The sequence below is a fragment of the Nipponia nippon genome, unplaced genomic scaffold (genome assembly GCF_047370975.1).
Source record: "Nipponia nippon isolate SJK-2023a ecotype South Korea unplaced genomic scaffold, ASM4737097v1 scaffold_16, whole genome shotgun sequence".
Lineage (NCBI taxonomy): Eukaryota > Metazoa > Chordata > Aves > Pelecaniformes > Threskiornithidae > Nipponia > Nipponia nippon.
The window spans coordinates 483,508-1,577,811 of NW_028262332.1; the positions used below are offsets into that span (position 1 = coordinate 483,508).

The 1,094,304-nt window shown below is 52.7% G+C and overlaps 30 protein-coding genes, 1 non-coding gene and 1 pseudogene across 106 annotated transcripts; 11 read left to right on the forward strand and 21 right to left on the reverse strand.

Moving 5' to 3' along the window:
• Positions 1 to 470: 470 nt before the first annotated feature.
• NPDC1 (neural proliferation, differentiation and control 1) lies at positions 471 to 25,389 on the reverse strand. Of its 2 annotated transcripts, XM_087753253.1 has the most exons (9): positions 25,240 to 25,389; positions 11,917 to 12,060; positions 4,787 to 4,894; positions 4,465 to 4,644; positions 4,272 to 4,338; positions 3,740 to 3,824; positions 3,506 to 3,585; positions 3,299 to 3,395; positions 471 to 2,234 (listed from the first exon to the last, which is right to left on the reverse strand). In XM_087753253.1, the coding sequence occupies exons 1-9, from the start codon at positions 25,325 to 25,327 to the stop codon at positions 2,157 to 2,159; spliced, it is 927 nt and encodes a 308-aa protein (XP_087609379.1). In that variant the 5' UTR covers positions 25,328 to 25,389; the 3' UTR covers positions 471 to 2,156. The 2 variants fall into 2 exon arrangements, with proteins under 2 accessions (XP_087609379.1, XP_087609380.1); XM_087753254.1 differs by lacking the exons at positions 11,917 to 12,060; positions 25,240 to 25,389 and adding an exon at positions 8,860 to 9,114.
• Positions 25,390 to 32,054: 6,665 nt separating this feature from the next.
• Positions 32,055 to 33,136, reverse strand: LOC104018381 (olfactory receptor 2A5). Its single transcript, XM_009471508.2, has one exon. It carries the CDS (start codon positions 33,072 to 33,074, stop codon positions 32,055 to 32,057), a length of 1,020 nt encoding a protein of 339 aa, XP_009469783.1. The 5' UTR covers positions 33,075 to 33,136.
• Positions 33,137 to 44,599: 11,463 nt separating this feature from the next.
• LCNL1 (lipocalin like 1) lies at positions 44,600 to 49,115 on the reverse strand. Its single transcript, XM_009471498.2, has 7 exons — positions 48,891 to 49,115; positions 48,463 to 48,602; positions 47,817 to 47,887; positions 47,040 to 47,150; positions 46,418 to 46,519; positions 46,128 to 46,153; positions 44,600 to 44,830 (listed from the first exon to the last, which is right to left on the reverse strand). The coding sequence occupies exons 1-6, from the start codon at positions 48,984 to 48,986 to the stop codon at positions 46,128 to 46,130; spliced, it is 546 nt and encodes a 181-aa protein (XP_009469773.1). The 5' UTR covers positions 48,987 to 49,115; the 3' UTR covers positions 44,600 to 44,830.
• A 1,313-nt stretch (positions 49,116 to 50,428) lies between these two features.
• Positions 50,429 to 52,889, reverse strand: LOC104018380 (lipocalin-15-like). Its single transcript, XM_087753321.1, has 7 exons — positions 52,767 to 52,889; positions 52,136 to 52,275; positions 51,878 to 51,942; positions 51,464 to 51,577; positions 50,853 to 50,971; positions 50,735 to 50,756; positions 50,429 to 50,577 (listed from the first exon to the last, which is right to left on the reverse strand). Exons 1-7 carry the CDS (start codon positions 52,860 to 52,862, stop codon positions 50,429 to 50,431), a joined length of 705 nt encoding a protein of 234 aa, XP_087609447.1. The 5' UTR covers positions 52,863 to 52,889.
• Positions 52,890 to 53,830: 941 nt separating this feature from the next.
• On the reverse strand, positions 53,831 to 56,861 carry LOC104018370 (lipocalin). 2 transcript variants are annotated; one of them, XM_087753119.1, is made up of 7 exons: positions 56,676 to 56,861; positions 55,364 to 55,503; positions 55,142 to 55,218; positions 54,863 to 54,976; positions 54,515 to 54,616; positions 54,285 to 54,310; positions 53,831 to 53,998 (listed from the first exon to the last, which is right to left on the reverse strand). In XM_087753119.1, the coding sequence occupies exons 1-6, from the start codon at positions 56,772 to 56,774 to the stop codon at positions 54,285 to 54,287; spliced, it is 558 nt and encodes a 185-aa protein (XP_087609245.1). In that variant the 5' UTR covers positions 56,775 to 56,861; the 3' UTR covers positions 53,831 to 53,998. The 2 variants fall into 2 exon arrangements, with proteins under 2 accessions (XP_087609245.1, XP_087609244.1); XM_087753118.1 differs by having other exon boundaries at positions 53,831 to 54,002; positions 56,676 to 56,860.
• Positions 56,862 to 59,670: 2,809 nt separating this feature from the next.
• C8G (complement C8 gamma chain) lies at positions 59,671 to 63,698 on the reverse strand. Of its 2 annotated transcripts, XM_087752965.1 has the most exons (7): positions 63,164 to 63,698; positions 62,364 to 62,503; positions 61,694 to 61,764; positions 61,241 to 61,348; positions 60,849 to 60,950; positions 60,492 to 60,530; positions 59,671 to 59,953 (listed from the first exon to the last, which is right to left on the reverse strand). In XM_087752965.1, the coding sequence occupies exons 1-7, from the start codon at positions 63,311 to 63,313 to the stop codon at positions 59,940 to 59,942; spliced, it is 624 nt and encodes a 207-aa protein (XP_087609091.1). In that variant the 5' UTR covers positions 63,314 to 63,698; the 3' UTR covers positions 59,671 to 59,939. The 2 variants fall into 2 exon arrangements, with proteins under 2 accessions (XP_087609091.1, XP_087609092.1); XM_087752966.1 differs by lacking the exon at positions 60,492 to 60,530.
• Positions 63,699 to 63,868: 170 nt separating this feature from the next.
• FBXW5 (F-box and WD repeat domain containing 5) lies at positions 63,869 to 76,924 on the forward strand. The gene is made up of 9 exons (XM_087752963.1): positions 63,869 to 63,945; positions 64,065 to 64,278; positions 66,816 to 66,973; positions 67,604 to 67,778; positions 68,690 to 68,838; positions 70,194 to 70,680; positions 73,510 to 73,657; positions 74,270 to 74,482; positions 74,930 to 76,924. Exons 2-9 carry the CDS (start codon positions 64,086 to 64,088, stop codon positions 75,174 to 75,176), a joined length of 1,770 nt encoding a protein of 589 aa, XP_087609089.1. The 5' UTR covers positions 63,869 to 63,945; positions 64,065 to 64,085; the 3' UTR covers positions 75,177 to 76,924.
• A 4,816-nt stretch (positions 76,925 to 81,740) lies between these two features.
• Positions 81,741 to 106,397, reverse strand: TRAF2 (TNF receptor associated factor 2). Of its 11 annotated transcripts, XM_087752456.1 has the most exons (11): positions 103,466 to 103,483; positions 103,348 to 103,387; positions 102,547 to 102,767; positions 101,869 to 101,947; positions 101,415 to 101,513; positions 90,825 to 90,896; positions 89,014 to 89,088; positions 87,932 to 88,291; positions 86,808 to 86,985; positions 83,158 to 83,306; positions 81,741 to 82,396 (listed from the first exon to the last, which is right to left on the reverse strand). In XM_087752456.1, the coding sequence occupies exons 3-11, from the start codon at positions 102,732 to 102,734 to the stop codon at positions 82,178 to 82,180; spliced, it is 1,419 nt and encodes a 472-aa protein (XP_087608582.1). In that variant the 5' UTR covers positions 102,735 to 102,767; positions 103,348 to 103,387; positions 103,466 to 103,483; the 3' UTR covers positions 81,741 to 82,177. The 11 variants fall into 11 exon arrangements, 9 of the variants coding, with proteins under 9 accessions (XP_087608582.1, XP_087608576.1, XP_087608575.1 ...); XM_087752450.1 differs by lacking the exons at positions 103,348 to 103,387; positions 103,466 to 103,483 and adding an exon at positions 105,571 to 105,881 and having other exon boundaries at positions 89,017 to 89,088; XM_087752449.1 differs by lacking the exons at positions 103,348 to 103,387; positions 103,466 to 103,483 and adding an exon at positions 105,571 to 105,872.
• A 352-nt stretch (positions 106,398 to 106,749) lies between these two features.
• Positions 106,750 to 110,443, forward strand: EDF1 (endothelial differentiation related factor 1). The gene is made up of 5 exons (XM_087752459.1): positions 106,750 to 106,980; positions 107,138 to 107,189; positions 108,421 to 108,581; positions 109,212 to 109,305; positions 109,878 to 110,443. Exons 1-5 carry the CDS (start codon positions 106,903 to 106,905, stop codon positions 109,937 to 109,939), a joined length of 447 nt encoding a protein of 148 aa, XP_087608585.1. The 5' UTR covers positions 106,750 to 106,902; the 3' UTR covers positions 109,940 to 110,443.
• Positions 110,444 to 111,223: 780 nt separating this feature from the next.
• On the reverse strand, positions 111,224 to 122,905 carry MAMDC4 (MAM domain containing 4). The gene is made up of 29 exons (XM_087753170.1): positions 122,866 to 122,905; positions 122,110 to 122,223; positions 121,486 to 121,659; positions 121,145 to 121,270; positions 120,715 to 120,860; positions 120,512 to 120,596; positions 120,165 to 120,293; positions 119,789 to 119,935; positions 119,496 to 119,590; positions 119,039 to 119,197; positions 118,267 to 118,351; positions 117,657 to 117,806; positions 117,383 to 117,490; positions 117,040 to 117,171; positions 116,625 to 116,755; positions 116,419 to 116,524; positions 115,989 to 116,105; positions 115,619 to 115,753; positions 115,374 to 115,504; positions 115,080 to 115,296; positions 114,618 to 114,755; positions 114,387 to 114,508; positions 114,179 to 114,269; positions 113,763 to 113,909; positions 113,338 to 113,472; positions 112,933 to 113,060; positions 112,699 to 112,813; positions 112,396 to 112,571; positions 111,224 to 111,825 (listed from the first exon to the last, which is right to left on the reverse strand). Exons 1-29 carry the CDS (start codon positions 122,903 to 122,905, stop codon positions 111,778 to 111,780), a joined length of 3,627 nt encoding a protein of 1,208 aa, XP_087609296.1. The 3' UTR covers positions 111,224 to 111,777.
• A 3,528-nt stretch (positions 122,906 to 126,433) lies between these two features.
• PHPT1 (phosphohistidine phosphatase 1) lies at positions 126,434 to 127,953 on the reverse strand. Of its 2 annotated transcripts, none has more exons than XM_087753116.1 (3): positions 127,785 to 127,953; positions 127,371 to 127,469; positions 126,434 to 126,823 (listed from the first exon to the last, which is right to left on the reverse strand). In XM_087753116.1, exons 1-3 carry the CDS (start codon positions 127,930 to 127,932, stop codon positions 126,741 to 126,743), a joined length of 330 nt encoding a protein of 109 aa, XP_087609242.1. In that variant the 5' UTR covers positions 127,933 to 127,953; the 3' UTR covers positions 126,434 to 126,740. The 2 variants fall into 2 exon arrangements, with proteins under 2 accessions (XP_087609242.1, XP_087609241.1); XM_087753115.1 differs by having other exon boundaries at positions 127,371 to 127,495.
• A 477-nt stretch (positions 127,954 to 128,430) lies between these two features.
• Positions 128,431 to 145,083, reverse strand: AJM1 (apical junction component 1 homolog). Of its 4 annotated transcripts, none has more exons than XM_087752958.1 (3): positions 144,958 to 145,083; positions 134,444 to 134,517; positions 128,431 to 132,521 (listed from the first exon to the last, which is right to left on the reverse strand). In XM_087752958.1, exon 3 carries the CDS (start codon positions 132,456 to 132,458, stop codon positions 129,216 to 129,218), a length of 3,243 nt encoding a protein of 1,080 aa, XP_087609084.1. In that variant the 5' UTR covers positions 132,459 to 132,521; positions 134,444 to 134,517; positions 144,958 to 145,083; the 3' UTR covers positions 128,431 to 129,215. The 4 variants fall into 4 exon arrangements, with proteins under 4 accessions (XP_087609084.1, XP_087609086.1, XP_087609087.1 ...); XM_087752960.1 differs by lacking the exon at positions 144,958 to 145,083 and adding an exon at positions 144,821 to 144,922; XM_087752961.1 differs by lacking the exon at positions 144,958 to 145,083 and adding an exon at positions 138,492 to 138,579.
• A 3,354-nt stretch (positions 145,084 to 148,437) lies between these two features.
• On the reverse strand, positions 148,438 to 206,340 carry RABL6 (RAB, member RAS oncogene family like 6). Of its 2 annotated transcripts, none has more exons than XM_087753269.1 (15): positions 205,830 to 206,340; positions 198,245 to 198,379; positions 192,537 to 192,584; positions 186,049 to 186,101; positions 184,391 to 184,482; positions 183,361 to 183,501; positions 182,115 to 182,220; positions 176,332 to 176,435; positions 167,679 to 168,037; positions 165,267 to 165,435; positions 156,030 to 156,248; positions 154,998 to 155,355; positions 152,975 to 153,146; positions 151,196 to 151,245; positions 148,438 to 150,575 (listed from the first exon to the last, which is right to left on the reverse strand). In XM_087753269.1, the coding sequence occupies exons 1-15, from the start codon at positions 205,957 to 205,959 to the stop codon at positions 150,378 to 150,380; spliced, it is 2,334 nt and encodes a 777-aa protein (XP_087609395.1). In that variant the 5' UTR covers positions 205,960 to 206,340; the 3' UTR covers positions 148,438 to 150,377. The 2 variants fall into 2 exon arrangements, with proteins under 2 accessions (XP_087609395.1, XP_087609396.1); XM_087753270.1 differs by having other exon boundaries at positions 205,856 to 205,941.
• Positions 206,341 to 207,412: 1,072 nt separating this feature from the next.
• On the reverse strand, positions 207,413 to 213,652 carry AMBP (alpha-1-microglobulin/bikunin precursor). Its single transcript, XM_009476176.2, has 10 exons — positions 213,489 to 213,652; positions 212,676 to 212,818; positions 212,327 to 212,403; positions 211,695 to 211,808; positions 211,106 to 211,207; positions 210,514 to 210,551; positions 209,314 to 209,392; positions 209,056 to 209,223; positions 208,706 to 208,882; positions 207,413 to 207,554 (listed from the first exon to the last, which is right to left on the reverse strand). The coding sequence occupies exons 1-10, from the start codon at positions 213,594 to 213,596 to the stop codon at positions 207,523 to 207,525; spliced, it is 1,038 nt and encodes a 345-aa protein (XP_009474451.1). The 5' UTR covers positions 213,597 to 213,652; the 3' UTR covers positions 207,413 to 207,522.
• Positions 213,653 to 230,735: 17,083 nt separating this feature from the next.
• Positions 230,736 to 233,766, reverse strand: NRARP (NOTCH regulated ankyrin repeat protein). The gene has a single exon (XM_087752981.1). The coding sequence runs from the start codon at positions 233,602 to 233,604 to the stop codon at positions 233,257 to 233,259; it is 348 nt and encodes a 115-aa protein (XP_087609107.1). The 5' UTR covers positions 233,605 to 233,766; the 3' UTR covers positions 230,736 to 233,256.
• Positions 233,767 to 245,066: 11,300 nt separating this feature from the next.
• Positions 245,067 to 546,325, reverse strand: EXD3 (exonuclease 3'-5' domain containing 3). 27 transcript variants are annotated; one of them, XM_087753496.1, is made up of 25 exons: positions 546,180 to 546,325; positions 539,499 to 539,567; positions 492,837 to 492,944; positions 491,988 to 492,159; positions 491,076 to 491,190; positions 477,073 to 477,187; positions 448,872 to 448,936; positions 444,543 to 444,713; positions 443,108 to 443,275; positions 433,477 to 433,530; positions 432,764 to 432,903; positions 431,848 to 431,948; positions 424,570 to 424,643; positions 421,770 to 421,808; positions 403,444 to 403,610; positions 398,273 to 398,411; positions 397,698 to 397,911; positions 396,849 to 396,958; positions 395,509 to 395,719; positions 394,220 to 394,386; positions 391,646 to 391,816; positions 384,736 to 384,789; positions 382,876 to 383,007; positions 278,574 to 278,933; positions 277,875 to 278,193 (listed from the first exon to the last, which is right to left on the reverse strand). In XM_087753496.1, exons 6-25 carry the CDS (start codon positions 477,107 to 477,109, stop codon positions 277,984 to 277,986), a joined length of 2,784 nt encoding a protein of 927 aa, XP_087609622.1. In that variant the 5' UTR covers positions 477,110 to 477,187; positions 491,076 to 491,190; positions 491,988 to 492,159; positions 492,837 to 492,944; positions 539,499 to 539,567; positions 546,180 to 546,325; the 3' UTR covers positions 277,875 to 277,983. The 27 variants fall into 27 exon arrangements, 23 of the variants coding, with proteins under 23 accessions (XP_087609643.1, XP_087609628.1, XP_087609622.1 ...); XM_087753494.1 differs by lacking the exons at positions 491,076 to 491,190; positions 491,988 to 492,159; positions 492,837 to 492,944 and adding an exon at positions 542,791 to 542,972; XR_015703805.1 differs by lacking the exons at positions 277,875 to 278,193; positions 278,574 to 278,933; positions 491,076 to 491,190; positions 491,988 to 492,159; positions 492,837 to 492,944 and adding exons at positions 315,787 to 315,872; positions 317,950 to 318,067; positions 319,318 to 321,592.
• A 124-nt stretch (positions 546,326 to 546,449) lies between these two features.
• NOXA1 (NADPH oxidase activator 1) lies at positions 546,450 to 562,342 on the forward strand. Its single transcript, XM_087753518.1, has 15 exons — positions 546,450 to 546,755; positions 548,155 to 548,237; positions 549,905 to 550,013; positions 552,252 to 552,386; positions 553,456 to 553,563; positions 554,290 to 554,349; positions 554,937 to 554,974; positions 555,688 to 555,829; positions 557,382 to 557,435; positions 558,619 to 558,691; positions 558,876 to 558,934; positions 559,841 to 560,028; positions 560,725 to 560,830; positions 560,918 to 561,041; positions 561,267 to 562,342. The coding sequence occupies exons 1-15, from the start codon at positions 546,582 to 546,584 to the stop codon at positions 561,362 to 561,364; spliced, it is 1,551 nt and encodes a 516-aa protein (XP_087609644.1). The 5' UTR covers positions 546,450 to 546,581; the 3' UTR covers positions 561,365 to 562,342.
• Positions 562,343 to 562,638: 296 nt separating this feature from the next.
• ENTPD8 (ectonucleoside triphosphate diphosphohydrolase 8) lies at positions 562,639 to 572,353 on the reverse strand. Of its 2 annotated transcripts, none has more exons than XM_009476154.2 (10): positions 572,236 to 572,353; positions 568,993 to 569,124; positions 568,456 to 568,573; positions 567,233 to 567,383; positions 566,540 to 566,699; positions 565,785 to 566,015; positions 564,597 to 564,860; positions 564,074 to 564,184; positions 563,786 to 563,920; positions 562,639 to 563,133 (listed from the first exon to the last, which is right to left on the reverse strand). In XM_009476154.2, exons 2-10 carry the CDS (start codon positions 569,110 to 569,112, stop codon positions 562,942 to 562,944), a joined length of 1,482 nt encoding a protein of 493 aa, XP_009474429.2. In that variant the 5' UTR covers positions 569,113 to 569,124; positions 572,236 to 572,353; the 3' UTR covers positions 562,639 to 562,941. The 2 variants fall into 2 exon arrangements, with proteins under 2 accessions (XP_009474429.2, XP_087609645.1); XM_087753519.1 differs by having other exon boundaries at positions 567,233 to 567,398.
• Positions 572,354 to 573,305: 952 nt separating this feature from the next.
• On the forward strand, positions 573,306 to 579,496 carry LOC104022765 (ectonucleoside triphosphate diphosphohydrolase 8). Its single transcript, XM_009476522.2, has 10 exons — positions 573,306 to 573,446; positions 573,774 to 573,911; positions 574,578 to 574,695; positions 575,371 to 575,521; positions 576,055 to 576,214; positions 576,342 to 576,572; positions 577,585 to 577,848; positions 578,211 to 578,321; positions 578,608 to 578,745; positions 579,108 to 579,496. Exons 2-10 carry the CDS (start codon positions 573,786 to 573,788, stop codon positions 579,312 to 579,314), a joined length of 1,506 nt encoding a protein of 501 aa, XP_009474797.1. The 5' UTR covers positions 573,306 to 573,446; positions 573,774 to 573,785; the 3' UTR covers positions 579,315 to 579,496.
• Positions 579,497 to 579,629: 133 nt separating this feature from the next.
• LOC104022754 (ectonucleoside triphosphate diphosphohydrolase 8-like) lies at positions 579,630 to 601,886 on the reverse strand. Of its 5 annotated transcripts, none has more exons than XM_087753131.1 (10): positions 601,404 to 601,886; positions 588,975 to 589,111; positions 587,710 to 587,827; positions 587,008 to 587,158; positions 585,785 to 585,944; positions 584,729 to 584,962; positions 583,544 to 583,816; positions 582,912 to 583,022; positions 582,117 to 582,254; positions 579,630 to 581,871 (listed from the first exon to the last, which is right to left on the reverse strand). In XM_087753131.1, exons 2-10 carry the CDS (start codon positions 589,095 to 589,097, stop codon positions 581,689 to 581,691), a joined length of 1,491 nt encoding a protein of 496 aa, XP_087609257.1. In that variant the 5' UTR covers positions 589,098 to 589,111; positions 601,404 to 601,886; the 3' UTR covers positions 579,630 to 581,688. The 5 variants fall into 5 exon arrangements, with proteins under 5 accessions (XP_087609257.1, XP_087609258.1, XP_009474786.2 ...); XM_087753132.1 differs by lacking the exon at positions 601,404 to 601,886 and adding an exon at positions 591,127 to 591,393; XM_009476511.2 differs by lacking the exon at positions 601,404 to 601,886 and adding an exon at positions 591,123 to 591,393.
• Positions 601,887 to 604,187: 2,301 nt separating this feature from the next.
• On the reverse strand, positions 604,188 to 604,938 carry TMEM203 (transmembrane protein 203). The gene has a single exon (XM_009476143.2). It carries the CDS (start codon positions 604,935 to 604,937, stop codon positions 604,527 to 604,529), a length of 411 nt encoding a protein of 136 aa, XP_009474418.1. The 5' UTR covers position 604,938; the 3' UTR covers positions 604,188 to 604,526.
• A 127-nt stretch (positions 604,939 to 605,065) lies between these two features.
• Positions 605,066 to 621,116, forward strand: NDOR1 (NADPH dependent diflavin oxidoreductase 1). 4 transcript variants are annotated; one of them, XM_087753075.1, is made up of 15 exons: positions 605,066 to 605,134; positions 606,723 to 606,857; positions 607,322 to 607,399; positions 607,820 to 607,917; positions 608,733 to 608,831; positions 609,506 to 609,607; positions 610,104 to 610,310; positions 610,662 to 610,783; positions 611,230 to 611,450; positions 611,815 to 611,922; positions 612,619 to 612,733; positions 613,725 to 613,871; positions 614,534 to 614,652; positions 617,784 to 617,878; positions 620,913 to 621,116. In XM_087753075.1, exons 1-15 carry the CDS (start codon positions 605,066 to 605,068, stop codon positions 621,055 to 621,057), a joined length of 1,860 nt encoding a protein of 619 aa, XP_087609201.1. In that variant the 3' UTR covers positions 621,058 to 621,116. The 4 variants fall into 4 exon arrangements, with proteins under 4 accessions (XP_087609201.1, XP_087609204.1, XP_087609203.1 ...); XM_087753078.1 differs by lacking the exon at positions 605,066 to 605,134 and adding an exon at positions 605,189 to 605,939; XM_087753077.1 differs by lacking the exon at positions 605,066 to 605,134 and adding an exon at positions 606,027 to 606,629.
• A 1,529-nt stretch (positions 621,117 to 622,645) lies between these two features.
• Positions 622,646 to 624,549, forward strand: LOC148056195 (ring finger protein-like). The gene has a single exon (XM_087753080.1). It carries the CDS (start codon positions 623,133 to 623,135, stop codon positions 624,105 to 624,107), a length of 975 nt encoding a protein of 324 aa, XP_087609206.1. The 5' UTR covers positions 622,646 to 623,132; the 3' UTR covers positions 624,108 to 624,549.
• A 5,407-nt stretch (positions 624,550 to 629,956) lies between these two features.
• On the reverse strand, positions 629,957 to 632,708 carry RNF208 (ring finger protein 208). Its single transcript, XM_087752962.1, has one exon. The coding sequence runs from the start codon at positions 632,257 to 632,259 to the stop codon at positions 631,462 to 631,464; it is 798 nt and encodes a 265-aa protein (XP_087609088.1). The 5' UTR covers positions 632,260 to 632,708; the 3' UTR covers positions 629,957 to 631,461.
• A 1,338-nt stretch (positions 632,709 to 634,046) lies between these two features.
• LOC148056196 (uncharacterized) lies at positions 634,047 to 635,068 on the reverse strand (annotated as a pseudogene).
• An 18,904-nt stretch (positions 635,069 to 653,972) lies between these two features.
• Positions 653,973 to 656,914, forward strand: LOC148056197 (uncharacterized). Its single transcript, XM_087753239.1, has 2 exons — positions 653,973 to 654,044; positions 654,897 to 656,914. Exon 2 carries the CDS (start codon positions 654,946 to 654,948, stop codon positions 655,327 to 655,329), a length of 384 nt encoding a protein of 127 aa, XP_087609365.1. The 5' UTR covers positions 653,973 to 654,044; positions 654,897 to 654,945; the 3' UTR covers positions 655,330 to 656,914.
• A 4,426-nt stretch (positions 656,915 to 661,340) lies between these two features.
• RNF224 (ring finger protein 224) lies at positions 661,341 to 661,847 on the forward strand. Its single transcript, XM_009476490.2, has one exon. The coding sequence runs from the start codon at positions 661,341 to 661,343 to the stop codon at positions 661,845 to 661,847; it is 507 nt and encodes a 168-aa protein (XP_009474765.2).
• A 4,054-nt stretch (positions 661,848 to 665,901) lies between these two features.
• LRRC26 (leucine rich repeat containing 26) lies at positions 665,902 to 669,325 on the forward strand. The gene is made up of 2 exons (XM_009476479.2): positions 665,902 to 666,652; positions 667,624 to 669,325. Exons 1-2 carry the CDS (start codon positions 666,109 to 666,111, stop codon positions 667,902 to 667,904), a joined length of 825 nt encoding a protein of 274 aa, XP_009474754.2. The 5' UTR covers positions 665,902 to 666,108; the 3' UTR covers positions 667,905 to 669,325.
• A 1,143-nt stretch (positions 669,326 to 670,468) lies between these two features.
• On the reverse strand, positions 670,469 to 710,433 carry GRIN1 (glutamate ionotropic receptor NMDA type subunit 1). Of its 15 annotated transcripts, none has more exons than XR_015703679.1 (23): positions 710,089 to 710,433; positions 706,710 to 706,844; positions 699,024 to 699,200; positions 694,412 to 694,474; positions 693,563 to 693,663; positions 692,861 to 692,982; positions 692,162 to 692,336; positions 690,441 to 690,585; positions 690,258 to 690,341; positions 688,945 to 689,080; positions 687,899 to 688,026; positions 687,555 to 687,719; positions 687,100 to 687,218; positions 686,376 to 686,488; positions 685,740 to 685,888; positions 684,790 to 684,947; positions 684,167 to 684,328; positions 682,245 to 682,354; positions 680,933 to 681,078; positions 679,040 to 679,291; positions 678,194 to 678,304; positions 675,075 to 675,346; positions 670,469 to 672,176 (listed from the first exon to the last, which is right to left on the reverse strand). XR_015703679.1 is itself a non-coding variant. In XM_087752831.1 (22 exons), the coding sequence occupies exons 1-22, from the start codon at positions 710,344 to 710,346 to the stop codon at positions 672,108 to 672,110; spliced, it is 3,078 nt and encodes a 1,025-aa protein (XP_087608957.1). In that variant the 5' UTR covers positions 710,347 to 710,433; the 3' UTR covers positions 670,469 to 672,107. The 15 variants fall into 15 exon arrangements, 13 of the variants coding, with proteins under 13 accessions (XP_087608957.1, XP_087608961.1, XP_087608958.1 ...); XR_015703678.1 differs by having other exon boundaries at positions 674,713 to 675,346; XM_087752831.1 differs by lacking the exon at positions 675,075 to 675,346.
• A 10,730-nt stretch (positions 710,434 to 721,163) lies between these two features.
• Positions 721,164 to 734,800, forward strand: LOC104022360 (cholesterol 7-desaturase nvd). The gene is made up of 8 exons (XM_087753322.1): positions 721,164 to 721,473; positions 722,471 to 722,641; positions 725,926 to 726,114; positions 728,665 to 728,843; positions 730,346 to 730,471; positions 730,740 to 730,859; positions 732,669 to 732,845; positions 734,245 to 734,800. Exons 1-8 carry the CDS (start codon positions 721,164 to 721,166, stop codon positions 734,404 to 734,406), a joined length of 1,434 nt encoding a protein of 477 aa, XP_087609448.1. The 3' UTR covers positions 734,407 to 734,800.
• A 3,901-nt stretch (positions 734,801 to 738,701) lies between these two features.
• Positions 738,702 to 905,588, reverse strand: ZNF618 (zinc finger protein 618). 10 transcript variants are annotated; one of them, XM_087752800.1, is made up of 17 exons: positions 905,105 to 905,588; positions 835,789 to 835,832; positions 818,558 to 818,814; positions 813,702 to 813,797; positions 810,914 to 810,991; positions 804,085 to 804,123; positions 784,843 to 784,932; positions 783,402 to 783,437; positions 782,576 to 782,653; positions 781,441 to 781,530; positions 773,837 to 773,995; positions 770,217 to 770,300; positions 769,042 to 769,098; positions 761,771 to 761,815; positions 753,874 to 753,951; positions 748,704 to 748,805; positions 738,702 to 747,608 (listed from the first exon to the last, which is right to left on the reverse strand). In XM_087752800.1, the coding sequence occupies exons 1-17, from the start codon at positions 905,156 to 905,158 to the stop codon at positions 746,095 to 746,097; spliced, it is 2,901 nt and encodes a 966-aa protein (XP_087608926.1). In that variant the 5' UTR covers positions 905,159 to 905,588; the 3' UTR covers positions 738,702 to 746,094. The 10 variants fall into 10 exon arrangements, with proteins under 10 accessions (XP_087608926.1, XP_087608925.1, XP_087608927.1 ...); XM_087752799.1 differs by having other exon boundaries at positions 773,837 to 774,025; XM_087752801.1 differs by lacking the exon at positions 804,085 to 804,123 and having other exon boundaries at positions 773,837 to 774,025.
• Positions 905,589 to 1,017,694: 112,106 nt separating this feature from the next.
• Positions 1,017,695 to 1,017,767, forward strand: TRNAT-AGU (transfer RNA threonine (anticodon AGU)). Its single transcript has one exon. It is a non-coding gene; the product is annotated as a tRNA-Thr (tRNA).
• Positions 1,017,768 to 1,094,304: the final 76,537 nt, after the last annotated feature.

The following is a 1,094,304-nucleotide window of genomic DNA, read 5'->3' on the forward strand; positions in this document are numbered from 1 at the left end:
ATTGTATCGGCCTGATGGGGGGCTGGCGTGATCAAAGGGCTGGGAGCGGAGCTGAGGCTCCACACAATGGGGGGACACGATAGCCCTTATCTGCCGGCCCCGCCGAGGTGCGAAGGGCCCGGCCCTGGGGGCCAGGGGTGATGGGGGCGGGTGGGCGCTGGGTGCTGCAGGGCTGGGTGCGGGCCGGGGGCTCCCACCCAACCCTTCCCTGGGGAATCATCTCCTGGCAAGCGCCGAGAAGCAAGAAAATAAACTCTGGTTCTTGTCGGGTCTGGGAAAAACCTTGGGAAGGGTTTGGAGGCTGCTCCAGCTGCAGGAGCAGGACGGCTGCTCTCGCCATTCCTCAGGGAAGGTTTTGGGATGGGGGACGCGCAGCACCCTCCCTCCCCGTCCCCCCCCCGCTCCCGAGAGGAGCGCTCCGAGCCCAGGGCCCCGCAGCGGTGAGCCTGGCCCCACACCACACACTCGCATGGGTCTCAAACATGGTCGTTTAATAAAATCTCCTTTTAAAAGAACTACAATCCATACAACAACGAGGGGCGTGGGGAGAAGGGCAGCAGCCCACGGGTAAGGGAGCAGGGTGCGGGGAAAGGATCTGTGCAGTGACGGCCCCTGCCAGCGACCCCGCCGGGGACGTTCCCACATCACCACCGCTCACCAGCACAGGGCCCTGCCGCTGCTGCCTGCCCTGCCTGTGCCTGCCTGCACGTGCAACGGTTCCTGAGCCTGCAATGGCTCCTGAGCGTGCAACAGCCCCCGTGCATGCAAGAGGCCACCCTGTGCAAGACACCACCTGCATGCAACAGGTCACCTGTGGCTGTGACAGTCCACGCCAGGGTCTGGATGTGAAGCCACGCCTGTGAAAAGCAACCCAAAACTTGTCCCGGGCCTTATGCTGGAGGGGTCACGGCCAACGCACCGGGGGGCTCCGGGTAACGGCGCTGGGCTCTGAGCAAGGACCTGTCGGTGGGGGCTGGCGAGCCCAGATGCAGAGACGGGCAGTGGAGGGGGGCAGGGGCCTCTGGAGCCCAGGAGGTGCCTGGGATGGAGTGGCAGAGACTGTGCCCTGCCCCGGAGGGACGCTTGGAGAGAGCGCCGGGCTGGGCTCCGCAGGGATGCTGCAAAGGGCATGGGCTCCGTGGGGCAGAGAAGCAGCGCAGCAAAGCCGCCGGGCCTTGGCTACCCCTCCCGGCCTCCCAAGCCCCCACCAGTCTCGCTCCTTCCTCCCCCATGGCCACACAGGCTTAAAAACCAAAACCCTGAGCCTTTTCTGAGCGTTCACCCCACGGAGGCCCGGGGTGAGAGCTCAGCCAGCACCCAGGGCTGCTGTGAGGACATTGTCGGCCGGCACAGCCCGGCATGGGATCCCAGGGCACAGCGGCACCAGGACCGCCTGCGCCCCAGGGCCTCTGAGGCCCAGCACCCCCAGAAGGGGATGGAGCCAGTGCAGGGGCCGGGGCAGAGCCTCTGCTCCCGGCCGGGCACCCTGCAGGGCGGCATCCGAAGGTGCATCCCGGGGAGCGATGCCAGCGCCTGCCCGAGTCTGCTCCTGCTCCTGCCCTTGGCTGCCGGGGGCTGCCCGGGCTGGGGAGGAGGGGACAGACCAGGCACCAGCAATGCTACCCACGCTGGGGAAAGTCTCCATCCCTGGCCGAGGGGCTGCGGGCAGGCTGGCAGCCCTGACGCCTTCCGCTGCAGACAGGAGCATGCCCAGGCCCCCCGGCCCCTCTCCCGCTCTCTGATCCCCTCTCCAGCCCTTTCCCAGCTGCTGTTGCATCAGCCCAGCCGCAGCCGGGGCAGCAGCCCCCTCCTCAAAGCCAAATGCAAAGAGACAGCGCTGCGGCCCCCCCGGTTCTGTGCCACGGCAGCGGCCGCCCGCCCCGTGGGGCCGGCGTGTCCCCGAGAGCGGTGAGCGAAGGGCAAGGCAGGGACGCGATCAGAGCAGCAAAGAGGACAAGGACGCTGGAAATGGGGGCGATCCCCCCCATCCCATAGCTGTTAGTGGGTGTTTATTGGGCAGGTGTCGAACAGTCTGGCAGAGCGGGGTCTGCGCCCCTTCGCCCGGCTGCGGGTGCCCCTCCGGCACGGCCGCCCCGCCGGGCTTTGGCTTTGGGCATAGAGTCCGTAGCGAGCTCGGGCGGAGGAGAGGAGGGGTGTTACTGGTGCGACTTGGGGTTCGAGGGGTGTAAGGAGGAGTCATCAAACAGCGGGTTCCTCACTTCCATTTCTCCGGTCTGCGGCGGCGGAGGGAGCGGGATGGGTGGAAGGAAAAGGCAGGAGGTCAGAAACCAGCTGGGGTTTGAGCTGCCCTGTCCCCAGGGGTTTGAGTCTGAACCCCAGCCCAGCGGGGAGGAGGGAGGATGGGGGGACCTCGTGGGCTGGGACGGGGTGACACACACCAGGACCCTGCCGTCACCCCTGGAAAAGGCGCTGCCTCCCCACCAGAAGCAGCTGGGGATGCTGGGATGGGATGCTGGTGTGTAAAACCCATGGTTCTGGATGGGATGGGACCCTCAGCCTGGCTGGGGACCTCAGGATGGGACCCCCAGCCCAACTGGCAGGAATGGGGTTCCTTGCCCACACTGGGGACCCCAGGACAGGACCCCAGCCCCAGCTGGCAGGAATGGGGTTCCTCACCCAGACTGGGGACCCCAGGAGGGGACGCCCAGCCTGGCTGGCAGGAATGGGGTTCCAAGCCCAGACTGCCTGCCTGCCATCAAGTGCCCTTTAATGGGCCTGTAAAGACCTAATGATGACCCTTAATCTGGGCCCTGATGGCCAGGCTCCGCAGCCATTACCATGTGAAAGGGTCCTTTCGGGGCCCCTTTGTGCTCTTTGTACCCAGGGCTGTTAGGAGCTGCCCTTCCCCGGGGTCCCCTGCCAGCCAGGAAAGTCCCCCCTGGCTTTGAGGGGTCACAGGTCCCCGGGCTGGGCGCTGAGGAGGCACCAGGACGAGCTCCTGGTCCTGGTGCCCAAGAGCCCGAGGTGACCACGTCCCTGGCACCCCAGGGATGGTGGGGTTGGGTCTGCGAAGGGCTGCGCGGGCTCCTGGGGCCCAGGGCAGCGCTCCCCAGGGCACGGCCCCATGCTGGGGCACCCATACCGGGGCACCCGCTCCTGCCCACTGGAGAGCTCCAGTGGGACCTGGCCAAGGCACATGGGGGAAGCAGAGGGGTTGGATCATCTCAGGTTTTGATGAAGGATGTGTTTCAAAGGCTCCTCGCAAGGAACTGCGCATCCCAGGCATGGGTTGGATCCCACCCCACACGCACAGGGTCCCGCCCGGTGCCCGCCGTACCGGAGCCAGCCCAGGGCACTCGTACACGGTGAAGTCTCCATCCTCATTCTCCTCGTCAGACGATGCCGAGTCCGGCAGCTTGGGCTCCTCTTTATGCCTGGGGGGAGAGGATGCAGAGAGGGTTGAAGCCCAGGGGGATGATTAATGGCACCCCAGTTAATGGCAGGGCATGGACCAGCGACCGGCTCTGCTCCCAGGGCTGCTTACTTCTCCATGGAGAGCATCTGCTGCTTTTGGTGCTGGTAGTGGTACATCTGGGCGCTCTGAGCCAGCGTCTTGTCCCCGGGCTGCGGAGAAAGCGAGGACAGGCATGGAGGCCAGGCTCCGGAGAGCCCCAGCCCGGCTGGCGGGTGTCCCCCGCCGCGTCGGAAGCCCCTCAAGCAGAGCACACGCCTGGCCCCAGCGCCAAACACCCTGCAAGGAGGGACGCGGGCGCCTTACCGAGATCTTGTCGTAGGGCAGGGGGCTGGCCGCTCGCTGTGCCGAGTAGTCTGCTTTCTGTGCCAGCCTGACCTCCTTCTGCAGCCTGCCCGGGGAGAGGAGAGCAGTCAGCAGGAGCCACCGGCCTGGATGACTCCATACGGGAGCCAGCGACCGCTGGGGGGGCTCAGCCCTCCCACCCACATCCCTGTTCCCTGCGATGGCACCCACGACGGGTGGCACCCCCAGGCACAGCCACCTCCATCCCGCGGGGCCTGGGCGCGAGGCACCGATGTGCTGGGGGTGTCAGCACCCAGCGCCACAGCGATGCCCAAAGCAGGTGCCACCGCTCCCAGGAGCCCGTGCCTGGCACGGGGGTGTCCCACCACCGTCCTCCAGCCATGACCGGCAGATGCTGTACCTGCAGGGGACTGGCAAGGACAGCTATTGCCTCTCCTCCAAACCCTGCCACGTGCCCAGGAAGCACAGGAACAAGCTCCCGTGGGCACAGGGACACTGAGGGACTGGCTGGCACCAGCAGCCCCCGGCTCACCTGCACCAGCAGACCGCAGCCACGATCAGCGCCGAGATCCCGGCCACTGTGCACACCACGATCAGCCCTGCAGAGGTGGAGCGGGACACAGAGGGACAGCGGGTGAGCCTGGTGGCACGGTGCCACTGGCCCACGCCTCCCCGGCGAGGACGTGAAGCCCCTTCCCGCCAGCTGCCTGTCCCCAGGGTCTCACCGAGCACCACGTCGTCATTGGAAGGGATGGGGGATGCCTCCACTGGGTACTTCTGGACAGCGGCGCTGGTGGAGGTGGGGAGGGTGGTGGCTGCCTCGCTGCCGGCGGGACCCCGCTGCAGAAGCCCCTCTCTCAGCCTGCTGGCCACGTGCTGTTTGCCACCAGCAGGGACTGGGGTGGCTGCGGGAGAAGGCAGAGCCGTGAGCGGAGCAGTGCCCGGGCAGCACTGGAGGGCAAACCAGCCTGGGGTGCAGGGTCTGGCTGCCGCGGGGCGCCTGGCATCGCCGCAGAGAGCGCTGGGAGCGGGGAAGCAGGCACTTACTCCTGGGCTTGCCATCCCGCAGCGGGTGGGGGCGAGGAGCCTCTTGCCTGGCCAGCACGTCTGCCAGGAGATCGATTTCTTCTTCCAAGCTGGGAACGGATGTCCGCCCTGCGCCAGGAGAGAGTGAGGTGAGACGGGCACCCCGGGACGCGGCCGCGCACCCAGCCCCAGGGCCGGACCCAGCATCCTCCCGAGAAGGGGCTCACGTCCCAGCACGAGCAAATGCTTGTTTGGAGTCCAAGCCCACTCGGATGCAGCCCTCCGGGCTCCCCGGCGGTCCCGAAGCCAAGCGAGACCTGGGATCTGCACGTGTCCTCGCTGCTTTTGGGATGCTTTTCACCCCACAAATGTTGGAGGCTGCAGGAGCAACAGTGCCCCCGTGCCAGAGCCGCTGCAGAGCCCCATAGGAGCGGGAGGCTGCCAGCACCCGCTGCTCAGGACCCCCGTGTCCCTGCACCCGGGGCCATGCAGTGAGGGGCGAGGAGGGACACAAGCTGGAGCAGGAGAGGCCCCACGGGTGCCCCGCCGCTGCGGGGTGCGAGGGGCAGCTCTGGCAGGGCGAATCACAGAGCCGCAGCGGAGCCATTTCACGAGCAGGCAGGGGACACCCGAACGCTGGTTTTCACCCCAAATTGTCCTGTACAGCCCAGGGGACTGGAGCCACCCCAGAGCAGGGCTCACCCGGGGCTGTCCAGGAGCTGGTGGGAACCCCCGCTCCAGCTGAGGGGCCGGGTTCTGCCCAGCGCCCGGCAGGATGCGGCCCCTTTGGGGAGGGGGTCGGGGTGCCCCACGCAGCGAGGACCATCCTGTCTCGCCGGGGGTGGCTGGGCATTTCCCGGGTGGCTGCCCCAGCACGGTCCACGGCAGGGACCCACAAAGGCCGGGTGCCCCTGCGGCGTGGGGCAGGGGCAGGACCCCCACCCCAGCCTGGGGGTGCCCACCCACGGGGGTGACAGTGTGGGGCAGGAGTGGAGCTGCTGTCCTCAGGCTGCCGAGCGGAGTCAAGCTCCGACGCTCACCACTCTGTTTTTAACAGGATTAAACTCAACTTCAAAGGCAGGAGTCGTCCCCGTCCCCATCCCTGCTCCCTCTGCCCCCGTATTCAGGCTGTCCCCAGCGGGAAGCCCTGGAGGGTAAATCAAGACATACAAAGGCGAGGTGGTACCCGCAGCTCGCTTCCCGGATAATTCAAGGTTATAACAATTACGGTTCCTCTGGAATCTGTCCTCGCTCCCGGTGTTTGGAAATAAACCCCAGTTCCCTCCGGAGCTGGGCACAAAGGCCACTCAGCCGCTCTGTGACTCAGAGCCACACAAGCCAAAAACCAGTTTAAAAGGGGGAGACTCTTGCTTTAAATAAGTCCATAAAGAGCCACTGTCCCCACATCCCCTGTGTCCCCTGGCTTCCCGAACCGCCCCTCAGCCTCCCGTCCTTGGCAGGAGCCAGAGCACCCCATGAGCCCCGGCTTTCCCCAGCTCTTTGCACCCCGTTATTTCCACCCCCAAAGTGATTTGCAAAGCAGCGCCATGGCGCCGCGGTGCCAGGTTTGGGGCTGTGCCACCACCAACGGGCGAGTGCCATGATGCCAAGGTGCCGGCGCGGGGCCAGGCTCTCCCGACGGGCAGGGGAGCTGGCATGGGACTGAGCGTGACAGCCCTGCGCCCGGGATGGGGACAGCCCGGCTCTGGCTCCCCACTGCGCTCAGGGAAAGGCCTGTCCCCATTCCCATGGGACCTAGGGGACAGCCCATGCTGTCACCGTCAGGCCTGGGGGAACCGGGCTGCCTTGGTGCTGCCACCAACGGGGCGCCCGGCCCGGCTCTGCCCCGACACCCCTCAGCCGTGGGCAGACGCAGCCGAGGCTTCAGGAGGATGAATGTGACGTGGCTGGAAAAGGAAAAAAAAAAAACAACTGGAAAACCAGCAAGAGCAGCTCCCAGGTCACTCTGAGCCTCCGCTGTGCGAAGCAGCAGAAGGAAAACCAAGGCAGCTCTGCCGTTTGTGGTTCCTGGCATTGCCGGCAGTGCCCGGGCCGTGCTGCTCACCTGCATCAACCAGCCTTATCGCCAAGTTCCCTTTCAGCGGCTAAAAATCCCCGCACCCCTGTTGTGTTCAGCAGCTGTGATTTCCCCCGGGGATGCCACATCTGCCACCCCACAACATTTGCAGGGCAGAAGCAGCCTGGCACCGACGGCCGGTTCCTGCCGGGCACCGCGGGCGGGTGAAACGCTGCGGTGAAACGCTGCAGTGAAATGCGGGCCCAGGGCTGCTCACCAGGGAACAGGGGGCTGGGGCTGACCCCCGATTCCTGCCCAGCTGCCCCAGGCCCTGGCTCTTGCTGCAGGAGGAGCAGAGATGGGGGCTCCCAGAGGCCCCCCCAGCCCTGCTGCAGCGAGTTGGGCGTGCTGGGCTGGCACAGGGTGCGTGCAAGGTAGGCACAGGGTGCACACAGGGTATGTGCAGGGCATGCAGAGTGCACGCAGGGTATGCACAGGGCATGCAGGGTGCACGCAGGGTATGCGCAGGGCTTGCACAGGGCAGGCAGGGTGCACACAGGGTGCACACAGGGCTTGCACAGGGCACAGAGGGTGCACGCAGGGTACGCACAGGGCACACAGGGTGCACACAGGGCATGCACAGCGGGCACGCAAGGTATGCACAGGGCACGGAGGGTGCACGCAGGGTGCACACAGGGCTTGCACAGGGCATGCAGAGTGCACGCAGGGTATGCACAGGGCATGCACAGCAGGCATGCAGTGGTATGCAGAGGGCAGGCAGGGAGCACGCAGGGTATGCACAGGGCATGCACAGCGGGCATGCAGGGGTATGCCCAGGGCAGGCAGGGAGCACACGGGGTGCACACAGGGCTTGCACAGGGCACAGAGGGTGCATGCAGGGTACGCACAGGGCACACAGGGTGCACACAGGGCTTGCACAGAGGGCACGCAGGGTATGCACAGGGCACGGAGGGTGCACGCAGGGTGCACACAGGGCTTGCACAGGGCATGCAGGGTGCACGCAGGGTATGCACAGGGCATGCAGAGTGCACGCAGGGTATGCACACGGCATGCACAGCAGGCATGCAGGGTATGCACAGGGAGCACGGAGGGTGCACACAGGGCTTGCACAGGGCATGCACAGCGGGCATGCAGGGTATGCACAGGGCAGGCAGGGAGCACGGAGGGTGCACACAGGGCTTGCCCAGCGGGCATGCAGGGGTATGCACAGAGAGCACGCAGGGCTTGCACAGGGCACGCACAGCGGGCATGCAGGGTATGCAGAAGGCAGGCAGGGAGCACGCAGCGTGCACGCAGGGTGCACACAGGGCACGCACAGCGGGCAGGCAGGGTATGCACAGGGCAGGCAGGGTGCACACAGGGCTTGCCCAGGGCTTGCAGAGGGCACGGGTGCCCTCTCATGGTAGGTCCCCCGCCTGCCTGCAGCAGGGAGGGCAGGGCACACAGTAGCCAGCCCGGCCCCCCCGTGGGGCTTTCCCCTCCCCAGGGTCGCCAGGGCTCGACCCTGGGATGCACACAGGGATCTCGCCAGTCACCGTGATGGGTTTGGGGACAGCAGGGAGCAAGAAGGGGCATGTGTGGCTTCTGCCTCGGGCAGAGGAAACCTGATGTGGACAGTCTCCACAGGAGGGCACAAAATTCCTACAAATCCACTTATTTCTATAGTCCTGCCCCAGGATGGCTGATGCCCTCCTGGCAGCACAGCAAGCGGGGAGGGGGAACCCCCAGGTCCACAAGCTGGGACCCCTTTTTCCCCCTCTTCCCAAAGCGCTTCCCGCAGCCCAGCGGGGCTCAGCCCCAGGTCCGTGCCGGTGGAGTCGAGCAGGAGCAGGGATGGGACCCACCAGCCCAAACCACATCATGCAAACCCATCACGGCACATTCAAACGGCACGCAGCACCCTGGTCCTGGCAGCGTTTCGGGGACTCGGAACCCCGTGCAGGCAGCACCAGCGAGGTGCAGGCAGCACCAGCGAGGTGCAGGCAGCCAGCTGCCCGCCTGGCTGAAGCGGCTGCGGGATGCACCGCATCTTGAGGTCCCGCGCATCCCATCTCACCTCCGTGCTGGTGCTGCGCCGGGTACGCCGAGACACCCACGCATGCCGTCATCAATGGCAGGAACACACCGCTCACGCGCATCGCCCTCCCGAGACCTCAAACTGCCGCTTTTTACCCCAAAAAGCTGCTCTCGGCGCCTGCCTGCCTGCACAGGTACGCTGGAGGAGAAGCCCCGGCTGCTGCCCACGCTTCTGCCAGGAGCCACAACCAATCGTGGGGATGGTGTGGCAGCGAGCACGGTGGCAGCCGGGATCCCGGGATCAGCTTCACCGGCTGTCACAAGCAGCTCAAGGATGCCTAACCCTTTAAAGGGGCTGCCCACGCAGCTCTGCTGCGTGGGCAGCCCCTTTAAAGGGTTAGGCATCCTTGACCTGCAGCAGCCCCCCCTGTTTGCATTGCATCCCCCCCCAAATGCAGCTATCGCAGCCCCTCTGCAGCCTCGCAGGCTCCCCCGCTTGCACCGGGCAGCTGGGTGCTGCTGCCAAACCGAGGATAAAAAAAGCACCCATGGAAAATAAATCGGTACCTCCCTACCAAAAGGAGCTGGGCATCCTCAGGATGCTACTGCTCCCCCACATGCTAAAATAGAGGATTTGGGAGGGGATCCCCCTTTTTTTTCCTCCCCTGTATCCACACTTTTGCTGCCAGAAGGTGGTGGTATTGCTTGAGACAACAGGACGGGGCTGGGAGAGACCCTGGGATGGTCTCCATCCTCCCGGCACCCTCCCAGCATCCTCTCAGAGTGGTGGTGGTCTCGCATCACCCTGCCAGAGCCGGGCGAGGATGCTACCATGGTCCCAGAGAAGCCGGGCGAGGATGCTACCGCGGTCCCACATCTCGCAGCCGAAGCCGGGCGAGGATGCTACCGCGGCCGCATCTCCCTGCCGAAGCCGGCATGGAGCAGGGTTGCTATGGAGATGCCGGCGCATGTGCAGCCCTTCGGAGAGGGGAATTTACTCCCAAGACTTCACATTAAAAAATAAACCACAAACAACTGTTCAAGCTGTTTGGTACCTGTGGATGTGGAGCCTGTGGCAGGGGGCACCTGCCCGTTGGACCCCTGCTCGCTGCCGAGCGCCAAGCCTGGACCCCATCCCTGTGCCGTCCCCTCTCTCCTCCCTCCCAGCCATCGCTCCCATGTCAGTCGAGAGCCAAAGGGCTGTGCAGAGTCGGGGCCCTGCTTTGGGGATCTCCCCTCTGATTTAAGGGGTGATCCCCCTGCCCGGAGGCTGATGGCACGAAGGGCACGAGGGGCTCTGCCATCCCCCATGTGCCCACCCTCTGCAAAGCACGGGCTGAGCCGCGGGCAAAGGGCAGCTCTGGCTGCACCCCGGCGGGACCCCAAATGTGCTCCAGCCACAGGAACCAGAACACAAAGCAACCCCCCAAAAACCCAGACGGCCCCTCCATGCCGGCAGCAGCTCGGGTGCAGGGGGGGCTGCCATGGCCCAGCGAGCCAGCGCTTGTCCTCCTGGCCCGCACCGCCCGCCACGGGACAAGCCACGCTGCGCGTTTTCGGGAGCTCGCCAGGCCTTGGGGTGTGCCGGCGGGGACGCTGCCCGGCGAGCACCAGCTCAGCCCCATGCCAGGGCCAGGGGTGCCCACCGCAGGCAGCAGCCGGGCTCCAGGAGGGACCACGGGCTCTGCCTGCCGGGGAAAAACCAACCCCCCTTTAGCAAGAGGGTTGTGGGGGCAGCGGGAGCGAAAAGCAGGCAGAGAAGGGTGGGCTGGAGGAAGACGCTGGTTGATGCCGTTTGCAGCGGCATGGAGGAGGTTCAGAGGGGCTCGAGAGCCCCCAGCCTGCAGCCAGGTGGTCCCCAGAGAAACCCAGTGGCATGCGAGGGCACGGCTGGGTCCCCGCTCCTTCCCCTTGCACAGAGGCCACTCCGCGTTAGTTAAAGCAAAAATAATTGGGTGGAGCCGTAATTACAGTCTTAATTCACCTGCTTATTCAATCGGCAAGAAAAACCACGAGGTGGGGGGCACAGAAACAGCCCTGCCTACAGCTTTCCAAGACACGTGAAGAGCTGAGGGTCACCCTAAAAAATGCCCGTGCCCGGCCCCCAGCACCGACATGCGGCCGAGCCGGGGCGCAGGTGCCGTGGCTGCACCCGGAGCACCCTCCACGCACCGCAGCAGCGGGTGGGAGAGCCCTGTGCGGGGCGGCACGGGTGACCGCGGGCTGCTGCTCCCCGGGGTGCTCTGCCCATCTCTGCCCACTGGCGCAGCCATCCAGGCTGCCGCACCCCGCTGCTCCCGTGGGAAAGGGGCTGGGGAATAACACCCAGTGCCGCCCTCGGTGCCCTCGTACGCAGCCAGGCAGGGCTCCTACCCAGCGCTGCCGACTCCAGCCCTCCCAGCGTGGGTGCTGGGCATCACCAGAGGAGGAGATGGCAGCCCCAAACCACAGCCCAACATCTCAAACCAATGGGAACCAGGTGTTGAAATCCCAAACACCGGCATGGCTCAGCCCCGGGACGGGTGAGGCCATAGGCACCCGTTTGCCTCGGCCACGGGGTCTGCACGAGTCACAGCTCCGTGCACCGAAAGCTGCCACCCTGCTCCTGCAAAGCCTGGGGCTCTGCGCGGCCACGTCCCCTGCTCTGAAAAGCCCCTGCCCCAGAGCAGCCAGGCAGACACCGGAGTGCCCTGGCAGCCGCCCGGACCCCTCCCATCCCTGGGCACCCCTGGGTGCTGGCAGAGCCCAGCGGCACACGCGGTTGCCGGCGCGGCTGCAGGAGGATGCACAAGGAGCGGGGTCGGGTCGGGTCCGCGCACTCCCCGCCAGCCCCAAAACCCCCTCACAACTGCGTCGAGCTGGGGCTTGGGGTGAGAGGGAGCAGAGCCGCTGTCCCCGCGGGGATACGGCTGCCACGGAGAGGAGAAGCCAAGGACAGGGCGCAGGGGTGCTGCTGGGGCAGGGGGCTGCCCCGGGGCATGGGAACCCCCTGGAGCTGCAAAGGTGCGGGACAGGTTTGCAGGCAGGTTTGCAGGCAGGTTTGCAGGCAGGGCAGGGGGTTGCAGAAGGGGCCGCTGCGGGGGGTGGGTGCACCTACCGCTGGGTGAGAGCTGCTTCGGGACACATCGTCCATGGTTGTCCTCCTGGAAGGGCGGCAGGCAGGGGCCGCAGGCGCCCGACCCCGGCGGGCAGAACTCCCGGCGCTGCAGGGCACAGTCCAGGCTCCGAGGACACGACGCTGCTGCGGGGACGGGAGAAAACAGGTCAGGAGGAGAAGAGGGGTCAAACGCTCCCCCGGGTCTCTCCGTGGCTGCGTGGCGTGGGACCCAGCCACCCTGGGCAGCTCCTGCTGCAGTTAATGGGTGCAGATGTGCTTCACCGGAGCTGCCCCTCGCCTCCCTTTGCCTTCACAAAGCCATTACTGACTGCAATTTAAGTACGGGCTCTAAGGACCTGGGAGTTGGACTCGATGATCTTTATGGGTCCCTTCCAACTCAAGATATGCTATGATTTTATGACCTGCGCAAGGCTGTTTGCTGCCTGCAGGCAAGAGCAGGCAGTGCCCATCCTCCTGCATGGGATGCCCCAAGCCCCAGGGTGCTGCCGTTTCCTGGGACACCCCAAGCCCCAGGGTGCCGCCATCCCACAGGACACCGCGAGCCCCAGGGTGTCACCATCCCGCGGGACGCCCCAAGCCCCAGGGTGCTGCAGGGCATCCTGAATCCCACAGAGCTGGCAGCGACGAGGGTCTCCAGCAGCCGCCTGCACCATGCAGGCAGTGGCCGAGCAGGCTGGCAGCTGAAATCCAAACCACACAAACCGATGCTTGTGTGGTTGCTGTCAAACCAAAAAAACCCCAAAGCAACCCCCTGCAGAGCCTCAGCTCAGCCGTGACAGGACATCACAGGCAGCTTTGGTTTCCATCCCTTTGACATTGTGACAGGGAAAAATGGAGGGACCCAGCCCTCCCCCGGTGACATACCGCGGCCCAAACCTCCCTCATGGCTTTACGGGGCATCCCGTTTCCATGTCGGACCCGGGGACCCCTCCGGTACCTGGGGCAGGCACAAGCCCCACGCTCCAACCTCAGCCGGACTCACCGTACTCGTGATGCCGTGGCAGCCTGCCATGGCCAGGAGCAGCCCCGGTCCTCCCCCAGCCTGGCTCAAGCCAGTGGGACCTCATGGGGGGACACAAAGTCCCCAGGTCCTAAGCAAAGCCGAGCTGTGAGACTAGGTGAGGGTGGCAAATGGTGTGTGGCGATAGAGAGAGGAACCGTGACCAGCTGGGACAGGGACACGCAGGGCCAGCACACAGGTCCCACCTGCACTGGCTTTCAGTGACAGCAGCAGGAGCCGCTGCTGGGGATGGTGACACTGCTGGCACTGCCGCGGCACGAACACGGACGTCCCTCCCTCAGGAGCTGGGGGCAGTGAGGAGCTGGGCACCGCTCAGCGTGTCCATGTCCTGGGCTGGCACAGCTGGATGGGGGGTGCACAGCTGGATGGGGGGTGCGCACACCTGCCCTAGCCCTGCTCTTCACCTTGCCGTGCGTGGCCATGCCCACACCTTTCCCACCGGCAGCAGCAGGCAGGAGAGCACCGCTGCGGGGCCCTCACCGGGAGCAGAGCCAGGCCTGGCCGCCCCCAGCCTGGCGATGAGTCACGGCAGGAGCCGGCTCCCAGCACCATCCCACGCTCCCTGAGCCGTCCCCGGCCGCCCACGCCGAAACCGCGGGCAAAGCACCCGCCGTCTGCCTGTCCCCATGCCCTGAGGGATGGCAGCACCGGGGACAGCCCCGGCGCAGCACAGCACCGAGCACCCCATGAGAAGGGGCACCCCAACTTTGGGGGCTTTCCCGAGCATCCCCATCCCTGCAGCACACCGAGGGTGAGGGGTGCAGCCGCTGCCATGCCCTGGCACGGCACGGTGGAGAGTCCCGGCGCAGGATGGAGCCACCAGGACACAAAGCTCCAGGGCCGCTGTGGCAGCTCTGCTCCCCCAGCAAGGGTGCAGGTGCCGAGCGGGATGCCACCCCAAAGCAACAAGCGTGGGATGCCAAGCGGGATGCCACCCGCAACAAATCCCCTTTTGCACGGCCCCATTTCACCATTAAACTGCTCACCGGAGGGTGCAACCGCTACCAATGGCCCCCAGACTGCGCCCGGACCCCTCCCCACTGCACCCCACGGGGCAGTGCATTCATCACCCCCCGGCCGACAGTGCCAAAGGAGGGCAGAGCTGCCTTCGGTGCAGCGGTTTCTCGTGCGGGCAGGGTTTTCTCTGCAATTGGGGTTGGCTGAACCCCGTCCCGGGTACAGCGGCCTGGAGGGGATTCGCTTGGGGTGGGGGGCAGAGACCCCCGTGCCCGCAGGAGCCGGGTTTGCTCCCTGGGGACGGTGCGGGGCTCAGCCAGGCGGCTGGGGGAGAATTCATGCTTAACAGCAAAATAATCGGGTGTTTAAGTACAGAAATTGGACTCGGCCGCCTGCTTCGCCTGCCCCGGGCTCACTCTCAAGGCCGCTTTGTTTAAAAATCACAAAATGGCCACAAACCACAGCCGCTCAGGGGCAGGAGGAGGTTTCGGTACCGTGCGGCCCCAGGGGTGGGGACATGCCACATCCCCGCGGGGCGCTGGGGGACACACCGGCGACGCCCGCCTGTGCCACTGACCCATGTGCCCCCAAAACAGGCGCTGCCGAAAGCGGTTCACTGGCAGGAGGAAACCACCCCGGCGCGGGCCGCCCGGCACTTGTGGCCACCAGCACCAGGAGCCTCCAGCGGGACCCTCGGAGCCACCTTGGAGCAGCGGGAGGGGCGGGGGGAGCCAGCCCCAAGCCAGAGCCCAGCAACTGGTTAAATAAACCCCAGCCTGGAATATATAAAAGGTCGTTATCTCTGTTTGAGGAACGAGCTGTGCTTGCCCAGCTGTCACGGGCTGGGATTAGGAGCGAGACAGGCGGGCACTGATCTAATTAAGCTCCCCATGTGTAATCAATCGGTGGTTAGCGAGCAGATATCAGTGCATGGGCACCCTGAAGAGCACCCACAATGCAGGGTGCCCGCTGCACCCCTCCAAATGCCGTAGGGTCCGGCAGCGTCTCGCCGTGGCTGGGCAGGGCACGGAGCTGCTGGCAGCCACGGCCCTGGGTGAAGCTGTTTTTTGACACTCGTGCCAAAACATACAGGTGAAAAGAAAAACCAAACCAGTAACACCAGGAGGATGTCCGGGTGGCCGGGAAGGCAGGAACTGCCCCCACTGTGTCACTGCCGCAGATAGAGAGATAAAAGTTAACGTAAGAGGGTAATTAATTAGCACTGAGCACTGGTCTGAGTGCTTATGCTCCCTGCACTGGCAACGCCAACGCCCGGCCTCCTGGCTGACGGGGCCCCAGCGCCAGCGGCCTGAGCTGGCAGAGCCCATCGGGCGTCAGCCGCGGCGGACGAGCGGGCACAGAGCTCACACAGGCCACACAGGGCCGCGGGGTCCAGCCCCGCACAGCAGCAAGGGCACAGGCAGGGGGGGATATCGGGGTGCCCGCCGAACAGGGGTGCAGGTCTCCACTCCCACGTTGAGCCTCCACACGCTGGTGCACGGCTGCGGCCGGAGGGATGGCTGCGGCCAGAAGGATGGCTGTGGCCAAGGGCATGGCGGAGCAGCGGCAGCGGCGGCAGTCCAGGCCCCATGGCGGCGTGGCGTCTGCCAGCTCCACTCCAAGGTCACTCCCTCCTCCTCCTCCTCCTCCAGCCAGGTGACGTGGGACCTGCTGCGGGACCTGCCTGCAGCCTGCCTGCAGCCTGCCTGCAGCCTGCCTGCTCTCCCAGCGCTTCCGCTGTGAGCTGGCACCGTCTGGGGCTCTCCTCCGGGCTCTGCAAATTGCTCCTGGCTCTGAAGGGCTGGAGCCAGCCCCGGGCAGGCAGGCAGGCAGGCAGGCGGGCAGGCGGGCAGATGGGTGGGCAGGCAGGCGGGCGTGCTGCCCCACACCGCACCCCAGCCCATGAGGTCTCGCTTCCCTCTGCCCCGCAGCCTCCCCAGGGCAGGGGCCGATGCTCCTGCCCAGCAGCAGGCAGGAGCAGGGGGGGGCTGAGACACCCGAAAACCCCAGCCCCACTCCCCCCGAGCCCAGGGACGTGGCCCCCGGGGTCAGCGGGGTGGTCACCACCTCTGCTGCCAGCGGCCACCATAATACAGCAAAAGCCAGGCTGGATGCATGGGGTCGCCCGGGCGGGTGCCCCAGCCCTGGCACTGCTCCCGCTGCAGACACCGACCGCGGGTGACACACACCGATGATGGAACCGACACCGTGCCAGTGGCCCTGAGCCCTGCTGGGCTCCCTGACCCCGCTGCATCCCCCCTGCTCTGCTGCTTTGCACCTGAAAGCAGGCGGAGAGGAGCCGGGCTTCAGGCACGGCCGTACCCCCGGGAGCGATGCCCCCTCCCCGGGCACAGCCGCTGGCACCACGGCCCCGGCCAGCACGGCTCTGCCACCGCTCCAGCAGCCCCTGCGGGAGCCCTGCCGCTGCCTGCAGCCGCTCACGTCACCGCCGTGCTCCTGCCCCCGAAAATGCAGCAGACGGAGACCCCTCCCGCGCGTGGAGGCAGCAGAGCGGGGCTCCCGGCAAACCGGGAGCAGGGGGACACTGGCCACGTCACACCGCTCCTGGGGATGGAGGACGTGGCACGGTCGCGGCCACGCAGCCTGGCCCCCCCCCGCCACCCCCTCCTGCAGCAGCACCGGCACGTGCCGGCCCACCGGAGAGCACTTTGCGGCTGAAAGTGCTTGTTTGCTTTTTGCTTCGGCAGCTTTGTCCAGGCCAAGGCCACGCGTCACCAGACTTCCCATCCCCGAGGCCACCCAGGGCTCGCGGCCCAGCTTCCAGCTTTCCCGGTTCAGCCAGGCGGGCGCCGAGGTCCGGCCCAGCAGCTTTTGTCACGGCCAAGGGACAGTGCCAGCAGCCCTGCGCTGCAGGCTGGGGACAGGGGTGTCCCCGCAGGGACCCCCGGCAGCATGCCCCCTGCCTGCCCTGCCTGCGCAGCAGACACCTCGGCTGCACCGTGCTCCCACCGCAGGGACGGTCTCGCCGGCAGCGTCCCCACCCAGGAATGATGGAAAATGCCACCATGGGCAGTCACCTGGCTGAAATGCCACTGCTGGCTGCTTTCGAGCCACCACCCCCAGCGGGCTGCCCGCAGCGGAGCCCTGGTGTACAGGCAGCACGGGCAGCGCGGTGTGCACCCAGCGCCGGGAAGAGACGGAGCGAGTGCGGGGCGGGCAGGGGCCTGCAGAGGCAGCGGGGGTGCATGGTGGAGGAGACGGGAGCCTTGCCGAGGGCAGCTGCCTGCTGCAGCCCTGAGGCCATCACGATGGGCTCCCAGAGTCTTGTCCCCCTCTAGGTTCAATGCCAAGGGGGAAACAGAGGGCGAGGAGGGGCTGAGCCAGGCTTCCCCAGAGGTGGGGGGATGCCAAACCCTCGGCAACCCTGAACACTCCACCTCCCCAGCTGCCGGTGTTACCCCAGAGCCCGTCCCCGCTCTAGAGCAGACCTCGTCTACAGGCACCCCAAAATCTCAAGCTGCTCCTGCGATTCGGGGCTGGGGAAAGGGGGAGCACCAGGCAGCCTCCCTCTGCCAGGCCGAGGGAGCAGGATTGTGGGTCATTGCTACTCAAACCCCTTAACCAGCCAGAAAAATCCCTGTTCCCCGCTCTGGCAACCTGCCTGGCGCACCAGGGGAAGAGCAGCTGGATTGATGGGCGCTGCAGGAAGGGGAGACGGCACCCGGACGGATGGAAATGGCTCTGGCAAACCGCAGCTCCAGACCCTGGCAGGGACCAGGCAGAGCCGGGAGGCGGCAGAGGATGCGGCCCCCTCGCTGGCGGCAGGTGAGGGGGGCACCGAGCCGAGCGAGACCCCCCGGTCCCCCAGCCCAGCCATCTCTGGGCGCTGGCGGCTCCGGCCTCGGCTCGGCCTCCGGCACCTTCCAGCTGCTCAGGGCAGCTCCGGCCCCGCAGAGGCTGCGCCGCCACCGGGAACGGGACATGCTGCATCCCCTGCCATGCCAGGGTGACCCCGCAGCTCCAGGGCTGTCTCCAGCCCCAAGTGCTTTGGCTCAGATAGTCAGAAAGAGAAGAAATAATTAAAAAAAAAAAAAAAAAAGAAAAAGGAAAACCAGATGCCATGTGCCATTTCCCTGGTTCTGCCTGCCCAAACCTGCCGCTGGCTCTGCATCAGCGGCCCTGGCTCGGCTGGGTGTGCGCCCACCCGTACCGGGGACCCAGGGCTGTCCCCAATGCCACCCCATGCCAAAAAGCACCTCGCTCTTCTTCGCAGCTCGAACCACCCACTGTTGGTCTTGTTTATCAGGTTTTGCTCAAGCAAATACCAATGGGCTTCGTAGCTGCCCGGAGCTCACCGGGGCTGGGGCGAGGGCAGGGGTTGGGGTTTTTTAAATTCCTTTTTTACAGGCTGGGCTCTGAGGTTTGGCGCGGTGCGACGGGCGAAACAGCCAGCGGTCAGGGCCACGGTGCAGGGCGCTGCCGCGAGCGGGGTAGCGGGGCCGGCCCCGTGCGAGCACGGCGTGCTAATGCTGGGTGTGCTAATGCTGGGCGCGCAGCACGGCGGCTCCCTCCTCGCATCCCCACGGTGCTCTGGGACACCCCGATGCACAGCGCGGCGCAGTGCCGGACCCTCACTGGGCCGGCACCACAGGGGATGGGCAGTCCTGGCACCACTGCTGTGGCTGCACCGGGGCGGGCTGCGCCCTGCGGTGCAGGGGGTTTTACAGCTCTGCTCTGAGCACGTACCCACCTCGAGCAGCCTCGAGGGAAGGGCTCGGGTCCAGCTCTCTCCTGACACTGGCCGGGCACCGACCGATCAGCATGGCAGCACCCACAGAGCCTGGCTTGCCAGGGCGCCCGCCTGCCCGCTGAGCCGTGGCAGAGCAGAGCCACGGCCACTGGCGAGCTCCCCCTGCAGACCCGTCGCTGCCGGTGGGGAGGCGAGAGGGGCGAGCTCACGTCCCCCAGCCGAGCACCCAAGGAGCTGCCAGGCCAAGGGCCAGCACGGCCACACTCAGATGGCCACAGCTCAGCCATCTGCGAGCAGCCGCGCACTCCTGCACGCTCCCACTGCCGGGCTGGAAATAAAACCCCGGAGTGGCAGCTCCCCGGCGAAGCACTGCTGCACCCACCGGGGCCAGATGCTCTTTGGCAAAGCCAAAGCCCTCCCACACCTCGCTGCCGTCCCACGCTGCCGGGAGACATTTTGCAGCCTTTGGTAAAGATGCTCCAGCACGATTTTGCTGATTAAACACCCTCGGGCAGCTTGGAGGCAGCAGCAGCAGCAGCACAGGCGGCTTTGCTTGGCGTGGAGAGTCTGTCCGTCCTGCTCCCGCTGTCTGACCCACGCCCGGCACTGGCCTCGGTGCTCCCACCAGCTGGTCACCCTGAAATGGGGGTTTGGGGACACGGCCACTTATCGGCAGGTCCTGGGGGCTACAGGGGCCGACCCTTATGGCTTTCCAACGGCTCACGAGCGGGGACCCCCGGCCGGGCAGCCTGTGTCCGGCGGACATGCAAGGCAGGAGGTAGGCGGAAAAGCAGGGGCCGCATCACCCCACCCTGCCCGGGCTGCGCCCGCGGCTGCACCCACGCTGACTCAGCCGCCACCGGCAATAAAAACCTGCAGGACATCGTGCCCGCTGGGCAGAGAGCCCAGCAAATGGGGGCCCATGGGATGCAGAGCTGCATCCCGGGGCTCCTGGAAAGGGCTGCAGACAGTGCCAAAACAGCTGGACCCAGAGATTTCTTTTGGGCTTTATCCCCTGCGGCTCAGAGAAACTGTCTCCTTTCCAGCCAGGAAGCCAGGAATTATGGCCGCAGGATGGGTCACGTTACCGGCAGCTTACCGGGCCGCCCTCTCTGCCGGCTTACCCGGCGGCTGGGAAATAATTCCCGACAGATGCGAGACGATGAGCTCCCCGAGGCAAAGCCGCTCCTCCCGCATGCAAGAGCCACGGGCTCCCCAGGAGCGCTCCTCGGCTGATCCCCGGCCGAGCCCAGGCACCACCCATGGGTGCTACAGGTGCACACGAGCGCGGCGCCTTCCCCACCTTTTGCCCTCCACCTCTATCGCCATCTCCTTTCTGCAAGAAGGGAACAGGGGCCAGGAGCCTGGGGGGCCCCTGTGCCACGGCGAGCCAGGGTCCCCGCCAGCTGACGTGTCACCTCTCGTGTCACCCACGAAACGATGGGTTCCCCCCACCAAAGAGCAAACCTCCCTCCTGCAAAGGCTTTGCCCCCCTCCAACCCTGCAGGAGAGACCCCAGCAACACGCCACTGGGTGCACTGGTTAGGGCGGGCAGCTGCCAGACCGCGGTGCTCCGGGATGGGAAGCGGCAGGGACGGGGACCTGCTCCGGCTGCGCTTCCTTCCTCCAATTCAAAGCGCACTCCAGGCACTTAACGGCCAGTTTCTTCCCGTTGCAATTAGCGTTAGCTCATGAAGCAGCTAATTACAGGCCTGCTGCCGCCATTCAGTGCTCTGGTCACCCCTGCGGCAGCGGCGGTCAGCAAAGCCCAGACACGGGAGGGAGATGCCCTGGCACTGGCAGCAGCGCTGGGGCTGTGCCCGGGGCTTTTGGGGGGCAGCCACTGCACCCATCGGGGACCAGACCCAGAGCCGCCCGTGGGGACGAAGCACAAGGGCACCATGTTTATGGGATTAATGCAGGGATGAGACCGATGGCAGCTCCTGTCCCCAGTGCCCGGGGACCCAGTGCCTTGCGCCTGGGGAGAGGCCACCCCGTGACCCCTCCTGTCCCTGGCACCCCCATCACCATTCCTATCCACATCCCCGTCACCCCTCTTGTCCCCAGCCCCCTCCCATCAACCTTCCTGTCCCCAGTGTCCCCATATCTCTCCTGTCCCCAGCACACTGGCCACCCCATGACCCCCCCTGTCCCCATCGCCCCTGCCACCCTGTCACCCCTCCTGTCCCTGGCACCCCTGTGACCCTGTCACCCCTCCTGTCCCCAACATCCCCATCACCCCTCTAGTCCCCAGCACCATCAGCCTCCCTGTCACCAGTGTCCCTATCACGCTGTCACTCCTCCTGTCTCCAGCATCCGCATAACCCCCCCGTCCCCAGCGCCCCACTGTACGCAGAGCTAAGCCGATTGCCTCCCTTAATACCCCCGTGGCCCAGAAGAGCCGTTTCAGGCAAACATCCTGGACTCGTCTTCCCCTTCATGCTGCGGGAAGGGCCTGGGCGCCCCTGGGGAGCGGGGGGTCCCTGGGGAGGGGGGCGGCTCTGCGGGGCCACGGCAGCCCCAGCGAGCCCCCTCCAGGCAGTGCAGCCCTGGGGTTCGGCCAGGGTCCTGCTCCAGACCCTCGAGACCACCTGCAGACCCCAAACCTGTGCCCGGAGCTGCCAGGGAAATTGCGGATCCCTGCACAGCGTAACCGCAGCATCTCCCAGGCTCCGGGACCGCGGTCTCGCCACCCCGCGCTCCAGCTCTCCCTGCACCCGCACCCACAGGGTGGGCACACAGGGGTTTGTGGGTCCCCAGCAAGCTGCAGCGAAAGGAGAGGAGGGATTTGCACCACGTCTCTTCCATAAACCACAAACTCTTCCTTGATGCTGACCGCGTCGGGAACTGGGATCATGGAGATGGGGGGCATCTTTCCATCCGTTCCCCCTCCCCACGCCTGCGGACGGAGCCCTGCCCAGGTCCCTGGCGCAGGTGCCAACCCGCGGAGCCCAGTGGGATCCCCATGCCCCACGTCCCCAGCTCCCCCCACACCTTGCCTACGCACGAGGGCTCATTTCTCACGGTGGGAGCCAGCCGAGCAAATGTAACCCCAGAGAACCTGGGGGGGAACGTTATCTCCCAGAATAAAATTGCACAGAAAATTAAACGTGTGAGCAGCACGCAGCTCCCGGGGCAGCGGCACCCCAGCTGCCGCGCGGGAAACGCTCAGTCCGCACCGGCGTGGCAGAGGAGACCCCGACGTGCAGCCGCGGCGGGGCTCGAAGGGATGGGGTGGCTGCACGCCACTGAGCGGGACCATTGCCCACCATTGCCCACCGCTACCAGGGGGATGCAGACGACCTTCTCTGTGTCTCAAGAAAAAGCTAGGGCTGGAAATACTTGCTTTCTGCATGCTGACCTGTGCGATGTCGGGGGGCTCAGAGACCACCCCCTGCTCGCCCGCCGGCAGAGCCCTGGGAAGCTGGGCAGGGCAGCCAGGCCCTTGCAAGCGCCACGGGCGCAGCACCAGGCACTGCTGCGATGCTCCAAGAGCTGCCCCAGCTGCAGCGGTCAGGATGACGACGGTCCTCGGGGACAGGCCGCTGCGCCCCGACCCCGCCACGGCTCCCTCCCCAGCGCGGTGATTGCAAAGCAGGCAAACTAAAAGCCAAGAGATGGACGATCCCACTGCTGGCTGAGCCGTGAGGACTTCATAAAGGATGGCTCCTGCCTTGCTGTGCCCAGCTCTGGACCTTGGGAAGGCCCCGTGCCACCACAGCGCTGGGGCAGCTGGTATCAGCTGGTATCAGCACCGGAATCCGTGCTCCCACCTGCATCCCTGAGGAGCGGCACGAGGAGCAAAGGCAGCGAGGAGCCGGCAGTTCACCCGTGGCCAAATGGGTCACTTGGACTAGAAAGGACCACTCGTTCTTTGCTGAACAGCTTCTCCGGGTGTTCCTGATGCAAAGCGCTGGCTGCGGCAGCGGGGCTGGGGTTTTCACGGTTATTAAAAAAAGAGGTTCTCGCCCATCATCCCATTTGGAAAACCCTTTTTTGTTTATAATAATAATAATAGATGAAATTTGGCAACCAAATTACTCGAGAAGAGGTGAGAAGTCTGGCTCTCACTAACGCTCCAGGAAATGCTGCCAGCAAACAGGCGAGGAAGCGTTTCTGCCTGAAGCTGCGTGCGCTGGATAGAGACGGGGGGGAAAAAAAGACAACTAAGGAGCATCAACCGAAACTAAACCACCGGCTGCACCACCGCCAAAGCCAGCTCCTGCCCTTCCTCCAGCTGGGATCAAGCCCTCGGCAAGACGAGGATGTCACCGTGCCATGTGCCGCTGCGTCCCGGGAGATGGCATCTATTGCAGAGGCCTCTGGGTCGCAGCACCGGCAGATGAAGGTGAGGAGGAAGAGACGCCAGCCCCCATTTGAGGAAGCTTTGCTGAAGCCGCAGAGGCAGGAGGACGCGGGCATGGTGGTCCGGGACCTTCTCCCCCAGCTCTGGAGCCAGCTTCACTGGCATGCCCCGGAGTGGGAGCTGCCCCTGGCCCTGCCACCTCCACCTTGCAGCCATCCCCAGAGAAAGCCCAGCTCTGCCCCATCCACCCGCGAAGGGAAATTATAAACCAGAAAGAAACGGCTAAGGTTTCCCCTGTCCTGCTGCGCTCGGCGAGGAAGGCTGCGGGGACAGGACAGTGACTCCTTTCCCTGCCCAGCCATCCCGGGGATGCTCCTCCAGGCACCCCAGCCATCCCCGGGGACGCTCCTCCAGGCACCTCAGCCATCCCCAGGAGAAACCAGCCCAGAGCTCCCCACTGCCACGTGCCTCACAAACCTGACCTCCCGGCAGCGGGATGCTGCCATCAGCATTTCCAGGCAGTATGACAACATGATTGGAAACATGGCAAAGAAACTGTCCCCAGCCTTCGCTTGGGGGAAAGAGGTCGAGCCGTCCATCCCAACCCCGCTTGTGCCAAGAGCGTGCGATGACCCAGCCGCTGGAGCCGGCTGCCGCCGGTGGAGCGAGGCCCCTCGCACTTGCCTCGTCTCCGGCAGCCCCCCGGGGCTGGGAAGGGGAAACTCTGCTACCTCCCCGCCATGACAGCCCACAGGCACAGCCGCCCCGAGCAGCCCCTCGATGGGTCCCTTCCCAGCAGCACCTCCAGGCCACCTTATCCCACCCCAACCCCTTAAATTCGGAGGCAGCGGAGATTATGCTGGATCACCGGTGGCTGCATCAGAGCCACCCGGCTCTCCCTCCTCCCGTCGCAGCCTGTGTCACCGGTACCCCTGGCCGGGCCACCCTGGCCTCGACACATGGGAAGAGAGAGAGCACGGGAGCATCCCCACCTCCACCTGCAGCCCCCCAGCACGGAAGGACCCAGATGTTTTGAACAGCTGGGAGATTTAAAAAAACCCCGCACCTTCCCACCCTCCCACAGAGCAGGCAGGAGCGTGGCGAGGCCGCACCGTCCTCGGCTGACGGCAGGCTGCCTGCCTGGCGTCCGCCCCTCCGGCGAGCCGGAGCAGGGAAAACAACATCGGATCCGCAAACAATGCTGGGAGCGCGGAGGCGCTGCCCGGCTCCTGCGGCCAGCGAGGCGGAAAGCACCTGCCCGCAGACAGGCCGTCCCGCAGGCAGGGACACCGCACCTCCAGCCGGCGCGGGCAGGGGTGGGCAGCCCCCAGGTTTCCCCGCAGGCAGCAACGCGTGGGGCCGGTTGGGGTTTTGGGAGGGGTTGGTGCTTATGCCCATCACGGCCCTGCGCACCCTGGCAGCGGGCACAGAGCGAGGGGACGCGGCGCGTGTCCAGGGCCAGACCCGCCGGGAGGGGAACTGCACTCACCGAGAGCCCAAAACTAAAAAAAAAAAAGAAACAAACCCAAACCCTAAACCCCCAAAACAACCCTTAAGGAAACAAAAAGAAGGCCAAAGGCGGTGCTGCTGGGAGGGAACCGAAAGCCACGCGTTTCTTCTGCCCCAGGAGAGAGGAGAAACGCCTCTGTCACCGATTCGGCCCCGTGGGGCGACGCTGCTGCTGCTGCTGCTGCTGCTCCCCTCGAGGAGCGGCTCCGGGCGGGCGAGCGAACGGGGCGCTCCGGCTCCCTGAGACGGCTCAGTCACCACAGCAGCTTTAGTTGTTTGTTTTCAGGTTTTATTTTGGGTTTTTTATTTTTTTAAATTTTTTTCCCCAGTAAAGGTGCTTCACGAGGGCCGCTCCCACAAGCCCGTGCTCCCTCCCCGCTCCAGGATCAGGCCCCACACCCGTGGGTGCCTCAGCCACCCCACACCGCTGCCGGGGACCAGCCCTGCGCCGCTGCCGCCCGCTGCCAGGGCCCCTGCCTGCTGCAGGCAGGAGGGCGATGGCGCTGCGCTGCCCGTCCCCGGGGAGCGCTGCGGGGCCTGGCTGGGGTGGGAAAAACCCTTTTGGGGGTGCGTGGGTGGGTGGGGAGCCCACGGGCCCTTTCCCACCTTGCCGTGGGGATGCAGGGGAAGGATGCTGAGAGGCCCCTAACCCACGGCAGCTTTCCCGGTGGGGTGAGGGGTGTCCACGGGAACCACGGTGCGGGGAAGGACCCGCTGCCCCCTCCCACGCCTGAGCACCCACGGATGCTGAGCCCGGGTGGGGCGCGGGGGGACACACAGACACGGAGATGCACTCACCGGCACGGGCGAGGCGGCAGGCCCCGAGGGCGGCGAGCAGAAGCAGCAGGGCTCCGCGGCGGGCGGCAGAGCCCCGGGCCGCCACCATCCTCCACGGACGCGGGCGGGCGTGGGGGCCGCGGCGGCTGCGGGCGGTGGCGGGAGAGGCGGGGCGGGGGGGGGACCGGCGAGGGGGGCGGGGCCCACCCGAGGGGCGGAGCCCCTCGGGTGGGCCACGCCCCCCTCGCCGGTCCCCGCCCCGCCCCTCCTGCAGCATCTCGGAGCCTTCATCCCCGCATCATCCCAGCGGGACCATCGAACCTCGTAGCCAATAAATGCAACCTGCGAGCCCGGAGGTTGAGGACGCTCCGCTGCTTCTGCCCCAGCTCCAGCACCAGAGGTCAGGGCGAGGCCGGTGGATGGTGGGGTCCGGTCGCAACAGGGGACGAGGGGCTGGGAAATCCCGCGTGGGGGTCAGGTTGCTGCTGGGGCAAGGCCCGGGTTGATGGCAAGAGCCGTCACCTCCCTGCTTGCCAGGCAGCTGCGGCACCCGGCTGCGAGAGCTGAGTTTGTCAGAGCTCAGCTGCAGCCCCCGGCCTCGGATAGAGCTGTGCACGGCTGAAACACCCCCTCCCTTCCCGGTCACCCCAGATCCCCCCGGGGTGAGCTCCCTCCCGATCCCTCCTCACACACATTGGGTCAGGCTCATGTCTCCGGGGTTTGATTTCCAGGGTCGCCCTCGAAGCACGAACGTCCCAGCTGGCTGCAGGACAGCGGGTGCACGGTGGAGATGTGCCTTGGCAGCCACCAGCCCCAAGAATGCCCCACGGACACCCCAGTCATGCCGACGGCTGTGTCCGGCGGGGGTCCCATGTTAGTGTCCCCAGCGTCCCCGAGCACTGCAGAGCTGCTCGGGGCTGCACGAGGGTTTCCCCCATGGAAGCAGGGGCTACTGAGACAGGCAGCTTTGCAAAACCCAGGCATCCGATCTCCAGCCCCGTGCTCTGGGCACAGACCCGAGACCTTGGCACGAGCAAGATGAAGTGATGCTCGACGGGACCCGCTGTCCGCGATCCCGCTGGCCGACATGTGCTGCCATTTCAGTCCCTAATTCTCGGTGGAGGGATTCCCACAGCCGGCGCCCCGCCACACGGCTGGGCTTGGCCCCAGCCGACGGTGCTCACGGTGGGAGCCCCGTTAGAGCGTCAGCGGTGCCCTGGCAGGCTGTCAGCCGGCTCCGTGGCTTTCCAAGGTTTGCCGAGAGTGAGCGGCCGGGGGTGCGGCATGCCGGGGACGCGGGGCTGGGCTTTGGCAGGGGCTGCCGCCTGCCCACAGCTCTCGCTGCCACCAAGCCTGGGCAGGAAGGTGCAGGCAGAGATGGGTGACAACATGGCATGCGGCTGGCTGTGGGGACAACTCTCCTTGGAGCCTTGTCATCTGCCTCCAGCAGAATAGATATCTCTTAAAATTTTCTTTCTTCCATAATTTCCTTGGCCTTTCGCTCCTGCCAGCCATCTGGAAAAGCCTGGGGTTTTACTTCCAAAGGAAAGACCCTGCGTTTCCTTTGCTCTCTAATTTGCAGGAGCTCTGTGCTCATCAATTGCTTCTCAGTTTTAACACGCACCTCTGGGACCGGCAAGGCACCGGGTGATGGTGCTGGGAGAACTGAGGCAAGAGCCCACGCCTGGGCCAGGAACCACAGCTTTAACCTGCTGCTTTTTTCCCTGCAGGAAGGTGGAGTTGGAGGGTTACTGGGACAGATATTGGTCCAAACCAAAGGGTTACTGGGACAAACTGGTCCCATTTATGCTGATACAAATCCCTAATAAACTCAGTGATTTCAATACGCTCTGAAAGAGCCAAGCTCCTCTTCTGCCCTGTGTTGTCCCTGTCACCAAGTGACAGAGACGCCAACCTCAGCCGGTGGGCAAAGTCCCCTCCAGGTCCTGTCCCCGTGTGCCACCAGACCCAGCACCTCTGGCTGCACCACTGGGGCTCCCGGCCGCGGGTGCCCTCATGCAGCCTGACGGGGCCATGGCATGGCCAGGGCTTGGCACCTCCAGGGCAGGGTCCGGCCGGGACCCTTTGCCCACGGGGCCGGGGCGGGTCCCTGGGCACCACAGCCGACCTGGCCCTGCTGGGGCTGTGCCCCCTCGATGGGTTGGTTGGCACTTCTGCCCCACCACAGGCACTCCAGAGCCCCAGAGCTGCTGGGGGTTCCCCCTCTCGGTGCCGGGGCCGGGGGCTGGCTTCTGGTGGGGTGAGGACACGGGGACCAGATCTGCAGCGGTGAGGAGTTTGAAGCTGACCCGGACCCCAGCTCCACAGCATGGTTGTGGCCAGGAGCAACCAAAAGTAACCCATGGCAAATGGCTGGGGACCAGCAATGGGTCTGTGCAGAGGCAGACCCAGCAAGCGCCGGGACAGCACAGGAGCGGGCGAGGGGGTCTGTGGGGGAGGCAGGTGAGGATGGTGGTGCAACTGCTTCCCCATGTCCACGTCGAGCCTGCGGCCACCCAGCCAGGTGACAGCAGTGGGAGCAAATGGGAGGTAACTGGGGGGCACTGGTGTGTGTCCAGGGGAGTCTATAAGTCCTGGCAAGGCGGGGAGGAGATCCCTGCCCTGTGCTGCCTACTGGTACAGGGGATGTCTGAGAGCCCGAAGTGGCTCTGTGAGGATCCCAGCACTCCCCAGCACCGCACCCAGCAGTGGGGCAGGGTCACCATCTCTATTTGGGAGCAAGAGGCAGGGGGGAGGCAGAGGGGGCCACGGGAGCCAGCCCCGAGCACGGCAGGGCTGGGGGCTGTGGGGCGGGGAGCTGAGCTGGATCCTCCAGCCCTGACCCATCGGGGTGAGCGGGGCTGGTGGCAAGGTGGGAAGGCAGAGGGGGACCCGCTGAAGCCAGGCCATCCCCACCCTCGGGGTCTGCAAGACCCAACTGGATGAAAGCCTGAGTAACCTGGGTCTTGCTGGGGCAAGGGGTTGGACTACAGCCCTCCAAAGGTCCCTTCCAGCCCGAGGTATCCCAGGATGCCCTGATCCCATTCCCCATCTCCGGAGCAGTGCTTGCTGCTCGCCACAAGCCCAGCCCCAGCTCCAAGGCTCTGGCCCGTTGCAGATGGCTGCTGGCCCCCAGTCTCCCAAAACGCAGGCTGAGGCCACATCTCTTGCTAGTGCCAAGTTTCAGATTTTAGAATTTACTTTGCAGAAAGAAAAAAAAAGAAAAAAGTGGCTTTTCTGGCCTTTATCTGGTGCTCAGCCTCTCCCCAGAATGGCGCTTCAGGCTGGGGGGCACTTTTGGGCTGCTTTTGGACAGTTGTACTGGGAGTCCCTGTGCCCAAGGCTCAGGCTGGAGGGTAGGAAGACGCTGGGGGCTTGCTTGAGAGATTTAGTGATGCTTCTCCAGACCCCGACGCTGCCCACTCCAAGGTGGGCAAATACCCAGGGATGAATTAATTCTCCACCTGCAACCTGAAGGAGCAAACCTCCCCCACGGGCTGGATGGCTCCTGGCCCAGTCCCTTGCTCCATTTTTGCCAAAGTCAGCTGTTCCTCAAGTCCGAATCGGCAGCAGGAGCAGCTGTTGGACACCTCCTGCCTGGGCGCAGAGCTCTGGCATGGCAGCCCCTCTGGTCTCACCTCCTGACGTCTCCAGCCACGTGGCAGGTCCTCCCATGTCCACCGTATTTTTCTACAGCTGGTTGATCGCCATTCCAGCTCCTGACAGCTCTGGTCCATGCACACAATCAGCACGCATGTGTTACCAGGACGGGAACCAACAACCCCCCGGGGACCCGTGTAGTTCTTTCTATGTTTTATGAAGAACTCAAGAGCTAATGGAGGTGAAGAGCAAGAAGGAGAGGAGCCCTGGGTGAAAGCCATAGTGAATGAGAAGATTTGCCCTGACGCTTACCTGGGAATTAAAGTTTTGACGATTATTTCACCATCACGGTGAAATATGGTGCTCACAGACATCTTCCCATTTTTCCTGAGATCTTCGATCCAGCTGGAGTGGGAAGCTATGGAGATGGCACACCACTTCCCAGCGAGCTGGGGAGAATGGCTCTGCACGGATTAATAGAGAGAGTAACGAGAGACTCGGGGACAGAGCAGGAACCCCCACTCCCTCCTCTGCTCAGGCTGATGACGGGGTGGACAGGCATCTCTTCAGCCAGGCACAACAGCAGTCTGCCGTAAAGAGCTAACCCAGTGCAAGGTCCACTTGGCCAAACGCGGGTACCCTGTGACCCTTCCTAGCCCGCTGGCTGCCCCGCTAAGGCATTCGGGCACCCAAATGCCGCGCCGTCGAACGCCAGGAAGCCTGGGGGACTTTGACTTCCAGCAGGAACTGGGGTCCTTGCAAAAAGAGGCAGGTGGGTTTTGTCTGACCTCTGCGCCCTCCAGGAGACGGTGTCCAAGCAGGGCGTCTTCCCCGTCCTCCACCATGGAAAAGCTCCCTCCAGTGGCGTTACCTTCTCTCCATCAAAATATTCTTTCAGAGGGATTTTTGCTGGGCCTGAAGCATCAACAGAAGTATCAACTCCAGGAGCAAGAAAATGACCTTCATCTTCAGCGCACCTGCGAGAAGGACAAGCTCCACAGGCAGCTCAGAGCTTTCATCCCTGCGCACGGATCCTCAGGGGCAGCAGAGCAAACCCTCCCTTGTCCCCGTCTGCGATGGCCGGTGCCGAGACAACACCGTTAGCTGGGTTTCTCCTCGCCTGCAGCTGAACGGCGTGTTCCTACCGAGGTCTGAGACAGAGCGATGCCCTCAGGTCCTCTGCGAGAGGGCAGGGAGAAGGGGGCGAGAGATTCTCTGCCAGCTTCAGCCCCGCCGATGGTTTCCATGGGGTCAAAGCGAGAGGCTCCAGAGTGATGGAGAGCCCCAACCCAGCTCCTCGGCACTCTGGGGTGCATCCCGCCTGGTCCCAGGGGCTGGATATGGCCCGTCCGCATGGGCGATCCTCATTTTATCCCTAAATCTTTCTTTGCTGTGGGTAAAGCTTCACTCCCTCAGACGCTTTTATGCTCAGATATGGTGATGTAGAGCAGTGCCCTCCAAACTTTTTTGACTGCACACCCTTATCAGTGAAAAACTTTTGAGCATGCACCCCCAATATATGTATATTTATTCATAAATTATATACAGGTACATTATAAAACATACACAGAAATAGACATTTTAAAAGGACAAGATAAAGATTAAATAAACACTAGTTTTAAAATATGATTTTATTTTACTATTTATTTTATTGTATTTATTTTTATTATTTTATTTTATTTATTATTATTTATTTTACTGTTTATTTTATTTTACTGGCACCTCCAGAGCTGCACACCCGACGAAATACCAAAGTAGCTCCAACTGGCGGGAGCAGTCATGAAATCAGGGGTTTCCCTGGCAGTAGGGAGAGCAGAGGGGTGGCCGATAGCGCTGGCTCCCCCTGCCCTGGGGGGGAAGGGACGTGAAATTCCTGTTTTATTTCCAAAGGAGCTGCTGATTTTGTAGATGTCCTAAAAACTGGGCTCCTCAAGTGTCCCTGCCTTATCCGTGCGCTCTGGGAGGACGTGTTGCATGCTCACCCGAGCGGGATAAGGCACGCTGGGTTCCTACTGGGAAATCCTTGGCTCCATCAGGGATGGGGGTGTTTCCAATCACAGGAAACCAGTTCCCATAATTTCTGCTAAGTAGGAGTCTTACAGAGTCTTACTTGTAAAGAAATCCCAACCCAGCATTCAGCCGAGGTCCGAGCACAGTGTCGCTGTGCTGTAGGCGTAGCTTCTTGCGCACACTGAGCAGTGGCCACAGCATCCTTTCACGCCCCTTTATTTACAACCACCAGGTAACACCTTCCCGGCTCCGTGCACTGCCAAGAGCCCCTGAACCCTTCCTGAAGGCATGCCATGAACCAGATTAATCTGCTCTCCCACCCACGCTCCTGCCTTATCGCCCCCAGTTTGCATGAGGAAGCAGCTCTCCATTCCCAGGATTAACTTTGACTCCCGAAACTACAAAGATCAATCCCCTGACAATGGTTTGCCTACTTATACATATTTTATGGCATGAAGGGAAAGACATCCGGCTCTGCAGCGTTTGCAAGTCTAGCCCAGGCAAGATTATCCACCACTTAACAGGAGATGCAAACAGCCGAGCATTGCTGCTGTGCTTTGCGCAGTGTTTCACCTCAGGAAGGGCTCTGCCTAGGAATAAAAGCTCTTTCCAGAAAGCCTGACAAAGCCCTGGTGTAGATAAATGATTAAAAAAGTAAGGCTTAGCAAGGGCATCGTCACATCAGAGGCAGCGCGTGGACAGCCGGTACAGCTTCTCTGCCTGGGCAATACCTATTCCTTAGGAAAAAAGTTCCCAAAATTACTTATTGGGAGAATGCCCGTGGCCAAGCAATTAGTAATTTTACAAAATTCCCTCCTAGGCTACTCAGGTCTCCAGAGGATGTTGCGTGCCATCCTTCTGCCACCAGTCCGAGAGGGTGAAGATCTCTGCGGTGCTGCACGCGGGAAGGGTGGTACCCGCTCCTGGGGTGGGGTGAGACACAGCTCGCCCGCCCGCGGTCGTACCTGCTTGAGTTGGGCTTTCTGAAGAAGATGGGCTTTCTGAAGAACACTGTGAGTTCAAGGCAGCTGTGCTGGGGGCTTCCAGACACAAAGGGAGACAATGCTGTGAATCCGGTACTCAGTCCCCGGCTCCCCACTGGGCAATAGTGGCTCTGAGCATTGGATGTGTTGGTGACACGGAGCGAGGAGCTGCTGGCTGTGTCCCCACCAGCACCGTGCAGCACCGCCTGACCGGGAGCCCCAGACCCCTTCTTGTGTGTTGGGTCACCGAGAGCCGCATCCCTGCCGCGGGGAGGGTGGGGGTCGCTCAGCGGCGATGCCTGCACCCTTGGTGGACATCTGTAACACCCCCCTGCGCAGGGCCTTCCTGATGGCCCCCTTGACCTCGCTGTTTCTCAAGCTGTAGATGATGGGGTTGAGCATGGGGGTCACAACGGCGTACAGCAGGGCGAGGACATCAGCCATCTCCTTGGAGCCACTGGATTGAGGCACCAGGTACACAACGGCCCCAGCGCCGAAGAACAGAGACACCACGGTCAAGTGGGAGGTGCAGGTAGCAAAGGCCCTCTGCGTCCCTGCTCCCTTCTGGAGGACAGCCCTGATGATGTGAACGTACGACACGAGAGTAAGGAGGAAAGAGCCCATCGCAATAGTCCCAGCCAAAGCATACGAGGCGGCCTTGTTAAGGAGAGCCTGAGTGCTGCAGGACGCCTTCAGCAAGAAGGGCATCTCGCAGAACAAGTGGTTGATCATGTTGGACCCGCAGAAGGGCAAGCGGGCTGTGAGGAAAGCCTGGATCAGGGACGAGAAGGAGCCGCTCAGCCACGAAACGGCCACTAAGCAGTGGCACATCTTCTTGCTCATGAGCGCTGGGTAGTGGAGGGGGTGGCAGATGGCCAGGTACCGATCGTAGGCCATGGCAGCCAGGAGCATGCACTCGGAGCCCCCAAAGCAAAGGAAGAAGTAGATTTGCGTGATGCAGCCCACAAAGGAGATGGTCTTCTGCGGTGAGAAGGAGTCTCCAAGGATCTTAGGGAGGGTGACGGAGGAGTAGCAGATGTCCAGGAAGGAGAGGTGGCCCAGGAGGAAATACATGGGGGAGTGCAGGTGGGTGTCCAGCCAGACGAGGGTCACGATGAGCAGGTTCCCCAGCACCGTCACCAGGTAAATGAGCGAGAAGCATAGGCAGAAGGTCACCCATGCTCTGTAGGCACTGGAAAATCCCGAGAGAAGGAATATGGTGGGGCTGCTGAGATTTCCCCGCTGCAGGGACTTGGGGCTCATCTACAGGGAGAGCAGGAGGAGATAAGGACAGGGAGGAGGAGGGTGAGCGCTCACCCCTGCCGTGGGGCATCACCAGCCCTCCGCTCTGCTGTGCGGTGGGCTGAAGCCCTGCCGCTGCCCCGGCACCCCTCACACCTCGCTCCAGGGGCTCGGGGGGGATACGTCTGCAGAGGCAGGCGGTGGGTCTCAGCCCACGGGGTTTCAATCATCGAGGCAACCCCCAACTCTGTGTCACCTGAAGGACACCAGAGAGAGCTGGCACCTCACCATTGCGGTCAGTAAGGATCCCAGGGACTGTTAATCGGGAGCGGATGAGAGCAGCTCCTCTCCCCGCTCCAGGTTTCCTGGGCTGCAACTGGAGATTGGTCTGAAGAGCCCACAAAACGTGAGGGGTTGGACCCTGCCTGAGCAGTTGCTGCCCTTCATGGGCACCATTAGTGAAGATACAGAAAGATCTCGTGCTTCCCCTCTCCATCACAGATTGTGGGAGTAGTCTCAAAAAAAAAAAAAAAAGAAGAAATCTTTAAATGTTACAGACAAAGAAGGTGCCTGCTTGCAAATATTGCACTGTAGATGTTAGCCTCATGTTCACACCGAGAAAGCAATGCAAGGGAGGGACCTCTGAGAGTCTGAGAAACCACAGGAGGACCAGAAAGGCATCTGAAGGTGACGGCGTAGTTCAAACAGGCTTGAGGGTGGCAAGGCAAAGCAGAGACACCAGCCTGCAGGAAAAGGGAAAGACTCTGAATCTAATGAGAAACTGGAGCTCAGGGATAAACGAAGATGAGATACAGAAGATTTTGAATGTGAGCCTAAAACTGCTGAATCCACAGGAAGGAGATGATCAGATTCGCGCAAGCCTGCAAGAAGCTGTGGGTACTGACAGAGCTGTCACCGGGTCCTTCCAGAAACAAGTGTGGGAACATCTGCCAGGAGCGAAGAGGAGGAGGGTGCCAGGCTGAGAAGACTTGAGCACCCTCAAACGACATCGCAACCATGCTGGGGATGTGCTCCACAACGTGGAGATTCAGGGATTTGTCCCGGTGCCCAGCAGTCGGGGTGCCTGTGTGAGCAGGGAGGGAAGGAGGAGCAGCCAGCCCAGCTGGGTGCCACGGGAAGGGCTGGGGTGCTTGAGCGGCTGGGAGCCTCCGTGGACACACTCCTCAATGCAAGGAGGCATGCCAGCAGGATGGGAGAAGCCTTCAGGGATCTGGAACTTTGAACCACGAAAGGAATGGACGTCGAAGGAGAAGCATGTACTCTCCATACTGGTTTGGGTTGTGCTGGAAGAGCAGGAGCTGGTAAACAAGGGCATAACCACAGAGGGAAGGGAAGCACCTGGAGGGATAAGAGCAGCTGGGAGAGCGGCACGGGCAGCGAAAGGCTGGTGTCTCCTCTGGCTCAGGCAGGGCAGAAGGTCCATAGGAAATCACACAAACGATTGTGGCCTCATGCAAAGCTGGTATGGAGAAATCAAATTACTACATGGAGTCGTCCATGGCAGCAGATGTCCCCACAGGTCAGAGAAACGGCTGGTGTGACCAGAGCAGGGGCAATGGAGGGCACAGGGGGAGAGGGTGAGAACAGGAGGAAGGGTAGCGCAGCACAAGACGTTGAAAGGCACCATCAAAAGATCTTCCTGGATCTGAATTGCCTTGGGAAGGAGGGAAAGGAAGGTCTGTCCGGACAGTGCTGGGAGCCTGTCGCAGATCCCCCAGCCAGACTGGGGCAAGGACAAAGCCCCAGGAGAGAAATTCTTCCAGGAAGAGTAGCTCTTTGGAGTGGGGAGGTTATAAATCACAGCCTTGTCTGTAATGGTCATGCCAGATATCCTTTGGATATGACATCTAATGTATCTCTTCACCAGCATGATGCAAGCTGATGTTTTTTTTTGTACCTGTTCCTGAAAAATAGGCTGTTTTTAGAAGAGCTATCTGAGAAAATAACTTCAGCTAGAGTAGGCATGAGTCAATGCCATTTTGTGTAAATGGGAAGATCAATAGGAGCAGATTGGTGGCTGCGGCTGTGAACAAGCACAAATCAGGACAAGTGAGGAGAGCTGGTTACTGCAGCTGGGCAGATTTGGGAAGTCGAGCATGCAAACATAGAAAAGAGCTGGGATTTCATGAAAGCAAAGATGCAAAACCCAACTAAAAACTCCTTCCTGAGTGCAAGGGAGAGGCTGGTGGAGCAGGGCTTCTCCCCTAGCAAACGAGCAACATATAGACACCGGGGATATTTGGAAAGAGCGGAAAGTCTGCAGGGAAAGAAAAGAGCCTGAAAAGCGGTAAGCAAAGTCTGCACTGAAAGATGGAGTGCAGGGAGCCTGTGAAAACTGCTTGTAGTGTTATGAGATTAATATATGCCCTTCGGCCAGGTGGTTGAAGGACAGGCAGCCCCGCAGTGCTGCTCAGTTCAGTGCCCTGGAAGGCAGGCATCGCCCACTCCCAGTTTTCCAGGAGTGCAATGACAATTTATGGCAAAGGTGGGGTGGCCGGTGACAACACGAGGGCACGGGGACAGCAGCATCAAGGAGGGAGGAGGGTCTTCAGAGGTTTGCTGCATGTCAGCGGGGCTGCGGGAGGGGAGCGTGGCTGGACCTGAATTCACTGCTGCTTCTCCTGCAGTGAGGGTGCAAAGCATCTTCGTGACAGTGGCTGTGTCTGTTGGGAGAAGAGGAATCCAGCACCAGGCGTTTGCAAGGCTTTAGGGGAAAGAAAAAGAAAGAAAACTAGGTGGGCACAGGAGCTCTGGGACTACGGAGCAGTCTGCCTGCCTACAGGGTCCTCAGCTGGAGACCCAGTGGTCCGGTCAGCCCAGGGAGTCGTGAGCGTGGCACAGGATGCCAAACTGGCCGTGGGGCAGTGGAAAGGTTTCCAGTCCATGTGGGGAAATACTGATGCTGTGGTACATTAGTGAGACCTTGCTGGGTGGTGCACAGGGAGTGGGGAGACCACTCGAGGAGGAGGAAGGTGAGCTGCGCTGTCAGGATGCCTGGAGAGGGGAGAGTCCATCGGAGAGGACACGGTGTGACGTGGTCAGCCTGGAGAAGCAAAGCCAAGCAGGGAGATGGCTGCGGCATCGGGGAGAAGAGCCCTTCACTCGAGCACGCTGCTGTGGGTAACCCTGGCACAGGCAAGCCTGCAAGAGCTCGCAGCTTAAACCCATTTCAGAAATGACTTTGACCCAGGAATCATCTCCTTAGATCTAACGCACCAGGGTTTGGACAAGGAGCCGAGGTCTCACATGGTGCCTTCTCAGGAGCTTTGGGGCCCAAAGTGCTCACATCATGGGGCAAAGGCAGGAGGGGTTTTGGTTCCTAAATCTCTTTGTCACCACTGAAAACTTTTCTCTTTACCTAAAATAAACCCTCAGTATAAGTAGGTGCCCACAGAGCCTTTGCAGTGGTTTAATGAAGCAGAGGTGGAAAACTACGTCTGGCTCACCTGGAAGACGACACACAGACAAACCCGGCGCAAGACCCCTGGGGAGGGCACCCAGCCCCAGCTCCCTCCCTGTGCCCCATGGCTTCCCCAGAACTGGGGGCATACCAAGGACCTGCTGTCCCCAGGGCACTGCCACAGTCTGGGCTACCAGAAAACCAGCTTGGCCTCTCTGGCACCAGTTGCCTCACTGGGAGGTGGAGGGTGCAGGGGGGATGAGGCACGGCAGACCGTGCATGTCCCCCAGAAATGCCCTCCAGCCCGCGAGCCAGGGAAGGAGGAGATGTCAAAGGCATTGTGTGACCAGGATGCAAGTGGCATCTTCATTTCATTTTCCGATAACTGTAGGGGTTTGCAATTACATCTGTTGATCTGATAGTCATTAGCTGGATGATCAGCCAGTCATTGGAAGTGTCTGTTTGCCTTTCTGCTAATTAAATTGCATTTGATTTGCAATCAAATCTAATATGAGACAAGTGAGCTTGAGGTAGACTCATGAGCAGCTGATGGGCGCTGCTGGGCACAAAGCACAGGCCAACACCACGGGCTCGCTGGGTTTGTAGAGCTGCATCCCGGGCAGACCAGGAATGCTGATGGGAAACAGGCTGCAGCACAGGTGAACGAGGGGCATGTCTGCAGCCGGGCAGCGCCGTGTTTGCAGTAGGGGCAGGGTTCCTGCCGTGCTGCGAGCAGGTGAGCTGCGGTGCTGTGAACTTTGAGACGCGTACCAGGCACCCAGGTACTCATCTGGCTGCCGGGCCATGAGAGGGACAGCAAGGACACGCACGTCTGCTGGTTGTGGGAGAGGGGTGCAGAGCAGGGCAGGGCAGAGCTGGCCTCGCAGGACCCTGGCATGGGGCTGACTCCTTCCCTCCTCAATCCTACAGCTGTCCTGCCCTCAAGCATTCACCCCGCACAGACGTCGGGGACATCGGTGACCCCGTGCCTGCATGGCTTACCTTGAGAAGATGCTTTCTCTCTCCACACCTGTCTGGCAGCACCAGCGGTTTGGGACACCAGGGTGATTTCAATATACTCCGGGGAGGCACCTGGGAAAAGATCCCCTGTTACAGCAGAGTCCGTAATTGCTCCGCACAGCCCCTCGGGCACGGTGCTTTGGGATGCCGTGGGAGCAGGGAAGCATACTGCGAGGGAATACGGTGTGCCGAGTCCTGTGCTTGGTGCCCGCCCGTGGACATCCCCCGGGGTGGGATGCTCCAGCAGCATCCCCACGAAGAGGGCCCCAAACCTCCAGGGGCCAGGACTGGGGGGCAGGTCTGAAGTTGTCTTTGGACTTCTTAGCAGCTAGAGACACCCAGAGGGGCGGTCCTGCGGTGGGGCTGCAGTACACGGTGGGCTCTGCAGCCAAAGTGGCTCAGAGACACCCCTAAGCAAGAGCCCGAGTCCAGGAACATGTCAGAGTTTGGCTCTTCAGCCTGTGCTTTCCCTTTCTAGCTTGTTTTCCCCACTTTTGCAACCGAGAATGTACCTCCTGGCTTTGCTGGATAACCTAAACAAGCTCATCTAGATTTTAGAGTGACTTCAGGGGCTCTAGCAAGAATAAGGTGGGTTGTTTCTCTGAACCGCTGCTCAGAGACCTTCCACCTCTTAGAAATTTGGGAATCTGGAAGGGAAGTTTCTCCCCAGATGCACCAATCTGCAAAGGTCAGGGTGGGGCCTGAGAGCATCCACATCTTCGGGGAGGGGAGAGTGATGGAGACGCTGGCCAGAAAGAGGAGCATCTCTCCCTGATGCGGCACTTGTCCCTGCCCCTCCGACTCAACCCCTTTTCCCGCTTCCAGTGCACACAAGTGCATTTTGGAGCCTAAAGTCTCCCTCCTTCTACTTCACCATAGCAGCCTCGGCCTTTCCCGGCTCTGCCCGCAGGTGTCTGGCAGCAGCAGGCAGCGCAGGGGACGGCCACAGGGGCAGAAAAGGGAAGGCTGGAAGCACACCGAGACCACACGGGTTAGGAGTGGACATCTTCCTTGGTATTGGCCACAATTATAATTAATTTATGGGTGGTCAATAACGAATAAATAATTTCTATGAGCATTTGGTGCTCAGCTGGCCGTGTTCAGCTGGGTTCCTCGTTATCAGTCCCGTTTGCTTATTTCCATGGCCCAGGGAGCCACAGGAGGACCTCGGTTGGAAGGCACCTCAGGGTTCCCTGCTCTTGCCCCTTCTCGGTGCAGGGCCAGCTTTAAAGTTAGATCAGGTTGCTCAGGGACTTGTCCACCTCAGTTTGGATACCTCCAAGGATGGGGAGGTACTCAACCACGTTTCTGGATGTGCTCTAGTGCAGGACGACCTTCATGATGAAGAACTTTCTCCTTTTGTCCTACTGGAATTTGCTGTGTTGCAGCTCGTGCCCATTGCCCTTCATCCTTCCACTGAGCACTCCGGGAAGAGTCTGGCTGCGTCTTCTCCAGGTCCTGCCCTGAGGCAGGTGGAGACAGCAGCCAGATGTCTCCTTCACCTTCCCTTCTGAAGGCTGGACCAGCCCGCTTCTCAGTGTCTCCTCGTACGTGCTGTGCTCCAGGACCTGACCAGCTTCGTGTCCTCCACTGGGCTCTCTGCAGTATGTCAGGACCTTTCGTGTACTGGGGAGCCCTAAACTGGACCCAGCTCTCCCAACGCGGTCTCACACGTGCTCCCTTGAGCTGATGGCTGCCCTTCGCTAACCCAGACCAGGATGCATTTGGCTGCCTTGGCTGCAAAGGCACTCTGCAGACCGATGTTCAGCTTGCTGCCCACTGGGCACGCAGGGCTTTTCCTGCAATGCTGCCATCTCCCTGCAGGCCCAGTCTGCCCAGTTGCACGAGCTTAGCCCAGCCCAGTGGCAGAACTTTGCATTTGCCTTGGCTGAACATCAGGAGGTTTGTGCTACCCCGTTCTGGGGGCTGCTGTGGCCTCTCTGAATGGCAGCTCCAGCATAACAACGTGTCCCCAAAGCTTTGTTGTCCCCAAAACTTGCACATCGTCACTGATATTGGGCATTGCTGGGGCTGATGCATCTTCATGCTTTTCAGGAGGTGCTGACCCTGGCAGCTTGGGAAGTCCCCAGCCCCACTGCTTCCCACCTTCAGGCCACCAGACACTTCCCATGGGTTGGGTCAGCCAGTCATGGAGCCAGGGTATAAAACCACATCCTGAGATGATCCAGGTTGAAAATAGCCAGACACTTCCAACAGCTTTCAACACCTGGAGGAAGCGGGAGCGTCCGAAGCAAGTTGTGTTTTGGGTGCCAGTGCCTCATGAAGCTGTAGCCCAAAAGGGCACCTTGCCGCCCCAGCAGCACTGAGGTTTTTTTCCCTCACTTTTAATGGGTCTCAGTTGTGTCATTAAAAGTTTCTGAACTTCTGCAGTCTTAACTTCTGAAAAGGCTCCAGGGGGCTTGTTGTGCCACTGCAACGCCCGGGGACAGGAGCTATATTTGCCCCTTCCCAAACCAGGGAGAAAAACCAGTGTTTATTCCTCTGTGGGGCTCAGACCAGCACAGAGGTGTCTACAAGCAGTAATTGGCAATTTAGAGGTGCCTCACTCCTGACCCGTGGGAGTTCAAATCGTTTATGCCTGTGCTGTCGAGAGCCGCTGCCCATCGCCCAGATCCCAGCGGGGGCTGGCCCTGAGGGTGGGGAAGGGCTCAGCTGGGCTGGCACCCACCAGGTCCCACGTCCAGTGGCACTTGGGGAACCCCAGGGTCTCACTCAACACCGTCCAAGACAGATGGACAAGACCTGATGACTGCGTGTCGTCGGAGTGACTCCTGCTGTGGTGGCCGTACCGCCGGCTGGTGACGGCGGTGCTGGCACCCGTCGCATGCAAAGGGGCACTAACGGCTCTAACGCAGGAGGCTCTAATGCACGGTTGCTCTGGGCAGGTTGGATGGGGACCCGTGGGCTCAGGTTTTTGGGATGGCCAAGACCCCACAGGTCCTGAGCAGCAAGGAGGACCTGGCTCATGGGCTGAAATCAAAACGCCTTTCTTGTGAACAGCCAGTGCTATGCTTAGAACCAGAGATGATTTGATACGGTCACATTTTATTTTTAAAAGGGAAAAAATGGAAAGTCAAGAGGATTAAATATCACATACGGCACAGAGATTGTCTGGAAAGACCAGCTTAGCTTCGCTCTGAGCGCTTAAGCTGATATAAGCAAGTACAAACCCTAACCAACATTATAAAAGGAAAGCCTAAATGGAAGTCAGCACGATTAAATCAATTCAAAGCAGCTGATCAGAAGTAAGATAAATGTTCTTAAACTTGCCGAAGCTGTATCCACATGAAGACAGTAAAATCAGCCCTGGTAAGTTAACTGGCAACGACATAAGACAAACAACAAAGGCACCAGATTTGTCCCCTTGCTCCTCTACTCTCAGGAATGACATCTGCACTTACTTATATTCCTTTCTTCAAAGGCACCGGGAGAATTTAAGACTAGAAAATGTTTGGCCGGTAGCCAGTCAAATTCAGAGTGAGTATTCAAAGAAAATAAGCTGATAAAAAAGTGAAGAAACTCCGCATCTGCCTTGGCTGAGGAGGAGCTTTGGTGGATCCCCAGGCTAGATGATCTCCTTTGCCAACACGTGAGAGGGTCTGTCCCACCGATACAGAAGTCCAAATGAGTAGTAAGACAGAGGAGATGACATTTCCAGCCAACATAAATCAGGTACGAAACCCAAACTTTTCACTGCAGCATGTCGTCTGCTGCTGGGTCTCACCTTTGCTACCTCTAGTTTTCACCAGAAGACCAGAAGAAGAAAATACGCTGGCTTTTAAAGAGGTTGTTGGAGGTAAAGAGATGACAGACAAGTAGATCTGCCAGGCAGTGTGGGCAGATACTCACAAAAGCTGTAATAAATGGCAGACCCGGTTGATATATGGACAAATTATGTCGCAGGGGAGACTGAATCCAACGCTTGCACAGGAAGATCACACCTCAGAAATACAGTTTTTGAAGGAGTCAACAAGATATGGGTGCTGGACATCCCCTGGTCAGCCGAGAAGGGTCTTCATCAAAGCTTGCAGGGGACAAGCTGCCATAGGCTAGGGAGGAAGATCCTCACGTGGATAAATGAGTGGCTGAGAGAAAAAGGAAGATCACCCAGGGAGCTCACTGTGCCAGCAGACGTCTTGTAAAACGTCTCGTCCACATGCAGCAGGTGCCAAAGGTGGCAGCTGCAGCATTAGGAGAAGTTAGGAGAAGATCGGGGAACGGGACAAGGCATCACGTAGATCTAAGCTGTACCCAGACATTCTCAGCTGGGTGGAGGTCCAGGTCTGGTCACCCAGCTCCAGCAGGGACATGGCGTAAGCAGGGGAGGGAGAGAGAAGGATGAGAGGCACAGCTGGGAGAGCAAGGAGACTTCTTAAAGATTTAAGACCTGCAATAGCATGAAGAGGAGGAATAGAGAAGATAGATAGTCTCACATCACCAGCAAGCACCGCAGCCATCGGCTCTGTCTCCAAATTGCTCCTCACACATCAAAGGCTGGTCCAGCGCCTCCCTTGCCCCATCACCCCTCTGCTCTCTCCAGCAGCCGGTTGGGACCCGTGCCATGTCCCACCTGCCGGGACGGGGGAGTGAGATTCGCAAATCCCCTCCATGTGGATTAAAGTGAAATAACACTCAAGGTCTGTAAATAAACATCAACTTTAACGGGAGATTTCTATAGAACAAATATTCTGTAAATGTTGGCCCTCGGACAATTATATCTACCTAAGCTATGCGGCTTTATAGGAAATAAAGGTAACCCTTGCATTACTCAACAGCTTTAGGAGGGGAGAGAGAGAGAAAGAAAGAGACAGAGATGAAGAGATCACCAGTCCTGGATCCAGCGTTGGACCTGCCAATGGGGGTATTCAGGTAGAAAGCCCATGTAGGCTTGCACATGCCCCTGTTTATTGGCCCCAGTTCCTGGACGTCTGGAACCTTCTTTCATCCCAGTTCCAGGAGTTGTTGAGACAGCCATCAAATCATGAGAAGTGACAAGTGGCACTAGGTCCCTCCTGGTGACTTAACCCTCCCTTGACTCCTGGAAGCTTCTTTCAGGGCTCACAGTACAGGCGTCTGGGGCTCGTCCCTCACCACCCGGGTGCCTGGGCTGATCTCTGCTGCACCAACCCGGTCCCCACCAGCCCGTCTCACCAGCGTGCTCCCACGGCACCTGGCCAAGGAGCTGCAAGTGAAACCACTGCGACAAGCAAAAAGGAGTGCAGAGACCACCGGTGAAGCTCCTCGAGAAGGTGCCTCACCCCAGGAAGCCCTTGGGAACATTCAGGGAAGAAATGTCCGATGTCATTAAATATACGATAACATCTGGCCAGGTTTGCTGGGGGGATAAAGGGGGACAGGCGCAGTCTCTTCACCTCCTTTTCGCCCTGTCCCTGCGTGCTTCTCCTTGCCCCTGTATCTGCCTGTGCTTGAAGGCAGGGTGCTGGGAGAGGGGCCGCGCGGTCCGATGAGCATTGGATGAGCAGCAGGTACAGGGACAGGCTTGATGGGAGCACTGTGGGATCGTGGGGGGCTGTGGTGGGGACCCCCCGCCTGCTCTGCATGGAGAGGACTGACACCCAGAAAAGAGCTGAAATCGCAGCCTGTGTGCATCCTGCTCCAGGGCACAGGGAGCAAACAGACGGACAAAAGGAGGAGTGGAAAATGCAGGTGGTAAAGAGAAATGAGCTCACCGCTGTCTGGCAGAGTGATGCCTGCACGCGGCAGGAAGGAAACATTTGGCTGGAACACGATGTGGAGACACCAGGACTCCCCACCACACAAAGTCCTCGGCGAAGGGCGTTGCTGGCAGCAGGATGTTTTCATCTGCATCAATACACGTACCGAAAACAAGCCTCCAGGCAAAGCTGCGTGTGGGCCTGGTGCTCTTGGGAGCGCGGCAAATGCTGAACTGTTCCAGTCCAAACTGCTGGAAACGCTGGGCTCCTTCCAAAGAGGGTGGAGATGATGCTGGGTTGGGAAGTCCCAGCGAGGTCCCTTGCCCTGCTGCTGCTGGGACGCGTCCAGCTCTTGTGATCCTCAAGATCAGGAGAGGCAGTTTCCCAAACATATTTTCCTGGTCCATGGGAGGAGGCAGGAGCCCCTGGGAACATCCCGAGGTGCTCAGCCATCATGCAGCAGCAAGGCAGGTCCGGGCTGAAACGAACACCTGGGTGACCAGCCAGGCTGGCCAGGGATGGGCAGGGTGGAAGGGCCAGCAGAGAGGGTTTTGGAGGAACTTCTTTTTCCAGGAGAGGCACAAGGTGCTTCATACCCTGCCAGACCTCAGTGCCTGCGAGCCCTGCCCGAGCCCTGGAGCTGAGCGTGCGTGGGGTGGCAGGGCTTCGCTGGGGACACAGGTTACCCAGGGCGGGTTGTGGTTTCTCCTGGGTGGATTTGAGGAGCTGAACAGAGCAGGAAGGGAAGGATGAAGTGGGATTTCAGAAATATAAATTCAAAGGAAGACAGTCTCCGGAGACAGATGTCCACCACCACCAGATAACCTGACCCCAGTGCGGGCTTTCTCTGCACGGTGCCCAGGGGCAGAGACCACGCGCAGCCCCGCGCCAGCTCTCCGGGTTTGGGTCCAGAGGATTCAGACACCCACCTTCCACCTTCCACCAGCCCTGCAGCATTGCGGGGCTGAGAGCTCCCAAAGCTGAGTCTTGTCCCTGCCTTGGCCCAGGCTGAGCTGGTGGGCGAGTGGGGCTCCAGGGGAGCAGAGGGCTGCAATCACAGCAGGGTGAGTGGAGGGAAGATGATTTGGATGGTGGCAGTGGTTGCAGGCCTCCAAACTCCAACCTCAAGCTCTGTGGCCAAGTCCCGTAGCCTTTCTGCACCCAGCCCCTCGTGGCCATGGGATTTCCAGCCTCACTGCACCTCTTGCCTCAGCTCTGCCTGGCTGTGGTCCTGCCCCGTGGGAAGCACCCAGGTGGGAGAATCCTGGTAGGCTCCGAAACTGTCCTCACTTGGGTGAGCTTAGCCCAGGATCACCCCTGGCTGCTCACCATCCACAGATCCCAGGAGGACAACAGAAGGGACCACACACCCAAGCACCCCAGGTTCTCCCCAGACAGCTACACCAAGCTCCAGGGTGAGTTTCTGTTTATTTGGCAAAAAGGAGGGAGTGGGCACTGAAGGAGCAGGAGACATGTCAGAGCCTTGACCACCAAGCTCGGAAGAGGGATGGCGGAGCAGGAGACATGTCAGAGCCTTGATCGCCAAGCTTGGAAGAGGGATGGCAGAGCAGCAGCCTGGAGCTTCAGAGCGTGGGTCTTGCATTGCTCAGCAGGAGCATCCACCAGCCAGCCCGCACCTCCTAGAAAACAGCCAGGAGAGGTGGGCTAAGTATTTGAGGTGAGAATAGAATAGAATCACAGAATACCAGGTTGGAAGGTACCTCAAGGATCATCTGGTCCAACCATTCTAGGCAAGAATTTGCACAGTCTAGATGAGATGGCCCAGCACCCTGTCCAGCTGAGTCTTAAATGTGTTCAGCATAATGGAATCAACCACTTCCCTGGGGAGATTATTCCCATGATTGACTGTTCTCGTTGTAAAAAATTTTCCTCTCGTGTCCCATTGGAATCTCCCTGAGAGTAACTTGTACGTTACCCCTTGTCCTCACCATGGGACTCCTTGTAAAAAGGGAGTCACCATCTGCTTTGTAGCTCCCCTTTAAGTACTGGTACATGGTGATGAGATCACCTCTAAGCCTCCTTTTCTCAAGGCTGAACAAGCCCAGCTCTCTCAGCCTGTTCTCATACGGCAGGCTGCCCAGACCCTGAATCACCTTGATGGCCCTTCTCTGGACCCCCTCCAGCCTGTCCACATCTTTTTTGTATAACGGGGACCAGAACTGCACACAGGATTCCAGGTGTGGCCTGACAAGCGCCGAGTAGAGTCAGATAATGACTTCTTTATCTCTGCTGGTGATGCCCCTTTTGATGCAACCCAGCCTCCTGTTGGCCTTCTCGGCCGCAGCAGCACACTGCTCGCTCATGTTGAGCCTCCTGCCCACCAGGACCCCCAGGTCCCTCTCCACAGAGCTGCTTTCCAGCCAGGAGAGGAGGCTAACGGAGAGGGCTAAGCAGGGCTTTCCATCAGGATCAGTGTCTTCTCTTCCAGGTCTCCCCAGCTCTGCAGGGTGAGCCATCTCCAGGAGTGGATTTCTAGCTAACCCCTACAACTGAATGTGTACCAGTGCGGTGGGAAATCACATGGCAGGGTGAGCCAACAACAACCACGTTTTGTGTGGTGAGACATCAACCCAACCTCTGGCCGGTTTTGCCGGTCCACAACCCCAAGGCCCCTTTGGTGAGAGCCGGTGTCCCGGCCCTCACTGCTGGATGAGCTCTGCAGCCGTTTCTCCGCTGAACCAGTGGTTTCGGTTCAAGTGCCCTCGCTCACCACTGGGCGGCTGCACCCTGGGGGTCCCCACTGCAGGGCAGCTCCAAAGGGAACGGTCCTACCTCCGTGCAAGTGCCAGCACAGGTTTGAACAACTCGGCCCCCAGAGTCATTCGAGGAGTTCACGGTGGTCCTTGCTGGGGCACCAAGGGGGGCAATTTCCAGCTGAGGACATTGCAAACACCGTGTTGCACTGCAGCAACTCACCTACGCTTCATCGAGGCTGCATTCCTCTGTGAAAATAAAGAGAAAGGGTGAGTCCGAGGCTGTGGTCTGGCTAGTCCCATTTAGCACCCAAAACAGACAACCCAGGAATGAACTTGAGCAAGGCGAAAGCCACGACGTGCCAAACCAGTGTGCCTCTTTCTACCAGCACTTTCTTCTGCCAGCTCAGACCACAAAGTGGTGGCAGTGATGGGCCAAGCTGGTCCCTGCTGACGTGTCCTGGCTCCCCGTATCGACCGAGCCAGCCCGACACAGTGCTGGGCAGTGCTCACCCTGGCTGGGCAGTATCCTGATCATCTCATCGGTGAAGCTCTTCTCCCTCGCAAGCTTCTTGAACAGCGCTATGATTTTGGGGCTCACCTCCCGAGTTCTGCCTAAAGGCAAAGACAGGAGTTAGCTCCAGGCTGTGGCCTGTCCCTGCATCTCCTGGGTAGCTGGCGAGGACAGGATGGATGACGGTCCCCGGGGAGAAGGCTGGAGGCAGTGGTGGAGGTCCTGGAGAGCGGTGGTGGCCAGGCACATGAGACACCCCTCCCAGGAGACAAGACGAAGCGGAGGTCCTGGCACCAGCACAGTGTCTCCTCACTTTGTTCCCATCCCCACTGTTTCTGCCCCCTTGCAGCGGGACCCCCGCTCTTCACCCCGTTTCACCCAAGGCCATGGACTCCCAGCACAGCACAGAAGCCTGAGCCCCAGCCGCCCCTGCGAGCCCCAAATCGCTGCCCCTTCCCCTGCTGCGCAGGGGACGCAGCAGCCCCAGCCCCAGGGCAGGAGGGCAGTGGTGAGGAGGGGTCTCTCCCACAGGCCTCCTGACTCCTGGCCTCTTGGGCCACTGCGAAGCACCCTGACACCTCCGAGCTGTTCACCCTGGTCAGACCGCCACAGGCTACGCACTGTAGAGCCTCAGCATGTGGAAGGTCCTGCCGTCCTTCACTCTGGAGGCAAAGATAACTGCGTACGTCTTGCCGTCGGTATCCACCACCTGCACCGTTTTATTGCCTCTCTCTGCAAAAGGACATGGAGGAAAGCGAAAATGAATTACCTCCTCCTGAGAACTCCCACACCGCAAAAGGGCTGTACGAGTGCGAAGCCCCATGCAAGATGCCAAGGACCAGGTCCACCCAGCCCATCGTTCTTCTGGGTCTCCCCCTCCTGGTTTTTCCTCTTGCTAAGGCTCCTCTGAAAGCCTGGGGGAGCCCACAGATCACAGCAGAGCAGAGGGACAGGAATGCGAACACAGGAGGATCTGGGGATGGTCACTGCAGGCAGGGGAGTGGCCCGGCCAGTGTCAGAATAACACTTGGGCTGGAGATGGTGGGAAGCCACTCTTGTTTCACCCCTTGGGAACAGCCATCCACGGCCCCATTGCAGAATGAACCTGCTCTGCCCCAGGGTTTAAGCTTGGTCTGAACATGTCTGTCTTATCGCAGAGCAGCTTCCCAGAAGGAGGGAGCGGGGGGGTCCACCACGCTGGGTGGTCACTAGCCCTGGCACGGCCCAGCCCTGGGATGCAGCTGGTGACCGGCCACAGAGGGATGTCCCACCCCAGGACCTCAGGAGAGGCAGACAGGCACCCCTGAGGGCCAGGCACCCCGGGGCAACCAGCTGCTTCAGACAGGGATGGTGGGAAGTGCCTCCACCCCGTCCCAAGGGCTGGGCTCCCCCACTCACCAGAGCTGTAGTATTCACCCGGGACCCCTGTTTGCTTGTAGATCGCCTCCGATTTCTTACATCCCTCCGGGCTGCAAAACAGTGCAAAACGGATGCTCCGGCTGGGGTGAAGTGACTCCCCGTCCCCTCCCCAGGGGACGCTGGCTCTGGGGTTGCTACCCCAAATGTGGGGCTTGCTGTTCAGGGATGAGATGGTGTGGCCAGAGGTGGGGGACAGCTGGCACCCTTGGAGCAACGGGTGCCTGGGTTGGCAGGGCACAGTGCTGGCACCTGAGGATCGCCCCGTGGGGTGCCATGTTCTGCACTGGTGGGATGAGGCTGGTCCTGCTGGGAAAGCTTTAATCGTAGGGTGCCTCATCATCCTGCTGCATCCCTGCTGGGAGCAGGGGGGTTCCTCAGCCCTTGTGGTGGGACCGCTCCTGGCTGGTGCTGCCCTCAGCCTGCCTGGCCCACCCTGAAGAAGGGTCCCCACAATGCAGCTCCCCTGAGCCCCTGTTTCAAACCGCAGGGCTGGTGGCCCTGCCTCACCCCCTGCCCAGGTCTTTGGTGGGTGCTGGGTGGAGGCACCTCGGTGGAGACCCAGTGGTGAAGGGCCAGGGAGGAGGTTGGTCAGTGAAGCCCATGGAGAAAAGCACTTGGCACTTACGTGGGAATGGCAAAGGAGACCTTCAGGTCGCCCTCCCCCAGGACTGCAATGGTGGCCATCGCCATCTTCAGCTTGTCCTTCTTTTGAAGGTAGCCCTCGGAGTCGGAGGCCAGAGCAATGATGTACCATTTCCCTGCAACCTGGCAGCGAGGGCGGGCTGTGAGTCCGGAGGAGCAGGCAGGGGCTGTCCCTTCCTCAGGGACCGAGCCAGGACACCCCCAGGCCATGGGACACCCGCATCCCCTCCGGGCACCAAAATCCCCTCTGGGGCACCTACGCTGGAGCTGGGTGACTGCCCTCACCTGGGTGTGACAGCGGTGACTGTGCGGTCCCCAGTTGCCCCCAGTAGCAAAACACCTTTCCAGTCCCCACCCTGGTGACCGGAGGCCGCGCTCCCACCTTCCCTTCCCCGGGATGCTGTGGATCACCTTGCTCTTGTCCAGCCCCACAGCTCCAGCGTCCTCAGCCTCCACGCGCAGCAAGCAGAGCAGGGCCAGCCCCAGGCTCAGCCCCAGGGTCCTCATCTCACCGGCTCCTCCGCCTTCCCCAGCAGGATGGAGAGCGGTGCCAGGGCTGCCGGCTTTATAGCACCGCACTCCCCCCGCTCTGCCCCCGCCGGTGCTGCTGCGTGCTGAGCTGCACTGACAACATTGCCGGTGTTGACTTGGGCGAGGTGGTGGTTTCAAAGGGCTGAAGTCACCCCGGGGTAAACAGCCTCCTGTCTTGCGGAAGAAGGGAAGTATTTGCAAGCCCCAGCCCCTTGGCTGAGAAGCAGGGTTGCAGGAGCTGTTGCACCAGTGCTGAAATTTAGGATTTTCCCAGTTTCTTCAGTCGCTTGTGAAAGAACAAAGAGAGCTTTTGTTTCCCAGCTGGCTGATGGAGGGCTGCCGGGAGGAGCGGGGAGGTCCTTCCCAGCATGGGCCACGGCAGCACTGTCACCCAGTGACCCGTCACGAAGGGGCTCGGTGACCTGTCCCTCTGGCCAGCCTGGCATCCCTGAGGCTGCTGCTGGGATCGTGCCCAAATCCAGGCACCCGCACGCCGCTGGCATGACCTGACCCCATGGTGCCTGCGCAGGCTCGCCCACCCACTCCGGGGAGCTCAGGGTCCGCAAAGCGGGGTGCACCCGGAGCGGGGCAAGCAGAGAATGGGGTTCATGTCACTGTGGGAGTGTGTCCCCTCCTTCCCAGGGTGTGTTGTCCCCTGTCCCCTCTGCCCTGGCTCCCACGGACTCCTGGGGTCACAGTCCCGAAAGGGTCCATGCCGTTTCCTTGCAGCCCTGCGCCTGGCTGGGCAGTGCGGGACCCTTGCTCTGGGGCAGGGGGCCAGCGGGGGGGACCAGGGGCTGCCTCCGCTCCGCAGGAGGTGGAGGAGGATGGAGGAAAGGCGCTGTCTGCCCTTGGGGCTCATTGCAGCACGGCCCTGCCTTGGTCCATGGGCAGATGGGGGCACCAAGGGGGCCAGGAGATGGGCATGGGGGTCCCAGTCCTGCCATGTGTTTACCCTGTGCAGCCGTGGCGCAGCCCCACTCCTGCCGGGGTGGCCCTGGGGTAGGGACTGAGCAGGGAACGGGGTGTCCTGGGGACAGGGTGTCCGGGGGACGAGCTGCCTGCCGGGAGTCAGAGCCGGTGCAGGCAGGGCTGGGCAGCCTGACTGCTTAACCCTGCCTGCCCAGACCTGCTGCCCACCCAGCCGAGCTGCGCGGCGCGGTTCATCCCAGCTCAGTTCTCCCCTGCCTGCATCCCCGGCAGCTGCCCCGCTGCACCTTCCCCATCCTCTGCTCCCCAACCTCCCCACGCCGGGCACAGCAAACAGTGCAGCAAAGGAGCCCCCCAACGCCCCTGGGGTGCTTAGAGGAAGGGTTGGATCCAGGACCACTGGGCTCAGGGTGCCTGGGACCCTGGCAGCACCCCTGCTCCCGCCAACAAAAGCACCAAGCTCTGGAGCAGCTTCTGCACCTATTTATTCAGGAGGGCGAGGTGTGGTTCTGGCACGGGGCAGCGGGGCCGGCAGAGCCCAGCTGGGGAGGACAGGAAGGGGCACCACGGAGCGGGGAGCAGAGCCTGGTTTCCACCAGGTCTGGAGGATACATGGCCCTGGCGTTGGCCCCTTCAGCTGCAAGGAGGCAGGACAGACGGACAAGCCGTTAGAGCAGGGGAAAGCCAAATGACGCAGAGCCCCGAAGCAGGTGGGGGCTCCCCGGGGGGCTGCGAGTCCCTGCTCAGCCCAGGCCATGCTGGGAGGGAGCCGTGGCTTCCCCAGCCACACTCACCTGATGTCCTTGGAGCACTGATCTGTCGGAAAGCAAAGAGAGGGGTGAGCATGCCACAGGCAGTGCCCTGAGCCCCCCACAGCGTCCCCACACAGAGGGGCCGTGAATGCCACCCCACGCCTTCCTGGCACTTACCTGACTTGGGCAGGACAGCCAGCATGTCCTTGGTCAGGCCCATGGTGGGGATGAGCTCTTCCAACTTCTGCAGGAGCTGCGGGCTCACGTCCTGTTCCCTCGCTGCAGCCGGACACCCAAGGCGGGGGCTGGTGAGTGTGGGGGGACCTGGCAGCGAGCCCCGCGCCAGGGTCTGGCTCCCGTGGGGCAGCGATGGGACCCCGGGGAAGGTCAAAGGCGAAGCCATGGAGGTGCAGGGTGGACACTGGGCACACCACGGCTGCCCTGGGCTGGCAGCAAAGGGGCACAAGCCCCTTGGCATGGGCGACCCACCCGCCTGGGGTGGTATGGGGCAGCTGGCGGGGCTGGGGGTCCGCAGCTGGACTGGCACACCGCAGGGGGGCTTCGGTTCAAACCGCAATAAACCGGGGATATTTTTGGTGCGAGGTATCATTCACCCCAAAATGAATTCCCAGGGGGTGCCTGGGTGCCAGCGTGTTGGGTGCCAATGTGGTGGCCCGCAGCAGTGGTGGGGAGCCCAGGCACTGTCCCCTGCCGGTGCCCGTCTCCCGCCCTGGGGAGCCATGGGTGCCCATCCCCACTCCCAGTACCCACTGAGGAGCTGCAGCGCGATGCTGGGCTCCTGCCCGCTCTGCTGGAGCTGGTGCACGATGGCGTAATGGCTGTAGTCCGTCTCCACCACATGCAGCTCCCTCTTCTCTTGTGCTGCTAAAGGACCCCAGATGGTGCCTGGTCAGGCAACGCGGCACAGCCCGGGCACCTCTGTCGCCCCCACAGGGGCTCACGGCTCAAGGCCTGAGCCCCAGATTTGCCGGAGGCGGGTGTGAGAAGGGAGCCCCTGTGCAATCCGGAGGAGCCGGGCGCCCACCCGCAGCACGACTTCTCGCCGAGCGATGGAGGCAGAGGGGCCAAACCCGCCTCCCAGTGCTCCCAGGACATGGGGGACCGGTGACGCCCACCCTCCATTTCAGGGTGTCCCTGGCTCTGATCCCCCCTGCCCCCACATACCCATGTAGTGCCCTGCCTGCCCACTTCTCTGGAAGAGCAGCTCAAACGTTTGGCATTTGTCCGGCCTGGAAAAGGAAAATGGAAACGGCAAATGTGGGTGGATGCCACGTGGGAGCGTGGCAGGGCAGGGGGGAGCCCAGCGTGCCCAGGGGATGTGCCAGGGCACAGGCAGGACCGGGTGCTCCTCACCCAGCCACCTTGGTGAGGAGGGGAATCCCCTGGCCCAAGAGGGACACGGCAAGCAGGACGGGCACTCACAGGGGCCAGACAAGCTTCATAGCCAGGTTGCCCTCCGGCATGAAGCTGATGGTGATGATGGATGACTTCATCCCGTCCTTCATCTTCAGGAACATGGAGCAGTTGGAAATGGCAGCTGCAAGATGCCACGTCCCTGCAAACTGCAGCAGGACCTCACCAGTGGGATCTGGGAAATTCGTGGGGACCTGCTACCTGCCAGGGGGACCTGCCAGCCCATCACAGGGACCTGCCAGACTGGGGTGCGGGACCTGCCACCCTCGGTGGGGACCAGCCAGCCTAACATGGGGACCTGCCACCCCCTTGTGTGCAGAACACCCTGCCCTGCCCTGTGCCAGGAGGGTGGGCTCAGTGTCTGGCCCACGTTCCCTGGGGAAGCGCCGCGTGCTCGGGGCCACCGCGGCCCCCAGTGTTCGTGTCCCCGCAGCGGGTCTGCCCACAGCCAGCGGGAGCTGGCCAGGACTGACCCAGTTTTGCACAGGCATCCACACACCCCTGGCAGCTGCCCTGGTGCTGGGACCAGGGGGTGCCTGGGGGTGCCCGGCTGTGCCTGGGGACGCAGCACGGGCACCCTGCCCCAGCCGGCCCCTCCAGCCCAGGCAGGACCAGCCGGGCGGGCACCCTGGGCTGTTACCTTCTCGGCATCGAAGCCCGGCTGCACGGAGACCTCGGCCCCTGCCCGCAGCAGGCAGAGCAGGGCCAGCGCCAGGCTGGGCAGCACGGCCGTCATCCTTGCTCCGGGGGCTGGATGCGGGCAGGAGAGGTTGCACGGACCTGCCTCTTCCCGCACCCACTTTTATAGCCCCCACCACTGGCAGCACCCCCTGCCCGCCCCCGCTTTATGCAACAGCTTACACAAGAGCAGGGATAACTTGTACCCGTGTTAGGTGACAGTGTTGGCCCCTTCTCCTTCTAATTGCGCAGTCCTGGATGAATGCAGCCTTGTGTGAGACCCAGCCCGGAGCACGATGGGGACCGGGTGATGCCCCGTGCCCGGTGCTGTGCCTGGGGAGGGGAATGAGGGTGCCCGCCATGCCCCACTCTTGGCTGTTGCCCACTGGCCCCAGGGTCTGGCAGTGCCGGGACAGATCCTGCCTCAAGGAGGAGGACGGTTGGGCCGGTGTTTTCACCCGGGGTTGAGCTGCAGCCCGGTGCCCCCCAGAAGGGGTTGCAGCTTCCCAGGATGCTGGCAGTGGGCACAGACCCTGCTCCTGGAGGCGGTCCGGCCTCACGGCATGGGGAGCGGGCAGGCGGCCGGGGCTGGGCCACATCCAACACCCATAGCCGTCGCTCTGGTTCATGTCCATCCTGCCCCCACATTTTTGGAGATAACCCCCCTGCAATTGCCCATTGTCCCATCCCCACACTGCCAGTCTGCTCGCTAGCAGGGAAACTGAGGCAGGGAGGCTGGGGTAGTCCAGGGTGCCCGAGGGGGCAGACGGGAGTGGATCCCCCCCAGCGGATCCCACCCGGGGGCTCCTTCTCCCCGGTTGGGGCTGGTTTGGTGGCCAGGCAGCACCGTGGCACAGGGTTCCAAGTGCACGGGGGGTCCCACCCCGGTGACCCCACAGCCAGGATCTGGGATCAGCCCTGACCCCCGGCGCCAGCCCCAGCCCACCGCCACCGGCCCTGCTTCCCCCTCCCCATCGCCCCATTGGGGGTTCCCCCGCGACGGCCCAGCAGACAAGGGCGGGGGGCTGGTTTTATATGGGCTTTAATGGGGATGGGGGTACAAGTGTGGGATGCGAAGCCAGGGAGTGAAGGCTGCTGCGGTGCTGGGGGTGCGCTGGGGATGGGTCGGGACGGGACAGGGTGGCCGCCGGCTTGCAGTGCTCTTGGGGGTCCGGCTGGCAGCAGCTGGTGGGTCTGCCTGGAAGAGACGGGGGGGTGAGCACGGCTGAGCTGGGGGGAACAGGGGGACATGGGGGGGGGGACATCAGCCCTACCAGTCCCCGTCGAGTGGGCGGGCACCCACCACCTGCGGCGACAAAAGAGCCACCCCATGGGGACGGGGTGGGGGATTCCCGGTAGGGGTAAGGGGGACCCCAGCGAGAAGAGCAGCCTGGGGGGGCCAAGAAGGGGCTCTGTGGGGCAGGGCAGCTCTGAGCACCCCCGTACGGCTGGTCTGAGCCCCAGCGAAGGCAGGACTCACCTAGGCAGCATCGGCCATGCATTTGTCTGCGGGAGGAAGAAAAGCGGAGATCAGCTCCTCCAGGGGCTGGGGGACTGCTGACCCCCCGGGGGACCCCGCATGGGGCTCTGCCCAGCGGCACCCCACGGCTGCCCCGTGCTGGTCCCGCAGGGAGAGGGCAGGAGGGAACCTCAGCCCCTGCTCCCCGCCACCCCCCTGCCCCTCCAGCCTCCCCCACCCGCTGCTCTCACCCGTCCGGGGCAGGATGAGGATCTCTTCGTCCGTCAGGCCCTGCTCCCTGGAGAACTGGGTGAACCTCTCCAGGCGTTCGGGACTGAGCTCCTTTGTCCGGCCTGCAGCCAAGAGTGGGGTGAGAGGCAGCCCCCCCGTACTCGCCAGTGAGGGGTCACGCTGCCCCGGGGCATGGGCAGCCCAGCAAGGGCCAGTGTCCCCACGAAGGAGGACCGAACCCAACCATCCCATGGGTCACCCAGCTTGGGAGATAATGCTGCCCTTCTCCCATGGGAGAGATCCCCCACCGAGGAGATCCCGGGGGGTCCTGGGGGGTGGGCAGCATGGGGGTCCCGGGGCAGACGTACTGTAGAGCAACACCATGGTGGAGGAGCCGGTGCTCTTGGAGATCTGGGTGGCCACCAAGGCGTACTCCTCGTAGTTGGTCTCCACCACACGGATGTCGTGCTTGCTGCCCCAGCCTGCGGGGGACACGGAGGGCACGGCTCAGCCCCGGGCACCAAGCCAGCCCCGAGGCACTCCAGTGAGGGCAGGAGCAGGGACAGGAGACAGCGGGGCCAGGCTGGGAGCTGGGGGCACGTCAGGGGCTGCCCCACGGGAGGACGGGCTGGGAGCTGGGCACTCACGTGGGCTGGTGTAGCTGAACCGCCCCGGCTGCTCCGTCTTGGTGTAAAGGCTGTTCCTCTTCTCGCACTGGTCACCCCTGGGGAGCACGGCACGAGGATGTCAGCGGGGCCGGGGGGATGTTCCAGCCCGCACCCAGCCCCAGGCACGGCACCAGCGCCCACCACCCCAGTGCGGGATGGGGGAGCACCCCCTCCTCACCCACCCCCTCCCTGTGCCCGTACTTGGGGTAGGTGGAGGTGACTTCCAGGTTCCCATCTGCGGTGGTGGAGATGACCGTGGTGCACATCTTCATCAGGTGCTTCTTCTCCTTGAACCAGTTGGAGTTGGAGGCCAGGCCGATGCTGTACCATCTCCCCGTGATCTGCACACAACCTCCGCTCAGTTGCCCGTTGGGCACAGACCCCGTCTCGCGCCCCGGCCGCCCGCCAGCCCCAGCCCAGGCCGCCTCCCCCCCGCCAGCCTGCGCCCCGTGGCAGGACGGCGTCCTGGGGTCCTCATCCCCCAGGTTGCTGCTACAGCTCTCAGCGTCCACAAAACCCAGCAGCCAGGAGAGCCCTGGTTTACGACGTGCCCTTCACTGCCACTTCACTCGGGGTGTTTCTTTCTCTTTGCCCCAAGCCTGGGGAGGGGGTGACAGGACCGCCTGGCTCTGAGATGCCATTTGTATCTGTCCGGGGACACGTCAGGACCCTGGGGCCAGTGTGGCTCATCCCAGCCTGGTCCCTGGGGCCACCGGCTCAGTGCACCCGGAGGGGAGCTGTCAGCCTTGGAGATGGGCTGTGCTGGGACCGCCCTGCCACCTGGGACCTGCCACCTGCCCTGGGACCGCACGGCCACCCCCACCCTTGCAGGATGTGCCTCCATCCCCGTCACCTACCTGGGGGGGCCGTGTTCCCAAGGACCCCTCCGGGGGCTCCCTGCAGGAGCAGGCAGCGTGGCCCCTGCCTCGGCTCGGTGGGACCCCAGGGCTGTGGGGCCAGGACCCCAGCGTGCAGCTGGGCTGGGGCTGTCCTGCACCAGGGGGAGGAAGAGGGGTGCAAGCACCCCGAGCGTGCCAGCACCCAGGAGCTGGGAGGGCAGAGGGGCGCGTGGGATCCCCCAGCACAGCAGCCCTTGGGTTTTTGGGACCCTGGGTTGGGGGTGGATGGGGTCTGTGTTGGGGAGGGGGGGTCCACGGCCCATCTCTGTGCTGCCTGTGAAGCTGAGCTTGCTTTTCTCAGTGCCCCCCATAAAACCCCTGTGCATCTACACCCACCCCATGGCACAGGAGGAAGCCTGGCCCCACACCTACTCGGTCCTGCCCCACAGGCTGGAGCCTGGATCCTGCGTTCCCTCCAGAGCCACCGAACCCAGGCCCCGGGGGCTGCCCAGGGACGGGGGGCTGCAGATGCACCGGCTGCCCTGCCCCTCCTGCTGCTGGGGCCATCCTGGCCCCAAATCCACCTGCAGCACCATCTCCGCACATTTCCAGGGCAAGGATCCCCCAAAACACCCCAAACCCCCATGCAGGTGATGCCAGCCAGGCTGGGTCACCTTGTCCTGCTGGAAGTCAGGTTGCACGGGAACGCCGTCCTGCGCGTGCAGTGCCCCGAGCAGGGCCAGCCCCAGGATGCCCAGCAGCGTGGCGTGCATGTCTCCCACCGAGCCGAGCCGAGCCGAGCTGAGCCGAGCCGAGCCGAGCGAGAGGAGCAGGCAGAGCGCTGCAGTGCCGGAGAGCCAGGCAAGCCCCTATTTATGGGCAGGCTGTGCGGTGGCCCCAGGGGGGCCAGCCCTGCCTCCCCCCCATGCCGTTATGCAAGCAAGAGCAGGGGCGAGCGCCGAAGCCAAAGGGCAGGCGGGGGAACCTGCAAATGTTTCCCTCCTGTTGATATGACATGTTTGCTCCGGGGTGCCAAACTGCTCCACAGCAAAAATACAGCTCGCAGCCAGCGCGGCGGCTGTCCCAGCCCCCAGCGCCGCAGAGCCCGGGGCCGGTGGGGGCAGCTGGGGCTGCCCGCAGGCACGGGCAGGGGGCCAGGACCCCGGGCCAGGGCTTGCTGGCTGCCCCGTTCCTGCGGGATGGCCTCGCTCAGACTCGGAGAGGGGCCCAAGCGAGGTGGAGGGAACGTCAAGTGCCTGCCAGGTCCTGATCCAACCCATGGGACTCGTGGGCACCTTTGGGTGCTCCTGCGGGACCCCCCACCGGGCCCTGACCCAAGTCCCTGCAGCACCCAAGGAAGCATCTGGGCCGGCCCCGCCACCCGTCGGGGTGCATCCCACCAAGGTGCAGCTCCAGTGCACCCCAATGGCGAGCTGGGGGGCTGGGGGTGTCGGGGGGGAGCCAGACCCCAGCCTCGGGCAGCCCCAGTGCCCAGCTCCCTGCGGACCAGCACGCAGCCAGACGGGCCCCCAGTGCTTCACCCCCCCCCCCATGCCACCCTGCACCCATTGCCAAGAGGGGCTGGGAGACGTCCTCCCCCTTGGGTGGGGGTCACCGGCAGGCACTGAGCTGCCCCCCCTTAATTTGGGGACACCCTGAGCACCCACAGGGTGAGGGCTGGGGATGAACGCCGGGTGTCAGCAGCAGCACCCATGGGTCTGGCGCGGTTTGGGCAGGGCTGGCCATGCCGGGCCGAACATCAGCTCCGGCGGCTCTCCCCGCGGCACAGCCCTGCCAAGGCGCTTTATGTAAGGAGTGTGTTTTCACAACAGCTGGTTTTATTCCTCTGGCAGCCCACCCTGCCCGCCCGCCCCGGCACATTCCCTTCCCTGCGCCCAGCTGCGTGTCCGGCCTGCCCCTGCTCACCACGCGCCAGGGGCCGAGCCGGCCCCAGCTCCGCGGATTTATTAAAACAAAACAAAAGCTGAGCCAGGCAGGAGCGAGCATCAGGAGAGCCCGGCTGGGGCCCCCCTACACGCTGGGCTGGGGGCTCAGCCCCTGTCTGAGCCCGCCCTTGGGATGCAGGGTGCCAGGAGGAGCTCTCTTCATCGGGCATCAGAGGCACGGAGCACCCATGGGTGTCACTATAGCCCTGGGCTGGGGCAGGGACACAAACCCCCCCGGCTGCCTGGGTGTCCCCGGCTCTGCCCTGCCTGGGCAGCAGGAGGGTGCTCAGGAGATGCCCGCTCTCCCAGCTCTCCTGGGGGTGGCAAAGCTGGGGGCCAGCCCAAGGAGCTGGGTGGCAAAGCCGGGTGCGAGCTCAGGAGCGTGGGACACGTGGGGGCACACGGGGGCAGCGGTGGCAGCGTGGGGCAGGCTGAGCCCGTTGCCAGGGCTGGGGGGTGCGGGCAGGAGGGAGGTACCCGGGCTGCGGATCACCGCCACGCCTGGACACAGACCCTTAGGCACAGCCCCGGCGTTTGCACCCCAGAAATGGGTTCACGGCAGGTAAACGCGGACTGGGCTGAGCCGGGGTGCAGGGTGCAGGGGGGTCCTTGGGGACCAGCCCAGCTCCCCGGGGCGGGAGGGCAGGGCTCTCCCCTCGCCTCCCATCGCCCTGCCACGGCTCCACTGCAGTGCAGCCACTTCTGGGGTGCAGGTGGGTGCAGGGCAGAAAGCCAGCCGGCTCCATAACACCCCGACTCTGCCAGGCTCAACCGGGCGGCCTGGGGGGGGTCTGCGAGCGTGGCCGGACACAACTGCCCCGCACGTGGGCAGCGGGGACGGGGGCTGGCTTCGGGCGAGTCACGTGGCGGTCCCTTACATAAGTCCCTGATAAACAACATGTGTTACCAGTTTCCGCAAAGATTGCAAAATGCCGGCGCTGTGGGCAGAGGGCTGCTCCCCACCCCGGGGGCCGCGGGGTGGCCGGGGAATTGGCACCACTTGCCCAAAACACCCCGGCCCAAGCGCGTGGCGGGACAGCCCCGGCCAGGCTGGGTGCGCAGGGGCGAGGGGTCCGGCGGCGTTACCCTGGGGGCTGCAGCCCCTCTGCCCTGGTTGCACCCCCAGTCCAAGCCCCTGCAGCCCCCCAGCATGCTCAGAGCATGCAAGGACGTCCCCTGCCCGGCTCTCCCATGGGGTGCTGGCCGTGCAGGCAGGCTTTGGGCAGCCCTCACAGGCAGCAGCCCCTGGGGGAACACAGTCCGCAGGGCTGGGAAAGGGGACCGGGGTGTTTCACTGCCTCCGAGGCCCTGGGGGCCAGCAGGAACACTGCGGGGCCAAGGTTTCCTCCTCTGGCGTCCCTGAGGGATCTCTTGGCTTGTCCCAGGGGAAGGGCTGATCCTGTGCCGGTCCCAAGCTCGTGCAGCCCCACGGCAGCAGGCACGGTGCTTTTCCCCACACCGTGCTGGGCGCTCAGGGTTTTCTCTCACTCGCCAGCCAGACTCACGTGCACTACAGCACCTGAGAGTAAACTGGGAACTGCCCTGACTCCTGCCTCAGTGTCCCATGGCTGGGGCGAGGACAAGGGGGGTGTGTGGAGGGGGCTGCACAGCCCCCCAGCACCCCCCGGGCCGGGAGCACAGTGCCAGGGCACCAGCAGAACCGGGGCAGAGGCAGCGCTGGCCTTGCTGGGGCAGATCGAGGGGTGACTTGCCTGGACACAGACCCTTCTCCGAGGCGTTTATTGGGGTGTCGCTGGTGCTACGGGGCATGGAGGCGCAGAGCAGAGGGGTGACACAAAGCTGCGGGGGACAGGACGAGGACAGGCACAGCTGCCAGTGCAGCTGGAGGAGCAGGGGAGCCCCGGGGATGGCCCCAGGGCTGTGGAGCTGCAGCAGGGTCTGACCAGACCCCAGCTTGGTCCTGCGTGGCCGCGGGCAGCTGGATGAGGCGAGGGCTGAGCTCTGGGGACCTCCTGGCAACGCCGTCTGCACCTACGGCTTCGTTTCTGGAAGGGAAAGAGAAGTGCTGAGGGGCTGGGTAGATGTCAGAGCCCAGCGCCAGGGCTGGAGACCCACCTCTGCCTCCCCAAGCAGCAGTGACAAGTGACAGAGCTGTCCCCAGGGACCCCAGCCCTCAACCTGGGGTGTCCCTGTCCCAGAATGCCCCATCCCAGACCAGCCCTCACCCCAGGAAACACCAATATAGACCCCACTAAGCCCAGCCTGAGCCATGTCGGGGGCGAACGCGGCTTTGCTTTGCCAGGGTACATCCAGTGCCCATCCTGGGTGATGATCTGCTACCTCCTCGCTCCGCACAAGGGCACGGAGGGACCCTGTCCTGAGGGATGGGCTGGCGTGGACCCCCCCATGCCAGACCAGCCCCTCTGCGCTCCTGGGGCAGGACCACACGGCCGTGGTGCGGTGTGGGTCTGGCCCGGCGTGCCCAGCCCACAGCCAGGGCGGGGAGAAGCCTCGTGGTGCCCAAGGTGGGGCCAAGGGGCACATGGGGGGGGCCCAGCGCATCGCCCGGGACCCGCAACTCACCATCGAGGACGTGAAACTCATCTGCAGAGTCACAAAACCCTGCAAGAGAGAGAGCCCGGGGCGGTCACCCTGCCTGGGCACCCGGGACCCCCCGGCCCTGCACCCCAGGGACGCTGTGGGGCACAGCCCAGTCCTCGCACCTTGCGTCCTTGTCCCTGGGGTGGCGGCAGCGTGGGGACAGACCCCACACGTGGCCCTGCTGTGGGTGACACGGGGCCATAAGCTGCTCAGACCCATGTGGATGTGCCTCCCCCCCCATGCTGGAGGGGACGGACCCCAGTACCCACTGCCAGGCCCCTCCTGGGCACAGCCCTCGCCGCAGGTGCCCCTGCTCCCAGGGGACTCCGTGCCACCCACCGTATGTGGGGAAGTAGTAGGTCACGTCTTCGCTCAGGCCCACAGCCCTGACGCGCTGCTCAAACTTGTCCACGACAGCGTCACTGACCTGGCTGGCCCGTCCTACGCGGGGAGGGAGACGCCATCAGCGGCCTCGAGGTCTGCCCCAAAGCCCCCCCTGCCCCCCGCCGCAAAGCTCAAGGCCAAGGGGTCGTTCAGCTCAGAGAAGCTGGTTACCGGCTCCCCCCCCCCAGCATTTGGGGACAAAACTCTCCATCTGGGGACCAGGACCCTCAGGGAGACCCCACCTCTGCCTCTGGGTCCTCCGGGGCTCCGGCGGGCATCCCCCGAGCCCAGCATGGGCTTCCCACCCCTCTCCTTCATCCGCCACAAGCCCCCGAGCACAGACCCACCGTAGAGCTTGACAGAGATGCTGCGTCCCTTCTGGTAGTAGAGGATGGCGTAGCTGCTGTAGTCCGTCTCGCCGACCACCACGTCCACCTTGCTGCCATAGCCACGGCCTGGGAAAGACAGAGGGCAGCCCCAGTTCATCCCGGTTAACCCTGGTTAGCCCCGGCACCGTCCAGGGGCCTCGTTTTGCCAGGAATGGGGTGTACAAGGGGTGAAAACCAGGGCCAGAGCAGGCGCAACCCCACGGGGTGCCGTTCCCCACCAGCAGGCACCAGTCTGCGGCACTGCCCATGATGGCATCCAGCACTGGGGCACTTTGAGACGTCGGAGGTGGAATACTGGGAGGGCACTGGGAGGGAGGACACTGGTACCAAAGCCCTGCCGAGAGCAGGAGTGGGGGGTTCCGGCTCCGCAGTCCCTGCACCCCCCCACCACCGCAGCCCAGCCTCCCTCACCCTTCAGGAGGAAGCGTCCGCGGGCCCGGGCAGGGAGGTAGCGCTGCCTGATTTCCCAGCACATCCCATCCCTGTACGGGGAGAGGAGGAGGCTGTCAGCACAGGCTGGCGAGGATCCAGCCCAGGTCCCTGCCCGCCCGCTTGCCAGGACACACACAGCCCTTGCCGTGGCCAGCACTTGTACCACCAAACATCCCAGAGGAGATCCCACCCACGCTTTGCTCCGGAGCAGCTCCCTCCGCCTTGGAGCCCGTGGCCGGGGCACTGGTCCTGCCCTGACCTGCCCGCAGCATCCCTGTCCCGTCCAGCGTCCCCTGTCCTCATCTCAGAGCACCGGCTCTGCTCTGACCTGCCCGCAGCGTCCCTGTCCCATCCAGCGTCCCCGTCCTCATCCCAGAGCACCAGCTCTGCTCTGACCTGCCCGCAGCGTCCCTGTCCCATCCAGCGTCCCCTGTCCTCATCCCAGAGCACCGGCTCTGCTCTGACCTGCCCGCAGCGTCCCTGTCCCACCCAGCGTCCCCATCCCAGGGCACTGGCCCTGCTCCAGCCTTCCTGCAGCGTCCCCATCCCACCCAGCGTCCCCATCCCCATCCCAGGGCAGCGGCCCTGCTCTGCCCTGCCTTCAGCGTCCCTGTCCCTGCCTGTGGCCTCGGTGGCCGGTGTCACTCACAGCTTCCTGAAGGTGCTGATGGCCAGGCTCTGCCCATCCAGGATGGTCACCATCACCGCCGTGGCCTCCAGCCGGTGGCTGTGCTCCGCCAGGTAGCTGCAGCGGGAGGCCAGGCCGACCAGGAACCATCTCCCTGCCAGCTGCATGGCACGGGGGTGGCACCGTCTGCCAGGTCACCACCCCGGGGTGCCACCACCCCGCTGCCCCCAGCGCCCACCACCCCCAGCGCCCTTCTTCTGTGCTGTCTCTGCTCACTTGCCCCCTCTGCCCACAGCCTGGCCCCGTGGCCTGCCCACGGGCCACGACTGCCCTGGTTCGGGAGCCGGCGGGTGGGACAGAGCAGGACAGCCTGGCGCGGGGACAGGCGGGAGCCGGGGGGCTGCAGGGAGGGGGTGTCCCAGGCATCCCCCCACGCCCCGTACGGCCAGGGAGGCTGCCAGCACCTGGTCCGCACCCCCCTGCAGAGGCCTGAGCTCAGCCCCACGGCCGTGCCTGGTGCCGCGGGGGGCAGCCAGCACCAAACCCAAACCCCAGAACGGCTGCACCGGCCCCGGGGCTGCGGGCGGAGGCGGCTGCGGGAGCCGGGGGTCCCTGGCGAGGCTTCGGCCCCTGCGCCAGCCCTGTGGGCAGCGCTCGGGGGCCGAGCCGGGCAGCAAGGGCAGGCCTGGAGCGGGCACGGGGGGGACGGGCTGCAGCCCCCGCTGCCTCCCCGTGGCCCCGAGCGCAGGGCTGGGCCCCAGCCCCAACGGGGACGGGGACGGGGACGGGGACGGGGACAGGGCAGCCCAGGGAGCCCTCACCTGGGGCAGGCTGAGCGCCTCCTGAGCCGCCACCTTCTCCAGCGGGCTCTGGGGAAGGGGCGGCCGCCGCCGCCGCCCCGGCCCCTGCCCCAGCCCCGGCGGGGCCGTGAGGAGCAGGCCGAGGAGCAGGAGGGCGCCCAGGGAGGCCATGGTGCCGCTGCGCGGGGCCCGCTCTGCCGGGAGGCGGCGGGGTCAGGCGGGCAGGGCGCCCGGCTGGAGCCCGGCCAGGCGGGGGCCGCCGGGAGCTGCGGGCCGGGAGGGCCGGGGTCAAGGCCGGGGTCAAGGCCGGGGTCCCCCCGAGCTGCGCCGGGAGGGGCCCCCCCGCCCGGGATCGGGCCCCGCCGCCCGGGATCGGGCCCCGCCGCAGGCCCGGGGGTCCCGGGGGTCCCGACGGCGCCGGTGGTGGGCGGGGCCTGGTTGAGGGGGCATGGCCTGTTTACACGGGGGCGTGGTCTGATAAAGGAGGCGTGGTCTGCTCGGAAGGGGCGGGGTCTACTGATGAGGGCGCGGCTTGTTCGGGCGGGGCGGGGTCTGATCAGGCGAGGCCGGGCAGCGCTGCCGCTGTCGGAGCGAGCGTGCCGCGCTCGGCTAGTTGCGCCTGGCGCGCTGTGAGGAGCTCCGGGCTCGAGCTCTCTGGCCTGCGGCAGGAAGCGGGGCGGTGATTGGGGGAGGAGGCGGGGGGAACCACCGAGAGGGGCGGCCAGAGCGGCCCGGAGCGGAAGTGAGGGGCGGGGCGGCCGGAAGCGGTGCGGGAGGGAGGCGGGGGCAGCGGAGCCGCCGAGGTGCCGTGAGGGGCCGGGAACGGGGCCGGGGGCGCTGCGGGCCCCCGGGGCGGCTGTGGGGTCTCCCCGGGGCGGGGCTGCGGGCGGCCGGGCCGGGCCTCACCCCCGTTTGCTTCCAGGCGCGGCGGCAGAATGACACGATGGACGCGGGCGGCGGCCCCCTCCTCCCCGACAGCGTCCTCTACGAGATCTTCCTCTACCTGGACCACGTAGACGTGCTCTCGGTGGGGCTGGTGTGCCAGCAGTGGCGCGCCGTGGCCCGCGACGAGTTCCTCTGGAAGGAGCTCTTCTACCGCTACTACCGCATCGCCCGGGAGGTGCCCCGGCACCCAGGTGCGCTGGCGCGGGGGGAAGGGGCCGGCGCGGCTGCCCGCGGGGCTGGCGGCCTTCCTGAGCCTGCCCGCCGGCCTGCCGGGCCGGGGGCTCGGCCCCGGGGCCTCAGCCGCCCTGGGAGGCCGTTCCCCGGGTGATGGCGGCCAGAACCTCCCCGCCGTGAGCCCAGACGGGAGGATCCCCTCCCCCTCTGGTGCTCAGCCCTCTGGCATCGAGGGTGGCGGAGCACTAAGCCGTATCACGTTAGCAGCCTGCAGGCTCGGGTGGTGATGTGTGAAGGGCTCTGGGTCTGCCCGAACCCTTCAGAAAGGGGCGTCGGGTGGTTGAAAATGCTTCGACTTTCCCGTTCTTTCCCAGAAAGGTGGTTCCTGGGCTCTCTCTAGGCAGGCGCTCGCCGGTAGCTGCTGCACAGCTCGTCTGGGCGCTGCTGCGAGAGATCCCAAGGAGACGCAGTGAGTCACTGCGCGCTCTGCGTCGCAGCCCGGGTGGATTCCATGATAATCACTGCTGGCTTTTCCTGATCAGGACCTCGCAGCAAGCCTCTGCTTCAGGCTCTCTCCCTTTCTCATCCGGACTCGGAAGAGCCACAAGCGCACATTAGCTGATCGCGCTATTTCCATAAGACACGGGCAGCAGCTGCATCCTGGCTGTGGAGAGAGTGCGCGTGTGCCTGGGGTCTGGAGAGGGAGGTGGGTGTGCGGCAATTTAATTGTACAGTGGGCAAATGCTAAGGCAGGCGCTGACCCGCTTTGCGAGGGCAGGGTGGACTTGATCTTGGCCTCGGCTTGCAGCAGGAAAATGACCCATTAACAGTCGGCATCAGCTGAGCCTGGTGGGGCCTTCCCTGGGTACAGCTGTCAGCAGCCTCGGTGGCGGCAGTCGTAGGATCGCAGGTCTGTTCCCTGTTGAGCATCGGGCGCTGGAAGCAGCGTGGCGCGGTCTGGAAGGGTAATGCAATGCTGTGTCTCTCTTGGAGTCTGAAAAGCCTTCCCAGCGTGCTGCAGAGGGCCGGGAGGGCTGTGCTCCATCCATCGTGTGCACAGTGCTCCCAGCGGTGGCCACGGTGGGGGGGAATTGGCTTCTTGATCTTGAGCTGCAGTTGCTACAGAAGGACAGGAAGAAATGCTGAGGACCAAGCAGCGGGAGCCCCTCTCCCTGCGGCGGGGAATGCCCACGCGAAAGGGCTCTGAGAAGAGATGAGATGTGGATGGGACAAGTCGGGCTGCACGATTTCACTCGCGCAGACCCGGGGAGCTCCATGGGGTTGAGGACATTATCTTTAGGTTTTATGTGAGGCTCTCCGAGCAGGCTCCTTCGCTTCCAGCCTCCTGCAGTTAGTTAGTAAGCTGCCAGCCCTGTTCTTTAGCACTAATAGGGACTGAGCAGTCACTCAGTAACGTAGTCAGGCACCTCCCAGGCTGCACTTCTGGGGCTGTGAGGCAGCTCCGCGAGGCATCGGGCGCAGGGGGTGGCTGCAGGCCCAGGAAGGGGCTGGAGCAGGAGTTTGGGGAATCCCCTGCCAGCCTGCCTGCCCCGGGCAGCTCCGTGGTTTGGGGAATGGTGTCCAGTGCATCTTGTAAGAGGAAGTGTTGGGATTGCTTGGCCAGATGGGATCTGTCCAGACTGCTTCCCGGCTGGCCGGGCTGGAACAGGGAGCTTCAGAGGGGGATGAAGCCCCCTGCTTAGCGAGGAATGGCGGGATGTCCTGGCAGCAAGCTGCTCCCTGCCTGCAGCGAGTTCCAAAAAAACCTTCAGCCCTGTTCAGTGTAACTGGGGAAATTGGCCCTTGTCCATATACATGTCTGATCCTCTTTGCTTCCTCAGGATTTGCTGCTGCAAGAAGTCTGTAGGCTGCTTTACCGGGCACTTTGTTAAAAATCCTCTTTATTTGTCTCTTTATTGGCTGTCGGTGTGACTTCTGCGAGTGTGCTCCAGGCTCTTCTGCGGGGCTCCTCTTCTGTCCCGGCACGCTGCATCCAGCTCCTGCAATTCTCTCTTGTTTTTTCTAGTCTCTTATCTCATGGAGGCAGTTTTTTTCCTGGTCTCATCACCTTTCTGGAACCTTCTTAATTCTGTGTTAGACAAGATAAAGATAATCAGCCCGGTACCCTGGGGAGCAGCTTCCTTCTCATCCCGTGATAGATTTGTTTGCGTTGTGCCGGAGCGTGTCTGCAGTTGTGATGGCTGTTTTGTCCTGAGCAGGGCTTTTGTTAGATGATAGCTAACAGCTCTGCCCTGGATGTTGCTTGTAGTGGCTGTACTGGTTTAGAAAGTAGCAGTACGGTGCGGAGTTGTGCGTTTACTGGAAAAAAGGATTTTTTTTGTGTGTGGGTGTGGGGAAGCTACTGAGAAAAGCGTTAAGCCCTGCTAACTGGGCTGAAGCCGTAGGGGTGGTGGCCCCAGCAGGGCTCCTGGCGTTGCTAGCAGCAAAGACTGCGCTTTAATAAAGACTGATGCTGCGGCTGCCGTGTTTAGCTCAGGTCTGTCGCTTCCCTCCACTTACGTTCCTGTCCCACGTCCCTGCTCGTGTGTTACAGCTGCCGTCTCCTGGTATGACGAGTTCCAGAGGCTCTACGACACCATCCCTTGCGTGGAAGTGCAGGCCCTGACGGAGCACAATGACCAGGTTTTGCACCTCAGCTTCTCCCACTCTGGCTGTTTGTTTGCATCGTGCTCCAAAGACTGCACCGTCAAGGTAAAGTGGCACAACCTGCACAACCCTTCCAGCTTTGATCTAGCGGGGCTTAGCCCCGAGAGCAGCCTTTAGGAAGTCTGTGGAGAGGTTTGACCAGGTGTCCCTGGACTTAGGCCGGTTCCTGCAGATGCTGAGTTGTTCTCAAAGCCGCAGAACTAATGACTCTTGCAAATGTAGCCTTGAGGGCTGTGGATTCCAGGTCCAGCCTGCATGAAGGTGGCCGAGGTGCCTTCCTGGCTCCGACTGCTTTCTAGATGCAAATCGCTCCTGTGGGTCTAACAAAGACTGCGGAGATAATGATCCGCTGCGGAAGCTGTCTTGCGTGAGTGGTTGTCTTGGGAGAAATCTCTCTGAACATGCTGAAGAATCCAGCTGTGACAGTCCCATTCACTGCCTGAACACCTCCTCCACTGGCTGGTGGAGCAGCAGTCCTGCATTTAGCGGCTCTCCAGCACCGGTGGCCATTTTCTGTCAGGGGAATTGACAGGGGAATTGGGACTGGGAGGCAATTAGATAGGGTCTTTGATATTATTTTTATTTCTTGTCCTGGTGAGCACTGGCAGAACAGATAAAGTGAACCACACTCAGGCTTCTCAACAGCTTCCTGACTGTTTGTCCGTCTGTCTATAGATCTGGAGCAATGAGTTGGACATCTCCCTGCAGCACAGCTCCAACATGAGGCCGTACAACTGGAGCTACACACAGTTCTCCCAGTTCAACTCCGATGACTCCCTGCTTCTGGTGTCGGGTGTCTTTGTGGGGCCTCACAACTCCTCCTCAGGAGAGATTGCCGTGATCAGCATGGGTAAATAGTAATCAGCATGGGTAAATACCACCTTCGCTGGGGCTTCCTGGGAGGTGTGAAATGGCGGGGGCTGGGGTTCCCTCCCTCTTTGGGTGTGCGGTGGCCTTGACCACTGCTTGTCCTGCCTTCCACCGTCTGTGCAAAGGGGTCCCAGTTGCAGTTTTGCAGGGTGAACCTTCCACACAGCCTTAACTCTGCTCAGGTCACCGTGTCATCACCTAAAGGCAGTGTGGCATATGTTTATTCTCTCTTAACTTCCGTTCCAAGTGACAGTCTGGGAAAGGCAGGAGTTACTCACGCTACCTGTTGTCTTGAAGCCACCATTTCTGACTCAAGTGGTGCTAGTCCCACCCTGAGGTCCCACGTGGCTTTCTGAGGCGGATTCACCTGGCTCTGCTTCACCTCTTCTGCTGCAGTTCCATGAAACTCGCTAATCCCAACTGCGTTCTCTCTCGCTGTCTCTGTGCTATGGTCCCACTGTGCCAAAAATCGAGGAGTGCTGCCAAATGCACAGCTATCTTGCTCAGAAAGGCCCTGAGCCAGAAGGGTGGGAGTGAAGAAGTTCTGTACGTGTTTGACTTGTTCTTGTCCTTGGGGCGTCTGCTTTAGGCCACGCTCGGAGAAAGGCCGTAAGGTGAGATTGCTCTCTGGTCTGGCTCCATCTGGCTGCCCTTGTATTTGGTGCATGCTCTCCCCACACATCTCTGTAGAAAAGAGAAATAATCTATCTCCATATAGTGACTGGAAGCCGGACGGTGGTTGGGCAGTGTCCACTCAGCTTGCGGTGGAGGTGCTGCACCAGTGCCTCTCCTGTGGAGACTTGTGTCCACGTCCCGCGTCTTCTGCCACGGTTTCTCCAGCGCCCTTGCCGGGAGCCGTTGCCTCACATCTGTGTTTCCCCTCCCTTCCAGAGAACTTCACGCTGCTTTCCAGGGTGAGGAATAAACCCTACGATGTGTTTGGCTGCTGGCTGAATGAAACCAACTTGATATCTGGCAATCTGCACCGGATTGGGCGTATAACCTCCTGTTCTGTGCTGTGGCTGAACAACGCTTTCCAGGTGAGGTGCCTTTGTTCCAGCTCCGCAGGCAGTGCGGCTTCCTGCTGGCTCCTGGGGGAGGAGGAGCTGTGGAGGAGACGTGAGCGGGGAGGAATGGCCCAAGCCTCCCGTCCTCCCTGTCTGTCTCCTCTGACTTGCCCTCAGGATCTTGAGCTCAAGGCAACCCGTGCGTGATGTTTCTCCACGCTCAGTATTGTGGTATCCATTGCAATATTCCAACTCTACCCTCAGCTTCCATTAACTCTTGCCCCATTAATTGGGATGAGGACTTGACTGCAGTGCCCTAGAGCACGCGTTGCTCCACAGGAGAGTGGTTGAACCGCAGCGCGGTGGCTGAGGTCCTTGTTAGTGTGAAGCTGGGCCTGGGACGGCTGTAGGCTGGCGTGTATCTGAGCAATGGCCGTTCTCCCACTTGGCAGCTCGGTGCGTTGTTCCCGGGAGCCGGAGGCAGCTGGGAGCTCAGCCCTGCCTGTCCTTGCTGACGTTTCTGTGGGCCAGGTGCTGCCTTTTATGCTGTGATGAGACCGGGAGATCAGTGTGTGCTGGCTTTAGGCTGCTTGTTGGCTGCTTGTTTGTCCTCTGGCACTTGTGCTGCTTGGATATGTTCCTCTTCCATGTTTTGCCTCTGTCTCAACGTCGCCGCTGCACATCCTGGCGTTTTGTGTTTTGTTAACATGAACGATTGATGCTGGCCCTGGGTGAAATCCTCTGGTAGCAGAGACCCTTGCCATAACCACATCTCTGTGCTGCACTGACACCACAGTGTTAACTCTTCCCTCTCCAAGAGGCGAGGAAGGACCTTGCCCACTTTGAAAGGGGGTGTCGGGGTGCGGCCGCAGACTGCCGGAGCAGTTAGGCAGGAAGAGACCTGCTGCTCGTCTCTGGGAGCAGAAGACCAGGCTGGTCCTGCTGAGGGGCGAACTCCAGGAGCATGGAGGTCCTCTGCTTCTGCTGCTTGTAGGCTGGGGGATGGCACTTCCCGCTGCACCCATGTTTATCGCAGCGGCCTGTTCCTGAAATTCTTGTAAAGCACCGAGCAGCACCAGCTAATGACCTCGGGCAGGGGGCTGGCAGCAAGGCTGCCCAGCCTCTGTGTTTCCCAGCTCTGCTGTCGTCTGCCTGCAGGAGCTTTTTGTCTTGGTGCGCCCACCCCCAAGATAGGAAGGAGTGCAGCGAAGCTGGCCAGCCTCTTGGGCCGGTTCTCGCGGTCAGTGCCACGCAGAGCGGTGTGAAGAGAGATCGGTGCGTGGCTGGTGTCCGCTGTGCCGGCTCAGGGTCTGGGCCAGAGGCTCTTGGTTTGAGCTGCGGGAGTGATGTGAGGTGGTTCCCCGCTTACTTCTCCCTTCTGCTTGCAGGGCGTAGAGTCCGAGAATGTGAATGTAGTGAAGAGACTGTTCAAAATCCAGAACCTGAATGCCAGCACTATCCGGACCGTGATGGTGGCTGACTGCAGCCGCTACGATTCCCCGGACCTGCTCCTGGACTACGAGGAGCAGCTAGCCGCTTCCTCCACCTCCACCTGCCCGGTCTTTGATCTTGGCAGTGACAGCGAGGAAGAGGAGGCCAAGCCCAAGCAGACTCCGGAGCCAGCAGTACAGGAATTGCCGGATGAAGGGGGTGTGACAGCAGAGGACGGGCTGCAGCAGTTCTTTGATGATATCATGGAGGGCCGTGTGAGGCCTGCCATGACCGAGACAGAGCTGGAGACGAAGGTGGCCGAGCTGTTCGTTCGCAACAGAACTAAACCGCCCGAGCTGAACCGGCTCTCCCCGGACAGCACCAGCAAGACAAAATACTTAATCTTCACCACAGGATGCCTCACCTACTCCCCGCACCAGATAGGTAAGGCTGTGGTCTGAGCCCAGGGCACACCGGCCTCCCTGGGGGTGTGGGCTGCGCTCTGAATTTGAATCTGGAAAAGACCTGGTTTATTTGCTGCCTGTTTCTGGTGGGTGAGTTGCAGTTTTGCTCAGGCTGCTGGATTCTCTATACAGGAGGCTTTTGAGATGCCCCTGGTCACCGAAGGGGGTTGCACCCTGCAAGCCCTCGCCTGAGGGTTGTTTGGTTGCTACCAGGCTTGGCACGCGGCCAAACAAGAAAGTCGTGGCGAGGGCTGAGCAGAAGATCAAGAAGGAACTCCTGACTTACGGATATCAGCCATGAGTTGCACACAAGCGGGTGCATGTGAAGGGCAGCGATTGCCCTGACAGCAGTGGGTGGAAGGGCCTCGGTCCCGTTGTCTTGCGGGGGTGGAGAGGGCATCAGGGCAAAACTCGGCTGAGCAGCTCGGAGTTCGGGTGCGTGTTGCTTGGGCAGCGCCCCTCGGCTCTGGGAGGCTGAGCCCTGCCTGCCCTGCGCCTCGCCTGCCTCCCCCGCTGCCCGGTGTGCGATCACCCTCTATCAGGTGGCCTTTCAGCCTCAGCGAGACACTTGGGCACCTCTCTTTTGATACGGAAGAGGCTTGACGGTGGGTTATTCACCGCCCCAGCGGGCGTTTCCATGGCGTGCTGATCCCTGGCACCTTGCTGGCGCTCAGCGCCGTGCTCGGCGGGGCAGAAGGGGCTGTAGTTGCAGCATAAGCCAGGCAACGGCGCTGCCGCTGACCTTTTTCTGGCTTAGACCTTCCCTTGCTCATCCGGGGCTCTCGTGTTGAGGCGCTGGCACTAGCAGAGCCTGACTTTATAGGAAAGGAGTGCAGCGATGAGCAGAAGCAGGCGGTCCGGCCGCTTCTTCAGAAGCCCCTAAAGGTAGCGAAGTTCAGTGGAAAGGACCAGACAGATTGGTAGAAATGTGGGGAGGGAAGGAGAGCTGCTTCCAGGCAAGAGACTCTTCTGTAAAGCCAGGCAGTTTCAGTTCCTTTTGCTGCTTGCACAGCGACAGCCTCGCTTTCCTGCCGCAGGCTCTTCTAACCTTCCTGTTACTTGGCCCTGCACCAGTACAGCCCAGTAAGGCAGGGAAAGGCAGTTTCCAAAGCTGTAGGCAACTTGGAGAAGAGTCGCTTGGTCTTTGCCCGCCTAAGTTAGGAACGTGACCTGGACTGAGCGTGGCTCCGCTCTGTGCTCCTGTCCGTGGCCGGCTCTGCAGACAGACGCGGTGGACCTTGGCCCGGCCCCGGACGTGTGGCGGGTGCTTTGCCCTGGCTCAGCCCCGTAAGCAGTGCTGCATCTTGATCCGCCAGGCTGAGCGAACGCTGCCTCGCAGGCCGGGGCCTGCAGCGAGCGAAGGCAAAGCATAGCGCCGAGGCAGCGCCTGCCTTTGGACTCCGCCGACTTCCAGCGCAGCCTCCCAGGGCCGTGGGCTTTGGTGCCTTTGAACTTCAGTGACTCCCTGGCCGGCAGCCAGCGCCCCCGGCACAGCCTGGCTGTTTGGAGGGACGAATCCTGGCTCGGTTCCTCTCCCAGCCATGAGTCACTGCAAAATGTTATGTTTCCCCATCGGTCTGTGTGTCGAGCCGGCCTTTGTGCATTGCTGCCTGCCCCCGAGGAACCGGTACTTGCAAGAGCTCGCTGTTGTGCTCGGCTCTTGCCAGGCTGCTGGGCCGGAGCTGCTGGTGGCAGCCGCGCTCCCCGCTGCTGGGCACCGGCTGTGTCTTGCCTGATCAGTGGCACGCAAGCACCTCCGCAGGAGTTTCCTTTGAGCTCCTGTCTCCCTTGTGCTGGTTGCGGGCTTGAGTCACGGGCAAAGCTGCCCGTTCTGCTGGCTCGTGCATGTGGGGGCCACGTAGCTAAGTCTGGAACCAGGAGCGTAACGCTGTGGAAATGAGGATAAAGATGCTGGCGAGCGATGCCAGTTGGGTGGAAGAGTGAAGGTCCTGTCCTGAAGGTCCTGAGCTGCCCAGGTTCAGATGCAGCGATGTTGCGAAGGGCCTTGGACTGGAGGTGCGGTGCGGTGTCACCCCCACCTCGCTGGTCTGCGGGAGAGGGCTAAAGCCAAGGGTGCTCGGCAGCGAGCCCCGCAGAGGGGCGATGGCCGGGCCGTCTTCCAGCTCCCCTTCCGCCCCCTGAGGATTAAGGCCGCGTGTGCCCAAGAGCTGCTGAGGCTCACGGGAGTCCTCCAGGACACCCTTGTGGGTGGTTTGTATTTGGGACCTCTGTCGAGAGCTGGAAGGGGAGAGGGCTTGGCCCATAGCATGTGTTTCCCTTAGGAAGTTCAAAAGCTGCACTTGAGCCCAGTTTGGGTTTAAACTCCTGTTCTTGGAGCTTTCTGGGCCTGACCCCCAGGGGGGAAAGCCCTGACACAGCCAGCGCGGCTGCTGGGCCTTCGCCAGGCTGGATATTGCAGGAAATGGGCCCAGCCCAAGGGTTCATTTAGGAGAAAAACCTTTCTGCCACCAGCGTGGCTCCCGGGCCAGCGCAGCTTCAGAGCGCGCTGTGGGCTGGGCTTGGAGCGAGGCGTGGCTGCAGCAGCCGGGCGCTGGGCATCTCCCTGGCTGGGCTGAACGTGCCAGCGCGTCGCTTGCGGGCAGCGTCCCGGCCAAAAGCACCACTTGCGAGAGTTTGAAGGAGCCTGGCAGGGGCAGCAGCCCTGTCCTGGTCCTCAGCCAGCGAGCCGGTTCTCCTTTCTTAGCAGCACTAAGGGAAGCCCCTCCTTGAAGCCTGGGGACTTCCACCAGCCCCGCTGTCTGCTGGCAGCAGCCTGCAGAACCGCCTGATTCTGCTTTCTGTCCCCAAGGGATTAAAAGGATCCTGCCCCACCAGATGACGACTGCCGGGCCGGTGCTTGGGGAGGAGAGGCGCTCGGATGAGTTCTTTGACTCACTGGATCACGTCATCGACATCCACGGGCACGTCATCGGCATGGGCCTCTCCCCTGACCACAGGTGAGCGTGGCAGGGCGGCAGCGCCGGCTTCGGGCGCTGCAGGGGGTGGGCGACAGCCGCTTTGGGGCTTCGTGGGGCGAACAGGAGAGGAAGTGACCGCAGGGGGTGGAGCAGGGTGCCTGCGTAGGCCGCCCTGCTCTGTCACATCCCATTGATGTCCCAGTGCTGATGGCATGTGTCTCCCCAGGTCTCAGCAGGAACGCTTTCCTCCCTCTGCGCTGCTGAGCCCGGTTCAGGATAGGGTCAGGCAAGGAGCCTTGCACGAGTGAAGGAGCTGCCTACACCAATGTGTCTCCTTCCTGAGGCAGATCAATACACCGCCATCCTTAAAACTGGTTTTAATGGGATTCAAGAGGCTCGACCTAGCCCCTAGGGCCCACCTTCCTGATTGCGGTGGCTCTTTCCTTTCCAAATGGGGCAGACAGTGGTTCAGCACCGTGTTCCTGTGTTTCAGCCTGGGTTTTAGCGAGCAGAGCTGCAGGCTCGCCAAGGACCAGAGAAACTGCTCGGTCCCTGCCCTCCCTGACTGCGCCGCGCCTTTACCGCAGGGGCTCCGTGAGCTTCGTCGCATGTGGCGAGGTGCAGGGTAACCCCTCTGCTCCCCTCCCCAAGGTACCTGTACGTGAACAGCCGCGCCTGGCCTCGGGACTGCGTCATCTCCGACCCGATGCAGCCGCCCCCCATCGCCGAGGAGATCGACCTGCACGTGTTCGACCTGAAGACGATGAAGGAGGTGAAAAGAGCCCTCCGCGCGCACCGGGCCTACACGCCCAACGAGGAGTGCTTCTTCATCTTCCTGGATGTCAGCAGGGACTTCGTAGCGAGGTGTGTGGCGCTGGAGGGTGCGGGAGGCCCTTGGGGCCGTCGCTGCGGGGCGGCTTGTGCAAGCCGGGCTGGTCTGGGTGCTGGAAACTCCTGTGTGTTGTGAGAAGAGCAGGAAACAGGAGGTTTGTAAAGAGCAGGGGTGCTGAATCAGAGGGTGCAGGTAAAGGCTGGTCCTCTTGTGAAATCGGTGAGGAAAGGGGAAATTTTTGGGCTGTGGCTGGCAGCGGGTGGCGAATGCCCTTCTTGGGGGCTGCGGGCGGTAGGTGCTCTGGGGCAAGTTGAAGGGGTGCTTCGGCCAGCCTCCGGGTGCTGGAGGGAGCTGGCCTGCGCAGGTGGAAGCTCCTGGGCGACGGGGCTGCAGGTGGAGGCTGGGGCACCCTCTGCCTCCGGCTGTGCCGAAGGAAGGGGGCCGGGGTGACGTCCTTACCCGCGTCTTGTCCGCCGCAGTGGGGCAGAGGATCGCCATGGCTACATCTGGGACCGGCACTATAACATCTGCCTGGCCAAACTGCAGCACGACAACGTGGTCAACTCGGTGGCATTCAGCCCGGTGGAACAGGAGCTGCTCCTGACAGCCAGCGACGATGCCACCATCAAGGTGTGGCGCTCCCGTCGCGCGGTGCGCGTCCAGCAGGCCAGGAAGCCCAGGCCCAGGAAACTGCTCTTCTCCTGGCTCGTGAACCAGAAAAGCTGAACCCAGGTACGCCGGCTCCTGCAGCTTCCTCACTGCAGCCACCTCCTCTGGAGCTTGCAGAGCTTTGAGCCCTGCACAACAGAGACAAGCTCTGGGCACTCAAATCCCATCTGCCGAGTCGGGAGGGACCCTGGTAGCGGGAATTGCTTCCTCCTCGGAGCATCTGCTTCAAAGACAGAATGTAAGAGGCGAGGGCCCGTTCCTGGGCCCGGCAGGCAGCAGCCCGAGCTGGTCACTGCAGGGTGGGCTCCCCACAGCTTCTCACGAACGCTGCTGCTTGGGCACAGCTCTCTCTAGGTGAGCTTTGGTCTCCGAGAACAGACTGAGGCGCGTCTCCAGCGTTTGTACTGTGCAAGTCTGGGACGTGGCTGACCTCACCGAGAGCTACCGGCTGCAGAGCACTTGGCAGAAGCCGCGGTGCAGCGCTGTGCTGCCTTACTGCAGGACTCTTTTAATATAGTGGTTTTATTAATGTTTGTTTGTCCCAAACCTCCACGGGCAACTTGTCTGGCTACCGGGTAGTGCTGAGGGCCTCCTCCTGCACGGCGCTGGCGGCAGCAGGGAGGGGAGGGCGGGGGGGGGGCCTGGCTGGCGTCTCCTGCGGCCCCCGGGGACGCAGGCAGTACCCGGCCAATGCCTTCTGTTAGCAGCTGCGCAGTGATAGCGCCCGTTTCCGAAGCTGAGAGTGGGGAGGGCTGGTGGTAACGTGGTGCTGGCTTTGCCTCTGTCTTCCTCTGCTAAAGAGCACTTCAGTAAGCTATGGCGTCGGGAACGTATTTATTCTAGGGGATCTGCTGCCCCTTCGCCCGGGGGCAGCCGTGAGGACGGCTGGTGGGATCGCCGTCACCTCCCTCCCACGCTACTCAAGTCGTGGCACTTGAGGTTCTCTTGGTACGTTCTCTGTGAAGAGGCGTAGGCACCCACGGGTGGCTGCAGGTGTTCACCCACGGGTGACCGAGGGAACGCAGCCCTCCCCTGCCTGACGTGGCAGTTGAATAAGCTTCTCTCCCCCTGGGCCGACTCGCCGTGGGTTCGGGGATCGGCTCCTCCCGGGACGCCTCTGACGGGGGAGCTGGCTCACTTGAAGTGATTACGAACTCGGTGGTGTTTACTCTGTATCTGTCCCTGAAGCTTTTCTCCCTCCAGCAGGTACCCAAACGGAAGAGTCTAAAATTACGCTCCTAAGCTTGGCTCGGCCTGCACGGCTGGGGCTGGCGGGGGCCCAGGGAGCTGCAGTCGCTCCTGGGAGCCGGGCTCTGGGCTGTGTCTGGAAGGGGGCCAGGGGCTGGGGGCGGCGTTTCGGGACTCCGCTGGGGGCGCGGGGGCCCTTGGCTGTGCCACTCGCAGCCTTGGGTTGCGAACAGACCTAACGGAGGCAGCAGATGCTGTCTCGAGATGCACTGACGCCTGTAACGGCTCCCGCGGCCCTTGGCGGGAGGGTTTGTGCCCTGGGTCTGCTGTGCCCGGCCGGTGCCCGTGGCTTTATCCAAACCCCCTGTACTCAGGTTTTCTGTCATCACGGGACTTCCAGAAACAAGGGAGTCCTTCGTGTGTGTGCACGCAGGATCCGCATCCCGCTCTGTCCGGCCACACAGCAAAGGAACAGCCTCAGCCTTCCTCCCTCCTCCCCCGGCTGCGAAATCTCTTCTCCCTTGGCTCGGGGTGGCAGCGAGCAAGGCACGGAGGGTTTCTGTTTGTACCGAGTTTTGCTCTTCACTATGGCATTGAATAAATATTCTGCTAAAGCATCTCTGCGATGCGCGGTTGTTTTCCTGAGCGCTGTTCTGCTGCTGAAGCAGAGCCGAGGGCAGCGGCGTCACGGTGCTGTGCCTGCCTCCGCTGGGCACGGCAGCAGGAGCTGACCAACGGGGCGTCCACCCGCCCTGGGCAGCGAGCTGTGAACAGCAGCAGGGGAGGACAGAGGCAGGGAATTGCCCAAATCGTCTTTGCCCTCAGGGAGGACGGGCCAGCGCTGGGGCTGGGGAGCAGCCGTTGATGGCAGCCGGGGGAAGCTCTTCTCTGCCACGGCCGAGTGCTGCAGGCTCCAGGACAAGCCAGCAGCTGGAGCATCCCGGCTTCTCCCTGTCCCTCCTTGGCTTCCAGTTTTTCCAGGCACTAAGGGGCACCGCCCAGGGAAGCGGGGAGCAAGCGCTGGCCCCGTGCTGCTGGTAGGAACCGCGGTGCTGCAGCGCCGATGTCCCTTCGGGGCCCTTTGCCACCGCCCTCGGGGCCTGTGCAGCAGCTGCCCCTGTAAGAAGTGGCTCTGGCCGCTCCCGGGAGGGGACGGGCCCCCGCCGCCCTCACCTTTGTCTCACCTCCAGCCAGGCACGCGGAGGCGGCCATGCTGCTGCACCCCGGCACGGGTTTGGTCCCTCGGCCGGTGCCGCGGCTCCGGTGGGGCAGGACAGGGCCTCCCGCAGGGGCGGCGGGTGCAGCACTGGCACCCAGCTCCCAACACCAGCTAAGAAAAACCAGCCTGGCCTAGAGGAACCCAGTGGCTGCTTTATTATCCAGCACCCAGGAACGTGAGTTCAACAAGGCCAAGGGCAGGGTCCTGCACCCGGGTCAGGGCAATCCCCAGTGTCGGCACAGGCTGGGGGATGGAGGGATGGAGAGCAGCCCTGCCGAGAAGGACTTGGGGGTGCTGGTGAATGAAAAGCTGGCCATGAGCCGGCAATGTGCCCTCACAGCCCAGAAAGCCAAGCGTCTCCTGGGCTGCATCCCCCACAGCGTGGGCAGCGGGGCGAGGGAGGGGATTCTGCCCCTCTGCTCCGCTCTGGGGAGACCCCCCTGGAGCCCTGCGTCCAGCTCGGGGTCCTCAGCACGGGAAGGACATGGAGCTGTTGGAGCGGGGCCAGAGGAGGCCACGAAGATGCTCAGAGGCTGGAGCACCTCTGCTGAGAGGACAGGCTGAGAGCTGGGGGTGTTCAGCCTGGAGAGGAGGCGGCTGCGGGCAGAGCTGATTGCGGCCTTGCAGCACCTGGAGGGGGCCTACAGGAAAGCTGGAGGGGGGCTTTTTACGAGGGCAGGGAGTGCCAGGACAAGGGGGAATGGCTTTAAACTGAAAGAGAGGAGATTGAGATCAGATATAAGGATATATTCTTCACCATGAGGGGGGTGAGGCACTGGCACCGGTTGCCCAGAGCAGCTGTGGGTGCCCCATCCCTGGCAGCGCTCAAGGCCAGGTTGGATGGGGCTTGGAGCACCCTGGTCAGTGGAAGGTGTCCCTGCCCGCGGCAGGGGGTGGAACCCGCTGGGCTTTAAGGTCCCTTCCAACCCACCCCGTGCTGTGGCTCGATGAGCCTAACGTGGTGCCTTTGCCGTTCCAGCTGTGCTGCAGCTCCCCCGCGCCTGTTCCCCGCAGCCCTGTGCCCCCGTACGCCTGACGCTCCAGCAGCCGGGCTGGGGCCGGGTCACCCCCCACCCCCAGCCGCAGCGTTACCCCCGCGCCGAGGCGCTCCTGCCCCTGCTCCGCTCCCACCCCCTGCAGCCCCGGTGTCCCACGGATTATACACCAACGCTGCCCTTCCAACGGCCTTTATTAGTGGCTTTGACTGCACTACATCCTCAAGGAAAAAAAAAAAAACACAAACTTACTTCACAGTGCCAGGCTGGCGGGTGTTCTCCGATAGCTGTGATCAAAAGGGAAAAAAAGAAAAAAAACAAAACAAAAACAGCACAAAAAAACCCAGCGGTGGCTTGTGCCAAGCGTCCGTGTGCCAGGCTGGCGGAGCTGTGCCCAGGACGGCCCCGTGCCCCCGCCGGCAGCGCACGGGCTGCGAGGGACGCGCGCGACCGGCACCGCTGCTAAGAAATGGCAAAGGCCCAGCCAGCGTGGGCAGCACCAGATCTGCCGCTCCTCAGCCACGCGGGGAGAGCCGCTGGCTCTGCGCCTCCCCTGCCGTGCCCGGCTCCGACGGCAGCGCAGCCCCGGCGTCCCCTCCGCAGGCTGGACGGGGCCAGCTCCATCTCTGCTCGCAGCGCGGGCTCTCCCACCCACCTTCGGGCACCTGCTGGGGCAGGAGGCCCAGCACCCAGCCCCGAAACAGCCCAGACCCCCCCAGCTGAGCCAGCGACTCCGCGGGCACCCCCGGCACTGCTTGGCCAGAGCCACCCGGCCCCGCTGCAGGCAGCGGGTGTCCAGCACCCCAAGAGCAAATACACCGAGAGCAAGCTCCCCCCGTGTCACACACTGAATTCCCAACCGCTAAATGAGCGGAGCTGATTTTCCTCCCCCTTTCCAGGCCTTTCCCAGCCTCTCTGGGCTGGGAGCCTCCCTTGGGCCTGGTTGTGGAGAGCTGCGGCGGGTGGGAGCGGGGCCTCGCTAGGCTGTATCTTCCTCCTAAGGCAAGAGGGTGAGAGTGGCAACACAGGGCTCGCTCCGTCCCTCGGGCCGGGCTGGAAGGGGGCTTGCACACAGGAAGGGTCCTGCGAGAAGCGGCGAGGGGCCCCGGGGGCAGCGGCAGCAAGGCAGGGCGCAGGCAGCTGCCCACCCGCTCTGCTCCGTGAGGGGCAGCTGCAGGCGGACACACAGCCACCGACCGTCTGGAAGAAACGGGCAGGCCCCTGCCTGCACCCCAGCCCTCGCGTTTCCCAGGCTGCAGCAGCCATGCCAGGAGGTTTCCAAGCCCACCCTGCCTGAGCGGCACCCCAGGCTCACCCACAGCCGCTGCGCCGACCCCGGCCGCGCTGGCGCAGCCTCCCGTCCCCCTGCTCCTGCTGAAACAGCAGAGTTTGCCCCTGGCCATGGCCTTTGCACGCACCAGGCACGGCACGATCCACACCAAGGCTTCAGAGGGGCTCCAGGGCAGGGAGAGCCTCCTGGCCGGCACATCACCCTCGGGTGCAGGAGGTCCAGCCTGGCTCAGGGTCCAGCTCAGCTGCCCACCAGCCTGGAGCAGGGCACCAGGCACCCCCCGAGCTGCCCAGGCGGCAGCAGGGACGCCCCAAAACACCCCAGGAGCCAGCAGCCAGGGCAGTGCCACCGCGCAGGGGGACAGCCGGCCCTGGCAGGGCTCCCCGGGCCCTGGCTGGGTCGTAGCTCGTCTCCAGCGATGGCCAGGGCGGCCGTGCTGGAGCAGAGGTGGAAGCAGAGCAGAAGCAGGGTGGGCTCTGCGTCCATCAGGCTGGGTGCTGCCAGCAGAGAGGGGCTCTGGGCCTTCCTCCACCGCCGCCTCGCATCCCCTGGGCCTGCCAACAGCGGCCGCCGCTCCCTGCCGAGGGCGATCCATGGCGGCCAAGAGCAAGAACAGGGTGAGCGTGAGCGCTCTCCAGCCTCGCTGCCCACCCTCCTGGCTGGAGGAGCAGCACGGGAGCTGGACAGGACCCTGGACTGCAAGGGGGGGGCAGCAGCTGGTGCCTGTGACCAACAAACCAACTCCTGGGGCACGTCCGGACGCTGACACAGGGGAGGGAAGCACAGGCAGAGAAGGCAGCAGAGCCTCAAGGTTCCAGCCTGGCTCCCTGCCCCTCCAGGCTTACTCATGGCCACAACAAACCAACTCCAGAGGGACCGGCCAGCCACGATGGAGTTTTTTCACAAATACAGACCTTCTCGTGGGTGCTGAACCCTTGCTGCCCAGAAGGGAGCAGTGCCAGGAGCCCAGGGACAAAAAAAGGGACAGCAAGCTTCACTTGGGGACTTCTCCAGCCACCCCAGGTCCTACTCGAGTGGCTGGCGGCTCAATGAGGAGCCAAGCAGAGAGAGCTCCAGTGTGCAATGACCGGGAACCGGCAGGCACGCTGTTCCCAGAGCCGAGGGAAGGACAGGGGAACGCTGCCGCTGGCGGGCAAGGCAGGCGGGGGGGAGGGCAGGGGCTGGCCAGCAGCCGCCCACCAGACAGGCGGACAAGAGACGTGCCGTCTCCGTCAGCACCGCAGCTGCGGAGGTGAGTGCCCGTGCGGGTGGACGGCAGCAGCGCGGGCGCAGATGGCGGTGGAGCTGCAGCCGTACGTGCTCGGCCGCTGCAGAGGGCCCTGGGAAGGCTGGTGCGCCTGGTGCCCCGTCATGGGGCTGAAAGCCAGCTCAGGAGCTTCTGTGTGTGCGTAAGGACAGCTTCCAGCACTGCCACTGTCCTGCCCACCGCTGCTCGGGCGCAGGCAGGCAGAAAATGGCAGGGTCTGGCTAAAAACCTGCCTAGGGCTCCCAGGGTTCAGGGAGCTGCAGTCCTGCACCGAGCCCTGCGCCCCCTTCCTCTCCCAGGACAGGACGGGCAGCCCCAGGGGAGATTCACTCCTCTCTCACTACGGGCCCCCGCGGTGCTGCCCCAGGCTCCCTGCCAGGCAGCGGGCACCGCCTGCCCCGTCCCGCGCCCCCCGCAGAGCACAAACACACAGCGAGGGCCAGACACGGGGCACCGCTCCCCCGCCTGCCGCACAGCTGGGTTCAGCACCCCTCTCTGCAGACACCGATGGCACCAAACCAGCGGCAAACCAGTTCGCACCTCTCTCGCCCCGCTTGCACCGAGCCTGCGCACACCCTTCCCGTCCGCCGAGGCACAAACCAGCCAGCAGCGCAGAGCAACGGCACCCCTGCAGCACACAAAACTTCCAGGAACACAGAGATCTCTGAGGAAAATCCTAGACGGCTGAGCCAAACATCCACACGAGGTGGTGCTCGGGCAGGCCAAACCCTTGTTTTACTACAGAGCACTGAGGCTGTGCACTAAACTGGTAGAACAAGAGCTGCACTGGTTTCCACTAGGAGCCCAGACAGCGGCAGTTCAGACACCCAAGTCCTTGCGGGAGATGATCTTGTACCCCGCAGACCATGAACGTCCACCCAAACCTCTTCTCAGGGAAGGTCTCTCGGACACCAGGGAAGAGGGTTCCCGTCAGACACCTTGTTTCCACTCAGAGCGAAGGTCCCTTTTCGGGAAGGGCTTTTCCCCTTCCGCTTTTTGCCCCCTCCTCGCTCCGAGACCTGCCTGAAGTGCAGCACAAGAGGGGGATGCCCCACTCAGAGCTGGCTCTGTGTTCGCTGCTCCTGGAGGTGAGGAGGGTTAGAGGCCCGTGAGATCAACGATGGCTTTAATAAAGATGGCGTCATCACGCACGTAGGAGTTCTTGGCTTCCATCACGGAGACGGGGCAGAACAGCGGGCAGCCGCTGGCAATGTTCATTTCCGTGATGGGTCGCTGGAAGGAGGAGGACGTCACGTCGGGTCGGAAGGCATCGATGATGTGCTCCCGGTTGTTCTGATCCAGAAGCATCAGGGTTACCTGCGGGGAAATGTGAAAATATACAAGACAAGCTGAATAAAAAGCACGTGGAAACCCAGGCCGGTGACCTGCTCGCTTGAAGCCTGTGAAATGTGCAAGTACCAATGGAACCATAGCCACATCACGCGCCTACAAATCTGAGAAATGCCTGTAAGCAGGGTCTGCGGAGAACGTCATCTTGGTGACATTCTGCAGAAACCTTCCCACATCCTGCCCTGTCACTGGAAACTTCTGTGTGGCAGCACAGGGCTGGCAGCCCGACTCTGAAAACCTACAACTGGCCGGCGTGGCATTCGCTCCCAACACCAATACGCCACGCGGGTACTTAATGAAGCTGCAGGGCTGCTGTCCCCTTGCAAAAGGCGGCCCCTCTCTCTGCATCAGTACTTCGCTCGCTCAGCCTTGAAGTGTTTCGCAAACCTGCACTGTCCAGGAACAGCAATCTGAGCTTCTGACGCCAAGTGGGCATCAGCTTCGCCCCCAGTACCGAGGCCACGACAACCTTCCCTCGCCCCGGATTCACGCAGAGGCTCCAAACACGCCGCTGCTCTCCTGCCGCAGCCTCTGCCGTTTCGTGCCCCTACCCTGTAGCACGCTCGGTGCTTTCAGCATGACTGGGGAATCCCCAGGGCGGTCGACATATCAAAGTCCTTCCTTCTTCTGCTTGCTAAGTAGGCCAGACCGATGGCGTCTAGAAGCTCAAGTGGGGGCAAAACTAGAGAGGCGCGTTGCTGGGCACAGCGGCTTTGTCCCAAACCTACCTTCTGGTTGAAGGGCCACCGTAGAAGCGCGTCGTTGGGTCCTTTCATCACCACAAAGAACAGGGATAGATGGGTCCCACGCCCGGTGCCGTCCCCGTTCAGGTAAATGCGCAGACACATCTTGTAGCCGTACTTGCTCGTGTAGAAAGCTATCAAAGAGTTGCAAAACAGACGCAGTGAGTGGCAAACCCAGCAAAGCCTGGCACCAACAGGTTCCTCTGAACTCTGAGGACTCTAAAGTTTGGATCCTGGAAGAAACCAGGTCTGGGTCTTAAAATACACGTACCACAGAGGCGGGCCAGAAAGGCACCAGGTACAAACAACAGTCAGATGCCTTCTGCGGCCTGGGGTCAGGCAGTCACTAGCCCCTGGCCTAGCTGAGCCGCAGAGTGCTGCGGCACCAAGCGGGGCGCCCGCCAGCCCCTCGGGCTCTCCCCACCCGCCACCGCAGCACAACCGCCCCAGGCAGAGCCCGCAGCTGGAGCTCTGCCCAGGAGCCGGGCGCTTCCCACTGCATCCCCCCGCAGACCCGCCAGCCATGCCGCACGCGGCTGCTAAAGGAGCTGCGGCTCATGGCAATAACGCTGATGAGCAGGAACAAAACTACCCCAAAAAACCCCTGCCTGGGGACAGACCAGCCTCAGTACCCACTGCACCCTCTCTGTAAGCTGGCTGCCTCTGATGGGGGCAGAGGCTCAAGCAAGCGAGCTTTGGCCTCCCGATAGGATCCCAGCCGCTCTGCGTGGCACGGGCACGGCTGGGGACAGGCTCCGGGATCTCAGGCTCCCTCCTTCGCTAAATTCTGGGAATGCCCATGTTGCGATACCAGACCCGTGCAGGGCCACAGAAATACGTCTTGGAAGGGGACCTGCCGCAAACCACCCTCGCACAGCGGCACAGAGCTCCGTGCCTCGGGTCTGGCGAGGCCCAGCAGCCTCAGGGCACGGGGCGGGAGATCAAAGACCGTACGTTACCGCGGGACTCAGTGTGCTTTTATGAACAGGCAGACTGGCGCTACCAGAGACACCGCGCACTTCCACAGGGCGAGGAGCAAGAGACGCTTCGTCACCCGCTTCCCTCCTGGCACTCCCCAACTTTCCTCTCCAACTGCTGTCAGGGCAGATGCCACCCTCTGCCAGTCCGAGCGGCACATCCTCACCGCCCACCTGGGGCTTCTCGGCATTCCCGGAACCCCGTGAATGTGAAACCAGGCGGGGAACTGGAGGAAGGACGGCCCCAGAGCGGTGCGAGTACCCGGGAAAAGGCAGCAGGCAGCCCGAGTGCTAAACACCTTCTGCGCCACGCCGCCAGCTCAGAACAGCGACCCAGGCACCCTGCTTCCCCCCGGCCCAGGCAAAGGCAAAGAGCATGTGAAGCAAGGCAAGAGCCCAGCGAGCCGCCCCTAGCATCTGATGGCCAGCGGCGGGTGGCCTTCCAGCAGGAGCTTTGCTTTGGGCTGTTCCGGTTCACACCCCCGATGAACCTTTCTTGTGCGGATTTGCCTTTTTGAACTCATGATTTTGCCCTTTGCAAAATCCTGCGGCAGTCGTCGTGTCCTCACAAGGCGAGTGAGTGGTAACTCTGCTTCCTTCTCTTTGTTTTAACACTGATTTCATTTGGTATTTCCTTGCCTTTACATTTAAATACAAACCAAACAATTCTACTCATTTCCCTTTTTCCATCCTATTCACAACGCAGCCCTCTCTCCTCCCAGCTCTCTCCTTCCCAGACTGAACAGCACCAGTCTATTTGCTTCCCTTTCTAAGACAAAAAAACCCACCTCCACAAGAAGCATTTGTTTCTCAGCCTGTTTTTCTCAGCTAAAGCAGCACAAGGAATGAGAATCTCTCATCTAAGCGACACAATCGACTACTGCAGGAGACAAGGCCTTGTACTTTGCACTTGCAAGATAAAAAAAAGAAGTCCTGCCTTTTCCAGAAGCAGCCCCGGCGTCAGGCAGAGGCAACCCTCACCTTCCAATCCCTCCAGCCACGTACAAGATTTTCATTAGCAGATTGCAGAGACCAACCAGCAACACAAAACAGAGTCTGGTGGTCCACAAAGTAGTTTTGCCTTTGATGAAAGGGTTTATAAAAGCCCTGAGCGCTGCAAAGGCAGGCCTGGCCACCGCTGCCCAGGTGTGGGATGGAGACCGGCCAGCACGCGGCATGGAGGAGGCACCGGCAACCACGAGCTGCAGTGCTGGGAGGAACTGTGCATTCAGAGCACGGCCGAACGAATGTCGGGACAGACGAAGCCTCTTGCTTCGGAGAGGTTTCACCCCTTTCCCTCCCTTGGCCTGACTCTGATACTTCTCTCCCTCCACCAGCTGACTTGATTCTCCGACCTAGAAAACCAAATCCCACCCCGCCGCGCAGAGCCCGGGCGGCATCAGCTCGTGGAGGGGCCTGAGGAGCCCCTGAGCTGGGGCACAGCGAGCCGGGGTGCCCGTGGCCAGAGGAAAACGGGCAGCTCCGTCCAGCATCTCCCTCCAAACCACAGCCTCTGCAGACGTTCAGGTCAAGCAACTCTCGAGCACGGTGCAGGAGATGGACGAGATGCCAGAATTAAGGTCCTCTCTTTAAGTCAAACAACATAGATTTGAAGCAGACTTGGGAAAAGGAAGGAAGTGCTGCCCTTCCCGAAGGGGACAGAGAGCAGGGGTTTTCCACGGCTGCTGCTGCCTTTTACAACGCCAATGGCGTGCACACAGTTTCAGTAGCAGTTTAGTTCCCCTCAAGAAGGAGAATCCTTTTTTCTGTCAGTTTTTCAAGAGAAAAAGGACTCTGAACAGCCTTCACCCAGGAAACAGAGCTAAAAATAGTTTTTAAAATTCAATTGCTTGTATCTTGTGGCCCAGCCACAGTCTGCATTTCCACAGCACCAGGAGGCAGGCGTCAGGTTCGTGCTCTGGGTTTGCATGCAGCTCTGGGCATTCTGAAAAAGCTCTCCAGCACGCTTAAATCTACGGGATTCCTGCTCAGGCAAACACAAACGCGTCTCATTGTGAGGTGAGCTCCCCACCGAGCAATGAAATTGTGCGAAGAGATGGTTTCACCTCACAGCTGCAAGCCTGGGAAGTGCTCTCCTATGCAAACAACCAGATCACAACCTCCTGCTCACTGTCTGAGATTTTCTTTTTTAAGCAGAGGAGGAACAGCGCTGGGCTGGGGCAGTTCTGTGAGGAGAGCCCCTTCCTCTAACAGCTATTCAAGCACTTCCCTAGGTATGGTTTGGGCTTTATTTAGACATTGTCTCTTGCACCGTCATGCTTTAGGCACCAAAATATATTTCTGGGGCTCTAATATCCTCCCTTCCTTAACCACTTTATTGCTGGTTTTATGGTCTGTGAGTATTTTAATTCTAACTAAAGGGCTACACAGGGCTATTCCAGAGCTAAGTGGGTTGCGTTCTCTATTACGCAAAATTCAAAGGTCTTCTGCAATCAAAAAAGCACCTCTTTCAGCAGAGCAGTTTCATTTAGCCCAACGCTAAAAAAAAAAATGTTCCATGCTCCACGGGGAAAGGGGGACAGAACAGAAGTACCTCTGAACGGCCAGCACCTCCCCTGCCAAGGACACCGCTACAAATCCCACACCCAGCTGAGAGGCAAAAGGCTTCTGCAGTTTTGCAAATGTGTGGGCAATAACCTGGAGAGAAGATCGCAGGAGAGCGGCCTGTTATTGCCTCCTGACGCTTCCTGGCAAATTCTGTTATCTTCCAGATGAACACACCATCGTAGGTGGAAGCTTCCATGTTGCGGATCTTTTCCTCCATCTCAGCCATGGCCAGATCTTTGAGCCCAATGCTCCTTTCCAGCTGCCGGACCTGCTCAGTGGGATACACGGTGCAGCCTGGTTAGAAACACGTACTGCTGTGAGACCCAAGAAAGCCAGCAGACACCAGCATCCCCTTCAGGATGACTCTTTAGTGAGAGATGTTCTCCAGAACTGACAGGGTTAACGGGAGGGAGAAATTTAGCATCGTAAGCCAATTCACCGAAGCTTTCTTTTGAACCTTGTCATTATACATCGATACAACTCAGTGCTTGAGCTGGAAACTTTCCCACAGCAAATGGAAAAATCCTCCCCAACAAGCAGCTCCGTTACGTTAGCAGCGCAAAAAGTGAGGATGAGGGAAAAAAAAAACCACCTCAGCATTGTGAGAAAACGAGTCTGAGAAAGAGAAGAGCCTACACCCAGCCAACAAGGTCTCCACAGGGTTAATCAATGCTAGCTAACATAGGGTCACGCCAGTTTTGGCAGCTCCCTTGCCAAGAGAGCGCAGGTACGCTGCAAACTGCACAGCTCCCTGCTGCCAAGACACGCTGGCAGCGCCCAGCACGGATTCTGCTGGAGCATACTGGTGGGGACAGCTTCTTCACACTTCCAGACCATGCCTGGCACAACGCTGCAGTGCGGCACCCATGACTGCGCTGCTTTTGAAAGGTCTGGAAGGGGAGCAGCCCCATGGATTCAGAGAGATCCAGTGAAACGCTGGGTGCTCCATCTCTCGTTGGAAAACTTCACCTAGGAACAACACCTCGCTAACTAACAGAGACCTGAACACTTTATGCATGTCAGTTTAGTTCCCGTCTTTTCCGGGAAGCTTTGAGGGTTGGGCACAGGCAGAAATGATATTTTACTTCTGCCTTCAGATTTGTGGAGTTTCAGGGCTAGGCGGTGAAGCTTTGCTAGCTAATAACATGGAAAGGAAACTGAAAAAAAAAGTCTCTGCTCAAAGTGCTGGAAAGCCCAAGCCACTGGTTACACACCTTGTTACTCAGTGTTTCGATTTTCTCCTGGTCTAGCTGATGTTGCCGACTGTAGGCTTCGGCTGTTAGAGACACTCTTTCCACCTCCCGGTTGAGCACGCAGACAATGTTCTCAAAGGTCACCGTCTTCCTCTCAAGGGCCTCGCATCTTCCCAAGAGCTCCAGGGACCTGGAAAGCTCCGACTCGGAGCACAGAGAGTTTGCTGCCAGTAGCGGAGAGTTGTTTTGTGATGAGGAAAGGGAGGGAAGGGGCTTTAGGTCTCCAGACCCAGCCTTGAGGCTGAGCACAAAACTCAGTAGCATGTAGAGATGCTCTGCCAAACACTTGCTTTCGTGTTCTGGTAGCTTTTCATTTTCCACCTACATGAAGAGAAATACATCCCCCATTCAGCAAGCTCAATCTACGCTGTCACCATCCACAGAACAAATTCCTCCCCTTGAGGTCACAACGTTAGCTTTAAATTATAAAGGGGAAAAACCAAAGAAAGATAGTTAAAAAAAAAACTGGTTTGGGAGTGGGGGTGGGTTTTTTTGTTTTGTTTTAGAAATGCCGCAATCCCATACAATGATGGACGCTTAACGTTTCCCCAGCTGTACACACTGTTCTACTCTGTCTTCCTCCGCTACTTCCCCAAACGCGCTGTCAGATGTACTTAACAGCACCAAAGGACAAAGCCTCACGTAATCCCCCCGAGGAGGGATTTACATGAACATCACCAGTAGGAGCTGGGAAAACTAAGTCACGTGGAAAAACGTGGCCTGGCCCAAGCTCTAGAAGGAGAGCAAGACACCAGATGCCCAGTTCTGCGCTCACAGCTGAAAGCAGCCCAGCCACCAGTCTCAAAGCACTTGGGGTGTTTCTCAAGAAGGAGGTTTCCTTCCACATGAAGTTCATTCTCCGGACACCTGAACTCTGGAGAGCAGATGATGTTAAGCTCCATTTGCAAAGGGTCTGAAACACTACTTTGTTCAAATATCTGAACGCAAACATCTGTAACAGTTGGGGCAACAGCAGTTTGCAGGTTGCAAACACTGGAACTGAAAACAAGTCCCGAGATAAACATCAACGGACAAGCCCTTACCACCTCAGCACATCCGACAACCTCAAATCTGCAAGGCACTTTAGATCTGCCACAAGTCTTCACATGGTCCCGAAACTAGGAGGGAAGGAAGGCAATGTTAGATCTGATGTTTCCCCAGTAGCTCCCCTTCCATCTCACCGATGTCTAGGAAAGCGAAGACGATCTCAAGGACAGCCAAGCCATCGCTGATCTCTAGCTGCCAAAGCGCGTGGTTAAACCTGGACACTGCCTACCATTAGGTATGGCTTTCACTGTAATATAAATATAGCCCTGACACCTGGAAGGAAGTTTTATTTCTCTTTCTCTTGATGGCTAGGAGGTCTGACTTCCCAGCTGCATATGCAAGAAGGAAAAAGCAACCAGCACAGGTACATGTTACGGACGCTGAGCAACAAGCTTCACCGAGGGCAGAGGAAGGGGAGACCTGAGGAACACCCCTGCGAAACAGCCAGCCACTTAATTTTGTGCACTTCATGTAACCCCGCTCGGGACGTGCCACAGCTTGGTATTTTTCCATTAGCATTATAAATCTGAGAACAGAAAGCTCCCCAGTTGTCCTGCCTGAGTATTTGTAGCAATTACTGCAGCTCCACCTGCGCAAGGGAAGATGCTCCGCTGGGTCCAGCACCCCCTCGCTGGGTGCCGAAGGACACCGCACCTCGGCCGCCTCTCGTCCCGCAGCTGCCGTGAGGAATGGAGGCCAACGGTGGATATATCTACCGAAAAGGGCCACTAACCCCCCCAGCCACCAAGATGACTCGTTTGGGTTCCCACACAGCGCATGATTAATGCTAACAAGCACTGGCACATTATCATCTTGTTTTTGATACACCTCTCTTCATCAGATATCAGTGGTCTGTTCTGAACAACACCCATATTCCACATTTAACACCTACATCTGCTACAACAGATGTCGATTAAAACTGTTTTTAAAAACTTCTAGATCCATCTGGCTTGCTTAGTGAGTCAGGTTACTCAGAGTTACAAGGGCTGCAGCTAATCAACAAAAGTTTGGAGAGAGATAAAAGAGGGAGTTGTTAATATTTAAACAAAAGACAGATCACCGGTGGGAATCCTACAAGCCCAGTCTCTGCTGGGCTCCAGCTTAGCCTGCAGACAGGCAGATCTGTACCCCAAGACCCCAGCACCAAGTCCTTCACTTCGCTGCCCATTTGGAACTCCTCTTTGCTCATCTTTTGGATGCTTCTGTCCCCCCTGCCCCGCTACAAGGGCCTCTCGCAACACTGCTACTAAAAATATTTGCCCGTAGCAGGCAGGACGGTTTCAGATGAACGTGCTTTTTCCAAGATGTTTCCCAAAACTCTGATTTTCAGACTTTTGAGCCTTGCCCCAGGAGCCAGCAGCAGGGAGACCCTATAGACATGGAATCCATGTCATGATTCATTAGAAATAAATTAATTTAGCTGGAGATGGGCTCCCTTTCCATAACTGCAGCAGTGGCTGACACAGTTGCTTTACACAGGACATAAGTACCCTTTAAACCCACGAGCGTGTTTTTCCCATGGAGGATCTGCACCCAAACAGGGCAAACACGCCGCTCAAAGGGAGGCGGCGTCGGCAGCACTAACGCAAAACTACAAGTGCCGATGAGTCACGTTCACTCGCGCCCGACCGGTATTTTGAGCCTCATGGAAAGGTCACATCTGTACTAACGGCTGCCACTTCATTGTTTTCCCCGCTCTGCTTTCTAATGGTCTCGTTTTTCCTCCCCGCTCCAAGATCGCCGGCGTCAGCCCATCAGGACGCCAACGCCACCGCGGCACACCGTTCACCGACAGCGGGATGGATACCTTCTCCCTTGGAATCTTCTTCCCACAGCCTTCGCAAGTCAGCGGAAACTCAGGGCAGACTTCATCATGAGCCTGTAAAAGAATCGACAGGACAACAGTTGGTCCTCTAAATAAAAGCTCCGATGAGGTCATATGATGAGTACAATTCAACAGGGGTAATTTCATCCTTTATGACAGAAGAGCACTGTTTTCTACCAACCTATACTCAAATCTTGGTCACACCGATAATTCTGCATGCTGACCCAGTTGTGTGACCTCCAGGCCACCAGAATTTTGGGTGCCTCTGTAGCCTCAGCCTCAATTTAAAAGCTGCTATAATTTACAAAAAACCAATCAAGTTACTGCTTTGATGGACAAGATAATCAACAGGAAGCTCCACTTATGGCTCGACCAGGAAAACACACATTCGGGCAGGCTGAGTGAAGTAAGCCACTGTCTCAGCAAGATAATTTGTATAATTTTTCCACTGTAATGGTTATCAGTCAGCTGAAGTACAAACCCATAGCCTGCTCATCACATGCTGGGCTGAGCCCTCTGATAGTATCTTCACATTCGAATCAGAAAATCAGTTTTCAACCAGAAAGAAAAGTACTTCAACTATGTTTTATTTAATAGCCCCTGCATGCAAGCACCCCCCTTGCAGCAAGAGCACACACAGTCTGTTTGGCGGCCAGCGGAGCTCAGCAAATGATCGGGGCAATGTGATACTCTGTCCCCAGCAGACACCGGGGCCAGCAATACCGGCTAAATTGGGAACGCCAGAATGTGCCTCTGCTTTCTGTGTCATTGCCACACGGCTTAAACCTTCCCTTTACACACCGACCAGCTGAAACAAGGTATTGTAAACGCCATGAATCTCCACTTCAAAATTCATTGAAAGATTGAAATTGAAAGATAAGTGCGCTAAAGTATCCTGCCATGCTAGTCCCAGGAAAAAAAAAAAACAAAACAGAAGCATTTATAAAGTAGTCATCTGAAACCAGATGCTTTGAAAACTTTTATGTATTTTGAGATGTTTTGAAAACATTTATTCTTTATTAAAATAAGTTACTATCTCGGGGGGGCGGGGAGGGGAAACACGCACAAACTTAAAGACTGTTACCACATCAGAAACTGGAAAGTGAAACCCATTAGTGGCTCAGCTTTGGCTTCTTAGTTACTCTCTCCTTTTTATATTTTAAATGAGTAATCAGACTCGAAGCCTCACTGCACCGTCCCTGGAAAAGCGACCGGCCAGCCTGCGCGGTTCGGCTGGGCAGCGCTGCCTGCAGAGGCGGCGGTGGAGGCAGAGCGCCTTCCTTCATCCCGCTCGCTCGGAGGGGCCGAAACCTTTCCTCTACCCACCTACTGCTCTCATGTTCTAGCAACACCAGATAGCATCTTCCCCGCGACCCGCAAAACGCTGGCATAAGAACAGACGGTCTGGCTGAAGGAAGGAAACTTCACTGTAGAGGCAACTATTTAAAAAGGGAGTATTTAAAACTTCTGTTCTCCCATGCCATCGCGCTAGGCGTGAAACTACCACCCCCTCCGCACTCCCCACCTCCCAGCATTTATCTTCCATCCCGACTCCACGCTACACCGTGATACAACACCCAGCACGCAGGCAGCCCTGCGAAGCGTGCCCAGCTCACGGCACGAGAAGGGAAACCAGCCCCGCACAGCTAAGCCGAAAGTGCAACTGGTCAGTATGTAAATGGTTTAAGGCACCCAGCAGCATTAGCTTGAACCAGCCCAGATCCAACCCTCTAGACAAACATTTTTGTATAAACAGTTTCGGGCTCTTCTGGAATCCCCTGTTCCTCCCCCCTCTATGCGGGTGCCTAAACAGAGACGGACGGTATCGCTGCTGGAAGAAATCCACCCCGCCCAGGAGCCGAAGAGCAGGGGCTGGCATTCCAGCCTGATCTGCCACACTCCACTCCCCCAGGAATGGGGCAATCCTCCTGTTTACACCTTTCCCAAACCCACATCCGCGAGCTTCTGCGGCAAGGCCGAGCATCTCTGAGGCTCAGGCAGGCGCTGTGAACGTTTTGGGCAGCTTTGGAAAGCCACCACTGCGAGCGGGGCTGGGTGAGAGCAGAGTCACTCTCCCAAAGTGAACCTGTCCTGGAAATCAAGTCAGATGGGGGTCGGAGAGAGGGGGTGGCAATAGGAGAATTAAAGCGGAGCTGGAAGACAACGGCTTGACTCAGACCTTCAGGGCCACTCTCCCGTTACCTCGGCGTTGACTTCTCACCCACCAGCTGTAAACCGAGGCACAGACCAGCCTTCGGCATCCAACAGCAGGGGTAGGAAAATCAAACCGGGCAGAGTTAACAGCCTGCACAGCAACACCTCGCTCTTCCCACTCAATTAAAACCAAACCGGCCTATTGATCCGCACATCAATTTCGGCCCCTAAAAATAAACAGCGCAACAACCCAGTGGCAGCCTGTACATCACACGCCGCCATCAGAACAGGAGATTCTCTGGGAGCCCACCTGAGAGACAAGAAAATCAGACACCGCTGCCGCCTTCGGAAGGACCAAGGCGGCCTACGAGCGCTCGCTTGGGCACAGGCGCTTGTGGGCCACCACTGCGGCCGCTCCGTCCTCCAGCGCCTACCGGTGCTCCTCTCCGGAGCAGCGCCAACGGGCTGCGATGGAGGTGCTGAGCCCTCCTCCCCTTGCCTGCAGGCCTGCCGGTGAACGGAGCTGCCTGCGCGCACGCTGTAACTCTCCTACCTCAAGACCAGGAAAGCAGAAAAGCAACTTGCAGTATCTGCAGTGGAGGTTTCTCTCGGGGCACTCCTGCTCAGAGCGGGGCTCCTTCCCGTCCAGCGGGATCACGCCCCTACACCCCTAGCCCTCAACCAGCAGGGACGGGCAGCTCCCTCACGGCAGCTCTGCGACAGCAAGGGCAGCACATTTCAACGCAGCCGTGCAGAAAAGCGCAGGCACGCACGGGGGAAAAGTGGGTTTTAATAACAGCAGCCGATCCCTGGAGGACGCAATGATCGTTTCCTAAGGAATGCCAGGATGAGCTGCTCTGCTGTGCCTGCGTAAGTAAGACAAAAGGGAAAACTGCGGTTTAATCTGATTGCTGTTTCGCCTCTCAACGCTTTGCTAAACTTGACTTGAACTATAGAAGAGGCTACTGCTGAAAATCATTATCCCCGTATCGCGGGGGCAGAGCAGGAGGCGCACCTGCTCCCCAGCTGCCCTGCTCGTAACCTGCCGTACCAACGCAAGTCCGTTTTTACGGAGGTCTTGCAACCGCGTTGGGAAATCCATCGGCGCGACGCAACGCTCCCCCTCCAGCTAAGAGGCACGGCAGGCGGCCGAGAGCAGCAACCTTTGAAACAGCTTCTGCGAGATGCCTCTGCCAGAGCCCTGCAGGAAGGTGATCGCAAAGGGCAGGGCTGGCAGAGAGGTGCGGTGCCACGGGCTTGGTGCGAGCTGCACGCACCGCAGCCCCTCTGCAAACACTCTCCTGCAGGTTGATCTTTGGAAGTGAGGCTGTTAGTCCCCTCCGAGCACGGCAACAGCACCCACAAGCACAAACAAAGCTGAAGGGCTTGGCAGCAGGAAGGGAGCACCGAAAAGGAAGGAAAATTAACAGGACGGCAGAGGAAAGCCAGCTGAAGCGGCACAGCGTTCACCAGAGCGATGGCAGGGCTGCGGCAGTCCCCAGCCCCGGCATTGCTGTGTCCAGCACACAGCTCCTTTGGTGTCTTAGCCTGGCTACAAGAAAAAGGATGGGCCCACAGAATTGCAGAGAAAAGACTGAAAATGGGTCTCCAGCGCAAAAGAGTCGCCTGCCTAGGTTTTGAGGGAACCTGAATCCCTTGTGCCAAAAAGCACAAGTTGCTTCGGGCACCTCTGCCGGGTCCCCAGGGGCTCCGGAGCCTCCAAGAGCGGAGCGTGCCACAAAACACAGGTACTTTGGGACATCCTGCTCCTCTGAAGCCAACGTGCCCCTCCGTGCTGCGTCTCCTCCTCGTCAGGGGAGCCCTAAGGCTGGTTTTAAGCCAGGCCTGCTCAAAGCTTCCCCCACACAGGTGGGCTGGGCTACCACGCACGTGGTCCTTGCGCTACAGCACAGAGCCCAGCAACACAGGGCCGGAAAGCAGGAACCCAGTCTGTAACTCACAGTGCCAACTGGGAACGGGAGCTTTCTGAGACCATCGCATCAGCTGGCACCAGACACAAACTGCTCCCTTTGCTGGGACACGCTGGTGACAGAGATCCGAGCAAGTCCACTTGCCATCACAAATAACTGAACCTCAAAGAAAGTGTCAAAAACAAAGATTAAGTTCCCATCAGTAACTGCTCGTGGCTTTGGTGGGCGTGCGTATGGCAGCGACGGCACGGGAGACCCGCACCGCCTTTGCTCTGCCGTCCAACGCCACGGCGTCCCTCTGAGTTGAGGACAAAAATGGGCAGAAGAGATCTCGGGGGTTGCCAGGGGCCTCGCTCACACCTCTTTTAAGAACCAGCACAAGAACTTTTGCTTTCAACGTTCAGCGGTTTTGTTCGTTGGCTTTTAGTTGATTAGATGTTTGATGTGGGGTTTATCAGTAGAGGGACATCAAGGCAGCGTTTCTTGCATTGAAGATGGATGTGAAAGCAAGAGCAGGTCTTGAAGAAGGTTGAAGGTACAAGAAACATTTAAAAGCAGCAGTGGGTTTTCTAACATTTCCTAAAACAGACTCTGCCTTTCCCCGTTTGCTTCAAACTACACGAGCACGAGGCGGTGGGACGCTCCAGGATGCTTTTTTCCAAATCCCTCCATCATCCCCAGAGGACTGATTTTCCTAGGGAGACTCTGGTCTGAAACGGAGCAGGGCAGGACCCCCTGAGCGCTTTAGATAAGCCTGAGTCTGAACCTGACCGGGCCCCACGCCAGCTGGAGCCCACGCGCCACTGTCCCTCGCCTCAGATGTGGCTAGCTGCTTCGCAAAGCAAAAAGACTAAATCTGCTTGCCAAGGAAATGAAAAATTACAGCGTTGGACTACACCGAGTCTCCGTAAGCAGCTGGTTGACACGTAAGGGAGGTTCAAAGCAATCGGGAACATCCGATCAGAGATAACTCCGCGGGTTTTCTAGGCTAGAATTAACAGTTACAGTCACGCTCACATGAAAAATGCCCAAAACGTGCTGTGCACGTCTAACGAGGCCACTGCTTGAGAACAACCCGTCACCGAGGAGCGGATACCAATCGTACCACCACACTAACGATGCCAGGCGCCAGCACGTTTGTAGCATTGATCTGAATTCACCTCCAAGAGTTATTTCTGACAGCCGACTGCTGCCGTTAGCCGCAGGAGATGCTGCGGTGCTGACAGCTATGCTCTAAGCACGCTGAAAGCGCCGCCCGTGCCGACCAGGTCCCAGAACACCACCCCTGGAGAGATCTCCCTCCCCTCCAGCAGGGCTTTCACCAGCACGCAAAGCTTCACCTTAATCGCTCAGCTCAAAAGGGGCAGCCTCAGGACGAAGCCTCTCAGAGGTCTGCCTGGCCGTCCCGTCAGAAAGGGCGGCGTTGGGACCGGCCAAGCTCTGCGGGCTGCAGACGGCGCACAGGGGCAAGGTCGACTCCGTCGCCAGCGCGGAGGTGCAGGCTGTGAACAGAAGGGCTGCTACAGCCCGAGGCCGAGAACACCACTGGCACCCAGAAAAGGGGAGATGAGACAAATATTACAGCCAGGACGGGTGTCTTTCACGTGCTGGAGAGGTCAAGCTTGTGGTGAGTGGTTTGATTTCAAACCCGATTTCTCTAGGCTGTCCGAAGAGCTGGAAGTGCCCAAGGGTGCGGGATTGTGGCTTTGGCTCCTGCCAGACACCTGGAGCCCCAGGAACATCTCCCTGGGTGTGAGGTGCTTCCCCACCACTCCCAAAGTCGAGTTCACGGTGAGGGGTTTCATCACGGCTTAGAAGGGACACATAGCACTCAGCTTCAAAGCTCACAACTTACAGCTTTCTGTTTTCTAAGGGGCAGATGCCAAAACCGTTAATTAGGTGGGCCACCGCAAGAAGGCTGAGCTGGTTTTAGAAGCTAAGAGCAGCCCCTCTACAGCTGGAGCTTTCCAACCCCCCTGCCAGGCGCGCTCTCCGGCGCTCCCCGACCTCCCACCACGGGCTCGGATGGGAAACTGCCTCGTGCCTGGGCCGCCAGCTACATAAACTCGACTTCGGGGACTGTAAGGGAGGCCGGGTTTTGTTTGGGGACCTCAGCTCCAGCTCTGGAAAGTAAAGGTGTGCCAGATCCCTTTTTCCAAAGCAGGAGGTCCTTTCGGTCACCTGCATGTGCAAGTCAGGGATTGTCCCACAAGAAAGCGATCTGGTCCCGGGGCAAACTGCTGATCAGGCTGGAGCTGGCTGCAAACTGCACCTCAACACCATACCGTAACTTGGAGCCAAAACCTTCAGAAAAAGACAATAAATGTTGTACCTGATTTTAAAAGGAAGGCTGGTCGCCCTCCTACAGCATCGTCAAGGGTGCTTGCCACCGCGCTTAAAATGCTGTACCCGATGCAGACAACGCCGCTATAAAACGCTCAGAAGTGCGCTTCGGGGGCAACAGGAGCCAGGTGAAGCAGCTTCAAAGACCAGCAGCTCTGCTCTAAGCAATGTGCAAAAAAGCCTGAAGCTGAAGTTTTCAGCCTAAGCTCAAAACCACCACCAAAAACTATCGGGGCGTTCCTGGGATGCGTGAAACGGTGAAGCATGACGAAGCAGGAGACCCCCCGGCTCAGGACCCCAGCAGCGTTTTTGACGAGGGACAGTTTTCTCTACACGAGGTGCAGCGGGGCTTCTCCAGCATCTCCCAGTAGGAAGACTGGGCAAAGAAGGGACTGCCCAGTTACCTTGTCCTCCGGGCCCCAGGAAGCCACGCAGCCCAGAAGGGGCTGCAGACACCTCTCCAACACCACGGGCTTTGGAGTAACACCACTTAAATTCTGAGGTCTGCATCTTCCACAGCCTTCCAGGCTTCAGTTAAAGCGAACTCTCCAAACCCGAGGTGACAACTGCCCACAAGGAGAACACCTCCCCTCCAGTTTGGATGAGGACAGGTTATCATCCCAGATGACAGCCACCCATCCTCATCAGCTGAGCTCATCTGTTTTCCTAGCAGCAACCCCGCCCCCACCTCAGCTTAAATACTGCTGTCAGGATTAAGCTTAAAACTTAGTTCTTCTTCCAAACCTTAGACAATCCCATTTCCGTATGTCTCAAGTAATTCTGTACCTCCCGAGATGAGCGGGGCATAGTTAAAACCTCTGGCTGGGGTAACGTGGAAATGCCAAGGCTGACCACGTGAACGCCCCTCTGCAGCCCCCTCCTCCCATCCCAGTCCCGGAGGGGGGCAAAGAAAAGGAGCTGGCGGTACGAAAAGCATAAATAAAAGGTCTATGAGAGTGGAAGGTGTGTTGATAAAACAGAAGAGAGAGTGGGCAACTGGAGGTACTGCAAGGCAAGAAAAGAAATGCTCCAGTGCTGAGAAACCACAAGCTCCCTCTGCCTGGATGTCACAGGACGCGTTTTCTTGGTCCTCCCTTTACTCTAATGGGCAATTGAGTTTCTGCAGCCCTCCTCAGACTTTCCACCTGAAGCTAAAGGCTCCTGCCCACAGCCTGCTTTTCTGTGCGTTCGTTCAGGCAGACTCATCAGGAAACCCAAACATGAAAAGAGGTTACTGATTAAAAGGAAAACCCCTGCAGCCCCACCACAAACTGCTTTATCCAAACGCCACTAAATATTTACAATATTTACAAAGTCTGAAAAACGCATTTATAAACCCAGGCATGAGCTAAGCACTTAAATATTTCATACGCTTCACGCAGGTTTAAGCAGAAGTGCAAGTCATGCCCAAGCAGATCGCACTCTTTCAGTTTTGTACGTCCCTTTGAGGCCCAAACTTTGGTCTGCCTGAACAGAAAGCAAAACTGAAATCAGTTTTATTACTTTTTTTGAAGTTGAAGACCCAAAGCTTTTCAGCTGCAGAACATTTTTTTCCTTGTTCGTGCCCTGATACGATGAGCAAACCAGAAGTGACAGTATCTCTTGATTTGTAAGTGGAGAACAGCCAAGTAAGTCTCTCTCAGTACAAGCACACGATTTTTAAATTAGCAAACAATGAATTTGCTCTTAGGGACTTTCCATGTCCTGTCGGAAATAGCACAGCAAGGGACTTTCCATAGTGGGAGCGCTGAGCTGCTGCAGGACGTTACACACATTGCTGGCTACAGATGCAACCATACTGCACGAGGTAAACTCCGCTTTGCGGCACTAAACAAGCCTACCCGTAAGGCAGGGTTTAACGTTAGTCCACGGCACCGAGAGAGTCTCCGGGCTAACACGGCCGTTTGATGCCTCCTTTCATCAGCCCTCCTCAGCCACACATACCATCTCCTAAGCTCCGACTGCACGAGGACAGCCAGGCCTGATTAAATGCCACGGCTCTTTGGCAGGCAGCTGGGAGAAGAGATAACACAAGCCAGACCATGCCTCCTCCCACCAGTTCCCAGGAAAGAAGCAGCTTTTCCCGAGAGGACACAAAATAACCTTACCCCCATCAGACCGAGTGCCAGCCACGGCAGGCAGGAGAGGCGAGCTCAATCCCGAGACGAACCAACTAACGCTGCTCGAAATCCCTGCTCCTTTCATCGCACAGGACTCCCCTGCGACTCACAAAAACCGTGACAGTTTTTGTCCAAGCACTCCAGAGCCGCACCGCTACGAAACACACTGTTTTAGCAAAGCACCTAACAGGACTTTTTGAAGATTAGGTGGAGAGGAAGAAAAAGAGACGCAGCCTTATCACTTCAGACGCTGTTAAGCAGTTGTGCATAAGATCCCGGAGCATCACGCACACACGCAGCCTTGCAAGAAGACAGGCTTATCCCAGGACAGCTCGTTGCCTTTTTAAACTTCTAGCGCAAGTCCTGGCTGGACTCAAGGCTGTGTTCAAGCACTTGTGAGACCACGCAGGGAGGACCTTTGGCAGCTGACGATTTCTGCTGAGCCCTGCAGGAACTCTGAGATTTTTTTTTTTAAACCCAAAAGTTTAGAAGCGCTCCTCAGTCACAGCACAATCGACAGCACTGGAAGCTGCTGACAAATATAATTTGGTTGAGTCTCATGGAGATGAGCTCACTTACTACAGTCACCGTTTCGAACACTGCAGTTGGCATCAGACTCCTCGTCACTGGTCACCAGCAGAAATGAAAGCGTCGGTCAAACAATCTGCAGGCACCAACAGCACAGCCTGAACCTGGAACCTCAGTAAAACACCCTCTACCCTGCACTGCAACTCCCAAACTCTCTCTGCTGCATCAGCGTGAAGCTTTTAACCTGACACTTATTCAGTCGTCCATCCACACCATGAGCCACTTGCAGGTCTATGGATGAGGGTTTCACAGCAGGAGAACCGTTCAGCACCCTACATCCCCTCACCTTCTGGACTGAATTTTTCGCATAAAGCAGCGGAAGGTTCTAGCCAGCAGGACGAGGAAGCAGAGGCACAGAAGCATCTCCCTGTTAACAGGCTCAGCGAGCTAGGCAGAAATCTCAGGCGTGATCCACAGCTGCTGTTTCTTCCCGCCATCTTGCAGCGGCATTGCAAAGAGAACCCAAAGGTTAGCCTAGACAGAGCGAGGTTAAACCTTTTCCTGACACGCACCTCAGTCACTACCAAAGCTCCACGAACCACAGGGCCGCAATCTTTACCTAGGGCAAGCATCAGAGGGAAATAAAATTTATTCCTCTTATCTCAGGCCCCCCACGTGGTGGTTCTTCCATTCCAAGAGGGATGACAGAACTGCCCTTCAGGAGCACAAAGCTTCACAGGCGAACATACATTCGTTCTTAACCGCCAATGCATTTTAACGACACAAATTGCCACAGCAGAGTTGACTTGCTGGAAAGCACAGGGAAGCGTGGGGCCCGCTGCCATCCTCAGCAAGAACACACTTCTCGTGAGGCACGTCGGCTGTATACATGCTAAGGACCACACGCCCAGGGCCACAAAAAGAAGGCCTGGACTAAAGAGCTGATGGGCTCCTCAAGAACAGCAGGGCTGGAAAAACCACCCTGTCCCGCAGGCTGGTGGCCCAGAACAGCTTGGAGCGACGGGTGGCCGGCCAGCGCCACTGCCCTGGTAGCTATGGGGGCGCTGGCTGGAAATAGGATTGTGGCCAAGCCGCTTGCCCCAAGCTCATGGGTTTGACGTAGGTTTTAGGTTCACATAATGCAGAGAACTTCACGACAATTTCATGGCACAGCATGGTTTCTTGACAGTTCGCTTGTCTTTTATAGCGGAAAGGAGCTGGAGACAGAGCGGGTGGTTCCCACCACAGAAGGGCCGTGCTTGGTGCCTCCGATCACAAGCGAACGTGAAATTGTTTCCGTTCAGCCTGTGCCCTCAGCAGGGCACACAAACCTGGCTCGGTCAAGAAATCGCTCCAGCTTACAGCGGAGTCCGGGGAGCTAGCAGCTCCCACCACCGCTGCCAGCGTCAGCGGACAAGCCAAACCACCCGAGCCTTCCCCAAACACAGAGGAAAGAAAAAGGACGCAGACATCGAAAGCCTTGCTTTGATCTTTACCTCGTATTCTTTAATCGTCCCCTTCCAAGTGCAGCCACTGTTAATACAGACAGCAGGCAGACTTTCCACCTCCCGACGAGCTGCGTTGTCTGGGAAAGCCTAAAATGGAAAAACCAAGCAAACCACAAAAATTACTGAGGGGTTGCAGTTTTGGTCGGGTCCCCTAATTCTTTATGAAGACTTTACTCCCAGGCCAGTTGCCACCTCACATCCTCAGAGATGCGCTAATGGGAAACAAATCGTTACGACAGCGTTTAAGTAGGGCACTGCTATGTTAACATGACCTGGATTTTAGAAGCTGGGGAGTCCACCACATTAATCATAACTCTCACTACTGAAGAAAACGTTTCCTAGGAATAACGGATTCTCAGAACTTGCGTTTTAAACAAAAACTGCAAGTGGGATTAAAGACATCAGCGAGCTGCTTTATTTTTTACAATGCATTTTTGCTTACCGAGCTTTTTTCCAAAATAGAAATTCCTTCTTCGTATATTCCTTCCTGAATACAGCTGGCACACTTTTGAGGTCCCGCACTAGCAGACAGAAAAATAACCATCAAACACAACAAAAAGAGACCGATTTTTATGACTTAACGATAAAACGGTTTCAGGTAACTTTATAAAATTAAAGCATTCTCTTATTTTTAAAACACCACGTTGAGCCTTTGCTCACGTGTACTTTTGACGCCCGTTTCTGATTCTAATTTTTTTCTTCTCCTGATTAACCGCTCTATTCACCGTCCCTCACGGAAAGGCAAGAGTGAGACAGAACACTACGAAACTTTTCTGGAAGCCAGCGTCTCACATTTTGGTACAACAACCATACGATGACTTTTAGGAGCAAGTTCCTTCGGTAGCTGTGAGGAAGACTGAAGGAGATGGGTGATCCACCTGGATCGCCACCTGAACAGCAAAAACAATCCGGGAGATTCTGGAAAAGGGAACTCTGAAACAACCCGCAGAACAGTAAAAGCAAGTCAGAGATTACACATTCCCTTAAAGAAGACCTGGTGCTGAACTTCAACACACCTCCCTTGCTGAGAGGGCCCTGAAAATTAGATTTTTTTTCTCCTTTTCTGCTTGAAAAGGCCTTTTCAAGCATTTTGTCTTCAGACCGAAGGCACAAAAGTTACCTTATAATTTTCTTCAGACAATAGGAACAGTAGCGATGTCCGCACTGAGCTTGAAACGGCCTCCTCAATATGTTCTTGCAATCGGAGCAGAGGTATTTGACCTCCAGTTTAGTTCCCAGGATCTCCTTCGCAAATCCAGGCTGGTTTAGATCCAAAGAGCCGGGCGGAGTAGAGTTTGCTGCTGCCATGTGAACGAAAAATTCTGGCTGTATCTCCAGAGCCTGAAAATAAAAATATTTTCCCTGTTTGATTATAACTGGATGGTGGTCATTTTTCACATAAACTGCATTACTCGCAGCACGTTACACTGGCACCCAAAAGCCAACAACGCAGGCAAACACACAGATGCAAACCACGAGTCTGCCTCCACCTAGTTAAAAATATGGAACGAAACTTTACAGCTCATTTGAGAATTAAGTCCAGAACAAAGAGACAGGGTGGACAGACCTCACCGAAATCCCTCTCCAAGTTCAGTGAAATGCAGCCTACTCAGAGAAATCAAGGCTTCTGTCCCAAAACAAGGCAAAAATCAGTCGTAAAGCTGATCAGGAAGAGAAATAAACCATCTCAGTCCTCCTGGAGGCACCGAGTGGGGTCACCACAGCCCACCACCACTTGTTCTCACGTCCGACAGCTGTCAAAAAGGACGGTAATGCCGCCCAGGGCCAGGCGCTCCCGGGGAGACGCCGTGCCCACAGCGGAGCCCGGATTTACCGGCAGCACCCTGGCGGGCGTAGAGGGCTGGAAAATGAAGATTTGAGAGGCGCAAGCAAATCGGAAAAGAGGAAAAGAATAAAATGCCTTTGTTTTGACGGCTTGCGATGATCTAAGGAGGCATCTCCTGCAAATCAGAAAGGAGGAAAACAATAAAATGCCTCTGTTTTGACGGCTTACGATGACCTGAGGAGGCATCTCCCACCTTCGGGCCCTGCAGGCCGAGGCAGCGGCTCGGCTCCCGCACAGGCTGGGCCTGGGGCAGCCTCCAGCTCCCCCGGGCAGGGGCTGCGGGAGCCCACGAAGAGCCCAGACCCCGGGCAGCAGGAGGGAGATCCCCTTCCAGCGCCGAGCCCCCGCGGCAGCGCCCTGCGGCCCGGTTGCTGCCGGGGCTCTGCCTCCCCGGCCCCAGCCTCGTTATTCCCCCGCTGCAGGCATTTAACCGGGTCTTTAATGGGAAATTCAGGTTTTTAAGGTGCACCCGGGCTGGCCGTTCCTCCCTCGGCACCGGCCCGGGCACCGCCGCGGGCCAGCCGGGGCAAGGGGAGGCGGGCGGGAGGCCCGGGCCCCGCCGCCGCCGCTGCCCCCCTCAGGACGGGCCGCGGGGCCGGGCCGCCTCCCCCGGGGCTCGGGAGGCCCCCGCCGGCCCCGGCGGCACCCGCCACCCTCCCGGGGAGGAACCTCGGCGGCCCGGCGCCCCTCGCCCGTCCCCGCCGCCCGGTCCCGCACTCACCGCCCGCCTCCGTCCGCGCCCCGCACCGGAAGCTCCCCCCACACGCCACGCCCCGCCGACGTCACCGCCACGCCACGCCCCAGCCGGACCCACCTATCGCGTCACACCCCCACTGGCACCGCTCCCTCAGTCACACCCCCCCCCCCCCCCCCACGGTGTCACCTCCCCTCAGCGCCCCCCCGGCGTCACCCGCACACCCGCCGCGTCACCTCCCCCGCGTCACCCCCACGCACAGCGGCACCCTCCCGCGCACCCCTCGGTGGGCGGGGGGGGGGGGGGGATGAAGGGGTCCCGGGGGTCCCCAAGGGACCCCCGGGACCCCTTCATCCCCCCCCCCGCGGGACCCCCGGGACCCCTTCATCCCCCCCCCCGCGCCCCACCAGCGGGTGACTGCGGAGGTCCACGGTCCTGGGGACACCCTGACCTCCCGCCATGACGTCACCCGCGCCAGAGTTGGGTCACGCCGTCGCGAGAAGCCCCCAGCCCCTCGCGCCGAGCCCCCGCGCTGAAATCCTCCCCAGAGGAATTTTTGTTGTGGTTTTTGTTTGTTTGTTTGTTTGGTTTTAAGATGCCATTTTGGGTGACGCCGAACGCTCGCTTACCTGCGCGCAGAGCGTCATGGCCGACCCGCGGCGCCCGCTCGGAGGGAAAGCGGACACCGGAGGGAAAGCGGACGCCGGAGGGACTGGGAAGGATGGGCGGCGGCAGGCGGGTTTTGGTTTAAGCCCCAAAAAAAAAAATAATGACGTGGGGGGGGGGGAAACACAGCCGCTCGCCACGCGGCGGTGAGGTCAGCGCGAGGTGCTTTTTGCAGGGGAACTCGCTGGGCGAAAGGTCACGGCGCAGGTTTTTTGGGTCGGGGTCCCCGGCCCGCGTGTTCCCCCCCGCCGGGCTCACGCGCCGGCGGCTGCCGGTGCCCTCCCGGCGCTTGTGACGAGGCGGCGGCGGCGGGGTTCACGGCCTCCCGCGCCGGCGGGGCAGGGTCTCGCCTCACCGCGCCGGGAATTCACCCAGCGCCGGGGGAAATCCTCCCCGGCCAGAACCAGGCGCGACCCGCCCGGTGCTACCCTTGGCGAGCGGCCGTGGCGGCTCTCCCGGTGACCCCGGTGCCAGGGCAGCGCGGGCGCGGAGCAGGGAGGCGAGCCAGGGCAGGCGGCCGTGGCCCGACGCGAGCCCCGGGAGGCCGCGAGCCCGTGGCGTGAGGCCGTGCTGCTCCGGCGCCCGCCCAGGTGAGATGCTCCCGGTAGGGCCACGGCGAGCGATGCCGGGGGCTCCCGCGGGGATGAGCATCCCCGTGCGCGTGTCGGTGCGACGCAGTCCCCCGGGACGGGCAACGCCGCATGCCCACACCGGCACCGCATCGCTCGCTCTGCCGCAACGTCCCTTTTCCCGGCACGGCTGCACTTCTCCAGGAGCGGCAGCGTGAGAGCCTCCACGCTGCTAAACTGCTCGCCTGGCTGACGCAACTCTTCAAAATCCCCTTCTCCGCTTCCCGAAGGAGCGCTGACCCCGGCAGCGGTGCCAAGGGCGCGACGCGCCGTTCCCGAAGCGGCAGGAACCCCTCACCGACGCCTTACCTGAGCCGCCGGCCGCGGGACTGGACCAGCCGCGGCCGCTCCCAGCAACCCCGCCGCCGCGGCCCACCGGTCGCCGCCGCACAGCCGCGAGCCTCGCGGCGCGGAGCACCGCGCCTCAGCGGCGTCCGGCTGCCACATCCCCAAACCGCGCTCTCCCGCGTTCCCTGGGCGCCGGGGCCGGGCGTGCGGCCGTGACAGGAGCCGGGGGCCGGCTGCCCGCAGGGGAACCCCCGCGCTCTGGGGCGCCCGCGGCCTGGGCCCCGCCGTCCCCCGCTCGGCCCTGAGGAGGCCCCGCGCCGGCACCGCCGAGGGCTTTGAGCTCCCCTGAAACAATCAGAAATTATTATTTCGCTCAGAAACGATGAACTCCCCTTATTTCAGAAATGACGCCAGCGGCGGGCCCGGGTTTTCCTGCCTTTACTGCAGAACTTTTGGGCTGATTCAGACGCGGAGCTGAGGGGTTTCGTCGCCCCCCGGCTGCCGGCGCAGGGACGCTGCAGCCCGCCCAGGGCAGAGCTCTCCCTTCCCCCACGCCGGTTTCACTGCGAAACCCACACAAATCGGTGAATTTTTCCGCCCGGCGGCCGAAGCGCCGGGGCCGGGGCCGGGGCCGGGGCCGGGGCCGGCCGGGGAGCGGGACCCCTTCTGCTCCGCGGGGCGAGAGGCCCGGCGGCGGGAAAGGCCTTCCAGGAACCCCCCCGCCCCGTCCGCAGGCGGCGGGTGGAAATCCCCACCCCGCCCTGAGGCGCGGGGCAGGCGGGAAGGCCCCACGCCGCCCTCCCCCGCCGGCTGCCGCCCGGGCGGGCCCTCAGCACCCGGGGGCGGCCGCGAACCGACGCGGGCCGGGCCGGGGCAGCCACCGCGGCCCTGCCCCGCCTCCACCGCGCACGCCCGGCGCTGCCCAGCCGGGCGCCGCTATTGGTCAGCGATTCTGACAGCGCCGCGGGCTGAGCCAATCGCTTCTGGGAAGAGGGTTATTGGCAGCAGCAGCAGCCTCTCAGAGTGCGCAGGCCCGCCTCCAGCCTGCCCAGTACGTTAGCCAATCGGATAGCGAGAAGGCTGATTGCTAGGTGTCTCTGCCTATGACGAGCAACTGCGTCAAGCCTGGATGGCTATTCTACCGAAGTCCACTGAGGAGCCCCGGGCCCCGCCCTCTGCCACCGCGCCTCTCCCCGCTAATGAGAGGCCGCCTTTCCTGAAGGGCGTGCGCGCCGCCCTATCGGCGTGCGCGGCGGCCGGCCCCGCCTCCCGGGGGGTGGGCGTTGGGCTGCGCCCCCTCAGCGGCGGGCGCGGCCCCAGGCGGTGGCGGCGGGCGGGGTCGGTGCCGGTGCCATGGCGGAGAGCGACTGGGACACGGTCACGGTGCTGCGCAAGAAGGGCCCCAGCGCGGCCCAGGCCAAGTCCAAGCAGGTCAGCGGGTGACTCAGGGCGGGGAGCGGCGGAGCGGCCTGGGCCCGGCGCGGCCCCGGGCCCGGCGCGGCTGAGCTCTGCGGCCTCGGCCCGGGCGGCGCTGAGGGGGCGACTCCGGCCGGCGGAGCGCTCACCTCGGCTCCTTTCCTCTCCCCAGGCCATCCTGGCGGCCCAGCGGCGCGGAGAGGACGTGGAGACCTCCAAGAAGTGTGGGTATCCCGCGGCCCGGCTCCCCGGGCGTGCGGCGGGGGGAGGCCTGTGGAGCCCGGCCCGGCGGGCGCCGTTCCTCGGCAGCGGGGCGGTGCGTGGGCCCCCCGGCCTCGCGTCGGGCCTGGGCCCCCCGGCCGCCCCCCCCCCGAGCCGCCTGGAGGCGGGGGGCAGGAGGCAGCACCCCCGGCTGAGCCAAAGGCCGCCCCGGGGAGGGCGGGCAGCAGCCCGGGGAGGCGGGGAGCGCTCCCCTGTAGCCGGCTTCCAGTTTCTGGTTGCCCAGAGCCGGGCTCTGGTTTAGTGTCTGGTGTCAGAGCGATATAAATAAAAACGTCAACAAGAGCGTTAGTATTCCCGAGGCTGCAAAGCTCTTGGAAGAGCCGCCGTGGTCACAAAAGTTAAGCTCCCAATATTTGCAGCTTATTTCTCTTGTTGATAACGTGCATAAGGGTTTCAGTGATGCATCATCCCGTGGCGTTGCTCTTTAAAAATTCCCCGTTGCCAGTCTCATGTGAATTCTCAGGTTCTCTCGCCGTAGGGATGAGGTAATGATGGTTGGAAAGAAAGAGATGATCCTTGAAGGAGGCTTAGTCAGCTTTATCAAGAGTCTGAATGTCAGAGACTAGCGTGAGAGAAAGGATTCAAACTAGGACTTAAACTTAGGTTATTTTATTATTAGGTTATTTAATACCTTAAATAATTAAATAACTAAAACGAGGCAAAACAAATAGCATATGTTTGAACCTCAGGCTTTCAGCACAGCTAGGTAGCATTAGCATTTACTTATAAAAGGCATCAGAAAATTGAGTAAAAGCCACTTATTCATGCTGCCTTATACCTGAGCAAACAAGGTACGAGTTCCGATATTAACCCCCCCGCGCTGTAGCACAAACGTGTGCCTGGGGTGAAGTTTGGACATTCAGTCCCCGAGCAAGAGCAGAACCTTGCCTATCTGGAGTGCAGTTGTTCAGATGCGAAGTAAAGGAAGGGGAGGGCTCCGCGTGGCTGTGCTTAGACATCAGCAGGATTAAGATAACACGTTCCCTGACCTGCAGCGGCCAGGATCTGGTTGAGATCAGTGCTGATGTCAGCATGTTGAAATCTTGAAAGCTCCCTGGGATCCTGGGCAGCTGAGCACTTAGAAAAAGCTCTTTGATACTTTTTGGCGCAGCTCTGAGCCTTGTTTTGTTTGTCCTTGTTTTTGTTTTTTTTTGTTCTTGCTTTGGATGATAGGGGCAGCAGGCCAAAACAAACAACACTTTATTACAAAGAACACGGCCAAGCTCGACCGAGAGACAGAAGAGCTGCACCATGACAGAGTTCCCCTGGAGGTGGGCAAAGTGATCCAGCAGGGCCGGCAGAGCAAGGGCATGACACAGAAGGACTTGGCCACGGTGAGTATGGCCCGGGACCCGCTGGCCTCTGCTCCCGCTCCCCTGCGGCAGGTTTAGGCACCGCGGGGCGAAGGTGGGCGCTTCTCCTGTCCCCTCGTGGGCAGCTGCGGTGGGATGGTATCACGAGCAGGAAGCTTGGTGAACGCAACGTCTGCGATATCTGATCTCCAGGCAACGTTAGTTAGGTAGGAAATGTTTTAGGGGTTTCTGTGCAGCCCTTCAGCACCTGCTTGGAGACAGAGCGTTGCTGCGGCTGCTGAGCTGGTAGGAGGCTTTTTTTTTCCCCTTCTCCCATCAGCTCAGCACCGACGTGAGGTTTTTTGTACCATCTGGGCCTGACACAGCATTCGGAAGCTGACTGCTGCCTTAAGGAGCAGCAGTGCGTAGTGTTACTGCTCCTGGGAGGCGGGGGGAGGTAGAAGTCTGTCCAGGATGGGTGTCGCCGTCGCTGGGACACTCGAATAGCGGAGGGAGACGATAGTGGTGATGGAGTAAGCCTGGAAGCAGCACTTTGTCTTCCAATCCTGGCATAATTGGAGGCCGTTACTTATCTGTGTGAGTACTGGGGGGTTGGTGCTGCGTGTTTGGTGGGTATGGAGCCGGTGTTTGAGACGCCTTCTCTCTTCGTAGAAAATCAATGAGAAACCACAAGTTATTGCCGACTACGAATCAGGAAGAGCAATCCCCAATAACCAGGTTATGGGCAAGATCGAAAGAGCCATTGGTAAGTTAAGAAAGGAGACTTCAGCAATAACGATAATGTTTTGAGTGCCTAGGAGGGGTGTTTTGGTTTACGTTACATTTTCCACGTCAGGAACAGTTGCTGGCTGTAGGTTATTGTGGGTGCGGTGTCATTAAGCCGTGTTCTGATAAAACTCGGATCTGCTGACTGAAACCAGAACTTAAAGCTCTCGTTCTTTGTTCTTCATCTTCGTGCGCGGGGCCGTGCCCTGGGGATCACCCCCGCGTGCTGTGCCCCCAAAATCGAGATACTGAGACCCGTGAAGGCCTGATTATACCTGGGAGGGTATCCTGCAGCCACTAGCGTCGATGTTACCCTCCTCGGCCGGCTCAGATACCGTTTTCTAGGAAGATAATCGGTGCACGAGCAAGAATTGGAGCTTTGAAACTAGTCTGGTGCTCCTAGAAACTGCAGTAGGATTCTCCCGAGCTCTGGTTCCCCTCCCCTCTTTTTTGGATGTTCTTTTCCTTAGAGCAAAAAAAAAATTGAGGAAATAAAGTTATCAGGTGAACGATCGAGTGCTGATGGCGGTCGTCTCCTTTGTCTTCTTCCAGGCCTTAAACTGCGTGGGAAGGATATTGGAAAACCGCTGGAAACCGGCCCCAAAGGGAAATGACAACAAAGCCTCGAAATCAGTTTGTTCAGACTGATCTCGTCTGGCTGGTTCTCCTTAGCCACCAGAATCTCTCTTCGTATTGCCAAGCTGACCACGAGGGTTTCAGACTTGCTTTGGGGGGGAAATCTGCCGAATCTGTACCTGCTGTAAAAGGGCAACCTTAAAGAAGCGATTTTCCTGATTTTGTTTTTCCTTCCTCCTTTCCAGAGATTGAGGAACTAAACCCAAAAAAATTCCGCATCTGATTTGCCAGAAAACTTGTGCGTCTTGGTGTTTAGAAGCAGCTAACGTTAAGACACTTGGGGTGGTCTGAAATGCGATCATTTAATTGCAACGATCGGGGGGACGGGTGGGATATCTTCTATATAAATAATTCGGGAGAGTTGGGGGTTGATCGGTGTCTGCCTTTGCAACGATGACTCAGTCACTGCATCACAATGACATTCTGGTTTCTTCCTTCCAGCCTGTTTTAAAGAGATCTATAATAAAGTTTGATACCCTTCAGTTGCACAGGGTAGTTGCTGCACGGTTACCAGCTGGCAGTCGATTTTTGGGTTGGAGCTGCAGCACCCTCTTCCTTCCGGATGCGTAAATTAGTGGGACAACCTGGCGCGGCTGGGGAAACGGCCAGCGCTGGCACAGCCGTCCTGGCTGCTCCGCTCCTTTCCCTGCCGGCGAGGACTGCAGCTCTGGCTGGCAGCCCAGAGATGAAATCAATACCGTGCTTTTATCTTGTGCGGAGGTGAGAGGAGCCTCTGGAGCTCTGCAGCGCAAGGCGGAGGGGGAGACACTCCGTCGGGCCTTTCTGTGAAGCCAGAGCCCTCCTGCTCTCGCCTCCGCCCCGACGCAGCTCTGCGGGGCGCTCGCTCCTGCGGGTGCAGTGGTGGAGCTGCGGGGGTGGCGCTCAGTGCCACCGTGGTGTCGCCTAAGCGGGGCAGAGCCGCAGGGAGAGTTGTCTGCGGCGGGGAAAGCGGGACGCCCTGCTCCCCTCCGGAGGAGCTCGGGGAGGGTTGAGGCGAGCAGGGTCCCTACCGGGCGGCCCAGAAGCCGAACCACTCTGTCGGCTGCGGTGCGTGGGTGGCCGCCGTGGCCGCGGGCTGCTTGGGGGTAGCACGGTGTTAAATTCAGTTTTGAAAGCTTGGGGGGGAAGAGGGGGGTCCTGGGCTTGGGGTGGCCTTGGGTGCAGGTGTGGGTGCCCTGGCCAGTGCCTTGGGGACGTTGTTCTTTTCCTGATGGTGTTTAAATGCAAATTATTATTAGGCACCCTTGAAAGGCGCGCAGGGGGTAGGTGGGCACCCGTACAGCGGGGTCGGGGCCGCCCTCTGCCCTGGGCGTGTTGCGCAGTGCCTGCCACTCTGCTCCCTGCCCTCCCCAGGCCGCCCCTCCAAAACCAGTGGAAGCACTGGGCTTCCTCCCCATGGTGGTTCCGTGCCCTGGGAGCCCCTGCGCTTCGTCCCGGGTGTAGGAAGGGGCTCGTGCCCCACGCAGCGCCTGCTGACTGCGCGCTCGGCCCCCTCCCACGGCCGCGAGCTGCCGGGACGAGGACGGCTGCTGCAGTAAACCCCCGCAGCCGGCGCCTGTCGAAGCACGGGCACATCGCTACGCCTTGGTGCAGAAAGTTCACGTTACAAAAGACAACAACGCTTTTCCCGAGCGCTTGGAGGTAGTGGAGGCAGCGGCACGTCCCGCTGCGGGGCCGGCGCCCCGGGGTGCGCGCCTGCGGCGGCTCCCCGCTGTCGGATGCCGAGAGCCGGAGGCGGCTGCTGGAGTGTGAGGTCTCGCTGGAGGGATGCGCTGCCCTGCAAACGCCTCGCAGGCGTGAGGAGGCAATTCCTGTTTCAGTCCTCGTCCCCCTCCGCTGGCACTGGAGATATGATGACCTTGTCCTGTAAAGAAGGGCGAACAGGAACTGGTTACGGTCAGCGCAGGCTGCGTCTGATTGGAAACACAAGGACTTCTTCCAGAGGGGAGAACCCGTGCGCTGGCCCGCCACAACCCCAGCGTAGGAACCAAACCCCCCAGCGCGCCGGGGGGGCTCCGCGTCCTCTTCTGGGGTCGGTCCTGGGGCTGGCAGCTCTGCCGGGGACTACGTGGCACCAAACCCACCAAAGAAAACCGCAGCTTGAGCTGCCTCTCGCGGTTTTAAGTTGCTGGCTCGAAGAGGAGGAGCGACGTTTGCATGCCCCGCTCCCCGCAGGGCTCCGGGAGGAGGATCGCAGCCTCAGCTCTTTCTGGAGCGGCTGCCTGATGGCAGCAGCAGCATTTCTAGGTCAGTCCTACAGCTCGGGTCACTCTTTTGCCGGCAACCAGATAAGAGGCAGAGCCCTTTGCACCTCCCGGCCGTGTTGGCAGAGCGCGGGCTCAGGGGGAGCCAGCCGGGATTTGCTGAGCTTTTAGGAAAATGCTGTTTTGGCGCGGTTGGGGGCAAGCGGGAGAGCCCTTCGCCCCGTCCTTACATCTCGAAACGTGATGTTGTCGAAGCCCTGGGGAGGACCGCTCTCCGCTGGTGTCCCGCTCGCCAGCCCTTGCCGCTTCAGCAAGTACCAGCCTCCGACAGCCACCAGCACCAGGACGATGATGACCAGGAGAAGGCTGAGCGCCACCTCTGCCACAAAGCCGCTGGAGGATTTCTCTGCGGGGAGAGGAGATGCTGCCGGGCTCGACCCACTGCCCAGGAGAGCTGCCTCCAGCCCCCACCTCAGCGCCAGCACCCCGAGCGGCACCGGGCTGACCATTCACAGCCAGAACCGGCCCCGCACCTTCCACGGGCACCTCCGGGCTGGAACGGCAGCCCCCCGCGGCGCTGTACGCGATGTCGTCCAGCGCCACCGTCCCCTCCATCGGCCACCTCTGGGTGGTGATCTCAAAGATGATCTGCGGGGGAAGATGGGATGCGGGGGCAGGGGGTGATGCATGGGGAGGGCACCCCACACCCCCAGAGGGCACCCCGCACCCCCGGAGGGCACCCTGCACCCCGGGGCCGCCCCGCTCACCTGGAACTCGCTGGGGCTCCACACAGGCACCACGCCGTCCCGCCAGCCCCGGCTCCGGTGCCCCGCCACGCTCCACACCGTGCGCTGCCCCGTCGCGCTGCGCACCATCACCCGCAGCTCCCCGCTGGCTGCAACGTGGGGGGGGACAGGGGCCCTGGCATCAGGGGCCACCCGGAGCCCCCCAGGAGCCACCGGGCCCTCCCGGCCATGCCCTCCTCCCCTGCAATGGCAGCACCCAGCGGGAACGGGCCATCCCCAGCACCTGGTCGGAGCTGAACCAGAGTGTCCGTGGTCCCGTGGGTGGGGAGGGGGTTTGCAGCCCCTGACCAAGCCCCCCGCTCCTATCGTGGGCTCATGACGCCCTCCCCAGGGACAGCACCTCCTCCCTGCCCCCGCAGCGCTTACAGAGGTGCTCCGGGATGTCCATGTGGTACCAGAACCGCAGGCAGGAGTCGGCAGCAGCAGGCAGGTGCTGGCTCTCCAGCCGGGCAGTGATGCCCCCCGGGCCCAGCACGCTGGTGTCAAAGTGCACGTAGTGACCTGGACGGGCAGGGACAGAGCGCAGGGTGTCCCCCAGTTCTGCAGCCCACCCCGCGCATCCTGCTCCCCCCAAAATGCCCAGAGCGGTGCCAGGAGGGTTGCACCCCCCCAGTCCTGCTCTTCACTGCCTTTGGGACCGAGCTGTCCCTCTCAGGTGATGCTGTGCAGCCAGGCCCCCCGGGACGCACTGGGTGGAGGGGGGACATTCATGGGCGACCCCATCCATTTCCAGCTCCTCTTCCTCCCTCCGGCCATGCCAGGGGGCCCTGGGAGGGATGGGTGGCTCCTACCGTTCCTTGTGCCCAGGGTGTGATCCTGCTCGGGGCCAGGGTACTTGGCAAGGGGGACCCCGCTCTTCCAGCCCCAGGCGAAGCCGTGCAGGCGGGGGTCTGCGGGGCTGCTCCAGCCGCACATGTCCCGCTCGAAGTCACAGGACACTGGGAAGAAAGGGGGGGGGCTGTGATGCACCCAGCGCTGCGGGCACCCTGCACTGCCCACTGGGGGACGGGGGGGCAGCCCCCAGCCCCCTCCCCACTGCCCTCAGCTTTGGGCCAGGCCAAGCTCAGGGCAGGAGCAGGGTGCCCGGCGGCCACGGCAGAGCCATGCTGGATGGGACGGGCGGTCCCCATCCCCATGGCCGCGTGCCCCCGGGGGGTGCCCATCTCCCCCGGCCAGGCCACGGTGCCCCCGCAGTGCGGGCTCTCACCTGGCTCGGGGCAGGCTCCGTCCGACACGTGCAGGTCGTCCAGCGCGATGTACCCGTGGTCGCCCCCAGCTCCCACTGCCTCGAATATCGCCTGCCGGAGGGGTGGGCAGGGCGGCACTCGGAGGCTGGCAGCCACCATGCTCCCCTTGTCACCCCCAGTCTGTCCCCCTCCCCACCGCGAGGTCCCCGGCACCCTGCCCCGTCTCACCTGCCAGTCCCCATCTGGCCGGACGGTGACGTGGCCGCGGTGCCAGGCGTCCCCCTCCATGGCGCTCACACCCATCACCTTCCTCCGCACCCCGCTCTGCTCCACAAAGACGCCGAGGGAGCCTGCCCAGGGTCACCCGCCATGGAGGGGGGGGTCCGGGGCTGTGCCGTGCGGGACCCCCACCCATCCAGACGTGTCCCCGGGGGCCTCGCAGGGTGTTGCGGTGCTCACCTGGGGTCCCGGTGCTCAGCTGGTACCAGAAGGCCAGGCACTGGGCAGGTGCGGAGGGCTGGTAGGGCTGGGAGGTGAGGGCAGCTGCACGCCCCGCAGGCAGGGAGCCCCAGCCCGTGCTCACCACCATGTAATGGCCTGGGGGAGAGAAGCCCCCCACGCCGTCACCCCCACCCAGCCCTGCTGGGGGGCACCGGGGGCCCGCTGGGGCCGGGGAGCCCCCCCGGGCTGGGGAGCCCTGGGGCTGGGAAACTCCAGGCCTGGGGAGCCCCAGGGTTGGGGAGTCCCATACAGTAGTGCCCTCTGCACACGTCCTGCCCTCTGCTCAGCAGAGCAGGCAGGGAGGGCAGGCAGGGTGCTCAGTGCAGGCAGGGAGGGCAGGCAGGACACTCAGGGCAGGCAGCGAGGGCAGGGCAGGCAGCAGGGCTCCACCAGAGCCCCGGGAAGCCGTGGCCCCAGTACCTGCGGCGGTGCTAGTGGTGTGGTCAGCCAGGGGGCCGGTGGTGGTGCCGGTGCTGTTGCTCTGCCGCAGCCAGGTGCTCTGCCCACTGGCTACCAACCCGCAGGCATCCGCCTCGAAGGAGCAGGAGAGCTCGGCCCCGCAGGGCCCCGCCGTCAGCGCCAGGTCATCCAACGCCACGTCCCCCAGGAACCCATCCCGCAGGGCCTCGAAGGCCACCTGCCACCAACACAGCGGCGTCAGATGGCCCTGCGCGCCGCCGGTGCCTGGTGGCACGGGAGGCTCCCAGCCCTCACCCGGTACTGCCGCCGGCCTGTGGCAGGCAGCGTCGCCCGGCCCCTGTGCCAGATGCTGCCTTGGGTCCCTCGCTGGGTCCACAGCACCGTCTCCTCCGCTCCCTCCAGCCACAGCTTGAGGTTCAGGGTGCCTGGGCAGAGGGGAGCGTCAGGCAGCCATCCTGCACCCCTCAGGGACCCTGCTGTCTCCAGGGGAGCAGAGCCTGGCTGGGGCATCCCTGGGAGGGTGCCATGGGGCTGCGTACCGATCTGCGGGCCGGCCAGGCGGTACCAGAAGGAGAGGCAGTGCGGGGTGGCGGCGGGCTCCTGGCGGTAGGTGATGAGCCGTGCCCGCTGCCCACGGCTCCACGGCGCAGAGGGGTCCGCAGCCAAGAAGTAGCCTGAGTGTCAGGGACAGCCAGGGTGGAGGGGACATGGACATGGGTGCTCTGAGCTGTGCCCGCATCACCTGCATCCCGGTCCTGGCTCCGGGTGCCCCTGGGCTGCCCCAGCTGAGCTCGCCCCATGGGCATGGGGCTGCTTGGAGTGCGCAGGACATGTTCTGGCCCTGGGGACGGGAGGCTGTGGGGTCCCCTGAGCTGTCTGGGGTCCCCAGGAGAGGACCCAGCCCCTTACCCAAGCCAGTGGTGTGGTCAGAGCCTTGCCCCTGCCCTGTGCCGTGGACCCATTGGAAGTCGCTGGACTGATCCTGGTACCAGCCGCACATGCCCCTCTCGAAGTTGCAGGTCAGCTCTGGCCGGAGAGAGGCGACCGTGGCAAGGGAGTGGGGATAAGGCACCCCAAAAGCAAACAGGTCTCCAAAATGTCCCTTTCTCTCTGCTCCTCTGCCCCATTCCCCGAGTTCACCCCACACAGGTGCCCTGGGGCAAGATGCATGCTCAGCCCCGGCCCCAGGGCTTCTGCACCATGGGCCTGTCCCCAGGCTGGGGACAGGGTGGCAGTCACCAGGCACCCCTGGGGGAGCAGCACCCATCTCCATGGGCAGGGGGCCAGGGTCCCTTCCCGCCCACGGTTGCCCTCCCCGCCCACGCGTCCCTGGCCGTACCCGCAGCCCCCGGCGGCACTACGTTGGGGTGGCACTGCACAAACATCACGTTGTCAACGGCGGCGCTCGCCGAGTCCTGCAGATCCACCAGCCCCAGCAGCTCAACCTGGGGATGGCACGGCGGCGGTGAGCCCCGGGGTGCCTGGTGGCACCGGCACTGCCCCGCCAGCAGCCACCCGGGCTGGTCCCTGTGCCCCCAGGCGCACCTGGAAGGGCCGTGTCCTCTCCCCCAGTGGGATGCGGACGTGTCCCCCGGCTGCGCTGCTGTGTGCTGGCGTGTGCCAGGCCAGCTGGGTGGTGCCAGCGGTGTGATCCGCGATGCTGACGGCGAGGAAGCCTGGGTGTGAGAGGCAGTGAGGAGGCTGCAGGGACCAGCAGCCCCCGGCCGCATCCTGGGAGCCCCCCTGGCACCCACCCAGCCCACGGTCACAGGGGACAGGGACAGGGACACCCTGGCTCCAGGATGGTGTGATGGGGCAGAGCAGGGCTGAGCGAGGCAGCAAAGGCAGGCAGGGGGTCGGGGGCTCTGCCGTGTGCCAGGGCCGGGCAGGGAGCAGGCAGGGCACCCTGGGGCTGGGCAGGGAGCAGGCAGGGCACCCCGGGGCTGGGCAGGGGGGTTACCTTGAGGGCCGCCGTGGATGTGGTAGCTCATCTCCATGGTGCAGGCAGGGCCGGAGGGGCCCAGCAGAGGCGTGCGTGCCTTTGCAGCAGCCACCATTTGTCCTTCTCCTGCCTGGAGTCCCAGGAAAGCCCCTGGGCAAAGAAACACCCTGAGAAGTCGGGGCAGGGGCCTCGCATCCCTGGCAGCACCCCCAGCCCCACACCTTGCCCAGGCATCACCCCCACCCTTCCCATGGTGGCGCCCACCCACCCCGGCCAGGCGAGCAGGGGGTCCCTGCACCCTGGGAGCCCCCACGGTGCTGGGGACCAAAGAGCACAGTCTTTGCGGTGGGAATGGCCTCACCTGTGAGGACGGTGTCGGCAGCCTTGGTGGCCCTCTGCACAGCCCAGCGCAGCCGTCCCACGCTGACATCGTGCCAGCCCCCAGGCCCTGCCTCGAAGGTGGTCGCTCCTGCAAAAGCCCGGGCTCAGCCCCACCAGGCCACCATGATTCCCGGGAGCTGCGTGGGCACCCACAGCCCCCAGCCGTGCCAGCCAACGGGTGCCCGGGTCACCCTGCCCTGGTCCCCTCCGCCACTTGGCTACCAGGGAGCCGGTTGCCTGCCCGTGGCTCTCACCGCAGCGCTTCTCGTCGGAGCCATCGGCACACGTCTTGGCAAAGTCGCAGGCCAGCTCCGCGCTGATGCAGCCCCCGCTGTCACAGGCCACCTCCTGAGCCGCGCAGGGGCCGGCACGCGCCCGGCTTGGCAGCGGGGTCAAAAGCTTCTCTAATGGCGAAACGCCCCAGGATGGAGAGCGGCGGTGAGAGGGCCCGGCAGCATCATCGGTGTCACCCCTTCAAGCTGTGGTCCCCTGTCCCTCGCCATCTCCCTGGCTCTCCATTGCCCCCAGCCCCATCCCTGCCCTGCCCTGTCTGCTGCCACCAGACGAAGGGGACGAAGGGGACGGAGCGGGTTGGGGAGAGCTGCTCGTGTGACATGGCTCGGGCAGGAGGTTTGGCGCAGGGGCTGGAGTGTCACAGCTGCAGGAAAAGGACACCAGGCAACCCGGGCTGGGGACCCCAGGGCAAGTGCTTGCCATGCTGCGCCCAGGATGGTCACCGTGATGAGCAGCGGGACGGGCAGACCCTGCGGCGGGTCCTTCAGGGATGCTGCCATGGACGCAAGACACCTGGGGATCGCTGCCCGCGCTGCAGCCGGGGTCGGGGACAGCTGCCCTGCGGCTCACCCTGTGCCTGAATGCAGCCCGGAGACAGGATCAGGTCATCGATGGCCACGGTCCCCGTGCCGCTGGCCACCCCCTCGATCAGCACCTGCAGGGAAGCACCGCACCGGCGAGGTCAACGCAGGGTCTTGCACAGCGTGGCGGGGATGGGCGATGCTGCCGGGGCAGGGTGGCCACCGAGGAGCCGCAGGACGGGGGAACCCAGCTCCTGTGATGGACAACACGCGCTTCCCCCAGGAAGGGCTCCGCGGGAGCAGGGTGATGCCGTGGCTGGAAGGGGTGCATGGGGTGGGGCTGGCAGGGCCACGGAGGGCTTGGGGTGACAGTGCTGCCCCTGCACACAGCCATGGCCTGCGGCTGCCCAGGGGTGCTGGCTGGGTGCCCTCAGGATGCCATTGGGGTGCCACTGGGTGCCCTCCAGGGCCAGCTGGGAGGGGGTCGGGTTGCGCGGGTGGCCATGGGGGACAGCAGACAGGACAGCGGGAAGGCACGGGGTGAGATGGGGTGGATGAAGACACCTCTGCCCTCCCCTTTCCAGTGGAGTGGTCCCTGGGCTGGGGGGGGTGGTAGGGCGATTTGGAGGTGTGGGCACAGGGACACGAAGGTGGCACATGCCAGCACCAGGAGGCTCAGCTCTGGGGTCCAGTTCCCAGGTCAACCCCTACCCCTGGTCCCATGGGTGCGTACTGGGGGTGGCCCTGTGCCCTCTGTGGGGTGGCCCCGTGCCCCTCGTCCCGCATGCAGCCCAGCTTGCCCCAGCGCTGCGCCAGCTGACCTTGAAGCTGTCCGTCACATTGAAGTCCACTCTCTCCCGGACCCAGCAGCTGCCCAGGTCCCCCATCCTCTCCCTCACCAGGTACTTGGTGGATTTGATCACATAGGAGATGCTGAGGTGGGTGGTGGTGGAGCCGTGGAGGTAGCAGTACAGCACAAGCTGGGGACGGGGAGGGGGTTGAGCGAGCACCCAAACCTCAGCACAGGGGCACGCAGCCCCCCTGCGCCCCACGGCGCGGCTGCCACCCCACGGGATGCTCACAAAGGTGGGGCTGGAGGAGCTCAGAGCTCCCGACAGGCACCGGAGATGCCACCAAACCAAACACCCGCTGCCCATCCCCAGCAAAGGACCGATGGCAGCCCCAGCCCCATGTGGGGGTCCCCACAGCTGGGGACCCTGTCCCCTGCCACCGCCGCGCCCGCACGGGCTGTGACGCAGGGTCCCAGCTGTGACTCACGGAGCAGGAGTTGGTGGCCTGGAAAATGGGACTGCTGAGCTGGGCCGGGCCGCTGGCCCCCGCTGCCGAATCGCTGCCCACGTGGAGGAAAAAACCTGCGGGAGATGCCGGGAAGGGGCTGAGCGGTGCCACATGGGGCATGTGGGTGCAAGGCGTTGTTTTCCCAGCACAGCCTTAAGCCGAGCCCAGGCGTGTGTTACCCCAGGGCCGGAGAGCACGTCCGCCCCGGGGCCAGCGATGCCCCGGGGACCCACGGTGGGGCTCCCCTGGGGTGCCGGTGCCCGGCCACGCACCTGCCCTGCTGTTATTGCTGTGGTCCCGGGTGGGGATGCTGTACGCGGTCCCCAGGTTCAGGCTCGTGTTCCTCTCCCATGCCAGCTGCCCGACCTCTGCCTTCCAGTTGCAGAGATCTTGCTCAAAGGAGCAGCGGAGGAAGGACTCTGCAGGGAGGGAGGGAGAGCAGAGTGACCCAGGGAGGTCCCTGTGAAGGGCTGTCCCCCTCCCCAAAACTCGTGGGGTGATTTTACCCCTCCAGCCGCACAGCCATGGGGCACAGCTGGGGTGAACCCTGCCAGCCCCACGGCCCAGCTTTGTCCTGCCAGGGCAGACCCTCAGCCCGTCTGTGTGGCCGGGGGGCAGGACCCCCTCCCCAGGGCCAGGGATGCTCACTGCACAACTTTGGATCCTCGTCCGAGCCGTCTCCGCAGTCATCGGTGCCGTCGCAGAAGCGGTGCCGTGCCAGGCAGGAGCCCTGGCCGCAGGCGCTCTCCTCCGCCCCGCAGACCTGTTGCCTGGGCTCTGGGGCGGTAGGACGCGCCGTCAGCACACGGCTGGCCCCGCTGGCATCCCTGGGTTGCTCGAGGGACAGGCTTTCGCTGCCTGCCTCATGCCCTGGCCAAGGCAAGGTGCCCCCAAGACACAGCGGGCAGTGGGAGAGCTCCCCCGGGGTGCGAAGCCCAAACCAATTTCCCTGGGGATTCCGGCTCACATCTCATCCCAGCGGATGCGGGACTCACCCTGCAAGCCGCAGTTCCTGAAGATGATGTCGTCGAGCGCCAGCTCTACCCCGCACGCAGGTGGTTGTGTCAGGGAGAAGATGAGCTGCCGACGAGAGGACGGGGATGGCATGAGCTGCCCAGGCATCCTCGGCTCCTGGGGCATCACCTCCGGCCCCAGCTGGCGGGGACGGTGCCCGGGCACCGACATGGCCCTGTCTCACCTGGAACTGCCCCGTGATCCGGCCTGTGTAGGCGACCAGCTGGTGCCAGCCCTCGCCTCCGCGCTCGGGGCTCTGCCACAGCCCCACCGCCTCGTCCCTGTACACCATGGCCAGGCGCAGCACCGGCTGCTCCGTCTGGTTGAGCCCTGCGGGGAGCCCCAAAACGTGGCCCTTGGCACTGGGCATCCCAGTGGGGACAAACCGAGCCCCACCAGCTCTGGCGACTGGAGACGAGACCCCTGGATCCCACCAGCTCTGCTTGCAGAGCATAGAGGAGGCGAGCAGGATGGCAAGGACCCATCTTGAGGTACCAGTGGCTCTGTCCCTGCCATGGGAGCAGATAGTCCCATCCCTCCCCACTGCCACCCACCGTCACTTCCCTGTGCCGAGTACCCCAAGGCCCGTCCGTGCCCACCGTGGGCACCCTCACCGCTTCCCGAGAGGTGGTACCAGGCCCTGATCTCGCACGTGGCGGCTGCTTCCTGCATCACCGGTGACCTGAGCCAGGCCGTCGCCGTGGTCTTTGCCCAGGGGGACACGGTCACCATGAACCACCCTGGGGAGGGCAGAGAGCAGAGCAGGGGCTGCAGCCCCATGGGATGGCACTGGAGCTGCGGCAGCACCGCTCCTGCCCCACCATGGGTCTGCTCCATCCCCTGCACCCTACAAGGATGGGTGTCCCGGCACCCTGGCTTCAGGGCACCCATGGCCCGGAGGTGCAGTGCTGTGGGTGCCTGGACCCTGCTCAGCAGCCGAGCGGCTCCCGCTTACCCAGGTCGGTGCCCACAGTGTGGTCTGAGTGGGGACCCGTGCCCCACGTGGCCAGGCTGGCCCGGCCCCGCACCCATCTGTAAGCCGAGGTGCTCACGTCCCGCCAGCCGCAGTCGCCTTCCTCGAAATCGCAGGTGAAGGGGGTGCCCAGCGCGGCTGAGCCCCACAGGTACCCTGAGGGTGGGGGGACGGGGGTCAGGGCAGGGCTGGATCCACCCTGGGGACCTGCACCTGCCCTGGGGACCTGTGCCCAGCTGGGGGACCTGCACTCATGCTGGGGTCCTGCACCCACCCCAGGGACCTACACCCACCCTGAGGACCTACACCCACCCTGGGGACCTATGGCCACCTCAGGGACCTGCACCCACTTTGGGGACCTGTGCCTACCTGGGGGACCATCACCCATGATGAGGTCCTGCACCCACCCTCGGCACCAGCACCCACCCTCAGCACCAGCACCCACCCTCAGCACCAGCACCCACCCCAGCACCCTCCCTGGGATCCTGCACCCACCCCAGGGACCAGCACCCAGGGTGCCCCCAGCTCCGTCGCCTGCTCTCGCCCCAGGAGCAGGGCCTGGCAGTGGGGCTGGGGGGTTCGGGGGTCGGGGGTCTGGGCACCCACCACACTGGTTCTCGTCGGAGCAGTCGCTGCAGTCGCAGGTGAAGTCGCAGAGCTGCTCGGCTGCGCTGCTGCAGCTGTTGACAACCGTGGACCCACCGGGGAAGATGGTCCCGGCTACGGGAGAGACAACGGGGCTGAAAACCCTGCGAGGATCCGGGCACGGTGCCCGCAGCGGGTGACCGAGGACACACGTGGCCCGCAGGTGACGTTTGTCTGGGCTCCCTGGTTTGGGACGCTGCTGGGGGGTGTGCTGAGCTCTCAGCAGCATCGTCCCTCGGACGGGCCCCCGCCACTGCCCCGGCGCCCCACACTTCCCACATCTCCCACTTTGCCATCTCCCACCACCAGCCCCGCTCCCGCGTGCCCTCAGGGTGCCAGAGCCCGCCGGGGCTGGGGCGCTGACCCTCCAGCCTGGTATAGCACACCCCTGCTCCGAGTCTCAGCCCCCATTTTGGGGGAAACAGGAGAATTTGGGCATTTTCCTCCCCACGCTGGTATTGGCGATACCCAGCCCGGCGCTGGTGGCTCCAGCACTCACTTCCCAGTGAATCCCAGGCTGAGCTTCACCAGTGGAGCCCAGAGGGTTTTGCTGGGTCGTATCTGCCCCGGCCCCCCCAGAGCAGCGCGGCCCCCCCAGAGCTGGGGGAAGCAGCGACCCCCAGGGGCCCCCAGGCCGGGGAGGGACGGAGCGGAACACCCAGTGCCGCGGCCCCTTCCCTCCCCGCAGCACGACCCCCGTGTCGGCCGAGAGCTCACCCAGCAGCAGCAGGAGGGCGAGCACCTCCTGCCCAGCCATCTCGGCCTCCGGGCCACGGCGAGGGTAAAACGGAGCCAGGAGAGGCATGGGGCTGGCAGGGGAGGCCACGCCGCGAGCCCTGGGCTGGAATCTGCTCCCCAGGACCAGCCCCGCGTTGGACTTCAGCCCCGCCGTTATCGGCTTCCCAGCCCCGGCAGCGGGGTTTATGGCGAGGCGGTTTGCCAGGCTGGGAGAGGTCACCCGCGGTCCTGCCGCCTGGCACCGCCGCCAGCATCACAGGCCGCCCCAGGAGACCTGTGCGTCCCCAGGAGACCTTCAGCTGCTTTTCCCCACTGAACCCCTCTTCTTCAGCTCCTGTTTTCCAACTGTGCTGAGATGCTGGGTGCTGCTCTGACCCCGATGGGGCCAGCTCGCACAGTCCGGTGGCACACACCGGCTCGGCGAGGGAAAAGGCCACTTCTTTCTGCCAAGCCAGTGACGCTGCCAGCCCTGGAGAAGCTGGCACCTCTGCCAGGGGCGCGGGGGCCGTGCCCTGCCAGCTGCCTGGGCTGCATCGCGTCTAACCACAGGGAGAAACAGTCCCTGAGCGTAAGGAGCAGCGGGAGAGCCTTTGGGTGCAAGGCACAGGTTTGGGCGCCGGGCACAGGCTCTGGGTGCAGGGCACGGGCTGGCAGCACGGTGCACCCTGGCCAGGGAGGGCGGCTGTGCTGGGGGCAGGGGAAATGGGGTGCAAGGAGCAACCCCCAAAGCAGGAAAGGTATAAAGGGGTCACGATGCACCTGGGCAACGGGGAGCCACAGCAGGCAGGGATCCGTAGGACTGGGGGGGTTTAGCCATTAAAAACGTTGGGGCTTTGAATTCAGAACAAAATTCCGGCTGCCTGGAGACTTGGGACAGGCTGGGAGAAGAGGCAGGGAGAGGCAGGAGGAGCAGCCTGTCCCAGCACCCAGCTGAGCTGGTTTTGCCAAAAGCTGGGGCTCCAGCGCAGCCCCAGGGACCCGCCGGGGCAGCCCCCAGCCGATGGCAGGCAGGAGGGGGGTCCCAGCCTGCCCGCTCCGGGCAGAGCAGCCTGGCAGCCCTGCGCTCCCGCTGCCATGTGCCGCCTGTGCGGCAGCCACCTTCAGAGGGTGCCCAGGCCAGCGCCGAGCCTGGCAGGCTGCCTGCAGCGCTCCCTCCCCAGGCTGCCTCTCCCCTGCCTGTACCCGCCCCAGCAAGCAGCCCCTGGCCCTGGGGACCCAGAGGTGCCATCAGCGGGAGCCAGCCCTCGCCCCTGCCTGCACCGCTCTGCCTGGCAGGAGCAGCTCAGCACGCAGCTCGTGACTGCCGCGGGGCTCTAGGGCCACAACCCGGTCCCTCCTGGGGGGGACAACCCCAGCAGAGCCCCAGGAAAGGCTGTTCAGCCTGGAAGGAGTGTGGCTCAGCAGCCAGAGCCCCCGCACGGCACCACCGGAGCTGCCTGGCGGTGACAACCACTGCCCCTGCCTCAGTTTCCCCACCTGGGCAGGGGGGCTGGCACTGCCCCAGGGGAGCTCTCCTGCCTCCGCTGCCGGCAGCCCCTGTGCCCGCAGAGGGGCCCCTGCTGCTGAAGGCTGAGCGCGGAGGTTTCTCCCCTCCTAGCCGACGGCCTTGGACAGCGGATTGCAGCGCGATTGCATCAGGTGCAGTAAAATGCAGGGTTCAGCTCCTTCCCGCAGCAGGAGCCGGGACAGGCAGAGGCCAGCAGCCCTGCGCCCTCCCAGCCTGGGTGCCCTGGGGCCGGCAGCGCCTGCAGGCAGGAGCCCTGCCCTTCCCACGCTGCCTGCAAACCGGGCAGGCACCAAGCTGACCACGAGCCAGCGCCGTGGCCTCTGGCGAAGCAGCCACCAGCCTCCCGGGTGCCACCGGCAGGGCACCTCCAGCAGGTCTGCTCCCTCCCCTCTGCACCGGGGAGACACGGGGAGATGCTGGGCCCCCAGTATAAGAGAGACATGGGCATACTGGAGCAGATGCAGCTAGGGGCTGTGACGATGATGAAGGGAACGGGACTTCTCACGAGGAGAGGCGGAGAGAGCTGGAGCTGGCGCAGGGGGACGTCACCCATGTGTATAAAGACCTGACGGGGGCAGCGGAGGGAAGGAGCCAGCCTCTGCTGAGCAGCGAGCGGCCCGTGAAGGGACAAGAGACAACAAGAACAAAGCAAGAACATGAAGCACCACTTAAGATTAAGAAAAACCTTTTTTCCTGTGAGGGTCGTCAAAACCAGAGCAGGTTGCCCAGGCTGCTGTGGGGTCTCCATCCCTGGAGAAGCCCAAAACGCACCCAGCCACAGCCCTGAGCAACCTGCTGGAGCTGGCCCTGCTGGGGCCGGACGGGGCCGTCGCCAAGGTGCCTCCAAGCTCTGCGATTTGGTGGCTCAAAGGGAAGCTGTGCTCCTCCATGCGACCGATCCAAGGCCCTCAGCCCCCACCGCCCAGGGTTTGACGCTTCACAGCCACCAGTGTTCGGGAATTAGACCCGTGCACGCGTGACCGCTGGGGGACGCTCACCCCGGCATGGGGGCGATGGGCAGCACCTTGCAGGAGGTATGGTCTAGGCACAGCAGAGCTATTTTTCTAGAGGCCCAGCGCAGCCTCATGCGTGTTCAGGGTACCTGAGCTTAGCCCCCAGCTTTCTTCCCTTCTTCCCCCTCCACCAGCTTGCAAGGCTGGAGGTGGCTTCAGGCACCGTCCTCCGCGGGGGAGAGGGCTCCAGCCCCGAGCCACCAGCCAGGCGGTGGCCCTGCACCCCCGGCCTGGCCCACGAAGCTCATCCCCATCCACCTTCTGAGCTTGGGGCCGGACACCAGGCAGCGGGGCTGAGCTTTAGCAGGTCGTACTAGCCCCACACTGCTCCGGGCACAGAGGAGCCGTCTCCTGCCCGGGCAGCCCACGTCTCTGGCAGCGAGAGGGGAAGGCAGGCAGGCAGCAGCAGGCAAAGCGGCCAGGCAGGAGCCGGCAGCACACAGGATCGCAGCCTCACCAGTGAAACGGCGCTGGGACCAGGGGAGGTGAGGTTCCTCCAGCCCCAGCCTTGTATGGGACGGCGATCGAGCGATGCCCAACCTGACCTGCACGTCTCCCTCGAGCTCTCCTGCCACCAGCAGCTTTTCCCAGTCTCCCCACCCTGCTCCTCACTGGAAGCGCAAGCGGAGTCTCCCTGGGAAATACTGCAGGGCCGGAGCCTGTCCTGGCCGGCCGGAGGACTGAAGTCAAGGAGGATGCTCTGCCTCAAGGCGCGATGAGCTGCCGGGGTGGGAACGGGCATGTTCTTCCAAACCACGCTCCCGGGCAGCTCGGTCCTCCCCCCCTTCCCACGGGACCACCCTGCCCTTCCCTCTGCCAGGCACGGGGACCCATCGCTTTCTCCTCACCTGCCTCAACCCTTCCCAAGGCAAATCCTGACGCACCTTCTGCTGTCCCCACCCCAGACCCTGCCGGCGCCGGGGTCAGGCCCCTCGCCAGGGGCTGGAACCCCGGGGGGGTCATTCCCGCTGTGGGGGGGTACAACCCAGACCCACGGGAGCCATGAACACGCGACCACGCAAGCGGCTGCGCTCGCCAATGTGTTTAATTCTCACATACACACATGGGACAAACCCCCTCGCCACCGGGGAGGCTGGGGCAGAGCACCCACCGGCTTCACCGAGGCTTTGCCGCGCTGTGCCGGGGAGGTGGGGAGCACCCACAGTGCGTGGGAAGTCCAGTGATGGCGGAGAACGGGCGAGTTCAACACAAAGGAAAAACAGGAGAGCGCAGAGCACGGGGAGCCTGCTGCCACCGCCCCGACGCCGGACTGGGCCACACCAGCTCCAGGCTGGTGCCGCGGCCGCTGCCCAGCCAGAGCGAGTCAGTAGCCTTCATCCGCCCAGGTGATCTCGTAGTCGGGATACTTGGCTTTCAGCTTCTCCGTAGTCACGGAGTGGTCCGCTCGCCCAAAGCCCTGGCAGAGGAGTGAGGGTCCCGAGGTAGTGCCGAGGCGGTTACCACCCACAGGAGAGCTCAGCGAAGCCCCGGGGCGGCTCACCGCAACCAGAGGCTCCGGTAGCCGCCGCCGGCAGCGGAAGACGCCGCTGAGCCCGTGTCTATGAAAGACCGATGGGCTCCAATCCCTGCGTGGCAGCGGCTCAGAGCGCGGGCAGCTCGGCCTGGCTCCAGCGCCAGGCAGCAACGGCGCCCAGGCAGGGGGACGGTGCCACCCTGGAGATGGGAAACTGGCACCAGTGTCGCCGGCACCGGTATCCCCGCCACTGGTGTCCCCGGCACCCTCCTGGGGGCACGCAGGGGGACACCCAGGGGACCCGGGCACCCCCAGGTCGGCCCTGGCAGCACCGCTCGGCCCTTCTGCTCCCGAGGGGACGCGGTGCCGCTTCGGCCCCGAGCGGCGGGACGGGCACGGACACCCCTGCCGCCGTCGGGAGGGAGAAGCCGCCTCCACGGGTGGGTCCCCCCCCCCGCACCCGTGGCCCCACCCGTGGCCCCTCGCTTACCACCGAGTACCCGTAGACGTGGATCCTCCTCTCCTCGGGGCGGTGGGAGAGGCGGCCGCCCCCCAGGCACTCGCAGCCCAGGCCCTGCTGCGCCAGCTCCTGCGCCGTCCGCTCGTACAGGTCGGCTGCGGGGGGAGGGAGCCGTGGGACGGGGACACGCGGGGGGGGGGGGGGGGGGGGGGCGACCGGGGAGGGGGCGTGGGCGGGCAGGGGGATCCCCCGGGGGGGGGGGGGCACGGGGAGCCGCCGCGCGCGGGCGGGCCCTCCCGGGGCAGCCCCTCGCCAGCTCCCGGTGGAGCGGGCCGCGGCCTGGGGCAGCCTCAGCCGCTCCCCTCGGTACCCCCGGGGACCCACCGTGGTACCCTCCCCCCCGCCCCCCCCCGCCATCCCCGGGGACCCCCCGGCGCCCCTCACCGTGGTACTCGGCCCAGCCGTGGCCCCGCACGATGTCCTTCCCGGGCCCGCCGGCCGCGCGCACGCGCAGCAGCACGTACTTGAAGACGCCGCCGCCGTCGATCTCCACCTCCGCCACCCCCGGCAGCGCCGCCGCCGCCGCCGCCATCGCGCCCGCCCCGCCGCCGCGCCCCGCCCCTACCGCCCCGCCGGCCAATCAGCGCCCGCGGCTGCGCGGCCACGCCCCCTCCCGAGGCCCCGCCCCATCCGGGGGCGGAGCCCCGCCCGCAGCGGGGCGGGGCGAGGGCCGGGCTGGGCCGCGGCGCAGGCAGGGCGCAGGCAGGGCGCAGGCAGGGCGCAGGCAGGGCGCAGGCAGGGGCGGCCGGTGCTGCGTGAGGCAGCCCCGGGTGAGCGGGGGTGGGTGGCGGAGGTGCCAGCCTTTGCCCGTCCTCTGCCCCCCGCCCCTTCCCCGCCACCCCCGGGGGCGGCCCCGCAGCCCGGGCCCCGCCGCCGTCGCTCCCCGGCACCTCTCGCCGCCGGCCGGGCCGGTGCCCCCGCTGCCCCCCGGCCGCCGTCGGGCCCCCCCCCACCTGCCCCATGCGGATCCTCCGCCCCGAGCTCCCGGCACCGTGGCCGGGCTCCTCGGCAGCACCGCGGCCGCCCCCACCCTCCCCGGGCACCCCTGGGCCAGCGTGGGCACCCAGGGACCCCCCGCCCTGCCCCGCACCCAGGGCCCGTACCCCCCACCCAGAGGCCTCACGAGCTCCTGGGTGCCGTGCAGACACCCTTATAGGGTCCCCGCTGCACCTAAAGGCCGTACAGTAACATGCTCAGGACACACAGACACTATAGGAACAGACACCTTGTGCAGCCCAGCTCCCACCCGCCAACCATATAGGGCCACCGCAGACCCTATAGAGCCACCGCAGACCCTACAGGGCCACCGCAGACCCTATAGAGCCACCACAGACCCTACAGGGCCGCCAGCAGCACCCACGGACTCGGCACAGCCTCAGCGGCACCGCGGTGCTCCGGGGACCCCAGGTGCCGGGGGCACGGCCCGGGAGGGCTGGGCAGGGCCCTGGGCGCAGGCAGGGTGCGTGGGGGGCTCTGGGCATGCAGGCAGCCCGTGGGTAGAGGCTGGGGGTGCCCGCACCCTGGCCAAGCACCGCTCACCCTGCGAGGGCTCGGCAGGATCTTGCCAGGATGCTGGCTGGGACCCGTGCCCCGCGGCAAGCCTTGGCCCCTGCTCCCGTCCCCCCAGGGCCTCCCCCAGCCCAGCCCCGCGCCGCTCTGGCTGTGCCCCCCCAGTCGACGCCGGCCGCCCGCAGCCCATCGCAGCCTCCTCCCCTCGGTGCCGCATCCGCGAGGGGGGTCCCCGTCCCACCGTGCCAACACCTATCTACAAAGGGGGGGGAGCCGGGGGTGCCGGGGGGGGTCCCCACCCCACGTTCACATGATGTCGTCCAGGAGGTTGGGGCTGGCCACCCAGTCGAGGGTGCGGGGCTCGGAGGCTGCCATGATCATGCACATGAACTGTTTGCCTGTCCTCTTGTCGATGGGGTAGATGGTGGTGGGGGTGAAGCGCTTGTTGCTCTCCACGAAGTCGCAGAGCTGCTCATAGACGGCGGGGAACTCGTGCCGCAGGAAGACGCCGCGGATGCGCAGCTCCCGCTGGATGTTGATGAAGCAGACCTCCCGCGCCTTGCGGCCCTCCTCCCCCTCCTTGTCGATGTCCGCTGTGCCGGGCGGGGGTGTCAGGATCAACGTCTCCATGTCCCGCTCCTTCTTCAGGATCTTCTTCTCGGGGCTGGAGGAGGCTAAGGCCACCTTGGCGTATTTCCTGACCGTTGGCACCTGCATCTTCGGCGACGGCCTCTCCGGCACTTTTTGGGTGACGGCCACAGTTACATTCAGGAGGAAACATTCATCGGGGTCGTACTGGTTGCCTGTCTCCCGCAGCTCCCGGGCGTACTCCCCCAGGTTGTCTGAGTAGCTCTCCAGCTCCCGCAGGGACAGGTAGGTGGGGGACATCAGCAGGCTCTCCAGCCCGAACTGGAGGAAATTCTCAGCCGAGCCGGCGTTGGGGAAGCCCAGGAAGAGGACGCCGCGGCCGCGGGAGAGGTAGCCCACCTTGGCGATGCGCGAGAAGGCCTTGTGCACCTCGGCGTTCTCCCGGCAGAACTGCAGGACGTGGCGGCAGACGCTGCCCACGCGCCCGTAGACGCAGCTCTCCTTGTGTGTGTCCCAGTCCTCGCGGCGGCAGTGCCGGGAGCAGTAGTAGGTGTAGCAGCTGTGGCATGACTTGAAGTAGAGGCAGGCGTTGAACATGGTCTCCGTCCGCCGGCACTTGGCGTTGGAGCACATCATCATGTCGTCCTCCTCCGCGCTCAGGTCGGGCGAGCAGTTCTCCGGCGACTTCTCGAAGGGGCCGACGGAGAGCGGGGCGGGCGGCGGGCGCGGGGCGCTGGCACGGGAGCTGGGACCCGGCTGCTCCTTCGTGGGTCGGGGTCCCTCGGGCATGCCGGGGGGGACCCTCCTGCCCTCGCCCCGCCGGGGGGGCCCTGGGGCGCTGCTGCTCAGGAGCTGCTTGAGCTGCTCGGCGAGGCTGTCCCTGTCCCCGGCGCGGTGGCCTGGCGCCGGCTTGTAGTCGATGACGAGGTCGGTGATGAGCTCGTCCAGCTGCTCCAGGCTGCGCTGGCGCCCCGAGCCGCTCTCCCTGGGGGCGGGCTGCGGGGTGCAGGGCACGGCGTAGGGACCACGCTCCCGCCCCCCATCCAGCATGTCCCAGCTGGCCGAGCGCCTCTCGCTCCTGCCCAGCCCGTCGGCGCGGATGTCGTTGTCGGTGATGGTGATCTCTGGTGTGACGTACCAGGAGCGGCCCGGGGGGCCGCGGCTGCCGTCGGCGTGCACCCTCTCGAGGATGGAGCTCTCCGAGAGGGACAGGGCGGCGTAGCGCTTGGGCGAGCTTGACAGGTTGATCACCACCGGCTGCCGGCGCTCCTCGGGGGATAAGGCACGGTGGTGCTCCTGGGCGAGCAGGTTCTCATAGCTGCGCCCGCGCTGCAGGACCTCCTCCCTGCGCACCGCCGGCGCCAGGATGTTGTCCCAGGATTTGGAGTAGTGCTGGGTCTCCCGGCCCAGCCGCGGGGGGGTTACGCCATAGCTGGCGTGCCAGGAGGAGAGCATGGCCTCGCGCCCGGCCGGCTGCGGGGCGAAGCGCGACACTTGCAAGGTCTGGTAGGGCAGCGCGCCCCGCTCGGGGCAGTACCAGTCGCTGAAGTGCAAGGGCTGGGCACTGCGGGGCGGGGGGCACGTCCGCGACAGCACCTCCCGCTCCCGGTACTTCCCGTAGTCCTCGGCGTAGAAGACCCGGGCGGAGGAGCCGAGGGCCGGGTACGTCCGGGCGTCCTCGGTGTAGATGGTTTTGACGGGGGTGCCGCGGGGGGCGTAAAAGCGGGGCTCGTCCCCGTAGAAGGCGCGGGCGGGCGCCTCCTGCACCGGGTAGCCCCGCGCCTCCTCCACGTACAACGTCCGGGGTGGCACGGTGTGGACAGCAGCTTTGGCCGGGTCCTCGGCATAAAAGTGCTGGGGGATGCTGTGGCGGCTGGGGTAGGGGTAGCTGGCGTAGCCAGAGCTGCGGAGGGGCACGGCAGGGCTGGGGCACCGCGCTGGCTCCTCCGCATAGAAGAACTTGGCAGGGACGCCGGGGGCCGAGAAGGTCATGCAGCCCCTCTCGGGGTACTCCCTGAACTCCCGCGAGGCCGGCACCGGCACCGTCTGGTACGCCAGCGCCCGGGGGTCCGCCTCGTAGTACTCGCCGGGGTAGGGCAGGAGCGGGGGGTCCCCGCTGTAGGAGTCGCTGGGGGTGGGCGTGCGGGACGCAGATGCCTGCCTGCTCCCCGGCACTGCCAGGCTGCGGGCAGCCCCGGGCGCGCGGGGCCAGCGCGGCAGTTCCTGCCGGTTCTGGGCTGCCCGCAGGTTGCGCGCCGCGTGCACCAGCACCGCCTCGTCTGGCTTGATGTCCACCCGGCACTTGACGTGGGGGCTGGCGCCCATCTTGGTGCCCGGCCCCTCCTCGAAGCAGTTGCTGCCCAGGCAGAGCGGGGAGATGCGGCTGACGCTGCTGCGCTGCGGCTGCAGCTTGATGGGGTGCACCTCGTTAGCCAGCGCCCGCAGGGGAACCTGTGTCTCACGGCGCGGTGAGGGCTCGGTGCGGGAGGGCTCCCGTGCCACCCGCAGTGCCTCCCGCCCACGCCGGACCGGTGGCGGCGACGCCGAGACAGCGATGGGCACCGGGGTGAAGGTGGACTTCACCCGCGGTGCGCTCTTGGAGCGGGCGCGTCGCTTCGGCTCGCTCCTCGGTGGAGGAGCTCTGCCGGCGTAAGGGTCCGGCTTTGGCGGCGCCCGCCTGCCCGGCGGCCCCGGCGTGGGCTCGGGGGTGCCGGGGCGTGGGCAGGGGTGCTCCATGGCCGGGGGGGTGCCCAGCTGCTCGTCCAGTGACTCGAGGAAGTCAAAGCTCCTGCAATGGCGCTTGTTGAAGGGCTGCGGCTCGCGGGGCAGGGACGAGGACATGGAGGCGTCACATTGTGCCAGGGGCTGGCAGACGATCGAATCCCCGGGGGCTGCGGTGGCCACCTTTATGTCTTGGTACACCGTAGACACCAGGATGTCAGGTGGGTCCGTTCGTGTCATCTTAAAAGCGACTCTTCTCCCGCCAGCTCCCCTTCAGACGGCCTCAGAGGAAGGCAGCCGGCCCTGCAAGAGAACAGACGGGGCACCTAAATCCCGGCGGGGACCTCGGGGAGCCGCGATGGCACTGGACAAATCCCCACCGCTCCCGGCTTGGGGGCGGATTTCGGCCACCTCTTCAGAAATGGGGGCTTGGGGGCACCCCAGCCTCCGCTGCTGCTGTTAATGGTCGGGTCCCGGCTGGGGGAAGAAGCTGGAAAAAGGCTCCAAATCCAGGGTACAAAGAACGGAGCAGGTGGCAGGGCACCCGTGGGTGCACCGGGTGCTGCGGGGTAGCCAGGGAGGGGTGCCAGCTCACCGTGGGAAGAGGAGGCCGCTGACCGCCCTGCCCCTGTTCCTGGGGTGCAGGACATGGGGACCCCCTGGCAGCGTCACGGGAAACGGCAGCTCTGAACGGGGCCGGGGAGACCCAACACCGCGGTTTTCCGTAGCGGGAGAGGAACGCGTGCCTGGCCCCCGCTGTGAGCATCTGAGTGGCTGCAGGGTCTCCTGGGCCCATGCTTGCCCACGTCCCAGCCCACGCTGCACCCAGTGCCACGGGCAGCACCGGCAGGAGCATCACCCAGGGATGGGTACCACGAGCACCCACCGTGGCGGCTGGGAAGCCCACGCAGCTCTGGGGCTGCGGGGGGGCAGGAGCCATACCCCCTCCCCGTGGAGGCTGCACCCACCGTGGCCCACGAACGCCTCTGCGGGGTGGCAAGCCCCGGCTGCTTGCAGCCGCATGGCTCCCTGCGTCTCCTCCGGACCGGCACGGGCGGCAGTGAGGGCTCACAGAGGGGTGCCGTGGCCAGTGCCCCAACCCCACGGGACAGCAGCGGCTCCTCCATTGCTTCCCATGGCTCTGAGCAGGACGGACCAGGGTCCCTCCGCAATAACCCCGTGCCAGGGGGGCTGTGCTGGCTCAGCACCCACCGCCTTTGTGCTCTCCCGTGTCCTGCGGCCGGGACATGTCTCCTGCCTGGGCCGTGGGCTGGAGAGCAAGCAGGATGGCGGCTGCGGCTCCCATGGGACATGGGGTCTGGCACCCACTGCGCACCAGTGCCGTGCATCCCACCCACTCCGGGGCGATGCCGCGCAGGTGACCGGGGATGGCAGACCCCCGACTGCACGGCTCCCCGGCCACAAGCGTGGCACAGCTGTGCGCCAAGGGGGGACGTCAGCACGAGCCCCCCAGAGCGACCGGGGGCGCAGATGAGGTTTGCCCACAGGACCTGGTGGGTTGTGGCACTGATCTTCACTGACAGCCCACCCAGAGCCGGCTGCAGGCTGCTGTCGACACCAACCGGCTTGGCCCACGGCGGGGATACCCGGCCAGCTTTACCGCTCATCACATCTGTGAGGGTTTGGTTTTTTGGCCACCTGGGCAAGGGGCCCGGGCGCGCAGGTGGGTGCCGGCGGCTCCATCAAACACTAAAGGTGCACGGGAATGGCCAGCAAAAGGCATTTGGCTTCAAAGAGCAGCAGAGGACCACAGGGAATGTGTTGCTGGGAGAAAAGGAACAGACTTTATTTGGCAAGCAGCAGTATCGACTACGCAGAGATGGGGAGGGGGGGCTTGGGTTCCCCCTCCTTGCCCGGATAAAGCCCTGTCTCGCTCCGAAGCTGGGGGGACGGATGCTGGAGCTGGGGTGAAGCGGGAAGGCTGGGGGGTGTCTGTCCCTGGGGGGGCTGTGGAGCCCAGTGGCTGGGGAGAGCTTGTTGCCAGGAGGAGATGGGGATCCCGGTGCCTCCGGGGCTGTGGGGACAGGTTTGCACCTGTAGCGGTGGCTCCACATCAGCCCCGCTGCATTACAACGCTTGGGAGCTGGGCCGGATCCAGGAGGGCAGCACCCCACGCCGCGGCGATGCCGACAGTGGCATTAGGAAGCCCATCCCTGCGGCGTCGGGGCAGCTGGCGGGCAGGGAACCGCGGCCCAGGGTCCTACCTGGTCTGGCGGCAGCCGGGACGGGGTGGGTGGGCTGAGCTGGCCGAGGGCCCCGCGGCGGCTCCATCCCAGCGCTGCAAAACAAAAGAGGTACATGAGGGCCCCGGGAAACCCCCGGCCACGGCAGGGAGGTGGCTGCTGGGACCATGGGGGACCTCGGGGGGACAACGAGCACCCTGAGACCCCCTGCAGCCGCAGCCGGGCTGAGCCAAACTGAACTGCAGCCCGGCGAGGCCACTGTGTGCGTCCCTGTGCCCTGGGGATGTGGGCACCGCATCCCACGGGCACCGGCACGTCCCCCCGCCCACCCCGGCAGCCCCCCGCAGAGCCGCGCGAGGCCGTGGCGGCGGGGGGACCTGGGGACAGCACGGCGCTGGCATCCCCAGCGCTGCCCGGGGTTGCCATGGTTTCTCCAAATTATTCCTCCTCTGCGAGGCCAGCGTGGGTGCGTGGGGAGGCTGCCGGGGCGGCGGCGCTGCGGGGGGCCGGGGGGAGCCGGGACTTTGCGGCACCGCAGGGAGAGCAGAGTGCCCGCAAAGCCGCAGGCACCCTCTGCCCATAGCGGGGACAGAGCCGGGACGGCCCCGCCAACGCTGCCGGTGCCCGCTGCCACCGCGCCCCCACACCCCACCGGTCCCCAACGCTGGGTCCCCTCCGCAGGGAGAGAATTTCGCATCCCCCTCTGCTCTCCAGCCCCTGCCTGGTGGGCACCGGGTGCCCCGCGTCGCCCCAGCCCTGCTGGCTCCCGGTGGGCACCGGCCTCCCTGCCCAGGGTCTCCACGCTGTCACCCTGGGGATGCTGACAGTGGCTGGCAGTGCTGCGAGGGCTGCCGGTGCCCACCGAGCTCCTTGCCACGGGAGCCACCCCCCGGGGGCACACGGCCCCTGGGGACACAGCCAGCCCCGTGCCCGCATCCCCACCCCAGCAAGGACCCGGGTGGTTTGTCACAGAGCCCCCGGTGCTGAGCAGGACACACGGACACCTCTGCCCAGCCTGTCCCCAGGCGGGACGCCCCGGGCCAGCCCACAGGACCACCCCACGGCTCAACCTGGCACCGCTGCGGAGCCTGGTGCCACCCATGTGCCTCAGCACCCAGCCCTGCACCCGCCGCTGCCCATGGGGCCTTGCCTGCAGCCGGGAGCTGCCCTCGCTCCCAGCCTGGCACCCCACGCTGGCCAGCACGCTGCTCCTGCCGTGCCGCACGTGAGCGACCAGCCGCCGGCAGCTCTGGCCCACCACAAGGGTGCTGGGGACCGGGAGCGACCCTGGGCCCATGGGAGGCTGCCAGGAACGGGGTCGCTGCCTGCATGCACCACGTGCAAGCTGTGCAGTGGGGCCGTGCAGTGCACGCTGCGCTGCCCGGGCACCGCAGCACCCTGCCTGTGTGCTGCCCACCCGCTGCCTGCCCCATGCCCACGGCAAGGGTGCTGCCTGCCTGCTCTACTCTAAGTGCTCTGCCAGGGCACTGCCTGCAGCCTGCCCCCTCGCTGCCTGCACTCACCGCACCAAGCACGCTGCCAGGGCGCTGCCCCTCAGCCTGCCCCTGCTGCCTGCACACTGCCCTCACGCTGCCTGCGCACTGCCTGGAGCACGCTGCCAGGGCACTGCCCGACGCGCTGGCAGCCTGCTGTCCCCACGCTGCCTGTGCATCGCCCCAAGCTGCCTGCACGCACCGCCCTGCCAGCGCGCTGCCCCGCAGCCTGCCCACGCTGCACCGAGCGCTGCCAGGGCACTGCCAGCACTGCCTGCCCCACGCACACAGCAAGGGTGCTGCCTGCACACGCTGCCCTGTGCACGCTGCCCGGGCATTGCTCCACGCCCTGCCTGCACGCTGCCTGCACACGTCCCACTGAGCAGACAGGCAGCGCACTGCCTGCCTGCGTGCTGCCTGGGCGCACTGCACCGGGTACGCTGCCAGCACACTGCCTACACATGCAGTGCACCGAGCACGCTGCCACTGCACCGCCCCGCAGGCAGCCCCAGCGCGCTGCCAGCACACGCTGCGCTGCACCGAGCTCACCGCCTGCCGCGGCCCTGCGGGCACTGCCAGCAGGCCGGCAGCACCCGCGCTGCCCCGAGCACGCCGGCGGTGCCTGTGTCTGGAAGCTCGGCCAGGGCAGCATCTCGTGCGCGCTGCAACCACCGTGCTGGTGCAGGCGACGCTGGAGGTACCGCCGGCGCGCTGCTGCGGGTGCAGTGCCCGCGCGCGCTGCACCGTGGGCACTGCCATCCCACGGCCCCGCTGCGCGAGGCCTGTGCGCTCCGTGCGCGCGCCAGGCGGGCGCTGGCGGCTGACGCTGCCGGTGCACGCGCTGCCCGGGCACTGCCCGCACAGGGAGCTGGCACACGACGCTGCCCGCGGCGAGGGAACCCGCTGCCCCCCGGCCCCTGCCCTGTGCCTGTGGCAAACAGACACCCCCCCCCCCCGTGCCAGCCCCAGGGCCCCCCCCCGCAGCGCCCTGCGCCCCTGCGGCGTTGCCCCTCCACGCACCCCCCGCGCCCCCCAGCCCGGAGCCCTGCCCGTGCCCCCCAGCCTGCGCGCCCCTGCCCCCCCCAGCCCCTGCCCTCAGCCCCCCAGGCTCCCTGCACGGCCCCAGCCCCGCTGGGTGCCCCAGCACCCGCTGCTCTGCCTGCACCCCTGGAGGGGCTCATCCTGCCGGGGGGAGCAGCACCCCCAGCCCAGGGGGGGACCCCCGGTGCTGGCACCCAGCCGAGGGGGGAGCAGCACCCCAGGGGCAGCCAGGGACGCCCCGACCCCGGCAGCCCCCGGCCCCCCACCCTGGGGGGGCGCCCGCAAAGGGGCAAGGGCGGGGGGGCGGGGGACCCGGGGCGGGTGGGGGCTGCGTGGGGCGGCCCCGGGGGGATCGGGGCTCTCCCGGGCGCTGCCGCCGCCGCGTCCCGCAGAGCCCAGGGCGGTGGCCCCGGGCACCCCCCGCGCTGCGCAGCGGCGGCACCGGCGGCACCGGGCGGCACCGGCAGCACCGGGCCCGCTGGGCCGCGCAGGGCGCTGAGCCCGGCATCACCGGGAACCGGGGCGAGATGCCCCGGCCCGGGCACTGCGGAGCGCTGGGGTGGGGAGGAGATGGGATGGGGACGGGGATGGGGGACACGGGGTGCGATGGGCCGGGATGCCGCGGCCCGGGGACGCGGGATGGGGCTGGCCCCGGGGGGCCCGGAGGGATGGGGGGGCACAGGGGGGCGGGATGGAGAGGGGGATGTGGGGCACGGGGGGCTGGGGAACACGGGGGGGGGGGGCATGGGGGGATGGGATGCGATGGCCGGGGGGTCGCGGGGGGTGGCCCGGTCGGGGTCCCCCGGGAGTGCGGCAGGCCCCAGCCCCCGCCCGCGCCCCCCTTACCTGCTCCGCGCCCGCCGCCCCGGCGGCCCCCCCGCCGCATCCCCGCCGCCGCGCTAGGCTGGGGCTGCCGCCGCCCCGGCGGCCATGGCCCGGCCCGGCTCCGCCCGGTCCGGCACGGCACGGTCCGGTAGAGCTCGGCTCGGCTCGGCTCGGCTCGGCTCGGCTCGGCTCGGCTCGGCTCGGCTCGGCTCGGCCCGACGCTCCACCGCGGCCGCCCGGCTCCGCCGCCGCTTGTTTTCCCATAAATACGGCAGGCGGAGTTACCGGCGGGGCCGGGACCGGGAGCCACCCACCGGCGCCGCCCCCGGCCCCGGTCCCCATCACCGGGCCCCGGTCCCCGGTCCAGCTGCGCTCGGCCCCGGCCCCCATCCCCGCCCCCCGGCAGCATCCCCCCGCCCACGGCGGGACCCCCCCGGCCGGGTCTGGGGGACCCCCGGCGCCCCCGCACCCCGCTCCCGGTGCCATCCCCCCGCACCCCGGCTGCGGGCACATGCCGGACCCCCGGTGCCCCCGGACGAGGCACCGGCATCTCCCGGAGAGGTGCCGGGGGGTTCAGCCCCACGTCGCGCGCCGTCAGCCCACCGCCCCTGCGGGTGTCGTGCCCCCGTGGGCGCCTGCCCTCGTGCCGCAGCCCCCCGGTGCCAGCAGCCCCCCGGGCCCGTCACCGCCATCACCACATCCCGCCTGACCTTGGCGCATCACCGCGGCCCTGCCCGGCCGTGGCCAAGCGGGCAGCGAAATCCCCCGATAAGCTCCTCTGTGGAGCGGCCTCCTTTTCCCAGAGGCGCTGGGGCTGCCTCTGCCTGCGGCGGCCGGAGCCCGTGGGGGGACGCTCAGCGACGCAACGGGCAACGCGCCGAGACGGGCAAAGGTGGCGTCCGACGGGCTCTCAGCGTGCAATGGCCCCGACACCGGAGCTCTGCCTCAGTTTCCCCATCTCCCACCTCCTTGAGCCAGCCTCCACTGCCCGCAGCCCCGAAGGCACCACCGGTGCCGCCGAGGGGCCCAGCGCCTGCGGGTGCCCCAGCAAGGGGCCTCGGCACCGGGGACCCAGCGGGAGCCCTGAGCCCAGAGCTGAGGTCTGCCGCCCTCCGCGTGTCTGCACGGTGGGCGCGTACCGGGATTTGCTTGATTACAAATTCTTCTCTAGCCAAGACCCTTCCCTCCCTCCGCTGCGGCACCGGGAGCATCCTTCCGTGGTCTCCCGTGTCCCCCGTGCCTGCGCCGGGCAGAGGAGCGCCGGGGCGAGCGCGGGGTCTGCAGCACGCTGCCGTGGCCGTGGCTCCTGCAGGAACGCAGCCTGGGCTGATGCATTTTGCCCCAAAAGGCCCCCTCCGCTCCCAGGGACGCTGTGGGCACGGCCAAGCCCACCGGGGCCGGTGGCCTGCGCCCTGCCTGGGACCGGGCTGAGCCCCAGGAACTCATTGCACAGATGAGGGGTGCAACAGCTGGGCGGGGGGGGGCTGGGGAGCGGGGGCAGCTAATCCCTGCTGCACGGACGGGGCCAAGCGGCACCCAGGGCCCTGGGGCCGCGCTCAGCCAGGCCCCGCCGGCCCCCCCAGCACTTCCATTTGCCTCCCCGCAGGACGCGGTGCTCGGGCTGCCGGTTCGGCCGCTCCTGCTGCCCCCGGCTTCCTGCCCCCGCGGCCCCCGCCGTGCCGCTCCATCTGCTCCCCGCCTGCCGCCGGCCCCGCGCCAGCCAGCCCCGCGCCGGAGCTGAGCACTGGCGAGGCTCGTGACGCGGTCGCTGATGCGTGCGGGAGCGCGGGTCGGGCCAGCCCACTGCCCGGGGGGGACCGGGGCTCAGCATCCCCCAGGGGTGCCGTCACCCAAACGATGCAGGAGCCCAAATCCTACGGGAACGCATGGAGGCCCAGCATGGAGGATGCCGCTGCCAGGCGGGCACAGAGGTGTCCGCCCTGAGGGTTCCCCTGCGGTGCCACCCTCTGTCCCTGCAGCTGTGGCCCCGGGGGACACCCGCGTAGATCGGGGTCACCCCTCCAGAGCTCTGCGCTTCAGGACAGCCATGAGGCCTCGGCTGCCCGAGGGCAGGGGACGGGCGGGCTGGACCCTGTCCCCGTGGCCCCGTGGCGAGGGGTGGTGGGACCCTCTGCTCCCCCTGTGCAGCTGCTATTTTAGGCTGGAAAGTGCTGAGGGATCCAACCGGACCACGGGCACGACTCCACGCCACCGGACGTGGCAGCGCCATGGCATGTGCTGAGGTCACTGGGGCTGTGGACACCTCCTCCTCTTCCTCCTTCTCCTCCTCCTTCTCGTGGAGCCAGGGGCAGCCTGGAGGAGAGGAGAAGGGGAAGATCCCAGAGGAGGAGGATGGAGCCGAAGGCTGTGGCCACACTGGCTGTTCAGGGCTCGCTGGGAGCCGGGCAGAGGGGCTCTGGTGGTGGCTGGCACCTCCTGAGCACCGGGGCACGCTGCTGCTTCGGGCTGTGGCACCCCTGGGCACCCAGGGAGGGGGGGCAGCCCCAGCCCGGCCCCATGGGTGCTGAGAAGCCCCGGGGTGACCCTCAGGGGGCTGCCCCCGGCTCTGCGCCCGCTGCCCGCAGGGGCGGCAGCCCCCCGGATGGAGGAGACCCCCTCGGCACAGCCCTGGCAGCAGCCCCACGCGAGCAGCAGGGCTCTGCGGGGAGGGACGGGGCTGTCCTCCACCCCTGCGCGGAGGACGGTGGTGTTGGGCCCTCACCATGGCTGTGCAGGTCCAGGCTTGTCCCTGGCTGAGCGGCCGGGGGCCCCTGTCCTGCTGGCGGGGGACATGTGAGCGGCCAGAGGGACGACACGAGCCGGGACTCGTTCCTGCAGCCCTGCAAGAAAAAGGCCAGCCCAGCGCCTGTCCCCAGGCAGGAGCAGCTTCTGTCCCCGTGTCTGGGGTGCGTGGCCCGGTTGCCCCGCCGTGGCTCACCGTCAGGGCCAGGAGCAGCCAGGCTGGGCCGGTGCGGGGGCGAACCCCCTCTTCTGCGGGGGTTTCTGCCTGCTCGGTGCTGGGCCCTCCCCAGGCCCAGCGGGGAGCGGAGCCAAGATGTGCGCTGCATCCCCGTGACTCGGTTTCCCCGCCAGCAGCACACTCCCGCCCTGGTCTCTGCTGACAGCGGCTGGGGAGAGGCCCCGCCATGCTGCGCAGGCAACCGTGGCTGTAGCTGTTCACGCGGATCATTTACTGACTGCCGGCGCGCGCGGTGCTGCGGCACGCCCTGGCTCTGCCGGGGAGGCCGGGGGTGGGCAGCACAGGCTGGGGCTGAGGGCTTGGTTTGCGCATCTCCCCGTCACCCCACGCAGCATGCCCCGGTTGCCGTGTCTGCATGTGACAGACTCAGTTCTGCCGTGCCCTGGCCAAGGGGGAAACTGAGGCACAGAGGAACAACGTGCCCGCAGGTCACGCTGGGGGCCCGTGGTGATGCTGGGCGCTTGGCCAGCCCCGAGCAGGACAGACCTCGGTGTGGGGGGGAGGTGGGGGGTCACATCGCTGGTCCCAGTCCACTGGGGCCACGCTGGGAACGCAGCGCCGGGGGATGATGCAGACAAGGCAGCGCCTCGGGCCACCCACCACCCCTGTCCTCGAAGGCCACCCATCCCGCCCTGGCTGCAGCGGAGCTGGGCACCTCCTCGCTGCCATCCTGCTGGTCCTGGTGCCAGGGTCACCGAAAGCCCTGCTCCGTCCCTGGCTCTCCCGCCCATCATCACTGGTGCCTCCCTCGTGGGGACTCGCCGAGCCAGAGCGACGTGGCAAGGGACAGAGGAGGCTGGTGGGGACCAAGCGGACATGGGTGGAGGAGGACGGCTCCGGCCGTGCCAGTACGGGGCAGTTTTGAAGCTCGAAAGCCCTTTCTGGGCAGTTCCAAAATGCCATATCGCTCGGCCAGGAGGGTCAGGGCCTCACCGGGGAAGCAGGTTAGAGGCAGGACGAGGCGGGCAGCGAGGGAAGGGCTCCAATAAAGGGGTTTTCCCAGGACTCCCCCAGCCCCAGTCTGGCAGTGGGACTGGGGCACTGGTGTGGTGGTGTCAGGGGAACGCACGGCTCGCTCCGAGGGAGCAAAAGGAGCCGATTCCTCAGAGAAGCTCAGAAAGCAACTGGGGAAAAACAATTTGAAGGACGTTAAACATGAAGAAACACTGCCCACCTCTGAGAGGTGTCCACCATGGGAGAGGGCGGGATGGCACATCCGCACCCAGATGGACGCGCCTGGCGCTGGAGCTGCAAACCCCCTTGCTCGTCCTGATGGACCGGGCAGCCAGGCCGGTGCCGGCCACGCTCCGGGACGTGCTGAGCGGGCTGCGACAGGCTGGCAGATGCCAAGCAGCCAGCAGGTCCCAAAAATGCCCAGCCTGGGGAGACAGGGGCCAAGCTGCCCTCCCATGGGGTGCCCTTGCAAGCCCAGGTGACACCGTGGTGCTCGGGGCTGTCCGGGGCAGCGGGTGCCTGACGTGGCAGATCCCCACCAGCAGCTCGGGACCTGCAGCCGCCCGACACGGAGATGCCCACCTTGGTTTTGTTGGTGAAGGGCTGGCTGGCCCCGACGGCACAGCACCGAGTCGGGAGGGAGGCGAGCAGCCCTTGTGCGGGCTGGGCAGCTCAGCACGGGGACCGCGATGGGAAGCGACAGCGCGGCGCAGGCAGCCGCCAGCCTGTCCTCGGGGCCACCCGTGAGACGGAGCCCGGCGTCAGGGCGATTGCACCCGCGGGGTGACAGCTCGGCAAGACACGGGGCCGGGGCGCGACTCGAGTCGAGTGTGAGCAGCTCCAGTGAGGCAAGCGAGGAGACGGCTTCTGGGTCTCGCTTGGCTTCCCGACCGCGGCAGGAACAGCCGCACGGGAACCTGTGCCGTGCCACCCGTGGCCTGCGATGCCGGGGGAGGCGGGCAGGGGGTGGCTGCCAGCCCCGGGGTCGGTGTGGTGCTGGGTCACCCCCTGTGGGTGCTGCAGCCACCGAAGCAGTGCTTACCAGGGGGAGGCCTCCAGCACTGGGGGAACGGGGTGGGGCACCCCAAAATGGGATGGAGGGGCTGCGGCACCCACCCTATGGGAAATGGGGGTGATGGGCACCCAGCACCTTGCCGTGCCCCCAGGGGCCCTGGGGAGAGCCCATCTGGGAACCGAGGTGCAACGGATGGCACCAGGAAGGTGTCGGGGATGCTGCGCAATGCCCGGCTCCCTCCCACGCTGCTGAATTTGCAGCAGGGATTAATATTTGATACCTTCCCTGTGCCCTGGGCTCCTCATTCCCCGTTTGCCCTCCCCACTGCGTGGGTAGCCAAGGCGGGCGGTGCACCGCAGCCTGTTTGGGAATGGAGCATCTGCTGCAGGGCCAGCGGAGCGGCTTTGGGGTGGCCAGAGCCGGGGGCTGGCAGCCTTCACGCCCCCTCCCCTGCCTGCAGGAGAGGGGTGAGGTGGGCAGCAGCGCGGGCAGGCCTGGGGCAACAGGGCAGGACAGCGTCTGGGTGGGCAAGGGGAAGACCCCCCCCCCCCCCCCCCCCCGCAGGCAGCACCAGCGCAAGCTGCTGCGAAATCCCCCGTTTCCAAGGCAACGTGGGGATCCCACAGCTGGGAGTGAGGCAGAGCTGGGATGGGATGGGATGGGATGGGATGGGATGGGATGGGATGGGATGGGATGGGAGGGGATGGGAGGGGATGGGAGGGGATGCTCGCTGCTGCCCTGCCTGCTGGCTCACTTGCCCCTTGCTGCTGCCCGCTGGCCACCCCGCAGCTCGTGGTGGGGGGTGATGCTCTCATTTTCCCTGAGCGAGGAGCAGCCGAGCTGGCTGGCGTCACCGTGATGCCCGGGCTGGGTGCAGGGGGGTCTCCCCTCCTTCCAGCTTCTCTCCTCCTCTTTCCCTCCCATCACCGCCTTTCCCCCAGCTCTGAAACAAGGGAGAAGCTGGGCCCCACTGCCCGCTTCTGGGGCTCGGGAGGGAGCCGGCGCCTGCCCCGCAGCCCCCAGCGGCTTCGGTGGCAGACGAGGGTGAGTGTGGCCTGTAAAGCAGCTGCGGGCGTTAGGGTCCCTGCCTGCAAAGAGGGTCGTAAACCCCACACTCCTGCCTGCCTCCTTGGGAACGACGGGTCGGTCCCCAAAGGCCGGCAGGCAACGAGCCTTGAGCTTGAGCACAGGGCATCCATCTGCTGCCCCACAGCCGTGCCAGAGGCAAGGAGACACCCCGCTTGGGGTGCGCTGGCCCCCCACGGTGCCCGCGAGGAGGGGTCTCAGCGGTGCCCTGCCAGCGGGATGGCCGGCAGCGTGCGGTGGGAGCCGCGCCTCAGTGGCGCGGGCAGCACCGGCACCGGGCAGGGCTGCCAGGCGTCGCTCCAGGCTGCCCAAGCAATGCCACGTGCCAGCACCAGTCGCTCATCACCCCCCGAAGCCGTCAGCCCCCGCAGCGACGCGCGAACCGACTTCCTCGGCACTGGGCTGGTGGCTCTGACACTGGGCAGCGCTCGAGGCGGCAAGGCCAGGGTGGGAGCCCCCCACCTCGTACCCTTCCACGGAGCCGCTTCCCGCCGATGGCACAAGAAGGGGTGTTTCTCCTACCAGCCCCGGGGAAAAGCCTGCTCTTTTCCCAGCCTGCTGGCTCCTTCCCGCAGTCAGTCTGCAGACGCCAGCATGGTCTCCGTCTGCAGCTGCCACCCAGGCCAAACCTCAGGCACAGGCAGAGCTCCCCATGCCGACGCACGCTATCCGGGAGCAGGGAGAGGCATGCGGAGCGGGGGAGACCGGCATCTCTCAGGTGTCCCCTGCCACTGGGAGACACAGCAGCCTCCTCCTCCTCCTCCCCTCACCTCTGCGGTGACGGAAAGCCACTGCTTCCCCTCCTTGCTCCCACCATAAGGCAGAGCCTGCCAACAGTTTGGAGATAACTCGGGAGCTTTCTGGGCTCACAGGCTGGCTTGCTGCCCCATGGCAGTGTCCCGCATACAGACAGCACCTCTGCTTTAACCCATCCCGGTGCAGGGTTTCCTGCAGGCTGCTCCACACCTGAACCCGCGGCTTTAGCCGACCGCGCCGCATCTCACCTGGCCAAGGTCTGCCTGCGCCTATGGGACCCACGGGGCTCGGCCACGACGGCTCTCTGAAGGTGCCAGGGGATTATGTCCCTTTGCTCAGCAACTTTCCCTGTCAAGTGGTTGAAAGACAAAGCCTGGATACTCACCGTCAGCCGCCCTAGGAACACGTGTGACATGCCTGAGACGCTGAAGGCTTGTTTAGGAGGCAAACCCACAAGTTAAAAAGGCTCAGCCACTCGCCCTGATATCTTTAAGCAGCAGACTGAGCCGACACTGGATTAATTATATTATGCCATGATTGAGACTGTTGCTAGGTTACAGCAGCCGGTCCCTAAGCCCATCCTACTGCGGGACTTCCCCAGAATCACTCATTTGCCAGCTCAGGGGCATCCCAGCAGGGCAGGCGAGCACTACGGTCTGTCCAAGATGCAGGACCCTCGACTGCAGGGAAGCCGCAGGCAGCACACCCGTTCGACATCTTGCCCCCAGCCACTGCCTGCTCACTGCCCTCCCTTCAGCTCTGCCTGGCCCGTCCTGCGCCGGTGCTGTCGCAGCCCGGGTGTTCGTCCGGCCCCGCAGCACCCCCAGGAGCCTGCGGCTGCAGGCCTCCTCCAAGAGCACCTGCAAGCTCCCACGTTCATTTTGTGTCCTGCTAAAACCTTCAGTAACCTTTGCACGTTCGCTGCTGGGGGGAAGGAAGCAGATTCCCACCCCAGGCCTTGGCAAGCCAGGGAAAAACTGGTTATGACCTTACGGGAGCAACAGAAATAGGGTGAAGCTGAAGCTCTCAACGGGCAGGATCGTTGCACTCCTCGCACGTGGCCAAAAATCATGGGGAATGATGAAGACCTGGTGCGCTGGTGAGCCAGCTGCTGGCTGCAAGCCCCCAGCAGGACACTGCTGCGGAAAGGCCAGCCCTCTCCCGGGGTGCAGCAGGAGATGGATCGTACGGGAATCATTAAGCACCAGCCCTGGCATGACCTCATCTGGACTGGCACGGGCACAGAAAGATGACCTCAAAGGGGAGCCGGTGCCAAGGACGGCCGCTAGCACAGCCGGGGGACGGCCTGTCCAGCAGACAAAAGCAGAGCAGGGACAGGAGCCCTGTCCGCACAGGGCCGGGAGCGGTATTTAAACAACAGTGCTGGCAAAGGAACAAACAAGCAAAAATTGGCCAGGAATAAATCTGGATGGCAATTATCAGACAGCTCCCGAGCCCTGAGGCAGAAGACTGATGCACAGCTTCCCGCAGGGAAACCGAGCTGCTTTGGGGGTGGTGGGAGCTGCAAGGACTGGTCAGTCTGTCCTTGCGCTATTTTTCTACCTGGTATTTTGACGAGGGGGTGGAGGAAGCCGTGGGTTGGGTATCAAGAGACGTGGTCCTTTCGGCACAGGCTATGCCACGCAGGGCTGGGGTCCAGGCTCAGCGGCGGTGCTAGGCAGCTTGATTCTCCTGCAGGGACGAGTTTTGTGACAGCCACTAACACAGATTAACATGAGCAAGAGCTTTAGCAAGCAGGGACGGCCACCTGCGCTAAGGAGACTTGGGCCATCAGGAGAAAGACAGAATCACAGAATCGTTAAGGTTGGAAAGGACCTCTGAGATCATCGAGTCCGACCTGTTACCCTGACTGCCTGCTCCGCCTCTAAACCATGTCCCCAAGCACCACATCCACACGTTTTTTGAATACTTCCAGGGACTGTGATTGTACCACTGCCCTCGGCAGCCTGCTAAAGACTGTAAAAGAAAGATGTGGTGAACATGCTGCCTTTGCCCCGGGGGAATCCTCGGGGAGAGGATGTACGAGCTTGGAGGAGTCGGGCAGCTCCATGCCACTCGGGTGCAGGGGAGCTGGAAGGTCTCGCTAAAATTGGCTCCCAGCCGGGGAGCCACAGGGATGCCGGCAGGGAAGGCACGCTGCGAAGCCTGCGGAGATCAAAACGTCAGTCTGCTCTCGGAGCACGACTTCACCCACGTCTTGTCGCAGCAGCTGCATCGAGTCACACGCCAGGAGTTACCAAGAGTGACAGGAGCTGCTAACCGTCACGCTGGATTGTCCCACTCCAGGGACGGCTACGGCAAGGAACACTCCCCAAAATAAACACTGGGCGCACAGCTCCCATTCATGTCTGGGGTTAGCGGCACAGCCGCGGCTGTCCCAGCCGGGGTACTACACACGCTGTCCACGAAGCAGACCCACAGACGCCTGCAGACTGGCCTCCTCTCCTCCTGGAGGACTGCCAGGCCAGCCTGACGCTGGCGCGAAGGCTGCTCGTCGGGCAGCTCTCGTACCGCACCCCGCAGAGGCTCGGTCAGCAGCTGAGCGACCCCGGCCGGGAAGACACAGCGGGTGGGAACAGGGGACTCGGAGTTACCTCTCATGACTTATCATGAACGCTCTGCCTTCAAGCTGGCGCAGTGGAAGCAATCGTATCACAGCCGAGGGCCCTGCGGATCAAAACCAGCCAGCGGTGCAAAGGGGCAGGGGCCATATGGCTTTCAGGCCTCCAGCAGCAGCCGCCGAGGACGGGGCTCCCCTGGCCGTGCTCGGGAACCAGGCCCAGCTGGCAGGCCACAAACACAGCGATAAATCTGCACTTCTCCCTCCTGCCGCTCGAAACCAACCGAGACCTTGTACAGCATGCAGCTCTGGCCAGCGCTAACGGCAAGTCGCAGCTCCTCAGCCTCAAGCTCTTGGTATTTTTTGGATGACTGATAAACCCAAAAGCAAATACACTGGTACCTCTAGAGATGCTCACAGGAACTATTTATATCGATGTGACTCTGCAGAAGCTTCCCCATAACGACAGGCACGTACACATACTTTTTATATTTAGCTTATTCGAAAGACTGGGCATGGGAGAGCCCAGCTCAGACAAGGTCTCTCGCTTTCTCCCCTCGCTCACGCTTGCTGGCACTGGATTACAGCTCATGCTGTAGCCCCAACCAGTTCAGCATTCCCTGAAAAAGGCAGAAGTCTTAAGTCTAAAAAGCACCGTTTTGCTGCTATTCCCTTCCACGCTCCCGCTTCACCCACGGGGTGGGATTTCTCTGGCCTTGCTGCCAAAGCCGAAACACGCCACACACCCTCCTGGGGCTCTAGCGTAAGTGAAGAGAGCTCCCGCATCTGCTTTTCTCTTTTAAAAGAGTATTTTGGAACACAATGACTCATCTTCGCTTGTTTTTGTCTCAGCTCCTTGTGCTGACAAGGAACACGAGCCACAGGGAGCACAAAGGCTCCTACGGCGGTCAAATCTGGCCCAGGTGACGGACGAACCGATGCCAGCGCCAGCGTTTCCAGGGGACTCGGCGCCCGTACGGCCTTCTGCTAACCAAGAGCTGCGTTCGCAAGGAAGCAGCGCTGAACAAAACCACCGTCTCCCTCACGCCGCGTGAAACAGCAGCTCTGCCAGGACAGACTTCGGTTTGGGGGAAAGAACTCATGGGTTTTATGTTCAGCTTTTTTTTTTTGGAATGATTTTTAATTTAGTGCCCCGTTCCACGAAGCGTAAGAACGCAACAGCCTGAGGGGCAGCGGGATGCCCTTCTGTGAAACAGTCCTGGAGGGACAGGCAGCTCGCAGCCCAGGCAGACGTGCTTGCGGTGGAGAAGAAGACGTGCAGAGGCAGTTGTACAACAGAGCTTTATAGTCAGAATGGATTGTACCAGGTTTTTGTCAATGCAAAAAGGAACATGACCCAAAATCTTCACAGAACAGAAGCGCTTTCAGGAACGCAGCCAGCTGAAGCTCGAACGCCCGCCTGCCTTTTCGCAAGAGAGGCCGCAAACCAGTCATGGCCCAGTCCGCTTTTTCCTCCCCAGATGTGCAAAGTTTGACCTGTCCCATGCAATTTCCCTACGGCGTCACGTGAAATGTAGTAACGCTCAGAGGAGTAGGCAAATGCTAATGGCAAACAGACCTGAACAATATACTGCTCATGCAGCAAAAAACCCAGTTTGTTTTACAGGGAAACAGTTACAAGTGCATTTTGGGGGCTGGGGAAAGAAAAAATGGAGCAGGTAACTGCCTGCTGGTCAAGACAACTCTGGAGCGGATAATGGATCAAAAGAACACCTCGCTTTGTAGGGATGTAGAAGGAAACCCCAGTTTGGATTTCATGGTTGACATTCTACAACAAAAAGGGGAGAGGGAGAACAAAACCAAACGTCAAATCAACCTGCAAGCAACAGGGTAACGTAATGCACAGAGCCTGGAGGGAGCATCACCGTCTGAGCTGGGAGAGGGACACCAGAACCAAAACCGAAGGGGGTTCGGAGAACTAACAAGCTCCATCAAACACAGGGGCTGCTCGCTGAGACACAGGCAAGGGCGAAGGGCTGGCCTGCAGTGCCCATCCAACGGCAACCGATGCTGCCGAGACCAATCCACGGGTTTAAGTTCAAAGCAAAAATTAAAAGGCTTCCCAAACTCACGGGACAGGAGGAGGCTGTCCGCTCGGGGCAGGGGCAGGCAGCACGCTGGCTGCGGGGAGGCTGGGCCCAGGACACGCGGCTGCAGTATTGAGAGAAGCGGGGCCAGGATTGAGCTGTCGAGCTACAGTGGTCGTCCCTCTCAGTGCAGAGAGGCAGCCGGTGTTTTACAGCGTGACTGTAAAATGCCTGAGAAGCAAATGCCTTGCCATGCTAACACTTCCCTGGAGACAGTTCTGAAGCTCTGGATATCTTCATTTCCACATGAGAGTCATGTCCCTGAGAGGTACTGAAGGGAGGGGATTCTAGTATATGCAAATTCAAGGGTGGGAAACGCAGAAAAGCACTGATTTTCCTCTCTTTTTCGGGTTAGCTTTGCACTTTGCATTGTTTTCCCAAACTGCATAGCAGCTTACGTGTAGTGTCTGAGACACTGGGGCCACGGAAATCAATGGGGCTTCATGAATTCCAACAGCAGCACCAGTGAGTGCTAATTAAGCTGCTGTGCAGAAAGGTCCCGTTCCAAGGACTCCAAAATCACACGCACTCTCTCCCACTCTGGCCTTGCGGCTGCTGTTTTAGAGAGCTGTACCATAGCATGATCTGCTCAATTTAAAGCTCACCAACTGCTGGGTGGAGCAATGGCCAATACCACCTTTCTCATTAAAAAAATAGGAAGGATAAAAAGTTAAAGACTTGAGACAGGCGAGCACGATGCGTTCATGCGGCATGTTTTGTTGCACTCCTCTTAACAAGACAGGAATTTCAGGTGTGCAGGAGTGGAACAGAGCAGGGGCAGCGCAGGAGGCAGGTCCCCTTCGCCTCCCACACCCCGCCAGCTACCCAACGGGGCATCTCTGGAAGGAGAAAAAATGACAGCCTGGAAGTGGGCCTGGGAACCGTGCCCTGAACCTTCCCCTTACTCAAGTACATCTCAGCTGGATTTTCATTGTGTAACGAATGCACCAGAACAGCACACACAGATGCAAAGCTTTTGTTTTGCCAGCTCTGTTTTGAGAGAATATATGGCAAATGGCCAAAGCTTTACACATCTGCACCTGTCCTGGTGTGACTCGTAAGAAAAGATGGAGACAGCCACGACAGAAGAGTCCGCTGCGCGTACATGCAGCCAGCCTACAGCTCCTCATAGTCCCCACCTCCTCGTGGCTTGTTCATGCTGGCTCCTCCTCCTCCAAGAAAAGCCTCAAGTTCATCTATTTCATTGTTTTTCTCCTTGCTCTTCTTCTTCTTTTTCTTTTTCTCCTCTTTGCTCTCCTCCTTCTCTTTGCTCTTCTTGTGTTTGCTCTTCTTTTTCACAGACTTCTCCTCTTCCTGCAAAAGGAGAACACTTTTCTTAGTAAATGCTCTGAGCATGCCAGTAACCCAGCGTAGATCGCCCTGAAACTTGGCTCTGATGGGAACCTTGCTTAGGGTGAAGCACCTACTACCAGGGCTGGCTTGGAGTTAATTCCAGAAGACCCTTCTGCGTGTTTGGACAGAAGAGAGGAAAGACCATCTGGTTTATATGTAGCAGTGGTCTGTCAGGCAGTTTGTGCCTACAATACCACAGTATCGGACAGGCAGAAATGGCAAAGACAAAGCCTCCTGCAGATTTCCCTCGCTGCCTCTGAGATTAGGTCTGTTGGGGACACCCCTCTGCTTGGAAAAAGTCGTGATGCTATCAACAGACTCAGCCCAGCAGAGATGCACTGCTCTATTTAATCCTGTATTTTACAAACTCACACCCTGCCTTTTCAAAATTCAACTGTTCTAAAAGCTTGCTTTTAAGCTGCAAAGTGGTTAATGGTCTGCAGAGCCTGGGGGCACAGATCCGGCTGCAGGGTGGGAGAATGGAAGGAAGCTGACCAGGACACAGAGTACGCTGTAGAGGCCACCCCTCTCCTTGGCTGGTAGGTAATATGGCAGATCAGCTCTGAGGAATTAAATAGTACCTCTTTGCTTTTCTTTTTCTTCTTCTTTTTCTCCTTAGAAGGTTGTTTATCTGCTCAAACAAACAAAAAAACGACATTGTTTTTAATCAATTTAAACCGTAAGAGATGCAATTCTGCCCTGCCCCGACTTCTGAGAACAAAATGCTCCATGCCGGAGCCACGAGCAAGGGCAATCCCGACTCCTCAGGACAAACTGCACCCCTTTGGAAACCACCATGGCCCCAGCAGTCACACCCTAACGTAACCATATAGATATAGTTGAATTAGAGCATTATATTACCTATATTATTCTGTGTTACGAACACTGACCTGGGCGTTCACTGTATCACAGCTACTTAGCTCTACAAACTGGTCCAAAGGCCAAACTGGGGCCCAGGTTATTATTTCCAGAACTGAAGAAGAGGGCCTGGGAACAATTTCCCTCTGACCACTACATATTCGAAGGCAGACGGAGATGCCACCAGGCACGGTTTGTGCTTCTGTGAGTCGAGCCAGTAATGGAAGGAGCGTTCAGGACACTGTCAGCAGATGGGAGCACCCTAGCAGGCTAGCACTCGCTCTTGTTCCAACTGCGTATGGAAATTATAGCACCACGAGGCCAAAGCGCCAGTGCTGCAGCCCTGCTCTACAGGGGTGGCTACTTTCATGGTTTCAAACGAGTCCCAGAGTCCATCACTGTCAAATCATTTGTCCTAGGTTATTGTGGTTGATGACTTGGCTGCTAATTAGGCTGCTGAACGTCCACTGCCTTTGCACAGAAACTCCTTGAACAGGAGAGCAGCTACTTGGCTGTTTCACGGGAGGGTTTCACGCGTGGTATTTGACTGCCAATCTTACCTACACGTTCTTTTCCTTGGTTGATCTGTAAACACGAGTCAGCCATGGGGAAGTCCAATTGCTGGTCAAGCTCCAACTGGCTGACTATGAAGATATGTTTTTATATTTATCCCAGAAAGAGGAGATAAGAGGAGCCCACGTTGATTTATTAAAGATGCTAAACTAAAGTTAAATTATTAACCCGGGCCTCTGCAGATGAACTTCTAGCTATTTCAGGCTGAGCTGTTCAGCAACTCAACGCAACAAGCTGATGAAGCCGTCGCAGCCTGTGACACCTTGCTTACACTTTTGGAATAGCTATTCCAAGATCTCTCTCTGGCACTGCCTCCAGCTTTTCCTACCCTTAAGCCTTTAACTTCTCATCTTTCGCGGTGACATCAGGGGCAGATCTATAGGAAGTTGCTTTGCAGTAATGCCAAGACAGCAGAAATTATTTGTGCGAGTAAGATTTGCTCCCTCAGGGGATGGGGGAAAAAAAAAAAAGCCTGAGGAATGCTTAGGTTGTGATCAGAACCCCACCCCACCTTTCCCAAAAATAGAAGAGCAAATTGGCAGGGTATGTCAGAGCATTTTGTTCAAATTGATCCAAATTCTTGAGGGGGTGGACACTGCAATGCTGAGCACCACTCCCCAGGCACGCAAGGCTAAGCAGGAGCCTTCTACAGAAGCAGCTTGTGAAAGATGTGCTCCTGCTGGGACAGAAATAATACACGGCTGATGCCATGGATGAGCCCAGCTCCCCCCCTCCCCATGGGGAAAAACTTAAAGAAAGTTATTTATGCTGTGTTAAACCACATTAAAGACTCACACAGGGCACTGCATGAAGTTACAGGGTATTTTATTTAGTGCAAATTGGTTTGCTTACACCCTGGGACCATTTTGGAAAAAACAGATGCCTGACAAACAAAATCGGCAAGAGTGGAGATAAAGCGTGACCTTTACCTTCCTCACTGCTCTCCTTGGGACCGGCTTCTTCCAGACCCAAACCAAAGAGATCGGAGTCATTTTTCAGTTTAAAGGAGTGGACTGTTGATTTCACAGGCTGGGGTGGCTTTGCCAACGAGGTATCGTCATCAGATATTTCAGAGAGATCTTCCCGGACCGGGAATTCATCCTAGAGACAAGAAAAGGCAGACAACACAGAAAAAAAATCTTTCAACCAAAATCTCTAAGCATTTTGTACAGAAAGACATCAGACGTCAGCAGGTGGGGAGGAGGGAAGGCAATGGTAGCTGAACTGAGCTGTGATTGCCTGGAAATCAATGCCCTTGATTTTATAAGCTCTATCTATTTCTTGCCTCAGTAAAATGTCTCGGTAGCCTTGGTACTGGAAAGTGTGCTCTGATAACAACATTCGTCCTACCAAAATCAAATTCCTGACGTAAAGGGATTAAACGAGAACTTTGACTGTGTTAGCTCAACAGCATCAGCCTCTAACTGCCCTAGCGAGGCACCCCTGTTTTGGGGAAAAACAAATCTAATAGGCTGAAAGCCTCCAGACCTGACAGACAAAACCTTTCCCCTGTGCCGCTCTGCGGGGTCTCGCATACCAGAGGCAACAGGCAGCAGGGGCCGAGGAAGCGGTCACTGTTTGCAGAACAACTCCCTTCATCGAGTCAAAAGGGAATGTGGTCCCAGGGCAAAATTTGCCCCTTCAGTGTGGGCTAAAAACCAGGATGCTGCAGAGACTGGATATCACCCAAAAATCCTCTCTCTCTGCATGATGGGAATGGAAATGAAGTTTAATGATCTTCTGATACCTGCCAACTGATCCTCTTCAGAATTCATTAACCACCCTGTCTTCGTGTCCTCCATGCTGACCAAACACGGCCCCGCTCTGCTGCTGACCTAGGCAACGCCAGCCCCCCTGGCTGCTGCTGGTGGTTTTACTGCTTTGCCCGACTGGTAAACCTGGAGCTTGAAAAGCATTCGCAAGCTGTGGGGCATCTCCCTGACACCGTCGCAATGGCAAGCTGCCTCACAAATCCCATCTTCTCATCGCCGCATGCTAAGAGAAGTAAACTTGCTGCAAGTACTTTTGCTTTCATGTTAAAGTGCCAGGAAAAGCAGGTACTGAAACTGCTAAACGAATGGAAAATTCCTTAATAAACAGCATAACACATAGGCAAGGTCAAAGAAATTGGGACAACTGTCCTTTCTGCAGGATTCTGGAATGATGCAAACACACAAAATGCTCCTGAACACCAGCTAGCCCAGACACCAGGAGCAGCCCTGAACAGCAACTGCCCATCCCAAAGCACGGTTAGCGGTTTCTAGAGATTGCTCTGCTGGCTGCGAGCGCAGATCACCGAAATCGGGGATAGCTAGAGCCACAGCAGCACGTTCCCACCAGCCCCAGGAAGACGCTTGTGTTTCCTCCATCTTTAATCCACGAGAGGTGCAGAGGGGACTCCTGCTGCACCGGGGTACGAGCAGACACCCGCAGGCAGCACCGAGCAGCTGCCCAGGCGTGCAGTGTCACAGGGACATTACAGCTAACCTGGCTATACTGGAAAGTCCTTCTCAGGCAGATTTTCCTACTTCCACAAGGAGCTTTGCCAAGCAAATTTTGTTATGGCCTTTTGATTGCTGGATTGACCGTAGGGAGCTCACTTGTTCTTTCTCTCTGGCATGCACACACTTCTACATATTAAACTTTGGGTGAAAACCCATTAGATTTCTATTTCATACCTTCCGCACCACTGGACTGACCGTGCTCTGGACTTACTGAGAATAAACAGCACATTAAAACCCGTAAGCACAAACCTTGTTGCCGTGTGGCTTCAACAACCAGAGCATTAGTGGGTTTGCGCTTATAGCAATCTCTTCAGGTTGCTTAGCGCCTGACTTGCTGCGACTGCCACCGAGAGATGGGAGAGCAGAGGAAAGCTCTGCTCAGTGAGATGCCTCAACACTCCCAGCTCAGCTTCGCAGCAGCGCACAGCGATTCACCCATGTTATTTACCATTTTCTTCTTCTGGCTGTCGGAATCCTCACTTTCGAAGTCTGGGTCATCCATAACAAATGAGAGCATCTGAGTAGCTATTGGTCCCTCTGGATCACTGTCAGACTCCTCAGGCTTTTCCTCTTTGACCACTTTCTGCTTGAGAGCATGTCCTTTGCTTTGGGAAGTGGTCTTTGGGGCCTGGGCTGCTGCTGGGGTGGCAGGAGCAGCAGCAGCAGCAGCTGGCAGGCTAGCACTGAGCTTGCTGCTGCTGTTTCTTTCGGATCCAGAACGCGGAGGTAAACTGTCAGGAGGCTTCGGGTCAGTTGCTTTGGTCAAAATTGCTTCACTCTGTGGTTTCAGAGAATTTCTGGAAGACCTGAGAAGAAGGAAACAGATTGGCAGAGCCTGTCCACACTCCCACTTCTGTGGAGCAAAGCACAAAGACCAAGGACTAGCTGAGCCTGCCTCAAGGGTTGCAGTGTGCATCTCGAGGGGAGAGGCAGTCCCTCCTAGCGGGGCGTGTGTGTTCGAACACGTACCGCTCAGAGGCTGAAGACAGTCCTCATCTCTGAGGATGCTGATGCACAGGTGCCTGCGCCAGCGGGCCACACCTGACTGCATCACCCACAGGATGTGCTACGGGGAGAACACGACCCAGTTCGTCCTTCTCCAGCACGGGGTGTGGTGAACGACTCCCGCTCCCCTCACCACAAGACTCGACTCCTCTGTGCTCCTCACACGGCTACGACCAGACGTTCAGGCGCTCAGTTACAGTTTCTTGTTCAAACTTGAGAAAAAGGCTGGGCCATTCCCAACCAGAAACGTACCAGCGACCACAGGAGCACAGTGCTCAAAGGCATGCTGCCTAGCTGCGGTGCAGGAAACACTGCATAAAGCAGTCACACCTAAAGTAAATACAGCCCCAGCCTACAGCTGAAGGAACGGGCTGATAGAGGCACCACGAGTTCCCAGAGGCCGCACAGAAGTCAGTGGCAGGACCAAGAAGAGGCCCAAGGTTGCCCGCACAATACTTCAGGCTGTGCTTCGTACCTCTTTTTTCCCTGCTCCGTGTCAATGTCTTCATCAGGTATGAGTACAACCTTAGAGTCCTTCACCTCTTCCTCTTCCTCCTCCTCGCTGGAGAGGGTGACGTTCTTGCTGGGCACCCGTTCTGCTGCCGGCATGGGTCTGCTGGGGAGTTTGTCATCCAGATCCAGGTCGTCTTGGAAACCTGCCACCATGGGGTTCCCCCCGGGCGCCTCTCCATCGCTGCAAAATAGACAATGATCAGAGGCAGCACCCCCAGGACGTGCTAGGACAGACAGGCCTCCCCTCGAAAGCAGACTGCCGCCCGTCTGGCTTTTCCAGCCGACTTCAAGGTCAACGTCCCTCAGGCCAGGGCAGCCACACCGTGCCCAGCCGCTGGCCCCGCGCGGGCGTGGCACTTGCCCCGCACAAAACGGGCCACAGAAGGCTGCGTCACACAGTGGCTGCTACCGCTCAAGCCGAAAATAAGCGGCTGGAAAAGGTGAGGCTCAGTGCTACAGAGCAGCCTGTTGCTTCAGCTCTACCAGAACATCTCCGGTCCAAGATGCAGGGATCAGCCAATTAAACCGCGGGAGCTGCCTGCCTTAATCCCCACGTCCTGTAATTAAACCCGGTCATACACTGCCGCTACTATGGGAATTCACTTGCAGCTATTAGCTTCCTGGAATTATTTCTATTTCTCAGGTGCTCGCTGCAGCAGGCAGCTACCCAGACACCACAACCATGCTTTAACATTCCCCAAATTAAATTAACCGAAGGACACACTTTTAGAGCTAGGAGTCTGTCAGACTCCCTGGATGTAACACAGTTATGTGTTCAGAGGCACCTCGATAGAGAGCTTTGCAGCTGAAATTACCAGCCGAGGATTCTTGTCTGAATGTCCCTAGGACTCAACAATTTTAATACTTTCTGAAGGATTTGCTCGTGTCAGGAATATAGCTGTTTTCCCCGGTGTCAGCTGACGAGCCTTTGCATCACCTTTCCTCATTCTATTTGTTTTATCTGCAACAGATACCCAGCTCCTTCCTGATAACCCACCACACACCATAGCCACCGGCCTTTTAATGACTTGATACGGATTGTACAAACCCAGCCTTCATTTTTACGCAGAGACAAAAAAAAAAAAAGATCATAGCTTGGAACAGATTAGATTTTAGAGGCACAAAAAGAATCACAAAACCCTAAAATTCTTCATCTGGAAGAAGGTGGCATTCCCAGTCACTAGCACATGGCCAGCACTGGAAGAGACAGTGGCGGATGGTGTGCTGATGGGATGGGAAATGCCGAGGCCCTAACGCAGTCCGGCTGATTGTACTACTCACTCTGGCTCTTCTTATGCCTAGCTACTGGTTTACCAGTTAGTTTTAAAGAATTAATACCTCTGCCAACAGATCATGGAGTTACTTGTGCCATAGGGGACACCAGGCTTAGGACAACCGGTGCAGCACAGAGCGGTGACACCCAGTGCTTGTCTGGGTTAGCGCGCTGAGGTCAGGGCTCACGTCCACTCCCTCCTTCTGCTTTTGGTGTGGATCCCTCTGCTTTCAGGACTCTCAGCGCAGCTCCCAGCTAAGCAGAGGCAGGCTGCTGAAGAGCCCCTTCATCATTAACACTGCTGCTCTCATGCAGAGCCAGAAAGGAGGCACGCAGCCCATCCCACACAAAGGAGAAGAAAACTGGTGCCCAAAACAGCCTCCAAGGCTGGAGGAATTACAAGTGAGCGATTTCTGAGGGCTGCGAAGCACTGGCAGGGTTTCCTCTTGAAATGCGCTGAAAAGAAAATGGAGTTGCATCCTAAAAATGGCAGGGTATTATTCTGAATTAGTGACACTGCATTTCTTTAACATGTCACTGCTCTATTAAGCACAGGGGCTCTTCAGAGATTGCTGCCACTGCCACTGTCCTCCTACTGCACACCATACGAGACCTGCAGCCTTTAAAGCATTCCCAGTCCGAAGAGAACATCCACGTGTGTACACGCACCGGCACAAAGTGGGTCATCTCCCTTTGCCGTGAATACCCTGCCTCCATCTATAACTTCCACGCAAGTCGTTGAGCGACAGCTTAAGAACAAAGCAATGGAGTGAATATGCATCAGGAAAATCACTGCTGCGGTATAAACAAGGTCTGACAATGCAAAATTAGTATCAGCTTGTGGTCCTGAGGTTCCAGCTGGAAGGAATTCAGAGCATGCAAAAACAAGCACATTGCACCACTCTCTCCAGCACTTGACGCGCTGCCAAGCCTGCGTTAGTGTTGAGCCAACGTCTTTGCAGGCGCAGGTACCCACCAAAAATGACTACGCTCGCCGAGGCCTGCGTCTGAGCTACTGATCAAAGAGCACGTCGGGGTTTCCTCAGTCAGCCCTCCGTCGCGTACGCAGAATGGCTGCTGGTGATGAAACGAATCCTGCTGCAACCTGAGCGCACGGTCTCAAACCCGGATCGACCGTGTTCCTCCAGCCCCACGGGCAGCCAGCAGAATCCTCTTGCCACGGCAGTTTTTGGGACTAGAGAAAGAGGAAAAACCCAAACTCTAATAAAGCAGATAAGCTGAGGGAATCAGACGCCGCAGCATGAGCCTGCGTGACTATGTTCCAGGAGATGGGGGTCTTCTAGTGTGAACCAAACAGCGTCCTCAGCTTCTCTCACTTGGTCTAGCGCGGCTGGGTACTGCTCTATAAACAACAGATGCCGTAAAAGCAGAGAAGCAGTTCAAAACCCTTCAGATGTAAGGACAAGGAAATCTAATCAACGTTTAAGATAAATGTCTAGTGATGCTGAGAAGACAGAACAGGAATACTGTTAGGTACAGCATAAACTCGCTTTTGGACACCTACAGCCATGGACCTAGGCCAGCCTGACCCAGCAGGAGGGACGAGGGGAGCCTGTCTGGAGCCAGATTAGCTCCTCTGGTACGGTCGCATACACGCTGGCTCAGGGCATCAGGCTAAAGAGCAGCAAATTAAGTTCTGCAACAGCAACCTGGGAGATTGAACTGCCTTCCTAATTAACCGGTACAGAAACTGATTTTGGGAGTTGTCTTTATTGCAAGTTAGAGAACCATAACACGCCATTAAACAAAACCCAGGACTCCATTAATCTCTGTAGATCTGTGCTGGGATTTAGCTATAGCAACACCAAGAGACGTCAGTAAGTGCTGAAAGTCTCAGCAGCTTTCTGATCTTTGGGCAAGAGCAGCCCTGTTCCACAGGCGTGAATGAGCTCATTCCTCACCGCTAGCACGCTTCGGGGGAAAAAAAAAAAAGTGCTTTTTTCTTATATTACTGCTCCATGTCAACTCTTGCTCCATTGTTTAGAGACATTATGGAGTAGAGAATGGAAGAAGTTCACATGACATCATTGCAAAAAAAATCAAGAATTCCCTACATCACCCAAATGGATGAGAAATACCAGACTCCACGGCCTCTTTCTGAAGCTCAGAAAGGAAAAGCAAACAAGGTCTTACAAATGGAAGCAAACACCCCTGAGATGAGGAAGCAATTCAGTTACAGAGCATAACGTCCTGCTTCCAACAACGAGAACAAGATCTTCCCCTCTTCCCCGAGGAGTTGCCCTCTACGTGAAAGAGCAGCTGAGTGCATGGAGCTCTGCCTGGGGATGGATGAGGAGCCACCTGAGAGCTTATGGGTGAGGATTCAAGAGTGGACAGGTAAAGGCGACACCACAGTGGGTGCCTGCTGCAGGAGGAGCAGCCTCATGTTCAGAAACCCTAGTCCTCACGGACTTCAACCACTCCCGTATCTGCTGGAGGGAGAAGACAGAAGGATGTAAGCAATGCAGGAGGTTCCTGGAGTGCACTGATGATAACCTCCTCCTCCTCTGAGTGACAGAGGAGCCAACGAGGAGAGGTGCTCTGCTGGACCTCATGCCCACAAAAAATGAGGGGCTTGTTGGGAAGGTGACGGTCAAAGGCAGCCTTGGTGGAGTTCAGGGTCCTGAGGGCAGGGGGGGTAAAAAGCAAGCTGGACTTCAGGAGAGCAGACTTTGGCCTCTTCAAAGATTTGCCTGGAAGAGCCCTGTGAGACAAGGCCTTGGAGGGAAGAAGGGCCCAAGAAAGTTGGTTAATATTCAAGGATCACCTCCTCCAAGCTCAACAGCTGTCCATCCCAACGTATAAGGAGTCAGGCAAAAATGCTACGAGGCCTGCGTGGATGAACAAGGAGCTCCTGGACAAACTCAAACACAAAAAGGAAGCATACAGAGGGTGGAAGGAAGGACGGGTAGCCTGGAAGGAATACAGAGACATTGCCCGAGCACAGCAATTTCCTGAAGAGGAAAGCAAATGTCACTCCAGTCTTCAAGAAGGGCAAGAAGGACCCAGAGAACTACAGCCCAGTCAGCCTCACCTCGATCTCTGGGAATGTGATGGAGCAGCTAATCCTGCAAATTATTTCCAGGCACACGAATGACAAGAAAATCATCAGGAGCGCATGGATTTACCAAGGGTGAGTCATGCTTGACCAACTTGATCAAAGTCTATGATGCAATAACTGGCCTGGTAGATGAGGGGAGAGCAGTGGATACCTGGACTTCAATAAGGTCTTTGACACTATCTCCCATAAGATCCTCCCAGGGAAGCTGCTGATGTACTGGCTGGATGAGCGACAGCGAGGTGGAGTGAAAACTGGCTGAATGGCTGGGCTCAGAGGGTGGTGATCGAGGCACAAAGTCCAGTTGGAGGCCAGTAACTAGCAGTGTGCCCCAGGGATCAATATGGGGCCCAGTCCTGTTTATCATCTTCATCAAGATCTTGGTGATGGGACAGGGAGTACCCTCAGCAAGTTTGCAGATGACACCAAACTGGGAGGAACGGCTGATGCGCCAGAGGGTCACGCCGCCACCCAGAGGGACCTTGTCAGGCTGGAGAAACGGGCTGACAGGAACCTCCTGAAGTTCAACAAGGGGAAGTGCCAAGTCCTGCACCTGGGGAGGAACAACCCCAACCATCAATACCTGCCAGGGGCCACCCAGCTGGAAAGCAGCTTGGCAGAAGAGGGCCTGGGGGTCCTGGTGGACACCAAGTTGAACTTAAGTCAGCAACGTGTCCCTGCCGCAAAGAAGGCTAATGGTATCCTGGGCTGCATTAGGCAAAGTATTGCCAGGAGGTCAGGGGAGGTGGTTCTTCCCCTCTGCTCAGCACTGGTGAGGCCACACCTGGAAGGCTGTGTCCAGTTCTCGGTGCTCCTCAGTACAAGAGACACATGGGTATACTGGAGAGAGGGCAACAAAGGTGATTAAGGGACGGGAGCATCTCTCACATGAGGAAAGGCTCTCTCACATGAGAGCTGGGACTGCTTAGCCTAGAGAAGAGAAAGCTTGGGGAGACCTTAGCAATGTATTTAAATATCTGAAGGAGGGTGCAAAGAAGATGGAGCCAGGCTCTTTTCAGTGGTGCCCAATGACAGGACAAGAGGCAAGGGGCACAAACCGGAACACAGCAGGTTCCCTGTGAACATCAGGAAACACTTCTTCCACTGTGAGGGTGACTGAGCACTGGCACAGGTGCCAGAGAGGTTGTGGAGTCTCCATCCATGGAGATATTCAAAAGCTGTCTGGACGTAGTCCTGGGCAACCGGCTCTGGGTGGCCCTGGTTGAGCAGGGAGGCTGGAGCAGAAGACCTCCAGAGCTGCCTTCCAGCCTCAGCCACTCTGCGAACGTAACTCTCTCTGCTTCACATGTGAAACGCACTGCGCACTAAGGTGTTCTCACATGAGCCACCTGCAAGACTCCTGCCTACGGACAGCAAGGCAATTCCTCTTACTTGGGTAAGAGAAGAAACTTTACAAATTCTCAACACACAGCCCGTTCTTCTGCCCCATCTTCAATGGCTCTTCAGTTTCGGAGCTTACACTGGGTTACAGCCCACCTAGAAGAAATGCTGGCAAGCTGCATAAGCTTAACATTCAGACACCTGCTTAAAAATATTCAGGAGACCTGAACGCTTTGGTCCTCGCTCAGATGCAAGGGGGAAACAGCTTCCAGTATTTCGCTTTTTAAAACCAATAAACTCTCCATTAGGTTTGAGTGGTTTCACAGGAGAACTTTGATGTTCTTTAGGTCAGAGATAAATTTCTGCAGCAGTAGATTTTTTCGCAAGTACAACAGCCTACTCACTGCAGTAGAAGCTGATTATTAGGGACGGTGCTTACAGAACTCTTACGTTGCTCCTGGCCATCATGGGGTTGTATCTGGCATCCCGAAGGAAATCAATTATTGCTGGTGATGGTCCTAACCATATCTACATCTCTGAATTTCAGCACATCTGGCTTATTGCGGTAGGCCATTTTTGGCAAGAAACAAAAGGTAAAACGGCCAGACCACTGAGAGAACTGTGTGAACTACATAAGAAACCAGAGCAAGACGTGGACGCCAAGCTGCAGAGAAATAATGAGCATTTGAATTTGCAGGGATGCGCTGCAAGGTCTTCTCCTGGGGAAACAAGAGCTGTTACACCTGCAGATGGTTACCACCGTCATCAAAGGACGAAGCTGTGAACAAGCGTCCTCTCTGTGCTCTGTGAAAGCCCAGTGGTGCCTCTCTTTCTGCCCCCACCAGCTCATATGCACTGGAAGGCTACCAAGACTGGGGACACAGCACAGAAGGGCATCATAGCAGCCAAGAACATGACAACTCTACAACCAAGGAGCAGGGCTCTTGCGCCACTGTTTGAGATGTTTGGCTTTTTGTATAGTTTAAGACCTATTTGCTTCCCATGACCGACATTCTGGAGAAGCCTTTGTTAAAGATCCAGCCTCCCACCCACAGCAAGAACTGCGGCTAAGGAGCTCGAAGGCCACTGCAGGACCCAGCCCTTCAGCAAACCCCGGGAAGGTCAGGCTTGGCTCTCCTGACATTTCCTTGTTAAACACAGAAAAATATCCCAGCTGAGCCACAGCCGCGAGCGAGATGCTTTCTAGGCCAGCATGCTTCTAGCAACCACCACTTTTTTTTCTTTCTTTCCTTTTTTTTTTTTTTTTTTAATAAAACATCCACGTGCTCTGCCATCACAAGGGATGATGATTCAGGCTGACCTGCATCAGACAGGCATTGAGCCTCGCACACAGCATTGATTTCAAGTTGTTGTGGTTGAACTCGAGAACACTGAATCATGACAAAGATGTCGGAAGATGCAGAATCCACCACAATCACAGATGAGCTGTATCAGCGTTTAATTACTCTCCTGGTTAATCCAGCGTTAATGACAAGAGGCAGCAGGCAAGGACTATTCTAAGCAGAGCCTGTGAGTACGCTTTGGTCACCTCTTAAGAGACAGTCGGCTTTCAGACAGCTTGCTGCACATCCTCTTGTCTGAGCAGCTCAGTATACAAAATCCCTTTTCCCTTTTTTTGGTTAAAAACATCAAAGACAGGAAAAGAATAAAAAGAAAAGGGAAAAAAAAAAAAGAAAATCCAGACTACAGCGTAAGCACAGCTCTCTGTCATCTGGAGGACAGAATTACAGAATCAGAGAATAGTTTGGGTTGGAAGGGACCTTTAAAGGTCACCTAGTCCAACCCCTTGCAATGAGCAGGGACATCAACCAGATCAGGTTGCTCAGAGCCCCGTCCAACCTGACCTTGAATATCTCCAGGGATGGGGCATCTCCCACCTCTCTGGGCAACCTGGGCCAGTGTTTCACCACCCTCATCATAAAAAAAGTTATTCCTTATATCTAGTCTGAATCTCCCCTCTTTTAGTTTAAAACCATCACCCCTTGTCCTATCACTACAGGCCCTACTAAAAAGTTTGTCCCCATCTTTCTTATCAGCCCCCTTTAAGCACGGCAAGGCCGCAATCAGGTCTCCCCACAGCCTCCTCCTCTCCAGGCTGAACACCCCCAGCTCTCAGCCTGTCCTCACAGCAGAGGTGCTCCAGCCTCTGAGCATCTTCGTGGCCTCCTCTGGCCCCGCTCCAACAGCTCCATGTCCTTCCCGTGCTGAGGACCCCGAGCTGGACGCAGGGCTCCAGGGGGGTCTCCCCAGAGCGGAGCAGAGGGGCAGAATCCCCTCCCTCGCCCCGCTGCCCACGCTGTGGGGGATGCAGCCCAGGAGATGCTTGGCTTTCTGGGCTGTGAGGGCACATTGCCGGCTCATGGCCAGCTTTTCATTCACCAGTACCCCCAAGTCCTTCTCGGCAGGGCTGCTCTCCATCCCTTCATCCCCCAGCCTGTACTGGTACTGGGGATTGCCCCAACCCAGGTGCAGGACCTTGCACTTGGCCTTGTTGAACCCCATGAGGTTCACACAGGCCCACCTCTCCAGCCTGCCCAGGTCCCTCTGGATGCCATCCCGTCCCTCAGGGGTGTCACCTGCACCGCTCAGCTTGGTGTCATCTGCAAACTTGCTGAGGGTGCCCTTGATCCCGCTGCCTGTGTCACTAATGAAGATATTGAACAGCACTGGCCCCAGTACGGACCCCTGAGGGACACCACTTCGCACTGATCTCCATCCGGACATTGAGCCATTGACCACTACCCTCTGGATGTGACCATCTAGCCAATTCCTCAACCACTGAACAGTCCATCCATCAAATCCGTATCTCTCCAATTTAGAGAGAAAATACTGGGAAGAAACATTAGAAATGGACAGAGAAAAAGAAAGGCACCCTCTAAGACTTTTCTGGAATCTGCAAGCAAGCACGCAGTGACGATCCCAAGGGAGCACGACCCTCTCCAGCCTTCCTTCCAGAATCCCACTGAGCCACACAGTGTCCCCAGGTGTCCTCCAACAAACACAAACCCCTTTATAATGCCTCAGGAATGGCAGTAGCAGGCCATGAAGGAGTCTGGCCATGCTTTGGGCCTCTGCAGTGGGAAAGTATTCATTAGGCAAAACATAATATCCCTGCAAAGCGCATTGTGGTCCAGAAGGAAAATACCTCAAACGTTTCAGCACATTTGGCCAGAAGAGAAGTCCCTTCCTGACCCAAAGCAACCCAGTGGTTTAACACTGAGCATAAAGGCAAGACAGCAAAACCAGGAAGGTGATAACTAGCTTTGCTGCTGTCCCTCATTCCCAGGGAGCAGTGTGTATCATCAAATGGGAGCCAGTGCATGCTACGACTGACGATACCACAGCCAGAAAGGCGTAGGGGCAGCTAATTGCTCTGTAACCACGTTCTGAACAGTTGCAACAGGTTAGCCAGGCCCGAGCCCTCATTCAGACTGTACATCCAGATATATCCCTGTCTCACCCTCCCTCCGTCCTCCTTTCCTTACCTTTCGCTATCGACACGGTGTTTAGCCTGTAGTTTCCCTTTGTCCTTCTGTGGGGCTGGGTCTTCTAGAAAGCTGTGGTCCAGGCTGTCATCAGGAACAAAGTCCTCCACGCTCTGTACTTTCGCAGGGGCTTGAGGGTGAGGAGGAGGAGTGGCGGCGGCAGCAGGATCTGCATTAGCAACAGCAGTTGTAAAACACGGGGTTCATCACAAGCAAGACAGAAATTTGCTTTTTACAGATCTGTCCTGCCCAGGGCCTCTTCGGCACACAGGCAGCAGCCACGAAGCAGGACCTCAGCTACACGGCAAGGGAAGAGGAAGGTTACGAACAGGACACTCAAAGCAGTTCAGAATCTTGCATGAAGGCACTCACAGACCACACGCGGCTGCTGAGGTTTCACACGCGCCAGGCTGGCCCAGGCTATAAAACAGCCTGACAAACTCTCTAGCATGGCAGCTGACTCTGCTCTACAGAGAACGCTACCCCTGACTATCCTACAGCCAGATTTTATACCTACGCTGTGCGCGCCGCTCCTGTGTGATGTCCCTTCATCATTCTCTTACCTTTTCCAGACTGTTCAGTTCACCCACTCGCCTCCTCTGGCTGTTTCAACTGTAGCTGTCAAAGGCAGGATTTTTCACACTGTGCTTTTAGATGCCCTGTGTAACCAAAAGCTCAAGAGCTACTGCAAATAGAGACTCGCTTCAATATAGCTTATTTGTAGAGACACTGCTACCCACCTTCAAGGTATCAGGATGAAATCTCATGAAATGAGCATAACCAGGAAGCCTGAAGTGATTAACCTTTTCAGCATTTGCAATATTCAACCTTTTTCTTCTGCCCTGACTGCACTTCACATCTAGGCTTTTTTCTTTTGGGTGAACAAGACTTGTATATTTTTTCTAGATTTTGCTCTACTAGTACAGCTTTCAGATCACTTCTGCATACAAATAACACTATTACTAATGCCATAGAGTAGCGTTGGCGTAAGAAAAAGCACAGCCAAAAGAATTACTACTGCAAGAGAAAGCTTAAATAGCAGCTCCCATAAAAAACCAAGCATTACTTTGTGACAGTGATTTTTCAACTGGCTTCCAATTAGCTAGTCCCTAGGTATGTTCCAGTAGAGGTGCAGACCCTTGGCACGCCACATAAACCTAAGAACACTGGCAGATCAGCTTTTCCTAGCTGCCTTTTGCAATCCTGAAAAGCACCCTTGAGATACCCGGTCTGCAGGCCACAAGCCTAAAACAGTTCTCAAGCTAAGCGACAGATTTAAAAAAAAAAAGAAGAAAAAGAAAAAAACCCCAAACCCCAAGATTGTAACACTGGTAGTAGGCCACTTGTCTTTTTTCTACATACCAATATGACAAAGGTTTTTTTTATCGACAAGGGATTTCTAACATTTGCTCCTCCTTGTTTGTTTGTTTCTGGGTAGGAAGAGTCACAAACAAACCGAAAAGGGTGTACCGTGTCATACCTGGTAACAGATTTGGGATGCAGAACATTGTGTGCAGATCTAAAACTGAAAGATTTCAACATCTGAAACCACAAACCATGTTCCCAGCACCTCCTCCTTTCTTTCTGTGGGTGTCTCGAGAGTACTGTGAGCTCTAGGGATTGACAGTTTGAGAGGGAAGGTATTTCCAAGGGGTGATTCAAACCATGTCATGCTAATGATTTTTAGGCAGTGCCAGCCCTGCAGCTCCAGTTAGCTTCGCAAACAAAGCGAATGTGACAGGCAAATCAAGGTCCAGATCGGTAAAAGTACGTGCAACAAAACCCTCGATGCTTCTGTCCTGCAACTTTGTCCGGCAGGGGCTTGGACCGAACGCTGCGGTACTCTGCTCCATTGTGTGCTAGCGCTAAGGAAGAAGTCGAGGAGGGCAGCCCTCCTCCTCAGACCATCTCTGAAGGAGCATATTTCCCCGGAGGGGAATCCGCTGCAGAGCCTGGACTTACGTGATCATTTCTGGCTGAATAACCTTTAAAACCAGCACTCTGCTGTTCTCCGTTAACACACAGGAGCCCCTTTGAGCTGCCAGACTTTTGTGAAGACAGAGCTTCAAATAGCTTCTCTAACTTGCTATTCAAGAGGCATATGTGCTCCTGGTAAGAAGCTGACAGTTATTTTATTAGTGTCCCCCACGTGTTCAGTCCCTTCCTCCTGAAGCACGCTGCAGTCACCACCCAGGCGGCTGGACACAGTCCCCATCCAAGCCCAGCACAGAGACAAACCAAAATGCCAATCAGGAGAAAAAGAGAGAGCGACAGCGCAGCTCTCCTTGGACACACGCTGCACACGTTCGGGGCCTGTGGGCTTCAGGCACCTGTCTGCTCAGGCTCTCGCAGGGAAAAAATGAAAGGAAAGCAGAGGAACACCCTGCCTAGACACTGCACTCCAGCACCTACCTGGCTGGGGAGGAGAGGGGTCTGAGGCGGGAGACGTCCCAAAGAGACGTGAAATAATGCTGCGCTTTGGTGGGGGGACTGCGGCCGGAGGCGCTGGGGAGGCTGTAGCTGGTGGAGGCGCGTGCGGCTGCTGGGCCTCGGGTGCAGGCACTGGTGAAAAAGATGAGGGGGGTTCAGGAGAGATGGTGGAGCTTGTGGCAAGCGGCTGCGGCGGCTGTGGGGTGCCAGGGCTGGAGCTGCCCGTCGACGTGGAGCTCGGAGGTACTATGGGTGACTGGGAGCCGGAGGAAGGGCTTTGCCCGTTAGTCGTTAGTGGCGACGTGTGTCCTCGACTTCGGGCTTCCATCATTTCAAGGAAGCTGCAGGGAAGATAAATTGCAAATATAAGGAACGGAGAAAACATGCTCAACAGAGCACCGAGCACGATGCTGGGCTGCTTTGGCTATGTGCTGGGCTGGGAGGGTACAGGTCTGCTTTCGGTGATGCTGCGACTCCCTGGGCCACAGTAAATCCGGTTCACCCACGTGAGCTAACCTCACCCGATCTGCATGGAGGTGTGGAGAATCCCAACCTGTTTTGCACTGCAGGACGAAACCTACGTTTGCAACGCTGCTGGGAACTCCCTGGATAGACAGACTATAACAACACGCCAGGGCTCGAAACACAACCTTAAGTCAGTTCTTGGACATATGTCTCTAAGGGAGTAAGTGCTACAGGAATGGCACATTTTTAGATTCAGCAGAAGAGATCAGAGCGTTCAAGAAGACTCACATGCTATAAAACCCTCTTCTTTCAGCCAAGAATGCATTTGAAAGGAGAATCCTTGAACGTCAAAAGAAAAGAGCTATCCAGAGGGCTCACAGAGGACCGACTGCGTATATCCCGCTTGCAACGTGCAGATATACAGGCCGTCTCTCCCCCTGCACACACTCCCCCTCTGTGTGGGAGGCGGTGGAGCCAAGCAGCAGAAGCTCTGAAGCAAGTTGTGGTCCTGGCTGGATTCCTGACTAGAAGAGCAATAAAGCCTGTACTGCTAGAGAGGGTGAAATGCTCCATCCTTTTCAAAAAGGAAACCAAGGCCGATCCTGCTGCAGCCTCCTTCAGCAGCCCGTTCGTTAGCAGTCTTTTCACAAGCTGTATGCAAAGAAACACGAACAGAAAGCCAAGCTTTTCCTATGAAATGGTCTCAAAGCAAGATCTGCTACACGCCACACATCTGAGAGATATACAGAGCACACCTAAGTGAAGCATCATGTATAAATGTAGCATATGTCACCGTCTCGCCTCTTATTTCATGAAGCCTAATGAACTCGTGCACGGAGGCTCTGGGTTCAATTGCTTCTGCAGGACAGACAGACTCGGCTGTGCTTAAGGCAACGGCTCCTCTCCCATACAGAGCACGACCTCATCATTCTAGAATACCAGACTAAAGGCTGCAAACGCAACGCTGCCCGGGAGGAGCAGAAAAGGAGCCTGGCTGTCACACGGCTGTCTCTGCCTGTCCCCTGAGACCGCTGTCAAGGCACCTCAATTCGTGCCACGCTGTGGTAGCCTCACTGAGGCTTCCACCAGGATCTGGGGCAAGGCTCGTGTGCTTATTCCACCCAGCAGACTGGCTCCCGGCAGAGCTGAGATCAGAGAATGCGACAGCATCCATTCCAGCATCCTCCCTCCCAGGGGACCAGTAGCTGGGGTGAGCTGTGCGACAACATGTTCCACTGAAAATGATGCATGATTTGTCATGCATCAAAGAGAAAACATAAAGGAGCTTAACTCTTGCACTGAGCTCCGTGGAGACTGCATCGGGTTTGTTTGGAAGGTGCACAATGCATCACGCACACCGTAAGAATATAACAGTGTGCTGTCAATGCATCTCTGTCACTGTGCTGCAGGGCCGAGCAATGGGACGTCACTCCTGTCTCGAGGAGGGGGTCACCATACACGCCATTCAGCATCGCTCAAGGCATCTGTGGGGAGGGAAAGAGAAACCAAGGCTACCTGCAACTCAACAAAGCGAACACTCTGAATCCACAAAGCCATGTGAATCGCTATGGCCTGAAAAGCCACCCACGAGACCCGCCTGCACAGGACCTGCGGCTCCGCAGATCCGAGCCAGAAGCACTGAGTGCTAAATTCTGTCATCCCTCCCCTCCGAGCTTTGGTTCGGGGCTCCCCGCGAGCCGAAGGCAGGACAGCTGAATAGCCCTGCTTTGTGGTACTCACTCCTCCTCCGCCCAAGCCCTGCTCAGGGTTAGAGACTCCTGCCTCCCAACTGCGAAGAGAGATTAATCCCAGCTGATCCACACGCACCCCTGCACCTGTTTGTAGCAACAGCGATCCTGGCCGGGAGGCCTGCAAGCTTGGTCACTGCCGCATCCAGCATCCGAGGTACCGATGCCAGCGCTGCTCGCTCTCCTGGCTGAGCTGAGCTCTCTGACTGCCTGCGTGAGCACCTAAATCACCAACGCCACACAAAACCAGAACCGAACAACCGCTGAGTCTGACCAGGACGCTGGGTCCCACCGTCGAGGCAGCTGGGTGACTCAGGCAGGATAAGGTGGTTGTACACTGAAGACTAAGGAACAAGGATGAAGTACATACAAAGTCCGTATATGGTCATTTCAGGATACAGAATATGAAGCTCCGAGAGTACTTAAAGCTGGACCCAACAAAGCGCAGGACACTCTTTACAATACCAGGGTATTTGAAGATTTACTGTACTTTGTACTACCAAAGCTGCCCATTTTGGAACCAACCTGCTTTGTTCTGGGCAAGTAGCCAGCTCCAGAGGGAGGGAGGGCTGCGACTACCACCTGTTTCTCCTGCAGAAACACATGAATTTTAAGAGCTGGAGGGAAAAAATGCTACATAACTGAAGTATAAAGAGTGTCATCCTCCCCTCCAGCTCAGCTAATCTGGAGAGTAACATACACGCAGGCTTCTTCTGCACCTGTGCTCCTGTGCCTCGCTCACCTACATTATGTGAAGGGCGTATGAACGCAAGACAGCAAGTTATTTTTAGTAGAAAGATGCAGTGGTTATTTGGGGACAGCATGACAGAGGCTCTTACCCCAGCACAGCACCAAGGAGAGCTGTGGCACGTGGGCTCCGTGTCACCTTCCTCATCTCCAACCAGACGCACGGGCCAAGCTCTGTGCCGTGTGCCACGCCACCGGGGAAAGGAGGATGGTCTGACACCGGTTTTACATGGGCTGCCTAAACCGGCCCTGCTGAGCTTTCATATTCCTGTCTTCTTCCGTGAAAGAGGTGGGTGGAAAAACAGCATACATGAAAACGCTGCCAGCAAGCTCTCAGTAATTTCCAGGGTGGAGGTGTCTAAGCATCCTCCGCACTTTGAAAATACTACATAATGCATGAATGCTTTCTCTGGCTTTACACTTACTCTTCGGAGGCTCAAGTGTGGCTGTTTTGGGAACACACCAGGCCAAACCTGCCACGTGCCTGTTTTTTCTCATATTCTATACAATCTGGCCACTGCGTTTTTTGTTCTACCCTTTTTGTCAGTCCTTCACAAAAGGACTCACTCAAAACCTTACTGCGAAACAAGCAGCTTCGTGTCCACACTAGGTGTAGTAGACCAGGTCCTATTTGACAGCCGCCTGAACATGAGCCAGCAGTGTGCCCAGGTGGCCAAGAGGGCCAGTGGCATCCTGGCCTGTATCGGGAACAGTGTGGCCAGCAGGAGCAGGGCAGGGATCATCCCCCTGTGCTGGGCACTGGTGAGGCCGCCCCTCGAATGCTGTGCTCAGCGCTGGGCCCCTCACCCCACGAAGGCCATGGAGGGGCTGGAGCGTGGCCAGAGCAGGGCAGCGAGGCTGGGGCAGGGGCTGGAGCCCAAGGCTGGGGAGGAGCGGCTGGGGGAGCTGGGGGGGCTCAGCCTGGAGAAGAGGAGGCTGAGGGGAGCCCTCATCGCTCTCTGCAACTGCCTGAAAGGAGGCTGGAGCCGGGGGGGTCGGTCTCTTCTCCCCAGGAACAAGCGATGGGACGAGAGGGAACGGCCTCAAGCTGCGCCAGGGCAGGGTTAGGTTGGATATTAGGAAAAACTTCTTCCCCCAAAGGGCTGTCAGGCCCTGGCCCAGGCTGCCCAGGGCAGGGGCTGAGTCCCCATCCCTGGAGGTATTTTAAAGCCGGGCAGACGTGGTGCTCAGGGACATGGTTTAGTGGTGGACTTGGCAGTGCTGGGTTAACGGTTGGACTCGATGATCTTAAGGGTCTTTTCCAACCTTAGCGATTCTATGATTCTATGATTCTATTAAAGCACAAGATGAACTCACGCCGTGACCTGAGAACACTTGTTCAGTTGGGATACAGAGACAGCAAACGGGCCACGCGAGTCCAGATGGGTTATCTGTCCTCACCCACGTGGGCTCCTCGTGTGATCCTTCCATTTCAGAGCGAGTAACAAGTCCACATCCTCAAAACCCACTGGCCCTTGCACCTGCTCGCAAGAGGAGACTTTTATGCAATTTTAAAGATGAACATGCTCTGTGGGAACAAAAATTCATCAAGGCCTGAGGTTACCGTTGGTCTGCTCCCAGAGCAAACAAAAAAAAAGCACAAAAGGACTTGTTAGCCTCACACTTCCTAAAATTGTCAGGGCTCATGTTCATTTACTATTGAAGACGGGAGCAGCCTGAAGCTTTTTGGCTCCTGATTCTAATGTGCTGTGATCAATATTTCAAATTTATTTCATGTGGCAAGAAATATTTTGGGTTATTTTATTAATTGCGAAAATGAAGATTAATAGGCCGTGTGACATCAACTTAACTGGGGTTACTGAGGGTTAGATTTCCACGTGTTTGTTTTGGGCTCATTGAAGGCACTGAACCTGATTCCCCCCAAACCCACGTCCCTGAATGTGAAATCAGTGGCCAAGCGGGGTTGAAGATGGGATATCTCACGAAGAATAATTTAAGTATTCCTTTTGACTAACTTACATCAGTCCTTAAGAAAAAAAAAAGTTAATTCAGAGAGTTGATTACTTAACCCTTGAAATCAAATTTTGTCTTTTGATATTAAAGAAAGAGTAATACTAGAAAAAACGCAGCCAAACATGAAACCCACACATTAAACCTGCTTCTTATTAACTTTTGCAAATGTTTCCACCAGCGGCTTATTCCTGAAAAAAATTAATATGCCGGAAGAGCTCCGACAATTTCCCAAAAATTACCTCTCTGTGGGCACCATTCAGGGAGGGAACAGGGATGCTGAACATAAAAAGTCTTCCTTGTGACAGAAGATAAGCTGGGTACAATTAAAGATGGAAAAATTGAGCAAATTAAGTAGGAATTCAGAACAGAGTAAAAAAAGTCATTGCTGTTTGTTTAATAAGAACTCAGGAACTCAAAAAGGGCTGCAATGTGTTCTTAGCAGCATTGAAAATGTACAATCTGAGAAACCCCAAGGAAGGTACCCGAGCAAGAGGTGTGGCAGGCAGAGAGGAGACGGGCACGGGGAAAGAGCTGGAAGCATCTAAATGGGCCTTACACAGGCGAGGCCCGGCCAGCGGCTGCCAAGGGATGGCTTACGTAAGGCCGATGAGGCAGCGTTGTGTGCCACCTCGTGTTTTCTCCGGGATCCACATTTTGGAGCAATGACGTTTTGTCCTCGGGCACCCAGCCGCAGCAGGAGGAAGAGTTCTTGTTCTCTTTCTGCTCTCCGAGCCAAATTTAGCATCGGTCATTGTGATAGAGCAGCTACTAGACATGCACGGGGGTGAATGACATAGCCGAGATGTCCCAGCACTGTCACCTCGCCTTGCTGCATGGCCTGATTTTATGGCAGGAGAGCAGGAATCGCCTCGGAGGAGGTGCTGCAGCAGCCACACCACGGCCTGCAGCCCCAGGCGCCTGCAGCCACCTCCCCTCGCCGCGCCATTCGTGCTGACCGACAGCAGAACTCCAAGAACCGTCTAGATCGAAGCAACCGACGCAAGCGCTTCACATCTGCCAAGGGTCAACGAGTCACACCGCACCTACGCACACGCTGTAGTAACGAGGCGAGTGTCGGAGGACACCGTACCAGGTGCTCATTCCAACATCCACCGCAGCAGCGTGTGAAACATGGTAATCCCCAAATGACGGGCACCTGACAGCCACGGGTGCAAGGACCTTCCCAAGCCCTAATAACGAGCACTGCAGACCTGCCTCACAACTGCAAGCTGTAATTCCCACCGTGCACTGTCGTCGTGTCCACAGATACTCTGCTCACCAGCCTAAGCTGTTCACTAAGAATCGGAACCTTACCCAAACCTGAGTTCCCTGCCATATGAGTGTGGTTATTTCTTTAAATCGGGACTTTGGCTAAAGGGCTTGAGCCTGAAGAGCTCCTGCAGGGATAAAAAATGAACGCAGGAAGGCTGTACTTTTCATCTCTGGGGTTGAAGTAACCCCTCAGCAGCTCGTCTGTTTCAGAGAGGTGCCGCTGAAACAAACAGACTCTTGGTTTCTTCCTGGGGTGAAGAGGAAAACATCAAAAATCCTAAAATAGCACTCTATTTTAGTCGGCGTGATCAAAGTACTCAGACGTGACACGGCCCGGTGCTTTTCTTTTGGGATCAGCGGCTCAAGGCAGGAAGCATCCAGGGATATTTTAAAGACCTTTCTATAAAGAAGTGTTATTTTCTGAAAGCAAAGAACATTGGTCTCAGCACACAGACACAAATGTGCAGCAGCTGAAGTGAAAGCAGAAGTTGGCCAGCTGCATAAAAACATGGGTTTATTTGCTAAACCAAAGTCCTAAGGTGTTTCTTATGCCATGTTAAACCAATTATGCAGGCTAACAGGGCAATTAGCCACCTGCAGGGCAAGCCCCCAGCAGCTGAGCAGCAGTACCTGCGGCAGCGCAGAAGGGCAGCAGCCACCCTGCCCGGCCGGGTGGGCATCTTCAGGTGCTCACAGCCCATCTCCTCTTCTTTCTGTGCTCATGAGCTGGTTTGGAAACCAACAGGGTACTGACATGTGGGCCAAATGTTTATCTGGCTTTGGAGTTTCTGCAGATGACTCAGGGGCTTCTATTGAGGCGATGCTAGCCACCACCGACGGCAGCAAAAGCTTGCAAAAGGCAAGAACGTGGCTTTTGACTCGTTAAGAGCGCAGTGCCTGGAGCAACGTGGCCAGTCTGGCCCTAGGATTCTGGATGCTACCACACTGCAAATGGTACTCTTCAGTAATCACGGTATTTCTGCAGGAGCCTGTACCCAGAAAGGGTACGCTCTGGCAGTGGAAGCACACCAGTATTATACAACGGTGTACGTCGGTGTGGTTACACTGGGTGGGATGATCCAGTCTAACATCCATTGCTGGAGCGAGGATGCCTCGCCATCCCACCTCTGCCAGCACCATACTGCTGCTGCTTCCTTTGAGTTCTGGTGCTGAGCAGATGCTTCTCAGAGCCAGCCCAACTCACATCAACCCAGAAGTAGACACGGCAGAAGACAGTTTTCTGCTGGATTTGTGAGCTGAATTGGCACATGTGAGGGTCCAGCAAATGCTGAAGCTGGTGTAAGGGTGAGAGGTGCCTAAGTAGCAAGATTTTCTGCTGTAAGTTTGGTACAGCTCTGCCAACTCTTGATTCTTTTAAGTATCTTCCCATTACTGATGCAGTATAAACAAAAATACCGAAAAACCATCTGACAGCACAGCCCACACGGCTCAGTCCTTTGAGCAGGGACATCAAGAGAACTGCCGAAGGCACGAGGAGACCAACCAGTCCCTGAGGAAAGGAATGAGGTGAGCACTCTGGAAACAGTGCTGCTTTGGGTGTATCTGGGGTATTTCAGTGGTCTCAAAGGAAAACACACTGACCAAGGTTACAGAACTTGAAACTTGGTCTGAAAATGCTCGTCAAAATGGCTGTGCATGAATATTTCATAATCATCGATTCCAGCTTCCAAATAAAGCTGCCTGTAAAGAATCTTTTCCCGATTCATTCTGGGGTTGACTTTTCTGGTTTGCACATTACTGCAATAAAGACCCTGCAATGGGAATCCACGGAATACATTTGTCAACAACACATAAATCTGAAGAGATTCCTGTTCACTGTGCTACAGATGTACCGGCTTTGCAGGGCTACATCTGGCAAAAGCTCCTTTCAAGCAGCAAGCAAACAGACAGGGCACTGCACAAACACAAGGCAGCAGGAACCAGCCACTATTTCAAACCAGAAACGCACTGAGGAGTCTGGAAGCATTCAAAGGGAACAAAAGACAATGTTGTTGCTATTATTTTCTGCCTATCATAGGACACACAACACACAGGAATGCCATAGCCAGACGAGGAGGAACCAACTTGTGTTCTGAGCCGGAGAGAGAGGGAAAACGTCCCCTTTGAGCATCAGAGGCTGCAACACGCCGACCCACGGCCCCTTCAGCGCGTGCCGCCCAGCTCCACCTCCGCTGCCCTCCCGTAGATCACGTGCCCGTAGGAACCAGACCCTTCCACAGGGATCCCCAAGCGCATGCTCTCTGTCAGGTGACGCCACTTAAAAGTGACATTTTATAAGATCTAAAGAAACCCTACATGTCACTCACTGGACCCTCAGTCCGGCCACATGCCATGGCTGGGGCTGCCCAACATTCGTGTGACACCTAGACTGCAACAAAACCGTTAGAAAAGATGGCTCAATGACATACAGTTCGTAGTTTTGATCTTCTGTCTCTTGCTGCACTGACAGCTCCTCCAAAGTTGCATCAATATCCAGCTGATTCGTCTCCAGCTGCCGCAGCAACGTCTCCCTCTGAAGAAAGGAAAACAAGCCGGGTCTGAGCAGGAAGGGTCACTGTAACAGATCCCTGCGCGCTCGCAGGGCGCCGCAAGATCTCGTGTCACCACTCTACCCACGGCAATGAATTAAACAGGAGCTTTGGGCCCTCTCACGGTGTTCAGTTTAAATACAGAAGCACAAAGGGAAGCTGAAGCAGTAGCAAAAGTACATTAATGCAGAAAGTCTGTGTGTAAGAAAGTCATTCGTTCTGCAAGCTATACTCCAGCATAGATCAATAATGTGTGATTTTCAGACAGAGCATCGCCAGTTGCATTTGCAGAACAGTATCAACTCCTGCGGAGAACAGCTGTGCAACCCATTCTTTCTGATTTTTTCCCTGTGCTAAAGAAGTCCCCCTGTAAGTAGGACCCAGCTGATGCAAAACCTCACAATAATTTGCTTTTTACTGCCAGGGTAGATGAGTGAGCACAACCTGTCGACTCAGTGAAATTTTAGCAGTCACTGCCCCTCTGCCTTCAGTTGCTGCCCCGCAGATGGGGGACAGACACTCCAGCCCATTTCAAATGTGCAATAAAGTGAGTTCGCTTCACTAATGTAACACAGGGTAGCTTAATTCAGTCCTTCCCTTTCCACATTTCCAACAGAATCCAAGCAAAAACCTCAGCTGAGGGGAAGCACTGGCTTAAAAGGCTGAAAATCAATTGCAAATGGTCATGGGGCGCTCCTCCGGATAGCCCGGATGGCAACAAGAAGGGATCAATAACCACCCGCGTTACGCTGAGACTGCACGGGCACGGCCAGCTCCAAAGGCTCGCCCACAGCGGATCCAGCACCAGCCTCCGCACCCGTCTGCCCGGCACTGCGGCAGCCCCGAGCCGCAGAGCTAACACAGCACCCGTTTCTGCAGAGACACGATTCAGGATCCCCAGGCCAAGACCAGAGCGGTCTGCGGCCACCGCCCCGCTCCACGGTAGAAATCCCTGCACCGGAGCCCCCTCCCCTCCGCTCGGACGTGGCCAGCTGTCACACAGCGGGGCACCGGCACCGGCCGGGCTCCCAGCACCGGCACCCCGCTTGCCTCCTGGGAAGGCTCTGAGCAAGGGACACGGGAGTCAGTGTACACACCCAATTCTGGAGTCAATAGTCACGATGTTCAGTGCCTGAAAGCATCAGTCCTCCTCTCCCGCTGCCTACGTACTAGACGGCCGAGGAAGCAGGGACAGCCGGCGCTGCGACAGGACGGATGACTCACGGCACTGCGCAGCGCCCGTTAAAGCGGGGCCCACCGGTGCCGCGGGCTGCCAAGCGGCACCGCCGCCCAGACAGGAGGAGACAGAGGAGAAACCCCAGGCTTCCTCCAAACGGCAAAGGTTTTTGCTTTTCTAACTGCCTTATCCTCAACCTACATTTAAGCTTTCTACTATGACAAATATTTTTGAAGTTTAGCATCAATAAGGGTGGTGAATTTTTAATTCCGTGTTCGACAACACATGTGCTTACTGCAGAAAGCGCCCACTAGAGTAAAAAGCACAAAAGGAAATCTACTACGTAATTCACCGAATAAAATCCCTACGGGAAGACAGACATTTGTATAAAGCGTTCAGTCTCTACCTGCATTATACTATTGACAATATAGTTTCATAGACATGACAACATTGGAGCTATCAAGAAAGTGTACAAATTTAAAAAGCAAGTAACTCATCTGCCTGATATAAAACACAGGGCGCTACGCTGCCCAGGGGAGCAGTCAGGGCACAGCCTGAGCCCTCCGCGGAGCAGGCTGATTTATATCAAATTCTACAAATTTATATCAAATTCAAAAACCAGCAAGCAAGGCTTAAGTCATTTTTATTTTGTATTATACGAGCGGGTGATTCATAGCGGTGGATAACATTGAAACATGTTAATTCACTGGAAGATGCAGTCTTTCTTGAAATTTAAGAGCTTCTATGATCATTTAAGCTAATTTACTGCTTCCAAGGCATTTAGAGTCTTCGTTTTTACCTTTGTCATTGTGTTAAGAGCTTGCAGTGATCCATATTTCATTTGCGAGGTAATTTTTATTCATCATATTCATAAGCTCTATGCAGATGGAAACTTGACTTCAATTAACATGTACACAAAGAATTATGAACTCGGTTAACTCAAATTCTCTTTCTTGTGGTATAGAGACAAGAGAGTTTCAGCAAAACATGCTATACATATTTAAACTTGCTACACTAAACAGAAGTACTAATCGAGATTTTCAAAGTAATTCTAGACTTTGGAATTCAAGAAATTCAAGATTTTCGAAGTAACGGATTTCATCCTTTTATGTTATTCATACAGTGTAAGCGAAGATGAGACCAAAAAGAGCAAGTTTGCTGCTTCTTTGTCCTCAGTTTCCTAAGATGAGTGAAATAAATGCTGAGCAAATCAGCTGCATGAACAGAGACAGAAGGGACACTGCTCTCCAATGCCTACCTTAGGCACTTATATGATGGCTTTTATTAAATAAGTGGTTTGCCTTCCCTCATGCTTTGGCAGTAAGACACATACCAGCGTTGTATTTATTTCAATTTTCACAATTACAGTAAATTAAGAACTTAGATTTACTTAAGAGAAAGTTGCATTCAATTTTGTAAAAATTCACCACTAATAACGGACTTCCAAATACTTAAAAAATAAATTCTGTTTTACCATGCTGGTATTAAAATATTAAAGAAACAGCTTATTTTTAGCAGTGACCCAAAAGAAGGGAATAAATCAGAGCAATGCTTTGGCTGAATGCCACTTGCAAGTGCTTCCTGGCCATTTCAGCTGTCTGCAGAATTCTGTCTCCTTCCAGCGCAGCATCCGATGGCCCGCTTGACCTGATCCCATTTGCACATTATGTGGGCCACCAGCAATACCTACAGCTAAACGGCATTCTCAGGTTCGACACTCCTCCCCCTGGAAAGGAACCGATAAATAATTGAAGAGCCCGGGCTGCTAGAGGGAACGTGCTCTATGCCGGGGGTATGAATTTCAGCCACCGCTTTCTTCATGCAAGATGCACGAACGTAAGCCGAACGCAGGAACGCGCAACTTCAACCCAAGGCACTGAGCACCAGCTCCGCTAAAGGACAGGGTGGAATCTCACGTGCAGCGAACAGCTCTTCCCCTCGAGAGCTGCGGGAGGCTAGGCTGAGGAACGCCGAGAAGCCTCAGAGGTCGACTGAGACCGATCAAATCGTAGGTGCATTTAATACCTGGTAGCATTCCTCTCCCTTAACCCCGCTTTGCACCAAAGAACCAGGGAAACGACTCCTTTCTGGAGCCTGTTACTGGCAAGTCTCTCGGAAGGTATAAGCAGAACCTTTAGGAATTAAGTCTAGCTGTGATTTTCCTATAAATGTTAACATCGTGCTGCGCTGGGGGTTAGTCAGGCGCCGCGGGGCCAGCCCTGGCTCCCCGTGCGCTCAAAGCCAAGACTCCCAGCGGGTCTCCAGGAGCAGCAAAACGCCCAGAGCCACCCAGCAGCAGCTCCGGCGGAGCAGCACGAAGCTCTTCCGTGGCGCAAATGCAAACAGCACTGGAAAAAACTAAGTGCAGCACATCTTGGCTGAAGTTTGGCATCAAGTAAAGCCCCAAAGCCTGGGGAAAGCAACCAAAAGCCTCCAAATTTGCAGTGTCGCCTGCCTTGGCACAGAATGGCAAGGCCAGGGATCTCTCGCACACCAGAGGGAAATGAAACAAGCCATCTCCACGTTGGACCCTACGCTGTGATTTTTTTCAGAATGCACAGAAAAGCCCCCGTCCGCAATCCCTGTATGAGCACAGAACTGCAGGAATCCGTTTTGGCATTGCTGTTTTAAAGGAAAAGCCAGGCAGCTATGGTCTGATCACTGCCTCTTTGAATGACGGGCATAGGACAACCTCAACGGCCACCTCCTGTGTCGAGGTATGAGGAACAGAGCAAACATCTTTACAAGCACGGTTTACATGTGCCCACCCAACTCTCCTCTTGCACGTTTTGGGAATTAAACTGTAATGAGAAGTCTTTTCAGGTTTGTTTCTGCAGTGTTGAATTATTTAATTACACTACATGAAAAACACGGGATTTGGGAGTCTCATTATGTGGCACCTGCATCTTTTGGACTAGCCCCAGGGCTACCCCGAGCCCACTACACAGGAGAGTAAACGTGGGCTGGTCACCACATCGCCCTCACCTCTCCTAAGCAACTGTCACTGGACTCTCCAAACAGCTAAAGGTTATAACAGATTTATTTTTTCTATTTCCCTGAAGACCAAGACTTGTCCAAGAAGTTCTCTGGCTTTGGGGCCAATTACCTAAGTGTCCTAATTGCTTTCAGTCTCGAATTAATAGATCATGTTTACTTATACACAGCACATTTAAATGAAAGGTCCCCTAAGACTCACATCCTAAAGCTGCTTCCAAGCAAACCCGACACTACGAGTGCTTCGGTATTTCCCGCTTGTAACTATAGCTCGGAAAACGATCGCACATCCTGATTATTAACAGTATCATTAACAGCAGCTTTCAGAAACAAATCTGGCAGGAAGGCTCTGCTAATATCCTTGTCTCTTGTCAACATCTCTTTGAGGAAAAAAAGGGGAGATCTACAAAACCGACAAAAGTAACCAGGGAACTAATTATTCTGCATGGTTTCCACAAGACATCACTTTACCATAGGAGCCAAGGTTATAAAACCAAACATTTAATCAACCATTTAACCGTGCTGGTAGACTTCAATCTTCTCCACTGAGCAGCAAGTTGGGTTTATATCTCCGATTTCTACAACTTCCTCCACAAAAATTTATTGTTTGGCTTGTTTCACTGGGTTTTTATACATTCAATTTTCTTATCCTGGTTCTTTCCGCTCTGCAGCCTGAGGACATGGTAACATCCACTAATATATCCGAGCTTCTTCTGAACTAGCATTTCCGTGGGGATTATTCGTATAAAAATACACACAGACATTTCAATTATTGGTGAAAGAAAATCGAGATCAACCGCCTGGTTTTTTCCATCCAAAAGAACAATGATACAACATCATATGTACCCCCAAAAAGCGTATGATGCTGATCCCAAAGGACTCGGTGTGATCACCCCAAAAGGTCCTCTTCTAACGGACCACAGCTGAGAATTCCACCCTTTCACGCCCATTCAGCCTTTGCCTTTCCGCTCAGTCCGCCCAAGAAGCCTCAATTATGAAGGAAATACGAGACCTGGATCTATGGGCATGGGATCCAAGCAGATCAGTTACCGCTAGGGCAAAGACCTTCAGCAAACAGTTGTCCCTGAGCTGGTCGGTTCAGGACCAAATCTCTTCTCATCTGAGTTTGAATGGAACAGAATTTAAGTACAAAGTTTAACAAATGTGCGTACGTGACATTTTTGACTTGGTACCTACACCACTGGATGCAGTTGCCTTGCCAGTGTTATTCATCGCCTTGGAGCCTTTCTCCAGAAGTGTTTGCGAACGCAGCAGAGAAGAGTCCTCTCGCAAGCAGAGACGTGTTTAAGGCACAGGCACTGAGGTACTCATACAATTTTGTTAACAACTCTTATGAAACCAAGAATCTACTCCGGATCCTTTGACAACAAAAGAAACCCCAAATACCAAACTCCCGCTTGAGAGAGAGAGAGAGAGAAAGCGAAATCTGTCCCGGCCACCCGGCACACCAGGGAAATACCCTCTGTCTTACCTGCAGCTGCAAGAAGGGGATGTTGAAGAACTTGTGCAGGTACTTGAGGCCAAAGCTGTTCTTCATGGAAGACTCAGCATAGCGAAAATAGGAGGAGCCGGGAGGCCTACCAGATAGGTAGAGAGAAGAAAACTGTGAGAAGGACGAGGACTGCAGACCCACAGAAGAGGCGCTTGCTGAACTACGTACCACCACCAACCCTCATTTACAAGCCAGCCCCTCAATCCCCAATGCAGGCTAGCAGGTCATTCTGCCAGGGACTCGTTATTTTGTTTACAGACAAAATTCACACTTTGTTCCTCCTGAAGGGGGGCAGAATGCGGCCGTTGTTGTGTTGCAGTGTCATGGGGCTGCCAGACTAAGAAATACTATGCCAAGATACTGGGCCACTGGTTTACTAAACGGGGGGTTTTACAGCTGTACAAGCTCTTCATTTCTCAATGAAGGTTTTGTTTTAAAATCACAAACAGACCTACATTAAGTCACAAGCATCAGCAGTGGGCATTAAACTCAGCTAAGTCATGTATAGAGATGAACTTGTAAAGAAATCATTGCATTATGGAATCAAGCCTTAAAACGGATACCATTTCTGTGTGCCTGACACAGGCAGAAACAAAGAAAGAGACCAGGAAAATGAACAAATGCCTTAAAAACATAGGGCCACACAAAAAGGTACAATGTATCGTATCCTGAACAACAAATATTATTTTATACTAAATAGCAGGGAGCCTCAGATCTCTGCATAAGGGAAAATTTTGCCTGGCTGGCAAGGGAGGTGTACGACTTGGCTGTGCCCACTAAATGCTGCGTGGGGATGCTCTCAGAGGAAGAGCAAGGAAGGCAGCTGCACCAGCTGGCTCTCTTATAGCAGAATTATTTGGAGTAGAGAACAGTTGTGCTGCAGGGAGAGGATTCTTTCACAAGACAAGGACTATCCAGAAAGAAGATGACTTCTTGGGAAAAGCACTTCTGAAAGGCACATGCTGGCAGGCACTCGCTGTTTCCACGAATATAGCTAACAATCTGCCTGGCACAGGCTCCTAGCTCAAAGGAAAAAGAGCCCATCGTGTAAACCGGAGCTGCTGTACGAGACACTCGGAGCTACGAAAGCCCGAAAGCTAGGCACAGGGTACTGGGATGAAGGCGATGTACACCTTAAACACGGCAGCAATACAGACATCCGCGGCTGATGACGGAGGGTAGCCGAGGTCTGCTCCCCTGCCTGGTGACCGTGGTGCCACCTTACCTGTTCAGGTTGTCGATGAGGTCCCGCACGTCGCCAGGCAGAATGACCCGGTGCTCCCCCATGTCTCGGTAATTCCCAAGCACGCACACTGGAACGTGGGTCGGCACTTTAGGAAGCTCCCTCAGAATATAGTTAAATGTCCTGCACCACAGGAGAGAGAGAGAGACAGGCAGGTGAGTGGGAAGCATCATTCTGTGAGCAGTTTCATGCACAAATCACAGAAAAAAAAAAAAAACAACCAAAGTAAGAAATTTTTTTCCAAAATCCTTCTGAGACTGCGGCTTCTTTGCCCCACTCAGACAAATACATTCACTGTAAATATGTTTGTATCATTCTTTATTCGAAAACAACTTGACGAGTTCAATAATCCACTTCCACCAGCAACCGCGCATCTCCTACAGCAATATTTCCCTCAGTCGTACAAAACTGTGTGGGGTCAGCAGAAGAAAAGGATTCCCTCCCTTCAGCCGTCAACAGGCTCGCTGACCCATCCCAAGCCTGTAAAACACAAGCTTAAACATAAAGCAGGAACTCTCTCCACCTCCTTTTTCCAGTCTGGCTTCCATATGTGTCTCACCCTCTTCAGCAGATGCGCAAAATGAACAGTTCATTATTTCTGTACATGAATGCAGCCTAGGGCTTCTAAATAATCCTTACTAATACCGGTCTTCCTGGGAATTTCTCACTAGCATTCCCCTTTCCCTCGTGCTCTGTAGAGCACGGGTTTGTAACATGCCCAGCAGACTTTGCACCTGTGCTAGCACTAATTATCACGCCTCAGACAGCAGTATATCGGAAACTGCAGTACACAAGCCCACAGGGAGACAGCTTGTTTGAAACAAGCCCAGGAGAGGGCTTTAAAAAGACATGTCAGAAGATAAAGCTATTATTTTAAGGGATACAAGCTTGCTTTGACTCATTAGGCTGGTTATCAGCTCCAGAGTCCATCTGGGAGTCAAGAGGTCTAGAAGTCATTTGTTTTCACTAAACGAGTGAGAATCCCGTGGTGCATGCACTGAAGGTGTCTTACCACTGCTTGGTGATGTCAAACATCATCACTACGCCATTGCAGTTCTTATAGACATCCAGGAACTCTGCATCCAGAGCCATTTCTGACTCTGCCTGAGGAAATAAAGGCAAATGAAGCAGTAAATACCTCGATTCAACTTCAGGCTTGTACAGAACACAACTGGTACAGTGCTGAACAGGCAAACTTTCCAAAGCGACAGCCGCTGTAAGCAGTATCCATGGATTTCACGTCATCATCATTTAAGCAAGACACCTGGTGGTTCACAGCCTCCATTGCCCACAGGAGCAGGATGCGAAGCACCTGATGGCCTCTGACAAAAACGTCTGACAGCAAATGCTAAAAACCACCCCCCCCCCCTTTCCCCTGCGCCCCCAGACCCTGCATCAACAAGATAACTCCATATAAGCTACAGGATGGAGGACAGAGGACACAGCTCCCATACCGTCTCTTTGCCGACCCAAATATTGACTGTACTTCTAATGCTTCTGGTGCATGAGGCCAGGACGCAGTTCCTACTGAGGTTCTCCCATGCAGGGTTGAAAATATTTCTCAGTACCCGATTTTTCACCATTTGGACTCTGCATGCTGCACAGTACAGTACTGGTCACAAGTCAGCCTCCAGGGCTCCTCTTCCAATTTGGTGCCTATGGAACAATTCTCACTCATTTCCCAGAAGTGGAAAATGTGCCCACGTTTACAAAGTGAGAAGCAGCTGTGATATCTGTTCTCATGGAGGCTTTGTCCCACAGGAGAATATTTTTAAAGAAAATTCCCCTGATCTGACGGCGCAGATTGAGTGCCCTGGTGAAGCAGGTGACTCTGCACTGCCCTGACCCATCCCCAGAACCGGGTGCTCAGCTCTCTGCGTATCAGCGGCGCTGCCTTTCCCATCAATTGCAACAAAGCGGTTATTGAGCGAGTACCAGAACACCGCCTGTGCACTGAGCCCCGAAGGGCACTGGCACATGAACGGGAGCAATAAAGCTCTTTAAGAGCTGCAGCAGAGATCGTGGGATCAAGGGCCTTTAAACTGAATTCTTCCTGAGGATTAAATCGTAATTCTTTTGAAAGAGATGCCATGGGAGTCCACTGGCAACCGAAACGTGGTTTGGGAAACGTGGTAGCACGGTCTCCCGTACAGCACTTTGTTCCACAGCAGGAGGTCCAAAGGAGACACATTTGTGCAAGAGCCTCGAGGAAGCCACTCTGTTTACTGTTATGTGCTAGGTAGCACTTCTGTTGCCCCTTCCTCTTCTCTATTTCCAAGGGTGTTAAAAGATAATTGTTAGCCCAGTTTTAAGGAGCAGCCAGGGAGCATGGCATCAAGTGACTTCTTCAGGTCTCACAAGAAGGCCGTTACAAAAGACCTTCCTGCCGCTGACGAAGCGCAGACAGGTACAAAGCCGCCCAGTAAACATCCAGGGCGCAGGCATTCCCAAAAGACAGAATGAAAAACAGTAGGAATGTTGTGGCGAGGGCATGAGCAAGGATAAAATGCACAGGCCAAACTGTGAAGAGCTTCAGGGATCACATTGCCCTCATCCGCCTGCCAGGCCGGCCTTAAAGCAGGAGCAAACACAGAACTTACTCTCCCCGGAGCAAAGGTGGACTAGAGGCCTCCCGCTGAGAGGCAGACATCTGCATTCAAGGGGACTCACCTCCTGAGGGTCATTTTCCAGTTTCAAACCATCTCCTCGTTTTTTGCATTTTCCTTAAAAAGAATTGTAAAAAGAAAAAAAAAAAGCATTACACTGGGCAGAGAACTGCAGGAGGGGTCTGGGCAGGACCACAGCATTTTGAACATGACCTTAAAGCAGATCCAACTCCTACTATAAGCATGGGGAATGAGGAGGGGTGGGACAGGCATGCCTTGCTGAAGAATACCAGCTACCCTGTTCGAGAATACCAGCTAGTCTAATTCAAAGATGAATAGGAAGGAAGCCTGGGGTAGCTTACACCATGCTTTTCACAGCATAAAGTCATGACGACTGAATAATACAGGGTTTGGTGCACTCCCTGACCACAAAGGGAAGCTGCTTTGTTGCACTTTTTGTTGCATTAGTGTTGAAGAAGCAGAAGATCGCGGGGCTGCACGGCACAGCCACATACGCAGCCTTCCTGAGAGACGCCGTGGCGTTGCTGTGCCACGTCACTGACCTGAGGCGAGCAGGCTTGTAAAGAAACGTGACCTCAGAGCCCACTGGGTGCTCTGGGCTGACGTGCGGCCACAAAAAAGGGGTGGCAGGAGACTGTGAGAACTTAACAGCCAAAAGACAGACAGAACGTATACAAAGGGAAATCCAAGCAAAATCTAGAAATAAACCGTGGTGAGGGGGGTGTGGAGAAGTAGAGGAGAGAGAGCCTACGCGTGCGTGAAAGGCCAGAGCCAGAGGGTCGGGTCTGGCCATCGCCAGCAAAGGTGCAGAAGAGAAATCCTCTGGAGGCACCATCCCCAGCCACGCTCGACAGACACGCACACGAAAACAAGCCAGAGGACAGGTAAAACTGATTAAGCTCACGGGAAAGTGCAAGAGGCAACAGCCTGAACACTTGGAGAAGACACTAGAAAACCACTACAGAGACCTGCCCTGCAGTCCCACAGCCACAATCCCAGCTGGAGGAATCTACAGGTTTCTCTCCAACTTGTCTGCTAAAATTACAGCCCTTATACTTAAAGGCCAGACCACCTGAGACTTCTCCCTTTTCTTACAGCTTCAATAAGCACTGGATAAGTTCACAAACTGACATTTTAAAGCACCACTGGCATTTGACTCAGCATCCCCAGAAAAGGAGTTGGTGTTTCTAAACCTCAGGCTTCCCGAAAACTTTGCCTTAACATCAGTTACACTGTAATTGTGTTTCCAAACCTTAAAGCCTGCAACCACAGCAGACGGAGAAGACGACAGCACGGATCTGTACCTACATTAGCAGAGTGGCAATCAGCTAACCTGATTTTCTGGTGTAGACACTCGGCACTAAGGATTGCCAGGAGTCTCGGTACGTAAGAGCGAAGACATCTTCTTCCATCTGCTGCCAAAGAAGTTTAGTGTGGACATAGCATGAAAAAATCTGTCCTCACCCCCCAGGTGTTGTTTAAAGTCTATCTGTGTACAGCAGTTTCCAGAGTTTTATCAAATGATGAGCACTGCACAAGGAATAACCCTGCAAGACCTGGAGTTACGTTTTACAGATACCAAATATCTTCCAGATGTTACTGACAGCAATTAAGAACTGTACTTCTGAATTAACTCTGTTCCGTATTTTCCTAGGCTAAATAATGACGCGTTAACTAAATTATAATGGCAGAGACTTGGAATTCCTTCTCATAATTTCTAGAAATTCCCTGTGTCACTGACAAGAGAACGCGTTGGCAGCTCGGATGCACCCGCCAAAAAAAAAATCCCGTTGACTCTTTCAAAGCCTCTGCAGCACGGGGGACCAGGAGGGCTTCCACCAGCCACCCAACTCCGCTGGTTAACACGGAGCCCCTGCTGTAAAATACACGGTTCTGCCAGACGCCGCATGTGAAACCAAGCGTCTCATTCTTTTCGCAGGCAGGTCAAGGATAAATAGTTATGAAATACAGAGTTATTAACGAAGGTTTTAACGCTGCAGGATACAGCAGGAGACTCCAGTCCCTGCATCCTGGCAGGGTGCTTCTGTGCATCACCGCACAGTGTTTGCGCCCCTCGTGCCTTACTGTCGGCATCTGAACGTAGCAGAAATATTAATCCTGATCCTTCCCCATTCATGCGATGTGTTTCTCTGGAGGATCCAAGTATGGGCTCTGGTTTTTTCCAGCACAGCTGAAGGTGTGGGATGTCTAGGACATGCATGCCTTTTCCCACTTCCATTAAATTCATTTCAAGTCAGCGGCGTTTGTGTGGCTCCTCTGAATGTCGGAACATCACTATTTCTGCAGTGACTGCTAAATTATGCTTGGCATGACCTGAATATCTAGGTATTGAAACAGAAGCCCAAGCAACCACAGACACTCTTCACAGGTCCTCTCGTCCTGAGCAATCAAGGTGTCTTTCTAACCCGGACACATTTACAGCCAATGCTTTGAGACCAAATATAAGACTCACATGCCTCTCCCTGCTTATGGCTTTATGAGTGCATCAAGAGGAATGAGTAATATTCTTACATGATGCTCATCGCTGCTGCAAAGGAGGTCATCTACAAAGGAGTAACAGAGCTGAAAAGCGCATGTGTGTACATATTCATGCACAGCGTCTATTTTTGGAACCAAAACTGCAGGATGAGCCCGATAAAGACAAGATGTATGTAGCGAAAAGATGCAATTCAGCCTGTAAATGCAAGTGCACCATGGAGATCGTGGCGTTACGTGAATGAGGTCCTGTGTTTAAGGTTGCACTGATGTGTAATCTAGGAGCCTCAATGGGAAAGCAAGGGTCTTCATGTTGCGACTGCTCAGCTTCTCTACCTGGAACCATGACTGCTCCTTATTTACAGGCATAACAGCAACACCGAAACCAAATAACCTTGCAGCGGTGCCCCGAAGCCTCCAGAACAGTTCCTACTGAACCCCAGAAACTGGATTGGTGGCCAGCACCTGAGAGCCTCTGCACCCCTGTGTACCACCAGTTTTGTGGCAGGACAGCAAGGATTCAGTACAGCTTGCCAGCAAATGCTGTCCACAGGGCGAGGGAGATGCTTCTGTTCACCATCCAAAAAGACACGTCTAGAATATTTGCATCCCCGGTGATATCTAACTTATGACATCTGAAAATAACAGAAATATTAATTCCAATCTTTCTTCCTTCTTGCAGCACACCTCTGGGAGGGAGAGGGGCGAAGGGGCAGGGAGAGGAAAGGAATCTCCAATACGAGGGAAAGAGTTGATGCTATTTTGGGGGCAACAGAAAAAAAAAAAATTATTTGATCCCTTCAGTTAGTGTATGGGAAAAGATGCAGGAACCAAACTAGCAGAAGTTACAAGACAGATCAGAACTGTTCTTGAGTCACCTGCATTCAAGCAGCTTCTCTGCATTCAGGCTCTGTTACAGCTTTATGACCTGCAGTCGTTACACAACTTGCTGCAAAGCCAGAAAGATGAGTCAGGACCGTGACTTCTGCCGAGAGATATCTTTCCTACGTTCTACCAGTTCCAAGGGCAGCAAAGGAGACGGTATTTACTACACACACCGCACACAATGCAATACAATCCATAGCTGGGGGCAAGCTCTACTTGTTAAGATTTTAACAAATGGCATCATTACACTAATGACCCCCGCTCTCTAAGCAGGCCCAAGGAGACCAGGGCGGGCTGCGGGGAGGTCCATACTCCAGTGAGTCTGCGTATTAAAAACAAGAAACCCCAAAAAGTCAAGAAAAAGGGAAGAGGAGCAGTACAGTACAGCGGCCGCCATTTCCCCCCGCTTCAGCGCACTAACCAACCTCACGGGTTTTAAACTTTCACGACAGATCTCCCCACGCTTTCAAATTAATATGCTAACCAAACGACAGGAAGGCACCAGCCAGGCAGGGCAGGCAGGGCTGCCTCCTCATTCCTAACCGTCTGGAGGGAAAAACCAAAGCGCGCTGCCGAACTAACAAGGACGGGGAGGCACGCTGCTGGCAAGCACGAGGAGAAACATCGCTTACTAAAACCACGTTGAACTTCAGTGCAAAAACGTACATGAGGTTTTTCAGGGTGCAACTTATGGAGTTTCCCCAAATTCTCCTGTGCACGTTCACACCGAGCCATGAAGAAGGGCAGCACTGCGTAGCGGAGAAGAGGCTGAAGCTGCTTTACAAGGCTAAAGTTGAAAACTGCAGTTTACCGATGCATCTTTTAGAGAGTCTAGCTACATCCCCACATCAGGTTTTCAATACATTTTCAAACATCTTAAATTAAACAGAGGTCTCAATTTTCTCTAACAAGGAACAATTCTTCCAAAATGCGGAAACACTGGCAAAAAAATTTAGCCTGGAAAACAACATATGTTGAAAGGCATGTTCACAACATGTATTTTCTGGCAGGTTCAAATCCAGCCTGATAAACGCAGCGTTCTGCACAGCTCTCAATGTGCACGTTAGCCGGGATCTGGTAGGCAAGGGAAAAAAGGAGGATCAGGTCTTGTCAGCACTATGCTGCAGCAGCAGTGGAGACGTCACTACTAAAAGCCTACAGTCTAAATTAGTGTCGCTCTCACCAAAAGCATCACGCAGGAGGATTTTTTGTCCTAAGCATACAGAAGGAAGAACAAAAATGTCATAACATTAAGATGAAAGTTGGATATGAGCAAGCTCTTAATGGTTACTTTGCACATTTTCTTAACGTTGTACTTATCAAGAATCCGCGCCGCTACGGCAATAGGAAAGGACTTGATTTTGTTACATGGTGATGATCTGAATTTGTACGCTGCGTTGATTAAGTACATTTGATTACATAAAAATACATAGCTGTGGTCCCTGAGTAGGGATCTTAACAGAATGAGTTTTATTTTGAAAGAATATGAAGTGGAGAGAAGAGTCCCTTGAGATTTCTAACACATGCTCCACTGGCAGAAATGAAAGCAGTATCAGAAGAGCTGTTATCAACATCTGCACGTATCAAATCCGATCTGTTTTGCCAAAAAAAAAAAATGACAAGTCTCTAGTTGAGAAGAAGACTCTGCTCAGAGAAGCTATTCACAGAAATAAATGCTGGAACCGCATGATTCCCAAATTAACTGTCTGTCTATTCATCCCAAAGTTGCAAGGCAGCGAGAAAACAGATGTTTTGCTCAGATTCCAGCCCTGCACATGTTATCCCAGGATCTGAAAGCCAAACTGCAATCAGACTGACTTCAGCAGTAACTCTGACCTAAGTAAGGTTTTGTCTACACTGTGAAAACTGGGGCTTAAAAGAATAAAGAGATAAAGCGCCCAGGATTTTCATTTAAAGTTACTGGCTCAAGTTTAACCTAAAGGCTCCATTATGCACCTGAACTAGAGCTGCTATCTTTAATTACCTTTTTTACTATTTTAAATACAATTTAGCTAACCTGAAAAATTACATTTCTCCCTTTCCCTGTTGTACTTATCTTCTTATTTTTCAGTGTTAACGCATGTCTAAGTTGCACTGGCAGAGCTTAGTGCCCCTCAGACGCAGTTCTGCTGAGGACCGCGTGCCAGCGCAGACTGTAGCTCGGGCTGCAGGAAAGGTAGCAGCAGCCAAACCATAAAAGTTTAAGTTTCAGTAACTGTGGTCAACAGATCTGACCGACAGAAACACACAAACAAGGAGCGCAACCCACAGAGCAAGAGATGCTCACCTGCAGAGCTGCTTTCCTGACCGTACTCGCACTTTAAACCAGGAGCCTGGCTGCTACAAAACGCCTCTTAAAAGCCAAACGATATCTGCATGTGGGGCAACAGAACGGGCTGTTAAGATTCGTATCTGAGCCCCAACCCCTTCTAGCAACAGATTCCACTGCATCCAGATTTGCGCTGCATCCAGATTGGGTCTTCACATATGTTTTTGGGGTTTGTTTTTATTTTTTATGAAATTGAACTTTACACTCTGACAGAAATTGAAACTAGTGGAAAATGTATTTGTACATCATAATACTTTCCTTGGCTAAGCATTTAGAAAAGATTTTGGATGACATATATTGCATTTTTTGTCCTAAGTGAATTTAAGTAATTGGCTTCTCTTTTATCCTTCCCTCCTGCATACATTATTCACTGCAGATAACATTTTATCAATTTAACAATAGCATTTCTTTACAAAAACAGCTTGGCAAGACCTTTTATAAACAGAACAAAGAACTCGGTAGCTGTCTAAACATATATAACACTATAAAGGGGAGAAGATGAAGTTTTTAATAAAGTTCAGAGAATCTGAACACACTAAGCAGCAGGCTATTTCATCTGTCACGGAGCACATGAAACAACTGCTTCTGAATACTGGGTTTGATCTCAAGTTGGGATTCCAATTAATGGGCTCTAGCATAGCAGACTCCGCTCTCCTTTCCATATTTTTTCAGGAGGTAACATCCATGCACGTGAAAAAAAACAAGTACAGGTGTTTTTCTAGAGTAGAAGTAAGCAGGTATTTCTGAATTCCATGTAAGCTTTTAATTAAAATTGAGAGAGCAAAATGAATCTCCAGTAGAAAGGAAGTTTTAAATCTTACCTTTGTCAACTACATCCCAGACTTCAACTTTCACAATATCGTCAGTGGCTAAAAGCACAATAAGAACACAAAGTGTTAGAAGAGGGTTTCAATAAAATGACCACCGCTCAACGCTCACCACCGAGCGCCTAACCCAAAGGCAACGTGGTCAAAGTAGGAGACGAATGCCAAAAGAAAAGTAATTGAGTTACAAGAAAACCCAAACACAACAAGAAGGCGGCCTGCTGTTGAAGGCCCCACTTGTACACCAAAACTGTGCCAGCTGAAGAACTTCTGAAAGACTTCCAGTCACGTAAGCGATAGCTAGATTTCCTTGATGTTTTATGTCAGATTTGAAGCATGTGATAAATATTTTGTGTAGATTCTTTTCATAACATACACAGGTTTCCATATTCTTTCAAAAAAGATACAATTTTAATTTGGAGAATAAAGTCTGGTCTACAAGCAAGGCATACAACTGAAAAAAAAAGGAATACGCACATTTAAGGAAGATCAACCTTACTAATAGCATCTTTGTGTAAACATGACAAACAGTGCAGACAGTCCTGCGGCTACAGAAATCCATTCTCTCTGCAAATTTCAAGTTGCATTTTGTGAAAAATAAGATACTACTAGCAATTTTGCCTCTTAACAAGCTGCAGCATCAGTAAATTATAAGCAGCAACGTATATTTAAGTTGCTAAAATCTGGAGCAGGACAAGAAAAATTCTAACTACAGAGACACCACTGCTGGTACGTTCTTAAAAAAGCTCAGCTTTCAGATGGCACGAGGGATGGGCAGCTTTGGTTCGACGTTTCTACTGAATACAAATAAGCAGTTCGATCTTCGCGAAGTTGTTCCATGAAACAGTTGCTTTTTGGAAATGCTACAGGCTACAAAGCAAAAGCTTGTACTTGGAGCAGCTCTGAACATAAAGCAATGGAAGAGGAGGATAATGGCTCAGAGTAGAAAATAATCTCATAGGATGGCATGAGGATTTAGCTGAGCATCGTTGTCAAGCCAGGAAACATTTCCTCTACAGAATTCACTGTTGGCTTAACTTAAATGTTTCAAAATATTGTAAAGACAGATTATGAATAAAGGAAAACTTTGAGCCTCTGCTTCTGGAGAAAGATCCTTTTTTACATTCATGCATGAAGCAAAATCAGCCTCTGTTTTTCCTCATAGCAACTCCCGCTCATCTCCCCCTTTGCCAGCAGGGCAGTGGGGCACAGCCAAACGGGAGACTTGCCCAGGCTCGGCCCAGTGCGTCACAGGCTCAGGTGGGACCGAAAACCCGACAGGCGTACAGCAGCCTGCAGTCCTAAAGCCTCTGCACAAACCGTAACACTCCCCAAATTAACGCTGTCCCTGAATTTATTTCTACAGACCATCGAGCCAGGTACGGCTAAAGTCCAACCACTCCCCATTGCTCACTCGCCTGGCACCCAGCTGCTCACACCCAGGCACTGGGGCGGCGGGTGCTCTCCCGGGGACACGGGCTGCTCCAGTCCACGGTCCATTCAGGGTGCGCCGCGACCCTGCGGGTGCTGGGACACGGACCAGCTACTGGAGCTCTGCCCCCAGATTCATACCCTGCGGCTGGGATTGGCGGTGCTGCTGCCCTCCCTGAGGGACAAGGGGACGGACAGACCAGCGAAGTCAATCCCGGCGCCTTTCAACAGTCGAGACTTTCTGCAGAAGGACAGGAGACGTTTTGCCTTCTCAGACGGCAAACTTTGCAGGGGCACAGGCAGAGTCCAGAAGGCTGCTTGTCCTTTCCAGCAGCGCCACATGAAGCAGCACATAAGCATTAGCAAGGGGCTTCCGCGGAGAAGCTGGAACCCCACTTCAGAGAAGTAAGCCCTTGGGCTGACCCGCAGTGCTCTCCTAGGAGGTGACCTGGTACCTAGCGCTGGGACTTTGCTCCCGAGATCTCCATCTCCTCACCCTAACACCAAATGCACCCTCTGTTAAGATTTGTCCTCCTGCTGAGTAATTCCTGCAGCACTGACATCCTGCTGAGCAGCGGCGCTCCCAGAGAGCCGAGGAGCGGAACCATTTGACCCAGAAAGACCTGCTCTACACCCATCTATCTGAGGCAAAGAAACTGCACGAGATCCACGAAAACCATTTTTCCACGTGGGTTTTTTTCCTGTTAGCACCAGTGCTCCTGCTAGCTCATACCAGTAAGTTCTTCCCGTTCATCACCAGCGTCGTTCCTGATTATGCTGAACACACAAGAGGATAATTACTTTAGTGCTGCTGTGTTGGCTTTGGTATGACTCATACACAGCAGCATTTCACCTTACCGGCTTTGGAAGGCATGGCGCAGCAAAAAGAGTGCCAATTCGTCCTTTTAACTCTATAACTTGGATTAGCATAAACCATGGATCAAACCACGCAAAAAATCTCTGCTCAGTTGCTATTTGGCTACGTACTCTGTAGCCAGTGGCACGCTAAGACATCGCTTTCCCAGAAAACGGTGGAGAGGTGTGAGAGACTCCAATTGCAAGAAAACTCATTTAAAAATAAGAATCATTGCTTTATGGGTGGGTTCGTCACCAGGAATTCAGAGGCCCTCAGACACATTCACTCTCATGCAATTGCGTGATCCTATGCTTGGGATCACAAATCCCACAGAGCAGAGCAGCTCTGCCATCCCTCATACCCATCCATAAGCCATTTAAAGTATCGGAACAAAAGTATTCGCCCATCTTTATTTCAGACTCCCTTTCTGAGACTGCCAAACCGAGAATAAAATTGGTGACTAGCATAATCTAAAAAAGCGTACATTAGGGTCAGGAATGGTAACTCCTTACTTGGACACAAAAATTACAAATATCCATTCCAGAGACAATTGGCACAGAAAAGTGATTTTGTTCATTCTGAGTAGGAAGAAATAACTCAAATTCCTCTACCGTCATTAATTCCTCCAGTATAAAATTTCTGAAGATATGACAAGGTGGTATGTTCCACATCTAAAATGCAAATCTTCTACTACCGGGCAACGTAAGAATCCTTCAATATTTGACAGCGATTTAATTAGCATTTGTAAATATTTGCTGCCAGCTACCTCGTAACGTTTATTCAAGGTAGCTTGAGAGCATGATCACAGGAAAAACAAACTTTATTTTTCCTCTACAGATTAACTCAGCCAACAGGGCGGCAATTACATCTGAGCCAATTTCTCAGAGTACTCGCATCACCCATCTTGGATGGAAAGTTTTCACAGCAGGGAAGATACCTTACAATGTTTTTTAAAAAGGGGGGTATTTTTTAAAACAAGTTTTAAGAAGGTCAACGGAGAATTTCCTACACTGCTGGAAATTATTACTAAGAAAATAACACATTGTTTTACAACGTAAAAGAAACACAGATGGAAAGCACAGTTTCACGTACAGCCTTCCGGATATTTAGACTAGCTTGGCAACACTTCACCTTGAGGAAAATCCATCACCGTATGTACACATCGCTGTCAACTCTAACCAGCAAGCTCCGCAGAAACATATCACACAAATGTTAGAACTAAGCACCAGAAATAACCAATACACCTGTGGTTACCAACGTGCAGCAAACGCCAGCCTCGCGTGTAGCTGTTTTCTGCCCCAGGGCTGCATCCATGTTGAAAAAGCCAGTGCCTAAGCTTCAGCTCCGTAAAAGAACATAACAGTCCCTAAAATATGCAGAAACACTCAAGATGACTGGATCTTTCTACACGGGGAGCAGTCTCCAAACACCTTTTCGCATGGAATCAAAAACCTGTATATATGCATTTTGTATACCTGTTTTGTATACCTGTTCAGGTATACAGAAACAATTAGGCATGAATAAGCCTCGTAGAAATCAAATGCCAGACTCACAAGTGCTGTTGGTAAATACAGCCTGGATTACCCACGCTGATTAGAGGAAACTGAACTCTGAAGTTTTTACCTGTGATATTGCAGAAAACCACAATTAACATTCAGTGCACTCTGTAGACTCGGATATCCAAGAAAGACGTATTTAATTTCTTACTCTGCTCTAAGTCTGTTTAGGCTGAAGCGTTCAAGCTTCATTTTGGAGACAGTTTCCATCATCCAAACAACTTGTAAGCTCTTCACACATCAGTAACTGATGTGTTGATATTCTGAGAGCGAGGAAGACGACTGTGGGGGAAGCATGTCCCAGCTAAAATACGACATGCCAGAGGTTTCGCTGCCGATGGGGAACACCACTGCATGAACACTGCAGATCTGTCAACGCCTTGATAGGCGTTGGGCCACTTGATAGGCAGAACATCAGGAAGATGGTACCCAAAATAAAGATACTTTATGAAGAAATGTAGAAGCTAACAGGCACACCTTTGCATCATGGTCACCTGGAGAGTCCCCGTGAAAGAATCTGAAAACCTCTGACATCGGGCTTAGCTCAACATCAGATCCTGAATGAGAGAAAACCGGCAGCTGCACTGAGCAAGGATGACCTGTTTCTCTCCCACATCCAAGGCAAACCACAACCATCCATCCTTATAAACCTTCTCAGCCTTTGTCAAGAGAGCGCTGACTCATGTGGAAGCCTGTCTTCATAAGGCACGAGAGTCTCCAGCACTCTGGTTACCTGAGACGTCCTGTGTACGCCCCTGTGGACGTACAACAGCAGCATCTGCTCGCTCTCCTTGCGCTGAGCCCTATGAAGGCAACGGACTGAGAGCGCCCTGTCCCAAGGCTGACCGCTGGCGAACACACCCCGTGGCTCCGTGATCATTATCACAAGACTTGGGCATCACGGTATCATCCAGCAATACAAATTTGATTGGTGAATTAGCCGAAGCACCCAATTTGGTGTTTACCGCATGGGGTTTTTCCCAGCTGTGAGGAGACAGAGAGTCCCTGCTTCAACAAAAGGTCAGAGGGGTGCAGATGGAGAATGTCTGGTAATGACAAACTAACTGCTGACCTTTTTTTTTAAAGCAGTATCAGTCTTACAGAGCAAGTTCATACTGAATCAGTAGTTCACCCCACAAGGCTGTGGCATTTTTGATCAGGAACCGGAAAGCCAGACTTATTGCACTCTTGAATCAGAGCCTTATGCAATTTCAATGCCTGCAGTGTCTTCTCCAGGCGAGATCCAGGGCTTTCACAGCCACTTTATACTGTCAGAGCAGATGGGGAAAATAAAAAAAATTCACGCCTCATCTCTCAGACTCAAACAAGCACTTAAAAAAAGCTACTGATAAGACACTTCTATGCTTCAGTAAGTCAGCCTAGAGTTATCAGTACCACAATAATTTTTAAAACATCACCTTCACCAGTTACGGGATGCTCTTTATATTTTAATCAGAAAAAATTTAGTTTGCACCACGCTATTCACTTCTACGCAACACAGTAACACTATAAGCAGGGTTAGCCTCAGAGACGGATTTCCATAATAAACCTGTTTTCGTTAACAAGTCAAGCAAGTATTACAAATATTTCAAATCTTTTGGATCGCCTATTAAACACTTTCCTTGAATTGTGGCTTCCAAAGACCTATCCTTTAGCACTTATAACATATAGTTTCTGAGTAAAGTTATTAAAAACATGACTGCGAAACTGTGAATACTAAATTAAAATAACAAGAGTGATGACAGGTCATTTTATCTCCCAAGCAGACACAGAAGAAGCAAGCAAAGGAGGCTGCAGTGGAATTTCTACCCCCCAAGGCACAGTCCCATGACTGTCACTCCCTCCACCCTCTTCCATCTTACTTTTATAATTCCAGTGGATGCTGGTGACTTGGATCTCCTGAGTTGGAATATATTCCTCAATAAATTTCTTTCCCTGCAGTCGGTGCCAGAGTGTGGTTTTCCCAGTGTTCCTGTCTCCTCGGATGACAATTTTCACTGGGGAAAAGAACAAGCGGACAAATAAAGTTGATTAAAAACAAATCAAAAAATGCTGTAAAAAGCGTGTTAACTTTTTGCAAGCATTATTCAGATGTAATTAGTTCTCCCATATTACACAGGCATGATGGGGTTTGTTAAAAAACATGAGCCTCAGTCATTAAAATCAGTGTTTATTCAGTTACTCACACTAGCTCAGCAAAAAGAACCAACATCAAGATTGAATCTTCACAATCTGCGCAACTTCAGCCAGCCAAGTCCCTGCTCCTTCCATCCTCCTGCCTTTACCTCTACCGAGCCCTTACTCCCGCTCTGCCATACCCTATTCCTTTGCTAGCCTTTTATGCCGGGCTTCTCCTTCAGCTACCTCCTATATTATTCCCATTTCTCCTTAAAACACTTCTCATGCCTTGAGAAAATAGAACCATAGAATCGTTGAGGTTGGAAAAGACCTTTAAGATCATCGAGTCCAACCGTTAACCCAGCACTGCCAAGGCCACCACTAAACCATGTCCCTAAGCACCACATTTCCCTGGCTTTTAAATACCCCCAGGGATGGGGACTCCACCACTGCCCTGGGCAGCCTGTTCCAATCCTTGACAACCCTTTCAGTGGAGAAATTGTTCCTAGCATCCAACCTAAACCTGCCCTGGCACAACTGGAGGCCGTTTCCTCTCGTCCCATCGCTTGTGACTTGGGAGACCGACCCCCGCCTGGCTCCTGCCTCCTTTCAGGCAGCTGCAGAGAGCGATGAGGGCTCCCCTCAGCCTCCTCCTCACTTCTAGACCCAGCTGCCCACCGAAAGCTCAGGGACCAGCTCTCAGCTGAGCCGATGAGGCAGGGTCCTGCGTTCAGAGGTGCTGCTCCCCACATCCCACAGGGGCGTGACTGAACCCCAGCACCGGTGAAATCGTTCTTCTGGGATGGTGCTGGGAGAGCTGAGAGGCAGCTTCTGGTGAACATCACCACAGGGTTAAGCCGTCATCGCTCTCAGCTGTCTCCAGCTTTCTTGCACCAGGGCAGCATCCCCTTTCCCAGGGGAAGCAGAACAAGACTGTGTATGGCTCTTCAGCTGCTCCGGCTGGCAGCCCAGACGGTCTCAGGTGAGGAGGCAATCCTTGGCAGGGACAAGGGGCAAGGCAGTTTATGTTCACAGGGGTCTATCTTAAACTGCCCCCCACAAATTCCCCCAACTGACTCTGTTGATGGCCACAGTTTGATTCAAATGAAATCAAACCCAGTCTGTCTCACATGCATTAGAAACAAATGAAACTGAACCGGAACAAGCACGCCTCTTTGGGGACATAAACTCACTTAAACAACAGTGAAATAAACCCAAGAGAAACTGAATCTCTGTGGGTCCTCCGCGTGCCAGAGGGACAGTCGCTACCGCGGGGGCCAGCCCTTGGCTGGGTTCAGGTGTGGTGGCGCTGATGGCACTCGGCAAAGGCCTTCTCAGAAACTGCAGGCTCGGGTAAAGGCACGACAGCTCCGCTGCCACCGGCCGGCCTCGCACCCAACGGATCCACCACCACGCCGTGCGCGCGCGCTTGTATCGGCAGCGAGGGAAGTCAATCAACGCAGAAACTCACTCAAACCCTCCCAGGGAAGTGTCCAAAATATCACAAACTGCACACAGCCCGGCCAAGTAACTTCTGTAGCAATTAACATCATGAACTTTCCAGAGCCTACTCTAATGTTACCTTGTTCTTTCTGAAAACAGTATGTGTTGTTTTCTACATTATCTGTTACATTATGGGATTATTTTTTTTAAATACCATCCTTGTTTTAAGCAGCAACCACAAGGCTATTGGGAAACGTAAGCTGACTTGAACAGAATTTTTATGCTTGTGTTTTGAATAGCAGCTATTATCCCCTAGAAAACGGGCCACTCAGAGACATCTAACGGCAGATTCAGGTGATTAGCATTAGGTTGTGCATCATCACCTGAGCAAGGAAACCTCAGCCCGAAGGCTGCCTTCTGTTGTAACTCAGGAGTTATTGCAGACATTTCCGAGAAGAGTTTAAGAGGTAAACTTCAACGTAAAACAGACAACACACGCAAAGTCTGTGGAAGAGTTTTGTCTGGTGAAATTTTGTGCTGCAGTTCCACCGTGCTTTTGCTGTTGTACACTGAGAGGTACTGCTGTTTATTCTTTTACAAAGTTACTTATTAAAATAGCAAAAGGATACTAAAGGAAAAAATGAACATGGTATTTATAGGCTGACTTCACCTACAGGTCCCAGAGCACCTCTGCAGAGACAACAAACCCCTTCCTCTCGCCCTGTGTGCGATTCTGCTTCCCCCTTACAGATGGTGAAACCATCAATGGAGGAATCCTTTGAGTTTTCTTAATTAACACAGCAAGTCCGTAGCACAGGCAGAATGAGATTCCATTTGTCCCCTTTAAAACCCAAGCCTTTCTAAATGCTCTCACTGCCTACCTTAGAAAGCCATTTTAAAATTCGTATTCCCCCATGAAGGGCAGCACGAGGTACCTCGACAGTGAGTTTTAAGGAACAAACAGCCCCTTCCTTCAACAGTTAGGCTGCTCTCAGGCTGCACTTTCAGGACCATTCCCAGGCGACGACTGTGAGCTCTCCCCAGAAGGGGCAATCTTACCTCGCCCGGGACCTTCCTAGTGCCAACAGCGTTATATACGCAGCTACACGTTGAGTTGGATCAAGGAACTGAACTGGCTGAAAACTAACCCCACAATTACTCCTCTTCAGTTTTCTTCTCTAGCTCAAGCGCCCAGCTGCAGGAGCAGGAGGAGCAGCACACGGGAGGAACGGCTGGAGCGGCAAGGAGATCACCCCCACCCCTGAGCAGCTCACATTTAGATCAACGTAGGGTGCTTGTGGCACCACACGCTCAGTTTGAACAGGTCCAACGGCCCTTTCCAGCTTCAGCGCTCTCCATGTTAGGATCTTTTTCCTCCTACATAGTGCATGAGTTTTCACTGACTTTTTTCCTGAAGAAAGAAAAAGTCCTTTAAACAGAACAGGAAGCAGGCAGGTGATGTAAATCATTTGTAGCAAAACAAAATCTGTATTTGGGACTTTGGCTGGGGCAGGTGTACTCAATGACAGGCATCTGCAAGACAGAAGAGCTGAGCGAGCTTCAGGGCACAGCCAGGCAGGTACATCACAGGCCCAGGCTGAGTCCGAACGTGGAAAGAGGACCAGTAATTATGGGTGAAGTTAGTACTGTTACCTGCGAGACAGTAACAATTGCTGCCTTATTTTGATTTTAAGTTAAATCAGTACTTACTGCAAACAGCCACAGGTTTGTAGCAAAGACAGGAGAATGATCTGCGGGAAGAAGGGCAGGGATGGGGAATAGATCAAGATGTGAGGAAAAAGCTAAACAAATCACTTTATTCATATTGTCACTGCATCAGGAAAGAGAGAGGGATTTCCGTTCTCCAGATGGAGAAATGGAAGCAGAGCAGTGAAGATACAGGCCCAGAGAGCGGGTCTCAGACCAGCTCAGAGCCAGAAATCAGGAACTCCAAGCTCTGCCCATATTCCTCCAGGACACTGCAGCAACGAAGGATCTCAGACCCCGCAGCAAAGACCCCCGGACTTCTCTGCTAATAATCCTCATGCAAAGGGTCATAACCTTGCCCTCATTAAGGTTTTGGGGACTGTGACTATGAGGCTGCAATTCAAATCCTTTCAGCTGGTTCTGCTGCCACAAGGAGCACAGCTGATCTGCAGACACCCCCAAGCACAATTTGCGGGGGGAAGAGGCCAGACAGCAGGCAAAGCAGGTCTGCCCCAAGCTGCACAAACACCTGCGTCGGCAGTAGCAGAAAACTTGAGAAGGTGGGAAGCAGCAGGAAGAGGGGAAGCCTTTTCTTTTGGGACTAGTGCTGAATGAAAAGACTTAAAACTACAATCAGAGTCTGGGAACTACCACAACACCACAAAACAAGTAAGGACTATAACGATTACCAAAAGGATACACGGTATTCATTAAGTTTTGTCTTTTAAAGCACATTTTAGGCAGAAAAGTAGTAAGGGAGAATTCTCGGAGCTACTGACTTTGGTATTTCAGCACGGGTGACCGTTCGGGGCAGGCCCGCAGCCCCCAGGAGCGCAGCCCACGCTCCAGGCGCATGCAGCGGTGGGGTTTGTCGGGTGCTGTGCATGCTGGATGCAGCGTTAAGAACGAAGCCCAGAGCAGAAGGCACGCCGAGTTCTGGGCAACAGGACAGATGGATCGGAACCTGTAGCACTCCCCTGTCTTTTGCTCCTGTCACTGATCATCAATGGATAACTCCCAGGGAATTCTCTTGCCAGCGTAACCCAGCCAGAACCATTCATTTCACCCTTGTTTGCCCATCATTGCCTTACATAAACTTTCACGTTTGAGTAACCTGGTGCTGGTAGTGCCTTCTGTAATTTGTCTTGTAATTTGTTTAAACAAGCACCGCTGCCAAAGGAATGAGATCCACCGAGCCTCCGAGCCCTGGCCTGTGCTACCCTCCCTGGGCCAGCACAGCTGCCCTAACAGCGATGCAGCAGACCTGATCCAAGCTCAGGCTATCCCAACCACGAAAAAAAGAGCAGGTTTTTACAAAGATTGCTTCCCCATAGTTGGAACCGTGATCTCCCATAAACATCTGAGCCATTACATATACGGTACAGACCCAGAGCATTTTCATGTCTGTACCTTCCATAGCGCTCAGGGAACTTTGGTGTTATTTGGGCCAGGGTATGCAAAACACAGGAGCTCCGTGCAGATGATAAAGACAGCAAATAAGGAGTGTGCGTGCTGGGAATGCAGCGTGAAAATGCTTTGGTTTTGAAATAGGATGTCCCATGCAGAGGAAGCAACAGCTGCCGAGAGCTAATACTGGCCTTTGCTCTCATCATTTCATTAGAAATCTAAACCTACCCACCCTGCAACACTCTTCCTTTGGGAAACTTAACTGAGTGGGAGAGAGACTGTCAAAACAAATCATTGCGGTTTAACTTAGAGGTGCAAACTATCCAGTGCTTGTAATCCTCAGCGCCATTAAACCACCACACAATCTTCAGTATCGCCTCAAACGGGGGGGCTGTCTGGTTACAAAATGTTCTCGACAGCCGCGAAGGCTGGCGCAGCGTGGCCTGTTCTGAGCCCCGCAGCGAGGCACCGCGAGCCAGGTGATAAGGCCCACGGCCGGGCCATTTGCTGCCCACTTTATCAGCAAGCAACTCAAGGCATTCTCAGCACACCAAATATATTTCTGGGAAGGAAACGGGCTTCAGTTCATGATCAGTAATGGTCTATGAAAGCAAGGAAACGTTTCTGTAAAACCAGTCATCACAGCAGCCTTTGGTTTAGGTCCAGGCAATTCCAGGGGGACGGAGGAGTTTTCAAGATCTGTGTGCGTTAATGGTGGCAACAAAACACGTTTTGCATTCCTCTGCTGAATGTCATATATTTGCTAAGAAAGGAGCATTGGCAACACATAGGATTTGCAGCTCTGCCCTCCCTGAGCAATGGCCCTTGTAATGCCATTCCTTCACAGCCCACCTTCAACTGGGACCACAACCTCACCGTGCTGGAAGCTACCCCACCTGCCCAGCGCCGTGGCTATGTAGGGTGCTTCAAAGCCCTTCCATAAGCCTGCCTGTGTCTCCTATAAATATATAACAGCAATCCTGGGAAGAGTTACTATGGAGACTGGAAAGCTTCCCTTAAGGCAGTGACAGAAAGCTGCAGTTTCATTCCAGATATCAAAGCAGTAACTAGAACACAAATCCTGATAAAACAGGGCACAAACCAAAAAGCTTTCCCGAGGCTTTCGGTAACAAGACAAAAAGCAGCAAAGCTACAGCTGGTAGCTCAGCTGTCGGCATTTTTGGCCTTGCTGGATTAACGGCAAGCAGGTACACATCCAGGCAGGTTCATCGACAATGCAGTTAGTGAACACGTAACAGAGTTGTCCCCGTCGACTGCTGTGCCAGCAGGATGCAGCTGATCCGTACTGTCTGCGGCACACACGCTCACCCACGGAAAAGTCAACTCCTTTCTCGTACATAATTCACAAGCTGGCGTTAGCTACCTGATCTCAAACAGGTACCAGCGAAGCACGTGGACGCGTTCTGGTCTGCGGGCTGCACGAAGCCTCTGCGCACATCAACAGTCTTTAACTAGCAGATCGCCAGGGACGCGTTTAACGATGCAGTGCTGTATGCCAAGGCACGATAGCTTCACCCTCGCCCCCTGTCTTTCACTGCAAATCAAGTCTCTGAACAGCAACACTGCTCCTGTTCACGTGCGTGACTGCTTGCTAAGACACTGATTTTCTAACGTAAGCACTACTGGCATATCTAACATGTGCTATAGATAAAGGCACCAAATGCTCTCCCTAGTAAAGCAGAGAGCTTCAAAACATACCAGTTCAAAAGCACAGTCAATAGCGATAATACTAAACAAAGCAAAAAAAAAAAGCCCCAAACCCCAAAGTGCCAACATCTCCCTTCACATTCTGCTTCAGCTTAAGATCCAACATAAGCTCTATTCCTCCAACACGTGTGCCTTCACAGAAATTATTCAGTGCCACGTTTACAAATCAGTCTCTTTCCCAACTGCCAATCTCTCGGCCTTCTGCAATCTGACTTCGCCGCCTGCCTGGATCCACACCAACGAGCTGATACTCGCAGCGCTCTCTGGTACCATCTATTTTCAGCAAGGATGACATAACCACCATCCCCATCTCACAGTTGTTACTTTGGGATGTATCTCACACACTTGCAGTGCCCTCCTGAAACACTCTATTAGAAGTAACCTCTACTGAGCTTCAAGGGAAAAACGCAACTCTAAGCCTCAACACTGAAAGGAAAAAAATTCTGAAAACGTTCCCTGAGAAAAGAGCAAACCTATCAGTTGCAGAAAAGATAGTCAGAATGAAATTATGTACCAAGGGCACATGAAGGCATACATCACTCACCTTTTATTAAAGCCTGGCAGGGCAGAGCTTTTCAATAGACCCTTATCATATAACCACTAGAGCTTAATTATAAATACCATTATCCTGGGCTGCAGGGAAGGTCACCCACGCGCTCAGGGGAGTTACTCTCTTGATGCTTTAACTGACAAAAATTGATTTACAAGGAACTCTCTCTGCCACAGTCAGCGGAAAGCAGGCAGCCGTTCGGGACGCCCGCTGACGGGGGACACTGCCGCACTACAGGTTCCCAGCTCCCGCACAGAAAGATAAAAGTTTCCCATCCCTTCCTCCTCCCACGCTTCCGCAAGCTCTAACATTTAATTGCAAACTCGGCTTTGGGCGAATCCTGGCAAAAGCACCACCAAGCCTATGCATTGCACGGTCCCACCGGCGTGCCCTGGGCCATCAGATGGGCTGCACCGGGGCCGTTCGCCGCCCGCCCGGGGCCGGCTGTGCCCCCCGACACCCCCCCCCCCCCCCCCGGCCGGGCCCCGACTCACTGTTATACTGGACTCCCTTGGCAAACCTCCTCTGCAGAGCCTGGTTCATGGACTGCAGCCCCGCAGGGATATTCTTGTCTCTGACCGGAGTCTGGTCCGAGCCCACCAGCTTCTTCAGGGCTGAGAACATCTTTCTGGTCCCACACGGGCTCCGCCGCCGCCGCCGGGAAAAGGGCCGCTGCTCCGGGGCTCAGGGGCAGGGCGGCCCCGGGACGGGCATCGGGGGAGGTCGCGGCTCGGGGCGGGGGCGCGGGTTGAGTCAGGGCCGGGGCAGGGCTGCTCCGGCCATGAGGGGCCTCCCGGGCTCGGCAGGGCGGAGGTGCGCGGGCTCGGCCCGGCCCGGCCCGCCGCGGCGGGGAGGGGGCTCAGCCGGGGCCCCGCCGTGTGCCGGGGAGGGGGCGCTAACCGGGCATGGCCCGGGGCCGGGGCGGCGCGGGGGGCGGACGGGGGCGGTGGGGCCGGTTCGGCGGTTCAGCCCCGCCGGGCGCCGCCGCTCGGGGCCGGGCGCGGGGAGCGGAGGCGACACGGGGCTCCCGCCGCCGCCGCCATCTTGCCTCTTCCGCCTCGCCGCCGGGGGACGGGGCGCGCGCGGCGCCGGCTACGGCGGCTGGCAGGGGCCAGCAGGGCGCGGGGCGCGGCCGGCGGCGGGGCCCGCCGTGGGGGCGACCCCCGGCACCCCCTGTGCCCCCCCGGGGCCAGCGGTGACCGGACCCTTCGAGACCCCCGCAGCCCCCTCGTGTGACCCCCACAGCCCCTGTCAGCCCCTCCCGGGGCCCCCGGAGCCCCCCAGGACTCTCGCAATCCCCTCCCGTCAGCCTCACAGCCCCCCACGTCACCCCCGTAACCCCCGTAACCCCTCCTGGGACCTCCAGGGCTGCCCGTGACCCCCATAGCCCCTATAATCCCCTCCTGGGACCTCCAGGGCTGCCCGTGACCCCCATAGCCCCTATAATCCCCTCCTGGGCCCCCCCCAGCCTCCCTGGGGCCCCCCTCCAGAACACTTCTAATCCCCCCGGGACCCCTATACCCCTCTGTGATCCCCATAACCCCCGTAATGCCCTCCTGTGAGAGCCCCGTCTTCCCCCTCTGATGCTCATAACCCCGTAATTCCCTCCCGTGACCCCTCAGGGTCCCCTCCGACACCCCGCCATCCCTCGCTGTAAGCCCCATGTAACCCCCGCCGGGATCCTCATCCCTCCCCGTGATCCCTGGCCCTCCCCAGTCCCACCACGACCACCATGCAGCCACAATTATTCACCATCAGGGAGGCGCAGGCACCCCTTCCCACCGCTGCTGACCCCTTCCCGCCTGCCCATCACCGTCCCCTGGGAAATGGGGGGCCGAACCCCACCTAGCGGGACACCCTGAGCCCCTCGGTGCCCCACTTGGCCCCCCAGCACCGCGTGGGCAGAGGGCAGCGGGCTGAGGAAGGGGCAGAGACTCCGTGGGGAGCGCCCAGCGGTCCCGCAAATGGGGGGACACCCCACCAGGGAGGCCAGCGAGGACCCCATAGCATCCCCTGCCCCTCCTGGACCCCTCACCCTGCTCCCCACCAGCTTGAGGACGGACACTGGGCTCGTTGGTCACATTAGAGGCATTTACTGCTGGAGGCATCTCCGGTGCTGCTGGCAGCTGCCAGCACCCTCCTGCAGAGCCACGGTGCTGGGTGCTGGCAGCTCGTCCTCTACCCGCATCAGTTTGACAGATGCAGAAACTCCTCATCCTCTGCAAGCAGAGAGACGCGCAGGGTGACGGACAGACCCACAGACCCCCTCCTCGCCCCACGGACAGATGGTGATGGTTGCTGCTTCCCACTTCGTCCCTGCCGTCAGTGATGGGGGCAAGTGGTCTAGACCCTCTGTGCACCTCCGTGCTGTCCTGGGATGTCACTTCATGTCCCACCACCCACCACAGTGGCATTAATGCGCTTTATGTTGGTGACAGGGATAATAGGAGATGGGCTCTGCCCTAAGACATGTTACTCTGGCCCCATCTCCCATGCGTGGGGGCATGGCAATCCCCCAGCTCTTGCCCTGCTGGGAGCAGGCTCGCCCAGGGCTGGCTGTGGTTGAAGGCCCCTGAGCTTGCCCCTCTCTGTGGGAAGATTTCCCTTGCCACGCTCCTGAAAACCTGCTTCTCCATTCACCCGCGGGCTGCACAGTGCCTGTTGTGTCTCCCAAGGAGGTTCAATATGGAAACCCCTGCGCTGACTAGAGCTGCAGGGTCTGGCAGGCGTCGCACGGGGGGTGCACCCCTGGCAGGGACCCTGGTTTGGTCCTTATTTGGTGTCAGGGTCCCTACACCCCCCAGATCTTTCAGCCACTTTTCTCTCACTGGCATCTCCTGCCCAGGGGCCATCGCCTCCACTGTTCCCCACTGCACCCCAGCCTGCTTGGGGCCATTCCTCCTTTAATCAAGACCGTTTTGAAGTTCAGTCGTGGCCTCAGTACGTCTGCAGCCTATACGGACCCCGCTGTGTGATACTGTCTGTAGATTAGTGACCATATTCCTCAGTCCATCAGAGTCCCCGATCTGCGACAGACCCATCCCAGGCACAGCACAAAACCACCCCAGATCTATCCTAGACCCATCCTGGACCCATGACAAACCCAGCCCAGGCTTATCCCAGACCCAGGACAGACCCATCCTAGACTTATCCCAGACCCAGGACAGACCCATCCTGGACCCATCCAGATCCAGGACAGACCCATCCCAAGACCCATCCCAGACCCAGGAGAGCCCTGTCCCAACCCCAGGCAGACCCAGCACACCCAGACCCAGCCCAGAGCAGGACAGGAGATGGTGCAGGCTGCTGCCCCAGCTCCCCCGGCACAGCGCGGAGCGGTGCGGGCAGGGTGTGGGCAGGGTGGGGGTACCTGCCAGCGGAGGAGCCCCGCAGTACTCCTTGCACTCCTTCTCCGAGTAGAACTGGTTTCCGTTGCCCTTGCAGCCTCCGTAGCTGAACGTGATGCACTTGCCCTGAGCCGCGTCGAAGGCCCAGCGCGTCATTGGCTTCTGGCAGGGGCCCTGGACGATGGGCAGCCTGCAGGCAGCTGCGGGGACAGGGGGCTGCTCTGAGGGCGGGGGGTTCAGGGCCCCCCACACCTCCCACATGGATGCCAGACACATGGGGTTCAAGGCCGCTCTCAGATCCCCTCTGATGCCTCAGCAAAGGCACCTCCCGTGCCCTCGCTCCACTGGGATGTCTCCTGGTCGCCCCGCTCACCCTCCGTCCGGCACGCCTGCAGGCACTCCTTCTCTGAGTAGAAGTTGTTGCCGTTGCCCAGGCAGCCACCGTAGAGGAAGGTTTCGCAGGCCATGGAGGAGGAATTGTAGAAGAAACGGGAGAGCATCCCGCTGCAGGGCCCGGGGTCCTGGCTCAGCCGGCACGAGTCTGCGGATGAGCATGGCATGGGCTGTCACAGGCAAAGGGGGATGCAGGGCAGGGGGATGCCCGATGCAGCCCCCCTCCCCTGGGACGTACCTTCCTTATTGCCGATGTAAGGGGGCAGGGGTCCCGCGGCCGAGCCCTCCTCGGGGGGCAGGACTGCTCTCCGCGCCCTCTGCACGGGGAAGGAAGCACAGAGCTGCCGTCAGCCCCTGCCCGTGGGACCTGCTGCCCACCCCATCGCCCCCAGACCCCTGCTGCCCCCAGGATGGGCTACGTCAGGGGCCACTCCGCTGGGTGCCGCAGCCCATGCAGGCTCCAGCCCTCCTCAGTGCTCCCAGCACGTCTCCAGTCATTGATCTTGGGTCAACAGGCTGTGATCCCTCACGGCCTTCCCAGCCCTGTGCTCATCCTGGGTGGGCGCCAGGATCGTCCATTTCGGATAAAGACACCCAAAGTGCCCCAGTCATGCCCCGTGCTGGGCTGGGGACGTGTCTCTCCTCTCGCTGATGCAGGGTGGTGTGTCCTCCAGATGTGTTACCTGCTCTCAAGTCAACTGGGCTGTTTCTCCTATCAAAGTCCCATTCCCTCTTGAAAATCCTTCTAAACTCACCCCTGCGAGATCGGGAGGTGCTGGGTGACCGTAGCCGAAGGATCAGTGGGGCACTGAGCTGCCTCCCCATCCCTGGAGGGGGAGTCCACAGCCTGGCTGGGGTACCTGCAGCCAGGCAAGGAGCAAGGAGACACCAGGCTCCACATGCGATGACTTTCACCCCATGAAAAAATCAGAGTAGGAAAGGGCCAATGCCTTCCACTTGGAAGAGAAGAGAATCATTTAGGTTGGAAAAGACCTTTAAGATCATCAGATCCAACCGTTAACCCAGCACTGCCAAGGCCACCCCTAAACCATGTCCCTAAGCACCACATCTCCCCGGCTTTTAAATACCTCCAGGGACGGGGACAACCACTTCCCTGGGCAGCCTGTTCCAATGCTTGATAACTCTTTCAGTGAAGAAATTTTTCTTAATATCCAATCTAAATGAGCCCTGGTGCCCACCTGGCCCTGGGGACCCTCAGCCTGCAGCCTGGGCCTGTCTGTGCCCCCGTCCTCACAGGCAAAGCCCATCAAGTGGAGATGAAAGAGCATCTCCCAGGGCAGTCAGCGGAGCCGCTGCCCAAACAACGTGTCCTGCCCACGGGGTCTGCTCCCTGGACACCAGGTCTTCAGTAGGTTTGGCTTGGAGGGGATGTCTCCAGCCTTGATCCCCCTCAGGAGGTCCCGGCTGGACCACTCACCTGGGGGGCAGTTGCAGTCTCCTGGGGGACGCATTCACCTGGCGCAGATGACAGGAGAGAAGATCAGCAGCGTGAGAGAGGTGGTGTCCTGACAAACTCATCTCACCTTCCTCCTGCACCATGCACACACAGGACCCCAGGGAAGGGGATGCCCACCCGGTTTCACCCCAGCGTTCTTCCCCTCTTGCTGCTTTCCACCTCCCACTCGCAGGAGCAGCACCCTGCAACCCCCACACCCACCTGTGTCATGCTAGGACTTTCTGGCCCCCGGGGCTGAGCAAGGAGCTCCTCAGGTCCTGGGAGCACCCAGCCATGAGGAGCAGTCATGAGTGTCCCTGGGTGTCCTGCGCCCTTGTCCCAGCACAGCGTTGTGGGGTGCATTGATCTGACCACCCAGAAAGGACCCCACCAACTGGAAGCTGGTGGAAGCCTGACGGGTATAAGGCTTTGTCTCCTTCCCATCCTACCAAAGCCTTCACCTCTCCTCCTTCCATCCTGACCGTCCCCCCTTCGCCCCGGCCTTGCACACCAAGGAGCAGCCCCAGTGCGCCGGCATGCTGGGGGGACAGGCGCGTGCCTTCTGGTGGGTTACCTCTGTTGGCCAGGATGAAGATGGAGTCCATGGGGATGCCCATCTCCACAGCCAGCTGCTGGAAAGCCTCGATGAGGTCCTCCCGCAGCTCCGGGCTCCTCCCTGGGCAAGAGAACAGGCTGTGAGCGGGGCTGGTGTGGGAGGGGGCCGCGTGCAGCCCCCCAACCACCCACCGACCCGCAGAGCTCAGGCAGCTGTGGGCAGGCCCAGTACCAGCCTCCTGGGCCTACCCAACCTCTCCTCCATTATTCTTGACCAGCCTTGACCAAGGCCTTGGACAAAGTGGTTTTAATGTCTCTCAATCATGAAAGACAGCATCTCCTGCCACTTCAGGGCCTGGGTTTCTTCCAAGGAGATATTGCTACCTTCATCCCAAATAACATGCTGGTTTGGACCTTCATTGTATGATGTGGCTTTAAGCTGAGCCATAAGACTCAACCTCTGCAGAGCCAAAGATGAGCTGGTCCAGGCACCGCTTCCAAAGCCATGGTCAGGTTCCTCAAGGCCAAGGGACACTTGGGTGGTGTTTCTGACCTGCATTGGCCCACCCCAGAGCCTGCTTGCTCACAAATGCCATGGCCAGACGTACCATACAGCTTCAGGGTGGTGCTTGGGCCAAAACTACTTTTCTTCTTCATCAGAATGACAGCGTATTCTTCGTAGTTGGTGCGGAGCACGTAGGACTGGATAGACACGTCCCATTCTGGGTGAGACAGAGACACAAGGGGACATCATTCCTGCCCCTCAGGGAGAAACGGGGCAGTGTAAGACAGCCCAGAACTGGGGGCTGAAATCAGGCTAATTCAAGAAAACAGATGATTTTTGGGAAGCAGACTCTGATACAACCCCGACTCCCTTTAGGCTCACCAGCCTGCTCTTAGTCGAGGGGATTGGAAACCAAGGGTTGTGGACAACTGAGATACCACCAACGGCTCCTGAAACATGGCCGGTGGGAACCTGCCCCAGCTTGGGACCCTGGGGACAGGATCTGCTAGAACGTCTCACAGTCCCATACCTATGCAAAGACAGTGCCGAAACAGCCCCTTTCCCCCAACTTCACTCCATACTTTGGCTGGAAATGACCCAAACTGTGGCGTGGCTTCTGCGCCCTGCTCTCCTGAACCCTTTCCCCCGCCGCCAGCTGTGCCCAGGGCTGGTTCCCATCGCCCAGCCACGCCGCAGCTCTCGGGGCCAAGCAGGCGGGCAGCGAGCCCAACTTACTGGGGTTATAGTAGGTGTATTTGCCGGGGGTGCTGGTTTTCTGGTACTCTCCTGAGATGTGCGTGCAGTCACCTTGCCTGGAGGGAGGAAGAAAACAATCAGCTGCTTGGAGCGATCGTTTTTCCTGGTTATTGCACAAAAATATTGGCACTGAGGCCACGCCACAGGACCCTCAAAATCCCCCTGCCTAAGGTGTTGAGTATTTGAGCCCAATCCAGCCCATCCTCAGGGCTCCGATGCCAGCCAGAGCAAGCAACCCCCATGTCTCGTCCCAGCCCCTGGGAGACGCAGCACCCCTGGGTGGGGTGGCTTCGGGGGAGGCTCGAGCACCCACGTCAGCGCCCCGTACCGCAGCCTGGTGCTGGCAGTGCTGATCTGGTCGGCGCTGGGGCCGGGGCCCAGCACCAGCGTGCCCATGCTGAACTTCTCCTTGTAGTTCTTCATCCATTTGCAGGTCGTGCCGATGGCGATGTCGTACCACTTCCCGTACATCTGCGGGGAGGAGAAAGGGACAGCTCCGCCACCAGCCCTCTCCACCGAGATGGGGCATCTCCTGGTTTTCTGCACAGCTGAAATATTCGTGGCCAAGCAACTGCGGGGGCAACGGTGCAGGGTGCTGGGGCCAGAGCTGACGCAGGATTTGGGAAGTGGATCAGCACCGAGAAAGATTTTCCTGGGTCCCCAGACCACCAGGCAGGGTTGGAGGCATGAGGCTGGGATCCCCCCGTGCGTCCCCGGGGAGCGCAGCCCCAGGCACACGCGTGGGGCTGTGCAGAGCCTGGCAGGGGACGGGGCTGGCTGCGGATCTCCCAGGCGCTCTGTATCCCACACGAAACCTGCGTGCTGGGGCTGCCCGTGGGCCCTGCCCACACCTCTTAGGCTGGGCAGATCAACAGACGTCTCACGGGATTCATCTGCCCTGGTGGCTTGGGCTCTGGCCACCCTGCCGAGGTGTTTACCGGGGTGAGGCCATCCCGAAGGCTGCTGCCGGCAGGGTGGCACCCCCTTTCTGGCACCCTGGGAGGGCCACGCTGCCAATGCCTGTCCCGCACAGCCTGACGTGGGCATGGGTAATATCTCCCTCCTTTCTGGAGGAAAATGAAATAAAGCTTTCCCCCATCCCTTCTGCCCCCAGAATTAAGAGACCACAAGCCGCCGTTACCCGCTCAGCCTCAAAATTCTCCTGCACTTGGATATCCTCATCCTGGTCCCCGACGGGTGTCCCGCTGGCCATGGCAAAGAGGAGGAGGCAAAGGAGACCCCAAAACATTGTGGCTGCTGGCTTCGGAGTGCCGCTGAGCCCCAGTGCGCCGGCGGGATGCCGGACTCTGTGCTGTCCCCACTGCGCAGCAGCGTGACCTTCAGACCGCAGCCAGCGGGGCTGGCCAGCCAGGCTGGGGGGGCGGGGGGCAGCTGGTGGCCCCGCACAGCCCCGGCCATGTGGCCCCGGGGCTCACTGCTGCCCTCCGCAGCTGTGGGGATTTGCAGAGAGCTAGTGTAGGGTGCAGGAGGGGAGACGAGCCTCCTCCCACCGCACCAGGCTGAGCTCCTCACCCTTGCCTCTTCTACACCACCGCTTGGCCCAGACGTGGGGACGGGACTGCCCGTCAACTTTATTCTACCTTGGGATTCATATTCCTGCCCTGGCGTCCTGCAAAGAGCCCTGATGGTGTCCCCAGCCCCAGCAGAGCAGCCCGACCCTGCAGAGGGGAGAGGAGAGGACTGAGGGGGTCCCCAGCGCTCACTCCCCACTGTGTAACTCTGACCGGTGCCTGTAGGGAGCAGAGCCCGAGCTGCCCGCTCCCCTTCTGGACCCCCTTCCGGACCCCCTTCCCTGGGGGTCCCAAGCCGGTGGCCAGCGCCTGGGAGCCGGCTGGGTGGCACCCACCCCATGGCCGAGGATCCCCGGGCCTAGCAGGCGTGGGAGGCACGGTGCACGCCGTCCCTCCCCACCGCTGTTTGCCTTTGCAGGATGATTAACTGAAACCAAACATCCCGAGGGAAACGGCAAACAGAGCAAAGGGCAGGAGCCCCTCTCCAGGTCGGCCCCCGGCCCAATATTTACAGAGAAGGGCCAGAGCCGGAGGCACGCTTGCCGGAGCTGGCCGGACTTTCACCCCTGCTCTCTGTCGTGGGCCACCAACGGGCCCTGTGTGCAGGACCGATGGACGCGCTGCCCGGCCACCACAGGCTGCCCGGGGAGGCAGTGGTCCGGGCAGGGACAGCCTGAGCAACTCGTCACACAGGTGTCCCTGTGCCACATCTGGGGTGTCCTCGGGAGCAAGGGGGACCTTCGCACGTGGGGCAGAGACCCCTCTAATGAGCCCACCTCATTAACCCGCCCTGTGCCCCTCTCTCTCTGCAGGAGCCCACCTGGGTCCAGCAGCAGCCCTGGGCTCCGGCCCCCGGAGCTGCGGGAAGCCGGGCCTGGGCTGCGGGACCCTCCCCGCCCGGGGTCCCCGCTGCCCCCGGCCCCGCCAGCGCTAGGTGGCAGCCGACCCCCAGGAATGGCAGCCGGCCCCAAGGAATGGCAACCGGCCCCAAGGAATGGCAACCAGCCCCAAGGAATGGCAGCCGGCCCCGCTCCCGCTCCCGGCCCCGCTCCCGCTCAGCGCGGCGGGGGACCCCGCTGTGCCCCCCGGGGCGGCCCTTCCCCCGGCGGCGGTGGGCAGCGGGGCCGGCAGCGATGGGCAGCAGGGACCGGCAGCGATGGGCAGAGGGGGCCGGCAGCGATGGGCAGAGGGGGCCGGCAGCGATGGGCAGTGGGGACCGGCAGCGATGGGCAGAGGGGGCCGGCAGCGATGGGCAGTGGGGACCGGCAGTGATGGGTAGCGGGGACCGGCAGCGATGGGCAGAGGGGGCTGGCAGCGATGGGCAGCGGGGACCGGCAGCGATGGGCAGAGGAGGCTGGCAGCGATGGGCAGCGGGGACCGGCAGCGATGGGCAGAGGGGGCTGGCAGCGATGGGCAGCAGGGACCGGCAGCGATGGGTAGCAGGGGCCGGCAGCGATGGGCAGCGGGGGCCGGCAGCGATGGGCAGCGGGGGCTGGCAGCAACAGGCAGTGGGAGCTGGCCCCGGGAGCTTTGCAAAGCAGGAATCGCCATCCTGGGGCAGTGGGCAGGGAACAGGCAAGGGTCAGTGAGGCAGGACCGGCTGCCCGTGTGCTGCCTGTGCATGGAACAGGCCTTCGCATGGCACTCGGGCACAGAAATGCCCCAGGGGGGCAAATGTGCCCAAACAGCGATGGACCTGGGTGTGAACAACACAGGGTGCGCTCCCAAATATCCTCTTTGGGGACCAGTCTGCTTTACTGGGAGCACACATGCCCCATGCTGGGACCTGGCAAGGGAGGGAGGAGGATGCGTGACCCTGGCATCGGCTGTCCTGCCTGCTGCTGCTGCTGCTGCGGCTGCTGCTGGGCTCCTCTCCTCCTGCTGCTGCTGGGGGGAGCAGCGGGAGCTGTTCCCTTCCAAAGGACAGCAGCCGGGGAAGCTGCAGGCCTGGGGCACATCCAGCCCGGTCCTCTCCTCTTCTGCACAGACAAACACAGTGTGTGGCTGTGACCATGGGCCTGCGGGCACCATCCTCGCTGGGAAAGCTGGGGAGCAGCTGTACTGGCCGCAAAACTCAGCTCGTGCATGTTGCCTGCGCTGAGAAAGGCCAGGGAAGTGGTGCAGCTCCCCCCATCCCCTTGTTCACTTCCGAAAACATGCTGACTGTCCCCGTCCCTGTCCCCGAGGCTGCGGCCGCATTCATGCCAGCATCGCTTAATGGCAGCTTTGGCAGGGACGGGGATGGAGAAACTGCGCACGCTGCCAGAGCGCGGGGCTGCGATGGAGCCTCTGCAGGGCACGGCTCTCCGGGGAGGGGGCTGCCATGCCTGGCAGCCCCGGGGGGCAGCAGCCGGGACAGGCGGCTCCGGGTGCCTGGGCAGAGACGTTCCTGCGGGTGGCTCTGGCAGGGAGACGGGGCAGCAGCGCTCCTGCGGGAGCTGCGGGGCGCGAGGAGCTGCCAATTTGCAGGAAGTTTAGAAAACGCTTTGGTTTCAGACCAGTTTTGGACAGAAACCAAATGTAGGGAGAAACCACCAGAAATTTCCCACAGACCAAATTCCCCCGGCCCCCAGCAGCCCCCGCGGGGCCGGGCAGCGCTGCGGGGGCACGGTGGGGCTGGGACGGGGGTGAGAGGCATGGCAGAAGCCGGGGGAATATCAGGCACCGCGAGCAGTGCCCCAAGGCCCCATGCCCTGACCTGCTGGCTGGTGGCACATCAGGCAGACCCCCGCAGAGGTGAGGGCCACCAGAACTCAGTGCCCAACAGTGAAAAAAGAAGATGCTATTTATTTACACGGGCCTGACTCCTCTCCCAGCTGTATTACGGGCTAGAGGAGATGTTCCTGCCCAGTCCTTTCAGTGTCCCTTTATGAACCTGTTGCCCACGAGCTCATCCAGTCCCTTTCTGAACCTGCCAGTGTTGGCTGGCCCCTTTCCCCCTCTGCAGCAGCAAACTCTAGAAGTTCAAACCCTGCTATATAAAGAAGTTTTATCTTCACTGTTTTAAACCCATCACCTGCTAGCGCTCCTTACTCAAAGAACTGCTGCAGTACTCTACTTTCATGCTCGGCTTGTCCACCACCTTCATGATTTTGGAAGCCTCAGTCATATCTGCCCTTGACCTTCCCCTTTCCAGAGAGGGGAGTCTCAGCCTTTGCAGTCCCCTCTCGTACAACGGGTCTAGAGAAAGTCAACTCCTCTGTCTCCTTCAGCTGTGGAAACTGGAGCTCAAGCACACAGCACCCAAGATGAGCCTCACCAAGGCTTTGTACAGTGTCAAAACACTTTCAGTCTTGTTCCCAACACCCTTCTCGATCATACAATGTTTTGATGACTTTTTGGCTGCTGCTGCCCATTAACAGTTCCCTGAAATCACCAGGTCGGTGATGGCTCCCAGCTCTGCTCCGGAGTTGAACCACCTGTCCCAAGCTCCATGTCGATGCCCCACTCTGATCGCTTCTCCCTTGAAGCATCACCTTCACTTCTCTGCACCAAAGCTCCCCTCCTGCCTCTGTGCCCCTCGGTTTTGTGAGGTCCCTCTGAAACTCCTTGCCATCAACACAGCCTTTGGCCATCCAGAAGAGTTCAGTGCCATCTGTGAGCTTGAAGGTTTCCCTGCTCACTCCCTTCTCCTGGGGATGGATGAAGATGTCAAATATAAAACTGGTCCCTGGGGGACCCCCGCTGCTGGCTGTCCTCCACCCTGAAGAGTGACCGTTTAGCCCTATATGTTGCTTCTGATCCTTCAACCACCTTTCAGTTCATGAAAGAGCCTTTCTTCTGCTCCCACAGCAAGTTTGTTTCTTTAATAACCTTTGGCATGGTGCCTCATCAGAAGCTTTCTGACAACGCAGGCAGATGATGTCCTCCGGATCCTTGCAGGAGCCCTGCCAGCTTCTCCCCAGCACCGTGTTCAGGCATGTGCTCAGCAATCCCACCCTTCCATACAGGCTCTGCTGTCTCGCCAGTGCTACAGCAATGAGAATCTCCGTTTTTTAGCTCCCAGCACCCCATTTCCATAGCTGAAAGTTTCACCATCCACAAGCCCACTGCCCGGTTGTAAGGAGAGGTACCGCGCTGCAGCCGGCATCTCCACGGTTTCACATGTAAGTTCTTCCCAAATACTCTCTGTCCTGGGGACATGCTGGTGGCCACCTTGTCCCATCAGTCTGGGGCCTCCTCTAGATTTACTTCAAATTGGTCTGGCTCCTCTGGGCAACCCGCTGCAGCACATCTGCCTGGCCTGGGGATCTCCCCTCCGCCGCTGGCCAGCAGGGAAAACACTGAGCTGCTTCATGGGGCCTCATCATCCTGAAGGTCCCATTACACCCTGGGCGTCCCCTCAACCCCTGGTTGGCTTTCTGCCTTTGGTGGTTTAAGGGCATGTTCTTAACCAACTGTAGCATCTTTTTCAGGGTGCTCTCCATATCCATTTTTAGCTTTTTAGTCTCCTGTTTCCAGCAGACCTGCCACGTTTTGTGGGCTTTCCCCTTCTCTCCTAGACAAGATTTCTGTTTCTGACACATCATCGTTTTCCATAGTAGCTCCATTTAACTCCCCCATCAAGCCAGGAAGGGGATTGTTGAACCACTTGATTTGCTTTTTAAATTGTAGCACACATTTTACCCAAGCTTCTCACACCCCATTTAATACCCTCCAGCCTATGTTTAGGATCTTGGGGTTCAGGGTATTTTTGGGGGACAGTGTGCCCCATTTCGACGGTTGGACTCGATGATCTTAAGGGTCTTTTCCAACCTTGACGATTCTATGATTCTATGATTCTACATAGTTCCCTTTCCTGAACTTGTTACTGGCTATACCCGCTCCTCCCTGTCCCACTGCACTGTTAAACCTATCAGCACTGTGATTTTTAGTATGGAGCAGCTCCCCCGGTACCTCTTCAACCCTGTCCCAAGCACTCAAGATCCAGCCCAGAACAGCATCTTTGCTTGTGGGTTATAGATCTCATCGCTCCGAAAGGTTCATTTGCTGCACCCACAAATCCCATCTCTATATCTTGTCTTGACGAAGCCGGTCTGTACAGGGGGGAGTGATCTCCCACCTCCGTCCGAGTTGGCACGTCCTCTAGTCTCGATATTTCCAGATGACTTACCGTTCTCATTGTGTGCGATCCGAATGTTACATTTTTATTATTAGAGCCTGGGATTTTCACCTGCAAAGATTTCTTCACGCACTTTTCCCTACGCTGTTTCATTCTGTACAATCCCCCTCCTAACCATACCCCTCCTCTGTCGCTCCTACAAAGCCGGCAGCCAGGGCATCACTGTACCTCGGTGGTTACCCTCCTTCCCCCGGGTCTCTTTGTCCTGGCGCAGGGTGCCATCGCGTGCTGCCAAGCCTTCCATGTCCCCTTTCGCTCCCGGCACTGGATCTGCCATTCTCCCCATTTGCCGTTCTGCCCTGGCTCCCGGGCCAGCCGTCCGGCAGCGTCAGGGCTCAGCAGCCTTCCCTTCTCCTTCGTGTCCTTCTCCAGACGCTCTGCACACCCAGGGCCCGGTTTGTCTCCCAAACGCCTTTTTGTCCCCCATCTGTGGTTACGCTCCCGTCTGAGTCTGCCCAGGCCCTGGCCTGGGGAAGGTCTCTGCGTTTGATCAGGGCTGGTCAAGTCAGGGTTTTAAAATAGCTGCAGTTATGGCTTTAAAATAACATTTGCCAGGAAGGGAGCTGAGGCTGCAGGCGCATGGGCTGGGTTTCGGGGGGTGGTGTGTCCCACAGCCCCCTCTGCCCGGGAACGCTGTGGGATGCTCGTGCTCTGCAGCAGGTTTCATTTCTGTGCTCTGCAAACCTGCCTCTCCTTCTTCACCTCCTCCTCCTCCTCCTCCCTGCCTGCTGGGTGCTCCTCAGCTTGGGGGCTCTGCTCCTACCCTGAGGTTTTTGAGGTCCCTCATCCCAGCCGTGGCAGAGGGGAGTCTCTGGGCCTCGTATGGAGGGTGAGCACACCACAGCGCTTGTGGGGCTGGTCAGGAGACCTGCTGGAGACCTGGGCCATGCTCAGCAGGAATCTCCCCTGCTTCAGAGGCTGCCTGGTACTCCAGGTGCTGCCTGCATCTCCTCGCTCTGGGCTTGCCAGCCCCATGCCGGCCAAGAGGGTGGGCAGGGATGGTGGTACAGGGTGGGCGAGGTGAGGACTTGCACGGGGGCACAGGCCACGGTACCGCAGAAACCCCAGAGGCTGCTGCCTTGTGTCCCATGGGTCACAGGGTGCTGGGGAGCACTCGGGGGCTGAGGACAAGCTGCAGGACGAGAGCGGGCAGGACCACCAGCATGGCCAGCACATCTCTGACGCACTTCAGGAGGAAAAGTTGAGCATTCAGCACAGGGCAGAGCAAAGGGGCGCAAAGTCTGGACCAGGGAGGGACGAGCAGCCCAAGTCTGGGGACTGTGACAGGCATAAATCGCCCCACCTCACAGAAAGCCTGGGGGAGGATGGGCAGAGATACCTCCGGGATTGCTCCTGATGGAGACAGGCTGGGACTGGCTCCATCTGTGGCCCAGGCACTCATGTCCTGCTCCTGGGGTGCTCCTGGCACCCACCACCCATCAGAGCTGGATGGCAGCCTGTAGAGGATGGACCTGCAGAGGTTCACTCAACTCTGTAGAGGTTCGCTCTCTACAACTGCCTGAAAGGAGGCTGGAGCCGGGGGGGGGTCGGTCTCTTCTCCCCAGGAACAAGCGATGGGACGAGAGGGAATGGCCTCAAGCTGCGCCAGTGCAGGTTTAGGTTGGATATTAGGAAAAACTTCTTCCCCCAAAGGGCTGTCAGGCCCTGGCCCAGGCTGCCCAGGGCAGGGGCTGAGTCCCCATCCCTGGGGGTATTTAAAAGCCAGGGAGATGTGGTGTTAGGGACATGGTTTAGGGGTGGGCTGGGCAGTGCTGGGTTAACGGTTGGACTTGATGATCTTAAGGGTCTTTTCCAACCTTAACGATTCCATGATTCTATGGTTCTATGACCTGCTGGTGCAGACCTGCAGGGCTGCTGGTCGGTGGCACGTGACCCATGGTGGCCGGTGTCTCAAGGCTGGTGCTCACCCACATCTGGGTACATGGGTCAGCAAGTGGGGCGGGTGGTAGAGCAAGAGGGCTGCTGGGACAGAGCCCCGAGGCTGCACACGTGCCCTCCGGGACATCCCTGGGGTGGAACCGTTCACCTGGCTGGGGTGGTACTTGGAGCAGGGTATCAGGGTGGAGGTGGCATGGCCATGTGTCCGTCTGGGAGGTGTGTCGGCCTCCTCGGGTCGGGGTGGCAATGTGCCGCTGGGTGCCCCTATGTGGGTGCGTATGCTCTGAGCTGTCCGGTCGCTGTGTCTCCAGCCAGAAGCTTCAGCCCGGGCATCTCCGTGCCCAGAGATGTGGGGACACCTGGCCATCTGCCCACACGCGTCAGTCCGCACAGGTCCTTCCTCTGCCTGGCCGCTGGCCCTGGCGCTGCCCCCTCCACCCCAAAACCCCAGGGGACCCTTCCCATGCGTGCCTGGGGGACGAAGCCACCGTGTCCCCATCCTGGCGCAGCTCCCCATCCCCAAGCCGCCCGCTGCTCTGGCCGCCCAGCCGTACAGATGGCTTCTCTGCCGCGCCGGGTCGCAGCCTCCACCCTCACGTGCGGCTGCTTTTTGTGTCCCTTCGCACTGCGCGTCGGCCTCACCCCATCCCTCCCGCCCCTCTGCCGCCCGCGCCCCCCGGCGCAGCCCCCACCGGAGCCAGCCACACACACAAGTGAACTTTTCTGCGTTTTCCAGCAATTAAAAAGAATAAAGCAACAGTTGTCTCCAGGCAGGGCATGGATCCTGGTGACCCTGATTTTCTGTGTGGCTGGGCAGGGTGAATGGGGCTATTGAGACCCCGATGACTGGCATCTCCACTCCAGGATTGTCTCCCCTTCCAAGTCCCCCTCCCCGCGCTCTCCTCCTCCCTACCCTCCTCCCCGCTTTTAATTTCCTTCCTGGAGAGAGCTGCTCATCCCCTTCCCATTGGCCAAAGGCCTGAAAGGGAATGGAGGAGACAAGGGAAGGATTAAAGACGCTCTGCTTAGGAGCAGGCAGCCTGAATACAAGATGCACCGGCTGGGAAAGAATGGGGGCTTAGTGGGGCACCAGATCAGACCCGCCTCCGCCGCATTCAGCCTGACCTGCATTCCTGCATTGCTAAGCAGGGACCTTTCTCCCCGGCCGGCCCGTCAGAGGGATGCCCCGGACCCCTGTCCCACCTGCCGCTGCAGGTAGACCTTCCCGGGATGGTCCCACCACGCTGCAGCCCCTTGGGGTGCAGCCACACTGGGGGACAGCAGCACTTGGGTGCTTGCAGGTCCCTTGGGTCAGCCCCGTGAGGATGACGAGGCAGCTGGGGCACCCCTTGGACGAGCCTGGAAGTGATGTGGGGCAATTCAGGTCTCCGGGAGGTTCACAGCCCTTGCCCCAGCAGAGCTACGGGCCTCATCCTACAGGGCTGGAGTTTGAGGCAGGCACCACCGGTTCGGCGCTCAGAGGAAAGCTGGCGCCTGCAGCAGGGTTAGGCCTGTGCTTGCCCTCCTGGAGACGGGCCGGGGCACTTCCAGCCGCAGCCGTGGTGTCAGAGATGGTGGTACCCCACTGCTTGTCAACCACGTCCTCTCAGCCACAGAAGACCCCTCAAAAAATCCATGGGTGTTCATTGCCCTTCTCAACACCTCCTGTAGCCATGCAATTTGGGGTGCAGATGGGGCACGGTGGCTTACATTCATCCCTCCCACTGATCCCATTTACCCCGTGCCGCCAGCATGTGCATGATGAAGGACTTGCCACGCTCTGGTCTTTGGGCTGCTCCGAGGGCAGGTCTGGGGCAGGGGGGATTTTGCTGCTGGGGCTGGTCCTTGGGAGGGGCTGGAGCAGAGCGAGATGGTGGAGCACGGGCGCGGCGTCACACTGGGAATGAGAGGCCCCCAAGGGTAATGGTGCGCAATGGCCACCTATCACTGACCAAACCCATGGCGGGACACACGGGGAGTCACCTGCGAGCAGGACTGTGGTGTGGGCAGCATCTGGGTCATTCCATGCCTCTTGCACCCTCCACGCCAGGCCGACCCTCCGTGTCTTGTCTCAAGTGAGGAGCAGGCAGAAGTGAGCCACCTGCTCAGGGCAGTGCAGGATCAGTGCCCGCTGTCTCTGCCCACAGACACCCCCGTGCCAAGGCAAGGCCAGCCCACCAAAGCTGGAGCACCGGAGTGTTATTAGCGTGCTGGGTCAATCTTTGGTGTTTGCACACACGAGTTCCCCGCAGTAGGGACAGAAACACACTCGTCTCTCTGAACTGGGAATCTGAGGCTGAGACTCCTGGCCGGAGCTGGTTTCCTTCACAGGACAGGGGGAGGTTGTTCTCAGAAACCTCTCCGGGTCCCTGCTGACATTCACACCAGAGCACTCTGTTTTCTGGGGGAACACGTCCCTGGTGGAGCCCAGCAAGGCCCCCAAGTGAGCAAGGCTGGGAAGCCGGTGGTCTGCAGTGGGGAGCAAGGACGGGATGGGTCAGCAAAGTCCTACAGCCCCGAAGCATCAGCTGTGAAGGCACCCCAGGGATCCCACGCTGCTAGGAGCATCCCGGGGAGCCGAGGTTCCCGTGCAGGGACACACCTCAGGGCACCACACACAGCGTTGGGGCCCTGCACTGCAGGGACAGAGGTCTGAGCTCCCGTGTCCCATGTAGTGGTTAATGCCATTTTAGGTTTCCTGAGGGTTGTTCCGCCTCTCCCCATCTTCTGATCCAGGTCTCTTGGATCTGGCTTGGTCCTTCATGCACCCCAAAGTTGTGCAGCATCTGCAATGGTCAGGATGGAGCCCTGGTGACCACTTGAACATGGCTGCAGGAGCCCAGGGTGGGATACGGCTGAGCACATGGAGGTGGCCTGTCAGGGCAGCCTCGATCACCTTCCAGACTCCTGATTGCATCGATACAGAGCAGGATTCAGGCACCCAGGGGCAGCCACCTTGTGCCAGCTGAGATGCCCCAGGGTGCCCAGGACGTCCGTGCAAGTCTCGGAGATGGGATGGCCTCCAGACCCTGAGGCAGAGGCCAGGCAGAACATGCGAGGACACCTCAAGCAGCAGCAGGAGCTTAGGTGGTAGTGCTGCCGTCCCTCCCCTGCTTCCACAGCCTGTGAAGGAGCCCAGACACCACCTCGGATGGACACCCCAGGGGCAGAGCTGAATCCCACCCCAGTGACCGAGCTGCGCAGGCAAGGTCCCAGTTACTGCTGCCTCCTGAGCACCGCATGCGGCCATCACAGTCTCCATGGTCCAGCTGGCGTCACTCAGACAGCTTCAATCCTCACATGCTAAAAGCCATGATTTTAAAACATTTTTCAATATGTTTTATTATGCTCCCTGCAGGAGCCCTCTCCCTTCTCACCCTTCACCGAGAGCAGGAGCCCTGCCCTGTGGGATTGTCTGTGGGTCATCTTCACCACCCTAAAACCTGGGTGTCCCCATTGGCCCGTCACTGCCATAACACCCCCCAGCACCATCAACGGGCAGGAGACACGGGGGGTCCCCACCTTGTCGCGCCCCCAGGCTCTCCCATCCCGTGCGGTTCCCATCCAACCCCCGGCAGCTGCCCACGCTGCCTGCAGAAACCAGGAGCTCCATCCCGACGGAGGAGCCCAAGAGTTCCAGAAACATGGAACACAGGTGAAAGGCAACTCATCTGCCGTGCGGTGGCCAGGGGCCTTTTGTCCTCCCTCCGCCATGGCCAGGGGCCGGAGCCTGGCGGTTCCCAGCCTGCGGCAGACGCAGCCCCCGGGCAGCCCGGCGGGGATGGAGAGCCTTTCCCTCCGCCCGGCCAGGATGGAGAGGGACCACGGGGCTTTCTCTTTAATGCAATGCTATGAATACTCGGGGTCTTTCTGCTCGCTGTTTAATGGATTTGAATGTGAAAAGGTGGTGGAATTGGGAAGAGGGGAAGAGAGGGGGGAGGCCAGGCCTCTTTGTTCGGGGATGCTGCTCCAGCCTTGGATTTATTTAGCATTTGGAGGGCTCTGGGGTCTTTCTCTCCTCCCCAGCCACTGCAAAGGCTCGCTCCCTTTTCTGCCTCATGCTTATTAGCATAGCAGCTGCTCCAGGAGAGGGGCTAGGCAAGAGAAAAGGATGGAGGCGTCCGGGAAATGAATAGGAGGGGAAAAAAATAGCTTAAAAGGACACAGGCTTTGAATGAGGGGGAGTCGTGAGTGGAAAAGGGGACGGGGCGGCTCAGAGTTGTCACCGTAGCTGTGAATGTGAGCAGGGTGAAATGCGAGGACCCGCTGGGGACGGTTGCCCCGGCCGGGCGCTGTGCCGGGGGACGAGGGCCTGATCCTGGCGCTGCAGAGCGAGGCCAGGGCTGCCCCATGCCCCCCCTGCTCGCGGGAACACGCAGGGTGGTGGGTGCTGAGCTGGCACCCTCCTGCACCCGCAGCCCCGCTGCCCCGGGCCACCCTGCACCCCTCTTCATGCAGGGATTCGGGGTGCCCCAGCCCCCTGTGCCCGGGGCTGGGGGTCCCCAGCCGTGACCTCTGAACTGAAGCATCCGGGGAGAGATCCCAGTAAGTGTGGCCGCAACTGGCGGTTCCCAACAGTGTTGGGCTGCTGAGGGATCCAACTCCGCTCCATGGGCACGGGATGGGGCAGCAGGGGAAGCCCCCGGGCCACACTGCAAGCATGCACCCAGTGCCTCCCATTCCTCCACCTGGCAGAGCCCTCCAGCCTCTGGATGACTGAGTGGAAAATGTAATAATTCAAGGAAATCAGGTGTCTGGGGAGCTGCGATGCCGCTCCTGGCCCTGCTCGCAGAGGGATGACCGCGCTGAGACATCCCAGTGAGAGCTCCCCAGCAGGCAGGGGCGCGCAGGCAGAGCTCCGGTCCTGGGCAGAAAACCTGGGAGAGGGCTGGGCACATTTGGAGTCCATCTGTGCAATTGCAGCCTGTGTAATAACATTGCTGTTGATTGGGCATAGGTGAGAAGTGTTTTTTCAGCTGGAGAAAACAAGAAATGAGGTTGCAATGCACTCCCAGGGGTGAGGGGAGGCTGCAGAGATGCCGTTTCCAGGCAGAGGCTCTCCTGGGTTGTATAATTCATTTGGAGACAGAAATCTGCTTGTTGTGCCCTTGTTTCGGGGCAGAACCCATCAGTCCCAGGTGCTGCTCAGGCCCCGTGCGACGGCTCAGCCTTGCACCATCCCACCAATGAATTGTAGAAGCTTAGCAGAGCCGGGAGCTGCTGCCTGGCTGATGCCCCCTCCGGCCACGTCCCCTCCGGCCAGGGGTGAGCATGGCCGTGCTCGCTAGGTCAACCCTGCCTCTGCTCTGTGCTGCACCCCCTGCACGCCGCCGGCAGGGCTGGCACCACGGGGGGCCAGCAGAGCCGGCCATGCTGCCGGCACGGCCATCCTGCCCGGGATAAACACGAAGCTGGTTGGTGCTGGGCTGGATCGGAGATGAGGGGGATGGATTTGTCAGTGAGCAAGCGCTGGCTGTGGCCGAGGGCAGCCCGCCGGGCACTGCCCCGCTGGAGGGGCTGAAGCGAACGGCTGATGGTCACGGCGGGGTTTCTATGCCCCTCCGCACTCCTCCGGGCTGCCAGGGCTGCTGCCCAGATCACGAGGGGGAAGGGGAGGTGTCTGCTGGGGAGGCTTTTCCTAAAAACCAGCAGGAGGGCATCTCCAGCTCAGCCAGGCCAAGGTCTGCCACCTTGCGAGGGTGCTGCCGGAGGTGCTGCTCTCCCTGGCCTGCCCTCGGAGGCCGCTCCCGGCCGCAGAACGCTGTTGGATTCAGGCTGAATGAGGCGTTTCCAATGAAAACAGTTGTCCCAGCCACCCCCCAGCCTGTCATCCAGCCAGCCATCCAGCTTCGGGGCTGTCCAGTCTTCTACCCATCCCTCTGTCCATGCCCCACCATGCCTCTATTCCCCCATCCCTCCCCAGCTACCCCCCATCCCTCCATGTCCCCAGCGATCCCCCCCAACCCTCCCCAGCCATCCCTCCATCCAAGCAGCCTTCCACCCCTCCAGACCCAAGCCCCATCGCTGTCCTTCTCCAAACAAGCCAAACCCGGGGGTTGCCCTGCTTGGCCGTTTCTTTAGGGTCAGGAAGAGAAACGTGCTAACACGAGGAAGCCAGAAATGGCATTGCACTGGCAGGTCTGCGTCCCACCCGGTGTGAGACCCAGAGGTCACCTCTCCCTGGGCACCCCAAGAGATGGGTGCCTGTGGTGGCACTGGGACACAGCAGCTGAAGAGTTTCTTGGACGAGAAGATGTTTCTCCTGCCCACGTGGCGGAGCAGCGTCATTCCCTGGGATGCTCGCTGCTGCCAAGCTGCTGCCAAGGAGAAGCGGGAGCCGCCTGCGGCCCCTCGTGCTGACACGTCCCAGGCCTGGGAGCATCCCTGGGGCGACGCAGCCCCCCGAGCATGGAGGTCTGCAGAGTGACGGTGATTTCAGGGCACTGAGAACCCTGCACCCACCTTGCGGCAGGGTGTGAGGGTCGTGCGTGCTGCAGGAAGGCCCCAACACGGCTCCATGCCACAGGAATGGGGCGGCCAGCTCCAGCACCAGCATGGGAAGGATCTTGGGGGCCAGGACCTTTGCACCGAGTCCCAGCACCGAACACTGCAGCAGCTTTGGATCAGCAGCAAAATGGGTTGAAACCATGAGCCGTCCCGGCCTGCATGATGCGCTATGGACCGCCGGTGCTGCCGACCGCAGCCTGCCCGGCAACCCCGCCACCCCTCCCACCCACGCAGAGGGGCTCACCCTGACGGAGGGGATGGAGCCCAGAAAGCATCGAGAAGGGGGAAAATACGAAGGCTGGAAAGGAGGCCAGCCTGGCTGGCCAGACCGAGCCGCCGGCTCCTCCCCGGCACCAAACAGTAGTCGATTGTCATTTCTTTTTTTAAAAAAAAGGTAACTCCTATTCGGATCTGCTGGCTGCGGCATTATCATAGTCATACAAACGCCCAACAAAGCATCTATTTAAAATGTACTGAATTTTGATTACAGCCCGTCCCCTCTCGCTCGCCCGCTCGCCGGCTTTCTTTCTCATTCATTACTTACTGTGTTAAGCTCCCTGAAATTCAAATAAAATCCCACCTCCTCCCCCCCCATCCATATGCATTGGTCGATTCAGCTCCGATGGCTGGGCTTGACGGATGAAGGGCAATAGAAGAGAAGACAAAGCTGTCAAACCTCGCCGGGCTGTGTTGACTTCCCATCGCCCCCACGGCCGGAGGGGAGCCCGATCCATCTGGTTTGGAGTCAGTAGCACAAACAAAAGCAAAAGACAATGGCAGGAAGCACTTGAAAGTTCAAATTCTTACTTTGGTTTCTCTTGGAACAACAGCACCTACGTAATGCGGCCAGCGGACAATAATGCGCAGCCAGGGACACACAAAAATGCCAGAAGAATGTGCTTACGCCACCAAACGATCCAATATTTTTGTTTTATTGGAACAAAAATAGAAAAGGGAGAAAAAAAAAAAAAAAGAAAAAAAAAGCAAGCCTTTGGAGTTCCTAGATTTCTTGGACAGGGTTTCGGTAGAGAGGAGAGCTGTAGAGAGGGGTGGCCACGGGCCGTGCAGGGAGCCCGGCACCGGGGCGGCTGCTCCCCAAGGGGCTCAGCCCCAGGGGGTCGGGGTTCGGCTGCACCCTTGGCGTGTCCCCGCTGCTGGGGCCGTCGTCCGTGGGAGCCGGGACGCGGGGCGGCTTCGCGGGCACTGGGCTCAGCGCCGGGGGGGTGCACTTGGTACTCACCGCCCAGCCCAAATCCCCTGCAAAGGGGCTGCTGGAGGCCTCTGCCCGCTCCGTCTGCCGCGGGGAGAGAGGAGCTTTGTGCAGAAATGCTGCGTTTCTTCAGAAAAGCCCGTCCTTGAGGTCGTGGCGGGCCCGGCCCGGCTGGCTGAAGCCCTGGGACAAGGTGAATGGTGAGAAGCCGCAGGGCTGAGCCGAGCCGGGCTGAGCCCAGCCCTGTGGCAACCCAAAGCTGGCACCTGGATGGGTTTTTTGCAGCGTCCGAAGCCCAGGAGACAGGCGGGGGTGACCCTGCGGCGCCCCGGCCCTGGGCAGCACCGTGACGGCGGGAGGTAGTGGCACTCATCAGTGGATCCATGCCATGCAGGGCCCAAGCAGGATGAAATTGCACCATGGCAGGACAGGGGAGCAATGCCTGTCCTGCGCCCCCCCCAGATCTGGCCACAGGCAGCAGCTGCTGCGGGACCCTGGGTGACAAACCCGCAGGACCATGAGCGGCTGCGACTGATGGTTTTAGCATCATCTTTTTTTTTTTTCCTGCTAAAAACCAGCCTGGGCACTCGGTGCCCGTCGTTTCCATGCTGGGCTGCTGCCTGGGCGGGCTGCGTGTCCCCAGGGCACCCTGGGGCAGGCGGCTGTGTCCGTCCCAGGCACCAGCCCACGCTGGCGCTGGGTGGCACAGGGCTGGGCACATCAGAGCGGAGGTTGGGCAACCTGGAAAGGTCACAGCGAGCCTTTTCTCCAGGTTTCCTCCCCACTGCCATTTGCAGGACATCACTCCTGGCATCCCTGGGAACCCACGCCCCGGAGTCAAACTGGGCATGGCACAAATTTCTCAGGGATTTAGGCATTTCCAGAGCTGGCAAAATTATCAGTATAGAAAAAGCCTCATCCACAAACCCACACTGCTGCCGGTGAGGGAGGCTGCCTGCACCCTGCCTCCAAAGCGCTGGCTGCGGGCAGGGCCCAGCCAGAGCAGGCATGGGGCTGCCTCCGTGCTTCCCACTTCGCGGAGCGGCCGGATCCCGCCTGGAAAGCCTCCAAAGGTGCAGGGTGCAGCCTCCTTTTGGGCACCAGCCTGCTCTGAGCCACGCAAGGGGATGGAGATGCCTTTGGGGATGGAGACCCTGTGCCAAGCCTCACCCCAAGCCCCTTCCAGGGGGTGGCTGAAGCCACCACCAGTCTGACAGCAGTTTCCAGTGAGAGGAGATCCCATCCCATCCCATCCCATCCCATCCCTTGCCAAGGGCTTGGAAAGGACCAAGCCACCTGAAAGCCTTGCTGGGGCCCAGGATGGAATAAAAAAGCCTGGGAAGGTTTTCAGGGAGCCACGGGGCACTGAGCCAGCGAGGCTGGGGCTGCAGACCCAAACCACGCACCCCATCGCCCCCGTCCGCGGGAGCGGTCCCAGGACGGGCTGCAGAGCTCCCACCTCCCTCCCTTGGGGCAAGCAGCTTCTTTAGGAACCCCTCAACCGCCACAGGCCCAGTCCAGCACCAGGGTTTGGTCTGAGCCATCACCCCTCCAGGAGCCTCCGAATGCTGGGATGGGGCAAACCAGGACCCCCCCAGCCCCAGGAGCTTCCTCCAGCCCGGGAAGGGCCGGCAGAGGCCGTGGGCTCCAGCAGCCCCCCAAAAACCCCCAGCCATCGCCCTCTGGGAATGCATTTAACCCCTGAGGAGCCACGGGTTCAGACACCGAACCAGGGGCCCAGCCAGCCTCCCCCCACGGCGGGACCCGCGCAGCTTCGCCCGTAACCACCTGGGAAAAAACAAACGAAAAAGCCATATTTTTTTTTTTTTTATAAAAAGATCAATGAAAAATTTATTTATAAATTTCGCACTCTGGGGCTACACGTCTATATCATACACTCAGGAATATGCTGTACTGTACAGACTTTATCCAGTTAGAAATGATCATATAGTGACCCACATACAGCTTCAATATAAGCCTAAAAATTCTTAACATTAATTAACATAATTAAAAAAGGTATTCGCATCTAAAGAAAAATCTACAGAAAAACTCCTTTCTGGAGCAATCTGTGCATCAGCTTCAATGTCTGCTTATTTCACTGACATTATCAATATATTCTTCTTACAAAAATAATAATAATAATTAAAAAGATGACTGCCGGAAGGCGACCAGTCATGCACGAAAGAGCCTCCCCCACCTGCCTCTTATTTTTTTTTTTTTTCTTTCTTGTACTCCCCGTTTTGGCGTGAAGGGTCAGCAGCACGATGAGCCAACAAGGGGGGTGGGGGGACCCTCATTTCAATTTGAATCAATCTGCATCCCTTTTACTTCTCAGGATCAAGAGAGACGGGGGGGCGTGGGGGTTGCATAGAAAATTGAAACTCTAGGGACTAGGAAGGGCAGCAGCTTTTCAGTAAAATACAAAGGGATGTAAAAATACATCAACTCACAATTTCAGAGCAAACCCCCTTCCCCGACGTACAGTTTCCCAAAATCTCAGCGTGTCTAAAGCTCCAGGAGGCTGGAAAGGAACAATACTTTTCTTAAACAACTCACCCAGCAATTCACACAGGAGATTCACAGTCTTAATAGGTATTTTATAAAAATATAAATATGGGTTACATCATGTTGTCTTTACAACACTGGACAGAGCTCCCTTTAGACTGGGTTTATAACCAAGATTTCTTTTTAAAATCCATCTAGCACTTGGCTTTACAATACACTTTTTAATATCATGTCATAAATGTTATGACATTTCATTGTGGCAAATGCATTTAGTAAAAAAAAAAAAATAAAAAATGTGCAACCATCTGGTAACGACGATAAAAATCTCGCTAGAAAAGATCTTGTTCCCACCCCGTAACCATCGCGCAGAAGCACCGGTGGAAGCGCTGGAGACCCCCGTCCGTGCGCACCGAAAGACTTGGGCCAAGCAGCTCCTTGCGAGTTACAGCATTAACAGTAGGCGCTTTCGACAGGGCTTTTCTTCTTCTTTACATCTGGAGCTTTTTAAAATCATCTCAAATTGTTGAAGTGGAGAAAACCAACACCAAACTGCAGGTGAAACCATCAGAGACAGAGCAGAATATTCAGTGCAATGGGAAATCATCATGGCAGACTCAAGTGGCGGTTTTTTTTTTTTTTTAGTTTTAAGACTAGGAAAACAAAACGAAAGCATATTTCCCAAACCATATTTTTGAAACACTCACCACCAGCTTCAAACAAAACCAGGCTCACAATCTTCACCCACAAATATATACATACATGATAAATAGTTAAGACACAACCCAAATAAACCAGCAGGTAACTATTTTCTTTTTTTTTTTTTAATCGGAATGGTTTGGATGCAGGGAGCAAGAGAGGAAAGAGCGGGGAGACGGCAGTGATACGGATGGTTTTAGTGCAGACGAAGAGAAGAGGGCTGAAAGACCAGCGGGAGAAAGGAGACTTCTGAAATTTTCCGCATTTTCCAAATGGATGTTCTTGTGCCATAGCAATAAAAAGCAGCATTTGCGATTATACGTGCAGTCACTTCAAAATGCGACTTCGGGTGGCTTTCTCTTCTTCCTCCCTTTCTTTTATAAATATATATATTTAGGCATATATATATAGTATAAAAGGCGGGTGCATATATGTACGTCAAATGAATCGTTCTGCATTGAGAAGTGTTATCCAAGTTTCACCAAAAGGAAAAAAAAAAAAGTTCCCAAACTATTTTCAGTAGTTTTCCGGCATCTCTCTAGGCAGCAGAGAGCGCTCGCGCCCCTTTTCTGTGCAAAAGCAAATCCTCTGCCTCTAGAGTTTATTTCACTTTTTTTTTTTTTAAAAAAGAAAAAAAAAAAAGTCCAGGATTTGCTAATCCCCCTTTACACACAAAACCAGAAGGATTCAATGTCTTTTCCTGGGATCTCACGCGTGCTAAATGGATTCAAGGAGCGGGTGAGGACGCGGACTTTCTTCGGACACCCAAAAAAAAAAAAAAAAAAAGAAAACCAACGCAGAAAACCCAAGGCAAAAGAAAACAAAACAAAAAAAGGGGGTGAGAAAACCGTGTCTGACATATTCCAACGGAGTCGCCTCGGAAAAAAACCAAAACGGACGGGTGGCGGGCAGAGCCTGGGAGAAGCTTGCAGGGGAGGAAGGCTGCGCTGCTCTTCCTCGGCGGGGCAGGGCCGCGGGCGGCCGGGGGCCCCCAGCCCGGGCCTGGCTCCGGGGGCCGCGGACACCGGCACCACCGCGTTATGGCGGGGGGGATTTTGGGGAGCGTTGAAATGAATTCGTGTCTGAGCCAGAATACTTTGCAGTCGGAGGGAGCGAGGGGAGCGGGGAAGGGAGGATTAAATATTAGCGGGGAGGGGACGGGGGAGGCTTTAAAGCATCTGACCAGATGTCAAACTGAAACCGTGAATACTGTGAGTGCAGCCGAGGTAGATGGAGGAAAAAACAAAACAAAACACGTTACAGTAGGAAAACAACCCTTGGAAGGAGAAAAAAATAAAACCAACCAACAAAACCCAAAATGAAAAGCAGGCGAACGTGGCGTGTTTCGCGCGGGGCCCCAAATCTTCGCCGACGAAGGCCCGGGCGGGGCGGGAGCAGCTTTGGCGGCCGGGGGGGGCCGGGGGGGGCGGCCCCGGCATCACCGGGCCCCGGCGGAGTATTTGGCCTTGGTGATCAGGTAGAGGACGATGTCCTGGTGGCCCCCGAAGGCGGCGATGTGCAGGGCGCTCCAGCCGTCCCGGTTGGCCAGGCGGATGTCGGCGCCGAACTTGACCAGGAGCTTGACCAGCTCCAGGTTGCCGTCGATGACGGACTGGTGCAGCGCCGTCTGCCCCTCGGGCCCGAAGGAGTTGACGTTGAACTCGCAGTTCGTCATGTTCTGCAGCAGGGACTGCAGCTCCTTGGTGTTGCCCCGCCGCACCGCCTCCTGGAAGACGCGCTGGCTGGGCGGCGGCGCCGCGCACGCCGACACCTCGCTCTGGCTCATGCCGCCGCCTCACGCCCCGCCGCCCCGCATGGACGGCGACGCCTCCGCCCGCCCGGGCATGCGGTGGCGGGCGGCTGCTGCCGGGCTCCTGCTGCTGGCGCCGCCGACCGGCCCGCAGCGGCCCCCGGGCCCCCGCCGCCTCCGCGCTGCTGCCGCTCCGCCGCTCCGCCGCCGCCGCGCCCGGGCCTCTCTGGAGCGGAGCCGGCCCCGCGCCGCGCCTTTTACCCACCCTTTTATTTGCATAACAATGGCACGGCCGTGACGCGGCGGCGAGGGGCGGGGCGGCGCTCGCTGCGCGCCCATTGGGACGAGGGGGCGGGGAAGGGGGCGGGGCGAAGCGGGGAGCCACGCCCCCACGGGGAGAGGGCTGGGGCGGGGGGCGATGGGGGGCGCTCCCGGACCGGATCGATCGGATCGGATCGGATCGGATCGGCTCCGTTCGGCTTCATTCGGCTCGGCTCGGTGCAGCCGGCACGGCCCGCTTCGGCTCGGCTCGGCTCGGCTCGGCTCGGCTCGGCTCGGCTCGGCTCGGCTCGGCTCGGTCCGTCCCGGCCCGGCGCGGTGGCCGCAGGCAGGGGGCACCACCGAGCCGAGCCGAGCCGAGCCGAGCCGAGCCGAGGCGGTGGCTCCACAGCCCGCGGGGCCGGGGGTCACCAGGGCGCTGCGGGGGGGGAGCTCATTGCAAACAGCCTCGAATTTGGGGGCGACAGCGTTTTGCTGCGGGTTCGTCTCCCCCGCCAGCAAAGTGGGAGAGGGACGGGGGGGTCCAGCCCCGCGGGATCAGGCCCCTCCGGAGCCACGCGGCGGGGGCTGCACGAGGTTTTGGGGGTCCACGGGTGGGATTGATTTTTGGGGGGGAAAGACGCAGCCCCCCCACCAGGTCCCGCCGGCCCTGGCGAGACTCAGTTCGGTCACACAAAGCTTTGTGCGGGCTCGGATCTGCCGCCCAGCCGATGACCGGATTCCCGGCATGGGAGCGCTGGGAGGTGCGGACACCACGGGTAGGCAGGAAAATAGGCAAAAAGGTCCCCAAAAATAGTGCATCAACCCCAAAGCGCGCCGGAGGGGCCCGCCCCGCGCCCGTTTGGCCTGCGGGGAGCAAACGGCGGAGGCCGGGTGGGAAGCGGCGTCCCCAGGCCGGCACTGGCTGCGTCTGCCGGGCATTTGGTCGGCCGGAGCGGAGCAGGAGGTGCAGGAAGAAAGGAAGGAGGGTGTCGTAAAAGGAGGTGACAGCAGCGGTGCTGGGGGCAGCTGGCGGGCAAGCTGCTGTCACCTGGCCGTGCCAGCGGGTCCGTTTGGGGATGGAAAGGGAAAAATCAGCCAACTGCTAAATTCTGCCCTGATGGAGTGAGAGCGCTTGGCTGAAACGGGCTGCTTCGGAGCCGTCTGTCGCACGGATGGAGGATGGCGGCCCTGAGCCCCGCGGCGTTTCCCCGTGGCTTTTCCCCGTAGCAGCCGGGAAGGCTGGGTCTGGGCCCGGCTCCTTCGCTGGAGGAGGTTACGCCCGCCTGGTTTGGGCTGCAAGGAGTCGGCAAAGCAGCTCCTGCTGCTCCTCCCCTGAGGGGCTGCTTTCCTACCTCCGTTTCTGCAGCTGCCATGCCTCCTCCCCATCCCCATCTCCATCCCTATCCCATTCCCATCTCCACAGCCATCCCCATGGCCATGCCCATCTCCCCATCTCCACCCTCATCCCATGCCCATGCCCACCCTCATCTCCGTCCCCATCCAAACTATCCCCATCCCCACCTCCTTCCCTGTGCCCATCCCAATCCCTGTCCCATCCCAATCCCTATCCCATCCCCATCGGTCCCCTGTCCATCCTATCGCCATCCCCACCTCCTTCCTCATGCCCATCCCAATCCCTGTCCCATCCCAATCCCTGTCCTGTCCCAATCCCTATCCCATGCCCATCCATCCCCTGTCCATCCTATCCCCATCCCCACCTCCTTCCCCATGCCCATCCCAATCCCTCTCCCACCCCAATCCCTCTCCCATCCCAATCCCTGTCCCATCCCCATCCATCCCTCTCTGGTCTCCATGTCTCATCCCGTTTGCTTTCCCCAGGCCAGAGCTCTCCCAGTCCCGTCTCTACCGCCAGCGTACCAAAGCACATCGTTCTCGCGGAAGAGGGAGGACTGGGACGTGACCGCGGCTGGGGCTCGGGGCCGGCACAGCGCGGCTGCTGCCGCTGGGCTGCAGGCACTCCCCTTCTGGTGCCCTCCGTCCGTCCAGCTTCTCCCAGGACACCCCCGTGCCCCCGGGAGCCATGGCATAGGGCGCAGAGGTGGGCTTGGGGTCCACGTGCGGGTGCAGGAGCCGGGTTTGCCCCGGGGCAGCCAAGAGGAGCCCCCCCGCCTGTCCGTGCCCCCGAGGGCCCCGTCCCAGGCAGGAGGCGGTGGCTCTGCCCCCACCACCCAGCCGTGGTGGCAGCGGCGGACACCAGTGGCAATCCCTGCCCTCCTCTCCCCCATGTCGCCCTGCCGGGGTGAGCGGTAGGACGTGCCGGAGCTCACGGTGACTCACGGGGAGTTATGGCTGAGCCCGGAGGCCCGGCACAGCCCGGCAGTGCAAACAGCCGCACCGCAGCGTTCAGGCAGTGCTGAAGCCGTGGCAGCCCGTGACCGTTCCCCGGCACTAAACCCGGCAAACCCATCGCGGCGAAGCCGGCAAAGGGAAAGCAGCGGGTCGTGCGGTGGTTCTGCCAGCACCGGGCAGCGCGGCGGTTGCGACGGCAGGAGCCTGGGGGTCAGGGCTCTGCTCTGCCAGCTCGCCCCGTCCTTTCCCCTCTTAAATATCCCGGCGGAGCTGATTTTGTGCATTTAGGGGCTGTATCCCGCGAGGTGTTGAGCCATCTTAGCCAGCCGTGGGAGAGTGGGAATTGCTCACACCTCCCCGGTCTGGGGCTTGGCCAGAGTTACATCCTCGCAAGCAAATCTGCGTTTGCCAGTGACACTGGTGAGAAAAATAAAGCGCCCGGGCAGGGACCCAGCCATGCAAATGTTCAGGGCTGGCAGGTGGGGGCAGGACTCGGCCTGGGAACGGCGCCAGAGAGGGAGGGAAAATAGCAAAAAAACACCAAAAAAAAAAAAAAGGGAAAATAAAAAGGGAATTTTGAAACCCTGGGTTTCAAGTTTGTGCCCCAGCTCTGTAAGCAGAGAGGAGCCGGGTGCGGTGGTACAGCTGGGCCGGCCTCCCCGCGCGGCTCGGGCTGGCCGCTGGCCGGCGAGGGGCTGCGGAGGGGCCGACGGCGGGCGCTGGAAGGCCCCTTTCCTCCCACCCCGCGCTCGCTCCGTGGGGCCCTGCAAAACCAGTAGTCCCACCCAGTGATTTATCTGCTCTCTTCTGAGAAGAGGGGAAGCCACGGCGAGTGCCGGCGCTGCAGACAGCGGCGGGAGGCGGGGAGAGGGACGCAGTGCTGCGATGCCTTTAGCAAACGGTCACGCCGAGAGGCGCGGACCAAATTTCCCCTCCTGAAGAGACACGACAACCAAATTTCCCCAGAGCCCGTGGGTGAGCGGAGAAGGGACGGCTGCCGCCGGCATTGCCAGAGGGGCTCAGAGCCGCCGCGGTGTGTTGGGCTGGGCGCGTCACAGCCCTCTTCCAAAAAAGCCAAGCGGGCAGTGCCCATCCTCTGGGCCAGGCGGACAAGCCAGCGAGAGTCCAGCCACCCCCGGAGGCCTCCTTGAAGGGAGCCGGAGAGCCGGGGGGACGGATCCGGGGCAGGCGGCGAGGGGGCGTGCCCCCACTTAATTCATTAAAATGTGTCGGAGAGCGTGGGAAAGACGAGAGCTTTTCTTCCCAGCGCAGAGACCCAGCAAAAGGCGCGCGAGGGAGAGCGACCCGCCTGCTCGGCTCCCTGCGAGCCGGGAGGAAGCGCAAAGGTTTCCTCCGCCGCTGGCCCTACCGGTGCTTTGCCTCCTGGCTTTTTGGCAAAGCGGTTGCCGGAGCCCCGGTGGGGAACGTGGGGCTCAGCCAACGCCGCCTGCCCGGCCATGGGGATGCAGGGAAGCGGGCAGGGAGGGGAGCCCCAGAGCTGGGGCGCTGGGGGCTGTTGTTGCTAGGTGGGAATGGTCTCCCTTGCGGAGATCCACCTCCGGGAGGGAGGAGAGGGGGACCCTGCCCCGGGCGCTGCTTTCGGCACGGGAGCAGCGGGGAAGGGGCTGTGGGGGGCTCTCAGGGGAAAACCTTCCTCTGTGCTGCATGAAAGCTGCCCCGCTCGCAGCAGGGGGCAAGCAGGGGCACGGCCACGGCCCCGGCCTCACGCTCTCCCCGTCCAGGTAACGTGGGCACATCACACACCGCGAGCCTCCAGCAACACCCAAGCAGAGCTTGGGGCCCTGCCAGTCCTGCAGGCAGGAGGCTCCCGAGGCCAGAAGCTGGGGTTCGCAAGCGAAACCTCATGCTTGTGCGGCAAGGACACGAGTGCGGGTGCCCTGTGTCCTCAGCAGGGAGCAAGGCACCACGAATAGAGCTCTCATGGGTGGCTCGGGGAAGCCCTGGGGACAAGGGGAGGCTCCAGGTATCCCCCATCCTCCTGGGACACCACAAGGGCCACCGCGGGAACGTGGGCTGGGGACTGCCACTTCCCGCAGGTGCCACCACGGATGCTGCCCTGCATGTTCCCTCCCTCCCAGCCCATGACAAACAGGATTTAAAACCTGAGTGAGACTCGAGCATGTTCATAACCCTATGTGTGGTCGTTGTCCTCGGAGGGCCACAGGTGGCCGCAGGGCTGGGGAGCCCGCCTGCACGCCGGGGCTGCGGTGACAGCAGCTTGGCCTTTAATCGTCCCAGTGCCCCGTCTTATCAATCCTTATCCTGCTGGAAATGCTGCAGCTCTTCTGATGTTCAAACCCTGCCCGTAGCCTACAGCCTCCATATCTGACAGCGGGAAAATGCTGTTAGGGCAAAAGGCCACCAACGGGGACACCCTCGGAGGCGGAGAGCTGCTCCTGCCCCTGCCCTGTGCTGCTGGCAGCGCTCTCCAGCTGCACCGGTGTCCTGGGCCACCCCGCGGCGTCGCCTTGGCTGAGGGCCCTGCCACAGCCAAGCATGCTTGTACCAAACTGCCTTGGCTGGAGCCCGTCTCTCCCAAGACACGCCGTCCCTGGGGCCGCTCGTTTGACTGCACTGCACGGCCACTCCTTTGCGGTGGCCGCGGGGACGGGGGGGACGTCGTCCCACTGCTCCCACCGCATGGTTCCTCCAGAAGATGTGATACAGCCTATTGGGACTGGCCTGGGGACCTGGTGGCCACTCTATGGTGACATCCTTGGGTCAAGGCAGTCTGGGGAGGTGACACGGCCATAATCCCTCGCGGGACATGCGGCGAGGCATGGCTGGTGAGCGGCTGGAAGCTCGCGTGCCTGAGTCATGCCCATGTATTGGCAGGCTGGTGGGAAGGGTCTGGTCCTGGGCTATTTCCCAGGGAGCAAACATCCTCCTGATGCAAATCTCCCTCCTCACGTGGCACCGACACCTCTCTCCTCTCCTGCCCCCGGCGAGGGGCCAGCAGAAGTGACCCCCGGCCCGTGGGAGCCACAGTTCCGCGGTGTGGGGCAGCACAAGGGCCTGCGCTTGCAGCCAGCCTCGGGCTCGTCAGCCCTGGGTCCGTGCCCAGAAACACGCTGGTTTGTTTGAAAACGGCAGCCGAGCAACTGGGAGCTGGAGCGGAGCATCCGGCTGGAAGAGCGGCTCCGCGTCGAGGACGGGCAGCGGTACAGCCCTCACCCTCCTCCTCCTCCCCTGCCTTGCCGCTGCCTTAGGGACAGACCAGCCCTAGTTCAAGGCACAAAGTCACGCCAGGAAAAACCGAGCTGATTTCTCTGAGCCGGTCAAATATGCAGCGAGGTTTCCGCTCCAGATTACAGGAGGAAGGAAGTTTGCTCGGAAGGGGATGGGGATAGGGTGGGGGAGAAGGGAGGGAAGCGCATTCCTGCCTGATGAGGAACAATGTTGATATATTCATTTGTAAACTAAAGCTGGCCTGAGCGCCAAACACCTTGTCCCCATCAAACTCCGAAGGATATGCGAGGAGTACACAAGGCGAGGAGAGGAACCGGCCCGATATCCGATGCAGCGTGTGATTTCTCAGGGCTGAGGGACGCTGCTCATTCAGGTCTCATTCAGGCTGGCGTGATAAAACAGCGATAAAACTCTTCCCCGGTGCTGTTTTATCCCAGGATCCCCCTGCGATCACATCTTGCCGTGCAGGGGCAGGAGCCGAGCGCAGGTGAAGCGACCCGGGGGCCGAAGGGCTCTTGGCGTGGGCAGCCCCCCGGAGCCGGCATCCCTGCCGAGCGCTGCGGGACCGGCCCTTCCAACACACCATCAAACGGCTCCATAAAACCACGGAGGGCTCGTTACCACCCTAATAAATATTAAACATTAGTATGGCACAGACAATGGGATTTTTTAATTATTTTTTTAAAAGTAGCCAGATAGGGAAACAATATTGTAGGCTGATTAAAAAGCTGGTTTAATTCCCTTTGATCTGTATCCACCATTCAAAACTGGACAATTTATTACTTCCTGGATGCTGCTCAAGGCCGCTCCGACACAGAGTTTGATGTCGACTGTGTCTATGGCTGGAGATGACCTTGCTGCCCAGATCCCACCTCGGCATCACCTCCTGCGGGCAGCAGAAAGGGAGAGGTGCTGTGCTGGGCCTCAGCCGCTGCCCCCATCCCCAGGAGCTGGATGAGACCCTCTGGGAGCTGTTCCGTGCCATGCTCACACGTACAGGTGACCTGCCGGTGTCTGCCTTGGGTGAGTCTTCTCCTAAAACAAGTCCCACCGTGGCGAGCCTGCCCCAGCACGGCCGACTGCCAGCAGCCCAGGCTGTAAGCAGAAGAGCTCTCCCCAAAACTGATGGAGATGGCAGGGAGATAAAGTCCTAGAGGCGGCCAGGAGCTGACCCTACTGTCCCCAGGGATCAGAGGGAAGGGCCCCTTCCAGGCAGCTGTGTGGCCAGGAGCCGTCCCCAGGGCGAGGGACGGGGTCAGTGTGCCCCGTTGTCCCCCCGCCAGCTCCCCTCCGCAGTGAAAGCGGTGGCAGGCTGACGTGAAACCACCGCTCCGAAAAACGCAGTGAGCAAAGCCCAGAAGTGGCCACGGGCTGGCTGGAAGGGTTGTTTGGGAGGCTCGGGGCTGCAGCTCTGACGTCCCCACTCCCGACCAGGGCCGGGATGACTCTGACGTTCGTGTGACTCAGCAGCTTCCCCCAAACGAGGTCCGGAGAGGTTCGTCTCATCGCGCGATGAAGCATCGCTCACCGTGGGGGCCGGCGGTGGGAGGCTCTGCAGCGTTCCTGCTTTGCCAGTTTCTGCCCTCCCAGAGCAACCCCCGAAGTGGCAGGATGCTGACACACGGATGAGTCCGCCTGGAGCCCGGGGCGCTCGGGCTGCTCAGCCTCCAGCGCTGGCAGTCCCACGCTCACCGGCTGGGGTGGCCTCACCGGTACCCTCCGCCAGTGGCTGGCGTAGAGGGGCTGCTGGCAAAGCACAAGCCTCGTCAAAGGACACTTTTTAGGGTCCCCACGTGCTGCTCCAGGAGAGCTGGGGGTCTGGTTGCCCACAAGGACATGGCAAGGCAGAAGCCAGGAGCGTTTGCAGCTGAGGTGGCTCATGCACTGGAGGAGTCAATGGTTTGCGGAGCATCGAGGGTGCTGGCACCAGAGGTGGATGAATGTAAGGACGTGCCACTTCCAGGCATTGAACAGGTCACCTGGACACACAGGGACAACGGGAAAACCCCCAGAGCCAGAGCAGCAGCCCAAGGCTGGGAAGGGCAGGACATCCTCTAGGGGCCAGGTACAGCACCCTGCTGCCATGGGGCAGCAGATGCCCCAGGTGGGTGCTGAGGGTCCCTCAGCGGGGATCCCGTGTGCCCCTTTCCGCAGGTCTCCTGCCCAGCCTGGAGATTTGAGGGCTCTGGGAAGGGCTCAAGGGAGAAAACTGTCCTGGCAGCCTCAGGCAGCCTTCCTGCCCCTGAGCAGGGATGGAGAGGGATGGAGGGATGGAGGGATGGAGAGGGATGGAGGGATGGAGAGGGATGGAGGGATGGAGAGGGATGGAGGGATGGAGGGATGGAGGGATGGAGGGATGGAGGGACGGAGAGGGAGGGAGGGATGGAGGGGAGCTTCAGAGCTGGTGGCGCTGATGGATGAGAAGACATATGCTATGGTTCATACTGCCGAGACTGCAGCAGACACACTGAAAGGACCTCCACCCAAGTGTGTCCATGTCCAAGCAAGGCCACTGTCCTGTCACAGCACCAGAGGCGACTCAGGCCAGAGGGACTTCAGCTGCTCAGAAGGAAGGCGCTTGCTTCTGACACTGCCATTGAGAACGGGGGACAATTTTTAAACATCTGCCCATGGCATAGAGGCAGAAAACCTGTTACCGTAGGCCCCGTTTCCTAGCACCAAAGCCCTGCACCAACGTGGGACTCAATACTGGAGCTCATCTTGATGGCCCAGGACAAGGTAATGATGGCCCAAAGATGGGGAGGTTGGCCCAGGACACATAAAACCAGGCTCTGTGTCTGCAACGACTGTATCATCACCCACAAAGTGGGTATTTGGTCCCTCCATGCACCAGTTTTCCAGCACCAGAAGCCCTACAAGCAATTGCCAGCGGACCAGGCCAGATGCCAGTTTAGCAGAACAGGGCTTATCCTCTGCTGTCACCGCCTGGCCCCCAACTGTTGCACCAGAAACATGACAAAAATGACCTGGGGGTAAAAGCAAAGAGGAAATTCCCATTTTAGATAAAGAGGGACTTCAGAGAAACGCATTAACATCTAGAGAGAGCGCAGGGCTGGAAAACCAGGACATGAAACACAATTCCTTCAGGTTATATGCAAAAAATGTAGACAACTGAGGAGGGAAAGGGAAAGAATTGATGGAAAAATGATGGCTAGGGAGGGTGAGATCAGCAGAAGGCATTTTAATCCCATTAGGAGAAATAATCCCCACAGCTGGAGGTGTCAATGCGTGTGCAGGAAGGTGTGCTGGGCCCTGGGAGCCTCCAGCCAAGTGGGAAAATCCCTCTTTTTCTTCTGTCCATCTCTGGAAGAAGCAGCCATCTCCAGGGCAAACCGAGAGAGGAGGAAGGAGGTGATGGAGGTGGCGGGGAGGGAAGTTTTTGCTCAAACTGACCCTTTTTTGGTGCCTTGCACCCACTGACCTGGGAGGCTGAATGGCCACCAGCCGCCGGGGAAGCCCCCCGGCAAGAGCCCACCCTGGGGACAGGGGATTAGAGGGGACAGCAGTGACCGTCCCTGGCTGTGACTCCGTGGGAAGAACAGGACCTGCCAGCCCAGCACCGTGGGGAGGAGAGGGGAGGAGAGGCACGGTGCAGCGATTCCCCAGGGAAATCCCCCCAGACCCCGCGTCTCCACGTAGCCAAAGCCTCGGCAGCAGGAGACGTGGTCCCCAAGGCCTCCGCGCGTAGGGGCTGCAGCGTGCCGGGCACGGCCATCTCTGGCTGGGGCATCGTCAGTGAGGCTTCACTTTGCGACCCCCAAAACCAGACTGGGAGGAGAGAAAAAGTGGGTTTAGGGCCAATCTGCAGGCGCCAGCATCAAAATACTAACCACTGCACTGCAGCACGTCCGTCGCTCCGCAGGTGGAGCAGCGGCCAGGGCTGGGGGATCTCACCAGTGCATCAGCACGGTCTGGCAGATGCTGCTGTGATGCTGATGGTGATGCTCAGCCAGGGAGGAAGCTTTCTCTCCAAGCTCTGCGAAGTCAAGTGCAGGGAAGGAGGGAAAATAACTCCCCCAAACCCCCTGAGAAACACAGACCCTCGTAGCTGCTTCTGGCCAGAGCCAGACTCACACCTCGGCGTATCCTGATGGGAAGGGGCCAGGCTCAGCATCCCCGCCCTGCCAAAACGTGTCCTTACCTTTAAGCACATGCAGGGCCAGGGGTGCGTGCTGCCACGGTGACAGTCGTGGTGCTGCCAGCGTCCGCCTCGACTTTGTTCGTCGGGGTGAAGGAGGTGCCGTTATTTTATGCTTCCACTTGAAAGAAATGGGGCTCCGCAGCAGCAAACGAGGGGTGGCGGGTGGCCCTGGCAGGGCTTTGAGGGAAATGGGGACAGAGGGGTGGGCATAGGGTGGGCACAGGGGTCCTGCTCCCCTCTGCCATCTTCTGATGGACATTGGGACAAAATGGCACACTGTGACCATGGAAAGTGTCACCAGGGATGCCGTACCATGGTGGCAGGGGGTTGTCCCCGCAGCCAGGGCTTGGCAGGGACCGCTGGGGGGAGAAGACGGGTGTAGTGGGCGGACAGCCACCTTTCAGGGTCACTGGTACTAATGCCCAGGCAGGAGCTCATGGAGAGAGGGATGTTTAAAATGGAAAAAGGGTTTTTTTTGCCAAAGGGCTGAGCTGGGAGGTGAGATGTCCCTGGGGAGGAAGGAGCCCCCAGCACCGCATGGCCAGGAGCTCTTGGAGCAGGAAAGCCAGTCTCGCATCGCAGTGTAAGCTGACTGGGTAGGCATTTCGCTGGCCTGTAAATGTCACACTTCAGCCAAGAGCCCCTTGGGCCCTCTTAGCAACAACATCAGGGCCTGGCAGTTAACTGGGATTAGAGGAGGAATTCTGCAAATGCTCCTCAGTTGCAGCGTGGAGAGGTTTAAGCCTGTCCCTGGATCGGGAGGCATTGGACGGCCGTGCCCGGAGCGGCAGGACCAGCGTGGCTGGGCTCCTCGCCTCGCCTGGCCCCCCGTCAGCCCGTGCAGCCTCCTCTGGATGCTGGCTACTCCCACCCGCAACCCCGGTTCCCGGTGATGGTGGGACCACACGCTCCACTGCCACTCCTGAGCGCGCCTCGCAGAGCCCCGGGCGCGGGGGGCGGCCTGACGGACACCCCAGGGGGAGGCGGGCAGGCGGGTGCTGCTGGCAGGCAGCTTTGGCACCAATGGGACCCCCTGCCTGGACCAGTCCGGCTCTGCTGGGGCATCCCCCACTCCGGCGTGGGGTGATGTGGGTGCCAGCGGGCGTCGTGGTGCTCCCAGAGGTTTTCCTGTGGCCACCCAGCAGTGGCCACCCGTTCCCTCTGAGGAATGCCAGGAGAGCAGGACCAGGGGGAGAGGGGACGCTGGGGATGGGTCGTGGCGTGACACGTGTCCCGCAGGCCGGGGAGCGCTCTGGGCACTGGAGATGCTCCCTCTGCCCTGTGCTGCTGCTTCTGGCTCCCCAACACAAGCTACCTGGCAGAGGGGCACCGGGGCGAGGGCGCCGGGGCCGGATGGGTGCCACGGGGTCGGCACTGCCGGGGTGGTGTTTTGGGGAGCTCTGCCACCCTCTCACCATACCCAACCTGGAGGGAGGCAGAAATAAAGCAACACGCCCAGTCCCCAGCCACCTCTGATTTAATGATCTCATGGAGGCCATGTATTTTTGGGCTGTCGTAAACCACCAGTGCAAATGTGACAGTCCCCTCCATGGCGGACCCCGAAATGAAAGCCCCCCCTTCCAGCCTCGCACCACAAACCCACAGCCCAAAATCTGCTGAGGTTCACCGGAGAGCACGTCCCTCCTGTCCCCCTCAGCTCAGCTCATAGACCCTCTGCTCGTCCCCGCTGGCGACAAGAACATCCTGAAACTGGGAGACGACGCGTCCAAAATGGGACCCTTCCCAAAACACCTTCCCGCAGCGGGTGCAGCAGTAGAAGTCCGTGAGCTCGGCTTTGTCCAGCACCCCGGGGGGGATGGCGGCGACCTGCAGAACTGTGCCCCCCACCAATGCCGCGGACGCCCCGGGCTGCTCCGGCCCCTCCAGCCGCTCGCCCTGGGGGGTACAGCTGGGCTGGGCCGCGTCGCAGGCTGGCATGGCGGCATCGCAGCTCTGGCTGGGCTTCTCCTCACACCTCACCAGGCAGCCTGCAGGGAGAGGAGACAGCAGATAAACCATCAGCCACTGGTGTGATGAGTGGGGTCTGTGCTCAGCCATGTGAACGACCCTTGTGAGGGGCCTGTCATCCCTGCGGGGAGCCCCGGCTCTGCCCTGCATCCCACGGAGGAGCATCCCATGAATTTGGGAGAAAGTGGCCACCAGCATCCACCAACTGCCTGCCCTGAGCATGGCACCCGTGCAGCCTCCTGCTCCCCAGCAGCTGCCTGGCACCTCCCGCAGCTCCTCTGCCGTGTCCTGCCTGGGCAGTGGGGTCTGCCACGGGTCTGGGAGCTATTCCAGTCTGGGTAACTGCACCAGTGATGCTGCTGTACTGGGTGCAATGGTTTTGCAGGTTGGGCAAGGCTGCTCTCCGAGGTGGGCTCTGCCCACCCTGGGCTGCGTTACAGGGCAAGAAAACAGCAAGGGAAGCCCTTACTGCTGCTTTAATTAAAAAACCACCATTAATAGCTGTCTGCACTGCTCATGACACCCACAACGGTCCTGGCCTGCCCGAGGACACCGGGCGTTGGCATATGCGTGACATCCACCTCCCATCACAAAACCCAGGCAAGGGGCACAGCGGGGCGCGATGTGGGGCCATGTCCCGTGAGCCGTCCCCGCACGCCCCGAGCCCTGGCCCCACCGGGCAGGCGGCTCGCTGCCATCGCAAACAAAGTGCCACAAACCCCACGGCATTTTTGGCAGCTCGGTGCAGGCTCTCCCCGCCCGCGGCCGGGGCACGGCAGGTCGCCGGATCCGGGTGGCGGAAGCTGAGGGCTGAGCTGCCTCCCATCCATCAGGACACCTGGCAGCCGGGGACGCTGGCTGCGGTTATTGCTGTGGGATGACTCATTTTTGGCAGGGGGGGACTTGTCCTGCCCAGGCATCAATTAAGACAACAAAAGGCATCCTGCATCGCTCCGGCGGCACCTCTGGGATGTCCAGCCTGCCCCTTTCGAGGATCAGAGGGAGCCTGGTCAGGAGCCAGCTGTGACAGAGAGGGACACCAGCATTCCCAGCTGGCTCTTCCCTGCATCCCAGTGCTGTGAGGACCTGGGACATGCTGGTGATTATTGTGGGGGAAAGCAAGGCTGAGGGACGGCCCTGGAATGGCCACCCTGTCCCAGCAGAGCCACCGCACGGCTGTCCGGCAGGGCCTGGACCCGCCACCGCACGAGCAGAAAGAGCCACAGCCTGGGAGAGGTGCGGGAGGCTTGGCTCACACCAGCCCCTGGTTCGGGGGTCTCCCCAGAGCCCCCCAGGACCTTCCGCACCTCCCCAGGGGAGATGACCAGCCCAAGCTGGTGGGGCATGGACACTCCCCATTCCCAGCAGACAAACAGCCACACTCAGGGTCAAGGCTGTCACTGGAGATGTTCTCAGGGTGGTTTTGCAGAGCAGCCCTGGACCACCACGCCTCCCAGCAGCGGCACAGGTTTGGGGGCCGCTGCCACAACACAAGGGGAAGCAGCCCCAAGCCCAGTCCCAGCCACTGGCCAAGAGCTGGGCTCACCATCGCTGTGCCCTGGGCAAGTGCCCCGCAGCCCCACTCGTGCATGTGCCTTTCCTTCATCTTCTTCATCTCCTTGGGACACAACATGCATTCTCGGAGAAAAAACAGTGACCTCAATTTCCCATTTTCTCCAATTTTTGGCATGCGGTGAAGCACCCAGGCTGCTCTCAGGAGAACCCTGAGCCAGCTGGAGTGGGGACGTGGAGGAAAAGCCCCGTTCCCGCGGGTTTCTCTGGGACAGAGCCCGTCACAGGTGGCAGATCCCTGTGGCAGGAGGCAGGGACTCTGCCCTCGCCCCGTCCCTGCCTCCCTCCACCCTGTGCTACACGGTGGCACGGGGTGGCCTCAGCCTGGGCATGCAGGGACCGGCTCGCCGAGGAGGTCAAGCTGCGGGCTGCACCTCCAAGCACACGAACCACAGACTCCCTGCCAAACCCTGGGCCATCACTTGTTTTTCTTCAGTTTATAACACACGGACACAAATCTGCCTTTCTTCCCCTTTTCTATTCATCGTGCCTGCTCTCGAGCACCGATCTCTGCATCTGCCTCCAGGACCCCGACGGGAGGGACATCTACCTTCGCTGGAACTTGTAGATCCAACCATAATTAAAACGACAGTGCCAGCAGCCAGCACCAATGGCCAACATCTTTCCCCTCCGTGGAGCCTAAAAAATGCCCCGGCCCGACCTTGCAGGCAGGGCACAGCCCCCTGCTCCTGCAGCAATGCCGGGCAGTTTGCTCTCCCTTCCGACGCGCTCCATCAGCTGCCGTGCTGCTGGGGGGCAAAGCCAACTGCAGACCCCCTCCTTCTCTGCATGGGGCGGGGGTGAAACCCTCAGCTCCCCCAAACACCCCAATCCCACCCCCCTGGGCTCGTGAGAAAACGGCAGGCAGGGAGGAAAAGTTCATCCCTTAAAAGCCCGGGGAGAGAAAGGCCGTGATGGTCACCCAGCAGTTTTGCCTTTCGCTTGCACCAGCCCCCTCCTAATTGTGGCTCTTCAAAGGGTTGAAAATGCTACATCACTTCAAAGTGACCATTTTTGAATGGGAGCTTGTAAAACCCCTTCTCCCCCTCCCACCAAATTCTTTCCAGGGCTTTTGAAGATGCCTGCGCTCCCCTCGCCGCCACGGTGAAAGGGCCACTGGGCGCCAGGCACAGGGTGCCAGCCGGGCACGCAGCGAAAACTGTGCTGGGAAAAGGTCAGATCCCCTAGGAAAAAAGGGGTTTCCTGGGGGAAAGGGGGGGATTTTTTGAAGCAGGTTTTTTTTTTTCTCCCCCTTGAGACGGGCAGAGCCCTCCCCGGCGGAGCCGCAGCTCCCGCGGGGCTGCAGCCCAGCTCGCCTGGATGCGGTGCGGAGACGGAGCAAAAAGCCCGTGTGGGGTGTGTGGGGCCGAGGGGAGCCGAGCGCGTCCTTCCAACGTGCCGGGAGCTTTTCAGATCTACGGCTTCCAGAGCTCTGCGATGGTTCACACCAAAGGCTGAATTCCCACCGCATCTCTGCGGAGGAGAAATGAAAGCGATTCCTTACCAAATCAATTTGAAACACCTCTTGGGAACTAATAATCCCATTATAAAACATCTTGAAAATAAAAAGCCCTTTTGCCTCTCGCTCACCTCTCCCCCTCTTGCCTGGGTCACCCTGGGGATGGCAGAGCCCGGCGGGGGGCTGAGCCCTGCAGCCCCCGGGCACCTGGGGTTGAGCACCCACACGTTAGTGCCGCAGAGCTCCACGGGCAGCAAGGATCGGCCCCGTCCCCCGGCGCCGTCCCCGACCCAGCAGCCCTGCTCAGCACAGAGCCCTCTCCTCCTGCTCTCCCCACGAACTGCGGCTGTACCCTGCCCTCGCACGTGCTGCCCACCGCATCTCCAGCTCCTGCCCACCGCATCTCCAGCTCCTGCCCACCGCATCTCCAGTTCCTGCCCACCGCATCTCCAGCTCCTGCCCATCACATCTCCAGCTCCTGCCCACCCCTGCTCCCCCGTGGGAATTAATACCCCATGGGAACAGCACAAACCGCTGCTGTTCCCACCCATGGACACGTCTCACCTCCCAGTGAGCGCTGCCGTGCCCAGGGGAAAGGGGATGCTGCAGGACCCCAATTCTGCTTATTTCTGCATCAGGTTCCTCCCTGGGCTGAGGAAGGCCACCCGCAGTGCCAGGACCCCACCTCTGGAGCCCAGGAGACATCCCTGTCACCCCTGCAGCAGCCCTGCTTTGTGCCCAAGCCACTGCCGCGCACCCCAGAGCTCTGTGAGGTGGGGTGCAGCAGGAGCCCTGTCAGCCTGGGAGGGATCCCCTTCCTTCAGCCCCTGGCCACCAGCATGGAGACGGTGGGGAAGACCCACGGCAAAGCTACATCTCATGCCCTGGGGCACTGGATGGTTCCTGGTGCTCAAAAACCAAGAGTACCTTCACCGGGGGGACACAGAGGCAGCGGTGTGCACCCCAAGGGCACGGCAGCAGCTGGGGACCCCACGGCCTCAGGTGATTGCTTGGGTGACAGAGCCCTGGAAGGGAACTACTGCAACGGGGGGGGCTGTGGTGGGCAAAGCGACTTGTCCCAAAGGCCCCAGGGAAGGCAGGGACGGGCCAGGGGCTCTGCATGCCCCACTGCGAGGTCCTGCTTGTGCATGGGGGGCTGAGGCCAGGGGGAGGGACAGGGGGCATGGCGTGGGCTGCCTGCAGTGGGCAGGGGGACATGGACCCTCCTCTGCCCACCAAGAGGCCCTTAGCAGGGCGGGGGTCATATTGAAAGGCCACCGTGACAGTGACACCGGTGACCTGTAGTCCCTACAGCCTATTCTGTCGGCTGCAATGCAGGAGTCCTGGGTCAGCGTTTACTGGGACCCCCCACGGTGCGACGGGGGGCATGAGAGCATGAGAGGGCCTGGGAAGCTGGGACAGAGCAGGATCAGGGCAATCCTCATTTGAACCCGTGCCCATTCCCCTTTCCCAGACCACACGGCCCTGATTTGGCTGGAAACAACCCGTCTCCACACACGTGAGACCTGGGCAGCCTCAGGGTTTCAGTGTCGGGGCACTATGGGGTAACCCAAACTCCCCGGGGGGAGCCGGGTACTTCTGCACAAAATCCGCCCCCCCAGGCCCCGTTTCTAGCCCAGGTCCCTCTGTGTCACCCCAGCTAAGACCAAGGCCTTGGGGCGAGGAGCTGGGTGCTTGTCCCAGCTGGCTCAGGCGGGGACCTGGCGCTCGCCCCGCGGCTCCGCAGCGGGAACCGCAGCCTCCTGCCGCCTCCCGAGAGGCGCTCGGGTCTGGCAGAGCTTGTGCAAGCTGAGAGCCCTGCTCCCAGCCCGGCAGCCGCACCCAGCTGTCATCGCAACCACACACACGGGAGACTCGGCCGTAATTAGGCAATTAAGGCTGAGGTGTTTTGGAGAAAGCGCACATCGTAAAGGCTTTGCACAAGGCTGAAAGCAGACCTGGGAGCATTCTTGGAGTACAAAGGTGCATGGGAAACCTTGCCGAGGTGAGAGATCGAACCCGATAAGAGGAGTTATGAGCCTGAGAAACACACTGGATTGCAGGGCACTGAAGATGCCTGGTTATCTTTTCCTCCTTGATAAGGCAGATAAGCAAAGGACAAAGGACCCGGGATTGTGCAACCTGGGCTGCAGCAGCCTGGCCATGATCTTAAGATGTTCCCAGGGTGGAGGAGGGAGGATGAGCTCAAGGCAAGAGGCACCTTCAGTTGCTATCATCTCCCTGTGCCGCTGTGGGAGCAAACCCGGCCGGCTCCCGCGCCCGGCGCCGGGCAGGAGCACCAAACGGTCCCTGGCTCCTTCCCGGGGAGCATTTGGCACAAGACCGCTGTCAGCGGGTACACGCAGAGCTCTGCAAACCCACAGCCGTGAAAATGTCACCGGCTTCCTAGCCTGGCAGTGATTTTTCATATGAGCAAACAAAATTCTTCTGAGAAGGGGGAGCTGGCAGACCACGACCCAGCACACCCGGGGTTTGTTTCTGGCTGGTCTCACCACCGCAGCCCCCCGTCCCAGCCCTGCGCTGCAGCTCCTCGGTCCCCATCCCTGCCCAGCTCAGGGACAGACTGAGCATGGTGCTGTTACCCCGCTGCGCCCCAGAGGTGCCTGGTCTGAGGGTGAAGGGGACTGGGGAGCCCCTGGGTGCAGCCCCTTGGGGACCCATCCCCTTCCCTGCAGAAACGTGCAGAGCAGCCTGAGACATTCGGGGTGCCTTGGCCTCTCCCGCACACCGCGTCCGGTGCTGACACGGTGAGGATGCACGGGCTGCTCCCTGGGTGCGAGAGGCCTCCTGGGGCAGCACAGGGATCGCCCACCCTTCCCACGTGGCGGTAAGATGGGTACAATGCTCATGGCAAGGCCAAACACTGTACATCAAGGAAGCATGGCAGGAAAATACTGCATCCAGCCTCAAGGCTTTGGACACGCAGTGGCCCCTTCCCGCTGTGTATCGGAGCCCCTGGCTAAGGGAAGCGGGTCCCACCAGCCCATGCCCTCAGCCATCCCGGTGCGGCAGCCATGGAGGAGGGACCCGGCACCGTACTGGCATCACCCCAGCTCGGAGCCACAGCACAGCCTTCCCCGCGCTGCGGTCTTGCAGCTCTTCCTTCTGCCTCCGCCGGCTTTCACCCGGGCTCTGCCGCAGAGCCCAGGGCCAGGAGGGGAAAGAAAAACCCTGAGTCACTGCTGGGGCTGGCGGGGGCAAGGTCGGTGCCCCAGTCGGGCTGCTCAGAGCCCCGCCAGCCCCACGCCATCCTGCTGCCCAGCGAGGGGACATCCTAGCTGTGCCTCCAGCCACCCGCAAGGCTGCCTGCGGCTTATCCTGCACCTGTGGGATGCGACACTGGAGGAGAACATGGGTAGCGCAGATCTCGCTGGTCCTGAGTACCAGCTTTGGCTGGTCAGGGAGGATGCTCACCCAGCTTGGGGCTCCCCAGGGTGCTGCATGGGGCTCCCCGAGCACCCCCGGCCGCTGCGCCTGCTCCTCCACCTCTGCAGCCCAGAGCGGAGGCTCCGGCATGCCTGGTTAGCAGCACAGCCCAAAGGAAAGCAGGACTAGTTGTTTTCATGTTTTGCAAAAGTTTCCAATGGCAAGGGGTGATTTTATGATTAAAGCAGCCTTTTCTGTTTGGTGAATCCTAACCAGATCGAATGTGCTCCATCCTCGCCTTTCCCAGGGACCAGATTTCATCTGGCAGAGCATCCCCGGAGCCCCGGGGCCCCATGCCAGCTGGTTTTACCACACTGAGTAAGCAAGAAGCTTCCCCCGGCCAGACGAGAGCCTGTGACACATCCCATCCCCCTGGGTCATTTGGGAGCCCGCACGCTGCCAATGGCCTCCAGCGAGATCGCGTCTTGCCTGTGCCACACGGTGACCGCAGCACCGCTGCTGCTTTCTGCCCCATCCCCTGCCAGCTCCAGGCACCCGAGCTGCTCAGAGCATCCCACCGGGCATCACGGGGCAAAGCTGTCCAGGCTTGAAACTCTTTCCAGCACTTCCATCAAAGCCCTCGTGCAGGGCAAATGCGGCTGTGTCAGGGAAAATGTTCCCTAAAACCTGGGAAAGTCCCTAGGTCCAAGTTGGAGTGAGCTATTACAGGATGAATAATTTGCCTTTCATCACTTGGAAGCCCTACCATAAAAATCCGGGAGCCAAATGGAGCGGCACTGGCCCAAGTTTTGCAGGCAAAACGTGAGCAGCCCCGGGCTGTCTGCAGCCGGACCCCAGGACGCGGGAGCACCCAGGCAGCCGCGGGCTTACGCGGAGGGCTGGATCCGTCCCCATCCGCAGCTGAGGGGTGCCCCAGCATCTATGGCTCCCACTGCACCTGCCTGCTGCTCCCCGGAGAGGCGAAGCCCCCCTGGGAGGAGGCTCCCCCCTTGCCTGGGAAGCTGGAGGGGAAGGGGCATTTTCTTGCCAAGCGGCAGTGCCCGGCCACGGTCCTGGGGTTAATCCATGCCCGGTGGCATGAATGAGATGACACGGCCCAGGCTGGAGTCACGGAGCAGGGGCTGGTCCTGGCATGGGCGAGCAGCTGGGGGCTGTGGGTGCTGAGCTCCCCACGCTGTGTGCTGGACCACGGCTGAGGGCAGAGCAGGTCCCAGCCACCAGCCCCCTCCAGAAGGAAAATGCAAAGGAAATCGGGGAACAACTGAGATTTTCCGTATGAACCCACTTCTCTGGCTGCCCAGCCTGTCCCACTGTCCCCACCGTCCCCACCAAGCAATGGCAGGACACTGTCATCACACCCTTCCCCTCTTCCTCTTCCACAAAACTTCACCTAAAGTGGGACATTTTGGGGACAACCTAGTTGAGCTTACGCTGATGCTCGCAATTCCAGCAGCCCCCGGCAGAATCTAAAGAGAAATGGAAACCCCAGGGGTCCTCCCTCTGGGTCGGGTGCCACCTGCCCAGCTGTGCCCGCCTGCCCAGGAGCCACAGCGTCCATCTGATGTCTCTGCTGCAGTAAAACACCAACCCCCCCGAGGATGTGGTGGCACCTTTGGTCCCTGACCGCGCTGTGTCGGAGGATGCTCCCCATCAGAGGATGCTCCCCAACAAGGCCATGCCTGACGTGGCCCGGCGCAGGGCTCCCAGCTGGCCCAGCAGACAGGGGTCCTTCCCCGTGAGACCCCTCCCGGGACACAGGGCACCCAGCCAGAGGCTGCGCGGCACGATGGGGACACAGGCTGCTGCAGACATGGTGTACGGGGTAGAGCAAGGGGGTCCCTGAAGAGCCTGCGTGGAGACGCAACGGTGCCATGTGAGAGCCCCCCGGCTCCATCACCCCCATCCCGAAGGGGGAAGGGGAAACCGCTCACACGGCTGAAGGCAAACCACAGCCTTTCTATTTCCCATACTCTAAAACTGGCTGAACAGGCCCGGCTGGTCGCTGGGTACACACACAGCCAGTGCCCTCACCAGAGAAACCGCTGGGGAGGATGCCCCGGCCTTTCGGGACGCGTAGCGCTCCCAGGCTGCCAGCACCATGGGAAAAGCCGCCCCACCATGTCCCTCGTCCCCAGAGCCACACATGCAGCTCCCAGCAAAGCCACAGCCGGCCGGGAGTGCCCGGCAGCCGCCGCTTCGCACTGCTCTCCCCTGTCAAGCAGATGGGGAAACTGAGGCATGGCAAGTGATGCATGCGAGGGCTGGCGGCAGAGACCAGGCTGGGTAGGAGCAGCGAGAGGGGCATGTTTCCAGCCTGGTGTGGCTGCGGCGGGTATTGCCCAGCACCAAAACGCGTGGGGACCAACGCAGCTCAGCAGGGCATGGCGGAGCCTCTCCCCTCGGAGCCTGCCGGAGCCTCGCCGCGCCGGCGGCCCTGCCTCACCCCTCCTGCAGCCTGAGTTTAAGAGGCACCGCGCAGGTGAGAAAGGCACCATCAGCAGCACCGGCCGGGAGGCATTTCGCAGCCCAAGCTGAGGTTTCCAAGTCAGGCGGCAATGGCCTTAGGCTGCCACTTGAGCCACTGCTGGCTTGTCCCCAAACCACCCCAGGCTGGGCAATCCCATGCACGACCCAGTGCCTCGCAGGGCAGCACGGGGCAGCCTGGGGAGAGGGCCAGGAGCTGTGCGCGGCGTGCACAAGCTCAACCAGGCACGAAGCAAGTTTGGAAGAGCTCTGCGGGTCTGCACCCAGCAGCAGGTTGGTGGCAGGGGATCCCATTCCCTCTCTGAGAGACCCCCCAGCCCGGGTGGGACGGTCCTGCTCTGTCCAGGGCAGCGAGTCCCAGGCGGGAGCACGGGGGGGGACCCGGGTCAGAGCATCACTCCCAGCCTTCGGTGCCCACCCGCTTACCTGCGCCGCCGGCCCCCGGTGCCTGCCTGCTGCCCTCCACCAGCTGCCTCATCCTCTCCCTCGAGACCTTCAGGTACTTGTCGCAGTTGCACACCTGGAAGAAGTGAGAGGGGCAGGTCGGTGAGATGGTGGCCATGCTCCCCGGGCACCTCCTGCCTGCCCAGAGCACCCAGCCCCGCACTGGGCACCCCGGCAGAGGCTGGGCAGCCCCCCATCGCATGCATCATGGCAGAGGGAAACTGAGGCAAGGCCTCTCCCACCGCGAGGCGGGTGGCAGAATGACAGCAGACACAAATTTTGGGGTTCACAAGCCACAAGAACCTCCTCTCCAGAGGCACTCCATCTTTACGGTGCTTAGCCACATCTTCATGCCAGGCTGCCGGTACCACTGCCTGCCCTCGGCGGCCCTCACCCCCCAGCCCTGCGCAATGCCAGAAACCACCAGAAACAGAGGTTGCCTTAAAACATCAAGCAGACACCCAAAGTTTGAGTTGTGGCTTCAAGATTTGTTCTCATAGAAGCTACGGAGCATGGCCATGGACCCCAAGACACGCTGGGGGCTCGGCTGGCTGTGCTTGGCCCAGCTCTGCTGCAGCACCGCGAGCACCAAGTCACATTTTGTAACCTCACCTTCGGTTTGCCAAAATGCACCTGGAGAGGTCTCCGAGTGCCTACACGCACCAGGTGCCGGCCCTTACAGAGCCAAACCCCTCAAAAAGCTCCCCAAACCCCACCGCCGAGGAGCACCCGCAGCCGGGTGCCTCGGGCTGAGCCCAGGGTGCAGCCGGCAGCCGAACGCTCTCACCCAGAAGCGCCCAGCAACAAATCTCCCTGGAGCATCGCAGCCAGCTCCACGACAGCTTTGCTCTCCTCGCCCTGTCCCTGCTTGGACGGGAGCTGGGTGCTGGGATGTGCGGCAACACCTTTCGTCAGCTATTTGTTTTTAGGGGCTGTTTTCTGCTTGCGGAGCATTTTGAGCACGCTGCACCCAAGGCAAGCAGGGAGAGAGGTGCATAACTTCACCGACCAGAACAAGTTCCCTGCCTGGGGCTTTGCTCCAAAGCCTGTTGAAACCAGAAAGGTTTTTCCACTGCCTGACCGGGCACCGGCGCGGGCTCGCGGCAGCTCTGCCGGTTTGCGGCGTGCTAGCTGCAACGGCGCTGGGGTCACGGCGAGGTGCAACAATGTCCCTTCTTCCCACACAGCTGCCTGAAGGAGGATGGGGGAAGATGATTTATTTGAAAACAGCTCGCCACCATGTCCTGGCTCTGCCCGGCAGCAGGAGGAGGTTATTTCCACTGGCAGCCTCCACAAAACCAGCACACGCTCCCGAGCCCGGGCCTGACTTGGCCATAAAAGGACGCTCAGGTCCCCAAAGCCACGCTGCTCCAGCCCCGCGGAACAGCAGCACAAACAGAGATGGACAAAGCCGCTGCATCGCTTTTAAAAGGGAATTTTGCAGCAGTCCCAGTTTGCACAACCAGCACCAGACAACTCCTACTTGTGCAGACGGGGGTCAGACCCTCGCTCACGCCAGGGCCGAGCCACGAGCGCAGATGCTGCGGGGGCTGACCATGGCCTCCCTGCCCTCAGCAGGGCACAGCACCCTCCTCGCTCTCACGTTCAAGCCCAGGTACCCGGGGAGATGAAACGGGGTGAAACCCCAGGGAAGCAGAAGGATGATCTTATTTGAGTGCACCTGAATTTCTGTGGAGCCAGAGCAGGCGTTGGAGTTATCCGATGAGAAAGGAGACGCCGCTTTGTGGTTCACTGCCAGCCTCATGGCGGGGGGGGGGGTACCCTGCGACCTGCGGAAGCCACCTGATGCCATCAGATCTGATCTCCTCAGGCTTCAGCTGCTGGGCTAACGAGGACTGGAGCTCATGGGCCCCTTTTCACACCTTTGCCTGCCTCTCCCTCAGCTCTGCACCAGCTCGGCTGTGCCTGCGGCAGCAGCCCATCATCGGCTGAGCCAGATCCAGCCTGAAAGATGGCGGAGAAAAAGGGAAGAGGAACATGGATGGATCCAGGGATGAGCAGGGAAGGAGACAGACGGGCAGATGTCACCCGCAGACGTGGGACAGACCCCGACGCTGCTGCCCGGTGGAGCCGTGCTCTGGCCCCTGCCAGCTCTGACGGTGGAGTCAGTGACAATGCTGCGGGACGGGACGGTCCCTTTGAGGCTCGAGGACATCCCAGCCTGCAGAGGCTGGGCCTGGATGGTGTCACCACCCCGGCAGCCACCCAAAGCCCTTGCGTGGCTCACAGGGTGCCTGCTGCCATTTGTGGGATGGGAACCGGCAGGCAGAGGTGACGGGCAGCTCCCCGGGACGTGTGCCAAGCTCTGCCCGGGCTGGCCCCGCTCCCCCGTGACAGTGACAGTGACAGCAGGGGAGGGGGCTGCACGCTGGAGAAGGGCGTTGAGCCTGGTAGTGGGAGAGATGTGGGACGGCACCTCCCGGGCACAGTGGCAGCACCGGCTGCACCGGGGTGTCAGAGGCTCCCAGAGAGGTCCCAAACCACCCAGCCATCGAGCTGCCACCCAGGATGGGTGCAGCGGGGGCCCAAGGGGCAAACAGCACCCTCCTCTCCAGCCCTCCCTGCCAGGCACGGACATGCACCCTGCGTGGGCATGGGCTCACGTCCCCTCCGTCACAAACACCAAATCCACCTTAACGCCCAGCCTTGGCAGTCTGGAGCACGCCACAGTGTTTGGCAGCAGGGCCAGCGTGCCGGGCATGGGCTCCTGGCTCCCGCTTGGGTGCATGGAGCGACCTCGGGCAAATTTCTCTACTTCTTTAAAATTCGTCATCGTTGTAAACTAGGGGCAACCCGCCTCCCTGGGCCAGGTACGCCCCAGCAGCCCAGGGGTAGCCTGGCATGTCCCGCTTGCCCGGGGCTGCCAGATGCTTGCTGTGAAGCTCTGTGCCCCATGCCATCTCCCCAGCCTCCGGGCCTTCGCCACCCCCAGCTTCCCCAAAACACGGGGCAGACTCAGGAGCCAGATAAGCCACTTAGCAGCACTGCCAATTAGCTGTAATAAAAAAATTGCAATTAATTTTTTTTTAATGCCTTGCCAAAATGAGCCAGAAGAGATGAAGCGAGCGAGGCAGCCTGCCACCTCAATAAGGCCGGGCTGGGTGGCTGCCGTGCAGGGGCCAGTGGTGGCCTTGGGCTCGATACTTGGCTCCTGCCTGGGGACACGGCTCCCCACAGCCTTCTGCATCTCAGTGTCACTGCCTGGGGGTGTGGAGCAGTTTTTTTCTGTGGGTTTTGCTTTTGTTTTAAGGGTAGGGAAGTGAGGAGCCTCTCTGCTAGGGAAGGGATGGGGTTTTCCTCCTTGGGAAGGTTTGGTTTCCCCGGATCCATTGTGGCAGGATTAGTTGTGGTCCCCACAAAGTGGGGTGGATGCAAAGGCAAAAATCTTCGCTGTGGTGAGACAGCAGGAGATGGCGGCACCCCGAGACACGGCCTGGGGGTGCAACTGCAGGGGCTACGACCCGACAGCGAAGGGTTCGGCTTCTCCCCTGCAACACCTCGGGGTCCCCCCAGCCCCTGTGCCCGGCTCAGGGCAGGGCAGCAACTTCTGCCCGACACTGCAGCCCTGCCCTGGGGACGACGAGCTGAGTGGGCTGAGCGTGCACGGTCCCTGCTCATGCTGTCCTGCCTGTCCACGTGGCCAGCGTCACCACAGGGTGACCACGGAGCCAGGTCACGGCGGAGAAGAGGGGTGAGTTCAGCTTGGGAGGAGGGGCCCAGGCGGCTGCAGCCCCCGCACACCCCGTAGCACTGCCCAGCCTGCCGCCACCCGTGCTCCCGTCGCACGGCGGGGTGCCCCGGTGCCCCCGCGGGCTGCGGGTCGCAGGGCGGCAGCGGGCACACCTCGGAGGAGGAGCAGCGCTGCCTTTCTCACGCTAGGGCAGCCCTTGCCAGCACACGCTTAGTCACTGGTAAATCCCAGCCTAGATCTGCTCTGCCCTCTGTGAAATGGATCTTGGCTGCACCCCCGCTGAAGCAATCCCAGCGCTCGGGAGCCATGGCGGGCGCGCTTTCCCACGGCAGCCCAGCTTCCAGCACCCCGTGTGAATCAGCCCCTTCACGGACAGGCGCTGGGTGCCCCCGCACGGCACACGTGCAGCCGGCTGGGCAAAGCCAGGCGAGCGCATCCCCGCTCCGATCCCCCCGTTGTGCCGGCTGCCTGCTGGGCAGGAGGGCCGGGGAGGACGGTCCTGACTTCAGGCTCTCTGGCCGGGGGGGATGGCTGGGACATCTCTCCCTGGCTCCTCGGGCTCTGCTCGCCATGTCAAGGATGAGGAGCGGGTGCAACCAAGCTCAGATGAAGCTGTGGTCCCCACTGCGATCCCTCACTGCTGTCCCCTCTCCCTGTGCCCGTCTGGGCGTCCTGACCACGGTGCCGGGCACTGTCACCCCCGCAGCCATGTGCTCCTGCCCCGGGACCTCGTGCCAGCATCCACCGCACCCAGAGGAACATTCTGCGGCCCAGCCTGCTCTGTGATGTCACCACCGAGAGCTGTGACATGGGGATTAGAAGGAGTGATGTCATTGGACTGGGACTGTGATGTCACATCTCACTGTGATGTCACAGCAGGAGAGCTGGCATGGATCTCTGTGCTGCTGTGGTCCCCAAGCCCGGCGAGGTGCTTGTCCCCAGCGCCAGCAGCCTGAGCCACCCCGGCCGAGCGGGCAGCTGGCGCGCAGCGAGGCTCTTCCCGCCTGTGCGGCCGAGGAGGACAGGGCAGGTGAAATGTCCTTTTGCAATACTGGCAGCCCGTCGGGTGGTTTGTTTTTGTTTAGGACGATCCCTGCCTCTCCCAGCCCTCCTGGGTGGGGATTTCACCAGCAGTGACGCACGAACCTCCCAGGACTCGAGGGACTGGATGCTTCAGCCCCGAGCTCCGGGGCCATCTCGGCGTCCCATCCCCTTTCTGGGCCTCCACCCAGGAAGCCGAGAAGCTCAAAGAAAACTCAAGTCCAGCAGATAACAGGAGCCAAACCTTCTGGGACTCAAAAAGGGCCCCGGGAGCCAGTGTGAGCTTGGCTGAAGACGGCGGCGTGAGCCTGGCTGGAGGTCCATAAGCTGGTGCCCAACACACGTGGAAGATGAGCAGCTCAGACAGCAGAGTCCGTTTTGCTCCTTCCTTTGATAACCCTGAAAGCTGCATCTCCAAAGTGCTCCAAGAGTCACCTCGGTGATGCTGAGCTCTGCCCTGAGGAGCCATCCCCGAAACGATCCTTGGGCTCGCAGGGCTCCTTCCCTCCGCTCTGCTGACAGTCGTCACGGGCCAACATCACTGAGGGATTTCCTTGGCAGGGGTTTTACTGGTGAGACACAACCCTCTGCCTGGAGAGCTTCTGGCTTGGGAAATCCTCAGTGTATCAAAATCAGCTGTGAAGGACAACAGTGCCTGGCGTGAACTCTTTGGGGCAATTCAGGGCAGCTCATGTCAGGACAATTCCTTGGGCGTCTTCTGCTCACCATATCACAGGACTATTCAACAGCCACCTGGAGTGATATCTCTTTTCCTACTCACCGCCTACCCTCTTCCCTTTCTTTCTTTCCCTCTCTCTGAGATGGATATCATCTGGTGAAAGGGCCACTCCTCCGGATGGAGGTTGCAACTCTGATTTTGGTTGTGAAACCACAGTCCTTGAGCATCCAAGAGTTTCTTTCAGGGACTTACCAAGACTAGAAACCTCCCCAGAACGGGCACGCAGGATGCTTGGGCTCAGCCAGCCATCTCCCCAGCGCAGGCTGCCCTTACGCAGCCTCCACGCCCGGGAGTTACAGAGCGACGGGTCTGCCCCAGCAGCCCTCCTGTCCATCACCCAGAGCAGAGAGCGCCCAGAAGGGAGGGAGATGCTGGGAAGGACAGTGAAAACCAGGTAACAACCTGTCAGATTCCAAACGCAAGTCAGGAGTTGATCACGCTCGTCTGCCCACGTGTATATGTTTGCACGCTTTTCCCGTCTCCAGCTCCTCCTTGCTGCGCTCACCGCTTTGACCTTCAGACTCTCTCCTCTTCCTCCAGCACCGCTGTGGGCCGGGTTCCTCTCTGCCCTGCAGCGCCTTCAAGGTCCTCGCACAAACAGCAGAAACCTCAGCCATTTGACCCGCCAGAGCTTCCCACACCCTGCGGGTGCAAAGGCCACCTCGAGGTGCAGAGCAGCGGCGAGCCGGGCCCTGGGATGGCTGCACCTCCAAGGGGGTTTTCAGAAAGCAGCTGACTGGGCTGTTTCCCTTCCCCTTTATGCCAAGAGCTTTTCTCATTGCCCTTCTTATCACCAGTACCTGGGAATCATAAAGGTGCACGTTGCTGCTCCTGCTCTGTTACAAGTGGGCCAATGTCTGTCCTTGGGTAGGGGCAAACCCATCCAAGCAGATGAAACGCAGGGGTGCGTTAGCCCAGTCCTTCCAGGGAGCAACGGCTCTTGGTGCACACAAGAGTCTTCAGCACCAAAACCCGGGCAGCCCTGCCTGCCAACAACACGGCGAGAGCCGTGCCGGGAGACGCACCGTGATGGTCCCACATGGGAACGCAGCCCGTGCATCCCCCACCAGACCTGCCTGCACAATGAACGCTGGTATTTTTATGGCCATCCGAGCCAAGTAACGTGCTGCCAGTGGAAATATGGGGCTGCCAGTGGGTTCCTGGCATGGTACAGGGGCATTTTGGTTCTCAAAGAGGGAAGGGCTCTGTTTATTGAATCATTAACATCACTTCCCTCATCGCCAGCCAGGTACTCTGAGAGGTCTCTTAGGCAAGTGCTGACCTAGCCCAACCCTGCTAAGCTGGTAAGATGACATGGGATCCCATGCCAGCCTGGTACGGCGTTCCCACTGCTTTCTCTGCTCCCGCTTTGCTATTAGTCATCCATTTCTGGAAGGTTTCTCATGCATAATAAAGTGTTTCAACACTTGCATAAGCCAGCTCTTCTCATCAGGAGTGACCCGCTGCATTTCCCAACGCTTTCCCTAGGCAGTCCTTCCGACTGCCATGAAATACGGAGTTAAAACATGAAGTTTTCTATCCCCCTCGGAGGCAAAAGGTGTGGGAAATCGAACAGATAAGAATGCCTTTAATTAGTATCATTTGCATAAGCTCTGGGAAAGGCTCACCTGACAGCTAGAAGGGCCTCGCTTGTCTGGGAGCATGAACTATGGGCGCTGAAACGGGCAGATTAGCGGAGCTCCTCTGCTGAGGAGCCTGGGGAGATAGCAAAGACGGGAGGTCAGCCCCGGGGCGGAGAAATGGCCAGAGGTGATGGAGCCCCGGAGGCTCCGCGGGCACCCCAGCTCCCGTTGCCTCCTTTTTGGGGCACCCCAGCTCCTGCTGGCTCCTTTTTGGGGCATCCCCCTCTGCATTTTTACCTGCCAGTTTGCAGCTGCTCCGAGCGAGAGGAAAGGATGCAATCTGGGGGTTGGAGGGGTCCATCATCTCCCCTGGAGAAGGGCAGGGATGGGAGAAGAGGAGAAGCACAAGCACATCCCTGGGTAACACATGGAGGCTGGCAGAGCGGGCTCAGCATCCGGCAGGGACGGGACCAGGGGTTTTGTGATCTCTGCTTCTCGCTCCTCTCGGTGCACACGCGCTCCCTCGAGCGCCGCGCAGACGGCTGCAGGTCCCTAACCACAAACCCCATCCCGCTGCCGCCTCGCCGTCACGCTGCCTTGGGTAGTCGGCGCCTAATCGTCAGCGACACCGAAAGCCTTTTTCGGTACCTCAAGGCCTTTGCAGTGATGAGAACCTCACCCGACATTACACCTAAACCCACATGCAAAGCTGATTTTCCCAGGGGAAAAAAAAATGATGCTCAACCCCCCCTCCCACCACACACATCCCCCCCTCGGGTCCCTCTGTCTCCTCCAGCTGCCTTTCAGCTGTCTCAAGTCTCACTTGCTCATTTTTCCTCCCAGCTGGGCTGTGAGCTGCCGAGATGGGGGCTGAGCCCCTCCAAAAAGCTGGAGCTGCCGCAGCACCCTTGACCCAACCTTCACCGTAGCTGCAAGCCCTGTTTATACAGCACCCAGCACAGCGGGGTGCTGCTCCGGGACAGGCTCCCAGTGCTTACAACAAGTTTAATAACAAAGCCAAACCAGTAATAACTGCCTTATAATGAGGTTACGCAGCATCCCTGAAACCTTCATTTTAGGGTGAGCTCTGTGCCAGGCGCTGCCGGGGGCCGGTGGGCGAGCTGTCCCTTCCCACCCTCCTCCCTGCCCAACCGCCAGTGCCTCCGCTCCTCCAGCCCTGCGCCAGCAGCTGCCTCCCTGCCTACATAAATGTGCTTTATAGCCTCCTCTGGGGTGAGGGTTAACCCCTCCTGGGCTCATATTCGAAAGGGTCGCACCTCAAAACTAAAATGCAGGTGGAAATCTGGCTCCCAAGCATCCCCCAGCCCTTTGGGAGCATTGCATTTTGGCACCAGAACAGGTCTTGGAGATACATTTTCTGATCGTGAGAGTCAGAGCCCTGGAAACTGCAAAGGCCCGAAGCTTTTCTTTCTATAGAGGAGTCCAGCACTCCGATCATTAACAGGCAGGCACGGCACTGCTCTTTGTTACCCAAATGCACGCTGGCCCCGCTGGAAGCCGAGTTCCTGCCTAACCCAGGTCCGTTGCTGCACCCTCCTCCTGCTTCAACATGCAGCCGCACTGGGGGATCCGTCCTCCGCTCCAGTGCTAGGCAAGTTTTAGGAAATGATCTTTATTACATATTAAGCCAACAGCTACCCTTATTCCTGCTCCTTCTGCCTTTTCCTGGCAGCTGTCCTGCCTCTGGTTGAGGTCCTGGGACCATCTGTATAACGTATGTCAGAGTTTCTCCCCTTGCTCCGTACTGAGCCCTCGAAGCCGTGTCTGGCTGGGAGCTGTGCCCCCAAAGCTCCCTGCTTTTCCCCAGAGCAGTTTTCAGCCCTGTACAAGTGGCTGAGGCCGCCCTGGGCCAGGTGGCTGCGTGGCTCTGCTCCTCCATGGCCATCTGGTCCATGAGCATCCTCACCTGCATCCTCCCCCTCCGCCCTCCCCAGGGAGTCCTGGGGGTGGCACAGGCTGGTGCCCCCGGGACGGCGCAGCGGCCGAGAGGGGTGCAGGTGCTGGGGCAGAGGCAGAGCTGGGTGGCGACGGCTGGGGAAGCTGGGCTCATGTTTCAGCTTCTATTTTTATCTGGGAACCCAAGTCTGCCGGCGGTGCAATGCAGAGGCCCCCCAGGGGACGCGCTGCCTTCCCCAGCTGGAGCCAGATACCATCTGAGCGCTACCTGCCTTTCCCTGGCAGCGTGCCAGACCTCCTGGTGGAGGGCAGCATCTTCCGAGGCACCGGGACATCCTGCCCGGTCCATGGCCTGGTGTGGCAGGAGGGAAGGAGCTGGGGAGCAGAGCCAGCTCCTCCGGGCACGGCTCTCTGCAGGCCAGGCTCCCCTCTCCTCCAGCTGTGCTGAGGCTGGCAGCACTTCATCACAGCTAACCCTCCAGAGACGCAGAGCAGCCCTCTCGCACACTCCCCATGCCACCACCTGGGTCAGCGGCCAGATGCAGGTGTCCCTTCTCAAGCCTGGCCTTAAATCCACGCCACGGGGGTAGGACGGGCCCAGAAGGGCCAGGATTCACCCCCCTGTCAGAAGCCGTGGTTGAGGCTCAGCAGGATGAGCTCGGTCTCGGGCAGCGGCATCGCGGGAGGGAGCCAGGCTGGAGGTGACGCGGTGCCACCCTGGCTCAGCGCCCCGGGGTAACCCCTGCAGTCCCACCCTGCACCGCGCTCTGCCGGAGCCATGCCTTGGACTGCAGGGCTGCACCAGACCCATCGCTTTTTACTTACTAAAGCAAAACAAAAATTGCGTTAGTGGACATAGTTGCAGAAAAATGGAAACTTGAGCAGCTCGAGCCTGAGAAGCTTGTGTAGCCTGCAGGTTGTCCAGGGCAGAGACTGCCTTTACCCACCCAAGAGCAGGCTCCCCAGCACAGGAATATGATTTTGGAGCCTGGCCTCTCGTCCTGGGCAATCACAGCGAGCACTGGGGCAAAGCCGGGAGGCGGCGAGACCCCCCCCATCCTGCCGGGCAGCGCCTGCTGCTTTAATTGGGGCGAGAATAGAAGCTGCAGCAGAAAACGGGAATATAAAAAAAAAAAAAAAAAAAAAGCGTGAGAAAGGAAATCTGAGCAAGGCCTGGAGCAATCTAACCAATCCAGCGGAAACAATAGCCCAGGAAGAAAAACCAGTTCCTACACATAAGGTAGAATAGGCTGGGAACGGGCGGGAGGAGGGGCAGGGCAGGCTCACCCCCTGCTCCCAGCCTGCAGAACAAGCCAGGCTTTATGAGGCTGCGGCTGCCAGGGCACCGTGCCCCCCTTCCCAGGGGCTCCGGGCAGCGGGGAGGATGCCTGCCTGCACTGCTGCCCGCACTGCTGCCCGCTGCGGCCGGGGCCCAGGCTGCCTCCGACATAGCGGGTTTGGGGGGAAACCCCCTAATCCTGGGCGCGCGTCCCGCAGCCAGGCTGGGCTGTCACCTGCCCCACGGGGACGGACAGAGCAAGGCACAGCGGCTTTCCTCCAGGCTGGGCGCAGCACCCAGGCTGAGCTGGGCTGGGCTTAGCACTTGAACTGGGCTCAGCACCCTGGTTTAACGCAGCTGGGCTCAGCACCCAAGCTGGGCTCAGCGCCCAAGCTGGGCTCAGCGTCCAGACTGGGATCAGCAACTGGCCTGAGATTAGACCTGAGGATGGGATTAGCCCTGAGGCTGGGATTAGCCCCTGTCCTGAGATTAGCCCCCCAGGCAGAGCTCACTGCCAGGCTGGGCTCACTGCCAGGCTAGGCTCATCCCCAGGCTGGGCTCAGTCCCAGGCTGGACTCACTCCCAGGCTGAGCTCACTCCCAGGCTGAGCTCACCCCCAGGTGGGGCTTATACCCCAGAGGTGCTCACTTCTGGGCAGGAGCTCACCCCCAGGCCGGGCTCACCCCAGCGGGCAGCAGAGCTGGGCTGTGCCGCCAGCCAGGCTCCCCGGGGCCGAGCGCAGGCGGGACGCGGGTCCCGGGCCGGTGCCCGTCGGGGAAGCGGTGCTGCTGCTGCCGGCTTGGCCGTGGCGGGGCAAGGAAGGGAACACGGTATTTTACAGAGGCAACAAACCGTTTGCAGCACCCGCCCATGGGCCAGCACAGGCCTGCCCGGCCACCCCACCGCAAACGTGGGCCCTTGGGGAGACGGCCACGGACGCACCTTCTCACCTCCCCAGATCCCACCCGCGGGATGTCCGTCTGTCCCTCCCGGGCAGCATGCCCTGCCAGGCAAACCCTCGGGCTGCGGGATGGATTGGTTGAAGGTGGGGTAGATGATAAACCAGCTCCCACATGGTCCAGCACCTGGTCCCCTCGGGTGCTGGAACCGGACCCTCGGCTGCATGGTGGCGGTGGTTGGGACGTGCCGGGGTGTTTATGCTCCCTGCAGCCAGGAGGGCTGGATGCTTTCATTTTGAAGCAGAAGCTTAAACTCTGCCAAAATCAAAATGTCACGCTCCTCACCGTGAGCTGCAGGGACTTTCCTGCACCTGAGGATTTCAATTCCCTCCAGCCCCGGCTCCGCAGACGAGTCCGGCTGCCCCCAGAGCTGCTCCCCACGGCGCCCCCCACCCAGGGACAAGCCACGGCCTTCCAGCGACCTGAGCTGGATTCGACCTCCCAGCCCTGCACCATGGAGCACAGCTGGGGGGCAGGCAGGGCTCCCCGCCAGCCTGCACCCTGCCTGCCACGAGCCAAACAGTTCTCAGCGCCCTCCAAATACCTCCCTGCCCACCCTGGTGGGGTTGGGGGCAGCAGCCTGGCGAGCAGGCAGCACTCCCTGCCTGCACCGGCACTTGGCCTCGCTCGGCGGGCGCAGGAGGAGCCAAAGAGAGGGAGGGTGAAGCTGTTCCCAGCACATTTTTCTGCTTTGACACACTTGCGAGCCCTCGGAGTGCTGCAGCTGGGCTCCCAGCACCCCGCATGGGCTCTCCAGCCTGCGCCCCTCCGCGAGCGGCACACGGGGCCCCGGATTCCCCAAATACCTGGTGGGGAGCAGCAAAGGACGACTGCGCAGGGCAGGCAGGGGTTTTTGGGTTCACGTCACAGGCAGGGGTATCTCACCGGCCCGGACGCGTGGAGCAGTAACAGCTGCCCTGGGGTCCCGCGCGTGCCGATCTCGGCGCTTAACATGGTCTCGCAACTGGTTCAGGCTCCGGGCATGGCCGGTTGGGAGCCTGTAAAAATCAGCCATGGTGCAACTGCCCTGGACGTGTGTCGAGATGAGCCCCGGACACCTGACATCCAAAGCCAGCCTTTAGTTTAATAAAGAAAGAAAAGCTCCTAAGGCAGAGATACCACATTCGCGACGCCGCCGGGCCCCTCGGGCAGCTCGCCAGCAGCCTGATGGAGGGATGCACTTTGCGTCTCGGTCTGCCTGTCACTGTCCACCAAGCCCAGGAGAAACCCAACCAGGCATGGTGCTTGCACGCCCCATCGCCATGCGTGGTGCACGACCCAGGTGGTGGCGGAGCTGGGGCTCCCCACCCCGAGACAGCCCCTTCCCCAGCAGGGCAGGACGGCGGGTGGCACGACCCCCGCTGACCTGCCAGGATCAGCTCCTCCTCCTCACTCTGAGATGAAGATGCTGAAAGGGCAGCGGCACCCTCGGCAGCATGGAAAGGGAGTTCCCAGAGGACCTGGGAGGCTCCAGGTTTTTGCTGGCTCAGCACCACTGTGCTTCGCTCCTGCCTGTGCTTCGGAGGGTCCCCTGCGGAGCGGCTGCTCCTCTTGTCTGGGCAGCGCCAACCCCCTGACGCAGCCTTCGCTTTCCACTCCCACCACCTCCAACCTGGTCATCCCACTGCCACCACCTCCACACCAGTCATCTCCAGACTGCTCATCCTACTCCCACCATGTCCAGCCTGGTCACCCCAATTCTACCACCTCCAGTGTGGTCACCCCACTCCCACCATGTCCAACCTGATCACCCCACGCCAACCAGCACCATGCCCATTAGCCCCACTCCCATCCCCTCCAGTATGGTCACCCCACTCCTTTCACCTCCCCACTGCTCACCCCACTCCAACCCCTTCCACACATGCTCAACACCGAGCTCCTCCCTGCCCTCTCCTTTCCCTTGTGCTCTGCCTTTCTGCCTTGGGAGGCGTTTCTAGTGAGATGCTCTCCAGTTCATTCACTTCTCACTCACATGTTCGCTCCGGGCTCTCTTGCCCTGCCAATATCCCAGAGCCAAGACCATTTCCCTGCGCAACCCTTCCTAGAGCTCATCACCAGCCACCCCACAGAGAAGCCACTTCTCCCTTCAGCCCCCTTCCAAGTCCCGTTGTCACTCCCAGCAGCCTTCTCCTCTTGGGTTTAGCAAAACCCATCCAGTCCTTTTGCCTCATTCTTTTTTCCCCCAACCAAAGGGTTTGCAACATTTTTTTTTTACTTCTGGGGAATCGTTGAGCAGGCACCAGCCTTCCAGCAGCCCCATAAGAGCAAACCCAAACCTGCGCCCTGTGCTTCTGCTCAGCCCTACATCAAAAAGCCACGATGAGCAAACCCCTTTCTGTCACACCCAGTGGCGGTGATGAGAAAAGGAGCAAAGCTCTGGCAGCATCTTGGTGGAGACCCCCCAGCCCAGGGCTCCCCGATCCCGTGCACAAGACGGGAACTCCCGAAACTCCAACTCCCGTGCACTCCTGAAACTCCAACTCCAGCCCGGAGCTGCAGCCCTGCAGGGCTCGGGCAGCGGCAAACACACCCGCATGTGGATGGAAAATGGTTGAAGGCAGATTTGACATTTTGCAGAACAGAAGGGGAAGGAGCGGTGCTGGGGACGGCGGGGAAATAACCTCCTGCAGGGCTCCCGCTGATGGCAGAGGTTTCCACGCTGCCTCTCAGCTCTGCGTGACGTTTGACAGATACCCTGAATGTGTCTGGCACAAGATTGTGCACCCAGGACCCTGAGCCCACTGCCACGGCGATGCTGTTCCTGGTAGCCTGCTCCTGCAGCAGCTCCCAGCACCCACCAGCCTCCCCGACTGGGCTGGCTGCCCCGCTGGTGCTGGGGGACGGCCCAGCTCCACCTTCACCTCTCAGGCTGTGGGTTGAGGGACAGACCGTGTCCCCAGAACATGGGCCACTGATTTATCCTGGCATCTTTGGGCAACCTATGGCAGCAGCCTGAGCCTGGCGAGAACCTCTAACAGAGCCTGGCACCGTTTCTCGCCTCGGGGTCGTCCCCGTGACTGTGGGACTGCTCCAAAAACTGTCACTGCTGGGGTACAAAGGGAAGGAGGTGGGCACGAAGGCCAGATCCCACCCTGACAGGGTACAAAGGGGCTGCAAACCCCTTGCTTGGCCAAGGAGGGCTCTGGGAACAAGCTGTGGCTTGGGTGCCACGGGGCTGGCAAGGAGCGTGCCACCCTTGCACTGCCCGCCAGCCCTGGTGGGGATGACCCCGAGCCGAGGGCTCCCGTGGGGCAGCCAGCGGCCCTGGGGCAGAGGGCAGTGGGCAGGGGCTCGGTCGCAGGCAGCACAGGGGCAGCCCGCGAGAAGGAGGAGCGCTCAGAGGGCGCAGGCAGCCCCTGCCTGCAGGCCCCACGGTGCAGCGGGTTTGTTTGCGCGGCGTCTCGCTGCAGGTGTGCCAGGAGCCGGCAGCCGCCCCCAGCGTGCCGCGGCGTGGCCCGGCCCGGCGGATGTGGCTTCTCGCTCGCATGCAGCCGCTGCACCAGCAGCAGCCACGGTCCCCAGGGAGCTCTGCGGAGCTGCGGCCCCCATGGTGGCTCCGTCTTTGGGCTCTGGCCTCCGAGCTGGGATGCCTTTGGGCTGGATGCTGCCCCTTTCCCTCGGTGCTGGACACTTTGCATGTGCCATGGGCTTATCCATGCGCCTCAGCACTGCAGGAAGCTGCCTGTTGCGGGCAGCCAGCAGGACCCTGCCTGCATGCCCACGGTGCCCAGCACCCCACGGAGGGTGGAGCTGCTCAGCAGCTCTGGAAAATGAAACCGTGACCCCAGAGCCTGCTGTGACCCAGGGCTGGGGTGCTGCTCCCAAGAGAGGGGTTTCGGGAGCAGAGTAGAATGATGGGCTCCTATTTCCCCTTCATTTTGCTTGGTCACTGTCCCTGGGCAGGACAGGAGGGACACTGCGCACTCCATCCCGGTGGGAAGCGGGTGGTGGCGGGGATGCCCCTCACGGGCTCTCCCAGGGCCAGAGGTGGGAAGATGGGGTTAATATTTGCCTTTGCAAATGCAGTTGTTGCCATTACTGCTACAATGAAGTCAGAACATGCTCTCCATCGCATGTAAATCCCTGGGAGCCCAGGTGGATTCGACTGTCCCGAGGTCACCGTATTTCCTGGGTGCTGTTGTCACCGGTGCTGTCCCCCGCGTCTGTCCCCATGACTTTTCATTTCCACTCACTGGCAAGAAGAAACGCACAGCGGCTCCTCGCTCCTGCTTGGAGGAGCCACCTCCAGCGCTGAGCACCCTGGCCCCATCCTGGCCAGCAGCCCTGTGCCTCCCAAAGCACCTCCAAGGGAAGACACCAGCCCTTTCGACCCCATGTTCAACCTCCAGGATGCTGGGGAGAAGGTGGCGGGGAGCCCGTCAGCAAACACTTGCCAGCATGAAGGGGCTGCATCCCATGAGGGCCAGATCCTTCCCTCATGCAAGCGGTGCTGAAACGCACCCTGGGGTGATGGGTGCTCTTGCAGGTTCATCCCATGTCATGGGCATCTCCGCCCCAGGTGGGTCCCTAGCCTGGGGCTGGGCGCTTCCCCTGCCCCAAGCAGGGGAAAAATGCAGAAGCTATGTCTCAGCCTGGGCTGTCCCTCACCATGGAGTCAGGGCTGCTCGCTGACAGCCCTGCAGACCCCCAGGCAGGACTCCTTTCCTTGGTCCCAGCCCAGACAGAGGTCAGCAGTGCTCTGCCTCTCCATGGAGACAGCAGCCGTCCAGATGTTCCAGATGCGGAGGGCCACCATGTCACCAGAAACCCCAGGTCAGGAGCAGACCTACCCGTGAGCCGTCCGTTGTTCCTACCAGCCTCTGCTGATGGAGACGCCCAGCCTCCTCAGGCTTTGCTCTCCACGCAGCTCAAGATCGAACTTGAATCCTCCCTGCTGTGAGTCGAGACTTGTCCTCGGCCTCATGGAGAGCATAAAAATCCCATACTCTCGCCTGCATTAGCTCAAACACAGGCCAAGCTGCTGGGGAGAAAGTCGTTCCCGGTGCAGACCCTCGCAGGGCCACCAGGGCCTGGGAAGCTTCCTGACAAATGAAGCAGCAACGGAGAGGTGCAGCTGGTGATACGGCTGGGCCAGGATGTCACCGTGGAAATGGCAGGTCCTGCCTGTGAATTTGGTGACAGTCGGTCCCTCTGCACAATCCTCCCAGGCAGTCTGGGATGGTCCCCACCCCAGTTCATCCCTGTCACCATGCCTGGAGGAGGAGCGGGAGGTCCCCGCAGCTCCTCCATGGCATCACCTACCAGCCTCGGAGCAAAGGCGGCAGCCTCTGCCTGCAGCGCCTGCACGTCCGGAGTGGGATGGAGGAAAATACAGGCAATAGGGAGCAATTTTAACACCCAAAACCACATTCCCAATCCATCCTGCCAGCGTCCTTCTCTCTAGACAACCCCTGGCAGGGCTGGGGCCAAGGCTGGTCACCTCTGGACCGAAGGTGGGCTGGTACGGCTGTAGGACACACTCTGAATGAAGGTGTATGGGCCATGTGCTGCCACGGGGCCCCAAACTTACTGAGAAACCTTTGGTAGAACAAGGGCAGACAAAGCAGGGATTTCGGTGAGGACCAGGCTGGTGCCAAGCACCTTTGGAAGGCTCTCACCATCCGAGGCAACGGTTGGCCTCGGTGGCACAGCTCATCCCATGGGGGAGCAGAGCGTGAAGCTGCACGGCTGGGCTCTGCCAGCATTTCCAGCGCAGAGGAGCTCACCGGGAGCACCATCTCCTTTGAGAACAACCATGTGCATCTCATCTCGAGGGAAAACACCAGCTCTTGCAGGACGTCTCCAAAAGAATCCCCCCAAAACAGTCTCAGAAAGAAGCCATGCAAGCTGCTAACGGGGACCTACAAGAGGAAAGCCCCCAGGAGCCCCTGGCTGCTGCTGGAGCAAGGAGAAGCCCCAAGAGCCCTCATGCACCGATTTCCCGCGTTCCCAGCCTGACACCTTCCCGACGTGCTAACGTGACCCCAGCGTGTCGGTGACATGTGAGGTCACTGTGGTGAGACAGGCATGTTCCTGGGAGGCCCCAACACCTCCACGTCTTCTCACCGCAGCGAGGGGCCCAGGCAGCCATCTAGAGCATTGCATGCTTGTGTCACACAAAAAAAAAGGTAAAAAGAGGTAATAATATACACAAAAACCTGTGGCTTTTTTCAGGCTTTTGCTGGACCCAAGGGATTTGCTCTCTACTGTTTCAGTGGCCAACTGGAGGAGAGAAAGCTGGGACAGATGGCAAGAGGAGTGACCCAACCCCACCAAACCTGGCTTTGCTCTGTTGCCGATGAACAGGACACCAGCAGGCAAGTGGCGGCAAAACTTTCATTCCTCCCTGCAGAAAAAAATACCTGCGAGTGGAAAACGCTGATGGGCTCTTTGTGGAGGCGAAGCTGGGGAAGGAAGGTGTGTGCTCCATTCCTCACATTCCTCCCCAGCTCCCTCAGAACAGCCGCGCTCCCCAGGGTCCAGCCGGGTGCCCAGGGGGTGATGGAGAGGGCTGAGGATCCCGTCCTGCAGCCTCGCTGGCTCCACCAGCCGGGCAGGGCTCAGCACCTTCCCTTCCCATTGCAGGGGGGGAGGGATGGGACCGAGGTCTGAAACCCGCTGGGGTCCAAGAAATGAAACCTTTGATCACTGTGGGCAGCATCTTCAGAAACACTTGGGTGAGGGTCCCTCACAGGTGACCACTGTGTCCCTGTGTGCTGTCCCGCTGCACCCCAGCATCCTGCCACATGCACGGCCGTCATGTTGCGTCCCTATGGCCACACGCCGGAGCCTGCTTCAGAGCAGGGCACCATAGGCTCATCCGAACATCCAAGCGCAGCCGGTGGGATATCCTCCCCTCCGGACACCCCGCACTGTTCCCTCTCCTGCAAACACCAACCCAAAAACCAGAGGCAAAGCCGTTGCGTTGCTGTGTGCTCCGACCCCGCGCCGTCCCGGCTCCCTCCCGGGCACATGCGCGAGGGCACCGCGCCAGCAGCTAATGGGAAAGTTCAGGGTCGGGGCGAGCCGCGGGGAGAGGCACATAAAGGGCTCATTGTGCGGCAGGTCTCCCTCGGCTGTGCTCATACAGGGCTAGCAGTTCAACAACAAAATGCAGCCCAGAAATATGACAAGACACCTTTTTCCCAGGCTGCTGTTAAAGTCTAATTAAACATTTCAGCACACTCGAGCGAGGGAATGTCTGCTTCTCAGGCCCAGGCTATCTCAGCTGGAAAACATCTCGTCCAGTGCAAACAGGCTTGCATAGGTTGACCCAGAAAGATGCCCCTTGGGCCCAGGGATGATGTGAACCCACATACCAGGGTGGGCAACCTGCTCCCATCCACCTGCCTGTGGGCCAGCAAGGGGACCACTTGCTGCCCCGCTCTCCAGAGGACGGGTCCGGGCTGGAGCAGCCCGAGAAGGGGCCATGCGGGCGCACCGCAGGCAATGCCACTGCCGGCAGCTGCTGGCACTTCTGCCCGCTCCCCATCGTGGGACCTGGGAGTCCCTGTGCCCGCCGGGGCAGCAGCCGAGGGAGCAGGGCCTGGAGAAGCAAAAGGCAGCGTCTGCACCCACGTCAGCCTGGTGCAAAGGAGAGCCAGGCAATAGCTGCTCCGTGACAGCCCCAAATCCAGCCTTTATGACCCAGAAATTGCCCACCGATGAAGAGGAACCAGGACTCTGCCTTGCCTGCATGTCTCTGTGCAGCGCCTTAGGAAAGGTCGGTGCCTCTCCAACCCACCGTCCTGGAAACATTTAACGCCATGCCTCACCACAGCCGTATGGCACAGCTCACAAGCTCTGCCTTCAGACCGGGTAGATTTTTGGACCTCAGAGCTCCTATTTCAGTAAAGCAAATTCTTCCCAAACTTCATGACTCTCATGGCCAGTCCCTGGGGCCACTGGTTCCCCTCCCCAGGCCTGGACCATGGTTCGGCTTCCCTGCTCCAGAGGTTTGGATGTTTAAAAATAACCCAACAGACAGGCAAAATGTTGGATTCTCATTCTTCGGCTGCTTTGCAATGCTGACCTGCAGGCACTGATCATCATCACACCGCGCTGTGACCTTTCGGTTGGTCTTAACTACTTTCCCGACCTCCCCCATCCCACCCCCCACAGCCTCCTCCACATCTGGGCAGGAAAATTGGGCTTGAGCCCCTTTTCTGTCCCCCCGGGGAAGCAGAGGTGCTCCCACACTTCTGCTTGACAGGCTGGAGGAGATGACCAGCCTTGGGACGCAAGGGTCCCTGCAGAAAGATCCAACCTGAAGCCCGTCTCCTTCCAAAATCCCACCCTTTGCTCTCCTCTGGGTCTTCTGGGGAGCAGAGGACAGCCTGGCCCCCGTCCCCCGAGCGGGGCTTGCCGCTTGCCCAGCATGCCTGCGGGACCGTGCACCACCGGGGAGGACAGGCAGGCATTGCCACCGGCTTTGTGTCACTGGGAACCGAGATCACCCTTCAAGCGGTGCTGCCAGAAAAGCCAGTGAGGCTGGAGTTGGCATCCTGCTATTTTAAAGAATGAAGGAGAAAGAAAAGAGCACAAAAGAGCCGAGCAATGAAGCCAGGCGCTGCGGGGAGGAGGGGGCTGCAGGGACTCAGCCGCCCTAAGTGAGCAGAGAGGAGCACGGCGGCTTGAAGAGCCCCTCATGCATCACCGGGATGCCCAGGACGGGTATGGCGATGGCGAGCCGGCAAAGCCCGGCGAGCGCTGCAGGAGCCAGCTCTCCCCTGATTACTAAACACAGCCTTTGGCCATTAGCTGCAGCAATTCCTCAGCACCTTGTTTCTAGCAGGCACAGACCGTTCCCCCCAAAAAAACCCCCACCTCTGATGCTCTGATGTCTGACCCAGCCAGGTGGAGGGGACACGGTGGCGCCGAGCTGCTGGCACCGATGGGGCTCAGCTACCGCTGTGCAGCATCACTCGTCCCACCTGAGCACGACCCAGCGGGAGCAGCAAGCCAAGGCCAGGCGGCTCCGGCTCACTGGGGACTGGCAAGCTGGTGGTTTCGCACGTGCAGCCTCAGTAAGAAACAGGTCACCCAGGAAAGGGTTACTATAAAAATCTGCCATTTGTAAGATTGCTAAGTAGTGGGAAGATGTCTTGCCCTGAAAGGTTGGGAGGGGAGCGGAGTGACAGCCCAGGCGATGACACTTGTAATTTGGCATCCTGTGGGGGTGGAATTTGGCAAAACTGGTCTCTCCTGCTCCGAGGACATTCCAGCTCCCTGCACGGGCAGCCTGAATTAAACTCCCTCATTAAATACAGCAGCCGGGGGTTTAATCCAGCTCGGTCCCCTGCAGTTAGAAAAGCAGCATCAGCGTGCTCCTTGGGGAGGCTCCTGTCCTGCCCCGACAAGGCTCCGTGCCTCCAGCCGCAGCCGGCACCGCGGTTCCTGCCACCGGGCAGGCGATCGCCCCTGTGAAACCTCACCCTGGCGTCTGGGCTGCCCTCGCTGATGCTGTTACCCCCAAGAAAATGGCAACACCAACCTGTATCTGGTACCTGTCCTGGGGTGGCACGTGGCTGTGGATGGCCGGCAGCCCTGGAGAGGGCCACGGTCCCATGTGAGGGTGTCCCCAGGTGCCACGCGCTTGCAGGGCTCATCCTCTCCTAAGCCACTGCAGCGGGACGGGGTGGGAGGCTGGATTTAGGAAGGAATCTTGATTTTTCTAGGAAAAGCAAGGCAGGGCAGTGGGGCCCTTAAATCCTCACCACGTGGCACCTGGGCTGTGCTGCGCTGCCCAGGCTTTGCGGGACATGTCCGTCCCTGAATCCTGGTCTACGGAGGATGCCCCGGCTGGCACCGCGAGCCCCAGTCCTGGCACAGACATGGCTGCAAGGCAGCGAAGGAGGTGACAGCCACGGGGACGCAGACCGAGGGCACCCATCATCCGAGCAGTGCACACGCCATGGGGGCTCACCCCCACCTCCCCGGGGACCAGGCACCGTGACCCACAGCCTCCCCGTGCTGCCCACGGCTGGGGAGATTTTGACAGTGTGAGCTGGTGATGGGGGCCAGATCCTGACTCATCGGCCGACTGCTTCCCAGGCTCTTCTGCTGGCTGCCCCCATCGCGAGGACACGTGTGCCGATGGGATGGGATCAGGGCAGGGAAGATCAGGGATCAGGAGAGGGAAGCGGGGACAAAGGCGGTGCACCGCATTCCTCCTCCTCCCTGCTCTTGGCAAGGCCAGGAGACTCTGGCTGTGAAGGGAAAAGGTTCCCAGGGCGAAGGTGTTAAATACCCTTCTCCCGTGCTGCTGTCACCTCGCAGTCCCCGGGGTGTGAGAATCAGACTCTATTATCCCCTCATTAGGAACTAACATACTGTACTAACCTTTTCACATGAAAGCTACGGTCTGTTCACCAACAAAAGCTGACGCTTGGTTCCCAGGAGTGGAAAAAAACCCAACCCCACAAGCACTTAGCGGGGGCTCTGGGGCCAGGCGGCCCCGCCGGCTCTGCGCAGAGCCTGCCGAGCCCCTGCGGATGCTCGGGGGGGAGGAAGGGGCTCCGGGAGCCGGGGGCAACTGGCCATGCAGTCCTGGTGGAGTGGAGCAGGGGAAGCCCCCCGGAGGACGGAGCCTTCTTCCCGACCCCGAGGTGGCTGGGGTCCCCCTCGCCTGTCCCCTCTGGGGGAGGGATGGATGGGGCTGTGGGTAGGGGTACAAGGGGAACTCTTGGGGTTTACGCTGCAGGGAGCCCTTCCCCATCAGGGCACGCAGCTCCGGCTGTCCCCTAGACAGGGGTCCCCGCGCCAGCAGACCCCCTTCAGCCACTGGAGCCGCTGCAGCTCACCCCCGGCTCCCCCGCAGCAGTTTGCAGGGCTCAGGCTGGTCCTTCCCGCACCGCTGACCAAAGCACGTTGGGATTTGCAAGATCCGAAACTCGTGCTCCTCTTCAAGCTACCCTGAAAGGTGGGAAGCGAGGCTCGGAAAGCATCACCGGGCCACGGAAAAACCCATCCACAACCACTTGAGGCCCCAGGTCAGCACCCAGCTCTTGAGAGCACTGAGCACGGCGGGTGATGGCCCCCCTGGGAAACGGCAGCAGCAGGGACGGGCTGCGCATCACCGTAGACCGCGTCTCCCTGCCCCAGACGTTGGCAGACATCACCCGAGAAGATGAACAGTTGGGGTAACATCCTCCTTGCTCAGGCTCTTAATTAAATGAGAACTGCCTGGGGTGACAATCTGAGTTTCTGCCCATCACAGCTGCTTGATGCTGAGATAAAGAAGGGGCTAGAGGAGAGATCTTGAAATAAAAAGAGTTTTCCTCGTTTCTTCACTTTAAAAATATCTGCTCTGCCTCATTTTTGGCTGGAGATGTTTGACAGCCCAGGGAAATGGGCTTGAGAGGTGCCCAGGGCCACAGCGGGTGCTGAATGCCTGAAAAGTCGCACACCTGGGGACGCATCCCTGCCTTCCCGCATGGCTGCAAGACCCCCCCCATTCCAGATTCACTTGCCACCTTGCAGCCTCGACCAGCTCCACGCTTCTAACGAGGAAAGCAGGAGGAAGGAGGGATGCATGCCCATTTTTTTCCTTTTCCCCCCCCTATTGCTTCCTTCCCTGCCTGCCTCCACCTGGGGTCGGCTGTGAAGGCAGCTCCCTCCCTGACCCCACAACCTGCCTGTCCCTAAGGGCTGGGGGACTTTTCCAGGTCCCCCAACTAGCCGCTGGCCCATTCCCAGTGCCCTGGCATAGGGCAGGGATGGCGTGACCTTATGGTCCCCCCAGCTCCGTCGGCGGGTCCTGTTGCAAAGAGGCAGGTGGTTTTTGCATTGCACGCACATGTTTATTAGATCCTGGCCCGAGCCCACTAAGCTGTTTCGCACAGGCCACCAGCGACAGCTTCCAGAGCCGTTTCGCTGCCACGGGATGCTGTGGAGGTGTCAGCGGTGCTACACGCTGTTTTGCAAAGTAATTGAATTAAAACCGGTGAAACGTTTCGGTGCTGCCTGGCTGCTCCTCTCCACGGCATGGCCGGGTGCAGCGGCCCGGGGTGGCCCGAAGCACACGCGGCTGCTCTCCTGGGCTGGCTCAGCTGCTCTTTTCAGAAGGTCACTTTTCTTCTCAGTTGCTGAAGTCAGATTTGGGTCATCAGGTTTGATCTAAACATGTCAGAGGACTGGAATTCAGGGGGAGGCAGAAGCACGATAAACGCAGGCTGTCTCCCAGTGCGTTTCTGGGCTGGTTTCAAAGAACTCTTGGTTCACTCTTAGTGTCCGGCAGATGGGCTGGGAAACCCGCCGGCAGGTTTAGTTCATCGCCCGCCACAGGTGCCTCAGCGCTTGCGGCAGCGGCGGCGAAGCCTGCCCACCGCGCCGGCACTGACCGCGGCTGCACCTCTGCACGCACTTGTCCGTGTAACGGGGATGAGCACGCAGGCGAGTTACCGCTGCGTGTCCGTAGTTCAGAAGTACCTCTGAGCCACAAATCGAGCCAGGGCTGCGGCAGTTAAGTTTTGTGCAAGGTGAGACGCGATCCTTACCCAGCAGCTGGGGCGGACAAGGCAGGAGGAGGGAGAGCTGGCACAGAGGAGAGGCGCAGAGCCGAGTTGGGACCCTCGCCCCCCTGGCCATCGTCCCCGGGCCTCCCGGTGCCAACCGAATCCCACAGGTCCTGAAGAGGTGGGTGCTCTCCAGGGAGGGGCAGGCAGAGCACTGCCAAACTCGCTGCAGCTGTGAGAGAGGAGCGGCCAGGAGGGTTTGTCCGGTGCCTTCAGCCCAGCCTGGCTCCCCAGAGCCGCTCCCCAGCTCCACACGTCCAGCGCACTGGGGTCCAGCGTGGGAGATGCGCAGCGTCGTCTGAGCAAGCACGCTCGTCCCCAGGGCGGGCAGCAGCCCCAGACCTGCCGGGAGACCAGCCAGAAGACACAAACGGAGAGATGGGTTTAGAGGATGGCTCCGGATTTTCCGCTTCCCCTGCCCGAGGTCCGCCTGAACCCAATCATTTCAGAGAGGTTCAGAACCAACCAAGCCACCCTGAGGCGATGAAAATTAAATTCAAACGCAACATTTTAAGCTGAAACAAATGATTCCCCCCCCATTTTTAGTTCGGTTCAGTCCATGCAGTGGTGAGCACACTGCAGACCGGGTCACGCAGACACCAAGCTGGAGACCTCTTTGGCTCCATCAGCGCCCTCACCCACGCTCTCTGCAGGTCCCCAAAGCATTGCTGGCCCCCACCAGGGGCCTCGGTGCCCTTTTCCTCGCTGTCCTTTGCTTGTGGCCACAGCTGGCCAGGGCTGCTGGCCACCGCCAGCCTGCCAGGAGGTCCTGCAGACTGGCAGAGCTCCGGGACGCGCGGGGCCAGGGCTGGAGGATAAAACCCTCTGAGCTCTGCCCGAGCAGGCTGGGGCAAGCAGGCTCGGTATTCGCCTGGGGAAGGAGAGCTGGAGGGAGCAGTTGGGTGGGAGCTTCTCCTGCTCAGCCCCATTTCATGGGTACCTGCAAGGTTGAGGCTTCTCAAAGTAACTGCCCAGGCCCTTGCACAAGCTCTCACATACAAAAATGATACATAGAAATGAAAAATAAACTTTCATCAGGTACCTGGGTAGAGTCCTTGGGGGGAAGCAGCTTGCCATTTGGCCTTGGAGGCTCAACCTCAAAGGCCAAGGCAAGTCAAAGTCCAAACCTGCAAGCCCCAGGCTTTCCAGGGAGCGTGTGGGTGCCCATCTGCCAGAGCCCCGGCCTCTGCTCTCACTGCTCTGCGTGAGCCATTGGGGACAAACCGCGCCAATGCAGAAGGTTGCAGGGACCTCTGAAGCAGAGCATCCTCGGCAGCCCAGGAGACACCCGCTCGGCTCGCGGTGACTCCGGCTGCCCTCAGGATTCCTGCTCCTCCAGCTTTAGTCTCGGGCAAAGGAGAGGCTAAAGAGAGATTATTATCCCCCCATGATAAAAGGGGACCTGCCTCGGCGCTGCCTGTGCCCTGCTGAAGTACAGAGTCTGAGTGGAGACGGCAGAGGAGGCACTGAAAGACCAGCCTGACACACAGCCACCCCTATGGAGAGCACCCAGGCGGTCCCAGTGCGACCAAATCTGCACCGGCACCCGAAACCCCGGGGCTGAGCTGAAGGGAGCGCGGTGTGCAATGGCAGCACGGCACAGGGCAGGGCACCAGTCGTGCTGGGCTCCCACTGCATGCTGCACCGTGATGGTGTGGCACGGGAATGCTCTTGCCTGGGGACGGGAGTCCCAGGGACTGGGGACACTGAGGTTTGCCATTCCCCTGCCACCCTCAGACAAACCACTGAGTCCTGTCCCCAGCTTCACCACGCACAAACCAGAGATGGAGACTTCGCCCGAGGCTGTCTCACTGCTGTGTCACCACTGCACGATGGCACCTGATGCTGCGTGACAGGGACGACCCCAAGCAACCGGCACGGTTGCGAGCAGGGCCAGGAGCGGCACAGCTGCTTCCATGCAAGAACACCCCCCCTGCACTCCTTCTCCTTCGGCAAACCCCCCAGAGCCTCTCTTCCTCCATGCAACATCCTGATGGACGCTCAGTGGGTCCCGCCGCCACTTCGGCATCTCAGCCGGGAGCTGGGAGGGGACTGCAGCGCTGCGGCGTGGGGCTCGGCGCGGGGCCCCGCTCCGCCGCGGCCCTGGGAAAGCCCAGCGCTGGCTGCTGCTGTCCCGCTGCGCGGCAGAGATGAGAAGAAAAACAACTCTCGGGGCTTCCCCTCACCTCCCATCCTCGCCCCGCGCCGTGGCCCTGCCGGCTCTTTCATCTCCAAGTGCCAGCGGCTCTTTCATCTCCCGCCCGGAGGTGCGAATCGCTCCCCTCTCACGGCAGCCACCGTCACCACTGGCCGCTCACACCAGCATCGGCACTCGGCCTGACGCTGCTGGGACCAAATGGCTGGTAACCTGGCCTGCCCTGCAAGGCTCCGCTTGCCGGGAGGGGGGTGGCGGGTGAGGACCGGTCGCCTCTGTCACCTCTGCAGTCACCGGCAAAGTGCTCAGGACCCCCAAAATCTGGCTGCTCCCAGGTGCCTGCAGAGAAATCCAGGCACTGGGATTTCTTCTGGTTCTCCCTGCAAATAAGACGATACTGGGCTCATGCCTGCTCTCATTCACATTTGCTTAAACTCAGCTTATCTTTGTTAACTTGTGCAAAACCAGGCTGCCGGGATGGGCAGCCATCTACCCCAGCGGGCAGAGGGCCGTGCCGCCCTGGCGTTCCCGGTCGTGGATGACGAGGTGGTTCGAGCCCTAAAGCTCGAAGGAGCCGTCCCGGCCGCCCTGCCCGACCTCCAGCCCAGGCGGGAGGGAAGCTCGCCATCATCCTGGCAAACAGCCCTGCAGTTTAGGGTCCAGCTGTGGCTTATCTTTGGGGTCTGGTTTAACGGCAACAAGGGTTCACCATCACAACCTAGGCCAGGGTGTCTGGGCACGGCGGTACCTCTGCTGAAGGGCTGTGAATCCTCACGAGCAGCATGAAAGAAGGCGCTTGATGGGTATGAAGTGCAATGAGAGCACAGCTGGGTAGTGTGGAAAGCTGGGAGAGAAGGAGAACAAGAAAGACAGAAAGAGAAAGAGAAAGAGAAAGAGAAAGAGAAAGAAAAAGAGAAAAATAGAAAGAAAAATAGAAAGAAAAAGAAAATAGGAAGAAAAAGAAAAATAGAAAGAAAAAGAAAAATAGAAAGAAAAAAAGAGAAAAAGAAAGAGAAAAAGAGAAAAAGAGAAAAAGAAAAAGAGGAATAAAAAGAAAAAGAGAAAGAAAAAGAAAAAGAAGAAAAAGGAGACAAAAAGAAAAAAAGAAGACAAAAAAGACAAAAGAAAAAGAAGAAGAAAGCAAAAAAGAAAAAGGACACAAAAAAGAAAAGAAAAAGAAAAAAGAACAAGGAAGGGAAAGCCACAGGCTCATGTGGAGCACCCCCAACTCCAGGACCCCCACGCGAGCCCGGGCCGAGCACTGCCCCACAGCAGCCCTGCGCTGCCGGCGTTAGCTGCGCGTGGCTCCCAGCTCTGCATCCCGGGGCAGCTCTGACCCGAGCCGTCACTGGGAACCCGCGGTGCCGTCCCAGTGGTGGCACGGGAAGGGACCATGGCCCGAGCTGGGCTCAGGCCGAACAGCGTCACTGCCTGCACCGGCTCTGCCAGGGAGCAGTAAGGGTGCCACGGGGGCCACGGGGCCTGAGGACAGCCGGGCTCCAGCGGCAGCCTGAGCCACCCCAGGGAGCCCCAACCGAATCCCACAAAACAGACAAAGTTTCCTGGCACTTCAGCTGCCCGTGCTGGGGCCGGCGGTGCTGTGAGTGCAACACCGGCACGGACACTGCATGGGCGTACGGCATCGGGACACGTCAGCATCACCACATCACGTAACCGCACCCAAAAAGCCAGTAATTAACCCCAAAGAGTTTTCACACCACCAAACGGCTCTACTGCGAAGAGCCAAAGGGACGGGCCATGGGAACAGTGCTGCCTGTGGGCAAGGGGGGGCTCTGAACTGAGGCAGCTCCGGCACCCTGAGCTCCGTGGCAGAGCCGCTGCGGCTCCTGGCACATGGGGCTGCGCCGATGAGTGTCTCGGTCCATGGGGAGCTGCAAACCCGCCCGCGGTGGGGTGGGGGATTGGGGGCTGAGGGCAGCCCTGGCAGGATGGCATCCATGGAGCCATCCCCAGTCTGACCCAACCCCTGCACAAGGAAGGCGTCCATGCCCGAGCTTAACGCACCCATCTTCTCCGTCCCGGCTGACATCTCCCACAGGGGGACATTTAGAAGACCCGGGGAGCTTGCCCCACGTGCCTTCACGAGTTGTGGCGAGGCATCTCGGAGAGACCCAGTTTCTGCTTTCTGGCTGGTCCAATGGTGAACATCAGTTAAAAGGAAGCGATTAGGACCTGTTCTTTATTGAATTGTTCTGCATGATTGCAGCAACCGGAAGGTTAATACCCATCCAAATTTAATCTACCCCTGCAAAACAGTCACAAAACTCAGCCCAGCAAAACCTGACAGTCTGTCTTAACACGCACTGATGCTCCCAGCCTGCCTTCCCCCGCCGAACCCAACCATCCCAACTACTCTCCTTTTCTCACGTTTACTATTTAGCCTTCTAACTCATCGCAGCGATGCTGACTTAGGGCATTTCTTCTCCCCTGGGATACACAGCACCAGGGTTTGCAGAGCTGGGGGAGGGGCACGTGGGCTCAGCATCCCATCGACAGAAAGGAAAGGTCTGATCCTCAGGTGTCCCAGACAAATATCTTAAAGACTCCAGCCAGAGAAATGTGGTCTTTTGGGACAAGGGGACAATTGCCCTTGGCCCTCTCCCAGCACTGGAATAAAGGAATAAAACCGGCCACTGGCAGCACCTCGACAAGCGCCTTCTCCCGGCCCCATCATGGTGGCAGAGGGGACCCCGAAGGGGACTGAAGGCTCAGAGAGGCGGCGGGGGCACCGCCGGGGCGCAGAGGGTTCAGGGCTGGAGCGGTCCGGGCGTCCGGTGCTGTTTGTTTCGCTCCGGAAATCCGGATCTTACCTATTTAAATAAACCGGCCGGGAGGACGGCGGAGCGTCAGGCCTGTTGTTGATTGCACAGGAAACAGCTGTATTCGGTTAGGCAGGGCTAAGCTGGTGACTCTGATAGCCTGGGAATAATAATAATAATAATAATAAAATCCCCTCCTGTTGCAGGACTATTTATTTGCTATAGAAAAATCCAACAGCAGCCCATCACATGGCAGCCAGCGACCGGATGGTTCCTCCAGCAGGTCTGCAGGGGTGAGCTGCGGTGGGAGCGGCCAGAGAGAACGTTTGCCTGACAGCTCATCCGAGCACCCAAGGGGGCTCAGCCTGGCCTGGGGGTGGGCGATGCTGTGCCCCGCGGGGTTTCGGAGGCAGGTGGGTGGGTGCCGGCCTGACGCAGGGTGTAGGAGGTGCCTTTGCAGCAGGTTGGGCACCCAAAGGGCAGTGGCTGGAAGGAGCATCCTCACCCAGAGCACCGTCCCCTTCCCGGTGCTGGGGAGTTGGCCCTCCGTGCCCACAGCGTGTGCCGCAGCCAGGCACGCACCAGCAGTGCAGGACACACTGCGACGCGCAGGACGCGGCTGTCTCAGGCTGTTCCCACCCCAGCTTCCTCCAACCCCGCGGGTCTCTGCACCCACAGGAGAGGAGGAGGAGGTGGGCAGGCGGGGTGTGGGGCGGGTGTCCAGAGGAGCCGGGGCAACACGGCTGCTTTTGTGCAGGGACCTGACCACGGGCAGTGTGTCTGAAAGCATCCCATCTGCTCTGAACAGGAGAGCATCCCTGTCCCCATCCCCATCCCCATTCCCATCCTCATCCCCATCCTCATCCCCATCCCCATTCCCATCCTCATCTTCATCCCCATTCCCATCCTCATCCCCATTCCCATCCTCATCTTCATCCCCATTCCCATCCTCATCCCCATTCCCATCCTCATCCGCATTCCCATCCCCATCCCCATCCCCATCCCCATCCCCATCCCCATCCCCATCCCCATCCCCATCCTCATCCCAATCCCCATCCCCATCCTCATCCCCATCCTCATTCCCATCCCTATCCCCATCCTTGCCCCACATCCGTGCACGCTCCCAGGCTCACCAGGAACACTTTGGGCTTGCCACGTGCTGACTCAGCACTTGGGCACTAGCAAGCTGCAGCAGTGGCGTGCAGCACGGTGGGTCCTTGCCCTCAGGCACGCACGGGGCCAGGGAGGCATTTCAGGCAAGGCCCCAAAAACGTGGCGAGGTGGCCACTCGCTCCTTCCACCCACCAGGAAGGACCCAGACCAACGCGTGCTGAAAATCCTGCTTCTCGGAAGCCGTTCCCGTTCTTTTCATGGCTCTTTCTTTGAAAAAAAAAACTTGGCCGTTGCCCAGCCCTAACAGAACTATGTCGCCCCTCCAGCTCCTAGACTCCCAAGTGACCTGCAGGAATATTTCTACGGCTGCCCACACCGATTTCCCAGGAAGGGCAGCGTGCGCCCTCGGCGGCAGAGTAGCCCCGTTCCCGCTGTCCCACTTGGGTTGCCTCATTTCTCCGGGGTAACCCCAGCTTGTAGAGGAGGCTTTTGGTTTTCCTTTCGATGTGGCGGGAAGCAGCCGGAGGACCCGTCGGCAGCAAATACATTTGTCGCTCTCCCCGTTTCCCTCCCTGCTGGACGCAGAGCCTGTGGGTCCCACTTGCATGTGGCTGTTTAGACCTTTCGGCTTTGGTCTGTTTGAGCTTTTGGGGGTGGCTCTGGAGTCACCCCCGCCTGGCGGTCCCCACGCAGACCCCAGAGGACGGCGCGCTGGAGCCTCAGCTCTTGGCAAGCTTTCGGCAGCAAAATCAGGCTTCAGAGGAGAAACGAGGGCTGGGAGCAAGGCCAGCCTTGGTGCTCTGTTCATTCTCTGAGACGGTAGAGGAAATGTGCAGAGCCCCGACCAGGACCAGGCAGCTTGCGAGGTTCAAGGTCACCTGCAGCTCCTCGCTGTCAGGTCAGAGGGGGAAATGCTGGAGGCGGGATGGAGGGATTTTCCCAGCAGGCTCCCGCCCTGGCACGCCGCCTGTCCCCAGATGCTCCGCGTTGCTGTAGCGAGCCTCGACGCCAGATGCAAAGCAGCTGAGCTTCGTTTAGCTGCTCAGGGCAGTTTTACTGCACACCCCGCAGTGCTTCATCGGGGAAATTCCCTGCCTGTCCTCTTCCCGAAAACAGGCCGGAGCAGGAGCTGGACAGAGGGGTGGGTCAGACCCAGCCCCGGGCCCTTCTCCCACCTCTCCCAGGGTCTCCAGGTGGAGATTAAAACTGTGTAAGCAAATAAGAGCCCAAGGATGAGGGAAATGCTGAACCCATCAGCAGGTGTCGAGGTGGGGCGAGAGGGGACACCGCAGACACCCCCGGGATTCGCAGGGCCGGGCGGCTGTGTTCTCGTCCAGCAGCCGTTTCCCAGCATGAAATTTTGGCATGATCCTGCCTCACCCCCTCCCTCTGGGAAATTTCACTGATAATGCCGGGGCTGAGATAAAGAAAAACGCCCTCCATATTCCCACCCAGCTGCCTGCTGGAGCATCCGTCCTGCCCGGCCCCGGCTCTCCCAGCAGTGCCGGCATGGCTTGCAAGGGGGAAAGAAGAGCTCCCGGCCCCGCAGGTGATGCTCAGCTCCTGGGGACCCTCCAAGCATCTCTCCTCGCCTTGCGAGCGGACCGGCAGACATGGAGCATCGCCGGGACCACTCGCCCTGCTCCGGGCTGGCCGGTCGGGTTCCCACGTACCGCTTTGACGTCACCCCGAGAGCGCAGGAGTGAAAGGGGGGCCCTCGGGTGCCTGACAATAGCGCTTTCCTTCCCCATCAATAGCAGCGAGAGACACGCTGGGCTGACACGGAACTGTGCACAACAAAAGCCAGTGTCCGAACAAATCTTCTCAGGCGCTGGGTCCCCCGGGTGACCCGGGGTTAGCCCGGACTTTTGCTCCCGCCCGGCCCTCCGGAGCAGGAATGTCCCTCCGCGCTGCGCCATGGCTGGTTCCCACGCTTCCAACCTGCTTTGCTATTTATCAGCAACCGGCCTCTAATCCCCTTTGTGAAGGTCTGATTCAAGCTCAGCACAATGTGGCGAAAAGGGAGGGGGCAGGCAGGAGATGAGAGAGGGGAAAGCAGTCCCAAAGAATGAAAATCAAACCTTTTACCTTTCCCCCCCTCCCTGATGACAATTCCCTGGGGACTCTTTCGACCGTCAGCTCTCTGGGCAGTGCCAGGCTGCAGCGGGGAGCCGGGCAGCTCAGCCGCTGGAAGGGGCTCGTGGTGGGATGTGATGGTGTTTGAGGAACAAGCATGGATACAAATAAAAAAACCCACTTGTGTCCCCTCGCAGGTGAATTCGGCTTTGACGCTCGCTGCTCTTCCCCGACCCTCCTCCTGCTGCGGCTTCATCCATCACTTCCAGGGATGAGCCCGCGCTCCCCACGTTTTCCCAATGGGGATGGAGGTGTGTGGTGAAACACCCACAGAAGGTGTCTATGGGGGAACAGGGAATGTGAATCCCGATTCCCTCCTGCTCCAGCCATCCCACCGCAGCCTCTCCGCGCTACCGCAACCCTCTCTCTTCGCAAACCACGGGGGGAATAACCCGACGGAATCTCCCCAGCCCACAGCGGGCTGAGCCGGGCGCAGGTGCCCCGTGCTGGGCTCCATCCTCCTGGGGCTGAGCCCCTTGGCGACTCCTGTTTACTTTAGAGGATTCACAAGCCCTTTCCCCAGATAACTTTGGAACAAAACAGTTTCCAAAGGCTGTGCTACTTACAAATGAGGGGTTCCAAGCTTTTGTTCTAAATCCAATGCTGTTTTCTTTGCAAACGGCGGGGGAAAAAAGTAAAAGAAGAAGAGACGACCTCAAATGCTAATCTTGTTAGGTTAAACTGTTCGCTAAACAGATGGAGGTGCAAGGCAATGGGATTTCTGTCTTTTCGAGGAAGGGGTTAGGTTTGTAGGGCACAGGGGTCATTCTGGGCAAACTGGCAGCTTTGCTCTTTGTGTCCCAAGAGCAGGGAGAAAGTAAAGTGGCAAAAATGCTTGCGGCTGAGCTGGTGCGGTGGGGTTTAACCCTCTGTTATTCTGGCAGTCTCGCAGGATGAAGTGCCCGAGCCTCGCTCCAGGCATCAGGGTTACTCAGAGCAAGGCCAAGGCACCCCAAAAGGGACACGCTGAGAAAGACCCCCTCACTCCCCGCTGCCACAGCACCTCGGCATCCCCCAAGGAAGACCCTCCCAAAAGCCACCCTCCGGCGCTCGGCCCATCTGGGGAGGATGCCGGGCACAGCAGCCTCCGGCATGGCCACCGGCGGGACGCAATGCATCCGCTGGGACCTGCTCCCAGGCTGACTTCAGGCAAAGGCTGTTGGGCTGCCAGTAAGTTTTGTGCCCTCGGCTGTGAACAGGAGCAGTGCCCCTAAATCCCCTGGGAGACAGGAACTGTTTCAGTGGAGGGTCCGGACCCGCAGGGGAACGCAGCGGCGGCCACAGCATGGCCCCTCTCGCTGCTCCCGCGGGCTTGGCCACAGCACCGGAGAGGCTGGCCAGGGTTAGTGCTGTCGTTTCTGGTCGGGGTTGGGGTCAGGAGCTGAGAAAGTGTCACTGTGGCACCCAGGACAGGCGGTTCAGATTAACCCAAACCACCTCCCCGCTGACGTTGTCCCCCGAGGCCAGGCAGGGAGCTGGCAGAGCCCTGGGGAGCTGCCCTGCTGCAGAGGTCCCAAGGTGGCACGGCCACCATCACCTCCCAGCCCTGCATCCCTTCCTAACGCTCAGCTTTGAACACCCCGTACCAAAGTACCCCGTGCCCCAGCCGGGCTTGGGCCTGGCAGGGTGCAGCACCCAGGCTGCTGCCGTCCTGCGCCCTGTGGCACCCCACGGGGGCCAGCAGCGAGGGGGTTTGCCCTGGAGGAGGGCACTGCCACCGTACTGGGGGACATTAGGGTATGGAGGGATTTAGTAAGGTGCTGTCAGACACCCAGCACCCCACAGAGAGGGGTGAATAGCTGCTGGCTTTACTCTAAATCCCTCCAGGTTTTCCTCAGCTCTACCAGGGCCGTTATTGCTTTCCTGCAAGCTCCACCAAATCCAACTAAAACTCTTTTCTAGCCTGACGCTTTGTGGCAGCCCAATCCCATCCTTCTTCCCCTGAGTCCAGGGAGTCAAGAGCCGGCCTGGGTGCTCCTGCCAGCCTGGCTGCTGGTGCCTGTTTTACACCAGCCTGGGAGCCAATATCAGCCTGGGTGCTAACTCCTGCCTGGGTGTTTAAGGCCAATCCAGGTGCTTAACGTCAGCCCGGGTGGTGATGCCAGCCTGGGTGCTTAAGGAGAGCGCAGGGTGCTCAGGCCACCCTGGTTGCTCCCGCCTTGCCCGCGTTGCTGTGCACCACCCCGGCTCAGTTCCAGCACCCTGGGAAAGGCACAGCTGGGACTCAGCCTGTGCCACCATCATGGGCACAGTGGCCCCACTTCCCCAGGCCCTGCTGACATCTACCTGGGGACAAATGCTGGGCAAGTGAATCCAGCTCACTTGCTGCATCTCTGCAGACCCGAGCCTCACCTTCCTCGAGCTTTCACGGGAAGGAGACAAAAGCCAGGGTCCCTGTGGGGAGCTCCCACCTGCTCCAGCAGAGACGGAGGCTGGAGTAACCCCATCCTGCTGTCCCCGTGCCCCTCACCGGGCAGACCCGGCAGGGAGCGTGGGCCCATCTCTGCCAGCCCAGGGCCAAAGGTTTGGGCAGCGTGCCGTGCTGCCAGCCGGCGGTCACAGCCGGCTTCCTGCTCTTCCTGCCCTCCTGCACGTGCGTGCACGTCCTCAGCCTGCCCTTACCCCGGCGCATTGCTGGGCTGCTCCAGAGGGCACCTGGGGCGAAGCAGCAACAGAAATGAAAACACAAAAGTATGAAGAATTGGTCCAAAAAACCCCAACAACCCCGACCGGATCTGACAAACCGGCAGCCAGAAACAAGGAACTGCCCAGTGGGCGAAACCCTCAGGGGTCCACCACAAACAGGATCCGCTCCCGAACGGCAGGAGAGGATGTGGGAAGGAAAGGGAGGAGGTCCTGAGTGTGGTCAAGGAGAGGCCAGCTGGGAGAGGTGGGACGGCTGCGATGGCTGAAGCCGGCCGGGATGCAAGGAGATCCCCTCCGGGCAGCATGCCCAGCCCCGGCTCCGTGACCTTGGAGGCAGAGGGCAAAGACAGACAACCCTGAGCACCCAAAAGTGCTCAAACTGACCTGGACCCCAGAGGACTGTCTGCACCGGTGCCGAGACACAGGACAACCTTGCGCTGGAGCTGCTGGGGTTGGCATGAAACTCCTTGCATGTTGTTTTAAAACAAAGGCTAAGGAGAGGGTGCTGGTGGGGCTCTGGGTGCTGGGACGTGCTCCCCTGAGTACTGCCAGCCTGGCTGAGCATCACCCAGAAACGGAGCCCAACAAAATCCCGTGGGAAGACTCAGGACAGCTGAATCCCAGCCAGCATCCGCAACGGCACGGCCAGCAGTGCCCGCAGCCCATCCCTGCAGAGCTCCCGTCTCTGCCCAGCCCAGCCCGGCCCCCTCCTGTGAACCAGAGCTGGGGCTTGTTGGGGGACAAGGGTCCCCTCCACGCTTGCCCAGCCATCGCCCAGCCCCAACCCCCACCCGGCTGGGTTTGCTGGCAATGAACTGCCGGAGCTGAGCAGCCACAGAGCCACGGCGGGCTGGGAGGAAACTTCGCACCGACATAAAATCGTGCCAAGAGCAGGTTTATGCACCGTCCTGGCTGGGATGAGCTCTCCTGGCTGCTCCCACCTCCCTATTCCCCAGCCCCCTGCAGATGAAGCTCCTGATTCCTCCCTCAGGCTACAGCTGCCAGTCCTGCCTGAAATGGAGATGCTTTGCTTCGCGTTCCTCCCCCGGGGGCCGCAGCCGCTGCGACCACATGAAGAGCGGGGTGGCTGCAGGCGCCCAGTTTCGCTCTTGCAAAGCGAGCATGTTCTCAGCAGGCGCTTTCACACCTTCTGCCCCGTGTCGTGCAGGCGGCGGACACAGCGTGGTCCAGGCTGGGAATTCGCTATCGTGTGTCCGTCCCCCCACCCCGGCATTCAAAACAAACAAGAGATGTGAAAACACAGCGTCCAGAAAAATGTGTGAAAAAGGAAACAAAAAGACGAAGTGGCCGGAGGGCCCAGAGGCTCGGCCAGGGGCCCGCGGAGCTGCGACAGTAAATAAATAACAGTCCTGGCATCCCCGCATTCGTCACCTCGCTCAGCCTGCTGCCCAGGCTCGGGGCTGTGGGCAGCACTGCGGAGAGACGCGCCGGCGAGCAGGATTGCACCAAAGCCAGCAAAGGGATAAAAAGGATGAGGGGAAGCGAGCCTGCTGCATAGCAGGAGCTCAAATACCTTGCAGCACCCAAATGGGGTTTTTGCTCCATCAGACCAGGCGTCCCGGCTGTGCCAATCCCCACGCCGAGGGCTGGCACCCAGCACTGGCACCCAGAGCGAGCCGCAGTGCTGTCCTTCCCAGCGGGGATGAGCCCGTGGTGGGGAACACGTGTGAATTCACGCCACAGCTGCGGCACTGAAACCCCTCCACGAGCAAAACCCAGATGGTAAAACGTGCCCTTGGCTCTGCAGTGAGGCTGGAGCGAGCGAGCTGGTGAGGTGGTCTGCATTTATGCCATGGGCAGAAATAACCAATTTCCCCCTTCTCTCCCCGCACTGCACCCACGGAAGCAGCCTGGCAGAGGGTGAGGGGAGCACGGGCATGTGCGCTCGCCTGCCAGACATGCTGGCTCCGCTCTCTGCCCCGTTCCCCCAATTCCCCGCTGCACTGTGCACAGCAGAGGCCCCCGGAGGCAGGACTCAAACTGCCCTGAGTTCACTGTTCAGCTGCATTCTGCCCGCGGGACCCCGTCCTTGTCCGTGGGGAGGAAGAGCCACCAGCTGAGGACAACTCTCTCCATCAGCATTTAGGGACAGCAGGGACCAAGACCTCCTCTCCAAACCGCCGCTGTGGGTGAATAGCCCAGACCGAAGCACCCAACATTTCAAAGTGTCCAGGAAGGTGAGATGAACCTCCTCCAACTGCAGACCTGCCGAGCGGCTGGTTCCCCGAAAGCAGGGCCCATGGTGGGAGCACGATGCCAAGCAGAGCTGACAAAGGGTGCTGGCATCTGCCGGCCACCGCTGCGGGTCCCGGCGGGCAGCTGGACCCACTGGTGCACAGGGACTCCTCTGGGGTGCCTGTAGCCCCTGTGCAGGCAACTCATCCCAACGCAAAGCCCAGCATGTGTGTCCTGCTCTCCGGTGTCTTCAGACCCTGTATTCACATCAAATTAATTTTACACATGTTTTTCCAGCCGCAGGCACTCTGCAAACACTTTGAAGCTGGGACACCCAGTCGGGAAAGGGGAAATTTCTGCTCTGAGAGAGGCAGAAGCAGCCTTCAAAGCTCCCTGCTGTCAAAAGGCATTTAGAAAATGGTCCGGGAGTGGGGCTTGAGGTGGGCCCACCATGGGGTGAGAGCCAGACCAGCGCTCAGAGGCACCACGGGCACAGGATTTGTGCTGAGCCTGTTTCTGGGCCTGGTTTCCAGATTCTCTTTCACTCCGTGTGAGCTGTCGGAGGCCTTGGAGATGACGGACTTGGGAGCAAACCAGGTGTCGTTTCTTCCACACAGCAAACATCCATCCCTCCATTATCTTTAACAAACAGAGCACCGACTGCTGCCCTGAACTAGAAAAAGAGAATACTGTGTCTTTTAAAATTTATTATTTTTTATTCTCTGAACATTTTCCCAGAGGAAAAGGAGAAGTGAGGAACCTCCCATGCCAGACAGCACCATAAACGTGTCCTGCTACTCTGCAAAGCCAGAAAGGAAAATACCACCACTGAGCCCCTGGGGCCACCACATCTACTGGGGCCAAAGCTGCTTTCCTGGGAAGCTCCAAAAGCCAGGGCTGGGGTCTCCTGAGGACATGAGTCCGGGAAAGGCGTTGGGTGAGAATCCTCTGGCTCAGCAGTCTTAAATGTAACTCATACCTGAGCACCGATGTGCTGCGCAAGTGGTACCCAGTGACACGTGCCAAGCCTGGACCAGTCCCGCTGACCCGCACCCCACCACAGCACCTCCGATCCACGGGAGCTGTGGCCACTGCAGGCGACCCAAAGGTCGCCAGGCTTCGGGTACGTGCCCAGGGCCTCCAGGGCTGCCATGCCACGCTTGGCGATGCCAGGGCTCCCAGACCATCCTTTCTTACAAAGTGCCAGGGCTCAGCGAGGGCGGTGCTCCCCAAGGGATGCGAGCTGAGGGGGGTCCCAGGGCTGGCCTCACCACCAGGACCACCCCACTGCCCCGCACAGAGTGAGCAGGCAGAGCCAGGGCTCTGCCAGGCTCCACCAAGTCCAGCTCAGCAGTGCCTAATTATGACCGCAGTGGGAACCTCTCTGACCATCCAACGCACGGCCACGGCCTCTCGCTCAGCCTGCTCCTCCCCGCGGAGCCCGACTGCCTCGTAACCCCCTCGCAGGCACAGGCTGCAACCGGATCCCCCCGAAGCCTTTCCTTCCCCAGAGGAATCTAGATGTGAGACGTCAAAAGATTTCGTGAAACATGAGGGGATCTTTAAAGAGGGCTGAAACAGGCTTTCCATGGATTAAGACAGGGTGACCACCTCATTGCGGACAGACTGAAGAAGAGAGGGACATCTGCCCAGTCCAAACCAGTGGAGACCGTTTGTAAAATAAGGTGGTGAGAAGTTCTCACATGCTGTGAGCAACCGTCCTCATCTGTCACGTAAGGGGAAGCTGAGTGGGTGGGAAAAATGTTCAACTGTCAGAAGAGGAGAGAAATATTGGAAAGAACCGCCTGAAATTAGAAAACACGTTGGTGACAACTATAAACATTTCAGTAGGGTCAACAAATAAAACACCCAAGCTGGCGGCTTGTTCTGCACAACCCGAACCCCAAACTGCGAAGCCTTCTAGTTACCCTCAGCAGGAAGAAAATCTCTGCGTTGCTGTGCTCCCCACAGCTCAGTTTCCAGCTCTGGTGCTATTAACCTCCTCCACCGCCACGCTAATGGAGATAAAACGGTCCTGGATGACAATCACAGCCCGGGGCATTCCCTGCCCGAATGAATCAACTTGAACAGCTACCGCTATTGCTGAAGAAAGGGCTTTGCTCCACGTTTTGCGACCTACAGCAGCCCATAACCTCCTAGATAATATTTCTTTCAGCTCCATCAGTTCCTCATTGACTTTTCCACTTTATCTTAGCGAGGGTATCACACGGACGTTTGTGCACCAGCAATTGCATGCGATGGTTTATATTGAGGAAGTCTGACGGAGGCTGCCAGCACTCAGGCAAGGCCGTAATTTTTCCATACAGGGCCTCACAGAAGCAAAAAGACCATTTTGATGATAGATTTACACATCTCCCACAGCCCACCACCAAGAAGCCTTTCCCCAGGGTGGAGAACCGGACCCTTCCCCACAAAGTCTACTGTACTTGGAGATGAAGCATGTTGGGGACATTTTAAATAGCCATTTTTACTGAATTCCCTAGCCTGGCTCCCTGTGAAGATAATTTTAATCAGGCGGACCGAGCTACCTCAACCTCTGCAAAGCGACCAAACGCACCAGCGCGCTACGGAGGCGAGAGCTCACGGATGGGATGCAGAAGTAGCCGAGACAGCGACCTGTGTGGGACTGGTGTGCTCTGATTTCCCCCAGCCCACAAAATATTCCCTTCTCCTTTGTGACAGACCCAACTTCTTATTTCTGACTGTGGCACAGGGCATTTAAGGGACTTTCTGGTCACAGCTGGGGAGCGACAAAACACAGAGTTTAACTGCCCTGCAATACTCCCTGTTTTTTCTAGGTTACTTGTGCTTGCAGAAGGCGGTGAGCCCCCCAGCTCTGTTGCATTTTGTGCCCTCCTAAAGGGACGGTGAGGTGCACCAGTGTCCCCTCCCGGGTTCTGGCAGCACTCCCCGATGCCCATATTCTGCCCTCACTACCTCGACAAGAGCCCAGAGCAATGCCGAGGGCTTTGCAGGATCCCTCCCCAGCACGGCGGTGATGTGAGATGGACAGAGGGCAGTCGAGCAGGGCCGGCTGCAATCCGCATGTGCTCTTAAGTGCAAGCAAAACCTGCTAAATGAACATGATTGTCAAAGGCAGAAGAGAAAAAAAAAAGGAAAAAAACATATTTTATAGCATGTAAAACACGGAGTAAAAATGCATGGACTGAACTGAAAAAGCCAGGGCAGAGAAAGTCAAAGTTTAATGTCTTCTCACATGGGCAGAAGCAAGGATGATGCACTGGGTGGTGAGGACGCGTATCGGAAAGGGCTGCAGCCCTCCCCAGTCCGCCCCCTGCCCCCAGATCCATCCCTGTGGGGAGGGACACTGCCAGATCTTCCTACATGTTTGCAGCTACTGAAGAGCATGAGAAGGAAGAGCCGGCACGCAGAGCCATCGCCGGCTGGGCAGGGGAGGTGGATGCACTCCGCATCGCGGCAAGGAGCACCGGGGACGTCGGCGGGGATGGGCTCTGGACTCTCTGATGCCAACGCAAATATGGCCACAGGCAACTACGGGAAAAGTGTTATTTTCTGCTTTAAAGCAGTTTATCTCCATCCAGGTATCATCTGGGGCATTTTTTTTGCGGTGACTTCTGATGTTGAAGTTTTTCACCTTGCTTTAGAGCTGGTTGAAAACCAAGATGGGTTTCCTGGGATTTTTGGGGCGGAGAGGGTGAAAACCATCATTCTTAGCCCTGAAACCTGGCTGAAAGAATTGAAATTAATGCCTATTTGAGGCTTTCCCTCCACAGTGTATCTCAGGGAAAACTGAGAAAAACCCGTCCCGCAGGGAGGGTTAGGAGGGGCCGGGAAGGGGCTGGGGGGCTCCCAGCTCCCCAGGAGCCCCCACTCCCACCCCAGCTACCCAGCCCCACATTGAGGCCCTGCTTAAGACCTCACTTAATACCTGCAGGACCCCATTCCCTGATGCCCCCAGCTGCAGGCAGCCACGAGCCTCTGATACAGCCCTACAACCCCATCGGGTCCCCAAAAACCCACGGAGGAAGCAGGTGAGCAGCCAGGGCTGGGGGACGCCTTGCTGCGCCCCAGCTGCCCCATCCCCGCGGCGGGGACCTCCAGGAGCCCCCGTTGCACACCATAGAGCAAAAACCCAACCAACCCACAGGCATGCTCCGGTCGCTGCTGGTTTTTACCCACTGCAAGAAAATCTTCCCAGAGCAGGGACCGAGGGGGTCTCAAAGCCCAAAGGGTTTTTCCCCAGCAATTGCGGGTGGTGGTGGGGTGATAACCCCGCTCCGCTCCCCAGGCCCCCAGCAGGCAGGCTCCCTGCCTGCGATAAGGGCAGAAAACAGCCGAAAACAAACAAACAGTTCGAGTTAATGGGGCGGCAGTTATTTTTGGCCTAGAGGGAGTTCACACACTCTGTGTTGTTTTAGTAAATAACTGTAAATGGAGCTTGTGGCGCAGGGAGCGGGCTGGGAACCGGCTCACTCCGGGCAGCGGGGAAGAGCCGTGTCTTGTCGCACTGGTGCTAACAGGAAACCAACTGCCTCACCTACCTTAGCACCTCTCTGTACTCACACTTTTATTGTCACCACATCCTTCGGCAGCCACATCAGAGAGAAGCCGAGGGGGCAGGGCAGGGGCAGGCAGCATCTCGCCATGGGAAGGCAGCTCTGGGGCTTGTCACCCCCGGCGAGGAGCGGCAACGGCGGGGGGAGAGCCCACGCAGCCCCACGTCCTTTTCCAACAGACGCACGGGGAGGAGAAGCTGCAGCTTCAGTTGCCACCATGCCATGGATGATGCAGAAGCCATCTTGCCATTGCTGGCTGTCACCCCAGGACGGGGCGAGGGGATGCAGGGGGCTGCAGACCCTGCTCTGGACCCAGTGGTCCAAGGGCCTGCTGCACTCCTGCCTCCTCCATCGCCTCCGCAGCGGCACGCACGCCCAGCTGTGCCCAGCAAGTCCACGACGGCATCTGCATCACCCTGGGTCACCACATCTCAGAAAAAGGCAGTTTTCTATGGAGATGCATCCTGCAGGAGAGCCAGGATTGCCTAACGCCCTGGCCTGGAGACTGGAGCCTTTGCATGTGCTGAGATGCAAAAATAAACATTTTCTTCACTTTTTTTTTTTTTTGAAAGAGTGATTACACTCTTGGGTGTCTGGGATAAGGATGCCGGGTGCCCGTGGAGGATTTTAGTGGCATTGGCTGAATTGGCCTGACTCCATCAAACAGATGCAAGTCTTTTCACAGGCAAAAGCACAACTCATCAGGAAAACACACATAAAATCAAGCAACACATCATCTCAGTAAGAGAAGGGTGGTTAGAAACAACCCCCTCGCATGGCCCGTCATCTCAGAGCAATAAAACTTGAAAATAAAAGACAGCCGGCGGCCGCCGCCTGAGCAGAAGCTGGGGATGGGGACACAGGGCGAGGTTTGAGCGGCGGCAGCGGGCTCACATCTGAATTTCTGCGCCGCAGTCAATTTAAATCAGGCTACTGGTGACATTTGCTTGGGGAACCGCTCCCTGACCCCACGGCAGCAGGGCGAGAGGGTGCGGGGGTAATTGGGGGAGACAGCCCCAGCGCGGCCGCATTGCCAGGAGCTGCGGCGATGGCCCCGTGCCCAGACCGTGGGAGCCGGGCTCCCAGCACCCGAGACCACGCTGCTCCTACTGACCGACCACCGGCTCACAAACTCCCAGCTAGAAAGGAATAAAACACACCCTGAAGGCTGCTGGGAAGCCACCAGGTTTAGACAAAAAAAAGCCCCTAAAATCAGACAATAAAATCACTGCCATTTCAGCAGGGAGAGGGGAAAAATAACCCAGCTTTCCCCTGCTCAAGATTCCAGGACCATTGGGAGTTAAAGCTCGCAGAGCCTCTCTTACATACTGCATCCAGATGCCAAAGCTTGCGATCTTTTCACCCCACGTCTGTTATATTGCGGATCCTGCTCGGTAGGTGACCGCAGACAAGCCAACGGCAGCAGCGCCGCTGAGGCGGGACGCCGAAGGCCCCTGTGAAATCTCACGTTGGAAGCTGACCGAGGGGCCCGCAGCCGCCGGGGCCGGCGGTGAGGTGCTGCGGGGTTCACGTCCTGCAAGGGACCAGGTTCGACCTGGAGGCTTTGCTCTGCATTTCTGCTGAGCGGGACCCTTTCCCGGGAGCCTGGCCGGGCCAGGAGGTGAGGTGGGGAGGACAGTGTCCTGTCTCATGGGGTTGTGAAGGAGAGGAAGAGGTTAGTGACAGAATGGGGACAGTGCTGGAGGGATGGAGAGGAGGAGACACGCTTTTTCTGCCCCTACTGCACCACCCCGTCTCCTCTCTGTACCCTGTGGCGTGAGGAGGGGTGGTGCAGGTCCACGCTGTGGTGCCGGAGTGGGAGGCTGCTCGTCCCTCCTGCAGTACCCCAGGGTGAAGGACCCAGCCGAGGGCTCCCAGGGTCCTCGCCAACCCCAGCCGGGCCCGCACGTGGCGCAGCCGCAGCTGCTCAGCTCCCAGCTAGCTCAGGGCTGTGTCCATTCCTGCCCAGCAACCCCGGAGCCAAAGCAGCCATTAATTAATCGCTTGGAGTAATAAGCAAAGCGACTCCCCAGGAGCTGCTGTCATGACCGGTGCTTGTCGGGCTCCCAGCCCAGGGTGGCTACATGCTGGGATGCTGGGAGGCCACCCATCCGCTCGCCCCACGCCCAAAAGCACGAGGGTCGTTTAGTTAAGGAGGAAATATCTCCTGAGCTTGGGACCATCAGTTAGTCCTGGTCTCTGTGTCAGAGACCCCAGTGAGGCACTGCAATGATCAATTTAAGACGGACAGGCTGTGAACTCAGCGCTGCAGGTAAAGCCAGCACTGCAGAGAGGAGCATGGCGCGGCCGGGGAACGCGGGGTGCTGGCGCCGGCTTCCCCCATGCCAGCTCCTGCCCAGGCTCCCTGGGACGGGAGCGAGAGGTGCCGGGGCCGAGGAGGGCTGGAGGCCCGGGGAGGCGGTCACCAAAGGGAAGAAGGAAGCCACGATGGTGGAACTGCAGAAGAAGGCACCTGATACCATCTCAGGAAACAACCCTGCATCGGCAACTTGCAAGCTAAAAAAGTCTCCTGCATCCATTTCAAGGTTTCAGGGTTTATTTTTTCTAGTGGGGAAATGCCCAGGAAGGGTGGCTGGGCATGCTTTTTCTGCAGGTTTTTAATATGCCCTGGGGAATCGGCCCTCGGCCGGGGGCTGGGCTGTTCCCCTGAAGCTGCAGCCAAATTGCGGGGAGGGGGTTGGCCCCCTGCGCAAGGCTCGCTTGCTTTTCGTTAGCAGCTCAGCAAAGCGATCTGGGCTGCACAGACGGCCCCTGAACACGTACATCCAGAACTGAAGCTCTAGGTGGAACGGCCTCTTCCCTCTGGGCTCTGTCCAGCCACCCCAAGCGTGGCCGAGGCAGGTCCCATCCCCAGCCCTTTGGTGGGCAAATCCTTGCACGCACCCACCACGGGAGGCCCGGTGGCTGCCAACAAGCTCGTCTTGTGCTCAAACGCTTGTGCAACGCCAGGAGAAGGCATTGGTAGCAGCTCGGGCCAAGCCCTCCAAAAAGCCTGGCTTGGTGATACCGCAGTGGTGGCTCCTGGAGACGTGAGATGAGAGCTGATGGTCTCCGAGCCAGTCCTAGGGGCTTCATCTGCCTCCCCGGGGAGGATCTGCTGCTCCCTGATTGCTGCCACGGGGAACAGAGGGTCACTTCTGTTGGATGATCTTGTCAAATTTCAGTTATATCTGCAATACAAATCCTAAAAACACTGTGTTTGTAGGCCCATAAAAGGCTTCCCTGGGGGGAGATAAGAATTGAAGACAACTGGCCTTAATGATGTTGGAGAGATTTACAGGATCACCTTAAAAGGATTTATTGGAGGGCTTTTTTAATGAGCAAATAATTAGTAGATTTATCTGCTTTTAGCTGCCTTGCTGTTTTATGGCCTTAGTGAAATCGCTTTCTAGGGTTTTTAATAAAGTACGATTCTGCCCTACTTCCCGGGGTCCAACCCGGCGTCACCTCTCCCGGGCACCGCGAGCTGGGGAAAGCAGCTCTGTGGGAGCTGGAAGGCAGGGCCGGGAGGGCCACCCTTATTTTTAGGGACAAATCGTACAGAAAAGGAGCAGAAAAGGAGGAACAAGCCAGGGTAAGCAGCTGGTGAAAGGCAGGGCTCTGAGAAATTTGTGTCCAAGCACAGCAAAGCCCTGGAGTGAGTAACATGGGGCAGCAACTCCCCGAGTCCTGGCGAGGGAACGGGCGCCAGCGCGGTCTCCGCAGTCGTGCTCGGTTTTAAAGATCCAGGGAAGAAAAGCAGCTAAAAATGACGGTCTGTAGGCCGGGCAAGCTGACTGTGCAGGCAGGGCCAGGCAGGCTGCTGAGGAGGCAGCGCTTTTCTAGGCAGGGCAGCACATCCAGTTCCCCGAGTGTGTGGGTCTCTGCGTTAGCAATGCCAGCTCCTGCAGGGAAAATGTCCTTTCCCGCTGCCTTTTCCAAGAGATTCCCTTCCTGGGCCAGCTGCCCCCTGCCAGACCCAGGGGCTGCACCGCGCTGGCATCTGCCCGCTGCCAGAACAACCCTGCATCCCCTCCCAGGCCACAGCTCCCTCCGGTCCCTCCGAGCCCACGGCAGCGGGGACTTCAGTGCGGCTGCGGCATTTGGGCAGCCGCCACGGGACGGACCTCACAAACCCCTCTGGCAGCCCCCTCCGCAGAGCACCCCAGGTCCCTGCACCACGTCCCAGCTGCATTGACCCCGCATTTTTGTTCCCGGGTGCGCACTCATCACATTATTTAACTTAAATGAGCCCCGCATGGATCAGACGTGAGCTGCACAGGGCCGGACTCGGCACCCACCTCCACGGTGGGTTCCAGGCAAGGGAAAGCCCATGGGGAATCGGGGTCCCACACCCCAGGGCTGGAGGGTCATTAGCTTGTGGCTCATTACGCGGCGGTGGGGGGGAAGGAGCACATATTGCCAAGCTCACAGCGACCGAGAAGAAGCTGTGCCAGAGCCACACGTCCGTCCCTCGCACGGGAAGCGCCAACCGGAGCATCCCAGGAAGGTGGGGGAGAGGGAGATGCTCCCGGCTGCGTGGCCCAGGAGCAGCCCCTGGGAGAAGCGGTGGCACAAAGCGATTAGCAGGGAGGAAACTGGTAATTAATAACCCAGAAAGGGGGCTATGGGGGACTATAACTGCTTGTGGGAAAAGCGAAATCCAGAGCAGCTTGTGTCAGAAGGAGCTGGCCCCGGCCGGGGTCACGCTGTGCTCCAGCCCACGGGCCCCAGTGGGCCAAGACCTTCCCGGGAGCTGACGGCATCAGCCCACGGTCCTGAACAGACCCGTGGTGTGACTTGTGGGGGGAATTTTGGTATCTTCCCGAGGTTGAGGATTCCCAGATGAACCGCTACAGCAACGGCAATGGTGCCATGACCCCTGTAGCCATGTGCGGGGCGGTTCATCGAGGGGAGATGCTCCAGCTCTGCTGCCGGAGATGCTGCAAACCGGGCAGCCAGGCTCCCGACAAAAAAACCCTCCATTTCTCATCTCTTCAGTCATTCAGCGAAGGGAAACCTTATGTCCAGGGCCGGGCTGTCCTTTGGTTTGTTTTACTTAAGCATGAACAATACTGAAGTCTCCGGTAAAATGCCACTACCTCCTGACATTACAGTGTATCATGTGAACTAATATATATATTAACAACATTAATACACTTCCATACTACACAGACTGATTGATATAATAGTGAGGGAAGGGGATTTCTTAACAATTTTCTTAATTTTCTTTTTCTGCGGCACCCAGAAACTGCCGCTTTCCCCCTGAAATGGTTCAGGCTCCAGCAGAGCCCATTTCTCCCGGGACGGATCATCCAAATCTTGCCAGCAAAGGGTGGCTGACAAGAAAATAGCCCCAGAGTTCAGGAGGTCTGTGAGAAGAGTCGGAGGCCGGAGCTGCACATGCTGTGTCGTTAGTGGCTTTTGCTGCTAATTGGGCGCAGGCTGCCAATCTGGACTTATTCCAGCGGAAAAAGGAATCTCTTCCCTGCTTTTTTCCCTAACAAGTCAAAGGTTGGACACCTTTAAAGCCTGTACAACTACTTAACGCTTTCGACATTGTTGCACTTAAAAGCTTTGCTGTGGTGCGATTCTGCAGTTCATTAAGAGGCAGAGCAAAGCCTCCGTCGTTAGGACAGGCCCAGCCCAACGAGCCCCCGTCCCCCCGCTTTGCTTCCTCCCGCTGTGAAATTCCCTCTGGCTTAAAAATTCCCAGAGAAGAAGTTTGTGGGTCCTGAGCCTGCTCCACCTCCCTGCTGCCAGACCCAGCCCAGGCCAAACCTCCATCTTTCTTAATGGCATATTGGGCAACCTTCAATTTTTTTATCAATGACTTCGCCTGGAAAGTGGGAGATGTGGCTTCAACAGCCACGCTGTCCTAGGTTTTACTAAGCAAAACCCTACTTGATAAAATTCTTCCAGACCAGCAGTACCTCCATTTTTCCCATTATTTTCCACAGAGAGAGGGTAGAACGGTAAAGCATACGGGTCTCTGGAAACAGATAATGCAAACAGGGCAATGGCAAGGAAAAGCACCCATCATTTTGAAAAGGCTGGCGCAGAAATAAGTCGCCCTGTTCTTAGTGCAGGGGATAAATGAAAGATGCCAAGTTTCAAACTCCATAAAATAACAAGCAGCTATCACAACCTTCCAACATTTGCTCCAGAGACCTGTAAGTGTTGCTCGTCTGAAGACGGGGCTCCCGAGTGCTAATGCCTGCACGGAGACACAGCTCAGCCCCTCCGGGCTGGGGAGCCCTGCCGGTGGGATTCGGCACGTGGCTCCCACCCCGAGCACATGGCGCAGCCGTGGCAGCATTCCCCTCCCTGGCAGCAGCTACGAAGCTTGTGGGGACGCCAGCAGCGGGACTCTGCAACGTCAGGGTCCCTGCAGAGCTGGGGACTGTCCTCCGCAAGATGCTGCAAGGACCGACGGGTGCACGCTGCTGGCGGGAGCCATCCCGCGGGGTGCGGAGGGGACGTCACAGAGCCCTGCCTGGCAAGCGGGGAGAGCAAACCCCCGGGGAGCTGAGATCTCCCAGGGAAGCCCGCCCTGGAGCCCGGGCATCCTCCTACGGACAGATGCTGATGAGCCTTTGCTGTACTGTGGGAATCAGCCTCGCTGGCTCCGTGTTTTTTATTTGCAGTATTGCAGATAAGAAACCCAGGGTGTTGTGGGAAACAGGAAGACCTTATCTCCCATCCCAAGCTGCTTCTCCTGCCACAGCCTTGTTTTTTTTTCTTTTTCACTGGTCCCTGATGCTACACGATACGAGTCAGCAGAGAGGCCTTCGTGCTGCTGCTCTCTGCCTAAGCCCTTCTGAAGGGCTGAAGGGTGAACCCTTCTGAAGGGTGGAAGCTGAAGCACCACCGAGCCCCTGAGCACCGGGATCGTGCCAAGAGGTTTTCTTTATCGCCAGGATAAACGTACGGGGACATCCCTGGGGTCCTCCAGAAGCACAGCAGATGCCACAGTCTGCTCTCTGCCCAGGTCAGCCCCCAGCCTTGTGGGCACCAGAGACAAGTTTAGGTAAGAGCTGCCCCAAAACAAGAGCTTTTGGAGCAGCCAACTCATTGGTAAGGACAGACCATACTACGTGCCGAAGTATTAGGACTAGAAATATTGAAATACCAGACAAAAAGGACTAACACCTCATGAGCTGCAGGTGCACTTCCAAAATGCAGCTACAAAAAGGGATGGCTCCAAAATCTGCAGGCACCTCCGCAGATCTGCAGCGTCCGAGGCTTCGCCCATCCTTCCAGCCCTCCAGCTCCCTACACGAGCCTGGGAATGTGGATGCTACTGTTGGATTTCCAATAAAAACACAACTATTGACTTCCTTCACTTTTGTGGCTGCCGAGCACTTCATCTAATAGCTGCAGTATGGGCTGAAAACTGATTGTGTTAGACAGTTTAATAGAGAACATACTGATGTTCTAGTGTTACAGCCAAGACCCTCACAAATCAGGACCACAAGTCAGACCCTGAATCTCTACTCCCACTCTGAGTAAAGCCCGTATTGCACCAGAACTGCAGCTCTAATTCTTGCTGGTCCCCAAACTGCAGCTAACCCAGTTCACTGTTATTCACCACGCTCATGATCTCCCTCGTGGAAGCATCAGGAGCTCGGGCCGAGGCCGGGACACTGCTGCGCCAGGCTCTGTACGTGCCACAGACAGAAAGAAGAGTTGAGACACGTGATTACATCTCACACGGACACTTCCACGCTGGCTGCCAGCACCCGAGCTCAGGTGCTACATCCATGGAGCTCAACCCTGGCTCAAATTCTGCCCAGAAAGGGGGATGAACTGAGCCGGGGCATCAGTGCATCGTCTGCTCGGGGACATCTGGTGCTGACACCACAGCCACGGGGCCGTGATGCTCCTGCCCAGCGGTGAATGCCATCCTCTTTGCTAAAGCCCCATGGGACCAAAAGTGCTTTAAAAATGCCAATTTTGGGCCCCTCGTTTTGGATAGCCTCATGCGGAAGCTTTGCCTGGATGTTACACCTCCGTGACGCTGAGCCCGGCGGTGATGATGCCTGTGCCTGGGAGCAGGCGCCTGCCTCTGGCTCCCAGCACCAAGGATGCTTCACGGCAGAGCCCCGTGCCAGCCACAGCCCTGGCAGGGACCCTGGCAGCGGTGAGGGCTCAGCCAGGCCCCCAGCCCCAGGAGCGAACCCAAGAGCGAAGTATTGCCACGGGGCCCACAGAAAGGCAGGATTTCAGCCCCACATCTCCTTCGGCTGCCCGGCAAAAGGGCCCTGCGGGTTTCCACTCCCAAATGGGAATTCAGCAGGAGGCAGGACCTGGGCTTAGTCGTGCCTTGATCCACCTCTGAGCGACTCTCTTAACACCTCACGTACAACCGAGCAAGAGCAGAGCCCAGCAGCACCTCCAGCCCTCCAGCAGTCCCTGTTTTGGCCCCTGTCCGTCAGCAAGACACTGCGGCGTGCGGGTGATGGAGACATCTCGGCTTGGATCTGGCTGGGATGGAGCCACCGAGGAAGAGGGGGGATGACAAGAAAGCGCCCTCCCTGACCTGGGTGAGGAGAGGAGAAGGGGATTAAAGGGAGGGATTAGCAGGGAGAAAACTGAAGGTCGTCCTCAGTGAGAAAGAAACAAGGCAGCGGCAGTGGAGCCGGCTCTGCCCGGCCGCCCCTCCTGCCCCCAGCCCGGCTCCCAGCGGCGCGGCACCTCCTTTGTATCTCCCGTGACCCAGGGATTATGAGTGTGGGAACGGGGCCCGCGCGGGCACCCTGCACGCTGCCGCAGCCTCATGTGCTCACAAAGGCGAGGGCAGGTCTGGGGGGGAAGAAAGGCAGTGAGAAATGGCTCCCGCTGCGGCTCTTCGCTGGGAGGCTGGTGGGGCTGGGGACGCTGCTCTGCCCTCCTGCTCGCCCCGTGCTTGCGTCTCCGTTGGAAGCGCACTGCGGCGCTGCCGGGGACAAAAGCAGAGCGGGCACACGAGGCTGTGCCCCGGCACGCTGTGGTGACACCGGTTGTCTCCCATCACCTCTGCCGGGGTGGCAAACGCCTCTCGCATGCGGCGTGGGGCCGTCCCGTGACAGCTGGGACACGCTGCGTGCATAAGCAGAGCGCAGCACTGGAAATGAGAAAACCTGGTAAATCAGAGATCACTGAATCCAGCCCCAGCGGGAGCTTTGTTAATGACCGGACTGCTACATCCAGAGAGATGGCTGATGGTGCTTCTCACCATGGTGGTGATGCTCAGCCTGGGTGAGTCCCAACATGGGTATTTCATCCTCACCCACCAGGCTATGGAAATCTCAAAGACACAAAATGTCCTCCCAAACCCTCCCTCTCCTTCTCCCCCTCTCTCTGTTCCGAGGACCCATGGCAGGAGCCAGGTCCTGCTGGTGCACCTCAAGCTTTTGGCCTCAAGGATCCCCCATGGCCTGGCCCCGCCAAATGCCCTCCCCATGGGGAGGAGAGCCCGGCTCTGCGCCCCGCGTCTCCTCCCTGCCCACGGGGCACCTCTGCTCCGCCAGCCATCTCTGGTTGCGAGGCTGCCGCTGTGACGCCCCTTGAGCCCACGGACCATCCTGGCGTCCCTCTGGGGACACAGCCCGGCCACGGGGCCCGCAGCAGAGGGAGTGGAGAGGGTTTGGCAGGAGCATCAGCTCCCAGAACGTGTCAGAAAGGCCAGTCCATGATTAACGACTAATTAGGAAATGTCTGTTGTGTGTATTATCCTAACGATCCCGGTAAGGAAGGCTCCTTACCTTAGGAAAAAAATGGATGTTGGCTCCAACAGTCCCCAAACGTAACAGCCCACTGTGGGAAACTCCAGACTTTTGTAAAAACAAATAGTCTCGGTTTTGCGCATGAGTTTTTATTTTTAAATAAGCCAAAGCCAACCAAATGGTTTTTCACGGAGCTCTGGAACCCGTGGGCCTGTTACAGCCTGGAGGGGCAGGGAGGGAGGGGGCCAGGCACTTTGCTCTGCCGGGGGTGGCCGCTGCCTCTGCCCAGGACCGGACGCCCCGTGTCCCTGCCCAGCTGAGCTCCATCGCCTGGGGCTCCTCTTTATAGCACACCAACAGCCAAAACCCATCGCAAATGTTCCATTAAAACAATAAAACAAAGCATAAAGCCACTGAAAGGGGCTAGTGCCATTTCATCAGCTGATCTTCTTCATCCTTCTTGGACTTGATACCAATTTACATCGAAACCGAAGGCACAGGCAATGCCAGCATTGCATTCGGTGCCCTAACTGGATAGTTACGTGTTTAATTCAGTATTGCAATTAGATGGGATCATTGTTTATCAGTTGCTAAGGTATATTCAAAACAGATACAGGGGTTAAGAAGTAAACTTTTAAATATATATCGGAATTTGCCTACAAAGACATTCCCAAGCAATATAATGCCGCTCTCTAATGAACAGGTATTATCCAAGTCCAGGTCTAGAGCCATTAGCCTACGTACTCCTCCTTAGGCTTTCCAGTACCTCCCATTAACTTCAGGAGCTCAGCTCAAAGGATTAGGAAATAGATTAGCTAAAGTCCGCAAAATGGAAAGTGCTCCGTAACTGAGACGTGCTGTTACAGGGGTAGTAACCACAGGGATCCTCCTCTGGGGGTCAACGGAAAAGGGACTTCTCCAGTTATATCGACAAGTATTTTCCAGCTACGACATCAACCAAACATCACTCTATTTTTTCAAGAAATCAATAGCCAAGCAACTAGAAATTCAAGAAATTAGTATTGCCCTGAGTTAAGCACATTAAGAAACCAAACAGCTAGAAAGAAAATGTACCATGCACCCAGCGGTTCAAAGCACATAGGGCAATGGTGCTTCAGGACACGGCTGTGTCACCTGCAGTCGCGAGGCGCCTTTGTGGGTCATGGCCACGCTACGGCACCAGAGCCTCCTCCCACCCCCCAGCAGGACAGCTCGCGGATTCGGGACCCGATGCCCAGGGATGATCTCGTTCAGCACCTGCCGAGGCTGGGACCCGGCGCTCAGCTTTTCCTCCTCCCCACGCCTGCCCCCAGGAGGGACGTCAAGCCCGTACTTGTGTCAGGCTCTCAGCAAGGGTTTCTCCAGCTCATTAATTGCATAGCTAAAAGTAATCAGAATCAAAATACTGAGCAGTGAGGATGGAGCATGGGCCTGCTTTCCCCCTTTCTAAAAATCCCTGGATTTTCTTTTACACCGGTGACTCAACAGAAAGCACCTTCCTCAAAGCAAGATGTAAAAGCGTGTCCGACACCTACACCATGAGTGCTCGCAGCAGAGCTGCTGCACCGCCGGCATCCCGGCCCTCCCTTGGGTGTCGCTGTCCCAAATACACCCGTCGGAGCACACGGTCCTGGGTGCCACCAGGTCACCTGTGGCTGGCGGCAAATCCACGGGCATCGGCGTGCCATGGCTCTCATGTCCCTTAGGAGAATTAAGATGATGCTCACTTGGAAACCACGAGCTCTCTGTTTACTTCATCTCATATATGGTGACTAATTCCATCATTCAAAGAGCTGACGATGATGAAAACAAGTGGAACGATCAGGAAGGAAATAAAAATAGCCCTCATGTGGCACTGTGTCAAGTGTTCATGTTTAGATTTTAATTTTATTTTTTTATTCTAAGTTTCTTTGATAAAATATTTTCCCATGCTGAATACACTTGGAACGTCCCCTCCATCACGGCATTCCTGACGGATGAGCCAGGCTGTCGCAGATCCTATGCCAGAGCTGTATTCCCTCCACTCCGCGATTCTCACTCCCACATCCACACCTTTGGGACCTGGAAGTCATTAATCATCGGGCACCAGCCGGGAAGGTACCTCTGAAGGCAGAAACATCATCTTGGACACAGTAGGGGAAGGAAACCGAGACTGTGACAGCCAGCACGAGACCGGGACCACATCTCTGCTTGGCTCCTGCGCTGTGTGGCAGGAGGTAAGATTTTCAGCAGGGAGATTTTCCAGCCACAAGACTCCATGATCTTGGTAGAAAGCGGATGGTTCACTGTCCCGCCAGCTCTCCCGTGTGGATGCAAACTCAGTGGAGACCTGGGGGGTCCATCTTGCCCATCTCCATCAGGCTGGAGATGCCTACAGCTGGGCTCGGCAGCGCAGCTCCGCTCGGGCTCGGCGGAGGGGAATGGGGTGATTCGCCTCACCCAAAGCAGACGGCTGCTTGAGGCTAAAGCAAGTCCTGCCCCAGATGTCTCCGGTGGGAAAGGTGTCAGAGGTGCCCCCACGCTGCGCCCAGGCCACCCAGAGCCCCCCGGCCACCAGGCGTGAACGCTCACCATAAACTTCCCTACTATTTCCAAGTTCAGCATTCCTTGGAAACATCGGAAATAAAACGATGGTCTGATTTCAATGTCTTTGAACAAAAATGTTTTTTCTTTTTTTTAAAGAATTGCAAATCTAAATTACATTTTTAATTTGCCTTTCTCACCACTAGCCTTTGGGGTTCATTTCAATTTTTTTCTTTCTTCCCTTTCAGACACCTTACTGCAGGTGCAGGTTCCAAGAGCGAGCTGCCAAGGTCTCATCACGCAAAATTACTGAATTGCAAAAATAGGAAACACCCCTCCGTCCCCCGGCTCCCACCACTCATTTATTACGTATGGGAAACACAAACATTTACAGTCTCCCTATTTAGGGGGATGCATTAAAATCCCATTTGTTAAAAATTGTTAAAAGAAATCCAAGGGTGGAGGAAATCCTGAAAACAGTATATACAAGGAAAAATGTGTGGCGGGCTGTTTTGGTTCCTTCTGCGGAGGCCCAGGGGCATATCAGTGATAAGCTGCAGGAGCGTGATACCAGCCGGTCTGCTGTGTGCCCGTACACACACGCCGTGACCTTGTAGAGCCTGAAGATGCTCAGCTCCAGGCAGGACAGGAGGATGCTGTGGCCACGTGCACCAAAAGGAACTTAAATTTTCTCTGACATAGTAGGCAGGGAGGTGGTGACCAGTGCTTTCCGGGAAGAAGGAGGTTTTATGGATCAATTACTGAAAAACCAGAAATCCGCCTTCCCAAAGTAGTGGGAAAAGCCCATACTCATAAATATCTTTAACCCCTTTCTGCAGCAGGTACAGCCCGGCGTCCCCGCTGCCCGTGGGCATGAAGGCAGCAGTGAGACAGCCTGCGGATGCTCATCCCGAGACCAATACCAGCCACTTCCAACCAAACATTTCTATCTGAGCCACCTGCCCGGACACTCCGGCCGATGGGAGCAGGCTGGCGGTTTGGATTGAGGTGGTCTTTTCCCACACATGAGCCCATCTCATCTGGCTTTGCAGTGGGGAAGGATGAGTGGCTCCTCACCCATCACTCCTACAGGCAGTAGGGAGAGAGATGTTTTGAGCTCCTGCTTTAGGGTCCCAGGAGGGACCTTCGCTCCCCGTGGGCTGCAGAGGGGCCTGAACGGCCCGCTCTTATGGAGACATCTCCACCGGGGATGGCTGAAGCTCAGCCACAAGATCTCCAGCCTGGCTCTCTTGGGCACACCGCTGCTCCCCACTCCACTTTACCCAGCTACGAGACCTATTTCCAGCCACCAACGTTGCCCCCATGCCTGGCCATGGGCTGCTTTCACCACAGGCAAAAAGAGTCCAGCTTGACCGTCCCTCCATCTGAGAGACACCTCGGCGTGATGGAGCAATGGCCCTCGGGGCCCTGGAGAAAGACTCTCCCTTTAAGGAGAAAGGCAAAGCACTTTGTGCAGGGATCTGTGCTTGTTTTGTCATGGGACACATTACCCTGACCCAAAAGAGGAAGGAAAAAGAGGGGGGTGAGCTTTTGCCTTTCTGGTGGGAACAGCATTTGAGTTAACTTTGTTTCCCTTGGGGAAAGGCACCAAAATAACAGAGGAAGGGGGGTGTAGCGGGGAGGGATGAAGCTAAAAAGGCTACGTAATCTGCCTGGGAAAAAACGCGCTCCCAACAGCGCTCGTGAGCCCGTCCATCCACCCGCCGCAGCGGGCAGCGCGGCTTGCCATGCGGGAGGGGCGCGGAGTGCTGCCGGCACGCTGCCGTCACCCACGGGACGCGGATCCTGCGGGCCGAGCTCCGTGCTGACGGCCGCAGAGGGACCCTGTTGAGGTTCTGCAGGGCTGCAGGCTCCATCTGCCCTGTTTGGGGCCCTCCGAAGGCACCGCGCAGAGGGAGGAGCACTCACTGGGGAAACTGGGGTCTGGAGAAGTTACTCACTCAGAGTGCCCCGCACACAGGGCTGGGACAGCAGCCTGCGATCCGCCTCCCACCTCCACCGGTCGGCCCTGCCTGCACTTAATGCTTTTTCCTGCAGTGCCCGAGATACTGGTGTTTGAAGACATGGCAGGCAGGTCCCCCCGCAGGGTCCCTTATGTAGGGAGGTGGATCCCCACCACCGTCCCACCGGTCCTCACCTTCCACCATGGAGCATCCCCTGGAGCCGCCAGCACAGGCATGCTGCGCAGGCACTCGTGTCGTGCTTTATGCCAAAGCATAAAGCCACGCAGACCAGCAGACTGTTAAAACCTCATGGTAATCATACTGGTAACATCATTTTTTCCCATCATAGTGTTATCTTCCTTGAGCAACACAAGCTAGGAGCCTGCAGTGTGCCAAGCCTGACCGGTGCCTGGTATTCCCATGTAAAGCAGAGATTTCCAAACTCTATCTTTTTGTGTCAGACCTTGAACCCAGCAGTGAGTGGGTTAAATACCACATCAGCTCTCCCTGGCAAAACCTGCAGAGCGATGCCTGGGATAGCACAGCACCCCATTGCAGCTACGCCTGCACAGAGCACATCCGACCCTGGCATCGGGGCTTCGGAGGACGGCGCCCTCAGAGGGTGAAAAATGCAATCCCTGGCCCATAACGTCACCGTAGAGAAGAAAAGCTGATGGTGCAACCTGCCAAGAGGCTGAGCCACCGCGTCTCCACGCACAGGCGAGCGCAGAGCAGCCCCCTTATCTCAGGGCGTGCAACCTCCTCTGCGCGCGAGTGAAAAAGTTCCCGATCAGCTCCAAATTCACCCTGCTCCAAAATCCACAATGACTAATCCTGTATCAGCAAAACCGTTCCCAGGCACTAGCCGTTTTCCTCCCAGCTCTGACGCAGCGCTGGGCACTGTTAGAGACCGGCTGCTCGAGGGCAGGAGGAGCTGCCCGCGCTGAGCACCGGGACCAGAGGTCACCTATGGCCCGGGAGCTTCCCTGCCTGCCGCAGCCAGGCAGATTTATGGGCTCCGGTCAAAGCACGGACACGTGCCCGCTGCTCCTCCCCACGCTTCACAAATCTCCCGCCGAAGCTGCTGCACATTGGAGCCCAAGAGCTGCACTCACACCATTGCTTTAGTGCGTAAAATATATAAGCCCTAAGCACTTCTTGTCGAATGAACTGTATTTTTGCCATGTCCTCCATGAACAGTGCAGAGAAACCATTTTGTTTTCTTGCAATGTTCTTCTCTTTCTGTTCTTCCCAACGTGCTGCAGGTTGGTTTTCGCAGGCCCCCGCTCACGCGCCAGCAGCACCGGCCACCAGTCCTCCTTGTCTCCCGACATCCCACTCTACATTTTGCTTGCCTGGCTTGTATGCATCTTCTCACTGGCTTTACCGAGGCTGCATCTCTGTTTTCTAAAGATTGCTTGAGTGAAGATCACCCGTCTGAAACCTGCCCTACTCCCCTCTGCATTGTATTGCCTTCAGGGGACTCTGCTGGAGCGAGGCTGTCACAGGCACTCAAACTGCCTCTCTGCCGAGTCTAAGTAGATCCATTTTCTTTCTTTTAACTTCAAGACTAGTATTTCAGTAAATCAGTTTATTAAATATCTTCCTAAGTACTCAGTGCAATGAATAGCAATGCCAGCAATGCAGATAACCACCGAAACAACAGCTTCAGGAGGTAATGCCCTCTCTGCCTTTGCGCTGCAGGAAGCCCCTCTTCACGAGTTTAGGCTGAAAGGTGTTCCCAGACCCACGGCCCAGCTCATGCCTGACATCTGCCCTCCTCTGCAGGACTGAAATAAGACATACACAAATAAACTAGTGATGGCCAAACTCTGGAGCCCTCTCATTTTTTGTCTCATGAGAGAAATGAGACTGGGAGGGTCTTAGTGACTTCTGGCTTTCTCCAGTGGCTTCTCTTCCCCAGACCCTGAACGATTTGCACCCCTTAACGGGTGCGTTCCTAATTATGTCCCAGGGGACCCGGGACAGAAGGCTACCTGCAGCTCTCCAGAGCACAGGGCACAGGAGAGATGCCACCTGATGAGGACAGGCTGAAGGGTCTCGTCCCCCAACGCCTCCGCGGGAGGTTTTGCTGTCTGCCCATTTAAAAACCTGGCACAGCACATTTCAACCACATCTGCTTAAGCGCGTTTGCAAGCTCAGTCCGGTACCACGGGTTCCCTCCCCTCATCCAGGTCACTTCGAGACACAGGCAAATGGACGCGGGACTGGCTTGCGGGGCTTGCTCTTGACCAGTCTCTAGCGCCTGGTTTTCATCACAGTGTTATCTTCTGGGCACTTACAAATTGATTTTTAATCAATCAAGCCAGTTTCTTTCTAGGTGCTAAATTAGGATCCAGTATCTTGCCACAAGGCTTTGGACAAACGGCCCATTAGATTTTTGCTTTCTCCTTTAATGAAGTCCTTACGTGGCTGTTTCAAGAACGTTTCCTTAAAAAGCAAATAAAACATCTGCCCAGTTGCTTTACTTTGCACGCGTGTTTGCACGAGCCTGTTGACTTTCGTTCCCCCTCCCTCATGTCCTGCAGCCCAGGCTGTAATTCCAGGACCCTCCGCCCGGGCAGGTGTTGCAGTTATGACCAGCGAAGACCGCGGCCGTGTTTCAGCATCTAAATGGGAGAAAATCCCCCTCTGATTTCAGGAGGTGCTGGGAGGCAGCAGGAGAGACCAAGTCTTTCAGATGGGAAGGGAGCTGAGCGCCGCGAATCCCTTGGCGTGGTTTGTTTCTGACCTGCACTTGGCTTGCAAACCCTGTCCGCAGGAGGCTCAGCCCTGCTCCCACAAGAGCCTTGCCATGGGTGCTCTCCCATCTACCTGCGCCCTTCTCCCCTTCCTCCCATGGGCTTTCCCACTCCCTGGCACTTCATTCTCTTGCAAAGCCTTGCTGCCAACAGACGGGGAGCTGAAGGGGCTGGCAGTGACAAAGGAGAAGGCAAGGCCGGTGCCCAGGCACTGCCATGTCACATTCGCTTTGCTCCCTCCCCTGTACATTGTACCCGTTGGACATCCAGCGCTCACGCCACACCGCCTCGCCCCGCTGTCTCCCGCTGCCTGCACGCGGCCACGTACGATCGCCCCGGGAGAGGAGTGCTCCTCTGCAGCTATTTTCATCCGTGAGGACGAACGCTTCACTCTCACGTGCAGAGAGAAGCAAATGGACTGGTGTTGAACTGGGAACAGACAGGGGACGGCTGGCGCACGTCCCTGGGTTGTGCCTTGCTGTGCGAGCCCAGCATCACTCTCCTAATTAAGATGCTGTTAAAAATTCAGACCAATTTGGGTGCAGACGGGGGATGCGGGGGTCACACTCTGTGCACCAAGCTGTCCTTGCGCTGCTCCACGCAGCCCTGTGGAGATGGAGAAAGCCAGAGCCAAGTCCCGTTTCCTTCCCGAGGACGCGGATCTGGCCGGCTCACGGATGCAGATTCATCATTGGCACGAAGGGAGAGGGAAGCGACAGGGAATCACCCTTCTGCACTGTGCTTGGAAAGCAGCACGGACCGCTTGGCCGCGGCGCTCGGTCCCGCGCTCTCGGCGGCAGCCGCGCTGGCCCGTCCCTGGCGCTGGCACGCTGCGTTCACTGTCACCGCTGCCCCGAGGTCCCCCCCGCCGCAAAGCGCTGCGCTCTGATAAAGAGTTAAGGCGCTCTCAGAGGCGGTTCTGTGAGAACATTTCTCAGAGGGCAGTGCACTTTTATTTGAAATAATTTTCCATTCCATTTATATCTATATAATAGGAGGTGGCTCTGGGGTCCGAGTTTTCCATAGCCCCAGACCTCATTTCCCCGCCTGGGCTTGACCCCTGCTCAGCTTCCCCAAGAATAACAGAGGAAAGTTCAACGGGAGAGAAAGAGCCGTGGGGCTGAGCTCCCGCTGCTGCCTTGTGATGCTGCGGGCAGGCAATTAGACTCATTTTGTTAATAGAAGATATTATATGTACATATATGTGTATATATTATATACACATTATGTGTAACAAAATATATACATTTGTATGTATAAGGGAAAAGCGCTGGAAAGACATGTACCTGGAATGAGATTTCCAAGCAAATACGGCAACAGAGGAACTCGGGACGCTTGCTGCAGTCTTCTCCTGGTTCTACAGCAATATATTGCTTGATAATGGAGATATTACGGCTTGGTACTTGGACAATGCAGAAATTCTGTCTGTTAAAAACCTTCTGATTTTAAAAAGTATTTATCATTTAAGTGGTTTTGATTAAAAACCTTCAAAAGCATTCTGTTGTTTGGTTGCGTTGTTTGGGAGCGGGGGGCGTCCTTCTTGACCGCAAATGTCTTTGCGCAGAAGGTGGCTGTGAAGGCCAGCGCCCGGGCGACAACTCTGCTTCACGTGGAAGCCACGTTTGCGAGAAGCGTTCTGATCCGCGCTGTGGCCGCTGGCCCAGCGGCTGCCCCGCCTTCGACGCAGGGGTTTCAGCCGCTCTCCTGCTGCCGGAGCGGCCGTCGCCCCGCGAGCGCTGATGGGCACCGGCGCAGGCCAGAGCTCGCCCACCGCGCTGGATGGCCGCTTTTGGCTGAGTCTTCTGGCCACCGGAGTGGGACATCTCCTCTTACTCCAACCGCTGCCTTCCCTGGAGAGAGCACGCCAGTTCCCTAACCTTAAGCCTGATGAATGCAGCGAGGTTCCTCGTCTGACAAACCCAGAGGGAAGCGGTTCCCCACGCTGTGGTCCCCAGGGACGTGCTCTTGGAAGATGCCCGCGTTTGGTGGATTTCCCCTCCAGGACAGCAGCGCCCAGCAGCACCAACTGCCTTAGCACAGGAGGAGGCAGAAAACGTTTGTGTTTACATGTCAGAAAAACAACTAGTACATAAAAATGCCTGCTTAGTCAGGCAAGCTTCTATTAAAATTCAGAGAAAGGCAGCACCTAATGAAAACCCCGGCTATTTTTTGCTGCAGTCTCAGTTACCCGTTGCTCTCCTTCCCCTCCCACACAGCTGCCTCCTCCCAAAAGGCTCCAGGCACTGGAAGCAGCCGAGCTCACGTGAACGGCATCAGGGCCCAGGGACCGGCGCGGGACGGAAAGGTCCTTCCCTCAAAAACTACCCGGGCAGGCACATGTCACACGTGGGATATTTTTCAACTCGGCTTTCTCAGCAGCAGCTGTCGGAGTTCACACCACCAGGCAATTCAGACCAGTCGCACTCAGCTCTTTGGCTGCACATCCCATGAACAACCATGTTCCCACCTCCCCGGCTCCATCAGGATCCTCCTCCTCCCTTTGCTGTGGCAGGGAGGAGTTGTTCTGATGCTGGGTCTTCATGAAACAGAGGCTCCTCATTTAATTAATAAATTATTTAATGTCGTTTTTAGCTTCTGCACCTGCCTACTTCTCTGTTCAGTAAGATCTAGCGCAACATCATGGCTATTGATCTATTCGGATACCAAACCTGCCAGTCAAATACAGAAACCCGCAGTACGGATGATGCTTGAGTCTCTTTAGGAGGTGGCGAAGCAAAGACTGCGAGAAAAAGAAACGACAAGGAATGAGTATGGAAAACCAGTGGGCAGAAGCGGGCAAAGAGAAGGAGCTAACATGCCCAGATGTGATGCTTTACACCCCACGGTGCTGGGGAGGACTCCTCTCCATCTTCCCAGCAGCTCCCGACAGCCCAGCACAGGCCATTCTTCTGGTTAAGACAGAAATAAAATATTGAGAATCAAAATATACAGAGTTGAGAGTTTAACAAAACTGCCAGCCCCACAACAGTTTCCATCATTCATACACTCACTGGGCTGTGCCTAAAAGGGACGGACCTGAAAAACGCAGAGGGCTTGTCTACACCGCGGTTAGCGGTGAGACCGCAGGAAGGGAGCTGCACCTATGCTGGCACTTAAGAGCTGCCAGCTCATTAAACCTGAGCGGGGCTTGCTGCAGGTACGGCCGGCATCCCCGCCAGCCCTGCACAGCGCAGCCGCCAACAGCGGGGCAGCTTTGCTACAGAAACGGGAGCTAATGGCGAGCCGGGATGTGTGTATCCAAACCAGAGCCAGAGTGATTCCCAAATGAGCTTTCTGAGAAGCGAGGCGAGTGATAACGGATGCTGACAACATTGCAGTATCAGGTCACATCCAGTTTTTCACTTACAGCCTCAAAGGACCCCCAACACAGAATCACTCCATTTAAGCTGGACCAGAAATGGCTAAATGTGTAAATTCCTCACCGAGCTGATAACAGCATTTAAACGGACACTTGCAGAGCTGTCTTGCCCTTCCCTCAGCTCCCCAGAGAGTTGGTCCCATGATGGCGGCACCCAGAGCACGAGGGTCACGACGGCGTACCAGCAGACAGAGCCCTACGACTCGGGCAACTCCATGTCTCTTAACTGCAAAGACGCCAACACGTGCCACCGGGGAGAGTAACGTGCTGGCCCCACATGGATCATCCCGCACTTAGAATCACAGAATCGTTAAGGTTGGAAAAGACCCTTAAGATCATCGAGTCCAACCGTTAACCTATCACGGCCAAGGCCACCACTAACCCATGTCCCTGAGCACCACATCTCCCCGGCTTTTAAGTACCCCCAGGGATGGGGACTCAGCCCCTGCCCTGGGCAGCCTGGGCCAGGGCCTGACAGCCCTTTGGGGAAAGAAGTTTTTCCTAATATCCAACCCAAACCTGCCCTGGCGCAGCCTGAGGCCGTTCCCTCTCGTCCCATTGCTTGTTCCTGGGGAGAAGAGACCGACCCCCCCGGCTCCAGCCTCCTTTCAGGCAGTTGCAGAGAGCGATGAGGGCTCCCCTCAGCCTCCTCTTCTCCAGGCTGAGCCCCCCCAGCTCCCCCAGCCGCTCCTCCCCAGCCTTGTGCTCCAGCCCCTGCCCCAGCCTCGCTGCCCTGCTCTGGCCACGCTCCAGCCCCTCCATGGCCTTCGTGGGGTGAGGGGCCCAACGCTGAGCACAGCATTCGAGGGGCGGCCTCACCAGTGCCCAGCACAGGGGCACCATCACCTCCCTGCTCCTGCTGGCCACACCATGCCTGATACAAGCCAGGATGCCACTGGCCCTCTTGGCTACCTGAGCACACTGCTGGCTCATGTTCAGTGGCTGTCAACCAACACCCCCAGGCCCTTTCCCGCCGGGCAGCTCCCAGCCGCTCCTCCCCACGCCTGCAGCGGTGCCTGGGGTTGTTGTGCCCCAAGTGCAGGACCTGGCCCTGAGCCTTGGTGACCCTCACCCAGTGGCCTGGGCCCATGGCTCCAGCCTGGCCAGGGCCCTCTGCAGGGCCTCCCTGCCCTCCAGCAGATCGACACTTCCACCCAGCTCGGTGTCACCTGCAAACTGACTGAGGGTGCCCTCGATCCCCTCGTCCAGATCATCGATGAAGATGTTGAACAGGACCGGCCCCAACACTGAGCACTGGGGAACACCACTGGTCACCGGCCACCAACTGGATTTGACTCCATTCACCACCACTCTCTGGGCTCGGCCGTCCAGCCCGTTTTTAACCCAGTGCAGAGTGCAGTTATCCAAGCCACTTCCCAAACAAGACTTTCGGGATGGCCATGGGAACACCTTTGCAGTGGGCTGCTTCTTGACCCACCTGATTCAGCTCCGCGGCCTCTCCGCACTGACCCGCCCGCGGCTGCCTGTGGGCTGTACGCCACGGGGTGCTGAAGCGACGAGCGGTCAGCAGTCACATTGCCGCATCTGGAAGAGTTCTGTATTTCAGAGTTTTCAGTAACTCCACAAGATTCACGAAGTGCAAGCAAAAAAACCAAGTGTGTTTCTGAGCGCAGAGGGATTCTTCTAAGCCGCGGGGACTCAGGAGCTTGTAAAGCTCGTGGTGCCTGTAACTGCTAACACCCTGGGCTCTGCTTTGGGCTTTCACTCCAGCCCCAGACAGGACATGGTTTTGCCACTTTTAGATGCCTGGCCGGAGGTCGGCCCAGCCAGCCAGGTGTGCCCAAAAGTGGCCCCTGAGCCACGCTTGCTCCCCCGGGCCGGACGCCCGCGCCTGCAGCTCCACGAGCAGCTCCGCAGCCGATGCAAGGGCTGAACAAATTACAGGTAGCGTTATCTTCTCACCCCCAATTGCAACAGCAGAAGGAAGGGAGGAGCACCCTGACCCCCCACCAGCTGTAGCTTCTTGCTTTCCCAAACCAAACCAGCTCAAACCCCTCCACGAACCCCACAGCAGCACTTTGCCGTAAGGAACGGCCAGCAGCGCTGCCGGGGGTAGTGAAGGGAGCCACACACATCTCCTCCCTTCTTCATGCTGGGGTTGTCAAGTTGGCAGGGACATAATAAACACTTCTCTAAACTTCCTAAATGTCAAGAAAATATTTACAGGGCCCACTTCTGCAAAGCGCGCACGCCAGCCCAAAGGGCACGCACGCACACTTCGCCGGGCGCTGCCTGGCATGCTTTTTGCAATGATTTTTATTAAACATTTGCGGTTTTCCTGCTGAAAAACCCAGCGAAAGATTAATGCCAAAAAGCGATTCCTCTGGGGCTGAAACTGTCAGGGAGCCAGGACACAGGGAAGTACGGAGCCTGCGTGTCCATTCCTTCCCTACCATATTTTACAGCCAGAGAAATAAGACCCAGCCTGGCCGGGACTGCAGCACGTTTAGGGGGGAAATCTGTGCTAATGCTGACCGCGCTCAGGAGACAGAGAAGACTTCAGGCCCACACTCGCGAACATTTCACCAGCAAATAAATTCATATAAAAACATTTCCCATGTATGTAATTTTTTCTTTTTTGCTTTAAAATGGGATTGCTACGGTCTCTAATTTTCTCTAGGCTGTAATCATAACTTTGCAATGCCTCCCAGCTGTTGAAATCCTGTGCTCGGCATGGAAATGGGCTGAGCGTAGAGCTCAGCTCCTGGTAGGCTTCCAGCACGGGCTGGAGCCACGCCGTGACGCAACCAGAGCAGGCAGGCTGGCACCAGGACAAGTGACATACCTGGGTTTGGTGTGCGCCGCACAGCGCCACGGCCCCGCTTCTCCGCCAGACGCTGCCGGTGCGGCCGCGGGGGAGAGGAGCGTGAGCTCCTGCTCCGACACCCCACAGGGCAGCCATGGGTGCCCCAGCCTGCGCGTGGGAGGGCAGCGCTTCACCGCAGCATCGGCCTTTATTTATTTCCATCTTCAACTATTACACTTTAATGAAGGTTTTCTAATGAGCTGTTTAAATAGTAATTAGAGGCCAGCACTGAGGAGGGAGATAAGTCTTGTGGGTATCTCGCCCTGCGAGAAAGGACCTGATAAGAAAGAACTGAATGATTTTCTTCTGGGATCAATTCCAACGAGCAATTATCCCCTTGATACCACACTGCTTAATCAGGAGCAGATTGAAAAAACACTTGACAGTGGCTGGCGATGAATGGGCCACTTTCCCAGCCTTGTACAAGGGAAGGCTGGAGGCTTTATGCCAGTACCTGAGATAGGAGATGATCCAAACAGTGCTGATAGCTCATTCGATTTACATAAAATAATCATAAATTATTTTTTAAAAGCTTGGCATAGACAGACGAATCATCAGCTTTGTTTCCTGATGGGTTCCCATCCCAGCTATTCAAAGGGTTTTGGTTTTATTTAATTTCAGGTGCTGGGCTTCAGTGACTTGCTAATGCTGACCAGGAACCCGACTGCGGGCCCTTCGCTGCTTTGAGCACAACGGCTCCTGTTTCGCTGCGAGCGGCTCTCCCCCGGCAATTACACTGAACAGAGGAGCCGAGCTGCGACAATTGTGCAGGACAAGATGACTCACAGACTTGGCTAAAAACTTAGTAGTTATCCTCTGATGTTGTCGGAGAGTTAAGTAAGCTCCAACATTTTAATAGGCTTATTTTCTCACCATTCTACCGCCTCAGGTGCTCCTTTGGGTTGCAACACAAAATACCGTATCATGGGATTATTAGAAAAAAGAAAGAGACGTGCTCAAATCGTCATTTTTTTTCTGTCACGCTCTGCCAGTGCCAATATCTGGCAGGGACGCTGGCAAACGGGGCAAGTAGCAAGTGGTGCAAATAGCGATGGTGCAAATAGATTTGGCAAATTGCAGAAATAACAGCCAGGAGGGATTTTTTTGAGGCTGGAGTATTACTCACTATGTGCAGTGCAGAGTAGCTAGGATATATAATTGTATAGCAGGACACAGGGAACAAAGCCCCAGTGCTCACATGCGTGTAAGGAGCACAAGCAAGGACGCATCGAGGGGTGCAACCACGGGAATAGGAGCATATGGCCCTTCGTCAACTGGCAAAGGCAAAAGAAAACCTGCAAACCTGCCTTCTGCGCAGTCAGACCGCGATTACGGGAGATCACACACACACGAGTCCCGAACGCGGGATGGGAAGGGACCTGCTGCATTACCGAGGCTGGGCTTTGCTCCCTCAGTGCTGTGTCCTCTGGTCCCTGCAGGAATTGAGTTTGGGTTTTTTTACACTGGGACAAGGTGTGGAAACCTGCTTTTTAGGGGATTCGGAGCCTCCTTCTGATTTCCAGCCTGGCTTCACTCATGGCACTTTGCATCTTCGTTCCTGTGCACTCTTGTCTTAGCTCCCCATCTCTCCTCCCTCCTACGTGGACGTCGCCCCTCACAGCCAGCGAGAGCGGGGAGAGCCCCTCGCAGCCAGCCCCTCTCCTTAGCCCACCATCCAGGCGGCTTTAGATCTCCTCTTGTACGACAGCATCTTCATTTCCCTGCTCTGCCTACAGATTTCCCTGCAGCCCCCATCTGACTTCATCCGTTGGGGACCAGAACTGGACACTCTCATCACACAGGGGTTATCCAGGCAGGGTAAAGGCAGAGCAAAGATCCTCCAGCCCAGGAATCTGCCTCGGACGCTCACCGGGCGCTGATGCTCAGCGGACGGCTTCATTGTACAGCAGAGCCAGCTTCAAAGCTCCCCATTGCCAAGAGGGGACATCTCAGGAGCCCCCCCTTCCCTGAAGCCCTCTCCGTGCCTGCTCACCCTTGGGCTGCTCCTGGCACAATGTCAGATCACGTTGGAGCAATTCGACTTGCAAACATGGAAATACCCCTCTCCTTTTTTTGGCCAGGTTTGTTTTCCACCGTTGCAGTGCACCGCACTGGCCTCCTGGCTGGCCAGAGGAGCCTCAGCGGCTGCTCGAGCTCAGCAGAGTGTGTCCAGGAGAGGTGGGTGGAGCAGGACCTTCTCCTTTTGGCAGCAGTGACGTGTTGAAGTTAGTCAGGTCACCCATGAAATCACAGCCTGTGGGATGGAAAGGAGAGCAGGGCACGGAAGAGTGAATCCTCCCCGGGTTTCAAGAACAAACACGTCAGGACATTGGGGGACGCAGACAGCACAAGTCACAACATCCCACAACGAAAAGCGGGACCTCTGCACCACACACTCAGTTTCTACAACATCGTACCCAAACGGCTCCAAATCCAACTACGCATCACGCGGGAACGGGCAGTGCTTCTTCCCCCTCTTCCCTCTGCCCTTTTCGAGTGACTCGGGGGCTGACTCGGGCACCGGGGCCTTTCGCGTTGCTGGAGTTTGCCGGGCTCCAGGTGAAGGTCTGCTCCGCACCGGAGCAGAAATCCAAGCTGCACATCCCTCTGTGCATGACTCCTTGACTCTGTCATTTCATCTTATTCCTTATTTTCCTATCCTGAAGGGCATCCAGCTCTTTATGTGTAATTTCCCCCAACTCCTTTGTTTCGATGACGATTCCCAATTACGGGCAATTACCAAATTTCATTAGCAATTTCTATGTTTTGTGCCAAGGCCATTAAAAGTATGAGACTACATCATTTCCAAGGCTGATTTTTGAGAAACCCATCTAGCAGAGTCCTCGCAGCCCAGCACCTTCCTGTCCCAACGGATTGAATATTTTTCCTTTACTGAAGACAAGACAACTTAGACACATCTTGTCTGCTTTGTCGAGAAGATCAGGTTTTTTATCTACCCTGGCATCATTTACTTTCAGAAAATCCGTATCTCATCTTATCCATTTTCCATGTTCTTAATTATTCTCTATTTTAATGTTTAATCTAAAGTTTTGCATACTAACAGATTCAGACTAATAGACTCTTATGTGCCAAGAACACATTCTCCCTGCCCCAATAAATAGACCTCTATTTGCTGTTCTCCAGCCAAACCATCCAGCCCCCGTGGTTTGACAGATTTATTACAAACCCTTCTTCTGTGACTTCAGCTTTGTGCCAGCTCTTTCTTGTTTCTGGAGGAGAAGCGAGCTGGTCCTACCTGTTTGCATGCTCAGAGATCCTTGACTGCTGCTTCCATTTTGGTTGTGGCCTTTCCCGTCCCCATACACTGCCACCAGTCATCCTGCCTCTCTCCCCTTGGCCACCATCCCCATCGCTACCAAAAACCCGGGCACAAGTTTTCATTTTGTTTCTTTCAGGACTATACGTAGATTAGCTTACGTCTCCCTCCCATCCTCAGCACATACCAGCCCCACTTCTTTCCTGCTTCCCCTTTCTTTTATATGGCTGGACAGCTTCCAAGACTTGTGCAACCCATCTTTTGCTATTTCCTTTAATAACCTTGACAAGGTTGGATTCTGCCTTACTTTCAGACTTGCTTGCTTTACAAAAATGGCAAAAATCACTTTTTGGTACTGCTCTTCTCTCTGTTGCCTGGGGACTCCCTGATCTCCCTCAGCAGCATCTCGTCCTCGCTCCCCCCCCAGCCCTGTAGCGCATTCCTGGTCCCCACAGATCCTCAGGACCCTGCCTCACGGCCACGGGAACGGGCAGGGCTTGCTGTCAGCAGGAGGGAGCTGCTGGTGGCTCATAGCCTTCCTGGCTGCAAGGCCATGGGCCATCCTTTGTGTTGGGCCAGTGGAGCCGGAGCCTTCGCAGGAGAGGTTTAATCCTACCTCGGACCTGGTGGGTGGGCAGAGATGTCCTGCCAGAGGGAATGAGGATGCTCAAAACGTGCTCATTAGCTAAAGCCCTCCATCCCTCCTGCCCACTGCAGCGCAGAGCCCGTACCCGCTGTCAGAGGAGCAGCTTTGGCAGGTGCCTGCGTCTGCCCCAGCTGGGCCGGTGCAGCTCCAGGGGCTGGGGCAGCTTCTTGGAATCAAACAGAACTTGATAATAATCATTACTATTTTTAGATCTTTCCTTTCAGCCACTCTCCAAAGCAGGCTGAGGCTTTAGTGTGGCAGCTTTAGTGAGGCAGAGTGCCTTCAGCGCAAACCCACAAATATCCACAAAATTGGAGGAAAGAGGTAGGTTGGAGGAGGGAAACCCTAGGAACTTGCCCTGGGAAATAGCTCTGCACCAGCACGCCTTGCTGGAGGAAGGCTGCCCCGGTCACCAACAAAGGCTTGCCGTGCAGCGGCAGCACTGCCAGAGGGTCCTACCCACACACCCAGCTCGCGGATACCCGCAGCTCCCCGAGCGGAGAGCAAAGCCCCCAGGAGCAGGGCTCCAAACCTGTAGTTCTGCATAAAGTCACTCCTCTGGAGCACCTTTCCTGGAACGGCTCTCCCCTCCGGCGGGAGGAGAAACGGGAGCCTGTCGGTCAGCTGCGTGCTCCGGCCACGGGCTGTTCATGCACCAGGGCTCGGGGCTTCGCTACCTGAGAAGGTTTTTACTGGAGAGGAGCAAAGGAAAGTGCTTCAGAAGAGGACAAGAAACATTGCAGCTCTTGGAACGGCTCCAGTCTTGGCTGGGAAGTTGAGACATGCCTTGGAGGGGATGGGAGTCCCCTTGGAAGACAATCACAGATTTCGAGTCTCTCCTACTTCCTTCTATTTACAGTCAGCGAAGCCAGAGAGCTGGTTCTCCACTCCCACCCCACACACGACAGCCTCTGCTGACGGCAGGACTGGGGGACACCTCAATGTGAGGCTCCCGGTGCCCCCCGGGAACTACAGCCACTGGGGGAAGGGGGTGTCGTGCTGTGGGAGAGTTTCCAAACCCCCATCGCGGCCAAGAGCAGGGCAGTGAGATGTGGTGCTGGAGGGATCTCACTTCCTAAGGGCTTGTCCCCATCAGAGGGCACACGTCCCATGGGCACCTGAGGTGTTGGGGCAATGCCAGCCCTTGTCGCGTGAGGAAAGAGCACTCTGACCATCTCCTGTTCAACCAGGGGCACGCGTGGCTCCTGCCAGCCCTCGGGTGGGTAACTGTCTTGTTCGCTCCCCTCTTGGCCTGCCAGCCTCACACCGGCCTCTTGCTGTGCTACAGCAACCTGTCCGCGTCTGCAGTTAGTCTCTGAGCCGTCGCAGTGCTTTACGGGCATAGCGGCGCTGGCTGGACTGGCAGGAACTGGGCTGGAAGGGCTCATCCAGACCCACGAGTCCAGTGTCCATTAACCACTGGCCGCTCGCACGTCTGTTCTGCGTGTCAGCATTACAGCTGTGATCCTGCAACAGGCAAACTGCATCGGTGGGATATTCTCCAGCCATATTCGATAGCTGTCTGCCCTCCCCTCTGTGCACACTTGGGGGAGATCCCTTCCTCTCCATACATTTCCCTTCGCTATCTTAATGGAGGAAGAAACCCCAAACATTTCTCAGACAGACGCCAGCTCTTGCAACGCTGCACTTGGCAAACGGAGTAAGTTTAATGCAGAACTTCTCCGCACCCAGCAGCAGAAGAGTTAAACAGCAGTAGGATGCGGGTGGCCATGCACCCTCCATGCTTCATGCGACCAGAGTCAGAGCAACGTCCTCCTCCTCTGCAAGATGCCCAGGGATCCCAGGAAGGGCTCTTGGATGGAGAAATCCAAGCAAAACCCCCAACCCAGCAGAGGGACCTGGGGTGTTTGCATGGAGGCTGCTCCCTACCGACATTCCCTCCTGGTTCCACTTCCCAGATTGACCTGGAACCTCACGCTGCATCTTGTAGGCAGCTAAATCCCTCCATTCACCAAGTCCCAGGGCCTTTAGGCTATGTCCATGTTGGGTAGAAAAACAGAATCAGATTCCTCAGGAGAAGTCAGACACAAGTTCAGGGAATAACCGGAGCCTGATGACATATTAGAGTCACGGTGGTGTTTATACAAAGCAGTAAAGGTCGCACACTGCCAAAACAACTTGGGTCTAACAGCTAAGGGCAGCCAAGAGACACATACAGTGCTCCTGGCACCTTACAGGGCACAGAGCCATCACTTTATCTTCATGTGCCTCGGTTTCCCTAGCCCTACCAGCAGCTGTAGGAAACTGGTTGTCTTGCAAGGGCATGGAGAGAGCTCATTCACCAGTGGCAAGAGAGCGGCTTGAGAGCCTCCGAGGGCTGGTGCTAGAGCCACACCAGCGGTTACTGCACTCCAAGCTGGTTCACAGCACTCAGCCAAGACGGAAAGTTCAATCCCTGTTGCAAACGCTTGGCAGAACAACTGACCGGGGCACTGGCTAACGCTGCTCATCCCCAGCTGTGTTGTCCTGGACCTTCCCCAGCCCAAGCTCCCAGCTCCCATGAACAGGGGCACAAACTGTGAAAGGAGGGAGAGAGGCTTAAAGTGCCGTGGATTCCCCTGGCACTGCCACAGGAGGCTTCCAGCTCTCTTCACTGCTCCTGTCAAGAACTATTTTCCAGCCAAGAGGCTATTCCAGCACTGATACGCCGAGACAGGAATCCATGGCAAGGCAGGAACCTGAGCGCTCGGGCTGAAAGAGGCTTTGACATTCATTTTCCCATCAAAGGAAGCACAACATCCTCTCTTTACCCAAAAATGCAGATACACGCTCTCACGTCGCTCCCCTGAAGTGCAGGCTCCACCGTTCCCCTTCTAGTTCCCAGGCAGACGCGGGTGCTGAGCCTCACCGAGGTGTGAGTAAGGATTCAGAGATGTAAATCTGAAGGCAAGCGTGTGCGTGTTGCAACAAGGAGGAGGCTGCTCGGCGCAGGGACTTGGCTCCTCTCGTGAACAGATTCAGGGAACGTGCTCATGAAAAACCTAAGTCTCCAAATATTTTATTTTGATCCATGAGCCTGGCAAGATGTCCTGTGAACATCGACTGGGTTGGGACTACATGGGCCTCGGAGGAAGAAGTGGGAGTGGTAGGAAGTCAGAGACAGACCCGAGCAAGGCTCAGGCTTGGGTTTGGGAGACTGCTGGGAAACCAGAGGGTACAGCTGTAACCCCTGACGGCCGAACAGGAGCAGAAACACAGGGCAAGGCCTGAATTTTCCTCTGAAACACAAGGATGCTGAGCACGCCGTTCCAGTCTGAGAGGGGTGCTGCTCCCTCAGCCCCGGCGTCCTGCAGCCGCCTCTCACCTGGGAGACACAAGGGCAGGTCTGGGGTCAGACTGGTTCCGCCAAACACTCCTGCCATGATGCTAAGCCGAAGGGAAACTCCCAGTAACACAGCGCTGCGGATCTGTTGGAGAAGCAGAGCCTTTCACTCTTTCTAAATAAACACAGAAGCCTTGATATTTAAAGACAAAAAGCTTTTCTACCAGTGGCTCTTGGTTTGTGTGTTTGAGCAAAGGTTTCTTGGACACTCCCCCAGGCTGACCAAAGAACTGGGGATCAATAACATAAGCTGAATGGATCCTGCTCGGCACAGATCAGAGCAAGGCAAGAGGTACGAGCATCCAGCTGGTAAGCTGTGATGGAGCAAGACGCATCTGATCTTGGCTCAAAAACTTCATGTGATGAGGAATCCACCCCCGTCCTAGAGATGCTGCACATACCACCAGCAAAGCCCAAATCTTACAGCCCATGAGGGTGAGCAAAGAGCTTAGCTTGACGTGGCCTTGCTGGACTTCTGCCTGACAGTAAAAATGAGCCATCCCTTCTTTGAGTGATAACTGGAAAGAGAGCACTCAGCTCAGCAGCCAGCATATCACCCGTGTGGGACATGGGATTTTCAAATAGTCTTGATGGCTCAAGTGCCAGGGTCTCTGCATGACACCGATGGTCGGTGTCGGTGCCCATCAGGATGGCCCGTGGCACCTGCAGTGCCCTGCAAGAGCTCAGGTGAGCACAGCATCTGCATCTCCAGGCTGCCAGCATGTGCACACCAAAATGTGAACTGGTTGTTCATACATCTAGCGTTGGCTGAAACAGAAACGGCACGTGGGGAAAGCAGCAGGTCAGACTCTCCTTCTGGGGAAAATCCAGGAAAGTCCATGGATGTAAAGAGCTGAGAAGAGCTGAGACAGTGGGAACATGAAATCAGCCAACTGCCCTTCTGCACCGAGACATGAAATTCAAATGAGGCCCCAGCGGGAATCTAAAGCAAACTCATCACCAGGATAAAGGCTGCCGTTCGCATGGCCGGCAGTGACTACATTGCAAACCAGTGAAGTCATTATCGATATCCATTCACAGCTACAGAGAGGCTTCAAAACAAGCCTGTGACATCAAAAATGCTGTAACTGGGATCCCCGTACCCTCCAGTCTGGTGCATTTTGTGATTATTGACCTTACAGTGGTCAGGCTGTTTCCTCAGCTCAGGCTGAGGAAACAGGCTCCTTTTTATTCCATGCCTCCATGAGAAACTAAGGGTATTTCTGTTGAATTAGCCCAGGTGGCTTTTTTCCACGGAGTGACGTGCCGAGCAATGCTGAGACCCCAAGCCTCAGCTACGGCTCCATGGGATGGATTATTTCTTTCTGTAGCTGACCACTGGATACAGCATCTAAAACAGAGACATTAAGAAGAGCCTCAAAACTTCTCTCTTCATTCTTTCCTTTTTTTTTTTAAAGTGTACAGGATAAAGAAGAGGAGAAACAGGCGAATGGTTTCATTATTTGGGAAACCCTCCTGGCAGACATACTCAGCAGAGTGGAATCAAGCAACCTCCCCTTACTCCATATTGGGCATTTCTGTAGCTGTCTCATTATCTGCAAGAAGACCTTTGATCTCCTGTCAACCTTGGAGTTTTTACATTAACATTCACCCAAATCCAAGGAGAAGCCACGAAAAGCACTGCTTTTCTTTGGGAATTAGAAAAGACGAAAGGCTTGAAGAGGTGAGGTGACCACCGGTGAGTCCACAGTAGCATGACCATCATCTATCCAAACCAACCACTGACATCTCCACCTGGGCAGCTCTGTTGCTGCTGCTCAAGACGAGCTCTGGGGACGGGATCTTGCTCTTACTGCCTCGTCACCTGTGGGAGAGTCAAGTCCTCTTTCATGACTCAGCCCTGAGCGACTCAAAACATTGATGTCTTCCTACCCGACCCCAGAGAGGCAGGGATCTACAGCCGCATTTTTTCATTCATTCTAGGAAACCTCAGCACATGCTCAAACCAGTCTCTGGTTCAAGGGAGAAAGGTGAAAGTTTAGAAATTAGGACTTTAGCGGCCAAAATCCCGCAGTCATCCCTCCCGGGGGTTACTGTACAGTCAAGGTAAAACAGCCTGAACGCTAAGAGAGGACTCGATGGCAGGCGTTGGACGTAGCAGGTCGCCCCGTCCCTGGCACGAGGGACACAGCTGTTGCTGCTCCCATGCAGATCAATACTCGCGATCCAAGCCAGACCAATACTTTAAGTTAATACAGCCTGGGATTTTCTGCCGGCACTTGTGGAGTCAGGCACGCAAAGATCACGCCATCCAGAACTACTTCAAGTCCCCAGTCCACGAGAGTGGCTGGAAATCCCTGCAAGAGGCAGAGCGCCTGCTGCAGCCAGGGCTGGCAGCTGTGCCGTGCCGTGCCGTGGGGAAGCTGGCTGGGACAGTGCTGCCGCGGAGCCTCGCAGTGTGCGCTGTCCCTGGCAGGAAGCCGTTCGTCTGCGAGGCAAGGAAACAAGGAGGTTTTGGAGATGGCAATCCCATGCAGCTTCTCACTGCTTTTCCCAGCTACCTATCCAAGAGCGCCTGTGTTTACTTCCAGCCTTCCTCTCTGCTCCGCTGCCAAGCAGCCTTAACGACCGGACCCAAACCACTCCACCAGGAAATGTGCTGGATCATATCAGATAAAAAGGCCATTGCACAGGGACACTTTGCTGGCGTTAACCCTGCTCTACCTGGGTCCCAACAAGGTGCCTGCGGGCCAGGGTCACCGGCAGGCAAGCCAACCCCGTGCATCGCCAAGCTGCTGCTACCGGAGCCTGAGTTGTCATACCTGGGACTGCTCCACAATGCGACGGTGCTGCAGCAGCTTGGATCGCATCCGAGCAGCACTGAGGAGCTTTCAGGTGGGGAGGACGGAGATGCTGAGTGAGCGTGGCTGTGGCTCCAGGTTCAAACCCCATGCACTGGCTGGAGCGGCTCCTTCACAGCAGTGTGATGGTGGGAAATGCATGAGATGATGCTGCGCCCGTGGGAGCCGCAGCTCTGGAGGGTTTGCCCCACGGTGTAGCCAGACTGACTTCACCAGGATCTTTGATTGACCCACTGGTTGGAAAATGCTTTCAAGGAGCAAATGAGATGGGCCTGCCCTGTGCGTCGCGGTGGCTCACCAGACGGTGACCGTGGACTGATGGGCCCCGGCTCAGCCTCTCCTCTGGGGAAGCAAGGACACGAGCTGCCTCCTCGGGCTGTGCCGGTCATGGTGCCACGCCGAGCACGGCTGCAGATGCCCACTCAAGCCCTGCCAGGACTCTTGCCAAAGGCATAACCCTCAGCAGCACCACAAGGCTCAGATGCTAAAGCAGGGCTCAGAAGACCAGGCCTGGCTCTGGCACAGCTCCTGGATATGTCACGTAGCACTTCCGTCCCCCATATCCCCCATATCCAGGCCGTGAAGCCATCACCCTCCCAGGCCCGCGTGCTCTCTGTGGCACGGTGTGTCACTGCCATGTGCTGAGGTCCGCACCACCCATGGGCTCCCAGGCCCTGCTGAGCAGGGAAGGTGAGGTAGGACAGCAGATAGCAATTAAAGACAAAAACGCACTGCAGAAAAGCAGGGGCACTTCTCTGCAGACGTCTGTATTTTCCACACATTTACAGTCTCCCGGCCCTGCCGGCCACCTGGCAGATGGGTATGGGACTGGGCTATCTGAGCACCCACCGTCTTCTTCTCCCTCCACCTTTTTGCCCATTCGCAAAAAGCGAAGCCCAAAGCGTGCAGCCGGCAGGTCGGGTCGGCAGGGCTCGCAGGGGGCTGCCGCAGGGCCAGTCCCACCGTGCAGAGTCACTGCTGCTGCGTGCGAGTGCTGAGGCCACGGCCGACGGCTGACATTTCAACACTTCTTCAGCAAGAGGAGGACAGTGCACAACGGCTCTTACCCTCCTGTTATGGCTGAGGCAGGCGGCTGCTAGAGGAGCCAGGTGAGAAATAACCCCGCAGCTCGAGTGACAACAAGTGACAGTCTAATAGAGCTTGGAAGGAAATCTCTGAGCAGTCCCTTCTCACTGCCTAACCCACCATTTTTTCTTAATTATCCCAAATACTCCAGTTAGCAGCCTTAAACGACAACTGTCCTGGCTCCTTCTCCTCTTCTTGGTGAGGGCTGGCATCAGCCACCCAGGAACACGCTGGCTGGTCCCAACACAGCGGTGAGCAGAGGGCAGTGGGAGGGGAGAGGACCTCTGATGTTCCTCAGCCCCCTTCCCAAACCGAACTCCATCCGTACTGAGAAACTCCAACATTTCCATTACAGGAGAAAGGAAAATAAAATCCACAAATGTCGGAACGCCCAGCAAAGCCTTTCTCCCTGGCACAGCAGCAGCAGGCTGAGCAGTGAGCGACAAGCAGCCACCAATAAATCATTCTGGTCATGTCTGCAGACGTTAAGATCCGCTCCATCTTCCCTGGGTTTTAAGCAAGATAAAGGCTATTTTAAACTGACCTTCAATAATACCTGCCGCTGTTGCTATCCTGACTTGCTGGGGCAGCAGCTGACCTCATTTCGCTCTTACCTCTTACCAAGGACCAAGCACTGCATTAAGCCAATGCATCCAAAAGACAAATCCTGCCTGGGCTTGAGGATGGGAGCAGGAGAATGGGCCACCGCCAGCGTTCGGTCGCCTAAATCTAGGGCTGAGCAGAAGCCCCAGCCACCCCTTTTGTCTCCTTGGCTTAAAGCAGGCTGCACCCAAGCTCTGCAAAATCCCCCAAATTCATCCCATCCCAGTGAGCAGCAAATGGGGCAGAACTTTTGCACACCAATACCAGTCGTGCAGAGGTAGCAGGCTCTCTCTTTTCGAAAAATACCTGGCAAAAAAAATCTATTTAATAGTTTTGACATCCTTTAGCCCTACTGCTAGCCCTGTTCTGCTAATCCCTTCCCAGCGCTGCTTGCACACTTGCCTGGGTCTGCAGGGAAGTGATCCTGTGGTTGACATCCTTGTTATTGTGTCTAGCTCGCTCTCACGCTTACTGGCCCGGGGCCAGGCAGCAGAAGGACGTAACCTTGAGCCGGGCAGAACCCTGCCTTTCCCAGCAATTGAAATGGGAGAGGGTCTGAAGCAGGAAAAACAAGGAGGCAGCTTTTCCCTTTCTTTCAGTGGCAATTCCCCCGCCCTGCCGGGCCTGCCCAGCACACACACACATTCCTGACACGGTGCCAGGATGGACACTGGGCAGCCTGCGCCAAGCGAATGTCCCGTTGCGGCGGAGGCAGAGTCCCGGCGGCTCTGCCGAGGCCAGGAGGAAACCCGCAGCTCCCTGTGAAGGTCGATACGAGGCCCCGACTCGCCCAGCCAGCGCTGCACAAACAGGCCTGGCAAGTGAAACGTCCTCACCAAACCGTCCCCCGAAGCCCATACGGAGACGCATCGGGAGCAGCTCGACACCAGGTCTGCTTTAGGGTTGACGTTTTGAATTTCTCCCAGACCGTAACCTGAGCTAAAACATGCTGTGCTATTGCTGTAGCTCCAACCGTGGTTACTATAGCATCCATCCCACCCCTCACGGACATGCATTTCCTCCACAAACTCCTGGCAAAGCCTGCCTGCTGCCCCGCCATGCCCAAGCACGATGGCTGTCCCTCCCCATTGCCCTCACAACTGGGTGACGGCGGGTGGCAATGGGGACATGCCAGGGTGCAACATGCTCTGCACCACCAAATGTGGCCTCCTGCGCCTCCAGGCTCTCAGCCAGCACTTCCACTGACAATTTAAGAAAATCTAGAGGAGAAACGCTTTCAGCTCTCCTCCAGGCTTTGCAAAAGCCTTCCAAAACCCACCTTGGCCAGATGCAGCAGAGGCTGCGCAAGGTTTGTAGCCCCAGCCAGCATGAGCCGTGCGTGCTGCCCTTCATCAGCTCACCTGGCAAAGCAAGCAATGCTTCAAAACCAGGCCCAGCAACCAGCACACAGATTGCAAAGGGCTTTCTGGAGCATGTGTCTGAGCAGCAAAGATTTTTCTCATTACCTTCGTGAAATAAGCATGGTTAGTAAAGGTGCCTGATCCTTAAGGGTACGTTTGAGCTTCAAAAAGGGTGTCTGAATGAGGATGTATCAAAAAGAGGCATCTTTCAGGTTTCACAGTGACATTTTCCCTGCCAAGTGGTCCAGCTGCTGGATCCTGAACTGAAACTATGCTGTTGTCATTTCCCATCATGATCACCTACCTGGAAATTCATGCAGCTTCACAAAGTTACAGGGCCAGAGCAGGGCAGCGAGGCTGGGGCAGGGGCTGGAGCCCAAGGCTGGGGAGGAGCGGCTGGGGGAGCTGGGGGGGCTCAGCCTGGAGAAGAGGAGGCTGAGGGGAGCCCTCATCGCTCTCTGCAACTGCCTGAAAGGAGGCTGGAGCCGGGGGGGTCGGTCTCTTCTCCCCAGGAACAAGCAATGGGACGAGAGGGAACGGCCCCAAGCTGCGCCAGGGCAGGTTTAGGTTGGATATTAGGAAAAACTTCTTCCCCCAAAGGGCTGTCAGGCCCTGGCCCAGGCTGCCCAGGGCAGGGGCTGAGTCCCCATCCCTGGGGGTACTTAAAAGCTGGGGAGATGTGGTGCTCAGGGACATGGTTTAGTGGTGGGCTGGGCAGTGCTGGGTTAACAGTTGGGCTTGATGATTTTAAGGGTCTTTTCCAATCTAAACGATTCTATGATTCTATAAATAATGGCCAGGGGATGCTCTGGGGACAGATATTGGGCCCCAAAGGGGGCAGGAGTCTTCTGAGAATCGAAAAAGTAGTGCCAAGGCAATATATGATTTACAAAACCTTCAGCAAGGTCTGCCAGGGTTTAAGGTCTGTCGCTCCTGACAGCTCCGCAGCAGCAAGGCCTGCTGCCAGGTCAGCTCCTTGACCGTACTTTCAAGATAGCAGATACAACCTGCTCCTGAGCAGACACTGTGTCCACCTAGCACCTACCAAGACAGATCTGCAAGAAAATGCCAAAGATTTCACCCGTTTCCAACAGGAATGGTTTCACAGAGATAACCGGCTCCCAGCCAGCCGTGCCAGGCTCTGCCAGCCGAGGCCACGGCAGCAGCGACCACCGCTCATCGCTCACGCAGTAGCGCAGAGCGGAGGCGAGGCGGGCAGGGCAGGCAGCGCTCCCCGGGCAGGCTCTGTCTCCTGGCCAGGGGCTGTCCCGGGGAAATCCGGCGCTGCCCTGCGGGGCGGCCGCTCGGCTCGGCCGGGCTCCGCTCGCCTGCAGGCACGGAAGCGCTTGCGAATGGGGACCCGGGGTCCCAGGAGCAGCAATCAGGGAAGGAAGCACCAGGCCCAGGACGCTTGCAGATGAGACAGGAAGGGATTACACATATCCCACCGACCCGAAGGTGCGTCCCCCTCGAACAAAGGCGTTCCTGCCTCTCCGCACAGCCGGGGCTGGGAACGGGCTCCCAGCTGCTCTGGGAATGCCGCTGATCACTTTCCTTTCCCACTGTCAGCACCTGCTTAGAGGTTACTTCCTACGACCTTCAGGGTAACCCCGTATCAGGCTTTTACCGCCCTGAGAAAGAGATGGGGATGATAAAGCAGAACGAAGACGAGGAGCCCCTTCCCTCCCCCTCGCGATCCCTCCAGCCCCAGCGGATGCACGGCCTCTCCGAGCGCCTGGGGTCTGTGCTGCGGAGCCGAGTCCCCTGAGGGCAGCCTGCGTGCACTCTCTCCCATCAAGCTAGAGACCAAGGCAGGAATAATATGAACATATATTTTTAGCAGCAGCAAATTATTTCTCTTACAGAAGGAATATTTCCATGCTGGGCTTTTTCCCTTCCCTTATCACAGATTGTATATTTAGAGCGTGAGAACTCTACCTCGCACAAACAAACGCTGCCAGGCCCCCGTGCTCAGCGAGGGATCCGCTTCTGGCCTCTCCGACGTGCCCCTTTTTCGGATAAAACCCCCCGTCTTTGCTCCACAAGTGGGAACTGTCAAAGGGAGAGCCGAGTTCAGGACACAATGTGGAAAGGAAGGGAAAATGCACTCCAGAGAGTTATCAATCAGCACGTTTGTTAAATCATAGCTGCGAGCAGCGGAGCTGTAGGAAACCCGGGGCAGACCCCGAGCCCTGCCGCAGCGACAAGCAGCTTCTCCGGCGCGGCAGCGCAGGCTTCACCGCTTCCCCTCCGGCTGCAGGTGCAAGCGGCGATCCCGAGGGACGGCTGGAACGGTCAGGGACATCCCCAGGGTGATCTGGCTGCTAAAACACAGCGTACTTGCCAGCAGAGAGTCTCACCCAAAGAGTGGCTTTACAGCCCATGCTGCATAAAGCTCGTGAATGAAAGCCCATGGATGCTTAAAGCCCCGTCCCACCACGTATGCAAAAGCCAGGTTAATGGAGCGGGGCGTCAAACTACCACAGCCTCTTGTTTTCACTCCGCTTTCCCATCCTTCTTGCACACTGGAGGCTGTGCAGCCCTGCCCTGCCTCCCTGCCTGCCTCCCTGCCTGCCTCCCTGCCCGCCTCCCTGCCCGCCTGGCTGCTGCTGGGAGCTGCTCTCTGGCCGGGAAGCCGCAGCCAGCAGGGCAGCCCTGGATCGCAGCTACGGAGGCTTCTCATTCCTAGAGAGGAGGCTGATTTCACAGGCCGACCGTGGCAAACATCTCTGCAATTTCTGCAGTTTGTCATGGATGAGCCGTTAGGAACTGCTGGATCTGCGCGCCCCGCTCCACGAGGCAGCGAGACAGCACGATTCCTCCTGGCCGACAAGGCCCGAACACTCCCTGCGGCCCCTCTAACACAGATTTAACGCATTTCAAACAAAAATGCATCCAATGCCGTATTTCCACACCGAACATGGGGATTTCACGGTCTGGGTGACTTTCATGACATCGAGATTGATACGGACTCTTAATCATAGGTAACAGTTGCTGGATGAAGCCCCAGGGCGAGGCCTTGGTGTCTCAGACGCCCGCCTGCGTTTGCTCCTCTCGGCTTTGCTCTGTTTATTTTCCCCACACCTCTGCATGGGGCACCCGCCCTCCCACCGAGAATGAAACGTCAAGTCGTTGGGCTTTTTGCAAATTACGGCACCGTGCCTTTTGACCTGCACCAAGATAACTACAACAGCAGCATGGGAACGGAAACAAATTTGCCTGGTTAAATACTCATAACTTGTGGTCAGAGGCAGCGTCGCATAGGCAAAGCTTGCAGCTTACACGTTCAGGAGCTCCCACAGCGGTACATGCACAGTATTTCAGAGGAGAAGCAGCGATGCACACCAAGTAAAGATGGGTTTTACGTGGCCCATCCGGCACGGAGCGGGAGATGGCAGGCACTGCCGCCAGGGAGCACGGCGGTGGGCAAGCGGGGCAAGGCTCAGGCCGTCTGTGAATCCTGTCTTGCACATGAAGTTTGGAAAATTTACGCATTCCCACCTGCCAACTGCTTTTCCTACTCCATCCAGTGCGTACTTGAATGTTCAGGAAAAGAACAGCTTATCTTGACATGTTAGCATTCCCATTCTTAATCCACTTGATCCAAATTTCCACCAATTAACAGGGATTCTCCCACCCATGAGTTTTCCCATCGCGATCAGAAACAGCTGCACGTGTCACCTCCAAACTGGGATCCTGACCCACCGTGTCCTTGACGCCTGGTCTGTCTCCAGAGGATGTTCCCACCTGCCTGCAGACCCAGTGGCGGCAGGGCGGGCAGGGCTCTGGCCTGCCCCGTGCATCACCACAGTTCTCAAATCTGGTCTCCTACCAGCTCTTTTATTTCAGTGAATGGTTTATGGGTGCAGCTGAGAGAGCGTCAGAGGAGTTTCCACACTTGGCAGATGGGCTGGGGCTACGGCAAGGCTCGTAGTCTCTCCCACTAATGACCTGGAAGAGGGGAAGAGCGAGGAGAAACAGCACAATCAGCCCATGCCCTGCAGTAAGGAGCCCCAGACTTCATTCGGTCACCTCTAAGGGTTAACGCGGGCTCAGTCCTCAAGAGACCACACCAACTCCTCTCTACTTTTCCTCTCAGTAATTTGACCATTGCTCTCAGAGGCACTGGCCAGAGGAGGTGGGCTGGAGCCCTTCCTCTGCCCTGGCTCCATCGCATGTCCTGACTTCCACTGCGCCACTGGCTTGGGGCCAGCTCTACACCCACAGCAGAGCTCCCCTCACCATGCACCCGCGGCCTGGGGAACCTCTGATCCATTGGCCTGGGGAGGCTCCAGCAGAGAAAACCTCCTTGAAGAGCCGAGTCTCACCTTGACCATCCACCCAGCGCCCCCCCAGAGCCAAAACACTGTGGGACGGAGGAGATCGCCAGCTCTTTCCCCAGACCTGCTCTAAAAGCTCACAGTGCAAACTTCCCACCCCTGAAGAGAGGAAGAGGAAGGAAGCTCCCACCTCCGAGCTGGGACAAGCCTTCCTAGGTCACCTCCTCCACCCTCCCCTCCCGGCCGCAGGCAGAAAGGTTAGCACAGCCCGGGCACAGGAGATGCTCTGCGTGAAGCTGGTCCTGCAGAGCCTGAAACAGCAGAGCCCTGACGCAGGAGGTGGCATCCCGCTTCGTGCGCCTCCAGCCCCTTCCCCAGAAAGAGCTCAAGCTGCTGCCCTGGCTTGTGCATTGGCTTGGGCATTTCTGGAGAGACGGCGGATGGGTCTGGGGGCTTGGGGAAGCCCTGCAGACAGCAAACAGCTGTAGCGGTGGCCAGAGGGTTTGTCAGGAGGTCCAGGAGTCGTCTCACGGAGGGAGAGGTCTCCATCAGTGCCAGAAGCCACCCGGCGCAGGGAGCCAGTCCCTGGCGCAGCCCTCTGGGAGAGAATCGGCAGGCGGGAGGAAAACAGACGAGCAAAGGACAGTTCTCTGCCAAGACTCATTTCTCCCATGCATGGGGCCAAGATCGGTTGCAATGATATCAGACCCACGTACTGTTCGGAGTTGGCTCGTCTCTGCAGGACACAAACTCTCTGGCACGGAGCTGCGCTGCGCGAGGCCGAGCCCAGAAGCTGAGCTGCACCATGTGAACCACTACGAGAGGAAACGAAATCCCATTGAAATCGGAGCACATTCGACACAGTCTTCAGAGCGCAGCCGTCCTAGAGCCAAGCTGGCAGCGGGGAGAACAAGCACTGGTGTCTCTCACCTGGTCACCAAATACACAGAAAACACTGCTCGGTGGCTCTTCCCGCAAAGGAGAGGCCCCAGCTCTTGCGGGAGCCCACAAAACGCAGGACGGGCAGAGATGGGCACTGCCTGCTGCTGAAAGCCTGAGGTTAACTGGGGAAAGCAGGAGGCTGGAAAGCTGGAAAGCATTTGCACGTTTCTCATGACCTGGATTTCTGAGAAAAGTGGTTTGGTAAGGACCAATAGGCTAAAACTCAAACGCTGGGCTCATCCTGGCAGAGGGATCTATAGGATTTGGGCTCCGTACCAGCAGCGAGGGGCCCAGGCTGGGCCTGCTGGCAGGACTGTGGGTGCAGGACCGGTGGCTGGCAGAGCAGCCTGGGGCCAGGCAAGTGTCTCAGGAACCAAGGAAGCCCGACTATTCCTGGCTGAATACCTTAGTCCAGAAAAATACTTCAAACGGGGAGGGTGGGGAGCAGGGGGGAGGCAAGATGTAGAAGCCAAAAAATAGAAGGGAAAGCAGATGCATGTTTGGGGCAGTGTTTGAATTGAAAACCCAGACAGTGGGAGTGTGAAAATGAGATTTCCAGACAGACGTCTTCTCTTCTGTGTGACCAGATGACTGGCTACAGGAACAAACCATCTGATACTGGGAGATGCATGTCCACATACTTCTCTTACCGAGTATTTCCAAAATTGCTTTCTGCCCGGTCCCCGCATGGAGGGAGGGTCCTTTTCACAGGCACTGCTCTTCCCTTCCTGCCTTCTTATGATGGCGTTAGCACACTTTAGCCCCTCAAGAAGGCAATTCCTGGGCATGTGCTCCAAAAGCCAGCGGGAACGGACAGTTTTCCCACAGGTGCCATGCCCCCGTGTCGCTGTGGTCACTACTGAGAGGCACGAAAGCGAGAGACCTGAAACACCCAGCAGAATCACTCAAAGGTTAAACCTGAAGGCTGGGGTGAAGACTTCGCCCACTGAGAAATAAAGGGAATGTTTTGCACCGTGCCTATTGCTCGAGCCGCCCAACTCCCTTGTGCAGGCAGAGCTGGCGTTAAAATTCCTGGTGTGAAGGAGAGAATAGTCTGACCCACCCTGCCAGTGCTGGCGGCGAGCTCCGTCACTGGCGGAGCGGTCATGCCGAGAAGGGGGCAGGAGCAGGCTGGGCGCAGCGCTGAGCAAGCGGGATGCAGGGAGAGCTACTGTTCGGCCGGCCCAAGGCTCAGCGGCGCAGCTGCGGTCCGACAGCTGCAACAGAAACCATCTGCCCGCGCGCTGGGCTGGGCGAGCAGGAGGAGAGCAGGAAGGATTTCCAGGATGAGAGGGCTGAGAGGGAGGCAGGATCTCCCGTGAGACGGAGGGAGCTGAGTCTGGTGGAGGTCCTCCTGCAATTACCATCGCTGCAGGGCTTGGGTTACCCCGTGGCGGAGAGTGGGGAGGTAGGAAGGAGGGGTCAAGTCCTCTGTGAAGAGAGTTCAGAGAGGATCAAGACAGAGAAATGAAAGCATTAAGAGGATAAGAAACAGTCCCTGCAAAAACAGTCCCCGGCAAGTCTTTGGTGGTACCGTCTGCCACCCAGCCCGCAGGGAGCCTCCGGGCAGCCCGCTCTCACAGAGGGGAGGGAAAAGCTTAATTCAGTGTAAAATAAACAGCTGTGTTCAGAAGCACCTCTGGGTTTGCATGGATCTGGGCATCGTTTATGGACTGTATAACTGCTCCGCATACAGATTATCTTCCCTTGCTCGGTATCTGTTGTTTCACCTGTCCTACCATGGCAGCACTTTGACGGATGAATTTAAGGGTCATATCCAGTAGTTTCACTCCAGGTTCTCCCTGCTGCACTGCTAGGTCCTCACTGACATGCAAGTTAGGAAAATCCCAGGCACTCTTCAGCACATGAGACCTCACGGGGAAGGCCACTGAGGGACTATTCTCTTTCTGAAAGGATGAGAAACTCATTACCACCACAGATGGCCCGGCTCTTCCAGGCCTCTTGCCTAAAACACCAGTCCAGCAAAGGCCACAGGCTTTATAAGATTACAGCTACTCGAAGTTTATGAGGTTACATAAAACATTTACAGTGGGTGCACTAGTAACACAGTGGCCTGTATTTACGGCTGGTGCATGCCCGCTGCAGAGCAGGGGTGACCCCAAGGCTTAGCTGGAGCCCATGTGCTGGTATTTGGATCCCTTCCATCGGCATTAACAGCTGGGCTCATAGGAGCGGCCAAGGGCAGCTCAGATGTCGTCTCTCCGCTCCAGCACCCACCCACCGGCTGCGGCGATGCCCGAGGGCCCCCGGCAGCCCAGCACCAGGGAGCGTAAAGGGTTGGTCCCAACCAGGATGGCCACCGTGTTTGTGCTTCATGGTTGCTCGTGGGAGGTGAAACTTCTGAGCCGGCACGTCTGGCTGTGGCTTTTCGTGCTCTCTCCTCCTAACCGCTGCGCTCAGCACCGTGCTTTTGGCCTCCATCACCTCGCATTGCAACGGGTCTCTTCTACGCAGAAGCAAAATTAAATGGTTGGATGGGTAAGGAGAGACATTTCAGAAGGCAAGGACCAGCCTGCACATCTGGGAGCGGGGAGGAGGCGGCAGCAGGAGCCTGCCCAGGCCGGCAAGTCCCTGAGCGCAGCGGGCAGGGTGCCTGCGCGGCCCCCCCTTCGCTCAGGAAGAAGGAACAACAACAGGAAGAGAAGAGAACTCGCTCAGACAAAAGATAAACAGACCAGCTAGATAGGGAAGCCAGAAGTTGCTAATTAACCTCAAATTGCTTCGGAAAGGACTCCAAGTGGAGCGTTCCCTGCTGAAAGGCGAGCAGGCAGAGCTGTCCCAAAACATCTGCTGCTGCAGCCCTGCTCCGCCTGCCTGCGCCCCGGCGCTGCAGCTGTGGCTCCTGTGGTAGTTTTTCTCTCGGCATGCCCTGAGCTGTCCTGGGCGTGAAAGCAGGAGCAAGCAACCCAAAAAGGAGCTGCACCTTGCTCTTTGCTCAGCCTAAACCTCGTTTGGGTTCAACAACGATGGGCTGGAGCCCTTTATGCCTCCCAGCAGCAGCAGGGACCCTCTCCCTGCACTCCCACCGGCACCATGCTGAGCGCCTGCAGAAGACGTGTGCTGCTGGAAGGAGCCGCATGCATCTAACCCGAGCTTGGAGCTGCAACACACCCTGAGCAAACCTCCTGCGCTGCAGCATCGCTAAACCCAGCAGGAGTTCAGTTAATAAATGAAGGCCTTGCCCCTGCTGAGCATATTTCATATGCCGCACGATAAGGAGATTTACAGAAGGGGGCTGAAGCACGGTTCCCTTAGGCAAAGGAAATAAATGAGAGAGAAAAATTAAACCAATTGCTCAAACCCAAGGGCCAGGCAGGAACAATCTGGGCTCCTTAGAGCAGGAAATGACACTCAGCTGAGCATCTGTGCGCACGTCAGGACGGATTAGGAGCCTGTCAGGAGCTCGACATCAGCTTTGCAAGACGATTACGTACGACAGGGCTGCGGCGGGGCTCTGGACACCAGAAGCACCATTACAAGCACTGCAGCCCCAGAGCATCTGCCACTATCTTGCAATACAATATTTCTTCTCTTCTCTCCACCGAACATCCTCAAAAAATGACGCCAGGCTGAGACGCCGAATTTGGCTGCCAACCAGGGCGGGTTTTCAAGCGCAGCATCTGGTGAAGCACGGGGATGCGACGCCCCTGCTCTGCCCACGAGGTGCCAGGCTGCGTCTGCTGCTGCCAGGCCCGGTCGTGTTTGAGGAGCGAGGGGCAATTCCCGTCCTGCATTAGTCAAGGAGAGGTTTTGGCACCAGCTCTAATGGAAATAGGCCTGGCTCTAGCACTTTCCTAGTCCAGTGGTCTAGACATGCAAACACATTAAGATTCCGTATTGTCCCAGTACTTTTGGATTAGGAAGGGCTACAAATAAAGCCTCCACCCGCAGATGGGTACCCCAGCCCTCACTTTTCACCGTGCAGAGATACTGGGCTGTAGGAAGATAACGCTTTGGGATCCAGAAATGGGGTACCCCGTGCTGCTATCGCAGAGGCTCCTGCATCTCTAGTGTTAAACCAGGTAACCTGCAATGGCAGGAGAGCAACAGCGACGCAGAGCCCAGCTCAGGGTGCAGAGCAGCCCTGGGATCCAGAGCAAAGCCAAGGCTCGCGGCTGCCACGGCTGCCCCGGAGCGCTGCAGGCGAGACGCCGGCAACACCATCTTCCGAATGGACACAGTGTGCCTGCTGCAGGGAGCTCAGCCCGGCCAGCCGGCGCAGAGCCGTCCCCTTACACCACGCTGTGACTTACTCTGCGTGCGAGCCACGAGGAGCCTGTGCCTCGGGCTGGCCACGGGGACGCACGCAGCTTGGCCAGCCGTGTCTGCAGACTCTTTTTTGGAGTGCCTGATGATAAGAAGCAGCACAGAGGGTGAAGGGCGATGCAGACCTGCCACGGGGACATGGGCAGCAAATCCCCCAAAACACCGAGAGAACGCCGATTGATCAAAAGGTTTTGCTTTTCACGTGTTCAGACTTTGAACACAAATCTTCATTTCTCCCCTGAAAGCAAACGCTTTTCCCTGCAAAAATGTTTGGTCATAAAACTCTGCAGCACACCAGTACCATTCTGGATTTTCTTTCCAATTTCCTAACATTTGTGGTGGGGGCTGAACACTGCCTGCAAAAATAGCGCAGCTTTCTTAACTCCTGATTTTCTTTGCAGTGGAAAGGAGTCTTAGAAAGCTCAATCCAGCTGCTTTCCACCACTGCGGTCTCACTTCATGGTGTGTCACAGATGCTGCCCTTCCATTTTCTTTGTGGATTCCCTGGAAACTCCCAAATTCTTCTCTATAAACACATTTTGAGAGCAAGTAAGTCCATGTTATGGTAACAACCTAATGCTTTCAGCTTCTGGGCTTAAATCCTGCTGGCCGAGCTCTTCTCCGCTCGCTGTCAAGCAGCGCAGCAGAAGTCTAACAGCAGGAAAGCCCGCACTGTGAAACGACACTTGGGCGCTGAGCCTCAGCAAATCCTTAAGAGTTGCGGTGGCCTCGCAAGTCGTTTGTTTTATCGCAGACTAAAATCCCTCTTAACAAATACTTTTTTGGAAATGAGTAAGAACATATGAACTGATTTCAGCACAGTCAGGCACCGGGACCTTCTCGCCAAGGTAAAGGTCCCTCTTACCTCCTCTTACCTGAACATCTCAAAGTACCGAGTGGGTCACAGAGGCTGGCCCCAAAGCTGGTGGGGAGAGACAGGGACCTGCAGTTGGTCACTCACACCCCCAGGTGCCTTGGGACGGGGGGAAGCGGCCCTGGAGATACCCGTGTCTCTCCCAGGAGCTTACACCAGCTGCCTAACTGTTAGGAATCCGAAGTCTGGGGACATGAGTGTCACCACAAGGATCCTAGAGCTGCCGCTCAACGTCAAAGGGAGCCTCTGCGCTGACTTCCAAAGGACCTGAGATTCGCCCCAAGAGAGAAAAATCTCATGTAGGCACTCACAGCCCTTTTCTATGTTCAGATCAAATTAATACCAACCCCGTATCAACCCCAGGGACCCTCAGAGGTCCTTTCCAACCTCAGTTGTTGAAGGATTCAAAATAATTTCCTCCTTTTTCTTGCTAAAGCCTTTTGAGGACAAATACGCTGAGGTCACCATAATCAGTAAAACAGGCAAACGCGTTACACCTTTCCGTGGGCTCAGGTACGCTGCTGGGGTGGGATCTCCTGCGGGGATGGCTGCCAGCCGAAGATCTGCGCTTGGCCCTGGCTGGCGGCTGCACCAGGAGCCGCGGCTGGAACGGCGCCCGCCACGGTCAGTACGGGCCCTTCGTCTCGCTTGCGACCGCGCTGTCCCCAAATATCCGGAGCGACTTTGGGAGTATAAGCCAAAACAAAAATCCAAAGTGACAATTTAGACAAGGACGGTAGAGTGACAGATAATGGAAAAATTACCGAACTCTGGAGAGGTAATATATACGGGAAACTGGATGGCCCACCTGTGAAACCAGGCTTGGACACTTGCGGTGACCACTGAGCTATTAGCACGATTTGCCTAGAAAGGGACCACGAGTGAACACCCTAACTATTCTGATTTATATAATTAATACATAAGCTATCAAAAGCCCATCAGATTTTAAATACTCCAAAAATATTTTTAAAGCTTTCTATGACAGTGTAAACACTCCCCATGAAATCCTCCTCTTCTCTGCCAACCTGCTCTCTCCCGTCCCCGCACCGGAGCCCAGTACACGCTGTTATCTCCGATTTGCCTCTCCCATCGCGGAGATTACGCTCCGAAACCCATTTTCAACAACTGAGCTGCAGGCACATGAATTTAAGGATTTACTGAGGTAGGTTCCTAAAAGCCTCCCCGTCCCTTTCCCCGGGGTGCACCGCAGCACTGGTGAAACATTATCCAGCTTTTGATCATCTTGCAATTAAAAAAAAACCACTAAGAAAATAAGAAAGCATCCCAATATCTGTCATAAAGCAATAATTGATTGTGCAATCTATGGATGGAGCTCGGGTAAAGGATCTGGGTATTTGACAGCTACGGAGAAGTTTGGATGTGAACAGCCCCACGGGCTGAGGACGTTCTCACGCCCGAGCAGGGATGGGAATAAGATTCAGTACGGCTCACAACTGCGACCACTGCTTTTCTTGCTAAACTTCACTTCGCTTTCTTTTATTTAGAAAAATAACTACGAAATCACAGCAAACAATCCTTGTCTTAGAAAAATCACAACGTCATGATAAAGTGAGATAAGAAACGGTGGAAAAGTTATTGTATTAATGTTGATGAGAGCCCATAGGTGTTACGCAGCAAGAAAAACAAATGACTCTCCCTCAGATGGAAGAAAATGTTTCTTCTCGGAGAAAGAAAAACACAAAGCGGCTCAACTGCATCCCTGAAATTGTGCAATTTACTTTGCATATTTGGCAGCAAAAGTAGAAGAAGCAGTTTATAATCCAGGGTTTTCACGCAAATGACAGGTTCTTGGTTCTTGAAGGAGTATTTCATTTTGGTATGCTTTTTTAATTAACATTCTAATAGTACATTAGAATTAAAGGAATACCATCGACTTAAAACTTGCGTAGCTGTTTGAGCATTTTTAATGACCAGCGTCACAGCAATCCCTAATCTGACTGCAACCGAAGCAGATCGGAGACCCAGCACCTCCCGGGGTACTTTGGGGTGTATCTGTATAATTGAAGCATTTTCTGGCCAGCCCATTTCTCTGCCTACCTCTGCCGGGCAGTTCTCCCCTTCACACAGCAACGGGGGAGCAGATTGAGGAGGCCCAGGCAACAACGCAGGCAGCAACGCAGGCAGCAACGCAGGCAGCAATCCATCCGAAGGCTGCAGACGGGCAGGGGCTGCCCGCAACAGCTGGGGTTTCATTTTCTTCAACCATTTCATTATAAAGATGTGGATTGCTGTATATTTTACTGGTTTTAACTGTCAATCTTAATTGTATTAAGGTAGAAATTATGTATAAAGCAACCTGTAAAGCTCCTTTTTTGCCCCAAGAGGTGGTTCTGTGTTTCAAGATATGGAGCAGCCGGTGTGAAACACATCTAGAGAGACTGAAAACGGCGCTACCTGCCTGCAGAAACAGTTCAAAATGGGCGAGAATCTCCCAAAGACAGTAATTTTTTTGAAAGGAGCCATGCCAGGCAGCTCCCCCAGCAGATATCGAGGCAGCAAAGGGAACCAACTCCGCTGCCTCCGGAAAGGAAGGAAAAAAACCCACGAGGGAAGTGAAACTGTGACAATTTTTAAGTCCGAGGGACAGAGTCCTATGACTGGGCACAGTCCCGTGTCACATGAAAGGTGTGGGAAAATGCTGAAGCGTTGGTTACACTTGCATTTCTAGCTTCAAAAATAGCCTGAGAACCAAACCATGACTTCATAGCTGTGGCAGCTCCCATGCGCGGCGCTGCCAGGAGGGTCTGCCGAATCCCGGCCCGGCCGGCGCGGGCAGGATCCCTCCCGCACACCTGGCCAGGGCACCGAAACGTTAATTCTGCTCCTGCGCTAGAGAAACAGCCCTCATTACACGCAGACTTTAAACCCAGGCCTAAGCGCTTGGCTGGAATTATAAGTGAATTTAAGCTTAGAGTTAAACCTTGAAGACATCCCGGTTAGTACGGCATTTTCCAATTATCTCATCCAGCGTATCCAATCGCTGCGCTGACTTTACAGACGAAATGAAACCGCACAGAAATTACCCTGACACTAAGAACAACATTTAACAGGGCAGCCCTTTGCAAAGCTGCCCAGGTTTATTCTGTTTACAACTCTGTGTGTTGCCCTAATCTCCACAAATTACCCAGTCTCCAACATGAGATATAAACAGGCAGCAATTTGCCTACTGGTTCTGAGGACAAGGTTATTTTTTTTTTTATGAGTACTGATGGGGATAATAAGAACAAAACTGATTTTTTTTTTCAGAATTGGCTGGGCTGCTGGTGCAGAGCACATCCAAAATGCCTCGAAAGGTGTTGCACGTCCCACTGTCACGGTGCAGCGCGCTCTGCGTCTGGCTGAGGCTCGCAGCTTCTCTGCCTTGGGAAGACGCAGGTTTCTAACTCATATAAACCTTTTTCCCGCATGGCTGACGTTCACGGATGTCCCACCAGGACGGAGCCCGCTGGAGCCTGGGGAGAAGCAGAGCCCCATGGTGCTCAGCAGCCGTGCCCCTTGCAGCCTCCTCGCAGAGCTCTCGCTCCCGGCGGCACCCGGCTTCATCGCCCCGCCGCGCGGAGCCAACGGCTCTGTGACGAGTGCGGGAGACGCAACAGCTTGTACCAAACAAGTGCTGCGCCGGTGTCAGGCCAGGCACGTGCAACGAACGGTCAGTCACCTCCAAAGAAAAGACGGGAAACCTCCAGAAAAGATGGGAAACCTCCAGAAAAGATGGGAAACCTCCAGAAAACATAACAAACATCACAACTACCTGCACAAACCAGCCGGGCTGCTCAGCCCCTGCGCTCATTGCCAACGCACCAAGGGGGTACAAGACACCCTCCTGAGAAACCCCGGCTTCGTGCCGTGTTGGAGTGGAAGGGGAGAGAGTCCGGGCACCCCGTCAGGCCTGGGGCACCCTCGTCGGTGTCCCACTCACCCCGACAAGCCCTGTAGAGCTGTAACACGTCTGGGCAACAGCAGCTCCTCTCCCCCGCCGTTCTGCTAGCGGTGACTGGTCCTCAGCATTGTTTTAATGCTATATAGGCTCGTCAGCCCTACGGGGATTTTACCCTGCCCTGCAGTTATGGTAGCGAGAGCTGCACGGCACTTCAGGAGCAAAAGGAGAAAGACAATCCCCAAAACACGGTGCGCGTAGGACCCTGCTCCCATCCGCCCATGTGCTGCCACGGGTGCAGGAGAGATGCTCCCCATACACCAGTCAGCGTACCACGCTGCAAACTGGGCGCCACTGCAGCGAGTGGGGGGGGGGACTGCAGCATTACACAGTGTCACAGTGCCACCGTTTGCACTGACCCTTGCGCTCACAGGGGACTGACAGTGGAGGGGGACTGAAAAGATAGCAAGAGCATCCATAAATGCATGCAAAAAACAACAAGAAAATATAAAACCAGGTGCATCCATCAGTTCCAGATGCCTGCCACACAGTTCAGCTACTCAGTGTTACGGTAGGGTCACATCCAAAGTCCCCAGGCTGCTTCTACATGAGCAAAGTGACGAGGAAAAAGGGAACAGTGAAGAAACTATCGGCTTTGCCCCCGAGGGTACTCTGCTCTCTGAAGGCCCAGGTCCGTGTCAGCCCTCGTCCCCTTTTTTTGTCAGCTCAGGGTGTTCTTCCACCCAGCCCAGCACATGCTGCTCCCACGTTTCTGCTGACACAGCTCTTTGTTGACTGATGCGGTAAACCAATTCAGCGAACCCGTTTGTGTTGCATGTAACCCTGCAAAAAGACAAATTATTTGCGCTCCACGTCTTTTTTTTTTAAGTATTTTTTTGCATGCTTTAAGTAGCTAAAGGTAGTTTGCCTTTTTTCCATTGCTTCAGCTGTCTGGCGGCAGCGAGCACCTGCTAATGAAACACCATTTTCCAAGGTAGGTTTCTAAAAGAGATCTTGAAAAATAAGGTTCTTTAAATGCTCCAAAAAAGGCAACAGCATTTCCTCTTCAGAAGAACACAGTAATAACTGAAAAGGCACCTCCTGCCAGAGAAGAGGAGCACAGACAACGCTGATGCCAAATGCCCCCGCAGGAACTCAAACAAAAGCCACGGCAAGGCCCGGGCTCTCGTGGCCTCAGACTGTCCATCCTTGTGACTGGGGCCAGCGTGACTTCGCAGGTATTTTTAAACCGCATCTGAAAGCGGTAAGCACCGATGCTTCCTGTGACAGATGAGGTTGTAGCCAGAGAGCCCAAGGCTGGCCACCAGCAAGGGCTCAGGTTCTGGTAGCCCACAGAGGTCAATGTCCTTTTGCTTCCCTCTGTCTACAAGGGAAGAGCACGAGGAAAGATGCACGTACCCATATGGTCTGAAACTCAACGATCCAAAAAGAGGTCAGGGCCCCCTGAGGACTGAACGGACGGAGGCTGGTGACCACAGACACTATTAGACAGCTCTCCACAGTGCCTTCATCGTTTCATCATTTCAGGCTTTATCCTGCTGCTGCTGCTTACAGTGGCAAGGGTCCGGGTGGCGTGGAGAGGAGCAAGTGTCCTTCCCAGTCTGACCACCTGCATCCCATGAGGCTGGAGGCTCCCGGAGTTCAGGAGCTGGATTCTGTATTTTTTTTTGGTTGGCATGTAAGAGTTGGCTCCACAGGTTGTGAGTTCCCTTATTCTGTCATCTCCACCTCTGGATCTTGTTTTCCCTAGTATCCAAGCTCTGAACCAAGCACTGCAGGACTGCATGATGTTTAACACATGGGCATTCGAAATGAGGAAGGGTGATGAACAGTGGGTAACTTTTTTCCAGTGATCTCATCACTATGGTTAGAAAGGGGAAACTCAGATAAGCTTTGTGGTCTAATACATAGAAATACTTATATTCCTCAGAAACAGAGTTTCGAAATTCATGTGCAATGGCACACATAATTTACATGTACAGATGCCATGACTCGTCGCTCAAATCAGGTCTCTGCATTCAGAAATTCGTTGTTAATCCGGACGTCTGTTCATGCGTGTATTTAAATTCCGAGCGCGTGTTTGCACTTGTTACGGTAACTACATGCAGGAATCAGGCACACCTTGTTTGTACATCTTTACCCAGACAGCTGCATATTTGGCATGACTGCGCAGTCCAGAGAGGGTTTGTGAATGAATTAAACCGCTTGACAGAACCGAATGCTTGGGGAAAGGACAGGCAAGAAGCAGCTCTGCTTTGTATCGCTTAACATTAAAAATAGGGAGGATTGACACCTTCCAGCCTTGCCTCAGCACATCTCTTTAGCCTTTTCCCCTAAGGATGCTGAATGGACTCCTGTCACTCCAGAGCTGCCAGAGCACAGGACCTGCAGCCAGAGGTTGACTGGGAAACTCTCTGCATGCATTGACCTAAACTGGCCTAATTTATTCTAGCATCATAATTCTTAAAGCCAACTATTGCCATAATTACTTCCACGTATCTATCTCATTCCAACAGGCCGCTCCTCCTTCTTGGCCAGTAATCCTTCTCAGAGTCACTCGCTGAAATTCCAGATCATTTCATTTCAAAACCAATTATATGTAATGAGAGGAATTTCTATAAACATTCCCTTTATTGGATGCACAGGAATGATCTGTAATTCATCTCCACTGATGGTGCCCCTGAAAAGGCTTTGAAGGACTTTCTAAGAAGAAAAAAAGTTCCATCAAGACAAATTTGCCTCCTTTTTTCCCACCTTTTATCTAGGGAAAATGCCTAACACGATCACAGGGTCTTCAGTTCTGAGCGCAGGCTAATTTAGACTTTATTTCCAGCTTCACATCAGATGCAAGGCTGGGGACGTTTCAGTCACCGGTACTGAAACTTTCCGTGGTGATGCAGCAAAGATGGTTTAAGAGCTGTCGGTGAAACAGGATAAGCACAGTTTGTGTTTCAACTGGCTCGATGGAAACCAGGGGATTTGTTCCTTGCCCCACTACGGCCAGTGGCAAGACTGACATGAGAGAATCATATCATAGAATCACAGAATCGCAGAATGCTTTGGGATGGAAGGGACCTTTCCAGGCCATCCAGTCCGTCCCCCCTGCCATGGGCAGGGACATCTCCAACCAGATCAGGTTGCTCAGAGCCCCGTCCAGCCTGGCCTTGGATGTTTCCAGGGACGGGGCATCTCCCACCTCTCTGGGCAACCCCTGCCAGTGTTTCACCACCCTCATTGTAAAATGAGGATAATTGTAATTGTAAAATGAGAGCGCAGGGTTTTTCACAAAATACTTCTATCTTAAGCACCCAGACCCACGTAGCTCACTTTCCTAAGCACCACGGCTCACACCGAGCTCATCCGTATCCCCCAAACCTTGGTGTCTCTGAGCCTTCCCTGGAGCCCTGCTTCAGAGACCTAGTGGAATTCGAACCCAAAGAATTCGGCCCAAATATTCTGGATTCGCAAAAGCACCCAGGAAAGCTTTATGATCCAGTGAGAGCTGACTTACATCCACTGTCCTAAGGCTCACTGCCTTGCAAAATCTTGCCTTCATTGCAGAGGAAGGCAGCCTCTTTCCAAAAGAGAGGCTTGACCTGGGCCAGTGCCAAGGATGGAGATGGGACGCGTTGGTGCTGTGATGGTGGTTACCAGCTTCTTGCCTGCAGAAAGGCAGTTTGCGTTGGAAAGGGAAAGAAAAGCATGGCTGGCAAAGAGCGAGAGCAGGGCCTTAGGCAGCAGGTTTCTGGGCAGCTATTCCTGCCGCAGCATCAGCATACCCCATCTGCGAAACCTCTGGGGAATTGTATATTGGCCTAGCGTGGGTATAGCAGCACTTGGAGCTTTCTCTGGGCATGCAGGCAGTTTTATTACTTGGGGGCAAGTGTCTGGGGATTATTTAATTCAAATGATCAAATACACCTCACATAGTATTTTACATCATTCCCCATGTGAATCCTCTTGTTCTGCAATTTGGCAATTACTGGCAGACAACTTCTGGGAAACGGATTTTAAACTTTGGGGCTAAAACCAAGGTAATTTGTATTAGCTCTGAAAGTAGAGCTTTTCTGTCCAGCAGGCCAGATTTTTTTTCCACACTGGTTTTACGCTAGCACAGCAGCAACCTGTGCTATGGAGCCGTCCGTACCTTCAGCTAGAAGAGCGTAAGTCCAGTATTTGTATACACAGGCAATTTGATTTTTCTATGTAAAACAGAGTACTACTGCCACATGTCTTAGCTTTCATGCAGATTTTTTCTGAACGTTTTGCAGTCCTCTTTCCTATTTTGATAAAAGAAAGTTACTTTGCAAAGTGAAGGCTTATCATTTCTGGTGATCTAAACAGATGTGACTTGACAAAGGGGTCCATTGTAGGGCCATGTTAGTGCTTTATTTTTTAACGATGAAGGCTTTCGTTGTTTGTTATGGTGAGAAATAGTTTCCCCTCCAGATAGCCCCTTGAGAAATTCATGAGAGAAAATCCAGACTGTGAAAAGTATGGCTTGTGAGGAATTTGAAACAACATGACAGGGGAAGCAAATCATCGTGAAAATCCCATTACAGAAAGCCTGGGCTCATGACCACCTCCAGTCCTGAGCTCATCCTCCCCGACTCCAGGTGAGCTGTCTCGCTGTCGTCCGCACGATGACTGTCCATAGGAATCAGAGACATCGCTCAACCTTTTGTATCCTTTCTGTCAGACCCACACAGCCAGGCTCTCGCTGCGCCTGCTGCTGACCCTACAGAGAGGACGATGGTCCCAAGCCAAGGGCAAAACAACGCGCGAATGAGCGAAACCGTGGGTCAAGGTAAGGAGGGAGGAACTGGCAACCCAACCGACCGCCGTTGCGCAATTCCAGCTAATCAGATACAGATACAGATGCAAGCCGCCCGTGAACACTTAAGAGAAGTTTACATTTCAGCTGGGTTTCGCAGCTGGACGGTGATGGCTTCACATGCAAAGTTGATTTCTCCAGGGTACAGCTCCAGAGAGAGGTAACCAGTGTAGTGCCTCTGAAAAGCTCCAGTTTCTGATCCATTTTCAGGTTTGTTCCCCTTCCTCCCAGGCTTCTTTGCATGCACATGTTAAAGTGCTCTGCTATATTGTAGTTGAAGTATAGTTAAATAAGTTTCAGTTCTCATTTAAGACTTCATTTTTTTAAGATAGCAGAATAGCTTGGGTTCATGTCAAAACAGTTTTAAGGCCTCCAGCATCAAAAATAATCTGTCGCAAATCTAAAAACACCAGCTTTTCAGAGAGGAGATGTGAGATGCCAAGAGATTTCACACACACAAACAATTGGGAGACTGGGCTTCAAGTTCCATTTGCATTTTTTCCATGGTTACCTAACGCTGGACCCAGCGATCTGATCCAAATCACCTCGAGATTTTTTTCTAATGCTCCCCCTGAAGCATGGTCTCGGCATCCCTCAGCGGAGCGCACGTTTCCCTGCCTCCTGCAGGAGGTTCTCACAACGGCAGCAGGGGCTCCAGCACACTGCGTTCGAAGCTCTGGCTTTTGCACGGCACTTTTCAAGAGCTGACCTGCAGCCACGGCTGGGTCTAGCTGCCACTCCACACCGGTAGAGATGATCTCAACAACAGCGACGGAGACGAGCGCGAGGGCAATGAATCCACAAAACTGCCAGCGTGCAGGGAACTGGCCAATTATCCATCACTGGCTTTTAGCAGAAACCACACAAAGGGATCTCTATGGATGAGAAGATCGCAGGAAAGGAAGGCGAGAGGCGAAGATCGGGGGAAACGAACGGCATGGTGAACTATGAACAAGTATTTATGACCATCCTCTGAAAGGTTGTTCTTAGTCCAGCTTGTAACTAGTGACAACGTCAGGATTATTTAGGAGAACTTGTTAAAATAAGCAAAAAAATAGTTGGTGGATAAAACAAACAACGCTTCCAAATCACAGCAAGAAATACTGTCGGCAGCTTCGCTTCATGTAAGGACTTGCATCCTTCCCAGCTGTGTTCCTCTTGCACACCCTGGCAGCCACGGGAAGGGATGAGGGCAGCAGCGGTGTGCTCACCTCCTGCCACAAGCTTGTCCTCCTCACTGACGGTCCCGTAGGACCACTGGCAAACTCTTCGTGGCATGTTCAGGTCCGTCAAACCTCAGCACACAGATTTAAACTGAGCAAGATGTGTCAAAAGAGTAAGAAAGGGATGGAGAGAAGGAGGTCAAGTCTCCGCAGCTAGCAAAGATACCCCGGCCCTACGTGGACAGGCCCTAATGACGCTGCTGCTTGGCTGAAAAAAATTATCAGAAAACATCCATTGAAAAATTCCTTTTTCTGTCCGATACTGTAAACACAAGTTCAGCACAGAAGACTCCATGGGTTAAGATGGTTTTGATGACTTCCAGTGCGAGTACACTCTGCAGACTCGCTTTCCAAACAGCCTATTATCACCGTGCAGGCAGCTCATTTATTTGCTGAGAATTCTCATTTAAAAAAACTAATCAGTCAAGGTTTATTTTCCTCTGATAAGGCACAGGAGGGCACTGTTAAGGTTCTGGCTTCTGCCAGTTGTCAAGCTTCTTGTCTAGAGGTTAATGTCAAGCTAACACCACGACAGGGCTCTAGCACATCGCTTCTTCAGCCGGTGTGTCCTGGAGGTCTATCTCTGGAAACCCGGCTTTGCCACTGACGTTCCCACAGGCCACGAGACGGATCATTTCACTGCCTCAGTTTCTCCAGGAGTAAAAGTGGGGTCTTCCAGCCAAGTAGTCAAAAGCACGCAAAGGTGGGTGTCCGCAACTGTCAAGAATTGTCTGAGTCTTTAACTGAACGCAGCATCACGTCTACCCAGAGCATCTGGAGCTGCCATAAGAGACAGGATTTTGGGACAGCAGATGAGGACTTGTACATCCAACCTCAAGCCCTTTTTCCCTATGCTGGCCCAGATGACACACTCATCCGTGCGAAGCGGTACCAGCACCCCGTCACAGCGGCTCGGCCCACTCATGGCTGGGAAGGAGCGGCAGCGAGGGGGGCAGAGGTCCCCCGCACAGGGCCCGGGCTTCACGAAGAGCCGAGATCATCATTGGCAGATGTACCTTCCCCAGGGCTCCGAAATCTGTCAGCAAACAGAAAGCAACGGGAAGGGGAAAAAAAGACTAAAAGAAAGCCTGTGTTTGAAATATGCTTTGTTTTCTTTTAAAAAAATCCAGGATTCCATCCAGCTTGAAAGAGGAGGCGAGCACTGAAACAAGCTCTTTGTTTTTTGCATTAGTTCAAGAAGAAAACACTTTTTTTTTTAATATATTCCTCCGAGGTTTAAATACTGCCTCCAGCCCCCACTTTTGGCACGCAGGGAGCAGGTCACAGGTACTGCCCTCAGCGCCGCAGCAAACCAGCAAAATAACCCCTGGCCCAGCAGCCCCTCTCATTAACCCTTCCCAGCGGCACAGCGGGCGACCCCCAGCCCGCCACCTCCCGCGGTGCTCCTGTCCCCCGTCCTGCGTTTTGTCCCCAGCCCGGTGGCTGAAGGACCTGCCACCCTCACCTGGGTGGCACCTCCCTCTGCCCCCCTCAGGGAACTGTGGCTCTTCGGGCTCTGTGGGGAAACGCCGGAATAACGTCTCACAGGGGCCTCGGGGGGAACTGGGGGCTTTGTGGGCAAATTGTACCACGTTACCACCACCAACAGCAAGGACATGCAAATGGGGTCCAGCGGCGGCTTTGAGACTGAGGCGGTTTGTGGCACGGGGATGGGGTCCCCGTCTGCCCGCAGCCCTCAGGGCAGAGAGGGGCAGCAGGCAGCGACGGCTAGGTGGGACAACGGCTCACGTTTTCATCCCCTTCCACTGCCACCCCCAAGGCAGGCCCAGCTCCCACCTGGCCGACGCTGGGGAGCCATCCCCAGGGCAGAGCTTGGGATGCTCCACGAACGACGACGGCTCCGTCAGCACCCCAGTGCCCCTGGCAGCTCTTCCCCCATGTCTGCAGCTATCTGAAAACAGGCAGGAGCCCCCCAAAACTCAGAGAGCCACCAAAGAGCAGCCGCAAGCTTTGCTCAGCCCTGGCGGGGTCTGAAGCCCCTCGAGCAAAGTGCTGCCCTTCACCGGCCTTGGCCTCCAACACTCTCCAAAAACACCCGAAAGGTTAATTCCTGTCCGCAGATCACCTGGGGCCGGGTGCCCTCTGCCCAGAGCAAAAAGACGCTGTTTTACAGTGGTCCACTCGCCGAATCTGCGATCACACAAACCGCGCGGCAGGCTGCATCTGGCACCGGTGGAGGGGTAATTACTGGAATTGCTGAAGGCATCAACTTGCTCCCTGTTTTCTCTTGGCTGCACCGACCACGCAGGTTGAAGCGTGGAAGGGTGAGTGCCAAGTGTTATGGTGTGAAGCCATTTTCCATTAAGAGCTCTTGTTTTTCATGGCTTATAAGTTACCGCTCCCCGCCTCCAGTCCTTTGGGATGAGATTTGTCATGCTTGTTCTTAACCCAGTGGAGAATTTCTTTAGCAAAGTTCAATAGTATAAGTAGCAGCAATTACTCATCTGGCTTTCGTCATGGAAGATAACAGATATTCACAGAAAGTTGCCGTCTCTGCGAGGGAGGCGGCAGAAGAGAGGACTTCTGCCCCGCAGCCCTGGAGAAGCACAATCCAGCACGCCCCAAGGTTTTCCAGGAGCAAATTCAGCGGCAATTCCCATACCCAGACACCGACAAACACCCGCCCAAACGCAAGCATTTCATGCAGTCCCGTAGGGCTGGTTTCCAGATAGCTGAGCATGAAAATGTGATGATCATCAGCTAATCAAGACATTTTCCAGATGCGGCCTGGGTGCAAGTGTAAATTCTAAACCTGCTTGTAAAACCAACGTGACCTGAACCTTCGGGCTCGGCACGGAGAGTCCTGAGCGAGACGCTGACCCCCGTGCTTGCACGAGGAAATGCCATTTACAAACGGCGACAGCTCTGCTCGCCGGGGTGAGAACTGACTCCCCTGCGCCTCCCGAGCCCGCACGCGAGCGCCGATTCAGCGGAAGAAGAAATAAAAGACCTGTTTTTTTAATTAAAAAAAAAAATGCAAGGAACTTAGATGCAAGCAACCGAGTTAGTGAGACATTATGATTGAAATTTCAAACGAGCAAATGCCAAATGTGCCACCCCGTCCCGTCCGCGTCCCATCCGCGTACTGTGCCCTGTGTCCCGCTTTACTGACTGCCATAACGTGAGGCAGAAAGGGGCTTCATTAGCTTCTACAGAAAACACAGCTTTGAACATCCTAATTTTGTTTAGCTTAATTCCTAACCATAATATTTATATTAATGCTATTTATTATAATTTATTTTTATTGAAACGCATACACAGAAGTAAAATAAAATAAAGTTGCGTTAGGCTGTTTTAAAAACAAAAACCACAGACCAGATAAGAAAGACAGAAAACATCTTTCATGTGGAGAGATGGCTGTGGGTCACTAGACATTAACACAAGAAACAGCAATTTGCTCCTACACCAAGGAACAATAAAAGGCATTTAAACACTTAGACGAGGAGTTGTGAAGGCAGAGCAGGATTAATTCCATAGGGAGCAATGATTCCCCGCTCTTCCACTTGAGCACAAAAAAGAAACATAAAAAACCACAAGCCTGTCTCATTTCTGTAGGAAAAATGCTCTTTTTCGTGCTTTGAAACAGGATGTTGCTTTTTCACATCCATTAATTTATTTACCAAACAGTGACTCTCCCCACAGATTTTAAGGTTAGTAACGTAATTTTGCTTGGAAAAGGCCTCGTTCTGCTATCGCACACCGAAATGACATTCAACCCCGGGCTAACGACCCCAGGGGTCGAAGGATGCACTGTGCTGGTACCTGAGCTGTTCCAGTCATCAATCCCAGTATTTCTCAGCGTCTCATTCCCCAGCAGCCAGTCAGCCCCAAACTCCTCCCACCGGGAGATAAAATGGCTCTTCTCAGATGAAGCAGAAAAAAAGAAATGCCAATAGCTGCTAACAGCAACAGCTTAAACCTTGCAAGGACTCTCCCAGCCCCGCTGGTGCCTCAGGAGATGAAACACAACCAGGGTTTCCAGCAGCAGGAGAACCACGGCACGATAAGGTCAGGTGAAACAAAGAATGGGAAATGGGCCAATCTGGGGTAAAATGGCCCTTTTTTAAGAAAATATAAACTCACTGTAAAAAGGCAAGTTCCACTTTGTGCTCTCTTATGCAAACCTGCTCCTGCCCTGATGCTTCCAACTACAGCCAGCACCTGGCCTCCAGCGGCCAGCACGGCAACGCGCGCGGGGCGTACCGCGGCCTGGCCCGCGCCTGTTGAATTTATCGGAATTGAAACAGCGGGGGACACGAAGTGCGGCTGGGATGCAGCGGGCTGGTCCGATGGTGCTGAGCGTGCCCACGGCACGTCACCCAGGGTGAGCGGGGAGCACGGCTCAGCGCACAGCGTCACAGCCAGGGTGGCTTCATCGCGGGGAGGCAGTCACACTCATCCTCAGCTGCCAGCAACAAGTGAGAAGACAAACCTGGGGGAGGTTTCTTTTCTGGCGGAAGTCTCCAGAATACCAACGCTAATTAACAAATGCCTCCAAAACATTGTTATACACCTACAAAGACTATGGCACCCAAATGGAGATGACCTTCCTCCCGAGGATGAGGAATTACCCTGGCAATGGACACAAGCTCTCTCCTTTGAACACGCCGGCGAGCTGCGGTCCCTGCAGACAGCAGCCTATCCTGTATTGTGGCTGAATCACTACAAGCTGACGCTAGAAAGAAGCTTCAGTCTCCTGGACCTGCATGTTTCACAGCAACATCCCAAGAAAAGAAAAACTGAGGAGTAGATGAAATTTGAAAATTGTGTTGGCAAATAAAAATGTTATTATTAAACAACTAAAAATGTATGTCCACACGCTGCAAAGACAAAGGAGACACTCGGCCCCGTGGTCATTGACACAGGAATACAGTCATCTTCAGGTGCTTGGCTGATGGTGAGCACCACGCTCGCTCCATGGGACACCACGGCCCCTCGGACCCAGATGCAGCCTAGGAAAAGACTCCTGTGGTTTGGACCACACTTCTGTGTCCCAGCTCCCACCCGCTGCTCTCGGCCAAGAGGATATCTGAAACCACACCTCCGAGAATAACACCCTGCAAAGCACACGCTTTGCTCCAGAGGAGCTCAGAAACACTGAGAGGGCTCGTGGTTCCAGGCGAGGAGAGGCCGTGCTTCAGGCCATGACATAGACAGCCATGGGTGAGGGTGGAGCTTCATCACCTGCCCCTGGAACAGGCCACCACGAGAGGCTGAAGAAGATCAGAACAAGCTCATGGAGCTGTCTCCATCCCCGCCTGTCCCCCTTTCAGCCTCACATCCCTGCCTCTCCGCCACGCTGCCTGTAGCAGGCAGTGGCGATGGCATGGCACACCTTTCCCCTCCCCCATCCCAAATTCTCCAACCTCATTCCTGCATAGGTCTTCTTCCCCGCTTGCCTCCCGCCCCTCAAGAGCAGAAGCCGCTCCAAGCGCAGGCCGGCCCACGGCGGAGGCTGGTGAGCGGCATTCCCAAGCTGGCTGTAAGCCGGCTGCAAGGAGACGGCTCTGGCTCCCGTGACATTGCTAGTGAACTCCGACCCTGGTCCCGAGGGCAGGGGGGACCTGTGGCTCAGAAAAGGGATGGGATAAAAGCATCACTCAACCTTGACTGAGCTACAGCTGTTACTCACGTTACCACTGGGTAACAGCAAGCATGGGAAGATGCTGCTCAGCACCTCTCTCTGCAGCGCCGGTGCGCTCCCAGGTTAGCTGGCAGTCCCACCACGGGGTTCCCCAGCTCCTCCAGCAGCTGGGGGCTCTTTGCAGTACGTCATTCTGAGACTACGCCTTCCCTTTCCAAACCTCCACCAAAATTTCCATTTTCTTGACAACAGCTGACTCTCTGTTGGCTGTGGCTTTTTTATCACGAGCTGGTGCAGGGTAGCGAGCTGCCCCCGCCTGCGGCACTTTCACCAGGAGGTCCTGCAAGGCTTTCACCACCTCCTCGCAACTCCTGCAGCATCTTTTCCTCCAGTCTCAGCAAATGCCATTTTGTCCCACACTCATTCAGTGGAGCGTTACTGCAACGACCATTTCCCGCCCACGCCATGGCCGCTCGCCCCTCTGTGCCCTGTTCCTGCCTCTCCTCTCACTTCCAAACCCAACGTCAGCTGCTTCTCTGGCCTCTCCCATTCACACCCATCACTTCTCATTCAGTGCTGAGGGGCCACTTCCACTTCTGGTCCATTCATATCTTATCGTGACATTCAACTGCCTCTTACTGTCAGGGACGTATTTTTACATTCTCACCATCTCAGGAGGGTCAGGACCTCTGCAGCTTGCTGTCTCCTCATGCTCTCCCTTCTGTCTCCATCTTTATCATTACAGAATAAATTCTGAGGGATAGGCATCTGTCTTTTTGCCCTATGCTTTAATATCCTTATCAATGATCTGGACGAGGGGATCGAGGGCACCCTCAGTCAGTTTGCAGATGACACCGAGCTGGGTGGAAGTGTCGATCTGCTGGAGGGCAGGGAGGCCCTGCAGAGGGCCCTGGCCAGGCTGGGGCGATGGGCCCAGGCCACTGGGTGAGGGTCAGCAAGGCTCAGGGCCGGGTCCTGCACTTGGGGCACAACAACCCCAGGCACCGCTGCAGGCGTGGGGAGGAGCGGCTGGGAGCTGCCCGGCGGGAAAGGGCCTGGGGTATCCTGGCATCCTGGCTTATATCAGGAACAGTGTGGCCAGCAGGAGCAGGGCAGGGATCGTCCCCCTGTGCTGGGCACTGGTGAGGCCGCCCCTCGAATCCTGTGCTCAGCGCTGGGCCCCTCACCCCACGAAGGCCATGGAGGCGCTGGAGCGTGGCCAGAGCAGGGCAGCGAGGCTGGGGCAGGGGCTGGAGCACAAGGCTGGGGAGGAGCGGCTGGGGGAGCTGGGGGGGCTCAGCCTGGAGAAGAGGAGGCTGAGGGGAGCCCTCATCGCTCTCTGCAACTGCCTGAAAGGAGGCTGGAGCCGGGGGGGTCGGTCTCTTCTCCCCAGGAACAAGCAATGGGACGAGAGGGAACGGCCTCAAGCTGCACCAGGGCAGGTTTGGGTTGGATATTAGGAAAAACTTCTTCCCCCAAAGGGCTGTCAGGCCCTGGCCCAGGCTGCCCAGGGCAGGGGCTGAGTCCCCAACCCTGGGGGTACTTAAAAGCCGGGGAGATGTGGTGCTCAGGGACATGGTTTAGGGGTGGGCTGGGCAGTGCTGGGTTAATGGTTGGACTTGATGATCTTAAGGGTCTTTTCCAACCTAAACGATTCTATGATATTACTATTACAGTGCTACTAGCAGTGTTCCTCAAGAACGCAATATCGACCCCATTATATGTCACACCCAGAAGACATTGCAGGCTGGTGTAAGTTGCTGGTTTGCTGGCTGCTCACTGGCTTCCTCAGAACAATGTGGAAAGGAAGGAAAAGTGACTCAAAGACAGGCCCAGCTAGCATCATCTGGATGGATAGAGTCTATCCAGATAGACTCCAGCATGGACTGGAGTCTCATGCTGAAGGAAGATCAGCAACAGTGATGGCCACATCGCTGAGCCAGATCTTCCAATACTAAAACCATTACAGTTAGAGGTCACAAACAAGAAATACAGTCACACTCCTGTTGGAGACACACTGCTCACACAGTCTGAAGCTGCTCGTCACTGAAGAACTTCTCCCATGACCTTCATGCCACAGGTCCTCCCAAGGAGAGGTAAGGCCCCCAAGACATGGGGCTATTACCAGTCTTTGGAGACCTGGAGCTCCACTTCCAGTTTCAGCTGCCGGGCTGCTGTGACTCAGTGACAGTTTGAGCTTTCATTGGGAAAGGAAACATTTCTGACTCTCCTGGCTGCAGACAAACAAAAGATTCTTTAGTACTTAAAGAAAAAGCCGAAGTTGCTTTCCTGCCTCAACTTATTAGTTTTTAAATCGCATCATTTTTTACTTTACCTCACTATTTTTCACCGGTTAGTGTCAACCACACTAAACCTTTCAGACGTAATTCTCATGACCAGAGCAGAACTAAGCGCACTGTGTGTTAGGGGAAACAAAAGGACCGGTTAAAGATTTGCAGCCACTCTAGATAAAAGAAGAGGGATATTTTAATTAGAGTGGCCCTTCTACAGGTCATGTCCAAACCACATCAAATACACACAAATACTGACTGCAGGAAATTAAAGTTGGAGACTTAAAAATACGAATAAATCAAGGAATTCTCACGCTTAACTTTGTCCTCTGACCCCCAAGGTCTCCCTTCCTGATCCACTTTGCTGACACGAACAGAAAGTTGGTCAATCTGCCAAAACAGGCCCTGTTCTCACCTCCACATGCCCACGCGGCCCGAAAGCAATGAGTTCCTCTCCACATCACTGCCCATTTGGATGTGCATTACTGTAATTACTTCCCCATTTGCAATGGGCCAAATCAGTGCTACTCAAAAGGGCTTGGCTCACAGGCAGGCTCGCCTCCTCCTGCTGGGGTTTTGGGCGGATGATGCCTCTCCCATCCCCGCAGGACACCCCGGGCTTCTCGCAGCCCCTGCGAAGCAGCTGCAGGCCACTGTCCGTGGCATCCCCCTGGAAGATGCTCTGCTGAGCCACGCTGGAACGAGAGCAGTGCTTCGTCCTTGGGGGATCTGTGCAAAAGAGCCAGAGATAAAGATCAGTGCAGCGTTAAGAGATCTCAGTAAATGAGAACAAACTAAATAGTTCTGGATTGTGTTCATCTAATGCCATTCATATTAGCCAAGCAGTACTTCAGTTGTACTGCGACAGTAACCGAGGGAGGGATATGGCATTTCCACACTGAAAAGGTGAAGGGTAAATATGGGGAGGACGTCAAGTCAAAGTACCACAGAATCAAGGGCTTGGGGTAATAACTGCGCGTTTCGTACGCTCAGCACCCACCCTCTTATCTTTGGTGTGCACAAAAAAGAGGTGCTAGCCTAGCTGATGATCATAGACCGGCTTCGACACAATAGAGCAGGCACTGCTCGCTCTTCCAAGGGTGAGATAAACTGTCAAGTGAATTGGAGATTAACTATCCAGATGTAAATGAATTCATTGCTATGCAACTGATAGGGCTCAGGCCTGGTTTAGTGCAGGATGGAGTCAGGTTTGGAGAGCTCTCAATGGCCAAAGAATTTATAACCTGTATTCAAGGCACTCTCTGTAAAGGGCTGCCTAACAATGCGGAGCTTGCAGGCATTGTTCCTTTTGAAGGGCTTCGCCACTCCGCCCCCACTCCTCTGCCCCCAGTTCTCTCCCCTCCTGCCTGGATCCCCCAACAGACCCGCTCGCACCCTTCCCTCCTCCTGATCACACAGGAAGAAAGCCGGGGGGAGGTGACCTCCGCAGCAGAATTTGCTATTCATGTTCCGTTCCCCCTCACAAATCCTTAACTTCTTGTCTCTTTTTAATCTTTTTTCTCTTGAGGAAGAAAAGATCAAAGGGCTTGGGGCTGATGCTTTCTGAACTAGGCACTTCTTGCCATGGGAAAACAGCGACGGGGAAGGGCTACACAAAGATGCCTGTGACTGGGGGTGGGGGGAGAGATGGTGAGGCGGGACTTTCTTCCATGGAAATGCTTTCTGAAAGCCTTTGCCAAGCAGCCCTGCCAGTAAGATGCAGCTACCCAGCACCCATCCCAGACCGCCAGGCCCGGCTGAGGTACCGCAGCAGCAGCAGCGAGAGCACGTGTTGCTTCGGGGTCGCACATGTACGGCGTTAGTGTCTCCCAACACCGAGGAGGGAAAGCCAGAGCCCAGGCGTGCGCTGGACTGCGTGGCCCACAGCCACCACCAGCAGGTCCCTCCTGTGGCCACCGGAGCACGGGAGCAGTGCAGACCTTGTCAGGAGGCCACTCGTTTCTCCTGGGTTCCTTCGGAATGCGTTTTTGAGAAGAAAGAGATGCACTCACACAACTGCTCCAAGCACAGAGGAAAAAACCACCAACGCGAGGGCGTGCAGAGCCGTCCCGCGTGCCTCGGCCTCACCGCGTGCACGCAGCGGAGCTTCACCTGCACATCTGCACCTGCACACCGACATCGAGCCGCCAAGCCTGTGCTGGGCTGAACGCAGAGGCTGCCTTTCAAAGTTTTATTTAAAAGATTCCTTAGTTCCAAAAAGACAAAGGATTATGCTCTGTATTTCCAAACGATCCATCACGGGTATGGAGCAGGGTTAAAAGCTTCTATATTCACAGAGAAGAAAGGGGAGGGATGCAAAATACTTCCAGCTCCTAAACTGGCTGTGATGAGAGTTTATCTCAAGGCAGGATTGTGAGGTCCCCACGTTCTTTTCCAGGACAATGTGGATTTTTCCAGTAATCCCAGCTTCTCACCGGCTGGCTGTCTTCTGCCAAGGTAGATGAGTTGCAAAGCAGAAGCTGCACACAAATTAGAGATTTGTACCAAAGCATTGATATCAAATATTCCAAGGAAAAAAGTGCTGTTGGCCCAAAGGTTTCTGTGAGTTTCCAGCTGGAGATGGAATTTCAAAGCAGCGGCTCAAATCTCTAACAAGCCTGCTAAGAAACCTTTAATCATTGTCGCTTGGACAAGCAACACACAAATAATCTCTCTTTCAGAGGTCTCCTGCTCCTGGGAAGTTGCTGGTTTGCACTTTTATCTTTTGGAAAAATGTTACCTAGGCTTGAAGGACTGATCTCAATTAAGGTTTTTGCTTTAAACCTGAAATCAAAGCTTGCTGGCATGGAAGGGGGAATCTGCAAAGACTATTCAATTGTCCAGGTTCAGTCCCACCATCTCCTTTTCTAATAGAAATCCCTCGTTTCTCGTCCTGTTCATCTGCCCTGAGGGCCGTGACCCTCCCAGACTCTTCAGAGGGAGGCTGGGTCACCAGCGCCTAGTTCTCCTCTGACACTTCTGCTCTGGTCCCTGCTTTGCACTTTGCTTGTGCGAGAGCTCTCATGGACTTCAGTCTCTCTCAGGTACCACTGTCCTCTTCCAGAAGGCGTTGGCACCTCCGTATCCTGCAACCAACACAGCACCCTTCTGATCTCACTGGTAAACAGCCTCTCCAGAGCCTTCAAGCCGACCAGCATCGAGCAGCTCGGGGACAACTGCCTCGCTGTTCTTCCAACTCTGGGACACGCAGGACAGGGCAGGACCCGAGGCTTGCTTCACGCATTTAATATTAAATTATTTTAGGAACAGTCTTACTTGTATTGCATTGACAAAATCTCGTTTCTTGGCCAGTCTACACTCAAACCCACGGGCCTCAACTCATGTCAGGAGTACGTCTCTCTGCACTAACGACCACAGGTCCCAACCTTCACTTCTCATGCAACTTCTGATTCAACTCAATAACGTTAGATTAAAATCTGCTAAACGTGTTGCAGTGCAAATCCTGTGAGGGCTTCACTAGCATACACCACAAATGAACTGCAGCACCCACAGCGCTGTAACAAATTATAGGTCTTACAGGAACACTGAAAATTCACACGACTTTTCTGCCTTCGAAGCTGGTTTCCTGACACAGACTCTAAGAATGTGTTTCCTCTGTAGGCTCAACAAATGCCTGGAACACGCTGGTGAGCCAAGGAGAACAGCTGCCTCTCTTCAGATTTGAACTACTTTCACCACCACCCCCAAAACCAAGCACAGGAGCGTTCTCATTATTAGAGAGGATAAGTGTTTGTGCTGAAAGAAAAATGTAAATTGCTCTAAGAGAGATGCCAAATTAGCACAAGTGACCCACGACCAGAAATGCAAAAATTCTCTACTGGAGATTTAAAGGCAGTTGAATGTCTCAGCAAATTAGCTCCGAGGCTGCCATGATGACAAGCCTCCTCTTGCACGCATGCTATGATCGCTATAAAACAGTTGTTGTTCCAAAGCATTTCTGATTAATTTTGCTCTACTGCTGGGGAAAAAAAATGCAAAATGTCACCATCATAAAACTGCCAGATGTGTGTGTTTGGTTAAATCATACAGACCCTTCAGGTGACAAATGTCTCCCTCGTCCTCCCGGCTTTGCCAGTGCACTGCAAACCAGGTCCTGGGCACTTCTATCGAGTCCTGAGTTTATTTTGAGCCAGAATAACAATCCTGCTAAACTCAGATGAGGTTCTGTAAAATGGATTATGGCCCAGGAGAGGTAAACGGGAGACACAGGCTGCAGTGTGACAATACAGCAAATCCAGCAGCAAAGCTGCTGCTCCGGGATCAAAGGCAGCGCAGGCACATGACGCGAAGCGCTAACACAACACAAAATCAGGGAGCCAGTTCATATTCCAAAAAAAAAAGATTAAAAAATTCAAACTGACTTGTCCTGGCTGGCTTTCGTCTGGGAGGGTACTGCCCGCCAGCGCACTGCCACATCAGTCACCCTCTGTCCCCTTCCAGCTGGCACCGGGGCAGGCGATCCTGCCCTGTGCTCCAGTGGACAGCACACAACCGTACGGACAGCACACAACCGTACGGACAGCCCCAGCCCAGCCCAGCCGCACAACCCACCGGCCCGCAGCGGGAACGGCGGTAATGTCCTCTGTAACCGTCTCCCAAGGAAGATTTGCACCCAGGCCTTCTAGGGAGAAAATGTCACTTTTACAGGGGTCTGTATCTCACCGTAAGGATCTATCCAGTGCCAAGCCCTCCTGCTTTAACTTTCTCTGGTCAGTAAGGACTTAGTGTTTTTCCCCAGTACATCCATGCATGCTCAGAAAGAAACCCAGCAGCTCCAAAGTGCTTTTGATGGAACCCTATAGACCTAAAGTATTTGATTAGCGATTTGTCATGAGACAAGTACTAAAAGCACACTGTAAGCACATTAAGAAACACCACGTCCACAAGATACAGGAAGGCTGTAGTAACACGCACAGCGTAGAATCACAGGATGCACAGAGAGAGAAAACCCCTTGGTGGCATTGACTGCAACTAAGGCTTTTTGGGAACGTTGTTGTATGTCTCCATAAGCTGAAAAACGACAGTGTTACCATTATTAAAATACTCCCTATAAGGAGAAAAGCAGGGCCAGTGCTCCAAGGAGACATGCATGCAGCCTTGTTCCCTTTCTAAAAATGAATCCTGATGAATACATGACCTTTTTATGACTCCTTCCCTACTAACAAACTGGCTTCACAGAAAGAATGTGAATATACATTTGAAGCATATACAGGCAGAAACTGAATTGTGAAGACGTAAACTTCAGAATGTGCGCCAGAAACCGACGTTTATCAGTCGTTTCCATCCAGACAGGGGACCGAAAAAAATCCATCGATGAATTCAACCTCTCAAACTCCCAAAGTCTCCAACGAGCACCTTGAGTGAACTCTAATGAAGGCACAGATAAAGATTCGTTGACTGAGGCTGAATTCTTCTCAGCAGCCCAGAGGAGAGGGATACACGAATCCCCGTAAACTCAGTGGGAGTTGGGTTCCTCATGTCCACAGCCACCAACAAAACATCCGCGCCTGGAGTTCCTCGGCAAGCAATCTTAAACCCAACACAATAAACAATCATGACAAAGCTGCAAGCTGTTTTCAGATGATTTCTACACAGACATGAAACTCATATTAGTAAGAGGTTTGTACGTTCCTCGTTCTCAGGAGAAAGCCCTAAAGGACATGCAGCAGGTCCACGAAACGCCTGGGTGACCCTGCACAGTGTGGGACACGCTCTCTTCTCAAAGAGGACCTCCCCATGTGGGACCAGCCCGCTCCCGCTGAGAGCCCGAGGTGGCCCTGCCTACGTGCCACCCGTCACAATGCCACCCGAAACGCACATCTGAAACGCGGCAGCTTGGCAGAACGTGCCCAACCACGCTCCACAGGGATTTCGAGTGCGGGCAGGCGGATTCCTCATACTGCAGCCCCCTGTGGGAGCTGAGAGCACGAGCAATGGAGACCGGGCAGGCCGCGGAGCTGCTCCCCGACCACGGCGGCCCTGGCTCCCAACAGAGCAGGCGCCTGCAGGCCAGCAAAGCCGATACCACCCACCCCACCGCAGCCCCTGCGTGCTTTCATCAGGCCCAGGGGCAGGATGGCACCAAGAGGAGAGTCCTGTTTCGGTTTCCCCAGAGCCCTGAGCCACAGCATGCCGTGAAGTGCAGTGAACACCTTCTCCTCCGTCTTTTCCTCCTCATTCCTGTCTCGTCTTTACTTTCTCCCTACCTGTTGGGTGACGCTTTTATAGCAGCATCTATCACCACAGCACCCGTGTGCACCACAGGAAGACAGAAAGCCCCCAGAGCCCTAATTTTCTTCCCAACTTTGTCATTTTGCTTCTGCATTTCACTTACTTTCATAACAACAGGCTGCGAAGCCATGAGGATCGTTGTAGCAGGCAGCGAGCAAGGAAGGGAGCTGTTGTTACAAGCATACGCTTTTCTCTAATGGCAGCTTGGAAAAGTACTGAATCACATTTCTTGTCCAAATGTGCTCTGCTCTGCAGTCTTCCATTAAGCGGTGAGTAAATAGTTTCCCATAAAAGCCCAAGGGCTTGTGAAAGAGCCCGACAGAATCTTATTCCCTCTCTAACTTCCAAAACCCATTAACTTCTCCCTCTTTATAACTGCCCCAACTGCTAGGGATTTTTGGAAACAAATCCCTTCAGCAGAGGAGCAGGAGCTACCAGGCCAGAGGCGGCCGGGGCTGCAGCCGGGGAAGCCACAGGGCAGCGTCCCCCGCGCCCCGCCGCTGGCTCTGCGGCGCAGGGGCCTGCGCCGCGGCGGGGGCACCGGCTGCGCCCGCAGGCAGGTACGCGCGGCCGAAAAGCGGCGGCTTTCTGCAGCTCCAGGGAGTTTCCTGGAAGAGCGGTGCGGCGAGCCCAGTCCTGGACGGCGCCTTGCTGCAGGACTCCCTCTCCTTGGCTGTAATTCCTCCATCTCAACAGCAAGTTCAGAAAATAACGTAATGAAAACAGTCTTTTTTTTTTTTTTTTCTTTTTTTGTCTTCTTTTTTTTCCATTGCTCATTTTATTTTACTGAGCTACTGCATACGGAGCCGAATCTTTATTTTGGCTCATGTCCTCTTGCAATATCATTACCCGCGCGCAAAGGAAAAGCCCTCTGGAGATTTCCAATCCAAACAGGCCCTTGTTTTATCTACAACTATTTGAGTACATGACCTCAGATAACCCCATGGCCAACTGCATGCCAAATTCAAACTGCAGCCATGGGAACTTTAAATACAGAGAAGATTTTCCAGCTTCCCTCTGAAGGGAAGACGGCGAGTTTCTTGCTCTCTTTGGGTCCGGCGGAGCCGGGAAGCCGGGCTGTGCCCACGGGAGTACGTCCCCGGAGCCGTGGTGGCACCGCTGTGCCACCGAGTTCACCTCCGCCACGGGAAGCTGTTCGGTTTAGGCAGCAGCGCAGCTGACCTCCGCTACGTACAAACAGTCACTGTCCCCTTTGCTTCTCAGGGTACTGCTCCGGCTTCAGATTACTGAAAAGACAAACAGCTGCACTTGGGCCAACAGACTCATATGTAAGACTGTGTTTGGATTACTCTGGACAGGGGAGGTTTTTCATCTTCATTAGCCTGCTGTTCACAGCCATATCCGCCGTTTCTCACTGGGTCAGAGCCTCCTGCTCTCTGCTGCAGTTTATGAATCTAAATAAATCAATTAATCCGGTATTTTGAATGAAACTCGGGAGACTTTGGCAGCTGGTGTTTCACAGACATTCGGTGCATGTGGGTACCTAATTCTGCTAGTCCTTGGAAAACACCAGCCCAGAGAATTTAGGCACCAGAATCAGTAATAACTGTTTTTCACAGCAGTGACCACTTGCTTTTTCTTCCCAGGTCAATATTTCTTCACGTTACCCCAAATGCATTACTAGGAAAGAGGAGAATGAACCCTAGAGCCGAACGCAAGCACAGAGGAAAAAATCTCAAGCTCTAGGAACAGCGCAGGAATTCAGTCTTGACAGTCTCCGTATCATTTTCCGACACCGTCACACTGAACACATGCCCGCGTTATTTCACGTCGGGAACCAACCTCAGGGAGAAGGGCACAGCCCGGCGACCCCTCGAGGGCTGCTCTGCTTCTCCTCACTGGGATTTCCGTGTCTGTGCAATGGGGCACTCGCCCCCGCGGAGCCGGGCTGAGGACACAAGCTCGTTTCGCAAGCAGCCGTTCGCATCGCGGGGCACGCCAGCCTGGGACCCAGCGTGGAAACAGAGGGTTTAAAATAAGCATTGAAGCGGAGGCAGCTTCGACACGGGGATGGAAGGCAGGATTTAGACGCTAGGCATTGCTTTTGCACCGCGAGCAGCCCCGTTGCCTCAGTCGGGGCCCCTGGAGCAAGACTGGGTCCAGTATGCAGCTGCTGGGCAGGCTGGTCACACAAACCCAAGGCAGTTTTCGGCTGTATGCAACCACACATTCATATGCGTTATCTGGAGACCTTTGCATTTCAAGGGTGCTGTTATTTTGATCTTTACAACCCCTGGAAAAAATGAGTTCAATTAAGTCTCATCATTAGGAATTTACATAAGGTCACTTCAAGGCTTCGTGCATTTCCTCTGGTTCAGATCTCAGGGCTCTTGGTGTTTCCCCTCTTCATTTATAACCTCGTTGCTGTAGGGCATTCCAAGTAAATCATCCACCACCAGTTTCCTCTCTTCAGCAACATGCATCAAGTTTTTCATTCAGGCTAAATGAAGCTTCAACTACTCCGTACAACAGTAGCCCAGTTAAAGGCACAGCATCACTTTGAGGGACGGCAGTTTTCCCCTCAATAAAAAAAAAGAAATTATTTTAATACAGAAGAGAACATATTATTTTCGATTCCTTTAGCAGGAGGAAAGATTTGGTTGCATACAGTAGCACAAGCGCAAGCAATGAACCAATTCTTACGTATTCTCTGGGAAATTCATTCGCTAATCACCGAGAAGAGCCCTTTTCACTATGAATAAATTGAGAAACGCAGTCAGAAACTGTGAGCTGTATTCAGCCGCGATGCAAAACTGCGGCGAGGTGCACATCAGCTACAAGCTGATCAGAACGGTACGGTTTCTGTTTACACGGGTGTAAGCACCCACCTGACTGCACACTTCATTTAGAAAGCTGAAGATCAAATTTGAACCAAAACAGATTCTGAACTGCCAGATGGGTCCAATATTAACGGATATTAACAGGGTAGGGCTGAGACAGGCTGAGGCTTCATCTCCTGGGCAGAGACCGGACAGGCACAGAGGACGGGCCACCCATCCCGGTGAGCACCCCTGGCACCCTGTGCGGCACCAGCTGAATTCTCTTAATTTGGCTAGGACTGAACAGACAAGGGCTGTCGAAGCGCCGGCCTGAGCTCGTTCAGCTGTGGGCTCGCTAGGGCTTTGGCCAGCGTAAGCCCGTGCTGACACAGCAGAGTCCTTCTGCCCCCCCTCCCGCCCGGACGCACATCTGGGCAGCTGCAGAGCGAACCAGACTGGGGAACTGAGCTGGGTTAAAATTAACCATCTGGTTTTGACAGGTCTGTTTCAACTGGGATCAGTTCCCTGATCCAGCGACTCTGCAGTTAAACAAGCACTTGTGCTGGGCCAAGGCGGGCTTCGAGAGGCAGCGGGGTTGGGGAGAGGTGAGCGGCGAGGCACGGCTTCATCTGGCAGCGGCGTCCGCCTGCGCTGACTTAAAACTGTCATGAAATCACGGCATAAGCGTCCGAGTCCCATTTCCAACAGACCCTCAATGCTTCTCCAGTGTTTTTCTGCCTCTCCTCTGAAAATGGCACGGAGGAGCCCAGCTCATTTAGACATCATTCACGTTCCTATTTGTATCCCAGAAATATCCCTGTGCCATCACTACACGCTGGGGAAGACTGGATCTTGTCTTACCTCTGACACAGACCCTAGCTTAATTTTTCAAAGCCTTTCGTATTTTTCTACGACTTTCAAAAAGGATATTTTCAACGTTAAAATGCAATAACACCTCAAACTAGCGGGGATACTTTCCACCTAACCGCTTTCCTCTATTTATTCCATGTCCTCTACTGACACAGCTATCTCTCTCCTGCTAAGCAACTGGCTATATACGCATGGATGAGCCTTTGCAACTGAAAAAATAACCAGGCTGATGCAGCTTAGGTAGGAGAATCCGACTGTGTGCATTCCTCCTGCGGCTGGCCCCGGGAAAAGGACACCCTGCCACTTTTAAACCTGGGAGGTCTTTGAGAGTTTGGCAGAAATCCCCTGGGAGGCCCGTCATTAGCCATTTAAAACTGTCTATAGTATAAGGCTGAATTGCAGCGTCGGACAAAGCCCCCGCAGAGCTATCTGTCAGGAAAGGCTCCCGATAGTGGCAGGGGCTGTTAACAGTAACAATGATGACAATATAGTGGGGATTTTCAGGGGTGGGGACTTCAAAGAAACCTTAAAGAGGTATTTTTCATTAAGAAGTAAGAAAGCAGCCGAGTATTGTTTTTGGCACTAAAGCTGAATATGAATGATACTGCGGTAAGTCACAGATCAGCGACAGCATAAATTGACACCGATGTAAATATGCATGTGCTGCTTTTCCGTACCGCTCCCATTACATCGGTTTTGCATTACCTGGCCAAGACGGCAGCCCTTGGACCGTCCCTCACGCTGAGCACCTTGGGATCCTCCAGTGCTTATAAACATCAGCGAGCAGCCAGCAAGCCCCTTACGGCGGCTGCCACGTGCCGTTGCCGTGATCGTACAGAGGGTCCAGTACAGAGGGTCTGAGCCTGAACCCCCTGGTCAGCCGCAGCCTCCCCGCCGGGTGCCACGCCAGCTCAGACTGGCAGGAATTCTGTGCAGGAACGACATGGAAACCACGGCCGGCAGGCAGGGAGAGTCAGGAGGGACTGTTGGTCCACAGGGACTTTTCTGCATTGAAACTCCAAATCTGGGGTTCTATCAGGGTGAAAAGGAAGACAATCGTGAAAAAAGTGTAAGATGGATACCACGAAACACTCCTGCTACAGCAAGTCCTTCTCCTAACCATGAGAATTTACTAATTATACTGTTGTTTACTGCATGGACCATGACGATGAGCCTGTGAAGTGCACCAATATAACCATAAACAAGAATATTCAGTCGGAAGCCACGGCCTGCCCACACCAGCCTTCTCCCGGCTGAGACGACCAAAGGGCTCCGCAACCCCAGCGAGACCCAGACCTCGCACCCTCCTCTCGGGGGACCCGTTTGCTTTGCCAGGCCGGGCTCACTCAGCCCTGGCCGGATTCAGGAGCGCCGTGCTGTTCACGAGCCCAGTCCCACCATAACCACCTGTGGTTTGCGTCCCTTTGAACCGAACCCAGGGCCAGCTTTTCCCCAGACAGCCAAACCCCAAAGCTATCATATCAAGTCAGCACAGAGAAAGTGCCCTCAGAGTTTGCGGAGCAGATTGACTTTCACACCTCACTGGCCACACAGAAGAAACCCAATCTAAACAGCGTAGCTTTGCATAACCGATTATTTTCACTGGGGTAATCTGAGCCCTCCAGTAAATGCCACTAAACGCCGCTGATCCAGGGAAGGCCCCGCTCGGGGAGGAACGGCCCAGCCGCAGAAGGCAGCCAGGGTGAGGAAGGGCTGGTCCCTGCTGCGGGATGGGTTTGCTCCCGGGAGCGAAGGCTCAATCCTTCGGCTCAGGCCAGTCTCTGCGCAGAAGGAAGCGCGAACAACTTTTTAGTGCCCAACTCGTTTATCTACTCAGAGACTGGAGTGGGCAAAAATAAGCCAAGGGAAGCACGCTAGCCGGAGCTGCGAGGCAGGCTGGTGCGCGAGAAGCTGCCGGGCTTTACTTGATGTCTTTTTGACTTTCTTTTCCACAATGTCCCACACATTTTGAGAGGCTTCAGCTTTCAGGCTGACTCCCCAGTGACCTATTCTCCTTGCACATCGATCACTCCATCCTGTCACCACACAGCCATTCACATGACCTTGTTTGTAGGGAACCGTGCTCCTCCTCTGACTCCTCTGTCACCAGCTCCCTTCTCTCCAACCACCAGCTCGTTTCCTTCTGCAGGACCCAGCTCAGTATCTCCCCTTCTTTAAAGTCCATGGAATTAGCCAGTCAAATTAAAACCCTGAGAGCTGCAGAGATTAGCGGTCTGCCCACACCTCTGCAGGACAGCCCTGCTCGCTGCCATGCCCCAGGCAGGGGCACTGCCCCAGGACCGGGCTGCCGGAGGTGGAGCGGTCCATGCCATCGGTACACCGGAGACGTAACTTGCTCCTGCAGTCCCTCGTGCCTGCAAAGCACTGATCCAGCTGCAAATGGGAACTCCCATTTCAGCCAGATTGGTCTCAACATCTGGCTCCGCGTGTGCTCCCTCCCCAAGCATGAGCTGCAAACACGAGGGAGGGACAAGTGCGCAGGGGACAACGGGTGCTGGGCCACCCTCCTGGCTGCAAGACAGCTTCAGGCTGGAGCCACCTGATCGTATCCACAGCCATTAGAAGGGGCAGTTAGGAAAGGAAACCTGGTTGTGCTCACCTTAAACACATGATATTCTCCTGCTTCGCTAAAATGCCTCAGTAGGAGCAGCTCCCCCAGAAACCACCGAGAGAAAAGCCAAGGTGGGCGGTGGGAACGGAGGAGATACTGGGGATGACAGAAAAACAGGCTTTCACCTGCATCTTCCCCCAGCACCTCCCTGAATAAAAGGATGATCAACTCAGACTGTGTACCTTGAAGACAGGTAAATCATCTAAATCCACTTGTCCAGAGAAAACAGAATGACTCACAAGAAGCATGCCCCAAACGTTACGTTTTCCACCTTTGCCAAAACTCCTACGCTGCCGTTCTCCCTCTAAGCTGTCCCTCCTGGTGTCAGGAAACCGGTGGGTGCTCGGTGCCCTCTGGAAGAAAAAAACTTGTGCCGTCGGGAGACTTTGTTCCAGATTAGCACACTCTCAAATAAGCTCACTATAAAAACCTTCCTGCTACCAAGGGATTTTTATTGCCTTCTTGGGTGATGAGAGAGAAAAATTTATCCTGAGCCTCTTATAAATGCCCGACTCAATGACAGCATCCACGCCTAGCTCAGCAAAACCCCACCTTGGGCTTACAGCACACGATACAGCTATTCATCAAGATAACTGCAAAATATCATCTTCTTAAAGAGAGACACAATGTATGAATTGAGAAACTCACTTAAAAGCTTTCTGTTTCTCTCCTCAGGTTTCACCAGGACACCGCTTTACCTGTCTCTCTTTCTGAAACACTGCGTGATCCTGGGATGAAAGGGTTTACAGAAACACAAAATGGTTTCTTCTTACATCGCGTAAGTAATTTAGACCACGTGCACCTTTTGGGGACAAGGTCTTCTTGAAAAGCCCAACTCTACATCTGTTGCTTACCCTCTTCATCATTAGCTGCTTCTAGCTGAAAATCCCTTTGCAGGAGTAGAGGAAGAAGGAAATCGTGTATCATATCCCACAGGGGTCCACAGACGTACGGTTTCGGTGTAGGGTGTCATCTCGTACAATTAATACTATGAATAACAGATACAGTTCATTTTATGCCAGTAGGAAGTTATACAGTTTAATGCCGAAAGGTCTTCAGATAAATGCTGTCGAGCAATTACAGATCTGGCGAGTTCTACAACGAAGCCAAGTATGTGTAGCTCAGTGTATAATGCTGACTCAAACGAAAGCTTCAAAAATGCCTAGAGATCACACATTCTTCTGAAGGAACAAAGGTCTGCTGCCGGTATGAACGGCTGCCCAGGCAAACACTGCAACTCTTGGGTGACTGCAAAACTCTTCATTCCCCGGGAAGCACAGAGCGGGATTTAACTGCATTTGCAACAACGGGACAAGGGCTTTGTGCAGGATTCTCCACAGGATTTGGGAAAACATTGCCATGATACTACCTGTGCTACAAGATGTCCCACATCAAACTGTTTAGAAGAAAGGCTCCTTTCCAACACTATTCAATCATCTTGATCTACGAAGGGAAAATGAAGGCCCGGAGGCCTTCTAGATGGGTTCAAATCAATTCACTTCACCTGATCTACTAATGAAGCTGGTTACTCCATTGTGAAAACAAGAACTTTGACGTTATTTAACTTTTAATGTACAAGGTCTCTCAAATAATGAGACCTACTGATTGTATTGCTAGTTTATATGTAGGATTATCATCCTGAGAACCCACCAGTACAAATATACAGCCATTCAAACACGGGGAGCTGGACATCCCATCCTTACCACGACGTACAAACAAAGAGCATTATAAGGGCACCAATGTCAAAAAGGAGAAGAAACTCCACAGTGTATAAAACATGGGAATTTTGACTTCTTGACACAGTCAATACACTGAACTCTGACCTCAGGAGGCACAGGGGACTGGAAACCAACAGAACTTAAATTGGCTACAAATCTCTTGTTTTCTCATGACATTTGAGAGAAAACATGGAGACAGTTTCTTTGGGACACATGGGAGTTAGAGCTGTGTCACTGCCTTCTCCAGAGAGCTCTTCGCTTTCCTTACAGTCACTCCATCACTGTCACCCGCTGACCTTTCATTACTTTCTCCCAGTGCACCAGCAGCGCTGCTGACCAATGCACTTCACGATCTGCCCAAACCCACGAGAGGGAGAAAAAGCCTCGTACAGAACTGTATAAAAGGACATTTACTCTGCACTACATTGTGTCTTCTTTTCTATGCTAGTCTAAATACAAGGGCTGTTTTCACTGCCAATCGTTGTTTGCTTGTGCTGTTTCCACTGGCTAAAACCAGCATTTTTCCAGCTAGTGTTGCCCTCCAGGAAAAAACACACATTCATACCTTTCTTGCATTTAGCACAGGAGAACAAAACCAGTTCCCAGGAATAAGGATGATTTCCTCAAAAGAAAACATTTGCTGTCAGCTGAGGTTTGGCCTCTAATGGCTAATCTGGCATCATCGTTTTGAGCACTGTAATACATAACACCGTGAAAAATTAACAGCTTTTTCCCTCCCGAAGTTTAATATTCGCCTGCAGCTTTGCAAGTGAAAATAAGAGAAAGGAAACCAATACACAAACCGAAACCTCGGGTGCAGTCTCTCACATACCTCCACAAAAAGAACCTAAAGACAAAGATCTGTAAAGGAAATTTCACTGGAAATCAAGCTTTTGCAGACACTGAGAAAGAAAGTCTGCAACATGAGACCGTCTTCCTTGAAGAAACACAGCTGATCTGCTGCATTCCCATATCTGACTTCCACTGGTCTGTGTAAAACATAAACTTCACGCTAACCCTATGAAAACAGTCAACATGCTAGAGAGACAACAGTCTGCTCCGAGCTGGTGAAAGGGGAAAAAAAAAGTCTCAGGCTGTCATTCTTCCCTTGCTGTGACCTTCATGCTCCACTGAATTTCTGAAGATACTGAAATCTTGGCAGGGAAGTGTACAGTCTGTGGGAACCAGGCAGCACTGTCCGGGCTCGCTGGTGAGAATTAGGCCCAGTCGAGCCCTGTTTTTGGGGGGCTCTGAGCTTTACACGGGCAGCAGCGCAGTGCTAAGCAAGTTACAGGCCGGGAATTTTACAGGACGGGTGCTGTAGGTGCTCGTGTATCGCGCGGCGGAGCCGGTACGGACAGCACGCTGCCCACCCTCCTGCCCGGCAACCGGGGCTTCCCGCTGGGATCTCCCCCCGGACGAGGCACGTTGCTTCGCTGTGCCCCCACGTCCCCGCACGCGATGGTGACCACTCGCTAGGAGCTCTCACTACGGCTTATAAAGCCTTAGAGATCAGCAAATAAAAAACTCAACCGGAGTCTGGAAAGGAGCGCAATTTGCCACGACAAATTATCGCAAGCCCTGACACTATTTAAGGACCGTGGTGTAGAGCCACTCCAAATAAAAAGAGCTACATCCCTCTGAATGAAACGCTGCTGTGCCAGGGCTAGGTGCATTCACGACTGAACGCTCACAGTCAGACAGTCGGGGGACGAGTACCTTCGGAGGCCAGCTCCCTCCCTCAACAACCTCTGCGGAGGCAGAATAATACCGGCTGTGCTTCCCGGCCGGAGTCTCGGCAGCACAAGTTGCAGATTACATCTAAATTGCCAAGCCCAGGATAAACAAAAAGATTAAGAGGGCCTTACCCTTTGTGTTGAACAATTGCACTCTGAAGCAAGAAATCACAGCCTACGTAGTGGGTAGGCACAGGGCTGAGTTTTCGGTTTGGGTTAAGGGCTGGTGAGGAGTAAGCAGCTAACTCACACAGCTGGGGAAACCACAGATGCTGTTAATCACAGGTTTTCCTGACCTGTAGGCGCTGACAAATTGCATCCTATGGATGAACCTTTTATTAAACCACAGAGGGTTTCCAAATGATATTCTCGTTCTCAGCATTCCCAAGCCGACAAAATCCAGCGCACATGACCCTTCTTAATTCTTCCTTTAGACGGTGACACGGCCCTTTCCAAAGAGATGTCGGGGCTGAAAGGAAGTAAATAGGGACACGATGCTACGTCAGTGGAAGGCATCCCAAACGCTGAAACGTGGGCTCCGAGAACTGACATTTTCGAAATTCTTTGATGATCGCCTCGGCCCCACTTCAGCTGCAGATGCTTTTTGTCCTAAGCAACCCCTGAGACAAATCCCTTGCCATCTGCCGGGGCGAAAAGAGTTTATGAAATACATAGCCTTTGAATTCTACTCGTTTTTCACCGTGCACGGGGAAGGACAACTGGTACATTTAAAAAAATTAAATGAATTGCTCAGGCCAGGAAAGGTGACCACAAAACAAAATTGCCCTGGTCCCGCTTCCACGCCACGCCAGAGCAGGGAGATAGCTGCTCGGCTCAGAAGTTAGTGAGAAAGATGATGTCTGGCAGTTCTCATCATCATCTGGACCGACAGAGCAACCCACATAAAAGGAACAAAAAAGCCTGCTGATCAGATTGGTGTGACAGAGGCTCATGAGAGACATGCACATTTTCAACCTAAATGACAGCTTGAGGGATCTATATTACTAATTATCGACTAATATTGCCAGAGTTCCCAGGCTGGCTTCAAAGGTTCTCGCAAAGCGCCCCGAGCACAGGGTTTTTCGTCTAATCATAAGGCCTTTTTCTTTGTCCCTGCTAAATGGATTGCTCCATACTGGGCTCCCTCTGCGTAAATCAGCTTGCACATGATGAGCTTTGCAGCAATGAAATTCGTTACCTTAACCACAAAAAACCAGAAACATTTGCTGCAACTGTTAGAACACTTTTGCACCTAATTTCAAAAAAAAAAAAAAAAAAGGTGGTTTCCTCTCTTCCTCCCCCCCACCTCCCCGCCTACTCCTAATCCCATGCTAACACCTTTCTGAGAGGCTGGGCTGAGCAGCTTTGAAACTGAAAGAGCAGGGAAAGGGGGGGGGGAAGAAAAGAGATATCAGATCTCCAGACAATGAAATAAAGCAGCTATCTCTCACATCCTGCAGCGCTCAGGCTGAGGTCATAAGTTAAACAGGACACCAGAATAGGTGATGTAATTTGCTTATTTAGGATCAGAGCATTCAGTGAAGTGAAAGAGACAACGGATTTGAATTTGCAGATAATCCTATAATAAATGCAGGGCTGTTCAGTTGCAGAAACTGCAGCTGGAGCCTGAGATTCCCCCCCCCACCCCCCCCGTGCACATTTATTTTTGCAGGGGATATAATTGCAATCATTTTTGTTTGCGGGAAAGCCTTGAAACCTCACCTGGGATCAGGCTCCCATTGCGTTAGGTATTGTTCGAACAGGGTCCCTGCCCTGGACAGCTTAAAGGCCCCAGGGTCAAGTCAAACAGAGGGTAGGAAAGGGAAGAGGGGCCCAAAGGAGGTGGCACAGCCACACCGCAGGGCCCCGCGCCCCCAGCCCACTCCCTCCCTTGCACAAGAGCAAAGCTTCGGACTCAAAATGGAGCTGAGCAGCAGTTACGCTTTCAAGTAAAGCACAACTCGGCTTTTCTGAAGACGGACAGGCCCTCCAGGCTCCAAATTTGTCTGCGGAGCCTCAAACCAGCGAGGCTTTTACAGCAGAGTTATAAACCTTTAACGACGAGGTTCTATAACAGGAGTCATTTATCGGCGATCCCGTACAACACTGAACACACTGTTTTCCCTTCAAACCATCGTGACAAACACTTGCGATATCAAGATTTAAAGCGAACAACTCGCACTGTTTATCTCCTCAGTTTATCACCATTCAAACCGTAATTTCACCCTGTCAGTGCCGCACAGAGCGGCATTACTCACAACCAAGGGCTGCCAGCCCCTTTCCTGAATTTATCTTCTTTGACACAAGTGTTTTTTCACTGACAAGAAGGCGGCTAGGCCAGACCCCGTACCTTAGCCAGAGGAAGCAAAATGTCCTGGGTACCTCGGGCTCACCGGGAACGAGAGCAGTACCTGAAGCGGCACTGCGCGCGCTGCCCGGGCAGCAGATGCAGCCTACGCCTGCTTCAGATGGATCTTCGATGAGACGGCGCAGAAAAGCAAGATGGAAAAAGCCAAGTCAGTCATCCAGGTAATATCCGCCAAATCATGTCCATTTTCTAGTGTTTCTTTGCAAGACTGGGATGGAGTTCATGTCCTGCTGCTGTCCCACCAGGCCAGACACGAGTGCCAAAGCAGGCAGGCATGGACGCCACGTCGGAGCGAGGGTGGCTGCGGCACCTGGAGGGGTGGGAGATAACCTCCTCCTGGCATGGACAGACCTGTGAGAGAAGCTGAATTTCAGCCCCCCTATAAAGCGCCCTAGCTGTCAGATATTCGTATCCATAGCTGTAGCCATCCAGTAGGTCACCTTCTTTAGCAGGTTTTGGCTTTTTCTTTCTTAAATGCAAGTTCTGCGTTAGATCTTCCTCCAAGTTGTCAAGAGCAGAGGATCACTGATCTTCCACTCGAGCCAGTTTGGTAGCTGACCCTAAGGCTGCTCACAACAGCCCCTGACAGCTCCACAAAGATCTTCCTGGCTAGTGGAAGGGACCAACGTGCTGAACTTATCACGTAAGGACACCCTCCGGCATGCGTTTTACATCACCCCTTTCTGGAGGAGCCACTTTTGGATACCTGAAAAGAAGAAAAGCTGTATACAAGATATTCAAATGTGTGCAGAGGTGACAGACAAAAGACATTTGCATGTCAAACAGAGGGAGTGGGTTTATTTCAAAGATTTTAAGGCGAGGAAATGTATGACTTCTTTGGGGCGGGGGTTGCATGTCACCAGAAGACAGAATTTATCTTATTTTCACTGGCTTGGCCAAAGCTTCTCCATGACCATCACAGAGTCCTTAAGATGCAGCACTTGAGAGACAGATGCAATAGGAAGATCACACTTGGAAGGCCGTGACCGACGCAGCCAGCAGCAGGCTCTGTGCCTGGAGCCTTTAACCAGAGCAACCAAGCTGAAGCCCAGCACAACTGAAAGCAGAAATGCTGAGAAGCCCACGGGTGAAATGCTCTAAGGCAGACAGAGGTAACCGGCATTTGCCATTGTTTTAACAGAAAAAGGCAGTATTTTGGCAGGGTTACAAAGCAAGCCCATTCTTTGCATCTGCAAAAGAGAGAGCATCCATCCCTGCCGAGGGAGCTGACAGAGGAAACATATTTTACAGCAATCTTGGGTACAACATTGAACCGGGACCTATTTTTACCGTGTGCTCTGCGCTACACGCATTAATTGTTACAGCAACAATATTTGCTGACATATTGACTCAAACCATTTACAGAATAGAAGCCCAAGAGACAAAACAAGCCCTTGCTCCACGAGACGGAGAGAGGCAGGCAGGATGCCACATTGCTTCCTGTGACACACAGAAACCGCTTATCTACAGCGGATGATCGCAGCCGATAACCCAGCTCCAGCGCTCCGGCAAGCGCAGCAGGGCTGTCCTTTGCTGCCGGGCCCGCCGTTCGCACACCGGCCGGCCGAGCTCCACGAAGGCGAGGAAGGAGAGGGCCCGGGTTACGAATGAGCATTCCCCAGCCTCCTCCTCCTCCCGAGCATGTACGCAGCAGCACTTGGGCGTTTCGGAGGCCCCAGCCTGCACGCCATCAGCGCGCCCCTGCTGCAGGGACAGCCGAAACCCTGGGTCACCCCTTAGCAATACACATTTCTGCAAGGAGGTGGCAGACAGCAAAGCCCTGAGGTCTGTAACCCAGTTAAAGACCAGAGCGGGCAGTATGGAAGGCACAGCTCAGCAGTTTAAGGATCCAGCCTCCATCCTAATTAAGCCCCATTAGGTTTGCAGAGAATTAGGATGTCTTTGAAAGAACTCACAAATGAAGCGCTGAGGTCTCTGTTGGCCACAGTGGCCCCAGAGCACCCTCTTAAAAGCAGAAATTTGCCATTTTTTCTGTGGGCAGTCAATGCTCGGCAGTCACGCAGCGCGATCGCTCTCAGCCCGCTGCCCCGCGCTCTCCCTCGCACGCAGACCTGCGCAGAGCTGCCGGCCCGTGCAGCTGCGAAGGCTTGGGTTCTCCTCGAGAGCAGCAGCAACCACGGCGCAACTTGTACAGTCTGTAGAGGACAGCTGAACAAAATCAGCTCCAAAACGCCAAAGCCTTAAATGTAGGTAAATATATGATTCAGAACACGGAGCAGTTTGACAAATAATAGCATCTTCCCATGCGTAACGGTATAAAACATGCAGCTGTTCTACCACCACAATTTACAGGGAAGGCATTTCTCCTGGAAGTAAGAGAACACTTAGTATATATTCCTAGCCAGATTGATTACCCCTATTTATACTGTAAACTAAGACAGCACGTACTAAAACGCCGTGTCGTTAAACAGTTCCAGACTCCAGATCATGGGCAAGGGGTCAGTTTTATATCGCATGCCGCACAGACTTCTGCTTTTATTACAGATATCACAGAGTTTTCTGCAGCATGGTTTTTTGTGTGTGCTTATTCCTGTGGTATTTCAACAACCAGCAGGAAGAACGCTGCTATTTTATGGGATCTCAGGGAACCGGAGAATCCACAAGGTTTCTTAAAGTTTTTTTTAAAATAGCAAAGAAGCCAGCGTGCCACTATGTAACAACTGCAATCTGTTCTCGGAACAATAAAACCGCAAGACTGAACGCAGTATCTTATATCTGAATATATACATTGATCCTGAAGTAAGATCAGCCCATAGTACATCGATCCAATCTGCGTGGCGTTACACCATTCTCCTCTTACAGACAACCTGCACAGCTGGACAACCCTCATTTTCTCTCTAAGTTACAGACCGAGTTTCAACAACCGACATCAGATCTAAGCAGAGCTCTGGAAAACGCTCTCTGGTGCTTGCTCAGAAGTCGTTGCTATTCCTACAGCACTTGTGCCGTTCCACCAGGCCAGGAGACCCCGCGAGCTCGACCGCAAGGCACTGAGCCAGACTCCGCTCAAGTGTTCAGCTGGCTTGTTTATTCCTAAGAGAAAGCTCCTTCTCTAGCCAGATTTGCAGTTTCTTCTCTTTCTCTCTTTAAACACCGATAAGACGAGCGATGTTGAAGTTGCAAGTTGGTTTATATTACAGTTTTTGAAGGGATAGGTTTCAGCGTGTTACTGCAACAAATAGAAGAGTGAAATTGGAAGAGATGGAGATTTGAGCTAACACAATTAAAATTTCTTCTTAACAACAATCCACAGATATCCAGTGCCAAACACAATCTGGAGTCATCAACTAGCATGGACATGAATTAACCTAATAGCTTCTGAAAAAAAAAAAATAGAGTCCTAAAAAAAAAAAAATCCGCCCATTAAAGTAATTAAACGTTATCAGAATCACAGAGCCATAATTAAACATGGTTTATAATTAAAACAGCATGTGTCCTAGACAGAGAACACAGCAACAGACTATAACCGTGATAGTCAATGCCAAAACACATGCCAAGTACCAAAAAAATCAGAAAAACAGCAGGGTTTTTAGCAAAGCTGCAGATGCAGGGCCTCTGCTCTTCTGACTTAGTCATCAACGCTTCCGAAGGACGTTAGCACACTCAGAGCTCCTCACAGCTCTGCAAGACGTTGCCAAAGTTCAAGCAAAAATCTTGGGAACCAAGTAGAAGACACCGAGTGCAAGACCCGAAAAGCTGAAGCGCTGCCTGCTGCGCACGGAACGGCGAGGGAGCGTGAACTTGAACTCAAAGAAGCCTTGTCCTACCTGGCAGCGGCTGAAGATATCCGCCAGGGACACTTGAACGTTGAAGTGCTTCAGAACCTGCAGGGCCTGTTCTTTGGCCTTTTCTGAGCAGTTCACAGAGAAACACCTTCCTTCTGCTACCTGGGACTGCAGCTTCAAAGGACAAGTCAAAAACCAAAAAGACAATAAATGAGGCACTCTACTCATCATGATCCGTGTTTTTTTTCCTAATACACTTGGGTTTGGGTTTAATTACAAATAATATTTGAAGTTAGTATGTGTTTACAGTATAAATTTTGATCTAACAAGCACAATTGGTAATTTAACACTTAGCGACTGCTGCAATAGCTCTGAGACTACTGAAGCACTGAAGCTCTGCAGCATTTTATATATCTCTGAAACACGATTGCCCAAGTCCCCTTCAACTTATAATTTGGTGGTGTGGTGCTGACAGGGGTAGCAAGAGGGAACCAAATTTAATCAGCCTTCACATGAAACCTGGCCAGATGACACACGGTATGCAAGAGCACAATGATGGAGATGATGGCCAACGATAGTTTTACCACTTCGACCCTTCTAGTTCATACACCGTTTCACCTGGAGTTCACTGGTGGCCAATGAATCTGAAGTGGTTGAGGTGGACAGTCCCTCGATGTTTGTTCCACGTTTAGCAGAGAAGTCTGTATCTGGGAACAAGCACTGGGAAGTTCCAGCCACATCTTTATGAGCATGATGAGTACTCACAGCGAGGTGGGATCAGCTACACGCAAGTAAAGGAGCCTGGCAGAGCCGTCCTGTCCTCACGTAGGGCAGGCAAAGGAACAAAGGGAACCAGACGTTTCCCAGGACAGTATCGTACACTGGGAAGCAGTTATTTTCCTTTTGTAATTCCTACACAGTGCTTTGAAGCTAAAGCTTTGCCAAATAAGATTATGCTGGATGCTGAACTACCTATTACATCAACTGTAGGCTCAAGGAGCCGCAGTCTGGATACAGAACCTGCAGCGTGGCACGGCCGCACTTGCCTCACAGTGTCTCATCATGGGGGGAGTTTTCTTCGATTCCCAGCTATTATGTAGGAAATCAGCAACCTGCATTCTGCAAATACTCCAGTTAGCTACTTGAGTAGTTGGGAGCTTTGATATTGGTAGTCTGTAACAAAGAACTCCTGCGCTCTGGCTCATGTGTGCAATGCAGAATAGTTTCACTCTTCCAAATGGATTTTTGGGCAATAACAAAGTGCAAAGGACCTGCAGCAGGCGTCGTAACAGCGCAACCACTGACTTGACAGGTTCAGTATATTCCTACCAACGCTCTGTTTTGAAGTGTGTCTCATGAAGGGCTCTGAACATCTGGTGCTGAGGGTAAGGTTGGGTTTTGCTTTGGGTTTTTTGTATCTATAGGAACACAAAACCTCTACAGCTTCCATGGGGTCCCATGCTCGGTGGCTTCTATTCTCCCTTCCAAGCCTGAAGAAACGTCTTTAAGTGTTGAAACTATGTCAGTGTGGAGCCAGTCAGTAAACAAGAATCTTTGTGATAAAAAGTATGGGAATCGAGCTGCCTTTCACCTGCCAGCGAGGCCAAACAGAAACACTTTGTTCTGGATTGCTTGGCTTGATTTCCACCCCCCGCCCCAATGGAGAGCAATCACTCTCCCGACTGATGCAGTACAGAGTATAAAAACCATTTCACCCCGAGCTTTGGTCATTCACAACAGCAAACCTCTCAAGACCCTTAATGTAATGTTTAGTGCAGAAAACATGAAGAAGCCAAGCCAGCTGTTGCATTCGCATCTGATTTTTCCTCTTCTCTACACTGCACATCCCAGACCACACAATGATACGTTGCCAGAAAAATGCCAGAAGCTCTGAACACTTACAGTCTGATATGGGAGTCCAGAGGTTAAAATGACTCTTCCTTCCTGTCGGGCAATCTGGAAAAAACAGTAAAAATCATAATGAACACGGGCTGAAGTTACACTGGATTCAAGCTTTCCTTTCAGTCAAAGCAGGGAGAACGCGAACTGGCAATATCGAGTCTTGCTCTCCAGTGTTGACGAACGCTAGGCCAAGAGTGTCTGGGGCTGGTTCAACACCGCGCTCTTGACAGCAACAGCAGCTCAAGGTATCGCTCGCTCACTACACGTCCCCTCTCTGCCAACACCCGCCTTGTCTCACATGTGCTGGAACAAGCTATTTGTGCATCTGCACTGCAGATGGCCCAGGGAACCAATCCACCTTGAAATAATCCTATCAAAACACTTTCTATCTTTTTTTTTCCCCCTTAACCCAGACTATATCTGCTTCCCCAGTCTGGTTCACAAAGAAGCAAGCAGTTCTGCTCGCACAGCAACGCACAGGGGAGAAAGGAAAAAATAACCTAAGCAGGTAATTCCAGCAAAAAAATGTGCCGTTAAATGTGTCTGCAAACTTCGTAGACATTAACAGAATGATGCTCACTCCACTCCTTAAAGATAAGACGGCGCTCTCACAGCAGCCCACGAGCAGACATACAGAAATCACGCACCCTTTCCCGGCTGCGAAGAACATCTCCATTAGAGTTTATCACCTCCTGACTTGCAATCCTGAGCTTTTATCAGAGGTCTTGTCCTTCAAGGGAAAGGTCTGCGCTGAATTATCAGGGGACTCATTACCCGCACTTCTGACCCTTGCAATAGAGCAAGAGACACTTTCAAATGGTTTGGTGCCAAAAGGAGATCCTAAATCTGGAACTGCAACCCTTTACAAGGATAAAAGTGTGACTGATCTTCATACGATTAAATGACATCCCTCCCTGCCACCCCTTCACCCCCTCCTGTAGGTGGGAAATAGCTTCACCGCCGTAGCAACAGAAGGATTCCCACGTGAACCAGCACTTCAGCGCTGCTCGTGCTGACAAGAGATTGGCCCTTTGAGGTAGGCACGAGGTTATTTCTCCTCCCTGGCTTGGATTCTGTTGGAAGCCCTCGTATTTTTCAGTGTTTCCAGATGTGTGTCATGGAGGTCTCTCTTCTGGATCAGAGTTTCAGAAGGACTCTCTGGATCGCTATTTAACCCTGGCAGGAGGACACATTTGGGCTCAGAGTCCTGCCACACTTCCCAGACAGTCTGACACCACCAAGCACAGCCAGGGAACACCCGAAAAAACAAACCAAGGTTTTAAAACTCTGTCTTGGATAGCTATTCTCTTAAGGCCTACTGGACCTATGGCAACATGAAACAACGGGGAGAAGGCTCTGAAGGCACAAACTCCTCACGCAGTCAACTAAGCAACCATTTTTTTCCTATCCTGACCTTTCAGGGAGCCGCTTCCCTCCCTTTCTTGTGAAGTCACTCTTTGGCTGCCAGTTCTGCACTGAGAAAGTGACTGGCAACAACTTCTAAAGCATCTTCCTACAGGCAAAATTACCGGATTTCTATCAAAATCAACCCTCTCTCAATAAAGGGAAAAAAATCTCCAGGAACAGGAACCCTGAAGTGCCCGCAGACACCCCGTGCTGCGTGCAGTCCTACCAGCCGCAGTCTGGGTTCCTGAACAGCCCTGCCAACCAACCACCCCCATGGCCCATTAGCGAGAGAAGTCCAGTAAGGCAACAGCAAAAGTTCACCACGGTGATTTGCCGACAAGGGGAAAAGAGATGTGAAATTCCTTCAGACCCATGTGTGCTTCGGGGTAAGGCTGAGGATTTCACAGCTGGAACGCTCCATTCCGACTTCCTGCATCCAGGGTTAATCAGTTCAAGCTTGATAAATCCCCTTATCTAAATGGCTCTGCAGAGACAGGCAAAGAACATCAAATAAAAAGGAGAAAAGCAATAACTCTTCCAGCGTGTTTTTCCGCCTCTGGAACAACGACTGGGAGAAGCACGCAGAGCCAGAAAACCCATGTGATAGCACACATCTGACTGAAACCACGGAGGATACGTGCTGGAGAAAAGGGCACAATTCCTTCTTTTCCTCTGAAAGAAATAATGGAAGGCAGCGCTGGGACCATCCGGGAGATGTGTGCTCAGAGATGCAAATGGAAGGAAAAGAAGCGTCAGAGCAGTGTGTTGGGACGGGTGTCAGGGACCCGTGCTCCATCCCAAGTGCTGCAGAGAGGGCACTGGCCTCAGTTTCACAATCTATTAAAAAGATAATATCAACTTCCTCTGGAAAAGGCTTAGACCTTCTGGATAGAAAGCACTCCCGAATAACTCGGTATTATTATTTAGCCCTTAACGTGCCTGTCTGTTCAGCCAACTTTCATCTCGCAGAGATGAACAAACTCAAATGAATTACTACCAGAGAGGTCTGGAAGGGCAACGACTGATGAGAGGGCAGAGAGAGAGCCTATGTTTCAGAGCCGGCACCAGCGGTGGAATGATTTGGGACAACTTAAAGGATCCTGAATTAAGGCCAAAGAAGGTTTCAAGAAACAGCAACACAAGGCTGTAGATTTGTAACTTAAAATTTAAAATTTGCCAAGCCCGTGCGTGATACATCTTGGGCAATGCTACGTGTCCTTGAAGAGGCAAACTGCAGTGCTCCCTTTGGAAGGCAGCGCTCCCGGAGAAGCTGAGACCCCCCCTTGCAGCGGCAGAGGTGAAGCAGGGACCCTGAGCCCAGGCCAGCACGGGCACAGTTCAGACAAAAAGGGAGCGGACAAAGCATCTGCTCCAGGACGTGTGCTGGAAGAGCCCCCAGCCAAGGATCTACTCGAGAGTGGATCACAAACCTCAACCCAACCCTGAAGCTCCCTACCTGTTCTCTCAGGCTCTTTTAAAACAGACAGTAAACCCAGAGCTGCATAGCTACGAACACACGCAGTCCGGTCCTGCAGCACACTCGCTGTACTGCTGGCATTTCAACCCTAGACTTCTCTTCAGCATTCCTGAAAACAATAAATTGTACAGAGTTAATGCATGATTTTGGAATGTGGCCTTAAGTACCACACCAAAACCATCGACCCAGTTTTGTTTCTTAATGTAGACCCATTTGTACCAAGGTCTCCAACGAAAGGCACTTCTCCTCCTGCTGACCAAACATCAAAAGCAAAGTCTTGATCTTAAAGGCAGAACAGTTCTTCATCTGTCCTCCGCGAACTGACCCCGCAGACTGGCAGGGAGGTAAAAAGACTAGCAAACCTGAAGAATGTCGTTTACATCAAAAATATGGAAAAAGACATTCAAAGCTGAGATGAGATCAGAGATTAGATTCCCCCATTACATGAAGCTCTGCTCACTGCAGTATTAGAAGTCCCCTGCTCTCCCATGGCTCCAAACCAGTCCAGGGCAATTGAGACCCAGGTGCACATCGCTCTAACTGGCTCCTGAGGTCCATCCAAGCCTGGCCCTCCTCTCCGACTCGCTGGCTCCCCTGGAGTTTTGCGTGAGGGAACCTACTACACCAGGGAGCTGCAGGAAGCCAGTTCCACCAGCCTTCTGTTATTACCACACTTCAAAAGATAGCAGGTTTGCCTTAGCGTGCAAATTATTCTTAGAGATGAGGATGATTTTGAAGACCAAGAGCACAGTCCATTAAAAAAATAAAACAAACCAACCCACAACTCAACTGAAGGGACTTTGAGATTCCACCAAGTCTCTTCTTAGAAATTAGTGACTTAGAAATCAAAGACGACCAAAATAGAAGCTTCTGCTCCACTCCTGAAGTGCAACATTGCAAGATCTACTGTAGTCACTTCAGGCTGGTGGGTGATCCTTTAAGGCTAGTATGAGAAGCATCCCACTGCTTTACCTGATTCTCTGCAAAACTGCAGAGAAAAGAGGAACACCCACCAAAACTTTCCCACCTCCTTCCAATTATCCATCTAGAAGGCCCAAAAGACAGGTTTAAGATTCTCTGCAAAGAGAAGTTTGCAGAAGACAAGCTGGAGGACTTGGCTAGAAACACAACAGGCACAGGACATGATTTAAGTAAAGAAAAATGTATTAATTAGAAATAACACATTGCTTATAGGGCTAAGGGCAACTGCAAAGGGTGGCTTACCCCAGCGATGGCAGCTGCGCACGCAGAAGGATGCTGCATGAGAGAGACTGAATCTCCGCTTTCGTTGCCAGACGGACTCATTCTTTACCTCGGGACGGAGTCAGAAGCCCCCGGCGAGGAAGAGCTGGATGCATACAGCCCGTCTCAAGAGACGCCTCCCTGTTTTGCCACGCAGCAGGGAGCCAGGCTTGGGCCAGCCTGGGCCACTACCCAAAGCCCCCCAGAAGGGTTCCCTACCCAAGGGGCAGGACTGGAGCAGTGCTGCCAGGCAAGGACATGTTTCAGGGAAAGCATGTGGTGAATCCCCCTGGCTCTCAATGCACCGGCTGCTAAAGTCAGGTAAAGGAGCTCGTCCAGCACATCTGGTACAAATTTCAGCCCCCAGCTGCATACCTGCTTTGCCAAGCACTTGCGTGCATTGCGCTACAGCAGCTAGGATCTCAACTGTAGCACCGTAAAAGTGTTCCTGCCACCCCACCGAATGGGACGGCTTGGAAAATGACTCGGCACCCGTGCTTGGACACAAAGCTGCTCTTCCCAGAGAGGCTGGTGCTCATGAACAGAGGCTAAAATGTTTCTGTAAGGATGGGTTGTGAGCTCTTTGCCTTCAACATGAGGACAGATTTAACCAGAGAAACTTTCAGTACGAATTTCTACTGTTTTTCCATTTTTAAGTATTTTCTGTGCCTGCACTTATGACAGATAACTTTTAATCAGCCACTTCTCCAGTCAAGTCCTAAGTAAATGGCACCATTAAAGCCACAGAATGCAAACCAGCATCACCTCACAGCAGCTAAAGATGGGCAAACGGGGAGGCACCAACTCATGGTGTTAGAGGTCCTGCTCTCACGGGCTGGCAGATCTGACATTGCAGATCCGACATGATAAACTTGCCGTGACAACTGTTGTCCAAGATAAAACATTTAGCCAAAACCAGCAGCACAACACGAAGCAGTACACAGGATGCAGGCTTCAAGTTTAGCCTGGGAAGGAGGGTTCTCAAACCAATTACTGCCACACGCATCAGTCTAAAAGGAAAAATAAAAAAACCCAAATCCATAGTTGCCCAAGCCCAACCTACAAAGCTCTCAGGCTTTTAAGTTTGATCTTAAATAATAGAGGGTGAAGGACAAGACCTATCTGCCTACCAATACTTGAAGCGCCTTTACAAGCAACAGGACCAAGAACAATAAGGAGCAAATGCCAGGCGATTCAGGAGTTCTTGGCACAAGGAGATGTGTAACATGACTGATAAATCATTCCAGTGAAATTACTTCAATGAAGAACAAACACTGCCTCCGTACACACGTATGTGTTCCTGGTGACACTAGTTTGAGACTGTGTGGGAACAACCCCCAAACTGTCTATCTTGTATTCAGTGACCAGGATCCCAACCCTTCTCCTGGCCTTTGCAATAACATTTACAAATTTCTGGGTGTAGGGTAACATTCAACTTTTATTAAATCAGGACTAGCCAGATATAAAGCAGGGTGGGAGGAGTCTGTTTTTAATCTTTGATTATCCAAGCACAGATCAAAGGCTCTGCAATACAGTAACGCTCCAAGGGCTTTTGATAGTGAAAGGATGTTTGTCCGGTCACCATCGAGAAAGCAATGTAAAACATCCTGTCCACAGCACGATAAGGTATCGGGAGGAGAAGCGGAGACGGGGCTCTGGGGGGAGGCAGTGAGAACTAGTTTGTTTAAATGACTTGTGCAAGTTTGGCAGAGACGAGAGATTAATTATTTCTGCAGAAGTTAGAGCCTGCCCAGGACTCAGGCCAAGCAGACATCTGAAGAGGAAACATCCTGTGCACCAGGCTGGGCGATCAGCACACATTTGATAGCAACACGCTGTGTGGGCTGGATATCTCCACTTCTGACATAGTAGAACTATGTCTGAAATGAAGAAGCATGCGTCTCTCCTCTGAGAGGCAGAGGGTCAAAGTTGTTATGGGAGTCCAGATCAATGTTCGTTGTCCCCATGTATGGTAGAGACTCTCCCTTTCCCAAACATTTCACTGCAAGTTGTGGCTGATCACCTTTGAGTCATCTCCCAAGGTGGCAGCCAGCTAGGACATTCTATGGCAATTTATTATGGAAATTTTCCCTTTCATATTGAACAGTCATCTTTTGATTATGGTTCTCCTCAATTCACCCAGTCACAAGGCAGGCAAATACCTTCCCTGTAAGCCCAAACTGGAGTCCATTCGAAACCTAAGTGAATTTTGGGTTCCTTTCTCTGGTTTTTGTCTCGTTGCAAATCTACCACCACCTCCCCATCAAAGATGCTTGAGACTGCAGGTCACATCTTTCCACTCTGCTTGGGTTCTTCTAATGCCTTGAAACGTCCCGGCTGTCAAGGACACAAACAAGGGGTGAGATCACAGCACACTGCTCACCTCCCATCTCCTGGAAACAGAGAACCAGGCCCACACACTGCCGTAGGGACTAGCTAACGCCAGCTGCCTCGTGGCACAGCTCCTCGGGTGGAACCAGAGAAGCGGGTCTGAGCACGGGCACAGCTCCTCGGACGGAACCAGAGAAGCGGGTCTGAGCACGGGCACAGCTCCTCGGACGGAACCAGAGAAGCGGGTCTCAGCACGGGCACAGCTCCTCGGACGGAACCAGAGAAGCGGGTCTGAGCACGGGCACCGGAGGAAGCACGTGCTGGGCAGCTCCTGCCAACCCGCTGCCTCTTCGGCACAAGTGACCGACCAGCGGCAGTTATTCAGTAAGCAGCAGGCCTTCCCCAGGGAGGGCAGATGGGAGCTATAAACACAGACAGGCACACGGTACTAACCTCGGCAGCTTTCCTATGGTCATCATCATTCTCCAGCATCCGGACATCTACACCAAGGCAGCGAAGATAGCGCCCGAGGCCTTGCAGCATGTTATCGCAGACCACACTGAACTCCTTCGGGGAGATGGGAGCAGGGGGACATGTGGTCTCCTTTTTGGATCCTTTGCATTGCTACAGAAAGGGAAGAGGTCCGTAAGCAGCAGAACAGAAGGCTGATTTTTGAGTACATTTGTATTTTGCCTCCCTGCATTCACCCGCCATGGCAAATCCAACTGTCCCCTACCACCTGTATTACAATTCCCCCCCTGCTCTGCGCTCCTGTTCCTCCTTCGTGTCCTTTCTACATCGCCCACCTACCACTTGGGCAGGAGGCAGCACGTGAAGGGGCTAATTCTGCATTAGCCATTCGCGCCCTGGCCAGCTGGCCACCCAAAGCAGGGATCTGCAGCCTTTCCCTGGAGAAATGCCAGCCTGGCCTTCCGCGCTCTACACGGATGGTCATTTCCATCAAGTCACAGAAACGCATCTTCAAGACTGCTATTCCCCTATTGAATTAGACTACAATTAATATACATGTGCCAAAGTTATGATCTGGGAGGGGGATCTGACAGACGGAGGGAGAAACAGGTAGACAAAGCAACCACGTCAGCTTCGTTATCTTCGCAAGTTTAAAAATAGGCAGTGCCTGAATTCTGTTTATTTTATTTCAAATGTCTGCTGCTGGGGGAGTTCCTGCAGTTGGAGGCTTTGTCGGTGGGAGGCTCCCAGAAGTACAATAGCTAAATTCACAGAGAAGGGAAGTTATTAAGGAACCTCCAGTGTTCAGCTTTGCCTCTGGGAACTTGAATCAGCTGGGATGACTGAAGGACTGAAGCAGAGAGCCTTTGGCATCCCAGAGTTACTGCACCACTGCAGGTTGGCTCTGCCAGAGCTGACTCGGGCCTGGAAACGCTGTGGCACACGGTACAGACACACCTGGGCTGCCCGCGCGAACTCGCTCAGATCCGAAAGCTCCGTCTGTGTGATGCTGCACCTCCGGGAAGCTGGTACCTGCACCCACAGCTCTGCAGCACTGGGCAGACTGGGCTGTCCCCGGCTCCTGCAAGGACCTTGGTGGATGCAGCTGTGCCCCGAGACATCGGAGCGCTGGGATAACGGATCACGCTGACCCTTCGATGTTGAGGGAGTTGGAAGACACTAACCCTGTGCTGCTGCTTCTGCTCAAACAGATGTAAAGGAGCAGCAGCTGGCCCTTAGCTAGTGTTTATTCAATGGCCAGCAATGTCATATGTAGCTTTTTTCTCACATTCCATGCCAGCAGAGAGCAAAAAGCTTATAAAGGAGAATAGTGTCATTAGCCCCACTTCAGAGAGCGGACCAGGAAACACTGGGACAGAGAGCCTGGAGTCATGCAGGATGCAGGGTCAGGAGAAGTCTGCTCTTCTCAGTCCCAGGCCAGGTTTTACCAACTGCCTCTCAGTTAATGAATCCGACCGTACGGAACGGAGATGACCCGGGAGTTCACAAGGTAATTCAAGCCTGAAGTACTTACTCTTCCCATCTCTGCAGCAGCCAGTCAGCTCTGTTGTAACGCACAACATTCCCATGCACACGGAGCGCTGAGGAAACTACTGAGCAGCTTTGTGCTTTACTGCCTGACTAAGGCTAACGGCATACTGTACATTTGCACACACTTGATGAGGAGGATCCTGAAAAGGTGGCTACACTCAATAGCATCTCAGTCCAACCACGGAAGGTAGTACTGACTTCAGGAGCTAAATACACATTTGGGACTACTCAGAAGGACACACAGCCATAGTGAGTCTTCTCGGTTAATAAACAAAACTGGGTTTCAGCTAATGTTTTCATAGGTGCATAAACAACCGGATGGTTGCATTTTAAAAGTAAAACTTTATTACGGAGAGAGAGGGACCAGTCACATTCCAAGATATTTAAGCAGAGTCGCACAGCTCCAAGTTACAGCCAGCAGAGCTTTAAGGCTCCGTCCCAGCACGCACTGGAGGGGAAGGCCGGTCATGGAGCACGTGGCGGCGGGCAGGGAGACACGGACAAGCCATCAGCAGAAAGACTTTTTTGATCAATTGTTTGCTTTTAACTTTGCAGACTTCTACTCCAGACGCGATAAAGGAGGCATTCCCAACGTGAAACCGAAGTGTAGAAGCTCAGTTAAAAGCAAAAGTAAAGAAGTCAGCTTTGGAACCTCATTGATGGAAGAGCTAGGCCACAGCATTCAAACCCACACCACCGAGGAAACGTGGAAGGAGCATTCCTGCCAGCAAGGTTGGCTGGGTTCTGCCACACGGATCCGCACCAACATTTTGCGAAGACAAACGAACCTAAAATTGCAGGGAAAGCCGAGCCAAGGCACGCAAAGGAGAAAGCCCATCTTACCAGTAACGGGGAGGCGCGAGGAAGACGCTTGCTGCAACCGTCCTGAGAACGGCCTACAAACAGGCATGCCACGCATAGCTCATAGTGTGACTGAGAGACAAGGCAACGTATGATTTGCAGGGGTCTTGAGCAACACACAGCTCTTTGAAGGTGTTTACAGACCTGTCCAGAAGGTGAAGATACTTCTTGTTTATTCAGCTGCTTCTTTGCCCTGGGTTTTAGGCTTGGTTTTCCCACCAGACTCCCACTCAGGTCTGAACTCAGACCAAAGCTCGCTGGATCCTTACAGAGCTTCTCGTAGATCTCCAGTAAACAGTATGCATCCGAAGCTGAAAATAAGGGAATACGAGCCTCAGCTGGTTGCATTCAAAAGTAAAACAGAGGCTTTCCTGATGCAAGTAAGAGCCCTCACCTTTGTAAATGCCACTGAACGCAAACCACCTGTGAAGCTCCGACTTGCTGATGTCGTACCCTGCACTCCTTTACTGATTCAGCGAGCACCATAACCTAACGCACAATCACGAAGCGTCGAGGCGGAGGAGCTCAAAAAGCGACAGGCCCTCTGCTCTCTCTGACTCTAACGTAACGCAGACTGTAGTGCGCCTGTTCGAACCACCATGTCAGAGAGCTTCAGCCGACCCATTTTACTCTCCATTTACTCTCCAAGCACAGCGGCTTGCCCACAGTTTATTACCGCATCTCGGCTACAGGAAGGTAACTTTCCCATTAGATGCAATATCTTAAAAAGTAATAACCGAGCTGGTTGCAATCCCCTGCCCACACGCACTGCCATGCGGCCTCTGCTCCTTGCAACGGGAACTAAGTCTCCAAGCCAGTTTTACAAGTCCTGGTGATTAACTTTTGTGGGAACTGTGTCAGCTTCAAGGGTAGCTGAATCTAACAAAGGGCTAGCTCGCTTCAGTAGACTGTCCTTTGATGCCTCAGGAAAAGATTTAGTCCCAGACTTCTGACTCTGGGGTAATCAGCAATAAACTCCACTGGTCCCTCCACAGCACCGATTCTGCGCTGCAGTTTCTGACACCGTCTACCCATTTGAACCCTGCTCTAACAAGCATTTCACTGCGACAAAGGGACACAGTGCTTGTTTCCCAGAAAGGCTGTGAAATGAGGCAGAAGGAAGTGGACTTTCTTCCTTTCGGTTACTGAGAGGAGTTTCCACCGAGGTGATGTTTCATCAGACAAAATCTGCAAAGCGCAGGAATTCTTTCATAAGGGAAATAATGAATCACTGGACAGTTTAAACTTCAACCATTCAAGCCATGTCCGCAAAAGGACAAACATAACATGTGCTGGCTTCTCTGAACAGGAACTAATCTGCAAAGCCATTTTCTTCCTTTGCTACTTAACGATTTTCTTGGTGACAGCGAACAGACAAACGCAGCCCGTAATGGGCAATCTGTAGCACCTTGCTGCAGAGCCAGTGACCAGACCTGCATAGATGATCTGCTCCTCCCGGAGAGGCCGTTTCTCCCAGTTAGACAGCTGCTCTGTTTTATCTAGAGGTTTCCCCAGCACATGTTGCACCAAGAGGCTGAGTCCTTTCTCCGGCTGCCTGAACTCTCTCTCCTCATAGCTCTGCTCCGGGGACAGTACATCGACCTTCCGGCCGCCCTTCTTCCAGTCAATGGAGCTCTTCTGCAGCTGATGGAAAGAAAAAGACATAAAACACATGGTTATAAAAAAACTTCTACAACACTTCCCATTCCAGTGGGCCATGCAGCAACCCTATCATTTTTATCTCTTACGGGGCATATTGAATCCTGTTGTCTCAGACAAGGGCTGGGGTGGCATTAGATACATACGGTGCCTGGTTATTTGTTTAACAAACACACACGCTGGAAAGAAATCTGTTTCATAGCCGGGGAAGGGAAAAAAGTGCCCTGTCGTACAGCACTGCATCAGAGCAGCGGGGCTGGGACTGTGACTTCTCAGAGGTTTGCAGGGTGCTCAGCCATGCCGGAGGCTGTTGGGCACCAGAAGAATAGCAGCAGTCATTCAGCACCTTTCTCCTCCTAGCTCCAGTGAGAAAAGGTATTCCTGTAACACAGTGGGCAACGGCCTTTCTGCAGTTGCCATTTCTCAGATTAAACCGAGGCGATAGCTGTTGGCAGGCACTTCAGACCCTGCATCACTTCCCAGGTTAAGCTATCAGCCCCAAAGATCTGGGTTCACCCCAGTCCACAGCCTTTAAACGCGCTCTGTAAATTTTACCCGTTAAAATGGTCGTCCTTAACCTTCCTGCAGACTGCTAAAAACTACCATGTGCAAACCCAGGGACAGCTGTACTTCAGCTGAACAGAAATTCCCGTGCTGAATCCACCAGCAGCCCTCCTACGAACATTACGAGTTCTCTACAAATCATTAACTCCATAACATCCGTTTCAGTACTGCACGATCTTGGAATATCAGGATTTCTACAGGAATTTACTCTTACCGAGTTCAAGCATGACTTGTGCTCAGAAACTTTGTCCTAGCTGAATGGAGCTATGTCTCTATTTCCATTGCTTTTTCATCGCTGCTATAAAGGCTATGAAAAAAGTCATTAGCATATCAAGCTCTAACTTTTTAGTTGATGTAAACTAAATGTTTCTGTCTTTGTTTACAGAATCACATTACCCTAGAAACCACAAGCGGAAAAGGTCTATTTACTCATGTAGCCATCTCCCTGCCAGTACAGGATACAAAGAGACAATGCTGTGCATTCATGACAGTTATCTACGAGCACACACAGGAGACACAATTTTCCATATCTTCATGTGTTCATCCTTACTTGTTTGTCTACTGTGAGTAGGTCCACCACACCTCGCGCTTGCTTCTCCGTGTCTTTCAAAGCAGACCACGTGGCTGCAAGGCTGCTAAGGTCTCCGGACATCCCGTAACCTGGAGGAAAAAAAAGCCCAAATCACACAGGTAGGAAAACTCAAATCATGGCTAATGCACCGCAGCTTCTTCTAGTTCAGAGTCAAAATGCTGACAATATATGTATGAACGTTGGTGGAAAGGCTGTTCAGATAGGGAAGAAGGCAGACTCCCGTCCCTCCTGTTCCTAAGAGATACTCTTGCAGATCAAGATTGGGAGAGAAGAGGTGGATGAAAAATGCTGAGTTTAAGATCAACTTACTTAAAATCTGCTAGGTCAGTGAAAGGCAATTATGCATTTGCCCTTGAACTCCAGGTTTAACAGATCCTGCCAAAAGCCTCCAAACAGAATCTAAAGCCAGGTGTGGTAAGCCGGAGCGCTCTGGTGTCCAGCAGGGTGGCTTTGGGACAGGGCCAGCACATCCAGAAAGCTCTGGATGGCAGACTTCCCTAGGCCACTGAAGGCTGGGTGCAAGTCAGGGTTTAGTACGGAACTAAGACAATCCCAAGTCTGAGGGGGGAGGCTAAATCAGAAATCTTGGGTCTGAGCTGAAATGGGGAGACATTTCTATCATTCCCAGTTGCACTGGTCACCCTGCTTCCTGGCACGGCAAGGGTATTTGGGTATTTGAATACCCAGGGCTACAAAAGCTGGTTCTGTGGTAAGTGGATTTAGAGAATGACAACCCCAAGAGGATCTAGGAATTACACAAAATAAGCGCTGTAAAGACCCCGGGCGGGAAGGAGAGACGCGTGTTACCTAGTTTAGTGATGGCTGCATCTGAATAGAGCTTCTGGATGAAATGGGGAAGCTTCTCCTTCTCACCCTCCGTCTCGGCTTGCTCGAGGAGCCGTGGCAAGTCAAACAGGAACACCTCATCCTTCAGAGCGATTTGAAGGAGAGAGACACGGGGTTTCCCAACCATGCCGAACGAAGGCCTCCACTCCATGTCAATGCCAACAACCTGCCCAGGCTGCAACACAGACAAAAGCCACCTTCACTTAGAGACTGCCTACACTTGAAAGTAACCTGGAGAGTCCCTGTCCAGAACACAAGCGTTTCTTTTCCAACAACTGCCTCTCTTTGCTAGTGTGCAAACTGCTACAGAGACAAGGAGCTTTCACAGCACACCTGAGTTACCCCTGCGGGGACCTTTTCTGGCACAGCGATTCCCAACGCGTTCCCCAAACCAGACAAACCTAAAGGAAGCAGCTGTTCTTGACTTGGGGAGGGAGACATTTGGTGGCAGCAGCCCACGGACAACCCTGCGCACCGGCCTGCTGCAGGGTTTCTGCTCCTTGACCCTGCCAAGCAAACACGGGAGCAGCACTCACCTGCAGCACCTTTTCCCAGCACCCCAGGGTCTCTTCCCATGTCTGCAGGAAGTGAATATTTGCCCGCGGAATAGGAAGCTGGTAATAGTCCTTCTTCTTACTCTCTTCATAATTTTCTGCTTTTGCGGCCTCTTCGACCCTGCACAGAATCAGATGCCACAGCTTTAAGCCACGCAATGAGGGGAAATCCTGGATTGGAGGAACATCGGGAAGTCTTAAGGCCCTTATTTCACCCTGGCCCTCTATTCCCCCGTGCCAGTCAACGCCTTCTCTGACCCTCTCTTTCCTCACTTCCCCCGTAATCTTAGTATCCTTCATCTTGACTCATCCTCTCTTTTTATTGCTATCACAGAAATGGCACTGCACCCGAGACCTCACCACGCACTCGCGCTGTACCCGCTGCAGAGAACACCCAAACCAAATGACTTGCTGGAGTCAGAGTCCCAAGCCTTGTCCCCAAGGCTCCGCTCTCTTTCCCAGAACTGATGCAACTTGGATGACAAAGTTGGGCAGCTGTTTCCACATTCAGACACAACACATTTTAGATTTACTGCTTTTTGCCCTTGAGGTTAACATGGAAGTCTGCTAGCTCCCACGGTGTAATACATAACAGAGAATTCAGCTCTGACCAGCGCTGTGTCCAAACAGGAGCTTCACACTTCCCCCCAGCACAAACCGGCTCAGAAAGAGCCTCTCGGACTGCTCCCCGCCAAGATCACTGCCTGCTGGGAACGGGTGCCTCATCATTTTATAGTGTAATGGCTTGGGAAGGCTTCACGGACCTCCCTGATGCTATCCAGCTGCTTCTCCTCCATCCCCTTCCCTGTAAAATGTCCACATAGGTTGCACAAGAACGTTTGTCCTATGTTGCACGGGGATGAACTGAGGAAAGTTCAGAAATAGTTTCAAAACCTTCTATATTTATTTAGGGGACGACAGCCAGCTGAACCCACAGACCGAGTGCCTTGCTTGTGCTACTCCCTCCGTTCGGGCTTCAGACGGCAGCACACAGAGAGATTCAGTATCCGTGTACTAATGCCCTGGGAATGTTGGAAGATGCCTGCAGAAACGAGCTAACTGATTTCCTACAACAGGATCTTACGCAGCACATTTTCTTTTCAACATGCAGCAGAGTCTCTTGAAATGGCCTTGTAACTGGAAGGTCAGCATATCGCTGTGGTGGCTCGGCCAGATGATGCAATCAGGGGAAAGAAACTAATAAAAAATATCCAGCTATTTTGGACATAGCACGAATTTCTGGATAGTCTCTTTCCCATAGAGACTTGAAATGGTTTATTATTTGAGAAGCTATTTACTAACCTTATGTTTAGGGGACTGTGTGACTAATTTTGTAGCATAGCAGCTTTCCCTGTGCAAACACTCTTTTCCGTGGGTTTGTGTGCACGGGGAAGTCAATATTTGTGTAAAATATTTAATGAAGGTGTGCAGTCGCAGGTCTCCAGCGATATTCTCACCTGCAGAGCTCAGGAGCCACATGCGGTGTGACCAGTGGCCGAGATGATGTCATTTATATGCTGGTACCACCTTGCTCTCTACAGCATGAACACCCTCTCTGGGAACCGGCTGCTTTGTTAGCTCAATAAATAAGGCAGACAGAGTGTTTTATTAGGTTCCACGGCTCCACTGATTTCATAGCAGCTCCTGCAGCAGATGCCATGACTGGATGAGCAAACTGGGGCACAAAGGGTTTTACCCATCTGTCACAACTCCTCGTGAACGGCAGAGCACGTCCTAATCAGCACGCCTTCACCCCACCCGTACGCGACACAGGACTCCCAGAGCAGAGAGGTGTAGTGATGTTTTTAATCTTTCTGGATGCAGAGAGTCTGTGGCTACGTCAGGCTCCTGTTAACCGCCCCGTTGTGTTTTGAGGGATTACACCTCAGGCAAAAACCTTCTGGCTCCCAACCGGCGGCTGGTGCAGCTTCAGGAGGGAGGAGGGCAGCTCCAGCAACGCATCAGAGCTGAGCAGCAGCATGTCCCAGACAGACGAGAGTTCCCCGTGCTCCGAGAAAGCCAGGTACCATCTGGAGAAGGGGCCTTTGCAGGCAGTGTTCCGAGGGTGATTAGATTGTATTTCCTGAGGTTACGTGGGGCTTGAACACGAACCGGTGCAGATCTGCACTAGGAGGAAGATCAGATCCATGAAGCTCAGCACAGGAACTGTTCAAGGCCATCTGTGAGACCCTCCCAAAATCATCAGCATTAAAAAATCATAGTACACTGTGCTCTCATTCACCTTCTACGTCATTCAAGTCAGTCCAATCTATGCTCCAGAAATACAATTTGTAGTTACAAAAGCTGCAGTTTTTGCATAAACTCCTCTTCCAGGAGATGGAAACTTGCTGTAATGTTGAAGACAATGAACCTGAAGATAAACCTGTTAGAGCAGGTAACCTTGCTCAGGCTCAGTCTTCTTAAAATGGTCTCCTCATCCCCTAGCGAGGTGTCGGCATTAACCAAGCAGCCAGTGACAGATCCTAACTGTGAGCTGGAGTTCATAATTCTGACGTACGACACCAACAGGGAAGTCCCGCACGAAGAACCTAAGGTAAAAGGAAGCGCCCAAGTCGCCTACATACATCTGCACGTTCTGCAGCAACAGGAGAAAGCCCCAGACCACGCGAGGCAGCAGATGGGCACAGGCGTGCAGACTCGTGCAACAGCCGTCCCAAGAGGGACCCTGCCTCTGCTCCTCACACCAAGAGCACGGCGCTGAAAGCGTCCAGCTTGCTACCCAGGGAGCAGCGATCATCGACTTTCTGCTGGCTTTATTCTTCCCCAAACAGGCAATGTGTGACGTCATCATCAACTCCTCCTGGACACACGGTCCGTTTCGAATCAGATCCAGATTTCCATCACATCCCCCGAGAAGTTCAGCTCCATATAGGAAGTTACTCCCTCATATTGCAGGCTTCAAGGGCTACGTTTGCAGGATGCTAAAGGTACAGGCTATCAGCCTGCACAAAATTGTAAATAGTTACCTCTCGGGAGTGGTCAAGATTTTCCCACAAACTTCCCTCTAATCTCACCTGGCTTCTGACCTAGAAACACCAATCTCCATGCTAAAAAAAAACCCAACCCATTTCACCACTGAGGGTAAGAGAGAGCCATCAGGCAAGCAGTGTTGAGTCCACTCAAGCACAACACCCTGGAATAAGGTGACTGATGTGTACGAGGATGGAAGAGTCCTAAGGAACCCCAAAATCATCACTGCTTCCTCTCCGCTGTTTTTGACAAAAGCCTTGACTCTACCTGGAAACACCTGATTGTTGCTGGAACGACAGCAAGGCTTCGAGCTGCGCTGCCCTCCAACCACACAGCCCAGAGCTCTCCTGCGTTTGCACTGAGCGTTCAGGGAGAAGTCCTCTTCTGTGCACAGAATCCAATTAGATGAATTCCTGCACGTGAATGAGCGGAGAAAACGCTGCTCGATTGTAGCAGGCCGGCAAGGTGACTGCGTAATTGCCCTGAACCCAAGGACTGTGGTAGCCTGCAGCCATGCAGGAGTTCGGCTCACGGACACGTGTGGCCACAGAGGCTGCTGGGCTGTGTGTTGATGGGACTACCAGCCAGACCTCATCCAGCCCCAGGCTGCGGATCTGCGCAGTCCTGGGTGAGATCCAAACAGGACCCTCATGCAGTATCATCTGCAAGCTCTGCAGTTCCTCAAGACTTGCAGTACCCTCCATATGTGCGGGCATTTCTGCAGGAAAAAAAATGATTTAAAAAAGGGTGCCGAACACGGCTATCTCTGAATAACTTAAACATCTCGTGGACAGAGTCACTGAGGCGTGGCAGATACACCATCACTCACGTGAGTGTAAAAATGCATTACTCAGCAAATCATTCGCATTGAGTCATTTTTTCAAACACAGCCTTTCCTCCTCCGTACGGCATAGCTGAACAACTGCCTGGGATACTGTTGCATGAAGACGATGATCTTGGGCCATTTGCTCGAAGAGGCACAGCACAGAATACCCAGAACCAGAACTACAAAGCCCCGGTACTCCTCCAGATCTAGCTTGCTGCGGGGATCAGGCAGCTCCTAACAGTTTAGGAGGCTATATGGGCCTTCCTAAATTTTGAGCCTCTTTTCAACTTCGCACAGCTTTGTCCACACATGGCATGGAACCTGGCCACCCTCTTCCCTCCACCCTTCCCCTCGGCTCCTCCTACACCCGCAGGTTCACAGAGATCCTTGACCGGGGTCTTTGCCCAGTTCTGTGCACTTGAAATCAAGGAGTTGTAAGAACCCTTCTTAATATAAGGATTTTTCAATCCTTTTCTTGTATCTCTGCCTTTGTACCCTTGTTTCAGGTCATGCAAAAGGATGAAGCTCCCATTGGGGGAGGAACCGCGGCTACTGCAGGCTAATCTGCTGCATACAACACGGGGGCCGCAGAGCAGGAGAGGAACCACGGCACTGTGCTGCTGGGATTGCATCAGAGGAAGAAAAGGGGACAGAGACTAATTAGGGGGCTAAAGGCTTCTTAAGCTCACTTGGTAAAGTTGTGCCAGACAGTCTGGTTTTATCCCAAATTCAGTTAATGCGACTCTTCTGGGATCTGACCCCAAATGCCAAAAATTCCCCTTACTTCTGAAAGCTTTGAATGAAGCAAAAATTACAGATTGGGCTGAAAAATGGCTTATGAGCTGTCAAAGGAGGAAGAAAATAAATACAATTAGAAAAACTGAAGGAACTTTAAAACTATTTTCTTGGCCATAAGTCTCCTAAAAGGCATTAAACCAGATTACAGTACAGTCGGGGATGTGGAGTATATAGAAAACTTTGACAGACGTGTAATCAACTCGGTAAAATAGATGCGTATTCAGATCCTACCCACATCATTTCATTTGCACTGTTGATCTGGCAGAGGGAGTCTGAAGACCCTCTGCAGCATGAAGCAATCTCATACAGCTTCTAAGTACTCAGGAGTGAGTTTAAAATGTACCGTTCACAGCCATTTCCCGGCTTATGAAAAGCAAATGCAGCACCTACATGGCCAAGATGTGATCTGAGTAAATGGAGTTTTTGCAAAATTATCTCCCCAAGGAAGCAGAATGTTTTAAGCAAATATGTAGTCCTTGTATCTACTACCTTTGTAGTAAGAAGTATACATTGAAAAGGCACGAAACAGTGTATTTACCTCTCTTGGATCTGAAGCTTTTGAAGCTCATCAGCCACTCCATAAGGTAGCATCTCCTTGGGCAAGTTGCAGCGTCGCGCCCATCGTGCCGCCGTGTTCAAATCACAGTGACTGACTAGCAACTGGATCAGGTGCCCTTGAAGCCATCGATTCTCTCCAACTGTGCTCTGAAAGGGGAATGAAGGGTGAAGGAAGACCGTCAGTGCCATTGCCATCACGGGTGTTTCTACCCCCTCTCAGGAGCATCCTCCAGGGGGTCCTGGGCAAGTGCAGAAGGGAGCAAGAGTCCCCCCACGGCAGGCGTGATTTTGTTCAAGCCCAGTGAGTGCGGCACTTTGCTGCCGAGAGGTGAAGAGCACATACTTTAACTGAGAGCTCATCAGGGTACTCGGGTCCCCTGGACAGCAGGGCTGTTTGGTCAGGGAATACCACTTCGCAGGTGCAGCACAGAGAAACAGGGCTAAACCAATACCATTTGGCCTGACTGATGACTAGCATATTACTTGTTCAGACACTGATTATATTAAGCAAAACCAGAACCAGTGACTGACCAGACAGTAAAGGTCTTTGGGCTCGTTAGGCAGGTAATTATGGAAGGGTAAGAGTTTGGATTGATTCAGTTCCATTTTGTGCCTGTACCTAGCTCTGAAGTGATGCTGTGACTTGATGTCCTGGGAGAGGCACTAGGATGGCTTGGTCTCTCTCCAGGTAAGACAGTAGCATGGGGTCTCCTCCAGCCTTGGGAGCACGCACGGGTAATCAGGAGTGCCAGTCACACACGGGTTACGGGTAGGACACATCAGCAAAGCTTTCCTGAGCAACAGATGTTGGTGTTCACAGCGAGGACAAGGCTCGCTCATCAGCCTACAGCCCACCTGCAGACACCCCTGTGAAAACAGGGGCACCCGGTCCCTCCTCCGGCAACGTGCAACAGCACGCTGCACGGACAGACAGCCTGTGCATCCAGCACGGGCCCAGCCAGTGCTGTGGACGGGGCCCAGGGCGCGAGTGGTGTCACCCTGCATCGGAAACAGATTGTATGAAATGCACTCTGAAAGTCCTACTTTATCTCCACTGATCATAAGAGGAACCCAGAGCAGTCACTCCAGCTGTGAAGAACTAGGGTTGGGTGCAAGAAATTCCTCCCTTTCTGTCCATTCAAGGCCTCTGTGGACGCGACGACTGGATTATTGCTTCAGCCACATGGACAAACGCAACGATCTCAAGCGTCGCTGCAGGAGCCGGCGTTACATGCACCTGCAACCAGGGAGGGCAGTTTCGGACGTTCCCCGTTCCCAGCTGCTTTCTGGCAGAAGCAAAGGTGCGCCCGCGCCTCGGCCCTCGGCAGAGCCTGGGGGCACAAGCACGAACTGACCACTGCTGGTGGCTGAAGCCCAAATACCCAGCTGTGAGCCGGAGCGGCTGGAGCGTGGCACGCTGCCCACCCCGGCATGAGGGAGCAGCTACTGGCATGGGGCAGGGCAGGCAAACAGGGCCCGTAGCGGTCTCCACTGCGACGCCTGGATTCACCAAAGCTCTTTTGTCTTGTTCACCCTGCTGGCAGATGCGGTTGTAAGAGGAAATACGAACTCGGTGACGCCGACGGTCACCACAGCTACCTGGGGGTAGGAATAACCCTCTCCTCCTGCCCAGCCAAACCCCCTGTGCTTGCAAATATCCCAGAGCCACTACAGCCAGATCAGCAACTCACTCCTCTTGCCAGACTGATTTACTCACGGATCTGCCTTAGAAGTTAATATTGTCGAGAAAACTTAATTGCTAAAACAAATTGAAACTCTACGTGGTGGATCAGGATCTGTAGCTATGCGGCGGTATCACTGCTGGCACTACCAACAAGTATTTTTCAGTGTAGTGAAATGCTCAGATACGCACTTAAAGTCCATCCCCACCGTCCGCACGTGCCACTGCCATCTCCCCTTCGCTGCCCACCAAGCAGCACTTGCAGGGTCAGAGTCTGCTCCCAGGGGCTGCGGGCACCTTGCTCGTTCTGCGCTGCATGCACAAACGCAGCCCGGCGGGGTGGGTGGCGGGGCCACGGGGCCTCATTCCTCACATTCCTTCAGTAACTAAAAGGTGAGAAGTTGGCTTCAAAGCAGACACCCTGCACAGAGATCAGGAAACAAACCTGTTGATGGCCCCAAGGTAAAGGGGAAAAGAAAGCAAAAAAGCAAAAAAGAATGGCCCACCCCAGAGAGGCGCAGGAGGGGGCAGAGGCTTGGAAGGAAAGCCACAGAGAAATCTGGCGTCCCAGGTAGCGCACACGAGAAGCCAGCCTGCTCATAAAAGCTGCTGCCTCAGCACTAAGTCTGCACCCCGGTGACTTTGCCAAACGCCAAACCACATTTCTTCTCGTGGGTACGCGGAGGAATATTTTTACTGCTGCTCTCAAGAGCCTGGCGGCACAGCAAGGAGCCAGCGTCAGCGGGACGGGGGTCCAGCAGCTAACCAGGGGCTCAGTTACGGGCGAGAAGCAGGAGAGGGAACGGAGGGAAGGGGCAGAGCAGGAAAGGATAAGCCATCACGTTAACGCTTCTTGCCCTCCACGTCTCCTCCCGAATCTTTCCTCCCGGCCGCGCCAGTCCCGGTGCTTTGTGCATCTCTCACATCTCTGCTCACGCAGCTGAGCTCAGCCAAGCACCTAACGCGTGAAGGAGGTTTGAGTTACTCCTCCTGCCGCGTTTGCCAAGCCACTTCTCAGAGTGCTTCCCCAAAAGAACATATTTTCTTATTAACATCACAGAGCAATTCCCTCTCCTAGCTTCCCCTGTGTCCATGCTATTGTCTTTCTGCCTTTTTTGTAGAACACAAAGTCTTTGGGGTTGGATCTCTCTTCAGTTCACCCAGAGTCGATTCTTAATAAATCTCATTATGTCAGCTTTATTTCTGGAAATAATGAGGTGCAGATTTTTTTTTCTTTATTTTAATGATAACAGATTTATTCTTTCAACCACAAAAATGACTCTGGAAAGAAGGTTAATCTCTCCAGAGATATTACATCTTGCATTTTGAAACGGAAAATAGCTTTGTTTGTTTTTTGCTGAAAAAACCCAACATTGGTATAAAGGGGAAAGGCTTCCACCGCAACGGCTTTGCAAGAAGTAAGAATGTGGAAACTTTGGCCCCAGAAGATGTGGGCACAGATGCGGAGACAAATGTTTCACTAGGGATGACATTTCATGCATTTTGTTTTCAGTAAATGAACACTTTTCAAGAGGAAACTGGCACAGTTGTTCTGATCAACATCAGTGACACCGCCGAGCAGAAGACTGTATATACCACCAGCCTTGTTTACATCCCTCTCTGAATTCTAGACATCTCATACCTTCTTTAATCCATAGGCGCACACAGAAACTCCTGACACCAACAATAACCCATGATGAAAGCTTTACCAAAATGACTGCTGCAGATTACCTACCCGTAAATCCTGTTCTTACCCAGCCGAATGCTTTCCAAAGCTCACAACAACCAGTGCAGAGCAAGCTCAGGAATGTCCTCGTGCCCCCACAGCAGCAGCAATTCCTCCATTGTTATCAATAATTTTGGATCCAAATCTCCAATAGCTTCTTTGGAAGTCACCCTAGCCAACCCTAGATTACTTTTATCTGGATGTGTTAAGTTGCATTTCTGCCCGACACAATTCTCCGCTTTCCCTCGCTATCCTTTACCGGAGAGCGAAGTTATTCACACCAGTGACACTGGCTATTTGCAGAGTCAGATTTTAATTTATCTTTTGAATGTCTTGGCCAATTTCCCCTGTTCTCAAGTGCTTCCAGAATCAACAAAAAAAATCCTATTAGTGTAGAGAAAATGTCAAGTAGAATATTTCAGAGCCAGCAACTTTAAAAGGGGAAAAAGAAATGTGGACTTTGAAAGGACAAAACCGCTGTCAGCAGTGGAGGACGCCACCAGCATTTCCAAATTCCCTGCGGTGCTGCAGGTACCGTGCAGACACCTTTGTTTCAAGATTCCCTGGAACACCCTACTCTCTTAGTTTCATCAGTACTTTGTTTTATTTGTGCTCGAGATTTCTGTTTTGAAGTTAGCGTCATTGGTACCATATGGAGAGATGCTGTATGTCACCACTGGTGTCATCCAAGTCCTTTATGCATCAGATTGGAGCTGGGACCCTCAGCGCCAGCTCGGACCAGGGTCACAGCCTGTTCTGCGAGAGAGGGGGGATCCCGAGTTCTGGAGATCCTACACAGATGGCACTCAGATAAAAGATGCCAACTTTACCCACGCTCACTTCTGAAGAGGGTTTCTTGTGAAAGCAGCAGGCCGCTCGCCCATGGCCAATGCACACAGACAGAAGCATGAGAAAGCTGTGCTTTCTCACCACTTGAGCTGTTCTCTCCCTCACAGGCGCTGGCTACTCAGATGCACTAATTTATGAACTGAAGAAGAACAAAATAGCCTCCATTCACATCCTAGAAGACTGACTTTCAGATAGCAATCAGTGCGTCATTGACAGAGCCACACTTCAGTGTTCTGGAGGCCATTACCACATCAATGGCGGGGAAGTGGTCTTTCTTCTCTCTTTCAACAAAGCTTTGGCAGTGTGGCTCCCTGGGGCATGTTCACACTACCTAGCTTCAGCTTTGTGAATCAGGAGACTCAGCTTCCCAGTCTCCCCATGCAATCAGCTCTTCCAAAAGGCAATTCAGAGGAGTCTAACTTCTGATATCACTTGAGTGGATCAAGGCAAAGGCAACCCTTAAAGCCAACTTGCTGCTGGACTGGGGCTCCTCACAAGGAGCTCATTGTTCCTGGGCAACCTGAATGAAGCTGTTAGCTTGTGATGAGTAGCTAGGACAATCTTGTGTGACGAGATGCATCTGGCTCCATTTTTCTCTCTGCAGCTCACACAACCTTGCCGATGCAATTTCTCGTTCAGAAGTCCAGACACCACTACCAAATGGCAGCCAGAAGAAAAAAACCATATAGCTCGTCTGTTAAGACTCACCCGGCCAACTGCACAGCCAGCTGCGTTCCAGCCAGCCAGCGGAGGGAAGGGATTCTTCCCCCTGTTCTGCACTTGTGAGACCACACCTGGCCACGGTGCCCAGTTTTGGCACTCCCGTGTCAAAGCGATGCTGAAAAATAGGAGAGAGTTCAGTAAAGAGCTGCTGAGATGGTTAGTGGCTTGGAGCGCTCGATGTAGAAGGAGAGGCTGAGGGAGCAGCCCTTGTTCAGCCTAGGGAAGGCTACGTTGGGGGATATGGGGGAATATAATCGCTCTCTTCAATTTTATCATGGGGGATCATAGAGAAGACGGAGTCAGATCCTTCCAGAAATCCTAGTCAGGCCTAAAGGAAAAAAAAAAGGTGACAGTGAGAGTGGGCAAACGCTGCAACGGGTCCAGAGGGGCTGTGGAACCAGGCAGGGCCCTGCAACACCTTGTCTAACTAAGCTGGCCCTGCTTGGAGCAGGAGGGCAGAGAAGAGACATCCTTCAGACTGAAATTAGCCTCTGATTCTGTGATTAGCACTGCTGTGCATTCCCCAGCACCGAGACTCATCTCCACACAGACAGGCGGCTTCTTGCAGCGACTGCTGCTTTCAAGTTCCAAGCACCTCCCGGGCAAAGAACACCCAAGATCTCATCTACCCAGAATACAGGATGGTCCTGGTCATGCTCAACAATGCTACACAGAGCTCCAAAGACATTTCCTGCACTGGGATTCCTTCCAAATTTCTGTCAGGCAGCCCCTGAGGGAAGTCATTCATCTTCACCAGATGAAGTCATCACGTCTCCAAAATCTGCTCATACTGCCACAGATGAGAGAAGGTGTACAGCAGAGGTAAAGAACGAACTCTGCTTTCCAAGTCAGACCTGAAGAGAGAGTATTTTCAAAAAATATTAAGCAAGGGGTTGAGACTTTTTTTTAAACACAGCATTGGACATCCTTCATACAACCTTCACCCAACTCACAGAGCCACGTAAGAGATCAACCGTCTGCTGGCAATGGCTCCACTTCACAGAGCACATGATGCTCCCTGCTCCAGAGATGAAAGGCTCTGCACAGAACATTGGACTTCAGTGAATCTGACATGATCATTACCAGATTTCGCTTCAGTAGCCGACGAGAACATGGATATCAATGTTTCTTGGCTGGAGAGGGCACCAGCCCAGACAGAAATTGAGGTTTAATGGAGAAGGTGCAATACTCTACAACATTGCTCCTAACTGCCCAAGTGAACCGTCCAGCACGCAGTCCCCAAGATGCTTCAGGACATGGGAGGATTTAGTAAAGAGGGCACCACGATACATCTGTAAGATGGTAAAGCTCAGCACTGCCACCGAAGCACGTTACCCAGCACACAAATGCAGCCACTTAAATGCTGTCCTGAAAAATTGGCTTTTACTGTCCGATTAGCCACCGCTGCTGCGCCTGCAGAACGGCATTAGCGAGGGGATCCTCTCCCTCCGCTCCTGTCACTGGATTTCCAACAGATCTCCCAGGAGGGAAGGCAGCCTGGGGCCGCGTCGGTACCAGTCAGCCAGTGCCACTTGTCTCTGGGGTCACAGATCAGTTCACGGTCTTGTTTAGCAGCGTAGGTGTAGCCTGACACTTCGGGGACTTTCCCAGTGAGAAGATCAGATCTTTTCTTTTTATTTTAACCCACAATTAACTCATTTTCCTCAGCTACATCCCACAACAACTCCAGGTATGCTGCTACACAAAACCAGGGTGCATTCACCTGCAATACTTGTTCTCCCCTCCACTACTTGTTCAGGGAATGTCACAGATGTATGTCTCTAATGAGCTATACAGTCAGGCTAACCCTATTAAAATAACCTTTTTTTGGAGAGAGCAATAATTGCATGCCATCCATAAAAAACAAAAATACAATTCCTTAACAAACAGGCTAAGGTAACTTTACCCTACTTGCTTTTTAAGACATAATTTCTTTTTCCTTCCCATCGGTGCTAAGTCTGTCCTGAGGCTCCGTGCCTCTCCCCGAAATCCCTTTCTCACAATCGCTGCAGAGGCGTCTTCTGAATTCTAACCTAACCCTGGCCCCAGAGCTGCTGAATATTATTCATCCCAGGGATCAGCAAAGGACCAAGGACTTGCTCGGAATACATAAGCCACACAGTTTTGATATGCTTCCAGATTTCTCACACCTCTTGGTCCCACGATGGCAGGCTGGAGATATTTTCTGGGAGCATTCCAGCACTTGGCAAGACTGAAGATGAATGAGGATGGGGAAATTGGCCAAGCTCTTTCAGAGCACAAAGTAGTATGTTACTTATCACAGTAGATGCTTTGTCTAAGTCCAATAACACAGGGCATTGAAGACAAACTGGCAACCCTTATCTTCCCAGTGTATTTTGAAGTAGCATTTATCTATCCGCCTTTTGTCATGATGTCACACACACACACGAAGAAAGCGTCGCTGTGGCAAATGGCAAATTGCGCTCTCCAGGTTAAGAAAGCGAGGGCTCCCATCACAGACCGCGCATCAGGTGACCTGCGCCGCTGCTGAGGTTCACGGAGCCTGGTTCCAGTGTGACCCAACAGCATTTCCCGGGGCTCTCAAGCCTGAGAACGTTTACACGATTGCCAAGCACTTTCATACACTTTCCACAAAAGTCACCATTACATAACTCTATTTTGGTTTGCGTCTTGAAGCAGGGAAGCATGCACGAGGAAAATACGACACTTTCTGTTAAGCTATGAGGCTGCCTGAAGGATTACTATCAATTACTCCCAAATCCAACTTAGCAGAAGTGTACGACATCCACTCGCACTACAAGCTCTGTCTGCAGGAACTCCACTCCAGCCACAAAAGCACGGCAAGGGACCGCCGCGACAGCCGCACGCTGCCAGGGAGCAACAGCGTTGTGGGGCCAGGAGGAGAGAAGCGGAGCGCTGCTTCGCCACGGGACTGCGCGAGCTGCAGGTGGGTAAGGAGGAAGGGCCTGCAGGAATGAAACCGCTGTTGCTGTGGCCCCACTGCTGCTGTTAAATCAACTCGCAGGATTACATCAGTTTGTGAGGATGTACCTGAGCCGAAGCCACAATGACGCCTTCCCATTTGTTTTGGATAGCCCTAATATTAACCCTAACGAGCCAAACCAATATACAATTAATCCAACCAATCACTCAATGAAATGTTCCCATACCCAGTCACATAGGTAATGAGAATTCATAAGCTCCACCTTCCTCTCCAAAAAGTCACGGAATTCCAGCACATTTACTCCCCAGCGGGGTGGGAGGATTTACTGCTGGGGTCCAGCCTCTCCCAGCTCCACACGGCCGGCGCAGGCCTTTCAGGAGGAAGGATCTGCAGACGGGGGGTGAGCCTCAGAAACCTCTTTCTCATTCCCTCCCTACTCCATTCTCCCTGCTCAGGTCAAATTCCAAATTATGAGGCTGAGCAACAAGGCAGGAATCTCCTGTTACTTTGTCCTAGCTCTGCATTATTTTAACAGCTTTCTATAGGGGTCCTCCTATATCAGGACGCACCGTTACTCTGCCCACACTTGGGCAGAGTGATGTACAGCAATTCCCGATGCTCAGCAATTCCCCTCAGATCTGCGCTTTTCTTGTGGAAATAGTTGCGTGAAAGCTTGGTCATCAAAGGTCTCCAGGTTCTCACCTGTATCGCTACCTTAATTAAAAGGCCTGTAAGCTCTGAAGTAGAATTAGTTTAAAATCTCCTGTGTTCATTGCCAAAGAACAGAGGCAGCAAGCTAATTTCTCTGTTTTCTTTGTAACCCAGCCCTGAGCTTCACTGACATCAGTCTCCTTAGGTCTCTTCGCTGCTGCTGCCTCACTTCTGAGCAGGTTTGTGAGAGCTCATGACCTGCCTTTGGCAGCCCTTCTCCAGGCCACGCGGGAACTCGCCAGCGACGCTCACCGGGGGCTGTTTCATTCATCTTCCCGCGCCTCGCTGTGCCTCGTGCTCACAGCTAGCGCTCCCCCCAGCTCCGCTCTGCTTAGGGACCTGCTGCAGCCCAGGCTGGCTTCAGGACAGAATCAGAGAATCGTTAAGGTTGGAAAAGACCCTTAAGATCATCGAGTCCAACCGTTAACCCAGCACTGCCCAGCCCACCCCTAAACCATGTCCCTCAGCACCACGTCTCCCCGGCTTTTAAATACCCCCAGGGGTGGGGACTCAGCCCCTGCCCTGGGCAGCCTGGGCCAGGGCCTGACAGCCCTTTCGGGGAAGAAGTTTTTCCTAATATCCAACCCAAACCTGCCCTGGTGCAGCCTGAGGCCGTTTCCTCTTGTCCTTGGTTTTAGGTTCTTTTCTCTCTAAGAACGTGCCCATGTGGCATTCCCAGCAGGGGATGTTTTTCTATTTCCTAAAGTCTTCAAAGTGAATAAGCAAAAATCTTGATGGAAATACTTGCTCAGGAGCACTAACTCTTCCCAGCATTAGTCTATGAAAAATAGATGCCCACAGGAAAAACTTGGGTTACCACTTATTTCTATTTTACCACGCACAAGCCTCATCTGGCTCACAGCCAAAGCAATAAGAAGTATCTTTGCAGGATCATTACCAAAAGCAAAGCTTGGCAGTAGATTTCTCTCTCCTTTAATCTCTTTTGGGACATTTGAACTCCTGGTGGTTTTTGTTCTGAAGGAGAAATGCTCGAGAGGGTTGACTGAATGAACTCTGAAATTCACACCCTGGCAAATTGGACTGATTTCCTAAATCCATAATTACAACATTCCTCAGAGATACGCGTTCTTTCAGAGCGAACAAGGGAAGATTCGTTTCCTGTTTCTTCCCATTTACATGACTTCTCCGTCAAGAGGAACTTTTTTTTGTTTCTAAACAATCCTCTGTTTATGTGGTTCTCTTCTTGGCAGGGAACTGGGGAACTAATCTTGCCGAAAAGTATAAGACAGCCAAACGATCAACTGCAAATAGCCCAGCCACCTTTGTGCAAGGCAGCTGATTTGCACAGGCCTTTACAATCCAATAGCTCTCTGTGGAAGCACTCAGCCAGGTACCGATCGATTACAGGGTTTTTAAATAACCTGGGATGATTCCTGAATGACCGGATAGTTTTACTGCTGACTGGATAAGAACATAAGAGCCGATCCGTGCATGTGTGTGACTATGTACAAGGCGTGAGACTTTAGGAAAACTGGGCAAACGTAGCCCGCTATGTCGACACATCCCCAAGCGTGCAGAAACTACTGCAGGGCAAGAGTACCGCGCTGTCTCATGCCACAGAGCTGGAAATAGTGGTCTCCCACTTGCAAACAGAATACGTGCAGAACCTGCTGACGACCTATTTGCTTCGACTTTTCAAAAAGCAGTAAACACATCCTCTCCTTCTGTGCTAGCAGGCACGCTCCGTGCCCCATCCTCCTCTTTTGCCTTTCCCTGTTTCTGCTGGAGAGGCCCATGCCGGTGGCTCTTGGTAGGGTTCCCTTTGTCTCAGAGCAAACGGAACAGGAGGATCTGCTTGTTTGGAGTGAGGCTGTCCCCGTTTTTACTCTGTGGTGTACAATCCTATAGCTGATGCAGTTTGGAGTCGGTACCAGTTATCCTGGAAACTACTGTATTAGAGTCCCGATGTGGCTTTTAAGGAGCGTGGATGTCCCACGTGTTCCTATACAGTTTGGGATGACAGTCTTTCCTATATTGTCTCCTACTCCTAAGATGCTCTCCCATTCGGCTGAATTAAACACAGCACCAGGGCACACCAGTTCAGTCTAACCGCTTGCTGATGCTCTTAACTCTTTAATCTAATACTGACCTCTCAACCTACAGCCATAAGCCAATTAGCCTCCTTTCTATACCATACCAAATCTCCTTCTGATGAAGTTGTACTTTCGAATGAATGCATGCTGGTGACAGAAATGTAATTATACTGCTTAGCAGCAAGCTAGCCCTGTCTGGTTGCAGGGGGTTTAAGGTCAGAAAGCATCTCTAACATACCAAAACAATTTAAAGGAGATTTTTTTTCCCCGTGTGTTCTCTCCGGTTTCCTTTCTTCACTTTCCAATACTTAATATGTCTGCACATAAAGGCTATTTGGCCACAACTTTTAAACCTGAGGTGCTGAGCTTTCAAAGGAATTACTTGCCAAAACCTCACTGAAGCAGCAGGCAGCCCCCCAGCTCCCGTAAGCTCCTGCTGAATCCCCAGAGCTTGGCCCTGTAGATCCACCCTTGAGTAAACGTGAGCTGATTTTCCAAAGTTCTTGAGCAAACACATCTTCCATTGACCCAGAGAAACTTCTGGCTGACTTTTTAAAATGTTTTTGACATTGTTGACAATTTGGTAGGTAGTATGGAAAACTACGGCAGGTTTTCTTAGCTTCTTTGTACCTCCTGTAAAATTCCACCAGAATTCATTAGTATGTTTGCGCTTAACCACCGTTTATTTATCCAGAAATGGCTGGATTTGTTATAAATAAAACTACCGTAATTATCAAAGGCAAACCAGCCCTCCAGGTCTTACAGAAAATAATCCTCTCTAAGCCATGCAGGAGGTACATGGAGGCATTTACATTTAACTGTATATATCATCCTTCGATAGACTTTTCTTTCGATAGTAAGGCACGGAACACACTGCATGTCTGGCTTTTCCCATGTATTTCTCCCACAACAGCTGTGGGTTTGTTAAATGAGAAGGTCCCATTTCTTTTAGACCAACAGTGCTAACTTCATTAGTACAGATGCATATTTTACTGCTCTCTATCCAGAAAGCAGAACGTAACTGAAGAATTACGTTATGCTTTTCCTGAGCCAGTCGCAGATGTGCCTGTTTTCTGCATCAGCCATATCAGTAAGTCCTTTTGCTTTGCAACTCCGATGTTATTTCAGCTATCAATAAATATATGACACCGTTTACAAACTGAACTGAAAAATAGAAGGAAATCTATACTTTGCCTGCTACTTTTACTGTCCAGTTTTTCCATGGTTTAATACTCCCTTAGGTACAATACACTTTTATTGTATTGGGGCTGCATGTTCTCCACAGAGACCTCCAACGAGAGCAGTAAATCTGCAGAAAAAGACGGGGAGCAAAAGCAGAGGGATCGCCAAACATCCCCCCCCCGCCGAGCTGCTGGGCAGTCACCGAGCGGGGGACAGAACGCGGGAGGAGGAACGACAGGAGCAATGGGAGCAACAAGTGGGCACCGGGGGAGGAAAGACTGCCGGGTCTCAACCGATATAAAGCAGTTCCCTCAGTCCTGGCTTCACAAGACAGATACCAGATCTTAAACCTGTCCCCGGTCCAGGTCTAAATACCATCTATTTTGCAAGTGGGAAATGGAGAAGAAAAAAAAAAAATCTTCTCTTTTTTAAACAGCAGCTGCTTAAAGTTGTGGAAAGATAAATGCAATTCTTCTGCAGACAGCTTAACAGGCAAACTGCAGGCAAAACAGAGCCAAGGAGCAGCTCCTGCATATTTATACACACACCCTGGTCGGAGCTACCCGGGCTCCCATGGGACAGGTCCCCAGCTCAAGCACCCGGTTGCACCAACACCAGCAGAACCATGACAATCGATTTCAGCTGACGATTCCTCCCGGAGGCTCTCAAGGCCAGAAGGAACAAAACCAATCACCCACCGGTTCTGATTTCCTGCTAAAACAGAGGCCACAAATACGAGCAAGGGACTCCACACGTCGGCTGGTTAAACTAGTTTTGGTTTCTACCTTCCAGGAAAACAGCCAGTCTAGATTTGATGTCTGAGTGATGAAATCCATTATATCCCTGAATAAACAGTTACCGAACACAGAGCAAAAGACAATTTGACATGCAGACTTATACCAAAAGACACGTCGTGTATTAATCACCTCCTGAATATCATTCCCATTTGCATTGCAGAGATTGCTTAATTCCCTACAGATATTAAGTTCCTTACGTGATAGGGATGTGGCTGTACTCAAAACAATCTTGAGTCAATTTAAAACTTTGCCTAAACTCAGGAGTCCTCGGGAAGGACCCTAGATGTGGATATTTGCAAAATGGCCTTTTTCACCTCTTGTCCTTATGAAAGATTCCCCAGAGCAGGATTACTGGCCAGGTGTTCTAGCCACAAAAACTTTTAAAAAATAATTGCATTCTGTCCTTTAAATTCTCCTTAAAACTTACCTCCTTGAGCATAACAGCTATTACATTTTATTCCAGAGGTAGTTACATTTTAATTGAGGTCAAAATGGTCCTGCACAGAAAGAGCACACTAGGATCTCGGCATCAGTCATCGAGGGTGTTTGCCATTCAGAAATTAATTGGTTAAATAAATAAGATGACATCAACTCCTTGCTGTAGCTTAAGATAAGTTACACCTATTAAGGACCAGGAATTGTCAGTTTTTCAAATGTATTACACATAAAGGAGGGCACTTTACTTTTATGCCTTCTGTTTGCGCAGATTTCTGAATATTATCTGTAAAGTAGCATAACCACCCTAGAATTTTAGTGGAACTAGAGTTATACATTTGCTACGAATTACTAGCATCTCACCCCTGGTCACCCAGAGAACGAGCTGGCACAGTGTTTGATTTTCATGGTCAGAAATTTTAAAATAAATAAGTTATCTCATTGTCACAGCTGGAGAAGGAGAGAAGATTAGCTGCGGCCTCTCCCAGCGCTGAACGCGGTGAACAGCTGGCTCCAGGGTTCCTCTGCTTCCTTCTCATGCAAGACCAGAGCAGACTGAAGAGCTGCAAAACAGGGGCCTGAAAAAAACCGAGGGCCACTTTTCTCACTGTTGTATCCCCGTCCCCATCTCTCGAGTTGCACACGCCAAAATGAAGGACAGAGCGGCTCCAACCATCAGCTGGCACAAGGCAAAATTAGCTGATGAGCCACAGCTCACGGTGAGCGCCCGAAGAAGCAGCAACATCTTTTCAAACACCAGCGCTTTTTCGGAGCATTAGTTTTGGAAGGGTTTAAGATTTTTACATTCCAGAAACTAAGGGACGGTTTCCCCTGTGCAAACACTAGCACAGAAAGTTTTTTGATCTAGCAACAGAAGGCCCTTCGGCTCAAGGTCAGTAAAAGCAGAAGTACCATTTCTACCACTTCACTGTCCCAGACACCTCGCAAAACAGCGATGATAACACTGACGGTCCTAAATAAACCCATTGGTTTTAACACTGCCCAACATTGATTCTAGTTATTGCCCCAAGCGAAGAGCTACACTGCTGTGGACCGTCACCCTGTTCTGCTCCATGGGAGAAGGCATTTCACAGCAGGACGTCCGAATAAACACACGTGTACTTCTCGGGCCGAAGTACCCCGAGATAACATTTTAAACTGTACCAACTTGGTTAGCTCTGCTGCAGGCAAACTATTTCCTGCAAAACTACGCTGGACGTTAGAATCATGGAGCAAGCGTGTGCCTTCTGGGCTCTAACTGCTCAGAAACACCCATAATACTCTGTCATTCCCCCCGCACAACTACCCCAGCCTTTCCTCGTCAAGCTGAGACTGGCTCCCGTGGGTGGCATCGGGGCCTCAGAGCTTCCCGGGCAGCTCCATCCTCGCGGAGACGGGCGCAGCTCCCACGTGAACGGACCAGACCTGAAGGGTGACTCCACAGAAAACGGGTGCTTTGGCACTGATCAACCCGACTGAGTCTGGAAGGGCACAATTGCAATATCACCCCCAAAACATAGAATCGTAGAATCATTAAGGTTGGAAAGGACCTCTGAGATCATCGAGTCCAACCGTCAACCTGACTGCCTGGTCCGCCTCTACACCATGTCCCCAGGCACCACATCCACATGGTTTTTGAACACTTCTGGGGACTGTGATTGCCCCACTTCCTTGGGCAGCCTGTCCCAATGCCTGACCACTCTCTCCATGAAGAAATTTTTCCTAACATCTAATCTAAATCTCCCCTGACACAACTTGAGCCCAATTCCTCTCATCCCATTGCTTGTTACTTGGGAGAAGAGACCGACCCCCCTGGCTCCAGCCTCCTTTCAGGCAGTTGCAGAGAGCGATGAGGGCTCCCCTGAGACATCTCACATCGGTGAGAACACTGCACGCTAAAAGCGGCACAGCAAAATACCAGACCCTCCTATTCCCAAGCCCTCTGTTAAACCAGGAGAACTTCAGGTCGCCAAAACACAGGTGTCTGGCGCTATTTGAGATGTCCGCGGGCTCCAGCTGCCACCCGAGCAGGGAGTGCTCCCCGGTAGGTCCCACGTCATATTGCCAACCTCACGCAAGTATCTCAGATACTATCTGACATCTAAAACACTGGCAGAGGTGACATTTTGCAATCAGAGTTGCTTTCCTACTATGCTCCTCAGAGATATTCCCGTTCTATGTGTGTTCACTTTTCGGAAGCTCGGCAGATGATTGAAAAATGCCTTCCACGCTTTTTAGTCTCAAAGTGATTTTGTCCCGCAGAATTTCCAGGGAAACATCCGCACTCGGTAAGCCTCTCTTGCTGCTGGCCAAGTGCTCTCTGCAGTCGCTGGCAGGACGACCCTTCCTGGACACACCTGACCAGCGTCCTATATCTGCTCTACCCAACTCCACCATCTTTACGCAGCTGATTAAAGCTATGAAAAATATGAAGCATGCAAAAACGGAAGCAGAAGGGCGCACAGCAAAGCAGACAATTGGCTCATGCCCTGCCTCTTTTTTTCCTGCCTATCTACCATCGATATCCTACACACCTTCCCCTCTGCTTGTGAAGACAGGCACTCTCCTGCGTGTTTCCGTGCAGCTCAGAATCAGTTAGGCAAGCCTGAATAGCAATGCAGCTGGCACTGTGCAAGAAGAGTGCTCTTCCCCTCCCTCTGCCCTCCAGGCATCTCCGCTTGGAGAAGATGATCCAAACGGTAGCTCTGCTCCTGGGCTCGCCAGGCTTGCCAACAGGCACTTGTGACGAGGGCAGTTTCCCTAGGGTATGAAGACGTTTTGATCCCTTTGCTTTCTCTCCTGCCTCCTCTGCCTGCCTACGGCTGCCATCCCTGCCTGCGCGGCCACGGCCTGGACAGCGGATCCGCAGCGCGGGCGCTGGCAGGCGGAGGGGGCAAAACCAATTTGCTCCAGGGCTGGAAACAGGTTCTGTTGGCCCCACAACTAACTACCGAGTTTCTGCCTTTTGTAGGAGCAGTCAGGATCACACCTTCGATTCATCCCACAGGGCAGGAACAGGAAAATTCTGTACTTGTACTGCTCAGGGCAAACAAAAAGAAATACCAGCGCAGAAACGTCTATCGCCCGCCATACCGAACGTGACATGGCCAGCGCCACTGAACAAGGAACATGAACAAGGAACATGGCCAGCGCCATGGGGCTAATCCTGCATCGCCAGGCAGAGCTTGGGAGATACACATTGTCTGTGAGCCTGAACTAAACATACGACTGGGACATACAACACAAACGACAACTCTCTCCAGCTCCACAAGGAGCCTAATGGATTTTTTTGGTCAAAACATGTCAGGTCATAGGTGAAGCTCTGAGTGGAAAGTTGAACCTTTCTCTCACGTAAAGCCCAATCTTTCAAAAACAATAAAGTCCCGGACAACCTTAGTTTTGCACTGAAAACCAGAACTTGCTCAGAGATTCCTCCTTCGTAACTTTGCCTTTGTGTGGTGCAGCCGCGCTGCCAGCAGCGTGAGGCAGAACCCTACCTGCACATGCGATTATTTCGGTTTCCTCCAGATGTGCAGGTACAGATTCTAATCGCTTTAAAGCGATGCCAAAGACAGTAATCTCTGATAGCATTAAGAGTCACGACTGATAACAGGCAAGTTTAAGCACTACTCGTGTGATAATTACATAGTTGTCAACAATATATGTTGGCAGCATGCAGAAAATACAAAGTTTGGAATACTTTAGGAAAGCAAAGACGACCTTCTGCCATAGTCCAGCGTGCAGTTGAGCTCTGCGTAGCTCTCCAGGGAGCTGTCTAACCAGGCACCAAGCAAGCCCTTCTCAGAGAGCATCGATTCCCAAGCCTCCTGTCTCCACAAGTGATTGTCACAGCCTGCAGTCGTGTACGTTACCTGGGAGGCTGGTCCCACCAACCCCCATAGCATCAACAGAAACCCCTTCACTGCATACACCAAAGCACACCCAGAAGTTGTGACGAAGATGTCTGCTACAGTTTCATGGCTAATCCCATCTCAGGTCTTGATCCAGCAAGGTACCAGCACTTGTGCTGGCCTTTAAGCTTGTGAGAATCAAAGGGAACCCTGAAAAGTTCTTTCACTGGGTAAGATCACGGCGATCAAGAGGCAAGACCCCCTCCGTTCCTCACAGAGTCCAGCCTCTTGCATGGGTATGATAAACCACACAGAGGAGTTGAATATTCACCGCTGAAAACACTCAGTAGGTTTAACAGTTGCCATGAAGCGCTGCTGGGCATTTTATCAATGATCTCTGTCTTAAAAAACACATCCTCCTGCCTTCTGAATTGTTCTTTTTCCTGCTGACCCATGAAAGAGAGAAGAAACGTCTCATGTTTAAAATTCAGTCATTTTGCTGGTGTGTACAGACAGTGCCCAAGATCTCAGCTGCAGGAGGTCATCAGCCGTCAGACCGGCCTGTCCGCCCGGAGGCCCACACTGACCATTCAACTGGATGTCAAAGGAAGACTCCAGCCGGTGGTCAGAAATCCGTAACGGCTGCAGAATTCAAACTGAGAGGAGTTACAGAAATGGAGCAAACCCTCCCCACGAGGCTGCAATTCCCTAGGGATATCATGGGCACATAAATAATCACTAATGGTTTGTCACCACGGAATTTCTTGATATTTCATTGTCACATATGTATTTATTGTAGTATCAGGCCAAAACATGGTTGCCTGAACTCTCTTGTTTATACACCAAGAAAAAAAAACCACTGCTACCCTTCTTGCTGTGCCGTTAAAATGACTTGTGTCCTACAGCACAAGACGTAGAAGTCACAATATCGAACAGTCACCTAATAAACCTGTTGAAAATGATCAGTGGAACATGCAGAGGGAATCTAACATTTGTCCCGATGCACTCACGTACCGCGTTAGCTGCCTGAAGAGAACTCTTTCCCCCCCCTCCTTGTAATTAATCAACATAAATATTGGTAGTGTTCACTTACAAATAAGTGCATGACAGTAAAAGAATGTACTGGCTAATCTTACCTAAATGCTCCAGCCAAACTAGAGCATTTTTAAAGACAGAACAGGTATTAAAATAGAAGTTTTCTTCCTTGCTCTCCCCTGCATGTACAATTTTGCTATATGCTTACAAAGTTACGAGAAAGTGCAAAATTGTAATAGTAGGACTACAATATCCAGAGCTGGATATTCTGAACATCTTAAAATAATCTCCAAGCAAATAACCCTGAGAAAATGGGAGAGGGAAATCCATACTCACCTGAACGTGATCTGTCCAATTCTCCTGAGTCATGGTTTTCTGTAAAGACAAAATTACTTCTGAGCCGTCTTACAAAGGGGAGAATGCTACATGCAGCAAGCTGAAATTTAACACGCCATCTTACACACTGGTGTCAACTGTGATTGAGGAATGCATTCTGGAGCCCACGGGAAACCTCCGCTTCTCGTATGTCACCAGCCGGGGCACGGCAGAAAAACACAGCTTAGATGAAGTAATTCAGACAACAATTCAGACTTACGCTACAGCACATAAGACAAAAAAATTCATATGCAATTGAAGTACACAGGCAATGCAGGCCCTTAGCCAGCAGCAGCCCGAACTCTCGTTATTACCCAGCACCGGGTCCTGGACTCATCTGCAGAAAACTATCACCTAACTACGCTCTTCAAAGTGCAGCAGCATTTCTGAATGCCTCAAAGCTCACATGGTGCTCTTGCAATGATGGAGACGTGCTGAAACAGGCCGTGGTCTAGTGGAACGCATGGATGGTTGCTGTTGCCTTCACCTCAGGTCTGCAACGAGTCCATAGAGCGTTCACCTCCCCAGCTAGCCCAGCGGAGAGCCGTCCCCACAGGCTCCAGTAAAGGAAGTGATCTCAGGGATTATCTGCAAGGCCGAGCCTTCGGAATATAAAAATACAAACTTTTCTCAACAGCCAAGTCATGAAAAATCTTCTGGAATCATGAGGTCTGGGAAAGGAAACTGATAAGTTCATATCCCCATTCCCACGTAGTTCAGAGCCAACCGTGGGGAGAAACTCGGGACGGGAACTACTGCCCACTCTGCCAAGAACGCAGGCTGCATGAGACGGATCGGCCACCGGGGCCTGAGCCTCACCCCCACTTCTGGCCGAGGTAACAACGATTACTAGTGCCACTTTTAGGGAAAGGTACAAGAGCAAACAGGGAGTAAGAGCCTCAAAGAAAACATCCTTGAGATATACAAGCATGTAATTTAAATGTTAGGGAGATAAAGGAGCCATTTAACCAGGCCTCATACACAGCTGAGAATGGTAAACAGAGAACACCAAAGAGCTCTCAGGAGAAGGGACTGTGTCCAGAAACAGCTGCCAAATGTACCTTAATGGAAGTAACTGGCCAGCTCGGACACTTTAAATCAAGCAAATACTCCAAAACAAAGGAAATGGAAGGGCAGAGAGAGCAGACCACCAGATCCAGAATCCATTCCACTCTGCTAAATAAATACACCTGGATAAATGCTTTCTACTGTCTCACTGCGGATGACCGAGCTCTCTAGAATGATGTCATCCAAGATTAAAGCTTTGAGATGCAGGACGTTGAAATGCCCGATCCTCCCCAGGTCTTCTGTCAGTGGATCTGGCAGGCAGCAAAGACAGATCAGAGCCTTCGCTGATGGATCAGGAGGTCTTGGAAACAGAACTGGCAGCGCCGGAACGGTGTCATCAGATCACCACCACTCAACCCCATCTTCGTGTTCAAAGTACTGGGGGGTGGGAGATCAGGAAAAACTGCATGCATCTGCCTTCTTCTGTCAGAACATCAAACGAATCCTCTTTTGAACAAAAGAACAGGCATTTCTGGAGGAGGTGTCTCATTTCCTGAAAACTGGCTCTCTGAAGACCGGATCAATAGTACCATAGGAACATCTGAACAACCTGTTGGGTTCTGTTAAAACTCTGTTAAAAAAGGAGAAAGTCTTCTATGAACTGCAGATGAAACAACACTCCCCGTTTGGCAACTACAGCTTGAGAATTCAAAATTCAAGAAATGGAAACATTTCACTATGATATTCAGTCTCTTGTGGTCCTTGTCCTTCACAGTCCAATTCATACACCTGGATACAACAAGTGCAAGCTGTTTCTTCCAGAAGAGGCAGAACAAAAACTTGCTCTCAGCTGGCACAATCTGTCTCCAGGCACAGGATAACGATGAAAGCCAGGCCATCAAGAGAAGCACCACAACTGCCCCGTTAACAAGAAGAGCAGTGTGCTCCCCAATGCAGCCTGCTCAAGAGCATCCAAAGGGCAGGGACGTGGCTCAGTACGCTCATGAGAGGGGAGGAGAAACCGCGGTCAAGTAATGCTGCAGACAGTCAGCCTCCAAGCTGCCTCCTAGAAACCTGCTCCTTAGAAAGAATTAATGGCATCTTCCTATTTCTACAAGCCCTCAGCGCCAGGACAAGTACCAGCATATTTGGAAAGAGAATTTGGAGGCTGGACAAAAGTAAAGTTAGTTCAAAGAGTGGTTCAGGAGCTGACAGTACTACCATTTTGCTCAGCAGTAACAAGGCTGTTAGCACAAAAAAGCTTCTGTGGCAGGTTTGGGCCATACCTATCACAGCCAGGCCACAAGTACCAAAGCAAAGTGCCTACAAAGAAATCAGCAACGTGGAATGCCTAAAAAAACCCAACAACACACAAATCCCCCAAAAACCAAAACCACCAAAAAACTCTTTAGCCAGTATGCTCCTGCTTATTTGAGATGCCTGAGAGAAACTGAGCGTGTGGAGAGCACACCCTGACCTCCCTACACGTGTCTCAGGACACTGCTGCGGGTGCCGAGGTGAACAAGCCCCAGGCTCTGAGCCATCGTTAGAATATGAATGGACACACAACCCACGCACTCACAGAAAAACCAGGTCCAATGGCAGATCCAATGCATTTTTATACAATAACAACCACAATGAAAACTTGCTCATATACTACCAATACATTTCAATCATATCAATTATGTTATTCAAAACACAAAATAAACAAAAAGCCTCATTCGCACCCATGCCACGCAATACAGAAACGTACCTCAACAAACCTCTTGTAAAAGAGGTAATTCAGAGTTCTCAAGTGCCGCTGATTTATGACATTAGGGCAGAGAGCTAAAAGAAGGAAAAAGACGTTTAAGTATATAACAGAGCTGAACTTCCTTAAAGTTCTACTGTCTAGACATTACATTTTTCCTTCCCCAATTTCAGCCTCGCTATGTGGAAGGCAGGATGCCATCACGCTTGGAACAATGACGGACAGGCACACACATTGTCCGCTTATCTAAACTACAGACTGTTATTTACACTTTCAGCCATGATTAGCAATCCTAATCCTCCGTTCTGCTATCTCTGGTTCTACCACCCTTGAATGATAAGATCCACTTGCTGGTTCAAGATGCTTCACAGTCAATGACTTCGCACCTTTAATTAGGTAGCATCCTCATACGGGCACCACCTCCAGTCTCTAGAGGCTGCATTCTTTTTGATTTAATTGGAACCTGTGCTGTTAATTCATCGAAGCAGTTTTGAACATGTTGCTCAGGATGTAAACTTGTGGCTAAAGTTTATCCGATAAAATAAATATCCATGAAAGAGACCCCATATCCCTACAAAGAGGGAGGGGACTATTGTTTTGCTGAGCTAGCAAGCAACAGTTGTTGTTATTATTTTTATTACCATCATCTTCATTAGATATGCCTCATTACAACTGCAAAAAACAAGATCTTCACATAGCACCTTGTTTTGAAATCCAGTGCAAAGAGAGATAAACGCAGAAGATAAAACACATTAACTAGGATTAGCATAGGTATCTGTCAGTTCTTGCTAGATGTTGGTATGCACGTACAGGGAAAGGTTTCACCAAAGCCTTCATTGGGGTTTCAGTGGCTGAAACCATCCCACTGGTTGTCGGAAGGAGCAGGACCAGCAATCGGAAACGGTAACAGAAAACAGTAAAGTGAAAATTCTCTGCAGCCTCCCTTGAATCAGCACACACCAGGAGAAACCAGTGTGACTGACACCAAGGGCCGCGGAGCTCGGCATTCCCGGGCCCCACACGTGGCATGCCCGAGGATCCAAAACTGAGAGAAGGAAGAAAGATCTCTGAATACCAGACCCTGGAATCAGAGGGATGTGAACTGAGGCACCGCTGGCTACTGCAGCTTCTCAGAGTCTCCTGAAGCATCCCTTCATAACCTGAACATTCCCATCCCAAATAGAAATGTTTAAAGCTGTTATTTTTACGTTAATCTTCCACAGCGTGACAACATATCCTTGCCCTCAAAGTATCTGAGGAAATTATTGCAATTATCCTGCAGGATACTATCCCAGTAAATATGGTGATCCTTCCTCTGGATGTTATCCCAATACCTGGAAGAAAGATCATCAGCTCATGGAAAGCAACACTCTTTGAAGAAGGATCAACATCAAAATTAATAATATCACCACCTAACTTAAAGATTTCAAAGCACTTCAGAAAGAAACACAGCATGACTGCTCTAGGTCACCAAAAAGATCCATTGAACCTTTTTTTCTTTGAGCTTCTAGAGGAATTATGCAAAGCACGGGACTTGGCAGAACAGAGGGATTTCAAGTGCCCAGCTATCTGTGCGGAAAGTAGGACAGAGGAACGCAGATGGGCTGAAAACACTTCTGAAGGCACTAGTGGCATTTTCTGTTCCGATGGAGCAAAGGAACTGAGTTTGAATCCAGTTTTCTATATATTATTACAAAAAACCAGCGAAGGACTAATCAAAAATGTGAGGATGAAAGGCAACTTGGTAAGAGAGACAATGAAATGAAGAGTTCGACACTCTAAGGAAAGGAAGAACAGCAAAATAAAAACAAGAAAATGGACTGCAATAAACTCAGAGAACTGGCAGGTAAGGTTTCATGTGAAAATCATTTATACGGGGAAAAGGAGTTAAGAGGAGCTGGCAATGGAAAAATTGGAAGTGAAGTAAGAGACTTAACTGCTAAATCAGAAGCTTTTATTGATCTCAAGCACACAAAGGAAGTTAAAAGAACGTGGAAACTGGATCACACACATACAAAAGAACAGCACAAACACAAAATCAGAAAGCCCAAAGTAAAACGTGAGATGCATCTACCAAAAGCCATAAAGGCAAGAGAAATTCCGTATAGCCTTTTGGAAGAAAAAAACAACAAAAATTTAATGGCAAGGCTAGAGAAGAACTGGCATGGGTTGGATAGGATATGGTAAACTTTCCACCTTGGAGGTCTTTAAGAATAGGTTCCACATTCCACATACATAAGAAATAACAGAAGGAGCCCCTTTGGCTTTGGGTGACGCCGGTGGCACCGCAGAGCCTTTGCCAGACCTTCTCCCCGCAGTTTCATGACCATCCACACCTTCTATTTGCAGAAATCCAAACGCTTCAGGGCAGAGCAACTTACTCAAGGTCGAACACCTAGCTGAGTGAACAGGAGTCTGAACTCAGGTCTCCTGAGCCAAACCCAGTGTTCTGTTGGTCGCAGCAAAAGACAACGTCCTAAGCTTTTCAGAACAGGGACCATCCTTCTATTCAGTGTTTGTACAATGGGGTTTTGGGATCATGACTGGGTTGTGGAGCGCTAGTGGAATACAAATGGTATAATACTACGAAAGGACCTCTTTGGGCATGTGTTAACTGTTAACCTGGCAGTTGCACCACAAGAGTGCTTCGTCTGAACTGCATCGCACATCTGGGACTGACTCAGAGGCAAAAAATCCATTCTGCTCTCAGCCGTTAGCAGGGAGTTAATGGTTATTAGCAACACAGAGGAAGTAAAAATGAAATCTATTTGCCACACAGGGTATGAAACCCGCAATCCACGCTTATTTCACTCGTGTAACATCGGTAAGATGTGTCTACTGGGGACATGGTGCAATATGTTTTTAGGTGTGGTGCGTGGCCACCACTCCCAGGTGATACGCAATGCCTCCGCAGCTGGGATGTGGACCCAATCCTCTCTTTACGCTGCCCTGAGAGCTTGACTTCCATTCACAACGAGACTCCTTCACCCTGTCCTGGCAGAACAGAAGGTCCCAGACAAAGCATACTTTGTTTGGGGACAAAGTAAAAGAACCTTTTTTTAATAAAATCAGGGTACCTGAAATGCTAGAGGCTTTTTACTCTGGTATGGCTAAGGGTTGCTGGGGAATCTGATGAGAAGCAAGCTGTGCATTAGTCTCTCAGTGTATTATCAGCTTAGTCCCTAAGTGCGAATTAGTGGAGGGTAGGGCTGGACTCAAGAAAACCTCTTTTTGTTGTAGCCTCAAAGATGCATTAGTGTCTCTCATAAAATGCTCTGTGCCAGTACAGATCAGGGTCAGCGGCCCTCAGAAAGGCAGGTGAAGCAGCAGAAGCCCCAGCCTACCCCCGAACCCCTGAGCTACCTGCTAGCCCTGCTGCCTGGAGGAAGAACAGAGAGCACAGCACAAGGGTTTTGATCTACGCCTCAAGGAAAAAAATGCTCTGGTGTGGTCTTTAGAGATGTGTCTGGATATGATGAATCCATGCTCAGAACTGCAAGGGTGGTGTCTGCTTTTCCAATGAAAAGCTTGGAGCTGCTGGCCAGCTTGTCTTGGTCTGGAGCAGATCATATTCTACTGCCTGTACTTCAGCAGACGAAAGCGTAGCTGGGAAGGTAAGGGCCCCAGGAAGGACCCCGGCATGTTCAGTCCCCTTCTCCTTCAGCACCTTGACTCTGCAGCCACTGCAACCGCAGGAATGGATGGCTCCTATCTTCTGACGGCTGAGCCTGGAGGTTCTGCTCAGTCACGGTGCTATGCAGAGATGTGCTGGTATTTAACACGAGAGCTAAAAAACTCTGAAGGAAAATCACCATGGAAGCAGGGGGGGAACAACCCTTGGAAAGCAAATGGAAAGGAAAGGAATAAGCTTCTGCTCTGTTTTAAGGAGGAAAAGGTAAAAACATTTGAAATTGCCTCCTTCCAAAGGCATGCCCGTAGTTCTGGCAGTCAGTGCTGCCTCTCTAACACCGCATCTTTTGAGAGAGCCTGGTGCAGGCTCCCACGAGTCCCTGCTGGAGCTCTCCCTGCTGACCGCCCTGGATGTGCCGGCAGCTCTGGCAGACCTGAGGGCCTGAGGACAGCGTCTGAGGACAGGGGTGACCTACCTGAGCAGAGGCCCAGGCTGCTGAGCAGCCCTCGTCTGCCCTCTGCTGCCCCAGCACTGAGCGATAGCGCTTCACCTCACAAATCAGTGCTGGGGCCTAACAGGGGAGGTTCACACCAAACCGGAATGAAAGGTTAAACCAAAAGGATAACCTGGTGGTCAAACGAAGAGAAACATTTCTTAGTTTATGCTAAAGTTTTTTGTATGGTAAAAACGTGTTCGTAGCATTCAAAACTTAAGGTGCTCCGCTAATTTATTACACTGCTACAGGACGACGACAACTGTTAACTGTGAGTTCAGCTACCGTCTCTTTTCTATCAACACCACTATTACCTGCTTTATCGTCATACAGGCACTAAGGCCCAACAGACGAGGACAGTTATACTTTTCAGAGTGGTATCATTTCTACCTCATACCCAAGGAATTTTCGATGAAAAACGCCACTGAACTCTGTGGTATGCTGGCTGTGCAAAAACACAACAGAAAATAGACTCAGCCATTTCAAACCTAGGTAGGGTCTGTTCCCTCATCTCTGAGAACTCTTTTGACTGAAACTTGCATTCGTAAATCTAAGTCAATCTCCCAGGGTCTCCAAAGAGCATTAATTAATTACCCTGCAAAAGCTACGGGCTTGTTAAACCAGAGCATACTGACCCACGTGTGAGAAAAGACTCTATAAAACTCAGTTTCCTCAATCACATACCATTTCTGCCCAACTTCTTTCTTCCCCAATAAAGCTAATTAAATGGAATCCACACAGAGTTTATTGGGACACCTTTGGGACTTGGCAGAAAATCTTCCACTTACCATGCCCTGTTTTGTGTGTTAACAGGAATACTGGAATACAGTTCAGAAAAAGTAGAGGTGGACTAATCTAAGACGATGGCTGCTTTTTTCCCTCAAGGTTCCAGATCTTTTTTTATATTGGGCCACCTCCTATCTGGCTCTGAAATTTAAGGCTGGCAGTTCCAAGGAGTGTTTCAAGCCTTAATGGCTGACCAACACCTAAGTTTTGCTTAGCAGTCAGTGAAATTTACTGTGAGTGGATAAGAGCGAGCTCGGGCAGTGAAATACGAAAGTAGATTTGGAACTGCAAGAACTGAGTCACATATGAGTTTGCCTTCTCATACCAAGAGCCCTGTCCTCCTCCAGCCTTTCTCACCGAAACCCACTTCCCTCTTCTGCTGCTGCTCTCAGCCTCTTTCAGCGAGTAGGAGTCATGAGCGAAGGGGAGATAGAAAGCGGCAGAAGACTGCGCCATCGAACGAGCCCACAATCAGGTTGGGTAACAAGAAGTGTGAGTTTTACCTCAGTGCTAGCTTTTGGTGGAGCTGCTCAGAACAAGACAAATGAGGTTGTTTTTTTTTTTTAATCTGTATGTTTTACCCAGCCTGCTTCCTTTTTGTATGCTCTTTCCTCACAGTAAGGTTTACTTCCACTAAAGAATGGAGAAAGAAGACCCAGAAATTCAGAGGAAGGGAGGGGAGAGAGGCGGGAAGAAAAGGAAAGCCATGTTATTCCAGCTGCCACCATTTCCCGATTCAGTTCAAGCAGGACCAGCACTACAGCAGAAATTCCTCTGTAGGCATTCGTCCCTTCCAAAGCATTTCAAAGGAGACTGAGAGGGCCACAGGTTAGCCAAGTGTCAAGTCCTGCTCTGAATTACATGTGATATTACATAAAAAATAAACACCTACTTTCATATATGGGACTATGAGAGTCATCCAACGCTGGTTTTAGCTGCCCCAAATCTGGCAACTTGTCTAAATCAGTAACCCACATCACATCAATAGAGGTGCATAGCCCTCTCTAGCAGGTGACTTCTCCTGCACTGTAGACGCTGCAGTTTGCATGGGACAAACCGCTCTCTGGAAGCGTAGGCAGGAATGGGATCTGCACCTGCCTCAAGGAGCCTCCTCACCAGTGAACATGTTGTGGAGGACCAGCAAGATTTGGCCATTATTATCGGCAGCGACAACATCTGGGGCACCACCACCAGGCCGAGGCACCCTACCATCCCACAGAGAGCACCTGAGATCAGCAGCTACATGCTCCTCTCCGAGATTTTTTTTTTTTTCAAATTTCTCAGGATTTTGCATGTGAACAGTTATATCCTTTCGCCTCTACAGTTAGTGTCATACCCTTGGTGGATCTTTCATGCGGAAAGGGGAACAAGTCAAGTCTCTTTACAGATCATAAAGGACAACACGGCCTACTGACTGACCAACCTTGTAAAGGAGGAAAAATTACTAAAGACTAGTAAACTCCTGGGAAGGTTTTAGATTTTAAATAAATCACCACCCATATGTCTCAGCTTTCACACCAATGTGCTAAGTTTAATTATATTTACTTATCCTCCAAAGAGGGTTGTAAGGATTATCTTATTAACTTTTGAACACCAGTCTGAAGATGTGAAGATTAATATGCAATACAGTGTTGCTGCCAGGTGTAATAAGCCCACAATTTGTGGTTAGAAAACACTTTTCAGTCCAAGAAAAGAGAATTGCATATCTTGGGCTGATGATGGAAAGCTTTCCAGGGTAAAACCTAACGGTGCACTTAAAGGTGTCTGATGCAAGGTCCCAAAGAGAAGAAAAAAAGATCAACAGTCCCCGCTAACAACCAAAGCAAAACAAAGTAGATTTTGTTAGATAACTGGTAGTGAAGAAGATCTATTCAGCGATGTAAAATGTGTTACTTCTCTCGGAAGGCTGCAAGAACCTTAAAATTCCCTACGACCAACTCTAGTTTATGTAAAGAATACAAAGGGCTGTGAGGCTCCTGCTTCCCAAGGGTTATCTCTTCCCAGCGGACGGACCCATAACTCAAGAAAGCAGATCCCCAGATGAATAATGACTTGCCTCTTATGTGAGTGGAATGGAGTCATAACTCAAAGTTGACCATCATGTGTTTATGTAGAGCCATTCTGGGGTCAAGATTTACTTCATATCATGGAAGAAGCAGTCTATCAGTCACAAGCACTTCATTCTTCGACAGCACAAAGTGATAATTCCCATAACTTACCAGCTTTGTTTTTCAATATCATTAATTAAACCCTGAAACTCCCCATGATAAATTAGAGCAGAGATTCCTTGCTGAACATGGAAGAAGACAAATTGACTTCATCTGTTCTTTATTGGTGAGATAACTCCACAATGTGTTGCAATATCACATACCTGGATCTACGTTAAATCGGTCTAGGAGCCTGAAGACCAGCTTGCTTAGCATTTTGCGGTTAAATTTATCTGGTTTGTACCTGGACAGGCCTTGATATTGTCTGTAAGCAAATAAACAAAATCAGAAAGAAACATCTGTGGAATCACCTAAAGTATGTTTCCCAAATAGTAGATATTTAACAGTAGAGGTATTAGGGTTTGCTAGGTGTTGGTAAGAACCGTCCCCTACCTTTCCCGAGTTACAGCAACAAGCCAACAATGCAACCACACAAATTTCCCAGTCAATGACTGAAGCAAGTCGAGAGGCTTATTTTAAAAAAAGAGAAAGCGAGCAATTCCCTCGTCTTTTTTCAGAAATAAGACTGCAACTATTGCATCTACGCTGCGAGTTTGACTGTACTGTTGGCTTTGTGACTGACAGGAGCTATTCTAGTGAGAGGCAATTTATAAATTAAAACACACACGACTATTTCACGAGCACATGAAGGTTAACCACTTGCATCTCTTGTTTTTCTGCCGCTTCATCACAGTATTATCTTCCTGCAAAACCTGTACAACCGATACTGAAACTCAGCCTTGTCTGCAGCAAAGCACAAGAGTCTGATTGCTACAACCTCCTGGAGGAAGCTTTGGTAGGGTTATATCGCTAAGAGCTACTGCACAGGTTGCATTTCAGACTCCGCTCTCCTGGCAGGAACTGAGCATCTGTCAGTAGGAATGCTACCTTTGTCTTACGGGCTGAGGCCTTTGAGGAGACTCTGGCACAGACACCAGGATTTCCCCTTTCTCAGCTGAAAAGTAAATATATTGCACTCCATTATGCTGAGAAACGACCTTAGATAGACAACCAGAGAACATGCTGTCCTCTGACAGCAAGTTGGCCCCAGATGTTTAGAAAGTCAACAAGCGTTTCTACCTTGTGATGTCTCTGATATTAAAACCAGGTTCACACCACGTGTCTAGGATCTGCAAGAGCTTGCTCTGGAGCTCCGGATATTCTCCCACATAATCTTCCACCAAGTTCATTTTATCTTGGAGCAGTAGCGGCGTACACATCTAGGAGAAGAAATGACATTTAAAGCACTGTGCCCTGCCTTTGTTCACTGTGTTCCGCGGGCTGAGCGCGGCAGCATGGAAGAGGTCCATGACGCCGCAGACTGAAACCTGGCAGAGGGGCGTCCCGTTCCCTGCGGCCCAGGCATGGCGAGCGAGTCGCAAACCCCTGCTTAATCAACCAGTGCTGCCTAAAAGAGCGATGTGACATTTTCGAGACAAATATTAGCCAACACAAATGACGTGACATTTTCAACACAAATATTAGCACAGCTTCAAAACAGCAAAAGCACTAAACTCCATCGTAGTGATAACCATCTGCCAAGAACACAGCTAGGGTTTTTTATAACAGTGGCTGCAGGTAGAAAAACAGCCCAGTAAGCTGTAATGGGGTCAAACAAAACACGCTCTGGCACTTCCCTCGAGGTAAAGGTACATCAGCAACGCAGCAGTTACTTCTCGGGAACAAAGCAGAGCCTCAAGTGAAAGGCAGCACAACTTGGAGGGCCTTGATGGATCTCCTGCTTAACAAAAATGGATCTGATGACAGAGAAGCCTGCAGAGGAAGTGACTCACCTTCTCCACATCTTGATCTGGCTGTAATTTTAGCTTAATACTCAGTATGGCTGCCTAGAAAATACAAAAAAAGTTGTGTATTTAGGAAAACACCACCACAGCGGATAAATGGGCATTATTCCGAAGCAAAGTATATATGCTATTGCACAAATTTTTAATGTGTTAATTATTTCTGTTACGTTTTCAAGTACAATTCATATAAACATTTGGCCACATACATTCCACTTAGAAATGCACAAGAAGACTCCTGGCAGAGCTGCGTATTCCGAGCAGCAGCATACCCCGGAGCAAAAATTAAAGATCAAGCTGTCTGGCAGAAAGAGAGCGAGCGAGCAAAAGTGAAGTGCTTGGACAAGATCAGCTCAGATGGATATTTTCTATCGATATAATTGTAAAAAACACCTGACCCACCGCACCTTTCTGAGTTAACTTTATCCATCTTGCTGTGCCTTTTGAATTTGGTAAAATGGTTGCATTTTGTGAAAGCAACTCAAGACCTAAAAGACCCTGAAATCAAGAGGGCTTAGTTTTTATAATTTCTGCGTAGCTCCACACCCCTGAAAGTGCTAAGGTTCACCACAGTCAGAAAGACGGTAAGAACTGTGTTTTTCCCTTTTGTGACCACTACAAATCTTTGATAAGCCAAGACCGGCCGCGTTCACAAATGAACTCCAAATCGGTATCTTCTGCAGAGGAGGAACCTCTGCTGCGGCGCAGCGCCGTAACTCAGGCTGCGAGAAGAACTGGTTCAGCCACCGTCTCTCCTGCCCCAGCCTGGGGATTACAGAAACGTATGGAGATCTAACTGTGCATTGCTTGGGAGGCATATACACTAATTAGGATTTTAAGCAGTTAGTAGTGCCTAATTTCTGTAGTGTGTGAGAATACTTGGATCTCAAATACAGAATAAGCATATAATGGCTTTCTTTAATACAGTGTATTGTTCCAGTAAATGGAGGAATAAGAGCAAGGAGCCTTCTCCCGCAGTTATGTGTTAGTACTGACGTAACTGTGAGCGAGGTAACAAGGAGGTTTTACATGAAGTGTCCTTCTAATTACTTTGCAAAGTCAGGCTGGATTTTCCAAAACGGTTGGAAACAGCGTTTGAAAACACGACGGCTCTGCCCCTACCGCAGCATGCACGCAATGCTAAGCAACAACAGGACGGAGTACGTAACGACCCGAGTGCACCAATGCCCGTTTATTCAGATGAGGATAAAAACAGTACAGCAGGGCTTAGAGGAAACACTCTTATCTTCAACGGGTTTCTCTGCTGTCCGTGATTGATTTTGCTTTGAGAGAAAGATCATGAAAATGATGGATTTGTTTGTCAAAATAGTTGCATTTTAGAACCGTGTTATTTGTTCGAATATGTAAACAAACATAATCCAGTAAAAAATGTGCATTCCCCCCAAGCAAACACAAACTTCACCTGCATGAAACCTTTATAGAATAATTTAACCAGAAAAATAACCTCAGTGGGGGTAGGAGCACACCCTGAAACACATTTTCTGTGATCTCTCCTAGCATTCAAATGACGCCTCAGCTGAACTTGGCACTGGAAGCACATGTTCTGCAGACCCAGCCAAGCAACGCAGCCAAAACCTACCAGCTCATCCAAGCATTGCTCACAGCAAAAGCTGGGGATTACGTTACCTTCTGGGAAATTCATGCGTGTAGTTCATCCACTGCATCAGAGACTGAGTGTACAAGAGCAGACAACCAACACACACCATGTAAGTTCAGTCTTACTGTCCAGAAAGAGCAGAGATACCCAGTTATCGTGGGAAAACTTTTTTTTTTCCCCTGTTTGTTTTGTTTTGGGTTTGGTTTTGGGGGGTTTGGGTTTTTTGGGGTGTTGTTTTTTTTAACACAAAACGAACGCTGCGTCACTGGCAGTCCAGGCTTCATCCCCAAAAGAGAAATCAACAGCAGAGCTTTAAGCGACACAAGCAGGAACTAACATTCATGCAGTGACTGCATGCTACAAACCAGACAGCGAACAGAAAGGCACGCTATCATTTCTCAGTCCAGCTAAATCTTCAACCAAATCTCCCTCTTACTCCAGACTTTATAACGATTCCACCTGTTTAGAGGCCAATGTGCTTCTCTGCTCCACAAGCACTTTTCTCTCAAATTATCAGATTAACATCACAAAGTTCAAGCTGAGTAATTATGCTCAACTTGCACACCAGCTGAAGGTTGCGACTTCTGTTTTGGATCTGAAGAAGGGGTTTGGGTCTCCAAACTTTGGCAGCTGGTTTTATTTTCCTCCCAGCTATCTGTTTGCTGAATTAAAAAAAAAAAGACTTGCAACTCTCAAAATCTTGTTTCGCCGTTTGATCTCATTAGTACCTTTTATTAAACAAGTAATCCGTTAGTTTTAACATGCAAGCATGCAATGGTTTCCCTAATAGCTTTTTAACGTTCACATGCATGCTCAGATTAACCTAATCACAGAACTGTTATCAAAATGGCATAGTTTTATCTCCATCTCTATTAACCATATGGGTGACTTAATCAGATGAACACGCGCCGTGTCAGGTTAGGTCTTCCTCTTTTACTGGACGTGTATTCTACCCTGTACCAAAGGGCGTAGAGCAACGAATATTCCTTTAGCCAAAGCGTGGGGAGACGTTGCCTTCCAGCCCCCGCTGCGGCAGCCCCAGCTCACACCACCACCGCTGCTGCGGGTCAGAGGGACTTCGGGCAAATCACACAAGGTTGGGGTTTAGCATCACTTTAACATCACCCAGCCAAAGCCGGTGACGGAGCAGTCGGACAAACTGCGCTGCTGGCAGAAACTTCGCGCAGTGGGGAACGCTGTCAGCGGCGGGGCAGCGGCCTCGTCCGTGCACAAAGCCCAACGGGGAAGGAGACGCGTGACCTGGGTCCTAGGGACAAACAACCAGGCTGGATTGCAGGGTGTAGTTACATGGGCTGGCTGGCTGAACTGCGAGGACAACCGAGATAAAATCAGCGCGTTTACAATAGGAATAATAAGAGAAGAGATATGAGTAACTGTAATAAAGATGAAAGTGTTTGGCAGCTGTGTCTGTGGTCTCAACTTCGAGCTATTTTAAGGTTTTGTTTTGTTATTATCATGTTTTGAATTGTTTCACTCCACAAACAAGTTTTGTGTAAAACGACCCTATTTTTAACAGTCTGTTTGTAGATGATAAGATCTCCAGAGAAGCAACACCTCATTCGCAGGCTCATTTTGTAGTTAGAAAACAAACGCTTTAATTAGGCAGACAGCCTGCTGTAACTGAGATGGTGAGAATCCCCCTCCCCACCCAAGAAACACGCATTTCCCATCTGCGGCGCTGCACGCTCCAAGCTGCGCTGGAAGAGGGGCCGGGGTAGCTGGAAGCTTGCAATCGTGTTAATCCAACTGCGGATCCTCAGACTCAGGTTGGATCAGCAGGGCAACAAAAGTCCTGAGCAGCAAATACCTCCCCGGCTTCACCAGCTGATCAGTAAGAGCAAAAAACCCAGCTACGACGCGGGAACGTGGAAAAGCTCTGGTGAACGCTAACATATTGTCAGCTTTTCAGGGTCTACTCGTCGTCCCTCAAACTATAAAGAGAAGGTGTTATAGTCCTGACTGGTGGCACAAGGGGCCTTTTCACAAAAATACATTTCATACATAGAGAGTTTCTAGCAGGTAATGTAATAACAGCAAAGAATTAGCATTATTAGCATTATTGCTACACATAAAAGTGTTTAACCTATACTAAAACCCTCCTGCCCCAGATCCTAACAGAAATATGGGAAAGGTTGATCCCAGGCTTGCCTTGTGTCCCCCAAGCGTATACGGGACAAGCGCATGATGAAGCCACTGCTTAGTACAGGAGGAAAGGTGACGACCCATTGCCTGATTCAAATCCCATCAAAGTTCGTGAGTCTTCTCATTGTCCTCGGGCAGCTCCGAGTCATTCTTTGATTTAATTACGGGGAAAGCAAAAGTCATATTTGGACATTTTGTAGTAGTTTTGTTTCCCAAGGTTAAACACCTGAAAATGTAGCGAAGGAGGGTTGGATGAGGATGGGGAAGAATTCAAAGCTGGGCAATACGACATTCAATTCTATCTACAATGCGTGTAGGTGCATTGACCATAGGATGGGGGAAGTTACCCAAATCTGACGCATTCAGGCCAAGCCACGAGCACCAGACCACTCTTCCAGTCATGCGACTGCAAAAACAAGAGTATGGGAAAATGGGGGTGTTTTGAAGTGAACACACAAGCCCAGAGCACCCTGCACCAATACCTGATCCTCTCTACTTGTTTTGAAAGCAATTGGCTCCCTCTCATCTAAAAATGACTATTCTTTCCATATACAGTACGAAGCGCAGGAAGCCACACAAGATCTTATCTGCAAGGGCATGTGCACTTGGGTGGTGTCTACACTGACAATTTAGGCAATTTTCCCACGGTGGGGTTAGCATCAGAGGAATAACCTTTTTCTGGTAGCACTGCTTGGAGTGATCGTGCAGGACAGACACAAATGGTTTCTGATGACTCCTGCATTACTTAGCTCTGCTGCAAGCAAGTTGGGACAACACAAAGGTGAATATGCCTGTGCCTGACTTAGTGGAGTATTTCTGAACCAAGGGCGAAGGAATTTCTGAAAACCCATAGAACAGACCAAACAACAGAACAAGACTTTGCAGAGGAGGATCCAACATCAACTCTAAGAAAATCACAGTGATCAAAGCCTGGATACATAATAATGGTAGAAATAATTGAGTAAAGGGCACACCACGTATTAATCATTGGGAACATCTGTTTCGTGTTTTGGAATCACTCATTTCAAACTTGCGGCTAATCAGCTTTGCTCAGACTCTCAGAGGGCATCGCTGCACAGTGTATGACATCAGGTTAGAGGTTTAATTACTTCCTGCTTAAAGAGCATACAATGTACACAGCTGTCTTCAGGAAGATCTTCAGAAACAAGGAAAACATGAGATTTCCCAGGTCCACTTTCCAGAGAGCATGCACATACTTTATAAGGAGCGAGACCGTCAAAATGAAGTAGTGACAGGTTACTCATATCTAAAGAATTTGAGGTAGAGGGAGAGAAGTAAAAGTCGAGGTTGGAATACGTGTGTGCACAGGTGAAGGGAAGAGGGAACTGAAACGAACGCTTCTGGGATTTGTCTTCCTCAGGTCACTCAAAGCAGTTTGAAACCTGGTTTAACTGGGCAGTGCATCCTCACAACTGGGTGCTCCTCCAGCACCGCCCAAGTTTCCTGCGCACACAGGCCTCCCACCTTCACCGGATCCTCCAGACGCAGGCTCTCTGTACGGCTAGATCTGCTGCACACCCACACCTCTGCTCCAAGAGCCCCCCTGCTTGACGAGACCCCAGAAATGCCGGCAGCAGGAGCAGAATACTACCATCTGAATTATGATTTCCCAGCGACACCCAAGCTCCTTCCCAACCACTCCACCAGACAGAAGCCAACAGCAGAGGCGGCTCCAGAAGACGCGGTGTTTGGGAGCAGGCGGCAGAGTGGTCCATGGCCCGCAGGTTGGCTACCTCTCTTCTGGAGTGGCATGAATCTAGCAGGCAACGTGCCATTAAAACTGTCCCTTAGCAGTAGATTAAGTTAATAGGAAAAAGGGGTTGAGACTGACATCATCATCTTGACATGAGAAACATCCTCTGTAACCTTGTTTTTCTTATCAATTATTATTTTTAGTTTAAAAGAAACAAGGAAATTCAAACGCACACACTTCAAAATACAGTCAGAGTTGAACAAGCCTTTGTAATTAAGGTGGTGAATGGGGGAAAGAAGCAATATCAGAGACATTTTCACTGTCCTAAGAACAGCTCAAAAAAGTCAGAGTGAAGAAATCCAAAATCTGAATATCCGTTAATGTGCTCAATCAATCTTAACACTGTATTGACAGATTTGCAAAAATACACCATGCGTACTCAAGCACCACGTTTGAAGCAGGACGACAAACAGTGACATCTCTGAATCAGTGTTCAAACCACCACTACACTGAAAATTGAAGGTCATGTTGGTGATTGAACTATGCATTTCTACACCTTAGCATATTTGTATTCCTTTAGGTTTAACTCTTTGGTCAACCATCCTTTCTACCTAATTAATAAATTACTTCTGTAGTTGTATGAATTGCTGACAAAAACTTTGATTTCTGTGTCTACAGAGCTTTTTCTCTGGGTACTCCAAGTTATTTTATGACAAATTTTAACAACTGAATTTTAATAGGTAATCCACATTATCTTAATTGAAAGAGCAAACATTAACGGAATTTAACATGTATAATCAACCTTCATTATTTGTAGACATTAATGGATGAAACATTAGTAGAAAAAATACACTCTGCTTTTGAAAACAGAGAAATCTGGATGGACAACAACCAAAAAACCTGTTAAAAATGAAATACTCCCTGTCCCCCTAACAGCTTGGTCCAATATTCTTGTTTAAGAACCAAACCGATGAAGGGGAGAAAAACGCCGCTCGTCACTGAGGCAGAGAAGTCGGAGTGGGAGCTCTCTCAGGCCCAAGAATATTTCTGGTTGTCAGAGGCTAAAAAGATTATTTATTGTTTCCTTCCTAAACCCAGCTCCACTGCCACCTGTTCAGAATTTACTATAAAGCTGTTAAACAAGACGAGAACTTTGATGCTGACTGTGAAAACAAGTTTCACTGTATCTGACCCGAGCAGCACTCACTGCTGATCCAGAAGCAAAGGAATTTGATTTTTTTTTTCTTTAAGCACAGCTATCTTTTTACCTTTATAAGCTGTTTAAAAAAATGTAAATAAAATAACTCGGTGGACAATAGAGGGCATTCATCCCACAGAAAGACAGCCGCCACCCTTAGACATGAAATATCGCAGCACATTAAGTCATGAGACCCCGCTAATCAAAGCTGACAGGGCCCTGAATGTGATTTCTGCTGAGACTTAGCGATATCATGGGGCACTGAAGCATGCACAGCCTGCCAGACTGCCCCTGTTCATGTGACAATGGCTTTTATTCCCGAAAGGGGCCTGCGAGTGACAAGAGTCCCCTTTGTCTTTGGGCTCCCGCATTCGCGGTGCAAGAGAGGTTCATTCAACCAGCCCCAGACACTCTTTGAAAGGCTGAAGTGTAACATAAGATGACCATGAAACACTAGCTTGCCTTCTGCCTACCCCTCATTCTTCTCAAGCACAGCCTGGCCTATTCAGGGCCTCTCACAGACTCGCTCGCACTGCATTACCCCCGGTCTGCTGAATCCCCGCATTGTCCCGGCCCCACCAGCAGCCATCGCCCTTCCCACAAAGCCGTCCACCCGCCGGCCCGAGCAGGCTCCGGGACAGCCCGGGTCGAGGGCGGCGTGGAGCCACGGCCCATGGCTCTGGAGGGCTTCTGAGGAGGGGACAAAGCCGCCACGTTTCACCTGAAGCTACCTGAGCGGGAACGTTAAACCCTCCTGCCTCTTCGCGCCATGGAGCGCAGCCCTGGGAGCCCCTTGTGCAGCTCCAGAGCGCCCTGCACGGCCCCGCGCTGCCATATCCCTCCAGCAGCTGCAAACTCCCGTCACAAAAGAATGGATAAAAACCCCAAACAGGCCAGGCGCCTCAAAAACCCACTTGGACGTCCCTGCTTTTTCCTTTAACTCCCACTGTATCAGCTTGGTTTTCTGCGTCATGGGAGCACTAGTGCCATCCGCTGGCCAGCGCTCCCCATCAGGTGCCTCCTCACCACAGCTATGATTTTACGCTGCTAAATCAGAAGAAAGTTGCCTCCACCTGCGCCATCTTCCACCGACCCCACCTCCGCCTGTACACAGCTGACGATTTTCCTGCCGCCCCCACGGCACCCGCCTGCCGCGATGCACAAACTGGTTCAGTTTCAAGGCATACAGGGAGGGCCAAGTGCACTTCAGAAACAAAAAACCACCATGGCCGTCCCCAGGGATCTCTGGGATCTCATTTTCTGAAGAGATCTTTCTCCAAAACCTCTGCGAGAGAAAGGAGCCTTAACCCCCAGGGCAGAGCTCCATGGTTCGCACACCACAGTAGGAAATGCATCAAAACAGGCAAAGGGAATCATGTGCTCTAGAATAAATGCATGGTGTCTTATCATAAATACAGCGAGAAAATAAATAATGATAGCAAGGATTTATAAGGATTTCTGTCCTTTCAGGTGAGAGACAGAAGAGCCCAAAAGCCTACATGTGAATCTGCTTTACTGCCCCGTCTGAAAGACGGGGAAGAGAAGGACGAACAGACAGGCCCCAGCCCACTGCAAGTGCTCAGAGCCCTAGTTCCAGGTTTTTTGGGGTTAGTTGCTGTGAACTTAGGTATGACCAGTCCCCAAAGGCAGTAAAAAATTTCCTGTTATTCTTGAAGATAATTCTATTCATCCTTCTGGCAACAAAACAAAACTGGAAGAAAGTTATGGCTGAGAGTAAGCAACAGTTGAGGTTTCCTGTTCTTCACACTGGGAATGGCTAGTAAATGAGCTTTTCTGTGGAAGAAAGAACAGAAAAACAATTCCACCAAAAAAAAAATTTAGAGCTTTCCAAAACCAGATCTAGGAAGAACTGCATTTCTAATGACAACAATAAATACCTTTGGAGCCATGAACTTAAAAATCACAGTTGAATACAGTTAAATACTGCATTTCTGTTAGGGTTTTCAAATGCTTACGTTCAAAAACTTACTGAGCAAAAGAGTAAGTTTCAAGCAGCTACCTGTGACCCTCCCATCAAATATGAAATATCCTTGTTTCAGTATTCAAAGAAACCAACAAGAATGGAATTCCACGGTCTCACTTGGGAATTCAGCTTTACTGAAGAACAGGATTTTAAAAACACCATTTGACTCTTTTTCTTTTGCTAAACAAGATCAAGCTGTTCTACGCCATGGAAGTGAACCATCTTCCTTTGAGAAAAACAAACCTATGTTTTTTGCCTTAAAAAAAAACAAAAGCATTAACAGTATTGTAGTTTGCTCACGAGAACACTCGCAAGGCTACCAAGACATCGGGGTGAGGCCAGAGATACTGCAAGTACTCTAAACTGCAGGGTAAAACATATCAAATTCTGGGTTTGGTGAACTCCTGCCGGTGTCAGCCACTCGAACTCAAATACATGAGTAGTAACACATTGTGAATATGAGCCTCAACAGTAAAAAGGCTTCGAAACTCCTCAAACCGAGAACCCTTTGGTTAGGGTAATCACGTGGGAACAGTGAGATTTCCCAACCCCTCCTGACTGCAGGCAGATTGGAGATAGCACAGCAGGTCCATGGCCAACTACTAAACCCCCTTCTTTTCTTGCCAAGGACAAGGAAAATAAGAAAGAACACAACCACCCCCTTAAATTCTCCAAATTAAACCCTATTAACCTATTACTTTCGAAGGTCAAAACAGGGGTGGAGGAAGGATTCACTGGCATTCTGTACTCAGGCATTAGAAAAAATGAGGTTGAACGCAGCCTACTCGTGTACCCGGGAAGACCACGCTAAGCTCTACCATTCACAGTGTGCAGCTGCTGCGATGAAACGGAATTCACATTGAAATGCATCCAAAAAAAGGACACAGACATTAGCAGTGAACTAGAGAGCTGGGTAGGTAAATTTATTTGAAAGACATGACCCACCTCTTTGTAATTGCCCTTGTGATAAAGATGACTGACGTGTCCAAGCAAATAGTTCCGGTCTGCTGTATGGAGCTGGTAAATGCTAATCAGAGGGTCAAGAAGATTAGCTGGGCACTGGGCTAGTATTCTGAGTACACGGGCCTGCAGCTTCTTCAGCTTGATGCCAGACTGGGGGGAAAAAAAAAAAAAATCAAACACGGATTTAGTAAAGATGGCTACAATTCAATGGCAGTTGAAAATGCAGCTTGTTTAAACAGTGCAATAAGCCAATTCCTTGGGAAGGGATTCTCCAATTTCCCCATGGAGTCTGCAAGCAGAAATCAGAACAATATGATACACATTTTTTTCAGAGCATCCAATTTAAAAACATTAAATGTTTGCAGGATAATTCTGGAAAAGACATATGGCCTTGTGCAAAAGTAAAATATGAAACGGGAAAAATGCCCTCTTTTACTAGCACAGCTATTTAGAAATTCTCCCCTCTAATTCCCAGCAGAAAATCTTTGAATCCAGTGACTCCCCTCAAGGGAGATCTCACCTATCAGGCACAAGAATTCAATTTTCATTCCCAGGCTGGCTCCTGGGTGCAAGAAGGGCAGGAAAAGCAAAAGCATCGTCAAAAGACGCACAGATACAAGTATTAATAATAATTAAGTATTAATCCTTGTGTTCCTACACGATCATTCTCTTAGGACGTAGGAATTGCAGTGCCAGCAGCCCTTCGCTGCACTTTGCAGATACTGTAACGGCAGAGCTCAACATTTAAAAGGAGCCATTTGGAAAAATGGGAAATGAAACAACACAAATACATATCCTGCAGTGCAGAGCCAAAAGCATACAAAAAAGAGAAAACCTCAGTAGGTCAGAACATATGAAGGCATAAGGAATGGTAAACATTAGGATGTATAATCTGATGACCCAACGTTACAAAGCTAATCATTCAGCTGCCGAAAAGTCATACTGTTACCATTTTCTGCATTCCCGATGATAAAAGCTCCCCACCATATGGCAGGAGTTAAGCAATCGTACAGGCTTCTATTTGCAGAACTGGAAGAATACGCGGAGTAGATTACTGCAATTGGTTTTATCCTGACAGCAGGGATGTGAGTTCCAGTGGGAAAGCCTCCAGCCCAGCAAAGGCTGCAAGATCAGCGCTTGATCAAAGTGGTTTGATCTGGAAAGATGGAAATCCCAGCTTGGGAGGGGAAACAGAGCTCTCGCATCACAGCTTCTAATATTAATTTCATTTTCAGGCCAGCGTACAACAGATAACATCATCTCAGTACGAATTTCACACCTCATCACACCGTGTTTGTATGAGACTATAGAGAAGATGCTGGACTATGGAATAAAGTGAAATCGGGGACACTTGAGGGACATGAAAATCAATTGCCCTCTCCTTTCTCCCGGCTCTCTGGCTCTCTCTTTTTCTAACCTGTTGAACAGCAGGATGCTCTTTTATCCAAAGCTGCAGCTCGGCGGTGATGTAATACCCGAGGGAATGCCCCTTCCCCTTCCAGTCACCGCTGCTCTCCAGCATGTCCAGCAGTCCTGCCAGTGGGTCCTCCAGTCCCGCAAAGCCCCGCCTGATTTCTTCCTTGAGCTGCTGAGATACAAAACCACATTGTCATGTACAAAAAGATTAGTGAATCCTCCCTTCCCCCAGCTGAACACAAAGCTTTATTTTTTTTAATTTAATCTATTCAGAGAGGTAACTGTTGCTATTCAGCCACCATCCGCGCCTCCAGTGACTTTTCATGTCATTACAGATTCCTTCATGGCTCACTGCACCTCAAACCCAATGGGAAAAGCAGCAATTGTCCACACTAATTATCCCATAAAGACAGAGAAGTTGTTCTGTGGGGCAGACAAAGGGGCTTGGGATCTGGGGGAGGGGGAGAAAAGAAGTGAGCTGGAGAAAGGGGTGTTATTAGGAAAATGGCAATATTGAAGGGAGATAACCAGGCTCAAAAACCTACTCATCTTCTCACAGACCTGCAAGTAATAAAGCATATAAACCCCTCCTCCTCGTTCTTGTACCACAAACTTTCATATTTGACCTTACACCCGCTTCAGCCACGACGGCATAACGCTCCTCACCGTAACAGGAATATTGGGGAGCACCAAAATCGCTTGGATTTTACACACAAAATTAAAGAGAAAGAACCATCAGAGTTCAAGCTCTGTCAGATTACTGCAAATGTGTACTGCTTTCCTCCGAACCTACCTGAGCAGGGTATTTTCTGTCGACTACCTACTGCCGCTGCGCATCAGGCACCGCGCGCCTCCGCAAGCCTAAAGGCCGCACGAAGGGGCTCGGGACATGGGAAAACTCCATGCCATAAATCTTAGGAATCCCAGGGTGATGTGTTTAGAAATGTGAAGGAATTGGACGCTCACTTTGTGAATGTTAATAGGCTACTTACTACCCATCTGGTAGAAGTGATAAATTAGCAGTACTGAGCAATATCTTTATAATGTTTACATTAGAAGTAGTTTCCAAGGAGCTCGGAGGGTTGGCAGGGTGAAGAAGTGGCATCCTTCAGTACCCACACAGGACCTTTCACCGCACGGTACATGTGCTGGCGTGGAGCAAGGCAAAAGCAGAGACAGAAAACAAGAAATCACTAAGAGCAGCTGCTCTCTTTCTTTTCTGGCTAAAAAGCAAAATCCGAAAGATGCTCATTCCCGCCTGCAGCCAGCACTTGTAATTTACTGTATATGATGGCCCCAGCCGTAGCTTCCAATGGAAACAACATAAAGTTTGAAGAATGACATGGAAAACAAACAAAAAAATCTACAGAAAATTTGCCAATGAATTTGTTCTTTTTTATTCATCGACAATATTTACTGGAAGGCAGTTATTTTCCATAGTGTCTTTCATGTCTGGAAAAACCACAAAACCTATCGTTTACGACAGAAACTGTTTCTTTCTCACTAGATTATCAAATGCAGTACAAAAAAGCTGATGACTAACAAAGATGTGACTTTAGATAACAGATTTCTCCCTGTAAGTATTTTTCCCTGTGGTGAGAATTTGCAGTGTTAAACATAGGGCTCCAACTTTGCTGCGAGATTCAGCAGAAGGAAAAGGCAAGCTCTTATCCAACCACAAATATCCAACACAACAGCCAAAGGAAAACAAAGCAACTCGCCAACTAAATTGCACTGTTTATAAACGGCCTCTCTTCTTTTTTTCTCCCCCCCCCCCAAGCCCCACTTCAGCACATTTATACTGAAGAAGAGCTTTCACCGCACCACTCAGCTCCTCCTTGGGCTGGAGTCAGAGCCCGGGCTTTGGCAGGAGGGACTCCAGCAGACACTGGGTCCTGCGAGAGCACGAGCCTGCTTTCACAGGCAGAGCATCTCCCAACACCGACACAACTGCCCGGAGCACTGACTGTTGTTAGCTAGAGCGAGTCTTGCCTTTGTCCTCGCTAGACTTTGACAAGCAGGGGAAAAGCCTTCCTCAAAGCTTCCTAGCAATCTGAAGACTTCAACTATGGTATGTATAGTTTGAGGGGGAAAAAAAAAACAAAGAAAAAAAAGGCATGAGACACCTAAATCAGAGAGGAAAGAGTGTTGTGCTGCCTGGCTCATCTCCCTGCCAGAGAAGGATTCCTCTCAAACGTGTAATTGCCATTTCCATTTCAATTGATTCCCATGGCAGGGAACGCTCCTTGGGGGATTTCTACAGCCTGACAGACCATGGGAATAGGAAAATTTTGCTGATGCTCAAACTACACACTCCACTCAGATTTGGTCCCTTATTTCTAGTTATGCAGCTCAGGGCAGTCTGCTGATGCTTCTTGGTTATTCCAAAACTGTCTTTCCTATGTAGGAAACGACCGCTTCTTATAACCACGTTCCAGAACCGAGGTTGTGCCATGGGCAGATACCCTCCTTCCGTGCGTGGTCACTGATCTGGGACCAACGGGCTGATTCACACCAGTTAACAGACAGTATTGACTCACAGTCACGCACAGCGAAAGGCAAAGAAGCTCCCTGCCATTTCAATGTCAATGGAGCAGACAGAGTTGTATTTAAGTCACTGATTTGACCCGGACAGTTGGGTGGCGGCAGCAGCACCGCACACCTCGAGCTGCACACGGAGGCCAGGGCAGCAGCTGCCCCTGAAAAAAGTGCCTACGCTTGCTGTGGGTGCACTGCACATCCGAAGGGCTGCGATGCCCTGAGCGTGGATTAGCCCATCCCGGTGACAGCGTGACGAGCACGTGTCAGAAACCACGGGGGACGTTCATGCTGTGCTCCCCACCTTAGAGGCGCCTGCTGCCGTGCCGCCAGCTGGTCCCACCACAGCCCTCCTCATCCCTCTAAACAGGCTTCCCTCGTTGTTCAGAAACACGTCCTCCAGGTTCAGAAACACGCTTCTGCCCGTGCCCGCAGCCGTGCAGCGCTGCCCGAAGGCTGGGCCCGCGGGGGACAGACCTGCCGCCCCGGGGAGCTGCAGCCCGCGCGCTCCACAAAACCACACGTCTCGCTGGGGTGACCGTTCCCGAAGCAAATGCACGGAATAAGCGGAGCTGCAAGCGTGACTCATGGGGATCCTCAAGCTTTTCCACCCTCAGCAGGAAAGCTGCGGTGCTCGCTGCCCAAGGACACGTCGATGGGAGGCTCTGTCTTTTTCAGAGTATTTTTCTTCGCAATCCACACAGGTCCCAGGGTACACAACACAGAGATTTTGATGATTACTCTTTCCTACTGTTGTTTTGTGGGATTAACTGCCCTCAAGACCTAACAAATAATATTTTTTTTTTCTCCAACTCTAACAAAACTTAATAGAAAGCTCAAGGCTTCAGAGTTGCTGAGCTCAAGTCTACATCGGTGACTGACCGTTTGGAAAGGGACCTCTCACGCTGCGTTTCCAGTTGTTGAATTATTCCGGCTGGGAACCACAGACTATCAGTAATGGAAAGTCTAAGTGCGGCAGACAAGGACGATGACTAAATGCTCCAGACACCTAGGATGGAGCACATAGGCCGGGGTACCAGCCACGCCGGCCATGGCACACAGGACACATTCCGCGCGGCTATGTGGTGAGCTGCACGTTTTTGGGTCTTTTAGAAAAAAAACATCTCAGCTATGAACCTGCCTGAACAGCACTGAGTTAAACATGGGAAACTCACCACTAAGCCGATGCATCTAGTGTTTTCCTTAGTTTTCAAGCTCCCAAATTTAGATGAAGTATATTTTACTCCCTATGAGAAATCTCCACGTAGAGCCCAAAGGGTGCTGTATAAAAATATAGCGCTAATTTTAGACAGGCGGTGTAAATTGCATTCACCACTCTAAAAGGCAAAACCAAACCAAATCAGAAAAAACAGTAAAAATACTTTGAATACGAAGGCTTTGATATTATTCCACTTGGCAAAGAGCACTTTTCTACCGACTTCAACCCTCATTTTTCCAGCTACTAGAAATATTCTTCCCCCTCCCCCAAAGATCTTCCATTTAATGGACAAGAAAAAGCGTTTAAAAGAAAACAAAAGCAACTTTGATTTTTTTTCCCTCTGTAACTCAGCGCTGTGAACTTCAGCTCTTTCATACGAGCCCCTGAGCTGCTTCCCATCACCCAGCGCTACCTTTTCTTTTCACTTCTTGCTGCAAATGCACAGGCTCTTCCCCTGCGTGCTGGAACTGAAAGCAATCGTGAAGAATTGCAGGTCTGACCTAAGCGGTCCGCGTCTGGACATGCTCTGCATGCAGTTATTAACTGCAGCGTGGAGGGGAGGCTCGGCCTTACCTTCTTCATCTCTTTCTTTGTCCAGAGAAGCTGAAGGGCTTTCAGCAATAGGAGTGGGTCCTGGGCTGGAGGAGGGGGGGGGAGAGAGAGGGAGAGAGAGAAAAGGGGGGAGAAAAACAAAACAAAACAGATTTATTGGCTCTGTACAGGCAGCCTAGACACACTGGTGCATTGTTTCACCGAAGAGAAATCAGCTACTCCATGCCACTGTGTTTGAAACCACCAACCTCCCAACTGTCAGTCAGGATTAAAGCGCTAAAATCCCTCACTCTGAAATCCTAACAAAATAACAGTCATCATCCATGCATGGCTTTAACTAAACACCCACGCGGGCTCAAATACTGAAAAGCTGTATTGGTGCATTTACAACTAAATCATGCTGCTGCTACACATCAAATACATCCCCACCGGTGCCCCCGCCGCTCCCCCTTTTTAATATCAAACCAAAATGGTCCTGGAAGAGTAAGCATCTTGCACAGGTTGGAAAGGATCATCAACACGCTCATTTTTAATGAAACGGCTCTAAAGTGTTAACCTCATCGCAACCTGTGGATGGAAGACGCGAGTGGGTGAATTTACGGGAAGATCAGCCTCAGTTGGCTCGGCAAGCGCCGGGCAGGCTTTGCGCGCCGGGGAGCCGCGTCTGCCCGCGCCCGGCCGGCCGCGCGGGGCCGGCAGCAGGCCGGGCTCTGCCGGGGCTCGGGCAGGATGGTGGCTGAGGAAGAGGAAAGATGAAATCCTGCTGTGATTAGTGGCAAGGCTGAAAAAGAGGGCGATGAGTTATTTCAAAAGAAGGTTGTTTGGAATTTTTCTCTTTGACTTTTCACCTAGTTATTTGACAACTTGCAGTCAGTTGTTATTTTGAGTCTATTGCCATTCATCATACCAGCATTATTCATCATACCAGTATTTCTGAACCAAATGTTTAGGAATATTTCATTTTAAAAGCAGTAACATTTTTGATATCTGGTTCTATTTAATTCACAGTCATTTACTTACGAAACCATGACTCAGGATATTCTGAATGAAAATCTTCTACTGCATCAACGGTTTAAATGTGAAGAATGAATTTAAAACTCTGAACAAGTTCTCCAAAAACACTCCTCGTGTGTTTAATGCACCTCCTCTTATGTTTTCATAAAGCCAAAAGAATAACGTTAAACTGAAAAGGAAACATCTTTGCAATCACCTTCCGCGTTCTACAGTTCCTAAATAGCTCATTTCCAAATGCTAGATTTCTTGCTTAGTATCCTGTCTCACTTCATATTTCAGGTCACAAAAAGCTACTTCAACTGTGAAAAGCTCTACCTCATCCAACTAAACCCTGAAGCACTGCGCTTATAAAATATTTCAAGTAGCAAGCTGATTACTGGCCGAGCCAAGTGAATGATAGTATTCCATTATCCACTAACCTCTGGGAAACACCAGCCAAATTAAAAATGCCACATTTACAATTCATAAGATAATATTTTCTCTCATCTCTGGTTGTTCTAAAACCTTGAACTCTGCCAACACTGGCTGTTCTCAGCCACTGCTTCTCCGTTGGAAAAAAAAAAGTCTCTTTTTACAACAAAACGGAAGAAAATCCAGATCCCTACTCCCTTCAAAATTACCAACTAACAGCCAAATTCAGCCCGTGTGCGTGCGCATGCATATGTGCACACTCTCCTCTTGGCCTGGCTCCCAAAGAAATTTATACACACACGGGGAAAAAAAATTAGAGCGCAACCCAGCGTGTAACCAGAGACACTGTAAATCTGACCTGTGATGAACGCAGCGAACGAGCCGGACTGATGCAGGAAACGAGAGCAGTGGGGACAGCCGTGCTTCACCTCAGATACAGTCAATAATTCAACTTGTTAAAAAGCTTTCTAAACCTCAGTCAACAAAACAAGCCCTTTTTGTACGTGACTTTTTCATACCTTACCTCCCTGTAACTGAAATCTGATCTCACCGCTATTTCAGCGCGCAGACACATGAAAACCATCTCTCCAGTCGATTTTAAACGACTCAGCATGTTGCCAGCGTGCCACTGTGCAAGCACGGGTAAGTAGGAAACAACCTTCCCCCTCCCCAAGCCCTGGAAGTGAAGGCACCCAAAAGGTAGTTATTTCTATGAAATGTCTCGGGACGCTGCCGAGCCCCGGCGTCGGGCAGCCAGGCCAACGCCGAACCGCTGGGGCAGGAGGAGGTCAACCACCCATCTTCTGGCATGACCTGACCAAAAGGGTTTGCTCTCCATTCGGTCTGTGCGTAAGAAAGAGGCAAATCCCACTCAATTCTCCATAATGGGGATTGAACAAGAAGAGAAAACACTGAAATATTAACCACGGTACACTGGTGTTGGAACAGTGCTGGTTCCTTCCTTACCTCGTAAAGCCTTGGAAGTACCTCAGGATGAAATGGAGTCAGAGGCTGAACATAGCAAAATGACTGAGGAGCAGATACTCCTAGAACCAAACATAAACAAGGGCATAAAGCAACGCTATGCTTTCACCTAGTCCCACCAGAGTGGAAAGCCACTGCAGGACCTTGAGCTACCCGCCAGCTAGGACAGAACATGTAAATGTGAAGGTCCACCTCATTTTGGCTACTGAAAGAAATGAAGAATTCCTCTATTCTTCCTCCTGCAGGACCGCTTTGGGCAACTGGCCTCCTCTTGCTTCTCCTGGCACCCCTAAAGAGCGAAAATGACTGTCTTTGGCACAGATAATGAAGCAATAACAGTACTGTTATGTTCCCATTGGAATATCAGATAGGATCCTGCTCATCCACATCCGAGAAGGAACCAGAGAAGCAGCAGGAAATTCATGCCAAGGATATCCGAGGAAAAAGGACAGGACCTTATGAGGAGTTTCATAAGCCCCCCAGAACAAATATGGAGAGCAGACGATTGCTCAACACAAAAGGGAGAGAGGAAGAAATACAAGGGAAGGAAGAACAAAACAAAGCGACTGAAAACCAAACGGTCATAACTGAACCACAAATGCATCTGGGCTCAACGCAGAGGACAAGAACAGGAAAATTCTGGAGCGACCTCCAGCCACAGTAGTCGGAGCAAGAAGCAGCAATTACTAAGATACATGCATTAAAACAGTGACTGAACAGCGCCTGCAAAAGCAAGGATGGGCCACTGAGGCCAGAGAAACACCTTCATATGTCACACCAAGAACACCCAGAATCTCCACTTCTAAAGAAAAGTTAAATTCTGCAGAGACTCTTACATCCTGAAGAGATACCCAGCTATTAGCAGGGGTCATTCATTGAGCAAAACAAACAAAACAAGGACGAGGCCATGTAAAACAGCATAAAAAAACAGTGTGGCAAGTAGGAGAGCATCCGCTCTCCCGGCTCCCAGCTGTGAGCAGCCAAGGACGGCCAGGTCTACCATGCTCCCAAACTGGAGGGGCTGAGACGCGCCCCAGGCAGCTGATCCCATTCAGTTCCCAGACCAAGCTCGAAGAGAAGGTGCTCAGCCTGACACTGATCCTCCACAGCTCCAGAAAAGTGGGTTGCAGACCATAAAATATCAGGCAAAGCTTCACCAAAGCAAGGTTATAGCACTTGGGTGGAGATCTCAAAAAGACACATCTGCACCCGCTCCATCAAGACACAAAACCCTGATTTCTTCATCAGACAGTTTCTCCAAATAGTATGTTCCTGTTTTAATAACTTTGATATTAATATATTTCCTTTCAACAATTTTCATTCTGAAAATAAATTTCCTCTGCCTTGAATCTGGCACCAAAATTGGAGGAGATGGTAAATCAAATCTTTTCCAGTTCTCAATATGTGTGGTTACATTTCAAAACCATATAAACCACAAGGCTTATATTTTTGAGTTAGAAAAGTGCCTTTGAGGAAAGCCATAAACTACTTTCTGTTCATTCTCTCTTTTTCCTTTGCGCATACATCACTCAAAACCTGCTGTGATCACAACAAAAGCGGTGCCCGCGGGCTGGTGAGGTAAAGCAGTGGATTTGCTGTTGCGTCCTTGCAAAATTCTGCTGCATTATTCACTGGTTCGGCTGAAACGCCCTGGCAAGAGAAACCCACTTTCTGACCGAGGCTCCTCGTGCGTCTCGCACGGGGAAAGTGAGACATCCAACCCCAGAGGAGGAATTCACCAACGAAAAAAATCTCTCAACGCTTTTTCTTTGTGTCAAAAGCCATTAAATGCCCCATGGCCCGAGACCCGGAAGAATTACAGTTAACTAATTAAAAGATAGAGAATGAAAAAATAAAAATCCCCCCAAAAAAGGAGGCTAACGTGACTGAAATGCAGGATCACACCCACCAAGCAGTCAACTGCAGCTGAAATTCATGGACAGAAAAGGTCAAGAACAAAATGCTAACGTTTAAGTCTTCTTTAGGCAGACAGCTTATACCTCTGCCTTGCAAATTAACAGGATTTTCATAAATGTTTAATGTAACATATAACAAATCCAAGCAACCCAGCAAACAATCAGTGAATTTTTACTATTATCTACTGTTTTGTGGGCCTTCTGCCCCAATAAATCCCTGAAATCTGTCCTCTGGGGAAACTCTTGTTAATCTCAACAAGCCTTCGAGATATTTTTCTGAAAGGAAAAGAAAGGTTCTAGATATTTCAGTGTCGCCAGAAGCGCAGCTAGCCCATTTGCACTTAAAAACCAAACTACATAAATGTACAGGCGATGCCTAACTGGGGCGGGGGGGAGCAGAGTTATTCCGCCCGCTCCTGTTTCAGCAGCATGATGGGTCCACCCAACGCTCTGTAATTGAAATGACATCGGAAAACCAGCAAAGAGCATGCTCTGTGGCTTCAGAATTACTCCAAGTTGCTTATCAAAACCTACTTTGTCTCATTTTTTTTCAGAAACGTGTCCGTTGTTCACACCGAGCGTCTGCTAATTTTCTAGAAGAGAAGGCTGATAGGGAACAGAAATAACATCTTGCATTTTGGTGATGCAAAAAAGGAACAGATACATTTTCTAGTGACAAATTTTGAAGCTCTAAGAACAAGCTGATTTAATTCAAAAGACACCAAATTCCTCCATAGAAACTCACAGGTTTTTACACCTTCTAGCTTTTCTTGCTGTGCCTACTTTTAATGAACACACATAACATAAATAAACCTTCCAATCTTGTTTAAGTATTTTTGAGCTTGAGAAAATGATTCCCTATGGAATTCCTCCTAGCAATGTGAAATGACATTTAAAAGACACTAAAACAATTTTAGAATACAGGTATTACACAATACACATTGTAAAATTCTGGGTTGTAATTAAAAAAAAAAAAGAGGAAGTAGATACAATAAAGAAACACAAGGTAACACGCTATATTATTTCAAAATAAGTAAAAAGACTACAGAAAAAGCATGCATATGTGAGTACGTGGGTATTAGCCGGCGGGGCATGGCAGTGCCATTCTTCTTTTGCCTTGTAGGAGGCTTTTTCAGTAATTTGTTCTTACTCGGATTTATCCCAGGGTCTGGGGAGAGATATCTAACGTGCTACATGAGCATGGAGTGGGTAAAGGTGTCATAAGTACTAGAATTAACAGTCACCAATAAAAACAGATATGATGGAGATGAATGATTTAAAAAAAAAAAAAAAACAGTTAGGATTATGCTATTGCAACAGTTTGGTTCTGCCACAATATCCCTCGTGCTGAAGACTTGCCTTCAAGAGACGCTTAACACCGACAGCAATTGCGAGCCTCCAATAAACCCAGGAACAAAACAGGGAAATCTCTTTGAAAACAGAAATTGAGAGGATGAGAGACCACCCGCTGCCCCAGAGCATCTCTGTGAAGCACATTCCCCGGAGCTGCGAACTTTGGGCAACTGAGTGCCATCACACGGCACGTACGGGACACCCAGGGGATCAGGTCCCGGCAGCATGGGTTTGTGAAAGGCAAGCCCTGCTTGACCGGCCTGATCTCCTTCTACGACAAGGTGACCACTTAGTGGATGAGGGAAAGGCTGAGGATGTTGTCTACCTGGGCTTTAATAAAGCCTTTGACATCGTTTCCCACAGCATTCTGCTGGAGAAACTGGCTGCTCACAGCTTGGACAGGCGTACTCTTCCCTGGGTAAAAAACTGGCTGGATGGCTGGGCCCCAAGAGTGGTGGTGAATGGAGTTAAATCCAGCTGGCGGCCGGTCACCAGTGGTGTCCCCAGGGCTCAGTATTGGGGCCGGTTCTGTTTAATATCTTTATCAATGATCTTGATGAGGTGATCGAGTCAGTTTGCAGGTGACACCAAGCTGGGTGGAAGTGTCGATCTGCTGGAGGGCAGGGAGGCTCTGCAGAGGGACCTGGCCAGGCTGGGGCGATGGGCCCAGGCCACTGGGTGAGGGTCAACAAGGCTCAGGGCCGGGTCCTGCACTTGGGGCACAACAACCCCAGGCACCGCTGCAGGCGTGGGGAGGAGCGGCTGGGAGCTGCCCAGCAGGAAAGGGCCTGGGGGTGTTGGTCAACAGCCGCCTGAACATGAGCCAGCAGTGTGCCCAGGTGGCCAAGAGGGCCAATGGCATCCTGGCCTGTATCAGGAATAGTGTGGCCAGCAGGAGCAGGGCAGGGATCGTCCCCCTGTGCTGGGCACTGGTGAGGGCGCCCCTCGAATCCTGTGCTCAGCGTTGGGCCCCTCACCCCACGAAGGCCATGGAGGGGCTGGAGCGTGGCCAGAGCAGGGCAGCGAGGCTGGGGCAGGGGCTGGAGCCCAAGGCTGGGGAGGAGCGGCTGGGGGAGCTGGGGGGGCTCAGCCTGGAGAAGAGGAGGCTGAGGGGAGCCCTCATCGCTCTCTGCAACTGCCTGAAAGGAGGCTGGAGCCGGGGGGGTCGGTCTCTTCTCCCCAGGAACAAGCGATGGGACGAGAGGGAACGGCCTCAAGCTGCACCAGGGCAGGGTTAGGTTGGGTATTAGGAAAAACTTCTTCCCCCAAAGGGCTGTCAGGCCCTGGCCCAGGCTGCCCAGGGCAGGGGCTGAGTCCCCATCCCTGGGGGTACTTAAAAGCCAGGGAGATGTGGTGCTCAGGGACATGGTTTAGGGGTGGCCTTGGCAGTGCTGGGTTAACGGTTGGACTTGATGATCTTAAGGGTCTTTTCCAACCTAAACAATTCTATGATTCTATGATTCTAACTTCTTGCTTATTACTGTTTCTTTTGGAGTAACTGTCATGTTTCCATCGTAGGTGTATCCAGTTAAAATATAACCTTGCAGCAGGGTTAATGTAACTCTCTTCCTTGGTTTCAGAGGGAGGGAAGAGCGAAGGGTAATTAGTGCACCACAAGCTGCAAAAGACAGAGGCGGGCCGTGGGCTTTTTAGCTGGTCAGAACTTGATAGATGCAATATCCCGAGAAGTGGGTTTGTCGCTATTGCTGCTCCATCCCCCTTGCACCAACCCATTCTCCAGTTCTTATTGAGAACACGTGTTCTCAATGACATTTAATGGCATTGCTGTAATTTGCCTGTATTTTTCCAAACAGTGCCAAGGATTGTATTTCCTACTTCACTCAAAATGAAACACAACCTCTGCTTGCTTTGTGTCCACGCTGATACAGGAGTGCAGCCGAGACAGCCACCGTTTTCTGCAAATCCAAGGTCTGTTTTTCCCTGTTCTCAACCAATTCACTTTCTGAATATAAAAGTCACAAAGGGTTTTGCTTAATAGACATGGCACTGTACCAAATAAGTTATAACGGAGTGAAGTACTACATAAAAATGTAGTTTTCCCCATAAAGAATCAAAACCCAAACAACTTAGCAAGCGGCCAAGAAGGCAGAGCTCCAAACTACCGAGAAACCATAAGAAGGCCAGTACCAAAGCAAGGGCTTTAGCAACCCTTTGGCAACCACCATGTTTGCCCTGTGTTCTCCCTACACCCCCGTGCCCCAAACACACGTTGCTCCAGCGTGGTCTGGGCCCACCCCTAAGCCGTGGCTGTGGGGCCGGGCACACGTGAGTGTCTGTGGGTGCTGCTGGAGCAGCCGGGGCCCGGCGCCCACAGGACTTCTCCCCAGACGAGCACTCAACAAACGTACTCTCAGGGACGGGGAGGTGAGCGCGGACCGGTGCAGGCAGCGCAACCTGTGCATCAATTATCCAACGAGCGTCCACGTCATCTTCTGACCAGATCTGCAAGTTCACCTGAACCGCAGGGGTCTATGGCTCCTGGATACCTTGTCATTACTAGTTAAATTGTCTACAGTTGTCTTATGGGAGATTGATTTTTTCAGGAATATCACTCCAATAACACCATGACCAGGATGAACTTCCAATGCATCCTTCTCCACCCCTGCATGTTACCTTTAAACGTAAATTAGCACTCTCCTGGGGATGGGGAGGATTTTCACTCACAAGAGTGTCTGCTCCTATTTCAGATGCGCCTGCACCAAAGAGGTGAAAGGCTCTTCAATATTTTCTTATGGCAGAGTCTGTGTCTTAGGAAAAACAGATATTTCCAGGAATGATAACAGTTCACTTCCAAGAACACTGTGACTAAGGAGTAACCACTCAGTGATTCATCCTGATCTCCACCGACTGCAGTGATGAGACTCCCACTCAGAATAAAAGCACCCCAGAGCGATTTGCTCGCAGTGAGATGTCTCCCGTACCAGTGTCTGCAGACAGGCAGAGGAATGCTGCCATAAGAGCCTGATCAATTTAAATGTTAATTACATCCCACCAGTGAATCCTCCAGCACAAAATTTACAAGAGGATCAGATGTCACAAAAGTATTTCATTTCAGAAGCAATAAATTGCTCTGCTTTAGCACAATTTCTAGGGCTCCAAAATTCACTCACCATGCCCAGCTACCATTCCTTAACTGCGTCTCCCGCAAAGACAAATATGCTTTTTAAACGTATAACTATGTGGGTTTAGCTGAACTCAAACAACAAGGAAATGAAGCAACAAGACGGAGAGGGTCCTTCTTTATAAGGTACGGCTGGCTCACTCCAGCCTTTGGCTTGGTTTCCAATTTTAGCTACAGCTTTCTAATCGACAGAGCTTTGAACTCCACCACACAGAACGCTTCAGATCTCAGAAGGGAAGTAACCGCACGCAGCTACCGCAGTCTTAAAAACTCCATACACCACACACCTCCCCTATAATTTTAACATTAAAGATTTAGCCTTTTGGGAGGTCTGTGAGTCTAGGTTCACCAAAGGAAAAGCATTCATTTCTTGTTCCTCCAGTTCGGCATTCACACATTCAGATTCACCTTCTGCACTAACACAGGCAGTGGAATATCTGCACCAGACAGGACGAACAAAAAAGGAGGAAAAAAAGCCCAAAACTCAGAAAGTTCCTCACTTGTATCACCTGATTATGAACATCAGCTCATTTTCAGTAGCCAGAACCCTCGTTTAACGTGAATGGTTCCTTATTTCTCTGTTTGTCGACCAGCTGTGAACCATGTTGTGAACCATTTCTTCCAGCCCTGTGATGCCCTTCCGTGACAGTCATCTGCTCCCGCGTGCCAGAGGAGAGGAGAGCTGTAGGCCATGGCTGGGTTTCCCCCCAGTCTCTCTACAGCAGATGAAGTACCCCACGGCTGGAATCGTCACTGATAAACAGAGGTGTTCACATCACCTAATGCACTGCCATGACGCGGTCCAGACAAGAATTCGAACTGCAGAACCGGTTTATGCTTTGGTTCATAAGCCATACAAAAAAGTCAGGTCAACCCAAACCAATTCCCCCTACCCCAGTTCTCTCCCCGTATCAAAAGCAGGGGGCAAAGCTTCGTTTCAATTCAAAGGAGACAGTTGTTTCACTCAGCAGGAATATTTTGCTTCACTTTAGGGGGGAGGTCAGTATCTAGACACTTATCTTCTGGTGGTTCTTCACCATCTTTCAGACAGACCTGGTTTAATAGAAACATCTAATTCAATTATGTGCCTGGCATGTAGGACAGCGAGGTACAGGCCAGCAAGGCCTGAATTGTAGTCTCTGGTTTTGATCTACTGTATTAATGTGACAGCATACAATACTATACCACAGGGTTAGCCCTACTAATTGTATTTTCTCTCAACACCCTTGCAAAGTGTATCACAAAGCACCTGGCTACGCGTTCAATGCTGATTTCGTGTTTCTCATTTGATTCTTCTAGAGAAAAGCTGGAATTCCTCAGATGCCACTAGCTGAGCCCACACCTTCCTGGGATCACTGTGTTAAGCCATACCTTGGTCTATACGGCCAACTACATCACTATCGAAATGTCAAAATTTAGAGGTGAAACAGGAATGTGGCTGGAGAGTGAGTTGCACAGGCAGAACACAGAGAGGGAAACTGCCACGCCGGAGAGGAGAAAGGGAAATGGAGAACAGCGGGTAGAGTAGAAGTGTACTGAAGCAATGCAAGTTTTTCTAGAAAAAGAACCCATTCTTTCTCAATGGCAGTAAAAGTTATTCTTTTACTAAGGGCAAAAGAGATCCCTTCCATTCTGAGAAATTTGAGTTATGAAAACATAATAGGAAACCTCAAAATTTCACTAATACATGCTCTATTTCTCAGTGAGTCAGAAGTTCACATTCTTCTAATGCAACCTCCCAACTAAAAACAATCCCCACACTTCAAGCAAAAGAATAATAAAGCACACATATGCTTCTTATAAAACAATCCTTACAAATAACCATGGGGTTTGTTTTCATAATGGCTAAAATTCATCATTTCCCCCCCCAAAACACAGATCAAACAAAATGCACTCTCATTAAATGAAAAGGCTTGCTTCTCTCAGCAGAAGAGCCAGTAACATTTTCCTCTTCTTTTCTTGGTGCTTTTTGTCAATGAAGAGAAAGGAGAGTTGCTTACCAGACACGGCCGCGGAAGGCAGGCAGGCGCAGCGCGCCTCCACCCCGGCACCCGGACAAGGACCGTCCTCTCCCCGACCCCACAGCAGCCCCAAGGGGCACCCACGCTCCTCTCCCGCTTAGCGCATACAGACACCCGAACAGCAACATCGAGGCATCGCATGCGGCAGGGGAGCAGGAGATGCCCTTCAGATCTGGTGTCAACTAAAGAAATAAAAATGAAACCTAAGCAAGAAGTTACCCAGCTTTGGGAACACCCTCACGCAGTGCCCGAGATCACCCGCTCTCAGGGAGCAGAAACATCCCTTCGCCTTGCAGCGGCAAAGGAGAGCATCTCACACCATCGGTCCCAACACGCACGTGGGTCACCACCTCAAACGAACAGAAGTCATTTTTGGATACTTTCAATACACCCTGGCCTGACAAGGAGAAGTGCACCTATTTTTACCTAAGTGGCAATTCTAAAAATAATACTAAGAAGCTGCTTTCTAGGCAGGTAATGAAATCAAAAGTAATAAAAGGCTAAAAATATAACAATCGTTAGCCTTTTGCAAGTAATTGGCAACACTTCTAATGGTTTCCTCATCTGTTAGATGGGCTATAACCTCAACATCAAGGGTGATTAAGCACCGAGATGACAATACAACCCCTGGCAGAGGAGGACTCGGAGCTGCGGACTGATGAGAGTCGGGGCACGCACGGGAGGGGAGGACAGCAGTGCGCTCCGTCATTCCCTTCTGATTTTTTACACCCTCTCCCTACACCTTGACCGCCAGGCACAGCCAGAGAGGCGACTGACGGCACTGAGCTCGGTGGATCCCCGTCCTGCCGAACCATGGCTTATGTTCTTGTGTTCAAAGCGATGTAAGCAAAAAACACAGTTTCATCATAAAATATTTCTTTTCCCTCAAAAATTCAGCCAAGCTATTTTTACTTACTTTAGCCGACAGCTTCGTGCATTTTTTCAGTGACAAAGAGAAATGGTTTTCGTTCCCAGGAAACACCTCAGTGTTGGGGAGGGAAGGGCCGGGAGCGAGTCACCGCGCTCCCAGAAGCGCTGGCACCACTCGCTGCCGCGGAACGAGCCCCTTCGCACGTCCCACCGCCTCGGCGCACCTCCGCCAGCCCAGCACAGAAGGCGTCTGTCGCAGCCAGGGCACAGTCAATGTCCCGACACTACGTTAACGGAAATTCAGGAGTTTAAAAACAACATTTAAAACAGCACTCCAGAAAACTAACAATTTCTTCTTTCAAGCTTATCGATCCTGCAAAGGTGAAGAAAACTAATATTGCCCAGGATAAAAGGGGGAACTTCTTACGTATGTCCTTATTTTCTGGCTACTTAGTAGTGAGACCGTCAGGAACAGCAGCAGCAGCAGGTCTGGTGGACTGAACTGCAGTTTGGGAAAGAAGCACCAGATGCAGAGTACTATCATAAAGCTAAAAAGATATATATTTTTTTCCCCTCCAGACATCTCTGGAAATCCCCAAGTTCTGAACCTAAGAACCTTTAACTGTCTCTCCTAAGTAGTTTTCCATGAAAAAACCCCAACTGTTAATACTAAAAAGCCACAGTACATGTTTTGAAGCCATCCAACTTTCTTTTTAGAACAGTAACAATAGTTTGATTCTTGTTTAAACGCCATTCCCACATTTTCTTCTGCCAGTTCCTCACTTCTGTGTACGTAAGAACTATCAGCAGATGCTGAATGGGGGCCAGAACCTCACCCTTTCTGAGGCCGATGTGTACGGTCACGTCGCTGGACTCCACCGGTACGGACCAGGCGACCAAGCCCTTTACAGAAGCAGAAGTGCTGCAGCTCCATCCCGACCAGCGAGGCGAAAGGCGCCAAGGGCACCCTGCTTCTCCCGGCGCCTCGGGGCTTCCAGTTCTGTTACCTACACAGGCCCATAACTGGTCCTGCTGATTCAGGTATTTAATATCAGACCCAGAATTTGCTTTCATCTGGGGCTGGATAACCCAATCACCCAAAGAAATCTGTGGATTACACCTGAGAAAGACAACCTGAGCCTGAAGACGACTTCAGCTTTTCTGCCAGCGTTTCAGAAGCATATTAAAATAACCCTTTCAGCAAAGTCAAAATTCACTTTGTTGGTTTTGTACTAGCTGAGACCATTCTGATCGCTGAAGACAGGTAATCAGGTTCAAGAAAACTTTCTTCTGTAAGTATCCAAGTGAGAATTAAATTGTTCTTAAAAATAGGAGTTGAAATAGAAACTTTCACATGTCGAGACCTGATGTTAGCAAAGTATTAAGACTGTGTTCAAGCACACGTTAAAATGCACAGCGAAAAACATTTGGTCCGCTTTCAGTACCCCGACACAGAGGCTCAGACCTCCAGCTGAAGAAGTCCGTGTGTTTTAACCTACTCCAAGTGACACCAGCTTATTTTGGCCAAAGCTTTAAACCTAATATCTCCCTGAAGGAACAGCTCCATGGAGGAAATTCTCACCCGATGAATTTCCATACACATCAACTAAGGAAGCATTTCACTGGGCTTGGGTCCACATGTTAACTTTTTAATCCAGTTTTTAATTAATGCTTAATTTCTGCTTATATTAAGGAGAGTTTCGCCTCAGTTAGTGTTCACGTGAGCTTTCCATCAAGTTGTACCATGCAAAGCTTTAACAAAAATGTTCAAAAGACTCCAAATCTTGTGTCACATAGAAGTGAGGATGGAAACATTTTTCTGTCGTGTGTTGTGAGGAGTCCAGCTTATTTAGCGAAGCAAATAAAGGTGCAGCTGAGCTTTCTCATGGGAACGTAGGGCTGCAGCTCACCAGGGACGGGGAAACTGTGCTGGAAACTCCTGCACCACGCGGCTGGAAACCCTGACAAGTCCTGCCGGAGGGAGGAAGACCACACCGGAGCTACAGGCAGGGAAAGCAGGAGTGCACATCCTAAATACAGATCTCCTGATGCTCTTGCCATGTAGTTTGGGACATTGCTCTTTATAAAAACTGCTCCTGTAGCTCTTAATACACTGAACAGTTTCCTACCGGTAGAAAACGAGAGGGAAAAACCAAGACTGCAGCACCTCCAGGTTTTCTGGCTCTTTCTCTTTCTGGAGTCGGGTTATTGTAACAGCTCTGGTTCCTTCCTTAGCACACAGACCGACTGGCAAAAGCCAGAGCCCTCGGCTGAGTAAAAACTCCCATTAATGGTGGGTATTGGAGACGAGATCAGCATCTTGCAATTACAACTGAGACTAACTTTTCCAGCAAGGAAAAAGCTCACAGCTTTTATTGCCCAATGCTTGACAAAGGCAGAGTCAAAGGAGGGAGGCACAGCCATCGGAACAAGGCTAAGAAATTTAAGAACACATTACATTTTGCCACTTAACAGCTTTTCTTAAGTATTTACTTTGAAACTCATGGCTTTCCAGTATCTGTGAGAGTTCCTCTTCATATGCTCTACCCAACACATGTTAAAACTTGTACGAATCTTTCCCATTACTTAAAAAACAAAACCAAAAAAAAGCTGAAGTGTGCGGCAGATATGGGTGTCATCTCCCCCAATGCATGGGTATTTTTAGCCTTAACAGATCTGCTGAGGGGAAAGATACAGAAAACTGAAACAAATGCCTCTTCAGATCTTATCTCTGTCAATTTTTTTGCAAATGTAGATATGTAGGAATTGCATACGAATGCTTCTTTTTTCTGTTTACTTCCACATCTTCAGCCTGAGCCCCAGGGGAGGATGCCATCCCTGGGAGGATGCTCAGCACCCCCCAGCAGTACTCCACCTCTCGCTTGCAGACGCTGGCTGACGGTGCCCTGCATCACCCGCTGTGTCCTGGAAGCCACCGCCTGCCTTCCTGAAGCCTGTTGCTGGGAAAGTCACTTTTCCCTCTGCTGCTCCTTCCTTGGCCATCCCTCCAAGGCACAGGCAACAGTGGGCAACCAAGGATCACCCCCTCCAGGCCAGCAGTTCCCGGTCACAGCTGGCTTATTTTCTGTCCCTCAGGCTGTCTTTTCAAGAGGTGATGTCTCCAACACTATTACCAGCTCCGCGCATTCCCCCTTTTCTCCTCCCTCCTCCTCTGCCTGTGCGGGGAGACAGGCTACGAGTAACAGCCGAGTAACAGCCGTGCAGAAAGGGCGGACGTGGGCATCCGTGACCCCCGCTCTTGCTGGGCAGTGTATCGAACCAAAATGATTTGCTTTAAATGCTAATTTGAGAAAATACCATGGCTCATCAAAAATAGGGCTGGTAAAGTAGCGCTTCAGCTTCCCTTCAGGTTACATGCGAATGTAATTAAAAGACTCCAGTAAACAAAGTGGAGAAGCCTGATTTGTCCAGGCTGAATCAAGCTCTCCACAGGCAGAGTGCAATTGCTACTTTGCTTATGTTGAAGAAAATAATAGTAAAATTCCTATAATAAAAAATTCCTTCTTCTTCCTGTAGCTAATTACATCTCCGAGTGTTACGTTAAAACTGTCTCCAGTACTGATACTCAACATTGCCAGAGAAAGCAAGAATCTTCAAATAAAGTGTTCTTCATACATATCTCTGCTCTGGCTGCTGCTTTTGAAAAACCTGTCCTGAGGTGCCAGGAACAGTTCCGATTACTCCGAATTGTGCCCCAAATGCCAAGTCTGCTCCCTCCATGCACAAAACTCTCCTGGTCACCTTTAAGTGACTGCAAAATAGCCAAATGCTTTTCCATAAGCCACCTGGCTCAAACCGTTCTCCTCCAGGACACGTTACAGACATTACGTGCAGGCTCAGGCAAAAACTTGCCCAGTACTTCACCCTGTGCTACCGCTGACTAAACAGCTCGGCCTTGGATTTTTTCAGTGTTTCTAGTACTAGATACAAGGCTAAATAAAAGATATCACTGCTATGTAAGATAAAAGTAGCGATGGCTATTCACTTGCAAAATTTATAGGTGCACCCTTTTAGAGAAAATGGAAAAAAAGATCTTTGAGAGGTCCTACACACGACTTGCAAAGTTATAGCTCTTGGGAGGTTGAGTAGGAAAGAAAGGATACCTGTCAGCTCGCCACCAACATGTTTGAAGAGATTTGTTGGTTTCTATGGCAGTGGGGAGGGTAACGTGGCTGCCTGGTTACGGTTCTGACTGACGCACATCTCAAACAATCGTTCTCTTCCTGTTCGTATGACACAAGAAAAACAGGATGCTGAGAGGTGTTTATCTGAATGAACGAGATAAGCAAGCTCGCTGACATTTCTAAAAGTATAAGATTTAACTAACAAGATCTTATAGATTTTCTGTGGAAAAAAAAAAAATCCAACTGCTGCACTGCTGAATGTGATTAAATTATGCATGGAAAGATCCTTTCCCTCCGAACCCTCAGGAAACAGTTGAGGAGCTGTTATATGAGCCATGAATACCAATGGAAAGTCTTTTTAGTGTGAGATACTGAGTTACACTGCTGAATCAAAATTGAGAAAAACAGCTTGGTGTGCATTATCCTGCCGCCTCCCCAAACCGCGGTCAGTTCAGGGACGGCTGACGGGGGGGCTACAGAGAACCAGGGCGCTGCAATGGTCCTGCTGCCAGAGAGGGCAGCCAGGCTGCGTTAGAGAGCGGTTTGTGGCAATGAGCACCATTTCACAGGCGCTGCTCAGGCCTTTCACTCAACCCGAGTAATCATCGCAGGTACTTCGGAGCGTTTTAAATGTCCATCAGTGCCCGAGAGGGAACCTTACCACTCATCGCAATTTCATCAGTGAGGGAACTTGCAACATGCCCAAATCATACAGCCGAGTATGGTGCTGCAATCACTGCTGTCCCCTAATTAACAGCAGCTGGTACAGCCCAGCAGCACACTGCAATTTAAAGCAGAAAACCAGTTCCTGTCCAAAAAGCACAACAACATCATCCCAGGGGTGGTTCTGGAGCAGGGAAAAGGTACTGGTCTTCACACCCATGCTCTCACCACCCGTACGCACGGGCAATACACCCGGCGAGAAACATCCAGCTCCAGGGCAAGGCAATGATAACGTAACCAGGAACTGGTTGAACAGACCGCAGGTGACCCAGCGTCAACTCGCGTTTGCTTTAACGCATCACTCCTTTTCCTTTGGGAAAAGAGAACTCCCCATAAGCAGGGAGAAAGGACAAGGTATTCTTAGAGACAGGTATATTAGAAAAGCCTAAAAGAAATACAGCTTGGAAGGTTAACTGCCAGCGGCTGCCTGGCTGCGGTAGCAGGAAGAATAGGGTGTTCACCAAGGAAGCTGGAATGGATGGGTGAGAGGCTGGGAGTGGGACCTCCCTCTGTGTTTTAAGAGACATTTGGAGTATATAAAGCACCCAGAGTAGAATGGTTTACATGGAATCAAAGAAAAATAATGAAGGAGAAGGACAGCATGTTTCAGCCTGACTTTCCTGAGAGGTCATTCCTGTTTAGGAACTACTGAGGACTGGAGTTAAAGTCTCCTCAATTTTCAGCCTCACAGAAAAATCAATACTGTTCAATATTTTGGCTTGGGATATCCAAGAATTAGCTGATAACCGTCAAACAGGGAAGTTCAACAATCTTTCACGTACTTATTTGTTCATAGCTTCGCCTATTTAAAATGCACATATAATTTAAAATATAATACTCCTTAGGGTCTTTTGCATGTCATCGTATCCCATGGAAGAGCCAGGGCATACACCACAGCGCTCAGATCACTCAAAAGTACAGTCGTGCCGTTGTGCACCGCTAGACACAGGGCCCGACGCTAAAGACCTGGTATTAACAACACTCTGTTTTACACTGCATCGGCCCCCACAGACCTATTTGAGCCCATAGTTAGAATAATAATGATGTAACAGAGAATGTAAAAACTCTTAAAATAGAAAATGAGTACAATCAGATATTGAAGTGAAGGATAATAAATACGCGGACTCAGTAATAGTTTAAACAAGTGAGCCGCGGGGAGTAGAAGGAGGTAGGCTGAGACAGCTCTCAAGGAGAGCACCGGGCAGTTGCTAGGGATTAAACGATCAAAGTGCCTGTGCACTGTCACAACAGCTCCAGCCCGAAGAGGGATCACGCCGTGCGAGATGCGACTGAACGTAATGCTTACCTTCAACAATTCTTTGTGCTGTCCGGAGCATCCCCCATCCAGGAGTTGCAACAGACTTTCCGAGCCATAATAGCTTGCAGCTGGTGCAGAAGAAGCTGGCTTTGGACCTCTGGCAGCACCAAAGCAAACACATGAGGAAGCCTGTACTGGCTTCCCTGGCACTGCAAAACCATCACCAAGTTTGACACAAAGCTACCTGCACAGCCTAACACTCTCGGCGTGTGTCTGTGAGCTGCAGTTACCTAAAATCCTTTCCAAGCAGTTGCCCTCCTGCACCACTACTTTCTTTATTTCAAAGACATTTGAAATATGAAATCTCCCTTTCAGACTCGCACGCAGCCAAGGACGTGTTGATCTCCCAAATGCAAACCTTTTACAGTCCTTACTGTGACCACTTCAACACTTTCTTGCAAGTCAGTGATGCCACCACAACATACCAATGAGGCACTACCATAAAGAGCTGCCAACAGCATGTATTACTTCAAAGACAACAGCCCTCCGTGTTTGTATTTTTCCTTCTCTACATTGAGCACAGGTGCTGGTTCCCTCAAAAAGCTGCACCTCAGGCTATACGTTACAGTTCAGAAGGCACAAAGATGCTGCGCTCCTTCCAGACGCGGGCACTGGGAAGCGAAGCAGTTTACCCAAAGTCTCCCAGCAGAACCCCCAAGGAAAGGAGAACTGGTGCCCGATTTTGACCTCCCTCATTTTCACACCAGTACGGATCCATCTGTTTTGACAATTACTTCTAACTTATTCTAGGCTGGTATCAGCAGCTCTGGAAACCCAGCGTGGAGCCCCCAGTGAAGGCACAGACCCTCCGGGGCTGCAGGGACCACGGGAACCCTCAAGGTAGCCCACAGGCTGTGCCTGGAGCCGCTACGCCTCTGTGCAGTCTCCTCTCGCCCACCGGGATTCCAGCTGCACCAGTCCCATCTTCTCAGGCCTACCAAAAAACCCACACAGCAGTCAGGATTTCACGTACAAATCAGTTCTTTAAGAGCAGATTTCCAAAGTCCTTTAGGAAACAACGGATGACTTTTGCTACCTGTGTTATCCATAGCAGAAGACATAGGGTGGAACAGACCTGTATAAGAAAGTGGATTTCTACTTACTTTTATGTAAATTATGTTTTCCCATTTGGTGCACATGTTTCAGTCAGTATCAAAGGAACAAATGGAAACCCAATCATTGTCTCTGGCTTGGCTGGCTTGCAGATCAACTCCCAGCCTTTAATTCTAGGAAGTGAGTGACCACGATGTCTCATGACAGCCAAAGCCCCCCTCTTTCCATCTGACTCGTTGTTTGTCTTGGAAGTAGCCAGGTTAACGCTGTCCCATTCAGCCTGCAAGGGAATGCGGGGCAGATCGAAAGAGGGAAAGACAGACAAAGACGGACAGAGAGACACTGCAAAAGACTGAGAGACAAAGACCGGCGGCAGGATGAAAGAGCACGGAACGAAGGCAGGACCCAGCCAAGCCAAACAAAGTTTTCCTTGAGTGATTACATCTGCTGGAGAGTCCCCAGCTTGCTCTCTCCTTGCTGAGAAATTCTTTTAATTGTGTCTAGGACATTTTAAAAATCCCAAGAAAAGCTCCTCTGTAATCATGAAAGCTCTGAACCGCGTGAACTTTTGTTATGCTGAATTACTGATAGCTTGCTACATACTTCTTGAAGTAAAAGCTGAAAATTGCTTTACAGAAGATTTTTCTGAGGTAGAGCCCTGGGGAGGGAAAACCGATAATAAATCTTAATTTCTTTTTCCTCAAGAAAAAACAAACAATTGAGAAAAATTCTTCTCCCTCCCAATCTCTGTGTAGCTAAGCACAGAGAGCATCCAGAAGACAATGAAAAGAGATAGCTCCTCAAACTAGGCAAAATTAAATAAAGTTAAATGCACAATCTGTAGAGCCAAAGCCTACAATTCTGTAAAACGGCCTCCCTCCCTGGAAGTCAACAGGGACGGTGGCTCTTCCACAGCCACTAAAGCCGCTCGCCACTTAGCTGATGGTGGAGAGCGGGCAGTTGGGCAAGACCGTATATCCAGCACCTGTGCCAAGACAGTACTCTACGTCAGGCTGCCACAGGCATTTTCTGGTATATATGAAAATCAATGCTTGTAAGCCAGAAAGACAGATTAATATTAAGCAATTTTCAAGTTGGCTGAAAGAACCATGATTCTGCCTCGATCGGACACGCTCCTGGGGTTATCTGAATGCCACTGCCCGCTGGTTGCACATCATCGGTCCAACTCTCTCGTCTGCGGCAAACCTCCTGGCAAACCTCCCTCATCTTCAAGCCTGTTTTCCCAGCATTAATTTGTACTCTACCACTCACTGCGATAACCAGAAATGCCAGAGAGTTGACAGACTCCAAGTACCTCATTTCTCTCCCCCACAACCCAAACATCTGCCTGCATATATCACGTAACTAGATATCTGTATTTACCGAATTTGAGGGTCAGTCATGGAAGACGCTGCGAACGCAAGGCTCAGTGTTAAAAGGCGAAAAAAAAAAAAATCCCTAGGTGTGCCGAGCTGGCCCTCAGCTCACCACAATCGCACGCTCCACCACGTCACAGGAGCGTGGTACGCAGGAAGGTGAAAGCATGACCGAGGGGGGACACCTAACACGTCTGCACCCATGAAACAGCCAACCAAAAGGTGTGCGTTGGCATATACACGTCCTTCAAGGACTTTGAATTAATATTCGGCTGTATTTCACCACTTTGCTGGTGCGAAAGCAAAGCCACTCGTCCTCGTTACATCTCTGTTGCACATTGCATGCGAGCGCAGTTACACCAACCGGCCTGAACCCTCCCCACTCAGCAGCTCGCCCCACCGAAACGCGCAGAGCCCCGTCCCTGCCCCAGCTTGCGCAGGCTCTGGCCCTCAGCAGACCGTTCACAAGCCAGTCCCACCCAAGCTGTTGGCAATAAACTAACTCGGCCAAAATACGGATCAGTTCTTGCCAGCCAGTGAATTGAACCAACTCAGTGAAGGGTCCAAGGTAGCAGCACTGGAGCAAAGAGGATGACTCATGTACCCAGGACTGGGTACGAGGGCGTGAGGGAGAAGGGCAGGGAGCAAGACCTTTCCCTTGCAGCTGCAATTAAGCCGCTAGATCCGTCAGCACTTCCATTTGCTCCATTCTGCCAAAACACACATCTTTCCTTATATACACATCGTTAATTACGTAATAGGTAGTGACACACGTTCTTCAACGAACTGCAGGGTAGCTAGGTACAATGTTGAGTTTTATGTGCTCTACGACGCAAAAGCGAAGGCTCCAACTTAAGGTGAAAGTCGTACATCAGCCAGAAGACAGGATCTCCTCGTCTGCTGCAGCACAATATGGCCAGGCTACGACGCTGCAGCACCTTGAGCAGGGGTTGCAAGCACTGCCGAAAGGATGCAAATGCACAGACGGACGTCAGCATCACCCAGATTTATTTTTTAAACCATATGGCTCATAGTAACTTAAAAACTGTATCTATCCTTAAGACAGGCAGACTTTCCAGGCAGAACCTCCTCCTCTGCTCAACTCTTTGTGAAGCACAACCATCTCTCCCCCGCCAGGATCGCACCATTTAGAAACACCAGCTCAGGAGCTACTGAACGACACTTCAACCGCGAGGCTGAAGGAAACCTCAATGGATAGAAACCCTGGAAGCTGCTGCGGGAACTGGCACCAGTCAGCCTACCATGGTGCTGAGCGCAAGACTGGGTGGCACCTGTGAGCCGGGGAGCCCATCTGAACCAGTGAGCAAAGGGACCGACGGCTCTCCAGCCCCTACCACACGGTACGGGGAATAAACTGTCTGATGGACAAGGAGCACAATCTGCCAACATCTGCTGCAATAATCCCAATCTCCAAAACTGTGGAGGGTTCCCTAAAAACCTGTGGTTTGTTGGGGAGGAGGATGGGGTTTTGTTTTATGCTTATTTGCCTCTTGTTTTTGTCTTAGTGGATAACATTCATTTCCAGTAACTGTCGACCAAAGTGGAAAAGGAGTATTTAACAATAAAGTGCAAGAATCCATTATGAGTAATGGCAACCCATGTGCTTTTATGAAACAATAACACACCAACATAAAATAAATCAGTGCCTTTTAATTTAACAATGTAAATTACCCTCCCACCTGCTGTGAATCTCCGTAAGGAGAAAAAGCTGGCTGCATATTTACCAAGCTGTCTATCCCGTCTCATTCTGCACTGGCCTAATGCCCTGGGGTTAGACTGTAGGACTCTGTCATCTCTTGCACTCGTATGACCTAAGAAAGGGAATGTGGCCTTTTTCCCACAAGCCCAGAGTGAGAACATCATAAAAGCTGAACTTTAGCCCCCTTTTTGGGCAGGCAGCACAATAGCAAGGAGGATGCTGTTACTCCCTGGAGGCTCTGCTGCTGAAAAACATCACCAAGCTCAAGTAAAAGGTCAGTAGTTAGGATTGCATCTCTTGTTTTCTTCAGTTTTCCTCCTCCGTCAAAGGCAGTTAAACATTCTTTGCACCCCCCCCTCCCTCCTTCTGAGAAATGCAGGAAGGAAGTGTTTGCAAAATAGTTTAATTTAAAAGAACGCACAATCACACACACAGCAAACACTGCTTCGGACTCGGCGCAGGACATTTCCACAGCCTCACAGTTCCCACTAAAACACAAATGAATCCCTGCAGTGGCAGAGTCCTTCCTCCCTCCCCGCACACGAACGGAGGCTGCGTTTTTACTCCCAAAGCCTTTTGCCGAGGGGCAGACACCTCGGCTGAGAAGATCCGCAGCTCCGGGCTGCAGGCAACCGCTGCGCTCCTACAGAGCACGCAGCACCCGGCGGGTTCTTGTCAAGCCAGAGAAGAGGCCATCTGCCTGGGGACCCAGGGCCGCGGAGCCGGGGCAAGGAGGGTGCAGAAAACCCCGTAATCTCTCCAGGCCCTGCGTGGTAACGGGCACCAAGAGGCAGTAACGCGGTGCTGGCTTGTAGGACACAGTTTCACCTCCAGTCTTTCTCATAAGTAGTGCTTGTTTGATTTCACAGCATGTTTTTCCTCCAGTGTTTGTTACCTGGACCTTGCTAGAGTTTGTGAAGGTTGTTTGGGACTGTTGGATTTAACTTGACCCTTGTCTCCGCTAGATTTATGTGAGAGAGACAGAGTGGGAGGAAGCAGCTCTTCTACTCCATCCCTTTTTGCAAAAAGGAATGTAGAGACCAGCAGGCAATTCATGGAGAACTTCTTTGGTATTGATCAGTTTACATTGTATGATCACGTGTCCAATCTAAACATAATTCTTCGCAGTCACACAGCGTTTTTGTGTCCCTGGGCAAACAGCATTTACTATCACAAGCCTATTTCTTTGAATTTTCAGAGACTTTGGCAGTCCTGGGGACTCATCTTCCCTTGAGCCATGAACCATGACAGCCACTAGCACGTGTCAGAAGGGGCTCGCAAGTCCCTGCCTGCTTTCACTTCTTTGAGAATTACCAGTCCTCCCAGCCACAGCCTCTCGAAATAAACACCTCCGCCGCTCGCAGCTTCTCCCAGCGCAGCAGCGCTTTTGCTCGGTGCTTGCAGCAAATCTGATCGTGTTACTGCCGTCCCGCGTTCCTTACATTGCTCCGCTAGCGTGCGGTGGATTCAAGTTGGCACTCTTGTACTTGAAAGGGACACTGTCAACAAATCACAGCCCTGTCTCTTTTTTTTTTTTAACCCATTGCTGTCACAGTGCATAATTAGATTAATAAAATAAATAAGAGATCAGTGCATGTAGGAACTGAGCAGAATTGCACCGGCTGCATCTTAGAGTGATGTCTTCTTCCTCCAAACAGGATGGCCGGGACAAGCAAAGACACAATAAATTATTTTCTAGAAGGAAATTAAGAAGTTTTGCATGCTGTTAATGTGAGCACTTTCCCATGTACAGTCAAGCAGCTTCACAAAGGGGAAGATTAATACTTTCACAAAACAGGGAAATGAGACTGCCAAATGCCACAAACTGTCTGGGGACTTTGGGTCTACGGCAGGACCTGAAACTAGGTTGCTGAGTTTTGCTTTTTTTCTTTTAAAGTTGACAACTTCAATTGACAGCATCTACTTTCAGGCCTGACCAGTGGGGAAACCTGACTTTTCCTAGTTCTAGGCCATGGCCCTGATGGATAAGTTTTTTGGTTTTGTTATTGTTTTCGTAAACATACAGCTATTACTGCTGCTCATTATCCTTCCCACCCCTGTAGCTTTTACCTTCTTTTCTTTTTCAATCGGTGTTATTCACGTGCATTTCGGGCAGATTTAAAAACAACCGTTACCATTTCAGAAATGCCTTCAGATTTTAAATGAGGACTCCATAATACTCCATAAAGACCTTAAATAAGAAATAATTTCTGTCCCACAGAGTGTTGTAAAGGCATTTAAGGAGCTTACTCCCCACCCCACGCCTGTTGCAAGCCCAGACAAAGAACAATAAAAATGTGAAAGAGAGGAGAAGGAATGAAATAACCACAGAAAGGCACATCTGGCTGGGCAGGCGAGGTGCTTGTGCAGGTAGCCAGCACGAAGCTGGGGATTTTTTTGCTTATCTAGACTGTTAAGAGTTACACACTGGTTTTTACATGATAAAAAAGTGTCAAAAGCGTAAACTGCACTGAGAGATGCGTTACAAATAAAACCACCGCATCAGCCAGTGGGCATATGGGGTCAGGGTGGCCAGATTTCAGTAGTACACAATTTGCTTCCAGAAAGGCTTCACCAACTACTTCCACAACTCTAGCCTAAAAACCTTATCATTAAAACAACATACTCTTCCTTTAATTCTAGAGCTTACGCTCATATTCAAGTTTCATCCCAACTTTGCCAAAACGTACCCTTAAGTAAATACCATTTTGACCCTGAGTACACTGGGCACACTGCGAAGGCAGTCACGCTGCGGAAATTATTGACAGTAGCATTTTTCAGAGAGAAAAGCCAGAGGAAAGGTTGAAGGAATCCTGTAGTGTCAGTTAATTCAGGAAAAAGACAACCCCACAAAATATTATTTTCTTACCCTAGGAGCAACTGCTGAAATTTCAGGGTACGTTTTAAATTTACCATTAAGCTGGACTCTGACTTGAATTTTACCCCAAGCCCTCGGATGACCCAAACAGAGAAGTCTTGAGGGTGTTTCAATTCCACACTGATTTACAAGCTAATGTGCTTAGCTGACTCGGAGGTGGGGGCTCAAACACAGAGTACAATTCAACACGGGCAGCACCAATTTCAAACAAGGAGGGCAAGCGTAATTGCTGTGGTGGCTGATAGTCTTGCCATCCCCCTCCTTCCATTCCTAAGTGCAAACCAGTCCTCTTGCTGTTGGACACAACCTGCTAGGAGGTAGCTTTGGAGTATCTCAGGCCAAAGAACAATAGGATGGTTTCCCAAATACGTACTGGAAAATGCAGAGTGAGGACATGGTAATGCAGACAGCGACAGATGCTCACACCTAGAAAGACTAAGCTAAGCGCTCAGCCTTACACATAGAGCATTCAGGCTAGAGGTATAAGGAAAACTAAGCCTCAAATATCAAAAAGTTGGTTCTCAGTCAAGTTAGACTAATATTCTGTCATATCCAGTTGTACAACAGGATTATACAGTGATCTTGAGAGGTGTTTCAGCGATTGCTCATCATCTCTGACCAGCCAATCTTTGCAGGCTTTTGCTATCAGAGCCAAAATGAAATTCCCAGCTGAAAGTTGGTGAAGATACTAAAGCCATACTGAAAAAAATAAAACCAAATAGCTGTTTCAAGGAACAGTTAAAAAAAGGTTACAGAGTAGACAGGTCTGAAAATACTGTCTCAATATTGTAATGCAGCGTTATACAAAACCACTAATACAAGAAAAAGATTACAGTTCCGTTCCGAGCCTTTTCTTGGAGAGAGGCACAGAATCATATTTGGCAAAGGCGATTCATTTAAAGGTGAGGCCTCCACCTTATTTATTTCCTCCTTCTGTAAGGCATCACAGGCAGCGTTTGCCTCACCACTGCCCTCCCGTGAAGACCTGACAGAAACCTCGACCTCCCTCACGCCCGACCGCAGCCACCTCCCTCCCCTGCGGCAGACACAGCACCCTGGGGTGCTCTGGACCAGAGAGCATCCCCGGTCGCTGCCTTGGCTTGAGGCTCCGCAACCTGTCAGTGCAGTAGCTTCTTTACTAAACATCATCCCTTTTCCTTCTTTTTCCCCTTTTTTTCCTTTGTCAAGCTGCTTCTTCTAAAGGGGAATTTTGATTATTGAAGCACTTGATTATAAAGGGAAGCAAATCCTCAGTAACCTGCTGTCAGACGCAGCCTGCAGACTGAACCGCCGTGCGCACGAATCCCAGCCGTTTGCGCTCACGTGGCCTCCAAGGTGTTTATGCGAGACGTGTGTTTTTCCCGTTGCGCTGCCGCGATTGTTTGGCTGGGCTGGGTGATGGATGGTGGAGGAGGCTGTGTCTGGAAACGCGCTCCCAAGTCGACAGGAAGCCGAGGGGCCTTTGCCAGCACTTCCTTCCTGCACACACGGGAGGACAGAATGGGAAAAACCTTGGCTGCCTCTTACCCTGAGAAAAGTGCTACCCTTCCAGCTGGATTACAGTAAAAATATTTTAATCTTTCACAAGATTATAATATCCTTCCTCTCTAAGTATAGCTACAGCGGTAGCAAGGCTTAGATAATGAAATGAACCGACGACGTAAAACTTCCAAGCGGCTACGGTGCTGGAAGCTGAACAAATGGAGGTCTGAAGCTGAAGATCCCTCTCTTCAGTCAAGATATAAATCACCAGTGGACCAGACCTGTTCAACCCAGTATCTTGGCTCCAAGAGTAACCAGTACGAAGCACTTCAACAGAAGGTGTAAAACACATACAAGTAGGACACTGGAAATGTGTCCCTCTTGACAGCTTCATTCCTGCCCCTGTTTTAGAGTGGATCTAAACTCAAAGCGTGACATTTATTACCCCTACAAAAAATAACACTGCAATGAGCAATTGATGACTATTCTGACTATGCAATCCACACTTTTCTGATGAGCACCCAGGATGGTTTGTGTCATGGAAACTTTCCTTGAATGTCTTTTTCCAAACACCCAGCCTCTGGGTCCTTTTGTGGATGATTCATGAATCTGCATGACATCCTGACGTGTAATCATCATCTGTTCGCACTAATAAAAACACGTGCAGAGTATTAAAGAACAGATATTCCATGTCACCCCAGGAGTTTTCCCAAAATTTTCCATTCTTGGACTCCCAGATTCAAACCCATAGACAACAGCAAGATCTTTAATGTAGGCAGATGCTCAGAACCCCGAACGCATCAACCTGCTCTGCCTACAGCCAGGCGGACTGTGACAGCAAGCGCATGGCACGAGGGTGGGGGCTATGAGGACCTCTTCCCTTGCTATCCCAGCAAGGGGATATCCTAGCAATCCCCTCCGGCAGATATTGTCTGGATGAGTTTGCCCAAGCGAGTCTGAAAAAGGGAGGAAGAAACTCTCAGGACTCTTGACAACAAAAGAAAAATCTCCAAACCTGTGAGCAGACAGCTCTTATAATAGCCTCTGTTTCTGAAAAAGGAATCAGACAAAAAGACCTCACCCATTAACAACGAGTAGGGAACAATGGAAACTGTCAAAAAATAGCCCTCACGTCAGAACTAAGAATGCCCCTTTACACATCCAAAAAAGCAGAGAGCTGAGCCAGGGCCTGGGAGGCTGTCAGGCACCGCTCCTGGCTTACGCGCCTCCCAGGCCCTTCTCCTTTGCAGAAACTGCCAGAAGCATGGATGATGCTGAACTCCAATAACCAAAGATGGGGGATGGAGGAGGAGAGGAGATTTATGGCAGGACTGAGCCAGAATAAGTAATAAATTCCTGTCCATTCAATCTCTCCAGCAAGGACCCCAACACTGAAACTTTGTGGGACATAGAGGAAAACGGTATGGGTGTGCATCTTCCCTGGGCCTCACTTTGCAGGGTAAAGCAATTACAAAAGCAATTAATGAGAAAACTAAACTATGGATAAAATCTGAGTGAGTTGTGTAACACACAGCAATAAAAATCCTGTGTTCTTCTGAATGGGTGAGAAGTTATAAAAACAGTTGTTATAAAAAGTTTCAACCTGGAATACAGTTCTAAGAATGCTGATATCTAGACATGGACCAGGAAACCTCAAAGATCCAGTAACCTTCATGGCACGCATTGAATTCACAGGTTTTGCTCTATTTGTGACTCAGCATTCTCCTCCAATAGCACAAAGGAAAATAAATGGAAAGCAAATTATGCTGAACAAACAGGAGAAGACAGGCAAACACTTGGCCAAGGAGAAACTCACCAGTGGGCTGATCACTTGAGTCACTGTCCTGATTCATCCTCCCAAAGGCGGCACCAGATCAGGATGCTGAGCTCCGTGGTCTACAGCTCAGAGCTGGTAGCCCAAGCTCTTGCTTCTGAAAAGAAAAAAATGTCGTGTTACTGTCAAACCGTAGGAACTTCACCCTGTGTGACAAAGGAAATATCTTGTGTGTGGTCTGTTGCCTTTGTATCTAAGCAAGATAGCGGAGAAACTGTGGGCACATACAACTTAGCATAGAAGTCACTGTACATTGCCTGAAGATCAGAGAACTAAATGGTGAATTGGTGAACTCAGTCAACCACGAAACACTGAAAAGTGGCATCTGAGATCTCATGCAAGTTAAAACAACGTAGTTAAAAGATCGGGATTCCTGGAATAGGTCAAGATTAGCTTTCAGGTTTCATTTGCACAAACAGGAGTTTCTAACGCTGTTTACTTGATTAACCAAACAAAACCCCAGACCTATCTAACTTCCAAACTGGACAAACAGCCCACGTGAAAGTATGTTTTTGCCGTAGCTAAACAGCTCCTCCTCTTTGCTTGCTTGCCCTTCCACTCATCACATCTCAACTGTGGTAGAGTTGGGAACAGAACCCATGTCTCCCAAATCCCAGTCCAGCGCCTTAACCACCACATCCTTCCTGCTGAATCACATTGCAGAATTGTTTATCAGGAAGGAAATTCCCCCTTGAGAGTACTCACTCTGAGTGTGCTGGTGGAACACAAACGCTTAGAAAAATACAAATGGACGAGCAATAACAACAAGTGATTTAAGCTGCTGTACAACAGGCGAAAGGTATACATCAGTATGTTGTTTTTTGTTGTTAGCAGCAGTAGAAGTAAGGCACCATTGAGCAGGACATTACACAGAACAAGGGGTGCATCCGGATGGCCTCAGAGTAATAGCCTCCTCCTCTTCTAAAGATGATACGTAATGCTGAAAACCTCTATCCCACGTTTAGCATGAGGTGTATGTCACTCGGAGGGGGATTCAAGAGGTTTACATTCTTATCAGGCACCATGAAGGTCACCTTTGGTAGCATCTCACGCCAAGCTGCTAAGTGCAAGAAGCTGTAGTATGTGATCTAGTGGGAATTAACCTCAACGTGGTGGGTGTACTAGCAAAGGACCTTTACTTTAAAGTCTTTAGTGGGGGGAAAAAAAAAAAAAAAAAGCAGCAGGGCGGTGGGGAAGATACCAAAAGTGGACCAAATATGTTTTAGCCTAAACGCAGTTTACCCCATTAGTCATCTAGAAAACAAAAAGGGTTGTAATTCATCCGTGATCTGTCCGAGGGGACAAACCCACTGAAATGGCAAGTTCATAGTCCAGGGCTCTGAAGAATTTGGCTCTGCTCAGTAGTTGGGCAAAAGAGAAGAATTTCCCCACTTGCAAGCAACGGCTTTACAGGTTGCGTCCGCGAGACCCCACCACAATAACCAACACAAACGCGCGCTTGGGCAGGTTCCCAGACAAGGTTTCTTTTACACTCCCTTTCAAACGTCATTGTATAGAAATTCCAGCAAGACTGACTCTTCAGGGGCAGGGAACCAAACCCTCAATCACAGCGTCCTGGGGTCACGTTCATAGAGCAGCTTTCAAATAGCACATCAGATAGGGCTAGCTGCCTCCAGCGAGCCGCCTCGAGAGCGGACCCAAGGGAGCCGTGCTCAGCCTCCGGTGCATGGGGTTGCCATGGGGCCATGGGACAGCTAAGGGCCAGGTCCGTCCCATGGACACAGGCAGGACACACAGACACACCAGCCCCATGGGAAGGCAGTCTTCTCCCCAGAGGAGCCTGGTCTGAGGGCAGCCATCCCACCACACACCCATGGGAACACCTGTAAGCTTCTGTTCCCTACGACCATCTCCTCTGTTGGCTCATTAAGCTTCAAGACTGGTCCCCACTGACCCCCAATCGTGCCAGAAGCACCTCTCAAAGCAAACACAGGGAATATCGGGGCTGCTCTGGAGACACAAAGCCCCTCCAAGGGCACTTTGTGTGGGATCCATCTATCGCATGCGGACACCTGCATCTCACCTGACCCTCCGGGCTCCCCGTCTGATCAGTGGAGATACAGAGGCATCTCGTGGGAGCTCACTCGAACAGGGATGACTTGAAGAAGACATCTATGGAGTAACCCGTTTCTCTCTGGTGGCTGTCCAGAGAGTCTCGGTGGCAACCTCTGATGAAGGCACCTATGTCCGGCCAGCTGAATCCCACCCTCTATCATTGCTTTACCCCAGAGCTGAACATACCGGCTTTGCTGTCCCACAGCACATGGAGACACACATCAGGAAGTGTCAGGCAAAGCACTGGTATCAAACAAAATCAAATGCCACTGCTTTGAAGGTTGGTATTTTGAATCTATCATCCCCTCATTCTTTCTGTGTTACTTTAATTGCCTACAGTTTTTGAATTTATCTTAATATATCTACACAGATACAAGAATCAGATGGAGTCAGACCCTTCTCAGTGGTGCTCAGTGAACAGGACAAGGGGCAATGGGCATTAACTGAAATACAGGAAATCATGCTTAAATGGTAGGAAAAAAACCTTTTTTTTTTGTTTCTGTCCGAGTGATCCAGCCCTGGAACAGGCTGTCCAGAGAGGCTGCAGAGCCTCCACCCTGACTGGCCACGGTCCTGAGCAACCTGCTCTGAGCACGGGGGTGGAGCGGGCGATCTCCAGAGCTCCCCTCCAACCTCAACTACTCTGCGATTCTGTAGTATGCTTGAAGACTGTATAGTAAAAGACTCCTTACATTTGGGATGTACACAGCTGAAGACAGCCAAACCTCATTACCCAGGGGTAATGCCTAAGATTTCCAGAGAAACTACCATGCTGTCCCCAGTCTGTTCCCTGTTCTTCGCCCCACCAGGAATCACTGCTTGCTGCAGAAGACCTGCCTCAGTTTTGGTTCTGCACCGCTTTGTAGTTTTCCACTTCGCTGGCATCAGACACATCCAATAATTTACTAAAGGGAAAGTTTCTTGCCAGAAGACACCTTGAGGCACTACTTCCATTCTTTTGAACAGTAAAAGAAAGTCACAATTTCTCCTCAAGGCTTCTTTCAACCTTGACATTATCTAAAAACCCTCAAGCCTTGCTTTTTTACATCATATGAGAGTAATTTAGGAATTAATATTAAATGTAATTCAATTGTTCTTCACTAAAAAGGCTATTTTCTCATTCCTTGCCTGCTATTTTTGTAGTCAGGATCAAGCTTGTGTTTTTTTCCTATTAGGTCAGCCCCACTTAAGTCTAAAACAAGTGTGTCCAGAGGGAGAACGTAACTCCACATCTTCAATCCTGCAGGATGCTGTAATCAGCTTACGCAAATTTCACAAGATTCAGTGGTGAATAACGGCACATCAGAAGGTAATTGCTGTTACGGATGTCTTCTGCTTGGTTCAAAGCATTCCCCATACAGACACCCAGCACGGAACAGCTGAAGAAAAAGGCTTCTGCAAAGAGCTGCCAAAGTGCTTCTCCAAGGACTTCTGATTTTTCTCCAGAGCAGGCGTGGGCACTGTTGAGCTCCTGATTTGGGGACTAGCGCCACACAGGAGTGGTTTGCTTCATAGCGAAGCAAAACGAGCTCATGATTGCACCCAGTCATCCTGAATAACACACGTTGCGAAGCAAGGAGGATGGGTTCGGGAAACGTCTGACGCCTCCCCTGCCTGCAGTTCACAACCGCCCCAACGGTGAAGTACCATTCAGGTGGATGGGGAGGCTTTTTCACCGGACTGTGTAAAAGGGTTCACGGTCCTGCTTCCTCAGTACCAGCTGCAGCCACAGCCACCACCAGACAGGGAACTGGAGGCCACTGGTTTCCTTTTGAATTATTTCGGTTCAAGCAGGGCCATCACGGGGCTGGAGCGAACAAGAGACTCCTGAACCCTCAGCTTCGGAGCCACGCGGAGAAAAGCAGCACACCTCTCTCCTAACAGTTTGTTAACCCTCTACAGGGTCAACTCCTGGGCTGTTATCTCAAGCCCTGCCATAGTTGGTGCTTTCCTTAAAGTCTAGCAGCTGGGTGAAGAGACTGTGTAAAAAATCTTATCTCTCCTCAGAAAATGTCACCAAAACAAAAAAGCGGGTTTCTATTCCGCTCGGTCATGGAAAAAGATTTGAAAATGTGAAGTGAGAGTAACTTAAAGCTTTACAAACAAGAAGACAAATACTAAGAAGCAATGTTCAGTTGTAGTCTTCTCCATACTGTGATTTTTAAGCCTATCTCACATTTTTGCAACCTGCCTTTTATTGCTTTATTCTTACAGAACATACAGGCACACACAGCAAAAGATATCCAGCACTACGGATCCCTCTGCAGAAAAAAGAGTCAGGAGTAGGGGTGAAGGAGGTGTAGCCCTAGAAGTCCTAGCAAAAGCATTATCTGAAGACCATGGGTGTCTTTTCATTGACTTTTACAGACTTTGGATCCTCTGCTTAAACCCAACTCAGCAGCCCTGGGGTCAGATTTGGCTTTTAGGCTCCCGTCAGCTATGAACCCAACACTTCATTCTTCATAACGCACCAGCTAAGCTACACCACCCAAAATCTCTGCTCTGCTCTTGAATTACGGCATCTCAGACTTCAGTATATCACATACTACCTACATACCGAGTCTCTTTACAAGCAATCTCGGTAGCCTATGTTATTTCCAAGTGGGAAAAAGTGACGAAGAGGCCTGTGGCCTCTTCATACCACAGGCTGAAATGCAGACAGCAGTTCCACCTATTTTTACAGTCTTTCCTTTATCACATAAATCTTTAACTACGCAGAAATAGAAACTTCACTTCTCTGTGATAAGGATGTAGAAAAAAAGCACTGACACCAGCAAAAAAAAAAAAAAGAAAATAAAAAAAAGGCAGCAGAAGCTGTTAGCCAGTGCCTGCCAGCAACACTGCGTCCGTGCAAAGAGCCACAGGCAACCTCAGCTCCTCACCACCATCCTGAAGGAGGCCGGGCTCCACCGGCCCCCGCGCTCCCGTCCGACAGCACCGGCAGAGCATCGGTACAGCAGAAGCCAACACTCGAGTGTGTTACTGGGAACAGGCCAGGACAAGACCCGTCAGCTAAAAGCCGCCTTCTGTATCAATTAATAATGTGCCATGTGGTCTCTTTTCCCAAGGAACAAGAGATGGGACGAGAGGGAACGGCCTCAAGCTGCGCCAGGGCAGGTTTGGGTTGGGTATTAGGAAAAAATGCTTCACGGAAAGGGCTGTCAGGCCCTGGCCCAGGCTGCCCAGGGCAGGGGCTGAGTCCCCATCCCTGGAGGGATTTAAAAGCCGGGGAGACGTGGTGCTGAGGGCCATGGGTTAGTGGTGGGCTGGGCAGTGCTGGGTTAACGGTTGGACTCGATGATCTTAAGGGTCTTTTCCAACCTAAATGATTCTGTGATTCTATGATTGTATTTGGGTTCCTTCTAAGAAGGAGATCCCTCTTTCTCCACTTCGGTTTAATGAATCTTTTACTAAATGACTATTGATTTTTGATCATTTATGGGAGTCATTTAATCTTTTCATACCATTATTATAATAATAAGATTCACTGGAACCGCTGAAGGCTCAGAACAAATACAGCAGAAACCAGTAGAGCTATGCCATCCTAGCGTACACCGTCTGCCTCATTAGTTCTGACATTAACACTAGAAAGCAGCTGAGAAAATATCAACAGATATCTATCAAAGTCTGTTGGATTATCAAGGCTATCCCCCTCAGCACGGTGAAACCCGCCGGCTGGACAAGAATGAATTTTTAATGGAAGTTCCTGTCCAAGTTTCTAATATCAATAAGCAAATTGTTGTGACACCAAGAGCATAAATAAAACCTGAACCCGTGCAGAAAGCGCTGTACACCAGGGAATGTGTCTTTCTGTATGCATGCTGAGTGTCCGGCATATCATCGGCATCAACAGGGTACTGAGAATGAAATGATTGTTGTATGCAGGTCCCAAACGTGCGGAGCAATATTTGAAACCAAGACGTTCACGCCCAGCCTTTCATAACCCATAGCTGAGTGTGCAAATCACAGGCCAGCAGCTAATTTCTGTATGTTTTACTCCTGACAGTAGCGTTGACCCTACGTTATAAAAGCAGCAACTTCAAACGGCTGGGTCACTGCTTCCCTTCCCGCCAGGATAAACAGTTTACCAGCAGCATCCGACTGAAGTTAATGCAGCGACACACTACTTCATTCGCTTTGCAGCGGTACAGCGAGGTGGGTGGGCAGGGACAATCTAACAGGAATTCGTGCAGTGAGATGAGTCCTCCTTTCCAAAGGAGGGAAAAAAAGAGAAAAAAAAAAAAATTCACAGCTTGGACTTCAGTTTCTGAAAGCCCAGGAAGACTTTTCAGTGTGATGCTTCAGTGATTTCTGCCCTGAAGCTCTCCCGTTGGAGGGACACCGTGACTCCCAAGGCAATGTGTGAGGCAGGGGAAAGCAGGCCCAGGACATGCACAGAATATTTGTCTATCAGGGCATTCGGTAAGAGTAACGTTTGCCCTTTCTTCTTGTAGATCTGAAGAATCACAGATAGGTAGGATGAAATAAATTCTTTACATTGATTCCTAAGCATCCCTGCAACCTCCAGAGTTGCTTGGGAGACAGTTTGCTGTCTGCCTCCCTGGAAGCCAATTGCAACAGAGCATCTAATTGCAACAGAGCATCTAAGAGGCTCATTGCACCAAGAGAAAAAACAGCCTGGCAGCAGCCTCCTCTGCCACCACACCGCTGGCTCCCAGCATCTTCTAAAAGGCTCCCAGAACGACGTCCCTCCTCACCTGCACACCTCCACTCCCACCAAGAGGCTCCCGCAGGCCGACAGCACGCAGATACGAACGAGCCCACATATCCAAGCGACTACAGCCTCTGATCCCTGCCTTTTCTTATTTCCCCCGCCTTCCTGAAGTATGTGCGAAGTCCTCCTAGTCTGCCAGCGACACGAATGGGTACCACTCCGCAGGCCAAGCTCTCCCTGCTCATCTCACGCTTCTTATGCCTCAATCACGTTCGGTCTATTGGAAAACTCATCCTGGAAATACCCTGCACAACTAAAGGCACTGCTGAAACTCAGGGCAAGGCTTCGAGGGTGCTTCTTGGTGTCTGAGGTGGTTCTCCCACCGCGCTCCAGCCTGGTGAAAGGATGCTGGCTGCAGAACACGAGGTGCTGAGGCTCACACCTGCCTTTGCCTTTGGAGGCTGGAAGCCCGCGAGTTTGTTCCTTGGCCTCTGGCACCCTCTGCTGACAACCACCACCGCCCTGGCCCATCCCCGCCGGCCCATCCAGCGCCCAGGGCACGCACCGAAGCTTCAGGCTGGAAGGGCCATACCCTGCTCACATAAGCCACATCTTCTTTTCTAGATGAACATTGCAGAACTTAAAATTTCTTTTCTCTTGTTTGTTTGGCCAGCTATTTCTGTAAAATTATACTAAACACAGATGCCCCTTCTTCCCCTTGGTTTGCTCCCGTAACCGAGCGCTCCGTGTAAAGGAAGGCACCCTACGCTCCTGGCGCTGGTGTTACCTAAACCCCCATGTATTTCTCACCCTTTCCACCTACCAACGACCCCCAGCACCTTGCATGCCGCACCTATCCTCTCCCTCCTTGCTGAAAAGGTATGTACCAGGGAGGTGACCTAAACTCCAGTGGTAATTTGGAGAATTAAAAGGGTAATTAAAACCAAAGCACAATGGTCCTGCTCAGGTATCAGCCGGGGATAACCGAGTCTATCATCCCTGGAAGGGAACCGTCCGAACCCTTCCAGTCCCATGCTTTTGATGCACAATTCCCTCAACACTTGTCACACAGCACCTGTAGCGTCGCGACCCCTCCATGTCCCTGAACTGGGCAGGAGGACCAGGGGGTGGAGGAGGAGGAGGAGGAGCAGCAGCAGCAGCCGTGGAAGCCAGAGCTGAGCCTGGCAGGGGGGCTCTGTGCCACCCCCTCCACCACTGCAACCCGGCACCGATGAAGGAAAGGGAAGGCATCATCTCACACACCTTTGCAGCGATCCTGCAACACGCCCAACGCGGGGTGTCTCACGCACAGGCACGCGGGTACACCGAGATGTTTGAACGTGATCAGTGACACCCAAACTCTCTGTACTCGGCAGACACCAGAAGCGAAGGGGTTTGCTTAACCGAATCACTACCGCGACACATCCCGACCCTGCTATGCTGCGCCTGGAGATTCCTGCGGAACGATGAACACCAGGAACAGAGAATATTCTGTGTACAGGCAACAGCGCAACAGAAACCTCATCTTCTCGGATGCGTTAACTTTAGAGATTGATTTGCAGCCTTGTTACTGTCTGCATTTTTCTGCTTCTTGTTTTTTCTTTATTCGTGTGAAGGAAAGGCCAGAAGTACAAGCCCTGACAGTTAGCGTACGCCGGGTAAACCAAAAGGCAGCTTGCAGGCTGAACAGACACTTACACCAGTACTTTGGAAATGCTATTTCAAACACACGCAGGTTGTGCGTAACCTACCAAAGGATCTCCGCTTCGGTAGAAAGAATCCCAAAGGATCATTCCACCTCCAAACCGGCACCTTAAAAAAAAACTAAGGAAGCTTTAGAAATACGCAATGTAGAATTTCAACCAGAATCAAAGTGTAAAAAAAAAAAAGTGTTCTCAGCAAACAGAAAAACAGGTCAGGGTGAGCACACTTTACAAATTTAATTCCAATTTGTTGGCCACTACTGAAAACTACTACAATATAAAAAAATTTGAAAAATATTTAAAAGGCAGGGGACGAAACAATTGAGATGATTGTAACAGTAACATGTAAATCCTTCTTACTAGGATATACAGTGTAGTTACTTTAAATGTTGACAATTCAGTGTCTCTTGAGCTCTCCCTCAAATTAAAAAAAAAAAAAAAAGCTTACTTTGCTTTCTTTTTTCCAATCCTAGAACAGCCTTGTGTTACACTGGAAGCACACCACCGCTGGGGACTCAGTATGTGACTTCACTACTTCCCAAAACCGAGCCAGGGTTGTTTCATTTTGACTTCTTCAGGCACTTTGTCTGCTTCCCAGCATTTTGATTTCAAGTTTAGGCACCGCTGTTAAGCAACGAACCCAGCATTATTAACATCTGTTCAGTGCTCTGTGACAGGGAGCGGTTGAATGCTTTCTCCTGGATTGCTGAGGAAGCTTTACCATCTTCCATAAACTTATTTTCTCTTTTTCAAAATGCATTAACCATCCTCCAGAGTCTGACACTTCGCAAAGGCTGAAGGCGCTGCTCCTGCCAGCCGTTTGTCCCACCTTGCTCTGCCAGGAGACAGCAGAGCTGGCGGGAGGCCTGCACGCCCGATGCCTCCGCTCTCAATTTTGGCACTTTGATGTGAACAGCGGGTGAAAGTATTTCTGCAAAACTGCTGGGCTCTGAGCTAGAGAAGCTGCGCTCGGAGGACACATTCCTTCTGCAGCACTAATAAACAGTGGGGGACAGTCATCTCCTCCACCGCAGCAGCAGTTTGGCCAGCAGACGTGAGTCAGAGCACTAACACACACAGATCCTCCATGCGTGTAGGAACATGAGCCGAACTCTTCCCTCCTGCCCAGTCCTTCGCTTTGGGGGTTGCTCCTAGGGGATGGCTAAGAGAGGCTCTTCAGCCACATCTACACTGCAAAGCTTTGGAAGTGTAATTATGTTGGTGAAAGTGCAGTAAAAAGAATGACCTCCTGACTGACAGATGCTCCAGCAAACTCCCAGACAAAACAGACACAATTTGAAGAATCGTGGCATTTACAGGAGGAGGGAGGGAGGGAGGAAAGTTTGTCTTTGACAAAACCACTTTTTTTTTTTTTTTTGAGTTGAAGCTTTCCTTCTCCTGAGGGCTTTGCTTGAACAGCTCTAGCTACAGACACAGCACTAAACACAGCCTTTACAGGCTGGGTAAGTAATTTCAGCAATCCAGTGAACTTTCTCCATCTTGATCTGCTTCCCTGGCTAATCTCCCTGTCTGCTCATTCAAAGGAGCTTCAACTCTGCCGTGTTGATTTCTCCTTGATTACTTTCACTCCAGACCATGTTTAAATGCTACTAGAATCAAAGCAGAATAATCCAAGGATTTCCTCTCAAATCAACATTTCCTCTGTTATCCCTGTTGTTACCAAATCCCTCAGATCCCAGCTGTCTGCAGCTCCTCATCTTCCCTTCCGTCCTTGACCGGAGTCACCAACGGGCTGCCCGCACCCGGAGCGCAGCCCGCAGCTCTGCAGCTTGCACAGGTTTCAGGCAACACTCAGGTTTATGGGAAAGCTCCTTTTCTGTCTCCCAAAGGCACGGCTATTAAGCCTTGTCAACATTTTCAGAATTCAGGAGTCCCACAAGCTATTGGTATTTTAATTTCGAGGTTCGTTCTTATCAGGCTTGACCTAGATTTTCTTCACAGTTTTTTCTCACCTGAGATCTGATACACCTTGTCAACAAGAAGAAGCTACCTGTTTTAGTAAGTTATTTCTGTTTGTCTTTTACCCACATCACTACCGATGGGTCCTCCCATCTCCTTCAGGGAATATCCTCTTTGCTAAACACTGCGACAGAAGGCAGCAAGGAGGGAGGAACGCCGGATGACACGGAGGATGGAGAGGCAGGAGCTTCAGCAATCAGAGATCAACTGCCAACATCTGGTAACGACTGAAAAGCTGGAGGAGACACTGGCTTTGCTGTGGCTGAAGATCCTGACTACTACTTGAAATATAAATTAAGGGATGACCGATTACTGGCTTGAGATTTTGACCAGTAAATCCCTTTATAATGCAAGATCAAATCTTACAGTGCACTGGTGGCCTTGTTTGCCCACTCTCTGAGAAGACCTCCATCCTGAACAACTCCACCTGTTGGCACCTAAGGGACTGACACTCCCGTATCAGTCCTTCGGGGTAAGGGTTCTCACTGTTTCGTTCTGAACAAGTTTCATTTTCACTACCATCACCAGATGACATCAAGGTCAATTAAGGCTGCTCATCAAAGTCAATTGAGTCTTTGTCAAGCTTTTAGAGCATGAAGTCAATAACTCCACCACACTCTCCTGTAGGCTTCCTCATGCTTGTACCCACAGCACGAGAAACAACATCCTCCCGGAGTGCAGGGATAACGTCAAATCCCACAAAGTCAGAACTAAGTTGAGTCACATTATTCACCACACACAGTGCGTTGAATTTTGATTTCTTCCCAAGCCATATCAGTGTTATCTACACCATGCCTGACAATAAACTGCTTTCAAAACTCCTTCTGGGAGAGCTCTTCCTCACCCTTTTTCTCCTGAATAAGCTTAGAGAAGGTCTTCCTCAGAAAGCAGGCTTTGAATGCAGTGATTAAGCCATCAGTGGAAAAAACAAGGTCATCTTTGGTGGCATAAATGGCTTCCACATGGGACATCGCTTTGTAATCAGGTTTGTAGGAGATGATGTTGTCCAAAACAAGGAGAGTTTTGAAGCTGGTGCTCTGTACTCCTCGCAGCACTCCTGGAAGGCCGGCACCAAGAAACCACTCCTGAAACTCCTGGGTAGTGAGCCAGGTTTTCCCATATGACTGGAAGATGGATCTTCAATAACCTTCTCATTGCCCTTTGGTTCTGATGATGATAAACAAGCAAGGGCTTTACCTTCCAGCCTCTTCCTGCATGGCCACCCAACAGATGGGTCAGACCATCTCAGGGGAACGGAGTCCCCAAGTTCAAAGGCTCAGATTCATTTTCAGAAGCGTTTTGAGCAGCGCCATGCACAGTCACTGTGAAACTGTCTGCTCAGATCAGGAGGTCTCAACAGTTACTGAAGTCTCTACCATTATCTTCAGAAGTTGTTGAGAAAAATGCTATATTAGCCAGCTTTTGGACTGTTACGCATCCATAAACAATATTATTAACCTGAAAGGCATGTGTTTTTCTCAGTATGATTTATTAGTTGCAGTTATAGTTGCAATAATCATGGTCTAATTTTTCAGAAAGTACTACAGGTTATGCATAGTTTTAACCACCTTTTGAAAGACCTTTAAGTAATGATGAATCGACCCATAAAATAATACAAATGTGAGAACCAACACATTATTCTCCTTTAGGCATGGGCAGGAATATCTGATTTATGTCTGCCAAATGATTTGGCATCTGAACAACTGGCAACAAATTCAAAGTGAAACACCAAAGCTGTGGGCAACCGCTGGAAAGATTGGGATTCTTTCCCTTTTCATGTCAACGTGAAATGCCATGTCTGCTCTGGGATGTTATAATCTAATTCACTTGTTCACAGGGCAGCAAGTTAGCTACATCAAGATAGTGTGCATCTGCACTGCTTTGCCACAATGCCATAAAGTATCATAAAGTACCACCTTAATAAAGCATTAGGTACACACAAGTCCACACTTGATCAAAGCAACCACTGGAGAGAGATCTCACCCTGGAGTGCTCTCCCGCAAAGCTCTCCACTCTCCGAGTTTGCAGATGCCTACCAGAAATTGCAGGGTCTGAAAAGCAAACTAAAAGGGAAGCATGACTTCTCCTTTGGTATCACTAATTCAGCCAGCACCACCGCCATACTGCTGGCAGGCATCGTGGAGGCGATGCTGTGGGATACCTGCTTACAGTGGTCAGTAGAAGGATGAGGATGCTGCATGCTCTTATCAAAATCAGCAGAACTGATGCATGTCTCAGCTGCAGAGAGGTCAGCTCTTCGAGTTCCTTCTTAAACGCCGGAGAGGCTGCGTGCTGTACGGGACCAGCACTGTGCATCGTCCAAAGGAGGCATGATAACAGAAGTGCTGGGGGCTTCGGCTGACAGACATGGCAGAAGGGTGCTCTGCTCCATCTGCTCGCCTCTCCGTCATTTGCATCGCATCTCTTTCCATGGCCACACGCTTTCTTGTCACTTTTAAAAACTGTCTTAAAAGTTGGTAAGAACGGTCCTAAATATCATCCCTTCCTCCACTCCTGTGCCATAATGGCCCTCCACACTGGGAAGCTAGGCAGTGATATTATTTAACTATTTATCCGGGCTTTCTGTTCCCTGCATGCTGTCTTAAGAAAGGTGCTCAGCAGTCAGCATGCCTTAGCTCAGAGAAAAAGTCCCTTCACTCCCTTTGTCAGTGGAAAACATCTCAGCCTCCCTGCAGATACTAACTGCTGGACTCTGACAGGTCAGGTTTTACAGAAAATAAATGAGGGCAGACAGACATAACTCCACTGCTGCCACCATCGCAGCCGCAGGTCTGCAGCAGCAATACTTGAATCCAAACCAAGACAACAACCCAGGCACCGAAACGGCTCGCTCCTGCTTTGAGCGCTGCTGTTACAGTGCTACGGGAAGCTAGGAATGCACACGAGCATTTACTGCTCACCTTCGTTACCTGAGCAGCAGAGCAATGTCTCTTTTACCCAGCTTCCAAGCAATAGGTGCAGCGAGAGCAAGGTAGAAAGCCCAGCTCTCCCTGCAGGGTGTTTCGGTGAGGTGAGACCACAGAAAACAGGCAAGGGTCTGGCTAAACAAGAAAGGCGCTAGCTGAAGAGACACGCAACACTGACGCTTGCAGCTGTTCTGTGTGTTCCTCGTCTTGTTTGAGGTACCTTTGGATTCAGTGGATTTCCCTTGCAGAAATGCAGTCCAGTTTCTGAAGGCTGTGTGTAACTGGGCTGTTGCAGTCCCTCTTCAGGGAATTCTATCAGGCTAACGATGGAAATAAGGTGCAGGAAAGTTGTTATTTAAACTCATTATTGGAGAGGAAATTTCTCACAGCCTGATGGCTGTTAAGGGAAACATTATTTGGTTAAAACCCAAGAAACTCGACAACAGGATAGTGCACTGCTGCAACAGGCAGAAGCAGAGGGACTGCGCAAGGTGTAGCACTGCAAAACACATCCCCGTGAATCTTAAAAAAAAAAAAAAAAGACTGCCTGAGAAGTGGGATTTTCCAACCGCACTGAGGATGACACGGTGCAAACTGAGGAGACCACTAACTTTGTTCACGTACAGGGCTGGATGGACACAAGGCACTTCAGGAAGAACGGCAACCTTCCCCCCTCCATGCAGGTAGGCCTGACGGCACAAACGCTCCTCATCACGCCCCTCAGCTTCTCCAAAGCCGCCTGCGACACAAGAAGGAAATCTGAGGCGACATGCTGAAAATGGAAAATTGCAATCTCCTAAAAATTATTAATCACTTCAAATGCTGAAACAATACCCTTTGTCAAAGCTGTGGGTGGTGAAGTTGGCACAGCTCCTACTGAAGAGAAACCTGATCTTCACTGCTACGAAAGCATGAGGCGGCATCCTGTGCTGATGAGATACCCGACCTGAATTTCTTTCAGGGTACTTTCACCACCTCCTTTAGCTTAAGAGTTTGTGGAAAACAGGAAAACAGAAACAGCCTGGGCCAACAGCGTCCTGAACCAGAGACACGATGCAGGTGCTGCAGGAGGAGGAAAGCTGTTCATCGATGGGAACTGAAGGCTGCTTGCTATTTATTGGGAGGAAAAACGTCTTTTAGAACAGTGTGCATCCCTCTAGGAAGCTGTAACGGAAATTTAGCAAGTGAGGCACTAACACAGGACTCCACAAACTTCCACGGGACCTGCAAGCAGCAGGCGTCGGTTGTAAAGGCTTCGCTGTCCTTCTGCGACTCCCCTGCGTCACACAGCAGCAAGCCCCGTGCTGGTGCATAATGGAGAATGAGCAGAAAGAGGCCCCGAGAGGCACAGCGTCTGCGTCCAGATTAGATCTGTGAAGCACCGGGCTGCAGCTATGTTTGTACATCTTAGTTAATCTTACAAAAGGCAGTAATGGCTCATTTTCTTGAGGGCTGGGGCAAACTCACAGCCCAGCCATTTTAAGAAAGGAACACTGCAAAATAAACACCGGTATCTGAGACCAAGGCATTTCTGACCTGTGCTTAAACCAGCGTTTGCAGCTTTATCGCCGTTTCCCCCGCTGCCTGGGATGCTGAACGCATTGTCTTCCCCTGCCGGGCCGAGGAAGGACGCTGACGCACGGCCCAGCCTGCCCACTCTGTCACGCGCGGCACACAACGAGGAAGCTTGCAAAGGCGAGATCAAGAACTGGAAGGCAGAGGCAGTTTGTCCCAAACGCTGGACGGTTAATCCTGATGCACGATCCCCCCGTGAATTTAAAATGCTTGATCCATACCGTCTCTGGCCATGATTAAACACCTAATGACACACACTCTCTGACAGATTAGAAGTATTTGTTCTGTGGTCACAAAACACTGCAAAGAAGGAAAAGCCTCCAAGAAAAAAAAAAACCAAGAGGCTTGAAACTTAAAAGCAACACTAGACACTAAGAAATAAGTGGCTTCTAAGTGTTGGCTTAGAGTGCGATACAGCAACAGAACAATTTTAGGTAGCTTCCATAAAAAAATTTGTGTTTGCTACAACATCATTTCTTATTACACAGAATCTGTTGCGTGTAATTCTTTGTCAGTATTAGTTCACAAAGGCAGATGCCAATTTAAAAACAAGCAAACCACTGCAAGTGCAGCAGGATGTTACATGTGTATTTTTTCACGGCTAAGATGGAACACTTTACAAAGTACTGAATATTGATTTTATTTCTGTATACTCCTTGGTTTGGAGAAGATATACAGATGAGAATCGATGCTAACACCAGCGTTTCAATATACTACTTGAATTCACTCTCTAGTCATTATTTCTGTATTTCAAATCGGCTTTTACGGGCTCAAATTCAGAAGCGAGGCGAAGCCAGTGTCATACTGTACCTATGGCCACTGCAACAGGCATTTGGAACTCCGCTGTTTCCCATCCACTTGCCTATGCGTAATTAATAATCTCTTTCCACAGATTCTCATTCTGGTCCAGTTCAGAGCCTGTGGGAGGGAATTTAACCTGGCAATGCTTGTCACGGATTAAAAATAAGAAAAAAGGAGCAAGGGAAAAGCTATAAAGATAAGAGTACCAAGGATACCAGAATATATACATAAAAAACTATGCCTTTCCAAGTATAACTTACATTGCCTCACTCTTTCTGAATGCTTATAACTAGTTCACAGGCAGCTAAATTATAATTTTGTTTCTCAGATAAGAGAAGCTCAATTTAATACGCTCAAAGTAACCAGCTCGGAGACTTGGAACAGAGCTCTGGAGACCTCCGGCGCTCCTCAGGAAAAAGGAAAAGCACGGTACTAGCACGGAGGACGTGCCTGCTGTACTAAAAGGCAGATGCCTTCAGAGCACTGTATGTTTAGTCATCTCTTTATCAAACCCTTAACTAATTAAACAATCCTCTTGTCAAAGAGGACAGTCATTGTTTGTGTGACCGATGCCCTGTAAACATAATGGGATAATCTGCCTTTCTCCTTTTTTTCTCCCTCAATTCTTCCAAACAGCTGGGGGATGCGCTGCCTGCTCCCCGGGAAGCCTCCGCTCATCTGTCATTCTTCTCTGCTCGCAGCGCTCCGCTGCTGCACGCAGCATCAGAAGCCAAGCTTAAGACAATAACGCCTCAGATACCCCAACAATCCATCTGATAGCGTGCCATTAAAGAGTCCCCAGGCCTCTGAAGGGCTGAGCAAACAATTAGGAGGGAAAAAGAAGCGATTCCTGGATAGAATTGACAATTAAAACTATATTGATCTACAAACGGCAAAAGATGCTAAACCAAAAGCACTTCCAGTGCCCTCTTTTGACTCCAGTACCAGGGAAGAAAGAGCTTGCAAATGATAAAGCTTTGATCAGATGGCACCAGGCTGGCTCTTACATCTGCAGGGTTACAGCAGCAAAAGCTGTTAATCAACCGTTCAAGGCTCAGAAAGCCACACTTTCAAAGACGATCTCCAGCCCCCGGTACCCAAGGGAACAGCTCATCTCAGAGTAACTCGGGGTGTGGACATGCCACGATTAACAGAAATTAGAGAGGGCAACTGTTTTCTCATGTGAGATGAGGACAGAGTTTCTGTAGGCTGCAAAATCCAAAGCTTTGCCGGTATGTCCCCTCGCTGCATTCCCGATCCAGGGAGCGTCTCCCTCGCAGCAGCCTGCGGCGAAAGGACTCCATCACCCCCATCAAGCAGAGCTGCACAGCTCTGTCACCCCATAGACATAATCCCGACAAAAGCCATTACCAGTCACAGCTCCCCTTCATGAAAGTTTCTGTTTTCCTACTTATACCAATAGCAGCAACCTAGACTTATTTTCTATAGGAAATGCAGCCTACCCAGTATTTGAAATTTTGAATTCAAATGCAGTAGCCTGAAACCAAAATGAATCACTTCTAAAACACGCAGATTTTGCAGAACTGTGGTTCCCAGGAGGGAAGCGGAGAGCCGGCTGGGCGGGCAGGCCTTGCTCCCGTCCCTGGTGTCGCTCCCCGAACCCTGGGGACGCGGGCCGGGACAGCCTGCCGCTCTCCTCCGCGGTGCTCCGGTGGCAATGGCCACGCATGGCTTCACCGACCATAACTGGTGATAACCACGGTTTCATTTGACACCAGGAGATTCATAAATATCTGCCGGTTTGACTAAGGAGGAAATGTGGGATTTCTGTACGAAAGGGGCGGGAGAGGAAGAAGAAGGGGGCAGCGGGAAGGGAAGGCTGGATAATACCCCAACATGAAAACCCTTCAGTGCCCATCAAAAGGAAGTTCAAGGCCCTCTGCAGACTAATCCATCATCGGTTGTACTGTCAGAAATACCGGATTACCAAAATCTTCGCTAACCACCCAGGCGCTACCTGACAGTACCGCTTCATGCAGAGAACTGCAGAGGACGAAGGGCTTAGCACAAGCAGGACAACCCTTTTCTTCTCCTGAGCAACTCCACTCCATCCCAGCCCAGCTTTGATGAGAAACCCCCTCCCCTGCTCCTCCACAAAATACTCAAATGCCCACTTCAGGCGGTGATTCAATGACTACCTAGAGCCCTACTCGGGGCTACGACGGAGACTGAAACATAGAATCATAGAATGTCCTGAGTTGGAAGGGACCCACAAGGATCATTGAGTCCAACTCCTGTCCCTGCATAGGACAATCCCAAAATTCACACCATATGTCTGAGGATATTGTCCAAATGCTTCTTAAATGTTGTCAGGCTTGGCACCGTGACTGCCTCCCGGGGGAGCCTCTTCCAGTGCTCCAGCACCCTCTGGGTGAAGAACCTTTTCCTAATGTCCATATCTTCCTGCCGTTCCCTCGGGTCCTATCATTGGTCATTGGGGAGAAGAGATCAGCGCCTGCCCCTCTTCTTCCCCTTGTGAGGAAGCTGTAGACCGCGATGAGGTCTCCCCTCAGTCTCCTCTTCTCCAGGCTGAAGAGACCAAGCGACTTCAGCCGCTCCTCGTACGGCTTCACCTCTAATCCCTTCCCCATCTTCGTGGCTCTCCTCTGGACACTCTCTAGTAGCTTCGTATCCTTTTTGTGGCACCCAAATCCACAGAGGCTAACAAAGCAGGAGCGCAAGACCCTCGATCAGCGCGCGCACCCTCCCGAGGAACTCACGGAGGTGTCCAGGTGTCCATCTGCCCGATGTCACTCCACCCTACCTCGAACGAGTTCTCAGTTGGCTTAAAGCTCCTCCAAAGGAGGCACAACAGCCATGTGTCCCATGTTCAGCGCAGAACCAAACCCAGGACACAGCATGTACCACACAAAGTCTGTTTCTTTTTGCACCTCATCTAGACCATAGCAGGGTAAAAAAAATGCAAGACTGCTCTATTTTTAACCTACCACCAAGAGAGACTTTATAGAGCCATGCTCAAATCTGAACAAGCTCCTCATCTCAATCCAAGTTAAACTCAGCAAGTGTAAAGAAGACATCCCAAATGGAATATATCAAAGCCAGAATGATGTTATCCTAGCAAAATTGCAAAAATTTCCGTATCTGTAACAAAACAACTAGCAATATTGGCCTTAACGCTCTTTTTCCTGCTCTCTCCCTTTTTTGTTTTTTCCTTCCCTGGTGTTCCCTCCCCACCTCACCACTGCAGCCAAGTTTTAAACAATATACATGAAAATAGCAGCTTTCAGCCTGTTCCTGGAGTAGCCAAGTTAATGAGGCCACATGGCATCCCAGGGCACTCCGAGGGAAGGGTTCAAAATGCTTGTTAGCGCAGCCTGCGCTGCTCTAAAAAATGTAAACCATTTCAAACTGGTGAGCATTTCACTTCCCTTCTCCCCTGCTCTCCGAGTAAAAGAGCATTCAGATTTCCAAACACGTATTATGGAAAGAATGAAGCACTCCTGGAAAAAGTGAAAGACCGGTTTGCCTTTCTAAAGTCAAAGATTTATAAATCAATGCAAATCTTTTTCAAAAAAAGCAGAACACTTCTGCAAGTTATACCACAGTTGTTGCAGAAACAAGTACCTGTTTTTCCTGACCTACATTTTCAGGTTGGCAGGAAATCAAAGTTCATGTCAAATTACAGCAGATTTTGAACAGACTTGCATGCGCCCTCCAATCTCAGCGAGTAAATCTGTTGGGCCCCAGCGAGCCCATTTTTTGTAGGAAAGAAGGTACCACTTTTTAAAATTACACATGCTCCGTATGACATAAATGCACGCAGGTCATCTTTTTGTTGTAATACTAAAAGGGGGAATTGATTTTCTGTAGAATTTGGTTCAACTAGAGACATTTTCCTCTCCTTGAACTGCTATATACATTATCTACTATATTTATAATAAAAGCCATGTGGTTAAGCAGACACAACCATAAAAAGCAAACGAGTCTAGTTTTGTCCTGAAGGCCTTAATATGAAAAGGCTCCCCAGGTAACAACAGCCTGCGTGGGTCTTATGTGTATATAAACAAACAGCAACCCAAACCAGGCATTTTCTCAGCTAGGTACAAGACAAGTACTTACAGACGAGACCTACGGACAAGTAGGCCATAGTTACAGCACCAGTCAAAGGAGAACGCTTTCATCTGCTTCACTCCTTACCCCATCACAAGGCCATCAGCTTCCTCCTCGACTCGTTTCTTTCTGCGTGGGGTTGTGTTTTACCTGTCTGAGTGCAGCCCACGCCTGGATTTGGAATTTCGGCAGGGGTCTCGCCCAGGCCAGGCTGACGGGGGCTGCAGAGAGCGGAGGGCAGCTCTGCAGAGCGGCCGCCAGTGCAGCCCCGCGCTGGACCTCGGAGCTGTGCCCACCCGCAGAAGGGCTCCTCGGGACCCAAGCTGCTTCGTGGGTGCAAGCAGTGCTGCACCCAGCCCCTGAGCTCCCCGAACGCCGAGCACGGAGGAGCAGGGCAGGGACAGTGGTCTGGCAGGGGGTCACCTCACATCTGGCAGGGGGTCACCTCACATCTGGCACAGCAACAGCCTGGCCGGACTCCTCTTGTGCCCCTGAGCCACCCTTCCCTGCTGCCGGGAAGGCAACGCAGAGATGGTCAGGCTCAAAATGGAATCAGTGTAAGATCGAACAGGGTTTATGGCCCTGGCTCCCCACGGTGGGATGGGGGCTGTACTGTTTGCAGCCCTCAGCCGGCGTGGCACTCTGCACAGGTTAACAATGCCATCAAAGCAAGGCGCGCTCTGAATCTACAACATTAATAATGTCATTTGAGTGTATCACCTAACTTTCCCCCTGGTATTTGCTCCCTACGCTGCCTTACTCTTATTACTGTACTCCCAGTAAATGAGATTGTGCTGACGGACCCCAGATTGCACCCTGCTCCTCTCCTTTGGGATCTGCACCTCTGCAACAGAAAAGCCCATTGATCCCAGAAGAAACAGCACCGCGAGCCGCAACGGTGGGACAGGACAAAGAAGAGCTCATGTTCATGGGGACTCAACTAGAGATCACTGCACCACAGGCAGCTTCGGAAATTAAACCAATCCTTCTGTTACAGCGGGAGATTTCTTTCCCCCAAGACCACTAAAGCTACTATACGGAAAGAAGTGCACCTCCCCATCTTGACCTCTGCAAGTTTTATTAGCTGCTTAAGTCATGAACCATCACACTCTGCTTTTGCGACTATCTGGTTTAACGTAAGCTTGCAAAAACTGACTGTGAAGGAAACACATTTTAAGCTTCCTTTATTTTCATGCCCATTTTCAGATCTCTGTAGTTTCACAATGTCCATATTTCACTAAAATTAAAATCGCTGCATTGCAAAACACATCCAACACAAAAAGTTTCAATTAAGTTTTTTTTTTTCTTAAAAACATGTTTTTCACAATCACGGCAGAAATTCTTTAAAAACGCATCTTCCTCAGGCCAAGTTAAAAGTGCTCAAATATGCAGCGTATGCAACCCCCCGAGAATACGTTACTGAGCAGACTTCCCACCTATTCACATCCATGTGAATCAGAAATTACTTTCAAATGCGCCCGTTAACAGATGTGTTTTTCTCATGCTATCGATAGTAACCAGACCAAGCCGAAAAACCTCACGGTACCCTGCTGAATTCCAATCACAGGCTGACATAAAGTATAAGGAGCCAGACATCCATTAGCGGGAATCTAAACAGCGCTGTGTTTTGGGAACTGCTGTTTTCGCTTATGGATTTTGATTTATACCTCATAACTGCAAAACTAATGAGATTCTAATGAAAAGTGGGACATTATTCATTTGTTTTCCCCCCAGGAGGTTCGGTTTATTTTCAACAAGCATGCTACTGATTAAAACAAGAGGTGATGGTTTTAAGAAGCTAGAACATAAACCTGTTCCCAAATGTGCACGGTCTAAAACGATACACTGGTTTCTGTAGTTTACAGTTTCACTGCCTTTATCTAAGTTGTTTTGTTCAAATATATAATTTTTTTTTTTTTACCAGTCACTACTACATAAGCAATAAACATCTAATCTGTGTATCAAGTAATTACACTGAAATCTTTGCTAAAAAAAAAAAAAGTCAACCCTCTGGTTATTTTGCTTCTTCCCTGACCCAAACAAATCACTCAAAAACCCTGCATGGATGTAAAACAGAAAACTGTTTGCAACTGTTTTTTAAAGACTGATTGGCATGTGTAATTGAGAAACTAATTATAAAGTAAGGTGCACAGATCATTAAAAATATATATCTATATAGTTCTCCTTACTGAAAAAGCTGGAAGTCCAACCTCATATATTACACACTTTTAAAAGTACACCCACTAAATATCAGCATTGGATTAAGTGACCACGTTGAAAATAATTTTAATAATACATAGGTCTGTAGCACGATGGCTAAGCTTCACATCTATAAAGCTTTCAAGAATAACCGTTACTCAACCATATACTTAACATTTTCTAATCTCAAGTGTATGTAACATATATATAACATAACTTGTATGCAACCGAGAGTGTTTTTCACGGCTGCCTTTCATATTCAGTACAGTTCAGACAGCGCAGTGCTCCTAAAACGTGCTGTGTTACATCTAGACAGACTCTGATCCGAAACTCAATCCCTCAATACAATAGGGTCACCAAGAAATGAAACACTAAACCAGAGCTTTTAAATAGGCATTTAAATTAGGAAATTAGTTCTATAAACATAAAGCATTTGAACTGTCCATTTGTTATGGATAACGCAGTCGGACCGCCAATTACTAAAGTCACGGACTCCAAATTGGCAGCGTTCGCTTTCCAAGGTTACATCAAACCCCTGACTCCACCACGCAGGAATTTAACTCCTCAAGATACAAACCAGAAACGCACCAACGACAAACTACGGAGTGACAATTTGGATACTTTATTCATTAAAGCACATTCAGTTACTGCCTCATGGCTCCATTGCACAATCCCAGTGTAAAAGATTTTGACGGTGGAAGGCAGCTCCTCCGGAGCTGAGGTTTGCCCAGTCCCTTCCCTCCAACCTCTTCCCTCTTTTCCTATATGCTAAAAGCTGGGTACTAATAGCATCTCTGCCTCCTTCAAGCATTTCACCCCAGTAAACGTGATCACCTGGAGGTTTTAGGGGAACAGACAATTCAATCCGCTAAATCTAAAACACCGTTTTGTTCTTGGAGGCGATAAACAATTCAATAAGTGATCCTGCAGCATTCAGCTGAAGATGAATGTCCCACAAAGAAAGCGCAAGAAAGATAAGTTGTTCCACCCAACTGAACAAACATTTCCTCGCAGTCACACCCTCTTCACATAAAAGCAGGAATCTTTCTAAACTCACACTGAACAATCCTAGTGGAAGGTCACAAACAATAACAATGGATAATTAAAACAATAATCAGGCTTAGTAAGACAAAAATTAAAAGTAAATTGCTCATCAGTTTTTTTTTTCAAACTGCCCAAGCCTCAGTAAGAACATGTGTTGGACAGAGGAGAATTTGGACTTAAAAGATTACAAAAAGCTGCTATTCATCAAAAACAACAACAAAAAAAAGTCCCCCCTTTTGGTAGTGTGGGATTCCCTATAGAGCGAGGGGATTGTGTGGGACAAAGGAAGACAGAGTAGAACAGACCTGCTGAAGAGGTAACATGCCGAAGTATTTGGGAATTATACATATTCTGCTGCTGCTAGGCAATTATCCATCCTCAAACCCAACAAATGAAAAAAACGGATACAGATGAGGAAATCACAGTTTTTGCAACAGTTTTAAGAGGCTTAAACAAACCACCCTATTGGATTTTCTTTTTTAAAAGTACCCTATCCCTGAAAAAATACTTTGCATTCTTAGCTGTTGGATTTACAAAGTTTTTTACATCGTGTAAAGCAGCTACAGCGTGCCGTGAACCCGGCACACCTGCAGTACGCTGGCACGAGGAGGCGATGGAAATGTAGAACCAACCAAACTAAACGCGTTGCCAAAGATTCTGAAAACGTGCAATTCTCTTCAAAGCTTACATCTGTGGGGCTTGGGTTTTTTTGGTCTTATAAAAATATTTAATTCAAAATAATGGAGAAACATGACATAAAATACAGTGTAATAAATACCAACGTTATCCATGGCACGGTAATTACAGGGCTATGTTAACTGTAATTCTAGAGGCAGCATCAGAAGTGAGACAGAAGCATTCAAAACAACTTTCAACCCACGAGTGAGACGACCAGCACCAACGCTCAGCATCTTCCTAGCTCAGAAACCAGTACTGGATCCTCGCGGGAGAGCTCTGCTCTCACAGGAACTCGGGACTAAAACATCCTGATTTAAAGTCTCCCCTTTGGTTAAACTGACCTTTAGACAGAGAGCTGCTCCAGAGCTCTTCCACCTCCCAGCCCACGCAGAGGAGGAACCTGCAGGCTGAGCACACCTATAGCTCGGCCACCACCCGGCTGGCGGCTCATCCCCCCGGCAGCGCACCGCCAGCGCTGCCCTGCTCCGCACGCCGAGCTGCCGGCGCTCCCACCTGTAAGATACGGGAATGGGAGTGGTGTTGGGACCACAGTTAGGATAAAAAAAATATAAAGTAGGATAATATATCTTGAAAATACAGCCAGTGTGTTCATTTGGAGTTTTCTGTGAGGAACGAAATCAGACGAAGAACAACTACAATTCCGCAAAACACCTCCTTCCCCAGCGTCACCACCTTCAAAATAGAGGGTGACGCACCAAACCGCACAATGGTGCTGAGACGAGAAGCCGTGCGATGAGAACGCAAGTGTACCAGGCAGCGCTATCTCTATTTTTCAGATGGGAAACTGAAACACAGAGGGAGACAAGATGTCTCCTCACTACCATGAGGCACACACCTTGAGATCTCAGGAACTTGGGGTTTATTTTTTATTTTTTTAAAGCATTCAGCTTGACCACACAAGTGGTACTGTTTCAGCTATGTTGCACTAGGCTTTTCATCAAGTATCTCTTATTAAACTATCCCAACCAGGATGGTGGGAAAAATTATGACAGGTTTTAGGCAGAGCAGCAGATTGTAGGTAAGGCAGCAGAAGGAAGGACTTTGTGCCATTTAGACCTCCTCCGCTATCCACTGGTCATGTTCCACAGGTTATAAACTACTTCTCTGCTCTCTCCTCCCGAAAGAGGATTCCCTCATCCCAGCTCTCCTTCACCAGTCCCACTCCCCCGACACTACCCTTACTCTTCTCTATTCCACAAGTCCCACCGCCTTTTCCTTTCAGAGAGAATTTAATTGAAACTCTGAACAATTGCTCTGAGCGTGCTTAGCTTCAAGACAGCTGCCTCTGCACGAGACCTCTATGGAGGAAATAAGACGAGAAGTCAGATTTTTGTAGGAACGCAATATTTCCTTTTCTCCTGCAATACGCTGCGTGGTTCCCTCTACACCCTCCGGTTACAGTAACAAGTGAGGCAGAGCTGTGACAGACAAGAGCTTTCTTAACTACACACTCCAGAGCACATCCATCTTCAACACTGTGAAAAGCAACAGTTCTTTGGAAAAAAAAGTTGGTATGTGGTCATGTAATTAAAGACTGTCATAATTCACACCCACATTGTGGTAGGTTGGTGTTGTGCAGGCATCCTTAACTCTGGCATTTCCTCATTTTAGGCTACTTGTATTTGAAATCTAAATAATGTTTTTATTGTACCGCGCCATAAATTAACCGTGCAGAAAAAGTAACGTCTTTAAAAAAATCATTCTTCAGAATGAAAACCCAGCTAGATCCCCGAAACACATCTGTGAACAAGCCTGAGCACATAAGCACTCTCACTGTGCTTAAAATTAAGCACACGATAAAGCACTACACGCTTTAACAAATCAAAGCTACAGACAAAACGCACGGGGCTGAGATCAAAGAGAAGAAACTGTAAAGTAAATGGATTCAGAAAGGACTTAGGCTGACAAGCCGGGCATTCACACCATTAGAGGTCTGAACACAGTCTTTTTCTTTCTCATTCTTACACCAGACGAACGAAGAATAATATTGACGCCATTAGCAATAAGTGGGAGATAGCGGCATTGTTTTCCCTGCTGGTGATGCACGCCCCCGTGCGTGGGTGTATGATGGGTTAGTCGCTATGGAGCTGGATCAAAAGCGGTTGTTAAGGGAACAAGCAGGAAAGGTAAAACAATGGCTGCGATAAGAAGCATCTCAACAAATATGCAACCAGATTTCTGGGTTTAGAGCTGCGAGGAGGCAAGAGTTTGGCCCCCACCCCAGTGACACGGCCACTTTGCCAAGGCTGAGCAGCAGGAGATCAAAGGAAATGCTGGAACCCTGGAGGACCCCAGCCCGGAGGAGGAGGAGGAGGAGGAGGAGGAGGGCTGGCGGGGTGGCCGGAGACCGCCCAGGGCGCGAGCGCTGGCGGGCCAGGATGGGGTCGCACGCCGAGGGACCGGGCTGCGAGCAAGGACAGCAGCTCTCCAGCCAGAACCCAGGGTCAGCAGAGCCGAGCAGCTTTCCCAAACCAGACAGAGAAGACGAAAGGGTAAATAAGAGCTCCACGTATAGATAGACCTTTTACAGCCTTTGCTCTGCGCGCTTTGTGGCTATCAGCTCCGGAGCAGCAGGCGCTGCCCGCCGCTCCACGAAAGGTAAAGCTTCAAGATATGGAAGGAGCTCATTAGAGCCTTCTTACAGAGCAAGATTTCTTGAAAGCAGCCAACTTCTCCATCACAAGATCCTGTCTAGCGACCTTCACCCAAAAGCTCCTTCTTTCTAGGAATTAATGACAAATTGTTCGCCTGCCCTCGCTAACACACAACTGCGCGGTTCTCACACGGCTCCGTACAGAGGGTGCACTCAGCGGCGTATCATCTGCTCCTGCAATTCATAAGCTACAAATTGAAGAAACACACCAGGAGCTAAAATGAGTTTCCGAGAACAAAAACAGCTGGTAAAGAAACAAAAGCCAAATATTCTCCTGGCTGCTGGCTGCATTTTTTTTAATTTAGCTTAAAACAAAATGAAAAAAATCTGCTTGGAACCCAAACAGTCTCTAGCTGAAAATGTGGTGTCTAGCCTGAAAAACAGAGGCTTCTGGACACAATGCCAAGCAGCACAGGATTCCCATGGACCTGGTGTTTCTCAGGCCCTTAATGTGGTTCAACTTAGGCAAGCGGTTTTAGGATTCCCAGTTTAAAATCTACAATGCACATCTGCAATTCATTCTAGTTTCTTATTTTATTTCTTACTTCTCCAACCAACTCCAAATCATTTTACGAGGTCTTGCAATCCGGTACTAATCAGTTACTCATGCTGCAGGAGTCCCCGCTTCCTAAGAAGGGCTCCCTTTGCACAAGAAGCCAAGCTGTGCATTTCGTCAGCCCTATTTCGCCAGGAACAAGAGTAACTACCTGATAAAATAAGAATGCTTGGCAGTATTCAGCACATGATTACAAGACACAGAAAACTTCTGTCCTGATATACAGCACTAACCATTTTCTACACCTCTCCTCTTCTATTAGACTCACCACGTTAAATCCTCTACTAACAGGACTAATGTAATTTCCCACTTCTGAGAAGGGGACTCGAGCAAGTGGCTTCAGGGAAAACTTAAGAGAAATTTGCATCCAGCTGTGAGGAAGGAATTCCCATATGAGAAACACCACTGGGTTAAAACCTCTAATGGAAGCGTGCCAAAAATGAGACTGTCAGGATTTGCCCTCTGCACATCGGATCTGCTAGACGAAATGCTGAGAAGACATGGCAGGCAAGGGCAGTTATCCTCTGAAGCCATTTTGACTCAGTAAGAAGCGCTAATACAGATCATCTCTTTGCTTCATTGCTCTTCTTGTTTAAAATACAGCTTGTCCGAATACGAGACCCCATCTGCCCTTGCGCTGTGCACAGCACCTACACCAAGACCCTGTAAGAAGCAGCATAACCAGGCTTGTCTCGCAATGGGAGACCCCGCTTGAGGGGCAGCTGCTCAGAAATGGGAGGCCGAAGCAGCCACATCCTCTTCCTCACTCCAACGTAGATCAAAACCCCAGGTGTGGGGTAGTTCCTGCTCTTGGCTTCCACAACAACGTTCGCTGCATGTAACACAGAAATCCAGTCAGCGGAGACCAATAAAGTTTTCAGGGGCGCAGTCAGCCTGTCATCACTCACCCTGCACCAAGCCTGGAGCTCCCTGCCGTTTCCTCACACTTTGGTGGTGAGCTACAGACTGGAACAGAACAAGGAAATTAGAATGGGTTTGCTCGTAAATGTTCTCCTGCTGCTGGTGGATGCAAACGAAACTTTGCTGGCATCACTGCATACCCTGGCACCATCAGCTACAGCATCCAAGGGTGAACAGGGAATGGACAGGGCTGCTTTTTTGCAGTTTTTATCTTTCTGCTTGGAAATCTCAACTGCTGCTTGTCCGAGAGTGCGCTCAAGGTGAAGCTTGTACAAAGACGAAGAGCAACAGACTCAAGTTTCAACCAGGGAAATTCTGATTAGATATCAGGGGAAATAAAATTCATGGGAGTAGCCAAACATAGGAGCAGGTGCCTGGAGAGACTGTGGTATCTCCATCCTTACAGATCCAAGGGGAACAAGGCCCTGAGGAACCTGGTATAAGTGAAGTTGGTCCAGCCTTGAGAAGACAAGGCAAGGGTAATCTCCAGAGGTCCCTTCCTGCCTAAATCATGTTGTTATTTTATGATCTTCATGTATCACTCCCCATATTTATCACGGGGGTTAGTGAATGGGCAGGATGCAGTATTACCAACACACAGATAACACCTGGCAGCTCATCTCCATCTTGTCCGACTCCGATAACGAAACGGCCAACAGACTTGCAGGCATGTGAGCTGAGCCACAGTTACGGGAAGGTGGTGAAACTCAAGCCCGGCAAGACAAACAGGAAAACTGCAGCTTTAAAGATAGAAAGATGTTGGTGAAGGTTGCACTGACATCCCTCATGGCTGACTGAATCTCCACTGGTCAACTCAAAAGCAATTATAAACCTCCCAACGGTAGGTTACTCACTCACCCTGGCTCAGGGTGATCCTGTATCAACAAGTCTGTCACCAGTGGACTCAGAGAAATCCCCCTTTTCATAGCATTAGGCAAGCAGTTATCAGCCCACATCTCTTCTTTGTGTGGCCTCTTCTCGGTTGTGATTGTTTGGTTAGGTGTTAAAGCCATTCTGGGCACACTGGCTACCTACAATGCAACTCAATCTTTTTTTCTGACTGGCAGAAAATCAACATTCAGCACATTACAAAATACACCTCTCACTGCGATACCAGCATGCAGCTATCTGTACTGGGGTTCAAAGGATGCAAGTTCTTCTTTTACAGAAGTCCCCTGCTTCTCACAAAACACCGATTATAGACACAGGGTGTCCAAAGACAGCACAGACTGCGCTACCTCACATATCCAGTGGGACACATCACTGCCATCAGCACAAGCACTCGGAGAGTTACAGTGGCAGCAGACTGCACTCCAAAAAGCGCAGTTCAGCTTACCCTTAGAGTCGCCTTCCTGACGGACTGCCTGCCCCGCTCCCCCTCAGCACACACTCAGCTACAGCTAACGCAACTGGACTCTCATTACAAAGCACCCTGGCAGGACATTCACAAAGGCCATGAACAGCGTGCGTGCCCGCACATGCATGCGTGCGCCCACACACAGGCACAGCCTTGCCTGAAATAACCCCAAAGCCTCCGACTTCTCCGGTGTGCAACGGATACACTTGACAGGACTGGAGAGTGGGCAAAGAAAATTAATTTTGGTAAGAGGGGGACTATAAAGATCATTGGCAGCTTTGATTTATTTGCTTGCTGAGCCTCAGGAACTACACATTGTTACTATTTAGAATTATAAGCTTATTTTGCAATTATGACTTTAGGTACCCATTACTGTTTGTAAGCCCTGTAGGTTTTAGGCTTACCCAGGGTGTTTTAAATGTTCCTCAAAGGTGAAGCACCAGGAGCGGCATTCTTCACCACGAAGCCTCCTCCAGGAGTCCTCTTCAGGGAACTCATCTCCCTGTGTCTCCAGATACTCATTCCTGCATCCAAGCCAAACGGTCAACTCTGAGATCTCTACTAAGGAGTTTTCCCCCAATTACCCAAATGCCAGGTCCCACCCAGACCTGAAGGCACCGAGGACACATTGTCCTCATTCCAAAGGCTCAGACAAAAGGATAAACAAAGCCATCACCAGCATGGCATTAAAGGACTCTGTAAAAACCCCAGGGTATAAAACAATGACAACAGCAATCACTGCAGCATTGAATTTAAATACTTCAGTGGTGGACTTTTTCCCAAGAAGAAGAAACGAGAAACCACTTCTAAGCCAGGATGTATGTCAGTAAAACAAGTAAGTGTAAGTCATCAGGAAGAAAGAACATTATTCTTTTATATTCACATCATCTTCAAAAGCAAAATGGGTTACAACTAATTTAGCCTTTTTGCAAATAGATATTTCCCAGTGTCAAGTTATAAGCAGACAGACAGAAAAAGACACGTGTTTGCCATCTAAGGCACTGGGGTTTTTGTCGTGTCTTTAAAGCTAGTAATAGATTGTAATCTGCTGTAACTGGGTTTTAACAAATTCTTCTGACTCTTCTAAATTGATTTTGATTTTTTAAAAATATTTATACTGACTTTTCCAATGGCTTTTCATACAGATACCATCAACAGTCACCATCCTGAAGTGACGTCTCTGCACACAAGAACATCCCCCTTGCCAAACGCATTAATAATGGTTCAATGGCCCACTGCCTACTATAAAGAAAAGCATGAGCAAGAAGTGGGGAGACCCAGAGACGCGTGGTCCTGTCACATGAGTGGGAGGACACGTACTGCATTACTCTGATAGATGAAAGGGTTACAGCCCTCTTGAAGAGCCACTGAGATCATGCCCGAGATCATAAGAAAGATGCAACCACTGCTAGGAATTCTCATTGACTTTACTGTCTTCAAAAGCAAGCCGTCTCCTTCAAAGATTTCAACATAAATGGCTCAAATTTTCAGGGCAGAAGCACTTTTCATCAGAGTTACACATTCACATTTTCCAACACACTCTCATCACCACATCAGAAACTTTAGATATTCAAATTAGCCACGATTCTGTACATCTTTCGATAGAGAAAGCGCAACAGCTGAACGGGATCCAGCCTGATGGGAGGCAGCCAGAGCACTGGCCGCAGAACACCCTTCCAAGAGCGGGAACCCCCAGCCGCGAACCTGGGAGGGATCAGTACAGTCACAGCTTGCGTGGCTGGCTCTGTGGGTGAGGAGGTGCTCAATGCACCGAAGGACCCTAGACCGTCGCTCGCTAACCCAGGAGGAGGAATGCTCAGAGCCCTCAGCTCCCTACCAGGAACACAGCAGTCATGGTCAAGTCCATTTAAAACACCACGTCCCGTTAGACACCTCAAAATCCTTCTGGGCAGGGCACTAAGTTTTAGAAGATGGAAACAAGCATTAACCATTAACACGTCATTCCACAGCACATCTCACTGGGTGGGAGAAACAGGTCGCTCTCCGGGGACTACATCCCACAGCAGAGGGTACACTGCAGGATAGTGTACTCCTCCCCACTCCTTCTGGGTCGGAAGATCCTCCATCTCAGTTCAGACCCCTCTTTTACTCACTGATTTCAGGAAGGGCTAGTGGATGTCAGATGTCTCCTGCACACCAGCTCTCATCCAACTCTGTCTGCAAGAAGAAGAAAAGGGCCTTCAGCCCTCTGCATGAATACTCCTACTGCAGCATTGCCCCATGGATGTTGTGTACCTGGACTTTAGTAAAGCCTTTGACAAGGTTTCCCACAGCATTTTCCTGGAGAAATTGGCTGCTCACGGCTTGGACAGGCATACTCTTCGCTGGGTAAAAAACTGTACGAGGGTCAACAAGGCTCAGTGCTGGGTCCTGCACTTGGGGCACAACAACCCCAGGCAATGCTACAGGCGTGGGGAGGAGCGGCTGGGAGCTGCCCGGTGGGAAAGGGCCTGGGGGTGTTGGTCAACAGCCGCCTGAACATGAGCCGGCAGTGTGCTCACGTGGCCAAGAGGGCCAATAGTGTCCACACTAGGAATAGTGTGGCCAGCAGGAGCAGGGCAGGGATCGTCCCCCTGTACTGGGCACTGGTGAGGCCGCCCCTTGAATGCTGTGCTCAGCGCTGGGCCCCTCACCCCACGAAGGCCATGGAGGGGCTGGAGCGTGGCCAGAGCAGGGCAGCGAGGCTGGGGCAGGGGCTGGAGCACAAGGCTGGGGAGGAGCGGCTGGGGGAGCTGGGGGGGCTCAGCCTGGAGAAGAGGAGGCTGAGGGGAGCCCTCATCGCTCTCTGCAACTGCCTGAAAGGAGGCTGGAGCCGGGGGGGTCGGTCTCTTCTCCCCAGGAACAAGCAATGGGACGAGAGGGAACGGCCTCAGGCTGCGCCAGGGCAGGTTTGGGTTGGATATTAGGAAAAACTTCTTCACCGCAAGGGCTGTCAGGCCCTGGCCCAGGCTGCCCAGGGAAGCGGTGGAGTCCCCATCCCTGGAGGGATTTAAAAGCTGGGGAGATGTAGTGCTTAGGGACATGGTTTAGTGGTGGCCTTGGCAGTGCTGGGTTAACGGTTGGACGTGATGATCTTAAGGGTCTTTTCCAACCTAAACGATTCTGTGATTCTATGATTGTAAATTCAAGAAAGGGGGCAGAAGAGGGGTAAGGCTGACAGAGTGGGAGTAGGAACACAAGATTCATGCTGAATACACCACAAAGGCATCAACGTGTAGCATTGTTGATACACCATATATTTTAGAACCACTGCACTACTGAGCTGTTGGCGCATCCCTCATCACCGTTGCACAGTGTCGTGGTTTAAACCAGCACACACAGAAACCCACCAAACTCAGAGAGAGCGATAATGAACAGACTTCTTACCAGATGAAGAATGCCGCTGTCAAAAGCTGCTCTGGGGCCAAAACAGCCAAAGACTAACAATTCTGTTTGCACCCTTCTGAGTTTCTATTCAACAGAAAGCTATTGTAATTAAGAGACCTTTGAAAGAAAAATCAGTCAGAAGCTCCTATTTCTCTGCAGAGCTCACATGACAGCTACAACTTCATCATTTGGGCATCTATTATTGCTGTCTTTGACTTCCTAATGACACAACTGGCTTTGATGAGGAGACCCATCAGCCCAAATGGTGGATAAAGATTCCCCTTCTTGGGGCTGAAGTACTGGTTGCCCGTTTCAGGCTTCAAGAGAGACCAAACCAATGATTCAGATGTGGTCCTATGGGACTAAACAGGAGAGTGGGCAGGAGCTCACACTGGTTGCTCATGAAGTAGGACTGTTGGAGGGAACATAAACTGCACATCCTTTGTGGTTCTTACTGACTGTCCTAGGAATGGCAACACTGCAGCTAGAGGACAAATGTCTCCTCGTTATCAGCCCAGCCTAACAATTAGCTGATAATGCTCAGCTTCCAGGATTTGGAGAGATAGGCACTGGAGAAACATTCCTCCAGTTTCCTGTTTGAATAATGCAATCCTCACTGTCTGGATCCCACAGTCAGAACATCTTGCTGCACCAGGGCCAGCTTTATTATTTCTTTCATGCTTACTGTTTACATTTTGCCTTTCACTCTCCACATGTTTTCTATCTAGAGCTCTTGAAGGTAAGTCATGAGCTTCAGCTGTTGCACAATGCAGCATCTCCAGGGACCTTTTATATTCTCCTCCAGATGGTTGGGTGGACAATACCCTTCTTTCCACATCCTTTACACTCTCAAATTCTGATGAATCCAGAATGTTTGACCAAATTTAAAATGAAATACGGATATAATTGCTTGCTCTAGCTTCTTCTTTATTTTTTTCATGCTGGAAAAGGTTGGAAAATTCTTGGCAATAAGCTTGTACTGAATGTACAAAATATCACTTAATTTGCCTGGCAACACTGCTATGGTGGTGGGTTCTCAGTCAGTTGCACCTGTGATGACAATAATGAATGGTATGAAAACATTTAGCTGTATTAGGGAATCAGAGGAGAGCACAGCTGGAAGGGTCCTTAAGAGCTCGTCTGGTCTTCCTCTTATGCCTTAAGGAAGAATCAGCTGTAGCTCCTCCATTCTCAACAGATACTTACCTAAATCCAGTCCTAAAACCTTTCCAACACCGATACTCGACAACTCACCAAGGAATTCAATTCCAGTCTTTCATTATTTCTGTTCAAAGTGTCCAGGAAGAACAGCTTACTTTTCTTTCAGCTTTTGCATAGCTAACAAGCGTTATTACACCCTCCCTTGTCCAGGCTGAATCATTCTTCTTCCCCCTCTTGTCTCCAATCTCATTTTCTGGACCTTCAAATTGTTCAGCTCTTGCTCTCTAATTACCAGCCCCCAGTTTTCCTGAAATGCAACATCCCCACGTGGGCAGAGCACTCCACGCACAGGCAGTACCGGGACTCATTGGCATAGCAGGCTTATTTCATGTGTTTTAAAGACATCTGCACGCAGGTGTCCCCTCCAGCAGCAGGACATTGAGGGCTACAGTAGATCACCACGTAGATGAAAGTCAATGAAGTCTATACAACTGCTGGCTTGTCACTCATCTCCTGGCCTGAAAACACGGTAATTCTTGCTTAAATGCAGAGCCTTGTTCTTACCATAACTGAACTACTCCTCTTTTTAGGCCATTTCTCCAATCTCTTAAAAGACTACTGAAATTCTATACTTGGCATACCGGCACACTCATAATAATTCCTCCCAAACTTCGTTTATCACCTTCCTCCCTACAGCTGATTTCTAGTTCTAGCACACTTGGACATCACTGAAATCGCACATGAGCAGTTTTATTTTCTAACCTAGAAGCACTTAGGTCTGCATTTAATAAACGATGCGACGCACAAAGCATAGTAATTCTGCGCACTGCAGTAACAACGAAGTACATGGTCAGTTACCATGTTCTGCATGAAGAGACATACGCTTTCTAGCAGTTTATCTTAATTTTGATTATCTGTGGTGTTACATTATTTTTTCTAGCACAGATGTATTTTTAGAGTGCTAGGGAAGAAAGTAAAAGAGTTAAGACAGTTTTCCAAAGCGATTCCGAAGACTTAGTTGGCAGCTTGGAGTATTTTTATCATCCTGTGTGCCTCACTAGGAATGGTGTGTTAAATTAATTTCTAGTGTACTTCAGAGCAAATGTTAGTGCAATTATCCTGCCTGCTAAAAGCTTCTCATGGTTCATGACAAATTTTACCATGGTATTTTATCACATGATAGCGTTTAGCAAGCTGCACATCATTAAATTCAGTTATGCCAGTGAAGGTGCAAAACAGCTCCACGCAGGTGGGATCACAGACGTATCTGGGCAAAATTCACCCAAAAAAGTCAATATGTGAAGTAATTACAAGATTTTTCAAGATCCAGTTTGCATTGAAGAGCCATTCTGTGTAATTCTTATCTAACTTCTCCAACATAGAGGCAGAGGACTTTGCTAAATAAAGCATGCCTAAGAAGCTACTCAAGGTCATGCTAATAAATGGATAGGAATGGAAAAAAAGTAATTAGAAATAAAATTAAAGGAAAAAAAAATCAGGAAAAACAGAAACTGCAAGCCAGCAGCAAACATGCTTCCAAGAGACCGCCAGAAGAATCGCTCTTATATTAGTTCTCCCTCCTTTCTCGCCAACCGGAATTAACAATAATCATTAATGAAGGTAAAAATGCATCTGCCCTGTAAGGATGGATGGTGTACCAGCAATCTCCAGAACAAACGAAAAAGCTCAGCCAGCGAGGACATTTTAAAGAAGCACAAAGCGTTCAATCAGCCTGGGTTCCATTTACTGCAATGAGGTTGTACGGAACGGTTTGGGAAGCTGCGCCCCGTGCAAGCGCCAGTCCCAATAAACCATGAGATCGCGCCTGGAGAAGCCCGGCTGTGGATAAGCAGGCACAGAGCTACCCGGCTTCCATATTAATAACGGTGCCAGGCAGAGCAAGAGGCGTCTACTGCTGCCTGCCCCTGTGATAATGATGGGGAACTATAACCAGCCGGGTTACTGAAAATCAAGGATAAAAATTATAGCAACAGGCAAAGAACGGAATTATGTGGTGACTGATCCTTTTACCAATCCTTTGGTAAGAAGGACCACATACAATGAATATAAAACATTAAATTTAATCTGCTTTGTTAACAATTAAGTAGTATGTGTTTCTTCATTTTTTCTTGCATATAACAAAATTGGTGGTTCTCTGACAAAATGTTTGAACAGTCTTAGGAGGCTGCTTTTGACGACTACCTAGCAAGACAGCATGAATCGTCACAGTTCCCTGCTGCCCCAGGCCAGCATTATACCTACTCCTATGTAATCTCAAACTAAAAAATCCTAAAAGCTTAAAGAAACATTTAGTAGATATATTTCCAATTCCAAATTCAAACGTTTCTGCAGCAACGGGATGGTGTTATGTTATTGCCTTGATCAGTCTGGAAACCAGCACCAAACCAGCTATCGTCTTTCATCTTTATAAATTAATAGAGAAGTCACAGTAGTACAACAGTTGTTCTTTTGGCCAAGAATAACAGATCATTAGTGTGTTTATAACAATAATGGGGGGGGGGAACAACCCCTGGAAAACAGGCATGCCAAATCAGCAAAATGTTCAGGCATCTTTCATTCACTTGGGTTGTTACAGACCTGTTTGTTTATAAATGATAATTCAATCCCACACATGCTTATACAAACACCCAAAGGCAAATAAATGCATCTCTGTACAGCGTTTGATCTCCATTTCAAGAAAAAGGAAGGTTACCAAACCACTGGGCAATAGGATGTTGTCTCGCACTCCCCTCCTCCTCAGCATCACACAGGGTCCTTAGCGTTAGGAGATGCACAGACCAAGTGAAGAAATTAAAGCATTAAGGGAAGGCGTCGAGGTAACCCGAATACAGAAAGGATTGTTAGGGTAATTAAGAGGAGGAAGCAGTCAATTATCAACCGAAAAGTTATAGGGCCAACCTAAAAAACCCCTGAATTAAACTAGACAGCCAGCTTTGTTTTCATAAATTAAAGACAGATTCTGTATTTGAAAGCTTAAAAGATTTTTAAAAGAAGTATATTACAGAAGAATTTCCAAGAATCATCTTGATACACTTTGAACTTCCAGATTGCCTCCCCAAGTACATAACGTGGCTGGGCACATGCTCACACATTTTCTTCCCAAGTCTACGTTCAAGTTGATGCAAACAGAGGGAAAAAAACTTGAAGGGAGGAGAATGCTTGGGAGTAAGAGCAGCTATCGCCACGCACATGGAAAAGGGCAGAAGAAGGAGTTTGTCACCCACCTTCTGCCAGGACAAGCTCTCACCCCGGCACGTTTCTCACACCCGGGCTGACAAGTGACGGTACCCACTCATCAATAATCCATACCCTCTTTGAGGGAAGGAGGAGGTTTTAGGCCAAACACACTTATTCCAAAGGAAAGGAGGCTGCAAAAAGAAAAGGTGCTAAGCCGGTCTTCAGGTACAGTGGAGTTTTTGTGCTGCCTATGTACACCGACTGGAACTACAAGACTGTACAAACACTGATGTGAATAAGTTTAGACTATAGCTTAATTAAAAAAGAAAAAAAAAAAAATCTGTTTCCAGATGCACAGCATGCTCACCAACGCTGCAGGCTGCGGAGCAGCTGTTCTGTAAGTGGCCTTCTTCTAAAGAGAACATTATGTTCTCTTCCGCATGAGCTCAGAGAAACCGGGATTTTTGCCCCTGCTAAAACCACATGCATGTAGACCCCTTCCAGGCTACAACTTTTATGTATCCTGAAATGACTTCCCAGAGCATTCTTTGAAAGCCCTTTGGTTAACATGAATGTCTCAGCCAAGAACGGACTTTTCTGGATCTCGCTCATAGGCTGTTACTAAAAACTGTACCAAGTCATTTTTCCAGCATCTACTACATACTGCATACGACTGACTTTTTTTTTTTTTTCTTTAAGGACTTTGCCCCGGGATCAGTATTAAAAGCCTACTTCCAGACTTGGGAAGAATCTCGCATATAATGCCTTTCCAAAAATACCAATATTAGATTATCACTGTGCCCAGTGAGTAAAAACTGATACCCCTAGAAAAATATTTACAAAACCATGCTTAGGAGTATTGCAGAAACTTTACAATGTTATTGAAATCTGATCAACACAACTTCATCTTAAGTTAACTCTAAATCATACTGTTTATTCTTACCAACTCTTGCAATTTTCATGTGAATCTTGGAATATTTACTCTAGCTCCAGCTCAGAATCGCACTGCTGCATACATCTCAACTTTCACTTGTTTGACAGAACAAGTCTATAATAAATGAAATGTGTCCTACATGTGTAGGGCTGGAAATTGTCCTGGCTGTGTAGTAAATAGCATTATCTTGCAATCAAGTAAAGGGTTTTAAAAATGTATTGATGGTATTTACCAAGTTCCAACACAACTTCTTCCAGTAGGAATTAACAGTAGCTGGCATGACTGTTTTAAGAAAGAGAGGGTATGTGAAAGGTAAAAAAACCTTTTCTGTTTTGCATGTCATCCGTAGCGGCGGCGATGTGACGGCTAGTTGAGCCAAATCCCAGCCGGAAAAGACAATCGTTTTCAGGAGCACCTTGACTGGAGAGCTTCCGTCCTGTTAATTCCCTCCCTGCGCTTCCGACCAAGAAGAAGCAAAGTTAGGGACCCTCCCGACTTCACCTTCACCAAATTTAATTCCTACGGCGTTGTAGATTAGTGGGGGTCTCATGTGGCCTCAAACGAGAGAAAAGCTCCCTTTCCCTGAAGGCGGCATGCCATCGCTGCTGGAGACTCGCACAGACGACACCAGCGCTTGCGAGCAAGGGACGGGTAATGTTGTCCTTGTACAGCTACACCTCCTGCAAACAAGGTATCGCTAGAGAAAAGTAATAGTTTAGTTTACTTAAAACTGCTGTATGTACAGACTTGGCTGCCACTCAAAGCAAATGACACAAGCTAAGTTCTTATGGTAATCAGTAGTATAGGTAATCTGACTGTAATCAGAATCACAGTCTCACGGTTCATTAGTGCATTGGTTTTAAGTAATATTTTAATGGTTGTGCCATTGAAACCTGGAATTGGCTCAGTCATCAGCTTGGGGAAAGAACCTCAAGCCCCGTTCCCCACCTGCAGAACGGGAACAGTGTTGTTCACCACCCCTCGTTGAGGGTGCGGGGCACCGAGGAACGTTGCTGGAGCCAGATCGTCCAAAGCATTGGGTGCCAGCACCTCCCATTGAGAACAATGGTACTTGCTTTTGAAAGCCTGGCACAGACATATTAAGGATTGTTGCATCACTCTTTTCAAAATGGGAACTTCAAAGTCCCTTACACGACACAGGCTCTGTATTCCCTTCCAAAAAATATGTATTTTCACTGAGCAAACAGACATTAGCTCTCATATGAGTGCAACCCTAGTGAGAACAAGCTCTATACCACCCCAGGCAAGGCGATTCCCAGGAGCAGGGGGTTACCCTTACTCACTCGCCATTGTAGGTACCTGCGCCTTCCCTCCCTCGCGGAGGGCAACCGCGGAACGAGAGTCCTCCGGCGATGAGCACCTCCCATCACACCCACTTTCCCAGTGAAGCCATGGACCCACTCGTCTCGCTTCCCTATGGTTCTTTCAAGACCTTTTACAGGAGCAAAATTTTAGCTCCCTAAAGCAGCGAATTGCATTTCACTTCGTATCTGCCACACAGCTTATGCAGATAATCTCAGCCAACCGTTACCAATTCTTAAGACATATTCTCTTATAAAGCAGAAATAAAATATATCAGTAAAACTAAAACAAACTGAAAGGGAAAAATTATTTCACTATTTAACCTTGCCAGCAAAGGGACAGAATATTACGTAGACAGCTAAATACGGTGCCACGTCCCAGGGCTCAGACACCATTCCTCTTGCTGAAAGCAATATTATTTTAACATATATGCTAAAAACAACAGCGGGATATTTTGTCTTAGTAAGCATTTGCTAGTTTTTGTCCACACCTGTGGACAGAAAACACTTTAATGAAGACATACAAATAAAGGAGTTACACATTCACCTCCTCCGTTTTCCCCCAGTAATCTACTTTTAGATGTCAGTGCAACACAGAGGGGAGTTTCAAAACTAATACTTTTTTTTAATCCTGAAACACTTTAATACTGAGTTCGTGACATGACACTTGTTTTCACAAAGGAAAATATTCCTGGTATTAACAAAAGATTTGCATTAGAAATTGGATGCTGAGAAAAACAGAAATAGTACCAACAGCTTAATTCTTTATGGTTTGTGATCGGCTTCAATAAATTTAGGATTTTTTTTTTTAAAGTGATAAGTGAACCACAGACAGGTTCATGAAAAATAAACCTTACCGGACTAACTGAAAGGACTAACTTTGATTTTTAATAAAACTGCAAAATTCAGGTAAAATGCACAACATCACCACAAAAATCTTGCAGTTAATATTTATTTAGATTCCTTTGGAAAGATGCTGTTGTTTGCCTCCATCTTTCTTACACAACTCTGAACAACTGGTATAAATATGTTAAAAACTTGCACAGATTATCCTTCTTCAAATGTTTTGGCAGAAGTCCATAGAAACAGAGAAACCCTGCATAACTTCAAGCTTATGAATGAAAAATAAAGGAAGACTGAGGAAAAAGTAAACTAAACGTACTGCAGAAAAATATTTCTAAATAAATGGATGAGAATAAGCAAGAACACCCCAGTGCGTGAAGGCATCCAGGGGTTTCACAGAACCCAGGCGGACACAGGCTTCGTGGAAATGCGTGCTCTGCTCTGCACGCGCGCAAGCGTTCGAGCAGCAGATCTCAGCTGTCCGCTGCAGTTCACCGGCCTACGTGGTAACGCGTCTTCTGAAATCTTCACATCTTACCGGGAACATAGTGGTTGCTGCACGACGTACTTGAAGCAACACTCGCAGGACCGGGGAACCCTTGAACGCAGGATTAGGAGACAAGGCGGAGGGAGTATTCGAGCAGTCGAGGCAGCGGGAGACCCGACCTGAAAGGTGCAAGCCTCGAGAGCAGAAGAATTTACAGGCAATACCAAGGACTACACCAACAGGCAGGCATGGCAGCAATGAAATTAAGCAAGAGCAAAAGGTAGGCTGAGTATCTGGGAAAAAAAAATGTTGAAGAGTGAGAATCAATATAAGGAATTATTCCTCAGGGAAACAGTGGAAGCGCTTTTGCGTGGGTATTTTATGAGAGACTGGGCATACCACCAACAAATGTACTGCAGGAAAGAATCAGACAATGGCAAGGAAATGGATTAAACGTGTTAGCAAGACAATTTCCAGATCCGATTTCTGTGAAGAGAAGACCATGACCTCACCACTGGATCTGTGGTGTTACCATTAAGTACTGCCCCACACAAGCCCCAAGTCCCTCACTAGCATGGGTATGGTCTTAAGACAGACCACACCAAAGACTGAAAGGGATCTGGGAGTGCCTCTCCATTGTTATTTTATTTTTGTATTAACGATGGGTCAATTTATGTCCACAGATTTTGTAAGGCAGAATTCACCAGGGATACTGAGGAGCAGAAAACTGAGACACAGAATAAAGCTTTTGGGGAAAACAAGAGGTCTGAACTTGATTAAGAGAAAAAAAAGCCAGAGGAACAGAACATTTGAAGACACATATGGGGAGAAGCGACTCTTTTCCAAGGACAGACGGCAGCAATGGAAACACTGAAAATGGCTGGTTGGCCAAACTGCTTTTCTGTATTTACCGCCTCCTTTCCAGTTCACTGAAGCGCAGCAGAAGTGGCAGCAGCTTTTCCCTGGGGAGGGTTCCCACAACCCTAACAAGCACAGAAACGGTTTTGGCACCTATCGGCATCCGATCAGGTCTCTGTGTACCTGCTCTGTGTGCCTACCATTTGCACTTCCAAATCAGAGCAGCTGTTTCAGATGCAGCTGTGGGAAAAGCCAAAAGCCAGAGCTTCCCTTTCACCGGTTGACAAATAGGGGTTGGCGACAACATCCAAATAAACAGGAGCTTAGCAAACAGATAGACTGTTTAATCAAGGGACTAGCCCACTGTAAACACACGCTATCCGATTAAAATATCCTTCCCCTCTTGTAAGAATGAATTGTCCCCCCATGGGGCACCTTTACATGTTGACTTTATTGGCACCTCAGTGAAGCACCAGAAAATAACAGAGCTGGTTAAGCTGGCTGTCAGGCCAGAGGCCTGATGCACAGCTGTCGTGTTAAAACAGGACTCAAAGATACAAAGCACATCTCATTACCCCAAGCTGCTGTAAGCATTCTAGGACAGCTTTACACCGGTACCATATATAATGAGGCCCTCTTCTTTAGGCCAATGGTTCACATAAGCCTGCGCTAGTATTTTACTGAATATTTAACACTTTGGTTAGTAAGACCATCTTCTTGCCTAGACATAATGCTTAAGGCTCCCTTTGATCTGTGTTTTAGAATCACAGAATCATTAAGTTGGAAAAGACCCTTAAGATCATCGAATCCAACCGTTAACCTATCACTGCCACGTCCATCACTATACCATGTCCACGTCTATCCGTCCTTTAAATACCTCCAGGGATGGAGACTCAACCACTGCCGTGGGTAGCCTGTGCCAATGCTTGACCACCCTTTCGGTGAAGAAGTTTTTCCTAATATCCAACCCAAACCTGCCCTGGCGCAGCTTGAGGCCGTTCCCTCTCGTCCCATTGCTTGTTCCTGGGGAGAAGAGACCGACCCCCCCGGCTCCAGCCTCCTTTCAGGCAGTTGCAGAGAGCGATGAGGGCTCCCCTCAGCCTCCTCTTCTCCAGGCTGAGCCCCCCCAGCTCCCCCAGCCGCTCCTCCCCAGCCTTGGGCTCCAGCCCCTGCCCCAGCCTCGCTGCCCTGCTCTGGCCACGCTCCAGCCCCTCCATGGCCTTCGTGGGGTGAGGGGCTCAACGCTGAGAACAGCATTCGAGGGGCGGCCTCACCAGTGCTGAATACAGGGGGACCATCACCTCCCTGCTCCTGCTGGCCACACTATTCCTGATACAGGCCAGGATGCCACTGGCCCTCTTGGCCACCTGGACACACTGCTGGCTCATGTTCAGGCAGCTGTCAACCAACACCCCCAGGTCCTTTTGTCATGTCTTTACTTTTTTGTCATCTCATTGTTTTCTATAATGCTCCCAAAAGTTACCTATCCCTTCTGCCAGCTCCTGGCTGGGTTACTGCATAGATGGACCTTGAAGACGATTCATGGGACAGAATTGCATTTGCTGCCTTCCAAACACTGGAGCACAATCGGACCCAAGGATCATCTAGCCAACGTCCTGTCTCCAAAGGCGGACAACAGCAGATGCGGAGGGAATATTATTAAAATGAAGCAGGTGTGAAGCGATACTTCCCTGACACTCTTCCAGCTTCTAGAGATCTGCTGCACGGGGGATCTGAGGCAGAGAGGGAGGTGGTGCTTGTAAAGACTTTGACGGAATTTTTTTTCCACTAATTTGTTCAGTTGTTTCTTGAATTCACAAGAGCTTTAGCACTCATACCACCCTGCATCAAAACCTTCCATAACTCATCTATGTCGCATGAAAAAGTATCTCCTTATGTTTGATCCGAACCCTTCCACTGTTACATTGAAGCTCCACAACTCTAGTATTAGAAGAGATTGTTCTCAATCCCTCCCTGCTCCTGTTCTTTATTTCACTAATAATCAACTATATAAAGTGTGCAGCAGATTGGATCCTCAGTATCAAAACCTAACACCATCCCACAGATTTGTCACAACAGCTGAAAAGCATCTGAGAATAAGGAAAAAAATACAGAGTTAAATGTTGAGAATGGACAGGCTTCTATATTTGATCCATTTTTCACAGGAACAAAGTTTTGATCGATAGATCTTTCACGAATACTGAAAGATTAGATTTTATGAATATAAGACTTTGCGGAAGTTTATTTTCTTTTGGCCATTATATCAGCTGAAAAACTATAGCAATTTATTTTGTTCTTATGCTTCCAGAAATATAACTGGACACAAACATACCAACTTAATCCACTTCTGTGATTAAGCAGAATTTGAACAGGGACCATTCTCAAAAGCCCTGGTCAGCACAAGCATTGCCAGTACCCCGGGCACGTGGCTCACCACATGTATCGGTGGTACCTCCAAAGGACTCCGAGAGATGAATGCTGAGTTCTGGTGGAGGCTGGAAGAGATTTCAGACCTCACTCTCCTTTACATTAATTTCAGTAGTAGTTAGGGAGACAATGGGCTAAATTCTGTTATCAATAAGATACTAGAGTCACCAGGCATTTATTGTAACATCTACCAATAAACTTCCCTAGGTCATCTGCTCAAAGGCAGAAAAGAAAGTAAGGCTTCACTTAAATAAATCTGCCGAGACCCTGTACACCTTTTTATCATTATTTGTAACCTATTGCCCAAAACGATGGAAAAGAAGCCCTCAGCCTTGAGTACGGAGAAACATAATGGTGTGCATTCCTCTAAATTTAATGCTGCTCTTTCTGAAGGAGGTAGTAAATATCAAATGAACAGGAGAGCTGCGAGTATGCCACCAGCATGGATTGTCATTTAAATCCTTTCCAATTATAAGAACAATGAGAGCATGTGCCTGGAAAGGACTTTGGGGAACGATATCCTTTTAACCTCCCTCAGCTATTTGGTCAAGGGCTCTCCAGGGAAGGGGCAGTGGGGTGGGCCATGAGATAAGCAGGTTTGCTTCCGACGCACCCTGCAGTTAACAGCGGCAAGGCTGCGCTCGCATCCGCGTGCTGCGCCCAGCAATGCTGAGTAGCAAGGCATAAACATTTCCAAGCCCGGGTGAATAAGAAACTACAGACAGCCCTTATTCTGAGAATGTACTTAATCTTCAGCAACACGGAGTTAAGAAAGGAGGATTCTGGTCTCCTTTTCAGCAGACTGGGAAAACTGGACTGTATTAAACAGACAAAGTAGCTTTCAAGTATTGCCTGTGCAACTGTCACTGAGTGAAAAAGGCAAGTCAAACAAACACTTTAAACAATTTCCATGCCCCGTTGTTCCTAATATCCTCCTCAAACTCCCAGCAAAGCACATCACATCTATCTGTAAAATTTACTTTTAAAGTTTGAAGTTAAGAAGTACTTGAAACTAAGCACAAGCATAGGGGCAGTGTTAGGTCAGGCTCAAATCTAGATTGTATTCTGCATTAAAAAGTAAAAGTTCACTGAAGCAACATGTTTTCCTTTCTCTCTGTTCAACAGAAGTGGATATGTGAAAAAGGCACCTTATTTCCATCCTACATTTACTCCATATCATAATCATTAAGTACTGGAATGATTCAGGAGATTTAGTGTTGTTGCACTGGTATAGCTGGATGCATCTCCAGAAGGCAAGATGGAGTCGGGAAGACTTAGGAAAACGTGCAACAATTTTCTTATTCAGAGACCAAGGAAAGAGGAACTCTGTACTACTCCCATTTTTTTATTCTTCAGATTCCTTTAAATTTTTAAATATTTATGAGTTCTCCATAATCAACGACTGCATTTTATGAATGCTTATGACCACCACAAACATTTCCTGGTAACATGAAGAAGCAGGACAGGCTAACAGAAAACAGAATATATCCCTCTTCCACAAGAATGAAATATAGTTTCCTTCTACAGACGGTTCAATGGCACTCGGGATGCCCGCCAGCTTCTTTCTGGCAATAAGAGGATCAGCAAGTATAAATTAAGCTTTATGATCGCCAGTGTATGCTTCCTTATTCCGTTACCTTTGGCAGAGATGGGTCCAAAACCCACAAGAAAACGCTTTTCAGATCTCAGCTTCACTAACACAGAGAACTTGAGCCATCATTTTCACAAGACGGGTATGTTCAGTTCTTGAAAGTCACACGGAGACATCCACCGGTGACCAGGGAAGGATGTCTCCTTCAGCTCAAAAAACACACTGGGCTCATGTCAACAGATCCAGTATATGTATTTATTGCTCAGTTTCATCAAAATTTTGGCTTAGTCAACTGAAACAGATTGTAATCACCACATTTGCAGCCTCCTGTTGTACTCCACAATCTTCCACCCCTTCCTCCGGGCAGCAGAGTCCCCAGGGACCTTGTCTGGCTCCTGCTGGACAGGATTACACTACCGTATCCCTGGGGACTTTGGTGTGAGCACAGATGGGAGACAGCAGAAGAAAAATGAGCATATTTTGCTTTGCACACCATTCTGCCTGGGGGGGGTTCTGGCAAATATCTTTATACATATGGCAGAGTTTGGCTTGTCCACAGTTAAAGCTGAACAGCTCATTGACAAGTGCTTTGACAACGATATAGGAAATGGGAACCAATACAAACACAAACAAGAAAAGGGTAAAGCGCTCTCAAGAATTTTGCTCCTGAAAGCAATTTCACGTTGATTACTCAATAGCAACATTTGAATACATCTGTTCGGTTTTAGGCAGGCTCCTATTCTGGCAGGGTATGTTACCTTGTTTTCTCCTCTAGTTCTCTCATATGAGATACTGGTTGCAATTTCTGTTTCAGCACTCTTAAGACATCTATGTCTCCCATGTCTCCTACAGCTAGTCCTGTTGTCAAAAGAGGCACTTCTAGGAGATCATTCATCTTAGGATAATCTGACTCACGCCCTAGAAACTTCTCTTCACTGACTACACAAATCCTGGGGTTCCTAGCTCTGCAGGGTACAGAGCTACAGCAGATGTCTGCATTCAGTCCCTCTCAGAGACAGAGAGGTTAGGAGTCTTCTCACCTCATTTCAGCCAAAAATACCATGTCTGGTCTCGCTCTGGACAATGGAAGGAAGGATAAGCAGGTTTCAGAGCACCACTGAACTCACCGGAGTAGCCCGCAGGCACTGCGGTTCTCCCGGCATGAAACACCCAGGAGGGAGGTGTCATTTAAAATAGGACCCAAAAGAGACTTTCAAAAAAACAAAACCACAAAAAAAAACCCACAAAAAAACCAGCAGAAGGCTAATAATGAAAAATGTGAATGTAGTCTACGCACACAACTAGTTGATTTCAAGGTATTTTCAATTCTAGAAAAGTCATAAATCATTCTAAACCGGACTTACAGAACCCCAACAATAGGACTGTAACGCACTTCTGATTTGAAATTGCTTGTAATTAAACAAAACTTTATCTAGGTGGATATTTCCTTGATGGAAATTGCAGACTGAATAACTAGAGAAAATTCCTTCATAAGCATTTCCTCCAGTTCTGAGACACGTATGTTTTCCATACCTGGATGTGGTTTTGCCACTCTCATTAAAATCTCCCCAAATCAGGCCAAGTTGAGAGCCACAGAAAAACCCTCATTTGCAAATGCTCAGTAAGGAATGGCTAGAAGGTCAAACTTAAATTTCTTTAAGAGTCCTAAACGTAGCACGCCCCACGCCTAAGGAGCTTGCCTTCCAGTTACAGTTCTGGGAAACTGCAAATAAGGCTATGAACAAGCACTGGAAGAGGGAAGAAAAAGAGACGGGAGGTAACAAGGCCACAAGCTGGCAAGGAAACTGCGTGGGGATTGCTGAGATTGCCTATCACTCACAGCTACTGCTTGAGTCAAAAAAACCTGATTTGAAAACCAAGAGATGATTATTAAATTTGCAAATCACACCAAACTGGGACTGACAACATATGGGAAGACAGGAATAAAAAGCAAATTGCTCTTGACAAATCAAAGAACCCTGGAGGAAAACAAAAAAGAAAAGTAGTTTAATAAGGATTCTACATTAGTATCAGAAATGCCTATTAGACACACCAGTGGAAAAAGAGGTCACAGGAGACACTTTCAAAGGGATACTGTGATTCAGCAAGAATTCTGCCTTTCAAAAATAATCCTGAAGCAGTAAAGGAAGTCTGTATACAAAGACTAGATACCGTTCTAAAGACATTAAAATGCAAACAGCGGTAGATCAAGTCATACAAGAGAGGAAACTATTGCTCTAATCATCATTTCCAGTCTTAAAGTCCCTATATTTGGTAAAGGTCAAAACTTTCTAAGCTCACCAGAAGCAATAATTTCTTCCATGGTGCTTTCCAAGAGCAGTTTTCAATTTCTGCTATTTTCTTGGAGGTATATCCAAGAGATGCAGGTACCGACTTACGTGTTAAACACTGTAGACAAGATAAAAGGATTTGCATGACAGTATTTCTAGAAGCAAAGAGAAGTCTGAGAATTTACAGGAGGGTAAAAAAATCATTCAGTTGGTAAACACAAGAAAAACCCCAGAATCTCTTTTACAACCTTAGCTATTGCTGTCACAAGAGACTAACTACTGCAAAGGAGATCTCCTTCATCCAAGTTCTACAGCATGTGCCAAAATGCCTAAATGTACGATTAGACACTGACCACGGAACGATGTCTGGAAGGTAACACAGTGGCTATCACAGAGCGTAGCTGCACTCTTATTTTCACAAAGACTGAACACAGGCCAGGGCAGTGAACCTAAATCCTTGCTCCTCCTGCCCCCCTGCTCTCGTTGGTGATCGACTAACAGGTTCTCCATTTTCAGCTGTAAGTCAGCCTCAGCCAAGGGATGGCAAAGCACACGTTATCCAACTCCCTCCCTCTTTCGCACAAAGAAGCATCTGGACCAGCAACTCTTTTGCAGAACCTGAGCTTACCTCCTGCAGCCCTGGCACAACAGCATTGCCTCTTCACCCAATGTTCTCATCCCATTCCCAATAAACTGTGCTTTAATATCTCCTCTGAGGACACTCTTCAAAGCCACCCAGATTCCCTTACTCCTAAGCATATCTGATTCTATCAAGCACTCTGTGCAGCTTCCCTCAAAAATAATACGCTGCAAACAAGATTTGAATTCTCATCCAAGTTCTCATTTGGATGATTGTCTTCTGGTTTCACCTCTTTGAATTCAACTTCGACAAAGTCACGCGTGATCGTGACACACTACCACAGGGTGACCGTGCATCGTCACAGACCGTGATGTACTTCCAGAGCATCCCCATGCCTCAGCATCAGAAAGCCTGGCCTCCGTTCTGCTTTCTGTACTTCTCACAGCCACATTAAGGAGATGTTGGCCAATTTTAGCCAGGAACGATCAGCAGGCTCCTAGAGCGTCACAAGTTTCCTCCCACACCCTGCAGGAGCCTAGAACTAGTTTCTTCTTGTATATAAAGGCTACAGACCTTGCCTCAATACTGGGCTCTTCATACCTCACTCCACTTTCCTATTTCATTCACTTCTACCGGTGACGGAAAAGATGGGAACTAGAAAGCAGACAGTATTAGAGAAACTGCCACAATTTTCATTCCCGTATAAGCATCTTTTCAGGCAGAAGGCAAGGAGATAACATTCTCCATGGCAGGACTCCTATTAACTTCCTCCTACAGCGATAAGTGGTTCAACTCCATGGAGTTGGACCGATGGAATCCAAAGCGGAGAGAGAGTTTTACCTGCTGAATGGGAAAAGGTGGGGAGACATGGGCTGATACAGAAGGCAGAGGTGACCACTCTTTCCTGCCACCTACCCCTTCACCAACAAGCTATCTTGAGTTTACAAGGGATTAAATTAATATAGCACATCTCCTCAAACCTGGCTTCTTCAGCTTGAAGTGTGAAACAAAAAAAAAACCCATACAAAAGCATACCATCTGTGCAAAACAGCATATAGAAAATTGAGTTTACACAGATGGGACATATCACACACTCTCTTCTGTCTCTATCAACACACCAGCTTTGCAAATCTGCCCTAAATAAAAACAAAATTGACAACATGTTATGTCTGAGGCCAGCAGGGCTGCAGGCCTAGCATGTACTTGGCAGAGCTTGGATTGTTCTCTCCACTTCTAACAAACAACTCACTTATAAATGGAAAACTTGCTAACGCTCAAGTATTCTGCTGTGTTCAAATGTCAGGAGGATTGTATTCAACTAAGTCTCCTGGAGGGATCAACTAATTGGCCATCAAATTCAGAGAGATGAAGCTGTAGGTTGCTTAAAAACTAGCTGGACAGGACACAGCCTTCTCCTGATCCACAGTAGGGACACTGGTCTGGAACATTTTCTAGTTCCATCAACTCTTTATCAACACATAAAAATAACACTTTAAAGATGTTTATTTTTACAAGTTACATTAGGTGAAGAATATAGCTGAACAATATAGCTGAACACATATGGAAATGCTTAAGCAGCAGCTCCATTTTCTGTCCAAGAAGTCTGTAGACAAACACAATAAACTTAAGTTACACACACGACAACTCAATGTACTACACAAAAAAAAACAACAAAGAGAAAGACAAAAAAGTGTGCTTTCATAAAAAACAAACTTCATTTATTTTGTAGGAGGATCATCTGAGAGAGGAGGGAGTAGCTGGAACAGACAAGTACAGAAATAGCAAAATACAGCTAAAGAGAATAAGGCACCAAAGATGAGCCTTACCAAGTAAGATCACATCTTCATCCAGCCCGTACCGTGTCTCGGGCAGTGGTCAGTGGGCAATGCCTAAGGAGCAGCTGTATTCCCCAACACATTCCCCAAGCCTGCAACAACTTGTAGCTTAAGATTTCCACGTGCCAGGTCTTTTGCACTGGTATGAAACAGACTTTATAGATCTTTCTTCCAAGAATATATCCAACCGCTTTCATGCAAACTCTCAGCACCAGAGTCTTGTTGCAACAGCTGCCACATTGTATTCATCATGCAAAGAAGTATTTATTTTTGTTTATTTTGAACTTCCTACTGCCATTTGATGTACCTACTTTTTGTTAGGGAATGAAAGAGAAATGGGGAATTATTGCTTCTCTTCTGTCCCGCTCAGGCATCTTTTCTTCAGGCCCAGACGTTCCTTATTTGCAAGCTCTTCCGTAATCTGTTACTGGGGGAGGCAGTACCTCGTTTAGCCATAGCTGTAAACAGAGATAACTCCATTTTCTCACGTTACTCTACATTTACTGACACCGAGTTTAACCTGCTAGTTTATTTTCGAATCACACAGGACCATAAAGTAGGTACTTTTGCAGCTTTAGAGTTGACTATGCCAAAATGCATCTAAATCACTCATTGTTATTTCTCTATCCATTGCCTTCCTCAGATCATTTGTGAGAGCGTTAAACAGCACAGGACTCCTGGGCACTCTAATGGTAATCACCCTCCACCGTAAGGACGATTACTGCTTCATGTTTTCTCACCTTTTAACCAGTCACCGGTTTACTAAAGACCATTCTTTCTTATCCCCAGAAAGATCACTTGCCTTACAAAGCTGTGGCAAAGAACCATGTCAGAAGCTGCTTGAAAATCTGAGGATACCATACGCACTGGACCACCCTCATCCAGATGTCCGCTGAGCCTTTCAAGTCCTTGAAGATTCATCAAGTGCAACTTCCTTTTACAAAAGACATCTTGACTCCTCCGTGTTCATATAAAATCATGTGGCAAATAATTCTAATCTATATTATTCTTTTGATGACGCTGCACAATACAAAGCCAGATTTCTGCCTGCTGTTCCCCAAGCTCCCTGAAACCTTTTTGTAAGTTGGCATTGTATCAGCCCTATCTATTCTCTACCAGGGTTGAGGAGGTTTTAATTGAAGGGTTGCACACAAGCGTTAATAATTCAACAGTTTCTCCCTTGAATCTCGTCCTGGTCCCTGCAGCCAGTTATCGCTCACTGCGTTCTTAAATTCCTCCATTAATAGCTGGGTTTGAGATGGCTTCTGGTAAAGAAACCGCGAGGAGCGAGGATGCCTCAGAAACTCATTTGTTCCTTTCCGCTCCACCTTCTGCAAGCGATTCTTTCACACCCTAGTCTTCAAGGCTTTTTGCAAACTTTTAGACAAGCTGCTTCTTCCCAACTGTTACGTTTTATACTTTCTGAAAGCTGTTCCTCTAAGTTTTTGGCGTTTCAAAGTGTTTGTTCTTTTCTGTCTTCCTCACTTGGCCATGACTTCAGCTTTTGGAAGGGTGCCTCTGACTCTACAGCCTTTCTTCCCTGCTGTTCCACATCATAACTTTGCTCTCTCTCAACCAGCTTTTGATAGGGCCGAGGCATTTGCTCTGCAGTACAGTGCCTTCAAATCATCTTCACACTACCTACAAACACTTCACCCTTTTCGCTGCTCCTTTCCGTTTCTTTTTAGCACGCTTTCTCATTCCGATGTACTTTCCCTTTTGAAAGCAAGTATCACTTCACCGAAGGTTTCGGCTTGGATTACTTCTGCTAGGATCTGTAAGTACACTTGTGTTCACACTTACGGAGGGCCACTGGCAGTAAAATTTTGTACCAAGTTCTGCACAATTCCCAGGAGAAAGTCAAACGTATCTCCCTCTCTCTGGATTCCCTGACCAGATGTTTCCCACAAGTGTCATTCTTCATGCCTAAGAGGAGTGGGGTGCCAGTTTTCTCCCATTGGGTTTCCTACTTTAAAGCTACATACTCTGTATTATTCTATACTTATTCCTATCTACACGTTCCAAGAATTTCTAATCTTAAGGATTCTGTTATTAATACAGTTATTTTCCTGATTTGACATTTAGCTTTCAGACACCACACTATTCCCCCACGGGTTTGAGCCACTGTCATTTTTATGTAACCTGTAACTCGGTATGAGGGTATTCCAATGGATATTTTCCTTCCATTGACTTTCTTGTAGCCCTATTCAACAGTCTCACACAAAACCCAAACTTCCTAAGTCATCCACCTTACTGCTTAAGATTTCAGAGTCTGTCTAGAAATACATACACATTTGGTCCAGTTTTCTTCTTTTTTCACGTTATGTCAATGCTAATCTAAGGGGAAAAACTGTCTGTCATGTGACGAAAGTTTTCAGTGACAAAGTGAACGTGGTGGGTATGAGTTTCAGTGATAAACCAAAACAGCTATGTTCAAGAAGAGCTGGGAAGTGTTGCTTGAACAATTATCTAAAAAATTCTTGCATCAAGCATTTTAGTTTCTTCTGGACTTCTAAAGTTTTCTGCTATGATTTGCCAACAAAAAAGGACTACAGATATGTATGATAGGAAAAAGGAACCAGCAAGCCTATTTTCTAGTAGTCATTACAGACGAGAGACAACACCTACGCTAATTAAGCCAGCAGCCCCAGGGGAAGGAGGGAAATCTTCTGCTCTCTTGATTTTGGGGTTAACTTGTATAGATTTGAGAAACTTATATGAACACGACAATGTACTTTGAAATTTTTCCATGTTTATTATAATTTCAATGTGTCCCTGAACCTACACACTAAAATGTACATGAGAACGGATCTGATCATCAGCGCTTCTTAAGTCTCTTAAAAGGAAAAAAAGCCAAAGAAGAGTAATTTATCATACAGAGCTACATGGAAGTCTAGAGGGGAGGAAAGCCAGTGAAATCACTGGAGAAAGGCTGCATCTACTGCTCTGAATGACATACTTCGATACTGAGAAAGAGAAGAGCAAATGTAGTTACAAAACTGGTGTTGGATTTCGTTTCCTACCACCCAACACCTGACACTCGATAACCTGCCACTCTTGAAAAGCAGATAGTTCAGCTCCTTCCTCAGTTTATCAAGTTGAGTTTTCCCTGTTCATTCTACAGAAAATGTGAAAGTTATTAATTACTCTTCAAGAAAGGCAATTAGTATTGAGCTATTATTCATCATCTACATACAGAATACCTGTTTGCATTACTTCTGTTATGTTGTCCTTAGTAAATACATAAACATCAAGAAAGATGAATCCACAGGACAGAAACATTTCTGCTTGTCTCAAGAAATTAAAAATAATTGCTCTCTTTGGAAGCTCAGGATCAAACGCCTCACTGAATGAAACATTTGCTTTAGAACCTCGAAGAAAAGCAACAAATGACAGGACCTTGCCAGCGCTTTATTTTCATTGCTCACTGAAAAATAACTATGACAGTTACTTAACCGTCACCAGCTCCTCCTGTTGGTGTTCATGTCGATGCTGATCAAGTTTGACACCCCAAAATAGCACGTCAGTAAGAAAATAAACTATGACTGAATACTTGTCATTAAGTATGATTTGTGTTTTTCAAACGTCTGTTATGCTAATACTACTGCCTTTTATCACAGTATTAACTGAACAAGGTAAGGAAATAGCTGAAAACCTGAATGCTGGCCATGTTACAGACAACATTTTTAGGTCAAAGGCTAAGTCCTTGAAGAAGGAAAGACAAAGTTACCAGAGAGAACAGAAAGCATTAGCCCTTATATCACACACACTGGTTAAACATATCGGATGACTACACAGTGAGTTATGAAACAGGATTTAGGCATCAGCAAGTATTTAAGTGTTATTGTTCATTCAGCTGAGCCCTCCGTTACCCTACCTCTGTTCCTGAAGCTGCTATGGTTATATAGACCTTATCATACCTAGCACTTGAAAGAGCACAGAAAATGAAGTGATGAAAGTTTTCCAGTTATTACACTATTTCACACCATATTTTAAACTGTCTTGAGTAACACCTACTACCTACTGCTCTAAGTCACACCAAGGAAGCTGCAGAATTTGCCAGTTAGTTATTCAGCACTGACTCATCCCGAGAAGAAAACTATAGGCCTTGCAGTTACACTTTTTACAGGGTTTGAGAGCACAATATCCAGCAATGAGAACAAAGAAAGGCAGGGTCCCAGGCAAGCCAGACCCACCGCTTCCTACGGCCTTTGTTACTCCAAGCAGTAACAGTAATCCTAGGACAGACTTTCTGTCACACCTCTGAGATGTAGCTGCAGGGACGGTCCATGAACCGCACCGCGCTCAGCACAGACCTCTCCTGTTAAGAATTTCAGTTGTATGTTTTAAGTGTTTACATTTTCATTTACCATTTATCATAAAGCCTACCAGTAGAATAACAAATACCAAAGAAGGCAAATTAACATAAAAATAAAGGAACACACAGGACACCGTGAGAACAGGTTTAAAGGGGAGGGGAAATGTTTACATCATCTTCCAGAGTAAGCTGAAGGAATTCTCGATGCTCGGGACAATATGGCCCAAGGGAAATGGTAATGGGAGAGAAATAAATTCTTTCACCTCTGGGTTGAAATCCAAGTCAGGCTGGTAGTAGCCAAGAACCATTAGCTTAACATCTGCTAGCTGTTTGGTAACCCATGTGAAGTGAGTTATATTCCTTAGCGTCCACATCACAGTCCCACTAATTGGCACCACGTTGGCAATCTAAACAGAGAGGTTAAAGTCTGAACATACAGCAAGCATGAACTACAAGATTAGTCAACTTCAGTTTTGAGTACATATGTGATAAATTATACATTTGGTATATGTAACTCCATCTAATTGCCCCACCATCCTGTTCTGCCCTCAGAATAAAATTGTAAATCCAAGCAAGCCAACAAACTGTCAGCGTTCCCTTGTCAAGCGTACAGTTTCTGAATTACTAAGACACATTATTAAGTTCATTACAATTCAAAGTGCTTAAGCAACTGCTTAAATTTTAAGCAAAATACTGTACAGCATAAAGTTAAGTATGAGCTAAAGTGTTTGAATAACAGGTACCAATATCCATAAAAATAGTATCTTCTTCTTAACTTCCCTTTCTAACTCAAAAATGCAACACCCACTCAAAATGCAGTAACAATATAGTCTTATAAATCCCAAATAACAACTAGGCTCTTTTCTCTTTGTCTTTCCTTCTTCTGCAGCTTCCCAACAAAGAAAGAGTGCAAAGGAACAAAGCTGACCTAAGAACAAGACGCATTAGCTTTTACAAAAGTATTCTTTGTATTGCCCCATGGTAAAACATTTGTGTCTGAGGACAAAAAAAAAAGTTATTCTCTCTTAATAAATAGCAATAAAAGAAAATTGATTTTTCATATCATCTGAATATGGCAGCATAAAAAACAGTCTAAACTACGAAGGAAGGAAACTCATGTTACACTTCAGAAACTGTTCCTGATGTTTACACATCACTTCAGTTTAAAGAACTGCTTATGATGGGAACATGATGAAAGCTGTTGAGCATGGAGATATAAACGAAGCCAAAAGAAGCATCTTTGCCAGAACTCTACTAGAAAACAGAATCACAGAGTAAGTTAGTTTGGGAGGGACCTCTGGAGGTTTCCAATCCAGTCGGCTGCTCAAAGGATGGCCAACTTCAAAGCTGGATGAGGTTGCCCAAGGACATTTTAGATGAAAGCACAGCACAGTACAATGCCGTGCAAAATTCACGTATAAAGAAATCGTTCTTGCTAGCCGAATACCCCTTTCATGTACCACTGCTCTGGAAAGATTCAAGTTCTAAGCTGTTTTGAGAAGTAATAATGGCTAGCTGCCATTAAGAACAGTGATAAACTGAAAAGGAAACAAACCTGATCTAAATATCCATTAGTACCAAGGTTCGGAGAACTTAACGTGGTAGAATGCAGCCTTGAGGGCAGGAGACTGTCTGAGAGAGCTTGGAAAGCGTAATCCTCCCAAGATCCATGTTTTATCTTAGGTGGGAAAGGTACGCTCAGCCCTCATAAGCAAAGCACAGGCAGTGACAGAAGGCCGGTCTGCAGGAAAACAGACACCACCCAGCCCCGCCAGCCTGCATTCCACAGCCACCTTCAAAGGGTGGATTTTTCTCTTCTTGTGCAAGAAACACTTGCGGAGTTAACATTCAGAGAATTTGATAGTATCTAAGCTGCCTTAAACATGAACAGCCTGCTGCTTTTAGCACAGGCTGTAACCGCTGCCTGGCTTACCTGCCCCCTGACCAGTTTAACTCACACAAAGAGATGCTGCCAGCTCCTAGCGTCCGCACACACACTGCCAAGGATCTTCAGTTCTTTTTTCAAGAACTCGGTGGACCAAGGGATCTCCTTCCTCAGAGCTACAGTATGGCTGCCAGGCCTGCTCTCCGCCTCAGGCGGCAAGGATACAACCTGCTTTTTCCCATCCCTGGCTACTAAAGCCTCTAAGGTGGATCTTTTCTTACGCTCTTCTATAACCTCGAGAAGTAGAATAGGATCATGCCACATCTTTTAAACGCCAGACAAATTTTTTTCTGGTTGAAGACACGTTATTATTAGCTTCTTTTAAAATCGCACCACTGCAAATACTTATAACGACACTTGAGGTGGGATCTGCTGGGCCAACATCTGAAAGAGAATTAAGAGAGACCGTGATGGCCATCAGGAGTCTAACACAAGCTAGAAGAAACGAGGCTAGCACCGAAGACATAGATAGTGCAACCGTTGTGCCTTTGGCTGCATTCAGCCTGCCAAGCTGCCAGTGCAGGATGTACTGAAGTAAATCTTCAGCACTAATTCATGATGCTACAGGAGTTAGTTGTATGACAAGGTCCAAACAGATGTTATAATCAAACAGTGCAGTGACCTGCTTTGTCGAGCAGCTCCAACGTGCACTTCTGAACCCTCATGTAGGTATCAAATAAGCATTAATACTCAAATAAATGTTTTCTCACAAAACCAAGTATAGAAATAATACCAAATTCATGAGTTTCCTGAGAGCAATTCCTCTCCATTTGGAAAACAGAAGGGGTCCAAGAAAGAAATCCTTCTCTGCAGGGGAGGGAGGCAGGAAGGAAGGAAATGGGAATTACATACACCTCTGGATAAGTCCCCCTTTAAAAAAAAAGGAAGGAAGTTAGAGTTAACTAAAAAGAGCATGTTTAGCATCACTGCACAAGCTGGGGGAAAAAAACCTCGGAAATCCTGGCTAAAGATAATGCTGCCTCCTCCCGTCACTGATGGGCTTTCCGCAGTCACCGTGCTGGGGAGAGGGGAAAGGCCCATTTTTCACTCTTTCATTTGCAGCACCACTTTGAAGTTACCCACAAATCAGAGTCACTATTTGATGGTCACCTCTCCCTATGTCATCCTACGCTTTTTTGTAGTAGGGCTGTTAAAAAAACATGTGTTTTCACTTTTTTTTTCTTTTTATTAAAAAAGGATAACTCATAACTGAGCAGAGACAAAGGCTCTGTTGATACAACAACATGTGGATTAAATCCGAAAGGAGAAAGCAAGCTGTTCTATTAAACTGACAGTCCTGCACAGAGGGCTTATATCTAAATTGGTGTAATAAATCAAGAGAAAAGATTTCTCTTTGACTGAAAGAACGATTTATTTAGGCATGAAACAAGAGCATTCTAAAATTGCTCTGGACGCTGTACACAAAAGGGTTTCTTCAGTTTTGTTCCTTTTTGCTTTCTTTTGTGTTTTAAGTATATCCCCAAAGTTCTGCATTTGCTTTGCTTAAAAATATTTACTTTTTGGCACTTAAACCTATGACAAGTCAGCCAGCCGGCACCGCTGGGCTCGTAGCTAAACTGCTCCTGCTGAAGAAAAAAAAAAAAAAAAAAAGAAAGAAAGAAAAGTTGCTTTCTCCATTTACATTATTACATTAGGCAGAAGACTCGCCTAAATTTATGCTTTCCCCCATTATGCTCCTCTCCTGGGTTTCTAGAAACACATGTTCTACTTCTTCCCTTAAATTCTATTAGTAGCGGCTTTTTCACTCCTATTTAAGCAGGAAACACTCTCCAGTTGTTGCTACCTACCCGTATCAGACAGCAGTTTGTCCCACAATGTCTTCTGAGACCAAGACAACAACCTGCCATATCAGAATGTAAATCTTGAGGTAGGCTAACAGCAGGGAGGTGCTGAGGAAACCACGGTCCCAACGCCATCCTCAAAATCCTGCCCAGAAACACGCATTTGGTCTCCAGATCCCAAAAAGACAAGCCGCTGCTGATGCACAGCAAAAAATAAGGAGAACTTGGCAGAACATTTTAAGTACAACACTGATTGCAACCGTCTTTTTTAATAGAAATCAGATGGTACCTGGAGCTGATTTCAGAGCTAATGTAAAGATGACACTAGCATCTAACTACATTTAATGTATCAAGCCATGAAGATGGCACTGGCTAACCCATGCAAACGCGTCACCACACAACTCCAGCTAGTCTTCAAAGAATGACAAAGACCAAAACACAAGTCGTCATAAAAATAAACTTTCGGTTCCACACAAATGTTCTGTAAGAAAATATTTGTAGGAGATGCTATTCAATGCTGGAAGAAAGTATTTCATACAAGCACGCTGGAGCTCCTCTTCAGCACGTTCTGTGGATGTCACTGGCTGCTGGGTTACTATTATTTTTTAGAACACCCAAACTGTATGTGCGGTAAAACACATGAGAGGGCATCTACATATGGGGCAGAGTATAACACTGAGGGGGCGAAGATTTTGGCTGAAGCCTCTGCCTTTCAAAATGTCATTCCCAATATCATTTACAGAAATCACAAAAGTTGAGCTCTTCAAAAGCATTAAAAATACAATCCCCAGTCCCACAGATTAAAATGCTTTAGCCTCAGTAACTGTTTTTTTCTAGCACAGAAGTCCTTATTTATTCCATTTCACCTTAAATTCGATTTGCCAGTCAGGCAACTAAAAGTTTCCTCAGAAACTACAGCTGATGCGGTCACACGGACGCCGTCCCTGCGAGCCTGCCCGCTCTCACGGACGCCGTCCCTGCCTCGCCTGCTGCCCTCTTCCCAGCTCCCCAAAACAAGCCAGGAGCCACACAACGGCCGCGGGGCCAGGCCTGGGCTGCTCGCCCTCCCTGACCCAGCCTTTGCCCCGAGGAGCTGCTGTTGCCACCCTGCCGTGAGAGGTGGTGGGAGATGGGAAGCACACGAGTGATGTGCCTGCCTTCAGCCCCACAGCTCTTTCGCAAGGCCACCTAGCCAAGACCCTTCTGTAAGAGCTGCTCGCCTTGTTCCCGTCCAGCCTTGGAGCCTGCAGGAGCCTCCCCACGGTGCTTCTTTCCATACATCCGCAGCCATCCACGCGGTACCATGTCTCAGCTTAGCTTCTGCTGCTTCCTCACGTACCCTCTGGCTGGGACAGACGTGAAGGACTCCTGAGAAGGAACACCTCGGCTTTCCTGCCTTACTCCAGGCAAGCACTCTGCCAAAAAAGCTAACAAGGAGCCATATTGGTGGGAAAGAAAGGGAAGGCGCGAGAGGAGATTAAAAACTAGGAAAGGAAAGATGGCCTGACAAGTACTTTTTCTAATCAGTCTGCTTTAATTTTGGAGAAGTGGAGGCTCACAGCCATTAGAGTTCATGGAAGCACTACGCAGTTCTTTGGGATACCAAGCAAAGTACTATCGTCTGGCTCTAGCACAGAATCTGCTCTGACAAACTCTCAGGTTGTCAATGTCTACCATCTTCAACCCACAGAGGATAAAGCTGTCACCGCTGAGTAAAGCTAAACGCCTGGTAAAAGAGACATGCCAGTCCCAGCTGGAAGGAATACTTCCCAGTAAAGAGGTGGTCAGTCAGCCAGTCAACTGGTTTCTGCTCATAGCTGTTACTGCCCTATTCTGTGACCGTACTCAAATCAGATCCCCAGGCAATGCCTCGCCTCTCATCTTCGAGAGGCGCACACGAGCACCACCAACGAGCAGCTACGCAGAACTCAGCTACTAGCAGCAACGCTAACACAGAAGCGGGAATTCAGAGGCTAAGTAAAGCAATATATTAAAGCTGAGGTTTATGCTATGTAGGCACGGTTCCAGCATAGGAAACGTGCACTGCAGCTTTGCCAAGCCTATCCAGTGTGGGTATGATTCAGTGCTAATGGCTCAGAAAAACGTTTCAAGTTACACCGGTTTGGTATGCTTTTTTAAAAGCAAAACAAGGTATGTTTTGGACAAAGCTAAGATTATGTTTACGTTTACAGACAATCTGACTCCTGCATATAAAGAATGCTTCTCCTTGGACAAAAAACTAAAAACATCAAGAAAAGACACAAGTTATGCAAATTGTCTGGCTCTATAATCTTGCCAAAACAGAAGAAGCACCAAAGCAGCTGAGCAATAATCATGGTCTTAAATTTGACTTCCCTGACTCCTGCTTTGTTCAATATTTTAATTATATTTTTTAAAAATCCTAAACCACTTCAGATTTCAAAGCACATTTATATACATTGATTAATTCTCCCAAGGTAAAAATCATTATCCTCTTTATTACAGAAGGAAAGAGAAAGAAGACACGACAAGCTATTCGTCAAAGGCACAGAAAGAACTGAGGTAAGGGCCAGAATTAAAACCCAAGAGTTTCTGAAGCAACTTATTGTTTCTAAAGGATTTTTTTTTTTAAGATGATAGCAACAATACAAAAAAAGTTCTAAAATGGACATACATTTAGGAACAAGGCATTTAGGGTAAAGGCCGTGAGAAAAGCAAGTTATTTAAATTAATTAATCCACAGTTGGAAAACTATAGTGAGTTATCTAATAGATTGTTGCTATGTTCCATATACAGCACAAGCGTTAAATCAGCCCACAGCATAGTCAATCTCGCCTTGCATCATAAGATAGCGAAGCATACAGGGTAATCCATCTCCAGCTTCATACTGGGGCGGCAAATTACACTTGCATCAGGCCTTTTCTCTGAAGCGTACGTGGTGAAAGCTGCCTGACATTATTCAAGAGTGCCCTCTAACGAAGCTGCAGCTGCAGTTCAGAACACACCCCAGGGAGACGAGAAAAACCCAAAATCAGGCTTTCCAGAAATTTCTCATTAAACACCAAGCTTTGTTTCCATTTGACCAAAAGGGGAAACCAGAGGATATACACTAACTGGTGGCTGCTCCTGCACAGACATTTTATATTCCCTTGTATTAGGCAAGCCCTCGTGGGCAAATATCTCAGTAGGCAGCAGTACGAAAGAGAAAGATCCCAGTTCTCCCATTCTGAGAGAAGACAGGACACCAAATCAGATGGGGTCCCAGGGCAGTTAACCCAGTACAACTTTTGAAGATAAACTGGGTTCTACATAATCTACTTTATCTGTAAGGAACTGCTGGGTAACTTTTCAACATAGGATGTCGTTAAATCAATCTTTACAAAAATAAGGGAAGATCATGAATGGAGTTCACAAATCAAAATGGAATCCTCATAAATCTATTCCCTAATACACTGCTCTACCATAAAATATTGCTTTGAAAGGACGTCTTCATCTGAAATATTTGAAAGGACGTCTTCATCTAAGAGTGGTCACACAAACTGCAGTGATGAAACCGAATTTGCTACAAGTGTGTACAACTGGTACTTGGTTCATTGTCAAGTTCCCTTTCACCTACCTACGTAAACTAATAAAACATCCTGCAAACAAAAGCTGTTTGTATTACTTTCAGAAACAAACTCCACACAGCAAAGCTGATACTGATCCTCAGAACAGAAATTACTTTTAATAATCTCAAATTGTCAGAATAGGGCCGTTCCACTTAAAGACCTACTTATAAACGTGCAAGGAGGGCACAGCTTCTCGGGGGGGATCAGAACAGGCACAGCAGCCTATGCAATCGCCGCGCTCTCCCTCCCACTCCGTCCTGCACCAAGGCACCCCTCTCAGTTGTCCCCCAAACACCCAAGCTATCAGCATAAGGTGGGAGAGGTCAACAAAGTAATCAAAGTTGGAAATGATCCTTTTCTAAGCTCAGACAAGACAGAGATTAGAAAGGGCAGGAACTCCTTAAGCTGTGCTGCCCCCAACCTGCCAAATGTGGAGCTCGCCTCCATCCTGCCAAATGTGGAGTCTGCCCCCAAATGTGGAGTTTGCCTCCATCCTGCCAAATGTGGAGTTTGCCCCCAAACGCAGAGTCTGCCCCCAGCCTGCCAAATGCCTTTGAACAGGCTCAGAGCCACAGCAAACTCACCCCTGAAGGAGGACGGTGAAGGTGTAACCTGCTGAGTGAGGCTGGGGGAATTCCGCTGCCGCCACAGAGCTGCAAGGAAGCAAACAGGCCTGTTACTGTCCCGAGCTTTTTGTACACTGACCCACACAACACCTGAGCTCCACTGAAGCAATCCTAACTTAGGCATCTCGTTAAGTGCTACCTTGGAAGGACAGATTGGCAGGCATCTAATGTTTTCTTGAACCGGAGCCTTACGTACCTGCCAATACTTTTACTTCTTGCTAAACATCTTTACTGTAATGTTAAGATCATGTGGCTAAGAGTCACAAAAGACCACCAAGAACACCATCCCAATGATACAAAACATTCAGAGAACCATCGTCCTAATCCACGCAGGGTATCCGCTTTAACAAACAGAACATCATCAGGAAACCTCCACTCCCATCCATCGGAATGGCCCAGTGGCAACCACGGCTTACAAAGCAAAAACCAAACAACGCTTTCAACTACGTGGCTACTAAAAACCTGCTTCGCACAGCCTGAAACAGCAGTTATTTATCCTGTAAAGCAAAATTGCACTCCTCTTCTCAAAAAGCCAAACCCATTTTCCTTTAGTTTGTAACAGTGGGAGATTTTAGTCCCCAAGGAATATTTTCCAAAAATTTACAGGCAATTGTATCATCTAAGAAAACCCACACGGAGCAGTTTTATACAGCGATCATTTCCCAAGCAGTTCCTCCTGTGCTCCCTCACGCATTTTCAAACATTCCTCACAGCGCTGCTGTCTTCCAGGCAGCTTTTTCCCCGACATAACAGCTTATTCCTTGAGGAGGTTCAGGCAGAATTTGACATTAAAAAGATCAGCAGTGGACAGACAGACTGGATGTTTTGAAAAAGAGACTTTTCTTTCATGAGCATGTAACCCAAACAAGGCTTAAGGAATTTGCATGGAAATCAAAAATGATCTTAAAGTGCCTTTTGAATCGTACAGCAGAAAGTTTCAGCACAGAACAAAAAACGCGGAAAGATGTAAGAGCAGAAAACCCTCTGAAATTAGTAACTGAACCGCACAGTTACGTGCGTCGCTGTAAGGGTAACCCCGTGTATTGTAAAGTATTCTGCTTTTTGAAGGCAAGATGAGCAACAGCCAAGAATAAATCGCATTGTATGAGTATAGCTAGCCATAAAACAGGAAAAAACAGCATTGTTTTAATCAGAAAAGAACAGTCTAAAATGACAGTAGCCACACATTTAAACATAACGTAAAGTGCGACCATGTTCTTGGCAGAGCTGGAGATGTAATAAAGAGGAATTTATTTAAATGCATGAAATACATTTAGAGCTGGAGGCTCTTCTGCTCTGGCTTGGTAACATATAACAAAAACCACTGTAATGCTAAGCTTAGTAAAATGCACAGGAGTCAGATCTCTCCTACACTGATATAAATCCGCAGCTCTGCTTTCACGAACAGACTCAGTAATGGTTAATACTGAAGCACTGAGCAGAGAATCTGGCTTCTGTACTGTGACATAAAAAAGAGACTTTGACGCTATTTTTTATTTTGGTCGCTACCGTCACTAGCAGTGGCAGGTAAGGCCTGCAGGAACAGCGGCTCCCAGCTCTGTATCAGGATACCACCGCTAACCACTCCTTATATATTAATTTCAAAATTGGTTCTAGTGCTGCTGCTGTTTAAATGCTTATACAACATAAATTAGAACTTTATTTCCTTTGTTTAATTCTTCCATTATTTATGTCTACTTTTTCTTCATTAGCAATTTCCTTCTCCTTCCAGATTCACAGCGTTGCAACTTTAAGTGCAGGTAACACACAGCTTTGTGCCACTGGAATGCATTAGTCAGAGAAGGAACAGGACTCTCATGTTTTATAGGTGTTTGGACAGAAGTTGAAGGATTTTTAGTTGCTTCTGATCTGACCAGATTCCAAAACACTTAACTTTTCTTTAGCTTCATTGGCCCACTTATTTCTTGCAGAAGACACTGCAAAGAGGATTATTCTGTAAGAATTAGTAACGTAGGAATTTTTTTTCTTAGATAAGAAATTTCTTTAACAATAGCCATTCCCTCAAGCCTCAGACAGCTCTGTTTCTACTTAGAGCCAACACAAAGCACTGGTTGTCAGGCCCTGGCCCAGGCTGCCCAGGGCAGTGGTGGAGTCCCCATCCCTGGGGGTATTTAAAAGCCGGGGAGATGTGGTGCTCAGGGACATGGTTTAGGGGTGGCCTTGGCAGTGCTGGGTTAACGGTTGGACTTGATGATCTTAAGGGTCTTTTCCAACCTCAACGATTGTATGATTCTGTGATTCAAAAGACTATGCCCAAAGCATCATCCCAAGCAAATGGCAAAGTTGAGACAAAAGAAGTTATTAATTAGGTAAGCAGGGTTTTCTTGCTCCATTTTTATCTGTAGACCATAAAGCATTATCTGCCTCAAATCACCCAGCAGGCAGTTAACGCAACTGGGAACGGACACCCTGCTCCTGATCTCAAACAGCTGGACAAGACTCTCACCTTCCAGGCACAAGGTAATGCCATTTGGTCACACTGCAACACCACACCTTCATGTGGATTCACAAAAGAAACAAGACTTTTATCCTCTGGTAAAACAGCTTTCCAAACTTCTCTTCTGACAGAAATCTAACTGGAGTTTCTCTTTGGCCCTCCCTTATCCCACGCACACACACTACTCCCCTCTTTCATTTTTCCCCACAAGAACTTTTCAGACTTTTATCACAGACATCTACCATAGTTTTTCCTACACCATATTAGTTTATTGCACATTAATTCAATTAAAAGATGAAAACATGAAACAGCAAGATGTTCAGCACTTAGTGTATCTCCTATTTCCGTTAAGGTAACTCTATTCCTCTCACACACTACTTGGCTCCTCTATGGCCATCCCGTCCTCCAATGCACGTGACTACAAAGGGGAGCTGCCTGCGGAGACTCTCATAGCACCGAGCATCCTCAGAGAGTTACAAAAGAAAATATTTTAAAGGCACTGGCACACTACACAAGCTCAGTAATTAGCTTTTGAATTAAATTATTAAAACTTGGTTCAGGAGAAGAACACTCATAATTCCAACAGAACGCCTCGGTCAAACTGTATCTTAGTTAGCCCAGAGACAGCCTGTGCCCCCTCATCCCCTCAGGCTACATCACCTCACACATCAGCAAGTTATTTAATGCAAGTTTGGGTCAAATTACTTATCCACAGGTGCAACTGCTTTGGTTGTCAAAGAGTATAAATGCATAGACCTGCGCCTCTTACCGACTGTGAATGGACACACCTACCTCTGCGTTAAGACCCAAGCCATAAGGTAACGGAGCTTCCTGCAGAGCTGAACAGAGAACTCGCAATGCCGAGCGTGTTTAGAGACCACCCGCTTCTACCTCTCTCCAAGCTGCCTTCGGAGAACAGAAATTACACTTGTTTCAGCTTTGCCATGGCTTACGTTAAGGACCAACGTGTGTCACTGGAAAAGGAACAGTTGGAAATGTTGCGGTTTAGTCCTTCTGAACGCCGGCGCGTGCTCCGCGCTCCACGCATTTGTCTGGGGTGTTTGCAGGAGTAGCACGGTCAACTCCCCCAACAAAGAGAGCTGAGAAAAGTTTGCTGCAACTGCTAAGCTGTAAGCACCAGCAAAACTTTGTGCAGGTGAGCATTATGATTTCTAACAGACAGCATTATTGCCTTAAGAACTCCAAACAGAGGTTTTCTGATGGATCATTTACATTCCAGAATGTGTATTTTGCTGGTTCTACTCCACAGGCTAAAGTTTGATGATTCCTGCTCTATTGCTTGCGCATACAGTGAGAAAAAACATGGAAGCAGAAGTCACGGCTGCGAGTGACGCTTGTGCCACAAAGCTGACAGGCAGCCACGGGCAGGCACTGCCTGCTTCTGTAGAAAACCAGGGGGTCATCGAGCCCTCAGAGCACACCAAAACGCACAACGCTATGTAACAGGCAGAGTTTCACTATTCATGGAAGCAGAAGGAGAGTTATTTATTTATTTTAATTAACAAGTCATAATTTCAGCGTGAGTCAACTGATCCTCTAGTTGACGCTATCATCCAATACCCTTTTATAAAACCTACCTTGAAAGCACTCTTGTCCTATTGAAACAATACACTGAGACAAACAGATCCCAAAATCCCCTTACAAGAACCTGATGAGATAAAAACAGTGCCAGTAGAAAGTCCCAGCCTGAAAACTATGCTCTTCCCGAGGGTGAAAAACTCATATGATGCTTTCGCAAATCAGACTTTGCTGGAAATCCCTTCCTGACCTCGAATCTGGATCGGAGTGTGAACATGTGGGGAAGACGTCGCAGACGAGGGAGGGGAGTCTCCGAACTTGTGTAGCACACCTGTTTGTCTGCTCTCTGTGGCCAGGCTCTGATGATTTAAACAACAGTGGAGGAAGAAACACTACTTTAATCTAACTTTCCTCTGTGAGAACAGCATGTGGAATTCCCCCTTGAAGCAGAGGTTCATCCAAAAGCATAACATTGCTTAAAACTATCTTAATTCAGAACTACAGCCCTTTAAGCAACATTAAAAAATTCCTGCTATTTCTGCAGCCAAGCAGACGAAGTACAGAGTGCCAGAAGGTGACTCACTGATAATCTCCCCGATTTTCCCCAAACCACATGGGCACCCTTGCACCAGCAAGTTGCCCAAGATTTCAGGTTTAAGCCCATCTTCAAAATTGTTATTGTTTCAGCTTGAGACCTCCAAATAATGGCAAGCCTTTAACCTCTCCCGTAAACTATTTCTATAATTAACCTCCATCACTGCTGGGAAACTGTGTCATATTTCAAAGAATTTGTGTAGCTTTGACTTTCAGTTACGGGATCTCATTATGTCTTTGTTGGAAAGACTGAAAATATTGAGCTATCGGATAACTTTCCCACAGGCATGGATTTCCACAGTGTCTGAGTCACTTAACCCTCTTCTCTTGGATGTGCCTGTATAAACTGAGTTCATTAAGTCCGTTACATGGCTTGTTTTCCAGAACCAGAGCATTTTTGTGGCCTCCTCTGAACTCTCCAGTATTTTCATATCTTACTTGAGAGCTACTATAACTGGAGATTATGTTCCAGTGGCCTATTTAACTACACCACGTGCACACACATGACCACTCCAATGTGATTCTCTTTAACAAAAGAAAAAAACCCCACAACAATCAAATCAACTCTTCCCACAACAGCAAAGTTCAAATTGCATCACTGATGCAACCAAACCGTGCAAGTCACTCTCTGCCACCTCTGTGTGTGCGGCAGGAAGCTATCACCGTTTCTAGACTTGACCCAGTCTTTTCCATTATACTAAGATCCTTCTCCCACTCGGAACCATTTAACCAGGAAGGTCAGACCAGGCCACAGCCGTGTCACTGATCACCTCGCCTGTCTGCCAACAGTAAACTTTAACAGCAAAGGTTATATATATTCTTTTGGATAATTTAAGTCAGTACTAGTATTCGAACAAAGAACTGATAAGTGGAGATGGTTGGAATTAGCCCACTCCTTTACATCTTCCAACTAATGATCAGGATGCACGATTTGTTCCTAAGCTCATTCTTAAATTTTGCCTTGCTGCCATACACCACCACCTTTGTTTAATTAATTCTCAGGTCACACTGGAGTCAAATTCCTCAGAGAAATTCAAGTACGTGACACGAACTCTATCGACAGCTGACCAAAGCAGATCTTGCGATGCCCTCTCAAGAAGGAACACCCGGTTTGCGGGGGGTGTGTGTGTGTGTGTGTCTCTTTTTCAAGCATATGTTGTTTAGCCTTTAATCTCCACGTGCATTGTATTTGTAGCATCTAATTATTTACAAGGTTTTAGCTGCTCATTTTATTTTATTCCCGCTACTGAGAGCGGGTTAACCAGCTTGCTTCGTCTTCCTAAAACACATTTAATCTTTCCACGCGCACCGCCAATACTCGTGGCGCTTCCCATCCCACTCAATTTTTTTCCCCGCCATTTTCCAAAACTTTTAAAACCGGTGACAGGGAGCTCAACCCATTCGTTTAAAACCAAGCCCTTTGAAAACACAACGCTTCCACTGTTGCCTGTACCAGCACTGCCATAGATTCCTCTGGCTTCCATCGGTAATTGTAATTAATTCGCCCCAATTATCTGCAATTACGGACGGTAACCACGCAAAGGCCGCGGGGCACGGAATTAGCTGTGCTCGGGGACCCGCCGCTTGCTCTCGCTGGCCCTCCCCCCCGCGCGGAGGGGTTCACCGCCCCTCCCCAGCCCTCACCCCGCGCCTCCCCGCCGGCGCCTCCCGGCCGCCGTAGCGCGGGGGTACCGTGAATACCGGCAGGTGCGCACCGCCCCCCCGCTACCGTACTGGCGCCCCGCCGGGAGGCGCCACCCAGGGAGGCCGAGAGAGGCTTCATGGCTTTATTTCGGCTGCGAACTGCGTACACCCGGAGCGGCCCCGCCGCCCGCCCCCCCGCCCGCCGCTCCTCGCGGGCTCCCGAGCCTCAAAGTCCGCTGCGCCGCGCCGGGCTCCTCCGCACAGGGCCGGGCTTCCCCCCGCCCCGGGGCTGCGCGGGGAAGCGGGCCCAGCGGCGGCGCGGCCCCGTCGTGGCTCTGGGCCTCCGCGGAGCCGCAGCCCGGCCCGGAGCCGCCCCGGTGCGGCCGCCGGCTCCTGCCACTCACCTGGCACCAACCCGGAAGCGGGCGACGGGAACTCCGGTGTCCGTTGCTCTAAATCTTCCCCATCGCGCCCGCTCCTCCGCTCCGTGCGGCAAACCCGACCGCCCCGGAACCTCCCGTGCTCAGCCCCGCGTCCCCACCGGTCCTCTTTTCCGCCGGCACCGACGCACAGCGCCGGCAGGGGGCGCCGTCGCCCGCAGCACCGCGGCGAGCCCCGAGGGGCGGGGCCGGAGCGGGCGGGGTTTACCGTATTTACCAGAGCGCGGCGGCGCCCCTGTGCCTACCGTACTTGCTGTAGTTACGGAGCCGTCCCCCTCCTCCGGCCGCATCCCGGCCCGGGGCCGCGCCCGCCGCCCCGCTGAGGCCGGGCGGAGGCGGGCCGGGCCCGGGCAGCCGCGGGCGATCATGGCGTACCGGGAGCTGGTGAGGCGCTGGCACCAGGGCGTGCTGGCGGCCGACGGCGGGGACTGGGAGGCCGCCCTGGAGAGCTTCGCCGGGATCCCGGAGCCGCCGGCCAGGATCTGCTTCAACGTGGGCTGCGTCCAGCTGCTGGCGGGGAGGCCCGGGGAGGCCCTGCGGGTGAGCGGGCGGGGGGGCGGGGGGGGCCCGGGGAGGCCCTGCGGGTGAGCGGGCGGGGGGACGGGGGGGGCCCGGGGAGGCCCTGCGGGTGAGCGGGCGGGGGGGCCCGGGGAGGGGCGGGGGGGCGGCACGGCTCCCCCCCCCCCCCCCCTCGGGTTTTTGAGGGAATAAGGCTGAAGCTCAAACTCCTGGAAACGAAGCCTTTCCTGTGCTGCGCGCCCGGCTGACGGGGAGCGGGATGGAGCCCCAGCTCCACCCATGGAAACCCTCCGGGACGCGAGGGCAGGTGCCTGCGCTGCCCTGAGGAGAAGCCTCTTTCTCCCAGCACCCAGCAGGCCTGGCGGGCGGCTGCCCCGAGGGGAGATGCGTTTAAAGCTGTTCGTTAATGAGCAGTAAAAAAAGCTCCGGCTGTGCCGGAGGAGCGGAGCCGTGGAGCCCCGGGCAGGGCAACTGCGATAAGGGACAACGGGGAGCACGGCACCATGGTGCCCGAGAGCCTCTTTTCGGCCCCGATGAACGGGCATCGGCTGGGAAGAAGCTCGGTTGTGCTCCCGCGTAGGTCAGTGGCTGGTGGCTTATCTTTTCTCTTTTGTAGCACAGCAGAGCAGACTGTTAAAGCAAGGGGTGCTGTCGGAGCCACGGGAGAAGCCAGCCACCATCTCGCCGAGAGGCACAGTCGCTCCCTGACCTCCTGCAACATATCTTCACCCCTGCACTGCTATCCTTGTCTAGGCAGTACCAGGAAAATCCGGGGTTTCAGGCTTGATTCGTTATCTACCTGCCATCTCTTTGCAATGATAAGCGGAGGAGCACACCTCCCAGCTTCCTCAGAGGGAGATTCGTTTTCTCAGCACAGTGTTACTTTGAGCCATCAGCCATGAGCTGCTACCAGCTTTGCTAATACTTGCCTGTATTTAGCTGGGAAACTGGCCCAGAAATAGACTTGTAGGTGCAGTGTGAAGCCCTTCAGCTTTCTCCCTTGCACCCCTTCACATACTCATCACTGCAGCCTGCTGCAAACAGCCTTCCCTGTTTGGTCTGGTCCCATTGCTCCCACTGTCAGGGCAAGCTCTGCTCCAGGCAACATGAGTTTCTCTTTACAAGATGCTGGACAGCAAATGTGTCTCATTTGTTGTGTCCAGTCCGTTTTCCCAAGGAGGGATAAAAACCTGAAGCTCAGCTCATGCAGAGCCAAGATCTGAAAGATGACTTGGAGCCATCTCCTGCCCCTCAGCCCGCATCACAGCCCTGCGCTTGTCAGTCCAGAGGAGCTGGGCACGAGCCCGGAGACGGCTTCTGCGCCCAGTGCAAGTGCAGCCTGGACGTGGTGCACACACCCAGGCATCAACAGGAGAGATCCTCGCTGATCCTTGGGATGTGTCTGTGTTTTCCTCCTTAGGCATTTGATAAAACCGTTGCGAAGGACAACTCCCTAGCTGTTGGCTACTTTCAGAGAGGCTTTGTCCGTCTGCAGCTGGAAATGTAAGTGAGGCGCGTGTCCGTTTCCATCTTTGGTTTTCTCCTTTTAGTCATACTTTATTCCTAAACCTAAATGATTCTATGATTCTATGATTCTAAAATTGATTCTAAATTTCTAAAAATGATTTCTAAAAATTCTAAAAATGATTCTATGATTCTAAAATTCTATGATTCTAAAATTCACTTCTTCCAGCAATCTTAAACAGATTAAGGTCCAGCTTGGCCTTGTAAACTGTGTCACAGGTCAGCAAGTCTTATCTCTGATAAGACTGAGATGATACGAGCTGCACAACTCCAGGGCCCCAGGGGTGGCTGATATATGACATGACTGTCCCATACACACAGAGAAAGAAGCTGCTCCTGTACACGGGGCTGCCAGGAGGTTATGTTGCCATTCAGATTTTCTTTGAGAATGAAAAAAATAGTTGCGCCGCTTGGTCTGTCTCCGCATGGTGCACGTTGAGTCTGGCCTTCCTAAAAATGCAGTCTGCCCACAGTGTCTGACTCTCACTCTCTGCTGACAGCGGATTTTGTGGGCCTGATCTCAATCTCACTGATTTAATGTTGGGATTGCTCCACTAGTGTCGTGGGATCGATTACTCATTGTTTCCAGGGTTAAATCGCAGTTGCGTCCTGCTCGCAGAGGTGGGTGGAAGGTTTTACAGGTCCTTTCTTACCTCTGAAGCTCAGTTATTCTCTTTCCTGTCACATTTTCCCCATATTTTCCAGACCTTAATTTCCACAAAATGACTATCTTTATTTCTGGGAGGGAGTTCAAGTGAGCAGTTCTGCACTCACAGGTGTGAGTAGCTACACGCTCTGTGCCTCTGCAGCAGAGCTGTAGTCAGGGCCGGCGGAGCCCCGGCCGGCATGCTGCGGCTGCTCCGCTCTGCTCCCAGCGCTGCGCCACAGCCGGCAGAAGTGGAGCGAGCCTGCCTCGAGCACGCACGCTGTGCAGTGGGTCAGGAGCAGCACGGCTGGCGGAGCTGCCCCCCGCCCGAGGAGATGACGGCCACTAGCGCCCCGTGGCTCCTTCCCTCATCAGATGCTGCTCCCACCCACCCACATCCACCCGGGCACCTCTTGGCCGTGCTTGCTGGTCGGGTGACCCTTCCTGGACCCGTCACTTCACCACCTGCAGCCTCAGTGGGAACCTGTTTTGATTTCAGTTGCATAGCTGGTGTAAATTCAGACTAACTCCCTTATCCTTAGAGTTTCTCTAAGTCTCTGCTCACATTGCTCTGACCATGCATGTATGCTCGTCGTCGGCAGGGTTTCCCAGCCCTTCCTTCTCCCCTGAGACGTCTGCTGGGACAAAACTGCCAGCAGCAAGCTGGGCAAGGAGCTCACAGCATTTGTTAATCTCTGTTCTTTACATTTTCTCCTTGGAACTGTGACTGTTTCAGGTATCAAAACCTACTGTTCATCCCAATCAGTAAAACTGCGCAGATAATCCCAGACACACTGTGTTCATTTTATTCTAACTACCAACAAGGAGAGGATGGGGAATTTTCTGTGGTCGCAAGATGACATACATCTCCGGGGCAGCTCTCCTCATCCAGGCTACAGAGAAGAATACATTTTTTCACTAGCTTGATTTTTGAACTTCTTAATTACAGTCTTCAGCTTTTTTACTCTCAGTTTCTGCTGTTATTCTGTCCACATTGTAGGTACGAAGAAGCTCTCTCTGACTATCATATGGCCTTCAGTCATCTGAGACAAAATCCCTTCATCGATTACAAGCAGCTGGGGCTGAGGCACATACTCTACGCCTGGGAGGTAAGAGTCGGCCTGTCCCAGCAGTCCGTCCCTTCTCTTGGGGGTGTTCCTCAGGTGTTCAGCAGTAGGCATTAGTAACCCAAGAGCTTTTCAAGACAGTACATTAGAACAGTAAAAACTTTCTGCTTGCACTTTTTTTTATAGGAACTTAATCGTGAAAGTCATAAAACAATGTTGTCTCTGAAGAGTTTAGCAAATTACGCAGTTTGAAAAGTAAAGCTGTTCAGAGCCGATGCACAGGAATTTGTGTATTGGGGTCTTGTAGCTTACCTATGCATGTAATATTTATGCTTACATGCATGTAAATATGCATGTACGTTTTGTGAACTCCTCAGCTCTAAAAGCTGAAATAGATTGAAGTATAGACAGATGGGAACAAAACTGGTCCGTAATGAAGACTCTAAGAAACTTCTGTGCCTGAAAGCCTGTCTTTCCAACTGTAGCAACTGGTCTAGCATTACTCTGTGTTTTACCTTGCACACCGGGCTGCAAGCTGAGTTCTGCTTCTGTAACGCTTCACTCTGCAGCTCTTACACTGTAGATGCTTTCAGCCTGCCACATCCTGTTAAGAAAGATCTAAGTCTGAATTGATTGTCAATGTTTGTAATATTTGGAATGTAAAAGACGCCTAGAAACTGTACTTTACTGTGAGGGTTCATTTTCTCTTCTGTCCTGAGTCCACACACACAGACCAAAAAGCAGATACAAGAAAGAATATTTAATTCTTTACTTCCGTGAGAGTGAAGAGTCATTGTGTAACTCAAGTCAAGCGTGCCCAGAAACCTGTCCTTCAGTCTCGGTCAATTTTCGTGCACCTTATACCTGGCAGGAAGAAGCTATCCTTGGAATCCATGGTATTACCCAAACCTCATTGTTTTTAACAGTTTCAGTGCCACAGCAGTGCCTTTGCTAAGCTCGCACACACTTAGAAGCAATAGGTTCCCTTTGAAAGGTGCAGGGGTGCGGCGAGGGCATCGGAGGAGGTTGGTATCCTTTCTGGTGTGAGCACGCAGGCCCTCGCTCCACGTGCTCTAGGCATTGCCGGGACATGTGTGCGCACTGTGCTGGCACTCCGGACTCAGGATCTGCATCCTGATTCGACTGTATCTCACTCTTACATCTACCTGCAGCTCATTTTTCAAAATACACAAACATAATCCTCCTGAAGAGCTGTGCCATCGGCTTTTCCCATGCATGGCCTCTCACATGCTGCATCTGATCTTCTCAAGGGGAGGAGCTGTGCCATATGGTTTGAAAACGCAGAAATATTTGTCTCTTGCGAGGCTATAGCACTTCTGAGCTGAGGGAGAACTGCTGCCTTGCCTCTCCAAGAGGCATCTCTGCAGTTCCTGTAGATGTTCAGGGCGGCCGTTCCCACCACCCCCCCAAACAGCAGGCTTCTACTGTCACGATTAAGGAATGAAGGAAAAGCATCCTATTAGCTGCACCTCTGTCCCAAGCCCTGCTTGCACCCAGATACCACAAAGCCATCTACAAGCTGATAACCCTGTCATAGGAGATAGCGACGTATCTGACAGGGCGTCTGTTATGCCACACTTCTGCCTTGTAGGCCAGCAGCTTTTCCATACACTGACTGTGGGCCAGGGACAAGAAGAGGTCTCCCGCTCTAAATTCAGCATACAGATCAAGGCTTCCCAACACCCAGCCTGCAATACTCCCACACTTTGCCACTTCACCATGGAACATACTTACATGCTGCTAAAGGGGAACAAGCTACAGCTGACAGTTTGCACATTCACAGCCCACTACAATGTGAAATAGCTTCAGTTAAGTTATTTTGCAGTGAAAGGGAGTCAGAATTACTCTGCACAGCAAAAAATATTACCTAGTTGCATACAGGGAAAAAAAACCCCATGCAACTTGCCAAAAAAATCCTTACGGGCCTTTCAGGTGCAGGAAGGATAAGATTAAAACTTATGTGGTACATCTGGTGTTCCCCATGGCTCTCCTTGCCTTGAGCAGAGCTAGCAGCTCTAGCCCACCAGGAGCTAGCCTGGAGGTACAGCTTTGATCTCTTTGCACTCTGATGATTAAGTTTTTTCAGCTGTGCTGCTCAGAGCACCTTTCCTGTGGCCAGTGGGGAGTAGACTGCTGCTGCTGCTGCACCCCTGGCGTTTCAGTGCCTGGTCCCTGTTTCTTGGCTGAGTTCAGTAGGTGGCGTTGGGTGTCTGCTCAGGCTCAGCCCTCTGAGTTCTGCTCCCGCCTTGCCCGCTCCAGGTGCTGTACAGCACTGCAGCAGTGCAGTGCCGGCTGCAGCAGTGGCAGGAGGCCAGGGTCACCCTAGACAAGGCCGTTGTATGGAGACCTGAAGGAAGAACAGCGATCCTGGACCTGGCCCGTCAGCGGGTGCAGGTAAGGCCACCTCCATGAGTTCCTGGGTACGTGCATTGGGCTTAAGTTAAGAAATAGGAGATGAGAATGTGGTAATTGTTGTATGCTTGGGGTTTCCTGTCTACCCACCTGCTTGGTGACCTGGTAACGGAGTCTGAGCCATTTGCATGCGATGCTCTACCAAACTAGTGCTTCAGCTAATCACCTAACTCTGTCACCCCTAGGTGCTTCATAGCACACAAACACCATGGTGGAGAATTATGGGATAACTTCTCAGGGTGGGGAGTTTACTTTCTAGTCCCTGCTGTTCAGGAGCTTAATTCTGTTTGTACTTGTACTGTAAAACAAGTTGCCTTATGCAGTGTTGAAGTGCAGAACAAGTGCAGGTTTGGAGGGTCTCCCTTTTCATGACACTGGCTGACTTTTTTGAGTCCATTTGGCCTCAGTGACAATTGGTGCCAGCTCAGGTAATTAATGCCAATCACATTTAGAGCTTAAGTAGAGCACGAAAGTGTTTCCAGGGTTGGTTCTAAACAATAGTTTCTTGTTAGACTCTTTTATGACCAGGAACAACTTGCAGATCTCTGATTCACTCTTCCTGGAGGGTTCATTATTTTGCTACCTCCATACTTCTTTATCTTATTTGTATCCTTTCTAAGGGATGATTGCTTCTTTTTTTTTAATGCGATCATCTCTTCTAGCATCATGTTTGTGCTTTACATTAGTGTATTATTTATATTTGCTATTAGCATGCTACTCAGTGGTTGAACAGAGGAGAAAAAAGCATTTGAAGTCAAATTGAAAAAGTGCTTAGAGATTTGTTTAATAAACTTTACTCCACTGCCCTCCCTTCCCATGCCAACAGTCAGTCTTTGTCTCAGCACTGGGTAGTGGCTGATGAGCTCCTAGTTTGCATGTTCTTGTTAAACCTGAGTGACCTTTTTCAAGTTCACAGCCATAATTTTTGCCCCAGTGTCTTCCTGGAGCTGCTCATGCACACAAAGGGAAGCTATACTTTCTTTTCACTGCTGTTATATTTAATTTAATATTAACTGATGGCTTTTTCCCTTATCTGCTTTCCATGCCCTAGGACCGTCTGTTTTTAGAGCCCATGCAGGTTCCTCTCGGGGAATTTTTCAGACCACGAAAGAAGGAAGTTGAGCAGCTGGATACAAAAGATTTCCTGGGTAAACCCAAGGTAACAGGCAGGTGATCGTTACGATTAACAGCAAGCAGATTAAAATTCCACCTTCTGACATCTCCAGAGAGCATTACTGTTGGCCTCTCCACTGGTGGAGACCAAGAGCAGGATTGTCAGGGCTTGCAGCCAGCCAAGGCATCTGGGACCCAGAAGCCGAAATTTGTAAGAATTGCCACCTCTTCTATCAAAACTGCACTTTGGTGCTAAAAAAACCTTCCCAATCTTGGTCACTTTAAACTCTGAAAAAGCTGAGCAGGTACTTAGGGAACCCCGTGGTCATCCTTTTGCTGACGACGACATTTTCAAGAGGAGCACATTCCTCCAGTGCACTCCTACTCACTGCTGCATTCCTGGTGGGACAGGCAGGCGCTTAGAAGACAAATGCTTTGTCACATCCTTTAACGCGAGTCAGCAGAGAATTTCTCTGATCCCTTCTGTGACCAGTGCAGTCAGCAGAAGTGCCACAGGCCAGAGAGCTCTGACACGAATAAAGGGAAGAGAAAGTAATTCACTCACTTGTAAAGAAACCTTGGAAAGACTAAAAACACAGGGACAACAACAGTTGAAGCTGTTTTGGGAATCCAGCTCTGCTTTTACCACTACGTGCATGACTCTGCTTTGTGTCTGACTTTAGGATGTCAGAAGGTCTGAGTAGATAGCCCTGCATGAAGTTTGAGAGTCGTCATCCAGCCCGGATTCAGTCATTACTTTGTCCTCTGACAGGTGATCTCGTCCATCATTCCCAATGATGAGTACATCGGCTTCGAGCCTCTCAGGCCTCAGGTGAGCAGGACATAGCTGTGAAAGGAGGAATGGAGCTGTCATGGGGCTCCAGGCAGGGCCTCAGATCCTGACACTGTCAGGGTAAGAACATATTATTGAAAAAAACAGTGCAATATCAGACTAGATCCACAGGGCCCTTCAAAGCCAGGCGGTGGCTTCAGCGCTGACTGGAAGGGACTCAGCAATGTGAGTTTCCAGCCCTTTGAAGATGCATCTTTGTCTCTTTGCCATGGCAGAACAGCAGTGGAGACTTTGCTATGTTCACCAGGCGTTTGCTCAGCACTTTAGTAAATTTGTCAGCATACGTATGGCTGGCTTGCACTGTCAGATGAGACCCTTAGAAGTAAGGGTAGGGGAAAAGATTTTGTTACTCGCCTCCTGATGGGATGAAGAGGGAGGGGGAGAAATAGAAGGTACATCCTGGTAAGATGTGGAGCAGCAGACTTCTATCTGGGTGCTGTGGTGTGACAAATGTGGTCAAAAGCAAAGGCAAAATACCACAGTGTGGTATTCAGAGGGACGGTAAACAAGGCGGCACTGTTGCTATATAAGGTAGTTACAAATAGATGCTGTTGTTCCCCCCACAGAAGCAGGGCTTTTATGAACCCAGTGTTGACGCTTTGCGGTAAGTGTTCCGTTCTACCCTGCTCTAACTCTTCTCTCGCTATTTCCATTCAGAAGGTCATGTTTTGTTCTCTGATGTCTTTGTCTGAGGACTCTGGGGGATCCACACCCACTTCTCACCGAGGGCGGAGTGAATAGCAAATGTGCAAAGGCTTGTGTGGTTGGAAACGATGCTGCAGTTCAGTAGCACCTCTCATGCAAGAATCTCAGGGCAGTTTGCAGGAGTTGATTCAATAGTCTCGGGAGGCAGGCATGGATCGTGCCAGGCCTCGGGAATGGAAGCAGGTTGTGGGACCCACCCGGGTCCATGGCAGAGGATGCTCAGCTGTCCCATTCTAGTTCCCAGGACAAGGCCTCCAAATACTCCCAGCCATGCTGTGTTGAGTCAAATTCAGCCCTGGTTCAAAAAACATGAGTGTCATTTATTCTGGTGATATTGTACCAACAGTACTTCAGGGCTGACTTTAATAATTGTTTTGATATGGAGGATGTTTATTAGTATAATGAAAATAGGGCAGTTGTGTTTGGGAAATCAGTGTTTTCCAACCTCCTTTTGTTCTCAGTTGGACCAAAGAGTAGCAATGGAAATCGTAACTTCCCAACACCCGAAATTTTTGGCACATGCCAGTTTGGATTGGTGCAGTGTTCTGGATCAAAGCCATCCCGCGCCAGAGCCCCAGGGTTAGTAAAGGTGCTCTCATTTTTTCTTTCCAGAGACAGTGAGTCAGGCTACTACCGAGTTGTGTCCCATTATAACCCTGAGGACTCGGAGAAGTTAGCAGTGAAAGCCAGCAGTTTGGTCTTTGTGCTGACGAGAGGAGCGGATGGCTGGGCTACAGCCATACATGACGGGCAGGTAAGGAAAACGGGTGGGCTTGCCAGCCCGCCCCCCAGCAGAGACCACAGCCCTGCCTGTGCGCAGGAGCTTGCCGCATTCCTTGGGGACCCGCCTGTAGCACTGCAGAACAGAGGATGAGTTCAGGAGCTCGTTTCCACAGACCGGTTGCTAACTATGGATTTCTCTGACGCTTGGCTCCCACCAGCTTCTGCCATTCACCTCTGTAGCTCCGCAAGGGCATCTTTTTGGGCACTTGTGCTCTCTGCCATACAGGATCCTATTGTGGGATTGTGTAGGGTAACAGACCTCAGCAAGGACCACCATTTAGAGCAGTATTTGTCACCCAAGAGCTCTAATGGAGCCGAGGAGACAGGCTGGTCCTTACCTGGTGTGTAGGGCCTCTGTTAAATTAACTTTGGGAAGGTTTGGGCAGGGTTTCAGCTGTGCAGGCAGGTTTTATGAAGGGCTCTAGAGAAGACCTAAGGAATTAAAGCCCAGCAAATCTGACATCTTTCTGCAGACTAGGGAACTATAGTGTGAACAGATTGAATAGAAACAGATAAATATGACAACATGGAAAATCTTTTGTTGGCAGAAACCATTTATCACGTCTACTTAAGTTCTTTGAAAGAGCCAGTGCATACCTGGGTTAGGTTGAGCCAGTGAACGTATTGCCTGCCTGTGTTTCCAAAAAAAGTCAAAAGATTCTTCACAAGACCACTAAAAAAAGTGAGCTGTTTGAGCAAGAGAGGCAGTGCTCTGAGGACTGATAACAGGTTAAAATACAGAAATAAAGGGTGGGCATAAATGAACAGGTTTTTTTCTTTCTTTTTTTTAAAGAAGGGATGTCCCCACAGAGCATCTGCTGTAACATAAGCATTTAGCATATTCCAGAGTGATATAGTAGTAGGAATAGTGATGTAGTGCTTCTTACGGTGTTCAATCAAACCATTACGTGACGGACAATCAAACCGTTCAGCATAGCCTGAAGCATCTGGAGCTAGCAGTGAACGATTACAGAAGTATTTGAATGTGCTGGCTGACTGCTCATTGAAGTGTCAGATGAAATTCAAAGTAAAAAAAAAGTAAAGTAATAGACACTGGGGGGGGGGGGGAAGCATAATTACTCACAATGATCAGTTGAAATTAATAGCTCTATAGCAGTGATTGTCAGAAGGCACAGAAATGCTGCCGGCCTGGTATCCCTTGACATCCTTGCTGCTCTCTTCCTAAGCATCTATTTCAGGAGCAGGGTGTTGGGCTTGGTGGGCGTTTGGTCTGTTACATCCCAGCCACTCAATTAGCACCACTGATTTCAGCAGAAAAAGATGCAAAGGGACCCTTGGATTTTGTTCAGCAATTTCTGAGCACAAACCACATGGGCTACCATAGCTGACCCTGGGCCCTGCATGGGCACAGCGGTGTTGCGGCGGGGTGAGCAGGCAGTGCTGCTTTGCAAGGGCAGAAGCAGCGTGGAGCGGGGCGACCAGAAGATGGGGCTGGGTGGGCTGGGGCTGCGTCTGCGCAGCAGCGGCTCCTGTCTCACCCTGCTCCACTTTCTGTCCCGCAGAAGCTGCGCATACCGAGCTCTCTCCTGGAGCCTGCCTCGAAGATGGATAAATGGGTGAGCTGACAGCCTTGCAACTGGGGGTGAGGAAGGAACCAAGAAACACATTTGGGACATTTGTTTGTAAGATTATCACAGAATAGAACATCTGTGCAAGAGAAGCATAGAGTGTTTCAGCTCAGACACCTTGAGTGAAGACCCAGCGCTCTTGAACTGGAACAACAGAAGAGTTAAGAGCAGGAAAAACGCTTATTTTTTTTCTGTACATCAGATCCCTTTCCAGCAAAATCTGGGGGTTTGGACACATATCCAAGCCCAGTGGCTTGCATCACAGGCTGATCTAGGTGGTGGTGTCTCTTGTTTGCTGTGGGCTGACGGAGCGCACACAGGTGAGCAGCTGCCACAGCTCTCCTCGCCCACTGTTGAGCCACTGGAACACAATGATGAGTTTGAGGGCTTGAGGCATGTGTTTGCCCAGCCTGCTCCTGTGATGCCTGCAGCCACTAGATGTAGCATGGAAGTGGGTGAGGAGTGCTCACATGTTCTAGTTCATCAGCAGAGTGAGAGCAGGTTAACCTCCTGCAGTGAGATAATAATATCTTAAACAGACACCACTTTTTGCCTTGAGGCCATACACCTAAGCCCTAAACCCTCACCTGTGAACTAGGAAAACTTCCTTCATCTCCCATCTCCACCACAGGCATATCCACACGTGAGCCAAATAATTTTCTGTCTGAACCCAGTGCAGAAAGGTGCAACTCAGAACCCTGTTTCCTGGGAGAGATTTTTGAAGCACATGGTTGTTCTGATGTTGCTACCATTTTTTTTCCCCCCCTCCAAATGAATCCCTGGCCATCACACACACTTGGGCATTTGCTCCTTGGATGTCTCCCTGTGAACCAGCCTGAGTTCCCAGGTAAGCCAGCAGATGGTGGGGAGAACCCTCAGTGCAGCATGAGCACCCTCCCTCTGCTCCAGCACCAACCCAGCGAGGGGCAGGAGGCCAAGGAAGCGTCCCACCAAACCTCTCATCACCCCTGCTATCCATCAGAGCTGCAGAGGCCATGGAGAGCCTGAGTGCTTCGCCTCATCCAGCCAGTTAATGAACTGGGTTCCCTGGTGCTCTCTCTGGGGTTACACCTGGAAATTCATACCTGGCTGCAGCCTCTGTCATGCACACCAGCCTTGCCCAGGCTCCGGTGTCCTCTGCTCACTTCTTTCTGATGTTGTTCCGTTGCAGAAGATCAGCAATGGGATTCCCCTCCCTCCTGCCCAGGTGCCTCCCAGCCGACTCCATGTGAAGCCGAAGCCAGGTAGTCCCCTGGACGAGGGGGGTTATGTGACCCTGGGCCCAGAGCCCCCTGCTTTAGGGGTGCCTGGGGAGACTGGTTGCCCACTGCAGCCCTGGCTCCTTGTGTGCTAGCGGGTTGCAGAAGAGCTGCGGGGGGCCTCTGCTGACTGCAGGCGCTGTTCCTCTGCTCTTGTTTTGTTCTGCAGAATCTCCCGAGGGAGAAGATGCTTCTGCAAATGATGCTGGTGCCCAAATAGACTTCAAGGTAAGGTGTTTTGCAAGCCGAAGCTGGCACAGCCTCAAGAGATCAAGGCTGTGAAAAGTGCAAGATTCCTGGCCAGATCCTCCAAAATTCCTGAGCTGCCCCCAAATCACTGGAAAAACATCTTCCTCTGCCCGTTTTTCCATTCCAAAGAAAGGCTCCCATGTGATCTTTCCTCCAACACTCCCAAGTTTGTGACTGTACAATTTCGTGAAGCACCCCAAGGTTGAGGCTCACCAGGGCAGTGCCCTTTTGCACCCTCCAAGGAGCCAAGAGCCCCAGATGCAGCAACGTTCTCAGGCATGCACTTTACAGCCCATTTTGCAAAAGAGAGCTGGTTTTGAACTACCTTTCCCCTTCCTCCTGCATGGCATTTTCTGTCCCTGTCGGTCTGAGTGCCACGATTCATTGATATTTGCGATCTTCTGGGATGATGTCCTCTGAACCACCTCCGTGCCACTACCAGCCACTGGGTGTGATGGAGCTGGAATTGCTCCTGTGTCCACTTGGGGACAGCACCTCTCCAGCAGCACCAGTTGCAGATCAGCTCTGCTCCCTTTGTCTTTGCCACCCCTCTTTGTAGGGCTTTATGAGTACTTTTTTTGTAAGCTGTACTTCAGACAGAAGGCAGCAGAACCTGGGGACTTGGCTGCACCTCTCCGGCTGGCTGGAGGAGTTGGGGGCCTGCTCATAATCTTTTGGGTTTGGGGGGTACCTGTGCGACTGGACCCAGAAACAGGTTTCCTGGAGGAATGTTTGATCCCAGGCTTTGAATTTGTAGTTCCCCCTCTGAAATTCAGATCTGCATTTTGATGCTGCACTACCATTACGTGGTGCCGCTGAGACGAGGGGTTGTGTCTGTGTCACCTCTCTTGATACGAGAGTCCTGAATAACCAGACTGTCCACAGTGCCACATCTCTCAGCACATCCCACCGACCCACGGAGAAGCTTCATCCAGCCCGGACAGACCTGTTGTGCTGAGAGCGTGTTGTGAGTGCACCGTGGTGGTGAGGGCAGGCGAGGTGCCGTCGCTGCCGGACCTGCGGGCTCTGCTGAGGGAGCGGTTCGGCCAGCAAGCAGAGCGAGGGAAGCTGAGGTACGCTGCGGCACAGCCGGGCCCTCCGGTGCTCTCGGTGCGTGAGTGTGCGTGACAGGGCAGCAGCAGCCATTCCCCTGAGGATACAGACCTGCCTCTGGTCTCCTGGGGACGTTTAATTGGGGTCAAAGCATTCTAGCAGAGATTTCAGCAAAGATGGGAGCACGCAGCCTTCCTTGCAGGGCTAACCTTACCATGGCTTTCGCTTTTGAGAACAGCATGTGCTCTGTGGGCTTTGGAGGCCCAAAGGGTCTTTGCCAGGAAACTGTACCATGGTCAAGAAATGGGGGAACGGAAGGAAAAACTCGGTGCAGATGCAGCTGCTGTATATTGCATTTTCTCCCGCTCAGCTCAGCCTTTGAGGTACACTGGGATCAATGCAGAGCAATTTGGGAGTTGGTCCGGGGGTGAGGTCTCCCTGACTGCGACATCCCTGGGGGCACACAGTCCACGTAGTCAGAAGAATTTAGGATCTTCCCCTCAAGTGAGTGTGTGAGGAGGTGACAGTGTCGCTCCCTGACAGTGCCGTTTCTGCCCACTGAGCATGCAGGGTGGCCCCACGTCATCGTGCAAGGTGACAAGTTCAGAGCTGCTTACAAAGGGGACTTTGAAGACTGGAGATGTTAGAGGGCTAGGCTTGCCTCAGAGTTTGGCTTGAAGTGAGATGATTTGAGCCATGTTAATGAACCCTTGCAGCTACAGGCTTTTGGATGGCAAAGAACTGGGTGCAGTTTCGGGAGAGGAGGATCTAGGGAAGATGTGGCAGCAGCTGACAGATGGCAGGCTGACGCTCTGCTGCCAGGTACGTGGGCTGTGACAAGCTTTTCTGCTGGGCTGGACTCAAATCTCTGCTTTGCCTTGCAACCTCCCTGCTGACTTTCTCCTGCAGGACTCGGACTCCCACTCGGGCAGACCCGTCCTCTACCAGATGCTGGCTCAGCACTCATACCTTGCGCAGGGACCGGGGGACCTGGAGTTCAGCAAGGGAGACGTGCTGGATATTCTCTCTGAAGGTAGCTCTCCAGTCCTGCCTGCAGGCTGTACTGGGGCAGGCTTTTGGTGTCTGCTGCAGGGAGGGACTGGGGAATAGATGGCTTCTCCAGTGCTGTCTCAGGCTCATGCTCTCAGGAGATACAGGCTTGCACTGGGTTTTGCCCAGAGTTAAATTCCAGCCGTAAAAACTCTCGCTAACCCCACTTATATGGACCAGGGCTCATCCTGCTCCTTTGTTTTCCTAGTGAATGACGACTGGCTCGAAGGACGCTGCAATGGCAAGACTGGCATCTTCCCCAAATGCTTTGCAACCCAGACCGGTTGTGGTGCTGCCTTCCTATAGCAAACAGGAGCCTTTTCCTGCCCAACCACACCATCTCCCAGCAGTGAGAGACACCAGTCCCAGCTCATTCGGGCCACAGCCAGCACAGCCAGGAGCTCTGCTGAACCTGGGCCGGAGCTGTCCCCCGCCCACAGATCCCATGGGCTCAGTTCCAGCAGTCCGACAGCATTTTCTACAGCCTGTTCCCAGACATGGCATTTTTACCTCTGTGCTTACCCTGCCAAAGATGTGTCTGTGCAGGGCAGAGAGAAGGGGGAGGGATCTGGTGTTTGGCTATGGGAAATGTCCGTGTGGCAACTCAGACCTTAGGGCCTCAGACTGCTGGGTGGGAAGAGGTTTCTCTGGATGGAGGTCTTCACCCCCTCTCCCTGGTGGCTCAAGTTCAGGCTGGGAAGGCTGAGCCTCACTCTAATGAAGCCAAGGGCAGCCATCTGTGCGCAGGAGGCAGAGCCCAGGCCCTTGGGCCACACATCCTTATTGCCACCAAAGAGAGAGATGCTGCTCTTCTGGAAGGCTTTTGTCACCAGTTTGCAGTGGGGTATGTGGGATAACGCCTTGGGTTAGGATCATGCATCGTCTTCCACAGCAAATACCCCATGGATCTGCCAGAGCCAAAGGGCTCTGAGCATTTCTCAGCCCAGATGTCTTTGGTTCTTTTCTTAAACTCTTGAGTCCTGCCTGGATGTTGCTGCTTCATGCTGTGTGGGCAGGGGCCTTGCAGCACAGAGGAGCGGTAGTTGTGGAAACACCGCTGCTCAGCCCAGCCCTGGGCTTTGGCAGAGCCTTGGAGGGGCTGAGGGGAGGGCGGGCTGGTGGCTGGAGCTGGAAGGACTGAAACGACCGTCCGGTTCCTGCAGCTGAGCTGTGCTGGGCTCCGCTGATCTAAATAAAACACTCAAGTGCCTGGAGCTGGAACCTGCTATGGATTTGGTGTCTGACAAAGCTGGGCTATGTAACTTGAATATAAAATAAACCCTGAGCCAGAGTTGGCAGCTCTTAAATCAACTTCCACTTGTATTTTTCTGCTGAGATATGCCAGTAAATATTTTTAAAGACAGCTGACGGTGTCTCTGGGAAGATATTCTGCCACATACTACAGAAATCTTGCATATCTTGCACAGGGCAAGATACAGATAAAGTCACCCCTCTCCTCAGCGTTTGGGTGGCCACCACTGCTTGCCATCACCGACTGCCTCCCACGGCTGTCGGGAGAGCAGCCCAGCAGGACTGGAAGTGCCAAGGAAACTGTGCTAGGCTGGTGAATTCAGAGCACGCTTCTGTATTTGAAAAACAAGAAAGATTTTATTTCTAGTTTGAATTTATCTGGCTTCATCTAGCCACTAAGTCTCAGTCAGCTTTTGTCAGCCAGATTAAAGGAGCCTTTTCCTCTTGGAGGTACTTAGGGAGCTCAAGACACCTTTGTCAACTTTGACGTCTTTACAGAGGTGACCCAATTAGACCTCCTGAGCAATGGAGATGGGTCTAATGCCCTCATTCTTCTCCCCCTTCCACCTTCTTTTGACCCGCTTCCCTGTCCGGTTTAGTGGGCAGGATGCCCCTAGTCGGGAGGCTGGGAGCTACTTGGTTTTCCAGAAACACTGGAGGAAAACGGCCACCAGGCCTGCCACCATGGCCAGCACAATGAAGGAGACGGCACCTGCCCACAGACTGGGCTGGTGCCCCTTGACGTGTTCCAGAGCCTCCGAGGGGATCATGTTGGTGAAGTTTAGCATGAAGCCCAGCGTCCAGCCGATGTCCGTGTTTGCTGCCTGAGGTGAGAGAGATCATCCAAAAGTGCCTCTCCCAGGCACCGGTAGCTTCGGTGCAAGGGACTGATGGGCACCTCTCCTGTGAGCTGCCCCCGCTGTGGTTTCACGCGTGGACCTGGCTGTGGTGAACCTGATCTCACCAGCACCGGTTACACAGAGCAGCTTTCCTTTCCCCCCTTCCCAAGGGCTAAAGGGCAGCGGAACATGGATGACTGCTTTGGTCTAGATGTGCCTCTGTGACCTGCACATGATTTTGGATCTGAGCTTTCCTCCTCCCCCATGATCCTTTAAATTTGGTCACATTCTGCTTCAAATGGGTCATGGGGCCACCCTCACCTTTCTGATGTCAGTTCTTGGTCAGTTCTGCCCAACATCAGAGACCAAAGTGGCCAAATCCTGCTCTGCACTTCTCTGACCCCCTTAAAATTAGCTTAAGTTCACCCAGAGAAACGTGAGAAACAAGCTGGTGTCTGAGGTTTGGGGGCAGGTAAGAGTGAAGCTGTGCTGGGATCACTGGGTAGCAGCCATGAGATGGGGACACCTTTCTGGCGCAGGGGATTCCAGGGATGCTGCCCCTGAATGCGTCTTTGGGCCAGGGCAGGGACGCGGCTGCGGCTGCATGCCCGCTCCCGCTGCCCCGCAGGGGGTTTACCTGCTGCCTAAAGTGGATGCTGCTCCACGTGTGGTCATCGAACTTGTAGCCTTCGAGCAGCAGCGTCAAGATGTAAATCGCCACGGAGCAGTATGTGTGTAGGTACTTCTTCTCCTGCGGGAACGTGTCCACCAGCTGTGGGGCCGTCGGGGGATGCAGTGCAACAGGGAATGAAACATGCTCAGAAAGCCTCCCTGGCGCAGGGAACAGCAAGGCATGTGCTCCCGGGGCAGAGATTGGGGATGGGACAAGCACAGGGCTCCTCGCTGCCCTTCCCAGGGCTCTCACCTCTGTCCAGTTCTTTTTGCAGAAGGTCTGGACTGTGGACATGACATTGCTTAGAGACTGCTGGCTGGTCAGGTTCAGGAAGTGGAAGGTGTAGTAGAAACCAGCAAAGGCCTGGGGGATAAGGGGAGATGTTAAAAACTACATCTTCTTCCTCACCCGAAAAAAAGACCCAGGGACCCCTCTTGCCTGGGGACAGAGTCCCATGTAATTCCCAGGGTTCTGCATCCAGCTCCCACTTGATGGTCTGCCAGAAAGTCTTGGAGCTGGTGGACAAGCCCTGGGGCTGCTGCTTGCACTCTGAGCTAGCTCAGACTTGCTCCTTGCGACAGGATCTTCCCGTTTCCCTCAGGGAGGGCTGGGACATTGCAGGAGGCAGAAGCCATCTCCCAGCATAGGAGAAGAGCTTTGCAGATGGGACCAGCTGTAGGGTCCCCTCCCTCCCCATCCCTTCCCACAACCAGTGACAGAGGAGACTCCCACCCTCCATGCCCCCCCCACAGCCGCGGGGACGGAGGCTCCTTACGAAGAACTGTCCCCGCACGGGCGGCTGATAAACCCCGTTGAACCCGCACGTCCTGTTGGCCCCACAGCTGAAGTTGAAAAGTTTCTCGATGGCGGTGCCGCACGCTGTCGGATCCCCCGTCCCTGTCACCGTGAGGTTCTGTGCAGGGCTGGGCGTGCTCGGGGCATGGACACAGGGACTGTCGTAGAGGTCTGCCGTGCTGACGTTCTCCTGGTAGCCCTTGGGGTAGCAGGGGTGTGATATCTGCTGGGGAGTCTGGCTGTCCTGGAGAGAGCGGGAGGCATTAGCATCGCCCTGGCCTTGAGGATGAGGATGGAAAGGAGAGAACCAGCCCACAGAGAGCACCCGTTCCCACACCCGGATGCAGGACACAGCATGCTGGCCCCACCACCCGTGGGGTCTCGTCCATGGGATGCAGGCACAGAATCACGGGGACAAGCACGGCACGACCACACCGTGGTCAGGGACCAACTACAGTGATGGACGCGTGCCCACGGCCTTGGGCGTTTGCACCCTGTGCTGAGCGTGGACCCATTTTGTCCCCACTCTGCCTTTGTAGGGTCACCAGACCCAGGGGAGAGCCAAGGCTGAGAAGCCATTTAAGCCAAACCAAAACAGACACTGGTTTCTCTTTGCAACGTGCTCTGGACGTGGTCTTTTGCCCATTCCAACCAGCACGAGCCGGCATCGAGCCCTCACCCCGCAGCCAAGCTGTGGACATGAGGGTCCCCCTGTGCAGCAACACCACCTCCCTTCACTCTCCCATGCCCAGCGCCTACTGCTGAAGACCAGCATGTTCAGATCTCTATCCATAAAACCAACTTCTTCGTTACCATACCGGTATGTTGGAAATCCTCTCTCTGGGCAGAAATTGAGGAAGGGCGAGTGAAGGGGGACAGGGGAGAACCTAAGGATACAGCTGGGCTTGAGAAGTGATGAAAAATGACATTACATGTCAACCTCTGGGGAGAAGGGAGCCCTGGCAGGGAACCACCACCACCTTCCACACAAATGAGAGAATGTTTTGGTTCAGTAGATAAAATCTAAGCCTCTCCAAGGTTTTTGGACTTGTGAAAATTTCCAATTCCCTAACTCTTTTTTGACAGGCATGCCCGAAATTGGTGGAAGACATTTTTCATGGCAATGGGAAATGGTTGAGCAGATCCTGATGACCAGTGGCTGTGGTACCTGGTGGAGAGCTGCCAGCAGCCTCTTCAAGGCCTGCGTCTGCCCGTAGCAGAGGTAGCTGTGGGTGTAGAGCGAGTAGTTGGTGCCATACAGCCTGAAGAAGATGGAGGTGTTTTTGTCCTCAATGGCGACTCCAGGCTGGAAGGTTATTTGTGTTGAGGCGCCTCCAAGGTCCAGAGCTCCCAGAACCTCGGTGTCCCGGGGCTGTTCCCATTTCTCTGCAAATGAAAACTGGCCCCATAAGACAGCAAGTGTTAGTCTGAACTGGAGGGAGTCACAGTCCCTGTCCCTTCCCTCGAGGTTTTGTGGACTCAGAAGCCCCTGAGGGACCTTCCACGTCCTGGCTCCCTGTTTAACCCCTTCCTGCCTACGTCTTCCTTGACCCACATAGACCTCCATGTAGCACTGAGGTCTGGCTCCTTGGCTGCTGCAACTCAACTGGGATCCAAAGACTTTGAGGAGGGAAAGAGTAACATGTTCCTCTGGGGTCTGATACTGCTGCATCCCTGCGATACCAAAATCGACCCGTATGTAAGTGGAGAGCAGAGGGCCAGGCTGAGCTGGACACAAAGACCCTTGATTCTGTTAATCACATCAGTGGAGTTGAATCTGCAGTTCACAGCCACTAGCTACATTTATTTGAGTGACTTGTTCCCTAAAGCTACATTTTTCTCTCCTCTCCGGATAAAGAAACCTGGGTGTAGCTCAGACAGGGATATATACACTGCTTATCCCCCCTCTCCCTCAGCCCACACCTTGATGAGGGTCTCCAGCAGGTAGTTGACGGTGATCCAGCCAAAGGAGCCCTCCTCGTTCCCCGTCAGGATCCGAGCTCCGCGGAAGTCCACAGGGTACTGGCCAATGGCCTTGGCAACCTCGGCCAAGACCTGCTCGGCCTTGGTGCTGTTCTGCTCCCTGCCCAGGGAAGGAGAGAAATAGCGCGCGGTGGAGGAGGCAACGGCTGGGGAGCTTTCAGAGCAGGGCTAGCAGCAAGAGGCTGGCGCCTTCTCCAAAGCGTCAGGGCTGCTCAGAGACAGGGCTCGTGCCCACCCACCGCTGCCCTGCCTGCGGGCTGGCTCCCGCAAGCCGCCAAATCCCTCAACTGGTGCGTTGGGAGTCTCCCTAAAAATGCTGCCTGCGGGCTCTGCCTGAGCCTGCGGGAAGGTTAACGCCAGTCTGGCACAGGAGGCTGATCCGCCCCTGGGGCTGCTGCTGGGGTGGGCTGGGGGGGTTCCCCGTGGGCACGGCGAGCGGCTCTCTCGGACCCTCCGGCGGACTGCAGACGTGGATGCTCTGCCCCTCAGCGTGGCCTGCCCGGGCAGCAGCCCCCCGTGCCCCCAGCCCCCCGTGCCCCCAGCCCCCTGTCCCAGCCCCCTGCACCGGCTGCCATGCAGAAAGGCGCGGTGGGGAAGGGGTCGGAGGTGCGCGGCTCCGGGCGGTGCCGGTACCTCAGCAGCCGCATGCCCGCTGTGGCCCCCAGGTAGGTGGGGGTCGCCCGCTGCTGCTCTGCTGGGACGATCTTCATGGCCTTGTCCAGGCAGGGCTTCAGGCTGGCTCCAGCCTCAGCCGGTTTGTCTGCGTAGCTGGAGATGCTGGGTCCTGCAAGAGGGCACCCTGTGATGGAGCGAGCTCAGTGCCACCCAGGAGAGACAGGGCAGTGCGGCACACGTCCACCCAGAAAGCCCCCAGGGGTGTTTCCCCACGTACCCAGGCTAGTCGTGCCCTTGCCAAGGGTGTCCCTGGAAGGGCAGAGCTCAGGGCTGGCCTCCCAGGAGGCAGCGCGCGTGCCATGGCCACGGCACACTGCGGGAGCCGGCAGCGAGCTCCTGCTCTGGATGGAGGGGGAGGGCTGCGGTGTGCCTCTTGTCATGCTGAGCACATGCTTAATCGCAGGGAGGCCGAACTACCCGAACGTGGCCAGCCAGTCCCGCAGGACTCCTCCGACAACCAGAGCAGTTCCTTATTTCCCTGGGGAAGGGCTAAGCTCTCCTTTGTCCTGCTGGGAGGGCGTGCGGAGCCAAGACGCACGCACAGAGGTGCCCTCTGCACAGCTTGTTTGAGTTCCTGTTTTTAGAGGCTGGCACCAGATCTGAGCATGGTCCTGTGTGGGTTGGGACAGGCTCTGGGGTGGAAATATCACTATTTACTTTCCCCCGAGCTTTGCATGCCATTATTGCTGTTAGCCCACACACCCTCTCCGTTACACTTTGCCCTCTGCCAGACCATTGCAGTTAACCAGTAACTGCCACACAACCACTGCAGAGCCTGGACTTGAGGTCGAGACGAGCTCTGAGCCCTCTCACCCCCTGCCCAGGCACCTCTGCCCTGGCCTGGTGGCCTTTTTGCCAGTCCCAGCCCAGCTCCATGTACCATTTAGCTGACCCTACCTCCCCTCGCTAGCCTGGTCCTTTCCTCCAGAGAGACCAGTCCTTGTGCCAAAGCCTGACAGCACCTTTGCAACAGGAATAAATGCCCCTTTGCGTATTTATGAATGCCCAATAAATAAATGCCCTTTGGGGCATTTACTGTTTACCACACCTGGCATGAACCAGCTAACTTGCCTTGGCGCTGCGGGGCAGCCACCCTGGCAAGCACCGGGGCCGGCCAGCCCCAGTGTCCCCCAGCTGAGCAGGGGCAGGGAAGAGGGATGGACACGTCCCGGCACACTCACCGGACACAGTGCAGGCCTCCACCTGGGAGACGATGCCGGTGCCGTTCTCCTTGTCCGCGGGCCACCGGTAGATGTAGAGAGCGGTGTGTGTGGAGCCGGCGTCGAACACCAGACCGTACTGGGGGAGGCAGAGGGGCACGGGGCGTCAGGGGGTGCAGAACCAGGTTCACTCACTGCAGAGCGAGCAAAGCTCCAGGAGCGCCAGCGGAGCTCCTGGTGGGCAGGGGAACCTTGAGTGGCCAAACGAAGAGTGTCACCAGAGCAGGGAAAGCCCTGTGGCATTGCAGTCACCAGCTGTGTCAGGGACAAGGCTCCATCACAAGCCCTTTGAGCTGGCGATGCTCTGCGATGAAAAGGCTGTATGTGCTGTAGGGGCACTCACAGTGACTGAACTCTGCCAGACCTGGCATGCCAGCCTGCACAGGATTTTGTCCCCATCTCGGTGACAAACAGCACAAACCTGGGGTAAATCCTCTACCAAGGGGCAGCCAGCACCCAAGCGAGACTGGGCAGCTGTGCTCCTCCCAAGGACCCTACCTTGCTGCTGGGAGGCAGAAGCACGTCCTTCACGTTCACAACGTTCAGAATGAGGGCAATGATGCTGAAGACGCAGGTGGCTGCCAGGAGACCTGCAACGGCCTTGGCTTTGTAGTCCATTCCTCCTCCAACCTGCAAGAACAGCCCCAACCCCCAGCTCACACCTCTGCATTTGCAAGGCCAGATTTGAAGAGCAAATCTCATGAATGGATATGGGCCCTGTCAAGATGGGACTTTCGCCTTCCCTAACAAGGGCTTGAAGCCACTCCCCAGTGTATGGCTGCTCTTATGGGAGGCTCTCGGCAGTCTCGGGGCTGGGACACCCTCTCCTTCTGAGCACTCCCTCCCTGGGGGATTTTCAGATCGGCTTTTTCAGCCCTGCCTTCTCAGTCGCAGCCCTTCAGGTCCCTCTCTGCACACAGCCTGGACCCCATCCCTCTGCCTTGCTCAAGCTACCAGCTGAGTGGCAGCTCAGCATCTCACTTCCCAGCAGCATCACTGGGGCAAGCACGGCAGTGGCTAATAGGAGTCCCAGACTGGGAGCAGGACCATGCCCTGGTGGGTTCCCAGGGTGGCCATCCCCTCCAGGGGTGGATGCAGAGCTGCATCACTCTGGCACCCGCATGCTGCCATCGTACCCTGCACCCTCACAAAATCCATCCCATGAGACTTGGACCCATCAGGTCACATCTGCTGCCCGACAGTCCCAGCTCGCCCTTGAGAGGGTCCTCTCTGCTCCAGGCAAGGGACCAGCATCTCCAGCCACATGTCTCCTGCCTGGCCCAGCTCTCCTTGGCTCTTGGTGATGCCACAGCAGGTAAGCAGACAGGCAGGGATGGTGTCCTTGCCTGCAGGCAATCTCCAAGCCTCTCCTGCAGTCCCAAGGGCAGGCAGAAGGGCAGAGGCAGAAAGCTCCCACTGATCTGGGTACACACAGCCCCGTAGCCAAGCTGGCATGCCGACAGCGATAGCGTTGCACGGGCAGGCAAGGCCAGGGGGGAAGGGAGGAGGTCCTGCGCCTCCCGCTCGTCCAGCCAGAGCTCAGCTCCCGGCAGAATCAGCCCTGAGGCATCAGTAAGAAATTGCAGTGGAGAAGCAAAGCCAAAGGGTCTGGTTCCCTGCAACAGCCTCAGCACACAGCAGCTCACATATCCACCTGCTCAGCACCCCACGGCTGGTCCAGATGCGGACGCGCATGCGCACAGGCAGCATGCCGGCGGGGAGCCAGGCTGACCTCCATCCGCGGCATTGGGCTGCAAGCCAGACTCCAGCTGAGCAGTGGATGCTCCGAGAGCCCTGGTCACAGCCTGGAGAAGGGGTTTAACCCACCCAGTGCTTTGGGGTCGTACCTGGGGGCTGTCACTTGGCTACACAGTTCTCCTGGGAGTACATAAAACCAAAGAAATTCCCTTGCCCTTTCACCAGGCCAGGTCAGTGGCTGGAACAGGAGAGGAAAGACTTTTGGCAAGGTCGAAGGAGATGCTGATTCCTGTTTTGAGGTCAGTATCTCCGGCAACGAACAAGGGTGACCAATCTCCTGCGTGACATGAGTTGTCTAATGACGGATAGCAGCTGTTCTCTTGGCCCATGTCACGGGACACAGGACTGCAGGAAACCCTTATCAGACCTTATCCTACAGCCAGGAGCCCTCCCCTGTACGGTGGCTATGGCCAGAGAAGATCATAGAATCATAGAATCGTCAAGGTTGGAAAAGACCCTTAAGATCATCGAGTCCAACCGTCAACCTATCACTGCCAAGTTCATCTATACCATGTCTTCAAGCACCGTATCTATCCGTTCTTTAAATACCTCCAGGGATGGAGACTCAACCACTTCCCTGGGCAGCCTGTGCCAATGCTTGACCACCCTCTCAGTGAAGAAGCTTTTCCTAATATCCAACCTAAACCTGCCCTGGCGCAGCTTGAGGCCGTTCCCTCTCGTTCTATCACTCGTTACTAGGGAGAAGAGACCGACCCCCACCTCGGTACAACCTCCTTTCAGGCAGTTGCAGAGAGCGATGAGGGCTCCCCTCAGCCTCCTCTTCTCCAGGCTAAACAATCCCAGTTCCCTCAGCCGCTCCTCATAAGACTTGTGCTCCAGACCCTTCACCAACTTCGTCGTCTTCCTCTGGACACGCTCATCATATGGAAGTGGTCAATGAATTCCTGTATCGTCACATCTCCAGCCCTATCAGTCCTGCTAGAGTTTGCCCAGATACAACTGTGGGGTTGGGATGTGATGCCCCTGCTCCAGGTAGCACAGCAGTGGCAAAGGTCCCCAGCCCACATCCTGGGAAATTCTGTCCCAGGCACCATGCGATGGAAAGATATGAAATGGTGATGAATTGCACTGTCCTGCATGCTGCAGCGGGTGGGAGATGAACTCCACCTGCTCTGGTAGGGACTAATTTCTATTTTGACTGGGCAGGAGGCAACATCCACAGGCAGCACAGAGTTAGCGAGGCCTGGGGAGGGAGCCCAGCGGGTGGAAAACAGGGCGAGAGGTGTGCGAAAAACTGGTGCATCTGCCCAGCCTTTCAGTGGCACCTTGGGGCTGGCCAGCACTGACACCCGCTACTGTACATGAGCGGCAGGGACGGGAAGGTGGTGGTGGTGCCTCCAGGGCTAAAGAAGAGGCACATTGCTGCACGGCGCCGTCCATTTCAATGTACGGAAAGTCCCCAGCTGTGCGCGGCGCTCGGGCCGTCGCTGCACTTGTTTGTGTACGGCTGGGCACAGCTGCTCTGCAAACGTTCACGGGACTTCCCTCACCGTGTGGCGTCCCTCAGGCAGAGGGAGAGGGGCCTCAACATTCGGGAGGAAAGGCTCAGAAATTGCTAGATCGAAACTCTCTGTTTCTCAAGAAAACAGGAAGCTGAATTCCTCACCATGCACATTTGGGATTTGAAAGTCAAAAGGTCTTAAGGTTATAAGAGGGTGAATGTGCAGGCCAGGAGCATCTTTGCCAGTCAGAGCGGTCCCCTGCCTCCCATCTCTCCCACCAGTGCGGGGGCTCAGCAGTGCCCTCCATGCCCTCTCCATGTCCTCGCTGTGCCCCTCTGCCCGCCGTGGGCACCTCGTGCAGCGAGCGGCCGCCCCACCCTCTCCCTCCTGCTCCTCCAGCCCACGGAGCGTGTTTATCCCCAGCACCAGCTGTGCTGCTGGCCAGGGTGCACCCACCCACCGCCCCTCTGAGCACAGCTCCATCGGGGCACCCCGGCCCCCTCCCCTGCCCACGGCTTACCCCGGGCTGCTCTCGGCTGCTGCTCCCGGCACCGCCACGCTCGCCGTGGTGTCAGCGTGTACCTGGAGTGCGGAGCCCCGCTCCTGGGACAAAGGCTGTCCCAGTCCCTGCTATGGCCCTCCCCTTGGCCCCGGACCAGCAACCTGCCCAGGAGAGTGCTTGTCCAGGAGGCAGCGGGGCTGAGGCTGGAGAGCCGGGGTGGAAGTAGCGTTTGGCGTTAACCACTTCGCTGCTGGAGGAGCGGGTCTGCCTGGGAGACGTCCACCCATGGGGGTGGTGTGGGTGCCTGCACTGCCCGGCAGGAGCTCAGGAGGGGGGCAGCTCCCCGTGAAGCTCCCGACAAGCCCAGCCTGTACCTCTGCCCCTTGGGGAGCCTGCCAGCAGGCTGGCCCCGGGACAAAGGCAGTGGCTGAGGTCTGGGAGCCCCACAGACATCCCTGCCCCAGACCTGCTGCATAAACACACTGCAAGGCAAAGCATGGGCCAAGCCTGCCACCCTGCACCCCTGCTGTCAGCTGGCTCTGCCGTACCCCACGCTGCCCCATTGCACAGAGACAGGCTGGCAGGGGGCCCAGGGCAGAAACAGGAGGGACCTGGCAGGTAGAGACCTGTCCCCATGGCCAGGGACGGGTACCCACAGCCATCCACATGGGACCCATCCCCATGGCCAGAGACCCACCTGTCCCCATGGCCAGGGACAGGTACCCACAGCCATCCACATGGGACCCATCCCCATGGCCAGAGACCCACCTGTCCCCATGGCCAGGGACCTGTCCCCATGGCCAGGGACCCCTCTGTCCTCACAGCCAGGGACCCCTCTGTCCCCACAGCCAGGGACCTGTCCCCATGGCCAGACTCCCATCACGCCGGGGTGGTGCAGGCAGAGGCGCAGGCAGGCTGGGGTGCTGCCCCGATGCAGGCAGTGGCTGCCGCTGAGTGTCCCCGTTACCCTGGCTGCACTGCAGGCAGCGTCAAGCTCCCGCCCCGCGCTGGCCCGGGAAGCAACCCGGACATCCGAGGCGAGTGCAGGCCTCACTTTCACTTTGCATTGCTCCGCTGGGCTGGGTGCAGGCAGAGCTGCACAGGCAGGGCAGGCAGGGCTGGCAGGGCTGCCCTGAGGCCGTGCCCCGGAGGGACAGGCAGAGGGAACAACGGACTCTGCCCAGCTCGGTGCACCTACACCCGAGGAAGGAAGGGTGCTCCTGGCACAGGTACAGCGAGGGCTGGCCAGGACCGCGGGCACCCCTTCCCCGAGGGCCGGGCAGCAGGGAGCCTTCGCCCCTGCCCTTTCCCGGGATGGGAGCTGTTGGTGGGCGAGCGCCCGGGTCCAGCCCCACTCGTCCCAGGGCATTGCTCTGCTGCTGGCCAAGGGGCAGGATTGCAGTCTCCACACCCGGCTGTTCCGTGTCCCAGGGGGTCATTTAGGGGCTGTGGGGTTCCCGAGCTGCTGGGAGAACGGGACCCCAGGAGGCGCTGGACAGACGGGGCAGGGGCAGGCGGGTTGGGGCTGCTCTTGCACAGACCATCCCTCCCCACAGCCCGGCACAGGGATGCAGATGCGCCTGCTCAGGGCGGTGGGCTGGAGCTTAGCGGCTGTGCTGGCAGTGCTGGGGGTGGCCGTCTTCCTCCTGGTCCTCACCCTGAAGAAGGATGCTGCCCTTCCTACGAGGAACAAAGTAGGTGCCCGGTGGGACCTGGGGGAGCCTGGGAATGACCACCAAGCCCCTTTCCACCTCTCATCCTTCCATCAGCCCTGCCTTCCTCTCCGCTTGCAAATCTTTCCATAACCAGCCCAGCTTTTCAGGGCTTAACCTAATCAAGGTAGCACTGGGCAGATCAGCCACCCCCCTCAGCCACGGTTCTGGCTCCTTGCTAAGGATGGGAGAGAGATCAGCCCTCCTCCTGGGACTGCTCCGTCTGCCACCCCAGACACTTTCTCTTCTCTGTTTGCAGACATCCAGGTCACCTGGTGGGTTTACATCTCTCCCTCCTGTTGCTTTCTGCTGGCTGACTGTTAAAAAATAGTCAGAGTTTGTGAGATTTGCCACTCCCAAAGGTCTGGGAGCAGCTTTGGCAGCTTGAGCCCTTTGGGACGCGCCTGCATGCCTCCCTGCTCTGCAAATCACCCTGCTGACCTGCACGTCTTCACTTTCTGAGCTGCAACTCCCTTGAATGGCTAAATCAGCGGGGTTAGAGGTGGAGCAGGGTTGCTAAAAGGAAGTTGGGTGTGCAAACCCATGCTGCTCACGTTCATGCAAGGGAAGTGAGAGCAGAAGCTCTCAGAAACTGCCGTGGCACTTGGTGCAGCCCCGAGCGTGCTGTGTCCCCTCTGCCTCCCCCAGTACGGTCTGGTGTTTGACGCTGGCTCCACGCACACCGCTCTCTACATCTACCGGTGGCCCGCAGACAAGGAGAACGGCACTGGCATCGTCTCCCAGGTGGAGGCCTGCACTGTGTCCGGTGAGTGTGCCGGGACGTGTCCGTCCGTCTCTCCCAACCTCCTGGATCGCTGTCCCAGACTCTCACAGCATCGTCAGTGAGTGGAGTCTTTCAGCTGGGCCAAAGGGAAATGGCCTGGTGGAAGAACCAAAGTAAAGTGTTAGGGGGGCTAGTTTGCACCTTATGGAGCCCTGCAGTACTTGGGGGATCCAGAGGAGGGTGAGGAATTTGGCCCCCAGTTAGCACAGTTCCTGGAGCCAGTCCAGTCTTGCAGCTGGTGGTGGTGCATCAACTGGCAGCTTGGGATGCTGGATGTGCAGAGTTTGCTCCTTCTCCTGTGCAACTTCTTCCTTGGCTCTTCTTCCCACAACATCTCCTCACAGCTTCATTCATAACATGTGGCTTCATGTTCCCACGGGGCCTCCTAAAAGCTCTGCCGAAGTCTCTAAGCATTACTGGGTTTCTCCTGTTTTTTTGTATGCGGTTCCTAACTGCTCCTTGAGTCAGCAGTTTTCATTTTGGTATCTGTATGGCACCCAACACAGCAGAGTTTTGGGCTGTGACTGGGACATCTGAGTATTGCCAAGAAGGTACAGACAGCTCCCTTGGCCAGGGGAATGGGTGGACGTGTGCTGCACTGCCCTGTCCCTCCTGGGTGGCACTGAGCTCGCTCCATCACGGGGTGCCCTCTTGCAGGACCCGGCATCTCCAGCTACGCAGACAAACCGGCTGAGGCTGGAGCCAGCCTGAAGCCCTGCCTGGACAAGGCCATGAAGATCGTCCCAGCAGAGCAGCAGCGGGCGACCCCCACCTACCTGGGGGCCACAGCGGGCATGCGGCTGCTGAGGTACCGGCACCGCCCGGAGCCGCGCACCTCCGACCCCTTCCCCACCGCGCCTTTCTGCATGGCAGCCGGTGCAGGGGGCTGGGACAGGGGGCTGGGGGCACGGGGGGCTGGGGGCACGGGGGGCTGCTGCCCGGGCAGGCCACGCTGAGGGGCAGAGCATCCACGTCTGCAGTCCGCCGGGGGGTCCGAGAGAGCCGCTCGCCGTGCCCACGGGGAACCCCCCCAGCCCACCCCAGCAGCAGCCCCAGGGGCGGATCAGCCTCCTGTGCCAGACTGGCGTTAACCTTCCCGCAGGCTCAGGCAGAGCCCGCAGGCAGCATTTTTAGGGAGACTCCCAACGCACCAGTTGAGGGATTTGGTGGCTTGCGGGAGCCAGCCCGCAGGCAGGGCAGTGGTGGGTGGGCACGAGCCCTGTCTCTGAGCAGCCCTGACGCTTTGGAGAAGGCGCCAGCCTCTTGCTGCTAGCCCTGCTCTGAAAGCTCCCCAGCCGTTGCCTCCTCCACCGCGCGCTATTTCTCTCCTTCCCTGGGCAGGGAGCAGAACAGCACCAAGGCCGAGCAGGTCTTGGCCGAGGTTGCCAAGGCCATTGGCCAGTACCCTGTGGACTTCCGCGGAGCTCGGATCCTGACGGGGAACGAGGAGGGCTCCTTTGGCTGGATCACCGTCAACTACCTGCTGGAGACCCTCATCAAGGTGTGGGCTGGGGGACAGGGCAGAGGGGGTCCCCACTCCCTGCTGTGCTGCAGGCTGGGCTGGGAAGCCGATACCCCTGTGGTCGCCCTGTGCCGGGTCCCCGTGGGTAACTCCCGGTTCTGGGCAGTGCTCCTTCACAGGCAAGTGGACCCACCCGCCAGCAGAAGTTGTGGTTGGAGCTCTGGACCTCGGTGGAGCTTCAACCCAGATCACGTTCCTTCCTGGGACCACCATAGATGACAGCAGCACCAAAGCCCTCCTCAGGCTGTACGGGACCAACTACTCCATTTACACCCACAGCTACCTCTGCTATGGGGAAAAGCAAGCCCTGAAGATGCTGATGGCATCCTTACACCAGGTAACCACCTCCAGCCTTGTGGTCCTCTGCTGCAGCCTGAGCCCCAATCTCAGTGAGCTGGACAGGCAGCACCCGCTGGGTGTGATGGCCGCTGGGCTCGGTGCCTTTGTGCGCAGCCCAGTGAGGATGGCGGATACAACAGGGCCACCATGGCAGGAGCCATCCCAGGGGTGTCCCAACGGCAGGGCAGGATCGAGCCAAGACGGAGGTGGACACCCCAAAGCAGGATGCCTGACCACAGGCACTGTGGGGATGGTGGGTACCCGGGGCCCCTGTCCCAGGGCCATCTTGCCCACCAGATCTCCATCCCTGTCCTGATGGAGGGGCTATTTCAGCCCAGCCCCAGTCACAGGGGGCTGGAAGGACCCAGCCCTGGAGGAGGGAACCTGCTAGGTGCTGGGAGCTTGGGGAAGACCCAGAGAGATTTTTTTAGCACCGGTATGGTAATTAATAAGTTGGTTTTATGGATAGAGATCTGAACATGCTGGTCTTCAGCAGTAGGCGCTGGGCATGGGAGAGTGAAGGGAGGTGGTGTTGCTGCACAGGGGGACCCTCATGTCCACAGCTTGGCTGCGGGGTGAGGGCTCGATGCCGGCTCGTGCTGGTTGGAATGGGCAAAAGACCACGTCCAGAGCACGTTGCAAAGAGAAACCAGTGTCTGTTTTGGTTTGGCTTAAATGGCTTCTCAGCCTTGGCTCTCCCCTGGGTCTGGTGACCCTACAAAGGCAGAGTGGGGACAAAATGGGTCCACGCTCAGCACAGGGTGCAAACGCCCAAGGCCGTGGGCACGCGTCCATCACTGTAGTTGGTCCCTGACCACGGTGTGGTCGTGCCGTGCTTGTCCCCGTGATTCTGTGCCTGCATCCCATGGACGAGACCCCACGGGTGGTGGGGCCAGCATGCTGTGTCCTGCATCCGGGTGTGGGAACGGGTGCTCTCTGTGGGCTGGTTCTCTCCTTTCCATCCTCATCCTCAAGGCCAGGGCGATGCTAATGCCTCCCGCTCTCTCCAGGACAGCCAGACTCCCCAGCAGATATCACACCCCTGCTACCCCAAGGGCTACCAGGAGAACGTCAGCACGGCAGACCTCTATGACAGTCCCTGTGTCCATGCCCCGAGCACGCCCAGCCCTGCACAGAACCTCACGGTGACAGGGACGGGGGATCCGACAGCGTGCGGCACCGCCATCGAGAAACTTTTCAACTTCAGCTGTGGGGCCAACAGGACGTGCGGGTTCAACGGGGTTTATCAGCCGCCCGTGCGGGGACAGTTCTTCGTAAGGAGCCTCCGTCCCCGTGGCTGTGGTCAGGGCGGGGGGCACCAGAGGCTGGCCATGACCCCAGGAGAACTGCTGTGGGAGAAAAGTCTGATTAGTGCCAGCCCTGAAAGCTGGGATGCCCCAATGTATGGAGACACGCAGGGTGCTCACCAGCGTGCCAGGCAGACCCAGACCTCTGTTGTCACAGCACCCATCTCTTACAGTGTGGGGAGCAGTCCCAGTGAGTCGGCCGGCATCACCCTGCAGTGCTGAGAGGTGGCCTTAGGGAACCCTGCAGAGCACCCGGAGGGAGGGGCGGGGGGGTGGCAGTGGCCTGGGTGCTTCACTAACCTGCCGCCTTTGGTCTTCAACACCCTCAGGCCTTTTCGGGGCTCTATCACAGCCTTCACTTTCTGAACCTGACTGGAGGGCAGTCCCTGAGCTTGGTCAACGCCACCATCGGGCAGTTCTGCACCAGTAGCTGGGAGAAGGTGAGATCCTGCCTAGGAGATGCCAGCCCCAGCCTGAGGGCTCATCCGCAGCCCATCCTCTGCTGTGCAGAGGGCAGCTGGAGGGAGCTGGGAGGAGCACAGAGATCTCTGGACAGGGAGAGAGATGGGAGAGCAGCCTGCAGCCTCCCAGGTCCTCCTGGCTCCCTAAGGCCAGGCACTCCCGGGGCTTTGCTCCCAGCTGCACTGCGGGGCTCCTCCCCGCAGTGTGGGTGCACCAAGCACTGCTCCGTGCTGGCAGCCACCCCCGGCTCTTCCACCTCTGCAGGTGCAGAAGGAGTTCCCCACCATGAACAGGACCCACCTGCGTGACACCTGCGCAGCCAGCACCTACGCCCTCGCCCTTCTCCTGCAAGGCTACAAATTCAACCACAAAACGTGGCTTAACATCCATTTCGTCCGGCAGGTAGGAAAGTGCCCAGCAGCCCCCAGCTTCCACGCTTTGTGCCATGAAATGGCTTGTGCCCACCTTGCCAATGCCCCTGCCCTGCCTGGGTGGGGGAGCAGGGGGTAACGGGGCAGCACGGACCTCTGCCCGTACCTGGGGCAGCTCTTGAGTTACACTTACACCTGCTGGGACATCTGCCCTGGGCCATTTATGCTCTCCCCCCAGCTCGTCTCACTAATGGGGTATCTGCAGCCCAGGGTGTGCACAGATACGGTGGCTGTGGAGCAGGACCTGGGGGTGCAACAGCAAGGGTCTTCTCTAGCTCTCCAGCTTGCGTGGTACTTTGCAACCTTTCACATTCCTCTTCCTTCTCTGCACAGGTTGCTAACGTAGACGTGGGCTGGACTCTGGGCTACATGCTCAATCTCACCAACATGATTCCCTCGGAGACTCCCCAGAGAGTCGTAGGGCTCCAGAGGAGCAACTGGATAGTAGCCACGGTTTTACTGGCCATCATGCTCATCCTCATCTTTGGCCTGCTTACAGTCATATGCTGCCAGAAAAACTCCGGTTATGAGAGTCTCTAGCAGCGCTGGCTCTAGAGGCTGCCGAAGCCACTTAGTCCTTGTGCCGCACTTATGTGAGGAGCTGCAGGCTGGGGAATCCCCCCACGTGTCCAGGGCTCTGAATTTGTAATGTGGGGCACCCGTGCCCTGGCCTGGTCAGCTGGAACCGGCACAGGCTTTAAAAATCCTCCCTGTAGCTGTAAGCTGTCTGGTTTTCCTTTCCCCTCGCTGCTGGTTGGAGATGCTCTAGGAGGGAGGGGTTGGCCATAGAATCATAGAATGCTTTGGGAAGGAAGGGACCTTTAAAGGCCATCTGGTCCAACCCCCCTGCGATGGACAGGGACATCTTCCACTAGATCAGGTTGCTCAGAGCCCCATCCAGCCTGACCTTGAATGTTTCCAAGGATGGGGCATCTACCACCTCTCTGGGCAACCCATGTGGGGCAGGGGCTCAGTGCTGGGGGCATGGAGACCACAGTGATGTGGGCTGGCTGGAGGTGGTGGGACCAGTGGGTCAGGGAAGAGAAAAGGGCTGTCTGGCAGCAAGGGGATCATCACAGCATTGGTTACAGCCTCAGCAGATACCCGATGTGGCGTGGATGTGTCCTGCCCCATCCTGGGATAAAAGCCTGCATCACCCATGGCCACCGAGAGGGTGGTCAAACACTGGAACAGGCTTCCTAGAGAGGTGGTGGTTGATGCCCCAAGCCTATCAGTGTTTAAGAGACATTTGGACAATGCCCTTAACAACACGCTTTAACTTTTGGTCAGCCCTGAATTGGTCAGGCAGTTGGGCTAGATGATCATTGTAGGTCCCTTCCAACTGAAAATTATCCTGTCCTATCCTGTGCCAGCCAGAGGGGCAGTGGCAATGGGGCTATGGGGGAAGCTGGCCCGGTAGATGGGACTCGGGCTCTGCCCAGGACCGGGAAGCCCTGTGAGGTGGGGGATGGCAGCAGCCCCCTGCTCTCCTGCATGAGGCTCCCCTCTGCTCTGGCCTCACCCTGTGTCTGTGCCAGGCAGACATCTCACCTTCCCTTTCCAGCACACAAGGTGATTTGGGAATGCTGCTGGGACGTGTCAGGGGCAGCTCCCGGGGCCCCCTTACATTTTTGGGGAGTCCCACTGGCAGCCAGTGGATGGGTGAGGTGAGACGCCCCAGCTCTCAGAAGGAAAAGGCCTGTTCTTGTGCCCTGCTGGCTCCTCTCCGAGGTCTGGCAGATGCTGTGAGTTCTCCAGGGGCATCTCCCATAGCACCGAGTGATGTTGACTCTCCCCTGAGTCCCCATTGTCATCACCAACCCTTATCTGGGAGCCGGAAACAATAAAACCGTAACAGTTCAGGGTAAAAGCAGCAGGCATTTCCCCATTTGTTGACTTTTACAACGTTTATTTGGATGACAAGAGCTGCAAGACACCTGCCTTTCTGCAAAGACACCAAAGGTCAGCTCCTTGCTGCCAGGAAGCAAATAACAAGATGAGTCATCCACAGGGCAGATAACGAGCAAGGGCACAGTTGTGGGCAGGACCCAGCTCAGCCATGTGTGCAGGGTTACAGCAGGACTCACAGCCTGCTGGAATCTCAGCCTGACACCCACAGTGTCTAGGCCTTCTGCTGGTGGGACAGTCTGGTCTCCAGGAAGACACTCAGGAACATCAGTCCCTTTATCCCAGAAGAAAAGGAAGATGAGATGAGATGAGATGAGATGAGATGAGATGAGATGAGATGAGATGAGATGAGATGAGATGAGATGAGATGAGATTGAGATGAGATTGAGATGAGATTGAGCGTCTAGGAAGGCATGGACCATGCTTCTGACTTTGGATGCTCAATTTGCCTTCTGTCTCCAAGACCATCGGATAAACCCAAATGATACACCCTCAGGAGAGCCAGCTGGGATGCCGCAGAGCCTTGCATGCCCTCACACTGGCAGACCCGGCAGGGACCTGCCTGGCTGTTGGCAACTGTGGTCAGACCCAGCATCGCACGAAGCACCCTGTCACCAGGTGCCTGCAGCCATGCACTAACAGCCTGGCACTTGGAGAGCTCTTCCATGGCCAGGCTGGCTCTCCACAGCCCCATGTGCCACCTGGTGGGATGGAGGCCAGATCTGTAATAGGCACAGAGGTGTAAGGAGGCATATAGGCATGGCTTGGGTTCCTGTGGTGTGTAGGTGGATCCCAGTAGGTCCAGAGCTCCTCTGGAAACCTCACATGGTGCCTGTCTGTGTGTTGGGGGCAGCCCCGTGGGAGGCCAGACCTTGGTTCTTTAGTGCTGTAGAGATTAATGTGCTCAGCATCGTTGAATGAGCCTCAGGCTGCCAGTCCTGCTGGCAGGGCACCGCAGTGCAGACAGCCCTCCAGCCCCAACATGCTCCGAAATGCAGCTGGGCTCCTACACCCACAAGATCAGGAGAAAGGCAACAAGCCCCAAGGCAAGCATGAGGCAGATGAAGGCAATGGCTGCAGCCCACAGGGAAGGAACGTGCCCCTTCACCTGCACCGGAGCCTCCGCTGGGATCATGTTGGTGAGGTTCAGCATGTACCCCAGCATCCAGCCAACATCCGCGCTCCCCGCCTGCCCGAGGAGAGAGGGGACGATGAGTTAGCTCTGCAGGAAAGCCACACCGATGACGCAGGGCCACCTACTCCCGCATGGCCTAAACAGGGTGCAGTAGCTGGCCCCCGATGCAGTGCCATGCTGGGATGTGGGGCAAGCAGGGCTTTCTGGACCATGGCTCTCACGGCACCTCGATGCAGGAAGGTAGCTTTTTTGCCCCGGCACTGCCTCTACTCCTGCCTGCAGGCTGGGTTGCTGCCTACCTTCATCTGGAAGAAGATGTTGTTCCAGCTGGTCTCATTGAACTTGTAGGCATCGAGGAGGAGTGTGAGGATGTAGTTGGCATTGGCGCAGTATTTAGGCAGTCGCTCAGGATTCTCTTTGGGGTAGCTAGAAGACAGCTGGGGTGGGGACATGTTTGGGGAGGAAAGGAAGTTATTTGCAGGCAATTTCCACGCAGGGACAATGCCCTGACAACTGCTGCACGAGGGGCAATGGCTCTGCAGCCACCAGCATCCAGAAAAAGACTCCTGAAGCAGGCAGGTATTTTGGACCTGTCCATACACGGCAACTCCTTTGAGGAGGATTTACCCTCCACATGGAAACAGAGACATATTTGAGCTCCTCCTGCCCCAGATTCTCCCATCTCAGCCTCCTTGTGCAAGGGACCCCTGCTCTCTGACCCATGGTGGTCCTACCACATCTCTTGGCCTTATTCATCCCCATTTGACACATCTCCAGCGTGGTGCCAGCAGCTGGCTCCCCTCTTACCATCCTCCAGGGCTCCAGCCCCACCTCCATTGCTGGTGGGGATATTTTGCTGCCTTCACCTGCCCTGGCTGCCCCTTTCCCAATGTTGCATGAGCAAGGAGGGTCCCCAAGGGTGGGTGCAGGATGGTCCTGCCTCCCTCACAGAGCTCAGGGATGGCTCCGCTGTGTAGAGCACAGCTCAGCAACCAGGGAGCCTTGCCCTGGTGGGGTCCCCACTCCTCTTCCCCCACCCCAGGACCCCTTTGCTTGTGAAGCTTCCCTACAGCCTCCCATCATGGGGAACGTACGTCTTCCCAGCTTCTTGTGCAGAAGTGCTCGATGGTCTCCCTGACAGCGGCCAGCGACTGCCCCTTGGTCAGGTTGAGAAACTTGAAGTTATAGTAAAAGGCAGAGAAGGCCTGAAAGGCAAGAGGCAGAAATGCCATTGAGTTACAGTGGGGAACCCCCCCCCCCACCAGGCAGCTGCCCCCATCTCCCTCGAAGCAGGAGGTGGACTTTGTCCTTCACTGGGTTTGCCCCACCATTACATAGTGTCAGGGCATCGCTGCCCATGTCCCAGCAGAGATGATGGGCTGGGGGTGTAGGTGCCTGCTGGCTACAGCAGCACATCGAGCACAGGCAGAGCCTTGCCTGAAGGCTGCTGGCTAAGCTTTTTGGGTTTTTTAACAGAAAACTTGGGTTTTGACTAAGAACCTGTTTTATTAACATGGTCCCCTTTGGAGAGCTGGCTCAAAAACCAGATGGCAGCAATCCCTGTTGTGCCCTCGGGCAATGGTAATTTGGGTGCTTCTTGCCCCTGTTCTGCTGTGGGGAGGTGACAGTGCCATGGGGCATGCAGGGACACCACAGCACCCGGGGACATCCACAGCACCTGGGGCCATGCTCTGTCTGGGAGGTGGGAGGATGGGATTTGCCTTACAATGAACTGCCCGCTGACCGGGGGCTGGTAAACACCATCGAAGGTGCAGTCCGGGCTCTGGCCGCACGCCGAGAAGTTGAACAGCTTCTTGACGGCAGCCAGGCACCCGCTGGCATTGCCCCTGCCCTCCAGGGTCACGTTCCTGTCACCGAGGGGCAGGCGTGGGTCGCTCTGGCTGGTGCAGGGGCTGGTGCGGAAGGAAGACAGCGAGACGGTTTCATTGTAGTCTTTTGGGTAGCAAGGGTGATCGACTCGCGTGCTGGAGGATGACTCCTGGGAATAGCAAAATCACAGGCTGCAGCCTCCTCGAAACCCATGCTGGGTGGCAGGGTTCACCCAGTGCTCTCCCCAAAGCCATGGGCGCAGGCATCTCCCACCTCCTCGGCAGGGAAAGACCCTCCTGTTGAATCCTGGTCTTGTTGGCTGTCTGCAGTCCCCGTCTCAGCTGAACACTAATTCTCGCTCTGCTTTGTCTCATTCCCTCTCCCACAGAGGCAGACCAATTTCAGGGACCCAGCTTGTCTCTCCCCTGGCCAGCAGGATCATGGTTTGGGGCACTCAAGGCCCTCTCCAGCCCAGCTCTAGCTCTGTCTCTAGCTCCAGCCCCAGCCAGGGACACCGCCTGGGACCTTCCTGGCTGTGCAGAATGAGCAAACCCTTCTGGCTCGCCAAGGCTGCTCTTCCTGATAAGAGGCAGCCCTGAGATCCCCTCAGATCTTCCAAAAAATGGCCTGAGAAAGATCTCTAGTTCACTTTTCTCAGGTCTGTGCAGTCACAGAGTGGTTGAGGGGAGCTATAGGGGTACCTGTGCCAACCCCCTCCTTAAAGCATGACCAACTAGATCAGGTTGCTCAGAGCCTTGTCCCATCAAGTTCTGAATATCTCCAAGGATGGCGACTCCACAGCATTTCTAGGCCCTATTCCAATATTTCACCATTCTTATTGGGAAAAACTTTTCCCCTGCATCTCTCCTGAGCACTCCAGGAGATCTCCTGATCTCCCTTCTGATGCTTCCCATGCTCCTCTCCACATGGGCCTACCCCTGCTCCAAGGAGTCTGTACCTGCTCTCGGTCCCTGTTGGTGCCTCTCTGGAAGAGCATTGCCTGTTCTTATTTGATGCATTAACAAGTCTGTGGTTGGTTTCATGAGAGCAGAGTTCAATTACCCCCCAATTCCCCTCTCACCGCAATTAATTCCTTGGCCAGTCGCTTCAGCATCTCGTTCTGCCCGTAGCAGAGGTAGCTGTGTGTGTAGATGTTGTAGTTATACCCATACAGCGTGAACTTGGAGGCTTTATTCCAATTTATCACTGAACCTTCAGGCATAAAGCTGATTTGAGTGGATGCTCCTCCAAGATCCAGTGCCCCAAAAATGTTGGCTGCCTCTGGATGAACCCACATGTGTGCTTTGGGGGAGTACTGCCAAGGCGAGACAGGAGAGGAAGAGGAGTAGTACACAGCTGGTCTTACCCTAAGCAAAATTCTCATCCCACTGAAGTCAATAAGGTTTTGTTACTAAATTCAATGGGTATTTAATTCAATTATTTCGGTACGTGAGGCCCCATTGCCTTCCCTGCCCAACCAGCGTGGCTGTTTGTCAGAGCAAGAAAAAAACAGAGATTGAACTGTCTGATGGTCAAGACGTGCCAACGTGGTGTGGGCTCACATAGCTCTGAGTCACCGGTCCCCAGACCAAAGTGCTGGTGGGGACCTGGCTCGGAGGGGCTGCCCTTCCTGAAGAGCAGGCTGCAGAGGCGCTGGTGCAAGGGGGAGGACAGAAATCCTCCGACAGCCTGCACAGGAGCCCGACGGTGCCAGCACCGCTCTGAGCTGTGGCAGTGCTGGGCTAGAGGGTGGCAGAAAAGAGGTTTGGTTCAAGCTTCCTTCAGACTGGCACATTGAACCAAAACTGGGGCCTCGGAGGGCCACATGGAGAGGGACCTTCTCAGGGCAGCAAGGCAAAGCCTGGCAGGAGCGAACCACCCCCACTGGGCTGCACGGCCAACCTCGCTGTGTCCACATGGTGCAGAGATGTGCCCGTAGCTCTTAACAAGGACACCCCCATTCCAGATTTCTCCCTCCTCTTCCACTGTGGGTAAGCCAGAGGATAACTGGCTCCTTCCCCTAGCTCATTCCCAAAAGCCATTAACCCAGACCTTTCCTTCTGTGCTAAGCTAACATAAGAAAAATCAGAAAAACTGTATTAGCAAAGAAGGAGTGGGTGTTTCACCATTCTCCCACCTTCGTGAAGGAGTCCAGCAGGTAGTTGACAGTGATCCAGCCATAAGCCCCCTCCTCCTCTCCTGAAAGGATTCGAGCCCCTTTGAAAGCCACGGGGTACTCTCGCATGGTTTTAGCAACTTCGGCCAGGACTTGGTCTGCCACTGAGCTGTTCTGTTCCCTAAGAAGGACTCACAGGTCAGGACGTGCACCCAGCTACATCGATACTACACAGGAAACACCAGGAAACAGTCTGGGGTTTCTCCCAATTCCACACACTCCAGTTTTTTGCAACAAGCAGTTTGTGTGAAATGATGTTTCCTGCTACATGACTTGTCAAAGCTGCTCGTACGGTGTAAATCCCAGCTGTCTAGACTTGGCATCACAAATCTAGGAGCAACAGCAACCTCTTCCCTCCAGTGCAGCTTCATCCCAGTCACACAGAGGTTTGCCAGGCCACCTCTCCCTACCTAAGTATCTTCGTAGTGCTGGAGGCCAGAGGGGATTGTACTGCAAAACCCGGGCTTGAACAGCACCCACTGACTGCACCAAAGCCAGGGGTGGCTGCTGCTCGAGAGGGTCTTTCGGGAAGGTGCCAGCCTGGTTTCAGACCTGTGAGGGGGGGAAGATGTCTCGGGGCTGCTGGCACGTGCTCGCTCTCTGAAGCGAGTAACCTTCAGGCTATGACCCAGCTCCTTCCCAGGGAAAGGGTCAGATTGCCAGGGCACAGAAATGATGTTAGATATCTGCAACCATAAAACCAAGAACCATGAAATGAAGGTTGACATTTTAAGAGAGCTAATACGGGCTGGAGAAAGGCATGGTCAGGTCCCGCACCCTGTTGCCTCCTACCTCTGCCCCGCTCCCCCGCCAGCACCCGTCCATCTGGGCAGATGGCACATCCCCTGGTGGCATCTCAACTCCCTTGTGTTTAAGGAATAATGCAGAGCAAACAAAGAGCTCTGAGAAGCACTTCTTGCTTGGAATTGGGCATGCGTGGGATCCCAGGATGCCGACAGACACCTCTGAGCAGCCTCTCTGCCCCAGGGCCAATCGCTCAGGACAGCTCAGCCACCCGTGTGTCCCCACCGGGCTGCCTTCTCCCCACTCCCCAGTCACTTGCTCACGGCAGCATGAGAGCTGGGAGCTCCTGGCAGCCTGGCCCCATGCAGGACACTGTGTCCTGGCAGTGCCTACTTGCAGCTCTGTTGCTGCTCCGTCACCCCCGTGCCCCACAGCAATACCTCAGTAGCCTCATGCCTGCCGTTGCTCCGAGATAAACTGGGACAGCCCTCTGTTTTGCAGCAGGAATGACCTTCAGGGCTTTATCCAGGCACTCTCTTAGGGAATCACCGGCTTTTGGGGGATTGTTGGCATAGCTCGATATGCCCTGCCCTGGAAGAGAGTCAGGCTGGGACAAGCTGACAGGAATGGCTGGGGACAGGGATATGGGAGCAAGAGGACATGGAGCAGTGAGATCTGTCACCTCTTAGCAACAAGGGGTGCTTTGCCAGGGTCCCCTGGTCCCCTAAGACCTGACTGACCCACACTTACATTCCTCTTCTATGGCTTCCCCATATCTCCCATGCTTTCAGCAGTGTCCCCAGCTCTATGGATGAGACCTCCCCGAGCCAGGACAGCAGCTTGGGCAGCTGGGGCCAGTCCAAGGTGGAGAAATGAAAATCGAGAGCAACACCAAGGTGCTTCAGTCCCACTGAGTGTGTGGGCACTACATGGTGCTGAGGACCCTCCAACCATGGAGCGAAGCCAGCGGAGAGTCAGGGACCACCCTGCCTGGAGCCAGGGCTCCCCACTGTGCCAATGGTGACAGCCCGATGGACAGAGCTGCCCAGTGTGGGCAGGCCAAAGCCAGGGAGGGCCAGGTCATCCCACGCACCACAGGAACACGCAGGGCAGCACCGAGCCCATGGCAGGAGGATACTGACCCTGGACATCACAGGACAAGGTCTGGCTGACCACACCGGTGTTGTTCTCCTTGTCTGAATCCCACTCGTAGACAAACAGAGAGGTGTGGGATGAGCCTGCATCAAACACCATCCCATACTGGAAGGAAAAACCAAGACATCACAGTGGCAGGAGGAGCAGCAGCCTGCCCCTGGCCCCACCATGGCCCGGCCAGGGTTGTGGGGCCAGAGGATGCCCAAAAAAACATCTCTCTAAGGCACAGCTATCTGCACTGTGGCAGAGCAGAGTGGTGACAGTGCGTTGGCCTCAGCACGGGCATTTCCCACGGCAACTGAGCAATTTCTTCATTCCCTCTCCTGAGGTCTGTGTGAGGCCAGCTCACACAAGTATTTTCTTGGTTGTTTCCTCATGCTTTTTTATTTTCTTTCTGTCTTTTCTTTGTGTCTACACTGGCCCCACCCTGGGGCTAGCAACTCCCCCATCTCTCTGCTAGCCCCATGGCTGCACCCAGCCTGGGCAGAGACTGGCAGGGCCACATCAGCCCCAGTCCAGGAGCACCCAACCTCATGACTCTCCCCTGTAAAGCCTTCCGCCTCACCCTAAAACCATGCCAACCCTCTTCCAGCAGCCAGGGTGGGATGCCAAGCTGCAGGGGCGGGACGGGGAGGAGCCATGATGCTTGTGCTGTGGTGCGAGTGGGTTAGGACAGGGAGCTGGCAGGAGCAAAGGCCATGTGGAGGTGTATCACCCTGCGGTTTGGTGCTCTGGCAGGGCTGAGGTTTTGCCCTACCCATCTCTTCCTACCATCCTTACCCATTTCTTCATGGAGAGAGTGGTCAGGCATTGGAACAGGCTGCCGAGGGCAGTGGTACAATCACAGTCCCTGGAAGTGTTCAAAAAATGTGTGGATGTGGTGCTTGGGGACATGGTTTAGAGGTGAACCAGGCAGTTAGGTTAACAGGTTGGACTCAATGATCTCAGAGGTCTTTTCCAACCTTAACAATTCTATGATTTTGTGATCTGCCCCAAGGTAATCTCCTTGAAACATGTCAAGCACATAGCATGGTGGCTAGTTTCAGATGAGGCTTCTCCCCCTGACTTCAAGGTGGTCAGGCTGTATTTCTTCTGCCTGCATCTTCAGGTGGGAAGAAAACACCCACCTAGCTACTACAAGGCAGGTCCTACTGACCACCTCCTAACCCTGAAGATAAGCTGTTGCCTCTGAGCACCTGCTCAAGGTGACTGGTCTCTGCAGTGGTGCTTGGGGACCCTCTTTTGGGCTCACCTTGACTGTGGGTGGCAGGGTGACATCTTCAATCTTCACCAGGCTGAGAACAAGGGCAATGATGGAGAGTGCGATCAGCACCCCGACAATGGCAGTGGTGAAGTGCTGCTTGTCAGCGGACATCGTGGTGAAGGTTCCTGCAAACCCAAACACAGGAGAGAGGTGGTTGGCCATGGCCAGCTGGGAACAAGGCTAGCTGCAAGGAGATCAGCTCTGAAAGCTGGCCTCAGGCTGACACTTTCTCAAGCTGTGTAACTTGGAAATCCTGGTGGATAATCAACTCTTTCCCTGGGAAAAGCAATATTAGGATAAAATAGGGGGGGCTGGAGGAAAGAGGGGTTGGCTGCCCAGCACCTTGGCACAGCTGTGATGGGATCGCAACAGTCCTCCAGGTCCCGCACCCACTGCTGCTCAGCTCACAACTACTGGGAAGGATCAGGTCTTGGAGGAGCAGAAGAAACACTGCACCAAACAGAGGAGAGCATGGGAAACTGCAAAAAAAACCCTCAACGTGAGATACTGTAGAAGAGGAAGGTGGTTTTATTTTACAGCATGTAAGCAAGGTCAGCTCACCTGCTGGCACTCCCAGACTCGTGCACCCAGCAGCACCCAGATGTGTGTCCCCAGGTGGGATCACTCAGAGCTGGCTTGCGAGTCCTTGCTGTGACTCTTGGCTCCTCCGCCGCTAGCAGCAAACCCAGCCTGGACTTGCCTTTTGTATCCTTTGAAAGTGGATACTGCTTGAACATGCTTTCCCCATCATTTTACCTCCGACCTCATCAGCCTTAGGCAAAACTCTTGGCTATCTGTTCCCTTGTTTGTCTTACAGGTCTATTTATGGCTCAGCATAATCTCACACCTTATCTTTGGCCAATTAGTTCCTCCTCCTCATTTGAATGAAATCACACATAGGAGCCCTGCAGCAATTAGCACATACCTCTCCTTTTAACCCTTTTCCCCCTGCTGCTTTGTGCTTTTACACAAACTCACACATTTCTGTTCTCTTTGCTCTCACCAGTCTTAATATTTACATTATGAGTCTCTACAAGGTCTACAAGAGGTGAGAGTGATATTTCCAGTACCCAGCGCCCTGAAATCACACAGAGAACGGTACGTGCCTTGGTAATAAGTTTTATTACAATGAGAAGGAAAATCACACCCGAGGAGGAGGATGGCCCTGCTGGGGGGGGTCTCAGCAATCCTCACTGAGCTTTGCCAGGGGAGACAGGAGAGGCCAAGAGGGCCAAGACATCGTCCTGGCCCAGCTGGGACTGTGGTCACCCCTTCCCCGTGTGTGGCCCAGCTTTGAGCTGCTCCTGGGCTGGGGGTCCCTGCAAACACAGGGACCCCAAGGAGAGCGAGGAGAGTGGGGAGGGATCAGGTCCTCGCAGCCCCCAGCTCTGCCAGCAGCCTTCCATCACCCCGGGCACGCGTTCCAGGCTCAGCGGCGCGAGCAGGGTATCACAGCCCAGGCACAGAGCCCTGGCACCCCTGCCCTGGGACGGGGAGGGCTGGTGGACGTGGGGACCTGTTCTCTCTGGCAATACAGCGAAGCTGCTTCCTGCTGATTCAGATCCCTGGTAAGAGGCTGCCAGGGCTATCACAAGGGTGATCAATGGAAAGATCCAGCTCCCAGCTGCCTTATCTCAGCTGAGTCGAACACAGCGATGCCAGAAGGGAAATGCGTGCTGGGGAGCCCTCATTGCTTGCGACCTTCCCAGAGCACCTTTCCCTGCGGCTGGAGGGATGGTGGTTTCAGAGGTCCCACTGTGAGCACTGAAAGTACCACCCTGTGAAATCGGGGGTGCAGCTGTCCCTGGGTGCTCTGTCTCGGGCCACATCTATCTGCAGCTTGCACCGAGCTGGGTGCCTGTGCTGTACGCTGCTGCCGGCCGGGGCTCAGACCGCCAGGCCAGCCCCTCTTCCCACGGCAATTGCCTTTGCGGTGGCTCGTGTGCTGGTGAGGCGCGTGCCTGGAGCCCAGGGGGTGCCACCACTCCTGCGTTCCCACCTCCATGCAACACTTTTGGACTCACATGTCTGCACTGGAAGTGGATGAATGAGTGTCTGCTACCTTCCCAGGTCTGGAAATCCCCCACTGACCACACAGCGGCTGAGACAGGGCTGTCCTGAGCAAGGGAGACTCACCTACATGCAGAACAGAGAGGCACCGGCCGGCCCCGGTCCCTCCTGGATGTGCGGCACTGCGCGGTGGCTGTGTGCACCCAGAGCTGACCAAACCCTCCGGCTTCTGCCTCCAAACCCAGGCTGAGCAACTCTTCAGTTTAAGTTTCCTGATTCTTTTGTAACAAACGAATAGTTCCAGAAGTTACGTGATAACATCTTAATTGCCTCCCACACCAGAAGGACAGGTAATGATTTCCCAGCTGGGAGGGAGCTGTGATTTCCCTCGGCTTGTGGTGACTCCATCCGCTTATTCCAGGCAGTGGGACTGTCTGAGCTGCTGTTTCTGTCTCTGTTCCCAGGAATCTGGGTCTCTTTGCCAGGCTCAGCCCTTTGGCAAACCTGCTGCCCCCAGCCTGGGGCAAGCCCAGCCGGGAACGGCCCTGGTCCACGTGAGCACAAGGGCAGTGAAGGACAGACCTTGCTGGGACTAAGCAACACGGCAGTGACTGGCCGTGGTGCATGGCGGGGTCTCCTGGGCTGCTGAAAGAAGGGATGGATAGGAGTGCTCCAGGTCTGCAACCAGCCTGGAGCTTGTCCCAGTAGGGAACTGGGCTGCAGCTGGGGCCACGCACCAAATGCAAGCTTTGCAATGCTTCCAGGCCCACCACCGCAGCCTCTGAGAGCAATGGACCCCTCATGAATGTGGTGAGTGGGACAATGCACTCAGGCAGGTGGGGACATGTGCCATGACAGGGACACATGGCCCCATGGTCCCACCCATGGTCTGTGGCCCTACCTCAGGGATCCGGTCCCTCAAGGAGCTGTGTTCAATCCAAGGGGGCCTTGGAGCAGTCCCGGTGCTCTGGAGTTGCAGGAGCCCTCAGCCACCCATCTTCCATGGACCTTGTCCTAGCAAGGATGGCAGGACCAGACTCAGCCCTGCTCCTGAGATGGGCACAGCCCCAGAGAGCTGGAGATCGGGTCCAAGCTGGTGGGAGCACCCTGTGGACATGAGTGAGCAGAGCACGGGCAATCGCACGTGGCAGTGCTTTGCTCACCGTGAAAACAGTATTTGTGGTGCACGGGTTCCTTTTAGCATGGGCAGATGTGTCCCTTCCCTGCACAGCAGCTGTACACCTCACAGCCATGAGTGTGGCCAGGAGACATCGTCTATCCACCAGAGCCCTTTATTCACCTCCTGGGGTCCTGAGTGCCCACCGTCCTCTTGGGAGAACATGTGGATGTGCAAAAGCAGGAGAACCAGGTTCACCAGCACTTCCCTTGAGCAACCAGCTCATCAGGGTGCCGAAGGTCTGGAGGGGCTCAGGGCAGAGCTACAGGATGGGGCTGTGCCCAGGCCAAGGGCATGCGGCATATGGATGGCTCAAGGAAACTCTGGTTCCAGGGGAGTTCCTCCATGTGCTGTAGCTCTCCTCCTCCCTGAAACCCAGCAGGAGCTGCAGGGCTCCAAGCTGCCCTGACCGAGGGGGACCAGGAACACCCATTCTCCCAGCACCCTCTTTCCTGGGGCCCGTCTGCCATCCTACAGACCCCCACGGGCTGGGCTGGTGGATGAAGGCAGATACAGGGGTGGGAGCCAGGAGAGAGGCTTTGCTGGGAGAGGTAATATTATCTATTAATAGTTCAGCTAAAAAAAATCAATAAAAGTTAGTACTTCTTCAGTTTACACTAGATATTCCTGAGCCAAGTCACAGGTAAAGCCTTAATAATTTTGTTGACAAAATCCTCCTTGCAAAAATTTTAGGGCAACAGAAGGATAGCGCTGGGAGGAGGCACAGCAAGCTGGGGGGAACGCAGAGCCCGTGAGCCCCAATGGGGCCAGGCGAAAGGCTTGCTGAAGAACATCTTCCCAAAGCTGCATCGTGTCTCCAGCACACGGCATCACACACAGCCCCGATTGCACCTGCATCTGCTCCCTGTGTGGGCTCCCATAGAGGCCCATTGATTAAATAATTAGGTAATTAACTTAGCTTTTACCGCCTCCTGCTGAACTGGCTGAGCACCAGCCCCTTCTCCTTCCACCTTTGCACTCCAGGAGGGAGAAGGCTGTTCTCCTTGTGCCCGCGCCTGGTCCGTGCGCAGTGCCCTGCACCTCTCCCAGGCGAGGCTGCCCTGGCTGGGCTCTGGCGGGGTGACAACATGCCGGCTCCGTGCCACATACAGTCCGGCCCTCAGTTTTCTTCAGGTAATCCCCCCCAAAGGGGTGTCTGTCTGTTAAAACGCAGGCCAGGTCTCAGGGTGATGTGGTGCCCGAGCGTGGAGCATCGCAGGACCTGGAAGAGCCATGGGGTGCCTGGCCCACAGGAGCACCCGCTCTCACGTGGCTCCCCTCGGGTCCTCGGTGCTGATGAGCCCCAGCCCTGTTTGCCTTCAGGGATGTGCTCTGGTGAGAGCTAAAGGTGCTGTTTGCTCCTAACTGAAAAAGTGACCTAAATGTCTCATTCTTCTGACTGCAGGCGGACAAATCTGCTATGGAGAAGTATGGCTAGAGTACACACACACGCCTGTTTGATCTGCTTTTGACATATATTTCTTTGTCTGCAGCCCTTGAAATGACTCTGTGAGACCCAGAAGGAAGTTGCCAGGCTGGTACGGAGGCTCTGCGGGGTTTGAGCTCAGCCATTGCTGCCAGTCACTGAGATGACTGGTGTTTGTGAAATGAGCTCACCTTCATTGCTAACATCTTCCCTGTGCCTTCTGAAAGGAAAACACCCTGACTCAGAGTTAAAAGAGTCTCTCTCATTTCCCCGCCATTTAACTTCTGCACCACGAGGTCACCCCAGCTCTGGCCGTGGGAGGTGCAGGCAGTGGCTCTGTGCAGGTCCCACGTCTCCGGGTGAGCTGCACCGCACGCTCCTGCCTCCCGTTCCCCTTCCAGACACACCCCGGGTCTTGCTGCGACTTGTCCCAGTAGGGACCAGCTCCAGCCCTCCCTTCCAGTCCGATTCCAGCAAGACTGGTGGAATTGGGGCCATTTAAAACTGCCTTTGGGATGCCCATGCCTGCTGCTCCCAGCTGGCAAATAGCACACCAGACCTTTCCTCCTCCCTAGTATCTTTCCCAGTGTGTATCTTTATTAAACATGCCCCAGTTGCCCTAACTGCGACTGTCTTGGTGCCACCTCTCAGCTGTGGGTGCTCTGGGTCAGGGACTTGTGCCTAGAGCCGGCCACAGACACCCCAGTCTGTTCCCCTTCCCTGGGCACAGCTACAACATAGCAGGTGCTGGTCCTGGGGCGGCTCCATCTCCCACGGAGCTCGGATGGGGCTTAGCACAACACCTGCATCCTTGTGAGATCCACGAGATTAGTGATATCAATAAAAATGTCAGTATTTCGATACTGACAGTGGAGCCGGCTGAGTCCCGCAGGGCAGGGTGCCTGGGGAACAGGCACCAGCTCCCTGCTGGGAGGGGGACATGCTGCCCAGCGCTGCGGTGATGGGCTCTGTGTGTGCTGGGATGGAGGGACGTGGCAGAGGGATGCTCCAGGAGGGTGAGGCTGTTCGTTGCTCACTCACCAGCTGTGTTGCCTGGGGGTGAGAGTGCCAAGGTGGAAGATGAGGTCGGGGTGTCTCAGATCTGGCTCACAAGAGGCATGGGCTCTCCTCTGGCCCTGGGCATCCTGAGGGTTTTTTCTTCCTGAGATCAGGGAGCACAGAGAAAGGAGGATGAAGCACCCTTAGGGCAGGGTTTTCCCTTTCACTGGTGTCACAGTGAGTGCTTGGGGACAGCACAGGAGGGAGACTGAGGCGAGCAGCTCTGGAGATGCTCGATTGCCTCCAATGCAATCAACAGGGCCATAAGGAAACAAGGAGAAAGGTGAAAGGGTGATGTGATGGAGGTGTCCCTCAGCAAATGCTGGAAGATATTTGCAGGAGACCAGGAAACCCTTTGGCTATGGGAGGTCTCCCTTGAGCAGCCAAACTGGTTTAGACAAGGGCAGCTAGTACCATGATGTAGCCAGCTCCCGCTGCCGCGGTGGTGGGTGAGCTGTGGACAGCCAGACACCCCATATCCCCTCGCCCGCTGCTAGGTCATCTCGTGTCACTGAGCTGTGGCACTCTGCAACACTTCTCTCTCTCCTCAAAGTCTCAGCAAAGGTTCTGAGAAGCTGCTCCAGAGAGGTCACTGTTGCTGCAGCCTCCCTTCCTTCAGCCTTTCCTCCTCCTTGTGCCCCCGCCATCCTGGCTGCTCCGCTCTGGGCTTTCAGCACTTGCTCCACACTTCTCATCACGTCTTTCTGAGAGCAGTGACTCACAATGGACCTGTGCTTTCAACTGCAGCCTTGCCAACTCTCTAAATTATTCTGTAAAAGTTATAGATGAAGTCCTGGGAACACCAACCCTGAAACTGGGGGCTGCAGTTTCAGGGCACCCATGTCAGGGCAGAGACTCGTGTGCTCCTAAGGTGACATTTGCTTTTGCACACATTGGCCATTAGCCAGGGAAACCACAAAGCCACCTCTGTATCTCACCTACCAGCAGCCGGCCAGGCCGCTCAGCGACCCTTCCTAAGCATGATGCCTTCTCCTTGCCCTCTCTCGTCTTCGGAGTGGCTGTCACCCATAAGAGAAGGGTGTCAGATTGGGGTAGCATGGTTTCTTGATAAATCTAGATGAAACACTATTTCTCTCTTCATTTTCTAGGTGCTCTCCAATAACTTTTTGACTGCCTGTCGCAATGGTCCCAGGAGTTCAAAGCTGAGCTGAGGGCTGCAGTTTGCCATTGCCTACAGGCAAGTAAGACATGTCTCTGACATGAGAGCTTATTGGGAAAAAAACCACAAACCCAAAGCTAAATTATGAGGATTCAGGGAGAGCTGGGAAGCTGGGCTGCAGGCAGGTCCAGAGCTCCGAGGGGCGCACATGTGGAGGCAGCCCCAGGCAGGGGCGACCCCCAGCTCCTCTCCCTACAGGCAGGGCTAAGCGGCTGTTCTTGGCAGGGCTGCCAGGCTTCGCTCATTTTCCCAGCAGGAATAACTTGGCATGGGCAGCCAAGCCTCTTATGTCGGTCGAGGGAATGTTTGTGTGTGAGATAACCAGACAACACTGTTACCACATCCCAGACTATGATGGCACTCACACACGAAGCCCATGTACTGCTGGTGGAGGAAGAAACCAGAGGACCTGCTCTGCTGCAAATGTTGCTTTTGCCACCCCAACCCACCAGCCAGGCTCTCCCAGGACACAGGGATGCACCAGCTTTGGTAAGCTGGGTGGGATTAGCGTTCCTGTAGCTCTTTGGGAGCCTTAAATAAAAAAGCAAGAAAAGCAGCAAGGCACTGAGAGCACTGGGTGGCATGAGGACCACACCAGCAATGGACATGGTCGAGGCAGTCAGGGTGGTGGTGTGGGCAGCTCTGGGGGCAGAGGAGGAACTATGGAGACTTGCCCCTTCAAGGCACAAATATGCTGCTTGTAAAGCCCCGTTCAGGGGTGCCAGGATGCTGCTGAGCCACGCTAGAGCAGCCTGCAACAGCCGGCTTCCAGCTCAGCCCTGCAGTCAGCCTCCCCCGCCGCCCCGGCCGGAGCCAGCTCTGTCCCCGGCAGCCCCAGCACGGCCGATGCACCAGGGGGGCAGCCGCAGGGAGCAGGGACCCCTGCTGCAGAGAGGTTTAGGGGTCTTGCACCACAAAGTACTTTGTAAGTCTTTGGAGTGATCCAAGTGCTAGAGCCAGCACAAAGGAGACTCTCGGGCAGCAGTGATTTGAAAGGTGTTTCAGACACTTTAGCGATAAAAATCTAACGTTCACTTACATGAATCAGGCCATTTCCTAAAAGATACGCCTGGGTGAGAGCTGGCTGTGGAGTTAGTGTTTTGGCTGTGAATGCTCTCAGCATGTGAAAGTTATCAAAGACACAAGAAAAACAAAGGCGTGGGCAGCCTTGGGCCCCTGGCGTGGTTGGAGACCTGCCTGCAGCCAGCAGCTTCCCAATGGTCACTGCGTCTCAGCTCCACTCCAAGGAAGGCTGTAAAAGCCAATACAGCTAATGCGAGACAAACTCTGGGATCACTAAAGGCAGCCACTATCCAGGATGTCATGTAATTCCCAGCCCTGACACCTATGTGTTGTCCCTACATCTTCCACAAATTATAAACCAAAATGATCCTTTCCAATCTTGGTGCCTTGCTCTTGACCCTACAACCCTCTGAAAGACGCTCTACCAACCCTGGTTTCCTTCCATGCGTGTCTTGGCCACAGTCCCTGTGTCCTTGAGCAGCAAAGATGCAGCTGAAGGCATGGGCTGGTGCTTTGGAGATGGGAAGGGAGGTGTCTAACCAACCCCTGAGCACCAAGGGGTGAAGCTACCTTCTGCTCTCTTTGGTGGTAAGCATCCATGGACTGGATGTGTCTGATCTACAGTGTGGGAGTGTGGCAGTGTGGGAGAAGGGACGGTGACAGTGGCCAGAGGCAGCTGGAAGAGGCGAGCTCTCCAGTTAAGAGCTTCTTTTTGAGCAACAGTTGTTTTTGCTCAAGCTGTCCTTTGCTGGCATGTAGGAAAATAAAAGGTTAAAAAATAAATCAGTCAGGCTTGCTGCCAGGATTACGAACCCTCTGCAAAGAACATTGCAAAAGGCTGAAGAGTTTCAACCACAGAGAGCAGGTGATGGAGAAGCTTTCGCAAAGGCTTTGTCCCACACACAAACCCGGACCTTTGAGGGGTCAAAGGGCTGAGAAAGCCCTGGGCACGAGCTGCCAGGAGTCCCAGGTGCCCAGCACACACCACAGACCTGCTGTGTGGGCTTGGCACCATCGCTGGAGCCCAGCCGGGAGAAATACCCAGTGTTTTCAGTCCGCGCTCAGCTCTAACATCTTCGTCTCTCCAGCCAGGAGGCCTGGGAGATGGCAGCACGTCATGCCCTGTGCCCCCAGCACCACTGGATGGGTACCATGGGGTGACCACCTTTGTGAGACAGAGGGGTCCCAAATTACAAACCCAGGCTCTGCACCGAGTTTTGGGGCAACCGAAGACAAACCTGCCTTTCTCCGCATCCAGCCGCCTCACAGAGACAGGCTTACAGCAGATGATGTGCAGATATTTAAGATGGCCATGCTCAGCCTTAAAGCCCAACGGAAATTAGGCCATTCCTCCCCGGTGGCTGGGGAGGTGTTGGGTGGCTCAAGTCCCTGCCACACAACCTGAGCACATGGCAAGAAGGGACCTGGACTTCAGCCTGCACCTCGCAAAGCCTCATCTGAAATGAATGTTCTTCACCCAGAGGGTGGTGGAGCACTGGAAGAGGCTCCCCCGGGAGGCAGTCATGGCGCCAAGCCTGACAATATTCAAGAAGCATTTGGACAACGCCCTCAGACATATGGTGTGAATTTTGGGATTGTCCTGTGCAGGGACAGGAGCTGGACTCGATGATCCTTGTGGGTCCCTTCCAACTCAGGACATTCTATGATTCTATGAGTGACAGCTGCCAATCGTGATAACAGCAAAAGCCAGCCCCCACAGCTGAAACGGGACTGTGGCTGGCATCTGCCTCAAGAGGTATTTGGAGACATCTTACTCAGTTTAGCAGGTTTTTAGTCCCAGTGTGAGAATTTGAGGCAGGAACTATCTGCCCATCATCATTCCCTCCTCCCTTGACCCTCCCACGTGGACTTGTGTGGTCAGCAGCTGCTCCCAGTTAGGGCTTGCAAGACTTGGCTTTACTTTTGGGGCAGTTCTAGCTATCTCCGCATGACAGGCCTGCTCCAGAGACACAGCCCACCTCCAGGTCCCAGGACTCAGCCATGGCACCAACTGTGCCACCGACTCCAGCAGCTCCACATCTCCCAGCACCAGTTTGTCCATGCAAACAAACAGCACCCCTCAGCCACATCCTCCTTCTTGTTCTCCCGCACCATCCTCCTCTCAGCCACTGCCATGGATCGGTGGCTGCTCTTCTCACAGCCTTGCCCTCATACAGTGGCTTCTGTTCCCACGAGCCCTGGGCAAGGCAGGACACTGCTCGAACCACGACCCCAGGGTCTTTCCAACAAAGCAGCTCCCAGCTCCTGACCGGGAGCCATCCACCACATCAGGGTGCTAAAGCCACCACTGCTCTGAGGAGGTCACACGGTCCCCAGGTGTGACCAGGTGCATCTTGCCCATGCCAAGATGCAGGTGGAGATGGAGGTCCCTGGGACCATCCATTCCCAGCTGTCTCTTTTAGGAGCCCTCATGCCCCTGTGGTAGCTCAGGTCATGCCAGACCCTTGTCCTTCTCGTGCATGAAGCCCAGCTGAGCTGACCCAGGTTGGGCTCTGCTCTGGAGATGCCAGATGGACATGATGGCACCGCTTCCTCTCCCTCCAGTGTAGCCATCCCCAATTTCAGGTGTCTCTTGTGACGGATGCACTCGACCCCTTGACCAGACTGGCAGTGGTTTGGTGCAGGCTCCAAAAGAGGTAAAGGCCTGAGCCGTAGCCGGGCTGTGAACTCCTCTAGTTTCAATCTGTTCTCTGAAAACCCACAAAGGAGCAGAGCCACACAGTGAGCATGGATGCATATGAGCTTGGAACACCGATCCTGCGATTGACACATGAATAGCCGGTGGCTTTTCCAAGACTCATTTATCACGGAACAAAGAAAGTTGTGGGTACAAGGAGTCTCCTGCAGACCTTTTCCATCACATGTCATTTGACTGCAAGCCTGCACTTTATCCTATAAATACAACGGCCAAAGTGAGCCTTCTTGGAGCCCTCCCTGCTAGGCAGCACGGCTGCATGGCGGTGATCTCCCCTTGAGCTGGGACGCCTCTCAAGGTCGCTCTGCGAGGCAGAGAGACCTTTTACCGACAGCAGATCTTTGGTAAGCGACTGATATTGCGCATAACCTTGTAGTATGGTAACTTTGATTTTGTCTTGGTAACTTTGATTGCATACTGAATTGATACTAATGAAACATTATATAAATTTTTCATATACAATCCCTTAGACATAAACCGTTGACCAAGTCTGAGACTAAGATTGGACCTAGCCGCACCTAAGCCTCATCAGGAGTTTAGAAACCAAGAGGGTCTGAACCTTGTGACTCAACAGGAGGCTCTTACTCTTTGTATTTCTTCCATTAGACATAAACCGTTGTCCAAGTCTGAGACTAAGACTGGGCCTAGCCGCACCTAAGCTCCATCAGGAGTTTAGAAAGCGAGAGGGTCTACTCTGAACCTCGTGACTCAGCGGGAGGCTCTTCCTTACTCTTTGCATCCCCGGTCTCTCTGTGAATCATTCTAACTCGAGTGCAACTCAATTTTCCTTTGCATGATTCTTCCACACAGTAATTAATAGAGTGAACCTTGCCATCGAACTTTGGTAAGTCGCACTTTTACAACATCATATTAAAATGACTTTTGCTGATACCTTTGGTGGCGAGTCCTTAAGCGTTCTACATCACCCATTCGCAACATCTCTCCAAGAGCTGCTCCTGTCCCACCAGGAGCTGGGATACACAGAGCAGGGTGACAGCCGGGGCCGGTACTGTCCCTCTGTCAGGGTGATGCTGCTCGGCACCCAGGCCAGGCTGTGCAGAGGCTCCTTCCCCACTGGCCCCAGAGTTTCGGAGGGGCATGGGCTGGGACACCCACCGGGGTCCGCAGCGCCAGCATAGGGAAGCCGCACTGCTCCCGCTGCGTGTCTGCAGGGCCAAACCTGTGGGCTGGGAGCGAGCTGGGGAACTCCCCTAACGCTTGCTTTTAGCCAAGGAGCTGCAGTTGGGTTTGGGAAAGGCCCAGCCGGCAGCGATACCCAATTCATCCGCCGCAGCAACAAAAATAAACCCAGATTTTTATCTTTGCGAGAGCATATTCCAGCATGTAAAAGAGTCTGTTGGCGCAAGACTTGAGGAGCCTCCCTCCCCATGCCAGGGAGCACCAGGGACCCCATGGCTCGCACCGCGCAGGGGACGGGTGTCAGGGTCTGTCCCCTCAAGCTGCATCAGCTGGCGGAGGGCGTAGCAGGATTTCACTGAGGGGGATGCTCCCAGAAGGAGTTTTGTGTAGCCGCATCACCCCGGCCACAGGCTGGTGTGCAGGAACTGCACACTGCTGGGGCGCGACGGCAAATGCCCCAGGAACTTTTATTGCAGGACTTGGTGGCCCTGGGCACAGCGGGTGACTCCTTTGCATGAGGAGCGAGTCCTGGGAAGGGATACGGCTGGTCCTGGCAGCCCGGCAATCCCCACCGCCCCCGGTCATGCAGGCAGCCCCCACACCCCCATAGGGGCAGCACCCCGCGTGCCACAGTTTGGTGACGTGCCGCCCCTCGTCCCCAAACACACCTTGGGAGCTCGCCTTACCTCGGAGGAGCAGAGCTGGGAAACACCGGTTGCTGGCTCTTCTCCAAGGCAGCTGCAAAATGCTGGAAAAGCCGCTTGCAGGTGAGCTCAGCACGCAGGTGGATGTGACATCGTCCCCTGTGTCGAGCACCACGCCCTGGTGACACGGCTGTTTGCTAGGTTGGGGCTGAAGGTCCCGGGCAAACCCTGCCGGGGGTCAGCAGCAGGAAACGGCCCCGTTCCTCTGCAAAGTGTCACAGCGAGGCTGAAGGATGCGTTCATTTGTTTGATCTTTAATTTTTTTTTTGCTTTGCCCCCTCTTTGGTTTAATTAGCCGGGTGGCTGGGGAGCTGCGGGAGAGTCCAAAGGCACCGATCAGTCCCGAGGGCGACTCAGTGAGTGTCCCCTCCTGACTCAGAGGCTTTGCTGCTCTTCCTGCTCCTCTCCGCCTTCACCGACCGCGTCCCCCACCGTCTGCGGCTCCGATTCTTCATGCCCGTCAGCAGACACTGGCTGTGCCCCCAGACAGCCCCAGCCTTGCTCCCCTGCTCTCACCCCCATTGCCCCTTACCCCAGCCCTCACCCTCCCTGGACCCACACCAGTGACTTGTGGCTGCTGGTGATGCAATATCCACAAAAATGGATATGTGGCTATGGCCACAAAAATGAGCAGAGGCTGGAGCACCTCTGCTGTGAGGACAGGCTGAGAGAGGTGGGGGTGTTCAGCCTGGAGAGGAGAAGGCTGTGGGCAGACCTGATTGCGGCTTTTCAATACCTACAGGGGGCTTATAAGAAAGACGGGGACAGGCTTTTTAGCAGGGCCTGTAGCGACAGGACAAGGGGTGATGGTTTTAAACTAAAAAAGGGGAGATTCAGACTGGATACAAGGAAGAACTTTTTTATGCTGAGGGTGGTGAAACACTGGCAGGGGTTGCCCAGAGAGGTGGTAGATGCCCCATCCTTGGAAACATTCAAGGCCAGGCTGGACGGGGCTCTGAGCAACCTGATCTGGTTGGAGATGTCCCTGCCCATCGCAGGAGGGACGGACTGGATGGCCTGGAAAGGTCCCTTCCATCCCAAAGCATTCTGCGATTCTATGAATATCTGCTGCTGCAGGTGATGCAACATCCATGGCCTGTGCACTCAGAGTGACCGGGCGCGTTGTGGGCACAACCGCGGCACGGGGACACGGAGAGCGGGGATGAACTCACAGAGGTGTGAGGTGGAAGTGGACAAGGAGCAGCCGGCCACCCCACTCCCAGATGACGTGTCCTTGGTTTGCGGTCGCTTGGCCCTGTGAGCTGGCTGGCTCCAAGTGGACAGACCACAGGAGCATCTGGGGACATTACAGCTACACTTGGTGACACCGAGCCCTGGAAACCTACATCACAAGGTGAAGCAGGAGCGGAGGAGCTCCTGTAAGGCAGGTGCCGGTGCTCGGGGCCCAGCGCCACCTAAGGGTGTGCAAGGACCCAGCAAAATGGGTGCTCCTGTCCCACACTTCCAGCACCGGGCCCTGGCGCCAGCCCAGGACGGGCCATCTAGAGTCACCGGGGACATCGAGCCAGGGCTGGAGCCAGGAGCCACCTGAACAGAGGCTGGTGGGGAGCAGGTCACACCACGCATCAGGGGCTAAGCCCCAGTATGGGCTAAATCTGTGTCAGCTTATGGACCCTGCTGGAACCGGCCACGGGTTCTCCCACCGCCATTCCGTGACAGTCAGGATGAGCCATCAGCAGCGGGGACAACCATCCTCACCTACGGGAAACTTCCTTGCAGCTCCCATCTGCTTTATACAGAAAAAAGGAGCAGCCGCTTGTTTTGTCGTCATCAGAGCATCTCACAGGGGAGACGACCCACTAACACGTTCCTGGCGCTCCTCAGGCCTCTGCTAAGTGAGCACTTCTCCATCTCGGGATCCGATCTGTATGAAACAGATCCTCAGAGCAGCAGAGGAGAGAGGGTGGTACTGGGAGGAGCTGGGTAGATGGGGCAAAGCCAGGGATGGGCCAGGGAGCCGCTGAGGCTGGAGGGGAAGGCCAGGAGATGTTTTGTCAGTCTATACCATCAAGAGAGTACAAAGGTCTGTAAGTCGGTGTCAGAAGGAGACCAGTCCTCTGGGCCTGGGCTCCAAAGCAACACTCGACGTCGTGCAGAGAGGTGAGGGGCAGACCCAGCGTTTGCAACACAAGTGCGAACACAAGTGACGCCGAGGCGTCTTTGGCGCTGGGAGTTCCCCGTGACATTGGCATTTAACACGCTGAGCCGCACTTCCCCGAGGAACACCGAACTGCTCGCGCTTTCTGGGGGTCTGAGGACAGTGTTTCACACCAAAGCTAGGGTCCAGTGAGACCCCCCACCTTCACAGCCAGCATCCGCCGTGCATACTCCTGTCCCCGTGCCTCGCCCTCCCAACACCCCTATCTCGGTATTTAGGGAATGGGTCTGAAATACAAATGAAAAAACCCCACGTTTCTGTTCAAACACACACACATCAGCTCGCTCTGGCGCAGAGCGTGGCCCTGTAAAACCCTGCCAGCGCAGTGAAGGCATGAAGCGCTCAGGGAAGCCAGAGGGCAGATGACATAAACCAGCTTTGCTGTGGAAGCCAGCGCACAGTTACAAGCCCGGCCCCAGCGCGGGCAGGGCAGGCGAGGCAGCAGCCGCGGCGCTTCTGGCTGGCGGCGGTCTGGGGCGTACGAGGGTATCTGCAGCAACCAACCAACCTCCAGGTCGTTCCCGTCCTCCAGGCAGCAGTTTTAAGTACAAATGCTTTCTAAGGAAAAAGAATTTTATAAATAAAACTAATCCTTCCATGCATTTTTATTTTAAAATAAAATAATGGGCATATCAAACAGTGCTTGCGTGGCAGGATACTTTAACACCAAGAGCTGAGTGAACTGAAATGAGAATGTGGCACGAAACCATCTTTCGAAGAAGTATGATGCTATACAACACAGCAGCGTGCTTAGTTACAGAGCCGTGCTCACGCAGCACGGGTGCAACCTGCCACCTACCACTCTGTACAGAAATACAGACGGGGAAAAGCCCGACGGCCATCGCTACGAGTCCAGGGCTCTCCGGTGAGCCAGGCACGTCCCCGGCCGGGGCGAGGGCAGCGATCCGCAGCCCGCTCCCTCGCCATCAGTTCACCCGGCAGGCTCGGATCATGAGCAGCTGGAGAAGGATGAAGACGGGTGACATGATGAGCCCGTACCAGAGCTCCCGGGTGTGCTCCACCAGCTTCTGGCACAGCAGCATCTCGAAGACGAACTTGAGGCTGAGGATGGTGAGGATCCAGAAGAGCCGCAGCACGGCCAGGCGCTTCTCACCGTCCTGGAAGAGCCGCACCGAGACGATGGTGGTGAAGTAGGTGCTGAGCCCGTCGGCGGCGAAGAAGGGGACGAAGACGACCCACCAGGAGATGGCCGAGGCCTCGCCGTCCACCTTCAGGACGAGGAGCACGGTGAAGGCCAGCAGGGCCAGGCCGTGCAGGAAGATCTCGAAGGTGGCGAAGCCCAACCACTGCACCAGCTCCCGCAGGGAGAACAGCATCGTCCCCACCGCCGCGGGGACATGGGCGCTGCCCGGGGCGGCGGGGGACGGGCCCGACTCCCCCCGGCCCCGGCGCCGCAGCCGACGCCGCGCTAGGCCTCGGCACTGCCCCGCGGCGGGGCAGGCTGATGACGTTCCGAGGGAGGTGTCACCGCCTGGTGACGCAAGCGGAAGCGGCGGGGCGGGGACGGTGCCCGGTGAGTGCATGGCGGGGGCGGCGGCGGCGGCGGGGCCGCGACCGGGGGCCGGGGCTTGGGGCTCGGGGACGGGGCTTTGCCCCAGCCCCAACCCCCGGCCCCGGCCCCGGCCCCGGCCCCCGCGGGTGCGAGGCTGCAGCGGCCCCTCAGCCGCAGCCCCGCTCCGCAGCGATCGGCCCGCAGCGAGGCCAGGGGCGTTCCCTCCTTAGGATTTGTTTTAGTTATTCTGGGTTTTTTTTTTTAATTATTCTGGGTTTTTTTAAGGTATTCTGGGGATTTTTAGTTGTTATGTTTTTTTTTTAGTTATTCTGCATTTTTTTGTATTTATGCTGATTGGTTTTTTTTAGTTATTCTGGAATTTTGTTGTTGTTGTTATTCCGGATTTTTTTTCTTTTTAGTTATTCCAAGTTTTTTTCTTTTTAGTTATTTTTTAAGTTATTCTGTGTTTGTTTATTTATTTATTTATTTATTTATTTAGGGTGGTTTTTAGTTATTCTGCATTTTCTTTTTCTGTATGCTGGATTGCTTATTCCGAGTTTTTTTCTTTTTAGTTATTCTGGATTTTTTTTTTTTATTTACTCTGGGGTTTTATTTAGTTATTCCACGTTTTTTTAAGTTATTCTGGATTTTTTTTTTTTTAGTTTGTGGATTTTCTTTTAAAAAAGTTATGGGTTTTTTTAAGTTATTCTGGATTTTTTTAAAAGTTATTCTGCCTTTTTTTTAAAAAAAAGTTATTCTGGATTCTGCTTTTTTTTTAAGTTATGGATTTTTTTTTTTTTAAATATTCTGGATTAAAAAAAATAAAGTAATTCTGGACACCCCCTCCCCAATTCTGGACACCCTGCCCCCCATCATTCTGGATTACACCCCCCCCCCCCCCCCCCCCCCCCCCGTTATTCTGGATTTCCCTGGTTATGCTGGAGGCAGTGCGCTGCCCGTGGGGCCACGGGTGCTTTGCAGCTGGGGCATCTGCCGGGTGGGATTCCCTGCGGGCTGCGGTGGCCGGTGACACGCCGGGCCTTGCCGCCTGAGAGAGCGCAGGTGGGAGCGGAGCGTGGCTGGGCGCGCTCCTCTCTGTCCCTGAGCTCCCGGGCCCTTCCCCGGTTCCCCTCGGGTGGGGATCCACAGGGCAGGCGGGTACGGGAAAACTGGCAGTGGGGAACAGCCGATCCCAGGGGTGTGCTGAGCCTGCGGCGATGAGGACGGTTAAAATGAGCCCGACTGTGGATTTTAGACCCCCGAGCCAGCCCCCTCCCTCTGCCCTGGCAGCGGGGACAAGTGGCGCAGTAGAGTGGCCGCTGCTCCTGCGGACGGGGACGCTGCAGCGAAGGGGGTGTCGCTCCCTCGGTGCTGCCCAAGAGCCGAAAGAGAGCCTTGAATCCCGCTGCTGTCCCCAAACCATTCAGCCGTCCTTGTGCTTGCTGTTTGCAGTGTCAGCCCCATGAATGTCACCCCAACCCCCAGCCGCCCGCACTCCTTTGAAGCCTGCGTGGGGGTGGGTGTGACGCCCAGCCCTGAGCAGGTCCAGCTCTGCCTCTCCACGTCTCCCTTCGCCTCCTGGTGATTTCTCTGGTTTTGCCTCTTGCAGATGGCGGAACGGAAACTCCTTGTTCTTTTTGGCAGCCAAACTGGGACGGCTCAGGACACAGCTGAGAGGATTGGCAGAGAAGCCAAGCGACGGCACTTCCAGTGCAGAGTGGAGGCGCTGGACAGCTATGACGTGGTGAGTGGCGACGCAGAGTGGTGCTCCAGGCACTTCTGGTCTTGCTCAATCTCCACCAACCTCATTTCTGGCACTCGGGCATCCTCCACCCTTGCTGTGACCTGCTGTATTTCACCAGACCCTGGCTCTGTGCCCTTCCTGAGGGCAGCTTGTGCTTAACTCAGCTGAAAACGTGTGAAAACTGAGCAGTGACTCTTGGGATGGAGTTTGTGTTAGGTGACAGATGCTCAGCTGCACCCTGCAGGGCGAGGAGCACCAAGGAGCCGATGCTGCAGGCAGTGTGTGGGCAGCAGGTGCTGCTGCAGTGCCTGTAGAGGAGGTCGTGCCACGCGGGGCTGCGGGTTTTATTCCGAGTGTGGTCTGTCCGTGGGCTCGGTGTGATGTTAGCAGCCATGTCGGGGCAGCCGGGACACGTGTTTGTAGGCTGCTGACCTGAATGCGCCTTTCCATGTTTGTACCCACAGGCCAACCTCATCAATGAGCTGTTGGTGGTATTTGTGTGTGCAACCACCGGCCAGGGTGACCCACCTGACAACATGAAGGTAGGACGTGCTCCTGTCCACGTTGGTTTTATATTCCTGGTCCAGTGACCAAATTTCTCTTGAAGCAGCTTGAGTGATGGTTGTTTTGGGAGCTTTGGAGCAGCACCAGTCACATCTCGGGTTGCTGATGGGCCACGGGCAGGGAGCTGGTGAGGTTTCAGCAGCTTAACAGCTGAGAGGGGCCCCGCCATCGCACGAGCCACGGGTTTGTGGAGGGCTCACAGAGTGTCGTCCTCCTGGCACGCAGTAGCAGTGGCTACTTTCAGGGGTCACCTCTGCAGAAGGCCATGCTCCCCACTCTGGTGGGACTCAGCAGAGAGCAGGAGGGACCCCGTGGATGGGTGAGCGGGGAGCTAGGGACAGGCAGGCAGGGCAGGCTTCCTTGGCAGCAGCATGACTCCCTGGCCGTGTCCTTCGTAGATGTTCTGGCGGTTTCTGTTCCGGAAGAACCTGCCGCCCGGTTCCCTCTGCCAGCTGGACTACGCCGTGCTGGGCCTTGGCGACTCCTCCTATCCCAAGTAAGCAGCTCCGTGGCTCCGTGCCTGCCTGCGACAGCTGCTCCTCACAGCTCTGGCTGCAGGCGAGACCAGAGTGGCTGGAGAACGAAGGGGGTAAGGGGAGACAGAGCCTGACTCTAGAGCAGCAGCTCAGATGAAATGTAATTCCCACCAGCCTTAAAAATCCTTGCCCTACCAGCCCGTGTCCCTCCTAACCCCCAGGAACTGGGCTTCTGACTGTTTCTTTCCTCCCGGCCTCCTCAAGCAAATGCTTTGCTGCAGTGTGTCAGACATCACTTTTCAGTCAGTTATTACAGCCGTGCAGTTCTCTGAATCGCAGGAAAGCCTGTGCCACTGCAGTTTCAGTGGACCAAGCCAACAGGAGACATGAAACATAGAGTTTTAGGTGGCAACCAGCCCCGTTGGTCCCAGTTCTCTCCCAAAAGATTGTTCCCATGTGCCCGAAAGAGCTGTAGTGGGAGGGACGGGAGTGTCCCTGAGCCCCACGGGGCGGTGAGGGGCGAGGGGGAAGGAGGTGTTTCTCTGCCTGGGGTACAAGCTGCCCTGAAGGGAAGCTGGACCTCCCCAGGTCCCTTCTGGGAAGCTGGGCACAGGCTGTGTGGCCCAGCAAGTGGCAGCCGCTTCTCCGAGCTGCCCCAGGATGGAGCATGGGCTGGGCAGGGCACGGGGCCAGTTCGTGTGTGCTGGCTCTGGCTGGACCTGCCCCCGTGCTGCTCCGGCACAGCCCTGGCAGCGTGTGCTGGCTCGTGTAGCCAGTGCCTGCTGTCCTGCTGGAGGAGCCCTGCCCTCTGCAGCTGCGGTTATTCTCTGCTCAGGTTTAATTTTGTTGCAAAGAAGCTGCACAAACGGGTGCTACAGCTTGGGGGCAACCCTCTGCTGCCAGTGGCGCTGGGAGACGACCAGCATGACTTGGGGTAAGAGCCCAGTGGAGGGCTGGCGGGGGGGAGCCCTGGGGTGCACTACAATTTTGTCCTCGGGCTGACGGCAGGGCTGAGTGTGCTTTACCCCGGCCTCGGGGACAGCAGCGTGCTGCTCCCACCTGGGGTCTGCTCCTGCGCCCCAGACGTGGCCAGCAGCCTCCTGCTGCTCTGTGAACGCGCTTGTCTCTGCTTGTAACTCTCCTGTGCCAGGACCTGGGTCGCTTGCTTCTCCAGGGTGTCCCACGACCCCTAGCATGTGCCAAGGTCTCCTGGCTCTGCTCCAGCCCTGTTCGGACGAGGGGACAGCTGTGTCTCACAGCCGCGTGCCTGCAGTCATTACAGCAGCCTGAGCTGTGCCGCTGTTCTCCTCGCACGGGGCAGAGGCTGCGCGTGGCTCGGGGAGCCAGTGGCTGCCACTGGTTGTGCTCGGGGGTTGGTTCAGATGTCAGTGGTTGGCCCCAGAGAGTGAGGGAGTGCTTAGAGTGGCTGAGACATGTTTCCAGACCTGAAGCTGGAAGGGAACAGCATGGAGCAACTGTCCGTGCAGTGAAAGGGGAGCAGAGGTGGTTTCCCAGGGGCGGCCCAGCGTTGTCTGGGCACCGGGGTAGCAGCGCTTGAGCCTGGAGGGATGCTGCTGCTCTGCTGCAGCCTGAATTTTCTGCTTGCAGGCCAGATGCAGTGGTCGATCCATGGCTCCTGGCCTTATGGGACAAGATCCTTGCCTTGTATCCTTTCGCTCCTGGCCTTGAGATCATCAGTCCAGATGTATGGTGAGTGCAGAGGGTAGGCAGGGACTGCTGGAGCTGGCTGGTGCTTCCTCGGCTGTTCTCCAGGGTGGACATATGCCCTGCTTTGGCCAAGAAGCCTCCCCAAACAGCCTCTGGTGGCCCAAGTATCCCTTGGACTTTGGCCACAGTGGCCCATCTCTGGATGGGGTATCCCCTCGTCCCCTGGGTGCGTGGGTCAGCATCCCCGGCAGGGTTCTGCCCCTCTTGCTGTCCTGATGTGCCTCTGCCCTTGGTAGAGCAGCCGAGCGTGTGTGCCCAGCCAGCCTCCCTCTGTCTGCTCTGGAGCCTTTGGGATCTCCTTCTCCCGGCAGTCTGCATTGCGTTCCCTTACCACGGGCCAGTGCCAGGGGACAGGGACGATGGGTGGTGGATACAGTGGGAGACTTCAGGCCTCTCCCGGTCTCCAGCCTGGAGTGCTACGGCAGCAGAGGAGCTGTGGCATAGATGTAACCGCACTGCATTGCTCTTCTCCCCACAGCCTGCCCCCAAAATACACCCTGCACTACCTGGCTGAGGACTCCCCGCACCCCGATGGTGGCCTGCTCCAGCCGACAGCACCCAGGGCTGTTCCCTCCGAGCTGCATCCCTTCCCTGCCCAGATGGTGTCCAATCAGCGGGTCACAGCCGAATCCCATTTCCAGGATGTCCGGCTCATTGAGTTCGATGTCACAGGCTCAGGGATCACGTGAGCGTTTTCCTGACTCCCCCAAGCTCTGCTGTGCAGGATCGGGTGTCCTGTAGCCTGCCTTCCTCTTCCACTCCCCTTCTTCAGTAATACCTGAGGCTGCAGCCTCATGGACATGGTCCCTGCTGCGCTGTCCCCCTCCGTAACAGAGTCAGGGGTGTATGGCAGCGTGGGTCCTGCCCGTGGACTAGCTCTCTTTGCCTTGTCAGGTTAGGATGCATAACGTTAGTGACGCTGGAAATTTGGCTGAGTTGTGGCCTCTCCCCTGGTGCAGGTGCTGGTCGGGCTGGCGGTGCTGTGCCCACAGGCCTGCCCCGTGGCTGCCCTCGGCAGGTCCCGCTGCATCCACAGGTTCAGCGCAGGAGATGTGGTGATGATCCAGCCCCAGAACTGCCCCGAAGACGTCCAACAGTTCTGCCAGCTTCTGCGCCTGGACCCAGACAGACGCTTTGTGCTGAAGCCCACAGAGCCCGGTAGGTCCTGCCCGCTCCTCCTTTCCCTCCCTGCTGGGATGGGGCAGCCCCCTGAGCTCTGGCCCAACCTGGAGCTCTGCTTTTCCTTTGCTTTAGGCACAGTAAATAGGGAGTTGGGAGCAGCTGATGGATACAGGACCTCTGCCTGTCTCGCAGCATAGAGGCTCTCCTTCCCTCCCAGCGCTCCGTGCCTGCGGGTCCCACGTTAGGGCCAGTGTGGGAGGGACCCAGCAGCGTCCAGGCTGCACCCATGCCTTGTGTCTTTGCACCCCCAGCCCAGAGCGTGGAGGATCCTGCAGCCTCCCCAGCCCAGGACCCTGGTCGGGTTGCTCACACTGCTGCCCCATCCTGGGGAGCGCCAGAGCTGTGGGGGCAGCAGGCAGGCGGTGCTCGGGTGTCCTGCTCCGGTGCCAACACTGAGCTCTCCCCGCTGCCTTGCCTTGCAGGCGCATCCCTCCCTGCCCTGTTGCCACAGCCCTGCACCATCCGGCACCTGGTCACCCACTACCTGGACATCTCCTGCGTGCCACGGCGCTCCTTCTTCGAACTCTTGTCCTACTTCTCTACAAACGAGCTGGAGCGGGAGAAGCTGCAGGAGTTCAGCTCTGCACAGGGCCAGGAAGAGCTGTACAGCTACTGCAACCGGCCCCGCAGGACCACTCTCGAGGTAGGGCTGGGGGAGCATGGCAGACCCACTCCGTGAGGGCTGTGCCATGGCCTAAAGCACCCAGGCAGATGATCAGCCATAATTTCTTGGCTGGGGAATTTAATCTGCTTCACCCACTTTCTGAAGCGTCCTTGGATTTCCACTGGGGGTTAAGACCTGCTCCAAATCCTTCTGGGCTCTGTGGTGGGCCCTGGGGTGAGGGGAGGGCAGTGGGAGTGGGCGGTGGGTGCTCAGAGGTACCCGGCGTGGTGCCTTTGGTCGAGGGCAGCGTGGCACAGCAGTGTGGGACAGCCTCTGTCGCCCTGAGGAGCAGGCAGGCTGCCTTCTGGGGCGTACCAGGTCTCACCCCGCCTCGGCTTTGCAGGCCCTCTGGGATTTCCCTCACACCACGTGTGCCATTCCACCCGAATACCTGCTGGACCTCATCCCTCGCATCAGACCCCGCGCCTTCTCCATCGCCTCCTCCATGCTGGTAAGAGCTCAGCCCATTTTGGCCTCATGTCAGGCTCTGAGCTGAGGGTCTGGCAGGGCCAGACTGTATTCCCAGACCCTCTGAGCACCCACATCCCGCCCAAACTCCCGCTCCACTGTGAGCCTGGATCAGCCCAACGCGCTGGATGTAAACCCCAGGGCTGTGCCAGCCTCCGGATTAGGGCGCTCGCCCTCCTGCAGCGCTGCAAGTGCCAGGGCTGGCCCAGCGCCCTGCAGAGGTCTGGTGTCCTTGTCACCCGGAGCAGTGGGAGGTGGTGCCACTGGGAGCTTCCCTGGGTGGTGTGGCCATGGGAAGGGCGAGTGCTGCTTCCCGCTGCTGCCGGGAGGTGGCAGTGGGACCTGGCCCGGGTGGCTTGGCAGATGTCAGCCCAAGCACAGGTGGCATTTGCCCTCTGTGGGGGCCTCTTGGGTTGGACGGTCTCTGTCGCCATTGCCAGCTGTGCAGAGCGTTCCTGCAGCAGTGCTTCTCTGGGAAAACCCCCTTCCCCAGCGGAAAGGTTTTGGGCAAGGGTGTGCTCCATCCTGTGTCTGAGCGGCCGTTTCAGGCTAGGATGAGTGTTGCAGATGCCCTGGCAGGAGCTGGGCCCAGGCTCTGTCCCTGGAGGAGGCGCTGGGCTCTTCCTGCAGAGCCATGCTGGGTGTCTTCTCGTTTCTCATGGCTCCTGTCTGGACACAGGCTCACCCTGACCGGATCCAGATCCTCATGGCAGTAGTGAGGTACAAGACACGGCTCAGCAAACCCCGTCGTGGTCTCTGCTCTACCTGGTTGGCTTCTCTCAACCCAGAGCAAGGTAACATTGCTTGGATTCTGTGAGGACCCTGTGTGCTTGCCGCAGCACACAACGCTGATCCCACGGGACTGTGGTGGAGCTGTGTGCATGCTGGCCACGTGCTGGAACTGCCTGGACCCTGGGTGGAGCACCACCACCACAGGGAGCTGGAGCACACTGGCTTGGCCAGATGGGCTGAACGCACAGTAGCTGCCCTTCCTCACTGCTCCCATCCTCTTCAGAGCATGGCATGCTCCTCCAGCTTGCCCTAAGCACCCTGAGCTCCTGGTTTTCTCCCAGCTGCTTAACCCTCCTGCTTCCAGTGCCAGTGTAACCCGCAGTCCCACTGTGGGCTGCTCCTGGCATCCTGGAGCTGGTAGTGCTCTGTCTGCTGGACACCTCAAGCCCCACAGTACCAGCTCAGGGAAGAATGGTCCTTCCTTTGAGTATGTCCATCCTGTCCTGTGAAGCCTGTATGTGCTGCTCATCTGCTCTAACCACAAAACCCCTCTAGCTGGGTCCCCAAGCAAATGGGACAAGCTCATGGGGTCTCCCTGCTGCAGGATGGTAGATGCTGTATGAATCCAGGGCAAGAATGGGTCTTCTCTGAGTACCTAGATGGGGATCTTCACCCCTCCTCTGGCTCCCAGAGGAGGTAAGCTTGGCGCTCCCTTACTCAACAGCCAGGTTGAGATCTCTGCTCACCTCCACTGCTGTCTTCCCTGGCACCAGCTGTGTGAGGAGAAGGCTGTCCCACAGCCTGTGTGCTGTGGGGCTCTTGCCTTGCTCTGGGGTTCCCTCAGGTGCTTGCAGAGACAGTGCTGAGACAGCTTTTCATACATGCATAGTGTGCCCGCAGCACCAGGGGTGCCTTGGTGCCAGGGTGGTGGTAAGCCAGGTGCTGTCCATATCTTCAAAGCATCCTGGAAGATGTGGGTGCCTGGCTCGCCCTCCGCAGGGTGTCATAGGTGCAGTGGTGGTGAGGTGATGCTAGTTGGCGTGTGTTTTGCAGGTGATGTCCGGGTGCCGCTTTGGGTGAAGAAAGGCGGACTGAAGTTCCCAGCTGCCCCTGACACCCCTGTGATCATGATTGGCCCTGGCACAGGGGTGGCACCTTTCCGAGCAGCGATACAGGAGCGGGTGGCACAAGGACGTAGAGGTGAGGGATGGTCCTGGGAGGGACTCAGGATGCCCCTTGCTGCAGGCAGGTCTGTGTTCAGCATATGGGAAGGAGGGACTGGGGGCTCCCAAGGGTTTAGACAGGCCCAGGCTTTGCTGTGTTTGAGTGGGAGCAAGCTGGGCTCTGGGGCAGTGTGGACCAGAGCCTGGTGTGTGCAAGCTGTGTGGTTATTCACAGGCTGTGCTGCAAGGCTGCTCCTTGGGTCACGGCAGGGCTCTGCAGAGGCTCTTTCTTGGCTCTCTGAGTGGAGATGGGTCGTTGAACCCATCTTCTGCCGCACAAGGAGTTGTGCCTCTGCCCTTGTCCCATCCTCATTCCCCTGGCTCAGCTGTGGGTCTCAGCAGGAAGCTGAGGCTGCTGGAGGGGAACAGGCAGCCCTGGAGGGCTCTTCTTGCCCTGCCTGCCCCCTGCCTCCTGCTTTCCCAGCACACAGGGGCCTCTGGTTGCCACAAGCCACCTGGCTTAATGGTCACACGGTTCCTGAGTCCTCCTGGCTCTTCCAGGCCAGGGCTGTCAGCCAGACCTGGCAAAGAGGTGAGAGCCCTGGGGCTCTGCTGCAGGTCCCATGGGCGCCAATGGCCCCCAGCGTTCTCAGGGCATTTGGTCCACCCAGCGCAGCCCTTCTGGTCTGCTCTCTGCAGGGAACTGCTTGTTCTTCGGCTGCCGCCAGAAATCCAAGGACTTCTACTGCCAGGCGGAGTGGGAAGAGCTGGTGACGAAGGGCTTCCTGAAACTCTTCACTGCCTTCTCCAGGGACCAGGTTAGTTGCCAGAGGAGGAGGGTGGATACAGAAGCATCTCGGGCAGCACTAATGGGAATCTGCCAGCGTTTGTGGCCCCTGTACATGTTGGCACGGCCTGCAAAGGGCCTGGTGGGGTGACGCAGCGGTCGCCTCGCTCCCCTGCACTGCCTGGGTGCTGGCTGGGATCCCCACCAGCAGCGCAGTGCTGCTGCCCAGCCAGGACATGTCTGGCTGGGTTGAGCTAGAAGGGTTGCTGGGACAGGGCCAGCAAGTGCCGGAGCAGATAAGGCGTTAGCCAGCTTTGTTTGCTGGGCCACGTGAGTGATAAAAGGCTCCCAAGCCTCTCGGAGGGGTCATCAGGCAATAACCTTTCTTGGTTGAGTGGTGCCCTCCCCACCATGTCCCTCTGCTGGCTGAAGCTGAGGAGCTTGGCCTCCTGCCCCAGCTCGTGGTGCCGACATGCCAGTGCTCCCCGAGCCTCGGCCATGCAGGAGAAAGCTTCCCAGAGGTACGAGCACCCCCACAACTCAGCCCCTCACTTTGCTCCCTTATTTCCCAGGCAGTGTCTTTGGTGGGCAGCTCTCAGCCCCTCTCTGGGCTGCAGGGCTTTTTATGTCGCTGGAGAGGCTCTTTGAGCTGGGACTCTGTTTCACTGCCTTGCCCTGTCCCTTGGTGGCACTGAAAGCTCAGCCCGCCTCTGAAATAGAGATCTGATAAAAAGGGTCAGTGAGAATGGGTATTTCTAGGTAGCTCAGCTGCACCAGTCCTTTCCTCCTGGCTGTGCGCGTGCATTGACATGAAGCCAGCATCTTTTATCCAGTCACTTGTAAGGCATGAGTTGAATGCCTCTGTGAAGGCTTTCCAAGTCTTTGATGAGCAGGAGCAGCGCTGCAGACGTTTATTGGATGACCAGTCTGCCTTTTTCCTGATGGCTCACACAGTGAAGGGGGGGCCTGCTGCTCCCCAAATCTGGAGAGCGGCCCAGAGCCGCCTCCTGCCCTCGCAGACTCTGGAGGGATGGGACTCGCATTGGAGTGTGCTTCCCGGCCTCCCTTCTCTGCCTGCTCCGTGGGGCAAAGCAGTTTGTCACGAGGGTCTTCTGCCGCCGAGTCCTTGCTGTGCTGCACAGGGAGGCGAGGGGGAGCGTAGCCAGGTAGGATGTGCTGCATTGGGCCGTTGTACCTGCGGCTCTGGGAGATACTACAGCCGTTAACTCGTCAAAAAGTTTGTTTTCAAAGAGCCGGCAGGAGCTGGGATGCTCCATAGCCTAGCAGGATTTCCCTCTTCTCTCTGTAAGGTCCCCTTTGCAGTGACCTTCTGTCACATCGTGTCTGTCCCGTGGTGCAGACTGATTGATCCCAGCCTAATGCGGCTGTCGCTAATTCTCAGCAGGATGCCCTGGGGTTTAGCTGAGACGTCGTGACCCGAGTTTGTTGCTGGGGTGCTCTGGTTTCCAGGTAGCTGCAGGTCCTTAAATGACCTGCTGGGAGCCCCAGCCTCGACGGCAGAGCCTCTGTCAGCACTTAGCTGATTAATGTTAATGATGCTGAAGCTGAGCTACTGGCTGGCTGTGTTGGTGCTTGTGACGGGCTTGCTTACCTCCTGCATCGCCGGCGGCTGGGTCGGAGCAGTGGGGCTGTGCCCGAGGGTGACCTGACTCTCCAGTGCAATGCAACCAGTGGGGCTGTGTGGGACCTGCTGACTGCGCTGGGACCAGCCCTTGTGACAGCCGGGGCTGGTTGCTGCTTGGGGTTGTTCCCACGCACACCTCCGGACTGCAGTGCACAGGGAGCCTGAAACGCAGCCAGAGCCTTGTTGCCTTTGGGACTGGACGGGAGGGAGGAGGACGTGGGGAGGAGGCTGCGCCCGCGGCGCAGCTCGCCGCTGTGCAGAGCCCGGCGTGGTGGGACACGCGGCAGAGGGCCTGGCCTCCATCACAGTGTCACCTTTGTCACGGAGGAGCCGTCTGGGCCGGCAGTGAATTCAGGCACGTTGGCAATGGTGTTCATCTTGGGCAGGAGCCAGGGCCGTAGGCAGTTGCTTGGATGTGTGAAGTCTTGTGGATTAACCCTTTGGGAACTCTCCTTGGTTGGGCTGTACTGTGCCAAAAGCCGGTCGTATCCAGTCTCTAAGCGCAGTGGAGGGGCAGGGAGCGGGACTGAGGCTGTCTCTCCAAGTTTCCTGCCCTTCTGAGCTGCTTCAGGCCTCCAGCAGGTGACAGGGCTGGGACCGGCAGCCAGGGCACGGGGAAGGGTCTCTGCCCTGCAGCAGCCCTGGGACAGGGGGGCCACCGAGCCTCCTCTGCCCGTGCTGGGAGAGGAGAGGGCAGGAGGGGAGCCTCACGGGGCCTCCCCAGCTCATGGCCCTGGCTCTTCACCAGAGCTCAGGCAGGCAGGGGGCAGCCAAAGGATTTGGAGGGGCTATTTATCGAACATATATAAAATTATACATGTTCCTTTTCCGGGTTAAGTAGAGGTGGCCTGTCCACCTAGGCAAAGGCCAGTAATCAAATGTCATTGATGGAAAAATTTGGATGCGATGCGTCATGATCCGAGTCCCATATATCCCTACATACTATACCCTAGATCTACTGGGTCAACCCTCGACACAAGCTCCCGTTGCCATAGGCCTCTCTTCTCTCTCCGAAGCAGTTTGGACCCTGCTGCCATAAAAGAAAAAATCAGTTTATTAACAGTCAGTACAATGAATATAAATACCACATCTCTATATAAGTCCATAAAGCACATTTGAGTGGCCATCGACGCAAACGAGACCCGCATCGGTTGATGCATTTTGACAATACGATGTGAGGGTGAGCGAAGACCAGACAGCACCACCCTCAGTGACTGCTGGGTTGGAGCCCAACTTTAAACCCGTGGGCACAGGTTCAGGGCCACGATACAATTTCGATGCCAGAAATTTGTCCTGGGGCGTGTTGCCCACAGAAGCTCCTTCTGCTGCACCCATCTCCCACCAGCCCGTCCCAGCGCACTGACACGAGGTGTGGGGATTCCCTTCCCTGTGTGAGAGCTGATTTAACTGCTTCTCCCTGTGCTGCCCCGAGCTCTTGCAGACGGCCCCTGAGCACAGTCCCGAGGGGCTGGGGCTGCTGCCGGGGCTGATGGGCTCAGCACCATGTTTCCCTGCAGGAGGAGAAGGTTTATGTTCAGCACCGCATCCAGGAGAACCGAAGGCTGGTGTGGGAGCTGCTGAGCAGCGGGAGCGCTCATATCTACCTGGCTGGGTGAGTGAGAGGTCTCCGCGCAGGGACTGGGGAAGCGGGGCTGCACGCCGCTCCGTCTCCGCCTCCCTGGAGGCATTGCCTTGGCTCAGCCTCCAGAGCGAGCACACCCTGCACCCCAGCAGGCCTCTGGGGGCTGCAGTGACCGCTGCAGAGGGACCAGCTTGTTCCTCCTCTCCATATGTCCTGCTCCACAAGCCCTGGGCTGAGAGGGCCATTTCTCACCTGCCCTGTGCTCCGGTTAGGAGGGGCAGAGCTGGCACCATGGTAAAGCTGCTCCAGCTGACCCCATGTGCCTGTCCCTCCAACTGCCAGTGCCTGTGACTGGTGTCACCTGCCAGCGGGCAGCCTGGCCTCCGACCCACGGCAGATCCATACATGGGAGAGCCCCAGCCTCTCTTCGCACCCCTCTCCTCCAGCGGGGCTCAGTGAAACCAGACAAGAAGGCTTGTACGGTTCCTGTGGCTGCTTGGGTGGGCGGGAGGCTTTTAAAACACAATATACCAGAGCTCCACCGGTGCTGGGGCTCCTCAGCAACAGCTTTTGGGACCCTCTTCACATCCCAGCTGGCTCTTTGCATCCAAAACTGCCTTCCCGGGGCAGGGATGAGCCATGTTGCACCGCAGCCTGCCTCCTTTGACAGCACAGTAATTCACCAAGTGGTTACCTTGGGCTGACGGGAAATCTCAACCACTTGGCCAGAAAGTGGGGTCTGGCCTTTGGAGGCAGCGCATCTGCAGCTCTGTTCCTGGCTCTGTGGCTGTTTTCCTGGGCAGAGCCCTTAACCTGCCTGCCCTTGTCGCTGCCTGTATGGCAGGAAGGAGGCCGCTCACCCGCTGCCTGGGGCGAGGGTTGTGAAATGCTTTGGGCTCCTTGAGCTGGCGAGAGGCTGGCGATGGTGTTCGTCGTGCACCCCGTGACCTGGAAAGCACTGTGCAAAGCTGTGCCTTGCTGTCGACATGAGCAGCAATTGCAGGAGGCTCTTTCCTGCCTGTCCCGCACGAGAGCAGGAACTTCCCCGGTGCCTTGCAGGGTGAGACTGGCCTCGCTGCATTCCTGGGAGAAGGAGATTTTTGTTTACTGCCCAGGAAGCGGAGGCCAGGCCGCCCACCGCCCTGTCACTGCCGCGTGGTCTGGCGTGCCTCCCTGCATCGTGGGGCTTCCTGGGGCCCTTACACCAAACCAGTGATTCCTACCCACAGATCTGGCGTTCGGGTTTGCTCTCCTCCATGAAGTTGCACTTAGGACTTGGGGTTGTGCCTCCCTCCCCAGCCCAAATGCCAAGACCATTGGGTGCCCATCTGCAGTGTGCCCATGGCTCTGTCCTCTCCCGCTTCCATCTGCTTTGCTAATTTCTGGTGCTGATGGGAGACACCCTGGGGGCTGCCAAAAAAGATTCCTCTTCCTCAACGTCTTGGAAAGAGCATGGCTTGCACAGCTCCTGCCGTTGCAGGATTTTGGAGTGGTCGTGGGGATGCTGTTTTGGACATCGGGGTTGCTCCGAGACCCATCTCGCTGGGGTCTTTGTCCCTGGCACAGAGTGGCCTTCAGCCCCGATCGGGCAGGTGGGATCTGAGAGCCTCATCCTCCTGGCACGAGTGGTGACTGTCCCATTTGCAGCGGGCACTTTCCCACCCCTCCTGAAGGAGGTAAAGTGTAAGGTGTAAAGACTCCTAGGATCACGGCGCTCCGCCTTGGCCCCCAGACATCTGCCGTGAAGTGCCAGTGGGGTGCCAAACAGGAAGGTGCAGGTGGACTAGCCTGAAAGTGGCCTTTTTTTCTCCTAAAAATAGCATTCACAGCTTCACCCACACTAGGAGAAAGATGGGGAAAGTGAATCCTGGGCTGCGCGTCCCTGAGCAGCGGCCCTGGGCCATGTGGCACGGTGTCTCTGCCTTCCCCGGCCCTTGTCGGCTGGGGCAAGGTCCGGGGAGCCGGGGCTGTATCTTCTCTCTGATTGTGCCTGGCTTATCTCGCCCAGGGGCAAAAAGGTTGAAAATGTCTCTCTTTTTCTGCAAAAAATAGATACTTGACATCTTTTCCATCATAAGCCCAGCTACATTATCTTGCACTTGCATATCAGTGCCTGACTCAGAAACAATATGACTCTTCCAAAAAAAGAAGACCTCCTTTCTGTGTATTTTGGGATGCTAATCAGCTTCAAATGCAAGTCAGAATTCTGCCTTGTTCTTGGGAAACAGCAAGGACATTGCCAGATGCTTGTGCCAATTGGAGCAGCCTGGGAAATTTTTTATTAGATGTTTTTTTTGTCGCGCAGTCAGTTCATCAAACGAAACTCTCTCCAGGAAAAAGTCTGAATTTCTTATTTCCCATAAGAAATAATTGCACTTGGAAGTGTTGAATCCTGTTCGGGTATTTTGTACACAGCGACTCGTGTTTTCTTCACCATTTCTCTTGTTTTGAGGTTTGAACGGGCTTTGGTTACAAATGTCACCATCAAAACGATCATTCCAGGTTTCTTGAAAGGAGGCAGCGGATGGACTGAAGCGGCTGCTCCTTCGCAGCGGTCGTCTTACCCAGCTCAGGATCAGACATGTCTTCCATCGAGTGTTTCCCCTGAGATGAAAGGACAGTTTCCCACCCTCCTGCCGATAAATTATGACTCGTGCATGTTCCCCATGTCCCTCTAACGAGGGTGATGGGAAATGGAGCAATGCGGAGGCCGGGGTTAAGGCTACCGAGCTGCAACGCTCCTTTGCCGGGGACTGGGTACCGAGGCCTTGTCTTTGCCTGCAAATGCCAGCGCTGAAAAGCCCTGCGTAGATAACGGCGCTGCTCTCTAGGGAGTGGTACGAGCTGCCTCTCGAAGCCTGTCATTTATGCCGTGCCAGGCAGGGTGAGGCAGGTTCCCACTGCCCTGGCGCAGCGGCAGCCCGCGCTGGGTGCCGAGGGCGATGGGTTCGGCCGCAGGGACCGCTGCCCCGCTGATGGGCCGCCTTGCCGCAGCACCAGGGATGCAGATACGCCCCCCGTTTTCCTCCTCGGCCTCCATCGTGCTGCCTACTCTCTCTTCCAGGAATGCCAAGCAGATGCCAGCGGCGGTGGCCGAAGCCCTGCAGTCGGTGTTGCAGCTGGAAGGTGGCCTGTCGCCCTCCGAAGCAGAGGAGCATTTAGCAGCCCTGGAACGGTCCCAGCGCTTTCAGTCTGAAACCTGGTCGTAAGCCTGGCTCCCTGCCTCCCCCTTCCCCGCAAACTCTGAATAAAGGAGCCAGCAAAATGATCACCTCTGGCATCATTCTTGGGCTGAGATTATCCCAGCCAGGACAGGGGCCTGGTGAAGGGGCTGGATTTACCCAACCAGCCCTTCCCTGATGGCAGCAGAGCTGCGGTGGGCAAGGGGAACCCATCTCCTGCGGGTGTGGGTTTGGCGTGGGTAAAGCCTGGCTCCCTGTGCCCACACCCTGCCGGAGCGGAGGCGAGAAGTCTCTGGTGGGATGCTGCTGGCTGGCTCCTGCGTGGGACCGAGCTGCCACCCTGTGTGCTCCAGCTCCTGGGGTCCCCGTGCCGGGTGAGCAGCACCCGCGGGCATTGCTAGAGCTACGGCATTGCTAGAGCTATGGCATTGCTAGAGCTACGGCGCTGGCAGCTGCCATTGTTTGTGGTAGGACCTAGAGGAAGTGAGCTGTTGCATGGGAGCCTCTCCACCCTGGCATTAGTCAGCGGCAGCAGCGCTTGCTGCAGGAGGCTGCCTTGACAGACCTGTTCCCCCTGTCTCCAGTGGCTGAGGCCAGCAGGGATGGGCGCAGGAGGAAGCTTCCATCCCTCTGTCTCTGCTGCCGGTTCGTTTTCCTGAGCCTGCTTGATGCCAAGGTCTGAGTGCCAGTTCCCATCGAGTTATCCCATTCCCTGAGCGCCTGGTCTGCTGGACCTGTCTTCCACCCCATCCTGGGAGCCACTTCCAGCCGGGGCCGGGCAAGCCAGCAGCCTCCAGCCCTTTCCCTGGCAGCCTCGGGTCCGTGTGTCCTCCTGGCCCTGCTGGTGGCCCAGTAGTGCCAGTGCCACCACCTTTCTCCCCCAGTTCAGTGAACTCGGTGCCACTGTGTAAATAGCAATTAAGGCCCAGGGCATGAATCAGCCGGGGACAGTCCCTGGGAGCAGACTGGGACAGGAAGGGACAGCGGTGCCACACCACGCCTGTGACCCAGCCACCCTCCCACACGCCAAATTATGGGGTCCTGCACGGGCGAGCGGCACCCCGGGGCATTGCTCGAGCTACGGCACTGGGTCTCCCCACCCCACTGCTTTGCCAGCGCTGCCTTGCTGCGAGGAGCTGTTGCGCTTGCAGACCCAGGCTGTGCTGGGTGTCCCCGTGCCTTGGGGACAGCTGGGGGGCCAGCACGGAGCTGCTGCATGGCAGTTATCATGCCGGTGACACCGTCCCCTTGCACGGGGCACTATCCAGGCTGTGCTCTTCCTTCCAAGCCCTGCAAGCGGCTTATGGGACATGGCAAGGCGAGGTGGCCCCATGCAGGGATGGACCCAGGGGACAGGAATGAGCTGGGGGGCCGTATTGGGGCGGAACTGGGAGCAGAGCAGGGCCCATGCTGCCATGGCCCACGGGCAGCGATGTGACGAGTGCTGGCCGTAGAAGTGGCTCCATTTTTGCTGGGCAAGGGGAAGAGGCGGCCGTGGGCCCAGCTCCTCCCCGGCTCCCGCGGGAGCTGATTGGCGCGGGCATGGCTGCCTGCCCCGGGCTGCCTGCATTTGAGCCGCTTCCAGAAGCTGACAAACCAGACTGGTTAGAGCCAGGCTCGGCCCCAGCCCTGCCTGGCCCACAGCAGGCAGCAGCTGCCTGCACGGGTGCCTGCCACGCCTGCACCCCTTGCCGGTGCAGCGGGCAGAGCCTGGCAGCACCCAGCTCGTCGCCCTCTCCTCTGGACCGTGGCGGGTCAGTACTTCGTTGACACTGGGGAGGGGGAAGAGAAGGAGGAAGAGGAGGAGGAGGAGGAAGTGGCTGCTGGATGCTCACAGCAATGCCCCTCTTGGGGTGGCCTATCGGTGAGGGTGATGGGGATGCGCCCCATTTTCGGGGCTCCTGACCTGTCGGCCTGGGAGGGGGCCCCAAACCGTGCTGGAGGGATGACGGGACTCTGTGGATGCTGCTGCCTTTAAACCCTTCCAGCAGCCGTGCTGAAGGGCACCTCCTGCCCTGGAGCAGCACCCACGTCCCGCACCCAGCCCCGAGGGGACTCAGGGGGCGGTGGGTAAGAGGGGCAGCCGCGGAGCAGCTGCCCCCATGGAGCCGGCAGCAGGCGAGGAGGCAGAGCCTGGCCCTCAGCCGGTGCAGGCAGCCGGTGGGGAGGGCTGTGCTGAGCAGCAGGGTGAGAGCGAGACTGCGGGGTTGGGGGACCCTGGGGAGCCGCCCCGGCTCTGTGGAGAGACGCCTGCCGCTGACTGGGGACGCTGGAACCCGCCGACAGCGGAGGACACAACCGAGCCACTCCTGCCCGGGCATGACGAGCCGCCTGCCCATGGTGCCGCCCTGCCTGCGGGACAGGACCCTCCCGCTGCCGCCGCCATCAGCCCCATCCTGCCCCGTGGGGAGAGCCCAGCGCCACGGTGGGGGTCACCCAGCCTGGAAAGTGCCTCCAGCTCCTTCCTGAGCCTCTCCGGTGAGGAAGAGGAGACGTTGAGCAGCGAGGCGGCAGCAGAGCCGTGCCACGTGCCGGCAGGCAGCGAGGACGAGTGCCCCATCTGCACGGAGCCCTATGATGACCAGCGGCACAAACCGGCCCTGCTCAACTGCAACCACGGGCTGTGCCGTGCCTGCCTGCACGCCATCATGGACACTGCCGCTGGCGCCGAGTTCGGCCGTGTCCGCTGCCCCATCTGCCGCCAGAAGACGCCCATGCTGGAGTGGGAGATCTGCAAGCTGCAAGAGGAGCTGCTCCTGCTGCATGCCCAACCTGGCTCCTCCGATGCCCTGGCTACTCCCCGGCCCCCGGCCCTGCCGCCCCGGCGCCCAGGCCTTGCTGGTGCCCTTGAGCATCGCTTCCAGGTGCGCTTCCACACCAGCCGCATGTTTGGGTGCCTGCCCTGCGTCCGCTACCCGCCCTGCTTCATCCGCGGGCTGGGGCGGCTGGAGCGCCGCTGCCGCTGCTGCTACCTCCTGGTGCTGGCACTGCTGCTGGCGGCTGAGATGCTCAGCCTGCTCCTCATCTTCCTTCCCATCGTCCTGATGGTGCTGCTCTTCCTCATCCTCGACAAATAGCGCTGGGTTTGTGCCTCCAGGCTGGGCCATGCATGGGGAGAGGAGCCCTGCTCCTGCTGGGCCCCTGGGGCTGGTGCTGGGTGGTGATGCCAGCCTGGGAGCAAACCTGTGAACCCAGGTGCCCGGGATGCCCCGGCGCTGCCAGTGAGCCTGGATCGGGTGAGGCAGCGGAGGAGCTGGAGTGGGCAGCTGAGGGAGGGGAGCCCAGAGCTGGGCATCACCTACATCCCGCCAGGCATGGGGTGACCCATCACTGCAGCAGCCAAGGGGCGGATGGAGCAGGGGCCCTTCCTGCACCGGGGGCACGTCCCTGGCATGGGGCTGGGGACCGGAGGGGCTCTGCGGGCAGAGCAGGGCTGTGCCGTAGGCTGTGCTGCCCACGCCTGGGACAGACGGACTGGGGTTCCCCAGCATGGACTGGAAATACAATTTGCAATTTTACCACGGCCGTGTCCAGCTGAGTTCAGTGCTTGGTCTGGGCTGAGCATGTTCCCTCAGGGTCCAGCGGTGACACAAGGAGGGGATGGGGACAGCCAGTGGTCTCCAGCCACCCTGGGAGAGTGTGCCTGCCCGCACCGCGGCACCTCCCAGCCCCGGTCGAGCGGTGCCAGCCCGTGCTCATGCCTTGCCCTGCATGGAGATAAGAGAGCAAACACGGCTCCGTCCCCATGGGCTGGCGCTGGCAGCACCTAGCAGGACCCGCCAGCGGGGACCCGAGTGCTTGAGGACAGGCAGGTTCGGCCCCAGCCAGGCACCGAAGGCAGAGGAGCCCACGGTGAGCATGGCACTGGGGCTGTGCCCACATGGGACCTGCCCACGGCTGTGGCAGGCAGGAATATCTCAGCGCTGAGCAGGGTGCGGGCTCTGCTCCTCACTTGGCAGCCGGCCCTGCATGGGGGCTGTGTCCCAGCCAGGTGCGGTGCCCCGCTCCCCAGGACCCCACCAGGGCGATGCCCAGGCCACGACCCAGCTCCTCTGCACCCTTGCTCCCCACCCTGCTGCAGGGCGCGGGGCTGGCAGCTGCTTACTGGGGACATCTGTACCCCGAGGGGACGGGGACGGCTCCAGGCTTTCAGCCACCTTTGGGCTGGTGGTGGGTGGCAGGGAGGTGTCAGACCCCCATGACCCCCCCAAGATCCCATCGCGGGGGTCAGTCTCCTGCGGTGTTGGCACCCATCTCAGCAGCCTGGAATGCGCTGCTCCTTATTTATCTCTGCCAGCCCCTTCTTGATGCCCTGCCAAAGCTCTGCGCAGACCCCGTGCCAAATCGCCCCCCCTGTGCTGTCACCTCTCTCCGGCCCCACTCTGCCCGTCCCCACCACAGGGGCTGGCTGACACCGCAGTGCCCTGTCCTCCTGCCCGGCCATGCCGGGGTTGTGCAACCAGCCGTGTGTCCCAGCTTCGCCCTTCTCCCCGGAAACATCCACGGGCACCTCCCCAGGGCTGCGGCTGCGGGGGACCGCGGGGTACCACCCCCCCCTTCCCCTTCCTCCTGCCAAGGGAGCCAGATCGGCGGGGGGCGAGCCAACGCTGCACAGCCCTGCGGGAAACCCGTGCCCTTGTGCCCACGGGGGCAGAGATTCACGCCACAGACTTTGCCGGGGCACTCGGGCTGCTCTCAGTATCGGGGCTGCCGTGCGTTGCTCCAGCAAAGTGCCAAGGTGTGGGAGGCAGCGGTAGGAGCAGGGCACCCCAAAACAGGTCAGGCTGGGAGGCAGAGGCAGGCAGGTCCACCCCCGGCCCCCATCGCACCGAGGAATATTTATTTATATCAAGTGGAGCAGCTCCATCAGGAGGAGCACCAGCTCGGCCCTGGCCGCGGGCGTTTTCAGCTAGATGGGGCCTGCGGGGAGGGGGGGCTCAGACACCCGGGGGGCCCTGCCACCGCGTGGGAGGCCTGGCACGTGTCCCTGCTCCACATTACGTGGGAATATAACGGGCTTTTGGGCAAACCAGGCCAGAGCTGTCCCCATGGGGACACAATGGAGCACGATGCACCCTCCAGTGCATCTGTGCTCCCCTTGCCAGGCTGCCGGCACCTCTGGGTGCTGAAAGCCAGAGAAGGGCACCTAAATCACCCCGGGAATGGGGTGTCTGGGGGGGCTGTGGTGCGGGACCAACCCCGTGGGCGATGCAGAGCCCGGTGGTGCTGCCCACGGTGCCTCGGCGTGCAGACAGGGCTGGCCCGTGGGAGCCTGGCTGCAATGTCCGCTCACAAGGACTCGGTTATATTTAGCGTGCCGAGATAGCAGCGAGCGGCACCCACCGCAGGACGGTGAGCCGGGCCGGGGGCGGCGTGCCGAGAGCCATGGGAGGCTGCGATAGGGCTCTGGCTGCAGGGCACCATCCCCCGGCACAGACCCCCCAAAGCCCCGCACACAGCCCCACACATGCACCCCTGATTCCTTGCACCCCCCCCACTGAGCACCGCATCCCCCCCAGCAGCCATATGCACCCTGTCTCCCCTTGAGCACCCCACTGCAGCCCCCAGCACCCTCCACGCACCCCAGTCTCATGCACATCCCCGTGCAGCCCCCGTCCGCCTTCTCACCAGTCCCCCAGCTCTCCTTTGCTGCCCCCCATTACCCCATGGCAGCCCCCCAACCCCTCTCCCCCCACCATGAGCTCCAGCACAGCTCCCCAGATCCACCCCATCTGCCCCCTCCCACAAGCCTCTGACACCCCATTGCGCCCCAAACGCTTCATCGCATCTCCCAGCCGCTAGCACCAGGCGGGTGACATGGTGTCCCCAGACTGGTGACATGGCTGTCCCCATCCCCGCAGGGACCTGCCCACCCGGAGCTCTGCAGGGCCGTATCTCTCTCCTGGCTTCTCCTGCTGAAGTCTGGCGTGTCCCCCGCCCTGGTGCCCAGCCATGCCTGGGTGGCAGCGAGGACATTGGCAGCACAGCCAGCCTCAGGCATGCACCGAGTGTGCTTGGTCTCACCTGCCGGGGCAGGCAGGGGTGGGGGTGTCAGGGGCCCCATCCAGCTCTGGTCGGAGGCATCCCCACCCCTTTTGCACCACAACCAGCAGCAGCATCTCCCCTTCCCCACTCAGCCCCCACGCTGGGGACATGCCAGCGCTGTCCCCATCCTGCATCCGTGAGAGCGAGGCTGGAGGGACAGCGGCCAGGGGGACAGCACGAAAATGGTGAGGGGCTGGGAGCAACTCCTGCGCCAGAGTCCGGCCTTGAACATGGAGCCAGGGAGGGAGTGGGAGCGGGTGCCTGTGCCTGCAGGCAGCCCTCGTCTGGATTTAACCCCAAGAAAGCTCCCGAGTGCAGCAGTCCCTCCCCGTCCGTGGGGCCAGCGCTGCCCTGGGGACCTGTCACAGCCTCTCGGGCTGCATGCCACAACCTATTATCGTCTCATCGTGGGATTGCTCCTCGTTGTGAAAGCTGGGTGCTGGCAGAAGCCGTTGCAAGCAGCTTCCTCTCCTCTGAAACAGCCGTTTCGGGTGCAGGACCGCCTCGGGTTGAGGTTTTGAGGCTGCATGTCCCCAAGGAGGGCCCAGCCCTGATGCTGAGCCACCTCCTTCCCAGCCTGGCATGGTGCTACCCCATAGCCCAGCACAGCCTTCAGCCCTGCACTGGGGCCGGATCCTCCCCCCGCTCTGTGCCAATGCGGAACCGGTCCTGTTGTGCAACCTCCCAGCAGGGTGGCGGGGCAGGATGGGGACCAGTGGGGCCACACACATGGGGACCAGCCTCGGCGCTGCCCGGGGCTGCCTACCCATCACCATCGGGAGCTCGGAGCTGCCCCGGCCTGGTGCAACCCCCGGCACTGGTCAGCCGGGCTGTGGGAGCCGGTTTTGGGGAGAACAGCTGGGAAATATCATCCTCTGAACCCGTGCCAAACCGGCAGAGAGCTGCCCGTTCCCGGCCCTTCCCACATCTAAACCAAGGGCGTTTGGGGAAGGGTCATCCCCAGGAGCCATTCAACCCCTCAACTCCCCTCTCCCATCACGGGCCAACCTGGACACTGGGAGAGCTCAGATGTTCATCCCAGCCTGGGACAGACATTTGATCAACGAGGAGATTTTACAACCAGCTCATCTGGGAATGTCTGTGAGCATCTTTGCCCACACGTGGCCAAACCTGCTCCCACGGCAACGTCCTGGCCGTGTTTAAGCAGCCGGTGGGACCTGGAGTGCTTTGAAAACCCGGCTTGGAGGCACAAAGCTCAGTGTGGCCACGGGAGCGTTTCAGGGCTTGGGATCCCAGAGTGACTTTGAAAGACTTTTAATTCACCTGCTGCCGCGACGCGAGGGCTGGCACCTCCCCGTCGTCCCTGTCCCCCCGCAGTACACCCGGGCCCCTCTTCCAGCGAGCGCTCATTCGAGGTTAATAGGGCTGGTGAAATGGGCTGTTGCCCAGCACTTACTCCTGAAAGGTCCCATTTCTTCCTTAATTGCAACTCAAAATCAAATTAGCGGTTTTAAATTTACTCTGTGCCCAAGAGGTACCACGACAGGGTGAGGACGCACTGTACCCTTCGTCCTTACGTAATAAAAAGGGTAAATTCCTGCTTTGAGGGCAAAATTGCTGCCCTGGCTGGCCCATTGCTTCGGTATCTTTGGGGCCCCGCAGATGGAGGTGCTCGTCCTGGCTTCAGGATGAGCCTTTGGGGTGATGGAGATGCTCATCCCGGATTTGGGGCTGCCCCAGCTTCCCCGAGCAGCCACATTGTTGGGCTCACTGGGAAGGGATGCCGTGGCCGCCAGGAGCCCCCAGCACTGCTGCCAGTACCCCCCACACCCACGGAGGACAGCGGGCATGGGGGTGCAGGGCTGGGGAGCCCAGATCATGGCCATGGTGCGCTTGGGGCCGGGGCTGGCACCGGCTGCATTATTGATGCTGTAATTCAGCACCCAAGGACTGGGATGTGGTTTCATTTTCTGGGCATAGAAACCCTTCTGGGAGGGGGGGGGGGGAACCAGCAGCCAAGCACAAGGGGTCCGCAGCCACCCCGTGCACCCTGCACCCCCTGAGGGTGGGAGCTGCCCCCAGGGCTCAGCCACGAGCCAGGGAGGTGCCGGTGCTTTGGAAGCAGCTGCTCCACAGTGGCCCATAGCAGAGGGCAGAGACAGCCGCTGCTCCCAGAGAAAGGAGGTTCGGGGGCCAGCACTGGGCCAGCGGGGCTGTGCGTGCACACACACGCACTCTCCGCTGTGCACACGCGTGTGCGCCCGCACAGCTCACGCCCCAGGGAACCGCGCTGCCCTGGGAGCATCCTCCCGCCTGTTTCTGCTGCAAACTTCTGCCTCTCCCAGCTGGAGAGTTGCCATCGCGGTGACCCTGGGGTCCATTCGGTGCAGGCGGTGGGTGCTCCCCACCGGTGCCATTTGCCGGTGCTGCCGGGTGCACGCTGGGCCCCGGGGCAGTCCCTGTCTGCAGCTGGGGATGGCGCAGAGAGGCCGTGAGCATGGCCGGGCCCGTGGGTGCATCTGCCCGTGTCCCTGCCCAGCTTCCGTCGCCAGCGGGTGCCACCTGGGCCAGGCTGGCAAATCCTCCCCCCAGTATACCACATCACTCGGGAGGAACAGGACATCCAGCAAGTATTTAAAAGCCCTTGGTGTGGGTGGGGACCACTTGCCAAGGTGGGCAGGGTAGCCCATGGTGACCAGCCACATGTGGTGGGACCAGGGACTGGGCAGGGAGGGGACACAACCGCATCAGAGCTGAGAGCCAGGTCACAGGAGGTGTCAGTCCTTCCTCTGGGTATCTCTCCCCCAACTTGCCCCACGGACCGAGCGGGGCCATGCGCAGCATCCCGGCCGGTGTGCGGCCCCGCTCCGGCCCGCAACGACGCGCCCCCTGAGACGCCAGCTCGCCATTCGTTCCAATATAATCTTTATTGGGGAGACTGATGGGGGTCAGAACAAGGCCGGGTATAAAACATGATCATTGTCACAACCAGCAGCGGGAGGCATTGGCAGAGCAACACAGAAACGGTATCGGCCCCCGTTCTCCACCGGCAGCGGGGTGGTACCCGGGGCTGTGCCGGCGGCATCGCCTGCTCCCTCGGGGCGGGCGGGGGGGGACGGTTCGGCCCCTCTCCCTGGATGGATGCTGGGCTTCGGCCAGCGCCGGGGGCTGCTCTTCCCTCTCCAAGGCGTGGGGCTCTGCGGGGCCCCTGTGGCTCACGCAGCCCTGGTGCCCGGGGACCTGGCGGCGTGTGCCCCTGGTGCCGCGGCCATGCTGGGTTGTGGTGCTCAGCCCCGTGGGAGCACCCGCAAATTATGGCTTTTTCTTTTAGTTTTTTAGGTTTATTTTTTTGCTTTTTTGGCAGCAAATTTACCCCTCCAAGTGCCCTGGAGAAAGCAAGACTGTGCACAAGGGGCTGCTGCCCTGCCAGCCCCTCCGCGCAGGGGTCAGAGCAGAGGTGCTGCTCCAGGGGAGGGACCGTGGGCAGGAGCCAGACCTCTGCCCCCCTGCCCAGCCAAATCCCCTCACTGGAGCCAGCAATTTGGGGTACTGGACCCCGCACCGCCCCCCCCCCCCCCGAGCCATCCCATGGGGCATCGGTGCAGGGCCCTGGGTGGAGCGGCAGAGAACGGGCACAGCTCAATGCCTTTGTGAACGCATAGCGGCCTGGGATTGGGCGGCTGGGGACGGCCAGGGAAAAAACAAGAATCCTCCAAAACGAGGATAAAGTGGAGCTTTCCTCAAGGGCCTGCGGAGGAAACGGGCCGCATGTCTGTTCGCAACCGAGGGGCCGGCGCGGCAGCTTGGCATGGCTACAACAACTCGGGCGCATGGCGGCTTGGCCGCTGAGATGAAAGCTTTGGCAAATAACTTACAGAGAAGGAGCCGGGGGGGGGGGCAGCCGGGGACCTGTCCTCGCCTTCCGTGCTGGGCGGGTGACCCAGCGTGGCACTGCGCACCTCCAGGGTTCCTTGTGCTGCCGCCGGCGGCTGCGGGGCGATGGGGAGGGTGTCGCTCCGACCGGGACCCAGCGTCCACTCTCGAGAGCCGCGGGGAGAGAGGAGGGAGAAGTGCCCGGGGAAGGAGCACGGCAAGATGCTTGATGCACAGCGGGGGCACCCACCGCAGGACTGGGGGGAGCTGGAGCCCCTGGATGCACTGGTGGACAAGCTCCCCATCCCAGCGTCCCTCTCCCCAGGCACCACTGGGGTGCAGGGGGCTGCCCCCAGGTCCCAGCATGCCCACCGCCCCCCACCAGTGCCAGCGAGGACGCCAGTCCCACATCCCTGCCCACAGCGAGCATCAGAGCATCCCCAGGCTGCGCCACCGGCAAAGAAGGGACTGGGGACCGGCCACGGCGCTGCGCTGTCCTCTCCCACCCGCCGGCCGCCCTGCTGCCGGGAGGTGCAGGCAGGGGCGCGGGGCTCACATGATGGTGCAGGAAGACAGCGGGTTTCGGATGTGGCAGGTGCAGGCAGCCCCGCAGTACTGGCGAAAGGTCTGGTAGCAGCTGCGGTCGGTGTCGCTGCTCCACTGGACGGGGTTGGCGGCCAGGGCCTCGGCCGGCAGTCTGTTGAGGATACTGGTGTTGACGGCCAGCGCCGCCAGCCCGTAGTCGGTGAAGAGGACGGTCTCCCGCTTGCAGGTGGGGCAGGAGATGAACTTGTACTTGGGGCAGGACTCATAGAGGATCTGCAGGCACTCCTCGCACACCGAGTGCAGGCAGGAGAGGATGCGGGGCCGCTTGTTGGTGAAGTTGTACATGTGGCCGCAGGTGGGGCACTCGAGGGGCTCGCAGGGTGTCGAGGGGTGCAGCACGTACTGGTTGACGATCACCTCGTCTGACGGCGGCTGCCGGTGGTAGCAGACCTCCGAGCTGCCCTTCCGCTGGCTCTGGTACCCGCGCTCTCGCCGCGGCAGGGGGGGAGTCCGGGGCAGCGGCAGGGGGCCGGGGGTGGCATCCAAGGCGGGGATGTCCCCGCACGCCTGGTTGACGATGATCTCGGACTCGGAGGGCCAAGCACGCTTGGCCACGAGGGGCGGCTCGCGGCGCGGGGCCGGCGCGTAGCGCGGCTGCGAGGCCTGCAGCTCCGAAAACTTCTCCGGGTGGATGATTTTCATCGCCTCCATTTTAATGATGACTTGTTGCCCTTTCAGACACGACATGAGTATTGTTTTCACATTACTGTCCACTGCTCTGGGGTCTCCGAGGGACGCCTGCATGAGGCTAAAACATGCCGGCAGCTTGCTGAGCTTTCAATCTCGGTCTGACTGCGGAGCAGGAGCACGGGGAGCAGCCGCTGGCGCGGGAGAGCATCCTGGGGAGACGGGGCAGCGCCAGCGGGCCCCGCGCCCCTCTTCTCCGGCCAGCCCCGAGGGCGCGGGGCGCGAGGCCGGGATGAGCAGGGGGAGGCAGGGCTCACAGCGGCATCCTGCCTGCCTTGGAGGATGCTCTCAGGCAGGCGATCAAAGCGTCGGCTCCGCACAGCGCCTCGCCGGGATGTTAACGTGACATTGGCTGTCACTCGGCAGCCCCCCCTTCGCCTTCGCTGGCGCTTCCCGCGCCGGATCAGCTGCAGTCAGGGACGGTCAGTTGGGAACCGTGGCGCCGAGCGCTGCTCGGGGCAGGTGAGTCTGGGGGGGTCTTGCCGGAACCAGGGGCAGCCCCTACCTCGCCCCGGCCCCCGCCTCCACCCAGCCTTTATTCCTGTTTACGTGCCGTGGGATCCTCGTGGCGCTGAAGAATGTGTTTGCAAATTCCTTGGCTCTGACTTCCCGGCTCTGCCACTTGCTGTCACTGGCAGCTCCCGCGGGGCAGGGGCTCAGGGAGCATCCCACGCCGGAGGGCAGCTCACCTTGGCTGGTGCCGGGGCTGCCACGCGCCTTGTCCCTTCCGTCCCCGGCACCTCTGTCCCCAGCTCAGCTTCGTGCTCGCTGGAAATGAAAAGCGAGAGGGGGTTGGATCCAAGGCTCTTCGGGGATCTACTGGCTGCCAGCGCTCCCTCGGGATGCGTGCCTGCCTTCATCCTGGCAATTTGGCAACTGAGCCCTGCAGGTCCTGTCCATCCGCCCGCGTGTTTGGGCCGGCGGGAGCGGGAGCAGGCAGGTATTTCCCCCCAGGCATCTCCTCGGCAGCCCCGAGCATGGGGTCCCGGGTCCCCCCTCCGTGCTGGGGGCCGGGAGGGCAGGTCCCCCTGCACCCTGCTGGGATGCAGGGCCCCTCCTGGGGGGGCTCCCCCACCGACCTGCCTCTGCTCAGGGTTTTCTCTCACGTTTAGCCCCTCCTCTGCTCAGTGGATCTATTTTTACCTCCATCGCTTGCTCCTGATCTGTCCCTGCTATTATCCCGCCCTCCAGCTTCCTCTCCCCCTTCCCAGCTCCCTGCCCTTGTCCCGGGGCTGCTGGAGAGGACAGGCCACGTTTGGGGGCAGGAGATGGGGGGCAGGCAGCCAACCCGTGGCCATTTTCTCCCTCAGCAGCCCCGGCGACAGCCTGCCTCTCCTCCGAGAAGGGCGAAGGCGCTCTTCTCCATCACGCTGCAAATCCTGTTAGAGGGATGCCTGCTCCTGCCGAGCCCTGCCAGGCCTGACGGAGGGGGCCCGAGGGGGCCATCTGCTTGCAGCAGCAGCCCTTGGGGACGACGAGAGGCCGCGGGGGGTTCAGCCCTGGATGCCCGAGAGCCGTGGGGGGCCGGATCCTTGCCCGACCCCAGTGGGGGTGTCCCCGGGGACCATGCCCTGGCGGCACTGGGGTCCTGCAAGCATCCTGCGATGCCTGCCCTGGGGAGGGAGGTCTCACGTCCCGCATCCCCCATCACGGGCCCACATCCTGCACCCCACATCCTGCACCCCGCACCCCACAAGCAGTGCATATCCCGCCCCGTGCACAGCAGCAGCCCCGGGGGCCCTCTGCCCGCAGGTCTCGCGCAGACACTCACCCGCAACGCGCCAACGGGCACGGCGATCCGTGCGGCCAGGCAGCCGCCGCGCACAACCACCGCGTTTCCACGCTCACACCCCTTCGTGCACCGCCCTGGCGCAGCGCCCCGCCGTACCCCGCATCCCCAGCACCCCTCCACGACCCGCAGCATCCACCCCCCGGTGACCTCCCACCGCGACCCCCGGCCCCACGCACCCTGGCCCACGTCGCGCTGCCGCGCTGGCGGCCCAGCGGTGCACACACATGTGCACACCCGCACACACACACACGTCCTCACGCCCGCGCCTGCGCGCCCGCAGGGTGATGCCCTCCGGGCAGCCCGGCCAAAAGGACGGTCGCTGCCGGTCGTTTACCTGCATTGGCCCGCCGTGCCTCGGACGGGGGATCCCGGTGTGGCCGTGTCTCCAACTGAGCCTCCAGACCCCCGCTCCGTCCCCGGTGAAGGTTTGGAGGCCCAAGCGGCTAAAGGTTATCTGAAAGGCAGAGGGATGCGGGCGCTGCCCGTGCGAAGTGCCGGCTCCCCGAGGATGCTGGCGGGTCTCCACCGCCGCTCCCGGCCGGGCCGCGGCTCCCGGCCCCGCTTCCCACGGCCCCGCCGCCTCTTCCAGCAGCTTCCCCGGCGGCGCGGGGAGGGTACCGGGCACAAAGGCAGGGCTGGCGGCGCCGGGCTCCCGCCGGCTCCGCTGGCTCCGGATGCTCGGCGGGGAGCCGCTGCCGGGGGGAGGCGGCAGGTAACGCCGCCGCCGGGGAGGCACCTTCCGCCCGCCGCTCCGCTCTCCCTCCCCCGGCTCCTGCGGCCGCCGAGCCCCCGCTCCGCTCGGGGCTGATGCAACACTCCCGGGCCGACGGCGCAGGCTGGCTGCCCCGGGGGGCTGCGGCGGGGGCACCCCCCTGTCCCCGCTCCGGCAGGTGCGGGCGGGCGGCTGCGGCCCCGCTGCTCCCGCGGGGCTCGGCGGGCGCGGGCGCTGCCTGCGCGCTCCCGCTCGGTGCCGCCCGGCCCCGCAGTGCCGCCGCAGTGGTGCAGCCGGCTCACATTTCTCTCGCTCAGCAGCGCCGGGGCCCGCCGGCCGCAGCGCCCGACGCCCCGCACACACACACACACGCACACGCACACACGCACACACCACCACCACCCCCCGCACACCCCCGCACACCCCGCCGGGCCCTGCCCCGCCGCCGCCCCGCGGGGCTCCGCTGCCCCCCCGCCCCGGCCCGTCGCGGCCCCGCTCCGGCTCCTTCCCGCCCCCCGTTACCCCGGCGGGTCCCTGCGAGGTGTTTCGGAGGGGCCTGCAGTGACTCAGCATCCGCCGCTTGGAAATGGCTCCACCGCGCAGGCTGGGGAGCGGGCGATGCCGCTCCGGGGGGCAGCGGTCGGGGGGCCAGCATCAGGGAGCGTGTGGCAGCGGGGAGGGGGGCCCCTGCCAGCAGCCCCCGCCGCTTTCAGGGCCGTAACCCCAGTAGTGGCCCACGCTACCGCTTTTTCCCCACTGCTGAATGCACCCCCCCACGTCCCAAGGGACCCCTGCCCCACCGCCAGGCCTGACCCCGACCCACAGCCACCCCTGCGGCAGCGGAGCCGAGGGGTCCCCCACCCGGAGGTCAAAACCCGGCTGCGCATCCCAGTCCCTGCTGAGCTCCAGGGACAGGGGAGCAGGGCACAGGGTCTCTCTGTGGTGCCTGAAGGATGCGGTGGGCTCAGCGTGGCGTGCAGGGGGGTCACACCGCCACTGGGTACCAGCAATGCTCTCAGGTCCCTGGGGAGCACTGGGGAGCACCGTGCATTGCTGGGGTCTTGCTGTTTTGACCCCCTTCACTGGCACAGGCAGACATGAGCCCATGGGCTGGGGACACCCCGCATTGTGCCCTGGGAGGACAGACTCCCAGTCTGTACTTCCCGGCTCCGGCCATGCCCTGGCAGATGTTAGAGGCTGGGCTGCCCTCTCCCCCCTCCATGGGTGCCTCCAGCATGGGGAGTCCACAGGCAGGCAGCCAAAATGGGCAGCCAGGCCCACATGGAGCCCCCCAACTTCCCAGCCACGCTCGAACCCAGAGCTCAGAGCCAGCCACCCCCCAGGCACCCACACACCTGAACCCGAAGGCGCTCCGTCCCTCCATCCCTCCCCGGCTGGGGCAGGGTGCCGGTGGGGGCTTACCAGGCTCCTTTGGGTGCTGCTGGGGTTTCCCTGCTTGTGTCACCCACTGCCGCTCTCAAGCTCTTTATACTCCTCCGTTGGCCCCAGGATTTTGCCTGGATGTTGATGCCCTCCCCCTCAAGGTTACCCTGCCCAGATCCGCTTGCTGGCCCTCCGGCCTTGCTGCAGCAAAGACCTGGCCACCACTCACCCCGTAACAGAGCAAAGACCCGGCCGCCACTCACACCCCTGACCCCACGGCCCCATCGTGCTCACACCATCGCTGTCCCCTGGCCCCTCCATCCGTGGGACGGGCACTGAAGCTGGAGCTCACGTGTTTCACTGAAGAGCTCTGTATCCCTGCTGTCAGCCCGGAGGAAAGCTCAGCTCCGTCAGGCCTCGTGCAGCCCGTGGATGATCTGACCATCCACACTCCAGGCAACGATGCTAAAAATCTCACCCAGATGCCTGGCCTGGAGGAGAGGACCAAACCCACCCAGGCCAGAGGGATCGCCCGGCACCCCGAGGGCTCAGCCACGCTCCATCCTCGGGCTGGACCGACCCTAGAGCGTGGCTTCCCCCGGGGACCATACGGCTTCACCCACTGGCAAATCCACGTTCCCCTGTTGACAATTTTTAATCTAGTTTCTTTCTGGATAAGGGATTTTGTAACAACTTTGCCTCTAGTCCCTCTAAGTGTAATTCTTTGATCTGCTCACCTGCCGAAATCAGTGTGAGGCTGCTGCTGTCTGGCACCCTAACAGTGCTAAACAGGGATTCCCTTAATCTTCCCCAACCTCTCTGTCAGTTTTTGCTTACTTTCCTGCTAACGCTTCTGGAGGCAGATAGCAAGAACCGATATATTATGCCTGAACTCACAGAGCAAAGGAAATTGCAGGAAGTGAGTGAGCACGAGCCATTTTCTGTTATTAATTCATATGGCATCCCCGTGCTGACCCAGCTACACGGTGTTATTACGCTGCTATTCCATGAGTTAAGCAACAGCTCTGTTTAAAAATAATCATAAATGATATCAGGCACCTTTTCTGCTGAACAAGGGAGTGTTTGTGCCAAGATGCTGGGGATCCTCGTGTTGCCCCAATGGCGCTGCTAGCCTCTGCTCCCTACGCGCAACGGACGTGGCGCTGGATCCTCCCCATCCTGGCACAGCAGCACTTCTCAGCCTCTCCTCCACCTATTCAGGTACTGGTGAAGCAGTTTGCAGCCCGAGCCAAAGCCTGGCACTTCTTTTCCTCCTAGAGCTTGTGTTAGGCTTGATGGGGTCCTTGGGGGCAAGGGCCACTAGTTAAGTCTTGTGCAAGAGAGGCTTTGGCCCCAAGTTTTCATCCAGACGTGTGAGTGCTCAGTGAGACTTGCAGAGCTCTCCCAGGCTTGCTTTTGCGGGTGCAGAGTTTCCCTCTTCTTTGCTGAGTTGGTTCACCAAGATCTCTGCTTTCCACCCCAAACCCTACGTAATCTCACCCTTCAAAGCCCAGACCCTTCATCTCCATCTGGGCCGAGGTGGCTGCGCTCTCGAGTGATGTCCCTGCCAAATCCCAGCCCTGTGGCCAACTCTAACATTTGCCTTTGCGTCTGGCCATACTCTTACTCCTGGCTTTAACACCTAACTTTGCCATATGTACATATATTCTGCGTTATCCTTCATAAAAATCTGTTGTATTGTGTGTTATCATAAATGTGCATCTTTATGCTGCATGTGGATGTTCTCAGCACATCCTCTGAGCTGTGGTGATGTGACATGGCATGCTTTTCTGGGTTTTCCAAACAGCACTGATTTATTTTACCGTTTTGTGAGAGCTTTCCAGCAGGCCAAGCGTGCCCCTGGGTTCGGAGCGAGCTCCTTAGCCCAAGCGTACGCGCCGTTCCCCGCGTCCTGCTTTGAGCCCTGCTCGGACAGCCGTGCAGCAGCAGCTTTGCCACTGGGTTCGCTTCACGCCACCCAGATGAACAAAGTTTTGCTTTTTGTAATCAAGTGGTTACTTGTTGTAATCCAGTTGGTGTTGGTGCGGCTGGGACCGCCCTGCCTGCAACCACAGCTGCTTTCCGCAAAACTCATTACTTTCCAGTGTCACAGACGGATCATTTCTAAGCCTTTGCTTTACAGATGCGCTGAGAGATGTAACACCACTGGCCCATCTCTGCTGCAGCTCTGCTGAGATGAACGGTGATGCCAGAAGATAATTTGACCCTAAATTTCTTCCTCATCATCTGCATCAGCCATCATCGGCTCGGTCGTCCAGCTGCACGCTCAGGATTTTATTACCCTCTGGATTTATAATGCCTGCAGAGAAGGACCCGTTCTAACAGGGCGGCTCCTTCCTCGCTTGGTGCTGGCCCTGCACCGTGACGACACGTGTGTCTTTGCTTTCCACTCAACCCGAGTGAGCTGGCAGCTCCGCGTGTGCCAAACCCTCCTGCCCCGCGTCCCGGATCCCATCGACGGCGTGCACACCCGGGATGGCGCTTTACTGTCCGTGCTTCTGGCGGCAGCACCTGGGGTGCTTTTGCCATGACTAACGCCGCTTTTATTTACTGCTTGCTGCTCTTGTTACCGAGTTTGTTTGACCGGGTCCTGCACACATCAACAGCTCTTTCCAAAATCCAGCCTGTTTCTTGCAATGATCTTGTTTTGCACTGGTGAATCACTCATCACACAGATAATTCACCCACAAAAAAATGAGCTCATCTTCAGCTTTCCAGTGAGCGGCTTTATCGGCAGGTCTGTAGTGGGCCAGGCACTGCGGCGCCGGAGGGACGACCCAGCCCGGCGTGGCCGGGAGAGGTGCGCATGCAATACCCATGCTCCACAGTAAGCCTCTTCATCCTCCGTGCCATGCTCCATCCTCTCAGGATTGTCTCTCCTTCCCAAGGTAGAGCATCAGGGGAAGGGACCCCAAGTGCCACGATTGCCACCCTCCCAGGCTGAGACCCTCCAGGCCTGGCTGAGGTGGCATCAGCCCCCACAACAGGCCGGTGCAGACACCAACAGAAGGGGAAAGCAGGGCACCTCTCACACCGCGCATCTGCCTCGCAGCTCCACCAAAACTGTCGCAGGAGCTGTCTGCAGCTCCTGGGATGTGCAGCTTGCCCAGGCAGAGCAAACACCATTTTGAAGGAAGGATGGTATTAAAAAATCTGTCAAGAAACCAGCAGAATCGGTTGTTGCCAGCTGGTTGCTTAAGGATGCAACCAGCTGCTGCAGAGCTGGTTGCTCTGGTTGCTGTTTGAAGCAGCAGCAGCGTGTGGGTTGGTGGCGGTCAGCACCTGGCCATTGATGCTCTTGCAGCACAGTCCTAACACATCGATGGGGGTTTGGATGTGGTCATTTCTAGGCTCCCAGCCCTCTACACAGACTCCACTGTGAGAAAAATGGTGCTCAGAAGATCTGCAAAGTGGTCTAAAGCCTGTAGCTCTTCCACGTGCTACCACACATGAACCTTGAGATTGTGGGAATTATAAGCTCCATGGCACGACAGACCTACGCGCACGGTGGTCTGGCCAGCTTGAAGGTTATGGATGTCCCTAAAGCCCCAACAGATCCCAAGGGGTATAATCATTATTTTTACTGTTCATTTGGTTTAGTGATTAATACTGTGGCCACTTCTGGGAGCCCTTGGTGTGAAGTGGGTGCCCACCTTGCTGGTGCTGCACCAGGAGGGCAGGGAGGAGGAGGAGGAGGAGGAGGGATGCACGTGGGCTGGGGGGAGATCAAGGCAGGAGGGCCAGAGAGACCATCTCCTCTCTCCTCAGATGCCGTGACCTTCACTCCCCACCAGCTCCCTGCGTGCAGACTTGGGGTTGCTCAGCTGCCAGAAAAGACGACTCATGGAATATTTATTGCTCTCCACAACTATCTCATGGGAGGAGGGAGAGAGGATGAGAATCAATAGCCACAAGCCAGGACGTGGGAAATTCCAGCTGTGTTTCCCAATAGCTACACAGGGAAAAGCTTTTTCACTTTGAGGGTCAAACACTGGACCAGGGCGCAGAGAGGTGGTGGGGATCTCCAGCCTTGGAGATGTTCAAAGCTGCCCTGACCGAGGGCCAGAGCGACACGCTGGCCATGCTTTGAGCAGGGGTTGGGCTCTGCTATGGGAGTGGGACCAGCCTCAGTCCCCAGAGGGCAAGTGGGGTCCCCCGCTCCCGTCAGAGCCCCCTTCCCCAGCCCCGTGTATGCCCAGTCCCACGGACTCCCAAGGCAAGGAGGATTTCACATCTTGTTGGTGAGCCTGCAGCACCACGGTCACATCAGAAACTCTCTCTGGTCCTGCAGTGCTACCAGGGGCTGATGGGGAGATCTGGAGCTCCCTGGGGGCTGCTGGCCCGGGCAAGGGGTGACCACAAAGACCCAGAGCTGCATTTCAGGGGTGAGAGGGTGCAAGGAAGACACATCCTTTAGAAAACACCTTGTGCCCAAGCAAAACAGGACAGGAATGGCCCAGAAATAGAAATGGCAGCTCTGCAGAAACCTTCCCCCTTCCCATCCAGCCCAGCTGATGCTGGGTTTAACAGAGCCCGAGGGATTTGAGGCTCAGTAGAAACCAGAGCATGTGCCAGAGCTGGGATATGGCTGCTCTTGCCAGTCCTCCTTCACCAGGTTGGGCAGGACTGGTGGAGCAGCTCTGGTGCCAGTGATGCTGGGGCTGAGGCAGACGCCTTGTGATTGTGGTGATGTTTAGTGTTTGCTTTGCTGGCTCCCTGCGAGAGCCCGGCGCTGCCTGCGCTTGTAACCTGACAGCGCTGCTCGCCTGGATGCAGCGGCGAGACGCAAACTGGGTCAGGGAGAAGGAGGCAGCGCGGCGGCTGCGTGAGCCTTCCAGATGCCCGTTAGCAGCGCGGTGGGGCAAGGTGGTCCTGGCATGGGTGAAGAGGTGCCCAAGCTCCTGCTCGTCCCTCCCGGGTGCTGCCTTGGCTGGGGCATGGCTCCAAAGAGCAGCCCAGCACTGAAGCAGAAATTTGTTTTTGCAGCAGAATTTCAGCTTTTTCAGGAAAACTTCCCTGAATGCAGCGGACGGGACCTGCTGAGCCCTGCCCGGCTCCTGGCCGCTGCCGCCCCTCGCTCTGAGCGCAGCCCCGCACACAAGGCTGTGGCCGTGCTTGTGGGTGGTGGGATGCTGCTGCCCCAACGTGGCTGTCCCGGGGTTCCCAGCAGGACCTGGGGGCACAATGTGCTCCCCCATCCCTGCTCCCAGTGGCTGGCAAAGACCCCCAGGTCTCCCGCCATCCCTTCTGCTCAGCTTGGGCAACCAATGCTCTTATATGGAGCACCATGGTTGCATTTCTAGGTCAGTTGGGTGAATTTGAGCGTTGACCTGAGGATTTTGTTTTCCCTTCGTGTCTATAACCCTCCTGGGGAGCTGTGTGGGTGCACGGCCAGGAGCTGCCCCCGGCACGGCTTCTGCTCCGGCACAGAGGCAGCTTCCTGCGGCACAGCGGCTGCCGGGGGCGCGGGGGCCGCCGGAGCGGGTGCTCCTTCGCTGTGGTTTGAGCACGGGGAGCTGAGCTGCCGCTTGCTCTGAGCGTGCAGCGGGGAGAGCTTCAGCTGGGGGAAGAGCAGACCTGGGGACAGGCGGTTGCAGAGGGGAGGTGGGGAGGGAGGTACAAGGAAACGCAGGAGCTGGTGAATTCCCCGGCATCGCCTTGGGTGGGAGCTGGGAGCCACGGAGAGCCCTTGGGAGAGGGTCCGTGGGAGGGGGTTGCATCCTGCAGGGCAGGGATGGTGTGTTGTACTGGTTCTTGGGGAGGTTTCCTTGGGCTGACAGCATCATCTGGCCGTGGGGTTTCCATCACATCTTTCCTCTCCCTGATTACTTCAGTCCTCCAAGGGCCTGATATATTTGGTGCCGGGAGCCATCCTGGGATGCTGCAGTCGGACCCTGTGGCCCGTCTCTCCCCTGCTGCCGAGGACCCCCTGCCTGGTGCCTTGGCTGGAGAGGACCCCTGGGAACAAGGGGATTGCCGCAGCCCGGTGCTGCTGTGCAGGCTGCGGGGAAGGGAGCGGTCACACCGCAGCCACCTCCATCGCTGGTGTGACACGGGGAGGTGAGGTCTTTCCATGTAATGGAAACCAGTGCTCCAACCTAGAAGGGGACCCAGTGGGGCAGTGCAGTGTCCCTGGGGAAGACGGGGATAACCAGAGAGACTTGTACCACCATGAGCCATGTCCCTGTCTGCCGGGGGCATGTCTGGTTTTGGGGGGGACGGGAAGCTGTGCCGGGCACTGGGCACCCACACAGCCCCCAGGATGCTCCGGAGGAGTCATGTCCCTATGGATGGAGAAGAAGGTGCAGTTCTGGGAGCAGGCTCGAGGATGAGGGCTGTCCCCCAGCAAGGCAGAAGGGGTCTCTGGGGAGCCCCCCGCCTGCCAGGACTCACCCAGGCCCTGGCTTTCTGCAGGACCCTGATCTACACACAGGGGTTTGGGGCCAGCAGAGCTGCGGAGGAGGCTCTGTACCAGCGCAGGGGCTGCCTGCCCGGCGGCTGCCCGCATGCCAGCGCAGAGCTGCCAGGCTGTGCGAGCCTGGCGCTCGCATCCCTTGGCAGCATGACAGACACAAATGGGAGCAGACAGGCCGGCTCGAGCGGTAAAGATCAAACCCCGGGAGCCCGGGGCTGCTGTCAGGGCGAGACGGGGCGCTCGGAGCCATCCTGGGAGTGGTAGCCCCATTGCTCGCCCTGCCTGGAGATGCCCCTACTAAAGGGCTGTGTCCCCACACGACTGCAGCGCGGTGCTGCTGGCAGAGTGCGGGCAGAAGCCTGCCGGGGGGCTGCCCACGCTGCCTCCATGCTTCAGTGACCAAGGCAGGGGCTGGCTATGGCTCAGGACCATGCCATGGGGACAGGATACGGGGGTTTGCCTGCCCTGAATTTCAGCTCGGGGGGGATGTACAAGCCACTGCTAGGGTGCAGAAATAAATGGCCCCACTCCTCCCGCTGGGCTCTGCTGATGGGGATGCTCCTGCGCCCAGCACCTCCCCAGGGACTGTGCCCCGGCTCCTCCGCGGGCTCAGGAGGGCAGAGGGGAAGGCGGCCTTGAAACACGGCCCTGCTGGGAATCGCTGCGGAAAGCCCCCCTCCACGGCTGCCCCAGCCCACGTCGGCGGGTGGAAACTTCAACCGCCAGCCCCAGGCTCTTGCCGAGCCGGTGGCTGTGGGAGGACGGTGCTGCCGCGGTGGCACGTGGGTCGTGGCTTGCAGGAAGCCGGCTGGCTGCACCCACGCTCCCGGGGAGCGGGGCAGGGGGAGCACCCTGCGTGGCTGGGGCAGGACGGGCAGCACCCACCAAGGCGATTTGAAGGAGCAGAGGCAGATGCCAGTGGCACAGGGCTGGCACCCCAGGAGCTTCAGGTCCAGGCACAGCTTCCTCATCCTCCTCCAGCCCCAAAGAGGTTTGAAGAGAGCCCTGGGATCCAGCATGGGCCCCAAACACCTGAATTTTGCACAACCCACCTGTTTCCCACCTGGGAAGCTGGCAGCCATCACTCCGGTGCCCACATCCCGTTGGCCCGGAGGTGGCCCCTTGCAGGCAGCAGCGCTGCTGCCATGGGCACAGAGCAGGAGGGATGAGGGTCCGTGGTGCAGCCAGGGAGCAAGGAGAGGGCATGGCTAATTGGGATAATTGCTAAAGCAGGCGAGGGGCGAGCAGGGAGGGAGGTGGTGAACAAGGAGCCGTTGTGCACAGGCGGCCCAGGCACGCGGCCCCGGCTCCAGCCAGCAGCGAGAGCCAAACAAACGGGGACTGTTTGAAGTGAGGGAGGACAAGCAGACGGCAGGACAGAAACCAGACCTCCGTTGGGAGAAAGCCGGAGCCAAGGGCTTAGCTGGGAGCTGGGTGCTGCACGGGGTCTGCCTGCTCCCTGTGGGGAGAGCATCCCCAGACTGCCACGACAAAGCCTTCACCGGGGGCAGGATGGTGCCATCCCGGATCCATCCCTGGGGCAGGAGCCAAAGGGGGAGGATGGCAAAGTGCTGGGGATGCTCTGGGCCAGGAGACGGGTGACAGCCCTTATGCTGCAGCCATTCCAGGGACTGGAAACTTTGAATCATGGAAAAATAGCAGGAAATCAGCCCCTTGTCCTAAAAAAAAACATCGGCAGGTGTAGCTGCCGCGCAAGATCTCCATGTGGTTGCGGCACGGCGGAAGCTGCGGCATCGCCCAGCGTGGCTGTTTGCAGAGAAAGCAAAAGCGGTGCCTGCAGGGAGCCTGCCAAGAGGTGGGTGCCAGCGGCTGCCCCCACCTGGGCCCAGCTTCTTCCTTCGCAGGAAGGAGAAGTGACGTTTGAGGAGGGAAAACCGTGGCCGTGCACGTGAGCTGCCCAACCAGGTTTCCCCAGCTGGGGCTCTTACAGCCCGTTTTCCAGGTCTCTGCGTGCAAGCGAGTGTTTAGCCTTGGAAGACGTCCCGGGCTGTTTGCTGCTGCCTGGCTCTGAGCAGGGAGCTGCAGGTTATGTCCCATTGGACACAAATCCCTCAGCATCGACCTGCCATGGGTGCTGGGCTGAGGTTGGCAACGGGTGAATTGCCCTTCCTAAAGTCCCCATGCAATGGCACGAGGCCACCCCACACCATGGCACGTTGCAGGTGAGGATGCACAAGCACTGGGGGTGTGGAGGGGGACATCTCCTCTGTGCTGGCTGGAGGCTCTGCCCGAGTGGGGATTCTGCACATGGGTAGGAGAGAGCTGGGGGGGGCGAGATTTTGGCACTGGAGGGTGGTGTCGCCCCAGCTCCGTTCTTGCCTCCTGCTTGCTTGCACATTCAGCGGCAGCTCTATGCAGGGGCAGCCACTGGCTCCCGCCCCAAAGCGCTCGGCTGCTAGGAGGAGACAGGAAGGACTTGCTCCGGGCCAGGAAATCCTTGCTTTCTCCTCCAGCCGAGCCGCAGTGGGCAGCCACAATGCACGCTTCCCCCGCGCCGCTGCCAAGCCCCGGCGTGACCTGGGGGCTGGCCGGGCCAGGGAGCCGCAGGGGAGAGGGACGGAGGGTGAGTGTGGGAGGGCGATAAGGAAATCTGCTCCTCTCCTGGTTCCTGCGGCCGGCGTGAGCCCAGGGAGAGGCAGACAGTAGGCCAGGCGCCGGCTGACTCATGCGATGCCGGTTCCGGCCGTGCCAGCCTGGACAGCGAATTATTTATCTGACTCGTTATCCTTGAGGAATGCAGCATCCCCCTGCCAGGGCAGAGCAGGGCTTAAACTAGAAAGGCTTTGGGCTCTGCAGCCGCAGCTTGGGCATCCACGGGTACATGGATGACATGCAGCGTAGGCTTGGAGGAGCCCAAACGCACCAGGCGTTGCAAATGCACCTTGGCAGTGTCCTCACCCCTCCCGCAGGCACACGGGTGAACCGGGCAGGCGGATGGGTGCCCAGCACCCGCACGTGCTACATGTGCACGTGTGCCCCAGCTGCGCGCAGCACCCGCTGCCTTTTGCACGTTCCCACGGTGCTCCCGGCGTCCCTGTCCCCCACTCGTGGGCCTGCAAGGGTGGCTGAGATGTCACATCGGGAGAGCGCAGCATGTGCGGGACGGAGCTGGCGATGGATCCTGTCAGATCTGGGGAGCTGCCAGCCCTTTCAGGAGATGTGCTATTGCCGCAAGGTGAGCACCAGAGCCTCGGGGGGTTTTGCAGAGCAGCTTGCGCTGTCCCTCGGTACAGAGCTGAATCCCAGGAGCCGGTGTCAAGGGCAGGATTGGGCCTGCCACAGGATGGGTGCATGGCCCAGGGCCCCCTCGGTGCGTGCAGCCCATGTGCTGACCCAAGTGACAGGACACATCCCGGCACGGCAGGCAATCCCTCCCATCGAGCAGCTTTTGCAGGTCATTTCCAGGCTCCATTTTGGCTTTAAAAGCTGCCACCATCCTTTGGGACACATCGCTTTCCCTAAGAGGGAACCAAGAACTGAGAAAACTCATTGCATGCCACAGGCAGACTACCTGGAGACAAGCAGTGCAGGGCTGTGACTCTGCACATGGACACCGGGCACGTGGGGGTGCCAGGGCCCCGTGCTGTGGGGCACGGCCATGGGGCTGCCAGGCTGTGCCTGCCTGCTGCATCGAAAGGCGGGCTCGGTGCCAGGACCCGCAGGATGGGGTGCTGAGCACAGGCTGCCAGCCTGGCCTGGGGGGATGAGCTGAATTTTGCACCGTGCTGGGGTTTCCCACCCAGGGTGCTGGAAATAGGTCTGTGCTGCCCCAAAACCCCCTGTCCCCGGCAGCTCTGTCCCCGTGTGCTGGTCTGTGCTCCCTAGGTCACCCCTCAAAGACGCACCGCTGGTCCCTTCTGTGGCATCCCCATGCCGACAGCCCCGACGCCTCCTCCCCACTCACCGGGCTCCCAGCTGAGCCCCCATGCCCAGCGGCACCAACCCCATGGGGTTCCCCTTAGGGATGCTCACCCCACTGATGCCTCCCGCTCCCTGGGCCACCCCGTGGTCCTTCCTTCTATACCTGCCCGGCCTCGCTCTGCTTTTTAACAAGGAGGCAGCCGAGAATTAAGGCAAACACATCGGCGAAGACCTTGCACAGCAGAGGGGCCCGTGGAGGAAGGAAAGAAATTCCAGCCGTCTGGCTTTGTTTTGCACAGCCTGAATTTGGGGTTTGGCTTCCCATTACTGCACTGGCCCAACTCATCCCCGTGCCCTTTTCACACACTGACCACCTACAAGCTCTCCTTAGCTTCAAAAAAGTCTTCAGTCCCACCAAGGCTTGGTGAGAAGCACCCAGCACACACGGAGCTGCTCCCCCAGCTGACTGCAAAACCTTTCCTTCTAGCAAACGCCGCTCCGCATCGTCCTCCCTTACTGATGGGCTGGAAAGAGCATCATCACCCTCGTGTGCCTGCGCCACAGCACTGCGTCCCAGGCACTGAAGGGAAATATTCAGCAAACATGATGTGTCAATGAGTTTTAGTGTCCTGGTGACTGGGAGAGCCCCTGGGAGGAGCTGGGGCTGGGGATGCTCCACCGACCCTGATGCCACACGCGTGTCTGTCCCCAGGATGCCCAGTAGTGGGACGTGCCCATGGCTTTCTGGTTTGTTTTTTCTTTTTAACTGTGTGTGAAGCTCCAGTGAGTTGAGGCATCCCATGAAATCACTGCAGTGACTGGTATCCTTCAAAAAATCCTAAAAGCTTGTGTCGGGTCATGCAGGACGGGGCACTGTGGGTACCCTGCCATGGTACTGCTGCAAAGACCCAAGATCTTTTTTGGATGGATATTGCAGGAATCGCTGAGCTCAGCTCTTTCCTCCTGGCTGGGGATGCTCCTACCCCTGCAGCACCCACTGGGCTCCAGACCCGTCATCGGCTGCTGGTACTGGGAACACAGCCCCCGGCCCCCTCTTCGGGTCTGCCCCCTCATTTGTGGGCTGCTGGGAGGCGGCACGGGCCGCAAGCGAGCTCATGGGTCAGTCAAAAAAAAAAAAAAGGCAAGCGAAGGTTGGCTTTTTCTTCTGTTTCTCCTGGTTTTTGCAGGCTCCTCCTCAAATCGCAGAGGTTGTCTCCTGAGCAGAGCACCTTTCTCGGAAGCACTGTGGCGCCTCGTGAGGACCTCCCTCTCCATCGCCTCTCCTAGCACGGGACATTGCCTGGGTGGGACTGAGCTTTCGGTTGGTTTTTTCTGTTGAATTTTTTTTTCCCCCTGCAAACAATTGCAGGAAATTAGGCTGGTTTTAAGCAACAAGTAGCTATGCATTAGTTCGGCTCGTCCATTTACTCAAGGGGTGCAGAGCTCCAACACGCCTGCCGGCTCCCAGCTCAGCCAGTCCCACACGGGGCGACTCCAAAACAGCAGCCTGGGCTCGGATGCAGCAGCTTTTCCATCTGGGGATTCTCCATCATCTATAAACCCTCCAAGGAGCTGCGCGAGACTGCTGGACATGGCTCTCGGAGCTCAGTTCAGAGTCGTATCTTGCCAAGAAATTAGTTATTTGAACTTCAGGCTTCTGATTAGGGGTTGCTGCTCCTGGATTGGCGGTAACTCTCCTCGGCTGGGGCTGCCGCAGATCTGCCCCATCGCCTGCACCGGATGGACAAACGCCAAACGACTCTGCTGTGCCCGAACTTCCCTCCGTGGCTTCAGCAGGATGGGGGGATAAGGAGCAGGGGATGATGCTTTTCAACGCTGAAAAGGCCAGATTTAGGCTTTCACCCCCTGAATCTCCCTCTTGGGGAATAATGCTGAATTTGAAGGACTTATTTACCTCCATTTGCGGGGACTGCAGGGCTCCCAGGGAGCAGGGCCGGTGCCCATCGTCCCCTGCCAGCGGGGAGAGGCAAGCGCTGAGCCACCGCCTGCCCACGGGGCACAGCCTGGTGCTGGGGCTGTCTGTCCTGTCCGTCTGGGGGAACAGCAGGATGATCCTCAGTGCCCGGGGGCCCAGAGCTGCCTCGATACAGGTCTGTCCAATGCTGCGATGCTTTGCAGCCAGTGAGGGACGGTGATGGACACAGCTCCTGGGGCATCGCCAGAGCAGCCAGGGCAACTGGTCCCAGCATCTTAACCTCCCCAAGTGCGTTTGCTGGCCACGTGTGATGACAACCTCCCTCTCGCATGGGTGTCCCCCTTCCCAGCTCCCATTACAGACAAACCCACATTTCCAAGGTGCTGCGTTTCTGAAGGACGGACCCCAGTGATGCCAGCCGCCCCACTCATCAGAGAGGCTGGGGCTGGATGTGTCCCCTGTCCGACAGCAGCACCCACATGTGCCCACTGGTGCTGCAGCAGGTCGGCGCTGAGGCTGAAGGGAGCACTGGGAGCACTGGTGTGGGCACTTGTGAGAGTGTGCTGGTGCTTGATGAGGATGGAGGTGTCACTGAAGCTGTCCTCATGGGTGGGACACTTGCAGGGGGCACTCTCCCATGTGGGTTTGCAGGGGGGAGCTCTGCGCAAAGCCCTTCCTGCGCTTGGGGCATTTATAGGGTCTCTGCCGCAGGGGCCTTTTGGGACAAGGGCTCCCTGCATCATCCCTGAGGAACCCAGCAGCCTGGGAGGGGGTGTCCCCATGGTCCCCTGGTGTGCCAGAGCCTCCTCCTCCTCCACAGTCTCAGCATCTGTCAGAAGAAAGAAAACTCAGCTCTAACTTCTTCTGTGGACCACCAGCACCTGCCAGAGACCCTGCGACCACGGGAGTCACCCGCAGCTGGGACAAAGTACCCCCAAGGAGAAGAACAAGCCCAGAACCTCAGCCCTGGTGGCACTGCACTCCCAGCCTTGGTGCTCAGGAGTTTATCCGCGACGTGGGAGAAGAGGGTCGATGCTCCCTGAGGCTGACACGGGGCTGGTGAGCTGTGAGGAGGAAAGGGGGATGCTGCTGTCACCCTGAATTCATCAGCCTTTGGGAACACCTTGCCTTTAGGCAGCAGCCCAAATGGCGGGTGCTGTGGTGGCCGCCTTGGCCAGGGAGGGACCTTAAAGGGTCCACAGACGATGTAGTTGCTCCTGTTCCTTTTCCTTGCCAGAGGACCTGGGTTAACCCAATCCCCACCAGTGGTGCTGTAAGAGTGCTGCTGCGGCCCTCGCTGCGGGACTGGTTCCAGGTACACCTCCACTGCGCCCACGGCCAGGAGGAAAGGAGCTATTAAAGATACTGTTGGCCCAAGAACAAATTGGCCATCAGGAAATTGAGGCTGGAAAGGAGAAGGCAGCCAGATTTGGACCAGGAGAGCAGCAGCAGAGGCTGGAAGGGCTTTCCCGAGATGAGACAGCACCAGCCCAACTACTGCAGAGCCGGCACTGGAGCCTGCGAGGAATGAGATTATCCAGAAGATGCCTGCAAGATGGGAGCTGCCGCGGCGAGATGCCGGGGAGGGACATCAGCCGGGATGGGGGCACTGCAGATTAAAGCTAAACCCCTGTTCAGAGAGGTTGCACGGGGTCCGCAAGCCCCAGGCAGCGGCGTGTGGGATGTCCCTACCCCAAAAAGCTCAGAGGTGCTGATGAGGTGAGCTTCGCTTCGGGGCCCCTTTGGGAGAGGGAAGGCACTGAGGACACGGTGCCATTGCAGGGTCTCGGGGTCTCCCTGACCTGAGCTGTGCCTGGCGAGCAGCCTCACAGCTCCTGCGAGCAGAGCCGCTCATGACCAGGGCTGCGCATGGAAATCTGGGGCAAAAAGCCAGAAGGAGCAAGTCCTGAGGTGCTGGGAGGAAGGGAAACTCGCTGCTGCAGAGTGCCACAGCGACATCCCCCGCGTGAGCAGGGACACGCCGTGCACGGGCAGGCAGGGCTGGGGTTACAGCAGGACACCTGGGAGGATGCCGCCTCTTTTTTTTTATGCCTGTTTAGCAAAATATATGAGTTTTTCTCCGGGGAGACAGCTCAAGATGGGAAAACCTGGCAGCAGTCAGGCTCAGTGAAGGGACAGGGGCTGCCAGTGGCTCTCCTCCGGGCGACCCTGCGGGAGCAGAGTGGCCTCGGGGGTGTCCGTGCAGGTGTTTTGCAGCTCCCAAGAGCTGGGTGCTGCGCTGCTGGTTATGCAGGGCACATGCTCTGCTGCACCCCTACTCTCAGACCTCCGTGGGGAAACAGACACAGAGCTGCACGGAGCCCCTCTCCCCGTGCCAGAGCTGGTCAGAGGAGGGTTTGACCTCCCAGCTTCTCCAAAAAAAATCCTGGGCCTCCCTCTTCCCTTCCCTCCACCCCCTGGGAGGTCATCGAGTCTCTTTATGGTGCAAACCACACTTGGGGAGCTGCAAGCCCAGCAGGCTCCAGGATGGAGGGACCAGCCACAGAGGACAGGCAGGGGAGACTGGGGCTTGCAGGCAGGGTGCTGGCAGCAGGGCATTCTGACCACTGGGTGCCCAGTCAGCACAGCACCCACCAGCATCCGTCCTCCATCCATCCATCCATCCATCCATCCATCCATCCATCCATCCCAGGGACAGTGCTGCCAGGGCCAGGCAGGGTCCCATCACCTGCCAGAGCTCTCCTGCTTGCTCCATGGGTGCCAAGGGCACAGCCCCCAGCCCAGCGTCCCCCCTCACCTGGCACCAGGCTGGGCAGGGCAGTGCTGGGCACCACTGCGAGCAGGATCCGGCCGGCCTGTGCAGCCCCAGCTCCTCAGTGCAGGTAAGAAATGTAGTTTTGTGTTGCAATGGCCAGAAGGAAGCGGCTTTTCCCTTTGCAAAGTGCTGCAGGAAATGTAATTCAGTCCCAGGAGGATTCAGCTGCAGTTTGGGGCACCCTCTGCCCTGCGCCTGTCCCCAGGCTGGCTCGGCCCCATGTGCACGGCCCTGTCCTCGGCATCCCCAGGGGTCCCAGGAGGGACAGGTTTCTGCATGGAACTGCGTGTGGGAAGATGCTGGGGCTCTGCACAAGCCAGTTTAGGGGGCTTGGTGATGGGAAGGGTGATACTGGCTGAGGGCATCACAGCAGTGTCACACGGCAGCGACACGGCTGGCATAGGGGATCCGTGGTGGCCCTGTCCCACCCCACGGCATGCTCAGCCACCAGCACAGGAGAGACCGTCTGGCTGCAGGACAGGAGCTGGTGTCCCGCACCCTGGGGACAGGACACCTGGCCGGGCACAGGCTCCCAGCAAAACCCACCCTGTCCCCAAGCACCCAGAAGCAGGGACATCATGCACGGGAGTCCCTGGCAGGGCTGGCTGTGGCCATCTTACTTACCTTACTGGTGTAAGGACCCTTCTGAGAGGCCCAAAGTCCTGCAGCCTTCAGCAAAATGCCATTCAGGACCCACAGGGGACACACAGAGGATACACAGGGGACATGTGAGTGTCCTGCCCAGGGCAGGGCAGAGCAGTGAAGCTGTGGCAGTGCCATGTCCCCACCAAGCCTTGTCTCCCCAGGCCAGGCTGGCAGCGTCTCCCATTGCTGCTGCACCTTCCAGCTTTCCCTGCAGCCTCCCTGGGGACGCGGCAGCACCGAGGGGACCCAGGCTGGTACCTCCCGCTGCCCCAGAGGAGGGTGCCAGGTCTGGATGTGGGGCTGGGATGCTCCTGTGCTGCCTTCCACCCAGCCACCCTGGTCCCCACATTTCCCCCGTCCCCCCAAGGCTCAGCTCTTGCTCTGAGCTGCATCCGTCTGGGGATGGCCATCTCCTGCTAGCCACAACTGGAGCCATGGGGCAGGCGTGCCGGGGCCGTGTCCGAGCCTGGGGAGGGGTGGCAGTGGCCCACAGGGCTGTGGGCAAGGCTGGGAACAGCCGTGGCTTCTGGTGGTTGGGGACATCGTGTCCCTTGGGCCCAGCTCCATCAGTGCTGGTGTTTTCCTCGCTGGTGGGAAGCCACGAGGCTGGGGAGCTTGCGGGCAGCACTGCCCTGCCTGCAGCCCTTCCTGCTGTCCTGGCAGGGCTGACGCTGCCCCAGAGCCCGTCCACAGGCCCAGCGGGTACCAGTGAGTGGGACAAGGCAACACCAGGGACCCAAAGGAGCCCTGGCAGCTGGTGATGATGGGGACAGGGCCACTGGCTTCGTGATGCTGGGAGTGTGGCAGGATCAGGGCCCCAAGGCAACGGGGCCTGGCCTCTGGGCGGGGTTTTCAGTTGGGATATTCCAAAAAGCCTGACACGAGAGCAGGACTGAGGGCTGGGGCTTGCACAGGGTCTCTCCTGCCTGCTCGCAGGTGGAGGGTGCTGAAAATATGCATCTTTTCTCTTGCAGCACTTCTGGTCCCGGGCACTGGCACATGTGCCCTTGTGCCAGCCGTGTCCCTCACTCCATCCAGCCTCTTGCGTTTCACCCTCACAGGGCAGGCACAGGGTAACACCTCCCCCCCCCCAACCTACCCTGGTAAAGGCTCCGGTGGTGCGCACAGGTTCACACCACAGCCAACATCCCACCACGGATCCTCCTGATGCCCAGGCACACACCAGATCGCTTGGGTCCAGCACATTTGGTTCATGCCCCTCTGAGCCCAGGGATCAGCTGGAGGGATGAGGATCCCCGCGGAGACCTGGCACTGGGGTGTCAGGACTGGAGAGGTGGGGCACGGCCAGGTGGGGTGCGAGGGACCCCTGGGCTGCAGGGACCTGGGTGTCCATGGGGGCAGGCAGAGGCTGGCCAGTGGGTCTGGGGGCTGCCAGGGGCTGCAGTGGGTGCAGGTCCCTGGTGTCCCCTGCCCAGTGCTCAGGACCTGTGTGTGGTACTCGGTGTCCTCTGCCCAGTGCCTGGTGCTCGGTGTTTGCTGCTTCCTACAGGCCCATGGTGTGCGGTGCCCCCACCCCACTGCCCCTGCTGCTGCCCAGTACCAGTGTGCAGTGCCAATGCTGGTGCCAGTGCACGGTGCTGGAGCTCAGTGCCCGGCGCATGGCTTGCAGTGCTGGTGCTGGTGCTGGTACCAGTGAATGGTACTGGTGCCTGTACTGGTGTCAGTGCCCGTTCCTGGTGGTGGTGACAGTGCGTGGTACCACTGCCTGCTGTGTGGTGCCTGGTGCGCACTGCGTGGTGCTGGTGCCAGTGCACGATACCAGTGCCTATGCTGGTGCTGGTATCCATTGCCTGGTGGTTGGTCCCAGTGGCTAGTGCTGGTGCCTGACGCATGATGCTCGGTACTGGTGATCTTGCCCGGTGCCTGGTGCCCAGTGCCTCTGTCCAGTGGCCAGTTCCCACTGCCCAGTGCCCCCTGCCCCATGCCCCTGTCCCGTGCCCAGTGCCCCTGTGCAGTACTGGTGACAGTGACCAGCGCCTCCCTGCCCAGTGCCCCTGTCCAGTGCCCAGTGCCCCTTGCCCAGTGCCCCTTTCCAGTACTGGTGCCAGTGCCCAGTGCCCCCTGCCCAGCGCCCGGTGCCCCCTGCCCAGCGCCCGGTGCCTGGTACGGGTGCCCAGTTCCTTGTGTCCCCTGCCTGGTGCCTGGTGCCAGTGGCCGGTCGGTGTGGGCGGGGCGGGGCGGGGCGGGGCGGGGCGGGCCGTGAGGAGGAAGCGCCGCCGGCGGCAGAGCGGCCCCGCACCGGCCGGAGCCGCGCGGTGGGTGAGTGCCGGCAGCGACCCCGCTGCCCGCGCCCTGCCCGCTCCCCCTGCCCCTGCCCTTCCCACCCTCTGCCTGCCTGCCCCTGCCCTTCCCACCCTCTGCCTGCCTGCCTGCCCCTGCCCCTGCCCGCCCTCCTGCCCCTACCTGCGCCTCTGCCCCTGCCCCTGCCTGTGCCCCTGCCCCTGCCTGTGCCTCTGCCCCTGCCTGCGCCTCTGCCCCTGCCTGCGCCTCTGCCCCTACCTGCGCCCCTGCCCCTGCCCGCGCCCCTGCCCCTGCCTGCGCCCCTGCCTGTGCCTCTGCCCCTGCCTGTGCCTCTGCCCCTGCCCGCCCTCCTGCCCCTGCCCGCGCCCCTGCCCCTGCCTGCACCCCTGCCCCGGTTCCCTTTCTCCCCCCACCGTCCCCTGCCCCTGTCCTGGCCCCTCCTTCCCCCCACTCTGCCTTTCCTCCCCCCTGCACCCCTTTCCCCTGCTCCTCTCCCCACTGCCTGCCCCCACCTCTGAGACCTGTCTCCGCCCAGAAGCTCCTACCCCACCCCACCCCACTGCCCTGCCTGCACCCTGCCTCCCACCCAGCACCCCTTCCCACCCCCCAGCACCCTGCCCACCCCCGTGTCTCCCTGCCCACGTGTCACCCTCTCCTGCCTCCCCTCCCAGCTCTGCCATCGGGGCCACACGGCCAAAGTGTGCGGGTTGCATGTCAGAGTCCCCTGGGGCTGGCTGGGAGGGGGAGCACAGCTCTGCACCCTGCTCCCGAAGCAGTGGGGTCTGCCAGGGGTCCCTTCCCCGTGCCGTGAGAACAACCCCAGCACTGACACCCCCCGCACCCCGGGTTAACGGGCTCCCTGTCTCGCAGGAGGTGGGCAGTGCCAACCGGGCCACACGTGTTGAGAAAGAGCTGGAAGATGGATCGTGGTGTCAGCCTGGAGAACCCCTATGCCAGCGTCAACATCCCGCGGGACCAGTTCCAGCAAAGCTTCATCACTCGCTACCTGAAGGATGAGCCCACCGTCATCGCCAACCCTGTGGCCGTGTCCACCTACGGCGTGGAGGAGCAGGCAGACCCCGCCAGCAGCTGGAACAGCCCCACCATTTCCACAGAGAAGTCCGGGTCCCGTCCCTACAACCCCTATGCCAGCCTGAGGATGCCCAACGGGGACTCAACCGACTCCTTCTACACCGTCACCCTGGACAAGTCACCCAAGGGCCAGCAGCAGGAGGCCGGCGGGGGATGTGGCTGCTGCAAGCGCTGCCCCTGCTGCAGAAAGTGCTGCTGTGTCATCTCCTAAGGGCCCTCGCTGCACCCACGGGACGTGCTGACCATGGGATGGGGCCAGGTGGCCCCGCGGGGACGTGGCTGCCTGGCCTGGGCACCGCTGGGAGCTGCCCCAGCGCCCGGCAGAGCTGGGAGCTGCCCCAGCGCCCGGCAGAGCTGGCAGCTGGGAGGTGGCACTGGCTGGACTTTGCTGTTGCTTTTCACCCGTGAGCTCTGCAGCCAGATGCACCGGTGATGGGCACCTGCCAGGTCCTGAGAGCCCAGTGTGGAGCGTGGGGGGGAAGGACAGGTCCCCCCCCGCCCTGCTGAGGCCCGGGAGCCTTGAGGATGATGTGTGCCAACACAGATGCCACCAAGAAGTGCCTACGCTGGGGATGGGGCAGCACTTTGAGCCTGCAATCCTGTACCCTGACCCTGCCCTTCTGCCCCTGCTGGGAAACCTTCAACTCTGGGGAAGCTGCAGGCGTTGCCCGCCTGCCGGAGGGTAGGTTTGGATGATGGCAGCCCTGGGCGCATGGCAGAGGAGGGCATCATTGTCACCGTCTTGGAGAAGTGGAGAGGAGCCAGGGACGTGCCCCCAGCTGGGATGGGGACCCACCTCCCCAGAACGAAGCGGTCCCCCCACCCACAGCATCATGGAGATGCTGCAGCACCCTGCGCCAAGCTCCGCTGGGTACCACTCCTCCTCGCCACACTGCCCGTGGGACAGAGGGAAGGAGGCAGGAAGGACAGACAGACAAAGAGGGGCAGAGCACCAGGCAGCTCTCCAGGGCAGCACCTGACAGCACAGCATGGGTTATGGGTGTTAACGTCCAAGTGCCAGGAACTCCCGGCCCCATTCGGTTCCTCCTGCCAGGCTTGCGCGGTGGTGGGCACAACCCCTCGCCCCATCCGCATCCCGGCTCGGGGCTCCGCACCACGCTGGGGCCGGGTCCAGTGCGGAGGGCTGGCCCAGCTCCAGCAGCAGGGTAGCACTGGGGCACCCCGTTTGGGATGTAGATCCCCATCGTTTGCCTTCTGCGACACCCTGGGCGTCGAGGAAGGTGAGCGAGAAGCCTGCTGGCCTCTTTGCAGCGTGCTGGGGCAGCTCCAGGCTGGGTTTTCGGCTGGGGCTGGCGCCGCCGGCCTGGAACAAGCCCGCCGTTGTGTTGGCGTCCCACTGGCGGCCGTGCTGCCAGGCGGCAGCTGCGTAAGCACCGTGGCCGCTGCAGGAACTGCCTGGTCTGCAGGGGCAGGGGCTTGGAAAGAGCACGTGTGTTAGCAGATGACTTCAGGGTGCTGCAAATAAAATTACAGCCATCTCCTCCCCTGCCAAGGTACGCCTCTTCCCTCTGCCCTGGGTTTTCCAGGATTCCCGTGTTACTTCTTGCTTATCCTGGCAGGTTGTGTAAGGGCAGTGCGGGAGCCACACAGCCCTCTCCTCTCCCCTCAAAACCAGGCTTAACTGTCGCAGTGCTGACTTGGGGCAGCAGCAGTGGCACGCTGAGCTCTTCAGCTCGCTGCTGCCTGCCACCCCACTGCCAGCCTGGGCCCAGTGCTCCCCTTGCCCAGGCGTTTCCAGTACAGCCTGCTCCTGCCTGCCTGGGGACGCTGGCTGGTGCTCAGCCCGACTCTGCCAAGCTGGATGGCTGTTCTGTCTTTTGGAAAGAGAGAGCCCAGCTTTGGGGGGGCTGGGGAAGGGCGAGGTTCCTGGCTGGGCCAGCTGGGTGGGCTTTGTGGCACTGCCCCAGCTGGCTATGACCCCCTGGGAGCCCACCACTACTGGGAGCCCACCACCGCTTGGAGCTCACCACTGCTTGGAGCCCTTCACCACTGAGATCCCACCACCCCTGGGAGCCCACCACCACCAGGAGCCCACCACTGCCTGGAAGCCCACCAGCACCAGGATCCCACCACCACTGAGATCCCACCAGAACTGCGAGCCCACCACCACCAGGAGCCCACTACTGCCTGAAATCCCACCACCCCTGGGAGCTTCTGGGCTGGGGTGGCAGTGGCTTGGCAGAGGTGCAGGGCAGAGCCCTGCCAGTTTGCCCCCCCCCCCCCCCCGACCGCTCCGCCTGGCCCAGGTCCCACGCTGGTGGGTGGCCGGGGGGTGTGGAGCTTGCAGGAGGAGGTTGGCAGGGACACAGCCCCATGCCGCCTGCCCTGCACAACGAGTGCTCTTGTTCGCCTTGCCTGGACCGTGGGCAGCGCTGGCATGGGGACAGGCAGATCCACCCCGTGTCTGCTTTCGTGGCCCTGCCGCCAGCCCTGCCCTGCCACAGGGCCCCCCCGCCGCATGGCTGGGCAGGGACATGGTGTCACCGCGTTGGCTTGGCTGAAAGCTGCATCCCGCAGAGGCTGCTCGGTGCTCTGTGGGGACAAACACGGTTTGGGGAGGGAAAACTGTCCCGCAGGGTTGTGTGGTACCTTCCACGAGCCCCGGGGCTAGTGGGGCTGGCATCAGCACGGGGGCTGAGGGGCGAGGGATGTGCTGGCCTGGCCCAGGCAGGGTGCTGGCAGGGTGCAGCATCTGCTGGCAGTGCCGTGTGTCACTGCTGCCCTTCGCTCTGCCTAACCTTGGGGCAACAGCAAACAAGCTGGGAGAGGCCGGGCAGAGGGCTGCCTGCCAGATACCCCGGCAATGATTAAGCTGGAAGCAGCAGGGAAGCTGGGGGTGCGAGTAGGGGAGGGCCCAGGATGCCGCCCCAGACCTTGACAGGGCTCTGGGTGACACGGGCAGCTGCGTGCAGGGTCCCATGGGTGCTCCCTGGGTGCGTTTCATCTTCGAAGGGTGCTCAGGGGTGCGGAGGGTTGTGCTGGGTGATTGCTGTCTCCTGCTCTGGCTCATCTGGATCAGACCTTTGCACTCTCCTGAGGGTGCCGCTCCCTGCCCTGCTGTGCCAAAGGTCCCTGCAGCTCTCGGGGATGAGTCCTGGGAACAGGAAAAGACATTTCCCACCCACGCGTGTCGCTGCTGGTTGCTGATACACCTTCCCTGTGCCTGGATTCAGGTGTTTTGGCAGGGCTGACAGAGCCCAGCCAGGGCTGAAGGCCGGTTTCAGACAGCGTGCCCCTCGGTGTCAGCCTGCGTGGCTTGGCAGATGCACAGCCCTGTCACCAAGGGCTCCCCCCGCCCCAAGCCCTGCCTGCGGGGTGCAGGGCGGGTGAGCCGGGGTGCACGGCCCCGCACCAGGGGCTTGCATGCAATGGGCAGAAGTGGCCGAGGGCAGCTGGGCACAACCCCTTGACGGGACGCAGCTCTGCTGGCACCTGGGAGGGGGGCACGGAGCTGATGGGCAGCGGCTAGGCAGGGGCTGGAGTCGGGTAGGAGGGCAGGCAGGGTGTGCGTGTGTGCACATTTCTGCAAGGAGAGGCAGCCAAGGGGGGGTGACTGCCCCTGGGCAGTGCCAGGGGTACCCCCAGTAGTGCACGGAGCCAAGCCCATCCCTCTCAGTCCTGTAGTCTCTTTGGGCAGGGCTTCCTGTGGCCCAAAGGGCCTGATGCCTGCCTGCTCTGTACCTCACCCCGTGGCAGGTGAGCCAGGCCACCACTGTGCTTTGGGTGGGAGGGTGACTCCTTGCCAGCTTTGGGACATGCCCGGACATCACCAGGCATCCAGCTGCCTGCACATCCCTGGGCACATTGGTGGGAGCACGCTGTGCCCATCGGGGCGTCAGCTCTGCCCTGGCTGCCGGCATCCAGGGTGCTGCCACCCACCCCGCAGGCATGCAGGGTGGTACCCTGAGATGCCAGGGCACAGCGGGAATCCCACACAGCTGGTTCCTGATCCGCCCAGGGCACATGGCCCTTGCCCCTGCCTTGGCCGGTGGGTTTGGCCAAAACCGAGGTCCCTGGCACAGCCCCATCCCAAGCCGGCCGCCCTGCCATTCCTTGCCTGCTGCCAGCCTGGCAAGGGAGGGCAAAGCCCTGCCATGGGGTGCCATCCCTGCGCCTGGGGACCCATGGGCACACACACCCCATGTGTGCTGCCTGGGGAAACCTGTGTCAGAGGACGGATCAGGATCCTGGGTCAGGATACGGCCACTGCACCCTGAAGGTGCTGCGCTGCTGGCTCTGCCTTGCTCCCAAGCGCTGGCGTCAAGGGGTCGAGTCTTTCTGCAGAGCCCCGGGACCCTCTGAGGGTCTCGGTCTCTGAACCCTCAATTCTTGCTGCTGAGTTGTGCTGGAAACATGGCCCGAGGGCTGCTGAAATGTTTGGTAAGCAGGCAGCAGAGGGGAGCACTGCCTGGCTCCCTGCCTGCATTGCTGCCTGCTCCTGCCTGGAGCAGGAGCTGCTGCCCTCTCCTGCTCCCACGCAGAAGTGCTGGGTGTCCTGGCAGCTCTGCTCTGGCTCCAGGATCTGCTTTTCTCCTCCAGGACCCCGGGTCCAGGATCTGGCCCCCTACCACACTCCCCGTTTTAAACCTTCCCCCGCTTGGAGCACCTTCCGCGCAGAGGCTGCAGCATTGCTGCTGGACCAGGGGGTCTGCAGGGGCTGGCAGCTGTGGGGACCGACCCTGCCACCACCCTGGTGCTGTCACCTCCCCTGGGTCGTGCATCAGCATGAAATTGCCAGTGTCACCGAGGGGTGCTGGGCTCTCCCCAGCCTGGTGATGAGCATCGTCCCTGACAGAGCCAAGGGTGACTCAGCCCCCAGCGCCGGAGCCTGCAGCCCCAGCTGGGAGAGCAGGGGCAGGTCACGGATGTGTCTGTGGCAGCGGTCACCCCCAGGAACATCACCTCACGTGTGGGCACTGCCAGCTCGGACCAGGCTGGAGCCTCCGTGTCCCTGCGCCAGCCGCAGCCCCTCCACCCCCACAAGCCTGGAGCCTCGCTGTGCCCTCCCGCTCCGAACACATGTCCCCGCAGCCCGGACCACCTGGGGATGGGTGGGCGGGAGTGCAGTGGGGTGTCTCTGCTGGCCAACATCTGCCCAGATTTTCCTGGCCATGGGGAGTGGCCGAGGATGTGGAAGACTCTGCCACTGTTGCCCAGGTACAGCCGATGTCCAAGCCCCCTCCACCCACGGTGAAGCCCAGAGCTCCTTGGCCTCACAGGGACAGTTTCTTCAGCTAATGAAGCAGAGACGGATGGTTAATGACTGCTCCTGGGGCTTAGATTTCAGAGGTCTTTGTTATCTGGGTGCTTGTAACTCAATCTCCCAGGCTTGGCTTCCCGGCAGCAGATCCGATAGCATGCCTGTCCCTGAAAGGTGAGCCCCTTCCCACTGCCACAGCCACCAGCAGCTGCTGGGACCTGGCTGGGGAGCTGCTGGCCGCTTGGGCCCCCCATGCTCCCCATGAGACGGCTGCGGCCCCCCGGGACAGCACAGCCCTTCTGCCACCTCCCCTGAGGGCCTGGGGGGAGCATCTCAGGACAGGTAGGGATGGGGGACAGGGGAGGAGGGGAGGGATGCCCGTGTGTATCAAAATGCTTGAAGTCACCCATAGAATGGGGTCTTGGTGGCCTCCAGGAGAGGTTTGCAAATATGCTGGTGGGTATCAGACCCTCCTTAAGATGAGGCTGGACCCCTCAGCTCCTCCCTGTCAGCCTGCGTGCCTTGTCCCCCGCTGCTGACAGCTGTGCCATGGCGGCCTGGCACAGCCCGGGGCTGGCAAGGAGCAGGGAGGTGGCACAGCCTGGTCCTCTGGGTGCTGCTCCCCTGCCAACCCCACCACATGCTCCTGCCCACCCCACCTTCCCACCAACCCAGAGCCCGGGCAGGCTGCTGATGTCCAGCCAGCCCCGATCCCCCACAGGACATGGCAGAGGTCCCGGCAGGGGTGGCACCAGGGAAAGCACATCCCCCTTGGATGCAGGCAGAGCCATCCGTAGTGGCAAGATCCTGCTTTTCTAGGCAGAGCTGTCCACAGGGCGGGCAGGCAGCAGGCAGGGATGTTGGGCAGGGAGCCAGATGCCCCTGGGAACCCACCATGTGGGACTCATCCCCCAATCTCCCACGCATCAGATGCACTCAGAGGTGGCATCCCAGCCCCTGGCCGTGGGTCTGACAGCTCCTCTCACCCTCCCCTCCCCAGCATGTCCCAGGCCAGCAGCAGCTCCCAGGCAGAGGATGCAGCGCCAGCTGTCGGGGCGCACTCGCGCACCCCGAGCCGGGGCAGCCAGCGGGTTGAGTGCATCATCTGCTACTCCTCCTACGACCTGTGCAGCCGGCTGCCACGCCGGCTCTACTGTGGCCATACCTTCTGCCAAGCCTGCCTGAAACGCCTCGACGCCGTTGCCAACGAGCAGCGCTGGATCCCCTGCCCGCAGTGCCGCCAAAATACGCCCACGCCACGTGGCGGCGTCGCCATGCTTGACCTCGACTTGGCCACCTTCCTCGCCGTCAAGGCCGACAAGGAGCACCCCCGGGTGGCCAGCAGGTCCCAGCCCGACTCGGCCACCAAGGGTTTGTGCAAAGAGAAGGTGGTCACCCAGCAGCCGGCGGGGCTGTGCCAAGACGCGGTGCCCCCGGCGCCGTTCCCCCGACGCGGCTGCTGCCAGCTGTGCCTGTGCTGTGGGGTGACAGCGGCCTTCGAGAGCTGAGTGGGAGGAGGGGGCTGCCGGCAGTGCATGGGCAGCTGAGCTCCTGGTGCATGGCCTGGGACCATTTTTGGGGACCCCACGCCATGCCCCAGACCCTCGTATGGACTGTGGTGCTGGTAGCCTGGGAAGGGCTTCAGCTTGCTTAGGGCTTGCTGTCCATCCTGCCAGCATTTGGGGTGCAACGGGGGGGCATGAGGATGCCCCCACCCCTTCATCCTGCCCACCCACCCCTCTGACAACTCAGAAACCTGGTCCAGCCATCACAGATGTCCCCTGGTCCCTGGCGCAGGGCTTGCTGATGCCTGGCTTCTCCATGCACGTGGCTTTGCAGCAGGGATGCGTTCACCGAGCATCTCCCAGACAGGGGACACAGGAATCTGGCACAGCTCAGTGACACAGCGATGCTCCGGGAAGCGTGTCCAGCACCCTGAAAGCTTCGTGCCTATTAAACCTCTGCCTCTGTTGGCCCTGCTGGGCTGCATGTCTTGGTTGTATTTGTCGGTAAGCCTTGGGCTAGCCCTGCCTGCGGTGGGGGCGTGACGGGGAGAAATTACCTGCCCTGCCGGATTGCTGTCCTTTAAGTGTTTGCTCTGTTGGCCATTTGCATGAGATATTTGGGCATTGGGGTAGCTGAAAAGTTGAAATCGAGGATGACCGAGCCCACGGGAGCTCCTGCTTGGCCTTGTGCTCCATGGCTTGTGCCAGGTTTGGTTTTCCTACCTGACCCTCTCCTAGCCTCCCTGCCTGCGCACCTGCGTGCAGCCTGTACAGAAGCCCCTCCGCTGTTTTTCCAGATCGTGTCTTTGCACGGCTTTCCCTGCCTGACTCCAAACTGGGGGTGCAAGGACGAGAGCCCAAACAGCCGGGTGCGGGTTTAACAGAGGCCAAATGGGGAGGACTGGGGTGCAGCAGGGTGATATTAATTAATACAGTTCTTGGGCAGGGCTTGGGGTTGCCTGGGCAGCTCTTGTGGCCCCTCCTCAGAGCCCATTTTCTGCATCTGTTTTTCATGGGGTTTATGAGCTCTTGCAATATCCCAGCATCAGGCACCACTGGCCACCCCTCGGGGCTCAGCAGGGGACCTCTCCCTGGGGCCAGCAGTGATCTTGTGGCCCCTGGGCACTCCTGATACTTGGCTCTCCCCTGTTCTGGGTGCCAGGGCTGCAGGCGGAGGAGTCCAGTGCCCTCCCCATGCACAGCACCCACCCTGTCCACCACACTGTGCACAGCACCCACCCCGTGCACAGCATCCACCCCACGCACAGCACCCACCCTGTGCACAGCACTCACACCACGCACAGCGCCCATGCACAGTTCTGCCACTTGGTGTCACTTGCCATAAAAAAGTTAGAGCTGAGTTGTTCCCAGCAGCCCCCAACCTGGAGAGCTCCAGCCGGGCGAGCAGTGCCACCGGGGATGCCCCAGGGCAGAGGTGCCCAGGGGGGACAGCAGAAGCATGGTGTTGTTCAGGGCCTCCATGGGGTGGGCATCTGCCTGCCTCGGATCTTTAATTACATGGAAACATGCAACAAATTAAAGCCTTCAAGGATGGGATAAAAACTAACACAGAATCCTAAAGCACCTTCCCCTCTATCTTAATTTCTCCCCAAATACTCCACGGTGGGTGGTGGGAAGAGTCTGGGAAGGGCCCATCCCACCCCGGGCACGGCTCCATACAATGGTGCCGGCAGGGCTCTCTGCTCCGCCTGGCACCTTGGTCCCAGCTTTCCAACAGTGGAGGGTGACAAAGACCCATGGCTCCCTGCCCCAGGTCCTTGCCTCTGTGCTCCCACCCGTGCTCCACTGCATCCCCCCAGCACTAGAATCAAGCTATGAATCAAGCTTGGCCCTTGCAGTGCTTCTCTCCTTGTGTCCCCACTGCTCCCAGCCAGTGGCTGGTCTCCGAAGGAGTTTATATCTGCCCCTCCATCACTTCATTGTGGGAACGGTCTTGGTGCGCTGGCTGGGCACCCTGATTTAAACCCCTTGTCCAGAGCAGGGCTGGTGTTGAGCCCCATGCCTCGGGGAACTCCTCCATCGGTCAGCACTGGCCCCCTGAGTTGTCCTGGCAGAGCGGACACTCAGAGCAGCCTGTCCTGGCGCTGGCCCTGGGGACAGGCTGTGCTGTTCCACATGGAGCCCAAAACTGCAGGAGGAGGCATTGCAGCGGGGAGCAGGGCACTGCTGGGTGCAGCCCTGGCTGGGGACGGGGACCTGGGCTCTTCCTGCAGAGTGCTGGGTTCCCCCTTCCAGAGAGGGGGGCAGTGACAGGGACCCACGCTCTGCCGAGCGCTGGCAGTGTGCGTGATGGGACAGTGGTGGCTCTGCTGGGGTTCAGGACCCCGAAGAGTCACCAGCCTGCGATTGCAGTGGGGTGCAGCCAATGCATGCAAAACAGGAGTGGGGCCAGGCACAACCAGCACCAGCCCTGTGCTTGGCCGGTGTCCCCGGCAGGCAGGACACTGGGGACATCTCTCTTGCCACATGCCATGGGGGTAGCAGCAGGCTGGCAGTGAGGGGCTGGCGGAGGAGCTGAGGTGGGTTCGCAGCCTCCTGGGCTCTCTGAGGACAAAAGCTGGAAATGGCCTTGCTTTTAATAGCTGGGTTTTTTTTTCCAATGAATTTTGCACTTCTCACCTGATCCCAGGTGGCTGCAGGCAGCAGGCAATGCAACCCCTGGGGAGGAAGAGCATTTTGGGACAGGGCTCCCTAAAAATTCGGGTCCCCATATAGCCTGCAGCTGCAGGCGGGATGAGCTGGTGCTGCAGCTCCACATGGCTGCGGGTTTGTGCCCTGCTTCAGGGCTGGGCTGGGCTGGGCTGGAGGATTCCTCTGAATTATTTCCAGATGGGGATTAATGCAGCAAACTGAGTTTGCTGCAGGATAGATAAACAAACCAAAGCTCCTCTGGATGCTATTAATAAACTGCCTGCCTGCTGCTTCTGCCCCGGATTTGGGAACACCCTGGTCCTGGCCTGGGGCGCAGGCACGCGCTGCCTTGCTGCCCTTCCAGCCCTTTGGCTGTGGGGCAGAGGTGCCAGGGATTCCTCCGTGACCGTGACCGCTGGGGTCCCAAATGGGACAGGAGCTGCAAGGGTGTGAGTGGAGGATGGTGTCTCTGCCCCAGGCCCCTGTGCTGGGCTGCGGGTGGGTTGAGGTGCTACTGGTCGTGTCCCCTGGTCCCTCGGTGTCCACTGAGCCCTGCCAGGGGCGGTGGGTGCTGGGAGGTGACGTCTCTCCTCTCCAGCCTTCTGCTGTGGGGCTTCAGGCAGCTTTGAAACTGGAGCAGGTGTAAACAGGGTGGAGGCAGACTTTGAGCTCTCTTCAACCAGCGCTGCCGTGCTGGGGTGAGGGTAAACAAGTTTTGGGCAGCAGCAGACCGGTGAGCTCACCTTTCCCACACCTTCTCATGTGGGGGCTGCTGGGTGTCCCCCAGTGTGCACACAGATGAGTGATCCTGCTGGGGAGGAGGAGGGTGACCCATGGGACTCACATCCCAACCCTCCTCATTTTGGCATGGCTTGTGGTCTCCTGCCAGGGTCAAAGAGAGCCTGGCCAAGGGCTGGGCTCAGCGGGGTGGCCCATGGCTCCCAGCAAAGCTCCCCAGTGAGGACCTCTGGGCATGGTGAGCCAGCACAGAAGATGGGGTTAGACCTGCTGATGATACGACTTAAGCTTTGTCCCACCCCAGCCAGCTATGGGGGTCCTGGGTCCATACACCCCTCTCTACAGGGCTGGTGAGGCAGTACACCCATGGGGGATGCCCCATGGGGAGGATGGAGGCCAAGAGATGGGTCTGGCTTTGCTTTTTTCCAGCTCTCCAGCCTGCAGCACACACAAGAAGTTAATCCCAGACCGCACAGAGCTGGCTGCTTACCTGGCTGGAGCAGTGCCTGGCAGAGGGAGGGACGAGGGCACGGCTCCACACCTTGCCAGCGCAGGCATCACTGCAAAAATATTTGCTGAAAGAAGTGCCGCTCCACCCCAAGGAAAACTGAGGCCGGGAGCGCAGCCCGTTCCGGGTTTGCAGGCGGTGGGTGGTGAGCGGGGGAATGCGTACAGCTGCAGGGAGCCGAGCACGTCCACCCGCTCCCCTTGCAGCCAGGCACTGCCTGGCACATTTGCTTGGCGCTGCTGGGCTCACCCAAGGGTGCCAGGCAGGGACGGGTGGCTGGGCAAGCCGACAGGCACTAGGGATCCTATCTGTGGGAAAATCCTGGCACCGGAGGTCAAGGAGCCCTCACCGCCTCGGTGGGCAGCCATGGGCTGCTGGAGGGGCCCCAGCACCGTGCTGGCCTGCCTGCTTCTCCTGCGCCCGCTGCCCTCGCCAGCCTGCCCCGCCGTCTGCCGCTGCTCCTCGGGGGAGGTGGACTGCAGCCAGCATGCCCTCCGCGAGGTGCCGCAGAGCCTGCCGGCCAACACCAGCACCCTGTGGCTTGGCTACAACTTCATCACCGTGCTGGGGCCACACTCCTTTCCTGCCCTGCGGGGGCTGCTGCTGCTCAGCCTGCCCCACAACCGCCTGGAGCTGATCCACAGCCAGGCGCTGGTGGGGCTCGGGGTGCTGCAGGAGCTGGACCTCAGCAACAACTACCTAACTGTGCTGACGCCCGAAACCTTCCTGCCCCTCACCAGCCTGGCCATGCTCAACCTGGGCAGCAACAGGCTGGGGGAGCTGGAGCCCGGGGTGCTGCATGCCCTGCCCCAGCTCCAAGCCCTCTTCCTGAAGGACAACCCCTGGGTGTGCAGCTGCAGCATCTGGCCCCTCTGGCACTGGCTCAGCCACAACAGCGAAAAAGTGCAAGGTGAGTGCCCGGAGGACCGTGTCCCCAAGCCCCCCACCCACTCCACGACGGCTGGTCACCCCGTTGGGGCTGAGGCAGGATCCAGTACCCTGGCTGCCAGCTGGCCGTGGGCTCGTGTGGTCGGTGCCCGTGGGGGTTTGGCGAGGTTCCCCAGGACCCGTGCTCAGGCCATGGCAGCTCCTGTGTTTGCTTGGGTGGATGCATCCCTGAGTCTGGTCCCTGGTGCCCACCCTTGGTCACCAGCAAGGATTGCCTGCAGAGGAGGGCTGGGCAATGGTCCAGCGATGGGCACCCAATGCTGTCCCCAGCAGTGGCACCAATCCTGCCACAGTGAGGGCAAGGCGAGCTGGGCAATGGGCACCTGCGGGGGCAAGATGAGCCTGTGTGTCAGGGTGGGCATCACTGCTGACTTGGCCAGGACTCAGTGCCTTTAGCCCCTTCCCCAGTGCCTTCATGAACATGGGTCTGATCCTGCATTTCTTCCCCCATGAATTTCGGCGAGAGAGCTCTGCCAGCAAGGTCTCTCCCTCTGCTGCCACCCACTCCTGCTTGCTTCCAGCTCAGGTGCGCGCCTGTCATTCGTGCTGGCTGGGACCTTCTGTGGCATCTCCAGGCTGGCTGCACACTGCTCCCCATCCCTATCCCCTGGGAACCAGGCCCACCACCTTGCCTGCCCCATCTACCATCCTGCTCCATCCTATCCTGCCCCAAACCCATTTTCCAGTGCCCTCTCCAGCACTGCGCCCACCTCCCCATCCTGTCCCACTCCCCAGGGCGCAGGACGTAGATGAGCCTTGAACCCTCACTGCTCCCCTTCTTTGTACCTTGCCCTGGCTATCTTGGTCAACCTGGCCTCTGTCCTCCTGCCCTGGTCCTGCCTGTCATATGCAGACCTGCTATCCCATCTGTCCTTGAAACCTGCCTTGTCCCAGCTGCCCAGTGTGCCCATCAGCACTGCTTTTCTCTTCCAGAGAAGAGTTTGCTCCTGTGCAGAGTCCCAGAGCAGCTGAACAAGTACCCGATCATGGCCTTCGGGAATGAGTCCTTCAGGCAATGCCAGGAGATCTCACTGTCTGCCCAGCAATACATTGTCTTCTTGATCATTGGACCCTTCTCCTTCATGGTCAGCATCTTCTACTGCACCTTCATGGGCTCCATCATAGTCGTTTACCACAACGTGCGCAGGGCATCCCGCTTCCAGAGGAGACCTCGCATCTGCAAGGGACGCCGGGGCAGGGTGACCAGGCTTTAGCCCCAGGTGGGCTGTGCTCCATGCCCTTCTCCAGGTGTCTGCACCCCACTGTTGCAAACATTTCCCTGTAGACCAGTAAGAGGATGCTCTGTTCCTGGAAATCACTTTTCTCCCTCTTCCCAGAGACCCCCGAGACGATGCCAAGCTCCCTCTGCCCCATTGCCGGGGGGAGCAGCCTCCAGCTCAGCCCCGCTGCAGGGCATGGTCTGACCACAGATGCTCTCAGTGTTTCGGGAGGCTCCCCCAGGCCACCCTCAGACCTGCACATCCCCTTCCCAGGGGGGCCAGGTGATCCTTCTCCTCCAGCTCACCCTGTCCTGCTCCTTCTGCTGCCCAGGGGCCTCAGTGTGCATTTGGGGCTGCACCGTATGCCTCCGTGTGCCTTTTGGTGCATCCTGGGAGCCCCTGTGTGCATCTCAGGACACACCATATTCCTCCGGGTGCCTTTCAGTGCACCCCAGGAGTCTCCATTTGCCTTTCGGTGCAGCCCAGGAGCCTCTGCCTGCCTTTCAGTTTGCCCCAAAGCTCTCCTTGGGCCTTTTGGTGCCCCCAACACTCCCCCTTTGCCATTCAGTGACCCCAGCAGCCTCAGCGTGCCTTTCTGTGCCCTCAAGACCTCTTGGCTTGGCTTTTTGTGCATCCAGATACCATCTGTTTAGCTTTTTTGTGTCCTGACAGGCGTTGGTTTGCCTTTTGGTGTGCCCCAGAGGTCTCAGTGTGCCTTTTGGTGCACCTGAAGATCTCTGGGTGCTTTTGGGGCACTCCAGAGCCTCCCTGGGACTTTCAGAAAGAACCAGACCCCTCCAGGTGCCACCCAAGGACAGGGCAGGTTGCAAAATGTTTCTTTTGACAGTTTTTTTCCTTGAGACGGGGCTGCTGGTGCTGAGAAGGCTCAGCCAACAACCAAGACCTAGGATGAGGCTAAGGTTTAGGGTGAGGGCTGGAAAGAGATAAAGCCTTGAGCTCCAACTGATGGGGCTCAGCAAAGGGGCTGCCAAAGGCTGGGTGAGGCTGCACAGTGGTTCCTCCCGCAACAGCTTTTCCCCTAGGCTAAAGCTCATCCAAGGCCAAGGTCTAGGATTAGCTTAGTGATGGGAGTGGGGACAAAAAAGCCCGTGTAGGTTTGCAAAAAAGCCCTTGTTGCTGCCTCACCTCCCATTGCCCACAAAGAGGGGCTAGGGCTGCCCCTGCATCTCCCTGCCCTGCCACCTCCTGCCCTTCCCTGCAGAAACACTTCTCTCCCGCATTGCATGGAAATGCTTGGTGAGCACACTGGGAGATGGCCTGGAAGGAACTGGAGCTGTGCTCCAGAGGAAAGCACAAGCTGGGGTGACAAAAGCATCTCTCAATGAGGAGCAACAGTCCTTTCTGGCATGAGTTCTTACCCATTGCAAGGCGATAAGAGCCACAATGAGATGACTGTGGCCACCAGCCTCCCCCTGTTTGCTCAATCTCTTGCCCATGCAAGAGCTGCAGGACAAGCCAGGGATGTGGCAGGGGTCAATGCATCCTTTGGCAAGCTCTTGGTAAGGGTTAAATAAATCATGCAGAGAATAAACCAAATGTCACCTCAGCTGTGGCTTGCTCCTGTTTTTATTTTCAAGAGAGAAACCAACCCAGCATGCTGCCACACTGCTTGATTCCCACTCGGCCCTTCCTGTGGTGCCTCTCCCCAGCGAGGGCTGTGGGGGCTGCGGGGGCTGCGGGGAGCTGGTGAAAGCAGCAGCTCCTGCAGTGCTACCAGCCATGCACCCAGGACCTCTGTCAGGATCAGCCCCTTGCATGGCGCCTTTCCCAGGAGCAATCCCAGCTCTCCCAGACCCTCTCTAGTGACAGCACTCAGTCCTTCCTGAGAAGCCCTGGGCTTCCCATTTGGAGCTAAGACCTCGCTTGTCATCCTGCATGGCCGCCTGAGCCCCGCTCCTCTTTCCAGATGGTCCTGAGGCTGAGACCCCCATGGAGGTCAGGCTGGTGGTCTCAGGACATGGGGGGCATGCTGTGGATGACTGATGTTGCTTCAGTTCAGCCCAGGGGAGCTGCCTCTCTGTTTTGAAAATCCCTTGGGGCACCTCCCTACAGATGGGCTGATGTGCGGGGATTTCCCCAGATGCCTTCATCCCTTCATCCCCTGGTCCTCTGTTCCCAAAGGCCAGCCCCACGGGCAATGCTCCACGCTGGCTCCCAGGAGCCAGGGAACACAGCAGTGGCAGGGGACTCTTTTCCCCTGGATGGAGGTGGGTGAGAGCCAGCTGGCACGGTGCTGGCATTTGGACAGTTTCAGACTGTCCCCGTCCCCCTGCTGCCAGGCCTGTCCCCCCACACTGGCTGTTCAGGCTGTTCATCAGCCTGGCAGCCTGGAATGGTGATGTCCCTTCCTTCCCAGTCTTCCCTGAAGCTCCTGGCCTTTCTTCCTGCTGGCTTCTCTGTCCCTCCCCATCCCTCCAACTTTTACTGCTTGTAAACCCTGCAGCAGTGCTGGGTGAGGCTCTGATTCAGCACAGGGCTCCCTGCCAGCTTTGCCAGAAGGCAGAGACAGAAAGAGGCACACAGCACTGGAATAAACCACTTCATGTTCCAGTCTAGACTTTACTGAGCTCTTGCAAAAACTTGGTATTAATGTTACATTGACGTATAAAGTAGAATGGGTCCAATTTCTCAGCTGGAGCAAGTTGAAGTTGATGGAGCCACTGCAGTCAGTGGGACGATGCTCACAGACCTCAGCTGCCGTCTGAAAATCCTGCCTGCAAAGGCTGCCGACCCTTGGGGGAAGCCCCATCTGCTCGGCTGGGGCAAGGAGAAGGCAGTTCATGCCGCTGGGGCTTGGTACCACGTTGCAGGTAGGTTTTCTGCCTTCACAGGAGGCGGGATGCGATGTTGCCTGTGCCCGTGCTGTAGCTGCTCATCACCAGCCTGGCTGGTGCCAGATGCTTCCCCAACACTGGTGTCTCTGTACCCGCCCACAGCGCCCACAGGGAGGGTGCTCGGGGATGCTGACACATGGGCACGTATGCTTGAGGGGAGGAAAGTGTGAGGAGGATCGGCATCAGCTTGGGTTATTTGGTTCCCTTCTCCTGAACTGGGATGTGGTTTCCATGTCTCCAGGTTCAGGCAGATGCAGCCACGTCAGCTGGGGCTTCAGGGCTGCCATGGGAGCTGCTCGCAAGCTTGAACTCCAGGTGAGTGTGGCAGGGAAGCTGCCGGTGCCTGCTGAGGTGCCCTGACACTGCAGGCAGGCTGGGTGGCCGCTGTAGACGCTGCAGCACACAGCAAGCCGCGACCGGCCAGCAGCATCTCTCCTTGCATTGCTGGTGCTGAGGCAGTGTGAAGCTTGGCTAAAGGTCAATGCAACCATCCAGAGCCATTCCCCATAGAGATGTTCCTGGCCAGGAGAGCCATGGTGTGAGAGCTACATGCTGGCCATGGCCAGGTCCTGGGGATGTCTTCTGTGCAGGAGAGGTAGGGAGCCAGGATCTTGGCTGACAGCATGTTATGAGCTCCAGAGTTCCATGTTTAGCCCAGGAGCGTGGGCTGCAGGGCTGGGAGCACTCCTGCTACAAACAGACCATGCACAGGAGCCAAGTCATAGCCACGGGCTGATGGGAGGGAGGAGCAGGGGGTTCACCCCTGTGAGGAGCAGAGCACACATCTTCCAGCCCCTGCTGCAGAAGCACAGCAGGAACATGTGCCCAGCCTGCCAAGCCGCGCCTGCTGCTCCAGCCTCTTGGGACCATGAGCACGTCGCACTGGAGCCATCCGGGATGGTGGGAGACATGGAGCACAGGTCTGACGGGCCGTGTGTGTGCTGAGAAGCCTGAAGCCTGCAAAGTGAAGCACATTTTTGTAGTCTGGCACCAGCTCTTCCACACTACCGTGGGAGAGCAGGCACCATGTGCCTTTCGAAGTCCTTTGCCCTTGCACATAGCCGGTCAGCGGCAATACTGATTATCAACAGCACTGGTTGGAAGCAATTATCTCTGTACACTGAAGTCCAAACCATGTCCTGGTTCTGCCGTGCATTCTGGGGCACGAGCATGGCAGCAGGCCTAGGAAGGGAGGGAGATATACAATGAAGTCACTGTGTATGGATGAAGGATGCTTTCCTCCCATCTCACCCAGAAGAACCCATCAGTGTCCCTTGAAAGGCAGTCCTGGCTGTGCCTTCCTACTGTGTTGGGCAAGGACTGATGGCCCTCGGGGAGAAGGTCACACCACAGTGCTGACTGAGGGGTCGGAGAGGTTGAGCTGGCCGGTGATGTCGGTGGGATGATATTGCTGCAACACACAAATACACAGACAAGGAGAAAGAAGTGTTAGGCAGTTCTGGTACTTGCCCCCAGCTCTACTTACATCCCATGTGTCCCTACAGGTTATCTCTTGGGGGTGATGCAACGGCCCGAAACCTGCTGCTGGCTGAGGTCCCCTTCCCAGTGCAATCCAAGCTTGTGCAGAGGTCGGTGCAGACACTCTCCAAGCACCCTACAGCTGGGCAGGGAGGACGCCCAGGAGCGCGGCGCAGCTTCTGCAGAGTGCGGCAGCCGCGTCGCCTGCTGAGCGAGCCCCTCTCTGCTCTGGGAGAGCTACAAGACAAAGCCTGTGACTCATCAGCCCAGCCCACTGCTGAACCTGTGTTTGGAGGGTCTGGCTGGGTTTCGGCATCTCTGGTGCCAGATCAAGCTGTGCTTTGAGGCCAGGGCATTTCACCTCCTTGCTTGAATGACTCTGCTTTGACTATCCTTTCATGCAGGTGAGGAGATGTGCAGTGTGGTTGACTTGCAATAAACTGTAGCATGAATTGCTAGTGTGAAAATACAGCCTGTGTTGGGGATGTGGCCTGGATTTGGGGTTCTGTGCTCCTTGCAGATGGGGGGGCTTGGCAAACGCTCCCTGGGAGAGAGCTCCCTAGCTGCAGTCCCACCGGCAAGCAAATGGGGAGAGCAGAAATACCCTTCAACAGGCAAGAAAAAAAAAAAGTCCTTCCTCCCCAGGCAGGGATTTACAACTGGGCAGTTATTTTCTCCCTTCCTTCTTCCATACTCCCTTCCTCTCCCAGTTCCACTCTCCTAACTCCAAACCCTGAACTGGAAGCCCTGTCCAGCCCTGCTGTGAGAGAGGGTGGCACGGAGCATCTTGTGCTGCTGTCTGGGGACCTAAATTGGTGCTGGGGCAGGAAAGGGTCTCGGTGGGTCTCATGTGCTGCAGCGCGGACCCTCTCCAGTGACGTTTGCCCAGTCCTTGCACCACGCTACCCAGGAGCCCTGCCATCTTGCTGGGCTCCTGGGGGGCTCCTCTGTGATGGGATTTTACCCGTCTTGCGTTGGTCAGTGGTGACTGTGGCCCCCGTGGTGCTGCTGGCAGCTCTGGCACTGTGGCTACCCTGCGTGGCTCTACACCCTGCCTCCTGCCACGGGGTCTGGGGTCCCCCCAAGTGTTGCGTGGGGTCCTCGGGGCTGCCCTGCTCTCCCCAGTTTTGTGCTTCACCAGGACCCCTCTGTGGGGAGCTGCTGGGGCAGGGGCGGGAGCCAGCATGCTCCCGTCTCTCTGGCACACGTGCTGGGGACGTGCTGACACCCAGGGAGCATCTCACGGGATCATTCTTTCATTTAGGGGACTAGCTAATATTAAAACAGAGCCTTTGAGAAATTCCTTGCTGCGGCTTTGCTTTGCTAAGTGGCAACACCTCGGCCATCACCCACAGCCGAGGCGATCCTCAAGTTGCCCTGGGGGGAACTTTTTGTGGCTATTCATCAGTCCACCAAAAAACGCCCCTCTCTCCCAAAAATGGGTGCAGCCGCTCCCTCCTTGCGAAAAATTAGGTTTCCAGCTAAATGCAATCTTTCCTTTCCATACCAAAATGGCTGGGAGTCATGCGCTTGTGGGATGGGGCTTGATTCCCGCAGGGAGGAGAGGCGACTGGGAAAGGGGAGAGGCTGGGTGACTCACTGGTGGAGAAGAAGGAGGAACTTGAGATACAAAAAGGAATGGGCAGAAGAAAGGTCCTTTGTTAAATACCCTGCCTGAAGCAAGCGGGGAGGGAAAAAGCGGTATGTGCGTGTGTGTGTGCGTGTGCCTCGGTCCACGTGTACGTGTGGCTGCTGCGGTGGAAAGCTGGAGGTCTACCAGGGCAGGCTGGGGCGTTCTGGCCTCTCTGCACAGCTCTGGGGGTGGGAAACACTAAAATAACCAAGCAAAGTGGGGAATCTGGCCAGAAAAATTAAAATACAAGAGCATGGCTTTTGATTTGAAAGCATATCTCCTCCAATCACAGAGTTATCACAGGGTAACATTCTCATTTACTTGTTTTGTGTAGAGTTCATGCATGCAATTTTTAATAATAAAAATAAAAAAAAAAAAAGGAAAAGAAAAAAAAGCAAGAAAACTGTCATATCAAAACTATGTTAAAGTAGAACTAATGGTAGAAGCACATATCAGTAATTTAGGGTAAATTATGTTACAGGGATGGTGCAATTATCCCCAAACCAAACATTATAAAGCCAAGAAATTAATCAATATTAACCGTAGAAGAGACTCAAACATGTTAAGGTATGGAAGTGAAGTGAAGGCACCAAAAACTTTAAATGACAACCAGGAAGAAAATATAGACAAGAACTTAATATGTCTTTAAAAATGACTTCAACCTAATCTGGGCTCATATGGTAGTCCCTGGCTGGTGGAAGGTTTTCTGGAAGAATTTTTGGGTTTTGTTTTTTTTTTTTTTCAATTAAAAATTAGGATTCCAGCTAAATGCGATCTTGCTGTAGAAAATGTCAACTTTCCTTTAAAAAAAAAAAAAAAGTTGTCTTTGACCTACTTGTGGTTCTTTTGGGCCAAAAACTACATTCTTTTTCAGCCAAGAAGCGTTTGGCCTTGGGACGGCTGATCCTTCACTGAAAAGGTGACCTTTTCCATGAACCCCCTCAGTTCTCGACCAGCTCTGGCACCATCCCCATGGCTGCAGGGCGAGCATCGCCTCGCAGCGCCGGGCCCTTGCTTGGTGGTGACGTGGGACGTGTGTCATGCTGTGTCTGGGGGGGACGCCCGCAGGCTGGCAGTCTGACTCTGCGGGGGCTGATGACGGCTGCGGTGGGGGGGCTAAGGGACCTGTGCATCTCGTTACGTGTCTGTACGAAATGTGCCGGCTCGGAAGGTGTCTGTGTGGTTTATGCGTCTCACATGGCTTCTGTGGGGTTGCAGTATCGTGGGTGGCTGCGATGGATGGCAGTACGTCAGCTCTGCGAGTGCTATTCGAGTTGCAGGAGCTGCCTATGGGGAACACATGCATCTCCTCCTGGGGCGGTGGGGATGATGTGCCGCGGAGAGGCTGTGCAGCTCGGGTGATGGTGGGCGCTAGGACGTTCAGAGTGGGGTGGTAGCTTCCCAGGGCTGTCTTGGCTCCATGGTGCCAGCCTGTCTCTCTGGCACTCCTGAGGGACCATTCTGCAGGGCTGCAGAGCAGAATCCATTTTTAAAACTCCCGACAACGAAAAGGAAAGAAGCAAGGCCACCAGGTTTGCGTCTTTCGCTCGCTAGCCAGGAGAGCCCATGGGGCTGGGGTCAGCTTGGCCTTCCAGCCCCATGGGCTCTCAAGCCTTGCCCATCTAAGACCTGGTGTGGGCCCGCGGCTCTGCCGAGCATCATGAAACAGAGCGCCTCGCTGCTTTCTCGTCTTTACAAGGACCCCAGGCAACGTGTCCCAGCATGCTACGTACTCATGGGGCCTTCCACAGCAGGAGGGCATTGGGGTCTCTGAGCCAGGGCTGCTGCATGGAAGTGGAGGACACCAAATGGCAGGCTGTGACATGAGCTGGTGGCAGCACCCTCCTGCTGGCCGCTCACCCCACAGAGCAACCAGCAGGTCTGCCCAACATCACGACAAAGCTCGCTCCACCACGGGCCTCCTGCAATAGCCAGACCTTGGACCTGCTAGCCTCCGTCTTGGTTGTGTTGGCTTGGATGTTGGCCCCACTAGCCTGTTCTTGACCCAGTTAGACTTGTTCTGTGGGGAATGTGTCCTGGGACCCTGGCCACGTGGCCTCATGGCAGGCAGAAGACTGAGACAGGCTCCCAGGCAGCGGGGCATCATTGCCCATAGCTGCCTCGCAGATGCAGTTGCCCCCAAAGCGGGGGACACTTCTGGGATGAGTGGGGCCATCTCCCTCCACAACTCGCCTGTGAGCAATGTGCCAAGAAGAGCATGGCTGGGACCCAAAGCACGAGGAGCCCCATGCCGCGCTGGTCCCCATTGGGCGAGGGAAGGGGAGAGCACGGCTCCATGGTGCAGGTGGCCCCTGGAGCTGGTGAGCTCAGGGCATTGGGGTGCTCCTACCCCAGGACAGAGAGTGCTGTGGAGTGGTGTGGCATAGGGTGGGTGCCACACCATGGAGCAGGATCAGGCCCAGGATGCTTCCCCGAAGAGGGAGCGATGTGGGAGGTACCGGGGGTGCCACACGCCAGCTGCCCCATTGTTCCTGGGTTCTCCCCCTCTCCTCTGCCTGCCGTGGGCACCGGTCCCTCCAGGTGCCCACTGCACCGTGATGCTCCTGCTCTCCCAGGACAGGACCCCTTGGTTTCCTAACCATGGAGTGGTTCAAACACAACAAAACATGGGGGTCTACTCAGGACATGCTGAGGGTCCCCCCCAGCAGATCCTTCTGCAATTTTTTCTCCCCTTTTTTCTGTGCGTCCCACCTGTCCCTCCTCCTCCTCACTCTTCCCACCTTCTCCCCCCTGCACCACCCACGCCATGTCTGTCTTCTGTCCCCCGGTCGGGGCTCAGGCCACCAAGACACAATTGCAACCTTCCTGCAGAGCTGCTCGGGGGGGCAGCAGTGGGGAGGGGGGGACCTCAGACATGGGGGCATCACTGGGACAAGTGCCGCCCAGGGATCATGGAGGCAGCACAGGAGATGACAGGGATGCCCGTCTTCCCCATGGCTCACGTGGGATGAGTGGGGAGAGCGTAGGTCCCCCCCTCCATGCCTGCCAGGCTTCAAGGTGACAGTGAGAGGAGCACTTTGTGTGAGACAGTGGCAGCCGAGCCTGGCCAAGGGCTCAACTGTCCCTGGGGCCGTGTCCCAGGGGTGCTCCAGGAGCTTCTTGGGATGGAGCCTGCATTGGTGTCAAAGGCAGCCGCCTCCATTTCGCATACAGAGCCGTGGCCCCGAGACCCCCTGTGGTATCGCATGCTGCTCCCCGAGGCGCCCCGAGCCTGCGGCCGGGGTTGGGCCATCCCACCGCGGGGGGCCGCATCTCCCCACGCTGCCGCCGTCCCCCCGTCCCCGTCGTGCCTCGCGCCTCGGGCAGCCTGGTGGGGAGCCTGTTCTGAGCAACCCTGGGCAGAAACCCGCCGGTCGCCCCGGGGAGGCGATTTCGGCAAGCCCGTCGCGCCGGGAGGTTGGGCAGCAAAACGCAGCGGCCGCTGCCACACGAGACAACAGAGTAGCCACAGTGCAGAGTGTCATACAACAGACGGCAACATGCAGAGGGACACCGGCTCAGTCCGACAGACCAACAGCCCAACCTGACGCTGAAGAGTGTCTGAAGCTCCAGCACGAGCAGACACGTTTGCACATTTGGAAACAGCTGGCTTTAGAGGCAGCAATTTGGAAATTTTCTCTGGTTACGTGAGAGCAGTTTTACTCCGAGGCGGAAAGCACAAGTTTGAACCAAGGTTGGGTCTTTAACAACCTCCTCTTTCAAGCCTTTGCGTCTCTTTTCTAGAGCTGCGTTACTGCTGACGATAACCAGAGACAGCTGTCACTCCTGTGCTGAGGACTACGTCCCGAATGCTAATCGTCACAAACAAAAATCACATGTAGAGAATGTGACACGCATGGCTCTCGGTGAGGTGACACGGTGCCCAAATTAAATCGGGGTGATTGTTTTTAGGCATACAATGACAAACAGGTACAGGAACACTCAGGAACAGAAAAAAAAAAAAAAAAAAAAAGTCATCTGTTTCAAGAGGTCAGCACCAGTAAGGTGAGCGAAGCACAGAGAGGAACATCAGAAATCATCCAGGCAAAAAGAAAACAAAAAACAAAACAAAAACTCGGTTGCATCTCCCAACTCATCACAGGACTCCAAGCCACCTCCTGCCTGCCCTCCAGGATCCCAGCATCCTTTCAGGTACACGGGATGACTGACTCACTGACTGACTGACTGACTGGTGACGAACATGAGCTATGCATGTACACTGGCAGCTTCGGGATGGGTGTGTGGCAGTCGATGGGATGGCAGAAGAGAGAAAGAGAGAGAAAGAGAGAGGGCAGAATTGTTCTTCTTCCTCTTACCGTATCCTTGGAGGACCTACGTCTCTTGAAGCTGGAGGCCAGGGTGGAGGTGATGGACCTAAAAGTGGCTTTCTTTTTAGGGTCAGGTTCTGCTCTACCACTTTTTCTATCCTAAAATGAATATGTATAAGTGATTAGATCTCTAGTGTGTTGTTGGAAACGCTAAATCTATTTGAATACTGCCCCGTGTCATGTCCTTCATTTAGGTGAGAAAGCTACTGGAGGTGTCCTGTCACTCCCAGTCCTCCAAGGGCCTCCGTGACCCACGGCTCCAGCACGGCCGTCACACTGCTACAGCTACGGGGCCGGCCTCGCATCTGGAGTGCTGGAAACCCTCTGGGGAGTAGCCCTGCTCTCCTGGGTGTCTGCGTCCAGGCCGGCACAGCTGACCTCGCTTCCTGGGGATGCTCTGCCTGGCGCCCTGCCCCTCGCTTCCACCGCTAGCCTGGCCAGACCGAGAGGTGAGATGCTGCACCTACCACTAAAAAAAAAATAAAAATTGCTCAGGGCCTTTTCTGAGGCTGAATCCTAGTGCCACAAGAGAGAGAGAGGACTGCATTGAAAGAGAAGTCATTGTATGAATATTCTGTAAAAAAATGTATTCAAAAATTTAAATGACGCAGTTGTGCAAAGCCGAACGTGGTTGTTGGTGGTGGTGGTGTTTTTTTTTTCCAAAGTAAAACAGGTTAAAAAAAAGAAGGAAACTGTAAGAAAAAGAAAAGGAAAAAAAATAAAGGAAAAGAAAGGGAGGAGGCAAAGCGTTAGCGCTATGATGTCATCGGGTCGGGATGAACTCAAAGAGAAACAGAACTGAAAAATGTAGCCATTGGTGTTAGCGAGTCGGACCTGGTTAGCGCAGGCTGGGAGCACCAGCCGCCATGGTGCGGGGGCAGCGAGCCGTGGGGACCGGCCGCGCTCTGCGGCGGGCGCTGAGAACGATTCCTCCCCAATTGCTTTCGTGCCAATGAGTGTGACCTTTCCGACGGGGGACGGAGTGACCAGGTCTGGCTCTGCTACCGCACGGGGGTAACCAAAATGTATCCCGCTGGTGCGTAGAGCATGCTCGGGGATACATTTGCTCCTCCTTCTCAGTTCTCTCTTTTGCGGACATGCACAAACGGAAAGGAAAGCAAGATGAATGGAATGAAATGTCTTTTTCTTCCATGGCATCTCAGGAAATAGCCATGGCAAAACTGTGATCCCAAAAACCATTATTTTTGTTTGTTTGTTTTAACAAATAAATCTTTCCACTTGCCTACCTTCTAGCAATGTACCAGATACTAGTGCTCTGACGTTTCCTCCTGTGGAAAAGTCTTACAATGTCAAACGGCTCTTTACCATGAGGCTGTTTACCCCCACAGGGCAGCATGCTTTGCTCACAGTCCCACAGACTCTGCCCAAGGACCCAGTGCAGTATTTTCTAGAAGGTTGGCAAGTGAAAAATGGCAGTGCGACTAGTGTGCTCTGTCCCAGCAGCCTTAACCCCCTCGGTGCTGCTGCTTTTTGGAAGCAAAGGAAAAAAAAAAAAGGAAAAAAAGAAAAAAATAGAGAAATGGCTTTTCCGAGACTCTTAATCAGTGAACTGAACCCAGCGAGCTCTCAGGATACAGCAGCCCGGCCTTGTCCTTCCCCTCGCTGCTCTCGGGCAGGTCGCCTCCACCCGGGCAGCCCACCCGCACACGCCAGCCAGCGCTGCTCCCACAGGGCCACCACTCCGGGCTCATTTTGGGGTCCCCGAGCCTCCTTCTCTCTTTCATTCACTGGCTCTGCTGCAACCGGCAGTCTCCTTTAGTCGCCTAAAGGATCTCTTGCTCTTTGAACGCCGGTTTGCTTCCCCAAGGAAGAAAAGCAGCCCGGGTAATTCAGAGAGAGCCTCCAGCTGCCCTAAACTGGGGTTCAGGGGCACCGTGGGTCTCATCCCCAAAAGCAACGGGGTAAGGGAAGCGTGAGGCTGGTGGCCCACGGACGTGCCCACGGCTCAGTGTCACTGCCAGGCACCACTGACCCTCCCAGACTCCCCTGCCTGAGCGGCACAGAGGTGTTTCAGGGGTGGGAGAAGCCAGGGAGAGCAATGGCCCCACGGAAGGGACCAGGGGGAGCCTTGGCATGGACAGGTAACACCAGCACTGCTGGCTCCCATGTGGGGAGATGTCCTTGTCTCCAAATGACAAGAGCACGCACCACCTCTTTTTGGAGTCGGTCCTGGGTATGACAAGGGCTACCACACCCCTGGGGAGTGGGCAGGGAGGGGATGGAAACCATCCCTGGAGCATTTCTCCACCTGAGCACCTGGCAGGGATGCTCAGCGGCAGCGGTTTAACCCTCCCGTCTGCTGGTGAGCACGACCGGAGCTGGGCAGCAGGGCAGGGCGCCTGTAAAGGGAGCCACGCCAGCACCGCTTGCTTAGCCAGGGCAAGATGTGGCTCCGGCACATGGTCCCCAGCAGAGCAAAGTCCCCGTCCCGAGCACCACTGGGGGCATTTGGGCCAGGTCTCTGTCCCAGTTTGAGCTGTGCACAACGCCTCCCAGGAGAGAGAGCAATGGCCAAGGGCAGCTCCCGGGGACACGGTAGGGGTCCTATAGCTCGCTAGGCGCCCAGTAATGCCCGGCTGGAGTTACTGGGGTGTGGGGTGGGAGACAGAGGGCCCCATGCTAATCCACAGTTCTGCATTCACTGATTTGGTGAAGGAATGGAAAACGCACCTGTTGGAGATTTGCTCTAAAAACGATTTGTCCTACCTGCAGGTTTTTCCTCCACACATTAACGGCCGCAAACGCCAGCTGCATCTGCTTCCTCCGCGCGTCCTTATGCCTTTTGTAAGCTATTTCTATGAATATTAAAAATATCCCGGCAACAATACCTCCAGCCACCAGCATAAACACACCTGAAATAAGCAGGAAAGTTACAGGGGGCAATGGAAATTGCACCATGACACTTCATTTCCTCTGCATCACGCTCAGCAACAGGAGCATCTGCCAACCCAGGGACCCCCAGCCCCCCGCCATCTCCCCGCAGTCCTGGAGGGGCTGGGGAGGGGAACCCCGCGAAGCAGGGCAGGTGCTGCAGGTTGGGCACCCGCGGTGACGGGCTGAAAGGCGATGGGGTGCTGGATGTCCGTGCAAGCTCCTGTCGGTCGGGCACAGGGCACCGGCTGTGCTGCAGCGATGCTGGGGTAGGCACGGCGTGCTGGGTACTGCACCGAGCACCAGGGCAGACCCCATCCCCTGGGGCTGTAGGGTCGTTTGCACCAGAAACTCAGCTCTGGCACTCCTGTTTGGCTCATCGGGAGGGACAGCCATGCACAGAGCTCTCTGTGCTGTCCTCGGCCAGCTGCAACCCTCAGGGCTGACATTTTGGGAGTGGTGTCTTGAGAAGAAGGAGCAAAGTGCCCTCTCTCTGGATGCTTCTGCCCTGGCCCGCGGTGCCAGTGAGGATGGAGTCCCATCGGACACCCCTTATCCTGCATCGCCACACTGGTTGGGTGAAGGACCAGCAGCATGGCATCGCTGCAAAGGGAGAGCCCGTCTGGGGGAATTCACAGTCTTTGCAAAGAAGGACCAAGAAAAACTCCCTCTGTACTGATTATCCTCCTCCTGGCCCCTGCCCGCTGCCCAGGGCCAGCCGGGACACGCTCCTCAGGGCTGGGGGGCTGCCCCTCGCCGCCAGCTCCCTCCTGCAGCAGGGTCCTCACTCGCCTCTGCGGCCGCTCTCGCCTCCCCCGAGGTGCTGCTCCCCTCTCTCTGCCTTGGCGACAGCTCTGATTTCACTGTGACAGCCGCAGTTTGGCCAGAGCAGAGGGAGGGGAGCAATGTTCAAAGCAGGACAGCCCCACCGATGAGAAAGCCACCCCAGGGAAGGTGGGGAAAGCTTCGTGGAGCTGTTTCGGACAAGGTGGGATTGGAGCCCAACACAGCAGCCTCCCAGCGCTAGGAAAGCACAAACCCAGAAGAAGCAGAGCTTTGGCCCGAAAGGAGAGCCCCGGAGAGGAGAATGTCTTGAGCGAAAGCAGGCTACCCAGCGAAGAGGAAGAAAGAGGTTTGCAGAACAAACCTGCCATATTTTCAAAGGTGAGTGTTGCTGGGGCATTGCTACGGGAATCACACTCCTGATACCTCACCCAAGTCTTGTCCAAATCCTCCATGAAGCCGTTCTCGTGGGACCTGAAAGCACAAGGAGACAGGACAGAGTAGTCACTGGGGACCAGAAGCTGGGGCACATACTCTGTGCCTTCATGCCCTGCGTCCTAGGACTCTGCACTTGTCTGCAGCCTACAAACACATAAACCGATGGTGCGTGTGTGTGTGTGTGCGCGCGCACGCCTGGCTGACTGCGTATGCATGCACACGCATGTGCTTGTACGGTTTTGTGTAGAGAGTGTCTGCAGTGGGTGTCCACACCACATGTGTTCGCACACTGCCCTGCGCACAGCCAGTGCTGCCACGAACCATGTGCACAGTGCAGCGGGTGCGAGGAGGCGTCCACAGCCCCCTGGTGCCACCGCCCCATAGCTGAGAGCCAGAGAGCTGGCCGGCTGCTGCCAAGAAGAGCCATGTGTAAGCTTGGATCCCAAGGGGCAAGATGGAGCTGACGGGTGTAGGCAGGGTTTGAACAGTGTGTTTGGAGGGAGGCTGCAGGCAGCTGACAGGAGCCACATCCCCGGTGCCCTCCTGCGCAATCCCCCCACCTGCCAGGGCCACTTGGGAGCTCAGGCAATGCCAGACCCCAATCCTGTCTGGTGATCACCAGCACCCTCCAGACCATGGCCAGGGAATAACCGCTGCCTGGCTCCCCTGCTGTGCACGGCGAGGGCTGGGACTCCCCAACGACCTGGTGTCACAGTTTGGGAGGAAACAAACCATGTCCCTGCAGTGCCCGTCTCTGCCTGAACAGCTAGTGGGGATGGAGGTGGGCACAGAGCACACGTCCCACCATGGATCCCCCTGCACTTTTCTTCCTCTTGTTCCTGGCACATCCCCATCACCTTCCTGGGCCACCTGTAGCCCTGGGCTTCCCCATCCTCTCCCAGGAGGACACCAAGGGCTCCTGTTGCGTCTCCGGGCTTCTCACCTTGTTGTCCCAAATCCCATCTGTCCCACTGCCACCCATCGCCATGGTAAAACCATCCCACAGATGGGGTCCCATGGCTCCCTATGTTACCCTGGGTCCTGCCTGTGTCTTCCGCATCCTGCCCATCCTCTCTCTCAGGCCTTTCATCTCCACATCTTGGCCCACCCTGGTGGCTTCTGACCCTGTCTCTTTGTAAAATTAATCTCGCATGTCCCCCTCCCTCCACTTGCTGCTTCCCAGCTACCTGTTACTCCATCACCACATTCCTCTCTCTTCAATGAGTGTGGCATTTCCAAACTAATACAAGGAAATCCCTTTTTACCCATAATATCAGATTGACTTGTGGCACCCCACGCTGCAGGCTCATGCTGGTATAAAAGCCTTAGTTGGACTCGACAGGGGTCCTGACATATCTGTGCCTAACAGGAATAGCCAGAGTTGAAAGAAAAGCCCCTGGAAGATCAAGCCAGGGCAGCGCAATGCTATCGGCCAGGCTGAGCTTGTAGGGAGAAGTAGGGAAATGGCAGCACCCCTGCCTGCTGCTGCAGCCCATGCCCTGCTCACAAGGACCGGGTGCTGGATGGCCCCAGGGCTGCTCTCTGCCAGCTTCACCTATGCCCCTGCGGCCAACCATGGCTCCTGCTCCTGCCCTGCCCTGCTCTGCTCTGCCCTCCCACCAGCTCTGTGCTGCTCCCCCAGCCCTGCGAGCCGGAGCTGGGACTGCGGGTGCCCACCCCGGTCACTCGGGCACATGCCCTTGGTCAGCGGTGGCACAGCAGCCCCCAGAGCCCCTGTCCCTGCAGAGGGTTTGGAGGGCTGGGGTGGCAGTGCCTGGCATGAGGTTACTTGCGTGCTAAGACATGCAGCATTCGGGGCAAGCCACGTGCTGAGAGCCGTATACGGACTTGAGGATGGCCAAGGAGACGTTCTGCTTCCATGGGCTGTCCTTGCGCATCCCAATCCCGAAGCCGGAGCGGAAGAAAAGCTCCCCTGTCGTCACCAGGTCACACTTCTGGGAGGCCTCAAACTCCAGCACCGCTGAGTCCCAGATGAAGGCGTGGAGCTTGCTGGACACCGGGAGAGGATAGAGAGATAAGCCCAGCTTGTCTGCAGCCACCATGGGAGAAGCAAGGGTGCTCCCAGTCCTAATTTAAACACTGATTAGCATCGCCCTCCTCCCAGCAGGGTCTGCCTATGTGCTGCTGGGAGGCAAAAGACTTGGCAAATTTTTTGAGGAGTGCAAGGGGTTTATATGGGATCTGAAGCCACGCAGCCTTGCACAGAAGCAACCACAGAGGCCAGAAAGGGAGGCCATGGCCAGGGCCAGGGCTCCGAATGTGCCTTTCCCCACGGAGACCTTGTGCTGTCCATCTGGAGAGCTGGCACACACTAGGACTAGGCAGGTCCCATCAAGCCATGCTTTGACTGCAGCTTCCTCCAAGTTTGCATCAGCCCTCCTTGCTCCATCAAACTGCAGCCCCCCAAAACTCTTCCCAGCATGGCCAGACAAGGTGCTGGTCCCACTCACTTGTCCCTCACTGCCTGGATGGCTTCGGCAGCGCTCTCATAGTTGTGCTTCTCCATGTGCCGGTACATGGTGCTCAGCTCCACCTGCCGTCGGAAGTAGATGTCCACCGAGCTCTGCTTCACCGTGGCATAGATAAACTTATCAGAGGGGTTGCGCAGCTGAAAGGCAAGGGCAGGGCTCCTATTTCTTCTGTCCTTCATCAACCAAACTGGCTCACCCCAAAGCTGTGTTTCCTAATTTCCCATCCCCTTCAGGGACCTGTTTCCCAGAGAAGACCTTGATCTCCTCAGCGGAGCTGAAGGTGCCATGGGGCAGTGGATGCCATCGGGCAGCTGATGCTCTGGGACCATGGTGGCGGGGCAGGGGACGTTATGGGACAGGGACACTGTGGCACTGAGGATGCAGGAGGCCTGTGGATGCCATGGGGCTGGCAGTGCCATGGGCAGAGGGTGCAGGATGCTGTGGGTCGGTGCTGCTGTGGGGTACATTCCTGCATGCCTGGGCTGATAAGCTGTGGCTGTGTCCTTGCCAGAGTAGGAAATGGGTTTGAGGCACGCTGGTATCTGCTGAGAGTATTGACTGCACCGCAGGGACAATTTCATTAGTTATAACTCATCCATAATGAATTGTTTCCTCATTGGTTAGTGCAGGCTCTCCAGGAACTGGCAGGCACTCTGGCTGGGTATGTGCTATTTCTGGACAAGGTTTTCCCTGCTGATCCCTGTGCCTGTCCATTCCCACCCAGCACAGGGGCTCAGACCCACCAGCGACAGCCCCAGGCAGAGCTACCTGGTACTCGGCCCCCTGGCACAGACCCACAACCATGTTAAAGCAGGGCTCCAGGTACTACAAGCCATATTATATGAGCCAGGAGACACCCACTGGAGGCATCTCCTGCTTCTCTGCCCAGATGTGGACAGGGAAGGGGAAAGCAAGCAAGGGGTTATTACCCGGGGGTCGTTGATGCCCGTAATTCTCTCCTCAGGCCGGTCTAACACCAGGAAGGCTGCCAGGTTGGCAGTGTATGAAGCCACAATGATCATAGCGAAGCCAGCCCACACCATGCCAAGAATACGGGCAGAGAAACTCCGGGGAGCCCCTGGAGGGAGAGAGGCAAGATCAGACTGGCATGACAAGGGCTTGACTTGGTCACCAAGCCACGTCCATCCCACACGAGACCGATGGCAGCTGCAGATGTGCCCCATCTATCTGCTCTGCTGACAGCCATGCCAGGAGCTCCTGCACTGCCCACACCAAGAAAAACCCATGCCTCCTTCCAGGGCATGATGTGTCTCACCCTGAGCAGATGGGTAGGAGAAGCAGCCCAAGAAGGACCCGTTTCCCATCACTGATGGTGAGGGGTGGCAGGATGGTCTGCACAGGTAGTGCCACACCCCCAGCACCACCGAATTCCCCACCAGCCCATTCCAGGGAAGGCTCAGGGAATGAGGGCTGTACCCATTCCCATTCTGCCACAGAAAGGAGGCAGTGGAAGAGGGCATGAGCTTCTCCCCCAGCCCGGTGTGCCCCCCAGCTCAGGGCCAGGGCCGCAGGGCAGAGCAGTCCTGCTGCGTCCTGCAACGCACCTTCTCCAATGCCGGAGTTCAGCAGTACTCCCCAGGAGAACCACATGGCCGAGGAGAGGGTCAGGGCATCTTCCTCTTCCTCCTCGCTGTTCACTTTGAACCGGCCAAACGGGCTGGAAAACAAGAGAGAGCTCTTCTTATATCCCTTAGGCTGGTTCCCAGGCCTCTCTGCTGTGTCCTGATGTAGCCCTACATCACTCGTCCCTACAGACTGTGCCTGTGCCCCAAACAGCTCCTTACCCCTGATGTCCCACTGCCCTGCATGTCCCCTCTGCTGATCTGCAACCTTGTCCAGCTCACACTGGTACTAGTCCCATTACGCTTCTCTCTGGGCCAGAAAGATCATCTGATCCTGGCCATCTTCAGCCTCTCCCACTGCAACATGGAGGGCTCACTGCAGATTAACCAAGCTGACTTGGGGTCAAGGAAGGGGACTAACTCAGAGCCCAGGAGGTGACAATCCCCTTGGTCAGGCATTGGCACGGCACCTGGTCTGACAGACGTGTTCCCACATATCCAGATCTCTCAGCTTAGCAGGAGCCAGAGAGGCCAGGAGCCTCAGCACAGGGCTGGTGGGGCAAGGAAAGTGGGTTTAGTGCCTGCAAGAGCCTCCTGAAGGGCTGCAGGGCTGTGCCTGAGCAAGATACTGCGGGGACCCAGGAGGCAGTTCCCAGGAGCACCTCCCCGTCCCCTCCAGCCCTTGGGTGACCCAAAGCACACTCACCTGAATCGGTCTAAGAGGTACAGCATCACTGCCACCACGTGTACAGACAGCCCCACCAGCAGCCAAAGCGTGCTCTGGAAAGGCTGCATGAACGAGTCCAGGGTGCTGCGGGGGATTTCCTAGCACAGAGGAGAGAGGTGAACAGCGCTGGCACCCATCATGCCTGCACCTTGCCCACCTGGCTGGACTCATGAGGGCCCCAGCCCTGCTCCGAGCTCCTCCTGCTCTGCTACACAGGAGGGCTCAGGGTGGCTGAGACAAGACCCAGCATTAAAACCAGCAACCCGGAGGCTGGCACCCCACAGCAAAGGCTGGGATTTGCGGCAGCTGCCCTGGGGTGGGCAAGGGGTAGCAGCTGGGGGAGCTGGGCATGGTGCAGGCATGGCACGTGTCTGCAAGCTGGGGAGCAAGGGGCACCTCCCCTGTTCTACAAAGCATCCCAGCCCAGCCCATACCTTCTTCACAAGGATGGTGAGGCCCTGGTACTTGAAGGGCTTGGAGAACTCAATGTACTGTGCCCGCTCATTGTTGATGGTGAGAGGAGCCACAATCATGTCCGCTTGGCCGCTCAGCAGCTCCCCCATCATCCCGTTCCACTCCTTCTTGTTGCTGTTGTTAACCTGCCGGAGAGCCAGCGCGGGATCAGCCCACTGCCCTGACACGCGTCCCCCACCAGCCAGGACCCCAACACATGTGGCCCTGGACTGCCCTCCCACCCCACCCCTGCTCCGGAGAAGGGCCTGGGGGTGTTTGAAGACACGATACAGGCAAAGAGATATCACAGGCTGCCCAAACTCACCCGCTCTTGGGTACCAAATTTACCATCAGCCACCAGGTGAACCTCGTAGGTGAAGTTCATCACACCGGCCAGCCGGATGAGCAGGTCAATGCAGAAGCCGTAGCAGCACAGTGCCACGGTGGGGCGGCCTGCGGGCAGGAGAAAATGGGGGGATGAGTGGAGGCAGCCCTTTGCCAGGGACCCCATGCAGGATCCATGGCTGTCCCCAGTGAGAGCAGCCACCTGCACAGCTCTGGTTTCATACAAGATATAATCATGTTATTCAGGCCGGGCCATCCACCTTGATGATCCTCTGCCACTGCCTCCATCGTCTATGGGTGCTGGGGAAAAGGGATCTCTTTCATTTGCTATGTCCCAGTTGAGGTGGGCTGAAAGTTGGTGCTACCAACGCACTGCGGGGGACAGAGGGTCTTGGTGCATGCAGGCTGTGCTGGAGGAGTGCTGACATAAACCCATCAGGTTCAACACAGCCCAGGACACAACTCAGGGCTGCGGGGGGGAGTTGTGCATGGAGGAAAGTGTGATGGGCCAAGGGGATGCACTTCAGGTGGATTTGGGCAAGCCTGGCATTGCTAAGCAGCTCACGCCTCCAGTGCACACTCCTAATCCTGAAACAGACTTTCCATAATAAAATGGTTTGAAACTGGTGGTGTTAGTACCAGTGCAGCGGGTGCTAATGTGCCTTGGGGTTCTCGCTTCTGCTTGAGATCAAGGCAAAGAGAACTGGAGCATGTCAGGAGACAGAAACATGGGATGCAATCCTCCGAAACAGCCCTGGAGCCCACTCAGAAGAGAGACAGCGGGAAAGTCATCTCTTGGGGTGAAAAACCTGAATCCCAGTGCCCCGTTATGGCACACCACTGCTGTGGGGCTGAACTGACGAGGGGGGCATTTGGGGGCTGAATGTGCTGTCACCTTTCTGTTCCTCATCCTCTGGGCCTCTTGTGTGACTGAGCACCCTCCCTGGGGACCCCTTCTTGAGACGGGAGTCTTCATCAGCTGGGTGGGCTGGGGGAGCTGCTGTGCTCACCGCCAGACCGAGTTACCTGGGATGGTCTCGTTGGGTCCAGTGCAAAAGACCTTTTTCACAGGGTCTCCATTGATGGTGAATTCCTCCCTGCATGTCCCGTCTGCTTGCGTGGGCTTCACATACACAAAGGGCTCTTGGTGGATTGTCACAATCTGCAGGGCGAAGCGCAAACACCCGCTGGTCTCCGTTCCCCTCCAGAGCTATCTCCCGCTGGGTGGGGAGCTGGGCTGCCCTCTCCATGCAAGCATGGCCAAAATGCCACAGTGCCCTCCTCAGCTGCCATCTCAGCACGTGAGACTGCTCAGTCCAGCAGTGGGACCTGGCTTTGACATGGGGAACATTTGCTTTCCCTGCATCCAAGGAACAGCCATATCAGCATCCTCCTTCGTGTGACACTTTCACCTCAGCCTCAAAGCCTTTCAGACTCCTCTCCCTAACAGTAGGCTGATGAGAGCCACTGCATAGCCAGGATTAGTGCCCTGAATGGTGGTCTAGACACTGTCACACTGCCCCCGGCTAATGCAGATATTTCAGTCCTGCCCTGGACCTTTTCAGTAAAGCAGCACCACAACGCATCTGCACCACCTCTGCAGGAAAGGGCTCACTGCCGGTTAGAATGTTTGATTTCCCTTGCCTGGACAGTAGGACAAATGAACGGTCATACCGGTAAGACTAGCCTGCCCAGGATCCAGTCACTAAAGTGGCTGCTGGGCTATGCTTCAGGGAAGGGCATGAGAAGCAAAGCAAGAGTGGAGGGACCTTCTCCCAGTGTCACTGCCAGCTTCTGGCCACCAGCTCTTCAGGGATTTCCTGAGCCCAACATTGCAGCCACCAGCCCACCCACCCTCCACTACCTTGTTTAATCTCCTTTTGAACCTCTTTCCTTCTGGCCTCTGCACTGTCTAGCAGCAACAGGCTCCAGAACTGAACTATGCCTTGGCCAGAGGAGCCTATTCTTGTATTTCCTGGAAACCTGTGCCAGGTGCCCTCTGGCTCCCAAGCCCTGAGGAATGGTGAACGCCTTATCCCTCCATCCCTTCTCTGTTGTTCTCTCTCATATCCCCTTTCCAGTCTCTTTCCAAACCAAAGGATGCCTGCCACCCTGTCTAGTTTGTCTTCAGCTGGAAGTTGTGCTCTAGCTCTGAACACCCTCCAGTACCTTCTCTAAGCTGTTCTGCTGTATCCTCCCTGAGATGGAAGGTGCCATGGGTTTGCAAATGCTGCTGACAGCTGCAGGGGCAGCAGTGGAAGTGGGAGGCAGATAAAGTCACAGCCCTGCATGCAGAGAGCTGAGGAGACCTGGCACCTCCTATTGCCATTTGCTGTTACCTTCAACTTCGTCGACATCTGATAGCCTTGAGGTTTCTCAGTTTCTCCCCCTGGCCAGATAATCTTCCGGTCGTTGGTCAAGACCTGCGATCAATCCCAGAGGAAGGAGATAGACACGAGGCCATAGGTAGACACCCCAGTGCACACATCCCTCCTACCCAACCTGTCCAGGCCTGTACGTACGTGGCTGCCGTTGTAAATCCCAACTTGGACCAGTTTCCGATTCTGCAGGTTCATGATGCTGTAGTTGGCAAACTTCCTGTCCCCATCCTCATTGAATTCCACCCGTCCAGTGACACCCTCCGAGTACTTGGAGGACATCAACACTCTATGGAGAGAAACACAGCAGGGCTAACCTAGAAAACCTGCTGTGGCCATTGGGACACCGAAGAAGGCATCAGAAAGGAAAATGTTTTCTCTCGGTTGCCTGCCATATGCCCACTACTCTATAGAAGTCCAGTCAAGGCTACCTATGGTCTGTTCATAGCCCTGTGTTCATCCCCTCGTGGTGGGTGGAGTCAGTTTCCCAAATGTGGCACTACCATATCTGTTGTCATTGCCCCTTGTTTTCCACCAGATCGGTCCCATTCCCTTAAGGAGCGATCTGTCCCACAGCACCCAAGGACACCTTCCTCTGGGGGTCTCTTGGGAGCTGTGTCCATGCCACCGCTCCTGGTGCTTCTGTCTGGCACCAGCCCATCACAGCCTGGGTAGTGCCCCAGGCACAAACGTACACTGCCAAGGGGAGAACAAGCCCCCCAAACCCTGGAAAGACGATAGTGAAGACACAGAAGAACTGCCTGAGCCACTTGCAGTGCACCGTAAAGAACAACTTCAAATAGCTCATGCCAAAGATCATGTCGCTGCAGAGGATGCCAGAATTTTTTCTAAAATAGTCTCCAGGCTTTGCAGGTCCCATGCTCAACAGAACCCAGATCTACCGAAAGGGCATCCCACAGACACCATGACCATGTCTACAGAGAACAACCCCTGGCACAAGATACCACTGCCAAAAGCAACACCCTGGTGCCGGGTTGCACGCTGCAGAGAGCAGCCCTCCCACACGGGGAGCCATGCTGCAAAAGGAATTGCTGCTTTACCAAGATCCAGCCTGCAGAAGAGGCCCTTGTGGCTCCAGCACCTGCAGTGACACAGCACAAAACCCCACGCAGCACAAAGATTGGGTTCTGGGAAGCACATGCAGCATCTGCTGATCACACTGCCCATGGCAGCGAGATGCAACACGCACATGCTCTGACCTGCTGAGACCCCACCAACCAAAACCAAAGCACCAGTATTTGCTACACCAGAGAGCAAGCCTGTCCCATGCATGGAGATCTCTTGCTGCCAAGTCCTGCTTGCAGCATGCTGATCCATGCTGCAGCCCTGAAATGTTCAGCAAGAAACGTGTCCACAGCACTGAGCTCCCATTCACAGAAATATCCCCCTACCCTGATTTGGCAGAAAACTCCCTTTCTCCCCTCTTCCACCCACAGAATTAAGATCCAGACCAGAGGAGATCATCCCTCCATGGTCCCCAGATCTCTTCCTCCTAGAGTTGTTCTCTCCCCACACTGATCCCAGCTGCTGAAACATTGGCCAGGAGAGCATGGGTTGGCATGGACCCAGTTGGTGCCAGGCACCAGGATGATGCCTAAACAGCCTGGACAAACTGGGATCCAGTGCCTGAGCCCGTGTCCTGGCTAGTTTTCTAGGACAAATGTAGCCCTCACATCTGAATCATGCAGGAGAGTCCAAGGAGTCCTGTGCCACATGCCTCAAAGCTTTAGTGACACATACTCTGAACAAAGCTACCATGCTGCCCTTTTCCACATGCTCCCACCTTTTCCAGCTCTCCCCCAGCAGGTCCTCTGCTCCCTCCAGCAGGGCCCTTCCCCAAATACCTCTTGAAAAGGGGTCCCGTCTTCCAGATGTTGGTGTTGCCCACACAGCCCCGCGGCGGGTCTGTGATATTCTCCTTCTCAAACAAGTCGTGCACGGCCTGGGCCACCACTGCGACAGCGTCGCTGATGTGGGCTGACTCATTCTTCCCATTGATGAGCTGCAAACCGATCACTCCTGCCGTGACCAGAAAGGAGAAGGCATGTCAGCAGGGCACACTGGTTGCTCCGGCGCTCCTCCCACCCGCAGGGCTCGGGGGCCAGCAAGCACATGGTTATGGGGCGGAGGATCCCTCAGATGCAGCGGGGGAGTTGTCTGAGCTTCAGGCAGGGGCAAGCAGGGCAAGAGTCTGCAGCAGTGCTGGACTGGCACCGTCGTGGCTGCTGGATGGGGACTGGGGACAGCTACGCGGACTGCTGACACCCCATGCTCCATCCCCATCCTCTTGCCCAAGCCTTTCCCCCCGGTGATGGTGAGCTGGATTTGGGGCATGGCAGCATGGCCAAGGCTGCTGCCTCCCCATGCGGGCAAAGAGAGTGGAGAGCAACATGTGGGACCCTCCACTCATGTGGAACAACCACGGCATCACGTTCCCCCAGCCCGAGGGGTCCCTGGGAGGGCAGGTGCTGCTCATCCCAGCTCTGAGCAGGCTCCTTCGAGCCTGGCCGACAGCGGGACAGGCGCCTCCGGCGGGTGCCTACCATCAGGGGCGTAACGCAGGGCATTGCCCGATATCTCCCGTTCCCCCACCAGCCACACGTAGCCGGAGCCCGTCATATTGAGCATGGCTGCTGATCTGTACACCGTGGCCGCATCATCCTCACTGCAATGAGAAGAAGGGAATGGCAATGTGGCTCCAGGTGCCGGATGACCCCTCTTCTCCTGTATCGGACCCCATGGGGGTGGCAGAGCCAGGGAAAACACAACCCCAGGCAGCCCTCCTCTGATAGCTGGTTCTCCTGGGCAATTCCTTGATGCCATGAGAACCTTTCTCTCAGCTTCGTCTGATCCCACAGCACCCAGCACTGCTGAGCATCTGCAAATCTGGCCCGTTCCTTATTGCTCCCCATCTGTAGGGGCAACAAGACTCCTCTGCTTCACAGGTGGATCAGGGTACATCATCAGTAACTATTGCTGCTTCTGCAGCTGCTAACACTTTGCAGGACAGGCAGACATCTCAACCACGCCCATGATTGCAAGCTCCCTGGCCAGCAGCACACACAACACAGCATCCACTGCCTGCCTGGGACACGGGGCTTTATGTGGGGTTTCTCCCATGCTCCTTGAGAGGACGACCTGCTCCAGATCTGCACTGACTGCGCTGCTGGGCAGCGTTGCAAAGGGGAGAGTGAGGAAATCAGAGCAGTGAGGGGAAGGGATGGGATGGGACGGCTCGGCCTTACCTGGCAGAAAGGATGATGACGCGAGCCTCCAGCTCCTTAGCCTCCAGCAGTAGCGATGTCACATTTTTGGTTCCGGGGTCAAACTGAAGCACTTTCTCAGCCTGTGATTGGTATGAGCAAAGCTGGTTAGTGTGGGAGCCCCAGGACTGCCTGTGAGAGCCATGCTATCTAGAAAAGGGTCAAGAGAATTCATTAAACTGCACAAAAGTCTGCTAAATAAGGTTGGTTACAGCTACTTTTTTCTTTTTTTGTTTTCTTTTCTTTCTTTTCTTTCTGTCCTTCCTTCCTTTCTTTTTTAAGGTTTTGGCTTTTTGGGTTTTTTTTGCACTGTGCATGCAAACTGAAGTCAATCAAGACCCAAAAAGAGGCGTGCATTGTACAGGAAAGAGAAAAAGGCTTTGAAATGCAATTGAAAACTCAAACGAGTGTTGTTTTTCAAAAACATGGGAAATGAAAAAAACATATTGCACAGGGTTAACCTTTGGGAGTAAAAGTGAGCAACTTACACCAAGGAACCGTTTCCTTTGGGGAGGAAAGGGGGTTGGTTCAACTTTTCAAAAAAAAAAAAAAAAAAACTTGCAAGTTAATTACTGGTTCACATGCATGTTTCAAAAAGAAATCCTTCCAGGGTCAGCTGGCTACGTTTCCATTCTCAAGTCCAAACCAAACTATCTCAACATAAAAACGTGCTACCAAGAAACATAGTCATGGATCTTTTTTTTTTTCTTTCTTTTCTTTTCTTTTTTTCTCTTTCTCTTTTTTTTTTCTTTTTTATTTTTCTGGTGGCTGTGGCTATTTTTCATTTGCTAGTTAGGTTGGTGGGCGGCGTGCATTTCCATGCATATATACCTTGGGTCCTCGCTTGTTGTCATAGGAAAGTTGGTCGAGGTTTTCATAGTTCCTTTTTTTACTCTGATGAATAATGTGCACAGAGAAAATATGTAGACACAGAAGAATATTATAAACAGTTGAAAATGACGTGTAGTAAAGCAATCCAACATCCACCTCCTCCTCCACTGTTTGCTAAAGGGTCTCTATAACGCTGGAGCTCGCAAAAACCACTATCAGGAGAGAGTGCCTCAGCTCTCACGGGAGCGTCAGGGTGCAAAGCCGTATCGGTTAGAGCAAGCCTGAGTGTCACAGCTGTTGCGATGCAGTTGCATTTCCCTTGTGGGACTGGGGAATTCTTCAGCAAGAATATTTATCTTAAACTCAGAAACAATCTATGCATCTCTAAGGGCCTAAGTGGTGGGATTTCCATGGAATTACTGTGGAAGTAAAGGACAAAATGTTGTGTACGGAAAGTGCTGGATAAACGCAAACTGTTACAGTTAATAGTATTCGCATTACTACTGTCACTATTATCGTTACAATCCTGTTCACCCTAAGAGAGTTCACAGCAAATGAGGTGTCTCAGCTGAACTTCTCACCTCCTGCAAGGAGGGAGCAGCTCTTTGGAGCTCTGTTGCTGTCCAAAAGAGAAAGAAAAAGCTCGCTAGGTCCCATGTTGGCTCAAAGCGTGACAATATGAAGCAATGGTGATCATGGGATGACATTGCAGCTTTTACCTGGTGCCTGGGAAGGGCCGAGGGCACCTCGTGGCTCTGTGGCACACGGGTGGCCCTGGGAAGTGCAGCTGCCGGAGACCACGGTGCCCGTAACCTGGCCCTACACGTGGCTAGTAGGGTTCACTGCTTGGTGGTCTCCATGTTGCTGGCCGGAGCATCACACCTGGACTAGGGGCAAGTGGCTGAGCATGCACTGACCCTGCAGATGACGGACCGGAGCAGAGCAGACTCCCTGCCTTGTCTCCTGCCTGAGCCACTTCTGCTGTTCAGCCCCAAAGGAGCCAGGGGCATGAAACCTGCTTCTGGAGGTTTCCTCTCCTCCAGGCAGCTGAGGGCTGACGGCCTCTGCCCTCAGAAGCCTTGGCCCTGCAGCAGCATGCACGGAGCCCCGTGGATCTTCCTGGGAGCAGCCCCTGTGGCCATGCCAATAACATCAACCTGATTGATAGTGCCTGTGGGATAGTGCTTGGCAGGTTTTGGTGGGACATAGTCTGACCCCTTCCTCTCGGCCCCGTCCCACCCCAGCTGGGCATCCCTGATCTGTGCGTATGGGGTACGGGACACGGCTCTATTCCGATCTCCATTTCACAGCACCTTATGGCAATGGCAACTGACCCCTGCCAGGAACCTGACCCTTTGCACCCCAGTAATGCAAGGGTTCATGTTCCCAGGTTGTTCCTTAGGCAGCCAGGTTTTATCTCTGCATCTTGCTTTCCAAACTGAATAGCTTGTTTCTTCCTGAGCACTCAGACCAGTCTTCGGCAGGACATTTTGCCAGGTTTCCTTTTCGTGCAGCTGTGTGATCTTTCCTTTCTTCTCCTTGAACACAGCCTGGCAGGTTTTTCATTGATCAAAGAAGTTGGGTCCTTGTAAGGAAAAGTATCTGAGGAGGCAAAATGTGCTCGGAGCCCAGGTCTGAGTTCACTTCTGATGATGTCCACGGCAGGGATTTCTGCAATGGCTTCTTAGAGTCTGCTCAGATCGCAGTGAGACCTGGAGTAACAACTGCCTCCAGGGAGAGCAGAGCCACAGCAGCAGGACAGCATGAATGTTCTCCAACGAAGAGACATTGGCCACTTTTCCTCAGGCATCATCAATTTAGCTGGAAACTTGGTCATCCCTCTTGCAGCCTCCAGCCACGAATCACCCCATGTGCCCAGGATGGGCTGGTGCCCTGACCCAAGCTGGTCAGCAAAGTGAAGCAGAGTCCTGGGTGCAGCAAAGCTGGACCCAATGGTACCTGATAACCTCTGTGTCCCCTTGTCCCCATCTCTATTGCCAGAACTAGACCGGTAATGTCTCCTTTCTTTCCACTTTTTCTGTGTGGTCCTGCAGCACTTCCCTGCTCCTCAGCCCACGCAGAGACCCACAAATTCAAAAGTCACTTTCCACCATGTTCTTCAGCCTTCACTCAAAAAATTACCACTTTTGTGAACACCACTGTCCCAGAGGAAGGGAGTCAGCACACCAGGGACCTGCCACCTCTGACTTGGACAAAGTCTGATTTTCACGGCATCTGGCGTTTCCCCCTGAACCCAAGCAGCGCTGGTGCAACGGTGGGCCTGCCCAGATGAATGAGCGGAGTTGTACTGGGATGAAGCAGTAGCTCCAGGCTGAGCGTTACTGCAGGCGGACCTAAGACAAGGCTAGCATGTGGGGTGCACTGGGGCTGGCCAGCCTGGCCCGAGTGCTGCGCTCTGAATACCTGCCTGAAGTGCAAATCCATGCAGCGGTGCCTGCGTGACCCCCAGAGCTGGCACAGACTCCAGGGGACAAGCCATGCTCAGATCCAAGAGCTCAGGCGGGCAGGTGAGCCTCTGACCCAGCCCAGGTCCTTGGGGGCTGTGATCCAAGCCTTGAAGAGGTCAAGAGCAGGTCTCCTGCCTGCTTCCTCCCCATGGCCCAGGCTGGCCTTGAGGAGGTTGGGGAGGGGTCCAGGGTACCACGTCACAGCATGAAGAGAGTTAGCACACCAGTGATTAGAATAACAATTCGCAGAAGAGATAGAGGAAGAGGGGAAAGCCCTGATGGGGGTTATCTACCTTCCAGACCAGTCAGACCAGCCAGTTTGACTAGAGCAAGCTCCTCAAGGGAAAAGAAACAAGATGCTGTGGCACATCCCAAAGGGAAGACAAGGTGGCCTACCATCACAGAGCATATGCCCCAGTCTGGAGGATGGCCAGGGCATTTGCAGTAGCCCAATGGCTGCCAGGAAGCACCAAGACATGTCACAGATGCAGTGCAAATGGGGGGAAGATCTGAGGACAAACCCTTACTCCCCCATCTTTCAAGCCCCCTATCTCAAAGGCTATCCTGTAGGATGGGCAAGTTAGAGAAGAAATACACCCTGTGCTTGGGAGCATTTAATGAGCAGGGAGTGGAGGCATGAGAGGGGATGCATGTGATCTGCAGGAAAACAGAAGGTGGAAATCAAAAAGTGCAAGGAAGGGGATGACAGACTGACAGTGGGAACAACCTTTCCACAGGTCTCCCTGGGTGAGGAACACTGTGCTGGGAAGAGGCTTTGGAGAGAAATACCGGCCCACTGTCACCCAGCAGGAAGCTGCCTTTGGAGGCAGGAGGATCCCACCATGGTTGGTGGCACACCAGTGTCTCATGATGGCCCAGGACGCAGCAAGGATGAAACTTCTTGGAAATCACCACCAAAAACAAAAGCCTGTTGGTCAATGTGGCTTGTGCCAGCCCGCACTCCTGCACCAGTTGTTCCTCCAGTGGCTTGACAAGAGGTGACGAAGAGCAGTGGCAGGCTGCTCTCGCTGGTCTCTCAGCTCAGCTGCCAACTCCAAGCACAAGAAGTGTCTACAGCCACATCTCCTCAACAGCCAACTGCCAAATGTCCAGCGGCTGCTGCTGGGGCTGGAGAAGAGCAGGTTGTGGTCCCTGCCTGTGACCCAGGAAGGAGCAGCCAGGAACGGGATGCCTGCCCTGACGCTGCTGGAGACTTGGAGATGGGCTTGGACTCTGTCCACCTGAAGGGGACCTCGCCTCGGCAAGAGGATGTGCTGGGACTTCACCTCGTGTGGCAGGAGGTGGTTCCTTGCTTTCCAGACAGGCGCCTGCCTTTGAACCACTGCAGCCGAACGGCTCCCTGTGTTCTCCTTCCCTGCTTGGCTTGATCACTTGCTTGGTCCTTTTACTCAATGGCAGCACGTCTATGGTAGTCTTTCTGAATTTCTAGCAGGCTCGGGGACCTCCCCTGCCTCCCTCCCTGCTCCCCTGCGTGGCCCTGAGTGCAGGTGCAGTGCACCTCCTCGATAAAGCTGCTCCCACCAGCCACAACCGCCCTCTTGTAACAGCATGGGGTGTCAGGAAAGCAGCGTTTGGCATGTGCTTCAATGGAGATGGGAACAGGGCGTCAGCCTGCAGCCGCAGAGCTGACAGCTTTATAGAGAGGGTGCATTATACCTCCGGGCATCAATGCGCCGGCTGCCCTTGCCCCTCCTAAGCCACTAAGGTGAGCTCCGGTTAGCCAATTCAGAAGCTGCTTTTCGGGGTTGGTTTGGCAGTGCTGGGTCTGCCTGGCCCCTGGGTGGCTGTATTGGGGCAGGTGCTTCCCTAAGCTGAGCGCCTGGTCCTCTCCTTAGATGGGAATCTTGGGCGAGGCATTTGCAGAGCTCCAGGTTATCCTTCCCTTCATTTTGTAGTCGATTTACATGTAGGAGATTTTGACCATGGCAAAGCAAGTGAAATGAATAAAGTACAAAGTTCTGTCAGGTACTAGTCAGACACTGTTGATGCTTTAAGCATGTTAGCCATGTTACAATGGAAAGAAAAGGTGTTTTACATACAGAAATCTACATACATACAACAGCCCGAGACTTCTAGTTTTGTTGTTGCTTAAACAAAGTACAAGACAATGTTCAGGAACTGACCTTGGACTCTCTCTCCTCCAAGAGGGTCTCCAGCTTCTTTTGTGCAGCACGACCTTCGTGGTCGTCACTGACTATCAGAATGACGTGATTCCAGTTGAAGACTCTCATCATCTCAAACCAGACGTTGGCCTGGTGAGAGTATGGTGGGACTGTGCGCAAAAAGGACAGGTGGATGCTCTGCAAGGAAGAACAAGAGCTAAACATAGACTGGTTGGGTCATTGGCCAGGGTGCGTCTCGGGGACCGGGCAGGTTTGCAGGGACAGGGCTGGGATCACAAGGCCAAAGAGGCAGAGCAGCAATTTTTGGTAGACCTTTGGGTTGCACGCTTTGAGCTAGCCTCTGGGACCTGCACTCCTTTCCTCTGGCTGAGAAGCAAACCCTGGCTACAATTTCGTAGCTCTCTCTGGTTAATCCAGCACATGGGAGAGGGTTTTTTGCTTTGTGGTCTGTGGTGAAGAAAAGCCTGTCCAGCAACGAACTGTCAGCAACATTCAGTGCAAATATAGCCTTTCCTCTTGACTTTTTGAAAATATTACTGAGCAAAGGACATCAAAAAGAAAACGAATTCCCTTCAGAGAGCGACAAGGAGCAGCGGCAGGTATGTATTAGTTTTTTGTCATGGAGAAGTTCAGAAAAGCAGTTTTATAATATGCTGTTTGGCTGTTTCTAGGTCAGCTTGTTCTGCAGCAGCACACAGGAGGCAGCTCTGGACTCATGCCCCAGCTAACCTATCTGATTTGGTTAAAGACATCATTATGGTTGGATGATTGAGCAATAGCAATTCCAGCCTAATTAAGTACAGCACTCTTTGGGGAGCAACTGGACCAAAAGCTGTAGCTGACGGAGGGGTTTCAAAAAATGCAAAAGGCCCTAGAGTCAAATATTAGAAAGTGAAAGTGCTAGCACTCAGCATGGACGCTACTTGACAAACCAGCTACGTGCTGGAGGGAGGCAGAAGTCTGAACAGGAGAGGACAAAATGGAAAGCACCATAATATTTCTTTTTTAAGGCTGAGATTGTCCTCTGGACCAAACAGGGCTTGTCCAGACCTGCTCATCCAGGGACCTGACCCAGCATGGGTCAGAAATGTCCTGAATGCGCCAAAATAATTCACTCTGGAAGAGAAAGGGCATCATGTCCACCCTGGACCCGCACAGGAGGGACAGACAGACCAGATAATGCCTTTTCCTCACACGCAGCACGATGATAAAGTCAAATCAAACCGTGCAATGTATAGGAAACACCACAAAACCCCTGTCATGGTCAGGGCTCTCTGCAGTGGGACAACGTGTGCGTTCTGCTGCCCTGGCCCAAAACACAGAAATGAGCGAGGCAGCAGCAAAAATACCAAAGTACTGGAAATATTTCCTAATTACTGAAGACCGAGAATAGCTGTGGATGTTTAATCGAAGAAGGAAACGAACCAGGACAGCTGTAATAAGCGTCTCAGAGCTGCAGTTTTGTGTGACTGATACAAACAGTCCCAATTACACGAAGAGCAGGAGAAATGCAGCTCACCCCACAAGTCCAGGACTAATCAACGGGATCGGGAAGAAGCCCCATAAGGACAAACAGTGGAAGGACAACTATGGTCTCCACACCAACACGGTGCTCAAGCTCTCCTTGGACTCAGCAGAGATGCCCAGGTATTGCCAGGTCCAGCTCCACACCTCGGGCCGGGGGCACGCAAGATGGGGCTGAGCATTTTTAGGTTTTAATCCCTTAGCATTTTTAATTGCTTTAAGGAAATCCATGGTAATGGAAAAATGGGAATGGGAAAAAAAATCAGAAGAGAAATTAAAAAAGAACAGAATAGCTAATAGCAAAAAAAAGATCAGAAAAATACAGGCTAAAAAAGATCAAAAATCTAACTTAAAATTATTTCAATCCTTTTTTGAAATGAAAACATCTTTGAAATTTCAATATATTGCATCAAATTATTCTCTGGTTTCCCAACTAGCTCGGAAAAATGCTGTTTAAACTGATTGTGGCTTTCTTAAGTGTTATAAATACATGTCACTAGGTTCAGATGAACAAATTTTACTGAAAAGTTGTTGGAGAGCAATTTGGTTTAACAGTTTAGGCAAATTTGCTTTCTGAGGTGGTGTCAAAAGGGTCATGGACTTGCTGTGATGGTATCTCAGCTCTTGGATTACAGAATGGTAGTTTTTAAATAGGATAATGAAGAATAACTAATTACAACTGCCAAGTCTAGATTTCAGGATGAGCACTCACATTCTGCGCTCAGCTTGTGAAGCACCTGGGACTCCTGAACTTCTCTGCAGGGCCCAAAGGTTGGCAGAAAAGTGAAAGTAAAGTCCCCCCTAAAGGTTAACGAGTCCAACTTGTGATGGGCAGAGGCAGTTTGCAAACAGGTTTTGTGTGATTTGATAACCCACATCACAGCATAGGCAGTGACAGGACTCTGGCAAATCCCTCTGAACCCAGCACAGAGCTTTCCCGGCCATGGGCACGGGCACATGGAGCTGTACTGCAAAGTATATGGATGCAATGATTTTTGGCATCGTAGTAAGCCCTTTTTTAGGCAAATAACTGTTATAAAGACCTGACATTTTAACACAGTCTCCATGAGACAACTGTCACCCATTTTGGCTGCACCACTCATCACACTGTCGCTGAAGTACTGCTACGAGTGCTTTGACGCTGAGCTGTCACAGGTCATAGCCCGCTCCCCTCAGATCAGGCACACAGCAAAAATGCTCCTAATTACAAATCAGCAGTTTGCCTTGTAAGATGTTTTGCAGGATTCACATCATTTGCTCTCCTCCGAGTGTGCCTGCTGCATGCCAGGAGGGCTGGGATATGAGCGTGGGAATCGGTCAGCAGACCCGAGCCGAGGAGCAGCTTTCTGCAATGTCCCCTCCTATCTCCCACCAAAACCTGACTGCTCAGCCCTGTGCTTCCTCACTTAATTCTATTTCTGCGAAAGGTAAGTAAATACAGGTTGGGACTGAATCCAGGCTTCCACATGGATTCAGCTCAGCAGAAACCCACAGGGCTGGAGCCTAAACGCACTGGGGATGAGTGTGGTTATGAGGCTGGGGACATGACCTGGGTCCAGTCTCTTAGGAATCACAAATTATTAGTGGTACAGACTTTGTTGACATGAGTATGCCTGAAGAGGAGCTGAATTTGAGTAGATCATGTCTGTGTGTATGCACGTATGCAAGCAAGGACTCTGTCTATGCATAAATGTAGGCATATACACGCAGAAAGCATGTGTGTGCATGTACCCATGTAGGGAACGTGCTTGGGCGCTTGAATAGCTGCGCACAAAGAGTCTGCACGTGGCCATGCCATGCCTGGGGGAGGGCGCACGCGTGGGTGCCTGTCGATGGAGTCTGCATGCATAGGGGATGTGCACATGTATAGGGAGTGTGCAGGCATGGCTGTGGGGCCAGCAGGCAGTGCAAGTGTGTCCATATAAGGACCACATACAGGTCCATGAGTGAAAGGGTTCCTATCTTCTTTACCTCTGTCTGCCTAAGAGCTCATCACAGCTCACGGTCCATGGCTGGTAGAGTAATTTTTCCTACAGGCTTGAGGAAATGATGTGCTTTTTTTTTCATTACCTAGGGAAATAATGGGGTCAGTCCCCCTTTTAGCAATGCACCCCAAAACCGAGCTGTCTGGGCAGTTTCGAGGAGATTGACAGAGATCCCGATATAAGTTCCTGATAATTTAGCAAAAATCATCAGCTGGGTACAGAAAAGAAGCCTTGGCCAGTGTCTCCATGGAAGGAGTCCAGGCTGCTCTGCCCCCTGCTCTGCTCAGCCTGCCCACCAGCCAGCACACGTGTCTCTGAGCCCCACCAGAAAGCAGCCTGCCCACTGCCCCGCGTGATAGCTGTGGACGTGGGAGGGAGCTGAGAGAACTCTGCAATAGCTGAGACGTGTGCTGGGAGGGATTTTAGTGGGGGCAGACTTATGGAAAGCTCAGGCGCAAACGCATCGTATGCCTTTCCCCTGCAGTGCCCGGAGAAAAGGACTTGTTATCCTCTGGGGAATGGCCCGGGACTGCAGCAGCAGCCTTGTGGAGTGGTAGGGCTGCTCTGTCCTCCTCCCAGCTTGAATCCTGAGAGCCTGTGAAGAGCTCTCCTCTGCTGGGATGAGTGGGCTCCATCACTGCCATCAGCGCAGGCTGCAGCGCACAGAGCCCCTCATCTGCTCTGACGCACTGCAGGCCGGCCCTGTGACGGCTGTGCTGCTTGCCGGTGGCTGTGAGACCCGTTCCCGGGGCAAATGTCTCTGCGTGACATTAACCAGCCTCTCCAGTCGCTTCTTGCAGGTGCCAGTGAAGGAGTCCTGACCCTGACCTCAGTCGAGGGAAATCACTTTTCTCCCTGCTTTCAGTGCAGCTTCCCACGGTGACTAACACCATTTCTGCTGAGCGTTGGTTGCCAGTGAGACCAATAATAAAGAAAAATACCCGTCTCAGTGAGCGGTAACCCCTGAGAGGGCATGGAGTGGTTATACTGAGACAAGGGACCAAGGAAAAGCCATTCACAGGCCCAGGCTGGAGAGAGAGAGAAAAAGAGAGAGACAGACCTCATTTCAACTGCCAGGACCAGGTGCTGGACATTGAAATGGCTCTCCAAGCATAGAATGACTAAACTCCATTTTCCATCTCCCTTCATCCATTTCCATGTCCCTTCATCCCCATCACGTAGGTGTGCTCCCACATGGTGGTGACGAACAGCACCAGACCTTCCCAGCTCTTGAGCTGCGCATTTCCCCACGAGCTTCATTCTCATGCTCTCAGTGTTATTTCATATTTCTCATATTGTCAAGACGTCAATGTCATCTCATTTTTTCAGCTGAGATGTAAAGGAGATATAAGTACCCCCAATGACACATGGGGAACAGAAGCACTAAAGCCATAGTCCAGCCTGTCCGTTCAGGGGGGCCCAGCATGAGAAGGTCAGAGCGTGATTTTTGCAGTGCTCAGTCCATGAGGAGTCCACGAAGGGCTCTCCACAGTGACAGACACCACAGCGATGGGTACCACTCTGCTGCCATTACCGTGAGACCCTCCCCTCTCCTCCTGCAGTTCCCTGCTCACCTCGCTCAGAGGTGATCGGGATTTCAGAGACCCCCTCGCCGTGCAGGCAGGACTGTGCTGAATGATGTGAGGATCTCAGTGAAGAAACAGGTTTCATAAAACATCTTTCCTAAGATGTACACGCAAGGAGGCCAAACAAAGGCTGCCAAGTCAGAGTTCTCAGCTTGATAGCTGTAATACCATTTCTAGAACAAATAGTTCTTTGAATACTGGGAGCAATAAAGCTTGCTTCCCTCGGGTATCTTTATTGAAAGACTGGCTACGGCTCATGGACCACTATGCTCAACTGGAGATGCTCCAAGAGCATCAAAAGGTACTGGGCAAACCTGTCCATGCCGAGGCCCACGCCTTTCGTCTCCCTAGCAGCTTAACCTTGGGAGGACCATAATTAACTCTGAGACTTCAACCCCCTGTGAAATTTAGCTAAAATTGGCTGATGCCTTCAAAACCAATCAGGGGCATACACACAAAGTGATCTTACAAGCTTGTTTCCATAGAAACTAAGCTGAAAGATATAATTTCCTGAATTAAAAAAAAAGACAAGCTGATCAGTGGAAGCCAAAAAGGGAACAGCTGAATGTCCCTGTGTCGCACCAGCCAGCCTGTCCTGCATGGGGAGTGCAGAGCCTTGCACCGTCCTGTCCCATGCCTTCTCACTCCCTTGCTCTGCTGTCCTCCACTCCACTCCCACCTTTGCTGTCCCCTCCAGCTCCTGCCAGTCCACTTTTCAACATCCTTGCTCCTCTACCCACCCAGTCCCTGCCTTTGCCCCATCTCCTGCCTGCAACTCTGCAGAGAGCTCAAAGTCCTCAAGCCCCCGGCTATCTCGGTGGGCAGGAGTCCGAGCAAGAGGCCAGCCAGGCAGGAGTGCTCGGAGGGGTGAGACGTGCCCGGTGCAGGCAGTGTGGCCTCCCTGCTGAGTCCCTGCCAGGCGAGTGCACCCCACAGCCCTTGACCTGCCCAACACCCCCAAATATTCAGTGGGGAGCATCTCCCTGCCACCGCAGTGGGTTGCCACTGCCGCAGTGGGTCCCTCCCCCAGCTCTGAAGTGAGCCGGGTGATTTTTATGAGCCACTTTTGCAGAAAACATGCTTTAAATAGGAAAAAAAATGGCTGAAGCAGAGTCTGCCAGGGAAGCTCCTGCCCCCTCAGGGTTAGCACGCAAATTCAGCACAAGGCCGTGCCGTGGAAAATGCCGCCAATTTGCTTCGGTGAGCACGGCTCTGCTGAGATGAAGTCTCATCAGACTTCACCCTCAGTCACCTGCTGATGACCCATATACGGTCCCCTCTCCCTGCCATCGTGTGCACTGTGACAAGGTCCCTCTCGGTGACATTGCTGATCAGACCTATCTCCTCCCCATGGCAGCATGAACCAAATTCCCCCTGCACATTTCCTACCTGCTGCCTGCCCTCTCCCTCCGTCTGCCAGCTCTGTTACCATCATCTTCCTTCTAACAGTGCCTGACCGGACCCTGCCAGGGCGTGTGGGTCCCCAGTCCCTGGCAGCCACTGTTGCTGTCACTGCCGTGGCCTTGGCTTGCTGGTTGTCCTACCATGGTTTCACTGGGTGGGAGATGCCCAGACCTGCTGCTGCTCCAGCCGAGCAGTCCTGCGGGCTGCATCTCTGGGAGCCTCTGCTCCTCCCTCCTGAAATTTGACTTCATTTAGCATGTAGGAGGAGTGACTATTTTTGCACTGAACATTTGCATTTGTGAATATTCACATTTTCCAAGCATTCGTGCTTCAAAACAGGCCCGATCTCACGCACTAACCTTGTGCACCTGGATGAAAACCTCCACCAGGGCTGCAATGGCGCGTGGTCTGCCTGCCTCTGCTCAGCTCCTCCTTTTGCTTTTGCTAATCACAAAACGTGTTTGCAAGACGGGTTGTGAGCTGAGCGGCCAGTGGGAGAGCCGGCCATGGCAGCATCTCATGGCCCAGGCCAGGGCATTGCCCCCCGCCCCCCCCCCCCCCCAGCAGGACCTCATCCAGCCTGAAAGTCTCCGTGTTTCCACAGGGAGAGCAGACGGTGGTTTGAGACACTGGAATCTGAACCTCTTTCTTGAATGCTGGCCGGACTGAACATCATTTAAAGCCTCGGGATAAGTTGTTAGTCAATTCTATTATCTCCCCTACCAATATCACATAAAACCAGAGAAGTGAACACAACCAACCAACCTTCAAGCCCCAGAGAGCTCCTGCCTGATGCACAAGCTCCACTAGGATGCTCCTGCCCCTCCGCCGGTCCCCCCGCACCCGAGGAGCACCCAGGACCCCCCCAGCTGTCACTAGCGAGCAGGGCAGGAGCTAGTTTGTGCATTTTGCCGCGGCTGAAGAGCAGCAAGCCCAGCCGCCTGGCAGAGAAACGCTGCAGAAATCATCCAGCACTATGTAGGTCAACACTGGCAGCTGCGAAAAAATAATGTACCAGGGAATGCGGGAGCGAGAGAGAGGGAGCTGCAGGTTTGACTGGAGAGGATGGACGGACAGACAGACACATAGATAGGCAGGGTAGTGTAGACATCATTAACCCTCCTGACGGGCACTCTTGATTTACACCACATGTATGAGGTACTAGACTAGAAACATGCAGCAGTTACCTTATCAGAATATATAGACATGCGTGTTGTCAGACCAATGACAGGGATCCTGTAGAAGCCAGCTGTGTATGATACGGGTGTTGGTGTTAGGTGATCGTTGGGAGCAGGAGGGTGACTAACTAATATTGCATAGACCTGTAGGACAGGATACATGACACAAACATTATTTCACAGGAGCACATCGGCCATCGAGTGTGATTATTTTCCTTTTCTTTTCTGCAACATCAAACAGCCCCACGTTAACACGGTAACGGCATTGAAATCATCGGGAACAGCGAAGCGAGGGCTGCGCCGGGGAGCGAGGGGTGCTGTGCCGCGGCTCGGGCTGCAGCTGGCGTGGAGGTGATGGGTCTGCTCAGGGTCATATCTTAATGGAAATGCCGTGGCTAGCCGCTCTGCTCGCTAAACTAATAACTTTCATGGATTACAGATTAAAGGGAAACATCTCCCTTACAGTCACAGTGTGTAATGCGATTTCTTTAACCACACATTTAATACTGGGTTGTAATTCCCCTCCGAGGACTATTACAAACAAAGTGGTCAGCTGGGACTCCGGGCAGGAGAGGGAGCGCAGAGCCACGGAGCAAATCAGCCATCTGGCCCTCAGCACGCGGAGAAATGAGAAAGCTGGGGGGCAGGAGCCGGGATCTGCCCGCAGCACGCCGGGGCGATGGGTTATACCGAAATGGGGAAAGGAGGATCTCGGCAAGATCCTGCTGTTATTACAGGGCTGGGATTTTGGTCTCCAGCAGGATGCTATTTTGCGTCAAATAGAGAGGAAGGAGCTGGGTAATCCCTGGGGGATCCTTTGTTACACTAATGCCCTTTCCCAGCACAAGGAATGTCCGCAGCTGGTGACAGGTCTCCAGTGCGAGGACTTTGATGTCTGGGAGGAAATAACACTTCTTCCTCCTCCAAGCATCTGCCGAGCCCCGGGAGGTGCCCTGCGCCCGGGCTGGAGGGACAGCTTGCTCGGACGGGAGGGGAGGATGAAGCATGCCTGGGGAAGGGGACCTGAACACCCAGTGGGGTGGGGAGAAGATCCCGCCTGGCGTTGGGTGGGAGCAAGCAGAGGGTGCAGAGCAAGCTGGGGCAGGGGCTGGAGACCCTGTTATGGGAGAAGGGAGGAATTATTGGGGAAGGGGCTGGGGAGGTCACCTGGGGAGTGCCCTGCGCAGAGGTGCCCGGTGCCGTGCTGACATGAGGGGTGGGCGAGGACCTGCACCCAGCAGGGCTGGGGCATGGGCCTTGGGGCAGGACCAGGCACTGGGGGGAGAGGCGGGGGGCTGCGTGGGGGCGAGGGCTACGCCGTGCCGCACAGCAGCTGACCGACAGGAGCCATTTTGCATGCGCGGGCTCCCAGCCCCTCCTCTGCCTCGCAGCCCCCTGCTTGGGCACAGCGCCAGCGAGCGAGGACAGAGGGTGGCTGTGCCCCACACTGGGGCTGTTGGGGCCAGGAGAACCCCTGCATGTTGGGACAGCGTGGCCACCCCAGCACCCTAACCCCCAGCACCCGCAGCCCCTTCTGCACCCCGGCTTAGCCGCCCCCCCACATCCCACGGCTCACGCAGGGACGTGCCAGTGCCTGCAACCCTGCACCGGCCCAGGGCTCCATGGGGTTTGCCATGGGGACAAGGCTTAGCGGTGGCACGGACACAGGCATCCATCAGCCGGGTTGCTTAAACGGAGCCTCGGCTCAGCGAGGGACCCGACTGAGCCCTCTCCCTGCTCCCTGCCACGCAGCGGGTATCTTTTACAGCCTGCACTGCACTTGCTGCCCAGCTCTGCCAGCATCCCCAGGGATGCCTCCAGCCGTCCTCCATCTCCACATTGGGAAGCTGAGCTGCGAATGTGTCAGCTCTGCTCCGCATGTGCACCTCTGGCCCCTCCAGCTCCCTCCCCTCTCCCCGGCTTTGTGTGTGCCTGCGTGTGCGTGTTGGGGCATGTGAGTCTCCGTGGTGCGTGTTGGGGCATGTGAGTCTCCGTGGTGCAGGCGTTCGTACAATTCGTGTGCGTTTGTACCTATGCATGGGTCCGTGTGCACCTTTTGCATGTGCACAGGTGCGTTTGAGGTGGAGGTGGGTTTGTACCTGCCTGCCTGATGGCCCCGAGTGGGGGAATGGGGCTGGTTAGCTGGGCTCAGCACCCAGAGCACACGCAGGGGAGATGGGGGGGCCTGGCCACAGGCTGCCCGGGGCACCCAGGGCACCCAGGCTGCACCCACCACCGCTGCAGAGTCGGCCTGCTCCCTTGCGTGTGCTGAGCGATCCATGTAGACAGGAGGGAGGTGCACGCTGTGCTCGTGTGTGCAGGCATGCATGCACAGCATGTGCTGTGTGCGTGCCCACGGCTCTCTGCGTCTGTGCGGGTGTGTGCATGCTGCATCTACGTGTCTGCAGTCTCTGTCGCTGTGTGCCTGTGCCTCCTGTGTGTGCATGGCAGTGGGTGTGCTTGTGTGCCTGCTGCATGCATTGTGTGGTGCTGGGGGGCCCTGGTGCTGTGTGCGGTGGGGGGGTGTGTGGCGGTGGTGCACAGCCAACGCGTGTGACCTGGGGGTGTGAAGCAGTGTGTGTGCATGTGTGTAGTGCACACAGTGGGGTGTGTTTGTGTGGCAGTGTGTGTGTGTGTGTGCACCCACTGCAGCATGTGCTCATGTGTGCACACGGAAGCGTGTATGCATGTGGCATAATGTGTGTGCACCAGTGTGTCTGAACACTGGTACGAGTGTGGACATGCAGTGTTCTCTGCATGTGCCCGTGTTTGCACAGCGATGCATGTGTGCCTATAGCGTGTGCGTGTGCACGCAGCGCGGCCCACGGGCATTCCCACAGCAATACGTGAGCGCGCAGCGTGTGTGCACGCATGGCGCTCCCCATCTCCCCCAGCGCGTGGATGCCCATGCGTGCACACAGCACGTCCACATGTAGCTCTGCGTGTGCCCGCGTGTGCCCACGGCAGTGCGTGTCTGTGCGCCGTGTATGCGTGCATGCATGTTGCTGTCTGCACGCGTGGGGTTGCGTGGCCATGCCTGCACGCCCGCTCTGTCTGTGTGTGCCTGGGGTGCGTGTGTGAGCCCGTGGGTGCCCGAGGGGTGTGCGGGGGCCCGTGGGTGCCCGGGGGGTGTGCGGGGGCCCGTGGGGGGGGGGTGCGTGCAGCCCGGCCGCGCTTACATAAAGGCTGCAATGCGGGCAGCGGGGTCCCGGAGCCCCGGGGCAGGACCCCGCTCGCCCCGGCTCTGCCCGCCCCAGCCCCGGGGGCGGCCGGGGGGCACCGCGGGGCCGGGGTCGCAGCGGCCGCAGCTCGGTGCCCTCCGGGGACGGGGCGGGGGGGCCCGGCGGCGGCGGCGGCGGCGGGGGGGGGAGTCGCCGGCCCGGGGTACCTGGCTGGAGATGAGGTCCTCGCAGACGGAGAGGGCCATCTGGATGGCGTTGGGCTTGTGCGTGACCGAGGTGGCGTTGAGCTGGAGCTTCCAGGTGCCGTGCCGCTTGTTGGCCTGGTTCACCGCTTCGCGGAAGATCTGTTCGTGCTTCTTGGTGCTCAGCACCGCGCCGATGTTGACGATCTTGGGGTCGCAGCCGGCGCGGGCGAAGGAGGAGGAGAAGAGCAGGGCGAGCAGCAGCAGCCGCATGGTGCTCATCCACGGGCGGCCCGGAGCCCGCCGGGCCCCCGCCCCGCCGCAGAGGGGCCGCCCGCCCCGCTCAGCGCGGCCCCATGCGGGGCCCGGCCCGGCCCGGCCCGGCGCGGCTCGGGGCGCTCTCCCCGGTGCTGAACCGCCCGCTCCGCGCCGCTCCTCCCGCTCCGCCGGCTCCTCCCGCTCCGCCGGCCCCGCGCTGCCGCAGCGCCCTCCCCCCGGCCCGCCCCCGGCCCCCGGCGGAGCGCGGCGGGGACCCCCGGCCGCCCCGGGCGCTGCGGCAGCGCCCCGCCCCGCCGGGCGCCGGTGCGGGGTCGGTTGGACGCACAGACCCCCCCCGCGCCCCGGGGGGCTGCTGCCCGCAGTGCTGGACCCCGCGGGAGCGGCGGTCTGGGTCCCGCGGCGCTGGGGAGGGTGGCTGGCGCGGGGGCGCGGAGCTCTCCCGGGGCTGAGCCTCCGGCCGCAGCGGGGAGCGGCTCCCGGGGGTCCCGCTCCGTCCGTTTCACCTGGGCTGCCCGTTCGGCACCGCCCTTGCTCTGGCAGGCGTAATCGCGCCAGATACTGGGTCAAGCAGGGGCTTCCCCAGGCGTAATCACACCAGACTGGCGTAACCCGGGGTCTTCAGGAGTTGTTCCTGTCCCAGTTATGCAGCATCTCTGAACACCACGCTTCCCCTCCCCTGGCTGGGGAGAGCTGCCTGTGATGGTTTTCATCCCGTCAGGGTCTGTGCGGCAGAACTCCCCCTTGACCAACACACCCCGTGGGCAGAGACCTTGAGCAGATGCTCAGCCTGGTCCCTTGGCTTCACTCTGTCCCTCCAGACAGAGCCACCACCCTTCCAGACATTAGCTCACAGGGCAAACGGCCATTTTCCTCCATTAAATTCACCACAGTACTCCGGGATGTGACCTTAAGATTTGTCTGCTGAGGAGCTTTCTTGGGGTTCTCTTTCTCTACCTGCCCCTGGGCTACCATTAGCCTCCCCAAAGGAAAAGGAGGCACAGCAGCTAGTGGCCAACAGCTGGAGGACAGTCCAGCTCCATGGCTGAAAGGGACTGAGTTTCACTCCTGGACCCTGCCTCTCCCGTTCCAGGGCCAGAGGGGCGAGGTGGCCAGAACGGCACATTGCTCCCCAGAGCTGCCACTTTGGCCTTTTTGGAAAAAACAAAGGGCTTGCAGAGAGCGACCGGGTGTTGCTTTGTAATGGGGCAAATGCCACCAGCCAGCCCACGGAACGCCAGCCACGAGGGGAGCAGGCTGAGCACTGCAGAAGAAAAATCACCGGAGATATTTTTACCTCAGCCATTTCTAGGGTATTGCCGCAGCCCACCTCTGTGCTTGCTTGCAACGTGAGTTGAAGCAGAATTTTTTTTCCCCCAACGCAAATTTTCTCACTGGCATCTCTGAAGTGCAAGTTGCCATGGAAACCATTTTGTCTGTGTCCCACGTTGCCCACATGCACTCGGAAGAAGCTGCAGAAGCAAAATGGCCGTTGTGTAATGCCGCAGGGTCTCAGCACACGAGGAGCTGCTGTGCTACCCAGCACCCTGCCAGCTATGAGACCCTCCCAGAGAAGCTGCGGACAATTGCTTGGGAAAGCAATGAAACCCACGGCAGTTATGATGTGCTCCGTGAGAGAAGGGAAACGGCCCCACCTCGCCTTAACTCTTGCAGTGCTTTGCGTGGAGCTCCACGCCGATCCTGCCGTGCTCTCAGCACAGACTTCCAGGCGCGCTTTAGCCTTCTCGGTGTCACCGCGTCGTTCCCACTCCTCCCCGCATGGAGCTGAGGGCTTTGTGGTACTCATGTGGTGTGGCTCTGGCCACCCCGAGGGGCCTGCGTGCTGTCTCAAAGGGACAAGGGGTGCAAGTTAAAGAGAGTTGCATACATACCCTTAGACTGCACGCCTTTGACTTCATCCCATCCTCTGCCTACCAGGTACATTTGCAGCAGGTTGGCTGGGAAGAAACTGTTTTGGAGTGGGCTATACAGACCCGGACCCTGGTGGGTGTGATGGCGGTAAAATAATAAAGGCAAGAGCTGGCCACAGCAGGGGACTTAGCAGAGAAGACAAAGGAAAAAGGCAGGCTTTGAAATATTATTTGGCTTGCTCACATTGGAGCACAAAAGGTCTTTCCTCCTTATTATCTGGAGTTCCCTGTAGGGAGAAAAAGGAGCACAGCTACTGAGACCCTCCTGTGTCGCCCATGAGTCTCGGATGATCGCACTCAGAGTCAGGGCCTTCCCTCTGTGCCTCCATTCATTTTTTGTCTCCAGAGACTCTTGTTCCTGGCACGGTTGCAGAGATCTGAGAAACGCCTGCTTCCCTCTCAGGTCATGCCTCCCACCGGGCCGTGTTGTCCTGGCATCGGGAACAGCCCAGATCACAACCTCCAGCAGCCAGGCTCAGCCAGCACAGACGTTGTCACCGCACGACTTCCACTCTTGCTGCGTCCTCAGGCTCTTTGATCATCTGAAGGCAACGGGTACCTGCAGGGTTTTCCCAGGGTGGAAGCTGTGTAAATGGCAGGTACGACTGCATCCACCAGCTGATCTTTGTGCGGGCTCTGCGGCGAGCAAAGGTCTTTGCTTTTCCTGTCGCTGCCTCCTGGCATATCGTGGCAACCCTTAGCCATGGTTTGGCACAAGAACTTAACACGGTTGCCTGTTAGCAATTAGCATGTGTGTAGCGTGATCCGGCTCTTTGTGTCTGACACCTTCTGGATGCAGGGGAGTTGGAGGAGAGCATGGGACTGGTGTTTGTGTGGTGTCCCCTTGCCTGTGCATGGTGCAGTTCCTCCCGTGGCCAGAGTAAGTCAGCATAAAACCTAGAAACTTCAGGGGAGCAGCACTGAACTCAGCTGGAAATTTCACCTGCCTTGGGGTAAGACATCAGTCCCAGTGCTGGAAAAGCTAATACGGAATTTCATAAACGAGGAAATCAATCATTAGGAATATATAATTCATGCCAGTCATCATGGAGCTGCCAAACAAACTGAATTCTTCTTTTGAGAAAGTTAAAATTTAATTGATAGCAGTAACCGCACAGCTGTAACAGAGTCTAGGGAAATGCTTTTTACATACAACTGCAAGACGTAGGAGTGGTTAATCTAAGGTATAAAAGTAAGCAAAGCACATACTGAGTGGCCATGGCAGATCTCTAAGAGCACCAGTTAGTGAAGAACTGCAGTGGGGTGGAGGTGTTCCTACGGGTATGAAAGGATTTGAGATGTGATTGATACCTCAGTATTTCTGCCTTTGCTCTGGAAGTAATCACTGGTGATAAAATCCATGAGACAGCAAATAATGATGCCAAATAATTTGGATTGTTCGATAAACAGAGTACTGAAACATATTTTAAGGCAGTCAGTGCACAGCCATGTAAGTAGAAGCAAGTATTGTTGGTCCCGCCCTTAGGACAGGACTGCAGATGTAGTGGAAACACTGACTGGAAAGGTGGTCTCCAGTGTTGACTAGGGGGTCAGAGATCGTGAAAGTCAAAGCCAGTGTTGTCCTTGGATGTGGCCCTGAGAGCTGCAGCCGCAATGGCTTGAGCCTCTGTAGGAAGCGCTGGGGAATCCCAGATGGGAAAGCTGCCCACAGATCTGGGGATTGCATTCTTTACAAAGAGGCTGAAAAACTGGAGAAAAGGGGTCCCGAGAATATTTGAAGAAAAACTCCTCATGAGCTGCTACAGCAGAGCTGAGAGTGGATGAAGTCGGAGCATGCTGCCTGCGGTGTCAGACGTTGCCTACCAGGAGCGATGACAGACGACTGCCTCTGCGCAGATGCTTTCCCCAGGGACTCTGAGCACTGGAGAAGCTGCTTCCAGAGTCGCTCCCTCAAGTGCAAGCCAGCTCCAGCACAGCTGGGGTAGGCAGGGTGGTGAATTTGGAAGAAAGCAACCCTCTCCTCCTTGCACAGTCTCCATGCTGTGGCCAGAGTCTCCTGCTCAGCTTCATCATGTCTGGGGCATCTGGACACCTCCCGGGGGAGTCCCATGCCCTGGGAACCCTGCACACAGCCACCCTTGGTGGGTGGCTCTCTGCTGTGTCACCAACATTAGGATGGCCTGGGACAGGGATGGAGAACAGCACTAAACCCCAGGGTGAGGTCGAGGCAGGCAGCGGGTGGTGGCAGGCAGCAGGGAGGGATGATGGACAAGGAAGGGGGTGCAGGGCCCCCGCTGCTCCTTACCACCCACCTGGAGACTGGTGCAGTGCTTTCCCCACCATCAGTCCACTGGGGATGCGATTTGTGTGAGTGGCTGGGACGCAGCAGGAGGACATCCTTGTCACAGAGTCTGCCACCCAGCCAGGCTGGCAGGCAATGGATGGCGTCTGCAGAGAGTAAGGTGCCCAAAGGCATTATTTCTATGGTGGAGGAGCTGCAGGGAGCAATGGGATGGAGACCGAGGTGAAAGTGTCTGAGCAGCCGTTTGGCCTGAGCTGTTGCTGTCCTACGTTCTGGCCCTGTCTCCACCTCTTTTCCAGATGATACCCAGGATGCACGGCAGTCCTAAGCAGGTCTTGTGCTCTCCCTAAATGCTTTCTCAGCCAAGAGAGACTCAGCCCAGCCTACTTTGCAATTCAGATGTGGCTGGTGGAGTCACCAGGCAGCACAGTGCTGCTGCAGCGCAAAGCTGGCCTGCTATGGGCATCTGAGTTGTCTTTGCTCAGCTCTCCCCACAGGGCACGAGATCTGGGGCTCCGAGGGCCTTTGCCTCCCTCCCGAGCACAGCGTGTGTCACTCTGGAGTCTGTCATCACCGAAAGAAGCTGCAGCAGCATCCTATGCCAAGTGACGAGAATTCAGGTATCTCTCCCCCTCCACTGTCAGGTTACTGCATCACTGCGTCACCCATGCGCAGGAGCATTCCCACCATCCACCAGCGCTTTGCCTTTGTCCAAGGCAGCTGGGCATTCACAAGATGGGGGGGAATTAAAACAAGATGCAAGCAGTTAGGCTGGCTTTTGGATACCAAGAGGTTCCTGAGGAAGATACTCGGTGACTGGTAAGAGGATGGAACATGGAACACCAGTGGTCAGAGGCAAAGATGGTGAGAAACACAGAAACAGCTTCTGTGAAATCAGAAGGAGCTGAGTGCACAGGAACACAGTCAGATGTGCAGTAGGAGTGGGTGGGAATTTCCACTGGAATAAATTTCTACGGGAAAACCAGCATTCACATGTTTGAAATGCTCTGTAGGGAAATTTTCATTTTGGCAAAATTCCAATTTTCTGCTGGAAAACCAGCCAAGAGGTGGCTGGGCTTCAGCTGCTTGCACGTTGTGTCCCAGGAGATGGGACAATTTGTCCTCAGGGACTTCCAGCCCCCTGGGACTGCTGCATAGCAGAGGCTGGAAAGGAGCTCAGAGAGATCGGTCACTGCTTGGGGGCTGCCTGCACATCTTCACCTCGGAGGACGCTGGAGCCTGGGCCCAGGTAACGCGGTGATGCAGTCACCGGTGCAGAGTGGCTGGAGATGGAGCACACTGGAGAACATCAGCCCCCGTGCAGCCCTTGGTGCTCCCTAACATGCACAGCCCGCCACGCTGGAGCTTAGTCCAACAGCTTGGGTGTCCATGGTAAAGCTTATCATCGGGATGTGGCTGCCGTGCTTCGCAAGGTAGAGCTGACGTCCCGGGCTGTCGGACTCACTTCCTCTATCTCCAGGGACTCTCTGGGAACACTGGGACACCAGAGTCTGCTGTGGCACCAACAACCTGCAGCCCTGCTCATTGCAGGATGTGGTGGGGTGTGCCTGTGCAGCACCTTCTCAAGCAGAAATGGTCCCACCATTTGAAGAGGTTGGAAGAATGCTGGAGGGGCCAAATTCCCTGGGAAAGGGGACATGTGAGCTTCTCCAGTGGCTGCGTCTCCCCGGTAGATTCCAGGTGGTCACAGCCTTTGTTGGTAGGCAGAGGTGCCCTGTAAGAGTGAGACCCCCAGGCATACCCCACCTCTTTGGACTGCGATGAAGCTGAAAAGAGGGAAGGAAAAGGCTGTCAGTGACAAATGCACCTGTAACCCTTCCAGAGACAGGTGTCCTCAAAGACACGACATTGTCTTCACAGCAATGGGTGCAGAAACCTGCAAGAGTTCCCACCTCTGAAACCTGCCTTTGGGAGGAGGCAGCAGACGCCTCCTCAGCAGAGCCCCTTTGCGTGCGTCCCCAGGCCTCCTGCCCCCTCCCAGGAGCCCACCACAGTGCTCAGAGCTCCCCTTGCACCCTGGGGCCTGGCTCTGCCCTGCCCCAGCCAGACGTGGATCTGTCCCCCTGTAGTGAACGGTGTCTAGGACACCGCAGTACTCGATGCTGCTGCTGCTGGGAAATTTTCACGTCTTTGCAAATGTTTAACTAACTGCAGGGGCTCCCCAGCCTGTGCGCTCCCATGGGAACACTCCCAACTTTGGGAAAACAGAAAAATTAGAGGGCTGCTTTCCAACCTGCCAGATCTGGCTTTCAAAGACACCAAACATGATAAATGAGAGGCGTACAGCCTCAGGAGTAGCTCTGGAAGATGCTGAGCAAGGCAGACAAAGCCAGAGCTGGCCCAGTTGTGTCAATATGGCATGCAGGGGCAGGAGCTGAGTGGCACCAGACCTTCTGCTGCACTTGACGTACCTCACCCCAGGAGCCAGCTGGCAGGCTGGAGCGTGGAGCACGGGTGCGCTCCAACACACATCAGAACAGATAATTGGTGGGTTAGGGCAAAATCCAGAGGACAGGAATGTGACAGCAAACCTGCCCCTTCGAGAACTGTGCCCTCCTGCCATGCGTGATTGATATTTGCTAGAAGATCAAAGCCTTTTTGGCAAGGAGAGATAGAAAGATTGATTGCACAAGTTTTATTATGAAACCAGCCTAAAAACAAATAAAAACATGATGAGACAAGGCTAAACAGCACTAGTTTTGAAGAAAACTAGTTTTTATCTCATGTCCTTCCCTGAAGGTATCTTTACTGTACTTAGAAGTCAGCGCATCTGGAAGGCAAGACACAGCGTCTCAAGGTGGGCTTCCTGCAAAGACACAGGTAGGGTTATCGGGTGAAAAATGTCTTTGAGAGTCCTTGTGGCCAACAACCCCATTCTCCAAGGCTTCATCCTACTCCTGCAATCCTGTGAATTGCCCTTCACTTCCCATTTCAAGTCAAGTCCCTGACCTAAGGCAGAGATGTGCTAGAAAGTCCCAGCCAGTCTAAGGATTTCTAATATTAGCTAAACACCACGTTTCTCCTTTCCTTGTTTTTTATAGAGTTAAACTTCATGTTGTCAACCTCTTGAAGCAGACGAATCCTCTCTACCATGACCGCTGCTCCTGTATGTGTCAAACCTGGGGAGGGAAGCATTTCAGCCGTAGGTGGTTAGTTCAGCAAACTCAGAAATGTTTGAAATTGGGGTTTTGTGCATTGTGAAAGATGTTCAGCATCTGTAACCGTAGGCGCTACTTCGAACCCCAAACAAATGCTTTCGTATAGCTAAGGTTGCTATGTACCAGTCAAAACACTTTCAGTATATCCTAAAAATATGTATTTATTTTTTTATGAGATGTATATGTAATAATATGTATATATTATTTTATGAGACAATAGCCTACAGAAGCTGCAGTTACCTCACCAATGCTTAATTATACTCAGTTTACATAATTTACAGAAACATTTGCTGCTTCTTGGACTCAAATGTCCTAACTTGCTCCTTCTCTGTTTCCCAGCTCCCTTGGGATGGTCCCCTGCAGGTCATTGCCCAGCTTTGCCTGAGAAGTTAAGAATGAGAAGGAAATCTCTGCATTGGACTTGATTTTCCCTTCTCGCATGGGGTGTGCTTCACCCCAGTGCTGCCCGTCCCCAGCACCCTTGAGCCAGGCACCCCAGCAAGCAGGAGGACCCAAGGCAGAGCCCTGCGTGTGTGTGGAGGTTCTGCATTACTCCAGAAGCTCCTGGGTGCTCCTGCCATCACCCCACTCAGAAATTCCCAGCGCTCTGTCCTGGGCCCATGATACCCATCTGTAAATGCCTCTTGCACTCAGTCTTCAACACCCAGGGCTTCTGGGCAGCCTTCGTACACCAAAGGCTGTTTCGTTTCTGTTCCCTGCCCCAACCCATGCCCAGGGAAGCAGAGGTTCCCACAGTGCCACGCCAGACGTGCCGGGAATAACTCTTGATGCTTCATCAGTGGCGGTGAATGCTTCAGCAGGGGACGCACCCTGTGTGTCCCACCAGGGATGTTGTGGGTGCCCTGGCCCTCCTGTTTGCACCTGTAAGATGTCTTGGAAGACAGATGTTTAAGATATCTGGGGATAAAGAGCAGAGCAATGGGGGTGGCTGTGCACAAAGGCTCTGGCCAGCCTGTTCTTGGTCTGAGCCCTCCCTCGCTGTTGCTGCTGGGTTTATGCAGCAACACCCTGGGGCTCCCCGTGCCTCCCATTTGTCCTTTCATTTTCTGATTTCCCTCTCGCTTCACCCGGTTCTGCCCACTCATAAATTCTTTCAAACTTGGAAAAGAGGTCAAATATGAGCTTAAAAAGAAAGTGCCAGACTGAGACAAAGCCCCATCTAGTTCAGTGACTAGTGATGGATGGGTAAAGTCACCTTCTGGTTTTCAGGACTTCAAGTCTACTCTGTTCATGCCACTCCCTGCTTCTGATCACTCGCCTCCTTTCTCTGTATCTCCTCTAGGTTTACTCCAGGCAAGGTGAGGTGGCCACCATTACGTGCACCTTGCAGTAGACCAAACGTAGATGCTTTTTTGCTCTGTTTCAAATTATGTTCCTAGTTATTCTTGAAAGAGGGCTATTATGCCTGAAAGCTTGTCAACTTTTTTCCAGCTGTATCAGCTCATCTAATAGAAAATATTATTGTCCTCTATGGACCTTGCTTCTTTTATACGCTTAGATCATCATGCCTCCAAAAGCATTAATCCTAATTATTACTAACATTGCATTTGTCTTCTGAGCAGCGTGGACCAGTGAGCGGGCGTATTCACCGAACAAGGCAAGCAACGTTCAGATCTCTTTCTGAGCCAGTTAACAGCCAGCCCTCTCCTGTGGGTCTTCGCCTCGTGCATTACATTTCCCTGGCAGGCACCGCTGTTTGCCTGCCAGTCACCGAGAGGTTTGTAAGGCTTCTTTTGCAGTAGTTCACAGTCAACTTTACATTTTACCATAGTAAATAATTTAGAATCATCTTAATCAGGTGATTTAGACATCTGTTTATCCCATTTCCCAGGTTCTGCAGAAATAAAGGCGTATTACTCTCTGTTCTAACAGCTGAGCATCTATTCCTTTTCCTTGGTTCCTGTCTTCTTTCCAACTACAAAAGCAGAGCAGGTCCCCCCTGCTATTTCAGGATGATTTGAGGACCAACATACCTTAGAGGAGGTGTCTTGAAAAGCCGAGTGAACAAAGTGTGAACGTATTCACCTGGTCGCTGACTCCTCAGATCCATTTGTGGGACGTGACTTCTCTGGGCGAACGGGGTGCTGCCTCTTCCCCGACAGAGCACGTTCATCTCATCCCTCTGTCTCTCAGCCCCGCGGTGTCTAATGGATTTGCCCAGCACAGGACTGAGACTCCTTGGTCTGCGGTCCCCAAACCACCCATCAAGTCTCTGGTTTTGTGCAACAGATGTACTTAGTATGTGGTTTTATGCCCTTAGTAAGTCACTTTTGAAAATCCCTCTTTGACCTGTCTTATTTTGACTTGACCCTTCACTTGCTGGAGCTGCTGCTTTCTTCCTTTTGCCCTCTCGGACAGGACTGGCAGCCTGTCGCTCTCTGAGGGATCTCTGTTCACTCCCAAATGTCGTGTTCAGTCACCTCCTGCGTAACTACACCAGCATTCTGCTCCTAGAACAGGTTTCCAATAGGTCAGACATATATTTACCTGACCCTTTCATGTGAGGTCTTCAAGCAATTCACCCTGTCTGAATTCGCCCTTTTAGCTGCTCCTTTTGCTTCAGCCAGATGCTCCATTTCTGCGCACTGTTCCCTTTTCAATTCCTCAGTACTCGGGTGGGTCTTTTGGGTTGCTGCTTCTCCTAGAAACCTCTGACTGTATCTACATGACAAGTGGCTTTTCTACAGCTACCTCTTGAACCTGCGCAAGTCTTTGGACTAAATCATTACTCCTCTGCCTCACTTTTCCAGCTGGCTGGCGTGCTTAAACAGCCCAGCCTTGGCTTTGCCCTGACTTATCCTCTCTGCACAGAGGGGATCCACGTCCCACGTTACCCCCGTTTTCTGTGCTGGCACCTCTCTGAGCTGCTCCTGAACTCCGGGAGACCTGTCAGGGTCCTGCCAGGTGCCCGATGCCAAAGCCAGCCCCACACCACGCTCCCCCCTTTTCTAAGCACGAGAGAGCAGCTCAGGAGGATGCTGGGGTATTTATTGATCTAATTGATCTAATTCACACCTCTACTGGATTTCAGACCACTCTTTGGAGGAAGAATTATTGTTCCTTACGCGCAAGTGCAGTTCCCTTTGCTTGTGCATCTCGGGGAAGACCCCGGCTCCCTCTGCTCCGTAACCCCGAGCTGGCAGCAGGCTGCAGCTGGACCCCCGCCCCCCCCGTTTGCCTCCCCCTCCCCAGACGAAGCAAACCCCGCTCCCTCAGCCCCTCCTCGCCCCCCGGCCTCTCCGCTCGCCCCCGCCGCGGGTGCCGTGCTGGGTCGCAGCCTCCCGGGGCTCCTCCACCGGAGGGGAGGCGGCCGGGGATGCCCGGGGGGACCCCGGCGTGGGGACTCCCGGTCCCCCCCGCCCACGGGGCACCTCCCCGGGCGGGGCCGCCCGCGCTATAAGGGGCGGCGGCGGCGGGGCCGGACGCGCTATGGGGAGCGCATGGTGCGGCGCGGCGCTGCTGGCGGTGGGGCCGGGGCGCGGGGCGCTGCTCTTCCTCTTCCTCCTCCTCCTCCTCGTCCTGCTGCTGCTGGGCTGCTCCCGGCCGCTGGCGCTGCGGCGCGGCCCCGGGCAAGTGGGCTACCTGCCGGCCCCCGGGCTGAGCCGCAGGCAGGCTGCTCGCCGCGCCCGCCGTGCCCGCCGCCCCGGCGCCCTGCCGCCCGCCTACCCCAACGGCTGGTACCGCCTGCTCGACTCCGCGCAGCTGCCCCGCGGGGCCGTCCGCAGCCTCGCCCTGCTCGGTGAGTGCCAGCCGCCGCATCCCCGACGGCAGCCCCCGACCCCCGGCCGGGCAACGGGGGTGACGAGGCTCGGGATCCCGGCCGGTGGGCAGGGCGTCCCTGCCCGGGCATCCCCGCCGGGGAATGAGACAGCCCGGCCCGGGCACGCCGCCGGGGCACCGGGGCATCCCTGCCTGGGTACCTCTGCCGGGGCCAGCGCCCATGCTGGGGCACTGGCACATCCCAGCCAGCACCCCTGTCGGGTCACCAGGACACCCTTGCCCGGACATCCCCACCGGGGTGCCAGGGAATCCCGGATGGCATCCCTGCCAGGGAAACAGGGCATCCCTGCCCAGGCATTCCTGCTGGATCACAGGGACAGTGCTGCCCAGGCATCCCCACTGGGACACCCTCACACGGATACCCTCACCAGGGCACTGGAGCACCCCAGTCTGGGCATCCTGCTGGGGCACTGGGGCATCCCAGCCAGCACCCACGGTGGGGCACTGCAGTGTCCCTGCCCGGGCTCCTCGCCAGTGTGTGGGGCGGCCCTGCCAGGGCATCCCCGCCTCGGGGCTCTGCTGCGGCACTGGGACAGCTCTGCCCGGGCACCGCTCTCAGAGCATGCCAGCCAGCACCCGTATAGGGGCCCCAAGGGTGTCACAGCCTGGGCTTTTGCATGGGCACTGAGTGTCCCTGCTGGGGCACTGGGGACATGATGGCACAGGCTCCTTGCGAGTGTGCAGGGCACCCCTCTCTGGGCTCCTTGCTGGGACACCGGCGCACCTCACTGCCTGGGCTCCCCTCCCAGGCATCACTGCCTGCGGCTCCCCATGTCCTGGGGAGATCAGGATGGGGCCTCACAGCTACATCCAGCGGGGTGCTGTGCTTCTCCAGGGTTCTTTCACCTTGAAGATGGTTTTGGACTTGTGCTGGTGCCTTCCTCATCAGAAGGGATGTATCTGCCTTGAAATCCCTCAGATTCAGTGGTGAAAGTGTGGGGTTTTTCTATTTCCAGAGCCATCCTCTCCTGTGAAGTTGTTTGGGGTTTTTTGTATAATGGCACCTCTTCAATTCCATATACCCGTCCTAGAGAGCCCCACCAGCCTCGCTGTTACGACTGCCTTGGTTGTCTGCCCAAAGCCTGGCTCCTGGCACCCAGTCCTCTGGGTCTGGCTGAAACGCGCAGGTAAAATCACTCCTAGTGGCAGAGTGAGAGTAGTGTGCCAGTGCCAGGAAGATCAGTAAATAAGACAGTTAAACAACCTGTAGCTTCCAGGTTTGTGGGTGTTTAATTCATTTTGGAGTCTCTGAGCGTAGCCTTTCCAGCCCTGCTCCGGAGGCAGCGAGCCAGAGGAGATGAAAGAATAAAAATTGCTTGACTCAGTCCCTGCCAAGACTCATCCTTTGGGATGGGGCACCTTCCAAAACATAGCACTGAGCATGCAGGAAAGCCTCGTTCTCTCCTAAGGCTGCGGCAGTGGGGTGAGAGCTGCTCTGGTCCGCGGGGCACTGCTCTCCAGGGGCTGGCTGCAGGGAAGCCGCTCGGACCCCAGCGAGGCTCCCGCACAGGAACGCCCCAGAGCGGGTCCTCTGAGCCAAGCGCCAGGGCTGCACAGCGACCTGAGGGCTCCTTATGTCCCATGTGCTATTCTTGCTACAATTGCCGTTCGATTTCCATAAAAGAAATAAGCTAATTTAATAGGAAAACGTCAGCATGTAGCTGTTAATGCTCTATAGACATTCACCTGCAACAGTGTTTTTCAGTATATCCTAGGCCAGGATACCGTCCTCCCAAGGGGAGAGACATCAGATTTGATGCACAAGCTGGAGCAAAGAAAGATCAGCTTCTCCTCTGGCTCTGCTGGCTCCAGGGTGCAAAGGCTGGAGGCAAAAGCGGCACTCACTCAGCAGTCCCGGCTGAGCTTTTCTGACAGCCCAGCAAGGGTCTGGCCATAGGCACTGCTTCAGATTTTCAAGGCGGAAGAGCTCCAGGCTGCATGTATGAAGGAAAGCTCTAGAGGTGGGACCTTCCTGGAGTAAAACTGTCTTAAAAGTCAGTGGGCAAGGCAACAGGCTGCAGGGCTGCTCCTTGGGGCATGTGGCTGGGACCCCTGGGCTCCAAGTGCTCTGCTCTGACCCATCCATGGCTGCTCCTCTGTGTGTCCACGCTGTGGCTGCTCCTGGAGAACCTGCAACACCTCCAGTGCCAGGCAGAAACCTTTTCCCTGCTTTCCCCACTTTGCCCTGAGCCTCAGGTCAGGTAGAGAGGCAAGTTAGAGAGAAAAGAAACTGCTGATGCTTCAGGATGAATCCCTGATACCTGGGGCAGGGGAAGGACGTGCACCTTGGTGCCTCCACTCCCCTGTGCCTGCTGCCAGCAGATGCGTGGGCGCCTTCCAGAAAGACTGCAGGGACGACAGTGCCGGGCGCCCTGGGTAAGGAGGGATCTCCAGGCACTGGAGTACAACAGCTCTTTTCTGTCAGTTATTAGAAATAATCCTTCCTAGGATCGAGGGCTGGGAAAGTTTGCAGGGTTTTCTTTTCTTTGCCCAGACCACAAAACTTCAATCAAGGAAAGTGGTTTTGGGTGGGATAGCTCGGACTGTGTCAGTTGTCATCAGTGTGGCTGTCTGGGAAAAAATGGACAGAACCTGGCTCCCAAGGTTCTTATTTCTCACTAGTTGAGCTTTAAGTTACAGCAATTGCTCTAACAGTCAGATTTCACAAGCTGATGAAATCTGAATACATATATGCATAACCTGAAGCACAGTATGGGAGAGACCTTGGAGCACCCTGGCCTTTGACTCAGTGGCCACATCTGTATGAAAAAGCCCCCTTTTGAGCCCCCAGACCAGCTGCATCCCCTTCCAACCAGGACATGACTTGAGGGGACACTGGAGCAGGTCTAGCTTTGCTTTCAGGCCAGGTCACCGACGAGCAGCCCCTCTCCTCTGAGGCGCTGGCTGGGACTTGGGTGCTGGCAGGTCTGCAGTGCCGCAGCACCCTGGGAGCAGCTCCGTGCCGGGCCAGGAAAGCACCTGGCACCTATTCAGCCCCTCCAGGAAGAGCATTTATTTAGATAGTGCTGTGACATGCCATCCAGCGTGGTGCCTTGCACAGCTGGGCAGAGCAGTGCCATGAACAGACCTACGGCTACAGCCCAGGTGTCTCCATTTTAACAGCTCCTTGCTCAGCTAATGCAGTGCTACCCTGGGGGTGGGGAGGAAAAGGGCGATCCCAGAACCAAGCAGGGGCAGATCCCAGCAGGGCAAACCTCACGTTGCTTCAGGGAGCACAAGGAATCAGGCCCAGCGATGGAGAAAAGCAAGTCTGAGTGCCGGGGCAATACAGCCCCAACCATGCTGGTACCGACTCCCCTCCACTCCCCGCGTGGAGCAGACCAGAGGCAGGGGCTTCCCTTCGCTTCGCCAGAAAACTCCCTTTTGCCAAGGAGGTGCCAGTGCTCTGGCTCGCAGCACCCGCTCTCCCTGCCCAAGAAAGGCATTTGCTGCTGAGCTGCAGCGCAGACAGTTCTTGGAGTTCAAGAGCAAACAGATGAAGGGCTTCTCCTTCCAGCTGCTGTCACCAGAGCTTCCCGAAGAGTATGAGCCTGCGCTCCCTGCTCTAGACCTCTCAGGCCAAGGGACGTGAACAGAGTTGTCTTTAAGTGCAGTTATTGCTCTGCTCTGTGTGGATCCCTCCCTTAGCAGGAGAAGCATCCTAAATCTTTAAGTATTTCTGTAAAGGCAACTTTTATCCTATAGCTGAAACAGGTTCCGAGAGGTCAAAAACCAGGGCTGAGGGTCAAAGCCATGAGGGTTTAGAGATGGCCAGGAGAAATTACTCTCCCCCCGCCTGGAGCAAGGCGTTGCCCTTCAGCAGGAGGTTTCTGCGCTACAGCAGCCCCGTGGGACAGCGAGCAGCTGCCTGGCTCTGCAGGCTGCCAACGTGCTGCCTGCGAAACGCGGGGTGCGACGGGCCAGCTCGCTGCGCTGGGATGTCTTCTAAACGCAGGCAGCGAGCTGACGGCCACCACACCTTGGGCATTTGCTACAGCAGCTGCCATCCCAGTTTTGCATGGCCCTTTTTGCAGTCAGCAAATGCCTCCTGCCTGCAGCCGGCCTGGCAGGCAGCTGCCGCCTGGCAGGGCTCCCTGCCCGCAGCCCTGGGCAGCAGCACCGGCCCCGGCTCTGGCAGCTGCCTGGTGCCATCTCGTGGTTAAATAACTTCTCCAGAGCAACCCTATTTCTGTCCTGCCACTGCTCTTCCACTAGAAAGGAAAGAAAACCTCCAGGATTAACTTTTAGCAGGGTATTTCTGCACGTTCCTGCACAGGCAGATGCCTGCAACGTTGGCTGAAAGCACCCATCGGTGCTGCCTGTTCAGAAGGGGCCGAGCCCCGTGTGTCTTACCCGACGCCCTCATGTAGGGATCTTGTTTTTACAACCTCTTAACCTCTTACTTCTGCAGGAGAACAGCTTGCTGCGTTTCGCACCCAGGATGGCCAAGCCTACGTGGTCGACGCTTACTGCCCTCACCTCGGGGCCAACCTCGCCGCCGGCGGGCGCGTCGTGGGCAATTGCATTGAATGCCCGTTCCACGGCTGGCAGTTTCGAGGAGAAGATGGAAAATGCACCCGCATCCCGTATGCTGAAAAAGGTGAACATCCCCCAAATCTGCAGAAAGCATCCACAGAAATGGTAGCGCCCTGTGTGTCCTCATTAACAGCTACTTCATTAAGGAAAAGGGGTCTTTATAATAACTCGCCCTCCCTCCTGCTCCCCTATTTCATGCAGCACCCTCATTTTCCTCCTGGGTTGTCCATGTTGGGACATCAGGTTCCAGTGCCCTTTCCTATGCTAGGTGATAACTGGGACTTTAGTCCAGTAAAATAACCAACCTTCTTGATTTTGATAGTCCTGCAACTCCTGCGTTCAGCAAGCAGGGTATAAAAGAAGATTTTTAACCCTGCATCATCCATTGCACCAGCAGGGTCCTGAGGAGCTACTGGGGTTCAGAAACGATTCTGTACTCTATAGCGATAGCTTATACCACGTCAGTGTTTAAACCTGTCGCGTTAGCGTGACAGAATAGTCTCGCAATGACAATTTTTTCTCCTTTTAAGGCTTGAAGGGAACTTTTGGTTAGAATCCAGGAAAGCTCTTCGCATACACCTACCATTTAGATGTGGTTTGCATTGACTGTGTAGGAAGAATATCTTACTTAAAGTTCACATGTAACAGTTGATCTGGCTGCACTAATTCGTTTAAATCACCTAAATGTGGCTGAAACCAGCAGACAGACGTACCTTGAGTTTTGCTTTGGCTTGTGCTGCTTAGTTATTTTGCCCGAGTTCAACTTTCTCTGGTTGGGATTGATTGGGATAGCAATGAAAACAGCGATTAGCAGCAAAATTCAGCCTTTCCACTAAGCAGACTATTTTTCCCAAAGTGGAAGAAATATTCCATCCATACGTAGTAAGATAAAAGACACTTATAAATCTCACCAAACAGCAATTCCTTTTTTTTGTGGTGTGGTTTTTTTTTTTTTTTAGAAAAAAAAGATTAATACTGGTTTCTTTTTCCCATACATACTCACTCAGGAGCTGCCTTCAAATGAAAATTTGGTTCCAAGTAATGAGCAAAAATGTGTTTCATCACAAAATGAGAATGAATATTCTGGATATATGCAAAAGCTTGCCAAGATGCCTTGTTTCATCTGAAACGGCTGTATTCAGAGTCATTGTTATCTGTGTTATTAAAAGAACAAAACTGCAGACAGCTGCCCTGCTCCCATACAGCCCAAATGGGTCAGGTTGATTTAAACAGATTTAAAGCCATCTGTGCTCATGCAGGTCACATTGATGGAGAGGGACTTTGGAGAGCTCGGCTGGGCAGCTCCTCCAGGCTTGCAGGGGGCCGACAGCCGGGCAGGAGAGCCGCAGAGCCCAGCCTGCTGCTAGGTGAGGCTGTTCGGGTGAAGCCAGAGGAAGGGGCTGGAGCCCAAGGCTGGGGAGGAGCGGCTGGGGGAGCTGGGGGGGCTCAGCCTGGAGAAGAGGAGGCTGAGGGGAGCCCTCATCGCTCTCTGCAACGGCCTGAAAGGAGGCTGGAGCCGGGGGGGTCGGTCTCTTCTCCCCAGGAACAAGCGATGGGACGAGAGGGAACGGCCTCAAGCTGCGCCAGGGCAGGTTTGGGTTGGATATTAGGAAAAACTTCTTCCCCCAAAGGGCTGTCAGGCCCTGGCCCAGGCTGCCCAGGGCAGGGGCTGAGTCCCCACCCCTGGGGGTACTTAAAAGCCGGGGAGATGTGGTGCTGAGGGACATGGTTTAGGGGTGGGCTGGGCAGTGCTGGGTTAACGGTTGGACTCGATGATCTTAAGGGTCTTTTCCAACCTTAACGATTCTGTGACTCTATGTCTGTGTGGGGGCACACCAAGACCTCTTTAAAATTTAATGAGATGCATCCCACCCAAAGCACCAGATGTTTTCAGTCAGAAATCGCAGTGATGGTCTCCTCCTGCCCCTCTGATATTCATTGACTGAAAGAGAAATATTTCTCCTATTATTTCACCTCCCGCATGACTGTACAAGGCTGAATAATAAGGAAGCGCTATCCTCCGTGCTTGTTTGCAAATTAGAAAAAAAACTAATGAAGGCAAAAGCCTTCCGATCCAGTAGAAGCTACGTTTTCTGACAATTGGGTAACTATAAATGCCAAAATTCATTTCACTGGAAAGAGTGCAGATATATTCTTAAAGCACCACATGACACTGCAGTATTGTAACAGAGAATGACTTGAACTCGAGAGGCAGAGATGGCTTTTACTCTCTGCACATCTATAACTTAAAGAATCTCCTTTCAGCTCATTGAAACCTGAGGAGGGACCACTGATGCAGCAGACATTTACTTATTTTAACAGTTTTAACAGTAGTGAAAGAAGGCTGCAGAGCAGCCAGCCATGCTTCTTCCCTAAAGGACGTATGCAAAACACCCAACTGAAATAAAACTGATTTAAGCAAACTCTTTTCTGTGAACTGCAGAAGCTGTAGTCCTCCTTCAGCAGCCTGAAAGCTGGCAAGAGCCACCAGAGAGCCTGTGCCACATGGCTATCACCCAAAAAGCCCATCTCTGAGCTGCAGTTAGGATGAGGCGACCTTTAGTGTCAGCCTTGGAGATGCCGCTTTTAACTGATGCCTTTCTGTCCTCCACAGTGCCAGATTTTGCGCGGGTGCGGACCTGGCAGTCCTGCGAGGTGAACGGGATGCTGCTGGTCTGGTACCACTGCGAAGGGGTCGGTCCGACGTGGGCAGTGCCCGAGCAGCGGGAGATCGCCACCAAAGAGTGGGTCTTCCGCGGGCAGACAGAGCACTTGGTCGACGCGCACATCCAGGTAGGGAGCCCGGTCCCTCCGTGGGGCACATCCACCCCTGGGTCCTCTCCTATAGTCCAGTTCAGGGACATCTCCTCCCAGTTAACCCTTTCAGGGACATCTCCTCCCAATTAACCAGGCCCTGCCTACAGCCAGTGTCATCGGTGCTGCTGGCAGAGCTCAGAGCTAGAAATACATCCCTGTGCCAGATACCGAGAGCACGGCATATGTTCCCCAAACACGGATCGTGGGCTTCTTCAGTAGAGAGCAGATGTTCTGGGTACTTAAAAGGAATCTGTTAATTTGCTTTGACTTATAACTGATGTAATTTAAAAAAAGATTCTCTAAGAATTGCGGCACTTAATGTCAGGAGGCTTTTCAACTCATCGATCACCGAAATGGAAACGCGCGGTTATTTTGCTGTTAATCTTTATAATCGCCATCACACGCTGACAAATGTGCCACGGAGAACAAAATGGCTGTTGCCTCCGTCGCCTCTACGGGGAAATGAGGCTGGAAGAGGGGAACCGTGCTGTTGCACTAAACAGAGGGACCGCGGTCGTGGGCCTCAGAGGGAGCCGGGGGCAGCCCCATGGGGAGGCTCCTCCGGGAGAGCGATGGGAGACAGCAGCAGTTCTGAAAATGGGCAATCCCTTGGGATTTTGGACCTTGGGAGATTTTCATATGCTAGCCACTGAGCAGAACACTTCTATTTGTAAAAATCAGTGACAAAAATGACCCTTAATCCAAAGCGCCCTCCTCCCCAAAGGCAGCGCCTGCCTGCTGACTAAATCACGACGAAGGCGAGTGGGTTAGAAAGAAATGAAGAATTATTAAAAGAAATGAAGAAGGTGCGTGAGACACGGGAGATGCGGCTCTGGGAGTGGGCAGAGATGTGAGAAGCAGGGAGAATTTGGGAGACTGATGGGATAGTAATATTTATTTCATGTCTGCCCTTCAGTGCAAGCCACTGTACGCAGGTCTGTACTGGGGCCAGTCTGTGCTACCTGCCAAGCTGGTAGAAAGCTGGCGTATTTGAGTAGTAAAGCAGTTAAAACTTCTCAAAAAGTCACATATTGTGGGCAGGCTGGTGGGGTTTAAGGGTTTTAAAATATGTGAAATCTAGTCTAGGAGCACAAACACAAAAATGCTTTTTTCCTTACAATTATTACAGGGCCAAAGGAAGGACTTGTTTGGAGTCCCGGCTTGTGTGGCTGCAGAAGTTAACATGCAGAGACTTCTTTGAGCTTAAAATTAACTCTGAATTTTCTGAGCTTTATGTTTAAATTATTCCTACACACTAGTTAAGAACTAGTCCCAGGTCAGTCTGTGCTGAGGCCCCTTCCTCCGCTCGCTCGGTTGCCTCGTGCTGTGTCGTGTACCTGCGAGTATCTCCGCTGTGCTCGGAGCGACGTGCTGGGCCGGGCTCAGTCCTGCTGGTGCTGTTGCAATCCTGCTGTCAAGTACAGGCAGCTCGCACCCACGGCAGCTCTCGCCAACGGCAAATTGTTCCCCAATGGCAGGAAATCCCCGAGAACGCGGCCGACACTGCTCACCTGGCTTTTCTCCACGGACCAGCTATTCTGGGTGGATCCGACCTGAGATACACAAGGTCCAAGCTGTGGGATTTTATGAAGCACATCTGGAAGGTAAGACCCTTGCTCACCTCTTAGCCATGAGGAGGTCGAAGTCTTTCAAACCAGGTCCCCTTTCTACCTCAAAGCGTCAGTCCCACCTCACCCCCTCTCCTGCATCCCCTCATCTTCAGGTCCTGTCTCTTTTCTGTGTCTCTGAGGGTTTTATCTGCACTCCCTCACCGGTGCTCATCTCTAGGTGTTCTTCACCATCTCACTGCTACCCCCCTCAGTCTGTGCTCTCCATCTCTCAGACTGAGCCGATCCTTCTTCACCCCTCCAGGCTGAGTGGCGGCCGGAGCCGGAGCCCAACGAGCATTGCTCCCGGCTGCTGGTTCAACACACCGCAACCGTCTTCGGGAAGCACCTCTCCTTGATGGATTTGACAGTTTCAGCCAGGCAGGTATGTCCCGCGCTGGTGACCACCAGCACCCCGAGCTGAAGTGCTTTGTCACCCAGAAGGCTGAGTCCTTGCCCATCCTGCCCATAAGAAAGGCTATCCTCTCCTACCAAGTGGATCGGACACACAGGCCAAAACCACAGCCTGGCATTGGGGCTGCTCCACGGCTGGGCAGCACGGAGGAAAGGGAGGGTTCGTACGGACTGCGGTGCCCACGAAACAACTTAAAAAAAAAAATAGTACTAACCCGAGCAAACACTGGTTCACAATCGCAAGGGACCCTCACACCACATTGTCACAGCGCTTTACCACACAGAAGTGTGGACCCTTTCAGTCCATGGCGAACGTGCCTGGGAAAGGTGTAGGGAGCCCTCAATATACAGTAAGAAACATTTTGAGAATGTTGATCGGTGTGATCCAAAAAACTCAGGGTTTTTCAGACAACTTTCTGGAAAGCACAAAGATTTGTCAGTTTACAAACATTGACGCTAAAGAAATAAATTCATACTAATGTTAAGACCTCCTTCTGCAATTAAAAGTTCACTTATTTTCTTCTTTTCTTCCTTTCTTGTGTTTTTGGGTTTTGTTTTGGAAACATGTTTATTAACCACACTTCTCTTTCCCCTCTCCACTTCCAAAAAGAACAGAAACAGCGTGGCTGGTAGCCCAAGATCAGCCCTGAATGAGATAATAAAATAGTTGACACAAATTGCTAAATAATTAAAGGAAAATAGAAATAATGCCATAAAACATGAATCAATGGAAACTAGATGTTCTCACTTTCATTTTTGGTTGTGGTTTTGGTGTTTTTTTGACAAAATGCTAAGCTTGCCTGATAAAACTAGTAAGTTTGTCCTAGTACATTTTTGAAGGCATTTGGCCTATTCCTATATTACAAATTCAGAACAATAGCAAACCAAGTCATGATACAAAACTTCGATAAGGGCTAGGTCTTGGTGTAATCAGGGAATTATCACAAAGTGGATGCTGTTTGTATCCCTGTTCAGTTCTTAGATCTGTGCTATTTAGCATGGATATCAATGAACAGGAGAAAAAAAGACAATAAAATAACCTTACAAAGAGTTTGTACCCAACTAAACATTAAAGGGTTAGTAAATAAAGTAGCCAAAAAACCCATCAGTATCTGCACTGCTTCAAAGACCCAAGTGTGTTACCGTGCGTCTGTGTGCCTGGACGCACGTCAGAGAGCAGAGAACCCGTACTTCATCTCATGTTAGTTAAAAGGCTGAACCTGATTTCGGCTAAAAGCTAATGTGCCTGTTGCAGCTGCAAAGGAGAAAGCCAGAGCAGGAGTAGGGATGCTGTGTTACCTCCATTGCAATCGCTGCTGCTGAGATGGGAGCCCAGGACCAGTGTCAACAATCCAATAAGGCTGTTGATGACCTGAAGGTAATTCAGTCATGAACAACAAATGAAAACTTGGAAGCGTTTCCTAGAAGATTAGTTTTTAAACTTTTTGGGACCAGTAGAGCACTGTAAACCCTCATGAATTCCCATGGGCCCACAGCAAAGCCATCCAGCCCTGACACATCCGTGAATGTCCCAGGCCACTACGGGCTGCATGGCTCTGCTGGATTTCCCCTGGCCTGGGGGCATTAACAGTTGGCAAGCAGTCTGTGCCTCGTGGCCCTGAGGTGTAGCTTGACTTTGTGCCTATTATCTGATGAAAGAGTAAAGGGGAACTTGAGCACAGTCTAGGAGACATCTGAAGGAGGTCTCAAGCCATGGGAGTTGCTGTACCAGAGGGCTGGACCACCGCGTGGTCCCTGAGGGTGCTCTGTTGCTCTGCAGGTGGGGCCAGGGCTGGTTTTCCTGATCTTTGAACATGCTTTCCTGGGCCACGGCATCATCCTGCAGACGGTGACTCCCCTGGAGCCTCTCCTGCAGAACGTTGTCCACAAAATCTACTACCAGAAGAACGTGCCGGCCATAATCCCCAAGTTCATCCTGAGAGCAGAGTGCATACAGGTAAGGCCTCTGAAGAAGCGCAGCCAAAGGGGGTCCCCTGGAGCGTGGTGGCCAAGAGGTGTGAGAAGGAAGAGCATTTGCCCATGGGGGCTCAGATATATGTGGGAGCAAAGCACTCGTGGGCAAGATCCTTCCAGTGCTTGGTATGATCTTTCAGTTTTAGTAGCCCAAAGAGCTAAACTGGCGTTTTAGCAACGAGGGTCCCTGCAGGGGCTCATCTGTTGAGGACGGCAGAGAGGTGCTATCCCCCTCCTGTGGATGGGGAACTGGGGCACAAGGTTTAGGCAACCTCTCCCAAACCACAGGAAGTCTTTGAGAGAACTAATAACTGCATCTGGATTTCCAGCATCCCAGGTCAGTAATTTAAGATTATCCTATATCTCCTTCGGTGAGCACTGAGCCAACAAATCCTCCTGCTGTTAAATTCTCATGAGACTGGGCAACTCCTGACAGAGATTTTTCCAGGTCCTTACCACCATGGAAATGGTGAAAGGTCCCTGGGAGGTCTCCAGTCCAATATTCCAGTTGGGGCAAGACTATTGCCAAGTTCAGGTCAGGCATGGCCTTGAAGACCTCCTCCTTTGGAGGACACCCCCATCGCTCCAGCTCCCTGGGTGTCCCCTTCCATTATTGCTCTACCCACATTGTTAATTTTTATTTTTAATGTCCATTTTGAACGTCTCAGCCTGCAGTCTGTCGCTGTTACTCCAGCTGGCACTACCAAGCAAAATCTGACCCCATCATCCCTGTAACTCCCTTCAAGCGGTCAGAGGAGTTCATGTCATTCCTTTCTGTCAGGGGTTAAAGCTAGGAAACTGTTTGGTCTGACCAGAGAGACTTTCACTGGCACTACAGTAAAATTTGCCAGATGATTTTCAGATGCCAAAAACTATCCCAAATCAAACTTGGCTGTGCTAACTCGTATTGTATAAATGCTGGCTGAATATTTTGCATTCTTACTAATGTCAATGAGCAGCACTCATTTCTGCAGAGACCTCTTCACAGAGGAAATCTCCATAAATCTTACCGCATGTGTGTCTGAGCAGAGCTCAAAAGATGCAGATGCTTAATTTAGAAAGGGCTGGTTGGCTGCAGCTACCCAATGAATCAAAAACCTCAGGTGGAGCAGCTCCTACCTACACAGCACCCATTTCTATTTCAGTATCTCGTATGACAAAGGCAATCTAAGATGAAAGTGGCTTCTTGTTTGGGAGCTACGGTGGGCTAAACGCCTGCGAGCTGCAGACAGAGCTGTGGCGTTGCAAGGTGCAAGTAGCACGAGCAGTCCCACACCGGCCATTTGGGAGAAAGGCTAAAAAATAAAGCTAGTGTCAGGTACCACACACAAAACTGCCGGTTCAGCTTCCCCACCTGAATGAGACCCTCCTTCTCCCCCCAGTTTGAGCGCGATATAACCATCTGGAATAACAAACAGTATCTGCCCAAGCCGCTGCTGGTCAGAGAGGACGCCAGCATCCAGAAGCACCGGCGCTGGTACGCCCAATTCTACAGCGAGAAGAGCACGAGGCTCCCGGTGCAGAAGGAGGGCCTGGACTGGTGAGGACCTCCCTGCCCACTGCAGAGGGTGGCCAGCGGCTCTTGCCCACCCTGGCTGGTGGGCAGCGGTGCTGGGCAGGCATGATCAATATAACAAATATTGCCACTGGCACAGGGAGCAGAGCCTGAGCCCTGGAGACCATCTCTCACCTTCCGTGTTCAGGACATCAAAGCTCAGGGTGTAACACGCTTGCTCTGGTACCTGTGCTGCATTCTATGAGCTGAGTGGGAACTTAAGGTTGCCAGAACTCCCTTTAAAGCACCCTTGTCTCTCGCTGCTGCTATCATGTTGAGTAGTTATATGAAAAGCTTTTCATGTGGCCTTTTATTGCCTGAAGTGTCCTTTCCCAGCCAGGCCTGCTGTTGCCTCTGCACCATCACCTTGGCTGGGGCAAGCGTCCGCTCTCCAGGGGAGCCTTGGCCGATGTCTGCATGGTATCGGAGGTGTGACTGCAAAGCCCACAGACATGCCGCCTTCCTTCTCTCTGGCAGCAGGCAGGGCAGCACGGGTTTTAGCTGCCCACCGTGTCCTTACCATCCCTGGGGCTTCCTCGAGCCTGCTGAGCTCCTGCATGAGTCAATTCCTCATGGAGCACCCAGTTGGGAAGCAGCGGGACTCTCCTGGCCATCAAATCACTTTGACAACAGCTCTGCAGGTGAAGGATGTGAATAAGATCCTGCTTCGGTAGCCCCTGGATTCCAGCAGTCCCTTGGGTACATGGCTGGCTGTGAAAATTTGTGTCTCATGGCAAGACCATGGGTACCACTGTCACAGTGATCAGAAGTGAAGCCAGCACATTGAGTCTAGGCTGCATATCTGACGAAAACTGGTCTAGATTCTCCTGTGCTTTGTGCCTACGTGCTCTGTATTAAAGGGCTAAATTCTGCCTTGCCGCATACCCTGGAGAAACCTGTAATCTCCATAGGCAGAGCCTGCCCTGTATAGTTAGCAGGACTCTGGCAGTTACTCTATGCCAAGAGCCAGCCAGAGCAAATGCTCAAATCCAGGAGCTTTCCAAGGAGGCTGGCAGCGGCTGCTCTGAGTCGCTGCGCGCTTGCCTCTGCCCTGTGAATTCTGCACTTTGCTGAGGCTGAAGGTTCCTCCTTCACCATTAACCCAGAGCCGGATGGGGAGCAGGAACATCGCAGCCCGTGCAGAGTCCCTCGCCCACCCTGGCAGCAGCCCAGATAACGGTGTGCAGCTGTGCCTTTGCCATTCACATCTGGTTATTGCACTGTTTGTATTTCACTATTAAATTTTTTTTAAAACTGATCTCATATTCATGGTTTGTTGTTCTTCACTGTTTCGTGGGCTGTCCTTGCATGGGAGAAGCGATTCTGCAGCTGGCCTGTGCTGTCCTGCTTCAGGAGCCACAGGGAATCTCCAGCAAGGAACGTAAGGAGAGAGCAAGGGGCTTGGACAGGGAGCATTGCCCAACCCAACAGCCCGAGGCTCTCAGGGACCTGGGAGCACTAACGTGTCAGTGGCCCTGACCAGCCTCACCTGGGGTGTTCATCCACTCCCTGCCCATGGCCCAGGAGCCCCATTTCAGCTCAGCTCTGGACCTTCAGTCCCTGGAGGTCTCCAGCTCAGCCGCAGCCATGCCCATGCCTGGCTGATCTGAACGCTGACCGCAGCCTGACTTCCCAGCTTGACCTCCACCCTGTCCCATCACCGTGGACCTGCCAAGCGATTGCTGGGCTGTGTCTGACCCTGGCTACCCTCAACAGATCCCGACCCCGGGCTGCAGATTGACTTCCCAGCTTGACCTCAGACCTGCCTCATCACCAGCAGCTTGCCTGATGATCTGGACTCTTGGTCGAGCCTGGCCATGACCTCTGGGCCTGCGCTGTCCATCCCGCTCAGGGGCGGCGGGACTCCCCTCAGCTCCCAGCACCCCATTCCTTAGGGAGCGGCTGCCCTTGTGGTGACGGGTGATGGAGAAGCAGCCAAAGGCAGAAGTTGCAACTACCAGGACAGAGACATTAGATTACATGGCGCGAGTCAAGATGCACTGCTCACCCACAGGTCGAAGGGGGCACACGGCCACCCCCCCCACCCCACCCCCATACACACGCATGCACGTGTGCAGAGGCTTTACCTGCTCATCTGGGTCTGTTGTGCAACACACTGGGGCTGTTGTTCCCTGTTCCCACGTACGGGATCTCAGGATGAACAAAACCCCAAGGAAGGCAAAGTGTTGAAGATCAGATTGGAGATGGTGAGTTACATTAGCTTTGCTAGATTCATCGATCCTTCCGAAATTAGAGGGAACTATGGGGTACCTCCAGCAGAGCCTGAATTCTCAGCTACCCTTCCTTTGCTACTAAGGCTAAAGTAGTTGTGTCCTGTTAAGGCAGAAATTAGAGAATCGGGAAACAAAACAGGATTAGCTTAAGCCTCTTACGTTTCCATTTGCAATCTTATCCTTCTAAATGGGTCTAGCAAAAAGGACAATTTAGTACTGGGAGACACGGGCATGTCAAGGAGCACTGTCCTCCAGTCTTCTATGCCTTTTGGCCATACATTATCCACTTTATATTTTTACATTTTCAAACAACTCCTAGGCATCTGATCTTATTGTTTATGGAAACCACTTTTACATCAAATCTACTGCAAAGCTACAGCCATTCCTACTATTATATTCTGATAGTTGTATATATTATTACGACTTATCGTCATATCCAACCGCCAGACCTATCGTCATTCCGTGTCTTTGGGTTTTGTTTTTTCCCAACGGACAAATTCACCACAAATTTCCGGATTCTCAGGAAGAGTTACTTTTTGCTTGCTTTTTTCTGAGGGGGGTGAGGGGCAAGGTTAGAAAACCCCAAGGGATATCACAACAGGTCAAAGGAAAGGACACATGAAGGCTGACAGACAACGTACCTTGGATTTTCCAGTGGTAGGCTTGGGCTGCTTCTCCTTTGACTCCTGGTCCATGTACTTGTTCCACCTGGGACAATTCCCCGGTCGTTTCTGCTTCGTTTGGAGGTGGGTCTTGGAGCTCCAAACAGCATCGGCCAGGCTGCGCTCCTGCATGCAGAACTGCCAGCGATCCCCACTCGCCATCGCATCCTCGGGACCCTGTGAGACACTGACGCAGGCCCAGACTGCCAGAGCCTCTAAGCAGAGATTTCTGTGCCCTTTCGTATTTTGGCTATCATTATAAATAGCTGCCAAGGGCCTCGTCTTGTGGGAAGGGGTGAGCCTGCTCAGTGCCTGGGTGCCTCTTTTCTCCTGGGGGGAAAGCAAATTTGCAGGTGGATCTGCTGATACAAGCGAAAACCTCCGAGCACGCTGGGCAGAAACACGGTGCGTTTGAGTTTTAAGACTTATCTTGCCCAGCATCGGCTTGCACTGCTTTACCAGCATAAAAACCAGCTGAGCTGGATCTGTCCTGGTGGTGTGAATACAGATACTGCATTACAACACACCAAACAACCCCGCCAGTTGGCCGAGGAGTCCTGCTTCACTTTCTGCTACATACAAACGTCTCACTGGTGAGAGAGGAGCAGGTTCACTGCACTGGCAACCGAGCGTGAGACAGAAGATGCTCTGGAAAACGCTTTAGGGAGTTTTGGATGCGCGAGGGACGCAGGGAGCAGCCCACTGTGGAGTTTTACGGCTCATGAGGTCCATCACAGAGCCCGCTGCTGAGATTTAGGTCACTTGAATGGATGTCCTCCCTCTTCACAAGACACTCGGCACTGGGCGATGTCCCATTCACGTGCTTGAAAAATAGAAAACCCCAGACACCTTTATTTTTTTCCTAAAGGTTGTTTTATTGTAAAACCATAAATACAACACTGACATGAAAATCCTCAAGCAACGGATGCTTTCTTACAGTTACAGTTTGTCTTCTGCCTTGGCATCAACTCTGAAAAGAATGTTGCAGAAACATGTCTCTAAGAGATCTCCAAATAACCGAGCTCTGGCCTGGAGTGCTCAGCTTGTTTGGAAGCTAAGTGGAACTATTCCTCCTCTCTTGTGGAATATTTCCATTCAGACAGCAACAGACTTGTAAAAACAGCAACATTTAAACACCTTGATTTTTTTTTTTCTTTAATAATCCTTTTCATTTGACGTCAGTCTAAGTTTCAAACAGCACTGAATTTATTTAGCTGTAAAAAAAAACCGAAACAAAACAAAACAAAATCCTAAAAAGAAAAAATCAGAAGAACTTGAGTTGGCCTCAAGCGTTCATATATCACAATGAAAATCAGCAACTCAACCCCGTGCAATATTGCTCTCTATTGAGTCATTCGATCCACACCAACAATACATGAGACTTCAAACAGGTTTTGTTTTGTTTATTAACACAGCAAGTGTGACATTAGATAACCTTTTAAATACAGTACATGGTACAGCGCGGGGCCAGCTGCCCGCACGTTTCCCCATTATGAAGACAAAGCCAGCGGTGGCGGTTTATAAAAATATTGTGTTGCTACAAAAGTATAAATTAATGCTACCGGTATTAAGAAATATTAAACACATAAAACTTATAAGGATTAAGAAAAATATTCATTAATACCTGTAGAAAACTCTGGCCTAAAAAAGATATTTTTTGTATATTTTTTGTATATTTTTTTGTATTTTTTAAGATGACATGAGATTCTTGCACTCGCAGGTAGAGACACACGCAGGTGCATCTGTGGTATTGCCTAGAACATCTGCATCTACAGAAAGGAAGGAAATGCACGCAAGTTACTGAGGGGAGGGAGGGCGAGGAGGGGAGGGAGAACATCAGTTGTTGGCTTGATGAAACAGCAAGAATTCAGCTCCCGACAGGAGGGTGCAGAAAATGAACATACGAACGAGGAACAGCTTCTCTTTTCAGACTGGCTGCAAACAAGGATTTCCTGATGGTTTGGTTTGTCGGCATGACACTTTCTAGCTACGGCGTGGACCAGAATCCTCACGTCTGGATGATGTGCGTTCCTCCTGTACTTACAGCCTTGGCTAGTCACCTGTCACGAATGTTTCAGTTCATCCATTATCAGTTTTCCTTTTAAATAATTAAAAAAAAATAAAATTAAAGTCCCAGTAAGTTTAAAGGGACCAGGGAAAACAGCTCCTAAGACTGTCGCTCCTTCGAGAACACATGCCTCCTTCCTTGAGCAGAAAGGTCCTTCTCCATAGATAGCAAGAAAAAAAACCCAAAACCCTCCTCCCACCCCCCAGCCCACTGGAAAAAAAAATACCACCCTATCCACACACATCGCAGAGACCGCCACAAGAACCCCCAGAAGACCGAAACCGACAAGCATTCAAGGCTGATGAGGCTGGAAGTGTCTTTTTAAGGAACTTTGGTTGTAAAAAGCAAGGGTTTGACATGCCTGTACTCATCAACTCCACTGTAAAATATTCCTATCGTTAAGGCTGCGCTGCTCACCCGGGTACCAAGACACGCTGACCACTGTCAACGACGCTAGAACGATGGGAAGGAAGAAAATCCTTTCAGTCAGTGGTTGAGGTTGTGCATCCATGAGCCATTTACATGACTCACTGCAGAAGCTATTCTAAAAAATTCAAACTCAGCTGCCTACAGATGATTAAACCCTAAAGGGTCTACGGGGTACACCGTTGTCTAATGTGAGCAAAACTCTTCCGTCAAGTTATAAAACAAAGGACTCTAACAGGAGTAGTAAAAAACCCAACTAACCAGCCAAACAAAAAAAAAAATTAAACAGAAATTCCCCCAAACATTCAATATATAAAATTAAATTTCAGGGCAATACACTCTCATTGGTTTACCATTTCTGGCCTAGCATAAGCGAACTATCCCACAGTACTAACGGGGCATTCAACTTGGAGCTGTGCTTGGGTTTACCTCTCCGTATTCCCATTACTGTTTGTTTTGTTCAGTGGCATTTCCAGAGGTCCCGGGAAGATGGTAACCCGTGCCACGGGAACAGGTCCCATGCGCCGTAAAAAGGGAGTTCTTATTGCTACGGAGCAACATCTTCAGAAGCATCTGACACAGGACCCTGAGTCCCAGCCAATGTTTCTGGGCATTCCCAATGGATTCCACGGATTCAAGATCATGGTGTAGCACAGAAAACGCACAGCAGAAGCAGCAAAACATTTAATACTCTCCCCCACCCTGATTCTTTCACCTTGGCTGTATAAGCGTTGACAAGACATTTGCTCCTCGACCGGTGTTTTCTCCTCTGCCCCTTCTGCTGGTCAGCTACCTCCCTCCTTTACGAAACCGGGCTAACGTATACACTGGAGTGCTGGGAAGGGCTTGGTGCCGGTGGTGAGCGGGAGGATGCAGAGGAAGATGCTCTGTGAACCCTCCTGGACCTATCGGGCAGGACTGGACTCAACAGGCAGGCAATCGTTTCCCACCTCTACATCCAGCCTCTTTTCTCTCGGCAAGGTCCAAAGCAGCCTCGTGCCTTATGGAGTCTGCTCCACGTAGCTGTACAGCCTTGTTTGAAATGATAGGGCTCAAAAAACATTCCCGTTGACTCCCCCCAGATGAACGGATTTCTCCCCCCTGAAAAGGTTTCCCAGAATCTGCCTTAGTGTCTTTTTGTTCATTTTCATCCCATTACTCTTAATTATTCCATAGGGAACAACCTGTCCCCTCCTGCGTGCGCTCCCTCTGGATGCTCACAGGAGTCCTCGCCACCTCCCGTAGCCAGAGAGATGCCATTAGAGATCTGAGTCCTTCCTCAGTACAAAGCAGCACTCCCAGCCTTTGAATAACTTTTTGGCTGCTCTTTCACTGTCTTTTGATTTCTCAAGTAACCTGGTGCTGTCTAGAAATGCTCACAGCATTCTCCGAGTAGCACAATGTCTCAGTCACCCTGCTCCTGTGCAACACGAGGGCTGGCTTGCCTACTGCGGGATCCAGAAGGTGGAAACGGTCCCTCAGACTGGGTAAGGCTGAGCGGACTCATCCACCAATATGAACGCACGTGGTAATTTCTTCTCACGCTAAACCTTCCACGTTATTGCAAGCAGTTGGAGAAAAACAAACCAACCAACCTGAGACATCTCACTGAGTACTGTATTAACTCTGATACCACAATTCAGAGCTCAAGCAACTTCCAGAAGTGTCCCCCCTCTATTTTCAGTTATTCCCAAGCTTCGAGAGTATCTGCCACAACTTCATTTGCAAAATTCACGTAAGGGTCCTGACTCCCTGAGCTGCTTCTGGACGTATTCTCTGATCAGCAGGGGAGAACACCCAGCAAGCGCAGTTAAACCAGTGCAGGTGGTTCATGTGGATGCTTAAACCAATTTAGCTCAAAGTTAAACTGGTTTAACCAGCAATTAAAGGACAACTGAATTAGACAAAACCTGAGCCCGCAGTCGGCTTTCACAGAAAGTTTTCCAGATTGCACTAGTTCAAATACAACCAAATCAGTCTTCTTAGAACAGACATGTAGCTTTGACAAAAGGAAAAGCTTACTTCCATCTGAAGCTGACCCAGGCACAAGACACCGAGCCCACCTTGCAAGCCAGAACACAACTGCTGCCTACTGCAAGAGACACGGGGAGAAGAGACAGACAGGAGACAAATTGGGCTCCACGTTCTCCACTGACCCTCTGGCTGCCGTACTCACACAGCAACAACCTTCTGTTTTGAAGAGCTCTGCCTTTGTATCCCACTTTCCCAGTTTTCTAGTAACAAGGATCTTCAGACAGGACTGGAAGGCCCTTCCTTACAGTTCATCTTCTGTTGGTGCTTTCTCCCCACCTGAAGTTCATAACCCTTCCCAAAGCAAACCGTGAAGTTGGAAGTCTGCAAGGTCAGGCACAGAGTAAGCAGCAAAAACAAATGAACGTCTGGAGGACACACACACCATTTCTGTATCCCAACACATTGCTCAAGTGTGAGTAAAGGAAGGAAACAAGAAGGCGGCCAATTCCCAGTATGACCTACCAGAGGATGATCCCAGTTCCGAGGACTTCTCCCCCCAGCTCCAAGGGAGCAGAACCTCATGACAGCTCTGGCCAAACTAAGAGACCCTTTTCTCTCCGGTCTCCCACCACAGGATGGGAAGTGCTCCTTAAGCACAAGTACTGCTCCATACCACTGGGCCGATCCTAGTAACCTGGCAAATTAAGAGCTTCCAAAATTCAGACCTGTGTAAAGCATCTACGCTCCCTAGAATGCAAATCCAAGTCTTGAAGAGAGAAGGAGAAATAGGAGTAAAAGCTTGGCATTTAAGGTAAATACATGTGCTCCAGATGAGCTTCTCTCCTTTTAATGAAGCATAAGTACCTCAGACAAAAGCCAGCCTGTGAGAAGACAGAGCATGAAGAGCTCCTCTGAGCAGAACACCTTGTAACCACGTTTAAGACTCATGAAAAGCTGTGGCTTCTTCCACTGACTTGCTGGAGAAGGGGGCTGGCCAACCAGCTCCTCTTCTCACCGACTTTCAAGATGGCTTCATTTTAGGGCTTTAGGTTTTATTTTGCTTTTTCAGCTGCTAAGTTGAGTTTTTAAGTCTTTGGGAGAATCTCACCTACCAGACAAAGCTGCATGTTTGCTTAACATCCACCATTAGTGCAACTATAACCAAAGTTGCCTTGGAGGTGACAGTTACTGGGACGGGGGAGAGGGCCAGTCACTCCCTCTCTTTGGTCATCACAGCAAGAAAGCTCCAGATTTGATGGCAAAATCACACTGTAAAAAGGGGAAGGGGGGATGGGCTGGGAATTAAGGGTGGCTGTGGTCTTTCCGTTTGCATGACCTGGCTGTGTGATACCATGTGCACAGCCTGGTATCAAACGGTTGCAGAAATGATTGCAATTCTACCTCATTCTCAATTCCAGGGCTTTAAACCTGTGCTGATTCTGCTTTGTCCGCTTCCCCACCCTTAATGTCTTGCAGACAGATGACACGATGAGCCCGAGCTGGCAAATCCCACAGAAGTTATCAGCCTGTCCCTTAGCAAAGGAGTGTTAGGGTTTGGAGCTTTCTTTTCACAGGAATGCAAGGATTTTGCACATTCACCTGAGCATCAAAGAGCCTGTGAGTGGCTCTCGGGGTCTCAGGTGAACCAAGCAAAAAGGTGTAATGTGCCATTAGGATAAAGAACTACAAATCCTGTCCCCAGTTCTGCCCACCAGCTGAGCTGCATGGTACACACTCTGCAGCCTCAAACGCTAATCTTGCTTTGGATTCATCCTCCAGCCAAGTTTTCTTGCCGCAGGATACCTTGTGCTTTTCAGTGGGAACAGCAGCACAGCACAAATGCTTTGCAATCGGCACACATCTCACTTGGGCTTTTTGCGTGTATTTGAGACTTATTGTGTGTTAGAGGTTTCTCCTGCGCTGCAAGTGCAAAGAGATGTGTTACCATGGCCCCAGCTGGTGGCTGGGCAGGCAGGATTTGTACAGGAGAAAATAAAACCAGCAAGAAGAAAAGTTGGCCCTACAACCAACACCTCCATTTGCAAAAGCCACTGCCAGAGAAATAAGATGTCCAAGTGCCTCTGCCTTGGCAGCTCATCTTCAAGGGCTGCTACCCCTGCCGCTGCCAGTGGGGTCGCAGACTGTGTCTTTTAAGATATCCATATGCAAAACTTACATTTAGGAGACTAGTTTTGCCCTGATGCCAGTAACAGTGCTGAGAGGTCAACTGAAATGCTAGACTCATGCTAACAGTAGGTCCTGTTTCCAGGCTGAAAAGGGCAAGACAGCTGGGTGCCAAGAGCTACCCTCAGTGACCTTGACCTAGGGAAGGTCTCTAGCATGCAAACTGCTCCCCTGCCTGAGCCCCATGGCAGTGAAGCTGTCAGTTAGTGCCTGTCAGGTTCAAAGCATCTGCAAACAAAGCCTGAGAGACTGGGTCTGCCACTTCTCATGTCTTGGGATTTGCAACTTCCATTACAACCAGAGATGGGCAGGTGGGATCTTGGTTTAACGTCTGTTCAACAGCAGCACTTCAAAGAGGGCCCCCAGTCTCACCACTGCACCGCCAGCAACCAGAAAACATCCCTGCGCTGTTGAAGGGCTTCAGCCTCCAGCCTGCCTGCTTGGAGCTGAGCGCGTCCATCCTCCCGAACCTCTGATGCTGCTCTGCTGCCACCGTGACCGCAGCTCCCGAGCACGCTACTGGAAGTAGGAGACACTACTTCAAAAATAAGAATTTGCTTCAATTTGCCTCCAGGATACAAGTATCAGTGATGAAAAATGAACAGTTTGGCACCAGAAGCTGGGAATTGTCCAAGAGGCACCAAACCTGACAGCCTGCAGAGATCCCGTCCAGCAGGCCATGAACCAGGCCTACGGGCACTGGACACAGCAGAGCACTGGCCTTGGTGGACAGCAGAGTGACTGAGATGCTTTTGCGTTATGATGATCTCTAATTGGATTTGGGGTGAGCCAGTAAGCGTGAACGTTTAAGGGCCCGTGGCCTTCCTAGCCAGAACGATTCAGCAACGTAACAAGTAGTGTAATGCACTGTAGGTATTAAAAAGACATTCGTGCTACTAGAGGAAACCATTCCAAATAAAATGGGAAGATATTCTTTGCACTCAATCAGGAGCACTTACATTCAGAAGGATCTTTGAGCCCATGCACTTCTCTAAGCTTCCTTCAAACCCCAGTTTGACAAAACTGATGATCTTTGTTCCCCTGAAAAATCATACACCTTGGTTTGTCCTTGGCCTTGGGAAGGTTATTTTGAGTGTGGGTACTGAGGAACTTTTTTACAAAAAGTTTAGGTACAAGGGTTCTCAATGGCAGCTGGCAGACCCTGGGAAGCTTGCTGGTGGCCCACAGACACCTGTGCTGTCACCGCTTGCGTGCTTTTCCTGGTTTCTAGCTTTGCCATATAAGCAACTGCTGTGGTGCCCATGAGGGTATTATTTCATCACAAATGGGCTACTCTAGAACAAGTTTGAGAAGCCCTGATGTACAAAATTCAGAGAGAAGCTAATTAGCACTGGGAATTCAGAAAAGAAGTTATGCTGTAAAAAAATAAATCCAAGAAACGTAACAATTACAGACATTTTCTGCCATGAACCATTTCTCTTAGTTTTAAATCAAACTTATATCACTAGCTAACATGTTAAACTCAAAACTGGGAGTGGAGACAGAAGAGTAACTTTTGTTTTTTGGAAAAAACGTATATGAAAAAGTTAAAAATAAAATTAAAAAAATGCCTTAAAGTCTCCCTTCCTGATTTCTAAAGATACTGGTGTTCATAAAACACAGCTGCCCTGATAACATGCACCGTATGTCAAGAAGGCTGCAGACAAATGCCCTCAAGGTGTACAGTTATTCAAAGGAGCAAAGTCCAGTGCAGAACTGGTCTGTTCAATGTAGTCTGATTATCCATGGCAAGATGGCCCAGGGGACAAGAGGAAAGGTGGGGTGGAGGAGAAACAAAAGAAACTTCAAGTCACTTTAGATCTCAGCTGCCTGAAGACTTTAGAACATCAGCCTCCCATTGGTCTGCCCACTTGAAAACATTAGAAAGTCTGTCAAGTCCACACACTATCTATGGAAAGGAGCACGTTCCTGGCAGAGGGCTGTCTCTCTCACGTGCTCAGCTTTCCTTTCAAACTTAATTTTATATATATTTATATTTTTATATATATATAAAAAAGCACTTGGTTTCCAGGGGCATTCATAATGAGGTCCACAGTGTTTAGAACTTAAAATTCTTTTTCTTTGTTTGGAACAGTGTTTTAAAGTTTTGTTTTAATTAAAAGACAGTCTTAAAGCATGTTGGACTTCAAAAACATGAGTTTGTTCATGTCTTCTGGACTGAGTAGCCGTCTCCTTTTGATTAAGAGAGCCTGCTCACACATATTTACACATTCGCTTCTGGCACCAACAGCGGGCACTGCTAAGAGCCAAAAGGCTAGCTTGGCTAGTTTTGTATGCTTTTGGGTAACACATGACCAGTACTGAAAGAGGTCAGGGGTGGCCTGGAAGAGAGGTTCTTGCAAATAATCATAGACTTCATTTTTCCCGAACCAATCTTCTTCCTGAGCTGCTGTGGCTTCCCCTGCTGCCCGAGGCTTCTTGGTTGAAGGTTCAAATTCTGTTTCTTCTGCCCAGGACTCTTTCACCTCGTTGATCAACTCACAGACCTTGCCAATGATCTCTTCGTGCTGGTATGGTGGGACGGGCCGCAGCTTCTGCTGAGGGTCTAAGATCATGGCTACCTTGTGTGCTGAATGAACTTTGAAGTTTTCCTTCAGCGCCTCCAAGAAGAGGTGGCAGAGTTTGCTGACTACGCCAGCATCGTTAGCTTTGGAAGTGAACAGTTTCTCCAGTTTGACATAGGTGGGCAGTACCAGCTGCAAGGTGGGCCGGCTCTCATTGCTCAACTCAATCACCGCCTGTTTCACCGGAGCCAAAATGGCCGCCAGGTTGCTGAGCAGGTGCTTGTTCAGGTTTTGGATGAGGTTCATCTTCTTGGCCCTGCTGTAGAACTCGCAGATCTGCTCGTAGCGCTCGTGGACGAGCAGGAGGGAGTCGGTGACCGAGTTCCAGCAGGGCGGGGGAGAGGTCTCTTCCAGGGAGCCAAAGGTCTCCTTCGAGAGGCCTGTGGATCCTGCCAGATCTTCACAGACATTCAGGAGCTCGATCACTTCGTGCATATTGCGAGCCTGTAGTGTTCGCTTGTTCAGCACACTCTGCACTACTGAGTTCAAGGCACAGGCCGAACAACGCAAGCACATGCCTGCCTTGGAGAACGCAGAGGAATTGACTTTGCAGTCTGTGACATACACCGTCCTGATCTCTGACATCACAAACTCTGAGAGCACGTTCTGTACCCAGTGGTGGATAAAATCACCATTATCTCGAATGTCTACTCCCTTAATTCCCAGGACGTAACTCTTGATGTGGTTGCCTTCCACCTGATAAGCTGTCAGGATGTAGCAAGAATCGGGGCCGATGCTCTGAGAGTGGCAAGTGACACCGATGCCAAGGCATGCGTTGCTGCCCAGGGCGCAGGTGACTTTCACCTTCACTTGGTTGTACATCCGAGGCAAATGCTTCAGAGCCAGTGTGTTGAAATTGCCAAGGATTTCGGTGACAGAGAAGGCACCATAGCGAGCTCCGCTATCCACCAGGGTCTGTGCTAGCTTGATGAATTCCTTCCCGCTCACCACACTCAGAGCCCCAAGGTCAGTGCACATCACCCTCAGGAGCCTCTCGGCAATGTTCTGCCGCTCCTTCTCTGGGATCGCGCTGTTCCCTACCGAACCGCTCGCGGATGCTGCAGTGAAATAGAAGGAGGGAGAGAAAGCACCAGATGAGAATCGCTCCTCTGCAACGGGAGAGGGGAGGAAGTCACAAAACAATTCTGAGAGAGACCCAACAAGGTGGAACATGGCCAGATGATGGCAGAGACATCTCCAACCCTGGATTTCTTCCCTGAAGGGTTTCTGGACAGAAGAACCTCCAGGGACAGGCCTTGCTCTTGCTTAGAGCAGCAAGGAACTTCTCTGTGTGCTTTCCCTGTTGTGGGGACTGAGACAAAGCACACACCATCTACTCTCAATCCAGTGCCTTAACCAACGGCATCTCTGTGGTGTTCACTGAGGAACTGCCTAGTTAAGTTACAATCATGTGTGCCCTTCGCTATCCATGTCTACGGGCTGGTGGTCACAGCTTAGCCCAGCTGGAAAGCTGGACGTCTTTCCATTTTTGTGATTTGAGCCTTTTCTTTGAGACAGTTATTTTAAGAGGAATTGCTTCCTTCACCATCTCAAGCAGTGCTGAAGGCAAAGTTTCCATTTCTTCCTCTGAACTCCAGCAACCCCACTTTTTGGGGCTGATTTTGGGCAATGTGAATGTCATTTTTGGCCATACCAGAACACAAAAGCACCATGTTTTTGTATCACCTTTCCCCCAGGCTGCTCAGCTCAAGTGCTTTGGAACTGCTTTCCTGATTACCTTTTCCTGTGGTGAAGCACAAGCTCACAGGACGAGCTGGGCATAAAGCATGGGGAGTGACAGGTTATGCCTATGTCACACCATGATGACTGGATTCATTTTTTAACCCCAGGCTGGGAAGTCTGACCTTGGATCAGAAGTTAACTTTTTCCAGGAGTTCCCAAATGCATCTTCCTTACAAACCTTTCCTACCACCTCCCCAGGGTTCCCAGTACTTTTTGCATATGAGCGCTCCTGTAATGGGAATGGGTGCTCTGCTCTGCAAGGTAGTACATGAATTACGGATGAAATCAAGTGCAGTTAAGTGAGGACAAGGGCCTCGTGCAATGCCCATCACTGCCGCACCCTCTCAGACAGTCACTTGCTCAAAGCGGACAGGTAAGCCTGGGACAGAAGAGCAAACGCTGCTACGTACTATTGTTGGCGTTATTTCTTTGGAGTTGCGGTTTCCACTTTTCTTCAACAACAGCTAGAGGTGATCTGGGCTGGCTAGAGGCAATATTGTTCTCGTTGTCAGCTGTGGGGCAAGAGACAGGGAGGTGTTAGAAGCACAAGATAATAAAGCTTAAAGCACAAAGAAGGGGAAACAGCACCCATCTGCTTAGCATTTATTTATGGTTCCCTTAACTAAGGTGACACCAATCTCCTACATTCTCTGTAGCTTTTAAGCAGTTTTCAGTGAGATGGCACAGTACTGTCAGAAACCTTGAAAACCGTCTTTGCACTTGCAACCTATCACCTCCCAAAATGCGACTGAAATGACAATGGCTTTTTCTGTGCATCAGTGACATTGATGCCATCAGCACACCTTGAGAAATGTCTCCCAATCGACTGAAGCTGCACGCCAGGAGCAATAGATGTTCCTTGTGCAGCCTGACTTGTGCAATTTTCTTGCTTTCAAAATGAAAGCAGTTATAACAAACATTTATCCTTCTTTTGCCTTACTGCCTCTTTCTGCACCGCAGGTGGCTTCCTTTTCTTTACTCTTAAGTACTGTGTTTTTCAAGCTATGCTCAACTCCTCCGTATCTAAGGATCTTATTCCAATCTTCATATATGGTTTCCTCCCACATTAGAGAGGGGGCCAATCTCCTCTCAGGCTGCTCACTGCTGCCTCAGACTGGAAACAAAAAGAAAAAACCCTAGGTTTCTGGAGCGTGACCAAAGATCGTTCCTCCCTAGGGCTGCAAAGATACCAAGCGCCCTAGGGGTCTTTGTGTTCATGCTCCCATTTCTGTGTATATAACTGGGCTAAACACTTTGGCTGTCAATCTGATGGGCTATTTCAAGGAAATGCAGTCAAGATCAGTAAATTCTGTATCGTATCCATGTTCCTTACTCTCCTGTGCCCCAAGAACTTCTCCCCACCCTCTAGAGGAAATTTTCTCGTTCTTAGTATGCTTCACTAGGAAACCGTGCTCTGAAATAGGCTGTGAAGCAACAATGAAGTGCACAATGAAGAGAGGTGGAAGAGGAAGGAGAAAGATGGAGAGACTGATGACCAGGCTGAACAGAAGAATGGAATTAAAACCAAAGAAGACAAAACAGGTCTTTTACTCATCACAGCTGGACTCATCTCACCTAATTCTGGACATCTCCATTAGACACGCCTCTCTTCAAAGTGGCCCCTTGGGGCTCCTTTTACATTCAGTGGTGCAAAGCAGGCTTAAGAGTGATTCGTTCACCCAGGCAGAACTAGGTGCCTCTTGTAGCGTAAGATCCATCACGCTCTGAACTCACCTGGAGTCAATGACTTCTCCACTGATTATAAAGGGAGTCCAAGTTGCCCAGCTCAGGTGGCAGCATCTATAGCCTAGGCACACCAGCACGCAGTGAAACGAATCCTGCCCCAGCGCTCCAGACAGCAGAGCACGCATTAGAGGAATGCCTCGTTAAGGCACACACGGGCGCTTTGCTCTGCAGCCCAGGCTGATCTGGTGCTAGGCAGAGCTGTGGGCTGCCCATCAGAACAAACAGGAGAGGACAACATTGCTCTCCTTCACGTGTGGCAATGACCTGGGAGAGAAGGGAGCCCAGCAAGGATCTAGACACAAGCAATGATGTGGTGAAACTGCAGTGCCCTCTTCCTTACGAGCAAGTCCTCTCAAATTTGAGCAGCTCTGCGTGTTAACTGCTGGGGCATTCACAAACCTTGCTGATGAACAGCCACAGACTGCACAGTTATTATTAGGTCTGGGCACTGCACTGGCCACAGACTGCATCGATACCTAAGAGCATCCAGGCTATGACAGAACCAGGGCAGACCCTAGGACTGCCTCGAGGACTGTATGTGCCCTGAGAATTCCCTGGTCATGGCTGGTACCTGCAGAGCACTGCCAGGCTCAGGACTGCAGCCAGAGGTTGGTCTTTGCAGGTGTGGAAGGGACGTGAAGAGCAGGACGTGCTCCAGTGGATGCCAGTGATCAGATATGACACATCACTTTTCCCCCAGCATTTGCCTAGACCAATTGCTCTTGAGCTAATGCCACCACTGTCCTCAACTCCAAACATCTGCGGGTAGGCAAAGGAAAATGCTGGATGTTGCCTACTAACTTTGTTCATGCTTCAGGCCTTCCTTGTCTTGGTGAGGGATGGGCGGGGGGAGAAACCCTCTATATTTCATCCCCCCAACTCCTTTATCTATTTCATAATAATAGGGGATTTATTATGTACAAATATCCACTGGCATTCAATATGGCATTAATGAGATTTGTGCATTTCAGCCTCATTTTCCTTATCAGGCAGTCTGTGAACTACACAGATCATGGTTCTTTAATTTCTCTTCATGCTGCCAATTCTTTAATCCAGGTTCAGCCTACTCGTCCTTTATTTTTTTAGCTCTAGATTGCAGGAAGGGCATTATATGGTAGCACTCGACCTGAACAAAGTACTCTAAAGGGAGTCAAAGCTGTATATTGTACAGTGTAATTACAGAACAAATTCCTCTGCCTAGTGTTCTGCTGTTCTATTTCTGCCTTTCAGCCTCCAATTTACATTCTAATTGCTTCTTCTCGTTGTGTAGCTGCTTTATGGAGCTATAATCTCTCCTTATTACCTTCTAGCCTCCAGGCTCAGCCCTCTGAATGACTCAAGAGCCAGTATGTCTCTGCTTTTGCTCCTCAAGGCCAGCAGCACATTCCCTGTCTTCAGTCACTTGCGAGAGGGACTCAGTGGATGCATCACGCTTAGTTGGAAGGGATTAGCCCTTTGCACCAGACACGATAAACCAAACTGGACTCCTGAACACATTAACTGAGGGAGTATTTGACCCATATGGGCTTCTTGTATCTCTGCATCCCCATAATGAAACATTCCTTGAGCCAGGCATATGGACTGGTATAAACAGCTACTATGCCAGTGTCCCCAGTATGTGATTTCTATGCCGTCAGTTCTGCCGACTACTGCACCCCCAGACTTCGGAGATGTTGTGCCAATGCTGTTTCCTGGATATGGAAATCCCCAAGCTCTGACAGGCTAAAAGGCACCAAACTGCGACCAGAGTAACTGCAAGTCCTGTGTAATCTCCACTGTTGCTCTGCTTAAGGACAATATCCAGAACTGGACAGCCATCAGAGCTGTCTGTAGCTTTCACACCTCTTCATTTTGTTTCGCCCTCATCCCACAGCAGCGAATCCCACGTCGCTCACCCCCAGCTGCACAGACCTGGAGGAAGGGCTGCTGTTCCCTCCAGAGGAAGAGGCGTGAGCACAGGACAGGCAAGCACCGCGCACAGAGGTGCCACAGCAGGGACGGCTGCTTTCACAGGGGGCAGCCGCCGTGACGCCGGGAGAAAGCACTTAAAGAAGACGCGGACAAGCTTGTTGTCACTGCACCAGTGAAACATTCGGGGGGAAGCAGCCAAGCAGAAGACAGTGACTTACAAACAGAGCAGGGAGAGATGAAAAAATACAGAGGTTAACAGGAGTAATCCTGCGTTGGAGAGAGGGGATCTCTGCTGGCATTACATGAGCCAGATCACTGATACCTGCTCCAGCCCTGTTCTGTGTCCAAAGTAACCCAGGTGAACAAGCCCAGAGACCACAGGTCATTTGTAAAGAAGAGAGGAGGAAGAAGCTGCAGACAGCACTAGCTTAAAATGTTCACCAGCTCACACCTTGCCAGTGAACTGCCATTCTCCCCTCTGACACCTCAGCCTCGGTCCCTCCTCTGCAGCTCCTCTACTCAGTGTCACTAAGAGCTGTAACTCAAAATGCTGCATTTCAGTACCAGAGACCAGAGCAAGGAACAGGACGGTCAGGACGCAGCTTGGAGGCAAGCAGAAATTGCCATTGACAAACGGCAAGAACAGACCCCGACACCATGGAGGGACGGCAGCCACTATCCTGAGCGGAGCTCCACTGCTCCTCAGCGTAACGTGAAGTCCAGCTACTCCACATTAACCAGCTTATGCTCTAACAGAAAATAACATCCACAAAACTCATACCATCTTACAGAAAATCACCCTAAATGTCTATTCATAGCATTACAAAGATGATAAATAAAGCAGCTGCTGAACAACACACAAAGCCTGCACTAAGATTCGCCAATGAGACCTGAACTGGAACGGAGGAACCGCATGGATGAAGAACTCAAGGGACACTCATTAAAATTAGGACTAAAACTAAAACACAGAACAAGATAAGAACTTTGATTAGAATTACTGTTACAGAACGGAAAGTATGCTTTTCCTCAAGCCGCTTGTCCTTCCGTGCCACTCTACACAGGGCTGACCTGTAAAGCGAGGGCGAATGCAAGCACTGAATGTGTATCTCAACAGAGCAGCTGTCTGTTGGAGAACACAGGTCTGTCAAAGGTGAATTAATTTGTAAACCTGTGTTAATTCACTTGAATTTTCATTCAAGAGGGAAAAAAATAAAAAAATTCTGCCAATATGAAACCCTCCCTGTTTCTACATTTTTGAATATTCTGAATGCTGTCTTTGAAACAGCTTTGGCTTTGACATTTCAAAATCGTCTCTTACGTATTGAGATAGAAAACAAAAAAGGTGGCTTAGAAACAAACTAGTGGAACTACTCCTCGGAATTTTGCTTTGTACGTAGCTGAGAAGGAAATGAACACAACTGATGAAATGGCAAATTCTTCTTCTGAGAACACATTTCAGTCCTTTGCAGAACTCCAGGAGACACAAGCACGGAAAAGGACTTGTGTAGGCAAAGGCTCTGCTGCCCTGCAAGCATTTTTGCTTTGTTTGCTTCAATGAGAACTACTCTTTTTGCAGGAGGAGGGATTTAATCTGCTGTAGGAGTGACCCATTAATGCTCACGCAATGAGCGTTCCCTAAATACCTTTGGATAAAGGGAATGAGTAGTTCGATGTGCACTGTGCTAGCATGGCACGTTTCCTCTCTTCCTACGAAAAGGAGTAATATTTATGATACACCCTGAGCCTTGCATTGTTGCAGCCACTGCTATGCGCCTTTGGGTATCTTTTCTGCTGCAGGTGAAATTACTGGGGCTTTGGAAACCGTGAGCACAGAAAGCTCTATTGACACACAACGGGGTCAACATCAGGCATCAGCGCAGAATTTAATTCTCCGCTTATAGCGAGTCGAAGTGCCCAGCTTACCTGCATGGGACTGCATGTGCTCCAGGAGATTGTTATAAAACTGGAACTGGATTCCACAAGCTCCACAGGTGTAAGGCTCTGTTTGGGAGAAATCAGTTCAGAAGAATTATACAGAGTATGCAGGGAAGCAGCACATGTGCATACTTCAGTTTGTACAGTAGCGGGGCAGCACCTTAGGGCCTGGTCCTCGTCACCTCAGCCCACGTGTGCACGTCACAGCAGCTCCTTAGAACTGAACCCGCAGGGCTCGGGCTGTGATTCGGGACAGCGCTAGGGCACGTCTGCTTCCGGGGCTGGGGTCAGGCATTTATCCACATGCTTCACTTTACTGCCACGAGGAGGCCCGGGATGGCGGAGGGACAGCTCGCGCACTAGAGCGAAGCGCCCGCCTGTGTGCGTGGGGGACCTCAGTGAACCTGCGCAAAGGTTTGAGAGGCTACACACTGACCGGGGCTTAATAGCCCATGCCTGCTGCAGGCTGTTTTAAGCATATCCTTGTTCTTTTTAAGTCTGAAAGCAAAGCATGGTGAATTAATTTTACATCCAGTCTCTGCTGCCTTTCCTGAGTAAGACAAGGAGCATCGGGTTGTGAAAAGTCCTGTTGCTCGGAAGTTGAGGCATGGAGAAGTGCCACGGGGGAACTCAGCTTGGGTTTTTTGTGGCTGTCAACAAGTGCCGCGAGAGTGGGGAACGGTGAGCGCCACTGGGCTCGGCGGCAGCAAGTCGCCAGGGTTAAGCAGAGGTGGAGGGGAAGAAGCACAGAAATCAGAGCTGTGCCATCAGGCTGAGAGCAGAGCAGGAGAGCCATGTTGCCAGAGTAATATGGATGAGCTGGAGTCAGGAAAGAGCTGGGTGCAGAGCTCCCTCATGAGCTGAAAGATACGTTTAGTTCTAACAAGTATGTTGAAAGTGCATTTTTCCACTGAATTAACCTAATAGCAAATGTTTGCAATTGCTCGTTTAAACAGTATTAGTCGAGTGCATTTGTTGACAGATGTAATATCAAACTACAGTGGCTGAAATACGTTAACATTGCAGTTTGCTTCTATACCTCCAGATATACCAGCACACTGCCACCATTTATGCTGTGGCGTTTTGGTTCGTAACAGGAGAATGGACAAATGCAAGCATTTGGTATATACACAACTTCGCATGTAAATGCCTGGCACACACACAGAGCAAGGTCTATTGCTACAATATACCAGAAATATGTATCTACGTTCGAAGGGAAAAACATATTCTGCATCGACGAAACTTAAGAAATCTATGGCACATAAGCAAAAGCACCAGCATCCAGGATGGAAGAACCAAAATACAGGAAAGCACAAGGCTGACTTGGCTATAATCTGTAAGATGTCTGTCTCAGGTAGCAAAACCCAGAATTCATCAGATGGCTACAGGAAGCTGCGAGGAAAAACATAAAAGAGAGCATAAGCGGTTCATATAAGCTATACTTCTATGCCATAAGGTTAAACGCCCTGCTGTGCCTTTCCCACAGAACCTACAGCCCTCTGAAAAGATGGAGCCAGCTCCATCTGGAGGAGCTGTGCTCAATGCTTTATTTAACTTACTGTATTTTCTTGTGATGCTATTCCTGTATTTTGCTGTAGTGAGGAAGTTTGGAAATAGTGTACTTAAGTAACTGTGCTTGTGAAAAAAAGGGAAGACTTTGGCAGCTGAGTGGCACACTTAAGAGGACTGGGAGAATTAGCATGGACTGGCTGTTTCTGTAGAAATCATCAGTAGTGAAATAGTCAGTTGTGGCAAAATGCCGCAAGCGGTACAACGTAATCTAATTGTTTAGACTCCTTTTGTAATTATCATAGAGAAGACCCCACGTGGGTGCAAACCATCCCTCTTAGATACATATTTCAATGTCCGATGACTTGTGTTACAGCTGCGCCTACTTGCCTCTGCTGCTTATGGAGCCTAGACTGCTCAGATGGAAATGTCTCAAACTAAGTGCGGTGACTCCCCCTTCAAGCGTCAAAATTACCATTTGATTAATCTAATGAAAGAAGTCACACTTCAAAGAGCCTGCTGAATGTCGCCGACTGGTTCCTGGCAGGGTCAGAAGAGGTCCGGTGCTGCAGCCAGGGCAGCTTACGAAGCTACCACTGTGCTTTGCCCCATTGCTTTGCTGGAGCCCCTTCCCCTGCGACAGAGTCGGGAGAACAGAACATGCTGTACAACTCAGGTGCTTCAGAAAGTTTGCAATTTAGAGATGTCACACCGCGGTTCCCTGGGACACTTTCAGGTCTCCGTGTGCCATTTAAACATAAGCAGGCACATGGATTCCCTTCTGCCATCTCTGCCTGCAGTAACCTTGGCCAGAGAAAGTGGTGGCGGAGCAATCCATCCTTCATTGCTGCAGTCCAAGGGCTCTCCTCTGCTCCCAGACAAGCACACAAACTCCACGACTCCCCTAGAAGCAGGCTTCCAAGTAGCCACCAGAACAACTCTTCCCCTGAGCGCAGTTATGGGGCGCCTCACTGGGACGCAGATCACTCACATACATCCAGCGCTCTCCAAGCAGCACATTTCTCACGTGCATTTTTCTCTCCTGTTTCACTGCATCCTCACATTTCCTTCCCAGCTTATTTTGTCTCGCTGAGCTGCTTTACCTTCCTCCCGTTATATTCCCAGCTATTTTATCACCATAAAGCTGTGTTGTCTTTCCTCCGGCTCTCCCCTTGCCTGACTCCCCTCCACTCCTGACCACTCTTTTCTGGGTTCTCCCCACCTCCATCCATCATGCAGTGACCATCAAGGTCTCCGCAGTTCTTCGTCGCAAGCTTCTCCCTCTGCCACTACAACGTACTGTGTACGCAGTGCACTCAGTGGCTCTGAAAAGTCTCTCGTTTGTGATTCTTCTCAAAAAAAATCCTGTTGATTTTCATCCCATTTCCAAAAGCCTCCCCTTCTGTTCAGAAATGTCCATCTCGGGAAACAAAGCCACTGTCTACTTTCAAAAACTAATTTCACATTCGGAAAATGCTAACGTTTTCTAAACACTTTTGAGACAAAGAGTCATAGAAGCCTAAAGTTTACCACAAACGAAAATGAGTTAAAACTAGGGATAAAATTTAAATTTTATAAATAAATTTATTAAATTTAATAAATAAAATTCATCCAACAATTCAAAGTCTTTCCCAGGGAGGAGGGAAGGGATGCTGGGGAGGATGTGCAGAATCCCCGTGGGAATGAGTGAACTTGCTTTACTTCCCAGGGCTTTCTCAACCCTCATATTTCTGAGATTTCAGCTTCTAAGCCCCTTGTGCTCCACAGCGCAGAGAGCTGGGAACAGGCAGGCCGGCGGGAAGGAGGGTGGGATGCATCAGTGCTAGAAAAGGGAGAGGGATCTGGAAGGTGGAGAGAAGAAAGAGGCAATCTGTATCTGAAACCAGGCAAAAGCCACCGCTGGAAAAGAACTGCTCATCTGGGCTGGTACGCACAGCAAGTAAATCCCCCTCCCTTTGAGTTCTGCTTGCAACTTAAAGGCAGAATTAACTGGAAAAGTTGTTAAAACTGCTCTGAACAGCCCTGGGAGCCACGCTTGGGCCCCTTTCTCCTTCCTGGGGGCACAGCCCCCTCCACACCACCGCAGGCCCTCTGCTTGTCCTTCCCCAGGGGGCATTTCTGCTCTCCTCTCCCTCGCTCAGCCTTTCAGCTCAGCTTTACAGCACCCAGAAGGGATCTGTTCTCCACCAGGTGGTCTGAACTCAGCAAGGGGCCCACAGGTCCTCCCACGACTGCTCTAATCAACGAACCTCTCCTTTCCCTCTCGGCTTTGCTGGTAGCAGTACAAAGAAAGCTGGGACCCATTTGTGCTGCCCACACCAAGCCCCCGAGGACACCTGTGCTCCCCAACAGCCCCAGTTGTTTCGGGTGGCCAAGACGGGCTTATGTACGAGCAAAGCAGGAAGGGCGGGTGCGCAGCCAGCTCAGAAATGGCTCAGGGACTTCCAACCTGCAGCAGGCCTGCCCAGCCCGCCTGTCTCACGCTGCTGGAAACCTTCTCGCTCCCCTCCTCAAACGCTTCATTGCTTCTCAGGAACCAATTCCTCTTGCTGCTCCACATCAGAGGGGGTGGGAGTTGTGGCAGGAGCAACAATACCTCCTTTCGATGAGAAAAAACCAGCCATTTACCCCACGTGCTCAGACAGGCTCTCCCTTAGGCCCATGGGCCTCTTAGCAATGCCAGGTGCTGTGAACTTTCTAGCTCTGCTCCCTTGGCATGGGTGGGGAGGAGGGTGCTCTGCCTTCTCCAAGCTTCCTCTACTTGCATTCCCCTGGGCAGATGCTAAACACATGCTGCTGCCAGCTGGTCTCTTGCTGTGTGCTTGGCTTGCTCAGGCTGTGGGCTACATCATCCCAAGACCCCACCAATTCCCAGTGGGCATGCAGGGCTGCCGCATCCACACAACCTTCCTTCACACCTGTATCTCAAGGGAGTGGAGGATAAATTCACCAGGCTGCATGAGAAGCTTTCCCTTACCTCTCCTTGTTTCCACAGCTCACTCTTAGTAACGACTGCTTAACCTAACGCAGCTGGGTGATGGGAAGGGAGGGTGCAAAAACAGCCCCAAGCTCACCTTACACAGCCACGAAAGGTGGAAGGAGACAGGCAGAGAGCTCGAAGCTGCCTTCGGAGTACTCCCAGTCTGAAATCCTGAGCTTTGGTTGCTCTTGCTTTGTTGGCCAGGCTGTCACCTAGGCACAAGATCCTGCAGTTGGCACGTAGCAGACTGTGGCCTGTCTACTGCCGACTGCCACTACTGCGTCCTACAAAAACTTCACATTAACAGATAAGCTATTAAAATCCTGCAACGCTCAACTCTAAACCTGTAGCCCAGCATTCTCACGCTTTGCTGAATGTCTCAGAGGATGAAATGCCAGGCCGCTATCATTCCTCTACCCACCTCCAGAAAGCAAGCTTTTCACATAGCCAAGGCCAGAGCCATGAAGCCAGGGCAGCAGTCAGAGATGCTGCATTTTCTGCAGGCCTTGGGATACATCTCGAGCTCTCCCGTGGGTTCATATTCAGCCACAGCTACGATGCACTTGCCTGCAGTAGCAGGAAAAGCTGGAGAGCCGGTGCAGGCACAGGGAAATGGCTCTGCCTGAGCCCCGACACACGCTGCTGCGCTGGGAGCCTTGCAAAGCAAGGCTCTGGGCATCTCCTGTCCTCCACGTTCTGCCACATGGCTGCGCTGCACGCAAGAGCCTTTGCTGAAGAAAGGATGGAAACAGGCTCCAAGTCTTCACAAAGGGATACAACATCAGGAATCAGACCCTCAGAGAGCTCAGGCTGCCACATTAGCCCCGCTGTCTCTCTGTCTCTGTGTTGTTGCTGTACGTTCAGAAGCCGCCTGCAATCCTGTAGCCTAAATTTGGCAGCAGAAAAGCCGTGCATGAAATGGCAAATGTGTGGGCCAGACCTGTCTGCACGGCACCAGAGAAGGCAGGGAGAGGGTACAACATTTAGCATATGACAGGCGACCGGCTGCACAGCGCCTACGCCAGTCCCCCGCTATCTGTCCACCCACCATCCCTGTCTACCTCCTGCTCCGATCCCTCCTTCCTCCCTGTCTGTCCCCTTCCACTCAGAGCTGGTGGCACAGACCCAGCAGGTTTTTCTCTCGAGCCGTGCCAGCTGTCGCCGTGCTACCGCTCCTTCCGCTGCCTGCCATGCAGAGGAGCAGACCCCAGCGGTCGGAGATGGCCACCTCTGAAGCGGCAGTGCTACCCTCTCTCCAGCAACTTGAGGACTGCACTGTGCTGAGCCAGGATCCTGAGTCTGTACGGCTCTTCGGAGGCAAAATATTTGAAAATTTGGAAGGAGGAGGAAATCACTCTGAACGTGTCCCTGTCTGCCAGCAGAAAAGGGCTGCTCTACAGCCAGCCGATCTCAGTGGAGTCTGACTCTCATTCCCGAGTTTTCCCACATCGTCGAGGGGTTGAGTAGTGGAGAGCACAAACAAATCTGCTGCAAGCAAGCAGTGCCATTGGAACTGCAAACACCCTTCCCAGGGCACTTCCAGCAGCCTCTTGCAAGCTCCGTCTGAGGCACCGCAGCATCCCCGAGCAATGGCATTTCATTCTCCTATCAAGCACCGAAGAGCTTTCCGCCCTAAAGAAGAGATGTTATTCTGTGGTGCACTGGGTGTTGGCTGCCGAGCACAAAGCACTCCTTCTCCCCAAAAGCATCCTTCTCCAGAAAAACCAACCTGCTTTGCGAGCCAGGTCCCCCTCTGCTCTGAACAAGACACACTATCACGTCACCCTTACTGGTTGCTCAAGTGCTCTCTGAAAACACCTTTACAGAAACCTAAAGCACGAGCAGCTGCTGAAGCCTCTTCAGTCTCTTGAGCCACACAGAACTAATACTCACAGTTGGTTGCACAATTTAAAACATCTTTCCCCAGGGCTATTATTAGACACTTTTATTAGTGCTTTATATACCCAGTGAACAAGGCTCCGGAGTAAGGCAGCAGGCTGTATAAGCCAAGACAGAGAAAAAACAGCATTTGTGCTTAGGTTAAATAAATCACTCTAATTCCCATGTTAACTCTCATTGCCACATCTAAGCCAGAGAAAATAGCAGAGCCTGGTTTGAGGCCAGGAGCGAACATGAGTTGAGAGCTTTTAACAGAAAGTTTCAACAGAAAACACCCTGAGCTGCTTGCGCGTGAGCGAAACCCAGCAGCCAGCCGAGCGACCGATGGCCGCGCAGGGAGCAGGCCCCCAGGCAGCTCTCCTCAACAGAAAGCACCCACATTTCAACACTTCTGTCCCCGTTTTGATGAAAAACAAATGCAGAAGAACTGGAAGGGAAACTTCTCAGTGTTTCTCGCCCAAGGTTTCCATTGGCTTTAGTTTTAATCTTCCCATACCTTTGACACAAATCGATGAAACAATACACTCGACTCAGCAGCAGTCTCCTAGAAAAACACCATCACACCAAAATAAGTGGAAGTTTCTTGAAAATGGGACTTCTGCCACTTCCACCCGTCTCAGACAATAAAAGAGGTGCTACATAAAGAAGTGCTATGAAGCACGCTTTAAAAAGGTGAGTCCTGAATGCATCATGGTTGTTAAATTTATTGGCATTAATTTGATTTCTCTTCCAACGTGAACTCTCATGTTCTGAATAAAGCTCTCACTTCTTTCTCAGATTCCTAAGGGGAGAAAGAACAAGCGCCCTCCGCCACCGTGGCCACGCTCAGGGTGCAGCACTCGGGGCCGTCCTACGCTAAGGGACAGCAGTCCTGGGTTACGAGGTTGGCGCAGACAGCATCACCCCTAAAATCCAGACGCAAGCCAAGCAGTAACCAAACACACTGTAAGGCAAAGGAAGAAGATCCGCCTGCTGAAAGCACCAAGGACACGGGGCAGAACCTCGAGCAGAGACCATCTGCATCCGCCCATCCCAAACCTGCTCTCCTTGCCCTCCTGCCTGCTCGCCACCATGTCCTGGGCTCCCATTTCTCATCTGTGCTCTCAGGCCAAAGGGAATTGCCTCTGCAAAGGTGTTTAGTGAGCCGAGCCACAAAGACAAGTTTTCCTGTGCATAAATGTAACTTAAACACAGATTCATTTTCAGTCTTCAAACCTTGGCCTCTCAGAACACGTATTATTGGCATATTTCACAAAACTTAACTCCAGAAGTGAGTCTAAATGGTCTAGCAGCCACATACTGCACAGAAACACCCTGAAGGATTTCTGTTGCATTTAAATTGGAAACCAGAGCCACAGAAGTGAGGCATTTTGTTTTTGACACCTGGTCTCATAATAAAAAAACATTTATTCATGAAAAATGCTAAGAGGGCAGGCCAGCACGGCTGCAGGGTAGAAGTCCCCGCCGTTGCGCACCACAGACATCCATCACACTTACTTTGTAAAAGCGGGAAAGGATTTGAAATCAGGGGACTTGCGGTTTCTGCAAAAAAGAAAGAGATTTAAATATTGAGATTGGCAGAGCCCTCGCTGCATGCTACACAGCTCTGCCTATCTGCTCACTGATCCTTATCCTTATTCCGCACTTCCAGATTTAACTGTGGCAGGATGGGGGTCTCTGCTTACCGCAAATTATGACATGTCCAGCTGTGAATTTTCTCTCTCAGTGTCTTGCTAAGTTTCTCACGGCTAGGAATCTGCATCTTTCCTTCCCATTTTGAAATGTCCAGAGATTTTAACACATACCCTATGCTACAGTAATGGAAACAGTCAAGTGGGGAGGGCCAGCAGAAGAAAAGCTAACGGGGCAAGAAACCCTTTACAAATGCTTTTTCTGGGGCCCCAGATGCAAATTCCCAGATTCCCTCTACAGATTCCTCAAACTGAAGCTGGGAAGGAAAAACAGGGTGTTTTAGCCCCACTGGATGGTATGCCAAAGGAGAGAGTTCCTAAGCAGTGCATGTCACGTCAGGCTGAGAATACGCATTTTCTGCCGAGCACACCTTGCAGACTGCCTCTCTTTAAGGCGCGTCTGAAAGGAACAGAAACCCTGGATGCTCAACGAGCCCTTGGTCAACCAGGGGCCGCCTGCACCCACCCCGCGGTGCACCGGAGCAGAAGCAGTGATTCTCAGCACCTCAGACCCTGTGCAGTTTCCTACGGTTTCCAGGTGAGGTCCTTTAGTGTCAAACCCCTGCAGAGGGGAAGAAACCATTAGTGTTAAAGATTCAGTCATCAATTCAGGGCATTTACAGAACGGTCCCAGGTCCGAAGTTATGAATTGATGCATCGATGAATGAGGCTCTCAGGGCTGACACACTTGGACTGGTTTGCTTGGAAGGAAAACTTAATTCATTAACCGCACAGGTCAAGCACAGCAAGCCTTTGTGCTAAATATTTCAACATGATGAGGACCTGAGCTGTTGAAGAGGGCTTCAGATGCCAGGGCCAGCCAGTAAGGAATGAAGATGAAGGCATGGATGATGCTTGGCAAAGACATGAATAGACAGTGCTATGGAAAGGGCAGGCATGGAAGGCACCAGCTGGATACAGAACGCTGCTGATCGCTTAAAACATCTCTATTACCCAACGTTGCACTGAGTGCTATTTGCAGCTGATGAGGTCTGTATCTGGAAGATCTTCACTGAAAAAGGTTCCTAATCTGGTCCTACTGAGCAGCTGAACAGGGCAGGCTCCTCTAGGTACCATTCTTTCGCTGTTTGTGCTCTCTGCCTCCGCTTTGGGAAGCGTTGTACTTAATCAGTGAACACATGGACGCCCACTGGACCGGCCCATGGCTTCAGGCTTTAAAAGGCTCTTTCAGCACCCCAGAGGCAAGTAAGCTTTTGAGGGCCAAAACCCGACATTTTGCCATCCCCCCAGAAGTCAGCTTGATCTGGAGGAGGCACACAGCAGTGGCATACAACACTTAATACACCGCAACGGATTCTCAACATAGCCTCTGGCTGCCTTCCAGTCAGCAGTGCTAATGCAGTCTCCTCATTACGCTTGACTTCCTATACACGTTCAGGCCACTTGCTAAACATTGCTGCTTATGGTCTTTTCAGTGAAGAAGGACTGTTGGGATTTTTCTGGTCTTTATATTATGGGCCATTTTGTTATCCATGCACTGTAACGTCCCTGCCTCAGCACAGTCAGTTCCACTAAAGCCAGCTACTCAGAGAACAGTCACCAAAGTGTCATAGTTTGAATGATTAATGATAATTTGATTTGCTTTAGGGATTTCTTTCACTCCACAGATTCTCCAGGCAAAACTGAAGCAGTTCACCTTTTTCTGCCCGTGTATCAGTCTCTCAGACCCTTTTTGCCAAGTCCTGTCCAGCCCCAGCCCAGCACAGTATCTGTGCTTGAAGACTGCAATCCACAGCTCGGATCACTGGCTGTTCGTTCCCAGTTTTGCTGACTGCTCACACTCTTGCCTCAATGTCTTTCATACGTATTGTCTCAACGTCCCTCCTGGTGTCCCAGAGCTCCTGAGCAATTGACAGCATTTCGCCCACAGAGACTTGCTGCTGAGTGGCTATTTTAACCCAGATATCTTTCTGCCTGTCTACAAGTTGCCTGTTCAACATGACAAGTCCGCAACAACTTGAATAAACGTGGCACCAGAAACAAACAGTTCATTCCTGGAAACCTCAATTCCACGCAAATGCCTAGTGGACACAGCGACTCATATTTATCCGACGGAGCAAAGTGACACTTTATTAACTGAAGCCTCTCCCCATGTTACTCTTCTTCTACTGGTGAGAACTGCACTCAGATGGCAATCCTTCATCGGGGCGCAGCATTTTTAGGCTGCTTTGAAAAACGCAGCTCTATGAACACGCAGTTGTGTTGCCCCTTGGTCAGCATTACCGGTGCTCTGCCCAGCTTAGTTATGACAACGTGGGAGCTCACATGATGACAACTTCCCCCCTTTCCTCACTCCTCAAACTTGGCCATTAGCAGGCTTGGACCTCCCAGCTCAATGGAAAGGCAGCAGTAGCAGGCTTGTACTGTCTGCAAACCGACCAACAGATGAGAAAGGGATTTACCAAAAGATGAATCACTTGAACGAGATTTGTATTTTGTGCCGGTCCAGCTGACATAACCTGCAAGACAGTTAGGTGCATCTCAGGAGGCAGAGGTGTAGGGGGCTGGCTGTGCTAATATCAGACTGTAATCAACAATCGAGCATTATTATGCCCCAAGCACTAAAGCTGTATTCACCCACCAAAAATCCTAGCATAAAAGTCATGTCTTCCCAGAAGAAATCCAACCAGATTTGGATGTGCTATATGATCGCTGGACTACAGAGAAAGAGCAGAAGAGGATGTATGGCCAACAACTGCGAAGGAGGAAGGCCCCAGGGTTTGCAGCACACCGAGCTGACTCCTCCCATACGTGCACCATGACCACCTGCGCTTTCACTGCAAACCAGCTTTTTTGGACTAGCTGGCAGTTTGAGGACTGGACATCCTTACTCTGTAGCGAGATCATCCATCCACTCAAGTCTCATGAACACACAGTAATGCTGACAACAGTCTCAACATAACGATGCAATTTGCTTCATCCCAGAAGTCTGGCAGCAGCCCCCGCTGGGTGTCTTAGTCCGGCCTTCCATTCGGGTGCACTGCGGGACCGGGCATCCTGAACTCCCGTTACTGCAACAGGAGTTGCACAGGGGTCTCGAGCAGACATCATGTCTGCTCCCATCACCACCAAACAAAGCTTCAGAAGAGATTTATATCAAGAGTTTAACACTGATTTGCACTCTGCCTTTTTGCTGCTTTCCATAAAACTAAAGGCTAGTTCTGCTCAGTTGCTAAGCAAGAAAGACAGACTACCTATTTCTGCTTAAGAGACTACCCTGCTTAACACACGCTAAAAATACTGTTTCTTTGTGGCAAGTGGCGAATGAGACATTTCTAATTATCCTTCAGCTTGAAATAGTTCCACGCTACAACTGGATGCGAATTAGGATCCCTAATACATTGTAGGATGCTGCTTATGTACATTTTCACTAGCTAAATATAACTATCTTAAGCGTGCTGCATACGTCGGAAAATAAAGTGCACTACTGAAAAACGTTTTGCACTTAGACCTGATTCACTAAAAAGAAATAGCGCATATGAGATCAGACTTGTTAGTATGTAATTTCTGAAAATCCCACTAAGCGTGTGTTTAAAATTTGGTCCTATGTCCTTGAAATTTTGAGAACTGGCACTTCTCAGTCTTTCCCAACAATTTTTACTTCTAAATCGAAAGGAGGAAATTAATTTTTTTTGGTCTCACTCTCACCTCAGCTTGGCACGAACTGATTCAAAAAAGAAGATATTTCTCTTGCCCCTCTACCCAGTCTGAAATAAACACTGCTGGAAAGAAAAGCTTCCCTGGGTAAATATGAATGAAAAGCACTGACATTTTAAAAACTGTAAATGCTAAAATTTGTTCCACTGGAACTTATGACAGTAAGTTACCTAATGCAGCAGATGAAATTGAGACGTATTTATACAGCTTAAATCAACCTTGAAAGTTAAAAACATTTCCCAATTCCCTACATAATTTTAAATGTTGTCTCTTTCACATTCATAACATCTAGCAAGTTTAGACATCAATAAATACTGTCAATTTCAATTAGTTTTTTTCTTTCGATGGCTGTATTTTAAGGTATTAAACTGAAGATTTTTTTTTCCTGTTTGCTTTGGTTTTTTTTCTTCTTAAAGTCTCACAATTTCCTTCCCCCCTCTTGGCCTACAGGCGGTGTAACCGCAGATTCTTCCTCTTACTAAGGAGTCATCCACTGCATCCAAACCAGACGAAGGCTGGACAGCTGTGGCTCTACGCACCACATCACCGCGGGCCAAGTCGGCAGAGCCCCAGGCAAGCGCCGCTCTACCCGCTCCAGCTGCGCACGGTGGAAGAGGGAGGCAGCCACCTTCGCTATTGAACATGATACACGTATCTGCCCCTTTCCAGGGCTTTTTCTTTACCGTGCTCAGGCTGACAAACACTAACTTTTGCAAGAAGAGTATTTCACAAGCTGGCCTTCAAGTATTTTTTGGAATTTAGTACAGAAAAACCCTGCACATGTCAAGCCTCAGCAAAATGACCACCACACCGAGGAGTGTTTTCTTCAAAGCAGCTTTACAGCATCTGAGATGATTAACAGCTCATGCATCGCATTGAGCCAATTCCTTCGGGATCAGGTCACGTCACTGTCTTCTGGACCTTGCTTAGTTCAGCAGTGAATAATCACAAGCTTCACGAGACTTGGGACCTCTGCGTTGGCTGCCTGCACTCCAGAAGCGGCACAAGGAAGCGATCTGCACATTTCAGCAGATACTATTTTTTAAGCACTGTGAAACTTCCAGGTTTCATCAAAAAGCAAGTTAAAGGGGCTGTGGAGACTCTTTCCCATTAATACAAAGGTCATTCTCCCAGTCATGAGATGGACGGCAGCTAAACAGCCCTTCTCCATCTATTCTGTGGCTCCATCATGCCCTGCTGGGAAAAGGACCTTCTGCTAGTAGACGGACTCAAACACAGACACACAGTATTGTTTGCCATGCAGAACAGGAACTGTCATGGGCAGTACGATGCCAGGTTACTCAGATAAGCATATCAGGTACCTGCATTCACTATGACAAGGACTGGGGCTGTGCACAGGGAGGAGACAGCTGAAATCCAACATTTTCCCTTCTGGTTGTCTTATTCCCACTTAGGGCTCCCTACAGCATCGCATCCAAGTCTACTTTAGGTGGCTTTAGTTGCTGACCTTTCTGCTCTGCTTGTCCTCCCCCTCACTCCAGACACGAAGCGGTCTGTGGCACTGCAGGTCAGGATGGTGACACAGGGAAAGAGCATAATGTGCCTGGCTGAGTAGCCTAAAAAAATACTGCTGCTCTGTTTGATATCGCTGTAACTGAGCCTGTGACACAAAACTCACATCCACAAAGAGCAAGTGGTACAGGGAATCAAGCATTTAACAAGGCCAAGCCACGCAGCTCCCAGGCTGCTCAACTGGGACCTACATTTACCTCCCAAACCTGGGGACTATTCTTTACAGCAGCAGGAGTTTGGTGATAAGCAGCAGATGGGACTGGGGAGGACAGAAGTGTCCGTCCTTCTGTCATTCTCAACCACATTATCACCAGCTGCTTCCTTGCCTGTGTGAAATCTGCTGGCTGGAGCACAAGAGACGCCAAGCCAACAATGCCAGAATTACTCCCAAGAGTTCACATCACACATGGGAACGCTGAGCCACACAGAGTTTGTCCCACCTACTGAAACACAGCCATGGAAAGAAGGAAAATGGGGAGGTAAGGACATGCCAGCTCTTCAAAGAGGAAGTTACTGAGAGCTCTGCTTGGACACCCAAGCACACAGATGCCCGCAGAGCTTTCCGTGGCCTCTCTAATCACCAGTGCCTTTTGTAGTGGACATGGCGATGTTCACTCAGGCTGCTATCAATGAGAACATTCAGACTGACTCCTGAGAACAAGAAGAAACAAAAGAGAAGAAATGGCTTGGTGCAAGAGCTGGAAAAGAGCACTGAATGGGACACACAGGAAGCAGCACAAAGATGGAGTCAGGGAGGAAAGCAGGCTGAGGAAGAAAAGAGGATGCGGCACGGATAAGGGGGAAAAGGGAAGAGGTTTATACATCCCCATGCACCAGTCTGGCTTTGAGGAATGTGTCAGCTGCCTAATGCAGAAAAGAACTGCTTCCAACCAGAGCCCAACTCCCTTCAAGCCAGTCCTAAGCAGCTCACTCAAGTTCCTCAGGTTTCCTGGCTCAAACAAAAGTTGAGGTGAGCACCTTGCAACTCCCCTGCCACCTGCCAGGCCCTAGACTAAGCCACTAAAATCAACTGACCATACATGTGGTGCAGACAGAAACACTACTTACAATGAAATAAAACGAGCAAATCATATGAAACTCACTACTCAATTTGTAAGAATTTCTGGCTTTGTTTTGATTTTTACAGTGAGCTTTTACTCATGTGCTTTAAATGTTGCAGTTCAGATAGAAACAGATTCAGGAGGATGAGTGTGATGTGAGCTGGTACAAGGAGATGGCAGGGAGAATCTGTGAGATGTGTCACAGCAACAATGGGTCAGTATTCAATAGCAGTTCAGACAGAACAAAAGTCTTGGACTATTCAATACAGCCACTCTTTTGTTGTGTGTGCTTCTTATCAGTGGTTCCTGGACCCCTCCCACGCTAGAGGTTCACTTCCCCTCCTGCAGCTTTCTTGGCTTTACGGACAAGCTGTTTGATACGAAGGAAGATAATTCTGTCATTCCTCTGTAGGCTAGACAGGGCTTGACAGGAGTAAAAAAGGAACAATCTAAGGCTGCTGCTTTCAAAGGGCCCCAGAGGAGTCAGGAACCCAAATGGTATATTGGCATTTAAAGACATGCACTTAAAGGCTTTGAAACCCTTCAGACAAACCGCTCGTACTACCCACACCAGACAAGACATGAGGAGCAGACCTGCTGAGAGGCAAGTGGCCGCTTTCAGAGGAGCCAGTCAGGCTAGTAACTCTTGGCAGTCAGTGAACTACCCTGTTTTGTGTCACGTCTAACAGCCTGGTTGGGCTGACTGAAGATAGACTTGGCCAGCCCCTAAGGACTCCTGACTGCTGCTACCCAAGTGGAACAGGACTAAAGAGTACAAGTGCCTGAAACACAGAGACAAGCTCACCTGATGGGTTCTGCTTACACCTCTTTTCTTTAGGTTTTTCTGTCCCCGAATGAACAGCTGTAATTGTGGTGAATGCTTGGATTAGTACAGGATTGTTCTCCAAAACAAAATACGCAGTATTTTAATAACAAACAACTTTTTTCCCATTCACTATCACCCACTCTGCTACTGCTCGTGGGTTTTCCAACACCACTTCGTTCCTTTTCAACATGGTTCCAGAAAGCCCCTTCTTATTTGCTTCAGAGGCAGACATAAACCCCCACAACATATGCTGTGTAATCTGCTCCAGGGAGAAATCCCGTCCCTTACCTGTCCATTCCAGGTTGCGGCATTGCAAACACCACGTTTTGGTACTCTTGAATGGGGAATGGAGGGAAGCCAGCCTGTTCTGTTGGCATGTTATTTATCTCTGCATCAAGATGCCGAAATTACATTTCATCTGGTCTGTCTGTTATGCTCCAATTAGGCAGCATAAGAGAATGGCAGTGTCCCACTTGGAGGCAGGGGGATACACTGGCAGGATAAAAATCTTGCAAAGAAAACTCTATAAATGGTGTACCTACACAAAATTGTCTAGGCCAGTGGTTATGTTTAGTTACTACCACTTGGACTTAAAACTCAAAGGAAACTCCAGAAGTGGGGTAAATTTGAATTCCTCCTGGCACACGTAATCTGGTCCCACACCTGCACATCCGATATGCTGTGACCTCCATGTAGCAAACAGCTGGACTCCGGTTACAGCGATGTGTAAATAAACTGCCACATTTAGCATCACTGTAATATGCAAACTGCTGTTCTACTCATAGCGCTCAAACTTCTCTTGCTTGCTGCGAATGGCTTTGCTTCACAAGGACTTCACTGATGCACAGACAAAGAATGAGTACTGCTTTATCTCCATCCATATTCCCCTTTCTCTACATCTTTGCTCCCCATTGAAAAATCTGTGCTGAAGTACGTGGATTTTGGGAGCAGGATCCCCACATCATCTTTTTTTACAGGCTCTGGAGTGCCAGGAACCTGGGGAGGATTGAGAAGAGGGCACTACCCCAGGAAGGCTAGCTGCCTGCAAGCTTAAAGAAGGTATCCCAAATATATAAACAATCACCGATCACAGCTGAATCCTGCTCTGGAGAGGGATGTGGTAAGCAACAGCAGGAGGGAGTGAACACACTTACCGCTGGAGTTCTGAGAATTGCTGTTTGTTTCTTCAAAGTTGTTTTGCACTTTGCCTTCCACTCTCCTGCTGAAAGCGCTTTCTGCTGGGTGGAGAACAAAGCAGGGATGGTGACTGGTCAACACTGGACGCAGAACCACACAGACAGGAGGCAAGACAACATCCTCCTGCGCCACATAATAGCATACCCTGAATACAGCAGAAAGGTCAAATACCTCATTTTGGAGGTAAATGGGCCAGATTCATTGAAGGGATAACAGGTGGATATTTTTCTTGAACGCCTTCTGGCTGAGGCGGCCTGGATGGGCTCTTAGGGAGCCCATAAACACCAGTCCTGACTGAACCAGAAGGATTATGGCTTCCTCCTCTGCAAAAACACCCCAACCCTTATCTTCCTTAAGACAATAAGCAGCCCTTGAAGCCTCTGGCACAGGTGACCAGGCCTGTGGGTTGAACTCGGGTCCTCACCAGAACATGTGGCATCTCACCCACAGAGGCACTATGCCAGCTCTCCCTGCGCTTCCCAGTACTCTGCATTCCCTTCCTAAACACCCTCCCGGAAAGGTTCAAGGGACTGAAGGGCTGTCTCAGAGCCTCTCCATGATGTCTGGAAAAGCTACGGTAGATCCTCTGGTCCTCTGTGCCTTCCAACAGTGAACTCGCTACCCTACCCCTACCCCTCCCCAAGGGCAAGCAGGCAGGCCCTGCTCCTCTGCACCCTGCTGCCAGCCGGTGCTCTTGGCAGCTCGCTTCCTTCCCACGCCCCAGCAACAGCGCAGGACAATTTCCCAGTAACCGTAATGGGAGGACTCCTCCAGCGTGCAGAGGTGGTTCCTGACCCTGGCAGTAGCTGCAGTGTCCTGAAATGTCACTGTACAGCACAGCTGAGGTGCCTCCCTCCTTCTCAAGCTGGTGTCCCTTAGCACAAGTTCAACAGCACAAAGTGTGAGGTCTTGTCTCACTTCAACTAGGTTTGCAGTATCTGGGCAAATGTAGCGACTCAAAGGATAAATTAAAGGAACTGAAAGGTCAACTGACCAAACTAATGTGTATGGTCTATGCTGTATAGACTCTTATCGTATGTGGACTCATTCATGGAGTCCACTGTCACCCAATGGGTTCATTTGAACATGGCTCAGCAAGGCTCTGCTGGGCTCAGCAGCAACGCAAATTGTATAGGGAGGGAGTTGGGGGAAAGAAGTCTCTCATTCAGGAGTGACAGGGACTGCTGAAAATTGGTATCAGATCATTATTTCATTACGTATTTCTGCAGACCACTGGAGTGGTCAGAACTGCTGCTACGACTTTCATAAAGAGGCCCAGGTCCCTGCAGCCTCCCAGCCTCCCTGTGCTGAAGCGTGGCTCAGACACATGGGCTTCGTGTCTGATGTGTCTAGAAAAGACCTGAACTGCACGAAGCTCCCAGGCCATGAATTTTGGTCCAGCCAATCCTTAGTGGACCCTTCCAAGTCCTGAGCAGGCTTCTCAAATTCTCTATCTACTACATTCCTGACTCTTTCTAAAATGCAGGAGAACAGGAAAACTTGGTAATCAAATCAGTTAAAACTGAATCACATAAAACAGGGCTGAAAAGGAACTGGAGACATTATCTAGTCCATCCCCCTTGACAGATAAATAATAGGAACGAGAGGCCTTAAGCAACTAGAACATCAGATGGCACAGTGGGAAAAAGAGACCACGACAAAATGGATTAGGCCAACCTACCCCCCAAGAGACCCAGGTTCAAATCCTGGCTTACGTCACAAGTGGAAGTGAGTTGGAGGTCTCCAAAAATGGTTGGAAAAAATTTGCATGGTAGTTTTGTCCTCAGCCCCTATCCTTTTTTTAAATTTTTTTTTCCCCCAAGTCTGGCAATAAGAAAAAACTGGTTTAATGCACCTCCTTGGACTTACTGTGTCCTTCCCACACAGGGGAGGGCAGCTGACACAAGTTGTCTCTCTCTCTCTCTCTCTTCCCCTTGTACCTGAAACTTCTGCATGCAAAGCAAAATTATCTGTATAGAGAAAGTAAGTGCCACTCTACTAAGCACCTGCGCAAACACCGTCTCTGGAGTGGTACTCCACCGTCTCTGGTATTATCCAGGCCCACATGGAACGTCTTTAACCGCAATACTCGGAAGGCATCCCTTCTGGAGACTGTCTTCCTGTTATGGTCAATGCATTTGTACCAGAAATTCAAGAAGCCGCTCAGATTGCATTTGTACAAGACACTGCCTTGAAAGACACCAGGGAAATGACGCCACCAGATAGACCGGGTAGGACTCCCAGACTAATATTAGTTTCTTGAAGATCAATCTACCAGGCTCAAGCATCATGCGATTCCTTCCTCCATACAGGAAGAGAACAGTTCAGTTTTTACCCAATGTACTGAAATACCTTTTGATTAGAGAAGTGTGTGGGGCAGGGGAAGTGCCTTTACAAAAAACATCTCCCAGTTACTGCTCAGATGAATCTGGCCTCTGGCCCAGGAAGGCTCCCAGTTTTCCACTTTTGTAAGAGACATGAAACTGGAAGAAGTTGTTTCAAGTTTAAGTAAATCATGAAAAAGGTTTCTCAGCTTTAACTCCTAATTTGGTTGAACTGGATGGACCTCAAATTAGTAATAAAATCATATAAATGTTTAAGAGGTGCAATAACAACATGGAATCTCAGGACTCACAGGCTGTAAAAAGACAGGTGACTCACTGCAACATCTGGTAGCTGCGGATACGTGTGTCATCTAACAAAAAGCATCCTTCTTCAGCATGCTGTGGCCTCTCCCGCCACAGCCACCTCTGCTACTCGGCATCTGTCCATGCCAGACATTTCAGGGGTGTTTAAACACCAGCTGATTAACCAGCCCTTCCGTACTGAGATGGAATATGTATCTATCGATCCCACAGATTTAAGAGACTGCTTCCCTGCTGCCTGGACATGTGAATGCTATGTCTCACATCCTATTTATTCATAGTTATTTTTCAGTGCTCTTTACCTTCTTTTTTTTTATCCTTTCTTTTTTTTTTAAGGTTTGATCTTGTTTGGAAGGAGGAAACGGAACTATGGGAGGATCAACCTTAACTTGAGTCTTCTAACACCTCTGTAATGGTTCTGCACCACTGATTTTGCTGCTGGAGCCCAGCTTATCTCTCGGTGGTTCCTGTGAGGAGCGGAGCCCTGTGAAAACACCTGTACTCCATTTCGCTTCCTCAGGCACAGGCCTAGCCCTGAAAATGTCGCCTTGAGGAAAACAAACACTAAATGCCAAACAAAGCTGAAAACCAAACAAAAATCCCCCTACCTGACAAGCCACTACGCCAATCCTTGTCAGGAAGCTCTCCTCAGTTTGTGACACCAGGATTTGAAACAGGGTCTTTTGTACCTCGTGGTTAACATGATGCTTAAAAAAAAACAACTGGGAAGAGGTAATAAAGACCTACTGCTGATCTAAATTTTCATTTACAACGTGCCAAAGGATCTCATCCCCTCAACTGCTTCTGGGAGTAGCTTTTCTGGGACAGTCATGGATGGAGCAGACTGAGTCCAGGAAGGGTCAAAAGCCAACCCAGGGCAGGATTGGACACTAAGCAGTTAAGAAAGTTGATGGTAGAAAGGCAATTGGTACCTGTGATGGCCTTGCTTCCTGGGGATCCAGAATTTGGAGCGCGGAACATCTGGGATTGGGATGCCGGTGGGACACCGGAGGGGGTGCGGTGCAGGAGGGTAGAACATCGGTTTATTGAAGCCGGTGTTTTTTTGCTGGATTGGCTCGCCTGTGTCTTCACTGCCACGAAGAGTGGAGATCGAGAGAACTCTGGATATGAACACTCAGAACTAGTGCCTGGACAGTCAGTCAGCTCCCAGATCGTGTGCCTTCTGGGAGGGTTGCTTTCTAACAACCATGCTCACGAATCCCTTGCATGGGGACCTGCAGTGACTGTGGATCCACTGATCCCATGTAACAAAATTGTTTTCCCCACTCACCCGAGGGGACAGATTCTTGAAGCTTATTAGTTCCCTTCCACACCTTTGACTGCCACGTGACCAACCCATTCCTCCTCCAGCAGGAATCACCCCATCCATCCAGGAGTACTATTTGATTGCCATGGCCTGGCTGGGTGCACCTGCATCTCTGTCCTCCATTTCTATATATGTAAGAGTTTGAATTTTGAGAGCAGGTTTCTAATGTGATACTCAGAGCTCTGAATAGGGAGAAGTTTACACCTTTGTTACTTGAGCCTTGCATAAATCCTAGAGATCTCCAGCTACATTCCTTGTCTCGCTAACCAAACACAAAGAAAAGGGGGCTGTTGGTAACGGAAGGGAATTAGGAGGCAGAGTTCTCATCCTGCAAGTCAGGAAAGGCCTTTTGGTCCCCATCTCCAGACAAGCACTGGTGACACGTGGAGAAATTCTGAATATTACTAGGATATGCTCTTTGCATAAATCTACATTTTGGTCTCTGCAATGCACAGTGAGAATCACCAGGAATGTTCAATGCCAAAAGTCATATGAAAAACCTTCGGGAGGACAACCCTTTGTCTAGGCCGCAGGAGTTACAAAAACAATTACAAACATGGAGAAACAACCTAACGACCCCCCTCATTCCCCAATGGAAATCTGGATACAGCTCCTGAAGCCAAGTCCCACTCCAATCATCTGCCATGAAGAATCACTAAGAAACAAGGTTCGCATAACCCACAGCCCAAGATCACCACCAGTAATTTCTATGGAGTGATATTTTAGGATGCCTAAAGTTGGATGGACAACACTAGCACCTGTTCATCCTAGATAGTATAATTCAGAAATACTTATCCACGTTCAGCAGTTCTCCATCATGGACTGCCATGGCAGCGCAACAGTCTGCCTCTGAAACAGGTGAGGAGAAAAGTCACCCAGACTGGGACTGGATGCTCATTTCCAAAATCCCATGAGACATTATAGACCTCGAATGTGAACTGCTTTCATCTCCCCTGTCCGCAGCCAGCAGCACTGGAGAGCGAGGATGTGTACATTCAAAGCAGCTTGCAAAAAGATCCTTGAAGGAAACAGTGTTTTGTTTCACTTGATCTGTTACACAGATCCAAGATGACATTTCCTGTAAATGTTAGTGTACTTCTGCAGGAGATTCTGCACTCGGTTTTCTCATAGTTCAGGTCAAGATACTTCTCCTCTGCTTGGTCTCTGGCCAGCTGAATAGGCAAGAGGCTTGCTTTTGCTTCCTAGACTTCATTTAAATCTCCATGGATAATCCTCCTCTAATTGCTGCCAAACTCCCAGTAAAAATGTAGTCAGATAGGACAATTTCCTGCTTAAGCATCATCTAGTTTCCCACGAGGACCATTCCCACCAAGTGCTGCTTTGTTCCCCATCTATACCAAGAGAAGCAGCAATCAGCCAGCTATTCAGTGTCAGAAACAAAAAGCATCCTCTGCAGTCCAGATACTGCTGAGATCTGAAGAAAAAAGTCTCAATGCTATGAAGACCTCCAAAATTACTTCTTTGTCCTCCCAACTTAAACAAATAGTATGTCTTCAAATTCAGATCCCAGAGAGAAGGCTGCTCCATCTGACACTAGGCAGAGACAGAGTTTGAGCCAGCGAGGCAAGACAGACAAAAGAATATTAGTTCTAGCAGTCTGGAAGATGCTAATAATTCATTGAAAAATGTTTTAGTTTTTAGTTCATCAGATGACAAATTCCCTCTAAGACTAAGCAACACAGGTAGAGACGATCATGTAGCTCCCCTGTTCTGCTCTTGAAAACTCATCTTCACTGTGGAACTCACTGCCTCAGGCTGATGAAAAGGCCAAGTTCAAGATATTTCCAAAAATGAAAATACTGAGTTGCTGAGTTACAAAAAACTCCTGCCTCAAAATCTGCAGCTAGACAGCAAGGCTGGAGACAGCATGGTGAACAGGCGATCCCCTAACTGCTGCAATGAAGTTTTTTAAACTTCCTCAGAAAGCATCTGAGGTATCCCCCAGTTGAAGCTGACATACTGGAGAGGTGAGGGCAGGAAAGAAGTAATGCAGAGGGTAAGTCTCACCGAATGATCTCCAATCAGTTGGTAAACTGAGGGCACTGTGCTACAGCCGCACAGAACGGCACACGGTGTGCTACAGAGTACCGATGATACAGGTGACCCTTAAAAGATGGGGACTCTGCCTTGGCAGCAGGAAAAACACCTTGTTCATTGCTGTGCTCGGTCATGACGGCTGTAGAGGAGCAATGATGCAGCTAAAGAGACTGAGGTTCTCTTTGGGTATGCAATCAGGGCACTTTCAAAGGGGATGAGGAAGACAAGGTTAGCTCTCAGTTCCTTCACTAGACCCAGCGCTGCTGCATGCCCTTCACGAAGGTGGTTAACAGACTTGAGAATATTCAGATGAGAAGGCAAGAGGATAAATAAAGGACAAGAGCAGCATAGCTTACAATGGAAACATCAAGTCACTCCTTTGGCTTAACTGGGAGGTTGGTCACTATGAAGTGACTTGACAACAGGCTATGCAAAGCTCTAGAAAGGACAGAAATTTGGTAACTTAGTCCTCCTTCACCTAGCAGACAAAGTTATAAATAGGATCCAGTCTCTGAAAGCTACAGCTGGATATTTTTAGTCTTAATTTAGTGAGGGTAATAATTCATCAAAATAATTACCTTAAGAGGTTGCTGTATTTTCTGTCACTCTTAACAGCAAGATTAGATGTCTCTCTAAAACATGCATGTGAGCAATTAAATCAAGGCAATCCTATAGCATGCGTTACTCCGGTCGGTCCAGAGATCACAGTGGTCCCTCCTGGCTTTCCTGTCTTTGGTAAGACCTTCAAGCCCTGTGAATGGCAAGCTGTGGCAGTAAGCAGAAAATCTGGCAGACATCTCAACCTGTCTCCTCGAAGGATACATAAAGCCACACACTACCACAATGCACCACCACAATAGAACAGAGATCAGATTATCTCAGTGACCTTGCTTCTTCCAGGTAAAAATTCTGGCTAATAATGTGTATCACATTTTTTCAGAAAGATCTTGTCAGGATGGATAAGGAACAATCCATGGTTCAGATGGAATTATACCATCACCTCTGGAGAAAAACCTTCTTTAATTAATATGATGGAAAGTGATTCCTTAACAATGGCCTGAAATTCAGTATGCTGAACGGAAACCTCTGCTACTGGAAACAGGTCTTTCCACAGGAAAAAGCCTGTGCTCAAACCTATTGAATTCTTGATGCTGCTTTATACGTACAAACAAATATTGCCAATGGAGCCTGTTGCTAAGGCACTGTGGGATCAGAGAGTGGGAAAAACAGCTAAACTCACACATTTCACTCATGGAGATGAAGGAAGCAAAGACACACCATCCAACTGGAATCTGGATCTGTTTTTCTGTTGGTTAGGCAGGATCTGTGTGGAAACTAGACATGCTTCCAAAAAGGATCCCTTTCCCTAAGAGAAAAAGCCACGATGGCAGCTGCCTTTAAGAAACACTGTGCTTAAGCACTTTTGATGAACAAATTGTATCCAGTGTCCTTCACGTCAAGAAAAGTAACTGAGCAGGGAGGCTTGATGAACTTCTTGAGCATCTCAGGTGCCAGGGTGGATGTAGGTCTGTCTGTCCCCTACAGAGCCAAGTATGATCACAGGGCTGGCAGGGCAGGGTCTTCGACAGCCAGGACCCATCCCACAGACCCTGAAAAAGGTGAGCAAGGCAGGACCAGAGATGACACCCAGGTTCAACCAAGAGTCCAGATCATCAGGAAGGATATGGCGATGAGACAGGTCCGTGGTCAAGCTGTGAAGTCAATCCACAGGTCAGGGGCAGGATCAGCTCTGGTGAGGATAACCAGGGCCAGACACATACCAGCGATCCTCAGGGAGGTCCAGAGTGAGGAGACAGGTTGACGTCAAGCTGGGAAGTCAGTCTACGGGTTGGGGTACAGCCCAATGTGACCCATGGCCAGGCATGGGCATGTCTACAACTGAGCTGGAGACCAACATCCTACAGTCTAGTTCAGGCAGGGGCTGATGATCCAGAGCTGAGAAATAGGGGGTTTGGATGTGGGGGGAGGCCCCATCTGAGGCTGGTCAGGGCCATTAAGATCTGTTAGTGCACTCAGGGCCCTGACAGCACTTTAGATTTTCATCCTGGAAGCAATGGACATGGATAGTTGTGCAGATTTTAGCACTCTCACAACATAGTTCCGTGACCAGGGAGTCTGTTGCCTTATCTGCAGTTACCAGAAGAGGATGCGATGAGTGCACGCTCCTGAGCCTGCACTTAACAAGCTAAAACCCACTCTCGGTGGCTTTTCTAGCCAGTCCACATCCCAAATGCACTAGGTTTTCTCTGCATTGTAAACGCATCATCTGAGAGCAATCACAATAGCCCAGACACCTGCAAATGTGGTTAAATCAGTTCCATCTTCCAGAGCAGACAGAGCCTGGAGGAGGACAGAAAGAAATCTCTGAACCCTCCCCCTGTGCACCACCGTTCAGAGGCATTTCTAAAACTGGGACAACAAACGTGCCTACAATCTACTTTTTTTGGAAACAGCCTCTGACACTCTTCTTAGAAAGAGTGAATAGGCTGACAGAAACAGCATAAGAATATGTATTTTAAAAGAGTAATAGCCCAGTTCTGAGCATATGAAAAAGCCCCTACTCCTCATTTACAAAAGGGAACTTTTGAAGGAGACATTTGGCATTAACAATTCCAGGGAACCCCACAGCAGAGCTCTTTTCCAAACAGCAGGTATCCAGCAGCACTGACCAAAAATTATCCTGCAAGGTCCTATTGACCCTGCAGGATATAAGTCCTTGTTTTAGCCCATTTTCAATAATTTTTTATCCATTATCACAGAAAACCAGAAAGACAGGCTCCGGAAGGGAAGCTTGCATTCAAGCAGAGAGACCCAGAAAGCTGGATTGGTAATGCTGAAGTGTTTTCCTCACCCACGCCCACTATGGCTGTTTTTTCAGCATTTGCCTTATAACCACAAGAACAAGACCAGGGTAAAGACACAGTCTCAGCTTTACTTCTTCTGACTGCTAGGGCCTGAGAAAAGCCAGTTGTGCTTTTCAGAAGTCATGTGTTTACAGCTGCCCCACAGGACCCTGGTTTATAGGAAGAGCAGAGTCTGAGCAGTAGAAAGGTGGGAGGACGTACTGGCCAGCCTGCCTTGGGAGCTAATCATGCCCTCTCCTGTGTGCTCATCAGGGTTAGTGGTTCGTCACTGTAAATCATAAATCTTACTGGTCATGGGAACTAGGAGAGGAAAAAAAAAAGGGTTAAAGAAAAAAAAAGGGAAAAAGAAAAGTTTATCGGGAGGGGGTTAAACCTTATGAAAATATTATCCTGATCTGACCTTAAGTATCCTCATAGTTAAAGATGTTTGCTGAAAGGACTGGAAACCCATCCGCACATCTCAGTGCTGGTCTAGGCTGCAGCAGGGGCAGCTTCTTTTGCTTTCTCAAAGGTTACAGCAGAAACCATGGTGCAAGAATGGCTTCAACCCCAGCATTCAAAAGAATGTCCCTCCTCCTCCAAAACTGGCTCCCAGGAGTCAGAAAGTGGGCATCAGGACCCTGCAGCTGCACTCTGCACAGGACGAAGGGCAGTATCTGTGTGGACCATTCGTATCTGCAGTCAGACCCGCAGGGCCCACTTCAGGCAAATACCTCTCAGAGAACAACAGTTGTGTTTTTCTTTTATGCCGGATAGCCTGGACCACAACCAGCAGCTGCAGCCTATTACTACAGATGGCTGGGAGGGTGGAGAGATATCCATAGCGATAAATCCCCTTGAAATGGGAAGTGCTGGGAAGGTAAGAATCTGTTCTTGCTGAGCAAGGATTCCATGCACAGTCCTTACAGCATACTGCTCCTTAGCTATCTGACTAGAGACACCAAAGCCTTGGTGTCTTGAGGGCCCATCCTACTAGGAGATTGACCTACTGCTGATCACCACCAACGGCTTTTCGGAGGACCTGAAAACACCTGAATTAAGAGGTGGAGTTTGGGGGTGCAGGCATGTGTAGGAATAACTGTCATGTGTGCAATCATAAGGGTTAGTTCCCTTGGGCAGATGGGAGATAGTAAGACTAACTTTGTGATGATTCTGGTAGAGGTATTTTATGCCCGACACCTTCTACCGTGATCTTGGTCCATCTCCATGCTCCAGAGAACCTGCATGGGAACCACCAAGCCTTGATCCACCTTAAAAGTGAGAGTCTGGTGGACTACATTCCCAATTTATTTCTATATATGTCTAAAACCAAATCTTCCTTATTATAATAACTTAAAAACCTAACTAAAGCTGAATTTGGTGTGGAAGGAGTGTGCGCTCCCTCTGCTGGATGTGGATGAGCAGCTAACGATACCCACTAAGCTAATGAGCTCAGCTCATCCATCCTCATCATCAGCCAAACTGCTGACAGCTGGACAGACATGGGCATAAAGCAACCATGCTGGCTCACGGCATTAACATCACAATAAAGCACAGGGCAATGCTATGAAAGAAGCATGAAGTTCAGGTGTAAAGAACTTCTCTGCATACTTTTAAAGCATCCAAAACCAGAATGTAGCAAGAATTTCTCTCAAATGTTTTACTAAAATTTTGCACTGAATTACACTTAATTGCTCATTAAAACCTCCCCCTTGTCTGGGGAGTGCAGATCGTAGTGTCCCTCCAGAGTGCAGATCGTAGTGTCGTGTAGTATGCTGAGAACTGCCTTTTCCCGAGCTCCCTGAAATAAATATTTTATTGCCTGTGATTTAGTAGCAAGCTGCCAAGGTAATTTACATGATTTTGAAAACCAGTTTTAACTCACTGTCTGAAATAATTTCTCAGAAGCTCGTAAGAAAGACGCTTCTTCCCTAGCATGTACGTTCACTTATTCTTTAGGGGAGTCTAAAAATTTTGTGCATCACTTCAGTTAAACAACAAAATCAAATATCAAACCCCCAAGGAACATACGTAGAATTGCATGGACTTTGGTAAAAGTTCAGTGACATTACAGACCCAACAGTAACAGTGTCCCTCTGAGAAGAGATTCCAGCTCAGCTTTACAGTGCCCTGGTCAGCACACGATCTATGGTTCTGCCAGCTGCAATCCCACAGGTCCAGTGGAAGGATCCACAAGAACGATACTCTCTCCTGCAACCCTCGGGTTTACCACCAACCACCGTAAATCGCAGTCTGTAATGAAATAGATCTCCAGCAGAATACTCACTAATAGGTGCATGCAGCGCCACATGTTCTTGGTAGGGAGTGTAGTATTTGTACTGCTTGCCACAGAATTCACAGGTGTAATTGCCAGTTTCTGTGAAGATGAGACAAATACAAAGATCAGAAAGGAGTGCAGCACCCTCTCACGCAATCACCGTCGTCCTGACTTTTTACATAGAAACTGGCCGGGTGACAAAACCTAGAGCATATTCCTCATGCACCTGGAACTTATCTGCTCTGTAATTCACACATTCTTTGCCCCAACGAAGGAAACAGTTCAAGCCGGTGTCCAGAGTGACGGACCGTGCATAAGAAGTCCAGCAGAACTGAACAAGCTACAGGAGATTATCCCAAAATTACAGCAAGTAAGTGTGCAAAACGAAGGAGAGAATCCAATTCTAAAGTCTATGTTACAGATGGCACAGTTTTGTCTTCTGGTTACAGGCAGCCTGTGATGTGTGGACAACGGGAACAGTCAAACTAGGAAACAAGTTGTCAAGTTTAAGTCTTAATTACAGAACTTCTATATTGGAATTGTAGATTTCTCTTGCAGGAGGAGGGGCTTTTCTGCAATAACTGTGTTAATTCCCGCTTTGGGGGTACTTGAAATAATGAAGTAGTGTAACCATACACTGACACCTCCCGCTCCTGCCAGCGCTGGTAAGTACAGAACTGACAGCAAGCTGCAGGCCAAAGGAAAATCCAGGGTTAATCAATTATTTCCAAACTGGAGAATTCAGAGAAATGCTTCGGCAAAGCCTGGTCCTCTCTTTGGTTCACTCTGATCTGTTTGATGAACCCATCACAAAGGCAGTGTGAATGCAAGCACCTGCCAGCTCTGCCAATACAGCGTAAGACCCCCTCTAATCCCTGCCAGCCTGCTTTTCTCCTGAACCTCTTCCCTCTTCTCTTTGCAGAGCTCTTGAGCAGAAAACATCACAAAGCTGCATTTCTTAGGGCCAGGGATGCTGGTATTTGGTGTTCATTTGAACCTAAACATGTCTTTCAGCACCCCTAAGGTCCGAACACCTCTGCATAACACAGTGTTTTCTGGTTTTCCTAGAGGTACCCCAGCTAATGCCAGGTTTGAAACCCTTGTACTGTCTCTTTCACATTCCAAGCTGTATAATAACTCATACTTGGACCAATCTTCTGGAATGGCTCTGGCTCCTCCTCCTTCACTTCATCTGCTGCTATGACGGCCTGGTCATAGGGGTCTGCAAGAGAACAGAACCAGCAAGAGAGCTGACAACACCTCAGGTTTTCCTTCTACAGCTGCATGGGCACTGAATGCTCCTGCATCTGTAATGACATTTCGATCTGTAACAAGATTTCAAGACAGGAATTATAAACCCAATGACCCCTCTGTCTGACTCGTCCCTCCTCCTCCTCAGGTGCCCCAGGCAGATATTATCCCCCCTCTTCCAGCCCAGTAACATGCCCTGTAGGTATATAATGTTTAAAAAATACAGAGAAAGACTGAACAAACACATTGCAAAGCCTGATTCATATTTTCTTCCAGTGCATCTCCTATCTAATGATGTTATACTGTCTCAACGTGGGCACGGTAATGCAGTCTGCAAGCAAGTTAGCTAAAAAACACTGACCAGTGACTTTCTACCATCTAACAGCACAGCTAGCAACGTACCCAACCCGTTTTATAAAATAATTTAATTTATGCCTTGAACAATTCAACAGATCACCAGAGACATGAAACACCTGCTGCTTTGATTTTCAAAAGCCTGATCAATTTTATGTACAACAAAAGCCTGGTATCTACTAGGGCTGGGCATAAACCTACTGGCTGTACACGTTAGGGGAGGGAGAGAGGATGCTCCTCTCCTGCTGCAATCAGTGACAAAACTCCCTTGACTCTTACAAGTGTAGCATCGGACCCGCTGTGCCCGAATTACTCAATGTTTGAAAAGATTTGTGAAATAAAGCACACAAAGGATCTCGGCTTACCTGCCCGGTTTTCTGGGGCCCCTTCCACACTAAAAACTAACGTAGAATAGAAGAAGGAGGGGAAGAAACAAAACAGAAATTAAATCCTCTTAAATGGCCTTGTTTTCCTCCTGTATTTCATGTACTGCTTCAGCATATTTCAGCCCCACAGAATAAACCAGGCTTTGTGCCCCAGTCCCTCCTCTTCCCAGCAGCATCCACACAGGAACTATTTGAGCATGCCCAGCCCTAATATACACAGATTCTCAAGGCCTTTGTTCTGACACTGACACAGCCCCACGTGAAGTTCAGATGCACAGCTGCCTCACGCTTGTGTTTGCTAAGACACAACCGGCCCCTTGGAGGAACTGAGACAAGCAGTGTCCTTGCAAGACACAAGTGGAAGGCGATGCCAAAGCCCTCTCGTAACCCTAGGCAGAGCTCCCTGAACCATAGCTAGGAAGACACGTTTCTGACAGAAGCAGACACGTTCATCTCACAGTGACTTTCGGTCCCAGTAATTTAATTTTGGCTCCCCAAGGGAGGAAGGGAGCTTGCAGTGGTGCACTGCCAGAGAACGCTGGCTCTTCTTAGAGCACGTTCAGATGTCCCCATGTTCCAGCTAAAAACAGCATTTTTTTTTTTTTGACACCACGCATTGTGAAAAACCGCTTGCTTTTCTGAGACAGTCCAGCCATCAAAACCTTCTGCTTTCCAAGCAGCCTCTTTCTAAAATTCTGCCAGGGCTCCCTCCTTGGCCAAGTGAGAAGCAATACCAACGCAGTGAGGGTTTGGAGCATCTGTGGGCTCTGAGCTGAGGAGCTTTAAATGCCCAGAAAGCAAGGGGCAAGCCAAAGACAGTATGTTGTTCCTTCTATTTCCCCCAATGTAGAAAAAAGAACCACTGTTTCTGGAGGAGGGTGTCCGCTTCTGTCTGAGTGTCACCCGCCTAGGCCACATCTACATTCACGGAGGAAAAATTGGCCTGTAAGGTCCACTGACAACTACATCAGTTCACTACCACAGTGATTAACAGGAACGAAACAACATTTCCCAACTCTGAAATGTGGTTTCTCACAGAGAAGCATGTTGGGAACAATCTTGTGAAGTCAGAAACCAAAAGGCAACCAACTGTTGCCCAGCAAGTAGCCAGACTGACAATTTACCTTGAGGCACGCAGTTCTCGCATATCCATCCTAACCATGAACCTTAATACAGACAGGAGGACTGCAAGGACCACAGGTCCCAGCAGAGGGTGTTATTTTGATGCACGCAAAATGAATCAAGCGCAGCAAACTTCTTGCAGGGCCTGTGGACTGTGCCTCCGCTGACAAAGGCGAGCGAGCCATGCTGTGCAATGTCCCGTACATCACGGGCCGCATGGTCCTGCAGAACCACATTTTGCTTTCCCCAACGACTTCTCATTCTAGTTCGGGTGTCTGAGTGTGAAAACAGTACTCACCATCCACGGCATGTAGGTCTCTGTGCTCTTGGAAGCAGCTATAATATTTATATTTTTTCCCACATATGTCACACGTGTACCTAAAATTGTCTGTAGGAAGAAAACAGGCCACTTTAGAAACTTTGAGGTAAAAGGCAAGCACTCCAGCCAACGCTGCTCAGTCAGACACCCCCATGCAGTTACATTCACCCCACAGGCTCTGTCACACCTCTACGGCACGCAGACAACCACTGCTTCACGATGACCCCCGCCTGCCCCACGCTATACAGCTCGGGGCACATTCTGATCTGGTATTTGCTATTCAGGCAGCTCTGCTCTCCAGTACAGCCTCCAGAAAACCGCACGGCAATGAAGACACAGAGCAGCAGGCCCTGCTGAAATCTCCTTTGGAAGTTCAGGGCTACAGTAGGCAAGTACTGGTCAGGATGGGGACAAACTGGCAGAACTAAACACAGAGCCAACGTATGAGCTGTTAGAAGTCCAGGTCTTAAAATGCCAACTACGACACGGACTGGATGTGCCTACACGCTCCTACCACGCTTGGTTCTCACTGCTGCTGCTTACTGATTACTAACTGCATCCAAGATCCTGCGTGGGCACATTGTAACAAACAAAACCAAAGAGAACCGACAATCCAAAACACGCAGGACAGTAAGGTACTCAATGAACAGGAGGACTGACGGAGCCTGGTTTCATGTATGCTTGTACCCTAGACCCTCTCCCTTCATCCCAGCAACAACAGACCCCCGTCACCACAGCTGCGTGGGGAAGACAGACGGATGCAAAAGAACTCGAGATGCTTATGAATTCGCTTTGGTCTGACTGGGGACAACGAATGTCTTTGGCTCAGCTATCACATCAGTGTAAGAGGAAAATTTCACTTGTCAACTTGGTGGGGTTTTTCCATCCTCCGATGCCTGACATACACCTCGGGGTGCAGACTGACACCCACAAGTAGTCGCCACACTGCAACTCGCAGTGTTGTACTGGCCGGCTGACCGCAGCAGCCGATGGGTTGCGTGCTACCAGCCCGCTGCAAACAAAGTAAAGCACATCGGCTTGTGTAGCCACGAAGGATCTTCAAACTACTGTGTTTTACCTCAGAATGGGAGCAAGCCAGGAGTGTACACATCAGCTCCCGGGGCTCCACAGATGAGCTGCGTTTCAGTAAGCTCCCCTGCAGTAGCTCAGTTGTTTGTATTCATGCATCCGTACCATTAGCAAAGTTAAAGCCTTGTTTTTACCTCTTCCACACCGTGTTCAAACACACCAGAGTATGCACATTAAGTAAGCGCTTATTTTACTTCTCAATAGTTTTATTTTTAAAAGAAATAACTACTTTAAGCTAGTATATATTGGAACAGTCTAATCGCTCACTTGGGTTCGCTACTGCAGTCCATCGGGACATGGGGTTTCAACACTAAGTGAAGAATCACTTCCCACCCTTTATTCTGCTTCGCAGAATGAAAGTAGAAGCTATGGTGATCTATAAGAGAAAAATGCCAAATATAAAAGGTGTTAAACAGCTGGGCACTGGAACTTTACTTCTGCTACCAAAAAATATTTGTATTGTAATCAGAGCACAGCAACGCTAAGCTAGATCTAAGGGATTTTAAAAAGTCTAGGCTGAACAAGTGAGCCAGAGCCCACGTGTATATACCGAGATGAAAAGGATTCACTGCTTCCGACAGTGCACTGCTTAAGGAAGAGCAGGAGGAGAAGCCAAACGTGACTGTGAGAACATCCAAGTGATGAAAGCACTGGTGGGTCGCATTTAGCTATGTTTCATTATATCATCTTACACAGTCTCCTTCTGCGGTCCTACAACAGCGCTGAGGGTCGCAGTCTGCCCTGGACCCTTTCTGACAACACAGAGAATCTAACGATTGCTAGCGAGTATCTGTATATCTGTTGCAAAAAAAATATAGTCAATTATTAGCAGAGAAAATTTGTAACGTGCCATCAGTGATCAGTCCCACATTGCTGGTGTCCCGAAGACAAGAAACCAACCTCCTTTTTGAAGTGTAATGAGCCATGCGGCAGATGAACTGAAGACTAATCCTTCAAAGGAGTACCAAATACCAAGCACTTTCAGTACCTCCAGGTGGAGGAAGAAAACTTTGATGGCCTTAGTTTGGAAGAGAAGTGCTCAATAAATAAGGAGACTTGTTAGAAAAGAGTAAAACTAAACACTAGGCACACCATCTCACAGGCTCAAACAGGCATGGCTAGTTGTAGTTTCTGTAGCTTAGGCAAGATTGTGAGGATCTCACTGTCGGCAGCGGAGACTTGAGCAGCACGTGCTGGGAATGAACGCTTCCTTCCCCAGGCAGCGCGGGGAAAATGAAAACATTATAAAAGGAGACCCCAAGAGAATAGGGTTTTGCTTGTTTTGTTAGGGGACTGTTTTCCCTAAGGAAGAATGACCTCCACAGATTATAGTGAAACAAGTCATTATGAGAAGTAAGAATTTGTTCCAGCTGGTCTTGGTACTAATCTCTTCCTCGACTCTTTAAAGGAAAGAACCCCCAGCAAACAGTGCCACGTCTCAGAGATGAGGAGGTTGACAGAGACTTCAGAACATACCAGGAGACTGCTGGTGTGTAGCCAAGCTTTACCCTCTCCGTACAGCGGTCACTCTTCCAGGCCTGCACCCACGTGCCAGACGTTTTCCTTCCTACCCAGTACAGCCGTCTTTGCTGACCGCTGCAATACTTCCAGTGCCGTTCCCGGCAGCAACAGCTTTCTTAGCAAGAAACTCACTGAGCAGAATTAGCCTGGATGCTACTACTTTTCCTGCTCTGGGTTATAACTACTACCCCAAGGAAGATTCCAGCCGGGGCACCATACCCAATATAGGTAACAACGCAGCTTTCAACGGGAAGAGCTACAAGGGCCTCCAAGTGCTCCGGTGTGCCTGCAAGCCCATACTGAAACCCCCGTCCCCAAAGCTCTGCAGAGGTGGCACCAGACAGCCAAACTGGCGCTACTGAGGCAAGTCTGCTCAGGTTCAAGCTCTCTCCTGCCAGCAGGTAGGTATTAACACAGTGCAGCTCCACCAAAAGCAAAGCATACCAACAGGCACTAGTAGGACTCAAGGAAAAATACAGGGAAAGACACTAATTAGCCCACTAGCACAGAGGTTCGGTGCTGTCCCTTACTGGTATTCAGGCAACAGTCCTGCAGAACATACCCTTGCTGCAAGCTGAACAATCACTGTATTACACTGCTGCAAACCTAAAGTTTCAAAATGCTTAAAAGACATCGAGTTAAAAACCAAACTCCAGCAAATATCATTCCTCCTTCATACTCATGAGTCCTTCCAAGTGGAGCAGAGATTCCAGAAAGCGGTCTAAAGAGTAAGGGCCTTATATCCTCAGTCAGCCCACATTTAACCTCATGAAATACGCGCACCAAAATACACACCACATCTTACTAGAAAAAAAGGCAAGCAACAGCCTTGTTACAAGGCAGTTCCTCAGATGCAAAGGACTGACATACTGAGATGGCAAACAGGCAGGTTTTTCAAGTACCCCAAGAAAGAACTCCACGGGACCTGAAAGCATTTTTGACCCCTCTGCTTGCAAGTGCACCTCCAGTAAACGACAGGGAACGTGCTGCTCTTTTCTGCCCGTCTCCAGGGGCTGCTGCCGGCTGGCTCCTGGCGTGCCGTCTGTGTTCAGCCATGACTCGTAGCTGCTGAAATACCCTGCCCTGGGGATGATCCGCCAGGTCATCCTTCTTCCCAGATGTTGCGGTAAATATTTTGAGATTTTTTTTGTTGTTCGGCTTCAAATACTCAGCAGAGAAGAAAGCACATACTTCATTTCGTCAGGAAAGAGGGAGGGCAGAGAATGCATGCCCAACAGTGGCAGGCAGAAAGGGCTTTTTTCCTTAGGGCACCTGGCCCAGGGCCTCAGTGGATTTTGCTCTAGAAACCCAGGAAGAGAATGACAGCAATTAGAAATTTGTTGAAAGGTCAGGGCTTCTGTATCACAAGCTAAAAATACAGATCACTTAACCCGCCCTTGTAACTGCAGGAATCCAAGACCACAAAAACCGTGTACCAACTAGTCTCCACTGGGCTCAAAGAGCTCTGCGCAGCATCACAGAAACCCGAACTGGAAACAGCTACATACATCACACAGATGACGGCCCTGCAACGATGACAGCACATCCCATTAAGGGTCCAGAATGACGGGGTCCCCACACAGCAGGCTGCAGGAGCTTCTTAATGGCTTCTCCAAGGTGAAGAACAATTTTCACCTGACCCAGAATTCATACTGACCTTTCAAATGGAAGAAGCCACAAAAGCTACTTGATAGAGGAGCTCTCATGGCAACTAGACACTTTGCAGATACTCTTGAATCCCAAGTGATCCTGCTCCTACAGAGCACTGCAGAAACAGCTGTCTAGTAGGGACAGCCTCCAAATGTAGAAGGGCAAAACTGCTGAATGTAAATAGACTGCAACAGCCTGCTGAATTATTCCTAAAATCCAGCAGTGTTCCAGCTCCCAGTCAACAAAAAAGCAGCAAAATTAAAAAGGAAAAGAAGTCTGGACAGTAGCTACAACATTGCTTGTCCTGCTCCCTGCTGAGGATGGCACCTTTACACCAAAAGGTCTGAGAACGGCAAAGGAAGGAATTCCATGTTTCTGGCTCACCTCAGGAGACAAAGTTTCCCAAACAGTTCATAAAGTCCAGCAACACCTCTGAAAGGGGAGGGGGGCTGGATTTCCTACAGCAAAGCCCGCTGCAATACATTGATCTGTCATCTCTCTGAGGTCGTGATGTCTCTCCCCCGCAAAGGTGAGGCTTATGTGATAACGAAGTGTCAGCACTGTCCCTCCAGCCGTGGCCAGTGGATCGCGGGACAGTCCATGAGATGCTCTGATGCTCAGTTTCACATTCCTTAACTGTTTCCTGAAAATCTGCTGGCAGATGCTGGAGTCCTTACGAGCCCTGCTGGTGATAAACACAGAGGGCTGGAGCTGGTGAACGGCTGTGTGGCAGTACCTGAAAAAAGCATCATCTTTCCTGGGATGTCTGCCTCACTGAAAGGAACCATGAGCAACTCCAACACTCTTCAGTAAGAGCTAAAGCCACCACGACTAAACCACCTGACGCAAAGAAACAGTAAAGGCTGGCATTTTCTGAGGCATGTGCCACATGCTTGTCACTGGGAAACACCTTTCTGAGCTGTGTCCAGCAGACAGACTACCTGAGCAGCTTCCCTGGGAGACCCAGAGCACAGCTACTGCTTCCTTACAACAGAGCAGCGACCAAAAACATCTGGGACCCTCACTTGTTTCTGTGGATTCCACCCAGGGCAGCACAAAGTCAGCTCTGGAGAGAGGCTGCTTCTCCCTTTCTGCAGCCCGAGGAGCTCCTAGATGGAAAGGAACACGTTTATGGCTTCCCAAGCTAGCAGGATATTCCCCGCACAGCTCCACGGACAATTCCTTCGACCTAACCCTTTGGCACCTTTAGGGGCTTCCTTCCAGCTGCTGGACTGGCAGTGGGGAAAGGTAAACTGCAAGTCTGCAGACACAGAGCTTGCTGCCTGTAGACCTCCATCTACTCCTCCTTCAAACTGTGCTCTTGCACCGAAGTTACGAGCTTTACACCTGCATTTTACAGCCAAGTAGAGAGCTGCCAGTAAAATCAGTTGCAATCTACATCAGAGCTCAACTTAAAGGTGTCTAATGGCAAAATTCCTTGAAAAGGGAGCAGGACTGAGCCCAAAGTCAGCAGCAACCCCTTAAGAGGATTAAAGTATCCAGAGTTATTTCAGTAAGGATTAAATAATAATAAAATCCAGAAATTTGGAAAGGACAGAAACCCTCACACACAAAGGCACAAGCCAGCTCCTAAGTGGGGGTTAGGAAAAACCTTTCCCTGTGGGCAAACTATTCCAAGATCACTCATTTCATGATCACTTACTTCCTTCCCACAAATATTTGGCCTTCGTGAGGAACGCAGGAGACATCTGGGCACACACTAGCTTAACCTAGCACGGTGCTTCCCACGCTTCGCAGAGCGGGGTCCTCAGGCTGCAAACTACCAAGCCAAGAAAAAGGGAATCCCAAACCCTCACAGAGAGGGGCCAAATCCCTTGAAATTACCAAAAAATGGTGCAAGATGTTAGCTCACCTTTGAGTTGGCAAGGGGCGAAAGGACAAGTGAGAGGGCATGGAGCACAGGCTGGTGCTCAGTTCCTCACTGAAGCATTTCAGCTTAGTCCCAGCTCCTAAGAAGAGCTGCTGCAGATGCATTCAGTAGCTACAGGATCGGCTTCACCTTACAGCATTTTTTAAGCTGCTTTCAAGTAGGTGGCCAGTGAATTCTATGAATTCTGCGATACTTTATCCAAACCACGTGTCAGCTGAACGTATCAGCATGATGGAGATTTAAATGCAGACCAGCCAGGGCTGTATGTAATCCCTCCAGGTTTGGAAACCTGATGCCAGACTAGCAAAAAATTCCATAGCGAGGGGAATATCCTGAATTAATTTCTGAAAGACAGATCCCTTGTTCATAATACTCTGATGGTCACATACTGTATTTTTTTTAAAACATTTTGGGGAAAAGGTGTTTCAGGTACCACTCGCTGGATGTTGAGAGAGAAAAGACTTCCCAGGCATTCTCAGGATGTTACACATCAATGGATTTCTTTCTCCCACAGTTACAAGTATGTTAAAGTTGAGTCCATACAGACAGCAAATATCAGCAATTTAAAGTGAAAATATCACAGCGTTTTAAGATTATCCCCCAAATCAGCATTATGAACCAGGATATTCAGACTCCATGGCACAATTCAGACACACCAGACTATATAACACCAGCAGATCTAGTTTCATACTTTTCATTCTGGTGTCACTTCAGGGCAGCGTTGGATTCTTTTTTATTCAAATTCTAACTAAGTGTAAGATAAAGAATGTTGAAAAGAGAGATTTTATTAAATATTTATTAAATACTGAATGCTACAATCAACAATTTGACAAAGAACAGCATTAATCTTGCATAATTAAAAAAAAAAGTGTACTTGTACATACCTAATTTGTTGATGGAATAAGATTTATTTTTTGTATCAACAAGGATGCTGAATCTCCATTTTAAGCAAAAAACCTCCCAGGTCAGCCCACATCATGGAGTTATGCACAACACGCAATAAAGGCCATTTCATTTTAACCTCCTTTTGGAATCAAAATGGTTCGGCTGGGAACATACACTATCTACTTCACAACTGTTTAGATTAAACGATGTAGCACTGAGAGTTTCATAAAGGAAAAGCAAGCCTCATCTTGACTTTTTCCTACTCATTTGTCCTTGACTAGAATTTTTGTTCTTACTGTGATTTCCAGATGGGAATTCGCAGGGAATATCACTGCCTAGTTTCCAAAGTGGAAAGGAGAAGGGATAGTTAAATGACTGAGCAGCACTGAAGAAGAGATCCTGGCTCCATAAACCTTCACAAAGAACAAAACCAAATTAAAACAAACTAGGAAGGATGCAGAACCCTCCTCTCTACAACCAGCCAAGACAATCAAGAACTCTAGCCTTTTTGCTTAGGTTGAAAGGAGGAGATCTGAAGAAGGTAATCCCTGCATTGCTCTGCCTTTCCCCGTTATAAAGATCTTTAGAAGTGAAAATACTGAGAACTGTGGTGAGGCGAGCTGGATTACTCAACAGTACAGACCGCTGCATCTTTTTGATCGCTTGCTTGGCTTATAAATGATTGGGATATAGTTTTCAAGAAATACAAAAATACTTAAAAGTGTTTCGGTTTTTTGTGCGCTATTCAGGTTTACTGGTGTTGAAATGCCAACATGCAGCTCAGCAGACAAAGGTTCAGGCTGAAAGAAGAATTTGGAATAATTAATGGCATTGCTGTTTCTAACACCTTTTCTCTTGCTAAATTTCAAACCATGTTGGAAGAGGGAAAGTGTATCCCTTCTTAATGAACGGTGGAGGGATGTATTTCTATCTTCAATAAAGCTCTCCTGGCATTTTCAGGACAAACTGACGGATGATCGGAACAGCCTGGGATTACTAGAATTCTTATGCTTTTTTATTAGAATAAATATATTTCTCCATCAATTTTGCTGCCTAGAAACTCTGTAAGAGATTTGTTGCAAAGTATTAACATTCAGATTTCTGTAAACATGGTCTATTTGGTCAGTATCTGGGAAAGGGGCAGAAATTTAATTTTTATGAGTATATTAGCAATTTTCTGTATAAGATCCTATGAAGATCACAGATTTACAGACAACTGGAAAGCCTCCTTTTCTAAAACCTTAGATTAAAACTATATACAAAGCAACTGGTCCTCTCCAGAGCTATGGAACTGCAGGACTTGCACGAACATTAAAATCTCCAGCGTGACTGCGTGTGTGTCATGCTCCTGAGCACACCTTATGTGGCTGTAAGGCAAGACACCCGACAGGATACCCAAAGTGAGAACATCCAACAAGAACCCTTAGCGTAACAGTTATGTCGGAGAAGCATCTTCAAATTTACCCTATTAAAAAACAGGTCCAGGAGCTGGTACCTACTTCACCCAGCCTCAAAAAAAGACGTTGGTGCTGTAACGTGAAGGCACTGGGTCAGAACTAGCGAAGAGCAGCAAAGAAAGGCAAAGGGAAATGGATCTCCCGTGTTACAGAACACCTGAGAAACTGCAGTGGCAAACTCTCCCATTCCAGTCCCACAAGGTACTCGGAGAAGGAGGATGTAAGAGCAAGGCAGGAGTACCCTGCGTTAAGGTGCAACGGAGAGCACTGCACCTTGCCAAAAAAGTCTTCTTCCAGGGGAGAAGGAACGACCCCAGCCCCAGAGCTGCAGAGAAATAGGCTTTTGTGAAAGGCAACAACTGCAGCCCTGAAGGAACGTATCTCAGGCCTTAAGGGCAGAATTTCTTCACACTGTAGATTCCAGACTCAGTTCCTTATCATTTTCTTAATGTCTTCCTCCTGCACCGAAATTTATCATCCTTGGTCTCAGCCCATTGGTCATTTAAATTTGAAGATGAACATATTCATCTACTTGTTAGGCAAATGGGAACCTAGAGAGACTTTACCTATTTAAAATGCAAACACATTAGAAAAATAAAATCCACTCCCAAGGAGCGGGAGAATTGTTAAATAGGAACATTGGAAAAATTAATCACGAAGTTGTAAATGACTAACTGTTCACTTCGGCATGTGTACGTGGGTGTACACGCACAAACACATCATCTACATCAGGCTTTTAATTGTGTAAGGCATTAGTAAGTTTTATCAAGCACAACGGTGGAACTCTCCATTTTTTGCTCTGTTACCCCCCAAAAAGTAAAAGGAAATCAAAAGATAAAATTTACTTTAAGGAAACATTAAGGTTGCAAATTTGAATATTTAAAATTAATCAAGAAATGGAGATGCTAAAGGTTCTTCCTTAACCTTAAATCATCACCAGCAAACCACTTGCATATCTTTCCATCCCTAGTCAGAACATTAAAATTACCATATCCTGTATGCATAAGGTCTGGGAAAGAAAACCTTGATTTTGAATATATTAATTTCATGGTTTAAATTCACAACCCTCAAAATGTTTTTGCACACGCAAGGCATTAGCACTGTGCCTCTACAGTTAACATTTGCGAGGCGTATTCCAGCCCACATCCTTGCTTCTAACCTTTCACTGCTTTTTCAAATAAATTCCCTCTTAGGCTGAACTTTCTCATGCTTAGTCAGAGCCCAAAGGGAAATATGTTTTTAAAAGATCAGGCCAATCATTTTTTATTTATGGGGTTGTGAAATATTTACTATGTATTCCATTTTGGAAAAATAAAATTGCAATTTTCTTTTTTCCTTCTTGTAACTGAAGGGCCAATGGCATCCTGGCCTGTATCAGGAACAGTGTGGCCAGCAGGACCAGGGAGGTGATGGTGCCCCTGTGCTGGGCACTGGTGAGGCCGCCCCTCGAATCCTGTGTTCAGCGTTGAGCCCCTCACCCCACGAAGGCCATGGAGGGGCTGGAGCGTGGCCAGAGCAGGGCAGCGAGGCTGGGGCAGGGGCTGGAGCACAAGGCTGGGGAGGAGCGGCTGGGGGAGCTGGGGGGGCTCAGCCTGGAGAAGAGGAGGCTGAGGGGAGCCCTCATCGCTCTCTGCAACTGCCTGAAAGGAGGCTGGAGCCGGGGGGGTCGGTCTCTTCTCCCCAGGAACAAGCAATGGGACGAGAGGGAACGGCCTCAGGCTGCGCCAGGGCAGGTTTAGGTTGGATATTAGGAAAAACGAAAAGATGGTCAAGCATTGGCACAGGCTGCCCAGGGAAGTGGTTGAGTCTCCATCCCTGGAAGTATTTAAAGAACGGATAGATACGGTGCTCGAAGACATGGTATAGATGGACTTGGCAGTGATAGGTTGACGGTTGGACTCGATGATCTTAAGGGTCTTTTCCAACCTTGACAATTCTATGATTCTATGATTCTATGATTCTAAATAATGTCACACAGTGGAGACACACACTCCTCATGGATGCTGTCCTGTACACAAGGGATGGGTTCAAATGCATTTGGCTAAGAACCTGGAAAGAAAAATACTATGTTTGCAGCCTACAACATCCTCAGCCCCAGATGAAAGTTAGTGTTCCCCCTACCACTGAATGTCCTATCTCAGCCCAGCATCCAAGCACAATCTAGCACACAATAAGCACGTATGATACTACTATGAATGGGGAAGGAGAAAATAAAGCTCACAGATGACAGCACAGTTATACTGAATTTTCCAAAGAGATGCCTCCTGGCCCATCACCAATCTGATGAGAATTACAGACAGTACCAAGAGCTGGGATATAATTAAACACTAAAACGTATCATGCAATTGAGGCATAAATGCTTTGCTACGTTTAGGTACCTGCTAAGAGGGACTGAAGATGGGGCAAAGAGAAATACTCAGACATCATAAAGCATCCACTAAAAACCTGTGCCACAATGTGGGAGCTCCAGCATGAGAGAGCTGAACAGGTTGGCAATGTCCCCGGGCAGCCAGCTCTGCTGCACCAGAGCCACGTGCTTCCCTCCAGGCCATGGCAAAGCCCGGCTTGGAGTCAAGCTCTGAACCAGGGATGGTGACGGCACTCAGCTAGTAACACAAAAACCGAGGGATACTGGGTTGTCCTGCCTGCTTCATCACGTACGTAGCTGGGACTGGAGTACCTCCTCTGAAGATCATTTTGGTACCTCTTGTATTATAAGCATAACTATCCTTAAAAGCAGTTCTTTTTAACTCTCTGACACTGCAGCAGACACCGTGCATCCCTGCCTTCCTGGGTATTTGCTCTTACGTGACACAGCACAAGGAAAATGTGCCGACTGGCTTTTCCTTCCCTAGACTGCACTGCTAGAACTGGTCGCCTTGGAGCTGAAATGCTTCTCAGCAATTTATAATTGGAGTTTGCAGTATGAGTTTGGCCTGTATTACAGCAGTCTGTCACTGGAGAGGAGGGGAGAGTATAGTCCATCCGTTTCTTAGTCTCTTCTTGAGGGCCAAGTTTGAGCTGGAGAGGATGCTAAAGCCTGGACTGTATCAAAAGAGCTCGAGAACTCTTTGTATCACCAGCTGCGCCCTGGCTTCCCTGGAAGACATATCTGTGTTTTTGTCTCTGTAGGATACCAGTATCTGTGTAAACCTTCGATTACACAAACTTTGCTCCCCCAATGAAATAACACAACTCACTTCAATAGGGAAAGCAACGCATAACACATTAAAAAGTTGCTATAAACTGGGAAGGGTGATCAAGTCTGGCCACAGAGGGAAAGACAAGACTTCAGTTTAATTGCAGCAAAGAGGAGTTAAGATTGCCTACTGGCAGAAAGTCCCAGCCAGGGCTAGCAGGGCAAGCACTGGGAAAGGCCTCACATCTGAGAGGCTGAGGAACTGTCTGCACAGCAAATTTCTGAAGAACACATTAGAAAAAACAATCTTGAGAATGTTCCATCTATGAAGCAATGAAACTTTTTGGAGCCCCAAACTACTTTTAAAATTCCTGCAAGCTCATGGCTATCAACAAGAGCTTGCAGTTTTTTGTCAGTGATAGTGACCAATTTCATCTACTTATTTTTACCCTGCCTTTGTGCAAGGGGAAGGAGTCCTCTTGAGATGACTAGAAGACAAAGTGCATTCAAATGCTAGCTCAGAGTCATGAACTCCAGTTTCAGGAGCAGTCAGCAGCTATTCCTAATGAACAGACACTCGCCGCCCTCACGTACAGTCTGATGAATGCCAGTTAAGTCGACACCTTGCAGCAGACTATGAGCTTGTCTCTCGCACAGTCCTTCCAACACTTCTCACAGCAGGGTCCCTAACTCGGGCAGCTCCTCCAGTAAGATCCATTATTGCTCCCAGCACATGCCCCGTTTACCTGACCACAGGGGAGTGGCTCTTCCTCCCTCAGGAAAGCACGGCTGAAACCCACCTCCTCTGCAGGAGAGAAGAGGGAGGCTACAGGCTGCTGCTGTGCAGGGCATGGGAGTTACTGCTCCGCAGCTCGGCTCTGCGGCTGCTCCTGCTGCGGCTGTGCTCTGCCTGCTGCCAGCAACTCCTGCTCCACGGGGCGCTCCCGCTCAGGCAGGGCTCCAGCCTGGCTGAGGAGGGTATGACACTATTTCAGGTCAGCCAGCGCCTCCCACCAGCCCGGCTGGCCACGGCTTGTACGTAGCTCCTCGCCCATCTGTACTGCTGCTGTCCTCAGCCTTGCCTCAGGCACGCAGGGGCTGCTGCTCGTCCTTGGTTCTGCCAGTTCCCAGATACCTTTCTCTGCAATGGTCAGTCACAGAACCATTAAGGGCTCTGATAAATCCATTTTTTTCCAGTAAATACAGTCACTTCTCTGTCCCCTTCAAAGGGCAACATGGAGAGGTTCCTGCCTCCTTCCAGGAGAGCTTCAGGCAGGACACTCTCTCTTTAGCGACAGAACTTCCCACCCACTCCGGAAAAACTTCACACCAGGATGGTCTGGGAAGAGCCGCTCATTGGGGTGTGTGGAGGTGACATAACATCATCACACGACATCCAAAGTCCAATTTCTGCCCCTCCTGCAACCTGATAACACAACAGGGCGGTCTGAAATACCTAGTAAATATCATCACCTGTGAGGTGGCAATACTAATTTTAAAAAATTATTTGCAAACAGGAAAAAGGGGTTCCAACACAACAGAAAGGCCAACAGACACAAAGAAAGAACAGGTTGTGTTACTTGGGATCAGCCTTGGGATTTTGTGGAATCTGGCCGAGGAGTTTTCAACCTATGGGGCTGGCGACAGCAAACGCAAATGTACTACGAAAGTTGCTCCCGTTTATGCTAGAATTTAAGGCACGAGCGAAGGAGGCTGCCAGGCACTGCCAGGCAAAGGACGGCCTGGGCTTACAGACAGGATTTATATGCCGTGCTCTCGGGCATCTCCCAAATGGTGGAGTATACTGAAGGGCTGCGTAGGAGTAACCTGCTGGCAGCAGGAGCACAGGGGTCTGCTTTTGAGAAACAGCACAAAATCCAGCTTTGCCTCTTAAACAGAACTGCATGTGCAGAAAAGCAGGAGATGGAGACAGAAAGAACAGGATCTATCAGAAAACAACCATTAGTGGACGTCCAACCTCCGCAACTGTCACTGAATTGCCATAGTAACAAACTCCAACACTGCTAGGAATGAAAGCAAGCGGAGCATTTGAACTGGGTTGTTTTAGTGGAACTGCTTTTTCATGTTGTTTCCCTGCACACCACAGAGTAACTGGCTGCTGGCATGCTAACAGTCTAACAGAGCAAACTTCACACTCACGGCTAGTCCTGCCTGTCAGCACTACCTGCTTTTAAACTACATCTTGCTTGTCATCGTCCTCAAAAAAGTTGTTACCAGGGCAAGAAAACAGAGCAAACCACACTATCAGCAAGCTCCCCTGAACTCAGCCAACCTGACTGACACACTGGAGCTGAATTCAAGGCTCCCGAAATCCCCTCTTCCTGATTCTTTCCACTTTTAACAGCATTTTATTTAAAGATTCCAGGAACGGTAAGACTCTTCCCCACAATATTAGCCAGCATTGCTCCATCAAGCTCAGGACTTCTCCCCCGAGAAGAGGAACACTCACTAAGTCTCAAATAGCTAACCAGACATACGTGAAGTTAATACACCAGCTATACTTTAAGAAACCTTCAGCTTTTAACAATTCTTCCCCTCCCATTTCTCCGTACATTTGTTTTCTGCTTTCTTTCACAGGGCACAGAAATGCAATCCAACGGCGTAGGCTGCGCCCAGCAGACAGGGACTGGGCTGCAGGCCCAGAGACTTGCACTCTTTTCCTTTGCCACTCGCCCGCTGGTTGCCTCTGGCAAGTCGCTTTGCTGCTTCCCCGCCTGCCTGCAGAATGCCAAACTCCTCTGTAAAGGGATCCGAGGCTCATCCAGGCAAAAGGCTTGGAAGTACTAGGGACTAGTAACCCTATTTGCTGTACTTGTTAACATTTGGTATTTTGAAAACAGGTATTAAAAGGCCACTGGTAAGTTGTAATTAGGCAAGCGCCATATTAACAGTTGCCAGAGCAACCTTAATTCTGCCCTAGGCTGGCTGAAAGAGGCAGAGACACTTTTAGAAAGAGCAGCAGTGAGCATGTAGACAAAAGCTTAGGTGCTTACGTGCTCCCGGATGAATTAAGGTTTCATGGGCAACCATAAAACTCACAGTCTAACTTTGAGCTCTGCAAGCCAGTTATGGTTATTTTGGAGATGTTCTTGTACATAAGTTCCTCTTTCCTACAGAAAAGAATGATATCAAAATCCAATAGCCTGAATATTATAATCCCTAATCTGTAGCAGTTGTAGATCTGGAAACAGCAAAGGCTACCACGCTCTGGAGACCAGGGCTGTGCTGGTGGAAGCTCATCCTCCCCTCCACCTCCTGGGGATGAGCCCAAAACCAAGCTGTCAGCATGGAGACCATCCTGGGTTTTCTTCCCAACACAACCGCAGCTCCCAGGTATCGGCACTGCCTTGGGCAGGACTGCTGATCCAACACCGGTGCCAGCCTAGCTCTTAAAACTATTGTCCCCAAACTGTGACATGTGCGCTGAACGCAACCTGCTTCATGACCCAGCACAGTGCAAAGACCTGTTCACGTCAGAGGTGATGCTTCCCACAGCTGTGTCTCCGGCACGCTGTCCCTGCCGGTGCAGGGCTTTTGGACCCCTGCCTGCCAGTGGTTTTATTTAGCTATCTGTCAGGTTGCCAAGAATTTCCCGTGGTATGTGAGCAGCAGGAGGGAGACTGTTTTCACAAAGTTTGTAACTCCCCTAAACATGACTGGAATTTCCATGGAGAATGATGGCGCAGATCTAGCCCAAACACCTTCTTCCCGAGGACTTCCAAAAGTCTGGAGCAAACCACAGAGGTGTATGAGCATCTCAGAAAAGAACTGCCAGACTCTTCTACAGGAACAGTCAGTGACCTAGACGTCAAACTGGCCACCCCTGCCTAGGAAAAAATATCAAACAGAAAGGTTTTTTCAAAACCTCTCTCCTCCCTGCCAGTCAAAGTTGGTAGCAGTTAGACAAGCCTTTTTATTAACACATTAGCACTGTGGGTTGCATTGTTTTCTTCTCTCTACATGTGGGAATTCTGGTCTTGGACCCTGAGCCAAGGCTAGAAAAGTAGCTCCCAAAGCCATCTAACTATGTCCTCATGAGCACATCCTCTCCTCAACACCACGGATCTGTGTCCCTTCAAGAATGGGTCCAAAAATAAAAGAGTCCCAGAGACACAATCTATAGACTAAAAACCCCAAAGGCTGAAAATAACCAACTAAGTCTAACAGTTTTCCCTCAAGGGAGTCTTCAAAGCGCCTTCCCAGCTGGAAAGTCTAAACACCACTGTCTCCTCTTTAAGCAGGCAGCAAACAAACAACTGGCCTCAGCCGCGTCCCAGCTTGCGCCATGGCTCCCTTCTTCCCAGGAAAAAAAGGCTAGGACAGCCCTTCTCGCAGCAGCCCCTTCTTACCGCAGTCCTTCAGACCTGAAGGCAGGGGCATGTTACAATGCAGCTTCACCTACCACGTTGGTAACTCATCCTCCCAACAGGCCAAGCACGACTCTGAGACCCAGCATGGCAAGATGCAGACTTTGTCTCCCAAGAACAAACACGACTCGTTGCTCTCAGGGTAAGTCTGGGGGGCACAACACAGCCAACTGCCACCACAGCTCGATTAGCCCTGGGACCAAGCCAAGGTGCCCTTGCTGCTGCCCTTGCAGAGGCAGCACCCAAGATGTCTCCTCACTTGACACACAAGGTTGCCTTCACCAAAACTTTTCAGGTGCCTGCTGTGGCCGTGAGTAACAGCTGCCTCCAAAAAGTAACCACGGAGAAAACTTGAACAGCTTTTAAAAGCCTGCAGTTCTAGTTATTTGAACTAATGCCAAGGACCCACTGCTGGTCAAGGGAGCTCCTCATCCACACCAGTTTAGGATGGATGCAATCTATGCCCCAGAGAGAAGTATGAGAGAAAACAAGATCTGGCTGTATCCCTTAAACACTGAGAAATTTTGGAAGAAGGCAGCAAACCATGCCTGCAGAGCCCATGAATCTAGAGGTTCCCAATGAGATGGAAATAGCAAAGGAAGATTTGAACAATACAGGCGTCTGTAATAGAAAGGGTGTAAACAGCCAAATTGGGTCGCAGAGGAATAGCACTGGGGCAGCAGGCAAAACAAAAATAGCAGGAAAGGAAAGATAAATAAAAAATTCCTAAAATATATGAGGAGCAAACAGACTGACAAGGAAACAAGAGAGCCATTGAGTGGAAAAAGGAGAAGAGCCGTGCAGAGGCAACCAGGGTAGGCCAGGGATTTAATCCAGCCCCAGAGGGGAAGGCATAGGGAAGAAAGAAGACAGATGAACTATTTCACTGCAGCAGCAAGGAGGGGAAGATGACTTTGGCAGGAAATTACAACCATCTGCACTTCGGAGCAGCAGCACAGGCCGAGCAGTTTCACGTAAGACAGGTGACACGCACGGCCTGTTCTTCCACCGGGGTGGATGGCTGCGGCGGACCTTCCTTCCCCACCCCCTAGCCCACCACTCACCATTTCCCTGCTCTGGTGGCTTGGTCTTGCCCCCAGCTCTTTCAGCTAGATGAGACTATTTTCAGATAGCAATGAGCGTGGCAGGTAAAAAGGGGGTTCAGTAATTCCTGTACTGGGGAGGGGACCAGATTCGTACAGCCCCACATGGAGATGGAAGCAGTGCCTGCCTCTCTTACTGCTCCCTGCTCCATCTGCCCTGCTAGCACAGCGGCTCCTCTGACGCCTGGTGCAGAGAGCAGCTGCTTGTCGCTGTTCTCTCCGAGACTTCTTCTGCCTCTGACTTTCCATTCTCCCCAGCTCCCTGAAATCCAGACACCACAGAAGAGAGAGTTATGTCCACGTAAATCCTTCTATGGCTCCAACAACATGGGGTCTGCCCACACAGCAGAGGCATGAACCCTTGTGGTTTTTCCCTCTTACCCTCCACGCCTCACTCTGCCCTGTCTTTCTCAGCCAAAAAAATTCCGATGACAGGCAGGAAGGGGAAAAGCTGACTTACAGAAAAAAACATCTCTTTTCACAAGGTGGTTCTCAAGCTCTGGCAAAAAGGATGCTATGTCCAATACCCAACTAACAAGCCCAGGATGCACACAGCCTAGCCCAGAACACAGTAGGGCCCCATGTCAATATTCAGAGCAAGGGGGCCAGGAGATGAGCCTGGAAAGACCTAGGATAAGTAAAACACCAACGGGCAGCAGAGCACCTAAAAGAGACAACAGAGGAGGTGACAGGAGCCTGGGAAGGAGTCTCCATCCCCTGCATGGAGCTGGACACCACATGTCACTGGGTCAGCGGGAAGAGAAAGGGCCCAGCTGCAGAGCCCATCCAGTGGGCACCCGGAGTGGGCATACACTGTGTGATGGCTGCTTGCTACCGAGACGTTTCGGCTCAGGGCTGAGGATCTTCATCCCCCACCTGCAGCGAGGTCAGTCCTGCTTCTTTCTGCAGACAGAAAGCCAAGAGTCCCCCATGCTAACCCCAGCTCTTCATCTATCACAGAACGGGCCTGAAGAAACAGCAGTTCAAAAAAGGTGGTGTGGTTGTACTTTTTAATTATTATTTTTCTTTTACTATTTATCTAACATTTTTATACCCACCCAGGGTAAGCTTGGTGCTTCCAAGCCGCCCTCTGTAACTAGCAAGGCTGGTAACTTACCTCTCCAATGGAACCTGTGGCTCTCACCTAACATGATCATAGCAAAACCCAGGTCGGCAGAGACCTCAGGTCTCCGGCCTGGCCTCCTGCTCAAAGCAGGGTCTGCTCTGAGCTCAGACCTGGTTACTCGGGACTTTATCCAGGCTGGTCTTGTAAACCTCCAAGGATGCAGAAGACACAACCTCTCTGCACAGCCTGCTCCACAGCATGGGGAAAAGCTTTTCCTTCAACACAGCCTCAACCTCTCTTCTTTCCACTTTACGCACATTATCTCTCATTCTCCCGCCACTGTGAACTGCCTGGCTTCATCTTCCCGATCACCCCCTCACAGGGGTGACCCCTACCCCAAATCGCAGGTTTAAGGTTTAAACATCCTACAAAACTTGATGATAATAGAGAGGTTGGCAGCACCCGGCATCTCCCCTGTGGGGGCTGAGGCAGGGCTGAGGCAGCAGGGCGGCGGGAGCTCTGCTGATGTCCGCCCTCCGTCTCCTCACGCTGCCCCCGAGGCTCCACGGCCGAGCCCGTCCAGCCGCGGGCACCGCGCTCCCCTCACGGCGGGAGGAGGACGACAACCGCCTGCCGCCGGCTCCGCCGCGGCCCCTTTCCCCGCGGAGGCCGTGCCGTGAGGCGGCCGCCCCGCCAGCTCTGCCCCGGCGGCTCCCGCCCACCACCGCCGCCATCTCCGCGGCGCCGGCCGCCCTCTGCCGGCCGCGCCGCCGCGCCGCAGCCCCGGCCTGCGGGGAACGGCCCCGCCGGTCCCTCGGCCTCCTGAACGCCCCCCGCCGCCCCCCGCTCCCCGCCCCGCCACATCCCCGAGGGGGGTGAGGGATGGCGGGGAACTGCGGTCAGCAAGGCTGGCCGGACCCCCGAGGGGAGAGCGCCCGCAAAAGGGCCCTGTGCACCGCAGCGCACCCGCGGTACTCGCACACGCCAGGCCCCGGTCCCCCCTTACGCACCCACAGCGCCGTGAGTACTTACTGCCTTGTGAGGCTCCTTCACCTGAGGCAGCTTCAGTGTCTGCAAAGAGAAAGAGCTGCACTTAGATCTGATGGCCAACTCTGCCCCACGTCCGACAGCGCGGGGCTGCGCCTCGGCCGTCCCCAGCACCTCACTTGCTCACTCTCCTCTGGCCGCGGCTCTTCACCGCTGCGGCACCCCGCCATCACGGCCCGCGATGCCCAGCCGAGAGCACCCGGGAGCGGCCGCCCCTGTGAAAGGCGCCGGGCTCCCTCGGTGGGACGGCAGCTGCCGACAGAGCGGGCTGTGAAAGGCCGGCGGCCCTTACCGGGGGCAGGCTGCGGGGCCGAACCGGGCCACCTCAAGGGCTGGTTGTTGAAACGCAGCTGCCCGCAGTCCTTAGGAAGAGCCTCCAAAACTGGGGCTCTCGTTTTCTGAGTTGTGGCAGGGCCCTGGTTTCAAAACAGGATGGCAAAAGGGACACCCCTACGCCAGCCCTGCATGGAGGAGCTTCAGGGAGCCCTAGGAGGGCTTTGGAGAGGCGCGGGGTGCGAGGGAGCGCCTGCCAGCGCGGCTCGGCACAGCCGCCTGCCCGCTGCGCCCAAGGAAAGCCCCTGCCACCCCGCCTCTCGCCTCAGGCCGGCTTCTCTTGTGGCTCCAGGCGGAGGGGCCGTGGCTGAGGCGCGCACAGACTGGACTGACACATCCTAATGGTCCCGCTGTCATTAATGGAGCTCACGACAATCAGTTTCGTAATTTCTACTGAAGGTTTGGTGAAATCTCTCATGCGCTTAATTCCTGGGCAAGTGCCGTCAACCCAGGAAAGCAAACAGCGAACAGCGCACCCAGCTCAGCCTCCCACGGGAGACAGCACAGCCTGCGCCAGTGCCGTGCCTCCCCGTCGCAGACAGCGATGGCAAAGCCTCTACAAGAGATGGGCCACAAGAATCCCCCCCGGGGCTATTCTGTCCTGGTCCTACTGAAGGCACACATGAAAAGATACAAGAAAAAGCTCCCTTCGCTCTAACACGTGGGACCGCAAGAAGCACTCAGCAAAGATCACGTTCAAGCCCTAAATGAATGCAATGGGCAAAGCTACAAGCTGGAAAACAAAACCCAATGTTACAAGTCAAAGATCATAAATGATTAGGATTTCCAAGCCATTTTGAAGTGTTTCATATTCATCCTAAATTGCATATACTGTATGTCACATTATCTAATAACATAACTTCGTTTCAAAATATTCCGTATGTCTCTTGGCATCACGCTCGCATTGCTCTGAAAACCACAGCTGCGGAATGTCACAGCATTTTTGAATTTAAAATTTGCAACCTTAAGTAATGAACACTGTTTGCGTTTAATTTCCTTATTTCTTAAAAATAATAAAAACAAATGATTGTGGGTTTGTGAATTTGTACATTTCTACTTGATTAACCTGCCTGATTACATCACTTTTCTAGGCAACAATATTAATTTGGCACAACTTCATAAACTGAGGGGCCAGATCAGAAACCCTCAGTATCATTTGCAAAACCTCGCCAGTCAAACCCCTGTATTTTTCCACAGCTGCTACTTGTTTGAATTACCACCTATCACTCAAGGCAAAAGCTAGCTGTGGCACAAAGGAGTTCTGCAAAATACTGTCCCAGCGTTCATAGACAACGGCATAAATAAACCATATAAGATATGTACTATGCGTGCACCAGGCCATTTCTGTCATTGAAATAGCTTTAAAAAGTACTTTAGTCAAACTTAACAAGAATTAAGCAACACAGAAAGGTTTAAGGAGCAGCCATTTCTGAACTGTATTAAGAAATGTTGTTATTCTTAGTCATAAGACAGACCAAAGTCTTAATGAATTTTAAAAAACCCCTAAAAATCCCCTAACAGCCCACTCTAAATCACCTTTGGGCTGAGACCAAGTAATTACAGCTTTAAAACAAAAGACCAATTTCTGAGAAAGTTGCAGAAGTAAGTGAGAGTAGGGAGGTCGGCAGGAAAGCTGGAAAACAAGCAAGTTAACTCCTGTGTCTCAAGTAGCTTTCTGCGCCTCCGATAAAAATCTGCTGCAGACTGGGAGATGGACACAGTACAAAATGGATGGTTGGGATGCAGCACAGGGGGCAAAGGACCCCCCAAAAATCCTGTGATGATTTTTCAGTAGCGGATAATCATACGAATGAAAACCAACTTTCTTCAGCTCCGAAACACCATCTCTCCTCAGGAATGGTTATTTTGCTATGAATTTTCAACTTCTCACCTCAAAATGGTTTCAGTCACAGAACTGCTTCAACTCAAGACTCCAAAAATGTGCACTTTGGAAAAACGCATTTTTCCATATTCACAGTTCGAACGAGTCATCTTCCTTTTCATATTTTTGGAATCAAGCAGAACCCATTCTTGGAAAATAGTAATAGGAAAATTTAAAAGCTTTGAGAAGGTTTTTAACAATTGCTTAAATTAGAAACCTCACCTGCAGAGAACAAGCCTACTCTAGTGCGTTCAGCATCTATTCGGACGACGGCAGACCAGCCCCTGGGCTGGCACACCCATGCCGGAGGGTACCGGAGAGCGGAGCGGTTCGCAGGGAGGCAATGCAGCAACTAAATAATGTCAATAAATAATAAAGAAAAACAACTCGAGCAAAATCATCATTCAGCCCAGAAAAGCTTATCTGGAAACAGAGAACTTCCACCAATTATTAGGACAGAGATGATATATCCTGCGAGGGTTAAACTCGAGCCTTGCTCTTTTCTTTCATTTGCTTTCTGAAGAATTCTCCTTTGGGTAAAAATCTCCCTTGCTTGGCCTCAGCCCAGAGGTTTTTAAATTTACTGTTTGAAAGTCTAATAAAGTAATTTCAGCCACTTTTTTGAGTTATCTAAAAGTGAAATAATGTTCCTGACTCAAAACATGCAGATGTTTTGCTGCTCATGTTGCTTAAATACGACCCAAGCGTACAAAACAAAACTTTCTAGCTGACTAACTCCTGAAGGGAATCCAAATCTTTTAATGACTTGAAAAACCCCACACAGCTAAACAAAAAGCACTGTAAGCAACGCATTTTTAAGGCCTGGGTTGCATGTAGGCGAAGCGGTAACGTTCATCAGCGCCGATCGCTGGGACAGAGCCTGCCATCGCCACCGGGAACGCGCAGCCTTTCTGCTCCGGCTGAACTCCAGCAGCTCTGCAGGAGGAAGGAGCTGAGATCCTGCAGGGCTGCACAGCAGCTCACAAAGGAGCCTTTCAGCTCGACAACGTAACTTTTTTTGTTGGATTTCTTTTTTATTTGTGCTTTTCGGGGAGGCACAGGGGAAGGAACGCAACCTTTTCATCTCTTCCTGGATAAAACGTAGTGAGTAAATTTCTTACCTACGTTTCTGATTCTTTGCAGAACCCTTTACACGGGGTTTTCCGTGCCTGCATCTCGGCTTTCAGAGCAAAACAGAAAGGGAGCTTGCCCCTGCGAGGCAGCACGTCTTGAACAAGAGCTGCCTCAACCCTTTACACTTGCAAACTGCCAGGAGATCAGTCGCTCCCTGAAATTCTCCAGCCAATGCCGAGAACCACAGGGAAGGCTCAAAAAACTAAGAAAATGCCCTGTTTTCCAATAAGAAACCACCCGTTCCTGAAGGCAGACAAGAAAAAAATCAGCCTAAAGAACACAGGTCACTGCCAACACAGCTTCTCTACCATGGAGCTCTAGAGGAGGCAGGTGCGGATATAAAAAAAAAATCTAGGTAATTTCTCCCAAAAATGATCATTACAACGAAAAACGTGATGTCACCAGTGCGAGAATCTTAATGTGGCACTGAACAGCTCAAAGGATAGGAAGAATTTTAAGTTTTGCACAGGGCAAAGCAAGCGGCTGACAAGTAAGGACCAACTGCAAGAGCAGAGAGGGCGACAGACCTCCCACCCACGCTGGCCACGAGCTGCAGCCCCAGGCTCCCCTGCTGCAGCTCCAAACTGGACACTGAGACACAAAGAAACCAGCTTAGAAATAACCCCGTTGAAAGCAAGGACAACTTGAGACCTCCAAACCTCCCATCCCGGGGACAGAAGTTGTGTCACTGAATGGTGACAGTGGGGCTGGCTAGACAGATGGTTTTTTCAGTTGTTCTGCCCCAAAATTCCAAACCAGATCAACACGATTGCTGTCTGCTCTCCCATGGGCTGAACGTTTTGCATCACCAGCTCTGTCCATCTGCAGGACCAACCCACAGCTTGGCCAAGGACCGTTAGTGGCACAGGAACCACACAAGAAAGCAAAAAGCAGAGGGCTACTCAAGGGGAAGGGATGCATCCTTCAGCAAATCACAAAAAGCAGATATTTCTGCTTGAATGCCCAAAAAACCCTGGAAGAAAGCACCTGAAGAGAAGAAAAAGGGGCCTGACTTCGTTCTAGCTACCCTGATGCTGTGTGGTGAGTTTTCCCAGGATCACTCAAACCCTCAGGGAAAGGCAGATGTTAGGTGACTGACGGGCGGCCCAGACGTCGGGGAAACCGCATCTGACGCTTGGAAAATGCATCAGTCGAAGAGGGAATGCCAGGTCCTGCCACTGCAATACGGCTCCTTCCTTGCCCAGCCAAAAATAAATGACTAAAAGATCCAGATGTGAGTTTCTGGCAGCTGATAACTGCATGTAATAGGCCAAGGCAGCTCACTTTTCAGTGCTTCGAGGACAAGCAGACCTAGGAGAGCTGGCTTGCCAGTGCCTTGGGGTTTTATCCAAGACAGGGACTGAAGATACGCAGGGAGAACAGGCAAAGTGCGGAATCACATCCTCAGTGTCCGTGTAACCACCGAGTTCTCTCGCATTTGTTACGATGGTGCAATACCAGCCACTTCTTCTATATGAAACCTTAGATACGTGTGGCAATAAAAGCATCTTTCACCAAAATGTCTTTCCGTCCTGCAGTCTTACACTATTTCCAGCATTGTTACTGGTACAGCTCCATGTACAATTCTCACTGGATAATATCACACAGGGCTTTCCTCCATATAATCCTTTCCTTTTCTTTCCTAACTACACATTACATGCACATTCAATGGCAGGTTATGCCTCTGCAGACAGGCCTGCTTCCCGACTGCTGTAACTGCCAGCTCAGCTTCTGTTCCTGGGAGAATCACATTTACAGAGTTGCATCGAGTTTCAGGTTGATTTCTTGTTGAGAAGTGTACATGAATAAATATCTCATTTTGATTTTTATTGTCTTAAGGCAATTCGAATGCATTTTAAATGTTACTACTACATGCATCAATTTACAGCAACATAAAACAACATTTTCTAAGTTTCACGTATATCGATCGTGCTTCTCCACCACTGATGTGAAAATTACTAATAAGTTTCCACATTCAGAATTTTGAAAACTTCCATCTTATATAGCTATATATAAAAAAGGCTTTGGAAGCAGAAGGTAAAGTCATGTCTCCGCGGAGTTCATGACAAAACTATGGATATCAGTTGTGTATGAGTATGTTGATGCATCCAGACCATTTAATATATAGCTTGATTTCATGATCAAAATATAAATAAATGTATAAATACAAATCAATTGGACCACACACTGGGAGGTGACCTCATACTAATATAGCTCCTAAAATTTCAGCTGAATGAAGGATCCCAGAGTGCTTGGGGAAGAGAAGTAAAATAAAAGCAATCCTTGTCCCAAATCTAAATACTGCAATTATTATTGCAAAATCATTGCAATGCTGTAATGCAACAGCAAAGCATTCTGCATGTCAGCAAGTCACTGCTGCTCGTTATTATTTTAGGGACTTTTTTCCTTAAACTGCATAGTGAAGCTACTTTGTAGTTACATTTAAAGGACTTTTAGGAATTTTGTTGGTATTTAGAAAGGAATACCAGCATCGAAAAACAATTCTGCATGTATCTGAGGATACAGAAGAAGCTCTGTGATGTTAAACAGCACAGGAGAAATATGCAACCATGCAATTAAAGGATGTGTTACGAGACTGCGAAAACCTGAGAAGTTAAGCATGCATGTTCACGTTTCAGCTGTGCATTTGCTGACTTCGGAGAGTTTACACATTTAAAATTTAATACTGCATTAGCCTTCGTTATTCCTGGATTTTCAAACTTTTCACTGGGAATTTCCTTTATGCTCCTTTAGACATTCCAGGCGACCGTTTTATTGAAGACCACGTGCGCCAATACTGCTAGTTAAACTGGGGAGCTAAAGCAGATGCTCCTACGAGTCTGACGCACAGACTTCAGTGCTCAACTCAGGTGAGAGAAAATAAAACCACCGGAAGGCTCACGAGCTAGTTTCCAAGTCCCTGTTGGTCTGTTATTTCAGATACGTATTTCTCCAAATTATACAAACTATGCTAATTGTACAAAACACCAAGCAAAACTTTCACATTTCTGCAATTAAGCCAAGTCGAATTGGGCAGACTTCCAGAAAATTCAAATAAAGTCACTTCTAAGATATTCATGAGATATTTCATACAAACAGTACGTTTGGAAAGTGACCTCAGCTGACAGCAGGGGTACGGGGGTGAGCTCAAGTATCTTCTTGAGTTTAACATAAAACTGCAGCAGTATAGCCGTGCCAATATCCGACTTGACAGCCTCCCATCCTGATTTCAGTAAATATTGCACCCAACGCAAGAGCTGCTCCTGACCTCGGAAGAAATATTGCTGGAGTAGAGAGCCACAACGCTTAGACAGCCCCGAAGTTTATCCCATGAATGGGCCACCCGAAAGAAGAATTAGTGACAAACAGAGAAGCAGCAGAGCAATCTTGAAGGCCTTCCCCAAAATTTCCCTGAACCTGAATGTTACCCCAGGATTCCCAAAGATTTGAGCAGGAGTGAGATACCTCTATGCGCTCGCACATGGGTCTGGAAACAGTTGTAATACTTGTATTTCTTCCCACATATTCCACACTCATAAGACCCTGAAAAACAAGACAGAAAAGTATACATCACCATATGAGATCAGGAAAAACAGCCTCGCCGCGTACTTACCCGTAACCCGGGGACAAAAGAATGCAGTTTGCAGCAAAGTCATTTTGGGAAGGTTCATGGAGATAAATGCAGGAAATCGCTATCCCGGACTCAAGTCTTTTTTCAGCCTTATTTAAGATTCCTTGGCATATTACCCCGAACTTACATTTTCACTATATCTTTATAACTTTGCTAACATGAAAGGGTCACTCTCAAAATAGCCTGACTTATAATTTTATAATAATGACTAATATTTCCTATGGACAGAAATAACCTTGAATTACTTTTCAGTAAGCTCCTAGTATATGGGAAAAAAAGCTTTTCAACTGAAAAAAGAAGGCAATATGTTATCTTGAGGCAAGGAGTTTTCAAAATTTCTCAAGAAATGCACAATGTACAAATTTCTCAAGAAACCCACAGAGATTTGGTAAATACCCACCCAGAGGAAACCAAATAGATACAAATAGAACTTTTGACCTTTTTAAGGAAAAGCACATGACCACAGTCGTCTCTCTTCTCAATTTGTGTCTCTAATTCCAGAACACACACATCTGCAAACAGTCATTTGAAATGAAACCAGAGAAACAGAGCTGGGAGAATCATTTGTAATGATGAAATTATGCAACGAATTTAGCCTCTTCTATTTATTGGACAGGCTGACAGAAATTTCCTTAGATTTGTTATTTAAGTTGATTCAACCTTTTTTTTCCCCCACTCCAACTTAGTCAACAGGCTATAAATTCACCTTTCAAGCTCTCACTTGGAAAATGCATTGCATTTCTTAGCTGTCTATCAGCAGCTAAGTAACCGTGATCCTATCTGTGCTCCTCAGCAGGGCGAGAGCAGCACTTAGTGGAAGAGGACGTGGGAGAAAGAAGGGCCGAATATTATTTTGTGTGAACGGAGCATTTCATTTCCATGGACGCTTCCTCATGCGCCCTTGAAACAATCTTTTCCTGACCATGCAAAACAGTAAAGCTCAGGGATGAGCCACAAACAAGAACAAAACATTCACACGCACATCCAAATAAATATTCCCCAACATCCTATTACAGCAATACTTACCCAGTGCTGCTCAAAGCAAGCTCTTTCCAGGAACAAAACCAACCGTGTTTTTTGAACATGCTATACCTGTGTTCTTTTTTTCCCTTCCCACGCCCTGTTGCTTACAGCTTGGGAAGAAAACAACCATCCTTCCAGTCTGTACCAGCGCTGAATTCCCTGTCCATCGCTGTTAGCATCACCTGGGACTGTCTCTTGAGCTTGGGAGGCTACTTGGTCATTGATGCTGAAAGCTGCAATTCGCTACAGTCCGATACACAAGAGTACACATCGGAAAACATACTCTAAAATACTGATATTATAGTCAGTTGGCTACGTCTGATCTGCTCCATAGTCTTTTAATTATCACAGCTAGTTGTATTTTATATATAGATATACATATATGAGACAGTCATCACCCGTGGTCACTCCACACAAGCTTTTCTAAGTGAAATCCTGGGTATCGGCAAGTCGGCAGCATCTGCCAGCCCTCATTTTCCATGCCCAAGGACTGATTATATTCATCGCCAACCTCCAAAATTCTTTCCTGAAAACTGTTCCAGCTGGAGCCCCAAAGCAGCACCGCCAGAAGATGAGCGCACTCACCATCGCTTGGACCCTACCAACCACTAACCCTGGGCAACAGCTGAGGTTCAGCTGTACCAACAGCAAAACACGACTGACGCCCACCCGTAGCCCGAAACAGCGCTGCCTGGACACAGAGCACTGGGAAAACAGATAAAAATCAGTGAGGGACTCTAGGTTGAAATTTTTTCCGATTTTTCTTATATTTCCCCCTTCCTCTGGAGATAGTCTATGGCACATAAATGCATTTGGTTGTGCAGAAGTTCTTCAAGAAGAGTATAACCTGTACAAGTAACTGCGTAGTGCCTTCCCTCTCCAAGATGAGGTGCTGCAGCCCTGATGCAAGGGCTGTGCCTGGAAAGCGAGGGCAGGAGACGAAGGCAGGAGAGGGACTGGCACGTCCCATGGCCAGTGCTTTTGTGCGGATGTCCTGAAGCACCCTAGTCTCAGGTGCAACCCGGGAAAGGCCGGAGTCATCTTCTTCAACGGGGGTACCTCTACCCACCTCCTACGCACGGACGGTAGAGCACTGACCGAGGAGGACAGAGAGTTTGTGGAGGGTGTAAGGGAGGTGCATTACAGATCTAAAGGCCTGCAGGCGCCGAGACAACTCAACAGCCACAACTGTCTACTCGGCACACCACGTTTCGGGGGGCAAAGGCACAGATCCTCATATTAGAGAAAGGAGGGATGACTTGCCACAATAAACGCGTTATCAGAGCGGAGGAAAGATGAAGGGGAAAAAATAAAAGACGTCGCTCCGTGTTAAGGCCTTACAAAGAACATGCCTGTGTTGCCTTGGACACTGCCACCGTGGTCATGGTTTATCTCGGACTTTGTCCACACCAGGATGTGTCATGCAGGTTAAAGCTGTTTGTAGTGGGAGGGGAGATGGGGAAGGTTCTTGGTTAGTTGGTGCATTCAGTGTTGCCAGGCTTTTCCTGAGCCTTGCAGCTGGAATTTGGGCAACACACGCGTTGCATCCAGAGCTTTCCCTTGCTCCCTGTTAGACTTTCACACCTTTCATTCACATACCAGACGTGTATCTCAATGCATGGTCAAAAATCCAGGTCCCTGAATATCGATTTCGTGTATGTCCAACGGGAGAGCCACATTGCACTGCTTTTCCATCTAAATTGTGCAAAAAAAAAAAAAATCAGAAAAGAGCCCTAAAGTGGATGCATTTCCAAAGAATAGTGATGGCTGAAGCCTATTAAAAATTTCCAAGACCCGTCTGTCCCTGTGGCTTGGTAACAAGACGTCAGAGGTCACACAGAGTTTCTTAAGGCTTCTGCAGCTCTCTTTTATTTGGTACAACTAGGGAGAATCCAAAGTGCTCTTGAATTACGTGTGCTGAGCAGCTCAGCAACTGAGACGTCAGCATCATGGCATGAATCAAGCGTGTGCATGTTAGACTGATAGCCTCAAAGCAGAAGGATTCACTCTTCGCTTTGTCTCCAAAACATTTCTGATTTAACGCATTACTTGAAAAATCCTCTCCAAAATGTTTCTGGTAAAGCATGGACCAGATTGAGAGCTTAGATAATCTTGTATAAAACGTCTCCTGATCAACGTGCAGATAACTCAGTCCTCCAAAACACAAATACTGACCTGATGGTATTCCCAACATTAGAAAATGATCCGTATCAGCCAAATAGTCTCTCCGCCTTTCTCTTGATTTACAACGCAAGCGCCTTTTTTTTTCCCCTCTCCTTTCTAGATCGCTTAGGGTGGACTTCCCTGCCTTTTTGCCCTGACACCCCTGCCCTGAGAAATGTTAATGTGTTGGAGCTCTTCACGTGACCCTGGCCCAAGGCCAGCATGTGAAGCTAGCAAGAAAACAGAAGAAAAGAACAGGAAATATTGCCATCTCGGAGCTGTGCAGGGTGAGAAACGCACCCCCTGCGAGGCAGGGAGACCCGGCGGTACCGCGGCGGGTACAGGTCGGTGGACGGGGAGGAGAGCGGGATCTGCAGCGGCAGTATCAGTCTGCTCCGGACCGGACACAGGGATACAGCCAACTGCTCTGTTGGCTTTCTTTGCTCGGGATGCCCAAAGTGGGACCCCACAGGGCTTGCAAGACTTCTTGTAGAAACGCAGATGAAAGGGAAACGGTCTAAACCCACAAACATCAGCACCGGCTCTTCGGCTGGGGGACTGCAGCCACTGCCACCACCCATCCCGCTTCGCTGCGTCCGCTTTCATCCATCGCAGGGTTTGGGCTGCTCCAGACGGATGGAAACGGAGTCTGGAGGAGTCCAAAGCACAGGGAGAGACATGCAAACGTGTAACCAAACAGGAGGTGGCATACACAAGGCCTAATTTGATGAAAACACGACAAGCAAATAGCAGCAACTGAGCTGGGAATCCCTGTTATAAATTGCTCCAAGTAACAACTAAAAATATAAATATAGCACGCTCCTGCTGGAGATGTGTGACTCGGAAAAGAGACATAAATCTTCTAATGAGCATTTCAGCCAAGTCCCGAAGCTGAGCCCTGCAGGAAAGCTGTCTGTCACCTGGAGCCCCATGTGCCCTGAAGCCTTCGGCACTGTGGCCCTGGCTCAGACAACACAACCCCCATTTAACTGACCGTTCCCAGCAGCCCATGAAAGGAGACAGTCTGGGGTCAGCATTTCCATGCGAGAGGGATTCATTTACTTCTGATTCACCACTTCATCCTGCATCATGAATTACTATAAAAAATTACCATTTCTGACACCTCCAATCTCAGCTTCCCTGATGAAGGTGAATAAAATCCTACCGAAGCCTTGCCTTTGTGCATAGCTGAAGTGATTTAGATGCAGGGCTACCAGATCACATCACGAGAAAGGCTTCAGGAAGAAAACTCCTGGAAGCACGGGTGAGCAGCAGCAGAGAGCACGAAGCCTTTGCTCCGGAGACGGGAGGCAGCGGCGTCTTCAGCTGTGCGCAATCTTGGGCTGTTCCAGAGCAGCAGCCGAAATTGCCAGTGAAGCAGCAGGCACGGGACGTCTCTTGTGCGAGTTACACAGATGTCTGCAGCGATGGAAATAGTGCCTGTCTGTGGTTTCTGCAGGGGGACGGAGGGGACCAGAAGAATTGACTGGGACCCAGTTCAAGAAACCACAAGGAACTGATATCTGGGCACCGTGGTTGGTCCACACAGAGCACAGTATTTGGTGGCCAAACAGAAAAGTTATTCAGAGCCACCTCCACAACAAACAAGAGTTATGTGAATGGCGGATGAATAGGGGCACTTACAGGGCTCTTTTCACAAAGGAATCGGCCGCCAACTGCCCATCGCCTCAGGACCAAGTTGCCTTTAAAGAAACCCAGCACAAGGCTATAAAATAACAAATATGATGCACATTTCATTTGAAAAGGCACTTCCAGAGAGAAGTTCTCCAGTTTACTTTCTACAGCTTTCAACCACCACTTGTTAACTAGTAAATAATTCTCTGTCCCTCTCCCCATGGTGCCTACATGTTGAAGAGTGATCGCCCTCACCCCAGCCTGTCCCCAGCGCTCTCCATCGGTATGACATCGAATCATAGAATTAAGGTTGGAAAAGACCCTTAAGATCATGGAGTCCAACCGTTAACCTATCACTGCCAAGGCCACCACTAAACCATGGCCCTAAGCACCACATCTCCCCGGCTTTTAAGTACCCCCAGGCATGGGGACTCAGCCCCTGCCCTGGGCAGCCTGGGCCAGGGCCTGACAGCCCTTTCGGGGAAGAAGTTTTTCCTAATATCCAACCTAAACCTGCCCTGGCGCAGCCTGAGGCCGTTCCCTCTCGTCCCATCGCTTGTTCCTGGGGAGAAGAGATCGACCCCCCCCAGGCTCCAGCCTCCTTTCAGGCAGTTGCAGAGAGCGATGAGGGCTCCCCTCAGCCTCCTCTTCTCCAGGCTGAGCCCCCCCAGCTCCCCCAGCCGCTCCTCCCCAGCCTTGGGCTCCAGCCCCTGCCCCAGCCTCGCTGCCCTGCTCTGGCCACGCTCCAGCCCCTCCATGGCCTTCGTGGGGTGAGGGGCTCAACGCTGAGCACAGGATTCGAATGGTGGCCTCACCAGTGCCCAGCACAGGGGCACCATCACCTCCCTGGTCCTGCTGGCCACACTGTTCCTGATACAAGCCAGGATGCCATCGGCCTTCTTGGCCACCTGAGCACACTGCTGGCTCATGTTCAGGTGGCTGTCGACCAACACCCCCAGGTCCTTTCCCGCCGGGCAGCTCCCAGCCGCTCCTCCCCACGCCTGCAGCGGTGCCTGGGGTTGTTGTGCCCAAAGTGCAGGACCCGGCCCTGAGCCTTGTTGAATCTCATCCAGTTGGCCCCGGCCCATCGATCCAGCCTGGCCAGGTCCCTCTGTAGGACCTCCCTGCCCTCCAGCAGATCGACACTTCCACCCAACTTGGTGTCATCTGCAACACATGATGTACACATGACGGTGTACATCCAAGTTAGCCAACAGCAAAAGCCCATTCCCCACTTTGCACAACAATATAGTCAACTCAGGGGACATCATCTGCAGAACAGCTGCTGCTGCCCAGCCAGAAGCCATGGGGAGAAGAGGGTTCTACATGGCAGACACCTGATCTGCAGATGCTTTCATCAAGTGCTGGTGACCACGGCTGAAGGAGAAGCTCCCACTGCCTCCGATCAGCAGCAGTCTCTCCACCCATCCCTCCTGGGGTGCCAGGGTCACTTCTGCATTTCAGGGTTGCCCATGCAGTGATCAACCTCTCAAGAGCTGTGGGGACACAAAAGCTCTGAATATACACAGATGTCCTTCAACTTGTAAGATCTTTTAGCTGGAACCAGACTTCTTAGGCTTTCCCTAGATATTCTGACCCTGCAGAAACAGCAGTGACCTCCCACCCACCGTTTTAGTGGCTGTCCTACTGGGAAAGGGAGGACAGGCAGGACAACGATGCTCCCAATACAGTTGCCAGCTGATGACGCCCTCCAGGGTTTCTTTCCAACAGCGTGGACAGTGATCAAGCAAAAACCAAGAGAAAAATCTAACATCAATACCTCTTTTCTCTCCCCCTGCAAGACAAACCAATCCCAACAGCAGTGCTGGGCAGCTCAAATTAGCATTCTCCTGAGTCCCTCAAACGAAACATGGTCCAACTGCTCTTTCTTCTTCGTATCAGCAACTGCCTTTGGCGCTCAAAAGTCACTGCTGGGACCTGCTCCATGTCACAACCAACAGAGGAGTCCCTTCAGAAAGAGCAATGCCTCTCCAGGATCCCACAGAAAGCCCTTTCCCTGGAGCGGGAGGAGAGGACAGTCTGATGTTCACAGAAAGTAAAAAAAAGACACCTTCCCATCACTGCTCGAGGTGGGGTGGGGATAGGAAGTACTGTTTTGGAAGTGGCACACCACAGCCAGCCAAAAGTCAAAATTATTCCCACAACGTTACTAGTGATCAGAAAAACAAACAAACAGCAACCTGTAAAACCTGTTTTTGAGCTAAATCTAATTATTCACAGAGAGCAGCCACTTTCCCCAAAGCAACTCTCCTCAAACCATTTCAACTCTTTCTCAGGCTTTCCTCCTGATTGCCTCCTCATCTATGCCCAACATACCTACCACCAGCCCTGCCTTCGCCATGAATTTCACGCGTGACTGATGGGCAAGTCATTTAACACGTCAAAAGAAAGTAACAAGCTTTCTCTTACAGTTACCCTGATCTTGGTTGAGTCTTTAGGGGTGACAAGATACAACCAGATAGCAAAAGTTAAAGGTCAATAATCCTGAGGCAGGACCCTGAGACTGATGTGCACCTTGGCTCTGGTCCCTCTGGCAGAGCCAAGCTTCCGTGAACGGCTCTCCGGAACCTTGTTCCTCTCCCCAACGCCACGGATTCAGGGAACCGAACAATGGGGTGCCTCAGCCCACAGCTTACCGAGCGTCTGCTGGTTGCGGACCCCACCTATGACCACGCAGATCTCCGCGGGCACATCTCCCGGCCCATCCTTTATGTTCTTCTTGGAATCTTTGGTGTCATCCTGCCAGATCACCTCTTCGATATAGTCATCTGGTACCTCTGTCTTCACCTTCACCTCAGTCATCATTCCAGCCTCTTCACTGGGTGAGGACTGAGATGTCACCGAATCGGAGCCCTCCGCTTTCGGGCTCCGCGGGCTCCTCTTCAAACACTCCCTGAATGGGGGGAAAAGAGGAGAAAACATGAATCCTCATTGTCAAGCACTCACTTTCTCATCACTAGGACATAATTAAAGGTATTTTCTTTTAACGCAATTTATTTAAAATAAGTATGGGTAGGTGTGCGTGTCTGTCATTTATGGTAAACAATTAAAATTTAACCAGACAAAAGTAATAAAACCATTTGCTAGGAATGAAAATAACCTTAATCACCACAAACAACAGATTGGACCACTAAACAAGAGCACAGAATTTCACCTGCTTCCTAGCAGGCCAGGAACACAACTCCAGCAGTCCTGGCATCAAATACTATGCCAAGACTAGTCCATACATGCAAAAGAAAAGCCATATCCTCCTGACATTTTTAATTTGGAGCTATCTCCACCCTTGCGCACTCCTCCATGCATTAATCTACCATCGCATCCTCTCTTTTAACACTTCAAAGCAACCTAACATCCTATGGTATTCGTATGGCCTTATTTAACATATACGGTGATGATCAAAGGGGATCATCTGTAATATAATGATATTTAAGGAGACTATTACGTTATGGACAGATACAAGTATCAAAGATGCCAGAGACAGTGCGATGGATGGGGAAAGGCAGAGGGAAGAAAGGAGCATATTTAGAAACAGATTAAGGAAAAAGTGTGTGTTTTCAACTTGGAAAGAGAAAGCTGGAAATTCATGGGAGAAATCAATCTAATTAAATAAATATTCAAAACCCCTTAAGAAAAGGAAGGAAACTGGACACCCCAAAGCTGTAAAACAACCTCAACAAGTGGCAAAAGACGGAGGGAGTTTGAGCACGACGGACAAGGACCAGGTACTAAGCCAGTGTAGCTCCTTTTCCAGATGCACCACCCCACCATGCATTATAGGCTCCCTGGTTTTAATACTGGCTATTAATAAATTCCAACATGCAATGCAAAGATAAAACAATTGCTGGTTCAGTCTGTGTAGAAATCAGAAGGACTAAATATATAATAGCTTAGACTACCCAGAAACAGAGATTTTAAAAGACTGTGACAGATTGAGAGTCATGTAAACACTAGGAACAGCCGAAGGTATTTGAAAACGTTTTAAGCAGAAGTAATAGGCAAAATAAAGTGAAGAATAGGCTGAACTTATGGATGAGAGTCATTAGACCGTGCATTAGCGAAAGAGAAGGAAATCCCATTGCTTGGAGCATCATAGAAAGTCAGAACAAAGTGTGAATTAAAATGTTAGAAAACTAACACCTGCAATGGTTTCTGATACGGGTTATGAAGCTGGTGGAGAACTCAAAATGCTGCAACTGCAGGCGAAAACGCCCAGCGGGTAATCCTGGGAGGACGGGAACGAGAGGAGCAGATGAACGAAGAGAACAATCTTCTGCAATAATTCCTGCACAACCTCCTACACGGACATGTAGTTGCTCTTTCAAAATGGGTCAGTCACATCAAATTGCCAGATATTTTATTATTCATCCCTTCATTCTCATTATGGAATGAAATGTACAATTAATAGCCCCTAAACAGCGAGAATTAGCCTTGACCTGCCTCCCTACTCATTCCCCTCCTCCTCACGCGTACTCCCTCCATGCACCCAAAATCATCCAGGGCTTTACAAGTGAGAAAGATGAATTAAGACAGAAAACGTGGCTGAAAGCTGGACGATCTTTATGGTAATATTATTGGATGTCCAAAAGGTCCATCAATCTCAGCCGACAGCGGCATGGCTCAGCACCCATTCTAAAGCCAAGGGAAAGGCAGCAGCCAGGAGCAAAAGTACAAAGCATTCAGCAATCAGCAAAGGGTAGGATTAATTGCAAATAAATCAAACCGAGAAGGTGTGAAATGCAAACACTAATAAAGGCAGCCAAAGCAATACGGTGGGGGGAAAAAACAGCAGAGCTTCCCCTGATCAAAATCAAACCAGTACAATTCCCACTGGCAGGCAGAAAGGTGAAAGCAGTCAGCGACAGCCAGCTTTGCACCTGAAATAAAGGCAAAATGCCTCAGTTACAGACGGTACAGCAACCTGTACTTGCCAGTCCTGGACAAAACAACATAAAAATCAATGCAGGAGCCAAGTGATGTGGAATTAAAAGCTAATACAACTAGCAGTGAGGCTAAGGATACGGCTTTCTGAGGAGATTATAAATTGGGTAAGAACAGAAGAGACCTTCTGATGGCAGCCGGCTTTGCATCGCGTCGCATTCGGATATAAAACAAATCACAGCAGTGCACGGCACGAAGCGAGCAACGGGCCACGTGCTGTGCAAGGCAGAATGCTGTCCTCAACGTGTACTGCTCCTGAGTACAGGTATTTCCACAGGGCTCCTGAAATGGCTGATGTGGGGCAGATTTATTAATGCTCTCGAATTAATTTAACATCACTGTTGCTAAAAATTACGGGTGACCCATGGAAGGGTGGAGAGCAATGACTGTGAAAGGAGCACCAACACCAGTGGATCCATCACTGTAAGCTGGCTCTGCCCAAGCTGAGCAGTTGTAGCGTAGTCAAACGTGTCCAGGAACGTGGGTGCACCCACGAACAGCACCCAGGGTGCTCAGCCGCGATCCCAGCAGGCAGGTCATGCTGCAGCCACCCAGAACCACGCTCTGACCTAAAGGACTAACGCGATTTTCAGATACACGTGCCTGAGACCGAACAAGGAGGTGATTTTCTCCCTGTACGAAGCCGTGGTGAAGCCAGTCCCAGCGTGCTGCAGACAGACTGAGTGCCCTCATTTTTAAAAGGTGATTAGGAAAGCTGCAGACGGTTCAAAAAACAGGCACTGAAATGGTTTGAGACTGGGAAAAGATACTTTATGACTTTGCGAGACCAAACAACTTCAATCCGTTTCTCACGCCAAAAGGAAGACTGAGAGATTATTTGATTGCAGCATATTATCATCTTCATGGGGAGAAAATACTGTCTTTCCTTAATTTGGCAGGGAAGAGTAGAGTGCGAGCTCATCACTGGAAGCTGGGACCGGTTGAAATGAGGCATAAAATATTAGCACGGATGGTGGTCCACTGGAACAACCATTTTCCAAAGGATGCGCTCAGGGAGAACAAATCTCTCTAAGTCTTCAAACCCCGAGTATCCGTATCTGGCTGGCCCCAGGTTACTGGGCTCAGTGCAGATGTGCACTGGCCAGATTTGGTGGCCTGAAACTGTCGGAATATATAAATTATTAGACCAGACCAATGGACCCTCAAAAACTTTGCTCTTCACGCCTGCTGACTTTCTGGATCCCTCTCTGCCAAGAAAGTAACTTCCCGGCTGGGCTTTCTGCGCGTAGCTGGGACCTAAACCTGCAAATACTGATTGAAAGCAATACTATTCCTCCGACAGTGCCCATATGTTCTAAGCCTGAGCAGGTACTTGGTGTACAGAAAGACACCAGCCCCAAATATTTTAGCAACCGTCTTCCGCATGATTTCATAGTACGGAAGCCCTGAAAGGAGCCTGTTGATCCTCTCAAAAACAAAATAAGCAGAACAATAAAAAACATAGCACCACCGGATTTTTACAACAATTTTACAACAAAGAGACCTCCTCTGTCTTCAGATGTTTTCTAGGAGAGACGAAGGCAGCAGCCAGCAGACGTACCCAGGCTGCAGAACGGGTGCAGACGTACCCGCGGCATGTGGCAGGGCGGCGAGCCCAAACCCGGCACCGCTCCCCGGCGAGCACCCCGCCACCGCGTGCACTGCCCGCTGACCCAGCAGGGAGATCTGCGCAGACCCACGTCCCGCGCAGATCCCAGGGAAAGAGCTCTAAGCTGGGGAAAGGGCAATAAATTACAAGCATTAAGATTTTTTTTTTTCAGCTTATATGTATCTATAAAAGTAAAATATATAAATGTGTGTGTTCGTATATGCACAGACACACACATATATACGCATGTACACATATAAGAAGGGCCGACACTCGTGTCTCTGGTGGCATCCCCTTGTCGCACCCAGCTCCCACCCCCTCAGCTCCCACCCCCTCTGCCACGGCAGCCCCGGGACGCGCATTCTCTGCTGACACCCTGAGGTGCCGGCGTTTTATTGCATGAGCCAGATCCTGTTCCGCAGCACCGAGGGCCCCAACGTCCAGACCGTGCAAGCCAAAATGCAGGAAACACCATCCCCGAATGCAAGCTTTGCTGCTGACCTGCGCCAGGCTGGAATCAGTCCCACACCACCTGAGAGCAGTTTTAGCTACCTTTTTCATGGGCATTGCTGTTTCACTTAAGAAGGAAGAGCTGTGTTCTCACATTGCTCTTATTATTTCATATCTCACAGAGATTTTCTAGCCGCTGGCTGATGTCAAGCTTTAGCCAAACGTCAACTGCAGACTCTCTCCAGCTCAATGTCCAGAGGAACACTGTGGCTTTGCAGAATACCTTAAAATAAATGTAATCAAACAGGAACACAGTCCCAGCCTTCCTTCCTTCTCCTCTGGATGTGCTACACAGCGGCAGAGGATCAAGAAGACTCCGATTGCTTCATACGATGCACGAGAGGAGCATCACCAGCTGCTGATAGCAGCAAGTGAAGGCGATGGACCCCTCCTACCTTCCCTGCACATGGAGAATAATCTTCCTCACCTCCATCCTTACAGCCTCCAAGGGCCTGACAGACAGACTGCACAGGACAACTTGTCTGAAGACTACAAAATGAGATCCTGACAGGAGATGGGATCGACTCTTACCAGCCTCTTGCTAGCAGTGAGAGAGCGCAGTCCCCAACAGCACAGCGTCGCAGCAATCATCACTCACACAGCGACTGTCCAGTGACAGTTCAATCTCATTCTGCTTGGACGCTGCAACCAAAAAGCTCCCCAAGCGTGAAGGTGGGTCCCTGTCCAGGCCAGGAGGCACAGGGCTGACAGAGAGCTGCTGCTGCAGATGGCAGAACACCCAACGGAGCAGCACTGAAATCCCTGGGAGCAGGTCTGAGCTCTCAAAAAGCTGGGGGCTACACAGCTTTGGAGAGAAGGCGGCGGCAGCAATGGTGGAGGAAGCTCTCCTAGCAAGAACTAGCATCACTTTTTTCTGGTCCCACATGAAATCCAGTTAGTGCTCCTGTGGCTAGAACAAAACTAGGATCAGTCCAGGCTTCTTGGGTCTCAAGCTCAGTTACCCAATTTGCTGAAGTGATGCTGTGCCAACCTGGGTGTAATTGCCCCCAGGGTGCAGGGGGAAGCTGGGCTGAAGGAACGATCCTCAAGGGACAGCAGAATTCGAAGCCTCCTGGTTCAGCTGGGCAAACAGTACCAACATCACAGAGCAAAACAGGAAAGAAAAGGAAATTACTGACACTGGAAAACTTCAGGCTGGATGGAGAGGGGTACATGCACAGCCACAGCAGAAACAGGTTTCATTTAGAAGACAGAGCTCACCACAGTCTCCATCAAGCATGGCATCAAGCCAGGAGGGAATACGCCCACTGACTCAAGAGAGGTGACCCAGTAAAGCACCATTTCTTTACCAGCCCTTTGGTCCTTGGATGTTGCATTCCCTTGCAAGCCCATGACACTGCACTTGCTCGGTGGTGTGCTGAATTTTGCCTCCCCTGCTTCCGAGCAGCACAAAGAGCCTCCAGTTAGAGATGAGGATAAAGCAGCAGCAGATCCAGAACATGCTGCTTCTCCAGAAACTCCCCGAGAGCCATGGTGACAGAGAACATGCTGCCTGGTGGAGGGAAGAAATGAGGCCCCAGCACCACCGTGCCCAGACCTGGTTCTGTGGTTCCTCTTCCGCTTGCAGCACCGCCAGAGCTGACGCACAACTGCCAGAAAGGTGTCAAAAAGAGGATGAGTAAGAATAGGAGTGAATTTTTAGTTCTGCAGATCCCAAGGCTGGAAGCAAGTGTTACTGGTTTTGGGTGGGGGCATACAGAGAGAAGAGGACTATGCAGCTTCCAGGATGTCAGCTAAGTCAAATATCGGTACTCGGTCCTGGAAGCAGAAGCACTCCCCAACACGAACCATGAGGTGACCACGTCCCTGAGCGCCGTGACAGCGAGGCACGGAGCTCACAATGTGCTAACACAGAGATCAGCCCCGTCTTCTGAATTCCTGTGGGGCACTGCTGGGTGACACACTGGTACCAGTGAGGTGGTCACAGCCTCCACTTGGTGGAGACAGCAGCACACAAGAACCAAGGGAGAACCTACCACGAGTCAGATCCCCCTCCTGGGCACCTGCACCCATCCCTCTCATGGTGGCTCTGAACACAGTCCCCAGCCTCATGCCATCGCTTTTCTGGGTGAAACAATGCAATTTTACAGTGTTCAAGTGTGGCCTTCCAGGGATCACCTGCAGTTCCCTCTGCAGGTCCAACCTGCATTTAACATCCACGGCGTGATGTTCCCTGGGAAGAGGGCGTTCTTCAAAGCAAGCACTGTTTACACAGGACAAAAACTTCTCGGAGAAATCAGACCAGAGATTAGCAGAGTGCACAGGCACAACTGGCTTAAACCCCACCTCCTTCCACAAGGTGCATCTAACTTCTTCTCCATCTCTTTGAGCTTTCCCGGGGAATACCAACCTCCTTTACTGTTTAATGTCTCGCCTTTACTGAGTTGTGGAGCTTGGCAATCCAAGAGGCTCTTCCTTGTCAGGGAAAGGAGACAGAAGGCTTGGGATCACAAGGCTCACGCTGTCACTCAGTGGCATCCCTGGTTGCTCCTACAGGTGAGGTACTGTTTCACTTTCAAGAACAGACTCTATGGATTTTAAACATTAGAGGCAAACAAACATTGCACTTGCATGTATCACTCCTCTGACTAAGTAGGCCACATAGCCAATTACTGTATTACCAGCTCTGCCATCTCACAATGCTCATTTCAACATTGCTGCCTGCTTTGATCATCAGACTTTCATCTTCTGATGACGTTACGTCCACTTTCATGTCAAATGCAAGCATGTGAAGGCAGAAGAGATTTAAGGAGGCCTTGATGAATACTCATCGTGGGGAACTGAAAAGGTAGGGGTAAAAATGGGTTCCTCGACCCATTTAGGTCCAGCTTCGCTTGGTCCTACACCCACAATAGTTCATGAAAGCCTGAGGCTGTAGCACGGATGGATGATGCAGCAAGGCAACATGGACAAATGACCAGGCCAGAAGTACAATTTTGACTATAAAGCTGAGCAGCCTGGATGATGCCTCACCAGCATCAATGCAAGGAGAAATGCAAGGGCAACGCAAGGAGCTCTTCCAGACGGAAGGACAGAAAGGACACGGCTGACTGTTCACACCGGTCTCCTCTGCACGCTAACGCTACCCATGAAGGCAGCGGCCCCCCGTCCAGCCTGTCTCCTGTGGAAGAAGGACAGGAGGAGAAGAGGGTGCAAACTGAAGAGCTGCAATGTGGGGCCGTTTTCATCTTTGGAGAGCGTTTCTTTCTGGCTGTGATAAGCGGAACCGGCAATGACTGAAAGCAAACGGGGCCCGTCAGCTGCTGCAGCCAGAAGAAACTCGCGTTTGCAGTTTGCTTTTTCTGATCTGGAGTAGCATTCTCATAAATAATGAAAGTGACTAAAAGCTACTTAAAAAACACACACTCCTCCCTTACGAAAGAATGAGAAAAAAACCCAATTATAAAAGGACATTTCTTCCAGCTAGGAATAATTTGTCATGTAATTCTCTGAAGACAGCAACAGAAACATGCATGCTCTGTGCTCCCTTTTGAGTGATCTGTGATTGCATATGTACTCAGATGGCTTCTAATGAGGCTATTTTTATAGCACACATCCTGCTGAGCTTTTTGGGAGGGGCAAAGCGAGATCAGTGGAGAATCAGTCTTCAACGTCAGCTCCTGTGTATTTTCTCCTCAAAAGGAGAGGAAAAGGAAACAAATGTGGAGGAGGACATACCGCTCTGAATCAACACCTACAAACAAAGCTCTTCCGCCCCAGCAGCAAACATGGAGCATCTTCAGTTTTTCCTGGACACCGCTCAAGCTGGAAGAACCAGAGGTCCATCGTTAATGCCTTGATGACATCAGTGATGGTGATACCCAACTCCCCCTTGGCAGAGCACGCTGTGTGCCCATTTACACTGCTGAAACACACCCTTGTACGGTCCCTGGCACGCTCTTCTGGTCTGGACAAAAGAGGTTCAGAAGAGCACAGTCATGAGGACCATGCAGTGGGCACCTGAAGGAAGGTGCTTTGCAGAGCCCACCAGGACAATATCATCAGTCGGATGTTACAACTTGTCTTCTTGAAACCAACGTGCAGTTGGCTTGTCCCATGCCAAATCAAAAGGCCTCAGCTGTCACAAAGGAAAGGAAGCAAAAAATGGGGGAGGCTGAAACTGGGCTCAATTTACAGATGTCTGCCACGGTTTTAAAAGAATCAGAAGGTCCCTGCCATGACTGGAGCTACGGGAAGTAGAATGGACAGAACCGATGTAAATGAACTCTCATTTTACATGGAGATGATGCAAGCAGAGACGGAAAAAGAAAGATGTAAACTGAAAATCTGCTTGTCTGATAAATGAGTTGTGGTGGCCTTCCCATCCCCTCCCCATAGCTCTTCTTTGCTCCCTGGGGCAGCCCAGCTGCATGGGCACTGTGCCTTACACCAGGAGGAGGGAGGTGGAGCGGGTCAGGAAGCAGAGGAACAGCCTGGTGTCCTTCATCAGGGACATCTCTTTTGCAGACATTACTAGGCAAAAAGATTTTCAAGTTCAGGGTTAAAAGAGAGAAAAGATAGGAGCTATTTTTTCCAGTGTTACAGCGGAGCACTTTGCTTCTAGTCTCCATGCCTCCTACCTCAGCTTTCAGATGTTCCCTCACAGACTTGAAAGCCAAAGAGACCGACCTGCTCATCCAACCCGACCTCTGGTGTCACAGCTCACAGAGCCGCTCCTCTGTCAGAACTGCATCTGCAGCCGGAGCCAGTGCCTCTTCTATAGAGGCTGGCTTGCTTTTGGTGCGTGAAGTGCTGGAGTAACCATCACATTTCTGGGTCCCTCCTCTGAGTAATTATTTTCCAAAACAGGTGCCGTACCTCCAGCATGGATTGCTGCCTCTGGCCATTGGTTTGCTGGAAAAGAGATCCTGTTACTGGGAATCTCCTCTCCATAGGAGAGAACAACCTCTTCTGCTGCCTCTTGAATGAAGCAAAGCAAACACACTTTCTTAATGTACACTGTATACACACTAAAACATGCCTTCTAATTCTTGACTCTTTCCACGAACGTTTGGGAACGTGGTCCACATTTCGAAGCACGGATACCGAAGCAGGACAAAGTAAGCCACCAGCACTCTTAATAACACACAGGGTGGCAGCGCGTGCTGGTGCACGTGTCTGAAACCCAGATTTGCACTTGGTCACAGAGTTGTACAAGGAGTTGATGGTCATTCGTGTTCCACCAGGAGATTTCAGTTCGCTTCACAATTCCCACTTCCCAAGATGCCACTGCGTATTCTCAAAGAGTGGGTTTAACCTCTGAAAGCAAACAGTGTAGGAAAAACCTGTTCGCTTATTTTCTGAAGTTATTTTAGGGAATGGGAACTCCTTCCTCCATCAGTGGTAGAGGAGTGAAGACTTGCTGAAGAACAGAAAAAAAGAAAAAGCTGGTCAGAGCTTCAGGGCATCTTCCACGTCCAACATGCTCTTGTGAACCTCATGATTTAAGGACCTCACGGTCACTGCTACATTGCCAGCGTTACTTCAAATCTCTGTACTTGTTTTGTCTGTGGTCCTATAGGCTGTATCCTTGGTTGATCAGCTGGTTTTCTTCACAAGGCTGGTGGATCCACTCTTTGCCATGCAGGACTTTCTTGAACGCCCTGGTCACTTATAAACTGACCAAAATAAGCTGAAGCTAACCAGGATGAACGCGCAACTCTCGAAGGCTGTGAGGCCCATGCTCCAAATCAAGCAATGAGATTTGGGGATGTCACACTAATTGGGCATGCAAAGAAAATTTCTGAGGCAAGAGAAGCAGCCCCGAACCCTGTCCTTATCTGGGACACATTTAAGTTTTCTGCTTTCTCCTCCCAAAATAAACTGAAATCAGAGCATGAGACCACATCCTTCTGCAGGCAGAAGTGTAACAGTAACTGCCATTTAGGTTTTCCTGCAAGAAATTTGCTCAATAAATACCAACATTATTATGGAGTTCATAAATTTAGAAGGCTTTTTAGAAGACAGATGTCTCGAGTAGGATCACTACCTGCCTCTAAGGGCAGCCAGCTCTTAAAAACAGAGGCAACAGCTTTCAAAAACCCCAAAATAATTAATGCAAGACTTGGTGGTATGGTGTGGTGTGGTGTCAGTGCTAAAATCTAGGGAAAGCAAACAAACAAAGCAGCATACTTAATTTTTGCAACTATCTTGGTCTACTAAAACACACAACCTTTCCCGAGAACAAACACCGCTTCAGTTAATGTAAGAGGAATTTAATCGTGCGTTCATTCCTCCAGGGATGCTCGGCAGCTCCAAATCCTTCAGAAAAGGTAAACTACAGGACCAAATCAGGCTGCCTCTCCTCTAGAAATTAAACATTAAAATACAAACCAGAACAATAGTCGAGAGCCACAAAGAATTCCTAAGGTATTAGCAAAACAAATTCCCTACAGTCCTTATTAGGAATATCTTGAGGATGGTTTGAAGAGGGAAGTCTAACCAAATATAAAAAAAATTTGGCTTATCCAACAAAAAACAAACGCGCACTGTTTGCCAAAAGCAAAAGAATTCAGTCAGATAAAAAATGCGACACACAAATGATGCAGGTTAAAAACTAAATTTAAGATGATAATAGAATAGCTGCCAGCGTCTTTAAATTTTCAAGCGTGGAAATGTCAACAGAGACAAAGAAATTCAGGGAAAAACAAAGAGAACAGATTAAGGATTTATATCGGCGAAAGAGCTTTATGTTGCTTGACTAAGAAATGACTGAGGGGGTGACAACTGCCTGCAAATGTCCATAGGTCCCCCAACACGGCCACGGGAGCCTACGCCGGACTGTGCCATCGACCTGCCGGCAGCAGCGTGGCACAGCACGGCCGCACGATGAATGGGATAAAATGAGCAACGGGAAAAGACGGACAGAAAAGGAGTCAGGACCTTGGGACTGGGAAAACTCCACAGCTGGGGAGTGATACAAATGAGGTGGCAGATGTCCTGTCGCTGGAGATACACACGCATTTAACGTAAACAAGCTCTGAGGCTCTACGCCATTATCAGAACAACCCCGAGCTGGGCAGGAGAGGGGGTGACCCAAGGAAAACAATTCCCTGGTAACTCAGCGGGGCAGAGGACATTATAGCCACGATGACTCAGTACTTCACGGCTCCAGAAAGGGACGTTTCTCCACCTCACACCACTGGAAGCCCTCCGAGGCCCTGGCATTTGGCAAATCGGTGTGGATTACACAGAAAATATGCCGGTCCCACGGGAGCCAGGATGTCTCTGAGTGCTGTTGTCTCTTCGTATGTGCGTATTTGACCTTCTTTCGGGTTTCAAGGAAACCTGCCTGGGTTTGCCACAGCTTCTGCGCTGGTCGCAGTACAGAACTGAACTATCCACTTCTCTTAAATAGGCCAGAGGGGACTTTTGGGGGGGTTTTGTGCTGGTTGGTTGGTTTTTTTCTTTTTGAAGATGGCTGGTGAGAATCCTTCAGAGAGCACCACGGCTTATTAAATACCTTGCCTAATTATTAATAGTTTTCTCTCTTTCTGACGCAGGATGAGTCTGAAGCTCTTCACGCTCTGGGACTGAAAATCCCACAGGTGGCCCTTTAAAGAAAGGGGAAACAATTTAAATCATTTTGCTTCTTGGAAACACTCAGCCCTTGGCCTGTCCCCATGCACATCCCTCTGCGGGGTGTGGAGCCCTCTCCCGAGGTTTGGAGGACCACAACTTGCAGCTTGGGCACGCACGGAGGTTGTCTTCCCTGAATGCTGGGGACCTGGTGAGGCCTGGTCAGCTGGGAGAGGAGCCTGCAGAAGAGCGGGTGCATCCCAGGGCAGACCCTCCCTTGGGTTATAGGCGCTGCTAGGAAGGACGTGTCCGCAAAGGACAGAGCAAGCAACGTGGGGAGGAGAGGGAAAGATGCCACCAACGAGGCTGGAAAAAGGTGAACTGAGGAGGAAAGCAGGTGCAGCCATTTCTCAATACCTTCTCCTCCAGCTGGAAAGCCACATCTGCTAAGATAGAGACTGAAACGACCAGACTGCCTAAGCACCACGGCTTGGTCTGGCGTATCGGGGAAAACTGCACCATGTCAGAGCTGGGAGACTTCCATGTCCCAGCCTAAAGCACCCACTGGACAGGCTCCTGCCTGCACAGCGCTCTCCCTCCCTTCAGGCCAGCACCACAGAGCCCTTCTGCTGGATCTCCATCTCCAAGAGACCTTCCACCCTTTTTGAAACCTCTACCACAGCGCTGTTAACGCTGCGGTAGAGACGGGACCCATCTGTGCCCTCACAGCCAGCTCACAACCCCAGAAGGTCTGGGATTTTACCTCTGTTTCGGGAGCGGAGCATGCTTTTCTGCACAGCTACATCTGTGCTGCGAGCGGGTTCCCCGGCTGGTGACAGCCCTGGTGCAGACGGGGGCTGAGCTTCCAGCTGGCTCCGTTCCCTCCGCAAACAGATGCAGTTCCTATATCAGGGTCTGATTTATTCAGCAGGAGTCTCGCACATTAAGCGTAGTTAAGTCTGAAAACAAATCTAATGACTTTAAAATAAATAGCCAACGGAGGACTTGAAACTAAAATTCTTCCTTCCTCTGACACCCACCATATAAACAATAATAATTATATAAAACCGTGTCTAACACATGACTACACAAGGCTCTGGTGACCAAGAAAAGCACACGCTGCTTGTCAGACATAATTGCACATTTGGTTTTTCAATTATTTCTTGTCAAGATCCAGAGCCCACCATCTGAACGCTGACATTAATTATTGGTAAGTAGTTAGTTTTACAATAGCGTTATGGAGACTCCCAACGATTACCCCGGGGTCTGCGCTCCCGACGATGTTCCCACACTGCCCTCCGGTCCCTCCAAGCCCTCCAAGACGGTCACGCAGACTCACACCAGCGAGCGATACCAAACCTGGTCCACCATGTGCAGAAGGAGCTTCAGAAGAAGCTTCAAGAAGCTTTCCCGTAGACAGCAGCGAGGTAGCTGATCCCCAGGCAACGTGCCTCATCCACAAGAGCCCACGTCACCCGCTGATGCCATCTTCCAGTTGAGTCCCTCCTGAGCCCCACACAAGCAGCCGACTCTTGGCGACCCGCTCCAACAGCTAACTGCCCATCATACAAGAAGAAATCCTGCCTTTTATTGGCTTTTAATTTGCTGCCTTTTAATTTTGTTGACTGTCTCTTTTTTGTCTCGCAAGAGGAAGAAAGAAGTCTCTGATCTACCTTTTCTGGAGTGTTCAAAAACACGCACAGCTTTGTCATGTTGTCTCTTACTTGTCATCTTCTCCAAGGCAAACAGCCATCTCTCTTCTACCTCCCTTAAAGGAAGGGTTTTTTTCTGTGCTTCTAATAATTCTCTTCACTTTTTCAAATTTCCCATTAATAAGCATTCAGCGAGGTACAGGAACCACACACAAGTTAATAAGGTGGGAGAACAGTGAGTGCTTTCTGCCACCGCTAATTCTCAGCTGCAAACAGCTGCACGCGCTGAACCGTGTTATTTCAAAGGCAGCAGACAGCCCCGATCAGAGCTGTGGGGCTGATAAGATCATAAAAATCCTGTGCCTTCAGAGCTTTTAACATTTACTTGAAACGGAATAAAATCAATTCAATACAATAAATAAATAAAAATAGGATCGACCCAATACTACAGTCACCACATTAAGATCAAACACGCTATAGTAAAAAAAAAAAAAAAAAAAGTTGCAGAAAGGTAAAGTTGTCCTGGCAACCTTATTTTGCTTATATTTTTACTGATCTAAATTAATCGTTAAAAGCTTCCTCAATAGTTTGCAATTAGCTTGAGAGTTTCAAGCAGCAGCAACTCTGAAAAACATCTACCTTGTATCTCCAGCCACTAACAGCCTCACAGATCTCATCAAAGCCAAATTTGAACCTTCAGTCACTGACAGAGCTTTCTTGAAATATTAAATTTTTATTCCATTTTATTTTTTTTTTAACAGATTTGGTCATTTTCCGTTTTTTGACCATCTTTTGTTCAATCAGGTAGATGCTGAAGTGGATTTTGCTTCCACTTTTCTACAAGAAAAAAGTGATGGCCGGTCTCACGCTTCTTCTCTATGCACGTATGAAACAACAGTGACAACGGAAGGACGTTCTGCCGCCCTGACGGGCGCTGGGGTACCCGTCTCAGGGAAGGCCATCGCTCCTGCCCAGGAGGATGCTCAGGCGCTCGGCCCCGAGGGCACCTCCCGCCCGCCCGGGAAGGGAGGATGCCCACAGGGGCACCCCAAAGGGTCAGCTCCCACCTGGAGAATGCACTCACCCACCTGCTCTGCAAAACCCTCTGGCGAGAGCTACAAAACTGAGTTAAAAGTCAGAATAAAGAATTTAGGGGAAGGAAGTGATGCCTGGCTCCTTTCCCCTTGCTCCTCAGCCTACGCCCAGTTTTCCTTCCAACGCTTCATTCAGGCTAACTGCCAGCGTCCCGAGAGCGAGCACTGCTGGGCCACGCTGACGAGCCACCCCAAAACTGGCAAAAGAGAAGTTTTCCTCTGCGTAAGACCCCCGACGCTGGCCGAAACCTGCCTGCCCACCCTTCCAACCCTGCCGAGCCCAGCCCAGCGGGACCCCAGAGGCGTTCAGTGCAGGGCAGTGCCAAGCTGCCGGTAATGAGGGTATTTCATTGTGAAACGCCAACCGGCAGAGCCGGGGCACCGGGCAGGGAGCGCGGCTGTTGCGGTGGGGAGCACTCGGTGCACGTTCAGCAGCAGGAGGGGAGGGGAGGACCCGCACAGCAGCGTTTCAGAAGAACGGAGCGGGGTTTTCACGTGGAAGGATGTGTTTCACCTGATGGATAAAACTTCAGCAGCACTTTCAAGTCTCCAGAGGGAACAGGAGGGTGTTCTGGCATACGGTTAGCGGAGAGACGGTATCGCTGGCAATGCAAAGGGGAGGACCTGAAACACCGCTGGCGCTGTGAGGGAGGCAGGCAGCACTGGAGGGCAGCGCTGGTGCTCGCTGCTTCGCTGCCGAAGGCTGTGGGTGCCCAGAGAAAAGTCTTGTGTCCAGCAGCGGCAACCAGCAAACCTTGCCTGGGTGCACCAGCAGCGGTCTCGCTCCGTGCAGATCATGACAACGCGGAGACAGTGGCTTCTGCCACACCATCACAGCTTCACTGCTTGTGCCCCCGCGGCGTCCAGGGGCTGCCCACGCCGCTGTGCCCCCTCGCCGAGGAAGGGGCAGGTGATGCTGATGGAGATGATGCCAGGACAGGGTGCAGCCCGCCCTACCATGCCAACTTGTTTTCCACAGCAGCCCAACTGGCTCCAGTTTTCTGTTGTCTGTCTGCCTGCATGCTGATGTAACCCACAAACATGCCTGAGGTGCTCGGCAGTCCCCTCAACGAGCTGCGCATTGTCCCACCACGTGATGGCGCCTCCTTGACCTTCCTACCATCTTCTCCACTCTCGTGGATGTTTCTGTGCTCCGCTGCAGCCTGCTCCCCTTCCTGGGCCACGCGCTCCCCTCCCTGCTGCATCTTAGCATCGCCCCCATTTCCAGCCTGGCATCTCTAACCGCCTACATCTCCACCTGTTTTTACCACAAAACCTTTTAAACCTGGGAGATGAGTTTGCCAGTTTGCTCATGGATGGGTGACAACCAGGAACCAGCTTCGAGCACTCACGGGACGAGGTAAATCCGACTGTCACCAAAGCCATGCTTTGCTCCCAGCTCCCATCACTTCCCCAGCACATCAACGCTGCTCTGCAGAGGAAACGCAGCTAAAAGGAATTTGTGCCTGCTGCGCCTTCTTCCATGCTTTCACAGCTCTGGACTGGCTCCTCTGGATACAGATGTTGGACGGTGGATGCTGCAGGAGACTCTTCCAGCAGGTCCCCCTGACTGCTGGAAGCACCCATGCGAGTATCACCCACCCTCCACGGAAACGCAGCCATCTTGGATAGGGGCAAGCCGCTGCGCACCCAATGCTGTTGGGTTTTGGGGGCTGCTTTGGTAACCCCAGCACTGGTGCAGCTCAGCCAGGGCTGGACATTCCCCATCACCTGCTCAGCCCCGGCTGCCGGCTGCTTCTCCGGGGATGGAGAGGGACCGAGGAGCACCATCTTTAGTGCTTTCTAGCATGCCCAGCAAGGTAAGCCCTACAGCATCAGCAGGAGATGGAGAGCCCACAGCACAGGGCAGACCCAGGCTCAGCACCTCCCTCTTCTTTGGGCCGGGCTTTCCTCCTGCCGCTCACGCTGGGGCTGCGCACCGCCTTCCCGCACCGCGCAGGGATCCCGGGACACACCAGCTGAGGGCTGCCGTACGCCCCAGACACCCCGCACACCAGGGTGGCAGCAAGCGGGACGCCTGGAGCAGAGTCCCCTGCGTGGGACCTGACGTGTCCTGTACCCACCAGAGCGGGTGCGGCAGGGACACCCCTTAGCGGGATCAGAGGGGGCTGGGGGACACCCCCCTCCTCTCCTCTTGCATGGGAGCAGGGGAATCTGCTCCCAACCGCCGCAGCACAGCCCAAGGTCTCCATCCAAGAACCTCATCCTGCGACGGTCTTTGCACCACAGTGTGGGCACAGGGCTGGGGGGACTCCCCTGTACCACCCCGCACTGCATGCAAACCGCTCTCCATGCAGCCCCCAAGGCCAAAACAATCCGTCTTCCATCTGTCTTTTTAGCAAAATCCAAAAACGGGTGTACGGACACTGCGCTCTGACAGCTCCCAACTCATCCCTCTCGTACGGTCGCCCTTCGCCACCCATCTCCGAGACGGACAGCCGCAGCCGAGCAGAGCCGCATCTGCCCCCCGCGTCCCACCCCAGCAGAGAAAACCCTCCACCTACCTGCTGGAAGAGCTCCTCCGCCCACTGCTGTTGCTCTCGTCGGCCTAAGAGGGCAAAAGACACACAAAAAAAAAGGCTGTTTAGGTTAAGAAAGGCAAGACAGCCCTCCAAACTCTCCCTGTTAGCATGCTGCACCCAAAATACCTCTTTTTTTTCCATTCTGAGTTACACACAGGCCCCGTGCTCAGTGTCGGTGGGACATGCGGTGCACTGAAACCCAGGTTTCAGGAGGCCAAGGCAGGATTTCAGACCCAGCCCCGCCACGGAGGCGACTTTCTGAGTCGATTCCCTCCAGTTGCTCTCGTGCAATTGTTTTATTGCACTTCACCAAAGTTTAAAGTAACGATCCCTCCTATGCAAAAATATCCCCTGCAATTTGCAAGAGGGAAATAAGGCAGAAATTCACTGCTGTGTCCAAGCTGAGATGGCCTTGCTCCCGGATTAGAGGGGCAGGTCCAGCGCACCTCCCTTCGTTAGCGAGGAATTGCCTAATTGAGCCCCCCCGGGCCCTGGGAAGGGGCTGAGCAGGGAGTAACGAGGGTCTCCTCCTTTTTGCCTCCTTCCCCTGGCTCTCTGATGAGAGGCTTCCTTGGAAAGACAATATTATTCCAAACCCAGAAATTTTATTTCTGAATTTGTGCAAATACAAGTTAAAAAATATTAGCTGCATTTCACATTTTGTGCAAATGGCAGAAACAGGCAATTCATGTGCAGCAGGATGGGGGCTAGCCAACGATTTCGATAAAATAAACCCTTTTTTAATTTAAATGCTAATGCACTGAATTAAAATTTAATAACTGAGGAAATTGAAAAGCCGAGCAGGAATATTGGAAATAAATCCAAGCAGAAACAGCTGAAATTAAAAATTCTAGAGAGTGGGAGGATAGCAGCTAAGCTGTCTTATATGATTACACTTTTTTTTCTTTTTTTTTTTTTTAGAACGAAGGGGGGAAGGAAAAAAAAATCCTATCTTTGGCTGGCTGTAGGGCAGTAAATCGAGAGTGCTGTGATTTATTGCTCAATTTTCCTGAGGGAAAAAGGCTTTCTTTCATGCTGAAATATTTCATAAATTTCAAGCCAGCATAAATTCTTAATTTAAAAGTTATGGAGGTCACATTTAGTGCACTGGTGCAATTCTGAAATCTTAAAGGAATAGCAACCAAAAATTGCAATTCGATTTTATTTTTTTAATTCTGCGTGTGAAATTTTGTTCAAAGAGAATCTCTGAGCTACGTAAAGCAGGAACACGTCCTGGCTTCTGAAGGTTTAAGAAATCCACTGGAAATGAAGAGATAAAAATCTAATTCAATTACAAAAAGGCATTTTTTTATTATTATTATTATTATTGTTAGCCACTTGAGGAATTTCTGTTAAAAAATTTCCTCCCTCCACTGCCTGGGAAAAGCCAGAAGGGAGGAGCTGACAGTGTAATTGCTTCTGTTAGATCTCCAATCTTTTGTGAGCACCGATATGTTCATTTGTTATACAGCTGTTCAGCTACAGAAAGGATGTCAGAGCACCCATAATTCAAAGCAATCAATCAAAAATTAATGATTTGTCATGCTTACACAATGAAAAAAAGAAAAAAAAAAAAAGCTTTATGGGTTCCTGCAACTGGTAGATTGCTCAAACCTTCGGGGCATTTTCTAGAAGATTAGATCTGTGTGTACAAAAAAAAAAGGGGGCGGGAAAAAAAAGGGAAAAGGAGACAATATACAGCCAGGGCAGCAACCTTGTGGGGTGCTGGGGCATCGGTGTTAGCCGAGATCCCCTAGCGATGGGGAACACTGCAATTCCCCTCCGCTTAAAGCTTTCTGCACAACCCAACCTCGCAAGCCACCCTGCCAGCCACATTCCCCAACCGCAGAGAAATCGCCCAGGCTCCTGCAATTATAATTCCACACGAAAAACGCCCGCTGAATATAAAGGTCGCCTGGACGAGTGCTCGTGAAAGCCGCAAAATACAGACGCCAAAGTTAAAGGCACAGCCTCGACTCTGCCATCACATCATCTGCGGGACCACTCCAGCCACACCACCAAGTGTTACCTAAATATTACCAAAAATTAAAATATTTCAGTTCAGGAAGCACGTAGCCAACCTCAACTTTGGAAAACTGTCTGAGATTGCAAAGTTACTCATCCTCCATGTAAGCAAGAACTTCTTTACATATAAATTCATTTTGGGAACACGTCGTGCAGGGATCGTGCTCCCGCTATGAAGTGTATCAATGTCCCGATGCCGTATTTTATTCCCGGTTATGCACACGTGATAGCTGGTGCCTCTGCTGTGATTTACCACGCAACCTAACGCAAGTATTACTCTGTGAAGGTTCATGCATGTAATTTATTTTATGTTCCTTCTCATATTTGTATGTGGAGTTAAGTGAATGAATTGCTGGAAATAAATGACGTGGTGACTGCAGCCTCTGTGATTCCCAACCACCACCAACCGACTGCACGGCACCTTCCGCAGCCAATACGCAATTTTATTATTTACTTCTTTTCTTGTTTACCTTCCCCGTTCTGTGTCTGTCTGCCCTGCCTCGTTTCCCCTTTTTGTCTTTTTTTTTAAATTATTTTTTTTTAAATTCTTTTTTATAATGCCATTTTTTTGCTTTTTGACCTCTTTTCACGAGCAATTCATGGACTCCCCTCTCTCAGGACATAGCACACACCAGTGCAAAGGACAAGACGTGCACGAAGAGCACAGAACGGGAGGTGCAATGGTATGACCCCACCAGCGTTAGGGAGTTTATTTTTAAAAGAAAAAAAGAATAAAAAGGAACCACGAGAGGTAAGGGCTCTCACTCTAGATGGTTTCACATCAGCCAAGATGCTCTTGGAGAGGAGGCATCTCCTGGGCATCTCCCATGGGGGACACACTCGAGAACCACCGATGGACACGGACAGAGTTGGCACAGTTGTTTTTGCGCTGCTGCGAGCCCACGGCTGACTTCTTAGTTTGGATCCATTAGACCTAAACAGCAAGCCAAGTCTGAACGAAACCAGATCTAGCTGTCTTAAAGGTTTCTGGATGCTTAAATAAGCCCGGTCTCACCAAAGGTGCCACCAGAAGACACCTTCATGCACTGCTCCAGTTTCCAAACATGCAATTAACTGGCAAATTTTCTGTGCCAGCAATTCGTCTCGGTTACAAACTCTTTAGGAACAGCTCTGTTTAGTTCAGCACTTGTGCAGTGCCAAGCACAGCTTATCCCAGCCCATCCTAAGGCTGCAAGGTGATTTAATCATAAATCACCACCACACACTACCTGAGACCACGGTGTGTCCAGCCAAAGCACGGGAAGATAATTTCCTCTGATTGTGCATGGCATGCGAAGGTGAAAAAGCATAATAAAGAAGTGCCACGGTGTTCTCCTCAAACTTTGCAAAATAAACACAAATACAAGCTTAACAGAAAAGGAAATATTTCAGCAAAGTGTATGGAAGTTGACCTAAGTGAGCCATTTGATGTCCCTCAGCTCTCCATAGAAGGAGGCAGGGCCACCATGGCGTGATGCCCAGGACCCTGTTAGGCAGCTCCAACCCTCAGCAACCGCAAAGCAAATCTCAAAAATAACCTCGACACCAAAACCGACGGACTCAAATGGGTGGACGTGCCTTTGGCGCCTGGCCTGGTGGCAGCACCCGCTGTGCGGTGGGATGGGGCCGCCCAAAGAACCGGCCGTCGCACCCGGCTCGAACCCCCGGGAGCAGCCCGGGCAATGGCCACCTCAACATTCAGCAGGACATCTCCAGCCTGCCACCCCACCCAACAGCCGACCTCCTCCTCTCCCGCTCCGCTCGGGGCTCACCTGCAGCACGGGGAAAAACTGGGTGATGCGTACACGTATTTTTTCAAACCTGGCTGAACTAAGCTTTTTTCCTTTTATTTTGCAGTAAGCCCATTTGGAATCAAACATGAAGGGATGATGCCTTTTGCAGGCCACGCTATTAATCCATTTAAAATAAAACATCGCATTTAAATTCTAAAAAGTGGTATTTAAGGACTACAAATATCCTAAGCAAGTCGAAGCGGTGAATTGCTGGAAATAACCGTTTAACCGCCAGCAACCAGAATGTGCCGAAATGGGTCAGAGCCGCTTCGACAAAGTAACGTCTTTGGGAAGGGCGAAGAGAAATCTCCTGCGCACCAGTTTACCCAGGTAATTTAATTCGGTGACTTCTTCATTTATAATTGAAAAAGCAGAGGAGCAGAGTTTGCATCTGCCTGCCAGTCGGCGAGCAGGGGAGGACGGACGCGGGGCTCTGAAACACAGGCTGGGTAATTAGTCATACAATCTCTCACATAAAATAATTTACAATTCAAAATATGATTCCCTAAAGCTGCTTTTGTACGTATCGGGTACGTTTAAGGTAGTTTTGTTTAACTAATGCTAATAAATATCTATTAAATTAAAATGCACAAAAGCAGAATGTGGTTTCTGGCCATATGCTCCTCGACTCAAGTCGTAAGCGAAAAGTAAATCATGTGATAAATAAGAAATGTATCAGTCAACATCTCCTAACAGGATAAAGTGTCAAAAATTAGGAGTCCAAGCAGATGTATAACTGACCTGAGAAACGCATGTTTATAGAAAGGGCTACACTATATTGGGAAAAACCCCCAACATTTTAACAGTTACTGCAAAACAACAAAATAACTAAAACCCATAAAAATGTTAAATGAGATTTCGGAAGATTTAAGCACGGGCTTTCCGCCTGATCACTTAAATGATGATTAAAAACAATTATTCAAATCGTTTGGATTTGCATCCACATACACCACGCGCAGATCCGCTCCCACGGGCGTGACGCCCAACGCGGGACCGGGGTGCCAGGACCCCCCCATCCGCCACCGCCAAAGCCCTCCCCAGGGGGAAAAAGGTTTTAAATCCATTTATTCATCTGTACCCAGCCACCCCCCCACGATTTGCCTCTGAACTTCATCCCGGCTCTGCCGAGGGAGATGCCCCTAATTCTGCCCAGGGATTTCAGGAGGAGCAGAAGCCGCTCGCCCCAGCTCCTCCCCCAGAGCAGGGAAAAATCAGATTTACTCTGCAGATGCTTTGTAAAAGGCTTGAATTGTTTGTTTAACCTGAGGAAAAAAAGAAAAAAAAACCCAAACCCCACAACCTACTTTCCCTGAATGCCTTCCCAAAGACAGCTGAATTATTTCTGGTGAAACACAAAACACACGTAGTTTAGAAACGAGCCAGCAGCACCCAGCGTGGAAAATTTCACCCCAAATAATTAAAATTTGGCAATGGGAGAAGCAACTGAAAACAGGTCTCACAAAGGAATGTGCCATAAAAATAACTGCAGGCCTGCCTACCTGCGCTGTCTGTTATTATTAACTTCAGAGCAACAGAAAATGCAGGAAGTGCCTTTTTTTTTTTGCCTTTTTTTTTAAACAAAGGGCAAGACATTGGCAGTTTCCTATTTAATTTTCATTAAAGAGGGAAAAAAAAACCCAAAAAAACACCAAGAAGCCCTGCACCGCACCAAAACATCTGCAGAGCACAAGGACCCATAAATACGCCCGTGCCCCCCCCCCCTTTTTTTTTTTTGATCTTTGCTTCCTCCTGCCAATACAGGGGATGCGAAGGAAACCCAACGCCCAGGCTTTTGCATGGCACCGCAGGCCCCTACGTCACCCCCTCGGCATCCTTCTCATCCCCCCGAGCTCAGCGATGTCCCTCGAAGTTTATAAAGAGCACGGGGCAATGCTGAGCCCATGGGTGAGCTGAGCAGGACCCGTGCTCGGGCGCTGCCCGGAGCCAGGGCATCCCCTGCACAAAGGAAAATTGGACTCAATGATCCTTGTGGGTCCCTTCCAACTCAGGACTTTCTATGGTTCTATGAAAACGATCTCCGATGCTTTAGGCTGCTGTGGCTTCTCCCGTCCTCATCCTTTGCCTTTGCAGATCCGTAAGGGCAGCTTCTGAAAGGGATGAATTTTCCACCGGGGAACAAGTAAGTTCCTTGGGCCGGAGGAATGCGCTGCCTATTTCCTCAGCTGCAGCTTCCCCTCAAGAAACAACCAAAATAATAATAATAATAATAATAAAAAAATATATCTGCAAGGAGGAAATCTGAGCTCTACCCAAGGCATCTTCTCCGGTCCTGCGGCAGAGCTGAGCCCCAGGAGCGAGGGTCTCCCGTCCCCCCATGCCCATCGCAGGGTCTGCAAACATCCCGCCATCCTGGCTGTGGGGCAAAACCACCGCGACACAGGTTGGGGATGATGGCGGCAGCTTTAAAAAATAGTAGCGTGAAAATTATTTGTGAGCATCGGGGGAATTTTGCCCTTTTACTCAGCTGCAGCCTTGCCGCCGCGGGACAAAACAGCACGCGAATGGGCTGAGGTCAATGCTTCTTCCTGTGGCAAGGGGGAAAACCCGACAGTAAAAAAAAAAAAATCTGAGATTTTTGAACCCTCCAAGATGAGAATAGCCAAGTGTTTTCTACCTGAGGTCATCAGAAGAAAAAGGCAGCGACTCCCGTCCTGGCCGCAGAAGCGTGCGCGGCTGCCGCCGAGCCAGCGATGAGCTTTCCAACAGGCGAGAAGGATGACGGAGGAGCTGACGACGGGTGTGAACCAAACCTGCCAGGGACACACGCGGGTGATGCTCAACACCTCCACTGCTGGAGCATGGGGACGCCTGAGACGCGGTGGCACCAAAAGCCCATGGACCACCCATCGGTATGAAGACCAATGATCTCATTTGGGCTCTAACGCAGCGTACAGGAAAGTCTCCAGCGTGAGAGGAAGGTGGTCCTTACTCCCAGACATAGGCATTACTTAAACCCAGCTTTAGAAAGTCTTATTTTGATGTTGAGGTTTCCCAGGTTCACTCATGGGAAGGCGCCGAGGTGACTGTGACCTGCAGGGACACGACCTGTCCCCAGCGTCCCCAGGTCGGACAGACGCAGCATCCCGATGCTCGGCACGTGGGGACACGGGGAGCTCGTCATTCCCCACGTGGCTGCTCTGAAGCCCCATGTCTGCAGCGTCTTTGAGCAGAGCAAAATTCACGAGGTTTATTGAGCAGCCACCTCACCCACACGAGCACCTCCACCACATTTACACATGCAAATAAATGCCTGTTGGAGACAGTTGCTCAGCCTAAAAAGAAGTAAGAGAGGTTTCTAGATAGGAAAACAGCATCACCCAAGCTTGGCCAGGCCCCTGGCCATATCCCCTTCTTGCTGGTGGCCAACCTCCCAAAGAGGACGCGTGCCAAGAAGACCTTAAGCCAGCAAACACCATCACCGCGGGCAATGGTGCTGCAGGATCACAGAGCTTGGGCAAGGGCACCCAGGACCTTCCACCACAAGAGAGCATTACAGCTGCAGAGGAGACGCGCTCACCCCCCGTCCGGCCGCCCCAGGTGAAGCCCGGGGTCTCCTCCAGTCCCACCACGGAGGTGCGGAGTGACCCCCCTCTCCCGGTGCCCATCCCTGCGGTACCGGGGATAATTAACAGCCGACGATATTTCTCACCGCTCGCCTTCCCGCAGGTTCCCAGTCGCCGCAAAGCCGCTAGGTGCCTCCCCAATGCTAATTCGTAACAACCCCTGATGACAGAACCAGCTACCAGGTTGATCAGCCCAACGCAAAGGTCAGGCCTGAGCAGAGGGTTTCCCTGGAAAAGCCAAGACGGGAATGATCCCCTCTGCTCTTGTAGTTTCACTTCTGACTTCACCCGGGGGCCCTCTCTACGCTGATTTCAATTCTCTTTGTATTGGCAGGAGAATTATTTTTCTTTTAACTTCTTTTTTTTTGCCCTTTTTTTTTTTTTTTTTTTGCTTCGTCTTGCAAATGGCGGGACTGGGTTTGCTCAAACTTCTCCCCAAACTCTTATCTGGGGCAGAGAAAGTTGCAGCACAGAGGTAAAAATTCTAAGTAGGCAAATAATAATAATAATAATAAAAAAATCACGATTAAAATCTAGGAATTATTCTCATTCAGTTTCATTGTATTTACTTCTTGCTCACTGTTTATTATCTTCCCATTTCATAATCTTAATTTAATAACTTGGGCATGTTGCCTGCATCTGCCCAATTTCCGAGCTGTCTCAGTAACTCATAATTACATGTTCTTCTAAAAAGTTTCAAGCTGAAAAGGTCGAATTCCTGCTGGAAAAGGCAGACATGGGGTTTCGCTAACCAGGAGAGCCGTGCAAACACCAACATCAGCGAGGCAGTGAAAAAACCCATCACGAAATCACCACCAGCCCGGCCAGGCGCCGAGCCACGCCAGCGCTCTTCCCTCTTGACATGGAAAAAATTGCCTTTGAAGGACCCCAGGTTTTCGTGTCACCTACCACTCGCTTTGCCTCCCGATACTTCAGATAGTCGCAGACATGTTTAAGGGCTGCAAGCAGTTGCCTTTGAGTCGAGGGAATATTCATATGAGTAATTTTATGAACTTGCTGAAAGTACTGGCAGAATCTGTGCTTTGAATTTCAATTTTTCTCCCGTGGCAGCCCAGGGAAATTCAAGTAGCACATGCTAGCAGAAGTAGACCGTAGAAAGGGAACATTAAATAAATTTTAACCTAAAACTACAAATGTTCAAACAAGTATTAAAAAGCTTCAGCCTGACATATCTTTTTTTTTTTCCCCCAAAACAGTCATGAAATTAAAATTATGAATTAAATCAATGCAGCAAATTGGTCTGGATTTAAAGAGTTACTCCTTGATTATAAGCAACTGAAAAGTAATCAAAATATTTTTTCCATCTCCTGTTGCTCAGTGCTCTCCTTACTCCATCCTTTACGAAAAAAATAATCAAATTGAGGGTGAAGAGGAGAAAAGGCATTACTGATTACTTCTGAACTCTCATATTATAAAAGCTAGAAAATAAGAGTGACCAGGCAAAACAACAGAATTATCTGCATCAAGCAGTTGTTTACAGATGGTATGAGTTTCCCAGCAAAAGAAACAGCTGGAAATATTTTTGAAGAATAAATGTATATGGAATGAAACCTTGGGGGGGAAGGAGGGGATTATTATTTTTTACTTGGGGGGAAAAAAAAAAGTGGAGAAGGAGCCACGCGATAGCATTTCAGAAATCCACCCATTTTTCCAGGTTTCCAATTTCACAGGAAACTCTCAGGAAATCAATTTTTAAAAAAATCCCGTTACAGGCACTTTTCCAAGTTGATAAAACAAACATATCTAACATGCTACGAGTGCACATGGAAAAAAAAATTAAAATAGGACTTATTTATACACGGAATCCCACACATTTTACTACAGAAGTGCCGTTAAACACATTTTGTTCAGGCGTTTGTGAGCAGGCACATCTCCTGGCTGTGCGTAGGCAGGCTTTGCTTTGAAATGCCACGTCTGATGGGGCTGCGATAGCTTCCCACTGCACGGGTTACCCCCACGGCAGGAACCACCAAGAGCCATCCACCTGCAGAGATCCAGCCCTTCCCCGCTGGAGCCGATACAACGCGGTGGGAAAGACCTCAAAGTTGAGTTTAAGGCGAACCACCTCGCAAGTGGAGCAGGCTGGGAGCACGTGCATGGGCAATCACCACGGCTCAGCTGATGGGAGGCAACCTGAGGAACCATTTCATCTCCACTGCACATGGAAGAACTCGGCAGAAGTTGACCGGGAACAGTTTAATCTACCCCAAAATAAGCCTCTGTGCAATCACGGCAAGAGCAGACGTTTGCCATGGTTGGAGACGTGCGGCGGGGAGCACAGCCTCCCAGGCAGTCCCAGCGTGGAGGTGGTGGTCATAGAGCTCAGCATGGTTTGGCCAAAGTGAAGACCAGCCAGAAGACATCTCAAGCTCTCAGACAGCAGGATGTCCAAATCCAAATGCACCTGCAGATGCAACACTGCAACACGGACGCTACGCGGGAGCATTTTCTATCATTGCTAGCCTGCACTCCTGATGCACGGTAAAGCAGGTCAAGTACCTGAGAACAAGACGGCCCATCAGATACAGGCCCGCCTGTATCATGAGCTGTTGTAGACGCTCAAATCCTGCTCTGAGCATTAAAACGGACGCTGGGAAAGAGGGAGCCAAGCCTCTATCTAGAGGAAAAACCATCTCCGAACTGGGTACCGCCCATCTGCCCATGAAACCTCAAAGTCCCATTGCTGCTTCCCAGTGTGAGAAGGACAGAGACTCATATGGGTCATCCGGCTGGTCCCTCACCAGAGTCTGTGACCTTCAAGAAGCCCCAAGCCAAGACGCAAGGAAAAATTAAAACCAACCCATATTAAGAACCTCCTCAGAGGAACGCTCGCACTGGTGGGACATCCACCGGCCACAACGTCGTGGATCTCAGAGCCAAGAAGGAGCCCTGTGATGAAGCACTTCTTGGAAGAAGCTTTCATAAGACTAAAACTTTGCCCTTTAAATCTGCAGAGGCTGTGAAGCATGTCCAAGAGGAGCTGCTCCAGCTCATGGTTAAGTCATCTGTGTTTCAGTGGGAGTAATGTGATCCCTGGGCAGAACTGTACATTTTGGACTTGTTTTTACCTCTTCTTTTTGTAAATTTTGGAGAATGCTTTGGGTCCCTCCATAATTAACAGCACTGCACAGATGCAAGCTACTGACAATGTTCAGCTTAAATCTGAGGTACATAATGAAAAATAAAACATTCGTCAAATACACAACAATCCAAGGCAGAAAATTAGTATCTAGAATTTTAAAAATGCATCATTTGATAAATATCGCAGTGAGACAGCGTTAGGAACAGGACCATAATAAGGAGGTCCAGCATTGGCCAAGGGTCCCCTGCAAGGCTGGCACCTGAGACTCCTTCCCGATGCTAGCGGGGAAGGCTTTCCATTTGCAAAATTTGAATTTTATCCTTATAAACAAAATCCCTTGTAGCATTCACAGATAGGATATGAGGTTGAAACTAAAACATTTACCGTTGGGAGGTTAACTAAGGGACATCACCTCCTTTCCCAGTTTCATATGATTGGCTTTGTTTAATAGCATGAAATGGTGGCAATTTTACTTTGGAAAGGGGAAAAAAAAAGTCAAACCACATCGATCTAAAAGTAAGAAGGGGGGAAGGCACACAGAGCTGGATAATTTTTTCAAACTTAAAAAAGAGCAGTAATTACAGGGGGGAAAATTCAGAAAGAGTTTAGTCTGCCTGGCTCCCTCAAAAATGAAAAAAAAAAGAAAAAAGCAAGAAAAAAATAGTAAAAAGTGAAAAAAAACAGAAAAGAGAAGGAAGGGGGAAAATGAAGGAAGTTGGAGAAAAAGCAGGCTTAAAGTAGAAATCTTAGAAATTCTGCTTGCAAAATAACTCCCAGCAGCCAACCACAAATCCTATAAATATCACCAGATCGACTCCCCGAGCAGATATAAATCAATAAATAAACAAACAATCCTCCAAGATTAAAAAAAAAAAAAGAAAAGAAAAAGAAACCAAAATAAAAAAGACCAAAGAACACAGAAAGGCCTAGCTGCTCTCAGCAAGGGCGGGTGGGTTTGGCGGCTTCCCGAGAACGATGGCAATTTGGAAAATAAGGGAAAAGGAAAAACTTTTCCTGGGTACATTTAAACATTCTGATCCTGCTGAGACACCGATTCTCTCCTCCTTAAGATAACCCAAATATTGCCCAAGGGCAGAGGGGATGGTGACCCTGCAACCCACACCCAGAAGTCCTCAAATGCAGCAGGGCATTGGGAAGAGCGGGAGGTCGCCCCACACCATCAACCTTCGCTTTTGTCACTCCCCAATCGACATCTCCGAGCAATCGGTGGGGCTAAAGAAACCGTTTTTCAAGCAGTTTGCATGGGACAAACATCACCCAGACCCGACCTGCGTGACCTTCAATTCTCCATAGCTCATGGAGCTGAAAAAAATGAGGGCATAGAGCTGCAGGGAAATTATTTTCAGCCCAAAGTGTAGCTATAGCGAGACTGACCATTGCATGGATTAGTGTCATTTTTGCTGAACCATTCATACAGTAGAATATGACACTCATTTTCAAAGAGTGGAAGTGACACAGTCTGACATTTAAAATTTTCTGATTCATACAGGCAAAGTATCTGTCCTATTTATTTTTTAAGCAAGAACTGTAAGATGTGTTCAAAATCTAAATGAAGCTCTTGGAAGCCCCAGATTCTGTTCAACTCGAAACTATGCAACCCAAAATTATATTCTTTATTTTCTAGTCAACAACAAAAATTAAAATCAATATATTCTTCTCTTGGCTCAACCTGAAAAAGAATTTTTCAACTTGTCAGAGCTTCAAGGAAACCAAAAATTCTATTATTCGCACAGCCCTGCCGCCAGACAGATTTGTTGGAGCAGCACGGGAGAACCGCCACCGTGATGAGCAGAAGGTACAAACGTTCTCACAGGATCCGCGTCGGGGTTCAATTTTGCAGGCAGCAGCATCAGTCCTCTGCCAGTCTGCAGGCCAGCAGCTGCTGCAAAGCCTTGCGAAAGGAAAGCCAGCAGGTGTGACTGCCTCCCCAAAATTCAGACGTAGCCTTGGGTCACGTCTAAGAACGAGAGAGAAATCCCAAGCCCAAGAATCGAAGCCTAATTTCCAAATGAAGTCTGGGTTTCCCTGCAACACAGGCTGCTGCTGCCAGAGCCAGACAGGGCTGGTTCTGCCTCCGAGGTGAGAAGGGAGCAATGAACCCACTGGAATGGACTGGTGGGCCTTTGCATGAAAAAAATATTGGGCCAAGGGCTGTTTTCTCCTCCAGATGTGTCACCAGAAATCCTCCGGCCAGCAGCCTGCTCCAGGCCCCATCAGTACCAACTGCAGAAGATGCTGGGCTGGGAAAAGCTCACGCGTGCCAACTTCCACGAGCTCTTCCATTAAAAAAGAAAGAAACGACAGTCACCTGCACTTCGTGCTGTGGCAGCCCCACGGACAATGATTCACCTTGGGTGCATTGTTTTCCACTCTGATCATACATAACCTCAGCAGCAGCCATGGATATTTTCTATATGAACTGTTTTGTACCCAAGGAACATGGTATACCACAAATTTTGGGACTGGCTTAAAGCACATCATAGAATTGTAGAATCATAGAATTGTTTAGGTTGGAAAAGACCTTTAAGATCATCAAGTCCAACCATCATCATGCTTTGAACAAAATTAAATTAAAAAAAAAAAAAACCAAAACTCACCACGGCTGTAACACTGATCTGATTCAATCTTCAATTATTTGCAAGCAAAACTTAAAAGTACCCCAACAAGATTCATCTCCAATAAATTATGCTACTGAACATCTGGAAAATTTCTTCAGCCCAAGAATTGTTTTCTGCACATAACACTCCAAGTGTGGGATTAAAAGTATGGGAAGCTGGGGCAATTCAGGGCATCTGTATAAAAGCCCAGTGAATACTGGGGACTGTCCTCGAATCCCCAGACTCCATCCTGGGTGAAGGACCTCTACTTTGATGCACTTTGCCTCCACATTGCCCTAAATACAAAGGAGGACACAGGACGGTCCTGAGTCTAGGGAAAGGTTGGCTGGAGAGAGATGGGCACACAAGAGACGCACACCCCCAGGCACGAGCAGGACAGGGTGCGGAGAGCCCTTCAGAGAGCTGCACCATTACAAATACTCAAAAGCGTCTCCACTCCAGCCTTTTCCTGCTTTGTTGAGCTAGCAACTTAACTGGGCATCTCCAGTTCTTCAAAAATGCCACACATCTCCTCACCCAGTGCAACGCATCCCTGAAGGGGCGAGCAGACACCCCAGGCCAGAGCTACAGACAACATTTGCTAAAGCTACAGCAGGTCAGAGATCTGCTCTGGGCCGGCGGACACGCAGCAATAAGCCACGATACCATATTTTTTGTGAAGAGGAAAGAAATGGGTAACTCATACCCAGGCTCAGAGAAAAAGTAAGGTCAAATTGCTCCAGCATGTTAGGGCACAGGCTGAAAAGCCCAGTAAGTGTCCCAGGGACAAGCTTTGCCCTGCCGAGACAAGCCAAACACCTGCCAGGACGGTGACTGAACTGGGACTGGAGATAACCTAGGACGTTACACTGAAAACAGTCCCTCCTCATGCGATAGATGTTACTCAAACAGAGGAACACCCATCCTTCAATCCAATTCCTTCACTTCTTTATCTAGCATTTATTTTAAAGACAATATCCAGTAAATTACAATATCCAATAAATTACACTGTATTTCTTTGCCAACCGCAACCCCAAAAACCCCATACCTAAGGGGCACCGTCTCCCTACACACTAGGAATGATACAGACAGCTTTTAATTCCTACACCTTGGTGGTTTCAAACCAGACCACCTTAGTAAAAATGGAAAATTCTCATTAAGTAATGGTTATTTATTGGCGTAAAGAAAACTGAACTATAAACTGCCTTCTCCTTCAAGCTAAGAGAAGCTCCGGCCCGTGAAGCCACAGCTCCAAGAGATGCTCACTGCACTCCTGGTGGGCAGTGCCGCAGAGAAGCCAAAGGGTGGGGTTGTCCACAGGAATATCTGCTGGTATAACCCACAATGCCTCCTCCAGTGACTGGTGAACATGTAAGCAAGCGTATTGTAGGTCTAATCAAAGCTCCTGAAGAAGTGATTCTCTGAATATTTCCCTGTCTAAGCTCCCTGCCCCCTGGAAACCTAGGTGCCTACACGTCATGGCCAATGGGAGCAGATACACAACACAACCATGCTGGCATGCACGTGGCTCTGCTCAAGGATCCCAGCCGCTTTAGCTCAGGTCATCCCTAGCTCTTTTTCTTAAGAAAGATAAATATTAATTGTCTTATGTCCACCTGAATGATCCAGAAAAGATGATCAAGCTGGTGCTCCTCACTAGATCTAGACAATCGCTGCGACTCGCACACTGAGACAGGAACCTTACAGATCTAAGACGCTTGTCCCAGGATCCACAAGCATGGGCCAAACTGCTTGAACAGCACCTCCACTGGGAGTGGGCAAAGGAGAGAGAAGATGAACACGCGCTTCTGCAAAAGACAGCAGCGTCTACAGTTACTGGTGCCTGCACTGCAACATCAGTCTGTCGGAGTCACCAGCCAACCTCGGAAAGTCAGGCTCCAGCCAAGTACTTGGGTTCCCCAGCAAGGTCTGAGACGCCAAAGCAGCTTCCTGGCTCTAAGCTCAGAGGGTCTTCGTAAAACTTTGTGCCTCGCAAACAGATTTTTGTGGACATTGTGTGCTCTGCAGAAAACCACAAAAGTTATTCTGCTTGCTACCATGAGGGCACAGCTACCCTCTGGGTCTGCCTCTGCACGGGCACCAAAGGAGCTTCGCTACGTCGGCACAGATTCACGACAATAATTCTCCATCAGCGTTACTTTGCAGCGCTCTGTTTTCCGCTCATACGTATGGTTAAGGCGGCAGCTTGCAGGCTCAGTGTATTGGTCTCTGGTGACTAATTGCCTAGGTAATAAAAAAAAGAAAAACCTACCACGCCACAGCTATGCAGCCACTATATTGCAATATGAAGTGGACATACTCTCGAGTCGCCTGGGATTCCCCGAAATTTGCAGCCAGGGGAGGGTTCAGAAGAAGGACATTCAGAAGGTAAAGCCCCACGGTGCCTGTAAGGCTCTTAAATGTGACCTCCAGGCTTCCCTGCAGCCACTAATGGGCAAACTCTGCACTTCGCACAAATTATCACGAGTATCAAAAATATCTTTACAACGGAGCTTTTATTTCCATATATTTGAAGCTGCTTTCCCCTTTTGTTTCTTCTCTAAACCGGTTAAAATGAGCATTAAGGGATATAATTATGTTGTTAGCTTAATTGCCTACTTAAAGCAGAATCTACAGGGGTTTAATGCAAGATTTGAAAAGGGGGGGGGGGAGGAAATTGGGATATTAATGGATACAATTTTAAAAATGAACCTCTTCTGGGGAGAAGTGAGTTTGGGGCATGGGACAGAGCGTGCAGGGGGAGGAGGCAGAATCAGCCCCCATCAATTTCTGTTGCAAGATTTTGTCAAAATGCAAATTGTTGGCCCATTCCTTCTCCAGCAGTCTAATTTTGGAGAATTTGACCTAATTAATTAGTAACCACCACAAAAAAAACCAGTATACCTCCTTCAGTTTGAAACCTTAATGCTATTATTGGCGTGACACACTTAGGCTCAGGATAGGGGCTGTTATCTGATACGTGCCCAGTGCTGCAAGGACCAGTCCAGCTGGGAAAACTCTTGCTCTCAAATCACCCAATGGACAAGCAACCATTTTCCACAGAGACAGGAGGACAAACAGGACAAGGGGAGAAAAAATTCGGTACCTGGCCCTTATTCTGACAGCTGCTGTCTAAAAAAAAGTCACCGGTGTCAACACGCAAATGCAGAAGGATGCTCATCGCCCCTACGAGCCAACTCATCCTCTCCCACGCACGCTCATGCATGGGCCGTCATTTGCATTTATTTAGAAACACTAAACTAAATCTTCAAAGCTTCCCGTGTTTACACCGCCTCGTTTAACTAATTTTATGCCAGACCCAAAAAAAGCAGACAGCAAAGCCTGCTGACGAGCGGAGCAGAGCGCAACGCTTTCGGAGGCTGGTGAGCCAGCCGTGTGTTGCCGATGGTCCCACCGCTTCCCTGGTGTCGCTAACGGCACCGCACAGCTCTGGATGGGGAGAGACTTTTAAGGCATCAGCAAAAACTGGGTTTGTTTTTCATTCGTGGTCCTAAATGCCTCTAATTTCTACGTCTCCTCTCTTCCCATGGAGAGTCGCTGTGGCTGGTACCGTCTCCGCTGTCTCAGCGACTGAGATGCTGCTTCTCGAGCGCTTTTGGGCTCCTCTAACTAAACCCTATAGATTTAGCTTCTCCAGCACCGGGTTTTGTCAGACCTAGAATTAAGCTTAGCACTTCTCTGTGCCGCCTTCCCCTCCCCGGCTCGACCGCTTTATTTAAAGTACAGCTCTAACCAGAGCTAAATCCCACGCTCTGAACCTCCAGTTTGACTCAGAAACTTGGTTTCTGCAGGTTTTCAATGACCTTCACCGTGGAGCAGGGGCACGCAGGGGACACAAAATTTGGGGGAAAACCCCATCACCACTTTTACAAGGTTTTGCTGCCCGTATGACCCAGCAAGGGAAAATGCTCATGAAAATCCAATAAATACGTCTGGGAAACACCGTTTTGCTCCTGCAGAGATGGAGTAAATCTTCACCCGCAGCGTTTGCTCAGAAATACACGCTGAGCAAAACCAAGCGCCACCATCTTCTTGTTTTCCCAGAAAGAGAAACAAAATGGTGATCACAAAAGAGATGCTTTCCACCCAAGACAAGAGCCCTCCAAGGGTCCGCTCCCTTGCCTAGGCTGTCCTTCCTGAAAGCTTATTTAAATAAAATTTTGAAATCTTTACCAAAAAAAAATTATATTATTAAAATATTCAATACTCAATATATTATTTCAACTATTATTATATTTGAAATCTTTAAGAAAGCTATTTTATGTTATAAGTAGATCTTTCCCTACAGCCTTTTCCAGACCCCGCAGAAAGAGCGTTGCTGGGATTCTGGAGACTGATGGTGTTTGACATGGCCGCGCAAGGGAACATCACACTCCTGGATGAATTATTGGTGTTCTCAAAAAAAAATCACAGAATTAATGTATTTCAGCGTCTCCTTGGGAACACAGAGGAAACGTACATTGTTACAAAGTTCGATGTTATTAGGAAGAATATGTATAGCACAAATTAAGGACTTCAGAGAAGAAGCCACCTTGGATGGTTTGATTAATATAGTAAGTACTTCCTATACCGACATAAGTGGATTTCAAACAACTTGAACTCAACATAATTAGATGGATTAATAAAGCACCAGAATTAAGACATTAGGTTGAAAGGAAAAATGTGAAAGAATTTGGAAATTAGCAGATAAAGTGAGAGAAAGTAAGCAAGGGGATGCATCAACCGCCAGGCTCATAAATCCTGGGGAGTCCAACGACCACTCTGACCGACCACGGCCACCAAGCAGCAATGAACGGCACCATCAAAAAAATCCAACTTGAAAAGCCCATACTGGAAACCTAGCCCCGCACACAAATTACATTAAAACCACATTGAAAAATAACACCGTTGCAAAATCAAAAGCAGGAAAATGCCAACATTTTGGTGGAATCCACCCTGTGGTATGTGCCGCCAGCCTGCCCCGCGCTCTGACGCAGCCCTGAGATGCCTGAACCCATGCCGCTTCTTCCACGGGACCCTCAACTCTTCCAGAGCTCAGTCTGATTTAGAAAAAAATAAAAATAAAGGGGGAAAAAAAAAGAAAGTTTCTAGTGGCCAGACTGACTTGGCCGGGGCCACTGCTGGATGACCAGGTCATAGATTCTGCAATGTTTGTGCATAATAATTTTTTTGAATTTAGAATTAAAATTTTTAGAATGTTCTTAGCAACAATTACAAATTTCTTATTATTATTTCATTTCCTCCTATATTTGTGCTTTCCTCCATACGGGGCTTTGGGCAATGCGGGGCCACCGAGGACGCGGGAGGGATGCTCTGCTCAGCCCCTGGCCCCGCCGCGTGCCACCCTGGCTGCCCCTTCCTCCCGAGGCTCAGCTGAGCATTCGCAGCTCCAGTACTTTCCAAGGTGAATAATTCAGCCGGATCAGGGTGTTTTCCACAATGCCATGTCCCTGAAATACACAAAGTTCTCCCAATTTTCCACTCAACGCCCAATAGTGGTTTTTGCCTCCTTCCCCGGAGCAAAGCGCTCACTGACTGTGCCAGCCCTGAACCGGCCACCCAAGCCCATTGGGTCATTTAACCACCTTTAGGAGGGAAGGTCTCAAAACCCACCAAAATTGCTAAAGACAAAGAAGACAAAAGACCCTCAGAGGGGCAAGGATCCAGAACGGCCCCGGTCCAACATCCTTTCCCCCACACCCATGGCAATTTTTTGGGCTCACCGTGGGCAAACCTGTCTTCCTCTGAGCCTCATTCATCAGCCAGGGCAGCAGTAGCTTTTGCTGCAACTTCTCCAAACAAATTCCCCCCTTAGGCAGACACCTGGCTTGGAAAATTTTGTCCCAAACACTTCAGAAGTTTTGGCAGAGTTATAAAAAGAGTCGAATGCAGGGGCTTGTTGGAGTTGGGCAATCTTCACCGGCAGCGCTGCTGCCAGCTCCGCCTGCAACGCAGCCACCCAAGGGAAGCAAAGGCCAAAACGAAAAATAAAAAAACTCCAAAACAGTAAAGAAAAAAAAATAAAATAAGCTGAATGAGTCATTGTTCGTCAGAGGAGAGGAGGAATCGGGCTTTTTTGTTTGTTTGTTTGGGAGGGGGGTGGCGCATTAGAGATACTGAAGGAAGAAAGGTTGTTTTGTTTTTCTTTGTTTTACAGATATCACAGGAAAACTCTTGTTTCGAGATTAAGTAGAGCTATTAATGACGAGCAAAATGGCTGTCAGTCACGAACTATATTCCCCGGGTAATGAACAAAGTCGTATTTTTATTATACACAAAAATAGCCGGGCCCTCCCACCACCAGCCACCCGCCCGGGGCCCTCTGCGGCCCGACGCAGCGGGCACCCAGTGCCAGGCCAGACCCTCCCGTGCACCCGGCCCAAGCCCCAGCCAAGCCCTCGCCTCCTCCTGCACTTGACTTTACCCGGGGAAATAAAGCTGAAGCCAAAATGGGGCTGCACACGTGAGCGGTTAATTCAAATCGCTTTAACTGTTTGCAGGAGTAAGGGCAACGCGAGGATGCGAGGACGAAACAGCCGGAGCCGGCAGCACAAGATGGCACGGACTGTGCAAACCAAGTCCAAACAGACCTTTTTAAGGCTGTTTGTGTAATTTTTTTTTTCTTTTTTGATGAAGTGAAGAATAAATAACATTAATGAATCACGAACACATCATGTGCCTGGTGACCTTGTGGAGTCACCAGCAACTCCTGCTCATTTATTTTTCAAGCAGAACTAGGAAATAAATGTAAAAGCATCGCTAGCCCGCGTCCTTCCCAATGCAGCTGTCAGGAGAACAAAAAAGAGAAGACGTTTGGGCAATAAGGAAGTAGGGAAGAATTTAAACAAACAGCCCAAGCACAAACACACGCCCCGGCAGGCACCCGTCCCACCGCCGTGCCGTGCTGTGGGCACCGGCTCCGCTCGCAGGCAGCCGCCACGCAGAGGCTTTGTGAATCCCATCCCACACGCCAGCGCAACGGAATTTTGGGAAAGCTCATGAAGTCTTGCATTCAAAAAACAAAAAAATTAAAAATATACTTAGGGCTTTATATGAGCTTTTCTTTGTAGCTCCTCTTTAAGTTTCAGCAAACTTACTAAAATAAGTGACTGGGAGCTTCACCCCAGCGGTACCCCCACCTACTGAAGCCACCCAGATTTTGATCTACTGGCTGACACCAGAGATAACAGCGCAAGGCTGTTCGGGGGAAAAAAGTATGCTCTGCCCGACGGGGAGCGGAGAGGTCCCTGTCCCAGTCCCAGTCCCACTCCCAGTCCCTGTGCAGGCCAGTTCTGGAGACCCCCATGCACACGGAGAGAGGAGCTTTTTACAACAGCTCTTGCTGGCAGCATGGGAATGCCCGTGTCATGAATCGTGTCCTCCTCTATAACGAGAGGGGAATTAAATACGAAACATTAACGATGACTTTCTTGACCTACACAAGGAGAAACTCCCACAGCTGACCACGCTGTAAAAAAGGCAGTGGAGATAGCACACAGTAATCAGTAATATTCTTTTAAATTTACTTTTGCATTGGCGCCAATAACCCGAATTGTAAGGTCATCTTACAACAGTTTTTGAAACATTTTGAATCAAAATGGCCTTTTTTCTTTCTTTCTTTTTTTTTTTTTTTTAAAGAAATGTTCCTGTGGTGCATCATGGGCTTGGTTTTGTTTTCGTTTTTTTGTTTTAAAGGGGAACTAATCTATCAAGTCTTCTTCCGAAAGCAGTAATAGTTAAGCACACGCTAATAGAAGTGCAAATCCAGACCGGGCCAGGCAACATAATTACTTTCCAGACGGGCGAACGTGCCGGCGATGCAGTAGCCCATCTGCTGAGAAAAACGAGTGGAACAACTGCTCCAATTTTTTTTTTTTGAAGCAAAGGTGCAGCAACAAACCCACAAAATAAGTTTTGCTTCCAGCAGTCAGCGCCTCAGAGCCATTTTTATAATCCTTGTTTTTCTTAGATTATCCCAGTGTGGTTTTTCTCCTGTTTCCTTGTTGAGCACTATTTAACCAGCACAAAGTATGCAATCATTAAACCATGCGACACAGAGCCAACTGGTCATCCAGAAATGACCAACAGCGGCAGCCAGTCATTTCTGAAATAACTGGTTTGTTGGTAAATCGATAAAAATAAATTCGCCTTTGGTGAATGTAATTGGAAGGCAGCGCTGGGTGCTCTGTGGGTTTGGTTTCAGCCCTGCAACGCGCCGGGTCCCAGCGCGGCAGGACGGCTGAGCTGCGCCGGGTCCCCATCGCACGTGTTTGCACCCTCCGAGAGTCTCAAGATAGATGCAGATATATAAGAAAGATGCAATTATAAGCATCTCTATAGCAATAAGTATTTTTTTTTAATGAATAAAAAAACCTGTTTGGAGGCCTGGCCCTCCGAGCTGTAGTTTCTCTCTCTTGCAAGAAGCAGACTTGCAATGAGTAAAGTCTGTATTTAAACTAGATATTGCAAGTTAAGGCATACACACATTTTCCTCCATCCACTTGCTGATGCACCAGGGACTGAGGCGTTGTCACAGGTGCCACCACCCGAGGCTCAGCTCTGGAAAGCGGGTAACATTTCTCCCAATTCCTTTCATGTTCCGACTCTCTGAATCTGAGCAGAGCACTGGGGCCCGCTATACTGGTTTTGGAAGGAAGCCGGATAAAACCCAACCACGCTGGTCCTGCCCGAGTGCTGCTCACTGTGCAGGGATACGGGATGAGCGCCGGGACATGGTCCCCTTGCTTGGGTTCGGCTCCATGCTCGCTCCAGGCATTTACGAAGCCAAGTTATGAGCAGTCACGGGGCAGTCATTAACCAGGGAGGCCAACGGGCAGCGAGTCCACACACCTGCCTTGCTGAGTAAAGTCACATGAAATTACACCCTTAAGGAACCAGCATCGCTCACGATCCTGGAGATATAAAGTGTCTATTCCCACGGAAAAAAACCCAGTCAGCACGTGCAAAACACAAACCCATTGCCTTCTCCCAATTTTAAAAGACACGTGGGGAGCAAGAAGCGAGCATGGCCACGACCGATGTGTCCCCATCTCGGCAGCTGCCACCACATCTTCCCTGTGCCCCGCCATGGCTTCCCCTGCACCAGCCGGGCTCGCAGGACAAGCAGCCACATCTCCCCTTTTATTTGGAATTCATTTCATCAACCTGTCCTTCCTCCACACTCCACACCCTGCAGCTCCTGGCTCCTTCAAGGCTGGAAGTCCTGCAAGTCAGAAAACCCATGTTTTTAACAAAAAAGAAAAATAATCTTTTAAAAAGCCTGAGCGAGCACCAGGTTTTGGGAGCAGGCAGAGTGCCTCTTTCAGCAGCGTTTACCGATTTAGCTGATCTCAATTTTACGAACGCAGCAGCGGCTGAGCCTGGGGCTGAAGCGCACAGCCTGTGCAAATACTGCCCAAATTATTCTGGGTGTGAAGGCGGGGGGAGAAGGGAAGGTCCAGCCCCCCCGGCCGGCATGGAGATCCCCCACCTCATCCATTTCTAGAGGAGCAGGTACGTTCATTCGTCTTCTCATTTTCAAGTTTCCTAAGTGCACTGAACCAGTTTTTCCTGTTTTCCTTCAAATTAATGATCACCACTGAACGGGGAGGGAAAACAGCGCCGGCCGTGGTGCAGCGCGGCGGAGCATCTCCTGGGCGTTCGTGCTGGGAAATGCTGCAGAAACTGCCCTTTGGGGACACGGGATGCCAAATTTCACTGCCTGCGCCAGCACCTCCCTCCCTCTCCCTGCGGCAGGCACACCAAAGCAGACGGTGGCACCCGCCACTGCCACCCTCAAGTCCCTGCGCCAACATGGGCAGCTTCCAGGAGCCCCAGTGTCCTGTCCCCCCTGGGAAAGTGCCCATGGTCCCCTCACATCGGTGCCTACAGCCCCCCAGGATCCCCCTGGGCAGGAGGCTGGTGCTGCTCCCTGGCAGTGCTGCAGCAGCAGGGAGGAGGAGAAGGAGGAGAAGGAGGAGAAGGAGGAGAAGGAGGAGAAGGAGGAGAAGGAGGAGAAGGAGGAGAAGGAGGAGAAGGAGGAGAAGGAGGAGAAGGAGGAGAAGGAGGAGAAGGAGGAGAAGGAGGAGAAGGAGGAGAAGGAGGAGAAGGAGGAGAAGGAGGAGAAGGAGGAGAAGGAGGAGAAGGAGGAGAAGGAGGAGAAGGAGGAGAAGGAGGAGAAGGAGGAGAAGGAGGAGAAGGAGGAGAAGGAGGAGAAGGAGGAGAAGGAGGTCAAGCCCAGCCCTCCGAGCTGTGCTCAGCCACGCCAGGTTTCCATGTGCACCAGTCTCCTCCTGTTCCGAGTGCCATCCGTTGAAACAAGAATCACAGAGGCACAGACCCCACCTCGCTCCTGCTTCAAAAGTCAGCACCCAACAGGTCTCAGAGTCTTCACTAGGAAAGAAAATCCTCCGTGGTAATGATATCTGTTCAGGTACAGGTCATTTCCATGCAAAAACCCAATGTTTCTGCAAAAACGAAGGGAGGAATTCCTGCCCGGCCACTGGCACCATCCTCATCCTCCTCCAAACACATCCCAACCGCCCTGACCCATGCAAAGAGTGAGCCCGGGACGTCAGACCTGGATGGAGAGACGAGCCCCATCTCAGGGGTCCTGTGATGGCAGCAACCCTCTGGCACACTCAAGATTTTCAAATAAATCCCAGGCAAACAAATGGTGTTCAGCACCTTCACTTGTAGGGGCTCAACACATCTACCGTCACTTAATAACCAGCCCGTTGTTTAGACCTGCTACAGGGCAAAACATTTAGGCATCTGATTTTTAACACTTTTCTGTATCTCTCTGTATGCCTACATGGAAACTACTTTTGAAATGCATTAGAAAATACAACTACTGTGAAATCACCAATTTTGTTGCCTTGCTTTCAGTGGAAGAAAGCCCAAAATGGAGGCTTTGCAATTTCTCAAATACAGAATTTCAATTCTCAAGAGATTATTAATTTTTGTTTAAAAAAAAAAAATGCAGCAGAGTTATTTTGTAACAAAAATATTGAATGTCTAAACTAAGTCAAAAGTTAAACACGCCGTTGCCAAATTTCTGCAAGGCCCAATTGCTATATTAAGAAAAGAGATCATAAAACAAACAAAACTCCAAACAACCTACAGGCCACGATAACCAACATCCAACAGCAATACTTCTTTTGCTACGTGTAAATTTCTAATTATAACGACACCAAAAAAAATCCCTCCAAATCCAATCAGAATCTTTCCCACCTTCTCCCCAGAGACCAAATTTACCCATCACAGTTTCTAAAATTATGTCCATATGTTAATTATGGATTAACTCACTTCTCTTTTGTGTTACAGTAAAATCCATGCGAAGGCCTCGAATCCAGCCTCAGCTGAGCACCAAATTACGGGACTTTTCCACATTTCAGGCCCAAAATAGATGCTCGCAAAGCAAAACGTGAACCCGAGCAAACTTCTACCCAGCCAGGTCTGTCCTCATCGGCAATCGCACAATTGTCCCAATGTCTGTTTAAACGTTCAGTTGGGACGAGGAGGAACATGGAAGTATTTATTGATGCCCACCTAGGAGAGCACGTGAGAACCTTCCTATGGAAAGTCTCTTTAATTAAGGTCCAGTCGCTCCTCTGTGCTGATGAAGACCTGGGTGATTCAGGCGGTTTCTGGGGATCCATCTCATTCTCCAGCTCTTCCTCCTTGTCCTTCAGCCCATGCAACCTGCCCTCTGCTGTCACAAACCCAAGCACTCCCTCCAAGCTGGTGCTGGTCCCAAAATGTGTCTTCCAGCAGCCTGACCAAGCTGGTATCCGAAAGGAAAAGCACCCACTTAATGGGGATTTTATTTCTTTTTTTATTTTATTTCATTCCTTTTTTTTTCAGTGGCCATTTATCTCAGTCCTAAAGGGCCAAAATGGCTCAAAACCCTCCTGCCTACTCAGAGACGGCTCAGGTCCGGAGAGGAGGATTGCTGCTTCCAGCGGCGGGGAAGGGCTCAGCCGCCTCCGGTCCCATAAACTTAAACCAATCCATAAGATTGTTTGCTTTGTCAATACGAAAGTACAGCATAAAGCCTTCAGGCACCAGTTAAATCTCGACATCGTTGTATTTATAGTTATGAATAATAAGAGCTTTTCCACAGCACTACAGCGGCAAGGCATAATTCAACAGAAATTCAATTTTTAAAGGATGATGAATTGTGATACACTGAGACTTTTATGCTCCTATGACTATTAAGAAGCCCATGATATTCATTTTAGTAAAGTAAAAATTGAATAGGGCAAAGTATTGTTCACGACTCGCGTAAGAGCACCAGTGCTGGCATCTGCACAGATCTCCATCACGACCGGGCAGGAGATGGGCAAGTTCAGATGACTCCTGGGCTCTGTCATCGCTGATGTCAGCTGCGAGTCTGGGAATCACTGAGCATCAGCATCTTCTCGAGCACCTCCCACAAGAGGCCCCTGTCCCTCTCCTTCGTCACACCACGCCACGCTAATTTTGCGACTCTCCTTTTCCTAAATTCTTTTGCATTTCTCCCTCTGATTCATCAAAAAAATGCTCCAAGACTGGTTTTAAAGCCTTCTCCAGCCTTTCTCCCAGCTACTCATCATCTAGCCCATGTCTCTGGCAACATCCCAAGGAGCACAACAGTAACTCCTACCCAGACGGCGTGCTGCTCTACACGGATCTGCTCCCCGATCTGTTGATCCTTTTTGAGAATCACACAAAAGTTTTGCCCAATTAGGATTTTGCGTTAGCTCATTCAGGGTGCCTACAGTACCTCTTCCTAAACCAAGCATTGCTTTTGCCTCCGCAGACCCAAACTCTTTTGTTATGCCTCTCCAGCCTGCGAGTCAATTATCTTCTCCTTTAAAGCATCCCCAGAATTCTCCTCCCAAGACTTTGTCCCCTTAGCACAAACCGGCCGTCGGGCTGGATCGCAGCAGCAGCAGCCGTGCCCTGACTGTGGCGGTGCCATCGGCAGCTGAAAGGCAGAAAGAGGTGAAGAAATTCTGAAGTGAGCCATTCCAGACCACCCCGTGCATGAGGATGCTTCTGCCTAATTTGATCAGCCCATGGCCGGCTTTTACCCTGAACTGCAGGGGTTTCTCTCTCTAATAAAAACCTTTATACCCAAGCTGTATTAACCACAGAGGCTTTTAGCATCCAAATACAGATGTTTCAAAATTCTGACACTCTTACCATCACTGATTTCTAGCAGTAGGCTCCGTATCTACAGCTCTATGTGTCATTTCAAAGGGCCTAATTGACCACCAGGCTTCATTTTACCCAAAAAAGCAACAAAGCATTTCAGCCCAATGAATGAAAAACAAATGCTTGTTCACAGACGTTCACACAAACTGGTTTGTGCTTAGGCAGGGCACCCTGCTGCCAAGCTTTGTTGCCTTAGGGTCCTACTCAAATCTAGAAATCGGCCCCAGGGCTGATGCCTGGCCCTGTATCGCAGGCTTGCAGCGCGGGGTAGGGTCAGCTGCTCACCGTGGACCTACGAGGACGGACACACACCGCAGGGCCCGGACCCCTGCTCCAGCACACGAACTCTCACGTCTCACTTGGCAAACATGGAGCAGATCCAAGCTCTCCATCCCTTCCACAGCTGTGTATTTGCCAAGGGCAGTCACATAGATAGCACCTGCCCAAAACACCATCGGAGAAACAACTGAAACAGGTTAAATAAGGAGCCTGGTGCCAGAAGAGGCAAATAGTGTAGATACAGTCCCTCCACTCTCCAGCTTCTCATCTTCCTCCCAACCACATCCACAGGATCACCTACTACCCACCCTCTCCCCCGCTCTTTTCCCAGCCTCCTGTCCCAGAGCTCGGGGAAGAGGGTGAATAAGCACTCCCCAATCCCCAAACCCATACAGACACACTCAAAAACTCTTATTCCTCTCTAAATCTCATCTCAAGGCTTTTCAGCTTATTGAGCCTTTCATTTGATTTCAATGGCCTTTGGAAAAGGCTCGCTGAGCCTCTTAATGATGCTCCATGGCACACATAGCTCTCGTCTAACAAAACCTTTTGTAGGCAACACACTGGTCTGGCAACAGGGCAGCTCTGCCCAAAAGCCTGGTCCGCTGCAGACTCACACAGGGGTGTGCGACTCTGCCTGTATGGGTCAGATGTTGCCCACCAACACAGGCCACGTTCCTCCCCAAGAAAACACTGCAAGGGCTACCTGGAGAAGCAGCTGACTCCTAAACACCAGCTCTAAAGGGGGAAAATTCATTGGGGAGGTAGTTTTCATGGCTTTCACAGCCATTCAACAAAGGAGTGCCGCCAGCATGGCTACAGGTAGGTAACTCACCCCCAGCCACCAAAATCCCATCACCGAACACTCCGGGCGCACCCGGGAGGAGGCACAGAGCTGACCCCCACACACCACCGTCCCCTCCACGACGTTGGCAGCAGCGTTTCGGATGAGTTATAAAGGGAGGTCTTTAAAACACAGATCTAGGCAGGAGCTATGAAGACCCGTTTCAACACAATCCAAATCGGGAGTTGCAGGTGACCTCTCTGATCATCCCCACTGCCATGAGCCCTGGGGACAGCCCATGGACATGAAACAGCTGGGGCCGATCCATCTGTGAGAACATGGCCATGACCATAAGCAGCATGGAGGGACACCCATCCCTTCATTCCCCTTGGACTATTCCCAGGTCCAGGTCCTCCTCCTCAGACTCCTTTGAGACTCCTAAACGAGGACTGGGTTTTTGATGGACATCCCTACCACGTCCTACCACACCAAATGTCAACAGGTCAGGTCACAAGGAAACAATAACATGGACTTTTAACATAGATGGAGCTTCAGAACAGTTCACAGTTCAGTCTGTTTCTATAAGCACCATGTAACATTGTCCTCCCTAACAAAAAAGGTGGGAAAAAAAAATGTAATTATGAAGTAACGGTAGTTACTGTGTGATGCTGCCAGACCAAAGAGAGCGATTCCCATATCCACGGCAGGTACAACGAACACACCTCAGACAGAAAAACATGGGTAAAAGATTCTAAATAATTTTTCTGCAGGTGTGAACACCCCGTGCCAACCTGGCTAAAAATCTTAGCAAGACGTTCAGGCTGTATGTCTTCATATGGGAAAGAAGAAAGAAAAACAGGCTTGTGAAAAAGACTTGGCATCACTTCCTGATAAGATTTATGGCTTTGGTTGAGAAAGATAACTATTTTAGCATGAGAGACTTAGATTTTTGCAGGGCTTACTATTGCACAAGATGTTGATTCAAAAAACATCAGCCCTAGAAGAGAAATCAATGTAAACACATACTAAGTGGATTAAAAAATAGCTATTTGATAAATTTTGAAAACTAATTGTAATGGGGGAATCCTCATTTCTTCCAAGAAAAAGCAATCCCTGAAAGGATTCAATATCTATCAATGATTTACAAGCAGCCAGAAAATCATTCCCAGTCATGTTTGCAGAGAACATAAAATTAAAAATTAGTTGCACATAATTAAAGAGGACAGGTCACTAATACAATGCCATCTGGATCGATGGGTGTGCTGGACTCAATTTAAACAAGATGCATTTTTATGCAGCCAAACACAAGAGTGTAAAACTACGGGGAAAAAAAAACCAAACCAATATGCAGCAGATGGACAGTGTCCTGGAAAAATGGCTGGAAACCGCTTAGTTGTCATGGTGGAGACCAAAGGGAGTCCTGCTGCCCACGAAAAGCAGTGCAGGAGGAGGTCGGGGGTGTTCAGAAGAGGACGGCGAGGCTGTGCAATGTACCAACACCACCACTCACATCATTATTTTGTGCTGTTGCCATTTCTCATGCAACACAAATGAGACGGGAGATAAAGAGGCACATCCACCATCCAACTCCTTGTATCCTACAGCAGGTCACTGAAATGTGCCCATCCCTCCTTCTTGACTATGGACATGGACATCTAAAACTGGGAGAGACTAATACCATTTCCAGAGCCTTGAAATCAGGGTTACAGACCTTTTTCTAAAGATAAAGGTCGGGCCAAACAAAACCCATGGGTTTGACTCTGGAGTTGCTGCCCTGGGCAGGGCAGGAGGTTGCGGCTGGATGATCACCAGTCTTCCCAGCCTTCCAAGCTGCGAGTCCACGAAAGGTGGACAGAGCATTGTCTGGACTCACAGTAGAGTCGTTCAGACATTAAAGCCAGCCCCGTTTTCCTCAGTCCTTCCTGGACTGGACGACTGCAGTCCAAGAGCCTGTTTATTTTTGCTGAATTAGTCAGATGGGTTCCTGTCAAAAACAAAGCTAATTCTCCAGCAAATTTGATCGCATCTAACAAAAATCTGCATAGCTTGGAGTCGGGGATCCTGACTTACAGTTGCAGAACCCAAGGAAAGAAACAAGGAACGATGTAGCCATTATTTTATTCCCACTTTATGTCTTATAAACCCCTTTTCCTCCTTGGCTGCCCAATTTATTTTTTATTACTGCCCTAGACGGCAGCTCCAGAAATGAAACACTTAACCTCTGCAAGTTGCTTCTCTTAATGAATACGCAGCAGTTTGCTATTCATTACATCCAAAAGGAAAAGCCAAATCTGTTTCTGCTGCATTAGCCAGCACGGCTGTTAAACGCTGCACGGAGAGTAGCCATGGCGACCTTCTCGGAAAGGAAAACCGGACTTTTCCAAAGGCTATTGTCAATGCTCAAAAAAACCAAAAGAGAAGCAACTTTTTTATTATTATTTATTTCTACTTTGGAAGAAAATTCAACGCCAGTGAAAGATGGCAGACTGACAGCAACAAAGAAGGAGTTATCCACAGACTGAGCATACTACACTCAAGGTGTTGAGAGTGTATTGTTGGGGTACCTCAACTCTGACTTGGAAATAACCACCTTTATAATGACACGGCAATTGATCTCCGTGTATACCAAAAGCCCCAGCACCTCTGCTAAGCCTACTAGCTGATGCCCAACTGGTTGCTTGCCTACAGCCTACAAAAAATTTGGTGAAGTCTACCAGGACAGAGCCACCTTGAAGCTATGAGACAGTATTTTTTCTACATCTAAAAAGGACAGGGACAAGGCAAATAAAGATGGCTTCTAAGGAAAGAGGGCTCCAGAGGCTCAAGTAAACCTCGTTCAATCACTCTAAGTATTCATAGCTATGAGAAACACCAAAATGTCTGAAACATCCCAATGTCTCCCAAACACTAGTAAAGATTGACGATTTTGATGGGAGCTGATGAAGTAATTTCTCTTCAATTCTTTTGCTGGGAAATCTAAGACAGCTTATACAACTTGCCCAGAGCCACAGAAAAAGATTTTGTGTGAACCAGACACTTATCTCTTGAATTTCAGTCTTGCATTTTATTCACAGAATCATTCCTTCATTTTGGAGAGGTTATCAAAGTGCCTAGGGTCATCCCCAGCCTCTCCTGGGTAGTCAAAACATCAAAAAGCCAATAGACGCAACCTGGCCAGTAAAAGGAAAAATATTAAGAGCATTTCAAACTGCTTATTGCTACTACAATTATTATTAAATGAAAATAGGGTCATTTGATTGCTTTCCAAAGCTAAGAAGGGTGTTCCAGGATGAAGGGATCCAGGTGGTGAACTCCTTGATAGAGAACACTAGCCAAAGAGTGATTATGCGGACTGACACACAAGCAACTACGATATATAACCAGGTATTGCTCTTCAGGGTCTGCTGATAGCTTTCTCTCAGGAAAAAAAATAAAATAAAATTAAGGTTTCCTGAAGTGTTCCTGTGTGGCAGGTAACACAGTCAGCCACTGTGATCAGCCACTGAGCAGAAACACAAACTCAACAAGCAGAATTATCAAAAAGTTGCCATAGTCTCCTGCTTCTACAAAACGTGACATTTGGGCTTAGCAAAAATAAATGAATTATATATGAATATATGAACAGACCCAAAAGCCTGTTCTGGCATCAGCTTGTTCATCAGCAAACAGGAGTCCAGACCTTCCTCTCTGCCCCCAACCCATCCACCAAGCACTCTCTGGCTCTTCAAGGCCCAATCTTCAAATAGCCAGAGCTCAGGCTCCAACTCACCCCCTGACAACTTCTTGGGACAGAAGTGACACTTCCCACCCCATTCTGGTAATTCACCAAGTGGATTTGCTTTTCAGGCACCTGGAGGTATCCTCAATTGCTGTCCAGCCATACAAGGCAGCTGTAGACCTTTATGGCCAGCAGCGACAGTACTCCTACAGGAACAGCAGGCAATGACACTTGCAAAGGTGGCTGGGCATCCAAGCACATTGGCCAGGCATCAAATAGTGCTGGCCAACACACGTGGCTTGGCATGCAAACTGCCAGACTAACTACTTCTGGTCTTAAGGCCCTAATCCGTGTCCTTGCAAAGCCAATGCAACTACTGTCTTCCTCCAGCAACGTGCGGGAAAACATAAAATCTGAATGTAAAGCATAAATCTCAACCCACTTGCATTTGATGAATACGAGATTTATTTTTCCCTGACCATCTTCCACAGCTTTGAGCTAACTGGCAAACATTGCTGAAGACCACAAACAGTTCCCACTACTTGTGACCATCCACAGCTTTGAGGGCCTACAACTCTCGGTGTCACTTGGTAATGTCAGTCTGAATGAGCACTAACTCATTTTTTCATGAACAGTAGAACAAACCAACCAAAATAGGCTGATGGAAAGGGCAACTCCCCCTGTCACACAGACCTGCACTCTTCAGCATCCTACCCACACACACCGCAAAGCTGTGACATTTCCTATGGCACTTATTTGCAGGGCCAAGTACTTACTCCATGTTTTATTTTTAATGTATTTAACTCCAGCAGTACGCAGATCCTATCTTTAAAGCTTCTGAATACCAGATGAGAAAAATCCTACTTCAAATGGCACATTAGCCATTTAGCTGAGAAACTCTCCATCCCAGCTAGTTTTAAGACAGACAGATGAAGACTGCCGGGAACTCTACGGGGAGGCTGCCTACAAAAAACAACACAGACTCTAGGACAAGAAGGTATTTCCAAATTCGACACTGGCTCAAAGGTCTTTTGCCTTTATTGGCTCTCTGACATTCAAACCTATGACCTTGCAACCATCATCAGGAATCCGGACTGTTGGATAACAGTGGTCCTTGTTCTCCCGCCAGTGACCCTGTTACTGCTCAGACAACCCTTGTGAGTCCATGCATATGGGCTGCAGAGCCAACGGGAAGAGTCAAAGCTCTCTGCCTTCCTCAAAACTGGAGACTGGCTATGTTAGAGCACAAGTGCTGGATAGTTAAAGCTTTTTATCACATGAGAAGATACATTTTGAAGCACCCAAATAACGGAATTTTATCCTTTTTTCTTTCATCTATGGAACAAACAATACAAGTGTGATGTGGGAGCAACTTCCATCTTTCACAGTGCTTAGAGGAAAAGCCTACTCCCACGTGGACATGTGCTTTCCAGGACACACTCTCTCCTTGACAGAGAAGGAAAGCCTCCGAGCAAAGCTCAGCACTGTCTGAAGGAGGCATCGATGCATTTGCACAGCCCCAGCCTGCACCACCAAGCACTCTCAGGTCATGCACCAAGTGATCCCATGGCAAGAGGTTCAGCGCCAGATCTCCGGATGCCCCTGGAAGGTGCTCCTCATCGCTCCCAGGCACACCTGAGAAGTTCAAGACACTCACACAAGTTATTTCAGTCACATCTTACACCAGAGATGAGGCGGAGGGAAGGTAGCAGAAAGGGAGGATGGGAGCTTTTAGCCACTCAAATTCTGCAGAAACAGAGACTGTAATATAACAAGGAGGCCCACCTGGACACACCACCCCACCACCACCGCCGCCCCCCAGAAACCCACCAAGAGCTTCTGGTGCACAGGAGGTAAGTGAGAACTACACCGACTGAAGTGGCAGAAGAGAGAGGCCCAGAAAGCTGCTGGGTGACAGGGGAGGACCTGCTAAATCAAGACTGCTCCCTCCCAGAGGTCCTCCCAGCCTCGCCATGGGCTGCTCTGCTCCATGCACAAAGCTTTGCTCCAACTGACCAGGTTTCACTCTCTGTTTTTTTCAGTCTTCGCAAACATTTCGGAGGTGCGCGCACTCCTACAGGCTTGCTTTCCCAGCAACCTTCTGCCAGCCACGTACAGCCCGTAGGGGTGCCTACACCCATCCCAGTGACAACCAGTGCTGCCGCTACATCCCCTCCCCATCAGATACGGGTGGACTCAGAGCACAAACATCACTGTTTAGAGCAGGGATGATCTAGGCTGCTGGGCTACAAACTGAGAAACAGCCAAAGGTCCACTGCTGGCTCAGAGAGACTAGTTACCCATTAAGACCAGTAACACTGTTAGGACTTTTTGCCTGTAATTCAGCCCTGGAGGATGGAAACCAGAGCCCTGAGCTAATCCTGCATTTACACACTCACTGCCATGGGCTCAGATGCTTTCAGTGCCCGGTGAAATCTCAGAACAACATCACAGAGCGGGTCATGGCTCGGAGTAACATGTCCATGCAAACCCGTGCCCAAGTTTTGAGAAGTAGGGGTGGTAACAGAATATTTTCCCTTTGCAAAGCTACGCTATCGGTCTGAAAGCTGCCAGTAACAACAGCTTCCTGACACGTGCTTCCCAGTGCCCAGCGAGGCACAGGAAAAAGGAAACACAAATTTTGAATCTATGAATAAATGTGACGTCCAACACTGAACCGAAAGATAAAGGCAACTTAAGACCATTTTCAAAACTCCTACTTTTGTAGCAAGCAGGATCTCAGGAAAGGGAAGAGAAGGGGTGCCACGCTGCATCCCGAATGCGCATGGAGGCCACTGTCTCCGCTCAGAGCTCCATCCACCTGGCCAGCACCCCCCTCCACAGCTCTCTGAGCACACCTCATCCCTTACACCACATCTCCACTTCAAGAAGATATAATCTTCCAGACAGCCAACACCAAAGATTTTTGCACATGGATTGAATCTACAACCAACATTACTCTCATGCCTGCGATGAATGGAGACATCCTGTACCAGAATGAAAGCTGCTGGGCCCAACGGAGGTTGTGGACACACCACCCGCCCCATCATTACACAATCCTGGATACAGATGAAGGCTTGGGCTCTTCACCTTATTCCAGCAATGCCCTCCAACTGCTGTGAACAGAGCAAGTGAAAGCAACGGGAGCTGCACATCCCTGCACACTTGAATGAAAAATGCCTCTCTGGCTGCTTTAGCATTTCTTAGAAGAGCCCTTCTCAGAATGCAGAGCATCATTATCGTGCTTACACAGCGCAGGGAGACATCCTGGTTCAGGGTACGACCTTGTGAGATGCCAACAGTCCTGGCCTTGCTCCAGACCTGTCTGTCTTAACGCACCAAGTGCGAAACTCACCCTGGCGCCTGTATCCTCTCTTTCTCACTCAACTTTGTGCAGGCTCAAGCCCTTGAAAAAACATCTTAAAAGCTGCTGGTCCACTCCTGTGCAAGAGTGCCTATGTGAGGAAGACTGAGCAGGCTCAGACCATGGATGCATATAAGCCGCTATTCTGTCCCCAGCAGTGGCTGGGTTAGGAAAGCGTATAAAATTAGGAAAAGCGTAAGTGGGACTTCTCCAGAATCATCTCCCATCCTCCAGTGAGCTACAGTTCAGGAGCTTCACGGGCAAGAGGTGTTGCCAGAAATTTCTTTCATGAATTTATCCAGTTGCTGCTTTTTTACTCTTTTATAAATATAAAACCTAATGCCAGACTCTCAGAAACAGACCGGACGGAAGAAGCTTGAAGCATTCCCATAAAAACCATTTAAAGCGTCTCTCTCAGTGAAGTGTCAACACATCACACACATAAAAGAAATGGAAAAGGAGCTCCTGAAAGGCAACTGGGAGAGAGCACAACCATCAAAACCCACTGCTTGGTGCACGACTCGACAAACCCCACTCAGCCCATGAGCCCCTCGCCTCTGGTTGGGAGCATAATTAGAAGCATTAACTAATTTTTAAGCAGTAGCACAGTGAGGTCCCTTTTGCGGGCGCGGGGTGAGAAGCCACGCCAGCGAGCACGGCTGGGTACCAGCGGTGCTGCTCCGCCGGTGTGCAGGGACCGCTGGCAGCGACGCTGCGGGGACCACGTGCAGACCGCACCGGTTACGTTCACACTCGGCACCAGAAACAGGCTGCAGCCACAGCTCTGCTTTGTACGCCTCTTTTTCCCCCCCAAGCCACACAGAGCTGCCAGATCGCTGCATGGCGAGGGGGGGATTTTTCAGTTTTAGGGGCCTGGGATTTTTGCAGCATAAGAGGGGCACAGATTTTTAAAAGGAAAACAAAAACTTTGTGGCACACTTGACTGTTACCAAACATTTCCGACATGTGAGAAGGTGGGCTAAGCAACATTTCTGAACCAAATGTTCAGATTTGAGAGACTATTACAAGCTGGCTGGCAGCCCTTAGCGCAAGCCAAGGCGCTGAGCAGTCCCAGTCCTGCAGGCACGCTATTACATACCTACAATTTATAATAGGCTCAAAAAAAATAAAATCAGGATTTCCTGATTTTTTTAAAATTTTTAAATGAACTACACAAACTTAAGGACATTAAACCTTCTGCTCTTTTTTTTTTTACTATTCTTTTTTAAGGCCCAACGTGATAGCACTTCACCGAGCAAAACATTTTGCTGAACTGCTCATGGTGTCGATTATCTGAGAGAAGAGCTGAAAAGGCCGACAGGAGACCAGGTTTTAAACCGTTATCCAGCATTTGGACGCTTCAGAAACAGTGCCAAATAATTTAACACTTGACATTTATTGTTTTAAAGCTGCTGGCGGCACAATTTGCAAAATCTATTTCAAAATCTATTTCTACTAGAAATATTTTCACGACTTAATAAAATTAAAATGAAAACTGGGCATAAGTTTAAATATTGCTTTCACATCGCTGCCTCCCAAATTTTACCGTGCTGTAGTAGTGGAAGAGAACCAGAAAACGAAAAGCAGAAGTGATCTCAGCTGGCTTTCATCTCTAAGATAGCAGAGGTGCAAGGGAGTGTTTTAGAGGACGGATGTGTTGCTTCATTTGGTTTTAGGAACCTTTGTCTCTGCCAGCAAGGTACAGACGGACTTATCCAGTCCATTTTACTGTTGACTTTTTCCCAAATAAATTTGGATCCTTTTTTTTACAGGTTCAGTAATGCCCAGCCGCAACATTCCTGTGCTCCACGCTGCCTGCCGCTGCCGGCAGCCTGCGGGAAGGGCTCTGAGCACCAGGGAAGGGACCAAAATTAGGCAGCGCGGAGACACCCGAGCGCTGCCCTGGGGCTCCGCGGGCAGGGCTCAGGCTCGGCCCCGGCCCCAGCGGGGTTTTCGTGGCTGAGGGGTGTTGAAACGCAGCAGCAGGACGGCCGCCGCAGGGACAATGCCAACGAAGCCGGCCAGCTCCTCCAACCCCACATGGTTGAGCATTTCACAATGTGGGTGAGTTTTATGTCATTTTTTCTCTCCATAAATTAAACTCAGTTGTTTTCTATTACAAAACATATTTCCGTACCTAAAGGGAAGCCTGTGCTACAGCGGCAGTGAAAAAAAGCTACGAAAGCAAAGCACGTATGATTCCTCATCTATCCATCACCCATGAACCTGACCAGAACCCAGAAGCCAAAAAGCCAGGTAAGCTACTGCAACCAAGAGCACCCTTAGGTACCACACAGAGGATGTACTGCATATAAACACAGTTTATTACCCAGCACCGTGGATGTTTCCCACCCTAATGCCCAAAACAAAAACCCCTCTGGGAAAGAAGCATCCAAGTGCACACTTGCTGGTGCACAGTCCTGCTAGTACATGATGTTACCATCAGATGAATGCATTTTCCAAACCCAGAACTCTCTCCAGCAGTTTCTGAGCAAAAACAGATCTACGGTCGTTGGTAACGTCTTGTGGGAAACACAGATTTATTGCTCCTTGTGCACCTCAAAGTCCTCTTATCTTAAGCAAGAGCGAGCTGAAGGACCCTCCTGCACGTACCCAGCAGCACCAAACCTGCAGTAGCAACTGGGAGCAGAAAGGGAAAATGCAGTCGCTGTGTCCGATGCAGGAGATGACAAATAATCAATTCTTCATGGAGTAGGAGGGGAATCATTTATTTCACAGTTGCTTTGTACCTGAAGAGAAGCCTTGGCACCGAATCTTAACTACGCCTTGAATGCTCCTACGAGACTGTAAAGGCGCTTTGGGGGATCATACAGCGTTACTATAACTATATTAAGACAAGAAAAGGGGAGCTGCTCCCGCCGAGCTGCAGTAGCATCTCATGTGGTCCATTACAGATTGCTAAGTTCAGGGAAAATCCTGAATTTTCATCAGAGACAACCAAAAGGTCAGCCTTTCTTATGGGATTTCAGCCATTTGAGTGCCCTTTTGAGCTACAATCTTGAAATTAGAAATAATTCATTCATTACAGACTGCTGATTACGGGGGGGGGGAGGGGGGAACCAGAAATCTGACATTTCTTTCCAGTTCACCAAAAGGTCAGTCTACTGATTTACAAAATTTACATTAATTTTAACTCTGAGGCTGTCACATTGGGCATGAGGCATCCAATTTGGAGAAATTAAGGTCACTTAGGGTCTCTAGTTGCATTTATCTTTTTGAATGCAAAAAGTTCTCAAAGGCAAAGGCAACGCTGAGGGAGACAACAGCCAAAGCCACCCAAATTGGGGTCCGTTGCCAATTTTAATACACTACAACGCATTTCTCTTTAAGAGAACCCAGGCTTCAAGTCTCTTCTTGCCACACGTTGCCAGACATCAACCAACTGCCATTGTTCCATGCCACAGAGCCAAACTAAAGTTTGGGGTTGAACCATCTGCCATGGCAGACCCAACAGCCTTCAAGTCATACTGCCACTCGTCTGGGCTCACACCAGCACTGGGCCCCAACACCACCAGCTCTGCTTACCACCACCAGCCAGCTCAACTCCTGGGGACCCTCCATTCAGAGCTTAAAAACACTGAGAGATGACGATGAGGAGGAGGAGGAGGCGGCGGCAGCATGGAAGTCATCTTCTTGAGCAGCTGGAGCAGAGGAAAGCATGTTTCAGAGCTGACTCAAAGGCCACCGGGAGGAGGGTGGGAGGTGTCTCCCACAAACATGGAAAATATTGCAAAGCCACAAAGCACGAACCAGCCCTCAAAGGCACGGCTGGAGCTCAAACAGCCATCGTGACAGCCCAAAGGCAAAGCTCAGCCACCTCGCGTTGCCACACGGGAGCGAGAAGATAAGCAAAGTTCAAGCGATCCCTCCCAAAAAATATCAAATCCAGTGACCGACTTGCTGAGATTTATGAGTCCTGTTATTTGTAAATAAGTCATTTGTGGAGACTTACAGCACTATAAAGCCCACCTCATGCAACTGCGGGATTCCTATGAAAAGCTTGGAGCTCCTCCTGTCCCTCCCAGGGAAGCTCTGCTTGGGTGGCTCTTCATCAAAAGCTATGGAAAAGCACCCTCACATTTATAAAGAGCAGCAACAAAGATGGAGCAATCCCGACACCCGTTTTCCTGCCACAGTCACCAGCCCAGACCATTTCCCACATCGGGAGCCATCGTGCCAGGGGATGGCTCCCAATTTAGGAATAAAGCTACAGCCAAGGCCAAACCCTCAGCTGGTCTAAACCAGACCCATTCACACCAGCAAGCACTGCTCCCTCGATTCTTTTTTTAATGGAAACATCGCTCTATTTTTTTTGAATTTTTTATAAAGACACACTCATAAAAAATTGAATGGAGGCCTGTTCCAGCTTAGCAGGCAGAAGGCTGTGCCGGCCGTCGCAGTCCGTCCCCACAGACAGGACCTGTGTGCACTCACTGCTCTGCTGCTTTACACCGACGTTTTATACGGCACGCCTGACATTATTTTCTTCTTCAGGAAGGAAAAATTAAGGAAACCATCTTGACACTGTGGTAATTTTATGCTCCAGCTACAACCTCTGCCCATCAAACCTTTGTCCAGTCTACTCATGTTTATGCTGTAAGTAGATTTACATTTGCTAACTTCTTAAATACAGAATGTTGGATTTTACTACTTTCCCTTTAGAAAAACAGTTCAATGTTTAGTTCTGTATTAAAAATTGGCCTCGGTACAACTCGATTTTAAAATCAATTGCTACTTTTTACACTATTTGAAAATACTAGTTCCTCTTTGTATTTCATTTCTTTGGGGAAAAAAATACAAATCCAATCCACAATCAGACATTTGCCTTTTTTCTCCTTTTTAATTTAGTAACTTGTGAATTCATGCATTGACCCAGCCGAACAAAGGGCAAAGACTGTTAAATTCCAGAGCCCAGGAGATATTCGGTTACTCATTCAAGGCCTTCTACAGAGTTTAAAAAAAGAATAAAAATAAGACCTAGTGAGGAGGAGAGGCAGATTTGGAAATGATAATTTTAAATTAACAACCGAAAAGGGGAAAGGGGTAAACTGGGAAGAGATTAGCTGCTTGCTGTGCCACGATGGCAAGATGGAGAGTGGGTTGGAACTCATTAGCCCAATTCCATAATATATTGTTTTGGCCAAATTCGAAGGCAATAAAAGAAGTGACAGAACGAACATTAGGTAACAGCAAAGATGGAAGAGGTGAGGGACAGGAGAAAAAGGAAAGGCTTTTTATTATTTTATTTGTGAAGCTTCTTTAAAAGGTTTCCCTTTGGCTGGGAAGCACCGAGTATAGGCAGGAATTTAGGAAACAACCGCAATATGGCTGGGGGTGCCCGTCGCTGTAGGGGCAGAGGCGACCGCAGCGGGCGCTGGGGGTCCGTGGGGCTGCGGCGACGTCGGGGAGGCAGGGCTGGCACACCAAGCGAGGGAAAAAGAAAATAACTTGAAATTTCCCTGCCTTCCCTTCCTCCTGTCCCTGAAAATCACATTTCATTGAATTCAAAAGCATTCTGAAATTTTACTAGTTTAGGAAAGATTGAATAAGCATGTAATTAAATTAATTACAGAATCACTGCTCTGCATCCTACTGCAGGAATAGCAGTGAATCAACCAAATGGATTCGAAATCACTTCCTAAATGTTTTCCAGTCAAATAAAACTTGAAGAACGGTTTCAAACCACTTACAGCGCGGTCCAGAAAAATCCAACCTTTCAACCAGTTTCCTTCACCCGTACAGGGACACGCTCCTAAAGGGCACGACCCGAAGTGGAGCGTTTCCCTTCCTAAATAAACAGCAGCTGCTCGGAGCCAGACGCCTCCTCTCCCTGCCTGCATCCCCTGCCCCAACTGCCGCCTTTCAGCCGCTATCCAAGCCGGTTCCTACAGACAGCCACCACACATTTCTCATTAATTGCCCCTCTGGGCAAGGAGGAGATAAGAAAAATCCCTCTGTGAGCTCATGGCTAAAGGGCACATTGCAAAGCACATGCACAAATTGAGGATGGGCAGGTGGTTCCCACCAGGAAAGGTGCCTCCAGCCCCATGGATGCTGCCAGCACCAGCATCAACAGGACCAGAGTTGAGACTTAGATGTCTCAAATGAGGGTTATGCATGGTCCAACATGGTGAGCTGTGCCGGCACTGCTGGAGCAAGGTGTCCGGTCTTGGTCAACGGGTCAGAGAATCATCCCCTTAGCTAGGGGATGTCTAAGATCAGAGAAGCCTCTTTCTCCACTATGGGAGAGCAGATGAGTGCAACCAGAGGCGATTAGCTACAAACAGCACAAGCTGCATCCCAGCCCTGGCAAACACAAGACCACAAGCAGCAACACGACCACGGGCAGCGGGCACAGGCATCCGCTCTTCCAAGAAAACAGGAATAGCCTCGCGCTGCCTCGCCCACGCAGTTGGAGGCAAGGCTGCCTTTCTGTTAATGCTTAATGTGAAGGTAGTTTTGCATACCACCACGTCCGCCGAGCGCGTCTGGACGGCTGCCGGCAGCTCTGGATGCGGTAGGACCATCATGGTGCAAACAAGCCCCTTCTGCGTAAGGGATGCAGCGGGGCTCGCTCACTGCCTCCTCCCGCAGCTCCATGCCCAGCAGAAGGGCCCAGGGAAGAGGACCATGGGGTTTCTGCGGGAAGCAGTTTGATGACCTGGTGTGAGCTCTCTCCTTTGGACTCACCCCCATTTTGCACAGGAGAAGGCAGCAGCTCCTGCTCCCACTGTGCTGTGAGAACACCGATCCTGCCAGCTTGGCCCTACGAGGCTGCAACGTGACAGATGCAACGTGTCCCCCTCCAGCAGTGCCTTCCAAAGGCCCTCGAGGCACGCACGGGCAGAGGGGTGACAGTCACACACCTCTGCACTGGGGCTGAACCCCAAGCACGACCACAGCAGCACACACAACTGCTCTGGGGAAACGAAGTGTGATAGCTTAGACCAGAAATCAAACATAAGTGCTAACCCAGGTGACTTTGCTCAAATCAAGTGAAGTAAGCTCTTCCATCAGCATTGCTGCTTGCAGGAAGATGTCCATCCACAGCCTCAGTGGCTTCAGCTAGCAATGAAGGCAGCAGCCAAAGCCAGCTTTCATCCCCTACCCTATGCGAGATGCTGCCTTAAAACCCACTCAAGAGGTGCCAAAGGTGGGAAAAGTCAAACAGGTAACACCTGCAGGGCTGCATCCCTGCTGAACAGGTCCTCAGGCAGCAGAACACCAACTCCACCTCTTGCTTGCTCAAAGAGAAACACTTCACGAAAACATCCAAATAAGAAATCCAGGATGTGCACTGTTTTTGATAAGCTGATGGTCTATTTGTCCATAGTACATGTCACCGACTGCCCAACAGGCATGGGCACCACCTGATGTGATCAACCATGATCTAAGTCTTCAAACAGAGCAAAACCAGCAAGTTACTGGAGAGCAACCAGCTTTGAAGGCTGCAACTAGAGCTTGTTGACCCAAGCAGGGATGAGCAGAAACAAAGATATCAATGGGGGGTTTCTCTAGTCTCCTGGGACTGCAGGAAGAGCCTATCTGGTCCCCCAAAAAACTTACTAGCCGATGAAGTAGCTGCCAGCTACTCAATGATGGGACGAGCTGCAACACACCGCGCAGATCTTCCCATAGCCCAAACACAGCTGCAGTGAGCAGCAGGACCTCCAGCAGCGCCCAGGACACGTATGTAGTTGCTCTCCTCCCGACTGGCGGCAACGCTGGACACCCAGCGGGTACTGAGCATCTCCCGTGCCACCACCACTGCAGATGGAGACCACGCTCGCAATACAGACTTTAACCCCCCGAAGGCACTTCTAATTACCACATTAAAAGGTGTGAAATGCTTCCTTCCCACACAGGCATGGCCATCTTCAGGGTCTGAAAGCCAAAGCTCTCCTTGGCATAACTAAACCAGCCTCCCAACCGCCCCAGGAATTGATGGCCTGGGTCTCTTTGGGGCTTATGCTCCCCCTGGCTCGCTCCACGTCTGCCCCCTCACCCCCACATACAATTAACCACACTTGCCCCTGGAAATACCAGCAAAGGTCTTTGGGACATGGTCAAGAAGGTTTCAGAGTGAATTGGATAAACCGAGCAGTAAGAACTTGCCAAGACCAGATGGCACTGAACAAAACCTCGGGGAAAGCAAAGATGAAATGGCTGAAGCATCCCCTGTGCTGACCACGCTCCGACGGGGGGACGGGAGGTGCAAACCCCACCCAGGGACCTTCTCACAGCTCTGCAGGTGGAGATGCAGGGGACTGAAGACCAGAAACCACTAAAAATCAAGGAAATTGCTCCTATCAGAGTAGAATTACAAAAAAAGCAATAGATCCGTGCTTTGTGTTAGGAAAGCTGATCTCAGCTGCCCATTATGTCTTACGTGCACAGGGAAAACATCAGCTCAGTGCTCATTAGCTGTCAAAGAGGAAAAGAGAAGGTAAGGAATTGTTAAAAAAGGTAAAATAAACAGAAAACACAATTGTGCCATGTACACATCCCTACCATATGTGCATTTTGAACACAGCCTGCAAGTTTGGTCATCCTGTCCCAAAAAAAGTCTACTTCTGGGAAAGGCAGAAGGCAAGACGATCAGCAGCAGAACTAAAATGAACCAAAACCTTTCAGCTGAGAGAAGGCGATGGGGGGAAAAGGAGATGGGACCCCTCAAATGGGTGAGAGATGCTCAAATACATCCTCCAGTGCTGCAGGTGTGAGCACAGGATGGCAGGAGGAGGGACAGGGTCTGCACCGCTCTAATGCTCCAGCCCGGACACCACCAAGACGGCAAAGACCCGAGCTGGCGTGCGCGGTGACGCCCACGGCAGCCTCCTGCCGAGGCGGGGAAGAGCAGAGCCCATGGCAGCCCCAGCCCGGCGGCACCGGTGCAGACCCCGAAGCGCAGCTGTTCCTTCCCCGTGCAGCACGTGGATGTTTCACTTGGAGAGAGGTGCAGTATTTTGTACCACTCGGTCCCATTATGGCTCGCTGGGGAATGTCCTTTGCGTTAGACGGAAAGGAAACAGGGGATGAATTATGCGTTGTTTGACCTCAGGAACGGAAATCCATCGAGTTTCACTACTTCATCACTCCGGTGCTGCCGGCCACAGTGCCAAGATTTCTGCCGGGACCGGTGCAGAGGCAGGGAAAGACGCAGCGATGGCATTTCGGGCAGAAGTTTAAGTATTTGTTATTTGGGAAATGAGGTACAGAAGTACAAAATATGTTTCCTTAAATATTCAAGCAGATTATTTAACTTTTTTAAAAGACAATTTTTTACATAGTAGCGCTTTAAACTAATAATACCTATGTCCACATTTTTCAGTTTAGCTCAAAAGAATCCCAGTAACAGGGTGAAATCTTAATGTAAATTTAAGCAGCACAATGTGTCTCAATAAACCATCACACACGATACTTAAGGTACTGTACAATTAGGGTAGCCATGTGTAGCTTTGGCCACCAGCATTTTATGGGAAAAAAAACCCTAAAATATAAAAGTAGAGTGTGCCTTACTTCAAAATTCAGGAGGCAAAAGGCCCTTTATCTCCATCTCCAGCACTCGGGGATCAGCAGTCCCCATCCTCACGGCACAGCCAGAATTAGGGGGAAAGGGTAAGGCAGGTACTGACACTGCAAGCCGAGCTAAGTAAAACACCATAATAAATTCTCACCATAACAGAAAAACCCAGCTGGTTCATTCACATCCATCCCTGCGGTATCACTGGCAAACAGAGCAGAGTTTGCTCAGAAATGAGTTTGGTCCCCGGTGAAATTAGGTGCTGCCCTCCATTGACACTCTCCTGATAAAGAGGTTTCGCATAAAGAAGAACGGCGTCTCAGGAAAACTGCCGGATTTCCCCAATTCTGGGATTTTACCCTTTTTCCTGAGGTATGGTGTTGACTGAAAGCACACTCCACCACACCGGCCTCCTCCGAAGTCGGGAACAGAAGGTTGCTTTCATCTCATTTCTTGTTACCAACCTTTTATACGCTCTGGCGAGCTACAGCTTGGGAAGTCGTTGCAAATTTTGGAAGAAATAGAGAGAAATACTCTACCATCAGCACCAGAGCTGGAGCTGCCCAGAGCACACCTCATTTCCCAGTCCCTTGGGAGAGGACATGTCAGACCACAGGACGTGAAGGTCCCCCTCATCCCACTGGCTCTAAATTAGTGGGTGACAGCCCAGTAGCAATCGCCCTGCAGGAGGAGCACGCACCGCCGGAGGACAGAGGTGCTGGGCTCCTGCCCGCGGGGACGGGCTGCCCGGCACGAGCCACCGCTCTTACCCCCACACCCGACAGCTCTGCTCTGTGTGAACCAAACTGGCTGGTGCATCTGAAGGAACCTGCTCAAGAACCACTTCTGCGAGTGCAATTGCTCGAAGCCAACAGCCAAAGGGTGCAGCAGGGCTGCAAGATTTCTGGAGAGGGCAGAGGGCTGGAAAGGACGACGGGATCAAGCCTGAGGGTTTCCACGTGTCTTCTCAGAGTCTTCTAGGACTCCCCTGGGGCTGCAAAAGAGCACGGGGCAAGACCTGGCACATCAATGACTGCAGGGAGCAGGGAGATATTGAGACACAAATATTTTTATATAGCACATGCTAAAACAAAATTCTCCATTTGACTTCATCTTAAGAGTAAGATCCACCAGCTTCTGAGAAAACAAGGACTCCAATGGCCACTGCATGGTTACAGCTGACTGCAACACAGCAGCTTATCAAACTCTGCAGTGAAGCCTGCCAGCATAAAATACAGATAATGTGGTAAAAATCCAGTGGAGGCCTAGCAGCAGCTGGAAGGGTGACTGTGTTGCTTGGAGGTGTTTTTGTCCCAGGACTCTGTGGCGTGACGGGAACTTGCGCAGGGTCGGTCCAAGTCTGGTGGAGGTGGGGTACAGCAGGGTGGCACCGTGACCCAAGGGACGTGGCACTGCTCCAGGGCTCAGAAACCCAGGTTCTGCTCCTGTCCATGGCTCTGGCAACCCTGGGAACGGTTTATTCTTCAACCATTTGTAACCAGACTAGAAACTGTGTGACTCTGTGGTGCTCAGCTCCATTAGACCTGACCTTAGCCAGAAATGCTGAGGAGCTCATGTAGCACAAGCCAAAGAGCCACCGCTATCAAGTCGTGCCAGAAAATGGTGTTGGACCCCTGATGTTGTGACCACAGAGGGATAACAACTCTAGATTCAGTGCCAAGCCTGAACCGTGCCATGCCTTAAAACATGTGGTGGGAACAGAGCTCAGCCCTCTGCTCTGCACCATGGCCGTGGCAGCTGGGTTGGGCTGCAGGCAGGGCAGCCGTCCCCAAACGCTGGCAGACACTGGCAGTAGCACACCTAGGGAGACAGCAAGTCCAAGGACAGCAGAGCCTGCCTGAGAAGTGGGCAATTAAGACACAAGACATTGGCTTTCGCTGAATGATGCTGCGGCAACATCCCCACCCAGGTCACAGCAACCCCACGAGCTGCGTTACAGCAGGTTCAACCATGTCCACGTGAGCTGCTGACCATGCTGCAGAGAAAGCTGCTGAAGGAAACTTCTCCCTTCGCAGCCATACCATTGCTGAATTTTCAATCCCCTCTTTATTTTTAATGCCACAATCCTCAGCCCCTTACACCACACCTGACATGAGCCCTTGAGTGGCTGAAGTGGTGTAACGGTACAGAGCATGGTGCCTTCCTCCTCCCACCCACCCTCCTCCTCTCCCTGTGCCTGCTCCCCACTCACTGCTCCCCTCCATAAGCCAATTTACTCACCAACCTGGCAGAAAGCCCTGCCTTTCCCTCCCCTCCATAGCTTTTTTTTTTTAACGTGCTTTTCCTGGGTTAGGGAGATAAATCAGCTCACAGAAGGCTCCAGCAAACACAAGCCCACGAGACAGGCAGCAGAAGAGTGTGGACAGAGGGCAGAGGACCAGCACCTCCATCTTTTGGCAACAGCACGCTCTTGGCTGGGCTCCCTTCCCCATCTTGCAGGCTCTGCTTGCCACCCACTCCTCCCTTCCACGGGATGACTAGCAGTGTCATTAACATCCAACAAACGAGAGCTAAGGGAGTTCACACCTCGAGTTATTCAGTAACGCTGCCGGCAAACTTAAGGAGACTGTAACGTGCTGGTCTGCCTTAAGATTGCACTTGGAAAATACTCCTCATAAAAAGTGCATAGCTATTTTTAAAGGAAATCCTGGATACTTCTGAACGTGAATGCAGCAGGCAGCCACAAAGGTACGTCAAGCCAACGAGTCAACGGGTTGGATCTGGTAGTCTTGACACAGCGTCGTTACACCACTCCAGCAGCAGCGGCCAAGCACAGAACAAGGCTGAAGTGCTGGCCAAAGCCACGGTGCTGCCGATGGATGCCAAAAGACACAAGAGCATAGCCAGAAGCATGGCAGGAGGATCTCCAGAGGACACATCAGCTGTTCGCTGGAGGTCAGAAATCACTAACGCAACATAGCGCAGTGCTGATGGCTGCTACAACACAGCGCACGTCACGCCGAGCAGTGCACAAGATCGTGGGTAGTTAGTCTTGCGCTAGCTTTCCTAAGAGTTGATGCGAACAGGTCAATTCACTAATTGCTCACTGGAGTGAGAAGTTTACTGAAAATTACATTATCCAGCCTTTAAAGGCTCCCAACGATCCTTTCATGGAAGAACTGGTGAAGAAAAAGGATTAATCTCTCGAAATGGAAAGAACAGAATTTCTTATTTTTATGAATAACATTTCACTACAAATCCAGTAACTGGCACCGATCAAAACCAGCAAGACCTCAAACTAAATGTCTTTGAAGGACAGGACTTGGAAAATCTCTCACCAACGAAACAGAGAAGAAACAGAACAATTCCTGGAGGGCACCTTAGGCAACATCTTGGTCTCATCAACCATGACTACTCCTACAGGCAGAAGGTCTACGCAACTGCCTCTCCTCTGCCAGGACCTGAGCTCCAGGGATGCGTTTTCCCAGAGCAAGGTCTCCTGAGAGTGATGGGTCCCACCACAGTGTCCTGCATCCCAAGGTGATGTTGTTGCAGCCACTCACACCTGTGCTGTGATCCCAAAGGCACATTAAGAGACTCCTTTCAGTCACCTCCTTCCTTCCTCCTTCATTTACATTTGGGCTGATGGGAGGGACGCTACCCAACTGCAGCGTGTAGGGAGAGAGCAGAGCTATCAGCGCTGCAGAGAGATTTCATTTTTACATTCTGTTTGAACGTGAAGCAAATTGGCGAGTTCCATCTACAAGGCTGACCCCAAAAATATTAATTATATCACCACATTTTTAGCAACATTGCATATCCATCTCACCCTTAGTTTTCTCCCACCTCCTCCATGAGCGATCTCCCTTCTACTCACGCCCTCCCCGAGATCCCTCACACCACAGCAGCGCGGTGCTCTCCCTAACAGAGTCCCCGAGCATCGCTATCCTTCGACCCTTTGGAAAACACACAGACTGTCTCCTCCTGTTTCTTCCTTTGCGTCATATCACTTGCCCAATTACCAATGCTGAAACACCACTCAGACTTTATAGTAAGACTCAGCCCATCTTGTATTGTCACAGGCAGCAACTGCAGACATTTAAACAGCAGGAAGATCCTGCAAGTTCACGGAAATCCATCCTCCATCTGAACACACTGGTGGGATCTTACCCCAAAGAGCAAGGAGCTGTAGCTTTGGGGGTGATCTGGGCGTTAATGAAATGACCCCAGAGCTGAGCCTTTGCGTGCCTTGAGAAAGGTGCTTATGATTAATTTGCACCATGGAAATAGATATTCGTCCTCCACTGACCCTGCAAATGTGCCCTGCCCACCTGAGCCTCAAGCCAGCAGCCCAGCCTGCACCTGACACGGCACACGGCCACAGTGCCACATGGACAGGTTTGGGCTACTCTGAGACACGGGGTCTTCACGTCTCACTGAACCACGCAGACTTCCTTGGACACTTCGTACTGTCCATCTATGAGCAGGAATAAAACTTCCCAGCCTCGGCGCACCCCGGTAGAAACAGCCTCAAAGTTCCCTGCCTTCTTGCTATACCAAGAAAAGCATCTTGGTATAGTGGATGAGATCCTTCCGCATCCAGCTGATGGTGGACAGAAGGTGCCCCTTCCCAGCACACTTCTGGCTTCATAATCCCACAGCAAATACAAGGATGCACTTCCCAGGAGGCCACAGAAACAAGGAAAGAAGCTCTCACACAGTCTAGACAACAGACTTAATCTCATTTTGAAGCTTTCTACCTCAGTTATCTTCCACAAAGAGGAACAAAGGCAGGTCACAACACCTGAAACTTTCTCTAGGGTTTGTTCACATTTTTCCTTTTCCACGTACTGAACCAGAAGGATTGATGTGAAAGAGTCCAGCACTGCTGCGCATCCAAGCCAAGCTACACAACAAGCCCTGCCACTTCTTCCCCACAGCTTAACTTCTGCACTCCATAACCAAGTCACCTCTTCTGGTTTGCTCTTGTTCCAACCTAAGCCCCTGCATCAAGTGAAAACCATCACCTCCGGGTCACTCTTTCTGCTTTCAGAGGAAATCATCTGATGACTGGTACCATCAGTTTGATAGCTGCAGCAGTCAACCTTGGGGTGGAGACGGCAAGCTGGCTAGCTAACTCCAGGTTCACTGCTGGGCAAACAAGGAATTTGAGACCAGGTCTGCAAAAATGTCAAGTTTTCACTACTCACGGGACATATTTCTGATTTTCCTACAATGTAACCCAGGCCTAACAAGCTACATAAGACATTGGGACTTGAAGTTGGGTACCCCCATGTCCTCTCACATCTGAACACTAACGACAAGGTCTTCTCTTCCTCCATCCAAGCAAGTTACCGATACTGAGTTTGCACCACATAAACGCACTGAGAGAAGCTGGAACGAGAGCAGGTCCTCTGCTGCAGGCACGCTCACAAGCAATATGTTCACTTTCCTCTCCAAAGCAGGCTGTGATTTGAAAACAGCAGTGGTGCCAGCTCCAGCACAAGTGAGGCTTGGTGCGGTAACCACATCTCATTAGCAAACCCTTCCCTCCACCAGGATCTCTTGCTTTCATCTCTTCTTTGTCTGGGTTGAAGGCTCCAGGACTCCGTAGCCCTCCTTTTCTTTTCCAGTACAACACACAACTTCCCTTGCCACTGATTACATCTGCCGATTTACAAAAGCTTTTCCTCAAGATCTACATTACTTTTGCACAAATATCTCCTGCATATTGGTTTTTCACTTTAATTTAACTTTTCTCCCCTTGAATCAAATTACCATTTTCCTCTGATCATAATTTGGTCGAATGAAATATAAAGTTGAAGGATATCAGATTTGAGGAAAAGAGGAAAGCAGAGCACGACGACAGATGCGGTGCACTCTTGTCTTGCTTTATTTCCCATTCAGCCCAAAAGACACCCTGCTCTCATTAGCACTTAATGCAGGTGAAAATAAAGCAGTTTAATATTAAAACAGCGTGGGCACATGGAAAACATCCACTCTGGACCTGCTGGAACTTGCCCAATATCACTGCTAAGCTCTTTCTCTATATGAGGAGCTCTTCCACTCGTAAGACTGTAACTCCTTATCTGGGCTAATAATGTTCAATACGAAACCTCTCAAATCCCATTTGAAAACTTAAGTATTCGATATTTAGGACATTTCTCCACTCCATTAGAAACATAACAGGTTAAAGAATCCTGCTGCCATCATGACACAGGCTAACTGCTTATCTGCTGGTTACACCCGAGCCTCAAGGTGTGAATCCAGGGTGCCGCTGCTGCTCTCCCACCCCACCAGCTCATTTATGCCAAGGAAGGATTTTGCTATTTCACTGCCTGCAAAGAAGGGAAGGGTTGTGCATGGGAACAACGACCAGGAGGCCCAAGGGCCTCTCTGGGATGAGGACACGGAGCATGGGCTGTGCAGAGAGAAGCATCAACGCTGTTGCACAGCTGGACACCTCATTCAAGCAGATGGAGCTGGCAACCCCAAGCTAAACACACGCAGGCAAGGCTGTGAGTCTGAAACGCTCTGCGTAAATGTTGTAATGTTTTAAGAGACAAGCCATAATCTATGAACAATAGATCTGGTCACATTCCCGACAAGGCGAATTCCACCCTCCAGTCAAGATGTGACACCAGGCATCCGGCGCTCGCTGACATGGAAAACTCGGTCCATTGGCGAGGCACTGCCCGTGCAACCACAGCACCCCAGGAATATAACTGAAGAGCCGTGTGCTGCAGCTGCCTGAAACGTTGCTAATTTCCTCCCAAATTTGTTGAAATTCAAATTATGGTGGCAGCTGGGTGAAAAGGAGGAACTCCTTTACCCTGGTCTCCAGAAAAGTCTTTGACCAGCCAGCGATGGGGCATGTTGGTAGACCCAACAGGAGGTGTCCACCACTGGGACGGCCTCCCTGCTGCAGGCTGTGACAACTTATCTAGCGCAGTAACACATGGAATGCATCTTCATAAACACAAAAACCAGAACAAAACAAGATCTTCTGGCATTGCTAATCCTACTCTCCAAATCAGGGTAAGGAGGCGAAGAGGAGCCCACAGACCTGTCTGCCCCTGCATCAGCCACGAGAAGAATCACCAGCTTTCCCAGCCTGTTAAAGTCAACCCATTTTTCTAAATGAAACATTAACCAGAGTGTGATATCAAGATAGAAGACGGCTTTTAATTACATATACAAAGGAGTTCGTAGCACTCCAGCTCTACTGCAAGGGCAGCTTGCTGAGAAAAGCAACTCTGATCAAAGCTTCCAGGCTCCTTCTGTAGACCATAAAAAAGAAAACCCAGTGAGCTTACTGAGTAACTGCATAAATTGTCCCCAGGTTTTTATGCACAAGACTCACGAACTTCTAGCCAGAATGCATTTTGTTTGTGGCATTACCTTTTTTTCTGATTTACGTGCCTGTTGAAATTAGAGAGGGAGGATTTTGGAGGTGAAGCACGGAACAACCACCACACATACACAGAAACAGTCATTTTTACCAGGAATGTCCACTTCCAGATGACAAACTTTGTGTTTCTGTGCAAAATATTTCTATATACACACTCACACAATATATACAAGTGTATGTATATATACACACACATATGTATATGTATATATACATGCCCAAGAGTCACGAAGGTCATAAGGAAAAGCTAATCCTTCAGGACTGGCTGTGGCAGCAGGTCACCTCCACACTTAGCAGGTGAGTGCAGCAACAAGGCATTTTTGTTGTGCAACAAGAAGACTTCAGGCTTCTTGGCAAGCTGCACATGCCTCCTAGTTTAAAAACAATACCCACACAAAATGAACGTGCCCAAGTGTTTTGCAACTCCCTTTGCTGATCATGGAGCTCCCAGCACGTGACACAAACTGGGTCCTGGACGCAGGTACGCCTAGCACCTACCAGAGGCATGAAACACCTACCACAGGCATTAAAGAGCTCATGTACAAATATGCTATTCCCGTATCTCCTGCCTCCAACTGCTATCATCATCTTTAGTGGACAGTTTCCTCTGCTAGCTTCTGTCTGCTCTGAATATATCTAAAGAACCCTTTGAAGTCAAAATATTCTTAGCAATTAGATCTTCTCTATTTCTTTTTGCCTTCCTAATTATCCTTTTAACTGCCTTCTGCTTATTTTAATAGATCTTCCTATCCTCCTCCTTACCAGACTGTTTATACCTTTTAAAAGCCTACTGCTTACTGCTTCTAATACTGTTTACATCTTCACTTAGCCACCTCAGCTCAGTTGCTGCTTTTTGCCTAATTTCAGAGTTAACCAGGGGAAATTTCCTCTCTGATCTCTACAGCAGTTTGTAAATACCTGCCATTTCTTCTACAATATGTTTCCCTTGTATCTGGGAGAGGGAACGAAGTCTCCTCTAGACCACGAAGCACTCTGAGAAAAATCCATATTCTTATATATTGCTTTAGGCACACTTCTCTCCACTGCTCTGCCTATCGCTTTTGCATTAGGAATATTAAGCAGATTATTAATGACTGCGTCCCATGTGTTCCCTAAGTACCTTATTCATTATCATTTCCTGCCTGAAAAAGTAAACAAATAGCCTTTTGTGCTCAATGTTACAGGAGATTACCTATGAATTTCATTAGTTATATCTCTACTAGGGGGAAAAAACCAGTTGTGAGTACTTTGGTTTCATACAAGGGCTTCTGCCGGGGGGGTGTGTGCGCACGTGCAATGGTCCGACGTTGGCAGAGGAGGTTTTGGAGCATCCCTTACGGTTTGGAAGTGAGAGTAATTTAGGGTCTATTCGGCAGGAGCGAGAGAATATATTAAAGGGATGCTCACTCAATATTTTCTCTGTTCCTTATAATCCTTCCCCAACCATCTGCTACTGGACACTGGGAAACAGGATACCCAAAGAGAGAGACAGAAAGCGAGATCTTTTGTTTAAACCACAGAATAGCCATTCTTTATAACATAACAGCAATTCTCCCCTGTCTAACTGCTAAGCTCTGCCAGAAAACTCTGAAACACATATTCCATAGATGCACAGAATAAGCAACAGCATCGAGATATGCAGCGTCCACAGTTTCTCTTGGTAGTTTGTTCTAATAGCTAATCTCCCCTGCTGTTCAAAATTTCCACCTCCTACTCTTAAAAATATTTTTGCGTCTTCATTTTGTCATCTGAATGTTTGAATCCAGCTTCCAGGTATTGTTTCTTGCTATGCAGTTTGCTAAAATGACGGGCTTTGGTACCTGCTTTTTTTTTTTTCTTTTTTTAAACCCATGGAGAACTGGCTCCATGAAGATAAAAATCAACAAGTGAGATTTTTTTTTCCAGACTCTTATTGTCAGGGAGAGTTTCCCAAAATATGGTGCACATCCCCAAACGTTTAGTAACAAATACCAATGAGTATTTCTTTTGACTCCTCGAATCACTTCACACCACTCACACCGCCTGTGTCTTCTCCAACTTTTCAACATCTCTTAAAAAAAAAAAAGAGAGAACTGAAAATGAGGATACTGTATTAAAGCATAAGCGACAGGAGAAGACAGAACAGCTGTTCTTACCTAGCTCTCTTGTTCTGCACACCCGCGGTTTGCATTACGCCATTCCCACGGACTCAGTGTCATTGCTTATGCTGCAGCAGTTGCCCCTTTCCCACCCTGAAGCCTGGTTTGGCATCTCTGCTCTTTCTCTGGTCTCCCCATCCCAAAAGCACTCCCTCCAGCTCTCACCTCCAGATGCACGAATCCTGTGATTCACCATATCAAACAAAGGTTATCCGATGGAGACCAACCAGTAATCTAAATCCCTTTCAACAGCTACACTCCCTCCTTACCTGATTTTACATGGACCTGTTGGAGCGGGGCCAGAGGAGGCCACAAAAATGATCAGAGGCTGGAACATCTCTGCCGTGAGGAAAGGCTGGGAGAGCCGGGGGTGTTCAGCCTGGAGAAGAGAAGGCTGCGGGGAGACCTGATTGCGGCCTTTCAGTACTTAAAGGGGGCCTACAAGAAAGATGGAGGTCTTTTTAGCAAGGCCTGCTGCAACAGGACAAGGGGTGATGGTTTTAAACTAAAGGAGGGGAGATTTAGACTAAACACAAGGAAAAGATTTTTCACAATGAGGGTGGTGAAACAGTGGAAGGGGTTGCCCAGAGGTGGTAGATGCCCCGTCCCTGGAAACATTCAAGGCCAGGCTGGACGGGGCTCTGAGCAACCTGATCTGGTTGGAGATGCCCCTGCCCATTGCAGGGGGGACGGACTGGATGGCCTGGAAAGGTCCCTTCCATCCCAAAGCATTCTGCGATTCTGTGATTTCCACCAACCCTTCAGCCATCTGCAAGCACAACCATTAGCCCCCAGCACTGTGGAGCTGGACCCCATGGGGCCATTGGCAATGCACACGGTCATCCAAGACCCTGTTCATAACCTGTTTCACACCAGCTTAATGCTACCAGGGGGAGTTTTGGTGAATAACACCAAAACAGACATTTTACCAGCTCAGCAAACGACACATCTTCCATCATTTCTGCTAAAAAACAAATTCAATCTGATATTCCCATCACCTCCTCCCCTACGTTTTGTGCATTCCTTTGCTTTGTCAGTCCTCGTCCCCAGACTGATGTCAGGCAAAGACGGTACAGCAGCAGCATCTGCCAGTTTTTCTGGAATATTCTCACTATATCCAAGTCTTACAGGAGACAATAAAGATGGAAACCCAACGGCCAGACCCCGCAGGAGTTCCCAGTGAACATCACCCACACATCCCGGCTGGAAAACGCTCCCACCTCTCACCCGCCCTGGTTAACGCTGGACCTAGAAGCTCTTCTGCACATGGGCTGTAAGTGTATCATACCTCTTCCTTCAAATAGGGAACAGCAATATTTATTCAACATGTCTAGTTTTTCTGCTTTATTATGCATTTTACCTCTCCTCAGTCGTGATAAGTCTACACAAACCATTATTAGAATTTCTTTTGTTCCTAATACAAACACTTTCTTACTGTTCCTTGCACTGACAGTCACAGATTTTTTCCCTTGTGTTTTTAACTTCCTTTATCAATTTTCTGCACTTGATAACTTCTAACTCAAGGATAACTGTCATCTCTTCCTTTTATTATTCCCCTTTTTTTTTTTTCTTTTTTAATTCTCACCAGCGCAGCGTTGCCCGGCTCGCACATGAGCTCAGCCTGCTCGTGCGGGAGGGTGGCCAGCGGGAGAGGAGGCAGGAGAGGGGAGCTCAGGCTCCTGCACAACGCAGGCTGCATCCTAGTTTTAGAACAATTTTAAAGCCAGATTATGGTTCTCATTTCATGGCAAAGACCATCCTTTGCTAAAAGGCACCTGTGAATGACACAGAGGACAACAGATCCTGAACAAGTAAAACCCAGGACCCACATGGTGCCTTTTTGTGAAATCCCACCAGGACCCACCTGCCCGCCCAGGCAGGTTAACTGAGCCGCAAGGTGTGATCTGAAAGAGGGCTTACGCCAAAGGGGACGGAGCCCCTACAAGAAAGCCAGACGCCATCAAAACCAAAATGAAAACAGATGCCAGCATAGAAAGGCCTATTTAAACTAAAGCCTGAGAAAATCAAAGAAGGGCAGGAGAACATCCAGTTTAAGTGATGCATTTTCTAGCAATGAGGTCATAAATGTACTGTATCCCTGAAAACCTTTATAAAAATTCAGGTAGGAAACAAAAGACTCAAGGTATTACAGTCCATACCCAAACTATGCAGGAATGATGGAGTTGTGTTGACAGAGAAGCAAAGTGCAGCCCAATATGTTACACGTGATTATTGTGCCAGTAGGTAGCAGAGAACCTTTATGGACTGGAAGCCCACCCCAGAAAGGCAGAGCACAGCTACAGCACCGGTGAGCACAGAAGGATGCTCAAAATGTCACGGAACACCAGAGAGGCTGCAGGTCTCTGCCAAGACAGAAAATAATACCATTTCAGGAAGAGGAGAATTCAGTTAATCCCACAGAGACTTGCCAATGTGAAAGCAGCCGATGCAGAAATGATGCTCTAGGTCCCAGGTAGGACCTCTCCCCACACCCTGTCCTCAGCCAAGGCACAGCGGGGAAGGCAGCTGTCCGTGAGTCCTGCTCTGCTCTTCATGGACAATGAGCCTTGGCACAAGCAGGAGGAAACCAGGCACTGCCAGGGACGGAATTTAATTTGCTCTGTGGAGCCCCTCAACCCACGCTCAGCCCTGCTGCTCCTGTCCCCTCCGGGGCTGGTAGCAGAGATGTGACTCCAGAGAGAATCCCCAACACCCAGCCCTGCTGCAGACCCCACCACGCAGCCAAGCCCAGAAGTCTTCAGAACACAACCAAGTCGGTTACTCTAACACTGAACTGAAGAAAAGGATACTTAAATAGGAAAATGTGTTAAAAGAGTGTTAATGGAGCAGCTAAAAGGGCTTGCAGGTGAGGTGGAGAACTCCGAGATGGCTATCACCTGCCAAAGGGGGCTTGTTAAACAAATAGGCATAGTGTAACAGCAGAGTGAAAAAGGCCTTTAGAAACAAAAAGATGCCCTCAGAAAGAAATCAAAATTACAAGAACGCAAACTCAAGGAAGCCGTAAAAAGCCAATCCAGAAAAAGATTTTGAGAAACAGGTCGCTGAAGGAATAAAACCTAATTTAAAAAAAAAAAAAAATCAAACACAGAAGCACCAGAAGTCTGCCAGGTTCTGGTATAAATCAAGCACTGAAGAAAGATAAAACCACAGGATAAAAATTCAACTTCTTTGCACCAGTGCTCACTTGTGACAGGGCTCAGCAATTCCCCTCCTGGACTCTTCCTTCATCAGGAACGAGCTGAGTATCATCTGCCTCAAACTGCAGGGTCACCAGCAAAAGATGCAGACCTGCCCAGCAAAATTAACAGCAAAAAAAAAAATCTACAGGGCCAGACAGTATCCATCCAAAAGTCTGAAAGGCATTAAGCTATTAAAATTACCTAGCTACCACAAAACCACCGGTATCAACCTCAGTACCTAAGAACCAGAAAGTAATGAATGTGATCCCACTCTTTTAGAAGAGCTACAGAAGAGATCCAAGGAACTACAAACAGCAGAACTTCATTTTTGTAGCAGAAAAATTAGTATAAACAGTAATTAAAAAAAGAAAACTAAAAATTCATGTTCACACAGATAAAAAAGAAACACCAGGAATCAATATGGCTTCTGTATAGCTGTAACTCGCTAAGCTATGAGTAAGTTTATGTTGGCAAGAGTCAACGTGCAAGTAGAAAAGGGTGAGTGAGCGGTGCAGCATACCTGGGTTCCCAAAAAGCCTTAGACAAGTTTCTTCTACAAAGACTCTTAAGCAAATACACTCGCAAAACTTTCATATGCACAGGATAAAGCAAGAAGTCATCTCATTGATTAACAACTGATTAAAAGATGGAAAATAAAGGGCAGAAATAGTTCGTTATCACAGTGGGGTCCCGCCGACATCTGCTCCGTGCACCAAGTAAGATTTGGAGAAAGGAATACACCGGGGGAAAAACGACGACATACACAAAATCAAGGTAGCTAAATTAGACATTAGCATTCACAAAAGCAATGGAGGGCACGCTGAGGGCACCTCTCCAGCAGCGCGAGCGCGGCATTCGATGGTAGCCAGCAAGGCAACAACTAATTATGAGTAAAGAAACAGAAAATGTGCCGATGCATAAAGCTGCCTCCATAGCAGTGAGCATAGTTCTGGTGTGCCCACCTCGAAAGCGATTGCAGAAATAAAATGGGAAGAAAGGAAGCAAAGGAGGGCGACAGGGGCGATCCAGCGAGAGAAACTCCCGCGGCGTGTACAGGATGTCCGTGAACAGCCCCGAGGAGCAGCGCCCCAAGGACGGGCAGGGAGAAGGGGCACGCAGGACAGCTGGTCGTCGCTTCCCAGAGCACAAAGCTAAACCCCAAAAATAAACCTGACAAGCAAGGGAAAGCAAATATTTTTCGCGCTCCTATTTGCCTAAATAAATTGCAGACGCTGCAGTTATCCAAGTCGTTGCCTTGGCGGTCAGTAACGCCAGGTTACTGAAAATCCACGTAACGAGGGGCTGCAGCACGTCCTGGGGACAAGATACAAGGAGCCTCCAAAGGGTGGGCACAGCACTGTAAAGCAGACGTGAGAAAGAAACAGCTGGATGCTATACCTGCCAGAGCGGAAAATAAAGCTGCTCTTAGTACATCATCTGTCCCATACCTGGAGTTATAGAGGGGACGGGTCTAAGACATTCCCTGCCCTGCAGGGCTCGCTGACAAGGCTGCAGGCTCACAAGAAAACCCAGAAAAGAGTTTGCAATACTGTTTTCTTCTTCTAATTTATGTAGTCAGTCACCACTCAACATCTGGTGATAGAGGAATGGGAACCAAAGTTGCTGACTGCTTCAGCACCTCATATAAAAAGGCATCCCCCACAAGGGAAAGGACACAAAACCATCTAGGAAGGGTAGGAGAAAACAAGGACCTCAACCCGAGCCAGCACAGGAGCCGAGAGCTCGTGCAAAGGGACAGATTTGGAGCCAGGGCTTAAAGCAGAATTTCCTCTGCCTTGAAACAGAGAGACAGAGAAACACGGCAAGGCAGAAAGTTGAAGGAAAATACTGGAGGATGGGTTCGTAGAGGTGTCCAAGAGGGGAAAAATCGTTATGATCCAACATCGCACCTTCCCCACGCAGAATTATTAATAGTTCTCGCACAGAAATTCGTAACGGAGCCAGTGTGATTGCTGCGTCCTCGGCTTCGCTGGGGGATGCTCTTCCAGTCAGCCTTGGGTCACATTTGAAACCCCTAAACTACCTCCAGAAAGAAAGAACAGTCCCAAATTCTTTGAGTTTACAGCTCACTGTGATGTCTACTCGGAAAAATCTAACAAAAATAATTGGGCAAAAAGTTTAGAAGTTATAGTGTCCCCCAAAAAATGTTTCTGCAGTTTGCTTTTGAAAAATTTCCTACTGCTTTTTTGGGTTTGTGGGATCATTAAAATAGCTGAGCTGGGAATGTCATTTACTTTGTTGGTTTTGCTAAGAAAGAGTACCTTCTGGGATGGAACAGTGGGGATGTCTGTGGGGGAAAAAAGGCTTTTTGTAAACAAAATGGACTCAACTATTGACATGCAAAATAGACCAAATGATTATTTATATAACAAACTGTTATAACGTGATCAAACTTTAAATATTAAAAAAAAACCCTCAACACTTCGGCAGAAAAGAAACTAAAATGTGTTATTCCTGGTGCCAGAATATTTCTAAATGAAAGCATGTATTAATGGAATATATTCCTCGCATTTATTGCATAAGGGCTCTCTTGCCATTGAGAGAGTTAAGGTAGCGGGACGCTGTGTTTTGGAAACAACGTTGGCCGAACACTTTAAAATTACATAAATCCAGAGGAGACAGATAATTTTTTTTGCTATTTTTGGGTGGGAGGAAGGAAGAGGCTTGAAAAATGTAAATATTCTAATGCCATTTTTCCTCCAGAACGATATTTTGGTCATGATAATAGTCTCTTAACAGAATGAAATCCTTCTGTCCTGCAGAGTCAAAGGGGTAGGCTGAAGTACAGGACCTAGGTACCATTTTACTGACTTCAGTCAAAGCTACTTGTGGGGAAATTTAACCACAAGCCTAAATCCCTGCAGGACTGGTCCCTAAGTGAATTCCTAAGCAGAACAAAAATTAAAGCATTGAAGATTTAAAAAAAAAAAAAAAAAACCCAAAACAAAAACCAAACCACACATCCTATGAGGAAAAGTCAAGATACAAATGGAAAATTCCTTCCTGGCTCCATGGATGCTAATTGTGTACCTTATGCTAGCAGCTGAATATCATAAATTTCTACATATATATTTAATTAGGTTAATTTGTAAAACGTAGACATATGTCTGCTTAAAGTAGACAGGAACATTTCATTTTATACATTTTAAATATCACATAATGATCTACAATCACAAACACTGTTTATGCTGGAGTAGGAAGGCCAAAGAGCTCTCCGTAAAAGGAGGAAAGCACAAACATTTACGAGTCAGACAAACAAACACTCACAACGTGCGACCGCTATCTCCTCCACCTTATCAGAAACCAAAAGCAAATGGAGCATTCTCAGCGAATCTATTTTTTAGCAACTAAACCAATTAAGACTAAGGCGTAAAAAAGAAATAAAAAATTTAAATACATGCAAGTTTTCAGGAAAACGGTCTCTTATTTTTCTCAATTTTAGGGTGATTTTTCTCATTTACGAATGGCACCGCTATTTCCCCTGAGGATGCTCCAGTGGCCTCATGCCTACATCCCTCTAACGTCTGCAAGGCGCTTCCAGGAGCGGGAATTGCATCGCTGCGCTCAGACCACACGCGATACAACTCGGACCTTGCAAATTCGCTCTGGACGTACTTTGCCTCCACCAAATGCTATTTCTTTGGATACATTTGCATTTTTTTATTTCTTGCCGAGTGTCCTCCCCGGCTCGCGGCAGAGCAGGTCCCACTCCAAGGCTGTCTCTCTGGCAGTGTCCTAACAAACCCAATTAAGGAGAAACGCTAATTGTAACTGCTGTTATCACCAACCAGCCAAATTTATAGGCCTCTAAAATAAAGACAGATAAGAAGGTAAAAATATCCCTCCCTCAGAGTTAATATGTAGTATGCCTCAGTGGTATTAAGCATAACCAGATAGCTGAAGCCACATGCCCCACAGCAGTCTAAACATGACAGAGTCAAAACATGCCCGGGGACAGTCTTCCCACTGTTCAATTATTAATTACCTCACTGGCGAAGTTCATCTCCAGCCCTGCCAGCCCGCACCGGTCCCACCAGCTCGTGCCCACTGCCAAGCACTCACCCAGCAACCCCAGGGTCACCGACTGCCGGGTCCCACCCTGTCCCCTGGTGTCACTGCCACCGCTGTCGTCCCAAGGATGCACCTGAGCATCTCGAGAGCCTGACATGGCATCACCTGATCGCAAAGAGAAATCCTGCTGATTCTCAAGGGGATCTTCAGATCCCCTCTGCTACCAGCCCGACCCAAATCCAGCTGCGGCTCCCTGCACAGGTTTCAAAAACGCATACAGAAATTCAAAAAGGTATTTTGTTTCCAGCAAATTCCTGTGTCCTTACAACCCTCCCTTCCCACCCTCACAATTACAAATATCACAAATGCCGGTGAAAGCTCAGGATTTGGAGCCCACACGCTAAAGCGCATCAGACCTCAAGTGACAGACTGACACCCAGAAAGCAGTAGCTGTTCTTGGGTTTCAAGGTAGGGACCTACCGGGTCCGTCTGCACACTGTTCACCAGGATGCTCTCAGCTCAGCTTCCAAACCACATCCAACAGTCTGCAGACTTAATGTCAGAAATTGTACAAATCTGCTCCAGATTCAGGGTTTCATTCATTCTCCCCTCATGTAGCCAAGTCATTAGAATAAAATTAGAATTAAAAAAACTCACCAAAATACAGACAACTCAATTTCAAGCGTGCACCCCAAAGGCTCCGCAGCGCCCCAAGCCCTGGCCAAGGACCACAACCACGTTCTGCTCCCAGTGGGGTCAACCCATGTCACTTCGGGTTTTCCTGCAGGTTCCCCTCCCAGCTCTCCCGCACCGGCAAAGCTGTTGGCTTCAGTTGCAGAGTTTTGAAAACTGAGGTTTAATGCTTCTAAAAATAGGTCTAAAGCAATTAAATACTTGTACTAAAATTGTTCTCAGCATACTGGAAGCAGAACCTAAATGATGGGCCTTCAGCGTAAGCACACCCAACTTCTTCTGAAAACTCACTTCTGCTGCTATTTTCGAGCAGGAAAGGATACCTACACCCACACAGAGTAAAAAATTACCTTTCAAAAAATTACTTGGTGCCTGAGTGTATCTAGTAAAATGAAATCACAAGTATTAAAACCTGAAGACCCTGGAAACACGGTGGTGCCATCGGGGCACCAGCACCAGGACATGACCACGTTTGGCCCCTCGCAGCTGTTGAGCGAGAGCCTTGCTCAGCTCACTGCCGATGGAAAGGTCTGACAAACACGACTGTTCTCACATCTATCAGTTGCTGAGATATTGAACCTTGTGTGATAACATCCCTCTTTTCTAGAAGAGTACAGAGGATACCGATGGCTCACTGAGGTCCTCTGTTATCTGTCCCAAGCATGGCCGATCCTTGCCAAGATGGGCCCAACAGCCCACCAGCATCCCAGACCGACCACAGATCTGCACTCTCCATCTACGAGTCTCTCAGACACACCCATATGCATAAACACGTACACACTCACATTGATCCCTCACATATACGGTGACTCCTCGATGGCTTCGGCAGCCCCCAGCCTCTGCTCCACGCGCCGACATTCGCATTTCCCTGTGTCAGCCCCTTATCAGCACAGGCAAAATCTCCAGCGGCGGCTTTTCCACTTCCAGCCTTATTTTTCACATTACGCCAGCCAAATATAGATGTGAAACAAACAGGAGTACTGTAAATTACAAGCAAGGAAGGCCTTGCCTATATAATTAAATCTTTGCAGGTACAGTACACCAGCTAAACCTTTCTAAGCGCACACTGAAGAGTGCCTTGGCAATACAGGTGAGAGAAATAAAGACGGAGAAGAAAGACTGCGAAGAAGAGCTACCCTAGCAGACGAATTGGTACAGTGACACCAGTCCCACCACTAAAAAGCATCACGCACAGCCGCCCCAGGCCCTTCGCACGGGGACAGCCGTTGGGTCATGCCAGCCCTGCCAGGCTGACCCAGAGCTCTGCAATTTCACCCCAAATGGGCCATGTGGCCTCCAGCTTCTCCAGAGGCAGCACAGCTCCATCAACCACAAGCCTCATCACCTGGCAGGAGCCTGAAACTCTGCCCTGACCTCGTCCAAGAGTCACCCGGGCCCATCCGCACCCACGGAGGCACAAGCACGGGGGTTCCGCTGGTTTGACCTCCCCAGGGGAGGCACCACGCGCCCTGTGCCCCCCAGACACTGCCTCCGCTCTGCTAATATCGCTTCTACACAACTCGTACCCTCAATGCCGTATCCCTCCCCAAATACACCTCTCTGAATAAGAAACTTCCTTGCAGTTGCGCTTTCAAAGAGTAGAGGAGGATTTTCTCTACTTAACCTCTTTTTTCTGCCACGTCTTACACTGCTCTACTTTGGGAGCAACTAACAGAGAGACTCAAATAAGTAAAACCCAAGTAACTCAGAAAAGCCATCATGCAGCTTGCCCAGCACCTCCGCGTGCATTTACACACTCAATAGTGTTGGCGTACAAAACCCGCATTACAGGAGATCACCTATGTCCAGCATTTTGGTATCTGACCGGCACATGCATGTTTCAGAAGGCAGCAAAGCAACTGCTGTGTGGGAAGAGCCCAGACTGCTGACCCCAGCCCAAAAGGAAGACCAACGCTCATGCTCAACTTCACACACCACCGCAGTCCCACCAACGGCAAGGAAAGTGCTCAACAAGAGACAGCAAATAAGGCCCAGGACTATGGGAGGATGGATTCAAGGTCTAAATATCCAACGTCAACCAAGGGAAAGCAATCTTGCCTTTATAAACACCCTGTCCAAGGAGTGGGGCATGGCAGCTTTGACGTCTCCAGCACGCACGTGTCTTGGGAAGGGACCTGCTCCACAGAAAGGGCATCTCCTCCAGCCCTTCCCTTCTTCCGAAGAAGACACAAGCATGTAGCAACACCTCCTACATCCCACGACTCACCCGAACGTGCAACAGCTATGGGTGCATCCCAGCTTCCCCAAGACGAGGCGGAGACAGGAGGCACCAAACTCTGCTCCAGCCAGAGCCAACCGCGCCGCTGCGGCCACAGGCTTTGTGGAGAACCAACTGTCGCTAAAGTTACCCATCAACTCAGTCCGCTGCTTATTATTTATGATTATTAAATTTTGCATCCTCTTGATTATGCCCCCAAATGAAAAGCTTTCTCTCTATATATTATATGTTGTATGTAACATATATAATACATAACATTTATCATATATTATATATATTAATTTCTTTCCGCTCCCTTTCTGCTACAACTTTACCCACTCCCACTGTCACCAGAGCTAACCGAGGTAACCAGGAGCCACGTGCCGTGCCCCTCCCACGCAGGGCATGCAGTCAACCCCTTCACCGCACACCACGTGCCGCTGCCTTCCCGGGTCGCTCTGCCCACTCCTGGTGCCACGGCTTAAAAATCCAGCTCTCACACGACTGCCGCCAAGGCAGAGCCGCTGTGACAAGCCGCACCAGAGCCGCGTGCCGCTGATGAAAGACACATCGCAAATGGTTATTTTTCATATACTATCCACGGTAAACAGCATCATTCATTTCTATTCCCTTGCTCCAGACAAATCAATGATTGTTAATGCAAAGTCAACACGTCCAGATGTAGTTTGCATACTAGTTAACCACTAAATTGGCATCACATAGTACAAAATAATCAAGAGATATTCAAGGAATCAAACAAAAGCAGAAAGGAGGCAGATGACTAGCAATTAATCCATAAAAGACCTTTAAAAATTAGAAACTTCTTCCCCAGAAAACATGGTACGGCCAAACTCAATCCACAAATGCAAAATTCTAAATATATGTAACGACAGAGTTTTAACTGCTCAGAAATTTAGAAATTACAACAAATAAATATCTCACAGTGCCATTTACTCGTGTCCCTTACCAAAAAGCAACCGCAACCTCCAGCCGCGCCGGCAGTCCCTGCCCCAGCGCCTCTTCCCCTCGCCCTCCCCTGTGTCCCCGCTTGGCACATTATGCACAAACAGGGCCTAATCCTGCAAACGGCACCTCTGACAAAAGTCGTGTTGCCAGGCAGCTCCCCACGACTGGGGGACTACCCCTGTCCGGTTCAGGGCATTCTGCTCCTGAAAGCCCCCAGCACAATTAGCAGGCAAATAATTGTTTATGTGGATCTGAGCGTCAACTGGAGCAACCTGCAGCACCCTGTGCAGTACCAGCAGGTTACGGTGGGATCCAGCAAACCCTTCTGCACGTGCGATGCGCTTCATGCGTGCAAGGAGTCCCACAGAAGCTACACCTGGGTTGGGCGACCACGCGCTCCCCTACACGGGTAACGCCTGCACCGTGCTGTTTCCGAAATCCGAGCGATGCCCGCGATGCTTGAGCTGAGACCGCCGGCAGCTCAACTCGCGATGCCAGGGACGCTGAAAGGTACGATTCCCAGCACCACTCACCCAGCCAGAGCCAGCATGGCCCCGAGGGGAGCTGTGCCACGGGGAGCTGTGCCATGGGGACCAGCCGGGACCAGCCCAGCAGCCAGCACCGGGGACCGAGCCCCATCACACCACAGTGGGAAGGTCTAAATCCTTCAACAGGCACAGCAGTATCTGAAGAAGCGGACACAAATCCTGAATCTGTATCAGCATGAACCTTACAGCAGGTTTCAACCCCCCCCCCAAAAAAAATATTAAATTAATCTAACTTTTAGAACCCTAATTTCACTACCGCACTCGCATAATCGCAAACTTGACTGCGCATCACCAGGGCCACATCACTGCACCCATGAACTGAACTATTCACGGCGTTGCATTATGGCAGCCATATGTATTTAAATTATTCTGGAGTTATGCGAATAGTGTCCTAAGGTTTTCTATGGCGCCTGTGTAAATATTATCTACTACTACAATAATATTATATCTATTTTCATCCAAGGATGAAAATATGAAAATATGTCTATTTTCATCCTCACTGAGGATGAGGTGCCTGAAATTTTTCTTTTTTAAAAAAATACATTTCAGTTATGTCACAAAAAATCTGTTGGTATCACTGTGCCGGGCTCCCTTCCTTCCCCTCCCCCTTCCAAGCTGCCAAACAGCAATTTTTAAAATGATAAATATTGATCAACTTTCCAGAAAAAAAAGAAAAAAAAAAAAATCCCCCTGAAAGCAGACTGCGATGAAAAATTATGAAAAATTTTCCAAGCAGGAGGAGGTTTCTCCTGGAAGGACACTGGCACACAGAAAGGTTAGATTCAGAAACCCATTATAACCTCAAGCTTTTCATCATCAGCGGAACATATAATGGAAGCTGTTGTTTAAAAGAACCCGATATACACAGAGTTAAAGATTGTACAGGTTGCGGTACGCACACCTACGGTATGACAGCATCCCCACAAGTTGCAGCCGAGTACCATGGCATTGCATTTTCATCTCTGCAGAGGAGATGTGCAACACGCAGACCCAGTTCAAATCGCGACAGAAAATTCACTTATTCCCACAACAGCTGAAAACAGGCTAAAACAGATATAAAACTAGGGCCTTTCAAGTTTCAATTCCTCTATTTTAGGATAGCATGATAAACTTTAAAGATACAACTGTAAACTGTTGTCATTGTGACCCAAAATTGAATATATGTCATTATTTGTAATTAAAATGTAGCCCCCCTCAGTGCGTCCCCCCCATCCCAACGCACAGCCATGGGGGTGCTCCCCAGATCTCAGGGCGAGGGCGTGGGGCCGGGCAGAGAAAAAGCAGCATCAAAAGATCTCCACTTGGAAAAAATGTATGAAACCTTTAAAAAAAAAAAAAAATTACAGCTAAACGGTTTCTTTGGGTATAATCACAGAGTAAGTGGAAGTTACGGGGTGCAGCTCAAGGAAGGGAATTCTTGGAGTATAAGGATATGGAAAAGCCACCACGTTAAAGCTTCCTGGATGAAACCATGAACAAAATATTCTCCAGGATTGTTTAATCCAATTGAGAGCATGGTGTGGAATTTTTACCCATGTGTGCCACCCCGCTCTAACTGCACCACTGCTGGTCTGTCACCGTGGTATGCGCTTCATTATTTGCTAAAAAAGAGTCAGGAAGAGGGTGGGTCCCTTGCGGGGGGGTTCTTGGGGGGGGAAATAAATGCAAAAATAAAAATATGAAGTTGACATTTCAGAGTATTTTGTCCTCCACCCAAGAGTTATCCTGCTTTGCAATTTTTTTTCCATCGCCCCCCCCCCTTGAGCAACCCAAAACATGAAACGAATAAAGGGGAGGAGGGTAAAAACCAGCCTCAGAACCCTGAATTCACCAGCCACTCCTGCCTAATTTCAAGCAAATATCAAGTTACAGTGAAATAAAAATCAAAACAGAAAAAAAAACCACCACCAAAAAAAAAAAAAACTTTTCAGGGGTTTGAGATTCAGATTTAAAAATTCATTCCAGACTGAAATTTAATTTTTTTTTAAGTGCCTGGATTTCAGCATTTGCGGCTGGGTGCCCGGCAGCTCCAGAAACTCACTTCTGAGTTCGAAATTTAAAAATGCCTTTTCCAAAAAAAAAAAAAAAAAAAAACACAAAACCAACCAAACTGCTGCAGCTGTGGAGCCAGCCATCTTGCTATTTTGTCCCCATTTTAGAGAGGAGACTGTGTCAAGGTTGGTAAAACTCAATGTTGACCTAATCTTTCCCTTCCTCTCCCTCCCCCACTTTTGGGAGGAAAGGCCATGTATCTCTCCTATATTGCTTTTTTTCTCGAAACAATGCATGTTTCAGTGCTCTTTTGTTATTTATTTTTAAAAAGATCAATACCAAGACCCCAGTATTCAAGGGCAACCCTACAATAATAAACCAGTGTGTGCACAGTCCAGAACTCGCAGGCACCCCGTAACAGCAAAATAACAGGAACATAACAGCATTTAAAAAAAAAAAAAAAAAACCACAAAACCAAAAAAAATTATGAAAAAAAGATTTTCAATTCAAACTCCAGGAAGGCTTTCTAGTAAGAGTCAAGGAGAAAAAGGATTTTGAAATTGTGAAAAATATCATGGCTGAGCCCTTTAAAGGCACTTCAGTTTTACTGGTTAAAAAAAAAAAATCAAAATCACTAAATCTGCAATTATTTTTTCACAATATTGTTAATTATGCATATTCATAATATCATGGCGGACCTTATAATAAACCTGTGTAAATACTAGATTTATATGACCCACAGTATCTGGAGTTGTGACAGTGTGTGTGTGTTTAAAAAAAGAAGAAAGAAAAAAAAACCTAAAAACCCTACTATGGAAATTTTTTTCTTTACAAAAGAAGTAGGAAATTAAATGCTGGAAACTATGTTTTAATTATGCCAGGAGAAACCATCAGAAAAGCCAAGAAATTCAAAAATAAAACTGACATTCGACTCCTAATTTTGCTTGTCCTCGTGTTTTCCTGGACTGTGTTTAGAACCTCATTGTTTAAGAGCAGTTTTGCATGAAATCCAAAATCACAAAAAAAAAAAAAAAAAAAATTTGGGTGTGTCCACAGCAAATTTTCTATGCTCTAATTTTCCTGCAAAACTCCTCATTTGAAACAAATAACTTTAAGCACTGCAGCAAAAAAAATCAGTTTTGGCACAGCGTGCTGCACAAGTTCAAAATTACAATGAAGTACAATTCATAATTGCTCCGTAACAGCAATTCTCCCACTTTCCCAAACTAATCATTTTATTGCAGCTCATCCAGGGGTGCCCATCTCAAACTTGAATTACTTTCATTTCCGAGCACTCTGCTGCTCCCAGGCTCCCTTTTCCTCCAGAAAAAGGGGTGGGGGGGTGGGGGGGAAACCTGAATTCATTCAAATTCCACCTTAATTTTCATTTACATATTGGCTGGGCTTTGCCTCCAAAGGAACAAAAATGAAATTTTCGGGGCGAGCCGGGCGCAGCCCGGGGCTGCGGCGGGGGGACCCCGGCCCCGCACCGCCCCGCCGGCCCCAACTTTCTTGAAAAATAAGAAATAGCAGAATATTTCCTCTTTTTTTTTTTTTTCAATTTTAATTTCTTTTTTTTTTTTTTATTTACGAAATAGTCTCCTCTAGGTGGCGTCGTTTTAATGGAAAAAAAAAAAAAAAAAACTACCGTTCGGGAGGAAAATTAGAGAAGGGGGGGGAAAAAAAAAAGAAAAAAAAAAAAAAAGAAAAGAAGAAGCCCCGAGAAGGGGAGCGGGGGAGCGGCGAGAGGGAGCTCGGCGGGCCCGGAGCGCGGGGCCGGGCGGGCCGGCCCGGGCCGGGGGCGGGCGGGCCGGGGTGCTGGGCTCCGGGCCGGGCCGGGCCGCGGCCGGCGGCTCGTCCCCGCCGACATGGCTGCTGGGCGCCGCTTTGTTTTCCGCCCCGGTCCGAGGGGGGCGGCGGGGCCGGTGCGGGCCGCGGCGGTCCGGGGAGCCGTGCCCCGGCGGCGGCCCCCGCGCACTGCGCCAAAGCGCCGCCGGCGGGGCTCCGCGACGGGGCGGCTGCGGCGGCTGCCGCCCTCCCTTCCCTCCCTTCCTCCCCGCTCCCTCCGCCTCCCCCCGGGGGACACGCCGCCCGGCCGCCGCGTACCTGCGCTCCCGTCGCCGCCGCCGCCGCCGGAGCGGAGCCGTCCGGCTGGTTCATGGGGCTGGGGCGGGAGGCAGGCGAGCCCCGCGCCGCCGGGGCCTGCGATCCGCCGCGCACAATGCCGGCGCCGCCGCCGCCGCCGCTGCCTCCTTTCCGCCCTCCCAGGAGCGGCGAGTGGGGGCGATGCCCCCGCTGCGCGGGTGGGCGGCTCGCCGGGCTGCTGCAGCCCCCCTTCCCCCCGGGGGCATGGGCCGGGGCGGCCGCCGCGGGCACGGGCGCTGCCGCTAGCGGCGCGGCGCGCAGGGCTGGGCGGGCGCCTCCCGCTGCCGAGCCCGCGCCGCCGCCGCCGCCATCACGAGAGCCGCTCTGGGGGCAGCTCCAGCCGCAGCGCGCTCGCAGCCAGCGGCGGCGGGAGAAAGGGGCTGAGTCTGGCCCAGCGCGGGAGCCGCGCCGCGCCGCCGGCCGGCCCCGCGCTGCCCTCCGCCCCCGCGCGGCCCCGGCCCGGCCCGGCCCCGCGCCGGGCACCGCCGCGCCGCGGCCGCCCAGCCCGGCCGCCGCCGCCGCCGCCCGGCGGGCGCGGGGCCGCTCCGCGCCGTGGGGCCGCCGCCGCGGCGCCCCCCGTGGGGGGGCGGGGCGCGGGGGGGTGGGGGGGGGGGGGTGTGCGGACCCCGGACCCCGGGAAGCCCGGGCAGAGCGGCGGGGCCGGGCCCCCCGCCTCGCCTCCGCGTCCCCGGCCTGGCCCCGCGGGCGTCGAGGCGGCCTTCGGCCCGGGGCGGGGGGTGAGAGCCCGGCGGGGTGGGAGCGCGGGGGGCGGCAGGGCCCCCCCCCCCGAGCCTCCCCCGGCCCTTGGGGAGGGGACGGCCCCCGCCCTGGCGGCTGAGCACGGCCACCGGGCGCGGGGCCTGCGGGAGGGCCCGGGGCGAAGCGGGACCCCAGGGGAAACGGGGTGCGATGGGACGGGGGGGGGGGGGGGCGGCAGAAGGGGCCGGGGAGGCTGAAGGGTCCGGGACCGGCCGAAGGGTCTGCGCAGCATCGCCCCGACCGCTCTCCCCTTCCTCTGCCCCGCCGCATGTCCGCCGGTCCAAGCACCCTCTGTCCTTTCAGCCCCGAAGCCCCCAGGTATCGGTGTCCCCCCATGTTAAAGTGCTGTTTCGCCATGATGCAAAAGAGGAAAAGTCTTTCTCCATCCTCGTGTGAAACTCATCCCGACACCGTCTCCCTCCGCAGTGAGCTTTTCCTTGGCGTGTGCTCACGACGCTCAGTGCCGCCCGGCAAACTTTGCTATTTTCCTCCAAAAAGAAAAAAAAAAGCAGCACTTTTCTTCCTGTGGAAAACATACATCATTAACTATAAGCGTAATTACATCTCGTGCGTACCTGGTGTTGTTTTCCCTTGTGAAGCACTGCCAAAAATAGTTATTAATAGTATTAATAAAATAATCTGAACTCATGGATCTCCCTGCCCCGGCCCATGAAACCCGCTTTCCCAAGAGCTCCACAAAGCTAGAAATTTGTGCAGAGTCGAACGCTGATTTTGTTCTTGCTGCCCAGGCTAAAGATAGCTTCAAAGATATTGCAAAACACAAATTTATTTTTCTTAATATCTTTCATGCAGATTTCATTCCAAAACGCTGTACAGTCCGATAATGTAATTATAGAGCTAAATAAAAACAAAGGGGCAGGGGGATTGGTGGAGAGGTTGGGCAAGGGAAGATGTTTTCCGAATGAGCTTAGAAGGGATGTGGGAAGTCAAGAGGCAAAAACCACTCATGAGGCTCTTTCACCCCCGGTGTCGGCGTGAAGAGGAGCCAGGAGTCCCCCGTGGACCAGAATAAAGCAAAACAGGGTGTTTAACAAATAGTATAGTTTGAGGAAGGTTTGGGGAAAAAAATGCTGTTTTGACGTGGAGTCTGCAGGATGAGAAGGCGCATAGAGATGCCCTCAACAGCCTTCGGGAAAGCTGCTCGCTGCCCTCCTTCCTGAAGCCAAAGCCTGGAGAGAAGAGATCTCCACCCCTCTGAGCACCACAATGTCTAAGGGCCCGTTTCGAGCAGTCGCGGCATGCTTTTAAACGTCTTCGGCTATGGAGAATCCATCACAACTGATGGTGACTTGGCCAACTATTCGTCACCTCCACTGCTGAAAGACGAAACCGTGACTCGCTCCTAGCCTAACCCTGCTTGGCTCCCATTCAGTACCTCCGTAATGCGGAAGAGCCTCCTGCCGTCCCGTGTCCGTGAGCCGCGTAGGTAAATCATCCCCTTGCCGCCTTTGGGGGTCTTTCTTCCCTCCAGAAGGGCAGTATTTGAGCTCTCCAAGCTTCCTCAGCCCAAACCTTCTCCCATTTCTTCTGATCATGGACACAGAGCGGATGCAGGAGTTGAGCAGCAACCAGGAAACTGCCAGAGACACCAACCACGTCGTTTTCATATGTATTTTTCCAATGGCCTTGCAGTCTGCTTTGGCTGTCCCACTAACGCGGCCGTCGCACTGGGTGGTGGGGTTGGGGCCCCACGGGACAGAGTTGCCAGTTCTCGGTCAGATCTCGGAGTCTGAAGCCTTCCTCCCAAGGGACCTGGCTGCTGCTTGGTCTTGGCTTTGTGAAACCGTCCCTCCAAAACCAGCGTGTGCTCCTGCTGCTGAGCATGGATTTCATGCTGTTTGCACGTAACAAGTATCACCAAGTGGTGATCCCTTCTGCCTGAAGAACAGCCCCTTCTCCTCTGTCGGGGTGAGGTCTAATGCAGAATCTCTACAAGTTGAGACATTTTGAGTTAGGAAATGTCTATTGATCAGGCCTAAGGAATTCCAAGGATGTTTTAAACCCGGCAGGACGAGCTATCCCTCATGTTGCTCAGGCTGAAGTCTCTCATGATGAGGTGGCCTTTTCTCCTGTGTGTTAGGGACAGGCATTTCGGCCGTGCCAGCCTGCCAGTCTGGCAGCATTCGGTGGGCTCTTCTGTCCTGACTGGTACCAAGTTTTTGCTTTGTCTCTCAAAACTTCCCCATGATCAGTGACCAGAGCCTGAAAACCCATGTCCTTACTTTTTTAGTGCCCTCAGACCTTCATTGGATGACAACTACCGAGAGGCCCATTCCAGCCGGGAGGTCTCCCCGCCACATTTCAAAACTGATTTTCCAATGAAGATCAATCTCTTTTCTCTTCTTATTCCAGCTCCTGGTGGCTGTGGGTGGAGGGCAGAGCCATGCTCACACCTCTGCAGCATTCCCAGCCTGGAAGTCTTGAATTCCTCCTGGGACCTCGGCGTCTGCGTGGCACCGGGCTTGCCACAGGTAACTCGGTGGCCTCTCTCTGCTTCTTACCTGTAAAATGGGCCAGCAGCAATGCTTCTCCATTCCCAAGGAAGCTCTGTAGTCAGCGCAGACTGGGAATGCCACCCTGGTAGGAACCAGAAGTAGGTTCCTGGTAGGAACCCACCTCTCATGTGCTGGAGAAGGTAGGGTCATATGCATACGTACGAGGGCTGGTTCTACAAGCTTGATAATCTTTTGCATGTTATTACCCTAGCATGTTTTTAAGGCAGGCAGCACAAAGTTTCTATTCTGTACAAGTGTTGCAGCCCGCACAGCATCTATCATCAGGAGTGCCCTGGGAGTTTGCGTGCTGCGGCGTAGACTTCTGCTTGAGCTTCTGTGTTAAGGATGTTGGTCATAGGAGAAGGCTGTTGGGCGAGCGAGTCGGGGGGAGATGCCTCTTAGCCCCTGGAAACCGTTCTGCAGAGCACAGCTGACTCCATTTTGCCGAAGTGCAGCTGAGGATAACGCTGTGACGCACTGAAGGCGAAGCCCGGCGAGGTGATGAGGATTCTGCATACGGCACTTGTGCCGTTTCCAGCGAGGAGCCTTGTCGTGGGGTACGTGCTCAATAGTCGGGAGGAGGGAATTATTGATAGCACTCTGCTCAAGTAAATCTAGAGCTCAGGATCCCCTTAATCCCACCGCAGGGCTTGCTCATCTGCACCAGAGGTTATCCCGATGGGACGCGGGGGATCCCTCCATTTCAGTGCCCACTCTGGAGTCTGAACTCTGCATCCGAACCGCTGAAGTCAAGCCTCGTGCCAGGGCGAAATGCTGAACGCTTCTTATGCGCTACCATAAATAAGGCAGAGTCGGCAAACCACAATCAGGAAATGGCAAAAGAACTATTTATAATCACCGCTATCTGCAAAGATATTTGTGAGACCAGCAAAAAAAAAAAAAAAAAATCCCCACTTCACTCTTCCTGACCCCGGCGCCGTCTGTTTGCTTCACTCTGAGGCATTAAAGCTCGTCAGAAATGTTTGCCGACGGTTATGTAAAAGGAAGCGTTGGATTGTATTTGTCCTTGTCAGCGCTGAACTGCTCCTGCCTTTCCTAGCTGTGACCCTTTTCGTCCCCTCCTTCACCGGGACCGTGTGTGCTCCGAGCACTCACCGTCGGTGCCCACAGGTCCTGCTAAAGAGTCTGCAGTGGTCTTAAATCCAGCGCAAAGTGGTGCTTTCTGCAATGGGTTGATAACAATAATGCACCAAATAAGCAGCTCTGTGGAACAGGAGCCCCAGAACCACACAGGTTTCGGTCCAATACTTTTCCCTGCAGGATGATTAACACGTTCTTCATTTGCATCGAAGCCTCTTCAGAAACTGCAGTAGCTGAGTCGTTCGGCTCGGCTCTGCTGGGGTGATGACGATAAACCCCTGTCCTGGGGAAATTCCGGTGAAAGCCGTAGCCTCAGACTGCGGAGCTGATGGCGTGATTTCGGATGCACGCGGTGCCTTGCCTCCCCTGTTCGGAGTGGTTTTGTGATGAGGCCAGAGCTGTCCACGTCTCGGGACACAGCTGAATTTCAGGAGCAAACACAAGGGTGTGGGAGCATTTATAAGCACGTGAGTGCGTATTTTATCTATATAAAAAAAGAAACCTTTGGTTTTAAAAGCATTAAGATTGTATAAACATGAAACTCTCCAGAGCAAACTGCAAAGCAATAAAGTCCCAAGCTGTGGGGCACCTCTTACCCACTCTTTAATGACCGTACAACACATTTCTGCTGACGGTGAGAGGTTTATTGCTACGACAAAGAGCTTCCTTCTGCCTCCAACAAATAACGCCGCGGCCGCCTCCCAGCGTGGGAACGTACCCTGCCTTTATCTGGAGGTGCAAGGGCAGCAGATCCCCACTTGTGGGTCCACCAGATGGGGTGGCAGCCAAAAGTCCTTGGCCCCCCACCTTTATAGGAGCAGGATGCTTGGAGCCCACCTGCCCTCCCGGGGGCAATGTTGGGGTCCCAGGGCTGTGAGCAGAGCTGCAGCAGCTCTGCCTCGTCGGGGAAACACATGCTGGTGTGAAGGAGAAGGATCCCTTGCGGGGATGAAGCCCCCGGGCGCAGCCAGCCTGGCCCAGGCGATGTTCAGGGTGGGCACGAGCACGGCGGCTGCCCAGGCGGCAGGGCTGCGTGCTTGGGGCATGGCGCAGGGTGCGCGTTATGCCGAGGACTGTATTTGGCAGCAAAAAGGTGTCCAAGAAAATTCAGACACTGAAGCAAAGAACCTTAATAAATGGGATTTAAATAATAGATTTAGCTGAAAATCCCCAGAAGACAGATTTTTTATCCACACATCAGGTGCTGTAAGCTTAGAAAAAGATAACAAAACGTTCCTCAGACAGAAAAGGTTGAGTTTCTGCTTTAATTGAAAAATCGTATGTGGTATTGATATTCCTAGAGAGATGTTATGTTAAGGAGTTTATGCTGAGAGATGTATCATCACTATTTTGGGGTAAATTAGATTAAAGTGATTTGCAGTTATCCCCGTGCTAAGCAGTATAAATGGAAGAAATTGAAAGTTAAAGTTGTACTTAAAAGAAGTGCACGCAGTTCACAGAGGAAATCCTAACTCCGTTCTGCCATAACACGCAACCGTCGACTGAGTATCAGAGCAGAATTGTAGCTTTCTGGGCCCATAATCAGATTCATCTGTCTCTTCTTTACAGTGTCATGGCAGAGCAGAATTAAGAATATTTGCATGCCTTAAATTGAGTCTTTCTGCTTTAATTGTGTAATTATGGAAATCACTATTTAGGGATCCGTAGTTATGCCTATGTTGAATTTTGCACTTCAGGCAGGCACACAATCTCTTTGTTAAAGAGTATTCCCTGCAAAACCCCAGCATCTACTTTTTGCATATCGAATACATGTCCTGGGTATGTATTTGCAAATTCATTAATTAACTTATCAGTTAAAACTAATTAAAAATCGGTCCTTTAACAAATCTAATGCATTGTGTCAGACCTGTCTTTTTTTTCCTGAAGATCCTATTAACAGAATAATGCAGACCCTGCAACCTCGTGTGTAATTAATACTCGCTGAAATCGTATATATAAATTTCACTCGGAGAATTTATTTTACAACGAATGGTTTCTTACGAGATTATACTTCATAACTGAAAGTTTATTAAGCGAGGCTGGTTTGCAAGGTTTTCCTTCAGATTCCCACAGGGATTTGCCTCCCTTCCAGCTCCCGTGGTCCCCAAAAGCAGGGTCAGAAGCACGAGCCCAGCCCGCGTTTGCTGGGGCGCTGGCGCTGCTCTGCCGGAGCGAAGCTTCACGGAGCAGCGAGCTCTGGAGGTTCGTGGCTGCTCTGGAGCAACACGAAGCAGCCAGACGCATGGGAGAGGCGGGCTGTAAGCGTTAGTTTGGATAACGAACAGGAGTTGTCTTTTAAAGTCATTGTAACACCTTTAGGACATTGCATGTGGGCCGTGGGATGGGAGGTTGAAGAAGTGAAGTATTTCCTAACTATTTTTTGCCGTCACAAATAGAATATACTGAATACATGACTGAACTGGTGTAATTAATTTTATTAGCACTGATCTGGGGTGCTCCAAAGCATCCACTCACAGCTTCACCGCGCGTGAGTAATGCATCCATCCCCGGTGCACGCCAGTAAAACCCTTTGTGCCGCACCGCCAGCGACGGCACCGCCTCCGAGAACAGCCCGTAAACTTCCATGGGCTTATTCGAGACAAAGAACCTGACCAAAATGTAACATATTGTCATTTATAATCCTGCCGCAGCCACTGACCCACCTCAGGTAAGTCTGGGCTGTGCCCAATCCAGTTGTGCAACTGGCAGAAAACCGCGGCTCCTCACCGAACGGCACTCACTGAAACCTGGAATTCCTTTAATGATAATAACCACTAACATTACTCAGCTCTCGCTGAAGTTTGCTACCCCTCAGAGATGAACTGAGGAAAAAAGAAAAGGTAAAATCGAGTAAGTCAGAAAAGGGCACATTTAAAAATACATTTTAAAAATGAAGCAGTGGCATGGAGCTCACCTTGACCGAACTGTGCTGGGCACCCTGACGACATCGGCTCTGATAAAGAGTCCCGTTCCTTCCCCGAGCACCTGTGCTCTGGCGGTACCTAGCAATTGGGGATTTTTGCCGCTCCGGGTGAAGCAGGGCTGGCAGCCCCATCCTGCCGTCGGATGGAGCAGCCCCTCGGCCGCATGGGACCCTCCGGTTCCTCCGCCAAGCCCGGAGCCTTTCGCCGCCAGCCCCTCTGGGCTGAGGAAACAGCCTCAAGCTGCGCCAGGGCAGGTTTAGGTTGGATATTAGGAAAAACTTTTTCACCGAAAGGGTGGTCAAGCATTGGAACAGGCTGCCCAGGGAAGTGGTTGAGTCTCCATCTCTAGAGGTATTTAAAAGAAGGGTAGACGTGGTGCTCGAGGACATGGTTTAGTGGTGGGCTTGGCAGTGATAGGTTAACGGTTGGACTCGATGATCTTAAGGGTCTTTTCCAACCTTGACGATTCTATGAGTCTATGATTCTATGATTCTCCCACCTGGGCGCCTGTCCTCCTGCCGCGCCGCTGAGCCTCTGCTCCTAAATTAACAAATTGCAAATACAACGTTAAATAATGGCGAATGCATACTAACAAACAAACAAATAAATATTTCCAGTGCTTTATTAATAGAATTTTGACAGCTTCATTAGGTTGGTGAAATTTCAAGATACTTAATGAAATAATGCTTCATCCCTTGGCTTGTGATATAAATTCTAATGAAATGCGCAATTCCAATTCATCACCAACACACTGCGATGCTCTGCTCAGAAGGCGCTATCATACTGCCAAGGTTTTTATTTCCCTGACATTATGATCTTAACAATTTTATTTTAACAGTTAGAATGGTAGCGTCTAATAAGTTAAACAGCAGAATAAAAGATCCCTCTAGAAGGAAAAAAGTATATGTTTAGGTGGAAGAGACTTCAGAACAGATTACGGGTTGTTTTATATTCTAAATATGACACATTAATATCTACTCATTTAATACTATAATTTTTTAAAAGTTCCTTTCACTGAAAGATGATCTTTATTTCTCTGGAAATTGCCTCGTGGAATCCCCACTTGTGCAAATGATAAGTGACTGCCGCATACCAAGAGCTAAATGCTCTGGAGCTCAATGGAGCTGCCCTTAAATGAACAAAGTAAATGGAAAAAAATTAAGTAGAATTAATATTATTAAAGATAATAATATAAATTATTAGTAGTATGCTATTAAGGTCAGATTAATCCCACTACAATTCAATTGGAATAATACATGCAATTTATGCAATCACAAATGTTTTAACATTTAAATTACCTTTTTGGCATTCTGGAAACCTGTGTTTTACCTTGCGGCGCCAGGCAAGCGCTTCCCGCTGCCGAGGCCGGAGCCCCCCGCACCGCGCCGCTCCCGCCAGGGGCAGCGCCTGCACCCGCGCCCGGCCCCGAGCGGCTCCCGGCCCCCTCCAGGGGCTCCATGATGAATCGAGGGCTGAACACCGGCTCATCCAAAACCGCTCCTTTGCCTTTGGCTGCTGGGATTTGCAGCCCCGGGCTGCGGCTCTGGGGTCACCAAGGGACCTGGGCTCTCCTGCCCCTGCAGCACGATGAACGGTCAGCTGAGATATCATAACCAGGATTTATAAACTTGTACGCGTGGCTTAGCCCACAGAGGGTGACGTGCAGCATGTTTGCAGGGATCACATTGTCCCGTGGCTGGGAAGCGTCAGTCTCGGCATCTCTGCCCCCGTGTTTGTACAGGGGACCCCTGCCAGCGGTATTTTCAGTAGATGTGGCCCTTGGGGACATGGTTTAGTGGTGGGCTTGGCAGTGCTGGGTTTACAGTTGGACTCGATGATCTTAAGGGTCTTTCCCAACCTAAATGATTCTATGAAAAAGGCACGACTCCAAAACACGAGCATCTGATGGGTTTGCACAAGCAGGGACCAGTGTGTCTTGGTATTTGCTAAAAAGTCAGGCCCATGTTGCATAAGGCAGTTGATGTCTTTGGGGAGGCACCAAAAGCTCAAGGGTCCCAAAGCTGCCGATCTGGAAACCTCTGTCCAAGCCAGGAGGCCCATCAGGCCCAGGAGACCCGTCCCCAGCACTCTGTGGTGTGCCGGTCCTACCAGCTCCACCTGCGGCAAGGGGGACTGAAACCTGGTCTGAAATGCTTTGGATTCATTTGGATTATCCAGAGAGCTGAACAGCTTGGCAAAAATCAGCAATTTTAAATTTTACTAAATACAACTGGTTTCTGAAGCCTCCTTTTCCGCTTGCTGGAGAGACTGGAGGCTCTTTGAGACAGGGACCGTCTTATCTGATGTTTGTGCAAAGGCTGGCAAGGAAGCTCTGTTCCCAAGGGGGATCTCCTGGTGCTGTAGAAATTCAAACAATAAATAAGACAGTAGTAAAATTTTAACTCAAAAGCAGTTTTGTGGCTGGCTGTGGGTGCAGCTCCACCTTCATTCCACTCGTTTTGCAGCAGGACAATTGTACAACCACCATAGTGGGACGGTGACGCAGTTGTGGGTGTCGAGACTGAATCCAGTTCCAACCATTTTGCAAGCTCCTTGTGTGCGTAGGGGCTGTTGTTTCATGCTGGGTCTGTGTAGGAACACCATTACAAACGCCTGTAAGGACCCTGTACCCCATCGCCCACCCACCTTCTCCCCATACTACTGGGGCACCGGAGTTGGAGCTCCAGGACGAGGCCAGTGTCCATGGCTGTAGTAGCACGGAGGTCAGTACAGGGTGGAAAACCTGATTACAAGCTCAGGTAGACACTTGGGCACGGACACAGTGCCGGTGGTGACACGGCTGTGGCTTCACGCAGAGTGGGCCCCATCCTGCTACCTGTAGACAAACCCTCCATTTCGTCTGCGTGAGCTGCACTGGAGACCTACACCAGTCCTGTTCCCTGCTTCATTGCTTCTCGCAAGGATAAATATATCGGAGACTGCAAGGGGTTCAGCTATTTTAATAATGGTGGTTATACACATAATCTTGGTTTTAGATTAAAAATAATCATAATTTTGTCTGCTTTTTACAAAATGTTCTGCAACAGCAGGCCATAAGCCAGCGGCAGTCCCTAGATAAAATCTATACAAAGTAAGAGAGGGCAATTTGCCATCATTTTTAAAGCCATGGTTTTTAAATACTGTAAGTACAATGACAGAGGACAAGCTCGGGAGAAGCGGAGATCTGTGGCATGGTTCACAACCGTGACCGAAGGGTGGGAAATGCCGTATTTCAGAGAGTGCAGGCAGACTCTCTAAATTTAAGCTTCCTTCGATGCCCCGAGGAGCTTACGAGCTGCTTGACCAAGATAATGACACTCTGACATTTTTGGATCTTCTCTGTGTCACTGTTATTAATTTTGTGATCTAATTTTATCATCTTTATCATCTTTTTCAAGTAGTCAGTATGTACCACAATTAAGGTTCTTTTTCTTGTTGATAATAACAGCTCCCATTATCTATAACTCATCAGCTAGATCTTTCTTTAATGCATTTGGCTTCCCTTATCAATTTTCTGGCACTCAGAAATGTTAAATTATCTTGATTACAAGTTTTTCCCTTTTTTCCCATTCTTTATATTCTGGTTCTTTTTCTAATTGCTGCTTTCATTTTCACATAGAAAGACCTCAAAATCAAACACCATTCTTTTAAAATTACAGTGGAAATATAACTTTTTAGCCAGGTTGTGAACTCTTAGTGGGAACTTTTCATTTTTCACTCATTTACTTATGTGTTCATTTTTCTTCCCAGTGAGTTTCACTCATCTCTTTATTCAGCTTCACAGATCCAGGGAAAAGCATCAGGTATATATTACTGGTGGAGACTGTCTTTTATTATCCCATAATTAATGTAATCAGGTCATGATCACCAGTCTCTAGGCAACCACCGATTTCTAGTTCAGTGATCAATTCATCTTTATCCATCATAAGAAGATCTAAAATAGAATTACCTCACGTTAGGTGCCATCCCTTTTGTGTCAGAAAATTATCATATATAATTTTTAGACGTGCCACTGATGTTTTATTACTGCCTGCAGGAGGTCTCCAGCATTCACCTCCCACAGTAATGTCCCGCGGAAAAGGGCAAGTTTTCCTTTGATGCCCTGCAGACAGGTGCACCCAGCGTGGGCTACGATGGCGTTTACCTGCCTGCAAACAGCCTTTTCAATGTTAACAGCCTTTGCAATGTTAACACGTTGCACCGTGCACATGTTACTGCTTATCAAAACAGCGAGAATTGCTACTTCCCCTCATTTATGGCCAGATAAGATATCACAACTATTTCTTCTCTTTATATTCCTTCTTATCTTGCTTCAGTATGCTCGTGATCCCCTGAATTTCTTCATATGAAGAAGATCCTCCAACACTTCATAAGACCCTCCAACCTATCCATCCCCCTCATTGTGCAATGCCAGGCAAGCACAAATCGGTGGGCATGAATGGAAGAGCTTCAAAATCGTGTCTCCACCAGAATAATGCAGGGAATCCCACCCAGCCCCACCTCTAATGGGTTAAGTGATGAAGATGTTTTGAAATATTTTTGATCGCTTAGGGTAATTCAAAATTTTGAGAAGTGTAATGAAAACTGGTAATTTAAAAAATCAATCTTATTGAATACGACTGACTTTTAAATCAACATTGTCATTGGTTTTCTGCCCATTATTATTTCCTCTTGGTTGGTTTTAGACTGAAAAAAGACTGACTGTCTTTAGTCTTTGGAGCTGAGATTGCATCTTGTATCTGTGTAGGTCCTGGGAAAGAAGTCCTGTTCCTGTTTGGCGTATTTAAATTGCTTTGTCAGTGAAATGGTAAATAAATCTGTAATAGTAATACTCAGTTTCATGGGGAGTCCTTTGTTATCAGCAGAACCAGGGCTGGAATAGAGCTGGTATCTCCTGCAGTCTTGAAGGCTGGGGTAAATCTGTTGAAGCTTTCTGTCCTAATCTGGACAGGGACACATGTAATCCCCGGAGGTGAGGAGCAGCTGAGCTCATCAGGGCTCTCCAGCTTCGAGAAGGTGGGTCCTCCAAGGCCGGTGGAAACTGGTATGCAGAGCATCTGTCCTGGGCATCCAAAGAGTTGACATGAACACGTCACCCGCTTCCACTCATGACAGATACCGCACCGTGCCTTGGCAGGCCTGCGGCAGGGCACGGGGGGTCGTCCCTTGCTCCATTGCTGGTAGACATCATGGGGGGTCCTGTGTCCCTTCCAGGGGCAGTAAGAGGTGGGTCTCTGCCCTCGAGCATCGCTCTGTCTCAGTGTCCCACTGTCAAATGGAAATACTGAAAATCAGCCTCTTGTGTGGGACTCTGCAAGGGAATATTTTCAAGACTGTGTCAGACTGCCTGAGCAGAGGGACAGAAAGATAGCTAGATGAAAAATAATTAGAATAATTATTTGAAAATCAATAACTGTCTGAAAGAGCAATCAATTAACCTGGAGACATTTCAAAATGAGATCTATACTGACTGGGCAACTGTGGTCCAAATGATGACTTAAAGTTTGCCCTGGGTAACCTTAAACTGCCCTTCACCCCAGGTCCACCACAGTCAGCAGCCAACCCCGAATCACCAATGGCCCCAGTTTCAGAGGCGGCCAGCTCCAGGAAGAAGAGGGCTTCCTCTTGTTCAGGGCTGTCGCAGGTCTGTCACTGCAGTGGGGGTACTGGAGACACCCCTACAAAGAAACCAGGAGACATATGGGGAGAAGCACACTTTGCCTCCTTGTTCAACAGAAGAAATCCTGGAAGGAAATTTTAGGGCATTTGGATTTGTAGACCCCAAACGGGGTCAAGCTGGATCATGTCTACTGCAAAATAGAGTTGTTTTTAGGGGCTCCTGGAGGCAGATCACCTCTCACAGAGCCCTGGAAAACTGGCTAGTCTATTTTTGGACTCTAGCATGTTTCTAGGAAGGGCTGAAAAAAACCTGAGGGATGTTTTCTCAGATTAAATAAAAAAAAAAGATTTCACAAGCGTGACCTTCTGTGGACTGACTACATGCAAACTGCGAACCCAGCCTTTAAAATGTTCAGCCAACCCTTTTCTAGAGTCTCTGCTGCATACCCTACTGGGCATCAAAAGCGGTAAAAAATGGAAGAAGCCCAACAGTTGACCTAAGGCAGAGGCTATGCTGAGACGTCCCTTTTGCTGCTGCAAATTCTTAGCCCACTTTCCGCAGTCTCTCAGGTTTTTTTCATCTGGGTGAAGGGGAAGGTCATCTTCAGGTTCAGCAGTAGACACAACTCACAACACATCTATGTTCTGTGTGACCAACCCTCTGCTTCAGGTCCCACCTCGCGTAACACATCCCCATCTGCGCCCTCCATACCCTCCTTGGAGCTGTGCCGTGTTTCCCCGGCAGGTGAAGCGATCCGTGTTCATACTCGGTGCTAAGTTTGTAAAGTGCTTTAGGATCCAGTGACAGGTGTTGAATATTTAAAGCAGGGAAGAGGGAAAAATGAGCAGGTAGCTGCCAGCTGCTCTGGTCCTCTCTCCCATTTCACATTAAGCTGGGATTTTTGTTTCTTTTAATTTGCCTCCTCTGCAAAGAAAACATGGGGACGGACAGAAAGGAATGTTGCAAAGAGCATATTTTTTCCTTTTAATCCAGCAACCTAAATAAAATTAATAGATTTTACCCAATTTTTTTTCGTATTGATAGTCTCTGGCTAGTCCCTTATTGTTTCCTCAGGGCTTGAATTATGGTGCAATAATTCACACTGAGTTGCATGGACGGCACTCGGCTTTCAGCTTTGTGCCTGACAACGCTCCAGGCATGAATTATTGTACTATAATTCACACCTTGTCATATCTTATTGCCGGAACATCCCCTAAATGACAAAGCTGGATTCATTAAGTAGAAATTCAGTCAAAACTTGGGAAAGGCAGTTGATGGCAGGAAGGACCATGTACTTATGATGTTCATCTGTGTCATTGCAGTCTCGAAAGGAAGAGCCCCAAACAATTAACACAGAGGAACAGGTTTATACATCCGTGTTTCAGTGCCTATGTGTGTAACTGTCTTGGCTGGAATTTCTCCAGGTAAAAGAGATGACTTTTCCAAACTAGATGCCTGTTTGTGGTCCAGATGTATAGACCAGCTGGTCCACAAAAGGCTTTTCAGCTGTCTAGGTTCCCGTGCAGACCAAACAGTCTGCTTCACGGGGACATCAGCAGCCGTTTGCACGTAAAAGATGCTCACAAGGTGGTCAAAAGTCAGTAAACCCCTTCACAGACACAAGCACGCGCAGTCTCCCGCGTACTCTCTTCTGCACACTCCTCCTCCTCTATCACGCCTGCCGTAAGTCCCTTCTGCCCGAAGACCTTTGATGTCTGCCTGTCTCCCAGGGCTCACCCACAAGACAAGCCCCACCAGCCATCAGCACCGTGTGCCATGGCAGGAGGGAGACTTCAGCATCAGACCGTGCCGAAAGCAAAGGTGCAGCTTTGCCATTGCTGTGTGCTGAGCACCCCTCCCTCCTGCAGCCCAGCTCCATGCCACCCCTGGGGCTGGATGGGAACGGTCGGCTGGTGGCACACTCCCACCCCTTGGAGGGCATAAGTATGGCTCCTGCCTTCTTGGTGAGCAATGTGTCCTTGGGAAGGCACAAGCCTGCCTGGTCCAGGGAGCAGATCGCTTTTGTTGCAGCCTGAGCTCATAGAAAGGCACCTCTTAAGGTAAAAAACACATCTGGGGAGAAATGGCTATTTTGACAAATAGCGGTAGGTGGCTGGAAAATCAGCAGAGACTGGAAGACATCTCGAGGAGGTGAATCTCATAGCGAGGTGGGGGTCGGTCTCTTCTCCCCAGTAACAAGTGATAGGACAAGAGGAAACGGCCTCAAGCTGCGCCAGGGCAGGTTTAGGTTGGATATTAGGAAAAAATTCTTCACCGAAAGGGCTGTCAGGCCCTGGCCCAGGCTGCCCAGGGCAGGGGCTGAGTCTCCATCCCTGGAGGTATTTAAAAGCCAGGGAGATGTGGTGCTCGAGGACATGGTTTAGTGGTGGGCTGGGCAGTGCTGGGTTAATGGTTGGACTCGATGATCTTAAGGGTCTTTTCCAACCTTAACGATTCTATGATTCTATGATTCTAAGTCTCGCTCTGGGCTGTGCACGGTGAGCCAGCCCATGGCAGACGGCGTAGACATCTTTCTGCGCAGAGCATGCTAAATGCAGTCACTCACAGAAGCAACATCTTGCTGGTGTTTGGGGTAGTCGAGAGGAATCACTGCCAAACATCTAGGTGCTTAAAACAGCACCAGGCATCTGCTGTGAGTCAGATAATTCACACCCTTCATGCCCACTGCAGTTTAAAACATTTTAGTCGAAATATTGCTTTCTGCTGAGCCAACTCATGCAGGAAGCAGCTTGCGCTCAGATGGTTTGTGTAGTTGTCCCCCCCCAAATGCTCCTCCGGCTCTCCCCGGTCCTCCTTGCTAGGTATGAGCTCACTTTCAAACAGCTGAAGTGGTGAAAATGTGGCCGCTTCCCCAGCTATTTGTTCCTGCCCATTGACCAGCCCTGCTAGACACAGGGGCAGTGGGAGCACTCCCAAAGCCACTGCAGGCAGTGGCAGTGGAAGGGACAAATGGGGAGCGACAAGTGGCTGGAGGTGACAGGATCTTCACTTGGAGGAGCTCAGTTTCTTCTGTAGCAACAGGGCACACACTGCTCAAGAGGTCTCGTGACAACAGCCAGTGCTTGAAATTCAGCACCTGGACTTCAGAGTGGATTTTGCAATGCTGTGGTAGATGCCCGCACCGCAGAGCTCTGGGGCTGTGACCGGCAGGAGCGTACTGACGGAGCGCTGGGATGCCTCATTCAATGGGAATGTCAAAGAGCAACATACCTTGGCCTTAACTACCTTCCTCAGGACTGCAGACAGGCACTTTGGTGGGACGGGCTCCAGACTGTGCTGAGACCCAAATCTCACATGGTGTCATCTTAAAACCAGAGGAGCAGTGACAGAGCCCACCGGCTGGCCTCAAGCTTGAGAGGTAAAATACCGTACGTAACACAGGTCAAAATCCACCGGCTTCCCCAGGTTCCTCTGTCAGGACATTTATGCTGCCCTGAATTAAAAGAGCAGTTGGAGAAAGCGCAGGACAGCCTGTCCCAGCCGGCATCCTGGCGCCGTGCAGTAGTAGGGAGGTATTTGAAAAAGTGCATCACAAATAGACAATATTGTAAAACCAACAGCCATTTGGCTAACTCTGCCCGTGGAGGCCACTTTTGACTTGCACACGGTCATCAGTGCAGATATAAGCAAAATGCCTTATGCAGTGGGGAACGGCTCACCCCCGGGTGGTGATGACACCCCCAGTGAACCTCCGAGCCAGCTCTCCGTTGACTGTTAACGCAGCAGAAGGCAACAAGCTCAGATGGAGGCACATCTCAGAGAAGCTGGAGATCCCACCAGCTGGCACACATGCTGTATCCAGCTGGCGGAGGCAAGAGCACAGAGCCCTGAAGAGGTGAAGACAGCCAGGGAAACCCAGGCACCATGTCACCCTGGTAGGTCTGGCAGTGTTTGCACATGAATTCAGTTCAGTGCTTTCCTGGTGGATGTAAGCACCTCTAAAGCATCGGCTGCAGAAGTGTAAGTAGTGTTTACTGACAACTGGAAGTGAACATGTATTACCATTAGTTATCCATTAATTAGTTGACTAATAACCAGTTAAGCCAGCTTGCTATTTAGTGGTTGAGTCCTCCCTGTCATCCTGGATTATTATAACAATAACAATTCCTATGCATGCTCCTGCGTAGCGCCACCGGTCACAGTCTCATCCAGAAGGGAGCATGGTACAGCCTGCAACTATCTTGCTGCTTCTTTCACACCTTGCTGAAAACCTGGTCCTGCCAAGCATGGTGGCAAAATACCATAAACTGTCATGAAACCAAATGGTAGTTTATATGTCAAGTCCAGAAATCTTCTAGGACAGTAGCTGGCACAGTCAGACCTTCAAGGCAGACCTTCACACCACCTTGCACCGAGGGAGAACCCAGCTGCGGATGAGATGTGGCGGAGACAGGCAGCAAAGAGCTTCGGGCAGGTGAAACAAACCCAGCCAAACAACCCTCACTGTGGCACACAGCCAGCTAAGTTTTCTGACCACAAGGAGCACTTTAGCCTGTTAAAATCCCCTTTTGGATATTCTATGGGCCTGTCGCTGCAAGAAAACAGGCTCTTTCCTCCAATATCGTTGACGTAGCTGTCACGGATGGAGTGAGAGTGCACTTGTAAGTGAGAAGCAGCAATATGTTTATTGATAACAAAGTTTGATAGTAAATGTGACAGTGGTTTAAGAAGATTCGATGGCAAGGTATACTTGATTATTTTTTATACTATTTTTTTATATTACAGGGGACAGGGTCAGACAAGACTGTCAGGGAGACCCTCCCATTGAGTCATGAGGTTCAGAGAGGACCCCCTTGCTTTCTAAACTCCTTCTCAGAGAGGAATCTAGGTGCAGCTGGATCCAATCCTCGTCCCAGACTTGGTCAACCGTTTATGTCTAAAGGATTATATATGTGCAATCAGTCTTTTATATTACTTAGCTGAGATTGCAAAGTTTCGGTGCACTTGTTCCCAATTCACTTACCAAGTATCTGGGGGCAGGGGGAGCACACCGCCACAGTAGCTTATTATTGAATACTCATCTGTTTGCAGATGTTCTATATTTTCCTGACATGAAGTTTCTTAACATCCCTTTTAAATTGTCTTTATGCTCACAATGTTGATGCATAATCTCTTTTTTCCTTGAGAAGTTACTGTAAGTGCCTCGTGCAATGATGAGATGAAAGCCGCCTTTGTGTTCCTGCCAATCCAGTTTGTATGCCTCTGTTTGTCACCTGCAGATAAAAGCTCAGGGATGTTGTTTAGAGCTCGTCTATGAAGTAGAGACTCAACTGGAGGCAAGGACAGGAGGAAAATATTAGCAAAGCAACCACCTAATTCTTGACAATCCCAGCCCCAGCCATTGTGAAGCTTTGCCCAAACAAGAATCCCTGCCTAAAGCCTCTCAGGGTGGCTTACACGGGTACGTTACACTTCAAAGAGGGTACACGCAAGGCCAGTTCCTGTAGCTCAGCTGATGAGTGGCAACTCATTAAGCTGCAGTAATTTGGCAGGCCTGTGTTTGCTTATATCTCAGCTGGAGCATCACATTTTGTGAACCATTTTTTTCCAAACAGAGCACATACAAAAAGGTTTTGAACTGTGTCAAGCTGATGAAACCCCATCATATAGGCCATTGTGTGGCTTAAAACCGACATCTTTAAATGATGAAAGTCTGCCTATAGATCCTTTCTTTAAACATGGGACCAAGTTTCCTTGTTTATTTTTAGCCAATTAGAAACTGGTTTAAGCTAAAGCAAAATCATACCTTTTTGTGCCAGACACAAAGATGAGCTAATCAGACACCACCGTGTAGGCACACCGATGTTTGTTAGTTTACATCCCAAGTCACCCATGCCGTGATTGGGGACAGCTGAAGCTTTGTTCCTTTGGCAGTTCCTCTGAATTCCTCTCCACCGCCAGACACCACAGCACCCTTTCCATCACCAACTGCCTGCACTTGCTTGCCAGGAAACCCCATCATTGCTCACCCGTAGACCAGGACAGTCCCTCAGTACCTTCTGTAACAGCCTCTCCTGTGGCCACTGATGGGGTGGCCAATAAACCCCCCATAAAGAAGGTGATGTCCATAGAAACAAACCATCCGAAGAGGGAAGAGACCAGAGGAAGACTGCTTTTCCAAAAGTCTTACAATCTTATCATGGCCGCGCAGACAGGACCTTCAGCATCCCCAGAAAGTAAACCTTTAAAAAGCCACTTGAAGACACTGCTGTGTTCAGCCGTTTGCCCACCAGCCAGGAAGTCATATCTAGAGGCTTTCAATCTGCTCTCTCCCTGTGGCACACTATATGTTTGCCTGCCTTTTAAACTATTCTGTAAAAGACCCTGCCCAAACAAACTGGAGCTATTTTCTCTCTGTCTGGAGAGTGGTGAACTATTACACCAACAAGTTGTGCAGCTCAATATGAGCAGCTGTGTAGAATGAAACAGCTGGCACGGAGCAGTCAGCATCCCTACTGTGTGTGTTCTTGGGGGGAGGGTATTTTGGACCATCTCTAGCATGGTCCTGTGGCACATTAGTGGATGGAGAGCACCAAGCATCGCTGGGGCACATTTTCTGGTTTAATTTCATTTGACAGGACATAATTTTGTGTGCTCTAAGTCCACTCTGAGAGGTGAGCCAAGCATTTTACTTTGGTTGCAGCAATTTGGGATTTATCAAAAAGAAAATTGAGCTGACTCACTTACAGTGTGTCCAGGCTTTCTGTATTGGTGTGTGCATGTAGGGAATAGCGGGTACAAGAGAGATTTTTAGTTTGGTAGGGAAGTGCATGAAAAGAACCATCACAAACAGCTGAAGTCAGTTAAACTGGAATTGGAAACCAGCACAAATTTTAGCAATAAGGGCAATTAATCATTGGAATAAACTGTTTAAGAAAGAGGCTGAGCTCTCTCTTGCTTGGTCCTTTTTGCTCAGGACTGGCTCGTTTCTGGAGAGGGTCCCAGCCCAATGGAAACAGGGTGAAACTGGGATGTGCAGGAGGTAAGACAGAAGCTCCTTTCTGGTTTTGATTCCAGTGCACAGCCGCTTTTCCCAGTGGAAGATCTCATTCAGGCCAAGAGATTGTCAGCCAGATTGAACCCATCTGAGAGGGTGCTCCCACGGCTGCCATGTAGCCAGGGCATAACAGCATGGTGGGACAGTCCCCCGTGAGCACACCCACGTTGCCTCTGGTTGGCACACATTTGTGCCGTGGGTGAAACCTCCACTCAGATATCCCAGCTGTCTGAGTCACACCAAGAATCAAGTCTTAGTTTGGACTATCAAAGACAAACCTTGTGGCCAGAAACACAGTTGTGCCATTTTGCATCGCTTGTCAGGTTGCAGTTGTTTCGCTTGGTTTAAATGAAGTGCTTGCTGGGCATAAGAGAGGTGAGGGGTTTTGCGGGGCTTCGTACAAAACACCCTAAAGTTTTGCGTTGGCCTGATTAGAATGGGAAAATTTTTGAAGTCTTGAAGTCTTCCTTCATTTCCCACTCAGATCTAATTGTGTTAACGAAACACCATGAGCATTCTGGAGGCAGTGAGAGGAGAATAGCGTTATTTAATAACCACTGAAGATCAGAACAGAAAACATGGAGGGAGAGGGTCTTTATCTTAAACCACCAAGAAAAATGTTGCTCCCCATGACTTTCGCAGAGATTATTAACGTAAAATAAAACTTGTCTTCAGAGAAGCACATTCTTGAAGAAAGCTTGACGTTGGCTTGACAGTCCCTACTGCAGTAAGCCACAAGGAGAAGGCCTGGGTTTTGTGGGATACCTGGAATATGAGACTGCTGTTGCTGTGAAAACACATGGGAAAAGCACACAAAGAGCAAGAAAGTGAGAAAGATCCCCCTGGAGATCTCCCAGCTCCTCCCTGTCCTGGCCTGGTGGTTAAGCCAGATGATGTACAAGACTTTTACTGGTGTGTCTTCAAATGATCATTCACCCCTGGAGGCTTATCTGAATCTCTCCCTGCTTTCTTCCCTCTGACATTTGGGAAGTGACTGGGATTATTGTACCTTTATCTGGTTTGCTGGGAGAATGCTTACTTGCGTCTAGGTAGAACAAGCAGTCCTTTAAAATATATGAAATATATAGAGATAAGTACATATGTGTGTACATCCTGACAAAACTGTAGAAACTATGGAACTGGAAGGAAAGTGCTCCACCTGGGCCTGACGGGGTTTCTTTATCCGTTCAACAGTTTCTTCTCTTCTTTTCTTTTCCTGATTTATCCCGTTGGTGGCCAACAAACAACGTCAGAACGCTCAGCCCCACGTTTCTTCTTCTTCTTCCTCCTCTACGTCTCTGCCCCTTTGCTGTCCTCCTCCTGTTGGCACCCCCAGCTGCGGCAGGGCAGGCAGAATGCAGGCTTTCAGGATTTCAGAGCTGTTTGCATTGTATGAAAACTGTAGTTTTATTTTTTTTTTCCAAGGTAGGAAAATAGTATGCTTTTCCCCATCTCTCCTGATGCAAATGTAGCCAAACTGATTTCCCTCCAACTTTCCATAAAACAGATTCATTCCAAGCGGAGAATTTTCGGAAAAGGTACAAAAGTTTGTGAAGACAGAGTGTTCTCATGGAGGCTGAAATAGTTACTTTAGCTAGAACATTTGTGGCGCATGGCCTGTGAAAGGCAGCGATTAAAATCGGGGTAGGGAATATCTCTGAATGGGATCACAGAAAAAAGAGGATGGTGATCAAGTTAGAGGATTTACTCGGCAGATCAGCACCGTGTAATGCAGCATGAGGTAGAGATCTCAGCAGTGCAGCGAGAAGCAGAAAGATGGGTGTGGGCTGAAGCGTAAGAGCAAGCAAGTCTCCCAGCAGAGGTTCTAGCTGGGTGCTTTTCCAAGCCTGGTTTTGAGTCCATTGCAAGCCCAAATGGTGCATTTGCTGTGCATTACACTGCCCCGTCTGGGCTTCACCGTGGGGAGCGATGTGTGGTGTCTCTGCACCCATGCAGTATGTAGGATGATAATTCTGCAATAATGAACAGAAATGAAAGGATAATTTAAGTCAGATGCAACCACAGACTGAAGTTTGCTCCAGGTGGTAGGATGGATAACGCTCACAGTTTGGCTGATGCTTGTTCCGGATCTTCTAATGAGGGTCTAACATTTGTATTTTGTTTGAGCTGCTTTATGCAGCAAGGCCAATAAAGCACCATTGCAAATCAATTTAAACAAAGGTGCAGGAGCAGGTAAGTCTGAACTCCCAACTACTTAAAATAGCTGCCACATCCGTAGTGAAGAACAGAGACTGAGTTATTTAGCTCATCTTTGTCAACTAAGGAAACAGCCTCCATATGGAAATGTGCTTTTTGCATATATTTTTGCTGAGAACTAGTTGAGATTAATATAGGCCAACTCTCTCTCATTTCAGTTTTCTTTTGAATTACCCCAAAGATTTGTTTACTTACAACTGTCTAAGCATTTGAATATAGTCACTCAATTGATATCGCTGCAAACTAGCTGGAGTTGGACTCTGCATTGACAGACCTGTGAAGAGGAGCGAGGAGTGCAGCGGGCTGGGGCACTGTGAGGGGACTGCAGGGATGAGATCCTCAGGCTGTGAGGAAGACCCAGCTGGGCAAGCAGGAGATATCAGAGTTCCCGAACGTCTACCTAAGTGCAGCAGAACATCTTTGGGGGTGGCCTGAAGGTGCCTGATTGCTGCTAATTTAGCCCCAAAGTTCACGTGGCAGGAGAGGCTGTGGGATCGACCATGGCGTGGTATTGGCTGAGCACCATCCTCCCATCTCCTTTCCCACTCGGAACACAGAGCTAGCCAGGACTCCAGTCCTGCCGGGAGGAGCAGGCAGCGGCTCAGGACGCTGCTTGAGGCCCCCCTGCCTGCTCGGTCGGGCACTGGCAAAGGGCGAGTGTGGAGATGCCATGGATGCGTGCGGGCAGGAGGCTGCCCTGGGGTGGGTGGGGTGCCCGCTGGGCGAGGGAGCAGAGCAGACTCTCCACAGTGCCATTGCATGGGCAGGTCCACAAACTTTTTTGCAGATAACCTGTTATATGGGACTTCCCAATGTGTGTTGGGATTTTCCAGTGGGGTGAGGTTCGCTTCTGCTGCTAAATTGTTCCCCCAAGGCAGAAGGTGCATGTGAAACCCTGGAGATTTAAAGCTATCAAATGTTCAGCTTCTCTGCTGGAGGGAACAGTATGCTCAGACCAACCTGGCCAAAAGCAGGAGTGCTGTACCAGTGCACAGAGTGCACTCTGGAGACCTGGCGTCTACCTCCAGACCAGCCACAAGCCCTCAGTGCCTTGAATCTAGGCAAGCTGAGGTCGTGCCCACATTGTTTTTGGGAGCCCTCCTTGAGCCTGAGGTCAAGTGTCCTGTGCCATACTGTCCACGGGCAAGGAGCTTACCGGAGGGTCATTCTCCTCCATGCTTGCAGGGTCGGCTGGGACCAGAGCAGCAGGCGGCATTCAGCCAAGATGGGGTTTAGCCCCGGTCTTGGGCTGTGAACTCATGTAGACACAGGTTGAGCATTTGGCTCCTCTTCCAGGCTGAGCTCAGGAGGTGTACACAGCCGCAGCCCGCGAGCATGGCCCTTCCCTGGGAGTCTGTACTTTGCACTGGGCTGGGAGGTGCAAACCCTCCTGCCAGACAAAAAGTCTTTATTCGGCCTTGCTGGGGATACCAAGGTGGGGATGTTTCCTATGGGTGGCTTAGCTGTTTCTATTTTGTGTTTTGTGCTAACGCTCTCCCTGACCATTTAATGAGCAATAAAAAAGTCTTTGCTAAAATACAGTGAGCACCACCAGCTCTGATTCTGTTCAGCACTGCAATAGTGGTGTTGAAATCCGGGGCGGTACGCTGGCACGGGGCTGGGGTGCTGTGGCACAGTCCCGGTGTCTGCCCCAGCCCCGCTGGAGCACCCGGGGGTGTCACGTTGCCCCTCACAGTACCCAAAACCAGAGACCAGGGGATGAACCGGGCCTGGTGGAGAGCTCAGACTGCAATTCCTAGCCATGCCAGTCACGCTGGAGCGGCAAGAACCAGCTGCTGTCAGCGGAAGAATTGATGCTGAGATTTTGACCCTTACAGCAGAAATGTGGTCCCAGATCAATACGGTGCAGTATTTAACAGACCTGACAGCAGGCTCCTCTGCGCAGAAACCCCGATGGCTCGCGCGTGGCCCAGGGAGGGACGCGGCCGCTCTGGCTCGCGAGCATCGGGTGAGAGCTCCGAGCAGCGCTCGGGTGCAGAGCAAATCCGCTCTGAATCCATCAAAACACCTTCAACATTGTTTTTTTTTTTTAGACTTCTCATTTCTTGAGTGTTGTTACTTTAGCTTTTTATTTAGTCTATGCTCTGTTTCATAAGGTGTATTTTATGAATGAATACTACATTGCAACTTGTATAAAATAAACCTGTAAATGAATAGTCCTTCTAAAAAGAAAATGAAAAAAACCTTGCCAATAAGATGAAAAATGTTGTTGTGTGGTAATTATAACTAGTAAATTTGAACAGAAAAATTAGTTATGACTTTCATCAAGTATTTCAACAAATTAAACCCCAAATATCTATTGAAAATTATACAGCTCTATGGCGCTTTTGGATCTTGATAAATCTGCTTTTTAGGACACAGATTTCAATCAGTTCTAACATTTACAAGAAAAACCATCACTCTGGGTAAGGGTACTTTTCAGGGAAGCGCCTTCGCTAGGCTAAGCACGGGGAATTCCAGACTCTGCACATGCAGGGAGCTGTGGTTTCGCTTTTGGTACTTGCAAAGATCCTCATAGCGTTGCTCGGATGCTCAGAAGAGCCAGGAAGAGAGGAACATTCAAATATTTGAGCCCTCTATCAGCTGGTCTGTCAGACACTGCAGAGAAGCCAGTGCACCTCCTGTGATTGCCGCTGTTGCAAAATATGCAATCTCTATAGCAAAGCAGTCGAAGAGACCAGAAAAGCTTCTCTGCTGGGCTGCGAGACCAGTGTGCTGACCATGTCCACGTGTTGCTGCTTGGCTCGGATCCCCGCTTGATTCACATGAAAGCTGTCACCGAGATGCCATCAGAAGAGGAAAAAGTTCAACCTAAAGGAGGTGATGCATAAGTGGCAGGCAGAGAACCCGGCACGCAGGAGCTGACAGCGCCTGTGCAGAGATCGTGATGTTAAAGACTGTCAGGGAGACCCTGCTATGGGGCAGAAGCGTCCTCTGCTGCTGTGCGTGCTCAGGGCATGTGGGACTGGCAACCCAGTGCAGACCCTTACGGAGTAAAGTCCAATTCAGCCGCTCCTGGAAACCAGACCCACTGACCCACTGGTGGAGCCTGCTGGCAGCCAGGGCTCCTCGCTGCCTTGTTGGGGCAGGCAGCATGCTCGTGGGTAGGCAAAGAGCCGCGTTTCCACCATGCGCTCCCACGAGGCTCTGCAGATCAGCACTGCAGACACGTCCCATACTGGCCAGGACTTTCTGCTTGGTTTAACATGACAGACAACCACGACACCAAGCAAAAGTTGTAAAGTGCAGCTAGCCCAGCTCCAGGTACTCAGGTCTGATCAGCTGGGATCCTTTACGGGGCCCTTCTGGTCCCCTGGTCCCCATCCACAGCTCGGCATGCCCTAGCCCATCAGTGAACTGAAGTCACAGCAGAATGACCAGTTTCTACGCTTTCTCTTCCCAAACTTGTCTCATCTGTGTGGGGTGCGGAGCTCGCTGAGATGTGCCGTGTCCCCTTCCTCTCTTTGCCACATAAACAGGCTGCTGAGTACAGCATGTGATGGCGAAGAGAGGAGACATTCACCGGGCGAGAAGGGATATTGCCTGAAGTGTCCCCGTCTCTGAAAAGGCTCTGGGGTGGAAAGCAGAAGCAGTCAGCTCCATTGCATGGCATGGTACCCAGGTGGCTCTGGCTCAGCTGTGCTGCCGGTGGAGTGACAGACTGGAGCACAAGAGCTGCCTTTTCATCTTGGTGGGGACAAAACCAGGTTTCCCTGCAGACCTAGAGGGTATCCTCACGGTCACAAAACCATAAGGCGTGAACCTTGATAAGGTGGCTTCCGCACACTGTGAGCCTGCTCTGAAGGGGTGAACTTGCTTGCAATTTTCTCTGCATTTTACTGTGCCGGGCAGTTCCCACCCTGTGTGAAGGGGCACAAGCCAAAGCATTTTTCTGTGCTGCAAGCAGGGAAATAAAGGCAGAAGCACGAAATGTGAAAGATTTTGATGGGAAAGTTCTGCCAGTCTAAATAAAACTGTTTTTCAAGCTTCATGCCTTATCATCTGGATTTGCGGCTGGCAATAACAGAAGCTACTGCCAACCAGCCGGCGCTCCGCAGATCTACCCAGGTGGGCCTTCTGCATCTCCTGTTTGTATTTCATCGAGGGAGGCTCCGCGCACTATATCAATCCTTTGCCCATCAGATAAGAGTGTAAAGTACTCAGCTAATGCAAATGTATAGTAAATCAATAACATGCCACTACTAATACACTTTAATTAAAGCACAACAGACTGCAGCTCCTCTGCAATTACAGGGAAGGAGAACTGTCTGATGTGGCAGCAGGAAAAGGCGGCTCATAGATTTGAGGATAAAAGAAAACCTGTCCTAGAAGTGGACTGGGGACTGGGAGGGATCTGCGCAAGGAATGGTGGAGTTCAAAGGGAGAAGGCAGGGGCTGGAAAACAACAGCACGAGCTGTGCTGCCATCGCACATGTGGAGAATAGAAATATCCCGTGGGCCGACGGGGAGGGAGAAGGACATTGGGGAAAGCAGTGCCCGTGGAACAAAGATGAAAGGGATGGTGACTCACAGCTGCTGGAGCTGAGACCATGAACGACTTACTAAAATCTCTGTTCACAAAGGGAATTTCAGTAAAACAAACACAAATGATGAGTGAGGCACTCACAAGACAAAACCGAAGGGAAGACAGGAGCTAAAGGGATGTATTGGAAAATGCGGACCAAGGTTCACTGCCCGTGCAGGGCTCTGCATCCTCCTGGGGGTGAGGGCAGGACCGTGCCGTGGTGCAACAGCCGTACCGTGCCACGTGGGCAGCACCACCCGACGTGCTGGCCCAGGACTTCTGCAGGCCAGGAGGTCCCTGGGGGGATGGTGACTCCTTTCAGTTCCCACCAGCTTTGCCCTCGCAAGCCTGCCGCCACTGGGAACAGCCATGTTTTTTAGAGCAAAGTGAGGTTTTCATATGGTTGCACAGTCCCAGAAGTGAATGCCTCAGGGGCGAGCGGCTCGTGTTTGTACTTTAATCCAGCCCTCCTGGTGACTTCGTAGCATATAACATTTTGCTCAGATATGTTAATTGAAATTTAATTGAAACTGGTTGGCTGGGAGCTCTCAGAGGGCTTAAGGGTTAGAGAAATGACAGTCAACCAAGGAGAGCGTTGCACTGCAAGGCAACAATCTGTGCTCATTAGGGCCTGGACTTGGTCTTAAAATAGTTATCAATTCTCTGAAAGCAAGCACAGCAAGAGTATTTGTGGATTTTGCTTCATTTGGAAGAGAAACAAGCATGAATGGACAGTGACGTGATTTGAAAGGGCCTAGAGAGAGGTAAAGAGAAAGGGTTTGTCTTGATTTTTGCTCAGTGCTTTGGAGGGGATGGTGTGAGAGCAGTGTGCTAGCTGGGTGAGAAACCAGGAGTCAGAGTTGTGGAAAGGTCTGAAAGCATGGAGCGAGCTGATGGGAAGGCGAAGATGAGTTTGCAGGGGGATGTAGTTGCAGGAAAGGCTGAAACAATTTGGGAATGCATCCCAAAGAGCCGGAAGAGAGCAGTGACCGTCCATCTCGGGAATCAGCTCCACCAGAAATATCCCACCAGCTGGGAATTTTTAGGAACTTATACTGATCCAGACTAGCAGTGTCGAAACCATCAGACCTGAAGCCTGTGAGAAGCTTTCTGTGGTTCTCCTTGGGCTGTCAGTTCAGACCTGGAGGTGAAGTCTCTCACCGCCCAGCCCTGGCTGCATCCCTCCCTACCAGCATCTTCCCTTCCCTTGTGTGGGACTCGCCTCTCAGCACAGATCAGACCTCTGGAAATCCCAGGAGGTAACAGCTGGCTCAGTGCACAGGGAAGGTTACCTGTTGTTGATACGCTATCCCCGACATGTTTGAATGAAGAACCCTTGTCCCTGGCTGCTTGCATAAATGGTACACGGTATTACCCCCACTGCGTGAAATTTAAAGTAAATAACTAAAGCAGTTATGGAGCAGGATTACCCTGAAATTTGTTTCCATCCTATCATTGTGATTTGGTTGTCTATGAGCATTAGCTCCACAATATAATAAGCAAAGCCTCTGAAATACCTTCGTGAGAATTAGGGTTCTATAAATTAACTGATTACTGATAAAGCCTAATTATAAATTAGGTCTTATTATCAGAAGCTTCTGAACTACACCGAATGAATTAAAGCTGTAGGAGCAGAAATATTTCAGTTAACCATGTGAACTCTGATAAACGTCTGAAGAGAGACTGTGCTCTGCACTGCTCCCTGTCCGAGCCCAGGGCATCGGTGTGAACTTTTACAAGAGCAGGCAGGACTATGCCCTGAGACAGCCCCCCTGCACCCGCGAGCCCGGTGCATTCAGCTACAAACTCTTCTTTACTCCTTTCTCTGCTGATTGCCCAGGGAACAAGGTGATCCCTTCCCTTGAGATCATTTCTCATCTGGTTGCAGTAACACCCAGCTGGCCCATTGCTGAGAGCAAAGACGCCCAAGGGAGAAAGCGAGGGGCTGCGGGAGGCAATGAATCAGAGGGCTCAGAAATAGCTTTCCTCTCACTTTCCTTGGATAAAATCCTAATTCTCACAAGCCACTTGCTAACCCTTGTCCTGCAAATCCTCGCTGTGACCTTGGTGGCACTGTGCACACAAACACAGGGGCTGTAGAATTGGGGATGAAAAGAAGATTTGGTCAGTGATTTCATCCCAGCCTAACAGTTTTTTTCTTACTCACTGGAAAACCAGCATTTCTCTGCCTGCTTCCAGCTGATCTCTGTCAATAAAGCACTTCATTTTTTAGAAAGTGCTCTATCTTGAAGACATGTCAAAATATTTTAAGCTTTTCTTGGTAAAACTAGTAAAACTGGCTACTCTAAAGATGTTGGAATGCATGTCCTGTCATAATCTCCTTTACAATGTTTCCCATGTGCCTATGTAGGTGTGTATGGGAAACAGAGAGAGAACTGGGATGGTGACATCAAACGGACGAGTAGCATCCCTGGGTCGAGGGTGCAAGAGGAGCATTGCTGCAGGGTGACCATCCTGGAAGGGCGGGTTGGTGACAGCCCTGCCAGCAGCAGGCACCTTCTTGACCTGGCTCTGACGGTGCACACTGGGTGGGTTTTTTGGCAGAAGCATTGAAATACCTGGCTTCAGGACGAGTTTCTTCTTTCTTCTTGTTTTTTTACCAACTCTGACACCCTTGGGTTTGAAGTCAGAGCTGTGTCTCTTTTGATTCTCCTTTGCTGGTGGACCTGTTCTGCTATTGTGCTGTATTAAAGTAGGAAATCCTTGCTTCATGGGAGATTTCTCTTTGTTGATGGGGACTGGAAAATTTAGGAATGAAGAACATAAAATTGAAGGATCTTAAGCATGTGTCCCTCAGCACAAGGGCTGTACCATGTTCATGACAGTCCTGCTCATAAATGTTTTCCCTCCCATCTGGGAATTGGTTTGGTTTCTTGCCTGTCCCACTCGAACCCCAGTTCTCTGGGGGCTTGGATCCTTCTAGGTTACAGCCTCCATTTACCTATGGCCAATGCATCTGTTTTTGTGCCACCACGGACTCGTAGTTCAAAGAGCTCCTCTCCCTCCCTGATGTCCCCCAGGTAGATTTACAAACAGGAAACTTTTATTTGCTAGCCTGCTCAGATGCAGGTTTTTCGCTCATTCCTGTAAGAAAGGCTCCCCATTCCCTGGCAGCTGTGAGTGCAGGTTATTGAACACGCGCAAGGAGAACTCATAGTCCAGTTCAACAAACTACAGCCCAACAGCTGGAGCTGACACGATTCAAGCCCTTTTTTCTGTCACTTTATCTCCTGTTCCTCATTCCCTATTCATGACTTCTAAGCACTCTCCACTACCCTGAGCGTTGGCCCCACTGTAGCAGGAGGATGAAGGCGGCTCGTGCCCCATCCCGTCCCACCCCAACCCCAAGCAGCACCCAGGGTGTGTGTTTTCTCTTTTGCGGATGGAGACTGGAGCTCACTGCAGCACATTCAGGGACATGTTTCTGAAGAAACCCATGCTGCACTGCTCTCCTGAACTGGCTCTGTGTCTGCAAGTCCTTCAGTTCAGCTACTTCCAACCCTAATTACTAGCAGAGCAATTCAGGACAGTGCTTAAGAAGTTTAGCTTCTCTTAGATGTATGATTCAAAAGGTGTGGGTATTCTCGTCATTGCACTGAAAAATCTGCTGAAAGGCAGGGATCCATGGACTTCAGGCCATAAAGGACCATCGCAACTGCTGGTCAGACCTTCTGCTTAACAGAGGCCAAAGACCCTTGCCAGTAATTTATAGTTCAAACCTATAACTTCTCTTTAACGCCTCTGAAAAGATGGCAAGACTTGATTTAAGGGCTCCAAGTGATGAAAAATCCACTGTGTCCCCAGGCATGCTATTTCCATGATCAGTTACCTCACTATTCAAAATTGCACTTTATTTCTGGCCTGAACATATCTACCTTTAGTTTCTAACTGTTGGCTGTCAGTCTGCCTTTTCCTACTCTGTCCAAGAATCATCCACCATTTGAGCTCCTTTCCCCATGGAAGAACTTGAAATCTGTGAGTTACATCTTTGGGATTGATAAAAAAGATTGAGTGGTTATTTTTAATTATAATATTGTTTTCCAGCCTATGAATCATTTTCAGTCTCTCCCACCTGTCCAACATGTCAACATCTTTTTGATAGAGGAGCACCCCAATGGGATATGATTTCCAGTTGTGGGCTCACCAGTTGCAGGTGGGTGACTGTGTTGCAAGACCTGTATCTCTGGGAACAGTCTACTTTTCTGACTCTGGAGTGGTGGTTTCCTAAAGGAAGAGAAATTCTGACTACGAGTGAAGGTAGAATCACACATCTGAGAGACACAAAGGTTGTTAAGCACTGTGCTGAATTGCTCTGCGGTCATGCGCCTGAGCAATGATCCCAATGGGAATCCTATAAAACGTGATGGTCTCCTCCTAGGAAAAAGGTAATGAGCGTGAACCAGGCTCTTCCCAATGTATTTTGTGGTCACCTGGGCAGCTTTGTTGCCTAGAGAAGGCAGTTACCTGCCTGTGGGAAGGGTGGTATGTGTGGTGGTTCATAGCTTTCAGCCGCGGGAAGCAGAAGACTTTGTGTGTCCTGGTCCCCCTGTGCAGCTGTAAAGAGCAGGGCATTGCTTGATCCCCATGACCACCACTCTGCTTCTCACTCACCACCTCCTTACAGCTCTGGTTTAACTTCAGGGTGACAGTTCCCTGGGGGCGTTTGGCCACTCTTGGTGCTGTAGCAGACCTCTATCCAGCAGTGCAGGAGAACACGCGATTACCTTGGAAAGTGCACGTTCTCAAGCAGGTGATTGCCGGATACCAGCTGGGGAGCAGCATCCAATGCCTGTGAATACGCTGAGAAAATAACACCCATCTGCTCCTCCAGTATGGAAAAATCATCATTTGGCTTTTTAAGGAGAAGTTCCATGTAAAGCTATTTTCACTCCCCAGCAGAGCACGCAGATGGGATAGGATTGTTTTCATGATGACAAGGATTTGCTTCCTCTGTTTGCCAGTGCAACCAAACATTTAATTATAAAATCTCCTGAAATTAAGTAGATGCAAAAATTAAGATGAATATGCTCATTTTTGCCAATACTGTGAAATGCTTTTACTCTGAAAGACTCATTTCATTACAACGTACTGTAACGGAACGTTAACAGTCACATAATGACCTTAAAACCTGCTTAGAATGCAGAAACAGGTCATTGCTGTTCCCTCTCTTAAGAAAAGTTATAAACCCCTAAAAATTGAGTTTACAATGGAAACACTTTAATTATAGGAGCACAACATGTGACACCATAATTCTATGGCTCAGCATACAGTCTCTTCTAGATTACAGACTACTTATGGGATATGCATCTGTCTGAGGGTCACGGAGATGTGTGGCTTTCCTTATTTTTCTCTGCTCTGGAGCATGTGGAGAAACAAAAATTCTCACTTAGGAGGATTTAGGTTGCTGCTACCATGTAGAGTTAAACCAGTCCAGTTAAATCAATTCAACCAATGCAAAGGCATTTTTAGCGTGGTTGCAGTGACCTATTTCAAATGAGCTTAAGCTTCTTTTTCATTATCTTAGGCAAGCTGAAAGAGGCCTGGCTGATATGGAAAAGAGAGTACATGCTGCACCTTTCCGCAGGTTGAACTAAATCATGTCGATGTGACACCCTATGCTAAATGGGCACAAGTCCAAGCACAGACAAGCCCCAAAGGGGTCATTTGCCTGGTGTCCCATGGAGAGGAGGATAGAGCAGCCAAGAGCGTCTCCTGTGCTGAAGCCCAGGCCTGTGGCGGGAGGCAGTGTACTCCCCAGATTTGAGTGTTCTGACAGCCCAGATCCCACAGGAAAACCTGAGGGTAAGGGCTTGACCTCAAAAGGCTGTGCACCTCCATTGACGGCCCCCTCCACAAAGACACCAAGCAGTTAGACATAATACGGGCCAATTAATCCCCAGACCAGCAGTCTAGGACTAAGGAAAACTGCCTGCAACGGCTTAGCTGCAAGTGCCTCATCTTTCTGGAGGGAAAAGTTACAAGGAAACATGGTAGGAAGCATCAAAGAGCTGTCATTTTGATCCAGATGTTAATTTGAGATGGGGTCTCCTTGGCCTCCCAGAACCGTGATGCCGTGGCTTGGTAGGGAGAAATGAGAGGCTGTGCTGGTGGTGATTGATTCATGTAAGGGAAAAGGTGTGGGAGTCATGAAACAAGTGGGAGTCAGCAAGCTTGCAAGACCCACTGGGACCCATCCGGACTGTTGGTGAAGATGCCCCAGGGGCGCTTGGCCACCTCCATAGCTCATACACCCACGTGCCCTGGGGATGTGCTGGTTTCACCTGCACTGCACGCTGGCATGACACACATGGAGACCTGATCTCCCCCCAGCCTGGAAGAATGAGTCAGTGGGTGCACCCTGAAATAGAGACCTGAGTTTGCAACAGCAAGGGGTGACATTGGTGGGTGAGGTCTCTGGGACATCCCTCAAATGTAACAGCCTATGCACACACCCGTTGTCTGATGGCAATAGAAATAGCGTTCGTTGTGTCATGTCCCCTCCTCCTGCTCTGGTACCTACAGCAATGTCAAGCAGCTCTAGAGCACTCAGTAGGTACATTTGAGCCTTCTTTGCTTAACATTTGTCTTTAACATATGCAGAGGTCACCAGGCTCCAGCTGAGAGAAGTAGCAAAGGGACTGCGGTGCTCACCTGCATCACTGTGAAGGATGGATGCCTGCAAGGCCAGCATGGAGCATCTTCATTTCTTCAGTCCTCCCTGAATCTGGAAACCTGGAGCAGGTTGTGGCAGTTCAGACGGCCCACGCCGGGAAAGCTGCCTGGTGTTTTTCCCTTTGCAGCTCTCCTCAGCCAAGCTGCAGGAGCTGCAGGAGGAAAATGTCACCAGCTGCCTGGGAAACCCATCAGAGGCCACAGCACAGGGAACCCCGGACCTTGCTTTGAAACTCCCTTGTTAAATAATGAATTTCCTGGCAGCAGTGTCTCAGGATGAAGGCTTAACATGAGGGTGCCAAAGGACTGACCCTGTGCTACAAAGGAGCTGGAAAATGCCAGAAGAATTTGATCAATCAATCTTAATTTGCCACTGAAAAATGCAACCTTTACAACGGGATGGTGAGGATGTCGAGCCACCTCGTTTTACCTAGATGTTACAAAGACATCCTCACATGCTCCTCGAGGAAGGAAAACTCATGTGAAGAAGCAATTCAGAGGAGCTTATGGTGAGGTGCAGAGAGATGACTGTGGCTCAGAGGTCACAGGAGGGCAGAGCTCACCTAATATCAAAGAGCCAAATAATTTAAAAATGTCTTATGCTCCCTTCCTTTGCTGTAGCCAGTGGCCCATGGAGTTGTCAGGCCCCTGGAGCGTGCCAGGCAGGGCTGAAGGGAAACGTACAGCCAACAGAGCGAAGACCCAAGAGCCATCAGTGATGCTTACATGAGGATTTTCTTAGAGGCATCAACGACTGAGTACAAAGCTGGTCAGAGCAGCTGTCTGACATTTCTTCACCTCTTTCTGCGATTTTTAGACACGTTGTGGTTTTTGTGCCACCCTAAATCAGCAAAATATTGATATTGGAGTCCGTAGCATACAGAGAAAGTAGGACCATCTGTGAATGCAATCAGGCTATAGATACCTTGCTTTTCCAACCTCCTGTTTCCAAGCCTTCTAGCTGGACACAGCTGAAAACCTTTTGGACTGATATTTTCTGGGCTCTGTCTCTGCTCCCAGGTGGGTTTCCTCTGAGAATATTACAAAAATAGTGCAGCTGGCATCAAGTGTCAGGAGAAAATAGTGACTCCCTGCCCATCAGACAAGTCCTGATGACCTTGCCTGCAGCTGAAAGTGTAGGAATAGGCTGAAAGAGGCAGAAAGTTGAATGCCAGGCTGGAGATCCAGGGTCTGTGTGCTGTAGAAGATTTGTGTCAGATACAGTTGAACTCCCAGTAAGTCTCTACACACTGTTGTAAAAACATATGGTTGATGTTTCTCAGTTATTTGGCAGAACAGCTGGATGGGGTACAGCAGGCACGGCCTCGCTATGGTCTGGATGGAGGTAGGTGTGAGGAGTTTCCCCAGGACTGTCGGGATTTTACCTTGTTGATAACAGAAGCAAGGAAATTCTGGGAAAATGCAAACTGATATTCCCTTGCAGGCTGTTCATATTGGGTTTCTGCCTCCTGAGCTGCTCCAGGCTCTCACTCATTACAAATGCTCCCCGCAGGTGCTTGCCCAGCTTGGGACTAGGGACCAGTGAACGGTGCTGAGCCACGCTGGGGCTTGCTCCTTCCAGCAGCTCCTGCTTGTCAGCAGCCACATCCCCACTTCGCAAAGGGTCAATCTTTTAATTTTCTGCTTCAGGCCGTAATTGCTGTCAGTCCTGAGGATGCCTGGTGCTAAGACGGTAAGATAAATACCAGCACAGGTTGCAGGATAAATCACCGTCTGTGGGCTCTCCTGTTGTCTGGTGGGCACAGTAGGGATCTAGTTAGAGCCGTATGATTGCAGCTTTATACAGTTTTCATGTGGAGCTACTTTTCCTTCAGTATAGGCCATTTCAGTAAAAGCGGGAGCTAAGGCAGATACTTTGCACAGATGGTGCTGTCATCATCCTATAAAGATCTCACAGCCTGTTTAAAAGTAAGATTTCTAGCACTGGGATGGGATCTCAGTCTCCCAAACTGGCTGCTGTGGAAGATCCCTAAAGACTCCTTTCTGAGCCAGTCGCGAGGGAAGCGCCCGAGTTGGCAGCGGGGTCCTCTCCACTTTCTGACCGGTCACCCAACAGCAATGGCCGAGCGACAGTCAAAGAGAGAGAAGAAGTGGAGAGAGGGCCCAGCGAAGGGCAGAGCAAAAGGAAAATGAAAATTGGGGTGTCTCCACACGCTCCCAACCCAAGAGGAGCTTGGAGCTGGCGGGGTCTGCTTGGCACCCGGGGCTGCGATTTTGTCAGTCTGGGTTTATTCTCCTCCTCCATAGGGACAGCCCTCTCTCCTGTTCAGCCACCCCCGTGGGTCCTTCATGTCAGCCTTGCACGGTGAGCTGGATAAAACGCATTTATTTTGTAATTTGAGTGCGTGGTCAATACAGACCTCGCTCCACTGTGTTATTCTGCAGTAACTGGGATCTATAATATATGGAATATTCACCATTTCTTCCCACAGCCTTACTCACGGCATAAGGAGGAAGGACTGTGTTGTACTCTAATCCAACAGTGTACATTGTATGCGCCATAAATCTGTTGTGTTTACCCCTATATTTGTAGTAAAATAATGCTGTATCTTTGCATCTGGGCTGTCAAGCATTAGCGTTCCTTTAGTGCTGTCACTGTAGGAGAAACAACACCAACGATATACTATTATCACTACAAAGTGACAGGACTGTAGCTGTATCTGTGCTAATGTGCTGCACTGTATGATAATTACAAATGCTTTTCATACATATGCTTTTTTTTAAAGAGAGAGAGAGAGAGGAGTCTGAAGAGACTGAGCTGGTAGCACTGCACGAAAACCCTGTTCTCCAGGAGCTGCTCAGCTGAGAACCGGCAAGTCATTTCGTAGTTTCAGCCCCACCACCAGCACCTTCACATGACCCTGTCTGACATACACTCTGTCATGCGCTCCGTCATGTCAGCCTTGTTTTATAAATAAAGAATTAAAAAATTACTCACAGGAAGACTCCAGTTGGCTGTTTTCCTTTCCAGACACCCCAACCGAATATGCATTTGAACGGCAAAATGGCACTTAGACGGCATGAGTGAACACTGAATCCCTCAGTGCAAATGTATGTCAAGGCATGCAGCTGTATTTTTTCTGTCCCGTAGTATGTCAGGGTAATACTAAGCAACATCTAGCAGATCTGAACAATTTAACATTGGCATATCTCTCGCTTTATACTTCAGCATCCTAAAATAGCAGGTTGAGGAGTTTTCTTATACTCTGATGCTGATTTTTAATACATGTTGCAATAGCGATGTGTTGATATTCAAGCTGGGGTAGCAGGCTAACATGAGTTATTTCTAAGCAAGTGAGCCTGGCATAGGTCCTAGGCAAAATAATGGTACCACCACAGATGGAACACCTAGAAAATCAACAAGTGTTGGCCCACATGGTTTTATAGCAATTAGATCCTCTCAAACAAGTCCGATTTCCTTTTTCCCTGGAACTGGAAGTTGATTTGAGAAGCATATTGCCTGGACGCAGCAGATGTCTGCTATGCATCTGACAAGGCAGCTAATTCAATGAGTGGGATCACATGGGCCCATTCACATGGATTAATGTGAAGCCAAGTACAAGCTTATCCATCTAAAGGCAAAAAGGACATCCTGGAAAACAGTGGCTCAAAAAAATGGGTTGAAGACCACTGTGGGTAAGTGAGCAAACGTAAGCTGCTTGTGTGTGAAGAGTTAATGTAGTCTGGTGTATGTTAACACGGGAATGAGTAAGAGTAAGGAAAGATTTCTTCTCTCCACAGGCAAGTGCTCACATCAAGGCTGGATTATGAGATGCCAATCTGATGTTCGCACTTGTAAAAGGGCGCAGGAACTGGAGAAGGTTCAGAAAAGAGCCACAAAAATAATTTGAGGACGGGAGAAAATGCCCTACAGTGAATGGTTTTAAAAAGCACAATCTGTTTAGATTGTAGAAAGGAAGAGTGAGAGGTGACTTGATTAGCGCGTAAGTACCTTCGTGGGGAGAAAATACCAGGTACTAAAGGGCTCTTTAATTTAATGGAGAAAGACATAATAAGAACTAATGGCTGGGAGCTGAAGCTGGAGAAATTCAGACTAAATAAGCCACGAGGTTTTAACAATGGAGGTGATTAAACACTGGCACAAAGTCCTGAGGGAAGGTGAGTGTCCTCTGTCTCTTGATAGTTTCTGTTCAGGCCCCGGCTTCTTTTTTGGAAGAGATGCTCTACCACCAAGGATTTGCCTTTTTGCAGGGGTAAAACCATTTCTTATAGTGAAGGATGGGTCTCAACAAGGCAATGGGACCTCCTGGCTGAAAACTGCTGTAGAAAATTGCTTTCCCACCTGGATGTGCCAAGGGTAAAGGGACCTCTTCTAATGAAATATGACATTTGGGTCCACAGGGCTTACAGAGGTGGCTGAAGAGCTGCCAGCCCAGGGTCTCAGTTGGAGAGATGCAGTTCAGCATCTGAGGCCACTCATTTAGCACGAATGCTCTCCCATACCATTGGTACCTCATTTCCCATTCCATCTCCAGCTCAGACCTTCCCTCTGCATTGACAGATGTTGCTGTCAGGGCCTACAGAGAGGTTCATCTTCTTCCACCCAGAAGCATTTGGTGGTCCTCTGAAGTTGAATCTCTCCCTGAACTCTGCAAGAAGAAGAACATGTCCCCTCCCAAGGCCAAGTCCCAGGTATGTAAACCAGTGCCAGTCCAGTGGTGCAGCCATGGACTGAACTGTGCTTATTCACACAAACTGGAGATCCAACTTCAATCCCGTTCATGTTTTTCTTTGGTGACCCCTTTTAATTCCACACTGGTTAATGTTAAAATCGTCTGCTAGTTAAAAAAACAGAAGCTTTTATTGCCTAAGTTGTATGTGGGATGTTATCTTTGTTGTTGTGCTGTGAGATTTTCAGTGTATTTCCAGTTTCTTTAGCAACAAACAGCGATGTTATCATGACTCCCTTTGCAGTACACATGCACTGGCATTTATTCTGCATGTGGTTGCTTGGCCAGCTTGAAAATACTCTGCTATCCCTCCACCTATCTATAAACATTTCAGTCGCCCAGACGTGGAGCCAAAGCAATACCAAGTGACTTATGTGATGGCTTATTCACCATAAATAATGAGTAGTGGAAGAAAAATACCACTGTGAATAGTTCAAAAGCCATCAGTGGATAGAAATATGTTCCCATGATAAGTACATTTGTAATAACAGAGCACATTTATACAAAACAAACTGTTCAGAGTTAATTTCTGAGAGAAGAAGAAATCCAGCATTAATGGAATAAATGGCTAATCATGTGTCACTCCAGCTGCTTTAGGGAACTGCCACAAGCCTTGCCCATTTCCACAGAAAGCCAGTAATGTATCTCAGTGTTTAACCACTAGACCGAGCTATTGCAATGAACTGCTGGTGGCAGCAGAAAGGTCAGGCCAGCACATGGATTTTAAGAGATTGTTTTAACCAAGACAGACATTCTGAGATGCAACCTCCCACCAGCTCAAGTCTTTGACCATTTCTGTTCCTGACAGCATGCTCAGGCATGCATTTTGTGTGCATATATCTTCACTTGTAAAAATTTTCTATTTAAATCTTAGCGTTTTATCACTTGAGGGCATCATTTCCTACTTCTCCACCTCCCTGGGAGTCTAATTCCTCCATCACCTCCGTTGCATCTGTTTCTCCTGTGGTCCTAGTATCAGGAGTAAGTCATCTGTATACAGACTAGTTTCTGGTACTTGGTCTCCGGACTTAATTTCTTCTACTCCTTGGTGATTTGGTACAGGTAAGCCAATAGTTCATTTCCTAATATTAAAAATATAAAAATAGAGGTACAAGAAGAGAGTGTTTTCCCTGGGGAAACTGGTTAGGGTCCTGATCTTCACAAAACTGTTAGAAATAGCACAGAGTTTTCTATAGTGGTTTGGCTCAATTTCTAAATTATCTTTTGCTGGAAAAAAATATTGGCAGGACTTCAAAATTCTCAAGCAATCTTATCAAGTGCTTTTGAGAAAGCTGCAGCTAGTCGTTTGGGGGGATTAACTCTGATTTGTCACATTCATTCCTAATAATTGTTAACAAATCCAACCCAAGCAGAACACACATAATTTTCATTTTTCCAGTAAGATTTGGATTTCTGTTCCGTTATCACTATCTGAGGGACGTATGTGGAAATCCAAGAAATAAGGGACACCTGCGCAATGGACGCAGCAAAATGTCGGCTGTGGGTTGTAATGTCCTGGACGGAGGATGCAGTGGGGAGGATCCCGTTGTTGGATGTTTCGATAGCTGCTCTGGGAGGACCATGGGGCAAGGCACAAAGGTGCAGACCTCATAAGGTGTCTAGGTAGGCTCCTGATGCCAAGTAAGGTTAACGGCAGTGGTCTGTGTGAGTACCATTGGCCCAAGGAGGAATGGGAGAGAAGTTTTAGACACAAAGTTTAATTTGCTAATGAGGATATTATGTAGCAAGATCTCAACAGTATAATTTCCAAATGCTCTCAGAACCGAGTACACAGCAGGCCAATTAGAAGTCTCAAGGCATATGGGAAAAATGTGCACGGGATCAGGATCTGGACCTGCTAGAAACTGAATAAATGTTTTGAATTGGTGGAATGTGCCCATGAGATGCAGGTTCCCACATGGCCAAAACAGACCTTGGCTGGAGGTGGCGTTTAAGAATATGGTAAAAAAACCAACAGCTGAAACAATGATAAATATTTGCAAGTGTCTATTTGAATGCTAGAATTTTTACAATTAAGATAGGTGAACGGGAGACTCAGTTCTAAAGGAAGGTATTGGTTTAAGAGGCCTTCTAGATACCTGACAGCAAGGTAGTAATCGGTGGGACATTCATACTAGGGTGTCATTCATACAGTAACAACAGAGTAATTGGCATCAGTTGGGGAAGAGACACTAGGGAGATTTTATAGATCAATAAAGTAAAGAAGTTCACTGTATCAATAAGTAGCATGCAGTTCCTATGGACTGAAATTTTGTGCATACGTGGGAAGAAGTGGCATGGTGGCTGTAAGCTGCACTCTGCGGGTAGGCGACAACTCCGTGATGGTGCACAGGGTCATCAAGTACTGAGTAATGTTAGTTGGTCTCTCAGGGCTGAAAACACAAAAATAAAAGTAGACTTCAATTACCCCCATGGTGATTAGTGACTATTACAAAGGGGTGAGGTGCTGAGACTACATTTTCAGGCAGCATAAGTGACTGTTTCTTTGGTGAATAGGAAAGAGGAGAAGCAACCTTTGATTTAGTATGGAGCAGTCCAGGAGACCTGGTTCAAGGTGTAACCATCAAAAAGCGGCTCCATAAGAGTGACCGTAATAGACTGAAGTTCAATACTCTATAGGAGAGGGGGGAAAAAAGCAGAAATCACTCTGATAAAGTTTAAAGGGAAACTACAAAAAAAATGAGGAGACTAGTTAAAAGGGAATTTAAAGGGAATGGCTAGAAGGGTAAAGTGATTGAAAGTGGTGGGGATACTTTTGAAAGACATTGTATTAGAATCTCGGACACATTATTAGAAAACTTTAAATGGACAAAAATAATTCTGGCCATGGTTATAGAGAAGCATAAAAGAAGCGACTAGAACTAAAAAGACATCTTTCAAATGAGGAAAATAAACTCCGGCAAGTTAATGTAAAACCATATTAACATGGGCCAAAAATGTGTTTGAGAAAGAACTTGCTAAAGACATAAAAACTAATGATAACTTTATTTCTTTCAAGCATTAGAAGGCGAGTGTATGCCATAGGGCTAGTACAGCTCATGGAAGATCAGAATTCAGTGAAAGAAAGGGCACAGCAGGAAAGTTAAATAAACAGAGGAATTTAGTAATGTTCCCACATGGGAAATTTTCATTACAAGGGATGAGTATAAGGAACTGGTTTATATTTTAGGCTTGAAATTAAAAATTGAATAATAAAAATTCATCAAGACCAGATGGTATTTTCCAAAGAGCTATGAAGGAATCAAAAAATGAAATTCCAGTCTATTAACTGTTCTGGGAAATCTGTCACTTCAATCTACCTAGGCAGCAGAAATTAGAAGGAGGAGAATTTCTTGCCAATTTATTAAAAAGAGTTGAAGGGGAAATATAGAAAGCTGTGAAATGGGAAGCCTGATTTTTTACAAGGGAAGCTGGAAGACACTATAATAAAGAGCAAAATAAGCAGGCACATAAGGCAGAACAAGATGTCTCATCCAAAACTGACCAACAACAGAGCACTTCTACATCCTGGAGGCGAGAACAGATGTAGCCCTGAGTACTTGGATTTCCAAAAGCTTTCAATAAAGTTTGCCCCAAAAGCAGTTATGGGATAAAAGGAAAGGTCCTTATACGGTATAATGGCCACTTAAATGACATGAAAAAATGCAGGAATAAAAACCTTCATGTCTCAAGGGAGTAGTGCTGGAGTCAGGGGAATCTGGCTGCAACAGTAAACGGTGCCAGGGAACCTTCCTGGGCAGTGGAATTCACTAATTACAACATGATACTGTTAAATTTTTAGCCTGGCCTCTGGCTTGGTTTTTCCCAGCCAACTCGCGCCGTACTGCACAATTCACAGGCACCACAGGGCCGTCGGTGCAGCCCAGGGTGATTTCCAATGGTCAGCGTGGGTACGACCAGCCTTTTCTGGAGGGTGGGAGAGGACTGGACATGGTATGGACATTGGACAAGGTATGGACATGTGTCATGCCATGCCAAGTGTGATATAAGGATGCATAAAGATATAATATGAAGGTGCATAAAAATTTAATCTTTACAGGGAGTTCTTGGGAACATCAGTGCAATCCTTGGTAGTGCTTATAAAGGAAATGTTAGAAAACAAAGAGAACATTAGGAGCAAGCAGAAAACAATTTACTGCATGTATAAATCCATGGAATGACCACATTTCGAATATGATGATGACCAATTACCGTCATGGGCAAGAGAGCCTCGACTTGGGGAAATTAGTTTAATTTATTACCAATCAAATCAGAGCAGAGTAATAGAAATAAAACCAAATCTTAAAACACCTTCCCCCACCCCTCCCTTCTTCCCAGACTCAACTTCACTCCCAATTTCTCTACCTCCTCCCCCTGAGCAGGGCGGGGGGACGGGGAATGGGGTTGGGGTCAGTTCATCACACGCTGTCTCTGCCGCTCCTTCCTCCTCAGGGGAGGACTCCTCACACTCCTCCCCTGCTCCAGCGTGGGCTCCCTCCCACAGCAGACAGTCCTCCATGAACTGCTCCAACCTGAGTCCTTCCCAGGGCTGCAGTTCCTCACAAACTGCTCCAGTGTGGGTCCCTCCCATGGGTGCAGTCCTTCAGGAACGACTGCTCCAGCATGGGTGCCCTGCGGGGTCACCAGTCCTGCCAGCAAACCTGCTCCAGCCTGGGCTCCTCTCTCCACAGGGCCACAGGTCTTGCCAGGAGCCTGCTCCAGTGTGGGCTTCCCACAGGGTCACAGCCTCCTTTGGGCGTCCCCCTGCTCCGGCGTGGGGTCCTCCACAGGCTGCAGGTGAATCTCTGCTCCACCGTGGTCCTCCATGAGCTGCAGGGGGACAGCCTGCCTCACCATGGTCTGCACCACGGGCTGCAGGGGAATCTCTGCTCCGGCGCCTGGAGCACCTCCTGCCCTCCTTCTGCACTGACCTGGGTGTCTGCAGGGCTGTTCCTCTCACATCTTCTCACTCCTCTCTCCAGCTGCAATTGCACAGGATTTTTCCCCCCCTGTCTTAACTATGTTATCCCAGAACTGCTACCGTCGTCGCTGATGGGCTCAGCCTTGGCCAGCGGCAGGTCCGTCTTGGAGCCGGCTGGCATTGGCTCCATTGGACATAGGAGAAGCTTCTAGCAGCTTCTCACAGCAGCCACCCCTGTAGCCCCCTCCCCCCCCCCAACCTTGCCACGCAAACCCAATACACAAATTATCAGGCAAGAAGTTTAAAAACAACAAAGAAAAGATCCCCTGAGAATGCACAATTACACTTCATAAGATGATGTCTGAGCATGTTGTGGAGCCCAAAGGTACAAATAGGTTCAGGAGGCAGGGAAACTGATTTATGGATGAGAAGGATGTTGTCTGAAACATGGTGATGCAGAACAACATTCAACAAAAAATCCTTCAGCCACACTCTGCTGAAAGGAGGGAGACTCATTGGGAAATGCCACTCCATGTTTGTCCTATTTCTTCTGAGCATCCCATGATGACCATTGGCAGGGACTGGTAATGGGGAGGATGGATCTGACCCAGGACATCCCTTCTTCCATTCTTGTTACATCCCAATGCACGTTTGGCGACTTCCACAACATGGGGATTCTCAGTTGGGCGTTTTAACAGAAGCACTAATTACAGGAGTGGACAGCGGTGAATTAGAATTTCTGACAACAAAGGAAAAAGCTTATCTTTATTCTGTTTAGAGAACTAAAAGTATGATCAGTCTTTTAAAAAACTGGGACACGTATTTGTCAACAGTTTTTTAGAATTAAAAAATGCACTTTTTAAAATGTATGCTGGTGTCACATCTGATTCAACAGTGACATGAGCATATTTCTTGGTGTGGAGGGTTTTTTTTTCCCAGTAACTCCATGTTCTAATGAGCTTATAATGAATCACTGAACAAGCGTCATTGACACATGATTTGAGGATAGGACCAGCTCTTGACAGTGTCTGCACAGTCGCTTGGCTTTCCTCTTCATTCTTCACACCGTTTGTGGCATTGAAAGCTCCTTCTATCAGGCTGCTTGATCCTGGTGAGCACATGGTCAGGAAAATAGTATGTCTTGCAAAAGCATATTGTATCTTTTATTTTAAGAGCTCGTCACAATGAATTGAAAGAATTTGATGCGGTAGGACACCAGAACCCCACCAAACTCAAACCCACTTGAACTAACAAATAAAGGGTCAGATTCCTGCATGGGGAGTTAGTCATCTGTGGCTCTTGGAGGCATCTAAATCTCACCCAGTGAATTGTCTCTGACGTTCCCAGCAGTCTATTAGATTTAGATGGATGAAGGTCCTTAGTTGGGTAGCTGGTCCAGCTTCCACCTGTGCTGAGCCATGCCCTTCACCGCCTCTAACCATGACCAGACCATCTCGCAACTCACTTTCCTCCCACTGAGTGTCTAAAAGTTGTGCATCCACCAGCTGCAAAGCCCTCAACAGTTTTTATGCTTAGAGGTGAGAAATGAGGTCTGTGGAGATCTGAGCTCAGTTATGACCAGGCCTGGGCCAGGAGGCTGGGGAGGCAACAGCGCGATGAGCCAGAATGAAGTGAAGAGTGAAGAAAGAGGGGAGATCAGGTGAGATGACCAGCACTCCCGGTACCAGGAGATGCACAGGGAGATGCTGCTGCATCCAGGGACTTGATACCCAAAGTCCAGGCTGGACTGCCTTATGAAGCTGGCTTTCAACATCCTTCTGGGGATGGTGTGAATTTTTCAACACCCTCTGCCTAAAAATACTGCACTACTGGGCCACATATATATATATATATATAAATATATATATAAAAATATAATTTTTCTTTGCCTCGGAACAGAGAAATCATCAGTCAGTGGCCAGCCTCTAAAAGGCATAAGCCACCAGGAGGAATATGAAACATGCCTGGTGGAGTGCTGCTCTCAGCAGCTTGCAGGAGAAAGCCACCTTCAGGTTCCTCAGGGAATGAGGGTCTTGAATTCTGGCAGAAAAAGGGAAAAAGGCAAGGGCTGGCAATCTCCTTCTCCTTGCAGGGTCGGTGGCCTTCCTGCTAGAATTTTACTCCATCCTCATCTCTCCCTCCTGTCTCTGATGGAGCTGGGTCAGCCACCTCTGGACCCGGGAAAATCTCTGTTCCTTGAGGCGAAGGGAGCAGCGTTTGTGCCGAGAGCCCTCACGATGCCTTCCCCTCTGCAGCCTGGCTCTGCACGTCTGCTTGGCAGCACCAGTGCTAAATTAAACCGGATTGCACTTTTCCCACTTTAGTAATTTAGATAAAAGTAACATTTTGTTTGAGAGCAGCAGCAATTATACCCTGGGGTTTGGGATTAACATAATTAATACTTTCTCAATCTCCAAATGTCCCCCTCCCACCCCTGCTTCTGCTGCAATCTGAGTCTTGTCTTTCAGTGACGCTACAGTGGTTAGCATTCCCCCAAAAAGGGGCTTTGTACATAATTAGGGAGTGTTGCATGTGTTTAGGAAGGAGCATCTCGGAAAAAAAAAAAAGAGAACTGTATCGCAGTGCATTAGTGTCTGTATCACATGAAAAGCCTGTCACTTCACCACCCAGGGAACTAATGAAGATCCCAATTATACAGCAATAAAATATACATATGCAGTACAGAGGGGCTTATACATTTTTAATTTTTTTTCCAAAGCCAAATGCACAAAGAAAATTCTAATTAGCGGTTTTGTCATTTTTAAATAAAAAGGTATGCCGTTGCAGGAAACACCCAGGAGTTGCATTTCATCCCCCAGCAAACCGGTGCGCGGGCAGCCTGCATGCCCTGCCGCAGTCCCAGCATCATCCCCCTCCCTGCCCTGCCGGCAGCTCCTTGCTCGCCTGGAGGATCCTGGGAGGAGGAAACCACATTTTTTGGCAGTGACCCCAGCAATTCCCATGCCCTCCACAGCACATCACTATCTAGCCAACCCGTCCCCTCTCGTGTGCCCCTCTCCTCACTCTAAGGAAGCCCCTTCGCTGCTTCAATCGGCTTTGCATTGCTAATGAAGATTTTCCCTTTCGCAGGGAGATCAGAGCAGCGAAGACCCAGCAGGTGGGCTCTGGGGGTTTCCATGCCCACCCTGCGAGGTGCCAGCAGGACAGCAGCGGGCATCCGCGCCACCGGCTGCACTCTCCAGCTTGGGTCTGCTTCTCCCTGGTGGTTGTCAAAGCTGGAGGGATGGCTGTGGCTGCCCAGCCCGACTCTGGCCTCGACAGGGAAGACCCATCATGAGCTGCATGACAATAAGAAAAACATAGGATGGAGCTTTAGCAGCAAAACCAGCAGCTTCCAGCAAAAATCCCCTCATTTCTCTCTAGACCAGAGGCCTGGAGATAGTGGGGACTGGTGAATAGTGCCCCTATTAAAAAGAGCCTAGCAAAGGGCATTTGGGGGCGAAATACGTGAAAACTTGCCCCTTTTCCCCACCCATTTGTAGAAGACCTCCATTGTGTGATCATTCACTGTTACTTTCCATGGCGCTCCTGACCTGTGTGCCCTGGGAACGCAGCGAGCCTGAGCCTGCACGGAGGAACCGCACACGTTTCTCCTCGCCGTGGGCTCACGTCCCAGCTGTGTTCCCGCTGCCTCAGCCCCCTGCTGCGCTCCGGTCCCACCCCCGATGGGAACCACAGGGGTGCAGGGGGAAGGATGCCCATCCTCACCTCCGCACCATTCCCTGCACCTGGAGACAAGGTTTGCAATCGCAGACCTCCGCCCAACGCTGCAGACAGCACGCGCGGTGCAGATGGACTTTTAGACAGTTTAGCTGCACCTTCATGAACTTGTAAAAGATAACATTTTTTCTTTCCTGTGGTCCATAATACATACAAATCTGGCTGTTGTCCACAGGAACAATAAAACACATACCTAGCCAGGCTGCCACCCCTCCCAACCTTCAAATGTTGCTCCAAACCAGGAAGGTATCAGAGCTGTTCAACAAAACAACTTTAAGAGCTTTTAAACATTAGCATAGCAATCTATTTCCCTTAATTGCACCCAAAGAAATGATTGACCTATTTGAGATTCCGTTTCCAAAAAAGTATATGTAAAAGCATCAATCTGAGACAGGAGCTCAACTTGGAAAGTTTCAGACAAAATACTCAAGATCTGGCAAGGTTTTAAGCAATTCAGAGCAATGTTTTAAAACGGAGCTGTCAGGCAACCTGAAGCATAAAGCAGTTCTGCCAGCTCCTCTTGTAATAAAAATAAATGATCATTTGTTGCTTTCTGAATTGTAATATGCAGATGAGGGAATATATTATACAATGTCCTATGTCCTAAACTCCATCTTCATTTAAATTTTAAAGTCACTATAATATGTTGCATAAATATAAGGGTAAAAAAATCATTACTGATGATAGCATAATTCTGAAAAGTTTTCAAGCATGCAAAAAGCACAGGAATTGTTATTTTGACATTAATCAGTGAGTAGGCTCTGAGCATATCAGAGTTGTGACAGACATAGGATCATTATCACCAGACATGGCAGGAACTTTCACCTACCGTGGAACTATGGAGGGTGGGGAAAAATCCTTCATTTTTCCAGCTACAGAGATATCGAAAATGTTTAAAATGCATATGGTAACAATAGTTGTTGAAATTTGTTTATGGAACCAATTAGAAGGTGTTGAACAAAAATTTTCAGGGTGAAATTCGCCCTCACGTAGCCCAGCTGAGACTAACGGGCCACTCAGTTCTGGCTAAGAGGGTGCAGGTGGTGCAGAGATCTCCTGCTGGGATGCACTCAGCTGGGGTGCCCAGCCTTTTGCTGAGGAGCACACCTGATGTCTATCAGCTGTTACACTGAGTTTTCCGGCTCCTACGTGCTCTGCTGAGTCTCTCTGCAGAAAGGTAGATATGGTCCCCTCTCTATTGAGCCTCCTGTAGCGACACGGGTACTTTAGTGCTGCTTGAGCCCTAAGAATAAGAGTGAAATGGCTCAGATAAAGTAGATGAGCGCCTCTGTTTTAATTTTTTCTCTCTCTAAGTCACAAAGTTCATCTTGAAATCCTGGTATATACCTGACTGCCTTCCTAATTACTGTTATCTTAGCTACTATGCCAGTTTTAAATTGCAAGTTGAACAGGAATAAAAAGCAAAGAAAGTTTAATTAATTGGTTAATTAATTATTTCTCCCTCTTTTAATAAGAAGATAATATTCACAGAGACAAAACAGGGGCAAAGATAAATGCTGCAGCTGGTTCACTGTGGTGGTGCTGGTCCCCATTGCCAGCGGCTGCCCTGCAGTCATGTGCCCTTGAAATCAGAGGCTTTTCTCCAGGTTCCCTCTGCTCCATCCTCCCACTACGTGAAGGAGCTGTGAACCGAGCAGTAAGAGCTGCTCCTGAATTGGGTAAAGGTTTTCAGAAGGCCAGCACTAACAGAAAGTTTGGGAGAAAACAATCTAAGGTAAAAAAAGAAATTTTTTTTTTTTTTTCTGATTGCTTCTCAAAAGCCTGCAAGCAGCCAGGACTCCTGTTGAAAATGTTGAAGTAAAGAAATCAATGATGCCCAAGGAGAGATGTACCCCTGGCAGGCAGTGCCCTGGGTGACAGCCTCCTCCAGGTGCTGCAACAACAGCTACCAAAGGCAGTTCTAAAATCTGCCCTGTGTTGGGCACAAGGATGTCCAGGGATTTGATTAACTCACCCCTTTGCAGAAGTTAATGCTCTAGCAGCAACATTTTGGGTGAACAGCAGAGGTGTTCGTAAGCAATTCCACCAGCAGGACACTGCCATAACTTCAGGGCCATGAAACCGAGCAATGATCAATGAATGCTGGATAGATTCTGCCCAGGTTAAAAAAACCCCAACACCCTAGATCTATCAAGGGAGGAGGATGTATAACTGCATTGCAGCTAGCTGAGCTACCTGGGGAGATATTTAGAAGCCAAAATATTTGCCACACGGATATCCAGAGGCTGAACATGACAGATTTGGAAATAGAACTGGCTAATTTTTTTTTAGGTGACTTTTCAGTGCGGAGGCAACTTTTGCAGTAATGTGATTTTTCACAGGGAGACATACAATAAAAAATGTGGTCAACTTTTTCTTGTGGTACTATTAATAAATACTGCATTTGGTTTGCTAAACAAATGCATCTGCGTCACATAAGGAGATTCACAAAACTCAGCTGCTGTAATGAATGTATCAAGGTAGTCTCCAAACAAGTGTGTGGAAGGCTGCTCAGGAAGAATATGTAAGGAAAGGCTTTGGAGCTTTTTGGAGAGGTCCTACCATGACCCTTCAGGGGAGAGCTGAAGATAACACAGAGATGCAAGGTCTGGGCCGAGGACATGCTGAATGGGCTGGTAAGCATGTACAAAGCATTTTTTATGAGAAAGAACAGAAAAGCGGAGTTAGTGCAAGCAGAAAAATTATTCTACAGTGAACAAATGAGATGACCTGGCTGAGAAAATCCGAGGTGAGGATTTGGGACAAGGTGTGTGGCAGCAGTAGGGTGTATGGGTTGGAGTGGACCAGACATAGGAAATAGTTCAGGGGGAACACATGGGTCATGGCTTAGGGTGAGAAAGGGTAGAGAAACCATAGGGAATTTCTGGCAGAACCTCCAAAAGGGTGGCATTTGCTGAATTAACAAACGTCAGTTCAAATTTAGATGGAGGGCTGCGCCGTTTCCAGCTAAAGCACGATGAGACTGTGATGTGAATGATTTGTGAGGGTTCTGGAAGCACGGGGCAGGGACTAGCCTCCTGTGCTGTGGCACATCTCCCCTCAGACCCCGCTGTGTCCCCCATTCCCCCAGGACTGGGCTCAGAGCTCCCTCCTTGCAGGACAACCCTTTTTCCAGTACACAGATGACAAGTATTTCCCTGATTGACACCCATCTGCTCCCATGCTGCTGGTCCTCTGTTCCCAAACTCACTCTTCTCCTACTTGATTATTTTTCCCCATTGTCTTTAAGGGAAAAAAAGCTCCATCCTTTATCAGCTTTCTTCATGGCGACACAAGTTTGTGTCATGTCTTCTTTTCAGGTGGCTGGTTGCCCCTGTGGCTCTGGGAGAGCCCGAACCCAGCTCTGCAGGTGATGACCGGTGTGTCTGGTCACACCACACCTCTAATTCCTGACTTCTCGTGAAACCATCCCAGCCTCACATTTGCCTTTTCCACAGCCATATCACATACCAGTTCTTGTGCTATTCGTTAACAAAGGTATTAAAGACATTTGAATTTGGAACAATTTCCCCAGTGGCTTCCCTCCAGCCAGCCCTTGCAGCTTTGCCCTAACTTTTCTCCTAAGTACCCTTTCAGACTGGTCCTGATTGTCCCTTACTGTAGTTTAGATAATCTTTTCCTATACGATGCAGAGTCAAAAGCTTTTCTCCAGCGTGAGTGGTTAGAGGTACTACCTTTCTTTCCTGAGAAAACCATTTTTTTTAATTTAAAGTTATCAGGTTAGTCTTGCACCATCTAGCTTAATAAACTCATGTTGAGCTCTAATGTCTTTTCATTTATCCTACATCTTTAATTCTTCTCTGTCCAAATTGGCTCTAACAGCTCACATACCGCAGGGATCAAACTAGCCGGCTGATAGGTGCCGCTTCGCTCTTTCCCTTTGCCCTGGGAACTCCCCTGCCTACTCTTTGTTCCTCCAGTGCCACCCTCAACTTAGTAGATTTATTTGAAATAATCATTACTGGACCTGCAATTTGATGTTCTGGTTATTTTTAGAAGTCTGAGGTTGAGATTATCAGGCCCCCTGGCTCCAGTGCATTGAGTTGTTCAAAAGTTGCTCCTCCGCGGATCTGATCGGCTCCATTTTCATACCCTCATTCACAGCAGCATCCTGCTGTTGCGCCTGCATTCAACGTTTTCTTCATTAGTGAAGACTGACACAAAATATATATGTAGCTTTGGGGCTATATCCAGAAGATCTTTCATCTTCACTGTTAGTGATCAGCAACCCCCCGTCTGTCTTCTCTTTTTATTCGTAACACGAGTGAGTCCTTTACAATTTGCTTCAATTCAATTTTAACTCAGCTTGACTTTTACCAATTCTCACTTTTTCCCTACACATTTTGAGATTCAAGATGTAGGTTTATTTGCTGCTCCATTCTTTCTTCCTGTCCTTGCAGTCTCTCTGTTTGGTCCTAACAGACTTTTGGACAAAGTCATTCATTGTGCTAAACCTGGAGCCCAGTCCTCCAGGAATTTTCCACTTGCTTTGGAAGCCCATGACAGATACTTTTGCGTATTTGATTTCAACACATTCCCACTGCTTCCTCACTTACATCCCTGAGCTGCTCAGGACAGTTATCTTAGTTCGTTTGGCTTATTATCCTCTGCCCTTTGAAATCAAGAGTCTTATTTGCAGATAATAAAGTGAGTCCTCCATTTGTCTGAACTAAAATAATTCAAAATGAAGTGATTTATTAGTGACTGGCTCTGCTAGTCAAGTCCAAATGTAATGCTGTATCACACCCTGTTGGTAAAAGAGTTGTGGAGAAGGTGTGTTGCCTGTCACAGGCAGGAACGTCTCGGGGGGGTCCAGCCCAAAGTGTGTCGTGAACTGCATCTCACCTTCCAGAGCATGATGCTGACTCCAATGGAAGGTGCCCAACCTCTCTGCTCGTACTGAAACAGCTCCAGGAGCAAGAAACATCATTTCCCTCTGGTGCTTTCCAAGAAGAACCTGATTTAAGAGGCAGAGAGAAAGGACAGTCACGTGGAAAGACCGCAGATGTGTACCTAACTTTTCTCAGAATTGCATTTTATGCCATTTCAAGGGGCTCACTGTTTTTCTGCAAATAACGAGTAGGAATAGGACCTAAATTAGGAGATGCTCATGATTGGGAGCTGTTTGCTGGGAGTATGATCTAGGAGAGGGGTGGATACCAGTGGACTATTTTAGCAATGACAACAGAGTAGAAAAGCTCCTCTATTTCTCAACTAGCTTAAAAATCACAGCAAAGTGTCACAGCCAAACCCTATCTTGTAAGAGTTTGTTTCTCCCGTGTGCTATCCCTGCACCTCCACAGCTGGTACCCATTGGTGCCATCACACTATTTGCCTCAGAGCCAGCCTGAACTATTCCACCTCAATCAATTCATCTCAGCTACTTAGGCCAGCAACTCAGGAATACGAAACGCCATTAGCCTTTTATCTCAAAATGCACTTGTCTCAGGAATCTACCTGTCCTTTTTCTCTGTTTCTCCAGTGAGAAATTAATGTGTCTGTCAACAAGTGCCCTTCCATTAAACCTGCACTTGTTTATTTTAAAATAAAAGTAAGCTGCCACACTGAGCATAAAAACATGCAGCGTTTTATGTGGGAATCTGAAAGAATATTATATTAAAATGCACATTTCTTTGCTTCTCTTCTGAATCTCATGAGACTCACTTCCAGGGAATTTCAGCTGGCAACTGCTTTCCTCTGCATTAATGTGAATCAAGCGTTTTCAACTATTAAAGTTTCTTCATGTAATACACAACCCTTTAGTGAAGTTTGCTTTAAAATAAGCAATGAAACAGTTCTTTGGCCCACCATCTCCTGTGGTCCTGCGGTAAAACCTGCAATTGCACACCCTGGTTCACCAAGGCAGGTCTGGAGAAATGTGGCCGAGCACAGCACCTCGATCCTGAGCGGCTGAGGATCCCCGATCCCAGGAGCAGCCTGATGGCAGGAGAGCATTCCTGGGGGAGGGCACAGAGGAGGATCCCACTGACCCCAGTACCTCTTTGCATCCCCACTGTAGGGTGAACTGGCCATGGGACAAGTCCCAGACTCTCAGCAAAATACACGTGCCTGGGGTGGTGTAATGAAATTTGAAAGGCGTCATCCACCGCTATCGTGCCCCACGCAGGGGTCTCCAGAGCTCCGGTTTCAGCCCCGCTGCACATGGAGCCGGACTGGGGACATCCTGCACTGGAGGTGTAAATCTCACCCACAAGATGACCCTATGCACGGTTTGCTGGGGGTCTGCAGGTAAAAGACCTGTGGCTCCCCAGGGGCTCTTGCACACAGGAGGATAGCTGGAAAGACTGCCTGGGCCTCTGTTTTTTGCATTTTTATTTTCTCTGCACAGTAAAGTATCAACTTTATACTGATACATACTCTGCCCTGTCACCCTATCCAGGTCACTATCTCCAAATCCTGTGCAAATCAAACTCAAGTTGAAGAAGAGGATGGTGGGAGCTTGGATGCGCAGTGAGTCTCCTTGGAGCATGAAACACGGGCGCTGGCTTGTCAGAAAATAGCTGTGATATGGATGTGTGTGTTCAGCCCGTGAGGCTGCTGTAATTAAAAGTCCTCGCTGGGATTCTGGCTAACCCTTAGCTTTATACACACAAGGATGTCAAATGTCAAACTGTCTCCCCAGCTCCAGCAAAGCTGGCCTGATGAGACAGCCGCTAGTGAAGGCAGAGCGGTCTATTGGGACATCTGGCATTCAGCGTAATTGTTTATGAGACAAAACTTGCCAGAAGCAGCATCAGGCCAAATTGGAAAGAACTAATGGCTAAATATTGGGGAATTATCTGGCTCAAGCAGTACGGCCCAGCCTGGTTAATTAGGAGTTTGCAATGAATATAGAATCGCTGTTAATTTTAACCCACCATGCCTTTCCTGAGGCAAAATAGTGAGAGTATCAGTATTATGTGATTTGGTAAACGGTGGAAGGGAATGTTTAATAGTGGTGGATTTTCTTCTTTATCTTAAGTGCTTCACCCTTCATCTAGCAGACACACACCCACTCCAGCGAGGCAGCTAAGCTGATGGCAGCAAACACACCAGGATTCAGCCCCAAGTGCCTTTTCAGTGCCTTCTGCAGAAATTTTTCCATGGTATCAGTACTCTGATGCCTGCCCATTGCAGACGGAGCATCCCTGCCTGGTGCTGCAGGCTCCCAGCCCCATCACAGTTTCCCTCAGTCCCCGCAGGGCAGCCCACCACTGGGTTCCCCCTCTGCTGAGCAGGAGCCAGGGCGTTGCTGCTGTGGGGAGAGCTGGGGATGTGAGGTAGGACGAGGGCAATGCATATCCCAGGTGCTGCTGCAAGGGGTGTCTGGGTGGGCAGGACAGGCAGGGGACATCTCCATGGGGGCCCGGGGCAAGGGGGCTGCACTGGAAACGAGGGGAGAGGGGGAGGCCAGGAGCACTGAAGGGGCTGGGATCCATAGGTGGAGGGGGTCTGGGGCAGGAAAGAGGTGTAATGAAGTGGGAAAAGCTAAGGTGTAGGATGGGGCTCTGCAGTGGGGCCGGAGGGATCGGTTGCTGGGGTTGAGGGTACAAAGGGCTGTGTCAAAGGGGGCTGATGTTACTGGGGGACACTCCTTGCCACTGGAGCAATCCAGTTCAGGGATGGGAACATGGACGTTGGGATCCTGCCTCCACCTTGCACAGGGGGAATGGTAATTTTGTGCGTTGTCACACCTGAGCTAAGCGTCTTTGTTGGTGCCAAGGGAGTTCAGGTCATATGCTGTTCCTCTGCTTACAAAGCAGCCACTAAAATGATGTAGTAAGGCTTTGTTTGTGGTGTGTGCTGAGACTACGTCCTCAAATAGCACAGCTGGGTGCTCCTCCGGGGCAGTGCTGCCCAAGGATGCTCTCTCCTGACCAGTTTAACAGCTTTGGGTTTTGCCTTCCTCAGTTTAGACATTAATGAAACAGCTGTGAAGGCCATGATGGCTGGCAAAGGAATCTACCTTATGCCAAATCCATAGTTTCCTCCAAAGATGAGTGCTGCAGTGCAGAGGAACTCAAGGGGCATGATGACAAATACACTAATAAGCATCCTGTTTGTGTCAGCGCTTAGACAGATGAGGGTTGTGACACTGCAGATATCATCCTATGAGCAGATGAACTTGGCTCGCTCCAACAGTCAGATAAATACTGGCCTGATGAGCGATGGAGAGCCCACCAAGCCTCAGCAATCCCTTCTGAGGCATCTTTGACTTTTCTGTGATCTGTTCAGCCTCACCATCATGTCGGGGGGCTGTTTGTATGGCACCTTGATGACAATTCAAGTCAGGTTGCTTTGAGTGAAATCTTCCGACTGATTAAAGGTGGTGACATTTCCACCCTCAGATATTGTTTTATGCATTAACCCACAAATGGTACCAACTCCCAAAGAGCAGAGGTGATTGTGGCAGATGACTGTAATAAGACTAAAACCATCTCCGGCTATTGTAAGTAAGAAACCACCACAGCCTGGAAGTCCATTCCCTCAACAAGCCAAATGAAATCAGTCTGGATTTTGGACCATTGCCTCTGGATACTTTCCATGGAAATATTCAAGCTTTCAGCAGGGTCTGGGGCATAGCTTGGCAAAAGAAACCTGCACTTATAATTCTCTCTATATATTAGTGCTGATTTGGGCGATCAGGCTTACATCTTGGCTAATGCTCCCATTTCATAGTTTCATATCTTGAATTTCAATGTTCTCAAACTGCACCCAGTGTTCCTGAACTGTAAATCTGATCTCCTCTGGAAATGCCTGGATGACAGTGACTTCAATATTAGAGAGTGATGTGCCTCAGTGCAGTATCACAGGAGGGTGACACTGATTGCTTTCTGTCTTAACTCAGGTATATGACTTTCCAAATGTTCATGAAAATTCCCTAAGTCACTCAGCAAATTCATACTCCATTGAACTCATGATCAAGATGTTGTCCAAGTACAGCATGAAGCATGAAATTATGGAAAGCAGAGCCACTAGGAAGGGTTGAAAATTTCCCCTTAATGGAAAGTTCAAATAAGAGCTTGGAAGCAATAGAGAGGCCTGAGACAGGAGGGGGTCTACATGCAGGACCAGGTCTGCTGCCCCATCATCTGACATTTTCCATGTGCTAACATGCATCCTCCAAGCAAAGGCATCTTTTACCTTCCTCTGGTGTGTCTCGTCCTGGCCAGTCTCAAAAACAAGCACTTATTTTGAACCACCTGAGTAATTCTTACTATTCATCTAAGAAAATATAAAATAATGATGTCTATTACTGCACTAGAAAACAAGCCCTACCTCTGTGCAACTTCCAGCCTGATCCCTCAGCCTACCCCTGCTCTTCTTCCCTCGCGTGCTCCACTTCTCTCAGGACCTTCTTCCCACAATCCAGGGAAGCTGACCTGAATTTTTTAGGAAGGAAGGCTTTTTCTGCAACAGGTTCCAAGTAAGGTTTCTTACTTAATTTAAACTAAGTAGGAGAAAAAACTTTTCTCTCTTTTTTTCCTCCCAAGGAAATAAATGATTAAGTCAGAATTTAAAGGAATTTAGGAACTAAAAATGCAGAAAGATACTGGGTGGGATTTATGAAAACACCTAGGCAAGAAATAAACCTTTGCTCCCCTTGAAATGCATTCCTTGCTGGTGCAGTGGTACAGCTGCATACATTTTATACAATTTGTACAAAGTCATTTTTCTTCTCAAATATTTAAGAACCTGTTATGCTGTTCGGAAAGCTCACTCAGGGGTATGTCATTTTAGCTTTTCATCAAGCTCCAATGCGTATATTTGTTAGTATACATTTTAAAACAAGCAAGCATTCCTCATTTACCTGGCATCAGTTAGAGATGCAGAATTTTTCGCTCTCCTTCCTGAGCAGAGCAATCTCAGAGAGCCACCACTGTTGAGTTACTGGATGAGTTGGTCAAGGTGAGATGTACAGGCAGCATTTTCTGCTCCAAACTGTCCTGTCTTGGAGGCAGCAAAGAGAGGAGGTGAGAAGAGGAGCAATACCCGTGTGCAAGGCTGGATGAAGGGTTTAGAGCTGAAACACAAACACTTTCACAAAAACTTGTCTGTTTGCACCCTCAAAAGCCAGAGGTGCCAGCACTCTGCAAGATGACTGACCAGCCTGCTTTTGGCAATGGGAGACGCAAGTTCCTTTAGCAATTCAGGCTGAGGAAGACTTAATATGCCTGAGCAATGGTAGGTCGATACTCCATGTGTGCGTGCTTACTGTTACTGATACATCCTCACCCCGGTGTTACATGGACCAGGAACACTGATGTTGGTAAATCATCAGCAATCACTAACTTAGTGAGAAAAGTTGGTGAAGGAAACTGCCTGTGATCTGCAGGAGACATGGGGTCAGAGCCGCTAAGAAACGTGCTGCCTGCCTGTCCTGCCAGGCTCTGCCCGCCCCGGTCGCCAGGACCCCCGTGCTGTTTTCTCACAATGACAGACAAGGTGGATCTTGCTCAGACAGGGGAGGGAGGGTTTGGGTGCTCCTGGTGAGGGCAGGCCAAGGGGACAGCTTGCCTGGATAATGGAAAACCCCTCAAAAAATAATTGCATGCATAACGTACACAGAAAATGGGAAGATGCCACAAAATGAAAGCAAAGGGTACTGGGGTAGGTGGAGCTGAGCGCTGGAGGATCTGAACATGCCCAGTGTGTTGTATGAAGATCACCAGCGTCTTTGAAGTCCTAATGTTAAAACCAGGTATTTCTGTCTATAAAGGTGTGCCCAGGTTAAGCAGAAGCTGGGGTGCAGCAGCCCTGGCTGTGAATCCCACACTGGGTTTGCAGAGAGGCAGTCCAGATGGCCGTCCAGAGCCCTCCTCACCCACCCGTGCCCAGCTGAATCTGCTTCCTCCAAAAAATATTGCCTTTTCCAACAAGCCCCCCAGCTATAAACCCTCCTCTGCAGAGCCGATATGGGCCTTGCTGGAGGTTGTGGCGATCCTTCGCGCTTGGGAATGCTCATAGGGTCTTGCTACATGTCCAAGGCATGGGGTAGCACTGAGGGTAGAGCAGGAGGCAGAGGTTCAGAAGGGACCATCAGCCTGAGCCAGTGTGCATCCCCCAAACACAGGCCCTCGCCCCGAGCACTGAGGGCTGCCGCATGCAGATTTCATAATTACTGTTTTTTCAGACAATTTTTAAATGGCCTTCAGCTCTGTGAAGATGAGCTGCAGGTAATATTCCACCAGCAGTTATCTGCATCACCGGCGTGCACCTGTGCAAATGGGGACGGCTGTCCCTGCATGGCTGCGGCGAGTGTGATTCCTGTTCATTTCCCACAGCATTGGTGTCGCAGAGCCTGGCGCGTTCGAATAACTGTGATTACAGCCTTACATTTTCAGTGATTCAATTAACAGCCTGATTAGTAGGATACTATTCCATTTTATAATTAGATTAATGAGAGCATTCATTCAGAAGTTGTTATCTCACTTAATAATGACCTCACTGATTATTCTATCTCCTTTAACTGAGTGACTGATTTTGATTAAAATAAATATAGCTCACAGCACCTGGAAATTCATTCTTCTATTTAGAAGGAATCTGATAGAAAGAGATTCCCTTTTAAGAATTTCTTGAGAGTGATTAAATATTTTGGTCCTCCCGAGGCTGAATTTTCATGTTTTTAAAGATGACATTTTTGAAATATTTGATGATAAAATATTTATTAAGCCCTGTATTTATATTTTCAATACATCTGTTTCTACTTCAACTGTTTGAACATAATTTCAGCAGAAATATATATTTGCATGCTGAGCTGATTTAAAAAAACACCCGCAAGTGCTTATACACACACAGACACACACACACACAGGCACACACATTTGCACACACATATAGACAACATACCATTGAACCTCACTATTCATTTAATCCTGTACCTTACATAATGATTTCCAATTTAGGAACAAACACTGCCATCAGTCATTTAGCCAATTGAGTTTATCAGATCCCTGCTGCTTATGATGTTATTTTGTATATTAATCTATTTTCTAAAAGCGGTAAGAATTAGAAGGCACAACTGCTAAACACTTTAATATGAAAAAGGCAAACAGGCAGGCAAATAGAGTTAGCAGGTTTGTAGGAAAGGCAAAACACGTCTGATTACCCCAGCACAATTAGTGGTGCTAGTTTGGACAACTTGAGTTGTGTCAGCAGCAGAGTGAAGGTGAACGTGGCCACTGACAGCACCTGCTTTGGGAGGCGCTGCTGGTCCTTCACAAGACAGAAACCTCATTTTATGAAAAAATATCTGGTATGAGGACAAGCAGCCCCCGAAGGAAGAGTACTTGGGGTGATCTGCTCCTCTTGCTCCCATGGGAAGGGACCGGCAGCAACCAGATTTTGCCCATGACCCGAGGGGACTCAGTGCCCCCATTCACAGTCATGGTGATGGGATGCTCATGGCCATGGAGGGACGGCACCCTGCTTGCTTCGTGCTTCACCCCTAAATGCCAAAGCCTCGCTGTGCCTCAGCATCTGCCCTTTTGTTTTCAGTTCACACATACAATATTGCAGGGTGAGTCTCTAATTTTGCTCTCTCTCTGAAATAAGTCGTCTTTTGAGAACAGCATGGTTTTGCTCTGGTTAAGAAATCACATCAGAGCTCAGCAGTGTGGACTGGCTCTGCTCACAGAGGGGATGGCGGGGAAACCAGACCTTTGCTGGAGTGGGGCACATTCTTGCAAAGATACAGGAATAACTAACAGCCAAATTCAGGTTGGGTTAGTGTTTAATGAATTGATGCAGCCAGTTTTCTCCAAAGGTCATGGTCATGGTCTCTCTCATGGTCAGCCTGATGCTGACACGACAGCAGCATCAAAACTCACTGCTGATAATGGTCACCTCCCATCACGGGGGTTTCCAGCCAGTCCGTGTTTGCAGACCCTCTACAGTGCAGCCTGGAAACCGCAATGCTGCCACCTCCCCCACCACTTCTGAGAGGTCCCTTATTTTGCTTCCCACCCTTCTGTCTCTTTCCAGAGCAAACATTGCGTCGCACCCTCTCGCCTCAAACTGCATCATCAAATATCCAGAGTATTAAATGCCATTCTGTCTGACATCGCACATACTTCACATTCCTGGCTTCTCATTTCTTGAATTTCCCTTTGTATCTGAGGTCTCAAAAAGCTTTGGTACCCATATGAAACAGACACATGCTTTAACTAGAATTGATTGTGTTTCTAATTCACTCATCGATGGGTCACTCGACCCATCCTATCCATCTGCATCCCTGATTCCTACTTACACTGTTTGCCCTGGCCTGCCAAAATGCCCTTCTGCAGCTCAGAGGCAGAAGTGAAAAGATGCTGGCAGAGCTGCAGGGGGGCACTGGGGTTTGGAGCTGCTGGGGTCAATTCCCTGCTAGTTCTAGCAAGGCAGAAAATCCGGAGGAGCAGAGCAGCCACCAAAGACAAAAGCCTTTGATTTGATCTGAAATACCCATGCCAATGAAGAGTGAAGCAGGGTAGAAACTTCAAGGCAAGAGTCAGGATCAGCAGGATCTGAATTTTCTTAAAGACCCTTTGTTTTGCCATATTAAAGCTTCTCCCTCTTGATTTCTTCCCTCCTGGGCTCCTCTGCACTTCTCTCCTCTGCTTCTCCCCTCCACTAGCCCATGCTGCAGCCCCACCACATCATGGGACACCCCCACCTTCCTCAGCCCACGCTTTGGGACACAGGGTCCAGCAAGCAACGCCTCGGGTGGCTTTGTTGTGATCTGTGTGATGATCTTAGGGCAAAGTTTCACTTTCTGAAGAGCCTGGTGGCAAAATCTGCTTAAAACACTCCCCTTCCCACTCTGTGCCCTTCAGTTGTGCTTCAAAAGTAATTTCCATCCCTAGCTTTTTTTCCTTATATATATAAATGTTTACTTAAAGTTTTAAAAACCCATTACCTGTGAGTCAGGGGAGGAATCTGATGAGCATGGTACTAAGGTGCTGTCTGGACAAAGGCACTGTAATGAGGACCTAATTAAGTGAAAGCTGCCTAAGGAAATCAGGGTGGACAGAAATGTTCTGCCAGCTGTCAAACTCCAGGACCTCTGAATGAATAGGGCAGACAGGCAGAGCTCGAGGAGAAGGTGTCACTCCAGGAACATGAAAATTTGTGATCGCCCATAAATAGAAATTCTGAGAAATCTGCAGAGTAGAGGGACACTGGAGAGGCCTCTTCTCCTGATATGAAGCAAACACCTTGCCACAACCAAGAAGTCCTAAACCTGAAGTCATACAACCCACACCAAACCTGGCCCAGGCTTTTACAGCTTTTCCCAGGCTTTGTTATTCCTTTGCATGACACTACGTGCTCAGACTCCACACCTACTCCTTCCCTGGGGAACATCGCCCTGGCTGATCCTTGGAGAGCAGGAGATCAGTCTAACAAAATGAGGTTGCAGCCTCCAGTACCAGAGGAGACCTGTCTGGTCCAGCCCAGGTTTCTGCAGTATTGATCCACCTGTGAAGATGGCTCCACTGGAGCTCGTGCACAGCTTAGAGACATTATCTTGTCCAGTTCCTCACCTTTAGTTTTCAAAAGCTGCTCAGGCACCAGTCGCTGCCATTGTGGAAGCAATGGGCTGGTGCTTGGTGGGCAGAGGGGCACTGGACGCTCTCAGGTCCCATAGCACAAAGCAAATGATCCAGGGGGAGGAGATGTGCCAGTGCAGCTACAGGCTGACAGCATCCTGTAGGCACGTGGTACTCAACACCCGACCTACACCAGCACAGGACGGTGTGTGCCCCACCACAGCACACCAAGGTGCACAACTAGAGAGCTCAAGCATATATAAACTGAGAAAGAGCTGAGTGCAACATTTTGCTTATTGTTTAAAGGGATTTTAGCATTCAGCTCCTCACACCAAATGTGAAGCCTGTCTTCTGTTTTTCATTTTATTTTTGGTGTATTTCTTCAGGAGAAATCATTATGGATTTTTTTTTTCCCTAGCATTTCAGGCTGGAGGTCCTGAAATGGATCTGACTGAAATAACTTCAGCCATGTTTGACTCAGATTAGAAATACAGCCTTCGAGACCTTCACCCCAGGGGTGTAGTCGCAGGTTCTCAGGTCCATAGGGTTGTTGGGAAAATTAAGCAAAACAAAAAAGTGACAGCAGCAGGCTATGTCTCATTCTGAACTATGCTTCTGAAGTCTTCAGTTTTTTTTAAAGATAGTGGTTTCTCAGAAAATCTATTATCAGGGAGGTACTGCGGTCCTTGGTCTTGTGATTTGGGGAGCACACAGGGAAGCAACCTGTTCATGCTGTTGAATGCCACCGTAGCTATGTACTGCTCGCAGCCTGATCTTCTCTCCTCCCAGCCATGGTCCTCCCCAGCCCAAATTGTCAAAGGGGATATCTCCCTTTTGCATGCATGGACAGATGTTTCTCCACCTTTTAATCTTGAAGGACCACTTAGCCTAAGAAAAAAGAAAATAAAATACCCACAGAATATTTTCTGCAGTGCCTCCACATGATTTTCATTTGCAACCAAACAAAAACAACATTAAATTCTTCAAGTTCACTTACGGTTTTTATTTTCTTCCACTTACTGACTCTGGAATTTACAAGTGTTTTTCCTACACCCTCTTCACAATGATTTTGCAGAATATTGTCAAATTTGATATCCACAGAAATATGAAATTGTAAGCGTTTTCAAAGCCAGAAATTGTATTGGCCACTTGACCCACACAAAGAAGCAATATTTAGTCACAGAGAGGCAAGTTGGGGGGGAGTGCCTTTTTGTTTTTGCTTTTACCAAAATGTAATGTTTCCTCTTCTTTGATCTCAAGGTTTAGTGCACAGTTCAGTTCATTTGTACACATAGAAAAGCATCTTCGGTATTGCTTTCTTTTCATGACCGCTCAACTTCCATTCTCTAGGCTGTTACACCTATTAAGCTACCTCCAAATGCATGTTGTGTGAATGCTACCCTACAGTAGATACCCCCAGTTTCCATTGTGGTTTTTAAGAATATGACCATAAAAATACCCCTGGAGCTACCTTGTGCCTCAGAAACAGGAAGATTTTTTTTAATTTTCTCCTGACTGGATAACAGCAATTCTGAACATTTTGAATTGAAGTGACACAGTGACTTGGCAGAGCCTGTCAGCTTCCCAAAAAGAACATGAGTATTTCTAAAGGAGCACAAGAGCTTCTAAAGGAGGTTGCAGAATGTTAATTGCCTATGGATACTGTAAAATGAGAACTAAAATACCAAAGGTTGCTAGGTCCCCATCAGTCATTTTTTTTTTCCAGAATTCAGGCTGCAGCTCAGACTTGTTATAAAGGTAAAAGGCTTTTTCTTACGTACCTGCAGATGCAGGATGAGACTTGTCCCTGTCTTTCCCTCCCAGACTCAGGTCAGAAAACATTATCTCCATCTACAGAATCTGTGCAAGACTGACATTCTCCTACGTGCATTTCTGACGTGCAACCTTTAGAGGCTTTACCAGAGCAAGAAATTAGAATGAACACATTAAAACCTGTAAAATAAGAAACGTGGGCTAAACCAACTGGCTCTACATGGAAACCTCAGGGTCCCCCTCTATCTGCCCCCCTCGAGACAGCATGTGAGAGATCAAATTCTGCCCCATTTGAACCATTATAACTCTCTGAAACCCAGAGGTGCAGCCAGTGGCAAGATTCATCCCTGCCTGTTGAGCTTTTGCTGCAGAAAATTTGGAGACTGGTGGGTGAATATTTGCTTTCAGCGTGTGTGATGATTACGGTAACCATGACACAATAACGTCTCCAGCTGAGCTCGGTCCCTCCTGAGCAGGCAGTATTTAATATATCTGTCACTGCAGTATGAACCATCTCAAAGTCTCCGGCGTCGTCAGACCCTCTGTTTGATGGTGCCATGCTGTGCAGACATACCCAGCCTTGCAAGAGCGAAGGACATAGCCAGCCCTGCAAAGAGCAAACTGAGGTAGCAAAAGCAAGTTAGCCAGTGTGTTGGATTAATGAACTGAGCTGGTTAATTCAAAGTACAGCATGTTATGCTTCCACCGTGTTCCTCTGCCTGTTCCTGATTTAGCTCCTCCAGAGCTAGGCTGGCTCTTTGCAGGGTCTGGCATGACCTTTTCCAGGAGGTAGGGCCGTGTGTTACTCTCGGGGTGCTCACTCATGTCGTTATTTAGAGCTAGTCTTGCTTTATCAAAAATAGCTGAGTGTTAGATGAGGTCCGAGGGTGACACAGGGGAAGAGTGGGGTGGACTGAGGAGCTATAAGGTGCTCATGATACAAAGAGATAAGCCTGATACAGATGCCCAGTGAGATAAAGACATAACTTGTATTACACCAATTTATCAATGATAGGAAAGGCTTTAGCCTCTGTGCCCTTCAGGACAGAATGAGGTCTCTGGATTTGTCTTCCTGTATTTCAGTGTTCATGTTAGGAGGAGAGACAGAGGTCAACTCAATGTAAATACAAGATGAAAAACTTCCAGCTCAGCATCAGTATCTGTCTTTAAGAATAAGGAGAAATAGTCAGGTTTCTGAAACAGTCAGACCTAAATAATGAATGTGAGTAAAGAATGGGTCATTAAAAATGCTTTAAATTCTGCATCTGAAATACTTCAGTGTCCTTGTTCTGTGAAGGACATTCAGCTTGGCCTATTTGCGCACTGCAGGAAATGCAACTCTCTGGAAATGTGTAGGGTTCTTCAAAAAGTCTCCGTGCTTCTGCTGAATTGTGGCTCAATATCTCCTGGAGCCACAAGGATGCATTTTCACAGTGGGGCAACAGCTCTACTCTTGCTCCCTGCACCATCCCCACCCTTCCTCATAGTGCCATTGCTGCTGAACAGATCTTTGATAGCTGATCTCCCAGGCTTTTCTGCTGGTGGAGACCGTACAGAGCCAAACACTTAAGCCATACATGCAAGTGTGTCTATCTATGATTACAACTATGCACAGAGACAGGAGCACAAAACTCATGCTAGAGTGCTGTGGCAAACAACTGAGTGCTTCACAATGACAGTCAGAAGGTCACTGGTGTCCTCATGGACCTGCCTAGTCCATCCTCTGCCCTAGGGCCATATGAGCTCAGTCTATGTGGAACTCTAGAGAAGTTTGTCTTTCTGTAAGACTAACGAAGACACACGCTTAACAGTCTTCAACACGAGCAGCTTGTGTGCTTAGTTATCCTTAGGAGGGCTTTCCCATCAGCTAATTCAAATCATCCCTGGAGCAACTCCAGCCCCCATTTCTCATCCTGCCTGCCCCAGAGACTGGACAAGACCTCTTTGACAATGCTCTCAGCACTACTGGTTCTGTCCCTACCTCTCCTTCTCTACTGTAGCTTAAACAACCCACAGCTTTCAGACTTCTAGTCACCTTCATCACTCTCCTCTATGCCAACTGGCCCACATTTTTCTTGAAGTGCAGAGCCCGAGGCTGGATCCCAGCTCTGGCTGAGGCATCCCTGGCACAGGGTTGTGGTCCATACCTAGCAGGTGAAACACCCATTAATAGACTCCTGTATGTAGCTCGGTCTTTTCGTAGCAGCAGAATATCACTGCTCATGTATTCCTCCGTCTCTTCCTAAATCTTGCTCTCCAGCCAGCTGTTCCACCCAGGACTACTGGTGCCAAAGCACTGCTGAGTAGTACCCTTTTGTTTTGTTTTGTTTTGTTTTGTTTTGTTTTGTTTTGTTTTGGTTTGGTTTGGTTTGGTTTCCTAGACTGTTTCTCAAGTTTATCAAGAAATTTTGAAATTTAACCCTGTCTTTTGACATGTTAACAGACCCGTTGGACTTGGTGTCTTCCATGACTTTAAAATGCACGTTCTTACTTCATCATCGAGTTCCCAGGGCAGATGTCCATCGAGCCCTTCTGAGTGCATCCCTCTGTGTAGCCACTGATGACAACTTCCTCGGTACTCAGCTGTGTGCCCACGTGTGGTGGATTCACGAAGACCTTGGTTTTCCTCACTTGTTTACTAGAATGGGGACACTGGAAAGTCGTGTCCTGAAAGTACAGGTATACAATTCCTTTTTTGTCCACACAACTCCTTTCCCAGTTTTAGAATGAAATTAAATAAACAGCAGATAATTTGCTCTTGTTGAATACAAATACATATCTTCTTCTCTCACAAGTCCTGGCAAATATTCAAGGCTAAGGACTTTCCATTTAACACCAATTTTAAGTGTGATCTCTGTCTGATTGCATTTGACTTTTTTAGTGAATGCCAAAGAGGCATTAAATGTTTTGGTCACCTTAGTGTCACCTATTGATATCTATTACTCTACTCAAATAGTGGATCAAACCTTTCCTTGATTTTTCTCGTGGCTAATGTACAAAGAAAATGTCTTTCTGTTACATACCACTGACTGTCTCATCTGTCTTCCACCAGCCTACCCGTCTTCTCTAATGGAGTTATTCCTAGTAGCCCAGCCTTCAGAGCAACTATCTAACAGCTGCTATCAAAAGCAAACTGAAATTTTGCCACTGAATGTTTCTTTCTTTAATATATGCTCTGACTTCTCTCTGTGGTGTGGCTGGTATCTCGGGAAAACATCAGAAATTCCTGACTTAGTATAAGATTTAGAGTCCAACCCCTCACTTTCTGTCAAAGCTGTTAATAAATGGTGTCTCCAATAGGAAATAAACCCCAACATCAACAGTCTAAGTCTCCATTTACCAATATTTCAGACTTTGGTCCACCAGGTCTGATACCAGTTGAAACGAAACACAGTTGTAAGAGGAGATGAGCCATGTGAAGAGGATGTCTGCACCCATAAGGACGTAAGGGAAGTTCTACCAGCCTCTAAACATGATTTTATGTGCCCAGAAACATAAATGCTTATGGCAATCATATTTACTCCCCTAAGAGTCACTGATGGTCTTTATAATGTTTGGGGTAGTTTCTAATTCTTTTTCCGTCTTTGGTTCCCATGGCCTCAGTGATACTTTGGGGCAGTGGGCTGCACAGGAGAATTTGTCCTTCATTGTCACCATGCGCATCCTAATTTTCAGATTGTTTTGAGATGTGGCAAACAGAAGTGCTCTCCTGGCTTTCCTTGGGATGTTCATCCCTAAATATTGTTTGGAAGTCCCCCAGCCGCCTCACTATGCTATGTGGCAAACACTGGGGCAGGCTTCCTAGAGAGGTGGTGGTTGATGCCCCAAGCCTGTCAGTGTTTAAGAGACATTTGGACAATGCCCTTAACAACATGCTTTAACTTTTGGTCAGCCCTGAATTGGTCAGGCAGTTGGACTAGATGATCATTGCAGGTCCCCTCCAACTGAAATATTTTATTCCATTTTCTCTTCTCTTCTCTTCTCTTCTCTTCTCTTCTCTTCTCTTCTCTTCTCTTCTCTTCTCTTCTCTTCTCTTCTCTTCTCTTCCTCTCCTCTCCTCTCCTCTCCTCTCCTCTGGCAGTAGCTCAGCTGCAGAGCTGCAGTCACCTTTCTGATATGGCACAAGACCACCATGCCAGCAGTTACACGTAGTCAGGTTCATGGGAAAGCCATAATTCATCATTCATTTAAAATTACATGTCTCCTTTAGGCTTTCCATACATCTGCTTTAGTTGGCCAAAACTCTTGCCTCAAAAGTTAGGGAGTTTGCCTCGGGAAACACAAGCCCTACTTTGCATGATGTTTGACTAGAACAGTGTAGCCTGGAGCCTTGTCAATAAGAATAAACATGCAAGAAAAGAGCAGTGAAGGTGGCCCAATAATCAATCTGGTCCTAATGATACCACCTAAGCATGAGTCTGAGGAATGCCAGCAGCCCTGGGGAGGGATGCAGCCAGCAGCTATGGACCAAATTCAGATCCCAAACTCCTCCCTTTTCTCAAGTGGCACCTTCCCCTACAAATTAGTGCTGCTCCCAAGTGCGGGTGTAAAAATAGATCCCTGCAGGCAGGGTGATGAAGCTGTGGGGTTATGCTGCTGCTAAGGCAGGACTCCCTACCTCTCTGACACTGCTCCTTGCACTCTTTCTCCTCTTGACACTTTTCTGGAACAAAATGCTGGTAACAGAATTGAAATCAGATCCTTTGTAGGAGTAAGGCCAGTCCTTTAATGCTAAAACCGCTAAATACAGGGAGGTTTTTGAGCAAATCACTTTCACTCAAATCAGCCATAAACACTTCGGGTTTTAGAAAGAGTCTCACCCCCTGAGGGCAGCATTAGCCAACACAGTTGTGAGCAAAGGACTTGACATCCATTCGCTTTCTGCTGCTGAACAATCAAGTACCAGAATCTTTTATACATTTAAATGGTATTCACCTAGCAAATGGCAAATGTACCACAGCTACTATTATATCCTACTGCTAATGAGGAGGCAGTGCTGGTTCCCAGTTTCTGGGGGGCTAAATCCTGCAGGTTTTATGCAGTTTTCTGGGAAGAAATTTGCTTGGATGAAAACTGGGGACTGTAAGCCTGGCCATTATGGTAGGGCACTGAATGGCACCTCACTATGCAGAACTCACGTCATAGGAAACTGCCATTTTTTTCTTAGCATAAGTGCTTGCGGTTGTGCCGAGGCTGCTATTTAATTCAATCACTGGTTACATTGTCCAAATTAACTTCTAGGATCAAATTGTAAATATTGAAAATAACCATAATTCTGCTTCCCAGAGCAGTCCCTGGCTTACAAAGGACCCAACCTTCAGCTGGTAAGTATAAGAGAATCTCAGCTGAAGTCAGTGGAGATGTGCTGATTTATACTGAGGGGCCTTAGCAGCTCATTAATTTTGCAAATCAAGCATTTGGACATTGGGAAATGCCTTTAGGAACTGTAACCAGGTTTCTGGTGCACCTTAATTGCCTATGTTCATTATGTTGATTGGTGAACAGAGGCGCCACTAGAGTAAAGGCTGAGGCTTACATACTTTAACAAATGAGTTCTTCTGAAGACTGTTTTATATGGAAAATTGATCAGGATAATTATACCACTGTTATAATTTTACCAGTACAACTCCCACTCACGTCCCTTCCTACAGATGCTTTTTACAGTTTAGTGTCTTTGCTTTGTTTTGCTTTGAATGCAAGGCAAGATAAAACAGAAAACTGCACTGCATACAAGTGCTCACGTGAGGAGTTGTACTTGTAGGAGTATAATTACCCTGGTAGAGTTAAGTTGCTGAATTTTCCTTTGCAACCAGACTGAATTCATGTGTCTATATCCATATGCATCCTTGGATTCCTTTGAAATTTGCAGCAGCAGCACTGATATTTCTTCTGAATTCATGGTGGTAAGAAAAGGTGTTCCTAGGATTGAGCACCCTCTAATAACTCTTTTAGCCACTATTGTTAGTTACTGGGGGGCTATTCTGGAGCACACCTTAAACTCCAAGTACTAGTTTGTGCTTTTTTAATGGACATGACCTCTTGGGAAGTGCCTCAGCTACATTTGGAGGTCAGTAGCCTTCCGAAGAACAAATTAGAACATGTTTATTTGAGGAAAAGTGGAATCTGCACTGAAACTTCACTAAGAATACATGCCAGGTAAAGGTAATATCCACATAAGCAGCAGGACTGGAGCTCTTCTGCAGATGAGAGCACTGGCAGGCAGCTTAATGTGATTATAAAGGGCCACATCCTGCCACCATTGACCCAAACAATGCCTAAATACAGAACAAACTGATGGAAATAAAAATGTGTCACATGATCTCCACTCACATCTGCACTATTGGACTGCGTGCAAAAAGAAGCAAGAAGATGAAAATCTCAGCAAGGTCAGTCTATGATTTAATAGCTTTTTGAGCAGCACAAAGTTCTGTTCCAAAGACTAACCTAAAATCAAATTTGTCTCATATTATCCCAGAATACTGTCATCTAACAGTAGCATATGCTTTTCATAACAACATCAAATTTTTAGAATTCATCCAGTTCTGTGTAAAATAAAGGATCTCATCGTTTCACTCCTCAATGGGATGTAGGTCTTCAGAAGACAAGAGTCTGAGATAACTGCGAAGTATCACAATCACTGAGGTTGAGGGGAGCTCTGGAGATCACCTAGTCCTGCTAGAACAGGTCACTCGGGACCAAGTCCTGTTGGGTTTTGAATGTCTCCAGGAATGGAGACTCCATGTCCTGCCTGGGCAACCTGCTCCAGTGTTGGACCACTCTCACCGTAACAGAGGAGGGTGCCAACCTGGCTATCCTCAATGCCTGGCAAAAGGCAAAGCCACTGAGCTGTAGCAGAAGCATCTCAAGCTTTGTTCTTCCTGACCAGTGAGTATCTTGTCCAATGTGGGAGACCAGAAAAAGCCTGTTCACATTGGCCTGTCCACACTATGGCACCCTTCTAGATAGAGAAGACATTTGTTTAGCTCTCTCTGCTGGGTCCAGGGTCTCCCTCTGGTCATCTCTTGGCAGAGTTGGGAAAGTTCTGAACATGCGTCTCGATCGGACACAGAGAGTTTAACCCGGGTTTCGGCCAGAAGCAGATTCCAATCAGGGCTGGAAACAGAGAGGTAGTGCCAGGACTTGGGGTGGGTTAGCCCATAAAGCACAGAAGGTCTGAGTCTCTCCAAGAGATGACTGCTACGTAGAGCAGTAGTGAGTGTCAGGGGAGCCTGCATGCTGGATTTAAACAGCTGAAGAGATATTTAGGCACCAAAACCCATTTGTGGATGTAACTGATGACCCCCACTGAAACAGTCATAACAAACCTGAAATGGGAGATTCTCTCCACTGCTGAAGCTATGCACAAACAGCAATAAATATTTCAAATGAAATTGTAATGTGAAAGTCATATTTTTACAGATCTTTTCTCTCCCAGGCTAAAATGGAAAATCTGGTATTATATGGCATTATAATCTCTTGACTTCTTGCAATGATATTACACAACCATTCTGCCTGGCAGGCAAGCTGGGGCTCTTTGGCCATATGGCCAACAGATCAGGGCAACCTCCTCACTGTCATTTTCAAGTTCTTTGGTGTTTCCCTTTAGAGCCTCACTTTCCTTTTAATGTAATGTTTGGATGAGTTTCCTGATTTTTAAAACATTTTGGAGGAAAAGAACGTGGAGTCATTCTTGTATGCATTGCTGTCAGAGTCAGGGCTTATAAATTCCTAAAGACCTTACCCCTAGCCCCGATCCATAGCAGCAATTTTTCAAACCCAGTCTGAAGAAGACCCTGGCTGGGAGAGTTGCAGCCCAAGAGAATTAAAGTAGCAAAGTTATCAAAAAGTGAAAACTGAGTCTCATAATGGGAAATGTCGGCACATTTAGGCATTGCTGCCTGCAGTTATTGTTGGTTTCTACCTTAAACCTGTTCACCTGGATTACATTTATTGCTAGACCACTCTCTGTTCTTTGTTTAGTGAATTTTCTTTAGCTGTCTGCCAAGAGGGAAACACTTAACTGCACTATATGATTTTTTTTTTCAGTGAAATATATTTCTAAAGCACTCTGCTGCAACTTACTGTCTGATACACCAAGCATTTAAAAGTAGATTGAATTATTTTTAAGGCAATTTCCTTGTTGCATGGAATCCCATTTTCCACCACACCTTTAATATTTCTTTCTTTCTAGTTTGTTCTAAAGCCTAAACTCTTCTGAGCTAGGCCTGGCAACCTCCAGCTGCCTCCACCGTTTCCCCCCACCTTGTACATGAATTTAAGGTTCACCTGTCCATGTGCACTGTCCCTCACTTCACGGACTCATTAAACATCCTTAGTGGGCTTCTGATTTCTTACAATAGTTTTTCTGGAGTTGTGTGGTAGACACTGCCATAACTTCTCAAGTCTTTTGAACGGGTGGTTGGGCCAAGTCCATCAAGCCTATCTCAGTTCCCCAAATAGTTCAATGGGACTTTACAAGCTTGAGCAGGCGTCTGGAGCCCCAGTGCATTTGCAGCCCTGGTCTTTCACGCTTAGATTGGCTGTAGGGGCACAATACTGAGGTGCGAGAGCAATGAGTTCACCTCCCTTTCAGGCTGAGAGAAGGACTGACCCTCCTGCTCCCAGCTGCGCAAACACGCTTGTCCCTGGGGCATCACTCCAGAGGTGGCCATGGCTCTTCTCTAGCCATTACATGTGTCTACCAACTCTCTTCTTTGGGCTAAGTGCACACCATCCATGCGTCCCCAATGGTCCCACAAGGGGAACTGGGATAGTATTTGGCTCAGTCAAGACAACTCCTCCTTTTGCTTCGAGCAACTGTGAGTTACGTACATTAGGCAACCTATATCCCAGCATGCATTGCCCAAGCATACTTGAGGTAACTTCTAAAGGCTCTTAATTCAGCCTGTAAGGGTGTCAGGAAACGGTACAGGAATAGAAACTACAACAGAGCTCACAATAAGGCAGAAGTCTGATTTTCCTAGCATAATGATTACGGACTGGAAAAAAGCCTTGCCATCACTTCATTGAAGAAATCTGATCAAGCAATATATTTGAAGACATCCTGAACTACTCACAGATGTTGCAAGAGGAAAAAAGAGACCAAAACTGTGGAATAAATCATTTGCCCAATTTTGCTGGCAATGTGACACCAGATTACTTGGAAATCCTGGGATGTTTCCAGACAGGAAAAACTCGTTCATTTTATTTGAGATTCCAACCTCAGTTTGAACTGACAGCACTTCACAGCAGAAGCAAAGCATTCAACCATCCTTCCAGCCACAACTGCTGTGGCTGGGTTTGCAACTTGCATTTTATTTCGTACACTTGAGGTCTTTTCTGGATGTTAGCACATTTGCCTGCGTGCTAATGGGGCACTTTGAGAAGGTGTGCGTTTATCTGGTTTGCAGAGATCATGGTGATGGATCTGCTCACACGTGACTTGGTGACAGGAAGGTTTCCGTAACAGCTAATAGGGATGAACCACGGATGCCCCATGGAGTGATCGGACTTTCTGCCAACAGTGTTTGCATAGGACCTTGTCCTAAGACGATGGAGATTTGAAGGTAATACGATGTGCCTGCATGGTGTTTGTTGTTTATTCTCTACCAAGCCAGCTGAGGGTTAATGTAATGTCAGGGTTTTCCTAATGTTCATATCTTAGTAAAATGAAGGTTTACTCTAACTGAATTTCAAGGCAAGTAACATTTCCTAGGCTAGGTCTAGTAGTGCAAACTGTGCAGTCTCAGCTCACCATTCAGTACAAGTTTGGTCCAGACCAAGCATGAGCACTGATCACATTCCGGTTGGATTAGCCAGACCATGTGACGTTGTATTAATGCTGACTTTCTCCTAGCTGCGGGATGGGCAATACAGGATCAGGCAGAAAGCCTGCTAAAGCAAAGTTCCCCTGTAAACAATCCCCAAGAAATTTGAACTAGCAGAGTGTATTGTGCCAACTCAGTGCTTTGCATGAGCTATTACTACACATTTTGATATAGAGGCAGATGATTTACCATGTCTTGGACGCTGTTGTAATGAACTAACCTTCTCCTGCCATGTAGAAGACTGTTACTATGCTCATTTTACAAACACTGCATTTGAGCAAGTTCCTAATCTTCCTTTGGTGCTGATCACTGGCATTAATCACTGTACATTTTCTGTGTATTTTAAAGGAACAACAGGTGAATATGCTCCCAAGAGCACTAGTTTCCTTGTTGCTCCTTCCCATTGCACTCAATCAGAGGGCAGCTGGGGAAGGGGAAAGGAAGGTTGGACTCAGCTCTTTGGATGCGATAAGTTTGGGAGTGGCAGTTTCAGTTGCTCCTCGCAGCAGGATAGGGACTGAAGTATAAAACTGGCTTGAATTAAAAGGTGAGGTACACAGCGGTGCATGGGTCACGGCAGGAATTTCCCTTTTCTGACTTGCTAAGCCTTGGAGACAGACACTGCCATTCCAGCTGTGTTATTTTATGGCAGACGTCCTCACCATCCCGCATGTATCCTCAGTCTCACCAAAAGATGAAATACTACTCGCTAATTGTGTCTTATTCTTGGCACCACGTCTGTGGTTCTGCTTGCAGGCTGGACTGAACCAGCAGGAGCTCCCCCTCACAGCTGGCCAAAATTTCCAGTTCGTTTGATGTTTCAACGTTTTGTTCATGTTTTGAACTGGAACGAAACCAAATGCTCAGATTTCTTCTGTGAACTGGTAGCGTCACATATTTTTTTGTTTATAACACTAGCAGGATGACTCCGAGACAAAACCAAACAGGTCTTGTCCTCACCTCCGTCACATCAGGACGGCTGTACCAGAGGACACTTGTTACTTGTTCAAGGTGAATGAAGCTCCCAAATACCATCTCTGAGGTAACACACCTTATCCTTGCCCCAGCAGGGTTCAACCTCTGTTGTCAGTGGGTTTTGCTGCATGTGGTGTGACCCTGCCAATAAAAGGCACCATTTTATACAGTTTTGGTTAAATTGATGCAATTTTTACAAACTCTCAAATGGGTTTCATGACAATTTGAGCATCTGTTACTCATGCTAAAGTGATAAAGCGAGGTTAAAACTGATGATGATGTCCACACAAGTGTGCAAACCTCTTTAGTTTCACCTGGTGGAGCTTCTGACTGCACATACTGTAGGACCTTAGACCAAGGCACTGGCAGATATGCGTGTGACTCCAGAGGGTGCCTGCTTGTCTGGAGGTGTTGCTGCCTAAAGGAGGACAGTTTAAATCCCTTTTTAGACAGGACCAGACTCAATTCAGTAGACCAGGGCTGGAAAATCTGCAGGTTAGGTGAAAGTTTGTGGGTTTGTTCATCTGCAGAGTGGACATCTTCAGTCAGCACAGTTCAACATGGCACTTGAACGCACTTCTGCTAGAGCTGTTGTGGCACAATCACCATTAACAGTAGGTGTAGCATCTTGACTATGCAATGGGAAGAAAGGACTCAGAAATTAAACATCTAGAGCATCTCATATCAATATTGTCTGGTATTTCTTGTGCATCGTCACTCTTGCACCAATTAGACAAAAGACTGTCACATCTAACTGGCTTTTCAAGCTGGGAAAACCCATTGTATCATGCTGTCACTGATGTCAAATCCAAGTTCTGGTCTGCTGCCAAAATCTGAGCAGAGAATTTTGCAGCAGATCATTCAAACAATATTTTAGGAGAGCGGTACTCAATCCCATTCTCTCATATCTGTGGGAGGCTGATGATGCAGATCTACAAAATTGATCCTGTAAATTATTTCACTACTTGTGTTTGGAGTCACATACTGAGGACAGAATCTACACTGTGATACTACTGTATTCATTTAAGTATTTTAATGCAGCTAGTGCTTTCACTCTTTCTCCAAATCCCTCCAAAGTTTTTTCTTTCCCCAATTTTTTGTTTCTCTTCCCTGAGTTTATCAGATCATTCCAGCATGGAGAAGCCTTGTCCTGAACATTCTGTGTTTTGACCTTCACTGTAAAAAGCTTGAAAAAGATTCATTTTCCCAGCAAAAAAAGCCACAGAACTGGAACAATTCAGCCATACAGCAAAATAAAAGCCATCATGTTTGCCTGGCATGATTTGTTTTCTCGCAGCCCTGCTGTTTATTCCTTATTGATGTTAGATGCTGCATTCTGGTATCCTCCTCTGTCTCCAGCAATCAGTGCTGCAGACAATAACCTCAGGCAGGGTGATATGTGGTGATACCACGCTGGAGAGTATTTCTATCATTGCATGAGGCTGTGGGATAGACTTAGGATACAGCTTTGTATCCTGTGCAAAGGATGCCTCAGCAATCTGAGCATCTCAGAAAGAAGAGGGGCTAATTGCATCCACACTGCCTGGAGACAACCACACACATGCTTATTTTCCAGCAGATTGCCCAGCAGTCGTACTTTAAAAATACTTTTTACTTTGGTAGTTATTTACTGTCAAGAGGATATTTAAAAATGGGAATGGCTATATGCGATAAATATTTGGAAAGAAGGAGGTTGATGTATTTTTCCCACGTAAAGTCAATGAAGTATTTACAAGATCATCAGTAACCAAAGATAAAACATTATGCTACATCTGCTGTGCACGAACATTTTAGGATCAGCCGTCTTGAGTAGCATGTACCAAAAGCCCTAAGAGAGCTGACTGAGATCTCTGTCTTGCAGATGTTAATTTTTGACTCATCTGGGAGTTCAAGGCAAAAATCTAGAAAGCAAGAGTGCTAATTGTATGCCAAGAGGGCAGGGAGGATACCTGAGGAAACTGCAAACCAGCATCAGTCCTGGCAAAATAATGGAAAAGGCAGAATCAGCTCCCGCTGCTAATGAAAGCAGAGCTAGCAATATGGCAAATGTCAATCAACAGGATTTTATGGAAAAATGGACCATTTTGAACAAACCTGATTTCCTCCTTTTCTCACGTTGCAGATGTGATTGCAGCTGACATAATGGATGGAGCGTAGTGTGCCAGAGCGTCTACACTGCAACCCGGGGGAGCAATGGAGGTAGTGTAGTCAAAGCTAAGCTAATTTGCATTAAGCAGATGAAGAATTGGTAGTGAAGCTTAGCTTGGAAGACTTATGAGAATTTCCCCAAGTTTCCAAGCGTATTTCGCAGCTTGGTTTCTGTTTTGTATGCGTCTGTGTATGGGGTTTCAGCATTTGGTTCTGGTTTTGGTTACACTGCTCTCCCATCAGGTGAGATTACAGCTGCTCGGAGCGCAGCTACTCAAATTGTACTCACTGCTTCCAGTGCTGCATGGCTTTTGGAAAAAAAGCACTGCACTCAGGGATCTCAGCATGTATTAAAAGAATCGCTAACGCCAAGCAATCATGGAAGATAACAGTAATATAGTGCCCATGATAGCCTGGAGAAGGCAGAAGGGGAAGGTTCATGGTGGGTGGTTACAGGTAGTGACAGCCAAAGGTCCAAACAACAGGTTTCTGTTCTGAACATTTACAGTCTCATAGCTTTGATGCCTCATAATTTTGTTTCAACTTTGGGTTTTCTTTTTCGATGTTATCAGTTCCTTTAATAAAAGATGAGATGCAGTAGGTGCCAGTGAGGAACAACAACTTGGTATTTTATTCTATGATTCTATGAACATCTAAGACAAATATTTCCAGTAGGATTTGTGGTCTCAGTTTATAAAAGATGGTGAAGTGACTTAACTGTGCTGTTCATGGGGAGATATACTGTGCAACAAGAGCAAGGGGCTACTGACCTGGAAGACTAAGACATAGCTCGAACTGGTTGCTGGAAGATGAAACCAGACTTAACTGAAATGAGAAATAAAGCTTAGGTTTCTGCCTGTGAGGCACATAAACTACTGGAGCTAGCCACGGGGTAAAGTGGTGGTTCTGTCATCTCCTAATGTCTACAAGCCAGGGCTGCCTTCTTGGAAAATCACCTTTGGCCAATGACGAGCTACTGGTGTACTTGTTCCCCATTTCCTGAGCAGAGTGCAAGTCAGGGCACCCTGCCTTCCACTCCTGAGAGCTGGGAACCTGCAAATGCGACCTCAGCCGACACGTTCTGACCAAACATGTGCTGCGCTGCCCTGAGAAGCGCTGCGTACTGCTCCCCCATGCCCCCATAGCCCAGCAAAAGAGGTTCTACAACTCTTCTAGATATTCTAGTCCAATGCAAAACCATCCCAATATCATATCCTAAACATAGCGTAACTTTTTCTTCCTACAAATTATTCCAAAGCAGCCATGAAAAACAACTGACTGTTCCACTTTTCTAGACTAGATAAACCCTGTTCTTTTAACCTGTCTTCAGAGGTTGTGATTTCCAATCTCTCATTATTTTTACTGTTCTTTTCTGGTTTTTCTCCAATATTTTTTACACGGTGCCCCAAACTGGACACAGATTCCACCCAAGGCTCAAGTGTACTGCCTGTCAGGATAACCGGGGGATTTAGGTTGGCAATGAGTCAATGAGTGGAAATGCGGTGGGTGGGTGTGCACTCGCACACGTGTGCTTGTGCGATAGGTGTGTTGGGAATATATTTGACTATTCTGTGTCTGAAAGACCCAGCAGTGGTGACTGGGAGAGTGCATGCTGGGCGTGTATGTGCATTCATGGCATATGCATGAGCCACATGCATGCCGCTCACCTCTTACATGCAGTGGAGGGGATGCTGGGTGCAGGCAGACCTGGAGAAGACCTGTGGGAGAACTGGGCAAGGTCTGTGTGGGAGGAACTGCTCAGGGTGATGCACTGGAGGAGATGTGTTGCTTTTCACAGTCCTGCTCAAACCCTCCTGGCAATAAGAAAAAGCCCCTTCTCCCCTCCTCTGGAGCAGAGCTATGAAGCCAGCCCTAGGCACACCAGTAAGGCACTGAAGAAAGCCTCAAGCTCCCTTGAAATACAAAAATTCTTGTGTGATCATGGCATCTGAAGCACAGGGACAACCCTTACCCAGGTAATCTAACAGGGACACCAGTGGGGATTTGTGCAGGGACCTTTTGGCTTAACATTAACACTGTCAACATTTTTGCTGGCCAAAAATATCTCCCTCTGCATCTCAGCAGGGCAATGCCGAGTTTGCGTTGTCTGTCAGCCCTGCTGACAGATCTTCTATGAGCTGCTGGTACATATTGTGTAAGGGATGGAAGAGATCCCACACAGTGTGTGACAAGATCCACGGCTTTCTAATGCTCAGTGTTTTCATTAGCGATGCCAGGAACTACCCTCGGACTGCACGTGGCCTGGAGTCACAGTGCCAGACACAACCCGCCCATCCTTGCTCTTGCTGAAGCTGGCGAGCTCCCATAGCATGAGTTATCCGCACTATTATTTTACAAACAGGGTTTGTAGGGTTTTTACAACCTCTTGCACTGAACACCGATTCCTGCCACCCCCCACTGAAGACAACTCTCACTTTGCTCGCTGACCTGATGTGCTGCCATCCAAAAAGTGCCTCCTGGGCACGGGAGCAGCAGAGAGCCTGCGGTCACACACAGCCCACATCAGCCTGGGCATCAGCACCTGGCAGGTTGGTACCTGCTCCTCGCCAAACAAAAAAATATTTCTGGTCCTTGTGGCTCTGAGATTGTACGGCCTTCAAGAACTCTTCAAAGAATTTGAATCAGACTGGATGAAGACAAAATTTCTGAAGGGGTTAAAGTAAATCTTTATCAATAGAAATTAAATGGATAGATTAAATCTTAAGGAACTTGGTTATTTGGTGGGTCTGGTACTTTGTATTCCTTCTTGCTTGCACTATTGCAAATAAGAACAATTCAGATCCTTGAATACATGGAAATATGCCAACAAACGACATAAGAATATCAGAGTACATTAAAATCAAAATAAGTAAACATCAGAATGAGTTAAAATCCAAGTGAGTTATTGCTAATGGCTTTCAACCTTCAGTTTAGTTTTTCTTTAAAAATAACTATAAATGCAGAAGCTTTACAGGAAACTAAGTGAATATGAAACTAATCCCCTGAGACTGGCTTCAAATTTCAGCTCTATCAATCTCTTTTCTCTTTTTGTGTGAAACAAAGGAAAAGGAGTAAGAAACAGTGGATATACTATGTATGACTTTTTTCCCCATGAACATAGAAATATTAAGAGTAGATGCAACTTGATGGAGTTTTGTTTAATATCAAAGCATCCAGTAAATAGACTGAGATATTTCAAAATTTCGGGTTTTCCAATTTTTGTTTCGTTTTAGCAGTAAAATACTTCGCTATTGAATCAATAACATGATTTTTCCTTTGAATGACTCATGACTTGTTGTGTAAAATCCTTATGGCCTTATCACCGAGTCTTTCAACCACACTGTGTGAAAGCATTTGTTGTCTAACACACCGATGTGGAGAATAAGGACCGCCGAACAACAGGAACGGGGATCTGGCTGAATTTTCAGGGAAGCAGCTGCTGCCATGAGTTTTTGGCCCAAAACAGCACTTACCAACATAATTGACTGATCTCATGACTTTTTCACAGTTCAGAATAATGATGACTTCGTGACAGCTGGTGATCCTGATTGGCTCACTGGTCAGAAAGACCAGAAAGTATGGCCGATGAGATTTAGACTCTTAGATAGTAGCTTTTAATAGGTATTTATGAGTAAATGTCTACAACTTGAATGCATAAGCATCTCTCAAATGAAGGTGCAAAGTAGTTTATAAATGTAGGTATTTTTGAAATTTTTTTCTTTATACCTACTAGAAATGGAATTATTCAAACTCATACCATACTACTCTTACAGAGTACACATTTTTTTAGCTGTGACAAAATGTGGAACTAAACCAGACCAAAAGTAACTAAGAACAAATTGGGCTAAACCATGCCGACAGTCACATTTTAAAAATGACTCTGCTGAACACAGATCTGACCCTGTCATTCATCCTCCTGTGCACACCCTTAAAATACAGTGGATGTAGGAAAATAAGATGATGCTACTCCTTGTGAAAGAATTAGGACTTTGCAAATAACTGAGTTTTCATTTCAGGACCAAGTTGAAGGAATTTATATTTTTATTGCACTCTATCTAAAACTAACTCTATTTAAAATATATTTTCTGTGTCCTAAAACAACAAAGCTCCCCAAATGCAAAACCACCAAGATGTTTCACCCAAAGCAAGGTGTTTTGCCTTGATTGATGAGATTTTCTTCCCTTCAGTAAAAATTCCCATACAACTAAATTTCTAACTGACTGAACCACATGACAATGAAAAGTCAGAAATGCTCTGACTTTTCCATACTTTTTCACCCATTCTTCTTTTGACAGGAATTCACCACTAGCCTGGAGCATCCTGAAACTGGATAGTTGGATTAATAAAATCCCAGATATAATTGTCACTCTAAATTTCAAGAGGGAATTCCAAGTCCTAGTTTTCTTGTTGTTCCTCCACTACCTGCTTAATGCAAGGAAGTGCTGTTTCTGTAGAACCAGTAGCTGAAGTTTATTTTAAAAATAATTATAGGACACATATCCTCAAAACTGTCTAGAAAAATATGCCTGCTCACAGCCATCCAATTTCTCCAAGGGTTTTAGACTTCAGAATAAATCTAAGAATCACCATCAAAAGCAGCTCAGATATTTTTAAGATCTTGGCTTATCAAAACTTCACTTTTCTTTGAATTCTCCAGCTCTAGGTTTATATTTGGCTTGTCATGTTGGGTAACATCAGTTGCAGTAGTTTATTATTGGATGTAACGCAATTTGACTGATGCAATGTGATGTGATAGGTCACAGTCTGATGTTTCATCTCAGTTATTAAAAACGGTTTGTAAAGCTGCAGCAAAGGAAAGCCCGGTTTGAAAATGAGGAATGATGTCTGGAATTAGCCTGTTCTGTTTTTATTTTTAAAACCCATAGCATAATACAGATTCAAGTCAGGTTTTGCCTTCCGTTAAACACTGCGAGCCCAACGGAAGGACATGACATGTTTCAACCCACTCAGTGGCTGAAGTCACTAAATCGGGGTAATAACACATCCAAAATGCAGAACGTTTCTAGCTCCTTTCTGAACATGGCTGCTTAGTTATATCTCTTGGTACCAGTACTGGGCATTTCACAAAATAACCTTTCCCTGCATTATTCCATTCCTCCACATGCCCTTATCTAGGGACATGGGTGGGGAGTGTGTAAGACACAGAAGGTCCACAAGCACTTCTCCTCCTCTCTTTCTTGGAAGGGGCCATTCATCAGCCCTGCTTTGGGCAGGCAGAGGTTGATGAGTGGCCCGGGTGAGTAATTTTCTCCACTCACTACACTCAGCTCAGGCTTCTTGCAGCAGCGCTTGTCCCTTCCCCTGGAGGCATTCTCAGCCCCCAACTCATCACACATGCACAGAGCTCCTGGCCAGGAGGGTGTCCTTGGCGGGGAGAGATTTTGCCACTTGCCAGCAAAGCAAAAGCCACAGAAAAAAAATACAAAAAGAGGAAGAGGGCAGGTTTTATTCAAGAAAGTATTCCCTTATTCGACTGCACCTCCTCACCCTCTTTTTTTTTTTTTTTTTCTTTTTTCAAATGTAATTTCCAGCTTTAAGCCAATGTCTCTAGAAGCAGGGATTTACCATAGCATTCAGAAGGCTGTACCTTTTGCATAGGTTTCCTAGGACCAAGCCACAAGGGAACCAGGATTCCTACATAATTAAGAAAAGTGGTGCTTTCCTGCTCAGATAAAGAAACTCCAGGTTTCCTTTCTTATGCAGGTGATGTTCATTTCTCAACCCTGCACCTCAGGCTTTGTTTAAACATATTCTTACAGCAGCACTGCAGGTGTGCTGCTTTTTTTTGCTATCTTTTTGACTGCCTGTGTTGGTTCAATTGGGGGTTGGTTACCACTGGTTGGGACACACAGTAAGTCAGGTTCTCCTTGGGCTGGGAAATAAAAAAAATAGATAGATAGATACACACATATGTACTCAGCCAAATCCAGTTCTCGCTGGCACTGTACTACCACTGACCTTAATAAAGTCCAAGTTTTAAAAGTAAGTTAAACTTCTCTTTCTCAGACATATTAAAAGTCCAATCAGATGAGTGGAATGGTCTAAACAAGAAGGGGGAGATTTGGGAGATGGAAAACATATTCAAGGAGAATGGGAAATTTCAGCATGGATAACTGGGTCCATAGGTCAGTGCTGTAGTAAGGCAAGCGGCGGCAGTGCTCACGATTGCTCACAAGTGCTTACTTGCTCAACAGCAAATGCCTTGTTTGCCTGGTGAGTACCACCTATTGTTTTGTGTGCAATTTTTCTGGTTTGGGTCAACTTTTCTGATTTTTAAGTGAGGGAATATTTCAAAGTATTGTTCACACACAGTTGTTAGAATGAAATTACAGATTCACTTTGAGAGCATGTCCAAATGGACTCAACAATTTTCTATAAATGTCTTTTGACTGATTTTTTGAAACAAGTGGGAAAAATCCAAAGGACATCCTAAAACCGTTGCCCAGATTGTCTGCATGTCATCCCTGCAGCTGCATTCAGTTCTGCTCTGAGCTGGGCTTTCAAATGCACCTAATGTAGAAGTACAAGCCCCAGCTTTTCAAAAGCATTTAGAAAGCTCATTCCCTTCAGTTTCTGTGGAATTTAGATATTTAAACATCTTTAAGGATCACCCTTAGGCATCTCTGAATAGCAGAACTCCATCTCAAAACAGGTATTACAGAAACAGAAGGGCTCTCTTGTGAAGACAGACTTCAAAGATGGGGATTATTAAGTTTTGAAGGAGACAAAAAAAGTGGGGACTAGGTAAGGTAATGGGAAATAATGAATGGTCTAGAGGAAAGAAGTAATTTTCTGATTCGTTATTTTCATATTTGGAACACCAAAGAATATTCTATGAAGTTGAATGACATGAAATTTAAAAATACTGAAAGAGAATGCAATAAATGATCACTCTGAGGGACTCAATGTCACAATTTAGCCTTGAGGCCAGAATTTTAGCAGTCTACAGTGCAAGAAGTAGAAAAAACCTTTTTTTTTCTTTTTGTCTTTTTCCACAAGGAAGAAGAAAAGCCCCAAGAGATTATCCAAAATGAGGAAGTGGGGAAAAAAAATTCTTTGTTTTACCTGGAAAATATTTAAAATTTTCTTTTGAAATGTAGTGAACATTGCCAGTGCAGGAGCAGAAACACTGACAGAACATCCAGATTGCTACTGACATTTCTAAGTGCAAACTGAGACATCGGTGCAGGAACCCGTCCTCCCTCCATCACCCCTGCACACCCCAAAGAACATGAGGAAAATCCCAGTGAAGGCTTGTGGGGCTGACCTGAGCTTCCCATAGGCATTTCCAGGAGCTCTGTGCATATTCTGTGCCCCAAAGTGACTCTGTTCTTGCTGGAATATTCCATGTATCAGCTACAGTTGGCAGTGCTGGAAGCAAATGCAGTCAGAGAGAGAGAGGGAGTTCTCTATCAGGATATTCCTAACCCAAGAGACACCCACATATTTATCATCCATTGTATTTTAAAAGGAAAAAAAAAAAAAAAGGAGCAAAAATTTTCTTTCCTGAGTGTGAACATAGAGATGCAGTTTCCCCTTCAAGGCAGGGATGTTGGAAGATGACCTACCTTTTGGAGAGAAGCAGGAACAAAGAGCATGAGTCGGCATATTCAGCTACTTTCCAAAAAGAGTCGATTTATCCTGAAATCTGTCTAGCTGCCATTTTAATTTTTCCCTACCCAGGCACCCAGCTCAACACGCCATGCCACCTGGCCCAGAATTTCATTTTTCCCCTTTAACCTTCCACACACCTTAGGGACAGCCCTGCAAACTAATCTGTCTCCGTCTGCTCTTCAGAAGTTCAGGAAGCAGCACCTCGTTTCCCTACTGCCGTTGTCCTTCGGTGCAAGGCAGGTGAGCCCTGGGTTGCACCTCGTCTATGCAAAATGCCCAGCTATGCTACCAGCTTAGGGCTCTTCCAAGAGCTGCCCCCAGCCTCTGCCTCCCAACCCAGCTCTACTTTAAAGGTATGTGTACATTTTCTAGCTGTACCTGAGCCTGTGCAGTGGGTGGACATTCAGGAATTACTCCTGGACATTGCTACTTCAGCTTCTTCATGCTGTAACCGGAGCATCTGGCTACAACAGGGTTTTTGTGAAGAGTGAACACCAAGGACATCCATCAGCTGGTGGAAATATCCCTGCTGATGCTGATAGACTCTAGATTCATCTCCCCTAACATTAACATCTAAGATACCCATCTCCAGCTCAAGTCCATAGAGAAATAAAAGCTTCATGCAGAAGGTTCAGCCCCCACCTCCAGACAAGGTGGATTCCCCTTGTCTCTATAGTCTCTCTGCTGACTATAGAGGCAGCCAGCGTTGACTTCTGAAGCAAGAGGAGATGTATTCTACCATGACACTGTGCATGCCCTGCCAGGGGTTGTTGAGTACTGCGTGCTTTCTATGGCTGAACACATTTCTGTAAATAACAGCAAAAGAAATAATCCTGTAGATCAGGTGAGACTCAAGCTCATCAAGCTTCAGCAAGGTGCAGCTAGCTCCTTTGAGAACCACAGTGCAGCAAATTGACACAGGTATTTTCAGAGGCAGTTTCATGATAGCAGAGTGGGGTTTCATATGGCATGTCCCAATATGCTGGACTTTGGAAAAAATTGGCCTTTACATTGCAATCTGGAAATCGTGCCATTTAGACATATCCTAAAAACGTGTAAAAGAAATGCTAGCGTCCCAAATTCGGCTGCTACAGTATGTCAGTACGTTTGCTACACACATTTTTCACAAGTAATAATGAGTGACAAAAATAACTGACCTACTTATAACTCCACAAATACCTGTACCTCACATTTGGAGGCAATGAAATCAGCATGGATACATTTAGAACAAGTCTATTCTTGAATACCCTTTTTTAACTCTCTTTAAATTATTCCAATTTGGACAGTTTTTAATGTAATTTTTTTTTTACACCTTGCAGCTCCCTGGAGCTGTTTCTGTAGTTCCAGGCACATCTGTAGCGAGTACAAAACCCTGATGATCATTAATATTAAAAGATTTGGGCTCCCCCAGTCCACTCTCACCATCATACCCTGCTCAATGGAGCCCATGGACCTTGCCATGCCTCTAACCAAGCCTACCCATTTTGTTAAAGGCAAATTTTTCTCTTCAGGCTTCTCCCAATGATGGGACAGTGGCCTTTGAATCCCTCCAGTGCTGAGCTGCTGCTCCATTTTGAGGACTTTCAGGGTCTGAGTTGTTGCTGACCTTCTCCATCACATTGGCTTTTGCTCTGCAGATGGGGGGAAGTAGGTGCAAGACCTCCTGCATGAAATTAAAGATCAGGTAATGTCCTTTTACATGGGTACAACCCCAACAGGTCAGGAACCACTTCCAGTTTGGTCAGTGCAGGGCCCATCAAGCAGAGCAAAGACCAAACCTGTGATGCCCACCAAGTTGTACAATACACAGAGAACTCCTCATCAGGTGCCTCACTTCCTCTGCCCTCCATCACAGGATCCTTTTAAACTTCCCCACATTTCTTCTTGGTCTCATTACTGTTTTCCATCAGAAAAGCAGATGTAGATATTTATTAGGTTTTGTTTTGTTTCGTTTAGGACAGCTTTTCCTCCTCCTTGGTTCTTGTGTGGATACAAAAACACAGAGCGTCTATTGCTGAAGATTTTTTAGGCCTTTTAACAGAATTATCCCAAGCCTGCAGATTGCTACAGACAGATTATTGTTTTCTCACACAGATGAGTCCCAGCCCCCACATTAATTATCATTGCCAGGTCCTTCCAGTCTCCATCCTACTTAAAATTCCTACACAGCTGCAAAGGAGCTGTAATAAAATGCATCTGGACAAGTGGTAGATATAAAACTGATCTCCCTCAAAAACCTCTGATGTTTGCTGCTCCCAAACCTGCCTGGTAGCACCAGCCAGTCAATCTGCTGACAGCTGTAGAAATGGTTCCCCACAGGTCTGAATCTCTGTGGAATGGCAAATATCCCGGTCTCGCATCTCAGCCCATCCCATATGGCATGATTTGATCCACTTTGAAATACTTATTCCTTCAGGACAGATCTGACCAAAGCAAAGTCCCTGTGGATGTTTCTATAATCAGTGTGTAGGGACCAACGTTGCACTTCTCCATACCTATCTCTAGGGATCAATTCTTCCTACGGGAGGTTTTGGGGACAGAACAACAGAGTCCACCAGACCTGAACACATTAACCAAAACCTTAGTAAGAATGAACAAACCCACTCCTCTGATATGATAAAATACTGATACCACTGAAAGCATAAATAGGTATATCGGCACTTCCAATACTGTTCAAGGAATGTTGGAAGAGGAAAAAAGTAGCACCCATATTATTATTGAAGGAAAATACTTGAGTGAGGGTGTTCTTTTTCTGTTTTGATCAAATTAAACATTGTATGGAAAGGTCATTTGCAGCAATTTGGTTTGGTTCTTCTGAAAAATCAGACAAGTTATCCAGCTCCGGCTTCCCGTTCTTTGTCTAAAATTTGCTGAAATTTGGGGTTTCATTCTTCTGACAAAAGCAAGAATTGCCCATATGTACATATGTTCCTTCCTCAAAATTTTTTGACAAAATCTTCTGTTCTCTGACAATTTCCGTTTGAAACAACAGGACGTTGATGCTTGGGCCACAATCAGACTTTAAAAGAATATTGAATATGTCTAGCACTGAAGGCAGACCCTTCAAAACTCACATAGTATGGTTCAAAAATTTAAAAGCAAGATTTTTTAATATGATTGTGGACAGCTCTGCTCTTGAGTCCCTATTTTCACAACAGCTCAGTACTTGCAACTCCAGGTGAAATAAATGCCAGGTCCTGTGTTCAAACAACGTTATTGATGTGTGAACTGAATTTAAAATTGTTGTTCAAATGCTGAAAGGCAGACATCTTTTTAGATGCTGCATTTTTAAATCACTGCCTGGCAGTTTCCAAATAAAAGTTATATTGGAGTCTGTGCCATTAATATTCCTTCCGATATCATCTTAGCTTTGGCTTTTAAGTCTGGAAATGCGTGTCTCAGCCATTCTGGCTGGACACGCTGCCTGTCCAGTCAAGCTTCTCCAGGAAATACTTCACCCCAGCACCTCACAGAGGCTCATTTCGGATGCTGACAAAAACGCATATTCACACGGATGTTTTGGGAAATGCTAACTCGCTAAAATAATTTTTTTAAAAAAATTATTTATCCATTTTTGCCAATATATCCTTCAGAAATAGAAAAAAGAATTTTGCAGAAGTGAGAGGCACCTACTTAGAAACAATTAACAAATTCAATGGCACAGGACACAGAGCTCAGTCTTTTGTATTTTGAGTGAACAAAGCTTGGGTATTTGGCATTACAAGAGGCCTTTTAGGACAGATACCTTTCAGAAAGTGTACAAAAAAAATCTTCATCATCTAAAAGCATTCAAGCTCACTCTTTCTCAGCATCTCTGAGGTAGACCTGGCCTGGGATGGGTAGGAGATTGGCACAGAGAGGGTTAGGAGCACCCTCCAGGACTGTTTTTCAGTGGGTACCAGGAGCGCCCATGGCAGCGATGCAGTTTGGTTTACGAATCCCATCTCTCGTCCTGGCTCATCAATTCCACTTTCATACACAAAATTGCTCAAGCAAACACTAGCATAAAAAATCCAAGATGTCACCACCATCAAGCATTTCAAGCCCAAAGCTCTCTTCACAGCTCAAAGCAGGAAGACTTGCAAACATCTAATACAAGTAGGAAAAATGAATAATATATGAAAGAAAAAGCAAAAACCAGGAAACAGTCAGAAGTCTGAGCTGCTAATTGCCGTACATTCTCCATAACAAAGTGACAGACAAGGAAAGGCTGGGCTGCTTGGATGGATGTGGCAGGCAGCACGTGACAGCAGCACCGTGTTTCCCTCCCTGCACCTTGCACACGCGGGACATGCACGGTGACAGTGACACTGTCCCATGCCGGAGGGGGTTCACATGATTATGTACAGTTTGATGAAACTGGGGGGCAGATGCCACAACAGGAAAATTCATTCCCCACAGCAGTTTTGAAATGTGAGACTTGTTCTCCATACGAAAAAGTTCTTCTTGGCCCATCTCACTGCAGCCCTCTTTTCTCTTCTTCTTTCTCAGCTTTGCTGCACTCGAGGCCGGGAGAAATGCAATTGCCCAAATAATTTTCCTGCACATGATGCTGGGTGAGGTTCCCGCTCTGTCCCAAACTGAGAATAAACCAGAACCAGGCCAACAGCCCATTTGCTCCCACAAGTTGACACAGCCCCGTAGCCATCTCGTAGTTCCCCTGCCACCCCACATGCCCACCCCGCAGCCTTGGGGGACAGCTTGGCTTGGGGGATGCAGGTAGGAAAAAGCCTGGTGTTTGGAGGACTCTCGATGCTCGAGACCAGACACCTGACAGAGAGTGGAATTTGCAGAGCAGTTTCTGGAGATTTGGCACCTTTTCTGCTTAAAATCCATCTCCTTTTCCTGTTCACTTCTGTGGCACGGTCACCCCCAGCTCCTTCCCCACCGTCACCCAGCAGCAAAGCTGCTCCCACAGCCTTCCCCTCCCGTCTGATTCCTTCGATAGCTCTCCATACCCTCAGAAGCACATTTGTTAGTTGACAGCTTTTATTTTATATTTCATTTGCCATTTGTCAGCCCGGTAACATGGATTCAAGTTCCTTTTTGATGTTTTCATGTTATCTACAAACGCTTTAAAGTCGCAGCGCTTGCTGGGCTCCGGAGCTCGCATCAGCACAGGCACCTCCCTCTAGTGGTCCAAAGGCAATCAGAGATTTTCAAAAAATGAAGCATTTTCCAGCAGTTGGTCTGTCCAGCTTCCACAGGCGCCCGTGTGCAGGGACGATGGGTGGGCAGCATCACCTGTGAAAATGCCCACAATTCCATCCTTTGGGTACAACCCCAACCCATCCGGCTGCTGAGCCCTTTGCGGGGAGACTGTCACACCATCTGCCTCTAATATTGTTTCTTTCCTTGGAAAATATGGAAAAAGGCAGATGATGTCCCGTGACGAAGCTGAATTCAGTCCCTGGTTTGTGGTTCTGAGACCTCAAGGCTCAGTAAATATGGAATAATAATCTAATTCTGTTTTGTACTCTGTGGTTGTAGAAATCACTAGACTGTAAAGTTAAAGTGTGATTTAAAATACTGCTAAGCTGGGAAAACTGAAATTAAGAGTCTATTAAAATTACACAGTCATGGTCACTGTACCTGAACTTTATCTTCCCCTGGCACTGCTGCTAATAAGTGTCATATTTAGAGACACAATACCAGCAGAGGCCAGTGGCTAATTCCTGCCCAGCTGTGTGCGCTGCCCTTCCTGCACTAACATGCTGTGTACTCTCCCGGAGATTATGTCCAACACAAGACAATACGGGCGAGTGATTTAAGCACAACATGTTTAGTTTAAGCACTGTACTGGAAATGCACTGCACATTTCAGAGTCTAAAATTATGATTTATAATTTTTCAAAGCTATCAAAGAATGAATTTTCTTCACAGATAAGCTCATCTGTAATCATCTATCTCATTGCAAAGCTGCAATAGGGAGACAGGTTATTTGAGTGAATTTGAACATGCTTTTTAGTAGTTTCCTAGTATGAACATTGGCTAGCAATTGTAGATCTTCTTGTAGATCTCCTTAAACCTGTCTTCCTGCATAGCTAGAATCAATATAAAATCTATTCAAGATTCTCTGTAAAGAGAATTACAGAGCTCAGAGAGCTAAAGATCCTGGTAGCAAGAACATAGCAGTAAGCATCATCTTACAGGCTATAGATTAAAGGATAAACGGTCCTATTAATAGAACGAGCCAGGTATTCCTGGATGGAACAGTGACCACTTTCTTCATCAGTTAGTCATGGAAACAATAAGAGGTGGATGCTATTTTAGATGTGGTTTTGGCAAGGGATGAAGACTCTGTAGAGGAACTGGTTATAGAAAATTATCTTGGATGACATGATCAGGAGTTGATTCAGTTTGAATTAAAGGGAAGGAAAAAAAAAAACAACTAAGCCTGCAAGTGGGGTTTTGGTTTCAAAAAGGGCAAGTTAGGAGAAACTAAGAAAACTATTTAGGGAAGCAAACTGGACACTGAGGCTCAGGGAGTTAAATGTGGAGGAGGTGTGGGATTTAAGTCAAAGGTCCAAAACCATGGAATTTGCAACTCCATGGAGCAGGGAGGAAACAGTAGGGAAGCCTCCCAGGTGACTCCACAAATAACCTCGTGAAGGATATGAGCAGTGAGTGGTGAGGTCTGAGGATGGGAGCAAAGGACCGAGCAGCAAAGGTGGCTCCATGGGAGAGGAGAGCAGAGAGCCGAGGACTACGTCATGCTGTGGTGTTATGGTATCCTAATAGAACCGGTGGTGTTAGGTTTATGAATAACAGATGGATGAGGAAAGATGTGGGGCTACCAGACAGTAAGGTTGGATCAAGGCTTAAAATAATGAAGTGTAACAGCTCCACGCTAATAGAGCAACTTCTGATTAGAAAAGGCTGATGAATGAGAGTTTTGAACTGTACATCCCCATGCCTGAGGCAAAAGCCTGAATCAGAGCACTTAATATGCTGAATTTCTGTGCTGAGCTGAACAAGGTAGTATGGAAACTGCAGGAATAATGCCATTTGACCCCATGGTACATGGGAGTTTAAAACAAATTTCAAAAGAAGATAAGAGATGTCAAGGTAGAAACTAGGAGGAAAAGGGACAGCTATTTATCCAAGACAGCTCAAGACAAACTAACCCAGTACCCTCTTTCAATTAGATACCAGATACTCTAGGCAAAGGAAATGCAGATCTCATCTGCACGGACTTCAGTAAAGTATTTGATACAATGCCTCCTGGGAAATTATTATTTAAGCTGGAAAAGATGAGGATTAGTGCAAGAATTGTAAGGAGGTAAAGACTTAGCTAGAAAAAACACACACGCACTGTGCTGAAAGGGGAGCTGTCGGGCTTGGGGGGGGAGCGGTGAGGTTTCAGGACTCAACCTTGGAGCAGATCAAACTGATCTTCTACTCAGTGACCTTGGCAGAGGAAGTAGGAATGAGGTCATGAAATTACTGCTGATGCAGAACTGGAAGGTGAGGGTGGTTCAGTGGAGGATCCAAAGAATTTGGTGACTTTGAGGACTAGAGTAATAGAAATGTAATGAAATTCCCAAGTAAGGCTTTAGGTCATGCATTTGTGGGCTCAGTACCAGAATTTTGCTATATTATAGGGCTTCCAGCTGGAAGCAAGAGAGGTAGAGAAATACTCAAATACAGTCATTGTATTGCCACTATCGTGATGTGACTGAAAACTGTGAAAGGTATGAGGCAATAACAGATAAAGTGTTTCCACAGGAGGTTTCACATGTTAATATTGCTGCACAAGCTGTTGATCAAACCTCATCTGAAATATCGTGTACAGCTGCGGTTCAAAAAGGTGAGTAGAAATTGGAGCAAGTGCAACAAAGGGGCACGAAGAGTCTGTTCTCCAGGAGGAGATTAAAAGCTTGGCTTGTGAAGACAGGCTGCAAGAGAAGTGATTGATCTTTATAAATTAAACAGCAGAGTAAACTTTAGGGAAGGAAGGAATCTCTAAAGAGCAATGATAGCACAAGAACAGAGCTGTATAGACAACCGTGAACAGATTTGGCTAGGAGTTAGAAGAAGGTCCTGAACAGCAGGAGTCAAGTCACATAAATCTGTCAACAGGAGCCATGGACACACCATTGTTTTCAAACACGTCTATTCCAGGGACAAAGGTGGTGGCTAGAGACAGCGCAGGTGGGGCAAAGCGAGCTGTACCTTCCTATTCTAAAAAGCACTGTGAAAAGTATACGGATGTACTCCAAAAAAGCAAATCAAAGCTTTGTCGTAACTCAAATGTCTGACTTTTGCACAAGAGATAACCAATTTTAAATGGATGTTTTTTGATGAATATCAAGAAATATGTTTTTTTGTCTCCTTGAGGAGACCACAATCCAAATGGTCTCTGTACACTGGGACTTAGAGGAGAGCTGTAGCTGACTCCAAATGAAAGATTGTTTTATTGGTTCTTGCAGACTTTTATCTGATCTTCTGCTTTGATTGTTACATTAACATTATTACCATATCACAAAAGATGCAAAATGGCCCGTACAGGCATGGCCCCATGGGTACAGTGTGGTGCTTGACCCCTGGAGCCCAGCAATTTGCCTTAGGTCTGCTGGGCAGCTGTGGGCCAGGTACCGCCTGCCGCAGCAGCCCTCTGTGCCTGTCCCATGCCCACCTGGCCCAGCATCACCTGTCATTATCACCCCAGGTCTGGGAGGCACCAGACTACCCAAAACGACAGTCTGGAAAGGATTTTCTCTTGTGCCGTTGGTGAGAGCTGGGCAGGAATGTCTGAACCCAAGCTTGCTGCTTTTGATGGATTTACCCCATGGCATCCTCTTGCTGTGCAACAAATCACCGCACAGACTGGGGCCAGCCCCAGCACCGGGAGCCTTGCCCCAAATCAAGACAACCACGCAGAAGTACAGGTGCTTGGTGGCAGCTTCTCTAAAGGACGTCTTTAATAAGAAGGGAGGTTTCTCCATCCTCTGCAGGGATGTATGGTCAGTGCCAGCACCTGACTTTCTCCTGCAGGTCACCTCCTTTTCCCCTTAATTTCTCTAAAACATTCTCTGGGATTGGTGTTTGCACAGGGGTGTTCATGTGGTTCTACCACATGAACGTATACTCTGTCCATGAACACACACTCAATCAGCCACTTCTCTTCCTTGCCCAAGAAAATCAGCTGCCCTTTGTGTAAGGAACTTGCTATTTCTGTACCCAGATCCATGTCTCTCAGGAGAATCAGCCATTAACTGCTATCACATATCCTGCAAATGCTCCTTGCTCTAATTAAGCAATAATTAACGGCTTCAAAGTACTAGGTGGATTCCCAAGTTCTCTGCACTATACAATAAGCATCAAGTCTGTTTTCTGCTTTTTGATTTCAATTAAAAAAGCTAGTATTTCCTTTTAGTGTCCTTGTGTCTACGGTCATAGTACTCATCAGACTTTACTATTACAGCAGTGTCTCATGTTCTGCACATGAAAAAATACTTAAAAAAAACCCCCAAACATCTTTCCTTCATTTATTTTCTTGGGTTTTTTCCCCTGTTATGAGCTCCATGGCTAGACTTGGGTAACAAAACTACTTTCAGAGGTATTGCTACCACAGGTGACATCTCCATCTGAAGCCCACTGCAAACACCTTGGTCCATCATGCTGCGCTCCTTGCTCAGTCCACTGGATCCTCTGCTCAGTTCTTGCAGCAAGGTCAGAATTAAGGTGGTTTCTGTGTTGTGTGGAAAATACTATTTTTAATTTACACTTTGTGTTTTCTTAATGATTCCTAAAAATACAAGGCTTCATACTGAGGGAACTTAGCTCATTATTTCTGGGTGCCTGTAGTGTATGGGCTGTATTCTGTTGCAATCCTAACACTTTGTTTTTGGCGGGGACAATGTGTGAAGCCTTTAAATAAGCATTCTTTCCTTGATGATTGATTTTTTACATGTGTTTTGGGCAAAGCAGGAGGAAGGGGAAGTCCAGCCACCTGACAACACCTTTAACGCGGCCCTGACAAGTCTTCCACAGGAATGAAAAACCAAGATGTTGTCCTGTCTTGGGGCATGTGAAACACTTCTTGTTGATCTCCCTGCCCATCTTCTCCCTCCAGCCCAGGATCTCCAGTGCTGTAAACACCGATGGAGCAACACTCGCTGTCTATAGCAAAGACTATTCCCCCCCCCAAGCAAACCTTTATGAATGAGTTTCTCCAGGTCTCCCCTGCAGAGCTTAGGGCCACCCCGGACCTGCTGAGACACCCATCAGGACCAACCCGGAGGCACCAGCTATGGCTCAGCCAGATACCCCTGGGCAGAAACTAGTGTTCCCTGGAGAGATACAGGCTCCAGGCTGGTTTCTGTTGGCCCCTCCAAATGGCCATTACAAACTGCAAACCACCAAGGGACAATGCAGCTGCATTCACCAAAGTCTCTGGGTGACATTCCCCTCCCTGGAGAGCAGGGTCTGAAGCTGTTCTTGCCTCACACTCTGCAGGGCTTGGCATGGATATTTCCAGCTGGTCACTCGGCTCGCTGGGTTGCCGGAGCACTTGGGTTTCACTGTAGCCCCTTTATTCTGTCTTGAGTGCGTCTACCTCTAGGCGATTCGAGACAGGTCTATTTCTGGAGACTTTTGTCCAAGTGGATCGGAAAATCTCTGTTCATGTCCGTTGGTGGGAACCCTGCAATGGGTTGATACAGTCCATATGTTTCTGCTGAGCTGGTAAGCACTAATATGTTATTTTAGAAAATAGTAGTTATTAGCTTTTACCATGGAAAACTTGCATTTGTGGGACTCTATTTTTACCACTTCATGTTACCACTATTTCTACCACTAATTTATTGACTAGGCTAGGAAAAATGTTGTTCTCTGAATTGTAACTGTTATGATGCCAACACTGAGTTCATCGTGGCTCCGTCAGTCTCTTAATATGGAGTTACTGTGTCCTGTTTTAACTGGATATTGTCTATAAACCAGCACATGCAGCTGAGCTGAGTAAACAGTGAAGGTGACTGGCTGGTCAATGGTTTTCAATGAAAACAAAAGGGCTCAGTTTGCTTGTGGTTTTTATTTGGGAAATTGTGAGAGTTCGCCATATTTGCTAAAAACAACCCAGCAATGGCTGATGCTCTCATGGAAATGACAGTGAATTCCAAAAGTTCCCCAAAATTTTGGCTCGAAAGATTATTCTGCCTTAAAAGTTCCTTATTTGCTATTTTCTACTCTGTCATTTGAAAACATTTCATTCACTGATGTCAGGAATCAGCCCATGTGCTGCCGGTCTCCCACCCTCTCCAGCTCAGTCCCTGCTCTCGGGTGCTCCACAGACTGGAAGTCCTCCCAGCAAACTGGTAAGGGCTAGTAGACGTCAGGCAGAGTAAGGGTCTTTTTGAAAAGTGCACAACAGAAAACTGGAAACAAATCTTATCTGAAGCTAAAACTTGGCCTGCTTGTTTGCAAAGAAGTTGTTGATGTAATTCATGATGGGGTAGGGTTTCGGTCACCTAACTTCTGCCTTCTTGAAGTTTGGTCTCTTGTCATCTGTATAGGCTCCCTGTGTAGGAAAGACAGACGTACAGGCAGAGAGGGCTGTTAGTCCAGCCTAACACAGAGTCAAATGGTCTGAATGACCAGCAGAAGGAGCTGCTCTCTCATGGCTGATTGTAAGGGTCTCTGGGCAGCCACCAGGCTGTCAGGCAGCCAAGTACTAATCCCGCCCTTAACATCATCACTACCTAGGTCTCGTACTTTCTGCTTTCCACAGGAAAGGACTTAGGTACGATGGGGACACAGCCCACCCTCGCTGGACCTGAGTCTGCATGTGCAGGAGGTGAGTCGTAGCCCATCACACGCTGAGCTGATCCTGCACATCTGTATTACCCTTTGTAGGACGCCTGGGGCTCAGGCTGTGGGTGCCTATGCTGTAAGAGAGCCCAGGCTGCAGATTCTGGCAGCTCCACAACCACAGGACTGCGTCACTGATGCCAGGGGACAGATGAAGATGGTTGGGCTGGGCACAGCATGTTCAACCCACATGCACTGCAAGAGGGGAACCCCAGCATGACCAAAGACCAACGTGGGAGTTCAGTTATATGAGGTGAGTTTGGACTCCTACATGGGCTGGGGGCTGCAGTCAATGTGCAAAGTGCATCCCCAGGGAAGCCTGGCAAGCCAACCTGCCTCCTCTTCCCAAGGTTTCCAGAGGAGATCAGCACAGATCGGATGCACAGGGTGGGAAAGAAGTTGTTTCTGTCTCATTCTGATGTCCCCCACGAGCTGTAAGCTCTTTGCACAGGGTCAGAGAGGACGATATTGGGAGAAGGGAGTCATGCACGTCACCACTTTCCCATTCTGCTGTTCTCAAGGCTTTGTACTACCTTCCCAAATGGAGTGACACTGCTTCATGTGCAGTGTGAGCTACTGCTGGCTCCCGTGCCAGGTACAGCCTGTTGCCTCCTTCTGCTGGCTTCACAGCACACATTTGGTGCATTGAGAGCCTAATTGGGGAGCAACCACCAACAGTCGCGCTCAGCACAGCACTGTGTTGGGCCTTTTGTCTTCAGGTTGCTCTTCTGTAGAGCATTAGATCAAATTCTCATGGACAATTAGAACTGGGAGAATATTAACAAAGGAGAAAATTATGCATTGAACATTTTGCTTGCAAAATTCACTGAATAAATTATTCAGATTTAATGTGGAAGAATAATGGAGGAAATAATTGAATAATGAAATATCATAAAATTAATGGACTATTCTATTAATAATTTTACATCTTGGTCTAATACAATAGATGAAGAACAAGAAAAAAAGAAAGAAATAATTTGGGCATGTTTTGATGAAAACAGAGCAATGGGTCTGTTTATAAAACTGCATGCAGCATTGTTAGCACTCATGAATTTATCATGACTCCTGTGATGCACAGTGCCTGCACAAGCATTGAGAGTCCACATGCAAATCTTAAACTTCCACCTCTGTGATGACGCCAAAAAAATCGAAACGATCACCTGAATTTGGCCTGAAACCCTCCCATCCCTATGTATTACCCAGTGATTTTCAGGACAATCCTGTAACCTTTCAAAGTCAACTTGCCATGAGATTTGGGATCACACTGGTAAACCCTCAGGAAGGTGTGAAACTGCCAGAGCAGCTGCTGCCTGCCCCTGGGTGGCAGGGGAATGGAAAATGCCCAGGGGTTTGCTGGGTGTTGGTGAAGCTAATGGATTACTTCCAAAGATCTAAAGTTAGGTGGGATGAACCCCACCTCAGGAAGACTCAATGTCTTAGGAAGACCCTTCAGGGTAGCTGCAGCAAATCAAGGGTGGGAGTCTGACCGCTGAACTGCTCATCCCTTCAATGGGTCCTGGGCATCCTCCTCCTTTTCCCAGTGAGGCAGTGCAGATGCCTCATTTCACATCATTTACCCCAGAGCCCACAGGGCTGAGGTGGACCTGTCTCTGCATGCAGTGGGAGGGCAGTCTTGCTGCAGACCCACGTAGCCAGGCTTACGTTTCTTTTCATTAGTTACCATAACTGATGAACCCGCAGAGGGTCAGTATGTTCTTTAGCAATTAACTGAGCTCCAGAGACTGTAATTTGTCTTGTTCATGTTACAGCACCAAATGAATTTTGCTGTGTTTAATAATCATTCTAAAAGCAGATCACAGAGCCGGGAGGGAGGGAGAGATTGTATCAATCATTTGTTTTCTAACTCTTTCAAGGAATTTCCTACTGTGTTTAATTTCTTGCTGGTAAGTCCTACATGAGCCTCGGGAAGGCGGGCACTGCTATTATTATTCATTTTTTAATCATCAGAGGAAACTATTTAGCTGCTCTAGAAAATTAACATGCTCCCAAATTCAGGAGGAGCCAACAATTGGGAAAATGCAATTTTCACGGACACTGTCATATTAGTCTAAATGGTATAATTTAGGGCAGCTTCATTTAGGGATTTTTGAAGGAAATTTACCTAAAGCCCTTGGATCCCTGCTGCACAGAATCACTTTTGGGCTATGGGACTGGGCCATTATCCCATTTTGCAAATGAGGCAAAGAGAGAGAAATTGGCTTGCCCAGACTACCCAAGGGATACTCCAGCCTCCCTAATCCCGGGCTGGGACCCAAGGCAACATCCACCAGGGTGAGACCACAACCTTTGCTGGTCCAGTACTGCATCTCTGTCCTGTCTCAGCTGGATAAGGAGGGGTATTCAAAATAGCCACAGAGAAACAGCTCACAAAATGGAAAGCAGACTAGAATTTGCACTGTTTGGGGGGGGGGGGGGGGGAAGAAAATTTGCCCTGAAACCCGACTCAGCTTGAAGGAATTGTCAAAAATCAGTGTAGACAAATCATCCACGTTCTGTGGGAAAAGGCTGCTTTTACCTTATTCCACCTGAACCCATCCGCTGGCACTGCTCCAAGGTCAGCCTCCTGGGCTCAGAGGAAAATGGCTTCAGACAGGTCCTCTGGAGGAAAAGCACCTCCCTTCAGCCTGCCTGCCTTGGCCATGTTTATTAAAGTCTTCCCTTTCCAGTAACTAGGCAATGCCCACTCGCAGCACCACACCGTGGAATGAGCATGGCAAAGAAAATCAAAAACCCCCAAAGCCTCTTGATGATGCCCATTGGTACTTGCCCTCCAAACACCCTGGAGGACACTGCCCGGCGTGATGTTAACAGCCCATATGGAGAGTTTATACCATTCTGCAAGTATCAGTACCAGCAGAAAATAAAAAGGGTCATGAATGACTCAAATCATTGCTCCTGAGGACTTCATCCCTGAGCCAGGTGGCTTCAGAGCTGGCAATATGCCCATCTCAATAAAATTCTGACCTGATCCTCGGGCAACGTGCTCTGGTTGAGTGACTGGCACTTCAGAGCGTGACGCCTGCTCACAGCCATGCACTCCCCTGTGCCTGAATGCTTTATCTGAGGGTATGTCCCAGGATCTCAGCCCTGTGCACTGAGTTGCTGTCACTGCAGCACGATGCCTCCGATACCCGCAGGGAAGGCAGTGGGATGATGGTGGCCTGGCACCCAGCTCTGCTCTATGGTGATTGCCGTGGGTGCACCAGCCATTTCCCTTTAGGGAAGCCTTCCCACGTGAGCTGGGCTCTTCTCGGTGGGAGTTTCTCCTTCAGGAGATGATCTGGGTATCTGCTGTGACATCCTGCAGATGTGACATGTTTTGGTATTATGTAACTATTCGGTGACACCCGATGGGAGACATTGCTTACCTGGTTTTCTTCCCAGACATCAAGTGTGCAAAATTTGAAACAAATAATCAGAAACGAAATTTCCATGACAATGCTGAAATCTCAGACCTATTTGAAAAGTAGTAAAATAACCTGAATTTTTTTAAAACATTGGACTACTTTTAAAACAACTATTCCCTGTCCCTCTTCCTTCTTGCCATTCCCATGGCAAAAGCATCACCAGCTCAGTCAGTGCAGATGGCCCATGGGGACTGCAGTTTCTTTAAGGCCTGGGGGTCAGGTTTGGGGTCCCTTTTTCAGAGGTGCACCAAGGTTGGGGTGAAGGAGAGCAAGCTCTGGGTCTGCACTAGAGGGCACTCTTGCCATGCAAAAATTGTGCTGATGCTTTCCAGAAAGATTTAGGCTATTTCCAAGGCTGCAGTCGGACCAGAGCGCGCAGGGGAGATGAACAGCTGGTCCATGAAGAGGGAGAGGGGCTACAATGGAGAAAACCCCATACACCTTCCTTCCTTCCACTCCCTGCCAAAATCTGGAGTCTGCAGGGAGATGCCTGAAGTGCAGGTCTCATCATCCTTGAAGGGACAGCCCTGTCTTCGGGAGGGGCTTCAAACAGGGGTAGGAGCTTGCTAGTTCTTGGGCTGTTTCGAGCTCCCAGATCTGTTAGAGGAGTGCGCAGGGGCCAAGCAGGGGGATTCAACCCGCTGTGTTAGGCCCGTTCAGGTAGAAATGAGTGGGCACCTGGGTAAATGTGATCTGCTCAAGAAGAGTTAACGCAGCTGCCCTGAGTGGAAATGCTGCTTCATCAGCCTTCTGGAGACCTTGGAAAGGGCCAACAAGCACATGGACTGCGGGTGATCCAGTTGATAAAGTCTACTTGGATTTCTAGAGGCTTTTTACAAAATCGTTACCAAAAGTTTTAACGAAATTGAGAGAACAGAGAACAAAAGAAGGTCCTGGCATTGACTGGTAGTTGATAGGAGGTGGAAAAGAGGAGGCAGAGGTGAATGGTCAGCTCTCACTGCGGGGAGGTCTCCAGCAAACCCTGTGGGCTCTGTGCTGGGACCTGGGCTGTTCTACACATTCATGATCTGGGGAAGGCAGTGAGCAGCAAAGTGCCAATATTTGCTGGTGATAAAAAGTCACTCAAAGTAGTAAGGAGAAGAGCAAAATATGACTAGCTTTAGGAGGACATTACCAGATTGTGTGAACAGGCAAAGAAATGAGAGAGGCAATCTGGTGTAGATAAGTGTAAAGTGGTACAACTCATGACAAACCCAAGGGGTTCCACGCTCACCACCACCACTTGGGAATAAGGCAATTGCATGAAAGTCTGTCTTCCACTGGAGCAGAAGTTCTCCCACCGTCTCCAGCAGGAGCCAACACCACATCAACCCTCTGTGGCAGGAGCCACCATGTTGCCTCCACAACATGCAGTTCTTGCCACGCACATGGTGCCTGATCTCGCATTTGCTGTCAAAATCCAGTCCCACAGGGCTCAGATTCCCCAGTGTTATTTTAACTTGCTGTCAGGGTTTATTTCAGATGACGTGAAATATGTGTGGCAAATACACTCCCCATATCCCATCTACTGTACAGCACTGCTGAGCGTTAGACACCTTTTCTGTCTGCAGCCAGTTTGTTTATTGAGGTGACCGATCAGTCTGGGCTGCCACTTGGAGTCTGGTGCTACTGCCTGAAAATTCTGCTTTAATCACCTCTGCCCTGCCCTTTCTTTAGGGATGGAATAAAAAATCCATAATAAATGTGCTGCCTTAATAATGAAGAAAAAAGGATCACATTTTAGTTTCCCAAGAAGCTGGAAACTGTGTTGACTGAATGGCTTCATTATTAACACTTCTTGCATTAACTGAGAAAACGAGCTTCCCCAAATGGGCTGTGCTTGTGCTGGGGAGAGGAGCAGGATTTGGTTCCTGCTTGAATAAGCAATGGGGGGTTGTGTGTACAACAGGCAGCCAGGTTATTTTGGTAGATCAATACATGCAAATTTCTATATCTAAAGTCAAATCAGGCCTTGGCTGGTAGGTAAATATTGAGTTCATGGGCCCAAGTGTTTCTCACTGCAGGGATTTTTAGGGATGTGCTTGAGCCTGAGTCTGACAGAGTCCAGGCATCAGCAACCTCTGATGGGGCTGCAAACCCACTTTCTGGGCTTCTGTAAAAGCTCCTTTCATTAAACCCACCTGCAGACCTCATTTCCCATGGCTGATTTCTACCCTTGGATGGCTGGAAATACTTGTGTCCTGAGGAGCTCTGCCCACTCAGGCTGCGCAGACACGCATTGTGCTGTGCTGGCACAAACCAACTGATAAAGGATTTAATATGAAAGCCTGCTCAGAGAGGAGAGAAATAAGATTGTCTCAGCTGATAGTCCCAAGAACAGGAGCCCATAGCTGTGCACAGGCACTGTTTCTCTCCAATATGATGGTTCTTCTCTTCTGATCATTATTTTTGCTTGCTGAAAGCTTAGCCTCCTTACTGAGAGGTCAGTGTCTTCTGCTCGTCCCCCAAGTCCTGTTCCCTACTTGTTAGTAGCTACTTTCACAAACCAGTGATTTCAGGGCTTTCTTGTCCTTTCAGGCCATTGGAAAAGAGCTCCAAGGACCTTCTTGCAGCCAGTCAGATGCCTGGTTCTGGTCTCTCTATAAAGGGATGCGCATGCATGGGCTGGAGTCGAACACTTAAGGCATTTCAGAGTCTGTTTTAAGGAAGCAGAAGTTGGGATGGGAAAGACTGAAGATGAGGCAGGGATCGGAGACACAGAGACACCACCACCACCATCAGGACTTCCTTTCCTCCCCAGCCATCTTGCAGGCTGCCCACCTATGTTGGCTTCAGCCTGTTCTTGTGACCTATATGTTTTCCACCATGTACAAAGGGGGATGTGTGGAGGAGAGGGGTTAGTCCAATCGTGCCCAAAACGATGCAGGCAGCTTTCAGCAGACTGATGGTACAACACAGCCAACCCAACATTTAGTCCCAAGGCTTCCTTGTTAAGAGGGTACAGTGTGTCTACCACTCAGCCTTGGCTGGCACCGCCAGAGCCTTGGGCACCTTTGACCTGATGGGAAGGGAGAAATATTCAGGATTTTAGCACTTTAGCAGAGTAGCCAAGAGTCGCTCCAGCTCCATCAGGCCAGCTCTCAGGCCAGGAGCAATGTACAGAGGTGAAGGACTGGCCATTACAGAGGACATGTGAGACAATCCCAAGGGAAGCAGCAGGACCTCTCAGCTCAGATGGTGCCTGGTGGGTCAGGACATGACCTAGACATTCAGGTTCCCTTGGTCTGGCCAACCCCTCACTACTCGTAGCTGGGTGCCTCTGTCCCTTGCAGCGAGAGCTTCTTTCACACGGAAAAGCAAGACACAGCTCCTTCACAAGAAGGACCGGTTTTCATTGAGTCATCTTGGTAGGAGGAAGGCAGTCCTTGGAGAGAAGAAAGGCCCAGGACTCAGCCAAGGGAGGGTTACAGGTCTTCCAGTCCCTGGGGCCAGGCTGGCAGAGGCCTGCTGATGGCACTGCTGCTATCTCAGTCAGCACGGAGAGCTCTGACGTCTCTCAGTGGGACTGGACAAGTGCAAAATGCTATTTCCTTCACAAAGCGGATCAGCACACAGGGACGGGTCTGAGATCCAGCTGTATTTTAATGAACTTGCAAAGCCAAGGACTGCTGTGTCTGGGGGGGAGTTCACTCTGCCTCAGCAGCACCAGGCGCTCGTAGCTGGCAGGATCTAGCCCACCTAACACGAAAAGGGGGAGCTTCGAACCCATTTGCATTGAATGAGCAAAGCACATGTATAGCTGCCATCGGTGTAAGCCAGGCTCCAGCTGCTGGAGCTCAGAGGACTGGAAGAGCAAAGCATGCTCCATTGGCTTTTCTAGACCCATAAGAAGGCAAACTGGATTCAGAGTGTCTTTCTTCCTTTGAAGACTTATTTCACAAAACAGAGACAAAATAAGATCTAGAATAAAATAAAGGATTGGGACACATGAAACTCAAATGGAAATATTTTAATTACTGCTCAAATGAGTGACTCTAATAGAGCAATATTGCACTGGATGCAGTTAGAAAGCAACTGTGCCCTTCTGTCTTGTTACAGCTCAGGGACAAACTGCTTTGGCCAAGATGCACCAAGCCTGCAGATCTGCCCCCAAAGCATATTCGTCTGAGTACTTAAACCAACATGCTGTGATGAGGCTGTGTCAACCAGACGGGGCTGCCCCAGAGAGGCAGAGCACCCCGATAGCAGCACAAGGGCAGGGAGATGGGGGCCTGCGCAGCGCCACATTCCTGGGCGTCGAGCCATGTCCCCTCTTTGTCTGGCCACAGCCTGACTCACTTGGATGGAGGTGCCTTCACCTGCTGCTCTTCTGGGACCTGGCTGTGTCCTCTGAGCTCACCACAGCTTGGTGCATCCTGCTGCACTGTCCAAAAGCTCCTTTGCAGAGCAAGGCTGGACACAAACTTTGGACGAGAGGCTGGTGCACAGATAGACTCTCACACTGTAACATTTGGGAGCTCGGTATTAACAGCCCTCATCCCAGATTCTGCAGTCATGCCACCGCTTTTCCTTAGTCATGCCATGATAGCATGCTGCAGAAGGAAGCATATATGTCCCAAAATACAGCCAACATATAGAGCCATCCTAGCAGGCAACCCAACAGAAAAGTGTCTCTAAGGAAGCTTTGATGGGAACCTGATGATATATTCCCTAAAGCTCCATCACTTGCCAGCTACCCAGCTAAGTGCACGCTACCAGCCTTTCCAAAGCATGAGGAGCAAAATGAAAAGCCAAGTCCATGGCTTGTGATACTCCCTCCACCCTTCTCTGTCCCTGCAGAGAGGCCTTTGTCTCATGCAGTCACCTGGGAGACCTTCTGGAAGGGCTCATGCCCATGTGTAGGTCATGGCTGACCTAAGCTTATCTTGCATAAGCCAACATATTGAATCTCAGCTATTAGCACGGCCAACATTTCAGAGGTCTGTCTAAACAGAGATATTAAGATCCCTGCAATCCTGTCACCTTGCCCTTCAAATGATAGGCAAACACCTCTAAGTACATTGTAATTGATTTAGACACCATCTGTTTCTTTGCCTATGTGGAGAGTTATTGATTTCAGGTTAGTCCCTGGAGTGTTTATTTTGTAGATGGTTTGTTGTGAGCTTGATCATTCATTCTAAAATTACCCCGTCCATTTGCTGATAGCTGCACCCACAAAAAGAGAGATCACAGATCCCCAAGCTGTACCTGCTTTAGAGGAAAACCCTTGCTCTTAGCTTGCGCTGGATAACCCCACTCAGATCAGAAGGACTGCAAGGGCACGTCCCAGAGAGCAATGTCTGGTCCTTGCCTTTTCACGTGAAAAGTGCACTGTCGCTTCCCTGTAATTTCAGCCTGATGACTTTGAGCAAGACACATTTAATTTGCTGTCATGCTTTGCTCATTAAATCCCCTGAATTACTTTATTTACTAACATCCTTCTTCTAAATTACTTTATTACTTAACTAAATTTATTTATTTACAATGGATGGCAGAAGAGAGAGACAGCTGCAGCGGTTCCTTGCTGACAGTCACCCAAACCACAATGTGATAGTGACAATGAAAAAGCACTGGATTTCGGGTGCTGCCAGAATGTTGCATATGCTCTGGACAAAGCAGCTAATGTGTCTCTCAGAAGGACATTTCCCCAAACTCGGAGGCAGATTTTCAGATTACTTAATTGTCCCCAGATGTTGCTTGTCCAAATGAATACAAGCCAGACCCCCTTAAGCACAGATTTAATGATGTGAAAAGCACAGAGTAAGCTATGGAAAGTCTGGGGTGATTCTTGCAGTATTTTATCTTCTAATTGATGGGATTAACAATGGATTCTGTTGGAAACCACTGAACTCAGCAACCAACTAAACAAATGGAGACAAAACAAATGTTCTTTTAGCTTCTTCATTCCTATCAGTCATTCAGGTGTGCTGATGTTTTTTGTTTAGTGTTTTTTTAATAGGTTCATTAGAATGGCACAAGCCAAGAAGAAGAGAAAACATGCTGGTGGTTCTTTGTAATGCCCTGAAAGATAATGAACAACAGCGTTTCCAAGAGACCCAGAGGGAGTTTTGCTTAGTATAAGATCAGAAATGAGGAGGTATGATATTAGAGGGTCTGATGGGAAACAGATTTCAGGGACACCTTCCTGAGGGCACCCAGAAGACAGTCCTCCACCTAACCCTGGTCATTCTGGATGAACAACAGCTTGCTTAATCCTACAAAAGTGCCTGCTGCTGCTATGAGAGTAGCTAGGAAAGATGGTATCTCCAGCAATTGCAATAAGCTAGAGTGGAAATATTTGTTCAGGAATCAGTGGTTCTACATCTGCTTGGTGTCCAGTAAGAACCCAAGGGTCCATAATGGGGCCCAGTGAATTATACCCTCAGCCACGGTATATGAGTCATGGGCCCTCTCTTTTCTGCTCAGCCCTGGCAGACCCAATATTGAGTCAAGCCCAGCCTGCTCAGCTCAAACGTCTTTTCTGCTGCAGATAAGAAGTTTGTCTCCTACCCTCCTGATCAGCATTGGCGCTGCTCAGGCAGGAATCAACATGCAACAGTGAATTAATCCTCATCAGGGCACAACAAAGAATGGTGCTTTGCCTGGTGGTCTCATGATGCAGTTAGGGTCAAACAAACTCCTGTTGTCACATCCCACCTATTTTGTCCCTAAAGTGTGTGCTCCTGCTGCCCACCATGAGCTAGGTCTGAGCCCTTGCACTCAAGACAATAACATGGGCATTCCAATGAGATTTTTACAGCACGCAGTTTTAAATCTCCTCTCGAAATTGCATTAATTCTGCAAACTTACCATGTGGTGCTGTTACAGCTACAGCAGTTACAATCTGGCGTGAGTCTCCTGGAAATTAAATGGCATGAGAGATCCTTGTCGTCAGGCAGCTGGATGTGTGCGGCGTCACTCCTAACACGTCTAGTGTAACTTTCATGGCACTTCTTTACAATATGTAGCTCTGTATAGACCATCTGTGCTGGTTTCCTCCTTTACCTTGGGTATTGTAGAGCAGCAGTGTGAAGGTCATCAGTGGAAGTGGAAGACTTTGCCACTGCCTTCAGCTTCACCTCTGTGAGTTTTACAGGGGAGATTTCCAATCACAGGGCCAAGAATGTTCTGCAGTACCCAAGGACTGCTGAGCTCTTCACCCCCTTCTTGCTCTCGTTTCTTACTAGCTTATATTTGCAGGAATGCAGACAGTTTGCCAGATCCAGCCAGAGGAGGTTCTACCATAAATCATGCCTTCCTGCCATTTAATTATTTGCATCATCTGTTGCATTTCTAGTGTTTACATCTTTTTTTCTACTGAGTGGTGATGAGTATTTGAACTGTCAGTGGTGCTGTGCTTTCCCAAACCTTTCATCTGAGCCTTGACAAGCTGAGTTTTTGGAGAAGAGTTAAATGAGGAGCAAGCACCGATGCTGCCAGGGACCAGCATGGAAGTTCCACCACGCTTCAGTTTGTATGATTTACACTGTTGGGTCTGATTTGTGACACAGAAAAGTGGCGGTGGCAATATTTGCTTATTTGCATACTGAAATACTGTGCTTTACATTGCAGAAGCAGTACAGCTTATACCTCTGCTTCTGCTGAAGTAGTTGCTTACATCAGAACAAAAGTGTAAATCCCTACTTTTATGCACTTACATTATTAACCTATCCTAGCAATTACTGCATGAGAACCTGTGGAATACTGCATCCCTTATCCCGAGGATGGGAAATTACTTTTATTTCTTCTGTTATGATTAACATGTAAATCAGCATTGAGACTTACTCAATAAACTGAAGTAATTTTTCTTCTGCAGCTAACATGAGCGCTGGGGGTTTTGACGTGGCTCAGAAATGGTTAAGCTCCTGTAGCTTAGCAACTCATCTGTAATTAAGGGCATCTGTCTATAAAACATCCTCCTCTATTATGGGCTGTTGTGCTGACAGGTGCTAATGGCTGCCATTAGCTGAGGTTTTGTTCCCAGACAATGACAGAGCTCGTTAGAGGCAGCGACTCTGCCAACACCTCCTGGGACCTGGGGACCATCGGGCCCTTTGTGTGATGGGCACCAGCTCTCCAGAGTGGTGGCCCTGGGCTCATGGCAGGGCTTGGGAGCCCATGGCAGAGCAGGCTGGTGGCCTGCACCTATTAAATGCAGATTGCCAGCTGGCGCACACAACCCCGTGCTTCTGGGGGACTGGAAGTGGCCGATACGATACTAAGAAATACCAATTTCTTTATGTTTCACAAGTGTTCTTGAAAATTCTTGGAAAGGCAATTTGAGTTGTGCCTGCAAATCTCCTTAGGCCTGCACAGCACTAACAGCTACACTTTGTTCTCCAAACAAGTTGGTTTTTGCTCTTTGCTAATCTGAAGGCGGTCAAGGGTAAGATTTTGACCAACTTTGTATTCCAAGGGGGACTCCAGGGAGAAGTTACAGCAGCCTAAAGAGGGACAGCTGCGTTCCAGAAATAACTCTTGTTCTCTCAGCACAGGGAACAAAACGGGCACCCCTGGAGAGAGGTGTTTATTCCAAACATCAGACAATATTTTTTCCAGAGCATGAAGAAACTCTTACTGGCTTCCAAGAAAACTTTACAAGGGTATTTTAAAGGAAGGCAGCAACTTTAAGGTAATGGTTGCCACTGGGCTTCTCGCAAGCACCAGCAGGCAAGGAGAGCCTGGGAGAGTCAGTCCAAACTTCAAGGTTCATTTTAAGGCCAGAAGGAACCCTGTGCCATGTAATACTGTACTAACTTTTTCAGCTTTCACTTATCTAGCTTCATCTTCCCACTGTTAGAATGATTAAAAAAAAAAAGAAATCTTTCAAGTATGGCTACAAGAGCAATAGCAAAATATGTTTTTCCTTCTCCATGCATCAGATCAAATATACTGCTGAAATTTGCCAGGTTTCTTATAATGGATAGTATGTAGCTTATTAGCTTTTGGTAGAATCATTACCAGGGTCTATTCATGCCATTTATGGAGTCCACCACATTGTTAAGCATTTGTTTGTGTAATGAGGTGGTCTCTCATCAACAGTATCACACAATTTGAATTGAAGGCTGGGCTCCAGTGGGCCATTAATGTTGACTTGCTAGAAATCCAACGTGACGTAACCATTTCTTTTGCTGTAGATAAATAGCCCTGTAAATAATGGCACCAAAGCTCGCTCTTGCTTCAGAGTGGATGTTTCCAGCTATGGAAAACAAACATCTCGGCTTTGGTTTGTTGCTTTATTGCAAGAGATGCGGCCCATTGCTGAGCTTTGGCCTTTCCATAGCAGTGGGAGGTCACTGTCCTGTGACTCCCTTTATATGACTTTGTTCAGAAAATAGTTTTGAAGATTACTAAGATTATCCGTGATTCATGCCAATAAGGCCTAATTTGTCGTACACAAACATTTCCACTTTGTAGCAATTTCCCTGATCTCTGGGTAAAAGCAAAGAACATAGTGGAAGCTTTTGTTTTCCATGAAAAGCAGAAGCATTTTAACTGCCAAGTTTTGCTTTTCGTACTCAGCATCTCACAGGTAAAACTGGGACAACTCAACGGCATTGTCAAGCAGTCTGGATCAGAAAAACCAGGGATGCAGACAGGAATCATCTGACAGGAGAAATAATCTAAAAGATTTTTTTCTGGTGCTTGGGATCTGCAATAAGCATTGGGGATCTGTTCCTAGACTGGTATTGCCAAAGTGGTCAGACAACATTTAAGTTTGTTGCAGCTAAACACGTAAAGTTTAACTGACAGTAACCAATATGGGTAAGTGCAATGCATACTGCTCCACGAGCAAATAGCAGCCAGCATGATGGGATTGACCAGGGGAAAAGTCAATCATGAGAAATGGAAAAGCCAACTGCATTAGATAAACATCCCAGCAAGACTGGGCTTGCTGGGATAGAGACATTAAGAAATACACATTTTATCCTCAATTTCGTGCAATTGCACTAAGTGTCCATACCCCACCCCGCTGAATTCCTCAACCCTCACAGTCGTCACTGTCTCCCACCAAATTCTCTATCCTAATTTAATCACTAACAGCTGGACAAGGTGGGCCAAGCAGCCAGCTTCGCCAGGACTGCTCCTAGAAGAGCACTGAATCATGCCTGACAGCAGGATGACTTCTACATCTTGCCATATGAACAAGATGAAGGATCTATTCCAGTAAAAAAGTAGAATTATGTCAACAGCCCACTGAAACATCATGCTCACATATAATGTATTGGTGCTGATTTTGAACCGAAGAAGTATCTCATATAGAAATGTTGGAGGAGAGCTGTATATCTTTTTGATAATCAAGTGTTTCTTAGAGTAGAAGCCAAATCATAGCACCTGGCTATAAACGCAGCTTAGATCCAGACAATAGACTGTGAAAAACAAATCAAGAGATGGTTTCTCATTAGCTTAGCTCCCACTGACCAAGAAAATCCAGCCCTAATGCCTTCATTAACAGTTGTTTCATAATGACCCTGGACAAACCTTTCATCAGGACTTGGCCAAGGCACTGTATAGAAGGACTTAAGGGCAAGATGTTTCACGTCCTTCAGAGACTCCACCAGCAGAAAGTTCCTTTATTATCAAGCACGTTGGTAGCAGTGGGCGGTCTGCACTGCGTGGACCTAGCAAATAAATTACCATTTATGTCTCATTTAGCAATTATTATTCCTTCTAGTCTTCCTCACTTTTCACAGTAGTGTTCCCATCAGAGGCCCTCAGAAGTACCCTCCCAGCACAGCAGGAGACAGTTTTGCTTTAGTTCACATGGTCTGTGTGGCAAGGCAGGCGTTCATCTGTGCTTTACTTCTGATCCTAGCTGCACTGCCACAATACAGCTGGTGATCTCTCACCAGCTGGCAGAGGATTATCGCAGTTTTCCAACATGGAGAAATCCTGGGATGGACTAACATCACTTGTCTAACTGGGCCAGATTCCACTGCATCCATGAAGGAGGCAGATTTGCCTCTAGGCTGTGGGAAGTAAGCTATTTGCAGGAATGTTAGTGGTAAAAATGGAACAATTGCCAGTCTTGCACCCTCCAGGCACTTCATCTGAGGATGTAGGATGTCCTACTTGGAGCACTGGTCACACGGCAAGATGCAAACCTCCTGCCTGGCCTGGGTCAGACCTCAGCAGCCACTTGTTACCCGTGAGGAGCTAGTGCAAAACAGGAGTTGTGCCAGGAGAGGCTCCTGGGATGGGCAGGGATGGTGGCAGAGATCAAACAAGAACTGAAATCGGGGGTTCACTGGTGTCAGAGGTGAAAGCACAGGGGTGGCAGTGGCAGCTCCCGGTGCATTAGCTGACCTGCTTGTAAAGTCAGCAGTAACAACTCGTTTCCAGGACAGCTCTCAGCATTGCAAGGGTCTACCACTGAAGTGAAAATATCAAAGTATCTCAGGAAACACTGGCTTTGAGAAATGCAGTTGCAGCAGAGTTTCACTCAGGAAAGCCATGAGACAGCCTTTCCAGCACGAGCAAGCCTTTCAGATTCACACCACTCTATCAATTTCCATTAACAGAAGCATTTATTTCTCATCAAAGTGCTTCCACCATCAGTACATATTTAAACCATATTATTTTTCGAATCATTGTCTGCAAACAGCCTGTACCACATCGTTTCCCCAATTTCCTTCTGCTACCCAGTGTCTCTCATGGCTCAGCCATGTGTTCCCAGGCTACGAGACCAGCTGCTCTTGTAAACCACGCTCCAAGCACGTGTTCTTGCATGGGATGTTCATTATTATTTTCAGAATTATTTTATTGATATATGTCCTCACTGCATGCCCCCAAAGGGCTGCTTTCAGCAGGATTTGTACAAAGTTGCTTGATTGGCTTCAAGCTTCTTTGTGAGTTTACCCAATGCCAAGCTCAGGCACTGAACCCATGCCAGGTAATTCATCATTTCTCCTTAAATGCTATGGACAGAATCATGCTCTTAGGTTGTCAGATAAAGGCCTGAGAATTGCTTTTCAGCCCACCTAATGAGGGTTTGTGTTTTTCTACACTTGGGAGGATGGATGGTCTTAATTTCCGATTTCTTTCAAAGAGAGCAATTTTCTTCCACAAAAAAGACCAGGAATAATAGATACAATGTGGCTTATTCTGAGTCACCCTTTAACCATTTGTACTGATGTTTTCTCTTTGTACATCTTCTGACTAAGACCCTGAATCTCAGAGTCCTCTTTAGCTGCTGCTGTATATTTTCCCCTGCCGTGAGACATTTCTGTGCCTAAGGGTTTCGTGCACAACCAGCATCCTCTCCCAGACTTTCTGCAGGCTAACAGAGTCTCCATAAATATTGCCTTCAAATTTGAGGTACTCCAGACTGGGCTTTTCTACCCCAGATCTGCAGGACTTGCCTACTCGATGTGAAGAAGCCGAGACATGGTGCACGAGGGACTCTGTAGGGAAAGAGCTTGCTTTCTTCTGTGCCTGGAAATCATCCGAGTGACCGCCCAGTGCACAACACTAAGGTGGAGGCTCTATGTGAGGTCTCCCAATCAGCCTGGCACTGCCCATATTTACCACTTCTACATGAATATTCATGGGGCTGACAGGGTTTCTCATTGTCCAACGCTTTGTCAAATGCTAAATATGAAGTTCTGTTCCACCATCTGCTTCTTGCTCTCTCCACATTCACCCCGCATTTGCCACTGTTTCATCCCCAGCTGGAAACACAGACTTTGAGGAGTGGTCAGTCACACAGACCATTGGATTCAGTCTGTTTCCTTGAATTGTCATCCTGAGGGCTTACCAAGGGAGGATCTTTTCATTGATAAAGCAGCAGAGAAGGAAGAAAACAAAAGCTGATCCATCTGCTGGATGTTCCCCTCCAGCCTCTTCTGCAATGAGAAGGAGAACGGTCTGAAGTATCCCTGCCTTGCTCACTGCCAGTGGAAAACCTGCCTCATTTTCCCACAGCTGAGTAAAACATAACACCTAAAAGCAACGTCATGGTTCTCAGTTGAAAGACCTGCAGAGAGAAAAGGTGGATGCTGGAGCTACAGCTTACAATTGACTGTACCGTGTGGCACAGTTTGAATACTGAAACAGGGAATCCAGCAGTGTCTCACTGATCATAGAGTCATAGAATCTCTCAAGTTGGAAGGGACCCATAAGGATCATCGAGTCCAATGCTCTGCTCCTCACAGCACTAGCTACAACTAAACCTTATGACTAAGAGCATCATCCAGGTGCTCCATGAACTCCAGCAGGCTTGGTGCCGTGACCACTTCCCTAGGGACCCTGTTCCAGTGACCGACCACCCTCTCAGTGAAGAGCCTTTTCCTAATGTCCAATCTGAACTTCCCCTGCTGCAGCTGTAAGTGATTGGTAAAATGCTGCCTTACGGCAGGAAAGTTTCCACTAAGCTACTTGGCTGGGGAAAGGGGAGCCATGTATCACTCTTGACGTCCTTGCAGGGATGAGCTGAAGGAGAGTAAAATCCAGGTTTGGGTTGACCTGGTGTGTTGCTAGTTTTGTGACTCTGATGTTTGTATTAGTGCCATTTGGAAAGAGAACAGAAAATCCTTGGAGCAGCACAGTGTAGCAGAGCAGGTTTTGTTTCACTCTGGAATTAAGAGAGAAAATTATTATATGAAATGTTTACAAAGGGAAAATCACCTATAGTTCAGAGGCTCCATAGCTCAGGGGTTAGAGCACTGGTCTAGTAAACCAGGGGTCGTGAGTTCAAATCTCACTGGAGCCTTGGGGGGTTTCTGTTCCCCCAACAAAGACCAAAAGCTTTATCATTCTGTTTTTTCCAAAATGTTGCTTGTTCATTTTTTGGAGCATCCACCCTAGCCTAGGTGAAATACAAACATCGATAGCAGCTATACCAAATAACAGGCAATGAGAAGCAGAGAAAAATAGCAATGCTCAGAGTTAAACCCTCAAAAGAGTACCTCAAAATGTTTTTAAAGTATAGCAATCAGAGCTAGGAAATACCTAATAATGGGATTTAAAGCCTGCTGAACCCCACAGACATTGTGAAGCTCATTGATGAACGAATCTGAAATGGCTGCTAGATATTTACAGTCAGATCTGGTTCATCTCTTCATACTTCGGCAGGACAATCAAATTATGTCTCCAGAGCTCAGTAATTACTGAGCTGGCCGAAAAAATTATAAATACGGTTTGTGGAGCAATAGTAACATTGGTCTTCAGAGTTCTGCTGGAGGGGGCTGGAAAGTTATCATTTTTAAGAAAAAAGAAAAAGCTAGGAATTAACCTATTTTGCATCTTGACTTCAATGAATTGCAGTCCAGATTTATGCGATTTCATACTCTGCCTTTGCACATTTCCCAATTCTTTGCTCATTTTCAAATAGACAAATCATTTTGTTCCATCAAAATGATCCAAACCAGTGATGTAAAAGGACATTTCTAAATTTGAAAAGGGCCTTTTCCATTTGAGGGAAAGAAGGCTCAAAAGCCTGAAATATCTTTGTCTTGTGGAGGTGGACACTGGGTGCCAGGAGGGACATGGCACTTTGGTCACCACTCTTCAGCCTGTTTCCTTACAGCTCTGTTTTCCTAAAACAGCAAGCACACTACAGCTTTGGTAGGTTGATGTGTTTTCTCCACATGAGAAGTGACCTGCAGGAATTTCCTAGCTTTACTCTGTATATATCACAGTAAGGCTAAAGAAACAGAAGTCTACAGGGTTCCCATTAATCTGCAACCTAATAAACTAGCACAAGTTATTGTTATTGTAACCCAAGATACTGGAAAATGGACAGATGTGTTTTACTAAAAGTGAATTTGTTTCTAGACTGTTGTGGCTATACATCTATTTACCCTGTCCCTCATTCCAGCTTATCACTTTATTTTGCTTTCATAGGACACTGCGAGCAACATCCAAAAAGATCTTTGTGGTTCAAGTTCACTTTTGCGATCAGGCTCGTGGTTTCAGCTTAGCTGAGCCTGGTAGTGATGGAAATGATCCTTTGAAAAATTAATGTCTTTCATCTCTATGCAAAAATGACAAATGTTCAGGATATGTTTTGCTGAATTCTTAATCTACACGGTACTTAATATTAATGTAAAAACTCTTCTCCCCAGTAACCCTGCTGCAATGCATAACACCAAACATACTGACTCTACCTGTTAAACACGGGCCTGATGCAAAGATCACTTTTAACAGTGGACCTTGGACCCTGTCCTAGCTCAATCCCTTTGTATCGTCATCCATCATCTTTTTCTCTGCCGAAAACAGGGCTTTTCAAAGATAGAGCTTGACAGCAGAGGCAAAGAGGGCAAAGTCCTTTATATCCATATCCTGAAGCCCATGTAAATGTGGGAGGGAGGAAGGGAGCCTCTTCATCTTTGTCAGCCTGTGAAATGGAAATGCTACACATGCGTTCAGAGATGCAGGAAAGGTTGTGTAGCTCTGCCACAAGGACCGTAACAAGGCTGGTCCACTTGTGGGTTTACTCAGGAAGAACTCTTGCTCTTTGGAGTTGTGACCTGCGCTAAGCCAGATCTAGGCAGTCTTTTATTGCTTTGTTTAGGGAGATTTAAAAGCATCTTCCTGTATATTCTAGAAAACTTGTTTTTCATATTTTCCTGAAAACTTCAGAATAACATTTCTATCTTTAAAAAACATCCTAGATGCTGTGCATTTCTCTGGCATGCTTTTCATTCCTGGGTCTCCGTCCAAGGGTTGCATCAAGCTGGACAGAGAAATCATTTATTCTAATATAAACAACATTGAACTTTCTGGCCCGGCAGCCTGGATCATCAAGGTACCCACGGTCATTCCCTGAATCCAAGGACCATGTTAGCAGAGCTGCATTTCTGCCCCTAGTTCAGTTCTAGTGAAGGCCACATATGCCTCAACTAATCCATTTCTTAAGTCATGTGGGAAACAACCAATAAATAATTTAATTCAGGGAGGGAAACTTTGAGCAAGAGCCAGTGAAAATGTTCCCATGTTTAAAGAGTTTTTAGATTTAGAAATACAATTTAGGCTAATGGTAAAATCTAACATACAAAAGGATCAAATGGCAGCCTTGTAGCCTCAACCCAGAGAAAAAGTATCTAATGAAATCAGCCGGACTGCAGAATTCAGAGTGGGGAAAAATGACCCAAATTTATCTATTTTCCAGTTCTCCCATAATGAGTATGCTCAATCCCTTATTCCAAAAAAGATACCATGCTTTTAACAAAAACGTTTTAAAAACAAATATGAAATGTTTTGCTTGCATCCTAGAGAAAGGGTGACTGCAGCTATCGAAGGCTTCTGCTTGGCAGAACCAGTCTACACCATTACCCTACCACTGCAGGATCCTCTTGCACCATGTCCCTGAGCTGCCTCCTCGCTCAGCCCCAGCTTTCCTACAGACCCTGAGCTACACACCTACGTACAGTCAGACAAATCACACACTAAAATTCATAAACTGTGCAAATAGGGGCTGGGCACCTTGCTCAGCTGGAGACAGCTACACTATGGATGTTTCGGTGGGAGGAAACCCACCTGCTGGTCTCCCAGACCTTCTGCTGACATATCTGTGAAAGACAAACTGGCATTTTGGGGGAAATCAAATGCAAACCCTACGAAAAAATGGTTCACACCAAATAGCTAGTAAAAAATAAAAAAGAGAGAGAATGAGAAATGCTGATACATTCATCCACACTTTGCAGTGGCCACTGACCAAGGTATCTCAAATGCAGAGAAGTCAAGTTTCCTTCCTGACTGGAGGACAGAGACATTCTTCAATAATAGCTATATGGACCTGTCTGCCAGGCACAGGGAGCTCCACGGTATCCACGTGGAGATCTATGCACATCCTACATATCATCCACCCACATCCAACCACTGGAGATTTCTCCACTACCTTGGTGCAAAATTTTTCCCAGGGAGATTGTCATCTCTTGGAGCCCGCAATCACTACCTGCTTCTCCTGAACTCCAAGGCCTGAAAAGAACATTACCATAAAACCCAGTAATGAAACAGCTTTGGTGAGGCCTTCTGGCTGCCCAGAAAGGCTGAATACAAAGACATCATGCACTAAAACTGATGTGAATGTGGCCTTGGTGCTCCCCAAGTCTGCCAGCTGCCAGCACCACAAACTTAGATGGCATCTCCCCAGAAGCCTTGAAAATCTTGATGACCTATCACCGATTGCCCATTTCTTTCAAATCCATGAGCCTCTTACAAACACAGCAGCCCTGGCAGCTGACAAAGGTCGTCTCCATGCTGAAGACAGGCATAGCAGCTCATAATCAAAAGCTTCTGGCCAATATCTCTGCATGAATATGTGGAAAGGATTACACCCTGATTCAAGAAGAAGACGTCAAAACAGCAGGCCACATGGGGATGAGAGCACCCACACCCATGTAACAGCACTGGCAACTTGTGTCAAAGCCACAGGCTGATGGGGCAGGTTTTCAGGACTCTTCTTTAGCATCCAGTGTGATTTGCACAACACCCTGTTTCTGGAAACGCTGCAGCATCCCAGTCTCTTACTGATTGTGGTGCTCACCCTTACAATTTCCATATCTATTGAACAGACTAGGAAACCTTGTCTTCTAAATGGCAGGTCCCTCAGGTTTTAATACTGGCATTATGGTTCTTCTGGACTCAATCAATGAGATACCATTGACCCGGTTAGGGCAGTTTGAATATGAAGTTACCTTCCCAGAAACATGTTCATTCCTGTAGGCCATACCTCCATGAAAGAAGTGAAAAAAAAATCTGAGATTGTTGTAGTTACTGCAAATTTAACCAAACTATGAAAAGCTAACCACATCCGCTTTCACCTAGGCACCTTGCCATGCAAATAAGAACTTAAAGGCAGATCCAGGATGGGGGTAGGAGTCTGCTGTGAGGATACAGCAGAGGAACGGAGGGTCCGCCTTAGATGAGGTGATGTAAGGAGTTTGTCATGTTTACTTTTGCAACAGGAAGGCTGAAAGCAGACATGACCAGCTCATATAAATACCACAGGGGTAAACAACTAGAAGGAGAAAGAAGTATTTAAACTAAATCACATCATTAGCATGAATGAATATATTAGGCTGGAATTTAAAAAAAAAATCTCTAAAAGTCAGAGGAGTAATTTTTTCAAGCAGCCTAAGCAACAGAAGGAGGAAACCCCACAAGAGGTCAGAAAGTGCACCAGCAGATTATAGAGGAGCTGGGTAACACAGCCAGACTCCAAGAGCCAAGACCTCCCATCCTGTACCCTGTTCATCAGTGATATGACCTTGTCTAAGTTCAGCAGCGTCCTGTGTTGTGTGGATACTCATGTGTATCCATGTGTATTTTTATCAGTCTTTTAAGTAACTTGTTTCTCCAAATGTTTCTTCCATTTCCAGAAACAGGAGGTAATGACTTTAGGCCTGCTTTCTCCTCCACCCCAGAGAGCTTGTGATGTACCTGTTGATTGCCTCGCCTCCCCCCTGCCTGTTAGGGAAACAGTTCATTCCCTGTGCAGCGAGCCTAGTTAGAGAGCTGACTTGCTCTAATAATGGTCATCTATTTATAGCCCTTTATAATTTGTTTCGTGACAAAGAGTTTCTGCAAGATGCTCCTTGATTCTTGCAAGTTTGTAATGATTTTTCCCTTCCTGTGTTATTGAAAGTAGCTTTTGTGCTCAGAAGAATGACTGTAATAAAGGCCGTTTCATGTGTTCAGAGTAAATGATAGGGACTTTAATAGGTTTTTGATGAAAGCTTAGAATTTCTCTTTGTTTTCCTTCAGTCCTTTTCAATCTTCTCGGTCAATGAGCCTGGCTTACCCTAAAGCTTGTAAGAGCAGAACAGGGACAGAGTAAAATTATCTCGATGCCGTACAGCCTTGCCCATTGCTAGCACAGCAGCTCAGGCCTCTGCCTGGAGTCTCTGGTGATGGCACGTCGCAAACAGCAGAAGGGCAAAGTCTGGAGATGGCACTGGCTATGCTTAATTTGCTCATTCCACAACTGTCTCTCCCCAGATATGACAATCTAATTGTTTCTGTTAGGCCACCTATTAAATTTTGTTGGCATTGATACAACTGGCCTGATGAAATACTCTCCAACCCTTTCCTCCCACAGACCTCTGTACCATCATAGCTATCACTACGTTCCTATTGCCACTGTGGACTGTAGTGCACAACTGCATCATTTTTACTTCAGAAGAGGATCTCCAGGTTTTCTCAATTTTCTACAACATTTTTAAACTGAAGAAGAGTTTTTCTCTCCATGTATGTCCAGGTGAAAATGCTGGTGGCCTGTCCTACCCGCAGTGCTGCTGGGGGAATGTCAAAGCAGAGGGAGAAGTCTTTCTCTTTGCTGTCTGTGTGTCAAGGCTCAGACTTACCGCAGCCCCCTGCTTTGTGGGGGAGTCGAGTCCTGAAGCCACAGCCATACACTTGCTCTCTGCCAAACTGAGTGAGGCCTCATGAAGCAGTGGGCTGTGGGATTTCATTAGTCAAGCTTCAGGTTCACACTTCTGTGGTTGTCTTCTTCTTACCTGGTCACAGCTGTGTCTGCAGTTTCTTCACAGCTGAAGCTTTCAGCAATTCTCTGACAAGCTCCAGCTTTGTTGCTCCTTCATCGTCAGTCCATCGCCCTACACCACCTCTCTGCCTTTCCCCTTTCCTTATTTCCCAGCCTTTGCTTTTTGCCTTCCTGCTTTGACTCCCCCTTTTCTGAGCATTCCCAGCTGGTGACCCATGCATCTCCATGTGCACTTCTAGGTGCCAGCTGGGACTTCCCCAGGCATCCCAGCAGCCAGAAGACCTTGCTAGCAATGGAAGGTGCACAGAACCATTTCTGCACTGTCAGTGAGATGTGTCTGGGACCACCAGGAGGCATTAGTCCTCCACCAAGGGCAAGCAGGTGGTGGGAAAGCCTTGCACGACTGCTCAGCTCCAGAAGTCTTGTCCCTGCTTGGTTACAGTGCCCAGCAATGCCTTTCAAGTTAACCACAGTTGCAGAAGAGATGGAGCATTAGTGTCAGTATCAAACCTAGTGTCTTGAAAGCCTAACACAGTTTGACCTGGCCTCTCTTGCATTAAATCAGCGCTGGGGCTCTCTCCATTACCATGAGAGGGCAGCACCTGGGCTTTCTGGAAGAGTTCCTGGGTATTGAGCTTCCAGCAAAGATGCATCAGGCTCCTTGGAAAACATTCAGCAAACCTACAGAGAATTCTTCTTTTTCTTCAAGTTTAAGACTCAGTTATGCAGATGATGGGTCCAGACTAAACCCTTCACACAGCTTTCCTTCACAGTTGGGCTGTTTGCTTCTTTGTATAATCAGTTTCACAACAGGATCTCAAATTGCCAAGAAATTCTCCTACTTCCTCTCCTTCTTCAAGACGGAGGTGAATTGCATGTTGTTTTGTTTTCTCAGCTGTTGTAACCAAAGCATTTCAAGAATTTGTGGGGACCGGAGAGGGATTATGAGTCTAAGTCTCCAGTCTGGTCTTTGGGTTTCCTATACACTCACGGCTGTAATTCCCCAGCTCGTCACCAGCAACAACTCTGAACCATGAAGCACAATTAGGGAGCCTGGTATTTGCTTCCTTTCTCAAGTGAGCCTTATGTTTCCTTTCTCAGGAAGGCAGAGCTGCTTGAGGTGTATGTTTGCTTTTATTTTACCTTGTTTCTCTCCTTCCCCCTCTGCAGCAGTGGGAGCAGCAGGATCCAATTTGCAGAGAAACAGCACAGTACTGAATAGCTCAGCGTATGTTGTAGTGCAGGGAACGCTTTCATAGAGCTGAACACAAACAAGCTGCTCTCTATATTTGGGTGTTTCTGGCTGGAAAGCAAAAGAGCAATTTTGGTAGACACTGTACATCACATGGATGACCATCTGAATGCTTCCAGGGGGTGGCACATTCGCTTTTGAAGAAAACCATGTTCTAGGAGTTACTCTGTTTTTGTTTGTAGAGGTAATTTTCCTGGGAACCATACAGGAACTTCCTGATTCAAATACAATTGACTGTGACTATGCAGCTGCATCGGTGCTGGTGGAAAGCAGCATAATTATATTGCCATTGATGCTTTGCTGGGCACATCAGCTAAGAATCCATCCCATGTCCTTTTCAAGGCTGAGACCAGGAGAAGTTCATCCTATACCAAGAACATGTGAATGTGAGGGGTTGAGAAGTTAAAGGATTAGTTTCAAGGAGTTCATTTTCTGCCATGAAATTCATAGACTGAGCATAAACGAAAGAGGATGAATATCCCCAAAGAGAACAGAAATGAAGCTTTTCAGATGGTTTCACTGGCAATGAACTTTTTTCAAAATAACTAGTCGACTCAGTTGATTTTGGAATGAGCAGTCAGAACTGAAGCAAAGCTGTTGGGTTTTTCTGAGTGGGAACTGAAACGTTAGATTCTCTGCTGACTTGTGCTGGCCCCATAGTCAAATGTGATATTCCCCCTGGCATTTCAAAGTGTTAATGAAGTCCAGAGACGACCTCGACTCTTGTTTTATATTTCATGGAACACTAATGGCAAATTCAGCCCCCTGGCCCCAGCCAAGCAGATGGCCAAAACGCAGCCTTGGCTCCATTTCAACCCCTTTTATAGCCTCAGGGCAGAGCCTCAGCTGGCACACACCATCACAACTTGAGACACTACAGCCATTTCCCTCAGCTGGAGATCTGCTTTTCTAAGTGTAAATATTGTATATTCTGAGCCTTTACTCCAAGGTAAATTTTATCCTCTTTACGGTCCTGAGTCCAGTCCTGGACCTAGTCCAGACCCTGAACGTTGTCCAGAATCTCTTCTGCACCGGAACCATCCCTGATTCAAGTTACACCTTTTTCCATGCTGGTTACTGCCGTGCCCCATAGGTCCATCTGTGCCATTCACCATTAGGTTTGATGCTGCTGTTGTACCTCTAAGCTTGCAGTTGGGTGGGGAGAGGTTCCCATGGAAGCATTGCTGGTGGGACTCAGGCAGAATTCCTCCTGTCTTGCTGGACACTCTCTATTGCCTTTCCACAGGCACTGGGACAAGGTCATGCCCTTTCTGCAAGGTGAGAGGAGTGAGCGCTGAATTATATATTCTGATAACAACCAATGGTTTATGTCCTTTCCTTCTGGCCCCAGTAATTTAAGCTACACTCTGTTCTACAGCTTCTATTTTCTCCTGTACCGTAGCTCTCCTCTGGGGCTTCCAGCCATTTAGTTTCATCAGAGTTTCAGAAGTAGAGAATTAATCAAACACTGAGGTAGTGACTCATACTAGAAATTGCTACTTTTACACGCTCCCCACCTAGAATATAAACAAGATCTCCTTGGGATCTCACGGGGGAAGACGTTGGTGTCAAATGCAAAGATCATGAGCCGTCTACTATATTAAGCTTCAAGCAGAATTATTCATCTAATTGTGTGGACTTCAAAGGCAAGGACATAGTTTTGGGTGCACAAGGCAAAGCAGGGGCAAATGGTACTCAGCTGGCATCCACCACTGTTGCCACGTGCTGGAGGTTTAGGTCAAGAAAACCCTGGTTATTGCTCACCTGGACAGATGCTGGTCACCCCATATGCAGACAGGCAGTTTGGCAGTAAAGCAGCCTGAGACTTGGGGAATACAAGGCACTAAGTGACCCAGGTGAGGACCCAAGGACAGATGTTAGCAGGGTGCAATTTGTAAGCGGTCTAGCTGCAGAGCATTGCCAGAGAGGAACACCATGCCCGCACTTCTCCTGACCCGCTGGAAGCAAGATGCTGATAGCCGTGCTTGGAGTGAGAATTGAGGCGACACAAAGATCTGGGTTCACACAAGCATTTAGGAATTGAGGCGCTGATTCAGAGGCTTGTATCAAATGCCCGAGGCTGTAAAATCATGTAGGGGTGAATGGGAACAGGTTGTCTCCTAGACCCCCCATAGCACATGGGCATCTTGGAGGTGAACCTGCACCAAACAGCAAGCCCAACTTTGGGGCTGATTCAGTTTGAGCATCAAATGGAGAAGGGAAAAGATTTGTGAGCGATACATAGGAAAACAGCTGTCCAGTAACTCTATAGTGCCCATAGGGTTTGTCTCTCCATTTTCTTGGTATGTGACTGCTTGAGCACAGTGTCCTCGCAGAACCAGGTCAGCTGGAAAGGTCTCATGTTTCTCTGCAGACCACAGAGCATTCAGGCATTTGGGATTTCATTCACTCACCTTCAGTTCACCTCTTACACCGTGTTCCCAGCTCACAGCTAATGCTGAGCTAAAAATGTCCAGGGCTTCCAGAATGGAAGGAGTGGGGGCTATGCACATGCTGCTCCCCACAAGTTCCCCATGCAACATTGGGGTACTGGGGGCCAAGAGCATCACAGAGGGAAACCAAATACAGCAGGACTGCATGTTTCACAGCACAGGATGAGCTGAGCATAACTTAACTGCATGGAGCAAGAAAAGCTAAAGCAGAAGTGTTTCACTGAGCAAATCCAAAGTTGTCCTGGTTGTGAGCATCTGCATGTGGCAGGAGGTCTGTGGGAGCAGCAGCAGGTATCTTAAGCAGCCACCAAAACACCAAACATGCAGCACAAATGACCACACTGAGATCAACACTCAAAGAATACTCAATTTCGCCTTTCCCAGCCATTGTTCAGAAAAGTATTTAAACTGCTTAAATCCTGTCACAGCAGTAAAGGGATGCCCCAAGAAGCTCAGCTGTCTTCAGAGAAAGATCCAGCTACCTAATGTGTATGTGGTTACGTGAGAGGCACCCATGTGAAAATCCTGCCCAAGGCTATGCGGGGGACAGAGGGAGCAGGGAAGAGCAGCCCCAGATCTTTTCAAAACAAGCGTGGGCATTGCTGGCCCCTTCCCCTGAGCACAGGGGAATGGAAACAATGAGAAATCCTAAAAGTTTCTGGCCACACACAGCAGCTTGCAGGAACCTCAGCAGAGAAGTGAGAGGTGAGTGAAGAAGGGCTGCAATGGAGCCAGGAAGGGGATGCAGAAGCCCAGAGGCAGGGAGAGAGCCAGCATGGGCTTTGGGCAACACGATGGTGGAAGTCATGAGTCAGGTACGTGGAAGCCCAGTTTCCTGACATTACAGCCTGAAAATCCCCTTGTGTGTGTTTCCTGCTGCTCGGCTATTCAGGACGATGCAGCCACCTGCCGCCCTTCCCCATATTGTGCTGGGCAGCGGATGGAGGATGTCACTGGCCAAGAATTCCTTAGCCGGCAAGAAAATGCCATTAGGCTTTCAGTTCTTTTAGAAGCTGCCGTGCAGTTACAAAGGCAGAATAATGGGTGGAAAAGAATTTGCCAGGTGCATCCTGCAGGCCAAGAGATGTGCCAGAGCCAGGCATGGGTGGCAAGACGTGGTCATATGAAGTGCTGAAACACCTCTGTGGAGGGAACTCAGCAGGACCAGGACTCAGATGTCAGCAGAGAGGTGGCTGCTCTTGAGGCTTGGCCAGGGGAAGGTCTGTGGGAGATTGCCATATTGAGATCCTTGAAGTTGGACTAGAGCCCTCCAGAGGTCCTTCCCAACCTTGGTCATTCAGTGGTGCTGTGATTCACTGGAGCAGATCCACTGGCAGCAAGGATCTGCCCAGTGCTGTGTTTGCAAGACAGGAACTGTGTTGTTGTGACAGTGCACCATCACCCAGATCTCGTGGATCTACGCCAGGATTTCAGTGTATGTTCAAACAGCACTGAGCTATTTACTAAACAGCCTACAAACCACCCACATATTCCATTTCATTTTCTCTTTGATTTGCAAACCTGTTCCTAAATACATGTTTCCTCTCACCCAGAGTGATGGGAGTCTGAGCAGGTCACTTGACAACCCATCCTCCTCTGAACTCAAAAGCCTTCACTTAGCCTCTGGCCATGCCCATGGGGTCCAGCAACATCTTCAGCAGCTCCTGCCTACTCTTCTTGGAGTTTGGCCGTAACCACTCCTGTCCCCTCCTCCTCTGCATTTTTGGTCCCTTTTCCTCCCCTGCAGAGTGAGCAGCTGCCGTGGAGAGCCACAGAAGGCCAGCAGCTTTCCATCAGCAACACACCGACCGACGGGCCCAGCGGGCACCCTACTCCGATTGCACCAGCAGATCCTGCCTCGCCAGCGCTGTCAACAGCATCGGCACGTTGCACGGCAGGTGCTGGGGATGGCCCGAACTATCCCCATTGAGGCACAATGAAATGTGCCCAACAGCTGCAGGCAAGTCAGAGAGAGGATACCTCGAGGCTCTAGGAGATCCCAACTACACATATCCATGCAAAACAAGATTAGTGTCAGTTGACATTTCAGCTGGCTTTTTGGGTACCCACAAAAGTTGCTCTGTTCCCTGCACTTGGGGCCCAGCCCTGCCCCTCACTGCGGTGCTGGGCTCCCTGCCCTGTCAATCCCAGCACATTGAACAGTCTCCATCCAGGCAGGAGGGAAAACGGAGGCGGAAGATGCTCTCCTTCCCTCCATCCCTTCCCAGCAATGCGCCTTCTCTTCCCCAAAATACTAGGATGAGGGAGGTTGTGCTGTCCATGGGGAGAAGGAAGGAAGCGGTGGGAGGAGGGAGATGCTCAGGGTGATCTTTCTTCTCTGAAACAGAGCTGACTAGTAAAGAGGAATAACAGGGAGAGAGACTTTGGCTACATGACCTCAGTATAGTAGCAGATGGGGTTTTGATGCCTCTTTGGATAGCAGAGTCAAGAAAGAGCTGAGTGTTTTTTTCCAGTGCTGCCGCAAGTACAGTTTGAGGAGGGGAAGGGCTTTGTCTGAGCAATTCTACAAGAGGCAAGGAAGCACAAAAAGCACAGATAGACTTGGACCAGCTTTTCCTATTTAGACTCATTTGTTACAGAAGTATCAGTAATGCTGGAAGCTGGAAAGCTTCAAAAAGTAAAGGCTGTTGCCAAGGCTTATGTTTTCCTGCAATGTTTGAACTTTTGCTCCAGGAGACACAGAATTACATAAGGTTCCCCTTTTTTGCTAAATAAAAATATTCTCATAATGGAGAAAGACCTTTTCAGAGAAAATATGATGTAAGCAGGAACCTGAAAACACAAAAACTGGAAGGTAAAAAAAAACCCAAGGATCTATTCTGGGAAGAGATGACACCATATTAAAGCCAAATTTATGATCTGGGGGAATGTGTCATGATTGTCAATCATGTCATGGTTGGCACAGTGGGTACCGGCACCCCTTGCAGCTCTACACTACAATCTTGAAGTTCAGTCTTCAGAACAAAAAGATTTCTGCTCCGTTTCTTTTTTTCTTCATAGCAGATATTTTGTATCTTTAAAAACACCAGTTTGAGGACTGTGGCCCTCCATCATACTCACAGTTGTGCAGGTGTTGTGGGGTCTCTAGCTATGCAGATTCTCCCTCCTCTTGACTTGTAGGGCAGAAGTCCTTCATGCCCCCAGGGAGACAATATCATCCCTTTGAACCTACGCACTGAGCAAGAAAGGAGCCTCTGCATTGCACCTCTCTATTCCCAGCCCTCTCTCAGGGCTCACTCCAGCTCTTCCGAGCTCTCCCTCAGGCTCTGAAAGCCCCGACTTATAATGACCCCAAGCTGGAGATGACCCAAGGTGGGCCATGACGTGCCAGTCAGGGACCCACTGTCACAGACACAGGGTCTGCCATTTGTAGTTCACCAACTCCAGCGGGCTCTGCAAGGGAGCTGTGACACCCCAGCGTGTGGCCCAGCCTGGCTCCGCAGAGCCCGTGCTGCTCGATTCGCAGCCCCGCATCGTAAACTGGGGGACCACGTGTTTCCCTTTAGCACTGAAACTACGAGGCAGCGGCACTGAGAGCCCTTCAAACCCCCACAATGCTGCTACATGACTTCAAAAAAATTCCCTGCAGGCACTTCACAAAAAAACTGAAAAGCAAATAGAGGGCAGCTGCAGCTAGGACAAGGCGTCCTGTGCTGAAAACAGGAGGCTTAGGAGGAATTGAGGGGATATCAGGAGCAATATCTCTTCATCTGGGATTCCTAAGCTCAAATGAAGCGAGCAGGGAAATAAGTGAAATTCCACAGCAAGGAACCACCTTTTCATCCCGCTTGTCACATCTGTTTTCTCCTGTGTCCAGCCAAGCCTTTCCTCGCCTTCAGCGGTGTGTGGCAGTGCTGCCTTCCCAGCTCGGCTCTGCAGAGAGCTTTGGGAGAGGAGACAGGGCAGCAGGGAGCTGCAGAGGCTGTGCAGGGTGACAGGGAGACCCCCGTCCCCCCTTGGCCCCTCCTGCCCAGGCTGCCACAAGCTCCAGCCCTGCTTGAGAGACCTGGCAAACACATGTGCATCTCTGCACAGAAACAGATCGACGTGCTCCCACGCCCAAGCATAGAAAAATGAGAATGAAGAGCTGAAGAGCAGACTTCAGCAAAAGCGGGAGAACGAAGCCAGTCAGTTAATGCACAGAAACCACAACGCATTAGAAAGCAGTCCCCCACCGTGACTGTGAACATCGACATAACTGCATTAAATACAACCCCATGGCATCTGTGGGTGGTATTCTATGTGCTCCCATCTTAGGAGAAACAAGAGCAAGCCAAACAAATTATACCTGCAGCTAAAAAAATTATTTCAGCTAGTTGCAGAATGTCACCTTTTTCTTCCCTTAAGAAAATCAGGTCACCAGCAAACGACAGTTCCATTTTTTCTTTTTGTTGTCTATCATATACCCCCCAGTGGAAAGCAAGCGGCTCCGATGTGGGTGAAGAGCAGCAGCACCACAAGCAGCCACTAACCCGTCGCAGCTGCTGGGGGCTTCACTGCAAACATAGGCAAACCAAGGCTGTCGGGGGCTGGCAGGAGTGAGTGAAAAGAGAGTTTTACCTTTCAAACCGTGGCACGGTGCAAATTAATGCAGTGGAAAGGCCATGGATAAGTCCCCAATGAGGTGCTGACCCTGGTGATCTCCGTGATATTTGTACCTTATGGTTAGATTGTAGTTCAGTGAAGTGGGAGCCAGGGAGGCTTTGAAGGAGGGCCATAATTTACATCCTAGCAAAACTGGCAGAAAATCAGCGTAAAAAATGTCATTTCACTTCTCGCACGTGTTCCTGCCTGCACTGGTACCTCCACTCTGCGGTCCCTGCCTGGGGTGGGTTCCCATCCCACTGAGAGCCCCCCTCGACAGCTGCCTGCGGGGGACGGGACCCCTGGGTGAGCCAGGGAAGGGAGGGAGGGAGGTGCGAGGGACCCTTCCTGGCAAAGGCAGAAGTTTTGCTGGTGGATTTGGGCATGTCTCTGTGCAGAGGCTGGCCAAGAAGCACCGTTAACCATCACAGGGGCTGACGTGAACCCTCAAACAGCCACAGCTGCAGCAGCTATAAAAAGCTCTGAAAACAGATTCATTTTGTGTACTAAAGATATTTCTGCTTGCAGCTCCAGCACTGGCCTCCGTCTCACGTACCTGCGGGAGACCTCACCTCCGTGTCCCTTCCCTGGCACGGATGCAAGGACATCCATTTTAGACCTCAAAGCCAAGCTGAAGCTCTCCACATATTTCCCTTGTCTGTGTGCAATATCCACTTGGAAAATAAGCTTTCTCCTTTGCTATTTTCCTTTTATTTAGTGAATTTAGGTTAGGGTAAGGTTATAGTTGACATAATGACTGAAATTGTAGATCAGTATTAGGGATTACAGTTGGAGTTAATCTGGGTTAGGATAAAGATATGAGTTTAGTAGTGAGCTATAATTAGCAATGAGTTACTTTTAAGGTTAAAATACACAATTAGGTTTTTGTTTGTGTCTGTAGGTTCAGACAAGTTTTAGGGTTAAATCTATGGTGATGATTAAACTCAAAGACTTAGATTTTAAGTTTCAGGAGATAATTGCCTTTGGGTTGGAATTAAATTTGAAATAATTTGAAGGATTAGGCTGGTATTAACGTTAGATATGATTAACCGTTACACTATGGTAGATTACGGTTAAATATAATCTAGGGCTGATTTAGGAGTTCAGTTTGAATCTAATTATAATTAGGACTATTATTTGGCATAAACACTGTGATTCCTGATTAGGGGAGATCTGAGAATTTGCATCAGCGCCTCATACTCTCTGCAGCTGCATTTCCAGCTGATGCCATTGTTTCAGCGCTTACCATGAGGCTGGGAGAGCCCAGCCCCTCCGCCAGCTCTTGCCGTTCAGTCTGTGGCACGGGACCACCCAAATCCATATGCTCGTGCAGAGGGATGCTGCTCCCTTACCCCTTTAGAAGCAGTATCCCCAGCTGGAGTGCTCCTTGCCTATTCAATGCCAGTCCCAATGGTGGGAGACGATCAGACATGAGAAGGACCAGATGATCTCCTTGGTCTCCAGCCCAACTCCCTGCCAAGGGTATGGGCTCCTGGGAGGGAGCCTCCTCCCCACCCCATCTCTTGTGGGCAACGTCCTCAGAGGGTCCCCAAACAGATGACATGCTCCTACTGCGTGTGTGGACCTTCCTATGGAAACCAACAGATATCCCCAAGCTGAACAAGCAAGTTCATGCACACCTAAAATTCATGGCTTAAAACCAGGAGCTGCTGGCTGTTACTGTAGAGATAGCCTCAGAAATATGAAATCCCTGATGCCACCAGGCCAAAAGCAGTTTGGAGTTATGCTAGATGTAAGATCACAAATGCAGATGCTGTTTTGGTTGCAATCCATTTTTTTTTTTTTTTTATGAGGCACACAAAGTATAAATGAAGCGTGGTTTTGTTTATAACGTGTTGACACTTTCCCAGGTTTCCAGCCATTCAAAGCAAGTCAGGGGAAATATCTGATCATTTAAACCTATTTTCCATTCTATGCCTAAGCCTTTATGAATAAAACCAATGATAGTTATTTAGAAATAACTCTCTTCCATATATAACTATAACTTCTCTGTGCAAAAAAACCCTCTTGATGTATAGTCAGTGTTATTTTATTCAGTTGCAGTAAAAGCATGGAAAAGAAGAGTCAGTAGGCTGTTTATTACCATGGATGTTATTTTTTGTACTTTACAGGATGCATTTTCTGTCAGAATTTGTAAAATATTAATCAAACAAACAGAATACCGTGCAGAAACTACAACTTGAAATGAAGGTGATTTCACAGCAACACTAAATCCATAATGGTGCATTCACCATCTTTTTTCTGTCAACTGTGCCACCTAAATGCTTCATTTACAGAAGGTTTGCTTTTGTTTTGGTATTTCTTGACATTTTACTGTCTCAGTTTCATTGAAATGAGAACAAAGGAGAGAAACTCTCTGTGAATAACAATGTTAAGAAGCAATTAACCAGTAGAAATCAAAATACATGATCATGCGATTAAAGTATGTGACAATTCACGTGCACAAGAGGGAAGAGCTACACTTCAGTAGACAATATTTAAACCAGTGTATTTCATATACTACTTGTCATGCTCACTGCACAGACTGTGATTCTTATAGCATGACAGAAATATGAGGTGGGAAGTTGCCTGTATTATGCATCTTTGCCATCTCCCCCCATATCTCACCACCTAGACTATTTGCCTCAGGACTGTGTCCATCTGTCCAAAGGAAGGCCACCCATGTTAGATTGGTTTCCACCAGAAATGAGTGCTAAATGAACACACAGTCCATGTTTTGTGCTTGCCTGTTGTCAGACCTCCCTAAGTACTTACATTGGATCCACTGGGCAATTTCAACTGGATCTGATGGGAGAAAATGAATTCAGAGTTTCTGGGTTTGTTCAGTCTTACGAGAATTAGCAGCTGATGGAGGAAGTAAATCCGAACTGATTCCCACTCTGAAGGAACGGCAGGGATGCTCAGCATTGCAGGAGCGATGGATGCACGTGCCTGGTTCCCACCTCTGGCTCCTGATGAAGATCACGTAAAGGTAGGCAGGATCCAGGGGAGAACCTACCAACACTCTGCTGGGAGAGCAGTGCGTGGAGGGAGAGCTGCAGCTGTAGCTGTTTTGACAAGTGCTTTTTAAAGATATGTGTGGTCTAAAGATGTATTTACATGGTCTTATCTTCAGGAAATTTTGGTAAATTGTTGTACCAATACAATGGCTACATGTTTCTTTCTAATTCAGAGCAATTTTACTCAGCTGGAGCTGCTGTCCTGGCCGCTTCTCGTTTGTGGGTTTTGGTCTTGCACAGAATAGTTGCACTTCATTCAGATACTGCACTTCATATTTCAGGACCAGCTGTTTAGTCCAAAAGCCTCCAAATTTCCCTTACTTTAGGTGCACGAGTGCAGAGCTTAGGTCCTCGTATTGGGATTTTCAGGAGCCTGTGCAGGTGGACCTCCTCAGCCCCAGTCTGAAAAATCCATTAGGAAACTAATTTCTCTCTGGGCCTTGCCCTAACATCTGCCTTGCCATCTCCTAATGGTTCACTGCAATGGGACAAAGGAGACAGGATGGTGAGGAGATGCTTAGAAATCACCCGAAGTGTTTATTCTTTCTCTTGCTGGATCAGCAGGGCCTATCTCAAATCACTTGTATCAAAGCCTGCTTGAAGTCCTTTTGACATTAGAAATTGTCCAACATAAGTAAAATTTACAAATACCTGCATTTTTCTTTATCCTTTTTGACCAGCAGCATTGAGGGGCTATCCCAAATAGCACACGCACTCTGCTACAGCGGTAATCAAACACACAGATACGATGCACAAGAAAAGCAGCCTTTACAGTTCATCAAGCAATTGCCACTGTCATCACAGTTGCTCTGCTCATTATTTAATTTTCGATTCCATTTTTTCCAGATACTGAACTATAAAGAAAAAATAAATAAATAAAAGAAGATAAGGCAGTAGCTGAGCAGTGAGATCAGCCCCACCATGGCATAAAACCACAGCCTGAGATCCGGCAGGGCAGGGAGGGCAGGCAGGGCAATGCTGCCTGCAGACACAGCACAGATGCCCAGGGAGTGGGATGGGATGGGCCAGAAGCTCCTGGTCATAAAGGGGATGAAAAGAAGACAAACCCCAGAAACAGTGGGATAGGAAGGAAACGGGTTGGGTAGAGGCAAGCAGAAGTAGAAACTAAAGGTGGATGGACCAGAGCCTGTCCCAAAAGCCTGTGGTAGCTGTAGTTGTGGGCAAGAGGTTCACCCTGGCAGATGATGGCTCGAATGATCTAACGGGTCTTTTCCAGCTGAGCCTTTGAGACTCCACAAAGCCGCTGGAGTCGCTTTACGTAATCCATTGGAACAAGAGACATTCCAGAAATAGTTTTCCAAAAGAAAAGTACTGAGTTAGTGCAACTTTTTCTTAAACTAGTAATGAAGGCGGGGGGGGGCGGGGGGGGGGGGAGGGGGGGGCGGAATTTTCACAGCAGCCCCTGAGGGAGCATAGTTAATATCAGATTGTTTTATTGCCACATGAAGTTTTTTCTGGCTCTATTTATACTCTTAACTCAAAGTGGAATCCATTCCTGAGGGGGAAAAGGCAAGAAAATGTTTATTTTATGCAAAAAGCAATCTCCTTTTACGTTGCAAAAACTGTACACTGGAACAGGATGGGATGGTTTCTCTAACTTTTTCTTGGTAGTCTTTAACATTTGATCCAGTCCCTTCACTGGTAAGAGATGTACAGGACAGTGTGTCTGAGGGAGGGTGACAGAAAGAGATCAGTGGCTTATACCCTGTGGTCCCTGGTGCTGATATTGTTTCCTGCCAGAGAGTTCAGATCCAGAGTGAAAAGCCATCCTATTTCTGTCACAGAGGAACGATCTCCCCAGGCCCACACAGAGCACTACGGTATGCCCATGACCATTTTCTTTCCCGAAGCCCCTCTGCTGTTTGAGAACCTACTTGCACATCACTAGCCAATAGCTCTTTGGGGAGGAAACCTGCTTTTCGTGCAATCAGTTGAAGATTTTTTACATGAGTTTGAGAATTTGTTGAGCATCAGCTCACCACTTGGCGCAGTACAGGGCATGGAGGGATCTCTAAAAAGTCACCAAAGTCTACACAAAGAAAGGAAGGGTGAGAAAGACGGGATGTGGTAGGACAGTGTGGGCTGGGAGGACCTCATACCCTCCAGAACAGCATGTCCAAGGCCACCTCGGCCAGGCCAGCAAAAGTCTATCATTAGCCTGCATGGTCTTTGTGAGCGATTGAGGATATGAAGTCGTGTGCTGGGGACGCATCCAGGTCTCTTCTCCAGTCTCCTCCCATGGCACCTTCACACTGTGCTACATCCAGTCTGGAGTATGTGTCGGGCTTGGCTGGCTGCTGTGAGAGACCAACCAGTTGGGCTGCACTGGCCAAATCACAAGCCAGAAAGCCAAGTTCTCCTGCCCTTGTCTGGATGGAGACACCATCCAAAGAGGTTTCTTTTTGGGTTGTTTCCTCTTTTTCTGTCTTAGAGATTGGACAGAAACTGCTTCTTTGCCCTTATGGTCCAACAAGGACATGTATAGAGTTAAGTGTGGAAGGAAGACAGTAGCTGGGAGCTGAGGGAATGGGCTCTTTGGCTCTGTTTCAACGGGCCAGGGCTTCTTATCCCAGGAGGGGTGTCCCCAAACTGTGTGTCCTCTATTCTCCCCCACTCTCCTCTGCCAGACTTCCTTGTGAGTCAGTCTCAGAGGGCTCCTGGAAATTTTTAGAGGAGACTTTTCCCTGAGCTTCTCTGAAGGGGAAGCAGGTCACTTCTGAAATAGTGGTGACCTGGGTGGGAAATTAGTGTGGGGCTCCTGGTAGTCCCAGAGTAGAAGACAAGACCTGGCATTTGCCAGCGAGATGTCCAGCATTGGTCCCCGAGTCATCCTGCCAGGATCAAAAATGCACTGACCAGTTGTGATGAGTCATGAATAAGAAACTGTAAGAGCAGACAAATACAGAGTGACCCTTTACTGCAACAACCTTGTAGTGTCTCAGAATCAGTGCTGCTGCCACAGGTCTTGCTGCTCATTTCTCATACGGGCACCTGGCCCAGGAAGGCAAGTCCAAGCAGATAAACCAAGGGTCTCACCTCCCTAGCACAAAGCCAGGTGCAGCTCTGTCCTGAAGACCTGAGCAGCATGGAGATGTTTCCTATCACTTCTGGAGGACTGATAGAAGCATGGATGCAGGTAGGAATGCTACCAAGGTGGGAGAAGCCTAGTAATGAAGTGGGAGGAAGCGAGAAGGCAACAGTGTGTGGCCCCCAGGGTCAGGACAAGCTGAATAAGGTGAAGGTTTTTGGTTTCAGCTTCCAACTCGGGATGTCCCTAAATCACTTTGGCCAGAAACAGGGTGAACCAGGAAAGGATCACTCTGTTCTTGAAATTTTTCTTTCTCTTGTTCCCTAAGCCTGGGCTGTTGGCCATTATGAGACAGGGTATCAGCCCGGAAAAGAAACTGGCTGCATTTGCTTTGACTCAAGCCTGTCATGCAATTTTCCATCATGTAGCAGCTCTGCAAAAGGAGCAGCCTTGCAAAAGGAGAAGCTCTGCTTTGGGAGCAGAGAACAGGAAGGAGCATTGGAAGAGATCTCAATAGTTGCACGTGGTACCTGAAAACTTCCCATCTGTGTTATAAAGTCCCAGACCTGAACAAAGTAGCTGAGGCTGCCCTGGCCTCCCAGCCAGCCCCAGTATGCTCATCAGTCCCAGGCTTTGCCGTTAATGATGGTGTAGACACAATGGCTGCTCCTCACTTTGCTCAGAAAAGCATCAGACTGGTGACCTTTGGGACTTTAGTGTCCATCATCCCACCCTGCTTTCCCCCAGACACCAGCCAAAAGGGATCAGCTGCAGCTTGCAAGCAGAATATAACGAATCCCCAGTGGCCTCAGAACACTGGACGGAGGTCAGGAGTCATATTTGCTCTGCCAGGTCCTGCAAAAGCTCTTCCTACAATTAAGTACCGTTAGCTGTTGATAGGCCAGCTGGAAGGAGTCAATTTTAAATGCTGCTGGAAGATCCCCAGAGCCGAGATGCTGAGATCACTTCCCGATGCGGTGTGCAGCCTTTGGCAGGGCTGGTACGGCAGCTCCTTCTGGGTCAGCCGATGCTCCTGTTGCTCTCCTAAGGGCTTTCAGGAACCAGACAACAACACACTGAGCATCTGATGAGCCTTGCACCTCTGCTGTGGGCATCTACCCAAAGTAATTCAAAATCTAGAGCTTTGCTGCTGGGCCCTCAGGTGGCAAAAAAAATGGTTGTATTGCTACCTGGAAACTCAGACCTAAGAGTGCGAGTCCTGGGCAGGCTAAAGAGGCTCAGTGAAGCAGCAATGAGCCTGCAGCTGCCTCGTGGTTGATCCAGGAGCAGTCACAGCTTCCAAGCTAATCTCTACCTCAGAAAATAAAGGCGTGGGTTAAAATGCCCTCTGTGACTCATCCTTCAACCACCTCTGATAAACAGGGCTCTGGACCCACCTGAACAGGGCTGGAGCCTGACTCTGATCTCAGTGAGGGGTGTAAGGTTTTAGTTACTCCCTAACAGCTGGATCTAGATCTCCAAGCACCTTCTTTTTCCCTGTCCTAGAAATAGCTAGTAAATAAAGTATCAAGGAGCAGTAGTATTTTCTCCCATCAGAGCACTATTCTTACCCCAAAATATTTTGCCAATGTTTTGCTATTTTAATACTCCCAAAAACTGAGTGAGGGCCCTAGAGATGAGTGCTAAACACGAGGGCATATCAGGCCCTTGTCCTGATAATAAATCACTGACCTCAGCGCTGAACAGGATGCCTTTCCTGCATTAAAAACATTTATTCCTCTGCAAGTTTGGTTGTGCATTTCATGCCTGGATGCAGGAGTGATAACGTGGCTCTCTTTCTGTCCCATGAGCACAGCTGGATCCCCATTCCTTTCACCTGTAAATATCCGTTAAAAAGAAAATCTGCGGCATGGAAATCAAAACATCGTGGCCATAAATAGCAGCAGGAGGGAAGGCTTGTTAGACTACCATGATTGTGCGGAAAATATTGGGAGCCAAAAAGAAACAAGGAATTTAATGGAAAGGTGAAGGATGAAGAAGGGTGAAGGCTGGGCACTTTCAAAGGGTGAAGGTGCCACCTCTAAAAGGGCAGGTAGAATAAGAGCACTTAAAATGCAATAGGATGGTTCTAATAGGAAACTGTCTGTGATCACAAACCCAGTCACTCATCTCCCAGATGCTGAACTGGGTGGTGCTTGCCTAGCTATCACTCAAATCACTGGCATCCCCTTGGGAAACCTGTTAATCTATGAAACAAGCTGCTAAATAACAAAGAGACTTTCAGGCCACAGGGGAGACCACCAGCGCAGGGCTAACAACACAAAAGGGCCTAAGGAAGTGCAAACAGTTTAAAATTCTTACCAAACCTCCTAACAACATCCCTATTGGCCACAGATCCTGCTGAGAAGAAGCCAACTGCTCCTAGAGCACACCACAGCTTACAGGGAAATTTCTTCAGGAGCTTGTGAATAGCAGCACCCCTCACCTATAGCCACCCTGAACGTGCAGCTGGATTGCATGTTTCTCCATAAGCTGCTGGAATGTTTTCATGGAGTGACTTTCACTGGCAATATGACAAATATTGGTGGTGAGCAGAGATAGACCAAATACAGAATTGGGCAGCTCCCTGAAGGTCTGACCGGCTGTGCCTTTCCTGCTGCTCTAGCCATGCTCAGCCACTAAGAAAATGCTGATGCACACAGAGCAAACCATAGCAAGAATGTATAGATGCAATCAATGTTTGCTACACAGAGTCAGTATTTATATTTTATTTTGAGAACATATAGAAATATGGGTTTCAACACTAGCATCTCAACTTTTGCAGAGTGTAATAGATGAAAAGTGTGAATCAGGTCCCAAAAGTTTTGCTCTTTGCAGAATGCAGTCTCCTCGTCCCCCGTCCAGTGTTTCAGGAAAGCTGATGCAGTATGTCAAGATACTGCATTCTGAGAAACAGATGAAGATTTCCATGTTCATCTGCATTTCAGACTAAAATCAGCCCATGAGTCTCTGCAAAAGGATCACTCTTGTTTTCCTTCTGCAGAACTGATTATCGCAGTGTTAGAGACAGGACTGGTACCTGAAAGCGGATGCCTGCTCAGTAGACATGCAGGTCTTGCTAGAAACAGAGACCTGTGGTTTTGGGTGCCCAGTGAGATGTCTGGACCTTTCTTTAGAGATGCTTGGCTCCACTGCCTCCTCTGTCTCCGCCATATCCAGATGGAGGACTGAGGAAAGGCGGTTCTATACAAACAGAATGTGCACAAAGGTAAGACCCCATTGTCTGAGAAGAAGCAGCAGAAGAGTGCACACAGCTCCTGCAGGGCAGAGCTGGACAGTCAAGTGGGAAGAAAACACATCTGAGTCCCTAGAGCAGAATAAATTTCTGACACTTGTCACCTTGGGCAAACTGGCCCATGCTCCACCTTCAGACAGATTTGGACCTAGATATTGTTGAGGATTTGGGCCCTGGCCTCCAGCTGTAGCACGGCCATTCTGATGTTTAAGTCTGCAGGTGGGACAAGCCACCAACTGGTGTGTCACACATGCAGAGGGTGGCTGGAGAGGCAACAACGTGGTGGCTGGCAGCCGAGCACTCCAAGCACCCATGCCCACCTTCCACTTGGACAGTGATGCCGACAGCTGAGACACTGAGATGCCTACATTTACTTTCCAACTGTAGAGGGGGAATGCATTTCTATTTGTTCTCCTTCGGGACTTTATGTGCAAAGAATTTATCTCATATATTCATCAAATTCCTGACTCTGACACTGGAGATTATAAAATCTCCAGTTTTCTGCATCTCTCATTCCATCTCTCTGTTGTTTGTTTAATACATAGGTCAGCACCATGCTCAAGGCCACAGCTACAGAAAGCGCCTTCTTTGGAAATATCTGGCAATCAAGGTAGAAATAGTTTGGAGAATCACTGGCCTGGATGGCAGCCCTGCCGCCCTGGGGCCAGGCAGTATCACAAATGGGAATTTGTGGATCAGCGCTTCACATTTCACTTACTGTAAACATTTGGATTTAGGAAAACTCAGAGTAAATATTGGCTTTAACTTTCCACTGGTCAATATTTACTTATTCTGTCAATAAAACCTGATGTTCATTTTAGCAGAAGCCTGTACTTGTTTGAACAACATGGATTCTCCTCTCAAACAGGCATCCACATGAACAGGAGGCAGAACAGTCAGTCCAGTAACATCTGCGCTGCCCTCAACAACCAGGCTGGCAAAGCAAAGATGGTCATGTGCAGAGAAAACTCCAAAAACCACACTGAACTTGAGCTTCGATCACAGGTGAGCAAAACTCCAGTACCTTCTAGCCCTTCTCACTGCTGAAAACCAAACTGTGCCGTGGGGAAGGCTCCTCTGGACCCTTCCCAGCCTTTACCAGCTGCTGCAGACCCAGGCTGCAGGTGAGAAAGGTAAAGGTGTCCTTTGGTACTCTTGCAAGGGGAACCACCCTTCCCAGGGTCACTTGATGACCACACTCCTGCTTCAGGGGATGGCGTCTCCTTTGGCTTGTGTTGCCCATGGTTGCGGTCTGGTGCCAGCTTCAGCTGCCAGTGTACTCTTGATGCCCAGGTGCTATCACAGAAAAGCTGGCTAGGAGGAGCTTCTGGAGGGCCCTAGCCCCACGTCCTGCTCAGAGCAGATGTCGGTTTCTAGCTCTCTAGAAAAGGTCAACCATGATTTTGTCTTGCCCCATCCTGAAGACCTGATCCAGTGGTGCACTGCCCCTTCCCTGGTGCCATGTGAGTGGCCACTCAGTACAGCCACGTTGATCCGAGGAGCCAAGCCAACCAGGGAGGTGTTCCTACCCCTGCCATCCTGGCTGTCCCCTTGCTGAGCTCCCTGAGCAGCTCACCCAGGGCCAGAGGCACGTCTCTGCCAGGGCAAGGGAGGAACAGGTCCTTGGGTATGTCAGAGGCCCGTAGCAGCCCCAGTGCAGACCAGTTTACACTTCTGCAGTAGTGCATCCTTAGTTTGGGGTTTTATTAACAGATTCACAGCTTTCAGACATTAGGTGCTTAAAAAGACAGTAGCAGAGGGATGTCTGCAAAATGCTGCATTGATACCCAGATTTGTAACAACAAGTTTAGAGGAATAGTGCCCTAAATCCTGAAGGTCTGAACTCACAAATCCCTTCAATAAAGCAGAAAAGCTGCTGAGAGACAGCACTGCAAATCTAAAGAAGATGCTTGCAGAACGGCACGTGTCTTAATCCACTCTTCTGGCAGGTGCAGCAACAACTGGGTGCACGGTGGGGATGAGGCAATGGGTTCAGGTGCCAGCGCACATGTGCTGTGCAGATACAAATGCCGTTTCTGATAGCTATCCTCATGTCCTGCACTGCCTCTCCAATACATTGCCGCTATAAAAGGCCAAAATGTAGGATCAAATATGTGTCTCTAAGACATCACCATGGGCAATAAGATTGCTTACATAAACAAAGGGTAGTTGGTTTTCCAATACATCAGTCTTTCATAAAAAGCCAGGAAGAATTTGACTCACGACCTCATTTATAAAGCCTGTGCTGAAGCCTTGTAAAACAAACCAGTCCTCTCTACGTCTACTGATAATTTTTCTTAAAGAGACTTGTAACAGACTCAAGCAAGGGCTGCAGCCTCCAACTGTGTTATTGGGTTATTTAAACAGTTCTCCTAAGGAGCAGAGCACAGAAAGCAGCAGTGCAGAGACAGGAGGCTGGCCTCGTGCCAGTGCCAGAGGACTGGTGAGCTTCACTAACGACTTTATTTGCTCCCTTAGGAGAAGGGAGGGCTCTCTGGAAGGCCGCCGCTGCCTGTTCAAAGAACAAAGAGCGCAGCTCTCTGCACTCCAGCACATGATTGGCAGCAACTAGGGTTGCAGTCAAATTTGGGGGATCACCAGCTCCAACTGCACCAAGAAACCTGTGAAAATGAAATGACTTTGCTGCTCAGTGAGATAACTGGACGCTCCTTTAGTGAAGGGAGGAAGATAGGATGACAAATTGTTTCTGTCTCAGTATGAAGCTATAACTGTTTCTGGTCCTACCCTGTGGTTTCTGGCTGGAGACTTCTCAGGCTCTGCACTTCTTTACTCTCGGTCCAGTGACCTGCTTGGCCGAAGGCTACATGCCTTGATCACCGCTCAACCCACCACACAAGTCATCTGGTCCCAGTTTTTATGCCTTTATATGATTATTTTCTCTCTACCACTCAGCCTTGCACATCCCTGGAACCGCAGTGCTTTCAGATTTTACTACAAAATGGCATTGGTTAGAAACATGATGGTGCATTTTGGGCCAGACCTTCAGTCCCTCCCTCCGGAGAACCCTGACAGGGATTTGCTGCCCTCCTGCTCTTTGGAGTCTCCAATTTGGCTGCAGCCAGGGCAGCCAGAGGGTCTCCCGAGGAGAAAGCCCCATGCATGTTGCACTTCTGCACTACCCTGATGCTATCCCATGGAGGTGATGTTGAGGAAGGACACATGTGATAGCTCTTCTGCAGACACAAAGTGTGCCATGGGGGAGTCATAAAGGGTTTCTCGTGGCCCCCAGGTGTTATTCCCATAAAGCAGGAAGCCTCCAGCCTCCATCTCTTCCCAGGCTTGTGCAAGGGTGGCCATGGACATCCCTTCTCACTCCCAGGGTTCATAGCTTGGCTCTTGGCTCCGCAGCTCCACAGCCACACTGCCTCTGAGGCCATGCAACGATGAGCACAGGGGAACTTGGAGCCTGGGCACCACGGAGGGCTCCTGCAGTGCTGCACGAGGAGGTTTGCCTGGGTGTACAGTGACCATAACCCCGCTAGCTCAACACGCTGAGGAGCCCTGGCTTTGCCTGGCAGGGGAGGTTTGCTTTGACACTTTGGGGAAGCATGTGCCCAATCTTGTTGACCATTTCTGCTTCATACAGCCATTCCCAGGAGCTGCTTCCCTCCCATCAGCACCACAGCACATATTAATCCCCCCATGGACCTAACAAGGCAGCCATCCCCGTGTTGTTTGAAAACAAAGGACAAAATTGGTCGCATGAAAGATAAACCCAGCTGGGACTGAAATAAAAGTAGTCACACAGCAAGGGGGGAAAAGTGAGTGGGGAAAAAGTCACAAAGAAAGTTGATGAATTGCAGCTGGGAAACACATGCACAGCTGAGAAAATTAAGACAAAGAGAGATCAAAGCAAACCTGGGGGGGTGGCAGCTGCAGAAATGCAGGCACTGAAAATCAAGGAGCCATGTCCCAGCCCAGACACATCGGTGGGTGGGATGAGGGGTGTGCTAGCTGCCTCCCAATATGCCCCTGGAGTTATTCAGCTGCCCAAAATGCAGCTGCTGTCTATCATTGGTTTGGCTGTAGCATTACAACTAGACGCTCATGTACTGGAGGCGGTAGCATCACTGCTTGCCTAATACCCAGCTCTGCAGAAAAGCAGGCTGTATAAAAGCAGAAACTGGACCGTGGAGCATTAAGTTGCATCCATTTGAAATTTAAATTAAAGCTCAGGCAACTTCACTGAAAATCTTTCTTCTGCTCTGACAAGTATGGGCCACATGACTTTGAGAGGGAGGGCCAGAAATGTTGGTAGGTTGTTTGTTTTTTTTTTTTTTTATTTTGGAATTGCATTCCTTTGATCTCAAGCTGAGCGTGCCAAACCTATGAACCATGGCAACCCCTTGGAGTCAGCAGCAAAGAAACTGAGTATCCTGCTCTCTTCTCACTGTATTTAGTACCCATCACACAGGACAAGAGTGGAGCAGACCCCATCCTCCCTGCGATGCATCCATCTGCTCGGGTGGCAGTTCTCCTTTACAGATTTTTCCTGCTGTAAATGAACATGCTGATATCTAGATTCGTTTTTCTTTTTAAAGTGCTAGTCTATTTAACTAACACAATAAGAAAGCCTACACCAGGTGTGGCTGATAAAAAGCATAATAAGTTGCCAATTACAGCTACGAAAGCCCCAGAACATTGTCCCATGTTGTGGCCATCAGTCACATGCGGATCAGCTTGGCTGAGCCTGTTGACAGCAGCCAACGCTGCCATCCTCCACCCCATCGACTTCACGCTTTTAGTGTGGTGCAACAACACAGCACCCAGGGTCTCGCTGCATCCTACAAGATGAAGTGAGCAGGGATCAGGCAACCAGGGGAAGCAACAGCATGGCCATGGCATGGGCAAGCTGGTGACACATTGCCGGGGGGGCTCCTCTGCTGTCTGCAGGCAGAGAATGGGGTAGACCTTGTGAAGCTAGAAAAAGGAGCAGTTTTCGTGAGAGCAGTGGCATTAATTGGGCTGCCTGCTTGCAGACCTGCTGAATTGTCCACTGCGTGGACCCTTGCACTGGTACATGTCACCCTGTCTGCACGTACGTGGTGATGGGAAGGGATCCAGCAGGCACAGCGGCTGCAGCACCGAGCCAGCCTGTCCAGAGACTTTGTCTCCTAAACGGCCACATCTATTGTGAGATGTTTGGGCAGATTCCCAAAGGCTGAGGCTGCTAATTGTGCCTGGGTTTTAGTAAGCTTTGGGCTTTTTCTAGGGTTTTGGACATCTGTCTGATTGTGATGACTCGGAGAATGGTTCCCATTGCAGGGAGAGCTTTGAAGCTGTGGGATTGCAGGAAGCTGCAGGAAGCAGATGGATTTAACTGACAAATTGAAGCTCACTGAGTTTTCGTTTAATTAACTTTTAATTGGCAAATTTGGGGCTCATGCATTTTTAGTATAATTAGCTGCTTAAATTAGCTTTTAACAGAGGTTTAAATTTAGAAACATGCTTTTTATATCCCATGTCTGGTTTTATACTGTATCCATGCTGTGATTCCTTTAAGCCAACTGCTTTAACTCTATCACGCCCAAGTTTAAGGAGATTTGGAAGCTGCTGCAGGGACCTGGGGCAGGAAGAATTAGATGCACAATCCCACAAAGATTATCCCTAGTCTTCCTTGCTGTGTGGGGTTTCCAGTCACTTTGCACCATCAGATATGTAGGATCAAAGGAACACCAGAAAATAAAGGACCCTGGGAAGTCATGTGCACATTCCCTGCCCCAGTGAACACCAGATTTGGGCAGACTGTCAAGATGCCAGGCTGCACAAGGGACACACAACCTGCGGAAGTCGCTGCCACGGGTTTGCAATGCTGTCACCACAAAACAGGACACTGAAGCTGGAACCGATATAGGTGAGATGTAGCCGAGTGCAGATTTTTCTTGTTATTGTGGTAGAAGTCAAGGTGTTGAGAGACTTTGATGTTGAGGAAAGTTCAGCTGGTGCATCCTCAGATATCTGCCTGGAAAAGTGTAGCAGGATTTCATAAATAAATCCTCCACCTTTCTAGGCTTGTTGCTCAGTGTTTAATACCCCTAGCAGCACACCTCTGCCTCTCCTCCTGACCAGATCCCTGCTAAGGGACTTTTTTGCCCCGTCTGTCCATTCAAACCTGTAGAGGGGGCAATCCTGAAGGGCCCTTTGCCACAGGCAGGAGGAAGGCAGAGCTCTCCAGCGTTGCTATCATCACCATGGATCTTCGCACCATTTTTAGTGAACCCAGCTTCTTGTGTCAGTCCTACAAGCCTTCTTGTCTCACTCAGACCTGAACACCTCAATGAAGTTCTTGAAGTTGGCAAGTGGGTCCCTGCCACCCCATTCAGTGGCTGGAAAGAGAGGGGCATGGAGAGAGATTCAGGCCACCTGGAAAGGTTGCCCTTGGATGTGTTCTTCAAGGAGCCATGGGCTCCTGAACTCCTAAGAAAAAATGCCTCCATAAATCAGGATGGATTGTGGTCAAAGGATGAGTTCCCAGCAGCAGGGTATACAAAGGGGTTTAAACAAGCCCCAGACAAAGAGAGAAACCTTTGAGTGTCCCAGCTGAAATCAGCAGAAAAGAAAACCCGGCACAAGGTATCAAGAAGGTGACCATACAGCCATGACTTGCCCCTCTTTCTAAGGCTGCATCTGCCTACTATTTTAGGAGGTAAATTCCCAAGCAGGGTAGGCAAATCCATATTGGTCTTAATCCACCAGAATAAGGACAGCAGAGAGGACAGGACAGCAGAGAGGACAGAACAGCACAGCTGACAGTGAGGGCTAATGCCTGTTTGAGCAAGGGCTGTAATATGTAAATCTGCTTTTTCCTCAGAATGAATAAACTCCATATTTTTCATCTCTTTGCTAAGTTCTGTATAAACAGAACAAGAAATATGTTGTGGAGGAATGACCTTTTCCCAAACCAAACAAGAGAGGCATTGTTGGATCTCCACTCTTTCCTGGTAAAAAGGTCGAAAAATATTTTAAGAACTGCTGAAAGAATGGAAATGTGGGTAAGTGGAAATTCAAGTGGAGTAGGAAACAATAGTGCGGATTAGGTCATTCCCAGCAAGAAAGGGGAGAAAATGTCAGGGATTCAAGTGGTCTGCACCCTGGTTTCCTCTCCTGTTATGGGCAAAGGGTGGACTGAGCTCTCAACACCCACACAGTCCCGGAGTAAATGAATGGGTGGGGGAAGCGAGAGCACCCGTGACACTATCCCTGTGGTGACAGAGAGGCTTTTCGGCCGGATGGTTCCTCCAGGCTAAAGCACATCCGCGGGAGGTGGCACGAGCCAGCAGAGCCCTGATGTTTGGGAGATGCAGCCCTGCCTCTTCCCACTGGGCTGGGACCCTTGGGGGCCTTCATCCCCCACTCTATTAACGATTGCATGTTTAATGATTGTGCATTAAATGATTGCACATTTTCAGTAGCCTCTGGTTATCATCTGCCGCCAGCACTCACTCAAGGATTTAGGTTCATATGCGCCCGACAGATAGAATGCAACTGTCCGGAAGCCTCCCACGCAAACCTTTTGCCAGGGGGAAAGCTGCATTTACACAAATGAAAAAAAACTAATTCCTGGAAGAGGTCTGATTTCTGCAGAAGTGTTGGAAAATTGGGAGGGGGAAGAAGAGGAGACATTTTTCTACTGACAATATGACCACAGCAAAAAAAAATAATGTGATTTTCATCAGAAATTTCTACCAGCATTTCTGGCATCTTTCAAAAAGCATTTTTCCAGGCCCTGAGGGTTACAGGGTCACAGTTTTCCAGAAGAATGTCCCTGGAGGAGCCAAAATTGCAGAGTAGAGCAATGATCTGCACCCCCATCCAGACAGGGGTTCCCCACATGCCAGACCTCTCTTCCCCATACATAGCAATTGGGGTTTATTCCCTCACTGGCTCATCCCCATGCAGATCTTGGTCAGAGAGCCCACCAGCCCAATGTGGCTCCAGTCTGCACTTGTTTCAGTGCAGTCCAAGCTCTCATGCTCTTGCTTCATCCTCTTCATTGACTTGCCGGGGAGCTTTGCCCTCTCTCAGCTGTCTATCCATTCTCAGACCCCCATAGTCAAGAGTTCAGCTGTCCTTTCATTCTGCAGGAAGGCAAATTTAGGACTCAGTGAGCCAGAGAACAAACAGATGGGCAGATTGCAGTATGAATGGAAGCCTTTGCCTGTGCGGAGCCGAGAAATACCACATCCACAGCCCTGCAGGCTGCAGCGAGGGCAGCGATTTACCCAGCAGCAGGGAAGCAAGCGGGGGGCTGGAGCAAGGCTGGTATATATGAAAAATCCTCCTTGTCAATAAGGGATGAGGAGAGCTCCGGCTGTTTGCAGGGAACCTCTGCACCTGGCCAACCTAATAAATCTGTCATGAATTCAGCAGCCGTCAACTGCCATCACAGCAGGGTAGCTCCTATCATGCTATTTGCACATCCTGCCCTAGAGGAAATGTGCCCAAAAGTATTAAAGCAAGGCCATGTTTCATAAATTGATCACATCCTGAGCCTTTCAGCCCTGCAGTGAGTCAGCATCAAATACCCAAAGGGATATTTCCTAAGACCTCTAAAAGGGAATAAACGGTCAGGTTAAAATGCTGTGTTTATCAAATTGGGGTAGAGACTCCCCTGCTTCCTATGTGATTTCAAATAAATTAGAAGCCCATCTGTTGTGCTTGGTTCCAAGAAATTAATTACTTTCAAGGGTGATGAGTTTTTACAATAAAGTAATTATCAAGCTAATAATAAAGGCAAAGGTTGGACCTTCAACAGCAGCAAATTGCTGTAACTCCAGGGCCTGTAGCTGGGTGCTTCTGAGACTCCCCCAGGACTCTCGCCCCAGGGGCTCCAGGAGACTGATGCAGTTTAATAAATAATAGTGACACCATATTGGACCATGCTAAGAGGCACCCAGGAATGGGATCTTAGAGACACAGCAAGTACAATTTTGGAACTAGCAGTGCATTTTACTGAGAAGTTGGGGATCTCTTGCTATTTTAGCAAGGAAAATGACTGTGCTCAGCACAGCACGGCTTAGCGGGCATTTGGCCTTTGGGAAACGGTTTAGAAAGTGCCTATATTTCTCTTAGACATTTGGTCTGTCCTGGCAAACCTGGGCTTAGCACTTCAGGATTTACTGAAAACCAAAAGGAATTAAGACCTGATTTTTAAAACAATTTAGCTGATTGAGATGTAAATAGCCACTTAATGAGGGTTTCCAATGAGGAGCTCACGGTACTGGCTTGCAAACCAGGTCTTCCTACATTTCAGTCTCTTTTCTTTGCCTTTATGGCTATCCTGACCCTAACCTGTTCTCCACAGCTAATCTAGATATTTTCATTGAAAAAGACGACAAAGAAAGCTAAGCCCCATAACTAGCCACCTGATTTTAGCATTAAAAAAATAGAGCAGCTGGTGATAAAAATTACTGTTGTATATCCAAGAAGAACTGTGCTGATTTAGTAATAAAACAAAAGGAAACCCAACTGACTTCAAGGGAAGAAAGGACAGACTTAACCTCTTCTGGAGCACATATTAGCAGGAATATAGGGACCCTAAGGAGAGGAAAAAGGACTTCCCATCCTCCTTTCCAGAAAATTATGCTGGAAAGTATAATTTTCCTTACTGGGAACAGGCTTTACCAGGAAGCTTCCCAGGAAATTATGCAAGTGAACCCCCCCCCAACCACACAATGCTCCTTTTCCCTCTAATGTGTCCATGTGAGCCATGGCTTCACCGAGTGCTGCTGCAGCTGCATTGCACCAGGCAGGGCAAGAAGGAGGAGAGGTTTCTAAAGTGTCCGGATAATATTCCTGCCACTTCTAAAAATACACAGTGCTATGGAGACAAGCTTCGGCTTCACACAATTGAATGTTTCTGTGTTGGCTTGAACGTTTCTCCTAAGCTACGTCATTGTTAAAGACACTGGGTTATTCATGTGGAGGCCAAGGACTTTTTTCCCACATAGCTAATGGCCAAAAAAGTGATGAATCAGGGCTTTGGGGTGATTTATCTGCTTCAGTCTCTCCTCAACTGTATTTTCTATTTCTAGTATCCACTGTCATTCAGGAAAATCTTGTAGGTATCAACAGCCACCATGACTCACTTTCTGGCTCTCCCAGCTGTCATGAACAATTTTCACTACAATACAGATTTTGGCATACTGGCCTGCAGCAAGTGGCTCTCTGGGGCCGGTACCACTACTGTGGAGAGGGAAAATGCTTGACTTCTTATGAGTCAGCCCAAACACTGTGGCCTTGTTTGTATTGTCATTATTAACATGTTTATTTAGTTGGATGTATTTTAATAAACTTCATGATGATAGTAGTTTTAATAATTGTTTTAGCTGTTAATAGTCCTATTACCTGTCCAAGCTTCCCAAGCTCCAGGGAGTCTCTTCCTTTTATTTGTGAAGGCTGAGTGAAACCCAGGCCCCTGGAAGCAATAGTAAGATCTCCTTTGAGGAGGAGCCAGTGTTTCACATCACACCCAAGATGCTTATTCCTGTATCTGGCACATCTCTGTTAGGAAGGCCGATGGTCAGGTCTGGGAGAGTCACCAAATACACCAGAGAAACACAGAACAGTGGTGTAACCCCAGATCCACACTGGAAGGAAACTACATGACTGGAAAGTGGTATTAGACATTTACTCTAGTTCACCCTCTTCAAGGATGCCTTCATCTTTGTGCACTGCAAGGTGCTCCTGCATTCAGGGCTCTAGATCAGGTCCCTGCACATGCCCCCATGCCAAGTCCCTTGCCTCTGCTCAAGTCCCCATGTCACTAGTCATCTCTCTCCAGCCCCCATGCCTGGAGGGAAGGAGATACCTTACAAAAGACCCAGACATCTCAGAGGCTGGTACCTAGAAATCTACTCCCAAGTCAGGGTCTTTAATCCACAAACCTTCTTTTCCATCCAAGCATATGATAGCCTGCTGCTCCTGACTTCATGGGTTAAAAAGACTCACTTTCTCTTGGCCTTCATGACACCCATGAGTTCACAACGGGGAGAGATTTGCTGCAGAGCACAGATTCTGTTCCACACCCCTGAGACAGGTTTCTTGCTGTATTTGTGAAGATTCAAGCATGTGGAAAAGAGTCATAAATATCTCCTTGTGCAGATGATCTTCAATGGAGCACAAACTGCTTGAGCCAGGAAACTCTCATCTCAAACAGGTCCTGGGGAAAAAAGTCAAATTCATCCTGGCACCAGCTCCCAGTTTGCAGAGTCAGAAAGTTGCAACACAGCAGAGATCATCCTTTTCCATACTGGACGCCTTCAGAGATCCTGCTTTCCCCATGACCCAGGCAGCCTTGACCAGCACCTGCTCAGATTCATGTAGCTGAGGCTAGAAAGGGGCTGTGGGATCCGTGCAGCACCCTGGGAGCTGCTGGTTGGAGAATGAGGTCCATCTCTCAGTACAGATGGGCTAGGCACAAGAGTCTGGGCCTGGCCAGGGATGGTGCCTTGGCCCTGTGGCTGGTCCTTGTCCCTGCAGTCCCATCTGCACCCTGCAGGAGCACTTGGGCAGATGTCATCGTGCCTGCTAACATGGAAACATAGAATCACAGAATCGTTTAGGTTGGAAAAGACCCTTAAGATCATCGAGTCCAACCGCTAACCCAGCACTGCCAAGGCCACCACTAAACCATGTCCCTCAGCACCACATCTCCCCACCTTTTAAATCCCTCCAGGGATGGGGACTCAGCCCCTGCCCTGGGCAGCCTGGGCAGGGGCCTGACAGCCCTTGAGGTGAAGAAATTTTTCCTAATATCCAACCCAAACCTGCCCTGGCGCAGCCTGAGGCCGTTCCCTCTCGTCCCATCGCTTGTTCCTGGGGAGAAGAGACCGACCCCCCCGGCTCCAGCCTCCTTTCAGGCAGTTGCAGAGAGCGATGAGGGCTCCCCTCAGCCTCCTCTTCTCCAGGCTGAGCCCCCCCAGCTCCCCCAGCCGCTCCTCCCCAGCCTTGGGCTCCAGCCCCTGCCCCAGCCTCGCTGCCCTGCTCTGGCCACGCTCCAGCCCCTCCATGGCCTTTGTGGGGTGAGGGGCCCAACGCTGAGCACAGGATTCAAGGGGCGGCCTCACCAGTGCCCAGCACAGGGGGACGATCCCTGCCCTGCTCCTGCTGGCCACACTATTCCTGATACAGGCCAGGATGCCATTGGCCCTCTTGGCCACCTGGGCACACTGCTGGCTCATGTTCTGGCAGCTGTTGACCAACACCCCCAGGCCCTTTCCCGCCAGGCAGCTCCCAGCCGCTCCTCCCCAAGCTTGTAGCATTGCCTGGGGTTGTTGTGCCCCAAGTGCAGGACCTGGCACTGAGCCTTGTTGAACTCATACAGTCAGCCTCAGCCCATCCAGCCTGTCCAGATCCCTCTGCAGGGCCTTCCTACCCTTCAGCATGAGGGAGGTAAAGGCTGCAAAACCCAGTTTGTGCAGTGTGAGTCTGAGGAAATATCTGCTTTCTGCAGCCACCCTGCTCTGCTGTAGTCTCCCTTCAGGACTGGAGAAAAGACATCTCTTTTTCCTCTTCCTGCTTGAGCAGTACTAAATCCTCAATCTGCTGCTCTGCAGAGATCTGGCAGCACATCTGTGTAGCCATCATGGTAAACATCCAGCATTCACAGGGTGATGAGGCCATTGGGAATGGATGCACAACATGTCCCACTGACCACCCACAGCCTGCAGCACCTGTAAACTGCACAGTGGTCAGAATCAAAATAACAAGTCCAGGTCTGCAAGAAACCTTTCATGCCAGCTCTGGCAGCTTCTCGTGTTTTCCTTTACTGTAGCTTGCAGCCAGATATGTCACCCTGAGCGTGGAAGCATAACCAGAGGGGTGACCTTGGGAACACAGGCACAAATCTCCCAGGTCTTTTCCCACTTGGAGGCTCAGGTGGATCAAATTCCTCAACAGGCATGCAACAATGAAGCTCAACAAACACAGCAGGGTTCTTTAGACAGGCAGGGAGATTTTATTTTAAATCCACTCTGCCCTTTGGTTCAGTCTGTCCTTCATTTTCCTGGTCTGGGTGTCCCGAGGAGCTGCATGTAGCTGTGCCAAGACCTTGAGAGAGCCAACAGTCCCTGCCAGTCCCTTCTCCTTCTCCAGCTGTTCCTTCTGGTAATTCTGTACCCAACTGGTTCCATCCATGCTCCATTCATACCAGCTTTGGAGTTTCTACTACAAATCTCTATGGACAAAGCACAAATGATGTCTGTTTCCAGGCTCCTAGGAGAAGACATTGGATAGCCCAGAGATCTGGGATGAAACGAGTGGGGAAGACCCTGACTCCAAGCCTACCTGGCTGCTTTCTGTATGCACAGATACTGCTAATCTGTGGCTGGGAAAGCAGGAGGGAAACCTTCTCTATTTCTCCTGACAGTGCTGTGAATAAGGTGGCTGAGCAAGCAGTAAAGAGAAGTCGACACATGGTGACAGCCATGATGGGTTCAGGGATACTACACAAGGGGGTTACCAATCCTATAACAGTCGAGCATTCAATTAATGGCTAATCTCATGGTATCCCCAGATCTCCTCTGATGCCTTCTGCACACAAACAGTATCACCCTCCCTCAGAGGGAATGAATCAACACACGGAGAATTCCTGCTTGGACATGAGAACCAGCCATGGCAAGGGCTGGGCAAGCAGAGCCAAGTGCCAGGAAGCAGCAGGGGGGCTCCTGCCAGCCCAGAGAAAGCCTCAATTAGAGGATCTGGTTTCCACATGAATAACCAGTTGGCACTGAGTGTGAAAGAGTTATGGACGGGGCCAGGGGAGAGCCTGTGGGCACCAAAAGGGATTTCAGAGACGGGGAAAAGACAGATTTACGGCATTCAGAGCAGCCACTAGTATTGATGTGGTTGGGGAAAGCAGCTCTGGAAGCAGAATTTCCCTGGTCTCCCACGCCACGCTCCACCCTGAGGGCTTGCCTTGGGGGACACATGCTAAGAGCAACAGTCGTGTCCAAGACCCTGACCAAGGGTGATGGGATGAACTGGGCCCAGCAGGACACGGCACTGGGGAAGAGGCCAAGGCTCAGAACTGGCTTCAGACAAGATGCTGAGAGCTGGCTCCCTTCGACACTGCCCACTTTGCTTTGACTCGCCAAAGGTCATCCCAGGAGGCACTTTACAGCTCAAGAGCAGCCTTCCTCCTGCCCCAAGCAGAGGACCATGAGGTAGCCCATGGTTTCAAGACAGGACTGGAGATTGCTGGAGTCACTGTGGCTTAACAAGTCACAACAGCAGTGTTAGGTGGCTGTGGGTGCATCCTGGTAACCATGAAGTGAATCCCACCAGCCTCTCCTGCTTCAGGGTCAAGCTTTGCCCTCTACCCCAACGAAAGTGTAGAAGTTTTCCTGGGAACTGGTTGCATATGCCAGAGGGAATGGTTGTAGCCCCGTGTGTGCCTGGAGAGCAGCAGCAGGAAACTTGGAAATACAATTTTGTGCCCTTTGCCGATAACTAATGAGACAGCACAAAACAAGCAGAACAAAACAAATAAAAATTCAAAACAGGAAGGCGCTGCTGACTTGGGTGATTATTTATTCTTCTGATGGAAGCAAATTAGCAAGGTCCCACCAGCAGACAATCTGCTCAGGCTGAAAAGAAGCAATGTTCTCCCACTCAAATTAGACTGACTTGTCATATTAACTCCAGATACTGTCTTGACAGAAGCGATGCTGCTGTATGTAGTTTAAACATTTGCAGCACTGCTGGGATTTTGTAGAAACTGCTGTGCCAGGTTGTATCAAGGCTTCATCCCACCCGGGGCCTTATGCCCATCCTTGACCCATAGTGGGTGTCCAGCAGACTGTCCAGGACTGTGGGTCTGACCTCCATCAGCACCTCCAATATCTCCACCGCTTGATATGCTCTTGCTGCTTCTGGGGAGGTGCTCGCAGATGGGCGTGAAGAGGGCTCAGCTGTAATTACAGGTCTCTCCCTACCCTTTGGCCATTCCTGCCTGTAGAGCTGGACGGTGCCTCCTCAGGTCCCTCAGGCCAGCCAGGCACATTGGCACAGTGCAGGCCAGGAAGGGGCTGCCAGTGTGACTGCGGGTCTAAACCCCATGGGAAGAACTGGAACTATTTCTGCTGCCTTGTTGCAGAAATGAGCAAATTCAGGTAGAAAGCAGTAGTGAACCATGATTTAGGATCCAAATAAGTGCAAACAGTCTTTTTAAGAGCAAAGAATGGGCAAGAATGTGGCTCAGATCAATGGAGTGCCTTCTGAAAGGGTGACCCAGAGCAAAGACACTCCATGTGCAGTGAGGCCATTTCTTCCTTTAAGAGCTGGGAAGAAGCTCAGTGCAGGATGATAGATGTTCTTGGAGATCCTCTGCTGAAGCGCATTGTCCTTTCACAGTGGGGTTCAGCCACCATGTTGCTGGTAGCAAATCACTTCCAAGTGTCCACCATGGTGCCTCAAAGCCAATACCCAGCCCACAGGCTGTCTGCTTTTACATCGTTGTCCAGTTCTGCTCTTACCTGGGGAAAGGTTCACTAACAGAGAGAAATGGAAGAAGACAAAGAGCTCTTTCCAGTTATCACTGGGGCAGGAAAAAAGGAGGTCACCGCAGCCAGCTTGCCATCACAGTATCCCCTACAGCACTTACCTGCTCACAACACAGATATAATTAGGTCACCTGGTGGGAGCAGGAGGGATGGAGCAGGTCCCCAAGCAGATAGGGACACGACTGATGTGTGCTCCCTGCAGTGCTGTGGTGGAGGGACGGCTGGAGAAGGACGTGAGGGGGGGGGAGTGTTCTGGCTGAAGAACTTGTAAGAAACTAGGTCACACCTTAATACACTTTTCAAGGAGTTTTTGGGAGGAGTTTGACTTTGAACTTCCTTTTTAAAAATAAGAAGTGGCCTACATAGAACTGAGTGAAAAATGGTACAAGCAGCCCATGGTAATGTATAGCGCAGCAGTAAACTCCAGAATAGCATCAGTGGGGGATTTGTGCCCTCAGCAGCGAGCCAGCAGAGACCATCTACAGTCGAGAAACTGCAGATCCTTTGGAAAATCACAGTGTTGGGTCACTGTGAAAGGACAGATTTTGCCACCTTGTCAAGGCAGCTGGGACAACTGTATGAAGAACTGGGGCATGTGCTGGAGTTAAGAGATCTGTTGCTGAGCAGGCCCTTGGCCACACTGAGACACAGCTGAAGTCCAGAGGGAGAAGGGCCTGCTGTTGGCTGCCTACTCCTGCAGTAGGACCAAGCAGTCTTTGCTTCGAACTCTGTAGCACCAGAGATGTGGAGCACACCCAAGGCAGAGTATTATGTCCAACCATCCTAGTGCAAGGGGAGCTGGCTGAATGTGGCTGGAAGGATGTCTTTAGGGACTCGCTCCATCCATCGCGTCCTATCAGCCAAGAGGAAGTTGCATGGAGGAGCTGGCCAAGGGCTAATGACCGTCCGGACAGGATTATGGAGAGAGCCCATTCAGTGCCTGCAGCTAGAGGCAGCAGTGTCAAGAGCTGCTCACAGCCCGAGCATCCTGGAGCAGCAGCCTCAGCCCATCAGGAGTCTGTCTGAGCACCATCACCAAGCTGTGAGCTTGCCCTGTGCCCAGGCATCAAGGCACTGGGGCAGAAATTGCTGTGGGCTTGGAGTTTCTGGGCCCCCCCTCCATTTTTACTGCCCTGGGATGGGGAGGGTCCCACCATTGGACAACCCAGCCACTGACTGCAAGTTTCTCTCTACCCCTATAAACACCTCTCGGCACTGCCCTAGGCAGGACTTGCTTCTGGGCACTGTTCCTCCATTTCCCAGAGCTGTGCGGGAGACAGCCAAAGTGTATAGGTGACACAGGGTCTGAGAAGACAAATGATAGCCCTTATTTGGACTGTTTAGGAAAAAAAAAAAACCAGCTCTCAGGCACACCTGTGCTTCCTCAAAACAAATTCTCCTGTTACTTCTGTCCCTAACACAAACCCTGATTAATTTACCTCATGGCACATGGAGACCAGAGGTCAGCTCTTCTCGGGCAGGCACCATTTAGGATGGTAAGTCTGTGCAGAGCAGGTGAATCGGCCGCTGCAGAGCCCATCTAGTGCTGCGTACTGCTCTGTTGCAGTTACCCAGTGCTCACTGGGACCTTGGGGCTGTCCAAGAAATTTTGGAGCCAATGCTTTACCCAAAGTCAAAATGTTCTATCATCTGTTCTATTTGTTATTCCCATGGCTTTTCTCATTGTATATAAGAAAGTGTTTTATGTTTGTCTAGTAGGAATTATTGCTGCTGTATTTGTCTCAGGGAGTCATCATCCTTGGATTGCCTCCCTACTTCTCATTTGGAAAAGTCATGAACTTCTGCAGAAGTGACCTAGTTTGTTTGAGTGTGGTCCTGGAGCCCAGGGACAAGGACGGGACAGGGTACCATACTTCTGGAAATGCAGATTTTAGTATTCTTTCAGATTCCTGTCAGTCTGGCACAACTCCACCTTGGTCAGCAACTCTGGATATCAGCCAGCTCAGCCAAGAGCCGGACAGGCTCCAAGTCCCTTGCAGGTGGCTGAACACAGTGTTCAAAAGGCTAAATACAGATGTCCAGGCTTGAAAAGTCCACAGAGGATTTTTCGCTCACTGCTTCTTCTCAGTGGAGGGAAGGGAGGATGAGGATGACGAGGAAGCGAAAGGAGGAGCACAAGCATCTCCATGGAGAAGCTCACAGCATTTCAGCCACTCTTTTGAACTCAGTCTGGATTAGTGCTCAGATTTGGCTGAATGTTGGTCGGCTGCTCAGGGCAGAGCTGGGTGGTCCATGCTGCAAACTGGGAAACTTAACCAAGGTGGATGTGAGAAGTACCAGACCACGATGATGAGCCTTGCCCAGTGACACCCAGGAAGGGACACAGTTGCCCAGACATAAGCCTCTATTGGTATTTGGAGATGCCCTGGGGTATCCCAAAGGGGATCCTGTGGTTCTGTGCTGGATCTTCCAGCCCCGTGCAGATGCATCAGGGACCTTGGAGCACGTTACCTGCATTTAGGCAACCCAACACCCCAGCTCAGTGCCCCTTACCTGCCAGGTCTGAAACCAGCAGCTCCCAGCTTGGGTCTGCAGTGAGTCACTTGGACAGCCACGTGCCAGACCCTGGCTCTCGGCCACATCACACAGAGCGAGCCTGAAATTTTGGCTCTGCTGCAAGCCACGGCAACATTCCCCTCGGTTTTCATGGGGCCGTGGTTTCCCCCAGCTGGCAAATGATGCTCCCGGCGCTTTGGCCGCAGCCACCTTTGCCCACCCACAGCAAGCTGCCCCGGGGGGCTGCCCCACAGCCTCAGGACAGCACTGCTCCCCGCAGAGGCACCAGGCACCGTTCCCAAACCACTGCCCTCCTGCAACACCTGGGGCACGTCCAGAAGGCATTGCAGTCCTGGCTATGCAGTGTCCAACTGCTAGCCCTGTGAGAACCAGCAGAGACCAACTCCCAAAATCTCTTGCAGCCCCTTGGACCTTCCCTCTAATTCAAAGAAACCAAAGGTGCGTTTTTAATCTGATTGCTGCATTTCTGATGCTCTCAGATTTGAGCAGATCACATCTTAACGATGGGCAAGAATACACTCTGGGAGACCGAGTCGCTTGCACAGGACCCCCTCCTGCCTTGTGGCTCTTATAAAATCCACCTGGAAAAATAATCCTGGAGGCTGTGCTGACAAATGACTAACTCTTCCTGGTGCAGCAGTTTGCCCTTTCACTTCCACGTGTGTGCTTTGGAAACCAAACAGAGAGAGACCCTTGGGGTAGCCAAAGAAAACACAGCTCTTTCTGGGCAAGTGCTCTGCTTATAATATATAAATAAATATATAAACTGATGTATGGACAAATTATCAAGAAGCACAAATACAAACCCTGCCATGGGCCAGACATTTCCAGTCTGCAAAGCCAACGAGGGGCTCTTTTGGCGCTGTCAAATGTTATTGCTGCTGCCAGGTTGATTTACAGCAGCTCTTTGTGCAGCATGGCCCCTATGCTGGGCTTGCACGGGGCTGGCTCTGGTGGGGGAGAGACACACACAAGGGATGGTTACAATCCTTCTTCCACTAGATGCAAACCCAGCAGAGGAAATCCCAATCCCAAATCTCCTCTTAAAAAAAAAAAACCAAACACAAAGGGCAATTTAAAAAATCACCATCTTGGTGTGATTTCTTTGGTTAACAGCTGTTTATAGAGACTTTCTGAGGCCATGGGGAGGGGTAGCCACTGTCTGCAAAACAGATCAGGAGCAGGGCTACCTTCTGTCTCTCTGACTAAGGGACTGCAATATTTTGGGAACATTTAGCCTGGAAAGGCAGGAAGGGAGGAGTCAGGATGGAAACAAAGGGCTAGATTCTCTGCTGACATAAAGCAGCATCGGAGGCAATGGAGTGGAGCCACCTCCTGCCAGCTCCTCTGCTCCAAAATCCGTGAGCAGAAGAGTTACCCCTGCAAGGCCAATGCTCTGCTGAGGGTCACCTCGGTCCAGCACCAAGATGTGGGTCTGGATGAGGACCCGTGGGACAGGGGCTGCGCATCAGGCTGTATGCAGGAAGGGTGTCTCTGGAACAAGACTCAGCTGTGACCTTCACGAGCTGGAATGCAGGAGATTTACTGAGCAAACGGTTTTCCAGCCATGCATGAAAGCCCCAGAGCAGCTTCTACACATTTCTGGGGGAAACAACAGGCAGGCACACTGGGAAGAGCACAGCAGGCATTTCAAATGTCCTCGGAGCCAGGGAGGTAGAAAAAACTCTCAGAACAGCTTTTTTCCCCCGAAAACCTGTTTTTTACTCTGACATTACCATGGAAAGAGTCTGCTTTAAAAAACCAAATACCCCTAAATTGAAAGTATTCTTGATTGAAAATAAGATTATCTCAAGAGCAAAGCCTGCCACAGCACAACAGGGAGCTGGAGTGTGCCCCCCCATCCCGCTGTCCTCTCCGGGCCAGCTGCTCCTGCTTGATGTGTGCCCATGTAGGCTGTGAGCCAGGGGACTGCCCCAAGGACAGCACTTCTACATCAAAATATAGGTGTTCTGTGTACAGAAAAAAATCAGAGTCTAAATGTTTGGTCAAAACCTTCTGTTTCTTATACTGAGCCAAAGGCCCAAACATCCAGTAGATGCACTTTCACTACTTGGTGCCCCAGCAGACATCTGAGCTACAGGACAACCCAAGCCTGACCAACATCAACTGAAGCTGTCACAGCTTTAAACCTTTTACCCAGCGTATGCTTCAGGCAGAGTAGCGGGGTTCAGTCAGCTCTTCATGCAGGGCATGATCAAAGGCTGCATTAAATACTGGTTAGGCACCTGTAATTGGCCAAGTGATGGTCTTGTGTACATCATGATTTAGACTGTGACTGGCTACAGCGGCAATTTTCAATCCGCAAATCAAGATCTTGAAAGTGCAGTTGCATTTTCCATGGCAATGGACAAAGGATTGCACAAGGGTGAGTACAGACAGTGGTAAGAGTCAAAAGGCATTTCGCAGTATGAGCAAAGGAAATTTCTCAAATGCTCGTGGTACACTGTCAAGTGTAAAAGAGGATCATAAAAACAATTCTAGTCTAATTTCTAAGAAGAAACTTCCTTTGGTTGCTAAGAAATAACAAAACATAAAAATAAGCAAATGACCACTGCAGAAGACACAGATGTGTACCATAGTGCTGTTCATAATCATTCATGGAGATACTCAACTGTGACAGTGAATTAAATACAGTTGTTTTCCATGGTTAAAATGATACTTTGTCGTAGGACAAAAGCTTCATGTATTACCAATAATATATTAACTACTCTTTGGAGAAAACAATTCAAGACTTGGCTAAAATATTCATACTTTTCTTTGTGGTTACTTAAGTCTCAAACCATCAGGATTTCAAAGCATTTCACATAGGTCATTACAACTTAGCTAAGACGGGAATAGTCTATTGTCTAATTATTTTCAAGGATGAAACTGCACTAGGAGTATTTGAAAATGTGAAAAGTACTTCAATCATATGGTCTGAATTCTGATGATGATTCAAAATTTTAATTTTCAAAGTCACCATTCGATCCAGAAGTTAAAGGAACAAAAAAAGGGCTGTATATTTGCTTCTAAGAAGTGCTCAACTCACATATGCAAAACATAGCAAAATATGGTGTCAATTCGTTGTGTGATCTTCAGTGTTGAGTAACAGAAGTTTATGAATTCCTTCCCCTAGCAAAGGGCTTAAGAACTGCAGAGGATTTGTGATCTTTTTCGTATTAAATACAAAGAAATGTTGAGGCAGCCCATCATAAAATGGCCCTCTCCTCCCAAGAAAGTTATCCCAGTGTGTTCAGCAGGAATAGCACAGCTGAAGCCTTTATATTCTTTAATATAATACAGATGGCAAGAGAGATGGAAAGTGCTTGGTATGCAAGTGCTGAAGGTTTTCAGTGATAATTTTAAAATGCATAATAATACTTTTTAAATGAGACTACATCAATCTTTCTGTGCCAAAATTTATAACTTGCATTCACTGAAGAGTAAATTACAGCCAAGGACTGACAACAAATTCCTTGGCCATAAATGCTGGCCTTCTCTAAAAGAAAAGCAACACTGCAGAGAAGAATAAGTAGAAAAGGATTTTGTTTGGCTGTAAGCATTATCTTTCAAACACTTGACTTCACCGTGACTTCAGCAAATGAAATTCATTTAACCTGATTCAATCATTTTCCCTGAAATACATGCCGACTTTTCTGGAAATCATAAACATCAGAAAAGTGTTGAAATTTTAGAGCAGGCTTGCTGGGACTTCTGTGTATCAAGCGTGAGTACGCACATGTTTTAGGAGTCTTGAATTATGGAAGGGTCTAATTATGAAACTGCAAATCCCAGTTCTCTCTGTTACTCAAAACCTCAGGGATCTCCTGTAGCCGTTACAGATGCCTCTGTGTGTGCCATGTATAAACAGATCTGGACAGGCTGCAACAACCTGCTAAATATTGATTCTGCTAGAGGATGAGTCTCAAATTAACATCATTTTTCCATATAAAGTGTTTTATGGATTGATAAAAAAAGAAAAACAAAGAAAAAATGAATGGAAACCTCACTGTCATCCTGCCCATGAACTTTTTAAATAAGGCATTGATGGGCTGGAAGGCTCTTAAGATGCCTGCGGTCACCAGTGAACCCTTCCAGATACCTTCTCCCCAATGTGCCCATTGCAGTTGTTCATTAAACAAACCCATAACCTCCAAACTGCTTTTCTGACCCCAGATCATTTTGCAGAGGGACCAGTAACCCAAGTGGGGTGAGGGGGACCCCGATGCCCTGTCCTTGGCCCGAGCAGCTGCCACCAGCAGAAACAGCCGGGGCATGTTGGGTGCATGTGCTGGAGAGCCCTTTGGCTGCACCGTGGAAAATAAAGCTCCTGCATTTGAGACAACTGACATGCTCCACTCCAATTTGCACCAAAAACATCCTCTTTGTGCTCCTGGAAGTGTCAGGTTTGGGGTCAAAGCTCTGGCAGTGCCATTGCCCACAGGAGCCTGTGGAGCCTCGGACAGCGAGCCAAATTTGCAGCTGCTGTCTGGTTTTGCATCGTGCCATGGAGCGGGGCTCACGGGGAGCTGCAAGGCGAGATCCCTGCGCAAGACGTTACAGCTCAATGGAGGTGTCCCACTGCCTGGCTCTTGTTTCAGGACTGATTGGCACAAACCAGAGACAAAGGCTGCTAGGAAAGCTGGCTTGTGGGGCTCTTTCCTCCTGTTTTCTGGGTAATTTAATAACAGCCTGGGCTGGAAGGGAGCCAGGTGGCACGGTGAAGCAAGACATTCTCTGTTTGGCTTATTAATGTCTTTCTTGATCCCAGAGAGTTCTTCCTGAGAAAAAAAAAACAGCTCTCTCCCATGGGCCAGCATGGGGCAAACAGATTGGACCTGCATGTCTCGCTGCTTTTTGCTCAGCTCAGTGGCTGGGCTCCTTGGCCATGTGCCGGCAAGCACCAGCTGGCCCTGCGCTCACTAATGGGACGTGCAGCTCTGGCCCCTCTCCCTCCTGCTTTTGGGGAGGGGGAATCAAGAACTACCTAAATAAAGCAAATGCTAATGGGTTCAAAGTGCTTAAATGGGTTATTTTGCTTTGCCTTCTATTTTGATGGTGTTTTCTTGGAGAAACCAAGGATGCCGCAGCCTGGAGCAGTCTGCACCAGCGTACTCAGACCTCACCTCATTGCAAGGGACCTGGGGAAAAGAAATAAGAACTCCAGCAACTAAGATGGAGAATGTGCGGGATCGGCTAAAAATGACAGTGAAATAAGCTTTATTTTAATAATTTGCCCAAATTCCTGCAAGTTAATTAGACACCAGGTATCCTGTACTCAAAGATGCAATGTCAAGCAAAACACTGATGTTTGTGACATCAGTTCATGGGCATTAGCTGTCTGGGGATCTCCGGTATGCCTTGTCCAGCAGATATAACCTTTGTACGAGAGATTATGTTTGGTGGTTGTATTCTCTAGCTATTTCTGGAAGTGAATGCAGTAATCCTCAACTCGGATATGACTGTTTCCAGCATAAACAAATCCGGGCCAGCTTTAGACCATAGATCTAGTGTCTGGAAATATCATCATGGAGGATGTTTATTTGACTGTTTCCAATTTTTTTTTATTCTTTGGTTTGTTTGCAGTCTAACTCACCATTTTTTTTTTATGCTTTTCCCAACCTAAATATCTTTCCCCTATCATTTCAGCATCTCTTGCTTCAGAAGTTGAGGAACAGCCAATCTGCTTCACTGTAACTAGTTTCCATTTAGGACATGACATTCTTCCAAGTTGTCATAAAGCCTAAGTATGTATTCTATATACAGCAACCAGCATTGAGAGCATGTGTTATCTTTGGCGTAGGAAGTCATGCGTTATAGCCACTGCAACAACAATCCACGTCCATCCTCTGCTGGAAGCATTCTCTTAAACATGTTTACACATGCAGCATCAGACTTCAGAGTCTGGTTGACCTTTCATCGCTTAGGTGGCATTTCTCAGAGCACGTAGGGCAGTTGGATTCCATGGACTTCATTTCACACTGTATTGGCAGCCTCCCAGTGCTGACGTGGGATTGTGGGGAGTGACGGCATATTGTCTTCTGACAGCATAAACTCCCTTGAGGACGTGCAGGGACAGACTCATCATTCTGACTGTAAACATCTCCCATGCAGATGTCTCCATCTGAGCTATGCATCCAGGATCCTTTTAAAGACTATGGAGAGGAAACCAGCACTATGCCATAATTCAAGGTAGAAGATGAAATAGAAAGGATTGCAGGAGAAATCTGCTTTCGGCTGGAGGCTGGCTGTGGTGAGATAACGTCCCCTGTGCCTGACTGTATGGCTCTTAAAAACCCACAAGTGCTTACAGCCATTGACGACTCTGAAGGTGCTCTTGCTCCAAGACTGGATGTTGCTGGACCTGGTTGAGTCCAGTCTGGGGAAGGGAATTTAATATTGCAGGAAAGTAAGAGTGTATTTTCCAGATAGACCGATTTATTTCTGACTGGTTTGGACCCACTGAGCGATGTGGGACATTGGACTTCTTTCCCGATCACACTGCATAGGGCAGCCTGGGGGATCACTGTGACTGCTTCTCTGTGCAGACCCATCGTCAGCCCCAGACACACAAAGAAACTCATTGCAGGGCCCATGTACCAGCAAATGGGTAAAGCATCTGCAAGGTGGCTCATCACACACAACAGCTTACAAACATGGCTGTGCATGCCTCTTCTGTCCCCTTGTTGCCAGCGGCTTCTCACTTAAAAGTTGTTGGGATGAAATCTTCCAGGCAGGAACTGTTCAGATAAACACACACACTCCTGGAAGGCAGCTATGGTGGAGGTGAATCACAGCTGCCACTTCATAACACCCAGCCCTGAAGACCAAGGCAGACCATCAAGAGTACCATCAGCCACCAAGATGAGTCCTCAGAAGATGCACTTCAGCTCCCTTGGCTCAGCAAGTCTCCACTCATCACTCTGAAAGAAACCCTCGTACTACAGACCCCTGAGCCAGAAAGACACTGGAAATCAGAGCTGCGGGCCACCTTTGAAATACATAAATGTTCTTTCCACCAACCCTCCTCCCCAAAAAAGCAACTTTCCAAAAAGTCTCCTACAAACCTCTGTGTTTGTTCAGATCTGCTTTTGCTAACGAATAAACCTGCAGGGAGTGAAAGAGCAGAAAAAGGAACATGTTAATTCGGTGCATGCCCTCCTGAGCCTAGCATTACGGCAGCGGATATGTGTATTTTTGTCCTGCTTCCTCTGAGATATTTCTAGCCACTCAAGTGACTTGTGGCAGTTCCCCGAGGCCAGAGTGATTCATACAGTTTGGGAGAAGGGCTGCAAAGACAGTGCTGGAGTGCTCTTTGGGAAGGGAGAGTCATCCCAATAAAATCCAGAGCTGGTTTCGAAGGCGTAAGGACTTTGAAAAATGGAGCAGTAGTTCCAGAATGAGGTTTTTGGCTCTGGCTAAAGTGGAGCTGTTGAATTTTCTGATTGTTATATCATGGGGGGAGCAATCTTTTTTTTTTCTGATGTTGGTGAAAGCGAGTGATTAATATCACAGGCTGGGTACAAGCAGTGTGCAGTGCAAGACTGCACCATGGAAACTCCCTCTCTCCTCCATCATCAGCATCTTTTAACCCTGCCCTGGACACCATTTGCCATTTTTGTCCTGCCGTCCTCTCCTGCAGTCCCTTCTCCATCAGTGCACATCAGTCCTCTTCTCCAGACCCCCGAGACCCATGTACCTCTGACATGTCAGTTCCTATGAGGCACTTCCAGAGGCTTTTTCAAGGTCTCCTTTGCCAACAAGTGGACTTTTCTAGCATTTGTAAAGTTCAGCAACCAAAAGGAGGTGGGGAACAGGACAGCTCTCCTGATCCTCCAAATCTGGTTGCCCCTTCCTGCAGGCACCCTCTAAGTTCCTGTTCAAGAACTGCTTCCCTCTAGACTGATGAAAACCAGAGCAAGGAATACCACATTAATCCATGGGGAGATGAGATGAGGTTGATTCAGAAGAAAGGTTCTTCTTCTAGTCCTTCTCATTCCTTTACTTAGGAAAGGGGCACACCCCAGCTGGCCTCCCATTGAGCCCCTATGAAGTGAGCTGAATGTGGGTTTGGAAGAGTATTTTGATGTTTTTCTGCTACCTGGAAGAAAGTTAGGAGAGAAGGTTGCCTGCTCAGCATGTCTTGGTAAAGGCAGTAGTTGGCAAGCCTGGCCAGCAACTCATTTCCAGAGAGCAACCTATGGGACAATGAAGAATGGAAATTATCAGAGAGGGCAGAAGCAGCACAAGCAGAGCAGCCTCCCTCTATCACCAGTCCTTGCAGGGCAGGGTCGGGAGTGCTGCTGACAACTGCTGTGAGATGTAAGAGCACCATGGGAAGAGGGAAGGAATTGGGGGCCTCCTGGCAGGAAGGATCTACAGAAGGTAGAAAAGCTCTTGACGCAGAGAGAGCAAGGGAAGACGACCCTTGGCCAGTGCTCTCTGCCTGGCATGAGGCTCTGAAACTCATGTCTTTAGGATGCTCCTTGAGGCTGAAGCAGAAGCCAGGCTTCCAGCCCGAGTTCTCAATTTCCCTGGTCACGTGGATTCTGCTGGACTCCAAATATCCCTCAGCAGCAGTGCTTTGTGGCCAGATAATGCCTGGCTGCTCTTGTACGTACGTTGTTAGAGATTGTAAGTGACCCGACTATACGGGGCAGTTCTTGATCAATGGGTCCTTCACGAGGTATTTTTGCAATGGACAGGAGCCAGTGAGATCATGTGCTTAGAACTCAATTACCATCTTTTGCCGTCACAGGCTTGGACACGACAGTCAGGCTCCAGAAGTTATTTACAGCAAACCAGCCAAGCCCTTTGGCAAAGCAGCTGGTGAACGCCACTGCCAAAGGCAAGTGCTGAGTCCAGGATCTTTCTCCCCATGACCAGAACTGCTACAAAAACAGCTTCTTCAAGCCCTGTCTTGCCTGGGACTTGACCTTAATCTACCCTTGCAGCGCAGAGAAGAGGCAGGTCTACAGCGTCCACACTTGCTTGGTCTGCTCTGTGGTGAAGGTAATAGCAATGGCTCCTGCTGCCAGCCCACGCTGCTGAATTGCCACATCTTGGCCCCAAACTGGCAGGATGGATGGCGAAAGCACGGGGAGATAGTCCTGACTTCTGCAGCCAGAAGAAAAGGCCGCTCCTTACAACAGGAACAGAAATAAAACGCTCCTCCAAGTTTGGTACCCGATAAACATGGTTGTCATCCAGGAGCGGCAGGGATCAGCTTTCTATCTTTACTGCAAAGGTTCTCCCTCCACAGCTCATGGCCACATGGAAAAACTTAATTTTTCAGGTTGTACCCTAGAAAAACACTGGACAGTGAAAGGTGACCACAATATTGATTAAACCCTGAAGACATGCCAAGCTCTGCAGAGGAGGTACGTGGTGTTTAGCCAAGTGTTAGAGATGCACAAAAGTCTTTCAAGTGCAGCTAAGCCAGGCTGGGTTGAGGAGTCTGCCCACTACTAGCAGAGGTAGCTGCAGGACTAGAGAGTGAACCAGTCCCCCTCCTGAAAACCTCCCTGAGGTTCAGGTGGAGCCACAAAACGAGAAAGGGAGCACATGGGAAAATGGCTTTCAGGATAAAACCTCACCACAGAGCAGTCAAGTTGTTCTGGGAGAAAGTTTCCCACTGGAGAGTGTGGTCACACTGGAACCAAAACTTTTCTTAAGAGCTGGCCAAAATGAAATGACTGATTTCTAATTTCTCATTTGTGGCAGGGCAGTTTCATTTTGAATTTACAGGCTATGCATTTCAGTGTTTTAAATTAATGGTTTAATAATAATGTCCTAATTCAACAGTAATAGAGTATATTAAATTTGATGCTCTGGGTATATGCTAAACAGACTTGGGATTACATTAGATGGTTATGTTCTGACGCTAACAAAAAGAAACAACTTGGTGTTACTGAGTGGAAATCGGTTATCGTATCTCTTCTGGGGTAAATGCCAACATTTTGGGGTTTTCTTTGAATTTAGAACTTCACTCAGTCATAGAACAGAATAGTCCAGTTGGAAGGGACTTAGAATGATCACCTAGTCCAGCTGCCCGACCAGCTCGGGCAGTAAAGTAAAAAAGTAAAAAGGTAAAAGCATGGTATTAAGGGCATCGTCCAAATGCTTCCTAAACACTGACAGGCATGGTGTATCGACCACCTCTCCAGGGACCCTGTTCCAGTGTTGGACTACCCCCTCGGTAAAGAAATGCTTCCTGACGCAGCTTTTCTCCAAACTAGGCAAACCCAGTGTCCTCAGAGGACATGCCTTCCAGCCCTTTCTCCAGCTTTGTTGCCCTCCTCTGGACATGTTCAAGGACCTCAGCATCCTTTTTAAATGGTGGAGCCCAGCACTGCACACAGTACTCAGGGTGAGGCTGCACCAACACTAAATACAGAGGGCAAATCACCTGAGTTAAAATCATTATGGTTAAAATCATATCTTGGCCTGCAAAAACATAGAGACTGGGGACATGAGCATCTACTCCCCAGCTTGGAGCAAAGCAGCTTTTCTGAACCACATGACTTACGTGAAGCAACAAGAAACCCAAACCACAGACCAATCTCCTGGAATAAATTGCGAAGAAGATGAAGAGTAAGGGTCATTTGAAGGAAGAACAGAGATGGGCTGCCAATACTTGGAAGAGGGGGAAGATACCACAAATGGACCGAGAAATGCCAGTGGGACCCCCTGGCTCCCAGGCTTCCTACAGAGGGTTAAGCACTCACGCGTGAGATGACCTATGGTGCTGAGATGCAGCCTCGGAGCTGAAGTTGCTGGGCAGAGCGGAGGGACCATCCCCACACCTGGAAGCCAGGCCAAGGCTGACCTCACTGTTCAAGGGCATCGTGTAGAGATTTGGAGTGAACGCTGTTTGGCACAGTCCACAATGGATGCAATCACAGCTGTGGGGCCAGAGTGCTTGTAGCTAGGGCAGGGAGGGTTTGATTGAAAATAATAATCATCCTCCTCCTTTATTTTTGGCTCCTGTTGATTATCAACAGTTAGAATTTCTGGTCAGGTTCGGCTTCTTCCTTCTTTTCCCAGCTCCCAGACCTCAGAGCTGCCCCTATGCCTCTGCTGTAGAGACGTAAATTATAATTTCACCCATTTGCCATCTTTCTTTGCTCCCCAGCTCCCTCCTTCTTCATCTCAGCCTCCGGCTGATCTCAGCAGAGGAAAGAGGCTGAAACTAAAGCTGTGGAAGGCAGAAATTACACCCAGGACGTCCAGGGTGGGAGACGTACCGGCGAGCAAAGCAGCATGAAAATCTGCATTTATTGATAGGAAGTAAATGCTACCAGCAGTCTGGGACACCATCTTTCTAAATACTATAAAAAATAATGATTAAATTCCCATGCAGTCCCTACCTTAGCTCTTGAATCAAGCTCTGAGTTTAGAAAGCACCAAGCAGAAAGCATCCAGCTCCCACCCTGCATTTTCAGCGCGTTGGCAGAAACACCCCAGCCAGACCAGCACCCTGCGCTCCAGCATGAGAAATGCTCATCTCCGAGATACTTATCTTTTCCTCTACAACTTGCTGCCCAATAATTTTGTGGAAATAACCCCCCCAGAGGCCAGGGGTTGAGTTCAGACTCCTGATGTGTTACTGCTGCTCTTATGCAACCTTCCTTGGCGCTATAACGTAATAACTAGTTTAGGTGTTTATTATTTCAGCTTTATCTGTAGCTGTTAGACATGTTCTGGACCTGTCACTGGGGAAGAAATAAGACAGAAGTGCCCATCACTGTGTAGAAAGCAGAGTCAGGGGCTGTGTATGAGGGGAATCATGATTTGCAATGATATAAAGTGTAGAAAAACAAAGTACTGCTGTTGAAATACATAAACATTTAGAATCTGTGTATCAAACCAACCATAGAATTATACTTACTCATTTTCAAAAGAAATAGAAAAGATTCCCACTTCAAAAGCAACAACAAGTCAGAGTCATGGTAGGAAATATGCTGTGAATCGTTAGTTAGCATCATGAAAAGCAGTGTAATTATGCAAAAATTACAAGTAGTTTCACTGAGAGAGATTGATTACTTACTTACATCAAGAGGAAATGATTTCATAATTCCTCTTCTGGATGTTTCCCAGATTTTATGGCATTATGGTTTTCATTTAGTTTTAATTGGCAGAGCAGCAGTAAGTGAAGGCAGACATACGAAGGGGGCTTTCTCCGCACATTAAAAGTTATATGCTTGGAAACTCAGCTCTGAGCATGGTTGAGTGAGCTGCACATTTGGGGCTGAGCAAACCTGGATCCAAAATACCCCAACAAGGAAGGCAGGTTGATATGACAGCCTTAAAGCCCGGGACTGCCGTACAAGCTAACAAACTACATGACAAACGGATGGGAAGCGGCATCCCTGCACCGTACCAGCTGCTGTGTGGTAAGGGACACACAGTTTTTAACTGCAAACCCTTTACCAAACATCTAGGCCAGCACAGGGACTCAGTGAAATCCCTTCCTTTGAACTCGGCTCTTGCAGCGGCTGGCTCTGTAACCCTCCCGCGGCGCTGCTGGGGTGCTTTTATCTGCCATATTGCATCCAGAAAGCTGAACGAAAAAGCACTGGTTGTCATTATGATGCTTACAATTGGTGCCTTATGATATACAACATTCACGCTCTTTTCTGGGGATAATGTTAATGTTTTATGGATATTAAAGTATCTGGGGCAATCCTTGGCATTCATTCCTTTACTTGCATTATACCTCCATTTTTAAGTGGAGAAGGCAGCACCAGTGCGAGGACAAGTTGTTGCATGGCAGTCTCAGCTTGATCTCTCATCAGAGGTGCTGTTTTTTCATGTGTGATGGCAGAGAAAGACTTGCCCTCATCAGGCATGATCCACGAAGAAAACATGAATGGACAGAAGCATACCAGTGCTAAAATTGTCTCCTTGCTCTCAAAAGAAAGGTGATAGATTGGCGCAAAGCATTAGAAAGTTTGCAGTTCATCTCTTTCCCTACGCCGGCACTGGAATAGCGCAAAACACTTAAAACCGGGATCCTGCCAAGGTCTGTCTGTCTTTGCATTGCGGGTATCCCATGCTCCTGGGACTCCTCTCCAGGCTCACTGCTTCCAGTCCCAATGGGACAACACTTTAGGAAACAGGGCTGTGGGAATTTGGCTGGATATTTGTCACATCCTCCTCTCTGATGCCTATTTCCACCCGGCCCTATGGCCGCAGCGCCGAGTGCTGTGCTGAGACATCCCCAGGCTATCTAGAGCTGAGAAGGTCACCCGGCATCACATGCCTCTGCGTTGCATAAGATGCTCAGCTGGAAGTGGCAACACAGGAGCGAGAGGCCCAGGCTGTGCCAGAGACGCTGCCCCTCTCCATCCACACCCTCCCTTGCACCTCCAGTCCCATAGCGCTACACCCCAATGGCCATTCACAGCTCAGCCCTGGTGTGACCCACTTCCCCACAGCTGCCAAGACCTCCATCTCCTCTGGAAAGTGTTGGGCTTTATATCTTCTCATTCCTCCACCTCTGGGCAGCCCCTGGAAACGTTCCCGGTGCCAGGCAGGGTGAGCAATGCACTCTGTACACTGCAGTGACGATCATGGGGACAGTGCTGGCAGTCTCAGCCCGACCTGCCTTGTCCCTGGCACCCTATCAGCTCACACCTGAGCTAAAAGGTTTCCAAAAAGCTTTCACAGAGGGAATCCAAGGTCCTGAGCAAGACCAAAACACCCTGCTGTCCTGCCCCTGCACTGCAGCTCAGCTGCTGCACATCAAGGAGCTCTCCTATCCCAGCACCCTTTCTGCACAGCACCAGCATTTGGGCTCCCAAAGCAGAGGCTGGGCACGGTTTGTGCCTCTCCACAATAGACAGTGTTGGCCTGCCGGGGCTGCAGGATAGGCCCAGTCCCTGATTTTAGGGATTGTTGTGCCCGGAGGAATGGGATGACTGACAATCTGGCAGCCAGCTGGGAAGCTACCATTGGCATAAGCCAGGTTTATGGTGCAAGCAGATATCTATTCTCAAGAGTCAAACAGGATCAACACATTCACAAATGGAATAAAGAGAGATAGAAATGAAAGGAAACCAGGCTTGGCTCTACCAAGATGAGCCAAAGGCTTCTCTCATTCTCCGCTATCCACTGGCCATGCAGTGCCTGAGCACATGGCCAAAGTCTCCTGCGCAGGCTTTCTGCTCTCAAGCTCACAGTCACTGCGCAGGACCCAGGATTAAGATCACTCCCTTGGCTTTATATAAATTCCCTTCTTTGAGATGAGTCTGAATGAAGACCCAGGAACCATCTTCCCACTTCCCCAAGGGATACCTTGCTTCCTTGTTTAATTAAGAGATGTTTCTAGCACTGCTCCCTACCTCCACACATCTGGCTATCAACTGCCCTTGTGCCTCACTCGACATATCGACAAGCCAATTAGAAATGTCCCTCTCCACCCGAGTGACCATGTTCATGTTCCACCTCAGACCCTTCCCCACTTTGCCCCCCTCCCTTTCATTAAAAACTCAGCAACCACGTTTTGTGCGCTCTTGCAAACGGGACTAATCCAGATGGCTCCTACGATGCTGTCCTGAGACCAGCCCTGACAGCAATCTCCCACTGTCTGGAGACACTGGGGTGACAGCCTCTGACCCTTAACCCAGCCTTGGAGTGATGCTGTGACACCAGCTGACGCATCGCTCTGCAGAGAAATGATGCTTCGCTCCCCATCCAGCTCGTCGCGTGCCGTGGGGATCCCAGAGACGCCCTCTTCCCCAGTTGTGGCCGGGAGACTTATTAACCCTCTGGGAGTCTGAGAGACCAGAAGTGCGTCGTTAAAGGCTCCAACCTCCTTTCCAATCCAAAGACAGCATCCATCACCAGCCCCCCTCTGCAGTAAATTCCTCAGGCTGTGCACATGTTGAGTGAAGAAATATTTCCTCTCCTTTAAGTTTATTGCCCATTCATTCCGAGAGCGCCTTTCTTCTCCTGTCTGAGGCAAGACGAACTGGAGGGACCAAGCAACCTTGCTGATAATCTACAGCCTCTGACCTACCTTGATTACAACCTCTCCAGCTTTCCTGGTTGTCAAACCATGGACTCTCTACATGGAGAGCATTCAGTCCAGCAGCCTGGGGTGGGAGTCAGGTGCTTGAACATGGGCACCCAGTGCTGTTTCAGACACATTAGGGTAGCTAAAGCACCCATGACCCAGCCCAGGGCTCCTTCAGATCTGAAGATGGAAGTCAGGTAGGACAACTTAGATCATCTCTGAAGGCACTGGATGCCAGCGTTTGTGTACATGAACCCTGTGCTAAGCCCCAGCATTAGGGCCACAAGCTAAGCCCTGGCCTGGATACAGCTGCCCAGACGATCATACCCAAGGATAGTAACTAAAGTGACCATACCAGATGTAGGGTGGTCGTCTGGAGCTGTAGCAGCAAGGTCTTTGGAACAGGCATGCCCTGGCTGCTGCAAGGGAGGAGTTACTGAAGCCTCACTATGCAAGAGCCCAGCCTGTGCAACCACTGGTCCCTCCTGTCCTAGAAATCCTCAAGCCTGGAAGCTGCAGGAGAAGATGATGGGTCATTTAGATCCCAGGCAAGACCCTGTCCTGTAAGAGTGTTCACCTCCCACACGGGGAGGGATGCCCGAGCTCTTAGCCCTAAATGCAGTTTGATCTCCAGTAGCTATATCATCACCCCAGGTCTCGCCCTGGACATGGATGAACAGTACATTTTCCTTTCTGCAGAGGTGGCCTCTTGCCAGGGTCTCAGAGGAAGAAGTGTGTTACTCTGCTCCCCCAAGGACAAAGCAATGGTATTTTTCCTATCCCTGTCTTATTTCCCACCTGGTATTTTGCATTACACCACACAGCTTCCTCCTCAGCTGGGGGTGAAGGTCAGCCAGCACGGTGGGAGCTGAGAGAGAAGGAACAGAAACAACACAGGGTAAAACAGTCTGGTACAAGGGCATGTTCAAGCACAAATATCCCCAGCTGAAGGCAAAACACAGGAAATATAGGTTGCCCTTATCCTCATGGCCATGGGTCACCTTACAAAAGCCAGGAGGTAGCTCTGGACAGCCTGGCCATCAGGACTGACCCAGGAACACCTAGGCGGGGACTCAGCCAGCCAAAATCAGAGCCCCAGAGTGGGAGACAAGTCAGGCTTCCCCCAGCTCCCACCCAGCATCCTGAGAGGCTTCAGACAGGGGACACTGGAGCCAAGACCAGGAGAAAAGACTGTCCTGGAGAAGCACAGGAGCACCCAAGCCACAGTCCCAACTCTCTGATGGGAACCATCGGCTCTTCCAGGGATGAACGGCCACAAGACTTGTGCCATGGGGCTGCAATCCCACAGCCCCTTGGGCTCAGCTCCCTCACACCACCAGAGATGGTTCTGAAAGCCATTGCCCCATTCATTACCTTTTTGGGAGAAAAACAAGAAAAACCTCTCTTCCCTCTAGAGCTAACCTAGCAGCTTTGTGTCCATCGGGGTTATTTTTGTGGATTGTACTGGGAGGGTCAGATTTGGGTTGAGCTGGAACTTGAACAACGGCACGATGGTGTTGGGACCTGCTGAGCCGGTACAGCACAATGACAGGATCTCTTTGTCTGCTGGAGCATTGCTCAAATCAAAGGATGTTTACCCAGCTTGTGGGGGATCACTTGATTGGAAATTACATCCCCAGAGCTCCAGTCATGCTTGTCTGCCTGCCAGCTCTCCCCACCTCCTCCAGAGCCCTGACCACATCTAAGACTCCCAGAATAGCACAGGACTAAGCAGATGCAAACAGATAACAATTTGGGCCCTACTTGAATTCTCTGTTGCTCTCTCCTGTTCCTCCAGCCACTGTGGCAGACCCCAGCGTTCGCTGGAGATGTCACACAAATGTCATGTGGGAGGAGGTCACCACTAGGAGAGCTGTCACTCACCCAAACAGCTCATGGCAGGAGCAGCTTTACCAGCACATGGAAAATGCCTGAAGAAGTTGGAATACACAGCTAAGAACTCCTGAGAGGTGGTCCTGCACTGCCATGGGTCCTGTCTGTGAGCCTGGGGTCTACATGTTCCTCCAGCAAAGATGCCAAGCCTATGTCAAGTCAGACAACTCGACCGTGAGCCCATGCAGCCCAAAGACCCTGCTGTCCCATTTCTGACATGCAAATACAAGAAAAACATGTTTTTATCATCCTGTCTGGCTGCCTTTCTTATTCCAAGGTGCACCCTTTCCCAGGAAACACAGCTATCTCTCTGGACACCGCCACTGAACCAAGATCACAATGAAGAGTGTGTTGTTACTGCTGCACAAGATTGTACATTCCTCCGACTGCCATGATCAGCTGTCAGAGCAGTCAAAATGAGTTGGAAAGTTCCACATAGCAGGGTAAATTAAGCTCTATAATCAGACAGTTAATGCATCTACAAGAAGACTACGCTTTGCGCTTTAACAGGCCCTTTCATCTGCAGAGCTCAGAGCACTTGAAAATGTTTATAAATAAGCCTGCCATATCTCCCCAGAGGAGATTTTATTTCTCTTTTAACACTGGCCAACTGCACAGTAAAGAGTTGAGCAACTCAGCAGAGATCCGAGTTTGATGCTGGGAGCAGAGACTCCATCTCCTGCTGCTCTGGCTCCTGGGGCAAAGAGCCAACGCCCCGTAACTTCTTGATGCCAGACTCAGGACTGACAAAAAGGGCATCTCCTGAGGATGTTAACAAGGACCACGCATCCTGGTCCCAGAACTGGTGTTCCTCACCTTTAAACATATTTATCAGATGTCCTCATCTTGCGTTTCCTTCATGAGCCATTCCCAGAGAGCCAGCCTCCCTTGTGGAGCACAGAAAAGAAAACCACAGGGCATCCTGAAAACCTCCAGATAACCAAGGCAGGCAAGCACAGCAATCAGTGATTTTGCCTGCCCTGAGCATTGCTGCACTCTTGCTTTCCAGAATCCAGTCTGCTTCGACAGAAGTGCCAAAAAATAATTTTTAGCTGCCCCAGTGTTTAAGGGCATGACAAGTATGGGAGCTGAACAGCCCCCCATGGCATAGGAGGTCCCGTCCTCAGTCATCCCTTTCCTGGCTGATGTCCCTGTGCCGCCCACAGCAGTCACCCAGACTCCTTTGGCTCCTCTTACTGCAGAGCCTAAATCTCCCCAAATCACATCCTGGAGGCATGTCTGCAGCGCTGCACAAGAGGCAGGACTGCTGCCCTATGGGAAGGCTACAGCAGCCAGCCTGAGGTGCTGCAGTCCCGCCTGGCAGAAGGGCTCAAGGAGGCAACAGGTCTGTCCTCTAAGCCCTTTGTGAGACATGGGAACTGCTTCTTTCGCCCCCGTGCCAGCCCATGGGGTTCAAACCAGTGCACGCACATTGGTCTGAAATCACAGACCAAGTCCAAGGCTGCAGAGAGCCAACCTGCCACCCCTCCAGTCACGTTGTCACCACCAGCTGGCATTGCAGCCACAGCTCCCACACCTCGCTCCAGATGCAGGTCCCCGACACGGTGTGCTGTCACCAGAGGGCACCCCCAGCTGCCTTTGCCAGCACCCATACCACCATGCCCTGTGCACCGCGCTGCAGAGCTCTGCTCGGGGGATCATCGCCAAGAAAGGGAGAGCCCAAGGGGCTGCAAATTCCAGCCCTCCAGCACAGACATGGTGGGACCCTTGGTTTACAGGGACCAAGAAAGCCCTGCCGGGTGCCACCAGTCAGGTTGAGGATGCCTGCACCTCCTGCAGCACTTGTGGGACAGCAGAGGGGCTGTTTGTGCTCAGTAGTCTCCAAAAAAGCACCGTCCCCTTCATTTCTGGCTCAGCATCAAGCTTGGGAATTAGGCCCTTTCTGTATTTTGGGTCCTTTTGCCTCCCGCCACAGGTTGATGCCAGACATCCCAAGGGGCAAGTGTCTAGACACAGGGGCAGGGAGCAAGGTCTGGCCAAGCCAGGGCAGAGCTGCAGAGGTCAGATGCAAGCTCTGGTTGACCCCACAGGCAGGTCAGTCATTCCCAGTCTGTGGGGTGTACTAGGGGGACTGGATCTGTGAGCACAGGCAGGAGGCTCCAAGGGGCTCTCCATGCCAACAGCCAGCCCTGAATGAAGCATGGGATGGCTGAGACCCTCCAGTGCAGGGAGATCCCTACAGACCCACACGGCCATCAGCAGCAGTGCTGGTGGTCCCAGCCTCCAGTCCGTGCTGTGCCAGAGTGGGGAAGAGACCCAGAGGGGCTGTACTTCCCTCAAACCACTTACAGCAACAAATCAGGCGGTGTAGGGTGGGTGGGCTCCAATCCTCAGGCATCCATGGCTCTGGCCTCTCCCAGCTGGCCAGGGAGGCAGCACCAGCGGATGGGAACAGACCCCAGGACGGAGAGGAAACACAGCGTCCCGTCCCAGCAGCCTTTCCTGCCCTTCCCAGAATAGCTCTGTTGTTCTGCAGCCCCTTGTCTGCTTCATCAACTGAGCTCCCATTAGCTCCTTTTCTGCAGCCTCATTAGTGCAGGGGATAAATGGACTGATTGTCTCCCCTTCGCCTTGAATGAAGGGGTATTTTGTTTATTAAAAAGTCATGCTGTTAATAAGGATCTTCTCATAGCCAAAAATAACTGAGGCCATGATTGTTTCCTCCCTGCTTCCTTATCTGCGCTGGAGGACTCACAAGGAGAGCCGCAGCCAGACCAGATGCAGCTCCATGCTAAAAATATGCCTTGGAGCAAGAAGCAACGAGACATCGCAAGAGCAGCAAAGGGCATTAGCAAAGCACTCAGACATGCAGAAGCAACAAACCACAGTTCAAGAGCATCTCCAGATGTTTGCTAAGGATGTTGGGCCCAGGGTGGCATGTCTATGGAGGAGAAGAGGCCCCTTTTCCCCCTTGGCTCCGGGGGACAGATCCCCCCTCAGCAGCACATTTCAGCTGGCCTGAGGGTGCTCACCAAACATTTCCCTTGCAAAAGCGACACATGGTGCAGAGCAGAGGGCAGGCATAGACAGGCGGGGGGGGGGGGGGGGGGTGTCTACCAGGGAGCCACCAAAAGGGGCTGCAATCAGCACGGGCTCTCCTCAGAGCCTGGTGTTCAGCGGTCTCTGGGGTGGGGTGTCACACTTTAGGGGTTGTTCAGAGCTCCCTGCAGATGGGGAGGACAGCCCAAGGAAACCAAGCCACATGGTAGGAACAGCCTCCAGCCATGCAGGCTGTATCAGCCACTCCGGTTTGGTTGGCTATCCCAGAGCACTCAGACAAAGCCTTCCAAATAACCCAGATGTTTTTTCTTCTGCTCAGATGCAGGATGGGCCCTTGGAGGAGGCCAAAGTGGCCACATAGGACACACACAGCCACGCTCCTTGTAACCACCTCCTCCATCCACCATAGCACCCCAACCTTGGGGACCTCTCTGCTCCCAAGAGAGCCTCCTGGCATGAGGTCCAGCATTTCCTCACCACCAGTCCAACCTCACCACCAGCCCTCAGCCCTCCCAGCACTAATTGGGGAGTGAGGGGGGCCAGCCCTGCTCCATAGCCATGCTTCATACCTGGCAGGAGAGAGAACAAGGAACCAGGTCAGCATCAACCATGCCCAAACAGGTCTCAGAGGTGCCCTTCACCCCCTCTCCAAGTCCAGGGAGCATCCTACAAATACTGCACACAACAGTTATGGCTTCCCATCAGCTAAAGCCCTGTGGACAACTCTCCACTCTGCCTGTTCCCCCACCAAATTTTCCCAGCTGTTTCTTTATGCTATTTAACTGCATATAATTTAAGGTCATCACTTCACATGGTCAAAAGCCTCTGAGCTGCTCTGAACTCTGGTGCTGGAGGGCAGAGGTTGCCAAGGTGCTGGTGATGCTCTGCCCAGGTCCATCCCCCAGAAGGACAAGACATGAATTCTTCATAGCAATCTGAGCAGCCAAGTGTGACTCCCCCTTCCCAGGGCAGCCGCCAATGGGGTCTCCTGGCCCCTCCTCTGCAGAGGAAGGGTCTCACTGGGCCTCCATGCCCCACGGCAGCAGCACATCAGAGCCAGCCTCAGCCCCTCTGGGCAGCCCTGACTCCAGACACAGCTCCCATGGTCCTGCCCACCCGCTCCCCCGCTGCGCAGCTGGGACTTTATTGCAGGAGCATTGCATGGGTCTGGGTGGGGGAACCTCTTCGTTAAAGTACACGGCAGCTTTGGAAACACTTTGTGTTGCTTTGCCAAGAGTCTGATTTTTTGCTTTCTGGCCCAAACACACCACTCATTTTTCTGCAGCAATGAAGATAAACGTCAATAAATCTTCTGCAGTCATTTCACAGGGCCAAGAGTGATCTCAACCCTGAAGCATTTCAGTATTCTGCAGTCTGTGTTACACCCTAAGCCCCCGATCCAGCAAACTTACATGGGTCCGTAGCCTCAAACACACAAGTACCTCCTTTAAGGAGGTGCACAGTCCCTCTGAACTCAATGATACCTCTGTGCTCAAGTGTTTTACTGGATCAGCTCCTAAATAAGCAGCCTGTGTGCAGCAGAAAGCACTGCCAGTGCCAAAGCCCCTTTTGCAACCCTCACAGGACTGCTCCTAGGGACCCAGGTGTCCTGCTGCATTTTGCTCCTTGCAGCCAGCACACAGCAGGGTGGGACCCAGTCTTAGTCGCCTCTCATGTGGGCGCCTGTTTGTTTAGCAGGTCGAGGCACATACGTTTTCCTCTTGCCCCTTTAACAAATACACCAAGGGCTTTGGAAGGGGGGGTGACTCCCTGTCCTCATCTGCATAAGTTCCAACAAATGGCCAGTCCTCTGGAGATGCAAAGACCTTTTTCAGCTGGATGGGCAGGTACAAATGGGTGGAAACCACACTTTCCAGGATGCAACAGGCCTAGCTGCTGGGCAGTTATCAGCCACTGGTATTTTCCCAACACCTTTCAATGGTACCACAGCACAGGGGGTGATGCATGACCCTGGCATGTCCTGCACGTCCTGCTGTACCTGCCTGCTCTGCCTTCTCCCTTCTGCATCTTGCAGCAGGAAAGATTTTCCCCTGACATCCAGCCCAGGCATCTCTTGCCACTCCGCATATGCCTGGAGCACACAACTTGTCCTAACATTGGGGTCGTTGTACTGCTCTACACGAGCTGTCTGCCCCAAGAAAGCCAACAGAGCGGTCAGCTCAGCTCTGCAACACAGCTGTGTGTAGAAAGGGCAACTGTGAAGATGCTGTTTTAAGGAATAAGTAATTGAGTCAGTTTGCTGGACTGAGCTGAATCACGCTAGTACTGATGCAGCACGCATGGGAGGCTGGAGCTGGAAACTGGATCAACAGATCTGCAGCAGGTGGCATGCAGCCAGCTCTGCTCAGCCAGATAACTCCCTGTTCCTCACCCTGCTCAGGGGAGCAGGCTTGTTCCCCTTGTGAAGATGCAAAAGTTGGATTTGTTCACAAAATTTTGGGGGAAGGGACTGTTAATCTGCAGTTTCCAGGTTCTAATCAAACCTAAAGCCAGCAAATATTGCTCTACTCCAGACACGTGGGAGCCAATATTCTGCTGACCAGGGTGGATGGGTGACACCAGCCCATGGGGTAGCAGTCCCTTCCCCTTGCAGAGGGACAATGTGCATGTTTCACTCAGCGGTTTTACACCTCCGAACGCCCTTCCTTCCCTCTGCTTCTCCTGCGTGAGCAGGACCTGCCTATTGCTTAAACTGCAAGGAGGGAGCCCGTTCCCTGCCGTGAATTGCAGGGTCTGCAATGCCATAGCCTTGTTTCCCATCGTTATTTCAGTCTGTTCAGCATAAGCATGGGGTGATCCTTGTTAAACAACTTGACCTTGCATAGAGCCCATGAAAACAGACTCTTTCAAACCATCCTGGGGAAGCCTTTGTCAGAGCTCTTATCAGAAAATGAGGTTAGAAATTCCTCAGCTCCCAGAGCCGGTGCCAGGTCATGGCTCTTATCTTCTGCAGTCTCCACGGAAGGAGAGAACATCCAGTGTGTTCAGGAGAAATGTAGAATTAATTGTCCTGGATGGTTCCAGTGAATCCTCATGAACTGGGATGGAGCCCAAAGAAACTGAGGGTAATTTTTTTTTTTCTACCCCTGAGTTTCTGGTGTTAAAAAAATTATAATTGTTCCTTTGCAGTGGTTCTCCTGCTCCAGTTCAAACACAGGCTCACATCATATACAAGCACCGCTTTGAAAAATAGCTATTAGAAAATTTCCACCCTTGTGAAGTATCTGAGGAATCCTCCTCTGAAAGCGACTGTAAATAACATGTTCGTTCCTCCCCAGGAGCCACCGTTAGAAGTCCTTTCCTCTGCACCCCTCGCAGTATATCCAATTTGCAGTCCAGGGCATGCTGACATAGCTGAAAACCTGTTCGCCACCAGAAATGTTGCTCTCTCAAAGCCAGCATGAAGGGTGACCACATCCCAGGGAACCAACCTGACCAAGGAGCACATTTCTCTGGAGTAGCCCCAGCGAGGTGGGATAGGGCAGGCAGGACAGGCAGCTCAGCCCTCTCCTCCTGCCTGCAGCCCTGCTGGGTTATGAAGCACAGAGATCTAACCCAGAGCAATTTTCTCACCTGCCCAACAGGGATTACACATCCCTATTTGCTCTGGCAAGCCAGGAAACAGCTCCGTCTCCCAGGGTGGAGGCATATCTCACTGTACAACCAGCCTGGCCGCTGCGGTCCTGAGAAGACAGCCCAGAGCAGCAGGGCCACTGGAGAGGACTCTGTTTGCACGAGACAGGCAAAGCTTGGCAAGGCCAGTCCCACCCTGGCACCCCATTTGCAGGCCCTGCCATGGGGCAAAGGAGACCACCTTGCCCCATACACCAAGACTCTGCCTGCCGGTGTGCATGAGCACCCATCGAGGCACAGGCAGCCCTGCCTGGATGCAGGAGCAGGGCAACCCCCAGCTCCCGCAGCAGTCCACCTCAGCAGCTCATGGCATGTGCTTTAAATCACTTCCATACTGTTGGGAACTGAAGCAGCAACAGGAATGGGGCTGTTTCCTCCCCTGCAGACACAGAACCAGGCTTTATTTGGTCCCTGCATGTGCACAATGGCATGTGCTGCTTGCAAGTTCTTTTGGAAAACTGCTGTGAGTCAAACAACTACAGGGAACTTTCCCACAAGGTCCCAGCCACAAACAGACCCAAAATCCCAGGGCTATTTCCCAGTCATCTCCCCTGCATGTGCTGGATTAGCATCAGAGGATGCTCTGGAGCCTCGTGCTGGCCTCTTGCCCAAGCGTGACTTTCATTTTGTGCCTAGCTGGAGCTTAGCTGCAAAGCTCAAGGTTATTTCTTTTGGAAGGTGCTGCAAAGGGAGCTTCAAGGTCCCAAGAAAGGATTGACATGGAGATCCAAAAGTCTGGTACAAGCCACTGAGCTGATTGCATGTAATTTCTGGGCAGCGGCAGCTCTGCTGTTGCAGAGCCTGTTGTTTGAACCTGGCCATACGAGGCCAGCGCCGTCACACTCTCTTTGCCTGTACCCAGATTAGTTCCTTTGAGTTCAGCCTTTTTCTGTAAATTCACTTTCCAGAGCCTGCTCCAATCATTGAGGCAGATGGGGAATCAAATGCAAGGGCCATTTGTTGGCTTCCCACCCAGGCACCACCCTGCTGAAGGGGACCCTGCAGAGCAGAGCCCCGTGCTTCGGCAGACACCAAGCCCACAGGTACAGACCGCCTGGAAACAGATGTCAGACAGATGTGGCCACAGACAGGCAAGGCTCCTCAGCCTGCCAGGTGTTGCTTTGGTAACATTCAAACACAAACCTCACCTCCAAAGGCTTTGAGACTTGCCATCAGCAGAATATGAGAAAACGATATGATGAAGTCTCCACCCTGCAGAAACCCCCTGGAAGCCACCAGCCTAGCTCACATTTCCAGAAAAAGCCAAGAAACTGCGCAGGTCCGGAGCAGGCTGCAGGAACAGCCCTGAGACAAGAAGTCCATGGACTGCAGAGAGAGGACAGAGGCAGCAGCAGCCCCAGCAGCAAGTGGAAGGTGGAGGAGAGAGCAGATGGAGGGATGGTGGTAGGAGCAGGTTGTCCCCAGAGATGGGCTCAGGTCTCACTCAGGCTGTTGGGTCTAAGTGGGAATTGCTCTGGAGCCATGTCTGCACCACAGTACAGCTTACAGCATTGCCATGTCCTGCTGCTTCACTGGTGTTTGGAAAGGGACCTCTGGGATTACACCACAGGGGATCCCAGAGCAGCTGCATTTCTCAGCAGACTTATCAGGTCAGTCCCATGCAGGTCCAACATGAGGGGGCATCTACAGCACACAGCACCGTCTCCTGCCCACACTGCTGGGTCAAATGGCTGAGAGTCACCCACGCTTGGAGTGGCCCCTTTCAGCTGCTCCTTCTGGAGCACAGAACCATGGAGGAGGAGATGCAGTGCATCCCCTTGCACAGAGCTGGGCCAGCACACTGAAAAACACTTCCCAGTGAGGGCTGCACACAAGATGCTGGAAGTCCCTGGAGCAGGGACCAGAAGTCACCTCTCCCTGCTCTAACCACGAGGCTGCCTCACTCTCAGTGGTTTCAGCTTCCAACTTACCAGCCAAGGCACTGTTCTGTGCATGGTCCACAAAGCCTCCTCAATCTGTTGAGGACCTGGTCTTCCAAATCCCACCAAGTGCCTCCATGTGCTGATGAAAAAAGGCTCCCCTCAGCCATGCCCTGGGAGGAGGCGCTGGCACCAGCACAGCAAACCCTCATTCAGGATGGACCCTCCAGGACACTGTGTCCTCATATAGGATATCAGCAAGCTGAGACTCACTCAAGACCACTGGCTTGGTCTCAGCCCCCACACTACCTTACTGCCAGGCATCACCCTAATTTATAGCCTATCATTTTAAGGAGAAACAACACCCAATCAGTGCTTTCATTGAAGGGTGGTCAGGAGATGACCTCCAATAGGATTCACCTGGGAGTTATCAGCATCCTCACTGGGAGCCTGGTGCAAGTCCTTGCCCTCAGCCCTGCCTGGTGCCTGTCCTGCAGGCACCACCATGTTGGTCTGGCTGAAGGTCTTCCTCAGGTCAAGGGACACTTCCATGTCCTGCCCTAACACCTGGCCATGTGGCAGGAGGCAGTGCAATAGAGGCTCCTGGGGCTGAACCACCAAATCTCCATGAACCTGGGCATGCCGTGCCACTTGTGACTCATCCCACAGCGTCACCACGTAGGACTTGATAGGACTGCCGCTCCCTTCCCCACCCAGCCCTGGATAATACCAGCTACACCTCACACCAATACTGACCTGTGCTTTTTTTTCCGTCTTTGGAGAAATCCTGCCGCAGGCCAACCGCCCCAAAGGCATGGTCAAAGGATGGGAAGGGTTTGGGCATGTACAGTGACATCACCCTTGACTGCGTCCAGGAGGAGCCTCGTCACCCAGGGACACGAGTGAGGGAGGTGACCCAGCGGGTTCAGCCCTTTACCCTTGTGCATTCCCGTCTAACGTCCCATCGCTGTTGTTTTCCCCTATCCATAAACCAGCCCATGGTGTAGCGGTTGGCAGGAGCAGAAGCCATCACGGGCTGCAGAAATGAGAGTGTGCGAAATGAACGCAGCCCCGGCCTCACGAGATGAGCTGGAAGGCAGGAGCGACGCAGCTGGGGAAATGACTAAAACAGAAGCTGGGGCAATTTCTAAGAAACACACTGCAACAGACTAGATCCAGTCCCAAACTAGAAACTGCTCCCAGGGGGACCATGACTGCTTCAGAAGGGTCAGGGCACAAATGTCGGGGTAGGGGAGGCACATCCTTGTGCCGGCTGGGCTTGCGTGGGTGACAGAGCCACCCAAGTCTCCTCCTCCCTGCGGCCACCCTCAAAAGGGGGGCAGCTGTGCTGAAAACAGCCACCCCTGCTCTTTCCCTGCTGTTTTTTCTACCCCTTATGCTGAGAAATACAACTGTCAGGGAAGTGAAATCACCAGAAGCTACTCCTACAGGCCCGCAGCGAGCCCTCCAGCCCTTGGCCACGCGTACCCCAGGAGCAGCTCCAGCCCTTGGCCACATGCCTTGTTCTCCCAAAGACTTTGGCTGGAGGACAAGAAAAGACATGGGTGGCCTGCACAAAACCTGCTCATGGAGGATGTGTTCAAGGCCTCAGCACTGGCTGTGATGAGACCCTCTGGGTTTGAGTGACTCAGGCTCAAGAACTTCCAAACTCATCGCACCAGTCCACCCCACCGCTCCAGGGCAAGGTGCGAAGACCCTGCTGGTGCCCATGGCACAGGATGGTGGCATGTGCCATAACGCAGCCTGCCGGCAGGCCTGTCCTAGACTTTCACCTCCCTCGGGAGTCAAAACCTACCGTGACAATGCATCATATCCATGCGCACCTTGGGCAGCTTGGGACAAAGCTGCATCTCTCCATGCCACCTCCCAGCACATTTTGTGAGTGTCCCCAGCTTTTAGAGCAGCTATGTCCAGTCCTGCCCATGTGATGGGTCCCCAGTTACCTGGGTTAGCAGAAAGTGGTGGAAAAGGTGACCCATAAACCCTCAAAATAGAATGAAAACAGCCCCTGCAGAAAACTCAGAGTTTTGATGCTCTCAGGAGCTGCACCCCCTGCCTTTCGAAGACCTGGGGGGGACAACGTTTGACCCCAGCCCCTCCACCCATGGACCATGCTTCCCCCAAAGCTTGCACCGTGCCAAGCTGCCCTCCCATCTCGCAGGGAAGGGAGGCTTCAGGACAGAGGACAGGATGAGCCAAGATGGGAAGAAGAGCAAGCACTGATAAGGCTGCAGCAGTAGGAGGCAGAAACATGGTGAAACGTGCCAGCACCCTGCAATTAATGTCAGCCCAGATCGGCCCCAGCTCCCAGCGCTGCTGATAGCAGTGAGGTCCGGTTGCAAAAGCAGAGCTCACTCATTTCATGGGAAATCAGAGCCGTGCCCCGGAGCTGCTGCAGCCCCAAACCAGAGCATCCTCCCTGGGGAGTTCAGCAGAAGCTGGTCTTGACTCTGCATTTTCAGAGGATTTCTGTAGTTTATTGAAAAAGGAGTCTAAAATAGCGCCCCGTAAACATACCTGTGCCTGTGCAAGAGCAAGCAGCAGGGTCAACCCTGAAGAGAGGGTCAGGGCTTGAGCCATCCCCTGCTCAGTGCTTGGGGGTCCCACATGGACAGGTCAGGAGCTGGGTTGAGAGCAGAAGCCAGACACACTCGCTGCCACTGTGGGACGAGGCCATGGCTCCATGGGAAAGTCCCCGAAATGCTGCAGGCAGCTGCAGGCGGGGCTCCCCCAGCCCATTGGGGTCGATCCATGCAGCGAGCCATGCTGGGAGCCATGCTCAGATGGAGCACCAAAGCAGAAAAAAAGCTCTGCTCATTGGGCACATCTCCAGAAAACAGACTGCAGACCTGTGCCACCATGAAAAAGGCATTTTCCAGGAGGGTCAGTGCAAGGCAGGAGGGCACTTTCGCCATCCTTCAGCGGGATGATCCTCCCTTTCCTCTTCCATCCTCTCTCAGGGAGGTATCTTGGCATGAATCCAGGTACCTCCACTGCAGACCAGACCTCCAGAGCCACCCACTTTGGCTCTGCTCAACAAAGCTGCTCCTGCTCCAACACCTGGAGGTGGGTGTGTGTCCCCTCCCAGCCCCGCAGCCCCTGGGCTTGCGAGTCACCTCTTTGGGGAGACAGCAGGAGGTTAGGAAAAGATTTGTGAAAAGTGATTTTTAAAAAAAACAACAAACAACTATTTGAGGGATTTCAAACAGATGAATGAGTCCTGTAACTGTTCGTTTTCCTGACCTGGAACATGCAGATCTTCAGCACTCCCATGTCCAAATAAATTAGTCTGGGCATCACTGGCTTAACCAAGGGCTGTATTTCCCTGTGCTGCACATGGTAGGATGGGTTGGAGCCTGAAAAATACCCCCACACCGGAGCGCAGCCCTTGGGATGCGTAACGCCCTGGCCGAGGCTTGGGTGCTGTCATGTCCCACTGCCAACCTCACAGACAAAGAGGTCAAACACTGCTGGGACGCACTGACAAACCCATCCAGCCAGCGTTTGCCATCCTTCTGCTGCATTTGATTTATGCCACCCTCTGAAGATGAACGTCTCGGGGTGGCCATTCAGAAAGCGATGCTGTGATCTGAAGCACACAGGAACTGCCACAGCAAAGATTTGTAACCCGGCGCAGGGGTCTGCAGCGCATCAGGCGAGCTGGACGGTGAGACAGGAACGAGTGATTCTCTCAGGACTTTATTTCCATTAACAACTGCAGTTATTTTAGGAGCTCAGCACACTGGGGAGTGCATTTGCAGGGGCCAGTCTGCTCCAGGAAAAAAGTAGATATGTTTTTAAAAAAAAAAAAAAAAAAAAACAAAAAACAATGCTGTAGCTTGACTGGAAAAAGACTCGGGTTTGTTTTTTTGTTTTTCCTTAGCTGGCCATTCTTCTGACGCTCTGGAGCATTTTAAGGTTTTTCCAGAAAAATGAGGAGCGGCAGCCCTGCCAGGAGCAGTTACTGAGCCGCCAGGGCTAAAAGTGGCAAACGCACCAAAGGTTTCCAAAAGCCGCAGCTGGAAATAACCGAGCGCAGTGCTGCAGGAGAGAGCACAGGGAAGCCGAGCGGGGCTCTGTGCAATGTCTTCCCCAACCTGGGGGTTTCCATCATTGTCTCCACATGTTGGAGCAGTCTGACATTTATTAATGACTCCGTGCAGCCACGGAGAGGTGGGGAACAGGAGGAGGATGGTCTTGCAGCAGAGCAATGGGCTGCCCGACAGCAGAGGGCTTTGAATTTGGGGTGCTTGGGGGAAGTGCTGGGGATGGAGATTGGCCTCAGACCAGTACCCAGGTGCTTGCTGTTTTTCCTGAGCCCCACCTGAAATTTGGCCATGATGCTCTGAAGACAAACCTCTGCAGGCACAAAGCTTGTGGCACATGCCCAGCAGCGTCCCCGGCCAGCCCAGATGTGTCTGCCAGATGCAAAGCCATGCTGGGAGGGCCTTGCAGCATTGCCAGTATGAGAAGTCCCCACATCTCACAGGGTAAGACCTGGATTCACCAGCTCTTACTTTTGTCATAGGGAGCTTGGAGGCTCGGAGCCCACGTGTATGGGCAGAGATGGAGGAGGAGGTGGGCAGGGGCAGCAGGGTGTGCTGGGCAGGGTGAGGAGGACCAGGGAGGAGGAAGAGGAGGAGAAATGCCAGGGACCATATGGCAGCCAGACCCTCTGTGCAGAGCAGTCAGAGACAGACAAGGATGAGGACGCTGTGGAGATGGGCTGTGGGGAGAAGCCACCAAGACGAGGGGTGGAGAGGAGGAACCAGGACCAGACCAAAGGCAGCTGGAGAAAAGAGGGCCAGGAAAGGAGGACAAGAAGGGGAGCTGGGCAAGGAGACCAAGGCTGTCCCAAAGCCTCCAGGCCAAGTCTGCCCTACCACCATGTGTTTTGGGCCCACCTCTACATGTGGATAACCCACCAGCAGAGCATCTCTTCTGCACATGCCACTAACGCAGGGGGAACAGCCCCTTTCTGCTTCCCAGCATGGGCTGGGCACCAGCACGGGTCTGGCAGTTGGTCTAGAGGCTCAGACACGGAGGAGCCAATGTGAAGCAACATGGACAACTGCCCACATGCTTTTGAAAACCAACAGCAGGGATATCGCTGGAGGGGATATCAGCCTTGTCCCCCTCACTGGGTCCCACTGCCTCCTGCAGCATCGCTTCCAGCGAGACACTACAGCGAGTTTTGGTTAGGTGCATCTCTTCACTGCAGTCCTGAAAACTATTTGCACAGGCAGGCTGAGCCCAATTTCAGCTGAACCCGGGTGTGAGGATGCCCATCCAGAGAACCTCAACCAGAGAAACACAGCACAGAGCAGAGGGGATTTCAAGCCAAGCACTAGGACAGATATTCAATAGTTTCAAAAATTCCACCCAAGAAATTAAAGCATGGTGGGGGAGACAGGGCCCTGAGGGTAAAAAACCAGCTGAATTTCCCAAGCCTGTCTTTACCCACCAAGTGGGATCTTCAGCCATCCCCAGAAATGGAGGAGATGAACAGAGCGAGAGGATGGACTCAGAAAACAGACCAACCATGAGCAGTCTTTAAACTAGAGCCTGGAAAATATCTACAGTGTCTGACCCCCTCCACAGTGCTCAGGCTGGCTGACAGGTAACATGATCGCCTCCAAAAAACGATGTGGCCAGCAACACAAGCAGAAAAGTATCTTCCCACCTTCCACAGGAGTCTTTGCTTCTCCAGATCGAGGAGAAGTCAAAGCTCTTGTCCTGGTCCATGGGGACAAAGCAGCACGCCAGGACATTCGTCACCTCCTCTTGCACAGGTGCCTGCATGGGAGCAACTAAATAGCTTTTTCTTGGGGTCTGTTTCTCTCAGCAGATGGCAGAGGTCTCTGGTTGATCAGCTCCAATGGAGACCTGTATGCTCTGGACAACAGGAGTGTGCCTCAACGAGGAGCCAGTAAGGGCCACTACATTTCCCAGCAAACTTTCATCCCTCTAAAACGCTCCTCTGCAGAGGGGCCAGTGCCCTTGAAGCCTTTTTGGCTGCAGCGCTGGACCAACAGGTCCAAGCTGGGACATCTCTGGATCTTCAAGTGGTGGCCCTAAAGCTGCTCCTCAGGCTCCTCACTGCATGGGAGATAAAGAGGATGGAAAGAGGGATTGCCTTGTGCAAGACCAGTCTGCAACTGCGCTCAAAGCCCCCATGCTGGGTCTGCAGGTCCATGCATCCCGAAACCACATGGACCCAAAACATTGTCCAGTCTGCTGTGATCAGCCTGGCTGGACCCTCAGCTGGTGGAAAGTTCACGCAGAGCAGTGGTGAGAGCTCCCGGGAAATAACTTCCCCGACACACGGACACCTGGCAGCAAATGAGTGCAGGCACAGCAGAACCCGCTACGCTCATTGCCGGAGTCAATTCCTGGGCTGTAATGAAGCTGCAGTAATGAGTGTGTCCATAATTCTCATCTAATTAATGCTGTGCCACTGCTTCAGGAACTACTATTTTATGGCTTAGCCATAAAAGTTGACACTATGTTAAAATGTGATTTGCAAGGACTCCCATCCTACTTCCTTCCTCTCTATTTATTTTAGAAAAGGGAAGATTGACTGTATTAACTTATCAGACTTCCTACCTGTAACACCACTTTGGTTCCCTGAAAGATCATCTAGTTAATTAAGTCAATTGTTTGCATTCAATGGCAAATTAAATGAAATATGTTGGGCAATAGCTGCAAGAGCCATCCAGTATCCCCATCCCACATCTGATCCCTGCACAGTTATCAGGGTGCTGCTCAGGCGTTGGGTGGTTGGCATGTTTGTGGGGCCAAAAAAAAGATTTTAAAAATTATTTCTGGAAAACACGGTAATCTGGAGATCAAAATTTTATAGTCATACCATTTTGGGAGATGAGCTTGCCCGATCAGGGGACAGGGCAGCTGGAGACAGCAGAGACGTCACCCTGAGCTCCACGTCACCTTCCCACAGCCCAGCCCAGTCCAGTTTTTGGCACTCAGCTCTCATCTTTTACCCAGAGCCGAACAGCTTCAGAGCTGGTCAGAGGGCAAAAGGAAGGAGCTCTTCCCTCAGCTCAGACATGGGCCCATCCCCAAGCCATGGAAATTATTTTCTTATAGACAAACACAGGATTCATCTCCACTGCTCCCATGAGGACTTTGGCCTGCTGCACCCCTGTCCCACATCTCCTGTGGGCTCAGTGCCCGTGCCCTGGAAGATGTTGCCCATGTCACCAGCAAAGCAAGGGGCAGACTCCTCGGCGTGTTAGGGGTGCATGCCTGGGGGTCTCCGGTCCAGGCCTTCCTCACACCAGGAATATCACCAGCACCCAGTCAGGTCAGCCATGACTTTGGCCAAGTCTTGACCACTTCCAACGATGGAGACCTCTTACCTCTCTGGGGCCCTCTTATTCTACTGTATCAGCCTTACAATGAAAATATTTTTCCTGTTGTCCAAGCTGAAGGTCTGAAAGTTGTCACACATTGTGGCTGTTGCCCCTTATTCTGTCACCTAGTGCTACCAAGAAGAGTTTGGCTCCATCAGCTTTGTAGCTGTCCTTCCCAAAGTTGTAGGATGCTGTTAGACCCCATCCCTCCACACGAGTCCTGTGCCTGAGGTCTACGACCACCTCAGTAGCCTCTGCAGGACCCCCTCTGATTTCTCCACATCCCTCTTGAGCTGGTTGAAGGGAACAGGGTACAAAATCAGATGCACTCGTCCCAACATCTAAGTGTCAAGCACGGGAGCTACATCAAAGAGCAGAGCAGTGTTTGTTCGTCTTTGCGGATTGGCTTTCAACACGTGAGCCCATTTGCTGCCGAGCTGTTGATTTGCCCTGGACCAGGAGGTTTGTCTGGTGCTCTGTGACCGGTCACTGCTGTCCCCAGTCCCAGGAGCAGGAGGCTTCACCCACTTGTCTTTGTCTAGAAACACCGTGATTGCATTAGGGAGAATAGGGCTGCTACACCAATGAACTGACGCACAGACTGGGTGGAACTTTCCATGAGAAACACGTGTGTCTTTCTGAAATAATTGCTCCATTAGTTCAGGAAGGGACAAGAAATTACTTGCAAATGGCTCCTGTGCAAACACCCCATCCCCAGTCTCCACCTGCTCCCACTTGGCTCTTCTCCCTCTTCCCCACCTCCCCCTTCCTCGCCCTCTGCCAAAGGATGAAGCAGGGAAGTGGGGGTTGCCGGATCTTTCCAAGGTGAGAATCCAGTTCATCACCTCCGGCTCTGTCTGTGCCCTGTGCACAGCTCGGCGGTACCCAAAGCGGGGTGGGGGATGCCGGTGGTGGGTCACCCTGGGGAGAAGGTCCTCCTCATCCTCCCCTTGTGTCACTGCCCTGCAGGTCTGTGCAGCAAGAAAGAAAAGTATTTTTCACCATCCTTTTCTCCAGCCTTCCCCAGCGCCTCAAGGCTGGCCGAGAATCGGCATTATTTGCCTTCCTTCCCCAGCACTGGGGAATGTGTGAGCTGGATGAGCTGAGTAAAAATGACCTAATGCAGCAAAGAATCAGAAAATGAGCAATGAGAGGGTCATAACAATGCTTCCCGAATGAGTTAGCGGCACCCAGGGGACTCCTACCGCCGCTAGATTTCCTGTCCTGGCAGCAGCCCAGTTGCACTTATTTTATTTCCTTGACAGACAGCATCTGAGTCTGACTGTTTTTATTTTTACTCCAGAAGGTCTTTATTTTCTCCTTCTTTGCTCCCTTGGATTGTTTAGGAGTGACATTGCTAATGCCACCCACAGAGGTTGGTGGTACTTGTCCTTACAGCCTCAATTCAAGGATGCACCTGAAGGGCATCACCGTGTGCAGCTCCCCTGGGCAGGATGAAACCCCGCACAGGGCAGTGCTGAGCCGGGTACCCCTCATCATGCTGCAGAGACTCCCCTCAACTGCCCCATACAGCTTTTCTGAGCCCAGCCCCAGGATCATCACCTGGAAGGACAGGAGCCCTTGAATACCTCTCTGCACCCCCCTGGCCCTTATCAAACCCACTGGAAGCAAAAGTCCCCAGACAAACCCAGACAACCCTGATTTCCAGCCCCACCGTGCAGACGACCAAAGACCGGGTGTTCCTGCAGCGGTCCCCAGCCGGCTTCTGGGCATCTCGGCTACCCACAGAAGAGTTCAGTGTGCTCCTGATAAGCCTCAGTAACTTTCTGAGCGGGGCTAAGTGACTCGCACAGAAATTCAGCTGTTTCACCAGGGCAGGAGAATTCTTGTGTCTGCAGTTTCAATATCTAGCTGTTCAGCTATGTTTAGTCTATGGCTATAAAGTAGCCTTGTTTCTATTCTGAGAATATTTGTCTAATCAGGGGTCCAAGGAATTATTTTGCTCAGTAGAAAGTTATGTTTATTTGGATAAGTTTATTCTCCAGGATGGGTGCCTTGGAAAAACCCAGTAAAGCCTGTGCATTGCTGGAGTGTCTCGGGGCATGGTGCACACCTGTAAAAAAGGCAAACTTTTCAGTTTTTGCAGAAATAAGAGAAAGGCTTTACGCTCATGGATGCTAGCCAGCTCTGAAATGAGACCCCCTTGCAACCTAAGTGCTGCTTGCTGGAAAGCATTACACTTCCCCAGCCGCTACGGCCGCTCATCTGTGTGTGAGCGAGGG

Coding starts and splice junctions, on each gene's coding strand:
- EXD3 (XM_087753493.1), bottom strand. CDS start 477,109: ATGAATCAGGACAGTGACTCAAGTGATCAGCCCACTG. Junction 433,531..443,107: donor ACAAGGGCAATTACAAAGAG/GTGGGTCATGTC, acceptor TGTATTTTCTAG/GCAGCCATACTGAGTATTAA. Junction 421,809..424,569: donor TTTACAAGAGGTTTGTTGAG/GTACGTTTCTGT, acceptor TTGTCTTTACAG/AAAACCATGACTCAGGAGAA.
- TMEM203 (XM_009476143.2), bottom strand. CDS start 604,937: ATGCTGTTCTCCCTGCGGGAGCTGGTGCAGTGGTTGGGCTTCGCCACC.
- C8G (XM_087752965.1), bottom strand. CDS start 63,313: ATGGCCTCCCTGGGCGCCCTCCTGCTCCTCGGCCTGCTCCTCACGGCC. Junction 61,349..61,693: donor CGGACGCTTCCTCCTGAAGG/GTGAGGGAGGCT, acceptor TGTCTTTCCCAG/GCCGTGGCTATGGCAGCAAG. Junction 60,951..61,240: donor CATCTCTGTCAAGCTCTACG/GTGGGTCTGTGC, acceptor CTCCCCGCGTAG/GACGGGCCAGCCAGGTCAGT.
- EDF1 (XM_087752459.1), top strand. CDS start 106,903: ATGGCGGAGAGCGACTGGGACACGGTCACGGTGCTGCGCAAGAAGGGC. Junction 106,981..107,137: donor CCCAGGCCAAGTCCAAGCAG/GTCAGCGGGTGA, acceptor TCCTCTCCCCAG/GCCATCCTGGCGGCCCAGCG. Junction 109,306..109,877: donor CAAGATCGAAAGAGCCATTG/GTAAGTTAAGAA, acceptor GTCTTCTTCCAG/GCCTTAAACTGCGTGGGAAG.
- LOC148056195 (XM_087753080.1), top strand. CDS start 623,133: ATGGAGCCGGCAGCAGGCGAGGAGGCAGAGCCTGGCCCTCAGCCGGTG.
- TRAF2 (XM_087752449.1), bottom strand. CDS start 105,708: ATGTGGCAGCCGGACGCCGCTGAGGCGCGGTGCTCCGCGCCGCGAGGC. Junction 90,897..101,414: donor GGACGATTAAAGAATACGAG/GTAAAGATCAAA, acceptor ATTCTTTTACAG/GCTCATGATGAAGTCTGCCC. Junction 88,292..89,013: donor TTGTCGGATGTGCTGAGGTG/GTAAGGGCTTGT, acceptor CTCTTCATGTAG/GTGGAAAATGAAAAGCTACC.
- LOC148056197 (XM_087753239.1), top strand. CDS start 654,946: ATGGATCGTGGTGTCAGCCTGGAGAACCCCTATGCCAGCGTCAACATC.
- NPDC1 (XM_087753253.1), bottom strand. CDS start 25,327: ATGGTGGCGGCCCGGGGCTCTGCCGCCCGCCGCGGAGCCCTGCTGCTT. Junction 4,645..4,786: donor GCGGGATGGCAAGCCCAGGA/GTAAGTGCCTGC, acceptor CTTCTCCCGCAG/CCACCCCAGTCCCTGCTGGT. Junction 2,235..3,298: donor AGTGCCCTGGGCTGGCTCCG/GTACGGCGGGCA, acceptor CCGCCGCCGCAG/ACCGGAGAAATGGAAGTGAG.
- AJM1 (XM_087752958.1), bottom strand. CDS start 132,458: ATGACACGAACGGACCCACCTGACATCCTGGTGTCTACGGTGTACCAA.
- NOXA1 (XM_087753518.1), top strand. CDS start 546,582: ATGGCGTACCGGGAGCTGGTGAGGCGCTGGCACCAGGGCGTGCTGGCG. Junction 550,014..552,251: donor ACATACTCTACGCCTGGGAG/GTAAGAGTCGGC, acceptor TGCCCGCTCCAG/GTGCTGTACAGCACTGCAGC. Junction 554,975..555,687: donor CCCAGTGTTGACGCTTTGCG/GTAAGTGTTCCG, acceptor TTTTCTTTCCAG/AGACAGTGAGTCAGGCTACT.
- NRARP (XM_087752981.1), bottom strand. CDS start 233,604: ATGAGCCAGAGCGAGGTGTCGGCGTGCGCGGCGCCGCCGCCCAGCCAG.
- LOC104018381 (XM_009471508.2), bottom strand. CDS start 33,074: ATGAGCCCCAAGTCCCTGCAGCGGGGAAATCTCAGCAGCCCCACCATA.
- PHPT1 (XM_087753115.1), bottom strand. CDS start 127,932: ATGGCGGCGGCGGCGGCGGCGCTGCCGGGGGTGGCGGAGGTGGAGATC. Junction 127,496..127,784: donor CGGCTGGGCCGAGTACCACG/GTGAGGGGCGCC, acceptor CTCCCCCCGCAG/CCGACCTGTACGAGCGGACG. Junction 126,824..127,370: donor ACGTCTACGGGTACTCGGTG/GTAAGCGAGGGG, acceptor CTCCTCTGCCAG/GGCTTTGGGCGAGCGGACCA.
- LRRC26 (XM_009476479.2), top strand. CDS start 666,109: ATGGGCTGCTGGAGGGGCCCCAGCACCGTGCTGGCCTGCCTGCTTCTC. Junction 666,653..667,623: donor CAACAGCGAAAAAGTGCAAG/GTGAGTGCCCGG, acceptor TTTCTCTTCCAG/AGAAGAGTTTGCTCCTGTGC.
- GRIN1 (XM_087752829.1), bottom strand. CDS start 710,346: ATGAGCACCATGCGGCTGCTGCTGCTCGCCCTGCTCTTCTCCTCCTCC. Junction 690,586..692,161: donor ACGGGACCCCTTTTCAAGAG/GTATTTGGGGAA, acceptor TTCTCTCCATAG/AGTGTTGATGTCCTCCAAGT. Junction 682,355..684,166: donor GTCTCCTTGGCCATCCTCAA/GTCCGTATACGG, acceptor TTGTGCTTTCAG/GTCCCACGAGAACGGCTTCA.
- LOC104018380 (XM_087753321.1), bottom strand. CDS start 52,862: ATGACGGCCGTGCTGCCCAGCCTGGCGCTGGCCCTGCTCTGCCTGCTG. Junction 50,972..51,463: donor CATCGCGCTGCAGCTCCTCA/GTGGGTACTGGG, acceptor GTCCGGCTGCAG/CGAGGGAACAGGACGTGAGC. Junction 50,757..50,852: donor CAGGTAAGTGCCAGGAAGGC/GTGGGGTGGCAT, acceptor GCTTTCCGACAG/ATCAGTGCTCCAAGGACATC.
- LOC104022754 (XM_087753131.1), bottom strand. CDS start 589,097: ATGTCCGCTGACAAGCAGCACTTCACCACTGCCATTGTCGGGGTGCTG. Junction 587,828..588,974: donor CCCTGCCACCCACAGTCAAG/GTGAGCCCAAAA, acceptor TTTTCCTTCCAG/TATGGGATGGTGTTTGATGC. Junction 584,963..585,784: donor TGCTGGACTCCTTCACGAAG/GTGGGAGAATGG, acceptor TCGCCTTGGCAG/TACTCCCCCAAAGCACACAT.
- LOC104022765 (XM_009476522.2), top strand. CDS start 573,786: ATGCAGATGCGCCTGCTCAGGGCGGTGGGCTGGAGCTTAGCGGCTGTG. Junction 574,696..575,370: donor GGAGGCCTGCACTGTGTCCG/GTGAGTGTGCCG, acceptor GCCCTCTTGCAG/GACCCGGCATCTCCAGCTAC. Junction 576,215..576,341: donor TGCTGGAGACCCTCATCAAG/GTGTGGGCTGGG, acceptor GGTTCTGGGCAG/TGCTCCTTCACAGGCAAGTG.
- AMBP (XM_009476176.2), bottom strand. CDS start 213,596: ATGTTTTGGGGTCTCCTTTGCCTCCTCCTCTTTGCCATGGCCAGCGGG. Junction 211,208..211,694: donor CACCACCCTGAAGCTGTATG/GTACGTCTGGCC, acceptor TCTCTTGCCCAG/GGAGGAGCCCGGAGCTGCGG. Junction 209,393..210,513: donor AGACTGCAACTGCCCCCCAG/GTGAGTGGTCCA, acceptor TTCCCCGTGCAG/AGGGCGCGGAGAGCAGTCCT.
- ENTPD8 (XM_087753519.1), bottom strand. CDS start 569,112: ATGGACTACAAAGCCAAGGCCGTTGCAGGTCTCCTGGCAGCCACCTGC. Junction 567,399..568,455: donor GGAGGCCTGCACTGTGTCCG/GTGAGTGTGCCG, acceptor GCTCCATCACAG/GGTGCCCTCTTGCAGGACCC. Junction 563,134..563,785: donor GCATCCACTTTAGGCAGCAG/GTAAACCCCCTG, acceptor CTCTCACCTCAG/GCAGCAAACACGGACATCGG.
- LOC104022360 (XM_087753322.1), top strand. CDS start 721,164: ATGGGGAGCGCATGGTGCGGCGCGGCGCTGCTGGCGGTGGGGCCGGGG. Junction 730,472..730,739: donor TTATGAAGCACATCTGGAAG/GTAAGACCCTTG, acceptor TCACCCCTCCAG/GCTGAGTGGCGGCCGGAGCC. Junction 730,860..732,668: donor TGACAGTTTCAGCCAGGCAG/GTATGTCCCGCG, acceptor GTTGCTCTGCAG/GTGGGGCCAGGGCTGGTTTT.
- NDOR1 (XM_087753075.1), top strand. CDS start 605,066: ATGACGTTCCGAGGGAGGTGTCACCGCCTGGTGACGCAAGCGGAAGCG. Junction 608,832..609,505: donor GACGACCAGCATGACTTGGG/GTAAGAGCCCAG, acceptor TTCTGCTTGCAG/GCCAGATGCAGTGGTCGATC. Junction 612,734..613,724: donor TTCTCTCAACCCAGAGCAAG/GTAACATTGCTT, acceptor TGTGTTTTGCAG/GTGATGTCCGGGTGCCGCTT.
- LOC104018370 (XM_087753119.1), bottom strand. CDS start 56,774: ATGCACGCCACGCTGCTGGGCATCCTGGGGCTGGCCCTGCTCGGGGCA. Junction 54,617..54,862: donor CACCATGGTGTTGCTCTACA/GTACGTCTGCCC, acceptor TCTTGGCTGCAG/GCCGGACAAAGGAGCTCAGT. Junction 54,311..54,514: donor CCTCATCCTGCCCCGGACGG/GTGAGAGCAGCG, acceptor TTCCTCCCGCAG/ACAAATGCATGGCCGATGCT.
- LCNL1 (XM_009471498.2), bottom strand. CDS start 48,986: ATGAGGACCCTGGGGCTGAGCCTGGGGCTGGCCCTGCTCTGCTTGCTG. Junction 47,888..48,462: donor GTCTCCTTTGCCATTCCCAC/GTAAGTGCCAAG, acceptor ACTGTTTTGCAG/CCCGGAGGGATGTAAGAAAT. Junction 46,154..46,417: donor CAGGATACTGCCCAGCCAGG/GTGAGCACTGCC, acceptor TTATTTTCACAG/AGGAATGCAGCCTCGATGAA.
- FBXW5 (XM_087752963.1), top strand. CDS start 64,086: ATGGACGCGGGCGGCGGCCCCCTCCTCCCCGACAGCGTCCTCTACGAG. Junction 68,839..70,193: donor GGCTGAACAACGCTTTCCAG/GTGAGGTGCCTT, acceptor TTCTGCTTGCAG/GGCGTAGAGTCCGAGAATGT. Junction 74,483..74,929: donor AGCAGGGACTTCGTAGCGAG/GTGTGTGGCGCT, acceptor TGTCCGCCGCAG/TGGGGCAGAGGATCGCCATG.
- MAMDC4 (XM_087753170.1), bottom strand. CDS start 122,905: ATGGCTGGGCAGGAGGTGCTCGCCCTCCTGCTGCTGCTGG. Junction 122,224..122,865: donor CGCCCTCCTGCTGCTGCTGG/GTGAGCTCTCGG, acceptor TCTCTCCCGTAG/CCGGGACCATCTTCCCCGGT. Junction 119,591..119,788: donor CAGCAATAACAGCAGGGCAG/GTGCGTGGCCGG, acceptor CATCTCCCGCAG/GTTTTTTCCTCCACGTGGGC.
- ZNF618 (XM_087752799.1), bottom strand. CDS start 905,158: ATGAACCAGCCGGACGGCTCCGCTCCGGCGGCGGCGGCGGCGACGGGA. Junction 835,833..905,104: donor CGGCGGCGACGGGAGCGCAG/GTACGCGGCGGC, acceptor TTGCCCTCTTAG/GCCGACGAGAGCAACAGCAG. Junction 770,301..773,836: donor AGGAAGCAAGGCCATCACAG/GTACCAATTGCC, acceptor TTCTCCACCCAG/CAGAAAGCGCTTTCAGCAGG.
- RABL6 (XM_087753269.1), bottom strand. CDS start 205,959: ATGTTCTCAGCCCTGAAGAAGCTGGTGGGCTCGGACCAGACTCCGGTC. Junction 198,380..205,829: donor CAAGGGAGTCCAGTATAACA/GTGAGTCGGGGC, acceptor TCTTTTCCCCAG/TGAAAATTGTCATCCGAGGA. Junction 156,249..165,266: donor CACCGTGTCGATAGCGAAAG/GTAAGGAAAGGA, acceptor TCTATTTTGCAG/CGATGGAGAGGCGCCCGGGG.
- RNF208 (XM_087752962.1), bottom strand. CDS start 632,259: ATGCAGGCGTCCCTCGGAGACCCCAGAGCAGTGGACAGTAATGTGAAA.
- RNF224 (XM_009476490.2), top strand. CDS start 661,341: ATGTCCCAGGCCAGCAGCAGCTCCCAGGCAGAGGATGCAGCGCCAGCT.